Here is a 1,153,433-nt window from a genome sequence, read left to right as displayed (position 1 = left end):
CCCACCAGTTTCTGCAAACAGGCTTGGCTTCCCAAGGCACCTGCAGTCATCTTCTGGGTGTAGCAATGCAATCCAGCCTGGCAGCCAGCAAACACAGTGTCCCTTGGAAGGAAGCACACTGTAGCCTTGTAGGAAAAGCTGAAGATTTCAGTTTATAGGGGAAAAGAAGATTATAGGGTCGAGAGGCAGCTTAGAGAAAAGTACCTGTAGCTGCTTCTCCATGTTGGGGTTTACCCACTCAAGTGTGTACGGCCCTCTTTAAGCCTCAGAATAAAGTGGCCTTTCCAAGGGTAATCAGGACAGCACAACACAGCCACTGAAACAGAGACCCAAAACATTATCTCATCAGCTCCGTTCTCGGTGACTGACTGCATCCCGAGGCAACCCTGTTACCTAGTGACTGATGGGAACGGCTAGCCCTCCCCTGAATATCACCTATAGCACCCGATCAGTGACGAGCAGCATTATCATCAGCACTTTCTGCTTGATTTATCGGTGCTTGTAAGCAATCAACTGACTTTGGATGGGGGCTTAGGATCAACCTGGCTGAAGTGGAAAAAAAAAAGAGCTAAAAGCTCTTGGTAGCCTTTTACTCGTGGCTGGGATTTGGTGCACGGCTCCACCTCATGGCAACTGCACAAATATGCAAGGAAAGAATTAGAGCTGTGGTTTGGCCTCATGGGGTGATGAATGACACCATTTCCTTCTTCGTAAAATAATCGCCGAGTGTCACCAAGTCAGACTTAACCGAGACTCTGGAAATCAGGGGCAGGTGCAGCTGAAATCTCGGTGTCGAGCTTTTTCTACTCGAGGCATGAAAGTCACACGCAGGCTTTGGCTGCTCTGTGTACCTTTTCCCCTCTCTGTGTTATAGGTGGGGTGAGTAGTGCTGCCCACCGCAAAGGCCACCCAATACTTCTCATTATCCTACTATGTTTTCATGTATTTATAAATATTTGTTTATAAATTTTTGGGAGGCTGAAAATTTGCAGGCCCGGTGTTGGCTTTGGAGAAACTTGCTGCTAAAGTAAACTAGTTGTTTGTGGACACAGGATGAGAGGGATGTGAACGTGTATCTGTTCTAAAACAGGCTTTCAAACTTTATTATTTTCCTTTTCAACTGCTTTTGTGCTAATGTTTCAGCTCGGGAACATGACATTTACTGGCTTGAGGCAGAGCCGCGCTTTGTGCATGCTTCTTGCTGTTCCCATCAGAACTAAACCAAAAACATTAGAAGTTTAAAATGTTGTGGCCTCGTTAGAGACTTATTTATCGTCTCACTCTGCGGATGCTGGCTCTGGTTCCGCACGGCCTCCGCATCCTCTGAGATGTCCAGCACAGATTGCGGGACTCCCTGCAGCTTGTCCCCAGCAGCCACGAAGGCAGCCAAGGCAGCAGCCAGGGTGGCCGGGGACACCCTCCCGGCCAGGGTCCCCCCGACCCCGCAGAGCCCCGGCACAGCAGCTCCCCGTTTCACAATCTCTGCTGCCCTCGCATGGCACGTCTAGGAAACAAAATGAACCTGTTTGGGGCAAATTCAAAGGCATGGTTTGAATATGACATCTTTCATTTCTGAATGCTAATACAGGCTCGCAGGCAGTTTTGCAAGTGCTGATGTAACCCTTTCCGCAGTAATAATACTGAAAATTGGTTGTCACTGGACTTCAGCACATTCAAAGCCGTGTTCAGTAATAAATCTGAGCTTCTGTAATAAAGGTCTTGAAATATATACCTAACAAACCAGCCTATCAATCTGCGCTTGTCCAGGCAGGGAGTCCTTGTCTGCTCTTTGGTAAGCATTTTTTTTCTTCATAATGTAATTTTGCTCTTCGCTAATGCTCTCCATCCAAGGTTATCAGGAAGCTAATCAGCTAGACCTCCCAAGAGCAAATCATTACCTAGAAAAATACTACTCATCCTGAAGACCAAACACAGCCTCGAGCCCTGCTTTGAATAGATATGAAAGAAGGCTGTTCCAGCCTGATGGTAATAGTAGAAATTTTGTTTGCATTAGGGTCTTCCTGCTATTACTAGTTAACATTGTATTTTATAAAAGTATCAAATTATAGATCTAACTATCAAGAAAGTCTGAATTCAGTCTGCTTCTCAGCTATGAGAAACTCTGGTACGCTAAATGTGGTCAGTACGGTATCCTGCATCCATTTCTAGTTATAACTTAGTAGACCTTTGCTTCTATTTTATTTAAGCTTAATTTTAGTACAAGGTTGTTCTTACTGTTCACCTCCCTGTTGTTAAATCCCAAGATGATCGTATTTGCAATATAATGCACAACTGTGTGTGCGCTCTTGTAGCAATTACCAAAACCAAAGAAAGCTCGTTGTACAATGGCTAGTAATATATAGCATGCAAAGGACTAAAACCGCTGTGTCATGGGATATGTGCTATTTTCAAATACAGGTCACATGTGCAAGAGCAGATTTGAGAAGATAAGCTGCTAAACTGGCCTATCTCTGGCAGACTAAGCCAGCTGAGCTAATAGCTAAGTTGATCTTTAATCCATCTTTGTTGTAAACTATCTAGAAAGAGATCGCTAGGCACTAAGTAGCCTGCGTGGATGAGTTAAATGATAAAACCTGAGAAAAATCACTGAGAAACTGAGAAAGTCAAGATTCTGAAGCCTATAAACTACTGTAATGGCATAATTATATAAAGTGCAGGGCAGAAGAAAGGCAGCCCTCTTTTCTTGGTGCCAGGCAAACAAAACGTGGCTGGTGTTACCCTGGATTAGTTCCTTGATCTGGTTTACCAAGTGTCTGTGCAAACGCAGCACCCTTGGGAAGAGCAGATGTAACGGGTGAAGGTGGGATGAAAGCGTTAGGTCGTGTTGTGCAATTTCAGTTCTATGGATGGATGAAGGGTTGTGGCACAGACAGAAAGAGAGCGTCTTTTCTGCTTGTTGTAAGGTTTTACAGCTGTCAGAGGACTAGAGTAGACCTTGTGGCTGTTGGGGTGTCTGGAGGTGACTTTGCTGGTGGAGTTAGATTTAGCTGCTCACTTATGTTTCCCCTTTGAAAGAGACCAGTCAAAAAGATCCAGTGGATGCACAGCATGAAGAAAGGCACTTAGGAGCCAAGCCAGAAACTTGTACGCTTCTGCTGAGGTAGCAACATTTCTACTAAATGAACCCCGAGCAGCAAGTCTGCTAATACTGGATGTAGGCAGTGAGTGGCATTGTGGTATCACGGAAGAAGCAGCAGAGCAAAAAACCGAGATGATTAGACACAGCAGAGAGACAGATGGGAGGCTGAGGAGGGGTTATTCTCAGGGTGGGGATCCTACCTGTGTTTCAGTGTCCTGTTTGTATGCCCAAGCATGGTAAGCTGTATACACCACAGCTTATGGAAATAAAGTCATTTGCCAGTGGAGCTTGTGTTGCTCCTTTCTCTCAGCCCTGCAGTCCCCAGCGATAAGAAAAGCAGTCATGTCTCTCCTCTCCCCCTGTGAACTGATGTGCCTTCTTCACGGCTTGTAGAAATGCACAGCATAAATAACGGATCTTGATGATGGAAACACCTGGTACGTTTGGACTCATTGAGCCATGTCCAGTTGCCAGCTGAGGTTAAACCACAACAGTCATTACTAGTTTATCATTAAAAGGGAGGATGGCATAGATGGTACTAGAAGAAAGGGCATGAGTCCTGGTATGTGTAAGAAAACAAGTGTCAGAGTGCTCACAAATAGCACAGATGATATTTTAACCTCCTGGGAGAGGAGAATTTTAGGGATCTGAATAACGCAAAGATGCTCACTGGTGTTTCTGGGTCACTGGCTTGAAGCCACGGCAGCCAGGAGCTCGTGAAAGGCTTGCTGATTTATCATAACTGAGAGCTCTAGGCAGGAGGAGTGGAACTGGAGCTGGAGCAAGTTTGCTGACTGAGGCTTACAGTCCTCACACCATAGCCTTACAGCTAGAGGAAATGCAACAGAAGGAACATATAAGTGGAATGTGACGTATACGAATAGGAATATTACTTTGGCAGTCTCCTCCTGTGTTATATTCCCAGTGGCAGCACCTATAAATCATCTGCTCTGTTATGTTTTATTATCTGTAAGTACATGATAGGGCCAGTATTGTTTTAAAATTCAATTTATCATGCTAATTTCAAACCTCAGTGCTGTAATATTGACGTTCTTTTTATTACATAAGCCTTTGCCTTCAGGAAACCAGTATAGAAGATGTTAAAGTTGCCATAAACAACTGATGTTTTAAAATATATTTCTTTTTTTGCCAACATGATTCTATCATATGGTGGCATATGATAGAAATATAGATGTACAGTTGGCATATTAGCCTCAGAATTGCAAATTGTTTTTTCAGTGCTACACTCACACAGATTTAGTTTCTAAATACAGCAATGTAATTTTTGTTAGTGTAGATTCCATTCCAGTAATAAAATAATAGTAATGATAATGCTAGCATTAGCAGTGTTATCTTGCTGATAAATACTGTATTCACAGATACTGCCTCCTGTTCCCTATTTCTGAAGCAAGAAGAGCTCAACAAAGAGAAGTATCCTCCATTTTGCAGCTGGGGAAACTGAGGCACAGAGTGGCTTGCTCAAAGTCACTGAGGAGCAATTGTAGAGCTGAGGAGAGAAGAGCGCAGCTGCGGCTGCGATCCCGGGAGGAAGTCTGCCCCGACATGCAAAACCCGTGCTGTGCAGACCGTCTGTACCCACGCAGGGGCTCTGGCAAGGGGACTGGGAAGACCACGTTGCGATGAGATGTTTTGAGTCCCTTGAAAAAGGCTCACAGTCTTTCTGAGTGCTGCTGTTGTCTCAGGATGCCTATGAAGCGCTTTCTGCAGAAAGCTGTCCCTGCCCTCTTCGTCGTGTCGACCTCCATCATATGTGCTGTCCAAACAATTTGAGGTCAAATGAGGAAAGAAAATGAACTGCCAGCTGCTTTCCATAGAGTTGACTGGTTTCTCCTGGATGCTTTGCAAGAGTTTTGTTTAGCCCTACTCTGACTTCCGCCTGTAGTGGTATGAACAAGCAAACGAGCCACCACCGTTCTGGTGTGAATATAAATGGCCTGACAGCGGTCACTCAATAGCAGCACATCAGGTGGTGGTGTTTGAAACGTGACCTGATGCTACGAATCCAGAGCACAGCCTCAGTTATGTCCTTTGTTTTATTATTATGCTCTTTGTTCTCTACGGCCTGTAGCAAACTCTACAGAAATAAAAAGAGTCTGTGTTTGGGATTTTAGGGTATTTTTTTGAACAAGTTGTTGCAAATCAGCTGCTAAAAATGTGTCTGTAGTTTCTTAAAAAAAACATTTCCTGTAAAATCAACTAGGATTGTGACCCTGCCTGGGCTTTCTTCTCCTTCTGCAGTAACCCAGCACTTCTGTGCAAGAAGTACGGCCATTTTTAACTTGTCTTTTCTCAACTAAAACATATCCAGAAAGACTGCTGGTCTTCTCCACTTCGAGGGAAGACTAATTAGAAAACACCTTCATTATGCTGGTAGAACCAGCCTATCTCCAAAACATTCACCGTTCCTTTGAACAGTAAAAATGAAAAGAAGGTACGGTTAAACCAGCATGATGCAGGAGCTCCACACACACTGAGGAGCAATTGTAGCTTGTTTTATCTTCAGCTGATCCAAATTTTTCTGCAGAGCCTGCTTTTTGATAGAATGATTAAACGCCATTTTTCAACAGGCCTGGGAAAGCAGCAAATTTGTTCTCAGCACACACATAAATAACGCCATGATGTTTGAAGGCCTAAAAAAAATTGTAAAAGGTATGTCAGCAAGAAATAGCATTTCCAAGGCAGCTCTACTCTCAACTTTTCTGCTTTAATATTTCAACAGAAATTATTAGTGTGGATTTTTTTTTAATCATCATGGAGGTTTTCACAAAACTTGGCGATTCTTTTTCTGTTTGCAAAGTTCTCTTTTTTTTTTAGTCTATCATTGACAAATTGCTTACTCTATTTTCTTTTTTTTTGCAAATCAACTGTGACATGTCTTAATGTATTTTAAGATATTCATAGATGTCTTGGCACAATAGATTTTTCCTCTTTTCTTTGTCATCACAAGAATCAGTCATTTGCTGGCTGGGTGGATTTTTCATTAACAAATTTCAAAACACACAATGCTTTGCTTAATTACAGAGTCACTTTTTTCAGCTTCTTCATCAGAAGATAGTTGTAACTAACTGTATAACATGCAGATCGAATCCAGGTATTTCAGCCAACTATGCCGTTCAGGGACTATTGGTGTGAGCTTCTGAGTGGTTTTGTTGCATTAATTTTTCATGAACATTTACAGCAGTAAAAATTATCAGCTAGTTTACTGCTAACAAGTAATGATCATGAAAGGCCAAATTGAAAGTTGTTTTGTATTTAAAGAGACATACCTGCAGCTGATTCTCTGTTTTCCATTACTTGCAATATTCACAATGTCAGTTTTGGATTCGTGTTTTCAAATGCCTTAGCCCTCTTCTTTCTTGTCTACATGGACCAAGTCGGGGTAGAAACAGCAAGAGGCAAACAAGGACAGCAGAAGCAGGGACTGCCTTTTTTCGTTGTAAGTGCTGGATGAAGATGTACGTGAAACTTCAGCTTTAAACCAATGATGCCTCAGCTCTTCACCTGTGGTAATACAGTTAATAATCTCTCATTGTTTTCCTGTCCTGTCTTCTGCTATTATCTGTGCTACGATTCAAAGGAGCACTGGTTTTAGCTATAATAATTGCATTTCTACAATAATTGCAGCCGCAGATGCAAAGTATTCCACTTGAAGTGGCATTCTTCAGTGTGAAACGCGACGTCCATTGATAACTTAGCTAACTATAGGTGAACTTGAACTTTGCATCTTGTAGCTAAAAAAAATTTTTCTTGTATGCTTTTGTTCTCTGAGAGAAACATGAAAAAAAAAAAGTCTTTTAAATACCCAGCCCCACACTTCCTGACTGACCCAGTATGAAGCACTGCTGCTCCGCACACATTATTTCCTCTCTTCGAAAAAAAAATTAAAAAAAAATAGCCACAGTCTGACAATATCTTGCTTTCCCATTGACCTTATCTCTTATCTTCTGGGGGTAGCAAGCTGCTCTTCACAAGATGGTAAGCTAAAGACAGAGCAGAGCATATGCACGATGCATGACGAGAAGGGTTTGAGACATCTGCTTTTCAGCCCTGGTCTTTTCTGATTCTGTTGACTGATCTCCCTCACATCAAAGTACCCCGCTGATGTCCACTGTAGGAGGAGGCTGAAAACCTTTTGTTTTTCTCTTTCTGTATTAGCAAGGATTTTCTTTCGCTGCCTTTTCAGTTTGGCTATTTTCTTAGCAAAAGCTATCCTTTCTGCAACAATACTGCTATTGCAATGCCAAGTGCTAAAGTCTGGCTATTTGTTAGACTACAGAAATCATCAAAAAGTGACTTCAGCTCTTGTCTTTGCTTTGTAACTGAGGCTTTCCTTCCACAGGAGTAGCCAAGGTCTCCTCGTCCCGCTGAAGACTTCTGTTATCAAATCAGCAGCTCTCCGTGTTGCCTCCATCTGTGCTGCCAGACCAGTGGATGCTGGTGCCCAGGGAGCAGGTTTTTCTTACTTTTCTTTAGAGGTCCTATAAGGAACGACGTCTCCCATTATATTTCTGCATGACCTCTTTTTTTTTAGTTTTGTATGTTGTCTTTTTGGTCAAATGGTGTCATGCTTTGTTTTGTTTTCATAAAATACCTCAGAAAATGAACTCTGTTTTGCTATATTTGAACACCGTTTTGATATAAATATTTGGACTTTGGTTTAATCTGTTAAAAATTGTATTTATTTATAAATAGATTTATCTAGAGATCTATTTATAAATTATGATTATAAGTCAATAGAAAACTGGTATTATTCAGCTTCAACATTTTCATTATTTTTAAAATAAAAAATAAAATTGGTGCAAATTATCAGTTGTTGACAAAGGGAACCTTCTTTTAATCTATTTCGCTCTGGGGTAATAAACCAGGAGTTGTCTTCTAGTCTAACTTTTAAATCCTCGGTTCCGTATCTCGAAACAGAAGTGAGTGCTTTCAATTTTCATGGTTTTTTTTTCTAAGGATTAAAGATATTAGATGTTTTCCTTAAAGCCCAGCTACTGGAACCTGCAGAGTCCATGAGACTCTTAGTGTTTGTTAAAAAAGTAAATTATGAACTCCCTTGGTTACAGAGAAAACTTAAAAACAGGAAGAGAGGGCATCCCAAAGGTTTAGAAACCAGAAAGCTAAGAATTCAAAATTTGCCTAAGACAAACCAGAAACTGTAACAATTGCTACGTTGATCTCAGGTGGGGGCATTATTAATGCATTATGGCATTATTAATACGTGATGCAACTGACACAGCATGAAAAGAGCTCAGCCCATGAAGACAGTAGAAGAGGAGAGTCTTGCTGGTTGGAAGTGACATATTTCAGAATTAGTGTTCCACTTTCTTTCTTATGACTTCCTTTTTTCTTTTTTTTTTTCTTCCCCCCTGTTAGCAACAGCCATAACAAAATCTGTCTTTGTGAAGGAGAAGAGAGTGTCATCAAAGGTGACAGCTTTTTTTAAATTTTAAATTAACTAAAAGGCCCAGGCTGCTGAAAACTTGATTAGAGATTTTGTATGCTTAAGGGGTCTTAACAGTGTGCTTTTACCCAGGTGGAATCAGAGTACAAAGAGGAAGAAATCTCCGTTTGACACTGACTCGCTAATCTCAGCAGTATATCATCCATTATTCCGCACAGGATTAAAGGTAAACTCTGTATTGCTGCCTTTGAGACTCAGCAGTTGCAGAAATGGGGTTAAATAATTCCTGATGTGTGGCAGAAAGGTTCTGGAGAGAAGACAGTTGGGTTTAAATTACCTGGCAGAGCCTTCTGTGTTCTAGCTTTTGTCTTCTCTCCTGCAAAATAAAGTATTCTGTAGCTCAGCTCCAGAATAAAAGGACTTCTTAATCATAAAGCAAATGTAAAAATAATTTTCTTTGAAAGAGGGAATGGTATCTTAAAATTAGTAGTCCAGTCTAAAAAAAAAGGTGGAGGAAACAATTTGTGTGCGTGTGTGTGAAATTTTTAATGTCATTAGGAACACACACAAATAAGGCCTGGATGCTCAGCTGAAGATAACCGAGCTATTTTTAATTCATTCCAATTTGGAGATCAGGCTAAATAAGCAGTTGCAAATTCACATTGCTAGTTCTTTCTTCATTCTAGACGAAGAAAAGTTAAATGAGAGAAATGTTAGAAATTTTCCTTTAAAAGAAAGTTGGTTGTTTTTTTAGGTTTTTCTCTCTGTTGGAAAAGTTCAGGTTTAATGTTTTTTTTTAAAACAGCTCATGCAGGGTATAAGTTCAGATTTTCAGTCAATTATTACTGATTGAGAAGGTGGTGGTAGCTGGTACTTATAAACATATTGCGAAGTTTCTGAATTTTGTAGCACGGATAAAATCTGTTGGGAGCTGAAGAAGGCTTCTTATATACGTTTTTTAACACGATAAGTGAAATAATATGACTCTACCTGCATATGACAACATATATTTGAGAAATAGAGCATGTCATGCGGTGGTTGGTATCTCCTTGAATTTCTGAAAAATGGTCCTTTGCCAACAGAGGTTATTCTGAAGCTGCAAAGTTAAATTTGCTCCGCACGGTACTCAGAAGACCGTTATTACAGACCATGGGCCACAGTGAATTTGCACAGGTTGCAGTATCACATCTTCTCCACCCACCAGCCCCGGAGCAGAGTACCCAGCAGGCTCTAACACAGCTACTCTGATTTGTTCTGCAAGCTAGAAGGCAGTTTGAGAGTCTAGGAAACTTAAGCAGCCTATCCCAAATACCTAATTTATTCAGGATTTTAGCCATTAGTAGATATATTATCTAAATTTTCTCCCCCTTCATTTATTCCCTCTTTTAAATTGTTAGCAAATATGTTAATGAGATTGGGTCCCTATGCCAAGGACTGTCGTACTTCACCCAATACCAACTCCTACCTCGATCTGTTGACGCACAGGGTGACTAACACTGTATGTTAAAAAGATGCTTATCATAAAAAGTAGAACAGAAGGTTTTGACCCTTTTATGTGACTCATTCAGTTATGACTACAGTGCATGAAGATAACAGCAGTTGCAATAACGATTTGCATTCTATACAAATATGCTGATCCTAGAGATACACCAGATGGACGCTCTTCCAAGGCACATGCATCTGCAATGCATATCCCAGAAGTGGCCCTCTCTTTCTATCCCTATTCAGATAATATCACTCAAGTACATCATTAATTTTTCAATCATATTTTGATTTTAGTGAGATTTTTGACATGTGTTTTACATGATTCATGCTTATCTGTATTAGGACCAGTGCACTCTCTCCATCCCCAACTAATTCTAGTGCTTTGGTTAGCTAGAGGGCTTTTCTAAACTTTTCTGATGTAGCATGTGACGGATTAAAGCTGATCTTTGCATGAGTGAGCACAGATGCAAGGCACTTCTCCTCCCTTCCTGTGCGCCCTGAGGGAAGGCCTTAGACAATAATAAATACCTGCGATCAGCCACGTATAAAGACAAGACCTGGGCTATGTTTGTTTAATGGTCCCAGATCTTCCATCAGCAGTAGCAAAATCAACGTTAAGAAGACTTCAGCAGAACGGGAGGAAAGTGGGAAACGACCAGCGAGAGAGCACGTTGCGGCAGCGCTCAGTGTGTGTTCTTCCTGTCAGTGCAGCACACCGTAAGATCCCACCATGGCTCCCCGTGATGAGTCCAGAGCAGTGGCTAAACGCTCCAGTTCAGCCTTGCTCATCGCTGTGCCCAGCCTGCCTTAAGTTATCCTTCTTCACGCCTCTCAGAGCTTACAGGGATAATGAGTGCAAGCGGGAGGCTGAAGCAGATGATAACAGAGCGCTTTTCTCTCCTAAACTCACCTGTGGTGCTACTCTGTAGTGGGAAAGAAATGAAAGGCTGAAAGGTAACTAGGGGGAAGATCTGGACTTTTTCTTGTTGAGTTGCAACTCACTTAATTCAAAACTATTGTCAAATGCCCCTTCCCCCCCCCCCCCCCCCCGTGCTGCCCACCTGCAATCATGTTGTTTCTGCAAAAGATTTTCATTTTATTGGCTTAAAAAGCACAGGAGAAAGTTTACCTGGTTCCCTGCAGAGCCTCCTGCAGTTTTCCTGTTCTGCTGAGGTCTTGGTAACGTTGAATTTCTCGCTGTTGATGGTACTGGTAACGACCTGCTGGCATTTTATGACTGTGGATGCAGTGGCTGTATTTTACTTTTCATCTGAAGGTGTGATTGCAGGCCCTTTAAATACACCGGTGTTTGTGCAGCCAGCAAAACTGGCCCAAGACACTGAGTAAATAGCTAGTTAGTTAAACCACACTTTAACACTCAGTTCAAATGTCCTCACATGTATTTTTAGGTTTTTATTGATCATCCCAAATCACATAGCAGAATTTCTGCTCAACCGAAACTTTAAAAAATGTGATTCTGACAAATGAAAAGTTTTCTTCTGGCATAGCTAGCTTTGCTATGAGGAAATACCATTCCTAAGTCAGGACACTAGTATAAAACCTGGAAGACGTGTTCTGCCCAAGGCATGCTACTGCTGTGAGATCTCTGGCAAACCTCCTCACTCTCTGGGCCTTGATTCATTTGAAAATGTGAAATAATGATTTCCATTATTTTTTTAAATTGTTTTGACATCTACAAATGAAAATTGTTACAGAAATGCTAAGGGATAGTACTGTATTGTGTGTATGAGGACAGAGGGCAGGAACTCCTCAGAAGTTTTTTTAAACGTAGTGCTTGCAAATAACAAGGGGCAGGGTGACTGAAATGAGAAGTAGCTGAATGTTTTAGGACTCAGACAAACATTGCAGCAGGCAACAGGCCAGCCACTTAAAAGTACAACCTCCCTTCCTTCATGTCAGCTTTTCCGCTAATGACCTAAGTAGTTTACTTTAAATCAATATTTACTATAAATATTATGATTAAGTGACAATAATATACCAAGATTAAAATGAAACTCTGATAAGAATGGAGCCAAGTATACACTAGAACACTTTTTACAAGAAACACACTTCGCAAGGAGCCTGAACTCTGTTATGCTGAGAAGATGTGCTGAGGGTGTTGTACCCGTCACACAGTATGATTGTGTTTGAAGGTGGGTCCCCTGTAAAGTTCGTTCATTGAGTTGTGCTGCTACAGCTGGACAATATTCTCAGATGTCAGGTTCACGCTACGAAGGCCCTTTGAGACACTAAAGGTGATCATTAAAACCCAACCAAAGCTTCCCAGCACAGCTGAAGCGATTGCCATGAGGAGCTGGGATGGTACAGGACTGCTCCGCTGGTGACAGCAGTCACTGGAAGGGACGTCCTTCCCCTCTTCCCTCCAGACTGCAGCAGTTGCTGCCATCTCAACTTTGGAATAGGGCAGCTGGGCAATGGCTGCCGGGCCACTGCAAGCAACCTTAAGCCTAGGACTAGCCTTGATTACTGTGTCCTGTACATAAGCAATTACATTTTCTTTGGCAAGGGAAAAACTTTGACAAAATAAATGAGTTTTTGAATAAAAGCTATAAAAAAGCAACATGTCCTTTGCATTCACTGGCCCTGAGAATCCCAGCAGCCAAACAGTTCGTGTGGTCATGTGTGTGGGTGTCCCTCCAAGAAGCAGTAAACAGTTCTGCAGAGGTAATACCACTCCACTTACAGGAACTGTCTTCAGCTAGTCCTGAATGATCCCAGACTTCTCCCTCACAAATTGGCGCTTGCTTGGTAGGAAACTGGATTGACACCTAATCCTGAGATGGTGGCATGCAAGTTCTCTTGACGACGAGTGTAAAATCTGCTTCAGAGTCCTGCAGATGAAAAGTTCATAAAAGAAAAGCTTGAAAATGAACTTTTCTCTACAAAACTTCTGCTTATAGGTTTTGCAGCTCTAACCAGAGCTAATTAGTTGAGCTAATGTACATCCTGCTAAGGAGTGCAAATGCTATGACGGTGTAGTAAATACTTAGGTTAGATAGACTGTCAGTGACAGTCTCTAAAATATTTGTTCCTCCTGCCTAATGACTCTTTAACATTTCTTACAATTGATGGGATAAAGCTTTTCAACTTCTACCTTCTACATAAAAGATATATTTCCTTCGTAGCTCCTCTGAGGAAGTGGCACCAGTTTTGTGACCATTATTTATTATATCCATGAGGCCGCCTAGCCAGTCCTGTGATTCTCTTTCATGCCTTGCTTTACTCTTCAGGGGAAGTAATCAACACTTCATTACCAAGTACGACAATAAGACAGGGTTGAAGTTTCCAATGCTGTAATTAAGAAAGTGTCAGTGTCAACACTATAAATTCCCTTTTTGAGGGATTTATGACTGAAATGTAAAAATGTACTCCCAACTGAAAAACTTTCTTTTCAGATCTTATAGTATGAATTGTGACTATATTTTTTAATAATTCAAAGAGCCTTTTAAAATTATAAGAAGAAATTTAAAGTGAAAAAAAAAGAGAAAAAAAGAAAAAAGGAAGGAAGATTTTGTTCTAGTGGCTAACCTTCTCTTTAAACACGCAGGTTTTGCTGTGGCCAGATTCTTCAACTCAGAGAACTAATTTTCCCACACCTTTCCTCAGCACACGTATGCAGGCTTTTTTGCTACAAAAAAGAAGGACTGAACATGTCACCTGGTAATTATCTGTGACTGTGAGGCCCATATTCTTTACAGGAAATTCTGTTGTCTGCCTGGAATGTCCCACTTTCGAGGTTTGAAAGTTGGATGGCAGAGTTGCTGATTCTGACAGTAACTTGAATGTTCTGTTGTGATTGTGAGGGTGTCTGAGTACTCTTCTCGTGTAGTGGATGTGCTGAGTAACAGCTGGTGTTTCTAAAAGTTACTATTTTATTGGTTTGTTTTTAAGGATTGCTTACTCCATCTATATGGCTGAGATTTTGTTACATCCAGCAATTTATGGAATTCAATGTTATGAACCCCACTGCAGCTATGATTTTCTTCCACATACATATTTTCTTTGACTATACAATGACTCTTCAGCTTTAAGAGAGAGAGTTTTATCAGGTAAGTCTAAGGTTGTGCAAGAAATGTTGGGAGTTGGTTTTAGTCTTCCTTCCAGGACACCACTGAGGCACAACCACACTGAAGTATGTCTAGACCGAAGTCCGGTATACTTTGCAGCAGTGTGCTTAACTTCTGCAGCAAAGTCTCTGAGTATCATAAAGATGGTCAACTCCATGCCTGTGTGGCTTGTGGGGTTGTTCAAGGGTGGTTCCTGTGCTGAAGCTATGCCATATGACTGGTGAGGGGACTGTTGGTACCTGGCCTAGTGAAGCAGAACCAGAAGGGGCTGCTGAGGCTATTTGCTAGAACTTAGACTCACTGTCAACATAGCCAGATGAATCCTGGATCTGACAGCTGGGATTCAGACAATACTGTTATCTCCTGCTGGTAAAATGCCTGGGATCACCTGCACCCTTCAGCTCTCTGTGGTGTGTGCCTTGTGGCTTCGACCATATGAATGTTTTGGTATTCAGCTTTGCAGCTAGGGATGTTGGCCACTTGGCGCTAGTATTCTGTCACTGTTCATATAATTTCAAAGGCAGCTTCAACATAAAACATTGAAGGTTTTAATGACGAAGAGCTAAAAATAAAGTATGGGAGAGACAGTTTGGTGTGATTGATACATGTTCTGTTATTCCCATTCTTTTAGTATCATGTCTCCTGTAGGACGTTGTTCTGTGAATTTGTAACTGCATCACACGTTATAAAGAGAGAAAATTTTTCCAGGCTTGGCATTTGGAAAAATGTGAAGAGTCTTTAGCAAGATGGTTCACGAAATAGTGAACAATGACGAGATTGTAATGGTCATCTTTTTATTTTGCATTTAAAATGATCCACACCTTTCACAGGTATTGGGTTTTAGGCTTTTTTCCTTTTGTGGTGGTGTATTTTGAATGCACTCTTCAGTTCTGTTCCTGACAAGTCATACTCATTTGGAACCCTCTGATGCTTTTAACTATGATAAAGGCTTGTTAGTTTGCTTTTGGGAAGTCTCCCAAATTGCTCCTACAACTTTTGCTCAATACAACGGACATTTTCTTCTCTTTCTGAACTAAGCATCTAGGTAGCATTGCTGTTGGTGTTTGTTGCAGTACTCGTTGTCACTACCCCATTCCAGGTACCATCTCATTTCAGTAGTTTCAGCATGTACAGGGTGAAAGTATTAATCAAAAATAATGTTCGACTACCGTTCAACCATTTATAAAGCTGAATGAAATTATGGAAAACTTTTTTTCCTCTCAATAGATTAGATTAGATTCTAGGCTGTTAAAAGACGTGTCCTTTTCACTCCTTTGTGCCTGCTCCCAGTGTTGGAAGAAGGGGAGATGAAGAGCTATCTCCACCAGACTTAACCTCAGTGTTTGGGAACCAGCATTTGGAATATGGGTTCTGCTGTTGTAACATGGAGCAGCCCTTGCAGAAATGGCCAAGAGCTTCCTTTGCATGGGGAAATCTGTTCCTTGCAGACACTGTACCATCCCTAGCTTTGATTTCTAGGCATTTGTTTTGTAGTCTTCTGAACTGGCATGACTTGTTCTCTGTGATGACTGTGATATCCTGCCTATGAATGTAGGAATTTTCCCCAGTTTTATCAAATAGGTCTGGGACAAGACCGACACCTCGGATTTCATGGCAGTATCTGGGCTTGACCTGAAAACAGCATGTCATGTCCATTACTCTTCTGAATCCCAAACTGGGAAATATTTTTAGTATTGCCAATCATAAGCTGAAGTGGTTGTGATATAACGCACTTTGTAGCGGATCCCATAAAGCGAGTCATTTTTAACTTGAAAACATAACTCCAGCGACAATAAAGTTTTAAAGCCTTTTAGTAAACTCGCTCCCTCAATGTACTGTTCAATCACTTAGCGATTCTCAGCCTAACTAGTGAAATTTCCTCGTCAGATGAGCAGGAGAACATATCAACCTCAAATGGCTGGACAGCAGCTGAACCGCCCGCCCTGGCAAGGGGGGGACACCGCGCCTCTCCTTCCCGCCTCAGGCGAGGGCTGAGGGGGACGGGGGAATGCGGCCGCGCCCGGGGCCCTGAGGGGACAGTGGCAGCAGGGAGCTCGCCTCGAACCAGCCCCGGGGGAGGTGGAGGGACGGGGGCGAGGAGCCCCGAAGAGTCCCGGCCCGGCTTCCCCGCTCAGGGAAGCGGGGCAGAGCCCCCAGGGCGGGCGACTGGCCGCGGGCTGAGGGGCGCCCGCGCCACCAGCCGCCGCCCCGGCCCGTCCGGCCCCGCGCGCCAGTAGGTGGCCGCGGGGGGGGTCACATGACCCCGCCCCTTCCCGGTTGCGGCAGAAGCAGAAGTGGGAGCCCCGGAGAGGCGCGGCGGGACGCGGGGAGCTGAGGCACCGGCACCAGCAGCCGCCGGCACGGCGTCGCCGCGGGAGGCAGCTCCCCGCCGCTGCGCAGGTGAGGGCGTCCCCGGGGGCGCGGGGCGGTCCGGCGGCGGGACGCTACCCGCGGCGGCGGGGGGTGGCCGCCGTCCCGGCCCGCCGGCTCTGCCCGCCGGCTCTGCTCGGGCCCCAGTGGGCTGCAGGTGCCGCAGGGCCGGGGCCGGGCAGCCGTGTCCTGCAAGGTTTTGACCTGGCGGGGACGGCGGGCGTGAGGGAGGGTCTTGTGAGGGTAGCCGAGGGCTGTCGGCATGCGCGGGCTCGGTGAGAGGGCTGCGCAGCAGGCGAGGGGCTGCGGGGTGCGAGGGAGGGCCGTGCCGAAGGGGTGGAGGGCGCCTGGCCTGAAGGGGACAAGGGAGTCTGGGGGCTCCCTGAGGGGACCCTGCCACCCCGCACCTTGTGGCTGGCCGCTCGCCGTGGCAGGCCAGCCTGCCGAAGAAGAAGGAAGGAAACCTTCACAGTGTCGGCGTGTGCCTGACAGCAGCCCCGCGCCGTGCACGGCTCTGCCCAGGGGTGAGGGCCCCAGCCTGGGGCCAGGGCTTCAGTCCCCGCCGGGCCGTGGCAGGTGGGCAACCGTCTTGCTGCGGTTCCCTTCCCCTGCTCTTCGCCAGACCGCAGGACTGCAAGGGCAGCAGCTGCGTCACGAAGCTCTGCGCAGAGCTGTGTGTTGATTGTTATTAACTGTTAGTGCTGTGGTACTGAACTGGTGTTTTGCTGGTGGATATCCATACTGGTGGTGCTGTGCTGAGGCAGTGCCTGCTCGGGTGAGGTGACATCCTAAATGCATCCGAAGGCAGAGCTAGGGGCAGAGGATGCAACAACCCTTTTGCAGTGCCCAGAGCACATGGGAAAACTTAGAAGTTGACTGGGGTCAAACTTTGGATTGCACTTCTTGGTTCACCTTGTGTGCCTGGAAAGCACCTGCTGTGTCATATGGGTGAGGTTATAACAGAGTATGGATTCATCAGTGTTTATCTGAGATGTTCTTTTCTAGCCTGTGCATTTATAGTTTGCCTTTACTCCTCTTTCTTGGTGTTATCATGAAGAGAGTTAAGAGTTGTAGACTGATCTTGAGATAAGAAGGGTTTGTTTTTGAAACTCTGAAGTACTGTGATGAAGTAAAACTAAATATATAGGGTTTTGGATAGATTAAGTAGGGTTTTTTTTCCGTGTCCATGTTGACTTGGTTACTTGCAGGGAGTCTTTCTGACTCTTTAGTCCAAATCAGTCAGGCTTTTCAATAAAAACCAGTATCAAAACTACTCTTACGTAAACACTAACAAATGGTCCCAATTCTGCATGTGGTACAGGACACCATCAAAGTTTAGCTCCTATAGTGCCTACAGTCAAAGGGAAATAGTCAGGTATTGGCATCTGTCTAAATTAGAGCTTACGATATGTTTCTGTGATGATTAGCTCACTTGTTGAATCGTGTAAGTGATGCTGGACCTTTCTACTTTAGGCTTCAATAACTTTTTGGTAGAAGAGCAGTAATGCTTCTATTGCACATAAGGGTGTCTTGTAGCTCATACCCCACTGGTTTAGAGGTATCCAGATAATGGGGTTCTGCTGCGTGAATGGGTAGAAATATTGTTGATTCAAATAGTTGTGCAGTGATGGTGCAAGAAGGCTGAGGAGTACCTGTGGGTGAGTGTAAGAAGACTCTTAATATTTAAAAGGTTAAGTCTAGTATCAAGGGCTTCCATTAGTTCTTTTGGGAGATCTAATGTGTTTTACTGTTAGGAAGCTGTCTGTGAGTTATTCTTAAATTGGAGCAGGTTGCCAAAACAGTATAGAAGTAGTCAGTTAGATTGATCAAATATTACGATATTCTTTCCACCTTTTCTGATGAAGTAGATATCCTCAGCTACAGTATTGTTTCATAGTAAGTTCAAAACTTGGCTTATGACTTAGGATTTAAGTTAGACTAAAAACACCGTTCTGTTTTTGGAAGAAAGAGCTACTTTAAAAGGGGAAGTCCAGTATATTATATTCAGCGGAAACTGTTTAAGAAGCCACCTCTGAGAGGCAGTTCCTTTGTACTAAGGGACTAATCTCTCAAAAAAACTGCTGCATTGCCTTTTATTAAATAGCTATATTTAGAAACTCCTTTTCTTGTTGTTCTAAGTCATGTTTCATTTTACAGCTACACTTTGTACTGTAAAAGGCAGAGCAAATGTATATTTTGTGATAGTCTCCTGAAAAACTATACTCATTTAAAAGTTGAGGTTTTTATTATTGCAGTGAAGTGTTACTAAAATGGTTAAACTTGTTCCAAATCACGGCATATTTGTTTTATTACAATTCTTAATGAAAAGAGCAAAGTGAGAAGACAGGGTTTCTTTTCTTGTCAGAAAACCAGACACTGTACAAAGATTTTAATTTAATTTAATTTTTTATTTCCCCTCCTTTCATTTCTGTTATTACAAGTCATTGTAGCAAGACAAGATGACTATGGCTGTCTTGTTAGATGCAAGCCCGTAATAATTTAAATGATTATCTGACTAGTTCCAGGGAGTCAAAAAGGGTCAGTTACATTCTGGCTAAAATCTGCCGTTGCTTACTACCCTTAAAAGTTGTCTGCTCCCTCTCAGTTGTAGGATTGGGGTATACATTTTTTTTTCAGTATTATAAGAAAAGGCTACTCCATTTTCTTCTTACAATAACAAGCTTATAGATATTAAACACCAACTAACCTGTATAATGTTTTGCAAAACATGGAGTGAGACATGGTTCCTGCTGTAGAGCACTTCAGGTTCACTGTGGGCAATGCAGAAGAGGCCACCCTGCAGGTAAGAAGGGACTGTTGTTTGCTTCTCTGTTAGCTTACAAAAAAAAAGTGTTTATTGAAGTGGTAGAATTTAAAAAGGGATTGGAAAGATTGCACTGGACAGCTTCAAAGTCAGACAGATTGCACCAAAAGCAGCTAGTGACATGATGTTGAAAGACAGTTTTGTGGTATTGATGAGAAAGAGCAGAAAAGAGCGCTCTTTAGTGAAGAGCAGGTCAGGAGATAGTGACACGGGGTGAGGGGGAGGAGGGTTGGAAGAAGTTACGAAGGGGAAGCGAGAAGTGGCATGGTCGAATTAGCTATCAACACGGAAACTGAAACTGCTTGTGATGGAGAGTAGTGGACTGAGGAGAGAAGAAAACCAGATGAGATGCTGTGGCTGGTGGCTGCATGTGCATAGAGATTCTTTAAACCTGTCCTGCTCAGGGATGTGGTTAAGGGGGATGGTTGGGAACTGTGTGGCAGCAGCTCCTGCTACTTTTGTTAAAATGATACGCTTCCTTCTTTGTGCATGGATGAAAGAGCAGGTTCCAGGGCATCCTGTTTGTAAATAATCTCGCTGAGGAGCAATCAGGCTTGTAATTAGCTGTTTGATGCAACGATGTGTGGAAGACCAAAGCACAGAAACTTGCTAATATTTATGAGAGCTGCTGTGTACGCATCTCTCTCTTGGCTGTTTTGTGCCAAGATGTGTCCCAAGTGTATGCAGACAAGTACCTGCCACCTGACATGTGAGTAAGGAAAAGCAGACTGTGTAGGAGAAACACAGCCATGAAATTTTAAAAGTGCATAAACTGAGACTTTTTAGACATAGCCAACATTTTTTTTCAGTATTTGTATTTACTCATATTTTCCCCTCATTTTCTTTACAGCTCTCAGAAAGAGCTGGTTTAAATTCTCATACAGGTCTCATATAGGTTTAAATTCTCATATAGTGCAAGAGTTTACGCAAGCTGATGTCATTATTTCTTGTGTTATCTTGTCATTGGATTGCTAGGCTTCAATCATCAGCACTTCTTTGCTCCTCCTGATGTAGTATCAAGAAGACAGCAACACTGGCTGCAGAGCCTGTGAGGCTTCTCAGATTTCAGACGTCTCTTCAGGCAGCAGACTGATGCTTCTTTAGTAATACAGGGCAAGAAGAACAAACCTGCTGCAGTTCACCATGGGGACAGCATCTTGGTTATCTGAAGATAGCATTGGGAATATAAAAAAAAGAAATAATCCTGGGAGAGTAGAAAGATTTTGAGTATGATTCAAATCTGTTGCAAATATCTCTTTTCTCGTGTTGATATCTAGATTGTCAATACTTAGGACAAAATGGATTTCCAGATATTTCTTACGGTAGTGGTAATTAAATTATCCTCAGTTTCAAGAGTAAAAAGTTTAACTTCCAGCTCGCATAGAACTCACGAGGTTTTTATGGAACATAATTCTACAAATACCCTAAAACAATAAAGAAATTCCTATAGGAATGGTGATTTCTGATAAGAGCTACTTCTGTCTCTGTGTCAGTTAGAGAAAATCTCCATGAGCAAAGGTAACTCACTCTGTATAAAATAAATAAAAGCAGATCTTATGCTTGAAAGGAATTTGACAGGGTCGAAGTGCACATTTTTTGGTGTCTTAGGAGACTCTTGAAGTCATCAAATCAAGATAAATATAGTCAGGGTTGGAACTTTGTTTGAGGAAGTCTATCTTACTTTGGACCTACCAGTAGCAGTTGCCATTTTCTGAGGAAAAACCAGTATTGCTATTTGAAGGCCTGAGAGGTGCATTCTTACTTCTTAGTGCTATGAGGTGCTGTTTTGGTAAAAGTGCATTTGCACAGAATATGTGGTATGTTATGCTTACATTTTACATTTGATGTGCATGTATAGTTTGTAAGTGATATACTTACTATGGAAAACCTGCTAGATATTACAGAAGGGGATTCTATTACTAATTGGACTAGGTACCATTTTTGGCTATCTGATCAAGAGTTGCTTGTGTAACCGTCCCAAGAGGTAATCCTTCCTTGGCCGCCGGTTATACTGTCAAAAAAGTTGGAGGCTTGGTGAGTGAAATAAACTGCCATGGTCAAAGCCATTTGTGCAGTATAATTGCATTTACACTATTTTTTTGGTTAGGAGAGGGTATGGAAAATGTGGCAGAAAATGCTACAGAGATACCAAATACTCCTTTAGAGGAGGTTTTTAACATAGTTCTGCTTTAGTTTGAACACTTTTTTTCATGTTTCCGATGTGTTCTTTAGTTTTATTTAGGCTTAAATGCTTTCTTTGTTATGACCTAGGTATTATTTTCTATGGCATTTCAATGTTTTGCATTCTTTGTGTTTTGCTCTTTTGTCCTTATTACTCAGGTATACTTACATTTGGTATTTCTTTCAGGTCTTCTTTCTTGTTTTTTTTCTGCTTTTTTTCTGTCATAAGGCTGAGACTTCAGAAACATAAATCTGTATTTGTAGTGATGGGGGTGTACATGCAGTTGAAGATGTGCATGCATAAAAGCATACGGGGAGTTATGTCCCTTAATGTGATTTTTATGTATTTTGGCTAAACAGACCTTGGCTTACTTTATTTTGGTCTGGAACACTGCGTATTTCTGTGTTAGAAGACTGAGGACGCAGTTAGGGGTATGGTGCAGCCAGAAGAGAGGCATTGGTCTTGCTGAGAAATTTAGATCACAATTTATTGCGTGCAGTAGCTGCTCCATCCAGCTCTTCATTTTTAACAGATTTTGCAGCAGCACGTCTACCGAAGTGTCACTGGTAACCGCTCTCTGGGAAGACTGTTCGTACTTTCTTTCAGGATGAAACAGCAAGGATGCTGTTAATGTTAGCCATGTATCTGCCTTGTATTTGAATGGGCAGGAGTCTCTATTAGGTAGTTTTAACTTACACAAGTGTGATTTTTAAAGAAATAAATATGCTGTTTTAAATATTGAATTTTCTCCCTGTCTTTTTTCTTTTCAGGACACTGAAAACCATAAAAGTTTGATTAAAAAAAAAAAAAAAATGCCCAGAAAGAGTATAGACTATGGAGTGCTGCCCGAGTATGAGAAAAGCCAGATCAAAAGGACCTTGGAGTTGGGAACTGTTATGACAGTATTCAGTCTTAAGAAGAGTAGTCCAGAAAGGAGGACTATTCAAGTCATAATGGAAACCAGGCAGGTAGCATGGAGCAAGACAGCTGACAAGATTGAAGGTTTCTGTGAGTATTTGCAAAGTGTACCTGAACTTGGAGTTACTAATAAATTGATGTAATGGTCAAATATTGATTTAATGAGCCTTTGTTAACATAATGAAGTTTTTGGCTGAAAGAGTTTGGTGATTTGCTGAGAATATTCTGAATTCTTGCAATGTAGGTGAAGAATCTTCTGCAGCTTGTTATTTAGATATCTAACACTACTTAAATATGATTAACGTACTTTTACCCTAAGCCCTGTTCTCAATGTTTTCATCTTTGAATATGATGGTGCTTGTGTTCTCTGTGAATTGAGTTACTGGGTGACAACTGTTTTCCATCATTAAGCATCAAGATGTCTTGTAAATTCAAGCTATTAGTATTTCTTTACCCCTTCTCTCTCCATAAAGAAAAAAACCTCTGAATACAAGGAAACTGAATTCAAATTTCTGTTTTCTCAGGGAATTTGCTGTTTCAGGATAGAAATTATTATTTAGGACCAGTATTGGAAAGTACCAATGACTTAGGAGGATGAAGCTGTGAGATGTAAGAGATGGTGTCAAGGTCCTGAGTTGATGCTGTCTCTGTAGTTGATATTTGAACTGACTAAACCCACTATTTATAACAAGGTTGGGAAATAGAAGGGCAGTGTAAAGCTACATAGGACTGCAAAAGCTATGGTAGAATAATAAAGTGAGACTAATCTTCAGTTCTTACTGAACATGGCTGATGTCAACCAAGCTCAGCCTGTGCTTCTGGGGATTTGTACAGCTCCTGTATTATGTAATTACAGTGCTTGCATATGACTATATGGTAACTCTTCTTTATTACGGGCATGATTTTACTATGCAGCTGCTAAATGGTGTTTGCCTTCAATAAAGGAATTGAATTGTTTGCCTGATTTGCCAGAATCATTTATTGGTCAGCCTCAGCTAATATGAGAAGCTTGGAGTTGAGGAACTGGGGCTATAGGGGAAGATAAATTGTAATAAGAAGTTGGAGTTTGGAGTTGGAGAGCTGGGAAGGCTGAGCAGGTATATGTTGTACTGTTTCAGTGCTACCCCATACACAGAGCAACTGTGACTGGCACCAGTTACTCCAGTAGTGCAACAGGCAGGAGCCATGCTCCTGGTGTTATCCCTGGATGTGAGTACACACTAATGTGAGAGAAACTGGGAAGGAGGATAATGGAGTTTGTCTGTTGAGTTGTGGAGTTTTAGAAGGGTGGTTTGTTTTTGTTTTTGGTTTTTTTTTTGGAAATACACAGTAAGTTAAACATGCATTGATCTGTAAGGTTGCAGAGTGACAGGCACTGAGAAGTTGCATGGTTTTTGGATTGTCTGTGCAGCTTCCCTTCATGGTCCTTACTTACAAGTATTAAATCTTTGTTTGCTACTGTTTCCATTGGTTCCTGTCTCATTCCTTGTGCAGACTGGACCTGCAACTGGAAATAGAATGTAATGGAATGAAAGACCGGTTGTCTGGAGGATGTTTTTATCATTGGTGGTGAAAATGTGGTCATATGCAGTGTTCTGGGAAAAAGGAAACAGGCCTGGACACCCTAATTAACAGGTACTCTGGATCATAATCTTGCAGTGCCCCAGTTTCTCATGTGGAAAATGAGGGTAATTATCCTTTCCTGTAATGACGTGTGTGAATGCAAGTACATTACTGGTTCTGATATGCTCAGATCCCAAAGTGAGGTGTGCCAAAAAAAAAAAGTCCTGAGAGGAGTTGAATAATTCAGTTATGAGAGCATGGCTTGAATATGCTTAGCAAATAAAGCCCGGGGTTACACACAGAGCAGTAAGATTAAAACAAAATAGAAAATGACCACTTAGTGGGTGAACGAGGCATTAGAGTCCTCTGGCAAAAACAATATGTGATCATGTAGTTGAAGACTTACCATAGCCGTTTGTACAGAGGGGCCAAATTTAAAGCTGTACAGACTGTGCGTTCCATATTTTGGGGTCAACTTTTTCAGTGCTTGACTTGCAATCTTCTTTTATCAAAGCTTCCTGGTGTGTGTTTGTGGTAATACATCCTGACAATTAAATAGTTTGCTCTATGCATAGATTTTAACACTTCTATAAGAAGAATATTGTCATTTGACTCTTATACCTTGATAATCCATCAGGGTAATGACTTGCTTCCAGTTGCACAGGCAGTCATTACTAGAACAGGGAATATAGCTATAGATCTGTGATTTACCCAAAGGCCATCTGCCTCTCTCCCCGAAAACTGTAGTACTGTAGCAGGTTTTTTAATTGAGCAACATTTAAGTGACCTTTATAACGGTGGAAACTTTAGGTCTGAGAATATGTCATACTCTAAAGCACAGATATGCAAAATATTGTTTTGTTGTCTTAAAAAGCAATGAATCTGCCCAAAACCAAGATGTATTTTGCAGGCATTGTTTCAGAATATGATGTGAACAGTTGTTACAGTTTACCATGAACTGTATCTGATCTACTTGAAATGAAAGCCACTGCAGCTTTAACTTGCTGACAGTGTTTTTGCTGAAGAGGAAGGAAATATTTTATTTATTTATTTATTTAAATTTTGCTATTGCTTCTTTTAACTGAGACTCAGGCTTCCTTTTTGCTTGAAAAGTGGAAAATTACGGATTTGAAGCTTTCATATTTGATAATTAAATGGACGGGCTTCTTGAATACCAATGACAGGGGAATTAAAATTTTTATTTCTCTGGAGCTATACTGAGGAGATGGTACCAACTTCGTGATAGGAGAAAAGTTGTTTTGGCTCATATATATAAATGTATATATGAATGACCCCAGGTATTCACTGGTGAATTGTGGTGACTCTGTGAAAAATAAAACACACATTTTTAGGTTTTGTTTGGTTTTTTTAGTGGCCAAGAGCATAGACTTATCATCTCAAGTATTACATTGTTTAATATGCTTGTGCTGTACAAGAAATAATATTTGTGATGTGATCTTAATGGTTGCTATTTGCATGTGCTACAGTCTAATAAGAATTAAGACTCAGTATGGGTGGGAAAGTTAAGATGGCTTCCTGTTGTGTGTGTGTGCGCCATTGTAACTCAAATTTGGCAACTGCTCTTTACAGAAGGCAGAAGAATGAATGTTTGCATCTGCTATGGGGTTTGTGTTTCTAAATCAGATAGTGAGGAGAGCTCTTAAGCTTTGGGACACAAAAATAGGCTGCTAATAGATAGAGAAGATGGAGACCAACTTTTATACTTTATTTTAATATTCTCCCTTTGGAAATTAAGACAAGTTTTTTTTTTCTCTCTCTAACTGCCCTGAATAGTGTTGGGAATTTTGGATGTCATAGTGCCGATTTTCTTGCTGGTGAGCTGTAAATGTGTGAAGGACACTCAAATTCCTCTAAGCCAGGGTTGCTTATAATTATTATAAGGGCCTTTTTCAAGTTTGGTTAATATTATTTTGGCAGTGATTTAAGTTAAGCCTTACAATAACAATAAGGCAGCTACTCTTATTCTGGAATAAATTGACCCATGCAAGGGAGATGTAGGATTAGCTATAGTGATATAAATGTTTAGACAACCATGGCCCTGAATGTGGCAGTACTGTGTATTTTAAATTGCATTACTCTTGAAAGGGTCCCTTTCGTTAAAAATCTGACAGCATTTCTGTTTAGAATAGAGCGAAAGAGTTGCTAAAATTATGGCTGTTTCCTGCTCAGTGCAGATTTGTTTCTCTGGATGAGTAAGTAAAATGGAGATACCTTTCTTTAGAAGACTCTTTCTAGACCCAGGCCTTTGGTGTGGTAACAAGTGAAGATATACAAGGGCTTGGAAATCTGGTTTAAACAGTCTCTGTCTTCATTGTGCAGCTCAGACCACACAATGTCTAAATACTGGAGATTTTACATTGACCTTCTGAAAGACTTGAGTCATCATATACAAAAGGAATTTTCTAACAAAAATGAACTGGGGAGAAACGTCTGTATTTTCCTCTAAATGAAAGAATGCAGGTTGTTTGTGTCCTTTAGGGAAGGATATGCTATTTCAACAGTAGATCAAAAGGCCAAATTTTAAGCTGATACATATCAAGTAAGTCCCTTCACTTTAATAGAGCAACTGAGGTTTTTGGTCACTTTTTTTTAGTTTGGGAGTTACTGCGGTGCTGAGAATGGTGCTACACAACTTCTTAAATCTTCAAATACAGGGTTTTATTTTAGCTTCTGGTAACTTATAGCTTTACAAATCAGAGAGGGAGTATTATGTACCAGCTCTTCTACCAGTGCTAGTCCTCCCCGCCCACCTGCAAGAGAGGGGAAGGAGCAACCCATCAGTGTCTGCTCACACCCTTCCTGAATTGTGCTAATGGTGTTGGTAACCTGTGCATGAACAGTCTTTCTTTCCTGTAGAGCTGTGCAGCCAAGAGTTGTTCAAGTCAAGTGAGTCCTTGGACGGTATTTCAATTTTCATGAGGTCAAGCTAGCTGTTGAGCTTGTCCAAGCTAATCAGACTTGCTGAAGACAGTAGATTTTGCTGTTTGTAAGGAAACTCTGATCCTCTTGTACAATCTACGTTTCTTGGGTTTACTGTGATTCTGCTGTTGTAAAATGTAATGCTTTGTAGGCCCAAACAAAGATTAAGTGACTATGGGTGTCTTTCTTTTTAGCCTGTAAAGTTAGGGGAGACTGGTAAATGAGCACCTTTCAAGAGAAGTTAAATAAAATTTGTCCACGTTTTCTGTTTTGTGGGAGCTTCAAGTTTCCTTCTAGATGAAAGGGGAAAGATTAGCAATGGAAAGAGAGGGGCTGCCCGTCCTGGAGTGTTTTTCAGGTTTAGTGGAGGCCAGGAAGGTTTTTAGTGCTGCTGCTCTTTTAGTCACCTGCTAAGACTACACAGTACCTTAAGTATGCCTTTCCTACATCAGCTGGGTCCAACACAACCCATTGTCAAAACCTTAATGGGTAGAAGGGAGCAATGCACCTTTGAGAAATGCTTTTATCGCGGATGTTTGGCATACAGGGTTTCATTAGTGTATTGAAATGAATGCTTGCAACATGTGCTTCCTTATGTGGGCCTGCAGAGAGCTATGCAAATAGCTGAAGGAAGCAGGTCTAAGCTAGATGTGACTGCATTCACCCATGCTTGGGCTTCTTTTAGTCATCTTGCTATTGTTCTATACATAGAGGCATTTTAGATGCCCTAATAGCTCTAAGATGATCTGAGGGAAATACTTGTAGACGCTGGCTACAAAATGTCGGAGCTTTTTCTTCTGCCTCTTACCTGTTAGTGGCATTTCTTTGTATCTTGCATTGTCCTCATTTTAAACTGTTAAAGATAACCTAAAGTTTGCTAGTTGGGCTATGGGACTGCTCGTGGGGCTCAGAATCTCAGCGCTGTTGATCCTAAGTTACCTAGGTTATCAGTGCCAAAAGATTGGTTTAACTTCTGATGACAAATGTTTTTCCCTTGAGGAGTTGTGTGTTTTTTGTTTGTTTTTTTTTTTTTTCTTTCCCCTGTTGTGCTTTGTATGTTGCAGTGTGGTATTAATACTTCATCAGATCATCCATGCTTTGAAGCCATTGTGGTTTTTTTTACCCCCATTTATATTTCTTGGTATGCACACTAACTCTGGTGTCAGTGGAGCTCCTGTCATTGATTTCAGTAGGAGAAATTTGCTCCGTTTCTTGGATGAGAAGTAAGTTTTGGTGAGCATTGCAATAGTACTGCCCCATGGATAGACTGACCTGGCGAAAGGTTAGTGCTTCTGATGCAGAATGCACGGGGTCTTGGGGAGTGAGGGTTATAAATAGGAATGGTACTTCTGACTGTGTGTAAAATAACTTTGAGGTGATATTTTCACAGCCTAATATTAAGCAGATAACTTACAAGGCTAGTCTCACCTGTCTGTCCAGATAGTCAGTTGAGAGAATGAAAGGCTCCTCCAGAGCAAAGTTTAGTTCCTACTCTGAATTACTGTCTGCTGGAGGCTCTTGCTCTGGCCACTGAATATATGAAAAGCATAATAACACCAGCTTCCTAACTCTGAGGCAGTGAGGGTTTTTTGTGCTTTGTTTCTTTCATCTATACAGTTTAAGTATGGGAGTTCTGTTGCAAAGCATTGCAAATGTAAAAATGTGATTTGAACTTTGAGAGGAATTTTGAGTGTAAAAGGCAGCACAGAAATAAAGGAGCACTTTTTGCAGGGCCATGGGTCTAAAACCCATGGTACTAGATCTGTAGCTGGTATCAGATACCATTGCCAGGAAAAATAAGCAAATCTCTTAGAAGTCTAGGGTGGACCACAGTCTTCCCCCACCACTTTTCCTTGCTCAAGCACAGCCTGACTTAGAAGCTGCCTGGTGCTAGGGAAGGCATTTGGCAACTTTGATTCTGTAGCAGGGGAAGGTGTGCGGTGGGGAATGTTTTCCATCGAGTGATACCCCAGTGCAAGTGGGACCCAGTATGACTTGGCTATGGATTGTTTACCCATAGGTTTTACTGACCATTGTACATTCACAGGTTTGCAATTTAACAACTCTTGGTAACTATAGTAGATCTAAACTAACTTTTGCCTTACCAACACATGAGAGAAGGAAGCTTCAGTTTCCTTGTACGGAGGGAATTGATTTGCTTGTTTAATTTGTAATGGGCCCTTTTCTTGCAGAAACTAATTTATGCATACTAGATACATGACTCTGAAGCTGTGACTTACCAGCATGATTTAGTGCGGTGTGTTGCTCAGCGTGTCACTTTCTTATGTTTCTGCTGTGTATTTTTATTGTGTGTTTACCCTTTAAAACTGTGCGTGGGTCCGTGTGGTGGCCCTTGGGTCACACACACCCTGTGTTGTTTCTCCCCACTTCAAACTGTCGCAGGCTGGCCACACAATGGATGTGTGTTGTACATCCCCATGGTATCTGGGGATCACTTCTGCCTCCATGTCAGCTACTATGCTGCGCTGTTTCTTTGCTGGGATACCAGATGGCCCACAAACAAGTGTACTGTCATAGCTGAGATAGCGGTGGAGGGAACTACTGGACAGCAGTGAAAGGCACAGGGGAAGGAAGGGGTGGCCAAGGGTGCAAAGTGCTTGTCAGTACTCTGCTAAGAGACATGTCTGTGTGACCGGCACCTGGGGTTTGCTGACTGAAAGTACTTTTCAGCACTACCAAATAAGGCCTCCCAAATTTCCTTGTATTGTGGTATACACATTTATATGCACGTAAATAAATTAGGGCCCAAAGAGGTTATGTTATTTAAGCTTGTAGAGCAAGTAGGTGGCAAGGTGTAAATCTCCAGGAAGCTGATCCATAATGGATATTTAATTCTTTATCAGATGCACAGTGCTTTAAGGATAATTATCAAGGGAAAGTTTGTGGCAACTAGAGTTTGATTAGTCACTGGAAAATATGTGAGTTTCTGCATACTCTTCCATGAATACTTGTGTTAAGTGATGATTCACAGCCAGGAGAATTTATGCTCTGAGAAATCCGTGGTGCCTTCCTTGAATGTGCAAGCGTGTGTTTCTCTGTAATACAAGCATGCATGTTTCAAGGAAGATTCTGTTGAGGATATAAGATGATTTCTCTTTTTTTGATTGCCTAGAAATTTTTTTTTTTCATGTGAACAGGTGACCTGCTTTTGTAAAATGATTTAAACCATATTTTAATCCCTTAATCTTTGGAAAAGAAAGATCACCTATCTTTTTTGATGTTCTTGATTTATTGCAAAATACTCAAGGAAAAAAATAATCTAGTGACCATTTAGTTGTGCAAGCACACAACAAGAAGTAGGTTTTAAAGCATTGGAGGGCCATGTTTAGGAAAAGGTCATACAATATATCAGCTGTTAAAATGCTCTTTCTGTATGTAGACCAAGAGGTTAGGGTATAGGGAAGGTTGAAAGACAAAAGGGAATAGATGTGATAGTATTAATTTATTCTGAGAACTTTCTGTTTCTCAGAGGATGAAATACCTGTGTTTGGGAATGGCAGAGATGCAGACCTCTTGTCAATGTAATTGCAAAATTATGAAGCAGAGGAATAAAGGCTACTTAAATTGAGGCTTTTGATGCTGATGATATGCCTCAGTATAACACATAGTAACCATTTCTTTTTTCTTCAGTCCAGACCTTTATTAATGCAGTAGGACTATCTTATACCTTTTTTAATTTTTAATAGAAAGGTATGACCAACAATGCATAACATTTTATTTTAGGATTAACATAGACTGCTAATTTCACATTGTCTCTCTTCTCCTGTTTTTTCTGTAATATTTTTCCAGAGTTTGTAGAACAAAATGACTGTCGCCCACTTTTTAAATACATTTGCCATCTCAAATTCATTTAGTGTTACTGATCTCTCATCTAACCTCTGAAAAATAATTAGCAAAGATTGTTAAGTTCACTTGAGATTTTCTTCCTGCTGAAAAGAGATTTTACAGAATTTGTCCTCTAGAATATGATTTTTAAAAAACCCATAAAACCGAGTTGAATTTTCATGTTTCACAGGTATATTAAGAAGGGGAGCGAATGGAAACAAAGAACTAACTTAGTAAACTCACATTATGTGTAGATTTAGAACCTGTGGGAGCTGCTCTGTTTCTTCTTGATCTGCAAGATTGCACTGTATTTGTGTTTTCAGATTGTGTTACATTGCCAAGCAGAAATCACTAGTTTCTGCAAAACGTTGTACCTGGATATTTAATGATCAAAGCTCATTGATCAGGCCACATACAATTTACAGGGTGAGGTGAAATGCAGGGATGTATAATTTAATGTAATGGCAATCTTATGTATGTTGCCACAGGTGGTGCTGTTCTAGCTGAAAAGTTGGGGTTTTTTTATCTTCATTGTTGTATTTTTGTGAATTTTATGCTGCAGCATGTTTTTCCTGAAATCAAATTTTGCTAATTTTGCTTTTAAAATCTTTGCTAAAATGACCTGGCAAAGAGAGTAAATTTTGGTTCTGTGCGTCCTTTTGGCTGTCAGATACATTGGGAAACTTAAAAAACTAACACCTAGGAGACTATTTATGCAAGTGGCTTACATTGTTAAACAGAGATGAGGGATTTTCCCCAGCCCCCAGGTTAAACAGCTAAGTCATTTAATTAGTAGAATTGTTAATGCCAATGTGAACTTCCTTATGGTGGAAAACTTATTTATTTCCCTTTGGAGTAGATGGTATAAACATTTACAGCATCTGTACCTTTCTGGGAGAAGTGATGAGTATCCACATATTCTCCTGAGGACTGTGAAATGAGTGCTTCTTTTGGCTTCAATGTTAGACTTGACCTTGCTAGTTTCTAGTAGTGACTTTTTTTATTTTACTGCTATCAGAATTTCTTTCTGTCTGAATTTCCTTACTGTTTCAGACATAAAGTAATAAATAAACTTAACTCACACTGAAAACCCCAAGTCCATATTATGTAATTTTCTTTCTGTTTTGTGTTCTGAACACTGTTAAAAAACGGTATGTCATTGCAAAAGTGAATCCACTTCTTGCTCTTTGTGGAGTATCTTTTTCAAAGGAACATTAAAATTCACCTTTTTTCTGTTTTGAAATGGCTATGTTTCAGTTGTCACCCAGGGGATCTTTGGGCAAGTCTTCAGCTGAGTATTTAGAGCTTGGTTTCTGTGGTCAAATGAAAAAATGAACGTGTGTAGCCTTTAGCTGTTTTCAGATAATTTCTTCCCTTTAGCAGATCAGTTCTGCGATGTTGAATGCTAACTTAAAACGACCAGACTTCCTGTCATGGCCAGCCAGCGAAATGGGGATCGAATGAACTTCATAGACCTGAGCACCCCTAATGTGATTGATCAAAGTGAGTGCAAGACATAGGTACTCCAGTATGCTTTCCCAAAAGTCAAAGTTTTACATGGCAACATTTTTGGTTTGTTGCATGGAGTAGAATGTAAATTTTTATGGGCACATATGTAAATTTTACCCTATTCTTATCTCATTTTGTGAAGGTGCCTTTTAATTTTTAATATGAAACCAATAGCCATTTGAGACGTATGGCCCCTTGAATCAGAGCTCAAACTGGGAAGAGCTGTAATATGTTGTTGCTCTGCTGAGCAGTCCAGTGAGAAGTTATTAATTTAATGGTAATTTGTTGTTACTGTACATGACAGCTCTGTGTGACCTGATTACTTAAAAACCTGTGGGTTTAAGAAGTGCACTTCTCTAAAGCTTATGTCAGTCACACAGCTGAATCCCCAGAGGACCCCTAGGAAAGGTAGTCATGTGTGCTTTCTCAAGATGCACCATGCTGTTTCTCATGTTCCATCCTTGGTAACTGTGTTTTCAGATAATTTTGTGGCTTACCTGTAACGACTTCCTTGGGCCTCTGAATGTCTCACTAAATTTCACTGTTTGTATGAGCTGAATTACTTTCCATGCCACATCTATACTCTCATGCTGCAGGAGATTTCTGCTTTCATGTGACTTCGTCCTTCTCTGAGAGAAGCCTCACCTTTTTCCCTTTAGAGTTGCACAAAATCCATGTTTCATTGCTGCTCTGAATAAAACAGGCTGTTAAGACACACATTGTATAGTTAATCTTTAATTCCGCAGAAGTGAGAACAAAGCCATTGTCCTCACTAACCACCGTGAAGTACATTTGCAAAAGGATACTAAAGGCTTTCTTCATTCACTGGGTGCTCATTTGCACATAGCCTGTGTTGCAGGGGCCAGTTTCTGTCTTTCTGAAATGAAACCTTCTTTGGAATGTTTTGTAATGCAAATTGTTGAAACAAAATGTGGATTCTGAAAACTGGTTCTTAAGTGCAGAATGTTGCTATATATACACACGCATGAAAATGTGAGTATATTCTTATAAAGAATGCCCACCCTGTGTCTAGGTCCATGGCACTTAGGTGGTCAGAGTCCCCTATTTTCCTCTCTGAAACATTGCCAGTAGTTTCCCTTTAGCCTTCTTGAGACTTACTGAAAATACCTGCTGAAGTAAATAATGCTCATGGCCTGATTTCCAACTCTGTAAGCCTCCTTTGAATCTCTCTGTAGGCTTTTTCTTCTCCTCCATTAAGTATATAACTGAGCTCTGATCCAAGCATCGTTTCTGGCCACAGACACTGAAAGACTCCCGGGACTTTGGACTTTCAGTCAGGAGCTTTATCTTACAAGACTCCGTAGTCCATAATGCCAGTCTCAGCTGAACTTTTTCATGGTTTATTGAGACTTTTCTATCAAGGATACCTTGCTAGGTTGACAGCCTCTAAGGTTTTCTGACTTATCCCATTTATATACAATCTGCCTGAATTTCCAGTCTAAAATTATCTGACTGGACCAAAGCTGATCTATGCAAACATGCCTTCCTACAGCGAACTTACATGGGCACTTCCAGCTAACATAAGGTGTTCTGCTGTTGGCATTGGCTGGTTTTAAGCAGGGTCTATTCCCTAACCCAGTTGTCTGTTTAGGTGCTGAATGCTTGCGCTCCCAACCAGAGGTGGGTGTTGTGTGAGCATGGGGGCGGACAGAAGCAGAACTTCTCCCTTTGAACAGCAGTACTGGTTTGTTCTCTTCTTCTGGAATGAGGAGCACAGTGTTGTGTACAACAATGTAATGTTTTTTGCAGTTCTGTTCACGTCATTTTCTACCTGTGCTTATGTCTTGTCTTCTACTCAGCTTGCACAGCACCTACTGTAGTGGAATCCAAATTCTGTTTTACTGTCTACCTCTAAGTGTAACTGAAGGAAAGGTAACAGCAATTCATACCTATAAGTGTGTGACTAAATGTGATCACTACTGCCATGTTATTTGAATGGAGATCAGTGGAGATGTTGAGGATCAAAAGTCTATTGTTAAGTTTATGGCAGTAAAGAGCTCTAGCAGGCGCTCTGGAAGGCACTGAGCAATTAATCTGTGCAGTCTTTGTAAAGTAGCTATGTAGTAGTGTAACGATCCATTGAATTAACTGATTTGCCGGGTAACACACAACAGCAGGAGCTGAAGTTCAGCACCTTCAGGCTCTGAACTGCCACGAATACTGCACGTCCAGATCAGAGCCTGAAACAGGATGGTAATTGAAGGTCCCTTGGAGTCTGTCCAGATCAGAGCCTGAAACAGGATGGTAATTGAAGGTCCCTTGGAGTCCGGTCTCGTTAAAGAGCCAGTTGAGGGAGTTGTCAGAATCAGTAGGTGACTGATGAGGCTGCCAAGGAGATCCTTTTAACCCATGGAAATAACCACATAAAAGAATGGATGAAATGTAAACTAGTATTGTAGGGTTTTTAGAGTGGCACTAGACTTCCGAACTGTTTGGCTGGGGACTGAATGTGTTGGGAGTGTCCTCCTTGTCTTGCTGGGTTTGAGTCAACTTCTCTACAGGGCGTACTTTGATTTATGTTTCCTTGGGAAATGCATTAATCTTCTTGCACAATTTTATGGAAATTGCACCTGCAAGCATATTGGATTTGATCTGACACTGCAAGCTGCATATGTCCAGGTCTGTGCTTTTTTCAAGTTTATCAGGCCCCAGGAATATCTGTCTGTGAAGCCAGGTCAGGATACGGCTCTGCAATTTGCACGTGGGATTGAGAAGGAGGAAGTCTCCAGTACTTCAAGGCAGCAAGAAGATAGAGTGTCCGAGGCGCTGTGCTTGTAGTTCTGGCATAGGCATGAAGTTACATTTTAATTGTTCAGTGACAGATTGTGCTATAAGAAGTTCACAGTAACTGCGTAACAGCTACGTTGGTACAGTTGATTTACTAATCTGAGTCTGAAACATGTTGCAGCTTTTCCTGGCCTGTTCCTTTCTCAGTTCAGTCGGGATCAGCCATTCTGGACTTAGTGGGCATTGTGTGGAGAGTGCCGGGTGACTCCAGACTACCTGGGGAGACAGCAGAGCTTAGCGCGAGACCAGAATTTATGCTTGCTCTGCATGTCTCTCTTCTCCCTCTCTGATTTTCTGCCTTGGCTTTTCTTTCAATAGTATAGAATAATACATCCTAAATGACATTATAAAATGTCGTTAAAATATATGCAGGTAGTTTCCATTAATTTTCTGAAACTGTAACATGTAGTATATATTTCTGTGAAAATCTAAAGAATGTTTAATAAAACTTGTGTTTTGTGCATCTGTTTCATATATTATTTAAGTAAACGTAATGATATCTTGCCGGAATTTTGTAGGACATATATAATACGTTGCCTGAAAAGTACAGGAATGTAAAATTCTGAATTTGAGGGGGTTTTATATAAATAATTTCTCCCCCCCCCCCTTTGTTCTCTTGCTGAACTATTCCTCTGTTTACTGCATGTTTAGCAATTAGGGTATAGTAGTCTCTTTTTCAAAGACCAGTTGGAGAAATGATAATATGGTTACCAGTGTGAAACCTGTGCATACAAAAATCCTTGTGCCTATATGTATATACACATACGTTCACGCAGGAGAATGGGATGGTAGGGTTGAAAGATTGTAATGCAATGAAAAGAACTGTAGTGAGTATATGTAACTGAGGGGAGACATTGAGTAAGTTTGTGTGTTTGTTTCGGAGATCAGTATGAGGTAAGAGTCGCTTGAAATGACAACAGCAATGCAGGTTGTGAAATCTGTTTTATTGCTGTTTATAGTTTATACTTTTAAGGGGGTCTTCGTGGTGTGGTGTTCATATGTGTGGATTTATAGGAGTCTGAAATGAAAAGTGTGCTTCACTTTGAAGTTAAAACTGTTTTTCAGCAGGGATTTGTTGGGTGAAGGAAAGCGGAAGAGGTGACTGGGGTTGCTCTTGCCCGTGATTAGAATGAGCCAGCATGGTGTGCAGTCCCGTGCTGTTTACTGCAGCCATGCAACCTCCTTCCCTCTCCATTTGGGTACTCGCTTTTCTGCATCCTGATTCTTCTCTGCTGATATTAACGTGAATTGGTGGGCTTAGGTCATCTTTTTCAGATGGAGGCATTTTGGGATGGATATTTGGATACACCGCTAGGGATCTAAGTGAGACTCTGGATGATAAGGGGATTAGAGTCATCAGAGCTTTTGGTTGCTGGTCGTTTATGGTCATGTCATTAATTTTTTTTAGTAGTTTGCATCTAAATTTAGGGGCCCTAACCAATCACATATGCAGATCTTAGGAAATGTTTTCATGATTTGAGAGGGTGGCTGAGCCACGGAGGCTGAGACATTAAAAGCTCTATCTTAAAGATAATTACGCTTGGAAAAGATTAGTTCAGGTTAACCTTTGAGGTCCCATTTTCCCAAGGTAAGTTGTTTAATGACTGGGAGAAGGGAGTGTCTGGTGGTAAGTTTGGCTGAGATACTTTGCAGAGAATAAGAAATTCCAAGATAAATTAATGTTTCATTATCAGGATTTTATTGATGAACTTCCTTGCTTGTCCCTCCTTCCTTTCCATGTTGGCATCATAGAAACCCAGAGTTACACAGGCCGAAGCTTTAACCAGTGTTCAGCTCCCCCTCGGTTGGCAGCAGAGTTGCTTTTTCATTATGTTATTAACTGTCTTCTGTTACTGATGAGGTGCTCATTTAAAACAGGGTTTTTACATTGCAGAGTTCTTAAATGCATGGACAGAAATGCTCAGCTATTTTCCTTGGATCTTGCTAGGTCTGATAAACATATTTCAAGAGCAGCCATGAAATGTTTTTCTTCACTCTTCATCCTGTAGCTCATAAGTCAAGACTGTCCAGAAGTGGGAAGAGCTGTTTATTTGTCTGGTCCACAGGCAGAACAAAACCACTTCCTCAGTTTTCTAATAAGTATCTTATCTTGAGAGTGCACATATTTCTATTTCAGTGCTGTCTCGCTGCTGTTATGCAGGCCACGTAGCAAGGGCTTGATAAAAAGGGAGCTGACTTGAGAAAATGTGTGCTTGTGCAGTGTTCACATTCTGCTATGCTCTAATACTTGCTGCTGTAGAAAGCAGCAAGTTGAAAGTGATACAACAGGATACAACAGGTTATGTTAAATGACAGAGATCTCTTTGGAGTTGACCAGGAAAAAACTCAGAAACATTTTAATTATTAGGCTGGATTTTCTCTTTATATTCCTACTTTAAATATTTTTCTTACAAGTGCCAGTGACTATACTAGCTGACAAGGTTAGCTGACTGTCTAAGATCTGATGCATAATTTTTAGGTGGGTAAGTTAGAAGTTGTATCTTTTCTTTTTTGTCTCTGAACAGTTGTCATGGCAATTGGAAATTTCTTGCTTAGAGTAAATGTCATTTGTGAAATCATGTCTTCTGTAACCCAAAGGGGCTATGTTTATACACTTTGTCCATGGATAATCAGTGGTACTGAAATGATAAAAATATTAAAAGTTATTTTTCTTCTTCTTTTGGTCCTTCTCTACTGTTGCCTGTTAATCAGTAATATATTTAGTTGTGGATTTGTGGATTGCAAGCTGGTGCAATTTGCATTTCTTGCCCAATAAAGATCTGTAAGTTTATATATATAGATATTGTATATATGTATGCATGCTTTGAGTTGTTCATCTTATTGTTTCAGGCTCTGCTGGAACGTAAGTGCAGTTGTACTGACTGAATGTTGTTTCCTTTCAGTGGATCTGATGGAAATAAAAGAAATTCGCCCAGGAAAGAATTCGAAGGACTTTGAGCGTTGCAAAGCAAAGCAAAGAGAAGAACACTGCTTTACTATTTTTTATGGTACTCAGTTTGTCCTCAACACCTTAAGCTTAGCAGGTACTTTTTTCTTCTTTGTTTCTTCTTTAAACCTACCAATTAAACAAATCAAATACATTGATGGAATAGTAACGCAAAGAAAACTGCGGTTTTGACTTCTGCAGTTCAGGAGCGCGCCGGATGTTTAAAATCTGGAGGTAGACCTTTTACTCGGCCCTTTATGTCTGTGAACTGCTGCATTTGTAATGTTTTGCTTTCAAAGCACACAGTGTATCGTGTGAGTGTAGTTTCCGATTTGCTCAATCATTTCTAGCAAGGTAGACTTTTGCTGGTTAAACATCTCTAGTAAGGTTTTCAACACTGAAGAGCAGAGCTGACATTGTCCTTTTTAAAGTCAGCAAAGGATTTGCTATTGTCTTCAGTGTGGCCAGAATATTGCCCTGGCATTTTTAGTCTGGCCAAAATGATTCTGGAAACAATAGCCATGAAGAGTTAGACTACAGCTGTATCGCAGAAACTTTGCTATCACCTATGAGCAATTGCAGACTAATTTGCAAAAATGAAGTTCTAGTTTGGGTTATGTGTGTGCATGTCACCTGATAATACTAAACCTCTTCTAAAGAAGTACTAGGGGACCATAAATAAAATTGCAAGGTGATAAATTGAAAATGAAGAGATCGGTGTGAAGCAGAGGGAAGTTGTATCCTGTATCTGTGGAAAGGGTTGGGGCACTTCTTATTTCAGGTGAGATTATCCAGGGTCACAAAACCAAGGATTTTGAAATGAAAAGGGATATAAATTCTTACAGTGCAGGCTGAATACAGCTTCTAACCAGTGGAGTTTATAAAGAGATTTCTCTTCTAAAAAATTTCTGATGGATCCTTGGTTTAGAATCATGCAGAAGATTTATTTGGAGTGGTAGTTCCCTCTGTCCTGTGCAGGAACATGCTTGTCCATTTAAATAATTAAATTCTTTGCAAAATCTTAATGGGAGAAAAGAGCAGTGCTTTGTAAGCATTTTAATGCTAACAGTAGCTTGTTTTTTTTTTTAAATGGAATGAATTGCTTATAGATTGCAGTACTAGAAGACAGGTTTTTCAGTCTGATGCACTGGAAATTAAAGACTGCTTGTGACTAATCCATTGTTATAGGCTTTTAACTTTAAATAAGTTTTACCATTGTTGGCTGAATTCTGTGAAAATTTTGAGTAAGTGGCTATGCTTAAGTGCAGCTGTGCCAGGTACTTCAGATTGATTTCCTCTAACAACCCCCCTGTCCCTCCTCCATGGCAGTTCTCAAAACCAGGCCTCTGCCAACACTTTGAAAACACTCAGTACCATGAGATTTGTTGCCTTAATGCTGAACTGCAGAACAACACAATATAACTTTCAATTAAGGGAGAAATCCTTTTCCTTGTTAACGCGCTTTGTCGTGGTTTCTTAAAACCATATAAAATAATTGTTACTTAAAAAGAATGGTAGCTGTCAGTAAGGGCAGAATTGTCTTGGGAGAAGAATTGGTTTGGCAGTGGTAGTGGGTGTTCTTTCCGAAATTGTAACTAATTGAAAAAAATTTCCATGGGGAGCTGAGGCTGGGCTCTAGCTTCATCCCTGGGGGATAAAGCATTGTTTGAAAGTACGTTTAAATAAAATGTAATCTTCGTCTTTTGAGAAACTGTTTTGCTTTGAAGGCAGTTAAAAGAATTTGCACAGATTACAGCTCCTGTGTGAAAATAGTTTTTCAGAACTGATTTAACTGAAGAATGCCTTCATGGAATTTCAGAACCAGCATGCTAAAGCAAATGGACTTTGCTCAACTGAAGGCTGTAATGATAGCATCTCATCTAAAGCCCAAAAAAATGGTTTCGGCTTAACTGGTATTCCCTAGGGAAGGCTATACCCAGCATGCAGTTCATCATCTTGCTTCTGTTGGGTCGAAGTATTACCAAATGCGATCACGTTAAATGATGTGGTGGACTCTTCTGGTTTGGGAAATGGAAAGGCAAACTACATTTAAAACAAAACAAGACAGTGATAAACCAATTTGTAAGGTTGGAAGGAAGATGTACCTGGCTTCTAGTGTTAAGCTGCGTGAAGAATTTTAGACCTTTTTTCAACTTCACGTGTATTAAAATGTGTTCTATGTAAGCTACACCAGTTTTGTACATTGCTCCCTTCCTTTTCCTCTTGCCTAAGTCTAGTCTGGAACAATCTGTGTTTAGAGGCATGGATAGGACAGACAGGAGGTGGTTATGTCCATCAAAAGCCAGTACTTCACAATTTTCTTGTAGGTTGCTTGGAATATAATGAACTAGCTTTATGCTATAACACTGAGTTCTTTTGTCTGTGCACTTCAAGTTGCTCTAGATTTAGGTCTCTGGGCTTTTGCCACTTTGGAAATTGAAGATGAGAAAATGAATTTTGATTGTGTTACTACAAGAGCTCAGCAGTAGTTTCATAGTCTTTCTGCTGAGATATTGAAACTTGCCTACCCTGATAAGCAGACTTCTAAAAGGAGGAATTTTTTGACAGAGCTTCCAGAATTAACCCTCCCACCCCCAAATTTATGCTGGTTTTTATTAGTTTTATTATTAGCAACATGAAGCTATGCAATGGGATTTATCAGAGAGAAAGGTTAATCAGCAGCTTTGTGTACTAGAGTTTAAACATCACAAGTAATGTCTTGGTTTTGTGTTGATTTCGTTTTGATGTTTCTCACACCATATTATTTTTTTCAGCTGACTCTAAAGATGATGCTGATAAATGGTTGTGTGGCTTGAATATCTTGTATCAAGAGGTCATGAGTGCTCCCACACCTGCGATCACAGAGAGGTATGTGGACATATTTTCACTTTGTGAGACTTGACGTTTCTTTGGAATTGAAAGTGGAAAATCTGAAAGAAATTTTTAAGGTGCAACAAGTGGTGCCTGCCAGTTACCTTAAGAACAACTACTCTCCAATTAGTGTATGATACAGAAAGCTCATATGGAAATTCTCCATGTCTATTTTGCTATATACATGTTCTGGAATCGCACTCTGCTGTATCCGCTAATGTGGACTTGCAATTTACCTTGTTCTGTATACCAAAACCAAACCAAACCAAAACGAGAATCTCTTAATGAGATCACAAGAACATCTGGTGTAAGTGTGCATTGACTTCTTGGAAAATTCAAATGTCTTATGCAATCACAGTAGGCTTGCTGTAGTAGATGTCCATGTGTCCTGTGTCCCAATAATTCCAAGGCGTGCTTTTGCGGTTTCTCCTTTTTATTGGACCCATTGCATTGTACGGCAATGTGATCAGCTTACTCAGAGAGCCAGGCTGAAAATGAACATTTTTAAGGATTACTTTTTAGCAGCCAGCCATATGATGGTGAAACTGCGTCCTTAATGCTTCTAAGGATGTTGCACTTGAAACTACTTACAATCAGAATGCCAGTTTTGTTGACAAGCTTTTAACGCTGTCTCTGTACCTGATTGCTTTTCATCACTGCTGACATTTTTGTTTGTGGTCACTGCTGTTACCTGTTGTGAGGATATATCCTGTCCTCACTTGCTACCTGACCAAATTGTGGCTTTGACATTGATGTTGTCTTTACTTACTTGCCGTTCCAGCTGGGGAGAAAGTATTCTTATCTATTCTTACCTATTGTATGGTATTGCAGCGAGCTGCTACGCAAAGTGCTACTGGGTTCCAGGCTATATTTGTGCAGCAGAGTGATTCCCGTAGAGACTGAGGATAAGCTTAATAATGACATGCTGTGTTCATCCTTTAGATCAAAATGGTGTGTGTGTGTGTATATTTACTATTAATGCTGCTAATAGTATTTTGCTGTGCACCTAAAACTGACATGCACTCTAATGAGGATTTTCTTTAAAACTCTTTAAACCCCTCTCCCTCCCCCCTAATTTTTAATTTTTATGCATCTAACAGATCTTTGAACCAACAGCCTCAGCTGGCATAAATCATTGACTTTATGGAGTTACTCTAGTTTAGATTAGTTGAAGTTTTGGCTCACTTTATCCACTTATTTTTACAGCTTCTGGTTGCTCATTCTTTTCTGTCCTGCCCTCCCTTCCCCTTCCTGTGTTGTTTATGTGACTTTAAAATGCAGTATTAAGCAGCAGAAAAGTATGTATTTACAAATATGGTTATAAAACTGGCTGAATCCTTAGATGCTGCCCTGGAAATGTTTTTACTTTATTAAAAGAGATGTATCTTATGACTTCTAAATATTTCTATTGAATTTCTTCTATGGATTTTGATATTTCATTGGCTGTGTTTTCTTTTATAATTCCTAGATTAAACCTTTTTTTTTTTTTCTTTTTTCCCTCTTTTCCTCAAGCTGGCTGAGAAAGCAGATCTATTCTGTTGATCAAACGAGAAGAAATAGGTAAGAAGCTCTCCCTTTGTTCAGTTTGGTTTTAGTGAACTTTTGTTGCAGATTCTAACATGGAATGAAAAGAAATAAATACTTCTTCATCCAAGATGTGAAATATGAGACCCCTGAAAATGGCATTTGCTCTTGCTTTAACAACTTGAGTTTTGCCTTTTGCTAAACACAGTGTATTCATAGCACTCACTCATGTTCATGTACGTGGTATAATGAGGAAGCACATGATGAAAAAGAAATAGTTTTGCTTTTGGCCTAGAATTACCCTGCCAGAATGAGGAAAGGGAGTTCTCTTCTCCCAGTCTTACTGTAGAGATTCAGCTCAGCTGTGCAGGTGTGTTAGGTTGCTTGCTTTATAGAGGTCTTTGCCCTTTCGTAGCCAAGTTGGAGCCCAGCAGCTTGAACTGTATAATTGCTGAAGCGTCTTTGAATTGGAATGACTACACTGTAATGTAGACAGACCAGATCCAGCTTTTAAAAGCTTATTTCAGCATTAGTAACAATGAAGCTGCATAAGCAGAGTTCAACATGGGCTGCTAAAGATCCAGGGCAGATGTTTAAGTGATTAGCCTTCCCTTGTTTCAGTCCTGATGGGGCCTGAACATGGCTAGTATGTGTGGTATCTAGTTTGAAACTAGTCATGGCAGCAGTGTCAGATATGTCCAGAGATAGGGTTGTCCCAGCAATAACATGAATTCTTTCCTGCAGGGGTCAGAACTGTGAGGAGAACAGAACAGAATATTAGGAGGACGAGGAGATAAGAGAGATACCTGAGGATATTAGAGGAGAGGAGGAGGAAGACTACTGGTATGACAGGGTAGCACTGTGTGAAAGAGTTACTTAAACAGTGGGAAACACAAGATACTCTTGAGGGTAGATAGAGAAGGAAGCCAAGTTAGTGGTTTGGAATAAGGGCAAAATCTTTCTTTTTTTTTTTTTTTTTTTTTTTTTTTTTGAGCAATTGGCCTGGCTACGTGGGCTTGTCTTTTTGCCATATACTGAAATAGACCAAAGCCATAGAATTACCTCTGACATGGTGCTTCTCATGTGAAGGAAGTCCCATGGGTTGTAGCTCCCAGTGTGATGTGGGTTTGTAGCTTTTGCACAACAAAGGAGACTTTTTTCTTTTTTTTTTTTTTTTTTTAATGAATTCAGTTGCATACCTCTCCTTAGAGTTTCTAGAAATCATGTGACACTGAGAATAATGTTAACCCCTCCTTCCCCATGTCTATAACTTTACCGTGATTTTGCTCTTTGTCTGGAACATGCATTTTATTATCAGGTGTAATTCAGTGTAGAAAAGTACATGCATTTCCTCTCATTTAGGCCTTTTCCTAAAAGCGAAATAAAGTGTGATGTTTCATTGTGTGAATGAGACTGTGTTATTGCAGGAAATAACACCATTCTGCAGACAGCCTGTGGCATTGTGCAGCTGGCTTCAGTGTGAGCTGAGACACCATTTCAAAACGGTGTTTCCTAAGCTGGCCAGAGTGGTGAATGGGGAAAGTACCATCCTTTACTCGATGTTGGCTTATACCTCCTGATGTATTTTGAAAAACTAGCCCTGCAATGGGGATATGTTGGTGGGGATCATGAAGCAAAAGCAAATGTTAGGATAGAGAAGCTGTGGCTGACAGTATATGTCTGCTGAAGAGGTTTCATTTGTTGTTTCATCACTACAAAGCAGTCTGGTTAGGATCAAGGGGACTTGCACTGTGGAGAGGGCAGTTTTTCGTTCTCTTGATAGATGATTCATGCTTTTAGAAAAATTCAGGAAAGGAGTTTGAACTGAGTTTCATTGTGTTTAGTGTTGCAGTTTCTAGGGAGGTTAATTGTAAAGGTTAGGCTTCCAGGCAAGTCCTGTTTCACAGGTTGATTTTTTTCTTTTTCCAGTGGTAATGAAGTCCCAGCTCTTTGTTTTGGCTTGCGCTTGTCTGGCCAGAGGAAATTGCTTGTGCTTGGTGTTTAGGGTACAAATGGAGTGCTCGTTCTTACTCCTAAAAGAAGTGTTTTTTTCCAGAGGTCTGGCGACAAGGCGGAAAGCCAGGAATTTCCTGAGTTCTAATCTGGCTTTGGCATGGACTTTGGCTAAGTTCCTTCTTGCTTTGCCTCCTTCCCTCTCTACACAATGGAGATGAGAATATCTCACAGGGTAGCTGTTTGTATGGACGCTGTAGAATAGAAGTGTTAACTTTCGTCTAGGTGCTAATTGTTTTTGTTGCTTTCAGGTGACTGTTCTGACCCTGTGTTTGCAGAGAGTTAATGGCTTATGAATTGCAATGTAGGTCAAGACAGAGTGCCTTAGCCTTGTTTTCTCAGGTACTGTTGGTATTGCATTAATGTTTTGTGGGCATTGGCAGTAGGACCCATGGACGTTGTGCCTGCTTCTCATGATTCTTCCCTGCTTCCTTTTGCTGCCATTGATTCCCCGCATCTTCCACTCTAGGACTTGTCCCTGTGCCCTTCACATGTCCCACTGTAATGCTGTGTCTTTCTCACTGAGACCTCGTATCAGTTCCTATCCAGAGTACCCAGTGTTTGAGACTCTGTCCTAGAACATGCAACCTAATTTCCGTTCTTTGCTATCCAAAGACAAGTTGAGCAGCAGGTGACTGAAATGGGGCTACAGGAGACAGCTGAGTTGGTGTACCAGCTTGGTGCTGCTGAATGGATGAAGTCTCACTCTTTCCTTTTCCTCTACCACCTCTCCGTGCTGCTAATCGGGCATTCCAGCCCCTTTTCTTATTCTGGCTATGACGCTGATCTGGGCACGAGGTGAGCTGGGTGACCTCGTGAAGCCAGCGGAAAACTTGTTCTATGTCTGTCTTGGCCACATAGTTTTCTGCTCACCTAGCAAGTTGAATCAGGTTAGCAGAAGGTTTGAAGAGCATCACAGCTGGCCTATGGAAGCAGTGGGACCATAGCAACAGGAGAACAGAGTGGGGCACAAGGAGAGGAGTTGGGGTTGCTTCTTGTAACAGCAGTGAGCTGTTAGATTGGCTCATCTGTACCTATGGCACATTTAAAGTGTTTGGACACCCAGCTCCTTTAGAAATCACCCCTCTCTCTGTTCATACAGGAGCTATAGTGGCATTCCCCTACCTCCTATTTCCATTTTGATGATAGGTATAGTAAATATTGTGAGCTGCTCTGAGCTTGCAGTGAAGGATGCTATGGCAGTGGCACCTAGGACACTGGAATAAAATCTGAGGTTGATGAGAAAACTGGAAGATGTGAAGAAAATTGAGGTTTTCAAAATAAGCTATTCACAGGTTTGTTTCTAATACAAAGTCTTCCTTCAACAAAAGAAGTTTGAGGTATACATCGTACATGATTTGATGTACGGCCAGAAAGTGTTGCAGCAATTAATAAATTTAGCTTTGTATATAAGTATTGCTTAAATACTTGGTGTATATAAGCACTGTGTTGTTTAAAATCTAAAATAAGTATGTCTTATTTGAAAGGTCTTGCTGTTATCTAGAAAACTTTTTTTTTTTTAAGTGTTGCTGGTATATCAGTGGACACTCTGAAACCCTGTAAAAAGGGTCAGCAGGTCTGTGTAAATGGACCTGAAAGGCAATCCTCTCTGGGAAGACTTGGTTGTGAGAGAAGGATGAGGTTATGTTCAGATGTTGCAGAAGGGGAGAGTCTTGCTGCTGTGAATCAATTTTGCCATCCAAGTGAATAACAGCTGGAGAAAAAGGTTATAATGGTAATGAAAACTGGAGCTTTTTATTTTCTGTTTCTGCTCATGTTTGGTATATCCTTGTGTCTATATTCCAGTTTCAGTGGGACTGGAACAATGGAAGAAAGGCTGCAGTTCATCTGACCATGTGTAAACATCTACATTTGAGCTGATCATCTAGATCTGATTAATTGTTGATGGAGAGAAACGGGTGTCTCTGCAGCATGGTTCTTTTCATCCTGATATGGATGCCCACGTTAATTGAAATGCCTATTTCTCCCCTCTAACTAGGAAACATAGCTAGCTTGCTTACATGTAGGTGTTATGTTTATAGAAGTTTACAGTTATGCAAGATGAGCCCTACCCAAAATGTTTCAATAGTCACGTTTTTGTGTTGATAAAAAATATATTAGTAGCTGACTAGATACAGCAGAACTGTGGAGTTTTTGCTATATTTTTTTTTTCTTCTTTTTTTCCCAGTATCAGTCTTAGAGAGTTGAAAACTGTTCTTCCCCAAGTAAACTTCAAAGTGAGCAGCATGAAGTTCTTGAAGGATAAATTTGTGGTAATTACCTGATAACTTATCTGTTTGGTATTATCTGATAAGTGTTGTTATTTCTTTTCAGGATACTGCCCATATTTTTGCTTCTTACCATGTACAGTTAAATAAATTATATAGGTTAATTTCTCAGCTTGGCTTTGCCTATATCTAAGGCTATAAGAAAATATAGACATAAATGTTCCTTCTTTTCATTGTAGGGTTGACCAAAGCCAGCATTGGGTTTTGAGCTCTGGTGCTGATACTGTGCAAGTGTATAGGAAAATGTTTTATGTTTAAGATAAAATTCATATATAAGAAAAAGAATTTTTTTGCAATATGATCAAGTAATAACCTCTTCACTCCAACTTTTGCTAATATTAATAACTTCTGAAGGTCGTTTCCATTCCTACAGGAATTTTAAATATTGCCACCTTTTCCTGCTTTCCAACTCTCCACCCTTAAAGCATACATTCTTGCTTCTGTTGCTCCAGCTAACAATGACTAAATGAGGCACTACTTCACTCTCAGTAACACAGTGGAAATGGAGTCAGGGTACAAAATGCAAGGCCAAAGATGTGGGCTAGGAGCACTATGTCACAAACCAAGAATCATTACTTGTTTGTATTCTTAAAAAAATAAATAAATTAAAAAAAATCCCAAGTGGTTAAAACAAATTAAGTTGGAGTAGAACAGAATGCGTGAGAGGGTGGCAGCTGGAGTAACAGTAACTTGTTTGCTGTTCAAATGCAGTTCGGGGAATTTTAAATTCACTGCGTGCTACTTTCTATTGTAGGAAATAGGCGCTCACAAGGAAGAGCTTAGTTTTGAACAATTTCATTTGTTCTACAAGAAAATAATGTTTGAACAACAGAAATCGGTAAGCTTTTTCATAAGTAGTCTTCATACTGTTAAACTGCTTGATCAGAGTAAAGAGTGAATGCTGATTTTTTTTGTTTTGTTTCTGTTTGTTACTAATTTTCTTTTTTCCCCATTCTTGTAACAGAAAAAGAGTATAGTACTGTACTTGATGTGTAGATAACAGTCACCATCAGCAATTGGCTTAAGAAGATGAATAAGTCATTCATGTTGCTCCTTGTGTGTTGGTAATAGAGATATGCACAGATATAATGGGGTTTCTGGGAAGAACTTTTCTTGTGAGTTTGTTCAGGATGTAGAATGTCTTTTCATTAGGCTTGGCTGATCTCTTTACTGATAGGAGCAAGGTTTTTCCATACTTGTATGAATCTTTTATCGCTAAGAACATTCTGTAAATCACGGGGATGTATCCTGAGCATCAAATAACAGCTATTCTCATCATCTCTCATGCTTGGAGATTACCAGTGGTGAGTCCATTACAAGACATGGATCAGACAGTCCTTGGGAGGCATGAATGCAGTGGAATTACATTTTAGCTAATTTATATGGGCGACTGCCTGACTACTGTTTCCACATATTCATTGCACAGATTCGTGAAGCTGGTGGAAACTGCATACGTTTAGTGACTCTGAGAGTTAGAAACCCTTTAAAACTGTGTGAAAACACATAATTTGAAATTACTTGCATAAATATCTTTGACGTGCTTATTGTTGATTCAACTTGCAGTTGCTAAAATAGAAGCTTCGATAGTCAAAGTCAGTGCTGTTTCTTTTGGCAATAGAGCTTTCTTGTGCTGTTTAAAAGTGATGCTGAAATTATTGTGTAGTATATATAGAATCTCCATTTACTGACAGGGTTTTAGTTTTGGCCATGAAAGTCTAGGTAATTAGCTTGGGCAGAAAGTTGAAGAGTAAAACACAGAATAAGGAGGCTTTCTGACTTCCTTAAACTCTTCTTGTCGCCCCTTGTGGATCATTTCAAAGAAACTCCTCAGTTTGCTCAACAACTGCTTTTGGTCAGGTGATAAGTTTCATGCGATCTGTAACTATGCTGTGCCAAGCTGGAAGCAATTTAGGTTTTATGTTCACATGAATAAATGTGATGGATGATACGTAATTCCAGTTTTTCTGGGATATCAAACAATAAAAGCTCCACAGAAACTTGACTGACTGTGTGCATAAGGTGCCTTATCAATAGCAAGTTTTTTGCCTGAGAATTGCGTGTGTTCACACTGAAAGGCCTGAAGTGCAGTTGCCAGCCTTGGCAGTATGTTTTTTCTTATGCGTTTAATTCAAAATGTGTCTTGCCAACTTGTATGCAGCTTCTCTAGAGCAGAAATGCATATATTTCCCCTTCCCAAATCAGTGGACATTATTAGATGGAATTAGATAGAAAATTGCATATTCTTTTATTATTTATCTTTTCCCCCTTTTTTGTGTTTTTTTTGTTTGTTTTTTTGTTTTAAGATTCTTGATGAATTCAAAAAGGATTCCTCTGTGTTCATTCTTGGGTGAGACTCTTCATTTGTATTATCTTTCCACATTTCCATATGGCTGTAGTGCTGCAGGATTGTTTTTTAATTACATCACTGTTTTTTTTTTTTTGTTCTGATGCTTTAGTAAGTGAAAAGAAATGATACATCTTTTTGCATTCAGAAAGGTGAATTTATCATGGAAATAAGTCCTGAATATAATTTGATAAATGTCTTTTACCTTCTGACTACCAAAATGGTATGGACTTGAACAAGCAAATTTGCCTATCCTCTGATATTACTAAGAGCTGAACAGAACTATTGAAGGACAATTTGATAGAGAAATTTTAACTTCAGTCTGGAGAGTGGTGTGGTGCACAGGCTTTGCCTAGACTTGAGCAGAATGCTGATAGTAACAGTTTCTGCATCTTTCACTTGATGGACTTGCAAATTTAAGGAAGATGTGTACAGCATGAAAAGGGAGGTCACAGGCATTGCTAACATTTTGACTGTGAATTAAACCAGTTTATCTTGGTTTTGAGTATTACACTAACAGATTAAGGAAGTTACTTAAAACGTTTGCCCTAAGTATATTGCATATTTCCTTAGCCCTTGGTCATGTCATATGAATTAAACTTTGTGAGACTGCTTAAAAGCACAGATTTATCAAGGATGGGTAGGTTATAAATACCTTATTGGTACCAGATGATGCGGCATTTGTGTTCTACAAAAGAGAAAGTAGTTGTGCCACTTTTTCTTGGTGCAGCTGCATCTTGCCTCCTTTTTCAGGAGGTGTTGATCTGTCATAGTAGATCATCTGAGTAATACATGGAAGGAGTTATTTGTGGAGGTGTGGCTCTATGATAATTTAAAAGAACAGTGTCTCTGTATGCCTCAACTAAGCTTAACACCACCCCTGTCAAGTGAATGCTCCTCATTTGCTACAAAGCAATGAGCAGAGATTTGGTACTTTTCCCAGTGAATCACTATGAAAAATACATCAGGAATCCAGGAGGCTTTATTTAAAGGCTCAAAATACAGTAATTAGATAATACACTATTACAAGCCTAACCAAAATGCCATTGAAGTTATAAAAAGTTTCTTGGTGGTGGCAGCACATTTATACTGTAAATCAAAGATACAAATCCATATCATTTTTTGCTATAACATCTGATGACACTTGCTCTGTTAATTCTTTAGCTTCACTTTCCCCTTTTTTTTTTTTTTTTTTTTTTTTTTTTTTTTAAGAAATACTGACCGTCCAGATGCTTCAGCAGTTCATCTCCATGACTTTCAGAGATTCCTGCTACATGAGCAGCAGGTGGGAAGGTTGCAGAAATTTTGAGTTCTTTTTCTTGAGGTTGTCTCACAGAATTCTATGCTCATTAAAAAGAAATGTGATGTGTCATAGAATATGATTGATGTCAGCTGTGATATTAGGCCTTGGAAAGATTTCTCCTTATTTGTTGCCATTGAAGTTCACAAGAACTATTATTTTTCATCTATATAAAGACTCGGAAGGTGCACCAGGGGACGAGAGGGTGGACAAAGTAAATAAGGTTTTAACAGGTCTCCATTTAGTCATGTAGATGAACAGACAAGGTTAGAAATAAACACTGGATGTATGTCAAAGGTGATAGCCTGGCCTAGTTACAGCTGTTACAGCTAGGTACATCTGGGGTAATGCCTTGGCCATGGCCCCATTTTAGCAGCTCTTACATAAAAAGCTGAGCTAACTGCCTGCATTCGAGTCAAAGGTAATTTTCTGTTGAATGGAGCCAGTTTGGTGACCCATACCGGCAAGCAGATAAGGATGGAGGCAGGGATTGGAACCGTGTATTCATGGTCTTCTATAATGTTATTTAGCACAGACACCATGGGAAAAAATTGTGCGATATTTGCTAGGTGCTGCTAAGCTCCAGGTTTGCAAATACGATTGAAAAGTGAGCCCTACACTTCCTGTGTAAGCTTGCTACTTTCTTTTTCTCCCTATTTCACTGTATTAGAAGGATGTTCAGATTGCACTTAGAAATGAGAGAGATTATAGTTAAGGAATATCCTTCTAGGAGGCCAGCTTTTTTCTGTGTGTGTGCATCCATCTTGTGTACATATGTAGCATGTATCTTTTGGGCCTCAAATCTATATAAAGGTACTTAGATGAAGATCTTTTTTTCCCCTCCTTAGACATCATAGAGGAAAATCTTAAGATATGTGGGTACAATAAAATCTATTGGCAGTAAACTAGCCAGGTGAGAGAGAAGTAAATCACATCTGTAGGTCTCTCTGTTCCTTATTTGATTTTATCTAGAATAACACCACTTCTAAGTTTTTTTCCTACTGTATTCTTATTATCTGAAGGAATCTTGGGCACAAGATCTTAGTAAAGTCCGAGAACGAATGACAAAGTTTATTGATGACACTATGAGAGAAACTGCTGAACCCTTCCTCTTTGTTGATGAGGTAAGATAATGGTACTTTCTAATAGTTCCTCGTGGACTTTTTTTCTCTCACTGCTAGCTCCTAGTTTGTTAATTGGGTGGCAGATCCTCTAGGCTTCTCTTGCTACATTGCTGGGTTTCTTTTAGTCTTGTATGGTAAACACATTTAAATTCAGTCTCTCTCTTTGTATTGTAGTTCCTCACTTACCTTTTTGCAAAAGAAAACAGTATTTGGGATGAGAAATATGATTCAATAGATGCGCAGGACATGAATAATCCTTTGTCCCACTACTGGATTTCTTCCTCTCATAACACGTAAGTTACCAAAAGTCCCATTGTCTATCCCTGTTCAAACAGACATAGCATGTGTTAGGAGAAAGTAATACTTCTAAATTATGCCAGGAATATACCGCACGGATGTGTGAAACCTTCCTAAAGCGGGATGTAAATGTAGCAAATACAGTTTGTGGGACTCCTTTTCCCCTTCTCTTAAGATCTTGGAGGTTTTGAGATATAATCAAGCTTAGCTGCCAGAAAACCCAAACCTGAACCCTGTTACAAAAATAAAAAGAAGCCTTGAGTTGAAACTGTTGCAGCCTCTCTGCTTTCAGAAATTTATGCTTAGTGACTTAGCTGCTGATTTCTGTAGTTTGTGTCTAATCAGCCCTTTTCCTTGACAATCTGTGGTATGGAAGCTTTTTAGCCCAAGTATAAACCTATGTGATGATGAGTTTGAACTGTCTTCAAATGAAGGGGATTTGCTCATCTAGCATTGCAATGAAAAGTGTAAAGAGAGGGAGGAGAGGTGGACAAATGAAATATTGCAGGGAATGACATAAAGTGGATATGGATATAGCTTATAGGTATATTTTGAAGTACAGGGCGTGGTATCACTCAAAATAGCCTCCACATCCCTCCAACATGATTATGCCTCAGCATGATGAGGTTTAGGTATGTTTCAAAGCTCCTGATCTGCTCTCCAGAAACGTGTCAGTTAGAGTTGGTTGATGTTTAGATTGAGCCTTTAACCTCCTATAATTTGGTCCATTCAAAAATCTGATAGCATCAGGTTCAGCAGAGTCCAGTTCTTCCATCGCAAGTAAAAAAAAAAACAAACAAAAAAACCCCCTCAATATACATTCTCCATGACAGGAGAAAAAATGTCGCCGAGTGAGTGGGAAATGGTTGAAACTGACTGCCTGTCTTTTACAATTTCCTTTTACTCCTTAGATATCTGACAGGAGACCAGCTTCGAAGTGAGTCCTCCACAGAAGCTTACATCAGGTGCCTTAGAATGGGATGTCGATGTATTGAGTGTGAGTAAAGACTTTGTGGAGTGGTTTGTAACATGCTGTCCATATAAGTAGAGTTTCCCTTGTTTACCAAGAAAGAAAAAAGAACCGAAATCAAGAACTAGTTTGTTTTCTGAAGTTAAAGTTAGTCATATTAAAAACACTGATTCCCTAAATTTGTTTTTGTTATGCCTCACTATTGCCCAATTCACTTGCTCTGATTCTTGTTACCACGGAATTTTAAGAAGGTCTTTCTAAATCTCATTTCACTGTACACCAAAAATTCAATCTTGGATCTACTATATGAAAGCATAGGATTTAAACTGGAATTACTAGTGTAGCATAGATAGATAGATAGTTTATTTCCCTTCGTTGTAATACAGACAAGCCTAAAGCACACAGGTTTTTGTAATTTGGTGCCATTTGTCATCCTGTTTAACTTGCTTTTAAGTCAGTTGATGTCTTTGTGCATTTGTTCTCCACTAACTGTGTATGTGTCTTCATGCCTGTGCTTGTGTACCTTATCAAAAAGTTTGACTTTAATTTCATGTTATTTCACCAGTTACTTCATAAAACTAGTTGCAACTGCCTGTTCAATTTGGCTAATGCAAAATGTATCTCAAATTAGAGTTTCAGGGTTAAAATGAACAAAAGAGATAAGCTGTCAACTTGCTACTTGTTGGAGTGTATTTATCCCTGGAAAATTATTGTAAACTAGTAGACTGACAATATAGCTGCCTGAATTCCTTATTTCCAGATTCCCACATGATAATGCTTTGGGAAAATTTTATATTGTATTTTATTTGTATTGCTCTTACTTAAGTGAACTTAGTTTCCTCTGTGAGAGATATAAATTCATCTAATAGAATATTTTATTAGAACATGGAAGTCTATGACTCAGTATGTGGAACACTGAAGATTTGGATGTGTTCTTTCTACTAGAGTTATTTAAGTAACTGCTTGGTCTCTCCCTTTTTCCACTGCTTGTCTTTCCTAGTGGATTGCTGGGATGGTCCTGATGGGAAACCCATCATTTATCACGGATGGACACGGACAACAAAGATCAAATTTGATGACGTAGTACAGGCAATCAAAGATCATGCCTTTGTTGCATCTGAGTAAGCTTTGATTTATTTTCCTTAAACCTCTTTTTATATGCTTAGACCTTCCTGAACTTATTTTCTCTGTAATCTAGAGCAAAAAGTAATAGGGTAATAATGACATTTGAGTAGTCTTCATTGTTGCCAAATGTAGGTCTTTAATAGATTCAGTTTTGAGGAAAAGTCCCATTACATAACAATTTGCTGCTAAGGAAGATAGTGAGTACCCTAAAGTGGTTCCCATCTCCTTACTTGGGTCTTCTTTTATTAAATTGAAGTGTGAAACTTCAAATGCTGAATAGTCTGTCTTAATTTAAAAAAAAAAAAATACTACAAGTGACAAGCAATATGTCTATCAGGTGATGTTCATGTTATAGGGGAGGTCTCAGCTGAGAAGATGTAGAATTCATAGCATGCCTCCTGAACTGATAACATGGGTTTAAATCTGCGTCTCTGCTCTGCCCTTCTATAACTTGTGCTGAGATGTCCTTAACATGAAAAATATTGCCCCAAAATTGGAAAGGAGGTAGGGCTGTCACTGTCCTCTGTTTTTCCACTTTACCAGCTGGACTTAGAGAAGCATTATTTTCTCATGTGGGACAGTGTCTGCACAGGCATATTGTGTTAATGACAACCATAATACATGATGCATTATGGTTTCAGACCATCATTACCGTGAATGCAGTGTGATGTTTTCCCTACTTGCATTAAGGGATAGGCTACCCAGAAGGAATATCGAAGTAGTTCCTGGATATGCAGGGACAAAATTAGAAAAGCCAAAGCTTATGCAGAGATGAAATTGCTGAGGGATGTGAAGGACAGCAAGAAAGACTTCTACAGGTACAATTGCAACAAAAGGAAGATTTAAGAAAAATGTGAGCCTGTTGCTGAATTGGACAGGAGACTTGGGGACTGGAGAAGACTGAAGTACTCCATGCTTTCTCTGCCTGTTTTCAGTCTTGCTGGAGCACGTGATATCCAAGGGGAAGCTCGCAGAACTAAGTTTGTTTAGCTTCGAGAAGAGGTTAATGAGGGAGCCTGGTTGCTGACTTCCCCTACCTAGTGGATGTTTATAGAGAAGATGGAGCCAGACTCTTCTCAGAGTGCATGTGAAGGAAAACAGACACAATTTTGAGGAGAAACAAATTTTCACATAATGGTGCTTTAGCACTGAAACTGTGCTCAAAGAGCTTGGAAAGTATCTTTATCCTTGCAGATATTCAAACCTTGGCTGGACAAAGCTCTGAGCAACCTGATCTAAGCCAGGAATTGGGGCTTCCCAAAGAAGTGGTTTGGGCTAGATGGCCTCCAGAGGTCTCTTCTGACCTTAACGATTCTATGAGTGCACATCTGTTGTTATCTGTTGTGTCTCTATCTCTATTCCTTTTGTCTTCTTGTTTGCTTTAAATATTTTCTTTGATCTGGGGCATGAGGGAGGGTGCTGTTTTCCTTGCCTTGCCAGCTGTAGCAAAAAGAAATTGTCTTCATTCACCTTTTTCTCTATCAAAGATACCCAGTCATTCTGTCAATTGAAGAGCACTGTAGTGTGGAGCAGCAGCGACACATGGCCAAAGTGTTCAAGGAGGTATTTGGGGATCAGCTTTTAATGAAGCCTATTGAAGCCAGTGCAGATCAGCTACCATCACCAACCCAGTTGAAAGAAAAAATCATCATCAAGGTAGGCTTGCTTTGTGTGCTCATAGATAAAACAGGAAAACAAGAGCAGGAGCCAGAAATACTACTTGGGGCTTCACAGCTTAGCTGTTAGTTTCTGTTGAGAGACAAGAAACCCCTGGCTTGAAGTGTGTACTAGTAACATTTTGCAATACTGTATGGAGTTCTGTATCACTACATATTAAAGTGCTCGCTATTGGTTTTCTTTGCAGTCAGTGTTGCTAGTTCAAGTGCCAGATGGAATGTCAGCTCTTTTCTAAAGGTCTTCCAGCTCCTGAAATGCCACTTTTAAATTTCAGCAAGGGTTCACTGCTGCAGATGCTCGTCACAGACTTCTTACACAATGTGGCCTGCTTAAAAATGATAAAAGTATGTTCGTGAATAGAAAGTTAGATTAGTGTTACTAACTTTTTTTTTTTTTAAAGAATGCCTCTCATTCAAGTGAAACCCAAAGCACTTGCAGGCTGCACACTTAAGTTGTCAGGATTGCTTGCAAACTGCAAAAATTGATGGGTGTTTACTAACTCAGTGTGATTTACATATGCAATTTAGTGAGCCACTTGTGAAACACAGAGGTGCTCCTATTAGAAAGCAGTCACTGTTAGTGTCTTACCTTCTGGGCAATACAGATGCTTTACTCGCTACTGTTGTGCAACAACATGAGGCAGATAACAGCAAGAAGACTTCTCGGATTGAAACTGCAGTAGAACTTTTTGAAAGGTAAAATTAGGTGTAGAATCTGGGGGCTGCTCATGATCTCTTTAGTAAAATAATAATTACTTTTGTCCATGCTTCAGTTTTCCAGCTCTTGTAACAGTACTGCATCCTATGTATTAAACTTCTGAACAGAAGAAATAAGGGTAGATAGTTATAAGCATACAGCTCTTGAATGTAAGACTGGAAATAATAGCACCCCACTATAAGGTGCAAAAGTTCTGTGCTTAAGTTTTTGGTGTTTTTTTTTTCCCTCCAAACTGTCTGTTGTTACTTGCAGAGCATAGAGGGGAGTTGCATAGGCACATGAATAATAACATGACAGATCTGATTTAAAGGGAATTACAAACTACTATGAGTCTGCACAAGAGAACATCCATATCACTCTGTCCTGTCTAAAAGAGCATTAAAGAGTCTTTAAATAGATCAGCACCTGCCAGTGAGCTAGTAGTGTTATTTGGCTTTTGTTTGGAAAATGTTGTCAGTAAACAGTTAGAGGCAACTCCTACTTTAGGGGCCTGTGGGATTTTTCAGATAAGCCTGTCAAATTGAAATCTACCTACAGTAGGCTGTGCAGAACTGAATGTAGTTGAGAATTACTAGATAGGAGACGATTAATCCTATCATTAACTGCAGTTAAGTATTTGATGTTACCCTTGGCCCCTTGAACTACTGTTTTTTGTGAGCACTCTCAAGAAAGCAGAACTTATCCCCTCTTTTCATAAAAGATTTCCCTTCTGCTCATTTTTCTTGTAGAAGAGTGAATTCCCCATTCATTGTAACTCTTTATCTTTTTGTTTTGGTTTTTGTTCCTTATGTCTTGCACTCTGCAGAGGGATTCTTCTTTTATCCTTCTTTCTTGGTATGTGTCACTTCATGTTTTCTGTCCTCTAAAGAATGGTGAGCTCTTATCAAACTAGTTGTTTCTTCATTGCTTGAATGATACCTCTACTAATTTTTTAACCTTTATTATGAGATTTAAATTTTAAAGAAAGAAATTCCAGCCCTGTTGCATAAAGCCTTGTGGAACAGCTGTTGTTATGGTAATGACAGAAGGAGGCTGTGCAATGGAGGGAAATACTTGCAGTAATACTGAGTGTGCTGAAATACTATGACCAGTTTTATATATGATTCTGTGTGAGTGTATGAATGTGGTGGGTTTTTTTTGTTTTTAAGCACAAAAAACTGGGGCCAAAGGGAGACATTGATGTGAACTTGGAAGACAAGAAAGAAGAAAAAAAGCAACAAGGAGAACTTTACATGTGGGACACAATAGAACAGGTATAGTTTATGTGACATTTGCTGCAGTTTGTTTCTAGGTTGTGTAATACTGGAAATTTACATGAATTTTCTCAGCATTTGTGTAATATTGTCAGTTGAACAGATGTGAATGAGGGGAAGAAGGTGTTTTGTTTATTGTTATACCTTGTTTTGAAATTGTGATTAGTGAGTTTTCCTCTGTCTTGTTAATGGTTTTAATATCTCTCAACTTTTAGAAATGGACTCGGCACTACTGTGCTATTGCTGATGAAAAGCTTTCATTCAGTGATGATATAGAACAGAATGCTGATGAAGACTCATCAAAGGTGATGGCTATGTTTTGTTGTTTAAGCATGTTCTTTTTATTCTCTCAGATTATTTCAGTGTCTATAGATGCGTATTTTGTATGCCGATGTTGAAATTGTAGAGGATCCGTGTCAGATAACAAGTGTGTCTGGAGATACAAAACTTTAAAAAGGGTCTTTGCCAAGGTATTCCAGTTAACCATATTTTTAATAAAATAACTTTTTCCCTTGGCTAACTGAGGACTTGCAAAGAGGAGTACAAAGACAATGAAATACAATTTTGGTACTTAAATGCTAATGCTGATGCGTGCACTGACAATCAAAGTCATTATATGCCTTTGGCTAAGTATTATTGCTATTCTCAAACTAGTCAGTATGATGAACTAATGTTTTGCTGTGTTAGTAATACAGCACACCTCTTACACAGTGTGGGTTGTTCATTTCACATTTGCAAAGTGTTTGTCACAGGTGAGCATGTATGACTTGGCTGTTGTGCACGGTAAAGCAGAAACATGAGGCTCAGTAAGGGTTGCAATAGCAGTCACGTTCAGCGTGGTTTCTTGTTCTGACCTTTTGGGTTTCTGTGCGCGCTCTTTCGTTGCTAACATGTATGTGCATGGTTCAGAGATGTCTCTGCACATGCAGAACATTTTACCCATTCACCTAGATGTTAATGTCAGTAAAATAATTAATGTGTAAGGAAGAACACAGATGAATCCTGGAAAAAGTTGTGAATTAGTAGTAGGGTGTTTTGCCTTGAAAATATAAATCGGTGTTTGCATTGCTGCATTCTTTCACTTTCTGTTGATTACGTATTTGAATAAGGCTGAAGTTGATCACTGCTCCAAAGAAATGGCTTGACTGGGGAGGAGAGTCAAGGGTGACTATAAAGGTGATTGGCTTGTTTGTGGAAGGATGGTTCAGGGCTAGGAAGAGCTGAAATCCTGAAATAGTAGACTGTTATATCAATAACAAGTACTTTGTTTCGAAATCATAAAATTAGAAATGCACTATAAAAATTCTTATTTTCTGGTCTAGGAGGTGAAACGTACTGAACTGCACTTAAAAGAGAAATGGTTCCATGGTAAAATGAAAGAGGGGAGAACAACTGCTGAGAAACTGCTCCAGGAATATTGTGCTGAAATGGGTGGCAAGGATGGGACATTCCTAGTTAGGGAAAGTGAGGCTTTCCCTAATGATTGCACCTTGTCATTCTGGTATGGTGATTGTCATAAAAATTTTATGTGGGTTTTGTTTATGGCATTGCACAAAAATGTGTGTATTTTTCAAGTATGCATTTATAGCTGAGAGGAAATAGGAATAAGGAATTTCTATAATTACTAGAATGTTATTGATGGGATTGTGAAAGACTACTTTCTAAATTGAACTTCAGTGTAGCATAGTGCATTTTGGCAGAGTAGGCTTTATTTGAAGTGTTACAGTTGTCAAGAGAGGACTGACTGGTTTGATCCTCCACCCCCCCACCTTTTGTAGTGCTCTGGCAGGATGTAGGATTTGTTATTTCCTCAATGAGTGGGCCAAAATTTGATCTTTTAATTTAGGGATAAATTACTGGTTTCTACACTGAAAAGGTAGTCTCGTGAGTGTACCTTTATTAGCAGAGATTGATCTTTTCGATGAAAGGATCCTCTAGAGGGCAAATAATAAAGAATTTTTCAGGTTTTTTTTTTGTTGTTTGTTTTGGTAGTCTGTTTTTTTTTTTTTTTCTTCTTCTGGTTGGGACATTATGAGGAATAGTGTATCAGATGGATTTCTGACCCAGAGAGCTGTCAGAGCAAATTTTGCAGGGAGTAAGTGTATGCCAGATTTTAAACCATTGTGGATTGAAAATTATTAGTTTCAGTCCTGTAATCTTACTTGTCAGGATTTTTTTTTTTTTTTCTGTTCTTACTTCGGTTGTTTTACGAGATGATACAGATTTCTTGCCTCTTCGGAAGCTCACCAAGTGGTTGACCAGGAATGGGTGAGGAAACGCTTCAAAAGAAGAAAACCTGTTATAAAACCTTTCTTTTCCTTATGCCCTCTTCCTTTCTTCAGGAGGTCAGGTAGAGTCCAGCACTGCCGGATCCGTTCTTCAAGTGATGGGGACACTGTGAAATACTACCTGACAGACAACCTCACTTTTGATAGCATCTATGATCTCATTCAACACTACAAGGAGGCCCACTTGCGATGTGCTGAATTTGAGCTGCGTCTGACTGATGCTGTGCCTAATCCCAGCCCTCATGAGACTAAAGAGTACGTACAGCAGAAGGCAAGCACCAGCATTGTTATGTCAGTGTCCTTTGCATTTTTTTAGATGGTCTCAGATTTTTGCATAGAAAATTCCCTGGATTCAGAGGAGCACACCTGGGTGTTGCTTGTCCGCGGATGTCATAGGAATAGGCTTCCCTGAAAGATGCTGAGTAAGATCACTGACTTTGTGAGAACCTGGTACAACAGAGAGCAGTCACTGGGAAACCAATTTACTAGCAGCAACTAGGAAAATCAGTGAGAACTGTAATGCTGTGGAAGTGTGCCAATTCCTTCTTTCTCTGCTCAGTGTTTTACAACACCCAGTGGGTTGGATTAGCTATTTAGTAGTTGACTGTGGTCTGGCAACTAAGTGGTCATGGTCTGTGCCATCTGGAAACTCTATTACTGGGGCAGTGAGCCCAAACAGTTACGTTTTCCTAATCCCGCCCTCCACCTCACCCCTGTCAGAGTTGATTAGGCTGACTTCAGCCCATGCTGATAGGAAGTAGTATAGCTTGGTGTTTATATCCAGCTGGTATTTGCCTGATGTAGATCCTGGGCCGAGCTTGCTCTTGTTTGCTGGCAGAACACTGTAATCACTGCCCTTTGTTCTGTTTTCTTTGCAGTGAGGAAAAAGTAAATCTGCTTTGCATGTGAAATATTGATCTGTGACTTTAAACTTCTTTTTTTGTGTGTCCCTCCCCCCCTCAGGGTCTAGGAGTCACTGACCACCCGTAGATAACTTTGGAAGCTAGTGAGAGGGGAGGGTAGAGTTTAAGGGTTAGGCTTTCCTGCCTTTCTGTATAAGGTGGAGATGTACTGCCAGTACAAGAGGCCACAGCTTCACTGATGGCACATTAGGTCCAAGATAGGTCCATCCCTACAGTGAAAGATAAAATCAAGCTCTGAATAAAAGAATTCAAATTCCTGGTGTTTTTCTTTTGTCTGTGTTTGGGCTTTTCCTTAAATCTACTATGTCAAAACTGAATAAACTGCTGAAAACTGAATGGCAGACTAAAAGCAGGATCCAGTGCCTTTGTTTCAGGAAGAAATGCAGATTTATGTTTTTTGATTTCAGACAGACAAGGTATTCTGATATATTCTTGATGCTTTCATCCAAAATAAGCTGCTGTGTTACAGTGTTTCGTAATGAGCTGCTGTCATAGGTGGCAAGATGGGGAAAATCTAATGCATAATTTTTTTTGTAATGTTTGAAACTATTGTTAATAACACTGCCTGTTATTCTTACTGAATGACATTTGACAAGCTTTGTAATCCTTTGTCCATTTTGATTTTTAACTGTTGTAGTTGGTACTATAGCAACTTGAGTCGTGGAGAGGCAGAGGACATGCTGATGCGAATTCCTCGAGATGGAGCCTTTCTGATTAGAAAGAGAGATGAGCCTGATTCATTTGCCATGACTTTCAGGTAAGAAAAGACAGATATGACTACATTACCTAGTAGTCCAACAATGTTCTGTTTTTTCTTATTTAAAAAATACTGTGGTCTTTTTAGAGTCATAAAATTCTTGCTTTCAAACTTTGAGTAATTAGCATGGTTGATTTGAGCAGCAGGTCCACGTATGACAATGTGTACAAGAGTTAATTTGTGACTGGAATAAACCTTTATGCCCAAGAATATTTGGGCACTGACTGTCCCTTTCTTCCCATGCAGAACTGTGCATGGCCCTTCTTCACTTCCTTGACACTCCTTACTACAGGGTATTATTTTGAAGTTTTCTTTGGTGCTGGTTCAGCAGTGATTCTAGGTCCCTAGAAATCCTACCCTGTCATATAACTGACCAAAATGAAATGTCAAAATGAAATTGTCGGCTTTTCTTGCCAGGGAAAATATTTTTGAAACTGTGGTTCTTGCAACAACATTAATAAAATGTATAGAATTGTGGTGTTCTTCATTGTGCCTTCAAATCAGATTGCGTTTCTCTGAAAATGCATATTTCTGCAACATATAAAATTGCTTTGGAAAAACAAGTATTTGTTTTCCTCTTATTTACATGCCTTACTGTGTATTGAAGATGTCCAGAATTCCCCAGTTCCTTCTGTACTTTGGTTTGAAGCTTTCTGCTGTTACCAAGGTTGATATTGAAGTAACTTGAGCTGCAGCATCTCAATAAAACCATTTCACAGTGGGGAAAACAAGAAGTACCACAACTTCAGCAGCTTGAAAAGGATGCAGGGGTCTTCTGTGGGTGGAATGGTTGTCAGTGTACGGTTTTACTGTTACCAGTGCAAGCATGAACCTTGTGTTCAAGCACAAGAGATTTTTTTTTTTTTTTTCCTTTCAAAATTGATTCTTGTAGTTATCAAAATGATTATAGGGAAGAGACAGCTAGTCGTTTTGAGGGGAGTGTGTCTATCACTTAGGGACAGCAGCAGATCATCATCATCAGATTCCAGAGAGAATCCCAGTCTGATCAGAGACATTTGTGTTAGTATGAAGATGACACAATACCTATCTGTAGGGGAAAAAAATAGGGAAATTTAATCTAAGCAAAAACATGGATTTGTCCCAAGGCCCTGTACGTTGTAGAAAAGTGAGAATGTCTTTTTGTGAATTTAATCAAGCAACTGGAATTCAGTTTGAATAAAAGAGGCTTTGGAAGAGGGAGAAATTATTTCATGTGATTAAGACGCACAAAGCAGTTTTGGTCCAGTTTACAGCACTGGTGCTCTCACTGCAAGTACCGATACCTTTTACAGCACCTGCAATTGTTTCACAGAGCGGAGGGGAAGGTGAAGCACTTCCGAATTCAGCAAGAAGGTCGCCATTTTGTGCTTGGAACTTCGGCCTATTTTGAGAGTTTAGTGGAGTTGGTAACGTACTATGAGAAGCATCCGCTGTACAGGAAAATGAAATTGCGTTACCCAGTGACTGAGGAGCTTCTGGAGCGCTACAGCACGGTAAGTGATGGTCTTTGTATGAGTGCCAGTTGCTGTAGCGGATGGAGTCCCAGATCTAGACCTGGGTGTGCTGGTTTTGGTTCTTGGCTGTGGTAGATGACCTTTGGGGGAGGTTAAGCAGGTAGTTTTCTTATCTGTGAAATTGAGATGGTTATACTGACTTTTCTCACAAAGGTTTTGAGATATGTGAAGGAAAGAGCTTCATCTTTGATTACAGGTCAACTCTTGCCTTCCTCATGATTTCATTAGAAAAGCTGCCCTGTGAAGTAGGGGATCATTGCTCTGCTAAAACAAGTTTTTGATAATAGTCTCGCCTGCAGTTGGCCCTGTCTTCTGTTGCTGGAGTGGGCAGAGATCTTAAAGTGATTGTGCAGATGCCAATTGCTAAGCATTTCAGAAAAACCAAAATATTCTGCTGTGCCTTTTGTTCTGGACGGGCAGTGGTATTCGCTTCACCGCACTGGAGCCATCTCAGGGATGGTGTCCAACTGCCTTCTGTGGTAAAAAGTGAGAGGTACCTCTGAAGACTCACTCTTTGAGATAAGCATGAGGAAATCTGCCCAAGAGATATTTATCTCTGTCCATTGACTAAACTAGGGGCCTGGATAATTAGCTGAGGATAGAGGCCTACTTTCTGGATGGATGTGTTCCATGAGGAGAGAGCTTTGCCGAGGTAGCTGGCTTTTGAAAAGCCTGAGGTGCTGTCTTCTGTTTTCAAATATATGTCTGTTAGAAGCTGCAGAAAAAACACATCTGTCATGTTTGAGGAAATCAAAGTCTGGTTTTTTTGTTTCTTCTGGGGAGACTAAGAGTGTGAAAAGATTTTAGATCTCAAGATTTTTTATAATGTTGTCTATAGCTAAGGTTCTGTATCCTAGGACTGGGTCCAAATGGGAACACAAGGAGAGAATAAAATGAAAAATATGACTGTGTATATTGTTTTAGAATTTTTATCTAATAGTGAAACCAATACTGAAACTAAAGTACTGTAACACAGAAATCAACTGTAGGTATCGTCTTCCCTGGTTGCACATAGAAGGGTACCTACAATCTTAAAGCTATTTGACTGGTTAAGAGATACCTTTGTGAGGTATTGCTGTTTCATTGTGTTTTACTGCTCATTAAACTGAGGCATAGACAGGTTAAATAACAAACTCATGTTCAGCTATGTTCAACTATAAAAATGAGCATAACATAGGTGTCTGGCTTCCCTCCTCTTCTGGTTGCCTGTGTATTGTCAGAAGGGTGGTTTCAGCAATGAATTTTCTATTAACATTAAGTACTTTTACAATTTTTGATTCCTGTAACTTCATTAGTTTTTTTTCCTTCTTCCTGTTTTTAGGAAAAAGATATTAACTCCCTCTATGATGTCAAGATGTATGTGGAACCCAGTGAAATCACCCCTACAGTGGTATGCTTAAAGAGAGATACTCACACTTACTGTAGACTTCTGAATATTATGAGACTTGTTTGTTGATTTCCTGTTAGCAGTAATGAAAAGGATAATTGAAAGCATTAGGCTGCTTGATTTATGGGGGACTGGACAGCAGAAATTTAAAGGGTGTGAATTTTTTCTAGCATCTCTTTAAAATTTGTACCCACACGTTTTCTTGTGTGCAAATCCTGTATTGATTCATCTATACTGGGAATTTGGGCTCTTTTTGCTATTGAGTCTGTGGAAGTGATTTGATTTGGCATGCATGCTTATGCAGGTATGCCCCCAAATTAAATAACTTACGAGAAGATTAAATTTGAGAAGGCCAAATCTTCATGGAAAGAAAGTGCAATATGTAAACCCCAAGTGTGCATGTCTGTGCAGGTCTGTGTTTATGAGCAGTTACTTGTCTGTGCACAAAATTGTCGCAGTTCCGTTAGCAAACACGGCCTGCATGCACAAATAGGTGCAGAGTTTATTTATGTGCTTTCTATATAAAAATGGTGTCTTTGGTTTACTAATGAGTTATTAAAATTTGTCGTCTTTTAAGATATGTACATAATGTTATAAAAACAAGTGGCACAGCAAACATCTACTTATCTCTAACTCTTGTTAGGGCCTGCCTACTTGTAAATTCTCATAAAAGTTCACCTGCTTGTAAATTTTGTAGCTGTAATTCTTTTTAGTCTTTTTTGCCAATGAATTTGCATTGCTGCTGAAGAGTTTGGGTAGTAAATTCAAGATAGAGAAATTGCTTGTCCTGCTAAAACTGGATGTCTTCCTAAAGGAAACGTGACCAGCGGGATAGCTGATGTGGTTTTGAGGTGGAGGCTTTGTAGGCTTTAACTCCAACTGCGTATGAGTACATGTAATGAAGATAGAGGACTGATATTTCACTGTGTGGTTTTCTTTTTTTTTTTCTTTCTTTTTTTTTCCTACAGTAATTATGTTGCAGCACCCATAAAAGAAAGATTCTTTTTTTCTTTTTCTTTTTTCCAAGCTGATAATTGAAGAATAGCAGTTAAGTAGCATCATTTGCTTCCACCAATAGATGTCACTCTGGAACTTTAGTATTATGTTTTCTAAGCTTCATAACAAAAAAAGGGATCCAATCCCCCCCTCCTTTTTTTTTTTTTTTTTTAAAGATTGTATTATTGATTATTTTATGACCCGTCCCCCTAGATGACCCCTTTGCTCTGTTTCTCTTAAAGCCTCAGAGAACAGTGAAAGCCTTGTATGACTACAGAGCCAAAAGAAGCGATGAATTGAGCTTCTCTCGAGGAGCTTTAATTCATAATGTCACAAAGGAAACTGGAGGCTGGTAAGGACAAAGATTCCTCATAGGAGAACTTCTGGTGACTTACTAGATGGAGGAAAAAATTGAGCTTTGGGTAGTAGTTTTTAAAAACTTTGCCTGTTGTCTGATGGCTGCTTATTAACTGTGGCCTTATAAATCTTAATGCCAGTGTATTTAAAAAAAACCAAGCCCAACCCCCTCATCCTCAAGTCTCCTTTCATGTCTTTTCCATTTTTCTATCCTACAGCAATAACCTCAGCCTGCAGAACTTCCATAGCCCAGTGTGTCCAGTATTTTTCCTTTACTATGTTCATCCTTCCCGAACACTTGTGTATTCTGGGAAGTCACGCATCTATTACCATTGTCGTCACTGCTCTGTTTCTTTCCTTGCTCTGCTAAGTACTTTGCAGGAATCAAACCCACCTTTTTTAGTTATCTGTACAGTCTCCTTTCATAAGAGGTTTTCTTTCGTAGCTGGCTTGTAAATTGCTTGGAAAGCTTGGGAATCTAATGTTTCCCTGTAGTTTCTGCAGGGTAATCAACCCCATAATAATATTTTTAGTACTGGAGGGGGAAAAAGCCTCTTAAGTCATTAATTGCAGTTTACAGTAACTGTAATCCCTCTGAAATCATCTGTTACTACAGTTAACGATCACTTTGTTAGAGCTTTTAGCTACTTCATCACTTATATTTCGGTGATAGCCAGCTAGACAAGCTAGTATGGGGTATTAATGACCAATTTCTTGAAGATTATGGCTTCATTAATGGCCTATTGAAGCTCTTTAACTATTTTTTCCTCTATATATACTTTTCTTTTTAAATTCAGGTGGAAGGGGGATTACGGAGAAAAAGTCCAACACTATTTTCCATCTAATTATGTTGAAGACCTGTCATCTGATAACTCTGCAGAGCTTGAAAGCCAGGTGAGGGTTAAAGTTTGTCCACTACGTTTCCATAGAAGATGCTACCTACTGGAAGTGGAATTCTGGTTTATAGAATTATGACTCTGCATGCTGTGCTTGAGAGAACACAGTATAGAGAAATGAATGCATTCTTCACTGTTCTCTGCTGCTGAATGTCTTTGTCAGGACATCCCTCATAGAAAACTACTTAAGGAGATAGCTGATATGGTGGCATTTTAGGAGATTATAATGATTTCCTGCTAATGAAAATCATACCAGTTTAGATTTTTCAGATAATTTGGCTAAACAATTATGTGCCTGAAACTTTTAACTAGTTTGTCTGTATAATTACTGCCTCCATATTTGCAAATAGGAAAACTATGTGTCCAAACACATCTTACTAGCCATTTCACACTCCGTTATTAAGTTTTTATGCATAACTAACCCTATACTGTTTGTCAAAAGTGTCTAAAAATCTAGTCCAGAGTCTTGGACAAAGATCTCTTCAACAAAAGAAAACAAAAATCCATAGTAAGCATTTTGACATTTTTGAGTTTTAAAAATGAAGCGTTTAATTCTTTTGTTGTTCTGAAGCTCTTCCAATGATTTGCCAGGAGTCTTTGGAGGAAAACACGTGTACTAGATTTCCCGCCCTGGTCATGGCAGCTTTAAACAGACTTGAAAAATGAGCAGTTGTGTCAGGACAGAAGCTGCACTCCTCATTTTGACTACTCTCACTATAGAGAATCTCATGTGTTTCTCAAAATGAGAAATTCTTGATATGGAAACAGGCTTTTAAACATTATAGTCGGCATGCTTTCAGTGAAACTGAGGCTAGATTTAATGGTGCGTGTTTATTATCTGTTAATGTCCTGTGCATATTCACTCAAGATTTAGGGTCAGATTTTACTCATGTTTTTCAGATTATCGAGGACAATCCATTAGGCTCTCTATGTCGTGGCATACTGGTACTCAATACATACAATGTTGGTATGTATTTTCTGATGCTTACATGTGTAGTCCTGAGCTTTCTGTGTTGAGTAGACTCTTTTATGTTTAGCAGGGAAGGTTTTTAAAAAAACCCTAAAAACCAAAACAAAACACCTGCTTGTATTAATATAACTAATACAATTAATATGATGAAACTTTATGATACTAACTGTTGCAATAAATCAACAATGACAGCTTAGAAGAACAACTGTTGAATTTTAGTATGAATTTTTTGCTACTGTGTTGCCTAACAGTGAAAATGCCCCAAGGGAAACACAGAAAGTCTTTTGTCTTCATTCTGGAACCTAAGAATCCAGAAGATCCATGTATTGAGTTTGCAACTGATAAAGTAGAAGAACTCTTTGAATGGTACCAAAGTATCCGTGAAATCACTTGGAAAACTACAGAAGAGGTATTGATAAAAATCTACCCATTTTTTCTTTTTTATAATGTAGTGCTATAAATTTACAGTAGGATTTGTCTTTAGCTGCTGTACACTGCTAAACCTTGCTAACGCCTGGTCCTTTGCTCTCTTGCGTATTGCTGTTTGTCTGTTCATTTTATTGATACTGTGAATCTTGTTCCCTAAACTCTTTGGGAATACTACATAAATTAGTATTTTATGTAAATTTATGTTAACAGGAGTTTTTCAGCAGAGTACTGTCTGTGTTGCACCCTACATCTCAGTGGAGAAGTGTGCTTAATAGTACAAAGTAGATATCATTACCATTTTACATCTGGTTACACTGGTTCAATCGTAGTATTAAACAGAAGAAACTCAGATATCAGACTGTTCTGTTCAGAGTTGTGAATCCACTAGTGAGTATATGTGAAATGTGAGCTGCCTTTGCCTAAACTCTTCTTAATCCTGTTTACTACCTCTGCTTTCCAGTGAATGCAGTGGCAGTGATAGGGAATTGTTTAGCTAATACTTTACTTATTCGTAACTAATAGGCACATTCTGGATTTACCAGATCTTCAATAGCAGTATTTCCAAATCCTTGCGTAAAGATTAAAGGCTTCTGCCTAAGTTTAGCTTCTACGTCCCTCTACAAGTACTGCCGCTTAGACATTCTTCAGGACTTGCTTTTCCTGTTCTGATGTATTGATTTACCTCCCTGTCATCTTTTCTAGTATTTAAGAAGTCTTTGACATGACCAAAAAGCCCTTACAATGACTATGCTTAAGTATACTCTTTTCTTTGTTGCTTTTATTCACTTTTTATTGTTAAGTGGGTGATATGAATGATGGAAAATATGTTTCAGTATCATGTTGGCTCATGCTGTTTATCTGTCATCTGGAGTGATAATGCTCTGAGGGTCATCATAATCCTATTTATAGCAGGCAAGTTGGTGTCTCAAGCAGAGGACTGCAAATTCAGCAAGGGAAGAAGCAACAGGAGCTGTTGACCTATTGTTGGGGGAGGAGAGATACAGTTCTTATGCCAGGCTTTCATTTAGAAATAAAAATGAGAAAAAGAGAAACATGACCTAGAAGAAGTGTCCCTAAATGGAATGCTTTTTATGGTACATCAGTGGCTCTTCAGGAGCTTGGCAGCTTTTTCTCCCTCTGTACAGTTAGAGAAGTATTAAACAGTCTGTGTTAAAAGATGCTTTAAAACTCATTTCTGTCAGTCAGGAGGCTTTTCTCACAGTGTGGCCTCTGCAAAGTTCACGTGGTAGACTGCTGCATGGGGAGGGGAAAAAGATGAGGAAAGCTCCTTTTTGCCAGCACAGTTAACAGGCTGAATTTTGGGGAAGGAAGAAGCATAGTGAGTCAACACTGTGCTACAATACGGTACAGGTGTCTTATGAGTTTATTTTTGGGCTGTGTCCATTATACACAAAAAGTAAAACTAAGCATCACGTATCTTGCCATCTCTGTTTAATACTAACACTTGCCATGCTCCTAGGAACGGTTGTTCATTGCTAGCTTTCCTGCTTGGTTATCACTAGAGGGTTATGTCTAAAGCTGAGCTCATGGCATCTAGAAGTGGTCCTTTGCTATTTGGAGCTCTGATTACTGTTGAGCAATGTCTAGGAAACTGTGATGGATCACTAAGTACAATGAGGTTTGTACAGCTTTTTCCCAAGGATATTTCCAAGTCTAAACGCCATATTCCTCTTTGCTTTACTTAGTCTTCAATGTATAATCGCTGGTTCAGTGAAACATTCTGGAAAGCCATGGCTCCCTAGCTCTGATTTTCATTCCTCTTCAGTTTGTCTTGTTGAGGGAATTCTTTTGGAAGACTTCCTAATTGCTGCTGCTTCATAACCTCTTGTACCAAAGCTAACTGCTGTTCAGCATGGGACTCTTCTAACATGTTTTATCTTGTAATTGCTTCTTATGTCTGAAGAGCCTCCAGCCCAAATGTCTCTACTCAGGACAAGTCTTTCTGATTTCAGTAGTTCCCAATCTGATTGCAGGGACCGTTGCTCAGCTTCCACAGAGCAGGTCTTGCAAACACAGAAGTAGATAGTGCGTTTATTACTGATGATAACAACAAGATTGCATATGATTTTCCATACATAACATTATTGGTTTGGTGCGTAAATAGAAAACTACAGGAATGATGCTCATAGGGTTTGAATTTAGCTGTTTGGGAGTTAATAACAAGACTTAAGTCCTGCTCAGGATTGTAAATAAATAGACACTTCACTACCCTTTGCATTTTTCTTGCATACATTTGCATTTATATGAGGTATAGAGTTGAGAATGTAACTAATGAGTAGAGCCACATTAAAAGAAAAAAAAATTGTTGCCAGGATTCTGAGTAGAACTGATCAGGGAAGCACTAAACACTTGCTTAAACAAAACCCAAAACAACACAACAACTCCCCCCAAAAAACACACCCCCAACTAAAACCCAAAACCGCTTGGTTAACCTGTTCTCTGAATTGGGTCTTAAAGTACATTACATCTATGCAAGTGTCTAAAGTATCAGATAGGAATCTGGGCAACAAAGAATGCGTCAACTTTGTAATTTCATTAGAGTATACCCTGGAGTTACTGTACCATAATACTCAGTGTATCTGTAATCTAAAACTTTGTTACGTTTTACAGGAGAACAGGAGGAAATACTGGGAAAAGAATCAATTGATTGCTATTGAATTATCTGATCTGGTAATCTACTGCAAGCCAACAAGCAAAACCAAGGACAATTTAGGTATTTCCTTTAATATTACATCGGAATTTTACCCTTTTTACTATCTTTACAGGTGTTAGTTGAAATTTTAGAAGGGAAGATAAAATCTATCCTTTCTCTGCTGGAAAACAAAATTCTGCCTCACCCATGCAATTTTCAGTGGCACTTTGAAATTGTACACTAGGGAACTTGATGCTATTCAACTGTAACAAAAAAACTGTCACAAATTTCTAACTAGTTAACTGGAGACACCCTCTTGTATTTGTCTTTCATGGGGAAGCTCACTAGTTATGTGTCAACTGACTTTTTTGAGATGAAAAACTGGCTGAACACTTGTGATTTGTTTGTAAAAACCTTCAAAATGGATTTGCCATGCATTATATAATTTTACTGTAAGAACCTGTTTGCCATTTATGTAAGCTATTGGAATGGTATATGGTTTCATAATATAAATGAGAACTGGGGTCTGTGTAAGTGCGGGTGTGGAATCTGACACTGAAATATGTACTTCTTATTCCAGTTTTTTGTCATTACTGCTGGAGAAGCCAGCAAATGTGCCATTTTTCTTTAAGTTTCTTTGCAAACGTTTTTAATAAGCTGTCAGTGTGGTTAAGGCATTATAATTATAGTCATTGTTTGAGGCATTGGCTAACCCTGGCTCACCCTTTCTTGTCCCCGTTTAAACCCAGGAAAAGATGTCTCATTTAAATATGTGTTATAGTGGTCAGAAGTACATGATTAGCAATGATGAGTTGAGAACATGACTATAGACTCTTATCTGCCCTGCTGCAAAGCATGTGGCAAGCAGGCAATTTTAACTTTCAGACTTGATGCTCAACCAGTTTGCTGTGTCTGCATGAAAACTGTGCCAATTACTGCATTAAAGGACAAAGCAAAAGCAAAGTAAAACAAAGTGTTAGCAGAAATGCAGTATAAATGTCGACTTCTTTCTTCCTTTAGTAACCACTCTTTTTCCTCACTACCCTGTGTAGAAAATCCTGATTTCAAAGAAATCCGTTCTTTTGTGGAAACCAAGGCAGAGAACATTGTTAAGCAAAAGCCAGTTGAGTTGTTGAAATACAACCTCAAGGGACTGACACGTGTCTATCCTAAAGGACAGAGAGTTGACTCATCCAACTATGACCCATTTCGCCTCTGGCTTTGCGGCTCCCAGATGGTGGCTCTTAACTTCCAAACTGCAGGTAATATTCTCTTTAAAAAAGGATCTAATTCACCTTCCATTTCACCATAAACAAGCCCCTTTCTGGCCCCTCTGCCATTCTAGTCACTGTGGCTGTCCTGTTTATTTGTACTTCCCAGCAAGAAGGGATGTGCAATAACTGAAGTTTGGTTTTGAACATGTGGATGGCCTGATAGAGCTGGTCCCCAAAAATCAGTCTCCAAAAGCCCTGTCTCTGAGCCTAACTAGCCCCGAAGTCTCAAAGGTTTATTTCACCTTGATCTCTTTGTGATAAGCGAGCAGAGATATTTACAGCAAGTTTCAGGTGAATGAATAGTTGTACAGCCACAGGGAAGGCTGTACTCCACTTTCTGGTAAGGGCTAGCTAGCTTATGACATGTTGATAGGAAAAAAAATTGTGAATGGAGATGGATTTATTGGGATTAAAATTGGTGAGAAATGGCCTGTCAGGTTCAGTTACTGAAGGGAACCGAGCCTTCCAACTTACCTTTCCAGCTCTTTCTGATAAAGTGGTGACCAGAAAAAATTACAGAGGAGCCATTAGTCTGGTACTTTCTTAGCTTTATTCAAATGGGAATCTTCTGTTACAACTCTTTAACTCTCTCCCTAGATAAATACATGCAGTTGAACCATGCCTTGTTTTCACTTAATGGACGCACTGGCTATGTTCTGCAGCCGGAAAGCATGCGAAATGAAGAATATGACCCAATGCCAAATGACTCGAAGAGGAAATTGCAGATGATTATGACAGTGAGGGTAAATCTCTTTTGTAAATTATGTTTTTTACAAGTCATAAATATCTATAAAAATAAAACTATTATGTTTCAGAGCAAGATCTGACAGATTGTCAAAATACTGTTTTTAAATGTCAGTGTGTTTGAGAATAAAACTAATTCCACTGGTTCCTGAAAAGAAATATATATCTTTATCACGCTAATGAAGCACATGCTATAGGACTGAAAACACAATCCTGGGATAATTTTATATAATTGCTAATAAAAATTCCAAATGAACTAACTTGCATTTCCAATCTAATGACTTCTCAATAGAAGGGTCCTATTGCAAATTCGTTAGCAGCAGACTAACTAGTTCAGAGATTTCCAGTGTGGAAGAAAGATATTTATAATGAACTATAGAAACTAAGCCGAAAAAATAATAAGCTGATTCCCCCCTTCATCATATTTAGTACACTGTGACTTAATCAGTGTCATTCTCATTTTTCATGGAGACGTGTTTATTATTTGAAAATTACGCCATGTTGTCTTCTGGTACCAAACAGGAATTGAACTTGTTTCTGTTCTCAGTTGCTCTACAGTAAGAGATGTCCTTTAAAAATATGTTTTCTGAGAAAGAAGAAACACATAACTGCTTTTCACTACAGTTTAGAGAAGAGGTAAACAGGGGCTGTGGATGTAAAGCAGGAATGTCTTAAAATAGATATGTAATAAAGACTGAGGAAAGATAACAAAACTTACGTTAGAGGCCTGTTCTGGAACTGCACACTGTCTGTAATGAATGTCACCTACAGTATCTTACAATGAAAATCATTGGGTTACCCAAACAATGGAAGATATTATTATTGGTGGCACAGATAGTATGTTTAATACATGCAAACATATTCAAGAGAGGGAGTGTGTATTTTTGCATGTTCTTCGGGATTTTTTTCCCTCCCTCTAGTTCTGTAGGCTACCTTCTGTACAGAAATAATGATGCCAAGTTTCCTTTGGAGGTGGTTATAATTTACAGTTGCTTTTGCAGGTTTTAGGTGCTCGTCATCTCCCTAAACCTGGTAGAAGCATCGCTTGTCCCTTTGTAGAGGTAGAAATTTGTGGGGCTGAATATGATAACAACAAATTCAAGACAACAGTTGTGAGTGAGTATCTGCAGTTTTCTGTGTTGTAGGGATATGGTTATACTTCCAGTGCACTTAAATAAAGTGAGTAGAGGATGACCATGAATTTATGTTGTCTGTAATTGGCCAGCAACTGATATAGGGAGGAATAAGTTAACTGTTGCTCTGGACTGATGAGTCATACGATATTATTGTCTTGCTTGCCTCAGGGCCGGTTAATTTGAGAAACTTCAATGTATATCAAATTTAGAAAAAAAAGTACAGTTGCAGTTTGTGTAAAACAAACCAAAAAAAGTTGCAGTTATGTTTTTGCATATGCATGTTTGTGTATTTGCATATTTTAAAAAATTGCTGTCTTGACAGTGCCTCCAAGAGTGCTAGTCAGTTCCCAAAAGTCTGGCCCAAAATGGGGAGTTACTACTGTGAGTTCCAGACTGTGTTTAAATAAACTCGGGTTCTAAGACTAGCATCCCCTTGGAGACAGCTTGGGTATGTAGGGCTTGCAATGCAATAGAAGTTTGATCAAAGCTCACTCCTGCTGAGTTTTGGATAATGGATGTGTGTTTGTGTGTGTGTGCATGTGTGTTTGTGTGTACACGAGCTTTATTTAAGTGCCCTGAAATGGGACAATATCTCAGCCACTTAATATTTCACCGTTTAATATTTCTGGATGCAGCAGTTTTCCTCTAGAAGACAAGAGGCTTTGCTCCTAATTATCCAAACCACTGATACCAGTGGAAAATAAACACAGAATCAGGAGCAGAATGTGCATTGTGGCTCTTCAGTACTTGAGAGACGAGGATTATGGTTTTACTGTATTGTGGGAAGTGACCAAGACTTTAGAGGGCAAACTTCCTGGCTGTGTCACACATACCAAATTACTTGGTGTTCTATAAATGACTGTAAGAGTTGGGCCATTGTACATTAGCCTTCCGAGTGCTTTTCATGCTTTTACTCTGATACGGAGCATGAGGCTCATGAATATGAGCAATGAATTAGTTTTTTTTTACAAATACATGTCCAAGGAGGTTTTATGTGTTTAAATACAAATAATAGTTTTTCTTCATGGATTTCCATCCCTGCCAAGTTTCCTCCTATCCCCTGCCCCAAATAAACAAATACAAACCTTCTGAAGCAAGGTTACAACAGGAGGCAGATGGTAAATAGGATTTTTGGGCCTTTGTAGCCCCAGAAAATGTCCTGGGATACATACCCATATGTGAATGAAGTGAAATTACTGCTTCATACTGCAAATGTTTCCTTTTCCTTACAGATGACAATGGCCTTAATCCAGTTTGGGCACCTTGTCCAGAGCAAGTGAAATTTGAAATTTATGATCCAAATCTAGCGTTTCTGCGCTTTGTTGTTTATGAGGAGGATATGTTCAGTGATCCCAATTTCTTAGCACACGCCACTTTTCCCATCAAAGGAATCAAATCAGGTAAGATCAGTGGGTATAATAAGGGGCTAAGTCAGAAGGATGCTGTTCAGCATTGTTGTATTGTGACTTTGCTCTCAGTAGCAGCTACAATGTGCCAAAGGACAAGTGCTCTTTTGATCTGAGTTCCTTTAATCCATTGTTTATTATGATACTGGCTGTGTAGCCTGTATGTATTTAAAATAATCCTCTCACCCTCTTGAAATTCCTTTTTAAAAATTAAGATAGGAAAGCATTATGTAGAATAATTTGCACTGTCTTTACCACATACTCCATTTCAGCAACAGGGTTATGTGCTCTGACTAAAATCTGGGAAGGCTCTTTTTCTGTTTTAGTGTCAGTGCATTTGTTTTGTTTATTATCTTAGATGTGGATGTACGTAGAGTAAGTTTTCTCCTTTCCTCTGCTTCTGGCTTTAGTTTTCAAGAGCATGTGAAATCACGTGTTTCTCAATTTTGCCATTCTTGCCTTTTGCTTCCCTGTAATTGTCATAGCAAAGCCTGCTCTTGGCAGCAGAGCATTTGAGCAATGAAGAATCTGTTAGCCCTCAGGACTGTATGCACCATTTTTGTGACTGCAGATAACCCTTTGCCTTGACTCTAATTGTCCTTTGTATATGTTCCTCCCCCGCTAGGTTTTAGGTCAGTTCCTCTCAAGAACGGCTATAGTGAAGATATAGAGCTGGCTTCACTTCTGGTTCACTGTGAAATGCAACAAGTTCTGGTGAGAACCACTGGGGTTTTTTTTGTGCACTTAGAGTGTATGTTACCAGTTCTTTGTGGAAACCAGGAAATGAGGATTTAGTTTTCTGTTCTGTGCTACTGTCAGGCATTTCTTCTGCAGGTACTGGGGAAGACCAATAGTACAAATTGAGTTAGTCTCCCTCTGGGTGGACAGATTACGTAGTTGTTAAAAGAAATAATGCACTAGCAAAGCCTCATTACCTCCACTAGTTTTTGCTGTAACAGCATGGTCATTGTCTTCCCCTGTTAACGGACTGATGCCATGCAAAGGTAGGTAAATTCAGCTTTGACTTTGTAGAATAATCTTTTTTTAAAGGTAAAAAGAAAAAGAAATCACTTTAGGAAGAGAAGATAGTAATTTCTCCCAGTATTTCATTAAAATAAACAATGCATCAGGTGGAAGACATATTCTGGTTCCTACAGAAGTGCTGATCTGCTTCTTTTAAGCCTCTCTAAAACACCTAATTGAAGTACTAATATTTTTAAACATACAGGGGAAAAAATAATGATGCATCCTTGCTCATGAAGCCAGGCATTAAAGTGGCTGATCTGTGAACAGCGTTTGTTGGTGTTCCAAAGGTGCTGCTGCATATGTTGATTTGAAGCGGGATTATTCTCAGACTCTCTCAATCTCAATAATATTTTATGTAATTTAAATACACTGGTGTAGGGGCCATGTGATGAAAGTTTAAAGATGCTTCTGGGAAGTGGGTATTTCAGGGTGCTTTACAGTACCCTTCCGATTCAGAGAAAAAAAAAAAGAAGTCCAACTTCCTATTTGTAGTCTTCTACCACCATTCAGGCTTTATGCTGCAGTTCACACCAGTGTACATTATTTTTCCTGATTAAAACACCAACTTCTGCTAACTGTAAGTCGTTATGTCTCTGGAGGGATTTGTGCCTGCAGTTGCATACACTGAAATGGAAATTACTGAATTCAGTCACATTCTTCTTCACAAAGGAGTGGCAGCCTTTTCCAAACAACCTTTGTCAAGGTTTTTACAAAGCCACCTTATAACACATGATGTAAAATGACTGTGTGTAATGACAGTGTTTGGCAGCCGTGGTAGGTTCCTTCTGTTGGCTAGCAGAGTCACGAGAGCAGGAGAGGGCTAGAAGCTGAGAGCAAGTGTTTGTGTGTGTGTGTGTGTGTGTAAACAAGAGAGACCTATGTCCTTTGAAGATAACGTTTAAAATATTCATATTTCATGGACACAAGTCTGATAGAGGAGGCCTGATAAACTGCTGGTTTTTGGCTTGCTGCCTTTGAGAAAACTGGCAGCAACTCACCATTGCCTAATATATTGAATATGGACATCACTTGTAGATATATTGCAAATTCCTCCTGCCGTGGTTTCTCTCTTCAGAAATTCAGATCACTATTTGCCTGGGGCAGGAGTAGCTCTTAAATTGTTGTTCATAGCAGCAGTATGTCTCCCAATCTGTCAGCACCAAGTCCTTTGACAGTAGCACATTTCGCATTCTTGAAGCCCCTTCTGCTTGTTAAGCTAAATGAAGATGCAGCACAGCTCTGTATTTTTACAATGTCTGATGTCTCTGGGTGGTAATGCAGTGGCAGGAGAACGTTCAAAAATTTTCCCTTTTGTTTGGCAGTCTGCAACAAACCAAGACTTGCCATAGTTAATCAACTTCTAGAACTTTTGCCAGATCATCCAAGAAGCATCAGAAAAGATCAAGGCTGTCTCCATCTGTTCTTCTGCCTTTTTTTTTTTTTTTTTTTTTAAATGATGACCCTCCATAAAATGATATAATTTAATAACAGGCCTGTTTATATAGAGAGCCCATCTGCATAACCTTGGAGATGAAATACAAAATTATAAAGGGGAATTACAGATGGCTGTGGAATTTCTCAGGAATAGAGAAGCAAGAATATTGTAGACGTAAGCATGCGTGTTTATGAATTATTATGTGGGGCCTTATGCAGTTTCTGTTGAAATTAACTGGTTTTCTTGATATTGTAGAAATTGTACTGTACTGAGGTTGTTGTTACATTTAGAAGCATGTCTTATTTGCTTGAAAATTGATTTACTTGCTTCAGAAAGTGTGTGTATATCTTCAGCATTTTCTGATTACAATCAGCCTCAATAGTGTATATGTTTTTAACATAAAGATTGAAGCTGACATTCTTAAATGGGGTTTTAAAGTCTAGTTTTGTGGATACATTTATTTACAAGAACAAATAGTAGAACATATGAATCTTGATGATTACATCTGCAAATTGGTAATTGGCAACTGGCAATCTGCTTTTCCCTTTGCAATTTGGGAATGCAAAGTTTCCTTCCCCTTTTAAGAAAAAAATAATAAAAAAATTACTTTTTAAATCTTAATCAGTAGCATAGCACTGAGGCTGTTTCAGTTGCTTCAACCCATACCTGGCTAGGAATGTGTTTCGGGAGGAAAAAGAAGGTTTAGAAAAGGATCTTGTTGCCCTAACTGAAACCACTTGGGTATGTTGCTAACCTATCAATTTTCCTAGGTCTGAACTGAGTGCAGAAAGAGGCATTCTTATTAGTATGCTGCCTCTCAAAATGTTTGGATTTATTACATTTATTGATTGCATGTCATTTCTTGTAGGATGAGTATCTTTTTTTGCTGCTGATGTGAAAATTAAGACTTCAGTCCTGCCAGTACTATTCCCCGCTAGTAACTCTATAAAGGAGGCAGCTTTTGCATCCAAAGTTTTGAAGTATTAAAATAATTTGAAGTCATAAAGGGAATCCTGATGATTATTTTATGCTTGTGGAATATTTTGAGACCTTCTACTGTGGGCCACATATAACAACAGAAACTCAGACTGCTGCAAATTATTCTTCAAATACTTAAGTCAGTTCCCCTGCAAGTATTGAATTGCCATAGCTACATAGAAACACAGGATCTGTCCTTCTTTCTTGATCATCTGAGTACTTGCTGCTATTAGGGGTCCTATTTACTAGTCAGTATTTCGACCTTTAGTCTAGATTTCAATAGGAAAGCACCAGGATTGGTAGTATGTCATGTAGTACACAAATATGATGGAAGAGTAAAAAATATTAAACTTTTTAAAAAGTATTTTTAAAACTGTTATAATCTGATAACCCATCATGATACACCATTTGCTGTCCTTTCCTCAGCAGACTGACATGCTTTATTAGGGAAAAATATTCCAATAGAAGTGTTTAGATACACACGTTTCATGACTTGTGCTGGAATGTCCCTGATGCCCCCATTAGAAGGTATGGCTGGTCATACTGTGGGGCTGAGGGGTTTCTTTAGTGCTTTCTTAGTTTCTGTAAACATTCCAGAAACATCTTATAAAACTAATTTTATAAAACATTCTATAAAGCTAATGGAATGTGTTTAGGAGAACAAAATAATCCCCCGAACTATGATTCTGTGTCATTTTGGCTATGTGTCTTGCAAGTTATGTTGATTTCCAATATTCTTTTGAAGGAAAGTGAAGAAGAGCTTTATTCCTCATGTCGGCAACTTCGGAAGCGCCAGGAGGAGCTTAATAACCAGCTGTTCCTTTATGACACCCATATGAATTTAAGGAATCCTAACAGAGATGCTATATTAAAAGAATTCAACGTGAATGAGCGCAAACTACAGATATATCAAGAGACATGCAACCGCAGGTGGGTTGATAATCATTCTCCTTTCCAAGGCAGCTCTATCTAGACATGGTTTATGGTAAGGAAATCTCAGATTTATCAAAAAGAGCATCTGAAGAGTGGCGAGGGTAGAATGAGCGTATCTGAAGCAAGGAAGGGCTGCAGTGAAGCAAGGCTGGGCTGCAAGCCGCTAGAGGCCAGCAGATGCTGTGAAATGTCTGCTCAGTGAAACCTCAGTTTCAGTGATCACAGTGAAACACGTAATCCTGTGAATTTATATTCCTCTCTTCTCCTGCTTTCCAGGAGGAAAGCCTGGAAGTATATACAGCCAAATAAATAAAGTGCTTCACTCCTTCTACACTGTCAAAGTTATGTCCCTGGGAATGTCGTTAACATATTAGATATGTGGGAACAGAAGATGCTTCCAGATACACAAACCACAAAAGATAAAAACAATATTGAGTTGTAACAGCACAGAATTGTCAGTTAAGTGTCAGTACATTATCCAAAGCTTAGGGGAAGGATCTTTCTCCTTTGCTGACGCCTTTGGGCTGGGTGTGAGGGGGACAGACAGAGGCTTCATGTACCAGCAGGAAGTCTTGAGTAGATCTCAAGATGGGATGGGAGGAAGACTTTTCTTTAAATATTTTTACCCTTTTTTATGTGTGCTGAACAGCTGCATGAATCGCTAGTTTACTCCCATTTATCGAGGAAAAAAAATTGCAGTGCTTGTTGCTGATTACTTGCTGTTCATATCTAAGTAAATTGAACTTGGTAGACTGTTTTCCTCCGAGAAATTCATAGTAGACTTTTTCCTTTTCTTTTCCCTTAAGATTAAAGGAGAAGAAAGTCAGTAACAGCAAGTTCTACTCTTAAAGCAATCATTCTTTGATGCGTGCTTTATGGTGCAATTCAGGAAGAGATATTAATTTATCCTGGCCATCCTACTCAATGACGGTCTCATCAGACTGAATGGCTGGAAGAAGAGGAGGAGGAAGAAAGATGGGTTTCCTTAACAATTTCTTGTTATAAGAAAAACTGTTTTAATTCCTAATAATTTATATTCTGTACAAAGCATACCCTCTGTGCAGGCCAGACCTTCTGTGTATTCAAGATTTTTAAAATTTGAGGGCACGTAGTTGGATAGACCTCACTTCTCATTATCAATACCTGAAGTACAAGTATAAATCATCTACTATATTTGTGTACGCAGGCTATAGATAAGACATCCACAACAATTTGCATGCATGGAATCACACCACTTTAACAACCTGGCTCCTTAAGATTAACTGGTAGTGAGTTTTTAACTTATTAAATGCTGTAAAAGCACTTCTACACCAGCATTGTCATGTCATCTCTGTTACAGTGCCCAAGGCAGCAGATTGTACTTCTGATACTGTATAAAATATTTTGGGCAGCTGGTACCTCATACTGTATTGTCTCTTGTTAAAAGTTTTCTGTTACATTTTTGAGAACTAGATAATATGTTAATTTTGTTGAAACCAAATATCCTCTGCGACTGTAGTTGTGTTTTTCCTGTTGAACTCTTTGTAAAGGTTTAAGAAAGGAACGATGTGTGAACCTGTATTCATAGCCCCTGTGAATTTATGTTCACAACCTCAAGGCACTTGAAGGAAAAGTTTTAAGATATGCAATAGGAAATACCTGTTTGTTTGTGGAAAGGAAGGGTATTTCAAATTCTGAAAAGCATTTACTTTGCTATAGTATCATGTTGCAAATCCTTTCAGCTGCTAATGTGCTTAGAAATGAATTTTTTAATGAACTGTCCATTTTTAATCTTGCAATCCTACTTAGACGATAGTATCAAATGATAGTGTTTTGTAAATGTAGACTGTTTTCCCAAAATGTAGACTGTTTTCCCAAAATGTATCTAATCCAAGAATGATAGTATGCACAAATATAGGGGTACATTGGTCTTACAGCTTTAATCAAATGGAGAACATGGAGCTACAGATGAGAGAACTTGTTAGATAAGCAGGTGTGTTTTCCTGCCAGAGCAGAACCAAAGTCCTTCGATGGCATATTTAACACCAGTTGTCATAATTTGTGTGTTTGTTCTTTGTGCTAGCACTATGTTATTATTATCAAATTCCTAGTGGCTTTATCTCTACATGGGTGGAGTTTTGCTATCTGTATGCTTGACTTCAACTTTCAAATGTGTGCAGAGGAGTTAAGTTTTTCTGTCTGTGACTGCAGCATTTTATGCCTCAGGCATACATAGTGCTGTATTTCTGATCACAGAAAACTTGCATGGATTTGGGATTCATGGCCTGATGAAGCTGCCTCAGCAACTTTCAGTTTCTCTTGCTCCCCACGCTATGACTTCTGTTGTTTCAAGAGGCACTTAATTGATGCCATTGTGCATTCACAGATGATGGTTTGAGGAACCCCCTTGAGGTTTTAGTTATTCTGTAAGGACAGTCTTGTCTTAAAAATGAAAGTGCTATAATAGTGTGTCCCATAATGGGGTGGCTTCTGTAAATTTTTTATTATAAATTAATTAATTACTGAGCATCCAGCTGAAAAGGAGAAGAGGACAAAGTTAAAGGCAATTCTCTGCTTTTCTTCCTCCTGCCTGAAATCTCTTCAGTACCCAGTTGTGATTGACCTGTTCAAGGACTAGATGGGTGCAAACCCCCCTCAAACAAAGGAAAAATCACATCAACTGTGGATTTGGGAGGTGGAGCTGTAACCTAGACTGCTGTATAAATCTGGGCTTAGCTACAGTATCCAGGTGTAATGGGATCATCCAGTTGCTGTTCCTCGAGGGGGGGAACCTTTGGTGTGCATGCATTTTGTATCATGTTCCAGGACGTGGTTAGTTTCTAATATGATCAGTCCCTGTGCTATACATTTCATTCAGCGGCCTCCATGATTTCCATTTAATGTTGTGAGAACACTGTGTTGTCAGTGTTGATCAGACAAGGTGGCCCAAAGCCTTGTCTGGAAGGTCCTGAGGTTGTTGCTACAGGTGGGACAGGACTGATCACGAAAAATAGGAGACTACAAGATGCTAGGGCTTGGGGAGATCAAACCCTACAGCTCAAGGCTGTTGCTGTGGTGGGTTTTTTGTTTCGTTTTGTGTGGATTTTTTTTTTTTTTAAGCTCAGTTCCGGAGCAGACATAACCAAATTGTCCATTTGTCCTGGCTTCTTTCATTGGTATGTATATTCCTGACACAGGACAGCCATCGTGTGATGAACACAGGAGTTCCTTGTGCTGCTGCTGTGCAAATATTTAAGAATTAGCACATTTTATAGTCCTTTGAAAAGCCCTGTGCACATTCTCCACACATACGTGATGTCAAAAGTTGTAAGAGGCACTGCCTCAGTATTTATGAAAATGCATTTCATTTTACAGTAAGGCTTTTCCCCAGAGTATAGTGTTACACTGTATTCAGAAGGAAAATACGTCATCGGCTGTTTTGTTGACTTGCAAGTGATGGGCAAGGCTGTGTACTAACTCTTCTCCTGTTTCTTGCATTCTGTGTTTTAACTCCAAAACTTCACCTCTCAGTTCTTTGTCAGGGCAGACTCTGTAGCAACTTTTTCACAGTTGCAACTGTTTTAATATGAAAGTAGGTTTGAATGTGTGTGCTAATTTTATAATCTAGGAGGAAAAACATTTATAAATTTTTTGAAGTTAACAATATCTGTTAAATTGTTATATTCTTATAGAAACTGTTTTAAATCCTTAAAATAACTTATTTTTAATAAATAATTTTTGATATCTCAGCAGTGATGTGAATGATGCCAGATGCTTCCTTGTTTAAGCATTGCTCATTGAATTTCATTAATTTTGCTAGTCATTTGAGGCAGTATGCGTGAGTTCTTATTGAAAAATGGTCTGCTGGTGTGTTATGGTGTGTTCTGCTAGAGGTTGTCGGAAGGGCATTTCTGTGTTTTTAAGATGAACTGACTTACTGTTTCCATAGACATGGTTATTGTTGCATTTCATCTGGTTGCAAACAAGCAGGGCAGAAGGAAAAAGTCAAAGATCATGTTTAACTTGCAACTCCTAACCGACCTTTTTCAGTGATAGGCAGATATAAACTTCAGCCCTAGTGAGCATCAGATTTGTATCAGCTCAAACAATAAAGTCTGAACAAGGCAAAGATTAAGTTTGTAGTAATTTGGAAGAACAGTAATCTTGATGTTCACCATAAAATCATATCAGCACACTTTCTGCCCGTAAGGTCGCACGGGCAGAAGTGCTGCTGGGTGAATGCACGCTGTCTTTGTGTTGTGATTTTTTTTCATTGTTGGGAGTCTTGGGAACAACATTTTTCTCAGTCTTTTGATAAAAAATTATATGCATATTGAACTGGAATCAATATGAGGTATCTGCAGCTTAAGTCTTCTAGGAGGTCATTACATGAGCCAAAGGGTCTTTATCACCTTTGAATTTGTGAGTATGGGTATGCATGAGTTCTGAAGTCCAAAAAGTTGCTTCATTCAGGTGTTTCGTTGCCTATATTCTCACTTTTTTCCACCCCAATGCATCTATAAGTTTCTCTGTTGCAAACATTTTTTTAGTTTTGCAGTTCACAAACTAACCTTCTAGATGTTGAGATGGCATTAGCTATGTATCAGTGATTATCTTTGAATTCTCCAAACTAGTTGTAAAAATCTGAATGCAGCATGGAAGCTGAAGTACAGTTGTGGAATTCTGCTATTGTCGCGTGTCAGCATTTTTAAGTGCAGTCCAACTAGTTGACTTTGTTCCAGACTGAAATTCCATTTATATCATTAGAACTAGAAGTTAAATGTAATGAAAATTAACCTTCAGAATCAGTTGGGAGCCAAATTTATCTTCTGATCCATAACAGTATTTATAAACATGCACAGCTATTAGTTTTAAAAGAATTTAAAGTGCAGTTTCATTCATTGCTAGTCTATATGCTTAGCTGTTACTCCAGCAAAACAGGAAATCATGAGCTTGACTAAAACAAAGCAGAAGTAGTTCCCTTAACACTTGTGTACTCCTGAATTGCAATTTAATCCCCAGATCTTTTACAATATGTGTAAATTATCAGTGTTCAGGACACTTTTCTCTGAAGATCACATCATAAATCACTAAATATGCCACTATATTGTTGAAAATATGTGGAAATTAGTAATAAATAGAAATGAAGGAAAATTTTGGTTGGGTCTCTTAGGAGAGGCACTATAAAAACCTGGTCTACTTTAAGGATGGTTGACATTTAAATTTCTAAAATAAATACATTTCAATATGCATTAGAAGTATAAGTTGTTCACGTATATCTGGCAAAGTTTTACCTTCACATGCTATGTATGTGAGGTTAAGCAGCTGACCAAAGGTTCTTAAACTATTCACTTAAAACATCAGCATCATTCTTTATAGTGAGGCACCTATCAATTGTTAAATAATTTTGAGGACTAGGAGAAGTTGAAGCTGTGCTGTATTTTCAGTTCTGCTTTTTCAGTTTTTAGATGCATTTCTGGTAATTCACTTTCAGGAAAACAGGTATTAGATTAAAATTGGGAAACAGATGCAACACTTGCATTAATTACCTTAATTTACTCAGCTATTCATGCAAGAGTAATAATAACAAGCAGGAAGAAGGAGAGAGAATTCTCACTGTAAAATACTTAAAATAGAGCAGCTGTGACTGGCTTTATACATATGTAATTTTCAAGCAATTTTAAAGTATCTCCTTAAGCCACAGATTTTCTGTTTTCGTTTTGGAAAGAGGAAAAGTATCCTTCACCTCTTCTGTAGTCGGGGCTTTGCTTTTTTTGCTAGGTGGAGCTGAATGACAGGGAATTAATGAACATACCAGTACACTGCTGATGGGGTCTGGGGTAGCCATTGCCAAGCCGCTGCTTATGTCTCCTAACAAGTACCTGATTTAGTGCTCTGTGCTCAAGCGGAATTCACGGGCCGTTAGGACAAAATAATGCCTCTGTTATTCTGTTATCAGTGAAAAGTTCTGTCCTTGACTCCAGAGAAATGAAAAGGTTCATGTGTTGAGCTCAGCTTCTGGAGGAGTTCTGGTATTTGTGTGGGGTTTTTTTTGTCTTCTCAGGAGCTTCCTCTTCTGTTGTACCTAAAAAAGCTATCCAGGGCTTTAACCTCAGCCAGCATTAACAGCATGGATTTAGGCTTCATAAGTTTAGGACCCTTTCATAGATTTTTCCAGCAACCCCACCACTGAGATAATTATGAATGGCAGTAGCTGAATTTTGCTAATAAAAAGATCACAAATAGCAGAAGAAATTCCTCTGGGGCACAGGAGTTATGTTCCGTATCTTAAAAAGATCTTTTTACAAGACTTAGCTTGAAATACTGATACTATGGTTCTGTGCAACAGTCTTGTGCAATTTCTTCTACATTCTGTTTTTGTCCATTGCTTCTGCTGGCATTAAAATTTCTTAATCTATTTCTGATAACATTGTGTCAAAACCAGAGAACTTAAAGGGGAAAGTAACCAAGTGGTTTTCACTTGAAAAAACAGGGTCTGTTGGAAGGAGAACAGTGGTCCAATGCTTTCATGAGGTCACGACTGTCTTTTTTTCTCTTTTATTAAAAAGAAGGTTTCTTCTCTCTGCAGACTATGATGATGTATATTAATAACTTCTGGGAAGTGGCCCTTCTGCCATCAGCACTCTGTTGGCGGCACATAAGCTCTTTCTAAAGGAGTGCAACACTCCCGCTACACAAACACCGCTGCCCCAGGCCCCCTCAATTCATTTGCTATTACAGGAAAAAAAGGAAGTTGAGTTCTCTCTTCAGCTGTCCCTCAAGTGAAGTATTAACTTTAAGTTTCTTTCATGGTGTACACACTGGTAGGGGAATGAAGGAGGAGGAAAGTCAGATTTCAAGCAAAACAAAACATGTAGTTATCAATAGTGATTTTTTTTTTTTTTTTAAATTAAAGGTAAACTTCTCAGGAAAAGAACTCAACGTTCAAAAAATAATGCTGTCTTCAGTCATCATTAACTACAGAAATCTCCATCTTCTAAACACGGGTGGCAGTGGACTTTTAGCTTGGCTTCTCTATTTAGACATTTTTGTTTTCTGAGAATCCTTTAACAATGCAGTAGAACTACTGTCTGTCTCTTCCTCTTCACTTCCCCGTTTAAATTGCAGTAGAGTTTAACAGAACTGAACAGAACTGGAACTTACACAAAATTAATTTAAGATCAGTGTAGTTTCAGCTATTAAAATGGAAAGACTAAAGCTTAAAGAGAAGCGTGGACTTCCTGGACTGTCCTTTTATCAAGAAGTACTGAAACTGTAATGCTGATGGGTTAAGGGAAAACGACTTTGTGATTTAACATTTTGATGTGAAGTTTCTCAGTATCTCTTCCTATATTAAACTGACAGAGATGAGGGAGTTGGTAGAGACAGTAGTGACCTTTACTTAACAAGGTCTTATTTTCTATTCTTAAAACTCCACACAATTACGAGTTTCATTGTATCAAGTGTTTATCATCCTAGAAAGGTGAAGCTCTATTCAAATGGTGTCAGGTGTTAAAGAAATATTATTAAAGGCCAAAGATGTTTTATAAACAGTGGAACATGAATGTAATCACTTACCAAATGTCTTTGATGGATTTAACCATTTAACCAGTCAATAATGCTAGGAAGAATCATAGGTCTTATGTATGAATGCACTTTAGCTAGGTCATTCATCTTAAACAGGCATATTTTACTGTTAAAAAAATCTACAAATCTGTGCTGCTTCAAGCACTTTGCTATAACTTAGATTAACCATTGTGCATTTTCCAGAAATGTCATTAGATATCACAGAGTTAACTCAGAAAAGCATACCAGAATGTATTACTTAAAAAAAAAAAAAGCATTTATTTATTGTCTAGAAGTCTATCAGTTGATCTTGGTTAGGCATATATATATCCAAGCTGGAAAGCAGAATTTGGTTTTGGAATGTGATCAAAGAATAAGTTTATTCTCCTCTGGATCATGTAGCACAAACTCTTTAGGAGTAAAGGGCAGGGATCAAGAGTATAATTCCCATCAGGGAGGAAGAAGGATCAGTCTAAGGACATTTGTTCTGTTCACTGTAGTGTGCTGTTGTACCTGAAAATAAAACGCTGTTTGCAGTAATGCTGAGCTTCATCTTGTTAGTGATCTGATCAATTTTACTTTGAAGAGGAACTACGTATAAAAATCACACCTTTTTACTCAGCAGTTCCGTTCCTTGGGGATAAAACTGTTAAAGATATTTACCTGAATGACACAAATGTGTACTTTCTTGGTTTTTTTATTTTTTTTATTACCTGTCTGTCAAAACCAAGAGTACTCAGAGAACATAACTAAATTCTGTCGTCCATACTCAGTGTTACATCTTTCAGAGTGAAAATGTAACTGCAGATGGAAGCCATGAGACCATCACAGCAATCAGCAGCAAGAGCAATCCTCCATCCCTAACAAGACGCGTAATGGTATACTTTCTCGGCTTTGGTCCGCATCCCTGAGATCTAAACCACTCAACCACTTCATTCAGGGTATATGGCTGAGGCTCATACCCCAGCTCCTTTCTGGCCTTCTCCATACTAAAATAATGCGTGACACCGGTTTTGTAAACCTCTGTGCGAGTGAGGAGAGGCTGAAAATTATAAATGTGACCTACAAGAAAATGAACTACTTCAGTAAGGAATGCAAAAAAATAGACAAGGGAGAGAGGAAGACGACAGGTTGGGAACTTATAACCCAAGCCTTCCACTAAGGGTCGGAAAAATTCAAAGTTATTTACAGGCCTGCCATCTGAAATAAAATAGGCTTGGCCTGCAGCTATGTGCTTTTTGTTGGCTTTGAGGGCCTCAGAGGCAAGGATATGAGCCTGAACTAGATTGTCTACATGTACAAATTCTACTAAACTAAGAGGATCTCCATATACAAATTTAAACAGTCCCCTTTCAATGTAACTAACTATTCTTGGAAGATGTCTTTGTTCTCCAGGCCCATAGATGCCTGCTGGTCGGAGAGCACAAGTCCTTAATACACCTTTCCCATTTCCAAGCTCAGCACCATTTGCCTCCAGCACCTTCATTTCAGCTAAAGATTTGGTCCGGGAGTAGTGATCTGGGTGAAGGTGAAGAGGTAGATAAGGCAGAGATTCGTCCCCATTTTCTATAATCTGGCCTCCAAATATCACATTATATGTACTTGTATAAACCAGACTTGACACTCCTGTGCTCTTGCAGGCTTGGATGACATTTTCTGTTCCTTTCACGTTAACATCTTCTATAAGTTTTCGGTTCAGCTGCTCCCTGCCAGACATTCCATAGGAAGCGAGGTGGAATACGCAGATTACATCTCTAAGAGCCTCTTCCACTTCAGACAGGCAGCAGACATCCCCTTGCATGAACTTTATTCCCTCCGGCATGGTTTGACGTGGCTTCACGACATCAAAGAGAATCACATCAACTCCCTTTTGGTATATGGCACAACCTAAACTAAAACATGATAGAAACCATATGTTAGTATACATAGCATAATGATGCATGAAACATTTCACCTGCAGGTAAGTAGAAGACTATTAACTATTTTAATACTGATTTTTTTTTTTCCTCTGATGGGAGTCTTAAATATTCAGCCATCTAGTATGGGGAAGATTCAACTGTGATACTTTAGGTACTGAACTAATTTCTCATGCTCTATCAATACTTTGGAGGAAAAAAAAAAAAAAAGAACTCCTGTAAAGGAAAATTCAGAACAGAAATAACTGAAGTGCTTTCAGCAGCCTTTTGGAAGAACCCAGCTATGTCTCTGCTTCTGTCCCCTACTGATCAGCAATAGCAAACCTTTCAGATGTAAATCTGTAGCCCAATATTTAAAAAAAAAAACAACAAACCAACACAACTTACTGGTTTTGTCTTCCTGCTTTTGTGGCATCCCAATTCTGTCAGAACAATAAGTTGGTCTTTGCCATTGTGTTTGAAATTTATGGAGAAGAGGAATGAGCGAGATGCTTCTAAGCTGGTAAGTACTTTGCTACATCTACATTTTACTCCAAGTCACAGGTATAAACACAGGTATCTACAAAATATAAATCTGGTGTTCCTCTCCCCTTTCCTACAACTGTTGTATTTCTATAGTGCTTAAAGGGGGAGACAGAAGAGGAAAAAGCCAAACAGAATCAGATAGGTATCTTCTGAGATTTCCTCCCCCAACACACTTGAAATTTACTTTTTGGTCATGACTGTAATCTCTCTTACCTATGTAAGCAGTTACAACTCTGAAGGTACTCTAGAAGATAGTCTAGGGCTCAAAATAGGATTTTTTTCTTTACGTGGCCTGCAGAGCCATCTGCAGTAAGGGGAAATGGATTTCACTGAAATATGTACCTTATTAACAACTCTAATCCTAAAACATCACTGTCCATAAAAATAAATATATTCTTGAGAGTAGAGAGCAGCTGGAGTATTTAATCTATATAGGTAAGCATGTGTGTAACTATTTGCAGGCCATAGCCTACTGTCAAAAGAAAGATTGCATACACGTGTAGGCTTGCTCCTCAGAGTAGGCTGAAAGATGATGATCTAAATCCCCCTTACAAAGGTGACCAGACAGGTGAATGTCTGCAAGTCAGTTGATGCTCGACATTTGGAAACAATAACATATTTACTTAAAACGTGGAAACAGAGTAACATGTTTGTTTAAAACAGGTCCAAGATGAATTGGATGGTGTGAACTGGATCAGGCATCTCAGGCCCATAGTTTTCCCTTTTACAGATGGATTTTGTTGCCTCACCAGCAGCAATCTTTTACGTTTATTCTTGTATGTAATAACTATTTAATGCACTAACCGGAAGCCAAAATAACCTCCTCCTCCAGTAACAAGAACTGTTTCCTTGGCAGTATTTTCTGGTTCCATCCTCTTTCCTTTGGCACTATTTAAGGAAATTGACCTATAAAACACACTGTAAATATACACGTTAACATCAATCTGAGTTTTAATGTCACTACACATTCAGTTATTCACAGATCTATTTCATGTTTTAATTGAAGCCCTTCATTTCACCATCTGCTAGGTGAGGCAGAAATACATTCTGCCCTGGTATTCCTCAAAAAAAGTTATACTTGGAGAAAAGATGACTGCTGTAAGAAAAGCAAATACATAGATAGCTGCCGTATGAAGAGTGAGTTAAGCCTTCAACTTCCCTCCCCGGGCCTTGTTCAGCGGCTGTTCCGTGTACACCGACTGCAGGCGGAGCGGTACGGGCGGGATCGGCCCCCCTCAGCACAGCAACCCCGCACGGGGCACAGCCCGGGGCCGCCGGGGCCCTCTCAGAAATGACCTGCAGGGAGCGCAGAGCCGCGCTGAGGAGCCCCCGCGGGCGGGAAGGGGGCTCGGGGGAGCCGCTCGGCCGGCTCCCACCGTACCTGCTCTGCCAGCCGCCACCGCCTTCTCAGAACGCCGCGCTGCCGCTGCGACGGCGCCGCCGGGCTTCACGGGAAATGGAGTTTCGCGGGGGCGGTGGGCGGGTGCCGAGCGACAAGATGGCGGCCGGGCGGTTTGGGCGGGAAGGGCGGTCTGGCGAGAAGTCACTCGGTAGATGTTGAATTTTTGTCCCGGTGAACATCGGTTAGTTGGAGTTTGCTGTGTTGTATCAATTTGTGTGCCCGGAAGATGCTGCTTTTCCCCTTCCCCTCCCCAGTGACACGCGACCAGAGCTTGGCTCACAGCATGAGGCACTTTAAAATGGTGAATCTCCTGTTATCTTTGAAATCTGAGCCCTTTCCAGCTGGGTCACATCCCGATGTTTGTACTTTTCCCTCAGTGTGTGCCTGCAAGTATCAACCCAGGGGCGTGAGGCTCTGCAGAGATCTGGGACTTTTGAGAGAGGGTCCTTGTGGCTAAAGAGCCCTTTAGTCTTGGGTGTTTTGGGTGGACAGGTGAGTTTCTGGCCTCGCTGCTGAACACGCTGGTATGAAGATACCGCAGCCACCGTCAAATAACCCACCGTGTCCGGGAGAGCTGTGCCCTTGCAGCATCTCGGGGCCATGAACGTGGCTGTCCCGCATCCTGGTGCGTCTGTCACAAGCCTGTACCATGTAACACGCTAACAGAAGTCTGCTGTGCCTCGTGCAGAGGCTGAAATGGTTTTGGCAGTGGGAAAACAACGCACAGTGCTGACTGACTGCAGCAGAATCGCTCCTGAGTTAAGCATCACCGATCCACTGCAAGCTGTCTGCGAGAGAGAGCCGTAACAGAAAAACAATGAAGAATTACACTATCAAAGTCTGTTTTGTGGTATTTTCCCTTTTTCTTTTTGCAGAAGTGTGAGTCACTTGCAGAATGTTAGAAAGAACTCAAAAAGTGGGTTCAATGTCAAAACTACTTAAAACACACAAGTTTCTGTTTTGCAAAACCTTGACAGAAGTAGACACAGTATGCTGTGTTTTGATTGATGGCTGGCAAGAATTAAAACTAAGCAGATTCTAAAAATAATTCTGTGAGCATTAAATATTTGGGTTTTTTAGCAATGATTTCTTGCTGGTGAACCTCTGTGATTCTTAAATAGCAATTTTAAGCATTGAGCTTGTGCTGTGCAACCTGACTATGCAGAGCCGCTGCATCTATGTAGATGTGCGGAGTGTCTGGTTTGGAGGGCATCCTGCAATCATAGCTGATTTCCCTGTCTGCTGTCTGTATGGGCAGAAGAGTGGGCTTGAGGCAGCCTTGAAGCATCCCTTATATGCCATGCAGACATATAATCAATGCTGTGTTCACAGAGGTATGAGAATTCTAGCTCAGAAGCAGAAAAATCACTTATGTATTCCTAAATACTAAATATAAGAATTCTGTAGCACTGCATATGCCTTCTGGATTTATGCATAATACCTCAGTCTACTTGATGAATATTTTTAGAAAATTTTCCCAAGTGTTTAATCAACTGGAAAGTACAAAAGAGTCCTGAATTTTCCCTGAGATCTACTAACGCAAAGTGTTTTATGTTTGAGGAGTCTCACAGCAGATTATGACATGGTTTAGTGGACATGGTGGTGTTGGGTCGACGGTGGGACTCGATGATCTTAGAGGTCTTTCCAACCTTAATGATTCTATGATTCTATGACAGTTGATGTCTGTCTTCTGATCAAACAGATACGAATGGCATATCGCAGAATTGCAGAATAGTTGAGGTTGGAAGGAAATGCTAGATATTGCCCAGCTGAACCTCCTGCACAAAGCAGGTTCAGCCAGAGAGGTTACTCAGGACCATGTTGGTATTGAATATCTCCAAGAATGGAAACTTCACATGTTCAGCCACTTTCTCCTGATAGCTTATAGAGCTTTGTACTATCTGAACGGTATCTCTGACCTGGAGTGCACTCCATGTTGTGTAGGTAAATCTTTGGATTTGAATAGGCAGCTGTTAACCTCAGGATGAGGTTTTGTCCTCTGGGCTTTGTGGTACATCCAGGACAGTTTGCAGGATTGAGACCTCTCTCTCTCTTTCTACATTCTGCTTTTTCTTGCTTTCTGCCTGGTATGTTATCTATAGTGAGCAAATTGTGTCAGATTATCTCATAATTAGAGTAAATATTATGAATTATCTCATAATTAGAGTAAATATTGAGAATATAATAAAGCTGTAGTTAAGATACTGTAAAGCTTCTGCTCTTAAACCACTATCAGTTTTATTTCTCATGACAGTAAATAGTCCTTTTTGGCTTCAAAGAATAGTAACGAACATTTATTCCTTCAAAATGGTGACATCTGTGAAAGCTGTGGGTAAATATTATCCGACGTTAAGACTTGACACTCTCAGATCTCATCATTTTGCACAACCCATTTGTTCATGCTCTTTCATTTCCTATGAGACCCTGCTTTACCTAAGACTTTATGGACTTTCTGAGTGTATCAGAAATTCTGTGTTGCCGTCAAATAAATGGACTTCCAGTTTTACTTTCTATATAATGGAATGTTTGTCTTGGGATTGTTTCTTTTTTTAAAAAAAAAGTCTCTGCTACCAATCTTCACTTTAAAGAACGAGGCATTTCGGAGCATGCCTTGCATATATCCCAGCATGCAGAGAATCAGACTATGTTGCAGTCACTTGAAGAGATCGCATTGATACGTGGAATTGCAGGCTAGGGCAAGGCAAGATGTGTCAAGATAGAACAAACTTGCAGTGTAAATGGGGTGTTATCTGCCACAACCTGAGTTGCAATGAACCTGAAATAGGCTGCAAAGAAACCCTTAAATCAGCAACAAACAGACCTAAATAACAGCTGTAGTGAACAACGCAAGTTAGAAAGAATGAGCAATTAAATAATTAATTATTCTTCCATAGAATGTTAGTTCATCTGGTTCCTTTTGCAATTTAAAATACTTAACTAGTAAAATTATTTTTGTCATAAAAATACAAAGCATGCCAACAGTACTGTCTCAGGAAGGAGGGCAATATTTCATCTGAGGAAATAAACCTTATTCTACTGTTTTTGTATTATTTGACTTCATTTTGGTATTACTTAATTGTGCTTTGTTTTTCATTGAACAATAGGATGAGAGAAGAGAACAAGACTTAAAACTAGGTCAGAACCAACCACATTAATGGTCTTACTAAAACAATTGGTTAGAATAGTACTAAAAAGGTGACAACAGCATCTACATTGTGAATGGAAGTAGAATTGTAATGTTCAAAATTAGAATCAAACATTCAACCTAGATTAGACTGGAATATTTTTAAAGGAGGGATGGGGTTAGGGATAAACACGCTAGTCTGAGTTTTATTCTTGGCTCTGACAGAGGTTTCCTGAGTGACCTTCAGAAAATCGATTTCTGTTCTGTAACAAAGGTGGCATTGCGCTTCACTGCCCGAGGTTGCAGTGGTGCTTGTTTCATTTGTGTTTCTGAAGCTCAAATTGGAGGTGCTGTACAAATACTAATAAAGCAGGAAATCAATTGTGTGGGGCTTAAAGACTTTAGGCAAGTATGCAAGTTAGACCTTCCGAAAATGTTAACGTTGACTTCTTCTTAGGACACTTGTTCACTGTACAGTATTGCTTGTGGAAAGTGTCATACATTTGGTGATGTGGAGACGACAAACAAAAGTACTTATAGTTTCTTTTTCCTGTGAGTTCCAGTAATGGAAAAACTTATCCTACCTCTTCCACATTGAGAAAAGAAAGGTTTTCAACATTAATGGTATTCACTCTTTAGTGAACACCATTCACTAAGGATGATTAAATTTGTTCATCAGAACAGTTGCTTTATATAATTTTCGTAATCTAATTCTTCTGTGTTCTCTCATTTTAGGAGATAAGGCTTCATAAACATTTCTAGTCCTGACTAGGAGGAGGTGCGGGGAGTAGTGGATTCCTTATCAAAATAGGAATTCACAAATGGAAGGTGGTTTCTACTCAACAGAGCTCTTGCAAAGGGTCAAGCTGTTTGCAGAGTATTTTGAGATCTTTGGGTGAAGGAAGAGGTTAGGTTTATGTTGCACTGAAGTTGTATGCCTTTGTTACATGATTCTTCCTAATACTGTCAAATAATGGCTAAATTCCATCTTCTTCTAGTTCTGGGATCCTCTTGAATGTGGATGCAGATTTTGGGATGAATGTTAACCTGTAGCTAGCAAGTTCCTTTTCATACCCGCCAGAAGGAAGATCCAATAAAGAACCCACAGAGGGACTCAGATGTGATGTTGGCAGCAGCAGTGCAGGGCCCTGCTCACAGGTTTCTGTCCCTGCTCATTTGGTCAAGGCAGCTCTGCCCAAAGCTCTGCGCAGTCAGGAGACTTTCGTAGCCTCCTTTCACCGGGTGATGGCAGCAGCTCTGCCCTGTGACGTTGGGTGTAGAAGGGTGCAGTCAGCTCTTCAGAAGGTACAAACCGCTCAAACTTTGGGTGTTTTCACCCCAAAAGATCAGGTTGGGTGGAAATACCGAGCAGTTGCCAGTTGAACCAGCTGCTTAAAGTGTCTGGGTGATTCCTTTTGCAGTTACGTATTCTTCAGTGGTACAACTGAGAGAGGGTGCTGTTGTACCATAGTGCTGACGTAGCACAGATATTTGACATCATTAATATCAGTGTTATGTTTGATGTCATGGTACCAGACTTTACAGCTTAGTTACCAACTAGGTATTTCATGCAGCATATGTGCACTGTATCTTGTAAATAACAAGATGACACAAGTCAACTTTCTTGCCAGATAGCTGTTCACAGATCGGAACGACCTAAACTCAGTAGTCATGCCCTGACTATCTTGAATTTTATGTCAGGATTTCACTGTGGTCATCTTTAGTGCATTAGTTATGCAAAATTATTGCTCTAAAAGATACTGAAAATGCCTTGAATTTTTTTGACAAGGATTCTTAAAGAACAAACTTGATTCTCAGGTGTCTATTCAGCAATATGAAGTGATGCATGCATTCTGTGAAATCATCAGAAATGAACTTCTTTTCCCTTCTGTAATGCTTAAAAAATGTAGATTATCATATTTTCAAAAGTAACATTTAGTTATTTATCCTAAAAGGAAGGGAAGAAAGTAAGTTTACATATTTTAGGATAAGTGAATGGTTAGAGCACAGGACTGAGAATAACCTGTGTTCTTCCTTTTTACTTTGATAACAAATAGCTGTTCATGGTCTGTGCCTCTCTGGATACTCTGCAGGGCACATCGATAACCCACTTTTCAGAATGAGTGGATGTTATTCTTCATAACCTCCATGGAGCTAAACAGAGTCTCAAGGGACTATTAACAGCTACTCCTAAGCGTTTCAGTCTAGGTGTCTGAAGTAAGTGGTTGCTCCAACAATACTGATCTTAAGCTCCCTTAAGCCTAGGGATTTTTTTTTTAAGTTGTAATTTGACCTGATGTGTTACCTGATGTTCTGGGGTGCTAGTATCTGTTTGCAAAATATGTTGCAAACGTATTAGTGCTTAACAGTATAAAAGGCTGTTATCCAAGATAACTGTGGCACCTTAGAGGTTAAAAAGCCAAATTTTAACCCATCCTGTAACTTTACTTCATGAATAATTTCAGTAATGCAGAAGAGGTACACAGGACTGCAAGGGCTAAAGGATTGAGCCTCTTTGTACCTGCAAGGATTATATGCTTTAGAAGTTAGTACATTAAGAAACATCTTATGAAAAGACTAGCAAAATATTCTTGAAAAGGCTTGCACAGATGTTTTTGCTCTCAAAGTGAGGGAGGACAGGTTTTGGAATGCAATGCTGAATGTCTTTGATTCAGTTACTTAAAGCGAGTCTTCTCATAAGTTTAAATAGGCAACTATTTTAGAAGGTAATTATAGAATCATAGAATCATTTAGGTTGGAAAAGACCTTTAAGATCATCGAGTCCAACTGTAAACCTGACACTGCCAAGTCCACCACTAAACCATGTCCCTAAGTGCCACATCTACACGTCTTTTAAATACCTCCAGGTATATATATGCTTATGTTTCAGTAATTGTCCAGTTCGGTTTCAAGTGTGATTGATGTGCATCCAGCTGCCCTTATTTACCATACCGATAACAAGGAATGGCTTCCCTGTTGTAGTAGTTTATAATTTAATTCAATTGTCCACAGGTTTACAGAAATCTTACCCGCTTAGCTAGCAAAACCAAGATGAGGTCAGTCTGCTATGCATCATTGACACTAATAATTGAACATCCAGTTGGTGGTTGGAGATGTACTACTTTGATCTTTTGGGAGGATCTAAAGGAGCTTTTGGCTTCACAGGCAGCTAATCATGTGCTATACCTTATGTAGAACAAACTTGAGGCAAAATATGTTCTTTAATCTGTATTTTGTACTGTGTTAATTTTCTGTCTGTGAATAAGAAGTCTGCAGGTACTGGTGGTGAGGATGAGAAGAGATGTGTCAGCAAGAACACCAAAGACTGAATTTGCTGTAGCATTTCTGTGGGTTTCTCAGTGGAAGTTGTATTTGCTGAGGGGCAAAGGTAATATATTTGCTAAGGAAATGTTATCCATCGTCACACTTAGTTCTGGTGCTTTCATAGTCATGATACTGTGTTCAAGGTCTAGGCAGTGGTCTCCCATTTTCAGGCACTTAGAACAGCAAGAGAGCAGAACAGACACTGGCTTAGCAATGGTACTACCCGTTTTAATTCTGTAATTACCTTGAAAACATTGCAAAAATTACATAATTTTGCAGAGGAAGGATTAGGTAAGAGTTTGAACATGTAAGTAGAGGAAAACAACTTCAAAAAAAGGATGCAGTCTCTTTCTTGCTTCGGCTGTGTTTAAATTTGATAACCTCTATAAGGCTTACTTAATGGCATCTTGGTATTTACAATAGCACAGTGTTCTTATGTATCTGTGATGCTATTTAGTCTGTTCCACGAAACTAATGATTGTAGAATTCAGAATTCATAAGCATTTTATCATGGCCTGATGTGTGACTTAATTCTGAGCTATTTCAAATCAAGTGGTTCTGGCACAAACCTGAGTTTTCCTTTGGAATTGATTTGTTCAGAACCAAAAATTTTGAAGGTTGAAGGCACTTGGTCAAAACAAAATAAATCCCCTAACTCTACAATGGAGCAAAGTTACTAAAGTTACAAAGATGAGGTAGTTATAACATGCATTTATCTTCTGTTCAAAAGCTTTATTTGGACATGTTTTGTCCTGGAATGGTAACACAAAGAACATGTTCAAAGTAAGAGCTATTCAACTGGGAGTGTGAGCATGCTGTAACTTAAAGTAATTTACTGCAAGGTATTCTGCTCTTAATTGTCACTCCACTTAACAGAAGTTGTGGGTGCAGTGTCTGGTTGTAACTAATTTTTAATTTTTGCTACTTTTGAGGGAGAAGCAAGATCTGAATAACCAGGAGATTCAAATATATGATTTTTTGTTTGATTCTTGCAGTGAAAGAATTCTGACTGAGCTTTGCATTTAAAGTGCTGCTTCTTTATCTTTCAGAGAGTATCCAGCCCATTGAAACAGAATTTGTGCCAGTTTAAAATGCTGGATTGATTCCAGGACGTCCATCAGCTTAATTCTTTGTTCATCCTAGGAATGCGGAAGAATCAAGCATTAAATGCATTATGGACAAGCTGTATAAACTGAAATGTTCTTCTAAATGATTTAGATGAATGGCATGTTCTAGTAACTGGATTTCTTGTATAATGAAAGTTTCTGCAGTCTAATACGTAATCTTCAAGTTACCAAAAAAAAAAAAAAAAATTACCTACAGAGTTCTTTATGCACTAGCTGAATAAAATGATATAGAGGAAAATTACTTGCTTAATCAATTTAGATATTCAGCTTTAACAATTTATAATTATTATCATTCTTGTCACAAGAATGCCTGTTTTAGCAGTTGTCATTTTAGCACTTTCTAAGAGAAGGCATTATCTAGTACAATTCTTGTCCCGAGTCTGTCACTGACATTGCCTGAGCTCCTTTGCCCTTTTAAAAAGTACTCTGGGAAAGCCTGGGAAAGCAGTTTGAGTGGCCAGTGAGAATCCCTTGAGTGCCATATTGTTAATAGTAAAGCCAAACACACTTCACTATTTGTGTTTCTTGTGTAGTTTTGGTCCTGGCTCCTTTCCTTACCCTCATAAATAAAGGTAATCTCTGCTGGGAACAGGCATCAACTAAAGCAGGCCGTTAATCACACTTAAGCAATATGCACATTATTAGCTTATCTGGCAGAATCATCCCACCTACCACGATGCTTTATCTGTTTATGAAGAAAATGCCTTCCATAATTGTAATTAAAAAACCAAAATGACTCACAGTTTGTAAGTGTTAATGAGAATATATTACGCAGCCAAACTCTCCTTGTGTCTTGTTTGCAAAGGGGTCACACTGCTTTTTGCCTTTTCAGTAAGCTTTTTGTCAGTGACGGACTCATCCTGTCCTGAAGTTTATTAACTTGAAGAGAATTTCAAAGTTGGAATGACCCTTGTGAGAATAGGCTACAAGCATTCCTCCCATTTAGGTAAGAAACCTCTTCCCCTTGTTATCTCCGGTAAGAAATGAAGCAGTCCAACCAGGACTGCATAAGGAGGCAGGCCTCCAGTTCCTGTAGATTACACTTTAAGAAGGGGTCTCAGTTAACATCTGCTGCCACTGAATGCAGCTTTTATAGGTAATCTTGGTGCAATATGACATCATTAATGTGTTCCATAATTTAGACTTCATAAAAGTAGAATTATTAGATTATTTGAGTTATTAAATTTCTGTAATAAGTTGACCACTGGATGCTTCTGGCCATAATAGCTGAAGTTAATATCATGGCCTGATATCTTGGGATGAAGGTGCTGTGGGTTATGAAATTTTAATTTACTTTGTCCTTTATTGGAATAAAAAGAGGAATATTTTGTACAAAAATTAAGGCTAAACTAAACATATGTACGTAAATACTACAGAATATACTTCATGCATAGTGGCTATAGCTTGTTTAGTGCATCATGCTGAAGGGCTGCACAACAGCACTCTAAGAAAGGTTGTTGGAGTAATTTTTTTTTCCTCTGGTGCATGTGTTCCGTGGCTGCATTTGCAGCCTTTGAGTTACGGCTGCTGTATTTCAGTTGCACTTTCTGAAGTCTCTGGGCAATGGAGCTGTCCAATTTTGACTCTTTTAGTAGTTGAACTGTACTCTTGCAGGTGAGGTACCAAATGTAAACCTTTAATACTATTCAGCTAAGTCTTCATGTTCCTTTACTATAAGTACTGATTTTATAAAAGCTTTACGTCTTCTCTGGCATTTTAGAGACTTTAGAGATTACAAAGAGACTTCTTTATAACAACACAACATGCAAATATGTAGTGGCATTCAAAAAAATGGATCAAAATAATTGTTGCCATTTCTCACCTTTTCATTAAGTCTGTGTGTTTTCCTCTTAATATGCTGGCTTGCATTACTGTAAACTTGAACTTTCATTTTAATGGGTAATTTGTTGAATGTATCCCCATTTGTGCAGGTGTGTTACCATACAATGCTGGGCTGTGGTTTAGCCTCATGAGGTTGCAGTAGCTGTTTAACATGCAGACAAAGTTTCACAGATTCTAAAGTTCCAGTTTTAAAGATTCCAGTATTACTAATTTCTGTCATGTATCCGATGATCTTAAGGGCCTTTTCCAACCTAAATGATTCTATGATTCTTAGGCCCTAAAGATACTCATCTGCCTGAGCTGAGGCTCGGCTTTGTACTTTTTGCATTCTGTGATATACCTCCTCTCTGACCTCTGTTGGTTAAATCCAAAGAGTTTTGCATGGAGCATCCTTTCTCAAAAGGGACACAGTGGGTGGCAGGAGTCCCACTCAGCTTCTTCTAACTGGACTTAGATTCAAGGAAGATATATGAAAGATTAATAGAAAAGATAAGACCTGGGTGCAAAAAATTCCTGCCAGAATTGTGAAATTGAGGCAGTGCTCAGGACTGAACCTGTAGCAGTTCTGCAAAACAGCATCCTGTAAAGAACCTCACCTGGCTTAACATCTCACTGGTACTTTTTCCACAAATTCTAGCTGAACATGGCTCTGCTGCAATGTAGATACAGTTTGTGCCTGAGTGAAGCTCTGGGATTTCAGACTTGTTCTGCTGGCAAGTTGGTTCAAGTCTGAACACGCTGTGCCTTCAAAACCAAAAGAATAAGTAGGAAGAGCCTCACATTTAGAATTTTTAGACTCCTGCCATTTTTTAACTTTAATTTATTTATTTTGGGTAATTATGCTTGGGTTTAGCAATACTGAAATTTAGTTTATGATAACAGACGTGAACCAAGTGGGGATGATAACATCAGAAAAAGTAAATAGGAGAAGAGGAATATCTTGTGTGTAGAAAACCCTTCTCTGAATCACACCAGTGAGGCCAGGTGTGTCATAGTCAGCAATTGCCCATGGGCAATATCTTTGTACAATAACATTTTTTATTCAGGCTTTTGGCATAATTCCCTTGGATTACTAATATCTTTCTTCCTTGGCTTTCTTTGTAAAAGCAATTTTTTTTTTCACTTGTGTCCGTCCATTTGCAGATGTCTTTATCTTCACTTACCTCTGATTCAGCAGAGAGATGCTAACACCCTCTTCTGCTGAGCCCACAATTCCAGTCTCCACTGCCCACTTCTTATTTTTTCAACTAGGCATCTTCCCACTTTTTCTCATGTTTCTCTCATTCTCCAGAGGAATTCTGTACAAGCATCTACAGCATCATTCTCTGCTGACCTTTAAGCTCTGTTATGATGTCTGTAAAACATTATTTGATGGTCTTTAGGTTACTTGTACTCAAAGAACACTTCCTGTCAAGTTGATCACTACCAACAGCATATTCAAGCAGCAGGGTCTGGGACTGAGTGCCATGATAAGGGAGTTTTCATCTATGATTTTTTGACTAATTAGAAGACGACCTCTCTTTGCTTCAGTTCATTCATGTGTGCTGTAGGAACAGTATTAGAGCATTTATGATAGCTAAGTGCTTAAATATTCCTGAGGGAAAGGAGCGCCATTTAAAGAAAGATCGTGCCAGCATAGTTTTTCTTCAAAATACCTCTTTCCTCTCTGTTTTCTGTTGTGAAGTCCGATATCTAGAGGTACTAAGGCTACTTAATTCTTGTCCACTTTTCCAAGTATAGTTGGGTGCCTCATTTCTGTTTGCCATTTTGAATATATCTGTGGGGATAGAAGACTGATAGATGAACCAGTTATCAGCAATTAAACATGTGGAGGGAAAATTATACTCCTAAGTACATAAACAGATTCCATGTTTTAGACTTCTGTAATTTTTTAAATTTCATTTGAATTTGACTCCTGAAGTTTGGCCAGTATCTGCTGATTTCTAGCAGTACTGCCTGTGGTCCGGTTTTTAGGACTACTTTGAAAGCCCACTGCCTGTCTTTTTTCTAGAGTCATTGAATAGCTTTCTCTGGGACAGTCTCTCCTTATTTTGCACAACTCATTTGCAAACTGCATTGTTTAATTGAACGTAATAGTAATCAACCCTTCTCTGTAACCAGTTATAAAGGTAAGAACTTTTAAACTTTTATATGACATTGAAGTTCTAATTTTAACAGCACAAAGATATATTTGACATGAGCTTTTACTTTATTTAAAAATAAAATAAAAACCCAGTTTAAAGGAAGCAAAAATTGCTCCTAGGCTGGTAGTTTTAAATCCTAGTTTCAGTCCATAAATTTGATTGTAGATTAAATTGAAAGACCAGAATATTTAACAAGTAACATAAAATCCTTAAGAATTGGAGATGCTCTCTGCTTTAAAATGTTAAAACTCAGAAAAAGGGAAATTGAAAACACATATGAGCTCATTATTAATAGTAATCGAGATCTAAAAGCCACCTTGCATACTTGTGTATATCCTTTTAAAGTTAATAGAAACCATATCATATATCTGAGAACTTTTCTAAAAACATGTGTCTGGAATAGTTGTTAGGCATGAACTGTCTAATTATATTCCAGCTTGTTAGAATATAACTCCTGTAACTTGGAACATCTTTAGGTTGATTCAGAACACTGTCAATGAGTTTACAAAAATTTTTGCCCTTCACTTACTAGTAAAAACGTGGTTCAGCAGTGAGTAAAAGTAGCTGCCTTCTGGTGGCCATTTGCATCCCGTGTTTCAGTTCAGTTCCCAGAGACGTTTGTTCACTGCGGAGGTGATACCCTGACTTGCATCTCCAACAGAGAGAAAAAATATACCTTATCATAGAGCATGGCTTCTCCTAACACTGCTGTCATTGTGATGGGTTAAGAGCGTGGGCTATAGATAGCTGTTAATTTTAATAATTGTGTCCTGAATCTGCCCATATATATATATATATATATATATATAATATAAATAAATATAAAAATCCCAGAAATCCCAGGGACAAGACACAGAACCTGTATGCCATCTGACATTTTTGACAAGCTCTCCAGAATTAATCTGTCTAGGAGCTACTATGCTCAGCTTAATTATGGAAAGGCTGCATCTGTGTTCAAAGCTGTTGAGAGAGAAAGAAGAAAGTAAAAATGTCCACTAGGTTTGATTAACTGCTTTCAGCCTGATGAATAAAGACAGATGGTTACTAGTTATTTTTCCTTAATGGATTTTGGAACTCCATTTGGTGGATGAATTAAAGTTATAGGTCCCAAATCTGCCTTTGAAGCTATGCCTGCATAGCCCTTAGTGATTCTAGCAAAGTTTGCATGCATCCAAGAGAGAGGTTTGCCCTAAGGCTGTCGTATATGTTGTTAAAAAGCAGTTTTGAAATGAAAACTAAAAGTCAAGTGATAGTTCACAGTATTAATAAAACAAGTTACCAACTATGCACAGCTCAGGGAGGAATCCCCTGCAAGGGATGATTAGCGTGAAGTGCTTGTGCAGACTTATCCCCATAGAATTTGTGCCTGTTTAGGTATGACCTCCACCTGGGGCTTGACAATATTTTAATACTGACTCTAAAACTTGGAGAAGTTCATTAAAGTTGCACTTGATAGGTTTGTCACCTGGAAAGCAGGATAAATAGTTTTATGGTGTAGGTTCATTTGCATGAATCTATTAGCATGTCTCAAATCCAGGTGGAGGAGGTCTTTAAGACAGGGTCTAATTCTGCAGGTGTGCACATGTTTAAATACATGGTTATGAATATTTCTGTTCTTTACTTCTGTATGAATATCTGTGTTTATTTTTAAGAATGTACGTAGGCATCTGTGGGTTTGGGCTCTCAGGGAACATTCAGACCTAATGGGTATTGGGACCATCATTCAGCAACCTACTAAATCATCTATCTAGTTTTATGTGAGGATAGTCATAGTGATTTTAATGGGATTAGATATGCTTACATCTAAACAATTTTTGAGTCAGGGTTAAGGTTACTGCATGATATCAAATGTCTAAGATGGACAATATAATAAAGGGAAACAAAACAACAAAAAATGACACTGAGTATACAGATTTTTCCATAGTTGGTGGATTGCCTAAAGAAAAAATACCATTTAACTAAAATGCTACCTGCCATAGAACCATCAAAACCCCCCACAGATCCTGAAAGGCACCTTGAGAGGTCATCTAGTTTGTCCCCCTGCTCCACGGGACGATCATCTATCACTAAGTCACTCCTGACAGAGAGCTGGTCTCGCTGACAACATTAGAACGTGATTGCGGCAGTTTACAAGCAGCATAAACATTGCTGAAAAGCGACGGGAATGCCCTTCAGATCAGCAGCATTAAAGGAGAAGTCAGTGACATTCAGTATGTAGCAAACACACATTCAGTCAAAATAATAACCTAAGTCATTGATTACACACAGAGTGAGGTCACGATTCCTCAACAGGAAAAATACATGGCTTCACCATTCGGAAGCGAGGGATTTGTCCTTCAAGTGACAGAAAACAGAATGCGCTCAGGGCAGGTGACACTTTGTCGTGGTTGATCACTTAATGCTTTTTGAATCATCGCTCATTTTTCATCTCATTTTGCTTCGGCTTTCATTTCAAAGACTAGCTGATGTAACTGTGAGGGAAATCTAAAAATAAGTGAATTCTGTTTATGAGAGGCAGAGATGTTTCTAAGAGTTTGCAGATGGAAGGGGAGGCATGTCACAGGTGTGCATAGTTAATAACCCAAGTGATGATGAGGAGATGCTACCACTCATTTTCTTTGATCCCCTTTGCAGAATCCATGCTCAGAGCTCAGAGACATGTTCTGGGGCTCCAAGTTGTATGTGATTTATTTTTAATGTTGCCACTGTCTACAATGGATGACAAGTTGTGTTGGTGATGTAGTAAATCCCCCCACTTTGAAGGGACTCTTTTCTGGGGGCAAAAGAGAGAAGTTCAGCTAGACTTGGAGTTGAGGATTTTTTTGGTCAAAATCTTGCTTTGGACAATATTGGTCCATGTCTAGATTGCACTTAAAGGTCTGATTAAAGGTATGTGTTTATGCTAGCTGCAAGATGGCACTACTTGGTTAAATATTTATAAGGGTGCTGTAGGGCCCAGATTTCAATGGGAATTAATAATCTACCATGTGTACCTGGAGTCCCTGGTGAGCTGGGATTGCTGAAGTCTGCATCTCCATCACTACTGTTACCTGTCTTAGCTACTCAGTTTGTCTACCCATGCTTTAATCAGACTTTTGATTACCATGTATGTCTAATTTTCTGTTTGCCTCCATATTCACATTGCTAGTTATGAATTTAACTATCATAAAAATTATGTGACTTTTTCATAGATAATACCTAAATATTTGAAAACATTTTGTGGTCTACTGTTAACATGTGTGGAAAAGGTCGGATGTAAAACAGATGTTTCTCCAACCTGCCATTGTTTGGAGACATACAGGAGGAAAAGTTACAGAAAGAAGACGCAGAAGTGTATTTTTTTTCTCATGTAGGTACGGTCTATATAACTTGTGGTTAGGAGAAACCGTCTAGAAGTAAGGCAGGCAAAATTGCAGTTGCATTTCAGGAAGCACCTGCAAAGAAATGAGCAGACTGTGAACTAGGAAAATGTGGAAATCATTTGTGTTCTGGGCACATAGATGCTACCATTAACTTAAGAGAGGCAAAGCCGTAGGAAAGGGAAGGGAATAGAGAGATATAATAAAAATCTAGTTGGAAAACAAACTAATCTTCCAGTCCAGAGTATAGCTTACTTCTTTATTTCTCATGTACTGAGGCACCACTATGCTGTGCTCTGTCCTAGGCAGGGCTGGAATTTTACTCTGAATGTACCAAAGGAAATTTTAGGGAAGAGTCTGTTGCTATCAGAGAAGTGGACTAAGATAAACTGATATCTTTTCTTCTCTAACACTGATGGTTCTGTGAAAGCCGTTTCATGTTATTGGATGACAGAAGAAAGGCAGGCAAGTGTAATTTCTGATGAGGATAACCTAGAGATGATTCCTGGCTAACTTCCTAAAGAGTACCTAATTGCCTTTAGGTTTTCTGGTTCTGTCCTCTTTTTGGAAAATAATGACAATTGGGTTGATAAAAAAGACTTATTTTGGAAAGAGTGCAATCCACTTTTAGCTGTTCCTGAAAGCCTAGAGATCCGTAGATGTCTGGAGAATTAGAGAAGAAAACCTCCCTTGCAAATACAAAGGAGTGCTCATAATCTTAATGATTTCTCTGATTTAAGATGTTTTGTCTATTGCAGAAGATTTACAAAGGGTGATTAGAGTTCATGTAAATACCACTGCTTCAAAGCAAAGATAGAGCTGCTGCAGGCACTGGATTCACATGGGAAATGCAGGCTGCAATTATTTCTTCTGAGGACTGTATAATGCTAAGGTGTGTGTTGCATGGGTATCTGCCAAAAAGATTTACAGGTCCAGTTTGGCCATCAGTACAGAAGTTCCTCACTCTGAGGTTCTTACACTTGAGAAAGTGACAGGAAACTTAACTGAGGCAGTAATTATTATTGTTGTTATTATTAGCTTTTGTTAGAAATGAATATTCAGAAATGGTGAGCTACAGCTGTTTCTTCACTGCTGCATGATCTGCAGGAATTACTGTCTATCTCTGAATTTACAGTCTTTACAATTACTATATTTCTAAAACTAAAATCTCCAGTGACTTAGAGGTAAAATAAATTTCTTACTTTTTTTTAATGGATACGTACTTTATTTGACAGGAATTATTTTCCCTAAGGGTCTATTAAAGAAATAGTTTGAAGACAAAGGAGAGGTTACACAGCCTTATTTTCAGTTGCACATAATCTTTTTTTGCCCATATTCGGTGCATGCCTGTGAGTTCAGAGATGTTAATTCACAAAGCTACTTGGCTACATTCCTAGCTTTAGGCAGACTAATAGCTTTGTTGTCTTTACTGGGACAATTCATGTGCTTCAGGTTGAGTGCATGAAGAGATAACTGGCTGAAGGCAGAGGATTATCTCAACCTTTGTATAGGAGTTCAGTAGTATTTGTGAGAGCAAAGTCTGTTTGCCCAGATGAGTTTTGTGTATGCAAGTTCAATAGCTTCTGCATCCAGGACTTATAGCCTGACAAGTGCTTGTGTAGCCATTAAGTCCACCAAAATCCAAATGTATGAAGGTGTTAATGTACTCTCAGAAGCTGTAGTCAATCAAAGTAAATAATTTCATATTTTTTCTGCTCACATATGTATTTACTCATGAGAATAATTTTTCTGTCTTGGTTAATGTCTCATTTGGTGAAACAGATTCCAACCTTTTTTCTGCTGAAGTTATTTTCCAAGAAAAACCTTGTAGCTAAGAGCCTCCCTACAGAACTTGAAATGCAGATCCCTTACCCAGGCCACAAAAGCACACGAAGCACACGGAGCAGGGGCTCTCAGAAGTGACAGTCATTGTGTTGCACAGCTGAAAAAGCCTGAATCAGCAAACAAAATAGAGCAAAATGGAAAACTGAAGAGTTCTGTGAGAAATTGTAGACTGAACTGAAAAACAAATCTGTGACTGGCAGAGGCAGAGGAAGCTGAGATAGAGATTGGACATGTAGAAAAAATGGTTCATGCTTCTAGACAATATAATTAATGTTGCAGCTGGGACAGAAGAATATCAACAGACAGCAACTATTGGATATGGCACATGGTACTTCTGGACAGAGGGAAAGTGCTGAAAAGAAAAATGTTGACTAGTAAATTACTGGAAAGCGCAAAGCAAGCACGTGAGAAATGTGGCCAAAGAAGTGAAAAACGATGCAGGGAAAGGTAACAGAGACATGCTGAAGGCCTCACGGTTGAACTGGAAGCTTCTACTATGCTGGAAAGTCACAGAGGCTTTAAAAAAATAAACAGCAGGAAAACTTCTGAACCAGAAATGGAGCCATGAAAAGTAAAGACAGAAGAGTGCTCGTTACCAAGGTAGAGCAGAAAAAGAGCTTGGTGGTGCATTTCAAAGAAGTTCTGAACAGGCTCAGCTCCACCACATTTCAAAGGAACAGGGGAACCTGAATATTTTGCCCTCTTTTGTTAAGAACAGAAATTGAAAGCACAGGCTGCAGCCATCATGCTGAAAAATATAGAGCCAGCAAAGGATGACAGGAGAAAAGCTTGAAGAAATGGGAAGGAAGTGAATTAATATCTGGGAAGGGAAGTGATCGTGCCCCTGTACTCGGCACTGGTGAGGCCGCACCTTGAATACTGTGTTCAGTTTTGGGCCCCTCACTACAAGAAGGACGTTGAGGTGTTAGAGCGTGTCCAGAGAAGGGCAACAAGGCTGGTGAGGGGTCTGGAGAACAAGTCTTATGAGGAGCGGCTGAGGGAACTGGGACTGTTTAGCCTGGAGAAAAGGAGGCTGAGGGGAGACCTCATCGCTCTCTACAACTCCCTGACAGGAGGTTGTAGCGAGGTGGGGGTCAGTCTCTTCTCCCAAGTTACTAGCAATAGGATGAGAGGAAATGGCCTCAAGTTGTGCCAGGGGAGGTTTAGATTGGACGTGAGGAAAAATGTCTTTACTGAAAGAGTGGTGAAACATTGGAACAGGCTGCCCGGGGAAGTGGTTAAGTCACCATCCCTGGAGGTATTTAAAAGACGTGTAGATGAGGCGCTTAGGGACATGGTTTAGTGGGCATGGTGGTGTTGGGTTGATGGTTGGACTCGATGATCTTAGAGGTCTTTTCCAACCTTAATGAAATAATAATGATTCTAAGAGGCGATTGTGCCTAAAGAATGAGAATGTGGAGTCAATGAGTGGATGCCTATGATAAAGATCCCACACATTGGAGAGGTGTCCTTGCTTTGTCCTGGGGAAAGTCTTCTGCAGTGATACTACACAGGGTGAAAGATGCTGCGACTGTAGAATTTGGAGAACAACAAGCTGGATTTGGACTCAAGAGATTCTGTAGAGACTGGCCGTTCATATTGCACGTTACCATGGAAGGATCATTCTCCATGAAAGGCATCTTCTTTTGCCATTGCCATTAATTGACCTTCAAAAGTTATCGCTTAGCATGAAGAGACTTACATGGTGGGGCACACCTGAGATCTGCAAAGTCCTGGTCAGAAACGTGCACAGACATCAAAGTGCTCAGTGAGGGTAAGTAATCACACAACAGAACGGTTCAGTCAGGAGGCTGGTCTGAATCGTTTCTCTGCTGCTGTTTGGCATTGGCATGTGCTGACTATGGAAGCAGTGTTCAGGCTTCAGTATAGAATATGTAGATTGCCAGGGCATAAAGGGACAGGGCACTGAGTTATTGTGCGATGGCTCTGAAAACCTGAGAAGAAAGAAAAATGTCCAGGTCAAGGTTAGCTCAAAATCAATCAGCTCAAATCCATCCTCCTTGTAACACAGATGTCATGTTGATGCAACATCCTGATAATTTGGAGGAACTACATCTTTTCCAGCAAGACTATCAAGAAGGAGGTGAGATAAGGGTGTATATTCATAGCATGAGTAGGCATGGCATAAAGAAATAGGAAATAATGCAAACTCAATTGCAACCTTGTGTTAATGTACAGCTGTGAGAACTGGAGACATACTAAAGTGGTAGAGAGGAAAGTAGATGCTTTCTTAAGATGGATAGTGGGCATGAGACGATGAAACTTATCTTGTTGCAAAATTGTGCTGAAAAATCCTCAAGCAGCAATCTGTCTCTGCTGGCGTCGGAGAAAGTGCAGAGGGTTCATGAGGTGGGTACTCCAAATTAATGTTTCTCAGACAGTTTTAGATCATACCCTCCTTTCTGATAGCAACCTGTCTCATGGTGTGTATGATGTATGCACTTACATATAATTTTATTCACACACCAGGGTGAACACATGGTCAACTTCTCATTAAAAGAAGCCTTCAGTGGTTATATTTTATATTAAAAATATAAAGTCAGCATTAATTCAGACAGAGATCAGTCCCCACCAGCCCTTCCCACAGTCGTTCTGCAGCGTTGTGGGTGCAGACGGGTGTTGTGTCAGCACACAGCAGCAGGCGTGTGTACAATGCATGCATATGGCATCCCCAGCAGTCCGTATATGCCCCCACCCTCCGATTCAGTGTGTGAGGGAGAGGATGTGCACGCGCACATATGCATTTCGGTGGGGGACGTGGCAGGGGAGCATGGAGCAGAGGGGAAGACTCAAATGGAGGTTGCTCTGCAGGGACCAGGCATGGTGGCCACCACCGCTTGGCCCCTCGCCCACCTCTGTCCCCTCCCCACAGGCTGAGGGGAGTCAGGGCGGACATCAGGCTGGAGGCGGTCACTTCTGCCCCTCATCCCACTATGCACAAACTCCAGCTTGCTGTATCCTCAAGTGTGAGAGCGGATGCTTTAAATGCCAGCACATTTGTGATCATTTAAATCATGCGATAAAGACCGATTAGGGAGAGAAAGCAAAATTCTCCAAGGAAATCTTTAAGAAGATGCCTTAACAGAGGGCAAGGTATAACTGATGTTGAGACCAGTGTGCTACTAAAAGCAGAAGCAGCAAATGGCAAAGAGAAGTGAAAATAGCTTACACTTTGTGCACTAGTGGGAGGATGGATGAATGAGTGCTCACAATAGTAATGAGTGACAAGCAGACCGCGAGGGTCATGTTCCTTTAAGAAAGTGACCTCATCTCTAATGTAAACTACCTATAGAGGTATGTAAACTTTTTCACTGGCTGTAAAAAATTATATTCAACAGATTTGTCATCCCATAAAACCCCAAAGGAATAATGGAATGGAAATGTGCTTATGTCTCATGTTATGTTTGCAGCCTGCACTTCAATCTTCCAGTGTCTGTCTAAAATAAAATAGGTCAGCACTTCATTTTCTTTCGGAAAACCAGCTACATCATGTTAGCTGTTGCGTGATAACTTAGGCTTGTCTCTCAAACCAATTAGCAGGGATTTTTAAACAGGTTAAATATGCATACGTTGTATTTCAATCCTTTTAGCTGGATTTTAAAATTTTCTTATTGTTTAAATAACTTTCAGAGTACACCACAGTAGGTGTTAAATCTCTCAAATATATTAAATTGACTACGTTTTTTTGACCCAACTTGTTGTGGGTATTGAAATAGTGATTCCTGTCAAAACTAAGGCTAATGTCATCACTGGAGGTCAGCTGAAGACTCAATCTCAGGTGTGTTACATGTGTTCACTTAACGAAGTGCCCTTAATGGCAAACCAACAATCACCCCTGCCCAGCCTCCCAGACCCCCTTGAATGTCAATTAACCATAGGTATTCGCTGAATGTGGAGTAGGTAAGTAGCCAAAGGTATGCACTAAAGCAGGGAAGGTCACTTTGGGCTTTTTGTTGAAAGAGGAGGGTGGCCCATGTGTGATAAAGCCCAACGCTAACCACACAGTTTGCACTACACAGAGTAAATAACCCTGTCCTGACTCATTTTTTTTCACTGCCCATCAAAAATCAGTTCTACTGAAACTACACCCTAAGTTTTTAGGCAGGAAATTCCAACTATTTCCCATAAAGGAAACTGTTCTTTTTTTGCTATCGAGGAAAATGTACTTTAAACATATAAAACATATAGCAGTTAATTTTTCCCTGAAGCCAGCGCTTGCTACATCATGTCCATATCCAGTGCTGTCAATCATTATCCAGCCAGCATATTGTTCAGAAGGTGGAGCTTTCAGGCAGAAGGAATAAAAGGTAAGAAAAGGAAAGCTTCTGCTTCTTGCTGATGCCAAGGGTAAGTGAGATTATGTCAAACCTTTAAACAGAGTCCCCTTTCTCTGCCCCACCCCCTGCTCCTATATAACATGAGCTGCATGTAGCAACACCTGCTTTTACCCAGCTGGTGGTGGGGTGTGTGTGCCTGCTTCTTGCCCCTGCTAATGGATGCTCTTGCTGGCAGCCCCCTTGGGTGGCTCTGTGTGGGCGTCACCTTGCTTTTTGGGGTGACTCTGCTCTGCATGGCCAAGAGGAGCTCAGCGGAGAAAGCAAATGTGCTAGTCTGGAGCCTCCTGCCTGCCTTGCTGGGGCTGCTGTGCGTGGCCGCGCTGGGTGCTGGCGGAGGGCTGGTGGTGTTTTGTGCCACGAGCCTCGTCTCCTCTGTGTACCTGGGTGGCAGGGTGCTGCTGCCTGTGGGTGACAAAGCCGTGCTCATCACAGGTAAGGTGCTGCAGATGTGCTCTGGGAAGCAAAAACTGGCTTTTCTCACAAATGGGCTGGAAAACTTTGTGTTCTCGGGTTAGGTATCTATGAAATGCATGCTTGTAAGGTTTCCTTTAATTTTTTTTTGCTCATTTTATTTGCTTTGCCAGAGATGTTTTTTCCAGGTAAATAAGTGTTCTGAAATTAAGTAGAAAAGCATCTTAATAGATGCTATTATTTTTTAGTGTCTCATTTAATCTTTATAAGTAGCTTTTTAGACATACTTGTGAAATTAACTGGTGCAAAAAGCATAAGAATACTTACGATGGTCTAACTTTTTAGGAGAGACGTTAATTTCTGGAAGCCCTCGGAACACTACACTCATACATTACTTTTGTTTACTTGAATTTATTGCCCTGGTTACGGATGTACGGATATCTTTTGGTGTGTGCGTTTACACAGTGTGTACTGTGTATATCATGCATATATTTCAAGACACTGGTTTGGTGCCATCTCTTTGAAACTGCGTGAAATCATTTGGGAGTGAGTAATTTCCTTCACTAGCAGTAAAAGTTCGGAGCTAATGAATTCAGTCTCTATTAACACTCTGATCTACTCAAACCCCACTTTTAGTTTGCAGAGATGGCATTTTTGTGGTTTTATGGCTTTTCTCCTGTTTCTTCTAAAACTTTAAATGTTGTTTATTTGTGTTAATCAAACCTTTAAACCGGAGTGCCTGCTAACTGCTTCTTGCACTGTTAACTTGCTCTTTCTTGTTTTATTTTCTATTTTTCCCCTCTGGAAAGCTGAATTAAGTTGCTTTGGTTTATATAGCTATTTCTTGCAGAATTTCATTTCATTTTATAGGGACACCTGGAAATAATTTACATTTGCCTAGCAAGCATTAATATGGGGATTAAACATAAAAGTTAAAAGAGGGCAAGAAGAGCAGCAAGTTCTCCCCTTGTGGTTTATCTGCCAGCTGGGTTTCTCCCTGCAGGTGTATCAGATGAAGATGGGTATCAGGCAGGGGGGAATAGGGAGCAATCCTTTTCCACCCCTGCAGACTGGGGTTATTTAGCGTAGTTTGGTAGACCCAATAGCTAGCTTCCCTAAAAGTTAAATTACCATGAAGATCCGAAGTAGCAGGAATTGTAAAATTCTAAATTCAGGGGTTGCGCTTGGGCATCTTCTTACTTTTGTAAGACTGCGGTTCTTCAGGAAAGAGCACTCTCTCAGAGCTTACCTGCTCTACATTTGAATTAGAGCACTATAGGAGTGAAGAGCATTTAAGTATGTTCTAGAAAGTGGATGTGCTTTCTTTGTATCTATGCTGCAACTGTCCTGAAGAAATGCAAGTTTGGACACCTCTGACAGCTGACGCATCTGAGGAGGCTCTTCTTGGTCTTTATTTGAATCCAGACTGATATGCAATCAATCAAACCCTCCGTCAACTGAAATGAAAGTTTTACTCAACACATTTCTTGGTTAAGTTGCTCTGATTGTAGTACTCTTCCCTTTACCAACTGTAGGATGTGTGTCTGCATGCATGTGCAGGTGCAAGGTGCCTTTAAATCAATTCTGGTGTCGTTTTCTCCAATTTAAACAAGACCTGAGGCAGGCACTTCATGGGAAATGGTGATTTATTTTCTTCTTTTTCTCCCCTTTCAGCCCCACGGGGTTGAGGAGTGCTGCTGTGCTCTGGGCAGCTGCCACATATCACTCGTGAGACGGCTGCCTTTGGCCAGAGGATGGAGTAATCTCTGTGCTTCTCTCCCTGGGTTTTGTCAAATATTGTTCTGGTCCTCTTTGGATGTCCCTTGTATGGGTACCACTTGTGCATTATTTGTTTAAGCCGGCAGTTCATCGGAGTACCACAATAAGGGAAAACTGTGACCAGTTGTCAAAATTCTTTTTCACATGAATAAATGCGGGCATGTGAGCAGTCTTAAAGTCATTGGTGAAACGTTTCTATTGATTCTCTTGCTGGGAGTGAGTGCTTCAGTGTCCTTAAACAGAAGCTCCTGGGCATGCGAGCACTTTAGTGTAGTTTGGTAGACCCAATAGCCAGCTTCCCTAAAAATTAAATTACCATGAAGATCCGAAGTAGCAGGAATTGTAAAATTCTTGCCTTGGTTATTCTGTGTGCAGCGTGATTAATTTCTGCAGTTAACTTGGTCTTTTCATTCTTGTTGTGTGACTTGGCGTTTCTGATGCTTAGTGTGAATTGATGATAAATTCTCAGTAATGATTCAGTTACGGTCAGTACTGACTGCCTTTCTTATAATAAATCTTCTAATCATTCACAAATCGTTATTTTTGACATAGAAACAAGGAGGGGGGGAATTCTCTATTTCTTCCCCATAGAGGCCTAACTACTGTTTGAATTTTATGAGTTGAAGGGTAAAGTTTCTCTGGACTTCAATAACAGGTCTGAAACTCAAATCAGACTTGTTTTGATAAAAGCTGGGGACAAACCCCATGGCAGGCACAGATAAACACTGCTTTTTATTTCCTTCTCGGGGTTGGTGCACTCATCCCTAGTTGTTGAGCACTCTGCCCCTTCCCAAGTTAAATCTGCATTGTAAAACTTAAGTAATATGTAGCTCTATGGCTGTGTACTTGCTGGGAAGAAAGAAAGGGGAAGGATTTGATCCAGAAATAGGGTTTTTCACTAAAAGAGAAAGAAGGAAAGACACCCCACCCCCAAACCCAGAAACCTGTCACGTCTTTGGGATATTTGCAGGCCTCTTCATGTCTCTTTGGGGAATTCCAAGAATGCAGGTTTGTTCTTCTCTTTCAGGTCAGGGCTGCAAGAAGCTAAGTGTGATATATGTGGTGCTCTGGTGCATCTTCAACAAACTGCAGACTTCAAAAATGTCAAAAAGCGTTTTTTTTTTTTTAAAGAATTAAGTAGAGCATGAATAATTCTTTTGAACATCTTGCACTGATTGATCCAGGCATTTAGTACATATTTCTTTCAAGTCACTTGGAATTAATTTTTTTCACTTTTCAGGACTAAAGCCCCAGTTAAAAGACAGAACCCAGAAATGAAGATCTAGCATGATTAAGATGAGTCTTTTTGGCAGTCAGATTCTATCGACTATGGATTTTAAGTGCAGGAGCAGGCCTGTGAATAACTATGATAATATCGGCCTCGGTGTGCCAAAATCACAGACTAACCCTCATAAGTTTCTGGTAGGGTTAAGTGGGGAGTATCGCTGCTCTTTCACAAATGAGGAAATAGTAAAAAAACTGGCAGGAGTCCCAGCCCTTTGTCCTGCATTCGGGTTTCCAGCCATGCAGGTAGGTTTGGAAGCTGAGCATTTGTGTGACAAATTGCTATTGCAGGAGATAGCCAAGCCCTGGGATAGCTCCACGGATCTCGGTGCACATCAGCATCCGGGAGCTTTCTTTGCCGCAGTTACAGTGGGGGGTGCGGTGCAGTATCGGGGGCATGCTGATGTATCTCTGCTTTACAGTGTAAAAACTGCATTAATTTCTTACTCATTTTCCTCCTGATATTGTCCTTTGCAAAACTCCTGCAGCACAGTCCCTGTAAACTCCTTCCCTGTCTGTAGCAGAGCCCTGTATCACTTCACTGGGAGTCTTGGTGGGCAGATGGGTGAGACGATTCCTCTCTCGCTAAGATGATTCTCTGTAGATGGGAAGAACAGAAACTGGAATTGAAAAAGACACTGGCAGAGAAAACGCTTAAAAGTATCTTAAGATAGTGGCAGCAAAATACTGTGTCAAAGGGAGAGATTTGTGAATCAACCAAATCACTTGTTAAATCATCATTCTTACCCGGTGGGAGGAACTGTACGATTGTGATCGCAGAGATCATTGTTGTGCGTTTGCTTTAATGGTGCTTCCTGCATTTAGTAGTTCATTGCTTTAGATGTAAAAAGTTTGGGAATAAGTCTAGAGGAGGATAGAGAGAACAAGAGAAGTTCTGATGCAAGTTTGCATGAATTAAATAGCTGGTGTTATTTGGCTTAGCCTAAAAATGCCATTCTGAGGCTTTCTTAGGATTTGAAAGCATTGAACTGCTTTGCAGGTAAAGAAACAGTTGCTTGACTTTGGCTTGGTGGCAGCCTGTGACCAAAAGGTATTTTTCAGAAAGATCCAGATATAGTAGATGTTTGAATAAAATAACTCAACTTCTTTGAATTAAGAAATAGAACCCAACAATTTCTTTGAATTCCAATGCCCTGTAATTGCTTTGAGATTTCAAATTAAAGTCCTTGTGTGTTTGTTTTTTCTGTTTTTTTTTTTCTTAGATACTTTTGTTATGAGGTTTCTGTCTGAATATTTGTATAAAACCAGTCTGGGGTTTTAGTTCCATAAATCTTAGTCTCTCAGTGGGAAATCATGAGCTGATGCCATCAGCTCTGAGCCAAGAGGACATGGTCTATCAATCTTTATGGAACATGCAAAGTTCCAGCTCCTCAAACCTTCACATATGACAGTAGGAAGAAAGGTTCAGGTCTATTTCAGTGACTTTATTTCATCATCTTTTTGGTTACATCTGCATGTATTTCCAATTTTATTTTTTTTTTTAGATGATGGTTTAGGACAGACCTACTTTTCAAGTGTCTTTTTGATGCTTTCAGGAAGCGACACTGGGATTGGACATGCACTGGCTAAATACCTGGATAACTTAGGTTTTGTTGTGTTTGCTGGGGTTTTGAATAAGGATGGACCTGGAGCTGAGGAACTGAGACGGACCTGTTCTCGGAGACTCTCTCTCCTGCAGCTGGATATAACCAATGCCACCCAAGTCAAAGAAGCCTATCTAAAAGTCTCAGAGAAGGTGCAAAATGCAGGTATGGCTTTTTTACCATTCTAATGGGGGTACTAATGTACCTGCTTGCAAGGTACATCTCTTACCTGTTGGCTGCATCATGGCTTATGTGTGTAGGTCATTTCCACCACTCAGTCTGTGGGCAGATTGGCTCCTGATTTCTGGGACATATGAAAAATGGTGATGACTGTTCATGGAGTGGGTACTGAGTATCTGTAGCTGCGGATCATCTCTGCCTTGATCTGGAGGCACCACCCAGCTCATCAGTTTAATCTTATGGAGTTGATTTCCTGCTGTATAGCAGCCCTGTGTTTTCTCCTCTTCCCAGGGCTGTGGGGAGTCGTGAACAATGCAGGCATCCTGGGCTTCCCCGCCGATGGTGAGCTGCTCCCCGTGAGCACATACAGGCAGTGCATGGAGGTGAATTTCTTTGGGGCTGTAGAGGTGTCCAAGACCTTCTTACCGTTACTTCGGAAATCCCAGGGGAGGCTGGTTAACATGTCCAGCATGGCAGGTGAGCTGAACTAAAGCACCAAATAAATTTCTGGTGTAACAGGAAAAACAACTATCTTCCTTGGCAAAAATGGTGAGGAAGGTGTTGGTCAGTCCTGCTTGTCAATACACCTAGGGAATTGGTATCTAGGTAATAAGTGCAGGTTTTTCTTTTGTTTGGGAGACTATTCCCAGAAACCAGCCCTTAAAGCAGAAGAGTTTAATATGGATAAAAAGACACTGTTCTATAAAAGACAGTCAAATTCAGATCAGATGCTATGAGTGATAGCTTTGTGAGCTTCCGGAAAGATAGGTGGTAAATTGTAGATGTTTCTAACACATTCCAGCAGAAGTCTGTGACCACCTCAGTTTGTGTGTCATTGAACCACATCGTGGAGATGCCCCAAAGCTGTCTGTCTTGCGTAGAGACAGGTTTTCTTTCATTTGGGCTGGTTACAGCTAAAGTTTTGGCCTTTTTTTAATACTTTGGGTTAAAATTGAAGCATAAATATATTTTGGGTATGTTCATGACATTTGCAATTTGTAACAGTCTGTAGTTAATGTTAGATATTTCAGTTGGGCAGCTCCACCTCTGAACCCTTGTAGGGCTCAAGTACTATAGTTAGAGTGAGAAAGCACAATGATAAAACACCTGCTGAAGAGAAACATTTAGTTCTTCAAGAGCAGAAGGCAGCTTTATTTTTTGCCTCATCCTATGGTTCTTTCCCCAGCGCACAGTCCCAGAGCGTGGTCTGCTAATAACCTGGGACCTGGAGAGTGTGTGTGTTTTTCTTTAAAAATATTTTGTTTATCTTCTTAAAAATACTTTAGCCTAACATATCAGCAAAATGGTATTTTTTCATTGATAAAATAACTTTTTTAAAAATAATTAGCAGCACATAGTATGCCCTCCAGTTTTGTCTTATAAATTGGATCCTGTGCTTACTATATATATGCCTCTATAACATGACCTTCTATTCCAGGGGGACAGCTGGGATGCTAAGATGTAGGAACAGAAGTGACACAGTATCTGGCAGCCAACAGCTGAGAAGCAAGAATGCTCCTTTGAGACCTGCTAGAAGCAGGATGTCATGATGCTGGAAGCTATTTTGGTTTAAGACCTCTTAGGGATTTACCATATCATCTGCTTCCCAAATTTTCCTTTGCCTTGTCGTCTTGCACCCTTATTTCTGTGCAGTTGGTGTCCACTCCAATCCTGCTGTATTGCCGAGGTGGCTTGTACAAGCATTACCTTGTGTTCATGGCTTACGTTGAGGATGTGACCTCAGCCTAGCTTTGACACTGCCGTCTTCTGTTTTTCTTTTTTTAATTCCAAGCATATTTTGTATCCGCGTGCCTGTGTTTATGGTTCATTGCTGACACTTAAAGAAATCAGGACTGAATTATCAGAAGGACCTTTCTGGTGCTGCTCTGCCCGCCAGCCCTTGCAAGCACAGCGACAGAGGACAGACCTCTGCTTTCTCTGAGCACCCAAGTGAAGCTTGCGCTTTTGGTGTTTTGGGGCAGGTGTCTTAATTCTTGGCATGAATCCCCAAGCTGCCTTGGAGGGATAAATGGAGAGCTTCCCTATTCCGAGTAATTTGCCCTTACAGGAGTTGATAATGACCCTGCTTAAACTATAGGTGTTCGCACAGATCTTGCATGCGGGCTGGTTTGGGTAAATAGCTTCTTCTTAATGCAGGGTCTGAGGGTCCTTTGGTAAAACATTAGCAGAAAAGTTAGCGAGGTCTCATTGTGCCAAATCTATTCCTGTCTGTGTAGAGCTAATTTAACTGGACTTGAGGTTAGCCTGACCTCAGAGGGAAAAAGTATGTGATTCAATTGGCTCAAACCAATTGAAACTCAAACTTATTCAGATGCATACAGAAGAATAATTAACATATAATTGGCCTGACTTCTTCAAAGGAATGACTCTGTGTAAGAAGCTCCTGTGATACCTTGGTTGTTGCAGTACAAAACCCAATAAATGGCACCGGTGGCTTACCTGAAAATTCCCCTGTATCAAAGTATTTTCTTTTAAAAGATTCAAATACATTGAGATAAATGTGTAATGTTTGAAATGGAGGCCGTACTGGAGGATGTGCCCAACTGTCCATGCAGGCAGGAGGAGTGACGTGCCTCAAGGAGAAGGGGTTGCCCATTCTGTTCCCTCCTCCCTGCTGTGCCAACGCAGCCTGTGGTGGCTGTGATGACCCCTAAATCTAGCAGTGATACTCTGTGCGGTGATAACACCAACCTTGTGGCGAAAGTGGTGGGGGCTGAAGAAGGGGAAGATGCTCAAATCAAAGTGTCTTTGGATTTTTCTAAAGCTGCAGAAGCGACAGTCCGCCAGTTTCTGGAACAGAGGAAATCTCTGTATTTGGAAGATACTCTTTTCTGGAAGCTTTTGTTTTGTAAACATATGGATTTATTTTAAATTAACCTAGAAAACAGCCAGTATTTTATCTTCTCCATCTGAACAAATGCTGCTGGGATTGGAGAAGATGGGATATAACTATAAGCAGGGGATCTGCTTCCATGATGGGTCTCAGAGAGTCCTGTCACCCAGGGGATGTGATTCCGGCTTTGGTTTGTCCACAGAGGTTTTCCCCACTCTTGCACTGTTGTCTCTGGTCTTTCTGAAACTATCTGGAAAGAACTGGAAGATAAGTTGGCTTTATAAAGCTAGAATTGAGATTACTTACCCTGTTGTAATTGTGGTTTATAGTAGGAGCTTGAAATTCGTGTTACAGTGACAAGAACAGCGGCATTAAACTATTGCTTCACTATTTATATGAACTAAAACATTATCTGTGTTTCTGAAACCAACAGTTGTAACTTTCAGCAGTTTTTACCCTTGAATGCAGTACAGTTTATTTTTTTTTTTCTGCCATAGAAGGTGTCTTATCAGGTGTTACTGAGCATAACTGCTATAAGCGACTGCTTATTTACAACTTTCACTTTTTTTTAACCTCCAGAAAGAAATTATTCCCTCGCTGACTTGTCTTTAACCTCAGTGAGAGCCGCATAATTTTGGTTGTGCTATAATCTTCCTTCTAAATCACAAAAATAAAGGCTGGAAAGAGCTGCCGTCGAGCTTTATCATGTTTATATTGCTCCTGCAGGAGGCATTCCACTACCGAGGTACGCTGCATACGGTGCATCAAAAGCAGCTCTGTCCATGTTTTCCGGAGTAATGAGACAAGAGCTTTCCAAATGGGGAATTAAAGTTGCTACAATTCATCCGTCAGGCTTCCGAACAGGTTGGTATTTGACATTTTGGGTAGTTCTTTCTGCCTCGCCTCTTTCCCTGTAGTCCAGCATCCTCAAACAGAGCCCTGAATGATTCTCAGCAGTCATACTTTTTTCCCATTCTTCATGTTGGTTATGGAAATTAAGATCTGCATTTTTTGTGAGAGCTGTTCCCTCCAGTTCTGCACACTGCCTTTCTCCTGGGCAGAAGGGAGAGCTCTCTTTGCTTTGAGACAGGGCAGTGTTCAGGCAATTGGTGCTTTCTCTCTGCTCTAGCTTTGAGGTTGAAAAAACCTAGCATCACTGTGTGGTTGGTCTGAGTGTTATGGCTTGCTTATCCTGCATGAGAGCTTCGAGACTCACTGCCAGTCTTACCTTTCTCAATATCAGAGCTCTCTTTATTGAGCTGCTCAGTCTTGCATCGAAGTATCTGCAGCAATACCTGTCATTCTGCTTACTTGCTGTCAATATTACTCTATGTAGTCCTGAGCTTTCCTCTCCACTCCTTCCCTCTGCTGTGCTTCTGCTGCTTTCTGTTCCAAATCGTCCCTCCACTGCTCTGAGCATGTTCTGCAGAGCCCGTCTGTGTTACAGACTCATCTCCTGCTGTACCCTGTGCCCACGTGGGAGTAGGGTGGGTGTCACGCAGGTCCCTGCTCTGTGGACATGCCTGGCAGCTACCTGAGGACAACATCAAGTCCTGCTGCTGCCTACTCAGGGAGTCCTGGTGACTTCATGGAGACAATTTTTTATGTTGATGAAAGCAAAATGGTCTTTTTCATAAAACCCCATGCCCTTGAGTGCCTCCCCTCCTGGGGAGGGGCCCTGCGGGGCACTGGGCTCTGACAGCGCCCATGTGGTCAGTGGTACCTGCTAGGGGTTTTACCTTCAGGGCCCTACTTAGCTGTTGTCAGAGTTCTGGATGAAAACTTCATGCATCAGAACAAGTCCCGGTATTTGAGATTGTCATGGTTTAACCTCAGTCAGCAACTGAGCACCACGCAGCCGCTCGCTCACTCCCCCTGGCCCCCGGTGGGATCGGGGAGAGAATTGGAAGAGTCGAAGTGAGAAAAACTCGTGGGTTGAGATAAAAACAGTTTAATAATTGAAATAAAATAACAATAATAATAACACACAGAGCAAGTGATGCACAATGCAATTGCTCACCACCCGCCGACCGATGCCCAGCCAGTCCCTGAGCAGCGGCCCCCCCGGCCAGCTTTCCCCAGTTTATATACTGAGCATGACGTCACATGGTAGGGAATGTCCCTTTGGCCAGTTTGGGTCAGCTGTCCTGGCTGTGCCCCCTCCCGGCTTCTTGTGCACTTCCAGCCTGCTCAGTCGGTAGAGCATGGGGAGCTGAAAAGTCCTTGACTAGTGTAAGCATTACCTAGCAACAACTAAAACATCGGTGCCTTATCAACATTGTTCTCATCCTAAATCCAAAACACAGCACTATGCCAGCTACTGGGAAAGAAATTAACTCTATCCCTGCTGAAACCAGGACAGAGATTTAAATACTTATTTAAAGTTTTTTTCTTTATTTGCAATGCTTAATTCATGATAGGCAATAAATGCATTGGAAAAGCCACTGCTTTCATTCTTATATGATGCAGATGGGGGAAAAATAGGTGTGTTTTTTTTTTTAAATCTGGCCTAATACAAGCCTTATCCTTCATGAAACTAGCTATTGAAATACTAATGTCACTCATGAAAGAGGAGCTTAGCACTTGACCAACCCAAGTGCATCCTGTTGGTCTTAGTTTGCCTGTCTTTCCTCAGTCACTCACAGCTGTTAATAAATACCGATTAGAAACACCCACAAAATAAATAAGGACAGAATGTCAAGGGGTGGTGGGGAAGGAAAAATGCTGACTTGGTTGTGAGAGTGCCTTTTTAGGTAGAGCTGGTAACCAAACGGTGCGTGAACCTCATGCTTTTTGTGTAGTCTGTGCTTCGTGCTTTCCCTTCTCTTCCAGGTAAAAGGACTCACAGCTAACCAGCTGTTTTGTCTGTTCTTCACTGACCCAGTTCAGAACAACTGTGAATCAGGGTGGTGGTAGAGAACAACTTATTGACTATTAATTATAGATGAATTTTTTTTAATTCAGCCCCAAACCCACTTGCTGTCCTGTGATGTTGCTACTGCAGGTATACAAGGCACATCCGACCTGTGGGATAAGCAAGAAAAGGAGCTGATGGAGAACCTCCCAGCGGACACAAAGCAAGACTATGGTGAGGACTACCTCCTGGGGCTGAAGAGCTACCTCCTGCACATGCCCGCGAACTGCGATGCCAACCTCTCCCCTGTGCTGAGCGCTATCCTGCACGCTTTGCTGGCCAAGAGGCCACACGGCTTGTACACCCCCGGCAAAGGGGCTTATGTGCCCCTCTGCATCTTCTGCTACTTTCCTCTCTGGTTCTATGACTTTTTCATCAGTAAGATGCTGAGTACTGAGTTTGTCCCAAGGGCGCTGAGAACATCAGAAGCTGAGAGCAAGAATCTCTGAGCATCTCTGAGGTATCCATCAGCATTTGTCTTACATGATGAGATAACTGGGAAAAACTCTATTTTAAGACACTGCTATTTATTGTACTGTCTTTGTTAAATTGCATTTACGCTGCCTTGCAAACAGAGGTAAATCTTTGTGTTAAGAGTAGTGTTCAGGAAAAGTGGTGGATAAACAGAAATAGAAAGCTATCCCCAGATGGGGCCTTTTTGGAGGAATTTCAATGTTTTCCTGATGTTTTTGTATCCTGCCTTCTGTGTAAGGTATCTTATGAGGTTATGTAGTTCCTGTCTGCTTCAAAAGGCACCACCAACAGAGACAGATGTATAACCTGTTTTTTAAAACAAAATAAAAAAAAGTCCTTAAGAGTCAACAACCTTCTTAAACATTATAAGGAGTTGCATATATTCTAAATATCTTCAATGATAGGAAACGTCTAATGCAAATCTTTCTCACTGCAGCTTCAGCATAATATATTTGGGTTTTTTTTTGGTTCTGTTGCTGTTGGATCTGAGAAATGATTGACCTTTTTTCCCCCAAATTTTGTGAAGTATGGTTGTGATGTTTATAATGTGTCCTCTTTGCTAGACTAAGCAACATAAATTAGTTGGGGGGGAAAAACGAACAAAGACAGATCAAGACCTTCACAAAGAAGCAGTCTCCTTCCTACAGTATTAGAAAAGGTAACAGCGAGTGTATCAGCTGCTAATTTGATATGACTGTCTTGGTCCTTCTGTGCATTGCCTGGATATGCCTGTGCTTCTTTAATTATTAGTAAACTCTGATCTCACTTCGGCTTTTTGTACAGTTCCTTATTGGTTCTGGGTTTATGAAGAACTCACGTTTTTGCCCGTTTCTTCTGACACCTTCCTGTGTCTCCCTCTGCTTTGGGGAGAGTTTGTGCTCGCTCCTCCAAGATCAGTCAGTCTTCAGGTTGGCTTTATGGGAGTCCAGTGTCCATCTTCTGATAGATTTTGGTTGCTCCCCTTCCCTAAATTTATTCTAGGAGCATCAGGTGCCCTCCCTGCTGCTGGTTGCCCATGCGCCCCATACCATAAAACCTTCACCAATGCCAAGAAGTTGGGCAGCTCGCCTATTTTTTTTCGTAGCCCACTCCCTTTTCGCATTGCCCGTCACATCCTCAGGCTTTGGAAGGCTGTGATATTTTGAAAGAAAGCCTCATCCCCCTGAGTTCCCTGGTTTGGCCATCTGTCCTGTGCCTTGCTTTGACAAGATGCATTTCTTTTCCAATGATGAAAAATTAAAAGTTGTTACATTCTGGGCTTTAAATGTAGATGCACTTTTTCCTTTCCTTTCTGAGCAACTTCTGGTCTTCTGTCATAATCTTACTTGTGTGATGTACTCTTGCAGTCAACTGAACAAAATCACAATTTAATTTGCGTCTGTAGTATTTCTTCCATTTCCTTCCTGCATCTTTTTACATCAGTGCAAGACTCCTGTAAATGCACAGAGGATGCTCAGCGGACTTGGCCCACTGTTTTAATTTGTGCCCCCGTGTGGAAATCCTCCTGTCCTGTACGTTTTGTCGTGATTACTGCTTTTGCTACTGAGGCTTATCTCCTTGTGGGTTCATGTCAGTCCCCTGATTACGGACTTTTGCTTTCCTTTGAGAAAGTGTGACCAAAAATGCTTTTCTTCAGAAAATCTGGGACTATTTCTCTCTCTCTCTGCACATTTCTTCCTTTATCTATTTCCCAATTTTTTTAATTTGTCAGCAAAAGTGCATAATTAAAAAAAAAATATATATTTAGTAAGTGGATTGTTGTGACTCTTTCTGTCTCATTGGACCCTTTGTGCTTTTTGGGGACCAGTGCTACAGCCCCTCCCTTCCCGGGCTGCCCTTGTTCCCATAGTAGGAGAGCACCGAGGAGGAATGTGGTGGGGACCTTCTCCAGGGAGAAGGGGCAAGATGGCAGTCGGTGCCTTGTTTCGGGCAGGACACGATCCCAAATGGCTCAAAGACAGCTTGTGAGCTGAAAGGAAAAGCAGGTGCAATGGGGTGCGGAGCCAGGGGTGCGCTGGGTGGCAACCTCTAAATTTTGGCTATCTTCAGGGTGAGGGAACTTGCTGCCAGTCAGCCTGTCTCCATCTCCATCTTGAATGCAGGTGGTTGTTTTTCACTTAACACCCAATTTAGGTGTAACTTAGGTGGGCTGGAATTTTGCCCTTAGGCACATTAAACAACCAAAATTCCTCTTAGCAGCCAGTTAGCTGTTTTGTGTAACAATCTTCATAACAATCTTTAATTGTTGCTTTGTTATTTGGCTGTGGCTATAAAATGTAATTTTTTTTCTCCCCTTCACTTTCTTAATAGGAATATTATCTTGCACATTGCAGACATATTAAATGAGGCATCTACATGGAAGATTTGATTTCATTTTATTTTTTTACTTTTATTTCCCAGGAAATTTGTGTTCTAAATAGTCATTTTACATCTCTTCACCTAACTACAAAGATATTTCAGCAAGTCTCAAATAATTGTGGTATCAAAGATTGTTATTGTTTTGTTCCTGTGGGGATCTTTGTGCTTTAAAAATAATTCTGTTGTAACGCATAATTGAATTATGTGTCATTTAATGGGCTGTAGTATTAGAGGTAAATTTCTTTTGCTAATGGCTTGCATTGCAAATAATCCAAACTGTGAGGCTGGCAGAACTGCAGGATAAATCGTGGGTGTGGCCAACACGCCCATGTGGATTTTAACACTGATGCTAGCTTGTGCTCTCGAGGACCAGTGTCTCGGTGTTATGCTCCTTTGCTTACTGTAAAAGGCTGATCTAATACAAAGCTATTTTAGGGGTGGGAAGAGAGATGTTTAGTTCTAACAGTGGAAACAGATGTATTAAACCCCCCCCCCCCCCCAAGCTAACCACCATGATTTGGGTCTATTTTCAAAGGTAACATTTCTAACAAAAAGCATATGGCGTGAAGGAAAGCATGTGAGAAATTGAAGAAATTGGCTGTAGCCCTAAAAAAGGGTTAATAAATAATACTCTAAAATGTCACTTAATGCCCCACACTAATCAAGGGTTTATATATTAAAAACACGTGTATAATTTAAAAGGGGTTATAAGCTGCAGAAATCATGATTAAAGAGTAAGTTTTATACACATCCTTCTGATCCAGCCTCTGGAATGCAGGTTGTGACCAAGTAAATGCTGTCGGATGCTTTTTACCAAGCAAATCCCTGGCTGGTGTCCTGGGGCTCCCACTTTCCTACTCTGCATTTATTACTCTGGCTGACATCTGTTCTTACTTCATGTGAACAATTGATTTTAAGATATGTAGCAAAAGGTGGGTTATAATGTCATTTGTTTTTATAACTTTTTTTATTCTGGATTCATTTGCCCTCTTTACGGGGCCCCTGATGACAATCGTATCCAATGCATGCTTCTAGCATTGCAAGCTGGGGAAGAGAGGTAAAATGTCAGGCGTTTTTGTGGTTATGTCACTGGCTGGCCATGGCAGAAAGCCCTGGTGCAGAAGTTTTGGTGGCCACCTGCCAAAGGACCATCTCTGCATTTCAAGAGGTGTCAATGTGTGGGACTGTCCCTGTGGCTGGAGGTAAGGAAAAGGGCTGTGAAAGTTTAAAGTGTGCTCAAATGACAGATCCGACAGTGAGTTTTGCGTTGGATAAAACTGATGGCGTAGGAGAGTGGGGAGCTCTGGGTCACTGAGGGTTACGGACTCATCTGGGGACAGGGATTAATCCTAAACCTCTTTCAAGCTCTGTAGGAGGTTCAGCAGCCCCTCCTGCATCAGGCCATTTTATGCTGGCTGCCTTGGTAAGGTTTATGCACAACTTCGTTGTTCAAGCGAAAGCCATCAAGATAGCATCAAATACGTACAGGAATCTTAAAGCCCATTTTTCACTAGTAGAGGCCAAAAACAGGGATGGGGAGAAAAGGAATAGTCACTTTTTCTAATTTAATGAGCATGAACAGAAGCTTAGTTATTTCTAAACTAAAGTATTTAAAATTTGACTGTGACTGTTAAAATGACTTCTTACTGTTAAGATATACACGAATATTAGAGAATCTCCAGATTTTGCCAGTTTGAGTCCCTGCTATCCTGAGAAGAGAGGGAATAACTTCCATGTTCCTATGAGTGCGTGCCCTGGCGTGTATGAGGGGTTTTTTTTTGTTTATAGTTGCATAAGAAAAGTCATTATAATTTTTGTATGTATTCTTTGTATCAAGAAGATGCTTCCAGGGAACTTTCAGATCTCGGTGATGTCAAAGCACACAGGTTTTGCTGTAAACTAACTAGTCCAGGCACAGCATTGCACAGATACAACTAAAATGGGTCACATTTCATTTGCTTGAATTGGAGAGTCCTCATCTGGCCATCAGCACCCATCTGTGCACCAATCATTTTTACAGAAAGTTTGGGACAAATACATGAGTTTGGTCGTTTTTCCTAAAGAGACTGGTTCTGGGATCCTTTCTGGGACAAAATATTGCCTGGTTTAGCCTTTTTATGGCTATGTTTTGGAAGCCAGCTGCATTCCCAAAATGATGCAACACCCAAGCGTATTGTACATCATGGAGTCGTCATATTTCTAGGAACACTCAAAGAAAATTCCTTTGAAATAAAATTCATCCAGGCTTCAAAGGAAAAGCATTCAAACAAAAGATCTTGGCCTTTGCAAGGAAATTAACAGGAGGGTGGTTGGTTTTTTTGTTGTTTCTTAGAAGTGTTAGGATACATAAATGGAAAGTGTTGCCGCTGCCAGAAAACTCCCAGCACATTGGATCCTGAGATGCCTGAGGTGCGATCGTTCCTGCCGAAACTTGTCAGCTGATGTAGTGCTCCCTGGTATGCAGACGCCATCGCAGGCAGTATTTCAATAGCCAATGCTTTTGTCATCCAAGCTGAAGATTAGAGCTGTTGCTCTTCAATTATAGATGTATTGTGGCAACCTTGAGGCAGTGGGCTTTTACCACAGTAAGAGAGGCAATTGCTTTTATTTTTAAAGCATGCCCAAATCATGAATCAAGAATTGCTGACATCTCATGAAAGGAGGTGAGTTTTACATCTCTTTAATAGGATAAATGGGTTTTAAGCATGTTGTATAGGTCATTGTAACCTAAGCTAATGAATCTGGCTTTAACAATGTGTATGAAAGTAATTATGGTGATATAAACAGTCTCCACAGGTTTAATGCCTGGAATATGTAGGTTAAACAACCCAAGTTTATATCCCTGTTAATCTTGTTGCCTTTAGCTTTGGAAAGAGCACTGAACAAGCCAGAAGCTAATCCTGTGAGCTAAGAATTTGGATTTTGCTATCTGCCATGAGTGAGAAAAGTAAGGATGGCTTAGTGGTCAAGGGTTGGCTCTCAAATCCTACTGGAGCCAGCTCAGCCTTTGCTACTAGTCAGATAAATCAGGAGAGCTCTGGGAGGTGCAGAGTGTATAGTCCTTTCTACAGAGCCTTTCAGAAGTGACCTCTTAATTAAACTATTTTTCTTCCGAGAGTTTCACATTCCGGCCATGTTTCCACCCAGCCCAGCTGGATTTGGGACTTTCCCCTTGTGGTATAAAAGGACATGTTTCAAACTTCAGAATAAGAACTGACAGGTGAAGCGAAGATGAAGATGTGAGAACGAAAGATCTAAAGAAAACAAAATGACAGCGATTGGTATAAACGGCAGCCAGCGAAGGAGGCGAAGGAAGGAAGGAAGCACGGTGATGCTCTGGAAATGGGTTTGAGCAGGTTCAGCTCCGCTGGCATGTCACTCTCTCGGTCGTGTTATACTACCCACTGTCTTCTACACCTCCTCCACCGCCTCCTTCAACACCTGACTTTAAAAAGTGCTATTCAAGAGGCTGTGATACAATTACTTACTTTGAAGCCTTACTCATGTTACTTGGTTTTGTAACATCCCATCCCACAAAGCCCTGGGATGGGGGGTGACCTGTTCTGACATGGGGTGTTGCGCTGAGGACAGGGGTGGGTATTCCAAGCTTGACCTGCTCTCAGTGGCTTTGGGTAGAAATGGGAGGAGCAGGTCTTTTATTTTTACATCCCTGGGATTAGGGAGAAGATGTTGGCGGTGGGACAATGCACATCAGCGCTCCCACACTAAGCCTGCACAAGTCTGGCAGTGCTGACTTCTTTGCTCTCTTTCTTTGGGGGAAAGAATATCACACTGTACTTTGTTTCATAATGGAAAAAAAAATTATTGCCCTTTAGCCATAGTAATTTCCATAGCAGCAATCTGTGAGAGTAGGCGTTGTTGTCTGTCCTGGGTTTCCTGTGGGCACGCACTGTTAGCAACAAGCGCTGACACCAATCCACCAGCGTATGTGGAAATCTATGATGCGTGTATGACACAATGAACAATGCAAACAAGATGAAGATGATGTGCATCTGAGAACGGCCTGAGGGTGATTTATTCCCCTGCTGTTTGAGCGAATCCTACCTTTTCAGAAAAAGGGTTAGAAATCACTGTTATGTCTTCTGCATGTCTCAGAAAGCATCCTGATGCCTTTAATTTCTCAAACAAACTCAATTCGCTGCCTGAAGGGCAAACTCCTAAAGGGCTAATTTAATTAAAAAGATGAATGGGGGAAAACAGAGCAAAGATGATACAATTATTGTGTTTTAATGCATATACAGCAATGTAATCATGTTGCATGCTTGGCATAGATGGATTAAGGGAATAAGAGGCTTAAAAACTTAGCATTTTTGAAAATGTTTTATCATGTAGAATTGTGTTAAAAGTTCATGTTGGGAGCTGGCTGTTTCATAGCCTCATTTGAATTACACATTCATGCGATAAGATATTGTTGTTTATATCCCTTCACCCCAAATGTTGCCACTATGATTGCAAACGTGTTGCCTTAGATGTTAGAGTGGGAAGCACTGTTCTTAAAAGAAAAAAACCAAACCAACACAAAAACGTCCCCAAAGAGGCACCCGCTCCAGCAGTGACCCAAAAACATGACTTTGGGCCATGCCATTGCTCCCACCACATTTTTCAAGTGTTCTTAAGGATAGGAAAAGCCTAATAGTAATAATAAAAAAAGATAGATGTTAAAAACAAGAAGATAAATGATTCTGCTTAGCATACTGACTTAACATATGGTGTGGAGAAGCAAATGGGATGTGGTGACAGACCCACGTGCACCGTAATGGATGGCTGTGTCCAAGGGGTAGCGGCACAGCAGCCCAACTCCAGTGGTGCCAGCTGAATTTGAGTGTCAGGCAGCAAAGGGTGCCTAAGCCTGAACGAGGGCAACGTGATGGATGTGCCACATGCCAGGTAGAGCTTAAAGGTAAAAACTAGCAAACTAGCTTTGTGCAGTGGAGATAAAGGGAGCTCCTGGTCTGGGAGAGGTTGTGTCCTTGCCGGTGCTGAGGTGCAGCAGTGGGGAGTGCTGCATCGAGGGGCAGGGGGCTGCCTGAAGTGGATTTTTGGTGGTGTTTGGTTGGTTTGAAGTCTCTTGAAAGCATTGCTAAGCATCAGAGACTTCCTCCGTGAGGAAGGGAGGAAATGTGGGCTTTCACCCTAAAGTTATCCGAGACTTTTAATCACGATATGCGGTGCCTGCATGCTGCTGTCTGTCTTCTAGGGGATTAATGACTTAAGAGGTGAGTCTTTCTGTCTATGAGAAAAAGATTATGGGGATGTTTCCTAACTGTGTGAGCTAAGAGGCAGCTCTTGCGACCTTTTGTGTACCTTACTGCAATAAAAGTACCCAGTGCCTGCAGAAAATATTCGGTCCCAACCATTTTGAGGGAATTGGCCTCTGGAAGAATTAATCTTCCATGTAAACATTTGCACAACCTCCTGGTATCCACTGAAAGCAGGCATTGCTTTCGGTTTTCTCTTCTTACTCCGTAGTGCTTGATCAGCTCAAGAGGACACTCTGTTCTGGCAGTGTGTGTATCTAGGTAAGGAAGGAAAACGGGGCCGATGAAATCGGGATTGCCTGTGGTTGCCCCTCTATTGAGGTCTGATGGTCTCATATTCCTGGGCTCACATATGCCACCATGGAAACTGGTTCCCCAGAGCCTCTGCTTGGTCTTGATTTGGGCTGGTCTTGAAAAGTCCTTGCTCCTTTGCTGTTTGGCGTGCAGCAATACATCTAGTGGAAGCGGCATTGCTATGGCTAACATGAAGGGACAGCCGCTATAAGACTGATCCTGGCTCTGCTACAGCTTGTGGCAGCTGTGGGGTACCTGGCAGGGTCCTACCTGAACGTGTGATATACCTACACAGGCTTTTTTCTTTCCAGAGTGACATTACCACTGTTTGCTCAAGCGGGACAACACTTGCACATCAGAGCTATGTTACAGCTGCCTCCATCTGACAGCTCCCGAGTGTATTTTTCTCTAGGAGTGGAGTCACTGGGAGTGAAGATAAGTGTTGGCTCTCCTACAGGGAGCGGGCAGTTAGATTACGTCCATCAGTGTGTCACTGGCATGCGTGCAGCTTGTCAGGAACGCTGCCAGAGCACCAGCAACGCCTGCAGGGTCCCTGGGCATCTGCACCAGGACGGCCGAGGGCAGCATCCAACGCATGCCGCTATTGCAGGAGCCCCTAGAGATAAAGCAAATACTTCCATAGAGAAATGAAAGGTCTTCAGGCTTGGTTTCTTTAACCTTTTGAAGCTCTGTTGTCACCTGGGTTGTTCCTGGTTCTTAATGAATGTTTCTACACGTAACAAATTCCTGGTGCAGTAATTAGGTTGTCAATACTGAAGCATTTAAGTCATGTATTAATTTTTACACTAATGAACTGGGGTTCCCCATGGGTTGTCACACAAGCTGTTTCAGCATCACAGAAAGCTCTCTGTGCCAAATACCGCTGGTATCTTTTGGGAAGCAGTAGTGACAGCAGCGTGTTTCTTCTGTGACCCCTCCATGCCATTGAGCTGTTTGCTCTCTGCTTGTGTCAAGGGTGACTTTGACAATCCAACTCCCTTTAGGCAGAGGAGCTGGTTGCTAATTTTTCCCATGAGAAGCTTTTTACCCACTTCCAAACTAAGCCAGCCGAAGCTCCTCTTTCTCCCCGATCTGATTTATTCAGAGACTGCAGTATGACTTGGGACCAGTGGTAAAAGTGAAAAGTGGGTTGTGCCCCAGTAACACCTATCCCTTGTGTGGACTATGTGGAGGAATGTTGCTGGCACCTCTGTGCTGGTGCTCACGGGGACCTGGGGGTAGGACCTTGCTGGCCAACACTCATTGGTAAAAATCCCTCTTCAGACAGCAAAACATGCTGCTGCCTGCTCGGCTGCAACCACTAAGATAATTCTGTTTAGACAGCACTCAGAGCCAGCAGCTCTTTGCCAGCATATTAACTAGACGATTTACTACACTTTGCTAAATATTTACAGCATATTTACACCTGAATTTTAGCAACAAATCCTCTTGTATACAGAGATACTTTGGGCTGTGAGGAAAGATGCGACATAATGAAAAAAAAAAATCCCAAGAATCCCTAAAAGTCATGCTAGTTTTACCCAACATAAATATCTCCTCTGCAGTTGAGCTATGGTCTCTTTAACTCCAATAATCTAATTGTTGTAAGATTTAACAGGGAGACAAGCAGATGACTTAGCTGTTTTTTTGTTGTAGTGCTAGATGAAGAGGAAAATCAGTCTGGAGTGGAGAATTCTCCAGGTAACCACCTGGAGAATACGAAGAAAAGCAGGGATTTCCATGGCTGAGCTGCATCTGGGGAGACCAGGTTTCGGGGACATGTCACCTCGACGTGCGCTGCCAAGAGGGTCAGGCAACACAGTTCCCACCGCCGAATGATAGAGGTGAAAATGATGAGAAGCAAGGGACCGCATCCTGGCGTGTTGCGAGGAGCTGGCAGGAGCGAGCTAATGAGGCATTACGAACGCCAGGCGCAGTAAATTCAAAGTTAGCTGCAGGACATCTCCCATCAGAGCCTAACGCTGCCTTTCCAAGGTGCCAGGAGATGGTCTTGGCCTGGGGTGTACGACCCACATAGGCAGGGGGTACCAAAGGCTTAACTTGGCAATACTGAACTGCACCCAGCCCCCAGACCAGACTAGTTCTTACTGGTGTAATAATCTTACGGCTCTAGAAAGCAGAGGAAGGTCTCTGACTTGGCAGCTTTGAGGTCATGCATTTTGTAGAAAGATTTTGCTGTTTTTATAAAACCAGCATCGTTGCCCTCATATGCATTTTTGGGACTGGACATGTGTCCAGTTGCTGATATTACAGCGTCAGACGTGCAGCAGGTAATTCTCACCATCTGCGTGGGACTATAGGTAGCTGTTTGCAACGAGCAAGTCTGGGCTTCTTTTTCTTTTCAAAAAAATTTATGTTTGTGCACTCCATGAACATAAACCTAGTGATAAAAACAGCAGGAGCCAATCTGAATGAACCATGGAGGTGGTTTGCAATCAGGTACGCAGTACACGCTGTCCTAACTTAAAGCCTTAATTAGTTTGAACAAATTAACTCTGCAATTTTTCTTTCTGGGCTAAGGAAAGAGGGAAGTGCCAACCATTCAACCTCCTTGCAGTCACACAGCCTCTCCTCCTTGAGCTAAACTCACGGAGCTGAGGCAACCGATATTCTCATCCTGAGTAAATACTTACTGCCAGAAATACTTAGAATAGGATTCACAGGTTGTTCTGATTAAAATCTGGAACCTTGCAAACAACAAAGGCCAAGGGGAAAAAAAAAAATACAGGGCTTCAATTTGCAAATGAAATCATATTTCATGCACAATTCAGAATAAATTGTGAAACCTTCCCAGGCATGAGAACCACAGTTTCATGCACGTGCAGCTGGCTGTCCGGAGTCTTGCCAGGGCTCCTCACTTATTTATTCTAAGCAAAAAGTGTTTTAAGGGGAGGAAGCCAAGGCCCGACACCAGCAGACTCTTATCTTGTGGTCATCTAACGTTCACCTGGGAAGCATGAAAGGTCTGAAGCCCATCAACCCCTTGGCAGGACTTAACACTTTGTTCATATGTCTGAATAGATAACGTAGGTATGAATTAAACAAAACCAAAGCAAACATGAAGAAATGAGAAAAACTGTCTCAGCTTACTGACACTAAGGTTAAACTGGAGAGAGCTCTCTCCTCCTTCTCACCTAATCCTTTCCTGACAGCAGGCTCTTGGTTTCTTTCTTTGTGCCCATAATACCCCTCAGGCTTTATCTGATGTAGAGACCCCCATCAGAGAGCATTAACTGAAGTGCACCTCTCTCTCCGGAGCCCTTACACCCCTCTCTTAAGTCCACCTAGGCAGATTCAATTTTTTACCTTGAAACTTCTTTTGCTTCTTCTTTATCTGCGTGACTGCCTGGCCGTGCTTCTTAATTAGATGACTGACTTCTATTCTTTCAAATCTTATCCAGAAATACAATTTTTATCAATTCTGCAGAGATTCAGAGACATATGAATGACAGCCTCTTAATATTCCATAATTTCACAGCAGCTGCCACTGAGGGCTTGTATGATGATGGAGTTTATGCAGCCAGAAGGGCAAGTTGTTTTGCAGTTAAGCAGGAGATGCTATAGTTGTGTCGCAATCTGCCATCTGTCATGAAAATACAGCTGAAAAGGCAGAAAGGGTGGAATTTACAGCATGATTGCATCCTTGCAGTGCCTGGTGTCCTCTTCGTCCTGCAGAAATACCACTCGGCTTCAACAAGGTAAAATTGTGGTTGGCCAAAAGTGATGGATGTCTGTGAAGACGGCCATATTGTGGTCAGCGATGGATGGTTGGCCATCTGTGTGCCAATGAACAATACGGGCTCTTCCTGAAGTTACTCCCGAGATGGCAGTGGGAGAGGCTCAGCCTTTCTGTGTCTGGATGTACGTGATCCTGTCATGGATCGAATGGGCAGGGTGCGAAGGGAAGGGAGAACTGAAGATAGCACTAAGATAATCTTATCAGACATATTATTTATTCCTGCAAAGCCAGCCTAGCCACTCATTTGAGGAAGTGTCTTGGATTTCAGAGCTAAGTAATCTTTGCTTTATCTCATACAGAGACCCTCAACTGGATCAGGAGAGTGAATGAGGTGTAAATTTTGGGTGCCAATAGACACTGCTGAAACACCTACTTAGAGAAACCAGAAACAGGAAAGCTCCTAGAATTCCTGGTAGAGCTAAGCTGTGTCCCCTATCCTGGCTGTGAGATTCAGAGAAGTGAATAGCAGCTCCAGTGTTTCCCCTGCGAGGTGCCAAGAGTGGGATTTATTTTCTTTCTGGGACTTCGAATCCCAGGCAGCTCAAGGGATGATCTGACCATGCCACAGACATTAAGGCTTCGTGGCGTCCACTGTTTGCACCAGGGCACACCGGGCTCTTTTGACCTGAACTTCTAAAGTGGTCTTCTAATTAAATTTAAGATCCAATTAATTTAAAGGTCTGTGCATGTCAAAATTTTGAAATATGTTATCATGACTTGGGAACCTGCAATTCAGCACCTCAGAGCGGTAAATGCCCGGTTCCTGCCCACGAGTCCCACGGGGTGCTGATCTGCATTGTTAGGCACGTGGCTGCTTCTAAACGTTTGCCTGTACGAGGTGTACCTGAGCTCACATAATACGCCTGTCGTGCGAGCTGGAACTGGGTGCACTTCTTCAAAGTCCCGTGCTAATGTGTCTACCACCAGACTGTTCTCACCTCCAGCATAGCAATAACACTGTTCTCTTAGCAGTTGGGCTTGCCTGTGTTTTCAAGCATGAAGCCAGAAGAAAGTTGGAGAATGCAGTCAATTTAAATGGACTGGTTCACTTAAACCCTCTGCTAATTCCTGCTGTTTTCCAAGCTGCTAAAAAATTTAAAACGACAATGATTTATGTCATTGTAGACAAGTGAAATAACACAATTAATTGCACTTTACATTTTTTTAACCTCTTTCATCTTGCAAAATTGCAAGAAGGTTTAAAACTAGATGAAAGGATGTGAAAGAGAATAATTAATAAGCGGTAGGATTTGCCTCAGAACACATTTATTGTTTTAGTGGGACATATCAGACATCTCTGTGTAGGAACATATATGCCATTTTCTTTTTGCTTTTCCTGGATCTGTAGAAAGGGAAGGCCACTTGACAAAGAGGGGGTAAGAAAACAAAGTTATTCTCAGCTGTTCAATTAATTCTGCTCAGGGCTTTTATCACTTTTGCCAGCTGGGAATTGAATTTATCATCCCAGAAAGGCATGAGAAGTTCCTCGTGCTCCTGCAAACCATGACGTGAGCTCCAGGAAATGAGAAGGCACCTTCTCAAAGGAGCGCGCTTGCCATACCCATCCCTTCGATAAGGTGTTCTTCAAATGAATAGCGTTGCCAGCTTTTGGCCATGTGCTCCAGCAGAAAGCAGCTGGAGAAGAGGGCTGTAACCTGTTTCCTGTGTTTGCGCTCTTTTTTACCTCCAGCTGTACAGTTGTTTGTATAAATTGCAAATGATCCTAACTCAGAAGGACAGGGGTGCTTACAGAGAGCGAGCCAGCCTTGCACAAATGCATTTCGCTGCTGGGCTCGTGATCCCTGCGAGGTAGAGGAGCCGCTGACGGTCTTTGGGATTGGATTTGTACAAGACTGCATTCAGCCAAATGTCTCTCCGGTACACTCCAGTGCTGCATTTATACCAGACATGAACAAGTCACTTAAATTCTGTCATTTTTTGTAATTTTCTATAAATCCATAGATACTTAAGCTTGCTACAGATCACTAAATAGTGTAATGTGTCCTGCTGGCAGAGGCGTTCATCAGTTCCTTTTTGTTGAGCCAAACGATTTGTGTGTGACTAAAACATATTCACTGCTCCTGATGTGAAGACGTCCAGAGATGAAGCCTGCTCTCCTGCAAGCCGCAGCCCAAGCTGTCCCCCAGGCTGTGCATTCCCCCCCGAGCTTTCATCTCCAGGTACAGCACTGGGGCAGTACCTGTGTTTTGTACAAGCCGGCTCCAGCCGCGATGTACAGGGAAAAGGAAAATATTGTTTCACCTGGCCATGGCTGCCCCAGTAAATCTGTCTACGGGATGTAACTGGAAATCTGATAATGCACTTTAATTATTCAGCTAATTGGGAGATGAGTTAATTTTTGTGTCAAGCTGTGCAAACTAGTCAATGGGTTTAGAATCATCCAAGCCCAATACCAGTCTGTTTGACATGCCTCTGATAACCTTTTCCTTTTCATTTTTCCTCTACACTAACAGAGAGGTTAACATTATTTATTCTTTCCAGAAAGAAAAAACAATATCAAGTGTTCTAAAAGCTGTGACCTGAAGGCTTTCATTGTGTTGTGCAGTCAAGGGCAAGGCTTGTATTCAGAATTGCAGAGAGGTAGACAACAACGTGGATCAACATAATAAAAATTATTCAGCTGAAAGAAAAAAAAACCAACCTACACCAAAAACTCAGCGACCAAATATTTGCTGGTAAATGCAGTGAAACAGGTATAAAGAGATGGTTGTGTTCAGAGTTGTAAAGACTAAATTACCTTCCCAGCAAAAGGGCCGCTAAGTGAGGTTTCCATCCTACCAGCAGCTGCTTCTTGCTGATGTCAGTGGCTATTCTGCGAAATAATGGGGCAATTATGCCTTGTTGACCTCAGGAGTGTTTGTAGGGAACAAGAGGAGAAGCTCGAGCTGGTCAGGGCACACTGCCATAGTGGCAGAGCATCACCCGCTGGCAGGAGCTCCAGGGTGTCTCTAGGACAGGAAATCTGAATTTTATTTTTATTCTTTCCTTGCAAATAACACCCCCGCCCGCTCTGACTCTGGCTGTTGAAACGTGCGCGGTGCCACACAATAGCTTTGACCCGTGCAAAATGTGTGAGTAGGTCCTCAGGCTTGAACTGGGGTGGATGGAGGCAGTTGTTGTCCGCTCCCTGTGCTGCGGAGCCGGGTGCTGCCAAATCTCCCTTTCCCGGCCGCGAAGGGCAGCGTAATGCAGGGGGGCTGCAGCAGCACAGATGGGCTGAGCTGTAGAAGGTAACAGAGCACTTCCCCAAATTTTCTCTCCAGTGCCTTAGCTTCTGAGGCTAATGAAGCTTTGAGGGATAATGTGATTCGCTGCATAAATTGATATCCTTTGCTAATTGCATCAGCATTTTGCTTTGATGAGAGCCTAGTATAAGGTGCCAAGAAACTAATAACATACAACATCAATAGCTACTTTACAAAAAAAGAAGTCAATGATTGATTGAATGTCTGATGATTCATGGAGCCATGAGTCAGCTCACCAGGAGATGTTTTTTTAAGGACTCAGTGGAAGACTATTTCAACATGGTAAAGGATCATCCCTTAAAAAAAAAAACCCAAACATTGTCAGAACATCATTCAGGCTAATAAGATGAAGGTCACCTTGTTCTGCTCACTGAGATGAGACTCATCACCACCCACAAGTTGCTTCAATCCTCTCTAGCTTTTTCCCCTATTTGACTGCCAGCCAGTCATCTTATCCCAGTTGCAGAAAATCAAGTGGCCAGAAACACTATTGAAGGTCTTCAGAGCCAAATCGCTTGCAGGCCAGGGCTGCTGTGAATGCCTCACAAGCATTTCTGAGGCCAAATTGGATTGAGGCAGATGATAGTCTCTTTTTAGCTTGGGGTCTGACAGAAGGAAAAGCCCTAGTATTCTTGTACGGCACTGTCAAGCACCCCTGTGTCAGGTGGTTGGTAGTAAACAAATTGTTATTACCTGGCAGTTTGTTGGAAATGGAAACTCATTCACTCAAGTTTTCTAAGGACATAAAAATCCCTGTGAAGCGGTGCCATTCACAGGGAGCCAGGGGCCGCATCCTGCATGGCCGCGACTGTTCCTGCCGGCTGCGGCGGCCTCCCTTGCTGCTCGCTGCCAGCTTGTTACACCTGTTTTGGACACTTTTATCTTGACCTTGCGGCAACCTCCTGTTACTGCTGCTGTGTTGACAAATGCATTTCATATCTACAACTTCTGTGCTCCAGCGAGACTCCTCTCCATCACCGCTACGCAAACCAGAGATGTTTGCACGGGCAGCAGGGTCACGCAGTGTTGCGATGGGGACATGAAAGCCAAAAGCTGATTTTGCTTCCCCACTGAGGGGAAGCCCAATAAGGATTCAACACCCTTATTTTCTTAGGCGTAATTTGTTATAAAAACTGTTTGCGACGGCCGTGAGGAAATGGCTGGTTCTCCACCGGCGCGGGAGGCAGTGTGGATGCTCGCTCAGCCAGCGGTGCAGGAACAAAAACAAACACCCTGACAGATGCTGCAAATGCGTAACTCCCTGTTAACCGCAGCCAGAATCACTGCTGCCTTGTGTAAATATTTAGCGACGCCAATGAAGTGTGAGAAAGTTTGAACGAGCAGAGAGTAGAAATGAGCCCAAAGGTGGAGCACCGCGGGACGGCGTTTCGGGGATGTGCACGCACCCACCTGCCTGTTGGAGCTAAAGGTTAAAACACATGTCAGTGCTCTAGAAAAGTACACCCAAGGTGCATAAAAGCATCGCTCGTATCTGGATGAAGCAAGAACTGAAGAATGCCATTGAAACCACATAGGGAACCACGAAGGGTTGTCTACCACCGTTTCCTTACTATTCAGCTCCTGGCTCCACTGGTTCACCTGTATGACTTTTATTCCCATGTATTCCTTCTTTCTCTCTCATTGGTACCAAACATGTTACTGGAAAGCCTTATTGAACAATATATAAATGTCTACAGGAAAACACATTGCTAAACAGATTTCTGAGAACAAATAATTTCAAGTCAATCTAATTTATTTCTAAGATGGAGCTGCAGTATGTGTTGATCTGTCTTTATCTTCACAGGACTTTTGATGCTGTGCCTGTCACATTCCTTTAAACCAATAGGGGAAATACAGGCTAAAAAAATCTGCAGCAAGGTGGATGTATTAAAACTGAAAGACTGTTTACAAGAGCAGCGGGTAATGGTCCGAGCACTGCAGTGATTTAGAGGCAAAGATGTGTCCAGTTTCATTGCACATCATGAAGGAGGAGGTACACTGAGGGGGAGAAAGGAGCCCGGAGGAAAAACAACAAAAATAATTCAAGCTTTCTAAAAAAAAAAATCCCTTATCAGAAACTGTGGCTAGAACAGGGTTTGTTTAGTCCACGAGGGAGACAGCTGAGGAGGGATAAGAAACCTTTTGACTGAGATGACTGGTGGCGAGCGGTGAGCCGACAGGGAGCAGGAGGGAGCTGGTGCGGCAGCAGCTGGGGCTGATGGGGTGGGAGGTACGGGGGTGAGGCAGCTCATTGGCTCCTCGTGCCAAACCTGGGATTTGGTGTTGCAATGCAAAGGATTTCTTTAATTTTTCTCCTGCACGGTGCAGGTGTGGTCTCCTTGAATCTGCCCTAGTGCAGGGGGTGGGACCCCGGCAGCTCTTGCTGTCCCTTCACATCCTGCATCCCTGGGACTCTCATAATCTCAGACCTGAATCTCTGAAAACCATCTGAGGCAAACTTCTGGATGTTTTGTCCAGGTGCTCAGGCCATGATTGTATTGGAAGAAGTCAGTTCTTGCCTGCATAAAGTATAAGCTGATTAAACTAAGTGTATTTGCAGTTTCTGTGATCCTGGGCAGTAGTGTCTAAATCACACTGAGATACGCCTTTAAGTCCTGTCAACGTGAAGAATCTGCACTTGCTTCACCTGACTCCACTTTTCACATTAATTTAGTTAAATGAATGCAAGTTCCAGTGTATTGAAAGAATGGCTTATTTTAATTAATCTTAAACCAGTTCCAGATTAAATGCAATAACTACGAACAAGTCACCAAAACTTATATAAGGGTTTCTGTATAGGGATTTCCCTGTTTAATTAAATGGGTTTTAAGTCATGCTTTTATTTAAAATGATGCAACTTCTAAGTGAAAAGGCTTGGATCATTTAAGCAATCTTAAAAATTTGACTCTAAGACCTTACAAATTAAAAAAATAATCATAGAAGCCAGCAGAAAAAGCATATGAGAGAGATCCAGGATGTTATTTTCATTATTCAGTTGGTTTAGCCGTTGGGTTTCTCTGCTGTCAGCCGTGCAAGCTGGGGCACTGCAGAGTTGTGCAAGGGAGGTGCGAAGGAGCTGAAATCTGGTCTTCAGCTTCCCTTTTCCTCCACGTGTCTGAAACAATGGGTTTCTTCTCGCTTTTTAAAACGGCGTGATGAAAGCAGTGGCATTGCATGCACTTGTACAGTCTGAATTCGGTCCAACTGGGGGGATGATACTGATGTAAGTACGTGACATTGATGTACCACTTGCTGATACAGTGCGGGTGCTTTGTGCCACAAGGGTGCAATTTGCAAATGTGTGGATGCCAGCCCTTGTTCCCCCACAGCTAATTATACAGTTCTTATCGATTTTATGTGGGTTTTTTTTAAATCCGACCCAAAAGAGGTGTGTATGTGTGGATAATAATTGATAACAGCATCATTCATAACTCTTCTACAGCTTCTTTCATCTTCCAGTTTATGCCTCAACACTTGATGCTACCCATTATGCAGAGATAAATCTGTCAAAATGAGGTAGATTTACAGTGAAGACAATTCTGTTTCTGAGTTTGAAAAAAAAAAAGTGAGATATTTTCCCTGAGTTAATCAAAGGAATTCAAAAGGAGTTTAAATCTTTCCATTTTCTTTGGCTCATGGAGAAGATGGAAAGTGTTTGACCTCCAGTAAACCAACTGAATTCATATGGTGGCTCTGTAGATAAATAAAATGTCCACCCAAACAGAATATTGATTACGTAGGTACCTTTTGCTGAATCGCAAATAGGACCATCAAAAGCAACAGCAAGAATGTATCATAAAATACATCAGGGCATCCAAAGTGTTGGGCTTAATGCAAATAGACAAGTTCAATAAGTGGTATGACATTAACAAGGCTGAGAAATAGCAAGATGCCATTGCTCCATTGCATTATTCATGACAGCGCTAGGTCCTCTAGACCAGCTACCTCCCCAGCATCCATCACTCACTTTGGCACTTGCTTTAGGGGGCGCAAACTGTTAAAGGGATTGGGGCTGTCATGGAAAGTTTGGCCCCCAAATGCTTTTATCATCTACCTGGCACTGAGACACTAGGCTTTTGACCCTGTGATTTACTAGAGAAGGAATTACCCATCTGTGGCCATTGCAGTTGTATTTTTTTGAAGTGTTGGTTGTGAATTAGAGTTCATAGCAGATTGCCAAGGTGACCGTCTCCTGGGGCTTCTGGTGATGCTGGCAGTGTCATTGCTTATCATAGAATCATTAAAGTTGGAAAAGACCTCTAAGATCATCGAGTCCAACCATCAACCCAACACCACCATGCCCACTAAACCATGTCCCTAAGCGCCTCATCTACACATCTTTTAAATACCTCCAGGGATGGGGACTCAACCACTTCCCTGGGCAGCCTGTGCCAATGTTTCACCACTCTTTCAGTAAAGACATTTTTCCTCACGTCCAATCTAAACCTCCCCTGGCGCAACTTGAGGCCATTTCCTCTTGTCCTACCGCTTGTTACTTAGGAGAAGAGACCGACTCCCACCTCGCTACAACCTCCTTGCAGGTGGTTGTAGAGAGCGATGAGGTCTCCCCTCAGCCTCCTTTTCTCCAGGCTAAACAACCCCAGTTCCCTCAGCCGCTCCTCATAAGACTTGTTCTCCAGACCCCTCACCAGCCTTGTTGCCCTTCTCTGGACACGCTCCAGCACCTCAACGTCCTTCTTGTAGTGAGGGGCCCAAAACTGAACACAGTATTCAAGGTGCGGCCTCACCAGTGCCGAGTACAGGGGCACGATCACTTCCCTACTCCTGCTGGCCACACCATTTCTGATACAGGCCAGGATGCCATTGGCCTTCTTGGCCGCCTGGGCACACTGCCGGCTCATGTTCAGCCGGCTGTCGACCAGCACCCCCAGGTCCTTTTCCACTGGGCAGCTTTCCAGCCACTCTTCCCCAAGCCTGTAGCGCTGCACGGGGTTGTTGTGGCTGAAGTGCAGGACCCAGCACTTGGCCTTGTTGAACCTCATACAGTTGGCCTCGGCCCATCGATCCAGCCTGTCCAGGTCCCTCTGCAGAGCCTTCCTGCCCTCAAGCAGATCAACACTCCCGCCCAACTTGGTGTCGTCTGCAAACTTACTGAGGGTGCACTCGATCCCCTCATCCAGATCATCGATAAAGATGTTGAACAAGACCGGCCCCAAAACTGAGCCCTGGGGAACACCGCTCGTGACCGGCCGCCAACTGGATTTGACTCCATTCACCACAACTCCCTGGGCCTGGCCGTCCAGCCAGTTTTTTACCCAGCTCAGAGTCCACCTGTCTAAGCCGTGAGCTGCCAGCTTCTCTAGGAGAATGCTGTGGGAGACAGTGTCAAAGGCCTTACTGAAGTCCAGGTAGACCACATCCACAGCCTTTCCCTCAGCCACTAGGCGGGTCACGGCCTTGAGGCAGAGGTTACCCCAATGGTGGCCACTCTCACCCGACAGTGTGATCAACATATAAGGAGGATCCATCACCTCTTGTTAGAGATAAGGAATAAATTGGTAGTTTTTTCCACCTCTTAAGAAACCATAGCCCTGAAAGAATAGGTCTGCCTGGTAAAAAAAAAAAAAAGAAAAAAGAAAAAAGAAAAAAGAAAAAAAAATAAAAGGCAAATCTCGGTGCCCAAACCTGGGGATTTTGAGCAATGTCTGATTTCTGAGCAGAGACCTTGTGACTCTGTTTCTGTGAGGGTTATCACAGGTGGGAGCTGTGTCTCTGGGTGGGCAAGCATAGGGTATAGGATCACCTTCCCTGCCTGTCAGGTGGATCTTTTATATGTTGAGCAGGGTGATATGAGAAGCAAGAAAAGAGAAGATAGGATTACGGGAAATGAGGCATGAAAGGTAGATATGCACTTCTTTTTGTCTTTCTTATGGAAACGAGATCTGGCCAGTCCCGCTGGGTATCATGCACATTTTACTATCAGAGCGAACTGAAGATATTTTGTCAAAAAAGGTAATTTGAAATTTAAATGAATTTCTTAGTCCTAAAAGAGGGATACTTACTTCCTAAAGAAAACTGTGAAATGAAAGATAACCTACGTGAACTTCATAACAAGTAGCAGGCTACAAAGTGACAAAGTTACAGATATACTTGCATGAAAGAAATTAAAATAAGCAACTTTTGCTCTTTTTATATTTGTGCAAGAAGTAGAGATAAAATGCATACTCTGTTTCACCTTCTTCTCTACAGAAAGTACACAAGCCGCAATTAGTTCCAAGTGTAGCAGCACTGCTGGAAGAAGTGATCATAAACCAAACCTAAGACTAATAACCTGGGTAGTAATATTTCTAAGTTGAGATAATTTTGGACTTGTCATCTTTGGCTGAAGTTCTAGGCCAGGCATATTTTCTTTTGTATTAAATATATTATGTGTCATGAAGCAAAAATGAAAATAACCCCGGACTTAACTTAAAAAGCTGTCTTCAGACAGAGCTGTAAAGTCTGTTGTGTTTGACATTTCTTGGAAGACAGCGGACTTCAGATTGAAAGAATATGTGCTGTAGGAGTCCCAGAATGATCCTTTAAGCAGACATGGGCATCTCCGGTAGTTATTGCTGTGGGGTATATACCTTTAGCTCTGAGCAGAAAAACGGGATGTAACTGGGGCCGATGGGGGGATGGACGCTTTCATCCTGCTAAGGGTTGACTATGGAAATACTGAAGGAAATGTATTCAGAAAGGGACCCCTATTTACAGTAATTTATGCCATTCAGGGCTTATCCAAAGCCAAACAGTCTCACAGGGATCTGCTGAACTACTGCATGATTTAGGAAATGAGGTATTGACCTCAGTTCCTTTTGAAGGACATTTATGTTGCTGGGCTTTTGTGTAAGTGAGGGGGATGAACTTGCACAAACATCTTCTTGGACCCAAAGAAGCGGAACAGCAGGACAAGGATGGTCTGATGAAAGAGATGAGCTGGACGGAGAATTTAATAGCCAAAGAGGAACCGGCAGGCATTAGGGCTTCTGCTAGTATTAGACCAGTGGGGTAGGACTATGAAAATTCTGTGTTAAAAAAACCCAGCAGTTGGAGACCAGGGATTTTAAGAAAAAGCAAAGGATTCTGCTCAATTCAGTATCTAAATATCTTAAAAGCCAGATCTTAAGTTCAATGTCTAATGGACAGACACATGAACTAGCACCAGTTCTTTAGTGTTAGAGAGAGAGAGAATCACCAAAAGCAAAGACTGATTTTTAGGCCTTGGCATGGCTATGGCATGGGCTGTGCCGCCACAACGGGAGGCTTCAGCACGTACCTGGTAGGATTTGCACACACAACTTGCTTTGTGCATCATGTGTTTGAGCACATATCTGGGGAGGTTTCCTGCATTTTATGCTGGCACAGGTGTAGAAGCTGGGACACTGCAATTGGGCTCCAGCGCTCACCGAGCCTGCGGTGGGCTGCCAAAATCCCACCTCTGCCTGGGGCTGCGTTTACATGACACTGTGCCTGTGAGGTGAGAGATAAAGTGGAGCCTCGTGGGATTATGAACACAATTTCTAATCTTTATCCTCCAGATTATGAATGGCATGGTTACAGTTTATAATTAACCAGTGAAGGTTAATGAAAATGAATGTCAGCTGCACTGATCACTGGAGCCCTTTGTTTTCCTATGGCTTCACACAGTTTGGAGACAGAGGTATTCCCAGAAGTGGCTTTGCTGATTTGTTTGCATGTGGAGCCATTTGGTTCATCTCATCCCCAAATCTTTCCTTGTCCACTTTACTGCCCAGGTGATGCTGCTCTCCCTTAGCTGCTTCTCTTCGGGCAGGATTACCAAGTGGGGGGGATAACTTTAAAGCTAACAAGGTTGGAGAATTAAATAGATGTCCGATAAAAGCATTAACAAAAGTAAGTTTTAGCCTGATGCCTAGCTGGAGAAACTCGATCATTACGATATCAAACTATCCTCCTGCCATCAAGGGACAAATTAAAAGTCGTATCCATGCGTACAGGTGCTCTGCCTAAATACTCTCAGAGATGGCATACACAAAAGCAGGAGTCTGGGTCACTTTTCCCCCTTCTTTCATTGTAATAGGTGAATAATTTTGTATTATTAATGATTAATTATTTTCCCGTGTTCTTATGGTCCCCGGTTGGGTACAGACTAGAAAGCAAGTAAAATCGTGGTGACATCTAGTGGCTGCTGGGAATTTGCAGTGATATTAGAGGTGAGAATACCTTCCCTCTGGATGTTTAAGCATGCTGTGCACAAAACAAAGATGGAAATATTGAGCCTTTCAAGACGAACAGACTTACACAACCTGAATTTAGAGACCTCCCCATCTTGCTCAAGGACAATATCACTGGAATTTCTTTGAATAGCGCAGCTGTCCAAGTAGTGCCGTCACGCTCCCCTGCCGTCCTCATGTTCCCGGTCATACCCAGCACCTGGGATGCTTTGGAGAGACCAAAAAAAGGTAACGTCACCAACGCAGCCTTTTGTCCCCCAAATCCTGCTTTCCTTTAGGACAGCCTCCCGTGTCCCACCACCCCGCTCTGCGGGCGATGCACTCACCAGCACCCACAGACTGGCTGTTTGCTGAAACGTTAACATAGGAAGATTAGTTTGCAGATGTCCAGTGAGAGAAATTTAGGCCAATTACAGAAATATTGTGAAAAGTCAATTGCAAGGAAAATAATATGACATTATGTGTTAATTAGCAAATACAGAAAGAAATATTCTGTGAAGCTGGAAATTTTGGGGTGGGACATAGACTGATTTTTGTGCCAAGTAGACTTAGACAAGAAACGCTGATGTGATTTGAGTTTAAACGCATAGGTTGTGCAGCCTGCAAGAACAGGCTACTGTCACTATGTATCAGAGGTACGTAGATAAGTATGGCTGAGAAAATGTTTGAAAAAACAAATGCAGAAAGGAAGCAGCATCTGTGTATTGGAGGGCTCTTGGCAGCTGTTTCCCCCAGGGCAGGCTCAGGGAAGGGTTACCCACCCTGTAAGGCTGAGCGCAGATGCCAGGTTAGTCTTTTCCCATTGCTCTCCGCTCTGTGCCTTGAATGGGGAAACATACTTTGATTTTTGTAGTGATGAACGAGTGAGATGATTGTATTTGGGTTCTGCTCGAACAAATCAGTAATAATTTCAGAGTGACTAATCTGGGGGCAAGGCTGGCACGCGCGGCAGCACTGTATTTCTGATGGTGCGCTCTCCATACTTCAGCATGCAACCATAGCCTTTCATTAACTGGGCGCTGCCTCACCCAGCCAGTATTTCTCAGATTGAAACATAGAATAAACACACGCACAAAAAAGAGCTAGCATCAATTAAATGTGGTGAAATAAACAGATACCAGAGGTGTATCTACAGTTCCTCCCCACGCACCATCTGCCTCTGCAGTCGCACATCTCCACGCGCTCCCGTGGCCATCCAGCCGGCTTGGCTGCGGGCTGCTGGCAGCTGGTCAGCCGCTCGCGTGCATCCTGCGCTCACGATTTGCTGGGGCAGTCTGAAAGCGAGAACATTTGGGAAATTATAAGGGAAACTGAGGCTTGTGATGATGCGGTTGGCAGGTTTCAGCATGGCCAGTCAATGCAACATGTGGTCCAGCTAGTAACGCGGGTGACCCATTATGTATAAGTCATAAGGAAATGAGTTGCATTTATTATGTGTTTGCACAGCAATATGCCTGTAATTACTGGATATATTTACACCCATTACAGCTCAGTACAGAGAGAAGTGAACCCTTCCCCCTTTCTGGCTGGGGCACAGCGCTCACAGCCACTGCACACATCCTCCGGCAAGTCAGGAATTAGACCACCAGCACCTTTCTAGGAGGAAAAAGCAAGCCGCCTTCCTTTTAACAAGAACCCAGGTTAAAAATGATGATTAGGTACCATCCAGGTAGCAGCTAGGCTGTGTGGGAATACAAGAAGCCTACAAATCAAGAGGCGGAAAGAAAATCCCTGAAGGGAGGCAGGCTACGGAGGTGGGAATGCAGCACATCCAAGGGGGCAGCAGCAGGTGCGGCTGGAGAAGGCTGTCGCCTGCCTTCCCCTGGCTCTGCACTGTGTGGCAGGGATGGCACCTCGCGACGGGAACTTGTCTCCTTCCTCTGCTGGAAAGCATGTGAAAATTGAAACTGCTGGAGGTGAGCGATATGCCCTCCCGTGCCCAGCATTAGCCTAGTCTGTGCAAAACACTTGGATAAGTGAGATGCTCTTTATGGGGAGTATCATTTTATTCAGGGCCTCCTGCATGAAGTGCTAGTCAGAGTGAATTAAGGAGGCAAGGTCTGACCATGAATAAAGGTTTTAAGACTAGGGATTCACTTTCATTTATAAGCACCTAATGTTATTTTGCATTTAAGTCCAATTTTCAAACTAGAGTTGAGAGCAAGGAAACCAGAAGCTCCGTGAAAGCCCTAACCTCAGGGCTTGTCTGCATGAGGAACTTTAGCAGCATTTCTTCTGTAGTGAAAGTATAAGTGAATTAAAATAAATCCAATTATGGCCACATTTTCTCTGACGGAGCGCATCCACACAAGCTCGCCATCTGCTTTAACTAATCTGTGCTATGAATTCATAGCCCTGTATTGTTCAAGTTAGTCTTCTGGGGTATTTCTGGGTAAACAAAGATTAAACCTGTTTAAAAATATGATTTACAGTAATGTTTATGTAAGGGTGTTCCACATAACTTTAGTCTCATTTTGAACTGTTTTCCATGTAATATTAATCTGTTTTTCAACCGATGAAATGAAATGTGTGCTAACTCTTAATATGCAATCCCTCACTTTGGATTGACAGTGGTTTATGTTGGGTTTTGTTGAAAGGGTCCCTGATTGAGTTGAATTACATTGAAATAAGTCAATGAACTGGAGAGAGGTTCTATGCATAGGGGGTTGCCCATGTTTAAATGGGGCTTAAAGTTGTCACACCTGTAATTGAACTGTTTCAACACTTTTTATGTATGCACAATCAGGCTCCTAGGTAATTTATAACCCTTCAAACCAAATAAGAAAATTCACGCAATTCCTCAAGAAGAATCTGCTATACATATGAAAATAGATCCAGGATGTAATTTTCATTAGTTAGTCGCTTTAGTCCTTTGGTTTCTCTGTCCCTCCTTCCCTTTTTTACCAGTTATCTTGATGAAAGACCTTTCAGCGCTGTTCCTGGCAGAGGAACCCAAAGAGAGAGCTGGCGTGACTGCAAGTGTCCATCACGGACATCGGCCCTCGGGGCCCCGAGCTTGACAAGTGGGTGCATGCAAAGCTGGGGTGCTGCACCCAAGACACCCCAAACCCACTCCTCCTCCCCCAGGCAAAGCACTGGTGACTCTATATTAGCTTTACCCTAGGACTAATGGGTCTCCGATTAACAAGGAGATACTTCTGTCTACTGGCCTCTAATCTAACATAGATGTGGTTGTACTAACAAGGCTCCCAGTCATTTTTTAGGATTAGCAGCATAGCCCGAATATTTGTCTAAATTCAGCAGCAAAACTTTTAAAAGTCTCTTATCTTCTGATTTTTGTGTTGCTGTTACTCATTAGGCAAAATGTGGTGCGTCCCGTTGGGCGAGATGTGGAGGAGAGTTTTTAAAGAGAGGACTGTGTCGCTTCAACTAATCAACAGAATTCAAAGGGAATTTAGGACTTTTTAGGCTGTGGCTGGCACAGAAGATGAAAGGTGTTTGACATCATGGGAACCAACAAAGCTCCTCTGGTTGCTCCACAGAAAAATAAAATGCTTGTCCAGAAGCATTATTGCTCATTTAGGCTCTTTTTAATGAATCCTGAATAGAAAGGCTCATCAGAATTGAGATGGCGTCGATACCAGAATGTAACGTATTAGAGCAGCCAAGATGTTGGGATTAATAGAGGTGGACAGGCCATATAATTTGGGTGAAAGTAGCAAGCTAGAAGGTGCCTTTCATTTGTGGCATTACCCCCTGCCCGACAGCCCACCTCTTGCTACCGCTCGCAGGAGAGGCAGGCACCCATGAGCCTTTAAAAACCTGTTGCTGCCAGACTAGACCACTACAAAGTTAATGATGTGGACTAGTACAAAGGGAATATGTTGCTGCAGATATTGCAATTAGCTTCTACCCAGCACACGTCACCCCAGCATCCTTTGTACCATCGTGGCTCTGTGTAACTGCTTCACAGCAGATCTTATTTTCCCTGGCTGCAAAGCTCCCTTGGACATGGCCAAGTTCTGCCATCCATCCCTTGCCACTACAGGGACATGGGGACAGCCACGGCCCTTGGTCCTTTCTCCTTGCTCACCAAAAGATGCCAGCAAAGAGCTTTGGTTCCTTGGGCTCAGCTGCCAGCGCTGAGTTAGGAGCCTCTACGCTACACACCTAATAACTGATTTTTCTTGAAAGACCTGCTTTTGGCATATTCCCCAGTGCGACCCGGAGTACAGAGTGAAGACATATTCTGCTGATCTGGATAATGTCATCGGATGGAGACAAATTATTTTTAAGCAGGTGTTTCCATTAATTTCAGTGGTGAATTTTTTCCAATTAAAAAAAAAAAAATCCCATGTGTGCCTATGCAGGAGTGTGGTCTATAATATTTAAATTGTCATATCCCAAAGGCTGAGTACAATGGAGAAATCAACAATTCAGGAAATGGGAGTCTGGATTTGAGTTGGCCTTGAAGAAATACATTCTGTAAAATCTTTTAAGGCAAGTGAAAGAGGCAAGATACTTCTATAGAGATTTCTGAGTCCTAAAACCTGTGTGATTAACTGAAGTTACAGTAGGAATGGGATGATCGGATGGAAAGGAAGGAGATGGGAGTGTTCAGATGACAGTGAAGGAATTTGGGCTGCATGTTTGGGAGAGAAGTGGGGGCATTATTAAAGAACAACAAAATTTTAAGGGCATTTGGTCATTAAAGCTACAGGGAAACCTGCCTTATAGATGTGCCAGCCCCAGTGAACCGCACACAGCCCAGGGCGGCACGTGTCTGCACACACATTTTCCTGCACGCACGCACCGGAGGGATTTAATAACTCAGCATAAAATTAACAGCACTTTCATGTGTTGAGCAGAAACCTGTGTGTGCAGCCATGCATGATACGTACACACACACACGTGTGAGCGCTTGGCTCCAAAGTTGGATGGTTTTGCATATTCACACCGCCACAGCCTAACAACCGCCCATAAAAACTCAGCCAAAGCCCGGAGCGAGGCCAGTTCTGTCTTCCCACCCCAGGAAACCCTCCATCAGGATAGCAGCTGGGTATTTTTCTGATCACTAATAAATACTTCAAAAGGATTTTAAAGTGAGCTTATTAAAGCCCAGGATTCATATTGGTTCAGTAGGGCCGGAGACAGAGTAAAATTACAGTGACATCTAGTGATCATAAATATTTCACAAAGGTGCTACCAGTGAGAAAATAAAACATTTATTGTTAGACAGCATTATAAACACATAACACGGAAAATCAGATCATTAACCGAGGCCAGGGAATAAGGTGGGTTACAAATGAGGGTAGATTATGTGAATTAAAGTGCTGCAGGGATGATACAGAGCAAAGTGCGGCGCTGGGGAAAGGCTGTGGGTGGGTTTCCGCAGGGATCTTTGCTAGGTCTGTATTTCTCACTGTTTTAGCAGAGTTTGCTGATGGTACTAAATTGCAGCACATTCATATAAAAGAAGCTCGATGTTTTGGAAACTGGGAATAGAACTAATAAAATGATGTGCAGCTTTGAAAAGTACGTGCTAGTCCCCAGGGAGAGAAAAGCAAAATGAACCCTATTCCGTGGCAGGAATATGCGGTGCTGCAGCAGCTCTGCCTGAGCGCCGGACCAACACTGAAGGAAAAAACAAATAAAGAGAGAAAATCAATTGGGCATCAAAGCTACAATTCAGATTTGCATCTTGAATCAAAGCGGGATTTGGGTTTGCATTCGGCAGCAGCAGGAACTCACTGGGTTTGTGATGTTTAGATTGAATGTTTTCTACTCCAGGTTACTGATTGACCGATGACAGTTTTAAAAACAAAGGATTTTTCTTCTGGTTTTGAATATCAGACGGGCAGTCTGACCACAGTCATGCCCAGTTGGTCAGGCTGAGCTTAAATTCTGCTGTCCTGCTGAAGTACCCTGCTGTAGCTGAAGCCTTAGGTATGAGCAAATGGTATGTTACGGAGCAAATGATTAAGAGAAACTTTTTCTCTGACGAGGATGGGGCAGGGCATTGCCTATTCGTGTCTCCATTGTGCAAATGAAGATGAAAACCGAATCAGCCGGGTTAGCTGGAGTAGCAACAGAGAGGAATAACTGATGCAGTTGGTGAATTGATTTTGTGTTTTTAAACCGGGTATATCTGTGGCCATATAAATAAGCAGTCAAATTTTCTTATGATGAAACATTCAGGAGCTGCTTCGATGGAAGTTGAGAATGAAGCTCCCAAATGATTTCCGAGCCCTTCCCTTGAGTCTCTAGCAGCCAGGCAGGTTTAGTCTCTCAATTATTAGCTGAAAGCAGAATATACATTCCCACTGTCTGATTTCAGATGCCGCTGGAGAATATGCCTCAGATACATGCATAAAGGAGAGACAGATTCAGGCATATCAGATGCTATGGCTGCTTCTGACTGTTGTGAGCAGTAACAACAGAACAGGAGTATCCCAAATTAACTACTGGGTTTCTATGATTAGGTAAGCGATTTTCTAGAAGGAAGAAATGTGTAGTGGGACTTCAGGTGCTGCATTTCAGTAAAGCTTTCAATATAACACTATTTGGAAAATTATTAGCTACGCTGGCATAGGCAGGAATTAGAAGAATAATTGCAAAGTGGGTAAGGACCTGGCAAAAGACAGCTGAGAGGGGACTGGCGATTGCTTTTGGTGAGGTTGTTTAGTGCTTTCATGAGTGATGAAGGGGACTGGGTTCGCTCGCTGAAGGGTTTACAGACCTGCTCACCCCATCTTCCCTACAGGGCTGGGGAGCACCTGGTGCCTCTCATGAAAGCTGGAAAATGGAAGAAAAAGAGTATTGCAGCCGCTTTGCTTGCCCGCTGGCTGCTGGGTCCTGCTATGTCTCGGAAATTTCCCAAAGGGTTTGCACAGCTCTGATATTTTAGCAGAAAGCTATCCTGAGTTGAAGGCACTTTACTCCATCGCCTGCCTGGGTTCAGGGTCCCGGTCTCCAGCCCCAGTGACAACATTATATTTGTCAACATTATATTTGTCTCTGTTTGCTCTGGCCTGGGGGGGTCGCGAGCTGCGCTGGGCAGGAGCTGCGATGAAACACGAGGCGCAGCGCCCAGCGCTAGGCAGGCTCTGAGCACAACTGCCGAGAAAGCAATTAAAAATAACATTAGTGTGAATCGACAAATTTAGCGTTGGGTTTGGTCTCAGTGGTTCTGCACGGTGTGCAGCTGAACCGTAGGCTTTTCTCGATGATAGGTCTATTTATTTTAAATAGGGGAGCAGCAGAGATGTGCCTCCAGCCGCTTCAAAAGCAGGTGGTTACTTTTCAAGGACTATTTCACCAGAATTTCATACCACAGCTCCTATTAAATAAAGGTTTGGAAAGTTGGATGACAATCTTCCAGCATGATGGCATCCTCAGCAGCCTGAGAGGAAACACTGACCTGGATGTAGCATCAATTTGCAACGGTGTGACGAGGAAAAGAAAGTACCATCGCCATTGCACGGAAATTAGTTGCCTTTTACTAGGATGAAAGTGCACAGGGTTGATGTCACTTTAATCAGGTTCATCATCCCACAGCAAAGGCCATTCACCAGTTCCGACGATCAAGGATCAAACTGGTCCTTGCTGGGAAAAAAAAAATATTGCGGGTATCAGCCCTGGGGCAGCACAGCAGGCGTGGAGCTGGTTTTTGGGGAAGGGCTGCTTCTTGGCATAGCTTGATTCCTGGAAGACAATTAGATTCAGTAACTTGAAATTTTTTTTCACAAGAGTCACTCAGTTCCCAGCTGAGCAATGCAGAAGTGGATGTGATTTTAGATCCCACCAGCTATGACAAATTACCTTGTCAATAGTGAAATTCTGTCCCCACTCTGCTCTCCAGATTACAACTCCCTGCACTGACCGTATCTAAAATCTGCTTCCCAGCTTTCAGTCCCTCCCAAGCCCCCGGAGGGCCGCGTTCCTCCCTCCATCCCTCCTCGGGTGCAGCAGTGCGCAGGGTGCCAGCCAGCAAAACCACAGGCGATTTCTCCCAGCTCCATTTGCTCCCCTCCTGCTCCAGGTGTGAATATTTTGTCTCTCCTCCTTTCCATACGCCTATATGTGGTGCACATTACTTTGTGCTGTATATACCACCTGTGGGTGCACGGGGAGGCAGAAAAAACACGTGAAAAGGATCTTTACGTGTCCATGAGTCTCTGCAGTGCCACTTAGAAGTCACACCAGTGTCCCCCACGAGTGCGTAGCAGGGAGGAAAGCCAAGAGCTCCAGAGCCCAGGTTGCCACAGTAACCCTTGCTCTACTGCCTTTGGCTTTTACACTGGGAAAAGCCTTCCACTTTGTAAACACCCAGCTCCATGGACATGCCTGACACTGATGATATTTGTGGTGGGCCTATTTATTGCCAGGAATCAATGAAGAGCCCCGCAGGACCATCTTCTTGCTTCTGAATCTTCCCACAACTTCCAGCCTTGCCACCACACAGCCAAAAAAACCCCAAAAAGGTAAGTCTGGGGGAGCATTTTGAATCCAGAGCCTCTCTCCTTTGTTTTCCCCAATTGCACTCCTGATTCAGCAATGGGGTGGAGGGAATACGTTGTCATCGCAAACATATATTATTTCTGTGATGCATGTTAGTGCATTGTAATGAATATGTGTTTTCTGAAGGCGCAGTTGGTTTTTTTTCCCTTTGCTGTCACTGTACTCTGTTTCTTACTCTTCACAGAGATAAAAGGTTTCCCTCCCACCTACCTCCAAAAAAAAAAAAAAATCTGAGTAATGGGAATGACAGAACTCGTGTCATTGTTCCTGCTTTGCATGTTTCCAGGCTGATTGCCTGAATTAGGGCTGATCCAAATTCCCACTGAAGTCAATGAGAGCCTTTTCACTGAAACAACAGCTTTGTTTTGGGGGAGCTTTTTGGGGAACTTTTTGGAGGAGCAGGCTGAAAGCCAGGCGAGTGCAAGTAGCATTGCTCCATGGCTTCGGTGGAATAAAGACAATTTAACCCTGCTGAGGATGGGGCTCGGTAGGTTCATTGCAAGAATAACTGCACATAAATGGTGACTGCTGCTGCATTTAGGCACAGAGGTGTTTTTTTTCAGAGCTAATATATATGTGTACATATAAAAATATATAAATTGTCCAGTAATATAAATCAGATCACTATATGGAGGACATATGAATTATAAAGCCAAGTTATTTTCCATTTAGGAAAATTAAGGAATATTTCCCTTCGAGATGTTCTTTCTGTTGCTTCATATCCCAGTTGCAGAAATATTGCAAGTGTTTCATCAGTACCTCTCTGCTGTCCCAAATGTGAGCTCACCAAAGGAATTTCAGAGGGCTGAGTGAACTTTCATTTTTCCCCACTGTATTCATACACATACATAACTCTCCTTTAGTCAGTGCACCTATTGATTAGCTGGGAATATTTTCCTCTTAAAATATCTTGCAATAATATTTTTTGCAGATGGTGCACAGGTTTGAATACTCAGGCATTTATGTGCCTGATAATGATAGAGACTGCTGACTTGCCAATCCTCTTTGCGCAGGCTAAATGGGTGGAATTACGTGTGCCCAGATCATAGGCTATTTTATGTATTTGTTAGCAACAGTACAGAATTTTTACAAATGATCAGCTAATTAATTTTAATGGAATGTCTTATGATGATTTTTGGACTAGACCAACATAAGATCTTTATTTTCAAATGAGGCCTTTCTGTCCCTGCACAGGAAAAGGCATTGCCCTGCAATTACTGAGCAGCTACTGATAATGGTGAAAATGTGGTGAAATTAAGGAGAATTGTACACCGGTCTTTAGCAACTGAGTATTTCCCCATGCTTTGTTTGCGGGCTCTGCCGTGGATGCCCATTTTGCCCAGCTGCACCTCTGTGACAGCACCTCAGCCCCAAATTTTTCCAAATTTCTGAATTTTCCCATTTGAAAAATGTCCAAAGTAGGCTTTTGACAGCATGATGGACAGCTCTTGTTAGAAAGCGTGAAATGAAACTGTCTCAAGGTCCAGCCAGCAATGCCAATGCCCCATTGCATATTACACTGTCGTACTTCCCTTCAGCAATGACAGCGTAACATGATGGCAATTATTAACTGGTTAATCATGGGAGCATTTATCTGCACAAAAAGCCAGTAAAATGGAATACATCCAATTTCTAGATAGGACATTGAAATGAAGAGAGAAAGATTAATGTCCTGGGTCTCCAAAGGTGCTCTGGGTGCATATTACATACTGATTTGGGAAGCACTGGAATATTTTTGCGGCAGTGTGTGCAATGGTCAGATGAAGAGAGAGGGAAGGGAGGTCGTGCACTTCTTGCAAAGTTAAGTTGCAAAAGTAGAACCTCAGGCACAAGCAAATGCTGGGTGTCCAAGCTCCCTGGGAAGCTGCCGAGAGGTAATCCCTACCTCCCCGATGATTTTGGGAGGGAGCTGAAGCCCTGTGCCCTGCGGCGGGATGGACCCACTCTGCCAAGCGTTGCAGAAAGCAGTGGTGCTGTGTGATAACGTGGTGGTTTGAACTTTCTGGAAGGGGGAAAAAAAACCCCATTTGCTGACTTTTGTGGTGGGGATAAATCACGCAGCCACCTCCGGCTCGCCAGGAGGGTGCCCTGACCGGGGGCAGCCCCACGGCTGCTGGGGGGCAGCTGCAGCCAGAGGTATCCCGGGCTGGGGAGGGAGCCGCTGGCTCTGCCCCCCGGGCCCTGGGGAGGAGAGTTGGTTTCTGATCCTGTTCCTGCCGAGCTGAATTTCTTGTTTGAAGCCACTTACATGTGACCCCGCTGGTGCTGTCTTACCTCCGGTCTGGTAAGGAGCGTTCTGGGCAGCGCTTGTGGGAGCTGAGGAGGGGGAAAATCAGACACGGAAGAAAGGAGTGCAAACTGCAGCTGTGTCTTGCAGATGTGCATTGCTCCAAACACTCAGCATGGAAAGGGCTGGGGTCTGCCGACCCTTTGCCTGAGCTCCCTTCCCTGCCCGGGATGGGGGACCCACCTCCTTTCCTGCCCATCCAAGTTGACCTCCCGGTGCTGCCTTATCGGCATGTCCGAGTGCTGCATGAGAAAAATGTGTCCGAGTGTGGCAGGGTGAGTTTTGGTTTATTTTGCTTCCAGGATCAGTACCTACACACCCCAGATCCCGGAGGAGACCACTGCTAACTGCTGATCAGCTCGTCTTGAACCAGAGCCTTCAGAAGGAAAAACCAGAGGAGTCTCTGGCCACGGGGATTGTGGACGTACCAGGTGGGCAACAGGAAAAGTATGTGAGCCCAGGTAGGACAGCATTTCTCTCATGAAGGAGCTAGTGGAGACAGGGCAAAGCTGGCCAAAGAGCTGCTGCGAAAGCACACAGCACTATAATAGCTGCTAGGAAGAAAATTAACTCTATCCCAGCCAAAACCAGGACGGTAACCCAAAGTGTTTGGTAAAGAGTTCACTGGCCGCAGCAGCCCTGGGCAAGGCAGGCAATTGGATACAGAAAGCTCCCAGGCTGTTAACCAGGCTGCTGGCTTCTCCTCCAGCCCCTTCTCCAACTACCAGGACAAGCAGCGTTCGTGCCTACACACCATCTTGCTCTCCTTGTCTTCATCCTCCTCTTCAGTGCTCTCCACCACTCCTTGTCTCCAGATGCCAGCAAAGCTGCTGCTACCATGGCTCGGGGCCTCCCCAGCTGCTTGCCAGCCCTCGCAGACCCAGCTACCGGCACGTTCAGAGAAACCAGCACGACTCTCTGCTTTCCAATCTGCAGGACTTTCTCCTCAACATTTTCATAGTTTGACAACACTGTTGACATCTCCAGGAGAGGTGGCCCATGAGATGGAGATGGTAACAGCACTTTGAGGGTGAGATTATTGCTTGTGAAATGGAAGACAACTTCTTCTTCCTAATATGCACCCGGGAGCCTCACACCGGAGTGGCAGAAGCAGCTATAGGGTGTCCCCACGGTGCTGTGACCACGCTTCGACGAGGATCCCACCCCGACATGTCCCACTGCAGCTGTCACATTTCACAGGAAAATAACAGCCAGATGTATGGGCATGTTTTTCATCAAAGCAGTTACTTAAAATGTTTTTTTGCTTCAAACCCTCTATGAGATAAAGCCATTCATGTAGAAAAGCCGATTGTTCCCCTTGTAATGCAATTTAACTGAATTACCACCACTTACATGTAAGAGATTCATGCTGAAACCCTCAGGACTGGAAGGCCCTACAGACCAAAGTGGTCTCCTCGGTCTTCATTAGCACCCTTGGTGTTGGCCTGTGTGAAAAACCTCATATTGGCAGGGTAAAGATAAGCTGAGAAGATAATTTCTGACACTCACCAGCCCTCAGAAAGATGACTCAGACAGTGGAAACACTAAAATCGAGATTTGGTGTCTTCCTCACTGAGAAAAAGCCAAGCAATGTCCAGCACAGGTACTCCCTTCTGTAGTCCCATGAGCAAACGCTGCTGCTGTAGTTGCAGGCTCATCCTTCGGCCAGTGGGCTGGACACCACCAAAACTGCATGTGGTGGATGCTGCGGATACAAATCCAGAAAGTTATGTAGCCACAGCTATTTGATATCTATAATTACATAAGAAAGGCAATGAATATAAAGCATGAGGGAGTTCTGCCATTATGAATATGTTTATAGGCTCTGAATACTATTTACCAGTCTTGTGTTAGGGCAGCCTACATGTACTAAATTCCCTTTGGAAATGAAAGGCTAGAGCCAGCCACTCGGCACAGGGTGTGCAGCGTTTCCTTTTCCAGTGACCCAGAGCTCAGCAGGATGGGAGAATCTGACCTTGTGTAAGAATTTAAGATTTTATACTAATTCTATTTAAAACACCTCGATTGTTTTATTACTTTAAAAGTCTCTCTTCTCTCCTCCCCACCAAAACAAGATAGTTAAGTAGAATACCATATAGTTTGTATATTAAGCATCCAGATAATATAATATAATATAATATAATAATTATAACATAATATAATATAATATAATATACCTTGCTTTGTTATACAGCCCATCACAGAGGTCATTACAGAGGGGAGCTGTTTAACTGAGCAGACACGTGACTATTACCCCAAACAGGGCACCCTATGCTTTTATTTCCCCGGGCAAATCTTGCAGCATATAATACCCTGTTAAAGTGGGGAAGGAGGGATATTTGATGCAGCCTCTCAGGAGGGTTAGGATGAGAGAAGGATTTCAGTAATAAATGAAATGCTGTAAACAGTTTAAATTTATAAAGAAATAAAAGCGAGTGCAATAACATTGAGGGTCTTCTGGAAAAAGCTCAACCAGCTTCAGCTCCCACCAAGGTGGGAAACTGCATTACGGTGTCCAGGTGGACAGCAATATCCTTTCCAAGGACATTCCCATTTGCACTTTCACCCCGCAGTCACGCTCCCCGCAACCCAGCCGGCCCGAGCCGGGCTTTGCCCTTTGCTGCTTTTGGGGATGGGTGCAGGCACCATCACGGCCGCGTTACCCAGCAGCCGTGATTGCAGTTTATTGCCCCACAAAGCCTGAAATTAGCCCCAATGACCTGGCACAGAGCTGAAATGCAAACAGACTCTGGCAAGGCTCGTGGGTCAAGATCAGCCTTTCCTTACCTTTAGTGCTCATTGAGTGAGCTTTGCTCTCTGATGGCCTTGGGCACGCCTGGGGAGAATGAGAGCTCGTGGTTTTAATGGCTTGAGGAGCAAAATGTGCAGGATGGGAAGAAAAAGGAGAGTGATGCAGGAATGACGGCACAGGATAGTGAGTTGGGATGAGAATTTGAAAGACACAGGAAGAAAATGCTCAATATCAGAGCTACATTATAGGGAGAGGAGTTGAGAAAAGCTGAGTATCAAAGTACCAGGAGAAATGGGTTTTGCTCCTACTTGGTTAGAAAATGCTTGTGTCTTAATGAAACCCCAAAGTCAGCTGGAACAGATCCCCAACCACTTCACACGTTTGCCCAAGGGAGCACGACAAGTGTCCACTTCTGGCACCATCTGTGGTCCCAGATGACTCTGGGCAAGGAGCACGGACGGGTCTGCTCGCACATCGCACAGTGACGGGTCCACGGGCTTCATTTCGGTACGGTTCCCACCAGGACTGCAGGTCTGCCTGCTTGGTTTTGGCTTCTGGCTTCTCTTTGTCAAAATGAGGGGCTCTTAGCCTGTGGGAAGAGAAGGGATTATTCCATGTACAGCAAGATCCACCCGGGAATATGAACTTTCTCTTTGTACCAAATTGGATGTGCCCAGAGGAGCCTGACGAGGGCAGGTAATGCATTCCCTTCAGCGCCTCCCAGCTTGGGCATCGATTCTCGCTTGTGGGGTCAAACGCCGGCCACTGATGGGATGATAAAGAGACAAATTTTGATATGGGAGTAGGGTGGTGTAATGGGTTACCACAGACATCTCTATTTGGTCTGATTTATTATCTCTGCTAATTATTCCAATAAATCAGTATTTGAATGAAACTTGCCGTTGATATTAAATGTGAAGGACTGAAACTACTGTTGGGGAACTAACAAGAAAGGATCCAGCTATATGTATGAGAGAATTAATAAGACTTAGCTTGGCAAAATGCAAGTAAAATTTGTAGATACAAAAGCAGTATGAAACACACCGAAAGGATGGAGCTCCCTATGTGTTAGCATTCCATAGTCATCACTTTGCCAATAGCATTTTCACCACCACGACATCCTCAGGTGCTACTTGTGGGCAAAGACCAAAGAAGACACGCTGCTGTCCCAGTGCTTTCTTACATTCTATGAAATTTACTGTAATAAAAAATTGCACGTAAATCATAGAGAGCAAATTAAGTAAAGGCAGCGCTGAAGTTCTTGTGTGAGCTGACCGGGGCAAGGGGGCTGCAGGTGCAAATTACTGTGCCAAAAACTTGCTGCTTTTCAGAAACGGTGCAAAAACCTTTTCACTGAATGCATGCAAGATTTCTTCCCCATGTTTCCAAACAAACAGTAACCTAATACCCGGGGAAAAAAATATATATTACCCAAGTGCATTCAGCTAGCTACTGAAACAAAAAAAATACCCTTTTCATCACAGCACAAGCTAGCCCCTGCAGAAGGCACGAAACGAGTGAAAACGCGAAGCAGCCTCTGCTCTGATAACAACCAGGTTTTGCATGCGTGTTGAGTCACTGCTGTTGGTTTTGCTCGCTCACTGCAGCTCTCATGCTCCACCCTTCTGCATTTGCCTTTTTTTTTTTTCCCCAGCTTTTGCAGTCTGACAGAGGCGGGTGAAAGCAAGTTGAGGGAAAACACATTCCCCTGAAGAGGAGCTGGAAGACAGTCCTCAAGCCCTGTCTGCACTAGGTAAAGGAGAGCCAGCCACGCCACTTGCTTTAGCCTAAAACCACCCCCCCCCAAACCCCGGAGAGACACTGGTGGTTGGACTGGTTTTCCAGGTAAGCCTTTTTTTTAAACCCTGAATCTTGGTAGCTGAGCGCTCCCTGACCAGGAAGTTAAATCTGTTTGAAAACAAAACACAGCAGAAAACGGTGTAATGGCAGAGTGGGGAACACTCAGCCGCTCGGTGTAATAGATACGCTGGTTTATTTACTCAGTTATCAGCCTCAAGCAGATCAGGCATGCCTGCCATCTGACTTATTTCACATACCACAGTTGAAAGGGCCTTATAAACACCCACAAGAGATGGACAGACAGACAGAAAAACCTCACACGAACATTTTCCCTTTAAGTAAAAATTACTACATGTGTTTTGCCTGCTGTGTCAAAGTGAAAGAAAGGGAGAAAGAAAGGGAAAGCCAGCTCATTGCTGCTCATGCTGGTTTAAAGTTCACACGGCAAGAACTAAGTTTCTGCCAAGTTTTCAAAAATGAAGAGAGTTGTAGTTCTGGGAAAAAGAACTGGGGAAAAGCTTGGGAATGAGCCAAAAGCTGAACAAAGAGAATCGCCTGAATAAGGACCTGATGCTCTTAACCCGATGTGGGATCATTCAGGCCTGCTTGTTGGGTGTCGGAGACGTGGAGGTGGCCATGATGCAATAGTTACAGATCTCTAGGTTAGGAAATATGGGGAGCCAAATGAGGACACCCTCTGTTTCCGCCAGGATATTACACCAAATGGAAATTTTTCATTTTCATTACTTTGTTTATATGCTGAAAGTATCTTTCCAAAATTCCCATGCAATTTGGTGTGTACCATTTTTCATCAGACTGAGAATTTAATCCTTTTGGAACAGTTGGACTTTTTCTTATGATTTTTCCTTAAGAATCGTACACAGGAACTTGAGAACATTTTGGGACCTCCCGGGTCAATAATCTGAACAACACCGCTCTGTACTCAGAGTTGTCTGAAATTTAGCAGTGCCTGGGGAAGAGTAACAAAAGTATTGCGCTACGTCAAAATCCCTTTCTTGTTTCCTTACCATCAAGGGCTGGGAGGGCTCAAGCTGCTTTCCACCCCCGTGCTCATGAAACACAGCCTCCCGCTGAGCCCTTCTGCTGCAGTTGGGATGGGGAAGGCGATGCCTGGTCCTTTACTCACAGGCAGCCACCCACCACTGGCGAGACTATGAGTTGAAAGAGCAAAAGCATCCCGAAAATGATGTCAGAAAATGTGAGGCCCCCTGGAAACTTGTCGTTTTGGCCCAAACCTTGGTTTTCTCCTGCTGCTGGCATAGGGCTGAGATTAGCAGAGCCGGGGAGCTAAGCCATGCTGCGGGGAGGTGGATCACAGCAGATGCAGCAAAAAACATCCCACAGCCTTTTCTGCCCTAAAAAAACCCTTCTGCACTCCAGGTCATGTCTGCTACCACCAGCACGGGGAGCAGGAGCAGGTGAGACCAGCTTGTGCCAAGCTGCCTAAATAATGAAGGAAATACCACGGCAGGGCAGATTTACTTCAGATTTGGTTGCAGAGGAGGCTCTGGATTGCTCTGCAAGAGTGGGAGGGTTTGTTTTCTGCTTCTGCTTCGCTGAGTCAAACCACGAGTAAAGCAGTTCAGATCTGGAGAGTCTCAGTTCCTATAATTTCTAGCAGGCAAACAGTGCTGCTACTGGTTTTGTTCCTTCCTACAGAGATTTGTAGCTTTGCTGGGCAGGAACTCTCTACTGAAATGTGCTTAGCACAGCTGGAGACTCTCGTCACAGCTGTAAAAGAAACAATTAAAAATAACATTTGTGCTCATCAGCAGTGTCCCATTGGCTTCCCTCAGCGCTAATACTCATGCTCAGCTGCTTTTGATAGGGCCATTAGTCAAATCCCGCTCCTCTTCTGAGCAGGCTGCCCATACTGATGAGTGCCCTATTATAAGGGATGGGGAAGATCCTTCCGTCACTTCTGACACAACCTATTATTTTTTTTTCACCCTTCTCTCAGAGGCAGCATGGACATCAAGGAGTATTTTACCAGAATTTCTTACCGGGGCTCCTACGATAAGCCAGACCTGGCTACCTTGTCGGATATATTCCAGCACCACGTCCGAGCGGTCCCTTTTGAAAACCTCAGCATCCACTGTGGGGAAAGCATTGAGCTCGACCTGGAAGTGACTTACAACAAGATAGTGAGGAAGAAACGTGGGGGCTGGTGCATGGAAAACAACCACCTTTTATCTTGGGTCCTGAAAACCCTCGGCTACGACGTCACCCTTCTGGGATCAAAAGTTTATGTCCCAGAGTACAACGCGTATGCAGATGAAATCGATCATCTGCTGCTAAAAGTGGTGCTTGATGACAAGTCCTACATCGTGGACGGCGGGTTTGGGATGGCCTACCAGATGTGGCAGCCAATGGAGCTGATTTCGGGGACAGACCAGCCGCAGACTCCTGGGGTCTTTCGCTTCCAGGAGGAGAGCGGGGTCTGGTATCTTGAGAAGGTGAAAAGGAAGCAGTGGGTTCCCAACCAAAGCGTCTCCACTTCCCATAACGTGGAAAAAGAAGTTTGCCGTCGGGTTTATCTCTTTACCCTTCAGCCACGAGACATCGAAGAGTTCAGATCCCGCAACGCTCACCTGCAGACAGCGCCTGACTCTCTGTTTGTGACAAAGTCTATCTGCAGCCTGCAGACCGCTGACGGCGTCCGGGCTCTGGTGGGGTGGAAACTCACCGAGATAAAGTACAATTATAAGGATAATATGGATCTGGTGGAAATCAGAATCCTTGCAGATGAAGAAATAGAGAAAACACTGAAAGAGAAATTCAATATAACACTAGACAAGAAATTTGTACCCATCAATACAAGCAGGTTGTCTCTGTTTTAACTCACTGCCTCAATTATAATTCAATCCAGTGGCATTACATGCAATCCTTCCCCCTATTTCTGACAAGCATCTAAAGGTTAAGCTTTCTCTTTCCATCTACACCAGTGTAAGGCAGAACATATTAGCATGAATCTGGAAAAGAAATTGATTTTCGCAACTGCTCCTGCATCTCTTTTTGGTTTGGGTACAACTAATTTCTTCCTAGCTCAATCAAATCACTCCCCTTCTGTTTGTGCTTAGCTGGAAGCAGACTCTGCCCATTCCCTACTCCTTTCATCTCTTAAAAGCTTTTCCAAATACAGCCAGAGTAGCAGGGCAGAGCAATGGAGCGGTATGTCTCTTTCTTTATGACTGCGCTGCCACGTGGGGAAAATCATACCCACTCTTAAATGAATACCATATTATTTTTGGAATTTAATAGCCAGAAAAACAAAGACATCCAGTGCCGAGTTTGCTACAGTTAAGCCATAAGCCTGTCCTTTTTGCTCTTGCATTCACAACACCCTCTCACGAGGCAGTCGGACAGTCCCACGCCTGTGCCGCACTGTGCGAATACTTACGGACGGGCTGTTTATGGCCTAAAACCGATGACGAGAAATATTAGTGGACAATTCTGCCTTGTTTCAGACTTTACACTGTTCTCTCAGTGGCATAACCAAAAAGCAGTATTTCTTTGAACTGAAAGTATCTCCCATGCATTTTTTTTGCTCCCACCCAGCAGCGGACTGCTGGGAATACATGCTCCTCTCATAAGAGTGCTACTCTTCTCCGAGTGTTATTGCACATTAATTATCATGGCTGAACTCAAACACATGCGCAGAGTTATTTTTCTGAAACATATCTGTTCTACTGAGGATGTGTTTGCAGTGATACTAATTATATTGATATAAGGAGAAATGATGAATCTTAATCAGATACCTAAAGGGTAAGATTTTTAATATGAGAAATTACTCAAATGTAATCACTTTGCCCTTTGAGATGATGCTTGATGTTCCTTTATGTACAAATCATGGAAGTATTACAACTATGCACTTATAATTAAGTAAATGATATAAGTGAATTACAATTAAATAAAAAAATCAAGAATTGTGAAGTAGAAGTATTCAGCTGTTTTTTCCCCAAATTACAACCTGTATTCCCAAAGAAAAAAATTTCATTAATCACTGCAGTTGTCCTGATTATTTGTATGTGCTACTATTTTGTAGCTAAGGCTTTTAAAAAAACAATAACTCACTGAAGCTCTTCTATTTCTTATGCAATATGTGCAGCTTTCTGTAACTAGCAATTTATAGTTAATAAAAGCTGCTGCTATTCTGCACGCTCAAAATGTATTTCATAGAGGCACAGTGAGTTCCCCAAATCCCCGTCTTCCCAGAGTCAAACGTATCTATATGTGCTTAGCTGCATGTGTGCAATAGTCCCTTATAGACCATGAGGCTCCCCCATCCTATAGGGAAATGAAATGTTACTGACTGACCCTGTAGTGGATTGCAGAAGAAAAAGGGGCTTCTTATAGTGTGGACCAGCAGCGTGTGACACAGATGGTCAGAATAAACTGTCCCAGGATCTGGCTTGTTTGCAAGCTGTATCCTTCTTTGGTCCCCACGCTAGTGGAAGAGCTAAAGGAGCTAAACTCGGTGGGTTTACCCTTGCAGCGGCCTGGCAGCTGGGACAGAGCATTGGGACGGACGTAAAAGCCCAGCCAGGTCTCGCAGAGGTGTGGGGCAGGAGAAGGTCCGTGCAGAGCCAAGAAGCTCCATCATTTGTGGGAACAGACATGGGAAACACCTAGAAAGGGCTGTGCCCGTTCCTCTCCCCTGTGCCTGGGTGTTTCTTGTGCTTTGGGTTGTTTCATAGGCTCAGGCGAAGGAGCAGGGTGTTATGCCCATTGCCCCAGAGATTCAGCATGTGAAGGGCAAACAATAATAAGAAAACCCACTTTCCTTTCAGCTGACTCATCTCCTTGAGCGTGTGCCCCGTCCATTGCTCTGGCTGCTGCCCACTTCGTGGCACAGCTCGGCACTTCTGGACCTCCTGCTCAGCACACCCACGGAAGCAGATTTTATTGCTGAGCAATCGAACGAAGCTCGTTCTTGGAAGGGGAAAAAAAGAGGCTTTTCATCTCAGATTGCACTAGTTTGCTTTTTCCTTATCACTAACTTTGGAGGCAAATCCTTAAAGGCATAGCAGACTCAGGGAGCACAGCGCTCTCCGGGAGCAGCATCCTCGCTGCCGAAGGACAGGGCTTCTCTTTGAACCCAAGGGGATTTAGACAGCTAAATGACTTGGCAAATCTGACCTTGTTGCTTTGGGGGTCTGGTATCAGCCACGAAGAATAGCTCAGTACGGTGTGATTAATTCAACAGTTGCCATGTTCCACCAATAAATCAGTGACTTCTTGGCTTGGATTACTCTCTCTCTATCATAAGTCGCTTCCTACAGGGATCCATGCCACATGAGTGTCAACAATGTAAAATCTGGATCAAAATTTGCACTAGTGCTTTGCTGCTTCAGCATGGGTGCAACCATCAAGGCACCCCAAAAGACTGAAGCACCTGGGTGACCTGCGGGGTTGAGGACAGGGTTATAACCACTTACAAAAGTTGCTTGTGATACCCATACTGTATTTCTCCTTTGCATTCCTGGAGGGCTTCAGTTCTCAACCAGTAACGTGGGAGGTTAAAATCTACTCAATATTGTAAGCAATCGGGGGACTGGATCATTTTCAGGCTCTCTGTACAGCACTTAACACAATGAATTGCATGACAGGGCTTTCTATACGTATGTCAATACAAATAAACCAATAAACCCATCAGAATATAAAATATTATAAAAGAAGAAACTCTCTCCCCTCTTTTCCTGTGCTGCTGGAGGATAACACTGTCCCTGCCAGGCAGTAAAGGCAGCCTGGACCTTTAAGAGCAGCAGTTCCCAGGACAACTCTTCCTGGGAACTTTGGAGCAAACCAGGGTGGAAAGTCTGAGCTCGCTGGCTGAGAGGTAAGCGCCCGAGTGTCTGATCTTTAACTTCATCTTGCAGCCTGTTTGGAAAAGCCCACCTCTGTGTGTCTGCATACCATGTGCTTAGCACTGTAGGCATATTAGCAAAGTATAAATTACAGCAACCCCACGGCTGACAGCATGCGTTGCATTGCGAGGACATTGTCCAAGTACAAAGATCAAGCGCTCGAGACTTAAACTAACCCCTTTATGCTGAGCCAGAGTGTATGAAAAACCCAGCTCCTGACTCGCAGTGTAGCTTAAAATCAAACAAATGGTATAGGCATGTGCAAGAGGATCCAACCTTGGAAGCCTCTCATGAATTTTAGCAGAGAAGAACTATTCAGCCTAATTATGAAAGGACACAGCGATCCCCTGGGACGCTTGCAGACAGGCGGAACTAACGTCTGAATCTCGCTACCCACCACGCTGCTCTTGCAAACACGCACAAATGCTGAATGAAGCTTGCCTGCTGCGGGAGCAAAAGTAAACAAGGCTGAGATCTGGACTGAGGCTTAAGATATTTGGCAACCCGGCTTTGGAATGCAAACTGTCCCCTGGGCGAGGGCTTGCTCGCTGCTGCAGCCCCGTCGCTAGCGTGGTGGAAACGGTTGTGCCAAGAAGAAAAGCTGCCTCCGGGAAGGCGAGGGAGTAAACGCTAGTTTATTAGCTTTAGCTTTATTATACTTAAACCTCTTTAAGTATTCATTGAGATCAGAGTCCATTTTGTCAGCCACGACGAGGCTGTCTCTACTATACAGACTTTAAATTGATGAGGCCAGAGAAGGGGCAGCTGGGGAAACTGAGGAACGGGCTGCGAATTTCCCAAAATATGTTTTCCCAAAGCCTCATTGCCAGCACCCCATGGAGGCTCTCGATGGGGAAGTTGCTCATGGCTGGAAGAGGGGAGCTGGTTATATGCTGCACTCTTGATGGGGCAATGGGGATAGACCCAGAGGACAGGTTATAGGGAAGGCATCAGCTCTTCTGCTGCTGGCCCAGAGCAGGGACTGGTAGGTTTTTGCTTGAAAGCAAATTTCAAGCGTATCAGACCCACCAGGCTAACAGACTTGCTTGGGCCCCCCCGGCCACAGAGGTTCAGCTCGACACCGTCACAGGGAAAAGATGTTTCTGTCTGCCTATGCAAAATGGCTAAAAGTGGGAATAAAAAGGAAAACGAGGCAGAAGACCACAGGATGAGCTTGCCAGCAGACATGTGTGCTGTCTGTTTGGGAGGGAATGGCTTTCTACAACCAGCGTTTCCAAGGAGATCCTGCCAGAGATGAGTGCCCTTGTCCTAAAAAAGGGATGGAAAAAACCATAAAATGCAGTATCAAAGACACATTACTGTTTTTTCATGTAGCCTCTTTGGGTTCTTTTGAAGTGAAAATGTTTATTTCTTATTCCCTTATTGAGATAGTCCTCTATTTTGTTACATTTTCTCGTGTTTTTGCATCAGCCAGTCTGAATCCTGGTACCAGTGCAGATCAGGAGCAATACAACTAAGTCAAGTGAGTTGTGCTGCTGGCATCAAAATTGGGGTTAAAGTCTAGAGATTAGGTCATCTGACGTGCTCACCTGCTGGGGCGGGGGTATTTCCACCTATGTATTTGAGGTGGGATTTTCAAAAGCTCCCAGCACTCGCTTGAGTGCTGGCATGGACATCGGGTCAAACTGCTGGTCACTGCTAGGGGAGCAGTTGGACCAAAGCTGAGAATAGTCTCTGGAAGGTAATCTCCCCCATCCCATCCACATCAAATGATTTTTGGAAAATCCTCCCAGGGAACGTGCGACCGATTTCAAGGAGCAAGAAATCCTCAGACCTTTTGGAAATGAATACAGTCCTTAGCAGATTGTGAATCGTTCTGGAAAACAAATATCCTTGCATGGAAAAAAGCCAAATTAAAACTAAATTAAAGGCAAAAGAAATCCTTGCAGGTACCAGATGAGTCAGTGGATTAGAAGTGTTATACTTTTTTGCATCTTGGCCACGCAGCCAGTACCAATGACAGTCTCTTTATGCTAGTGAAAGGGGATCAGAGACGTGAAGACACAAAATATATCCAATAATTTGAGCTGAAGCTAAGGCCTTTGGTTTGTAAAAGATGGTAAATAAACCCAAAAGCCGATGAATACGCCTTGAATGTATTCTTAGTAATTATCAATTCCTCTGACCCTTGGGTTAGAAAAATTAACAGTTCCTTCCTTTCAACAGCCAGGGTCAAAGCTCTGTCTGAACTCCATAGGGAAACTAAAAAGATTAAGAAAACAACAATCTACTTCACATGGAAGCCTGTCTAAAATGGTGACACACTGAGAGTTAATCCCAGTTAGCTGAAGCCAGGAATGTAAAACCTTCCAGTTGAATTACCTGTGGGATAAATAAAGAATTGTTTACCTGTTACAGTAAAAGAAACAGCAAGAAATTGCTGTGACTTTTATGCTGGTATGGTCTAGCAGCTTTTCTGCAAACCTGTTGTCAGTTTTATAAATTTTTTTGTCATGTGGAACCCTCATCTGGGGCCAGAGATTCTGTTGTGCCACGTGCCGTGTCTTCCCATAGGAAAGACATCCATCTGGGTTGAAGGCAACATCTGAGAGAGAGAAAGCGTGATTGCCACCTGCTCCTATCCTCATCTCTTTTTTAAGAAACACAGATGACACAGGCAGGTCCAGCCTGCATTCATCTCCTATCAAGGGCACAGGTTTCTTTCAAATCCTCAATAAAACGGCCTAGGCTACATTTGCAGGCTGGTTAACCTGTGCTACAGAAATAGGAGTGAACCCCTTGACAGCCACACAACAGTAACTGGCTATTTTTCTGCTCACACAGGCAAAATGAACATTCAAGAGTATTTCACAAGAATTTCTTACAATGAGTCCCATAAGGATGCAGACTTGCAAGCCTTAACAGTCATCTTCCAGCATCACATCCAGGCAATTCCTTTTGAAAACCTCAGCATGCATTGCGGGGAGACCATCAAACTGGATTTACAATCTACTTACAATAAGATTGTGAGAAAGAAACGTGGTGGATGGTGCCTGGAAAGCAACCACCTTTTATTTTGGGCCTTGCAAGAATTAGGGTATGACGTCTGTATTCTTGGAGGAAATAGTTATGAACCAGCAGAGAGGGCATACACTACCGAGATAAATCATATCCTACTGAAGGTGGTGATCAAGGGAAATTCCTACATAGTAGATGCTGGTTTTGGCGGTGCCTACCAGGCATGGCAGCCACTGATGTTGATTTCTGGGAAAGATCAACCCCAGACGCCCGGCATCTTCCGCTTCATGGAAGACAATGGCACCTGGTACTTCGAGAAAGTCAAACGGAAGCATTATATTTCTGAGCAAAGTGTCCCTTTCACTGATACTCCAGCACTGGGGAATATCAGAAAAATATATACGTTCACTCTCGAGCCACGACATATAAATGACTTTCAGGAGCTAAACACATACCTACAAGTGTCTCCAGATACCATACTTCAGAAGAAGTCAATCTGCAGTCTCCAGACCACTGAAGGGCTTTATGCCTTAGTTGGATGGACCTTCACTGAGATGAAGTATAACTACATGGAGGACATGGACCTGGTGCAGATCACAACTCTTACAGATGAAGAGGTTGAGAAGACACTGAAAGACAAATTCAATATAGTGCTGGAGAACAAACTTGTACCAATAAACGTTTGTGGCTTGCCACCTAATTTAGTGGATACAATCTAATTCTAACACTGTGCTAGATGGATCTTTAAATATCCAATATAAAAAGTTCTAAAATTAACATTAATAACATTAATCTGGTTCTAAAGTTGAGCTAGTCAGATGAGCACAAAACTTGGTAAATCCAAGTACATTGCTAATTAATTGCATATACCGATTGCATATTTTTTCTTAAGCTTCTCCTTCTTTAGAAACTGAGACATCTTACTACCTCTAATTCACTCATGTGGAAATTGCTTTTTGACTCCATAACTTTTTGTTCCACCCCTCTGGATTTCATTTTATTTCAGATGTATTTTGTGGCAAAGCAGGCCAAAACGATACAGAAGGAGGAGCTGTGTTACCATTTTACACAAAAGACCTCTAACCTTTTTTGGCATTATTTCCAACTTTCTTCTCAGCAGAGTTTTACAAATTATTCACTTTCTTTAACAGTCTGAAATAGAAAGTTGAGCTGAATTTGGCTTTCAAAGACTTCATAAAAAAAAGAAAGGTTAAGACTTTCTCAAAACAAGCCACTGTTAGGTGCTGATTAGCTTATGATGAAATAAATTGAAAGACTTGAGTCCTATTCCCTTATCAGAAATTGACTTAAAGTCAGCTATTTATGCAAGGGCACTTAAAAAACCCCAAAAGCTCTCTAATTTTGAGCATCCAATTTTTCTGAGTCTGATTTTTCTGTGTCTCTGAAATCGAAACAAAATCAATAGAAGCTGAGACAATTCAACAGTTCTTAAAAATCGGGCTTTTGGTATCAAAAATGGAAACAAAGTTAGATCAACCTTTGCGAACTTTTGGGGCCTACCCTTCCTGCGATGCCAAGCGGGCACGACTGTTATAGATAAAACTCTTCATATTTATTACAAACAGTATTCTGCACAAAAGCTACCTTAAATAAGTAATACTGCAGATGCAAAAGAAAACACTGGGAAGTTAGGACATGCCACCGGTGTGGTTTCACAGCATGTTATACGCAGCCCAAAAGCCTTTTACCTTTATGATACCTGTGGCAGGTACTGTACGGGACGTGTCATGAAAGATGGCGACAGAAGAGCGTCAGTCCTCAAGCCAAGGAAAAGACTCTGATGCTCGTATTAGTCAACCACACAGACTCACGGGGCACCTGATGTGCCTAAAACTCGGGTGCTTTCCCAGATGCAGTCTAATGTGCTCTTTGCCTTCCCGAAAGGGACCTCTGACTTTCCACGTCCATCAGATGAAGAAGAGACATGCTTGACAGGGAGAGAATTAAACAAACAGCCCTGCAACACTTTGAAGACGCAGAAGGCCAAGTTTTAGAGAGGAAATGCATTACTTTGTGCAAATAAATATTTGTCATGGTATTCGTTAGGTGTGGCAGCTCTAACTACCTGCTGTAGTGGAAGCTTTGAACAGATTGAAAAAGTTCCTTTGTGAGCAAAGAAGGGTCATTTTGTGCATTCGCGGAGCCTGGGGAAATGCAGCCTGCAATACCTTGGCAATGCAGTGCACCCACAAGGAAGCAGATGACTCTTCTCCACCGCAAAGTGCTGGCTTGAAAAATAACAATAATTCAATTTAAAAAAATTACGGAGCCATTTGCGACTGTCTACTGTAATTATTTTACATGGAAAACAAGTTCAGTCTCGTCTTAACCAGGGGAAAACATAAACATCTACTAATAGAGAAGAAACAAAGTTTAATTTGCTCATGGATCAGTGAAGTCCAAAAATGTGCATTCATTTTGGGTGGACTCTGCCCCTTCTCTGCATTTAAGATTCAGGAGTGAGGGCCAGCAGAGCTTAAAGAGGAAGACAACCCTCGCAATTTGTGTCCACTCCTGGCTTTACTGACTGCTGCCCCATTAATAAACAACCCAGAAGCTGAATACATCAATAAATAAATAAGGCTATTTTAAGAGGTAAGTTTATTTTCTTAAAAAAACCTCCAAAACCCCCAAACAACAAACTTGGTTTATTTATGATGGTAAAGGTCATGGGCAATAACATAAGCAGTATTCTCTTTAGGAAAAATGTTATAAAAATGTGTGGCTATAGAGCTAAAATATCGCCTGCTGAACGTGGGCTCTTAAGAAGGGCAAAACAATGATAGTGCAGTTTCAATTCTTCTGTCTTTCTGCTCCTCAGGAGGAGATTCTCTTGACTGTAAGAGAGATGCTTTTGTTTAGATACAATGGTTGATACAAATTTAGAACTACAACCTCTTGTTGGAAGTTATTCTTTTAGATTTTTAACTTTATTTAAAAATATTGCAAAGGCAAAGGAAGCAAAAAAGCAATCTGATAATGAATAGATTCTGCTTTATGGGAATAAAATTACAGTCCTTTAAAAACAACTTAAAAAAATGAAATTACAAACTGTGGTTTGCATACCCCAGAAAGTCCATGTGCTGATGTATATTTTAACAGTGGAATTGCTGATAGTGTGTATAGTCCTGTTAAGGAATATTTTTGCATGAACACCTTCATTTGCACATTTAGAAATAGTTCTTTAAAGTTCTTCTGCTGATGTTTTTCTCTGCATAAATCATAGGCACATTTGTGGGACTACCTTATCAGTATCTAGCTTTTCATCTGATCTACTCACAATTCAAAAGAACTGTAGCTTTCATCTCCTACAGTCAAGATCTAACGCTGATCAATCATATTATGGAGCTGCAGAGAAATTACAAATAATATAAACTCGAGAACCAGCTTTATGCTGGTGTGATCTATTTAGCATTCACAATTTGAGCGGGTAGGATTGGATAGACTTGGATTCTGCAAATCAAAAGAAACAAGTGCCAAGAGTCTTATGTTCTACTTAACAAATATTACATTAAGAATATCCCCCAACAATACACTGAAGTATCACTGGAAGCTAAATTCCTTTCTGCAGAAGATAACACACAGTTTTTGATGGGGCTCTCCATTCACTTTGGACAGCTGCTTCTATACTATGCATATGTACATCATGAATCTGTCACTGAAAATCATCTTGAGAAACTCTAGTTTGCAGTAAACATTCAACAGTTCACCACTGAATTTATCTGAATACAGTAGTCTTCCTGAGTTGCTAATATTAAGCGTCTAAACCTCAGCTTACTGTATGCACAAAAGATTTCCAAGTAGCTTTGTGGGTTGTCAAGAAGCTAAATATTTGCCGTAACTCTAGACTGCTGAAACGCTTAGTGCTTTCTTTGCGAAGGTTCAAGCCTTCAAAACATTTTGTGCCCAGCTCCATACCCAAGCAGATGATCTACAGTGTGTTTTACAAACAGTATCTATCAGATACTTAATCCAGCTCATAATGGTGGCCAGCAGACTGTGATGGGCCATTGCCAAAGCCAGATGACTCTGCGTGACTTTCCATGGTATTAGAAGGCAGAAAATAAGTTGAGTAGTTCCTCATCCAGCAATCTCGCTCATGAGGAGTCCTACTAAGGCAGGCCAGGAGGTTGGCACTGCTGGAGGCAGGACAGACCAGGGATGCACTGTATGAGGCTTCGGTAATTCTCAGTTCCGCCTCCTCTGGAAGGAATAAACTGAGTTTTGAGAAAGGCCAGGACTAGAGAGATGTAAAGCAGCCCCTGTCCATTTTCAGGGCACCCTGTGAGACGTGGGGCACAGTGGGGAATAGAGATGTGCTCTTTGTCTTTTAGGTCGCTCCCCTCCATTCAGATTCATTATTCCAACACCAAAATGAGTTTGTGCAACACTCAGAGCAGACAAGAGACTCAGTGGTCTGCAACTCTTGCAAAGGTCAGAGGTTTTTTTCAGTTATAATTATCTGAATAAAACTTGACACTTTACCAAATGTGCAGGGAGTATCCTTTTCACTTTTTGTAAGTGGTGAAAGAGCGTCGTGTACCGAATGAGCAATTCATTCACCGTCACATAGATCAGTGGCAGACTCATGAAAAGAACATGTGAATCCTGGCTCAAATTATCCTCCCTCCAACTGGCAGACGACACTGCTGCCCCCACTGACACTCCTTTCACTCAACAGTGGATTTAGACCGGTTTTCATGAAACCTCATGAACACTCCCTAGCAGGATCTTACATTTCTTCTTAACCATGCTGTTACAATGTAAATACAGCAAATCCCTCTTTCGCAGCCACCACATATCAAGCTGAAATTGCATCAGCTGCTTTCCATAGGGATGAGTCTAAGACAAAAAGCAAACCCTCACGTGCACTGCTCTTCTTTGCTCTGGGAACCGTTTGATATGAATACTTGTTACCTTTAAAAACTGCACTGATGAGGTGCAGTAGATTAAAGCATCTTTCCTGGCAGCAGGCTGGGCAGTTTTTCACAGCATCATAAATCATTGATGTAAAGAAACAAAACCAAAACGCAATTCCTTCCTTTACAGGTGACATGAACCTTGAAGAGTATTTTGCAAGAACTGGCTATAAAGGTTCCCTTGAAAAACAAGATTTGGAAACCTTAACCGATATATTCCAGCACCACATCCGTGCTGTTCCCTTCGAAAACCTCAGCATCCATTGCGGGGAGAAAATTACTTTGGAGTTGGAGCACGTTTATAACAAAATCGTGCGGAGGAAGCGGGGTGGCTGGTGCATGGAAAACAACCAGCTGTTGGGCTGGGTCCTGAAACGCCTGGGGTACGACACCGGCTTTCTGGGAGCGTACGTGTTCAATCCACATCAAAATGCGTACGCCACCATCATGACCCATCTCCTTGTAAAGGTAGTTATTGATGGCAAAGCCTATATTGTTGACGGAGGCTTTGGTGTATCCTATCAGATGTGGCAACCGATGGAGCTTGTGTCAGGAAAAGACCAGCCCCAGGCTCCTGGCATCTTTCGCTTCACGGAAAAAAATGCCATCTGGTACCTTGAGAAAATGAGACGGAAACAATATATCCCCAATCAGAATTTCTCTAATTCTGATCTTCTGGAGAAAAAAGAATGTCGGAAAGTTTATATGTTCAGCCTTGAGCCACGGACAGTGGAAGATTTCCATTTCCAGTGCACGTACCTTCAGACGTCTCCAGATTCCCTCTTTACAAAGAAGTCCATCTGCACCCTCCAGACCACCGATGGCTTTCAAGCGCTAATTGGGTGGACACTGACTGAGACCACATACAACTACAAGGAAAATATGGATCTGGTGGAATTCGTAACTCTTGAAGATGAAGAGGTGGAAAAAACACTCCAAGAGAAATTCAACATAACCCTAGATAGAAAACTTGTCCCAATTAACGTCAAAGGATTTTACACAATCTAGATGACCAGAAAAACCTACAATAATGCTACGTATGTACAGTACCTTCCACTGCCTGTGCAATCACCACTGTAAGATTATGGGATTCTTTTGCAGGTGATTGAAGGAAAAATACATTAATACCAGATTAAAGTGGATTCCACTCTGGGAAAAATGAGGAATTTAAGACTCTTCTGTCAGGTAGATAGAATTATTTGCTGTGAGATGACTGCAGTTCAATTTTTGGCACAAATGTAGGATCTGATTTGAATCTGGTTATAAACTTGGGTAATAAATATGTCTGGGGAATTTTGGAGTGCCTATAGCACATAAATAGGAGTATGGATTATTAATTGTGATATGCTGCCGACACATTTTCTATGGTTATTATAGGGAGAAAAGTAATCTGTGAACATTTAGACAATGAAGTACACATTTTAAACTTCATTTTTCACAAGATCTAACCACTCACAGCTCATCTCATTTCTCTACCTTTAATATAAGTAAAACAGTGTCATCTTTGAAAGGAGCAATAGGAGACATAATTCTTTCACTGTCATCCTTAGACAAAACATAGTACAAAATGAAAATTATCATCATGTGCATCCCTTTTGTCATTGCTGCAGTAAACCGCCCAAAGTAATTTTTGGTATGTATGTATTTTCTGGTGATCCAAATTGTATATATTGCAGCATTACTGTGGCTGATGGGCTCTGAGGAGATACCTACAAGCTTTGCTTCTGATAAGTAATCATCCTATAAAGGGTAAATGGTGCTTAAACATCACAACTGGCTTAGATTTACTTCTATCCCAAAAGGGGTGGAAATTTTGTATTTTTAGTGTTGCAAGTTATTTGTATAACAAAGGTAGAACAATGAAGCTAACCCCACCACACCCTTAATTTTGCCCTCTTTTTGTATAGCAAATACGGGAGTCCATGGGTTTATCCTGAATGAGTACCACTTAGCACAGGAGCTTTCGTGTCACAAGTGAGTTCATTCATCTGTATCAAAGTGAAAAAAATCAAGGAGCCAAAACATTCTAAAGGAATCCCTTTCTTTAGAATTATTTCACAATCACATTTCCCCATTTTTTAATTTTTTTTTTTTTTTTGTTCCAAAAAGCCCAGACAAGGAAACCACTGAGAAAGAGGAAACATTCTCAAATGCGTCAAAAAATAGCAGTAACACTGAAAAACGCCCTTTCTCCCCAATCTATGATAATCCTGAATATTGGTCAAATGTTGATTCCTCCCACTGATAGTATATCTTTTTGCTCAAAGACGTAATCTGATCATAAATCTCACAAATGCTGTAAATGTATACCTGAGAATAAATAAAGGAAAATAAAAGCATAAAGAGTTGCTGTAAATACAGCCTCCCCCCCACAACTGCATGACTCCTGCACACACCATTTGTTAAGTAAATGAGGTCTGTACCATCATGCTATCAATCTGCTGGCCAACCCTTCCCACCACAAACTTCCTGAACCAAACAGGCCAATATTGAACAAATTTGACAGCAGTGTTGGAGATGGTAAGTTCCTACAAGTTCCTGGAAAAAGAGCTCGTAGGCTGAGGAAGAAGATGGTCACTGAAGAGGAGGCCCAGTAGTTGCCTCCTCTGCTGGGCTCAGCAGCCAACAGCTCTGGGCTGGCCACGGTGCGTGCCGGCTCTTCCCTGCTGACCGGCCGTGGTGGTGGCTGACAGCCTGGGTGCATGCGTACTTGCACAGGGACAAGGAACCAAGGGCCAAGCAGGAGGCGATAGGGGACACTGAAAGATCTTACTGAGGTGGGAACACAGTTTTTCTATAAATAATGGAACGAAGGACTTTGTTCTCTAATTTGTGTTCATGTTATTCTCTCATACTAAGGTCCCATTAAGGGTTTTTACCCCTTTCTAAAGGACTGATCAAACCAAGGTGTTCCCCGAGACCCCAAGGAACATTACGAGCTTCAAAACACTCACCACCTCCATTCTAGCTGACAGAAATTCCCATCTGCATTCACCCAGGTCACCAAACTGTATCTCTCTATGCAATGAAGTACAGTTGTTTTCTGGTGCTGCTGCCTCTTGAGGACAGCCATTAACAGACTGGTTATTTTGCCTCTGTACTTCTCTAGAGATGTTCCTGCTGTTGCTCCCAGGTAATTGCTCAGGTTATGGTGTGGAACGGTTTCTTGGGCAGAAGTCTACAGACTCATATTGGCATTTTTAATTGTGCCTGCAATGATGGGACTCAACCCAGATACCCCCTTCTACTATTCCGTTCTGGCTAAAGATCTACGGAGCTGCTGATGACTGAAGCGTCAACCCTCTCTCCGACTCCATCTGTTGATAACCACTGAGTGGGATTTTTCCTCTCGATGTAACAATTATAACCAGGTCCTCACTGTGCAACATCAGATCGTATGAAGAAATGTCAACACGTACAGCTGAGGAACAGTTTCATAGTTTAACTAAAGCTCCCCAAAAGCTGACGAAAGCAGGTTATTGAGGTGTGAATGCCAGACCCAAAATGCCTCAAAGGTTTGAGATGAGAATGGTGTAAAAACAAACAAACCCAAACAAACCCAGAGGCCTCAAGCTGGGGTTCCATTAGCAAGGCATTATTGTAGAAGGGAGATGCTCTCCCAGACTGAAAAGAAAAGAAACAACCAAGTCCTTAAAGCATCAGCTCTCAGAGAAACTTGTGTTCACATGCAGAAAGGAAACACGGGATGTTTGACATCCTTCACCATGACTATGCTTTATTAACACTCTCTCTGAGAAAGGTTTAATGAGAGCCTAAGCTACTGTGCAGTTTTAGTTGTTGACTGTTGTTGAAATGAAGCAGAACAAACGTTTATAACCCCCCACCCAGGTCTTGTCTAATTCCAAATACAATGTAAAAGTATGGTATTCCAATTAACAGAAAGACGAGACATTTTCTTTTTACGTCTGAACGCTGGATTAAGTCCCAGAATCCCAGCCCAGCTGCCCATTACACACACACGCAATGCCCAACGGCAACAACAGTCATCCGCGATTGTAGAATTGTTATAATGGAGTGTATTATTAGAAAACAAGACACGTAACAGAAGAAACACGGTTCAAACTCCATGGCATCACTGAACATCCTCCCCCCTCCCCAAAGAATCAAAGTTTAATCAGCTCATGCATTACTAAAGGGAGGATACAGGATGGCTTGCTTCAGTTGGACTCTGGTCCTGGACTTTCTAAGATCCAATACTAAGCAGAATAAAAGTAACAAAATGAGAAACATCAGCAAGGAAGATGTTGTTCAATACTTCCATGTTTCCAACATCAGCAGTTATTACAGAAATAAACACTGTCAGCCTGTCAAAGGGAGGGACAAAACTTCACCTGACAAAAGACATGCTTAAACTTAACACTGTGAGCTGTCAGTGAGCACGAACTACAACGCACACTTTGCTTTCTTCACTTTAATAGCTACCTTAGTGTAACAGGCACAAACACTTTTGGCATCTGATAACTCTCTACCCATTAAATTTTGCAGGTAGCCATTTTCTTTAACAAAAATGCTTACTACTTACCCAACTTGCTTTTGTCCTCAAAGAAGAAATGCTTTTCATTTAGAAACACGACCGTGTGGGAAAGTTCTACAGCTTAGGAAGTCGCACATGAAAACGCATCTGCATTTGAGACTCTGTCAGAGCCAAGAAAGCTTGAATTAATGTAGGTTCGCATTATTATTGCACCGCTACACTCCATCTCTGTCAAGAGTAGTTCAAGCACAGATTTTATATAGCAGAATGTTTCTACCTTGGCTAGGAAGCTAGCCAGACTTAAAATATATACGTATATATGTATTTATAAGGTTGGAAATACAGATGGGTATTTCAGAAGATCCCAAGATAAAATGCCTGCTTGTAACTTTGGGCACTTAAAGTACATTTAAAAAGTCATGTAGGGCTGATTTCTAGTTTTGTCTTGCTCATAATAACGCACTACGAATGGTGCTTTTAAAAGTGCATTTTACAAACTCCCCATGAATAAGAGATTGCGCTAAAAATTAGTAGTTGGTCTTACTGTAGCATTTCAATAGCTCACCTAGCCACCAGCTAAACGCGAACAGCGGAGCACCCAGATTTGAAGACAATAAACCAAAATCTATCATTTCTTCACAGTTGGTGTTTGACATGTTTAGGGAACAGAAGAACCACCCTTCCCTTCCCCCCTCCCAAATTCCAAAATCATGGATTTTCTAGGAAGCTGTTTAGAGTTCACTCACGCTCTTACCCATGCACCATGCCACTCACATTTCCAGCCATCCCTCAGAAAATGACATGAAATTAAGTACCAACGTACAGCAGAACGCCCTTTAACTGCGCAAAATTACCCCCCATTGGACTGAACAGGACTCTGCAATGCAAGAGAGCTCTCTGCATAGAGCCTTGGCAAAGAAAGACTTCACACGGCGTTCATCTGAGCCACTAATCGTTATCACAATTACCTGAAAGCTCCTTTACATGACACCACTGGAACCCTCTCCAACCCACTGTCTCTCAGGGCGTGCAATTGCAGTGACATCTCCTGGTTGCTGGTGGTTCACTAGAACACACTTTCCCCCCCTCAACTATCCAGCATAGCTATGCAGAAAGTCTCTCCATTGAAGAAATGTGTTCACATAGAGGGGAATCATTTTCCTACTAATAAGCAAGAAAGAATAATGGGATATATTCTCAGTTTTTCTTGTGATGACCAACAATAAATCATTTCTTAGCTCAGGTCACATCTTCCATGGGAAGAAAAATGTCTTGCCATCATTAACTTCTTTTCAGCTAGCAATAATATATGATCAGGTTTTAAATAATTGAACCAGTAGTATCTAATTAGCTCTGAAAAACTATCTCAGATCATGAATCACAGACTTTCCACCTGTATAAGGTCCCCTTACTACCTTAAAAGTATATTTCTCTTTCCATGTGTGATCCATCTTGAATATCTAATGAGGTGCTCTTGATATATGGATTATCGTTCATATATCACATGCAAAATACAGCAGGCACACAGTCTCTTTCTTTATATAATTGAGTTTCATGTCTTGCTTCACTGAGTTGTTAAAAAAAGAAAAAAAAAAAAGCCTCTTGTGTCCATGACGGAATGGCCACTACTTGCTTCAATTTAACAAATTCCTCTCTCTCCAGAGAGTCAGCATTAAGGACGAGTAACTTAGACATCTAGCTGGGGAAATGAAGTAATAGAAAGAAATATTTCTTGTTGAAAGCCAGGATACAGAGAACTGCTATGATTTTAGACACCACCACACTGACATTTTTCAACGCCCAGAGCACTGACTGACCAAAGGGCATGATGCTTCCGTCCTAACGTTACTTCAGACAGCTTCATTGCACACTAAACAGAAAAAGTCAGTGCAGTCAGCTAATATTTGGGGACATCTGTGGCCAGCACAAAACAGTATCACTTCTTATATCAGATTGTATTAAGCACTATTTTTTACATTAAATTAGCTAAACCACAATCATTAACCACAGAAAAAATCAGTTTTTATTCAGCTTTCAAATGTTTCTGAAGCCATTATTAGGCTTTTATGACAAGACCTAGATAATTATAAGATTGGGTTTTTTTTTGCTGAAAAAGAGACAAGATTAGCAAACTTCTTTTGGAAGACACAAATTAAGACTCACAATCTGCTCAAGCGTCAATCTGTAAATGTTGCCCAATATTTGGCTTGCTCTATAAAAAAGAAGTTTTTACAAACCCCTCTATTTTTAAATAAGCTTTATAAAAAATAAAATTCAACAAAATGGATTTTATCTCTCTGTTCTTTTCCCATCTTATTTTTAGCACAGTAAAAAAACCCCAAAACATGTTTCTGCTGACTTTTTTCAATTTGAAGACAGCAAAGGTTTTCATTTTCATAACAGAAAACACAGTGAAAGCTGAACTGCCTTATTGGACTGGACAAAGCACGTCTTTACTCCAAATAGTTCTTTCAGATGTTATCATAAATTGTAAATAATGTTGCTCTCAATTGCATGTGACACTCGATCAAGTTATGCACAACATTTAAAAAGGCTGATGGGATTAGTGCCCCACGCATTAAAAGCTGCTGAGAGAGGAAAGGATGTATGACATCCATTATATACACATCCACTTTGAAAAACGTTTGTTGTGCGGATGGTAGAATTTTCAGTGAGAACAGACTCAGATTTACAAATCTATCCTTTACATTAAATAGCAAGAACTCCAAACAATCTCCAGTTCGTGTTAGTATATTTGGTAGATAACATTTCTATTAGCTCCAGTTGTGCAGTTGACATTAATCCTGAGGTTTTAAGAACTTTTTCTTTGCTTTTTTGCTAGGTCTTGTGTTACTACTCCCATCTTCATCTTCGTCCTGGAGTACACGCTGATCTCTTTTTCTCAAGAATTTCTTCCCTATCGTTCCCACTAATGTTTCATATCTGTAAAGATAATAAAAAATTTACAGCTTTTACTAACATCAGAGAAAATGTCGATGGAGCAAATCATAAATCTAATCAACAATTTAAGTAGTGTAAAAAAGCTGGTCATCAGAAGCTTAAGAAGCACAAGTACTACATGATCACCTATTACATTATTATTCATTCTGATAGTTTGGGTTTGTTAGCAATCTGGAACAAGGAGGGAATTAGCATGGAATACCTGGCTATCAAAGGGCAGAAAACCCCTATAAGATATTTCACCCCCAAAAGTGATGGTGATTCCACTGAATACACACCAGAATCCCTGGAAAATCAGTTCTGTAAAGTACCATATTCTGTTGTGGGGTTGTGTTTTGTTTGTTTGCTTTTGGATTTATTTTTCCCACACATAATGCAGTAACATCATATTCCTAGCTAATATTCATTATGTCATAAAATAGAACTTACCTTCTGGCCATTTCTTCATCTGACACATCAGCCTCCATTTTATCATCCACTTCAATTTCTTCTTCCTTGCACCTAGAGTTCATTTGGATCATTAACTTCTGAAAATGAAGCAAGAAATAGCTTAAACATGTAACCCTGACATAACGGCAACTATGCTGAAATTGACTGGTAGAAGAAATGCATAAAAGGTAGGAATCAAATTTAATAATTATTTGCTGTTCCCTGGTCAGGCTAGAGCATACTGTTACAAAAACTCATGAAGAAAAGGCAACATGCCTGCCTGTTGCTAAGCTAAGCTTAGAGTTTGCCTTTGGGAAAAGAGGCAACACAGAGACAGGGTTTTCAGTGAATTGTACTATTCAAACATCCTCAAGGGCACGCCAGACATCTTCAGGAGACCAGAGAATTAAATCATAATTAATTTTTCATTGTGATGTTAGCACATAGTCCTTGAAATGGTTTTGTTAAGAAGGAAAAATACCTGCAAGGTTTTACAATAAACTACTAGTAAAAAACATGAAGCAATAATATGCCAAGTCACAGTGAAAGCAAGTTCAAAATAACTAAAAGAATCCCCAGTAAATCACCTTGCATAGCCTTTTGCATACCTCTTAGTCTTTACACCTTCATCCTCTTGCTTCAGTTCAGTGGTAACATTTTGATTACTATCTCATTGTAGTTCTATCAGCATGAATCATGCCAGAAAGAAATTAAGGACTCTCTTGCCCAGAATTTTTACTTTGGAACTTTAAACCCTTACTTACACAAGTAAGTGTTGAATAAATAGGGTTGAATGTTTGTAGGATTGGACTCTAAATTAAATGGCAGGAGGAAAAGTGAGCTATTGTTTTGGTGAGCAGCATGTGGGACAGTTTCCTCACTTCAGGGAGGGAAAATCTGCAGGAGTCATGCAATTACTGACCATCAACACAAGGACATAAAAAGCTTCTATTCACCAGATGCTGCGTTGATCAACATTTTGGTTTGAATCAGGCATTTCCTGTACATGGGAGGATTTATGGAAGGTGCTGCAAAGGCCAAACAGCATGCAGTGTGAACACTCAAATCCCATCCCCAAGGGCTTCAATCCTAATGCGAGACCACCTCAAAACAGAATATTTAAACGGTACCTCAATTTCTGGATTGAATCCTTTGAAGGACATTCTGCCATAAAGTAGATCCTCACATGGCATAAAGCTCCTCTCTTCTATTATAAAGCTCCTGCATGAAACCCCAAACCCAGCATTTGTCAAATGGTGCGTTTTAAAATAATCAAATTAAACAAATGCAAAAAGCATTTGCTGTCTTCCTCCCGCACAAATAAACAAAACCACAGTGTATTTTAAACCATCAGCTACTTTCCGAAGCTTAATTGCTCTGATAAATCTTTTAATACAAGGAGCTTGGAGTGCAAAGGAATACTTTTTGCCAGTAAAGCTGTGCCAGTTCCACAAGCAAAATTAACTCTCCTGACAAAAAACATTCTTTGCTGGTACGATTCCACCTACATTAATGCTTTTGCCAGAATAAAAATACCACATAAATATCAGTCTCCAGGTGGCATTACTACACCAGCAAAAGCTTCTAATTAATTTTTCATTGTGATGTTAGACCTGGCATTAGTTGAGTCTGTCAGGATATGAAACACTGTGTAATTCTCTGTTCAGTAGAGAAAGATTTCCCCTTTCTCCCTCCTTTTTTCCTCTTTTAATGAGCACGGAGCGAGAAAAGAAACATGACCCTGAGGCGTTCATAATACACGCATTAGATAAAAGTACTTCCATGAATTGTTCCATCCTTCTTTTCCTTGCACACATATGCACCTCTTCCCTCATCCTCTTCATCTCCCATGTAAAACAAACTCCTACGATCACGGGAAGTTAGGCTGAAGAGATCAAGCTCATTCTCCTACCTCAATGTAGGATCAGTTAAACATGTACCATGAACAGCAGAGGTCCATCTAACCCATCCTCAAAAGACTTCCAATGATGAAAAATCCAGTGTCTCCTTAGGCAATCTATTCCAGTGCTTCAATAGCCTCATTGTTAGAAAAATTCTCCCAATGTCCAGCTTGAACCTTCCTGGCTGCGACTGAAGCTCAAATACCTTTTTGTCATATCCCCCAACAGTAATGGAAAATACTTTATCAATGACCTTATTCAACCACAGTTAATTCCCTGGATCCCAGCTTTTTAAAAATTATGTATGTTCTCAGCAATTATGTATGTTCAAGCAATTTTAAAAGTAGTTCTCTTGCTATTTAAAGCACCTTTCTAAATAGCAGGAATGGACATTTTCTTCCTTATTAGCTAAGCCTTCCTTTATTTTTGCCATTATCTCTCCTATTACAAAAACAGGATTTGAAGTGAGCTGGACTCAGGAAGACAGAACTGTCCTGAATGGACCTAACCATGTGACTGGAGCTGAATTTACTAACACAAGGTTTCAAACTTCTTTTTTCAAATGAAGGGAAAAAGCAGCAGTGAATGAATTGATCTCTGCCTGAAAGAAACTAATTACATGCATCTAGAAGAAACTGTGAGTGAAAGAAAACAACACACACAAGAAACGAAAGTAGGTCAAACTGCACTAGGCAACCTTGAGAACGTCCCTGAAAATAAATCATAAAAAAAGCTGTAATGCCAGCCTGTCGCTATTTTTGCTTCTGTTAATTGGTTATTAATAATACTTCTTTTATAGCAAAAAATATGAATATTCTATTCCCACTCCACAACACTCCAATGATGATAAGAAGTACAAAAGGGTAGAAGCTTACTCTTTCTCCTTTAGATCTGGTAAATCAAGATACCAGTGTTCTTCACTAATTATCTTCTTTTCTTCCTCTTCTAGTTGTTTTTTAGTTTGTGAATCCAAACCCCTTTGCATGAACTAGAAAGACAGACAAACAGCTTCAGTTTTTTGCATCATGAGTATGTTCTGAACATGCAATAATTACATGATGATAATTATCCATCACATAGTATTTAACAGCTGATAGAAAGTAAATGCTTTTTGTGATTTTTCTCTGGGTTTGGTCTAAGTTTGGGCAAACAGACAATGGAAAATTAAACAACTGCTGATCACAGCTATCTACTGGAAGTCCACAGCCAGCCACATCTGTACTTACATACAAAGAAACCGACCTTTCCTGGTTAGTTTTGATGGATCTGAGTTGTTACAACTCCATAACTTTGCTAAGATTTTTCTAATGTTTCAGGAAAAGGCCAGAGAGAATGTAATGGTGTTAAAATTATTGCTGCATATCAGAAACCAACACCACCCAATAGAAACAGCACTGGAGCGCAGAGCTAGAGGTAGGTCATACCAGGTTGGCCATTGTTTGAAACATCTATACTTTCAACCATCCTCTTCTTTTTCTCAGATTTCATTTAATGAACTGGCTTGCGTTTGTAGCCCTGAAGGCTGGAACCTGCTTTTGGAAGTGGAAAAAAGTAACTGAGGCTACGAAAAGAAGTCTTTTGTATCCAGCTGTGCTAGAGGAAGATGATGGCAGCTCTTAACTTCTCATTGATGACCCACCAAAGTACCAAGTCAAGCAGTATGTGTAAGCACCTGTTAACTCACTGCGGGAACAGTCTGCCAAGTTAGTTGAGACCAATAATTTAGTTTAGGGTAAGGCCGCTAATTTTGCCTAATACAAGGACATTCCTGTGAATTGCTTCCTTGGTGATAACCTTTGGCCGATGGGAATGGGAAGACAGGATCAGTAACCTCTCTCACAGCTGGGAGTGAAAGAGGACATCTGCCATGGCCTATGAAAAATTGCTGGGAGTGCAAAACTACAGACCTGATATATGTGAAACATCCCTTTTATTTCCATTTGTCTCAAGTCAGGTGCCTGAATTGAGTGGCAATTTAAGTATGAACAACGTTAACCAAACATGCTGGAAAAACCAGAACTCCTCACAACTTTGCAGTAGTAATCCTCATATTCTTGCATCCCTAGGAGCTGGGACCTCCCCTACAGAAAGTGTTTGAATAACTGTATCTGTCAGAGGTGTACATTTATACCAATGTAATTCCCAGCTAGAGGCAAGTCTACCAGTACAGTTTATACAGACTCCCATACAAAAATTGCTTTGTGGCTATCAAAGCATACCTGTACGTGCAACACTGCAGAGGAATTTTATACCAGCTAATTTTACCCCTCTCATTTAATGCTGCATCATTTTTGTGTTTAGATAAGCCTGCAGGCTGACAGATAACATGCCAGTGGGGCACATTTGCCTCTTGAACACTAGCAGAGACTTGGACATTGTTTAGGTCCCAGATAAAATGGGCTTGGCTGGGGATAAAGCCCCAGAAGGCATCACAAAACACTTTCCTCCCACAAAAAAACTGCATTACTGAGCTTATTTAAAATATATAGGTAATACAGATGTATAATATATATATTATATACATCCCCCCCACCTCCTCAGTCTTTACAAAATGCCCAAGCAAACCAAACCAAAATCTGAAGTAAAAGCCAATATAGTGCTAGTGTCTCATTTTCCATTTGTTTCTATTTGCATCCATTTGTACAAGATCTTTAATGAAAGAAAAATTGACTTTTCTGAGTCGATCCAAAATATGTCAAAGCTTTCCAATTAAAATTACAGTATCTTCTTGAGGAAAATAAGGGAGTCTATCATGTGGAAAACCATATTGCTCAAGGAAATTGGTTAGCCAGTCAGAAATCTCAACAGGAGAAATTCTGCTACAAGCACCCAATTAAATAATCATTTCACATTACATTTTAAAGATTATGTTCCTAAAGATTACTACAGGAATAACTAGATTAAAAATATGTGATCACATTTATCTAAAATGTAAACACACATGGATGAATTAAAAATATACCCGTTGCGGTAGACACAGAGTATGTAAGTCAGTAACTGGGTGGTTATTTGGATTAGTTTCCCCAAGCAATGGGACCTGGATCAAATGGTGCAAGAGCTAAAAGCATGAGCAATCCTTCAACACCAAGAGGTGAGCACATGTGGTCCAGTACTTAGCACAAAGGGTCTTCACAACGCTACCACTGACTACATGTCACCTTTGGGTGACACGTCACCTGCCTGTTGAATTGTGATAATACATCTTATCAGTACCTGTGGAAGCAGCTGCTAAAGTATTAATTAAAACATTTGTAAACAAGATGATCTGCAGAAGGAAAGTGCTAAATACAAGATCTGTGTATGACCTTTTCAAAACCTACTCATCTCTTCGAAGTTGGTTACTACTGCCCGCACTGTAAATCTGCAAATGTCACAGCACCACATTCACAGGCTGCTTCTCCACAGCCTTCCAAGGAAGAAAATCTAAAAACTGGCTTTTGAAATCTCCAGGGGGTTAATAAACTGGCAAAAAACAGGAGCAGGAATTTCACTTTAAAAGAGAGTATTACACAAAAATAAGAAAAAATAATGATGTTGCCATCCAGGTTATGGGAGTCTTACTCTGCCATACACTGCTGGCTAACTAAGCTTAACATCTACTCCCTTTGGAGAGCGAGGCAAGATGTGTTCCGTTCCCTCTGTGCATGAGTTTTAGTCTTTCATTAGCAGCATCTGTTAGTTTGGGTAAATATTCTACCATCTTACTGCAGAAGAGTACTCTTTACATGGTAGGTTGAACTGAAGTCAGCTAAACTCCTTTCAGCCAGTGTCTGAAATATAGAATCATAGAATCATTGAGGTTGGAAAAGACCTCTAAGATCATCGAGTCCAACCATCAACCCAACACCACCATGCCCATTAAACCATGTCCCTAAGTGCCTCATCTACTCGTCTTTTAAATACCTCCAGTGATGGGGACTCCACCACTTCCCTGGGCAGCCTGTGCCAATGTTTAACCACTCTTTCAGTAAAGACATTTTTCCTCACGTCCAATCTAAACCTCCCCTGGCACAATTTGAGGCCATTTCCTCTCGTCCTGTTGCTTGTTACTTAGGAGAAGAGACCGACCCCCACCTCGCTACAACCTCCTTTCAGGGAGTTGTAGAGAGCGATGAGGTCTCCCCTCAGCCTCCTTTTCTCCAGGCTAAACAACCCCAGTTCCCTCAGCCGCTCCTCAGAAGACTTGTTCTCCAGACCCCTCACCAGCCTCATTGCCCTTCTCTGGACACGCTCCAGCACCTCAACGTCCTTCTTGTAGTGAGGGGCCCAAAACTGAACACAGGGTTCGAGGTGCGGCCTCACCAGTGCCGAGTACAGGGGCACGATCACTTCCCCACTCCTGCTGGCCACACTAGTTCTGATACAGGCCAGGATGCCATTGGCCTTCTTGGCCGCCTGGGCACACTGCCGGCTCATGTTCAGCCGGCTGTCGACCAGCACCCCCAGGTCCTTTTCCACTGGGCAGCTTTCCAGCCACTCTTCCCCAAGCCTGTAGCGCTGCATGGGGTTGTTGTGGCCAAAGTGCAGGACCCGGCACTTGGCCTTGTTGAACCTCATACAGTTGGCCTCGGCCCATCGATCCAGCCTGTCCAGGTCCCTCTGCAGAGCCTTCCTGCCCTCGAGCAGATCAACGCTCCCGCCCAACTTGGTGTTGTCTGCAAACTTACTGAGGGTGCACTCGATCCCCTCATCCAGATCATTGATAATGATATTAAACAAGACCGGCCCCAAAACTGAGCCCTGGGGAACATATAACTATGTGGGGAAAAAATGGTTACATAAAACATCACAAGCAAGAAGCCACAAAGGCCCCATCATATTCAGTTATAAAAATTTAATGGATATTAACATTTTTTAAAAAAGTAATGGCAACTCAACTTTTACTGGTTGTTTTCCAGCAATAAAGAACCATCAATCACAGGAGAATGTACTCCACTGAATTAAGTGTTGTAGTACATGACGTGAAGCAGAATCCATTAGCCAATAAGTGGAGACTAATTTCACATTGGACTTGACATGAGATTCACAATTCCAAGGGTAACAGGCACGTCACAATGTTACTAACAGCCCTTGCATTTATGAGTTCGGAAAGACAGTTAACACTGCCATTCAGGTTGGGTATTTTATTAGCTATCAATGTAAACAGACAAAAAAAATGGACACAATAAAAAAAAAGAAACTTTTTTTTCCCAAGATTAAAAGCCCCCCCCCCAAATAAGGCACGCAACATTAATATTTTAATTTCAACGAGTGTGTGTGTGGTGGGGGAAGAAGTCTTATCATTTTTATTCACTATAAGCAGCCTAATTGCAGAGAAACCAGGCGGAACAAGAAGACTCTCAAATGATGCCCAAAAGTTGGCTCTTGCTAGGGTGAGACTTTTGCTGCAATCATGAAGTTGCCTTCCTGGATCAAACCCTCCAGCACCCTACAGTTTATAAACCCCCCGAGACCTCTCGCCACCGTTTAAGCAGCCCGGCATTCGGCGACAGCTCTGTGAAACCACCCCTTGCCAGTGAAGTTGGAAGGAAGCAGCTCAGAAAGCTGCAGACCTGAGTGAAAAGGCAAGCGATAAATATATATTTTAAAATGTGCATTACGGGGGGTAGGACACACTCATGCCCGTGTCTCAGACCAGGACAGACGCTGCGTGGCCAAGTGTAGACAGGGAGAAATGCCCCAAACCAGGGAAGGGCCACCCAAGAGGGCCTGGTTTATCCAGAAGACCCCCCGCTCCGTTCACAGCACCGCTCGCCCCCTCACGGGCCGCCGCACACGCGTCGGGTGCCGGCGCGGCCCAGGCACACGCCTCCGGCGGCGGCCCCATCCTCTCGCCCCCGGGGCCGCCTCACGGCACCGGGCCCGCGGCGGGGAGCTCCCCGGCAGCAGCGGGGCGCCGCTCCCAGCGCCTCCGCAGCCGGGCCCGGCCGCCCTGTCCTCACCCCGCCGCGGACCAGGCCTCAGGCCTCCCCCCGCCTCCTTCCCTGCCTGCCTCCCGGGGCCCCGCCACCGCCCCCCGCCTCACCTTCATGCGCAGCAGGTTCTTGGACAGCTTCGTCTTCACCTCCCCGGCCATGGCGGCCGGCGCTGGCCCGCAGGCCGCACTGGATCCCCGCGCTCGCTTAGCGCCGCGGCCGCGCACGCCGGAGGAGGAGCGGGAGGAGGCGGCGGCGCGGCTCCACCCTCCGCGTCCGGGGCTGGCAGCCGGCAGGCGGCTGCAGGGACAGGCCCCTGCCCACACCCCGGAGTAGTGGCGGGGCGTGCGGGGGCCCGGGGTGTGTGTGTGCACGGTTGGTGCACAAACGTTAAAAAAAGCAGCTTTCCTGTACAGAGCCGGTTATTTGGGGTGAGGGAGATCGGGTGTGTGGGGAGATAAATCTGACTCGGTATGAAATGGCAAATAGTAGGGGAACCTGAGATTTCTTATCAACGCTTGTGCATTCTGTAGTGCCGCCGGCTTACGGTTTCATCCATAACTTTCTGGTATTTCAGAGAAGGAAAGAGAGTATAAAATCTGTCTCTTACTGGCATTTGAAGACTGCTTGACTTGTTTAGCTTTCGTTTTTTAAAATCGGCACCGACTTTTACTTGCAAAAAAAAATCACACAATCATCAAATGTGATTAAGACCGGAAAGCACATAAATTCAAAGATATTACAAAAAGCGTCAAAGCTTTGTTAGTCCTGAATCATGATCTTTGAATTCAATCTTGGCAGTGCTGTCTTTGGGCTGCCAGGCTGGGCCCCGGTAGCTGAGGAGGAAATCCTGATAGGAAATTGCCAGCTGACTCCCAGTCACAAGCAGGTACCACAATTTCTGTATATATCCTCATAAATCAGGTTTCTGACGCCTGTTTTGACATTCGGCACAGAAACCAGGCGATAAAGCAATAAAAGTGAGGGTTCAGTGTTCAAAACTTTAATGAACTGGTGTGCTCCAAAAGACAATCCAGGGAGAAAAGTTCCCGTATATGCAAGATGTAGGTCAAAGCTTGAAGAACTCTGTAAAGATTTATGCTCTAATAGAGTCCACAAAAACATATAATGAAGGGCAAAACCTGATTGCAGTGGGAAAGGAGGAGGAAGAATTATCCGCATCCAGGCATCCTTATTACACAGTTAAACTCAGTGGGTTAAAATGGCCACAAACGTGAATGAAACATGGAGCCACAACCGCTTCAAGGCAAAGTCATAACACTGCATGGAAGTATTTAATTTTCATATAGGCAAGGCACCTTCATTTCCAGGCTCCATAAATGAGTTGAAGCTGATCTGAAATTCAAGGCCCCAGCGAAAAAGTCTCTTTGTGAGTGTGGGAGCTATCCCGCTTCGTTTGGCCCAGTCGTGTTTAGCTCCTTCTCTGTTCACTTGCTCATTAACAGCTATCAACCCTTCCCAACAAAAGAAGGCTGGGAAGAAATTTGCGGTTTTATGAATGCAAATGTGCAGCAAATAATGAATATGTTTGAATCTTAGTGAACAAACCAATAGGGGAAAGCTGTTAATTAATATAATACAGCCATAATCTCACCATTTTTGGTGTTATTTTCTATTTGCTGTGCATTCTAATAATGTATTTGCTTTTTGTTGATCATTGCACATCAGAGCCCTGCGTTTAATTGCATGGCCTTCAATGTCACTCAGGGATTTTTCTGAGCAGTTTCAGTTAATTTGCAGTCCAGGAGTGTACTTCGAATGATTCCTTCTAAATACATTACTGCACATCCATCAGCACTTCTCCAGCCGCTGAGCTATGGCAGTGCCCGGCTTTGCTTGGTGCCCTTTGCGAGAGCTGTTCCCGTCCCCCCCTGTCCTGCCCGTGGAGCAACCTGGCTCATCAGTTCCTGCAGCCCCCTTCTTCAGCAGACTCTGCCTGCAGCCTTTTTTGGATGCAGCCACTGCACATATCAGCTGCCCGACACCTTTGATGTAAAGGAGCGTGATGCCACCAACCCTTTAATCTTTGGGAGCCGAGTCTGATAATTTACAGCGCCATGCAGTGTCTAACGGGGAGGGTGACAGTGCAAGGGGTTTTCAACTCGTCTAACCACGAGGATTATTCCCGGTGCTCCCTGGTGAGCGAGAGCTCGGGATCCACAGCCTGAGCCCCATTGCACTCCGTGTCTTGGTGCCGCTGTTTGTCTTGTGTGTCGGCACATCAGCTAACAACCCACCTCGATACAGGCAGGGGGAAGTGTTTTGCAGTAAAGGCAGTACAGGCTGTGTGATGTTTATTTAGAAAAGTGGAGATTGTAAAAAGGCTGCCACAGAATTTGATCTATTTCAGCAGTAAAAAAGTCCAAAGGAAATTTTTGGATTACATCTCCCATCGCTTGAATTGGATGGGGAGGTTATAGATAACAATCAGCTGTCTTGTGGACCAGATTATACTGTCTGGTAAATCTGAAGACACTCCATTGATTATAGGAGAAATTTTTATGATTTACTCGTGGTGGTGGAGGTAGCTCAGAGAAGAATCCAGCCCTGTAAATACACCTGCTTGTGAGGCGGAGCGAGGGTGAGGAGACGAGGTAGGAGAGATGCTCTATTTAGAGAAGAATCAAGGGTCATTGTAAATGACAATTAGACACCTCTCCCACAGCTCTGACAACTGCACAGCAGCTCCGCTTTCAACCTGGAAATCCATTTCTTTTTCAGAACAAAAATGCTCAGGGAAATAACTCGGGGGAAAGGAGCTCCATCTCATCAAAGATTGTACATTAAGCAAGCAGATAAAAGATTTTTCTTCCTAGGAAATGCGGTCCCTTCTCCCTCTAGTAATTACAGAAGTCAAATCAAAGTTGTCATTAACATTATTTAAGAAGTAATCTCTCTTGGAGCAATGCAAGTGACAGCTGTGAACTAATTTCACGCCAATGGGATCTAATTTGAGGGAACTCGTGGGTTACTTTTCCCGTAACCTTTTATTTATTCATATTCTCGCAGTATTGTGATTTTAGCGCAAAATGGGTATCTCAAACCTTACACCACCCTATCAGTTGACTTGATTTTTTATAAGCTGTCTTTGAATTCTGAAGCAACTTTTTACATCTCTCAAAATACTTGAAGCCTTTTTTTTTTCCCCTGCAAATATCAAAATTCTTATAGTATGACAGGTGAGTCATTGATTTGTGTCAAACTCCTCCACTATGTTTTAAGCAAGGATATTATGTGTTTTTCTCCATGAATGAGGAAAAGAAAATGAGAAGTAGAGCTGCCAGAGGTCTGTTTGCAAACCTGAAAGGAAGGTGTGAAGTGCTGTGTACGACTGGGTGGGATCAGAAAGGCAGTTTTGTACCCTATGCTCCGTACAGAAATACTGTGAAATTCTCCAAGTGCTGGGGATGTGCGTTTTTGAAGTGCAGGACTCAGTTTTTACCTCTCTTGCTCTCACCAAGCTCTGAGCCGCTAATGCATGCAGCGTATTGACAACTGCTAAGGTCCTAGGTGGCTGGGGATTTGTTACAATATTCATTACCCTTTGATGCATGCATGTATAACCCGCTGGCCCGCGTGCGTTGCTCAGCCCGCTTTGTACCTAATCCACGGAGGATGTGCATTAGTTACAGCTCTCGGCTTCAGCGTGCGGCATGTCAGCTCAGACTGCACTGACTCATCCTCTTAGCTTTTGAAGTCCCCTTTTATGGCGTTGGCACCGGTTTAAGTGGCAGCTGACACACGCAGAGTGTTTTAAATCCCTGCCCCGTGGTCCTCGGTTGACCCCAAGGCTTCCCGTGGTTGGGGAATGATATGGAAAGAATGAAGCAGAAGCTAAACTCCTATAATTTGGGTAACACAGATCCGTAAGGACTGTTCACGTTGCTGATGCTTTCCTTCGAATAGCCTTATGTGGTTCACAATTTATGCAGCATGAAAAAGTGCGCCTTAAAAACGTGCTTGTAGCAAAATAGAGTTACAAAATCTCCAGAAGAACCAAGACGTGTCTTTGTCTGGAGAAAGTGCCTGTTGTCAGTTTGGGAGAAGACAATTCATTCTGAGTGCTTCTGGCTGTCCCGGTGGCAGGGTGACCTTTATGTGAATAAATACAGTAATTTCTTTTTGATTACCGAAAGAAGCAGCTTCATAATGGTAGCTCCCTATCTTCTGCCATCACCTAAAGTGGCAGGGGGAACACACACCAGTCTGTCATCCTGCTGGCATGCGGATAAGCCTAAAAATTTGATCCTGTGTTGCAATGATTTGATATATCCCAGTGCTAGGAGTCAGAGCAGAAAGAATGACTGAAGAACGGTATGGAGCGTTCTTCTCTTTGCTTTCCTTTAAAAACTGAGAGGCTTTTAACTTTTCGGATTTGATGGAATCACAATTAAAAGAGAAAAGGAAAATATCACCTTCCGTTTGTTAACTATAAAAATGCAATCCAGCAGTGCTGCTGGTGCTTTGCTATTTCCCAGGTCAATAAATGGCTCCCCTGACTTTAATAAACATTGATGCTGCAGGCTTGTTCTACAGTGATTGAACCTTTTTATAGTTTCAACCACTCACATTGCATGAAAGCTTGAAGATTTTTTTTCTTTTTTTTTTTTTTTTCTTTTTCAGCAGGGTTGGTTCTGATTGATTAAATTGTCATTTTCTGAGTTAGTTGCTGAATTATAACTTGGCATTTTTAACTGTGTGATTTGTTTAAAGAGACAGCTTTCTGATATAGCAAACCAGCTGAGAATTTTTAAGCAGTAAAAGGAAATTTTACTCACTTTGTTCTCAGCCTTTCATCACTGCCTGACAAAAATGCTCCTGAAAACAATGTAGAGGCTATGATATGAGGGGAATGTACTTAGATTCACACTCACTTCTTCTTTATTCCGTCATGGAGCTGATCTGTGCAGTATTATATTGCTTTCGATTAGCAGTCGGACACCTCATTGTTGTTAACCTGTTTATCTTTCCAAGGAGAAGGGAAGGGAGGGGGAATTAGAGACATAAATGTGAGTACTACCCAAGGTGATATTAAGAGCAAGTGGCAGAACTGTACTTTGGACCAACTGATGTACCCCTTAATATGCACAGTGGATTTCTTTGCACCAAAATGGTGGGCTCTGAACACACCTAAGTCAAATAACCGCAAGGTTTTTGCCTAAATCCAGGCTGGGCCTGGTTCAAAGGCACAAAGACCTTGTAATTCTTTAGAAACTGAGAAAATCACATCCATGTGATGATGCATTCATTTTTTTATTTAACCAGCTGCCACGTTCTTTCTCTGTGGATAGCTGCTTGGTTTCAAGGTCTGATTTTTCTTTTTTCTTTCCTTCTCTGCCCCCAATTTAAATCTGTATTCGAGACAGTAAAGCTGAAGTGAATGAGACTCACATAAAAAACATGTGTGTTCAGAATGTGTTTGGAAAGAAAGGCCAGCAAAACTGTCTTGTAGCACATAACAGGGTGTCTTTTGCTTTTGATTTACATTGCCTGCAGGGGAAATGGAATAACCTAATGGTCTGAATATGGGAGACCTTACATTTGTTCACTGCAGTGTTACCCTGGTCAGACTGAAACAGTGCTTAGCAGTGGAAGTCTCAGGGTATCAATATGAAATACTGAAGTCAAATCATACTTCTGCTTGTACACTTTCCCCTCTCTGGCTGTTTCAGCTTCTGCTCTGAAATAATAACTTATGACAGTGCAAAGCTGAATTTCAGCAGTGAATTATATCCCTGGCCTCTAAATTTAATTGCATGATACTGCAACTAACCCACTATCCATCTTGGTCCCTTGAATTCTTTTTGCCTCTTTTCCTCTGTTTCTATACCATTCATTCAAGACCTTTAAAAAGTGCAAAATAGGTGCCCAGGAAGAGGGCGAATTGTGAAACGAACTTTTAGACTTCTTACCCGCCACCAATTCCTGAAGATCTTTCACTAAAAAGACGGGGGTGGAGTTCACCAACATTGGGGTCAGGATGAAGTGCTGCAGGCTCCGGCTGTTTTCTTGCAGTGCTGCTAGTGCTGGTTACCTGAAAGAGGGGTCAAGAGGACCCTTTGCAAGCACCAGGTTGGATACGATCCAGCCGGCCAGGTGCTTTACAGGATGCCCATTTTCCCCCTGTAGTGCCAAAAGAAAGGTGACTGCTGGAAACGGAGCCTGGGTAGATGACAGATTAGTGCTCTGATTCAGCATGGCAAATCTGGTGTTCCTAACAAACACCTCTGTTTCAATCAGATGAAGATTTCACAGCAAGATGTTGATGCATGAGCAAACTTTTAATGACAAAAGCAAAAAGTAAGGTATTCTTCTGCAATTATCGTAAATTCAGTATGATAACATTTTTAGGAGAGTTGCTCATGTTCATTTCAAAATCATCTTGAGGCCGTTTTATAGGGTGGGAAATAAGCTGTAACATGAAAAAGAGTAAAATATTCATTAAAGCTGTAATGATTTATATCACAACATTATGAGGTAGCACACTTTACCTCAGTACAGTTCCTCAATGAATGTTTTTCTAATTTCCATAAGTAATTGACCTCTAATTAGCAACTCATTAGAAAAATTGAGGTGATGTGACAAACGCAAACCCACTGCGACAGAAACTCTGCATGTGAATAAATTATTGAAAACTCTAATGGATTCAAAATGAAAGACCACAAGAACCTTGCTTTCTCTGACTGAAAAAGTATTTCATTTACATCTGTAAAGTGGAACACTTTTCTCTGAATATATATAGCTGCACACTCAACAGTCCTTAAATCCATACTTTGACTCACGGCTGATTTTCCAACACTGAAAATTCACTACTTCTTCTTGCAAGTAACTGCATAGGAAAAAGAATTAACCAAATAATTCAGACACATATGTAAGACCCTGGTACAACTATAGACACCAAAGTTGGAAAAACGAAGTACAAATTTTGGAACGTGGACTAAGTATGTGGTTTAATTTTTGAAGGAACTAAACATCAACTGACGCTTCTCAGTGACTCCAGCCTAGATGTGGATACTTACCAGAAAAGGCATAGTGCTGAATTCTTGTCCGTGAGCAGTTGTTTCAGAAGGGAGGTGTCTGCCATGTCCTTTTTATAGCCACTGTTAACCAACGCATGAATGTTAACAAGCTCAAATAATAGATTTTGCACATACTGAAGTGTTAACTTTAATATATCTGTCTTTTTAGGGATCAATAAATCAATTTTGAGCTAGTTCTTCATCACTGCAATATTGTGGAAAGTGAGGCTGGTATTTAACGTAAAGTTTTATGAGTCCTGGCTGCCCCTGGACAAACCCAGAAAAAAACCCCATTTCTTTTTTAATATGTCCCTTAAAGTCCCGATGCCTATCTGAAACTTATTTGAAAGTAACTGGATTTATGGGTTCCAAGTTAGCGTTTCATTACAAAGCTACATGAGGATGGGAAAGGAAAAAAATCCCTGTCTGAAAGCCTTGTATAACAGAGAAGAGATGAACTGATGAACCTCCCTGACCTTTTGCAATACCGGCTAAGAAACTGCAGGGTCTAAAAGGGAGATAAAAGCAATGGAGTAATAATGTAAAACAATGGGAAAAGCTACTGGCTTAGGGCTGCCCTGGGAAAAAAGCCAGTGGCAATCTCGCTTTTCCTCATTTGGGAAGTGTATCTGTTACCTGGTTACCCTTCTCACAACTTATTTTTTAAATTTTCTTCCTGAATTCTCCTGCAATGAGCCATTACATAGCACTGTTTTAATATAGGTGAACATCTGTTTTGTTTTGCCAACTAAATTGTGGAAGAAAGGAAGCACAGAAGTGATCATGAGGAATTTCCTATTATGGAAGAAAAATGTATTTTTAAAAGCTCGCTCAGAAAAAATCAGTCTGCTTAGCTTTCTATGACATTTAAAAAGAAAAGACTGAAAAGAGATGGTAGATAAACAGTGAAGTTTCATGGTGTATCGATTGCATCATGCCATGGGACTATATCAAGTGATTAGTTTTGTGACATTGCTCCTGTGTCTTTTTTTCTGCATGGTTGCAGAAACCATGGTTGCATGGTTAAGTCCTGATGGTTTCAGTCCAAATTTAGAGTAAAATCTGCTCTCTAATGGCTTTTAGCACCTCTTCCTAGAACCACGACTGAACTGAGTTGCAGGGCTAGTTAGGAAACCAAACACATAACAAAACCAGAAAGCTGAGATTATATTACCCAAACAGCTGTCTTATGTTCAACATCTCCTCTAGGATTTTCAGGACTGCTATAGAAATGAAGCTTTTAAAGTCCTGGACAACCATTAGATTGCTGTAAACCATCATAATCAAGTTTATTACCAAGTCTCTTTGCATAGCCCTGTATGCTCTTCATTAGAGCCCACCCTTTCCCACACAGTTACACACTCCTACGCTGCACTACCAGGGTGACTGATGGGCAGAATTTCTTTAGGATTTAGGAATACATTTGGATTTCAGCCAGTTGTGGAAAATATACATACTTCCTCTTATACCCACGCGCATACTCAATATATTTCTTTACATATGGGATCTGAATCAGTAATACTAAAAGCCTGAAGTTGAAGGAAGAACAAAATGCATTTACAACCATGTTCCTTGATAAGGGTTTTTTTTAAAAAGAATTTATTCAATCATTTTGTGAGAGTGAAATACCTGCTACAAGGTGGAAATAACACACCCCAAAAGAGGTAATTCTCCTTATATAGGTTGACTTTAAAGAAGTCATAGTGCTAGGCATAAAATTAATAATTTAACTGAAGTAATTAAAACCACTGCCCCTCCTTCCCTCGAAATGGAAGGAAAAAGCTCACCTGTGGCAAATGTGTATTTTTGCAAGACTTTGGGGGTACACCTGTCCTGCCCGTTAGTGGGCCCTAAGGTTACGCTAAGGCTAGCTACGTCTTGCTTCTTTATGCTGAAAGCTGCTAATGGGAGAAATAGAGTGTTATGATTACGGGTCCCAATGCAATTTCCAAACCTGCAATATCCTATCGGTATGCCGTGGGGCTAGCAAAACTGTAGATATTCAGGAACCCACCAAAATAGCTAGGAAGGGCATCGTTAATGACACCAACAAAAGAAAACAGCTAGTTTTTTTGTTGCAGCTTGCTTTTAGTTGTTTTATGCAAAATGGTTTAATATCACCTTAATCCCAGCTTGGCATGTGAAAAATGACCCTGTCAATTTGATACAGAAGTAGAATATTGAGAAGTGGAACATTTTGTCTAATAAGGAGGAGCTGACAAAAACAGACTGAATAATGCTTAATTGGATAAAACTGACCTGATTGTGAATTCCAAATGAAATTAAAAATATTGCACTGAGATTTATAGGATTCGTTTTCTGTCTTTTTTTTCTGTTTGTGTGTGCTAGGCTTTGCTTGTGTCATCAATATTTCAGTCTAGCAGCAGCATTATTTTCTTTATTGATAAAAGCCAAAGGCTAAATATTGCGAGACATTTGGCAATGCCAATATAAATGGGAACTCTCAGTTGTGTGCAGTCCAGTTATTGATGTTTTTATTAGCAATCCTTATAAGGGCACATTCTGTCTTCCTTCTCACTGCCATAATGTGGAAATGAGGAAAATGGTAAAATGCCTGTTGCACTTAGCTAACTGTAAGACAGTTTTGATTGAACACATCTCTGTCCTGCGACTAGCCACAAGCATAACGTAAATATGTTTGAGCACAGTGGCAGGGTGTCACAGCAATGTGGCTTTTTGCATCTTTGCCCATCGATGCCTCTTCTGTCCTGGCTGTGGGGACGGAGCAGACTGATCTTCATTGAAGCAGCCTCAATGAACAAAATTTGATGTAGGAACTACCATCCCTTATTTCTCCAGCTGCTTAAAACAGCTCTCCAGTTCTCCAAGTACGTGAACCACAACCCTGCTGAGTTCCTGCAATATGTATTATTATATCTATTCAGGGCAAGGCTTCTGCATGAGGACACGATAGGGAAATTCTTTGAGAATATTATTTTCTTAGAATTTTCAGTAACCACTATAAAAAGTCTGAACTTTCATCTGTGTTGTTTTTTTTCCCACTCTGCTTTATAAACAAACATGACACTTTATTCTACAAAGTGATTTCTTTCTGAGTTACAGAACCACAGAAAAAGCATATAAAACCCACAAACCTTATTATTTTTGGATTTTTGAATTTCAAAATTGATTTAAACCAAGTTCAGCCAGCAATATTTCCTCCCTTTCTGAGAAACTATATCCTGCGTTTCAGACTAAAATAAATTTTTATAGGCATGTTGTAATTATAAACCCTTGAAAAACGCATTTTGTAACGGGGACGCTGGCACAAAGCTTCAATGTAGTTACTCTGCTGAGCGCTGATGCGAAGAGGCTGAAAATCCATTCTCCCAACAAGGAGCTTATTAAAAGACTGCAGTAGTTTTAATGACATTTCTTGTGACATCAAAATTATTTCATTTGGAATCACAGAGCATCTCTGCTTCTGCATTTTTGAAGGTCCAAGGAGAAAATACTGCTGCAGCCTCACAGCTATGAGCGGTGGCTGAGGGAAGCAATCCAGAGAGATAAATCTGTGCTGGTACTTGTATCCTCTCATCATGGGAGATGTAAATTAATCTGTTTAATTAAAGCAGCAGATAATAATCATCACCAGGAAGGCAGGAGAAATGTTTGGAAATACCATACAGATTTTGCAAATGATCTAGGTTCAGCTTTTCTGCCTAAATTGATGAATAGTAGCTGAAACGTCAGTAATAACTGATCTCAAGATGAGGAGGTTTGGCTCACATCAGATGTGTTTGGTGACTTATTCAGTTCTGTAGAGATCCTGAATTGATTTTCTTGCAATATTTCAAGCCAAATGGATATTTTCAAGCAATGTCCATTTCTGATTGGACTGATCTTTGTACTATTTATCTCATGTCATTTGTACACATGAATTCAAATTAAATGATGGCAAGGTGCTTGGCCCAGACATATCGCACCATAAGAGATTAAGTCCTGCTCACTTGATCAACCTTAAATTACACTTCTCAGCTATACAGGTATGCAGATACTTTACAAAGATGGATAAATAGCTTTATGCTCATTTTAGAGGTGTTCAAAGACAACAGTTAGCCCCAAAGCACGTAGTAGCTCAGAGGCAGAGGTCCGAACTGCAGCCTTCCTCCACCGTAATGCGTAGCCTCATCCTACATCCACTGAAGCCAACAGCAAAATTTTCACCTACGTCAAAGCAGAATATCCAGCCTCTGGCAGCAAGTTTGCTTGGCTTTCTTCTGATCTCCCTGGGTTTACTCACAGGAGGAAGGGGCTAAAATCTTACATGGTCTCAAATGAGATGTCTAAGACAACAAGTGGTGGCAACAGCATACAGGGAAGGGAGGAGAGTTTGGTAAAGCAGACAGACTGTTGCAGGCTGTTGAATGTGAAATAGCACAGTTTGTATCACAGCCTTTGATTCTTTAGGGAGTTTTGGCATTGGTTATTTAATCAGTCAGACAATGAAGTGGGAAATGGAAAACCACAGAAAACCCAACCTCTCCCGCAGGGCATGTGGGCAGCCAAAAATAGCTGCACGGATTGAATAGTGGGGCTGGGGAAGTTTTCCAAAGTTTTTCAGAATCTCCGAGGAATTTTTGGCCCATATTTTGAGAGGAAAATCATCTTGGCCTCCCTTTCTCTGAGCCAGTTCACTCATACATGCGCGGCTAACGCAGGCACCTGGGACTGAACCCATCTCCTTCTAAAGTCAATGGCAAAGCTCCTACTGGCTTCAGTGGAGGCAGGATTCATCCCTTTGTGAAACGATCATATTTATATTCAATACCCTGCAACTTAAAGTGAGGATTAGCAGAATTAAACTCTCCTAATTTGTATATCTCAGACTGCCAAACTGCAATTAACTTTTGTGCGTTTGAATTAACAGGGAAAATTATTAACCACCCTTTCCTCATGCAATTATCATTTTACACTTCTGGAAAATTTCTTCTAAATATGAAAAGCAGCCCACACCCCTGTGAACCTATCCCTCTTAATATCCTTTAGTTATTAGAGCAGGAAACAATTTTTCACCCCATTGCTTCCATATGCAAGTGATGCTTGCCCAGCACCACTGCCGTGCTGTGCACTCCGCTGATTCGCTTTGCTTTGCATTGGCCTAAGACTGCACAGGCCACGCAGGTCACTTTTGACAGGAGGACGGGACTCAAAGCTTTAAATTCATCCAAGACTAACACCTGTGTGCGTAGCCCTTGGCAAATATTACAACCAGCTGCTATTTTGTGCTGGTTTTAACCATACAATGTGCAGGCTTAAAATTCCCCCCTTTCCTTCTCCCGTGCAAAGCTAAGGAGGACACTCTGGTTTTCCCTGAGCGCTGGGCACAGAGCTACAGGTTGGCATGGCAGAATAAAGGCAGCGTAAAGCAACCAGAGTTTTCCGCCTTATTTTCTGCTCTTCTTTTCTTGCATGTGCCCAGCCGGACTCTGCCCTTGCATGCACTAGGGCTAGCGAGGGTCCAGTTGGTGCCGAAAGCTTGCAGAGCATCCGTTTTCCCATGGCGGTTTTCCCTGTGCTGTAGCACACCCTCTCCACTATGTGAAGAACGATGGTCATTTTTTCTTAAAACTTTAGTTTCCTGGGAAAAGTAGAATCTTAAGCCTTTTTTTTTTTTTATTGGAGGTGGGGGGAGATATGCAAGAACAGATAGCTTTTGATTTATGTATCGCCCTTGTATAATAAATACATTTTGTAACAACATAATGAAATTGTTGAACAAAAGGTTTTTTTCAGAAGAATAATCTTTAACTGGTGCAAAATGCCTCACTGGGATTTTGTCAGGTTTTAATTTCAGTTTGAATAAATAGCGTGAGACACCAGGCTGGGGAAGATAAGGGTGAATTTCATCTGCTTCCAGCTTGTCATAATGGAAATAATAACTACTTTAGCCAAAAACAAGTTTCCAATTAGTTCTCTAAAATAATATTATCCCCCTTTTTCATAGATACTGAGCTCATTTTGGAACCTAATTTTGATAATATATAAACATTTCTAAAACAGCTATTCCCACTGAAAGAATGACAAGTACAGACTTTGGCAGCACATGTTGGGAGCCTGTCTGTACTGAAAAACAGTATTTGCTTTTCTTGAACTGAATCTTAAACAATGAAAAATAGAAAAATCAATTTAAAATCTTCTTTAGGATGAAAATATCTTTCCTGATAGACTTTATTTTTAATGGCTGGATAATGATCATTAGAAAAGACATTCTGAAATGATAAAATTCTTTTCTCCTGGAAAACAGATAGACTGTTTTTTTTTTATTTTAAGAAAAAATTAGTGTGCTTTATGGGGAGCTTAAAGACCCACGAAAAGTGAAATAGTGCTGGCTCTTAAATGCAGCTGAACGTGGCTGATTTATATATTCTGCTAAATTCAGAAACCAACACTAATGTGGTTCAGAAAAAAAATATCTCTCAAGACTATGTTAATGTGTTTGAAAGGATCCTTTGAAGGGATGTAACAGGACTATGTTCTGTTCAGTCCCACCCAGTGCGCTCTTCTATGACACCTGTCATCTAATATGCCTGTACAGTGTAACAAAATGGACTTTTACTATTTAGGAAGATTTTTTTTTTTTTTTACACAAGAAGGAAAAGCCAAGCTCTGGTATCCTATGCAATATACTATACTCACTGAAATAACATTCATGCAATGGTGCAATTCATTTCAGTCTTGACCTGGCACTCTCTCTGAGCCCCTCTGGAGCCTCCAGTAAGTTAGGGGGTCAGACATGTCACTGCAAAGGCCAAGGCAGGGCTGAGCAAAGCTCTGGGGTTTATCATAGATCTCACCTGGCTACACGTTTCTCTCCCCAAACATCCTGTACCTCTGAGCTGCTGGCTTCAGCCTCTCCATTTCACTGCAGCAAGGCTCAATGCTAAGACAAGTTTTTAAAAACCCTGAAAAGAAGAGCAGTTTGGTCAAAAGCACAGCAGCTGTGGGGCTCACCAAGGGCTTTCAGCTGCTTGAAGCCGTGGGGCCTCAGGCACATGCCATGAGCATTAGCAATGAGCATAGCATCATAGCACAGCATCACTTCATTAGCTGTTCTGACTAATGCAAAGTCAATGCGGTGGTTTCTGTCCCCACAGTGGTTAATAATAGTAACAGCACTTACGGTATCACGAGCATGGCTTGAGCTCTGACCCTATGTCAGGGAAGCCAAGATGTGTGGCCCCGTTGCTTTATTCATCCCTGCCTAAGCAAAAAAAAAAAGGGATAACATTACACAGAATTTCAAAGGCTCAGTGCAACAAAACAGCATGAAGTAAAACAGGTGTGTTAAACCCACCAAATTTCATTTAAAAACTATGTTTCATAGTGTATAAACCTCTCATCCTCACATATACGTGTGTGCAAAACTATGACGAACAGATCTGGGAGACGTTGGTAGTTCCAGTGATGTTTTTCTAAATTTTGACATTTTACAGTGTACTATAGCTGTAATTATGGAGCTACATGTAGAGAATAATGGAAAATTATCTCGTGGTGAAAGACTGGGCGAAGAGCTGGTACCTATTTTTTATGAATGTGGGTCATGTTGGCTGTCATACTGGCTTGGATGTGGGGGCCTTCTAATCCAGTATGTTGTCTCTGCCAGCAGCCAACATGAAGCACCGCGGATGAAAGCGTAAAGATCATGCAGGAAGTAATTGTAAAATAATTCACCCTTCAGACTAGGTCTCAGCCTTCCTTTTTTGTTTTTTTGTAAGTTCTTGCTACTCAAGTTTTATACGAGTAAATGATTACAGCGAGTAAACCTCAGGCTTCTGGTGCGACATGGTGTTAACAAGAGACTCTTTCAACTTTTGTGAAGAAACAAAAAAAGTCTGTCATAAACCGCCAAAAAAGGGCTGCTTGTCAACAACCAGGCTGGCGTTTGCCTGTAAAGCCGTTCAAACAATCCTGAAATAAAACATTTGCAAACATCATGTGCTGTTTGCAGATGTACATCTCTGAAAAAAACCTCACCACCACACAAATTACAATAGATAATTACACCAGCGCAGGTAGTTTTTCATGAAAATAGAATAAGAAAACAACAGCAAAGCGGGGCAGACGTTGGAAGTAGCAGTTGCTCTCTGTACAACGTGCAAAGTGTATCAGTTAACCTAGAGCAAAAACCACATTTGCATTTGCTTCATCCTCTGTTGTAAAAGGAAAAGGTATTATATGCGAGATTTACAGAAGTATGGTTTTACACAAATGAAAATACTGCACTAATTTGGCAAAGCTAAGCATGGTAATTTTTGCAATGAAGAAAAAAGGGTGGAGCAGACCATACTTACAGTGCATAAGATTTTGTGAAACCTCCTCTGTGATGCCCAATCATTTATAGTTAAGCCAGACGTTGACCTTATTGTAGCTGTTTTGATTTTTACTACCTGAGTAAATGGACATTATAGGGGAATTATATAATGCAGTTAGCAGAAGCTGATGTAAAGTGGCCTTGCAAGGGACGTGCAGGAGGACTGTATGGAGGCTTTTGACACCTAATCAGCTCTTTAGGCACAGGCCTGAATTTCTTCCCCAGAAGTACAATGGGACCAAACTCAGCAAGAGCAGCAGCATTCCTCAGATGAGGTTAGCTCATAGGAGTGGCATGTTGAAATCTCACCTTGCCCAGCAGAAAAAGAAGGGTTTTTCTACAGACCTGTGTATTACTCAGTGGAAGGTAAAAGGAATCCTTTACTCGAGAGCTGGAATATGAAATTTGTATTCCATGAAAACTGTCTCATGAAACTGTGCATTAAATGGGTTCTTAGAAATGTGCAGCCCAATAAATAAAACCAGTAATTCTACCCAAACAATAAGGAAATGAGCCAGTGACAGTGTGAAAAAATAAAGGAATGACAGGGAAGCTTCATCATGCTTATGCTGAGGGTCTTCCCCACCTTGGGCAGGGAAGGGGGCCTGTCGTTTTCTCAAGCTTACAAGTAGAAATCATTGGCTGGAGAAACAGTAAAACTTGCGCTTGATGAAGTGGAAACTTAAAACCAGCATAAACAGAGCCACTCAAAAATAATGAAGTTTTAAAAGGCTTTATTGCATTCCAGGTTCAGCACCAGCAGCTGAATTTACATACTGCAGAAGAGCAGCGCAGAGGTGGAAACTGAGAAAATGCTGTTAGAGGCGGGAGTGCAGAGCCAAAGGGGTCCCAGGAGAGTGATAGCAAATTCAGAGTTGCTGAATGTTTCAGGGTAATCCTTGAGGACTTTGAGTTTCTCTCAGTCCCTTCCATGCAGAAAGAAAAGAGTTAATAAATATTGCTAGTGCCTGGGGAAATGTTCACAGGGGATCTTTTTGGAAGAGTAATCTTCATATTTAGAAGTATTTTCTCATTATGGGTAATAGGATGATGAACTGAGAAATGATCTCAGCCACTTATGATTCTAAAAGCCCCTAGCCTGAATAATCTATGCTGATTTAGAGATAATAGCATCAAAGACATAACTCATTTAGCACAATGTCCATTTACTTACTCTGAAGACTTTTACTATCCTGCACCTATTTTATAGACACTTATAAAAAGTTGATGATGATATAAAAAGAATAACGTAATCAAAAAAAAATGACAAGTGTGCAGTGAGAACTACTCTGTCCAGGACTGTACTACAGACATACCAAACCTGCTCCTAATGAAGTGCAATACAAATGCTGAGAGAGAGAAAAAATAGAGAGCACTCCCATTCTGCACTCATTAAAGTAAAACAAACTGACGGAGAGGATGGTTTTGTGTGCAAGACGCTGCAGCAGCACTTAGAAGATGAGAGTTGCACGCTCTCTGTGCCAACGAGAGCGCTTGATGCTTCGCTGCTGGGTTTCTCTTTGGTAGGGAAGCGATGCTAAGCCTTGATTTCACGGCTGCATCTGCTTAGACTCTACACTTTTGGAGGCAGAAGTCATCTTTTATCACATCTCTGTGCAGGGTCCAGAAGAAATGCATCTCTGCTGTGGGCTCTACGTTCTCCTACGACACACGTGCTAGCACACTAGCAGAGGCAGCTGTCCCTAATTGCTCAGGATCACAGCCAACAGTTTCCCCATTTTGCTTCCAAGTCCTCATGACTGTAACATCGTATTTTCAGCAAAAGTGTTTTCCCACGCATGGGACAACAAATGTCAGGCTGACCTGAGGAGCACTCTTTTCCGACATTTCCCTTGGGTTCTCTCCTCTTCAAAAGGTGACAATGAGCTCTTTCAAATGCCAATTAGATCATCATAAATAATCTTTCACTTTTTTTTCCCACCTCATAGAGAGTGTGCTTCCATGTGTCCCATTGGTTTTAGGCAGTTTTTGTTTCTCCTGAGATGATCACTGCAGGGGTTACTCATAAACTGCGTCATCCTGGGTGACTTGGGTTCAGGCATATGGACAATGGAGTCAACACTTGCGGCATTGCAGTAACAAAGGACAAGTGTGTGACTTAAGACAGGAGGGATATTAAGAAAGGAGGCTGTGATTCATGTGTGTCTGCATTTTTAGGCTGATGATACAGTTGAGCCAATACAATGCTGGTTGCCTCTCAAAAGGGGCAGTCCTCATCCCTTCTCTCCTCCACTCCCAAATGCACACTCCCAGTGGAAATACTAAATTTCAACATCACACCTGAAAAATGTCGGTCACCCTTCTAACTGATTCTTCCAATGTGGATTTTTGGCATATTTCTTTCCTCTAACCAACGCTTCTGTCTTATGAACACAGCCTTACCCTCGCAGATCAGAGGTGAAGAGCAGGCTGGTGGTGCAGTGTGTGTACGAGCAGCTGTCGATCTCCCCCTCGTTTAATACCCTGAGGTTTTGCATTCTTCCACTTCATTTTTTCCTGTGCTGTTTCCTCCTGTGCTGAGGCCTTCTGCAGTTAGATTCCTGTTTGATTATGTAATAAACCCATGAATTATTAACAGTATATAAAATATTGACAAACTGTTCTCTGAGATAGAACAGTTTTAAAGTATCGATTGTGAATCCAGAGAATTATAATTAGTTTCTACATAAGAGATAATTAAGTTATTATTGTTTCTCTTTCTTCTAATATGGTGATGGATAGAAGGTATTTATACCAAACTCTATGAAATCTTATTAAAATTAAGGCAATAGTTTTATGAGCACTCAAGATAATAGGAAAATAAAGCATGATGGGGAAGCGTTTGCATTTTCAAAGAGCTCGGCTGGTAATGTCCCCTTGTTGTGGAAAGAAATCATTTCAGGTTTGCTCTGAGGAAACTCCTGGGCACAGAGATGTGATTGACTTCAGCAGAGTCAGAATCTCATTTCAGTTTGGTTTTACTAGAAATCAAACCAACACCCCTGTGCTCTGTGTACTTGTGCACATTTTGAACCTAGGGGCTGACTTCAGTCAAATTTGGCTGGGGGGGACAGTCTCAGAGATATTTAGTTTCTACAGGTTTTATACAAGCTTGCTGGCAAAACCATTGCAGTGTTAGTTTAGCTCTCATTAGGCATCAGAAAATTCACGCCAGGGCTCAATTTCAAGACAGCATGACACTGGTAAGTAGTTTTTATGGGTTCTGCTGCTCCGAAGTGATTTGTGCATCCTTAAAGTTAGATGTTTTTGCCACGAGGCTATGCCTTATGAAAACCTAATTTTATTCAGTGGAACTTACAGTATGGGCAGAGCGTTCCCAGGCAGAACCAGGCAGCAGGGACTCATCCTGCCTGACTTAGCGAGTCTTCCAGTGCTCTGCTGCGGAGCCCTTGGCTATACTCCCTCCACAGTAAACAGGGAGAAGGGTTTTCTTCTAAGGTATAATTCATCTGAGCAAGTTTGGGAAGAGACAAATCACTGTAGGCATTTAAAGTTAGGTGAGGTGAATCCCATCCTTGCAGTGTGGTGTTGCAGTGGAGCTAATATAAATGTTGGGTATGAGAAGCAGCGGGCTCTGCCAAAGGACTGTCTGCTTCTCAATTGATCCAGTTCTGCTCACCCACCTGCTGCTACTCTCTCTGCCTTTTCCTCTGCTGTTTGTAAGGAAGGAACAAGCTCTAATGATGTGCAGTAGGTCAAATCCAAGAACTGGATGAGAACAAATATAACAGGTCCTGGGACATACTCTCTTTACTGAGGATCTCCTGGTGCTCTTTGAATACATATTACCCATGCCTGGGAAGTCCCCTCTCGGGCTGGGGCATCGTTGGCCACCAAGAGAAAATAGGATAGAAAGAGAATTCAAGAAGATGACTCCTCCACCCCTGTGCACCAGGGCAGGATCAGGATGCCAAAAACTTTTCTCATTAGACTGTTTGTTCCTGAGCCCCTCAGAGACAGAGGTTCCCCAACCTCCCCTAAATCATGAATTTCATGAGTTATCCTTACGATTACGTTTCCTAATGTATAACCTTTTACAGACAGGAACCTGAAGCAAAGAGAAATTAAGAACCAGTTAAATTCACAGGGTGAGTTAGTGCTACAATTTATCTTGTGAGGAAGCATGGAGGATTGTATAACATACCGGGATATCTGCTGCTTCACTTTGGACAACACTTGCAAATTCTGGAACTTTTGTACAGTTTCAGTTGCTTTTAATCATTGGTGGTTATGAGCTACTTGGCATTTCTATATTCTTGCATAACACAGTTGGACCATTCCCATCACTCAAGAAGGCCTAAAGGCAGAGCTGAAGTGACTTCCTTCAAGGTACAGCTTTTTCTCCAGAAAAAAGAAAGAAATCTCAGACAGCAACAGGCGGACAGCACTGCCCTGACCCTGGCACAGCGCTGGATGCAGAGACTGGAACTGGGACTTGGTTTCGCTGAATGGCCACTTTCCAGTGCCTCTCACCCCACCAGCCCTTCCAGCTCCCTCCAGCAGCTGCCTGACCTTCTCCCCTGCTGGGTTGGAGCTCTGAACCATGCCCAAATAGCTGCTTTTAACAGCTTCTCATCTTCAAGCCTTTTCTCATGGCATCTGGTTGGAGTAAATTGCCTTATTAGACTTCTGTGATCCAGAAGGCGATGCACTGCCAAAGCGATGTGAGTGACAAAACCTATAGTATATCTCAACAAACTGTTCAACCACAGTGTCCATGGACATCCCGTGGTGGAAATTTAATCCAAAGAAATACTGTATTAAAGAAACTGAATAGAAGTGCATAAGGAATACATTTGCAGGTCACAAGAGCTGTCTTCAGCAACTCAGAAAATACGTGAAGTCTATGAGGGAACAAGCTATTAGGATTTCCAGCAAGTTTGGAAGAACAGATTCTTAAATCCCACCCTCTGGGCCAAATCCACTCTAAATCTCTGAAAACTACCGGCTAATGGCAAACAAGCCTCGGATCCAGGTCATTCTCACGTAAGAGGAGTCCGGGAGAACGGCTGAGCCACACACATGATAAATATCTCCCATATTGTGAAACGAAGTTGAAAGTGCAGCTATCTGTCAGTAAAACGGGTGCGACGGTGCTCCGTCAGCCATTAATAGGCATGTGTGGCTGCTTTCATTATTTAACATTTGTTTGAAAGTACCTCTCTCTTTCGCTTTCGTGTGGAGATATGAGCATCCTTGCAGAGGGCACTGGTCCTGCGCAATCACCGTCTGCCTACAAAACAGTTTAGATTAAAATGTCTCCCCACCCCTGTGAACAAAATAGAGCACCTAATTGAAAGCCACGCTACGAGTGCTTCTCCATCCCCTCCCTCCCCAGCACTATATCTTCATCGCATCTTTTGTCGGCTCTACATCAGATGCGCCTTTCTTTCTTGCTCTGAATAAAAATAATCCCCGCTTCCCTGCAGTGAGCATGAAAACCTCTTCACAGAGCATGAGCACTAAATGAGAGCCATGCTCGCTCTGTGTACTTTGGAAGGCAGGAATATTTCGAGGGACTAAAGTAATCCCTCACATCTTCAAAGTGCATGGCACAGATTTGAACTTCAGCTCGCACAGCGGTTAAAGCAAAGGAGAGGAGATGGGGTCCTCTGGGTTAATTCCCACTGAGCCCCGGTGCAATGCGTGGGGCGCTTGGCTCTGCCGTGTTCAGCGCTGCGGGCAGGGGGTGGCAGACAGCCATCCTGCGGGATCCATCCTCCCGCTATCGCTTTGGGGAAAGCTTTTTTCCAATCCCCCAACTGGAAACATCCGAGCTGTTGGGAAAAAGGGTTACAGCAAAAAAAAAAAATGTGCAATATGACATTTTGGGAGTACACACTGCCTCTCGCTTCTCCAAAATGTGTCGCGTGGGCAAAGAGTGCAGCTGTGCTGGGTTGACAATTGCCTCTCAGTGCTCTTGCCTTTGAGCCAGCGGCATTTATGGGCTCAAAGGACCGAAGAGGCAGGGTCTGCCGTGGCTCTGGGAGAGCGGCGGCCAAGAGATAGAGACATGACTGCAAAAAGCAGCTGTGTCCCGGCTTTGCCAGGCAGTAGGTGCCCTTGCAGAGGATGGGAGTGAGCTGGAAAGCCGGCAATTCAGCGGAGCAGGGCTTGCCAGGCTGCCTGTTACGCAGGCGCCGTTTGCAGGTGTGCCAGCCTGGCTCTCACCCTCCCGGCCATGAGCGGAGCCAGCAGCCCTCGCCCATGGTTTGGTGCCATCTGAGTCTGCGTGGCAACCGATTGTGGTGCCCAGCTCCAACACATAGCCCCAAGGAGAACCCGTGTTTAGAGTGTCTCCTTGGCTTTGCTTTCTCCGGCAACTTTTTCTTAAATGATATTCCCTGCCCCTTCTTTCGCAGCAGAGAAATGTCAAACCTCTGGCCATGTAATTAGACTGAGAAATTCCAGCTCCCCACTCCCAAACAGGTTGAGGGTAATGAATCCATTGAAAATCAATGCCCCCTATCAGCAGCAAAATTGTTGTTGCAGGAAGAAAGTCACTCACAGCTGCTGGGTTTGATGAGTCCCTCTTCCCTGGCTGTTCACCTGTGGGGCTCAGCCTCTCACTAAGGGGGAACAGTTTTATCCGAAATGGAGGTGAGAGCACAAAGTGACGGTTCAGAGAAGGTTACCTTGAAAAAGAGAGGGAGAACCTTCTTCTCCAAAGACAGAGGGGGGTTTTGATCCAATGCAGACTTCTCCCTGGGCTGTCACAACAAGCTGCTTCTCATCGAGGTTGCCCTCGCAGAGTGCAATGTCTCTCGATAGCAAAAAGGCAGAGATGCGCTGCTTCAGAACAGCTGTTATTTGAAGGCAACAAGTAACTACATGTCTTGCTGCACTTTTCCCAGTTTGGATACAAGTACAGTATCTTCTGCGTCAGAGGACACACTTGAACAGAAAACGTTGCATCCCACAGTGCTGCACGATACACTTTACATCATTATTAAGCCCCCCAGCTCTCATGCTAATTGCAGTTGTCTGTCTGGGTGTTAATGATGAAGATGGGATCAGCAAACATACATATCACTAGTATTTTTGAAAGGCTACAATGTGCAAGTGGGGGGGGTACATGTACTCACTTTAATTTCAGAATAGAAATTCTAGTGTGCCACTCGCACTTTGGACCAGAAAAAAATTGTCCTTATTGTGGAGGGGGTGGACTTTGCTACATTGGTATAAACAAGGGTTTGGCCACACTTCTTTCCGACACATTATGGAAATTAATTTCTTCCTATCTTCCCCTTCCTTCTCGAAGATACACAGATGCATTTGTCTTGATGCCGTAAAGCCAAAGCTCAGTTAATTATTGTGCCTAACTTATCATGCATTTTTGATGGGCTGACTGTTATTAGATTACTCACCTTGTGGACCTTCACCATGCCTAAATTCTTAAGAAGTCCCTCCTGTACTCTTCCTTAAAGCAGGATTCGACAGCAACAGTTGCCACCTGTTTTTTACCCCGCGGTCTTTTTCCTCTCTTCTTTTCAAATGCTTGACACAACTGGGCAGAATCGACTTCCCATTTTCTCCATGTGTGACATTGCTCAGTGGCAGCTGCTAAAAGAAAAGCCCCATCATAATCAGTGTGTTTTGCCTGTAGCATAAGGCATTTCAGAAACATTGAAAAGCTGAAAGGAAATAGAAGATAAGTTGGAAATCATGAGCTGAAATGTGCACTTCCATTTTAGAGATTAAATTAGAAAAATATATTATTGGGAATTTAAAACAGTATCATCAGCCAGCTTGACAGCTCATCTGGGCTCACACTGGGCTGTTATTGAGGGAACTTGGGCTAGCGTCCAGCCCTAGGATCCTCATCTCTCTGATATTCAAAGGCTGGATCAAGCTTTGGGGTGGTGCTGCTCTGTGGGGAGCAGAAGAGGTTTCTGCTGGAGCAACCTGGTGACTGCAGCACTTTGTAAACTCAGGCCAGCATTACCATGTCAAAGTGCTGCTGACCCATCAAGAGCGAGGAGGAAAAGGAACATAGTGGTGAAAAATTTGCACAGCTGGGAAAACTGTGCAATAAAACAGCCCCATGGAGACTATAACAGGCAGGTAGGTGTAAATGAGCAACCTTTTCCTGGTGATCAGGAGCACTTCAGTCCCATTGCATAGGTGACACAGCTGCAGTTTCACGGTTTTAGATGACATTCAGACAGTCCCCAAGTGACAACATACAGGAAGAAAACTGGAAGGTATCTTAGATATCTCAGCCGATGTATCCTCAGAATTAAACCAGGGATCAAACCCAAGACTCCCTGGGGAACGTGGTCACCCCTGCAGCAGGTTTGGACCTCTTTCTGTGATCTGTGGCTCCTAGCTTTGTTCCTTCAGTGACCCTGTGGGAGGGGGACTCTCAAAACACCTTTGCAGAAAAGGTAATAAAATTTGGGAAACTTTTTGTGTTCCCTCATGCTAGTGGTAAAGATGAGGAGTGAATCTGTTTCTTGTTGTCACTGCAGGCTACTCCACTGCCCATGCTAGAGCTGGAATTCCTCCATGGATCATCTTTTCTACATTTTCCCCCTTTTGACCATTTTTCCATGTCTCCAGACTATGGAACAGGTGAAGAGACTGCTGTATGATACCAAGCTCAACCCCTCTTTTTGGTGAAAGCAGGAGAAAATGGAAGCAGAACATCTCTTTTATGAGCCAAATTAGGAAGATGTCTTCATTTCATGGTCTCTGAAATGTGGAAAAGGGCCTGGCCTTGACTGATAGGGCATGTCATCTATGCATAGCTGTTTCGCTGGAGCTTTCAAGATGTCCAGTGTCCATGCGGAGAGCTGAAAGTCCTCAGGAAAAGTTCAGTTATACACTGATGAAACAGTCAAGCTGCAAGGCTGTGCAAAGGAAGACTGCACCTTCAAAGGCAGTTGAAGCACCAGATGGAGAGGTTAGAAACACAATTAATTTGCCATGGCACAACAGGTTGCTACTGTGCACCAGCAGAAAGAGCTGGGCCAACCCAGCTACTATCTGTGTAAGCTAAAATATGTAAGCTTAAACCTCTTCATTTCTCAGAGTCTTTTCCTCCAAGCAGAGAATTAGTGCATGCAGGATATGAAAATAACTTCTAGAAGTTGAGCCAGACCAAGGAAGTGTTACTCAGGGAAGAGGCTGTTTCACAGCTTTCTTGGAATGAGACAGATGCTGTTCAAGATGGTTTAACAAAGAGAAAAAAAGAGAGGAGATGTCAGCAGGCTGTGCATATGGAATAGGGTTAGTTGTCTTGGAAAAATTAAAAATAGGTAGCTTATTGTGCCAAATTTTCCCGTCTTCTATCATAAATGGTCTCAATATCTAGCTAGGAAACCACTGGCAAGACACACAAACCGGAGGAGCAAACCAGCACAAAATATACAAACAGGATCACTGAGTAAAGGCTATATTGAAGATCTGAACCTCCGACTACTGGTGGGGACCAGAGCCTGGTCAGAGAACAGCCAGGGCTCAGACTTTATTTCTTTCTTCAAACGTAGCTGAAGGAAATCCTCTTCCTCTTTTAGCAGTTGCAGTAGTATCACTTTTGGCACTGGCTCCATGGTACAAAACCATGAGAGAGATGTTCTCTCCATCCCAGCAGGACTGCAGGGGTGGTGGTACCCAGGGCCAGCATTCCTGGGGACGGTGACATGTCATGGGGAGCTCTGCATCTCCACATTGCACAATGCTGAAACAGGTGCCAATGCTGAAGTGGGGTGTCTGCGTGCAGGATGCGGGCTCAGATACCAGCTCATGGATAATAAATTGAGGTTCAGCTCTCACAGAAGAAGCAAGTGAGAACGTGAGATTCATGTGCCATGTGAAGAAAGAGATGCTTCTGCCTGAATGGCAATCTGCAGTGCTATAAGGTCATTGCCATAGCCAGAGAGGGAAATGCATTCCTACAGACTTACCCTTCAAGAGTTCATTTTATTTTTGTTTTTATTGAGCCCGCCATAAACAGCGTCAAGGCTTTCTATGATGACAGTTGCAAAAGAAGTTGTGATGCCATATTAGCACAAACAACTGAATTTTGGCTTTTCACAACCAGTAGGAAAAGTTGCTGAAGGTCTTTCCTCATCAAGAAAAAACATGGAAAGTCCAGAGAATATTCAATCAGTAGCAAGATACGCAGAAAGAAACCCCTAGGAGAAGACTCTAAGCTTGCCGGCCCTTCAGTCGAGAGCCTGTATTGACTGGCTCCATCACTAAACGTCGTGACAGACTGCTGGGGATCGTGAGTTTACATCTGGAAAATATCACTGATTCTTGCCTGTTTGTACTCTGTCCGGGACACACGCTTTTGGGCACAGTTAGAATCAAGATGACGGGGGAGGTGGAGCTTAGATGAACTTTCTTCCTATGTCAGAATAAAGACACAGTTTGCATTAATATGTGCTGCTCTCTGCATGTCTCCATTATATGGTTGTATACATCTGTAATTATTTCCTATATAAATGAATGAAGCGACATTTATTTCAGAATTGCATATTGCTTGCTATCAAGACGAGCTCGGCTGGAACCACCCATAGAGCCCAGAAACGAAGCGTTTTCTCCTGTCAGCTGTCTCCTAAGTAAAAACAAAACAACGTCTTTGGACATACTGATCCAAGTTGGGGGTCTGTCATTCAAAAGAGAGAAGATTAAAGCAAGGGATCGGCTATAGGCTTGATTTCACCAATTCTGTTCTTTTAGAACAAGGAAGCTGGTCCCTGTGGTCCTCTCTGATGGACTGCTGAGCGAGGCAGCACGGGGAGAGTGAGCAGAGCTGGCACCAGCTCAGTGCTATATACACCAAGAGTACAGCACGGTCCTTCTTGCAAGGAGCTCACATGGACTAATTACAGCTTTCATCTGATTGATTTTTTCTTTGTCCATATCATATTTTTCCAGTAGTGCTTTTATAAAAGCACTTTATTATAAAGCCCCCTGGCTCTTCGACTTTCCCATTTCAGATGCATCCTGGGCTCCATTCAAAATTATGATACAATCCCCAAACCTTGAACGTAAGCCAGGCTCTCTCTTTCCCAAACTGGCAGGCTACATGGGAAGCAATGAACATATTTTTCACAGTTATGCATCTTGCATCTGACTCAGGTTGTTGTTATTATGCAGTAAGTGTTTCAGCCTGAACGTTAAAGAAAAGAAAAAATGTTCAGGTCCTAAGGGGGGAATAAAATCCACTAATCCAACATAGGCTTTATTTGCTTGTTGACTACCAACCAGTGTTGAGAATGGCGGGACTCCCAGAGCTTCAAACAAGATTAGAGAGTAGGAAATAGGACATTTATTTCAACTCAGATTCTTATTTAAATCTTCATTCTAGCTACACAGGTAGGTATTTGGACATCTGGCGAAAACTCTTGGCTGTACACAAGCTCTGAAAATGTTGTTAATCTTTAAAATCAATATTGCATTTAGGAAATTGCTCACCAACCTGTATGTTTGTGACTGCTAATTCATCCATATGCCATTTCATGAGTCATTAACTACGTAGGAAAAGGCATTACTTTCTCTTTATCACTCTTGGACAACTTATACCACCCCTATATTCATTAATGTGTAAAATACATTATTACTATTTACTCATATCAACCGAAAGGTTTGAAAAAAAGTTTTGTAAGTGGTTTCCGTAACTGCGACCCAAGTGCTGGTGAAAAAGTACTTGAACACACCTAACATTATATGAGAGTATGCTGGGCATGAACAAGTTGCAGTGTAGTCCCTCTGACTTCAAAAGACCAGTTGTCTCACCCGTAGTCGATGCTCTGAATCTCATACTGTTAAAATACTAAGCTGAATCTTGCTTTGCTTAAGAATCAGAAGGCTTGAAATAGAGACTGTGGAAGTCAAACAATGGGGCGGTTGCTGTAATTTCCTAAAGCTGCTGTATTTGATTTGCCTTTAACTCAGTTAAGTATCTTGGCAAACCTTTGATTTGAAATCTGTAGAGGCTGAGCATCACACCCTGCTAGGCCTATCAACAGATGGAGGAATTACTAGAGACAAAATGTATATCTTTATGCTACTTTTTTTCCCCCCATCATTATACTAATTATGCATTGAAATTATTAGTAACCTTGGAGACTGACAGATTTATTTGCAGTGGAGGGTGCCCCTGGAAAAGCGTGGGACTAACAGACACAGGTGGTAGGGGTTTTCCCAGCATGGGCTGACTTTTGTTGTGGGAAGCTTGAAAGCTGATGGTAAACAAGGAAATCAGGTTTGCATCCCAGAGAGCAGAGAGTTTGGAAAATATGAAGGTGTTTGGATTGCAAATAAGCAGTTGTGCACGCAGTGTGAGATGCGACCTGAGTTCTCCCGTCTCTTGAGTTCAGACGAGAGCAGTCAGCCCCACGTGCTGGGTGTGGAGGACTAGGCATGGAAGTTGCAGGGGTGTCATGCACAGTCCATGCTCTTTCTGGAGGAGATGAAGCCTGTCGTTATGCTCGTCATGCTCTGACTCTGAGCCCTCCAAACCTGGACCACTGTGGCAGCCCTTCTCCTTCACTCTGTTGCACTTAGAGGAAATCCTGAATACACCAGGTTCAATTCAAGTTCTGGCAAAGACAAAGGAAAAAAAACCCCTTAAATTCAGTCTTCTTGCCTCCAGCGCGCATATACTGCCCATATGAACTGGAAGGAACTTAAATAACGAAGTCCATGCATTTTCTCTTTACTTAGCTTGCTAATCTTTTCTTCATTGATCATTAATCTTGGAGCTAACTAAGTTACTATGGGAGTGAGCTAGTATTATTTACTTCCCCCCAAAATAATGCTGCTTTATGTAGGTGCCTACACATTGCTGGAGCATCCAGCGATGGCACTAGCTGAGGTTCGCTCCTGCACCCTCAGGTAAGCTGTCAGGATTGCAGCCCGCTTACATCCCACAGCAAACTTCTCTGGCTTCCCTCTCACATGGCGCATTTCATCCATCCTCCCCAAAAGGACAATTCTCTTTACAAGCAAAGCTCTTTAACAGGAGGCATGTCCCAGAGAACTATTTGCTCCAGTTGCCCTCTGTGCTGATACTGTTTTATTTTGAAAAAAATTTTCCAAAATAGTCTGTGGACAAAAAAAAAAAAAAAAATACAAGTGCAGGTGAACCTAATATACAACATCGATGTGAAATGAAATTCAGTCATGCAGAAAGCACCAACGACTTATTATAGATGAATGGGATGCAAAGTACATTTTGTCTAATCCCAAGGCATTTTAAAACAACTATTCAGCATCTTCTCACCTAAAATGTATCATCTTATTGATTTTGAGCTGACTTTTGCAGATTGACTCCATCTGCCTATTTGGCTGTCATGCTTTGGAGTCCTCAACTGCCCAGAAAATGGTGTCACTGCCATTCTCGGAGATGTTTTTAGTGTAACTGGTTTAAGGTGAACTAGAACAATAGCCTGAAATGGGAACAGCCGAATAATAATGCCAGTCAGCTGGGAATAATGAGCGCACAGCTACAGCTGAGCTCTTCTGCTATGGGATAGAAAATCTGGGTCTTTTTAAGGATTAACCAGCTACATAACCAGGGGAAAATATTTTCAATTGGAACAGGATTTTGTCAATTTTCACTGTGCAACATGGTCAAACGTGAAAGAAATGTCAGGTCACTTATTACAACGATTTATCTGCCAGCTAAATTGTTCCTCCTCAGGCCTTCTGGCAACATTCAAGACTTCCTAAGATATCTTTCAGACTCCCCCCAGATTTTCTTTTATCAAGTATATAATTATTTGCAATGAAGAACAAGCCCCATCAGGGCAAAACACCAAGGCAGAAAAAGAAAAAAAAAAAAAAGAAGTAAAACTCTGCGGATACGGGAGTAAAATGAGAGCATCTCTCACTTTCAGGACCAGAATTGCATTTCAGGGTTGGTTCACTGAATCACGAGCTTGGGCTGAAAGGGTTCCTTGTCTGTGCATTTAGCAAGTCTGTTCGAGTGTGCATGGGGGAGGGAAGGCTGGCTGTGTGATTTCCCTGTGCGAGTTTATGTTTAATATAATCTTCAGTCATGACAAATTAATGCAGAGTGAGAACATTTGAAACATAGCAAACTCGAATGCTATCCAAATGCCTCGCTGTTCAACAAACACCATGGACGGAGTTCAAATATATTTTGGAGAGACATAGAAGTTTAAGCATCACAGATACCTGAGCTTGTATGGCGGGTCCCTGGTGCATTCCTGCACCGGCATGGGAAGCTTCTGCGACTGCTTGGAGTCGCATCCAGCATAAGGATGCCTTCCAAGTACCATGAAAACGTGGTTGAAGAGCAGGATGCAAAAGCTCACGCTCCTTCCAGCACCCCCCTTTGCTGAGGCACTTACTGAGGTACCTGTGTGCCTGAGGGAAAGTGCTCTCAGCAAAAGGCCAGATTTCACTTTCAGTCTGAAAGTGAATTGACCCCAAATGTGTGCTGATCTGGAAATATCCAAAGCAGGATTTAACACTCATAAAGGTAGGTTAGAGCAAGGTCTCTACAAAATTTGGTGTATCTGGGATTAGAATTGATATTCCAGCCTTATTGGCCAGCTACGCAAGGGGTTCAGATTTGTGACTCCAATATGCTGCAAATGCTTGGGCATAAAGACACAAGAAATAGCAGTTCAGATTTGCAAAAAGGTGCTGACAAGCCCCTGACTTTTTAAAGATTTTTTTTTTCCTAATTAGGCACAAAAACATCCCAAGATCTTTACAGTTTTTCTTCCACTCGGTAAACAATTTCTGAATTTCCAGGGGGGCATTACAAACTACAGGTACGTGGGCTGGAAGGAGGACACTTCTCAGCATAGCTGATTGGAGGGGTTTCAAAGCTGAATGAAGGACTCAACATCCAGCTACTATGGTTTGGGGTGTTTTAATTATTTCTTCTACTCTTATTCTAGAAGTCATTATACCAGTGGAAATTCACATCTCCTCATCCAGCATAAGGATGCCTTCCTCATGCTGCTGTGCTATTGCACTCATCTATTCCTGTGGCGCGTGCTCGTGGTCTGCACACAGGGTGTGGATGGAGCCCCTTGCTCTGTGCACAGACCTGTGTCAGCCCTCAGCCACCCTCCTGCTCAACGGCTTGACGGGTAGAGGGAAAAGATGGGTTCAGCAGCTTGTTAGGACAGATCAGGGCTTGGGGTGACCGTGCACGTAGACTGATTTTGGCTGACCTGGCCATTCCCTCTCATCTGTAAGCTCTCAGCAAATATCTTCACAATAGAGGACAATGCAGAAATGATTCTAGCGCCTGGCGAAATGAAGCAGGTGACTCTGAGAGCTTCAGCGTTGAAATCTCAAGCACAGACTCCCCAATTCTAGCTCGCCCGATGCTTCCTTTCATCTTTATTGGAGATGATCCAGTGCTGCCCAGCAGCTTCTGTAGCTCAGCAAAACAAGCAGAACAGCATGCCAGTAATTCTGACATAACAAGAATGACACGTTAATCTCACAGCTGGGCATAACTAGCGATGGCCAAAACACTGCACAGACAGAAATCAAAGGAGCGTTGTGCCATTTATAGGTCGCGCCGTTCAAGGGAACCCAGGGTACCAGTCCCCCAAAGGTGACCGGTGGTTTTGAACACAACATGGTTCATGTGTTGCAGAGATAAAAAACAGAGTATTTCTTTAGTCTAAATTGTAGCTTTGGTTTTTGAAAATTAATCACAGCAGGTTAGAGGGCCCAACACATTTTTAGAAAGATACAAAAGCATGGTAATCTTTCTAAAAAAAAAGAAAATAGCGTGTGGTAACAGTAACACTGCCAGCATTACATCCAATGTGGAACAACAGGGGCTCTGCTAAGTAGGCATCACTTCACCTTAAGTATTAAGCTAATTCCCCCGTACCATCAGGAGACAGCTTTCCTGTCAATCACGTCTGGGTGCATGACAGCTTATGGCTTAACTGCTCCTATCTTGTATCATTTAACCAGATAGTATCTGTTTTGACATTCATGACTGAGATACTTGGCTTGTAATTGGGAATGAGTACAACAGAGCAGAACAGAGTGATTTCCTTTCCAAAGGATGGTTGTTAGGGTGACGTGGCACTCTGGTGCTTAACTCACTGCACGATAGAAACCCTCCTAGTAATGCTGCAGAATAGGGCAAGCAAAGACTCATGCGTGATTGTAAACTCCTTGGAAAAAAGGGACATGCCCTGGAGGTACACTGGAGGTACAAGGTAACACTGACCGCGTGCCAGTGGCCTCATCCAGACTCGTGCGTTGGGCTCTGCATCAGCAGGATCCAGAAATTTGCACAGCCCTTGCGCAAAGCCAGGGAACACATGGCTGCTGCGGGGCAGGCAGGGTGCCCCGCTGCAGAGATAAAGCCCTCAGCATCAGCACACCGTGGGCCTGAGCTGCGTTCTCTGCTTGAACAGTGTGTTATTTGGTTTTGTTTTATAATATTTAGGAGAATTTCCAGATTATGAAAGTATGTTATCTCCTGCCTTGGTTGTTGTTTGACCTCCTCCATTTACTTAATGGAGGGTAATGTGCAGATGCCATGATGAAATCTGCTGCAGTGGTTTCTGCTTTCATCTGAAGGGGAAAAGTGGCTGGTGTCCAAACAAGGTGAGCCAACACTGCCCTATTTCACACCAACCAGACCTCTGGATTTTTCTGTAATTCAAATAAGCCAACACAAACACTGATGCTGAATATTTGATTATCATTTAGATCAGAACCAAAACGGAGAAAGAAAGGATTTTACACTTGCATGTCAGAACAACACTATTATTCTTCCTGAATATGTATGATATAAGAAAACTGATAAAGCTATTGACAGCACAAACCAGAAAGGATCACGAGACCAGAGGAGGAGATTGAGTTCCTTGAGCTGTTTGATGTAACTATTACTGTCAGGTGAGCATCCTAATTAATACAGGTATCTCATTCTAATTGCGTGGATCAGGCTGCTTTGTCTTTTCAATAATCTATAGAGCTGTACCTGGCATTAATCTTATTAATGGAACTATTACGCTGCTTACAAATTAATTTCCAGCATGAGATTATCTACTGGATGTGCTTGTGTGCAGAGGGATTTCTTTCCTCTGAACTGTAAGAATGGGAATCCCCCCAAAGTTCTCCAGATTTGAAGATTTACACTTTCAGAGTTGACCCCTGATGTTGAGGCTTTGAATGTAGATTTTGAATGTCCAGATACAGGAATTGTAGTCTTTCGTTTCTGCTCTTTAAAACAGTGCTGCTGCTTGTATCACACAGCGTGTTGTACTGGGAGCAATCCTATTGATTACAGCGTGATTATTTCAGATTAAATGAAATAATGCTGCTTGGTGGAAAGGTTTTGTAGCCTGGTGTCTCTGAGAAGGGGAAAACAGCCTGTGGGACCATTCATTGAAACAAAAAAAGAGTTTTGGTTTTTAGTCCAAGAAAAGGGAGTCCAAATGGGAGTGAAAAGTTAGGCTTCCTACCCCGATTTATTTTATTGACCTCCATAAATGGGCTGCTCTGTAGGTCTCCATGAAGTCCCCAGTTGTCAAAATTGTTGCCCTTGGTGAAGATTCCCCCCTTCTCAAAAAGAGACTCTTGCAGTGTAAGTTGTAAGTGGCTCTACCAAGGTGCCAGGAAGCAGAAGGAGAAGCTGCTCTGGAGTTGAATGTCACAGCCAGGAAGAAAAGGACACATGACAATGAAATGAAGAGTATGAAGGAAAATGCAGTAAATGACTGATGATGCCTCCTTAGCATGTTTGGATGCATCCACCCAGTGAATCTTATTTTAAAAAACAAACAAAAAAGAGTAAATTGAGTTCTGTTACACATTTATTATCGAAAAAGAAAAAAAACCCTGCAGCTGTCATGTACATTCCTCTATTTTTGCAAGTATGTGTTTAGATAGGCCATATCTTTTTTCAGACTTCATTAAAAATTTTCCATATGAATGTCATATGGAAGAAATTATTTTTCTGGAGGAGATTACACTTCAGATGCTGGTTTTCTCTGTAGATACATGTGTGTCTTGCACACTTGGTGGCACCCTGTTCCTGCAGGAGTGAAGCAGCCCAGGCAACCGTAAGATTCTCACCTCTGTCTCCCCACTGCCTGGAAATAAAGACTGCAATGGGCTCTCCTCCATGTAACTTGGGGGGTGAAGTTTAAGAAGCCCATTTTCTTATAGATTCTGTACTCACAAGCCTGCAAGATTAATAACAAAGCAGGCCTTAGGATGTAAACTCACTCAGAGGAATGCTTATAGCTTAGCCTTGCTGACAGCAATGGTCTTGGCTGGGATGCGCAAGGGCACACAGCTACAGTGCTGCCACAAGCCAAGTATTCACCCCTAAACAAAATAATAATCCATCCTTCCCTCTCTGGAGATAATCTGCCCAGTGAATGGGAGGCCCCTCTCAGCCAGGGAGAGACAAATAAAGTCATATAACCCAACAGTTGAAAGAAAATCCCCTCTCGAAAAACGCCATCTCCAGAGTGCTAGACCTTAATATAGGCAGTTGTGGTTTTTTCTGCCTCATATTGATGGAGCATGAAATTTAAACACCTAATCATTTAGATTTCTATTAGAAACACAAGCAAAAATTGAAGTGACAATAATATAATAGTACTATGTTTCAGCCACCGTTGCCACCAATGTCTGAAGCTTGGAGCTGTCAGGCGGTCTAATAAAATGAAATTGAAGTGACAAAAAGAAACAATTCCTTGTTTAAAGCTTTAATTTCTGCACACCTCCTTGGCTGTAGCTGCTGTATGTCAAAATGAGTGGAGATGGGAAATACACCATCCCAGCTGTGCTAAGACCCTTGCGCTTGGGGCAACTCATGCCTCTACTTGACCGAAAGATGTTGAGCCCGGCTGCAGTGCAACCCTCAGAGCAAACCCATGTGTCTCCATGCCACGAAGCAGAGGTGGACACAACCTGAGTAAGAGAAGGCACTTAATTTCAGCCTGAAAGTCACTGTGCATTTAAGACATGTATTGATTTCTGTATTGTGCTAGTACTTTATGAGTGATTTCTTATGTAAGTGTCAGGTAAGAGACATGAATGGAGACCTAATTAAAGTGTATACAAAGTACACGCAGTAAATCTCTTTGGCAATGTCAGCCTGCTTTAGAGCAGCCCAGGAGAGCAAACAAGATGGCATAAATGAAAGATAAAGAAATACTAATAGTCTGTATGTTCCCAGAACAACAGCTTAGGTTGTGAGACACTAATGTGAAGCAGCTGGGGATACCGAAGGAGAAAAAGTGCTATTCCTGGGACATGTTCCACAGCCCTGAAACACAAAACAATGGGAATTTTGCTCTTAACTTAAATAACAGCCCTGTGTTTCTCCCCTGTGTTGTAGCCATTATTCTATCGCTGTTTTAAATTAATGCTGTTTCTCCATCTACGATCCATCCCAGTAGATTTTTATACCTGCATGAACATAGCAGAGACAAAGAGAGTGCAGAAAATACTAGAGAAGTGAAAAAATAATTATTATTTTAGTATTAGAGATCCGTCAGTATTAGGACAATGAGCTATTGTTTGTTTTATGACAGTCTCCAGCAAAGCCGGTGCTACTGTCCTTCGAGGAGGAGCGGACCCTGCTCACAATGAGCTGGGTAAGATACCAGGATCCTCACATTCAGCGTTTGGATGGGTTGAAAGGCTTACGGCTGCAATGAATTAACAGCTTTATGGCAACATTTTCAAAAGCAAAATGATTTTGGATGTGTCTGTCAGGATGGATGAAAACGCATGCAAGTTTTCTCTGCCTTCAGTCCCGGCTAGTTGGAAATTCTGGTGTGGAAGTTATACATAGCTGCTTTCTGCTTTTGGGAAATACCACGGCCAAGGTAATAAATACTGGTGGAAATATATACCACGGTATATTGGCTTGGGTATAGCACTGCACTAACTTATGTCTACAGCTTTTTGGACTGGAGCCGGCTTGTGTTTCTGCACAAAGGAGCTAAGGTCCAGGTCAAGGTATTAAACACCTGACTCCCCCAAATGACTATCCATGGCTGAATTACAGCGGGTTTTGGGCTGCTGTTTTCCTTAGCTTCTCCTGAAGACGGAACTCGGGAGTTTTTCAAAATGGTACCACTTCTCTCTTATAAAAGACTGGTCCAGAATCTGCACCGTATTCCCTCTAAACTCCTGCAGTAGTCCTTGGACAAGGAGAAAGCTATTCCCAACCTTTTATCTTGGCTGTGTGGCCTGGGACCTATTTGAATTTTACTCATCCATTCTATTCATTAAGTCTGCACTGGGGTGAAAGTCTTCTCTTTTAACCTCTGGGTTTCCTTACATAGTGCCCATGCCCCTCCTGGATAATGTGATGGAGCGGTGCACGCTAAGAAAATCTGCTCATTTGTAAAGCCAGTCATTAATAAGAAGCAAGATGGCTTTACCACAGGGATGCCAGCATTACTTGGCTGACAATGTCCCTTACGATCCTGGAGAGATTTTAATGGATTGAACAGGTTGATGTTGTCATTTTCAATTTGCCGAACCATCTGACAGTGTTCCCAGCAATTAGCACGTACAAAATATGGAAATATGTTACCTTTTACATTAAAAAAAGAATATAGGAAGCTGCCTGGTCTCTGGAGTTGTATAACAACTTGTTATTCTGAAGTGCTTGCTTTGACTTTAAGTAGATTTCAGTACAGCACAGTCACCCTAACCTTGGGATAAATTTAGCTGTCGCCTGAGTCAGTAGAGGGGTTTGGGATCATTAAAAGCCAATCAGGAATTAGCGCGTTCCTCCTGCGGTCGGGGCTGCGGCATGTGGCAGTTGCGCTCGTGCAGCCCAGCGGTGGGCAGCGCTGGCAGACATGAGGAGACGGGGGGCATGGGTTGATCGCTGCCGAGACCCCCGTGCACAGTGCCCATCGCATCACCTCCTCCACCTTTGCGACTCCCACCCCACTGTTACACAGCAAAGCACGGGAGGGAGCAAAGTGACTCACCCAAGGTCACACAGAGGGACTGACCCAAACTACGGTCACCTTGTCCCCAGGCTCCTGCAGCGTAGCCGAGAGAGAAGAGGAAAACCAGGACAAATTAACACTCATGAATCAGGAGGTGCTGCAAAAGAGGTCACTCGCCCTGGCTTACTGGGATGAAAAGGTTGCTTTTGTTTCTGGAGTGGACATGAGACCATGAAATGCAGCTGTCAGCTAAGGAGAGACTGAAAGGAACATCTAACGTCAAAAACCTGAAGGCAGCAGACATATTTTTTAATGCAATGGCAGCTGCAGTCATTTTAGACCCTCCACATCTTATATTAAAAAGAAATACATCTTCTTGGCTCCTGACAGCAGGGCTGTTGCTTGCACTGCCTGTGACATGGGGTGACCATCTCGGAGGGGAGGGGAGGGGAGGGGAGGGGAGGTTGAAGAGGCATCTGAGTCCTCTGAGAAGCCAAGAGTTTCACAGTGAATTTATAGGACAAAGGGGCAGGAGGATCCACTTATGAGATGCAGGGTTCAGCCCCAGGTGTTTCCTTCCCGACCCTCAGTGAGCATCTCGCGCAGCCGTGTGTTGTGGGATGCACCTGGGATTTCGGGCACATCCTCTCCTTCCACCCTGCTTTTTTCTTTGCCACACCAGCTGAGGAGGAGAAGGGATTTGGGGAGTAACAGGAGACTCATTCAGAGTGCATGTGGCTTTTGTGGGAACTGCAGACTGAAATCTTCCTTTAAATAAAGCAGCCAGGTCGGGCTCGGTGACGTATCCCCACCTAGGATGAAGGCAGGAGTAAGACCTTCTCTTGCAAACCCCTGTCAGCAGGGAAGTGACTCCTATTTTTCACTGCGTAGCAAGATGATGAATAATGGCTCAGGTTTTGCTACCTGTGGTAAGGCAGGTCCTGTAACCTCTGAGGTCGAAGCTGCGCTTGGCAGGCTGCATCCGTCTTGGTGCTGAGAGCAATACTCAGAAACCACCAGCCAAATACCTCTTCCCCTGGCTATGCATAGCCAGTCTGGCTTGCAACCAGGAGAGGGGGGCAGAAAGGGCAGAGGGGAGACCCAAAACTGGTACCTGACCTCCAAAGGAGGATTCAGAAGTGCTCTGGTGGCTGCAGCTTTCCACGCTTCAGATTTATGTATTTCTAACCTCCGGGGACTCCTCCAGGACCTTGGTGCAACCACTCATTGCTCACAGGAAAAGACGGGCGTAGCCAGAAGGGCAGCGTTGCGGCAGCCAAACATTTGAGCCTTCGAGCATCAGCCTCGAAATAAAAGTCTTTTCCTCAAGCATCCAAACCCCAAGCCAGAAGTGTAGGAAGCTTTTTGTTTCTTTGCAGGTTTTCATGCTGTTTTTCCTAGAGACAGTTTTGAGAAAGACTGTCAGAATATCTTCAACAAAATACTAAAGAAACACACTGGGAACTGCGAAAGCTCTGATTTGAATATAAATATGAGCTGACAAGCTGCTTCATGTGGTATCATTAAACTTCACAGTTAGAATTTTTTTGAAAACCAAATTATCATGTGAAAATATGCCTGTAATGTTAAACTTGAGATGAAAACTGCTTATTTTTGTGTTTAGTGTAATAACTAGTAGAAGGAAAAGTTTCTGTGATCTAATGTTTGATAGGGTTTTGATTTATTTTTACATTTATAGCAACTTAATTATGAATAATATTCATGATGCTGCGAACACATGGGGGTTATAAAATTGAGGAAAACCAGGATGATTTTAAGATTATGTTATACTCTGAGGTTTAAAACAAAAGTTGAAGGCACACTCTAACCTAGCTGTCAGTCAGGAGGCAGCTGAGCTTGCGTTAGGGCATCCCGAGCAAGAGGGAACGGCTTGCACCCGGGTCAGCTACTGCTGATGCACAAGTATCCCTACATTTCAATAAGAAAAGGGACTTTGAGAGTTTTCCGGGGCAGAGGGACCTCGGTGACCGCTGGATGTCACTGTTAAGTCACACAAACGCCCCGGGCAGCCCCGACAGTGCCCCTGCCCCGGACTTTCTGCTCCCCTCGCCCCCCAGGCTGGCGGGGGGCTCAGCCTGCGCGGGCTCAGCAGCAGCAAGGACTGCTCCTGGTTTGGGGACCAAAAAAACCTGCTCTTCTTTTGTTGTTGTCTTCTCGTTGGTTTTAAGGGTTATGCAAAGTTCAAAGTGCTGAGGCAAAGCTATTCAAAGGCAAGGTGAAATTTAGGACAGCAGGAAAACAAAGCGAGATTTGGCTTTATCCTTTCTTTCAAACAAATCTCTGTAGCCAAATCACCGTAGCAGAGCAATGCCTAGGACGCGGGGTTTGTTTGGATACACAAGGTGTGGGGATTTGTAGGCAACTTGATTTTGCTGTTATTAATGCCACAGGAGTGAAAAAGAAAAGCGCTGTAATTCATTCGCACAAACAAACGGGCTTAATACTAAATCGGAGCAATGAATCCTGTTGCGACCTGGGTACAGTCTTCAGGACTTTTCTTCCCCAGTGTGTGGATATGTGGATAAGTTCCTTCCATATCTTAAACACACACAATATTAATCAGATTTTTAGGTAGTATTCTCCTAAAGGAGGATATAAATGCTTTTCTCCAGGTGTGTCCTATTTCTCTTCATTCACAGCTTTGACAACGTCTCTTTTCTGTGCAAACTTTGGACAGTGTGCACTTCTCTGTATTTTTAATGCCAAAGCTATGGAAAATGGGCTCATGTTATCAAAGCCTCACTCCAGAGCAGGCCTGCTTGCCTGGCAATTTTTACTAGAAAGTGGCCTGTTTTTTTCTTAATGTGCCATCACAAAAATTTCCTTTGAAAGAAGGCCTGTTCTTGAATTCATGATGGGCTGTGACAAACTGTGAATTTCAAACAGTTCCACATTTCATTGCAAAAATTTCTTGCTTCTCTTCACATGAGCAAGTCAGCACTGGTGTTTGCTCCAGCCCCATTATAACTCCCCGTCGGTGCTGTGGGGCTGGTTCCTGTGCCGTTCCCACCGGTGCCGACCCAGGGGAGCTCCCCTGACGGCAGGGGCTTCGCCGCCATATAGCCAAGTTCAGCCTCCAACCCATCTTGCTTTAAAATTCCTCTGCCTGGTGACACCTTGATGGCTGAGGGCTGGTTCCGGCTATCTATCGAGGTCAATCACTGATGCCTTGTAATGTTTACCTCTTGCTTAATGCCCCACAAGGATATTCAGAGGTAATTTAGGGCGGTAGGGGCTGGGATTGGAGCCACTGAAAGGACAAGGGTTTCTCTTACCTTTGGATAGCATCTTTGTGACAGCTCTCTGTCATTGTATACTAGTTAGTACAGGGGGGTAATGACTAGCTGTGGACCATAGGTGCCATCTCAGAACACACATACTATAATTTAATCCTTTTGGGACCAGACTTAAAGTGCTCAATCTTTTATGATGAACAAGGTCACGGTTTCTTTTTCTTTTTTTCCCCCAACACCAGTTTCCCATGACCTCAGCTGCGTCACAAAATCCCAGGAACAGAGGTGGCACCAAGCGCTCATCCTACCACAACAGCTTTGCAGAGGCTGCAGAATCCCTTGTAAAACAGCCCCTTCCTCCCGAAGCACAAGGTGTCGATAAGATAAACCTTTTCCGGGGACTGACTTACCCCTTCCTTTGAACTGTGAGTCCAAATGCACTTCACTTATTCCCTTCGTTTCATGGTTCCCAAATCAAAATTCTCACTTTTGTCTATTTGCCTTGATTGGTGTCAGCTGTAATAAAACATCGCTGTGCTTCAGCCTAAGGAGAACTTAGCAAGGTGTTTGAGGCTAACCAAAGTGTTTCATTCTCCCCAACGGCTGTCAGCTAAAGTAATGACAAAATAGATCTCCAGAAAGGAGAAAACAGTCTCAAGCCCTGAAATATGTTTTGAGTGTATGTATAAAATCACAAGGTACGAGGAGGACTTAGATTGCAGCTCATCTTGCTGTCATCTCACCAATTTCTTTTATCGCCAAGGCTCCTTCCCGCTGCCCTGATTCTGCTCCCCTGGTCGTTCCAGGCTTTTCCTTCTTCCTTTGATCTCTGACATTGCCATGAACAGTTCAGTCCATCATGCCGAGGAAAAAAAGTAAAATAATCTCGTGCTATTCAGGCATTGAAAGCAGCAGAGTTACCAAGGTACTGAGAAACGGCTCATTTTAAGTGTAGGGTACGAGTATCTGATCCGGTACTTTTTTCAGATTTGTGTGAGAAACTGGGGAGACATCAGCTGGAGTAATTGTTTCTGACTTCATCTGAATTTCACTCCATTAAACCAAACTGAATGCGAGATGAACTGGGGAGTGAGCTAATTGCACAGGCTAGGCTGCCTTGAAAACCGGGACGAGGTGGGAAAGCAGGGTGGTTTGCTTGGGAGACACCAGGCAGGGAGCAGGCAAAGCCCCGTGCTCCGTGGGGTCAGAGGAACCGGCAGTCACACCAGGAGAGCCAAGTGGAAGGAGCGGTTTCCTGGTAAAAGAGCCGGCGTACACGGTAAGCAAGGGTGTCAAAACTTCCCAACAGATGAAGAGGAGGTGGAGAACAGAAATAGCACTGTGTTTATAAATGACTGGAAGCTGCATCGTGATGAGAAAGGAGAAGACATAGGTAGTCGTGGTCACTAGCATGAGATATTCAAGACAAAGGCCAGGTCCCCCCATATAGAGAAAATAATGGAAGAACAGAAAAGCACCATCAATGGGAACCAGGCTGTCGTGGTTTAACCTCAGCTGGCAACTAAGCACCACCCAGCCGCTCGCTCAGTCCCCCTGCCCCGGTGGGATGGGGGAGAGAATCAGAAGAGTAAAAGTGAGAAAACTCATGGTTGAGATAAGAACAGCTTAATAATTGAAATAAAATAAAGTAAAATAGTAGTAATAACAACAACAACAACAGAAGAATATACAAAGCAAGTGATGCATGATGCAATTGCTCACCACCCGCTGACTGATGCCCAGCCAGTTCCTGAGCAGCAATTGCCGCCCCCCCCGGACAACTCCCCCCAGTTTATATACTGAGCATGACGTCATATGGTACGGAATGTCCCTCTGGCCAGTTGGGGTCAGCTGTCCTGGCTGTGCCCCCTCCCAGCTTCTTGTGCACCTCCTCGCTGGCAGCGTATGGGAAGCTGAAAAGTCCTTGACTGGTGTAAGCACTGCTTAGCAACAACTAAAACATCAGTGTGTTATCAACATTATTCGCATGCTAAATCCAAAACACAGCACTGTACCAGCTACTAGGAAGAAAATTAACTCTATCCCAGCTGAAGCCGGGACAAAAGATATTCAGAAGAGCCCAGTGACGGTGAAACATAAGCAAATCAAACTGAGAAAGGGTAAAAACACAAAAGTAGGAGAGATCAGAGCAATCATCCAGTCCAGCTTGCCCCCACTGCAGATGATCGTGAGCTCAATGTTTGATTCAGAAGAGTCCACACAACATATACCCTGTACCTCCAGCTGTGAGTTCCCCCTTACCATGTAACACATGCAGCCTTGCAGTGAAAGATGAAAAGACACAACTGTAAAGTACCACAGAAAGGGCAGGAAAAAATCACTTGTCTGGATGCTAAGACTATGCAACATCAGAAAGAGATTGCACTGTTTTCTTAAGGAGTAGGCAAGAAAATAAACCAGAACAAAATCTTGCCACCCTGGTCTGGGGGGCAACTTTCCTCTTGGCTCCAAATCTAGCACTCAGCTTGCTCCTGAGTGCCCAAAGACACACCTCACCAAGGACCAGCTCACCCATCACCTTTACTGAATGCAAACACTAAGGAAAGATAAAAGTATCCTTCAAGGGAGGATTTCGTAGACCAGTATAATTCAAAGTAAAGGGGCTACAAAGCTGACTCTGGGGTGCCAAGATGAAAGTTGCTGAGAGTGTTAGAAGCATTCAGCATGGGAATAACATAGTGAAAGACAACCTAATAGTAGTAATTTTTATGAAGATCGCAGATTAACAGCGGAGAGGAAATCAGATGCTGGAGTCTGCATAGATGGGGACTATTCAGAGGTCATGCTGCTGCTGTAAAGGTTTGGGGAGGGACCTGCTGCCAGGTAGGTTTGTGCTTGTTACCCCTGGAAAAGCTGTGGATCCTTTAAGCACTCGAATGCTTTCAGACATATAATGTTTGGATTAGGATCCACTTGAAGGTGCAGAGTGCACACTTGCTGAGTTCAAAACCCACAGAGATTTGCTGGTGCTTATTATAAGGTAAGAAGAAAAGAGGGTATGTCCTTATCGCTCAATCAGTTACAACAGGTAGAAGATAAGAGGAGATTCTGAATGGGGAAATGAAAATTATTATTATCTGGACAAAACCATTCCTCCCCAAATGATAGTAATGGGGATAAGATATGTAGGGCTGCCAGCAGGAGGAAAGCAGACCTTGATTTTGCATTAGGAGGTGGCAGGGGGGCAGCATATGGAAAACATGACACCGCGGGGCCGGGTGTTAAGGATCCCTCCTGGCGCGATGCTGCGCCACCTGCGAGGCTCCCGGCACTTGGTCCTGCTCGTTAGCGGCGGACGGACTGGAGGGAGCTCCCAGCAGAGCTGCTGCGCTGCGCTGATTAGGGGGCAGGAGAGATTGATTTATGATGAATGAATAAATAGGTAAGATTAAAGCGTGGCTAAATGGCAAGGAAGGGGGAAGAGTCTAGAAGTATTTGAAGGGTGTTAACAGAGAGAAGGGATAAATTAAGGCGGAACAAGGGGTTTTAGCTATGAGCAACAGGATGAAATTAAAACGGAATATTCAGATTTTATATACGTGGGCTTATCTAAATAAGGGGGCAGCCCAGAATAGCTGCTCCTTAGTCGGTCCCTGGAGGATACCTTGTGCTGCACAGACTGCTTTGAGCACTCTGGATGTGACACTAGCCATGTGAAATAAGAGGCATTCCTACAGAATCGACAGTGCCCTTCACACTCACTTCAGCTTACTCCTCACTAGCCTCCCCATGTAGACAACAAGTATTTATCAGTGTAACTTTCTTTTTTCAGTAGTGAGATTTAAGCCTGCAAAATAACCCCCTCATTGGACAGGCAGAAGGAGCCACAGTACTTGGCAGATGTGAAAACAAGTCGGACAACAGAGAAAGGGATTTAAGCAGGAGATCCTAAGGAAGGTTGGCTCCTGGCGTGGCAGCCCCAGATTTATCACCCTGGAGCAGACCATCCCCCAGAGCAGCCTCGTGCCCGCATGCGTGTGGCCACTGCCTACACAACTGCCCACCAGGCTGGGAAGCTGCCCCAGGAGAAGTTCGTGGCATTTCCCCCGGCATTCTTCTACCCAGGTGAGGTCTTCCCATGAGAGGACAATACACTTTTACAGGAGTTGCAGAGAACAATCTTGTTATGAATACATGGACTTAACTCCAACTCATCCATCTTAATAGGACTTATATCATTTTCCTTGATGGTTCTGATTTTCTATCCCATTAATAATAAAAAAGCTTCTCTGCTTATATATAATGCAATTCAACAGTAAGTCTCAAAGGAGGATCAAGATCACTTTGGCTTTCCATCAATTTGATACTGATACCTCTCCAGTTAAATAACTCAAGTGCGAGAACAATGAAAGGGACCGGAGATTCATCCCGGCACACACAGCTTTGAACCTGAATTTCTCTGAAGAGAACAGGAGTCTTCCGACCGATGTCGTTAGACTTTGCATCACCTCCCGAAGGGCATATCGGGGAGATTAAAGCCTCTGTTTTCACCTGATGTAAATCAGTTTGCCACAGTGACTTCAGTGGAGTGAAGCTGATCTTGACTACCTGAGAATTGAGCCCAGAAAAATACCACATGAAGGGTCTGTGATCATTTTTCTGATGCACACGTGGTGTCTGGAAAAGGGCTTGTTAGTCAGTGTTTGCCGAATGGAATACTTCATGACAGCACTAATTAAAATAAATGAAACTTGACTTTTCAAGATGACGGTTTTTTATAGCAAAGTACAGTAGTTTGGAAACATCTTTAATTTAATTGCAAAATACTTTCTCTGGTTATTTACTTAAAATTGTCTCCCATTGCAGAGCTGCAGCAGTATTTCCAGATGCACACTCTTGATTTCGACATTTTACATTACATTATCAAGTTAATCTACCCAAATCATTAACCCCCAGCAGGAAAGATTTTTAATTATGTAGATTCACAAAGTGTTTTTCAAGAACTGTTTTATTTCTATGAGTTCAACCATAACATACTGTGGGGAGAGGGAGGGCACTGTCCTACACTTGATTTCATGAACCAGCATCTTGTAAGAGGCTTCCAAACGTGCAGCAAGTTTCAGCAAATATATCTTATCCACAACAGAAAACAGCTAAAGCCCTGGAGAATCCCTGCCCTCCTGGAAAGGAGTACTGATGGGCGCTTCAGCAAGCAGGAGGGTAATTTAGATGAATCTGAGCCTGGTTTTTCCCTCTAACATAAGTCAGTTTTATTTCAGTGTATCTCAGTTCTGATTTACATCTCAGGATGTGGTATCTGAATCAGGCTGAAGCTAACAAAAAAGTGGTCATGAGTCATGGTTAGTCCTGCTTTTACGTAAGTTAGAAACCACATCAAAATTGAAAACAACATCAGATCCCATTTCTTAATATCATGGGGAAAGCAAAGCTTTGGGAAGAGGATGGAGGGAGGACACTGCCTCAGCTTTTAGTAATTAGCACTATTAATAGGTGTCGGTTTGAGCCCTTACCCCGCACCTTACCTCTCTCGTATGGCCCCCCATGGTGGAAATGGCAGGGTGGGGAGCCTTGCTCAGGGTATCAGCAGGGCTCAGCTGCTCTCAGGGGTTGGAGTGGTGCTGGGAAAGGCTTCTCGCTGGGGGACAAAAACATCGGTATCATAAGCGCTGGAAAAATCAGTGAGTCACAACTGGCAGAACTCCATAGAATTGTGCTGATTTACTCATCCGAATCACTATCAAAAGCTGAGCAGCAGTTGAGAGGAAACAATTGCACAAAAGCGTGATGTTCTCTCTATTAATGCCATTGGTGGGGTCAGGAGCAAGGATTCATACCATCAAATGTACTGCATATACAGGACGATAAACGATGACAATAATCCTGCAGGAAGGGAAACATTGGAAGTGCCAGGGTTCGTCCTCCAAAAAAGATGATACCAAATTCTTCTGACTTGTGCAGCCAAGCCTCAAACACAAACCAGAAATGAAGCGCTTCAGAAAGCTGAGTGCATTTTAATTGAATCTGGGAGACATGTCCTGTTCCTGCAGGCTCAGAACAATGAAGACATCAAAGCACAACTGGGAGGAGCGAAGCATTTTGTGGGCAACTGACTTTACAACTTTGAGCGTGCCAGAGTACTTAAGTGATTCCTTCTATGGGAGATCATTATGTGGAAGTCCCGAAAATGTATCGGCAGCTGTCTTAGCATTTTATACAGTGTAATATGTCACGAAAGCTTATGCAAACACTCCTCTCATTTTCTGGTACCTGCCTCACTGTGCGTCTCCCCCTTCTGTCCCTGCAGAGAGGCACTCCTTCGGAAGGGAGATGGGGAAGGACTAAACAACTGATAGTTCAGAACGGATTTAACAAATCTGACTTTTTTGCAGGTACGTATGGCCAGTATGGTACAGTATAGATCACAAGTTATACCTCTGAATGCAGTGAATCAGTGCAAAACCAACAATCAGGAACTTTCCCTCTGAAAAAGCTTGCATGCTCTATATTCTGTAGTGTTCCAGCTCCATAAAAACCCAAGTTTATAAAAAGTTTATTGAAGAACTACAGCTTAGTTGCTACAGTTCATATTTCTACATTGAAGTACTGGGTGCAGTCACCAGTGGGAACCACGTAGCAGTTTTACATGTGTTTGGAAGCTTCCTCCATGGCTACTTTTATCAAAGAATGTTAATTTCAGGTTTTATTTTCTTTATTCTTGTACCTGAAGCCTATGAAATCTCTAGTCTGTCAGCCTGTGTGATGTTTCACCCAGTGTTTCACATTGCTGTATCAAAGTCACTAACAGCATCTCTATCTACTGCTACAGACATCATTATTTATTTGCCCTGTGCTGCACTCAGAAGTCCCAGGTGCAATCAGAGTTATCGTCGAGTCTGTACTTAATTTAAACGTCAGTCTAATATCAGACAAGCCACTGTACTGCCAGTATAAATATGTGCTCTCTCGTCATGGGAATGGACTTGCAACCAGCAGCCCTTCAACACGTTTCTTTCTTGGTTCACATCTTTCTTGCATTTCAAATCGGCCAGGATCTTACAAGACAAATTTGACACCACCAAGAAGAAACATGCTGACTCTGTCCTCTTCACTTCTGTTACCTGCCTGTTGCTACCCCCAGAGCTGTGGATGCTGGCTACCGCCAGCAGACATATGACTATCGAACACAGGAATGAAAGGAGGGAGAGAGAAGAACAGAACAGAACTACTTCATTGCAGGACCCGCTAAGTGCAATGGCCGAGGACGTGTTGCCTCTGTTGGGTTGTGGCAGAGGTGTGCTGAAGCATCCATGAGCTTTCCTCCTGGAAGATCTCCGGAGACAGCATAGTCTAGCCATAGCAGTATGTCATCGTATGTCTGCATATGGGAAAACAACATCTAATTTAGAGAACACAAAAAAATGCAATGCATGTAGTGGTACGAGGCAACTTTCCCTGATAGTTTGGCCTGACCCTCCTGAGGGACTTTAGGGAGATGGGTGGATGTTTTCAGGAGCTGCGTGTGTGAGCTTTACAACAGGGTCAACAGGAATGGAGAGGGATCAAGATCTCAGGAAACAAGCAGTTGCTTGGATGTGCTTTGTGTATTGCTTGACGTAAATGAGGTAAAGAGTGTGGATCTAATGGCAAAAAAAAAAAAAAAAAAGAAAAAAAGCTTGAACCCATTATACTTTTGAACTGGCATCAATCAGGAATAGCTTGGAAATCAGCAGCCCAGGTCTTCAGCTATTACCAATCTTCCTGGGGTTTAAATGAAGTTGAAAGAGCTCTGCTGGTTTACAGAAGCTGAGGATACGGCCTGATGGAGTTACACAAGCATGAATATACTGTAAGCCAAAAGTGAATTAGACCCATTATTTTTAAAAAAGCAAAGCTTGATTAAGGATGTTCAGTATAGGTTTAGAAAAAAGAGCACTGTCACGCCTCACTAACTTCGCTGTTCTGTTGAAACATGACTACCAGGGATGTATTATACTGCACTGGGATTTTCTAGAAAAACAATCAGGGAAGTGCGATTTCGGGGAGTCGGGGGAACAGCACTTTTGTCAGTGCTAATTGCAGGCATTAATAGGAGCCCTCGCACAGCTAACTGTCTGGTACCCTGCGGAAGTTGGAAGCACAAGTGCACTTCACTTTATGGGTGTAGACATACAGAGATAATTTCACTTGCAGAATGGAGAGGCAGGATTTGAGCTCGAGAGGAGATGTGCTGATCAACCCCAACATGATCAGTCAGAGGTTCAAGAGCTGCAAGAAGTGGAGGGGGGAGTTCGGAAGGCATTCTTAAGATTTAAACATAATTAATGTGGATGCCTTCAAGGCTTGGTTCTAACGTTTGTGAAATACAGAGCAAAAGCTTTATTATTTTTAAATGTATTGGATAAAACACAAAGACTAAGTTTTCAGCAGAGGTGCCTCAGCAGATGCTTAACAGTAAAACCCAATGTTGGCATTTGAAATTGGGCATGTGTTGGGAAAAAAGTTGGGTCTGGTCCCATAAAAAACCACATTAAAACTATGGCAGGTGGCAGCCTGCTGAGGCTTGGGTGTGGACCTGCCAGCAGCCACCACCACCATGTACGTGCAGGGACTCTTACAGGAGAGTCACTGGGATGGGCGGGATCAGATAAATTCAGTGAAGGTTCACTGCTAGCGCTTGTGTCACTATCAGAGAGGAGATACCAAACATGTCCTACACCAGCCCTTTACTTCAAAAGTCTTTGAGTTATTTTCTTAGTCATATCATGCATCAGAGAGCTTCACAGATCAACTTCACACCATCCAAAGTACTGTTGTGTTATCAGAGATATTTAACCAGTTGAAGTTGATTCCTTTTTTGGGTTTTTTGGGTGTTTTTCTCTTTTTTTTTTCAGTGACAGTTCCCACATTAAATATTGGACAAATGGGACCAATGTAGAATTTGACCACTGACATCAGCAGGACTTTGATTTCAGTTCCCTTTTTTTAGCAGTATAATGCAAACAGATCAAGCAGTCTTTTAGATACGGTATTTTACGTTACCACATATCCTCTTATTCTTGTTTCTATCAAATCATCTTGAATATTGAAAGATTCTCCTACGATGGAAAAGTTTATTAGAGGCCAATGCCTCATGGCACCCTTGCATCTACCTTTCCCTCTGCTGACACAGCTCCTCCGGGTACTACGTGCTCTGTCTCTCTTCATCATTTCTAGATATAGAAAACACAGCCAGAATATCACAGGTCCCCGTCTCGGGGAAGTCAAGCACTGCAGCTGCCAGGGATTTCAGCTAACACCGTGGAGCTCCTGAAAAGGCGAGCATCTTCAGGAGGGACAGATATCTTCTGCTATCCCTACTGCAATGCACCCATATTTTTTCCCTCTGTTCAGATTAACTGTCTCTGTCCCTCTGCACAACTTGTTTGCTAGAGAGAAAGTCAGAATTTAAAGGTGTTTATACTTTCCCACTCTTTCAAAGGGGGGGAAAAAAAGGCTTAATATAGCCTGAGAAACAAAGACAACAGCATGGGTAAGTAAGAAAGCACAGGTGTAATTTCTGGGCACAGTAAGAAGTCTTTTAAAAGCTCTTAAATGAGTGGTGTGTACATGTTTATCACTACTGCAGCTGACATATAACCGCGGGAGCACTGCACTACAGGGATAAAATGAGAACTTGTGGAGGGCTATTGAACACTGGGAATTTTCACGGTGAGGCAGAACAAAATTATTTAGCACTAGGGGGTTCTCTAATTTTGGTACACTGGGAAAATAAAGCAGTGCCTTTGTCCAGGACTAATATTTGCTCACCAATGGCCAAACCCATCTGCTGCCTTTCTCACATGTGACCTGGGATATGAAGGCTAGCATTTGTCACCTGGGCTGTTCAAGAAAATATGCAGAGATATTCACCCAAGACTTACTAAAGGCCTTTTCTGATTCTATTTCGGTTGCTTTGCCTGCCCAACTTCTCTTAATTGTCCCAGGGCATACGCTTTGGCATATATTTAAAAGTGTAAACAGATTTTCAAGGCTAGCTTTGAGCCTCAGGGAGCCTCCAGTATTATAAACAACTGAGCTGGTGAAACACTTGAAACGTTTGCTGTGAGAGCAGATGAAAACCCTCCTGAGATGCGAGCAGCTTCGGCCATGACAGCAAGGCCATCATGCCTTGCAGCCGGGTTTCACTGTGCTTGCTTACAAAAGGTGGTCATGCAAAGACTTTGCAGCCAAGCACGGATTTCATGGAGGACAAAGCCCCATCCAAGTGGTCCATCTGGCTAAAAGTTACGGACCCACCATGTGCATTTTGCAGCGGGTTAGGACTTTTGCCCGACGCCTTGTAGGGCTTCACCCTGCAACTGCTGAGGCTGCTGCCAGCAGTACCATTGATTTGAAAGGCCGCAGCACAGTGCCTCACAAGATGATCCCATTTTTATGGCTGAAATTACACTATCTACAGCCATTAAGTACCTTTTTCTCCTCATTAAATTTTGATCATTTTCTCTGATAAAATATGGCTTTGGAAGATTGCTGTTCCAGGTTCCAGCTTTTGCCTTCCTCCTGAGGCTAAGGTTTTAAAGGTGCGATCCTGCAAATTACTCCCCAAGTAAGGATTTTTATGCAAATAGTCCTGTTAACTTTACACAAGAAAGAGTTTGCTGGATCATGCCATTATCCCTAGGCTTACAATGGAAACACAACTGACCTTTAGCTGTAATGAGCACCAGTAAAAAAATAAGTGTGACAAAATTGCCTGGATCTTTGCAAGCTGATACAAGCTGTGCGGTGTGCCGGTAGGGGACAGATCTCTGAACAGGCTGAAGGAGTTAAGTCATTTCACGGTGTTAGATAACAGCTAATTGACAGCAGATAGAATGCATGTTGATAACCAAATGTAATTCGGCAGCTAAGAATGAAAGAGCCCAAATATCTGCTAAACCAAGCTGTATGGGAGTTATTATAGGAATGTTCCCAAAGCTTCTGCAGCTGCAGAAAAAAAAAAAAAAGAAGAAGAAAACACGATGCTGCGATGTAATACAAAAGAAAGAGGAATCAAAACAGATGGTGCAGTTGGTATGTAAGGCACCAGTGCGATTGCACCTAAAGTGTGGCATGTTGAGTGCTGCGATCGCTGCACAATGTAAATATGCAGCAAGCTGTGAGAAATGCAGCTGAGCACAAGTGTTATGACACTGTGCTTATGAGATTACAGGCAGGACAAACTACCTGGGTGAACTTGTGTATGAAAACAGGACAGAAAGATCTCTGATATTATATCAAATTAAATTCAGCTATCCAGAGGTGAAGGGCAGTGAGCCGAATGTCCTCCGGCAGGTGGGCAGGTTACCAGCACCGAAGGAAAAAGTGCAATCTGTAGGTGGGTTGTCAAACCAATGGGTCTTAGCCCAAACCTTGGCATCATTTACCTCTTAGTGCTTTCCCTCCCCTTTTAGTCCAAAAAGGCTGTGAAAAAGGCTCAGCGTAACTCAACCCATGACACTGACCAAACGTCGGCCCTGACACCCGCTAGCCACGGCTCCCTCTCCCCTTGGGTAACCAAGCATTAGCATTATTAACGCAAGCACTTGCCATCACTTTGCAGCTAAAAGAAAAACAGGTCAGCAGCGTCACCGCCACTCCACACTTCCCTTTGCTTCATTTCCACTCCGTTTCTCCTCCCTGCTTCTGCCTGCCTGTGACCCTGCTCCGTCATTCACCGAGTGCCTCTTCTTCATTTTCCTTGCGCTGCTCTCGCTCTGCCTTCCCTTCATCTCCTCTTTGTCCTTTGCCACCCCAATATACAAGTGGCTTTTTTTCTTCATTTCCTTGCTTTTACCTTTTCTCCCTGTCTTCTTTCTTTCCTTCCACTCTCTCACGGTATTTTTGATGCCTTCCCCTTGCCTCTCTTTTTATTGCCCAGCTGCATTGTCTATTGTATTACTAGCCATTATCTCCAAATATATTTTGATATATTTTCCCCTTTTTCCAGTCCAGCGTTTTGTTCCCTTTAAGGCACCAGAAAGCACTAAAGGTTAGAGAGGGAAACTGAAAAGCATTCCAGTAGTTTTCCATCAGCCTGTATATAAAGCACTTCTTTTTCCACTTGATGAGAAAGCAGTAATCAGTTTCCCTCTACATCAAGCTCTTTTACACAAAGGGGTTGCTGCAAAAAGAAACCAAATAGATTTCTAACTGGCCTCCCCCTTATCTCTGCCTTGGAGCCTGGTGAACCCACAGCCTTTTCGTTTGCTGCGGCTGCTGATGCCACGTGAAGCAGACACAAGGTTGAGGGGGATGAGCAGCATCACTGCTCGTTGGTGCAGGTGCCTGGCTAATCTTGGCAGGGCTCGTGGCTTGGGTACTGTGATTTATTTCCCACCTGAAAAACTTAAAGCCTTGGTGCGATAGCAGGGAAAGGAGATCTCTAACTTTGCAACACCTGAAATGGTGGCAAAATGGAAGATAAAGGAGGAAATGCTTCAGCACTAAAATTAAACTTCGATCTTCAGACTAAACATCACCCCGTCCCTTAGGTACCCACCCTCCTACCTGTAACCATGGGGGTCCAAAAATGGCAATATGTGTGCAGAGAATGGGTCCACTTTAAGGCGATATGGACTGAAATGGAGTTTTCAATCTGTTAAATACAATGTGCTCCCCTGCTCAGTGTTGCCTTTACCAGAAGAAATCAGAGCACCATCTGGAGACCACTTGCTGCTCCTAACATGCATGCTATCAGCTCCCTTGCCCTTCTGCATCAGCAGCCATGGACCCAGCTGGGCCAAATTTCCCCCAGCAGAGCCCTTCCCTGCACCACAGAGCCCCTGCTTTGCAGGGGCTGAGTCTGTCAGAAACACCAGATTTGCCCCAGACCAGCGTGTCCTACCGGGCCAGGACCAGAGACTGCCCTGGTATGGGTCTTCCTAGACCCTATAATAAATGGGTCAGAGGCCCAGGGCTGGCCAGTCACATGTTTCCCCTTCGCCACAAGCCATCCCACGTGGTGAGGAGGTGCGTGGGCTGCAGCGGGCCCCAGCGAGCCGGGCGCTGCATCAGTGCCGTAAGCACTTCTGCAAGTTTAGGAGGAGATGAAACAAAACGCAATCCTGAAATTCTGCCTAATAAGGCGAAGGGAAAATGAGAACATACAGCCAGAAGGTGAAAGCCCCATTATGAAAAATTTGGTTTCCTGTTTTTCTTTAAAATATAATTTCAGTCAAATGGATCTTATTTGCACAGTTGCATTTGTCATTCTGTCTCTTTTCTGCAACCACACAATACTTTTCCCTCTGATGAGGAAATATTGTAACCGCTTTTGTCTCATTCTCTACCTTTGCTACAGTTCTCTGCTTTCTTCCCCATCACCAAAAAAAAAAGAAAAAAAAGAGTCCCTCATCTAAGGCACAGTACCAGAGGTTTAACGTTGACAGTGTGCTTTGTCACTTTGGCTCTGGAAAAGGCTTACAAAAGCTTTATTAACAGGCTCATTAGCACGGCCTGATTTACTTCTGCAGACTTTACTCTTTTACTAGTTTCCAGGAGCATCAGCATCAGTTGCAGGGCTAATGAATTCACTCAGCTTTGCATGCTAATGAAGCTCCCATGACTCTCTGTGCTCTCTACTTCAAATCGATCTTTTCTGTTGCTTGAGGAATATTAATAGAAATAGAAGTAAAGGGGAGCACCAGGCATTTCAGTTGGACTTGCTGTAATCCAAGACTGCTGTGCGATTCATATTTCCTACATTACGCTGTTTCAGATCTTATTTCTTTCATGCCTTATTGACTCTAACTGTACAGGAGACATCACCTGTAGGAAATTCCTAGTATAGTGGTTGGCCAGAGACTCAGGAGACTACTTACCTGAAATCGTACTTGAGCTCTCAATAAATAGGTCAGTCACCTAAAAGTGCTTCCATGCAGCAATGCAGTTCCAGGTATTTTCCCCCAAACATATGGATTTTATTTCCCTTTGACAGACACAGAAAACCTTTTGACTTAAGTTGCCTATGCTGCCTGTGCAGTGCATCACACAAAAATGGGTGAGGAAGCTCCCTTTAACTAGACCTTAAACTCAGCCAGGGTGAGGGACCCGATCCAGGGGGGCTCTCTGGCTCCAGACGGGGGCTGCAGCCATGCAGGGAGCAGAGACATCTCTGGGGACGTGACAACAGGCTACCCGGCTTGAAGCAACCAGGGTGCCAGTACCAAGCTTATTCCTCAGCTTCTGGAAACCATTGGGAACCATCTTCCCTGAGCTATCAATTCATTGCACTGCAGCTGCCAATATATAAATTAATATATTTATATCATCCTGGAGCACAGTGATTGCCACTTCATAGGGCTGAAAAGTCAGTTTGTGCCTGAATGCCTTTTTACCAGGGACTGCTTTGTTTTGGGCTGTTGTAAGAAAAGCAAAAGGAATTTGGAAGTCCAAGGAAGGATTCAGAGCCCCAAATCCTCTGCTCTGGTAGCTCTGTAGGTTACCTACCCCATAGGATCCAACTAACAGACCCAACCAAAACAAAAAGATAAGTGATGCGCCTCTGTTAATTGGAGATGTTACTCTTTCAGCCCCTCTTTAATTTTAGCAATGATGAATGCTGGTGGATAACTGAAACCCTAGAAAGAAATCCCATTGTGCAATCTTGTTTTTACAAGAATATTTTTGGCTTCTGAAAGTGCACTTAACACATCCAAATTAATGGAAAAGAGGATTCTTCACTGAGCAGCCTCCCATGCCTGCTCTTCTTAATTTGATACAATAGCAGAGCATACATTGAGATTAAAATGCTCTTTTGGATGCTCAATTGCAAGAAATCATTCAGCAAAAAACAGGGCACCATTTTCACAATATCTCTTACGAGTGAGGATAAATGAAGCAGCTCCATTTTGCTTGCTGCAAAAATAACACAATCCCTACATACTTTTTGTTTTTCCCTTTTTTTTTTTTTTCCCAAACAGAAGTAAAGAAAATTAAATAAAATGAAAAGCAAGCTGTGGACTAATTATCCTTTTCTAAATGACTTCATATTGTAAAATAGCCTATTGAATGCATAATGAACATCATTACCACCAACTGCTTGCAAGTGGAGGAAAGCAGAGCGGTCATCTCATCATTATCAGCACTTGTTTCGTGAGTGATGCAGAGTGCCAAGGTGAAGCGGATGCTTCGTGCCTCGGCCGCTGAAAAAGCAAGCCAAGCTGACAGCCTCCAACTTTTATTTACATTCAGTAACACCTCACCCTGCCTCCAATTCAAATTCCTCGCTGTCTGCTAATGAGCTTTGAGGGCCTCAGATGCTGGTTGCAGCACGGACACGTGCTTTGGGGATTGGCAGGTCTTCCACCAGCTTCCCAGCAGCGAGAAGGAAGCCAAGGGCTGGGCTGTATCTTCTGCTGTGGGAGGTTTGAAGGGAAATGTGCATTAGGGCACTCACCAGGGTGGAGGTGAGGATTCCCACCCATGACCTGGTGAGCATTTTTTAGTATTTATAGCCGCTGTTCCCTGCAAAATGGAACGATTTCCCAGGACAGGCTGGAGAAGCCCAGCCTAAAGCCCTTTTCTCCTCCCAAGCCCCAAACCGGGCAGCTCCCACAGGCTGTGAGTGACCATCCCCACTTTCAGTGAGACCCCCCTCTGCCCGACACGCACGTGCTGCTGCCCCGACACGCACGTGCTGCTGCCCCTGACCTCGCTGCAGACCTGGAGGGTGCTGCAGACAAAATTCCCATTTCTCCTCCCTTCCCATCTTTCCAGCCAAATGGAAACGAATGCCAGGCACGAAGCATGCGGATTACACTTTCACAGAGATGAAAATACTCAGAGAGATTAAAATACTCCTCCTAAGTTAGGAATGCTCCTAATTCGTATGCGCTGGATAGTTTCCCTGCTTTCAAGCGTTTGCAAGTCCCGGTTGCACTGCCCTCGCAGGTGCTGTGCAACAGAGGTGCATGGCCACGAGGGACGGCCGCTCCTGTTTTCTTCCTTTCAGTCTCACCCTCGATTTAGCAAATCTGTTTTATGCTCTAAGGCTAAGAGGTCATTTGTAACAGTTTGGCCTGGATCACCCAGAATGAAAACATCCAATCAAGCCCTAATTGTGACAAATTATATTAGTCTGTATTTGTGCAACTTGCATTGCAGCAACTTAATTCAGGCTGTGCTTAGGTCATGGAAACCAGGCGAGGCTAAAGAGGTCCCTTCCACATGCAGGGAGGTGCGTGGAGGAGGCCTGAGCTTCCCTGCTGGCTCCATCTCGCTCCACCTCCCTGGCTCGACCATGAGCATGCTCTCATCCCAAAGCGCTCATGTGCTGTCAACTAGACACTGCCTAAGGTTTTTGAAAAGTTAAGCAGGTTAGTCCCACTCCATGTTCAATGCTGGCTGAAAGTCCTCAGAAGAAAGAACATCTGGCCTGTGATACAGAAAAATGTTAAAATAGGTGCAAGAAAGAGGAACGTGATGGGGTTGCGTATCATAGCCCCACTATTCCCTGTCCCTATAAGGAAGCTTCACTGGACCTTCAAATGCTTCTCTCTAGCCCAAGATGTGACAGTGAAGCTAAAAAAAAAAAAAAAAGGAAAGAAATCCTAAAATTAATTTTCCTACATGACATATTTTAAAGGGCACTGTCAATTGGCTTTATAATTACATTTCTAAATCACTGGGAGATTACACTGAAGGGTGAACTTTACAAAACCTGAATATTTTTATTTTTTTAAAATTGAAAACCTTTTTGGGGATTTAAATACAATCCTTTGGTGCTGTAACCCCATGTAACAGCAACAGCAAGGAAATGGCTAGAATATGCTACCCTTCCTGCTGCTCATTTGTACCTCTGATTTCCCACTGAGGCCACTAAACCTTGTGGGATTCAGCGGCTCCTTCTCTAGGGATGAGTAGCATGGTTAATCACAAGTGCTCAGGTCTCCCCAAAATTATGACACTGCTCTCATTCCTCAGGATAGTGAGAAAAGGCTTGAAGTGTTAATGTTTGAGGCAAGAGGTTTATTTTGCTATGTGGCTTTTGAGCCTCCCAGATATCCCCCTTCATGCCTTCAGGCTTTTCTCTGCAATGAGGAAAGCTCAAAGTATCTTAACTGAGAGCTGAGCTTATCAAATTGCTCCAGCTCTGAGAGAGAAACTGGGTGTCAAGAGACTCAGCAGAGATATCTCCAGGTCTGCCTTTGGGGAAAAATTTGTTCTGGAAACATTGAAATGAGCCAAAGGGATGAGATCCTGCATGGGTGGGCACTTTCCTAGTGCCCCCAGATTTTCCACCTTGTTTCTCATGCCTTGTGAAAATACAGCAAATCTTGGCTAAATTTGTGCCCTAGCTATTCAGGGGACACTCGGGAGAAGTATCCGGGTTAAACAGAGATGTGATTTAAAAGTGCCCTGGCTAAACCACATGAAATTTTAACATCACTGCTCTACGCTGAAATCAGGCTGATTTCACCTGAGCTTCCTTCGCTGCAAGGTGAAATGCAGTTTAACTAGTTAACTTTCCCATGTGAGCAAACTCACTGCCTAGTCTTAACAAGGCAGAAAAATAAAAGCACAAAGCACCTTGACTTTGTAGTGGTCGGGCTTGCCAAATGCACGTAGGAAGTGGTGGAACTCCCCATGCTCATCCACTGCAGGAATCTATATTAGGTTTTTCAAAGTCTTACAAGCACAATAAGCTAATGCAGTCTCTCAGCGCAGGTAAGATTTATTTCTCTCTTTCTCTAATATATATGGACCCAGATTCTCTTGGCTTGTATAATCCGATGTCTTACATGGATTTACACCAGATATTGGCATTTGATCTATGACTGGTCTTGGTCTTTTGGCTCCAGTTTGAGTGAAAGAATAAAGTTCAGCGGACAATTAATAGAGAAAAACTAGTCTTACATATATTGAAGACAACAAAATTGCAGTCTGATATCAGATAGTCATCTAAATAAATAACCTTGAGAAAACCAATTACTTACATACGGGGAAGCTATTGGCAGAGGTGTGAGTACACTCCTGCTGCGTCAGACCAAAAAGCCAATATTTACGTATAAAATGGATATCTGGTTACTGAAACAGCATAGCAATTCACTGATTGTAATTAAAAAAATAGCATTCAAACGCAGGATAATCTTCAGGTAATCAAAAGCTGTGTCAGTAGCAAGTGCTAGTAACGAGCCCTGCCTTTGCTGGACGGCTACCAAAGGTAACACAAAGCTCTGACCGCTGAAGATGGGAGGTGACAGAGTGATGACTGTGTAAACAGCACATTTAAATAAACTTACAGGTTACATTGAAAATTTAGGTTTCATGGCTCTGAAGAGACAAAGAGCATCAAATGATTTTGGTTCTAATGTGAGGACGTTGGTGATTTTAACAGCATTTGGTCTAGTGAAACAAGATAAGGCCTGAAATAATAAGCAGAAATTCAAAGATTTATCTAAATATGTTTGGCAGTTCCCCCACCCTTTGCCTCGCAATATGTATATACCACGATTGAGACTATCCCCTACAAATTACCACCCTCCATGGGATTCTCATGTTAAATTATTTCAAATAAGCAAGGCCAAATGCTCTCAACTTAGCCAGAGATAATCAACTAATGTAAAGCAATTTCCAACAGTTCTATTTTTCTGCTTCAGGCTCTTAAAAAAACCCAGACACATACACACAGAAAATTGGGGTGGAAAGAAATAAAAAATGTCATCTATTGCTTGCCGGTGCTGGACCAGCTATCATGTGTGTTCCTAAATATTGAAGTTAGCGGTGCTGGATACAAAGCCCAAGCCATCCTCTCTAAGTCAACAGCAGCAAGATGGGGCTCAAAGCCCCCTGTACTTGACATTGCTATGGAGACTATGTGGATGAGATCTTTCTCATTAGTCGGGCCATCCATCTCCCAGTATAAAGCTGCAGGAATTAGTTTCACTTCCAGGGCTTTTTAATTACGCTCAAATACAAGTGCACCAGTCGGACAAAGAAGTTGCATTACCTCCGAAATTTCACATCACGACAGTCTCTCCTTAAGGCATTATGTTTGCTGTTTGCATTGACTTTCAATTTACAGTAGCCATTTCTTGTTGTAGCATAACACAACAAATTTCACTGTACATTCAGAAACTCAATGCAATAGAGATGAAATTTCATAATTTACATAATCACGTTCTGAGCAGAAAGTTCTGATTTTAGACATACCCCTGAAATAGAACAGGGTTTTCTCTTTCCTTGTGTTTTGTAAGATATGACCCATCATTTTTTAAATAATTGTGCAATTCTGCCTTGCTATTGCCAGTATGCCCCATTATCAGTCAAACTAATAGGCCTGGAGAATGAAACCCCCAAAAGAAATCCTCTAAATTAGTGAAATAAATACAGTTAATGATGATAATTAAGTCACTGGGGATAATTGAGAGATTATCCAATTACTATCTATAATTCTTTTTCTTGCAAATAAGAGTGTGTAAAGCTAATCCATTCTAATAATAATAATAATAATAATAATAATAATAATAATAATAATAATATGTGGGAAAAAAGCACAAAAAGCTCCCAACCCAGGAATTATTAGATTTCCTTATGACTGGAGGTATTTTGCCAGTTTAATTGCCTAATTTGAGGGTTTTCTAGTCTGGAATAATTTTCTAGGCAGCTATTGCAACACCGGGCTCTCGAGGAGGTAGAGAGATTCTGGTTCAGGACTGAATTCTCTGCTACAGGTCCTGAGGAAACCCTGCTGTCCCCTGGACCCGGACTAAGACGGGTGCAGGTACTCCTAGCAAAGGTCTTAGAGTAACTACAGGTGAACTACTTAAAAATAAGAGGAGATGGGTTCAATCTAGAGTTCCTGAATTCTGACAGTAAATTTAGGGCAAGATTTTAACAGGCATACCAGACAGAAGCATTATGCCAGCAGGCTCTGCTGTACAAAAAGACCCCCAAATTCCTCCGAATCGCCCAGAGATACCTTTTTGTGGTTGATTTTGCAGACATTCACTGCCATGGGGTCACGTTGTCACTGTGCTAAGGAGCGGTGGTTGACCAGGTCAGGTGCTAATGGGAGGTTTTGGTCCCAAATATTTCTCAGTCTGAGACAGCCTATGTCACGGTGGCTAAAGTTTTCTAATTTAGCAAGTGGGTTAGGGACATGAGCCAAAACCCAGGAAGACACAACAATACATTGGGTAAGTGTCTATGTTCAGGCATAAGCACCGTTTTTGGGGAGGTCGCTACATTTTTGTTCTCACTTCTGTTGTAAGTATTTGTAGGGCCCTGTTTGGCACAGGTGATTTAAGGAGATCTAAATATGGCCCCCAGCAAGTCAATTAAGGATGTGTTTAATTTTAACATGTGCATAGTTCCTTTGGATCTCATCCATGGAAATCAATGGCGAGGCTGCTGATGGTTTGATTGGCTTCGGATCAGAGCCAGCAATTTTGATTGTAGAGATCAAATGCCTAAAATTAAGCATATGACTAATGCTTCACTGGATTAGGGAATCAATTAATGGAAGTGGGGTGCTTGTTATAAGATTTCCATTAATTTTCATGCAGATTTTTTTTCTAAACACAAACTGCATATTCATTGCCCTTGAATGTATCTAGGTAACTTGGAAAAAAAAGAAGAGGGTTAATATAACCAGAATCTTCTAATGAAGCTATTGCAAGGAGTATGTCATTCTGTACAGGAAATTAAATCTTTGCATTGAAAGACCTCATGCCAAGACCTCATACCAAAAAGGTAAGTACCAGAAAGCTGTTCCAATCGTATTTATGCCAAAAACTCTTCAGAGCAATCTGGGTTTGACAGAGCTGGAAGGCGATTGCCTTCACAAGCAAATCAAAAGGATCAGAAATGATGTAGCAATGTGCAACCCCTTCTCCGCACATCTTTTCTCATCTTTGAGTAGCTGCTGGAGAGGAAAGCATCCCTCAGCAGTTCAACCCTGCCTTGACACAGACCTCTACAAGAGCATCCCCATTCCCACCCCTGTTCAGTCCTACCAGCCCAGTAAAACTCCATTTCAGGCTCAAGGCTCCCTACGCACTCAGGAAAAAATCCCCAAAGTCAGGTGCTGGCAGGGGTAAACGCGCTCTGCCAAGGCCCAAAAGCTGCTATAGGAAGGGATGGCTCCTAGGGAACGTCTCAGCCTACCCAGCTAGCTCAGGCCTTGACAGGCCACACTTTATAGCAGTATGTTTTTATTTCCTTGGCCACAAAGGGAGCCATGGGCAGCTAGCTCAGCTCTGGAGAAATTCCACTCCTGATGGTCCCCAGACGCCAGCCTGGAGCCGTGGACAGGGAGCTGCCTTTGGCCAACAGAGCCAGTGCATGTGTCCATGTGCATGCAGACGGCTGTAACGTCAGAGCACCATATTAAGCCACAAAATGTTTCTAAAAATATTGTTTCACCCTTGGGTGAACAAAGCATGCTTTTATTTGAGAGACAGCGCAGGCTGTAAATTATGTTTTAATTGAGAAATTGCAAATGCCAGCTTTTGCGCTTTTTTTTTTGTTTTTATTTTGTTACTAAAAAGGCCTGATTGTTAGCGGGATAGCTTTGAGCGAAGCTCCCTGCGATGAGCCCACTCTCGTTTTTGCAGACTTTCCCTCCTTCCTTCTGGCTTTGCTTGCCTGGATTCTCCTCTTCCTTCCTAATAAAGATGTCTCCAGGCCCGTGAGCATTCCCAGGCCTTGCTCACTCGCAGCTTGGCAATCTACCCCTGCTGGCTGAGAGCAGGTGGTCTGGCTCTCCCTTTGCCCTGCTGCCCCTTCCCTCCTTGCCGTTAGGCAGGTGCAAGAGAGGCTGACAGTCTGCTGAGACCCAGCCTTGTCACCCGGGGGTGGAAATCAGAAAAAAAGGCTCTGTTGAGAGCCTCGGCATGAAGTGTTTTTTGCTGTGCAATCTGTGAGCATGATTTGCCCCTCCCCAGAGTAGCTGGCAGCGTTGCATCCATCGAGGGGCTCAGAGGAGCATCTCTCAGGTTCGACACCTGACCACTGCCATCCATTTGGGCCCTGGTGTGGTGCAGATGTTCTTTCTCCTCCACCCTAAAATACCAGTCCTGGAAAGTTGCAGTGGCAGCTGGGAGCACAAGGAACATCTTAAGACTCTGTGCATCTTCAAGGTCTTTGCACTATCCTCATTTCTTACATGTCACCGTTGTACCCCAAAGGCACACCATTCATCTAAGACTTGGCAGGAATGTGAGATCCTGTAGGATCTCTCTTTTTGCTGCTCATGAAAAAAGCCAATAGTTTGTAGCCCAAGCAGAAAGCATCCTGATTTCTGGAGTCTCATATGTCTCCGCTTGCTGGGAAGCTTCCCTTTAGGAAGGGGAGCGGAGCACAACCTCATTCTTCAGGGCAGTCGATGAGCCGTCATGCACAGGAGTTGGACGTGGCCAGACAGGAGGTGAGAGCAGGAAAGAGAGAGAAGGATGGAGCCAGCTGTACTAAATCACTGCTTCTCGTAGGCAGCTTTTGCTGGCAGGGCTCCGAGAGAGCCCAGGCTGGAGGCGCAGTGCTGCGCCCCCCCGCTGGGAGATGCAATGGGAGCATGAAGCACTTCCAGCTGGGAACTCAAAACCGCAATTGCAAATTGCACCCTCGGTGCTCAGGGGTGTGAGTCAAGCCCATTAGCCAGCTAATCCTCACAACAGGCTTTTGTGAGGCTACTATTTTGTTCTGGGGAAATGTATGATCTACTGATTACACAGTATCCCAACATGCCAAATATATGCTTGAAACCAATAAACAATAAATATTTAATTAGCCGGTCATTTTGACAATAACAACAGGCAACAATTAAACTGGCTTTTCATTTCCCCTTCATTTAGTTGTCAGTCTTGTATAGTTACAGTTACAAGCCAGCTCCCGCCTTGACCACAACCTTTATTAAAATTGTGAAGAGAATATTTAGGTTTGATCTGAGCTTTTGATCTATGTCTCTGATTTCTCCTGCTGTTGCGCAGATTGTGGGCATGACTCAAATAACCATTAATATAAAGTGGGTTGAATTTGAAACTTAGAAGCTTATTCTTTTTAGTCTAACAGCGCCAACCAAGACTTCAGAGAGCCGTCACACTTGGCAATACAGTTATGATTCAACCTGAAACTGCTGATCTGCTCCATTCCCATAAGGGCTTTGCTCACCTCACCTGTCCTTGTACACTCTACTTTTCCGCATTGAGCTCTTCTTCCCTCCTCACTGCTCTGTGTATTCCTCTTTACTCCTCCACTCCTGTTTATCCGCAGCCCTTCTGCTGAATCCCAAAGATGCTTGCCAATGGGGTGTCAAATTTCTAAATGGAAAAGGGAAGAAGAAAGCCATTTTCAAGCACCAAATTGAATTTCCATGCCACCTATGTTTGCATCTACAGCATCTATATCCCAATTCATCTCTCCATTCTTTGTCTTTGTGTGGATTACCAAACTTTGCAGGTGGACTGCCTTCTTGGCAGGTTTACTGGAGAAGCCTAGGGCTAGAAACCAAACTATTCTTACGTCTCAAACCTACTCCTCCCATGTTAAGTACCTAGCTCCAGAGCAAACGCTTAGCGGTGTGGGAGCAGGATTACGTGGGACCTTCTCCCACTGCAGCCCTCCTGCCACTAACAATGATGCATCTACTCTTACAAATTAAGCAGGTCTTCTCTTACACGGCTGTCAGCCAGGGCACACAGGTATGATAAGGAAAAGAATGGGGATTTCAGCTGGTTGAATTCAGAGCACCAGACTGTAAATGAGGAGACTTGGTTGTAATCACAGTTCTCCTGCTGAATGGCTGTCTGACTGCAGACAAATAATTCTGCATCTGCTTCCCTTTCCATCCTTTTCTGTGTTGTCGATATGATTGCAAGATCTTTACAGCACATTAATGTCTCCCCGATGTACCCAAACGGTATTTAACATTGTGCAGCCATGACACTGTTTGAGACATGTAAGCACTGATGTAACGGATGGCATATACACTAGAGACACATTCAATTGTAAATATTGCCCCTTTTTATGCATTTCCTTTTCACTACCACAATGCCACATCCTGCCCAAAGTCTTCATATAATGGCAAACTTTTAATTCAGCAGTTTTACCAAGTCTTGTTAGATTTCAGTGAATGTCAAAGTTGGTTCCAATTTAATTTTGCCTTTAATGAGAAATGAAAATGGAGCCGAGTCCCCTCGTGCAATAGAGGTAACATCCTGCGAAATAAATGGATTTAATTGTAAAAGTCAGCTTCGAATCAAGTCTGCTGTGTTTAGACCTACTAATCAGAAAGCATTTACAGAGTCACGAGGAGCTGATAAAATGTGTACACAGTTTTAAATATCCCATTGTAATGCATTGTAAACCTTAATTTAGAACAAGACAGCTTAAAAGCTTTATGGATTTGATTGATGATATACCCTGTATATTGATGGCTGAACCGAGCATACTGTTATTTCTGCTTTGTCTTGCTAACAACAAAGTTCAGAATGATAATATATTTTATAAAAAGCTTTACTATTACGCTGCTGAAAAAGTGACATTAAATAATGATAATAGGCCTGAGCCACAACTTCACGTAGAAACAGTTCTGGAGACGACAAATTTACATCCCGCAGGCTGCTGGCAGCACAGGGATAATGCTCCAGCTCTCCAAAACATTAGCATGAGAACATCCCACAAAGCAAAGGATGAAAGAAGGGCAAATTTAGGAAGCTGAGCGGTTCAAACTCTCCTGCTCCAGCAGTGCTGGCAGGCAGCTCGGCAGTCCGTGGCTTTCCAGCCAGGCTGGCAGAGGTCACATCCCGAGAGACTGAACAGCCCACGGGGCACCTCCGAAAACCCTGCTAGCAATGCTGAGCCTTCTTCCCTGTGAAGAATTCCAGTTCTACAGGGGGAAGAACAAACCCAGCAGTTTGCTTTAATAACGCAGCATTAGTACTTCATTTTCCTCCGCTGATCCCGGCTTTGTACTGTGGATATGACAGAGCCAACACCCGGCAGAGCAGAGCAGCAGCTTATCCACAGGAGCTGCAGGAGGTGCTGCATTGCCTGTCCATGCGGAGGGAGAACGGGCCTGACAAAGCACCTTCGGAGCCTTTGTTCCTTCTTCTCTCAGACTCGTACTCGTGATGTCAGACCAGTGTGATTTGGCTGAACTTGGAGTTGACGACGGCAGTGCCTGCACGGGGAGGGGGAGCCGCACTTCGCCACCATGGTGCATTAATTCCTGCATACTTGAGGGCACCTAAATTGCTTTGAGGTCATCTGAAGAAAGGCTCTCTAAAATAGGAAATAATTAGTTTCTAGCAACAAACTCTGGCCGGCTCCCACAAATATATGAAATATGCACAAAGAAGAGCAGGGAACTCGCAGCTTTAAAGGGCAACAGCTTTCCCAGCTCCGAGGGATGGGCTCATGGGTCTCACTCCAACAGTGGTGAAGACCAGGTGGAAGAGTCATCTTCACAGATCTGAACGGGATCACATTTGTGTTGCCACATGATTCAGGGGTGCACAAATCCTCACACCTCTGTTGCACTAAGTCAAATGCAGCCTCATCATACAGATCACCAATGAAAAATTTAAAAGTTGTACTGATGGGCAGCCGCTCCTGTGCAAAACAGAGTGGCAGCAAATCACATTCAATTAGAAAAATAATTATGGCAGGAGAAAAAATCCACCCTGAGAAATAACCAGGTTAAACAAGAAGTTGCAATGGAGCACTGGCAGCAAAAAGCATTTTTACATTTAAAAAACTGTATGATTTATTCAAGCAGAGCTGAATGGTGAATTGCAAATTTGGAAATGACACAGGTTTACAGTTTGTATAAATTAATATTACGATTCCACAAGGCAATATAGTCCAAAAGTCGACAATGATTCTTGAAATACTGTTCAAAGACTTAAATTAAACAAAAAAAGCATCTACAGTCAAAAAGACTTGTTCTACGCTTTACATGAAATACTGTCCAGCAATGAAATATCGTGTGCAATCTCCTGAACAGCCAACAATTTTAAATTCTATCTTCAGTCTTACATTTACAGTGGATCAAATTTATGCCTATTATGTTGTCACCAGAAAATACAATATGTAGCAAAAAATACATTATGTCAACAACAGCTCAAATTTTTAGGCAGCCTCAAAAGTGGAACTTTCCAAATCTACCCCTTGAGTTTGTAAGTTAAGAAATTAATTGGCTATCTTTAAAGACCACATAATTAACATTTACGTGTCTTTAGATTTAAAATGTAAGCAAGCATTTATGTTCAAATTTACCTTACAAAACCCATAATTATAATACTTGCATGTGTGAAGGGAGTAGTTGGTAGTTTCACTGTCTGGCACAATTTTAGAAGTCAGATTTTATGATCTTATGAACTTCCACATCATAGTGCAGATTCCCTGCTTGACATGAAGTCAAAAGTATTCAGCACTGTAAAATTATGCAGTTTTACATATACTATTAGGGGTGTATTTTGTGGAACTAATAGCAAGATTAAGAGTTGAAAGGAATCTACATTTCCTATTTCATATACACACAGATACAAAGAAATGCAGATGTTTTTTCAATAGATATACACATATACATGCGTGTATAAACAGCTGGAAGACTACCAATACCAAAAATGTATTTGTGTGCAATGACGTAGAAGGCTTCCATTGCATGGAAACAGGGCTGACGGAGGCCTCGCCATTGCCTGGAAAATAGAAGATTCGGGGTTCAGACAGAGAGGAGTTAAAATCTTACCTCTTTCTTACAGGAGAGGTGCTGTACTGTAGAAAAGCATGTAGAATTGCGGTGAAGGGAAGCAATAACAGATGCTGGGAGGTGTTTGGACCCAAAAGGGGAGGCCCTGAGGACATTTATGCAGTTGAGTCTCAGCAGAGAAATGCCAAGTTTCTGGCTCCTGATGTGGGTTTGGTGTTGGGAAAGTATTAGAGTATTTCCAGCACCTTTAAGGTTGAAAACCTTACCCCCCTGGGCTTCTTGTAGGGTCTTCAAGATCTAAAGTGTGGATTGAAGCAGCTAAGACCTACTTTAGGCACCAAAGCCATTTTATACCTGAATAACATATTTCAGAAGTGTGATTATTATCATTACTGTGCTAAAATGTGCTAGGCAGTTCATGGAACAGAAGACATGCCTCCTGTCCTCACAAGCTTGCAATCAAAGGTGCCAATCTTGCAATTTTGTGTACGCAGGCAGACCGCAATGGGAATACAGCAGTGCCGTCGGAGGGTGCGGTGGGCTGCGAGACACCAGAAAAATGTAAAATCCAAGCGTGGGGAGAAAACGATAGGGATGGGAAAGGCACAGCAGGACCCTTGTATGGAAATAAGCTCCCTTCAGATCCTGCTCCAAGTCAGAAAAAATGATCATAATAGTCTCTTCTTGTATAAAAATCTATGAATTTGGGAGAGAGGAAAGATGAGGGAGATAAGAATTTACGATTCAGGCTTTTGATTTTACACATGCATGCAGGCTCCAGGAAAGCTGTATTGCTGCTTTTTAACTCTTCCTCAAATGGAGACTAAATATTTCAGTCCCAGTAGTTTGTCATTATTTTCCATCTTAAGAGAAATGCTATTACCACCTTTTGCATAAATGTTGCTTACTGAGACATGCAATTTGGGGAAGATGTTCCTTTTTTTCTTCCTCCCCTCTGGTTCTTTCATTTATGAATCCTGACAGTTTCGGTTTTTGCTCCATTCCCCCAAGTGTCCCTTCAGTTCATGTGCGACTGTTGTCCCAGGACACACACCGCATTTAGAAAACTGATCATTAGCAAGTGGTTTTTCCCCCCCCTTCCTTGTGGAGAAAAGAAAGTAATTTTTCAGGTAGCAGCTGACAGATCTGTAGGCACCTCCGGGTCGCTCCATTTTGCTAGATTCAGTGAACCACTTGACAAAAGTTAATTAGAGTATTGCTGTCTGGGATGGGAAGCATCCCGTTTCTCACAGCAGTTCAGCCAGAAAGCTACCCACCATGACTTTTATTATTAATAAACACACCATACAATAATTATACCTTTTACAAGCAGCATGGATTTGAATCCCATGTCGTTAAGCCTCCTGCGTTGCTCTGAAAACAAGTTGCACGGTGCCCCAAATGCTCAGCCAGGAGGTGTTGTGTACATAAAATTACTACCAGTGTCAATAATAATGCCAACAATAAATAGACACGTGAGCCCACCGCAAAAACTCCCTCATGCTGGGACAACCTAGTGTGCTCCGACATGCACAGCTTCATAACACATCGGTTGCTTAATTTGGTAAGCAAAAACGACTGTGAGAAGAAGCAGGACTCGTTCCCCATCTTACACATTTTGTGGATTTTCTGATATTACTCCTTTCCTACCCACTGTTCAAATTGGCCTATGAGCCAAATGATCAAAAGAACAGGAAAATAAACTTCGGCCTAAAAATCTTAACGAAACCAGTATATAAACAACTCAGAACTGCCCAAATAAATAAAACCCTAATTCTGGTGTATGTTGGGTGGTCATTTTCCCCAGGGAGTTGCTTTCAGGTAATGGGAGACAGCTCCATCTCCCAGGCTGGCCCAGCGTGTCATTAAACAAAGCAAAAACAATCCTGACACTAAGTTCCTGGTAAACAACTTATATAGATGCATCTTATTAAATATGCTTAGTAATTCACTTAGATGAGGAACCGCAGGTTGGGTTACAATGTCTCCTGATGACAGGTTAGTTTTTATGAATATCACTGCTCTGGCTTTACTAAAGCCCAGGCTTCTGCCCTCACCTTTAACAGATGGTCACTAGACAACCTGGTTTTTCCCATGCTGCCAAAACCCATTTGCAGCTCCCACATGCTACCAAAGGCTCGATCAGGATTTGCAGTCTCGGGGCTTTGCCATGCATGGGGGAAGGACGGGGTAGACCTGCACAGTCGCAATATCATTGATGCAAATGATCTTCACCCTTATTGTGCCCTGGCTCCAGCTCTCTGCTTCTTGACCGTGCAAGAGGTCTGCATGCTGCCTCCTGTACTTTTAAATGATGCCAAGAAAGCCTGTCTTATCATCATCTTGTGCAGGTAAAATCTGGGCCCTTCAGTGAGCCCTTTGTTTCAGAGGAACAGTATTTAGCTCCTCAAGCCAGCAATCGTCTTAGCTGTAGAGTTCAACAGGAACAAAAATGGGGCCTCAGTCCAGAGGAGAACAGTTTGCAGAGGCAGGTAAAATCAGGATCTGTCCCTGGGAGTGCGTTTGCAGACATCTGGATATGATGCACAGCAGCAATGCTTCTGTGGATTAGCAGCATAACCACAATAAATAATTCAAGAAACAGCAAATGATGCTAAAAGTGAACCCTCCGGCTTTGCGAAACAGCCGATCACACTCTCGCCTGCAGCGGGGATGCCTGCCAGGGTGGGCAGCAGGCTCTGGGGAACACAGTGGGTCCCCACGGGACTGACAGCAATCAAATGGGGCTGCAGATGGACAGCCAGTCCTTCTGACAGCCTGGCTCTAGCCCATAAATATGTGATTGCACTCTTTGGGTCCCAGATGGGCTCTCCAACTCCCTTAAAACCCACAATTTTCCCCAAACTGAGGAACATCTAGAAATCCAGAGTTGCTCCTGCACCACCTCTACCTCCAGCCCCTTCCTGATAAGGCCCCTGACACATGGTCCCTAAAATACCCCCAGTCATAACTCCTAGCAGTGCTCCAAGCCAGTGCAGATGAGCTATGAGATCAGATGATGTTAAACATAACTTAGCAGGATGGAAGGATGTTGGTCCCCTTCCATTTGGTTTTCTGGTTCCTCCCAACCAGTTCTGGCTCTGCTCCACTGATGCTTCATGGCAAACAACACCTTGCAGGTGCCTATAACTAGCTCTCGTCTGCCTTCTCACATTTTACACAATTGGGCGTTTGATATTATGCAATATTATGTGAAAATACAGAACTATAACGTAAACCAGCAGTGCAGGTGCTACACTGGCTATCAGCAGGTTTCAAGTTTTGCCACTATTGAGTTGTGCGATCTTGGTGAATCACCTCACCTTTTCCTTTATGCTAGATCTGCCTCATTTATAGAAGTCTTCAGGGCATGAACTGCCCATGACCGGTGTCTGCGGTATGGAGCCCCCAATCTCAAGAAGGGCTGTTAGGTCCAACGGTGACACAAGTGACAGCAGTGGTAACTTCACTGGGGAGAGGATCAGAAAGAGTCAGGTGGCTTCACAGCTTGAAATAGCCACCTTCCAGACTGCAGGGTGAAACCAGATAGGAATTTTCCCTTATGCCCATTACTCTTTTCTCAGGCAATCAAGACCTTGGCCAGGAAAATATGCAATAACTCACAGATACAAGGTATAAATACAGAGGGAGTGGAGAGGAGAATTTCTCTCTGTACAGGTGACACTCTGCTATATATCACAAACCCAGACACTTCAGCACCGGCAGCCTCTGGTCTAGTAGAGGAACTCAGCTTCACTTCTGGTTATAAAATAGGTCTGAACACAGGGCTGTGAGGAAGAGACTCCTTCGTTTGGGAATGCAAGACCTTCAGTCATGTAAGTGGAGCAGCAACATCTCTTGCTTGCTTAGAATTCAAACAAGCAGAAAGTTCTTTATTTAATTTATTTAATCAACTAAGAAAAAAAAAAAAAGAAGATATAAGCAGGTCAGATGGCACTACCTCCAGCCATAGCAGGTGGAGATGGCACTACCAGAATAAACAACCAACAAAGCTTATCTGACCTTCCCCCACCCAACACAGCCACCTTCCATCTGGGAGGGCTTAGAAAAAGTGGGGTCTTGGAGACCCCGCTTTTCCATCTGCTTACCCGTGGCAGAGCAGAGCACACATTTGTAGCAAAGAGTGAGCTGAATCTACCACCCCAAACTCTGGCCTTTTAAAATGATTAACAGATTAACATGAAGTCATTTGTCCCACGGATGCACTGCAATCTTAGATTCATAAAAGTCTGTAATTGTGGTTCGTTCCTTGGAGCACTCAAAATTCTGAGTCATATTTGAATTACAGTTTTGCAAAGACTTCTGATACATATAATGGGCAAAACCAAATCTGTCTCCTTCCTCCCCCGCCTCACAACCTAGACGATTAAAAATCTATATACATAATGTGGCAGGTGAAGCACATTTGCAGTGAAGTGTAATTATATCCAGAATAATGAACATATGCAAAAGATTCCTTCTTGATCCAGTGCCTACCTTTTGTGCATGTCTGAGTCGTGCTGGCTTCACTTTCTTCATAGCGTTTTGGTTTTTTTTAATTATTACTATTGCTGTTAGGGAACATAACTGTGGAAAGAAGGTTAGGTTTTACTTTGCACCCCCTGTTATCACCAGCGACATCATCAGCTAATCTGCTTTTGGCAATGACCTACTTCAAGCAGTGGAAGGAACGCTAGGTGTTCTCAAATCTCAAGTTGAATTTGTTACAATTCGCTCTTGGAAGTATCATATTTGCCTTGTAAAAGGATATCATTCCATCCACAAACCATTGAGAGACACTAGAAATGGGAGCTCATAGAGTTTATAGAATTCCTTCTTCCTGCCTTGAAGAGAAAGGCAGCAGAGACAGCTCGAAAGACCAGAAATTGGGATTAAACATAATTTTTTTTTCCGTATTTAGAAAAAATACTACAGTACAAATATGTAAGACATCTGATAAATTTGCTGTTACTGGTCCTAACCTTTCTCCTCAAACTCTTTGCTCATTCCAACAACTGTGATCTTCTCCTGAAGTGCTACCCGTGTTATGACACTTCCTCCATGAAAACATAGAGGGGATGTAGCGGCAATTTCAGCAAAGGAATCACAGAGAAGCAGCAGACAGGAGTATTACTGATCAATAGCAAAAAAGATTAAAGGTAGTAACATTCTTATGGCACTCTGCCGAGCAATGAGTGAAGAAGATCAAAGGGATTATCAAGCGCAAAGAGAGAGCTTGTGATATTAAGCTGACCAAAAAAAAAAAAAAAACCAAACCCCCAAAACCTATGGGAAATAGGAACAAAACTCTTAGCAAAAGATAAGAATCAGATTTTCTTGTTTCACAAAAGTGAAGATGTTGGAAGGACAGGTATCAGGAACTGTAGTCTTCTAACAGTGCTTTAAAGGCAGGGAACTGGTCCTTAAAGAGCAGAGAAAGAGATGTAAATCACAGAGGAGATGTCACAGGGAATGGACAGAAGAACTTCTGCAGACACTGGAATGCAAAGGCCTCCACGAGGCGTACAGCTCAGGTCCGGCAAAGGAGGAGGAGAACAACCAAGATGCAGACAGGTTTTAATGCTGAAATCGTATTTTATGCACTTAGACCTGACCTGGCTAAGAATGGGCATAACAGCATCTACCTAAGTTTAAGGTCTTTTTGCTGAAAAGGATTTAGCAGGTTTAACATCCAACATATTTTAAGTGTTTTTGTGGATGACTTGAAGCAGGAAGAAAGGGTGAGCTGGGTTATGAATCTTCTTATACCCTTTTACAGCATTTATAATTAACTCTATTTTTTTTGCTACTAGGAAGCAGTCTTTCTGTAATCTTCTAATTAATAAATGGCTCGATAAATCACGAGATCTTTTGTCCATGGAGAAACTTACACATGCTGTCAGAAATATTACATTCTAAAATTGGTAGTAGACAACCAACCATTTTTTTCCTCCTTCTTCACCTTTTTTTTTTTTTTCCAATTTATACCTAATTTAAACATATTAAATGACTAAATTAGTCAAAGAAATTATCCAGTGAAGGCTGGATATAGTGCCAGTTAAAATCTGTGTGAAAACTCTCATTGGCACCAAAGGGCTTTGGTAATCCAAAGTCTTGGAGAATGGTCCAGCAGCCGGGATGATGTAGTAGCACAGCAGTGTTGCTGGTAGACCCCGTCCCTGGTGCCTGGTGGACTGGGAAGCTGCAGAAGGCCATTCCCGCAGCACACACCTGTGCAGGTGCTGCTTGGGCTGCATTCCCACCAGAAATCCAAGAAAAACTCCTTAGATAAAAATCCAAGCCTTGCAGTAGAGTTTTGCTACACCCTATCGCATGTAGTTGTCCATTTTATGCATCACCCTCAATGCATTGACAAGGGCCATCCCACACCATGTGTCTCTGGCCATCGCTTCATTCACACAACGTGTTTCTGGGGAAAAGCCTGGTCCTGATGTGGGCTTTTCCCCTCGCCTTGTGCTGTGGGCGTCCTGCTCCACCTGGGCCTGCCTCTGCCTTCTTTTTCTCCTTGGCTTTTTCATCTCTTGCTCAGTTAAACTGAAAGTCTCAGACATGGGCCATCTCTTACTCTGTGCTTGCAACACTCAGATTACTGGAACATGAAATAAAAGAGCAATAAAACTTGCTGTGGAGCAGCAGTGTCTAACAGGGACCTGGGCTTTGTCATTCATTAGCCAGACTTTCCTCTTGTTACCACCTCAAGTCCGCTCCCTTCCTCCAGAGCAACATTAAAATAAACATTTGCCATTCTGTGTTTCCTGGTACTAGACACACATAAATAAACACCTTTCACTGTTCTCTCAGGAGGGAATTGAGGATTCTTATCTTCATTTTCTGAATGGGGATGTGAAAGCAAAGACTGACAGGGCAAGACTTTTCTGCTAAAAACATGCATCCCGTATTTATCTAGGCATTGGCTGTGATTTGACAGCCCAGGGGTGCATCAGTGCATGTAAAGTAGTCCAGCATTTACTAGCTGACATGGAGGCTAACCTGCTTGCAGCCCTTCCTCCTGTGTTTCTGCTCTTGCGGCACAAGACACAGGGAACCACAGCGTGATGCAAAGCTCGGGGGCTTGAACCAGCTCAAAAGGATCATAACTGTAGTAGGACCCTGAGAGCGACAGGAAAGAGCAACTTCTTGGAGGAGATGTGCTACAGGAGCTCACATCTGGAGGGCTCTTAGCTTCATCTGGTGATGGCCATTGCCAGAGCAGATTTGATGGACCCCTGAGCTGTCCCCACATAGTGTTTCCTTATGTTTTACCATCCACAAAAAGAGAAGTCTTTATTATGAACTGTAGATTGAGTACTCTATCACAGCTGCAGCTGGCTGTGACTCCTGGGGGAAGGTGGTTACAGTGCCTGTGGAGATGGCAGGGTGCACAAGGCAAACAAAAAAACACCATTTTTGTTGTGTAAAATAATAAGTCTCTCTGAAAAGTTGCTATATTGAGAAAATGATAGCACTGCATTTAAGACAGCCCCTAAATGTCAAGGGAGCATCAATCATTCTCTTTGTTTACACTAGTAAAAGACATAGCCTCCTATATATGTGTTGACAAAAAAAAAAGGGGGGCTGTGCAACTGTTTTCGTTTGAAATCTTAATTATGCCAGAAATCTTTCAAATACAGCTCATCAGCTGGATATAAACACTATCCTAGCTGCAAGCATAAGTGTGAAAAGGGAAAAATTCCCATTATCAAAGTCATCTGCAGCTCTGAAAACTACCGTTTCCTGCACCAGCAAATTTCTAACTGTTCCTCGTGACCGGTTGCTGGCAATAGTTCAGGAAAGTGAATGAGTTCTATCCTGGTTTTGGCTGGGATAGAGTTAATTTCCTTCCTAGTAGCTGGTACAGTGCTGTGTTTTGGATTTAGCATGCGAATAATGTTGATAACACACTGATGTTTTAGTTGTTGCTAAGCAGTGTTTATACGAAGTCAAGGACTTTTCAGCTTCCCATGCTCTGCCAGCAAGGAGGTGCACAAGAAGCCGGGAGGGGGCACAGCCAGGACAGCTGACCCCAGCTGGCCAGAGGGATATTCCATACCATACGACATCATGCTCAGTACAGAAGCTGGGGGGAGTTGGCCAGGACGCAGCCCGGGGACTGACTGGCTGTCAGTCGGTGGGCGGTTGCATCACTTCTTGGTGTTTTGTTTTGTTTTGTTTTCCCCTTCCTGGGTTTTGTTCCCCTCTCTCTCTTGTTGTTTTACTTTCCATTACAATTTATTATTGTTGTTGTTATTATTATTATAATTTTGTTATTTCAAGTATTAAACTGTTCTTCTCTCAACCCACGAGTTTTCTGACTTTTGCTCTTTGATTCTCTCCCCCATCCCACCGAGGGGGGTGGGGAGGGTGAGCGAGCGGCTGTGTGGTGCTTGGCTGCAGACTGGGGCTAAACCACAACAGTTCCTAATGCAGGATGTAAGGTATTCGTTAAAGACCAGATAGAAGAACATTAATTTACCTTTTAAAACATATCAGGAGACAAATAAGGCAATGAATTCATTAGTATGCATGCATTGCCTCTGCTGGATCAAGTCAGAGAAGCTCAGCTGTGCCTCCTAATGCTTGCACTGCAAAACACTGCTTGATAGTCTTAACATTTTAATAATAATAGCAATAGTAATAATATTTACTGATAGGCAAAGGCAGGATTTACTGTAAGCAGAATTCTTGGGTTTTCTATCTAGCTTGCACACAGGTTGACACCGCCTCTATGAAAAAAGCTCTTAGCTCCTTTTGCTTACTATGGCCAGTAGCAAAACAGGTAAACCAACAACAACCTGCCTAAAACCAGCTTAAAAACAGCCCAGGGAGTCTTAACAAGTCAATATTGCAAAAATATCCTGCAATAACCAGGAAAGCACCAGAATAGAGATGAATTAAAAAAAAGGGAACAAACTTTTGTTTGGTATATACAAGAAGTAAATAAACTCTATTCTGCCCGAAATAAAAATGAGTACACTTGCTATCATTTATATTTTACTGCAATCCTCCTTCCTAAGCTTCAGCCCCTTCAGCTGAGATTCCTGTTGGAAGACCCTTCCTTTGGCCACACAGTCACCTGTGGGCAGTGATAAATCACTGCTTCAAATGCTGAATTATGCTTTATTTTGAGGTCTCCAAACACGGGGTGAGATCTTCCTTCATGTGTTGGCCCGATACAGCATTAGTGCAACAGATAAAACAATACTTGAGCGCTCTTTGATCTGGGTACTGTCATGTGGGAAGCTGTGTCCTATGTCAGAAAAGCTGCCGTGGGAAGGGCCGGGTGGTAATTACCTGAAGATTCTTTAAAGTGAAGTTGCCTGCTGAGATTAAGCAAGGAAATGCAACAATATCTGCATATATTTATTCTGAAAAGTATATTCAGGAGATGCGAGGAGTTTAAGAAGTGTGATCCTAGTCCACTGAGCCTAAGCACGCAGGATATGAGTTTTCAAAGAAGCTACTTCAAAGGTAAAATTCTGGGGAACAGAAGGTAGAGGCATCGGTGTGAAACAGACAATATAGGGGAACCAGGCTTTAACAGCTAATTAATTAAGTGCATTTCTTCACAATATTTCCAATATAGCAGCTCACAATGACACGGGGCAGCCTGCTGCAAGACAGAGGATGGAGTCATCTCCTGGCCGGCTGCTCTCAAGCCTCTCCCCAGTCCAGCAGCCACTCTTACACATCATTAAGAGCCAAGCTCCCCACGGGGAACACCACCGGTCTCATCAACATGGATAGCAGCCCTCTTGCTTTGCATCACTGAAGTCTTGAATTTTCCCACATAGCCTCTATCTGAAACACCACAGCTTTTTAAGGCAGCTCTGGGATTTTCATGACCAAAATAATACATCCAGAGAGGGTCAAATCAAGGAGATTCCTGATGTTCAGGGCAGCCTGGAAGCTAGGTGAAAGCACAGTCCGGTCCATTCAGTGCTGGCTCATCAAGGATTTGTCATAAATGGTTGCGGGGTGCTCAGAGGGAGCCCTATAGATATGAGTTTTAATTGAAAAGGGATTGCAGGGGATATAAACCAACATAAATGTCAGGGCACTGTTGCTTCCCCTAAAGGTCAGAACAAGCATACTGAAACCGTGTCTGAAAATGATACCTCTGACAGTGCTGTTCCAGCCATCAGTGGTTACGTAGCAATGCTCATCTGTTCCAGCCTGGAAACTGGCAGGGAAGGATGGGAAAACAGCTTCACAGAGGGCTGGGGACTGGAAAGACCTTTTTTGGATACAGCTGCAATAAAAGAGTATTCTGATGCCTTCCAAAGGCACAGCCCAAGTTATTACAACAGCATTAATTTGCCATTAGGGCTTGCCGGAATCAGAGGGGAAGATTTTGATTTTTAAAAACAGAGTCAAAGGAAGGCATAAGTGAAAAAAATATATTCAGTCCTTTTAAAATCTGACCTAAAAAACCTTGCAGTGTAAAATATGCACTAAAATATTTATGTCAGGTTTCTATGGTTATATGTGTGTACGTATGTGATATAGAGCAAACTCAACCTTGCTCCTACTGGCCTTAAACGCCATGAAACTCAAAGCGCTCTGCTGACTGCTGTCAGCAGAGATGGCTGCGTTAGCTGTGCGGATGAGCTGAATGGTACAGTACAGCTACCAGATCATTGCCCCCTGCCTCGGCAAGATATTGCTAGGATGAAGAAGAGAGCTCAGGGCATCCCCAGTGCACTCTGGGGATGTTGGGAAGCTCTACCACAGGCTGCCTGAGCATCTGAGCTGCAGAGGTGTTGCACACCACCACCTCTCGGGATGGGGTGGTTCAGTGCGTTCCCTTCCCCTACAGCCCACGTTCCTAGAGGCCCGTGCTAACCTTACGAACCTGGTGATATGGGCTTACCTTCAAAACAGATGTACAGGTTACTGGTTCAGTGTTAACTCATCTCCCCCAGGTCCTGATGAAAGCAGTCCCATGGACCTCCATGAGCAGCCCCTTATTCCTGCTTGCAAAGGGCCCTGTGCACAGCACGTCAAACCAGAACAGTGTCAGTGTGAAAAGGATGGACCTATTGGGTGAAACTTTAACAGAGGCAAGAAAGTTTCTTTGCTTTATACCAAGAGAAAATACCAAACCTCCCAGCCCAGAAAAAGGATTCAAGTCTCCAGAAAAACAACAAATGCTTAGTTCTACATGGAAACAAAGGGCCAGATTCAAACCTCATCCGTGCAAAAAAGAGCCGGAGTAAAGCTTCAATGTTAATGAGTCGATTCACATTTCAAGCAGTGTAGCGGAGCTGAGCCTCTATATGAGTGTGCCTCTTCGTTTCTAAGGAGCCGGCCGTTATTTATGCAGTCTATTTACACGTTCTCTTGGCTCTTTACGCAGAGGAAACCTTTTATAGTGTAAGCTCCCTCCCTTTTTTTCCCCCTTACATATACACACACGCACGTACTACAAACAGAGAAGGTAGGACAAAGATGTTTAAAAGAACCACATGTAGGTATGTTTTAAAGAAAGAAGATATTTCAGGTTGTCAGTATGAAATTGTCACAGAACATAAATTATTATTGTCTCTGCATTTCTCCCTCCTAAGAGGATTGTGCTAATTAAACAAGAAGAGATTATCAAACTTTGTCTACAGCTGATAAAATCCAACTACAAATTAAAATGCATGTCAAAGCTAATCCATCACAAACGAAAAATTAAGCTAGTGCATTGTAATGCTTTTAGCATCCTTTGTCCTTCAGACAGTGCCCAAATACTGGAATTTGGTTGAGTTTAATGTTTTGCACTTTCATAGAGATTTAGAATTGTACATTCCATACCGTTTCTAAAAGCTCACCTTCTTTGCATGTTTAAGATTATGTCAGTAATTTGCATTCCCTTTTACAAATGGAATTGTAAAAGGGGAAAACGTAAGCAAGCTGGATTAAAATAAACATTTGCCTCCTTCCAGTGCCAATAAGTTTTGAAAAGTTTCCTCTTGTTACATACCTCTTGATGAGTCACAGCAGCAGAAATGCCAAAATGCCACCAAAGAAAGGCTTTTCCTTTTTTATTATTGGAACAAGTAAGAACAAGAAGTTCTAGAAATTCAGGGGGAGACATGTACTCCTTGGGTCCCAGCCCTGTTTGCATGTATGTGCCTGAGTCATTTTAGCCATGATTAATCAAATCAAAATGATGAGGGAGTTGGTCCAAAGTGGCACACCCAAACCCAAGAACTGCTGAAATAAGAAATTAAATTTCGGGGGTGCTAAACCAAAGCACCCAGTCTTCAGATATCCATCTGACACTTGATAACTAAAGGGCACTTTCCTCCTGGTGCAAGTCCACTGCAGTCCAAAACAGCGCTGGGTTTGAGTGTGACAATAGCTAAAGGGTGAAGAAACAGATCTGAGTAGAAAAGATAACTGAGAGGCCATATAAACTGGAAGAAAAATCACAGCTATCAGCCACAGGACCCAAGGTCTGTTCCTTGGTCTGCTGCTTGCTCGCTGTGTAACCCTGGGACAAGTCACGTCACCTTTTTCCTTCTAATTCTTTTCTCATTCTCATCACTTGACATTTCAGCCCCCTTTGAGCAGGGTCTTTGTTGCACTAGAGTTTGGTGATACTGAATACTAATCCTGCTAGTGACCTTCAGGACCTACAATGATTCAAATAATAATAGTACAGTGAAGAAAAAATAAAATATGTGGTGTCTTTCAATATAACAACCTCATACCTTTTAAAGTAACTGTTTAAATGGCTTACTCATTGCTAAAGTATTTATTATGTTAGTTTTTGTTCTGGCTTTGAAGGATATCACGATCGATGCAGTTAAAATTATGAAAAGCACAGGCTCCTCCTCCTAAGCAGAGGACACACAAAACAAACTCCTTGCAAAATCCAAGTCTGAGAGAAAAAGGAGGACATGGGTGAAATATTTTTGCCCACAAGTCACCCTCTTCATTTACCAGATGACATTTGAGCACTGCTTTTATATTTGCCTACCTCTCATCTCCTGGACTGAACATGTACGCTGTGATCGCATCCTCCCCAGCAGGTGAGAAACCAGCCAAAGAGGTGCCTTCATTCTGCAGCTCAGCTCCTGGAGTCCCCTCACCTCTGCCTCCAAGACTTCGGACACTCCTGCAGCTTCCCAAAAGCACCAGCAAATCCACGCACCTAACAAACCTGCCTATGCCCTGAGAGCTCAGGCTGGGTTTAAGCTACTCTTACACAGAAAACTTGATAAACCACCACTGTTCATCCGATGTCATGGGGAATTATCCAGTTAGCTGTACAAAGGGAGCCAACCTCTCCATGCTGGTTGTGTGCGCACCTGGATCCCATGGCGACCCAGCATGGCCCAGGTATGGGTTAGCACTAGCTGCTAGATATCTTCTCTCAAAAACTCACATCTTCAGGTCAGTTGATTTGTTAAGACCTGCTCCAGCTTCTCATGTCGTGTCCCTCCAGGCAGAAGTTAAGATTCTGCTCTTTGTGGAAAAGAATAGTTGCAGGTCTCTGGCTTTTCTCCAGATTAAAGTGGAGTTAATTCCTCATAGTTCTAGGAATCAGAATAACAAATTCCACGTGTCTCTGCAATTGCTTTGACCTTGCACAATGATTTGTGCTGGAATAAGGTCCATTTAGACTACAAAACACAAGGGTAGTATTTATTTAACTGATTATGCTGCATTCTTGTCTTATGAATCACTCTCCACAGATGGTACTTATGCCATGTCCTACTTTCTTGTTTGACAAACGACTGCTCTAAGATTCTCTTATATTGACTCTCGCACGAATGTAACCGCATTGAATGTAACAGATTTATTTTTTATTTGTATTGGTGTCAACGAGGTTGGACACGGGGCCTGTAAAAGTAAAAAAGTGCCCCAAATACCTGTAGAATTCCACATGGCACATTCATTATTTATAAAATGATTGTTTCTGTTGCAGAACATTATTGATATTGTTATTTTGTGAGCTTTCCACATGTACAACTGGTACATACAACTGTACATAGTCAATACTGCTTGAGATTAATAAGACTGGTAGAAGGTTTTTCAATCAATATATTCTCTCCAAAGAATATGCAACAGTGTGTATGGGGGAATTGATTCTGTTTTTACAGAGGTGTAAATAAAAAACAATTCTTAGAAGTGAAAGGAACTGTAAAAGCAGGAAACAAGGCGGCTGTATGTGATGTAAAAATTAACATACATTTTAAAGACAACTTTGTGGCACTTTGGAGACCATTTCGGGATTACAGTAATTTTATATTCAGTAAAAAGCAGCTTTCAAATATAGAGCCACAAATTACTTCTAGTGAGGAAAAAAAGAAAAAAATATTCCCCCCCCCCCCGCCATGAAAGGGTTTGTCAACTTACTCTTGCAAACCCTTACTCTCTTAGAGTACATTCTTACATGAATGGTACCATTGGAAGGAGAAATCAGTGACAACGAGCTGTCTAAAGACTACATGCATGAAAACCAGCTTACAAAGTTCAAGAAATAATTTCTTATTGCAGAAGCCTTTCCATTCTCTAAAGGAGAAAAGGAGGCGCAACCACCCTATGATCCAGGGAGAGATGAGAAGGGCTTTGGACCTACTGTAGGTTACCCCTGCAGGTTCTGTATGATGAGAGGAATGGGCAATGGCTATAAAAACCTGAAATTTATTACCTACCTTTTTTTTTTTTTCCTTGGTGATTTCCTTCACTCGTCCTGCTCTGATTACAGTTCATGGCTTCAGGACTGGGTCTTTGACTAAAGCAAGATCTCCTAATAAACCCCCAAATAGATGAGTTCCTCTGTCCCAGCATGGCCAGGGGGAGAGGACAGCCTAGGCGCCACCCATGAGGCACTTCTTAAAACTATGCATGCACTTCACTAACACTCATCGCTTCTGCCTAATCCATCCAAGGAGCATGTTTCCATCCCGTGGAACAAGTGAGGATTTAAAACCCATATGTGTTACATGAGTTTAAGAATGTCATGGATCTGTGCAGCCACACTGTTTTGGGCTGCTTTTGCAAGCTAATAGGTTTGGGTTTAGACAGCTTCAGAAAAGGAGCCTGTTAAGCAGAACAGAAAGTATTGCACAAAATGGGCTGAGCAATTGAGTTGATTACACTTGTCCTTCAATGGAGAATTAGCCATGCTGGGGGAGGTGCCACCTCTGGAGGAGATGTTAGATACATGTCCTGGACACTGAAAGGAATCGACAACCTGCTGGCATTTTATACTAGATATTTTTGGTGTCCTGGCCAAACTACAATTTGAATAATTACATCCTGCCCACCTCTGCTGCTGTTATACTTTCAATCAGATGTAATATTCTTCATATCCTGTCCAAAACAACTGTGTGCTGTAAAAATAGCTATTTCATTTTTTCACAGAAGTGACTGTTTTTCAGCTGTGGCTTAGGGCTCCTTGCAGATGTGAAAAATAAATAAATAGGACTTCTGGATAGAAATATTCTGTGCGGGCTGTATTCTCTTTGCACATCAACTGTAATACCTGATCTTCATACATTAACCCCAGACCTTATTAGTTATTTTCTACCAAGTGCTCAGAAACACAGAATCACTCAGGACCTTTCCTGCTTGGCACCGTGTGAATCCACGGTGACAATCCCAGCTGGGAAGAGGTTGCAGCCTGAATACCTAAGACAGTCCAGGTAAAACACAAGCCCAACAAAAGCAAAGAGACTTGGCCAAGGTCATCCATGTCTCTACGGCAGCCTGGGGACCTCGCCTGCTGTTCAGATTCCTGCAACTTTTGAACAAAGTCTCTGTTCAGGGTCTCTGTTCTGTTACCTTTCCCCCTCAATCAGTTTATATCTTTATAAGTTGAATTTTTTTTGCCATTTAATGATTTTTAGTTCCCTCTCGCTTTTCTCAAACAAAAGCATGAAGTCACTGAAGTCTATTTTTTACCTATATGATGCATTTTTAAAGTGCACATTACTTGAACTGATGCACAGAGTGGCTGCTTTAATAGCATTGCTGTTTAAAGCTGGATTGCTCTGAGTTTTCTCCCAGCGCCTGTCTGGAACGAGCCTCTTTGCTAGGGGTTAAGGCTACAGCTAGTTTAGCAACAAACCGAACGGCCTTGGAAGTCCCTCTGGAGGCAGGAGGCCATCTGGAATTTGGAATTTGTATTGCTCCTTGCTGTGAGGGTGCCCCGTGGTATGGACCGGGCAGGGAGAACGAGTCCCTGCCCAAAGCACCTTCAACACAAGGAGGCAAACATGAGAAATCAGAGGCAAAACACCCCAGGGCTCCCAGAGATGATTTGATATATAGGCTCTGCATTGTCTTCTTTCCCTTTTCTCTCTCTTTTTTTCCTCAATCTGAAGGGGTGGGTTAAAGCTGATGAGCTTCCCGGCAGCAGTGTGAGCTGAGAAGGGATTGTGAAGATGGGGTGGATGGTGAGCACGCTGGGACAGCGCGTTATGGTGGGCAGATGAGACGGAGAGAGAAGAAAGGTCCTTATGAGCAAGATCCTGAAGTTTTGACAAAGCACCAGCAGAGTTCAGGGAAAGCTTTGCCTGACTCAAGACTAAACAAGAAACTCAAGATCTGACTCATTAAGAGTGCTAAACGGTTAAGATTAAGCTTATGGCTACATTAAAGTCTTTTGCTATATGCCTCAGACACCAGCATTCAGGTTGGGATTGGCTATGGCAATAAAGCATAAGCTTCACTTTTAGGCCTGAAAGTAGGTTTTTAAATATTATTATTATTATTATTATTATTATTATTATTATTATTATTATTATTATTATTATTATATTTCAGTGGAAATAGTCACATGGTTGAATTCAAATATATGCTAATGTCTTGCTGAATCAGGACCTGTAAAAACAAAGGAGAGAAACCTGAAGGACAGTCGGGATTATTAATTTAACACTGAACCGGTTCCAGTTAGCAAATGGGAGAGCACAGCTTGTGTAACCCACAGCTCCAGATGGGAACGCTAATGGGTTGGAGGGAAGGTATTACAGGCTTGCGGACCTGTCCCAGAAACTGTCCCAAGACCGGTTTTTGATACAGATGCATTTCAAAAACCTACAGACAATCCCTAGGCGAGCAGAGAGGCAAAATTGCCACTCTAAAACCCCCCGGCTGCAGCACAGCTGTGGACCAGTCCTAACTCTGCTATAACCATGCTGCAATAACTGGTGTTCAAAATAAATTGTCGTCATTTTTCTCCAGCCGCTATTACCATTTCTGTGCATGAAAAGTGAAGTGCTCTTGTACGTGCCATACTCCCAGTCTGAGCAGTAATGGTAAAATACAACTTGCATTCTTAAGCTTGGTCTATATTTGAATTTTTGCTAGCCCAGCTCTGGAACATAGAAGTGTGAAGGAAAAAAAAAAAAAAAAAAAGAAAATCACACCCTCTAACTGACGTAAGAGCAATGTACAAAAATCTTCATATATCTTTTGCCAAAATCACTTGGAAATCTGGTTTAATTTATCAGTAAAGAGCTTTTTTTTTTTTTTTGTACAATCTATTTCTTGCTAGGGAAGATTGCTAGGTCAGTGCTGGCTCTGGCAATATGGCTGTGAAGACAAACTTAAATTCTGAAGTAGTCAGCAGCTCTTAGAGTTTTTGGACCCAACATCTGCTAAATGCTGGACTGATTTTCACCTGCATTCAGCCTGCACAGGCCAACATCACACAGCAACAGCTGCCACAGAAGTAAGATGGGGACACAGCATTTCAGCAGAGCTAACACCCATCTTTTCTTGCTAGAGAAACAAAGGTGGAAGCAGAGGCATCAGCTTCCATTAGACCAGCTGCTAAAACGGGAAGAAATGGATCCTGTACGGACACACACCCTTTGAAGTTTTTTGTTTTTCTCACAAGCTACTTATCAGTTTGCTGACTATTGTGCTGATGGGCATTACAGAAACCCATGAACCATACTGCTAGCTTTGCTACGTCCTTCTTACTATTACTTTCCCAAAATCCCAACTTGTCTTCCCTAGCTGCATCCCAGGTGCAGAACCCAAAATGATGGTTTATACCGTTTATATATAGACCCCTGAATACAACCTGGGCTAAGCACATGTGGAGGCGCTGTGGCCCGTTGGGTTGTCTGTGCCTTGGGAAAAATTCAGGTTGCTCCATCTGGGCCGTGCTGAGAGAAGCATCACGTCACCCTCTGTGTCACTGTCCCTGGGGCAGCCCTGTGCCGGTGCCTGGCACCGCTGCTGGGGACCGCTGGAATGAGCACTGAGTCAGAAAACAATGCAAACGGAAAAATTAGCACGATCACCAGGCAGGATAACATTCCCATATGTTTTCTCCAGACAGTCCACAGTTTCTTTAATACCATACATGATTTGTAAGCAGAATGGAGCTGCTCATTGCTGCCTGACTCCCGCTGCAGAGGCTTTGGCTGAGCACGGAGGTTCAGCAAGGACACATTCATCCGCACTTAGAGTGAAAGGGCTTTCCAAAGTACGCAATCAATTCACTAGTGCACCACTGTGCTGCTAAAGTTTGCACTTTCTGGGTAAAACTTCTAAAAATACCCTCCTCTTTAATATTAAGCTCAGAGCATGGATACTGCTTTTGGCAATTTGTTTGCTGTGTTACAGCTGGAAGAATACTACCAAGAAAAAATTTCCCATGGTCTGCTCTTCCGATTCGCTTTACACGTAACACAACAGTAACAATATAACGCTCTAAAACAAGTGACAGGAAAACATTTAAATTCTGCAGCTCTTTTCTTAACTGATCCTATTGTGCTTAGGTATTACACTTCACGTGGTACCGCATGTGAGACAGACTTTTCTTAGCGAGGATCATAACAGCCACAATCGCTACCGGGAAGGAGAGGGGGAAGGTTGCAATGAAAGGTACTTCTGGCTGTACGTTATAGGTAGAAGCTAAGCATTGAAGCTAGAAGTAGGGTTTGCCTTGAGTCCTTGTTTCAGGCTGGACTAGATCACGTGGACATCAATGCCAGAAAGTCTCAGATGCAGAAATAGTAATTCTAAGTGGGACAACATAGGAAAAGCTGGAAGAATCTGCTCTTATTTAAAAAACTGCAGCTCTCCAAGGCTACGCAATTTGAATCTTGGATGCAGTCGGTCATATGCAACAGCAGTAATCAATGACGGATGAATCTCTGGAGGTGGAGGTGGATGGACTACAATTATCCTTCCTCATGAGAAGAGAAGCAAACACTTAGTCATTCATTTATTGCTGCTACAATCAAATGAAACAGCATGGACCATGGATCTGGTGTACCCTTGCAGCTTAACCATCCCCAGTGTCCATCCACTTCCACCCATTGCAGACACTCACTTCTTCCCAGAGATGTTCCCCACAGTGCATCAATTGGGTTGCAACGGGAAGAAGCAGCAAGGCTGGAGAGGGCAAGAATTGGTGCCCACCTCCAGCTCACACGGAAGAAACAGAAAGAAGCCTGTTTCTTTCCGTAATTTCATTTACGTTTAACTAAAGTTCAGTTGTCTAGAGGGGAAATCTCCTGCTCTTCCTTTCTCTGGACCAATTATCTTAATAAATAAATTCTCTGGCACAGGTTCATAAAAACAAATAGATAAAACAATTTGTTTGGTGAGCAGATAAAATCACAGTCAAAGTAAGGAAATAACCACAAGAGAGCCACACAAGAGCAACACACACATTATCAGGGAGAAAACGATCAAACAAGGTTCCCAAGGGATTTTAAATACCATGCTCTGTTTTGAATGCACACGTTTCACCAATAAAATGCTAACACACTACTTTTTCACAGCAAGAAGAAGCCAAAGGTCTAGTTAAATCTCTACTCAAATAGGAATTTTAAAGAGAAAGACCTACCCCTATCAAATACCCACATAAATACACACACATGCATGCACACACTGAATACTCTCCAGCCTTCCTAGAGTTTTCATTATTTTTAGGATAACAAAACACTAATTGAAGACTTGACTTATAACTAGACTCTGATGAATTTTGGTCCCCTCACCGCCAAAAACGTGACTTCAAGTCAGACAAATCTGTCTCTGCAAATAGTTTCTAGCTTTTTATGTGTAAAAAAAGATGAGCTTATTTGAACTGCCATCTTTCACAATGCATTTTATTTAAAGGTGCTTTTAAGATTCTTGAGAAATTTTCCTTGTGGATAGGGGAAGAATCCTTTTGTGGCTTTTTTGGAGTTGAAATGAATTGTTTTTTAACCTTTCTGTTCACAAAACAAAACAAATATTACAATTTTTGCTTGGCCTATGTAAGAATACACAACTGCCAGAAAATCGATAAGAAATGGGTTTTTATCTTATTAATGACATGTGTGATCTTTAAGATCACTTCTGAGCAAGATACTAGGTATTCCTCCCTGCCAAGTTTCCTTTCCACCCTTTCCCTCCAGCATGTAAATAAAGAAACTGGCTTTTCCCACTGCTCTGATGAATTATTCCTCTGTCCTACCCAATGTGTGATCACATACAGGATGGTACCAGTAAGGACATTAATTACAGGTGTCAGATTTGTTATTATCAGTGGTGTTTGCTAGTGGACTGCAATCCACAACATACAATTACCTTCAGAGGAAGAACACAAAGGCAAAACTCGAACTCTGTAACATCCAGGTTTCAGTGTAGTCAACAATAAAATTTAATTTTCCACTTTGGCAAACCATCCTAGTCCTGCCTCATTTACTGGAAACGTTCTGGGTGGTGATGTCACAAGCCTCAGAAGTGTCACAGACATTGATGCTATCACCTCGCTGAGGGAGGTATTTTGGGATATCGCCAATGAAGCAGGAAGGACGAGGGTTGGGAGAAGAGAGTAGAAAGACAGTATAAACTCCAGCTAACTAGGATTTATTTTCTGTACTAAATACTTTCAAACCCGAGGCACAACGCAAGGAATTTACCTAGGACTGATTTTCCACACCTTGCCCAATACAGGACAGGGCAAACCCACAACTTTCTCTGGAGCATCTTCTGCTATCCTGGCCTTGGCCAGCTGCTAAAACCAGCACCATTGTTCCCTGTTACTTCCTTCTGCTCATTTTTGTGCAGGGCCATTCATTTCAGCCTGAAAAAAATTAAGGCAATCGTAACTTGCCTTGGCTCCTGATCCTCCAGGCTGTGGGAGTAAGCCAAGGAAGCTCATGAAGACTTTCTTGGTGAGAAAGTCACTCCCTTCCCCTGCTGCCTGGTGTTTCCTTACAGAGAGAACTGCAGAGCTGAAGGCAGAGGGAGCCTTTGCTACAACAATTAATTAAGGTTGAGAGATTCCCTTTTTTGGTGCTGTCAAAGATGAAATGACCACTGGTCTGTCCTGGTCTTGCAGACTGGCATGCAACACACCACGCAGTGGAGTAACCTCTGGCATCTGCACGCTTGGCTCAGCACAGCTTGGTCATCTTAAAACATTTTAAAGGCAAGGGATACTTTGCAGTAATGAGCTTTTGTAGCAGCTGGATAGAAAGAGAAATACTATAATCACTGAGAAACTGCCAGTCCTGATGAAGTTACAATATATGTGCAAGTTGGATAGGGTCTATTTAACTTCATGCATGTGGGAAGGGACTGGACCTACAGTCCTGATGTTGCCTGTTCATCCAGAACAAGTCCAGTGTGGGCAGTGGGGGTGTCCTGCTTTGAGTATTCAACCATTCAACAAGAATGGCTTTTTTGGTCCAAAAAAATATTTCAACAGAAGAGATTTGTACGAGCATTGCTGGAGGTTTAAAGGTGTTAGCCCAAAGCTGAGCACATGGAGAAGGTAGGAAATTTGCTGCCTCCACTGCTGACAGCTGGCAGGTCCAGCTGTGCCTGCAGGATAAGGGGTGCCTCCAGTGGGGACTGGGCGAGGTTATCCCTGCCTAGAGGCTGCTATGGGAGCCATCACTCATCCTCACCTTCATCCACAAGCTACTTTTTTGGAACATCTGAAGTGGTGTGGAAAGAAGTGCAGAAAAAACCACTAAATGCTAGTTCATGGTGCCACTGGCGGCGGGGTAACACTCCGTGCCTCACCAGCTGCTCAGCTTCAGATCCCAGCACACATTCGTGTGTCTGCATTTTTGCTTATGTTAAGGGTATAACCAATCCAGCACACGCCCATTCCAGATTCCTCCCAATTTCCAATGCATTAAGCACTTGTGTTGTCTTTAAGTATACTTTAAAAGACACACATTGCATGGACATCGATGGCAGATTGCTATATGTGTTTTAAAGCTAGACTAAGTGCTTGGAACATTTTTTTCCCCCAATAAAATACTTGGTCAGTTGATAATCCATGAGTGTGCATCAGACATAGCAACTGTTTAAAAATAATAAAAACCAAAACTGACCCTATCTAAAAAAAAAAACCAAACCAAAAAACCCTTTAAAAAATATTTTCAATGATACTTATTAAAAATGAAATGGTGTTTCTAATTATATCTACCTTTATACTTTTTTGAAGGTCAAAAATAATAAAAACAGCCAAAGCCTAAACAAATAGAACAATTTTGGTTTTCAGATGAGTGAAAAACTGTATGTTCTCCAAAATGAATTTTGATCATTCTTTTTGGTGGAAAAATGTATATTCTTTGCCTGTGTAGCATGACCCCCCCGCAACGCTTTAGTCTCCTTCCCATTTTTCAGGTGAGCCTGCAAATCAAAATAAGGAAAAAAAAAAAAAAATCAATTATCCAATTTCTTGTGCTTCTCTAACAAGGACCAGTCTTACCTGATGAAATACCTATAAAGCGTAACTGTAAATTTTATCATGTACCACACACACTTGGTCGATTGAGTAACAGCTACAAGCTCTTAAAAAAATCAATCTGTATTTATCATGTAACCTAACCATTCTGAACAAAAAGCGGGACACATTTTCTAAACGTGTTACGATCTGGGATGTGTGTGTCTGTGTGTCAGTGTGTGTATGCCGGAGAACATTTTGACCACAAACGGAGCTGATTATCGATATAATTATGCTACAATCACACTAGAGGAGAGTATCCAGTAAATCAAAGCCAACTGTCCGCCCACTTGCAGTGAAGAGACTAAAACCTGTCAAATCAGGGAAGGAGGAACAGGTGGCCCCATTTGCAAAAAAAGGCTGCTCCTCGCACCACCGAGTGCCGCACATCAATACTCTCTCTCTCACACACACACACACACACATTTATTAAATACAGAATATCACTGCTTTGTGTGCAGCACATTAAATATGCTTCTAGTGCATGCACCGATATAAAGTCTGACACACAGGTCTCTTAATGCACCGAGCAAATAACCTGAGACTTACTAAGTGCTGCCATAAGTTTTCACCTTTTTAATTTTTTTTAATCATTGCTGACAGCAGTGGGCAGCCTTCTGCGGCAGCTCTGCCCAGTCCGCGTCTCTTCGACTGCAGCAGGTCCATCAGCAGTTTGGAGGAGGCCCGTGCTATGCTGACATGGGACATCTTCTCTTCCCACCATGGGAAATAAGTCCCATTTTTGGACACTGCCATCCAGCTGGGGCTCACACATGCTGGATTTCAAGAAATTCCTGGTATCCTGCCCGAGTGGTAATTGCTGCTTCTCTGGATTTTTGGAAATTTTGAATACCGACAGCAGAAGTTTCCTTCATCCTCTCTGATCTTCTGACATGGTGGGCATCAGCGGCCAGGGCGTGAGCAGGAAGAAATATCAGGCTTCTTTGAGCAGAGTGTTAAGGAGAAAAGTTAGAGGATGTATTTTTGTACAGTGCTGCGGCTCGCTCTACGGACAGGTCTGGAAGGGCACTGTGTGGTCTAACCATGGTTCACTATTTACTCATGGCCATAGTACAGCCGACATCCAAGGAAAGACCGCAAGAGCAGTCAGTGTCACAAAACAGATGGCACTAAGAAACCCCAAATCTCATGAAAGGTATCCTCAATTCAGTCCTTACATTGGAAGGAAGAGGCATGTAAGGGCACATGTCAATCAACTTATTTTGGCAGCCAGTGGCAACAGGTACAGGAAAATACTGCCATGAATTGGGATGCAAGCAGCTGCGTTCACCTGCTCACACAAGACTGATCTCTAAGCTGTGGATATTGTAATGACCGGACTATGAATCTTCAAACTCAAGGTTAATTCCCATTTTCAGTAATGGATGGGAAAAGCTGAAAATCCATCAAAACTACAAACAGGAGGAAAACGCCTCTGAAAGCAAATGTCTCGAGAAAGTACTAGGTGTTAAATGAAATGCAGGTATGACAAATGCTGTGGGCTCTCAAGATTCAAGTACGCTCTCTTTCCAGAGTTACCCAAAGGAAAAGATGAAAATAGCTGAGACGTGTTAGAAGTGAGGTTATGGCAGCTGCCCTCTAACAGGAACTTCTAAAAGGCTCCAGTCTCAGGAGCCTTTATATGCCTCTATCGCATAATATCTAAAGGGAGAAAACTTACAGGATTTAACAGTACAGAACATACAAGGCTGTCTGGGATAGACAGGAATCACAGTTATGAGCCCAAGTACTAAATAATAAGACAGAATGGTGATCTGTGAAGTCATTAACTTCTTATTTTCCTAGCTGCAGATGATTTTGTCTTATGATTCCTTTCACAAGCATAAAACAGCTGTGTTCAAGTCTTGGTACTGAGGTTGCAACCCCAGAGATCTATGGAAACATGACAAATCTGGTATGCATGTCATACCAGACATGCATAGGGGGTAGCCCCTTATGCCCAGGGCTAAAAGAATACTTTTCCTCTGAAGGTGGAAAACTCCAGGAGAAAAAGCTCTATAAAGAGGTTTAAAGACCCATCTGAAGAGGAAAGAAGGCATTTGCCTTGACAGTGATTCGTTTTTAATTGTTTTGTGTGATTTCAGTGGACACAAACTGATTTAGGAGAGAGACAATTTGCAAAGCACTCTTCCTTAGTAGCAGTGTATGCTTTAACATTTAATCTGTAAACTGCATCTCATAATATCCTATAATGGTTTTCCGCTCTCAGTAGCATAGCAGGCAGTTGCCCACGTAAATCCCATACGAGATAGGTGACCCTTTTATGACCCAGCACATACAGTAGATGAGAGAGATCCTGCTTTGCTCAATAAAACCAATCATTCTCCCCTAATAGTCTACAATTTGCAGCTATCATAAAAACACCCTAACCATATTTAGCAGGCAGGGGCGCAGTTCTGAGCTTGAAGGTTAAAGACCTGCACATGTCCATCCCCATGGCTGGACTGCTAACAGAAGTCAGTAATTCACAGCAAACCACCACCAAATGGCACTGAAAAAATAAGAAGCGCTAATAGAAGAGCAAAGGACCTCCTGGAAGTTGCAGAGTTACGTGCCACTGGTCTGTACAGCATTGGGGGATGCTGATAAACTTTGCAGCCGATACACCCAGGAGTACCAGTGGGAACATTTCCTTTCCACAATAGCCACTGAAGTCTTTAATGCGGAATATAATGTTTTCAGCCAACTCAATGTCTCGCCACCTTCCTCTCCAAGGCAAGCCATACTGATGACATCTTCCTTATCATCAATAAAAATGATGTAGAGCAGACTGCGGAGATATTCAACAAACAATTTCCAAAGATCACCTTTACTACAGTGTATAAAACAGATCTAGGACTCCCTTTCCAGGATGTCAGAATTTTATGAAGCATCAACTTTACACTTGCAGCTACCTGGTATGAAAAGAACAGCACTTCAGGTAGGTATACAGTGTTTTGCTTTCCTCAGCACATTCCCATGACTGCGCAAAAAGGTTGCCTGTGATGAGGCTCGTTATTAAAAGCACCACAGAGGTGATGCAAAAGATGGAAAACCATTCGCACAATGCACCTAAAAAGAGCTGGGCAGATGTTGCTGTCTACCTGCTCATCTTGCCTGAGCCTAAAGACCACCCTCTATATGAATGGCCCCACCAAGCACCATGAACACAGATAAACTCTGCTATCGATGCGCTTTTTCCTAATTAATGTTGTTAAAACTGAAAAGATGGCCCTAGGAATTGATTATGTAAATCCCCCAGATGGGTAGAAGTTTTTTCCAACACAACTGAGCATCACAGAATGATTATTTCTGCCATCAGTCAAAACACTTAGAAGGTGGCTTGCCATGATCCCAGCAGCAGCAAGGGCAAGCCTGGAGCTAAGCACATGCTTAGAGCTAAGCACTGATTGTTAAAGGCATTTCTGAATCAAGGACTGAATCTCTTTTCAAGGATGCAGTGTTTATCTCTAATTGTAGAGATTAGTCATGAAGAGTCAAAAGACAGACCAGAAACACATTTGTTACTCTGCTGGTCTGAAGAAGAAATATTTTTCCCACCTCGGTATTTCGTACCCATCTTCGCTTTTTCCTATCAGCACCTCCTCTCCCGCAGCTATGTTTTCAAATCCAGGGACATCACCATTATTCAGGAAAAGGCCCTCTAGCAAAGATGAAATGAAAGTAAAATAACCAGCACAGCACTGACCAAGCACGTTAAATCCTACTCTACCTGGAACAAACACTCGCCTTCAGGTGATTTCTGTATCCTACAATTTGCATCTTATTTGGAAACAGTAAATATAAGAAAGTTAGTGCAGAAGAGTCAACATTGGGTGAAAAAATAGGGTACCGTAACAGTTATCCTCTGCATTTCAGAGTGCAGACAGTAGAATACACTGCATGGAAGAAAAGGAAAATTGGATTTGCATTTAAGTTTCATCACTTTTAAGGTCCCCAGTATCCAAGCCTCCCTTTAAAAGAGCCCTAGTGGACAATAAACTCTTTTAGAAAACGTATAGCAAAGCGGCAGTGCCTGATAAACAGACATAAAATTAGACCGCTGTAATGCTTCAGCTGTTCGCTTCCTTTGATACAGGCAGCTGTGGCTGCAAGACATTTGAAAAGACAGAAGAACAAGTAACTTCTAATGGATAAATATATATTTTTTCGATACCATATGTATTTTAAACGTACATAAATGTACACACTCACACATGTGTACTAATAGGATAAATTTACAGGACAGAAGTGAACAGCCACCAATATAGATACTGAGCTACCATTAAGCATTTAAAATAATTACAGCTTTTAAACCATGGAAACAAGAATTTTAAAAGGATATTTTTGGTATCTTTTCCTCTAGAGTAAAAATTTCTTGGCCATTTCTGCCTGAGTGAAATGAGAATTTCACCAGCGCCATTATTTTATAAAAGCAAAAGCTTTCTGCTGAAGTTTTGTAACAAAAATGTCCCCAAATTAACCTCCCAGAAATGGCCCAAGAAAGTGATTTCTGCTAATATCTCAGTACACAATTAGACTTTTTATTTTTATTAATAAATGGATGCTTTTCCCCATACCGCTTTCACATGAAGCCCTGTCAAGGCATTCTCCTTTGCAGACTGACAATATTGACTCGCAGGACCGGGGAGATGGCAGCTGCCCCCCCTCTCTGCACACTCCATTTCTTATGCAGAAATGTGCTTCCAGGTCTAAGTCCCCATAAAAATTCACTCACTTTAAAGGGGAACAATTGGATGCACGGCTCTTCACAATGACTTTCTCAGGAAGATACCAGCACAGGACTCAAAATACTCGTTCCCCAGGAAAGCCAGTTTCCCATTGTAAGCACCTCACTCAGCACACTAAACTGACCTGTCTTTACGCAATAGTGCTCAACCAGTGAATCACTAAAGAATAAAAAACCACTACCAAAAAATAAACTGAAAAAGAAATCATTGACTTATTTGCATAAACAGCCCCCCCAATATTCACCATGAGAAGCCAAGAACCCATTATGCTGTATGCAATAGGTCTTTGGCCTTGCTTTCCTCCTCCCTGCAGCCTGGCGCATTGCTCAAGAGCCCTGGGAGGTCTATGCGGCCTGGACCACCCCAGCTTGCACCACCAACATGACCAGGTGCTGCAGGACGGAAGAGTTTTTGGATGGTCCGCAGGAGCCCATCTCCTCTGGGCCTTCCTGCAGAAGCGGGGGAAGGTTTTTTTGTTTGCAATTTGTTACTCAGCTCTGCTGTGCTCTCCTTTCCTTCTGGATTTTATGTATTTATGTTCATAACTGTTTGCAGCACCTCTCCGCTTTGCGGCAACCTGCCTTGTGTGCCAGGCAGAAACGTCAATACGTTATCAGGTACCACGTGTGTCAGTCCTTACCCTGTATCTGGGTGCAAGCCCATCCCAGATCAGCCGAAATAGATAATCTTTTCTAGAAGAGAAAAACATCATCTGTATTTGGCTTGAAGGCACGGTCGAATGGTTTTGTGGTTCTTTTGGCACCTGGACAGATACAATAGGAAAAAATCCTACTTTCTCATGGATGTGGTTTCTTCCCTGCTCTGAAACACTGAATATATTTTTATCAGATGTATGCCATAAAGGTGCAAGTCCTTGAGGTCTTTTCTCATTTTCAGCATGTATTCAGCTCTTATTTTTGTATTCATGCAATGAAAATAAAAATAAACAGAAAATACATTTTTGCACCTTTAATATGAACAGGTATATATTCAGAAGGATGAGAAGGCACTAATCAACATATGCTGCTGTCCCACTGTAGCTCTGCAGGGCAGGAGGAGTTTATTCTGATGCTTTGATTAGGGAGCCCTGCCCCGACACCTCCCATTTCATGGAGCTGCTGTGGGGCTGGAAAGGACCTCAGAGGCTTTGAGCAATGGCGATTATTGATCCTGATTAGCAGAGGTGTAACACAATATTGAAATTCCGTATTGAATTTCCTCATTCTAAGATATTATGTGCCTCAGTAGCCTTTAATGGTAGGACAAGTCTGAGGTATGAACTGAATACACACAAGCATACGAAATATCTGCAACTAATGTTATCAGCAAGAATCACAAGCATGAAAAAGCATATAATAAAAGAATTATAAAAACAACCAAATTAAACCAACGAACACTCCGCATAGCTTCTTAACCCTTTCCCATTGTTTTCTATCTGAAAAAATATTCCCCTTACAGTATCCAATAACTTATGGCTTTGTATTAACAGAAGAATGAAACACTGAAGGGACCACGTTGCCCTGAGGAGATCAACGCCTCTATTGGTTCTGATGATGACGTGAGAGACCAGGCAGCAATGTGGGGGGTGGGAGAGGACTTCCCACGTGTGACCCACAGTACCGTGAAGAACAGACTTTAGGACATTTCAGGTAGACCTGGGAGTTAGCCAAGACACCAGGTGCTCTTTCACACATTTTGAAAAGGCGCAGGGCAGCACTGCTGCTTCCTACAAGGAATCTGCGATACTCTAAGTTCCTCAGGTGCTTCTGTAATTATTACTGTTCTCTTAATCATGTTATGCAAATAGGCTGAGAGGGAAGGAGGGAAAGGAGGCAGACAGAAAAACTGAGGAGTAATGCTATTGGATGGTTACAACTTTGCTCCCTGATTGAAATTCCTGGAATTCTCAATTGTTTCTTATCAAAAGGCTTAAAAAGAAAGATTTTTCTTTTCATAAAAATAAATGAAGAAAAATGGATCTCTTATTTCCAAGGGATACAATGGAGATCACCTTGTAGTCTGGCAGCAGAATTGATATGATTTGCATTACCAAGGATGACTAAATGGAGTGTTAAATTATCTCAAAAAAAAAAAAAAAAAAGATGTAAATTGATATTCTTGACATCAACAAGGTTAGAAAGGAAAAAAAAAAATAGCGAGTCTTTACATGTATTCTTGTCCTATACAAGCATTAATCTTACATTCCACGGGCACTACACTGCTCCAAAAGGCATCTTCTGCTTTTGCATGACACCTCTAGGAAATGATTTGCAATTATATACAGTGCTGAAATGTGATGCCGCAGCAATCAGTGTCGGCTATAAAAACATTAATTATTTCTGATAAATTCATTCTCTGGGTGCATTCTGAACACACAAAAAAAGTTTAGCAAGCTGTAAATTTGATTTTGGAATAAATGCATTGCATTTTAAAGTTTGCTGGCGGGAAAGGAGTAGGGGAGGAGATGGGGGTATTGCCTCTCATACATCAGCACTGGAATCACTCAAAAATAATTTTTGAGCAATATCTAAACTGTTTTATTATTTTAAAATGTTTCACTGACTGTTCATATAGATTCCACCATCATTCATGTGTTTATCTATACATATACATGGAATATTGCAGGAATACATAGTGAAGTTCTGCTTTGACCACACAGCACATAAGACATCTCCTATACAAGATATATGCAATTCCATGAGTATAAATCCATATTTGGCCCCCCCATGGGTATTATTAGCTTGGGTTGGCCCTAGCCTAGTGCTATCTCCTAACTTGTCATCAGCTCAGATCATGGAGAATGGAGCATGGGTGCCCCAAGAGATCTTGCCACTGCTTGCAAATTTACTGGGGATCACACCTTAAAAAACTTAGGGTGAGTTTAATTGAAAAGATTATTACTTCTAACTAGTGTTGCCCAACCTCTTCTTTCAGCTTTTGGGAATTAATTTCGAGCCTTGTGATCATTGAAGCTTTTTTATGAAGTCTTTACTCTTGGAGTCATGGGATTATAGCTTCATATTGCCAGTTTATGATTTTATGACTGCACAGAAATGCATGGGTTTTAATAGTTCAGAGAAAACTGTTTAGAATTATACTAATTTTAAAAGGTATAATCTTAAAATCTACTCTACATTAGGTTTAACTAGTTTCCAAATGCTTAGGACTTATAATAAAGCGTAACTTTTGCACATGTAAGTCAGTGCTAAACATTCCTCAAAGACTGCAAAGAACGGAAATCTGTTGTGGTATTTAGACACCAATTCTTACCAAAAGAAGCATGTATTGCTATAGTACTGCGCCGAAAGGCTTGTAAAATCATTGTGCATTTCTCATCTACCTTCTAGACCAATGCACGGTGGTGACACAGCATCGGCACTGTAACTCTAGTCCGCTGTGGCCCAGACACGGTAGGGATTTCACCCGGAGCACATAAATCCCTCCCTTCCCAAACAGCACAAACCACTCCCTGTGTCAAATATCTTCATGACCTGTGGTCTGCCCCTGCTCTCTCTTCCATGGTTTGTGAATGATTTTTACCCAGTTGCAATTTTCACATTTTCCTATCAGTCTTCCATTTTGTCAGCTTTCTAGCAATTGCATACATCCGACAATATTTAAGCTTTTTTCCTCTCCAGTGTCCAATACTGAAAAAAATTAGGAAAGCACATAAGAATTAGGAAAGGATATCAGCATTTGGGTAACGTCACAGAAAGATGATAGGTGGTGTTGAATGTAACCTGAAGTGTCAGAACCCATTAGATAAATAACATTATCTACTTCTTTTTATTATTTTTTGAGAGGTAAGTTGCGAATAATTTTTTTTTAAGAGTGCAATCAAAATCTTTGAGTGCTTGAGGATGGCAATACTGAAGCTTAGTCAGATTCCCCCCTTCCTCATACCCAAACCTGCTGCACTTCCACTGAAATACATCAAGCCCATTAAATCTGTTGCTCACCTCACTGTCAAGACATTTATTTATAGGAGCTGATCGAAAAATGTTTTTTAATTCAGAATACCAGTGAAAAGATTTATTTCACCTCTTTATCCTCCGATATTTGTGTATAGCTGTTTATTATTATATTTTATGTAGATGCTACCTTTAGATTTGCAGATACACATTTATGAATAAAATATTTTGCAGACGAGATCACAGATTAAGGCTAACAAACGCAGTAGCGATTTTTTCATTTGTAGTAACACAGTGACCTTTTTTGCATTGCAAATTTCACTATATTTGGGTTGGGATGAGGATATGAAATATGAAACATCAAATAAGGATATATAATAAACCAAAAATAGATATCTGAGGAACAAGACATCTGAAATTCCCCTTGACTTGGATTTAACAATTTTCAATGTCTCAATATCATACCACCCTAGTTTGGTTCTTAATGAAACTCAGGCATTTACCCTCTGATGTCCTCAGATAACCTCTGTGTGATGGGTTTGATGGAAGCAATACCTGACATAGTTTTACATCATTCATCTCATGTCAGAAAGAGCATCATTTTTCTGTTGCTTGCTGCAGAGCCCTTTCATACTGGTGGGCATTAGTGACAATCAGCCCTGAAAAGTCTTCAGCAGCGTGGTGCGGTTTGCCATGAAATGTAAAGTGCCATATTTAATAATGTGTCCATTAGCGGACCTCAGATGAAAGCTAAATTAAACACCTGCATTCAGATTCTCCTAAACAGTGTTTCCAGCCGTACTGACAAATCATACCTAGTTATTTTCCATGAGGGATATTATCTCTTTAGAGGAAATCTGTCGGAGAGAGATCAGTCCCAAATTCTCCGCCTGCACACAGTAACATGGAGCTACCAACTGAGTGCTCTTTGCAGATTTGGGGGTGTCTTTGCACATTCCTGTCCCCAAATGTCACCACTTGATAAAAGAAATTGAGCCTCTAATGTCTTCTTAAACCCCTATCATGGCAGAATAACAGCAGGGATTAGAGAAGTGTAAACACTCAGAAAGATGCAAGAAAAAGTAAAATTATTGCTTTGCATCTGGGATGAGAAATGTTTCTTGTCAGTCAACCAAAATACATTCTAATTCCTGTTCACAAATATATATACAATTAATTTCTATGGAATAATTGAGACCAGAAAAGAAAATGTCCATTTAGACACTGTTATATTATAATCTTGTGTGCTGTGTTCACTGTATTTTAAAACCTAGCACTTCTTTTTGAAGAATAGTCCTCAGCTGACCTTCATCCTGGAAAAGGAGTTTGAATTTCAATCTTTATTTCACTTAGTGGTTTTTCACTCCAGATGTTCCCCCCCTTAGACCTTCCTGATCCATGTTTAGCACCACAATTTTTGGTGCTACCCACAGATAACCGATGCTTAAGCAATTATCTAGCCAAACATCTGTGCAACCAACATGTAGTCAATTATTTTAATATTGTCTTTTAAATGAATCACTCTACTCATTCTGGCTGCCTACCTCTGAGGCCAAATTAACTTATCAGTGTCTTTTGTGTTTTATGGGTCAATTTTAGAAAGGTCTCAGCAATGGCCCAAATCTACTCCCATTGAAATCAATGGTAAAACTCCCGGGATCCTCACTGGAAGCACGTTTTGGCAAGTACAGAGCATTTATGAACATTCCAGCCTTCAGGACAAAATGTCCTCAATATTTTAATGGTGCCCTACTCTGTGGCATTAAAGAGACATCTGCCTGTGACACTTACATATAGAGCACTAAACCGGGGTGCCTTTTCTGTGCTCCCGCTCTGCATGGCAACATTATACTCATTTTGCTTTCCACAACTGCCTGAAGTCATTACTGCTTCCTAAATACCTTTTCCTCCCCCAACTGATTATCTACCTCTTAGATTATTTCTTTTGCAGTTGTTTTAACTGCATATTATGACAACCTGAGTTTTACTATGTTGGCCAGGCTTCTCCCTCCTCCCTCTTTTTTTTTTTCCCCTCCATTTATTCTTTTTTTCCAAAGTGACGCAACCCTTCACAACTTAGAAAAACCTTGCATTAATCTGTTGTTTACCCCATCTTTCAGTTCATTAAACAAAATGAGGCTTAACACCAATCCCCAAAGTACCCCTAATGACTATTTCTCTCCAAATTGATACACCACTGCTTGTCCTTCAGCCAGTATGGACTCCATGTGATCATGCTCACAGCCAGCTTCCTTCGCACTTCTTTTCCAAGTAGGATTTTGTGAGGCTCTGGAGTCAGCCTGTTATAAAATGTAGATAGATTATAAGTACTGCCTTTCCTGTAATGACCAGTTTTGTAATTTTAATAAAGAGGCAATCAAGCTAACAATAGTTTGGCAAACCTCCGCTCCGAGGGATCCAAATTTCAACCTTGGGTGCACAAGGCTGGAAGAACAGATCTACATGCAGAAAGCAAAGTGTTTGTTTCAGCCACCTATTAGCAGCAGTTAGGATCCCCAAACTGGAGTATTGTGCTATGTGCTAGGACCAAGAAGGGAGATCTCGCCTAATGGTAATTTTAATAAATTACTTAAAAATCAAAATTAAATACAGGGATATGCAAACTAAAGGCAAGATCAGGGTTTATCTATAAAGGAAAAAGAACTTGGAATAATTATCACACAATATTACTTAATATGGAAACACTTATTAAGAAGCAGTGCTTGTTTACACGGGACAGTAAATTCAGATTATGGACAGGTGTGAAGTCAAAGCAGAAAAGCTGTTCCTGAGCAAATCCTCAGCTGTGGATGTTCCAAGTTTTGATTTAATTTTTTTTTCTGAATTAGCTTCTGCCTTTCTTAGTTCACTCTGGAAACAGATCAATTTAAACGAAAACGTGCTCAGCACAGAACTGTCCACACAGAAAGTTACTGCAGAACATTAGAAAGTCAGCTGGTACCTCTGGAGTTGGTATCATGAGTTATTTTGCAGTCGCCCTATGAAGTAGCCAAGCCAAAAGGTGGCAAAAATTAGAAATTCAGGCTCTGAATCCAAGACTTATAAAAGCTATCCTAAATATAAGAGTTTAGGTCTTCTACTCTTTATATGGATTTCAAGGTACTTACAGATTTTATCATCTCAATATTTCTTACGTTACTTCCTCAGGGACTGAAGGTTCAGGATTACTGGTTACTGTTATCTACTTGTTCAAAACATTATTACCTCATTTGTTCTCATATTTTCCCATTCTTCATGGACTAAAATAATAGCCAGGGGTGGGCAAGTCAGACTTTAGGGAGCTGGTGGAGTGGCTGCCACCTCGAGCTGCACATGCTGCTCTGTGTGTATGGGATCAGCAGTGTCCAGCAGCATCCTCACTACCTCCATTTCTGATGGGGCCATCTGAGGTGGCAAACGCTGCCCAAGGCAGCCCCATGCCCTATGCCGTGGTCATCTCTGTTACAGAAGGCAAAGGCAGCGGCTGGCTTTTCCCTGGCGTTGGCTCTGGAGCGAGGAGCTGCACCTTGTGGTTCTCTACCAGCTCTTTGCTGTGGTTAAAGCTCTGGAAGATCTGGATATGGATCTGGTTCTCACCCAGTTAGCACCTTCAGGATGGCTTCTTGGTTTTCCTGATAAGAAACTACCACTCATAACCTGTGGGCCACTGCAGTCATCTCCTGGCAGATATCTGAGCCAGGAAATCCCCCTCCTACCCTCCAAAGCACAGTGTCCCCTGGTTTCCATTTTCTCTGTAGTGGCTCCATGAATATCTCACCCTCGCACTGCCGTAAATACTGGGAAACCTATGGGGCTGTGCTGCAACATGCAGCTGACAACATTTAAATCAATGTGTCGAGCAGGCCAGAAGCAGTTTGCCTTCACCAAAGAGCTGGAACAGCCAGGAAGTAAAGAGTAGAAATATCACATTGATTACAAATAAATAGATAAAATTTCCCATCATTTTTCATTTTCATTATATTTAATCCAGATACGGTAATCATCCATTTAATTTCTTTTTCTTTACAAAAAAGACCACCCCCTACCACCACACACAGAGAGAAAAGGCAGGCGATTTATTCTTTAACATATTTTTCCTGAACTGACCATGACCTCACTAGGTGTATATTTCTCTTCACTTGACATTATCACAGAGTGAAAGAGTAGTTTTACCTTGCACATAACACTTAAAAAGAGTAAGTCATTGATCTTGGTTTTCATTTCTGCCACAAAGGAATGCACAGGCATTTTTTCTTCCACAAATGCGGATTTGGGTAAAAGCCAGCTTTGCTTCCCTGGTAATATACACCACCAGTTTGTGTGTGACTGGCAACTGATGTTCTTGCCTATGAAACAGGAGAGCAGTGGCATTTGTCATGGCACGCCTTTGACATTTTCCACAGCAAGGGGCAGATAATATCAAACTCTTGCTCATCCATTCAACTTCCTGGGGAGAAACAGACTTCAAAAAATAAACCCAAGGAAAAATAGACTGTTAGACACTTGTCCTAAATGCTGCAAGAAAAGAAAAAAGTGTTTATAAATGTATCAAACTGCAGGAACAGAGTTTATCTTTGATTTGCCCTTGTTAGTTCTTGTCTGTGCAATTACATATCACCCTCTGCTAGAGCAAGGGTTGGCCCCAGGCTCCTGGTGGCGCAACAGGAGCTTTGGGTTTAGTCCTCCAACAGACACCCCCGACAAAATCTCCACACTAAGAATGAGATACAATATTTGAAAGCTTTAATATGTCACCTATTGGCAATGAAAAGAAGCATCAGCAAAAACAAGGCTGAGCATCCCATGGGGTCCATCTATTACTAACTCCCCACGCACCAAATCCCCTGGGCAACTGGAAGAGCCAGAGGCTTCACCATAACTTTTTTAAGCATCCCCAAATCCGTAGGGCAGCCCAACAACCGCAAGCTGTGCTACAGAGAGCCCCTGCTGGGGGAAGTATCTTGAAATAGTACTGAAGTTTAATTCCTAAAAATGCATCGATTCCCCACGAGACTGACCTTTCAGCCTGTGTAATACCCCGTACTCAGGACATCCAGGTGGACAAGCAGCATCTTGTGTTAAACATTTGCAATGTCGGCCCGTTTAACTAAGCAGGGGCTGGATTGTAAATTCCTCCTAGAGCTGCAGCTCCTGCTGCTGAAGGAAGTGAGCCAAAGGCTGGGGATGCCAGCGGCAGCGCTTGGCGTGCCTTGGGTTGGGTCCACCGACACAGCAGGATCTGTCCGGTTCTCTCTTGATCATTCCAATAGTATTTCTTTCCTTTCCAAAACCATGACACTTTAAAGCAATTATATAGTACCAAGGAACAATAGAGAAGTCTTTTATAGCTAAGGCACCATTATTTTTATTAAATCTCCTACAGTTCATTTTCTAATAAAGTACATTTTACTCTGGGTTGTTTCAGTGAATTTGTATGCTTACTTGACAATTCACAACAGTTGCAACCTGACGCCATAATTCAGCCATATAAACTCATATTAAAATGATAAATCCAGAGTCTCTTAATCTTTGCCCTAACCCTCTGTGAGTTCAGGATGTATTTTTTTATTCTCGCATTACGATCACCACCTCCTTTCATTTAGTGCATTTAGCCTCTAGGCTGCAGACCCATAAAAGGTTTGTACCCATGCTAACCTTCACATGCTGGAAGCGGTTTCACAGAAGTCTACAGTGTGCAAAGCTAAACATGTGTGTAGCCTTAGTTTGTAAACTCTTTGCAACAGAAACTAATTTTCTGTGTATTTGGACACTGTGTTGTATTTGTGGCTGTTGACACCTTTAAGCATGTAAAGTCCTTAAACTGTAAAAATATAATTATCAAATAGTAATAATCCCAAATAATCTGCCTGTGTGGTGCATGTTCAAATATAGAATACGCATGCATAATTTAGTTGCAGTTTCTGAAGTGAAGAATCCAAAATTTAAACAGGAATCTAACACAAAGGATAGCTGTAAGAAAAGGGAGAAGCAGAAAATGACCCAGAGCTGAGCCTCAATGACCTCCCATCTATCAATATAAACATTAGAAGACCCAATGCCAGAATTTCTGCATAACAAGCGCAACAAAATGCCACAATAACGGGAAAATAATAAAGTGCTAATCTATGGGAAATCAAATTAAGCCTTCACCACTTGAATGTTTTTGAATGAATGTGTGTTTTGCAGGTAGTTACTTTACTTAGCATTACAAATTTAAGTTAGAATATGTTGCATATAAGCACATCCATATTTCATGAACCTCTATGTAGCTTCACAGTATTATCATATAAGTGGTATAGGTTCCTTTCCTGGCTGTAATGGCAGAGTGTTTTCATTTTAATGATCCTTAATACTAGGCAGACTATAAGAATTCACAAGATCATCAGGACTTGTACCTTAGACGTTTCCTCACTGTATTTTTTTCCACACTGGATGTTCTGTGTGGTTTTGCCTTGATTTTTCACATGGGGCCATATCCCCCAGCTAAACTCTTAACTCTGATACGGGCCAACTCTGTAGCACCTTTGTACCACTGAATGATCATGAATTGTAGGTAGGTGGGATGTTATGGGGCAGAGTGCTGGGTTTTGGCTAGTCTATAGCTGGTGGCCTTCAGATTGTCAGTATTGTGTGATTTACCCCTATCTGGTTTTCAGATGTCTGAGTTTTCTGAGGGAGAATAAAAGGAACCTTGATTGAATGTAAATGATGTTTTCATATGGTAATATATTACTTGGCTTGGACTGAGCGTACAGTGGCATGAGGTGCATTTGAGACATAAAAGAAAACAAAAATCCTTGCACTGAAGAATTTATAGCCTAAAAGAGTGAGCCCTGGATTCTCTCCAAGGAAGAAAAAAACCTCTTGGGAATATATACCAAGATATATTTGTGAGAAAGATTTTCAGGATATTACGTCTCATAACACTAACATCTAGGAAACTCTCGAGCTCCCACCACATCGTCTGGGTGCAGGGCGATGCTGCTCCTGGTGCTCACCTTGTGACAGCCCTGCAGCAGAGACTGCACAGGTTGGATCGTGTAGGGAGGAAACGTACAGCTTACTTTAAAACACTGTTGAAACTTAGAAAATGTTGCATGCGGAAGCCAGTGCTGAAGTTTTTGGGCTTTCTTCTCTACATCTTCCCAGCGGAAGATGGGTCAGAGACAGGGACCCTGAAACACGCCACACATTGGGTCACACTCATTACTCAGTATGGATGCTTAAAATGCTCCTAAAAGAGAGAAAAAAACCCAAACCAACAAAAAACCCACTCTCCTTTGTTTCCAGGTCCTCTAAATCAATGCAGCATTTGGCCTTTGTACTACAGTCTCTTGGGTGCAAACCTGTCTGCATCCGTGTTCCTGAAGTAATTTGCTTCATGCTGGGCATTTGTTTTGCTCAAATGTGAAAAGCAGTTTTGCTTGGAGCCTTTACCATGCTACTATTTCATGTGTACCATTGCTGGGTCAAACAGGGTGGCTGCTGCAGGGTTCACACATCTTCTGGGCATTGCTGTGTCTTCATGTCCCACTTCCACATAGGGGATCCAGCAGAGTCCATCTCTGTGTTAAAATGGTAGGACCAAGGCAGAATTTGGCCACAATATCTATAGCACTGTATATAACCTGCATGGAAAGCGAATCCAGCTCGGTGGAGCATGCATTATTGCCTAATGGGATATTACATCCCATCTATTTGCTTTTACCATCTTTTAAAACAACATGATTATGCCAAATGCATAGTTAGGGTGGGATTTACAGGAATGTTCAGCCTAACGTCTCCCTGCGAGCAAAATCCCTACCTGCAAGATTTCAGTGGAAACAGCAATACACAAAAACAAGGATTGCTGACAAGGACAAGCTGTTGAAAGGATGCCCTCTTTATTACCAGTATGTTGAGCATGTGCTGTCAGTGTTTTATATGTGACTACATTGGTTTAAACAAACAAGAGTCTGATGTAGAGCAAAAAAGCTGACAGAAAGAATGATTTAAGACGAAGCATCCTTCAGCAACCACTTAAGGGCTGTTCAGAGACAAGGCCTGGGTAATTGGATCGCAGACTCTACCTCGAGCCCCTGCCAAGTGGCAGAACTAGCTCTGGCCAAGCTCACAGCCAGGGAACTCAAAGACAAAAAAATATCAGCAAAGCTTAACAGGAGACAGGTGGCCCTGGTATTAGATGAGTTGGATCTGAATGCAAGTGACTTATCCGAGACAGAGAGAAGGTTTTAGGCGAGACGGATGCATACAGGCTGTGGGTTGTTTTAAAAGCACTTTCTAAACTTTGTTCTTGCTGCAAGATATAGAAGGTGCCTCTGTGTTAGGGTTTTATTGCAGATCAGCAGTGCAGTGTTCGACCACACCTCTTGATCATCCCTACTGTTTTGGTTCATATCACAGAGTGGTCCCCGAGGATGTAAGTGTTAGGATGAAATGACCCTGGAAGATGTGCTCCAGAGGCACGCAGTGTCATCCCAGCACTAATAGACATGCAGTCAACAGGGCCAGATTAGAGCTATCCGGGAGCAAACTTCCTTGAAATTAGCACTGTGTGGATGGTGGGTCCTCAGCAGCAATTGTTTTACTCTAAGTCTTCTCTATTTGGGCTGTACTGTTTCCTGATGTAACCAAGCCATACTGATGTTACAAGAGTCCATCTGGTAGTCACAAATGTCCCCAAAACGGCCTTCTGAAGGGAAGCAGCTCACTTGCCCGGTGCCAGTCAGATACGACATAAAACTGGTGCATTCAGAGTAATATAACCCCCTCTCTAGTCTTAACCAGAGGTGAATGATCAGAGAGAGGACACAAGTGTCACCTCTTTAATCCTCTCGGGTATAGTTTACCCAAGAACAGGATTAACCCTGTTTACCTTCTTTTGGAAGAAACTCATTCCCACAAACCCCAGCAACAGTGATGGAAACCATGGTTGTGGACTCAACCGTAGCTTTTTAGAAGGGCTACTGAGAAGTTACAGAGCCCTTTGAAGCCCAGGATCTTTTCAGCAGCTGAAAGTTATATGTCTCCACTATGACAGTTACTTGAATTTCACAATAAGAGTATCCTTCTGATATAAACAAGCATATTGTTGGGTCAACAGTGAAATTGTTTGGTGGAAAGCAACACACTCCAGTAAATGAATGCTGCCAACTCTGCCTGCCCTGTAGCACAGAAGCCAAAAAAGGTTATCTAGTGCAAGAAAGGACATCTAAAGGTGAAAATAATAAAATATAACTGTATCTCTTGTAAGAAATAAGAATTATAAAAAGGAAGTAATCATAAATCACTAAAAATTGTTCTCATGCACTTTCTGGTAAGTCTGCACTGATCTCTCACTCATTAGATTTAATTAATAATAATGCTACACTAACTGATCCTACTATCCAGCATGCAGACTCAGGGGCGTACCTCTAAAAAAGAAGTAAAAATTCTGTTACATTGCAGGACATTTGTTCTTGAATAAAGCTACCTTAATTAAGCAGCTGCCCTTTGATAATAAACCAGGGCTAAACATGTAGTGTTACAGATGTAAAAACCATTCGGTAGATCCAAAACTCCACTCTGGATCCAAGACGACTCTCAGCAACACCAATAATGTCCTGATTTACAAAAAAACAAAACAAAAACAAAGAAGTAGAGAACTTTCCAATGGCCAAGCCAGTAATTTGTCATCTATTAATTTTCATCTTCCCTTTATTCTCCTAAGAGCTGAGTCATATGGCACACGGCATTAAAACAGGGATCGCTGAGCTGCTGAAGCACCATGAGTTGACTCCATCCCTCCTTGGCCCAAGGGCAGGAACTCAGTGCCCACCTCCAGGGACACTTTTCACAGCCTGTTACGGCCACTGAGCCCAAAGCAGCAATGAACATGCGGCCCAATCTGCTATAAAACTTCCCCAAAGCCACCAGACATCATAAAGAGGAACAAATACCAAATGATAAAACCTCTCATGACACACAGACATACTACCAAGTGTAACGATGGCACCAGGAAGGTAATATTCAAAGTTTACAGAAAGCAAATTCAAGTAAGCTTTAAGTCAATCAGAAGTGACTGAAAACTGCTTTGGTCCAAATACTTGTTCAAAAAGGTCACAGCTGGTGTAATTATCCTTGCTAGACTTAGCATGCCTTCAGCTGTACGCTTAAGACTGCCAAGAGCTGAAGTGCACTCAGAATGCCTGAGTAACTGCCACCTTATTAAAAAAAGTAAAAATAAAAAAAGAGGGTCATTAAAAAAAAAAATCATAATTTAATACTTCAAGTTAACGTATGGGAAATAATTTCTTTGGGAAAGTAGTTGGAAGATTTTTCAAAACCAAACTCTCTCTTTCCCCCACAGAAGTTCCTGTCTGCAGGGACAACCCCGGTCAGAAATATAAACAAGAATTCGCATTGAAAGGGATCACGTGTGAACGACAATATGATGGAAAGAGAATAAGAAAACAAAGCCTCTAAATGTTAATTATATCTCAAAGGGAGAGTAAAATCAATAAATGCTATTTCTAAAAAAACCAGTATCCAGCAGCAAAGATCTCTGATATAAAATAAATGAGCAGAAATACTGTGTTATAAGAATGGTAATTTCAGAGTAGTTTTGCTACTGTTACAGGAACGGGTTCCTTTTATTTATTGTCATCACCACTGCAGTCTTTACCTGTCTCTTTGCAAATAATACGCATTACGATAGTCTCCCCCGGTTACACCCCGTGCTAAGGGCAGGCAGTCCCAGCAAACTGCAGTGACGTGACAGTGCAAACAGTGCATGACTCTAAAGGCAAAATCATAGAGATTTTAATGGTGACCTCCAGTACTCCTAAAACAGGCGGTAATGAACTCAGAATCTATAGGGGTAGAGATTACTTTGGACAGAGTAAAAGGCAAGGGGAGAGGTTAGTCTGAAATGTCAGAAATATAAACTGCAGAGAAATATAGTAAGTGAATCAATGAGAATAGAGCTACTGGGTAAAAGGATTAAATGGCTAATAAAAGGGGTACGCTACTGACCTCCAACATAGGAATGAGTTAATAATGAGATAAGTAAAGCTTATGAAGATAATAAGGGTGTAATTATGGTCGAGTTCAAACTACTAAGTGTATATCAGGAAATCCCCGAGATATATATAGATATAAAATTCTGGGTAGCCAGTAGTAAATGATTATCTTTTAGTCCAAAGTGTAAGAGGCTTAAACGATCCAAAATATATGGCTGGATTTGAGTTCAACCTATAACCCAACAGCGGGACTGCATAAAACATTTTACACTTTGTTTTTAAGAAACACACAAAAAGGCACAGAGATTACGTAGCGATTTATCCACTGTGATTTCTGTTGCCACCTTGCTGCACCGAGATGGGGACCATAAACGTACAGAGATGTAATGGGAGACAGTCTTTGCCTGAGGAACACGTACTCCAGAGACCCAAACGTACTGAGGAAAGGAAGGGGAATGGGACAGTGTGAGTTTCTTGCCCAGTTCTTGTCCCAGGGCCTGTGAGCTAACTCTCATAATTGATATTTACTGTAGGGCAACAGCATATACAGGGCTGAATGCTATAAAATCACCCCTTAGCTTCCTGCAAGCAAATTCTCTGCATCCCCACAGCCTTACATTTTGTTTCCCCATTTTTTAATTTATTTTTTTAAAACATGAAGCAAGGGGTACGATCCACTGCTGAAGATGCCAAATCAAACAGATTAACCAACAGCGCGTGACAAATCCCGTGTTTATTGGAAAAGCACAAGTAAGCTTCAAGGGTCACATTTTTAGAGGGACTTCATCTCAGGCTCCCACATCAATCCTGCAATCAACTGACACTGCGAATAGTAGGATTTGATTTCTTATCATCTAATTTGTGGGTGCAAACAACAGCCTTACACCGAGAAGCTCTGAGCACTTACATCTCCCATTGACTTCATTTATACTTGCTATTTGTGCTTACAAATCAGGGAGATGCTTGATCTTTAAGTTCCATAATTTCCTCCTGCAATTGGTTGTACTCACAAAATTACACCTGCAGCTGATTGCTGGAGCAGATTTAAGGGCTGGTTCTGAAGATGCAGTCTATGATTTCAGTAAAGCTAACTTTCAAGGCATGTTGGAAGAAAGAGAAAAAACAGCCCACATAAAAATGGGAGTCATGTTTTAGCAAAAACGACAGGTACATGATTGAATAAAATGAAAGTGACAGACAACACAAGGTCTTAATAGATACAGTATACACTTCTACCCAGAAAATACAAACATAGCCCAGAGAAACACTTTTCTGAATAGCTGTCAATCAGAAAATGGCAATAGAAAATAAAGTAAAAGAAATAAATGCAGACCTCAAATATTACCATCTAAACTCTATTTGTCCTAGCCAGAGCATAAACAACTGTGTACAATATCTCACATGTGCCATTGTGCATGCAAGTGAGGAACCTGCATGGAGAAATGACTACTTAATTGCAAAAGCTGTAGTTGTGTCATTTGTGTGCAGTCTCCAACATTCCATGATAAAATTAGCTATATCACCAAGTGCATGATTCTGCATTTATACTGCTAAAAAATTATCCATCCTTCCATTGGTTGGTGTGGCTATAACACCGGGGGACATGCGTAACCAAAAGATTAAGCAAGATTTTTTCCACAGGACTTCTTAGGTCACAAAAAATAAATTAAAAAAAAAAAAAAAAAAAGAAGAGAGAGTTGGTGGTAAAATGACTTAACAAACGTAACATCACTTATTAATACAGTACAAGTGCGTGCTGTGAAAGGGACAGGCAGGAGCTTACTGGGAACACAGGGCAGTGAATTATTTAAGTGAAGTGTATTTTAGGACCATGAAAACCACAGCTGAGAAAAGCTATTAGGCCACTTTGTCCATACTCTACCTCTAACCCAACAAAAACCCTTAGTGCTGCATGAGATCATTCATTTTTAATGCTTTCTTCACTGTTCTTAAATGTTCCAAATGATGGCGCTTTTCCCACTTTGGGAGACAATTCTACTCTCCAGAAAAAAAAAAAAAAAAAATTGCCCACAGAAGGAACTTAAACAAACCTCATCTCTTCTCCTGCCAGCATCCCGTGGCTGCTCTTCCATTCCTTTTGAAATGTCAGACTGCAGAGATGCCTTCAAAGGGGCACAGTGAGGAACTACAACAAACTGTAAAAAAACCTTATACCTAAGAAAAATCCTTCAGCTTATCTTCCACATAACTTATTTTTCCAGGCAGTGGCAAGACAGGAAATGAAAGCTTGAAGGGAAAAAAAACTTCAGGGAAGGTGAACTCCAACTTAGTATGAAACATGAAGATAGAAGTGACACACAGGAGACCAGTATTAATTCTCTCAAACCTCAATATCAGATGTGCCCTCTTTCGAACTCAAAAGCATCTCTGTGTGCCAGATCTGCAGACTCCACTGTGGATCTGAAGCTCACATTGCTTTCTTCTCCCATGTGCTCTCTTTTCACACTTACTCACAAATAGTAAAGGAATTTTAAGTCAAATTGGGCTCCCAAATCACCGATTCACCATTTTTACCTGACTCCTACAAATGTAACCCATTTGAGCTCGTGTGTACAAGAAAGAGAGAGCACGCGTGCTAAAGCTAAGGTCCAACACTTACCCTGTACTCATGCCTGGTTTCCATCCCTCATTCAGCAATAAGAAGGGAAAATATATTTTGTTGCTGACATGGATGGAGAGAGCCCAGGGCGCAAAGAGAGGTTGATCTTTTGCCATGAAGAGTTTAACTTTTCAGAGGAAGACTGTGCCTTAAGTAATAATATCAGTGAGAAAAAAATTTCACCGTGCAATGGCCTTTTGGGTCAGAAACAAGAATGGGTTGAATTTCTACAGGCTATGCCATATGGGAAGTCAGAGAAGTTGATCCAGTGGTCCATTTGGTTTTAGAAATCTAATGAATTTCTTTGGCCCAGATTTTGTCCTTGTGTGTAAGGCACTGTCTTGTTTCCCCAGTGAGATTACCTCTCCTGGGGAACTCGTTCCCTCCTCGTTCAGATGTGTGTGGGACAAATTTTGCAAGCTGGGTCCCAACTAGATTTGGTTAGGAAACTGGGTATTCTTTTTGGAGGGGAAAAAAAAAAATATTCCATGAAAAGAGACTAAACAAACATCAAAATTATCCCAGAACATTTTTACTTTTGTGATTTCAAGAAATGAATAATTAAAAGTAGCTGGAAGAACTCAGATGAAAGCTGTGTTTTATTTTTTAAATCAGCTCCAATGCTGAGGTAGCTCATCAAGTAACACCAGGGAGAGGAGCACAGCCAAGGCTTTTCTGGGCCTTCGTGCCATTTACACAGCTTAGCCCGCTTATTTCAAGAGGGAAGCGAGCCAGCGAGCAAAGCTCTTGACCCTGTAAGCGCCTAGCCCTGAGGTTGAGAGCAAGTTGGGTTCTTAATCACCTGGTTACAAGCAGTCGGGTTCAAAGTCTGAACTTAAATAGTCAGGCTTAGAAGCTCTTTATTTTACTGTATCAATTAAAAAAACCCAAACAACAAAACAGGGATGTGGATTATTCATGAGACTTAAAAATGCTGGTTTTTATGGGCACAAAAGGAGAAACAAGCTTCTTAGTCTTTACTTGTCTCCGTATTTTGCCTTGCACTTTTGAAGACTGCACAGTAAACCCCCAGGGTTGAATTTTCTTTGCTCTGCATGATGGATCATCAGGCATACAATTCCCGTTATTGTTAATGGCAGTTGTGTGTCAAATTACTACACATGGCATTTAGATGCTAGTCCTCTGAGTTACCTACTTCCCTCTTGCAGTACAAACACATAGCAAAATACACCGGGATATTGTTACTTTTGAAGGTTGTTAGCTGTGAAAGTTTGTGAAATAAAAAATTTGCTGAAAGTTGTCATTACCTTAATACCAAAAAACTACACACAATTTTCACTCTTTACTGCAGAGCCACCAGTACTTTATACTGTGAAGAAGTCCAGAAAATGCCAGGAAACAAAATTTAAAGTTGATCCATAGGCCACCATCAATGAAAATTCTAGGGACTCTGCTAGAAGTTAACACCAGTATACAAAACATAAAACGTTATTGAGAAAGACTTTGGATTTTATTTTTATTTTTTTTAATCTAGTAATATCTTCCAAAGAAACAGCCTAGCCTTGAAACTGCTGAGTAAATGAAACAGCAAGAGTCACAGAAAGGGCAATCACTGTTAGAAGCATACATGTTACCATCGCCTTTGACCTGGTGGAATCAAAGCTCCTCTCCTCCAGCATCACATGGCAGCAGCGCATCCTGCAGTGGGACGTCGCAGGACCAGTCCCACTGCCGCAGTGAGCATGCCCCCGGCGTGAGGCACGGGCAGCAGATGAGGTTTGTTATCAGGTTTTTGATTACGTGCTTTTCTGTCTTTTGAGAGGAGTACGAGAAAATTGCTGTTAAACCCTTGAGGTCTCTTTTCCTCCCTTCTTCCTCTACACTGTACAGTGTTTTCATATTCTGCCTGTGCAATTTCAGTCAACTTACTGATGTACAAAGGAAAACTTAAACAAATGTACATCTGCTTATAGCTACACTCTGTGTTTTTTCAAAGCATAAGTAGGCATCTGTAAGGGGAATAGGCAGGTTACTGCTCTAAGCCATGTAACATTCATAAAAACACCAGTGCGATGCCTCACCTTTGCTCCTTCAAATAGACGATACTTTGACTGCCTCCCCAGAGCCGAGTTCCAGTGTCACAGAAGATAGTAAGTAGCTTATTGTGTCATTAATATGTGATTATGTCATCTCTCTTAGCTCTCTCCCATTAAAGAGACTGAAGCCTACACATCTGAAAATCCCTAACTTGAAATGAAGCTCGGGGATTTCTTTCCCTGTTCGCAAAGCAGCTCAATTGTAAGATGAGCTGAATGGAGATTCACAGGGAAAAGGTTCTGTGGCTCTTTTGCAGGAATCCTAATTAAAAGGCTTCAAAACAGGAATTCTTCAGCATGTAATTTATCTTCATGGAGAAGGAGGGAAGAGACCCCACTGCCACTGGTGCTCTCCTCTTAGTCTGCAGAAAGACAGGGGTTTAGGCAATATTTGTTTCTAAATTCATTGCTTCCTTCACTGGAGCTTCACTGACAATTGTACCTGAATAAGCCTGGAAACCTACCCTGCTGCAGCCCCAAAACCACAAACCTTATGGCCTCTTCTCTCTCAAAATGGAAAAGAAACAGATAATTTTCTTCCACAACACACTAATAAAAACTTTGCAGAATCTCTCTCTCTGCTGGTCCCAAGTCAACTCCCGTTACTACCAAGCCAAATTCCTGTTTGCAAGGATCACATCAGATGCAAATCCTCTCCCACCTCGTTCTATAGCTAGAAATTACAGGTAGTAAGAATCCAGGCCAAACTCCAGTCAGCACTTGAGACCGTACCTTGTCAAACACACAGGTCTTGGAAGATCTCCCTGCAGCAATAAATAGTGAGATACAGAGCCTCCAGAGGCTGTAGATCACGCCGGCTTCTCAAGAGGATGGTTGAACACATTGTTCACAGTCCAAAAGTCCTTGGGAGTTTACGGTGCTATGTTGAAATCTAAATCTTTTCATTTGAAGAGATACTTCATGATGGATAGTGTAAATTAGTTTAAAGTCACTTTTTGTCAGCCAGAATTAATGATATAAATAAATTTAAGCAATGCCTTTTTAAGTGCCTCTATGAATTAACATTTTCATAGTTCCCCCCTGGAACCTGGGGGAAATAAAGGTCTACTAGTGATTATTTTCCTACTTCTCACTGTCCCAGGTGGACTTTTTTATTATTATTAAGATCCAGGGTAGGAGATATTTGATTTATCTGACATGTTAATGGCCACTAACCTCAGACCATTTGTCTTTCTTATTTTACAAAATAGATGTTCTGAAACCTGTTAACACCTGTTTTAGGAACAGACCAAAAAATCTTTCTGAAAGCTTTTTCAGATTTAAGGAACTGTGGATTTGAGGAAGAAAAGAGGGGAAAGACTTCTGTTTCAAAATTTTGGCCTAAAAATGGCTCTCACATGAAACCATCAAGTCTCTGGCTCTCAAGTGCTTCACACAGATTTTCTTGGGTCATATTTTTCATAAGAATATCCAACATCAAACATTAGCAAAGCAGTACTCAAATTATTGGCTACTGTTAATCTCCTCTATTTCAGATGAGTCACTTTTGACTTTTATTAGGAGGTGGGAAAGTCTCTTTCATCTAATTCCCAGCATCTTCATTCATGCATGACAACTTGTCTCCATTCTCCGCCTCTGCGGTATGTGTGAAACAAGATGTCTCACAGTCTAATTCTAGAATTTAAGTACTGAGATGAAAAAAATGCTGAAGTTTCTCATATATTTTTGTAGCACAGGCTAGAATTATTAATACTCATAAAACACAGGGCCCTCTGCCCACAGCTGCTCTGCAGGTGGAGATACAGTGAACTTTACAAGAAATTGGCTTCCAACTATTCTATTTGAAGTGCTAGAGAAGAAAAAGGGGTCTAATCCTTCAAGGACATACATAACTTAAGCCTTGTGCCTGCCAGCAGACTTCAATAGGACAAGTTAGGATGATAGATTTAATTGTATGCCTGGGATGTTGCAGAATCAAGGCCTAGACTCCAGTGGTTGATAGATGATCTAAATTGCGAGAATTCATGGAACTGGCTAAACAGCTCTTCCCAAATGCAGCCTGACTTCTGCCTTGTAAGATGATAATGGCAATGTCAGTTAGCATTCATGTGTTTGCAAAAGAGAATTGAAAAGGAAAAGGAACACAGGGCTGAGCAGAAAAGAAAATTCACTGTATTGCAAAGAAGCTGAGGATACGTTTCCCTACCAGGACTGGCTGCCTCGACATCTCTGACTGCCCAGGTCAAACTAAGACGTCTGCCTGGGCAAGTCCTTGCAGTTTCCAGAAATAAAGGGCAGTGCTTAAGGACAGACCAGAGGTGCTCTGGAAGTTAATGGAACTGATCTACATCCTTAAAGTGCTCACTAAAGACGGCTAAGGATTTTTGATGGAGCATCTTTCCGTTCAGAAACATTAGCATGCTAGAAAAGAAAACACCTTTTACAGCAAATTCATCAAAATATTTGTTGGGGAAGGTTTCTAACCTCCAAGATGAGGTATCTTGAGAGAAAGAGGTAAACAGCTAATCGGACCGCTCACCTGAGAAGCAAGAAATACACACTCCTATGATCTTGGAAACAGAACGCTGTTCTCCTACATCCCAGAGGCATTTTCCTGCCTCTGCCCTGGAGCAGAGCTTCTCTAGGCTCTCTGTTGGGACTGCTCCATGTGGAGAAGCAGCTGGATGAGCACACGGTAGCTCAGCCCAAGCCTGGCTTCAACTCTGATCTCCCACATCCTGGATGAGTTCCTACCATCACAGAAATGCTCCTTCTACAGTCACATTCTTTCAGCTCTTATTTTGGGGAAAAACTCAGGAATATGCTACAGTAGTTCCACTAATGAATTAATCCATAAACCCTTGATGGACCAGAGAAATTATTTCTCACCACGTCCACTGCACATACAGCTCTTTGTGAACACCTGCCCTTGAACTTATGTTCAGCAGCTCCTGCAGAGGCCATTTTTCCTCCGCAGAGGTCTGCCTTCTATTCAAATTACGATCTTCTCAAAGGAGTTTCCTCTTGCTGCCTCTACAGGGTGTCACCCAGCTCTGAATGCACTACAGCCTCACCGGTCACTGCTGGATCTACTGTGCAGTCCAACCTACACATGTGCGCAAGCCATTTGTTTGGCAAGTGATTATTTCAAAACCTTCTCTTATTGCAGGGAAGGTAAACCAGAACATGGTAAAAAATATCCCGTCCTCACTTTTGCTTTCAAATACTGTTGTTTGGAGGAAGAGGGACATGCTAAAAGGCTGGCTTAGTTGTGCAGCTGAAAAATAAGCAAGCCAAAATTCCTTTTTGTGTGTTTAATTGATTTCAGTGAAGCCACACATCAGAAATGAATCTGGCTTCACTTTTTCTCTCACACACATGTGATCTTACCTAGAAAATTTGCTTAAGTTCTGGAAAACCTCTGTAGTTTTGGTAAACCCTCAATTGTTCTCCTGAGGGAAGTTTCTGTTAAACGACGTATCTTTATTCACCTCAGTTAGAGTTTCTAAGAATAGGATTAATTAGTTTTAGACATCCCACTATCAAAAAGGTTAAGTTCTTCTTCATTAGGAACGACCTCATCTTATCTCCAATCTCACATTGCTACCATCTGTAATGACGCACCAGAGAGGCATCAGTTGTACCATGACTGAAAAGGCTGTTGGATGACTTGTTTATAACCAAAGCTTTAATTCATTAAATAATGGAGAAAACAACTTTTTAATGCGTTGTGTTACTGCTTTGCAGACTGAGTGCTTGTCTCATTGCTGCTGTCACATTTGGGGCTAATTTAATGAATAATTAAATAATTTAGCTTTTAACTAAATTAATCATTTAGTTAATTCATTAATAATAATCCATCGCACTTCTATGGTGCCTTCCAGGCTAAGATATCAAAGTGTTTCGTGAGCATTATAGGGAAGTTCACCCTTCTTCCTCCTGCATATAGCCTGAGTAAATGGGTTTTATAAGATAAACTACATTAGTCAGCTTCAAAGAGGGAAGGATTCCAGTTCTGATTGTGAGGGTGGGGGCAAGGAATAGCTCAAACAGCCAGCTTGCCACTTTCAGCAGATGCAGACTTTCCTCTCCAAAACCCTTTTCCCTTGCTAAAACAGCACACATGATGGGAGGCAGGATGGTATAACACTGGGACATGCTGTGATGCAGGTTTGGTTCCTCGCTCTGCTAAAGACTTTTTGGATGATCCACAGTCCCCAGATGCCTTAGCTGTCCACCAACACAAGGTGGGTGCAAACAGCTCCTCATTTCAAGAAAAACACACTTAAGGCTGTAAGGTTTTTGCACACCATGGTAAAGCAACCAAGCTGCAAATTTGCAAATGCCAGCTCAAATTAATTAAGCCTCATCCCCATGAACCCAGGGTTCTGCATCTCATCTCCTTGCACCAGGGAAAAACGAGGCAAAGGTCTGCTAAACTCAGACAGCAGGTTAGTGGCAGAAGTTGGCACAAACGCAGCACTTGTAGTCCTTTGTGTGCCCAGCTGATCCATGCCCAACTCACATCTGAGCCAGGTATCAACACTTCCCTACTTCAAGCCAAGCTCTAGCTGGGGACTGTTAAATTTTCAAGCCATTCGTAATAATTTCCTCATCAATACTCCATTGTTCCTCTTATTTTTCTCTCCTTGGTACCTGAATAGCCTGTGAAGGTGGTTTCCGTACATTTAATATCATCTTTCCATTTATAATAATTTTATGGTCTCAATCTGGTTCAACAAGGTGCTATTTTTAAGACAGAATGGAAATTAATTTTTTCGTACATATTGAGGAAGGATGATTACATAGAACATTGTGGCCTGTTGTGCAGGAGCACAATCATGAATCACTTTGCTCTTATTTTTATTTATTTTTTAGGCTTAAGCAATGCCGAAATTCTTAATGATACTCCATAGCAACTATCTATCTAAAGGGAAAAAAAAAAAAAAAAAAATCAGTATTCAGGAAGAGTAAATTGACAGGAAGCCAAATGGATTTAACTGTGTAATTCTGAAGGACAGAGAAACAGAACAGCTCAAAAAGAGCTATTATGTTTCTAAGTGAAGATGTGGTGATGTGGTGTTTAACAAGGGAAGAACGGAGGCTGAGCTGATATGAAAAGGGAGAGGCAACGTGACGCCCCAGAAGGCCTCATAAGAGATGCACAGAATAAGAAGCCTGTTCACACCTTCCCAAGCAATGTGATGGTCAAGTACACGATTCAAGATCTCTAAGGGGATGGTGCCGCAGAGCAAACGCGAGGGAGCACTTTTGACACCTCCTTGGGAAAACAGCGAAGGGGGAGAACGCCTGAGAAGTGGGCAGCGGCAGTGCTTTTCAACAGCCATAGCACTTATGAAGATAAGAGTAGCGCAAACACTTCTGACACTGTGATAGCTAACTTTGAGAGCGTTCGAAATGCCCTGAGGATTTCAGTGACTGAAATTTTCGTATGCACACTAAAAATATTCATCTGGGGATGCTTGAGGGTACAAGTGTTGTACAAAAAACTGGAGAAACAAGAAAAATACCCCCAAGTGTCCTGAGCATCAGCCTGATTAAGGAGGAAACAGCTCAGAGGTAGATTATGCTGATTGCTGATCTAGTGTGAACCATTACGTACTGCTTCAGGACCGGTAAAACTGCAAGCCCTAAACATGCATTGGAAACAGAAGCCTTTTGCCTCACATCTGCACAATCCTCATGTTCAACTCTAGAGCCACATGGGGAGCCACCTTCAGACTATTTTTTTCAAGGAAATCTCATGGGAAGGACAGGAATGATATAAATCTTTGAGGATCTTGCAAAAGGTTGAACCAGTACCAATCCTGCTTGCAAGGGAAGCGCAGGAGGAGTTGGGTGATCTACAACTAGTAGCTAAGGAAATATTGACAAAGAAGAATATTGGCTTGTCTCTTTAAAGGCAAGCAGCTACTTAATGCAAGGCTGCTGTTACCCTGAAATTTAAGCATTTGCTTAAGTGCTTTGCTGGACGGGAATATCATTATCCTCAGGCTTAAAGCTGAGCATATGTGGAAGTGCTTTTGCTGAACTGAAGCTGGGCTTACAGAAAACTTCAGCCTTAGCAAGCATCCAGCCTACTTACACAGGAGCCACAACATATCAGCCCAGGTGTTTCCTTAAGCTAAAACTGTCAATCATAAGAGCTTTGTATAAATAGCTAGATTTTACAAAAGGATGATGCAGGAGCACTCACTGCATGCTCGGTCCACGTAATCAGTGGGCAAATCTGTTGCTGGTATAAGTTTCCGTAGGCCAAGGAGGCCAGTGGTCCTATGACAACTTGTAACGGATGAAGATCTATTTCCTAGACATTCACTTAGGATTCTCACCATACTGTTGTATTTTTGCTGGCTGTTGCAAATACAGATAATATTTACTAATTTGACAGCTAATGCTATTCACCTAGCTGCAGTCAGTGGATTGCTCCTTCCCTGATAATAATTACAGGAGAATCAGAAACACAGCGAGAAAAAAAGGAAGTTAAAAGAACCTTTTTGAAGGCATGCCACTGTACTGTCTTGCCCAAAAGATGAGTTTGTCCTTAATTAGACCAGGGGAAAGAAAAGGCTTCTATGGCATATTAGCATGCTTTTATCACTGCACTCAGAGTAACAAATAATTAACAAGGCGAACCTCCTGGAAGTCTGACTGGTCCTGTGAAACATCCCTTGTTAGTTGTCTCCAACAACTGCCACGAGGGCCTGTCAAATTTTTGCTAATGTGCATATTAATGGATTTTTAGTAGCACCATTTGCTACTTCAAAGATCGTGTATGTTGTCTATTTAACCTTGAAGAGCCCACTGGCTAGAAGTATTTAGGAATATGAGGTGCTTTTCTGCCTAATTTGTTCTGTAAGTATCAAATGGAAGATGCGTCATCTTTTCAGCATGACAGCTAGTGTGACAGTCCAGCACAGGACTTTTCTAACAATTGTTTACTGATCAGCCTGATCTGATCTGATCCAATCCAGAAATTAAAAAGAAAGTAAATGCAGTTCTTTATTTTGAAATACTTTAAGGTTTTATATTACTGCAATAACTTTTGGAACTCCAAGTTTAAAAGGTAAGTGAATGCACAAGCTTGTTAGCTGCTCAATTAATTTTACACCAACATTATTTGGAAAAAATATCCTTAGTCATGGAAGCCAAATCAAAATATAAAGTGAGGCTTGTATTTGCACTATTTATACTTTAATATACATCATTTATTAAATTATTAATCAACTAATGTTTGTTAAGCTCTTTGAAGATTAAAAGCACTCAGTGTTAAACACTATTCTTCTCACCATCATATTTTCTAATTTTCAATGTTTTAGCACACAAAATACGTTTTGCTCAGATCTAGAGGATGCTTAAAATTAGCTTGTTTATACATTTTGAGGATGCAGTTAATTTATGTAGGTTAATGATTCCTGTGGCATACTAAGGATGCTGCACAGTGAATAAATAAGAGTTTGCAAGCTGTCTCACATCGAGTAAATTGAGGCTTCAGGATTCTGTCAATTCTCAGTGACAGTAAAATCTCAGATGAAATCCTGCTCCTGGGGAGAAACTACAGCAAACCTCCCTTAGTTGCACAAGCACCAGAATTCCACCCCTTTTCAGGTTGGATATCTTGTGCGTTTCTCAAAGGAACCACCATTGCCAAAGCAAAGCTCTCCGACACGGAATCCCTCTCCCAGCGAGGGGGAGCAACGAGACCTCCCGACCTCTACATCTCCTGTCCCACTCCAACAGGATTAATCGCACCTGATACTCATGTTCCGAAGGAGGTCCAGAGGATGCTTCCACCCACCCCAACCTCAGAGGATTACTTGGATGAGATGATATGAAGAGGGGAGATGCACAGGACCCTATTTGCTAATTTCTGTGGAGGAGGGGAAAAAGCAAATCACGATTAAAGAAGGAGATTGCCCTCCTCCCCAAAGGTTAAGAACAAGTTTGAAACTCCTTGAAAAAGTGGTAAAAAGGTACTTGTAAGGACAACAAATTGCTTCAATTCCCTTTGATGTAGAAGAATCAATGCGTTCATAGATTTACCAGGATCAACACAGACACTTCCATTTGTTCATGCACAAAGGTGAAATAACATGCTCAATTTAGAACATGTAAATAAACATCCTTAAATTAGAGCTCAGTAAAAATGTGACCTTTTTGGGTCAGGAAGGACAGGCAGCCACTCAGCTGCTGAAAGCAGGGTAGCAGCTGCCCTTTGCCCAGGCTAGCTCATAGCCTTCTGTACTGGGAGCTTTCTTTGGAGACGTGGACTGGAACTTCTCCAAGGCTGAGGAAGACAGAGAAGTGTGTTTTTCATTTCCTTCCTAGTACTCAAATATTTAGATTATTACTAGCTGGGGGTAAATCCATTATATTGGTTAAATTGGTAAGTTTGTTAGTAGATTTGCAACTATGCTTGTGCTAAGTAAATAATACAGTTTCTGCATCGAGAAAGCTTTGGTTTTACTACAGCAGCCCCCCCCCCCCCCAGTTCAGATGCCAATGGCTATTAGTGAGGAAAGGTTGGTGGGGAGATCTCTCTTTAATTAGACCATTATTTTGATAACTCAGATTTGCTGCAGAGTGGTTGATCTGTGGTTGATGATGTACCATGTTTCTCCTCAAGAATGTCCCAGATAAAATATTACCTTCTCTAGCCCTACTTTTCCACACTTCCATAATATTTCCTTAAGCTTCAGCCGTGCGTAACATACTGACAAACTTAATTAAAAGTACAATTCATTTCCAGTATGCACTCTACGCAGCTTAAAATTAAATCTCGTTTCTCCTTCACTTTTTGTAGCAACTGAAACCTCTGATTTTCTCACTTTTTTTATACCTTGGCTAACTGAAAGACAAACTTTTGTTAACATAAGTGCATGTGCATCTGTGTTTCCATATCTCTAAAAGGCATGTTCCTGGCAGCAGGGAAAACATTACCAGGTTGTATGAAGGATGTATATAGCATTTAGAAAAGTTTTAACCAGCTTAAAAAAAAAAAAAAAAAAAAGGAGAAATAATCCTTTTAAAGCCATGTTTGGAAAAGACTGTATGTTTGGAAAAGACTGTGAATACAATTAACCTCTGAAATTCTATGCTTGTCGGCTTGCCTAGTTCAGCACTTCCCAGGGACCATTTATCTCAACAGGAGAGCATAAATACTGTGTAGCACTGACTTTATCAGTGCAACTTTATCTGAACAGTGTCCCTAGAGTCACTTAAGGGTTAATCCTTTGCATCTCATGAAAGGTAATGGATTTTGATTAAAAAGAGCACATTAGCAGCTTGCAAGCCTAAAGCAGATGCATACATCCCAGCTCTATATTTAATTTAAAACCAGCACCCTCAAAGAGGAACATAAACCATTTATACCACCAGCAACTAATCCTAAAAATGTAACGCAACTGACCTCAGTGAAATGGAAATTACAACCATGGCTTAGCTGTAATAATTATTTGCATAAGCTTTTAGTGGCAAGTACACTAAGAGAATAGTGCATGGACTCTTAATGAAAATGAGCCCAATTTTGGGAGAACTCAGTGTGCTTTTTCCAGGTGTGTTTTGAGATGATGGACCCTCCCCAACCACCAGAAGTTTGCCTGCATGCCTGGACCGAGCAGGCAGGCAGCCAACCCAGCTTTCCATGGTAGCAAAGCAGGTAGTGGAGACACAACCATTTTACTATCAACTTTGTCTACTGTCTTACGCTGCCTTGGATCTAAGGCCAGTTCAAACTGTAACTAAATTAGTCTTTACTCACTAGCTGGTTGGCAGGAATGAGATTCTTCATCTTCAGCTTCTCTGCCTGGTGACTGTCCACATCACAGGAAAGAAATTCAGGTTATTGCCATGTGATAGCTGACTCCCGGCTTGGGCAAAATGACTCAATAGCTCAATTAGGGGACAGATGTGCACAACACACAGAGACCTCCTGCACAACTGATGGTTATTCATAGCTACAGGAGATCAGCCAGAGAGGGATGAGATAGATGTGTGGGGATCACCTTGCTGGAACATGTCTGGTTTTAGACCGAGCAACAAGCAAGTTCACACAGCTTTTCACATTCGCATACCCTGGGGAAATTCCTGCATATGAAAAGCTCAATTACACATGATATCGACTTGTATTGTAGTGGCCTTAAAAACAAGAGTGGATTGTCTTCATGTAGACAGAGAGGATTTTCATCCACAGCTCATCTGGCCCTTTCATTGAAGTTCTTCCAAAGTTCAGACAAATTATTGAAGGTCATCCATTGATAATAGCTTGGGGAAGAAGAAACCCCCTCCAAAACCCAACCCCAGGCTATGTCCAGAACAAAAGCCAACCACAAGAGAAGACAATAAAGCAGATGTGAAATATGTGGTCGGCAAGCAAAAAGGCCATCCTTGTTTTAGATTTTAATTATGAAAATTTTTCTTTTCTGACAAGTGAAATGAATTTACTCACTCATGCATGGTGTGAAAGTTGAATTGTCTGAAAAGTAAATCAAAATAAAAAATGAAAACTACAAATGGGGCTTTCACTGCTACCAACAAGGGAGCCATCCTTTAGAGGTGACATTTCACAGCAGTCCCTGAGAAATGCAATTGTTCATAGCATTAAGTAAATTATGGTCCCTGAACAGTGTGGAAATAATTGAAAATGTTTGCTGTTTTTAAGTAAATGCTATAAATCCCTGAAGGCTGTTTGAGTCTTGAAGTAGAAGAGAATAAAATGTTTCAAGCAGGAAAGCATATGGGTAAAACACCTGATGGTTTGGCTGACAATCGTGACACTTCACCCTAAATAGCAGCTGGTAGTAGTTTTCCCTTTTCTGCTAAAGGGCTCACTTTTAGAAATTTTTGCTTTTCTCCCTCCTCTCCAGTCAACACTTACACGTGAAATGGCAATACTTAACTAGATGTGCCTTTCGCAGAAACAAAAATGTCAGTGCATAAGCCCAAATGTAACGCAAATAAAGGCCACGCACCATGTAATGCCACTCGTGTCAAAGAGGCAGAAAATATGATCCCCTGATTGCTGCTCTGTGGCCTCCAGTGCTTCTCTCTGTCACTCCAGGAGCGAGGGCTGCGTTAGGTTTCCCGTTGCTTTGTTTGTAAAGAGCTTACACCTTTGGCAATGGGATTCTGCTGCAATCCTAAGGCAGCTTTTTGTACATAACCTGCCACATTTCCTTGCTAATCAGTATCTTCTGATATTCCTCTTGAAATGCTTTTTCACCCTCATTATACTATATCTGCCATTTCTTCTTCTAACTCCCTGATTATTGTGAATAAAAAAAAAAAAGCTTTTACATTTTTGTTGAAAATATGTAAGATTGTTGCTTAGAGTACACTTGTCATTTTGTCTTATCACAACAGTGTAAGACTGTTACAGTCTTACAGCACAGATATATTTAATACATCCAGACCGTGACACATTCTTTCAGTAAGAAGGCTCTAACACATCCAACCCAGCGCTTTTCCTGACACAGCCGCACGTTAACCAAGCTGCCTGGTACACATCTACCATGCTCTACAAGCGTGTATTTAATGAACCATTCTTAGAAACCCAGGCTACTATTCCCTGGTGCCAAACACAGGTGTGCTCCAGCAAACGTGCTTGTTGCCTCTGTACGTGCAACGCACTTTTGGACTTTTTCCATGCAGCAGCAACAGAAGAAGGAGAATTAGCTCACTTGGCTCAACACCAGCCATGACCCCACCTGCATGGAGCAGCTGCAAGATGCAGCATTAGCTCCTGACATGTGGATTACTCACAGCAAGAAGACAATTCTATTACTCAGAGGAAGGAACAAAATATGTCACCGAAAGGTTTAAGGACCATGGAGCAAACATATAAACATTGTTTAGGCACCTATTTATGCATATATGAGCCTAGTGGGATTCACAAAAGCACCTGCATAAGTTAGTCACCTAATTTGTACCAGTCGTAAAGGTATTCAGAGCCTAATTGCTTGAGTGTTTTTGAAACTCCCGGTAGACATCAAAAGACCTTTCTAAATCTGCTCCCCTGTGCAACCAGATTTTTATGGACACAGCCTATGAACACCAATGTACAAATGCCTATTCATGCAGTCACACAATTTTGATCCGTTTTTTAAGGACTATTTGCATTGTTAGAGGTTTATGAGGTCCTTGCCACATGTGGGTTTGAACAAGTCCAGTCCAGTTACAAATTCATTACTAATCTGCATGTAAAACTTGGCTGTGTGTTGTACCATTACATGCACAGTTATGGTTGAAACAGAACTTTGCCAGAATAGAAATATTACTCCATCTTTCAACTATAAACATGGAGGCTTTCACTAAGACAGTGTGACTGCTCCCAGTGTACTTATATTTGAGTTTTGATTTAAAAAGCAGGCTTTCCTCTTCACTGGTTACAGCTTTTTATCCCTTACATGAACTAAATTCCTTTACAAACAACATACATCTTGTACGCAACACACTGAAAAAAAGAATCTCTCCTTTTTCGTTGCAAAGATTTGTGTGGATAGCCTGACTCCATTAATTTCAACTGGATTGACTCTGCGCCATCTGTTTTCTGTACAGCTGCTTTATTGTGGGGAGAGAGGAAGACAAAAAAGCACCCTTCTAAACTCTACCGATGACATCCGGAAATAAGACTATAATTGGTGGAAAACCTTCTGAAGTCTTCTGTAATCATAACAGTCAAAGGGATTAGAGGGTGATCTGAAAGAAGAGATGCAGATTAGGTTTTTGTACAAAGGGTTTGAAACCTGCCTACCAGACCCTTTCCAGACCCTCATCCCTTAGAAATAAAATAAATAAGCCCACCAGCATGAGAAACAATTAAACTCAAATTTATACAAACTTGTGTTTCTCACTGTTTTGCAGCATATAGTAGACAGGTAATAATCCATCAAACAGTGATTACAGCGCATGTAACAGGAAGGCGATATAGTAATCTTAATCTCCGCTCTTATACCAATGATCTTAGTGATATGCCTGCACAGAAGCAAAACAGACTTAGTTCAGTGCAACCATCTACAGAAGGGAATAAAAACTCCCAATTTCAAGACGGTGAATCATTCCTAAACAGGAGCTGGGAAAATAACCCCCCAAAGCAGGCAAGCGGTTGCACAACTGCAGTGCAAAAGATGCATTCAACTCATTACATGTAATATGTCACTACCAAGCAACAACGCTTCATTCTGGTTTTTATTTGTGCTATTGTGTTAAATCTGTGCCACACTATTTCTGTTAAGCATACATAGCACTAATAATCATAGTGCCTATTTCAGGACTATTCTCAGTATCACTCATTTCATGATCTGAACCCCACTGCATCTTCATCTTAATACTGCCAGTAGTTTCAGTCACATTTGTAAATGTGTTCTCGGTCCCAGAAACAATTTATTTGTGCTTGAACTTTTTGTGATAAGAGCACTGCCTTTGCAGGATTAACCGATGTTACCCATGTATTTATGATTTGGGTAACTTGTTTTTCCCAGCTTTAATAAATAATGAAGCCCGGATGGTTTTGCAATTGGGTTCTCACCCTCCTGGAGCTGTGATGTGAGCCGGAACAGAGCACTGATGCCAGTCAGAGGCAGAAGCTCATTCCTCCGCCAAAGTAATTCTCAGCAGAATGCAACAACCACATAATACAGACGGCTGCTATAAATATGGTGGCAGCCTGGTAAGGAGTGGTATGGGAAATGCGGGCTGTGGTTCAGCATCTCCCACCATCCTGAGTGCCTCTTAGGAGGCTGCCGTCGAGCACCCTCTGTTCCTGCCTACGTCAAACTCTGCCTAAAAGGCAAGCTGGGGCCCTTAAGTGAAACAAAGCTTGACATATAGACAGTACCTTAATAATCCAGACAGCAACAATTAACCAAGGACGCACCCCTCCCATACAAGACTTTCAGATGTGCTACATGCGGCAAAGTTGAGGATGGATTTTGCTGTTGTTAGGGAGCAATGATTACAATCTTTATCAAATACACGTTCTGAGGGAAGCAATCCTTTTTTTCTGAGCAGGACGGTCATTGTGACTTACATCAACAGATCAATAGAGAGGGTGGAAACATCCTCCGAGAACCTACATGTTCACAAAGACGCTTTCCAAAGGATTTTCAGTTTCACGCGTACATTTTCTGTGCTTATTGTCTGCAAAACTTTGTGGTCAATAAGCTTACACTGGTGATGGTCTAACAACCATCCTGCCCTCCAAGACAGTCATCTGTATGGCACTGTTGGAGCTCTTTAAACAATTTTGTTTGAATTTCAGCTGCAGAGACTGTTGACAAAAAACTGAAACTCTTTTCTGAAACTTTGTCCCTGAGGTGCATGAAGTCCTACGTGACCCTGTCACGCTCATTCAGCATAAAGCCTCCCTCCTCTCTGCAGACTTCAGCAGCAAGCAATTAGCAGAACAGAATACACCTCTCCCGACACAGCCCTGCTGCCTCCTATTTCAGACTTTCACAGTTTTCAGTGCATTTATCTCAACTTTCATCAGGAACGGTGAAGTCCTTTCAGATGAACGGAGGCACACAGAGAATTAAAGCAGATTATAACAGAGCGAAGAATTCAATCCGAGTCTCCTGAGCCTCTCGCTCACACTATACCCAGCAAATACCCACCACAGCTAAGCAGTACGACACCTGAACACGACCCACCTGGGCATTAATGCAATCTGGACAGGCTTAAGCTGTTGCCTTGGAGAAGGGAATTTTTATTTCCCCGTGTTCATTTACGCAGCCATTTTATATTTAATCCTAATCTACCTGTACTGAAAGCAGCACATATTGGGGGGAATGAGACTTCAGCTCTGAGTACTTTAAAATGCTTATACCGTAGATATTTATATGTTGTACATGGCAGAGTAATATTATATTTACCTCAAACATTAAAAATCCAAAGTGTTTCAGACACTTAAATATGTGCCTTAAAGCAAACACTGTAAACACCTTGTAAAAGCAAAATTCCCAAGTGTTGGCAAATAAACAAGCTGCAGGGAGAAAAACAAAGAAAACACAAAAAAGAATCATTGCAAGATAAGAGCAAATGAATAAAACACAGCTGAAATGGCACAGTGGAAATTCAGGGGCATCTTTTAATGGGTCATGTCTTCCTAGCCTGCTTACCACAGCAGACCATGTACCATTCTTAATTGCACCAGTATAAATCCAGAGAGACTCTATCGAAAGCCTGAGCTCACAAAACCACATCTGAGAGCCAGCATAACTGCTCTTCCCATCTATCTCCTCCTTTTTCTGGTTACATATAGCACAGATATTGATAGTTCAGGCTCAAGCTTTCAAAACCTTTGGGACTGCATTACTCCAGAAGGAATATCAAATTAAAGCAGCAGCATGAGGAATTCAAGGGCTATATACTTATTGCAGAAAATGGACCAAAGCACAGTCATTGCCATCAAGAAAGGAGGAAAGTCAGACCCTTGTATCACCCCCAGCACCCCTGCGTGACCGTCATTACCTCTGAACTGCTTTGCCAGCATCAGACTGGGCATTGCAAATTTTGCTCTGATCAGTGGACGTGACTAATTGGAGAGACGAAGGCTGTGTGTCCTGCCTCAGTTGGAGGGAGGAAAACTGCTTCCCTGTGAGAGCAACAACACATGCTGGGGCAAGGGAAGCTGCAGGTACGGGAGGTGGTCAGAGCCGGTAAGGGGCTGAGGCACAGCTGGGGACAACGCTGGGGACGCCGCTGAGAGCAGCTGCACAGGCTGCAGCAATCGCACACCTGCAGAGCCTTTTCCTAAGTGTAAGATCTGATCCAGCCCCAATGGCACCAAAACTGGCTGCAGTGAGAGCAACCTGGAGGATATGTCCCACTTTTGGAGGATGCAGTGGGCAGAGAGGAGATGAGTTTACAAACCTCTCTCATTTCCATGCTGGATCCTTCTGAAATTTTTGCTCCAACAGTTGAAGATCTTTTGGTGTCTGCAGCATGCTTATGAGCAGGCAGATACCCTCAAACCTGTGACCCGCTTAGGGAGCCCCTCACAGCTTATAAATGTGAATTATTGGCATTGAATACTAACTGAAATATGTCTATGTGTGTATATATATGTATTTATATATGTAAACATATACATACATGCATCATATGCCTATGTATGCTAATAATTTCTTATATTTGCCCTAAAGCCTTGATCCAACAGAGCAGCCAAGCAGAGGGAAATAATCACATAGGCCTATGCTGTGTATATACACATCCTGACAGTTTGCAAATCACCATTTAAAGTTAGAGAAAAATACTTGTTGCAACGTGGATAGGAACACCACCACAGAAGCGTTTTCTCAGGGTTACAAGGCTCCTCTGTGTTACGCAGTATGGCAGCATTTATGTCTAATTTCCTAACTCCTGGGAGTTCCTGCAGGAGAGAGGTTTCTATTTGGAATCATCAGTGTCTGTTTTACGCAGAACTGACTTGATCCAAAACGTTTGCTTAATACGTACAGCTTTGGAGGTCCTACTGTGCATATTAAAAAGCTAGCTTTATTACCACAGTGGCAATAAAAGCAATGAAGAGACTTTACAAGCAAGAAGAAATACATAAGACTGGGTGCATCTGGACTTTGAATAATGTATGAAATCCAAATTTTAAGGCTGGCTTGTAAGATAAATGCAGTCTGCAAAAGCAACTGGAATTGTCTGATCACTCTGGCTCATTGATCTTCAAGGGTTTTAGTGCAAATACTCTGGTCCAAGATACTGCCTTTCTCCATCAAACCTCCTCTGAAACAGTCAATATTTAGATGAATTTCAAGCTACAGTGAGAATATCACAGGCTACTCAGGCAGCTCTAAATCCTTCTACACAGCTTTCAGGGAGTTAAACATAAGCCAAAGTAAGAAGCCACTTTTTGGTCATGCAGCTAAGGACCAAACCTATGGTGCTCTCCCCCTCCTCCAGGCTGCCAGACTCCTGTTCCTGCCTCAGAGGTAGCTCCTTATTTCAGCTGATTTCACGTGAAGTGTGGAAATATTCTTGGATCAAGACATCTCACCCTCTTACCTACCTTGAATCCTGAATGCTGGTGGGGGAGGCAGACTGATCCCTGGTTTCCAGCAGTGTGCTCCAGCTCAAGGCTATTGCACAGAAAGGGGTGATGCTGCCTTTCATCCCCTGGTTACTTTTCTGGGAGGAACAGGGGCCCCCACTTTTACCATTTGGCTGTTGGACCAGACCCCCACTTTCACCATCTGGCAATCCTGGAGCAGACCAAGGCAGAGCTGCAGCTTGGAGTCGGGGCTCCACAAGTAACAGTAGCTTTCCCCTCCTTACCAGCTGTGCTGTTGTGACCGCTATGTTGGGGTTTAAAACCAAATCCTCTCCCACAGTTGATAAACTGATGCACCTCTACATCAGTGGTGAAAGGCTGGAAGAAAACATGGGTATAGCAAGAGGCAAACAGCTAAAATTCAGTGCTTGGGGTCTTCCCTGCAGCTCCCATTACACCTCACATGAAGGGTACGGTCTGTGCTGTGAGCTTACCCTTTTCATAGGGCATTGGCAAACCTTTCAAATCCTGAGCCTTTCCATACTACTGAAGCTTCTGTGTCAGCTTTTTGGATCTATGACTCTACAATTTGTGCATCACCGTGCCTGGAGGGTACAACAGCAGCATCTTTCTGGCACAGGTACTAAGAAGCTGCCTAACTTGCATTTGCTGATACAACTCCTATGCTGCGAATTGCATGTTTGCTAGGATTAGTCATCCATTCATATTCATTCCTTGGGCTTTCATAAGCGATATTCTAACTGTTTAGATCCACATCTAAAAATGAAAAATAGTAATTAATGGAAAAATTCTGTAGAACTCTTATTTGCAGTGGCAAAAGAATAAAGATTATAAATTTACTTTAGAATCAAGTATTTAATGTGGAGAAACTTCACAACCGGTAAATGCCAAAGGCAATCTCTTCATCCTCTAACCTGTGCTGCTCACTGAATACAAAGAACTAAGTGATTGCCTCAGTAATGGATAATCAAGCCGTGGTCAGGCACTAAAAGCAAAACCGCAATGGACTTTAAACAGTTGGTCATAAAAATAAAAATCAGAGCCCCATGGATCACCAGGCATGTAAATGGAGTTGACGTAGTGGAGGGTTTTAACCCCTAAAAGTTTTTGCTTCTAATAAAAGAGTAAAGGGAGTGTAGTAAAGCAGGGTGTGTGATGGACAAGACTGCTTTACTCACTTTTTCAAGATCACCTAGATGAAAACAGTCATCAATTATCTTGCCCTCCCTGTTACCATCTGGAAGTTGCACATCTCAGGCAGCACCTGATGCCTTGCTGGCAGATACACGGGTTAATCTCTGTGCTCCATGGACCTGATATTGAGCTCCTCCCAGACATCAGGAGAAGCATCTGTGAAAAGGTTTGTTTGCAATTCCAGCTCCCAAGCAAAGGGCTGTCATGGTGCTCCAGCTGTGATGGGAGGTGACTGTTGAGAGACGAAGGGTAGTGGGAGGACAGCCCATGGCCAGCGCGTTGCTATAGGGCTGGTGGGATAAAGAAAGGAGAGATATTAGTGGGTTGCGCAGAGGACCCACTCAGCGGGGTCTAATTTCTGGGGGCTTCCTGGATGCTCTATGTGCTTACATGGTACCCTCATGGTATTTCTAATCATCTACATGGTGCTCCGAGTGGGTACGGGACAGCCTGAGAGGCACTGAGGACTGCACCAAGGTGCTGCTCACTGTGATGCCAACATCTGGGCTCTTGGGGAGAACAGGGTGGAGAGGTACAGAAGTGGTGAGATTGCTTTATAAATTATTGCCTGTGTTCAGCTGACACATTTTGAGCTTCAAAAGAGGCATAAGCACTACTCACGGGTTTAAACTGTAAATCCTTAAAAAAAAAAATTCCTTGAAAAACAAAGACAATGCCAAAACCAAAACTTCCCTCACTTCATTTATATTTTACAATAGTTCAGCTTGTCAGTAGGATGTAATTTGTGATCCCTGCTCAGAAGATGCTCAGAACTGCCACAAAACTGCCAAAAGACACCAACTTTTGTTTTATTTTGTCCTTGCTGCTCTATACCTTTAGAATGGGCCAACAATAAACTATATTTAATGTAAAGTATTAAAAGTAAAGTTCTCCCCAGGCTGAAACCCAGTACATGGACTTTCAGGTCTTCACGATCATGTTATAAATCAACTGTGAATTAAAACTCTGTCAAAACATAGGATAAAATGGCTCTTCTGGTTGCTGCTATTGTTATAGATTGTGTAATATACTGTGACTGGTTTCAGAATTGAATTTCCTGCATTGCTAACAAGTGTGTTTCCCATTTGCGAATGATGCCCATTAACAGAGGTACTTTTATATAACAGCTCATGCAAACAGCTGCCCAGTGCTGAGTTTTCTGTTGTTTGCAGTTTAATAGATTTACAGATTTTAGGTTCATTAGATCATCATAGCTGATTTCCTCTGTACTACACGTCTTAGAGTCACTTTACAGAATAGCTTCTTTGTAGTTGTGCAGTTGTGAATGCTCTCTAAATTTTATGTCTATTACATTTACCAAAAAAAAAAAAAAAGAAAGAAAAAATATAATTGGCTAGGGGTTCAAAAGAAGATGTCAGGGGAACATCACAGTTTATTTGTTGCCAAGTGTTAAGTCACCAGTACCATGGGAACACTAGATGTGTGATAAGTTGCCATGTGTCTGTACGTACACATTTAAGAGATGTGTTTGCTACTAGCCACTGGTTGCTTATGCTTTTGCTGAAAATATCTGGGGCCAAATTTCCATTAAAAAATTTCAAAAATCCAAGTGAAAACTTTGAGGAAAACCGCATTTTGATATGGAAATAATGTTTACTTTAATAACTACTGCTATCTCCTGTATACATCAAAGGTTACATTTTGCAAGATGGATGCTTAACTTCTACCTGAAAAATATGCATATGCAGATAAGTACAAATAGATTTAATTACCCAGCTGCAAATATTCTCTATTCACAAGCCAAAATGCTGAGCAAAATGCAGGTGGCCAGATTTGGCTCCGGAACTGCATATGAAAACAGCAGTCCAGCATATCGCTGTCTACCTGGGTTCTGTACTTCTCCCTTTGCTGTTTTTCGACATGCTGTGATATGCTTCAGAAGGCAGGACATCCAGGATGTCAAAATTAAACCCTAGGGAAGGAAAACAGCTTTTTGATATGTTTGCTTTCTATGAGGCTGAGTGCATAACCTCAACTCACATTGGTGAGTACTCAGCCGGTGAGTACTTCCACCGGTATCAATGGAGAAATCATCAAAGCTGACCATAGCATGGACATGATAAACTGAATTACAGCGGTAATTTGTTAGTATTTTGGAGAATTGTATTCATATTTCTTGCACGTAAATAGTTGTGCACACAGCTTACTAAAGTTAAGTAGGGAGGACTGAGATGTCTGAGTCCTGGGTTTGCAATAAACTAATTCTCTACTACTTGATGTTTTGAGCTCAAAAATTCATCAAATTTAGCTCATTATCTTTTCATGGCATAAGAAAATGCAGTTCAATAATTGTCATGGTCTGGAGACAATGAGGAGCAGCATCCCATATCACCACATCCTTTCTCACATTCCCGTTTTCTGCTGCACTGGTCAGAATAAAATAAAATAGGACAAGTGAAGATTTTGGGTGGAAATTAATCAGACTTTTTTTCCCCCAGAAAATGTCCATTTGCCAAAATGAACCAGGTTTCATATAAATGCATGGGGGTTTGGTTCCTTTCTGCCAGATTTTGGCTAACTGCTGAGGTGCCAATGTGCCCAGTTTGGCAACGTGGGAGCAGCTCCCTATCTGTAGAAAGCCCTGTCCAGGCATCCCGGCTCACCCAGTAGCCTGGAGGCCTCGTCTCCAGAAGGATGCCTATAACACAGGTCCTAAAGGAGCCTGAAATTTCGAGCCTCCAAATCCTGGGTGCTTCGACTCAGTCCAGGGTTGTCAGTCTTTGGGGTCCATCCCTCCCCTGCCAGCCCAAATTGCTTCCTACAGCTGGGCAGCTGGCTGCTCCCCGTTGCGCTGGATCATCAAGCTAATGCAGTTTGATTTATCCAAATAAATTTTTCTAGGATTTTCTAGGAATTCTCATATGCTCATTGGTTTTGTTCTGATGTGAACAAAACTTTTTTGAACTACCAGAATGGCCAGAGGAAGGGCCTTTCCAAGCTTACACCATCTCTGCCTTTGATTTCTAAAAGAACTTATAGAATCATAGAATCATAGAATAGTTTGGGTTGGAGGGGACCTCTAAAGGTCATCTAGTCCAACCCCCCTGCCGTGGGCAGGGACATCTTCAACTAGATCAGGTTGCTCAGAGCCCCGTCCAACCTGACCTTGAAGGTTTCCAGGGATGGGGCATCCACCACCTCTCTGGGCAACCTGGGCCAGTGCTTCACCACCCTCAGCGTAAAAAATTTCTTCCTTAGATCTAGGCTAAATCTACCCCCCTTTAGTTTAAAGCCATTTGACCTTGTCCTGTTGCAACAGGCCCTGCTAAAAAGTTTGCCGCCAGCTTTTTTATAAGTCCCCTTTAAGTACTGATAGGCCGCAATAAGGTCTCCCCGAAGCCTTCTCTTCTCTAGGCCGAACAACCCCAAGTCTTTCAGCCTTTCTTCACAGGAGGGGTGTTCCATCCCCCTGATCATTTTTGTGACCCTCCTCTGGACCCGCTCCAACAGGTCCGTGTCTTTCACGGTTACGATTGGCCTTCTGGGCTGTGAGCGCACATTGCTGGCTCATGTCCAGCCTTTCATCCACCAGTACCCCCAAGACGTTCTCGGCAGGGCTGCTCTCAATCCCTTCATCCCCCAGCCTGTATTGATACCGGGGGTTGCCCTGATCCAGGTGCAGGACCTTGCATTTGTTCATGTCTCTTCACATTTAGCCTGGTCAGTCTTTTGTTTTGTTGTATTCTCATTGTCTGCTTCCCCCCTTGTCTCCCGTTTCCAATTATCATTCAAATTAAGCTCAAAACTCTATCCCAAACACAAAGACTTTTCTTGCCCTCTACACTGCTCTCATTTCCCTCCATCCCCTTTCCTACCCTCTACCCCCAGCTTTTCTTTTGTTTCTTTAGCTGCAAAATAGGAGCCTCAGAAATCAGTCTGCAGCTGAAATTCAGTTCTTTTGGATGTGTCTCCTCTTCTGATCTGGGGACTCTTGGATCCCCTACTTCCTTCTTGCTCCTAGTGTCAAATCTCCAAACGTTCTTGTAAGCGTTTATTTCTTATGGTGGGAAAGAAAAGAAAGTCAAGCAAAGGAACATGCTCTCGAATAGGTCATTCTGTTAGCAGAAACTGATGGCAAGAATAAAAATAAATCACATAGCTCTGACAGTTACTCATTTTAAAAGGACTGATGGGAGACAAGCATAAAAACCAAAAGCCCAAAATCAGATTTGAACACGAGGGCAGGCAGCATAGATCTAAAAGCCTAATAAAGCCTCAGCCAAAACAATTTTAGAGAGGAGAGAGTTCCAGCAGAAGGGAGCATATGCTTGACTCGGCCTGATTAGAAGAAATAAATAGAGGCGCAGCCATCCTGTGAAAGGAAAACTTCCTGAGTCAGCGTACGCAGACCAACCCAGGGGCAAGACTATGAAAGAGAAGTACAAGACTCTCAGTAACCTTGTGTATGCCGTGTGTTTAATTTGGGCATTCTTGTTTCAAAAAAAGAAACCGCGAAAATAGACAGAATCCAGGGAAAGACCAAAAAAAGGAAGAAGATGAAAATAGGTGGAGCTTCAGTAAAAGGAGGCATGCAAGATTTATACATTTTTATTATAGGAAAAGAAAAACAAGAGGAGATTATCTTATCAAATAAAAGACGCTACAGTGTAGGCCAGTCAGATGATCCTTTTCACTGTTTCCCATAACAAGATGATATTGAAAATAATAAAAAATAATAGGATCCTTTGCATAATGTGTAATTAATCTATGTAATGTATTCTAACTGGATTTAAGAGGAAATGCACGTTGGTATGAACCAGCACCATTACCAGCAGTTACATGCACGCATCGATTTCAGTCTCACAAAATGAGCATCCTTGTAAGTTTTCAGGCTTTTTTTTTTTCTTGTTTGCAAACAAGACCTGCATGACCGTTAAGATGTTAATGAATTGCAAAGTAAAACAACGAATTAGTCCAGACGGAAGGCTACTAAAATACAACCCCTTTCAGTGCATGCTCAATACACTATCAAAACCAGAGCTTAAATAGGCACATCTCCAAGAACTGAAACGATGTTCATTGAGGCTGGAAGAAAGATTTCCATTGACTTAATGGATATTGGATCAGGCCAGGAGGAAACAATGATCACATTTAATGCCAAGCACCAACCATCAAGCAAGTACCAAGTGTGGGAGAGCACTCCATTCAGGTAAGGCTGCCAAGTTCAGCGTGCCTCAGTGCGCCCACTTCTCTGGGATCCCGAAGCGCTTACCAGAGCTGTACTTTTTCACTGCATTTAAGTCCATCAGAAGTCATCAAGCCCTAGGACAAGCTGATATTATTTCACTGTAAAAAGAAATAAAAGACAAATGAGTGGGTTAGCAGGAGGCTTTTTTTGTGCACATGAACAATGGCTTGAGGACATCCAGTAATGGCTTTATACAGAGTAAAACTACTTTTTTGCCCCTGTGAATATTTTGGGCTTCCCAGCTGTATACTCAGAGCATCCCTAATTTCTGACTTAAATCCATGTAAAACAGAATCGGTCGATGTGAGCATCAATTTACACTGATGTAAAATTGATATAAGCAGAAGGGCAGATTATTCCTAACAAATTGGATGGGAGAAGCAGAGAATGATGAGTTCAACACCAGTTCTGTCTCAAGTCTTACAGAGTTGACCTGCACAGTTTAGATGTGCCTCCGGAAAATATAAATCATATAGGTGAACAATTATAAATCATACATCTCTCTCCTTTTCTAGAGAATCATGTTGGGATTTTTTTCTGGAGTTTTGCTGTGTTTTAGTTAAAAATTAATTTTTGGTAGCATATAACTTTTTACATGTATATATGTGCATGTATATATGATTTTTAAACAAAAAATGAAAAAAAGTAATTCAAAATAAAAATAAAAAAGAAATCTATAGAGAGTATATCCAAGTATACAATTGGATAAACACAGTATCTAAAAACTGTAGGAGACACATCTGCAGCTAAAGCACCACCTAAAGATGTAATTTTCTATTCTTTTTTAAAGTCAGCTTCAGCTAGCCCTTAAAGTTTCTATAAAGCACAATTCACAATTCAGAGTTTTGCTGAGATGTTAAATTATACTTTCAAAATATTTAAGATTCATTTCCCACTAAGTGCCAAACTACATTTCAGAAAAAAAGATGTAAATTCATAGTGAGAATTTAAGTAATGTATTCTGTGAGAGAACAGCAGACTGCCACATTTCTTTTATAGTGACACATTAACCTCCTCATATCAGTATGTTGAAAGGAAGAAAATCCCTTCACTCAAGAAGACCAAAAAGCTTTATTTTTCCCCATTACTGTTTGTTTGCATTTTTAAGATTCCTTTAAAGAAAAAAGCTTAATGCATCCACGGGAGGGGGACTAGATAATTTCCATCCCAGACTTCTGAGGGAACTGGCAAAACAAACTGCAGGTCCGGCCATAAACTGCTCAAACCAGTACGAGACCTGTGTCACTGGAGAATAGCAAATAAAATATCACGGAGGCAACAGTAGGTGTTTTTATTTAACCCAGGATGGCAAACCATTGGTCGTTCAGTCAAGTTTGGCATGCAGAGTGATTTGGGATGCCACCAGGGAGAAAGAATTACTATGCTTTAAAAATATATGTATTTGTCACAGCATACCAAAAAGATTCCCCATTACTGGTACAGCCCCTGCATGAGGCTCAGAGCTAATCATGGTGGAAAAAAACATTTTGGTGAGCGGAAAACAGAAAATGCAATTAAGATTTACTAAAAATAGCTCATGCCAAACTATCCTGATATTTTGTTTGAAAACAAAGCCCCAAAAGCAGAAGATTAAGTAAGGAGTGGAAATGAAGCTGATCTTATTTATCTCAGTGTCTATAAAGCAGCCAGTATAAGGTGTTCTGGATGCTGGAGAAAGTGGGGAGCTTTGAAGTGGCACTGATGTGTCTGACTAAAGGCAGTCATGAAAGGAGGTGGGAAACTAAAAGTCATGCCTGCCATGGGTCCTGCTGAATTTTCCCATTAATGATACAGACACAAGGACGAGAAGTGTGTGGATTATATTCCCTAAAGACACATGTTGGGAAGCACTGCCAACACAGAATATAGGGACAGGGCTGGAGGACACTGGGGCTGAAGGAGATAGAAAGAAATTCAACCTTCTGCAAGGGCACATACATGGAAATTAATAAAATCTTCAGCTAATAGCTAGAGGCTGCTGTTTTAAGTGTTTCATCCAAAGGCTTTCCTAGAGCAAGATGAGAGCTTGGTAATGAGAGCACATTCATGGTGCCTGCAGCTGCCATGTCTGGCTCCTCTCCACCACCTTCTCCCTCTCTCCCCATAGCTTCTCTCCTCTCATGTGGCCTGAAATAAATTTTCTTCATGATCAAAGCACAGTTTCCTCTTACCGTTAGACCTGCTGTATCCCTCCTTACATGACAGAGGTGAGTGAAGCATAAAGCTACATGTCCTTACAAGCAGCTGGCTCCTCACTTTGCAGGTGACTGAAGAAGGGAACATGATGCTTATTTCTATTTGCCACCCCTCACCTTGTTTCCCTTCTCCATCTCTGGCTCCACAAACCTTTCCTGTACTGTTACTCCAAAAGGAGAAAGGAAAAGTGGCCCCTGAGGTTAACGTGTACCCTCCTGGAAAGGGAAAGATGTGGTTTTGCCTCTTCAAACCTGAGGAGGAACTCAGACACAGGTTTCCAGCTTCCCAGGCATGCGTTTTAGCTACTAAGCTATTATAAAAGGTGGCTGCGGTTGCTGCCTCCACTTCCTGCTCCATCTGGCTTCTGACCTTGGCATCAACAGCAAGCAGAAGTCTTTTACTTGAAGTGACAAATTAATTCTGGAAAGGGGTTATGGGCTCTGAATCCCATTTTCACAGCATTTCCTATCTCATGGATGTGGGTCAATGCTAAACCTAGGATATATGGAGGATTTCAAATACACCCCTCTCTTTAGTATTTCCTAAGGCAGGCTCAAACGTTCCCTGCTTTACTCGCTGCCTGCTTTGAATCTCATTCTGAGGCACTTAATCCTCTCCATTCACCCCAGAGGGAATTCAGGCATCTCGCTCAGCTCTGCGAACTCTGCTCCTGGAACAAGGCCTGCAACCGCCAGGCATCGCTCCGCTCCGAAATGCCTATTTCTATTTATGAGGCCGAGTTTTGAGTTCTAATGGCAGTAACCATCTGAGAGGGCATGTACCAACCGCTTGCATGACAGAGCTTAACCGTTGCCTTGGAACCTTATATTCAGCTCTTGATGCAAAACTGTGGGATAAGTACTTTTCTCTGTCAGAAGCTGCTCATCAAACCATTTAACCCAAGAAAAGTTCCTAAAAAGAGCAACATCCTTAGAGGCAGAGGAGGAATAGGAGAGTTTATCTGCGCTAGAGAGAGGTTTTGCAGCCCTGAAATGATGTGGGTTTTTTTCCCCTGAGGAGAATTTCAGGTCTAAATACTGTGTAAACAAGGGATCCCTTGTAAATAAATTTAAGGAGTGGGTAGTGATTCTGCACATGTCTGAGAGAGAATTGTCCCTAAGAAGGAAAAGGAGGTTATTCCCCTTCAGATCATTTGTATCCTGGCATGGTTTCTGAATTCAGGCAGTCAAACCACAGCAATGTGAAATGCAGTTGGACAAGACAGCAGTCTTAGCAATACTTAAACCAGTTCCTTCCCCACAGGAAGGCAAGCATACACTTTTCAAAGAGCATAAAATGTGAAGTGGAAACCCATCAACAGCCTTGGAGGGGAGTCTCAGATAAGCCTACAGCATCACCCTATCCAACTGAAATACTGTTCAACATATATGGATCACTATAGCCTGTAGTCCATGTTTTCCATGTCGGAGACCTGGTAGCAAGGCTACCAAGTGCCCTTGCCTGCTCTCCCATCTTCCCCACAGTAGGTGTCAGGACAAAGTAGGGAACTCTGAATGGCAGTCAAGTCAAGCAGATAGGAAATATTGCAAAAGTATTAATAGTCATAATATAAATAAACATCAGTAACACTGCTGTTCTTTTAAAGTCAGCATAAAGTGCCCAGCCACAATAAATAGCTATTGCCTTTGCCTTTTCTCTGCTTCAGTTATTCCCACACATTCACTTGTTGCGTCTCACGGGCATCTGCCATCCTCCCCTACCCAGGGAATGATGCGTAAACTGAGCAGCTTCAGACTCAGGAGTGTTTCCCAATTTCAAAAAAAAGACACAAAAACTCATCAAGCTCTGAAATGTTTTAGCTGTTAATCATAATAAAGACTACAAACAGACTAAATTAAACCTGCTTAGCATCATTGGTGGGACGATACAAAGTCAAATCTAGGTGGCTGGGCATTCTTGGGTTCTCAACATTTTCACTCCTGGTAAGGAAGCCTTCCTCTTCACCTCCCTTTTACTGGGTTTTTTCAAAGATTTTTTTTTTAATTACTATTTTCTCTTCTGGTATCTTCCACCTGTCATGAAGGTTTAACTGCTTAAACTTTTCCAGAGCTGCTACTCAACAAGTACCTGGATTCATGTGGCACCGGTGCTCTGCCAAGTGAGAAGTGGGAGCATCACCCTTCCCTGGCGCTCCCTTCCCATTGCACTGGTTTTGGGTCACAGCTGCACACCAGTGGTTTTCTGGCAGCACACTTGATTGTACCTGTCATCTCATGAGCCCTAAGAATCATCCCATTTTCATGGTTTCTGAATGCTTTTATAATTAGTTCTCTACCTTCCATAACATCTCCTTGTCCCTTAGTTAAATGGGCTAAGTGTAAGTGCCAAGAACCCAGGTGGGTGAATGGAGCAGGACTGAGACTGAATGGAGAAAATCCTCGGAGCTATCGATCCAGTTGATTTCCCAACATATTTCACCATGTAGGCCAGCCTTTTAACACCACCCAGGAATGTGAGGCCTGATTCTGACTGCCACTGAAATTCAGCACTGAAGTTTTGAAAGGGTTTATTTAAATGAATTTTCCTTGGCATTTTCTTTACAAGTTATAAAAAGCCTCTCTCTTGCTTCAGTAGTTATAATGCATATATTCTCTTGGACCTAAAAACCCATTCTCTCTTGTTTGGATGCCAAACAAATTTATCTCCACTTTTCATCTAATTCAAAAAGGGTTTTTTGTTTGCTACTGTTTTGTCTGCTGTACATACCAACACTGTAAAGGCTTATTAAGTGTTAACAGTGTTTATCTCTAAATTTTGCAATTGTTTTCAGTTACACTGTAATGTGTTTTTCTCATGTTCAGCTATATTTCATTAAAAGAATGTTATGGCTTTTATAATCTTTGAGTGCTAGTTTTAAGATAGATGTATGCGAATATCTGTCACATTTAATTATCTCCTCCATCAAATTCAGTAAGTGGCCTATTAAGAGCGAAATGACTGGTTCATATACTCATTAGAAAAGGCAGATTTCATGGTACAACAAAGAGGAAACGAATTTTTTATTTCTGATTCTACAAGAAAGAAAGAAGAAATCACAATGTTTAAAGAGGAATGTTTAATCTCTTGTATGAGCTTAAACAATCCAGAATATTTGCTTTATGCTATTGGTATGAGTTATAGATCCTTTGATCACTGGTTCAAATCCAGCTCTGTACGTGGAGAGTGAAAGCTATTATAATTAAATAGCTAATTAGTGGCCTATATAAATGAGTTGTTTTCAGTTTAGTTTTCAATGGATAGGCCCCAAAAATCCACTTGGGCTCACTCCTCACTACACAAACCAGGCATGATTTTACACTATGATTACTTATTGGAAATGGCCGAACTCTGTGACAAGGCACCAACGTAATTTTTCCTTTGCAGTGTAGTCAAGGACAGCATTATATTACCTATCTGGACTTGACCTTGAGCAGCTGAGAAAGATAGCTGGCTTTCTTTCCACTAAGAAGTTATGCTATGATAGATATCTTTGCATCAGAAACATAGCTCACTCTTGCCACAGAGGCACAGCGTCACTGGTCATGTTGCTGTTGATCCTGACATCTCTTCAGTTCACAGATGCTGAACTTTCCTGTCTGTGCTGAGACTGTCCCTGGAGCCCATGGCATTGGCTGCATGGCACCAACACCTCCTCTCCTCCGCCTCTCCTTGCAGTGCAATTCCTCTGGTTGCCACATTGCCTGCCTCCTCTGTAATTTAAGGTCTGTATCTTATTATAGCTCAGTGGCTGGGTCTTTTTTCCTTCTTGCACTTGCTTTGTGTCACCTCAGAATCTGTCCATGCAATATGAAAAGAGAGGAGAAATGTCCTGGTTCATTTTACAGAAGCCATAACTGAAGTTATTAGTATTTGCCACTCCAGGTAATCTCATCTTCAGCCCACAGCTTCTCATGTCTGACCCCAAAGAAGAACAGCTAGTTTATTGCTTTATTATTTTTATAATCTGATACTTTTCCAGGATGCTAAATTGTTCTATTGTTTTCCTACACTACGCTTCCTCTTCTGCTTTCTTTCCCTCTGGTATACTTCTGGAAATACCCTGGGTTCCTCCGAACTCCTCTCTTGCCCCTGCCAAATGGGATTCAGTTGAAGGACAGATCAGGGACCAGTGGGCCATGGAGACGGCTTGAGGAGAGAGGCATGGTTAGATATGCAGTTCTGGGGTTTGTGGGGGGAAATTAGCCATCTTTAGCTTTATTTATTACAATGATGCTCCTCCCTCCTACCTTTTTCTTTCCTTTTAAGACCTCTGAAAGTTTAGATGTAAAACTTCCATTATGGTCTGTCTGGTACCCAAAACCCCCAAATATTCTTTTCTTGTGGGAATGGTTTTGTGCAGTATGGTGATGGTGATGGTGATGCCTTCACATCGTTTATCCCCGTGCCATGAACTGTCACAGCTAAAGAAGGCCACTTGCACCCATATCCTTCTTTTATACTCCAGTTTTCTTCTGTTCCTCCTGATCACCATGGCCCAGTAACCCACATCTGTCCTTCTATTCAGGCCCTTGGCACCGTACCGCAGGTATTTCTGCAGGCAAATAAACTCACTTTGCAAATTAGGCACCTAGGTAAAGTGGATCAAGCAGCAGTTTTGCTGCTGAAACCAGTGAATACTATTTTTCATCATCAACAACAGTAAAATGTGTTTTCAAGTACTAGATTTGCTGCTGTGCTTCGGCGTACTGGATTTATAACCTTAGAAATCAGGATCTCAGGATGTACATATATTATCTACAAAGAGCATAGCTATCTGTAGTAATAGGGAGATTTTTCTACAGATAGCTTGTAGTGTGAGACTAATAAAGTTTTCATATAACAAAGCTATGCAAGGCTTTAAAGCCAGATTTCAATACAAGTCCTAATTTATATTTCACATTTAAATAAATGGCCAGATTTTTAGGAGTGTTAACGAAAAAGTTTGCCTCTTTTGGGTTCATGAGCCAGGTTCAGAAGTGAGAATACGAAAGGGATGCACATTGCCTTGGATGGAGAGCTTGCTTGTGGGAGCAGCCCCACAGGTGCTGCAGCAGGCAAGATTACCCCAGCTCCTTTCCATTTCCCTTTGCTGCTCCTGTGTATACAAAAAACCCGATGCTTGGTCGGTGCACAAAAAAAAAGAAGGTGGAAAGGCTTAAGAAATCTGTTCCACTGTCTCTCCCATAATTTTTATGAAAAAAAATTGCAAGCTGTCTGATGTTTTTATTTTTTTCTAAATACAATTCTAACTGTTTAAAAGAAATTAGACATAATGGTTTATATAGAAAATCTATACCTGCTGCTTACCCTGATAAAACAATACCTATGTGCTTGCAGGTGTTCCACAATCTGCTTGGAAAATCTGTAAAACAAGCGTCACATGCTATATTTAGCTAATAAGAGAGGGAGAAACTGCTACATTCTTTCATTCCTTTATTGTTTGATCATTTGATTGTTTTGCAAGCCTTACACCATATGTTGCTAATTGACATACAAAGGATGTGTGCTCTGTTGTCCTCATTAATTTGTAGAAACTAAATATTTTGTCTTCCACTTAAACTTGCTAAGATCCAGTCTGAAAAAATCTATAATTAGGCTCATACTGTTTGTGAAGTGCAGCGAGGGTGTCCTGGCTCTGTCAGCTGGGAAGGAGGAGGAGAAGGAAGAGAAGAATGAAACTGTGTGAATGAAATCTGCAGGCAAAAGAGATATTGGCATGAGCAACTACATTTTGCAGTGTCTCTCAGCTAACAGTGTGTTGGAAAAGGGAAAATCAAATAAACTGTTAATATACCTTCCTGTAATGAAGATGTTGCTGAAAACTGATCAGCCCAGCTCACAGGAACGCAAAGGACTGGAGCTCTCAGGAATGCTGAGGCACGCAGCCTGCGATGACTCCTCACCTTCTGGCATCGCTTTTGTTCTAGAAGGACCTCACGCAACCCCACCCCAACCAGCCCAGCACTTGTTTCTTGTATGCGTTTAATTCTGGTAACTGTCACGGATGGTGCTGACCATTCCTGACGTACCACAGAGCACAGACCCTAAAACAGGTACAGCCCCAACTTCTGAGCCCCTTCAGAAGATTAAATAGAGCGAGGTTAAGCAGATGTGGTCCCTTCACCATTTTGGTTAATTTTGCATAATCCTCACTGCAGAGGGGAGGCTGGCGTGCACAGCAATGCGATAGAGCCTCAGGAAGCTGCTCTTTTTATTCCTTTAAATCAAGATGATTTAATGGCTAGTTTAAAAGACCACAACTCTGGACTGCCAAACTGTTACCCAAGCTCCACTTTTGCCCTCAGCACTATGACTTTATGCCACACATCTCTGGTTAGCCTGAATTCATCCTCCATAAGAAACTCAATATCACTATTATGTTACAAGGCCTCATTAACATGAGTAAAATCCTCTCATGAAAGGCACCATAGAGCGACAGAATTTTATCTTTTCCCTTTCTTGCAGTGATTACTTTTCCATTCCTGTCATTCAGTGGAATGAACTTCATATTTATTTAGAACCTGAAAATTCTGATTTACTATGCAGAAAACTCTGCAGAGTTGGCAGCCCACTTTTCTTCTAGGTGCTCAGATGGATGCATGGAGGCACTCCACCATCTTCTCCAGTACAAATTCTGGATAGTGTCTAATGTCCTTGTAAATTATCATCATCTTTTTATTCCTTAAGAGCAGGAAGTAATCAGTGGTCTAAAAAAAAGGGAAAAATCGACCACCTAACTCGCTGACTATATATATCCAGAAAAAGAACGGAACACGGCAAAGCAATAGCTGAAGTTGATCAATCTTACATGCTGTGGTACTCACAGATGTATCCTCCCAGAGATTAATTTTCTGTCACAAGTCCAAACCACTAAAGCACGAGGAATAGCAGTAGTTGATACCACTGATTATAAGAAGCAGGAGTCTGACAGTTATCTAAATATCTCATAAAACCCGATTATTTTCTGTCTCTAGGCTTGCCTTCCAGGTAGAAATGGAATATTGCCTCTAAACTTTATTAAGGAACAGATTGGTCTCTACTCCAGATCAGCTTTCCTTCCAATAGCAGCAATGCTCTTCATCATTGAAACACCGAACATTTGCCTGAAACTCATGAATAACTAACCAGTGCTCTGCTCAGGAAAGGGCTTTGTCAGTAGATCTCCAAGAAATAAAAGAAAAAACCCCAAATAATGGCCCTGAAAAGCCACCCAGCCAAACTTTTTGACAGTAGCATGAAAATACAGTCAGAGAGCTTACTTATTTCTCTAAAGGAGAGCCAAATCAGCTCAGGTTTGTGACAGCTAAAGGACACTGACTTAGTCAGCAGCAATAACATACAAACAAGAGCAACAACAACTGTTGCGGTTGGCACTTTAGCAGAAGTTTCAGCTGTGGCTCTGCAGCATGACTGGCACGTCTCTCAGATATGCTTGCCCTGGCAGAGAAGGCAAAGGCTGATTTTGCTTTGCATTGCCTACGGCTGGGTACTTATGGCACGCTGAAGGAGGAAAGCGTGTAGCCAGGTATGCTAGACCATGGTGGTTGTGCTGATGCAGCATAAATTAAAGCAGTGCTGAGGCTACCATAAGCTGTGCTGCATCATCATTAGCCAATACTAAAATCGGAGAAAAGGTGCAGGTTCTCGGAGTTCCAGATGTTGGTTATCAAAAAAAATCTTTTGGCTTCAAAAATGACTAAAGTCTTTGCAATGAAATAGGGCAAATTATATCCTTTGAGATAGGTCGCTTTATACCTGCTTCAGAGAAGACTGCAGAAGCACACTTAGCTCCTGTTCCAAAGCTTATTCAGATTAATGGAGAAACTCCAACTGGAATAAGTAGGTGTCACGTAACGAGGAACACCTTTTCCTCATTTTATGATCTTTCCATTAGCCCGTTCTAAATCTGTAAATTGCTGAATCAGGTTTTTATCAATTCACGTAATGACTGTAGCTCCTCTGTCATTAGACATATCAGGTCAGTTCTCAGACACTTCTCAGATGATGAAGAAAACAGAATTTGGTCTGTTGCAACAACATGCTGCGTCTTTGGATGTTGTCCCCACCTGTACTTTAACATTGGTATTTTGTTTCATGACAGCTTCTCTGACTTTCTTTCCCAGTCTCTGTATAAGCACCAGTTTACTTTCTTTGGAGTAGAGTACAGTAGAACGTGTAAAATCTACTGGTTTCTGGACAGGAAAGAAACTTGCTTCTCAGTACTAGCAGTGCACCCCAGTTTTGTTCAGATGGAAAACCTACTAGATGTGTCATTGGGTGGGCAGTTTTTGGTCTCTCAAGATGTCTATTAATTTAAAAGTTGTGCATTTTTTTTTTAAAATCATATAATTCCCTTCCCCCCCTTTATAAATATCCCTGAAGTCAAAAGGTTACATTATCCCCCATGCTTTGAAATTTGATTTTGAAATGAATGGGACAACTGATTTAAAGTTCAAATTGAAAGCAAAGTCTTGAAATTACTCAAAAGCCTGGCAATATTTCAGCCCAAGCCATGATGTTTTAAGGGCCTCATTCATCCCATGGACACTTTGTGCTGGACAATCCATTAAGATTTTTGCTGTTCTGTTCTTCTCATAAAAACATCAGGGCTCCTTTCTTCTGTCTATCTTAAAAAAAAGAAAAAAAAATCCAATTCCTCCAGTTAAGTCATTCTTTGGCACTGGGAACACAGGAAGTAATTTCTCACTGCCAGCTGGGAAACCATAAAGTTTGACTAGGTCAAGCCCTTAATCCCTCTTCAGCATCACCGATCACATTACCACCATTATAGCAGTACTATATATAGGAAGAGGACAGGAAAGATGGTGCTAACATAGTCTTTCTCTCCTGACAAGTGACCTTAGACAACTTTGCTTTCAGCTCTTAGAGCTGAAGGAAAGAATACACCTTTTTATCCCTACAAAGTTAAGAAATACCTGGTAAGAAGAGCTTGGGAGAAAAAATACAATTTTGAAGTCCTAAGACCAAATGTTGTCCACTGAAGTACAGTGTCAAGTAAATAAATGAGCTATACAGTCTGCAGCATAGACAAATAATGTTGAAAAGTTGCAAAAAATAAATATTTTGATTAGTAGGGTCCATTTCAGATCCAGTAATTTCTGTAGTTCCTTCTCCAGTAACTCAGATCCCACCAGCTGAGACTGACAGTCAGTGTTTTACACACCACAGATTTTAAATATCAAAATGACAGTTTCTCACATGTTGTTGTCCATCAGTAGGAGCCATGATTGCTGTTTGGAGAAGATGTGATTGCCAACCTGTGGCTGGCGTGATTGCTCTTTGCAATCTGCTGTTCCTGAATGCTTTTTTTGGGGGAGTGTGGGGGAGGTAAGTGGCTGGGCTGGAGTGCGCTTCCCATATTAATGTTTCTGTCCTGGTTTCTCACTGTAACGCTTATGCAATTACACTCTGTGTGCATTTTGATCTCTTGGTCTCTTTTAAATATTTTCATATCCATTTTATGCCCATTGGCTAATCTGATATGTGTTCAGGTCCTGTAAGTTTTCTATAGATAAAGAGGGAGTATAGAGAGACTCTATAATATTCCCATTGAGATAAGAGTTACCGTGTGTGACCAGTGCCCAAGAGTATTTTTCCTGGGATGTTTAGCTTTTCAGAGAAACAGAAGGAAAAAATCCTTTTGCACTTGATGACAAAAGTGGTATTAAAAGAGAATTCACACAGCAGCTCTGATTTAAGACAGTTGCACGAAGCTTCATTTGTTCCACTGTGCACAGAGCTATTTGTTTCCAGACATCATCTTGTATATTGAGTATATATGCAAACTTTGTTCCACCCTCCAACATAACTATATATCTACAGTGAAAAGCATGGCTGTAATTGCTGGAAGAACACAGGAGTTATTGTCTCTTTAGTCTGCCTAGTCCAGAGGAAAATGATCCTAGGGAAAATTCTTCTAAACCTTATTAGTGGCAGTTGACTTATGACCTATATCACAGTAATTTTTACTTGATATGAATAAAATCAATTGTGTTTCTCTGTAGTGTTACTATCCACTTTCACATTATTTGCATATCTAATCTGGTTTTGGATTGAATTTAGTTTTTGTCCTCAATGATATTTCATTTTGGTTAGTCCTGCTATGGATCATGCTGTGTTTTCTTTTTTTTTTTTTTATCAGCTTTTAATTTGTTGCCTTTCAGATCAATTGATTTTGACTTCATTAAGTGAGAGGGTAAATATTAGTAACAGATGCGTTTTTTCCTATCCTACTGAATTTACTTGTCTCCCTCTGTCTCTGCCATGGGTTTTCTCTTGCCTCCAGATTAAACGGTCTCTTCTTTTCCTGTCTCCCTTCAAATGGAAGCCTCTCCAGACTGCTAATCACTTTTATTGCCTATATCTGTACATTGTGTCTTCTCTGAGATGGGTGGTCGAGTTCATAAAATTTTGCAGAGGAGAGCAGGAAAGGATGTTGTTGAACTGACGTTAATGAAGAATCTCATAGGCCAGTGGTTCCAATTCAAGCTACAATGTCACAGCTGAAACAATGTCAGGACCCATTTCACAACCTATTACAAAAGAAAAAACACACAACAGAAGCTCATAACCCTTTGGATGTTGCCCTGAGACCCATTCACACAGGCAGGTTCTGCAGGATATTGGATGTTCTCATCTCACTGAGCAGATACCATTTGGTGTTTTGCAGGGAGGGTTGGGCTTCTTGGAAGTTTGAGCCCCATTCTGCTGCTGTAAAAACAATTTGAAGAGGAGGTCCAGAGTCTTGGGTAAATGCCAGGTAAGTAGAATGGAAAAAGCAACAGGAAATATAAAACTTACTGCATCCAAGAAGTGGATTTCAGCCCATGCCAGGAAAAGAATGTCAATACACATGTATGGAAAGGAATGTATGCTATGTTTTATAGCAATTTAGAGTAATCATTTATCAGATGTTTTGTTTTACCACTGAAAACTAATTGATATGTGAATAGCAAAGACCTTCCTCTTTCAAGAGAGTGAAAAAGATTCTTAATTGCATTGAACTTAGGACACTTTTCATCCATTTGGTGGCAGATCACTTGTCCAAGAAGGTAAAAGGCAGGGCTGTAGTGTCACCAGTTGCTTTTCTGTGCACATTCACATATTGATTAATGTCCATCTTGATTTATTTTCAGAGGGCATAGGGAATGTCCTATAACACACACTTGCACTAAGTAACTGTTGATTATTTTGGACATATGATCAAAACCGTTCAGAAGCTTCAAAGCACTTTCTCTTACATTTCTACGCTTTTTTTTCCCTCATTGCATCCTTGGGGGGAAAGAAAAGGCAGCAAAGGCATGCAAATGCAATCACTCTAGCCTCAGATGATGAATATTAAAACTTTGATAGGTTGCAGCTTTTTTCTGCCTTATGTTGATGTATATTTGTTGCCATGGGTATGTGTGGGCAATGTGTAGGTGGCTTTTTTAATGCTTTGCAGCTCATCAAAAAGTTTATCTCTTTGAAGCCAACAATGATTATTGTGCTTGTCCATGTGATATTTGCTCTTATGTCTTACGTTGTACACTAATTAAACTGATGTAAGAGTGAATAGGTCGACACTGTAAAAGTTAATGGCCCACTACTTTAGAACTCCAGACATTTTTAGGGTCATATTTATAGTATTAATTTTGAATGTCAGGCTGTTTGAACTCTGCTGAGTGCACTATTCAGGGATATGTCAAAGCAGCATCTTAACTGTGAATTTAGTACTAGAATATTTCCTTCTTGTCTACAGATAAAATCCACCACATAAAGCAGGGTAAGTTAGGACAGAGTTAATTCTTGAGATGCTCCCTATGACTCTGGCGTTCTGAATTGAAATCCGTATCTGTACAATGTTAATGCTGTAATTAAATTTCATTAGATTTAAAGCTCAACCTTTTTATGGTGAGTTAAAGGACACTCCTATATTGTTTTACTGATCATGGCAGTAAATTGCTTGAGAAACTAAGGCTTGAAGGCCAAGATCCTCAAAAGGATATTGAGACCTAAAACGGACTCTGGCAGAATTCAGGTGTTTGGGTTCAAGACTGCAGCTCCCCATCCTCCTACCTCTCTCCTTAAGTGCACTAGTTTAGATGCATAGGAGGAGAGGACAAAGAGAGCTGTATCTCCCCCTCAACATTACCCCATGAGTGTGACCTAGAGTTACTCTGACTCTGCAGTCCCCCTCCTCAAAAAGAGTCTCGTGTGGTTTGGCTTATGGCATGGTCTCTTGAGGGCTTGGAGTGCAGTTCAGGACCCCACCAACACCTCTAGGATGATAGGAAATACTGTTGCATTAGTACACAGCTACACACAGGCTAACCTGCTCTTATTACTGGCAGCCTCTGACCTAATACAAGGCTGTGTGGATTCCTGAGGGTCCCCAAAAGCCAGGTTTTGTGTTAGTGTTGCAATGCCTATATCCTTTTGTCTCTCTTGTGCTTAGTTAACTGCTATTTAGACCCTCAGTGAAGAAGCTTTTTGTTGACACTAGCTGTCTCACTGGCTATTAGCCTGTCTCTAACCTTTGTGTTTATTGGAAAAATTATTGAGACAAAGGTAGCAAGGCAATTTGGGCATCATCTGACAGGTTCTGATTTCCATCAGCTCTTCTGGGCAGAACTGGCGTAACCCAAGCGGCGAGCAGAGGTGAGGAGTCCATGCTGATTCAATTATTATGACTATCTGTACTGCCCTCAAAGGTTTGAGGTAACTTGCAGATCAGAAAGATGAGCTCGTAACCAGCCAAGTCCAAAGGCTTCTGAAGTCAAGAGAAATATTTTCATTGAATTCAGTGAGTTGTGGATCAGGGCCATTAAGAGAGCTTTGACAAGTGGGCATACAGAGACATTAGAGATTCCCCCCTGCTCCCGCCCCGTATTAAATAGAGATGGAAGGGGGGAACTGGACACAGAATCATCTCACCGGTATAGCACATGCTGTATTTCTACCTAAAGAAAACAGGTGTATATTCTGTATATACTCTGTTGGCCTCATAAACTAAATCCCACAGCTCTTTCCCTTGCACTCTCTAATACCCTACTGTACTTTGTAGGTGAATTCTCAGAAAGAAAATACTGTAATTGCAATTAATCAATCGCGCTGTGTTATAATTAAATGACTATATCAAAGAGGAAGAAATTAAAACTGGATCCCTTAAAACAACTATTCAGTGATATAATTACAGCATACCCTATGAGCAAATTAGCTTCTGCCTATGTGAGATCTGACAAACTAATAAACACCTTGCTGTGTAAATTGAGACCAGGTATATTTTCAGACTCTTAATCACTGAAGCTTACAAAAGAGTGAAATGGCAAATCATTTTTTTTTTTCTCCATTGTGAGTGAAACACTCATTCAGTGTTAGTCTTACTTCTTCACATATCTTTGGCTAGCTTTTTCCATATGTGTTCCTAATATTATTCATTCTTTCTTTTTGTCAACAGGATATTTGCCCCTAGAAGGAAATGTCTAGTTCGCTTATTCACTGCTTCTTGGCAAGCAGAATTCATAAATATAAAAAATAGCATTTGGCAATGGTAAGGGTTATGAACCTCTTGGCCTGTATAATCCCCTTATCAGTGCTGTTTAGAAAAGAAACAGATTCAAATTTCTGTGAATACATCAGAAATCTTGCTAATGATTAACAATATGCACAAAGCAAAGAATGTTCAACAGGTAACCTTACATTTTTTTCTTAATATAATTTCAAAGATTTTAATATATGTGAATCATTCTACTACAGAAAAAAAGTCAATAAAATGTTGGAAAATAATTATGTTAGGAAGTGAAATCAAAAAGACAAAATCAGAGTTCAACGGATCATTTTCATTTACTGTCACGAGATATAAAGTTAACAAATGAGAAGATACCATGTTCATGTTGAAATGTGCAGTAAATATGACAGTGCATCATAAGAAATGTTCTGATATAATTCACTTAAAGCTTGTTCAAATTAATATACTACTTGTTGAAAATGTGTAGGAGCTGTTAAGTTTACTTTAAGGAAATATATTGGCTTTAAGGAAGGAACAGTCACTGTGACAGACATTAAAACACTTGAGTGAATTAAGGAGTATTATACTGAATGTATAGCAAATGAAGGCATGATATCTCTGGAAAGGTTTTACAGTTTGAGAAATCTTTAATGAGGCATTTGAACTGCATGGCAGAACAGCTCTCATAGCCTTTGGAACATGACTACAAAGAAGATATTGATCTGTAGATGTTATCCAATCGTATTCCAGATTAAAAGATGACAAAATCTTCAGGAGGTAACTGAGAAGATTAACCTGCCAAGGAGATACCCTATAATGAGATTATCCCAAAGTGAGACTTTTCACAAAGGGGAGAGATTATTAAAAGGGAGAAACAGTGTTAAAAGGGATTTTTAGTGTGAGTTGTTTTGTCTGTGCGTGTGTGCACATGGGTGCATGCGTTCATGCTTCAGTTTGACAGCTAAGGTTGAAATGCATAGAGGGAAAACACTGATCTGTGTGTCAGGATGTACAAAGATGAAGCTCTCAGAACGCTTCTCTTTTTAAGGTTCATTACAAAGCCCACTATTCAATCTCCCCATGACCCCAAGCTCCACCATCACTGTATTAAGAAAAATACATTTTACAATCCCAGAGAGCATTTCTGAGAAATAATCAGCTCTGTGACTAGCTGCAGGGGCTACAGGTCAGTAGACTACAATTACCCCTCATACTTGACTACTCTTCCAGATTTATAGAAACTAAATCATACATTCAATGCATTCTTTATATATATCTATATATCTATATAGCTATATCTATACACATATCAGTTCTTATATAGGGATGATTGGTGAGCCTGTCCCCTTGTCTACTAATCTATCAGAATATTTATGTCATTTGTGGTTTCTACTTACTGCACATGCAGATTTTCCTCTGATCTTGCAAACTTCTGTGCAGGTGTTTACCTTGTATTAGCTTTTAGAGATTTTCAGACTGCTACCAGATATGACAGAATAGCTCCTATCCTGCCTCCCCTGTTGTTCCAGGCAGGAACAACTACACCTAGCTAGCTGCATTTTAATGGTTGCCATTAAAAAGTTATCAATCACTAAATTCAGACCAAATCTTGCCTTCCGTGTTATGGTCTAGCACCATATCAGTTTATTAATAAAGGGCGATGAACTGATTAGGTAAGTGCATTTTCCTAGTGTGTCAGGACATTTTGTCATCTTGACTCATTGCTTTCTAAGGATGAGCTTATAATATAGATTGCTCAACTTTCCTGATGTCCGTGTGCTGTGGTAGCTGTTCAAATGTTTATTGTTGAAACAGCATGAAGGTGCTAGAGAAAGACAGTATGTTTTAACAACCAGGGCATGTCAAGGAAGTTACATCAAGGATTAATCAGATCCCTTTGCTGATTTGCTGCACTGTAATGAAGCAATATAGTACTGAGTTAACTTTGAAGTTGGAATGATTACCACTCTGCATCTGCCCTCTTGTTCCTGACCATCATTTATGCTCTCAAAGCTGAAGTCTGTAATTCACACACTGAACGATCTTGTGCTGTCTGGGGAGTCCTGACTGCTCGTAGATGGCAGAGCTTCCAAAGACACTACTGCAAAGCTAGACCTGGAGCAAATCCAGGAGAGTTTATTAATTGATTCTCTCTTTTCGGAAGATTACCACCTACCTTTGTACCAGTTTCCCCCTGTGAAAACTGTATTTCTGCTGGAAGAAGCTCAGAAGGCCAGACCTGATAGCACCAAAGAATAAAGATGCTCCAGCTTAATTATATGGATGCAAAAAAGTCCTGTCAATCTCAAGAGCTACCTGAGATATCTGATGAGCTCATGAGATACCAGGCCCTTCTGGTTCAGATCTCTTAGGCAGCATGGGAAGGTCAACCTGCTGTGGCATCTTGACAAATGTGCAGCTAGTGCAACAATGAAATTCCTCTCAAGTTATCTTTAAAATAGTCCATTTGAAAGTCTGCTTAGCTTTGGAGCATGGTTTGTGCCATGTCTTGCTTTCTTTCATTTAATCCATCACAGCACTGTTAATCCTCCCTTTTCCTCTCCCTCTGAAAACAAAGGAAAGCAAACCCTTCCCTAAATATTTGGTATTCCTAGTCTGGATTTTTTTTGCTTTCTCTAGTAACAAGGTGCAGTGATGTTTTTACCATTCGCTATCCCTAGGCAGAATTAAGGGCTGCCCCATAGGACAACCATGGGGACATGCAGCTGAACTCAGTGCGCACAGCAGTTCTCCCCCCACACTCCCATGAGGGATGTGTGTGACATTGCTGAGTACGCTAGCGAATTAGCAGACAGAGGTGAAGTAGATGATATAAATTATGCAAATTTAAAAGCCATACCACACAAAAGGTTAATCTACAAAGTCAGTGCACCTGGTAAGTGGGGAAAACTCTATTCACTTGGCTTCAAAAAAGGCTGCTGAGTGACAAGAAATAAGTCATAGGCAATGTTTCAAAAGGGTGAGTGAGGCAATAGGATTGGTCCCATCAAGGATGATTTAGGGACTACTTTTTATATTACATATGTAAACTTGGCAGCAGCTGTATTTTGAAAAGAGAATAAATTTATTGGTATCAGGGAAGAAGGGCAACAAATGTGATGGAACAAAGCCAACAAATTAAAAATAATTTGATGAAATTAATTAGGCTTATGAGCAAGCAAATGTGTGATACACTTTCCAGGAGGGAAGTATAAGGTAATGCAGCAGGGGACAGAAAATAATTATAAGGCTATACTCTTAGGAGACATTGATCATGGTGGAGGCTTAAAGATGATTGTAGATGATATAGTAAAATACTGTGTTATTTATAAGAGTAGAGAAAGTCCAGCAATAATTTCAAGAGTATATTGACTGAAACATGTGAAATGTAACAAATGAAAAGGAAAGTAGGTTGATACTCCTTTATTAATATTGATTTGTATTATAGTAGCAACTTTATATACCAGCCAAGTTCAGGATCCCGTTCTGCTAGGCACTGTATCAACACACTGTAAAAGGCATTTTATAATCTAAATAGACAGGAGAAACAAAAAGATAGAAAAGAATTATAATCCCAAATGACAGACAGAGAACTGAGGCAGAGAGATGGTAAAGCTTGAGCTGTTTGGAAAATGTGACCTTTTAATTAAAAATACAGCTGAAAATGAAAAATATTTAAATTTTGTCACAATTCTCATGGGAAATTCTGAGTTGCAGCTAAAAACCTCAGTGTTTTGGGTAACAACAACAAACAATGACAATATTCCTGCATGTCTTTTCCTTTACCGCTCTCCCAAGAAAAGCTCTTTCAAAGGAAGCAGAAGCATGAATTCATAATATGCACATTAGTTCTCTGCAAACCAAGCTTCCAATTTAAAGAAACACTAATTTGAAAGAAAATTTTCAACCATCTTATATTAAGTTATTTGATGTCTACTGAACAGGAGGTGCATGGAGTACTTGGACACTACTCTCTTCCACACTATTATAACCACAAGAAAATCCTTTTTAGAGACAGGGAAGAAGCTGCTTAAGAATATAGGACTTCTCTACTACAGGAGGTAGAGAGCTGTTATGGATTTTCTCTGCTCTAGTTACTACTTTGTAAAGCCCCATGCACACTGAAGTTCACGGTGGCTTACTCCACGTTTAATAGTGGAAGAAGTCATCCGCTACTCAATGTGCCCTTAAAATGTCTATGTGAGAAGTGAGGAGCTGTAAATTCAAACCTTGCTTTACTGTGCGCTGGTTTCTTGGGGTAGACAAGCCCACAGAATATTACTAGTTATTTTAGCATTATGGGGAAATAAGATAGACACCGTTAACATTTTATGAGCAATTTTGGTCCTTGAAATATAAGACACTCAGCAGAGATTGAATTGGTAGTGCTGTAGCAACAACAAAAAAGTAAGGGTTCAAAGGTTTGTGGAATGTGAGTCAAAAGGAAAGATTAGCTAGTCATGGGGGATTGTCATAGAAAAGAGGTAGATAAACTCTTGACAAAGGTGACAGATTAATGCCAATAAGTTATCATCTGCACTACTAAATAATTCAAGAGAAAGAGGGCAGGGATTGAAGCTAGGAGAAATGCTCATGCAAAAGTAGTTTTAGAACAGTCTCATACAAAACTTTAGCTGCCCAAAGCCATCAGCAGAGCTGAGAGTTAGAAAATGATGCTACACAAAGGAAAAAGAGAGACCAAATTTTTTACTTAATAGCTTTTCATGAGTAAGAAACAATTTAAAAACAGCTATGGATTTCCTCAAGAAGCAACTCACAAATTTTCCTGTTTATATGAGGAAAGTAACCCATGTCACGGCACTGGGTATTTCAGGCAGAGCCTGTCCATTATTTCTGCCCTATTGTGTCTTAAGTATTAATTATTTCATTGCATCCCAGTGCAGTGACTTTTTCCTTCTTGCAAGCTCTTCATCAATAAGAAAATACTGCAGGAAATATTTTGCTTCTCTTTTTCAGATAAAGCACTCTATTCTGGAAAAAATCCATCAAAGGGATATTATTTTTATGAGGGGATATATCAGAAAGCATAATCAGTGGAACTGTTGGCTGAATTATTCCTTTGCCTTTCAAAGATGTTTTAGTAACATCTATCAGTGTCCGTCAAATGCTAATAATACTTTAGAGGAAACAACTTTAAATTGCAGCTACCCTTCAGCAAACTTTTGACTTTCAGTGAATAGCTTATAAGCCTGAGAAACTCAAGTGCGCGATATATTTCTATCTCTGGCCACACTGAAACCCTCATTTTTAAGGGTTTAGGACATGACAAGAAAATGATACCAAGAATAAATTGATCTCTGCTGCTTCTTTTTTTTTCCCCAACATTTAAAATTCTGTTCTTTAAAAAACACCTAGCAAAAATGATTTACAATTTGAAGACTGCAAAACTAAAATGAGCTGGAACGTATATTAATTGAGGTCCCTATTTTCAGTTGTAACAGGCTGAATTCCTAAACAGTCCTCTCCCCATGCAAACAGCAATTTCCTTAACTCCCAACCTAGTTACTAGGTGCAGAAAGTGGGATATAAAGAAAGAACATCTGAAAAGCTGGTCTGAATTGATGAGAAGAATTATACTGAAACATTAAGAACTGCTCCAGAGTTAAGTGATTATAGAAATATAAGGGGTTACATTAGCACTCAATGCAAGACGCAGTAGATATTAACACCTTCCATGAATCATCGGAACAAGGCATTGACATGCCTGTGCACATTCGAGAGCACTGCGCAGCCCATGCAGCAGAGTGTCGATGCAGGAGCTTAGTAGAGTTCTCCATATGAGCGTCTTACCAGGCACAGCTTTCTGTCCTGATGTTCAAAGCAGTAATACCTGCGAGGTTGCTCTCCTTCCAATCATAAGCATGGTTAGGATTTCTGAGGACATCAATATGCTACTTAAAAATGACAGAAAATACAATGAGCTTCACAAGTGGAGGGAACAAAACTCTCTTGGGAACGGTATCCTGTGTCTGTTTAAATATTTAAGTATCTAAAGATGCAAGCTGATCCAAGAGAGGATTTTCAAAAGACTTTTAACAGAAGAAAGACAAAAATGGCAGCAGAAATAACCACTGCAGCACTGCCAGGCCCGTCTTGTACTCTTTATGTGAGGAGCAGTAATTTGCTGGCTGTGCATCTCTGTTCCAACATCCCAACGCGCTGGGTGCTAACGTGCCACTGTGAATGTGTTTTGGGGGAGGTAGGCAATATGAGGGGCTGGTGCTTTGTATTCACAAGTACTTGCTGTACTTTCTCCTAAAATCTTACCATTTGTTAAAGAGAACTAAATAATGCTTATTCTCTTATTGCATGCATGCACTATAGTAAGATGTGGGAAATGCTGCAAATCATCTATGTGTCAGACCTCACTCTCAGCTTAACAAATAAATAATACATATTTACACCTACATACTTATTCCCCTGTGTATTTAGCAAAGGAACATGAGGGATAGGAGCACACATGGGACCAGAAAAAAGTAGCAACCAGAATATATTCCTCTGCTTGTGCAGATTGTTTTGATGCAATAAATCATCCTGAAATGGCTCTCTGTATTCAAAATGATGTTTCGTGGATCCCAGACAAGAAGTCAAGAGCTCACCAGAGGATGACATTACGGAACAAAACGAAAGTTCTGTTTCCTTGAAGAAATCTTCTCCATCTGCGCAAGCATTTTCTGTCTGCCTTTCTCTGCAAAAGAGGGAACTGGCACAGCCCAAAAGCTTTGGATGGCTCAAACCCTCAGAGGATGTAATGATGTGCAAAGCTTCTTTCACACATACACACACATCCATCAGTTGTACAGAGCACACTAAGCCACAGTCAGTCTCTGGAATTTGTATTTCAAATGGCAGACAACATGGAAGAAGCTCTGTTGCCCAAGAAATGGAAAAATCGGCAGGAGAGGCCAATCACAAGTGGAGCATTATAAGTTCCATAGTGTGCTACAGCCAATTTGTGAAACAGCTTGTTTATTCATATCATCATATCATTAACTTGGCTACAGCTGACAAGCACAACAAGGATTATTAGTTCTTATTTATTTTGATTTGGAAAGATGTTTGGCATTCAGTCAATAGTTTCCTATCCCATGCTCTGGACATTTCCAATTTATATCCTCATTAAAAAAATATACATATACATATAGTAGGAGAGCAGATTGTTCACTCTTCATGAATAAATAACGGTGGTGCATGTTATGTTATAGCAAAAGCCTCAGCTCCTGCAGGCTGCAGGTCATTGCAATACTAGGTACATATATAATAAATGAAAAGGACAATAATTTATTCTTAACTACAGAAGACAGCTCAAAATGGTTTCTTTACGGTTTTCAGACATACCTAAATGGAAAATCTTCTGCAGCAAGGTTGTCCCTTCATATATGTCCTTCCACAAGACTGAATACAGAAAAGAGCACCTGAAGAGACCGTTTCTAGCCAAGGTAAAATCATGCAGTGCTGTCAGTGAAGGATTCACAGCACAGCACCACACTCACACCCAATCTGACTTGAATAGAGAAATGGAAATCTTTTGGGATCCATGTGCAGCAGAAAAATGCATTAAGGGTATCATTCAGACCCATGAGACATACAATGACCCTGTAATTACTGGCTTCACTCTCCAGTGACTTCTCATCAGCTCCAGGACTGCTACTTAAATTCCCAAGCCTTCTTTGGCTTTAGCTCTGCAGAAATTTTTATTGTGCTCAACTATTCCAGATTTTTGTTAGAAGAAGATAAACACAGCTGCAGTCACAGCAAGTTGAACCTTTTTCTTCAATATTTCTCCTGGAACTCTTTTTTAAATGATAACCAACTACATAACTATGCAAAGAAGCTCCTTGACTTTTTCATGGATCTCCTGTGCTCTACAGAAGACCTTTCAGTCTTTCCTGTTTCAGCAGATAGACTGTCACCGAAGCATCAGCTTATTGCCTAGATGTTGTCTCTAATCACATGCAGCACCCATACACAGCAGAAAATTGGGTTTGGGTAATGCAGTGTTTACAAAAATCAGCTCATAGATTGGGCTAGGCCAGCAAGAAAATAAATGAAACTAAAGAATTTGGAAGACTTATTAAAGCCATTAAGGATATCTTTCCTGGTGATGCTCAGAAGGAAATAATTCTGTAATTATTTCACCAGTATTCATGATTGTGTCATTGACTCCCAGAGACCCCACGAAACAGTGTTCCCAGATCTGCCCCTTCCACCCAGAGGCTGCAGATTCATCTACAGGAAACAATCTTCAGCCCAAGTAAGTTACAACGAAAGCACAAACATGATCCAATTAATTTGAATTGCATAGGTGCAGAATACTTTGTTATTAAATATTAACCAAGTATATTTTTCTTGGGGCTTGGGTGGATTTTTGAATATTTTGGGAATCTGTTAGAATAGGGATGGAAAATCACACAGTGTTTAACTAAAAACAGACTCCCCAAATCCTTTACGAACCATTTCCTTTGCTGTTACCACTTCATGCAATATGAAAATTGCACACATATGGAGGTGACTGGCTCTTTAACTTAATATCTTACTGAATCCTGCGGCTTTTTACAAATATGTATACTCTTATTCTTCTTTCTTTTTGTAATGGATCCCGTCTTTGGGAATTGGGGGCAACAGTAAGATTATTGGGAGTCACCAGATGGTGCTATTGTACATCGTCTGTCTGGTTCTGTTCATCTGGATATCAAGGGAATCTCCTCTCAAGAAATGCAAAGCATCAGCTGTGGTGCAGTTCCTACCAAAATCACTAGTAAAGCCTGTCTCTTGCCTGAACTTCCCTGATGAAGAGTTATGTTCATAGGTATGAAATCCATGAGCCCTTTTAGTTTCTGTGTAAAAGGAAACAAAATATTCTGTGAAACCAGCTCGTCTGCATTACTCACGCGAGTAATGGTCAATGCTATGAATTGACCATTTATGCTGAAGTTATGAATTGCCTAAAGCAAATTCAGAAGGTAAGAAAGAACTTCTGTAGAAGACGTTAACTGTAGACAAATAGCACCTGCTCAAGTCTCTGGTGGGGAATAAAAATATTTTTTGCCTGCTAGTCCAGGATGGAGATAAAGATGCGATGTTTAGATGCTTTATAATACTTGGATAGTTCTGTCAACTGAAGCAGCTGCGTACATATTGTAAAAGGCCTGAAAAATGTATCAGCCTAAATGTGTTTTCATGCTGCTTGTTTTGTAGCAAAGAGTAAGAAACGAGGCAACCTGTCATCTCTGACAGCATCTTACTTGCTGACTAAGGTTAATGTATTTCTTGGCGTGGAAGAAATGGTTTGGGATAAATACCCTACAAACTGGAAGAGCAAGGAGCTAAGCTTGACTGAACTCACTGCTGCTAAACCCATGAAACCACATGAACTCAGGCAAAATTCGTGTTCAGCAGTGGGTGTTTGAAGCAGCCATGTCTCACGAGGCTTTTGTGTAACCACAGAACCGTAAAATAAGAGGTATGCCAAGAAACAAAGTCTGGCATAAATATGTGACAGCATTGATTTCTTTAATCAATGCCCTCAGGATGTATTAGTGCTCTGCCTCCTTACTCCTTGGTGGTTAATCCATAGAAACGCAGTTTCCAGTTAGGGCAAGTGTCACCAGCAGGCACAGTTAGACCTCCAGGGCTTTTTCCTCAGTGTGCAAGTCAGTTTTGTCTATTCTTGTTATGAGGTTTATGGTCTGCAAGTGTTTTGCATGAAAGCAGCAGCAGCAGGCAGTCAGAAGCCAGTTTGCTTTCTGCTGCAGGTCTGGATTATGCTGGAGAGAGATGGCTGAAGGAGGCCGTGGTTCTGGACACTGTCACATCAGCTCACACAGAGTTGGCAGCTTAATCCAAAACTCCATTGGAAAATTGACTCCCCAAACCCCAGTATTTTAAATCTGTCCAATACACCAGCAATATTAGGTCAGAACTGAATGTTGTGGTTTAAATATTACACATTTTCCTGCTTCTGTTTTTGCATCATCATCCAAGTAATGACACTGTGCAGAAGAGTTCACAGTGAAGCAGAGTTTGTAGGGAGAAACTATACTTTTTTTTAAACTGGTTGGAAAAACAGGCTCTAAGGAGCCCGAGTTCAGTTCTACTTTCACTACAGCCTTGGTCGGTACATAGCTTTCTCTCTTCCACTTCAGCTCAAAGCTACAAAACCCTGGATCAACTCACATGTTAGCTGGATGCATACCTGCACAAAGACAACATTTATCTAAAGGTGATTGAAGTTACTGATCAACAAATGTCCCTCTATTCACTCCTGCTCATTAAGCAGAAAATATTGCTAGTATTTACTTCTTCTGTATTAGTGATCCAATATCCTGTCATGGTAGAATAGGGCTGCTAATTTATGTGCTGACATCTTTTGAATAAAATATAAAGCTGAAACATTGTCTGCAGCTATTCTTTGCAACTGTTTTTAAATGTTGAAACAGCATTCTATCTACATTGGAATTCTGTTTCGTTATTTTCTTCCTTCTTAACTTGGTCTGTAATTAAACCTATCTCTTCTCTGCTTTCCAGGCTTAAAAGCTGTTCTTCAGGAAGTTCTTCAACAACTATTGTTTTCTACTTTAAGGCTGATGGCACCTTGGCAACATTATAACTACATGTTTTGAAATGGTGTTATATAGATATATAATAACATTTCCCAAAGAGCATACAAGCGGATTGCTTACTTCAGAGACCAGCTTTTATTGCTTTTTAGTCAACTTACTTACTTAGTAAGCTCTATTAGATCTTGACATAAGTAGATATCCTGAAGATTTTTTCTGCTGAGTTTACTAGCTCTTTTTGCATCTGTTTTGACTGTTTTGACTTGGATCTAATCATAAGTAAATGTTATTTCTTATTATTGGAGCTGATTGTATATGATTATCTGTTAAGACACTTGGCATGTTTAATAACATTTGATTGCTATTACTTTATATCTCTGGCTTTCAGAGTTTAATAGACCGAAAGAGTTAATTACCTTAATTGCTTTCATTGAACCACCTTTCCTACCCCAGGTGCACCTCCTACCCACTGGCTAGCAAACTCATCTATGCCCCTTCATTTCAGTGTATCTCACTTAACTACTGAAATTCTGGTCTCAAAGCAAGGGAAATCAGGGAAGCGCTGATTCTGATAGCTGAGTCAGCATTCCCACAATCTCTTTTCCAAAAATAAAGCTGTATTTTAGTTTGTACATTCTAGTCTGGAGTTTTATTTTAATCCCTCTTTACTTAAAGGGAAGAAATACAAATAAGATATAAAAAGATGCAGAAAGCTTGAAAAAACAATTTCTCCTTTGCCATGGCATAAAATCTGAGCATTTCTCTTGAGTAGGCTGGGTTTCAGGCACAGAGCCAATACCTTAAGCTATATGATTTATTATGAAATGTCCTTGCAGCACCCTGCATGTGCTGGGCTCCCAGGAAGGGTGGGACAGACTTGACAAACAGCTCACTCCCTTTGCTCCCAGAGTAGTTTAGACCTCAGGAAGAGACCCAGGGACTGTCCCCATGCTGTGCCACCCACCCAGGCCATTCCAGGCTGTCTACTCGAGACACTTTCACCTGAGCTTTCTGATAAGAGTTCTTGTTGCCTTGATGCTATTGAATCTTCTTGAGACCTGCTGAAAAGTGGAAAACTGGCACCTTTCAGCATCTTTGCTGCATCCCCAAACAGTAATGCATAGAAGCTGCTTTCCCTAGGGCTGAAGCTGGACAGTCTGTGTACCAGGGGATGTAGTGCATTGGTTTTAGGAGCTCATATCGGCCACTTTTTGGAACCAGACATTGATCACTGTGAGGAATCTCTCAGAAAACGGTTTTGGTTTCACCAGATTTAAACTGCTCTCAGAAAAATGTTACTTTTATTCTCTAAATGAGGAAAAAAATTGCTTCGTAGAAAATACCTCTATTTCTATAGAATACTTCTAGTACTGCAGAATAATTCTTATTTCTTGTGTTTTGTTTTTTTTTTTTCTTACTAAGATCTGTTTAGTACCTAACACAAGAACAGCTGTACTGGCTCCATCCATCTCACCTGCATTACTTGGACCAATGGCATCCTGACAGGGACATGGCTTTCCGTTGGCAAGGCACAGTCCCTGCCTTGCAGCTGTGCAGACCCGTTCATTTTCCCCCTGTGCAGCAAGCTGCCTGTATTAGCTGCACTGATGGGAGAGGACAAAAGGACCCTTTCCTCTGATTAAAAAAAAAGGAAAAGAGCAAAATTATGACCACCAGCAGAGTGAGAAGGGTCAGCCTACCCACCTCCTGCTCTTCCGTGGGAAGGGCCTGCTGCCTGCAAGAGCTGATCCTGCCTTCTTATCTGAGACGACAACATCTACCAGCATCATCACTGCTATACAGGTACCACTACACCAGTATCTCCACCACCTCACTTCCTTTTGCTGTGCCCCCTTGCCTTCTTAGGCATTCTTTTAAAGTTTTTTAGGAATGCATTTACACGCGTCTCAGAGGAGACCAACAGCAACAGTGGCTATAAACAGATGCCTAAGAAAGAGCAGGAACAAGCCACTCTCAGATGATCTTTCCCCTGAGTGCTTTTCCAGCTTCCAACTTATTTGCAGCTCAGGGGATTTCCTGATCTGATGTTGTTAACCGCAGAGTAAGGAAAAAAGGTATTGTGGAGCTGACTGTGGCTTCTTTGATCTACTGGCTTGTCTGTGCTGGGTTCAGTTTAAAGTAGAACATGCCCAAAGCTGCTCTAATATATGCCAGTTGATTGCAGCTCCCAGGAGGCTGACGACCAGCTGATACTGGCTGTATGGCATGCATGAGAGTATGCAGCGCTAGTTTTTATCAAGCATGGCCAGTAGGATTTCTTAGTTTTACCAAAGTCCTATTTTGATTTTAAACATAGGAAAAAATCGGGAATTAAATACCCAGATGTGGGTCATTCTCACAGCATTCCATTCCTCCAAGTTAAGTGCTTTCTTCCTGCATCAATGAAAGCAAATTTCCAACCCACGCTCCAGGTCACGAGCAGCTGACAAGGGACCTCAGTACAAGAGCTATGTGATGCCTCAGAGCTCCAGAATGACCCACTGCAATCTGTTTTCACCTCCTCTGAGAGGCCCACTCAGCAAAAAGCAGGTAATTTTAATGTCACAACCTGAGCAAGGCAAGATAATATAAGAATATTTTGTTCTAGTGCTAGAGGATCCAATTCCATCAATTCCAAAGAAATTATTTGTTTCACTTCGAGGCTGAGCCTAGTAAAACACCCCAGACTGCCTCTTCCTTGGAGTACGGCACGCATTAAAAATTAAGCCCGAGAGAGATATTACAGCCGAGCATGAGGCGAGGTAACCTTCTAGAATCCCAAGGGAGAAAGCAAAAGGAACAGATTTTTTCCTCATATTTACAAAGGCTTAATGAATTTTACATAGGAAAGATACAAAATTGAAGGCAAACAATGGAATACAAAGACATCTTAAGATACATGATGAACCAAGCATTCGTGCATAGTATACAATATTTCAAAGGCATGTAAAGAAGCAGTGTAAGAATCAGATGGTTTTGGTGTATTCAGAGTAGTTTGTTTGAGAGGTATTCCTCCTTGAGGAGCTGAAACTTGAAGATGCATCAGCCGCAATGCACCTCCTGGATGCAGGAGGGCAGAAAGGATCCCGTGGTTTAGGTTGAGTTCTGTATGGATGTACATTCATTTCAATATGCTCACTAATAATGTCTCTATAAATACTTGCATACATTGTTACAATGGAATACTCAGCTAATTTAAAGGTAATTAATGACCTATTAAAACCGAACCTAGTTGGTCTTAGCTGCTCTTTGAGATGCCACTAGCTTAGGTCTGAAGTAATTGCATAGTAGTATAGTGCTACTTTTTATCCAACCTGATCATCAGGCCTATTTAGGTTGATTAAAGTACCGGGTTATTTTCAGACTTAAAAAAACAAATAAAACAGCTTTCTGGTTATTTAAAGAACCTTCAATTTTCAAATGTTAATTTTTTTCCCCTGCACCACGAGGACTTTTTTTCTTAAGTCATGTCTAGATCTGCAGAGACAAATTTCCTCTAAGGCTACATAATATCAGACACCTTTGTCACAAATAGTTTGATAGGTATAGAAAATACCATGAGAAGGGAAATCCAGAAAATTTCCCAATGTAGTTCCTACTTTTCAAGACTGAGAAAACTTATCATTGAAGAGGATATCGTTATTTTAAGTTGGCAAATCTAATGATAAGGAAATGTATCCTAAAATCAATTTTTGAAGCCAAACATGTAAGACTAATCACTTTATTTCCACGCTTAACAGGTGCTGATACCAGAGGGAAAATACTAAATAGCGTATGACACCCTTGAGAAGCATGTAAGATCTTTATCTGCCTAAAAGCCATGACAGTTGCATAGAGAAAAGGTTGTGAATATAAATGGGGAAGAAAGAGTTTAAGGGCGGAGGGTAAAATCTTGATGCAGCTGAAATCTGCGGCATTTTGAGTTCAGCAGGACAAGGATATCCCTTAGCTCACCCTAAGCTTACCCCTGTAACCGAGCTCAGGCTGCTCAGCCTGTTCTTCCAGGTCAGGTCGTAAATGTGTCTTTTCATTCTATAAGGGAGGTTTTGCTCAAGTCTCTTTTCCCACAACCATGTCTTCCTGCTGGAGCAGCTGTTAGGACACAACCCCCTAGTATCTGACCCCATTTTTAACCCAAGACAGTTTGGTTGCTGCCATGCCCAGGGCAGATACAATTGTGGTTTGGATGGAGGGGCTTTGCAACCACGTCTTTATTGTAATGGTACATTACAACACATACATAATGTAATGTATGTGAAATACAGAGCTCCACTGGCCAGTTCAAACACAGTAGCTGAAAATAACACGAAACAGAGCAGTGCACCACTCCCTTAACACATACCGTGCAAGCAGCTATGCCCAAAGTTAGGAGGTTTAACAGCTCTGGGCCTATGTGTCAGCTAAAGTCCTGTGCACAGGGATACTCAAAGACATTCTCCCTCTCTCTCTCAACTATTTTATTCCCCCTAAAATACACTTATGCATCTGCTGTTCCTCTGTGAAAAGGTGAAAGATTAAGTTGGCTTCTGGCTGGATAAGAATGGTGAATTGTGCTACCCATAAGTAAGCTGTATATTCATGGTAGAGTATTTTAAATGACCCTTATATAATAAGAAGGGATTTTTTAAAAAAAACATAACAGTGGGAATTAAGAGCATACCTCTCACATTTGAATTTCCTAGCTGATATTTGGTTGAGCTTTAGAACCTGTCACACAATAAAGCCATTAAAATTCTGTGGTTAATTTATTCCTGCAGTATTAACTTTCCCATAACTCTTGATGAATATCTTGAGTTTGGATACATCTTAGAAGACCCTCTGACAGTGACAACTTGTTTTTTCTCCTGTTTCCCGTGGAAATGTTATTTTTTTAATGTATAAAAGAGTAACTTTTCTAATAAACTTTCACAGTGAATTTTTAAATAATGACTTTCACTTTGTATAGTTGCTACCAAAATAGGGAATGATAAGTTCTTTTGTGCATTTATTTGATTAATTATTCTGATTTGTATTTATGGGCAGAATTCAGTATAACAGGGCCTTGGAAAATACAGATCCCATTGCCAAAACAAATTTTCTCACTCCTAGATCCATTCATTTCCTAGACAATAGGTGAGGTCAGAAGGGAAACAAGGAGTCATTCCCTTAATACAAGCAAATCACTAATGAGCTACCATGCGTCATATTCTGCTCCAACGGAGCTGTAATTGCTTCCAGAACACCTGTATTTAGACCAGACACAATCATACATATGGGGGGAGGGCAAAGGAGGAGTGGTGTTGAAACGAGGAGGGAGAGGCACATGTGGGGAACGGAAACAGATAGCCCAGCCAATGAAGACTTTTTAAATTAAACTGTGTTTCAGCTTTGGTTTTGCACAATAACAGAGGAAGCTCACAGGTCCCCCAGGAAGGCTGATGGGTTCTTTCAATAGACGGAAGGGCCAGTGCCTAAGGCATTTAGCAAGCAGTCCAATTTTTAGCTCTGTGTTTGACCACCTTTATGATCTTAATCAGGTCCCTTTGCATCTTATGCCTCAGTTTTCCTTCTTCTGAAACACTGCAGGAATATTTTGCTATATCCCTATGCTTTGGGGAGGACAAATATGCTAATGCATGTGAGGTAACTTTGTATTACTGAAAAGTAGGTAAACAGAGGGCCAGAATTCAACTACCTGCCCATGGGTATGGGTGTAGGATTGCAAATGATTGAATTACTGCAGACTAGCGCTAAACCAAAGTGCCTGGCAGCTTCACAGTCGGGACAAGCCCACAGTGCAAGCTCAATTGCTACGATTCAGCTGAAAGGCACAAGTCTATAACAGATATGGGAAAACACCTGCCACCACTCCAGAAAACAGAGTTAGATGCTGGAGGTCAGCTGAGGAGCAGGAGCTCCTTCAACACATAGAAACAAACTCCTTTCCATGAAGCAGATGCTGTTGAGCACCCTACCGCCATATACCTGAGGCTCTTCTCGCTCCTTCCCCAGCTTAGTTCAGATGAAGGGTGAATTAAGGAACAGCTTGATTCTGGTTCAAGTAAGGATTAGAAGATTAGATGTACAGCATTGCAAATTATCAGTCTAGAATGCTTTACAATACCTCAATTTTAGAAGTTGAACATACATTTTTTTTATGCTTAAAGGGCTCAGGGATGCAAAACCAAAAAGTAATAGGGTTTTTTGCTTTAAGAATTGAAGAAATGGGTCCTGTGGTCATGATAAACAGGGATTATTATTATTTGGAGAGAAAAGGGTGTGATGGTCTCTTAAGGATTTTCCTAAAATTTAAGATTCTTGTTTGACTCACCAACTGTTTTTTGTCCTTTTCTGACAATGAAACACACCCTATTTCTTTTCACTGAAGTATCAGTTTGTTCTAGTTGCCTGTGACTTGCCTGTTAGCAAGTAAGAAAACAAAACCTGTTTACAATCCTATCGGGCTGGGAACAGTAGACAAAGCGTTCAGCAGTCCCACAGGTTTTAGAGAAAGCTGCACTAATGCCAAACTTTCTGTTTCCAAAAAGCTCCTAGTGTAAGAAATACCGGTAGGAGTTTAAGGTATTATGGACATAGTGGGTTGGGTACATAATGAAAAGCTGTGGGCTCACTTTCAAACTGCAAAACTCTTCTTTTGGTGTTTTTGCGAATCTTTCTTAAAGAAACTTCAGCTGCACTAAGCCTGAGAATCCCTACCCAAACCTATTTTGGCAGAACTGTGAAGCAGAAAACCACAGTGCCTGGAAACACATTCCTTAACTCTTCACTAAATCAACTCTACTGCAGTCTTCCGAATCTCTGTCCTCCAGAATAAAACATTATTGCAGCCAGTTGCTTCATTTCTTCCTGCTGGAGAACCTCAGGCAGGAAGATGGGATTTCACTCCTGCTACAGATTCCAGCTCTGGCCAGGTACATTTACTACAACTTCTTATCCTCAGATAGTGGTGGTGGCTCTGCAGGCATAGCAGGAGGGTGACGTGCCAAACCCAACGGACACAGAAGGTCAAGCTTGCTTTCTTCTGTTCTCTGGCTGTTCTCAGAGTGAATGCAGTAGGATTTCAGAAAGCCCTCACCTGCATGGTTTTTTCCTAATAATAAGGGCAATGTCAAATACACTGCAGCTAAACTTACTTTTTGAATTAATTTGCTTGACTGAATTTGTTCCACTATGTACTTGGCCCATCTGCCCTAAAAGAAATTCAACTATACCTGTCCTTTAGGGGCAGATGCTGATCTGATGAGGATTGAGTTGTCTTGGACTGTGTTATGCTGCCATATTGGGGGTGTGCCCTTTTTGTCCCTTCTGTCCTAGAGACGTGCCACTCAAGCTCACACACTCCTGGTTGCTGCTCAGTGCTAAAACCTTTTTCCAAGCTTGAAGGAGTCAGAAACTGCAGTGTGGTGTAGGAGCCAGGAGTATACAAATTGCCAGTACTATGTCAGGGGAAATTAGTCCCTCTCTCTTGCATCCAGGTTTCTTATGTGACTCATTTTAATGTGAAATTAAACTTACCTTGTCCTTCTGATAGATTCAAGGCAACTAATCCTCAGCTCTTACAAAATAGTCAGGGCAAATCTTCCAAAGGTCAAAAGGCATTTCTGGCAGCATACAGTCACTCCCTCGTCTGCTAATGGGTCTCTCTCTGACAACACCTTATGTGTTGCAGGCAATTAATACTGTTCATATTAGCCTCAGCTCAGCCTTGGCCTCTACTGCCAGAGTACGTCATGGAGAGACAGTGAGCTGAAGTGTCAAGTTGCCCAAGATTTTGTAAGTGAAAATTATGGCATCTTGTATCTAAAGACTGCAGAACATGTGTTACACCTATCAGTTAATGTAGGCTTGGATCTAGAAAAGGTCTCGGCAGGACCTTTCTTTGCTCACAAACCAAGACCCCTCTCAGTCATTGCTCAAACTTACTACACATTTTACATCAGCAGGCAGTGGGTAAGAGAAGCACAGCTTGGCCTAAAAGGGAAGGCCTGAACCCTGGAGCCTCTCCTCTGACCATGCCCTAAACCTGAGGCTGTTATTTCTGTTGCTGTTGCTCCATGGCCCCACAACTTCGTGTTTCATTTGTGCAGTAAAATTGCTTCAAGGGGAGGATTAGAGAGCGACCATCCTTCATCATTTGGAGCCTTGCCTCCTAGCCTGGTCCTTAGAGATGTTTTACGGAGTTTGAACCTCCTCCTGTCACCTAAGGCTGAGAAGGACTGAGGGACCAACTCTTAATTTCTAATTAATAACCTACCAGCTTTTTATTAATAATCTAATTAGCAGAAAAATCTCTGCTCCTGACCCCAGTAGATACAGCCCCGGTGGGAGCCCACCTGCAAGGGGGGCCAAACCCTTGTCCTGGGCCTTAGGGGCTGATTTACAGCAGCTGCCCACCTCCGCTGCTGGAAGCCTCCGTTAAACCCAGTTAACCCCACCTCAGCATCCAGGGCTGCTCTGCGCTGGATTTTACCTCACGTGAGCAATGCTAAAAAGGCCATTTCCCAAAGGCAGCCAGGCCCTGTGTGGGTGAGCGCTAGGGAAGGACACGGCTGCCTCACACAGGTTGCACCATGCTGGGGCTGGGCTTGGCAGCAGCCTGTGAACGGTTAAACCCTGGGAGCTGTTAATTGCCACTGCAGGAGTGATTAATTACCCCGCCAGGGGGCAAATAGGAGCAGCTGTGAGCAGAGGGCCAAGGCAAGAGGGACAGGTTGCAGCAGCAGGGACAGGCTGTTGTGGGACTGGAGGTAAAAGGTTAGTGAATTAGTTTTTTTTTAAACAATGTTCTTTTTCATTGCTATTAGAGGATAGTTGCTGTTTCTGGAGGCAAAGGGCTGTGGTATGTGGTTGCCTTTAGCTGTGAAAGGCTGGAGGCCTGGGTAGGGCTGCTCAGGGAGGCAGGCCCTGCCCTGGGCCGTGCTATGATGCCTGGCCCCTCCGTGGTGAGGAGGGAGGCCATGGTAGCAGGTCCAGCTCTGCTCCTTGTGGCTGTGGGAGCATAAGGAAGACCTCAAACTCCTTGTTCCCCTCTCTGCCCCCTTTGTGGGGTGGTGGAGTGGCCCCATAACTATTCTTGTGCAGAAATTAGTTGCTCATATTGGCTCAAATCTCATGTTACTGCAAGCATTATCTTGGAGTGAATCATCTACCCCATGACTTGATTTTTTTTTTTTTTAATTTAGGTTGGTTTTTTTTTTTTTTTTTTTTTTTAAATGAGTCCCTTTCCTGTGAAACAGGATGCAGATATGCCTTTGTTTCTTTCAGCCACCACCTACTTCTGGTTGGTCTGGTAACTCGCTCAGTTGTTTGGCCCCTGTTTGTGGGGTTTAAGAGACTGTCCAAATCCCAGTGCTCCCATACACAGGCCGTGCATACTGTGGTACAGCTGGTGTTGTTGCCATAGGCTATCTCCTATGAAGACACCACAGTCTTGTTTATAAATTTCTGAGGTGCTTCTCTTAAGGCTGGGACTTACACTTGGTGGAAAGCTGGGACCTTGAAGGAGCAATGGGGGATGATCTTTCACTTAATCATAAAGAGCTCTAAGTTTTTGTGGTGTTTTTTTTTTTTTTTTTTTACCCTGCTAAGCTTGGCTTTCTGCCTGAAAAAAGGCAGAACCTTTTGCAGTTATATAGAGCATTATAATTGCTACTGGTAGTTCCTGCTGGTTTGGTTTGAATTCTGATGCAGCTTGAGTATTAATTTATATATCGTGTGTGATGAAGGTACTGGAGCAGAGTTGTTGCTGCGTGTGAGGGCTTAGACTTGGAAGGACGGTGTTTTCCCTCAGTTTTAGTCCAGTGTGTAAGTAAAGGAAGATGTGAGCTGCGAGCAGTGGACTAGCAGTGGTTGGGGAAGCTATCAAACAACATTATTTATGGCAGGAAGCTCCTGCTGATGCCGAGGAACCCAAAGTGGTTGGCAGCTCCTTTGAATGTGTATCCCTTCCTACCTGCCTTCCTCTCCCTATGTCTCTGCTGGTGCAGCAGGCACCTGTGGTGGGGCAGAGCAGAAAGTGGTGGCAGCTGACTCTGGATGAGCAAGCAAGCAAGAGAAAAGTGTCAGGCATGAGAGCTGAGGAGACTTTTGACCCTACTGAAAATGGGGGAAGGGTACTGCTAAATAACCCTGACAACTGCAAGAAGACAAGTCAAAAAAGGACTGGACTGTTGTGATAATGGGGAGTGGCAAGGGAGGTGGAGCTGGAAATTCAAATGGGGGAATTTGTTCATAATCTTTGGTCCATCTGCCTGGTATTACTTGCTGGGTTGCAACATAACCAATCCAGAGATAGTAGGTTCCTGAAACATCAGGTCCCCTCTTCCAAACAGGAAAAGTTTTTGTAATTGAAGGGCATGCACCTTTGAAACTTTGTCCTAGATTCAAGTTCATTGAATCAAAAGCCAGTTCTGTCATTACCTGAGCAGTTAATAAAATCTATTGCCTTATGATGGATTTTTTTCTGCAGGCTAGAATTGATCTGTCTTCGTTGTGATTTGTGAGATTGAGGGGAAAACACAAAATATAATCTGTATTTCTGCTACACTGAAAAATTTCACTGTGTTCTTCATCTAAGGCTTGGAAGTAACTAAAACTGCAGTGGTCATTTTTTTGATTTATTGAAAATAAAGCATACCTTATTAACATTTTAATAAAGAGAATATCTTTGCAGCGGTGCTCAGAGTTGCTCTTATTTCTCTCTGTGCAATTCCATTCTGTAAAAGGGAAAATACTATTGAGATCTGTAAGGCATGATTTGTTAGACTGAAACTAAACACGCAAATACACCAAAGCAAAATGCTTTCTAAAGGTGCTGTGTTTGTGAGAGGTGCTTGCCCAATATGTGTGATGCAAAATGGGGATGCTTTGTGAAGAAATCATCCTTGTAAAGCCATTGGTTCTGGTCATCAGACTCTATCCAATGCTTTAGTGATGATGCTGCTGATCTATTTGGGAAGTTGGCTGGCTCTCAAGGCAGAGTCTCTTCTCAAAGGCTGTTTCACAGTGAAAATATGCTCAGTGCAGCCGAGTGCATGAATGAAAAAGCCTCTGGTACCTTCTAGTCTGGCAAAATGCAGCACAAAACTCAACTTACTCTGTCCTTTCTGCTGTCCCAGGTAAGAAATGTGTGGTTTTTTCCTTATTTTCTTTCACCTTCCTTCTCTTGTGCATTTGGATTTGAAAGTATTTGTAATTCAGGTCTGATTTCTGACTAATTATACATTGCTTGAATTACTGTTGAAAGATGCAAGATCTCTGCTGTAAGCCAGTTACTAGGAATGTAGAATCTCATAGTTCCTTGATTTACAATTAAAAAATGCTATATATCACACAGTAAATTTGTTGTGTTTCCCTTCAGGAAGGGTAGTAGGGGGAATCTTTCAAGTGTTTCGGTAGCAGCTGCAGCAGCAGTATTTTCTGTCATATCAAATGCTGCAACTTTGATTTGCCTCTTTCCTCTGTGGCTTTTGCTGGGTAGTAGGCTTATAGGTTGTTATAGGCAGCTCACATTATTTATTGCTTTTTTTTAAAAAAAAAAAAAAGAGGAGGGGGGAATATGGAGGAAAATAAAATCAGACCTTGCAAAAGGTTCCCTTCCCTGTACTCTCTTGATAGATGTGTAATACTCTGTTAGTGACTTGCTATGTAGCCTTTCTCTTATTAAACGTAATAGATCCCCCTCTGCCAGAAAGCAGAGGAAAAAACACCCAGCCTTAAAAACACGGAGGTGCTAAAGCCCCGCTGCTGCTGTCTGTCAAAGCGAAGGGACTTGCTGGGCTTTGACTTCTAATACCTTCTGGTTGCTCTCTTTTCCTCTTGCTGCTGTTACAGGGCTCACTTTTTGGAAGCTCTGGGGGGGTTTGAAAATCCTTTGTTGTTGTCCAGCTTAAATGCATCCTTCCTTCTTTTGTCTTAGGAGCTCTGTAAACTCTTGCATTTAGTGACAGTGGCACTGGCATCCTGTGCACTGAGTGGAGATAAAAGTTAATTCCTTTTTGACTTGCGATTGAGTGGTTTTGTTAACCCTTAGGGGGTTGGTAGGTTTTAGAGCGTCAAACTAGTGCTTGGGACGCTGAGTCTGTGCACTCGTGTTTGTGTAATTGCAATCTCCAGCAGGCATTTAGTCTGCTTTTTCAATATAGGATGATAAGGAGAAAAATGGTGAGGGATCACTGTTGGGAGAGTTTTATTGCTGAGAGGAGATACATCAAGAGTGTGTAAGTAGGAAGCAGTAGGGTGAACTGAATGCATATATGCTGTGGATCAGGGCTAGGATATTTGGGTCCTGGCTTACCCTGATAAGGAGTAAAAGCATTAGCGTGGGTGGCTGAAGTTATGGGACAGTAGGAGACTCGGTGACTGGGGGCTCGTGTGAGCAAATACACAGGCATTTGGGTGGGTTCAGGATAACAATCCTGCTTCAGGGAGTATAACAAATGAAAGCAGCTGCTTTGGGCCATAGGTAGGGTGCCTGAATGCACTGGTGAAGGATGAGTTTGAGGAGCCAGAGCAGCATGTGCTGGGGATAAACGCAGTTTCTTGCAGGGCCTCCCTAACGGCTCAGGCTGAAGCTCTGGACTGTGTAGGAGGGCTGGCCAGTGGGCAGCTGGCCACTGGGCAGCTCACCAGCTCTGCTGAGACTGGCTGTAACGAGTGGGCAAGCTGCTGTTCCTGGGGAGGGCTGAACGGCTCTCTGGTGGGCTGGGGATACCCAAAGGGCTCCTGGGGAGGAGAAGTTGTCAAAGTGGGCTGAGATCCAGCCTGGGCAGGCAGCTGGGCTGGCAAAGCTGCCAGTGGGAGGCGATGCTCAGGGAGCAGAGGGGCTGGGGGGAGAGGGCACAGACAGTGTAAGGGTAACCTGTGGATATACTGAGCTGGTGTTCTCTCACCTTGGGCTTGAGACCTGCCATCTGGACTGCAGTTCGCTTGGCTTTCTCTGTGCTTTCAGTCCTTTTTTTGTTCATCTTCTTCAGCATGCTACTGAATTAATCAGCTTGAGTTTGGATTTTCTTTAGTGGTCCCTTGTAGGAAAAGCAGTATGTATACAAGAGAGGAGGACAGACTTCTAAGGCCTGTTAAACCACATAGCTGGCATTTTTTTAACATCAGTAACTACTTAAAAATCTGACAAGGTGCAGAACACCTGCTTCTGAAAACAACTGTGCACTTTACTGATAACTTGCAGCAATACTTCAGAGTTTCTTGTCTTGCTGGGCTGAGATGAGTTTGAGTATACTGCAGGGCTGAGCTTGTGGTGCTTTAGCATTGCTTTGTATTTAAGTGCTTAAACTGCACCCCACCTTCTTTATTAGCATATGTAGCTTTATCTGGCAATGTCTCTACCTAGTGATTTAACACATCTCCAAGTTTACTTTATAGATCGTGTCTAAGAGTTAATGAATTGGGGAATGAATTAAACTATAATAAGGAAGTGTACATAAATCTGTCTTCAGGCATAGGATGTTGAGTATTGGCAGGTTAAAGTATGAACTGAAGGTGATAGCATGCTAGGGAAGAAAAAGGGAATTACTGAAATGCTGTTTGGCTTTTCTTTTTGACACACCACATACACAACTTTCATGTGACAGGAAAAGTAAACAGAAGAATGTGAGAAACAACATATTAAACAAATGCAGCCATCTGGCTGTATAGTGGTTGTAACACATTCTGGGATTTTTTTTCATAAGTTTTCTTTTTTTTCTCCCTTAGCAGTAGCAATAATGCCTCCTATAATACAATGCTAGTGGAACCTGCAAAGCTCAATTTTGATAAAATGATTTCTAAGCAATAGCAATCTAGTAATGCAATACTTTTCTGTGGAAGTAGAAGACAGGAATAACTTCATTTCAAAGTAATGATAGCAAAGTTAACAGTGTAGAAAAAAGTTTGAGGAAATTCTTCATGAACTGAAAAAAGGTTTATTTTTAATTAAGATCATTTATAAAACTAGTAACTTTGGTTTTGTGTTTCCTTGGTGTGCATCTAATTCGACTGCATTTGTTAAATATAAAAAAATGCCTTTTGAGGCATTAAAAGGATGAGGAATTGCTTTTTCAGCCCATTAATTATGTTTGTAAAAGTTGTGGTAAACAGGTGGGCAATAAATGAATTTTTTTCTTTTGCAAAGACTTAGTCTACACTACTACTGTTCTGTTTTCACCAAGAGGAAAACTGAACAATAGCTAGCATAGCTGAGGAAGATATGTTTCAAGTAATTCTTTAATTCAGGACCACCTTTAAAACTACAAAGCATATCTGTACTATACAGCTTTATTGAACTGAAGCTGAGAATAAAAACTAAGTGTACTCTGATAGCTTGTGCAGTTCACTATACAGTGTACAGGAATCAGTAAATACATACAGATTTTTAAATCTATCAAATCAGAGTGGCTTTTACATTTTTCCCAAAGGATATTTTTGAAGGCCTATATAAAAAATATTTGTTTTAAAACAGAAGTTGTTCACAGGCTTGCTTCTGTATGTTATGCATTTCATGCAGACAGAAGAATCAACATAAAAATTTATAAGTAAATCTTACAAGATGAGGAAAAAAATTCTTTTGATAGCTTTAACAATAACTGTCACGTTCCACTGGGTTGCAGCTAAGTCAATTGGAACAAAGTATATATTTCACAAGCTTATTATAGTGAATAGATGAATTGGTCCTAAAACTCTTTCTCGAAATGCATAGCCCACACTGCTGAATTCTTAAGCTTTTATTTTTTCAAGTTTCTCCAGAAGAGGGCTCCATGTACAGCTTGAAAGTCAGCACCCATGTATTAAAAAAGTTTATCAGCTTCAGGAAAAAAGAAAAAAAACTTGCTCACACAAAGTCTGTTGATATAACATTAAAGATTATGTTCAAATTCTGACCCAGCATTTCCATGTTGTAGCTTGTTGCTGTAGGTCTTACTTTGTTTAAGACTGCTTATTGAGAATTCTAGAGAAAAAGTCCTATAGCTCTTGTGCTATATCAGAGTTGTAAAAATGCTTTAAAAATGTTAGAGAAACTCAGTTGCCCATTATTATGTATAATTATTTGTACTGATGAGCGTTTTGTGAGCAGACTGACACTTACTCCTGACAGTTTCAGGCCATCATTTTTGGTTATGTAGTCAAAAAGATCTTCCACTTACATATCTCATTCAAAAGATGGTGTCTCCCAAAACACAGAGCCATTCCAGCAGTCATGCTGTGCTATTTGTCAAATGTTGCCTTGGAGGGAAGGTTGGCCCCTGGTGAACCAGTATGACTTTAGGCAACAGCTGTAACCTTTTAAAGATATTCTTACAGAGGACCTGACCAGACTCCTTACCCCTAAGCAAGGGGAATTTGTTATGATAGATGAGTGGAAACTGGTCATGAAAATGCTGCTAGAGTTATGGCATTACAACTAAATCCACTTTGTTGTGTACCACTTGAGACTCTGTCTTTCAATTTAAGATGTAGCTCAGGCAATATGTTGGGACCTGGTTTCTGTTTCTCATGATCAAAAACTGAAAAAGGTTATTCTAGCACATGTAGTATCTTTGTGCTGTGATCCATTGGGGGTTATTGACTTCATTTTTAGTGACTTGTCAGCTAGGAAATGAGTATTTCTAAAAGGTATCTCAATAGACCAGTGCAACAGGAACTATTAGAACTATGTAGATAGCAACAGTGGTGCCTGTTCAAGAAGCAGTGAAGTTCTGCCTTTCATTTTCTTCCTGTTTGTTGTTAGATAGGTAGGCTCTTCCCATTCTATAAATATGTAAGGACAGGCTAGATAACAGAGCTGTTACTCTGTTACTGTTATACTCTTCCTGCATCACTGCTGGAGTCAAATCCTCTTATCTTCAGTTGCTGGGTTGTACCCATGTGCTGTGTGTCAGGATTTTGGCCTCGGGTTCCAGGGTTCCTATGCCAGCATAAACCTTTTGGGAGGAGGGGGGCTTCATTTGGGAGTTGAGGCAGAAATGTGAGGTTAATGGGTTTTTTCAGTTGTTTCATGGAAATAATTTCTTCATTCATTCTCTGACAGGTACAAGCACCAAATTCACTTTTTTGTATACCACTAGTATTCTAACCAGCAAAGCTTCATCTGTGCAGGCAAAAAGACAAATCTACCATGTCCACTGGGGAGGAGAGACAGAATGAGAGGGATTTATCATCCTTAGGAGACTAAGTGGGCTATAGCTCTTTCCAGTTAACTCTGGATGATATGAGTGGGTTCTTGATTATGGCCATATGGTTGCACTGTGCCCTGCCGTAATCACCAGATGGATGGGACCAGCCCAGATGGGAGTGTGTTTTTTCTGTCACTTCATGTGTCCTGCAGCTAGCACAATGTTAGTGTATACAAATCAGTAGGATATTAAATGCCAAAGAGGAGTGAAAAGTAAGACTTGCTTTATTAACCACTGTTTCATTATTTAAAGGTCTTGGAAATTTGCCCACTGTTTTTTTTTTAGTGTTGTGATGCGGACTGTGTTCTCTGTCAAACGGAAGAATGTAATTCTTTGAAAGCCTTACTGTTTTGTATGAAAGGAACTCATTCCACTACTAACTTATCCAATATTCTACTGTTTTGCACCATTAATTTTCTTGGCTAAAGAAAAAAGGAGCAATTTAAGATTTGGTTTGATGGAGCTGGTTGAAACAGTTCTAAGAACAGACTAAAATAAATATGAGCTATTAAGAGTAGGGTGGGGTGACTTTTCAGCACACAGCAGTTTATCAGTATCTCTAACCACTTGGAAAAGCTGATTAAGGTGTTCAAATAACTCCTGATATCTATGAATATCCATGTATGGATGTCTAATTTGGTATCTTTATGGGCCTTGTTTTTAGGGAGCTGAATGTTCACCTTCAAGCTTTTGAAGTGTCTCAAAATTGGGCACCCATATGCACCTCTCTAGAATGAATAAGTTTTTATTGCCTAAGGTTCCTCAGACTCCATTTGATAAAGGTTCTACTCCCAAAACTATTATTTTTAAAAAAACAACTACTAATAATAGCTATCTCTTTCAGTCTAAACTCTTTTGTTCTCTTGCTTTGAACAACTAATGTTGAATTCTTTATTGGTAATGGCAATGTATATATTTCTAAAAGCTAATGCTTAATTCCCAAGGACTTTGCAGTCTGGTATGTAATGAAGAGCAAATAATTCTTGTGTGTATGAAGGTTGTGTTAATAGGAGTACAGCCAGAAAGTGGGTTTCTGAAAGTTTGAAGAAGTTTTTGGCAAATGAGTAATCATGGCAGATGGACCTTGTACTTGTGTGTAACAAGGACTCAAAATGCTGAAAACCACAGGTTCTAGGCCATTAAGCTGTCACAGCACTGTTCATATGGTTGTATGCAAAGAAATACAAACAACTTGAATTTAGGATATAAGCTTGCGGGTATAGATATTTGCAAGTAAGCATCTCTTTTCTCAGTTATTACTACTTGTGTGCTGAAGTCTACTGTTGAAGGTTACCCCCTTTTCCTCCCCTGAGCGATGTTAAGTGTGAGTGCTCCTTGTCTGCTCCAGGGCAAAGTTGGCAAGCTTGGCTGGAAACACAGGTGGGGGAGTACTGATTCTATGCATTAATGGCTGTCTGCTACATGGACAGTAACACCTCTGTGGCAGAGGTAGAAAGACGATGAATAGCTTACATTGCTTCAAATCAATCCATAAAACTGTTAGCACACTGAGTTTTGTTTGAATTGCTATGAAGCAAAAAAGCGTGTTGCAACATACTTACCATGCTGATAATTGGCTCATCTACTTTATAGACACTTAATCTATTTCTTTTCCTTGTCTTGGCATAACTTGGAATTGCAAGAAGGGTTTCTGTGCAAACTGCCTTTAAAGAAGAGTCTGAGTCAAACATAGGGGATGAACCCATAAGAGTAAAATAAAAGCTAGCAGCTGTCCATGGAGTCACTGTAAAAGCAGAAATTCTAAGCTGCTGTGAATACATCTGGATCCACTATGGAGCTATCCCAGCATGCATGAATTAGGAGTATGATCCATAGCTTGTATAGACAGCTATGGAGAGAGGGGGGAAATCATGTAAAGTTGGCCCTTCCCTAGCCTATTACAGTTTTCTTGGTGTAAGATGGTCTTTGAAGTGTGTCTATTACGTTTTAACTTTGAGCCAACTGTTGGTAACTTCTTGGGAACAGAAAAAAACCAAGATCTTGCATTTTTCCATAGAGAATCATTAAGGTTGGAAAAGACCTCTAAGATCATCGAGTCCAACCGTCAACCCAACACCACCATGCCCACTAAACCATGTCCCTAAGCGCCTCATCTACACGTCTTTTAAATACCTCCAGGGATGGGGACTCCACCACTTCCCTGGGCAGCCTGTTCCAATGTTTAACCATTCTTTCAGTAAAGATATTTTTCCTTACATCCAATCTAAACCTCCCCTGGTGCAACTTGAGGCCATTTTCTCTCATCCTATCACTAGTAACTTGGGAGAAGAGACCGACACCCACCTCGTTACAACCTCCTTTCAGGTGGTTGTAGAGAGTGATAAGGTCTCCCCTAAGCCTCCTTTTCTCCAGGCTAAACAACCCCAGTTCCCTCACTGCTCCTCATAAGACTTGTTCTCCAGACCCTTCACCAGCTAACTTGCTGGCTTTGAGTTCCCCTACTGCCAAATAAATTGTATTTATATGTTTCTCTAGAGGCAGCCCTCTGTTTTCCCTGAGGAACCACGTTTTATCAGACAACAAACAGCTATATCAAAATGTGAGAGCTGAACATAACACTGCTCTCTACTTGACAAAGCAAGAAATCCAGAGCATCTGGTACTTTGCTCTCTAAGTGAAAGGAGATGGAATTAGCCATTAGAATTGGATGGACATTTCCCTCCCCATTAAACGCATTGTTTCAGAGCTCTGTCAGAGGAAGCTGAGCAACTCCAACTGCGTTATGCAGCAGGAATGCATATATCAGCTGCAGGTTTGAGCTGTTCAGTACAATTAGATAACTGGCCAAATTAAAAGGTGTTCAGTTTGACCTTCTGCCAAGATAAGATAACTGGTCTCGCAAGTGCCAGGAAGTCATGGATATTATCTACCATCCTTATTCAGGTGAAATGCAAAATGAAAAACCTGTGGGTAAAGATAAATGAGAATTAAATTAAAATAGGACAATACATAAAAATCAGTTTTGACTTCTGGGCATTTGTATTAGCCTGCTACCTGAAGGTTGTATTGTGTGTCAGGCTAAGTGGTTTTATTCTCTTCCAAAATGTCTTTTGTTTTCATAATTCATGATCTGATTGAACTAAACTAGACTCTGAACTCTATAAATCTTGATTTATGACTATCGATAATCCTATTAATTTACTGATACACAGCTCTGACCTGAACACTAAAGTAGTTAGGCCCATATTTGATCACCTCTCCTTAATATGTGGCAATATCATTGCAGGAGACATTATTCAGTGGGGTAAGGACGGTCATTAAAGCCTAGCAGTAATGGGAAGTACCCTTTTTGCACCCACTTACACCACTGTTCAGAAATAGATAATGATCTGATATTTGCTTCTATTTTTGGAATCATTATTTTCTTCTAATGCTTTTAATTAAAAGATCTCATTTAAAAATGATAAAGAAGAATACAATCTCCAGTTTTAAATGTCATCAATAGTTTTCCCTAATTGTTGGCTCTACGCAGTTTAGTTATCAATGCAGAAGTGTTGCCATTCTGTGCAGTGAGGATATTGATTATTGCAATCTGACAAAACAGCAGCTCTTTAGATGATAATTTTGGATACAACATGTTACCAGGAAAAAAGGTAAGGATGCTGGGAATAAGTAATGAAATTTTTGTTTCTTGTGGAAATGACTTCTGGTCTTGCACATCTCTCAACTTAGTTTTCTGAGTTTGCAATAGCAAAACACTGTTGCTCACACTAATACGGGAGCAGGTCTCCAGTGGACATGGATTGATTGCACTGCCCTGCTTTGCATTATCTAGGTGAAGGATGGTTAGTACCAATGCCACATGCATTTCTGCTGTGTACATATTGGGAGGCTTACGTGGCTTCTATTACTATTATATCTGAGCACCCTGCAAATGGTAATGAATTTATCCTTGCTTCCCTAAAATAAATGCTGAGTTACGACAGGAACATTATTCTGAAATGGGAGACAGCCTCCAACATCTGCCTGTTTCAATGACTTTAGTTCTATTATCTTAGTTGAGTAATGATGTAGGCTGCTGTCACTTTTGCTGCTGGTGTTGATTCAGTAGTGACAGTTCATTGTACTATAGAAAGATTAATTCTGATTGGAAGGAGCCTAGAATAAATTCAGTCTTTAGGCCAATCAGAAGCTGGTGTATGTAGTACTATTTTAATAATGCTGCTCAACTTTCAAGAATATAATTAGTTATGATTTGCCAAAGAACTGCCTATCTCTATACAGTTAGTATTTTGCATATAGAGGAAACTAAGAAGAGAGAATGTTTATCTAATCATAACTGCACAGAGTTCTTTTAGGCATAAGGAAAATGGAGTGTACTTGCTTATAACTGTTTATGTGATGGCTGCTGGCAAAATGATCAGTTGGAGCAGAGGAGGAGGATGAGGCTGGCAGTGCTGTATATACTCACAGCATTTGAGACCAAAACAGTTTGGGGTAGAAGACGGGGTAGGTAAGAGACAACCAGCTATGCTTCCAGTGCTTGGGTAGGGGAGAGGTGCTGGATATTTCCACTGCAATGTGAGATGTAGTCTCAATGGCAGAGTATTTCCCCCACTGTTTGTTCACTGATAAAGGTTCCCATCTTCCTTCCTTTCCTCAGATTGGAGGAGGCAGAGCTACTAAAAGCTTGGGCTTCTCTGGTAGGAGGTGAGCTGCCTGTTCATGGCTGTTCCATTCCTATATCTAGCTTCTGGAAGTGTGATGTTGCTGTCCTAGTGTCGTTGTTAGTGAGATGCACCTAAATGTTTGAATTCCTGGGGGGACAATGACACATGGATGGACCATTTGTTACAAGCCCAGAACATGAGAATCTGTAGACTTGTATGGACAATTGAAAGCTAATCTCTGACTTTGTGGAACAGCTGCCTCTTCCTGTATGGCTATGGCCCTCTGAAATGAGGATTCAATCTTCTTACACGTGCTTCCCAAGAATACAATTTTCAAAGCTTTTGTTCCTTCATGAGTCAGAGGCACACAAGCACAAACCTGTTTCTTGCTGTGCATGGGAACTAAACGTTGATTATGGGTGGCTGAAGGAGTTTGGCTAAAATAGAAACTGACTTGGTTGTCTGCCATAACTTATGTTGAACCTGAGCAAAATTGTTTTTCCAACTTGTTCTTGACTTCTGATTTCCATATGCTCTGTGTTTGTAGAGTCTAGCTGGGATATGAAGGAAGAAAAAGCAATCATGCACAGCACGAGTGGTTCTCCCTGCCTTACCTCCAGGCTGACTAGAAGCATCAGCATTCCTGTAATTTCCTTGTTCAAATTACTTTTTCTTTGTTCCGCTTCATCTGCTCAAAAAAAAATTCAGATAGTCTGAGTGCTTTTAGTTTTTCTACTCAAACTTTCTTCCAAAACTTCTACTGTTGAGGGAAAGGATGAATACTTTTTACTACTGTGTTTTAACTTCTCTTAGATGGGCTTCAACAGGCCCTTGTGGAAAGTCCATCCCTGTTCTTGGTGCTTATAGATGTTTTTCTTTTGGTGATAGATGAGAAGATGATGGGGATTTTCCTGCAGCATGAGGAAAACCAGACACACCTAAGGAGTCACATTCCTTTAGCACTTTACATAGGTCCTGGTTATTTTCACTGGGTAATCTGCAGATTGCCTAGAGTTAGTGCAGTGTTAAATTGTAACCTTTAGCTAATGTGATAGGCAACTATAAGCATTGTACTCCTAGTACTTGGGTATCTGACCTAAATCTTGTGCATTTCTTGGTATGTTCATATTACCCTACTCCTTTCCTCCTCAGTCTCCTAAGGCAGTCTAGTTCTATCTGCACATGTGGAAAAGAGAATTTAATTTGGCTGTCTCTAATGGTTTTAAGCTGGTGATCTCTTAGAGCCAGAAGTGCTGGGATAGTTATTCAGTAATAAACATGCCGACATAGCTGCTGAATTTCTTGTCCCTTTCCTTGGCTGACTGAGGAATACAAGAAAGAAGATCAAACCTTAACACACAAAAATGGAAGGGAAAACAAAACCAAGGGGAAAAAGAAAAACAAAATGGTATTCAATGTCCTGTAACTCTTTGCAGCTGTTAAGATTTGGAAAGCAGCCTTTTATATTTGTGATACAGTTAACGGGTGTATACAGGAATGGAATGTAGCATCTAGTCTGATTCTGCTTGATTTCTGCATACTCATTTACACGCGGTCTTACCTGATAGTTTAGGCTGACACCCATATCCAGAGTTCTTGCTCATATCTGGATCTGAAGTTGTTGGCATCAGGAAACAGCAGTATTTTACTCTGTTGTATGCATATTTGTGTGTGTATCAGCATGCTGGTTTACAAGAGGTGGGAAATTTAATCCTTTGTAAAACTCTGTTTCCAGCATTCATTAGCTGCCCACTCACAGAACTCTCCTCTCTTCTACATTTTATGTTTTGGTAGGACTTTTTTTTATTATCATTTGCTGTATGTCTTAATGGACAATATTTATGTCTGCTGCTTTGACGTGTTCATGATCATTAAATCCATTCTACTGATGCTTTGGGAAACTTGTTACTGCACAGATGAAAGAAAACTTAGGAGATACCTTCCCCTAATTGACTAGTTGGCTGGGGAGTGAATGAGAAAGGAGAGAACAGAGGACAAACTGGGTATAAGGTGTGAGGCCAAATCAGCCTTCGTTGCAGGAGAGCACGTTACAATTTCTTTTGAAACTGTTTGCATATCACTTCTTTAATTGGCTGAAACGATTTTATATATATCAGGTTGTTTCCCACCCATCCTCTGTGTAACACAAGCATACTTTTTAACTGCATACTGGTGGAAGTGTTTCCCAGAGAAAATGGAAAGGTAGGAAAGGGCCAGAGAACCTGGGAGGGGCAGGACAACTGTTACGGCTTTCCAGCTATAAATACAAAGCAAGCGAGATACCAGGGAAAAGCTAGGCAATGTCTTGCTGAAATGAGTATTATGGGCCAGCTGTTATGAGAGATAAATGCTCCAAAGTTTTGTCAGATAGTATGTGATTTCCCTCCCCCTACCACTTTTGCTAATATATAATTTCACAGACTTACCCCCTTTGTCTTATTTTCTGACATCTCTTAGAGGCCAGCTGCAGACCAAAGATTAAAGGGAAGAGAACCTGACTTCAGGCACATTTGCAAACTAGCTGTTAGTTTTCTGTAGGTTCTTCTGTGCTTAAAACGGAAACAACCCTCCCCTGACAACTGAGCATACAATTCATGTACAATGGATCTACTTCTGACACTGTATTTCTGGGGTGTTTGCACGATTCATGATTCATCTGGCAGTACTTGAGTTTAAGCACTGATAAAGAGAACACAGCAGAGTGTAAATATATTTGACCTTTCAAAACACTGAAAAGAAAATAAAAATAGAAAAGTAGTTATTTTGCAGTTTTTCCTTGTACACGTGTAATGACTGCAAGCAAACTAGCATTCTTATTTCTGCCTTGGGAGCCTGGGTAGCACAGAGGCTTCTAGGCCTGAGATCTACTGTTTTATACCTGCTGTTCCCAGTACAGTGTGTGTGAGTTGGCCTGACATTGGAGTAGAGGTTCAAGTCAACTTTGATATCTCTAGTTTAGGGATTGGCCTGTAGTTCAGGTCTGCTGCATCCCAAAGTCTTTACTGTTTGATAAGTTATGCTGTATAATTGGCATGCTGGTCTTGGTTCACTTGCTTGATGGGCAGGAGTCTGTATTTCAAGTGTAAAGTATCACTGCAACTGTCACTTTAAATCAGTAATACCAATACAGAAGTAAGGCTCAAGTACTCATGGAAAGCTTCTGCTGAAATCCTCAGCTAGCTACAGCCTTAGTTAGCTTGGATGCAGCCATGTCTTAATTCTGCTGTGAGCAACTTTAATTCCATGGGTGCTGTACGGTGTAAATACCCCTGTTCAGTTAGCACAGCAGTGGGCTCGCTGCAGGGTTCAGCCTTGCCCTGAGTTAAACCCTCCTAGAAGGGCTGGGGTTTTTAAATAGCAGTGTGGCTGAGTCAGGGGCATGCCAGGCCTGTTACGCTGCCACTCCCCATGTCATGACTGCTCCTGGGGAATATGTGTCGTTCTGACTATGGCTCCAAGTACGATGGGAACTGAAGATCCTCCCTCCTTTTCCTCATAAAACTGTTGTTGATTTGTGAGCACATTCCTTTGCTTTAAAAGCAGGGGAAGTACACTTAGTACTCTCCCAGCCTGCAAGCTAGAGATGTACACGGTGTGCAGAATTTTGTGCCAAGCTCTGGGGGTAGGGGTAGGTTTTGAATGAAGTGGTCAGGGTAAATTTTTCTCTTAAGCCTCTTTGGGGAAGGGAGGGAAGGCTATGCAGCACCTGGGGTAGGGCTCTGATCTGGTATTGCTACAACTATTTTTGGTATTTCTAAAACTACTTTGCAGTTGGTGCACTCGAATTTGAATGTTTTTTTGGTCTGAAGCTGCTTAACTGTAAACAATAGCCCCTCCTTGATTTATCTGTACTACCCTGCTGCCTGTCATATACTGGCCAAGTCCTGTGCAGCAGGGAGAAACACTTTTTCCTTTTTCATCCCACTTTCTTATTTCCTGGTTCACTGTGTAGTCAACTTCTGTGGCTGTGGTTACATGAATTTCATTAATAGCAAATCTTGAGCAATCCGCTTAAATAATAATCAGTGTGTCTTTTTAATTTGCTCTTCTTCTGTATGTTTGTTGTGAATTGGTGAACTATCTGATCAGCTAGCTACCTTTTAGCACCGGTAAAAAAAAAAAAATCTCTGTTTTTGTTCGGTGCTGTTGGCGAAGCTTCTTGCTGAAGCAGAGCTGCTGGACTGGAAGGTGTGTAGTACTCGTGGAGCCTAAAGAGAGGGAGACAAAGTGTGACTGCAGTTTAATGGGTAGAGAGCAACCTTCAAGGATGGGATTCCTTGGTATTCTGTCTTATTTAGTAACTCTTTGCTGTAAAGTATGTAATTAGTCCCTGGATAAGCAGCACTAGCATATCAAATTTGCTGTCTCTTCCAGACAAGGTTTTAACTGTTCCCTTCAAAGTTATGCTCCTTTTTGCTTAGTCTCCTTCTGGCCCAAGGCATCTTATTTGTGTAACAGCCTAGCTTTGGCGGGACAAAAGTAGGGCAGGGAGCTTTCTTAAGTAATAGCTGTGGCTTTGAGTGTCCTTAGGTTGAGGAGGGTTTTGAGCTTTGGCCTTCCCCTTGCCCAGCGAACTCTTTGTGCACTTTGTGGTTTTTTTGGTGTGTTTTTGGGTTTTTTTAACTTCTTTCTTCAGACTGTGCTGCTTCATTAAGAATATGAACTGTAAAGCAGTGCCTTTTCCCCACCAGCTATATGCATAAGGCTGACCTTTGGCTTGAACACAAAGTTTGGTGTCAACCTTGTCCCATTACCAAATATAGCGTAAATTTTACTGACAAGGTTTGCAGGCAGCTGTGGCTGGGGGGATGTAGGCAGTGAATGTGTCTGAACGACTGAAGTAACTTCTGGTCTCTGTACTTAGCACTGAAGAACATGCCCCAACAGGGCCAGGAGAAGGGGGTTGTTTCTTGCTCTGTCCCTTGCCCTGTTTCCATGTGGACACCCTCCCTTGAGCTGCAGCTTGGCTTGCTGTGCTTGGCTAGTATGCCTGGGGGTCAGAGCCCACCCCGGCACCAGGGAATGGCTGCTGGCCCTGGTAGGGATAACTGCACTCACAGCACTTGGAGCTTTGCTTCTTTCACAACAGCCTCATCCTTCTTGAGCATCTTGATTTCAAGTGTCTGTTGAAGCACTGTAAACAGATTTCCTTCGGTTCTGTGGCACTACATGCTGTGTTGCAATACATTTTTGTCTACTTTAAAGCTGTTAGTGATTCATTAGTTTACAGTTCCAAAAACCAATTCCAAAGGGATCACTCATCTCCCTAGAGCAGTGAAGATATTTTCAAGCTGGCTACACAGTACTATGGCAGTGTTTTTGAGACTTGCCTGGTTCAAATCATGTGGCAGTGATACTGCCAAAGGCTGCCAATTCAATGGAGGATTGCACACAGATTCCATGGGTAGGAACTTGCAATATTAGACACAGCTAATAATAGTTCCTCTTGACTTCTGAAATGTCAGAATGGTCTTGTGAGTAACTGCACTTTGGAAAACGTTAACCTTTTGTTTGCTACCAAGAGTAGTCCCTGACATGTTTAATGCTGCATTATGCTTGTAATACATAAAGGAAGTATATTGGAAACCAGGACTCTTAATATATCTGTCTGTGAATTGACTAGTGTCAAGATCTCAGAGTTGCAGCATCAGTCTGAGGACCCAGGACTGTCCCCTGTGTGTATACAATGACTAGAAAGATGAGCTTCTGCTATCCAGAGATTCCTAAGATCTAATGAGCATGCCTCTGCCTCATTTTCCCCATCTGCAAAGGGCTTTGAAAACTAAGAGTGAGAAATACCTAGTGTACTTTTTTTTAAAAAAAAAAAAGTAGGCTAACATAAAGAAGCAACTCTGTTTTCTTTGAGAGGGGTCAGTTAGTGTCTGACAGACTGTCCTGGAGTCAGGTCTCCAGGGTTTCTGGAGTTTCCGAGTATATCTCCCAGACCAATTGCTCTAGAGCTGGGTCTTCTGGCAGGGAACAATAACTCTGCTTAGCAGAGAACTTCAGAATTTGACAATTGATTTATGAACCAAGTGAAACCAAAAGCAAAAAAATCTCTAAATGCTCTGTGGAACTAAGTTAATACTCTTTCCTACACTAGCCATTTATTTCTTTTTGCTGCCTAGTGTATCCAGCAAAGTATCAGCAGTTATGTCTCCAGCTGCAGGATTTACTGTAAGATTTTTTTATGGACTGCTGGAGGCCAATCAGTAAGGGATTTTGATACGTTGGCTCCAGAGTGGCAGAAACTGTTAAATGAAAAAGCTACAAAAACAAGTTCTTAGTCAAAAGATGCTAGCATTTAGAAGAGTGAGAAATTAGGCCATGAGCTTTTGTGTCCTTTTGAGGACATAACTAAACGCATAGCTCTGAGGCAGATGAGTTGCATTTCAAGAGATGCTGGACACTTGTCTCTTCTTGTGTTTTGACTAAAGTTAGGGCACTTGCCTCTTGCAAATACAGAGCTGCATGGGAATTGCATGAAGCCAAGCCCTTAGTTGGAGAGCAATGCAAGTACAGGGGAAAGACAGATGACCTATATTTAGAGTACCTCTTCTCAATTGCCTTTTACAGCTATTTCTTATAGTTAAGAACACCTGGTGGATGTATCTATCAAGGCAGAATTGCATCACTGGGGGCTATGAATAACCTTATATAATGAAGGGACCTCATGTTCTGTATGCCACTATATCTCTAACTTTTATTTTCCTGACTTCTGTGAGAAGTTAGGTGATAATATCATTTAAGAGCAGGGAAAACTAAAGTACAAAGCAAGAAAGTAGCTTGTGCAAATTCCTATAGGAAGTCTTTAACAAGTAGGATGCAGTCACAGCTCAGGAGCCCCAAATCACCCATCAGTACACACCGTCCCTGGTACGGAGAACCTAGAGCAACATGTCTTGTTGGGGGGTAATCTTGGAAAGAGTCTTGCACTCTTTCTATTTATTAGAACTAAAACTTCAATTACAGTAAGTAGTTTGTTTCCTAGTGAAAAATCCATCCCTCTATTTCTGTAGTGCATCCAACTGCCAGCATTTAATCCTTGTCTTAAAGATACGTTGCAGTCTTGTGACAATGAAGATGTATTTTTAGGGTGCTTGGGGGATTGTGGTTAACCAAATGACTTCACCTGAAGGGGAAGCTTGACTGCTGTCATTTTGTTCTTGTTCAATAATCTGAAATACATCATTGACATCAATGCTTTACTGAAAGTAAAATAAGATTCAGAACAACGGGGTTTTAAGAATATTTTCCTTCTTCTCATCTGAGATTTTTGTTCTTCAGGAGTACTCTAATTTTCTTTGCTCGGCAACTTAAATCTTGCTTGTGAGCATTTAAAGCAAGTTGTGTGCTTACAAATCTGAAAATAAAAGCAGAAGAGATTTCTCTTGTAAATATAGGAGGAATAAGAGAACTTATTACTATACCTCATCCCCTCTGATGAGGGGATAGTCAGACACTGAAAAACATTTTATATGAGGATGTATGAGTCCTGGCAGATGGACAATGGAGTCCTCTCAGCTGCCCTTCACCATTGCTGGATAAACCCTTGCACAGACTCACAGAAGTCGTCAGGCTGTCCTTCATTTCAAGTTCATCATCCTTTGTCTTCCTGATAGGCATTAATGTGCAAAGGCATTCAGGGAATTATGAAAGGAATTTGTAGGAATTCTTAGAGATGCCATGTCAAACAACTCAGTAGCACACATGACAATTGCTGGATCCATGTTTCTGTCATGCTTTAAACTTGTTGAAAGAATTAGGTTCCTATTCTTTCAGTGTGCTGTCTGCAGTTAGCTGTGATCAAAGAAAACAGTGGAGGTGGTCTACTAGGAATGCTTCTCTTTCTGCATGAAAGAACAAATTACTACAGTTTTCTCCTTCATTGGAATAATATGTTAATCTACCTACTTCTGAGCTCAGTCAACAACTCTTTTGGTGAAGTATTGGTGCAGACATTCAGTTCTCCTCAGTTCAAACTGCCATGTAAGTCACTCTTTCCCATTGTTTGCAGTCTTACTCTGAGATGGTCTGAGGAAGGAAACAGTGAGAAGTGTTATCTGCCCAAACTTCCCCACATGACCAAGTTGGTGATCTGCTTTCTATGTGTAGTATCCTGTGCAGCCCAGAAATACCATTCAACCATCTTTAGTGTCCTCAGTGAAATATTAGCTAGAAGTCTTACATCAAATAATTTGCAGCTGACTACTGCAAATGGATATTTTTGTTTCTTTATAGCATGATTCAAACTAGAGGTTAAACCTAATAGCTAAGAATTAGTTATTTGAATAATATTTCATCAGACTCCTGTATGTGAAACACTTGGTAAGAAACAAAGTAGTATTGGCCAATGAGGGATACAATTTATATATTAATTTGCATTTATGGCAGCCATATGTGTATATTAGTTCAATACTGGCATTTTTTTCTTAGACTTCTATGTTTTAGATGGCATGCAGCATTTGAATTGCAAGACCTTGAAAATAAATGCCTGATTTTTAAATTTTGTCATCATGCTATGTGTATGCATATACAGATTGTGTGTATATATACGTATGTGAAGATATGTCTGAATATACGTGCGATCATATACACAACGTAGGTCAGGCAGAAGCAAATGTAAGCTTTGTGGGTTTTGTCATGCTCCAATGGCTTATTTTTACTCCCAAAGGTAATACTTGATTTGTAACTCATTATTCTCTTAACTTATATTCGTGCCTTAAGATTGATGTTTCTGAACTTTAAAAAAAAAAAAGGGGGCTCCATTTGGGCTTCACTTCAAGTTCCTCTAAATTGAGTCTGAGAGATGCATATAAAATCCAGTCAGAACACAGTCATGACTTTTTTTGCACTTATGTTTTGAACCTGTGTGTATTGTTGAACACACTCAAACTCGTGTAACTGGTATGAAAGCAAATGCTCAAATAAGCTGGTTTGAAGAGCAAGGAATTGAGCGTCTTTTATATCTTCAAAGTAACCTAGTCCAGCTGCATAGTAGACTTGTGGGTTTATGCTTGCTAAATTCTTACAATGAAAGCAGTGATAAAGAAACAGCAGCTGTGAGCCAGAAATGTACATGGAGTAGTTTGAAGGACTGGCCTAGTAGAAGTACAAATAAAGACTCGCCAGGTTTGATAGCCTTTAAAATGTCTGGTTGTTATCCTAAAGAGCATCGTTTGGGACCATGTGGATTCCTTCCTTCCTTCCTGTACAGTTTTAGCAGGCTGGATCTGATCATTTTTAACCACAAGTGTTCCCTGCCTAAACAAGCAGCCTCACTGAGGGATTTCTTATTTAGACAAGCATAACTCATGTGAATTTTAGCCAAAAGGATTTGGGCCTGTACAAGCCATAGGAGTTGTCACTTTAAGATTCTGGAAATACTTGTTCCCAAGAGAATGCTGATGTGATGTTTTAAAAGAGCCTGAAAGCAAAGTGTTAAAATATGTGCAGACCTTAGATGCATCAGGTATAACTATATGCAGAGCAACTTAGAGCAGACTACAAAATGGCGGTTTTATTTTCCCCTGTGGTGCGATGTTATAGTAGAGAACTGTGTATAAAGGGGGAAATGGAATGTGTTTCCTTTTCTCCTTTTAAATACAGTGACGTGTCCTAATTTAGACCTAATTTTCATTCCTGTAACATTACTTGTAATAACGTCTAAAGTCCTCAGAATTAATTTGACTGGAAAAATTCCAGAAGGACTTTCAAATTTTCTCATTAAAAACATTATAGATGTCTTAATTAGGCACTGTTATTAATGATAATATTACTCAATTTAGAACTACACACTTAAGATGTGGTTACCTCTAGCGTGATTAGTCAGAGAAGCTCTGCTACGCAAGGATGCACACTAGAATTTTGAACAGTTAAATATTTAGAGCCAGATGCTCAGCTGTGTAAATTGTGTGGCTACTGTGACCTCAGTGGAGCTAGACTAATATACATTAACTGAGGGTTTGATATCTAAAGTTATAAGCAATCGTTTCTGGCTGATCTCCCTTACTGTTTCTCCTTTTCTTTTCCTTTCTAGTGGTTGCTTGTTTTTTCTCTAAATTACGTACTTACGGTAGAATAAGTTTATGAAGTAACACATGTATATTCTTGTCTCCAGTATAAGCTGTTTAACTGCTGAAATTAAGCTGGAACCACTCTGCACTTGTATTTCTTTTTCCCCATGTTATCCCAGGGGGATTTCACTCACTTAAGTGAACTTGCTCCTGATTTAGAACACAGTTCGAGGACCTTTTCACAGTGACTTTGACTCTAATGAGCTCTTGTTACAAGCTTCAAGTTGTGGTAATTTGCTTTACTTGGTGAGGACCTTCTGCTGCTATATGTGAGGGTAGAATTAGGTGGAAAATTGTATTTGCTTGCCTAGACACGGATTTATACAAACTTTTAAAGTACTGAGGAGCAGTTAATGTGTGTATTTTCCTGTTAGAAGATTGAAAGGAGCTATTTAGATTTACTATATTTGTGCCTGGCTTCATTAGTACATAAGAATCCATGATAGTTTTCAGTTCTATAATTACTGGCTGTCACTCCTGTTTGATGTTACTTATGTTTATTGTGATTGTGGATGGGAAAGGCTGTTAGCTACATTGGCTATTGCATGGTGCTCTGTGACTTTAATTGGGGAGCTTGTACAAAATAAAGCCTGTACTTTGATTATCATCAGGGTATAAGACTTCATTTAAAAAAAAAACCCAAAACCCGCCCCCCTTCCCAACCCCCCCCAAAATCCCACAACAAATGTTCCAGCTTTTTAAATTTGGAAAGTGATGTGTCTAAGTGAAACTGAATGTAACATAACAAATTTTTTTATGTTCTGTTACTCAGTAATCCCAGTGTTTAGATTCCAAGTGTTTCCAATGTGTAAAATGCCACCTTAGCTGTGAACAAGCTCATTTGCATGGCAGAAAAAGATGATCCTTACACGAACTGTGTGAAACCCAGGCTTGTGTCATCTTGCGGGTAGTTTAACCATGAAATGAACAGTCATCATGCATTCAGGTGAAGATGGACAGATGTGTATGAGGCTGTTAAAGCAAAAGGCATCTGGATATATAATTGGTATATGGGATAGTACTGAAATCTCAAAATGGTACAGACATTTGCATCTGTTCACTGATGTATATAATGACGAGTTATTTGGGGTAGTAGGGTGTGAAGCTTAAAAGGAACTTAATAGCTTTTCCTTTAATAAATCATTTGACTACAGCAGTGTCATCTTTTATTAGCTTGTAATTTTGTAAAAGTTAAAATTAAGCATAATGTTGCATATAATTCTGGAACATCTGGTAGCAATATCTAGTAGCAGCTGTTTAGTACCTGAAATATAAACAAAACATGATTTTTATCCATAGTTGTCACAGTTAACTTTCCTGGAAGTACTAGTTTTGGAGTAGATGCACTAGGAAATAGGTCTGGTCAGAAGAAAGAATGGGTGGAAAACAAGATATTGTTCAAAACTTGAGCAAATAGAACAGAGGAGTGCATAAAATCTGGACTAGGAATAGTGGCGTGTTTATAAAGACTTTTTTTTCCCTACTGAAAGAAAAAACTTTAGAAGAAATCCTAAAATGAATTATAGTCCTTAAATACACTGTGCTTTGGTACTGAAGTGCATCCTGTTAACATAACTTTAACAGATCACAAACTTTTCATATTGTTTTTTCATTCCCTGCTCCTATAGGGGAAATTACCCAGTGCTTTGACTGTGTTGATATACATGTATAACTGCATTACTGTCCTTCGAGCACTAGAAGGGAAAAAAAAAACCAAACCCAACAACTCACAAACAAAACTGAAAACAAAGTAAAAACACAGTGATGGCAGTGTGTTTTCCCTTCTGCAGTTCACTTGCTGCTTTTACTGTCTTGTTCTAACTTGGGATTGAAAGGAAATGTGTAGGCTGCATTGTCACATGTACAGGAGAGCAGATAGAGAAAATGTGCCTTTGGGCTGCTGCAATTTGTATTGCAACCTGTAAAACCACCCAGATGCCCATTCCGAAGTTTCATGTTTCAGGCTTTCTCTTTCTGTCCTAGGGCATCAGATATGTGTTCACTGAGGGCGAGAAGATGATGTGGCATCAGTTGCACCTGCTGAGGGTCCCCTTGACATGGGGAATTTAACTTTTTTTTTTTTGCCATGGGTATTGCTAGTCCAGTGTATTTCAGACACCCTTAGCAATAGGACTGTCGTGTGTGGTAGAACTGAGTGTGCACAATCAAGTAGCTGTTCATGTGGCATGTTTCTATAAACTGTTCCTTTTAAATCTTGCCACTGTAAGAAGCAGAGATGCTAGCCAAATAATCTGAATTTAGTGTTACTTGTAGCAGATTCTGGTCATTCTGGAGTCAATGGTGGTATTTATACAGAAGCAGATTAAGATCTCCGAATATTGCAGAGCACCAAAAAAAGTACATGTGGCACTAGCATCTCTTCCTTCTCTTTTGATGCCCCTTTCCTGATTCCTCTGGGGTGTGAATTCTATTTAGGGCACCAATATTCTAACAATCCACTTATGCAGTCATTTTTAAACTGCCTGTACAGAATAATATCACTTCAAGGATAGAATAACATTGGTATTTGACACATGAATAGATTTTCCCACTCTCTGTTTATGACAAAGATCTCTGATGAGGGCAAACAGTTAACTGTGATACTGGTTGTCTGTTTTTCCTTTTCACTTCCTAGTAAAGACACAAGAGGACTGTTTAAGAACATGAGCACAATGAAGTTTATTTCTGTCTGGGGCATTGGTTTTCTTTTGATGTTTGTTTATTTCCAGCAGTGATTAAAAGTCACCCTTCCAGCATCTTGATCGGTGCCTACCATGAGTCTGAATATATTTGTTGCAGAACAAGTAGATCTGTGGCTGTGTAGGCACAATTTTTGATTCATTCTAGGCACGTTTAACTAGAAAAATTCCTTATTACTTTCTGTTACAGTAAAGTGGTGCTTTTAATGGATGATTCAGGTGCTTTACCTAAAGTTGGTTTTAAAAACATTATGCAGTATTGATGTTCAAGTGCAAATAACTTGTAATCATAGCCTTATGCTGGAGGATGCTAAATATCAGTAGCTTCGTATTATAATTCGTTATGGATGACATTCTGGCATTCTGGTAATGTCAGGATTTCACCATAAGTGTTACCTAAAAGATAGAATGATGACACTTCAATTTTTACTTAATCTAAGTAATCTTAATCTAATTAACTGCATAATCATTTTGTGTGTCATCTCATTCTAAAAGTGGAAGTGCATCACAAACTGTGATCCTAAATCCTGCAGTTTTTAACTTGTCTTGTATGTGCATACATAGAGTACTTGTATTCAGTTCTAAGTTCTTACAGGATCTTGGCTTGTGTGTACAGTGTATTCCCTTGCAATTAAACCTTAGCTGTTGCTGTCTGGAATATGATGATCTTTCAAACAACAAATGCAACAAATCATTACCAGGTTACAGCTACTGCAGCTTGAACAGCAGAGTTTTCAGTCTGTATTAACAAATTAGGTTCCTCTCCTGGGAAGGAGGAAAAGTGTGGATTTGAATCATCTTTGGATGGAGGATGAAACAGAGTGTGAGTGAATGCTCTTGGCATTAGACAAGAAAATAAAGAGGATACAAAACTATTACCTTGTCATCTTCCTCTGTCACTTGAAAAGACTGATCCCCCTGAATGAGGAGGAGTAGGTTACAATGAAAGGACAAAATTAAGCCTTCAGTATCTCAAATAGAAGGAGCTTCATCCTAGAGCCCTTGAGGTGATGATAGCTGTTCTCATACATGTTTAGGACTCATCTAGCGCTAGCCAACTATCTTGCTGTTGTCTGTATCTATCCTATTAAATTGTCTTCCTCTGCATGTGGAATGCCTATTAGAAATGGTTTCTGCCCTGTGTTAATTCCCAAATGTGCCAGGGTACTGTTAGTGGGAGCTTGCTGGGATAGCCCAAGAGCTTTTGCCTAGTACCACCTGCCTCTAAACACTTGCACGCTGTGCAGACTTTTTATTTCTCCTTCTTTGTGCTGGGTCTTCTGGACTACAGTTGTGCCTGACCTTCCCTGTGTAGGGAATAGACCATAGACATCTCTGGGGCTCCTGGGTTCTGTGGCTGTGAATCTGAAAGTTAATGGACTCTGACCTCTTCAGTTCCTTGTAGCCAATAAGCCCATAAAAGGCAACAGTTCCTTCATCTTAGGTTATTTGATCTCCAACCTGCAAGAGAAGCTGGTTAAGATGGCAAAGATTTGTGTAGAGCATGGATGCCAAGTATCATCATGTCAGAACTTTTTGATGTCTGCTTTTCTAATCTATTTTAGCCAAAGCAAGCAAAGCTTTCCTTGTAAGACTTTAATTCACTTCATTCAGGAGAGCTTTGGTGAAGGTATTACAGCACTTCTCTGTGAGAGAGAGAGAGAGGGAGATTTTTGGAGACTTCAAAACTTAACTGGAGGAGGCCCTGAGCAATGTAGTCTGACTTTGAAGCTTTGAGCAGGAGGTTGGACTAGCTGACCTCCAGAGGCCTCTTCCAACCTTGAGTATTCTGTGACTCTGTGGTGATCTCATTATTTGTAATACTATTCTTGCAAAATGCTCTCCTTTCTCCTTACGGGCATATTTGTCTTACAAACTGAAATTGGCTTGTGGTCTTACTATAACTCTTAAAAATGGGAAGACTAAAACCTATATATTGCAAGGGAAATGACTCCCTGGTATGACTGCAAACTGAAAGTGGGTTTTTGATATCTGATAAACAGGAGGAAAAACTTCTAATACTGTCAGCATTTCTGCTTATGTCTCTCATTCCCTATAATTAATCTTTTTGATGACAAATTGTATCAACTACAACTTCAACCATTTCCCAAGTGCTGTTGGTAGCTTGTGTCATGACGTAATAGCAACTTACAGTTGATAGGAACAGAAAGTCAAATTCAAAGCCTAGCAAGCTAATACAGGCTTTCTATTTTGCTGCATCTGTGCTCCAGTAAGTGGGTTGGTATGGTGGAGGACATTCTACTGTGCTGATACTTGTCGTGATATTTATTTTATGAAAGAAAAGAATAAGTTCTGTCCATGTTTAAGTGTAACAGGGAAGGGGACCTGTTTGATCTCATCATTAAACAAATTCTAGACTTCTTGAAGTTGGCTGTAGCAAGTGAGTTGGGCTTGGATTGTGCCTGTTTGTGCTCTGAAGAGGTTCAATGGCTTTGTTAAATAAAAGTTTTAATATCAGTAAGTCAGGTGTGGAGATATTTACAATTCCAGCATTTGGTTACCTTTTTTTCTTGCGTTGCAGCAGAATCTAGAGATTTGGTATCAGAGACCCAGTATATTGCTTATCTTTTTAAAACAGTTCTTGTATTTCTCACTGAGAGAAAAAGGCAAGATGTTGATAGGGAGAGCACAATGCAAGTACTGTTATGAGCGTAACACATCCTTTTCAGCTTCTTAGCAGCCCTTGATAGTTACCTGTTGCTACAAGCATAAGTGAATTTTGAAGAGATTTTGATTGAATAACATAGTGACTTTGTACACTTTTCACGTTTTTTTTTTTAGGAGGGGCAGCATCAATCCTCATTGAATATGGACACTTTTATAGCCCTTTACAATCTCTGCTCCTATTTATTGAAATGGCAGGTGTGTCTTCTACCAGTGATGCAAATATTTTCTCTCTGACCTGGGAGGAGCTATCTGCAGACACTTGCAAGACCACTTCATAGTCCTCATTCAACTGTTCCTTAAAATTCTCCTCTGTTGTAATGAATCAGTAACTGCTCTGTGGAGTCATTGGCAAGTAAAACTAATCAGTACTATCTTACATTCCTCTCTGAATTATTTGTTGTATCCTAGGCTGGATGCCTGGGGCATATGATTTTTTTTTTTTTTTTTTGCTTCTGAATTTGTGTGTGGACAGGCCCTGACCCAGGGAATCCTACCACTATACGCATAAATAACACTAATGCAAATCCCAGAGAGCTTGTTGAGGCATTAGATCAATCTGAGCAAGCTTAGTATGAAGCACTCATGATATTGACTCTGCACCTGAATCTTTTGAACATGCTCATGACACTTCTTGTATTAATTCACAGCAGATTTGCTAATGGTGTTTCCTGTTTTGCTCACTTCTGGCACTTACCAATTAGTGAATAAAAGGCAGCTTTGAGAGCAAGATAGGAGAAGGAGATGTATTCATGCCATCCAGGTTTAAGAGCCTAAGCTAGATACCTAGGCTTTCTGATGTAATTGAGCCTTTAGTAGGCAAATGAAAGCATCTAAATTAGGAGCTTGCTTCTTTCTTCTGACAGTGTCATGAAGCTGTGTGCCTAATTTTGACAAGTTCTGTAGTGTGAATAATCTAAGCTACAGTCCGATTTATTTTTCAAGGCCCTATGCACATGAAAAGGATAGATTGAGCTGTGGAGACAAACCTCTGAACCCCTTCACTGGGGGCTTTAGAGTGCCCCCATCTGCATGCAATCTGTGAAAGAGAGGGGATTGCTCTCTAGTGCAAGACCCAAGAGACTGGTTATGCTGGGCGAGAATGTTGCTAGAAGCTCTCTACACTCTTCATTTTGTTTCCCTTTTTGTGAGAACTAGGCAAATACCTAACTGGAATGATGCAGTTAATGAATAGAAAAGAAGTAAGAGTCTAGCTAATTGGTTTACAATGTTCTGTAGGCATGTGAGCTGTCTGAGGAGAGACCAAGCAAGTGTAATTAAACTTTCTTCTCCTTGCTGTAATCATTACAAAAATGTCCTATGCATTTTCATGATTTCACTATGTATACGTTTCCAATATTTTCTTGTTGAACCTTGTGCCACCTCTTACGGCTCAGATAAACAGGCTTTTGATATAACATTTTGGATCTGGTGTAAAAATGTGGTGTGTGAAGGCTTTTTGCCATTTGCATGTTATACTGTGGTGCTTAAAGGCATGACCCTTTATTCTGTTGTATGACAGGGGATGCATCTCTGGCCGATATACTGGAGGTCAGACTGCTTTAGTGCTGTCAGCCTCCATTAGCTTGTAACTTAAATGAATACAGGCCAAGTGGAGACATCATATAAATAACTCTCTCAAGTGGTAAAATGACATAGAATTCCACAGCCTGTCTGCTACAAGCTGCAGTTATTTATTAACAATTAGATCCAGATATGTTATTCAGAAGCAACAATATGCTTTGTGAACAAGGAAAATGGAGAACAACTGCTGTTCTATTCTTTGCTGGAGAGCTTTTCTTACAAATCAAAAGTTTGTGTCTTTTGTAAGGATAACTCTATGGGAACTCCAATGAAATCTTTCAGAGTGTTCAGATGGTTCTCGCTGGGAAAGAACTGCTGAAATACACAAGTGAAATGCAAGCTATGGGTGAGCTTGTAGAGGTCTGAATTTGTGGCAGCAGCCTTATTGCCATGTTTGGTTTGGGTCATCAGCTTAAATGTTTTTAATCAGCACCATGATCAGGCAGCTTCTAGTTCTTAGGTGAGTTGCTCTATCTATACAGAAAGCTGTTAAGCAAAATGTGATCACCCCATCCTTAGTGCAGTTACGCATCCAACATCATTTCCTCAGTGGAAGAAGGGACAACAATATGCTTTAGAACCTAGCTTACGAAAGGGTCTTGTTTTCTCAGATTAATCTTAATTTAGACTAATTAAATTTCAATATTCAAATGTCTGTATCTCACCATACAAAATGCAAGATTTTACTATTAGTCCAAAAAGCCTCTTCCATCTTAAGTCTTTATTGGTCTGTGTTCCTCTAGTGAGATGTCTGTTACAGCAGCAGGAAGAAAACTAATGCTAGCGCCTGGGTCAAAGTCACAGGACCCTTGGGATGGTGAGCATTGGTAGATGCTGTAGGGAGCTTTGATAGCAGATGCAAACTTCTATCAGAGGGTGTATGCATAAGGAGGGAAAACGAAGCATTTAAGGAATAGTGGAATGTATCATAATACCCAGTTGGTTGTGACAGGTGCTGTATTGCTCTTGTGAGAGCGCGAAGAGGGTCCTAAGTCGATTCAATATATATGAATGAATGTGACCACTTAGCAAGATTTGGTATGTGATCTACTCCTTGTTTTCTCTGTTAACTGAGATTTTTTTTTTCCCAAAAGACAAAGGTTTACTGACTGCTTTGGTATAGTGGGAATGCAACAGCTTTTGCCCATTTAATGCAGTTGTTAGGCAAGCGTTGTAGGCTGCAATGCAGTTTGTTCTTCTAGAGGATGATAACAACAATGTATTCAGGCATATGCGCAATAATGGTGAGAGATAGCCAGAAACAGCACCTGTAGCTAAGCAAACACTAAAATTGCCAAGTAAAAAGGTGGTTCCAGTCATCCCGTGCTTGTTCCAGTCACTTCGTGCTTGTGAAAACAGCTAAATATGCTATGCATACATGATCTGCTGAAACAAATTGGACTGGACTTCAGACTTAGCAGTGGTGATGGTGGTGTGTCCTCTACTGCACAGCCAGCTGCTAGAGGAAAAAAAATCGGTGATGATACAATCTGTAGACTGATTTATTTTATTGATCCTTTAGAGCATTCTGCAATGCTGTGAGACCTATCTGTCATAGCTCTATTACCCATAGGCTTTAGCTCACCTGACTCTTCAAGTACTCAGGGTGTTACAATCTTTGGACCATCTTCTCTTGATTACTTGGTTAGATGATGTTCTTGAGGAAAGGTGCTTCTCAAAACTTGTCCCACTATAAAGCGCATCCTCTTTCCCTTGTAATACCTAGTGCCAAGCTAGAGGTACATTTGGACAAAAGTTGTCTGAATGCTCAGGAACTGGTGTGAAAGAGATGAGAGGAGTAGGGGGAGGAGGGCATGTGTTCAATAAAAATATCATTGATATTTGTGAAAAAGAAAAACTATATAGCAAAAAGGGGCGAATGCTAGAATGAATAAAGATTCAGAGGAAGCTCTCAGTCAAGGGTTTCTTCCAATGCTTTCCTTACAATACAGAGATTAATACCATGCAGCTGATCTCTTCCATATCTACTTGGTTTGCTAGCTGGCACAATACGGATAGAGGAAAGACTCCTCTCTGCTTTTATATCACCCACTTACTCCAGCAGAAGTGGTGACTGCTGTCCCCTAGGAGAAGCTCTGGGCATCTGAGGTACAGGTGAATTCTTGTACTGAGTGCAGGGCATAACCTCATCACAGCATAGCTGCAAATGTGTGCCTCTGTGTGTGGTTTGCCTAGCTCTAGTGGTAACAGTATGGCATCTGTCAACAAATGTTGACAAACCACATGCTTTTATACGCTTGCTTCTGATGCTCACACTAGGAATGCTTGGCTCTGCTGTGCTCTCACCAACAAGAACTTTAATAGGCTTTTTTCCCCTGTCTAACGGCTCATTTGACAATTTATCTCAATGGTTTCTTGGTATCTTTGCTCAGTACTTGTTCACATGCCAAATCAACTAATACCTGCTCAAACTTGGCTTTTGACCTCGCTGCCACAAATTCAGCATCTATGAATGACTAATTGAATGCTGGGCAGCAGGTATGAATGTCAGTGTATGCTACAGTGAGTCTATGGTAGTCAAGCTGGTATAATTTTGCTTGTCATGGATGGAAAAGGAAGGGGGCATGGCAGCTAGGGAGGATAGGTTGCTGTTTCCTGTTTTGCTTGCTTGACTGAGATGGAGCAAGATACTGCTGATACAAGCATCAGCTGGTTTAAAAACTGAAGTCTAAATTAAAAAAAATATAGGTGGTATTCTCTGTTAGGGTTTTGAGATGTTATCTTAAAAGCAAGTACAAGAATGCGATTTAAATGAGCAGTTTAATGAAACTGTCTTTAGAAGTTCGTATAACGTGGTATAGGGTTTGCCCTAGGAGTTAGGGGTGACTGCCTCTGGTGTTTGCTTGCAGGCTCTGTTACCTCATATTCCACATATCAAGATGTGGAAAATGATACTGAGATATCTTGTAAATCACATTAAGCTCTAGCAATGCACTATTGAAGCTCTGCAGAAGAGCTAGCTATTACTGTTTTATAACCTTAACTGTAAAAACAAAACATCTGGGATGTTGCTGTTATAGGTTGGGTGACAAGGGTAATAGTTGCTCTCAAATTAGTTAACTGTTTACACTGTTTTATAGTAAAATGTTTCTACAAATGGAGCTACCTGGAAACATCCAGCTATGACAATTCTAAAGAAAACTACAAATCCATTAGCTTCGGGGCTTGAATATGACAGAGAAGTAAAAATTATTCCAACCTTCCACATGATTCCAAAATGCTTCCATTTTAGGCTGGGTATCCACAGGAGGCTTATTTCTGAAGGAATTTAAGTATTATCTGTTCTTTTTCCTGGGTTTTGCATGCAGTGTTACACATGTATGATTAATTTCTATATAAGGTCTAACGAATGTCACCAGCTCGAATCAGCATAGTGCAAGATTAGTCCTTATTTTTGTAATTTAATTTTGTAAAAGCTGTCAGTGTAACAAGTTTACTTTCTGTTTCTTCATTGTCTCTGTGCATGACACTGATCACTTGCTGCATGTTCTCTGCAGTTTGCCCTCTGAAAAATGTTTCTTTTTATCTAAGAATTCTTTTAACGAGAGAAAGGGACTCTGAAGGATAGATGAAGATCATAGTCGTTCTCAGACTAACACGACTGTTGAAAGCGTTGACAGAAGCATTCTTTGATCTAGTTATCTGAGAAGTTTTCTTCTTCAGTGCTGAGCATGTTAGTCTGATTAATCTGTTCCCGATTCAAGCAGTTTGTAGTCCATCCCATTATCTAATATTACATGCTTTATAGAAGCCATAATTTGTTTCTTCTTAAAACTTTATATGCATATTGCCAAACTCTTCTACAGCTTGGAAAGATGTCTGTCAGGTTTTGTTAACTTTTAGTCTTAAATATGTGCAATTCATTTGAAGACACTGTTAGATTTCTTCTTGCTGTAATCATCTGTAGTTTTAAATTGTAAACCTTTCTTCAAGAATCCGTAAATATGAGTGTGCCATGTTAAATCTGGAAGTGTAAAATTTGAAGCCTGCAGGGAGAAGGGAACAGCAAGAGATGTTCAACTCCTCTATCTTTGCAGTGAGCTCTAGGAGCCAGCTCCCAGTGGTAACATAGGGAATGGAGCGTGGGAGGACCTGAGATATTCTCTCTTCATCTAGCTGCCTACTCTGGGAAGGTCAGGACTTTCCTGTTTGCTGCCTTCCTATATCCTCATAATGAAATGTTTGGGCAAATTGACCCTTCCCTGTCATGGTCATACTTGTGTTGGTAAGGGAAAGCTGGGAGTAAGAATGGGAGACTGTTGTCTTCCTTGCTGCTTGTAGTAGCTGTGATGCTATTCCCAGCAGTTTATGGTAGTTTATATTAGCTGACCAGGAAAGATCTGACTGTCAGTTTTCATAATATGGAGTACAAATTTACATGAGAAAATGAAGAAGTTGATCTGGATCTGATGTTTCATGTAGGAAGAGTGTGTAAAGCCAGAGATGAGTGTATGTGGCTTTCCCTAAATCCTGATCCTCTTGCATGGGCAGCTTCAGGTGATGATGTTCAAGAATCAGTGAAAATAGGGAAACACATATGTGCAGTATCATTCCTCTGGTCTTCATGATGCTACAGCTACTGTTTAAAAAAAAAAAAGTGAAAAAAGTGATGCAGAGTTATCCAGGAGGTTGTTGAATTTTGCGTGCCTGACAGATGCCCTGTTTTAATCTTTGGGGTTTTTTTTTTTGAAGCAGCTGGTAGGAAGCTCTCTGTGTATATTCAGAAGAGGTTTATCCTATCCCAGAATCCAGTATGGTATGTTTCGCAAGTGTCTTACTAGCAGTAGGTTAATATTTTGCCCAGCATATTGAAAGGAGATGGTCAGAATGTGCTTGGATAAACTAAGCAAGTAATGAAAATACATGGAACATGCTAAAGGATTATTTGACAAATAATTAAGATAAACATGAACCAATTAAAGAAACTCTAACAAAGAATTATGAAACAGTCCATAAGAGATCTTGCAAACAGAAAAATCAGATTCCCTTGCTCTGTGCAAGCAGATGGGAGAGGTAGCTGGGGAGTTCTGAAATAGCAATTCAAGGGGAATAATTCTAGGATTTTAGATCTGTCTAAATTAGGTAAGTGAAGTCTTTAGTGAATATCAGACCACGTTCTTTCTTTGCGTAAGTTACTAGCTCCATGGGTGCTAGTGGAACTTGCTGATTTTTATGTGAGATGAGGTAAAATGGGTAGTTTATAGTATTTGGAAACCTTTTGATTAAGGCTGCCCAATTTTAGCTGCTCTAAGAATTTAGTAGGACCTGTGAAGCGTAAGCTCAAAGCAGTTGAGCCTGATCTTTTTAAAAAGAGAAAGTTTAGGATGAAGAAATTGGGAAATCTATAATATGGTCTTACTGAAAGACAATCAAAAGTTGAAAGCTGTCTCTTTGCTGCTTTCTCTTTTTCTATTCTAATCTGTTTTCAGAGAGGATAAGTCTGGTTTTGCCCTTTTTTCTCTCCTTTCTTACTATCTTGACACGGTTACTTCTGTCCTACTCTGCTATATGCAGGTCACCTGGTTGTATACTGAAAAAAGGCTTCCCCTTCTTTGGCATGAATATGAAATTTCGACTTCTGCTACTATAAAATACAAGGATCGTTCCTACATCTGAATTAAATACCAACACATCTGAAGTGAAAAAGCACCATTGGTATGAAATGATAGGAAGTTCTTCAGTTGCAATCTACTCAGACTATTGAATGGAATTAATTAAAGTAATAGTTTCCTCCTTACTCCCCAAAAGAATTTTGTATTAGCTATGCAGTGCTTTTGTATTTCTTATAGAATTGAGGCATGATGAGATAGTAATGTAGTAATTTAAAAATAAATACTTTAACATTTTTAAAGAGTTCAGCAATACTATGAAATGTAGTTTTTCAGAATCGGCAGGTAAACATTCAGCATCTTCCACAGCAGGGACTGACAGACCATGTCAAACCTTGCTCTGTGACAGTTTCTGACTCTAAGCAATGGAATCACTCAGGATACACACAGTGTGAGTCAATTTGGTATAGAGTTTATAAAAAGACTAACTGAATTGCTTATACTCTTTCTGTTGTTTTCAGTGTGGTGTGCATAACGTTCTGTGCATAGTGGTTATATCTGCACTACGTAGTTGTGAAAGAGTTGAGGTTAGACTGGAATGAACCAGCTATGAAATTTTTATTTTAGATGCAATCCCATAAATCAACCATGGTAAACTAATATCTATTTTTGTTATTTAAAAAAAAATTTTTGGAAGGAAAACTTGTCATATAACACCTTTGAAATAATTGAAAGTGCTAGAGAAGATTTGGGAAAGGCTTTTCTGTTCATTTAATTAAAACCCACCTTCCTCGTGGAAGAAGACTATTAAAGCAAGCTTGCTTTAGCCAAGTATAACTTCTGGGTAATACCACTTACAACTTTTGAAGTGGCATGACTTGTGTCTTTTAATAGGTTGGGTAATACATTTGTATGTATATACACAAAACCTACCAGGATTAGTCGTCTTAGTACTTACTTACAACTGAAGTAGTTGACTGGTTCCTTGACTGCTGTATTGGATGATTGCAATTAAAATGTTTTGTCTAACTGCTTGTAAAATGTGATAGATCTCACAACTCGCAAGTTAAGAGCAGCAGTGTTTCAGCTATGGGTAAGTCCTTACGGATGCTATTCTGAAGCTCCAGGAAAATGAAGTAGAGTTGGAATAATTGAATGCCAAGTGGGCTACAAGATGAGTAAAAGTACAGGATTGTTGGGGCACCAGTATACAAATTATACAGCTGTACATCATGCTTTATTGTAGCCTATGCAAAGAAAAGTTTGACAGATTTATTATGCAAATAAAATGTCATAAGTGTTGGCACTTCAAAGGCTTGTGCATGCATTTGCCATATAATTGCCTGAAGATATAGGCTGTTTTGGATGTTGAGCCTTTATTTGCATTTGGAGGATTAGCAGATTGTTTATTTTACTACCCTTAGCCTTTAAGTGCACTTAAGCTGTTTTTCTAACACAGCTGAATTTATTCAGTGCGAACTTCTTGATTGACATAGTGAGAAGAGCATATCAACAAAAATGTACAGGACCTTGCAGCAAACAGCCCGTTTCATTTGCGACCTTGTAATGTGTAATGGAAACCAGTGGATTTGAATTAAAAAAAAAAAAGAAAAATACAGATTGTAACTAGCATTAGAGATTCCCAAGGAAAAACTGTACATAGATGAGAATAAAGATTAGAGCTGACAGAATAACATTTTTTTTCCTGTTAATTTTATCATATCTTAAAAATATTCAGTGCACATAATTTATTTTCATTATCCTTTCAGCTTAGGTGGTGGCAGGCCCAGTTTCCAGAGAAGTTAATGGCAATCTCTGTATTGACTTTAGATTAATTTAGATCAGGCTCTAAATGGCAAAGAATGAGCCCCAAATATTGATGCATATTTATGAACTGAATGAAAATTTGTTAATGAAATGTTCATACACGATTCATTCTAGGCTGGCTGTGCATTCATCTAAAAAAAAAAAAAAAACCATAAGTGCCTTTCTTCTAGTGTTCTGTTAAATGCTGACCAAAAAGTCAATGGGATTTTGCTGGAATGAGGCATTTGGGATTTGGTCAGTATTCATGCCCATAAATCTTTAATATTTATTGCTAAGGATTAATGCTTACATGGTAAACAGGCACTTTATGTGTAGAAGAAAGATATGTAACTTATAGTTTGATCAAAGCAATGCTGTCTGTTTCCAATGTCATAAACCTTGACCAGCCCTGACTTTGTCCCTCAACAGGAACTCGAGGATGTCCGTATTGCTTCCAACCTGCCAATATTTCCTGTGAAACTTAAGTAAAAAAGAGGCGCTTGACTCTGTCGGTTTAACAACAGATTGGCTTATTTACACTGATTCAAGCTCTAGCATACAAGAATGAAGCACGTGGCAGCTGGTAGGAAAGCTAAATCCTTGCTCTCTAAGAGGCCAGATCTTCCAGGTGAGCAGCTGCTGTCAGGATACATCAATCATTGTGCCAAAATACCTTGACAGTGCCCTCTTGACTGTCGTCTTCAGAAGCAAAAATTGGATTAGATGTGATAAATGGATCTTTTCTGTGGAAGGACTAGTGTGCTTTAGCCCATGCAAGTACAGTTTCTTTGTCTGTATGATACTTAATCTGGGGACAGTGGATTATGACTTTTCCCCCTTCATCTAACATGGAAACAAATGAGCTTTTTCCCTTTCTTGTCATAGAATCATTAAGGTTGGAAAAGACCTCTAAGATCATAGAGTCCAACCGTCAACCCAACACCACCATGCCCACTAAGCGCCTCATCTACACGTCTTTTTAAATACCTCCAGGGATGGGGACTCAACCACTTCCCTGGGCAGCCTGTTCCAATGTTTCACCACTCTTTCAGTAAAGAAAGTTTTCCTCATTGTCCTTCTAGAGTTACTGAACATTTAATCAACTACTTACACTTGTGTTTTTCCACTTTTCTGACTTTGAGGCTCTGTTTTGAATTGTCCCTTGGCATCAGTCTTGATTCCACCCTCCCTTCTGGTTTTATAGTGAACACTGCAAAAATGAATGTATCCTTACTTCAGCAGATGAGAAGGCATCTTCACGCAATACCTAATTGGGGCTGACTGGGATGGGAGGAGGTCACTTCTCATCCTTGCTATTGCCTGAAGTAGATTATGTCCAAATTATCAGTACCTAGCTGTGGAATTCACTATAGCATTAGCAAATTACTTTTAAAAATGGAGATGAGCAATTGCTCTCAGACACTGTAGCTTGGTTCCCTCTGTGCGCATATTTCATCATACCTGGACCACATGCTGGTGCTATGCTAATTTGGGCCCTCTTTAAAAGCCATGAAACATGATCAGTGCAATTTTGCTGAGGATTAGACTGCTGTGGTTAAGAGTTGGAGCCATTTTGGCTTCATAGCAGGGCACTCACCTGAGAGATGGTGACTATTAATTTTTCTCTCTTCAATATGAATTTTTATTATATTAACTTAGTTAATTGGTTGTATATGACTCTTTATCCTAGAGACTTCTCTCTGCCAATCTTCAATTAAATGCATTCTTGCTAAAATTTACAATGTTCCTTACTATAGACCTGAAGGAAAAGCCCCTTGGATTCAGCTTGTGAGACAGAACAGTTCTGTTTGAACAGCCATTACTGAAATATGGCCAAAATTGTTCCATTCATAACTTCTTCTAATGTTTCTTGTGTGTGAACATCAGTGGTACTATTAGCTTGTACTTGTAGTTTTGTGCTTTCAGCATAAGGATTGGCGGGGCAGATGACTTCTCTGATAGCTATTGAGCTAATTTAATGGGTTCCGGACAGATGAAGCAGCTGCTTGTTTATGCATCAAATCTGTATTTTTACCAGTCATTAAGTGTGCAATTAAGAACATGATTTTAGAAAGGCTGGTGATGTATACTTGCTTGTGCCTTTGGTAGACCCTGAACACCTAACTGGAGTGGATGTTTTGTTTAAATATAAACTGAAGGTGTTACAAGTGAAACAGACTTGAGAAATGAAAAAAAGTATCCCTAGCTCTCAAACAAACCTTTTATTATCCTGTGGTCAAGGAGGAAAGACCTTGTGAGAAGGATGACAGGTTTTATAACCTGATTATCTTCCCATGTGCTGTTGCACTGGGCAGATTTCCCCCAACGCAGAAAGCAAGCTGTTTCTTTGGGCCTAGGCAGCTACGTACCTGTAGGAATTGTGTTTTATGCATGCAGAATACTGGCCCTTTTCTCATTAGCCGGTACAGTCTTCTGGAAATCCCACTGAGATCCTGCATAAAGATGTCATGCAAAGCCAGAGGGAATGTGCCAAAAGGGGTAAACCTAAAGCTATTTCTGTTATGGTTAGAGTATAGCCAGTGCATGTGAAGGCTTGCTTTCTAGCATTGGGAAAGGAAACTTGAGTAGGTTTCTCTTCAAAGCACGAGTATCTCACTTGAACTGAAATACCAGAGTCCTGTAGCAACTGCAACAGCCATATCATCAAATTCTAAATGGGATCCACCTCTTTCTGGAAGGTGATAGAGCATCCTGATCACCATTGTCAAGGGTTGAATGCAAAAATTATTTTCATATTTTCAACAAGCTAGGAATTGCTTTTGATCTGGCCATTGTTACCATCTATGCTTTGCTTTGGACACTTTAATAAAGTGTATATCCAGCAGTTATCATACCATGACCAACAGTACATAGAAATGTTTGTCACTTTGGCAGTCTACTGAATTTGCAAACAGAGGCATAGTCATCCTTAAAGGTTATCCCTGCCACTACAACAGTCAAAGCAGGACACTAGGGCATGTTCTGTAAATGATTAATAAATATGTGAATAGCACCATATGATTTATTATGATATCTGCATTATCTTGCTTGAAAATTGCCTTTTTCTGATGTAGAAGGGCAATATTTTCCCCATGTAGTTTATAGCTATTATAAACAACTTCTACCAGCATCTTTGCTATCGCATCCTGTCTCTCGCCTTCTCTTCATCCCTGTTTGTAATAGGTAACGTGAAACTGTTTCTGTAAAGCCTCAGTGTGGACTAACTTGCAAAATCCCAGGGCCCTGCAGTGAAAGTATAGATCGTCTGCTGAGTCATCAGTAATGACAGATACTGGAGTTCTACAGACACGGAGTCACTTTTACTGACTTACTTTAATTTTAGTTTAGCTGAGTTTTATTTGTTCTGGTCACTGTTATTCAAGGTGCTAATATTTCTTGGGTGTGAAGGGAAATAAGAGCAAGAGCAGCTCCTCAGTCTTAGCCTTATTAAAAATAACAAAGGTGAACTTCAGAAAAATGTATAGTTCTGACCTGCCTGTGCTCAGTTTAGAGCAATCAGGAATTTTACATGCTTATGGTACTCAGTAATTTAAAATGTAATGCAGTTTGTGCACATATCATTGTGGTGCTTTTAAAAATCAAAACATACATTCACAGTCCTTTCTTTTTGGAGTATGAATAGATGGGAAGTGTTTAGATGACTCTCAAAAAAGATAACACAGTGGCTACTCTTTGGCTACATTTTCGTTGATTCTCGTGTTTGTAGTTACCCAGCCTATTTCAAAGCCTGTCGAACAGTTGAATAGAAAAAGTGGTTGAGATGTTACGTGCTGACATGAAATTTCTGTTTGCCCCCCCCCCTTTGTTCTCATTATCCGCTTTTGTTCAGCAGGTGCATTTGGCGTTGAGAGAGGTTTTGAGTTTTCTTGCTGTTGTCTCTGCCTCAAGTTTTATTTCTGCTCTTCACTTCATAGGGTCTACTTGCCTGCCAGTCAGGGGATGACTTGTACTAATGCTAATGGGAGTTGGAATGTGTAAATTCAATTAGTGCTAATGAGGGTTAGTCCTATGAATTTCCTATGCATCAGTATGCTTTTTAGACCCCTATGCATTGTGGCTCCCCTTTAGCTAGGTTTCCTAATTTCCCTTTTCATGGTGTGGTGTTAGTTTCTCTATTCTTTGTACTTCTTCAGCAGTTAAGCAAAGATCTCAAGTTTACTATGACTGGAAAAGCATATTCTGACAATGGAAAACTTGTTTTATTAAATTTATTTGATCACTTGAAGCTAGCAATAAGTGCCTTTATCACACATGAACTAGTGGTACATGACACAAAATGCTCTAAGGTTTTGGGCGAAGGACAGAAATGTGATAGGTTAGTTTTATATTACAGTAAACTTGCCTAGGATTGCAACTGACTAAAAACTGTAACTACCTGGAATGTGTTCTTTCCCTATAATTCCAGAAATTTTTTTCAGTTTCATTCTTTTCAGTCAGATATGGTCAAACTGAATTTTTTTTAAAAGAATTTTTGTGTAGTATTCTGTGTCATGTAATCTTAGAGATGCTGTTTTGTTTATTCTCATTTTGGCAACGCTTTCTACAGTATGTCTCAATGCCAATTCAAGGCTCATTTTTTGAGTTTCCTTTTACAATACAGGTAACCATGTCCATTCCGAAGAGCTTTTTATACGCTATTGTACAAATCAATCTGTGGGGGACAGACAAATCTTGTTTGAGAGCGCTGCAAAAATTGATGACTATTGCTGTTCTAAGTTAAAAGATGAGTACTGAGTACAAAATAATTCTGAAGTGAGAAATACTTTTAATGGAAAGGATGAACAAATAGATCTCTTCCAAACACTTTGTCTCTGGTTTGCATAGTTTCTTTGCAGTCCTTCCTGCACAAGGTGTACCCCCTGGCCCTCTTAGGACTGGAATTGGAGCTACCCTTAAAAATAAGTAGGCAAATGCCTGTAATGTTAGAGGACTGGTAGTGACAGAAAGACTATGCAAAGGGATGAGACTGGCTCTGCTCCTGCGATGTCTGAGCTAGGGCAGATGAGAACAGGGTTCCTGAGCTCTCTGAAGAGCCCGACCTGCTTTCTGCGGAGCTGCTGGTGGCTCTCATGGCTACTGCCCCCGAGAGGCAGGCAGGGACGTGTTCACTGCCACCTCATCTTGTAGGGACTGGTCTCTTCTTCCTCCTTCCACCTTTCTTTTCCCCTGGCTGGAACAGGGTTTGCAACTGCAGCTCTGCAGAGCTTATTATTCCAGGTAGGTTGTTACTCCATCTTTGGGATGCCAAGATCAACTTACACTGCTCAGAAGCTTTGAAGCAGACCTGTGTGAAATAGAGGAAAAAAATTATGAACACTTCACTTCATTCCCAGTTTGCCCCTGGTCCTGTGGAAATAGTGTTTGCTTTGATTTGTAGGCTAGCTGAGTTGCCTTAGGTTTGGGTGGTGAGAATGGGAGGGGGAAAATAACTTGCTGAAATTGGCTGACTTGGACTCGTGTTAAAAGCTGTCTGCTATTTTTAGTGATGAACACTCAAAACATGATTAGGCCTTTCTAGATAGGAAACTGAGGCTTCCTTACTTAAATTAGAAGAATCTGAAATGCCCAGAAGGTATTGGAAATGTGGTGACTGTGGACAACAAACGTCTCTTCTTTCTATGAGAAGACACAGTAGCACCATTGCATAATTCTATGGCATAGTCCTAACCTGGTGTTCTACTGGGGTTTACTCCATGTCTTTCTCCCCAGAAAATACTGTATCTTTGCAGAGTACTAAAATAAAAGGACGATGCAAACCACACTTAAAAAGCAAATCAGTCTCTCTCACCAAAGGGAAGAGCAGAGGTGGTTTGCATCATAGATGAACAAAGAACTGTTACACTTTTTTCCTGGTTCAGGTACATACTGGGATAAGTAAATAAGCCTTTCTGACTCTTGTGGCAATGAAAACCAGTCTAGCAACTTTTGTTTTCCTCTTAAAACTCTTCCATAACCTCTTGAATGCATATTCTTCTCTGCTTCAGTGTTACCTCTATCCATTTCTCCTGTTTTTCCAAAAGAGACTATGGATATAAGACAACTGCAAAGTGACATTAAAGCTTGAGAATAGTAGAACATAGATGAATGACAATTCATTAGGGCATACTCTCAACAGAAAATGTTCCTCAGATCATTCAGACTGGCCATCTGGAATTAAAGGGTTGTCTTACAATATCTCTACTGTACCAAAATAGAAATAATAATTCAGATGGAAAATTAGAACAAAGCTTGTTCTTGACTGACCACCAGCATTTTAAAGTAAGGTTCTAGCTTTGGGAAGATCATAGGTCCTTTGGTGACCAAAATATTTATTGGGGGGGGCGGGACGGGGACGGGACTGAGTCTTCTAAATGGCATTCTGAATGCAACTTGACTTCTGTTGTATTGCCCAAATTTGCCTTTTTTATTTTCTGTAGGTGTTCATCCTATACAAACTTAATGCATCATCCATGCTTGATATAGCAATAAACAGAGCTGACAGTACAACATATTTTGTAAAAATATTTATGGTGTTATCTGCATGGGAATGGGAATGTAGTTATAACTAAGACAGCAATGAATACTTTATTTACTAAACGGAAGCGATGGACAGTTTAAATGGAGTCCTAATCTTCAATTTCTGTGTTTGTGAAATGTTTTTAACCTTAAGGTTTAAATAAAACAGGCATATTTTAAGATCTTCTCATAATGGCTAGCAGTGGGAAGTGTAACTTCTCACAAGATTCAGCAAAGAGCACTTGATCATAAATTGTAAAGTTCTTTGTAAATTGTAAAATACTCTTTAACGTGGGTTTTCATGGGAAATAATTTTCTCATGAATATGTTTGAGATTTTAATGGTTTTCCTTTGGCATACTGTTATGACCCCAAGTTCTTCTAAAGCTCTTTGGATTTGTTTCTTAAACAATCAATATAGACACTCTTGAATAGCCAGTAGGAAAGGAAAACTAGAAGAGTTTAACTGATCTGCTCTAACCATTGATTTGTTGGCTGTCTGGGAGAGTGCCTATCTGTACAGGTCTGAGATGTACAGCTAAGGAATGTTTTTCTGACAAAACCTTAATAAAATCAGCATATTCCCACAGAAATGTTGAGTTTTAATACCTGTAAATAATTTAAAAGGAAATAAAAACCTTCTAGCAATTCTAATTGCATGTTATGTGATAGACGTGAATGGTTGCTCAGATGGGTATAACATAGATGGAGCATCCCCATGACCTTGCCTGTGGGTTCACTCCAAATGTGTACTCCAAAACACTTCTTCCCTGAATTTAGATGCCATAGAAAAATACTAATGTTGCTTGGCTCACTGAGGAGTCGGAGCCAACTCGAGCCAAACTTGGTCCATCATTTTTCATGTTGTGAGCCAATCATCAACTGTCAGTAGAAACTAATATACTCTTACTCCAGAAAGCTACCTAATTGTCTCCTGTAGAAAGATTTAAATGCAAGAAATAGAATTTTAATGCTTGTACCCCAATTATGTATTTTAACCCTTAGACTGTCAAGTTCTCTATAGGTTTCAGTGTTTTACTGTGTTATACTGAATGTGAATACATGGAAATATTATGCCGGCAAATGACAGAATGAAGCATTACAATGGGAATGGATTAAAACCTAACTTAAAATGTATTCCTATACTCAGTGTCCACTTAGTATCAGTGTGATGGCATTAGCACATAATACCTGCTATTAATTCAATTTCAATTTTATCCTACTGCTCTTCCTTGAAGAGAGGAACAGAGTGACTGCCTATAGTGAAAATCAAGCAGAGAATCTGTTTGAATAGTTCAACTTCTGTCTTTTGTTAACATCAGCTTCAAATGGAGACAATAGCTCCAGGATTCATTCAACCACTACAAAATCTAGGTCCCGATTCAAAGGATATTGAAATTAGTATTGTGTTAAAACTGGTTTTGCTGAAGCTTTCATGTTAGTCAATAGGAAACTGTTCAAATGGAATTTGAGTTCAGGTTATGTATGACATCTCATTGTCACAAAGCCTCGGGTCAAGGCTGAGACTGTCACAAGAATTCTGATATTTCTAGATGAGGACTTCTTTTTTTGGTCATATGGCTGCTTAATCTGGTTCTCTGCCATGGCTGTTACGTGGGAGAGATCTGTGGCTCATTCCTTTTTTCCTGTGAACCCAACTGCAGTAGAGTATCCAGAAGAGCGAGGGGAAATGCATTAAAATTTCAAGACTCCCTTTTCATGCATATGAATAGGGATATGCAAATAAATAAATAATGTGGCATCAGTGGTGAACAGTCTTAAACAAGAAGAAACAAAAGTATCTTTCTGTGTTTCTTGATTTATACTCTATGAAACTTTGATTAATATATCTTTGTAATGTCTAAGCAAATTCTCTGTATTTTACAGAAGGGCAAGAGAGGCTGTGGAAACCTAAGCAATTGGTTTTCTTCTACAGGAGTTACTTTAGTTGCTGTTTAAACCTGATATATCAAAAGGCACAATGCCCCTCTCAAATCTTAGAAGGATCTCCTTGCTTTGCAGTGAGGAAATCCTGACAGTGAATTGTGTATGTGATTTGAATGAATTAGGGTGATGGTGTCCTGTACGTGTCTCATGAGTGACCTTCATCTGTTCCTTTCTATGGATCCATGGATGGATCATACTCTTAACACTTCTTTTGATCTCCTGAATGTATGCTTGTGGGAATAGAACAGTTGATCGCTGCCCTGTGATATAATCTGTTCTATGTGCCAGCACTCTCAAAGGCTTTTTTGTCATATCTCTTGTAATGAGATGGTTATGAACGTTTCGGAACGTGAGTGAGAGGTAGTAAAAGGGGCAGAAAAAGGAATATTAGGCTCTATACAGCTTATAATTAAAATCCTAGAGAGCAATAGCTGTGAAGTGAGTTAAAGAAACATAGAATAAAAAGCAAGCAAACAAAAAAACCTCCACTTGATCCTAGAAAGCACAAAGGCAGGCTGCTTTGTTTGCAAGGCTTTCTATTTCAAGTCACGTTATCATTGAGACAGCTTTCAGTTTAAGATGACAAACAAAAAGCCCAAAGGAATTCTTTCCCTGTTCTGGGGGAGAGACAAACCTTCTGTGCAGATGCTTGGCACGTTTGAGCTCTGTCCCATACTGAGCAGTTCTACAGTTTTATACTTCACTGCTATTTTATGATACTTTCAAGGGATTAACTTGACACGGTGAAAACCAGAAAGATGTATATTTGAATAGAGATTAAAAATACAACACAGCATTCTATTCTCCTGTCAACAATTTCAAGGTGAAAAGCCCAACAACATATCGAGTAATAAAAAACACTTTGCAGAGGTTAGCATAATGTAAGGAAAAAAAAAAAGAATGAAGAAAAGAGTGAAACATCTTTGGTATGCTTCAAGCATTACAGCACTTAGCTGTGGTCTGAAGATCAATAAAGCAGAACATTCTTTTCATTATATATTAATACTGTGTGAGCAGAAAACATAGTAACTACTAGGATCGTGTGACTGTCACATATACATATTTTTCCACTTTGTCAAGATAAGTACAGTTAAAATTTCACTTCATCAGTTTGCATATAGTTAAAACTTTCAGGTCAATGATGAGATTTATAAACCGTTTTTCACAGCAGCCTAGAAAAGAATAGAGGGGCTTGTTGCATCATTCTGTTGTCCAAGCAACCAGCTGAAACACTTTCTCATGTACACTTGTGGGAGACTGATGATGAGGTGTTAGAGATGGGATGTAAAGGAGTTTCAGAGAACAATTACATGGAGAGAAACTTCCAAAGTTAAATGACCCTGAGAGTTCAATATTTTCATCTTGGTGTCAAGTTGCTGTCTTGTCTAGATTTTTTTTTTTTTATAAAGACATTGAAGCTTCATTTAAAGACCTCAAGGGATGAGGTACAATCTATCACATCTGTCCATACTCACCAGCTGACTGAGGATGCTTGAAAACTCATTGGGATCTGTTTCCTTTAGAATTATGTTGTGCTGCAAGCTTAAAGTAGGTTAGAACATGCTATTAAATTTGTATGCTGCTCTCCTTTTCAGATGTGCATTTCTGCTTATTGTATAAAGTAAAGCTTTACACCTCCTATTATTCATTATCAACAACAAAAACAGGATACTTTTTTCCAGTAGAAATGAGAAACTTGCCTTTTAAAAAAGATATAAATTCATGCTTTAGTGCAGATATTCAAAAGTAGTTTAGTAATAAGAATACACCAATAATATTATCTGTGGGGTTATTGAAAGCCAATATTGAGAAGATTTTTTTATATTCTCTTAACAGCAGTTAACATTGCTGTGCTAAGTGGATCACATCTGTGACTTGAATTGTGCAATTTCATATCACTAATTGCGGTTGTTTGAATTATACTTCAAGACCTTGTCTACAACTGTCTGCAGCACTGCTTCTGTTACAAAAACTCTTAAAAGGAAAGTTAGACATGTAATTAATAATGATTTGACATGTTCTTTTGCGAATACGTACTAAGATGATTCTGTGTATAAAAAAAAAAAGCTCATGGGCCTGACAGGTGCATTAAAGCTAAAACTTGTTTGCTAAGGTTACACAGCAAAAAGTAATTATTGCTACTCACATGAGAGCTATGAAACTAAGAATTCATCACATAGTTAAGTAGATAAACTAATTTCAGTATAGCAAGTTAAAACTATGTTGTTGTATGGGTATTTTGAAATGATAATAAAACTAGTGACCAGAGAATGAGAATTTCCATACAGCATTTTATGATAAATTTGAGCAAAAGACTGAGGGTGACATTGCAGAAAGCATGCATTACTGGTCTTCCTGTGCAACTGTGTAAGCCTATAATAAAGCTCCTGAATGGTTCTGTTGTAGCAGAATTAGGCTGATGATAAATACAAGATGTAGGCTAATGCAGAATGACCTCTTAAATGGCATCTTTTAATATGTTATTCCTTAATTTCTTGTAGACTGTCACAAAGCTCTTCCATTCAAACACTGGATGACATTGTTATATTAGCTACTTATGACTTCTACAGCACAAGCAGTCATAACTCTTATCTTGTTTCTCCTGTCTGTAAGACAGTCGAAGCCATCTTTTTGTGCTCTGATTTAAGAACTGATTAATTCATGTTTGCAATGCACTTGAAGATTATCAAAGGGAAGGTGCCACAGAAGAAACAATTTAACTTTTATTCTAGACTGTTGGCATAGCTTCTAAGATATTACTGTGGTGGAGCTTTGGTGCTGTTTGTTTTAAGCATAACACTTCAGAGGTCATCCTGCACGCATACTACTAGTACCTGCCCACTGGTTTTGTGCAGTTCTTCCCCTTGCAAATGAGAGATTCACCTGTGTTCCCTTGTCACTGTACCTGTGAACACTGACAACACCAAACACCTAATGACAATGCTGATTTGATTTCCTTCTTTTTCTATTCCTGCAAACAGCTAAGTTCAATCAATGTTTTTATTTTAGTTGTGGCCTCAAAGGGTTTTCAGCGTATAATGAGCCCTTGCAGGTGGGGACATCCGTGGTGTGTCTATAGATGGCAATTTCTGTCTCAAAAATCTTGTGACTGAAATACAGCTTATCTTTAAATCAATATTCAATGTCTTGACTGCACTGATGGTCTAGCCGCTATATATCTTGGAAAGCTGGGGAGCAACGCACTTAAACTGTGATCCCATTTCCAGTCAGGCATTTCTAGCTTGAAATTCTAGCCTGTAGATCTTGTTAAGATTACAGATTAAGGGCTTGCACCCAAGCATAGTGGAGTTCAGGGGAGTATTTCTATTGAGTTTGACAGGCATAAAATCAGACTTGTTCAGAACATGATAAATCACATTTGTAAGTCTTTGTAGATCAGTATCAATCGTTCCTTATCTATTGTGAATGTCGTCTTGTTATTTTCATTGTCAAAACTTGAAGTTTTTCAACTTCAACCCTCTTCTTTTGGGTTATGTCTTGATAAACATATGTAAATTTATTAAATCCATGTCTGTCTTATTTCAGATAGTGAAGATAAAGACAGAGGGAAACAATGTTGTGCTACACAGTATGTAGTGTCAGGATGAAAGATCCCTGTAAACTCTTGTTTTTTGGAGTGTTGTACTTTTGTTTGCAAGTATAGTAAATTCTCAGTATGATAGATCTCAACTCTATATCTGTGGGATAAAAGGTGCATGTATTCTGAAGAATGACTTATCTTAAAGGCAAAAAGCTGTAGATGATCTGTAAGTGCCACTAATGCATTTGAAAAGCCACTATTGTACTGATTATATCCAAAGAAATTTTTTGTTGCTCTCCAGTGACATCTGTTACCTGTTTGAAGCTGTCATGTGAAAGTATACAAGTATACCAGGCGGACTTATGGCAGGTTCTGCTTTTTCAGGTGGAAGTGAATGCAAGAAAGTTCTAAATGTTAATGTGTCAGCTAAGAAGTAAACTGCTATCATGATGGGCTAAGTGCATACACATCTCAAACTTCTTGGAATGCAGTCCCAAGCGTTGTTCCCACGTGTTTACAATTACTCTTTCTGAGTGTGTTAAGCCAAAATTCTTGTCTAGAATTAACAGGCCCTCCTCAATTTTATGGACTAATATCCTCTTTTATCACCCCTCCACCTCTTTCAAATTCAGACCTGCTGTTTCACTACTAAATCATTTTCTACTCCCTCCCTATCTCTTGAAAGATCAACAGATCTAGCCTAGCAGCAAAACATGAGCAGAAGGCTGGCCTTTGGGAGGGCTCCTCCTTGATCTGTCCCCCCTCACTTTTTCTGGGTTTCTGGATGCTTCCTATTCAGCTTGGGCTATTTTTGTAATTTCCAAAGTTCCCTGTTTTAACAGACCATGAAGTAGAAACAGTGGATGAAGTTGACATACGCACTAAAGTTAAATACATGCTAATGCCACTGGTAGTTATGTGGCAAATTATGATGATGATGTTGTTCTAGTCCTTGATAATTGCATTCCACTAATGGTACTGTCCAGTCAACCTGTATAAGCAAGGGCAATGTTGAAGTCCTCTGAGTCAAATCACAAATGCATGTCTGTCTTGTGGCAGGCTGATAGAGCTCATCTGATGTACAGGTTTAAGTTTTTTAATACTGTTGTTGATCTTAACATTTGGATTTAGTCCCACAGAAATAGCAAGTGTATTATTCACTGTAAGTGCCCAAAAGTCCTGCAGAGACAACTCATGCTGAAGTAAAATGATTGGTTTGCTAGAGTGGCACTTAGACCTCTTAGTAGGACAGCATCGGCAACCTTCACGCTGGCTAGGAGTATTCGAATGAGAATAGAGTTATACATTCATTCCACAATGTTATTCACTTCTGTAAACCTTTCTGAGAAGAACAGCAGTCAGTTCTCTCACTTCTGAAATAATGATGGAGCTACTTAAAATCTTGGTTTCTTTGTTGTGTGAAGTATTTTAGATGACTTCCAGCCTGGCTTGAAATGAAAATAAATCCATCTATTAATACGTATCTTAAACTACTTATATGAAATTTGGAGGTTTTGTGAAATGTTTTTACTGGCGTTATAACTACAGTTATTTTTTTCCATTCATTGTTGAAAATTAATGCATTGAGACACTGAAATGATTGAGACACTCATGAATCGATGCAGAAATAAATAAAAAAAAAAAGTAAAAGGAGTATTCCCTCCCAACTCTTGTTTGACAAAGTTCTTTAACAACTTTTTGTGTAAATTTTCTTAGTGATACTTTCTTAAAACACTGACAAAATATGTGGGTTTCCTTAAAATCAGGAAGCCCTCAACAATATTGATGAAACTGGTAAGAGTTCAATTGCTGTTCGGCTCACAGTAGAAGATGCCTTAGATCTTGAACTCAAATATTTTAACCTTTCATAGCTACCACGTTTCTAAGCTTCTGGTTAAATGAAGGGAAGAAGTTTGGTTTATTCTAAAAAAATATCTTTCAAAAGATGAAACACTAACAGGCCCTAGCTGTAGTTAAGTGGCTGCTCATAATTTGTGATGTATTAGAGGGATAAGCAGCTGTTGTATGGAATGCGTGCAGCCTGGCAGACTCCAGCGTGGCTTCCAGTCCTTGGGCATATTTGTACTGCGAAACACTGCCAGGGATTTGACTGTGGCTCTCCTGACCCACCAGAGTGCCAAAGAGACCGATTTATCAAACAGCACTGCTTAGTCTCTGTAAGAGTGTTGCTACAAGGGGGGTTGCTATGTGGTATTGCTGTTGTTGGGTGATATTCTCACTGGATCAAGCTCTGTTTTAGTTTCTGATGTTGCAATGGACTGAGCGCTTTAGTTGATGTCGTGTGACAATTTAGGATGTGGAGAAACTCCCAAGACCTGTACTGTTGTGGCTTGATTCGTAGTTTACTACAATAACTAATTTCTACTGATCTATTTTAGCGAGCTGAGTCAAGTAGATTATTTTAAATTCTGTCTTTATACTTTAACTCATATTTTAACAAGGCAAGCATAGAATTAATTGTGCTTTCTTTAGCTGCTTTTAATAACCCTAGATACCTCTGTGTCTTAAGCTTAATTCTCTCATTTCAAATATGCCACCCTACTTAACCTCAAGCTCTTCCCACAGTATATATGTCAGGTTCACAGCTGGTGTAAATTGATATAACTGTCCTACTGATACTGTAGCCATGTTTATTTACAACAGCTTTTCATTCTGTCTCTCAACTTCTAATATTGCAGAACAGAGTTGAAACAGGAAAAAAAAATGCAACTTTAACAAATATCCTCCTAGGTAACTATGTTTTTAAGTAATTTTTTTAAGAACAAAACATCTGAGGGAAAGGTGTGGAAGGCTCTTGGTTTTAAGAATATATACAAGAGGATGGAGTGGGGTTTTGGAGGTTTATTTTGCAGGGGGAGGAAAGGTAACTACTTAAACTTTCATTGTTCAACACAGAAAAATGTCTAGCACATAGCTGCTACCTCTTCAGAAATTCAAAACTAATTACATCTTAATTTGCATATCAAAGCAAATTACAACCTAATGAAACATTTGCCTGCCAAACATTTCTTTATCTTAATGAATAGAATAAGAATACCTATTACATCCTGATTAAAATGTCTTTGTACTTGTCCAACAGGTTACACTGTATATATAAAAATATTGTTTCACTGTCTTGCTGGCAATGGGAACAAAACAGATTCTAATTTGCAGCATAACTTTTTATTGTTTGTATCCATAGATATAATAACTGGGGGGGGGGGAATGCTTTGGATTTACATTGGAAGCAGAAGAGAGAAACAGTTTAATTCTGAACAGATACTAATTATGCTATTTGGAGTCCTATATGATAACGTGATAATGCCTGGAATCTGAGAAACTTGGGGCTCTTAACTCATATACTACTACATGGATATACCATGATGGTTTTTTTCCAACAAAATTCAGCTTGTGAAACTCTCCTCAGTGAAATTTGAGAGAATTCAGACATAAAGCAAACTGATACTAAAAGCTAAGCCTTTAGGGAAAAATTTCTTTAACCTATGTTACCATTACTTTATGTAAGACACGAAGGTTACTATAACTTTGCCTATAAATACAGTGCCATAAATCTGTTTTACTGTGAGTACATGTATTGGGGGAAATATGTTTTATTTACTTAATTAAAAAGTCTACATACTGTAGCTGTTTTGGGTTATTCTCACTACTCTTTAGTAATTAACCAGAAGCTAAAATAAATTTGCTGAACAGGACTGTTCTTAATACAAATGTTAAATCATTTTTCCCCAGTGTAATTGTACCTGAATGGATGCAGTTGTAACATGAGCCATAAAAGGAGATAAAGCAGCAACATAATGTACAATTTCCTACTGCATAATGGTAACTCTGAATAACACATGCTCCAGGAAAAAAAGTAATTTAAACTATATTACAACAAATGTCATATTTTAAAATGGAAACTATCCATCATATGTTGAAAGAAAGTGTTGGTGAACTACAATAAGTCTAAGGAATGTACTTAAATTCTTTTAGAGTCCATTAAAAATAAATTGATTGACTTAATTTCAGGACATTGTAATAAATTGTAAGTGACAGTTACACGCATGTCCCCTCCCCACCATGTGTAAAGTTAGTAACTGCAAACTTAGTGGGCAGCAATTGTACAGAATAATCAAAAGTGGCTCCTATTCTATACAGGATAAAACCTTCCTTTTAGGAAGTGATTAGTGCATTTATAAATCATGTTGGTAAAAATGCCTAATATTTAATTTAGATTTTTATTCCTGTGGGTGTCAGATTTATAGCAACACAGTAAGTTTTAACAGTGAAAGCCAAAGTGTGGAAAGTGGTAGTAGGAAACTTATATGTACCTAGGCTTTGTAGTGGTTTTCTAAAAATAGAAATCAGAAAACACACTTAAGTCCTTTTTCACTCATAGATAATTCAAAAATATATATGTGTATTTTATGGCTTTAAATGAAGACTTCCTGAAGGGTAGAAAAAACTCTTTTATTGTAGTGCCTTTTTTATATAAAATTGTGAGATCACAGAGGAAGGGTGGTTGGCATCCTGCTGACATTAACTTAGAACTGATGCACATCACCAGAGGTGGCTGAGTGTTTTGGAGATCTGCAGTGTGCACTGGGGGGCTATCTCACTGAAGAAGCATTGAAACTCAAGGAAATAAAGGGTCTGTCCCTATCTAAATGTTGTGTCTCAACTGAAGGGCCCTTCTGTGTTTCCTACTGCAATTCTTTGGAATAGTTGAAAATTTGCAGAGGTCTCTGCACCTTATGGGAGGGGGAGTATTGGGGAGGTGAATAGTGGCATCCTGGAGTTTACAGGAGCTTTAGTTCTGTGACTGATATAATTGAGATACTTTGGGTTTTGGTTAGATTATTATTTTTCTCACCCATTTGCTATTCCCTGTGAGTGGTGAAGAATTCCATTTGGTACTGCTGGATTCCTCTCCTTATTCATAAATGCTAGTTTGTTGTCTTCCCTTTATCTATAGATGTGGTTGAATATAAAAACGTGGGAAATCTTGTGTATTGGGTGCCTCACCCCCACAGCAGTAGGCTGCAATACGGCAAGTGGTGTTTTCAGCGGGCTCGCTTTGACTGTTTTATCTAGAACCCTTGCTCCCTTACTCCTTGTCTGCATGGATATCTAGAATGTAGCCTGTAACTTTGAACTAAGATTTGTATGTTTAAAAAGGAACAAACTTGAGCCAAACTCTCAGTTGGCTCCCATCAACATTGTGTTCCTAACTTCAGTGACTTTGAGTTCTGCTGTTTTTCTGGAAGCTACTTCCTATTTTGTTACACTGCTTGAAATATTTTTAATAGGGCTGCCTTCTTAATACTGCTTAAGAAACATACTTTTTGATACAGTCTACTTCTACGTGAGTCCATTCAAACACTTGGAAGAAAGGGGGCAAAAGGTTATGAACACTATGCTGATAATGAAGCACTCTTCCCTCCCCCCCCCGCCTTGTATTCCCTTTTTTTTTTTAGCTTCTAGAGCTTGCTAAGTGAGTCAAATGTTTTGTGGGTTTTTTGGTTGTGGTTTTTTTTTTTGGGGGGGGTAGGGGTGTGGGGTATGGTGGTGTGTGTGTGTGTGTGGGGTGATCTGCTTCTGCCTTTGCCAAGCTAGGATGCTGTCTTGTCAGCACGAAATTGCCAAATAGGCAGTGGCAAGGTTGGTTGAGGGCAATACGCTAGAAGGCCTATTATTGACTGCTTCTACATGATATATAACAAGGGATGTTTGGAGTAACTGACATTCATGAAACTAAGAAATAGGATTATGGGGAAGATAGGGCGGGGAGAGGGGAAGGTAAAAATAGTGTGGTGATTCCTGCTTTTGCACTCTCGTTAACAAAGAGCACTTGTAAAAACAGTGTGAAGTGCTGCAGAACTGTATGCTTTGGTCTAGAGAAGAATTTAAGGAGAAATTATTTCACCTTAAACTGTCAGCAATATTTTGGCTGAAAGAATGCAGGCTGTAATATTTCAGTGGGGTGTGAAATATTTCTTTAATCTCCAATCCCTGAAAAAAGGGAAATTGAAACCCATTGTCCCTCAAAGTTTGTGGCTTAAAAACAAAACTCCAGGGACATGTCTTATGTAAATGCAGACTCTTTGTTCTTGACAGTTGGAAGGCGATGGAGGAGGTTTTTGTCTATGGGGTTTTTACCTATGCCACAAGGAGTTTACTAAGCTTCCTGGAACTGCAGCTGACTTAAGTATATATTTTTTTTTTAATACAAAAAGCTGGAGAGTGTAGCTATAACCTTCAGAGGTAGATACGCACCCAACCCTGTCATGGGCTGAAACTTGTTGTATCCCCACTGGGCCTTAGCTTACCAAACAGTGAAGAAGGTTAGTTGTTCAGATGGTTATTGGTAACACTCATGAAATGCATCAATGTACCATGACTCAGTAGGAAAAAAACTTGCATTCAAAACAAGGCTAAACAAAATCTGAGAAATGCAAGAGACAGGAAGAAACCAGTTTGGATGAGATCATTTCAAGTGTATGGAATCTTGGTTGAATCTTTTTTCCTGTGGGAACTTTTGAGTAAGAAACACTTTTTGTTTAAAATTGAATACTGTGTCTTTGGCTGAGTATCCATATTTTTTGGCAGATGACTGCCAGAGCCTGAAACTTTGTTCTTCAACTACCTGTGTGTAATACATAAGGAATAAAGATAGAATTATGTCTCACATGAGAACTAGACTATATGGCTCTATAAAATGATTATTTTAAAATTCATATACTGTATAATACCTTTATACTTGCTTAAATCTGTCAGTGTCTATTAATTGCTTATAGAGTGCAGAAAAGAAGTGGAAAGTGTAGTTTATGTCCAATGGTATTGAGGAAATCAAAGTTTAATCCTTCTTTCCTTAATTTGTTGACAATTTGCATTACTAGATGTGAATTAGCAATTACAGCCTTCATATATCCGACCTCACTAGCCTATCAACTAGCACCTATTAGCTGCCTCTCATGTTCTCCTGGAAAGCGTATGCAGAAAGGAGTGCAGGTTTGCTATTATGGTGGTAAGCAGCATTAATGTAATGTGAATGACTTAGGAGAGATGTAACCGAGTGAGAGGTAAGACTAGTTCTACGAAGACAGTCTTTGTATCGTTTGCCACAGACTGAAGAGCTTTTTTCAGGGAATAGTCTACTTTGAGGTTATTGTGTTGACAACCTGAGTTTATGTGGACTGTTACTTGTGACAAAGAAATGTATCATATCTGATATGGACTTCTCTGTCCATCTGAACAGGCCATGAAAATCTGTGTTCCTGTTTTCCTCTTCTCTTTTAAACAATGTGTCAAATTACTTCCCAGTGCAATGAAGTATTATGAGAATAAATCCATAAATTGAGAGGACTTCCAGATTCTGCTGTGATTTAGCCTATCTGGAAAAAGAAAGATCTGAATAAAAAAACCTAGATGTTCATAATCTTAGATGTTATTAACAATGTGTTATGGAGACAGATGCTCTGGTTGGAACTAACTTCAGAATGTGACTCTTGTTTCCAACATTGTTTCTTGCCCTACCTGTACTGATACTTGAAATGCATTTTTCCTTATTGGAAAGTCATTTATTTTTGCAGATGAGTAAAAAAAATAAAGAAATCTCATCCCAAATGTGGGAATGGAAGCTAAAAAATGCATAGAAACAATTCAGAGCTTGAATTTTGGGAGAGGAAGATAAATTTTCATCTTAGTAAAGCCAAGTAACTGGGGATGAGAATATCTACATGGAGAGTGTCATGGTTTAACCTCATCCAGCAACTGAGCACCACACAGCTGCTCGCTCACTCTCCTTCCCCCCCGGTGGGATTGGGGGGAGAATTGGAAGAGCAAAAGTGAGAAAACTTGTGGATTGAGATAAGAACAGTTTAATAATTGAAACAAAATAGTAGTAGTAATAATAAAAAATATACAAAGCAAGGGATGCACAGTGCAATTGCTCACCACCCGCTTACCGATGCCCAGCCAGTCCCTGAGCAGTGGCCCCCCCGGCCAGCTTTCCCCCAGTTTACGTACTGAGCATGACGTCCCATGGTAGGGAATGTCCCTTTGGGCAGCTGAGGTCAGCTGTCCTGGCTGTGCCCCCTCCCGGCTTCTCGCTGGCAGGGCATGAGAAGTTGGAGTCCTTGACTAGTGTAAGCACTGCTTAGCAACAACTAAAACATCAGTGTGTTATCAACTTTGTTCTCATCCTAAATCCAAAACACAGCGCTGTACCAGCTGCTAGGAAGAAAATTAACTCTATCCCAGCTGAAACCAGGACAAGAGCCACATAGTCCAGGAAGTCCAGGAAATTCAGTACTTACACTTCCAGTATGGTGGAAGTTAGCACTTAATGCTGCATCAGGCAGTGGGGTTTTAAGTGATGTGACAAAAGTAGAGCCCTTTGTACACAGAGCTCTGTGAATCTGATATAAAGCAGAGGTGCAGTGCATGGAGATGGACAGGAGTATCCACTCCCTACATCTGGTATGAAGCTACCTCTGCAAAAAATGGCTCTGCTGCTGTAATCTTTCTGCTTTGACAAGGTGGGTAACTATCTTCTTCGCTCCGTGCTCCCAAGGCTGAGCATCTTCTTATGCTGATAGCTTTTTCTCTATATTTGTCTTTCAATGAATCGTGAACAAGGAAGGCTTACTTTTTTCTAAGCAGGGAAGATAACTGTTTCATGAAAAAAAAAGTGTGACTTTATTGAATATAGGATGGTGTAATCTCCAGGGTGCTTCTGTCCAGTCATACTTTTGTATTTGAGGAAACAGACCTCATGAGCCTCATCACATAGTATAGATGAATGCAAGACGAACTGTGGCGAATAAGAATTTGGGGCAGGCTTACAAAGTTGTTGAGGTGCTTGACAGAGTGCTTTTAAACAAGCCCCATCAAATAAACCAATGTGTATCTCCTATAAAAGTCTTTCAAATAGTCACAATGTGACTACTTGTGTGTTTGTACGATTCATGTTGGGTACATTAATGGAATACAGGACTATTTTATAGCACGTAAGGGAAGAAGACTGAAGATTACTATGACATGTGGTTACTACCTCAAGTCTGTGTTTAGGTAACTATAGGTTTTCTCCCCTAATAAATTTGACTAATTCTCATGTGCAACATGCCAAAAGCCATATTTGTATATTCTGTTCTCAGGTATATACATGACTTAGTCATGGATGACTCGATAAACAGAAGTTTTGTTATTTATTATTACCTGCAGTTCCTGAGGGGGAAGAACCTCCAAACTCAACTCTTTTAATCTTGCATGACTGCAAGGTGGTCCCTGATTATTGCTTTAAGGTTGTTTTCCAGCTATTGACATAAGAAATAATTACTGGAGTATACTTGTTAGTCTAGTTTGGAATACTGATCAATAGTTGTTCACTTACTCTTTTCTTTCCTATTCCTTCACAACTGATAATTGAATAATTAGCAACCGTAACAATTCCTTGACTATTGAGTAGTTTAGCGAATGAAATAGCTTATTTCCATTGTAAAGACCGGGTCATACGCCTGATTATTTTATATATTTTTTTTTTAAATCCCTTCTGGCCGTTTCTGTTCATTTGTGTAGTAAACCTTTTTGAATTCCAATATTTCCTATTTCAGGTGCAGTGTATCTTAGAGCTAATTTTGCTAGATGAAGTTAATCCTGATATTATGCCTCTTAACAGGTGGTCTTAAGGGTGCTTTAGCTCGTTGAGTCTGCATGTTACTGGCACAGCCTCAAAGTGCTAAGCTTAAGCCTCTTCATATCTTTCTCTTGAGTTGCAAACTTCTTTGCTGAAGTGGGAGATCCAGCTCTGCTTGTTTAGTCTTCAGCATAACTGAGATCCTCCAAACCAGATAACTTTAGCAAACTAGAGTAACTTCACTTCTGTGGTATTCCTGGGTGCTTCTTCATTGCTTTGACCTCTAGTAGTTGTTTTACTTGGAGACCAGTGGATGAAATTTCATAGAATTGCAAAGGAATAAACATACTTATTTTCATTATCAATGAATATTCAGCATCCAGGGTGGCTGCAAGTGGTATGCAGTAGAGATCTACCTCTACCTACTCTGACAAATTACTTGCTTTGCAGTTCTAGCCATGTTGCATTACTCTGTTTTCCAATACTTAACCATGCTTACATAAGGTTGGGAGAAGCTTCTTCAGTACCAAATTCAGGATACAACTACTGTTTCAAGTGTCAGCAGAAATGGCCTCAAGTACTCTGACTGATTAGGAAGGACTGAAAACCAGTGCAAAGTGCTTTGTTCATCAAATGAGTCTTTCTGCTCATATTTGCATGCACATAACTGTAAAATGTCATAATTCAAGTGGCAATTAAGGCAACGTGCAAATTGGGTGATTCTGCATGCAGCTGGCCAGTTGTGCATGCACAATTACCCAAATTACAAATGCAATCACAGTTATTCCATGCACAAATAAGGCATATAAATGCGCCCCAGCAGTGTAAAAATTGTCTCTGTTTTGCATCACAGGATTTCTGGATAAAGCTGTAATAAACCTGAGGTTGTAGATCTTTTGTCGTGGTCAGGAAGTTACTTAGTATTGAGGATGTCATTTAAAATTGTAAGCTACTGGTTAGCCTTGTGGGTTTTTGAACAGACTGAGATACAGTTATAGATCAGAACTCTCCTTTTACAGGGCAGTGTATTTTTATCTGTTGCCTTCACCTGCAGTAATCCATTTTATTTAAATATTGATGGTGAAGGTGGGATACGTATTAAACAAGTGAGTTATTTACTGAATTAATCTTTAACTTGTTCTGTACTGATTCTGAATAGTTATGCGTGTCACTTTCTTTGCCTTCTGTTATTAATCTGGGAAAAGCCATACTCTAAGTGTGAGCATCTTGTGTGTCTTGTTGAATTGCTACCTCAAAGTATCTGAGTAGTTGAATTAAGCCTGAGATGAGGGCTGAAGTTGAACAAGGCTCTGGAACAGGGCTTTTATAACAGCCACAATATTTAAAAAAAAAAAAAAATCTTTAATGCTTTTTTCATATTTCAGAGACAGGACAGATAGTTGTAATCATTTTGGCTACCATTTCATAAGTCAACATAGCATTTCTATTTTTTCATATCAGTCTTTTTCTATTTCTATCCCTAAATGCTCCAAGTCAGTAGTAAAATATAAGAAGGCTGGGAAAGGGCCTTTGGGAGGTGAGATACTTTCTATAGCAGCATGGAAAGAAATCCTGGGAAAGCCAGAGATTCCCCAAGGCCAAAAGGTGGCCAGAGAGTGCCTTATAGAACTAGTATTTGTAGTGAGAAGTGTAACTTACAGCTAGATAACACTGTCAGAAAGTACTCGCTATAGAAGCAGTTGTTTATCTTGCTCTTCCAAAAAAGAATAACTGGGTTGAGCTTTGTAGTATTGGAATGTGTTTCCTTCTGGTAGTGAACTGGCTGCAATTCAGCAATTTTCAGTTATGTAGATATGAAATTTATTTTGTAACATTAAAGTTGAATATAGTTATTTCTGTCCCTAGTTCCCTTATAGGAACAATGGAAGAATACATAGAACAGTAACATATACAACTCTGCATGAATAAGAATCATCTCTTTCTCTTCCATCAAAACTCAATTTGCTGATTGAAATGTTTCACATGGATAAGAAACACAAAATAATGAATAAGGCTTTAAATTATCCTGTCTAAGCAGGCTGATCTTGAGCTGAAAAAAAAAAAATCCTTGTTGATGCAGAATGGCTTCAGGCATATGCTGTTGATAGGTTTGGTAAGGAGATGGGAGTAGCTGCATTTCAAGGGACTAACCATGAGATTATAACTCCCAAGGGATGGGTGACATGATACCTTAATGCCTTAAGACTCTTATCAGCACTAGTGGAGGGGGGGACAAACTAATGGAGATTTACTCTTTGGGGCAAGCCTTCTCAGAATAAATGAGTCTCTACTGGGGAAGCACATCCCAACTCACAGATGTACAACTTCAGAAATTGTAAGCTTGAGCATCTCAGCTAAAATTAATTAGCTAAAATGATCATTGCTATGTGCACTAACATAGGTCCCCTCTGACTATCTGGAGAGGATCACATTGCTAATGAAGAGAGAATGCCTTGCTGTTTGTAGTCAGTAGTGCATGCCTTCGAGCTATTCTGGAGTGCTAAATGTAATCTCAAAGATCTGGGACAGAGGCAAAGTGTCCCTCAAGGATACAGTACCCACTTTGCTGGACACATTTATATATAGGTCATCCTAACATTCAGGAAAACGAAATCAAGCCGACTAAAGACTTATTTCTTCTCGCAGTTATTATAATTGATTTGCATTTAGAGAAATTCTCCTTCAGCTCTACCTCAGATGTCAGTCTTAATTATTCTTCTGTGCTTGGACACAGTCTAACACAGAGTTGCTACTTCAAAGCATTTATAATCCAAAATGTCCTGACTGACTTGAATAGTAGATTTATGTTTAAAATAAATGAATAAAAAAAATTTCTGTGTGGGAGACCGAGGGATGGGAAGATGGGTTATCTTGGCCTTAGGCTACGTAAGTAACTATAGAAACACTGGCCTTCAACTCTCCCTCCTTTCAAACTTCTTTCTCTAGCACTCCAGCTGCACACATTATCCTTTTTTTCCAAGCATTCAACTCTCAGTCACCTAAAGACCTCTTTATATATTATTTTGACGTTTTTAAGTACTTTGGACAAAGCCAAGGTCACTAGTGTAAACAAAGGCAGGACAACAAATAGCTTTTGGGGACAAAGTCCTCGTGAGAAAGCCAGGAAAGTGAACTCTGATTACCTTTAAGTCCAAACAGTGGAAAACAGTGGAATGAACATCAATAAAAAATCTGATATCTGAAGAGGTTAGTTTATTCATCAGAAGGCTGATCTGAACCCATCAGCTTGATGTGCGGAAGGACACTTCCTATCCCAACCACAGTTACTTGAGCAAGATTTTGAGGGCTCAGTAGAATTAAATTGATTGCTTCTAAATGTTATCTACTGTTCATAAAAGGGAAATTGCTCTTTCTCCTTCTTCTTGGCACCAGATTTAACCTTGTTTCACCTAAAATATGATTCCTTAATGCATGCCATTTTTAAGTAGCTGGGCTAACTATGAAGGCTGAAAATGTGTACCTGTGGTAAATGTGATTATAAAATGTTCTTTAATAGACTCAAAATGATACTTTGTAATGGCCCAAAATTGATTCCAGCTCAGGAGTGTGGGGTTGGGACTGTGCAGCTCATACTCCTGACTCTCCTGCAGTGATGCCATGCCCTGATTTGTAAATCTCTCCAGTAACTGCTGTCTGAGGGTTACAGAACCTGCCTATGCTTATTTCATCCACCCAGTTAATCTGTTCCAGGCTTACTGAAATGATGGTAGTACAGGCAGTGGCCTGGATCCCGGTAAAACAGTTCACCTGGCTCTACCCCTTCCACAGTTGGAATTAGTTGATATGAGAGGGATGTACTGTTACTGATAAAGCAACCAGTCTGACTCATAGAATATTGGTATGTCCACTATAGACCTTCTCAATTAATTTGTCAGGTTAAACAGCAAGCAGAGATGTTCTCTCTTCTTAATGGTTTATCACTGTAACACAGGTGGTGTTTCAACTGACAGCAGATTTCTCCAAGACCAGCATACTACTCTTTCTCCCTTAGTAGGTTATTCACTCTACAGCAATTTAAATGTGATCTAAAAAGTAATATGACTTTATTTCTTAGACTAGAACTTTTTGGCAATTTCACTGAGCTGAGCAATTCTCTCAGTAGAATAGTAATTTTCAAAAAGGCCACTTTTAAACCATGTTAACGGTTTCTGTGTAGCTGTGAACTTGTCCATGCTCTGCCATGTCTCCAGTTCTATGTAGTGACTGATATTTCTGCAACTTGTCTGGGTGCATGTCCCTGAGCAAGTTGTTATGATGGCAAAATATTAGCTGTTTTCCTCTTACTCACGTCTGGCTAATTTTGTTAAAAATTATGATGGATGATTATCAAAATCCTGAAATGCTCCCTAAAGTGAGTATAGTTGTAGGAAATATGAAAGGAATATTTGGTCTATGAAAGTGATTAGAAAAAAAGTAAATTTTTACAAGTAACTAATAGTGGAGAAAGGTTTGAGTTTGATTTAAACTCTTATCATGGAATCACTGACTGCAGCATCAGCTGCAAATCTCAGTTCTGTTCTGGTGAGATGTTTTCCCTGTTCTTGAGAGTAAGCAGTTGTGCAGCAAACAGCTTCTGCTAGGTTGATGCCCACTACCTGTCACGGGCTCTGTGTTATTGAACGGGCTAAGCCCATAGTGCTCAAATGGAATGAGATGCTCTTTCTGAAAGCAGCTTTCAGTGTAACCATAAGGTAAAGAATGCGGAGATGGAAAATAGAAAGGAATTAAATTCACTAATTATAGTAGTCAATAGTTCAGCATGCTGGTTGTTTCTGGTTTTTGTTTTATTTTTGTTTGGGTTGTTTGGGGGTTTTTTTTAGCATCATGGTGGCGGGGGGGAGGGTATAAAGAGGGAAGTGAAGTTGAACGGCAAGGCTTGATTTTAGCCTTGTTGAACTAAATACATTGATATTTGAAAGCTAACCTGTGAGTGGCCCATTTAATACTTGAATGAGGTGACTGCCTTTTTACTGCAGATTAAAGTCTGCAAGTACCAAATAAATGTCTGAAACATGCAACAAACTGAATGAATTATGGTTGAGCCTCTATCCTATGGCATATACAGTCATCTGGTGCTGCCCCGTAGCTGTGCTCCTGCAGGGTGCCTGGCTTCACCCTGCTCTGTGCTTCCCTCCGTGTTTGGGATTCCTCCCTAAGGATATGTGGACACATGAGTTAGATGGGAGCTGTTGTGCACTCCAGGAGACCTGATAAGGACACTGAGGAGACCAGGACTGCAGGACGTATCACAGTGCATTCCTACTATATGCTGTAGGTATGTATGGTCCAGCCAATAAATTGGCCTCATATTTGTTGCTAAATCAACATAACTGTTGTGGGGAAAGGGATAGTATGAGTTTATTGGGAGTTGCTTTCTAGTGTCTGAAGCAGCACATTTAACAAGCATGGTTGAGAACCTGATGTTCTGAATTAATCAGAGACTAACATCAATCTCCTTGTGCGAGTGCAGAAAACAAGGGTTCCCTCTAGATGCCAAAAATAAATGGTGTTAGTGAAACTATTGTGTTTCTGTAGTTTTAAGTAACTGTTATGAACACAATTTTGAAGATAATTTCAGGTGACTTATTGGATTTGCTTCTGAAGCAAAGTGTGTAATTGCAAAACCAAAACAAAAATCCCAACAACATTATAGCTACTTTAATTGCCTCTTAATGTGTGGTGTTACCAAAAGTAGAAACATGATTAAAAAGAACCTGTTTCATTCTCAATAGTATCTTTTTCATTAGTGTCATAATGTTAACTTTGAATGATTTGATTCTTGTATTCAGACAAAACCGTAACTGGCTGTTGATATAGTCTTGTTAAGTTTCAAATGACCTGTCATTTCACAACAAACATGCTTTTTTTTCCTGATTTAGTTGGCTTCTTCTGAATTGACCTCGGGTTCACTTATGTTTGAAATTATCTTGTGGTCACACACAAATTGGAGTGTTGCTAGCTAGAAGAGTCAGAAATACTTTGGTATAAATTCCTATATAATATTAATTGTATTAATGACATGCAAATGAGGTTATGTGAAAAAGACACAGACAGATGGTTTCTTTTTACCTGTGCCATTGAGTTAGGAAATGTGATATGAAAGAATGATTTAAAATGCTTTTTAGACTGCACTAGCTCTGAAAAGAACTTAGGCAATGTCTGAGCTGTCACAGGTGTTTGAACACAGACAGTTAATGACCAATATGGATCCATGAAGAAGTTGCAGGTGCAATATAGCTGTGTCCTGGTTTCATTATGAGCTTATTTAAATTGCAGTTCTTTGTTTACTACTTTTTCTTAATATAAAAGTACTTTTATAGATTTGCAAAGGAGATGCGTGGAGGGGGAACAGCTCTTAGAAGAATGACAGGATCACAACTGTCCCTTGTCTCTTCTGTCTCTCAGGACTTAACTCCTGAGGGCAGGGAGCATGTCTCCTTGGATGTTTGTTCTGCTTAAAACAAAGGAGCACTGATGTCTGTTGGTGGCATAGAGGCGTTACTGCTGAGCTGGTAATTGAGTAAATGACTGCACTGCAGGAACAAATTCTGCATCTAATTTCACCTTTGCACCCACACTTTAGTTGCTTGGGAAAAGTTTGGGGGCAGGATTTAACCCTTCATGATGGTCTGTATAAAGAGAAGTACAGGCTGTATTTTTGCTTGATGTTAGTGTGGCCTTAAAGGAAGGTTCTTTCTCGACTAACTAAAAGTATTAATTTTTTTGGTGTTTAATTAACCAGAGTGATACCAAAGGGCTCATGCTATTTCTTATTCCTGATATAGCTTCAAAGGTATTCCAGTAACCTTTTTAATATATCATAATTTGATTAAGAATGTAATTAAACTTTTTATACAGCTGAATCTCATACTGACAATTATTGAAATGCAATATGTGTATATTTCATACTAAATATCAGGATCTTCTTGTATTTTTGTATGTTTGTATTGCTTTGATTTTTCATCACTTTTGCAGTACAGCTGCTAATATGTAATTTTTCATCAAAGTTAATATCTAGAGAACATGCATGCTTACACACATTGCATGCACCCACCCCAACCCCGTTGGTTAGGAGTTTACTTTTTCCTTATAGAAACTGATTGAATTTCCTTACCGGTAAATCTGTGCCTTCAGTCTTATCAAATCAATACTTACAGCTGTAGAGTGATCTATTTAGTGTTAATTCAGAATGCAAGGAAAGGCTTTCATTTAATTTTCCTTAGCAGCAGGATAATACTAGTCTCCAAAAGAAGTCTCTAAAATGGGAGACAGAAAAAAAAACCTTACCACTTGCACTTTTTTCATGAACTAGCCAGGTAAGTAGGAAAAAGGCCAGATTTTGTCATGCAAATCATGCATACTGTGTAAGAGCAGTCTCGCTGGTCAAAGTGTGACCACAAGACTGCATACGCAGGTTCAGTTACATAGGTTATGTGCCTTTGTAGCTTGAAAATGCATGATATCACTTTATTTGGGGGAGAGTCATCTAGATCTTGCATTTCAAACCAGAAAGGTATGGTGCGTGCCTTGGTTTGAAAACTGTACTGTCTTTGAATTCAGACCCACCTTTTCCTTTTGCCTTTTCTCAACCACGTAATATTCCTGCTTGTAACTAGGTAATTAATTGAATGGGAAAGTAGCAACTGGAAAAAAGATAATGGATTTTTAGCTTTTTGTTAAAGTATTTAGCAGCAGGAATTTGGGAAAACAATGTAGAAACATGGGACCAGTCAATAAATAAACTTCCATCAAGTCCCAGCTTTATGCATGTGACTCATAGGCAGCTTTTCAGCTTGCCATGCTGCCCACCCAGTGGGAATTTATTCAGTGAAGACATTTTTGTGCTTCTCAATTCTACCTGTTGATCTACAAAAAAATTCCATTTTCATCTGTTTTCTCATTAGTTCTGTGCTACGTGACATCTCTGACAGTCTTTTACTTCCCTTTTTGTAGTGGAGATTTGTTTTGGTAGGTGGTGGTCTTTTTCTGAAGTAAGTGGAATGAAGGCTCTTGAGCTTTTAAAATAATTATTTAATTACAGTGTGGTTGTGTCTTAATCTTTCCCTGAGACCCCATCATGCTAAATGTGATGCTGAGCAATGAGAACACCTCCCTAGAGGGTTTTCCAAGTTAATTGCTCATAGCCAGCTGTATTGGGAGTTTTCTCATGGGGTCCTTTCAGAGACTGATAAGGGTCTCTGCTGATTTTGTTGCTGTGGTATGGATATAGGTATTTTGGAGCTGGGGTCCGCTGTTAATATGTTAAAAGGTCCTCTTAGAATTTCTCTGAAAGGAACCACCACATGATCTTCAATAAGTTTTTTTCTCTAATAAAAATTAAAAGCCTCCCCCAACTAAAGCTTTCTTCTGTTCCCCCAAAAGACAGAGCTATGCTACAAGCTCCCTGTGACAGAGACCCTCTCACGTCTTTATTTTAGATTTGAGTTAGAGTGAATGCAAAAGTGTAAATAACTGGATATTTTATGCAAAAGCATAAGTAACTCTGGATCCCTATGCAAGATGGAGCACTTAAACAAAGTAATGAGAATGTTTTGATGGAGATATTTTCTCTCCTTTGAAACCAGCCTGCAGTAATGATGAATGGATTCCACTATTAATGTTGAATGCTGGCTTCATTGTCTCCTATTGCAACTTCAGCATTATTTAAATTCAGTGAGGAAAGGTTTTTGTTTACTGTTTCTGAGTGCCAAAACACAAATCAAGTGGTTAGACAAGTCTGGAGAAAAGCACATCTAATTCTAGAGACAAATAGGGACTCTGCGGATGCTGAGCAGTGCTGTGTAGGCACTTTATGATGTCTTCTGACATCACTTCTTTGTTGCCACTTACATGCCAGGCTGTACGTTAAAGGAGATAAAACAATTTGTTCATATGAAAGTAGTTTGGCTCAGTCCTTCAATGATGCTAACAGTGAAATATTCAGTTTTCCATTAGGTGGAATTATGCCCAGTTACAGAATTACTTGAAACTGTTTTGGGTTTTTTATGAACTGTTTAGCAATCAGCAGTGCAAGAGAAATGTCCCCTGCTCTGAAGAGGCAGAAAGATCAGATGGGCAGAGCCTCTTCTTCCCAAACACAAATTAATTCTGTTTCTTCTAACATCTTTCCTTCATCCATTATCTCCTTACATATCTTCTTTTAGGCAGGATGCTTGTGACAGGGAAAAGGTTGTAGCTAATAGGCAGCTGTATATAAATATTGTCCTGTTACCCCTGGGGTTAAACTTCTTGCAGTCCTTTGGACTTTTGTTTTGCCTTCTGCCTCTTCAACTCCCTGTCACACTTTGGCCCCTTCTCAACCCAGTGGGAACAAACTGCAAGGGAGATTAGCCTCTGCTGCTGGCAGCTCCACTGCCTGCTGGTATGACAGTAACGAGATAAAAGCATAAAGATGCTCCCAGGGACTAAGAGCATGTCATTTGCCATTGTGTTACTGCTGGCGCCCTGCTGTGCATGCTGAGCTGTTGCCTATGCCTGCCCCAGCTCTACCTGTATCTGGAGTAGGCACCCTCACAGCAAAAAAAAACCAAAACAAAACTGTAGTTCTCCCCATCTGCTCTGCTGCTTTCTTCTCCTCTTTCTCCTCCCAGTTCAGATGGTCCCTTTGGATTCGTCAGGGCTATTTTTTCGCATGTTAAATGGGACATCCCCAAGTGGAAACCTGCCAGTGAGGTCTCAACCTGAACAGCAACAGTTCATTTGTATACATCATGAAGGAACATACAAAAATCTGTCTTGAATCAACCTTTTACTAAGTCTGATGAATTCTCACTTCAAATGACACTCACCAAGTGCAATTTTAATTGTTTTACGTGCATGACAGTTGTTTCCATAGTTCCTGCTATTGTGTGGCATGAAGTTGTTTCTCCTTTATCTCAAACTTCAACATATGGAACTTTGATCTGATAATCATAACAACAAAACTCTGTATACTTGCAGCACATGATTCAGGAGCAACGATGTTTAAAGTCACAGGTCACAGTGTAACTGGGTACAGACACCTATCATAAGAGGAATGGTGGCTTCTGGCCTTTGAATATACTGAAAGTATGCACTATTTATTTTAGGCAAGGGTCGATCCTTTCCAGATGAGTCACTGGCATCTCTGCCCAGCTCCAGCATACTGGCAGAATTAGTTGCATTGTCTTGAATGGTAGGGGAAACATTTTCAGATTTTAAGGGATAAATGGTTATGTGCAGCAGTAATCAGTTGTTGCAAACATTATTCTGAATCAGACTGATTAATGATTACATTATGATGGGTTCTATTTGGACACAAATCTGGATGTTATGGTTTTGGCAGTCAAGCAAAGACCATGTGTTTTGACTGCTTGGTTTGGTTCAGAAATCAATGTTCTCTTTTGATCAGTTCCTGTAAAGATCTGACTTTGCTTTCTAACTGCCTGAACTAGTTCAAAAAATGCAAAGCAACCTTATTAATTTATATGTCCTAGGTATGAAAATTGACCAAATCTTGAGGGTGTTTTATATATAGGAGAGTAGGTTTGTTTAGACATACTGACAGTTTTGCAGGGGGTTGTTAATCTTAGAAATGTGTTTGCTGTTTTACCTGAATATTCTTCTCTTGAATGGGCTTATCCAGACACGAGTCAAAAGTGGTTGGAAGAATATGCTGCGTGGACATTGCAGGGTGGCTAACTCATTTTCCACATTCATGCAATTCAGATCGAGTTCCCTGAGGGCTGTGAAGTTGATGAAGCAAAAATGAAAACTAAAACAACCTTCTGAACATCTTTACTACTACGCAAGAAAAAGTTTTCTGTTCTTTTGGGTCATAAGTTAGAATGATGCATGATTGTAAATCCAGCAGAATGAAGTGTAGGTGTTCTGGGTCTAATGGGTTGATTTTTAAAAAAAAATTTTTTTTTTTTTACTCTGGTGTTTCTCTGCTACAGAGCTGGTGTCATAGAAAAGGTGGGTTTTTTTATTTTCATTATTATTTTTATTAGTCTTTATTTAACCTAATCTTTTCAATTGTATCTTCTGCATTGCAGCTTAGTACCTTTAGCTGCCAGATGTTTGTCAAAATTTCATGTTACCCTTTATTATCTTTCCCCTTTTATTGACCAGATGAATGACAATAGATGAGCATCCAAACATAAGAAACTACAGCTTATTGCTGGCATAGAAGAGAGATAAAGTCAGATTAAGTGATGGTTTGAAGCCATAAAATCAATGACTTCTGCAGAGCCTTTCCAGGTGGGAAACTACACTTCTGTGTGTTAGAAATGCTAGCACTTGTGTTACTCAAGCCTAGCACCCACCAGTACTGTCTTGAGGCATAGTGGTCCTTGCTGCAAACCATTGTAGTACCTCCTAGTTAGGCAAGCCTAAGCTTAGACAGCTGGGCAGTATGCCCCCCTGCATCCTCCTCGCCCCTCTCCCCCCCCCCCCCCCCCCCCCCCAGTCTAGTTGTGTGATTTCATGTGAATCTCAGGAGATTCTGGAAAAGTAGATATATGTAATTCACCAAGATTCATTTATGTAAATAAATAACCACCGCATATTCCACACCTGTGTGGAATGAGACTTCTCTGTCATTGGGTGAAGCAAAGTGCTGCATGGAGAATGAAGAAAACCTTCCCCCTGCCTCTTTTCATTGGGATTTGCTTGGGATTCCTTATTTCTTTAAAGCTTCTGGGGGCATAGGCAAGAGCCACTGGCATGTCACTAAGAGGACAGCAGAATGCAGGCAGGTCTGTGGATCCTGGCAACTCTGCATGCACATCAGCAGCAAGTGTGCACATACAAACAGAATTTCTTCCTGGGTTTCTGATGCAAGGAAGAACTTTCAGCTACAGAAGATGCTGTACATATGAACCTTTTTCATGTTGTTTACTGCTGTTTAATAACCAGCAATTTAGTAAATTCAAAGATTTCCACAAATGATGGACGTGTTTTCAGTTTGATTAAAAACAGTGCAGGAAAAAAATTCAAGCAGACTCTTGCAGTAAATGGCTTTCTGCTTTAGTTACAAAATGAGATACTTTTGTAACTCTCACAAGGAAATGACATAGCAATAAGATAGTCAAGATTCTGGAAGCTTGTTTTATTTGGGATAGATAGGTAGCCAGTCCCTCTATCAGTCCCACTTGGGCTGAAGCTGTTGGCTAAAGTATTCAAGCATATTCTTACACCAAACCTTAATTAGCAAAATGCATTGATGAAATGCTTGTATATTTTGCCAAACCTGTATGTGAGACTATTGCATGTTGTAAAAGATCTGATGAAAATAACATGTGAAAACAGAAGTTCAAACTCTGTAGGCAGGTGACTGTTTATCCTCTGGTTCCTTACTTTTCTGTGGTGTATAGTAACAGTCTTGAGTTTGGGTATATCTGTAGATAGTAGTTTCTTTGGCTGGAAATCTTAGGAACTATGAAATTCTGGAGAGTTTTAGTAAATCTTGAAAACCGTCTTTAATGCACAGCTCTAGAATCAGATTAATATGTAAAGCAGAGTAATACATCTGATGTCCACAGCAGGCTTTTGCAACACCAGTAGAGACAGGGGTAGGATAAATCACTCAGAGTAAGTGCCTAATTAATTGTACTTCGAATTCCAATAACAGAGACTGTCTTTATGTGGCGAATAACATATCCTTAATTTCACATTCAGTTCTAGACTTTGGGTAATAAGCAAACCTCCCATTGCCTGTGGATTGACTTAAAAAAAGTTTTAATCTTATTAGGGAACGTTTGATTAGACTGATTTGCTATGCATCTCTTGCAGAATTTGGATCAATTCTGAGAAATGTGGGCAACTGTAAATTACCTCTTTCTCAACCAAAATACAGACTTGCATCTCCTATGCACTTATGCACTAGTGATTAATGAACACTTTCATTCCATCAGCTTTCCAGCAGTGACTTTATCTCGACTATGTTGTTAGAAATAAAGCATTTAAGAAACCAGTTGAGTTTCATTATGACTGTTTTCAGTAAATAAGGAAGGATGAAAATATATACCTTTTAAAACCAGTTGAAGATAGTTTTGTGGCTGTAATAGGACCTGAGAAATCAGACCTCACTACAATAAAAGAAGGTGGCTTTTTATCAACTACAGGAGCAGCTGGATCAGACTAAGTATGTTTGTGTATGTAGAGAGAGAACCAGATTCTCATATATGACCCTTCTTTGGGTGCTCCCTTACATACATTTCATCTTATTTTAGACTTTGACTGCATATATCTGTATCTGACCTAGTTCTCCTGGCTATTTTAATAAGTCAATGAAGAAGTTTAGGTACTTCTTTGTAGTGTAGTTAATCTTTACCTGATGTATGGTCCTAAAATAAGTCTGAATAGTCATATTAAAGAAACATCTCTCTCCTGTGGATCAGAAGACTAACAATCACATTCTTGGATGTAAATTTGGATGTAAAGTGGACAACTGATGGATAATGGAATATTAAACTGATGCTTGGCATTGGTTCAATACTGAGATTCAGCACATACAAAGATTAAGTACTGGGAAACAGTGGTACTTTACAGGAAGTATCCGTACCATTTCATACTGGATCTCTTCAGAGTTTTACCACAATGGTTTATCTGTACAGTTGCACCACTTTACCACTGTTTGAGACTGATCTCTATTTCAGGAACACAGCTTCTACCAAACATTGAACACAGCTTGAATATCAAAATTACACCAAACCAAAGACCTTTCTGAAGAAGTTCAGGCTGTATTTCCATGAAAACCTTTGTTTTTGAAGATAGCAGATTATTACTTCTGTGGAGAATTAGGTCTTGGATGCTACCACTTAAGTCTTTACTCATTAGGAATAGCGTGCTTTATAAATCAAAGAGATGAGGAATTTTCTAGCGATAGGACGAGAGGAAATGGCCTCAAGTTGCGCCAGGGGAGGTTTAGATTGGACGTGAGGAAAAATGTCTTTACTGAAAGAGTGGTTAAACATTGGCACAGGCTGCCCAGGGAAGTGGTTGAGTCACCATCCCTGGAGGTATTTAAAAGACGTGTAGATGAGGTGCTTAGGGACATGGTTTAGTGGGCATGGTGGTGTTGGGTTGACGGTTGGACTTGATGATCTTAGAGGTCTTTTCCAACCTCAATGATTCTATGATTCAAGAAACAAACTCTTCCTTCAGCCCCCCCTTGAGGAAAAAATAAAAAAATTGTGAGTAAAAGTCTGCTTCATTTGTTTTAACAGGTGACTGCTGATTATGGTTATCTTGTTACAGTTCTTTCTGAATATATTTTATTCCTCTTTAGACATATTGCAGTTAGGTTAAATTCTTTAATGAACTATTCAGCTGTGCATGAGAGCATGGCTGTTAATCCAGAAATTTTCAGTAATTAATCAGGATTATTTCTGTTACGTAAATGTGACTGTAAGGTGTATCCAGCTCCATGAATCAAAGTGACCTGTACAAACATACTCTTCAGCATTTGGAAGTATGGACAAATATATAAATATAACTTCCACTCACCTTGTACACATGGATACTTTCACCTTCAAAAGCAATCTCTAAATGGGCTTTTTAAACATTTCTCTGAGAAAATTAGATGGTATGTGTTTGAGACAATCTAGCCCTCAAGGTAAGTTATGCCTACCTGCATTAGAAAATGTATTTTTTTTTTTTCTTTTCCCCTCTCTCTATTTTTTTTTTAAAAGACATATACCATTATCTACTACACCAGGGAGTAAAAATAAGTTAAGTAAAAGGAAATCATGGTTAAAATTAGAACTTAACAATTAACTTTCACTTTGGGGGGGAGGGGAATTATTGATCGCAATGCAAAATACACTTTAGTGAACAAAATAATGAGACTTATGAAAAATACAATCATTTTTTAAAAAAACTTATATACAGTGAGTAATAATCAGTTCTCCATAATATTAACCAGAAGGAGCACTTAAATTTTTTGACATCCCTAATCATGGAGCCTGGGGAGCTCTACAGAACATTTGCATTAAATTACTCCTCATTTTCCCAGCCCTGTCTGCCCCTTCCATAGGCTTTGCTGCCAGTATTTGTGAATTTGGCAGAAGCCTACAGATTTCATAGCTAATATTGTTGTTTCCTGCCAGGAATATCAGAGTAAGGTGCATTATATGCTGCATGACAATTAAGGGTTGAGGCAAATCATGCTGATTTTCAGATGTGGCACCCAGGTGTCATCGTTTGTATCAAATTAGTGAAATGGTGTCAAAGAAGATACTCGCATGCATCACTTCTGATGTCCTGTGTACGTCTATTAAGAGTTCAGGTAAACTCTTGTAGGAAGGAGGTGAGCCTACAATTTCCACAACTGCAGTGGCAGGAGGGATGGAGTAGTTCTCCTGCCTTTGTAAGATGTGTGTGATTGCATGTGCATTGTGCTGCTTTTCAATTGATTATACGCTTCCCTGTGTACCCGCAATGAAGGCTGGGTGACGTGTGCTGCCACTTTCTATTGTTGCCTTGTATTAACTTTCCGAGTGCTATTGTTTGGGCTCCCACCTTAAGAGTGGTAAGTGGACTTTTCAGAAGTGTTCATTCTTGGCCTAATTCTGCCTTCACTTAATGCTTTGCCAATACAACAAAAGTTGTGCTAGTTTAGCTATATCAGCAGAACATCTCTCTCCTGGGGCAGATACAGCCCTGTACGATTAAACTATACCTGTGCGTGCTAGCATTGCCTATTAAAAGCGGGCTGATCTGCAACTAGCTTTTTTTAACCTATGTAACCACATTGAGTAGAAACCAAGGTAGTCAGTACTGAAAACCCTAGTTAATTTTGGGGAATAAGTTATAGTCATATCAACATGTTTAAATGATGGGGAGGATTTATCAGCATGCCTCTTAAACAAGTTTAAAAAAAAAAAACCAAAACAAAACCACGCAACAAAAACCTTAAACTATACTCACAACACCCTCATCTGAGATGTAAATTATGTTTACTAAGTTAAATACAAATGTCCCAATGTCTTTAGGGAATGGGGTGGCTGCTTCTGAAAATCAGAAGTGAATATGCCCGAGAACTGTGTAATCAATGTGAAAAGCAATTCAGGTACAGGTGTGTACATTTAGAAAGTATCTGTGAGGCTTATAACCAAGGTTTGTTTTGCTGGCCATGATGTGACAAGCTGAGGAACCTTCCCCTGCTTATTGAATTAACAGAGGTAATGCATGTTTCTTCTCAGGGTTACAATTAGAGATGACACCCCTAGGAGACAGTCAAGTTTAGAGCATCTGGGTTGAGATTTCTGAGACCGAGTGAAACAAAATTTCAGTGAAGTGGATTGGATTAGCACTGGCTGGGAAGCGGAACTGATATTATGAGGGAAAGGAAAACACTTCAAGAAAACTGTCTTCTGAATTTTTCCCAATAAAAATTACTATGGAACTTAAATGCCAAAACAAATGAAGAAAAAAATCTTCTGGAATCATCTAAATGCTGTATTCCCTCATTACTGAAACACTGTATTTTGATTTTTAAATATTAAATACTTTGGCATTATGTTACTCAATACTATGCAAGTCAAAACATTGTTAATTTCTTTTGGCATCACTGAAATCAGGTTTAAACAGAAATACATGACCTTGAAATGTTTTATTCTTGGTAAAACTGCCTTTTCTGATAAAGCTACTATGTTGAAAACTAACTGGTCAGCTCTGTATATCAGCAAGGATTATCCCATTTGTGTATTACTAGCTTTCTTCTAAGCAGATTCTTCTACCAGACCCTCGACTTCTATTTTCTGATCTGCAGAGTGGGTAAAAGGTAGTTTTTGGCCTGCATATGTTCATGCATGCTGTGTAGGAAGAAATAGTAATAAATATCATCCACTATGGGTTCTGTTTGTTACTTCCTCTGTTGGTATAGTTGTATTGGCAACTTAATGTAGTATAGGTTTATTGTTAAAATATGCTATGTGATGAAATTGCCGTATGCGCTACTTCTGAGTTATTGTGGGCCATTACCTGAAGCCCCATGCCACGGAAAGCCTCTCTGGGCTGAGACAGGCAAGTCTCATCTTTCAGTGAGTGTGGGAAGAAGGTCTTAATATTTTAGCAGTTGCTGGGCGTTTCGCTACTGTGATACTGGCTTTGCTCCATGTTTAGGGTTTCCATCACACAGGGACTTAATTTCAGCAAGGGATGTAAAAGTATTAGTTCAGAGTCCTTAAGTAGGCTATTTCAATGAGAACAAACACCTTCTCATCCTTGGCACACAGCTCAAGTCATTGAACTAGAAGGAGGAATTACTGAGGAAAAATATTTGGTGTTTGTTATGTAGTAGTTTGGACCTGAATGATCATTGTGTTTTTCTTTGACTTTAAAATCCATGTTGTCTTAAGAACTGTAGAATTTGAAGATTTATAATTGCTTCTTTGGAAATATTCCCAGTAATGGTATCGCTATAATCTTAAAAGGGATCCAAAGTAGTCTCGGAAGCCATGAGCCTTATATATCTCGTAGGACTTCAGTCTATTGAAGAGCCCCCTACATAGCAATTTCAGGGGAGGGAAATTAAAAATGCAATCTGAAACTTGGGTTTTCAGCTGTAATACTCTAGTGGTTTGCTACAGAGATTGCAAATGCAACAGGACTTCTAAGTATACCTTCTTTTGCTATACCTTTCTCACTTATCACAGCCCTTCAAGGGGTTCCTCTTTAGTGCTATCCAATTCTCACCTAGCTATTACGTCTCCTTATTGTGATCATGAATCCAAAGTACAGAAGAAGCGCTGTTGGATGGGATTTTCTTTTGAAATGCTGGGGAAGCTGCCTCAGGAGTGAAGTTACCAGTCTGATAAATTCTTTTCATCCACATTTCCTAGCTTCTTTTACCAAAGACACAGGTAGCGCGATGGGATCACTGCAGTGCCCAATATGTGGGACTGAAATCTCTGCTAGCAAAGTCAGCTCTTCCTTTTGACAGATGGCTTTTGTTTGACAGGTAGGTAGACTTTATATTGAAATGGACTTATGAAAGTGAGCTAGGAAAAGGAAACTCCCTTAGTTGTATAGCAGGTGGGCAACAGGAGGAGAAGTTGTGGATTAGTGAACAAGCCTGGCTAAAGTACGTTGGTAACAAGTCTAGTAGGATAGAGAGGGATGGATGTATTTGATGGTTGCTATCTAATGTGCATGCTCACTCTGTTTCAGCTCAGCAGATTGTCATCTCTGGTAGCGGATACATAGGTAGGTATGCTTTAAGTGAAAAAGAAAGCTTTGGGCAACCGGGTATCTTCCTAATGTGATTGCTGTTTATCCAGGGAACATTTTTAAGGCAGTGAGGAAATGAAAGAAGTTATCATCAAATTACATTGATATAGAACATTTTCATAACAGGGAGTGTTGAAAGGAGTTAGCAGAAAGGTGGGGTAGGCGAGAAGAAAATGTTTAGAGCCAAAGTAAAGAAGGCATCTATTGCCTTTTTTTTTTTTAAGCCCTCTAAATGAAAAAGTCGTATAACTTTGTTCTTTATAGAAGTGAAAAATATTGCCTGTGGAGCTGTTTCATTATTCAATTGAGTACAGTACCTTGTTTCAAAGACTGTTCTTGCAAATGATTATTCTCTACTTCTGTCAGCCTGGCCTCACACTTGGGGGACCCTTACTGAGCTGTGTCATTTAAAAGTCAAAAACCCAGTAAGTGTGGTGTTTGTTTTAATGCTGAATATAGTAGCAAACACATCTCTGGCATCATTGCTTTATTCCTTAAATGCTATGGTTTCTTTTTGTGTAGAATACTATCGTGCTGCTAGTGCATGGAAATAAGTAGAGACTTTCTCTCAAATCCTGTTTTTTAAGGCCATGAAAAGAAACTGAGAGGACTGGGACAGAAGAGAGCTTAAGGGACCCTCAAGAAGGAAATTGTTGGATGTGAACGTGCTGGCAATGGGAAGAATACCCCGGGTTCTTATCTGTGCCCAGGAAACTAGTGATCTAATCCACAGAGAGACTTCCATTAATTTTACTAGACTTTGGATCAAGTCAGATATGGTTAATGGTGCTTTGGCATAAGTGCTCTGAAAAAGATGATAAATTCAAGGACTAATATGGCCTGGGTCATTGGTGTGCTTAAGCATCACCAGTGTGCAAGTATATTCTAGATATAAAAAGATCAATTAGGTCATCTAGTTCTCATACTTTCCAGCCTTCCTGTCTCCTGTAAAATTGTACCAAGAATATTAAAACCTGTTCCATGATGAAGTAGGCATTTTGAAGCATTGTTGATTTAGGAAGTAGGTAAGTAAAACAGAACAACAGAGGAAAAGGAAGGACGCAAACCAGTGTCACTTATTCAATGAAGTTTTCAAAGTCTCAGAGAAAAGAACATGATAATACAACTTTTTTTTTTTTGCTGTAGACTCTGACTTGCTGGGATGAAACATAAGCTAGCAAGAAATATTTTCTACAGGAAATGAATGTTCACATGAGTATAAAAAATTAATGACTATATTAAATAGTCTTTTCAGCATATAATCTATGACTCATTTTAAGATACTCTGCCTTTTTTTCTGTTTATACTAGTTTTCTATTGTCAGGTCCTACGATCTCTTATCCTTTTTCTATCCATTTATTCTTTCTCTTTTCCTCTGTGTAGAAGGTAGTATGAAAACCCCCACTTTGTGCATTGGTGTAAAATTTAATAGCCTATGTTATGTATGTACTGTTATCCCCTGGCAAATGCTATGACAGATGTTAGGATACTTACTACTCTCACTTCATGATCTTATAAATCTGATCTGTTTTTTTATTATGAGGAAATATTTCATTGTTTGTCTGATCCAAACCCCATTATAGTTTCTGGACAGATTCCCATTGATTTCCATAAGTTTTGGAACAGTTCTTAGGAGCTTTCAATTCAAAAGCAGTTTGTGCAGTGTAGAAAAAGGAAGATCATAGGGACCTTGGCAGCTTTCTCCCTATATTCCCTCAGAGTGTCTCTCCCTGTCTAGAGTCAAGTCAAAGCCTTCTTTGCTGCTTCTGCCATCCACAAGTGCTTTCCTATAGCTCTCTGCCTCATTGATTCTCCATCTGTTTTAATCTGAACATCTTTCTGGTGACCTATGTTCACATCTGGTGTAAATATGCTACTATTCAAAGTGGTTTTACTCTGTCAGTTACCATTTCAGGGAATGATTTATTATAACAGGAGTTGTGTGCTCTGTGCTGTAGAAAAGGGAGAAAATCTAGACATGGCCTCAAGGAATGTTGAGCTTGACTGAGATTGGGAAGCATGAGGCTGTGTGCTGCCAAGAGACGTAACTGGTAAACTGTCCCCCCAAATTACTGGGTAAATAAAGGAGACAGGGATCAGGCAGGCGGAGAAGGCAGCTGTTATCCGCATTTCCTCGAAGTTGCAAAGGGCCTGAGCCAAACCTCATGGATGTCAGTCAGAAGTCTGCCAGCCGCTCTGAGAGACATTTGATAACACAAAGGAGTCTGCTGGAAACTTGACCTGCTTTTCTAAGTTAGAGTATAGTGCCTTAACTATAAGCCAATCCTTCTATCCTTTTGCAGTTAGAAAAACAATATATTTCATATAGATGGAGCACCCGTTACCGTCTAATAACAATTTATATTCTATGGTTGTACAGATTTTTCTTATTTCAACACTAGATTAACAAGGGAAGGAATTGCAAGAGAATTGATGTTTGAAAAGAAATTTGAATATAGACCAGGTGGTTAATTTGCTCATGTTAGTTAATATGTTTAACAAGGGAGGGTGCAGTCTGCAGTCAAGTCTCTGGAAGAACATCTCTATTGCTATTTAGCATCACTGCACAGCTTTGCACTTTTGCCCGCTTTTCTTTGTGCTATAGCCTTTTTTTTCCAAAACACTAGGCAAAGAAAATAGCATATGGATGAGAAGTGGCATATCTGAATGGCTATGTATGTCTATTATGTGAATTGGTACAGAAAAAAAGGATGCATCATCATGCTTTGATAACAAGCAAATCAGAAGCAATTACTTTCTTTTCTTTCAGAGAAAAGGGGATCACTTACAGTACTTCAAAATAAGATTTTTTTTTTTTCCAATGGCCTAGAGAATAATAATCTTTCTCTATGTAAGTTGAGACACTAGCCTTTCTTTCCATCTCACTGAGTGCAAGCCATTTGTGGTGTATGAATGCATCACTGTACTTAGGAAATAGATTGCTGCTGTTGAATTGGATAAGCTGCGGTGATGCCACTTCTTAAATACCGTTGACTCCTGATCCAGTTGGATCAGATTTTGATCTTAATCTTTATTACACATCCTCTATTTTGAAGGAGAAAATTAGTAGAACAGATTGTTTTCCACAAGGTTTTGGCAACTTGAAAACATATTTGTGAGGTTGTTACATAGTGATTGCTCATGTGTCTGAGTAATTGTATGTAGAATGAAATTCTAGATTGTCACGCTCGGTAAGGGCGTTACCCATGTAGCAAGTGTCTTTACTCACAGTTGCTCTGGGCAAAGCACAATGTGCTTGGCATGGGTGGTAGACTTTTCTGGGGCAGTGCTTATTCTCCAACCTGCGTGTGAACACAGGAGTCTTAGCCATGGAAAATTATTGAGCACCTACAGCCTCTCTTGACTTTAGAGAGAATTGCAAATGCTTGGCAGTCCTGTGGAGTGGCCTTATTAGTTACATTACACATTATAAGGAAAGCTCTTCATTTCCTAGCAGAAGCTCATGGCTAAAAAAAGCCTAATATCTAGACAAATACTGCTTATATGTCACAAATCATAGGTAGTGGGAAGAAAACATGTTGCTATTGGACAATAAACAGCATGTCAAATAATGTAAATTGATATTAAGAAGCAAAGACAAATGTAAATCTCAATCTGTTAAAAGCATTTCTACGTGTAGACTTACACTCTTGTTTTTATTCTTCTTCCTGCGTGGCTTTATTTGCATTTATTTACTATTTTCCAGTGGGATTAAAAAAAACTTCCAACAGTTTTATAAGAAGGCTTATTTCTTTAATACTTGTAGAGGCTGGATGAAAAAAGTGCATTATGCTGATTATAAACACTAATACATTATTAAGGAAATAAAACCAGCTTATTGGTTAGCCAGTGTTAATATATGTAACAAGAAAAGCTAATGCCTGGTTTGTTGGTAGGGTTTTTTGTGTCTATTTTCTTTTACTTCTTAGCCTTACTGCAACCCAGCAGGCAACAGATATGTCCGTATACCTTCTTAGGCTGCTGCCAAAAGTTAGTAGAGCCTCTTTCCAGGTCTTTTCCTCAGTTGGCTGTAATATTCATACTGGATTGGCTACTCTAGCTCCTTGTCTTTTGTGCCCTGGTGCCCCTGCAGAGGTGTTCCTGCAGGTTTGCTTATCTCCAACCAGTGTAAGTATAGCTAATCTGTGACATCGCAATTTGAGGTTTGTGTCCTGGAAATACAGTCAGTCTACAACTTTCTTCAAGCCTTGATTCATTGAATCAGTCTCTTTTTAATCTTTTAAACAGTCTTTCAATAGCTCAAGAGTAACTTAAGTTTACCACCTTGTTCAGTACAATTGCCCTCTTTCTGTTACTATTATGACAGACCTACAGAAGGATAGCATTACACTGGCTTCTACTATGCCTATCAGAATTACAGGAATCAACAAGAAAGCTGTAAACCCTGTTCTAAGAGGAAGCTAACGATGGAAAAAATACTCATAATACCTGTCTTTTGGTGTCAGTCCTATAGCAGTTGTTGTCTGCAAGGCACAATAGAACATCTGGAAGCAAGAGCCCTTCTATTCAGGTAGCTGAAATTGCATTAGCTGCTCTCACATAAAGAACAGGATTAGAATGACAGACCTCCCCACTGAAATATTTGCTTTTGAATAAACTTGTCAAATGCAACAAGGAGTGTCATGGCAAAACTTTCCTGCTTCTGCTGAGAGGAGAGCTTCTGTTTATATTATGACAAGAGGGCTGTGTTTAATTGAGTTGCATTTTGGTGCCGTCTGCTGTAGGTAGATACAATGAAAGGGGACAAAGGGCAAGTTCAATTCATTGCTATCAAGCTTCCTTTCTTCTAGTAGCAGGTAACAGCAAAATAATTACTGCATGTTTAAAACAGGTGTGTTGTAGAAAGAATTCATAGGGGAGGCAAGAAACTGCTGCAATAGCTTCACATTAATTTATGCTCAAGATAGATTCACCGTTCTTTATGGCACAATGGGGGACTCTAAATATAATGGGGAATAAAAACTAAGGAGGATAATAGAGAAAGAAGGCATCCTGCAATACCTCTAGAGTTCATGTGTTATTCCTGCTTGCCAGAATCCTCTTTGGTGAGCATTCACTTAAGCATAATGAAAGCGTAGCTTACAATATAGCTTTGTAGAAACTAGGTCAGGTAAATTGGAGATGCTATTGTAGCTTTACTCACTCTTCATCTGTAGATCTAAAGTTCAAATCAAAAATTTTTAAAAGGGTAGTTTTCATTAGTAGCCATTGCAAAACTATCATGTGATTCAGTACGCTGAAACGAGGCAGAGGTGACAGGTCTGGTTTTCGATACTTTAGAAAGTTATGTGTAGGCAGCTTGGTTGATACTTGAACTGCTTCAAAAGGTGGTTCTGATTTGAAAATGCGTGTCTTTACTCCTTAATGTTACTACTTCTTCTTGCACATTTATTTCTTTGGTTTGTTTTACATTATGCTGCAGGAAAAAATATTATCAGTTTCACAGTGTCGGCTAGGGGTTGGAAAAGCGTCTCCACAGCTAGGCAGAGCTGGACTTTGTCTATGTTACTCAGAAAGGTGTAGGTTGATCACTAGAAACAAATCTGTTACTTCTGTGCAATTTTCCTTATGGGCTAAAGTTTCATCCTCCTTCCTAACAGAGTTGTTCAGCCTGTGTTGGGATGCCTCACTAACATTTTGTATTGTTGCTTGTTCCAGCTCGGTATGTCTATAGAATGCTATGCTGAACTAATGAAGGTGTTAATTGCCACTATAATGGCATACTGTGAAATGATTTTAAACAAGGACAAAAATAAGTAAGAGCTAGTGGTTCAGTGTGCCAGTGAAGTCAAGCTATACAGGCAACTCAAAATACTTTATCTGAAACTTCTGATATCTTCTAAAGAATTTTACCTTTTTTCTCCTCCATTTGGAAATCGGAAGTGGAAAATATTTTAGATTGTGCCTTCTCTAGTTGATACACTTCAGTTTTGAAAAATCAGTAAACAAGAACTCTTTCTTTTGCGCCAGTTTAATAGTGATTTGTGTTTCCTTGATGAGGTATGTGGCCTCTTAAGGCTACAGCTCGGGTGCCTCATTTGTGGACCCAATTCTTCTGTATGGCTGAATGGCAGAAACATGTCCAGAGTTGGCATTCGGATGGAGACCCTACCACACAGGACAAGAGAGACAAAATTACTGGCTTCCAGACCATACAGCAGCAGTTGAAGTATAATGTTAAGCTAACGTGGATGAAATCATACAATTTGTCTCTTAAACCAAAAACGAAACACCAATTTTGGAGTCTTTTAACTGCTCATTTTGTTCAAAAATGGTAAAACAAAATGATTCAACGCTTCCAGAACACTTTTTTCCCACGCATTTCTAAATTTAAAAAAATGGTTTTTGTTGGGGTTTTTTTACTGTTCCAGTGTATGCCCCTAAGAGATTAATATTGCCCAGGGGAGGGAAAAAACCACATTTAAATTATTTTTATAGAATATTTTATCTAAGCTATGCATAACAGATGACAACAAATGTCATTAATATTAACAGAATTGGATAGTTTTATTTTTTCTGCTTTGTGAAGTCTTATTCATCTCCATGTATGGCTCTGGGGGGAAAGAAACAGTTTAAAATTTCTGGTCCTAATTTAATCTTTGCTAGTCTCAGATGCTCTCCCATCACAGTGCTTTAGTATTGACCTACCTTAAAGATATTGAGTTTATTGTTTGTTCCCTAGGCTTTTCACAGGCAGAAAGATGAATATCAATTATTCAGTAGAAATCTTCTCCCTGACAAAGTTTTCCCTTAGTATCTTAACTGAAGACAGACCTTTTAACATGCTGATTTCTTGCTGCATTTATACTTCGACTTAGAGATGGGTGTCTACCAATGAGTTAACTAAGCTAATTATTTCTAGCTCTTCAAGTGTTAATGTGTTACTGTACTAAGCTTTAGGAAGAGTTAATATTGTTGTGGAGGTGAAGGTTATAAAGTCTTGTTGTAATCTGTCTGCTGTAGTGCAATTTCCAGTGGAAACTGGAGTTACGAATATGGCTGTGTATGTATTTGTATGAAATCCTCTCTGAAGCTGCTTTACTATAAGCACACAGACCACCTGTGTTTTTATAGCTGGCAACTGAACAGTACTTTGAGTGGAATGGATGCTCTTGTTTTTGTCATAGTTGTGGAGGGAATTCATGCACATGTGCCCCTTTGAACTGTCCAATAATCCTGGCAACCGCTGGGATGTAGGATAAGGGAGCAGAAATGAAAGCCAAAAAAGAGAGAAACCAAATTTAGGACATAGAAGCTAGCTAATGACAAGAAGTAAATTGCCAAGTGAAAAGGCATGGAGTTTAAATAAAAATAAGTGGGATGGGATTCTGGCTCTGTCACAAATGAGACTTTCATGAGGGGTTAGGATTTTGCCCTTGTCAGTTGGCAGGAGAATTCTCCATCCTCTAAGCTGACTAGAGCAAGCTATGAAAAAAGAGCAATTATTCCTTCTTCCTTACCCTCTTTTAACAGTTTTTGGTAAGCATGGAAACAATATGAACTATGTCAGAGAAACAAAGCCAAGAAACACTGATGTGTTCATATTGGATAGAAAAGTATGTAGTCTAAGATGTTGTCTATGAGCTATTTGGGGGTGCTGAATATAGAACCATCATGCACACAACACTGTTGTGTAACGTCATCTGTGAGCTTTCAGAGCAAGCATGAGATTTTTGTCCTCCCTCCCTCCCCCTCGTTTCTCCTTCAAGTCTTTTCCGTTGCGGTGTACTTCCCCCTTGGGTTACAGAGTTCTTCCTCCAGTTCTCTACCAAAAAACAAAAACCCCAACAAACCGTGCAAGTGCCTTCTTATCTCACTACGTGGGAATAAACTATAGCAGCAACCTCCTGCTTTTCAGGAACATTTCTACTAGTAGATACCTATTGCCAAATCTACTGTGCCTGTTTTTCTGGATTTCAATTATTTTTTTAAAATAAAAGTAACAAAATGAGTGGTTTCCCTGACATCTGATCAAACACTTTCTCATTCTCCATCTGCTCCATATAATACTTGTTCCTGTGGCTACTTGGCATTTATTTCTGTGGCCAATGGATACAATAAGGGATTGTAATTTTATTGCTGGCAGAAGCTAACATAACTGTCTCATTTGCATATTATGGCTTTGTTTTTCAAAATTTCTTTTGTCTCTTACAATGTAGATCACTACTCTTAAATTAGAATTTTTAAATTATGTTCTGTGTGGATTTGCAATCTAGTATCACATTGAGCGTAAACCTCTTGCAAGAGTTTTATTCTTCAATTTTGTATATTAATATTGATTTTGTTCATTACTAATGAAGCTTTTGCTGTTGTCAAGGCACTAACGAGTGCAAAAGGGAAAAGGTAACATTGTAGTATACACAAACTTACTGGAATGACTCTTCTAATTGATGAGTTGCATTTCATCATGTATAAAAGGCAATTCTTCTGGAAACTGTAGACAGTATGCTTCGTTTGCTTGTTGCTTCTTCAGTAATAAATAAAGAACCTTCTATCAGTGATGGAAATTACAGAACTAAAAGTTGGGCTGGGTTATAACTTTGGTGCTGAAAAGATAATGCCTGGATTTTTGCTTTGAATATCTCTATATAAATACACATGTTTAGCCTAATTAGAAAACAAAATACAGTTTGGAGTTTCAAATTTTAAAATCTTGCATTTTGTAGATATTTCTTTCTTTGGTCCTCTGAAGAAAGCATCTCTCTTCAGGGGTGATGAATACCTGTAAGAGCAATATATAAGGAAGTTACTGGTGGTGTTATAGATAGAGCAAAGAGATTTTTAAAACTGAGAATTCATCTCAGCTATATCTATTTTGTAACAGCTCAGGTAACAATCTGTGATTTAACATGCCATTTTAAAAAAAATAATTCTTCTGGACAGCAGTGGAAAACTCAACTACTAGCACAGTTTATTGCTTCATCAGCATCTATGTAAAATAACTCAGAAGTAGAAAGAACAGATATTTGATACTTGTTTTTTGCAAGTCATTGCATTAGATATTCCTCCACCAAATAAATTTGTGGTCTTGCACTGTATTGGTGCGTATCTGTATTTAATAGGGTAACTTAGAAATATTTCTTACTGAAAAAATAGCAGTATCTTACATTAAACTGCTTGCACTTCTTCCTGTTAGATTCTAGTCTGTTTATTTCTCTGCAGTGGGAAAACACTGAGAGGCTTGACTTAAAGGAGGAAAGCCCTAAAATTGATCTCAAAGGAGACTTGTTATGAGACTGCTATCATTAGTTTTTAACTGATATTCAGGGAGAGGGTGTAACAAGAAAATAAGAAGCTAAAACAGGCCTAGCATTTTAGAAACTTTGATGCTTTTGGCATGATCCTATTTCTTGTACGCTCAAAATGGTTACTGATGGTGCCTCAAACAGGCACTATTTGTCAGCACTTATACCGTACTTCTTACTCAACATTTCAAATCTCTTAAAAACACTCAAGTAAATCACGGAGCCTCCCTGCTATGTATGTTAATTGTATTGTTTTCATTTACAGATGGAGGAACATAGGGAGGTCAAGTGGTTTGCCCGTGGTGTGCAGTCTGAGTTTGTCTCTTGGCTTGGATTAGAATTGAGGAAGGGAAATCCTTATCACAGTGACTGGGAACATCAGGACTAACCAACAGATCTAGGATCGCAGCCTGGAGCCTGCTTACACCTTCTCCACTAAAATGGCAATACAAAATAAGTAAAACATAGGTGAAAGCATTCGTAAATTAAAATGAGGCACCAAATGACCCAATTTGCTGTGCCTTCTGGTTTGCTTTTTGGCTCAGTTCCTAATCTTGTTTCTTGCAAGAGAAACTCCTACTGTGAGTAGCTGCTTCTTAATAATAGAATATTACTTTACTGATTAATATTTGTTGGACACTTAGTCTAATTATAGTTTCTCACAGCTTCTTTAATTACTATAATATGAGGTTTAACTTAAGCAAAATATTTCAGATTAGTTTAGCGATGCTTTGCAACTTAATTCTGTACATGGAGCACAGCAGCTGACTATTGGGAGAGAGGAAAACAGTCCTTCCTGAACCCAGGATGCATGTTTTTGAATGATAAGATATGTTAGTATTTTTGTTTCTGAATCAAAAGATGTAATACCAAGGATTTACAGAAGCTAGGAACTCTGAAACCTCAGCCTAGGGAATAGCTGCAGTGAACATGATTAACTGGATAAAGGGGAGCTCTATGTAGCGCAATTGAAGATGTCAGTGTTTACCTACTAACTGAAACTGGAGAGACATAATTAAAAGCCTATGATTAGTAAGGCATGTCAATATCTTTAAGGACTAGCTACTATCTTTTCAAATGAACACGCAGAGGAACACTAGGTTGTCTTTCTTGGCGAGAAATTATCCTATTTCTTCTACATCATTTGTGTTAAATAGCAAAAGGTGAAATATGAAGACAAGCCTTTTGAAGAAATCAGTCACTTTTTTTTTTCTTTCCAGGATGTCACATTTCAAAACAGAGGTTAGATTGCATTCGTATTTGTTGAATATCTTGGTGGAAAGTACAAAAATACTTGCATTGGATTTTAGTTTGGTAGTAAATGTAAGCATATTGGCAGAGTATTAATGAAGGATACCAGGTAAGAATAAAGTGGATGATTCACTAATAATGTGACCTGTCAGCTGTATTTCTCCGTTCTCCATTCATACATCTCCAGTGCTATTTTCAAATGTCACACCTTAATTTCCTCTCCTTTCATAGGGAAATGCTTAAGAGCAGAGCATGTCCATGACTATTGAGAACGGTAACTCCATTAATCAAATCTTCTAAAAACACAGGTTTCCATGTATCAGTCCTGTTAAATGAGGAATGATGTCCCTGAAGTCCAACCTGAATTTCCTACTTGATATACCTAATATTTACAATAAACTTGAACCAGAAGTTGTTGAGCACGCTGTGTATCCATGCTACAGAGGACTCGAATGCTTACTTGATATGAAGTTTGATAAGTCAAATGCTGTGGGAATAAATCCTTCTCATTTTTCATGGACTCAAAAAACTTCTTTTAGACTTTGTTTTCCTCCTTTGAAATTATTTATTTCAGTTTAGTAAAGTAGAAGTGTGTAGCTTCTGAAATGCTCATGCTCCATAGTATGTATGTAGTAAGACGTAGGAATTTGATTATGGAAAAAGTGTCTCTTACATTTAAAAAAGAAAAGTTAGGTTTCTGATTTTGCATAATGCTGATTTATTTTGAAGCGTAATGCTTTATGCTTTCACCCTTGCAAACTGATTCTTATTTAGGAGATGAAAGATTGTGTAAAATATAAAATTCTTGTATAATTTAAACTGCCTGATAATATACTATAGCCTCCCAGAATTCAGTCCCAAACATGAAGCGTTGATTAAAAAAAGGTATTTAAATAATTTACAATTGTTCAATGCTAAGCATGATCAGAACCCCAATCATTTTCAAATAAAAGTACCTATAAAAAATTGAAGCAGTTGAATAATTTTAAATTGCTTTATACTGTGCAAGCACAGAACCCCAATCACTTCCAGGCTGAAGCACTTAAAAAAAAAAAAAAGTGCTCTAGTAAATTTAAATTGCTATGTAGAAGAAAAAGGGCCTTTTAAATTATTGGATACTTGAATTTTTTTTCTTCAAGATTTCTTCTTGTTATTTACAACTCAAAGCTTTACTTCGTCAAAATGAACTAAAAAAATCTGATTGTATAAAATTGCAAAAATTTAAATTAATCCCTGTTACTAATAGTAATGGTAGGACATTCCATGATCAAATGCATATATCCTGGTGTAGGAATTCTCAGTACTTTCATTATTTTGTCTGAGCTACATATAATAAAAAATAAAATATAACGCTATAAAGAAAATAGCTTCAATACTAGGATTCTTCTTTAGCCTGTTTCTCTGATAAAAAAATAGACCTCTTCAGATCCCCCAAATCTGAATTATGTTAGGCCTTTTTACGTGGTCAGTCTAGACAGATGCAAAAGCATGTCCTTACATGCTTTGTGTCCAGGAATTTTAAACAAAGATGTGACTCTGACCTCTCTCAACTACTGTAGTGATAATACTCATGTTTAGATGTAGGTATAGGTTGCGAAAGCAAGATCCAAGGCAGAGATTTACATTTTTCACAACCTTTCATGTGTTTTATGTTTATTGCTTGTGTCTGTTGCCTGTTGAATCTCACGTGGAACAGATAATAGACTTGGTAAATACAGATAATTATAGAAGTGATAAATGTACTGAAAGTGCTGTCTACAATGTTAAGTGGGGAGGCTACGATAACATACGGCATTTCCTAACCACCACAGAAACCTAACTTGATTTAAACTATGGATTTCAAAAGCAAATGATAGTTTGTTGTAGAGTTTTCACGATGGAGTTTGTGGGATACAACCGTACTGTATGTCCTTATGCCTCAGGACTGACAGCTGTCCCTTCACATAAGAAAAAAAAAAATTCATTTTGTTCTCATGGGTACAGATAACTTGGTGATGATTGATTGTTTCTACAACCAACCAAAAAAAGCCCTGAAATATTTAACAATTAACTTGCAATATTTCCCAGCAGCATCATTCCTTGATGGTTGAAAGTAAGTTCTACTGTAAAGAAATAAGTATTCAATAGGGTGTTACTAAGGCACTCTCCAGTACTCATGAGATCTCATTCTCAATGTGTCAGGATTTTCTTTGACTTCCTAATACATGTGGGGTCAATAGCCGTATCTTTTACGTAAAAGATTTCATTCAGCTTTTAAATGGCAAGCAATTATAAGAGAGGGGGTTATAGACCAAGGTCTTGATTTCATATTATTTATGTTCTAATTAATTTACCAGACTGATCCCCCCCCCGCCTCCCCTCCCCCCACAATGGCTACTAAGTGTTGATCTTTAATAGTTATCATGTTCCTAGCATTAATGGGTTTTATTTCCTTGGAAAGGTCATTCTTGATGTAATGTCACTGTTAACACAACGGAGCCTGTAAGCTTTAGAGATTTTGTTTTATTGTGATGTGCTCAAAAATGTTCAACTACTTGCTGTCTTTCCCCTGGGGCATGCTTTCTCTAAACTCAGAAGAGTTAGTACAAGTTCTTTTTTAAATTTTTGACTGTGGTGTTGCAATTTATTAAAAATACTCCTCAAGTAGCAGCTGGCACTGCCAAAAAGACCTGGGTCTTTTTTTTTATCCTTTTCTACTTATTTCTAGGAGCTTGAAAACAACTGCCTATTGTAAATAAATGCACAAGCCCTTGAATGGAAAAATGAGCAGTGAAATGACAACTTGGGTCATATCAGTTAAATGAATTAAAAATATGTATGGTAACTAGCCTACTAATAATAAGGTACCGTTAATGCTCTTTAGTAAAAGAAAGTAAAATCACTTGAAAACCAGTATTGAACAGGAAAATACAGAAGTGTGGAAATAATTTTAATGATCAGTTTTGGAATTCAATTCTAGGCTGAAATAATGCTAAATTATAGTATAAATCCTCTGCATCTATCAAACAGTCCCTGTTAAAACAACTTAGATATACATATATCTAAATATATATGTGCAATGTAGGAATAGGTGTATATTGCATATATTCTTCTCCATTTCATTTCAAGTACCTTTCTTCCCCTGTTGTAGTTATTTCAAAGTTGATCAGTTGTTGTCTTTCTATTAAAACTCTGATAACTTCTTGCAGCAGTTGGTCAGCCATCAAGGCTAACCGGGGATAGTGGTGCTTTATGTTGACAGGCATACATGGGGGCGTGGGGAGGAGCATGAAAGGACTTCAGTGAAACTACTGCTGTGTAATTACATAGCTCAGCTTAACAGGTTGATCTTCTATGATCCACAGAAGCGTGTCCCTTAAGAAGGTTGACCAGGCAGGTCACAGCTAATCGACTTCCATTTTGCTTCCTGGAATTTCTGTCTATGCGTTGTGAGACAAAGGTAAAATAGGTAATATGTCTAAGTGTGGTGTACTGTCTAGGATAACTGGCTGCTATTCCGATGACCTCAGTCTGTACATCTAATAAAGGCTTAAATGACTTCCTTTTTTTTTTTTTGGTGGACTATCTATTTATTCACTACATGATGTTTTAAGGCTTTTCTCTATCCTGTGGGCAAAAGTTAGCATATAGGTGAGCAGTTTCTGGTTTGTGTTTTGTTTTGTACTTTGATTTCTAAGCTCAGTTCCCTCTCCTAAAGTCATATATTATGTGTGTGATATAACAATGTTTTGTCCTCTTACTTAGCTAAAAAGAGGTTTCTTAGACTTCATTTACATCCTGAAATTATTTGTGTCCCTAAGCTTTACCAACTGGAATAAAAACTGGCATACACCTCTCTATTTCCTGGAACTAGTAAATAGGACAAGCAGAAGTAGTACTGTATGCCACCACGTATCACTTCACGTGGTTTTTGGTCTGGTTTTCTGAGATTGTATAAGCCTTATTCTCTTATTGTTTAACCATGGTTTTTCATGATTCCCTCTTATAACACTTGAAACCACTGGGCAGTTTCAGTTATAGCTGGTAGGCTGAGCTGTAAGTGTCAAGTTCATAGGAGTTTTATGAAAATGGGAAGCTGATGAGAAGATGGAGACTGTGTTGACATACCCACTGAAAGAAAGATTGAGGTGATTTAACAGGCCCTGTCCTTATGGAAAGAGAATCCACTTATGAGCTTGTTTTTTTTAAACAGAAATCAATAGGAAACCAGTCTTCGGAACTATTTATTTTAACACTATCATACTACTATTGCTCAGTATGATTTATAGTAGAGAAAAAATAACCATGTGATGTGCAGATAACTGTGCAAAAAAATTGTCTATAGCTTGTTCTACAGAATATATTGTCCTCTTCCTGTTGAAGTCATAAAAGCATGTCAAAATCAAGACAGGTTTGCATTGTACTTCTTGCCTTGTAGCAATTGCTCAATTTTTATTATGAGTCTTTGGATGTTAGGCTTGGGTTTTTTTTTTTTTTTCAATACCCTCACTGGAATCGAGGTATTTACTTGAAAGTATTCACTTCTAAAAAAACTTGCATTTGTGACTGTTCAGGAGAAGGTCAGAAAATGTTCAAAAAAATGTTTTCTCGAAGTTGAGAAACGGACATTTTCACTTGTCCTTATACTTTTATGAGTTCTGGGGTTTGGCTCCTGTTTTTGTAATGTTTCAAGGTGATAGCACTGTGTATGTGTTTAAGGCTCAAAACTATGCTATTCTTTGAAAGATTGTTTTCAGTAAGCTCACTTTCGGTTTTAGCTTACCAGCACAAAAGACAGATGTTCAGTGTTACACTCAGTTCAGTTTTGTGGTGCAGCAATAATTGCTTTATACTATAACTTTGTGGCATATAAAGAAAACAATAGGTGGACGGTTGCACTTTTTTTAATAATGATAACGCTGCTGGGAAATTAAACATGTATCATATTCCTTATAGTTTCCAGCCATCCTATCCAAAACCCACTATCTGCTGTAAGAAATATGATTTTAATTTTTTCTCTAATGGCTTTTGTCACATCAGTGTTTTCCTGTGTGAAATAATGACTTTTCACATGCAGTTGCATGGGGCAGGGTTATAAATATGTTTAAAAAATTCTTGATTTATTTCCTTTTTTTAAAACCAGAGATCCATATTTTCATTCATCTAAGTGTTTCATGAAGTCATTACTGCTGGAAAATAGGATCAACCTGTTTATTTCATTAAGCAATAAATAACTAAAATGTTTGGTATAAGCAGGTCTTTGAACAGGTTATTTTTGTAATGCAGTTTAGGTTTCGGTAATTCCATACCTTGCAGTATAACCAGATCAGAACTCTGACTTTCAATGTTTCTTCTTTATGCCTCTTTCACTGGTACAGGAGTGCTATTGAATGGCTCATTTGCATTACTCTGTGCCCTGTAAAATGAATTTATTATGCAGCTTCTCTAAATAGGCTAACCACTTGTAATCTCATTCCAGTGGTGTATGGGTTTCAGCAAAATATGATTACTTTTTTCATAATGCCTAAAAATAAACAAAAAAATAACCTTAAGCCCAACCCATCCTTTAGTCTGAGGAGTCTTACTTGTTAAATGGTGTTATTAATCATGATGGGTGGGTATTTACTTGTTAAATAGTTGAGTAATTTAAAATATTACTTACTTTGAGCACAAGTAACACACTCTGGCCTCTGTTATTAATCATTAAAATACTTAATGAACCAGGATGATAGTTATTGCCTAGATTACAAAAATCTGAACAATGATCAGATACGTCTGTGTAGATGAAACAGTAAGTTGATCCTGCACTCTGAGCCATATAGGTACAAGCCATCTTGAGCCTGGAAGCCATCATCTATCAGCAAATCCTGACTCTCGGCTAATAAGCTCTATTGAGAGGGAAGGTTAAGCTTGGGCTCTGCACTGTAAGATGTCTGCCACTTGTGAGCAGAGTTGGTTCCTGTCTGGTCAGAAAGGGCATAGATTTAGCAATGCATGAGGGTTTACATCTGTTGTTTGTATTTCATAAAGATTAACCCTGACTGTTTGCAAAAGCTGCTTAACATTGTTGTAGCTAAATGGAGGCAGCATCTCTGTCGATGTCAAATTTTTCAGCTCTTTGTGCATTAATTAATTTTAGAGTGATTGTGATCCATCAGTATGACAAGACTTTTTAAAAAGGCAGAATGGAATTTTAGGAAGTATTACGCAAGATATTTTGGGCTTAAGAAAATATTACTATCACTTACCGGACCCTGGAGAACGCTTATCTGGAATTCTTTCTGTATTTTGCACATGTGCAAAAGCAGGCACGACGAAAGGTTACTGAGATGATCAAAGGAATGTATCATTATAGGAGGAGAGTGAAAGAGCTTGGTTTCTCTAGCCTAGTAAATTGAAAACTTAGAGAGGAGAAAGGTTAATTAAGTTATGAGACAAGACTTGTACAAGAATAAGTGGCTGTAAATTGACCATGAACAAATTTATTCTGGAAGCTGTGAAATGACCATCAGAATAAGGGTCCAGAATTGTGGAATGCAGGAAGAACTATTTATGATCAGGATCCAGTGATCTGGCCAGGACCCTATGTTGTACCTGCTTGTGACACTAGGGGGGGGGTCCTTCCAGGCCTGTATATAAGGCTTTTCTGGGTTCCCAAGTCAAGGGAACTCTAAGCTAGCTCAAGTTCTGATCCATGGAAAATGCGTTAGTAAGAGTTTTTTAATAAACTTAATTTTAGGGTGCAGTTTCATGGCAGCTTAACCAGATTAAGTGCAGACTGGTGGTCTTGCACCCGACCATGTTTTTCCAGCTACACTATTCTGTGGGTACTGGCTTTCACAGAGCTACCCGGTGATGTGATTCAGGGAGTGGATGTGACTGGAGGAAGAGCAGAAAAAGGGATTGGTTTCCCGGCAGGTCAGCGCCTATGGAGAGAGGAATCGTCACAACTCTGGCTTCAAACGGGGATGCCATGGAAGTGCTCCCATACTTTCTAGTACACTTCTCATATTGTCCTTCTTCACCCTAAGCAGTGTGGACTCCAGAGTTGCTTTGGGCTCTGAACAGACCCTGGGGTCATATCTTAACAAAAACCGATAGTGCCTCTTCCAGAGATCTTGAATTTCGGAAGGAAAGTAGCTGGCTGTTCAGACACTAGTGCTGGCAAATTGCTTCTTGAATAACTTAACAAGATTTCCAGTGTCATGGAAGATACACACGTTTTACTGAATATGTGATAAAATTCTTATAATAAACATACATTCACAAGGAAAGTGCTCATAAAAAGAAAGTTCCTGTGCTAGATAGTCTTACAAAAGAGTTTGTCATATTTTTTTTCCAGTTAATGGATGCCTACTACAGTCACACCACTTAGTGACAGGAGAACTGAATTCATTTGAGCCAATAAAGTCATTCTAATTTGCATTTTCATAGCCCACTCTTCTGTACTCCAAATGTGACTTTCACTTTTAGGACAGAGCTATGCAGTAAATGGATATGTATGCCCTTTAAAAGAATATTTATCATCCTTGAAGAATCTTAGTGCCAAATCTTAATAGCATTTCTTACAAAAATGACGGAATTCGCTATCAGATTTAGAGGTAGAGCTGTAGAGATTGTGAATATTCTTTTTCTGAACCTCTTTGCTGATAAAAAGAAGAGAGGTTAAAGCCTAAAACAGTGAAAACTTTCCCTCCAAAGTGAAAATATTGAATAGAAAATTCCCCAAATTGTAGTGCTCCAAGATCAAATTAATGCAAAAGAACTGTGTGTTTTATTTAATTTAGTCACTTTCAGAGATAAATAATTCAACATACCTTTATGCAACGTTAAAAAACCTTTGTTAATTATGCCAATCAGAGGATAAGTTATTCAGGCTTTTGAGGGTTTTTTTTCCTGTTCCAATTGATCTTAAAAAATACAGAAGACAAGGAGAACTTCATGTTCAGTCTGTATGTGATTTGATGAAACAATTGCCTTAGGACCTGCTGACACTGTAATTGGAGTCTGCATAATGCAGAACCGGAACCTTACTTAAAGCAGTACTCTTTTTATTCTGTTTAAGTATCCCTCTGTTAATTTCATTTAAGTAACTCCTTCACTTAAATCTTGAGTAAAAACCTAAAATCAATGAATAGTTCTTACTGACTTCAGTGAAGGCAAGATTTCATCATCTCTCTGCAAATCATTGTGACTGTGTGCTGCTTATTACTTGTTTTTCTTCTCTGATGGCTTACTCCCTACCCATTTTTGTGGGTCTAGTGTTGCAGCACCTGAAGATAGAAAGGGTTTTACGATTCAAAGATCTTGATCTGCATGATAAAAATATTTTGTCATGTGCAATTTAATTCAGTGTTGGCAGTTTTCATTCTGATTACTTTTTTCCCTCTCAGTTCTCAGCTTTTAGGATCACCATATTTTATATGAAAATCTGAAGTTTTCATATGCAAAAAGCAAATTTCCAGTTCTCATGTTTCCAGAGAAAAGCTTGGAAGCATGAATTTTTCAATACTTACTTCCAAGTAAATGAGTGAAATGAATAAAAAAGAAACCCCCAAACCATACTTCCAAAAAAACCCTCACCAAAAAGTCCAAACAAAAAAACCCCCAACCAGACCCCTCATTTCTCAGGAAGTGACTCATAATTTTGAACTTTTGAGATTATTACTGTTATTAAAAATGAATTTTATTTCTATTTTAGGTCATCTTTTGTGGGGTTTTATGTTGGTCTGTTTGCATTTTGAATTACTCTCCTGAAGCCAAAGGTAGAATGTGGTCGTATAGAATACTGCCCTATGAAATGAGATTTGTTTGCGTTTATTGTGTGTAAAATTCATGTCTGGGCAGATCGTTTTCATAGGTGTCTGCATTTACATCTCTATTTAAATAAAACCTTGCACAAGGATGCATTTCACACCACAAGAATGTCTGAAATGCAGTTAATATTCTGAAGCTTGCATTTTTGTGACAAAAGTTGATCTCATACAGGTAGGGCTAATGAAGATACGAGAATGTTTACAGTAAAAGGTGAGAAAATTAATTTGCAGAGTGAGGATGTGGCCAATCAAACCTGAATGGAGTTGCTTCACGTGCTGAAACTGGGCGAGTGAAAAAGGATATAAAGATTTTGAAATTCTGTGTAAGGTCATTTCAGAGACTAACTTTTCAGTTGCCAGCAGAGGAGGTAGAGGAACCCTGGTTTTTGAGATGTGGTAATACCCAAAGGTACTTTAACATCAGGGGCTTTATTAATTTCCTCTGCAGTATGGTATAAAATTGCCATCCTCTTTTGCTTTCCAATCCATGTTCTGTGTGAACGGCTTTCAGTGCAAATGTTGGGGTCATTCAAGGTCACCAGCATGTGTACGCTGTTTTATTAACCAAAAAAAAGGCGTTTCATAGGCTTGATACCTCATCAGAAGTGCAGCTCTAGCCCAGTGACCAAACCTGCACAGGAGTTATCTGAACTAGTGACATTTCCTTATAGTGACTGGTAATAAATTCAGAAAGACAAATTGTCAGGATATTAAAAATGAGTCTTCGCTCTGTACATTTCTGAAAAGCAGTAGGTTATGAAAAACTTTGATTCTGCTTGTCAGTGAATATAGGATCTGTAGATCTGAGTAGTCATGACTCCCTTGGTTTGCTTTTCAGACTTCTACCCCTTCAGATTTTCATGAGCAAATGATGTTTGCTGCATAATTGTCGTATTCTTTGAAGAATTAGGCTTTTTTCTTAGTAGTGGGTGAAAGATCCTTTTGTACTAATTGCCCAGTACTTACGTGACTAGATGTGTGAACAATATTTATATATTCTGAATTCTACATATATGACACTTTAACATTATTTTCAGTGTATTTAGCTGAAGTCTGTCTTTAGGTAGCTTATCCATCCATAAACCCTTTTATTATATCCAAAAATATGAAATCTACATGGTGCTTAAATTCAGAATGTATTCTGCTTTGAACAATGTTCTCTTTGCCTTCAACATATATCTGCTTGGCTTATTTTTTCAAGGTATTTTTAAAGACTTTCTTCCCCAAAGTGAAGAACCTCAACAGAAATTATTTTAATGAGATGGACATTTAGTTCAACAGAAGAAGTTTCTCTGTGAGAAAAATAAATTAAAAGAATAATTGTGCTTTTAAAAATAATTAATTAAAAACTCTCAGTGTGGTGACAAATTTAACATCTTGTCTGACATGTTGAGATGAAGAAAGTGCCTGGAATTGTGCAAGTAGAATAAAATGTTCCATTTCACAGCAAGGCCAAGCCTGAGTCTTGTAATTATTTCAAAGGGAGTAAAGGTCACTTTCTATTTGCTACATCTGTATTATGTGAGGCTTCTGTACCAGGCTTACAGAAGTAAACTCATGACCTATTTAGATTGCCCAGATTTCAAAGTCAACTTACACTGTCACAAATCTGATAAAGTAGACATATTCCCTTCTCTAAGTACTGACATAGATGATGTCCAAAGCAGGCTTTTTATTTATAGCTCTGTAAGTCAAGAGTTTCAGCTTTAAGATGCCAGTAGCTGGGAGATCAGAACATGATTTGCCTCTTTTAATTGCTGTGTTAATCCTTTAGGAGAAGAGTTGTTTGTAGTTAAATTTCAGCATATATTGCTTGGGCTATTTTTCTGGTGTGGACTTGTTATATAACTTTGCTTGCATCTTGAGATCGGAAGAATTTTCCTTCTGCTGTGATTGCATTTTTATGCATGTTCATTCAGTAACACCATGAGTCAGAAAGACAGGTACTGTAAAAATGCACCTGTGCACACAGAAAATGTGTGCAGAAATGCATGCGTGTCTTACTGTGCATGTGACCATTTAAATGCATATCAGGCTATCTTTTTTTTTAGAATCGGTAAGTTTTATGTACAATATCGAGGGCAGGCTCTGAATATGTCAGTTCACATTTGCAGATGTCTCATACTGGAAGACCGAAGGGGACATGTCCAATTCTCAACCCCTATAGAGTCCAGAATCTCCAATAAAACTAATATATCAATGTCAATAATTGAATAAGGGATTAGGCACTGTGGTTTTTAAGCCTTCGTAAGACAGGCAGCAGTTATGTGGATATATAGAAGTGAATAGTAGTCAAGTGTATTGCACCTTGCTTGGTGTATTACTTCAAGTCTTTCTCTTCTTTCTTGGTTAATTCTTCAACGGGACAAACACAAAGCAGGTCAGGATGGAAGGCAAAGGCATTTCTGTTGCATTTGACTACCACCAGCTCAATTGTCATGAAATACGCTGGCTGTTTCTCACAGTCTGCTAGCACTTCTAGCCAAGCTTTTATAGCAAATGTCAGTGACATGAAACAAATGATCCAGCAGTTGGTTTCAATAAGAACAACTAATGCAGACCAGGTGGGGTATTGCTGCCTTTGGTTTTTATAAATGGGATCATATAAAGCTTATAGTGAGTGTGAAGTGCATGAAGGGAGAGAGCAGATAATGTATTGCTCTGATTTAGCAAATGGACTATGAGTGGTGGTTGAGGGAAGCAGGCAGATGTTAAAATTTTGCAGGACATCTGTCTAGGATCAGCATACCTAGATGATAATGTGGTGGAGGTAGAACTGAGAAATGTGTGAGATGCTGCTGTTGGGTTGGGAGAAGTGAGGGTGCAGTTTGTCACCTGAGCTGGTGAAGGAGAAAGGAGGCTTCAGCATTCACTTGTGTGGTGTGGGGAGAAATTGCCCTCATGTTACAGCTGAAGAGCTTTATTTGCAAAATTGTAATCATGTTCAGAATGCCTTGAGTAAATAAACCCCTTTGTGCAAGGCCACTTGAATTTTAGAGCGAATGTCATTCAGAACCACTGTGTTTGCTTGACCATTTTCTTCTTGGCCACTATATGTGCCCTCTCTTTGATTTCACCACCCCCACCCTTTGGCTGTCCAACAAGCAGCAGATTGGCCATAATAACTTTGAGATCAGAGTATTCCGTACACCAGCTGAAAGTCAGGTTTTGAAAAACACCTTTGGAGGCTCTGAAGCTGTCCTGGTTTCGGCAGGGATAGAGTTAATTTCCTTTCTAGTAGCTGGTACAGTGTTTTGGATTTAGGATGAGAACAAAGTTGATAATGCACCGATGTTTTAGCTGTTGCTAGGTAATGCTTACACTAGCCAAGGACTTTTTTAGTTTTTCATGCTCTACCGACTGAGAAGGCTGGAGGTGCACAAGAAGGCTGGGAGGGGGCACAGCCAGAACAGCTGACCCAAACTGGCCAAAGGGACATTCCCTACGATGGGACGTCATGCTCAGTACATAAACTGGGGAAAGCTGGCCGGGGGGGCCGCTGCTCAGGGACTGGCTGGGCATTGGTCGGTGGGTGGTGAGCAATTGTATTGTGCATCACTTGCTTTGTGTATTATTATTATCATATTATTATTATTATCATTTTATTTCAAATATTAAACTGTTTTTATCTCAACCCACGAGTTTTTCTCACTTGTGCTCTTCCAATTCTCTCCCCCATCCCACCGGGTGGGGGGAGTGAGCGAGCGGCTGCGTGGTGCTTAGTTGCCGACTGAGGTTAAACCACGACAGAAGCGGAAAGTACTTTTGAAAATGCGGTTACACATACATAGGTTGAAAAATACAGATTTGGCTTTTCCTACTCTTGAACTTGCCTCCTTTTGCCTCTCTGTTTAACCTTTTAAAATTTTTGGCAATCTTTTTTCTTGCTGCATCTTTCTTGGACATTCTTAGCCCCATGCTCTCATTTAAAAGCTGCCAAGAAAAATAGCCTTCAAGGTGGTTGTCTCTATTCAGGGATAGAACATAAACCTTCAGAGACTGAGATTAGCATCGTACCTATTTCCAACCAATTTTATTTTGCTTTTAAGCTTCCTCCTTTGCTAAGCGTTCCTGTGGTGACAGGGAACTCTGACCACATACTAACAGTGACACAAACTGTATTCAACTTTAACCTTCAGATCCACCTCCACTATGAGGCACACATTTCATTTTCAGTCTTCCCTTGGTGTAAACAAGTTTTTGATTACAGGGAAAATGGACAAACTGTGGCTCAGAGAGGAAGGAAAAAAAAAAAGGCAACAGTTTACATTTGTTAGCAAAGAAGTTTTATAAAGGAAACTTCTATGATGTGAAACTTCGCTCTTGAATAAAGAATTCCTTCTGTAACTTGGTGATCAACTTTCTGAAACTAGGTTTGCAGACCATAATTTGTCAATTATTTAAATCAACTTAAGAGTGCTTAATTTATGCATGTATTTAAGCCTAGCTGTATTCACCTGTGATTTTTAGGAACAACATTACATCCTATGTTTTCACAAAAACCAATAATATCCTTTATTGATAATCTGAACTGAACTTAACCTTGAAAGCTACTATTTTGTAATTTCCATGCCAGCCCACACATATAGAAGCAGAAACCTTACATAAAAAATTGTTTAGCAAGATTTGAAGGGAAAGTGTGGCGTGATGGATATTTTGTTTTATGAGCATGGAGCCCAATGTTTTGTTTTATGAGCACTGAGCCTAAACCCAGTATCATTCCCAGAAGCCAACGTGATGGATGAATGAGTGGATGTTAAAAGTCCATTTCCTTTTTTTTTTCCCCTCAGGTTCTGCTGCTTGCATGTGCTGAAGATTTAGAATGTGTCCCTGGATTCCAGCAAAAGGCTTTTTATATTGAACAGCCATTTGAATTCACAGAGGACCAGCCAGTCCTGAACCGTATGTTATTTTCATATATTACTATTGTGCAAAAATCAGAATTGCTTATGTATTCATATCACTCCTGCCATCTATCAGAAAGCTCTTTTTGTATGTAGGGTTTTGAATATTGCCATGATTCTGTCTGGGTTCCCCTGCATTAATCCTATCTCTCTACAGACTTTACTCTGTTCCATGTATTAGAGATGGCAAAATACTATATATAATCATTTAGGACAATATGATTATTGTGAAAACTTAGAATCACCCACTTTTTTAAAGTAAATTTACTCTGATATTTTTTATAGTCTTTCCTATGGGCTTGTCTATCAACATTTCACTATTAATTCATCTCTGCAACTCAGATTTAGAAGCTTATATCCTAGAAGCTTCATTCAAAGCCGGTGCAAGTCCAAGTCTTTACATGAAATTCAGAGGAGGCTGGATGAAGCTTGTGATTGTCAGTGATAGCAAATTGTTACTACGTGTGTCATACAACTGGGATATTCAGTAATATTTCCAATGACCAGGTGTCCCATTATAAAATCCAATCTGGCATTGTGTACTCAAAGCATTAAACTGAAGGAGATTTAACTGTCTTTCAGTCCTGGTGTTAGTTCATTCAAGTACTTCAGTGAGCAAGTGTTACAACTTGTTTATTCAGTTCTGTGGCTTTGGGATTTCACGGCTGTCAAACTAAGGTAGTACCTTATCCAATGGTCAATGATTTTTGAACACTTAAAGATATTAAGTGCTGCCATTTTCATAACTTCCAAATATGCCAGCATTTTTATATGTGATACATATTACTAATAGTTTCTTTGTCATGCTTGGTTGCTTGCTGTTGAACCAGGAATTCTTGTAGGTATGCAGCATGAGACAGTACTGCTTGGCATCTATGTACAGTATCTAGATCCTACAATGTGATGCATAGCGATAGTTTGGTGAAACCAAGAAATGCAAAGCAATATTGCTCATTAAATGCACACATTTCCCATCTCAGTTCCCTCTAGATATTATTACTGCATATTGATATATTTTCACTGTTATGCATGTTTGGATGAAGGTGTAATATCTGTGCACGCTTGTTTTAAAATAGCACTAACTTTTCAAAATGAAATGTCAGAACTGGTTGCCAGAGTCTATTGAAATGACTCTCTCAAGTCATTCAGCCTTTAACAGGTGCTAGAGCAAACCTTTAGGATAACATTTTTAGTCTAAGCATTTTGATAAGTTAATTAGTTGCATTTTCAGAGGAAATTTAGATCGTAAGTAGTAATGCTATTCACAGAGATGTAAGGTTATTCTTCAGTTTAGAAGAAAGATTTCAAACTTCTAATTTCTCTAGGCAATTTTTTTTAAAATTCTTATTTTAAAGAGTTGATGAACACGTTATGCCTACATGGTTAAAAGTAGAAATTCATAGAATATAGGAAGTATTACAGACTTAATAAGCATGCAAAGTTGAAGACCTATGTAAAGAAAAGTCATATTAACAAGTTAGTGTTAAGTTGAATAAAAATAATCTTTGTATTCTTTGGCTGCTTCTGAACTTTGAGGCTGTAGCGTGTCTGGCCAGATCTCATGCTGTCCTCCTGCTTGTCCTCCCAAACACCTAAACGACGAGTTGGTTAAGCCAAAGTTGACTGGGCTGCTCTCTGGTGACCCAGCAAATTACACTGGTGTGAAACTAGCACAATAATTAAGATGCCATCATTAACGTGAGGAGGAGGGAAGAGCAGGAGGAGATTTAGAAATGCCTGGAAACAGTCTTTGGAATTAAATTATTTTAATAAGCAGACACTAAATTGGCCTAATATGTAGTGTTTGACAAAGGCAGACTGTCGATGCATGATTCTAGTTAATTCAATCACTTGTAAACAGTATGTCCTTCATGCAGTAGCATTAAACCTCTGCACAGTTTCTTCATTTTAGCTGTCAACAGAATTGATATTTTTAATTGTCTGTTTGAATACACTTCGCATGCTCTTGCATCTTTTTATACCCGTTACCCAAGAGCAGTGTAATTTAGCAGTTGCATTGCAATGTGACGCTTACCAGGGCTATGTAAATTAATAGAGCGAATATGCACAGCAGGTCTATAGCAGTGATTGCTTTTGTAGTCCTCGATAAGCCAAGGAGCTCCTTAATTCTTTTCTGAAGCGCAATAAAACAGTCTTTTTCTTTTTTTTTTTATTTTTCAATTTAAATGAGGACCTACTGTACATTTCACTGCTAGTATCTCCCTTGTAATTAAATATAGGTTATGGCCGGTTCTTATGTATTTATTACTTCTAAATATGGCAACGTTAATTATATTTTACATTTACTAATGGGAAGAAGGAAGAGAAGCCCAAACTGAGGGTACAGAATCTTATCTTATTTCTTATTCTGACTTGTACCAATTCTTATCAAAGCCTACTTATAAGCTGGTCATAAAAATTACATCAGTCCAGTTGTGTATGCATACCTTCCTTCCCGTTAGTTTCATTGGGATTCTGTTGCTATTTCTTAGCTTTTATCTCATTGTGCTCAGGCTGAACTGCTTTTTTTTTTTTTACTTTACCATTGCGTATCACTTAACAGCAACTTCCAGACTTGGATAATTTTATTTTCCTAAATTTGTCATTTATTTTTCTTAATTTTGACTTTTTTTCTCATCAGACCCCTTTATCTCCATATAACTTGTGTTTTCTATGACCACAAACAAAATCAGGCGTTGCTTTCCTACTTGTAGCCTGCCCAGTTCTTCTCCCTGAGTGCTGTTTTCTTACACCATATGTTCCCTTGATGTAGTGGAGAAGATTCATAGAGTCACTTTCTGGAAATACTAGAGGGTCTGTCCACATAATTATTGCTTTAACAAGCAATGACGTTACTGGATTTTTCTTCCTTATGGCTTTTTTTAGTTTAGACCTAGGACCATCTTCTGCAATCAAACAGAGAAGATCATAAAGACTGCTATGTTCTTGATAAGGTGATAATTGGCAGCATTTAATTACAGGTTTTACACCTTTCTGAAATATTTGTGGCCATGAAATGCTTCCCTATCAGCAAGCTTGTCTTTGGCAAGGCTGACAGGTCACTGATAGTGACAGTGCTCCATCACGCCAGGCTGATAGAAAGTTCCTAATCAGACTCATCAAATGTGGAAATGTAATTGTGTTACATTAATCATGTTTATACTTAACATACATGAGTCTTGGCTTTTGGGGGTATTTTTAATTGACAATGAATCAAACAGTGCACTTGAAAAATTGAGGCAATTAACATAAAGGCGTTGGGTGATGCGTTGTGCATACTAAACTGGGGAATGCGTTGCCAGTGATTTAAATGTCAAAACAAAGGAAGTTTTGACCCTTACTTGAAAAGCTTTAATTTGGATGTTAATTAATGGCTGACCTCTTCTGTCTCTTACGTGATAGATTGCATGTTTCAGAGCTTGGGCTGCTTCAAGATTAGGGCTTTGTCTGTCTGCATTTGGGTACTTTTTTTATTCTGTGGATTTTAACAAAGACTTTTCTGTTCAACCATATTGAAAATCTTTGTTTACTCATATGATGGGAAATATATTAGTTTGCTTATCATTAATGCTTAAAGGCAGTTCTTCTGTTGTCTAGCAAAGCTGTAGCCTCCAACAAGATTTCCTTTGTTCAAACTGAATAATGCTTGTGAAAAGATCAGAGAAGACCATTCCTACTATTACAATATCATGTGTGTACATGGAACACAGCGCCAATCACGGTCACATCAAAACATTTCCTGTTGATTCTCAGATGATGCCATGTGAGATTTGTGATTTATCACATCCACTCTTCCCACTGATTACCATGGCATTTGACTGTACAGGTGGCCTCTTTTTGTGATTGTTTCATGCTATCAATATTACTGCTGTTGCTCTCTTGTTTCCTCTGATCCATACAGTATGTGTAATCACACACACTTGATTCATCTCCTCCTGCTTCACTTTTTCTGCAGCTTGTATAGAGCCAATGTGGCAGCCTAATTCAATATACTGTAAATATGCCAAACCCTCTATGGAGTTTTAACATGAGGCTTATACACCCATGTTAACTCTTCATGCTGAATATTGCAGGTCTTAAGTAATTGGAACTACAGGTGGTAGTTGTAGCTTGCAAAAGAATGTGTTCAAGTGAGGTAATATTTTTGGCTTAGTAATTTCTTGCAGGGAAAACTGCCTAGACTTTTGGGTAACAGATAACTATGGATTTTTCACCTGTTCAGGTGTACATATCTGTAGTGCATCCATCTTGAAACATAGTTGTGGCTTTTCAAAATAAAGAAGTCTTTAACGCATTTTGAATTCTACAAACATCTTAAAATTACTTTCATTTCACATAGATCATTAGCTATGTTAAGAAGTATACTTCTTTAGAAAATGTTGAAAAATGACTTGGTTCCTGTGTTGGGCATGTGGTAGCAGGTTCTACAGAAATGTGTCTGTTAACTTTTCTACCCAGATAGCAGAATGCTTTTTATACTCTTAAGATATATCTTAATGTGCACATACCCATGTATAGAACTTGAATACCAGAGCTTCAGTTCTGACACTTGGATACATGATTAAAACCAGGCGTCTGGGACTCTGTTATGCCACGTGGACAGAAATATTGGGTTTGGATTTGAAGTCAGACATTAGGGATATCTCTTAATCACTCTATTCCCATTTAAATGGCTGTAGGAAGCCAAACTCATGTTACCAAAATTCCAGGAAATATCTGGGGATATGCAAAATGGTTGCGAAAATGTGGAGGTAATTTTTAAAGTGGGAGATTGGGAACTTTTACAACATGTTCATGGAGGCAGAGTGAGGAGGATCTTCAAAGGGAAGATCCTTTTGCACTTAAATACCTAAGGCATTGCTTTTTAATTGAAGCTTGATGCCTAACTCTTACACAGAGGGAGAAAGTTGTCTGCGTATGTATTGTGACTAAGTAATACAGAACATCTCGGATGTGTCTCTGAAGAGATGTATCCAGATTGATGTTGCAACATAACAGAATATCATGTCACTCGTTAAACTGCTTTCACATATGATTAAAGCAAAACAAAACAGGAAAAAATGGTTGTTGAGTGCCAGGTGGTCAGACAGTTGCCTTCCAAACAGTGCATGTCAGCTTATTAACAGGACCTGAGGGGAAATGAGTTTAAAATAGACTGATTTTTATGCATATCCATTTAATTAAACTAGTTTTTGAAAAGGTAGGACATTAGACTGAACAATGTGAAAGAATTATTTAGTCTGAAAAAAATCTTCAGGGCTAAGTCAAAATCTCTCAGGGATATGGTCAGCTCTTGTAGAGTAATGGAAGGAAAGCCATACGTGTTGGTGAAACCCCATTTTGACATTATAATTCTAAGGTGGAGGAAACGAAGATCTAAACTCAGAAAGTATCTTTTCTGTTTTGTTGAGAAAAGCCATGCAATCTTGTTTGGTTGGGGTTTTTTTATAAAAAAAAAAAAGGGGGGGACAGGATCTTCGCAGTGACAGTGAATGCTCTGTTAACGGGTTGGTCTGGATTTAGGAAGGTAAAAGTAGCAGATTACTTGGTTTGAGATTTGATTTGTTTCTGGAGACTTTCCAAGGGCCATAATGTTTCGCAGATAATACTTTTTTGAAATATGTGTAGGCTTTGGTTGGCTGAAGCATGCCAGCTGTTCTTCCAATAGTCTAAACCAATGACTGACTGCTCAGTATTAGCAGCATGGGTCTCTTCCTCATTGCAGTGCAAACCTTGTATTAATAATGTCCCCAGGTGCTTCAATGGAAGACTTCTCTGTTCATTTCCAGTTGCTAATTCCAAAACAAAAATCAGATTAACTAAGCTGTTACTCCCTAAACTGATAACAATGCAGGCCAAGAGTCAGCCTTGTTCTCTGCAGGTGTATAAACATGTTGGAGGGCCAAAATCTGTCTTTTAGGAAAATGTAGGTAGCTTAGCATTGGAAAAACTCAGCAAGCAAATAGTCTGACACTAATTGCTTATGGTTGACAAAATTTAACAGGGTCATCTTCCTGAGGAAATGAGGGGTAGGGGCATATGACATCTGGTTGTAGTTTAGAGCTGGGGTCATGCTGAAGAGGCTACAGCATCAGCCCAGCTTTGTCAGGAGGAAGCTCTTGTTCATATCTGACAGAGAGATGCAACACAAATTACTACATGCTGAGACGTTAATGCATTTCTGTAGTACATAGCTTTGTATTGTCACAGATCGCATTTCTGACGGAACTTTTAATTTGAGGATCTTAGGAAAGCACCATTCAAAAGAATCATGGCTGGCTAACTTTTTCCATTACATTCCAAAGTGCAGTGTGGACACTTAACAAGAATTAATGGTAGTATGTGAGGTTAAATCTTCCTTTAAACATAGAATCTCATTTACGTTAATGATATATCTTAAAGCATGCAAGTATTTTTGAAAATAATTGTAGATGTAGTTCACAATTAATTCTTAGCTTTTGGGATTTCTCTCTGCTAATCCAAATCAAATTATAACTTTTCTAATGTAATTATGCTTATGCTTCAACTTGCAGTTTTTCTTTCCCTTTGCTTATTTAAAGCAGTCTTTCCTGGACAGAGCAATCTGCATCAGCTATTGTCAGCTTTAATGGGCGCATCTCTTTTTTACATAGCTTTCTTGTGGCATGTGTTCTCTGTCTGTCTTTGAGAATAAGTAGCACTGGCAGTAAACTCATGAAGTCTTTCAGAAATTTATTAGATTGAGTGCTTTTTTTCTAGCTGGAGGCTAGTGTTCTTGATTTTTGTCTTATGTCTCTGTTTGGCTTATCCACCTGAACCCTTTCCTCTAGAGAAGGGAAAGAAAAAGTAACTTTTTATGGATTGATTCTGAAAACCCTGGTCATTTTGGAATGACTTTGTGCATGTTTGTAGGCCTTGTACCTACTGCTTCTTCTTGGGCAGACAAGTGAAGCTGTAGGTAGTGAAGTGCATGTCATGTTCTGTGATGTGAGTATTAACTAAAATGCTTGTGTTGTGGGTTTTTTTAATCCCTGAAAAAATATCAACCCTGGGGAGTGGTAGGATTTGCTGAAATAAGAAATTGGCTAAAGAAATCCTGCCTGAAAGGGATTATCTTTAACAAAAATCTGAATTTCCTTTACCAAAGAATTCTTTTTAAACAAGGTGAAAATAAAATTGGGAGTCCTGGGAAGGCCTAAAAGGTGATTCCTATAGCAATCTAGGATGTTGCTTTGTAGACAGGAGCTCCACTTTCAATACTAGGTTTGATTTGTTTCCTTTCTTAAAAAAAAAAAAAAAAAAATCAGCACAGCCTTCTCTCTGTCTCGGCTGTGGGGAGAATTGAAGCAGAACTGAGGGGCCTTTAAAAGAAAGCAGCAAAACAGGCAATACTGGAGCAGCTTACAGGTAGCCGATAGCAAAAGAGAAATTTGATGCTGAAGTTGTAGCCATGATTGGTGTATCTTTGACACTCGTGAAACACTTGCATTTAAGTTCTGGTACTTGCTTGCAGGTTAGACTGAAGTAAATTATAATCTCATTGATGCATGGGACCATTCTGCGGCCAGGGATTCAGGTTTATTTTACTGAAGGGCAAATTACAAATCTATTATCCCTTATCAACAGTGGTGTGAACATTTTGGCTAGACCTAGGTTTATGTATAGACTGAGTTGTCCTGTCTGGCAATTTTTGCCAAAATACTGAAAAGCAGGTTGTAGAAAATGGGTGCATTTTTTATTTTATTTATATTACATTCTATAACTAGAATTTATTTATATTCTCTGAATATACTAATAAGGAACTTTGTGTAAATGAATTCAGGCACGTGGGTTTTGTTTCCCTTCTCTTGTGTGGCAGTGAACTAGTGGCAACAGAAAATGTGCTCTGGTTTGCTAGAAAACCAAATTGCCCAGTTACAAGTAGGACTCCTGCAGACTTTATTTAGCTGGAATTTTAATTACAGTGCCAGCTCTCAACTCCTACGATAAAACAGTAGGGAGACCACTATAATTTGACCTTTATAAAACATTAACACCAACCTATATAAAAATATTACTTCAACTTTAAAGAATAAATACAATGGGAGGCAGAATCAAAGGAATTATGAAAATAAAGTGCATATAATATTTTTACTTTTGGAAAAAACATAAAAATACACTAGTGTGGACACCAAAGTGACGTTGGTGTGTTTGGTTCCCCGTATCCATTTTCTGATCCTCATACAAAAATGCTGCACAGTTGGCAGAAGAATCTTTTCATGGTTTTATCGTGCTTCGGGGAAAGCAATCCTGCTGCGAGGCTTAGAATAAAGGATACTATACAAACCACACGGGAAATGTTGATATATTAAAAAAAAAAAAAAAAGCCTGTTTCTTTCCTCAGAGGGTCAATTCAGGAAACCTCAGGTGCCCACTTGCTCCCTCTGAATCTCTTCTTGTCACTCTTCTGTCTCCTCTTCCTTGCTGTGTTCCCTGGAGGGGGAGGTATTCATGACAGTCAGCTGTTGTGAATTGCACCCTGGGCCAAGTGCTGCTTTCTCCTGCCAAGAGTCACAAAAGAACGAGGTGGGGCTGAAGAGGAGGGATGGAGTAGGACAGCCTATGCCCGAGTTGCATGGGAATGTCAATGCAACAGCACTGTTGGAACATGAAATGGGTAACAGTACTGGCTCCCAGCTGTATACAGTATCACAAACAGTCACGAATATGAATGCATTTTGGGTTAATTCTGGCTAAAATGGTCCCTGAGTCATGGTGTGGCAGCTCACAGTATTTTGTGGTTCTGTCATCATGGAGAGGTGATTAAAAGTGTGCTCCAGGTCTTCCATTGTCTTTAATATTGTTCAAAGCATAGTTTAATCAATTTAACCCTCTGTGAAACGGAATTGAAACTGTAAACATAAGGATACTTTAAATGAATTGTTTTTTATGTCCCGTAATAAAAATCAAATTTGAAGATGTTTGAATGCCAAGGTTATAGGTTGCTTTTATGTGACCTAAAACATTTTTTACTTCGTTGCCTATGTCACCTTTATTTTGCTGGTTGTTTGACAGGTGAAGCATTAACTGCCCAATTCTTTAATTGTACTCCTGACATTGTTTCACAACACATTATGTTATGGATAGCTGCTGTTAGTAAGATGTGCAATGCTATATGCCAGATACACTGGGGAAGAGAAGGAAAGAGTAAGAGTGTATATCAGTTTCTGGGAATGGAATGTCTGAGGACTCAAGCTTTCACCAACCTAATGGTTCACAGGCCTATTTAAGGTTAAAAGTTGTCTTGAAGAGCTGTCACACGTGGAGTGCTATGTCTGTATTGCTGTGGGGAACAGCACAATTCCAATAACTGCTCTGTTTGCGTTCAAGGAGAGGCTTCATCTACTGTCTCGGTGCTTGAGGAAGGGGGAAGGATGAAGTATTTTGCAGCAGATTGTACACCGAAAGAGAGGAGCCAATGCTCAGCCGCATCCTTGTTGACCAAAGAATTTCCTTAGACCTGAAGGCCAGGCAGGCCTGACAGAAGCATAAGGAAATTTCTTTAATTCCTCTGTATGAGTTTGTGTTGAAGCGTGATGCTGGATGCAAACAAATGACATGGATGGTAGGAAGGCAGCTATTAAGTATTGTGGTCAGGGAGCTTCCCAGGGATTTGTTGTGGCTGAAAGAAAGGCCGTGAACTCAGTTGCCTAAGAATCTGTGTTTGCTTGTCTAGTTACTATTGCTTTGGAGCTTTTTTTTTGGTGTTTTTCTTTGTTTTTTAATCTTGGCTCTTCTAGGGAAAAGTGGTATTCAGCCTGGCTTGTACTTGTGGAGAAACAACTCAAGTGTGACATAAAATAAAATAGGAAATAGTGATTTTACATTTTTTTTTCTAGATAAATGAAAGCAGTATTGTGGGAGTTACACGGTATAATCTGCAACCAAGAGCTCACTTCATTTAAATTTTTAAAAGTTAGGTTTGTGACACAGGAAATAGTCTAAAATTATCTTTAATAACAGAGCCAATCAGTTCACTCTTCTGATTAATAAGAAAATGCAATGCTCCAAGTGTTCTGTAAGATTTGGTGTTTCTTCTGAGAAATGTCAGATCTTATGCAGGTAGGCAGAAGCTTTTTGGCATAATAGAATAGCAGCTTCTGTCGACTGTAAATCTAAATAAGAAACTTCATTAAAAATGATATTATTACTTCTGGCACTTTACTTTTATTCTTTGAGACACTGCCTTTAATAGCTTCTCCAATAAAGTTAGAAGAAATTGAAATATAGATGCTTTAACACTTACATAATAAATCTATTAATCTTAATGCTTCTGGAAATATTAGGCATTGACTACTTACTACTGTTTTTATAAGTCAGCATCATTTCCCAGAATTGTATGATACTATCTACAGTTAGCGCTGACAATTAATTGAAATGAAGTTACTTGTACAATGAATGAGTGCTGGACACGTTTGACTTAACTCTTTCTGGGACCATAGCTATGCTTTAGATCCTGATTTAGCAAGGTATTTAAGCAGCACCTTAATTTAAGTTCCCTCCACACTCTATATAGGAATTTGACTTTATTTCAGTGTACCATATGCCTAAATTCTATTAGTTTCAGCACAAGTTTTTGCTTATGCAAAACGTTTGCCCTTTGGGAAAGGCTTGGCAATGGCAGAACTGTAAGGTGACTGTTACCTATGCAGCCATGCAAAAGTAAAGTCACACAAGCTTCCTAGCACGTGTGTTTTCTGTGCTGAAACATGATTTGGAGTGATTATGCTCAGAACCATAAATGCAGCAAGAAGTTCAATTTCCACAGATGAGTGGAAACTTCTACTGAAGTTTGGTTTTCTTGCATAAGTCTGTACCAAAACTTGCATTCTTCCTGGCTGCAAGTGGTACTGGGTTTTAGGTAACTGAGCAAACAAAGCTAGACTGGTCTTTATGTTCTCTTAATGACCTCTTTAAATATAATGAAGCTCTGCATAGGGATGAGCACTGAAAATAGATGGAGAAGGCTGGTGCTGCACCGCTGCTGCCTGCGGTACGTAGGTGAGAGCCTCAGGAAGTTGGGCTGCTGGCAGGGGTCCCACTGAGGAAGGTGGTGGGGAATGGGCAGCAGCTGCCTTGGGCTGGGGAGGAACAGCCCTTGCTAGAACAGCTGGCACTGCCCCCAGGAGAACTGACAGATTTAAAAGTCTAATAAAGTTATAAACATTTGTTAAGTAAGATTAAAGGCCAGGCTTAATGTGACCAAATTGGAAATGGTAGGTTACAGGAAAGGTCATAAAATTGTTCTTTGTCTAGCTTTACTATTTATACCGGTCTCTAATGCCAGGTCTATAATACAGTCTTCCTGCTAGACCTGGGGGTTTAGAAAACCTGGTAGCAGCCCCTGCTTTCAGTTTGTCCTCTGTGAAAGTATCTGCAAGAGTTTAATAGAGTATTGCTAGTTTAATAATGGTGGGAGAGAGCCAGTTTCACTCAAGATGAAATCTTGAGTGCTTATTTCCGTCAAGACAACAGGAAATACATAGTGCCCACAAAGATCAATTAAGGAGTCTATTTAGATCAAAAGAACGTTAGAAGGTACCCAGGCATTGCACGCTTTGCATGGCCTGTACGCAGCAGCCTACTGGAGTTGGGCATATGTGAGATGCAGCAAGTGTGATGGCACATGCTGAGCCAGCTGCAGATGGGACTTGACTGGGTAGTTGGGTAGTGCTGTGCAGAAGTAAGAATGGCACCTCCTGCCTTTCTGGGTTGTTAATAAACAAACCCCAAAACAAACAAACAAAAAAATCAACCAAAACCCCACCAAAAAGAAACAAAAAAAACCACCCCAAGAAAAACTGAATAGAGCCCTCAAAGCAAGATTCAGGCAAATACGGCATACTGGACAACAAACTTGCTTCTCTTCTTCCTGTCCTCTCATCTCCCTGTGAGAGTCTGAGATCTTACGTGCCACATCATGTTTTCTTATCTAGGCTTTCCTGAGGGGCAGAGCTTTTACTTGGATCTACGTGTGCCATATACCCAGGAGAGTGAAATCTTTTAACTAGGCACAGATGCCCCCGCCTTACCCTTCTGTTGCCTCTTCCTTCTGTTGAAACAGTTATACTTTAAAGGGATTAATTATGCATGGATTAAATGAGTGGCTCCATAGCCTGGTCATTTGCCCATTTTCACATGCGCGAAGGTTGTTGTTTCAGTCCCTGCTCACCTGGGTGCTTATACTTCTATAATGCTTTTATTAAAAAAATATGCTTGCTAGAGTATCATTCCTGTGATTTGCTTTTAAATTTTTTCCCGCAATGATTAATTAGATACAATTGAAATGGCTCCAACAAAAAAAAAGGGGCTGATACTGCTGGTTAGGAGAGTTTTCTAAAAACTAGGGAGGATAGTACAGGCTCCGGTAGCTTTGAGCAAGCAAAGCAGCTGAACAGGAGCCTTCCAGATCCTGGAGGAGTACTGGAGCTACTGGGTACATGAAGAACATCATGGCTTTTTCTCCTCCACCTTATAGTTTTGTCATTCTGGAACTCTACTTATTTTTCCTATATTTGTCAGAAATCCAACCTTTGTCAAGAGGAATGTTTTCTATTGCACTGAACAATTTTTTATTTTTTTCATTTTGGTGAGAAAATTATTTTTCTTTTGAATTTGATTCTGGTGGAATCCTTTCCTTCAACACCTCCTGCTTGGCAGCTGAACCAAAAATAAATTATTTGCACAGCTCTAATGGTGTCAGTGAATTGATTTCCGTAGAACACATGACTGCATTTCCTCTCTGGAATGCCCTAAAGTGATCATTATTAATGATAAATGACAATAGAAGTTTTGCAGAGAAATTAATAACTTAGATGTTGCTATGAAATGAGAAAAGCAACATGGATGCCCTTGAAAGATCCTGAACATCTCTTCCTTTGCGCATCATCTGCTCCTTGTTCATTAATAGATTATAGGAAAGCCATACTCTGATTTATTTGCCATCTGGCTTACTCTATTAAGAACAGTGTCATCAAAAGCAAAGGAGATGATGTAGTTGTGTTACCTGGGCCTGCCATCTTGCATGCCAGCAGGAGACATGAATGGTTGGTATTTCACTTGTTTTTTCAGAACAAAGCTGAAGACCTCAACTTGAAGTGGTAATGGTTGATTTCCATGAGACCAGTGGATTTAGCAAGCACGTACTTCCTTAGCTGTATTTATTTCATAGACTTCAGATGAGAAAACAATGGAGAAATCTTCCCTTGAAAGAAGGGAATGAAACAAGGATGAACAAATTATCTTTAAAGAAGAATTTTTGAATAGCAGTATCTCACTTGCTTCTAATTAACCTGATCTTAAAGCTCCTTTTGTGCCATGCTGAAACTAGCAATGGCGTTTGCCAGTTCTTCTACTGTCAAAACTAAACTCTGCAAAGTCTGATGTTCGGTAATGAATGCAAATACGGTTCTGTGTGCTTCCCTCCCAGTTTAGTTCTAAAAAATCTAATTAGAAGGATTACAGGCATTGAAACAAAATGGGGGGGGGAAAAAACTCCCCCTTCCCCCCCCCCAAGGAACAATGGAAATGTAATTGACTATTTTGATCTGAAGCTTCCAAGGGTTTGGTAGACAGCTCCTGTGGTATACTCATGACATCTTACAGGAATTATAAAAATTGCTGAACACTGATCTGTGAATGCCATTTGTAGCTGACTTCATGCAGTTCTGTTTTACCTTTGGAAAGTAAAATCAATTTCAGATTAACTTTGACAGGGAGGTGTTGGGGTGTGTGAGTCAGTAGTTACTCAGATATTTCTGCCAGCCTGTTGGGAAGACAAAGAATTGTAATGGATATGTTCAGGCTAGCACTGTTACTGATAGTAAAATTGGCAAACTAAGTTAAGAAACACTTTCTTGCCTTGTCCTGGCATACTTCATGAAGAACAAAATTTTAAGTTAATATCAGTGTACAACATCAAAATTTATCTTGAGATTTAAGAGCTTCCCTCCCACACCCCCCTCTTGCAAAATAATGCTGTTATTGCTTTTACTGTGTTAGAGGTTCCATTCTGAAATCTGGAATGGGTTTTTTTGTAGTCTGAAACAGTGTGTGTGGTATAAGTCAGTAGAGCATGTTTGAAGCAATGAGGGATTTCATTCTTTTTATCCACAATCTTTGAGCTATATTTAATAACCCTTTATAATAATCTTTCCGCTATACTGAATTATGTATTGAATCTTTTTTTACAGTAGCTTCATTGCAGAATTCCAGAAGGAAAATAGGCTTTTAGATGTGAACCTGAAACTCTTTACAATTTTGAATATACTGTTATGTATAATTCTGTGAGGACCTAATCATACATTGTTTGATTTCAGTTGAACAACTCTCATTGACTTTACTGAGAGCTGGCTGAGACTCAGAGTGAACTATTGCCATGTTATTGAAAGTATAATAAGCATTTTGATTCAGTTTTCAATCTCTTTCATGGTCTTATATTTTAGATTTACTATGCATGTGGTCCTGCTACATCTAGCAATATGTAGGGTACTGCAATCCCTGACTGTAGCTTTCAGGGAGACACTTGTAGAGCTGACTTTAAAAGAAAAAAATTAGTTACTTTTTTTAAGTTGTAAATTTTGTTGATGCTCTGTGTTGCAGAGGAGGAATCTGGGAGATGGGGTTTGTGGCTCTGGTTGCATGGGCTCCTTTGGCTGAAGTTCCAGAGGTTAACAGCTCTGTTGCCTGCAGAGGTCTCTGATCATCGATTTTTAGTGGCTGCTGTTACAGAAAGTAAGAGTGGCATTTAAGAGAGACAAAGCACCTTATTAAAGTTAATGCCTTTGATTTGCTTCAAATCATCTGTAATCCATGTGGACCTGTCATAATTTATACCTTGCTTGGTCACAGCAATAAGTCTAAAACTGTCATGTAATCTGCATCAACATTTGTGCACAAGAGAAATTACATGTACCGCTTACTAAAGTTGGTGTCGTGGTATTTATCTCTCATTGCTTAGAGGGTTACCCTCAGCTTAATTGGTGTGTCTCGTTATTTATATTGCTAGGAAAAAAAAAAGGCTTAAATACCAGGAGAGAAAGATAGTAGAGGTTTTGCTTCATAAGATAAATAAAAATCAATTTCTGTTTGTTTCTAAACATGATAAATATGGCTAGTTTTTTCAGTCTTCCCCACTGCCCCCGAAGTCTTGAGCCTCCTGAGGATAATCTTAATAGGATAAAGTGGCCTTTGAAAGGTAATTAGCAAGATTCCTATGAACCGGTCCATGCATGTGCCATGCTCAAAACCCTCCTGATTAATGCTCATCTTAATTCCATTCCTTGGGATTTATTTACTCATTTCACGTATAAAGTATTTAGTTCCTTTAACACTGCTCTGCAACTTGAAAACATTGCTGCGTTTCAACTTCACGTATAGCTGCACTTCTACCTGTTGCTCTTGTGAGCAGACACAGCCTGGATGCAGGCTGCTCACTTGTGCACCTCTGCTGGAGTGGGGGTTTTGAGTCCCAACAGTCCAGGACTATTTTTCACTAACGTGTACCAACTAATGAGCTTGATTGCTTCAGTTTTGGGGTAGTTTGGGGTAGGTTTCTTAAGTAGACACATAAATTTTTTTTTTAATCATAGGAGAGATTTATATAGCACTCTGAATACTATGTGTATCTGAAGATACTTTTAACGGGGATCCCTAGTAATCAAAATAACAAATTCACTAGTTGATATTAGATTTTCGTAAGAATATGATGTAGCAGCCACATATGGGCTATATAGCAATGAAAAGTGAGCTTAGATCACAATCAATACAATGTCTGATCAATACCAATAATTAATATTGTAATGATCCTTATGAAAAATGGGATCAGTGAGGAAGACGCTGGACTACTTAGGAAGAAATTAAGCACATTGTGTCAGCTCTCTTGATTTTATTCTGGAGGAATCATGTTTTCTGGGAGGTGTACAACTCCCACTGTAACTTAAAGCTCAGTGGAAATCTCCTCTTTCTTAACGTATGCCTTATGTGCTATATCCATGAAAATGATTTCTTTTTTTTTAATCTTTCCTATAAAAGAAATTCTAGGATTTATCACTCCTTACCCAGTCTCCATCCACGGCCATATTTTGAGAATTCCAGGAAAAGCCAGGTTCCTGTTAAGTGTCTTCCAGCAGATACTGTTAGATATATTTAACTAATATTGCTCCTTTAGTACTGTAGCTTCTCTGTTCAGGAAGACTCTACCTCCGGGAGGCTTTTGAACTCTTTTCATGTGCTTGAACACCTTTTGTGAGCTGCACTTCTTTCTTTGATGTTTATTTCAGTCTTTGGAAATTAGTACAGCGGGGAGAGCAAGGTCCCTGCCACCCACCTGCTTCCTTGAGGCTCAAAGGCTCCAAGCACCAGCCCACCTACAGACCAGAAATAAGCAAACAAACAGATCTGACCAGAAGGTTTCAGCACGCAGCATGTCCCTCTTGTTCTAAAATTAAATGAGATGCAGAACCTATCTCAAAACAGCCTGTTTGGGGGAAATGGAGAGGGGAGGTCCGTTATTGAAATTGCATCCTACTTACGCTACATACAGAAGCAACCTGTAGCTGGTAAATAATTCTGACTGCTAGAAGTAATATGACCTCTGAGGCAGGGAATATCTTCCTACATCTGTTTTTGGTTAGTGAGAATCTTAGTATATCACTGCTGGAAATAAATGGAGATTAGTACATTTTCCAGGCTTTACAGTAATTTATAAAATGTTGAAAATATTAAAATAATTCAATATATTCTTGAAAGATAAACATGAATAGGGACAGTTGAGGCTTGGGAGCTTTGAATTGGGATGTTTCTCAGGACTGTTTGGGGGCACTTTGTCCTGTGTGCAGGCGGCTGCTGCCAAGCTGGGAACCTAATGCTGAAGGGACCCTTATGCCCAGATGGTCACTTTGAGCCTATCATACTAAAACAGTTATGGGTAAGATCTGAACTGGATGGAGTCGCTGTCAGCACCTGTTGTCTCAGTCCTTTATGGGCTCCCTCAAGATCTTTGCAATGTTTTCCACCCGGACTTGCTTTTATTTAGCTGTTTTCTCTGTGTATTGATCTTCAGTTGTCAGCTAATTTACAGGCAGCATTCATGCAGCACAGTGTGTACATTGTGAGGACAGGAGACAAGAATTCACAAAGTCTTGTCCATGTTGCTCATTAATGCGCTACAGCTACATCTGTAGTAGTAAATTGAACATGCCTGGGACTGCTCAATGGCACTAGAGCTAGGTGGCACTGAACTGCCTGCATCGCTACCATTAAATTCTCTTACTCGCAAAACCAGGGTGGCTGCATGCAAACTGTCTACGGTGTGTGATCCTTGACCCATGCATACACCCAAACTAGGTCTTAGAATATAGGCAATTAGGCTGCAGCAGGGAAGCACAAACAGAAAACAGAAGGAGCTATACTAAACGGCATTGTGAGTTTGGGGGTAGCTCTTAACAGCATTTGCCAGATGTAGTGGTTTTCTATTGAGGATTCAATATGGAGGGAAAACTTAAGAGCAGTAAGAGCTGGAAAAAATGCATAGGACTGTTGGAAATGGGTATGATTATGAAGTTAAGACCCTAGAAAAATCACTGCTTTTCCTTGGCCCTGCTTATTGCACAATATACGTAAGTACTTCCAGTTAAGTCACTGAGACTGCTGGCAAACTTATGCAAGCACTTATGAGGAAAACATATGCTTATGTGGAATGCTGACTAGAAGTTTAGCTAACGATCTATTCAGCTCTGGGTGCCGTACACAGATCATGAAACATTTACTTCCAATAATTAACTGTTTTGTAGTTTGGGGTTTTTTATTTTTTTTGTTTCTTTTTGTTTTTTTTAATCCTACTCAGGCATATTGACAAACATGGCTTTCTGCTCTACTCTTAGAGAAAGTTGCAGCTGCAAAGGTTTCTTGAGTTATGCCAATCATTTGCAGATGTTCTTCTGAAAGCAAAAATTAAATAGACTTTCTTGATGCCAATAAATTATAGAAAAATGTTAGATACACTCTTATCTCAAAAAAATGTGTGCTGTGGTCACAATGCATCAAATACTGCTAATATAATGATGACCTTTTAAAAGAAAACACATTATGCTGTAGCTGTCTTCATATTATAACTGTGGAATGCTGGTATACAAAAGTCAAGCTATTAAACAGTGGGAGAAATGGAGTGAAAATAATGTGTTTTGCTTTTGTCTGATATTGCTGTGCTGATAGGTACATTCTTCTCTTTTTCCCCATATTGAGTCATGCTCTTCTTGAAATCATAAAACAGAGAGATAGATCAAATACAAGGAAACACTTGGAAAGTCAAATCCTACTGAGTTTTGATGAGTTGGATCAAAATCCCAATGACCAAAAGGTATCGTTTAATAGCAAAAATGAGCAGAACTGCAGAGGAAGATAAGCAGGGTCCTTGTCCAAACTCCTCATGGTCAGAGCATTAGGAAATGAGGAACAAGTATTAGTCTAGAGACTAGGTGCTTGCTCAGAACTAAGGAGACTTCTGTTTATTCCCCAGAGCCGCAGATTTTATGTGGGTAGGTCATTTGAACCAATGTCCTCAAAAAGCGTTAAAGTACTTTTGATGATCTGTGCCTAGGTATTCATCTCCCTGTCCATCACGTAAATGCAGAATCAGAACTCTTTCTTTGCAAGTGTGTTATGTGATTGACTAAGCTTACATTTGCAAGTTATTTGGGTGCTGTGATGGGAAGGCTAAAGAAGAATATTAAATACCTGCAGGTGCTGAGTAGATTCTAGTCATGTTCCAGATACTTGCTGGAGAAGGACTTAATTCCTAGGGCCATTGTTCTGATGCCTTTCCTAACAGTTTATTCACTTAGAAAATATTTTTTCTTCATTTTTCTTATCTCTACAGAATAAAAGAACAAACTTCTTTCTATTTGGCTATCTGTCTCCTATTAGGGTGGGTGCAGAGAAAGAGACCTAGTCTAAAATATTTGTGAGCTTTAAGAAGCTATATTTAAGAGAAGAAGGCTATGCTACCTGGCATGGCAATGACATAACTGTGAACTGTTTTAATGTACTCTGGGGGCGGGGAGGAAGACTTTAGGTGCTTGATATGGCTGCTTCTCCAAACGTTAATTTTCAGGTTTAACCCCAGTGAATCTTAGCGTGCCAGGTTACATTGTGTGGTGATTACAATGAGGAGCAGATGCATATGATTTTGCGCTTGTGGAGGCTGACAGTAATTTCCCATGCAAGAAGGCCTTGCGAGCTGTGAGCAGCATGCCTTTCATCGCCACGCCATTCGCAAGGTGGCTCTGAGGCAGTGCAGGTAATGCGAGATTGTGTTGTGTTTGTCTAGGGAGTTAAATAAACATCTCATGCTGTTATAATTTTCCTGTTTTTCCCACTGTATAAACAGCTTGCTGGTAGCCTGTCAATCAGCTTCTACTTTGGTGCTACTAATTACATAGAGAATCATTAAAAACTGACTAAAAAAAGTTTCAAGGCTGATAAGAGATAAGTCAAAAGGTTCTAAAATGTTGTGTTAATCCGCTTGCAAGATAAAGGTTTTTCAGAAGGCCTTTCAACCTGGAGGATCAAAAAGAGCACTTTGTTTGTAACGTGTACCCATTACTGCATACTTTCTTTCACTTTAATTGCTATTCTTGATGGCTGTCTATTAACAAAACCCACCAGAGTCTGCAGAGGGTAACATTTAATTTATGAGCAATGGACAATGTTGTGTGAAATATATTGCTGAATATAACTCGTTCAGTTTTTGAAGACTGAGACCAAAGTCATGCTTAGAATATTATTTGTTCCTCCCTCCCAACACACACTAATTAACAGCAGTGCTTTGCTACTGTAGTCAGTAGGAGATATTGAACTGGCTCCTTTGAGAACGGGGCCCCTTTCTTGGGCTGCTCCCTTACAAAGGCTCCCAGTCTCTCCTCCAGCTCAGTCTGCCTGGGGGAGACCTAATTTGAAACGACTCTGTTCTCCAGAGCCCTTTTCAAATTAACAACCCTCAAACCTCCCAAGACTCCTGAGTGAACTCTTAATTTTAAAATACAAATTAAGCATCTCGGCATCATTTAGATTTCATTGGCCTGGTAATTCTACAGACTCTCTAGTAGCTGGTAGTGAGACCAAATTTACCAGTTCTATTAGCTTTGGTGTGAAGCATTGCTCTTGTTTGCTTGCCTGGCGGTTGATGTGAGCGTGTTTAGCAATGCCAGCACATGCTAGGCATGTCTGGCAGGTTTCTAATGAGAGGAACAACAATATTCATGCTCTCAACAGTCAGAGCTACTGCAGGTGTGCGAGGCAGTTGGTCTCTGCCTGGCAAGAATATTTTGTATGTGAGTAGCCTTATTGAAGAACTGGTTAACTTAATTTGCCTGGGCTACAGAGCATGCACAGCAGGTCCTTGCCTGTGTAATGAGTAAGTTTAAATGCTTGTAGCAATTTTTTTTTAAACTGATCTGTATTTGCAAGGTTGAGGCTACTCAATTTGAATTAGCTACAGTATAGAACCAATGTAACGAACAGTTAAACACTGTGTGGTTCTTGGTCTGTCAATAAGCTGAATATGCTGACAAAAAATACTTGTTTAATAATTACAAATGGACAAAGTTTAAGTGTTCTTTCCCCTTTCACAAGTCTGTTCTGCAGTTCTCAAAAGTCAATGTTTTCCTGGAGAGTTCTCCATCGTTACATTGTATAAATTCAGCAGTATCCGTCTCTAAGCTAGTGTTTAACTTGTAATCCCTGTAAATGAAAGTCATATTCTGTGGATGACTGCAATGTTTGTACCTGTGCATTCTTCATTTATTCAGGGAGTACAACTGTCTTCTGATAACTTACTTTTAGAAATCTTAATACAAGATAAACTGTAGTGGACATGGTGGTGTTGGGTTGACGGTTGGACTCGATGATCTTAAAGGTCTTTTCCAACCTTAATGATTCTATGCTGTTGCTGTTTTAACTGTTTTTTATCAAAAAGCCTTTTTGGTACATGTTTGCAAATTGTCTAGTGAAACGTTCGGTACTTTTTTAACCTCCATTTGAAGCTTAGAAGAACTAAATCAAGTTTCAAACTGTCCGTTTGTTTTATGACTTCTGCTAGATGTTTGCCATCTGTGGTAATGCTGGTCCTCTGTGAATGTGAAGATACAGACTCAAGGTCAGCAAAACTGAAGATGAAGATTTTGTAAGACTTTTTTCTGTCTAAATTGGCACTTGATTTCAAAATACATAGGGAAGAACTACTGACATTGTTGGAAGTCATGGAACACGTTATAACATTTCAAAGTCTCCAAGAATGTTTTTATCCATTTTTCTTTTATTTTGAAGAAAGAGTCATTGTTATCTGTCAGCCTAAAGCTGAGTTCTGTTCTAAAGCCTAATGTTGAGAGTGCTGGCCATTTCGAGGGAGAAATATTAGACTAAGCAGAAGCTCATAGATGTGTTTTTAGTCCAGAGGGTTTTTTTATCAATGCTGTTTCTCTTGAGCACCTACTTAATTATTTAATCATTTATCCTCATTCAAAATACTCAGTTGGTTACAGAAGTTATTACTGTATATTAGGAAATTTTATGTATACTGTAAACCTTTCAAGAATTACTTTCCTCTCTAGAAGAGTAAATTACTTTCCTCTGTCTTCCTCATGTACTGGGATGTTGATCACACTTACAAGAATCCTGAATTGTACATTTCTAAATTTCAGATCACGATACCTGCCCCACCCCTCCCCACGCTCCTGGAGTTTGTAAATAGTATTGGTTTAAAAATAAAACCCTAAAAAGCTAACAACCCCCCGAAGAACCCCAAACCAAACATCAACATTTAAAGTTTTGTTGGAAAACAATTCTGTAAAGTATTCCTAAACTATTTATGATTTATAGCCTGTAACTATTAATGTACCTTAATGGACTTAGTATAGGTGGGAAAATAAGTGTAGGTACAGTTAAGGTTGCCTAAGCATTTGTGTTCAACTTCTTAGTTTTTGTAACTTCTCACATCTGAGACATTTTTCCTCAGTTGTTGGCTGTTTCTTTATTGAGCTTGCATTTTATTTTATCCTAAAAAACAAACTCCAAACCAAAAAAAGCAAACAGTCCTCAACTCAAAAAGGAAAACAGGTATTTTTATATGCAGCAGAAATTAAAAAAATGCCCATTTTCTTTCTGTAAAAACAAATCTTCTGCAGCGTACAGTTCAACTAGTGTAGGAGGACAGCTGAAACTCAGTAATGCAGTATTACTCGTTAAGAAACATTTTTATTTGGGTGAAAGTTGGTTTTGATTTGGCAGGGGTAGAAGGCTTTGTTTAAAGAAATAAAATAGTATATAAGTGTGTGTTTGTGGCTTGCTTTATTTGGGCATTTGGATATAGCCTTCTACAGACCTTGGTACTTTAGAAGATCCAGGCTCAGGTAAAAACAGCTTATTTTCTCTGTATGTGGCATCATGTCATGTCTGCCCCAAAAGTGTGGGCTCTTAAATTCTTCTCTTTCAATAAAGTATGATTCCAAAATGCTAGAAAATTCTGTATATTAAATGAAGAGTAAAGTCTTCCAATAAAAGCTGCAAAATGCCAAAGGTAAGTTTAAATGAAAACTCAGCTTTTTTTTTCCTGTAAAAATGTTCTGTAATTGCATAGTTGCATCCTATTTGTCAGTGGAACTTTTGTAGTTATGTTTTATTTTGAGAGCTCAGCGGAATTAGTGTCCATGAAATTAATTTATATCTTAGATGCCTTTTAGAAGGTTGTAGAAAAAATGTTGCCTTCATATTTTGTGAAATCATTCTAAATAATTGTGCTAAATTGTATTAAAAAGCTCCAGGATAGAGAAGACTGAGCATAAGGATAAAGGTCGTATACAATTTCTCCTCTGCAATTCAAGTGAGGCAATTTGACATTGCACAGTCAACTGAAAGGCATCTTTTGCAATGGAATAGTTGGAGGGTGAATAACATCATTTCGACTGCTTATTCTAGGTCATACTTCGAATGGTAGTTTGTCTAGAGAGGCGGTCCTGTCCCTCCTTCTACCAATTTACCTAGGGAGTGGAGTGGAAGATAATAAAAGGAAACACTGCAATATGTAGTCATTGAGAGATGTAGTATATCTATGAAACTGCTTTTGAAACACGTGCTGAATGATTTGCTCCTGACTGGACCAGTGAGATATCTACTGCTCTCATACAGTTAGCTTTCTTGGCACATCATTTGTCTCTTCGTAGTTTTTCCAGCACACTGAAATTGTTGTGATGAGTGCTTTAGACTTTCACCTGGATTACTGAGAAAGAAGGTGTTTACATACCAGTGGAGTGACCTGCATGGGACTACAGAAGGAGAACAGACAATGCAAGACTATGGAAGCACCCAGAAATCAGGCTGAAATGCGATGCCTCTTTGACTAATTTTCTTGATAAATCATTCTGTGTTAGAAACATGGAGCCTTCTGCCTGTGCAGCATGTCAAGCATAGTGGCAGAAATCAGTCCAGCACAATCCACTGCCAAGAAAGGATAGACTGAACGTGCAGATAAAACAATATCTAGAAGCGAAACAAGCTGTGTGCTGACTTTAGGGATTTTTGAGGTTATTGGATTGCAAGACAACTGACAAATGGCAAAAGCAGTGGAACTATGGCTTGATCATGCACTCAGACCTGGAAAGGAAAGAGGGTGATGCAAATAACAAGCTCTTTCCCTTTGTCTCTAAAGCAAAAGGAGGAGTCAAAGAAACAATATTGCCTGGAATATTTCAAATAATTAGAATAGCTAACAGATTCTGGGGTATTGTCTCAGCAATTTGGAACAGAAAAACAGTGATGACTAATTATTATAGAGGAACTCTATAGGACCAAGCTAAAGAGAGACAAACATGAGACGTGGGAATCCAGGCATCACAGCACAAGAGAAATTGAAATGCCCAGCTCTGGGTGACCTTGTCAGGGGTCAGAATCCTGTTTTGCCATAGAAGGAAGAAAAGCAGTTGTAACATGCAGTAATTGAAAGAGGTTTCTGGTGGAGGAGGAGGGTAAATGTTTTGTCATATCCCAAACATTTAAATGACCATGTATCACAAAAGGATGCCAAAGTTCCAGCTGTCCTATCTGCAACCAGACCACTGGTTCAAATACCGACCTGCTGCCAGCTGGCCTCTGGGCTGTGATTGCAGAGGGAGCCCAGCAGCACTTGTATGCAGAATTATTAGGCTTGAAAAATGTGATCTCTTAGGAATGCATGGCAAAATCATTCCAAGGTCAGTGCATAGATAAAGCATAGTTATTACAAAAGCCCAAGTGATTCTCCAGGGTAAGCAAAGTTGGAAAACTTCTGAGACTTAAATGGGAAACGTCTTCTATTTCAGAGTAACAGAGGGGAGTGGTCAGCTTTCTGGAGCAAAGAGTTCAGCCTGCAATGATACATAAAGAATGTGAAGGTTCGTTAGACAGTATGTGGTGCATACAGACCTTTGCAAGATAGGTATTTATAAAATGCTTAGGGGGGGAGAGCAGCAGAACTGATCTGGATAAACTGTAAAACTAAGACCCAGGCTCTAACTTTCAGACTGGTGTATATCTTTGTTTTAACAGTGATTCCTACCTTGTTGTTTTTATCCTTAATCGTTTTTTCCGGTGTATACTTAAGGCAATTATACTCACAGGTTTACTTTTTTATTTGCAAAAAGGGGTTGAATATACACTGTGCATAACAAACAGTCACCACAGCGTGTTTTTATCAAAACAGATGATTATGAACATCATACAACATGTTTTTCAGCTCACTTATGTTGGATTAGGAGCTTAATATCTTTTCTCTTCATGATTATTTTAAGATTTGTTCTTTAATCCCATTTTCATGGAGTTAAAGACTCTTTTTTGCAGCTTTTTCCGGTTTCTCTGCATGTCACCTTTACTGGATATCTGAACTGCATGTTTAATATTTCTGCTTAGATTGACTCTTATTAGTTCAAAGTAGAGCTACATATTTTAAATTGATCAAGGATTCTGAAGCAATTATAACAACTGCTTTTGGAAGACACAGTTGCAGTTTTCATTTTGATACTATATGAAAGCGTAAGTTTCTTCAAAGCTGCAAATGTAAACCAGTAAAAGGTAGCTGGTAATTATTCTCCAATAAACATAGTAGAAAGCACATGAAAAACCTTAGGGAATATATATATTGCCTGTAGAGAGATTAATAAAAATCTCAGGACACTTAAAAGAAAATTCAGCCTGAAAATAAATGTGTATTTATCTATGTATTTGAGTCCATTCCAGATTAACAGGTCTGTTGTGATCAAATTTGCTATTTGTTACTAACTCTCCTTTGCTTATTATCTTTCAACAGACTATTGCAATTTAGGGAAAAATTGTTATTCTTTATCAACTCTGAATTTCATTTATAAAAAACTTTAAGCTTCAAATATCTGCTTTTTCTCAATCCCAAATAATTAAAGTTTTAATATCTTAATTCTTTTATTTTAATTTGTTTTGCTTGTAAACATTTGAGCATAGGTAAAACTTAATGAATCTCCATGCAATAACCAAATCGCTCACAAACAACTGGCCAAAATTCTATCCTCATGAATGATTTGTACAGCATTCTGCCTCTTAGTTTTTCTGGTATATTATCATCTTTCCTGAATGCATTTTGCTAAATCAAAGGTGTTTATTGAAAGATGCGAGCAGAAGAGACAAAAGCATGACAGCTGGAATCCTTGAGGAAAGAGCAGAGAGTCTATTTATTGTGGAAGAGCCATGTTCATGGTTGCGCTCAGGCTACAAGTGGTTTGCTTTTGCAAGGATAAGGCCTGGTTCAAAAGAGAACATTAAACCAGAACTGGACCCTGAGGGGGAGAAAGAGAGAGGGAGTTTGTGAGCTAAGTAGTTTTATTCAGGGATAGTAAAAAACCCGACAAGCATGCAAGGTTACAATGTCAAAGAAGCATGTATACTGTGGATAGCAGTCTTGTAAGCCAGAGATGGAGGTAATTGGATTAGGAGAGATGCATTCCAAATGCAGGAAAAGACTGAGTGGAAGGAGGAAAAATATAAACTCAAACTTCTGTAAATTTTAGCTTTGTGTGTGGATGGAATAGTAACAAGTTTGCTTTGAAGAATTTATTTTTGTGACATCCATGACCATATGCTGTCATGACTTTTTGAATGCAGAATTGTTATGAATCCTCAAATGAGTTGTCGTCTTGTTACTGCCCAAATGCTGAACTCTGGAATACTTGCTTAAAAGGAGCAAAAGACATTAAATATGCAGTTTATGTTCAGCCTCTGATGAAACAAAGTTGTGTTTTTGTCATTAAAAATGTGTCATGGTTTTGTCATTTAAATCCAACTCCTTCATGTTGCAGCTTGCTGTAGTTTCGTATTAATGCTCTTTTACGATCAGCCCAATTGTTTGTGGTAGGCTATCTCGCCTGAGACTGTCTATGTTGTATCCTTTTGTAAGACAGTACATCGCAGCCACTAAAATTGTGATAAATCATGAGAGGTTATATTTTTTGGAAGGCTGCTAAATCTCTTCTAGTTGAGACATAAGCTTCCCAGCACCTGGGAAGCTTATAATTTCTGCACCTGAAAGCATGGCTAGACTTTAGCCATTGGTACTGGGGAAATAATGAGCAAATAAAATAAGTGTACAGATGCATACATTTATCCCACCTGTTTCTAGCACTTATTTGAGATACCAAAGTAAGATGTATCAGGACTCTAGTCAGTGATTGCGTTATCAATGGAGAGAAAACAGGTACCATCAGAGAGTCATCATCTCTGGAGGTGACCCATCTATCCACTGACTGTGGAGGGACCTTAAGCTGACTCAGCCCCTGTTGAAGGTGTTTTATAAGCCTGAATTAAGTGGAAGAAGTCTATGTTTCTGTGCATTTATTTTGGTTGTTTACTTGAGTCTCATTAGGAGACTGGATTCCCCCAGTGTTTCAAGCTGGATTGCATCAGTTTCTTCTAGGTATGAACACAGTAATCCCCTGCTGACTGCACCACTGGCTTGTGGGTGCTTTCTTCTTGGCAAAAGGGACAGTTAAGGTTATTAAACACAGCTGGTAGAGCTAGATATAAACCAGTGTCTGCTAATGTACCATAAATTATGCTGCCCCCAAGACAGTAAAAATGGCATGCCATGGCCTACACCCAGCAAGCCCTCCGTTGTTTTCCCTTTTTAATGCAAACCATCCCATTATGAAATACATTGCAGTTTATCATGTACTGGTGCTCTTGCACCATGCCAAGTATGCTGGCATGAAAATCAAGGCAACACCACTAATACTCTGGTTTCTGTAGTTGCTCTGTGAGCTAGATAACCAGTTGAAAATTGCCGCACACTCTATTTAGTTTTTGTGACTTTTATTTTTACAAATAACTGGCATTTTAAAATAAACTGATAAAAAGCCTGTTCCCTGCTGATACAGTAGTCACATTTGTTATTGCATCGTGTGTTGGGTGGTGGAGAGTGTTCTGTTACTAATGGTTTAAGTCATGACTAATGCTATGTGCCAGCAACAGAGATACAGATTCAAATTTAAATAAACTACCCAGGCAGTGTTTTACAGGATGTGTTTCTTGTTGGCAATTTGTCGTTCCTGACAGCCTAGGATCGTCAGGCCGCTGTTACGCCAGCCACTGGGATTAGAACGCACACAGGCTGATATTATAAATGTTTCAAAACTGCTACAATGGAACAGCAGAATTTTTAAATGTGGGATTTTTTTAATGTAATCAGATATTCTTGTGGAAGTGGTTAATGTGAAAGAAGCCAGATTTGGTGGGATTTTATTTCTGATGCAGCATCAGTGTTAACACTTCAGTATCCAGAATTCTAATGACAGATGCTGGGACAAAGTGAGCTTTGGTGTAATGAGGCACAACATTATGCTACTAAGCCAGGTTCCTGTGTTAAATTTGAAACGTTTTATTAATCCATGTAAACAGACCTGGTTTGTGCAACTATCTCCAATTAGTGGGGAGTATTCTCAAAGCACTGAGCACTTTTGACCACTTTCTGGTCACAAAAGCTGTGACTCTGTTGTCAGTTCAAAATAGTTCTGAAAGGTATGTGGATGTTTAAGCCAGGTCTTACAGAAACAGTTGCTTTTACATACAAATGTTCTAATTTAATCCGAGTCCTGCTTCAGTTAAGTCATATTGTCTACATATCTTTCAGAAGTTTTAGGACAAATATTATTTTATAGCTATGGTGGTCTTGGAATATTAGTAGGATGAAATTTTCAGGTGCAAGCATATTATAAAAATGGATCTAATTGGAAGAAACAGATAAGCTTCTGGCTTCATAAGCTAGTCTTCAGCTCTGAAGCAGAGGGAGCAAGATTTGCTGCACAAGTAGATCTAGGAACAGTTGTTTTCAGTTCAGTTTAGCTTCGTTACCTTTGTAAAGAGCTGACTAATCACAAAAGTTTATCATTCTCTTGTACTATCTGTATTTATTACATTCTAGTGACCTAGATTATGATTTGGTGCATATGGTAATACACAAAAATAAGCTAAAGCTGCTGTGTGCTGGATGCAATGTGAAGATAAATATCAAGGTAGCTCCTGATTCAACTGTTTACAGCTGCCAGATAATGTGGTGTTTTTCTTATGCTGCTCCCTACAATCCATCAACTTCTTTTGTCCACTAGACATGAGAATGCTAAGGCAAACCTGGGAAGCTACAGGAAGAAAAACTTCTGATGCTAGAAGACTCTTCTACTTCAGGTCCGTAAAGCAGTAGATTTTGTGGGATTGATCTCTTTGAGATAGACATGCTTACAACACTTCTTCACAGCATCGTTCAATTATTGAGGGATTTCTTTTTGAATACGCTACAGAAGCATTCAGTATTTCTCATTGGACTTTATCTAATGACAAGGAAGCATGTTTTAAACTTTAGGATGCTGGGTTTTGTCAGTCTAGCTTTTTTGTTTATTTTTTTAATTAGAGCAATTCTGTATAACAAGATTAGCATATGGAATGTGGCTGTTTGAGATGTACTCCATTGGGGCCTTCACCTTTATCACACCAGTGCTTCAGAAGTTCCCCCAACAGCTTCTCTCAGACTCTTTTGTAAAGTATACCCTATTTCCTTACCTTTCACTGGTAACGCTTTGCAAGTGTCTGTCCACAGACATTCAATACCAGATCTCCAAATTAAAAACTGTTCTAAAGAAACACATGATAGACTGGTGCTTTTTTTTGTCTCCTGTATCAGTTCATGAAGTGAGATTCAGTAAAAGGTGTTTATATACAAAATGGGGTCTCCATTTTTTTATCTCTGCATTTATCTAAAATGTTGAAGTTAAATTTATCAGACACAAATGCTTTGTGGTAGAGTAACAAACAGTTTATCAATCTCGTTATGATTTCATTAAATCCTTTGATACTCCTGATGCTGCTGCTTACTTTAATACCCAATATCATTGATATAAGGGTTTTTTTTTTCATTTAGGAGCCAAATATATGTTAGACTTGGTGTTTCAGAATAAGAACATAGCATATATTTGTTTCATGATTATAGCTTTTGTTTACCCATGTGTTTTAAACCATATAATTATCAAGTTAGTTTAATAGTCCAACATGTCATGGAACTAATACATTGTTAATGTGACTATTGCAAAATACCAGAAACTTGTGATATTTACCACCCTATTCCAGTCCCTTTTTATAGAGAAGCTGTATGCTCCAGTTGGTAGAAAAAAAACCACCCTGATCTTGTTCAGATAGTATAATTGAAACATATTGCTTTGGGATGCAAATTCTACCAGTATTTATGAAGTTACACTCTTATGTTCATTTGCCCTAGCAAATTATTCAGAATCATGATTTTTTTATAATTATTGAAAATGTTTTTTGTTATTGCTGCAGAAATACTGTTTTGAGGCTATCTGTCTCAAAAGAATCAGGATTAGAATGTTTTCTTAAAATATCTTTTTTGCTTTTTATTCAGTATTTTTATTTCTGCCCATACAAAGGTTCAGGATAGAATTAGTCACGCTTTAATTATTGTTTCTTTTTTATAGTGATGAACTCATTTCACACACCCCACCCCACCCCCACCCCGCCCTTCTGAACCCCTACCAAACCATGTGTTTTGTAAGGCATATCCCTAGCTGTTATAAAGTGATGGCATTGCACTGGCTTATAACAACTGGGGTTCTTGTCCTCTCATTTTAGAGGTCTTGGATAATTCTTACACAGGCTTTCATATTAGTAATTGTGTTTCTAAGACTCTAATCCTGTTCCCCTGGAAAAAATGGCAAAAGTCCGGTTAAATTCTGTAAAGTCCAGAATAAGGTGGCAGCTCAGAATTGGGTAACAAGAATCCAATGGTTCTTTGTGTCACGATTCCCTTAATGTAATTTCTTGCACGCAGTCATCTCTGAAAAGATGCACTAAAAAAGTGCAAGTTATTGTTTTCGTAGTTATTACTTCAAATTTGATCTGTCCCAAAACTTGTTTGGAAGATCGCTAAATGGAAAGGGATTTCCTGTGTCTGTCAGTGTTAGACTTTGGTAAAAGTTTCTTACTGTAATTTGGCAGCAAGCCTAACCTCGCTGACCATGGGCCACATCCCCCACGGCTTAGTGTTTGAGCAGCCCCCGTGAAGCCAGAGGGAACAGCTGGCCTTTTGGAGGGAGCATTTCAATACGCGCTGAGTTCAGAATTAACTTCCGATAAACCCAGCTTGTGAGAGATCTATTCTTAGCTTTGGTTGAGTGTGAAAGGTTTAGCTCTTCCTAAACCAGAATTGACCACTAAAAATCTCTATTATGGGATGGAGCAAGTGTTTTTAAATAAAGGCATGAACCAGAAGCAAATTCCACACCATGAAACAAGTACCCCAGCGATGTGCAATTCTACAGTCTTCAGTCTCCTGACCCCTGGAAACTTGGATGTAAATATCTATGGCGCTGGAATCATTGTGGTGAAGTATGATTTATCCCTTAGACCTATAAGGGAGCAGTTCATTACCTAACCATGATTTAATTCATTATAATCATTAGAGCAGAGGATAATATGCTTATTAGATCTCACAGAAGCAATGACAGTCCTTACCTTTTTTCCCAATGCACTGAGTGGTGAGCCTGCTAAAGCATTACTCTTTATCTTAGTATACAGTATCTAACTCCTGCTGCTGCATAAGAGATCTTTCTGTGTAGCTTTTAGTGATGAATGGAGGATTGCTGTACAACATGCAGACCCGTGCTCTTTTTCACACACGGTTTTGAATGCCTCATGCTCTCATGAATTTTGTTTTATCTGGAAACAAAGTGTCGGTCATTCAATTATATTGCCTAATAACAATAATGTAAGATAAAGCCAAAGTTAGCTTAGCTTCCACATGGAGCTACCTGAAATACTTATTGTCTTTGCATCTCAATGCGGAATTATGTTTTTATGCATGCTGAGCCCTAGCTGGAATAGTCACATTAATTAATTGCTCATAACAGAGAAGTATATTAGTCAATAAACATCTTTTGTGGGTAATTAAACTGTAAAATGAAGTTGAGGGACTTAATATTCCCTATATATAGGAATATTTGTGAATATATTGCAATCATTGTGTTTCTTTCCTACTGGATGACAAAAGAAAGGGACATTCTGTGTACCACAAGGTAAAAATAATGGGGAAAAAGCTCGTTTTCTGTTGCTCTGGAGCACTTGCTGCTTGCTCAGTTGTTCCACTGCTGAGAATTAGGTTAGTGTCCAAAGGCCTTTATACTTAGGAAAAGAAAATAAAATCCTCCCGCCCCCCCCCCCCCCCCAAAAAAAAAAAAACCCCTCACTAACTCCAAAACGACTTTCTCACATCTAGAAAGGGAAATAGGAATGTTTCTCTGAATTTCTTGAAGATATTTTCTTAATCCTCTGGGGTTATTCCTGGCAGATACAGCTTAACCCTCAAAACTGTACAACAAAAGTAATGTTATCTACTTGTAGACTTCAGAGTTAACCAGACATGAATTTATTTGAGGCGTTTAAACAAATCCAACAGACAGGAGGCTGAGAAAAATATCTTTCACCAAAGCTGTTCTACATACATTTCAACCTGCTTGTGTTAAAAGCTCTGCTATAATACCTACATTTAATGCAATATTCAGGAAGAAGGCATAATCTGTAACAGATTACAAAAAAAAAAAAAGAAAGCCAAAACCAACATAACAGCTTTATGGTAATTTATTTTCCTGCAGGTAGTACCTTACTGTTTAGATGTGTTTCTGAGAACTTATGAATTCATGTAAGGAAAAAAATGTTGTGTTTTCCTCCATCATTAGGCTTTCCTCTAAGAATGCCTTATTACAACTTTGGCAGCACAGCAGGATTTATAATATTGAATACATTGTGTCAGCTCTCTTGTTTGCAGAAGGATAAAGTTCCATTATTCAGAGCTTTGCTTCAAATCCTTCCTTTGTCGTACAATTAAACACAGTCCTTTTTTAGTATTAAACCTCATACTTCAAGAAAATAAGCTTTCAAGATGAAGTACATAGGGTTTATGTATTACAGGTAATATACTGAGCTCCTACTATGAAACACACCAAGCCTATGAGAATAGCACATGGCTGAGGAGTCAAGGTTGGACACAATTTCTGTTCATTTGGGCCCTTTATTCTTTGCTGTGGCTGAAGACTATGTTCAGGTTGTAGAAAGCATGTTGACTGTCTGGATTGGGAGGATTCCCCCCCCCCCCCCCCCCCCCCCTTCTGTATTTAATCATCACACTAAAAACATAACATGAGCCAGATTTTATGATGTAGATAAGTGTTAGTGAGGTGAATTATGCCAGTGTACTCAAGCTATTTACTTGGGCCTTGTGGAAATATAGGACTAATTCTGAGAGGATACAGAGGACTTACAGGTCTTAGTGTTTTCTGTTTTTCTCTTTTCCTGATTGAGGACACAAATAAACATGGTATATGCCTGTAGGGCTTTTGAGTACAGTCATGTGTCCCAGGAGGCCTGCAAGGATTTGGGTAGTGTACGAAGGAGATATGGGATTATTATTTGTATCGTTTTAAATCAGGATTAGTCACCTCAAAGGCAAAATCTGTATATTCACTGAAGTTTCTGCTTTGGTCTGATATTTTTTTGCATCATCGCATTAAGCAAGAGGATGAATCTCAAACAGGAACGGTCCAGGTCTCACCCAGAGCTGGAACATTTGGTTTTCCTTGTTCTCAGTCACTCAAACTCAACTCAAACTTGAAAACTTGCAGTTCCATTTTTGATCTATTTGAAAATTATTGTCTTTGGACAATGGGCAGTCTACATGGATGATGTTTTCTTGTCCATGTGGAATTTGCAATCTTAACAGTGTTTTTTTTAAGTGGACCTATGACTTAGTCCTGTGACATCCAGAGCACCAAATTTCTGTAAAATTCAAGGAATTGGAATTTTGTAAATACATTTTTTAAATACTTTTTATTTTCCTCCTGAGCTCCAGGAGCTCTTTGATCATACTTTATTTCTTCTTATGACTTGAAAATAAACAAGTTCTGAAATATTTCAGAAACTAGAAAAAGTATAAATGTTCCATCTGACAAAATCTTTGCCTAATGTAAGTCCCACAACTCAGGCCTAAAGCCCATCTGTCACCGTATATAGCTAAAAACAAGCTTGGAAATAAGTGGATTTTCACAGTACCATAAGTTTTGGAGTGCAATGGGAAAGTAGCAATTTTTCTGTGTTGTGATTCTGGTGTTGTTTATTGTATTAGCATTGCTCATGTTCAGTTCATATAAACCTTTTATTTTGTAGCAACTTAAAATATACCTTGGATATTGTATCAAGTGATAAGAATGAACACTGGAAAACTTACTTTGTAGTATTTAATATTGTCATGATTTCATAACTTAAATTCCCCTCGTAGTTTAGAAATATGAAGAAACATGTTGGTTTTCTTTAAGGCGGCTATTTAGTGAACTCTTTTTGTTGTTGCTTTTCTTCCACTAATATTCTTGCTGCAAGGGAATTTGCATGATTGGAGGGTTTACAGATTGCTAGTACAGTAGTAAAACAGATGTTCATATAGATTTCAAAAAGTCTCCAAATTAGACTTTCTCTATACTAGATCCCTAATGTTACAGCTCTGCTGTGTTGGAGTTTGCTCTTATATACAGGCAAAACTCCACTGCAGTTACATACTTCCAGCCTAAAGCTTTCTAACAAGTTAAGTCTGTTGTTAACTAGCTTAGTGCATTACTTATCTTAACTGATATTCTGGTCACAAAGACTCCACTACGCTGTGCCCTGCCTAGAAGAGTTTTCAGCCTAATTACAAAGTCAAGTGGTTTTTGCAAACAAGGAAAAAGCCGTAGGGCAGGTCAGTGCATGGCCAAGTCGGTTCTCGGTCAGTTATTTGTTAGCTACCACTGAGTTTTCTCCTGCATTCTCTGTGCACAAACTTCTGCTAATCAAAGAGGAGTAGATTTGTGTTTGAAAGGAATGAGATGAGGGTGCCACCCTGCCTTTTTTCCCATTACTGCTGCTGATTCTTCTGTGAAAGACCCTAAATAATTCCTCTTTCTTTCCAAAAGCTGCCCTTTTCATGTGTTTGTACACAGTTATCAGATCCCACCTTTTGTTTTCACTTAGCCAAGCTTGATGTGTTCGGCGCTGTCAATCATTACCTTAGATCAATATTTCTAGCCCCTTGATTATTTGTATTTCTCTTCAGTGACTGGTCGATATTTTTGTGCAGGGGAGTGCAATATCCCAGATGCCATCGCATCAGAGCTATAAAAAGCATGATTGCTGTGTTCCTGCGTCAAGAGTGTGATACTGCTTGTAACTATTGTCTAAATATGTATAATCTCTCCCTTTGCCATGTCATAATGTGTGTTTTGCCCCTGTGTTGGTTGAATTCAGGACACTATTCCCTGTGCCCCCGAACACACTGAGCAGCTGTATTGTTGAGAGTATTTTATTTGTATTTATTGCTCATCATTACAAGTGATGCCTAAACAGGATTCTTCAGAAAACAAAGCAAAGACCTAACCCAAATTTTCCTTGGAATAATAGAAGAAATTCCCTTTGACTTCAGAGATTTTCAGTCAGGCCCTTACTGTAACATTTCAGATGCTATTGTCAAGTAATTGTTTTGTAAATTGTTGTCTTTCTCTTGGTAGCAATTGCTCTTCCATTTTGGATTAAGATGCATATTTTGGGTCTTACATGTTAAGCTTTCAAAAATGGCATATACAGAAGTTACATCTATTTTTGGCTTTTATTTGTGTTATTGGGTATAATATAGCCAGAAAAATAAATTTATACATTATCCTTGGGGAAGAAGCATTTCTAGACAAAACAAATCATTATTTCAGGGCTCTTCAAAGATCAAAGGCATGGAAAACTTTGAGGAAGAGTGAAGGTGGTAGTTTTTTTTTTTTTTTTTATCAAAATGTAGATTTTATTTTGAAAGACAGGAGAGAGAAAAAGAATGCCTAAAAGGTGATCTTAGGATATATCATTAAGAGAAAGTTCATTAATGACCTCCACACATAGGATTGCTATTATTTTGGCTTGTGTCAAATGTTAGTTTGATACAGCATCCACCCTTTTTTGCCAAAGTCTTTCTTGAAATAATTTGGAAGCCAACTGTAGTGATCCTAAAGAATGTAGGATTTTAATTAAAGCAGTATATAATGATGACCTAATTAATATTGTTTATTACTGTGAATAGATGATGAAATCCAATAGAAAATTGCAAAGTAAGTAGGGTTTGTAATTGAATAATTAAAACTGAGTAATATCTCCAATGTGGAATCATCATGTGCCAGAAGTACTACTTTTTAAATAAGAGAAAACATAATATTTGGAAAGTCAGCTAATGATGATAGTATGCACAACAAGCCAAACTAAGCATAAATTTACCCTGTTTTCATAAATTAGTGTCTATAAAAGATTAGGGCCATAAAATTGGAAGGCTGGATACTTGGCTTGGAACAAGTGCTTACTCCATCATTCAATTTACCCAAATAACCAAGCTAATGAGTAGTCCTTTTTAGATTCTATGGGGACCTGTGCATTTAATGTTATATATGTGCTCGAGTACCTCACTTGATGTTAAATAATCAATGCATGGATAGATCCTTTGAAGTCAGAAGGAATATTAGTGTACTTTATATAATACACAGATTTGAGTATTCTATTAAATTGGGCAAATAATACTTGATAGCCTCTGAGAGGATCAGGTCCAAATCTGGCACTTCACTTGCAAAATGTCATTTTTGCAAGTAGCACAGTTCAGTGAGCCTAAAACATATCCCTTATTCCTTTCTGGACAGGTTTGTAGTCTGACAACTTTTTAGTTTTAGCTGGAGGACAATTTGGTTAAAATGCTTTGTTATCATTTTTCCCAGCTCTATTTATGAGGAATTTTCTAATGAAAAAGAGGGCTTTTTGTTTTCTAATTTATTGAAATGAATATTTGATGGTTACACTCGTTACATACACAGAAAAAAGGTGCAACAGTTTAGTATTTACTTGCAGTATTCTCAGCCAGTAAGAAAGAACTGAACAAATTGGCTATTATGAGGGGACCATGCTCTGATAGAGGAAATCAGCTTTTACTTTAGGATGAGATGTTCCTTTTCCTCTTTTTTTTAATTATGCAAATTTGATGCAATAATTATTGTCCTCAATAAATAAAGTAATTTTAGGGTGACTAAAAGGGTGTTGTGCATCAGATATGCCATGAATGTGCAGGAGATAATTAGCTCATCTTAAATTGTGTTATCCTTTATCTATTTAGCTAGATGAATAGCAAAGGATCATGGTTTTAGTGGATGGGTTCAAGTACAACATTATCATTTTCACTTAACTGTATATGCATTTGTGTTTCTGGGGCCTCTCTTCAGACAATCAGTACTTATTATTTACATGACAATAATCTAGAGATACCCAAGCAAAGACCACGCTTCCTTTATGTTCCAAATGAAAGTAGAAGCAGATTTGACCCCTTCCTAGATTAATTTAAAGTCCAAGTCCTCACTCACCAATTGCTCGGACTTTTTGTCAATATGTTTTAAATTATGCATGTGGGAAAATATCCTGTTAAAGTGGTCTAGATGCTGGATACAGCAAAGTCATGGTAATAGACTGACAAAATCAAATAAAATAGTAAAACCATGAATCTTGTTAATTGCATTTTTCCTTCTGATTTTTCTCTCTCATTCAGAAGCTTGGAAAAATCTGTTATCTCGATAGAGATCTGAATCAGGTCTCTTTGAATCAGAATATAAAAGAAGCAGGGATATGCTGCTGTTGAATACTTTAAATATAACATTATATTGACTAGTTATTTTTAATTAAAATCTATTTTTCTACCTGAGAGATGAGATTATGTAGTCCTGATAACCTTGTTCAAGGGTGAAATTTAACATTAAAATAAGAAACAAAGATGTGAAATCTCCCAATGGTAAATCAATAATCAATCAGTAACACTCCCTAATTAAGTGCCAATCAGTTGTAATCGTTGTATAATGTACTGTAAAACCGTTTAGCCTAGAAAAGACTCCACTATCTCTTTCAAACTGGGACTTGTAATATCATAGAATGCATTTAAAGAATATCTTAAAAAGCTGCTGGGACAGTTGTGAGTTTTTTCTGAAGAAGTAGAAAATTAATTCTAATATTTTCCAATATAATTAATTTTCTAAATAAGTCCAATATTAATTTAAAATTCAATTTTCCTTTCACATATATTGACCACCTTTAAAAACAAAAGAAAAAACCCTGCCTGTTTACTTTAGTAACTTGAATTTCCATTTGCACCCAAATTCTTTTCTCATGTGGGTATGACATCATCTGCTTGAATTGAGTTGATTGTGATTTTAAAAACTGATACAGATTAGGCACTTATTTTGGTTATATCTCATTATCTGTAAGATGTTGATCTCTTCAATCTGGAACCTTTCTTGAAGACTAATCAGTCTGTGGCAGAATTGTTATTGCCCTTATCTAATTCAATGGTATATGAGAAGGTATCTTACATGTTTCTGGACAGCATGGATTGTGTTAACTAACTGTATACCCCTATTTTACTTATTGAGACAGTTAATGCTAAGTTGAAGTGTAGCATAACTTAGTACATTTGGAAAATGCACTTTTAGAAGATGAATGTAAGTATATCAAGTATTTTAAAATTGCTGTAGATAATAAACGCATTTATTTTCTTTGTATCTTAGCTTTAATATACAGAATCTTCTGACTTAAAGTGAATTATGACACAAGCTTTTACTCAGAGTGTTGTTATGATTTTGAAAATACCATCACGTTTTTTTACCCAGATTGAAATTAGTTGTTTCTGCCACTGCCTTCACTCTGAAGCAAAGGTGAGCCCTTGGCAAGAAGCATACCCTGTACCGTCTCTTACAACCGACCTGAAAATTCCATTAAACTATGAAATCAGAACATTCATTAGGTAGTTTAGTAGCAGGCATTTAATTCCAGTGAGATTCACGTCTTCACTGTAGCAGTAAACTTACAACTGGCCTCGTGCTTCACCTTCTGTCTTTTGAGATGCCCTGAACTTCTGTGAGTTGCTGAAGATGAGTGTCTATTGCACTTCTCCTGCAATGTAAAATAAAGACAGCTATCGCTGAAGGTCATAAAAACAAGTGAGCTTGACTACTAGACTCGTGCAAGGAATTAGATTCTTGATTAGAGATTAAAGGTGTTGTCTTGATCAATCTGTCAAAGTCTTTCTCGCTTCAAAGCAGAAACCACTCATTTTCCAAGACCATGGTACGCATCTGTTCAGTTTATCAAAGCCTGCTAAGAAATAACGTTCATTCTTGTTGCAGTGAAGTGGTAGGGATTTATGAAGAGTTTGAATGGTGATCAGAGAATAAGCATCTGGCTATTATATTTGAGATTTCGGTGAAGACTCAGTGAGATATTGTCGGGGGTGAGGGGGGAGGATTGCAGTGAACTGTGGAACATGATGCTAGGAAATTTTTGTGAAAGTTCACTTTAAGGTGCCTTTTCACATGAGAGAGTTCTTACCAAATTTCTATCAAATGGACCAACATTACTGTTACAGTTCTTGATGAACCATTTAATTCCTATTTTACGTTTTGCTTGGGGGAGGGCACATTCCTCTTGTTACATCGACATGCTCCTTGGAAAATAGGATGAAGTTATTTTAAAGTGGAAATTTCAGGTTCGGGTTAAACTTCATGTTTTGTGTTTTAAAATAAGATGTATATTGATAATAAAACTTTAACTTTTGTTTAAATAAGCGTTAAGTTGGAAGAAATAGATTTGTTTGGAATTCTGCTTACCTCTCATGTTTTATGGAAACTTGTATTTCTAATTTATAATTGGAAATTAATGTCTTTCATAACATTGTGAGGTCAACAAACATGTTTATCTTTTCACTAATTAACGTCTTACTCTGGAGGAAACTTAAAAGCTATATATCCATAGAGGACCCCTAAGATCACTTGATTTTACCCTCAGTATTCACAGGTCAGGTGATTTCCCTGAACTGAAAAATGTCTTTACTGAAAGAGTGGTTAAACATTGGCACAGGCTGCCCAGGGAAGTGGTTGAGTCACCATCCCTGGAGGTATTTAAAAGACGTGTAGATGAGGTGCTTAGGGACATGGTTTAGTGGGCATGGTGGTGTTGGGTCGACGGTTGGACTCGAAGATCTTAGAGGTCTTTTACAACCTTAATAATGATTCTGCGGTTCTTGTTTGACCCTGAGCATTTCTGTTTTGGGGGGGGGGGGGAGGGGGGAGGGGGAATTACCTGATTTGGTATTTGGAGACCTGAGAAGCAATTCAATTTCAACCACTGCACGTAGTGTCTTAATCTATTTTGTCTTCTAAAGCAAAGTGGAGTGTCCATTGTACTCCCTGTATTGCTTGCTTTTACAGCTTGTGATCAAGTTAACCTGTAAACATTTCTTTGGCAAACTCTATAAGCTAAACTGACTGCTCTTGAGTCTGTCCCTACAAGGCATGCCTTGCAGTCCTTTAGTCATTCGTTTGCTCCTCACTTACTACCACATTTTATCAATATCTTCCTGGAAGTTAAAATGGTCTAAACATAAAGCTAGAGTGGAGTCTGTGTGGGACAGAACCTCTTCAGAATGAACTGAATCTAATGGGAAAACGTCCATTGCAGGGTTTAACTACAATGTGTGACGCATACGGTATAGTCACATCCTTGATTGTTTGTCATTTCCATTCTTTTCCTTCGATGCACATATTCTTCTGTGTTGAGACAAAACAAAGTGCTTAAGTAGCATGCATATATTCTGATAATAAATGCTTTTCTTACTAAAGGAGATATAAATTAAGCCTAGTTTATTCTGCTTTAGTTAAATTTGGTTAAAGGTACTTGAGTCATAATTTTTTTCAGCACTGTATTAGCAGCAGGTAAAGTTGAAAAATAGGAAACTGAACATATGTTGCTCTGCCGTTCTGATCACAAACAGACTTGTAAAATCATGTCAGATAAAATCAACATGTAAGCAAGCAACCACAGTGACAGCTTTACATAAAGTTTTTTGAAAAGGCAACTTTCATTTGTTGTTAATTTAGCTTAGAAGCAAATTCTCTTCTGCAGCAGTGGCTTACCTGCTGACATTTGAATAATGCAATCTCAGAATTTGTTTCTGTTCTACATCATACTTCTGTAGCACATACAAATGATTTCCATCAGCTTTTAAAAGCCAAATTTTCAGCTAAAGTAAGTCAGGATATGTCTATTATAATCAGTGTTGCTCTGATTTACATCAGCTGGCCCTAAATATAGCAGGCATGCTGTAGCCTTTTATTTTCAAGCAGAACTCCTCTGTTGAATTAAATGGAGACTTCTGCTAAAAAAATCAATGGCACAGCAGACCTCACTGACATTATTTTAAAACACAAATGATTTTTAGTTCTAAATCTATATATCAAAATAGATTCCCTTTGCATTTTTTCCCGCTTACTCATAGCATTAGTGATGCTGTATTTACATAAATGTATTGGAGTGCATCTCCAGCTCCATTTACAAGAGTTAAACTTGAAGTTTTGTAGCATGTTTTTGTTGCTGCTTGGTTGCTTAATAGAAGGGCATGGTAAAAGCACAGTTATGATAGGATCGTTAAAGGTTTTTCAGATGTGCTGCAATATATTAACATATATTCAAATACAAGTTTAGGCTAGGTTCTTTTCAGTTATACTTAGCAAACAGTAGAATAGTTATGTATTTACATACACTGCACTTTATTTTGAAAATTCAAAATTCATGTAGGTGTGTTGTAGTCTGTATGGGACAGATGATTTATCCTTTGCAAAATTGTTTTATTTAAAATAAAAATGTATATTAAGAAACAAGTTGTTTTCTGTAAATTGGCCTTAAATATGGCATTCAATGAACCACTGATAAAATCCTAGCCTTTTAGCGGTGATCACTTGTCCCGCTTAAGAAAAACATTTTAGAAAGTGTCCATTGACATAGTTCTTTGCATGTGGCAATGCTTTGAGTCCATTGAATTCACAGCTGAGAACCTGCTCCAGGTATTGAATTTATGACCAAGATGAAATAAAGCAGCTGGTGATGGTTTTCTTTCACGTGGGTTGGTTTGATTAAGTTAATCTAAAATAAACAGGATCAACTAGTATGTGCCATTTATTAGGAAAAAAACAGGTAGGATTTCATCTTTCAAGGACAGTTCTGAAATCCTGTGTAAAGTTCCTCATATGCCAATAAGGTTGAATTAAGCTAAATTTACACTGGTTTACTTAAGCTGTATATTCTAAAGGATTTTCCAGACTTCTCATTGGGAGTTTCTTGTGCTTGATACCATGCAGAAACACCCAGATTTTAAGAATTTAATAGAAAGAAGACCTTGATCCTCAGTGTTGGAAGTTTAGCTGAGGTCCAGTAAGACCGAGTTTCTTCCTGGTCAAATACAGTTTCTACTTGAATGTACTTGAGGCTTGCATCAGACTTCCGAAGAAATACTCAGGTTCATGGCAACAACATAAACATGAACAATTTAATTTCTTCTTGAAAATGTGTATTTCTCTAGAAAGATATCATGTTTGTTTCATTTACTGCAAATCTTAGGTGAATTTGACTTGGATTCTTTGAGCTTCTGCTGCACACGTTTTGACAAATAAAAAACTGCAAATAAAGACTGCAGAGCAGAGTTGCACACAAAACCTGCCAATTTTTCATTTTCAGTCAGGTTACACTTACATGAAAGTTAATATATTAGAAGTTGATGACATCAATTCTCTTGCATGCTGATAATTCCGTTCTTTTGAATTGAGAAGAAATTATATTTAAGAGCATAAAAAGAGCCAGGGCTTTTTGTGACTCGTAGGTCAATTAGGAAACTGTTAAACAGATAATTCAGTCTATGAACCTGTCTTTTCCCCATTTAAAAATGAGCCCTACAATAATTCAAAACAAAACAGGCATTTTTTTAAAAAACAGTTATTTTTGCTAGGATTATACAATCAAAGCCAGTGAGAGAAAAACACCTAAAATAGGCACAACTCATAATGACATTAAGGCTAATTTAATTTCCATTCCCTATGAAATGGTGTATTTCCAGTATCATAACAAAATCAAGAAAAGATGTCATGTTTTGCAAACTCATTCTAGTTTCTAAAATACCTAAAATGACATTTTTAGGGACATAATATTTCATTGGCTTATGTATATTAAAAAAAATTCACGTTCATGTACTTATCTTTTGGCTAGTATCGTATTGAAGAAGGCAATACTGCAATATCCGTTAACTATATCTCATGTATACATATTTTAGTGTAAACACAAAATTCCAAACTATATATTTGCCATTTGCTGTTCCCACTTTCACTTACCTAACGCATTGTCTGTACCCCAGAACACATTCTGGAATTAAGTGGTAGAAGGGGAACGCACGCAGTAGAAATTACAGGTTACTGTAATTGAAAGATGTTCAGTGGTAGATGAATTTTAAAAGTCTGTCATTTGGCTAGTAACAGCAGGAGAGAAAACTTTAAAAGGAGTTGAGAAAAGGAAATTTTTTTAAAAAGATTTGGGGTAGAGGGAAAGAGTGCCTAATGTAAGAGAAAGGAAAAGTGGTACGGGATGAGAGTAGCTCCAGCTGTGGGGAAACAAGGCTTTGGAACAAACATCTTTGGAAGAGCTCAGAGAGATATAACAGGAGGCTGTCAGGAGAAAGCTAGAAAAGAACAAAGGCTATGTCCATGGGATAAGATTTATATCCATTAAAATATGTAGAGGCACAAGAAAAATCTGCATGAATCCTGAATTTGATGAGGCGAGAATATCATTGCGTTATATCCAAAGGTACTTCTGGAGCTTAAAGGCTACTGTGGTTTTTCACCTCCTTCTGGCTATTCTGTCAGCTGGACAGTCTTTGCTGGAGCACAAGAACCAATTAGGAAAATGGGATCAACCAGAAGAAACAATAGACCAGAGTGGTTTGGGGTTTTTTCCACTTCAAAATAAACCAGAACAATACATTGTGCTAATATTCTCCCTCTGAACAGGATGTTCTACTATTATGCTCATGTTACTAATTACGGGAGACACTAGGTTTTTTGCTGTAACACAAAATTGGAGCTACACAAGCCAACAGTTTTGTGAGGTTTTCAGTGTTTGAGATGCATTTTAACATCTGCCAAATAGGAGACAGGGATTGAAAGCACCTTGTGAGCTTATGTTTGCTTTGCTACTTGTTAATTCTCAGAATCACAAATTAATAGTTCCTAGATGAGGGAGCTCTCTTGGGAAATTCAGCTGGGACAATTGGATGAAAAAGGAACAAGAGCTGGTTGAAGTGCCATTTACTAGAGGTGAATGCCAGAAGATAGTGCTTTGCTTTCAGAAAATAGGATTTACTTCAGTCTCAGAACCAGGCTGTTCTTAGGTGTCTTGGCAGGAAATCAGTTTGAATACAGCCTCATTGATAACACACGTAAGGTTTCCTTTAAGCCTCATATGAAATACTTTGGGGGCTTCAAAGCCTTATGTTTGTATCACACAACTGCCCAGTGTTACAAAGCAGCTCAATAACTGGCTGTTATGGCTGCTACAAAATACAGTCTTAACAGTGCTGATGCCTACATTGCAGTCAGTATCCTCTTGTGTGTCTTTGTATATGTATTTTCATTCTGCTTTAATCGTGGAGCCTTAGAGAGGAATTGTTAGTCTAATCAGCTCTCTGTACTTGTATAGTCTGATTAATGCCTACCAGGGAAGGTTGTTTGTGTTATACTAAAGATCTTCATGCTCTGGTCTCAGTTGTGGTGTTTTTAGTGTTCCCTGGCTAGTGATAAAAGGGCCAACTGCTGAACAACTGCATTAACCATTGTTCCTCATTAATGCTGCTTCAGCTTGCTGTGGTGGAGTTGCAGCAAGCTGCTGCTGTGTCTGGGTCTTCCTTCAGGGTTGCAGGAAGGTCTGGAAGCTGTGATGGGTTCTCAGCTATGGAGAGGCTATGTTAGACATAAGTTATGGACGCTGAAGATATGTTACTATAGGCAACAATTTTCCTAATATAACTGCAATCCTGTCATACTTGGATGACAAAATGACTGGATTGCAGTAATGTGTTCCTCTTGTGTATCTTTTGATGTTGTAACCACTTCCATGTGTAATTTGTAAAACCAGGTGTTTGGTTTTTTCCTGCATTTATGCAGATTGGGGAAAGTCCTGTTTGGTTGCACAAAGCATTAAGGAAACTGAAGTTCTTGATGAAATCTGTAACTCAACAAACTGGCCAGCAGCGGTGAAATCTAGTGCTCTCTCATGCTGGCTGTCAGAAGGGTTTTGTCTGGTGAAAGCAGTAGTCATTCCACTTATCCCACCAATAGCTGTCCTCTTGCCCCAGCTCCCATTACCCCTATGGAGCTCCAAAGAACACGGCCCCGCAGTACTCCGCTCCCAGCTTGTGGGTCATCCTGTACCCCGATATCTTTGCCAAGGAACTTTCTGACTTTGGATAACACGGAGTCCCCAAAGAATGGCAGTGAGAGTAAAGTAAGAGCTGCTCCTTGGTGAATGCTCCTCGATGAAAGGTTAGCAAGGATATTCCACAGTTACCTTGGAAGCTATACCTGATGTATAGCTCTCTTTGCGGGAAGGTATAGGTAAAGGCCATGGTAACATCAAAGGATTTTGAAAGTATGACCAGAAAATGAGCAAAGCCTTTGAAGCTTTTTGTATTACTTTTGCTTTCTTTGTTTCAAACCCGTATGATTAAATGGTGCAGCTGCTATGTAAAATTTATGGGAAAAGTATAACATCAGGCATCATTGAATCCATGCTAATATACTGCTTTTTAAGGAAATCACTGTCAACTGCAACACTTGCATCACTGTGCAGATCAGGTGTTAGTCAGGCTTGAAGCAAGAGGTAAGAATGTTTCCTGACGTATACCATGTCCTTTGTCATTTGATTCCTGACCTAACTGTGAACGTAAAATCATTTCTTCACTGAAAAATCTATTAATCTAGGCTGTTTGATACTATGTCCATTATTTAGGACCTTATAGGCTGAGCAGGGCAGAGAACGTGCTTAATGGACCTTTGTGAATCATTTTGTTGTCGTCTTGGAGGGTGGATCTGTACAGAATTTCTTGTACCTATATTTTGCCTTCAGTTTTAAAAGGTCCTCAAGTGTATGTAGGCAAATGTATAAGTAATTATCAGGATTTCAAAGATTAACTGCCTCGATACACTGTCTTGTAGAAGAAATACTTTGCCTCAGCAAGTGTTGTAGTTCAGGCATATCCTGGTTTAAATTTAAATATCTCTAAAACATTGAGCTAGCTGTATTTTGTCTAATTCAAATGTAGGAGGCTTTAAAGATTGGCCACTGGAGCAATCTCATTTTAATAGAATATCTTCAATTCTCTTTCTGCTTAGCACTGTCTCTTTTAGTACTGCAGCCCTGGGAACTGTACTTAGCAAAATACTGAGTGAGGTAATGGCTGCATTCAAGTACTACCATATCAATTCCAGCAATTTTTTTTTTTTTTTGAGCTACAGGGTGGGATTTGTTTAGGGTTCTCAAGCATTTCAAGTCATTTACGTGTTAACTTTTGCAGATTTTCTCCTGATTTGTGGACTAGGTTGCAGAGCTGGTGCTGTACCTCAATGTAGCTATGCTACCTGTGTAACTATTCTTATGGAATCTAGTCCTGTACTTCTAAATCGTGGTTATTGGAGAGCTTTCTTCAGAAGACTACAGATACTACAGTTATGCCTAACTTTAGCCGAAACTGTTGGACTTCTATATGGAAGAGGGAGAGTTAAATCAATCTTTTTCTTTTAAATTACTTGCATTGTTTTCTTTTAATTTGGTTCTACTCCAGAGATTTTATAGACCTGAATGGCATGTGCTCACACTTTCTGTGCCAGAATCTAAGGGGTTTTAATGAGTTTGTTTGGAATAGTTGTTCTGGAATCCAAAATGAAAGATGGTTCAAGTCTGAGAAGTCCTTAAAACTTTGTTCTTGGCACTGTCTAGTAGCCAAGAGTAGACGACCATCACAATACTGCATGCAGTTCCTTAAAACACTAATTGTTCTGCTCCTTAACACCAAGGTTTTCTGTAAATGGTGCTTTTTTCCCCTTCTGGATGCTCATATGTTTATAAATCTGCTTTCGAACTTATTCATATTAAAGTTGTTCTTGAAATGAAAAAAAAAAAAGGAAAGAAACCAAACACCAAAACCCAAAGTATTTTGAAAGGAAATTGGAATTGAGTTGTTTGCATTAACTTAAGGGTTTCTTAAATAAGAAGTAAAAGTTGAGAAGATATGCCTTCATGAACACATATACCTTTGTATCAGTTCTTTAGACTGAGCTAGAGAAATAAGATAAGATTTTATGTTACTGTAAACCTTGTGGTTGATCATACAAGCAGACCAGCCTTTTTGTTTGCTACAAAGTTTCCTGCACTGAGAATGACCACTTTTTTTTTTTTTTTTTTTTATATTGAGATGTAAAATAAGTCCAAGGCTTGAAAAAAGGAAAAGTCTGGGCAGATAGTCGATTTTGCTTGATAAAATGAAACATTCATGGAGAGAAACAGTGATGGAAATCATAGGGGGTTTTTTGTTGGCGTTTTTTGTTTGTGGTTTTTGTTTTTTAATCTCACATAGGTATAAAGACCTTAAGTTAATGGAAAATGCTAGGTAGGAAGTTGGGGTGAGTACAGTTCCTCCAGCTGTGCTTAAGCTGTTGCACCTCTGTCTGCAGGCTGAATCAACACCTCCCACCATACACTTGCTTTCAGTCCTTTTAAGATGGTTCAACTGTGTTGTCCCATAAACCTAAAACAAACAAACAAGCTCCCACTATCTTCTATTTCAAGTCACTGTATGTATTTACTGTAAATGATGAGGGCTTTGGCAGAAGGCAGTAGAATTATGAGCTAATATAAATGATGGGGGGGGTGGGAGGAATCTTTTAAATGTGTGTCTGCCTGTTTCACAACAGAAGTATGTCTTAAATTGTGTGTGATAGTGACTAACTTGGTCAAAGCTGACAAGTAAATTCTCAGAGAGAAAACCATTCTTTTAGCCTCATGTTACGGTACCTTCAAGATGCAGAGTTAGAGGCTCTCACGTTTTCTGGTTCAGTTCTAGGGAAATACTGACTCTTGTCAAAATTTTAGGGGACTTGCCCGAGTACAAGACAGCCTTACACTAATGTGTCAACAGATAGTTAAAAAGCTACTGAGCAAAACTTCGTTTGGTCAGGTGTATCTGGCAGATGAAAGCACGGGATGGTGAAGTGTCTTGATCTGCATGTGCAGGTACAACTAAGTAGTTGTGTGCAGAAGTGAATATACCAGGAACCGGCAAATGAAATCAGTTACATTATGTAATGCTGCAGTTGATTAAGATTTTGATCTCTTCCTGCATGCATATGCTGATTACTGTACGAAAGGAATATGCTTTTGTTAGTGAAGCCAATGCAGAGCCTGATATCAAAGCCAATGGAAAGAGTCCAACTGAATGGCACAGAAACAGGCCATTATATGTTTATAGTTCTCTTTCAAAGGTGAGTTAGTCATCAAGGTGACTGTTTTCTAAAACTAATAAGCAGCTTTTCTCTACTAAAAATGCACAAAACAGTACACTTACGATCTTCCTCACTACCCCCTCCCTTCATTTGGCAGAATCTTCTAGTCAGTCCAGTTTAAATATCTACAGGAAAAATAATAATGCTAATAAAGGGACCCGTTAGCAGTTACGTGCTTATTTATAGATATTTTGTGCTATTTTTTGCAGAAGAACGTTGATATTTTGTGCTCTTCTATAGCAATATATTTTATGGAATAATTGCTTGGGGCAGAATGAAATTAACTGTTCAAATATTTGACTTTGTTTTCTCGCTCTACTTTATAACGCACGGTCTTGCATTCTTTCCCATCAAGAATTCCTAAAAGACAGAATTGTTCTTCCTCCAAGATTATAAAAGTCGGATGGAGGGATTTATTTTTCTAGTTGTATCATTTTGTAGAGGAAGAGAGGAGCTGAGAATCCTAACCTTCATATCTCTGATGTTAAGAGAAGGATTTGCCTTATAAAGGACAGGAGGATTTGACCCTAAGGTTATTTCTCAAGGGATAAAAGTTTATTTTATTTCCTATTCTTTGTCCTAATAGCTGCTATTACTTCAAAACTCTCCTGCTATTTTGCAGTCTATAAAAAAAGGCCAAAACCACCCTTTTTCTGCAAATCGGGTAAATTGAAGCTAGCAGGGAAATAGAAGTTTGCAAAAGCCTATGTTCCCACAGTCTGGTAGTGATTCACCCAAATACATGCAAATAAGAGCCAGAGGCAACCCCTCGATATGTGGGGAGAGCCTTGAAACCATTGGCACACTTTGTAAAGCAAGGTTTTAAATTTTATTTTCACTACATTTGCAGTGTGTCTGAGTTAATAAAATAATGGGACGATATAGGATGTTGTGACAGCTAGAGGTCCCCTCCTGTTGCCATCTCTGGCCAACTCCTCTCTTTGTGGATGGTGGTGCAGTGCTATGCATGTATTTTCAGAGATTTCTGTCCCTTGCCGGAGCTGTCCAAGCCTGAGGGAGAAGCTAACAGTGCCACTAGGTGAACTGTTTGCAGTTAAATTTGAAAGTGAAGAAGCAGGAGTGTGAAGTCTGAATATGCATTGAGACTTAAGGGAATTAAGCCTTGAGAGACCATGCCAAAAACCGTTTAAGGCCCATAGCTGGCTCTTGGTACTGAGGAGGGTTTGTGAGTGCTCAAGCCTGATACTATGATTCATTATGAGCTTCTGGTCTTATTCCTTTGACTTAGTTTCTGTTTTCATAATTGTTAAGTTTCTCTCTTCTCCCTCTGTTTTGCCTACAGTGACTCCCAAAGTTCTGTTTTGTTCTCCTGTGTCTTAAATCGTTATTCACAGTGTATAAGGAACAGAAGGAAAGTTATAATGTCTTTTTAGACTTTTTTGAAAACTCTGCATTGAATAATTTATTGTTCGGTTGTGATAATACTTCAAGGGAAAAGTGGCCTTGGTGTTGCTCAGAAGTTTCACATACGTGTGACCTTGATAGTAGCATAATCAGTGAAATTATGCTATAACTTATGTAGTGTGTTGTTAACACATAAAATGTCTTGTTTCTGAACTTGTACTTTTTTCTTAGTTTGTGATGAAGTCAGGATATAGTATGCAGTGCTGTATAAAACTTTGTGTGCCCTGTGCCTCAGTGGATAAGAATTATACCTCAGAATTCTCCTTTGGTATTTGCCGAGATGTCCCTCCCCTTTACACAAAATTTTCCATCAGAATAAAAACAAGCATGACACATAGCAGTTACCGAGGCAGCCCTCAGTAGCCGTCCTTTCATGTCTCAGAGGGCTGGAGGGGGAGTGAAAGAGCCTGTGAATTCACTTTCAACCATTCCTTGAAGGACGGTCAGTGGAAAAGCTTGCTGAGCAGGCTGAGCCATTTTTCTGTGTATTGAAGTGCTGCTGCCTCAGTCCCACCAGAGGTAGTTTGATGAGAGCTTTCCTTTTCTCTCCTTTGCAAGGATTGCCTCTTTCTGGAAGAATGATGCTGTGGATGGGTGACTTTCTGACTGTATGGAGCATTAGGAGTGTTTTGCTGAATGCTCCGTGTCAAATAAATCTCTCTCACTTTTCAGCACAGTTATTGAGATGCTTAGCTCTATTCCATGTGCGGCAAGCTCCTTTTGAATTCTGCTGTAATAATGCACGTTTCTGCTGCTGAGACCAAAATCATGTTGCTTTTGGGGAGTATTTTTTACAGCCACCAACCATGATTCTTCGGTCAGCTTACTGGGTATGAGGAACAGCTAACAAAGCAAGTATTAGCTGATAAAGCCTAAACTATCAGTGAAGAACAGTCGGCAAGGAAAGAAAGGTGTTGAACAAAGACGGACTATAGTGTGCTGCTCACAATAATATAGAAAGGAGACTTTATTAAATGCAAGTTCAAGTTAACAACACTGTGTTGAAAGCAGCTGTTAAGTTTATAGAAAATATAGTAATGAAGCTATTATTTACATTTTCTTAACACATAACCTGCAGAAAAGCTCACAATGGAAGAGCACAATAACTAACTGACAGCTCAGAGGTTGGGATTTTTTGTTTTGCTTCACTTTTGCAGAATCTGTGATAAAAGTCCATAAGTGTTCACTTTTTCTTTTGTGATCTGAGATAGAAATTAACACAAGATATTTGCTGCTTTAGTTATCATTAATTAGGTGGATTTGTATGAATCTTTTTACCTGGTCCTTAACATCCGAATTGGGTCTGTTTCCTGGGTTTTAATGACACCTCATCAACTGTTGAAAGCATTACCTAAATGTAATGAGCTGGTGTGTTTTTAACTCCCCAAATTAACACTTACAGCAGCATTCTTGGATGATAAATATCTTTCAGCCTTATCTGAAGTCCTAGTTGCTTGCATGCAATGCTACCATTAAACTAGGGAAGAGAAAAGGTGGTCTCTTTTTGTTACAAACAAAAAGGCCCCGGTTTTCAGAACTTCACACACTCCCAAGTGCATGCAATTCTCAAAAGTACACAAGTAATTATGGTAAGTAAATACATAGATGATCTATTAGGTACGCAAATATACATTTGTACCTGTGACTGAGGGGCATGCATGCATAACTGCTGCAGTATTACTTGAATATATTAGGATTTTACACAAGATCTTGTCAGTTGGTTCAAGTTTTTCCAGTGAGTGCCAGAGGAAACGTGGAGGACATGTATTTTGTAAAAGTGTTCAGACTAGGGAAAGATAGCTATCACTTTTTGCAATTGGTAATCAGAGCACGTAACATGACTCATATTCATGCATTCAGACAGTGGTCACTGGGTTAGAGTCACGGAGAACTAGACAAGAAAGATGTGACTGCCAGTCTTTCTGACCACAGATTCATGGGCACATCACAAACTCTTTACTCAAAATTCATTAAATATTTAATAACCATGGGGAAAAGTTTCAAGTGGAGCCTATATTGTTAATATTTATTATAAAGGAGATATTTGCAGAAATGCTCCATGTTTGGCATCATCTCTATTGAATATTTTTTCTGCAAAATTATATGAGATCACATAACTAATGGCAGAACACAGAATAACTAGTGTAAGAGAGCTTTAAAAATTGTACATCTGAATGTTTATGCAGAAGAGGTTTCAAAGTGATCCAAACACAGGAAGATGGAAAAATGTTTCAGAAACTTCTTGTGGTTATTGATATTCATAATTGGTTATGTGGTTTACACATTACTTTAAAAGTCTGCTTAATGTTCCACCAATGGGTGTTCATCCTACAGTTTCCAACAAACTTTTATAAAAGCGTAGTTCAAAATCATACTCTTTTAATATTGACAAGGTCTTTTCAAAAGGACTACTCGGCTAAATAAAGTGAGCAGAATCTGACCTGAAAAGCACATATTAATAACGTATTCCTTAAGGGTTCTCCATAGATGCAGATCCTGATGTTATGCAAAGCCTTGCCGCTATCAAATGCGCAATGTAGGTGGGATGTATTGTCAAGTTGGGATGGCTGATGACAACTCTGTATTTGTATCAATTTTTCATCTTTAAATCACAAAGCATTTTTAAGCAAACACCAAATGAAATGGAGTTCCTTCATGTGAAGGAAGTATTTATGTATAATTATAAGCACCTGCTAATGGGAAAAATATGCTTACTGGAGGTAGGACCGCAACTGCTTCGATAGCAGCCACTTGTTTTGAATGAGCAAGCTGCAATAATGAGGGAGTAATCCCAGTTTCACTAATTCACTGGGTTAATCTGAGAGAATTTCACCTCTGATGCCATAATCTGGGTCCCCAGAACTAGTGAGGTGATATTGAAAATCTGGAATGAGATAGCTTCCCTGTAGTCTCTGCATGGAAGGTTAGATCTTAAACCTGGAGCTGACATCTTTACAGATGTTCTTGTGAACCTGGGTGTACAGTTCCTGCGATCTTACTTTCACCAGTTCATATAATACTCCCTGTAACATTGCAGAAAGTGTAATACGTAATACCGTAGATCGGGTCCCGTTAAACCAGATGTGTGAAACCAAATGTGATAAACTCTGATTTTGAGTTTCCCCAGTTTTATTGCTAATGCCTTTAGTATCACATCAAATACTTAAATGGACACAGCTGAAGTGCCCCTCATTTTTCTAGGGAATCCAACAGTTGTACTATTTAGTGAATAAATTTGTTAATGGCCAGAAGAATGTATTGTCTATACCTCAGCATTAGCAAAATAACCATTTGTTTTCTTTACCTAAGATGTCAACCTAAGTTGTATTATGAAGTTAGCTTTTATAATGTTGTCGGTGCTATTATGGATGTCAGATTTAAAGGCTAAGAAACTGCTTTGTTGTGTAACATTCATTTTTGTCACTTTTTCTGCACACATCAGTGCTTATTCTTCATATTTCACCCTGTGAAATAGCCTTGCAGTGCTCTAAGAAGCCATAATACAAACTGAATCTGGTCTTGAAAAAATCTTTGTCTAATAGAAATTTGCACATTTTGTAAGAACAAAAAAAACCCCAAACAACAACAAACTAATTTCTTTTAGATCTGGACAAAAATTAAAAGCTGTGAAAAAATGTTGACGTAGAAACATTACTGTAAACATGGCAAAATATTTAATGGTTCTATTGACAAAACATTTTGTTTGCATATTTACCAGATTCTAAATAACATCAGTATTGGATAAGATTATGAAAGCTATATCTAGGACCCCAAAGAGCTTGTTGAAATGAATTGAAGAGGAGATTGAAATGAAGCTGTGCAATCAAAAAAGAGGGAAACAAAACACTCTTTTATTCCGAATTTTCAAAGTAAACATAACATGCATCTGTAAAATGTTTTTAGTTTGATATTGAAAGAAAATAAAATTCTTGGATTTTATTTTAGGTTTCTTTCAATTATATTACAGAGCTTTAGGTAAGGCAGGTAAGGAAGCATTGCCTTATTAGTTTTGCAGAGACATGAATATTTTCTTTACCCTGTTGAGTCCAAATGCAAGATCTAAACGTGTTGATGCAGGAAAATCAATTCATTTAGTGAAAAAAGTATTATTTTCTATTACCTTGCTAGATTCTTTATTTCTGATGGAAATAATTTGTTTTCCTCAATAAGTGTCAGGAGTCATCAGTATATTTGGAATGGAGTTTATTCTAGGACTAAAATGAACAGCGCTCTCAAATGAGAGATAGTTGAGAGATGTGAGAAAAACAAATCATTTTAATGCCATTCAGAACAGGGCCTGACTAATCAGTGTGTTGTTCATGGCTCCTTGCTGTTTGGAGGACAGAATAGTATAATTTAGTGAAAGATTTGCACTACAATGCTTGCAAATTTGGGGAAATGGAATTTGGATTAAGCCAGGATTATTTTTGATCTTATCCCTCTCCGCTTTTTTTTTTTGGTGAATGCGAGCAGTGCTGATGTACGTGCATAAAGAAAATGGCTTATTTTCTTTGAAGTGTCAATAACATTGTCAGGCATTTATCTAAGTAAACACACAGCAGAATGATTAAGTCGGGGTGAAGCTGAATGCATGAGATAGAAATTAATTTTAGCATTGTTTATAATCTGTACACTACACAAAATACGGAATGCTTAGCACAGAGGAAAAGTACCAAGCTATGTAAAAAATGTCAAAATGAGATACGAGAAATTAGTTACGTAATGAGTTTTGGAAAGAAGCCCTGGTTTGAATCAGTAAAATCATTAGCAAAGACATTTCTTTACACCGGAATGATGTAGTCTAAGTTTGAAGAATGGCATTTCCACTGCTTCACAAAGCTCTGAAGAATCTGTATGATGTTGTGGCCAAGGCAGAAATGTCATCTACTGTATGTGTGTCTCACACCTGGCACTGAAAGGCTCTCCATTTTCTCCAGCACCTCTGGGCACTACCAATACATAATTGTGAAAAATGAAGAAAGGTGAGAAGGAAGAATATTTCTGTGAAGACTGGTATGTTAGTACAGTTACATATCAATTCAACAAAATATTTTCTAATTACAAGCTAATCAAAACCTTCTGAGACCAATGCAGAAATCCCTTTGACAGTATGGATCTGAGCTCAAGTCTGTTAATCAGTTCTGTCAGTGGGTACAAAAGAACTTACAGCAGGCAAGAATTAGTATCTTCTTCATGTGAGGAAGCAAAAGCTGAAATATTCAGGTTAACAGATAAAGCCAAACAAAGAACCATATGTCCCGAATCTCCCCTCCGAAGCAAACAAGTAAACAAAAAATCCAGGCTGTGTTTACGACAGCAAAGAAAAGGTTTCCTAGAAAGGACATAGAGAAGCTAAACTTCAGACTCTACTTAAAAAACCTCTTATAATGTCATCTGGTTAAATGACACAACAATTTTCTGTTTTATTGAATAACTAGTTAATGTCTTTTTAAACTTCAGCACATGTTGTATGGTTAATGTGCAAGTTGTGTTTGTATATAGGATGGTTACAGCTATTTTGATACTGCTCATTAAAAAGAAAATCTATATATAAAATGCAATGTAGGGATCTATTTTTAGTTTCATGTTTACACCATTTATTTAAAAACACACAGCAAAAACAATTTACAAAAATAGAGGAGAAAAATTACTTCTTCAAGGAGGCATCATCCTATATTTATAGTTTGGTAAACATAACATTAATCAGCTAGAAAATGTTCAGCAAAATATAAAACCGTTATGGGCTCTAGTTCAGGGAAAAATACGTAGCAAAATATAGCTAGCTTCTGTACTTCAAAAGGCAGTGCAAAGCTGCAGAACCTGTGGGAAAATCAATTTTCTGCAGCATCAGTGGCTTGCACAAAATTTTGCAGTGCACCATCTAGATTTTTTTTTTTTTAATTTAACTGATTTCCTTCTGCTCCTCTATCTAGTATCTGGGCTGCAAAAGCATTCAGGTTGATCCTTCAAGTACTGTTGAAGTACTTGTTTGAAAATAAAAAAAGAAAAGCTTGGTGCTGCTGAAAGAAGTTGAATGAAGCGCACGTTTCGTCCTCCATTTTGCCTTCATATGTTATGGCTGAAACCGTCTTTTCACTAAAAATCAGGAGGCAGTGATTTGAGAATCTACACCTACTCCAAATGGTCCCAGTAAGATGGCTCACTGGGTAATTCTCTGAGTGACATACCGTGTTCCTGTGTGTGTTTTTGAAGAGAGATGACTAATTCCCCAGCTCGGTAGCATGTGTGCTGTTCTTTGTACCAAAAGGTAATTATCAGACAGCTGCGATTTGATCAAACCTTCATTGAAGGTAATAGACAGAACTTGCCTACGCACATTTGTTCTGCTGAGAGGAGTGACAAAATGTGTCCCCAATACAGTTTTTATGGGTCCCTGTTCTGCGGCAGGATGATTTTTTAAGAATCATCCCTAGAGAATAAGCATGCTATATTCCCTTCTTTGATGTGCTGCCCAGGGACTTCAAAGAAAAACTTACACAAAATACATCCTCTTAAAAAATGCTTTGTTTATAAATCCCAGTTGCAATTACTAATGTAATTTTAGGTTGACTTTTTAGATTACATTAGATTTAATTTTAGATTATATTACTATTGCTTTGACTGTTTTTTGTCTGTACCATTACAAAGGTGCATTTCTTATGTAAACTTCACTCCTGAAATAAGCAATCTGAATATAGTACATAATCTATCCTTATTTCACATGACGATACTTTCTTATTTGGATCTTTTCAATTGAGTGCCTTCGCCATCACTGCTGGAGCTTACCGTTTTGAGGAAAGAGGAATGTATTACAGTAAGCGGTGTGGCTTTACTGGCTTGCAAACACTGTTCAACCTTGTGAAGCAAGATCAGGCTCCCTAATGTAAAATGCATTACTGCTAACCCTGGGAGATTCAATTATAATCTTTCTCTTCCAAGACATATCTTCTGAAAAAGTGACAGGAAAAAGTAAACTGTTGAAAGTTTGAAAGAATGGTGAATTACTATTTTGCAACTTGCAATATTTTCTGTAGCTCTGTGTTTTTTCTGCCTGTCCCTCCTTCTGATCTGCATTTAACCACATGGTTAGTCAGGTCATTTGACTGTCGACAATGCGCATGAGATACACCGTGTACAAAACAATGTTTCAATAATAAAGGTGCAAATGTAGATTTACACGTAGCTTTAGAGATTTTTGAGATGAAAATGTGATGATCTTCAGTAATGCTAATACTGAAGTGAAAAACTTTTTACATTCACCCTTCCACTTGAGTTTGAAGCAGGTGCAGTGAAACACTTGGGAGAAAACCCAGAAACAAAACACAATAAGGGAACTGAAGAACAGGAACCCCTTGGACTTGCCTTACATCAGGGGAAGTCTGTTTTTGGTTTGGTACTGAACTGTCTCTGTCCTTAAGTTTCACCACCTCTTTTTTGTCAGAGAAGATTTGCAGGGGCAGTAGTGAGGGCTTCCTGCTGTGCACGTGCATGAGCTCCAGGTGCTGGAGAAGGACAGGGACTTCTGGCCGGGGGTGGCCTGGTGGGATGCCAGGATGCTTTACCTAAAGTGATTAACAGCTCTGTACGGCAGAGCACTCCCTCCTGCGTGGAGGGAATCAACTGATGAGCCAAGGTCTGAACCTGCTGTTCAGAAGGACTGTTACTTGTCATGGACTTTTGGGATGTGATCTTTTGGACTCTTGGGATGTGATCTGTTGTGTTACCCCCTTAAGTGCTGGGTATACAGTTTAAGGACAGCTTGAGCAGCAATCAGCTGGGATTGTTAGCAAGAGCCCTACTGACACAGGCACAGACAGCACCTTTATAAATAGTAGAAAACACAGAGGCAGTTAATGTCAAAGAACTCTTCTGTCTGTCTAATGTATTTTGGTAATGGCTTTGGCACTGAAAATAACTGAAATAATGCCACTGAAACATCCATTGAAGCAAGATATAGCTGTGTCTACACTAGAGCTTTTGTCAGTATAGAAATGTCAGAAAACATTATATTCAGAGCACAAATTGCAAGTATAGACCTGACAAAGTAAATTTTGAACTGTGTACTCAAGTGTAATGCTTGAAACGTATTCCAAATTGGCAAGTTGCAACCAATCATGGAACAGAACCAGTGCTCCAAAAAACTGACAGAGCCAATGTTGAAATCTGAATAATTGCAACTACATTTTCATAGTAATTTAAATGGAAGAAGCATTGGCAGAAGTTCATGAATAATTTACATATAAGAATTTAGCAATCTGTGGTGAATAGAAAAATAAATGGGAAATCCAATAAATAAATGATTATTCTGAATTATTTGCTCTGCTCTGATGTTTGCTAAGAAGTGTCTTCTTTTGGGCTTTCTTAAAATGCTGCATTTGAACTCCTGCTTCTCAGATAAATGCTTTCTTAAAGGAATAGCAGAAATGTACATATCTGCCATGGAGAAAAACCCCAACAAACCAGAAACAAAACAATATGAATCGTAACGTAGGTTGTTTTATGGGGGCTGCATAAAAAAAGACCTTATTTGCCACGCAGCAGCTGCAATTGCAAAATCTGTAGCCTTAATGAGAAATGTTAACTGATATATATATAATGATAAGTTATACACTGCATCAGTCTTTAATTATGTACAAAGTTTTAAGATTTATGGAAGGAGGTAAGGAGGTAACATCTGAAAAGAGAAATCCCTAATTCCCTTCTGTGCCTTTGGGAATGTGGTGATATTTTAATAAGCAAGAAACTAATTTACACAGCACCAATATTTGTTTCCACATAGAATGGATATTGGGTCTGTGTAAAAAAGTAATAGAAAAATTGTTTATCTGTTTGCTTCACACAGTACTTCAAACAAGATAAAGAACACTAAATAGTTTTACTGGTTGGAAGGTGGTGTTTTTTTAATGGGGCACCAATGCTTTTGTATTTTTCATAAATCTATTTAATCTCATTGTTTATTTAAAAATACTGAAATTCTAATTAAGAGTTACATCAGAAACAGTATTACACATTAGTTTATTAGGGTAACGCCTCATAATGCACCTTACGGACCTGTAAGAACAATTGTTTTTTGGCCCAGAAATTCTTTTGAATTTGAAAATCTGGGTTTTCTTTTCTGTGGGTTTTTTTTTTCCTTGCTTAAATTAAAAATAGAAATCTTCTTAATATTAAGAGATTATTTTGTTTGACCTAGAGTGAAAAATCGTGTTTGGAATAAGTGGTGGAGGCAGAATTAAAAAAAAAAAAAAAAAAAAGAAAAAAAGAAAAAAAAGTTGCTTTTACAAAAAGTATAGTGCTAGTGTTATCTTTCTCCGGGAGCTCAGCAATAGGAGCACTCATTTTGGATGCAGTTTTTCTGTCGCATAGAATCAAACGCTCTCACCATTAATGAAATCTCCATCTGTCCTATGGCCTAGGAATTAAAGAATTCACTCAAATGAACAGTAACACTTTCCTTTTGAATATGTGAATTCCTTTTCCATTTATCTCTTAACCATAATGTTGTGTAACATTACAGAATCTAATCGCTGGTTCTTGATTTTTCCTACTGGTGTTATTCCATGTTGTACCATTTGTACTAACTGGAGAAGAACTGGTGTCGGCCTGTTAAAAGGCTGGTCCATGTTGTATACATAATGCCTAGCTGGGAATGGGAATAGAGCTATGGTATTTGAAGCTTCTCTGGTGAATTTAATTCCATTCTTAATAACAATTAAATGCACTAAGCTGAGTTTCTAAATATTAATGTCTAGTTACTGTCTATATTCAACATTTGGATGCTCATGTTGGTACTACTGAATTTTACTTATCCTTTTTAATCCTAACTACCAATTTGAGCATCCCTGTCTAACGTTTTCAACACTTTATATATGTGCTTGCCCTTGAGGTGAACTTTCTCAGGTAGTTTCTGTGCCTGTGCCTGATTTCTGTAGGTCATAGTATGCATTTTGAATAAATGAATTTTCAATACTAGTAGCCAAAACCTATTTCAGTGCAAATAAAAAAACTGTCGGCTTCTGTATAAGGAGACAATGAAATAAATTTAACATGCTTCTGCCTACAAAAAGCTTTGCTGTTTCTGAGAGTGACAGTCTTTGTAACGCTGTTTATTGTCAAATGGTGCTTTCAGGTAGTAGTTAACTTTCTTGAGCCTATTTTACAAGCGCCGATCAACTATCCTTGCAGTTCTGGATTTCTTCCCAAGCAAGCATTGATGCTTGTGTCAAAATGCCTGCTGTTCTTCTGGGGTGCGTGCAACTTCACTTAGTGTGCTGATTCAGACCATTATATATGCGTAGTGCCCTACAGACCTATGGCCAATTGGCAGGTCCCTGCAGTGGAGAGAGCCAGCCTGGGTTCTTGCACTGGCTCTGGAACTGACTGGTTGTGTGACGTCAAATGAGCAATTTACAGTTACAGAACCTGGAACTCCCAATATGTTAAGTCAGGATAAAAGTTGGTTTATTTTCCACAGCTATAAAGGAAGGTATTCTAAATACTTTAAAAGAAAAAGAGAGAGAAATGCAGAGTCTCCTTCTGGAAGAGCAAGTGAATGCAGCAGTAAAATAATGTTTACTCCCCTGGTGTTTTGGAAAGCTGGAGGAGGAATGTAGAATTGGGAAACAACTCTGGAAAGGTAACTAAGTTGAGCAGTATAATTTATTGTCAGTTACTGTATAGGAACCTTCTATGGAAAGATAGTGTCAGCAGAAGAGCTGATGGAAGGCAGGCATGTAAATTGTAAATCACTGTAAGAGAAACACTTCCTTGAAGAACTGAGCACATTCATCCTTGGTGTTTGTGCAGTCATGTGCTATCAAGACGTGAGCCATGTGGAGTAGACTAGAGACTGAGTACGCAAACAGTATAAAGGCTTGGTCTGCAAAGACAGGCAAAGATGTGGGTGAATGTAGAGAGTCCATATTTTATTCCTTGATTGCTTGTCATGATTGGTCAGGTAACCAAATTTCAGTAAGCCAGCGCTGCTGGACTCTGATTCGTTCTGCAAGGAAGTGTTCTCATATGTTGGGATTGGGATATATGTAAGGTAACTGTTCTGTGTGTAGGAATGGATAGCAGGGCCGTGTTGTTTATGCCAGTTGAGGATCCAGCTCTCTGTCTGTAATTTAGTCTTCTGTGAAAGCTTCCATGGTGAAGAATATACTCATTCTAGACTTGTCTCTGGCAGAACTTCAAAACATTGATGGACATCTATCAGAGTTGTAATGCAGTCTGGTTTTGTTTAGCCTTCAGCTTTGCAAGGAAATGTTAATAAAGAGGTTTTCAAAACAAAGGTCTCGAAGGTGATGATTAAGAGTTGCATTCCTAAAATAATACGAGATGAACAACTTTAAAGTATGATGGTAACACTGCACCTATATCACTCTACATTGAAATACAATAGCAGGCATTGCCTATACAATAATATGTCTCATCAGTTTCAAGACAGCGGGAGTTTATAATAATAGAGTATTTATGCAAAACAGTGAGGGGAGAGAGAAGGGGAGGGAGGGAATGAAAGAAAGTTGTCTAGCAGGCTGAATACACAAAGCCTTTGGTACTTGAAAACTAATTTTATTTTTAGTTAATATTCATTGATGCAAGTTCTAGTCTATTGTTAAATGATTCTAGTGAATAATTACATCCATCACTTTGAAATGTTTAAGACAAGTGTGGAGTTGTAAAACCAGTCTTTTGTACTGGAATCATCACCAAAGTTGCATTGTGGAAACCATGTTGACACTACAGTTCGATCGTATTCTCGGAGTCTGCAGGGCTCTCAGCGTGTTCTCAGAATTGCTTCCGTGCGTTGTATTTACATGCATTATGTAACCATTCTCGTTTTCTTGGGAACCGTAAGAAAGTATATGGCATTTCTGTTTTCTCATTTCCTTGGAATCTGTCAGCTTTTGAATGTGACCCATCTGTTGATGAGTCAATGGCAACTGTTTATTCCAGAATAAAGCATGTGCTAAAATGCAAACATACAGCCTACAGAAGCACTGAGATAGGTTTAATTAGCTGTAGAGTTCATTTAAACTTCAAACTACCAAGTTAACTCACGAGTCAGTGGAGTTTATAATATATTCCTTGCTAGATGTTTGCTAGACAGGGGAGCTGATGATATTATATTTGTTGCTAGGTGATGAATTCTGATAACCTTTCTGCTCCTAAATCTATAAATGTCCCATATGCGCCCTCTGGTATAAGCACGATTCTTTATTTACGCCTCAATTCCTGGATAGAACTACTACAAAGTTGCTAAGCAGCCATGGGTATAAATACATAACATTATGTCACTTGAAAACTTTTGGCAAATCACATTTACCAAATTAATTCTCAGTTTGTTGTGATTGTAACCATTAGCAAAGTGCAACACAAATGAGGTATATCGGTGTACAGAAGGATGGTGCTTTATTTGTCACAAGAGATTAATGCTTTGGAAGGGGACATGAGCTGGAAAAATGCACAGATTTAGTGCTGTTTTTTTTTAATGGGTTTATAACCAGAAGCAAAGTAAAGAATGGCTGATTATTATCTTATCCCTTTAAACTTCATAAGCATTGTAATCATTATGGTTATTCTAATGTGAAAGAAGAGAGACAGTTATTCAAACAGATATGCTAAGGTTTCTGCATTCTGATACTGCAAAGTCAGGTGATAGTGCAGGAAATCTATATCACTAGTCATCAGAGCAGTTGCAATCAATGGTACCTATACCAAGACTGAGGAAAGAGAGGGGAAGATGAGAAGTCATGCTTTTTCATCTATTTGACTTGGAAAAATGAAAGTAAATATTAGATTTTAAAAAATAAATGAAATGAGTGGATATAGATCTGCCACTGAACGACCAGCAGATTTTGTTGTGTTGGCAACTATGATGGTACATAGAATTCCAGTAGTTTTAGGAATAACTGTAACTTATTAATCTAAGAGAGTACTTGGTTATATATTGATTGCCAAGTCAGAATTATAATTACTGTGTGGTAAGCCAGCATCTTGTCCGATCTGTCTCCAGTGTGATCACCATCTGAAAATAAATTATACTAACAAGAAATATAATAAATAATATAAAACTGTATTACTTTAAAGAAATATTGTTCACTAGGGGTATTCTGGTGTCCTTAATCTCCACACTGGAGATGTTCTGTTTTAATTTTTCGTGTAATGCTTTTTTCTACAAACAGTCCCCGTTGTGGGTGTTCGTATCTGGGATGTTGGCTCAGGTAGCTTTTGTTGACTATGGAGTGTAATATAAGGAAAAATTCTATTCATTGGTATGAGCTTTCTGCTGAAACGGTCAGTTATTGGCCTGATCTATATTCCTGAAGCTGACAAAAAGGCTTGGAATCAAACGCTGCATTGATCTCGGCCTCAGCTTGTGGTTGCATTGATGCAAACTATAAGCTGGTAGCATCATGTACACAATGCTAAATGAAAGTGGATATCCACCTTTGGAAACCGGCAAGCAGCCAAATGGCACTACCAACCATGGTGCATATTTGAAACATAGATTGTCTTAAGTAATTGACACAACTTTTCGTTGTCATTTGCTTCATATGCAGTGCTACTTGTTTAAATGTGAGCATGCGTAGCAATGCAAACGTGAACAGCAGTGTCACCTGGCTTATCAAATAATCACTATTGGGCTGTACATGTTACCTGTTTTGGTTTTTTTTCATTGTTTCTTAGTTATTAAAAAGAGGCAGAAACTTCAGTAGCCTGATGTTCTTTCCTTGGTTTATCTATGTAAACAAATTTCAGGTTGCTTATAAATGATCCTGACTGACAGAATATACTTTCCCTCAGGTCAGTTCTTTTGTGGAAGATGCCAAAGCCCGTCTTTCTTTAAAGTATAAAAGCCTGTGTTTGATGTGAATAGAAACTGTTCTGGGAATGACTGTGTAGAGCAAGATTACATGGTGCAATTTTAATTACATTGTTCTCAGCAGTGCTACTTGTCTGATCTTAGTGTGAGAGTCAAAATTTAAACCAAGGTTATTTGGTTCTGTAACTGTTAGTCAAGCGCTGATATTGCCTGAAAGAGATGACGATAAGTTGAGCAAGTTTAAAACCTAGCAGATTTTTGAGAGGTGGCTTTCTTCATTAATCTCAGAAGTTTTGTACTTTAGGAGGCTGCAATTAAGCAGTTGATTTTCCGTGGTTTATAGAATGATCTGTGTGTTGGAATTGGCTTGATACTTGAGTAAAACAAAAGCTTAACTAATTTTGCAAATTTAAATGCAATTTAGATTTTTGAAGGCATTCTGAGAAGCTTTTCATAAACTGTGTCCAAGGGCTGTATTTCAAAAAACCAGTCTTTAGACTGAGGACTGCAAAGGTGTGTAGGTCTGTTTGTGTGTTTATCGGATATGTCTGAAAAAATCAACTTTCTACTGGTGACTCTTAAAAAAAGGTTGAGGGAACTCACTTGAGAGAACTTTGTAAAAAGCACTAAGAGAAATTGTTATTTCTCTGTTGGGTTCATTGATGGAGAAGATGAGAAGGCAAAAGATTTCCCCTGGAAACAGGAGGAACTTTGTTTCAGTTTTTCACTGGGAAAGTTGAACAATCCACTGAATAAATGGTTTGAGCAGATTTTCAGGCATGGCATTACTCATTCAGCAGCTGGGAAAATAGGCCAGCAACCTACAGTATCCATTTTGAAAGGAAAATATTACAGAGTGGATTTATTACTCACTCTCATTTCCTTTTATGTGTTGTAAATGATGCGTCATTCTCTATTTCTGAAACAAACTCCCACCGCTGAGTGCTGTTTGGAAATTAGTTGCACATGGCACAAGCTGAAAGCTTTATTCCTGGGGATGCCTTTTAAGAAAACATTATTGTACATCAGGAAAGACTTTTGTAATGATTATGATTCCAGAAGAAGGGCAGCTGTGTGTAGATGTCCATGTATTTGGGTTTTTTTAACATTTCCTAGCATGTCCTGACCAATAGTTTTGCTTCTTTATCAGAGTGTTGAGGTTAGGAAGCAGTCTATTCAACTCTCTGTTGAATTACAGATCAGTTGTAATTTCACACAGAAGGTGAAACCAAGACTCAAGATTGAGAAGATGGAGGCAATATTGCTTCCACACGGTATCTGTGGGTAATGTGTAAAAAGCACTTTGTATTGATAGCTTATTTAATGAAAAGCTCCTGCACTTTGACTTCTTGTCTCAATGTACTGCTAGAGCAAGAGAGAGATATCAAGCAATATTTTTTTTCTCCCATCTCTGAAAAAAGCAAGTGTATAAGGGTGTGAGTGGCTGCCATGGATTTGGTGTAGGACAAAAGATATTTTTTTAGAATAGTAATTTCTTCTTCCATCCTCAGATCGCTGAGTTATGTACTTCCCTCTGAATGAGTGGACAAAGCATCCATTCCTCCAGTGAGGCCAGATATTTCATTTCTGTCATTTGATAAGCTTTCTTACTAATGGCCCAAACTTCAGGCAAACGTAAATGTGTGCATAATTTAGTGAATCTTCTGTTCATCTAATAGTATATCATAATTTCAATTAAATTAAGACTCGTAGAAAACTGGTCTTAGTTGAGCGTTGACAGAAGCTTGTGCCATTAAAAAAAAGAAAAAAAAATTAAAAAGAAGGAAACAAGAAGTTATGACAGATCACGTTAAGAAATGACAGAGCACTGTAATTTTAACAAACTGACCTTGAAGACAAACAGTTTTAATTGTGAACTTGAGGGAAAAAATCCCCATGACCTGTGGGTAAATTGTCTAGTTAACTGAAAACCCTTACTAAATAATTTTGTGGCTTTGGGGACATTTTAAAAACATACTGGCGTAAATAAGGTACTTTCTGTGCTGGTTGCACTGTAGTTATTTTCTGTGAGTGATTGCTTGTTGTTACTTTTTGACATCTGCTGGCAGCAATTTATTTACATAGTTAAATCTCCTGGGACACTGTTTCTTCTGCTGAATACAACCTCAACTGATTAGTTTTCAATAAATTACATATATCAAGAAATTTGGTTTGGGTAGCACTTAGGGTGACTGCTCAAAGATCAGATGTGTGCTTGTGCAGAAGCCAAGAAAATTCATGGTCAGTAGTGCCTCTTGATGCTTTATTCAGCCAGCATTCAAAGTAAATTATCCATGATATCCCACTGGGAATTCTTGTACAAACTCAGACTTCTGTCTCCTCTTCCTCCGCTATAGGACACAATTAATTTTATAACAACAAACTTCTCACAGCAATTTGCAGAGCCACAACATATTGAATACATTTGAATGTCTGATTCCGTCTGCTTGTGTCTTGGACTCAGCCAGTAAAGATTTTGTAAGAATCTAAAGTTAATTTCATCTTATGTTCTCCTGGGATTCATAGCAAAATGTTATGTAAATCTGCTAAAATGGAATAATATGGATCATTTGCATTGCAATGGGAAACCCTTTCATTGAAACTAACAAAGTTAAAAAGAGTCTTTTCTACATATTGCTTCTGGGTTTGGGGTCCTTTGGACTGTTCAGAATCAATGCAGTGTTATTAGTGAAATGTCATATTCCTCCACAGATGTGACAGTTCCTTTGAGACTGTAGCTCCACAAATGTATTACCAGTTTAAGTGTCCTCTGCATTTACAAAGCTGCAACAGCTCCATTTAAACTGAATTATGTGTTGTGCTCAGAAGATCAATTATTGTGATATAACATCTAAAGTTTGATTTTTATATTTTTCTTCAGACACACTCACTGACATCATATTTTTGTTGAAATAGTAATTTTTCTCTAGGGCTTAGAGCAGAAGCTATAGTATTACCATGCCTTATAATGCAGCCACTGACCCAGGAGATCAGTCAATAATGTGTCTACATTGTAATGAATAAGTCAAGATAACTTCCAGCTGAGAACAATGTGTTACAACTCCTTCCACTTGATTAGATTTTTGCCCTAAATGAGGCAGCTGGCAGCAAAAGGATGTGTGAAGGTACCATGTAGTGTGAGCTGGTGAGTTCTGCTGGGGGGGGGGGAGGGAATGCCTTAAGTTTTGTTTGTAGTGTTTGTATTTTCCTGTAATTTCAAGCAGCCAGAGACTGCTGATGGAGCCCTGTTGGTAGAATAAACTTGCTGAAGAACATGAGATGCCATTGAGGGATCTTTCTTTCTAGGAGAAAGGAAAGGGGAAGCATGGTGGAAGAAGGCAAGAAGAAGCAGCGACATATCTGTGCTGAAAAAGGCAGGAGTCCTTGAGTTTGCTGATGGAGCTGTCTTGCTCACATAGTACTCTGTGCTCTGTGAAAATACTCGCTGGAATCCCAAAGAGCAACCCCGGTGCTGCAGGGCTAATACATTTTGTTTCAGTGCTGGGCTGATACAAGTTGTGATGCGTCCGGTTTTAGGGCAGGGTTGTTCAGCTCTAGCTCAGGGTACCCGATGCCATACTCGCATCTAGCCAAGCGGTGTTGTGATGTGCTAGGAGAAGAGAGGCAGAGAGCTTGGTGAGATGTGAAGAGATGCCCGAGTACAGTGTTGGGTATAGCAGAAGGCGAGGAGAGAGACAGAGCAGAGCATCACTAATGTGGGTCTTCAGTGGGGAGGGAGTCACTCATTCTGGAATCACACATCATACCCGTTACACAAAGGCAGCTAGTATCACTTATCGCTCAGATGAACTGCACTACAGAGTTTCAAATTGTTAGCAATTTTTCCAGCCCTGCTATGACTATTGGTGGTAGCCGGGTAATGCAGAAGAGGGACCAGCATGATTCTTCCAGTGAAAATGTTGCAGCTTTTATTGGCTGCAGCTGGTTTTCTGGGTGAAATGCTTTGTCTGTCTTGATCTATAGGAAGCTTGTCTCCTATCTCTGATATATCCTTGCTATGCATTTTGTCAGCACAGAAAAAACCTGCGACTATTAATAGGTACCATTTATACTGTGGAAAGGGTATTCTCTGAAGGGCAGATACGTACCACCCTAGTGCCTGCTGGATGAACTGTTGGCCTGATTTTTGCATTTTAACAGGGGTATGCACAAATCTGGTCATCGCACGCAAATTGCGTGGGGATGTTTGCCAGTTTAGGTAATCAGTTTGTTTTTGTAGACATCATAAGTGTGTGGAAGGGTAAAGTATCTTGTTTAGTACTTATTCGTTCAAAGAAGTCAAATATAGACGGGTATTTGTATTAAACAATTCTTGTTATAGTTTGATGAACATTGTACTGTTGCTCATGTTTCCTCAGTTTTTGACTATCTGGATGCTAAATAAGTCATCATTATAATTTACTTCAGGGGCACATAAAGAAATTATAGATACAAGAGAATCATTAACATGCAGTGGGAGATAACCTACTATTGATTTTTTTTTTTTAAAATCCAACAAGCATTCTGTAGCAATTCTGCTGCAGAGCTAGAATTTAGCATTAAACTGTTTTAAAAACCCTTCAAAAAAGATTTTAATAAAATTAATTTTGTTCATTTTCTTAAATGTTCAATAATTTTTTTTTGTGTAAAGAAAGACGTTATTCACATTTGTAGCTTTTCTAAGCTATGAATCCATTATTTCCAGAGCACATTTAGATATGAAATACTGATAACCTCATATCTTAAAGAACAACCTGTCTGACTTAACTGTTGACAGTGTCTTGTCTGGACTTTAGTCTGCCCCCAAAAGTGTCATGGGGCAGCATTGTTCTCTTTCTATTTTTCCTTCTGCTGTTCAGGTACTCTTGCAGAAAACCAGCAGAAATAAACACACTGTGGGCTCCCTGCCAGAACCCATGTTTCAGAGATGATTTTGAAGGCATCTCAAAGGAAGGGAGAGAAGCTGTTTCTCCTAATTGACAATATTGGCCTGAAAAGCAGGATTTCTTTTGTTTCTCGGCTGCCTTTGTCATTTGCTGTTGTTTCCTCTTTTGTTCTTGGATGGATTTAGGTTGTCCAGATGTGTTGGTTCCAGGTAGATTTCATCCTCTCCACATTGACAGGATAATTCATCTCTTGAAGACTCATAACATTTTGCATTTCTATTAGTTTGTGTTGGGCTGCTGTGTGACACCCTGTACCGGAGTCAGGCGTTCAACAGTGCAACGAACGCTGCCACATGGTGGCCTGTTACCATCTCCTTCGTTACTTGCCTGCTGTTTTCAGTCAATGTCAATATTTATTGCTAATGAGAGCTTCGTTAGGTCACAGTACTTTTGAATTTTTATATACAACAGCAGCACTCAGAAGCATTTCCATTTGCTTCAACCATCACTTTTCTTTCTTTGTAGTTAATGAGGCTCAGCTTTGCCAGTTTCTGTCTAACTCCTGTATTTTGCTAATACCATTGAGCAGGGAGGACTTTTTAGCAGAGCTGAGGGATCTCTGCTGGGCTGGAAAGTTAAATTGCCTTTGTGCAGCTGTAATGTACTTTTCTTGCATCTCTAGACCTCTCACAGGTACAGCTTCTGACTTGTGGTTTCAATATAATCTACAGTTACCTGTTAAAAAGGATAAGAAAAAATACACAGGATAATATTCACTCGATGTTGTAATTCCCACTGATTTGAACAAAGCTAGGTTGTATTTACAAAAACGATCCTAACCTTCATTGAATAAGTAATCAAGTCTGTGTGTGTGTGTTTGCTGTGTATTTTCAATGTGAAATTTCCTCACTGAGGAGCCATTTTGTTGCTATCTAGCATTAGCTAACATAAAAATACGAATACGTATACATAGAGACATACAGAGTAAGTTTTCGTGTGTTTATAGATAAATATGTGTACTTAATTATTCAGAATACCTCTGTAGAGATTTTGTGAGAGAGAAAATTATGGATTTTGTATTTCTGTTCAAAACAAATTAAACTTCTGAGAATTAAACTTGGAAAAAAATTACTTTGTAAGAGGAATATATCAGCCTAATATACGCTTTTGAATTTAAGAAATCTATTTCAGCTTGTTTTCTTTCTATATAGTTTACAAGAAATCCAACTGCTAACCTTTCAATGTTTTAAAATAGTATTCTTTAAAATATCTGTGGTTCATTGTCATAAATATCACAGTTGTGTAGAAACCTCACATATGTGGCGTATCATAACAGTGAGAATGGGATGCACTGAAATGATGAATCCCAGGAACTTGAGATTTCTTGCCGAGATCTATAGAGGGTAATACTTCCAATCGCAGCTTCAGTTTCCCATCGCTACAGTAATGGACTTGAGATCTTGCACAAGAATCCTTTTTCCAACAGGTGCTTTGATGATAATCACTGACTTTGAGCTTATTAAATCCTTGGGATGCATGCAGGTATTACTAATAATGAATATTGCTTGGTGGACAAAAATATCCTGTACGATTCACATGTGAATGAGCTTTCTTACAGAAAGGAGTAAAAGTCTAATATAGGAGGCTGAGAAATGAACAGAGGGCGATGAGTGACACGCATTTTGTTTTTCATTGGGAGATGCTTGGCAGTATTTTCATTTTGCTTGCGTGGAGTTTTGGAGCCTGTCTCATACCATATGGCATATTAAGCGCAATAAAGATGTTCACTTGGTAGCTGGAGCATGACTAGGAACATCAAAAGAGTCATACATGCATCAATAAATGAAGAACTCTGCCTTCATGTAAATAAATATTAGATCATTGTTTTAATTGCCCATTGAGTTCTTGACAATGAGACACAATCACTAGTCGTGTCTGGTGTAGCATTAACAAAATTTTAGTTTAGGGTTGTAGCTGAACAGTTACTTATTAATTTTTTGCACTTCTGTAGCACCTTGAGCACCAAACCTGAATCATTTTGATGCAAGTACTGTACAGATACAGAGCAAACAAGTAGTCTTTGCTCTGAAGAGCTTAGAATCCAGTTAAACTCCTTAAGCTCTAACACAAAGTGAGTGTGCAGGAGGACATGAGAGGTTTTAATGTGTGTGGCCACTCTCATCAGGCTGCCATTTGTCCAATCTGTTATAATGCAGCTGGGTAGTATGAATAATGTCAATTATCCATCTCATGGCTTTCCTCACACCTCATCTCTGTGACAAATGCATGAACATCATCAACATCATCATACATCAATGAGGATCATACGTCATCATGGTTGCCAAGCAGCGAAGCGTTATATATTGGGAGACCACCTTTTCATTTTAGGCAGACTGCCAGGAGGTTTGGTCTCTTCTCTCCATGAACCTTGGCAGACTCCTTAGAGCATGTGCTATCCATCCAACTGACAGATTTGGGTAACAACTTTTATTTTTTTAGTATCTGGGGATTGTTTAAATACTAATCTGAAAAGACCTTATTGGAAGAACTCTGTAATGTTTTATTCCTGAAAAGATACATCCGTACCTTCTTGAAACCTGGCACTTTTGATCATTTAGACAGCTTCTCAGTGGAACAGTCTGAGCTGTTTTACGTTTTCTCGCGTGCGCTTGTTCATCTTATATTCAGAAGTTCTCAGTCCCATGCCCAGATTTCCTTCAGTCTTAGGAGAGAGTTCAGTGTTGAGGACTCAGCTAGATGAATAAGCTGTGTAGTAAGACACAGTGGTTAGTTCACTGCATTTTTGTAGTTTTTCTTTTCTTGAATGAACCCCACATATATAGGCCTAATGTAGACCTGAAAGGACAGGGAAATTAATTGAATCTAGAACTTTTATGCGTGGAAAAGACTTTAAGGTGCCACCTAGTCCATCCTTTTGGTTTGAAGCAGGATCAGGTACTAAGAATGGTCTTGAGTGATTTTGGATTAAGCTGGTATTTGATTAACCTTGTGTTAAAACACTGCAATGGTACATATTCAGCATGTCCTCAGCACCCACTTTTAATGGTTAGCTGGAAAGCTTTCTTCAGTATCCGTCTGAACCTTCCCACACTGATATCCACAAAACCCTGTCTAGTTTCTTGTTATACTGGTTAGTACTTGGAGGACATGAGGAGTAATTAATCACCCTTTATAGTTTTTACATAGAGATTTGTACACGGGCTTTGTGTGCAGAGCAAGTTTTCTTCACCAGAGAATAAGAACTAAAAATCCTATTTGCCCTATACTTAACGGGCTATGCTTTTTTAGAGCATCAGCAATGTGTAGGCCTGTTTAAGAGATAGATGTAGCGCCACAGGTGGGAAATCTGAGTAAGCTGATGAAGCTGAAACTCCTCAGATCTCTCCTGAGTGCCTGGCGGGGCAGGAAAGTGTGGTCAGTGCCAGGGCCAGCTCCTTAGGCTATGTAGCTGCTATTGGAGCCTGGTACAGGCAGCTCAAGTACTGTAAATTTTGGGTATCTTCGTTGGCTTTTCCCCAGAAGCTGTATGAGTTTAAGGAAGCAAATGTTCCCAGTGAGGGGCATCGTGAGAATGACTGGGAATGCAATGCAATCTTGTGCAACATTCCCAGGTCGTCCCAGTCCAGGAGACATCATCATTCTGATAAAGTTCACATTTGCCCCTAACTACAGACTAGGGATTTTATCTAAGGCTACAGTTCTCTTCAACTGTCTTAACAATTGGCTTCAGTTTCATCTCTGTTGGCCCTTGGTCCGAATAATCTTCAATGTTCTCTATCCTTATGATCACTTCATCTCCTTCCACCCACTTCTAATTTCTCTCCTACATATCAGTATTTCTCAGAGCCTTTTCATTTTCTTTCCCTCTCCTTGCTATTAACCTCGTCAAATACTCTTGTTTCTGTGGTAGAATTGGGAATTGAAAGCATCAGTGCTTTTGGATGAGATATGGTAAGAAAACAGTTTCCCACTTTCAAACAACTCTGCTTCTGCCCTTGTTGGAAAAAGTTGCAGGGTTTCATAAAGCAAGGTCAACAGATGAGCAAACTATAAAAGATCTAAAAGTATCAAATTCATAACTCCAAGGGAATACAGAATATAGTTCGAAGTACTTCTGATTCCATGTGTCGAATCTGCATGTGGTCTTTGAATTTCTGCAATGCACACAGATGGCAGCAATGCAGGAATCTCAAGGTTTGTGAATGCTGAGCAGCAAGGTGGGAGAAGTCTACTCCCAGCCAGCTTATCCCCTCTTCTTGAAGCACAACACAGCGTGGCCTCTTTTTGAATGTGACCTATAGTGTTTGGGTGGGTGATGCTATAGCTCTGAACTATGACATTTGTTTTTAAGTGATTACTTTATCATAGTTTTGTTAGGATTTTTTTTTTTTTACTTTTTACTCCTGACACAATTTGAGTGATGCCAAATTTTAGATCACCAGCAGTTTTTGACTGAGAAGCACATATTTATTCAATGTAACAAGGTACCTTCCTAAGACCCTGTTTCATTGTTTTGTTTGTTGGTTTGTTTTTTTTTTAAGGGAGGAAAAGAATAAGTTAAAAGAGAATCTACTCATAATTCAGTAAGGCTGCAATCTATACACTGATTAGTATAGAGAATTTCAACTTCCCACATTTGTGGTGACAGGAAAATGTTGTCTTTTTTGTGGGTTGATAACTTTAGGAGATTGCAGTGAATCTGTTAAAACGCCTGTCATATCACCAACATAAATTGGGTGGTTTTACGCCAGGGAGGCCTTGCTAACAGAGAGCCTTCCATCAAAATCCTACCATAAGCACAAGACCCTTTCTGTGAGTGTTCCTGGCCTTGGAGAGCAGCATGGACACCAGCACAGTCTGAGCACTGTGAAATTGTTTTAAACTGCTACTGCTCCCAAATTCTGTGGTTTTTTCCCCCCTGCTTCTACTGCAGTGTAAGACTTTGCAAGCAGGGGTCTGCGACATGACAGACCAAGATAGGTTTGTCTGGAGGGATTGGAGTATCTGAGGGTAAAGAGCTTTTTGTTTCTTTTTTATTTATAATCCCTCTTGCTTTCAGCAAAATTCAATGGAATGACAAATGAGCTGATGAAATTCTGGTTTGTTATCCCACTGTGAATCCAAGGATAGTTCTCTTGCCCTCAAGTAAAGCAGAGGAAATGAGAGCAGCTTTTCGTTAAAAATATGTAAGCAAGCCTAAAACTTGTGCAGAAGCAGATCCTTCTAGTGCTGGGATAATTCTTATGCAAGAGACTGTGGTGACTATAGAGTTTGGACCGTTCTCAGTAAGAGGATAGTCAGGCACAAATTCACAGGATCACAACTTTGTCCTTTTAAAATCCCACTTGAGGCTCCTAATGGCTTTGTCAACGTACGGGGTGTGCGGGTGCTGGCGGCGGGTGCTGCAGGGTCTCTGTGAGGCGAGGCGGGGCTGCCCCGTGCTGGACAGAGCCGGTTCCAGCCGGTTCCAGCTGGTTCCAGCCGGTTCCAGCCGGTTCCACAGCTGCCCCACCACAGGGCACGGCTGAGCCCGTCAGCGACGCTGGTGGTGCCTCTGTGGAAGCCTGTTTAAGAAAGGGGCAAAACGCTGCCTGGGTGTGAGGGGTGAGGGGGAAAAAGTGTCAGAGAGCAGCGTGAACCCCAGGGGTGGAGGAGGAGGAAGAGGAAGGGCTCCAGGCGCCAGAGCAGGGATTCCCTGCAGCTCCTGGAGGACCCCACACAGGAGCAGGTGGGTATGTCCTGAAGGAAGCTGCAGCCTGTGGAGAGGACTTGTGCTGGAGCAGGGGAAAAGTGTGAGGAGGAAGGAGCTGCAGAGAGGATCTTCCATGTAAAGTGAAACAGGGTTGTTGACAGTTATTGTTTAATTAAAAGTTCTCATAATCCTTAGCTATACTGATAGCGCAGCTCATGCGCTATATCACAATCCTGGTAGTTAGTAAGAAATGTTACAGTTTGATTTTTCTGTTTTGTAGCACTTTTGCAGTAGACAAAGCTGAATATTCTGTAAACAACCCATTCCAAGCATAAGGATTTACGGGATATCTCAAACCACTTTGCCAGCAGAAGAGCCTTTAGACATCCCAGGTTTTGATGAGGAGGATAACAAGGTCTCTACTGCTACTGCCCAATTTGTAGAACTAGGTGTGCATTTGATTTGAGTAATCACAGAATGTTCATGTCCAAAGTGTTTAGTTTATTTCCTACCTCCCCAATTAGCATGGTAAAAATCTCTTCATCCTTCTGAAAGTGCATATTCATAAGATTTGTCTATGAATTATAGTCACACAAATACAAAGCTTCTTTGAAAGTTTTTCCCTTTAGATCAGGAGACATTTCTTCCTGAGATCTGTAGACAAGGCAATAACATAAAAATGTTTGAAGTCTATGTTCCGAAGTGGATACTTATAATTGTGTGTTTTCTTTTTTCTTTTTTCTCTCCCCCCCCCTCCCCCCCCAGTGGAATTTGATGACTGCAAGGGGAATAACAAATTGAACTTCGAAGTTTCTAACCCAGACTTTAAGGTGGAACGCGATGGGTCTTTAGTTGCGCTAAAGAATATATCAGAAGCTGGCAGAGCCTTGTTTGTCCACGCGCGGTCTGAGCATGCTGAGGATATGGCAGAAATTTTGATTGTTGGAGCAAATGAAAAACATGGTGCATTAAAGGTAAGATAAATACAAAGAACTAGAAGAAAGTGCCACGGAGATGCTGCTAGATATTTACACGTGCTACCTAGGACTGTAAGCAGTTTTAATCTGTTAGCAGAGAGATCAAAATCAGTCTACAATCCAGATATTGCTGTAACGTTTTAGCACTTAGTTTAACTTAACATACAAGTTTTCCAGGTTTTGAATGATATATTACCTCTTCAGGTGTAAATGCTAAAGATTCATAAAGAATTTATTCAAATGAAAGAGCCTGAGTATCAAAATAGGCTGGTTTTTCTGGTGTACATTATGCTGGATAACAACAATTTGGCTGTAACTGAAAATGGAAAATCATAGTCTGAACTTGCAATTTAGAATTTACAGTACCTTCATGTTTGCTCTAGGTCTAAGAATGTGGGAATGAATTCTATGCTGTGGAATTTAAATTTTCACGTAGGTCTGCTTATCCGATACTGTTATGGGTTAAACTACATAAACATCTTCATGCAAATAGCAACACATATTTACACTTTGTCTGCTTCTATGCACTAGTGATTTTTTGTTCCACTCTGTCCACTGAATGCTGTGTCCTTTCTTTTCCACTTCTGAATTTCAGTATAATACTAATGTCATACTATGAAGAAAAAGTGCTTCACAAATTGATTGAATTGTTTACTTCACACCCATGAAAGCAACAAAAGGAAATGTGAGAGCGCCTTCACTTCTGTGTCATGGCATTTAGGAGAGAGGCAGGCAAGACAGTGACTTACAAGACAATTAAACCTGGTACCTTTACAGACCTATAATTTCAAGAAAGTATAAAGAAGCCCTGATAAAAATGACTGATCAGTTGTCTTATTTTGGTATTTAGACTTTCAGCTGTCAGCATTCTCATTATATTTCCAACAGTAGCTTAGTATAATTTAAGTCTTCCATTAAAAAAATAAAAAATTAGCTTTAGGGGAAAGGTTGAACAAACTTCTGAAAGTCCGTGGTTGAGGAAAGGTTTTGATCTGCACTTTAAGCAGCAGATGATGTGAATATAGATTGCCAGTGGGAGAGAGTACCAGAATGTGTAACTGCAGAGCGCTGATCAGAACACTTAAATGGAATTTAATTTTATTTAAATACACTGTTTCTTCACAAAGTTAAATTTTAACAAGGTCATACTTGAGAGAGTCTCTTACATGGTGGAGCTGTGGATTTAGGACCAAGCACTGCCAAATTCAGAGTAGGAAAACTACACTTGCAGGAGCTGGGCACTTGGCTGTCTTGTGTCTCAAACTAGCAAGGCATGTTCCTTCTGGTGCATTCACAAGAACATTCAAACGATTTTGTTTTCACTCCAGGTTTTGAAATCTTAGGAGCAGTTTCAAAATGGGGATTCTCATTCTCCAGTTAGAAGTTACTGAAACCATAGAGGAATTTGAGACATCTCTGACAGGAGGTCTGGAGTTAAACTTCAGAGGATTGGCTTATGTGTGAAGATCTGACTCTCAGAATCGTATTCTGAAGTTTTATTCTGGTTTTCGTAGAGAAGCAGCCCTTCAATGTCTTTGAGGGGAAATATTCTATGGAAGTTAAAATTTGGGGATATCGTGTCTCATGAGTAGGAATTAACAGATGTGTATTTGCACTGACTATGACATCTTTGTCAGTGACCTTTTCTCTTTATGTCCTATTCAGGTTCTGGGTAGTCTCCCCTTAAAATGTTCCAGCAATATTAATTAATGCCTAGTGTTGAAATCTATCACCAGACTACATTCAAAAGCCAAGTCTAATTTGGCCCCACTCCTGGATTCTGTTCCAACCAATTTGTGCTGCTTCAGAGAGAGAAAACCAGTCTAAATCTGGCATATTCTGCCACTTGCCAGTCTTCCCTCATAGGTAACTCCTTAAAGCAATATCATAGCATCATCTCTATCTGCATTCATCACTTCTTTATGGATTTTGATATTCAGCTCATAACTAGAAAATTACCCTTTTAGTATGGTGATCCTTGGTGTCTGCAGTGCCATTGGGAGTTACGTGATGCATTAATGTGTTCTGGGAAATCCATCTAGCGAGGAGCATTCCCTTCTTCAAGGGAATCTAAAGGTCTTTGGGGCTGGCTGTCCTACTCTGGACTCAGCCAGCACTCTGTAGCTGTTAAATCAATGTTTTTTACCAACCGTTTCACCTAGTATTTGCCTATTTTAAATGCAACGCAGACAGTCTTGTCTTTCTGTTTGTCATACTTGAGAAGGATATAAAGATTACAATGTCCTATCTAAAGTGATTTTATGATAAATTTGAACTTAATCCTGTACTTTTACAGTCTGAATGTGTCAGTATGGAAACAGCAGAACTGCTCCATCTGTTTATGTAAGGAGTCTTGGCTAAGAAATGCTCAGATGGAGCCTTAGTAATTCAGTGTTAAGATGAGCACATGCTAGAGCACTGCTTAGCATTCAGTACTTAGAGTACAGCACCTTGTTTAATTAGGCGATAAGTAGTTCTTAAGTATTTCCCCACTGCCAGCAACTGCCGTTTCTTTTCTGAAAGCATGTAACCTACATCTGTGAAATCCCATTGTTAATGTTTCTAATTGCAGATTCCCAACATGTTTGGAAATGACTGACAACAATGATCTCTAATGTGCTGACTGGCAGTCTGAGCCTGGGAAGAGAGAGCATAATTCCTAAAACTTTGTGATTGCTACCAACCATACTTTAGACGAATATTGAAAATGTTTAGAGGTGAAATCTGGAGTGCGCAGAAATGCTTTTGGTATTGTAATGGTGGATGGGTGTGGTTCTTTCCTGCTGAAGATGTGGGAAGATTCCAGGTGGCCTCACTGATCAGTCCTAAGTGATTAACTTCATGGCCATAGTATAGTCGGTGGCTGTTAGAATACCACTTACTATTTAACTCTGCTTTTTGAGTCTGAAGAGCATGTTTTCTTACTCTTCTGCCTGTAGCATATTAGATCTGCGGAGCCTGCAGCTTTCTATCGAAGGTTGGCCAGGACTACAATATAAGATAAATGGTTCCTCAACATCATCAGCCAACTTGGCTGTTGCTCTCTGATCACAGAATCTTTTGCAGGGTCTAGTGATAGAAGAGCAGATATACAGCACTGCTGCTTTTCCAGATGTCTGGATGTTTCTGCAAAATACCCTAAACCCCGTGAATGTCTATACCTACAGATATGCGTACATGCTATTGAAAGCAGAAGTCTGTACACCAGATTACAGTCAGATTGCTTTCTGCAACCTGCTGTTAGTGCCCCTTGCCTCCTATGGTTTTGGCTATATATATTGCTTTCTGTCTGTCTTGACAGAGAGGAGTAGTCACAAAAAAGCTAACGTCATTTTTGAGAGGCATGTGGAATATAAGTGCACAGAGGAGTTGCCATGGGCCTATGGAAGGTGTAACATTACAGTGTGTCATCTCTTTAATAGTTATGTGTGTGTACACACTTGTACCCTCAGGCGATCAGAGTGCTCAGTGAAAGAAATGAAGTTCACTTGCATTCACCATGGGGTAGTGCTGGTGAGGCACGCACATCTGTGCTCGTGCTCTGCTTTGCCCAATGTTTGCTTAATACCCTTTCACACGGTCAGGACTTGAGTGCTTGGTGATATTAAAAAAAAGATATGGAAATGTTTTGATTCACCCAGGATTCCCAAAATGAACTTTGGGTTCATTCTGAATAATTCATAGAATTGCTAAAGTTCAGATCCCTAATGGAAAAATAAATCACTCGCAAACCCTAGTTGGGAACAAACTGCCTGAGCTGATGATTGGCAATAACTATTTTTTAAACTTATGTCTTATCTAACGCTTGGTCCTTGTTTTGTTTTATGGAAATAGTACAACAACTGAAAGTTGGAAATTTCATCACATCTGAGCATTTGAGCAGACGTTAGTGGATTTATTTACTTAGTTAAAGAGTCTGGTTTTGTGGAAGACAGAAAGTATAGTCAATCTTTTGTAAAGTCTCGTAACAGATTGTGAGTTGCAAAATGCAGCAAGCTGTATTCTCCAAGGCTAAATAAAATGGTTGCCTGCTAGTCCTTCTACCCCTCTGTAATCTAATCCTGGTTTTAATGAATATACCCTTAATGCACTGGGAGCTAAAAGAAAACCTGGGGAAACAATCTTTCTCTGCCTTTTTTTGTGTGTTGGCAAAATGCAGCCTTCTGTGCGCCCCCCCAGCAAAAGGAGTTATTTAGCACTTTTATTTGTTACAGCATCACAGACACAGGGTGAGGGGTAGGGGGGAGTTAGATATCAAGAGTCTGACACCAAAGCAGATAAGAGGGCAGGCAGATATTCAGAAATTCCAGGCTGGTAGTAACTTCACTGTATGGTGCTCAGCAGCCTTCCATAGAGAAGGATGAAATGATTAAATAGAAACTGTCAAACCCTCAGGACACTTTTCAGGCATTAGATGGAAAAGGAATAGGAGAAAGAAAAGAAGAGATAGGAGGGAGGAGCACACCCTGAGACAGCACGTTGTAGACAAAGTTTAAAATAATCTCCAGCAGTAGCTCAGATTGAAGGAAATGAAGTTGCTCTAGTCCTGCTACTCTGTCCAGTCCACTTTATAACAGCTAGGGGCTAGTCAGATACGCTGCTTCTACTTTTCCCATTGTCAAACCATTGCTTTTCCCGGCATCAGTACCCCACTATGTTTATTATAGCAGGGACAGGAGAGGCAGCCTGGTTGAAAACTTTCCCAGCTGCTTTGCAGGCCTGAATTCTGTTTCCGACTAAGTCACTGCCTGGATGTATAAGTTTGTGCAAGTTGCTTTATGCCTGTGTCTCTGTTTCCTAAAGTATCAAACAGAAATAATGAAACTAAGCTCCTTGGATTTAAACGTTAGCATTTCTTGTTTGTGTCTTACTCTCTGCTTTATCGCTGCAGGATAGAAATTGCAAATTTTATTGATATGAGATAAAAAGTGCCTAGAGCCTTAAATCCTACATGTATGGCTTTCTGCCTTAGAACAGATGATAAAGGATCAATAATCTTATTATGAATCAGGATTCTCTCACAGAAAAAATATTCACGCAAGGAAGTGAAGAGTTGAGTTTAGTCATCTGGCAGTTCAATAATTTATTTGGAAAATAAGATCAAGAATCAGCCTCTCTGATATAAGCAAGCAATCATTCCCATTAATGTATATTAGCATTTTTTCAGTTTAGAATAGAATTCCAAATAGGCTGAAAATGACTGTGCAAAAGTATGAAGATGGACTCTCATATGAGATATTGACAAACAGGCTAGAAGGGTTTCATATTATTAGATTTTGCATGTAGCAGTTGCTGCAAAAAGTAGTGCACTGCATAAATAAAATACCATGTTTTGCATTTAATTTTAAGGCACAAAATAGAGTAAGTCACAGGGGTACATCAATATCTATGATGCGCTTATGAGTTGTTATACTGATCAAAACAGTATGTAGAATACCATTTCTTTCAGAAAAGCTGTGGAGATATTTTACCTTTGGATATGAAGGTGTCCTTCAGGCATATAAAGATGGGTTTTCTTAAAGAACAAACAAAAGAAAATTCATCTTCTCACTTTTGCATTCAGTTTGGCAGAAAGCTTAACATAGTAACGTTCTTCTGCTAGCCGTTAAAAGATTAACTTTTTATTGCTTCTTTTACTTTTGTTCGTTATCACACTGCAAACGCCTATTGACTTTGAATTAATGCATAAAAAGCTGAGGTATAAGTGATTTTAGAATTTAATACCTGTGTGTTGGTGGTATTTTGGTAAATTACTTTTCCCTGCTTTAATCACCAGTGAAAGGACGTAACTTTTTTTTTTTTAAAGTCTGCAATGCTACATTGCAGGTTTCACAGAATACATCTTAATTAATGTCAATGAAAGCAAGAGCTTGTTCTCTTCAATGGGTCATTCTGTAGCATCATTTAGCTGCCTTTTTGGCTATATTTTTATAAAAATCCTCTGTGCAGACCACTTGCTGTTGGGGAAACAACAAAGAGCTCCTTTTATATAAGAAGTCTCCTTAACCACTGAAATAAGCTATTTTCCATAGAAATTCCAGTCACCTACTTTCCCTTTTTATCCTTCAGCCTAATCCAGAACCTGCTGAAATAATCAGATTCCAGCAGACTTTAGATCAAACCCTCGAAGCAGTAGTTTTGTTTGACAGTGCTGTACAGACGTGACTCCCGTACCTCTTTGCTGGACTGTTTCTGAGTGACCCTGCAAGTCCCATGGCAGTGCACAGCGGTTATGTTTTTTCATATATAGCCACGCTCCCCCTTTTACTGAGCTCTGCAGCAGAGCCTCACCTCTATTGATAGGCTTGTGCTTTCCCTCAGGCCTGGACTGAATTTATACTTCTAACTTAACTCTGCAGATTCCCACCACCAAAGAAATGCAGGTTTCATATACACTGGCTTTGGAGTTTGCCCTGACAAAGATCTATTTATCTGAGAATTATTATGGTGCCAAGAGATGTGGCAGTTGCCATAGCAACAATTACATATTGTGTTGAATACCAGAGTAAATACTATAAAGAACATGAGCCACTGGTGGTTTTCATTAATTTAACGTTCCTTTTTTGGGCAAAACGTGTCTTGTAAGTTTATTCACTGTATGTATAAATGCTTAGATCAAACGTGTGGGCTAGCGTTCCTTCTATTTCCCTCAGCGTGCAACTTCAGCATGTAAATGAGAAGTACTTGGTTATTTAAGGAGCAAAAAGTGGTCGCATAGACTGGAAACATGGATAATTGACTGAAACAAGAAGATGTTAGCTTCTGTGAATGTTCAGTGCTTTTCTCTATGAGTAATCTACATTCAAATTTTATGTGAACTAGGGATGTATTTATCCAGGAAAAGGGACTTTGTGCTTTTCAGTAGCAAGCAGAGCTAAGACAAGTATAGAATATGTTTAACAGTGATTCAAAGGTGAAATGAGATGATTTTTGAAACAAATGCAAACCTTGTTAATTGTTCTAAATTATTAACAGACTAATGAAAAATGACAGGCAAAAATATTCTAAATGAACGCATTTTATTAAAAACATCTAAAATCATAATTCCTTTCAGCCCTGAACTGCATTTAGACTTCTCGGTTAGTTCTCCCTGCGGTAACAGGTATCATCCACAGGACATTTTCACTATTGCTTGGTGTGCTTCTGGTGTAAACTTAAGGTTTTAGTGGATGCTCAGAACCAAATGCAGTTCTGGAATGCAACCAATTTTATTCTACTTTCTTTTAAAACACCCTTAGGTCTTATCCTTCATCCATAAGACTTAATGGCAAAGCTCCCATAAATCTCAGTGAGAGAGATTATTCAAAGATTGCTGAAGTCTTTTATCTGAACTAAAATTCAACCTGGCACAGAGTGCCAAGAAAATACCTATTTACCTCTTGCCCCTAAAACATTTTTATGAGAGTTTGAATGGTAGATGAGTTGTGTGAAGACATTTTGAATTGAATGAGCTTCTTTTTATGATCTAGGATGCTAACTGTCCTTTATCCATTAAAAAAAAACCACTAAATTTTGTGGATGAGTGATAAACCATCATGCATTGACATATAATTTTTTTTTCAAGTTGTTATTGTTCTGAGTCCAGCCTGAAAGTATTCTGATGATATAGAGAAAACAATGCCAATCCTATGTGTTAATCTCCAGAGACTGATGGAGTTGTGTGGAAATGTGTGCCAGAGGTGTGGGGAACATTTAAAGGAACCATTTGGAAAAGGTTTAAATTTAAAATTCATTGTAGTAAATGAGGATATAAGTGGGAAAGCAACAGGCTAAGCATGATTTAGTAGAACATTAAGCAAGATCGTAAAGGATAAGTAGAAGTCTCTTAGGATATGTAATATCTTTCATTTATAAAGTGGCTTTCATCCTGTAAGATCCTTAAAGTGCAACTATTAAGTACACAGAGAAAGAATGTGTGTGCATGTCTATATATCTGTAAAAAGAAGTATTTGCATAGATATCTTTATTGTTGATACCTATTTCACAATACTTTTTCACATCAGGATAGGAACAGAGTCACTTTTAAATAAGGGGTTTAGGAAAAGGATGTGGTGATTTCTATATGGTATTAAAATTGCCATGACATCCTTAATGTCCTCAAATCCATAATGAACAAGAGATGTTACAGAAACCAGAAGAACCTGTGAGACTTCTGGTACAGAATTTCTTCCACAGTCGTTCTCTCATCCAGCATGCAGGAATGATGCAGTCAATGTATGACAGCTACCCCTGTTTCACCAGTGATACCTCAGATTTATTAAGGAACAGAGACAATTCCAAGAGGAGATCAAACTAAGTTGTGTTCAAAACTAAAATCAAGGTTCTTTTTTGTGCCAGAGACACAAGATATTGCTGGTGTTTTCCCACTATAAGCTTTTCCATCAGCTTCCAGAAACAGGGTAGATTTGAGAGTGCCATAATAGGAGAAGTTATTCACGTGAAAAGATGATTTCCTGAGTAAGAGTTTAGTCATTTCTCTCCATCAGAGACATCAATAATCATCTTTAATGATAGCCCCAAAAGTTCCATGCTGGTTTTCACAAACCTGAAGGAGCATTTATTATGGTTATTATAGTAACACCTATCTCAGCACACATCTTAAGCATTTAATGGAGCATCACAGGATAAAAATCTACATTTGTCCTCCCCCAAGAATTGATTCTGCCACTGAAAGGACAGATGGCTCCTTCTGGACCTAAAATTCCTTATTTGTTGATCATCAGAATTCTGTTGCTCTTAAGAGTATTCCTTTGCATCTTATTTTACAGCTAGTTTTCTTAAGTACCTAGAATAAGTTGGCAAGTTGAAGAAATATTCAGCATAAGAATGACAGAGTTAAAGCTTAATATAATTTGCTATCTCCATAATAAACATCTCTGCTAATATTTACAGTAACCTTGGAGTTACTAATCATCCAGCTCCTCACTTCTTATTTCACCACCAAATCAAACGGAATAATCTTTGCATTAGCCAGTTGATGTATCTTAGAAAAAATAGTTTTACTAGTTGCTTGTGTACCTCCCCCTCTTACTGAGAGGGCATCTAGGGATAGTGATTACACAGGAAGAGAGTGGAGGGGCAGCAGGTCGATTTGAACTGACCAGTAGTCCTGCTATGTACAGTAATTTGCTGCTGCTAATACTTTTGGTACCACTAAAATTCCTCAGTGTCCTTCATTACTATGGAAAAGAGAGATTCTTCTTTAAGGTGACTGGCAAACAAATGTACTAGCAGGAAAGGAGAGACTGAATTTTGCCTCTAGTTTCTTAACAACCTCACTATGACTGTAGTTTGGTGCATAGCAGTAAACAAGAAGTTTCCTGGTAAGTAGGAATAGATGTGTTAAAATATTTATTGTAATTGTTCTGGTAACTGGTTTGATTCGAGTTCTAGCAACAGAAAGTCATTTAGTCAGCAACTGTTCAAACTACCGTGAACAGATACACTTTAATTTACCTGCAAGTCAGCAAACGCTCTTGTGGTTGATGGTGTTCAATACTTGTTGAACCATTTGGCATATGTTTGAACTCAGCAGGAAATTATCTTGAAATCGTTTTGTCTTTCATTTCTTTTGTATCTCTAGAATTACTTTGTGGTTTTGAGATAAATGAATCATGGATCTAGTATATGCAGCTTTTTAAGATAAGGAATAGACTATAATCCTTTTAAAATGAGAGCTGGATCTAGCTCTTGGCGTACCGGCCTTCTTGTGGACTAAATCGTATGATCTTAGTACTATACTGTATCTTCTACTGCTGAAGAAGGTCCTTTTCTGCATCATCAATCAGAAATGGGTTAAATGCTTAACTTTATTTAAAGTACATTTGTCTCTATAACGGTACTAATCACCCTGGAGAACTACTGAATGTTTTATGTAACCAAGTACCCTGTTCTGCAGTTAATGTCAAGGCAGTATTGATGACTTGTTTGTTTTTGGTTTTTTTTTTTTTTTTTTTAAATGGTCTCTGTCAGACATGTTGTGACATGACCTGTGTATTCACAAATGGAAATTTGGAGTCTTTTTGTGTGTGTGTGAACTTTGTCTTCAGATTACTCATCTCTCGTATGAGTATAAATGGCAAGATTTTCTGGAGCTTTGAGGATTTTGATAATAAGAAACAATACAGAGTTAAGCATTTTCATATCCTCCTGATGTTTGCCCAATGTCTTTTCAGAGTTACTAGAACAAGCATGCAAAATACATCCATCAGATGAAGATTTATACACTTTGCAGACTTAATGATCATAATTTACAAGCTATTAAGAAAAATCCAATTTCTTTAATTCTTCTGGATCCCATTTGATGCTGTATGTTAACATGTTGAATGTTTGTGGGGTTTTTTTTTTTTTGCTCTTTGGCTTTTTTTTCACAGTATTGAACACTGTTGTGCTGTATAAAGATTTATCCTCTAATCACCTGGAAGAAAGGTGACAGTACAAATTTTTTAAAATCTGGAAGACTGTACCAAACTTTCATTCTCTGATGTTGATGTAGAAATTTTTTATATAGGGATTTCAAGGGTGTGATCCTGCGAAGTACTGGACTATCCTAGGAGATGCTGAAGACTTTATATGTGCACTGATATTAGCACACATTAGTATCACCTGATTTTTTTGACCTCCCCAAAAAAGAAATGCTAGTAAGAAATCTGTTCATGTTTGTACTATTAATAGTTTAAAAGGCTGCATCAAAATGCAGAGGGTTTTCTTCAAGCACAGCAGTGTGGTGATAAAACAGCATGTCAGCCCCTATGAAATAGGGCACTTGAAGCTCTCATGAGGCATATCATTTTGATTTGGATATTGTTGAACTCACTAACAAAAATTCCAGCAAATTCAAAATTCCTGATTGGCTGACAAATACTACGTTTTGCAGTTTCTTCTCTGCGCAGGAAGAATATTCTCATACATGTGACATTTTCTTTTCCCTGAAGATGAAATAAAAAGTCAGCCACTTCTGTTTGATAGGAAATTCATGACTGCTGAAAGACAGTGTTGGTAGACAAAACCCCTAGTGGGACCAGGTGTACTCGGTCGTTGTGCTCCAGAGTGGCAGCATCTGGCAACAAGAATATTCAGACTAGATCTTCTGTTCTTATTGCTGTTCTTGCTGCAAACTATAAACTCATGCCTTAGATTAGGATGATTTAGACTAGTATTCTGTATTTGATTTGGCATGCGCTAATCCTACCAGCCTGTTGCAGCAGAATTGCCTGCTAGAAATAAAAACACTTAGACTGAATTCCTGATTTAGGAAATGGGGTTTTCATTATTTGTTTTGGTACTGGCTCAGTCAACGGACATCAGTTATAGACTCATTCATTTACTGTCATTAATTACATCAAAAACTGAACCTCCATACTGAGAGGTTTATTGGAACTGTTCACATGTATTAAATTTCCAGCTATGTCCATAGAAACATTACTAATATATTAGTGTGGGATATCTTGCAAGAGAGACTTTAAAACATGTTCTTTTCAATGCATACATTGTAGTTTTGTGTTGAGAAACATAATATAGGAATATATATAGGTTGGGGTTTTTTAATAAAACAGAGGAACAATATGTGACAATTTTTCAACAAAGTCATGTTTCTGCTACTTAATTAAAATGATAATCTTAAAATTGATACAATTGCCTGTTCTATCCACTCTGTTTCAGTGCCTGTAATTTGATGCTGAGCAATTTTTATTTGTTTGCCCCTCTCTTGGTTTTCAGCAGAGGTGAATTGTTTCAGTAGCAGGTCAAGGGAAAAATTGTCCACTCTTCTGTGCGATCAACTTAATGTGATGCAAAGTTCTACCCATTTCCTGTCCTTTTTGGTTATTCTATTGCCATGCAAATTAGCGAAGGGCGAAGATTTCTCCCATCTATGTCAAAAGAACTATTGGTAGTTTAAACTATGTGTCCTTAAATGCTTATGTAGCTGTGCAAGGCAGGTTAAGTAACTTTCTGACTTTATCTGCAGACAACTTTATTTTCTCTGTGCCACTGTATTGTGTTTTCCTTATGTGCTTCGCTCCCTTCCCCCCGCTCCCAACAACCATCCTTTTGAAGCTGATAAAGTCATTAAAGTCAAAAAAGTCTGTCATGCTTCATATTGACCCTCAAATCAGGAATTAAGGTGGAGGTCAGGGGAGGGGATGTTAAAACTTCAGTTTAAAGATTAGAAGTCGAAGCTGTGGAAGATTTGACTCTGAATTTGGCTCACATCTATAACACTCAAACTCATTGCTGACAAAGTTACATGTATATGCGAGGTAAGGCTTGAAGCTTTAAGTTACAGGGTTGATTTTAGGCATGATTATTCACAAAACCATGTAATTAATCTGTCATAGGAAAACATAGAAAGCAGTACACCAAATGCAATCTCCATTAAGTCAACAGGAGTCGTTCCACCAACTTTAATGAGCTTTGAATCTACTTATAAATCTGCTGTGAGGAGTGTCCAAATCAAAATTTACTTGAGGGTGACCTTGATGTTAATTGTTAGTGCTTCCATGTTGTTTAATTGCTGGGAATACTGAATGTATTAGTGGGACTATCATATGACATAGTCCTTTCTATTGGATACTATTAGCATCATGTTGATAGATATAATATTAATTGTGTGTAGTGTTAGTGGGCAGTCACAGTATGCCAGTTATATTTTGTGTCTATGAAACAGGGGAAAAAAAAAATTCTTCCCTTATTTTAAATGTTGTTTGTGCTTTCAGCTGAATGCCTGCAAAATTAATGCTTTTTTGATCAAGTAGCTCTTTAGAGGATCTCAGAAGTTTCAAACTTATTCAGTGGCTTTTAATCCCAGATTTTGTGTATTGACTATAATTGCTTTAAAATTATATCTCAAATTTGTAATTACCATAAGGCAGATTCTGTTCAGTCTTGTGATGTTTAATAAATTTAACATCTGCCAGAAAAGTTAATCATCTGTATCCCAAATGGAAATGTTTCCTGCTTTAACATGTCATATTTAATTCAATTAGAGGAAAAATATGGGAAATATATTAGAAGTATAAAAGGGAAAGAGTTCCTTTAATATTTGTCTACTAAACAGAAATGTAGCTGGTTTACTTGAGGGACATAATTACTGTATCTTCTAGTGGTACAAAAATATGGGATATTTAGAGGGTTGGGAGGGAGAAATTATTTTGGTTTTATTTAATGGCTTTCCCAATTCCTTGTCACTGCTGGTAATTATTGTGTCTTTTCTTTTAGTTGGCACTCAGTGCATTAGGCTCTATTTAGGAGCATTTTATTAATTGAAAATGTGTTTCAGAACAATTGTGAATTAGATAAGTGACTTGATTAAGACTCAGTCTTTAAAACTATAAAATGAGAAAATAAGGTGAGGGAAATTAATCTTGACTCTAGACAATAAGAAGGTAAGACTCTGGTATCCAGTGTAAGGCTATGTGTTTAGGAGAATCAAGGGAGAGAGCAAAAACATTTTGCATTTGCACTATTTCTCCTTCATTTTACTGTAGTAGTATAGAAGCACTAACAAAGATTGTGGCTTTTGAGACAATGTAGTAAAAGATAGCATTTGCCCAAAGAGCTTCCAGGCAAAACAGAGGTCGGACAAAAGGAAAAATGTGTTATAATACTGACAATCTTCAATTTTCTATCTCTCTGCCTCAGATTTCTGTGTATAAAATGGAGATACTCTATAAGTATATTAAAGGTAAGGTATTCAGACACAGGGTAATGGGGACCTTTTACCTTTTGCTGGCTGAGACCTAGCAATTTTGAAATTAAGGCTATTACAGTTGGTTGTTCGATTTAACTCTATTCCAAGCCATCTACTCAGTTGATTACATCTGACCTCAACTTCAGGGGACACATGCAGTGGCTTCTTGGAGGTCTTTATGTGGCCTACAGTTTCCCAGGTAGAGCTTGCTGACTTTGTTTCTCTCTAGAAAGGTAACAGGCAATTCAGTGTCTATCAGCATATACAAACAGATCTTTGCCTTTACCTTATGCTCATCTCCAAGAAATTTCCTCTGGCCTTTGACACCCCATTATTATCACTTCACATGTCCATGAAGACTAATTTGTAGTCCTTTCTGATAATAGTGTGATTTACACATGTGAAATGTCTGTTCCAAAAAAATGTCTGTGGACTTGTGGTGTAATGCTGAGTTATGTGGAAGTCCATTTAATGGATGCCTCTCTCTAGATATATATGGATGTGCTACACAGCTTTTGTGCCAATTAGTGAGCATGAATTATATATTTTTAAATGTTTCTCTCATTTATTAAGCTTAATGTAATTTTTAAAAATACCTGAAAACAAAAACAAAAACAGGGTTTAGAAGATATTCTTTAACTTTTAGCATGCTGTAACTTTTTATCATGGGATGACAACTAGCTTAATTCACTGTAGTTATTCTCTTATTAAAAAAAAAAGGCATACTAAGCATGTTTTTCCACCAGAAAGTTTCTTTTTAATTCTCAATATTTCATATCTGACACTGCGCTAAATGAGAACATGACTTAACAGTTGATACTGATTTGCACGTCATTTTTTCATTTCACTTTCCTATTCAAAAGGAATCAGTGCTGACAAGTTAATGAACTCCAGCTACAAATACATAGATAAGCCAAGGGATAGGTTTAGTACCTGCCTTGTTCTAATTATGAAAGGTTTTCCTTAGGTGACTGTTTCATGTTTGCTACAGGGAAACTGGAATGCTCTGTTCTTACAGTAACTGTCGTCAAAGCAGCCTATCTGGAGAAGTGACATAATAGGGGGCTATTTATAGAAACCTTTTAGCAAGTCTAAATTCATTTATCCCAGTGTATTTAAGTCTTTAATATTTACATGTGGAATACAATTACTCAGAATGAAAGCACACTGAGCCCTAGGGCTCTACATTTAGTAAGCATTCATAAAACTATGCTGCATTATATCTTCTATTTTTAAATTAACTTCTTGTATAAATTAATAGCTTTGGACAGTAGTAGTGGAGATCAGGACTGTAGAACTACATCTCAGCAGATTTTTCACTAAACTTGTTTGTAAATCTTTTGCCCCTGCTACACTGTCAAAAAACATATCTGGTATCTAAGAAGTTTTTCATTTGTGTGTTGGATTTTTTTTGTATATATATTATTCCAATTTCTGTTTTGCTGTTTAACACAGCTAAATTGGTGAATCTGATGCAATTGATCTCTTGGCTGGTATCTGGTCAAATCTGGTTCAGCATCAGAAAAAGCTGAAAATCCTAGGGTCTATTTCTTAGTCTTATGGGTAGGTTTTTTGTCCATACAGCTTGAAGATGCTTCCAGAAAGGAAGAACTGTAAAACAGGTTAAAATTGAGCTCCACATTAATCTATGCCAATCTATAGTGTGTGCAACCCTGATGTACTTGCTGTGCTTGTAGAGGATGAGGAGACCACAGTACTCTTCTGTGGTGTGGATTTACTAGAAGGTAATTCTCCACCACCTGGAAATTTTCTGCTCACCAGCAGTGATGCAGATAGTTAATCTGATCAGGGAGTTTGGCCACCAAAGTCATTTGTGGACTTTTGGAATTAAAGACGTGCTTTCCAAATGTTTGCACGGGTTACAAGACCATGAAGAAGTGGAGTGATTGAAGAACAAGAAGCTGTGTATATTAGCTAGCTTGTGAAGTAAATTTCTGTGGTGACCTTAAAAGGCAGGGAACAGTATGTTTCATACTTTCCATCATAATTTCTCTTTTCAGAAGAACAGGGTGGAGATGGTTGTGGCATGCTGCCCTGAATTCCATATGCACGCCTTGCCAGGCGTTGCTCTGGCAATGGGAATAAACTGTTGCCTCTGAGGAATACACTAATGGTATTTGGCCAGCCAGACAAGTGGCATAAACAAAAGTTTAAAACTGTATCTTCGGAGTTATGCCTGCACAGTATTAGAAGCCTGTTCTGCTTCCCTGTTGTGCTGATGATGCTGACAGGCAAAGTCAAGGTGCACTGGTTTATTGACTTTAGAGGGAGCTCTGATTTTTCAGGAGGAGGGAGATGTGGAGCAGAAGAAAATACCTTTTTTTTTTTTTTCTCCCTCCTACCCCAAAACAAACAGAACTCAAAACACAGCTAAGGAGCACCAGCAGCAATAATATTATTTATCGAGGATGCCAGGATGAGAAGTTGAAAAGGGTATTTTTAAAAATTTTTCCAAAAATTATTATCCCAGTCTTGCAACTGGATATGCATGGGGATAAGTCTGACGCAGGATTCAGTTCTTTGTCATTTTAGTACTGTTCATATTTTCCTAACACGAGAAAAAGATGAAATAACAAAAAGATTGATCTTTATTTCAAGATTACAGTTTCAAAATCTTATGGTTTGAACTTTACTTAAATCTTTTGAAGAGGCTTGAAAAGCTATTATGTAATCATATCTTTCAGCTGTAGTTGGAAACAATACTATCAACATAGCTTAAAAATATTGTTTTTATCATGTTTCTATTTGTATTGCAAGAGTAAATGTGTCTCAGGACTTCTAACCTAAATTTCCAGGCTCAAGAAGTTTGTGATTATTCAAGATTAGCTTCAGACAAGCCTATAAAAACCCTGCTATGTGTTTTGTGTAAATGCAGACCTCCCCATATTTTTGAAGTGTAGCCATATCTGACATGAGCAGTGGGGTCACTGAAAGTCTTTGTTGTTTTTAAAGGTAATGCTAGTTTCAGTGTATTTCTTATATTTTCTTGGAAAGTTTAAATGTATTTGTGGTGTAAGTACACAGGTTTAGTAACACAGAATTAATCTATATCCCTTCATTATTTCATACAAAAATTGAAGTGCTTGTGATTCAGAGAAAAAGAAAGGGGGGGGGGGGGGGGGGAAGACCTGTCTGAGAGTGATCTGGTTGTAATCCCTGTATCTGTGTAGTAAACAAAATAGTCTGAAACTGCAGACTTCAACTGAAGTCTCATGTGGACCCGGTGCCTGAAGAAGGACATGGCTCCCTCAGACTTCGGTGAGATGTCACTGAGATGCCTGCCTGCTGGTTCTGCTTCCTTACCCAGATGTTCAGATCAGCAGCTTTAATCTGAGCTCTTCCCTGTACTTAACTGCTGTAAAGATTCTTAATAGCGTTGATAAACTCTGTTTTCATGCTGTCCTCTGGACATCTTGCTTTAGAAGTACATGCCAAAGTTTCAAGGTCTACCTTATTGGCTCTTCACACTGGTTTTGCAGTCAGCTACAGTGCAGTGGCTTTGAATAATTTCCCTGCCAGGGAAAGCCTATTGCCTCAAGGAGGTGAAAGTAAATGGAAACAATGTTGCCAGAATTAAAAAAGAATAACAGGAAGGAATCCTGTTTGTAGAAATTTTCTAGGAGAGAAACTGGGAAGGCAGGTAAGGGACAGAGAAGAGGAGAGGTGGAGAATAATAATGAGGTAAAAGCTGTGGCAGACAGAAGGGGTCATGAAGAGCACTAAAATAAAATTAAAAAAAAAAGGAAAAGTAGATGTGAAATCGGAGCTCAGAAAAAAAATAAAGGAAAAGAATGTTGGGTTGTTTGTTTTTTTTTTTTTAAAAGCTATATCTATTCTTACAGATTTCCTCAAATTGTTCATGCTCCTTCCCTCTGTTTTAGTTTCTCTTTGCAGAGAGTAGCATGAGTATCATAAAACTTTGCTAAGATTATAATGCAATACCTTGGCACCAATCTCTCTTGTTTATGTGTCCATTAGTTCAAAGCCACAGACAGGCAATTTATTGGGTATGAAAAATGTCACCTATGGCACCCTCATTTGCATCTGAAAATTGATTTTTGTCACACTGGGATTTTAGGACAACCTTTTTTGGCAGCCAGCATTGCCACAAAGCATAATAAAAATAATTATGTGACCACAAAAGCAGGTAAGGTTCACTGTAAATTTTAAGTCTCTACAGATTTGTAGTTGGCAAGGCATTATTGGTGAGACAGTGAAAGAGTTACCTGTGGTAATCCTTCTTGATGATTTAATATCGACACCTAAACTTAAAACATAACTTGTGATTACTAGCAAAGTGTATAACAACATAATGGTACTTGATTATGTTTAGTCAAACATTCCAGCATGATAGCAGAATATTAGAAATGTCAGTTGGACAATTGATGAACTATTAATTTTTTTAAAGTGATAATTACTGAGCTATGGAATGTTTTTTAAGAAAGCACTATAAAACACCTTTTGATGATCAGTTAAAACATGTCACCTACTTAGCATTTTTGCAAGTGCTCAGTTAATTCATTTTCCACTTTCTGATATATTTGGCTCTTGGAGTCTGCCAAGTTTTTGTCTCTTCACTGGTGAGACGGTTAATGTACATGGGAAGGCATCATTGTCCATTGTGATACTGAAAAATCCTATTAATTGTCAGTGTTAAGTTGCTCAAACACTTTCATTAGTTATTTTGGCAAAACAATCCCCCAGGGAGAGATATATTTATATAACAAATTCCTCTAAAGCTGAATCAACCGTAAATGGATTATGCAAACTTGTTTCCTTTCTTGTAGATGAATTGTTTTACAGCAGTGTTCATTATGAGAAAGTTCTTTGCCCACTGTAGTACTTTATCAGTGCAGAATAATCTACAGCTTCAGTTTCAACAGTAAAAAGACACCATTCTTTAATATGAATGCAGCTTTTAATCTTAGCTCAGGATGTTGTGTTTTTTTTTTTCCTACCTTATTTAAAAGACAGGCAAAGGATGGCAATTTATAAGCTCATACTCCTTAAACCAAGTTTCATATGCAGCTATGAAGGGAGCAACGTACTGCTGAAAATGGATGAGCATGATCTGAGACGCATGTTAGAGAAAGGAGGGAGGAAAAAAAAGTGATTCTTTGGTATTTAAGAAACGTGTAAGTTTCTATACAAACATTGAAAATATGCAGTGGAGAAATTGGGGTTTGCTGAAGACTGTTTTTGCTAAAATCAAAATTTTTACCTTTGTTTTCTAATCAAATTCATATTCAGTGTTTTAATACTTCATTAATAACACTTTGGCATTTAACTGAATATTGAGAGAAGTGCTCAGAGTGTGACACTGCTTCTGGCTGGTTTTGTGGAATGCCTTTACTAGGAGTTACGAGGTAGGCCGTTAAACAGTAAGCAAGGACTGTGCATACTTATTTCACGTTCATTCGATGTTGTTTCTGCTAGCAGAAGGATTTGATCTTAATCACGGGTTAGTCATAGTCCACCCAAAACTAAGCCTGTTTTAAATCACGGGTGGCACAAATATTTTGCACTGATGTCCGGCTTCAGCTGCTAGGCACACTTGCTGTTGTTTAAGGCCCGCTGGCACTAGTTTCTAGCAGAGCTGCTGTCTTGAAAGGGAGTACCAGGAAAGTTAGTCAGACACTTTACCTAATTAGTAGTGGAATGAGATGTTGACTCATTCAATGAGTAGTGGAATGAGATGGATGAGTGTTGACTATCACAAATGTCACTAAAAATCAGACCCAATAACTTTATATTCCAATGTGGTATTACAATTCAGCAAAAACTCAGGTATGTTTTCTTCTTTGCAAATAGTTTTACTGTCCATCGGACCTTGTAGCATGGGTTTAAATATTTATTGGAAAAAAAAAAATGACTGTTGTTTCTTTCCATTGTTTTTAGCAGTATTTCCTCCTTCAGGGTTTGTTTGGGTTTGGCCTTCATGACTTTGGCTATATTTTGAATGTAGGCTTTATAGTTTGTAGAAGTAGCCTGGATCACACTCTGAGAGTGTGCTCAGTAACACAGTTTTACCATATTTGGTTCTCTTCAACTGAAAGAAGCAGCCTCTGCTAGTAAAATTCTATATTTAGTTTTGAACCAATGATTTTGCTGTTATAAATTGTTGCATCCAATAGAAAAGAAAAATCATTACTATCAGTGGAGAAACACTTAGGCAAATACAAGTGGTTCTTTTACAAAGTTAAAAAAAGCAAAAAGGTGTGAGTTTCAGTTCATGCTGATAGCATCAGCAGAAAAAAGTTTGTATTTCTATACAATGTACAATGAAATACTAGTGAATACTTTTTTCAACCTTATTGAATGAGACCTGGCTGTTGCTATCAATATCAACAAGACAAATTGCTTCCCTTTGTTTGCTCAAAACTCTGAAAAAGGCAAATAATGATTTACTTGAATCTCCATGATTTTTTTTCTGACCTAAATACCTATGCTTTAATCTAGGAAAGTACTAATCCCTGGAAAGTACTAATCAATAGAAGAGAAACCCATAACTTCTATGTAGAAAACTAGTAAAATGAATTACTGTACAGGCTCCATTTCATTCCATAGCAAGACTATTCCGAACTTCCATCCTGTTCTTTATCATCTTCATGTTTCTGTGAATGATCTTTTCAGCCAAATAAGCTCCCTAGGTAATGTTCTCCACTGATTCCATGCAATTCCCTTTTTTTAATGTTTTTTTTTGTTTGTTTTTGCAATTTATGCCACTGGTTTTTCCGAGTGGCACAGGCATTACTTCCCCTGTCAAGTTATTCAGATCACAGAGATAACCTTTTTGTTTTCATCTTGTGCTGTAAATGTAATAAATCAAATCCTTGCCAAAAGCAAGTTTTGAATTTTATATCATGAAATTTGCATTTCATGCTCTGTTGCTTATTCACAGAAGCCATCCAATCTGAAAAGAAAAATAATACCACATGACTTGTGTAACTAATACAGACAAATGTTTCTAAGCAACTGCCTGAGCAATCTGAAGATCAAAAATTACTCATCTGAGAAACTTGCGTATAATGGTAGATAATGTATTTGTTCACAGATTTCAAGGTCTGTTAACGGACAGTTTATAAACTGAAACAGGGCCAAAAATGTATCAAATTATGAATGCTGCAATTTATTAACGTCTCTGATACGTTCAGCAAAATAAAGCTATTTTAAGCTAAGAAACTGATACTGTGTTTCACTCCGCTCTGAAATGGTCAGGCAATAGCAACCAGAACCTTAAGTGCTGAGCTGATAGTTTGATTTTGTTGCAGTGCTACATTCAGATACCAAAGAGAATGGTGCAAAGAAAGTTGAATAACACGGAGCAGAGTTAATTTTCTTACATTCCTTGAAAATTCTGCACTTCATAGAAGCAACATGCTGTGCATAATCTGATATACACAATGGGTCTTTGGTCACATTTTGAAGCAGAACATTTGTACTTGGCATGTGCGATGAGAACTGAAGAATTCATCTTAAAAATTCATAATGCTATTTAAATACAGTCCAGTCAAGATTCTTCTGGGGCTAGCTGCATGATGGATAATTATGAGGAGTAGAGAGATTTTGCTGATTTAGCTCAAGCTGTGAGAACTCAGGTTTTTAATTCTAGAATTCTCCTGTTTAAATTCCAATGTGTCAGTAAAGGCAGCAGACATCACAGGTCTGACTTTAATGACTTCAGTGACTTTGGGAGCAAGACAGTGCATATAGATAAAAATAAAACTTGTCTGACAGAACTGAACAAATATGAAATATGAACAAAAAAGTAAAGTGGAAACTTAAGGGGTGGATAATATTCTCTTTTGGTCAGAGCTCAGGTTTTTGAATGCGTTTGAACGCATCACTTCTTTCTCAGAAAGACACTGGGTTAGAAATCAAGAGACCCGTGTTGAGTTTTTAGATCTGTGGGGTGTAAGTGCTAAAATAATGTGATTCGCTGGAAAGTCTCTGGAAGCAATGATTAGAACAATACTGAATCTATATCTTCTCTATCCCCTGTGAATGCTTTGACCGCTGGACTATCTGTCCCTATTCAGTCACTCCATTGTAGTTAATAAGGAGCTATGGAGTGCTCCAACCCTGCTCTGACAGTTTTGAGAGTATTTTTTCTTGGATGCTGCTTCCCACTGACCGGAAACCCAGAGTAGGTAGCCCATAGGCAATGCTACAAAAACAAGGCAGTAGGAGTAGCAGTGGAGTTGCCAAACAGATGGCATGCAGGCTGGGAGTAAGGTTGGATCTGTCTTCTCTTGGCCAGGAAACTTGAATAAAACCTATTTACTTTATGTTTGTGTAGGTGGTGACTGTTCTCATCCCATGAAGACACTCAGGTGTGAAGTAGGGAATATAAATATTTCTATGCTACTATGGCTGGAGGTTGTTAGGTCAAAATGCTCAGATCCAAACATATGAATTTTAATGATATTCAGTATTGAACTATCAATGTTACATTTCATGTATTGTAAAGCTGTACTCGACTTTAGATTCAGCAGTTATAATCCAGAAAAAAAACCTTCAAAACATTGTAAACTATAACTCCTGCCATTTTAGGCTCTTCTTCCTGATGTATGTGGCAATTAATATTGTTAGCAGCTTGATGTTACAGCTCATGAATCATTGATCTGTTCCAGTATAGCAATTAATTTGCTTCTGATTCCTGACAGGTACACTCTTTGAATTTCCTGAATTAGACTTAATTGCCAGCATGTGATTAAGGAGAAATGTGAGAATCCACTGAGATCTCCAAGCCTATGTCTGGGTGTCCATCTTGCATGTTTCACTTTTCTTTTGGAAACGTTCTGCAAAAAGCTGAGCTTTGATTTCCCACCCCAAAATAGATAATGGCAAAACCAAAACAACGTTGCTATTTCTAACTAGCATATTTTACAAGTTCTATAGAAGTTGGATCTCGAAGTAAAATTTGAGTGAGTGACTGTTTTTTCTAAGTGTCTTGGTAGTCATACTTTTTAAAAAGTTGTTTTACTGCATGTGAATTTTTAGATACTTCTCATCTAAGTCAGAACTTCACCTACATGCTCTCTTCTTCAGTAATACTATGTAGGTCTTTGAGACTGTCCAGACTAATGAAAGGTTTAGAACTAAGGGGCATTGTCCTGTGAATTTAACTGGGTCGCTACTGTAGGAATAAATAACACAGGGCATGTTCAGGTCTTGTATTTTCATCTTTGACAAATGCAGTCAAAGTCCAGTACCAACTCCAGTACCATTCAGGTAGTAATAAGAAGCTGTCCACAAGACACTACAACACTGTCTCTTTATTTGTATCACAGAATAGAATTAAGCTTCTGGTATCAGACAGTTACTGTCTGTTAATTTGTTTGTATTGAAGAATAAAAATACAGCCCAAGTTGTGAAGTGGATTAATACACTACGATTTCAGCACTTTGGACTCAGTTAATGCCTGTTAATTAATTTGTTCTGAGTAGCTGGACCAAGCAGTGAAGTGGATTAATGCTGTAACATTTCAGCTCTTTCGACCAAATTTCAAATCTAGCTTGGTGAATGAGGAGTTTTGCTGTAGCCTAGATCTAAGTGTGCATTTTGTCTTCATCACAGACTACCACTTCATTTGTCAGTCTGGCAGCTCCTGTATAGGAAAGCACAAGAATGCCAGCTCTGTAGAGTACCACGCATGCATAGTCAAGTCTAATAGAATATATCCAGACTTCTTTTGTTGTGCAGATCTATGATATAAACATAATGCATTCCTGCTTTGCAGCCTTATGTAACATTATTTTTGCTAGGAGTCAATACATGGAAAGGATCTAATGGAAAGGAGGAAGGAAGTGGTGCAGGCACATGACTGCAACATTACATTACATGCAAGGGTGTACCAGTACTAATGGAAAGAAAAGTAGTGAAACTCCTTCCCAGTTAAACTGTCCTTGATTACTGCAACAAGAAACAGACTTCTCAGACCCTTAATAAAAGGGGTCTTGTTTTTCAGCATGAGGTAACTGGCAATTTTTTTGCAATACCCATGACCAGGTCTCCTATATGTAATCTGTGCTGTGCAGAGTATGATTCATCTGGGTGTGCCCAGCTGACGGCACGTGCACTGTTCAGGTTGCCAGAACATACAAGGTGGGGTTGTAGGACATACAGTCAGTGTCTGCATTGTGATTTCCCCCCCCCCCCCCCCCCCCCCCCGGCTTTTGTGAAATCTCAGGCCAAAGGCTGAATGCCTCATTTCTCCCCCTGAAAATTTTATGGGATGGGAAAATGTTTTTCTGGACAGTCAGGATTAGATAGAGAGAAGGAAGAGAGAACGTTTAAAGTGTGTATCTGTCCAACATGACATGAATTAATTCTCATTTTAAATAAAGACCTGCTTTTATTTAAAGTGAGAAACAATGGCCTGGAAGCTTTGGAACCCATGGGGTCTGCTGGTAGCTTAACAAGGAGCTTCTCTTTCTGGTGTCCTGTTTCTTGAATTGCTGCTTACACCGTGCACACTGAGTTTAAAATGCCACTGTTGTGATTTGACAGAATTTATACATTCTTTGAATTGGCTTGGGTGGCTGTGCATTGGGAAAATGGCAGGGGAGGGAAGAACAGGGTCCTGGATGTGTTATGGTGGTATTTCTCCAGCTCTAGGCTGATCTACGGCATATACATATCTATTTGCTGCAGTACTTCATGCATGTCATGTCAGCTTTCAATGAGGAAGTCAGGGGTTAAAAAATGGCATTATGAGGAATTGCTGTTACTTTTCTTGTCTTGAATGGGTTGAAGGATCTGTACCAGAAGTGTTCCCAAATCTACCAGGATTTCAGAAATTTTAACACTGGCTGTGCTTTTGGTGGGGGAATGGAACTGGTTATCTGATAAAGATGGGTGATAGGGAAGCTTTGGAGTTGTAATGCCAAGATGGATGTTGCTCAAAAATCCCCTAAGAATAGAAAAAAAAATATAGGTATTTCTGGAAACAAAAACTGCAAATTTGAGATTACTTCAGTTTGGGTAGAGTTGTATCATCAGCGTTCAAGAGAAACAAATTCAAAATGAATGTTAAGGAATGAATGTTTTCCAAAGAAAAACAAGACTTGCAGACTTACACTGAGACCTGGAGCAAGAGAAAGTGAGGTGTTATTTGGGAATGCAGGAGGTGCACGGGAAGAACAGAAGGATCGTGCAGAGTTTAGAAAAGAATAGCAAGGTAAATAATCAATGTTTGGAATTAGATGAGGGGTTGTTTTGTTGAAGGAATGGAGATGATGAAGAAATTGAGGGATAACAAGGAATATGTGGCAATGGAGCTTTAAAAAAATTGTTGGGGAGCAGGACTGAGGAGGTTTTAATTGTAATCACAGCTTGGAGCCTTGTAGGGGGTAGGAAAAAGTGTGTTTTATGCATCCATTCAGACATGGGACTGGGACTGCAGCCACTAGATCTATTAAACAGTATACATTACTTGAACATACAGTATTATTGCTTTAAGGTATCATGAAATTGCTTTTGTGCAGCACTGTTACAATGCAATGAATTCCATAGCACTTGAGCAGTCCAGAACATGGGTATAAAATGTGTTAGTTTTCTTCTGTACACTTATAGCTGGCTGCCCTGCAGCAAGACATAGAAAGCTGTTCTTCCAAGGTAGGATGACTTCTGCTATGAATAGGATTTATTTTACATAAGAAATAAATTTTCTTTATTAAAAATTGTTCTTATAATCCCAGAGGTGAAACATGGAACAGCTTGTTCATGGCTGCTTGTGTTATTCCATGTTTGGAGTTGTCCATTGTCTGCTATTGATCCACAGATTTTGTGGCTTTATATAGGTTACTGCCCCACCAAAAGGGTTCATCTTTGATTCGTTTATCATGCCCTAAAATTGAGATATGTGTTCTATGTGTTCTTTCTCATTTTCACTCTGGAAATCAGGGTGTTTTCAACATGTGTGAAGCTTGCTGGGGGTTAAAGGGAAGCTCTCACATTTTGAGTTCCTCCCATGTAAGTGAAGAAAGGAGTCCAATGAGTTAATTCAGTAGAAATATTGAGTAAGAAGTTAAGGCTTTGTCTCCATGCTGTGCAATGAATTTTCCATGTGGCTTTGGTTAAGTCTCAAAAGGATCAGATTTGTGAAAGGTTTTAATTGCTTCAGAACTCCACTATGTGTCTAGTACTATTTTCAGTAGCAGTTTGGTGTCTAACCCAATGGGAGATGCTTTCATTAAAAGAAAAAACAAAGCCAAAAAAACCTGTTTTCACGGTAAATTTTTATTACCGGACACTTTTCTTAAGGCTGGTATGCCTTGGCAATTGTACCAGCGAGTGCTTTCCTTATTTACACTACGTTTACTTAAGGTGCTGAAGGTTTTGGGACATCTTTAACAATTTTGAATTTTTTCTGGCATGCTGTAAAAGCAGTCTGATTTTATTTGCTTTGCAACCAGTGTAAGCACAGTAGAGATGGGGAAAAGGGTATTTTTAATGGCAATAAGTGATGTGTTGTTAGTGTATCCTGGTGAAGACAGAGGCATAAGGTCAGCTGCTGTCTTTTTCCTTAAGCCCATATTTGCAATGCTGTCTGACAGATGCAGTCAGTCAGAGCATATTTGGTTGGTTGTGTATAAGGGATACCTCATTATATTTAATGAGCAGTGTGGAACCAATACAAGATTTCCTGAAAGAGGGGGTGATTCACATATGGTTCAAAATGAAAATAACACTCACTAAATGATGACAAGAAAAGTCTGAAATGTTAATTTAAAAAAAGAAAAGGCACTTGGCTGTCATTTCTGTAGTATTCTCAGAACAGGTAACTCCCATGGTTAATGTGTACAAAAAGAAAGTTAATGGCATTTAGTCCATTATCATCTTAGAAAAACTTTTCCCTGACACAGAATAAGGCAGGTGTGAAGATAAATGAAACTTATACTTGAATAGAAACAGGACTTTTCCATCACAAAAGACACTGCAGAGGTTCAGGGCAATAATGGAACGTATCATTTCACAAAGCAAAAGTTCAGATTTGTCTCCACGATAGTTGACATTGTCACATATGCATTACAGAAATACTTTGGAATAAATTAGCATTAAAATAGTTATGATTTACACATGGCTGAATGATTTGAACAAGAATTAAATTTTTCCTAATAGTTTCTTGACTACTCTAAAGATAAAAGGAACCTCCATCCTATAAAAATACATGTAGCGCAGCTAGCTGAATGGCACAGTAGCAAAGCTGTAGTCTGAGATTACCAAGTGTCTATGAAGTTAATGGGTATATCAGTTAGGCAGTGTAAGGATCTGCCTCTCTATTTATGTAACAATTATAATAATAGAAACACCCAGCATAAGTAAATCAAGATCCGCCAGCAATTTCCATTACCCAGATGTTATATCTGACCATGCTGCACAAGCCTGGAAGCTTATGTGCTCTGATATACCTGATTCCCCTTAGCATGCTAGATTTTAGGTGGGTTTGTTCTTCTAAAGTATACAATGTGATTTTTAGGGTGACATTAACAGGCATTGAGGATGGACTACTTTTGAGCAGATGTTTGTGTGTATGCCATTGACCTTTACAATTACGAACTTTATTCATTGAGTTAATTATTTGTTTAAACAGTTGTTCTTTAACTTACAAGTTCCAGCACATTTCTTAGATTTTCATATTATTAACAACATGAGAAAATATTTTTCTGTTTTGGCATGTTTTAGAAATCATTAACTATTAATACTGCTGATAATAAAAATACTCTGATGATAGAAATAACATACATAAAGCAACTAAGTATTACAGCACAATTGTGACATTTTAGCTGCGAATTATATAAAAATTGTTTTTTCTTAAGTTGATCTGCATGCAGTTTTAGTTTTTCAGTCTTATGTAGTGATGTTATTTTGTAGGAAGATTGATATACCACTGAATACCACATCCCACTTGCTATTTCAGAGGAATTTTTCTTGCAACAAGCATCCAATTAATTTTGGATTTTTTTTTTTGTACTTGGGACTGACCCCATTTTATGCCATGAAGCTTAGTATATAAAAACAACTAAATGGCCAGAAACTCAACCACTTTTCTGGTCACCATAGTGGATTACAGATTGCCACTCCAGTGATGTTTCCAACCCTTATTGTGACAAATCGATATCAGTATTCAGCCACCTTATTCCCGTGACAAGTTCTAATGAAATTTTCTTTGCCAAGAGTAATGGTGCCTGCTACTGGATAGTGACTAGGCCATTCGTTCAAATATTCAAGTACTGCAATGCTCCCAAGAACTGCTGGTAAAAAGAAAGAAAAACAAAACAGTGGAGAGTTCTCAAGGGACCTAGGGAAATTGCAACTTGCGTAGCATCATAGTTTGGGCAGACTGGCATCTTTCAATAAAAGCCTAACCTAAATGCTGGAAAAATGGGGAGGCTGTGTTTGTTGCTTGCTTTATGTGAATAGGGAATCAAGTTTTGTTGCCTGTGAATCAGCATATTGGGTGCTCAACCATTGCTGTACTGATTCCACGTCTAGAAAGGGAATTTAATGAAGTCAAAAATAGGATGTAAAAGCTGGTTATGAAATGGTGGACAGTGAAATGATAGTTGGATGCTGATCAGATAATCCACTGTTCATGAAAATAGCACGTGAAAGATAGTGATCACAGATGTGATATTGCAGTTAAATACTAAAAATAAAGAACCTGGTAGGATTTATCTCTTACCATTTTGGTTTAAAAAAAAAAAAATCAGAAAACCCGAATTTTTATTTTTGGTGCACTTTTCTTAGGAAGGTATATATTTATTATAACTTTTTTTTATTTTGCTTGTCGATGGATGTTTCTGGACACACATCTTAGGTTTCTGTTTGTTGTACAAAGCAGCAGACGTGGGAGAAGCAGATGGTAATCATGGCCATTGGCTCTCTGGGTGCTGGTTAAACACCACCGATCTGGGACAAGCCATTCTAGGCTCTCAAGACTGCCAGCTCCAGACTCCTGGCACATAAATACTTGTCTGGAGTCATGGCTGCTACAAAGGCATGGTAGGTACTATAGTCTTTGATCAGCTGGTTCCAGCAAAGATGACGGAAAACTCCTTTGTGGGTTTCACTTGTGTCAAGGCGCAAAAGAATCCTGTTATAATGCTAGCCTGATATTGTATGAAAATTTGAAGCAAAATTACCAACTCTATCTGGAGTAATTTCATATCCCTTGTGAGTTGCTTCTTCAAGAAATTAAATAGGTGAATTAAGTAAAAATTATTATATATGCAATATATCCACCCATGAATGGGAATCTTTTCAGTGTTTTGACTGTTGAATCAGGTGCTAAGTGCACGTGTAATTTCAGATCCTTTGGCTTCTGTCTTATATACTGGTCAAGGATCAAACCATCAGTTGCAGCTGCTTGGCATTAAACAAAATGTTCGTTCTTTTTCCCTGTTCTTTACAAATGGGGAAATCATTATGATAACCACAAACAGCACTGAATTATTAAACCTGTTGGTGAAGTACTCTTGACCTTTTCTTCCTTTCTGTTTACCTGCACTCTATAGCAATGCTTTTGGCTACTCATTTAATCAGTCATGTTGCTGTTAGACACTAGGGGATGATGAGAGAGAGAAATCATCATGAAGAAATCGGTATTTAAAAACCAGCAGTGAGATTTGAAGAATAAACAGTGTGAAACATACTCAGAGAAGTGCTTACATTTCTGTGCCCAATCTGCTGAAGCTTTCTTCTCTACGCAACAGACCAATTGTGTTTAAAAACAAACAAACAAATAATACTATTTCTCCTTTTTTGTTCCAAAGTCCCGCTCAGAAATCTGGACTTGAAGGCCTCAAGTCTTACCACCCTTCTGCTTTCCTTTAGAGCTTTGCTGCTTTGTCTTAATGACTGCAGTGTTGACTCATTGAATATAATTTGTCTTTTTCTTCCATTTGAGGATCTTCTGGGAAAGCGTAAAGATAACCTGTCATGAGAAAGTGATGAATTAATTGCTTATGGGTCTATGACTACCAAAATTGGGAGATCTAGATATTGAACAATCTGAAAATTGCTTTTACTCCTCAAACTAGCATAGAAAGAAACATGCAACATTCAAGGTCAGGTTGGACGGGGCTCTAAGCAACCTGATCTAGTTGAAGTTGTCCTATTGCTCGTTGCAGGGGGGGTTGGACTAGATGACCTTTAAAGGTCCCTTCCAACCCAAACTATTCTATGATTCTGTTATACAAAGAGATGTAAATCTGAATAAATGTCTTGCTCATTTCCAAAGAGCATGCATCTGGGAGTTGTTCCTTACATTTTCATGAGCTGAAGGGTAACCATGAAGGTAGGAGTTAGCACGAGTGAAAACTGTGATCGGTTGAGCACTGCTGCTGTTGAGCTAAAGAACTGATATTTCCTTTTAGACACGCTGGTAGTCACTTTTACTCTCCTTAGGAACGTCACAGACACATGCCAGCCAAACTGCTGTGTTTACAGCATAAGTGATTTTGAAAGCTTGCTGCTCTGTGCATTTGCCTTTGGACAGAATTCAGCTCTTTCCTCTTTATTTGATACTTCAAATGTTTTTATCTTGAACTTTCTCATGAATTTTTATTAGTGAAAATTCTTTTGGGAGAGGAATTGAAAGACAAAAATAGGGACCCAAGTGGCCTGCAGACTGAAAGATTAGAGAGAAGTGGCAAAGCCTTTGGGAGAGATGGGAACTCTGTGTCAGGGTGAGCCTCAAAAAGTTTTGAAAATTGGTAAAATTGTGAGAAACGATTCTCTGCATGGTTTCCACTGCTCTTTGACTTTATCATGTCTAAAGCCAACTGTTGAAGTCTTGAGTTTCCCTTGCTGCTGTTTGTCGTCAAATTTGAAAAGTGATGCTAAAGCTAGTAGAGTACAGCAGTGTTTTGGTGATGACAGACTCATTAGAAGGGAAGCACCTATACAGATGGCCGCAGGAGCAGCCTATGGAGTTCTTGACTGATGGATGTCCAGATCGTGCCACCAAGAAAACTCATTCAGCTTTGCAGTTTTATAAAAATAGAGCCTAGGGATGGAGCTCTCCTTATATAATAAAGTAGCAGCTATTAAAACAAAAACATGGATTCCAGAACTGACTGAGAAACTTAGGTTTCTGGAGTTTCTGCATTAAGAAAGCAGAGAAAAGTGTTATCTGTAGGATTTATGTGTAGGATGTAACTACCTTATTGGAATTAGACATTTAATTCAACCTATGATTTCTTTTGTAAAACCGTCACGACAACTGGGATGAATAGTAGTGATCTATCCCTGGAGGTATTTAAAAGACGTGTAGATGAGGCGCTTAGGGACATGGTTTAGTGGGCATGGTGGTGTTGGGTTGACGGTTGGACTCGATGATCTTAGAGGTCTTTTCCAACCTCAATGATTCTATGATTCTATGATCTAAATCTTTTCCAGTTTCACGATTCCCAACACAGTACAAATTTGTGCATTGTTTTTTTGTTTGTTTGTGGGTTGTGGTTTGTTGTGTGTCATTGTCCCCGTCCGTCCCGTCCCATCCCCCCCCCCCCCCCCGAAAAAAAAAAAGGGGGGGGGGGGCCTGGATCAAGGGGAGAGCTTTGGGAGATGGGGAGAGGCTGTTTTTGACCTTGGTAGTAACTGTGCTTGGAGAAGAGAGTTGCAGAGACTGTAGGAGGAAGCAAAAGGAAAGGGGTGGTCTCTGGGAGACTGCAGCTCATGCAGAGAGAGCACTGAGAGGATGATCAGAGAGCAGAAGGGGAGAGAAGGCAAAGGTGTGACGGACAGAGTTTTCTAGGGGCCAGAGGCCACTGTGAAGAGATTGTTGTAGCTCATAAAGTGCTGAATTGCCTGAAGCTCAGCTAGAACTAAATACTCCAGAAAACGCAGCAGGAAAAGGAAGGCTTATGTATAAACCACTTCTACTTTTGTTCTTTCTCATATAGTAGCATTGTTTTCTCTAAGAAAAAAAAACAAACCACCAAACAACCCAAAATACCCAACACAAAAAAACCCTACTAGCTGATATTCTAAGTTACACCTGGGTTTTGGTGTCTATTTTTATTTTTAAGTTACAAGCTTTTGGTGTTTATTGAGAGTTCATTAGCTGGGGACAGTCTCAGCAAATTCACCTGTGAGTTCTGTTTGATTAAAAGCCTGGACTGAGAAGCAACCGAGTATAGATGTGACTTGAGATGTGAAAATTATGTCAGACATTTAAAGTGTGGCTTCTTACAGGTCTCATGCAAGTATTTGAGGTAAGCCACACCTTGTTTAAGATTTATGATTTAAGCAGTTGTCAGGTTAGCATGGTAGACACACTTGCTTAGGTTTAAAACTAGTCTACAGGAATACAAAATGAATATGGCCTGTCCACTGTCACTGTAATAAGTGGGGTAACCTGACAGATTTAAATAAATAGTTTGGTATGTTATCACTGATTGCTGGAAAACATATAATGCAAAACCTATAATATGGTAGTTCATGTTAATTTTGCCTAAAGATGCAGGGAATGGAAATAACAACTCTGAATATTATTTTGAAAGTCTTTGTAATTGGTCTTTTTCTTTTTTAGGAAATCTTTAAGATAGAAGGCAACCTTGGAATTCCACGACAAAAAAGGGCTATTTTGGCAACTCCAATATTAATTCCTGAAAATCAAAGACCACCATTCCCCAGATCTGTTGGCAAGGTAAGTCAACAAAGAACTGGATCAAATTTTGATATAAAGTAATTGATCTATTTCTCTTAAAATTTTGGAATGCCTGTCATGTTCGTAGTAATGTCCCAGACAAAATTAAGAAACATAAAACTGAACAGAGAAGATTGTTGTGCTGTCTATATTGTGTAGACAGATGAAAATGGCTTTGTATTCCTGGCAGACTTTAACAGCATACATTCTGGTAAAAAGCATTAATCAGAGACGTATGTTTTCATGCAGCTGCTATCTTCAGTAGATAGTACCTTCATAAGGCATTACATGTAAAACTGTCTTTTGTTCATTCCTTAGTTAATTTCTAGTGTCCAAAGACTTATTTTGTCTTTGCAGGTGTTTTCTTTTTTATTTTTTTTTGTTTGCAAATGTCTGACAAAGAAGTGTAAAGTTTTTCTTGTATCTGCAGGCAACCAGACAGATGAGAGTTCTAAAAGACACTTGTCCAGAACTTCAGATATGCAGCTCGTATATACAAAAATCATTAAAAGTGAAATACCAATAATTGTTCAAATGGCCATTTAGGCATCAGAAGTTGTAATTAAATGAATATATTTTGCATGTTGGCAGTTTTGAAACAGGGACTGCTAGGCGTTGCTCTGACTTTGGTAGGTGTGTTAATGACATGATGGCCTGTACAGCTGTGGAGTCTATTCCTAATTCCCACTGATATGATTGCTGGAGCTAAATGCACAGCTCGAGGGCCGAATTTTACTCTACAATCGATGTGTAATTTAGCCAGCTGGCACCTAATCAGTTACTTTAATAATTAGGAAAAGTTGTTTTCCTATCAGTAAAAAGAAAGAATAATCTATGAAGATTTAATTTTCTCCCCTTTCCCCATCAATAATTTATATTGATCTCATAAATTTCCGTAAGTTTTTCTATCTTCCTGAAGTATTTTTTGATGTGTCCTAAACTTTCTAAAGCCATTTATGAACTTTTCCCTCCACATTTCAGTGTTTGAGAATTAATGATCAATAACTAAAGTAAATATTGTTGGTTAATGTGTTAGTGATAAATAGTTAATTTTTAAGACTTCTGTTGTGCAATTTTAAAGCAGTGAGAGAATTAAAAATGTTACTTATACACAGATCTATAGTCTGTCTTTTTTGTGTTGTTATTTCTCACTGCAACCTTCCACCTCTACTGCTCATGAACACTGAATTTTTAGATCTGAAGTAGTCTGAGTTGCTCTCTAGAAGTGCCTTCATTAAGTATTTTTATTGAGAGTTTAGAATGCTAGTCCTGGTAACTAAGGCTCCTTAAGCAGAATGAGATGAATTGGGTCCTATTTGTACTTAGACGTTTTCCTAGCATGTTGTCATCTTGATTTGTTATTGTCCCTGAAATGCTAGTCAGGGATCGCAAGTGCATTAGATGATGTACAAACACAAAAGTGTAAAAGTATCTGGCAGTCTGTTTTTCAAAGGCCCTAAGATACCTATCCTCAACTAATGTTTAAATTATAGGAACTGCAAATGATCAGCACCTTGAAATACTTGGAGCTGTAGTCAGTTTTAAAAGTCTCTAAATACAATTTATTTTCAGTATATTTCTAATCTAGGTATCTAGACATGAGTATTTTGGCTATTGCAAGTAGTAACATAGAGTGTATATACGTCAAGTGAGACAAAAATTTTAGAGATATTTAAAATAATGGAATGAAATATTCTAGGTCAACTGCAGTAATTTGCAACTGAATACTTAACAAAGCATAAACAAAAAGGTTTGGAGCCTCAGACATACTGATGGTAGGGAAAAGAGTCTATTGTTCCCTAACTAAAAAAAATGAGTAGGAGTTAATGCTGAAAAGAAAAGCAATTCTTTTAGGTCTTTTTGACATGTCACAGATCTTCATAAGATAGGCCATGAAGTCTTCAGAAATAGAATAGTCTGTACTAATCTAGGGAGCCTTAGACACCTAATTCATGTACTTGTTTCAGATCCTGCACAAACTGTAGAAAAAGTTGATCATCTGTCTCATTTAACTTTAGATGTTTATTGTGAACTGTACGTGGCTTCATGAATTTGCAAAAAGTCATTTAGTTGACCATTTCTGTGAGGCATAAGAAACACATTCATTTTCTCTGCTGCAACATTCTGGGGATTATCTTCAGAAGCCTCAGCAGGGCACTACATGGACTGATGAATTACAGCATCTGATGTGTATGAATTTCTCTTGAACTTAAACTTTGCCATCTCTGGTCTGTTGTAATCACTGTGAAGGGACATTGCAGATGTATTTAGTAGCTGTGGTTTCTATAGTGTTTTGGGGAAGAGAGAAAACATACAGAGAATGGATAATTTGCATGTTAGAATAGAATTTTAAAAATGAGAAGGAAGAAGAAAGGAAAGCAGATTCTGGATCAAGCTTTTGTCATGTAACTGCCAGCAGTCAGGGCTGAGGACTCGTGTAGGTTTGCTGTGATGGGAACAGCAGAGTTTGTCTCATACCACAGGGGCTCACAAGGGCTCACCCTGTCTGCCCCCCAACACCGTGAGCGGTGTCCTTCTGAGCTCCTCTGTAATGGGTGTTCCCAGTCAAATCTCTGTGAGATTGCACAGTGGGGCAGTTTATATTTTATTCATAGCAATAAACATAGCAATAAAATCATTTAGGAACAAGGAATTCCAATACAATAAGGGGGGGGGGGGGGGGAGGGGGATAACCACACATTTTCCTGTGTGAAAAAGAATTCCAACTTTTGTTTTGCTTTCATCTTTGTTACTGCAATGTTACATTTTCTTCTCATCAGGAATGTGAAGCTTTCCTGACTGAATGAAATATAGGATAGTGATAATTTCAGCTATGACTAGTTCTGTTTGATACCATCATGTGGTCCGGTTTGGAGGTCCACATAAAAGTTAGGTTTCCAGTTGCACCCTGAGTATGTTATTTTCCCTTTCTTTCATCTGCTTTAGCAAATTACCCGTGTAGTTTATTCATCTGTCCTGACTGCCTCTTGCTTTCCAACCCATGCTATGTTGCCTGGAAATGCACAAGGTTGTTTGGAAGTGATTGCAGCAGCCACCAACAGTTGAACTGCTTATTAGCACTTAGTTGGGAGCAGGGCAGATGTGCAAAAATAGGAGAGCAGGGGGAGAACAATTAATGACATTTTATTTCACCATTAGGAAACAATAGCATAAACAAAAAACCATGGGGATTTTAGAGGACTTTATTCATTAAGGTTTGGTAATAGAAGTCAGGAAGGAGATATTGCACTGGACAGGTGGAAAAAATTGGTTTGTTATTAATTAAAACAAATATTCAAATTAGTATTTATCTTAACAAGGAAATACATGTGTAGAGGCTGTTCTCTGTGCTGTTACTGGCTTTCCAGCATACTCATTTAGGAATGAGATTATTACCTTGCCATTTGCACATCCTTCATTAAGGTATCTCTTAATTAAATAACTATCATAGACGTGCTGTGCTTGTAGGTAGAGGAATCTCACCTTTTAGCAGAATTTAAGCTTTTGCATATTATCCTTCATTCCTGAGGGAAACTAGTAAGATTAAAATATTTTAATACAGTCTTGGTAATATGGGCCTTTGTGACCAGATGGCCCAAGCTACAACTGTTGACTGTTATTGATGTGTTTTGTTTAGCTCTTGCTGATATAGCACAGGGATATGATATTCAATTTTTAGTCTCTCTCCATATGTTACTTTTCCAGTTTATTTGTCCATATCAAGTCAAATGAAGTACAAAACAGTGGGATGCGGGATTACCTTGTAATTATGGTGATAGGTTATTCACCACTAAGCTATGGAAATGTTTTCTAAGACTAATTTGAGTGGTGGTTCTATGCATCTATTGGATGACAGTCTCCAGACACACTTTAACTGTGGTGATGAACTGCATGATGGTACTTTTTGAAGTTTAATCCTTACACTAATGCAGAGCTCAAAGTGTAGGAAGGTAATTGTGGAGATGGTCAACAAGTTCCAGCTCTTCTTCCAGACATTAGGAGAGAAGGACATCTGCAAGGTGAGAGTGTTTTAATATAGGCTGAAAGGATTTTCTGTGGATCTTATTGATGGACATATGATTAATCCATGGTTCTATTCTTTAATTTAAAGGAATTGTCCTTCATAAGAATGAATATTTTAATTGTTCACACAAAAGATCTGGAAACCACGACTGGCCTGATAAAAATTGGCAGGACTTTTTATGCTTAGAGAAGTGCAGAAGACACAGAGAGGTACACAGGAGACTTTGCAGGAAACTGCTGAATGACGAAAAAGCAAAACCTTACTTTTTTTTGCCAGTAAGAGAATTTGTTTCTTTGTTACTTGGCTGTTTTGTCCTTTTGGAAGGAGGGTGTTTGTTCAGATATTTTGCATTAGATAGTGTATATATATACTCCCTGCCTTTGATCTGGGCTGATGAACAGTTAGCTGCCAAATGACAATTAGATGGCAGGACTGACCTAAACAAAAGCTCAAGAGAAAAAGTGGCGCAGGCTAGCAAACAGGATAGAAATCGTTAAGATCTATGAGGAGGTGTGGTGGGTTTTTTTTTTTCTCTTCTGAGCTGTGAATTTAAGGCAAAGAGAAAACACAGCTTGTCTGTTAATACAGCAACAGAAAAAAACTGAAGAGGGGAGGAAACTGAAGATAACTGGATGGAAAAGCTGCTGGAAGCTTATTATTTTTGAGTGGCTATATGATTGAGGCTATTTATAGATGATAAATTATATGCTTCACAGAAGAGAAGTGTTAAGTACTAAAGATGCAGCTGTAAAAAATGCCAAATTTCAGGCAAAAGTTTGAAAAGAAGGTGATAGAAGTGTAAAGAGAGATGATCGTGATCCACCATCCTTTGAAGAGAACCTAGAGAGAAGGATTGTATATTAGAGGAGGACATGTGAAAGACAAAAGAAGAACAAGAACAACGGTGAAACAAAAGCTGAATTAAGAAGTGCATTTGTTCTACTGGAATATTAGGCAGAAAATGAGGGGATGGGGAGAGAGAGTCTGAAAAGAAATGGAGGAGGGAAAGCACCTACGTAGGATGGGTGTCCAAGTCTGGAAGATAATGGTGTGTGCTGACAGAGAACAGAATGATGTGCGGAACAGAGGAGATACGCCTAAAAGCCTTTCCAACACCAAGAGAGAGATCTGTGTGACTCCTTACCAACTTCTCGGTTGGTAAAAGTCTGAATCTCAGTTCTTGGTCTGAATCTTCATGTCAGTTACTAAAAATAATGCAAAAGCAAGGGAATGTGTTTCTTACTGTAGAACTAGAAGTGGGTCTGAGGTCTACAGGAAAAATCCATTGGATTTTTTTTAAATTATTTTTTAATATCCATTTGTTTATTTTCAAATCATCACCACATCAGATGTAATGATCAGGCTGTGCCAAAGAGTATGCTCAGAAAAGGGCAGGTGGTCATCAGCAAGAATTTTGACTTGTCCAGAAGGCAAGAATATTTCAGTGACAGCTGAAAAAGTGGTGCCATCAGGGAGATATTGGAATGATTGGCTCCTGGGAAACATTGCAGGGTGAGGACCTTTTTCAGAGAGTAGATGGAATTACTCAGGTACAAGGAGTTCTAGTTTCTTGCATCAAGGTCTGATGGCATATAAGGAGAGCACTCAGCTAAAGTATGCAGAAGTGTGTCTATCATTCTGTGTGGTAAAAGGCACATCCACAGATAAGGATCCATAAACAAGCAGCAAAAAAAGAGTGGTAGAAAGATGTACAGAAAGCTGGGGGAGGGATGGGGAAGGTGTTATTGATGAATAGCACTTAGGCAATAAAGACAATTGTAATAAATAAAGCTCTCTCTAATCCAGCAAGAAAAAAGATTGGGATTAGAGAAAAATCAAGTTATGGTACTAGTACAGTAAGATTGGGCAGAAATATATATGTCTGAGCTCAATTTGTTCAGCCTAGCACAGTAAGTGTTTTCTGTAAATCCAGACTGAGTGTAATGATTTAAGAGAAAGGAAAATACTGGCGTAATAACTAATGGATATAAATTTTGGCAGAAGATTAGGAGAAAAGTTTCTAGTCCCCAGAGAAGAGGAATTAATTTCCAACAGAAGTACTGAGGAGGGAATGCAAAATTTGATAAATATACGATCACAGCTGCATAATACGGCTGCTTCTGATCGTGAAAGAACAGACATCTAGAGGTTTCCTGCTATTCTAATGTTCTTGAAAATGTGTAATACCCTGCTGAGTTGGACCTGAACGGACTGTTAGAGATGTCAGAGTTTAACATCTGATCAGATTCATGGCTTGCATGAAGGAATGGCAAACTTCTGACCTTCATGGAAAAATACAAACCAACCTCAGCAATGAATGTAATGAAATGAACAGCACTCCATTAAATTAAAGGGCTTTCGATGCAAGTACATGAATTATTAAACTACAGCATATTAATTTTCATTAAAGGATATGTATTTGATGTCCTAAAAAACCATTAAGTGAAAACAGCACTTCAAATTTATCTCTTTTTCTGAAAGGTCTTTCTTCAAACTTCCCTTTTTTTTTTTTTTTTAAATATTGAGAGTCACATAAACAATTCCAACAGAATACATTTGTTCTCTTTAAGCTAACAGAATTTTAATGGAAAGCCTTGTTAAAATACTTATGTTTACTTAAGATCTTTCAGAAGAATCATACTTGAGCAGCAGATGCCTTGGAAAACTGGAAAATAATAAGAATTTACCATTATTTTTCAGGGTTTGGTGTTGTTAACAAGAATAAAAGAATTTTTAAACATTTGAGGAATAGTTTCTAATCTAGTTACTATGGTTACAAGTTTGTTGGAGATAAAGCAGTTCTATGGCAACAATGGAATTAAATTTTCTGCCCAATATTGAAATATCCAGTACCTAATTTCCTGTTTCATAATAAATCATACTAATGACCTTAAGGAGAGCACCAAACAGAAGAGATTTTATGCTTTGAAGCTGTTCAGCAAAGTATACTGCAGTTTAACTGTCACATTGTTTGTGTTAAATTTTATCTCAGAAGTTGATATCTTAAACTGTGCAGATGAAAGTAGAGGGCGGAAGCAAGTCTGTCCCTGCCAGTAAATTACCTATGTAAAGTAACTGAGATGAAATAAAACCCTGGCAACTAATTTTTCATTGGCACACTAATTGAATTTTAGACTCAAGTTTAAGGAAAATGTTTGATTATTTTTAGATGCAACAGCTATTTCATCTAATGAGGGCCGATGTTAGACACCTTTCCATAATGTTGTTTTTTTTTTCTTAAATGGTTAATTATAGTCAGCTCTGCAAAAACAAACCCAAAGAATCTCCCCAAAACTCCAGGCCTGTTTCAGCTTCCTTGACCCAAGTAAACTCCCAGGTTCATGTTTTAAGAATCACATGTAGGGTGTGATTCTGTACCTGGTCTTACTGAGCATACTGTGAATGAAGAGTGCCATCAACAGCAGCAGCCAGAAAGCCCCTTCTAGGGACGCAGAATAATAGTTGTTAAATTGCCATTCCCTAACTCAGTTATCATAGAATACCAGGTTGGAAGGGATCTCAAGGATCATCTAGTCCAACCTTTCTTGGCAAAAGCACAGTCTAGACAAGATGATCCAGCACCCTGTCCAGCTGAATCTCAAAAGTATCCAATGTTGGGGAATCCACCAATTCCCTGGGGAGATTATTCCAATGGCTGATTGTTCTCATTGTGAAAAATTTTCCTCTTGTGTCCAATTGGAAACTCCCTAGAATTAACTTGTACCTATTACCCCTCATCTTTTTCATGTGACTCCTTGTAAAAAGGGGGTCTCCATCTTCCTTGTAGCCACCCTTTAAATACTGGAACATGGTGGTAAGGTCTCCCCTAAGCCTTCTTTTCTCAAGGCTGAACAGTGGCAGGCTTCCCAGTCCTTTGATCATCTTTGTGGCCCTCCTCTGGACCCTCTCCAGCCTGTCCACATCTTTTTTGTATAGCAGGGACCAAAAGTGAACACAGTATTCCAGGTGTGGCCTGGCAAGCGCTGGGCAGGGTGGAATAATGACTTCTTTATCTCTGCTGGTGATGCCCTTGTTGATGCAACCCAGCATCCTGTTGGCTTTCTTTGCCACAGTGGCACACTGTTCACTCTTACTGAACTGTTTGTCCACCAGTACCCACAGGTCCCTTTCCACAGAGCTGCCCCCCAGCAGGGTAGCTCCCAGGCTGTGCTGCACTCCTGGATTATGTTTTCCCAGGTGCACTTGTCCTTGTTGAACTTCATAAGGTTCTTGTTAGCCCACTCTTCCAGCCTATCCAGGTCTTCCTGCAGGGAGGCTGTCCCTTCCAAAGTGTCCACTTCCCCACTCAGTTTGGTATCATTAGCAAACTTCATCAGGGTACACTTGATCCCATCATCCAGATCACTTATGAAGATATTAAACAGCATTGGGCCCAGCTGGGTTCTCCATGGTTTTCATGAAACTATACTGATTTTTTGTTAACTTTCATCTTTACAGTCTTCCAAGATGATTCTGTATCCTGACTTGACTAATGGAAAGGATTTTGGTATCCACCTTGACTTTTCTCTGTCTTGGTTTAATTCAGTTGTTTGAAATAACTATTCAATCTGTTCAGCTTGAAAAAGCTATTTTCTTATTGAATGTATACTTTTGAACAAACCCTTGATCTCTGCATTCTTATTAGGGCCAAATTTTAACCTTAACAAGATGTAGGGCCTGATTCTGTAATCTCAGATTGGTAAAACAGGACATTTGGATCCAGAATTTCTGTTTGCTTGGTACCTTTAATTTGTAAAATTTCTTCCTACAAATCTACTTAAAGTAACAGTTTCTTTTAAGTAGGATGACAAATGCAACAGACTTATCCAGTGTTACTTAACAGTGTGCTGTGTTAATATATTACTACAAGAAGATGAGATCTGCAGAATATAGAAGTCAGTGGAGAGAACATGACCATAGAGCTTCCTTTAAATCAATTAAGATACTTATAGCTGTGAATAGATTCATACTGCTTTGGATATGATCTGTTTGTTATCTATATACAAGCATTTTCCTGTTTCATTCCAAATTATTCCTTTGGTTTCCTATTATGCAAAGTCAGTTGTTAGCAAGTGTATAGTGTAATATAAAGCAATATCCAAATGAATGACGTTAGGAAGAAAAACAACTTATCCCTGCCAATTTAAAAACTAAATACTGTCATACTGTCAACCTTGGTACTTACATTAATGAAAGACTTTAATAAAGGCATTTTGTGGACTGGACTGGCAACAAATTTAATATTACTAGCTGTGGCTTGTTAAAATGGTATTAAGAAAAGATGGTTGGCAGAGTATTTTCAAAAGGAAAAATGATATGTATTGTATATGGCTCATCTGTAAGGTAGAGTAAATAACTGTCACTCCGGGAACAATAGTCATTTTCTTCTGACTAACTGCTGGATCTCTTCAATGATTACTAACTAATTTTAACCTTTTTGTGTTTTGCTCTTCGTTTTATCATACATGAATTATTCTTCTTTTGAATTTTTTCTCTTGCATTTGTGTGATGTATAGTAACAGATCAATAGGGTAGGTGAAGAAGTATGATGCTATTATCTGTAATGACAGCTGTGGTTTAATTCAATAAACACTTTTCCTTCTCCTTTCCAAAACATCTGTTGCTTTTTTCCAGCTGCCCTCTAAAGGCAACTTCCTTTTTTTAACTTTCTGGTTAATCACCTTTGCCACTTAGTTTGCAGCCCTGTTTGTGAAATTCAGAAGTGGACTCAGTCATTTGTAGTCTATAGGGCAGAATCATAGAATGGTTGAGGTTGGAAGGGATCTCTGGAGGTCATCTTGTCCAACCCCACTGTTTAAGCAGGGCCACCTAGAGTCAGTTGCCCAGGACCGTGTCCAGATGGCTTTTCAGTATCTGCAAGGTGGGAGACTCCACAGCCTCTCCGGGCAACCTGTTCCAGTGCTCAGTCACCCTCACATTAAAAAAGGGTTTTCTGATGTTCAGATGGAACCTTCCATGTTTGAGTTTGTGTCTATTGCCTCTTGTCCCATCACTGGGCACCACTGAAAACAGCCTGATTCAGTGGTCTTTGCTCCCTCCCTTTGGGTGTTTATATACATTCATGAGATCCACCCTGAGCCTTCTCTTCTCTAGGCTAAACAATCCCAGCTCTCTCAGCCTTTCCTCACAGAAGAGATGCTCCAGTCCCTTAATCATCCTGTGGCCCTTTGTTGGGCTCCAGAATGTCCATGCCTCTCTTGTACTGAAGAGCTCAGAACTGGACACAGTACTCCAGGTGTGGCCTCACCAGAACTGAGAAGAGGGGAAGGATCACCTCCCTTGACCTGCTGGCAATACTTTGCCTAATGCAGCCCAGGATACCATTAGCCTTCTTTGCAGCAAGGGCACATTGCTGGCTCATGTGCAACTTGGTGTCCACCAAGACCACCAGGTTCTTTTCTGCAAAGCTGCTTTCCAGCTGGGTGGCCCCCAGCATATATTGGTGCATGGGGGGGTTGTTCCTCCCCAGGTGCAGGACTTTGTAGTTCCCCTTGTTGAATTTCGTGAGGTTCCATAGAGCCCGTTTCTCCAGCCCGTCGAGGTCCCTCTGACAGCATGACCCTCTGGTGTATCAGCCACTCCTCCCAGTTTTACGTCATCAGTAAACTTGCTGAGGGTACACTCTGCCTCATCATCCAGATCATTAATGAAGATGTTAAATAGGAGTGGACCCAGTGGACCCCCAGGGTACACTGCTAGTTACTGGCCTCCTACTAGACTTTGTGCCACTGATCACCAACCTCTGGCTTCAGCTGTTCAGCCAGTTTTTAATCTACTTCACTGTCTGTTCATCCAGTCTGTACATGAACAGCTTCTCTATGAGGCTTTTACGGGACACAGTGTCAAAGGCCTTACTGAAGTCCAGGTAGACAATATCCACTGCTCTCCCCTCATCTACCAGGCCAGTCATTTCATCATGGAAGTTTATCAAGTTGGTCAAGCATGACTTCCCCTTGGTGAATCCATGCTGACGACTCCTGATGATTTTCTTGTTGTTAATGTGCCTGGAATTGGTTTCCAAGGTTAGCTGCTCCATAACCTTCCCAGGGATTGAGGTGAGGCTGACTGGCCTGTAGTTCCCTGGGTCCTCCTCCTTGCCCTTTTTGAAGATAGAAGTGACATTTGCTTTCCTCCAGTCTTTGGATGCTTCTCCCATTTGTCATGATCCATCAAAGATTATTGAATGTGGCCTTGCAATGACATCTGCCAGCTCCCTCAGCACTTGTGGCTGTATCCCATCAGGGCTCATGGACTTATGTATGTCCAGTTTACTTAAGTATTTCCCCGACCTGATCCTCTTCCATCAAGGGTACATCTTCCTTGCTCTAGATTTTTCCCTCTGGTCTCTGGGTTTCCTGAAAGCCGGTCTTGCTAGTAAAGACTCTGGCAAAGAAGGCATTCAGTACCTCAGCCGTTTCCATGTCCTGTGTAACCCAGTCCCCCAACTCATTGAGCAATGGGTCCACATTTTCCCTAGTTGTTTTTTTTGTCACCTTTGTACTTATGAAAGCCCTTCTTGTCTCTGAGATCCCTAGCCAGAGTCAATTCCATTTGTGCTTTAGCTTTCCTTTCTTCATCCCTGGATGCTCGGACAATGTCTCTGTAGTCCTCCCAGGTTACCCGTCCTAACTTACACCCTCTGTATGCTTCCTTTTTGTGTTTGAGTTTGGCCAGGAACCCCTTGTTCATCCTTGCAGGCCTGCTGGCATTTTTGTCTGACTTCCTATTCATTGGGATGGAGTGCTCTTGAGCTTCAGGAGGTGATCCTTGAATATTAACCAGCTTTCTTGGGCCCCTCTTCCCATGGGACTCAAGGATATCTTTAAAGTGGCAAAAGTCTGCTCTCCTTAAGTCTAGGGTTTAGTGAGCTTGCTTTTTACTCTCCTCCCTCTCTTCAGGATCCTGAACTCCACCATCTCATGGTCACTGCAGCCAAGGCTGCCTTTGACCTTTATATTCCAAACAAGTCCCTCATTGCTGGCAAGTTTGAGGTCCACCTCTTCCTCACTGGCTCCTCTATCACTTGGAAGAGTAAGATATCATCAATGCACTCCAGGAACCTCCTGGATTGCTTATGTCCTGCTGTTTTGTCCTTTCAGCAGGTATTGGGGTGGTTGAAGTCTCCCGTGAGGACCAGGGCCTGCGAACCTGAGGCTGCTCCTATCTGTCTGTAGAGGGCCTCATCCACTTGATGAAATGACTTTACATATCTTTGCACCTTTAAGTGTATAATGAGGACATCTTCTTTTTGCCTTGTCTTATTTAAAGACAAGCTAATGTCTTTTATCATAGTTAATAACATGTCATTTTGAAGTAAATGTTGCTCTACTTTAATAAAGTATTTTTCTTTCAGGGTCAAATATATTAAAAAATGAATTATTTCATTGTAATCAATGATCCATTGTTGAACTAAAATTTTCAGTTACAAAAATCTCCAATTTTCTTTTTCTTATCTTTTGAAAAGAACATTCTAGTTTGACCACTCTACTTCCTTTAAAATCACTCAAAAAAAGAAAAATCACTTTCTGCCATTGAAACATTGCTTAAGTAAAGGCAAATAAATTCAGATAACTGTACTTTTGGATTAACCTGCTTTCCAATGTTCTGTAACTAAATTAGCAAGAGTGTTGATTTTTGGTTTAGCCATCATATTCTTTAAATTTTCGAAGACTGTTTATGAAGTCATGCCAATTATTGGAATTTATATATTTGGAATTTAAATACAGGAATCATGTCCTCTGTACTGTATTTATATACACATACATATCTAGAGGTGCATAACAATAAATGAGTACAGGCTCATACACACATATCCAGACTTTCATGTACTCTCTTCTTGATCAATGCTATTGACTTTTTCTGTGCTTTTTCTCCCTTTTTAATCTATAAGATGCTGCTGTAAGTACATATTGCTTCTATTGGGAAGTCTCCCAATTTCATCTGCTCTTAGGTCAACAAGTATCAGTTGCATTGTTGTTCTTCCATATCTTATTTTCCTGCCATGTTACTATCTGTCTCATATTTCTGAAGAACAGGTGAACAACATGGAATAAATATTTATACAAATTCTATCTAAGAATTAAAATGACTGTTAAAATATTTGCACAATTTTGCCAGCACATTATTTTAGCAATTTTATTTAGCTTGAGTTATGGTTTAAGCTGGGATGTAGTAGTCTTTATAAGCTTGTCCTCATCACTAGCACTTCCGTGGAGTGGCAGTTTGTTTGTTAAGCACATACTAAAACATTTTTCTGTATCATTGTACAATGATGTCTGACCTTAAGCACATTGAAGCTAACAGAAATTCTCCTATCAAAGTGGGAAAGGGTTTTTGATCAGGCCAACCATCTTGGGAGATTGTAGGGGGACAAAAGGATGCTTGAAGGAAGCATGAACTAAGGTGATCATGTACATATCAGGTTATACTTTATTTCACTAGGTTTATAGGGAAAATTATTAAAGTACATTTGGAAAATAGGATTTTCATCAAGGTTCAAATTTGTCTATTTTTTCGATACCATAAGTATTTTTGCACTGCTTCAGAAGTTTTTCTTTCAATTTCTACAACGCATGGATGAAACTATTAAGCTTACATTTCCATTGAGCTTGCTGGAGATGAGAATGGACTTTGATAATAGAAATCTGTACAACAATGAAGTCCAGAAATTGAAAGTAGTAGTGATCCCTATAATCCAATAACACGTCTTAATATATTTTTTACTTATTAGAATTGCAAAAAAAATGAGGAAGTGTGGATGTAGCTGAGTGTGGCTACAACTTGAATTCAGAGGCTATATTAATTTAACAGAAATTCATGTTCAGACCTGATTTACAATATATTACAAGTATTTTCATGAGCAATTGAAGTGATGAAGGATGGTTTCCTACAAATACTCATTTCCTACAACAAACCCATGTCCTCTTATCTGTGATAACACCTCAAGCACAATGACCCTAAATCATCCTACAGCACTCTGTGTGTTATTTTTTGCTCTTACCTCCACTGGTGTTATTTTCTACCTTCTGGCATTTCAAACTGGAATAAGAGAGAGCACATCTGGGAGCTGCAGCTAGCCTGACTGGGCAATGAACATACATGTGCAACATGGAAACTCTTCCTACCTTTCTGTCTCTGCAGGTGTTAGTAGGTCTTTTCGCTTTACATGGCTATAATTTTCATGGAACTTTTAGGAACTTTGTATTTTGGATTTTTTGGGGAGTCAAATTTGGTTGAAACTAGGCAATAGGCTTAAAATGAAACCGACAGCATAATCGCTTAAAAGCTATTTTTTTAGGAGACCAGATTAAAGAAGCAGATGTTTAGCATAACAGCCTTTCCTCAACAGATTCTTTTCTACTTGACAAACAAGCCCTTAAATGTTACTGAAGAAGCTATTGTTCCTCGTAGGGTTGGAATAATGGTTAAATCAGACATATTCAGAGCAATATCTGCAATGGGGAACTTGCTAATTATATAAGGGAAAAACTATAAGGATCTATATGAATTTTATCACCAATAAAAACTAATGAACAATACAGAGCTTGTTGAAATTGTGTAAATAGGAAAACATAATAAATCAACTTCATCCATTGTTACTGTGCTGTTGGGCTTTCTAATCTGAATTTGCTAAGGGTCACTGGAACATGAAAATTAATTTGAATTAATAGAATCTATTATATGTGGATTAATTAAAAAAAAAAGTCATATAGTACCATTACTGAATTTTATTCATTTATTTTCTTGTGAGAATCTTAGAGTAATTATTATTTAATAAATTATCTCCTTTAAAAAAAAAAATTAACACAATCATGATACAGTCAATAACGCTTGGGGAAAAAAGTGTAATTATCTGTTAATGAGAAATCTTAAAAACCAGGCATATTGTTTCCTTTAGGGGATGACTGATTAAGGACACTCTTTGTAAGTAGTAGAAAGTTGATCGTTTGTTTTTTTTTTTCCCAAGAGTCCACAAAGATCGGTGATTTCAAACTCTTCAGATAAGAGATACATATGTCGTTCACAGTCACCTGCTATGAGCTCTGAACATGCTAGCTGCTGAATGTATCCTCCAGTTCTTTTTCTTGTTTACAAGAAAATAAGCTTTGACCACATTTTGTTATGTTGAAAACTTTCCCTTCCTGAACAGCTTTTTAATTCTGGGAACAAATTAAGCACATCTTCACTGATCATAACTTATGTGTACACATATACTTATATAATTTATAGCAGATGAAGACAGGTGCAATGCATTCTAGTGCAATATTTACTTACAGCGGAGGTAAGAGCAAAAAATAATTTTTTCTTTACATGCTTTTCAAAAGAACAGTTTTCAAAAATTCTTATTAGACTGTCAAAGTTAATTATATTTTTAGAATTAGACTGGAATTTTCCCATCAGATTTTTAAATCAAGGACTAGAGGCAAAATACAGCTAGGTTGCCATTTTTTGTTTTCATTCTCTCAAGGGCTCCCTGGTGCTTGTGTAATGAACCATGTGGACCCTTATGCAGTAGCTTTCAAAGTAAGAAATTATTGTGTTGAAGAGCTAGGGAAATTATCTCATTGCAAATAATTTAGTAGCAGGATCTGCCATTGGTTTCAGTCATGAATTTACTGTCAGGAGATTTTGGTTTTCGTAAATCTGTGTGACAAGCAAATAGCTGACAAACAGTTAACATAAACAGTTTTACTTCCATTGGAGGTTCAGAAAGACTGTAAAGAGGGTTCTTCAAAATCCCCAACCTCCCTTAAAAAGTGAAAGTCCTGTCGAAATGGAAGAGTAAACTATAAACTACCAGTAGAAGTTTTTCAAGTATTTTGGAAACTAGCGTGTTCCCTGCAAGGGAGGCTGTGTCACACTGCAGATGTTCTCAGTGAAGGAGGGGACAGGAGTCTTGAAGGAGCATCTCAAACTGAAGTGTCAAAAGACATGGTTGCAGAGCAAATGAGAAAAATTAATATTATAAAATAGCAAAGACCAAACTTGAAGAGACCTCAAACAGGGAATTGCTGAACTCCTAACTGTGGCAAGTAACTACTCACAAGCATTGGCTTCACTTGCACTGGAATGTGGATGTCATATACTGCCCATCCTTTTTAAAAAGGACCCTAGGAAGCCTTGAAATGCATTAGGAACTACAGCTCACTGAATCCCACTCCCACACTTAGTGAATCAGTCAAAGCCAAGCTGTAACAGTCACTGGAATAGATAAACTTTGGGATGATCATGAAGTGAATAGTCAGCGGGGCTCTTTTGAAAGCAAGTCATATCTCATAAATGTATTAAGACCTACAAAGGAGTCAAAGGTGTAAATCTGATCAATAAACCATACTTGAATTTCTCTACTAAGAGGGAATGCCTTCTTTTGGCGAAAAAAGATTGAAACATCAGTGTGGAAATAGATTTTCATAGGGAAGATTTTACCAATGGATATTTTCAAGGATCTATACAGTGATTTCTGATGTTTAACATAGTAAAAAATTCTCTGAAAAAGGAGACACTGAGGTGACCGAGTTTGCAGATCATCCAAAATGATTCAAGAGGAGTGACAAATAATGAAAAGTTTACAGTGTTGCAGAAGGATTTAACAGTACTGAATGATTGAGTTTGTTGATAACTGCAGATGAATCATGTATAAAATTAGGAGCAGTTCTGGAACCATTGTGGATTGGTCTCTGAAAAAGTCAGCTCAATTCTCAACGGTTACCAGATGTCAAACAAAGTTGAATTTTGTGTTCTTGTCATGCCATCTTAAAAAGGATGCAGTAGACTTAAAGAAGCTTCGGAGAAGGGCAATGTAGATAATCAGAGGTAAGAAATCGAGATTTGAAACAGAACAGGGCTCATCATGTTGGAAAAGAAACAATTAAGGATGGATATGATAGTGCTCTAGAAAATTGTTGATTGCATGGAGGAAACACAGGGAACAATTGTCCACTTTTTTTCCTACTGAAGAACTAAAGAACTTCCATTGACAACCAGGTGGTGGACTGAAAGAAAAAAATATTATTTTTGTCAAGCATTGTGATACTCTACACATTGTCACAAGATGTTGTAGAGGCCAAAAGTAAAGGGTACACTTGTTGCTATTACGCCTGATGGTTTGGGCTCTGCTGTTGGTACAGGACGGTATTGGTCATCATTACAGGCAGAACATAGGGGCAGATGTATCCTGGGGCTGACCCGTGACCATCCTTGTGTAATTTGCTGTGCATGGTTCATCTTTGAATTGCATGTTATTTTTACTGCTCTTTGCGAAGATGATAAACTGCAAAAGGATCTCAGGGTGGCTGCACAAATACTTCCTTTGCAGTTCTGTATTCCCACAAACCACCTCATGTTTAAGCTTTTGTTCTTTTAAACTCAATTTGTATCATGCAAATGTATCTGGAAAGCAGAGAGAAAGGGTGAGGAACATCTGACTCATTATTTATATTCAAATATTGCTTTATTATTTATGGAGTCATTCTGCATTTCAAAAGCATGTAGGCAATGTTAGAAATAAAAATCTGTTTCTAGATTCTAGCAGTGAGATTTAAGTTACTAAGGTCCACATTTTTGGGGGAATTTAGGTGCCTCATTTCCTTCAGCGTTGACAGTGTGTAATCCACAGTTAGAAAGTGGAGTTAAACAGTTATTTCTTCTGACATTTATGAGCATTTGGGCACCTCGAGCTCTCCTCTAATGTAAAAGGAAATATAATAATGTCTGATTATTGAAATAGGTAGAAAAATACAGTGGTCAATAGGAGCCAGCCTGTCTTGCACTGAGCACCACTCCCTGAGTAGGCCCCAAAAAGCCTCTGGAGAAGTTCTGGATGCTCCTGAATATTGTGTAGTTCCTAGAGTTGCTCAGAAAGAAGTCCTTTGTCTTTAGCGTAAATTCTTTTGGAGAAAAGTGCTGTCTTGTTTATAAAGGCTACTGTAATTTATTTTGGTTCCTTACTGCTATTCACACCTGTGATGCTGGGCTGACATATACACTGTTTTCGGGTAAAATTGTCCTAATGTGTTAACCATGCAGAAGTTGTCCCTGGAGGTTAGGGTCATTTGAAGTTGGACTTTTTAATTGGGTGATTTAAGGCTTCAGTTCTACTTCTTCTACAAGAAACTGGAGAAGGGCTAAATTCAAAAACTGAAGTGTCTAATAGTTATTTTCTAGATACATGTATTTGCTGTTACTCAAGGAAGTGAGAGGCAAGGAGATGCTGTGTTATGAGTGAGAAAACTGTAATAGCTAGATTTCAGTAAAATATAGTGCTGTGATAGGTAACAGAATTAAATTGTATAGAATATGTCTGGCATCCACTAAATATCATTGTATAGTAGCAATGTTTTTGTTAATAAATGGTAGACAGACATGTTAAAGGTTGTGCTATAAAATGCTTATGGTTCCTTTGTTTTGGAGAGAGATATCAAAACCGTAAAAAGACAATAGTGCAATCGAATGACAGATCACTCCTCAGACCTGTGGTTGTAATGGGAATATATCCCTAGTCTTAACTGTATAAATTGAGGGTTCTGTAGGTTTAAATTTTTGAATGTAGTGTCATGTTTAAATTGTTGTACTGCTCTGTAAATTTAGTTTAAGGCTGATATACTGTGTTGTCAACTGAAAATTTCGAAGATGTGCCAAAGTGACAGATCTAGAGAAGTAGTCCTAATTGATGAGAGATCTGTTTTCTTGCCCATTGATTTCTTTGGCTGAAATTGAAATGAATGATTTGTAACTGAAAAGACTTGACTGTTCTTTCTAAATATCAATTTCAAAACCGCCCCTAGTCTTCATATTAGCTAGTAAGCCTTGGGACTGTTTTAAAATCTTTCTGTATTCTAGACACAATAAGTGTAGCCATAGAAACATACATATTAAGGTGATTTGCATTATTAATAAAATTAGCAGACCTTGTTAAATTATTTTTCCAACTCCATGAGGTGTTGTTGACTAATTTCCAAAAATTAAATAGTTACTAACACCATTAAATAACTTTTTATTTTTATTTGAGAATTGTGATCATAAGCCTGCAGCCTTAATTTTCAGTAAAAATTAAACAACAAAGTCTGATCCTGGGGAAACTAACTTACTTCATTAATCTAAAGGTTTGTTTTACCTCATTACTTATCCCTATGGTTTCAGACCTGCATTTCCCTTAAATTAGAAGAGAAAACCACATATATTTTAAGTATATTGCTGAATTCTTTGTGAAGATGGGTGCGCTCTTGTGCCTTCATCATTGTATGTGTCAGCATATTATTCGGAGGATCTCCAAATATTTAAATTCTATTTTCTTATGAGACTCACTAATGTTCTAGATAAGTCCAGTCCTTTTTGCCTGAAAGTGCAATATGAATGTTACTATATCAATATACAGTAAGAATAAGAGGTGCACTATTATAAGTAACATGCTTTGTGTTTGTTATCATTAGATGTTTCATTCATTCTATAACTGCAGTTAAATAGAGGGAGACAGCAATTAATTACATAAGAAAGAGTGGTTAACCCTTTCACTAGTTCTAAACCATGTAACTAGAGTAATAATCTGAACCCATGTAAGGTGATGAAGTATGGATATTTGTTAACTCTGACTTGAAGAAAAGTCTATGAAAACTAGGTATATTTTGGATTTACACCTATGTAATTGAAGTGAAACATGGCCATAGGTGGTTATAGTTTATCACTTAATAATGTCAGTTGGTATCAGTGAGAAATGGTTTGTATGAAGTGGAAACAGCCGTGAAATTAAATTACGTTTTCATTTTAGGTGTGGGTTCTCTTTTCTCTGTATTAGCAGTGAGCCAGTACCTTGTGATGGCTGTAAATCCAAGGCTTCAGTATTGGCTATGTTTTGAACAAGGTATAAAAACCAAGGCCCAGAATAGTTGTGGCTACTTACAGTAATTGCACAATACAGCTGAATCCCCTCTCTGCACAGTACAGGTGGAGCAGGTCCTGGTTGGATATTTATATTTTGCCAGTTAAAAATGGCACCGGAGACCTATGTTTCTATTTGATTTCTATTTTAATTCCATCATTAGAGGATGGATTACATGTTTGTTAAGCATAATGGGATAAAACCCTGATATCAGTGAATTAAGGGAAGCACCAAAAGCCCAGTTTACTCAGAGCCAGACCATCTTCCAGGCTCTAACATCAGCTTCACGGTTCTGACCGATGGGAAGCAGAAAGCCACGCGTGCAGATTGGAGCCACTCAAAAGCTGCTCTGGCATCCATATAACTCCTGGGGTGAATCAATCTCTGAGGCCCAGTTGTGCCAGACGTTACCAGAGCACAGCTCAATGTAGCTTTTTCTGCTGGATCCTGATGTATCTCTTAGAGTAGCAGGGCCAGGCTGTATCAGATTCATTCCTACTAAACAGGTTTGAACAGCTTTTTTTAAGACAGGTTTAAAATTGCTTTAGCTTGTTCTGGTGGATGCAACAGAACCTCCTTGACTCCTAAGCTCATCTAGAAATAAGACTTCATTGCTACAAGAGGGTGAATTTCTTTCTAACATTTAGAATACTTTATACAAATATCCCTTTTTTTTTTTTTGGCTCTGGTTTATTCAGCATTAAGACTTTTGCTTCTTGAATGTCTTTATTCTTTTTTTCTTCCATCTCAACTAAAGTGTTAAACTGACTTTTTTCCCCACACTAATAGCTACATTTACATTCTGCAAGATATAGAATGCATAGCCATTATCCACCAAACTTATGTATGTAACAGTTTAATAATTCAACAGCTTAAACTTTCACAAAATCTTACCATTATCTTTAAATTGTATTTTTTGACATTGAACAATGTTATGGTAAGCAATTGTATGTGACTGGAAATCATCTAATTTTTCAGAGTTAGAAAGGACAATGCTGCTACAGGTAGGGAAAAAAAAATCTTGTATTTAGTCACAAGTGGATTAGAAAGCCTGGAAATGTTTTCTTTGTTTGTTTCTTTTGGAAAGAAGTGATGTTTTAATTGTATAATAACTGTAACTAAAATTTATGTATTGACAATTGATAAATTCACAGGCTGATACTAACAAACAAGTTTATAAAATGTACTGTTGCCTTTAAAAAGAAGAAAAAAAAATTAAATCTATTTCTATTACCTACAATTTTTTCTTGGCTTCAGGCAACCGTCGAGCAAAATCAAACCTTTTATTATAGGACCTTGTGTGTATTCACCTTCCAGTTTGTTCCTCTAAAAAGTAAATTTAATTCAACTTCAGGAACAGAATTTCTGTTCTTTGTATTATATGGGTTCTTGAATGCTAAAATTTTAATTGTTAATAGCTGGTGATGGAAGCCTGAAAATATAATTGTTACATTAGTGGATTATTATATGGAATATTTTTTGTCCTGCAGTCTTAGATGTCATGAAATACTGGGGTTTTTTTGAAGGTATATTTGTTATGAAAAGACATAAGCTATGAATTGATGGACTAGGTTTCACAGAAAATTGAAAAGCTCAGTTGTATATGGGATAAAAACAGAGACAAGTGACCAAGCAAAATGTTTTTGAAGCTGAATCTTTCTTTTCTTTTCTTTTTTTTCTTTTCTTTTCTTTTTTTTTTTTTTTTTTAGTGGTCATGTACCTGATAACAGTAATGCCTGTTAGGTAGCTTAGAAAGTTATTTTCTAAAAAGAATATGGTATAGATAGTATATTACTGGGTTCAATCTAGAGCTTCCTATAAAGATCATCTTAAACTTTGGGAATCTTTCATATTTAGACAGAGCATTTACAGTTTTATCCCATCTCTAATAATTATTGGTTAAAACATCCAAAGGTTACCATGTGTAATCTTTAAGGAAAGGAAGCTATTACTCAAGCTTTTACTAAATAGTGAGTTTATAGATTTAATTTTTTTGTTGTTGGAGTCTTTTGCAAAAGTAGGCAGTTCTGATTGTGAGAATTTTAGCTTTGTATTATTATATAGTAGTTTTATTTGTTACATAGTGGAAGTTGAGGGAAAGATCTTTATTTATCAATGCATTTTGAAAATTGGGAAAATATTTTGAAGAATCTGTGTCATCAGACTTAAAAGCATTTTTTGCTTGTGATGGTCAACAAGATACTGATTTGGCTGAATTCTTGCATAAGGCTTCTTAATAAAAGGGATTACATAAAACTTTAAATACGATGTAATTAATCACTCAACAAAGTTAACATTCTGTGTTTACTTCTGTGGATTATTTGTTATTTACTCACAAAGAGATATCAAAAAATCTTTATATTACAATCATCTGTTAGAGCTAAAAGCAAGCAATTGTGCAGTTCTTTCCAATATCCTTGAAATCACCTCAATGTTTTAGATGATTTTTGTAGGAGATTTTTGGAAATGTATGGAGTTCTTCTTTGAAATGAGTCATTAGATTAAATCAGGTTAATGTTTGTTTGCCAGTAGAGAAAAATCAGTGGCAATTGGGATACTTAAGATAATACTTTGTAAGTACTGTCATTGTAATAGATCTCACTATGTTAAAAGGAAAGTTAATATCACCTGCATTTTCCGTTACAAATTTGGCCTTTTTCCACAGTGCAAAATCTCTGGTAACCTGCGGTATACATTATTACCGCTTTGTGCTTTACTTCCTTAGCAAAGCATTTTTTCCAGCAGTACCGCAAGTTTTGATACACAGTTTGGTTTAGTGCAGTGAACAGAAGTAGGGATTCATATCAGTAACTGCAAATGATGGGCATGTATTTGACTTGTTACCTGTAAGCCTTTAGGTGTCTGTTGTTTCTCTTGCTGACTAGTGTAGACTGAAGTGAAACTTCTGAAAGCACATTAATGTTTGCATGCACATACATTAAACTGTATCTTAATAAATAGATGCCAGTATTTGTACACATGTGCATATGTTTATGCACACATATTTATATAAATATCTGGGTCAATAGGATAAAAGGCTAAAACAAAGACACCCTCACTTGGAATGAAGATAACTTTTGGCTTGCTGAGTCAGAAAATGTAGATGTTATGCACAGTTAAATTTTTGGCTCAGCTTCTAGTTTTTTGAGGAAGGAAATTATAAAATTTGAATGAATTGTCACACTAACCTAGAGTGAATATTTTCTGCATAAATTAAGTTTGGGTAATTGGTGTTGTTGCAAAATTGAATTAAGTAGTTTTGCAAGTTCAGAATTAGGTATACTGAGGCATCTTGATGCAAGTAAACATGAATAATAGTTCATTGTCTATGATTTCGTTGGGGAGAGCCCCTATAAAAGCTACAAACAGATGAAGATCTTTTTACGGTGTGTACATGGAGAATAAAGTAAGTTCTTGGTGGGCACCAGTAAAAAGAACCATGCTGATTTCATGATAGCTACCAGTGATTTGTGATTACACTTGATCTGGTTGTGGGTTTTTAGAAATTTAGCAGTAGGTTTTAAAAGTACGCTGTAAAGACCTTCTGTATTTTTGTCAAGTACCTTGGAAAGAACAGGCGTTCCATTTTCTGGGGCTCTACAAACACCTTAAATTACTGTGTTTAGCATGTTCTATCTTGAGATACTGCATACTTGTATTGAAAACTTTTAGGTAGAAATAAAACTGCCATGGAATAAATGGCAAAACCTCCAGTGAAAATGTTAGGATCAGAGATTCACCCTTCAATTTTTCTACCTACTCGAGCAGTGATTCTACTTTATGAACTAAGTACTGGCTTTACACAAACCAAGCAAAAGTCAGTCTGGTAGATACTTCATTTGTGGTCTTTAAATATGTAAATATGTACAGCTCTTTTCAATGTTAGTAGTTTTTGTACTAATATAATAGCTTAATGTAATATTTTTAGAACTACCTATTTTTAGGGTTTTTTAGTCATTAATTCTATCATTTAGTCATGATAGACTGCTTTTGTTTCCAACTAGAAGCAGTCAAATTTATCAAGGTGGTGTTATAACTTTCTTTTGAGTATATAACATTATCACTAACTACTGCCACGTTGTCTTTCTGTTAGAGCTCCAAACACAGCCTAAGCAATGAGGGCCTGAATAAACAGAAGTTACAGGAGATTTTCTGTTGACTCAGATAGACTTGGAGTTGAGGGTGGTCACAGTGTGTCCTGTCGAATAGACTGTTTGCTGAAACTAACTTTAAAATGTACTGCAGTAATACAAAGTAGATAAAGTAAAAGAGAGAGGTGGGGAAATAACCTTAAAGAGTGTTTGTTTTTTGAATTTCGATATTCCTTTCACAGGTTTAGGGCTTACTGTTTTCTTGTATGTCTATAAATGCCGCAAAAATAGCTCCTGTTATGTCTGATTGTTAAAACATATATTTTTGTAACTTAAAACATACATTTTTCTAACCATTGACAAAATTACTTAAGAGATGTTTGATAAAACTGAGTGGTGTGTACTAATGGTTTCGTGTCCTATGATAACTCGAAATTCTCAGCTATGCAGTAGAAAGTTCAGCACTGAAGAATTTGAATGGGATATTGGACTCAGCTATAGAAGAGTGCAGGCTTATAAACAATGCTTATTTTTCACCTTTAATTCAGAGTTGTAATTTTTTCATTCTCATTCAATCTTATTAGCATTTTTGTTTCAATCATAAAAGATTTGGGAAAGTCATTTGTGCAGACCTGTGGTGGTAGGACTACAGGTAGATACAGTAGGTTTTTCTGGGTATTTCATTCTCAGGCTAGAGTTGCCTTTCTGGCTTCCTGTTAGGCAGCTTTTCAGAATGTATAGCTGTTTCCATTTTTTTTTTTTTTTAAGTTACTACAGAGCCTTATACTTCCACTTTTATTAAGTTTAAGAGCTCCTCTTAGTCCAGGTTTGTCAAATACAGGTCTTGTCTTTGAAGGCTCTTTCAGGTATTGCTATTAACTGAAAATGTAAGTGTACAGCTTTATAGCACAGTGAATGAATATTAAATTTAGATAACTTTTTTTGACCTCTTGAAGACGGTAATAATATACCTGGAAGACAAGAACTGGCTGGCTGGACAACAGCGTACCACGTACATTGTTGAAGCTTAAATGTCCATTACTCCAGAGATCTTCCAGCTTTTAGAAGTTTAAATCCAAGTTTTAAGTTCTGCATTTTGACAATGACTAGTTTGGAAATTGTGTCGGGGATAAAAGGAAGATGAGGGAGAATGTGGGCCCTCTCCGGAACGAAACGGGGAGACCTGGTTACCCGGAACATGGAGAAGGCAGAGGTATTCAATGACTTTTTTGCCTCGGTCTTCACTGGCAAGTGCTCGAGCCTCACCACCCAAGCTGCAGAAGGCAAAGGCGGGGACTGGGAGAATGAAGAGCCGCCCACTGTGGGAGATCATCAGGTTTGAGACCATCTAAGGCACCTGAAGGTGCACAAGTCCATGGGACCCGATGAGATCCATCCGCAGGTCCTGAAGGAACTGGCGGATGAAGTTGCTAAGCCACTATCCATCGTATTTGAGAAGTCGTGGCAGTCTGGTGAAGTTCCCACTGACTGGAAAAGGGGAAACATAACCCCCATTTTTAAAAAGGGAAAAAAGGAGACCCGGGGAACTACAGGCCAGTCAGTCTCACCTCTGTGCCTGGGAAGATCATGGAACAGATCCTCCTGGAAGCTATGCTAAGGCACGTGGAGGACAGGGAGGTGATTCGAGACAGCCAGCATGGCTTCACCAAGGGCAAGTCCTGCCTGACTAACCTCACGGCCTTCTATGATGGGGTGACTACATCAGTGGACACTGAAAGGGCTACAGATGTTGTCTATCTGGACCTCTGTAAGGCCTTTGATGCGGTCCCCCACAACATCCTTCTCTCTAAACTGGAGAGGTATGGATTTGATGGGTGGACTGTCCGGTGGGTGAAGAATTGGTTAGATGGTCGCATCCAGAGGGTGGTGGTCAACGGCTCAATGTCCAGGTGGAGATTGGTGATGAGTGGCGTCCCGCAGGGGTCCGTATTGGGACTGGTACTGCTTAATATCTTCTTCAATGACATAGACAGTGGGATCGAGTGCACCCTCAGCAAGTTTGCAGATGACACCAAGCTAAGTGCTGTGGTCAACACTCCAGAGGGACAGGATGCCATCCAGAGGGACCTAGACAAGCTTGAAAAGTGGGCCTGTGTGAACCTCATGAGGTTTAACAAGGCCAAGTGCAAGGTCCTGCACCAGGGTCGGGGCAACCCCCAGTATCAATACAGGCTGGGGGATGAAGGGATTGAGAGCAGCCCTGCTGAGAAGGACTTGGGGGTACTGGTGGATGAAAGGCTGGACATGAGCCAGCAATGTGCACTCACAGCCCAGAAGGCCAATCGTATCCTGGGCTGCATCAAAAGCAGCGTGGCCAGCAGGTCGAGGGAAGGGATTCTGCCCCTCTACTCTGCTCTGGTGAGACCCCACCTGGAGCACTGCGTCCAGCTCTGAAGCCCTCAGCATAAGAAAGACATGGACCAGTTGGAGCGGGTCCAGAGGAGGGCCACGAAAATTATCAGGGGGATGGAACACCCCTCCTATGAAGAAAGGCTGAGAGAGTTGGGGTTGTTCAGCCTAGAGAAGAGAAGGCTTTGGGGAGACCTTATTGCAGCCTATCAGTACTTAAAGGGGGCTTATAAAAAAGCTGGCGGCAAACTTTTTAGCAGGGCCTGTTGTGACAGGACAAGGGGGAATGGCTTTAAACTAAGGGGAGGTAGATTTAGACTAGATCTAAGGAAGAAATTTTTTACGCTGAGGGTGGTGAAGCACTGGCACAGGTTGCCCAGAGAGGTGGTGGATGCTCCATCCCTGGAAACATTCCAGGTCAGGTTGGACGGGGCTCTGAGCAACCTGATCTAGTTGAAGATGTCCCTGCCCACGGCAGGGGGGTTGGACTAGATGACCTTTAGAGGTCCCTTCCAACCCAAACTATTCTATGATTGTGTGTTCTTTTCAGGTAATTTCATCTTGATTGATTCCATAATTCCCCAGCATGATTCCATGAAGTGATACACATATAAGACTGTATTGCAATTATAATGGTCATCTGAAAGCTTCTTAAGAGACTAATGTAACTCTGTCACTAATTGCAACTCTATCAAGATGTTTGTGCATTGGAACCTGTACTTTGATACATTACATTTCTAATTCTAAAAGAAGCAAGCGTTCACTAAGGTTAAAAGCTGACCTCTTTAAAGTGGGAAAGTGAATCCAAGTTAGTGGTAGCTTTATAACTGTAAGGTGATAATATGTGTGAAATGTACTGTGGATTTTAAACCTTTATTTTTAGGGGAAATGGGAGAAAAGAAGGAAGAAGAGAAAAAGAGCAAACTATTTATTGAAAAGATCGTAATAGAAGACTGAAGGCATGTTTCACCATGCTTTGTTGGTGACACTATCAGTGACAAAACCAAATTACTTCAGAACCCCAAGTCTGGATAAACTTGGAATTTGAAGCTTTGTTAAGGGAGGCAAAGTCACTTACGGAATTGCTAACAAAACCACTTTCAATTAATTCTTTTACTATTAAAAATAGGCTAATCAAGGAATGGTGGTGTTTAAATGCTTATCAGCCCTATCTGGAAATTAACAACTAAAGAAAGGTAATGTGGCCTTTGGAAACAGAAGAGAGCATGAAGGGGTGAAGTTCCCAGAAAAGCAGGGCAAATGTTGCCTGGGGCTGCCTGAGCCTTGGTGAGTGAAGTAACTGCTACATTGTTGTGAAAACTTGCACTTTCTGTTTTTTGAGTGAATATGATGTGTGTGGAGATCCCAGATTCCTGTAAGTGTTCCCTGACTAGGTAATCATGTCTGTGGCACTCTGTGCAATAAACTGGGTAACCCCTCACTCAGTAAAGAAATACCAATTTGAGACCAGGAGTCATTAAGAGATTTGAAATGCTCTCTAGTGGTAGCAATTTCACCAACCATGTGGATCTTTTTTCATCTCTAGCTAATGAGAATTCAGTCCATTAGAGCTACAGAAACAAAGGCAATGTAGCACAATTGGTAGTATCTGCAAAAGATGGAAGAAATGAAGAAAGGTGGAGGGAATTTTAAAAAAAAAAAGAAAGCACGTGGGAAAAGAATGTACATTTAACAGAACAAAGTGGGGAGCCAAAAACATTTCTGAGAATCAAGTATTTTTGCATCCATTTATGTACCCATCCTGTGATCTAGGGAGGAAAGCAGTTCAGGTTTGTGGTATTAGTTGTGGGCTCGGGTCTGGATGGTTGCCCTTCCACGGAGACAAGTGGAACAAGACTTGAGGTCAAGACTTGGGGTAGGGCTTGGGGGTCAGTCTTCATGAGTTGCTGCACGTTACTTGAGATGTGCTGACAATGTAGGCTTCCTTCTCACTTCCCACAGATTAAAGACATTGACTTAGCTTAAATCCTTTATTTGATCTTAAGTCAGGCTGAATATTATACTAAATGTGAGTAGGATTGTTGCTTAATTGCATACCTTTCAAGCTGTCATTGTAGATGGGTCAGGATAGAGCTGAATAGTGTTTTTGTGTTATAAATGAGGAGGACAAATCTGACAAAACTTCCCTCTGCCACCCTTGAATTCATTCTAATTCACCCCTGTTGAAGTTATATATTCACACATATCTGAGTTTCAAGTGAATTACATTTCTATTTTTTCAGCAATGAATTAGAGTGAAATCAGAAGTAGAGTAACAATAATTATACCTTTTTTTCCTAAGGCTATTGCAGTTACATGGATGTAGGTAAAACTGTTATCTCATTTGTGATGACATTGTTAACTTTAAGGGCCAATATCAGAAAACACAAATTATATTTACCATTCATGACTTTAACTTAAATTTCTGCCTATCATTTCTAATAAGTTGTAGCTACTTACAGCTGTTTTGAATTGACCTCTGATGGTTAATCATTTAAGATGAAAAGTGAGGTGGACCCGTTGTTAAAAACTGAAATGACTTTAGAGAACAAAAATTAAAATCCTTTATTTACAACATAAAGCATCATAGAGCATTGTTACTAATAGACGTATTAAGTGCTTCATCAGATTAAAATGTTTAAAGTTTTAAATATCGAGATATCTGTCAAATATAGTTGCCATCTGTCCTTGACAGAAGCGCCAACATCTGCTGAGATGCAGACCTGTGACCTAAAGATAAGTTTCTATACACAGAAAAATATTTAGCTTCCTACTGTGACCTTCCATGCACAAGACATGAGCTATGGATTTGTTTCCTAGGGAACTAGTGACTGAGGAAAATCTATAATTAGATCTGTGGGTTGTTTGCTACAAATGGGAATTGGGTGCTAAGCAGGTTCTTAAAGTATCCAGAAGTATTATGTTGTCCTCATGTAATGGAACCAAATTTTAAAAAATGCCCTTCATCATATTTCTTTTTTAATATCTTCAATTAAAATTTTTACATACTTTTGATAGAGTACTTATTCCTCTAGGTTCATTTTAACTGCAAAATATTTTCAAAAGTCAAGACTCAGCAGGTTGCTAGTTAAAGTAAAAATAAACTTAGACACAACCTTCTAATAAATTTCTTCAAATTAAACTGAATCTTAATTTTCAAGAGTGGTTTTAGGTGAATCATTCTCACCAGCTCCATTTTTCTCACTTTACTACTCCTATTTGGTTCCTCAGGTTGGCTCTGCAACTTCAGTGTCTTATTCTGCAATTCCAGTTACTGTACCCAGCTGGATGTTCCCCCTTAATCCAGATCTTGATTTCTTTCTTTGCTGAATGCGTGGATCTAAAGACAACGTTTGTAGCTAAGTCCCATGGGCAGTAATTGTAGCTGCAGGGAGAGGAAGCAACTAGGTTTTTTATATTCCCCAGACAACCCAGGGCAGACTTCTCTAGACCTTATCAGCAGATTATTTTATCCTGGGCACCGTGCAGCTGAGATGCTGCTGTGTTGCTTCCAGTCTGGTGCTAGATCAGAGTGCCTTATGCTTTCTTGGGTGCTGCAAAAGTAGCCTTGAGTAATAAATTAAGACTTTGATCTTTTTTGGAATAGATAGTACTGTGAAATACCTGGGAAAAGGTACTGTAAATTGGCTCTGTTTTCCTCTTTTCTCCCACTTCTTGTAGACTTAGCTACATCTGTGGTGATTACACATTATGTATTCTGTCCTATGTCCTGAATTTCTGCAATTAGAAACAATTAAATGTTGTAATGTTGTCTCTGCATTTCTGCCTTTTTAGATCGGTGGTAAGTTTGCAATAAAGCACCTCTATAAATCCAAATAATCCTCTTTTTTTTTTTTTTTTAAGGGCATCTTTTAAGTTCTTCTTCATTTAATATTGTCAATCAGAGTCAGATTTTTCCTAACAACTAACCATAGCTTTTGAGCTACTCCATTTGGCTGTCACTCAAAAGACAGCAGTCCTCAAATTCCTTCAACTAACAGGGTTTGTTGCAAGTTTAGTCACTTAAGCAGCAATTAAACTATGGTGATTCAATGGCTACTGAAAGGCCAAATCAGCCACTGGAACATCCAGGCCTTCTGTAACAAGTAATACTTCTAGGTCATTTTCCTCTGAGATGACGAAAAAATGTGTTTATAAATTCTGTGCTGTCAGTAGGAGGAAATTGTTGTGTACTGAATCCAGAGTTTGCAGATATATATATCTGAAATTGACTATTACTAAGGAAAAGGGGAAGTGAAAATTATTTGTAACGAATCTTCTTACTCTTTATAAATTAAGAGTAAAAGGAAGCTGAAGGATTACCTGCTACAAAAGATAATGCACATCTTGATGTGTTCATTGAATTACTTTACTTTGATCTATGAGCCAAACACTCACTGTTAGCTATTTATATTGGTTAAATCCTCAAATTTGGTGCAATTGTAGATGAAGCCTGCAGGCCCCAGGATGTGACTGATTCTTCAAGGGGAATTGTTGCATCTGTGTACAGCTATGATAATGAACCTCAAACTGAAGGGATCCACCAGTGCACAGGGCTTCCACGTGCATAAATTCATTTTGTTTCCTTTGGACACCTGTACATCCTACTACAAAAATGATCTGAATTTTTTAAATGTTTATGCATAATTATGATAAAAAGCCATTATGTTGAGAAGATATTTTTTTGGTTGAATATAAAATATCCTATTTGTGTTGATTTTTCTAAAAAGACCTCAAAAAATGAGCTCTGGCGGTGAAACAACTTCATCGTTTTTTAATACATTGTGCCATTTTCATCCGTTAAGATATTTTGTTGAAATATTTGTCTGTGGAATTAATTAACCTTGGCTAATTTTGGATTTAGAGTTGTTTTATTATAGTTACTAAAACATTGTATTTGCACTGGTGTAACGAAATAATAGTTGGTATAGTAACTTCTATAGGAAGCAGAGCCCCAGTCCAACAAAATACTTAAATACGCCATCTGCATTTCAAGCAATAAAAGTTCTATTTCCTTCATGTACATAAAGTTCTGAATATGATACCTGATAAAAGTATTCATGCAGTTTTGTTTGGATTGCTTCAGGCAAGGAACATTTGTACCATTTGCAGCCCCCAATCAGTCTTGCAAACGTGCATCAAAAATATGCTAAAACTATGTGCTTTAATTCTCACAATGTTGTTCTTAAATTTGACACTTCTGAAGTTTTTTCCATTACAAAGCTCATAGTTAAGATGCTAAAAAAAAAACCCTCTTGAGAATATCGGTGTATGATTTTTCGTTTTCATAATTCATTTAATTTCAACTCCAGATTTTTTTTTATTCCCATGTTACATCTCTGACAGTTGGTATAAAAGTTTCCACATTCAAGGTATTAGTACACCCAGTACTCCAAAAAATTTCATACAGCTGTTAAAAAGGCTTCAGTTTACAGATGCATTATTGTAATAATACATGTCTTCCTGTTTGAGGAACTTTTTTCTGTAATTCATAAAAGTCTTAAAAGAACCAATGCAAAAGAATGCAAATAAGTGGTAATGGCTAATCTTGTAATAGTAGTTTTGTCCAGTGGCCACTGAGTTTTTAATGTGTACGTTAAAGTGCAAAATTCGGACACTTTCCAGTCATGTGTTTCGCCCAGTTAAAACTGAGCCTTGGGGATATGACATAGAAAATAGATTTTTAAAGTTTAAAATAACCGAATTATGGCTTTCTTTGCTGAGTTAAATCAAGTCTGTTGCCTATATACATTTTCTTCTCTGGGAAATACATATATATGTGTATTCTTATTAGAACTATCAACAGCATCAAGCAAAACATTTGTAGTTGATGACACAGAAGCAATGTCTGCTGTACTAAATGTAGTTTTCCCCAGCTTTGGTTCCCCCAGAAACCAAACACTTCACCTTGACTTTGACTGTGTTCCTTTACCTTGGCTGTCATAGGAGGTTGGGTGACTGTTGTATATTCCTATTGCTGGTCACACTTCCCCTTGCATTCTGTGCTTGTGGTTTCTAAAGTGCTGTTCCAGTGCAAGCACAAATATTAGAATTTGGGTGATTGACTGACTGGCTGGTTTAAGCTTTGCAGTGAAAGCACATGGTCTAGGAGATTTATACAGCTTTGAAAATCTTGCCTCATACATAGGCTGGAGATTGAAAACTGATCTGGAAATGTTTTGAAATTTGGGACTGTGATATTGCCTGTGTTATTGTATTGCATAAGCATCTTCAATTGCTGAAGTTTTTTTCTGTTGTTTACTTGAATTTTGCAAATATTGTTCATACTTGTCTATATTAACTTAGCTTGTGTTTTGGGTAACATACTGAATGGGCATTTGTCCAGATGTGTTTTGGTTGATAATTATTTTTTAAGTTTGGTGATCATGAAAGGAAGGGTTTTTTTGTATGTTTAGCTTATAGTCATGAAGCAGTTTCTGTTGGTTAGTGCTTTTGAATAATGATGGGAATATTTTGCATTTGTTTTGGTTGAAAGATTATTTGAGTCAGTACAGAGCAGATGGAGCTTCTGACTGTAAAGAGTGATTTTCAGTATGGCAGGATAGGAAGTGTCTGTTTAAATATTTATACACTATCTAAACAATAGGCCACAACCATTGTTTTGCTCTTGTGGAGCATAGTGATTAAAGGAAAAAATAGTTCACCTCTAGATATTCCATGGATAAATTTGCTCCCTGGGAGGCTAGGGAAGGGGGGGAACACCAAAAACAAACACACACACAAACCCCCCCCCCCCCAAAACACACAAGAGAGACAGTGTAACACTCTGAAAGGAAAAGTACTGGGGTTTGAACTAAATATTCCTGTCTGAGGGTGGGATTTGTTTTCTAATTGAAAAGTGAAACTAATACGATGCGTCTCTAATTCAGATGGTGTCAAAAACTAAGAAATTATGGAAGTGGTTAAGGCAAACACTTCTTAAATTAATCTGGTAAAGTTAGATGGTGCTGTTAGGGACAGATTTGCTGGGGTTGCAGAACTGTAAAGTCTCTCTCTGGGGGTAGTGGGGTTTTTTTTGTACTTCTATTTCTCTCTTTCTCTTGAGAACATTCTGATTTACTTTTGCGATAAACCCGTAACAATGGGGATCACATTGCTGAAATGAATTTAGCTGGAAGGGATACCTAATGTCAGCTGAAAAATAGCACTTGGTAAATATGTTTTGGCCATGGTTCAGCAAAAAGCAGATCCTGTCAGCTAAGTAACATTGTTTTCTTGTAAGTGTCTTTTAGTTGAGCAGAATTGTGCAGTCTCTGCCTTTTTGGAGAGAAAAAAAAAAAAAAAAAAAAAAAAATACTGGTTTGTCTGTGGTGCTAGATTATGTGGTCCTGACAAGGCTAGCATGGATCACTTCAGTTTTCAATACATTTATTCTCCGATGTACCCTTGACATGGGAAAGTGTTATCAGGTGTGGGGTAGTGAGTAATGTCTAAATCTACATCTAATACTGTTGTTTGGGTCCTGGGTGAGGAAATAGCCTTCAAGAGTCTATATTATTGTGGGATGCTCAGCTGACATCTTTTCTGTTTATACGATCTGCCCATGCAATGTCAAGGCCCTTCTGAATTGTGAGATCAGAACAAGGAAAAATGAAATAGGTAGAAACTGGGAGGCCAGATAAAGTATGCCTGCCTTGTCCATGTTCTCAGTAGGTGGGTGTTTGGGTCTGTGCTACCTTAACTGGACCATTTCCTAAGAATGAAGAGTCTTTATGTGCAACACATAGCCACTGTCATATGGTGCAGACATTTTCAATATTAGAACCTGCACTGAAGTTCCTAAAGCCGTGAACAAATTATGGAAATAAGTGTTTCTGTCTGGGCTTCAAGTAGTAATAACTGTGGGAAAGTAATTTACGTATTTCAGAAACGTAAAAATGACATCCCAAAGTAAACATTCCAGCAGAAATAACCTGGCCTTGTTTTTTCTCAGCTAGTAAATTGGGAAAGCATTGTTGTGTAAATACGTTGTAAGCTAGGAAATTTTCATGTGAACAGTGCTGTGTTTATGACAGTATTCAGAATAGCAGTCTTGCCAGAGGAGATGTCAGACAATCCTCCTGTTCTTTCTTCCTTGCTCTTTTTGAAGCACCAAACCATATGGCAAATTAAGCCTGATTTTTATTAAACTTTTCATTGTACTGAGCTTAGTGTGAACTGGGAAATGCACTTTCTTTGAACTATGCAGCCATTATATAAGCATCTTAATTAGGAAATGTTAATGTTCTTCCTTACATTCCTGGGAGTATGTAGCTCCCTCTTGTGGCTAATTAAACATTTTAAAGAATCATACTTCTGAAAATCACTTTTTTGTGTGACCATCGTTGCTCTTGAACAAATGACGCGGTGGTACATGGAGCATCTCTAACCTGGGCTTCTTATTACTATATCAAGCATAAGTCGCTGTGCAATAACTAGATGCATAGGTGGGTAGATAGATAGGAGAGAAGGGTCTGCACATACTTGTACCGTGAATGTGACTGCTTCCTGAATCTTTAAAAAAGCTGAATGGACACATCCAGCCATTTAGAAAGAAGTCTGCTGTCTGGTAACTCTGTTGGTTCCATACATGATATGCTGAAGAATGGTTTAGAGCTAAAGTGAGGATGAGATATGGGATGTGTTGTAGCTCCAAGGAGTACAGATCTTTCAGGTACCACATTGGGATGTCTTGCCATCAAACTCAAGGTTAATATTCTTGCCAGATTTGGAGTTGAGAGGAAATTTTCCCTCCAGTCAGGTTTGCAGGGACCCTTATTACTGTTGTTATTACACTCCTTCCTTTCTATCTAGTGTGGAGAAAGATCTGTATATGGTTATGTGGAATTTTTCTGATCAATTCCCCTGCACAGCCCATGGTTTGTTTTGCTTTCTTTCTGTGGCTTGTTACAACTGGGGCATTGTGCCTATACTACATCTTAAACTTGTCATAAACAGTTAGGTAATGTTTGATGGCTATGGTGGAAATGGCTGTTGTGTAGACACCTCTGAATTAGATTTTTGTGCTGGCCTGTGGCTGACTTCAGTCCTTTCAAACCACTGTTCTTATATTGGATGGGAAGGTGCACTTGTCTCATAATAAGTCTCAGAAATCGGGGCAGAAGATGATCAATTCATCTTTTCCCTGCAAAAGTGAGCAATGGTCATGACATTGCAAAATTGTATGCATAGCTTTATGTTAAGAAAAACACATATTTTTAGGCTTGATGTAAAAAATACCAGAGATTGGCCAGAAAATGAATTGAACAGCAGGTAACTTTTCAGTAGGAACAATTAAGTTTCAGTTTCATCACAAAACCTGAAGTTACAAAGTTACTTTGCCCTTTTGTCACCTGCAGTGTTGTCTGCCGCTGTGTTTTGGCATGACATACTCAAAAATACACACGAAGAAAACTTCATCCATTAGTGTTTCTGACTTGGAAGGAGGAAAAAATAAAACGGTGAAACAGGTTTTTACTTTGAAATTTCTCCCTTCCCCAAAGGGTTTGAGAATTGAAATTTTATCTCTGAAAATGCTGATTTCCTATTTCATAACTTGTGGCAATTTTTTTCTCAATTAAAATAAAGGAATAATGATTATGGAGTTTAGTCAAAATCTCACTGCCCAGTAATCTGCAAACCAGTGTACTGAACCCACAGCAATAGAGCAACAAACATGTATTTCCTCAGGGACATTATTAAACACCCTGCATATTTATTATCTCAAAATGGGAGCAGGTCCAGATTTCTAAGGCCACTTTTTCCCTTCTTCTTCCTGAGCTGTAATTCAGACCAGCATATAAATATTTGACTTAATGTTTCTGTGGAAATATAAACAATATAAAATTGCTAGAAACAAAACAATATGACACAGCAGAGGGAAGGAATGGCTTGGCAAGATTGTCAGCCTTAAAGGGCAAGATTAATTTATAATCCTCCTAGATTCTGGTGTACAAATACAAATTTGCAAAGCGTGTAGCTTATAACAAACAGTGTGTAGATCTGCAAGTTTACACATGCTGCTGTCACTAATGTGAAACAGCCTTGAAATTGGATTTTTAGGGATTTTTTTCTTATGGGGAAATAAGGTAGTGATAGTAACAAGGAGTTTCCATACACACACGTGTGTACATATATAAACATACATATAAATTTGGAAAGTGGAGGAATTCCAACTGTGTGACTAAGCAGAGTTCTGGGCAGGATACCCAGATATTTTCATGAAGAGCTTTTCCCTTGGTTTAAAATCCTGGGAAAGGAGAAGCATAGAAGGGAATGGGGGGAAAAAAAAAAACCAACCTGAAAGTTGTCTATTTTGTAATGACTTTACGATGACTAATAAAAAGGACTGACTAATCAGAAAATAACGTGGGATGGTATTGTAAGGGTTGTTGTGAAATAAGTATGCTTTATGCCGCTCAATGCAATATGTCTTTTTTCTTTCTTTTTTTGTAAGTTTGTAGCTGTTTTATCAATTTAACAGAAAAAAGAAATAGAATTAAATAAAATGTCGAATTCTAGACATAGAGTGAATACAGTACCAATGGAATAATAGAAACTTTAAGTAGTGAAATAGAAGACAGTAAAGATAAGACAGGAACTGGCTAAGGACATGAGTAGCTTTTCCAGGGTTTAACGCAAGAATTGCACAGTGTTTTCTGAATGATTGAAAACATGTTTTATAGTTATATATTACCATGAACCATATTTTATCGTTATATATTATTGGCAGGGAATATACCTCAGACATTAGGTAAAAGATCAAAATGGCTTATGTGGTTATAGAATGATTTTAAACGTTTTTATAATATGGCCTGTAACTTCTTGTTTTCTACCATGCAGGTCATCAGCAGTGAAGGGACAGAGGGAGCAAAGTTTCGACTCTCTGGTAAGGGAGTAGATCAAGACCCAAAAGGAATTTTTAGAATCAATGAGATCAGTGGGGATGTCTCTGTGACCCGAGCCCTTGATAGAGAAGCAATTGCCAATTATGAGGTGAGTACTCATAGCAATAGGATCTCTGCCTCTATGTTGATAACATATATATTTTGAATGTGTATTTGCTTTTGAAACAGCTACAGTTATTGAAAACTAAATTGCGGCTACTGTCCTATAAAATTTCCAGAAGAACCGTTTGTCCTTTGGAAATAGTACATGTGTTTCATTTTACATGCAATTGGAACTCGGCTTTCTGCATGCAACTTCTGTCATTTATCTTTAGTAGAAATACTATCTGAACATTGTGTATGCATTTGATTTGTAAATACAAAATTATGTTTGGACAAAAGGAGATCTTTTCAGGAAGTTGCCACTAAGGTACCACATGGCTATACTTTTTTATTGCCAAGCTGTCAGTGGAATATACTATTCAACTCCATTTTTAGTAATAGGTATCTTTTAATAGAGATAAAGAAGATTCTGTTAATATGAAAATGTTAGCAGATACATCTCTGTCAGATGTATGTCTCCTACAAAGATTTTTACTAAAGATTTCGTTCCTTGTCAATAAATGCTATGTTTCTCCCCATTGAAATTCTAACAGACGAGCTCTGAAATCTGTAAAATAACTGTACCGCAATGTCCTGAAATGCATAGTATAAATAGAGGATCTGTCAATTCATGTTTTCTAGCTAGCTCTTGAAATGGGCAGTCAGATAAATTGCGTCTGGCCACTTTGATACAGATGAGCAGCATAATTCAAAATGCAAAATGGTTAGTACATTTGCATGTTGCCACTTCTGCCACAGCGTGGGGGACTGACCTCTGTATCCTCATGCAGCCGGGAGCGTGTGGTACTCCAGCCCCTGTGGGGCACAGGCTCTGGTGACAGTTCTGACTGCCATCCCTGATCTCTTTGTCATGTCTGCTGCCATGTAGTAATCAATACTTGTACTTTCAATGCTGTTTCTCTCTTCCTCTGGAAGAGTTTGCCAGTTAGATGACTAGTCATACTTGCTCAAACAGCACTGCTAAAATTTACCGTATGTTGGTTTTCAACACTTAAACATCTATTTCTCATCCCGGGTCTACAGTGAAATATATGTTAACCACTCGCGTAGGATTTATGGTAGTTACTGATGTCCTTCTTAAAAGAAAAACGTTGCAGTTTCTCTTTTTAACACTGTTCCTCATCTTCATTTACCAGCTGTTTCTTATTTTATCAGTGGCTTTCCACTTTAATGTGTTCAGTATAAACCTTGAATATTTTTTTACTGGGAAATCTTAGTAGTCTTTTCAACCTAATGCATCAAACCACAAATGGCCCTCCTATCTGATCTGGCAAAGTATACACTTAAATTAAGACAAAAACATTTCCCTAGAGGAGCCTTTTTGAAGCAATACAAATTATATACAAATAATGCAGTGTAGTAGATTATCCAGAGCAATGCGAATGTATATCCTAATAGGCTGTAGTGCTTTCTAACCTGTTATATAGCACTCTGCTCAGCATGCTCACTGGCATCCTGTTGTGCAAAATGTAGTTGAAAAGTTCTGTAGGAGAACCCTAAACTTGATTAGTCTGTCTTTGAATCCAGCCCATTGTTTTCCAATAAAGATGTATCATGGTGTCAGGAAGGCAGCAGGATTTTCTCCCTGATTTCCTTGGTACACTGAAAGATGAATTACCTGAAAGACCCTTAAATTTCTCTCACAAGTGTTTTTGCTTTCTGTTTTTGTTTGAGCTCCCCCTGCCCAGTATTGATGTCCTGAAAGAAAAAGTTCAAAGCAAAGGGCAAACAGGGAAAGAATAGATCTCCATGAAAAAATACAAGTTCTTTGCAAGCTATCATATCATCAAGTATATAATCAGTGGTGGGGCAAGGATAAAAAGATGAGATCTGTTTGAATCCTTCCAGCTACACAGAAGGCTGCTGTGCATGAGCACTGTTTTTTTTCTATGCTTAGTGCATATATACTCAAGGGATGAGAATTAAAAAAAAATTAATAGGGCACAAAATAGAGCTTTGGCGATCACAGTATTTCATAGAACTTTGCAGATTTTACCATCCATGTATCTCAAAATGTTTTAAATTAGCTAAGAATATTTATTATAAAAAATTGTTGTTGTTTCTTTCATTGAATGTTTGAAATTCTGCTTTTTGCTGCCCTCTTTCTCCTGGAGGAATACTGAAAAGCCTGTAGAAGGGTTTCCATATATTCATTACAAGAGAAACATGATTAAATTAAAGGAGTACTGAATTCTACTCAGACAACTGTTGATTGTCTGAGTTAATCCTCTCTTTCTATTATTTATTTTTAAATATTTTTTTTTTTTTACTAAAAGGCAGAAAATATTTTAAAATAGAGTGAAAAAGTCTGTCTGAGGGTCAGGGCCTGCCAGTCTATTTGGTGCAGCCTAGTTGCATGGCAGTTGTGTTTTCAGATGAGTTCAGATTCTATTTGTTAGCAAAAGAAACTCAAGCTGGCAAGAGGAATGTAAGGCAGCTACATTAATGACACCCACCCCCCTGAAACAGACTTATTTATCCAATTGATTTATGAGTTTATTTTTTATGAAATCAGTTAAATTGTTCAAAAATGGACAAGTATGCGAAATTCCACCAAAATATTAATGTCAGGGTGATTAATTGCCATAGTAATTCTGACCTAATCCCCTGCACATTTGAAAATGTGATGATTTCTATTGAGAAAATGAAACTGTGCCAGAGGAGGCTGGGTGAGACAGCAAAGTCCAAAAGCCACTACATTGAAATTAGTCATTAGTAATTCTTTTTCTTCTCGTGTATGGAACTCTGCTAATGAAATCGTGTTTGCCAATGGAAAAAGGTAGGTGCTTCTGGTGTGTTTTTCCCTGTAACTTTGTGGGGTGCCTCCTTTAAAGGTCAAGAATGTCAGTTAGCTTCAGTTTTAAGTGAAAGCTGTTTATGAAGAAGAGCAGGAGGATGTAAGGATGTTGTTATGCCCAGCAAAGAAAGACTGTTTTAGAAAAGTGTGTAGTAATTCCTTTTTTCTTCTAAAGAGGTCTGATAAAGAGCATCCTGATAGGAATTCTCTGGATCAGAATAAACCAGTGGATTTACATTGAATGGTTTTATTTTGGAGCTTGCTAACAGCCTGTTGATGAAACTACTAAATGATGCTCTGAAGAAAGGGCTTAAGCAGAATATGGGCATATTATTGAATTGTTGCTGGGTTGGTGAGATAAGTAGGTAGCCTAGAGCCCCTATTTAGTGGGAACAAAAGGTGTTTAGTTGTACAAATATGCTCTCAAAAATAGTATCTTTGGTTTTCTGTCAAGATTTGAATAAATACGACTAGTTGGAAATTTCAGACAATGGCAAATCATTTATTTATTTAGTATTGAAAAATGCAGATGTATAAAAATGGATAAGGAACTTGGTGGGGAGACTTAAGATGGATTTTCTAGTCCAAATCAGTGTGGTACACACCATCCAAAAATTGCCAATAATCTACACAATTCTGAGTTCACTTCAGATCCGTAGTCTTTCCTGATTCCAGCAGAGCAGAAATACTAGTGACTTTTCAGTTGCATCTTTTAGCAAAAAAATTGAAAGAATCAAGTGCTTCTAAAAAGAGCTGCAATAACAGAACTAAAGGATTCCAATGAATTTGGAAGTCTAGTTGTGCTAGGTGTTGATAAAAGACGAGTGAATTGGGAAACAAAGGTTCCAATAGAGGGCCAGTGAATACTGGCTGAAAAACAGTGGTTATGGGGTAATCTGTTAATTCAAAACATTAAGCTCATTTTCAAAGCCTCACGTTTACATAGATAATGTATTCGTAGGCAGAATGCCTTCATGCAAGTACAAGCAGGAAGAGTTGCATATACTGATTACCATGACCAAGATGACAAAAATTGCAAAGTTAAAGAATTATGTTTTGTTCTTTACTCAGTTAGGTAGGCTCAGAAGAAATGGGAACAATATTCCATTAACTTTTTACAGTTAATGCATAAGATTTTGGTTAGGCATTCCTTGGATACAGGACAAAGCCTGAAGTTGTATAAACTTGTTTCCCATCACCTATCACTGCTTGTAATCCCTGCAGCAGTAAAATCCAGTTCTGTAGCCTCTTAAGCATCACTGGTAAACTGCCAACCAGTCAATGGGGGGCTTTCAATCAGGTCTCAAGATTTTAAAGGATGTTGCCATCGTTGATGGGCTTTTTCATAACTGCTTGCCAAGTGTAAATATGTCTGGAAGAGAAATAATCAGAAAGTGATCCTTTGCAAGCATGAAATGAAGAAGCTTGATAAAACTGTTCAGCGACGGTGTGCAAATTAGAGCTGTAACCAAATTTACCTAGGCAATTTGAACTGTTAAGGAAGAGTTAGTTTTAATTATTTTTTAAGTAAAAAGTTTTAGTTGCTTTAGAAAATACTTAACAAGCAGAGGTGTGAAATCAGCTTTCGGCGTTTTTTATAATGACAGATCACACTTCTGTGAAAGGATGCCTTGCAACTGGTAGTGACAGACTGAGATATTTAGAAAACTTACGTTAAAAGGACTGCAAAGCAAATTAGGACTATTCGCTGTGTGTAGTACTGTTTCTATATGTTGGATAAGAAGTAGAGTGAGAACAAGCTAAAGAATTCAGACCAATCAACAGCAACCAAATCTCTAGTGTGGACTGCTTCAATTTAGGTGACATGAGACTTGTTTCTGTGACTGAGCCAAACTTTTAGGGCAATGCTGCAGTCCTAATGGACTCTCTTTCTGTGTTTAATATGGAACAAATAATGGAAAAGTTTCACAATCATGAGGAAAACTAGCTTGGTCAGCTGCCAAGGAGTATTTTGTGAGAAAGATTTTTAAGTACTTGAATGCATTTTTGCAGATACTGAAAGTATTACTGTAGCAAAAAAACTAGAAGTGAACAGCTGTAACATGTCCCATACAGAACGAATGTGTCTTCTGTGTAAGTCCATTTTAGTGCAGCCACATCCTTTTCAGCATGATTTATCATACCCTGGTACTGAATCTCTGCAATATGCACTGTGGAGATATATAGACAGCACACAGAAGCATGCTTCTCTTTGAGAAGGAAAGCCATGAACTTGCTTCTAACTTCAAGGCTGGTCTAAACTGTATTTTAATCTTGGTGATCTTCACTGGCAGAATTGTCTGAAGTGTAAGTGATCTGCTCTGTCTTGAGCTGAAGCGAGTTGATGGGGAATGTCAGACCTCAGTCATCTCCTACTAATATCCTGAAAAAAAAGAAGGCACTCGGCCTTCAATGGGAGGAGAGGTTTGGTCTTATAGAGATGTAAATTTCAGTAAAATGTGCTTGATTTAATTAAAACATCAGTAATACACATAGAAAACCTGTTAAAATATTGGTGTTCCCAAACTGCGTCTGTTACATCAAAAAAACTTGGAATAATGGCAGAGTACAAACTTTCAGGGAGGAATCCTGATTATTCAGCAAGGAGAAAAGGAAGAATATTTCACTGAAAAAAAAAAAAGAGTTCTTGTGCAGCTATTGGATATGATTATTAATAAGCTAGAAATTTATTTATATAAATGAGCTGTAGTTAGATCAACTGACATACAGCTGAAAATTCTGCCAGTGAAAAAGATCTCTGTAGCTTGTGTTACACATGTACATGTAGAGAGTACATGAGATACTTTATATGGTTTTTTTTCTTTATATTGATATGTTTACATATATATTCATTAATGTGTTCACATGTTGGGGCAACAGGTAAATTCAGAGAGTACTGTTTTGAATTAATTTCATATTTTGACTACAGAGAGAGAAATGAACACTGACTGAGAAAGTGCCATTAGGTTGTTGTCCGGCAGCATTACTTGAAATTTAGCTTATCCCTACATGGACTTTTGAGTAAGCAAGCTGATGGTGATGCATATGCAAAAGAAGAAAATTCATCACTATGAATGCTAAAATAATGAATTGCTATAGGTAGGATCTCAGAAAAACATGGGCAGCCTCTTGAAAAAACATTGAATTCCCTCTGTCATGGCTGCACATGAAGGAACTGCAGGCTGCTCCGTATCCTGAGGTAGGCATAATAATCTTAATGTAGCACAGAGACTTATGTCTCAGCAGTTGCACTCCTGTTCATATAATGGTCACAGACTATAATTTCTATAAACATATGTTAGCACAGCATCAGGCTTAGCATCAGAAATTGGTCAATTCACAGTTGAAACTCTGTTATACTGGTATTATTCCAATATAGGCATTTTCATATAGGAAGAGGAAATCAGCTCTACCTTTATATCAGAATACCTTCTACTTCAACAAGTCTTGAAGATGCAGAATGCAGGAAGCTCAGATAGTCTGCTCTGGCGGTAACCTTACTCTGTCATTACACTCCTTTCTGAAAGTTTCACTGCGGCCAAAAGTTTCAGAGCAGCTAAGTTTCACTGCTGTTGATGGGGTGTTAGGTTGATATAGTGTGCATGTGACCAGGCAAGTTCTGTTACTGATAGAGAGCTCCATCGATTATACAAATCTCATCCCTCAGCAACACCTTTATTCCAGTGTAACTTCTCAGCATAGCCTGGCTGAGATGCCTTGAATGGATTTAAGGTGCTTGATATGAGGCTCTGTATATCTCTGTCTCTCATTAACAAGCAACTGTTGGTGCCTATAATCTCCAATAAAGCATTCTGTCCATAAAATAGCATTATGCTATGGAAGACACTGTGAATCTTATGGAAACTTGTTCTTTGTTCTGACAATACCAGCTTGGTACTGAACTGATTCTGACATGACTGTTCATGACTTAGCACTGCTTTTACTTGTATGGGGAAAGGGTGAAGTAAATGAATCTGTCAACCTAAAAAACCCAGTTTTTATCTAAAAACCAGGAGTTATGGATTAGTCAAAAAATTGTTGCTTCCTGTTCTTCTGTAACAAATGGATTTAGACATAGAAGGCATTTTTTTAAGATGCCATAAATTGGAGAAAAACAGGTATTGTTTGTTAAAAGACAATTAGTATGTCTTTAATCTTTTTTTTTTCCATCGAGATTATGAAATGACAAGATTAAGTATTAAGAGATATTTCACCAAACCTGGAAGCAGAAATGCAACAACAGGAACAAGGCCAGCAGAAGCAAAAGTCTAGATCCTTCGATGAGATCTGTATAGGCAGACTCCTGAATTCACGGGGAACTTTTTGGCATTGATTGTTTACAAAGGTCAAAACCAAGGTGGTCACCATAACTGTGTGCATAAATCAAATATTTGAGCATATAAATTTTACACAGAGTCACGTTTCTTAAAAGTATGATTTAAATAATTGCTTGCACAGCTGGGATATAAATGGGATTTCCAGCTACTGGAGATCTCTCTCTTTCTCCCAAGGTTGGTTTATGGGATAAAAAGAAAACCTGACAGGAAATGAAGTTAAAATTCATGTTATTTTTATGTATATTTTCCCATTTTGTCTTGGGGGAACAAGATATCTACTTTATATAAACTTTCTAATTTACCATATCTTGTTCATTTTTACTGTAAATAGTCTATTCAATACATAGTGTAGATCTTAATGGTATGAGATATCAGCAGGGTACTGTGATTCATTTCAGAAGCCACTAGCATCCTCATATCATTTATGTGGAAAGCATACAAAAGTCAACAGTTAGTTTTGTTGGAGGGCATATGCTTTATTCTTAGATCTAACGGCTTGCATGGCTTTGACATTCCTGCTGTTCAACAGCACTGTCATGTCATTTGTAGGAGGAACAGAGTGAAGTTTCATTAAAGGGAAAAATCAGCAAAGGTTTGCTTATAACCTATAACTGTCAAGACAAGGTAGTGGGCTTGGATTTCCATGCTAAAAATAACCCAAACTCCAAACACCAGGCAAAATTACTATTTTCTCATTGAAGAGTGGGAGGTGGAAATGCACAGCAGTAAGAAATAAAGAAAAATTGGAGTTTACTGAGACAGTAACAAATGACACAAAATTTGGTTTCATGGTTGTTTTGTTTGTTTGGGTTTTATTATTATTATTATCTAATAGAACAACACTCCTGGAAAGAATAACGGTTTTCAGTAAAACAAGAGGAGACTAATAACATTTTTGTCATATTATGTTAATAGTCTGTGAAACTACTTTTGCTATTACATATTAATTGCATTTTAAGGCATTTAACTGTCATCGTGATACTTCTTCAGTCTTTAGCATCATCAGTTAGTTTGTTTCTTTTCCTTGTCTATTTTTATTATAGCAACCCTCAAAATATCTTGCTGAAGGCTCCCTGTTCTAGGTGCAGCGTAAATACCTAGGAAGACACTTCGCCCTTTCCCCAGACTTTGTTTTCCTACAGTGAAAGGAAGGGGTCTTGCCTTGCAAACATTGGTAATTGTTCCCAGCCTTATGCAGCGATGGACATGACAGCAGTTTCACAGAGACTGCTGATGTGTTATGCCTCTCTAGCAAGGGCATGTCAGGTCTGAATGGAGAGGAGGGAAAGACTAGGTGAGCTCCTATACCTTAGGTCTGTAGTACCTGCTACTTTGTGTATCCCAGTTCTGTACAATTTGTCACGTTTTTTTGTCTGCTGTGTACTTAGATGTGCCTGATTAGCTCATGTATGAGAAGGTGCTTCATAGTAGTTTAGAGCAAAGATGGGAACATCTTTTTTTCTTTTTTTTTTTTTGTGTGTGTGACTCAAACAACTTGGTTAGGAAATCTTTTTCTGCTCAAAAACTTTTCCTGAACCTGCTTTGATACATTGGCATTCTGCCAACTAACCTTAGATTAAGTAGAAACTGTTAATCTTGTCTTTATGAATGCCAAGGAGGGTCCTGTTTCATCTCTTATTAGGTATACGGTTTTTGTTTGGTTTGTTTTTTTCTGGAAAAAGTGCACAAGTTCTGAGCTTCTTGATCCTTTGCTAAGCATGCAAAAACGTTGCAGTGTGTATTTTGAAATAGAGTACCTTTCCTGTAGCTCACATCAGTCTTTAAAGTCTGGCCTTGCTTGTTATTTTGCAACAGTACTTTAAGCTTTTCCTAGTCCGTTAGTAACATTCAGAATATAATACAGAAATTTTTGAAGTTTGGTTGCTCAAATCTCTATCTCTCTTGTTCCTCCCAATAAAGAAAGAAGTCTGTCTTATTTAGGTATTTGGTCAAAATTCAGAATCTTAGCGTTCCAATTGCTGGCAAGACTTTGATTTCTATGGCTATTTCTTCATCTTGCAAATGTGGGTCCATAACAATCTATGGCTTCTTTTTTTTAATCAAAACTGAAGCATGGTCTGTAATAACTATTTCTTATTCTTTTTTTTTTGAGAACTAAGGCAATGAATTCATTTTTTTTTTTTGGTCAATAATTTCCTTTCTGCAGCTAGAGGACCTGCTGCCTCCTTTCTGACCTCTTATTCTTTACGTACCTTAAGAAAATCATATTACCTATCTTATCCTCTCCTGCAATCTTTTCATTTTCCACCTTCTCGCATCTTTTTTTCCCTTGCACTTTTAACTTCATTCCATAACCTTTCTACTCCCCCTGTCTGTCTTGATGTTTTATGTCATTCACTTACACTTTTCCTACACTCTCTGCATTTCCTTATGCAAACATACTGACCTGTTTTATGCTATTTATGAATAGTGTTGCTAGGGGTATGCATAACCATCATCTAAGCATGTTTGTTTTGTTATTGTATAGAACCTTTCCACTGTCTTTGCAAAAGCTGTACCTCTTTATCCATTCTAATCTGCTGTGTTCATAAGTAAATCCCCTTAGAAACCTGTGTTCTGGAAACCCTTGACTTTGGATTACTTACTACATGACCCTATCTTTTCTCCAATTTTGGTGAAACAGCCTAGGTAGTTAAGATGTCATGCTCAGAAATTTTGGTGGAAAAATGAGTTTTGTTTCAACTTTAATGCCTTTTAGACTGTGTATCTCTTCCATCAAATTATCCATATTAAATTAAGAAGTATATGGTTGGCTGGAAATTCCTAGCATTTAGTTTATTAAAAGTAATTCTAATACTTAATTCTGTCAACACTGGAATTGTGGTCTGCTCAAAAGTGGTCAGCCTCAAAAAGAGAGCTGTATAATAGATCACCTTGATTATAATAATTAGTTCTGTGACTTCAGATCTGCAGTTTTAATACTTGATCTCCGTAAAATTATTGTAGGATAATAGGCCATAATTTTAAAGCTGTATATGCATGTTTGCAGCAAAAACACTAAACAGGCTTGTAATTTTTATGCAGAGCTAAGTTTTAATTAATGTGGAGCGGCATGATATTTTTGCAAAATGTGTGAAAAGAATTTGTATAAAATTAAGAAATAAGCGTGCTTCAGTGATCCGGTTTGTGGATCCTGTGTTCCATTGTGCATGTTTCTCTAACATCATTAGAGGGAATTAGGCTACAACAAATCTCATCATTTAAATATCATGGTCCAGTTGAATGTGCAGTTAAGTTATCTTTCCAAAATCCAATCTTTCTGCATCTGCTCTTTCTTGCACCCGAGGCTTAGGAACCCTAATATGATGCAATAATTTCATAGGGCCCCTACTGTGGCATGTTCATTGTTATGTATTTTTTAGATGTCTGTTAGAGACTTTGAGGAAAAATGGCAGAATGGACCATGAAGTCTCCATTATTGATACAAAAATTATTGTGTGTTGTAAAAAGAAATTATTAAAAAAAAAAAAAAAAAAATTGGAGTCCAGGATCCACTTGCCTGTGTCATCTTCAAAGCTTTTTGACTGCTATATTTTAAGTCCATTGTAGGATTCATCTGTTTCTCAGGACCACAGATAAGACAGATGACCGGTTGTGGGTGGGTGATAGTAAAATTTTATATTTTGATCTCTGGAACTGAAATTAGAACTGTTTGTGTGTCATCTCCCCCCACCCTGAAATATATCAGCTGTCTCTCTTTTACATTGATGGCAATTAACTATTCTTGAGGAGTGTGCCATGGGTATAGCTAGCAGCATAATTTGGCCCTACAGCTGGATCTCAGTTAACAAATTGACTGATGCTGCATGAGCATAAATAGCATCCATTCTCCTCTTGCATCACAGGTGAACTCTGTAGTGTTTACAAGAAATGAAATGTAAGAAAAGGCATGTTTTGTGACTATAGTTCCGAGTGATACCATTTACCAATCAAACAATAAGAGACTAATTCATGTACTAATCCACTTCAAAAATACAGCTGCATTTCTGTCTGTTGCATATGTGTGTGCATGCAGGTTGCTTTTCTGCTATACTTTGATTAAAAACCTACAAACATGTCCAAAAGTATGTGTCAGTGCATAAACACAAATGTATGATATCATAAAACTTAGCATATCCTAACAGATTTATATACAACTACTTTGTCTATTCCATTCAAATCTCGCTTCTATTGCAGTCAAATGGAAATCCTGTATCCATGCTTGGCAGCATGAAATCGCTAGTGCACTACCATTATTTCTTAATTACAGTATTTCTCAGTTATTTGTGGAGACTTCAGTCGCGCTGAACCTTAGGTGTCCTACTCTCACCATCTGAAATGTTACCTGTCCCAAGAATTTAAAATATGTCAGAGCCCCAAAACTTGCATGAGAGTTTGAGTGATGCATTGAGTTCCTTTTAATCTGGCTTCTGAGATTTTTTTGATCCACATCTGAACTTTTGAGTTCTTTTTGGCAGTTATTTATTTATCTCTTTAAAATGAAAATGTGACAGGACTTGATAGGTGGAACTTCAATAAAACTGCTAACTGTGATGAAGCTCATAAAAATGTAAGAGTTGGCAACACTACATATCGCAAGCAGAGCTGTGAGAATCTCCATTTTTCCCTTTATTAGTCTTTTGTGGTGAAAATATTCATGGAAACAAGTGATTCTTCTGTCTTCACATTTTTCCTTCTTTAGATCTTTTTCAATGCATAAGAGCAAATGAGTGAGAAGGGTGTAGGGGACTACAGTTATAAATACTTAGCATTGTGTGAAGAGACTTCTAATATTATGCAAATTTTGCTTGGCATCATTTTGTTAACATGTAAATGATACAAGTCTTACTGTATTTGTCCTGGTTTACTCAGGTCATTACTAATTATTTCCTAATTAGACATATTCCTTAAAATGAAACTATATTTATGTGAACGTCTTGATTTATTTTTTATTTTGTAGTAGCTCATTAACAAGAGATGTGACTTTAGTTTAAGATTTTTCAACAGATAATTTGTTTATATCAATTCATGTAAAACACCGTATGTATAGACTCATATGATGGATCTTTTTCTTTTGAGGGGCTTTGCTTGTAATTTTTCTTCAGAAGATAGAACAGGTCTCAGTAGCTACTGGTAAAACTCGTTGTGCAGGTGTGTGACTAAAAGTTTGCGAGGACAGATACATTAACTGTAATCCTGACCCTTTTGAAGTTACACCATAAGGACATTTTTTTCTCAGAGAGAATTTCTATCATATTCAAAATATTTTGTCTAAACTTATTAGGCTGCTGGCAGCAGGAGCAGGGGCTGGTAAATGTGCTTTGGTCTCTCCTAAAGTCCAGCACTAAAATGTAGAGGATCATAAAACAGTCCAGTTGGGACTGAAGGCTTCTGAGTGGGAAATCACATGGGTAAAATATTGGAGAAGGTGGTATGGAGCCAGAAAACCTCTATCTGAAACAGTTATATGCATGAGAGGACTGGAGAAATATTAATTATAATTTCTTCTTGTTTTTGTCATTAGCGCATGTATTATGTAGTGTAACGTGCTATGCAGTTGTATTTGCAGTTTAAATTCGCAAAATAGAGATAGTTCAACTTTACAGAATTCTTCCCAACCTCTGCTCTGACATTATTCTTAAGTATTTATTTTACATAATTGTAATTCAGATATCTGAATGCAATGCATTGAAAATACCTATTATCTATTTAAGGCTCTGTTATTATATATATTTCTTAAATGTATTATTTATACATAATACACAGGTGATATGAATACAGATTGCAGATTTTATTTGTGGATGGGAACAAATAAAGCAATGTGCTGCTGTTATATTTCCGTTAGCTTTAGAAGATTTAATAGAGTTAAATAACAGGATTATGATTTACTACTTAGAAATTACTAAGAGGGAGGAAAATCATGACAGTTTTAAACTACCAATTTTTCTTGTTTTCTGAAACAATTTGTAAAAAACTTTCATTTTTTCCTTGCTGCTAGGGAAACCTAGGGAGAGCACCAAAAAGGAGTAAAGACATTGTTATAAAAATAACATTTATTCCGTAAATGCTATGCAACTTTACTGTATTTTATATTTTCTCCTCTAAAGAGGAAAGAAAACATTTGATATAGAAGAATACCCTACTGACTAGCCATTTTATATGAGCTTCTAGTTTCCTCGTGATCAGTGACAACTATCCCCGACTGTATACAGAGAGACCAAGTTTCGTTCAACAGTCTTGGGATTCACAGGTCTGAAGGCCTTATTCCCAGCAAGTGGAGTTTTTCCTCAGAGAGGGCTGCAATCTTTGTCTCAGTCAGAAACCTAGAGCTTCCAATAGAGACTTGGAGAAAAAACAGCCATTTTGGTACTTGTCAGGCCTAAAGTGTTTCCAAGTTCAAATCTTGGGATATGAAAATTTGTGCTGTGTATTTGCTATGCTCTGCACGGTATATCTAATGACACTGACCTTATTGAATTGTGGATCTGCCGTACATGAAACCAGTAAATTAACGCACAATCTGCTATGTTTATGGGCTTTAAGAGCCAGCAAACTGATTCTCCAAACTTGTAATTTGCTTGTCATTCAGCTTTGCAGAACACCGATGTGGCAATACAGAAGCAGTAGACTGTAACTGCATTTGTAACCTTTAATATATTAACAATGCATCAATTTGAAAAACACACTGCATTTTGTCAGGTTTTAAATTGCAAAATTAACATTCACTATTAATTTTAAGGTACTAAGTCATCTAATGATACCGATATTCAACTCCTGTTAAACCTATTTGCAATTGATATTTGCAATGTATTTATTAAAGAAAATGCTTTAAAGGAATTGAGGTGTTTGAGGATCTGCATTTAATTTCACTCCATTTCTTTATTGGTAGCTTTGATCAATGCTGTGCTTACTACCTCTACCACATGCTTTGAACTTGTAGATGCAAGCATATAAATAATTTCCCATGTCAATTCTTGACTGATCTACCCAGGCTGAAATATAAAAAGCAAGTTGTCTCCTAAATTCTAGTGAGTGGGATTAGTGAATTGATTAGTTGAATTCTGAATTAAAATTGCAATTAAAGGCAAAATTGTATCTCTTAGAAAGGCTTCAAGTCATTTCCCCAAAGTGTAGCAGTCAGATTACAGGCTTTTGACAAAGGTTTGTATTGTGAATAAAAACTGTTTTCAATAACCTTTTTTTTCTGTTTGTAAATCAAACTCTTGGAATAGTAGCAACTAGTAAGCAGAAAAGATGTGATATATTTTTTGCAGTTTTTCAGCTTACAGACGAAATTCCATTGATTTTTGAAATACTGATGTGATTCAGTGAAAATAATTACAAATAAATGCCATCAGTAGCATATAATGATTTTTTTTTTCCAATAGATTCTGCTCAAAGTATTTAAAATGACAGTGTAGGCATTGGATATTCAATTTCAATTAGTATTTACAGTGTATTGATATATGCTTTGCTGTAGCAGTCTCAGGGCATACTTCAGGCATACGCATTTGCATTTGAGACTTAACCAGAAACTTCCCTGATGACAGATAAAATGCCAAGAATTTTATGAGCATGTTTATTCCTAATCCTGGCAGTATTTTGCTACCTTGTTATGAGGCTTCCTCCTTTTTCCTTCCTTATGTTTTGTTCTGGGCTTTGTTAGAATATTCATTAATGTCTTTCTGAACATATTTCCATCACTTATTCTGTCTCCTTCATCATTATTTATCCTTTTCAGTCTGTATATGTAATTGTCTGATGCTATTGGAAATGACCACAGAACCTGACCTTTTGATCGCAGCAGTTCTTGCAAAATATGCACATTTTAATCACCTTACCCTGCAGACATCGAGAGCACATTCTAATCCGCAAAGAAAGTAGTTTTAGTGATTTGGTAGATGTACCCCTCATATAGCATCAGTAGTGACTCAAAGCTGCACCTATGTTGAAGGATCCTTTGCTCCTGCTGATATCCTCATTTGGATTATGTGAGAAGCTAACGTGCTGATATTAGCTACTCAATTTTAATTTTTGCTATTCAGCACCATAAATTATGGTATCTTATGACAAATGTAAAAGGTATGATTTGAACCAATTATGCATTCTGCTCTGAATCCCAAAACTTTTGAGAAGCATATAATTATGGTAAATCATATCCACCAGGTGAATTTTCTTTTATCTTTTCACAAAGAACACTAGGACATGTGTATGAAGCTTATAAGCACCATTGTAAGCTAGACTTATTAAAGCTGCTTATTAATGAGAGTGTTTTCCTTTTCATAACACAAAACTTGTCCTGTGTGAGTAGCATGCAAAATTTACCAGCTTCTGCACAGGCTATTTGCTTTATCCTAAACAAGAATGAAATGGAGGAATTAGGATGGTAGGAAAGGAAGCCAGAAGCTCTTTACAAATTTGAGCTGAAATGTATCATTTTCAAAATACAAAAACCCCAAAGCACTTAGTATTTAAGTAACTCTGCTGACCATTGATTTCACTTAGTGTTAAATTTGGAGATACTAAGAATCTTTCAAAACAAGATTTAGCTCTTTAAAAGATGTGGAAGATTATCTTTCAATTTTCTATATTTTATATGACTTCATGTAATTTTTTTTTCTACAGCTTTTTTAGGGTTAAATATGCAGGGAAGTAAATGTTCATTTTTTTTCCCCTTGCGAAGCCAGTATTTCAGTTTCACTTGTCTGTTGTGTTAGATTTGGTTGTAACTTTTTTCTAACAGTTGTTAGGGAATTCAGAGGATTTAAATAACCATTTTCTTAAAGGTGTTAGGATCAGTTTTCCTTCTTTACTTATGCTAACTACTGTCACCTTAATCTCACAGATTTGCTGCTTTAAGTCAGATAGTATTGCACTTACTAGTAGTAAATGCTGACTTTTTCTATGACTAATGCCAAATGGTTTAACTCATGCACGCATTGCTCAACAGTGGTGAGGTTGGCAATGAAGTGATAGGTGGTGGTGTCTTATTATTTATCTTTGGGGTAGCGTAATTGCATCAACAGTCTGATACTGAACTAAGACTAATCATTGTCTAACTGCTTCCCATTGAGACTGTAATACATTAAGCCAAAACCCAATAATTTCAGTAGGACTGTTCATGAGATAGGATTGAACTTTTAATATGGAAAAGGACAGAAGAAATAGATCATTCAAAATAAACTCTGCTAACAAGCAACGATTTATTGCATTAAATGTGGTGCTAACAAATAGACATGATTTCTTCTACATACGTTACGGTGTTTTTTTGCTGTATAATAATTTTCATTGTTGATGAGCAAGTGAGTAGAAAAATGAATGTAAAATTTGGGATGTAAAAAATGGTATGTTCAAATTTGTGAGAGCTTTTCTATATGGAAATGATTACAGAATGTACTGTGCAGTAAAGAATTTGGCTAGTTGCATTTGACATTTGTGTAGCTCTGACAAACACAGTTGTTCAGGAAACTAAGTTCTGGTGTTATGTCTCAGATACATACAACACATGAGGTGCCAGGTCCAATTAACAGTCTGGTGGTGGTAAATCCATTATCCTTGGAAAGAGAGTCCACCATCAGGAGACATTAATTCAATGTGACACCAACTGGGGTGTTTATATACAGCTAATTGCAATGTCAGACATTCTGCTCTAATTGAGTTTAATTGTGGCAAAATTGGAGTTAATTAAAAGTTAATGGTATAGAGCACATCATGTTGTTATAAACTACGGGTACATGTTTCATATCCATATTATTGTTATTTAAATGGTGCTTTCAATTACTGTGCCTCATATTGGCACTTGGGAAATGCACTGTAATGGTTTTCACATCACTGAAAGTTTTTGTTTTGAGTAGGCATGTAGAAATGTGTTTATTTTTAAAAAGCTTGACAAAGTTTAGGTTCGTTCATTATATCACAATGTAAATGTCACATGTGATGTTTCCAACCACCTTGCTAAGGAAAGGATGACTTTGCGAGAGTGCTAATAAAATAGGAGAAGAAAATTCTAGTTCACCTTAAGAGAAGGATACCATTTTTGACATTGTCCATCATACTTTGATAAAATCCCAGTTTCCTCATCTTTCATGAATCCATCTTTTTCTAATTGTGTCTTCTCTCTGGCTGTTCTGTCAGCATCTCTTCTATGAATCTCCTTTCTGTGGGATTTTCCCTGGGCTGTCTTCACCTTCTTCTGTCTCCGTACCCCTTGTCTGCTCCTGTAGCTTCCAATTAGATATACACTGACAGCTCCATCTCTATCCTGACCTCTCTCTTGATGAAGTTTTATATATCAAAACCTTTCTGTTTGACATGTCGTCCTGGATGTCTTGCTGCCGATTCAGAAATAATCATTGCACCTTCCCCCTTTTCTGTCAATATAGGCAACCCAACCATCCTCCTGCCAATCAACCCAACAGACTCTCTTTTCTGCTTGCTCCACGTACCCTTGCCGTGTCCAAGCCTTTCAGATCTTCCTCCATTATAACTACAAACTGATTTGCTCCTTGCATACTATATCCCTCATCCAAGTCCTAGTCTTCAGTCTTAACATGTCTTCCAGCTTTTCTGCAGCACAAATACCTTGTACCTCCTGTTCGCTGCAAATGAAGCTGCTATTATCTCTACTACCAGGTACTTGTACCACACTACCACAGTGTTCTACCCACCGTATTTCTTCCCATTGGATTAAATTCAAGCTATTCCTATATTGAAACTTTTGACAAGTTGGTCTTTCCCAGCTTATTGCTCTCCCCTTAGTCAACACTTATTTACCTTCAGCTCTTACGAGTTGTTTAGCCATCACTCATCTTTTCTTCTCACTTGAGCACTTCTTTTGGAAACACACCAGACCTGCTCCTTATGTCATGGCTTACACTAGCATTGTGCTCTAACTGTGTGAATGGTGTGAGGTGCAAAACACCGTTGTTGCTTCTTTAATACGTGCAGAAGATAAAAATATATATTGGAGTCCACTGGTCTAAGTCCTATCTCCTAATAAATTTTTCAATATTTATTATGATGAACTCTCAAATGAATGGATAGTTTTTAATTCAGATGAAAACTTATATAGAATGACTTAATACAAGTTTGTGTCATATTGCTTTTAAAATCTTTTTGTAAGATGTTAGAAATTATCAGTGTGTTTCTTGAGGAAGCCCAGCAAAGTATTTGTTTTCTAAGAAGCCAGATGTAAATTTTGTTATTTGGAGGAAAGATAACATAAATTTTGAGCTTTCCCAGCTTATATATTGGATCAATACAAGCATTTTATTCTATTGGATAACAAAGATTATTTCAGGATTGTTTCAAGGACAAGCAGTGTGACTTTAATTCTGGCACTGTCAATGGGACATTCTAGGAAGCTTTGACTAAGTCAGAGGATAGCCACTGGCTCATGAGTTACCCCTACTGCAGAAAGGATGGGGTCAGTCTGGTACCAGATGGTCACCAAAAATCAATTGTTTGGGCTCTCCGCCGCTCCTGCTGCTGAACTTCTGTTTTCAAATTCTAGTTTTGTTCTTTATTGCTTAATGCATTTTTATGAAACACTTGGGAACATCTAATGTCATACAGTCAGCTTCTAATTCAATTAATCTTCCTGTTTTTCTCTCTCTTGCACTCAGTTTTTCATCGATACTATATTCTAATACAAGACCTTTAAAACTGATTGACTACAGGAGATACCATGGCCTGATACCTGAACTTACATCCCTCTTAAATCTAGTTTTGTGGTTACTTACTAGCAGCTATCACACTATCTTCTTCTCCCTGATCATGCCCAAACTCTCTCTGACATTAACAGGAATTATGTGTATCTAGGGAAAGATGAATGGTCTTGACCTCAGGCTGAGCAGCTGATGTTAGTTAACACATCAGGAGGTATATATATGTGATCTCGTACTTTTTAAAAATGAAATATTTCTCTTTATCATGTTTGGAAATTAGTCTAAACTTCCCCTTATCCATACAGTCTGTTACAGAGTTTCCAAAGTTTTGGCATTTGACTGACATGAAATGTAACAACTCCCTTATTTTACCCTTTGATCTGGAACGCATTTAAATCTGATCAAGGACTAGTTTGAAATTTAGCATCCACACTTTGATAAACATATGGAGCCATGAACATGTATTTGTGGTTAAAACATAGTATCTTTGCATTCAATGGGAAAGCAATGAGTCAAGCAATAAAGTGGCAAGTTGTCAGCTTACTTTGTGATTAGAAGAGTTTGTAGCTTTAGATAGAAGAAAGGTCTGACATATTACTGGAATACTAAAAATATATTATTTCACCTTAAAAAGCATAAGGAACTTTGCAGTAAAGATAACAAGAAATTGTCTTGTCCCAGAAGTTTTCCAGATGGTTCTTTTCTACAACGTAGTGAAGTGGTTGCATATATATGGGAGTATAAATGGGCTGGTTGGGGTTTTCTTTGTTTCCTCATGTATTTTTTCCTTCACATGGCTTGTTTAGAACTGTTCAAATATAATGAATGCAGCAATATGAAATGCTTGTTTCCAAGAACTATGGTTCCATGTACAAATCAGGCATTTTGATATGACCAGGTTAATGCAAGACAGGTAAATGTTATTCTAAATATATAGATGCACAAATAATGCTGTATTTGAAAAGGCTCCTTTTGCTGAGAAAGTGATGCAGTAAAATTACTGCTTTTCATCAGTTTTATGTAGGCTAAGACTTTCTTCTATTATCTTTAACTGTTGTGGGACAGCAGTTTCCTCAATCCTTTATTCTGTAAAGCTAAATAGCCTGAAAAAGGCAGAATGTTTCAGTAACAGATAGCATAGTCACTTAAAACAATTCCAATGAGGAAATCTGGCATTGCAGCTGCCTAACAGAATTTTGTCTTGTGCAATATTTTTCATTAATCTTTTTGCTAAAGTAAACGGTTTTCCCTGTGGAAATTAATTAGCATGGTATCGGGAATTTTAATTTTCAGAGAACACCAGTGAGATATACTGCTGTTTCTTTAGACACTATCACACAGCAGGGCGATAATCTAATATAGGCAACAGAAAAAAAACCTGATAACAAATATACTTGCAAATTTCCCTAAAGCTAGGAAGTCCTTTCATTGTATGATTTTGCTTAACACCAAGAACTGACCCAAAGAAGTGAGTAAAGACCAAGGTGAAAAAGCTGTCATAGTTCAAAAAGTACAATGAGGTTCTCCTCCTCTGAGTACTAAAACTGGACATGGTGGGCAGGGAGTAGATTTGTACTCAAATCTTTTTGTTTAATTTATCACAACCAGCAGATCTGGGTTTGGTTGTTTTTTTTTTTTTTTTCTTTTCTTTAAATAAAGAGAGACATTTTACTGGCTCATAGGTGCATCTAATAAAAGATAGCTTTTGTCCTTGTCGAGCTCCAAGTAGTTTCTGTATGCTCAATTCAAAGAAAAAGTAGGGCAGTTTTACTTCAAATCTCTGGATGATGCTGGATCCAACACATGGGGTAATGAAACAACTGACCTCTGTAGAGTGAGTTGATGTCTATATGGTAATAGATACATTTCTAAAAGCCTCATTTGAAGGTGAGAGGCTCAGTTTCATTCCACCTGCATTAGACTTTGATTAAAGCGTGTCCTAATTACACTCTCTGCCTCTCCATGTATTTATAATTGTGCTTTGGGTGTGTGTAGAATGACTAACTTCCATAGGCCCCACCATGTAAACCATCTCTTGGGAATAATACAGGCTTTCTTCTGGATTGTAATCTCATCTGACAGGACAGCCAGTGAAAACTGTGTCTTTTTTAATATGCTTCTTGTAAACAAATAAAGCATATATGGGTTGATTAGGACCAGTATATATGAGCAGCTAAGCTGCAGTAGAAACAAATCAGCTACTATGGAAGGGGAGAAACGGAGCTTTCCACTAAGTATTTGTAAACATCTCTAATATCAGCAAAAAAATCTCAATTATAAGAAGTCCACTTCTGATTTCTTAGAACATATGGATAAGATGTGTGAGAGAACTCTTAGTTAAAGCCCAATAAACAATTGAAGCTGAAATATTTTGTAATTGTTGGGGGTTTGAGGGATTGTATTTTGGGAATTTAAGTAAGGAGATCAGTAGTTAGAATCTATAGAAAAATAACACCTAATAAAACAGAAATTTCTGTCAGCGGCAGTAAAATTAATGCTGCAAATATCTTGTATTAGGAGCAGCAGTGGTGGAACTCAGTAGAGACCGCTGAAATGAAAATTTTGTGATCACATTATGAAGCTTGTGGGGAGACCTAAGGAAAGTGATATTGATAATAGAAGAATTCTGGTGATGCTTTAAGTCTGCAGATTTGAAATTATACTGAGATTGATTATACTGTGCAACTTAACATCCATTCTTGCAGGGAGGAATTAATTATTAATGCTTTTGTTTATATACACGAGGGGAAAAAAATACCTAAGATGTTAAAGGCACAAAAGGCAGATCCAATTTTATGCCAAAGCAGGACAGTTACAGTATAGTTTATGTTCTAGAATTTCTTTCTCTACTCTAAAATTTAGTTCAGCTTTGACTTAAATAATGTAATGGATCATCACAGAAGATGTATGTCTTTAACAAGCCATTTCCAGAAAAATATCAAGTTGTCTGACTAGGAAGAAAGGCATGTCCAGAGGTTCTGAGTGCTGTTGAAAATAGAAGTTCTCTTATTAGAGAAAGGAAAGTGTTTGCTGCTTTTTCATTTGTTACAACATTGTAGAATATTAACATGACTTTGTACAACACTATAAATGGAAGTAGCTGTCAAAAAGATGGCATAATGGACCACCAATAAAATATAACACGTTATGAAATATGCCATTCTGCTTTTATTAATGAAAAAGCAGAAATACTTCTTAATGATTGAAGTGGAATTCTGCTATTCTAAACTAGCTGTATTAACAGGTATTTGTTTTTCGTCTTTCTTCCCTCACCTTCAGAACTACTTGATCAAGTATTTTTCATTTTTTATGGTTATAAAACAATTCTACAATATTTTTGTAGAAAAATTTTTACAAGTGTAATTCTTTTGGGCTTTTGCAGTGAAGTAGATATGACCATGCTCCTCATTTCTGTATTTTCCAGAATATTCATTTATTGCATTTCCCGGCTTCAACTTCTGCCCAAGTGTGATTGTTACCAGAATAGTTTCTTGTGAGGAGGAAACAAGAATGAAAGCAGATGGGATGTGAAATATACTTAGCTGCTATGGGCTCAGAAAAACTTTAAGTAGTTTCATAAATTAAATCCCCAGCTCTTTGATGTTAAGATTAAACCAGGTGGTTTGCAACAAGCTTGAAGTAATATCCAAGCTGCCAATAAATCCTGTATGGGAAGATCTTCAGTGAACTTCAAGAGAATGAGTCAATTTCTTGGCTCACATCTGATGAAGCAGTGTGGTATAAGAAGCAGTTGCTAAGAAGTTCCCATGTTTTGCCATCTGCTTCTGCCAAGCAGTAAAAGTTTCCCTTTCACCACACTTTGGGACTCCATGAAGTCCTGATGCTTTTCAGCTCCCCTGCCTCTACCTTCCTTTCTCAGAAACTTTAACAAAAAAAGTTTGACATATTTAATTTGGACTTTGGTTTGGTTTTGTTTCTCTGTTGTAGTAACTTGGTTTTTTATTGGGTAGAAAGGCAATGAATTCTCTTATGGATCATTTATGTCTCAGATTGTGAGAGAGACTAATAGTCTCAGTAACGTGGAGTGGCTCCTGCTGTGACAGTCAACCATCAGGATCCTGTGTCTTGGGAAATAGTCTTTTTGCGCTTATTTGTCTGCTTTTTGCATTCTCATTTAGTTGTAGTCTCAGCCACAGAAAACCTCTGCTTGCAATCTTGTGTGTTATTATTCACTCAGAAGAAACATACAGCAGCATGAAAAAAAAAATTCTTTTTGGAATTGATTTAGATTGTTCTTTTTCTGTCCAAGCCATTCCAAGTCCTTTATAAGCATATTTAGTAATACAAATATTAATACTTGAGCTGAACTTAGCTGCTTTATTTGTCCATGGTCTCAAAGGAGAAGCAATAAAGGAGAGAGGAAAGAATTTTTTAGAGTATACGTTATGTTGGTTTTGCATAGTCATGTCAAACTTGCAATGATCACCATTGGTTTTCTTCTGAATTCCACTGGAATGGTGTAATTTATGGATTTGGTGAGATGCACTTTAAAGCTTCCCCTTAGAAGTTTTTTTTAGTGTAGAAAGACTTGTATAAAGTCAGAGGGTTGTGTTTGCATTGTTTTGCATTTAGCTGGAGAACAGTCTTTCTCCTTGTTTCTATAATTGCCAGAAGAAAATTATAATCCTCGATTCATAAACACTTCTACCACTTAGATTCTTCTGCCACTAGCAAAAAGTCTTTGCAGCAGTCTCTCACTATGCAAATCGATGGAGTAAACCCAGGTGATGGCAACATCATTTCCCAATGCTGACAAGTTTAAAATATTGCTGTCTTCTGCTTCTATTCTATGTGTTGTAATTTATTTAAAGAATGAAATACTTTCTGGGATAAAAGAGCCTTAGTTTTGGTCTAAACAGCCTAAGAAAAAATGGTCCTCGGGGAGTCTTGAAGTAGGAATAGGCAGTAACTTACCTGAATAGTCTTTCCTCTTGTTAGTTAAATATTTACAAAAAAACAAACAAAAAAACCCGAACCCCCTACCCCATCCAATAAAACCTAAAAAACCAAACCTACAGCTTTTCTTAGGGCCCAGTTTTTCACCCTTGGGGAATGAAATTTTAATGTCATTGATAGATTGAAGTGCATTTACCTCTTGAACGTAGGAGGTAGTTTCTGTAGTTGTTTTCTGAGTGTCCTGATCAACAACTTTACCACTGAATTAATGCCATAGCATTAATAGAATGCTAGGGAAGCTGCAAAGGAAACTGAACTGGGACATTTGTCCCACACACATTGCAGAACTAACCTGTTGCTGACAACTGATGTCACTTTAGCAGTATTGTCGGCAGAACATCAGATATTCTTTGGTCAGAGATTTATTGGTCCTTTCTTAAGGGCAAGTTTAAATGAAAACCTAAACTTTTAAAATTCCCTGTGGATCGCTGTCTGAAAAGTGATCTTGTTCAGAAAATTCACATAGGTTTTTGATTTCAGAATCAAGTACATCCTGATTGATGTGTTGGAGCCAAGGGTCAAAAGGCTCCAAAGATCCAGTTCAGCTCCTTCTTCCAAACTTCAAAAAATCCTTTTTTTTGTATCTTAAAGCAAACTAAGTAATTTCCTTAATAATTTCTTTTAATTATCTTTCATAGAATTGAAATTCAGTTTTGGTTTTCACTTCCAGTCAAAAAAACAAATTTCAAAATTCCCAAATCTTCTACAGGAGAGAGCTGCTATGTCTGCACTATTTTGTTTTTATCACCTACATCTATTGCAACTGCATATTTATGTTTTATCTTTATAGCAGAATATTATGATGGCAAGTCTCATACTAAGGTATCACATGTTTGTTTTGCCTGTAACCTGTAAGGCAGTTGGGGACTGAAGTCCCAATGTTTCAACCACTACTGAAATCCCAGGTTATAACTTTGTAGCTTGTAAGAACAGAGACTTTGACAGTAATCAGCTTGTTCTTTCAGCTTGGGGATTTTTTTTGTGTGTGTGTTCTTGTTTTGGAAGTCCTGGTGAGCTCTCTTTCTGTCTTAATGTATAAATTTTTTTCATCTTGAAAATAAACCATACTGTGATATGAAATCACTTATTTAGTACGTGTGCTGAGATACATCTCAGCTAGTCTTATCCTTTGTACCAAAGCTAACAGTTCTAAGCTCATTAAGTAACCTCATTAACATGCTGAGCCTTTGTTGAAGCTGCACGCTGGATATCTTTTATTGGAAGGGAATTTGGTTCCAATGTAAATAAAGATTAAAGAAACTCTGACGTATTTTAGGAAGGGTAGTTGTACCTTAGGAAAAGGGAATCAAAGTTTAAAGTGTGGATTAAGTCATTGGCATAAGAAAACTGTGTATCCTCATAAAATGGATAGAGATAAGAAGTTGAGACAATTTATAGTATTCCTCTGAAGATTGTAAGCTGCTTAATGACAACAGTTTAAAATGTGTATTTCACAATTCATATATTTTTATGTATGATGGGCTGTAGTGGGATGAAAATTTATTTTGTGGTTATGATAAACTATAAGGCTATATGTTTTATGTTCTTAGTTCTGTTTCTACTTTCTTATTAGATTTTTGGCAAGCAACCTCATCTTTTTGTCTCTGGTATCACACCTCTATGTTGGGGAATGATCTTGAGGGTAGAACAGTTTGAATGAGCTGTTAGCACTTCAGGAAGTCAATTCCAGTGGTGTTAGGAACCACGTAGATAGGTAGATGGACAGCAGAGTCATAAAAAAATATGAAGAACAGAATGATTCCTGTTAAGTGCAAAATTGTTCCAAGAAGTACTATATATTTCCTTACTTTTTTTTCTTTATCCCTTAAGTCGTTGCGTTCAGATTTCTTTAGGGAAGGCCATGGGATAGATTTAGTATCACACTCTTTTCTCTAGATTCATGCCCTACTTAAAATCCTTCCAATTACACTGCTGTTGCCTCAGTGCCATGTCATTGTTTTCCTTCAGGTTTGCACCTGTTCTGTTCAATTAGAGCATTTCTTCTCCCTTTGTCATTGAAAGGGAGAATCAGGTCCCCAGGGAGCAGCTTGGAGTAAGCAAAGATGTGAACTAAAACCTTAATTCTAATATGCTCAAAGGTTGATGAAATTTCAACTTTGTGACCTGTCCATATGACACCATTTAAGACCATTTCACTTTTATTGATCTACTTATTTATTTAAAGTCATTTTACGCTCACTGAAAAGAATCTCCCTGTTTAAAACTGTAAACTTTCCATCCCTTCTCAGTAAATATCATCTGTACAAAAAAAAAAAAAAACCAAAAACAAAACCAGTGAGCCAATGTTTTTTTGTTGGTGGTGGTATTACCCATAAGGGCCAGGTTTTGTTTTGAGGCTTTCCAACATCTTACAAGCCAGAGTGATTTAGAAGACTTCACATATTTCTTTACATTATTTCTTACTATATTGAGGAGTAAATGGCTAGAATTATATACACACTTTGTATGGTGAAGAAATTGATAGTTCTAGTCACATGATGTATTATTAATAGGTGAAGCAGGAAAATTTGATGAAGAAATATATAGAGTGTGTGTACGTGAAGAGAAGGGACGTTAAAGGAGAGTTAGCCCAACAGACAGTAAAAGATTCTTCTCTTTCCAACTCAGCATAACTATTTCTGCAGTCAATGTTTAATAAATATTTAAACTAAAGGTTTAACCTTGAATCAGATACTTCTTGTCTAACAGTACCAAATTATTTGTAATCTAGTTCAGTGATTTTTATTGTTTGAATTGTGGTTCTAGATGGAATCAATTGAAGTTCATGATTCTTTCATGACGTGAGTCACCCCACTCCGGTTGAGTTATCAGCAACTACTTGAGAGAGCATTTATGTCATTTTCAAGATTGTTGACAATATTAATAAATGTTTACTTATCAACTACTTCCCCAGAAATGCCTATTTATGTCTTATCTGGTGGTTGAGGGAAAGCTCAGACAAGATCAGAGGTGAGTATTTGGATATTTTAAGAGACTGGTATCCAAAATATACCTTTTCTATGGAAAATGGTATTTTTACTTTTTTTTCAGGATTGTGATTTTGAAATTCCAATACTTTATTTCAAAGTAGACATTTCAAGTGAAGTATCTCTTTGAAATTTATTTTTAAAGCTTAAAATTATACTGTATTTTTAGAGGAATAGTTTAATTTCAAATTTTGTCTAACTGAAAAATATAAAAATGGTATTTACAGGATCTAGACTCAATTCTGCTATTAGGACTCCATTCATGTCCTAATATTTTTTGAAGTTTTGAGCAGAAAACAACCTTGGAATTTTCTGTGGGTTCTGCTTTTTCACTTTGTGTAGTCTTATTTGACTAAATAAAAATTTATACAACTATGATCAAATTTTGAAATTACAAATCATTCAGATTTTAGTCAGTGGCATCAACTAATTTGAAAGCATTTGAATTCTTTGCCTTTTTTGTTTGAGTATTTTTTACTTCATTTTCTTTTGAACAGTTATTTTGTTGATGATCACCTTTACATCCTTGCATTAAAACCCCCCAACATTAAATATACATACATACGTATATATTTGTATGAATACATACATATTTTAGAATGGAAGTATGTGAGGTTTTTATTAAATAAGAATTTGCAGAATATTTTTTGTGGCCTTGTATCATATCAGCAAGGAATTGGATGTACACCATAACTTGAAACAAAACCACTTCACATGATAGGGTGATGTTAAGTATTCCTAAATTAAGTCTAAATTATTTTCATGGCCACTCTTATTTCACATCTTATATCGCATTGTAAAACTGTTCTAAAGGGTCATTGATGCAAGACAATCAAAACCAGAGTTTCATGAGAAAAGAGTAAGGAAGTTAGAATGACTTTGCATCTGCTACCATTATTGTTCTTCAGAACATTAATCTGTTCAAACTCTCATTGTTTGAAATAAGAGGATCACAGAAGATGTTAGGTCATACAGTGCCAATGAATGTTCCTTGTTTAAACAACTAAATAGATGCAACTCTTTGACAGACTTTATTGCACTGTTACTATATAATATGAAGCAGCTTTCCTATGAACTGAAAATTGAATTGAGTATGTTGTCTGTACAACTACTTCAGTAACACTAAGCGTAATAGGATTTTGCAGTTATCATATCTTCTGAGTTACCGAAGTCATCAGTAGCTCATGAGGTGGCAATTCAGCCCTAATTAATTAAAGAGGTAACATGCTGAATAACTTTCCGTTGGAAAAGGCTTCTTATAAATGCTAATACCTTAGGAGCAACTACGATATGGTAAATTATGATTGTTGAACTCCTAACTTTTGTTATAACTAAGGGACAAGAGATTTGATAGTCTGTAAGAAGATGAATACTCTTGCAAAAAAAAAAAAAAAATAGAGGGATTCAATGGAACTGAAAAGGTGGTAGTCTTATTTTTCAATTGTATTTCAATGAGTGGTAATTTAATGCATTGTTAAAAAGGGATTCATCTTATGTGTCTTTTTAAGATTAATTAACCCTTCCTAATGCGTGTGCTTTCTGACTACTATTAATGTGCTGGCAAAAAGTAATCTTATTAAAGCAGGAAATGCAAAATAGTCTTAAAATCTTAGGGTCAAGAGAAGCACTTTAAGATATTATGAATTTATGTATTCATTTATTTGCTTATTTATACCGAGGAGAAAATAATGTCTTTCAACAAACCATGCTTTTACTTTTTCTCTAGTAAGTAGTCGTCTGGAGTTATGCATACTTTATTTACTGATAAAGGTTAAAGGGGAGTGGAGTGGAGAGGAAGGTGTGAACATAGCATTTAAATTCTTCGTCTTTAGGAACAACAACATGGTTCTGTTGAAATAATTTTCTTCAGTGAGGACAGCAGCATGGGTATGTCTGCTCCGGAACAGCAGTAGCACATCTTACTGCTATCACATATACATATAGGTGTATATAGACACAGAGATGAGGTATATATGTATATCATACGCATGTATCAATTCCATGTTTTCTCAGATAATGAGAATTCTGAGTTTCAGTTTCTAGCTTAATGTGAATAATATCTTTTATAATAAAGTCTGAATCTAATTGGCGCAATATACTTTTTAGCTGTCTTAGCATACTGACAACAGCTGAACAGGCATTTCACATTTTTAAATGCATTAATCAGGTAGCATGTTTGGCTATATTGTGAAACACTGAAGGAAACAATACATACCGCTCAGCCTGTTTCCATGGCTGTCAATCTGGCAACATATTCATTTCACAAAGAAAAGCAGCACCTTTTCATAATATATATTTCAAATATAACTGAGTACTGTTTCTTAGCAACAAGAGTTCGGTAGCCGGTGATCCTGAGATGAGCCATTGAAAAGGGGTGAAACGTGCATGTGCTTGTGAACCATAGTGCTTCAATTAGCAGGTAACTCACAGAGGAAACAAAAGTATTCTGATACCAAATTTCTCTCAGTAATTTTTGTTACTTTTACTAGGAGAGTAAAGGAGCATTCATCTGACCCCAGCAAAATACTGGCCTTCACTAGGAAAAAAATATTCTTTTCCCTCTTAGTGAATAGAATAAATCAACTTGAATTGCACACAAAAACATATGTGGAATAAATGTGACCTGACTATAAAACAGATGTTTTTTATGAATAGAACCTCAAGAAGTAATTACTCACAGCTTGTTTTAGAGAGACCTACTTTCTTTCACTCTGAAAAGAAAATGTGTGCATGTGTCATATTGTAACAATAACTTTGAGTGCTACTGATACTAAAGAACTTTAAAGATAGTGGAGCACTTTCTGACAAGTGGCATTTTCATGGACTCCTATTTTTACTCTGTGGCTAGTAAAGGACAGGCAGTGTGGGGAAAAAAAACACTGAAAAAGATAAATTAGCCCGGTCTTACAGCTCTCCCCGTGTAGAAATTTCCATCCTGGATCCAGATTTTACTACTTTTGCTCTTTCTGAAGTGGTCCTTACTACCTGAATGTAAGCTTTTGAAATCAATGGCATTCATCAAAGATCAGAATATACCAAGCCTTTGTAAAGAGCTTTAGGAAATTAAACATAAATCATATAAAGTGTCCTTCCATATGGATTTTTCTATAGAACAGAAGGATATATGAAATGATGTGAAATGGTTGTTTAGGTTAATTGACTTCTGCAGGTCCAAATGGCAATGGCAGAGATGATAAAAATCTCCAACTCTTACCTCGAGAGCCCTGTCTGGTTCCTGTGGCTACTTGTTCCTGTGGCAAGACTATAAAACAAATTCAGCATATTACTAGGCATATTCCCGTGTTTTCAGTGGAATTTAGATTAGCAAATAGTGTAGCAAAATAATGCAAAAGGAATAAGGGAGACTTCCCTTGGCTTTTATGGTCTTTGGATTATATTCTAAACATATAATTCATAGCTGAGAGAGATGAACCCGTAGATAATTAATGTTGAGAGAGATGAATGTGGTTCTTCATCCCGAGTTTCATTTCCTCAATTCATGTAAAAACCTTAAAAATACAGAAAAAAAGCTTTTGATTGGAAAATTGTTTAATTTCTTTCAAGTCAGCTGAAAGGGAGGAGCTATCAGAATCAGTAAGTGATTTTACTCTTTTACTGTCCAATTACTTGTGACTATTTGGATAGACCTTTAGCTTTGCTTAAGCTTAGTTTGCTGAACATACATACACGCCTTAAATATTTATCTTGTTCGTTGTAAATACTATCTAATAATTTTTGGTAAATAATAGCTCTTCACTAATCGGATATGTGGTGGTTAATACTAGATAACAGAATCCATATGTAATTAAATAACCCTAGTGAAGTGAGAGCACTAAACAATCAAAGGGGTCAACTACCAAATGTTAACAAGTAGTGCATTAGACATTATAGTTATTACGGTAGTAATTATCATTCAGTGATACATTTATAATGGTAAAAGCATATTCCCCAAAGGCATTCTTTATTGAAAAGCCACAGAATTTATGCAGGCAGTAAATGTCTGTTGTATTTATTTAATTTTTTTAAAATAAATACTTATTTTCGGCTCTTCTGTTCTATCTGCTAAACTTGTGTTAAATGTTACCGCTGATTTATTTTATTGGAAGATGCAAAGTGCTGTGTGATGTTTTGTTTATTTGTGCAAAACCTGTAATTATGAGGGGCAGTGCCATGAAATATTAAGAGACTTGCCATCTGTTTGTGCAAAGATGTTAGGTGTGGCTGTAGTCAAGGCTGATTGCTCTGGAGTGGGAGTGAAGTTTTTATATTTACGTTCCATATGGTACAAGCAAAATATGGCAAACAGTATTTTCAGATTGCATACACAAGGTGAAATCCTGGCTTTACTGCAGTCCAAGCCAGATTCATTACTGTTTTCAGTGAGTACAACTGTCAGTTTGTTGTCTTAGCTAGTCATTTTCCTTAATTTCAAAAACACTTGCATTTTAGCTACCATTATCACTTTTAACAAGTTCTCTACATTTGCAAAATCCAGCAGTTCTCAGCAACAGAGCAGCAATTCACAAAGATTGACAGTGGAAAAAAGAGCAGAGGTGTCTAAAGCAAAGACTGCAGAAAGAGTCATAGTCATTAGCCACGGTGGCCAGAATGTGTTGAAAAATAGTGTGGGTTTTTTTTCTTCAAATGTAACATGAATAAAACTATCACATTTTTATTAATGAAAAGGAAGATGATCTTATTTTGTGTTTCCCTGCATTTTAACACCTCTCTGCCAAAGGGAAGGGAAAGTACAGAAAGAGTGAGAACACCGCCAGAATGATCCTGTCTTAGAAAAGGAATTGAAAGGGGTCTCGTACATGATAATCTGTCGTTACAATTCATTGCATAAACTGATCCAGCTCTATCTTTAATCTGATTTTTATACAGTCAAATTCCCCTTGAAAAACTCATCCAGACTCTCATTGCTCTGATTGGAAATTTCTCTGTATGTCCATCCTAAATGTATTTGTGTTTAATTATTTATTCTTGTGCTGCTATCAAGCTATGGTGGCTCATGGCTTAGACAGGTGGACTCTTCGCTGGGTAAAAAACTGGCTGGACGGCCAGGCCCAGGGAGTTGTGGTGAATGGAGTCAAATCCAGTTGGCGGCCGGTCACGAGCGGTGTTCCCCAGGGCTCAGTTTTGGGGCCGATCTTGTTCAACATCTTTATCGATGATCTGGATGAGGGGATCGAGTGCACCCTCAGTCAGTTTGCAGACGACACCAAGTTGGGCGGGAGTGTTGATCTGCTCGAGGGTAGGAAGGCTCTGCAGAGGGACCTGGACAGGTTGGATCGATGGGCCCAGGCCAACCGTATGAGGTTCAACAAGGCCAAGTGCTGGGTCCTGCACTTCGGCCACAACAACCCCATGCAGCGGTACAGGCTTGGGGAAGAGTGGCTGGAAAACTACCTGGCGGAAAAGGACCTGGGGGTGTTGGTCGACAGCCGGCTGAACATGAGCCGGCAGCGTGCCCAGGCGGCCAAGAAGGCCAATGGCATCCTAGCCTGTATCAGAACTAGTGTGGCCAGCAGGAGTAGGGAAGTGATCGTGCCCCTGAACTCGGCACTGGTGAGGCCGCACCTCGAATACTGTGTTCAGTTTTGGGCCCCCTCACTACAAGAAGGACGTTGAGGTGCTGGAGCGTGTCCAGAGAAGGGCAACGAGGCTGGTGAGGGGTCTGGAGAACAAGTCTGATGAGGAGCGGCTGAGGGAACTGGGGTTGTTTAGCCTGGAGAAAAGGAGGCTGAGGGGAGACCTCATCGCTCTCTACAACTCCCTGAAAGGAGGTTGTAGCGAGGTGGGTGTTGGTCTCTTCTCCCAAGTAACAAGCGATAGGACGAGAGGAGATGGCCTCAAGTTGTGCCAGGGGAGGTTTAGATTGGACGTGAGGAAAAATGTCTTTACTGCAAGAGTGGTTAAACATTGGCACAGGCTGCCCAGGGAAGTGGTTGAGTCCCCATCCCTGGAAGTATTTAAAAGACGAGTAGATGAGGCGCTTAGGGACATGGTTTAGTGGGCATGGTGGTGTTGGGTTGACGGTTGGACTCGATGATCTTAGAGGTCTTTTCCAACCTCTATGATTCTATGCCTTTAATGATTGTTTTGCTTTCCTGATGTCTGGCCACTGGTGGATTTATAGCTAATCTCTCAAACATTTTTCTAGGTGAAGTAATCATTATATTTTGAGTGTTGTGCTAGCTTTGACTTTCTGAAGCCATGATAGAGTAATGCTACTTCCAAGTTCTCTTCAGCTCTTTCAATAACTAATTACCTATAAGACTGTCTCTCTTAATACGTGGATGGTTCAATTCTGGCTAACTTGCCTTTAGTGCTTTCTGCATGGATGATGAAATACCTAAGTAAGGATCTATCAAGATCTAGGAAAACCTATCCATGAGTTTTACACAGGACTTAGTTGAAAGTATTAAGACATTAACTCTTCCCAGCTTAGATCATGGCACAGTGTCCAGGCAGTATAGCAGAGCTTGTTTCTGAGAGATTACTACAAAACACAGAGATTGTATTTTAACTTGAAATCATAGCACTGTGATGTCTTCCTTGCAGTCACAAGGGTATCTTTAAATTTAGATTTCGAGTTTATTGGAGCAGGGCCTGTCTCTAACCATGTAGTTTAGTTTATATGCTGCTCATCCCAGTAAGGATCCCGATTTATTTCCGCTATTACCATAATAAAAAATATAAGCAGCAATAAGGTGAAATAATGTGAAAATAGAGAGCATAGATTTTAGTCAGCAGTCTTTAGAAATGTTGTGTTTCACATTTTTAAATTCTGTGCTGATGGTTTACTGAAGGAATGAGGGCAATTTACATTTTAAAGTTTAGTTTACAAAATTGGCTTGGCTCATTAGAAAGTCATGGTTGGATTTTTACAAATCTGTCCCTTCTCCCTGCTTATCCCATCCTCTGCCCTATTGATGTTTAATCTCTGCATACATGCGTAGCATTCCCATCTTCCAATAAAAGAGAAAACTGCTCTTAAACTCTTCATTACATAGGTATCTTGAAACAGCCTTATCCTGCAACCTGTGGAAGACATTTCACTGATTTTTAGACTTACTTGTCAATGTTCACTACCAAACAACCTACAGGATTGCAGCTGCGGACATACTAAATTTATACCCACTTCATTTGCAAATAGCATAATTGAGAATTCCATTTAATCTAGGTATATTCCATGCTGACTTTTACATCTTCCTGAAGCTTCCATTCTCATCAAAGATTTACATGGTTGTGTTACCTGCTTTTCCTCTCTCTCTTTTTTTTTTTGGTCAGCTAATGGCTATTCAGAATGCACATTTTATATGAAAAAGTGTTCAATTATTATTTTTTTTTCTCCTGGACAATTTGAAAAACAGGAAAGCAAAATTAACATTAAAAGCTTGAATTCTGACTTGCACACAGATAAAGCTTGATATTCAGATTCTTCTGTGGGCTGCTTTCATTCTGGCTCATATAGGGAGGCATAAATTAAGCCTTCTCTGCATACCAGCCTACTTTCGATTGGAGTTTCATCTCCATGAAGGACAAACAACTTTATGTATGAGGTTTCCTGCATACCTGCTGTTCAGACAGGATGCAAACATTTCATACCACAAGCTTCTCTTTTAATATGAGTAAGCAAGGTCAGCAATAGGCATCATCTGGAACTGAATCTCAGTATGAAGGTACATCTGGTGACAAGTTGCATGAGACTTTGAAGCACACAGGTTGCAGAGTGGCCAAGTAGGTGACAGTGTGAAGTTGTTCTGAGGATGCCTCTTCATTAGCTTTTAATTTAGATCAGGAAGGAGCTTTTAAAATGAATCGTCCAGTTGTCTCCTCTTACTGTGTTTTGCTTCAGATTGCGCAGTAGGCTTGGGGATCATGATCTGGACTCCTTTTGAATGAAAGCAAACTGAAAGTTACACTCAGGAGCACACCTTTCATAGTCGAGCTCATCATCAGAGGGGAGCTAGTGCAAGAGGTGTGGAGCACGGGTGTCAGGTCCTCATCACTGACTTTTGGCTTCATGGATCTCCTGTTGGCCCATCCTGGTCTCTGTGCGCCTGTTGTTTGGATACTAACACCATGTATCACACCACTGTGAATAATTATTTGTTCTCTTATTAAAGATACATACTAGTTTGCAAACATGGATTCCTTTCATATTATTGTAGGGTTCCATAAAATGCAATAAAATCCCCTTAGGTCTGCAAAACTGCGTGTGAAGTTTTTCTACAGTTATGCGAGAACTGCTAAGATGATGACCACCCATGCAGTAATTCAGCTTTTTTTAAAGTATTAAATAGGACATTCATCTCTTTTGAGTTTTAGAAGCAGCCTATTTTCAAGATTTTGCTTCTGGTATTAAAAGGTTCATACTTTATCCAAACCAGAAATTAAACACTTAATGTATTGCTGTTTATGTTCTTTTTATGTATGTGTGTGAATATTTTTGTTGTTCTAATAGGAAGTGAAGAAAGTTGTTTGGGCATAGGGGTTTTCTGTCAAATATACAAGACAAGCGATCATCAGAAAATGGGCCGCAACAGAGTATAAAAATGAACAAATAGCAAAATATGTTTTTTTGTTACTCATAGAAACCATGCAATGTATGAAAGTGATTTCACTGAAAGTCCAAGAGTCCTCCTTTCCTTCCACTTGTCAATTTTTCATTTCTTTGTGACAGACATTGATCTAGAGTAACTTAGGTTGAAGTTACTGGGTGGAAGTTAGGGACTGAGAAGTTATAAAGTAAAGCTTTAAAAATGTATTTGGTTTGACAATTTGGTTTGTTTCTCCACTTGCTGTTGAAAACAGTGAATAACAGTCGGGATTCTCCAGCTGTCAATAACTGTTTCAGCAACAGAAGTGTTGCTGATTACAATGTAGTTTGCCAATCTTGTAATAATGGTGGCAAAGTGTAATACATGGTCCAGGTCATCTGTGATCTTTGCTGCTGTATTATAAACTGGTAGAAGCATACACTGCAACAGAGTGGAAAGCTTGTTCTCTTTGTACAGAGTTCTTTGACACTACCAACTCTTCAGAATCATTTTAGATTCAGATCCTCAAATGAAATGCAGATGTTCAGCTGACAAAAATCAATGCATGATGTCATGGAATTCTAGGAATCAGAAGCAGTAAGACAAGATAATTTTATTACCAATTTTACAGTCTGGTGTGATTTCCCTGACTTCTGACATCTGCATACAGGGACCATATCCTTTCTTGAAGGATCATTCCTTGTGTACACTAACATCTGTGATCTTCATCAAAACCCATAGCTTTTCGAAAGTTAGAAGGTTAAAAGTTAAGAAACTGAGTTACTTTTATTAAGTGTGAGTGAAGAAGTAGGCATTGTTTTTTATAGTAAGTTCTTACTGTATTGTTAAAAAGAAAGATGGTATTGCAATAGCTCAGTTGCTAATACTAGGTATGCTCATGGGCTGTGTTAAGCTTGAAGTGGTTCCATGTGATGATCAATTGTTTAAGTAGCATGCATTTCAACGGCACTTAAAACTTGTACTCACATGATTGACACCAATGATTCTGAAGGAGACACTATAGTCTGTCAAGTGGGTAATTTGTTTTTTTTAAAAATTGCTTGAATACCTGTTTACGCGGTAGACTATAACAGCGGGGGAGACATTGTGACGATATAGCCACTAAATAAGATGGTTACCATTTTTTTAAGTATCTGAAATACATGCCAACAAAATCCGGCACGATGGCTTTGAGGAAATGGATATTCGTATACCTGTAAAATTCTGTAAAGACATGTTTTTGGTCTAGCTGCCTCTAGTTTTTAATCATCAAAATTATTAGTAGCTTGAATATTCCAGTGGGATAAGCTTCAGTAAACAGGGGATCATAGTATTATTGCTTATATCTTCTATAATGCATTTATATAAGATATTTGTTTTGTTTCATGAACAGTTACTTCTTAACAAATTGTTGGCCTGACCCGAATGCTCGTGGAACTTGTGGGAGTTTAAGCAAGGTAGCATTTGTCAATATGGTTGATAACAGCTTGGTCTTATATCTGTTACTCCACTTCGGAGCGGGATTAATCTAAATAACAGATAGTCATCATTAGTGGGGAATAAGTCACGTGTGGAGTGATAGGAGGAATTAGTATAGTGTCCTCTACATGTACTTCCCGTTCCTAATCCACAGTAGCTTTCCATGGTAGAAAGCACAAGCACTGAGATGGATTCCCATAGCATTTGGTCCCCTACCTCCATCCAGAGGGCTGAATGCAGTCACCCAGGGCAGTTACCCACCCTCAACAGTCTCCAGACCTTCCTTTTTCCTGAAGGCCCTCTGTGAGTGTGTTGTGGACCCACCGATTGTAATCGGTGTATGGCAGTCTGTTCTGCATGGTTAATTTCACAAGGTGTCTACATAGTAAAATCTCTGATGCTAGTAAGGGCTTTATACCCTGTAGAGCTGGTAGGATTTTGCATTGCTGCTGCATGTGAACAGTGGAAGTCTGCTGCCAGCGTTAAGTAAAAGATAGCTGAGTCTGCAAGGGGTTGTAGGGTAATGCAGAAATACTGGCCTGACCTGCTTTCTTAGCATAGCCTCCCTGGGTTTACAGCATAAGGGTCTACTCTTTATAACGTTACCTTTCAGAAGGTCTCTTCATTCTTTGGACACAAAAGGAAAAATAGAAGAAGGGGTGTGGAGGAGGACCTCAGCTTTTACCTTGTACTTTCTTGACTTCTCTGCTTTTAAATACAGACCATAGGATTTCTGTTCCACCTCAAACCTCTGCTAACCTCAATGAGAAATGTGCGTGTTCATCAATAAACACTTATGCTCTTTTGGAGTGTTTATGCAGGGAGCTGTGTTTCACCCATGTGTTACGAAGTGCAGATGATCACACACTAAGGGCACAACTGGTTCTTTATACAGTTCTTCTCTCTCTTCCCTTGCTGTTAACTGTTCCCATTTTTTAGTTAATGAATGGAATAAAGGAGGAGAACTTACACATGGCTCTTACTAGTACTTTGGAGTAAGAATTTTATATACCTCTTTCGTGGACACAGACTGCAGGCTCTGCTCAACCTATGATGCATTAGAAAAGCAGATTTTAAAAGATTACAACTTCAAGCATCTGATACTGGTTGAAGTTTTTCAATTTCTGAATAGTAATCTTTTGTTTAATATTCTTAGTGAATTAAATCTCTTTGAATTCTAGAAACCTTTAATCTGTGTATGTAATAATAAGAAACACTGCTGTTGAAGTGCTGAATGCTTTGTTCACACATTTTTAAGTTTCAGGGATCTGTGATGAGAATACCAGAATGTCCTTTGTAGAAGATTATTTAGATCATAGGCTTTATTGACTGGTGAAATAGTGTTTATCTTCATAATAAGAAAATGCAGGAGCTTTAAAGCAGAATGAAGAAAACCACTGAAAAGAAGTCTCTTTCCACTCCAATCTCATTTGTTGAAAGAAAATGCATATTAATTAAAAATTTAGACACTTCATTTCTGTTGCAAGGCTCCTTGCAAAAGACAAATTATTTTATACATCTAGTATGTGTTAGAACTGACAGATGAGATTAATATGCTTCTTAAATTACCATTACCAAGGGTCAATTAATAAGTGAACTAACCTTGTGAAAGTCATTCTGAAAGACTAGTTACGGATCTGTAATGGTCCCTGTCAAATTACGTAGAATTGAGAAAATGAGAAAGCTGTCAAATAAATACGATACTTACTAATTACATTCTGCGTAAGGTAAATGAGCTTTTGTGGTTGTTGGTGGAAGGAACAAGAAATAAGTCTAAGAAATGTTACCGATAATTATACACAGATTTGGAGTAAAATTTACTTGAGGGAAAGTGTATGTACAGAAACCTGTCTTGGTAAGAGAAAAGTGAAATTTCTTCGAAGTCACAGAATAGGTGATGTGAAGGTTGAATGACTGTTAGAGAAATATTTCTTAGGCTATCGTATCAACTATCACCATGGCAAATGCAGAAATCCCCTATTTTTTTCATTCTTTGATTATGATACACTTTTTAGTTGGCCTCTTGATCTTTAGATGTTAACTTACTTATAGAAATAAAGATTTCATTATGACGAGAAAGCAAGCAGCCATGTATGCTGTGTGACTTGACAAAAATGAACACTGATACTAGGTTTCTCTCTGTGGGAAGGACTTTAAAAAATACTTAGCTCCATACCTGCAGGCTGACCAAGGGTCATATTATTCACTAATCTTGTTTCTTGTGACCAGGTTACAAAACTACAGCAGATATAAAAGCAAGATCACAGAAAAATAGTTTGCATTCTTCCAGAAAATACTGAAGGTTTAAGACACTTCCAGCAACAAAATCACTGATAAAACCATTTTCGGGTAAAAATTGGGCCTTCAGAGCTGTTGGCAACTGCAAATAGGTTTTCTGCACTATAGGTTTCAATGTGAGCCCATTTCTAGGTTACTGGGTTGTGTCTGTTAAATTATCTAACTACATCTATTACTAAATATTATTATACAAATATTAAATACTATAAAAAAGCCTAAACTACCTGTATGGTATGAATCTTGAAAAATAGCAAGTCAAACCAAACACCGGGTTTGCTGTGATGGCAGTAGTGGCTGTTCGTGCATCTGGTTTCTAATAATATGAGTTTAAGAAATTTGGTATTGATATGAATATTTATAGATTAAAATAGTAGTCATGGTGTTGGATAGGATAATCATACTACCATATGCTTCCATGAAGCTTTGAGCTGGAAATTACTTATGCCAGCCCTATAAATGTTTATAAGGGAGGTCGAGTCAGAGTGTACCAGCAATGCCATGTGACTGAAGTGATCAGTCAGCACAGCTGTTCAATGCTGTATTCAAAACCTAAAGGCTGAAACGTGTTCAATTACAGTGTTTGATGGATAATTTTAAATGATAAATGTGGTTCTGAAAATGAACCTGTTCAGAGAAAAGGCAAAAAGGTTAAAGAAAAAAAGCTTCCACACATTTATTCAGTTCTGCTCTCTATGATCTTCTGCTAGGTAAAGAGCAGAACATAGAGGAGAAAAATAAACGTAATGTCAGTTTTCTTGTCTATTGTTTCATTAGTAATAGAACATTTTTCTAACGTTGAAAACCCTGTGTAGATCAAGATATTTTTGGTGAGCAACTTCCTTTTAGTTAAACTCTTACATGATATAATTTATCTGCTGTCAAACCCAGCTGAAGTAACATAGTTTGGTACTAGCATATTCCAGAACATGTCAGGATTTGATGAGCTATGAATATTGTGTTTAGTAGTATGCATTTTTATAAGATTTTTCCCAACATTCTACTAAACAGACAGTACCTCCTTCTCTGAATGTCCTTTTTTTCTGCAGGAAAATGTTGCTGGTTTACAATTTTGGTTCCTTGCTGAAGAAGCAATCCACAGACGTGCTTATTTGTTTGACCTTTTAGTGAGAAAGATGAGGGTCTGATTACTTAAAATACGTTTGTCAGGCATGTTTTCTGTGGTTAAAACTTCCACTTTCTTTGAATTGTTTAGCATGAAGCTCATTTATGTTCTGATAAAGAGTAATTCTTTTTAAGTGTAGTAGAATTAGGGCAGGTGACTAGACTCAGTCCACTAATCTCTCTCTCTCAGCTGTCTCCATTTAATGGTATGTATAAGCTATTTGTAGAAGAACATAGAGTGCCATCTATTGAACAATTATGTGATCCTGCAGCCCTGGTTTTGAAAGAAGGTGAGACACAATCATATTTGTAAAACATTTAACATACAGAAAAGTTAACAGCCTACTAGAGATTTTAGTATGTTTCCTTTCGTTTTCATTTCCTTCTTTGACATAAAGTGAAACAAACACAGAACCTTTAAAATAATTATTCTTGGTCTACTTTACTTGTGAGAAAATTATTAGATCTTTCTACTTTCATAAGTAGATCTAATAATTTTAAGTTGTTTTTTTTTTGCAGCTGATTCTGCATTTCTTATGAAGGGGTTTCGCCCAAACGATAAACTTTGCTCTATGATATCAGTTCCTGAAACACTTGTTTTCATTTCTGCCTTCAGTATCTGTGTTCACTGAACAGTTTTTATATGGCAAGTGATCATATTACAGTGATCTATTGTTTGTTACTTCCATATTTCTTAAGATACTGTAGTACTAATAAATATGGTTGCTATACATTTTTAGGTGCTTTTTCTCATTCAGGTGCCTTAGAATTTACTTGGTGTCGTAGTAACAAACCTTTAGTTCTGCAAAGCACCTCAGTTACAAACAGAATAGTTTTACTATTTGCTACTTACAGAGAGAATAGTTTTACTCTCTTTGATAGGCTCTGTATGGTTGATGGATTGCTACTGATCTGAGCTCAAAAATCAAACTCTTGGTATCGATTGGACTGAGTTTCTGTATGTGTTTTGCATTGAGCTAGCAAGTTACTTAATAGTGATGGATTTATAAATAGGTTACTCCAAATAAAAGAAATTATCTTATATTTGAACTAGCAATATATTGATGAAAAGTGACCTTGCCAAGTCGAAGGAGAACACCACTTTTTGGTGATGTAGCAGAACTGAGTGAAAAAGAACTTTTATGCAATTTGCAACTAATTGTTATTTTATTGAACAGTAAAGTCCAATCATTATGTGTGCTGTGTGTTTCAACTTAAAAACTAGAAGGAGACAGGAACAATGCAATGGAGACAGGACTAGACCTAGTCACATCTAGGCGGCACCAGAATTTGGTGAAGAATAAATACTAGGTGCAATCTTGTTTTTCTCTTTTTAGACAGGAACTTGTGCAGTAAGATACTATTTGTACTCACTGGGGCTACTATCAACTATGTTGGTAATAAATGGTGACACTTCAAGCTATAATTAAAGACATTTCATGAAAATCATACTGTATTGTTAAAATACCTCCCTCTTTTAAAAAAAGTTCAGATTTTAATATGCACAGGCCTATTATTTTTAGAAAAGATCTGTACTGTGATGTTAAGTCCCTTAATTGACATAGCTAGGCTCAAGGGGAGTACAATGGAGTAAAATACCATAGGATGAATTTCCATTACTTTGTGAGTGCAATGACACTTTGGGACTAAATACATTAAGGTTGAATAGTCTAGTCTATGCAAGAAGTCACTGTGATGCTTCCGAGCATAAACTTCAGAGGGTCTGTTCAAGGACTTCCTGGTCTAGGCTGTTTAAGGTTTGAAGAGAAAAAAAAAAATGCTACGCCTCAGTAGATTTTAACAGGACTTCTCCTGCTTTGCGTGTTTGTTTCTACCATATATTTAATTTTCCAGTCTTATCATGGTAAACCTGTTTGAAATTAGTTGCCTTTATTTAATTGCTATTAGTTTGTAATAGGGCATGCTTTTATTTCTGTTATGACTGTAATTCACTCCTGGTGTTCTGTTAGTGATTATCTCTGTGGTTACAAAGATACTTTTCTTGTTTTTTCAGTTACAGATTTGCAATAGGAGAAGCAAATTTTACTGCATCAGCTTGCTGTCATGAGTTCTGAAAGTTTATTCCTTTTATGATCGTTTATTTTGCAGGTATATGAAGAAGAGTCTTGCTGATTGTTGTAATTCGAAAAGGCCTTTTTTTATTTGCAATTTTTGGTGCAAATGGCATTTAATGAATTTTGTGACTGACTATATCCAGACTTTATTTTTGCTGTAATAGCTTTGACTTTCCAAGTCTCCCTTTGTTGCCAAATACGTACAGTTTTGTTTTTCTAAGCATTTTTTCCAGTTGCATCAAGCAGTGAAAAAGTAGAGATCTGCAACATAATAATTTTCCTTGCAAAAAATGTTTTAGTTATATTTTTGGACTCAAAATAATTTCTGTTAAGATTTGTAAATTATCAAAGGATTTGAAAAGGGTAAAAAAAGACAAATGATGACAGTTACATTGTGAGTCTTGGAATTCAGGAAATTGCTCACATGGGGTTGTCATAATTTGCAGTTTAGGAGAAGCATGAGGGAGAGAAAAAGAGAGGTCTGCTTTATCTCCAGAAACAAAATAGGCATAGAAATGTAGTGTGCACATAGTCCTGAAAGATAGTGAAAAATCAGTAAGTCAGAAGTTGTAGATTAGGTTTGAGATCTAACTTTATGAAAATGCAGCACAGGAATTGCTACTGTTGTATGTTGTAAAACATCAAGTGGGAGTTCAGAATTAAGGGAAAGTGGTGATGGAGCATGGAGTTTACTGGGGAGATGCCCTTACTAACATGCTCAATGCGGTAATTTAGAGTTGACTGAGATCTCCAAAAAAAAAAAAATCCAGAGACACACACTAGAACTGCTAATTATACCTTAAGATTAATAGTTTTAACAGGTAATGCTGTCATCAGATCTGAAGACCAGTGAAGCATTTCAGAAAGTTCCTGGGCCTAAATGTAAGCAATAAAAATAAAAGAACATGAAATAAGTTCTGTCTTTTGATGTGTTGCTACATAGCAGACCCTTGTTGATCCTTTGGGAGCTACATTAGAACTGTTTGACTACTCAGAAGAGACTATTACTGTGTTAATTTAGCTAATTTGAGGCTCATTGACTAAATCTTTCTTTATTGACAATTAATGTAGAGAGATGGTCCAACATGTTAAGAGTTACAAACAGTAGTTTTAGAGAGAGAAAACAGGTAATTAGAAACAACATTTTATTTCAGATCAAGCTGCCCTTGGCATATCTTTCAATTATATACATTCCTGCAAACTATTTTTCCACTAAAATAACATGGAAACCATTCAGATGTTTCCTTTTTTCTATATATGAAATATATACCTTGCCATTGTTGGCAAAGTAGAAAAAACTACACTGTTACACTGAAACAGAGAAGCTGCTAAATGTTTGTGACCTGGGATGTGCTAATCCATTTAGACGTTGTTACCAGGAAGATCAGCTGTCTGAATTATAAAAGTATCTGCCATAGATATCCTCTTGGAAAAAACAACCGGGCATACTGTGAAATTCAATAAAGCTGACTGTAGACAAAATCAGCAAAAACTCATTTAGTTCAGAATAGCAGGGAAAGATAAACAGTGCTTTGTTACCTTCAGTGCTCGTATATCATTGTAACTGCTAAGGCCGGGCAAAGAATACAGGAGGGAAATGAAAGCAAAGTGCTAACTGTGAATACTTCTGTGATATATTTAGCCAATCAGATGTCAAAATTCAGCCTTCATAATCTAGCAGTTTACAACCTCTTATGATGATTTTGAGGAAGATCAATAAACTCATTTTTACTGACATATATAACCAAACATACAGTAGGTAGTGAATCGTGTAGATGGCGTTTCCAGCACCCAAACCTTTTATCGTCAACTTTGAATTATGTTATCTTTCGCTTAGCTAACAGAGTCAGCAGAATGTAAAATGTTTACTAGAGAAGAATGTGTTGAGGAAGGAGAGGTGTTGCTCCACGGAAGGTAGTTCAGCTCTGTGGTCAAACAGGCAGGTTCCAGTTGGTAATGCAGGTGCACTGAGTATGAGAGAGGCTGCCAGAGACTGAGAGAAGTTGGAACTAGATTTAGCAGCAGAATAAAAATAAATAAATACATCTGAAAGTGACTGTATAGGTACAGAAACAGGACACTTAGCATGACAAGATGATAAACTGTTATGTGCTGGAAAAAGGGAACAACAGACGTTTTGTACCATAACGCAACGCTTCACAGCAAAGACTCTTGGTGATGGGGGTTTTGCAGTTCTGCAGTTTGAATGGGTTTCATAATACACGGCCCTTGTGATTTGCAGTAGTCATCTAAATCCTATAAAACAGATACAAATAAATCTCATCTAGTTCTCTTTTTCTGGCTTTTACAGATTAACCTTTAAAACAGTGAAATTCAAAAAGACAATAGAATTGCATCTTATGAGGGTGTGGCAAATACAGTATATAAAATATGCTGATATTGCTTCAAATTTTGAAGGGGAGAGCAATTTATTTACAGAATAAGCAAATTTCTCAGAAAGAGAAAGTCCACTAGGAGAACCTTCCTTACAAATTATCAAATTTTTCTCTTCATCGACACTTAGATCCCAAGCACTCTTACTCCCTTCTTGGATGGGGCTTTGAAAGGAGTCCTGGCTGCAGCTCATCACTCGAAAACTGACAGTGTAAAGAGGAGGAGATGTTATCCCAGGAATGCTGACAGAGCCAGAAACTTGGGCAGCAAGGCAGCAGTATGCCACATGCCCTCCAGTCCAGCTTGTAAAGTCCTCTATACAAGTGCTCTTGTAATTCCTTGTTTTGTTGCTTTTAAATAGAGAAACCTGGCTGGTTACATCTGTACTAAACTGGTATAAGCTTGAGTGATCCTTGACATCTAAGACCTTTTCCTACTCATTTGTAGGAACAGATATGTTAAGCAATAATAAGAAAGAAAAATATGTGTGTGTGTTATATACCTGACATTTACACTGACCTTTATTTCTTATGCCTAAATAAGTGAGTTTTCTTGTCACTGATGCATTTTAGATCTTAGATTTTTGTTGTTGGTCTGATTAGTTATGGGCTCTCTCTGACCCTGTTGCTTCTTGAATCCTTCTGTGAGATGAAATTTGTTAAACTCTTGCCACTTCCTACATGCCGTTTGGAGTTATTTTCAAGCAGTAAGAATGGTGAGCAGTGCTTGAATGCTGCTAGGAGCTATTTAAAAGTGCAAAGCCGTTTTTCATCTTTTCCTATGTTGTTTTTGTCTTTGTTGTTTTTGTGGTGCAGCATAGAGCCTAAAAATTCTGGCACAGCTTATGTCTTAATCCTTTATTTCAGTCCTACTTCCTCCCTTTGATTTTCTTTAATATTTTTGTGGTGATTAGGCTTGATTGCTTTGGTGAATCCTGATATCTTCTCTCTCTCCCCCATCCCCTCGTTCTTTTTGAGGGTGTCCTGTTTTCGGCTGGGATAGAGTTAATTTTCTTCCTAGTAGCTGGTACAGTGCTGTGTTTTGGATTTAGGGTGAGAACAATGTTGATAACACACTGATGATTTAGCTGTTGCTAAGCAGTGCTTACACTAGTCAAGGACTTTTCAGCTTTTCATGCCCTGCCAGCAAGAAGCCGGGAGGGGGCACGGCCAGGACAGCTGACCCAAACTGGCCAGAGGGATATTCCATACCATACACAACATCATGCTCAGTGTATAAACTGGGGGAGTTGGCTGGCAGAGGGTTGACTGCTGCTCAGGAATGGGCTGGGCATCGGTCGGCGGGTGGTGAGCAATTGCATTGTGCATCACTTGTTTTGTATATTCTTTTATCATTATTATTATTATCCTTTCCTTTTCTGTCTTTGTCTTTATCTCAACCCGCAAATTTTACTTCCCCCCCTCCCCCTCCCAATTCTCTCCCCCATCCCACTGGGGGGGCAGGGGAGTGAGCGAACGGCTGTGTGGTGGTTAGCTGCCTGCCGGGTTAAACCACAACAGAGGGGCTCAACATGTGTTCTCTTGTGATATGGGAAGATTTTCATTAGTATTTACATGATCATCCGTAATACTTTGGTCTGTGTGAAGTACACATGGCTTCATTTGAAGAGCTGTATTGCTCCACAGACTTGAGGGATGTCCTTTACTTCTCATTTGTTCACTGAGGTTACTTTTTGGAGTGGGCATTCTAATTTCAAAACTCATAGATAATATTTAACAGGAAGTATGCTTCAGAAGTAATTTTAATTCAATTTTTGTAGTTATATGAGAGACCCTTAGAAATATGCAGCTTTCTGTTGTGAGGATGCAGAAAATTATTTTCAGTTGTGGTTTTGTGTCTATACAGCTGTAGAATAGTGCTTAATGGGGGGAAAAATGAGACACTGAGAGGACAATCAGGTTTTCAAAGCTCTTTCAAAGGTGTTTTGATTTTAATAAGATATATTACCCAGTCTTGTAAGGCACTTTGAAAAATCACACTGTGTGCATGTTGGTAGCTTAATAACCTTTGTAAATCTGATTTTGTATCACTTGCTCAGCAAGAGACAGAATTTAGCTATCAGTCTTATATTCGGAGATCAAAAAACCTGGATTCAAGCTTGATTTAAATTTTGTCTGGTGTACGGCTTTGGTAAAGTCATTTCACTTCTGTTTCTTCTCTCATCTTTTGCCTATCTTATTTATGTAATTGATTTTCTTCTGAAACACTCTGCTATATTGTGTCAGTTGGTTCCATCAGTTCTATCATAATTAATCAGGATGGTTACGATCAGTTTGGGTACCTCGTGCCTCCTTTATGTCCACCACTAAAATGGGGATGGTGATTTTGGGCGTTTTTGAAAGTGCTTATATTGCTTGCATTTCGGTAGTCCACAGGCGCAGCAGGGTTTGCACATGCACCCAGAGCCCATGGGCAAGCTCTGCCAGGCTGGCAGGACCTTGGAGCAGCTACCGGCTACCCACCTTGACATGCCCTGCTGCGCAGTGTGGTTGAGGTTTCCTGCACAACAGAAGAGAGAGTTTTGTGATAACACCAGTGTCTTCCATTCTCTGCTCGCAATTCCTTTGTTCGCTGTGACTTTTGCATAACTAACCAGTTAATTCAAGTTTTCTCCTGTGCAACCTGACTGTTCAGAGTGTAGTGTTCCTAGGCAGTGACTTTTATGAGAGGGACTGGATTTTAAGAGGGGTGGATCTAGGGCATAAGATGGACTGAAGCTTTGAAAAATTGCTAGTTACTAGCATTTGATCTTACATATAAAACTAAATATTCTGTGAGTATCAGAAGGAATCTGCCATGTGCAAAGAATTACTTCTTACAAATATTTAAATATTAAAGATATGAAATCTTCAAATAATAGTCACAAGAACTCACAAGAGTAAATCTTGTCTGCTCCAAACTGACACAAATAACTGAAAATACCATTTACTTCTTGATGACCAGCTTTGACTTTAATAGTTTAAAAACTATTCTCAGGAATAAGTGGTAAAAAATATGAGATTAAAAGGTTTATTTTTTCTGTTGACACACAAGAAAGCTTCTACAAAATCCCCAATTATTTATTTTATTTTCTGATGAGCTGAAAACCTCAAAAGAATTTTTGAAATTTGGTTTAGTGTTGTCCTGCAGAAAAGACGGAGTTCATTTTGGTACAAGCTTTCTATGAGTGTGTGTTTAATGTATTCTTTTCGCTGAGGTTTATGCCATCATTCTCTATAATTTTTTGTTTTCCTGCTCTGTGATCTTGTTCACGAGAAAGGGACCATTTTATACTCACAGCAGAGAAAAATTTTCAGGACTTAAGTTCTACAAGAAAACAGCACCTTTTTAGCAATATTGTGATTCAGAGACACACTGCTATGGAAGAAAATACATTTACTGTGACACTAATAGCATTACAGTATATACATTCAATTAAATAGTGAATTCTTAATTGCTTAGTTTATTGCTATGGAGGAATTTAATATATTAAAATTAAAAAAATATTAAATGTATAGCATTTTAGCTTCATTTTGCAGCAATGAGCATATTTCACTGATGGCATCTTCTAGGCATATTCTGTAAAGTGAACTGCAAATCAAGAGACATGCTGGTGCTAGAAGACAGACTAGTGCTGCCAGTACAGGATAAAGAACCTGGAAAACTCCAAGTACTGTTATCGCTAGTTTAATAATTCAAGATTTGTTTTCTTTCGCCGAGCAAGATCCTTCCCCCAAGATGTAGTGGCTTTTCTGGATTGCCAGTGCCAGGTTTTCCAGAGAGATGGACAGTTTCTGATGTTACCTCAAGTCAACAGCAGGTGCAGGTTCAAGTGCTTTTGGAGGTTGGCCTTTACTGAATGTAAACTGGCAAAGACAATGTTCTTGCACTTCCCACTTCAAGGGAAAGATGGACAGTAAGATATTCACAATAGGAAGATTTACTGCACAAAAATTAACGTGGAGAATATACAGAAAGTTATTATTTAATTAAGGCAGCTTTCTTGACTTGGGCTGGTTTTGTTTAAAGAAAAAACATTTGAAATAACGTGGGAATCTTGTTATGACTTATAGCCACATATAGATAAACCTCTCTGTTGACAGGTTCAAATGCAACTTTAGCTTTGAAAAGGTGAAGGTTCTTATTAGTAAAAAGTGTATAAACTATGCAAATGCAGTTTGTACTTCTATTTCTCCTCCTCTGTCCCTTCTTTCTCTCAAAAAGAAAGAAAAGAGTTGTTAGACGTCTGTTTAGGAATGACCTCATGGCAGCTGCAGCTGGGAAGGACGCAGTTGCAGGAACCAGTCAGAATTGCATTAGGTGGGCACGAGACAGCTCCTGCCACCAGTGTGCTACCAGACAGCCTCCTGTTAGACCATGGGACAACAGTCAGGTCAATTCTGTAGAGTATTCCTGAATTTGACTCAGCTTAGAGGAGGCCTTCTAGGAAAGGTTAATGGTATTCATCATCATTTCCTCTTTCCTCACGTTATCTTTTTCTGTTCCTTCACTCTTATCTCTCCACTCCTTGACCCCCTCCCATTCCCCAAAAAAACCCAGTTTTGCTGTCCAATGACATTAGCTTCAAACATAAATTACAGCACAATTAATTAAACACGTTTTATCTTGCTCCTCTATTGATGTACGGTCTTGTTATCAAGCATCAGACCAGTCACTCCAGTTTGTTTTGCTCTTACTTCCCCAATGAATAGTTCTGTACCAGTGTGACTGCATAAATTAAATCCCCCTTTCTTCCAAGTCTAGTAGGGTAAGTAAATATACATTCATACTGTTGCTGGTTTTTTTGCTTAATCAGGCTTAAGTTCCAGGAAACTTAAAAAAGTTCAATTATATAAAGAGTACCAGTTAAATATTTATTTCTTGGTACTTGCTCGGAAGAACTTGCTATGTTACACTTCACAAACCAGAATATTATGACGTTGACATTGACTTTTCAGTCCACTTACATGACTAATGATTAAAAATATTAAGACCGCTACCTTTAAAACTAGTGAGAAAAGAACATCTTTGTTTATAATGTTAAATTCCTCTTCCTTTTCACAAAACTTTTATGGCGTCTACAACACCTCGCATCTGATGTGATCAAAGATGATGAAATGACTCTTACCTAATGAAGAATTCATCCTTTGTCATTCTTTTGGGAGAGAGAAGTCTTGGGTTTTTTGAAATTTTTGTTTAATTAGTGCACACAGTTAAGAGGTAGCTGTGCTAATAGCAGCTATGATGTAACTGCAGGGTAATTCTAGGTTTGTAAGATAGGTTGGTGCAAACCTTTATTTTAGTGAGGTCTTTGCTAAAGCTTTTCAGTCTTTCACCTGACTCGAAGGGGCAGAACAGTTATAGTTTGTCATTGCAAAGTATATGGTGCTCTCTAGGAGAATACTACTTAGTAGGAATGTCCTACTCACGAGCCTTATTTTTTAATTTAGCTTTCCCTTCTTACTTTGGATTTCAGTAGTTCAGACTTGCTGAGTAGAATTGGATAACAATGCCACCATCAGAAATCATCTGATATTGTAAAACCTAGTGCTTAATTTGGAAAATTCACTAAAGTCAGCAGTATTTAAGTCATATATTGTATATGCAGAAAGACCCCTACACTTATTCTGAAAGAAAATGCTTTTTTGTATATTGGTTTTGATCTTTAATCTTTTTTTTGTTAACTGAGGTTAAAAAAAATGGTAAAAAGAATGAAATTATTTGAATGATTGGTTTGGAATCTTTTCACACTGTTAATTCCTACAGTATTGCTTTCTTCAATTTGTAGACCATATACAGTTACAGTCTATATATTGCCCAACTTATTGTGGTTTACAGAAAAAAATTTAAGCATTCACAGAAGGTTGAGTTGCTGTTTTAATTAGTTTTCTTAGTGAAATCTAGAGAGTCCTGAAATTCTTTAAAGGCTTTATAGACATGAATGTTTTGAAATGAAATCTGTATTTTCTGTGATAGGAACTTCAGTGTTTTTGTGTAGTAGGGCAGGAATATATATATTTATGCTAGGACTAGCCATTTGTACTATAATAATAGTATGAAAATTTCTGGTTATTTTAACCAACTACATTTTCGTTATTTTAACTAGCAGTATTGCCTAAAAATTGCCTCCTTTTACATAAGCCCATAGCAAGACTGGATCACTATGTTGTGCTTTTCTGTGAATTACATCACTTTTCAAATTATTTCTTTCTGAAGAAAGGCACCTAGCATTTGAATGTTGATTAAAAATTAAGATTATATTTTGCAAATGTCCAAGCAAACAAATAGGATAGAGTTTAGGAATGCTTGAAATGAGGACTTCTTTGTGATAAGCTGATGATTACAAAGATCTAGTAGGAATTCAAAACAAGCTTTGCATTTCTAAATCTAAAGGCTTTTCAGACATTGCATAGATCCTTGTTAGGAGAAGAATGAATCAGAAGACCTATAGCAGTTGTATAGTATGTAAAATGTTTTACAGCTTAGGGTAAGAGAAAGTCTGCATTCAGGAAACTCTCTAATGCTCTACATTTTCTTCCAATAGTGTTTTTCCAACAAAACATGTTAGAGATAAACCATGTGTAATAAAGACAGGCACCTATCTTAAAATAAAAGCCAAACCACTGCTTCTTCACCTCTAGTCTTCACGAGTATGAAATGTACAGAAGAATACAATGATACCTATAATCACCAAGGTAGTGCTTTAGGCTTTCAGAAGTCCATGTACTGAACATTAACTGAAAGGAGATGTTCAGTGTCTTCGTGCTGCAACGATCCTTTCAGACTGGAACTGCTTATATTTCAGTTGTGAGGGTATTGTGAAATGGCACATCAATAAAAAGTTATGTGACTATTGCTAGATAAGAAACCAATAAAATTAGAGTAATAAATTATATTTTTTTTAAGGAATCAGAATCTAATTTTTAAGTGGATGCATTAGCAAAATAAAGCCTCTGTAAGATGCTCATAGGAGTACTTAGAATGGCTAATTAATCCCTTCCCTCCTAGGCTCTAACTCTGCATGTGAAACTAAATTCTCCCATTGCAGGTAATGGTGCCATTTTTTGCCATCATCTATACAACCTTGCTGAGGTAATCAATACCCTGTCATCGATTTGGTTTCATATCCTCTCCCTCCATCTCTTCTTGTGCCATATAAAAATTAGCTAATATTTTATTCATATTCTTAATAGCAAGAAAATTTAATTGTAATTAATTTCTGTGTGTCTGAATTATTGTCTTCTCTGAGTTGTTTTAGGTAATTGCATCAAAGTTTTAGTAAAACTTTGCACTACAAAGAGACTTTCTTTACTACTTTCTACGACCTGGAGATGGCCAAATGTTTTTTTTCTTACCAGGAAATTGCCTACATGAATGATCTTTAAGTCTGTCGCCTTTCTTTACTGTCAATCCACACTTAGGAATTGATGATAAATAAACTTAGCAAGTATTCTCAGTAATAATTCTAATCAAGCTAGGAATAAAAAAAGGTAGCAGCTGTCTGTACCGATAGATACCTCAAAATAACCAAGATTGGGGCAGCTAGTGGTATAGCGGTCTTTTGTAATGGTACAGTGCTCCTTTCAGATTTCTGAGTGTACCCCAATTCCAGGATGATGCACCTTTCCTCTGTCTTGGTCACATTTTACTCATCTGTTTTTCCTGCTGTGGTGGGCTGACCTCGGGGGGGTCAGAGCAGTGGGGTGAAAAGCTCATGGGTCGAAATGAAGACAAAACACCCGTGCAGTGTTTTGCCCCTTTCTTACGCAGGCCTTCCCAGAGGCGCCACCGGCATCGCTGACAGGCTCAGCCGTGCCCTGTGGTGGGGCCGTGGCGGAACCGGCTGGAACTGGCACGGGGCAGCCCTGACCTGCCCTCACAGAGGCCCCTGCGGCCCCTGCTGCCGACACCCGGGTACGGACACCCAATGCACCTTTGAGCTCCTGACCTCGGGGACCTTGTGCTTCTGGAAAGCTGCTGGTTTCACACACAGAAATGACTGATTTTTTTTTTTTTTTTTTTTTTTTCCTGGGTGAAGCTGGGTATGAGGAACAGGTAGAAAAACCACCTGTTGAAACAACTGGAGGAATTCTGTGAGAAACATTCTTATCAGCAACGAATTAGAAATTAAAATTAAAAGGCAGTTAATGACTAAAGAACCTGTATTAGACTTTGAAGATAATTAAGTACTAAAAGATATTCCAGGTTTACTTATGAAAAACTTTAAATTTATGATGTAATTTTGTGTGGACCGCTGGCTGGCTGGAAAGTAAAAATAGGCATCTGTATGCAGAGAAGGAAGGTGGCTATCCAGAGTCGTTTCACCAAAAGCAATAAATGAATGGAAACAACCATTCTGTGAAGAGAAACCTTTGAAATTACTTTAAGTAATGGTAAGAATGAGACTGGTTATATTTTCCTGTAAATGTTGTTGCTGACTGCAGAATGGAAGGGAATCAAGACTGTATAAAATAAAGCAGAGTGCTTAAAACAGGTTTGTGCAGCATTGAATAAGCTTACTAAACTTCTGGTAAAATCATTGGTGTGCTTAACTTTATCAGTGTTTCTCGGATATATTAGAAGCAATAGCCAAAGTCTGCTTTGTGAGGTGTAACAGTTCTCATAAACCCTTGATTATCCTGTGTAGTTTGCATCTATACTTTTGTCAAAAATGAAATTGGGATTTAGCCTACAGTGTTCCTGAAAATATGGTTGGTTAGATTATGATGAACATAACTTCATCACTATGAATATAATTCCATAACTTTTAAGTTGGAACATTGACAGCGTAGTCAATCTTATCAGGTTTTCACATAATAAATAGCTACAGAGCTCTGCAGATTGTTTTTTTTTTTTTGTCAATTTGCCCAGATCTGTCTTTATGCTTACCACTTTTCCTTAGAGTTATGTTGTTATAATCAGGTAGGAACTTCAATACTTTCTGAATGTCCAGTTACAGTCTCTTGCTATCAAAAGAATGAATGCAGTATCTCTCATACATCAGTCAAGTTTTACATTAAAACTAGATAGGCTTTCCTGCCTTTCTTCTTTATTGAAAGACTGAAATCTCACTCTTCTGATAGTTAGGCGCAATCTAATTTTCCACGTGGTTTTATTTACAGCCTGTTCAAAGTTATTTGTTTTTTTGTGCCAATACTGTCTTTTACTTGAATGCTTCTTTCTTTTGCATGTGTTGGGTTTTTTTAAGTAACAATATACTTGTTGGGGCTTTATGGATTTTTTTGTGGGTTTTTTTTGGTTGGGCAAGATAAGACATAAGGCAGCTTCTTTCACAAACTAGTCATGTAAAGATAGATGGTCATAATTTCCGTGCTGCAGGATTTTATTTTTAAAACATTGTAGAAGAATGGGTTTAAAAGGAGCTGGTGAGTTAACCCATAATACTTAGGACAAGCCTGGAAATTATTGTGCAAAGACTAATAAAATAAAGTCCTCTGTCATCTTAATAAAATGAAGCAGAGATCGTGTAACCGTTCCTACAGACCTGCCATGCCAACTTTTTTGGCCAGTTGGTCTCAGGCACAATGGACTTGGCAATGATAAAGTAAATCTATTTCAGTCATTAATAAGAATCATCTATTCTCTTCTTTAATCTGTGCAAGTCTGGGGAAAAAAAAACCCTAGTGTTAGATCAGCCTTTGCTTTACATGACTTACAATTTTGATAAAGCAGCTGAAGTAGTTTTTTAAATTTAGGAAAGCCTTTGTTCTTTCCAGTGAGCAATATAGTCACTTAATATTGAGAGAGAGATTAAAAGCAAATTATCTTGAATTTGAAAATGAATTTGCTGGAATTTCACAGAGAAATATTGCTATTCTTCCATTTCCCAAAGCAATTAACATAGTTTTGATGAGTCAACATTTACTAAGATAAATCTTTTTGTCAGCAGTTTCCAACTGTATCTAAAACTGTATCGAGCTTTAATGTAGTTCAGTAATAAGACTGCATTTTCCTTCCTAGTCCTCGTCACATCATATGCAATGCTAAGATTATTATATTGACTTTAGAGTACAGAGTTAAACAAGCCTTGTAAATTGAAGGGGTGTGTGCCCCCATAAAGCTTCAGCTGTGCCGATGCCACATGAATCAGTTGTCTTCATGTGAGAGTATTTGTTTGCTTTTAAGCTGTTAAGCTATATATCTAGTGAAAAATAAGGCTTGGGAAAGGCTTGCAAGAACAATTGTTGGAGAAGTGAGAATTAGCAGTGAGTAGATGTTAAAAAATGGACTGTGACACTATTTACGAGTAATGTATGTGAGTAGATAGTTTACTCATAACAAGTACTCCTACTCACACCCAGCACACTGAACTATAAAAGTGGAATGTATTTATAAGCGTAACAAAACACAGAGAGATGTGATAATAAACCAAGCATTTTAATAAGGAATTAGAATTCTGGCCTAATTCTTTCCCAGTAGGATTTATCACTAACTTATAAATAACTTACAGGTATAAGACATGGCAAAGAAGAATAAATTAACAGAATAAACAAAATAGAGACTTCCAGACCCTGCTGCTACCACTTGCTCAAGGAAAGACTGGAAGAGAGTGATATTAACGTTTGTGCTTAGGTTCATTTTCTGGCTGGCTTAACTCCATTAAAGTTGAGTCCGGGGACGGGTAGGGTAGGTGAAAATGATAGTTGTGTCTCCGATATGTTTATCACTGTGTTTTACTGATGTCTTGGTGAGGAGAGAGAACTGCAGTTAGAGCATGCAGTTGCAATCTAAGTTGACGTTTTCTATTATCTAAGAAGTTTTGGCATGGTTTGCCCTAATGACTGATTAAGTTTTGGTAACTCATTGTGACTTTCCATTGCAAGTGGATTGGAGGGTTAAGATATACAGTATGATCTTTCTTTCCAGTTTTTGGAAGTAAAGGAAGTCCAAAAAAAATCTTCAGCTGCATATCTCGGCTTTATGTTCAACAGGTGCTTTCATACATTGGGATGTGAGTGTGCGTGTGTATATATACCTACTTATATAAGACTGCGTATGTTGTTCTGTCCTTCCATACCTTATTAGAAAAGCTGAAACTGTCAAAATTACCTAACATAATACTTCATGCCATCATCATTGAGAAAATGTATTTAATGTCTAATGCGTTCTTGCTTTTTTTTTTTTTAAAAAGGCTTTTAACTGAGCATTAGGAGATATGTCAATTATACTGTGATAGTTCTATATGTGTCCACTCTAAATGTGCTTGAAAAAAGTAAAGAAACAAATTCTAACCAAATCTTCACAATTAGTATCAAATTTACAGGGGGTCTTTTTTTCTTATACTCTTCATTTCATTCTTCGGAGAATATGGTGTTTTCAAGTTGCCAAGGGGTATCTTGATTTGAATATGTATCTGTCTTTCTCTTTTGCTTAGATTGAAAATCTGCTCTGAGTCTAGTCCAAAAGAATGGGCTGCAGGTGGTATCCTTGGCAGGGTCTGGTTACAGCAGCACTGATCTGAGCTGTTTTTTTCTTACTCTTTGCTCACTGTGATAGTGAACTAATGAATTTACTCCTCTTTTTATGTTCATACAGCTTGAAGTTGAGGTCACAGATGTAAGTGGGAAAACCATCGATGGTCCAGTCCGCCTAGATATTTCTGTTATTGATCAAAATGATAACAGGCCAATGTTCAAAGAAGGACCCTATGTTGGTCATGTCATGGAGGGATCCCCTACAGGTAAGTCCATGCCAATCATATCTCTCTAAATAATGCCTGAACACATTCTGTGTTGATAAATGCATTATTATCATATTGTACAACTTTTCTTGCTGATTTTGTGGCTCACTGAATCCTTCCCCCGCATAAAGAGGTGGGAGCAGCCCTTTAGGACAGCAGGTAATGATTTTTGAAAAACAGTCAAGTCTGAAGTAAAAAAGAAAAAAAAAAGTAAAATAATGTAGTTTGGAATGAAAGCTTTGATTTAGGTTTACACTTTTTTATTCATATCTGGGATCAACAAAGACAACCCCTAGGATATGATTAAGATTCAGACCAAATAACATGTACAATTTCTGTTCGGAGTGGGAATTTTACCTTTTTCTCTGTAAGGTTAGCTGCTGGAAGGGTCATTTTTATTTGCTCATATAGCATGAGGCTAGGTAAATAATAGGAATAAATGGAAAGTGTTATGAATATGCTAATATTATAGGGCAGATTGAAATACTGAACGATGTTACTTGTGTAAATGCAGATACAACAGTTGCAACAAAATAAAAACACACTTTGAGAGTTAAAATTAGTAATGAAATTGTTCTGATTAAATTCACCCTTGATTTTATCTGATGATGAAATTCTATAAGAATAAGATATTGTTCCAAATTTCAATTTGGGTACAAACAACCATCCTAGCTAAACTCTTTCTGCAGATGAAGGCTAAATTAGTTTTCTTCAACTGTTGTCCTCAGCTGTTGTGCAATTTTGTTGTGAGTTATTAAACAGCTGTTGTATTCCACTCAAGAGGTATCTCCACTGCATTTTTAAGTGGTAATTGTATGATCGGATTATATTATGGAGTTAACCTGGATCTTAGTGAAAGAAATTTAAAACAGTAGAAGCCCCCATTAAAATCAGTGGAGTGCTAGTGATCTAGTTGAGATCAGAGTTGTGGTTATATGTTTGTATGTTTTTCTATACATCATTGAACACAAGACCTTATCCTCCTTATACAGTTGAAGCTGTGAGTATAGACATAAGGTTTTGGCTGTATAGGTATCCTGAAATATTTTGAAATGAAAGCTGGAATCACGTATATTATATTTTTATGAATATTTAATATTCATTGAAGCTTAATGTGGTGACGTGTTTTGTTTACTCTGAACAAGGATAGACATTACCATTCACTTTCTTGTATTACATATTGATAGGACTAGAAGTTATTCTTTGTCCTTATTTCATTATTTATGTAGTTTCTCGAAATCATGTAACCTTTTTAGTGAGTTTTGCATTTTCATGTATAGTTGCCATTGTTTGAAAAGCTGTAGGTATGAAATGCATTATGAGCTGCTCCTTCATCAGATTAAAAAAAGTGTTCAGGTAAATGTTCATTTACCTTACTTGTGACAAGCATGTAATGAACCAATTGACAATCTTTTCATTCAAATAGAAATGTGTTTCATATTTGTGAGTATGGCTGGTGAGCGGAACGCTAACTCTTTTCTGTTGTAGGTCTCTAGTACATTCTTAATTTATTTCAGATATTGATAGCTTACTCAGAATTCAAAAGAAATTTCCTTAGACTGTCCCACTTCCCATTCACCCTGTGTGGTAACAAGAGTTTCATAATTAACTGAGAATATATTGCTAACAAATGTCAGATTCCTTTGCACAGTCAGTCAATAGTATGTAGCAGAGTGTGACTATCTAATTGGATCAAGGGGCCAACGTTACTACATTTTCATTTAAACTACAGCATCTTCTTGTCGTGCCCGTTTAGATACACATTCCTAGACCACTGAGTAGGATGGTGTAGTTTTAGTAGATTCACAGCCCCTAAATCCAGTATTTCAGTAAGAGAAAGCGGTGCCAAACAGCTCAAACTCTGCAGTGTTTAAGCTTTAATCCTGCTGTGGTAGTATGAGAGCTCTGGATATGAGCTGCGAGTTCCTACAAGTCTTTCAGTGATCTCATCTCTCTCCATCAAAGCAGAAGTTTACATCTCTTATGTACCACGTACCCTTCCAAAACAATATTTAATGTTTAGCTTTGACTGTTAATTGCAGTCTGTGGGACAATATTTAATTGTTATCTGCTATATGTTCGTTCTTTTACTCAAACTCTAAATGAAAGTTTCTCTGCCAAGGATGATTTTTTTTTTTTTAAACTGGCAGTTCCCTATTTTTGCTCATCTATAAACTATCCTTCCTTTTCCTTTTTTTCACTCCTTATATCGAAGTTTATGGTTCTGATTCAGTAGACGTTTCTCAGTCCAATTTCCAGTGAATTATTCTGTAATTTTTTTCATCAATTTTCTCTTGCTGCACTTTGGTATTTATCCATGTAGCATTTGGCATTTTGATTGTCTTACCTGTTAGTCAAAGTTTGAATAATTTTTCTCAACTTGATCTTTTTCTTATCCTCTCCCGCTTTCCCCCAGGTATTCATCCCATTAAACTTCATAACCTCATTTTCCTGGTGTCAAAACCACCAATACTTGCAAAATTAACTTGTGCAAAAGTGAACCTGTAGAATCAGCGTTAGCTAGAATCTGTAATAGTTCTCTATGCAGATGGCATCCAGTCAACCAAGATTTCATGTTGTTTACATCTGTTTTCCATAGTTCTTCAAATGTTATGGCATATATCTTAAAATTATTCATCAGGTTCTGCTGTCTTGCTGCTCCCAATCAATAGTCACACTGCACAGCTTGATAGAAATCTTTGTGCGTGTGTTTGCATGTATGATTCCTGATTCCTTCTTATTGTATTAAGATTGTATTGTTGTATTTCTTTTTTGAAGTTCCAAAAGAAAGGCTTTGCATTATATGCATAACCTTATTTTCTTATCACAGCCACCTTCATCCTCATTCGAGCTCTGAATCAAACCCATTCACTGAAAGAGTCTTCTGCTGAAAAATAAATAATGCTCATATAGGTATGTTGGATCTTTGTAGATCTACATCTACAAAGTATAAATGTCCATGGATTCCAGTAATTCTGGAATAGAGAGTATATAATTATGTAGAAAAAGATCTAGATATACTGGACTGTGAAACTTGCCTGAAGGATTTTGAGGCCTCGTTAGGGGATTCAGATGATAGTATTATCTGGCTTTAAGTTATTTATTGCTGGGTTCCTGTGTGTTTCCCTATGGCACCATAATTTTAGCAGGCTTAAACCCAATGAAATTTTCTAGTGCCTTTCAAGTATTTATTGACTCTAAAACTGCACTTACACATTGTCTATTATTCATTGGAAATATCAGAGATTTACTAATAAATAAATCTTGGAGAGAGTTAGCATCACAAATTTAAGTATATAAATCTTAATATTCAAGTGAATGTTTATATTGGACTTCCTTGATGTTGCTGTAAGACACATGTTTCAGCTTTTTATTGTTTTCCAAAATGACTTTTTTCCTTAATGATTTGAAGGTTTAGTTCCTTGAAGTAGAGAAAGACACAAAACTTACAAGTTTACAGTGAAATGTTGTGCCAATCCCCTTTTAAGGACCCTCCTTTCTCTGCCATTGGAGATAGTTACAAGTAGAAGAAAACAAAAGAAAACACTGAGAGCATGTGTAATTTTTGTATTTATTTAATCTGTCTATGGGTAATTAAAGAATCTTTTGTGCATAGTCCCAATGAGGATGTGTTTTGGTGGTGTTTTAATACATTTCTGTGTTACTAAGGCCACTCATCTTTTTTGTGTGTGTGATTTTTGAAATTGCAGAAAAGACCACTGGTTATTTGGACATCTACAATTTGTGTGTCATCACTTTACTAGAGAGGCAAATACCTGGGTGTAATTACTGAGAATATAAACTTGTATATGCATTCATCTGAATTTCAAGCTAGGGCTTGCCACAGCTTAAAATTAATGATAAAAATACGTGAATGGTAGGTGATATAGTAATGTATTTCTTTCCTGATGTATCTTTCCTGGAGAGATTTAATGATATAATTAGTTACAGTTAGTTAGCTGTTTTCATGGAAAACTGTCATATTCCTGGAAATAGCCTCCAGCCAAATTCTAACAAGAGTATGCTCAAATGTATGCTTAAAGTGACCATAGATGTTTTCAGATTTCTATTAGGAGGTCTTTTCCTGGACAAACTGCAACCTTGGAGGCTATTTATTTAAAAAAAAAAAAAAAAAGGCAGTAGAGAAATAGTTTGCATTTTTTTTATTTATAACGTCTCTCATTTCTGTATGAGACTGAAGTCAGCATATATATACACCAGGAAAATAATAGTTGAGCCTGATTCAGTGACACCTATGGCAATTTTTCTACTGACTGTGATGGGTTTTGTGTTAACTGTACTGCTGATTTCTCACGTTTTTGTTTTCTAAGTTATGACCCAGTTTATTTCCTATAGATCTCTGGTCTATCCAGCTGCTAACTCTAGGGTTTAGGGTCTGTATCCTGCTGCAGACTTTCCTCAATACATTAATAAGAGTGACTGTAATCTTATGGATTACATAGGCAGACGGAAACGTTTGGATGTCTCACTCTTTGAAGGTTGGAAAGTGAAGGGTGGTTAAATGAACTTGACAGCCATCTCATTTCACTGGCTGGAGGCATTTAACAGAAATTATTTTAAACACACTTGACATTATGTGACTTGTAACAATAGGCTGCAAACCCAGTGGGGTAAAATCTTAACTGCAGTGGTTGGGAGAATTGCTCGAAAATTGCATGTAAAAAAAGTAACTTGTATTCCATGATGCACAATAGCCTGAATACATTGCATTCCAGCTAAGGAGCCCCAAACCAGGACTGATAGATGTCTATAAATAATTGCTAGAAATAAAGGGATATTTGAAGACATTTAGAGAAGAAACAGAAGGAATTAAGAAGAGTAGCCTAGGGGGTTGTTCAGCATCATAAAATAATAATTTGTAAAAATGGATAAAGCACGAGGAAGGATCTGAAGCACTAAGTACTATTGATAGCTATGCCTTGTATAATAGTGCACGGCTACGATTCAGATAAATGAAAACTCTAAAAATGGCGGCTTCTTATCAAGAACAACCTGTCAGGATGGACGGGGGTTTTTTTTATACTTAACCTAACAACAAACAAGAAGGTTAGTACACAAATGAGTATAAATGAGATTGGTTATGATAGATCAGAATCAAAAGATACCAGGAAAGGTAAACTATGGGCAGGCTGGCCTAGCAAAGTGGCAAGGATATATAAGGCATCTTTGTCTGATATGCACCTGTTGTCATATTTGATACATTTCAAATATTATGGTAGTATTTTCTGGACTGTGGTGTTTTTGTCCCTCATAATCCCTGCTGGTTTATGGAATAAGAAGTTTACCAAAGCTGTAAAATGAATAAAATTGCATTGAATTTGGTGAACTCTCCAGGCCTACTTCTTCCTTTTGACCTATAAATCCAATAACATGGAGGAAACTACAAGGGTGCTTTCAAGAGTGGTTTTTTTAACCAAAAGATTAAAATTTAAAATAAAATAAAAAAAATAGAATTTTCACAAAAAGCCATCAGAATAGAATAGTAAAGGATATAGTTTCTTGTTATGTAGGTAAAAGTAGCATCTGAAATTTCCCGGTGGCTTCTGATTCCGCCTGCATCAGTGTTAAGATGATACTTCTCCTTCAATCTTTTTTGTGACAAAAGTTATGACCTTCTACATATACATACAGGGTTGTTTTTTGTTTTTTTTTAATGCATTGTACATATTTTAAAAATAAGAATACACTTCCTGGAAGATTAAATTGGAGGGGTAGTTCAGGATATCAGATCCTAAATAGCACGAAAACCAAAATGGTGTCAACATCAACACCCCTTTAGAGCAAGCACTATGCATCAGTTGGTGGTCTAGGTCTGAAGTAGGATGTGGGTTTGCATATATTTATTGTGCTGATGATTCTTACTGTGCTGAATTTTACTCAGTGTGATGGGGAGATTTACAAAGTTTTTGAGAGTTCCACACAGAAAATCTGCAATCAGTTTAGTGGAATGCAACCATTGTGTAAAATTATTTCACCAAGCACAATGCTTCCTAAGCAAAGTAGTCTGGGGCAAATACTTGAAAAACAGTTTGAATATAGATAGAGTTCATGACCATAATGAGAATAAAATATGGAGTGTTTGAATAAGAATTGCAGAAAACTGTAATTGAAGCAAAGAGGTACATTTTGATGGGTCTCGAAGTGTACTTTTAAGTAAAGGCACATGCTTGAAATACTGCTGACACTAACGATGGTCTTAAAACAATGAAACAAATGAGTTCAAGACAGTAGCAGAAGTGGTTTTCTGCTTACAATGTATAAGGAGAACCAAATACTTATGAATGCTTTTTGACATTTCTTGCAATAAGAGAATTATGATGAACTCTTTGGGTCATTCAGCTTAAAAAAATTAATATTACCAATGGGTTTACCAAGGAAAATAAGAAACAAAGATTAAATTTTCATATGATGGAAGCTTGCATATATGCTTTGTGGAAATGCTTTGTATCATACGGGAATATTGATGCATTTTAATACTAGAAAGTAAAATATGGCACTTTGTTATAAATTTAATAAATTAATTCCTTAATAGCCTGCCTGCTAGACCTTGTCTTGGTCCCAGTTGGCTGGGCATGATCTGCTAACCCCAAGGAATGTATTTCGCCTATCTTGTATTTATTATACTGCTATAATCCAAATTACTTTTTTTTCTCCCATGCTAAGCAAAAGACGTTTTCATCTTGATTTTTTTATTTGTTCTTTTTGTTTAAAAACAAACAACTTGTAAAGATATAGTTTAGCTTTATATCCTGTGTATAAACCAGAGCTCTGACTAAAAGAATTGTTGAAAATTTAAGTGCTCATTACAACCTCTTTTATGGATGGTACTTTAGCAGTTTTTGAAGACCTATCAATTCATTTTCAGTTTCTGCCTGTTGGCTGCTAAAGGTATGTAATGAGTGAGCTCATTATTTCATATTAAAATATTCATAGTTTTTTAAAAATCAGCAGTAGAAAACTTAGAAGTATATATAGATCTGAGCTGCAAAGCTGAAATGTCTCAGTAAATCCACCTCAAAACTATCTCAAAATTAAATGTTTGAACCTGAGCTTTTTTGGTTCAGAGCAACGTCTCTTGCAGCAATACTTTGATTTTAGAGGAGCTTTGAAATGTCAAATGTCACACATTTAATTATCAAACTTATTGCTATGAGATGTTGTGGAAAACAAAAGTATAAATTGCTTCAAGGAATTTGATAAATCCAGGGAGAAAAATTCATAAGCGACTTGGTTATTCAGCCTAATAGTACTTAATGAGACAGTGGCCTAGGAAGCCTCTGAGTTAAAGGAAATGAAAGAATATAGAAAAGTCTATCTTTGGAAATACAAGCCTTTTTTCACATACCTTTTCCCTAGTCCTCCACTGCTGGCGATAGGATGTCAAGCTTTGGGTATAAGCCAGTGTAGCAGTTTTTATGTTCTTCTGTGTACGAATGTGTATAGTTTTATGCATGCTTTAAAAATTGTTGATGGCAAACTTTCAGCAATCTTTTCTGAGGATTAGTCATCTGCATTTCAGCAAAAATGTACTCACTGCCTTGAAGATTTTTGTAATCTAGCCTGTAAATGTAACGGATGTCAACTAGGTAGAAACATCTGTAATGTCAATATTTTAATTTTCAAACAGAAGCCAAGCAGAAGCCAGTTGGTTAATTATGCACAGCTGCTTTGTATATCCCAGTAGGAATTTGTTCTCAAATCTGTGTGGGATAAAATATAGCTGTATATGAATATAGGTATTGTGTGGATGTATATATGTATATTTTTATACTTCATATATATATTACATCTATATATGATATGTACCTATTACAGAGAGATGAACTTATACAGACACACAAATACTTATCTGATCCTTTAGTAGGGCCTAGGGATCCTGGTATGCTCTAGTTACTGTGCATGTAGATGATGAAAAGATATGTATTTATTAATAATGTATTGTATTATGGCAGACGAAGATGTACATCCAGTCTAATCTGCCTGTGTTTTTTGGAAGAAGTTGAGAGGAATAACCCATTAAAGTATTATCCAGTAATTAACAGGTGCCCAGCCATGCAAGCATTGTTAAACCAGTGCATTTTGAGCAAAATAAAATAACCTCATGTGTAGCAATTAGCAGTTCACTCAAACTGAGTATGTGATATGAGCGCCTGGAAGCAGGAGTCTGCAGTTCACTCCAGGGTTCAATTATTCTTGATTTTCAGCAGAAATAGGTTAGACTCAGAAAAGGTTCCAGATCAGCTTGGGTGACAGGTCAGAATTACTGGCCTGTTTGTGAGGACTAGGAATGATGAGCCACCCTCTTCTTCAGCCCCAGACAGAAAATTCCCTTTGGCTTTCTTCTTTTTACTGCACGACTGATTTTTTTGTTCACTGTCCCTCCTGCTGAAATGAGCTTTCATCTGCTTTTCTGTAGTTACACACAATGATATACCAAAAATTAGTCAAATGGCCAGATCAGTGTTAATGCCTAATGTTAAAGGTTATAAAAGCATTATGGTCTCTCTGCCTGAGACATTTCATGTACTAAAGTATTCATACTTCCACTCACAGAAGAGTGAAAGCAATGATGGTTAGCTGTTTTGGCTCTTTTTACATTATAGCTCAGGTTCATTAAATAAAAATAAGACTGTTTCTTAATTAAAGGACAAATGACTTTTTTAAAAAATGCTGCAGTCCTTGCTGGGTACTGAAAAACAAGGTCTCAAGTGAGTTTGTGTAATTTAGTATGTAAGTCTTTGCAAAGGGAAATTTATGCTTTAATAAATTTACTAGTGGCTTTTGCACCTGTTTTATGCATCGACTTCTGTCCTCTCAGAAAAGAGAAGGATGGGCTTTAAAGGTTCCGAGCAGTTTAGACACGAGACAACCTCATCTGTATAATCAATTAATTGAAAGATACTGTAGTGCCAGGAAAATATTATCTGAAAAAATGCATTGCTGTGTGGCATACTGCAGAGGAGGAGGATGCTGCAGCCCTCTTGATAAGCATTATTAGTGGTATAAAAACCTCGGTTTGTGTTGATATACTTCTAAATCACCATTTCTGGGTATTGCCTTCCCATCACCTATTTGCAGGCCAGCAGCCCTGCAGGCTATATGGTGAGTTGTGCTTTAAGTCAGTGGACTGTCAGCATCCACACCAATATATTTCATTCAAGCCCTTTAAAGTGCATGAGAAGGGTGATAAATCCTCACAACTTGCAATCATGTGCCATAAATTTATTATATGATTTGGAGACTGATGGCAGTAGATACAGTAGTTGAAGCCCTACACCCCCTTCCTTGTCCTCTCACTCAACTGGACGTAAATCCTGGAGTTGTTACCAGGTATTATAACAATGGGACATCATTTCCTTTGACAGTAATGCTATGGTGTGGCCACTACTCTAAGTGCTAAGCAGAGAAAAGCCTATAAATTGTCAGTGCAGGCAGGATTTGTTTGCCTTAGTATGCAATGCCAGGATCAGTCAATAGACGGATCCATACTACCTTTATTGTGAAAGAGATACATAGCTCAATAAAAAACTCATCACTGCAGAATGGCAGGATTATTTATTCCCTCGCAGGTTAATCTGATTATTTTTCCCAATATTATTTGAAAGATATTGTCAGATAGATAGTGTCTTTAAAAAAAAAGAGAGAAACGAGACATTTTTAAACTTTGGGTTCATGGTTTTCTTTGCTTTTTTCTCCCATTTCATACCCTCACAGTCTTTTTTTTTCCCACCATTAAATATGGTGCTTGGGATTTAAATTGCAGACTCTGTAGTCCCATGAAGTCAAAGGAAATATTACCAAAAATAGATGGGAAATTACATTTATTTTCAGAAATCAAGTCCTGTTAGTGAGCACCACTAACGTGCCTGAAAGTAAGAAAGAAATTTTTTTTAAAATAACATGTTTGTACTCCAAGAATATTCTGGTAAAGTTGAAAGGCTTATTATTGGGTTTCTTGCGGGGGAGAAGGGGAAGTGGAAGTTGAAGTTGCTGTCAGCTGATATATAAGATATGCAAAGAATGCAGGACTGAGTTAGAATCACACATAAGAAAAGTAAAAGGTTGAAGGTGAACTCTCACAGTGGTGCAGACTTCTTACTCTCCATCCATCTTCTGCTGGTATATGTTGGAAAATCCCAGTAGAAATGGCTTTTAAATATGGATCTGAGAAAATATTAACAGATACATATTCAGGACTGATTTTTGGAATATAAATGTAGCTCATCAATATTATGATTTAAGTATACAGCAGTAAAACATGGTTATCATTATTGCAATTGTTATCAAAAGGATATCCTACAATTTTTATGTGGTTCTAAGTTAGACTATTTTATAAAACTAAACTTAGAAGGGGAAAACAAACAAACGGAAAACAATAACAATAAAAAAACCCCTTTAAGGATCACTTACCAGTCAAGAACTTGAGTTTTAATTTCCTTTGATGTTTTAAGAAGCACTGTAATTTCTCCAAGGTTTAATACATGATGACCACTGTGTTGGCCAAAACACAGAGGATTACTCTGAAGGTGTCTCATGGTTAAAAAACATAATTATATTCACTTGAAGTAGCTGAGAACCAGTTGGGTAGGAGGGCTGCATTCCAATTCTGAATGCATTCACCAGTGATTTACAAATGTTTTTCAGGAATGCTTATTCTTAAAAAAAAAAAAAAGGAAGAATGTGCAAAAGATAGTGTGGTAGAATTTAGAAACCACGCACTTGTAGCAACTGCTGCTGCAAAGGGGATTCTATTGAACATCAGACATACATATGAAACATGCCAAAATTAAACGTTAAACCGATGCCAGAAATAAAACATTTGAAGCCACTGCATATATATATTTGTGTCTGTTTTCTAATTATGAATGACTGGGATAATAGGCAATGAAGGTCTATTTGAAAAATATTTTAAGAGTTTGAACTTTGGCTCTGTTTTTCAATTACAGTAAAAGCAAAATTGTCCTTGAAGAAAATTACATTGATGAACCTAAATTAATTCAACTTTAAAGTAATTTCAAAGCAATTGATAAGAAAAAGTCAAAGTGAAATAGTTTTCTGTGGTTGACTTTTAACACTATGAATTGTTTTTCTGATCTTCTCTATGTAAAAATTCTGGAGAAATTCCCCTAATCTTTCAAAATGTTTCAGTAGTAAGAGAAGTGCAACAGAACTACATATTTTGATACCATAATAGCTCTAATAAGTTTTCTTCCCATTTTTCTGCTAAAAGTATTTGTTTTGATTCTTATTACCTTTATGTCTCTAAATCACTAAGTCAAGTCACAGTGTAAGAAAAGTAAGAGTTAGGGAATGGTTAATGTAGCCTTCAGATGTATTAATTTACCTGACAATGCTGTGAAATAACTGTTCCTTCTTTAAGTATTCCAGCTCTTGTTTTGGGTGACCTGCTGTCACGATTGTGTCTGAATCTGATTCCAGAATTGTCGATTCCTTCCCTAATACTGACCAAAAGTATAAGTGCCTTTACTACCTGGAATTGTGTATCCCATTGTAGTAAGTCAGTCAAAAGACAATGTATGATATACACTGACGCGTAATTGTTGCTACAATGTTCTCTCACTTCTCAATTTTTCGACTAACTGGCCACGTCAGTACATCAAGGTTTAGCACCTACTTTCCAAATAGCTTTCAGAAGTAGGTATCAGCTCCCTTTTAGTTCATAACACTAAGTCAACTTCCAAATTCTTTTCAGCAGTGATTGTTTGTCGCTAATAAGAGTAAAAAAATTCATGACTAATAATCTCAATTTTCTCATGTAACTAATGAAATATTTGAAATACAGATGTTTCCTTATGATTCATTTTCATGGCTGTTTATCAAATAAAGCCTTTGTTATTATTATCATCATTGTCCTAATCTAGTATCAGTACAGATGAATGCCCTGCCTTCTTTTATAGGCGAATAGTTGAGAACAAAAAACGGGGAGCCAGGATCTTGTTTTCTGACAGGAACAAGAATATTCTTTTCATTTACTTGCAGTGCATACATTCTTCATGTAGAAAATGGGAATGCTGCCATTCAGGGACAACATGATTTCTCACTGTTTGTGGCCTGGGAGATTCTAAGCATCTCAGTTCTCACAGCATTAGTATATGCACCTCTGACTTTCATCAAACTTGCAACATCAGGGTTTTGGGACTAGATTTTATGTAGTTCAAGTTTGAAAAAAAATCCTTTAACTGTATTGTGTTAGAAGTAGCTGCACTGCCCCTTTGTCTCCCAGCAATGTAGACAAAAATGAATGGAAAATATTTCTTTGATGGTTTTCCAGTAGAAAGGAAAACCAAAAATTAAGGGATATTGCCATTTTCAGATGGAAACTATATGACTTCAGGTTTTCAGTTTTGTACAACAATTCAATGCTGTGAAGACAAAATAAATTTTGATTCAAAACTGAAAGTAGAAAATAATTCAGTGAAAATATTTTAAATGATTTTTCCACAATCCTAACTTACTATACTTACAAAGTACTTGAAAAATGTATAGTACTATGTTTGTGCTAAGAATTATGTTGGTGAAGATAATGTGTGTTTTCTTGGACAGTTCTGTCCCAGCTCCAAATCTGCTCTTTAACAGTACGCTTATAAAGAATGTTCTATTCTAAAATTTAGTGTTGGTAAAATATGATCTTAAGAGTAGTAGAAGTATTTAATAATTGTTTTAAGAAATAAGAATGTTATAAAAAAATGCACTTTTGAATAAAATAAGCTTCTGTAGCAATATTTGCCATGGAAACTTTATGACAGTGCATGTAGTACCACAAAGAACAAGGTGGACATTACTGGGTGAAATTTATCAGTTAGTTTCCTCTGTGGAAGCTCTAAGAGGAAAGCAGAATATGATGTTTACTTTAGAAGTAAAGAGCACATTCTACTTTTAATATCTTTTCATTTTAATCATCAAAAGCATTGTTAGGAAGCCTGGGAGGGAAATTTTTTTTTAACATGGTTTTGAAATTGAGACACACTCGTTAAGACAAAGCTACTTTAATGAAATAATTTGTGGTACACTGCAGAGTTTGTCCATGGGGTCATATGATTACTCCTTCAATGTATATACATTATGTATTTTCCTCCAGCCTACTCGAGGGTGTAATTTTATTAAGTACACAGGCAAACAGTATTTCTTGGCCTCGCTGCTTTAGGCTTTAAAAGGGCAGATTATACTTGATCTCGCGGAGGGAGGCAAGATATATGTTTTTCCCAGGTTGGGCGGGGGCAAAACAAACAAACAAACAAAAAAACAACAAAAAACCCCAACTCTGCAAAGTCAGTTGGTCAAACCTTTTTTACTTTTCTCAAATGAATATATGTTGGTTTGTTGCTCCAAGCTGTAGTCTCTCATCTGTAGTGCCACACAGCTCCTTTGGGCTTTGAAAACATTGCCGGTGTCTCAGTATGTTTTTACAATCTGAATTCCATGATGCTTGATTAAAAAAATTCTGTTGAACAATCGTTCTCTTTTACCATTGGCGATTATAAATATGGTATCTTTCTTTAAAGCAGTTTCTAATTTTTAAGGAGGTAGTTATTTAAAAGTTTTTTCATCTGTCATTTCTTGCTATCAACGCTGTGCTCCTGTGGTGTATGAGAAGTTTAGGAGGCATCGGAAACACTTAAGTTAAAGGGAGTGTTAATGAAAGAGCTCTTTGTGTTTTCCTGTTAAATAACAATTCTTTATGTCAGCTGAGATTGGCATATTGTGAAATCAATGGGTGTAGGAATGTCAATGAAATTCATGCAGGCTTGTTATTCCTAAAACCCCAGGTACTACAAATCCAAGTCTCTGGAGTCGAAATTTGCAACCATTACTATTTAATATAGCAAAAATCATTCTTGCTACATCACCACACCTTTGATTCAGAATACAGAGATAATGTAGGTCTGGATCTGTTGATAGAATATACACAAATTTCAGAAGGGCATCAGCATCTCAGCTGGATTCTGTCCAGGACTTTTCTTTCAAAATTTAATTCACTACCTTAATTTTCTTTTATATTATGTTGCATGAACCATTAATTAATGTCATTGATCTTATAGTTTGAATTCTTTAGCACCTGCAGCACCTTAGCTGGGAAGCTTCATAGCAAAGTACTGCTACCCAAAGCACTCTCAGTAAATTCTCTGATTCAGCACCTAGGTAGCATTTTTTACTCTTCAAAAAGTTCTCCTCTGGGGTAGAGCACCAATTATAAAAATGCAATCACAGCAGTTGCATGATATTAAAATAAAACTTATGCAGTAGCATATAATAGCAAATCAAACTATTAAACAATATAGAGTTCCTTTCTATATGCAAGAATAGGTTCTTACTCCCACAGGCTATATAAGTGCTACAGTCAGAAGAATTGTAAATGTTTGCAGGATTGGGCTGGTTTTGAGCAAGCCCTGGAATGAAGCCAGGGTGAACATAAGACGAGGAAGCATCCCGCTGATCTGTTTCAATTGAACTTGCTGTGGATTCTTCCACAAAGAGACATCAGTTCATTGTTTTAGGCCAGAAAAATGGTATCTAGGTACTTGGTATCCAAGATCTACATTATACTCAGATATAATAACGCCAGCAGCAATGAAGTAAGTGGTTTAAGGTTTTCATCTGGCAAATTCTGCAATAGTTATATGAATAACTTTGAGGACTACTCAGACAAATCTTATTGGAGAGAAAGCTCATACCCTAAAACCACTGTGAGAATTTCCGGTAATTAAAGAGTGGCCAGACATTGAATGAGTAGTCACATAAACCAAAAAATATAAATAACACTAAAAGAATGTAATTGCGTTAAAGGAGGTATACTGAGATGCTGAAATGTCTATGGTGTAGCTATGAATAAATGGATTTTGTACTGCCTATCATCACTGCTGTGTAGGAGCAATCTATACCATCTTTAGTAAAACAAATGTTAGTTTAGCAAGCAAAGTTCATGATAGATTTAACAAAGGTACAATGGGTAGGTACTATTCTTGTTATGTCAACTTTTTGTGCAGATGGGATAAGTGGTCCCCAAATCTGGTCAGCCAGAACTTGGTATAGGAGCTCAGTTCCCAACTGTAGCAGAGAAGAGCCATAGCCGTGGAAAACAAAAGCAATAGAGGCACATCAGCATTTTTTAACAGACAGTGTAATGGATCATGAAATTGCATATGTTACTGTTTGGACCCACTTGCAAGCATTGTTTTGCAAACTTCTTGTTTTTTAATTTAAACAGTTTTGCCTTCTTGATTTTAAGCTGAGCTCTATCATAGTTTCTGTTAACAAAAACCTACAGTACTCAAAATAATTATAAGACAAAAAGATAGACATGCCTCTTGGGTTTGTTGTAATCTTGCTTATTTGGCAGTTTAATTTTGGGAGGTTAAACTTTCAGCAGGCTTGGTATATGCTGCAGGCTTACTAAATAAGAACTAAAGAATTGAAAATTTGATCATATTTTCTTAGCCAGGGAAAAAAGTTAATAGTATAGCTTTTCCTTTCCAATTTCATATTTTGAAGGTTTGCCTTTGCTAGTTAAGATAATATAGTTTATCCATCCTTTGGGCTCTTATTTTCTCATTGCTACAGCTGTATCCAAGAAGGTTGAAATTATCAGCTTCAGGCTTCGTTGCTCTTGAATAAAGTTTTAACTCGTTTCTCTTTTTTATCTTTTTTTCTTCAAACTGAAGAATCCTTTTGGAAGCAAGCAGGCAAATCTTTTAGTTTTCCCCTCTTCCTGGTTTCTAGATTACAGTTTGTCTGTCAGTTCCTTTACAAGCAGTTACTCATAACTGGGAAGTGTAGGCGAAGGACATAAAAATTCAGAATGATTTCCTCAAACGCTATATAGATTAAAACAGCAGTTACAGTATTATTGGCATACGCTTCAAACCAGTGTGAACAGATAAGTCTATGCTATGCTCAGAGAAGCCCCTGCACAGAGGCATTCAGAGCTGCCGATTGTACCACCTCTTGCCATGCACTACAATTTGGGAACCATTTGTCAAGGAACCTTTGTTCTGTACGGTTTGCTGCTGAATGTAGAGATCTCTTTCCTAAATGAAACTAAATCAAATTTTCTGATAAAGGCAAGGATTGTTTTCTCAGACCTCATCCAGGGAGAGATGCTGTACTGCACAGGCTGTAACAGGGAGTTTGTTCATTCCTGCCATGACTTTGTATTAAATATACTGTTGCATAAAAAGTGTTGTTATATTTTCTCATGACTGGTACATCCTTGTATTACTTTGGCCTGTCCTGAGGCTTTTAAACGATGTGTGCTGGAGTAGAGGAAAAATATCTTCCTTAACTTATGTGTTTTAGCATTTTCATAAGCATGTCTGTGAGGATGGGTAGTGGTGAGGCTGCTTAAATACTACTAAATTTGCTTGGACTGCAGCAGCCAAAGAAGTGGAAAGCATAAAAAAAGCATTAATTAAGAGAAACCGAATGAGGTAAAGGTTTCTTTGTTATTGTAGCTGATTTCAATGCTTAAATTATGTTTTCTCTTGCAAATCTGGTATACCTTAGCTGTAGGCTAGTCCCTGACATGGTCCAGGAATTACAGTCTGTTGAATGCTAAGTAGATGGTGTGGACCAATATTAATGAGGATCTGTAGAGCAGTCTCCTTATTACTGCTAGCCAAAGGGAAAAAAGAAGGGTATTTCATGGTTTGCTACTCTGCCTAGGGATACCAAATTTACATATGGCCTAAAACTGCTGATCAGAGCTAATCTCCATGATCATTATAGCTTGAAGAAAGGTTTAATATTCAGGATTTTCTAAAGTTTTTTCTAAACAAAAATAGGCTGCATGAAAGTGGGCCATTGGCAAGCCAGCAGTGTGTGCTGCTGCCAAGAATTTTAATGGCTTGATGCTAAGAAGCGAGGACTTGTGGTCCAGTAAAACTTTTTGCAGTTTTGTTCACAGATGTTTGATCAGTTTATTTTGTTTTCCTAAGTCTGCACTAAAGCACACTTTTTCCCCAGACCTATCTGACAGGTCTTCAGGATACAAAAGATAGTGGAACATGGCTGCTTGATAGAGTCTTGGCAGCAGATGTAGTTGTCGTGATTGCCATTGGATGTCCTTAAAGTTTCCTCTCCTGGACAGTTTTCCTGGTAGGATATGTCAGTTTGCAGTTGAGACTGTCGTCTTCATTGTTATTAGTGCATGGAAGGAAGGGGTACAAAGCTTTTCGAGGATGCAGAATCCTCATTTCTCCTCACTTTTGTTTTAAAGGTGTGCAAATTAATTACCAGCTTTTGTGTTTCATTCTTTATGATCCTGGGCCAAAGACAACTGTAAGCTTAAGGTAATGTGCCAGCTGAGAATTGTGCTCACTTTCTAACTCTGCATGATGTATCCCCAAAATTCTAATTTATGTCAAATTTCTGAGAAAACCAGAACCAGTCGGTTTACTTCTAAGTGACTTCAGGGCAAATGGCAGGATTTAGTCTGTGGATCCATTTAGGATTCATCTATAGATGAATTTACAGATGCCCTGCAGACTCGGTACGACTTCTGCCATTTAGTTGGCATTTGCTCTTATCCAGTAGCTAAAAAATTAACATCTTTCTCAAGCATATGGTTGCTTTATAGTGCAAAGGTGGAGATATTTTTAAGAAATGAGAGTCCTGGTCAAAAATTGCAACTGAAAATTTTGCCAGTTGAAAATAGCTGCTTAAGGAAAGAAGACTGGAAAAAAAAAAGTCATGTTATTTTTGCTCATATTTTTTTCCTGGGGGCAATAAAAAAAACCCTGAAAAAATAAACACTCCCCTCTACTGTCCACTCACCACAGCTGTGGAGAGACTATTCCTTAAATGCCTGTAATGACTGATAGCTATGAGGAGGAGTTGATGTGGCCTCTTATGGTTGCTATGTTTGTGCCATTCCAAACAGACTTTGTTTTGTGGCTTCTTTCTGATCTCTGTGTAGTATCTTTTCTTCCCTTGGCTGTAGGAAATCTGGGGTGCCTTATACCTACCAGAGCAGCATGTTTCCTCATCTCTCTGACCCTGCATTGCTTCTGTCGTGGTCCTTGTTGAGGAATAGTCGCAAAGTGCTTCTGAGCTATGAGGGCACAGGCTTAAATGTGTTTAACTCAGGCATTGAAACAACTTTGGCCTTACAGCACTGTTGATCTCTTGCATCTCATGTGCTGTGTATTTTCTTGTGTGTTAAACTGCAAAAAACAGAAGATGTATTTTTTTAACTTTAGTTTTGTTTAATTTATTTCTTAAAGGGTACAAAGTTGGGCTTTTTTTAAAATATGTGTAAGGAATTTTTTCAAGTGAGCATCTTGGATCTATTAAGTGGCTTTGAAAGTCTCAGCTTTGATGTGAATTGTAACCTTGTCAGTATAATATCTGTGGCATAGTAAGAATTTTATTGCCCGTCAGCTGCCAAGCAATGCACGTTTCTATGTGTTGGTAGATGGCACTTTTTGAAATGCATTCTTACTCAGGCGTACGCATATGCTGTTTCTTTTGTTGCAGATCACCATTGGGAATGGGTTCCATGAAAGCTGGTCTGAGATACTGGTTCCTAATTTTTCTGAAGTATACTGAGCACCTGTAGCTTTGTATTTTTACTTTTAAGCATACCACTCAAGCTTTTCAGACCAATCTGGGAGACCACTGGCATAGGATACAGAAGTTGTTACTCCTGCTTTTGACTTTTCAAGAACATAAATTCTTGCCAATTAATTTTTTTGCATGGTTGGAAATGACTGCTACAGTTGGCAACTGCAAGTTGCTCTGGAGATATTTTCTGTAGGCTTTAAAAGGTGAATGATGATGCTTAGATGTACTCGTCATGTACCTGGAGTATGGTATATATATTTACATCTTAATTCATAAATTCCCACTGTGTGGTTGAGATTTTACATTTATCATAGTTAAATAAAATTTCTTATATTCCAAATTTTGAAGATTCCTTTCAGAGTTGGACAAACAACTCTGCATTATCTGCCTCAGTTTTTAAAATGACTATGAAGCATGAGAGTTACGTCTTTATAGGTCACACAGATTCATTTACTATTTGGGATGTTAACAGAGGTGGTCGACAAAAAGAGCATCAGCTGTGTGTAGGTTTAATAGAATGCAGTAGGGAAATTTGGCCCCACTAGAGTTTGGAGTATATTTTCTGTTAATGAGAAAAGATTGACTACTTTATATGTACATTATATAGTGAAGTACTATATATTTGAGAACAAGCACTTGCTGGTGTAGATTGGAAAAGCACTTAGGGAGGAGTTTGTAAGTGAGGTCAAGCTGTGATGTGTCATTTGGAATTAATAACTGTAACTGGTTTACTCCATACAGAGTCACAGAATAATGAAGGATGAAGAACCTCTGGAGGTTGTCTGGTCCAGCCCCTCTTCCAAAGCAGGGCCAACTTTATAGTCAGATCATTGTAAAGACTGTCATGGAAAACTCCTTCAGGACATAGAAACAATTTAAACAAGGCTCCCTGAACAGTTTCTAAAAGGCAGACTTGTTTTTAGATAGAATACAGCTTATGCAGATGGAATAAAGGCTGCACAAATGCCGGAAGGATCTTTACTATTATTATTCAAATTCTGAATGAATGTTTGATTTGACCATATCCATGGGCTCCTTTGCTCATAGAAGTTAATGTTAACAGTTTGGTCCAGTTAATAGAGTTGGGAGGCAGATGCTTTTCATTGATGAAATCTGGCCTTCTGTCACAGGTCAGCAAAGAGCCTATGCACTATTTAAACTCCTGGAGCAGTTTCCTTTTAAAACATTAAATGATCTCTGGAGTTTCTACTTTGCGGTGAGATGAAGCAACCATAACCTCCTCCCTTATGTTTTAAGACGACTGTTATTCAGATGTTATTCATTACTTCCTATTTAGTCATCTTGGAAATTCAGTGCACTGTTGGGAAACACAAATATTGCCAAAATTTATGATATAATAGAGAGCTGCAAGTTAATCCATATTTTTTTCTTATAAGTTTAGTTCTACAAGCAAGAGAATAAATCAGAATAAAAACTTTCCACACTTCTAAGTTGCAGGAAAAAGATTAAAAATACAACCCTAATTTGCCCAAGAGACTAAAGAACTAAATTGATTTTAATACTCCTGTTTATTAGTTCATTTTAATCTCCTGGTTTTGAGGTCAAACTCTGGATATACAAAGCTAAGTGTGATAAGTAACACTGTCTGATGATTTCACATACTAGGCAAACCATAAAGTTAACAGTGTGTAAGGCTGTCATGAAATTTCTTGGGTATATTTTTTATGTTCATTAGGGAAATGCAAGCAAACCAGTGTGAAACTTTTTAGATGCTGCAGTTTCTCTTGGTGTCTAAGAGTTCACACATCATGTGCAACCATTCGGCAGGATGGTCAGTTGGGTTTGAAGCAAGGGTTCACATAGGGACAGAAAAGCTGCCTCAGGGCCATGCTAGGAATGGAAAATGCCAGTAAGATGATGGTTGCTAATGGGATTGACACTAAAACCTCATTTGCTTTTTCGACCCCCATGCACATTTACTGATTTTTTTGGAAAATTGTGTATTTCAAAGCTGAAAGAAGTCAGTGTGTTATATTGGCTTCAAATACAGTTTTCTGTTATGAATAACTTTATGAACCCACAGTGAAAAAGAAATATTTAACACTGCAGTCTTCAAGAGAATACTTCCATATTAAACTCATGCTTTACTGTTACTATTTGTGTCTAAAAAAGCAGTGCTCAGTGGCTGGGGGTGCGGGGGAAGTTTCGTTGTTTCACTGCTATCAAGCATGTTACCCTAGGGACAGAAGTCATAAACCCATGAGATTAATAAACCAAAATGCATTTGGGAGAGCTCCAATGAAGAATAGTCCCAAATCTTTTAACAGTGAAAATAAAGGTCTATAGAAAAGGGATCATTGAGGGATAATTAAGTAGTTCTAGAAGAATGTTCTGAGTTTTAAAAAGTTCATGTTCTATTTTATTAATACATAATATCAACCCCTCCAAGAATCTCCCTAGTGTCATACAATAAGTAACTAGCTGCAATATTAGAAGTAATGAAATGCGTAGCATTCAGAATTCCTTAATCCTAAAATGCTAAAGGCTACATGAATATTTACATTATGTAAATTGTTTGTTAAATGCTGAATAATGTTGAACCTAGTATTCGTTTGTAACTTGTAATATATAGAGCATGCGGAATTTTGCAAAAAGATACAGGGAATTCATAATTCCCTTTAATTATTGGAGAAAGATGTAATACTTTATATGTGATATTATGTGAGTTACGAATGCATTTTGCTTTTTTAAAATAGTCGCCAAAACCCAAATGATCAAGTTGGCACACAATATTGTTATAATAGAAGCAATAATGAGATATAAAGGCTGCTCAGAGAAGTTTGGGGGTTATTTTTCTTTAAAAATTTCTTTCACTCCAAGGTGGAATACTGCTTCTGGTGAATACATTGGGAGCTTTGCCGTCAAACTCAATACCCTAAAGTTCAATCTTAAAAATCTTTAAAAAATTGTGTCAAACTTCCAAGTAGAGTCAATATTCACACACACAAAAAAAAAAGCACAAGAATTTAAAATGTGGAAGATTCTGGGTCATGCATCAACGTACGTCTGCAACCATCTTCAAAAGGCAGAAAAATAGATATAGCTGTAAAGTAGGAGGATTTATCTAATGAATGAGATGTGTATTATAGCTTGGTCCTTTACTTCCCTCTAGAGTCAGTGGGAAGAAATAGGTGTCTCTAAAGGTGATTAATGCTCTAGTGAGCTAGAGTGATCCATGAAAACTGTTTAAATGTCTAGTCTTCAATAAACGATATGTCACCCTGGATAACTAAATGTCTTTAAACTGGATGTCATCAGGCTAAAAGCAGGCAACTCCCTAAGTCAATTCAATGTTTGTCGTGAAATTGGTTTTCACTGTATAGATGTCTGTCATATAAATGTTTAGTAAGGGTGAACATTCGGTTGGTTATGCAGGCTTTTAAATAATGTGCTACTACGTCATAGATACCTAATTCTAGTAATGATCATGTTGTGCTACAGAAAAGTAAAGTGAAACAAAGAAATGGAAAGTAAAAATTCAAATTCTCTCTATTTGCTCTTGGTTAATCTTTGGTTTGCTCATTTATTTGCTTGTTTCACTGTAATTACTGGAAGCTGTGATCAATCATGATGCACTATCTGTGTACACTGCAGGCAGGATCTCAAATTTGCAGTTTTGGCATGCTGAAACTTTGCAGGTCTTTTTATCAAATTTGAGGACTAATTTTAACTTAAAACAGGAAAAAAAAAAAGAAGAGAAACAAATATTTTCCTTCCTATTTTGAATTACGGGTTTGGGTTTAGAACATTAAATTTATAATTTTTTTTTTTTAAATTTAAAAGGGAAAAAAGTCAGTGTTGGTTCAACTATGAGAAACATTTCTATTCACCCATAAATTTCTTTTAATTCTTTCATTAATTTCTTTCATTTCATTAACTTTGAATACTACTTTTTTGTTTCACCAACGAAAAACCATCCCATAGTCGCATGCACCTAACAGTCTAATCTTACTTTAAGCAGATTAGATTTCGTTTTGACTTGATCTTTTTTCACTACTGTAAGCTTGTGTATGCTTTCAGTTTAAGTTTGTTTTTAACACATATTCGTCTTTTACTTTAAATACAAAACTATGGTAAAAGGCATGAATGTTCATACCATTAAAAACCACCCAATTCTGCAATGAGAAGTCAAAACGAAGTTTTTCTTTCTGGAAAAATACCTTTATATAAGTATCCCAATATGTCAAATGCAGTACAAAGAAATTGGTGAGTTTACTCCATTTTTTGATAATGTTTTTGACATTATACCCACCTGTTATGCAGGACAAAGGAAGGTGAAAGAAAATTAAAAGAAATGGTAAATAGCAAGAAAATAAGCAGAATATATAACATAGCATAGAGATCCAGTTTCCAGAGGAGCATGTAGCTCCTATTTTTCCGATCTTGGTGTTGTAACCTTCAATATGTATGTCTCTAGTAGAAATATTGCAGAATTACTAACATTTTTGGAGAACAGGTCTCGAGTTTCTTCCTGTAAGATAATAATCTGTATTACTTCTGTTTTATACACCGTGAAATTAGAAAGGTTAGAGTCTGTTCAGTTTCTCTTGCATATATTAAATAATCTCACAAAGTCTTTCCGAATTAGGTGTTGAAGGTTTTTATTATCGCAGTTTGAAAGAAAAGCTAGGAAATGCCACAATGAAGGTTGGTTGTTCAGCATTAGCTGTCTTCATTCTGTGTACACATTACTTTATTTCCTTTTCTGTTTACATGGTTGCAAATTGTGCCGTGTAGGACACATCTCATTTATTGTAAAAGGCAGTTGATGTGAAGGGAAAGAGGACGTACAGTGAATAAGACCTGGGACTGAGAGTAGTTTTTTAAAAAAACCAAAAAAACCCAAAACAAACAAACAAACAAAAAAAAAAACAAAAACCAAAAAAAAGAGAACTTTTCTTTTACTGCTTAACAGTAGTTAAATTTACTGCTTAGCATTAACAACTATAGCCCTACTAAAGCTAGTGGCACACGTTATTCATTTGCTTTAAGTGAAGCATATAGGTCTTGCTTTTTACAAACTTTTTTTCTATGTTGTTTTCCACAGATGAGTTAATAGCAGGCTGGAAATGTAACTCAAATACTGACTCAAGTTGTCTTCTCTATCTACAATACCTTTTTATAAATAACAGTCCTCTAGAGGTGGCACAATAAAAACACTCTAAGAACCAAGTTGACAATGTAATTAATTTATATTGAGTAACAGGCTTCTCCTTGTATACTTGGTTATTTGGGAGTTCTGTGGACAACAAGGCATTTCCTCCAACAAGAAAGCTCAGCTAACTGTTAACGTGATACCTGTTCATTCACTCATTTTCACCCAGAACTGTAACCCAGTAGAATATTGAAAGCAATGCAGTATAGTAGCTTCTTAACTCACAGTGTAATCTGTAGGTCCAGGACTCTCCAAGCAGTTTCTGTTTTGTATAACTCTAAATAGATAAGCAAAGATCTAAAGCTAGGGGGAGCGGAGAGAGGTGAAGAAGGAGCCAGAGTATGGATTTGATGGATACTGGATGTTTGGGAAAGATTCAGACATGCGGTAGAAATTGGAAAGCGGACAGAGATAAAGTGGCATGGGTTTGCATATGCTGCATGCTGGTGTACTATCTGAGAATAAAGATAATTTTGTTTTGGATGTTGGTGGTTAGCTAGCTTAAATTCAGAAGTTCTTTGATAACTTTGCACTATCATTGCCACTGTGACAAAATTTTAACTGGTAATCTGAGGGCAGATTTGCAGTGTTTCTGGATCTGCCTCTTCCTAAAAAATTATGTTGCTAATGCTGTCCTTTACACTCAAATAAAATTTAAACCAAGATTCTTAAAATTCTCTAACTTAATGGTTGTGACTTAATCAGCTCTGCCTGTCCTTTTAATCTTGCTTTCCAAAAGAACTCCTCTTTCAGATGCTACAGAAGTCTAGGTCTGGAATAGAGGAGGGTAGCTGTGGTTGGATAGGCTATTAAATGAAAAAAAACAGAGACATTATATGGGATGGAAGACATATTCTGATCTTGTGGACAGGAGACACGAGATTGCCCTGGCAAAGCCTTGTTCTGTCTCTATGCAGCACTGCTGCAGCAGAGTCCTCTGGTGACACTTGGCCGGGGAAGTTCTTTTTCAGGAAGATAAGATGAAAGAGCTCTCCAAAAGAGCGGTCTCATCTGGATTCTCCAGACAGAAGAACTATCAGGTCCAAGACTTAAAAAGAAACAGATTTTCTTTCTTATATCTTTCCAGCTCTACTAGTTTTGGAGGCAGTCTTGATAGTCTTCAATGCTAATCCAGCACTGAATAATGGGAAATGGAATGCAAGGAAACTTAAAAGACATTTCTTCCCTCAAGAGCCCTCACTATGAGTTTTTCTGTGTCAGGTTACAATTTGTGTCCCAAAATGGAATTTTAAACACAAATTTGCAATGCTTGTAGGATTTGATACTCTGATTGTTACTCTAAGTGCATTTACTATTGTGCTAGCAGAAGTTGATAGGTGAAAACTACATAGTCTAACTAGCATAGATTATCGTTTTCCCCTCATGTTCAATAGCAAGTGCACTTGTAGGAGTTGTCCTTGTTGTGTTCTGTGTTGTCCCAGGTGTTGTCACAACTGTTGTTCTGTCCTACCCAGGGAGCAGCTGGGTAGTTTTCCCAACTTTGTTGCACACTGGGCTGTGACAGTTTGTACCACTGGGAAGGTGGATCTTTATGCAGTCGTCTTTGATGAGATTGCTCAACTTTGAGTTAGTGAATTTAACAGCAGACAATAACAAATCTTCCTACAAGTCCATTATATGGTATTATTGTTTTGTTGATACTGCTGTAATTTTTTATCTCAGTCACAATCAAGAGCTATGGAGTAAAAGCAAATCTAAACACAAATTTCTTTCATTAACATGTACATCACACTTAAAAGCAATGATGACTGCTAAATAGCCATCAGCAATCAAACTCATGTTCCTTCTCATGAGAGGGAAAAAAAAAATATGCTTTATTGGTTGTTTTTTTGTTTCAAAAGAGTATAAGTAAGGAAGCAGTCATTTACCAGTCTTGCTAATCTCAGTTCATTCAGATGACATGATTAGTGACAATTTTTACCATAGGCTAATTTGAGTGTCAAGTAAAAGTAAACACGCAACTATGTGTCTGCATACAGTAGCATGCCATATTAATCATATCTTATGAGTACTTAGCTTTCTCTTAGAAGTAACTGCAAATATGTTTACATTTTGCATAAAAAGAAATGGCCAATCTGATCTTAAAATCCACAAGTACTGGAATGAATCTGTTTCACAGCTGGTCTCCCTTATTAATCTTCCCTGCAGACAGTGAGCTTGGCAAAACAAGTCAGCAAATGTATCTCTCTAGTTGATTCAACTTAAAGTTAAAATGCATAATAGAATGAATATTTTAATTTAATTATACTTTATACTATGGACATAATATTACAGGTATCTATTAAAAAAGAAACCTGGTCCTTCATTTAGCCCATAAACTCTGTCTATTATGAATACTGGAACAGAAGCATAAGCTAATATATTTCCTCAGCTGCCTCCCTAAACATTAAATTGGCATAAAATGCCCAATGATCTGGAACTCCTTTTTCCTTGAGATCTCTGTTAACAAGACTTTCAGCTATGGCACTGGATAAGAGGAGTTATTGGGAGCTCTATTTTATGAAGTGGAATTATCAAATGGTTGATTATAATTGACTATTTCTCATTTCTTGGTTTTAATGTGTTTGCTCATCCTGGAATTCTTTTTAAAATCAAAATAGCAGGGGTCCAAGTTCTTTCACTGTGGCATGGACAAAGCTGTTGTTAAAGACCTAATTCAAACCTGATGCCCCTAAATATCAGTGGGGATTGATTTGGCCCATTAATGTAAATAAGAGAGCCAGGTACTGAGAAAACCAAATTCAGGCTTCCTTTTAGGACTTCCTAAGTGAGATTTTTTTTTTTTTTTTTTTTTTTGGTAGCTTAACCATTGACTTGAACTGGATTAAGCTAACAAGCCAGTTTGATGTTGGTTTTGAATAAGTATGTGATTTGAAAAACTACATTGCAGCAGCCAATCTGTAAAACATTGAGAGTTTTGAAGAAATCTTTCATTTAATTGCGTTTTTAGGAGCTAGGCAAAAAATTACTTCATCACTCTGTGTCCTCTTTTTACAACACCTTTAGAGAAATGATACCTTTTATAATCACACAGGCTCAATACATGAACTTGAGGACTTCTACAAAGGGAATTTTTTCTCATTGGTTTCTTATTGCTTTGATGTGCTAATTTCTGTTAAGAATAGTTTAGGAATGATTAAAGCATCTTGTGAAATAGACCTCTAGAGAGGCCGGGAGACACCTACTAATGATATTCAAGAACTACTGAAGGTGACATCATTCCAGTATATTAAATATACTGAAAAGCCCTAGTGTTAAAACTTTATATGTTTTTTAATGTCTCACTTAAACATAAGTGAGAAATGAAAAAAGAATAGCAAAAAAAGAGGGACATCTGTAAATTGATGGTTATGGGGTTCCCCTATACAAGCATACCCTTTTCTTAATTCTTATGTTTCATTAACCCTTTTTTCTTGATGGTAGCTAGTGAATTGCAGCCAACTAAAGCTTTCTATAAGCTTTTTAGGTGTTGTTGGGTTTTTTTTACATATATATTTATATCTAGTACATTCTCTGTTTTTATTTTCTGCAGATGATCTTGGATGCTAAATGCATTTGTTAATCTAATATAGACTTTGAGTTGTTAAGATGTCTCATAAAGTAGAAGAAATGTTTTACTTTCTGAACTGCTGACATAGCACTATACATGGCCAGTGGAGTTTGGTAGATGGCTCCTATGATGGTACATGATTTCCATGCTCATAGGAATTGCTTTGCTAGTTTGTTTTGGGGTTTCCCCCCCCCCCTTGGAAAGTATGTGTTCAAAAGGAAATGCTAGTCTGTTTCGAGTACTCTTGGAACATTTTCATCTTAGTCAACAAGCTTAAAAGATTGATTATTTTTCTTGTTTTTCCTTAATTTCTTATTTTTTTAGGGTTACGTTCCAACTGTATAAATGACAAAGGAAATCTCTTGCTAAATGTATACAACAGATCCCCTACTTCACTTGCAAATGACCATCCTTTTAAAAAAAAATATGTTGCACAGCTTGTAGCTAATAGAAGCCCAAAAAGATAATGAGTTCTCTATTACAGAACAGATGTATACTGCTTCTTTTATCATAAGGAATAGATTTACAAGAGAAAAAAATTGCAGTAACCCTTGAAAATTCACAGCTTTTCTGTCATTCCTTGCTGTCTGTTATTACATGAAAAAAGGGCACTGTGGTAACTGAGAGTCAAAAAGCAATTAAATAAAAGTTAAAAAGATACATACCAAGTAAATGTGTAACAAAGATGTGTATAAAATTTGTTGGAGAATATAACAAAAAAAAAAAAAAAAGGAAAAGGACTAAGAGGAGAAACTATTAAATGACAGAAAATGTTGGCTGGTAGTTCTCTGCAAACACATTAATTGGGGAGTAATTCAAACAATTAAGCAATTGCCAAATGCTACAGTAGAGAACTTATAGAAAATTTATGATCATAAGTTTTTTTTCCAAAGCAATATCACTCATGTTATTCTATGGCCACAAATGTCACAAGTGCCTGGAAACCACAGGATCACGTTACAATCATTAGAGCTAGCGGAGTGCTCCAAGTATGTGCTTTGAGTCCACACTGTCTCCAACAGCAGACCGGATCCATTATTTTGCCATTTTTGATAGAAACGAGATAGAAAAATGGTCCATTCCCTGTTTGGACAAATCTTTTCTCAGTTCAGCTCAGAGCAGCAGGTATTACAAGCCCTCTTTCCCCCAACACCATCAGCAGACCAACCATGGAGTGCCTTCCACTTGTATTCTTCCAGCACAGGAACAGTCTGTATTTTTTCTGCAAACTACTGCTGTAATACTCTGATAGCCAAGTTACAATATGAGTTACCATTTATGACAGGGAGAGTGCATAGATGCTGTTTGAAGGAAACATAGCTCCTAAAATATTTTGCCCTTATTTCAGATCCTATAGAAATGTTCTTTGTTCAGTGTTAGTAGCAGGTAAAAACAGTGAATCATCGTGCAGCGCTCTGACACAGCATCATGCTGTACTTTCCTTCTAAGACTTTGCAAATAAAGATACAACCACAGCCATTAGGTCCAGCGCTCTAATGTGCCATTTTGGTGCTATGTTAGCAGTTATCTGAAGGGCAGAGAAATTCAGAAGCAGAGTGTAATCATTTCTTAATTACTTAATATTTTGGCATGAAATTGTAAGTTGGACTTAGAACTACAGTAGGAAAATAAAGACAAATCACAAAATCACCTAGACTCATGAGAAACACCTTTAATAACAAGTAATGTCAGAGCTTTTCACAGCTTTTCAGATTTAAGGATATTGTTTCAGGATGTATGTTTATTTTGAAAGCTGCATTTCATCCATAGTGCTCAAATCATTTTGGAGCATGTTTTATTTTTAATAGTACAATGATAATTTTCCACGGTCTGCTTAGGATGCATGATTTGAGATGCTGAAATTACTGCTAAACTATTTCAGTTTTACTGTAACAGCATTCTTCCCAAGTCATGCATTTAATGTACCTTAAATTAGTGTGGTCAAATAATAAAAATTATTTTAATAGATCTTTCTCTGTTTGCATTCTGTGTTAGGTTAGTAAGAGAAAAAACACATCCACTATAACACTGATGTTTCAGCTCTCATTTGAAGTCAACTGGTTAAATCCTGCACCTGTAGATTTTGGTGGTCCTTTGGGTGGTCTAAGCTATGTTTTGCCCCAGATCTCATTAGCCTGTTGATTGCGAGAATATCTGTGGTTGACTTAATAAACTTTTTGGACAACATTAGTGTCTCTTGAAGCAGCAACCTTGTCTAAACAACTTATGTTTTCTTTAGGGAATTGGTTGCCCAGTATAATCATTGGAAAGACATGTCAAAGAGATGGCAAACTTGCACTTCACTTATATTTTAATCAAGCTCACAACAGCTTGCAAACTAGTGTGCAAACTAGTTAAAACTTTGCTGAAATGTTTGTAGCAGCTATGGTGTTGAAACTTGCTAGGTTTTGTTATACATGCTTATGGACTCTGCCTTTCTGATGATGAATTGCTTTCAGATTTCTTCTTCAGGGAGAGCTGTCACTCTCTGAACCATTTTTAATTTTAATATTCAGAACTCGATGCTAATGATGTCCTAACAAACAAGTAAAGCAATATGAGTTGAGTATAGTAATAAAATATGGACAATATACAAATGTCTGTACTGTTTTCTGGGATGCATCTCTTCCTGATTTTAGGGAATCTTGTGCCTGTATCTCGTTTGGGTAAGATTACTAGGCAGGGATATGAACCTCTCACATACAATAGGAGCTATTGTACTGTGTGAGCTTAGTGCAAACCCTTAATGCATTGTGCTTCCGGTGGAGGTACGACTCACCTTCTGAAGTAGAACTTTCAAGAACAAATCCACGTTTGTGCAACTACAAGAAGTAGTTGCAGACATCAGTTAGTGACAGTGCCCTTCTCCAGTTATTAAGAATGGGAGTGAAAAACTTTCAGCAATCAGTGCATGACTGTGGAAAGATCAAGTCTTGTTGGAGTTGAAGATGCATATGTACCTTTATATAATATATAATGTATGCAAAGATAAATTTTAAGTGCAGAATGACTGTTTATATAAAAAGGAGTCATTGCTTTTTGTGTCCCTTGTATTAAGATTGTTAGCTTCTGGTGCTTTTTTTCACCCAGAATACCATTTGCCAAACAGTTTGAATCTCATCTTCATTATTTGAATAGAGACCAGATGCCATTTCGTCTCTTTACTTCAGTATTCCTGCAGAACCCAGTCCTGGCTGGTTTTTGTAAAGGTTTTGCAACCTGTCTCATGCTGTGCTTGCTTTCTATGTGTACTGGAGGTTTGTGTGGCTTTTGGCATGTCACTTTCACAACTTACTGTACAGATGTTATTTTGGTTTTGGCACAGCCTCTGCCACCTTTCTAAGTAATTGTGATATATCAAAACAATAAGACACACAGCTGAAGGACAGTGCAGGGTAGGAAGAGATCTTTTTGTTCTGTTTGGAAGATCTAGCTATGGGCCACACCTTCATTAAGACACAGGTTCCTTAATAAATCTCTCCTTTGGTGCCGTGTATGCAGATCTCATTAAGGAGCAGTCTGATTTCCAGGTTTAAATGTTGCTCACAATTTCAGGGATTTTGTCCTGAGGGGTGGGGGGGGGGGGTGGGGGGAGTAGGTCCTCTTTTTTTTTTTTTCTGTTTGTTTTGGTTTTTTTTCTCAATTGAAACTAAATCTCAAGCTGCCAGATTGCTAATGGAATTTAGTGTCTGTTTCTTTCAGGATTTGTAAACAGACAAAGTTCACCAATATCTAAATTATCAGTAAAGTCTAAAGCCTTGTCCTGCTGTTGAGTGACATCTTTTCATTGCTTTTGCTACTGAGGAGGCTTTATAGTCTCAAATCCCAACAATTTATTTTCCTGCAATTTTCTCATTTTCCCCGGAAGGCTCAGATCCTTCAAGATGCTGAAGTGCATCCATTTTACTCTGTGGAAGGAAAGGAGCTCAGCTTTTTGCTGAGGTTGCCTGGCACCTCACAAGATTGACTTCATTGTTAAGTGAGAGAGAAATAGAGGTGATCTAGCAAGCGATTAGAGGGAACCAGGATGGTTGGTCAGGCATGGGGATGAAATTAAGTGAGGGTAGGTGGTGTGAAGGTCAGGCTTCCCTGGCATTGTGGATGGTAGAAACCTGACTCAGAACAGAATTATTACAACACTAATGTCCCTGCACTCCAGCTGAATAAAAAATTATTTACTATCTGCTCTTGAGGACCGCTCATTTCATCCTCAAAGAGGTTTTAGGGCAGCAGATGATCTACACTACAAAAGGGACTCTTGCTCTCCCTGACTTTAACATGAGTATGGGTTATGATGTTAGATCCTACGTTTAACTTTTCCGTGGCTACAATTTGATTAGATTAATTCGGTCGGTACTAAACTGGGATGTAGCCACTGTGCAAAACTAGAGACACGGATCTCAAACAAAGGATTCATATCCAGATCTTCCTCTGGCATTTCAGGATGACTGTTAGGATTATGTTGAGTTTAGGTTAGATGCTTTGCCAAGAGACATTCCTTGACGTTTTCCTGTGACCTTTAGTCATTTTTACAGTATTTATCAAATGAGTTAAGAGCTCTGCTTCTATAGCACTCCAACAGCAGAACTTTGTGGATGCATGTTTGGGGACCGATACTGTATTATTTAGGTCCCTCTCTGATTCAGCAGCTGTTACCCAGTGCATACAGAATCAGCACTGATACATGGAGTTCATTGGATAAAATCATTGTCTTGACGCTGGTGCTTCACTTCAAGCTTTCCTAGGGCTTTCTTAGTGTCACTTCAACAACAATTTTAAGACTGGAAAAACTGTTTAAGGCTAAATGTGATTGCTGCCTCTAGTCCTTAGGAAAAAAATAAATTCTCTCTTATTGGATATATTTTTTTATTTTTAACAATATAATTTTAGGTTGATATTTTGACAGCTGAGTTGAAGAAAGAATGACTAAATTACAGCCATTCACACCTGCCATTTAGTAAATTTCTTTTTTAATGACATATAGCTAGTTGATATGCCAATAACACAAATGATTGCATGCATGCAATGCATTCAAGAATAAATTCTCCATCGCATTTAGCCAGATGACAATCACATGGATTATACAGAAAGTAATAGGGAACCATCATTTTGAGAATAATGCACTAATCGCTGATGGCAAGAGGCCATGGATGATGGTGGCAAATTGGAAATTGTGACTACATGTTGACCAATTGATAACTGTTTTAAAGAGGACACAGGAGAGCCTATTATAGTAGAGTGAAAGGCTGCAAAAAGGCCATGAGAACTGTTACTGATTTGAGCTACGTAAGTGTTTACATCTTAATTAGCAACCTTGAACTCTAGGATAGGTTCCACAACAAACACTTCCAGCCTTTGAGAGGAAAATACAGATAGTACATACTGGGTAGAAAAAGGCTTTTTCTCCATTTCTTAGAATACTAGGATAAACGAAACATCACTTCCTGATGTTGTGATCTTCTGCAACAACAAATAAATCAAAAGAATTAAGAAAGTTTCATTCCCAAATGTAGATTGTGTCTAGCAATTTAAGTTCTGCAGTCAATTCAAAATTCAGCAATACCCCAAACAAACATGCAGACATATGAAATACTGAAAAAGCTGCCACAAAATGTTTACTCCCATAAAAATAAAAGAAACATGAAAATATATGTTCAAATATTAGTATGTGAGAGTGTGCGAACTGTTAAGAACAAAGCATGAAATCAACACTTTCCCATTACTACCTTTTCTGTACAAATTTCTGACTGGAATCTCCTAGCAGCAACAAGATTTTCTACACCTCTTACAAGGTTAGCTTTCAGTGCATTTGCATGAAGTTTTGGCAGTTAGGAAGTTTTAATAGGTGAATTTTTTGTTATGCAGTTATAACTTGTTTGTCAAGGATTTTATTATGAGAAAATTATTTTTCTCATTACTTTATATTTTAAAAAGCTTTTTCAGCATCTCTATAGTTCTTTGGTAAATATGTAAGGCAGGAAGATACTCACCTCAATTCTAAATAATTGGGATTTTATATTGTAATTCCATTTGTTTCTGCAAATATTTTAAAATTATGATTCACTGGGGATGAATTTCTACTAACCTGTTTTTTATTATCTCATTTTATACTACACCTTTTTTAATATAACACCTGCTGTGCTATTAGTCATTCCAATAACTCTTTCTCATTTTTCCCCATTTGCTTCTCAAGCTGCTTTAATACAAACCAATTTTCCTTTCTGTGGGTTCCTTTTCTGATAGTTGGGTGTAATCTTGGGGGATTTGTGCCCAGGAGGAGAGCACCAGAAGGAAAGCATTCACCATGGAGGTTTAAAGATAACAGATCAACATGAGTGACAGTTTTCCAGTAGTGGACCCTAATTAAAGCTGAGAAAGGATATGGACTTTCTATCAGTGTTGTGTTCACTTAGCTGTTCTTTATCAGGTAAGAGACACAAAGCACAAGAGGTGAACAGGCACAAACTGTTTTGAAGAGAGATCTTGAGACTTTCGTTAAGTGTTTTATTACACTTGATTGATATGGTAATTGTTCATGACTTTTCTGATTAGATAGGTATTCTATAGGAAAATGGCTAAATTCACTTACGAAAGAGTGGCTGATAACCTTGAAACATTTGAATTTTACCTTTGATTTTGGAAGCTTTGGTGAGCATGGCCCCCAACTTCCACCACATTATCTGACTGCTCTTTCAGTCAAACTAAACCTGCCAAAAGAGGTGTTTTCCCACATTTGGTGATTTCTAATTTTGAAAAGGTGATGTGCTATGAGCACTTTAATGGTGACTGCATGATTAAATGCTCCTTTTTATGTACTTATTGTTAGTGCTATTTCAAACCACCAGTTACTGATGTCTAAGGTATAGTCCTGAGCATCTCAATATTTCATTAAGAATGCAGCGTCTAGCGGGATTATATAACTGGACATACCTTTTGTGTTTTTTCTTTGTTAAGAAAAAGTATTCTTAAGAAAATTGTATTTTTATTGAAGTGCAAATGAGAAAATGAAGCTCAAATCCAACTATGTTGCTTTCACTTAAAAGTCATCATTACCTTGATCTCTCAAGTCTCCAGCTGATCAGTAAATCTTTTTGAAAACTTTGTACTTTTTTTCAGCTTGATGGTAAGTTATGATACCCTTAATGTGTACTTATTCATTGCTGCTATTTCTCCTGCTTTAGCTGAAGAAGTGGAGATAAGAGAGAATCTCAGACTGATCTTTAAAATACGTGTGCATTTACTTTATTTTGGTCTTGGGTTCTTTTGGTAAAGTGTTAGAGTTATACTTATGTATAAGCTACTATCACAAAGAGCATTTAGGTCTATAGCTGTATTTCTGAATCAGGTTGTCGTGGTTTAACCTCAGCCAGCAACTAAGCTCCACCCAGCCGCTCGCTCACTCCCCCCCAGTGGGATGGGGGAGAGAATCGGAAGAGTTAAAGTGAGAAAACCCATGGGTTGAGACAAAGTTTAATAGGGAAAGCAAAAGCCGCACACGCAAGCAAAGCAAAACAAGGAATCCATTCACTCCTTCCCATGGGCAGGCAGGTGTTCAGCCATCTCCAGGAAAGCAGGGCTCCATCACGCATAACGGTGACTTGGGAAGACAAACGCCATCACTCCAAACGTCCCCCCCTTCCTCCTTCTTCCCCCAGCTTTATATGCTGAGCATGACGTCATATGGTGTGGGATATCCCTTGGGTCAGTTGGGGTCAGCTGTCCCGGCTGTGTCCCCTCCCAGCTCCTTGTGCCCCCCCAGCCTGCTCGCTGGTGGGGTGGGGTGAGGAGCAGAAAAGGCCTTGACCCTGTGTCAGCACTGCTCAGCAGTAACGAAAACATCCCTGTGTTATCGACACTGTTTCCAGCATAAATCCAAAACACAGCCCCGTACCAGCTACTGGGAAGAAAATTAACTCTACCCCAGCCAAAACCAGCACACAGGTCTTGATTTCTGACAGTTAATACAGGGTCTCCCTCATGTTAGGTCATCTTCATCTACCTCTGTAACCTCGTAGTAGGGACAGGTTTTATTTTTGGTGTACAATAAATGTAAATATATTGATATAATTTCTAAATTGTATTTTAAAAGTTTTAAGGAAAAACTTGTAGAATTCATGTGGCTATTGAAGTATACCACCTGAGAAAAAACAGATCCTCAAAATAAAATCTGACATTAAAGGAAAACGTATTCCTGACTGTTTTCATCTTTGATAGGTTTTGTAACCAAAGCCTCATTCATATTAACACACCATCCTGGGAACCTCATTTGGTGTCAGTGAAAATTCTTCCTTGTAACGTCTTACTGTAAAGAACTAGTCCCACTGACCACCTTTAGAACCGGGCATGTTTTCAAAAGTGGCGAAGTTGGGAGACCCAATACAAGGTGCTTTAAAGAGTTTGCCTTTCTAAGGGAAGGTTTCAATATGGTGTGAAAATCCAGCTCTTTGAAGTTATTTCAGATGGGCCAATTTGCAAGTCAAGGTATCGTTACTTCCTCCTTCGGATTTCTTAGAATTTCATTATATTTCGTTAGAATAAATATTTGAAATAATTCAACCAGTTATACTGGATACTATGCAACTATGTACATTTTTTGCCATTATTCAAAGTGCAGATCTGTAGTTTACTTTTTGTTTATTTACCTTTTGAGTTGACTATTGACAAGTATTTAAAAAAATTACTTAATTGGGTCTACACATTGGTTTACAGCCCACCATCTGTATTGTCCTCATATGTGTTTCCCATATTTTACAAATGGGGAACAATAATGAAAAAGATTATATGGGGTTTTTTGAGGTCACACTGGATGTTTAGCAGAGTTGCAAAGATCCCCTTGTTCCCATTTCAATGCTATATTTAGCTCAAGACTACTTTTATTCTGTCTTTATTTGTCAGATAAGAGCTGCTCTGATCATATTCACTGAAGAGAACTTCACAGAATCGTACCTCTGTGGAGAAAAAATATTTGGCCAAATGTATTTAAATCTTGTGTTATCTGTTTTTAAGACCGAAATCCTTATTTTCTTTAGCTTCTTCCCTTAGGCAGTCAACACATTGGTGTGACAAATACCATATAGCTTTTAATGCTAATCATTGCTGATTCATGGTAGATACGAGCAAGTTGTAAAAGGATATCCCTGATGATAAACAAAGTATTAAAAAGCATCATAAACAAATAAATACTTAAGCAGCTGCTTTTCAGTGCTCCACTAAAGCTGTTATAAATTAAGAATGTGTTTATATCTTTTGCCAAGTTTACACTGTATCCAAAGAAGCTAGCTTTTGTGATTCCTCCTGAGAAATATGAAGAGATAATCTTACATGGATGAACCCAGTAAGTCCATCCCTCATTCTGTGTCTGTCTAATTTCTGTGATAGGTCAAAAGCAGAATTTTGGATAGTTCAAGTAAATTGATAACTTATCTGGCATTTCACTTTTGTGATTAAATTTCTTTTGTTTTTATTGTGTGTTTTAGCTAACACATTTTAAAGTTAAATGTCTTTCATTAGAGTTCTGTTCCCAGTGTAGTAAATGCAGGAGTGCCCTGCTCTGACTTTAATATTGATGCTGTTGTAAGCTGTTGATTATATCACCTGAATATTTGGCTCTTATTTTGTACTGATCAAAAGTTATACAGAAAACATAGACTGCTCTAAGAGAGTATAAGCTTACCACAAGAAAAATTCACCCTTCACTTTTTTCGTGTCTGTTTTTCACCTTTCTAATGGAATACTTAAGGAAACAGAATAGGGGCCATCCATGTGCTCTAGATGTCAAATGGCTAACAAAGAGGAATGTTTCCCGTGCAGAGTTATAGATGGAGGGCTTCTGATTATCACTTCTTAAATCTTTACATATAGTGCTCTGGAGCTTGATTCTTACAGTCTTTCTTCACTCTTATTGTAATTCCTTTGAAAACAGCGGAGCTGGGCTAGTCCAAGGCTTTGAGAATACTTGACTACATTGTGCCTGCTGGTGTTGCTATTCAGTGTTCTCTAGGGTCCCTCTTTTCTGAATTTAGAGGAATTTAAAAGATACCGTTGTAACATTTTTAATCACAGACAGTCTTCTTGATGGAAAGCTTTTTTTGCTAAGCTTATTACAGTGTTTTCAAAGAAATGCTGTTGATTGACAATCTGTATTCTTTTTGACAGAATGATTTCACTTTCTTTCAAGCACAGTTTATTATATGGCATTGAAATTATAGCACTTATTTTTTAGAAATTAACTTCTTGCTGTATGCTTTCAAGTTTGTATAGTTCTTTATCCCATAAGATACTGAGGGCAAAATATTAGCTTTTTACATTAGAGGTAAACTTGAAATGCTCTCTGGCTGTGCTAGCAAGTGCTAGAGAGAACCCAGGACAAAGTACATGACATTTAAATTGAGGCAAAACTTTTATTTATAATCTTTCTCCCACTGAGCCACCTTTGAGTGATTGTGGGACTACCTGCATCAGGGACTTGTATCATAGGTGAATATACCTCCCTCACCAGGAATTTGTGAATATTAATTACAAATGCGTGACACAGGAGGCAGTACTGCTTCCTATGGAACCAGCTAGATCTCGTTGACCTCAGTGGAAATACGTCCATGGGTTTTGGTTAGGGTTGGATCAAAGCATGAAGGAAATGGCCTCCCTGCTGGGGAAAGCTGAAGTCTTCACAGTACAGTGACTCTGTGTCTTTGTTTAAGTGGTGGTGTTTATATCAGTGTTGTATCACGTAAAGGATTATTCTTGTAAAAGGTAGGCACATTTTCTAATCTATTTTAATGTATTTCCCCATAATAAGCTGCCGAGAGCAGCTGAATATGTACCAATGGAAAGGTGTTTGGCCCTAAGAGAAAAAACAGTGCCTGGTGCTTCGATATGAAGATAACAAGCTGCATGAGTATTAAAAATGCACTTTTTATTGGTTTAGAGGGAAGCCAAGAGTGAGATTGTCTACTCATGAGAATAGCTCTTGTTTGCAAGGGGATGTATGCAGTGCCTCTTAAAAGTAATGCCTTCCTATTTCCATTTCCTCTCTCTCTTTGCTTTTTCTTCCTTACTTTATTGATCTGATGTGCTTTTGCCCAAATTGATCCCTGAGGTTATAGATCAGCCCTTTACAAAATCTCCTTGATAAATGTGGAACCAGGGAATACCTTTTACAGCAAGTATTTGGTGAATTTGTCCACTTACAATGTTTGCAAAAGCTGTAGAAATAGAATTTGAATGTGATCTTCAAAATATCTCATTACACCATGGGAGTGAACTGCTTTAAAGAAGCCAGTACAAGACCTGCTCGCCTGATGCTGGGCAACTCAGATAGCAAGCCAGAACAGTTGCCTTTATAGCTGGAATTTAACATTTCAAAGCTTCATGTACTAAATATTGGTTATAGAACAGTGTATTAATTAGAGAAACTTCTGATGTACTAGAAGATTCTTAAAATCTTTCTTTTTTTTCAAAGACAGAATTAAATGAGACATTTCCAAATAATGATTTAGCAACAAAGATAATTAAAATAATTAAAAAATCTTTAGTGATGCTCAGGTGCTATTAGCACATTAATATGTAATTTCTCTGCTGTTTTCCCTTAAATTATGGCTATTTTATGCATGTTTTAGATGAACCCATTGCATCTGCCACAGATCCATTCTTATTGCTAAGCTGACTGGACAGTTAGCTTTACACTAACTGAAATATCTTTTTGTCTTCAACCAGCCTTTTCATAAATTTAATTCATTCACAAGTAAGGATTTGTGTGATTCATCAGCATCTCACTGATGCAATATTTCATTGCATTTAACCTCTTGGTGCCACAGAGGGTGCCTAGGTTGTGAGTGGGTTTGTGCCCCAGACTTTCATACTGTTGATCCATCCTTGCCAAAGAAGAGTATTTTGCCTGTGAGCTGTGCTCAGTTTTTTGCCACAGGCAATTTCTTCCTTCAAAATAGTACATAAATAAAATATTTGTTCATGCTTCTCTCTGAGCGAAGCATACACAGGAAAATGTTTACTCACTTATGCAGAAAGTGATATCTGTTGCAAAGAGTAAATCCTCATTTTCATATTTAATGAAGCCATAATCAATGGTAATGGATGAAGATTGCATGAAAGAAATCTTAATGTTCCTCTCAAGGGAAAGTCATTTTACTGGAAACAAGCTAGTTAATCAGCCTCAGAAAAACTATATATGTTTTATTATACAGGCAGGTTTTCCAAGGACAAAGTAGGAAATGTAACAAAAACATTAGTCAATTTTCATCTTCAGAAATTTACCACATACGGCATTATGTAGATTTCCTCTCTGAAACACACAGTACTAGTCATCTTATTTACATTTACAAACAAAAAAGGCTGACATTAGTAAAATATTAATTTCTGCCCTATGCTCTGTGATTTTCATGCGGATGTAGTTAAATTTCCCCGTTAAATGAGTCTTGCTAAAAGAGCTAAACAGGAAGAGTACAAACAGCAGCAGCCAGTCAAATATTTTCCTCAGCTTGCATTATATATGTACCTCAAAATTTAACGTCAGTGGTTTTATCCACAGAAACTCCATAGAGGTCTATGCAGTGTGATGCTTATGTGCATACCAAAATCTTCACTGCATAGGGGAAACGAAGACCAACAATTTGGCATGATCTACCGGTTGGCAGAGCGTTAGCCGCTCCCTTTATGCCACTGCATGACTGGAGGACTCATGCTGAGAAAGAACTGCCTGGATCACAAACTGGGTAGGAAGAGTCTTGCAGTCTCTTTCTTCTGTCTGGATTTGGGCTGCCAGTCCCATCTTCCCTGCGGCACAAGCATGCAATTATTTAACGTGAACTAGAAACATTCAGAAATTATTTTACCAGTGAGATTCCACCGTAGGACCTGTCGTGGTTTAATCTCAGTCGGCAACTGAGCACCACGCAGCCGCTCGCTCACTCCCCCCCGGTGGGATGGGGGAGAGAATCGGAAGGGTAAAAGTGAGAAAAACTCGTGGGTTGAGACAAAGACAGTTTAATAGGGAAAGCAAAAGCCACGCACGCAAGCAAAGCAAAACAAGGAATTCATTCACTACTTCCCATGGGCAGGCAGGTGTTCAGCCATCTCCAGGAAAGCAGGGCTCCATCACGTGTAACAGTTACTTGGGAAGACAAACGCCATCACTCCAAACGTCCCCCCCCTTCCTTCTTCTTCCCCCAGCTTTATATACTGAGCATGACGTCCCATGGTATGGAATATCCCTTTGGCCAGTTTGGGTCAGCTGTCCTGGCTGTGCCCCCTCCCAGCTTCTTGTGCACCTCCAGCCTTCTCAGTCAGTAGAGCATAGGAAGCCGAAAAGTCCTTGACTAGTGTAAACACTACCTAGCAACAACTAAAACATCGGTGTGTTATCAACATTATTCTCACCCTAAATCCAAAACACAGCACTGTACCAGCTACTAGGAAGGAAATTAACTCTATCCCAGCCAAAACCAGGACAGACCGAATGACCACAGATGATATATTTTGCCTCGCCTACAGTTGAAGGACAGGACATGTTTGGCTAAAGACAAAGTATAAGTATACTTTATACTAAAGTATAAACCTCTTTTGTACAGTAGCAATCTGTGGTTGTGATGGTCTAAGAGTGTGACTAGCGTATGTTTGTAAGGGAAAATAATACTTTTTATTTTTCCAACAGAATTGGAAACAGAGGACTACCTTTGGGGCACCAAGCCCTTTTGAAAAGTACCCTTGAAGTAAGAGATATGTGCCCAAAAACTTTTCTCTTTTCTTTGTGTTATATTATTTAGTCAGTTAAAAACAATACTGTTTTTCTGCAAAGAAGGTTGGTTTGTTTGCTTTGGAATTCAATGGGAATTTCAGTTCCTACACATGCTATAGAGGACCTCTTAAGGTAGAGGAGTTACCTGGTCTTGGGTTCAGAGTTGTTCGGTTAATTTAACAGCCAAAGAGGACTCTCTGGAATAGCTATCACCGTTACTATCAGTACAAGGCATGTTTTAATGGTATAAGCAGACAACACAGAGGTTGTGGAACACCACAAGAGCAACCGATGGGGCACCTGGCTGCACGGAGGTTGCTTTTGATAAGCTTTGCTTGTTCCTTTGACTGGGGAAATGCAAAGACACATTGCATCTTCATCTCTTCCCTCATTCCTGGAAGACCTTTAGTATTAGTTTGATATAGCTGAGAATCAAGTGCATTTCTTCTGTGTTTGGAGGAAAAGCTGAATCGGCCTTTTCAGTTGATATGTTCAGAACAAGCCTCATTTCTTATACGTGTTTCTTGGAGCAGTTTGTATTATGTGTACATAAGGAGAATAGATTGTTTTACAGTTTTGTAATTAAAATGCAGCTGAAAATCATTGATCTGAAAAAGAACAGTACAGAGAAAAAGAAACATTGCTTGTGGTTTCAAGCAGAAGCTGAGAATAAAGCAAAATCTGTAGTGTGCTGTGGGACTGCTGTATTTCTAGTAAGTCTCGGACTATTTAAAAATGCACTACCTATTGGTCACTGCTGCATGCTGTAGAGGGGTAGAAGGAAGGAAAGGAAAATCCAGACTTAATGTCAGCAAAAAAAGTACATTGGAAATGCGTTTAAAAGGAAATGTTAATGTTCCCACATATGTAACCTGGAGAGAATGAGAAAGTAATGGCATAATGACATAGACTTGAACTTGATGATCTAATTGGTTTTCTGATGCTCTCATTTCTATGATTCATTTTAAGAAGTCTTTTCAAGCTTGTGTAGTTGTGAAATAAATAGAACAAATTGGAAATGTGGAAACTCAATAAATAATGATCTGCTCATCATGTTAATATTACTGCTGTCAGCAGTAGTAACATTTATTTAACAATTCTTCTGCGTTAATGTGAATTTATGTATAATAAAATATAGTCCATCTTTCAAAGAACTTGATCCTATGTCAGCGCCTCTCCTAAGTCATCCTCCATTCAGAGAAAGACTTATACATAGCAGGAGAAGCGTCACTACCCTGGAAATATTTGTGTGGACGGTACTCGGGAACCAGCTTGCTTGCTAATGTGGATTTAAATTTAGGACCTTAAAATTCTATGATTACTTAATATTTGAAGAAGGTTGAAACCTGCCAAAGCAATACCCCTTCAGTATATCCAAGGACGGGAAAGATGATGACAGTTTTATTTTATGTTGATCACGTGCTGAGATATTTCAAGAGGTCTGTATTTCCTTCTAAAACCTCTGGCCTACCCTCTCTGCATATGTTGTACATAGCAAAGTAAACATTTTTCATTTTATGTAACTCTCCAGCAGTACAATAAGAGACTACTAACCAGTTGTGCAGTACGTTAAATTGCAGTGATTCATAAAACAGTATGACTCTGCACGCCCCTTGAGTTGATCACCATCAACAGCTTTTCATTCACTCCTTTTCTATGTGATGAAACAGCCTCTGAAAATTATGCAAGGATAAATAATTTTGGCTTTCAGAATCAACAGTAATAGATTTCCTAGATTGTCTTTTTAAGTTTCCCTGCTCATATTTCCACTTAGTTTCATCTGTCTTGAGCATATTTCTGTAGTACCCTTTGACTCTAATATAGGAGGGCTGGGGCATAAATATGAGAGCTCTTCTTGCTGCTAGCTTAGCACTAACTGTACTTGCTTTACCCACAGTCTTTCTTTAAGGGCAGTGCTGCAGTTGTTAGAGTACTGAATCTGAATGACATCTCTGTGTCACCATCTTTTCCCATGATATTGCCATTACAAGGATCCTTGATGGACTCAGAGGTCACTAACTTCTACCATAACTCTAGGGCCCTTCAAATAGCCCTTTTGGGCATGATTCCGTCCATTGTCAGCGAGTAAATAATATCTAATATGGATGAGGGAAGGATAATGGGCAAATCTTAAGTTGTCTTCTAGCAGCGAGTGTGATGCCTTGCCCCCTTATGAATCGCCCAAACCTGAACATCACGACACTGTGCAAGAGTCTACCACTGGAGCCAGATGGGTAATAGTTTTTTTGTGAGCAGCACAAGTTGGTTGCTAGGGTCGTGTGTCACATACACTGCTGCTCAGGATGAAACTAATTGGCCGCCTTCGTCTTTTCTTTGATTTCTGTTCAAAGTCCTTTTGTCTCTTCCATTAAGGACAGGAAGCATAGAGATTGCAAACAAGTCACTTTCAGAGGTTCAGCCAGTCTAAACAACATTTTAAGGTGGTTAGTCGTAAGCGCAAGTATCCCTCTCTCATGAAAACTCTCACTTGCTCTATTACAAAAGCATAAATCTGTTACTGATTATATGGATTCTGTTTAAGGGAAGGAATTAAATAGTTTTATCTTACGGCAGGATGCCAGGGATATTTGTACTGCAAGTCCTCATTTTGTGGTTTAAAAAAGTGTTTCATTACTGAGTATAGAACTTTTTATATTGCTGTAGGGAATTCACTGATGAGGAAAACATTCCAAAATATCATAAAGGGAAATTAGACTTGTAGGAGATTATGCAAATGAAGCTGTTTTCATACAGAGAGAGAGAGGGATCTTTGAATCTTCTTTTGTTTAGGTTTTTGTATGTTTGCCTACATGAAACAAATTGGGGAAATCAGGTTTTTAAAATTCTAGTGCTGGTTAGTATTCTGTAATTACTTCTCTGATACTATGTTTAGGAATTGAAACATTAAATGGAAATTTTACTTATGATACTTTCTAAGGTGCCTCAGAACATAAAAGTCAATATCTTACATTTTGTAGTTATTTATGGCTGTTTGCCTTACACATTTGTATATTTTTCAAATATTCTGATTGAATAAACCTTGTAAAGAATCAATATAACCAGTTTCGTACAGTAGAGTTGCAAAAATATAGCCTTTTTAAATAACAGATATGTTTATTGTAATATCACATTTCAGTTTCCAGAGATTTTAATGAAAGTATTTTCAGAGCAGAAGCAGAAATGATGTTTTTGTTCCTCCTGTGTAATAATTGTGGTGTATTTCTCAACACCTATCATTTTTCATTAATTCTAATTGCTTTTGATGGATGCAGCAAAACATGAACAATATGAATGCTATATCTCCACTGATTACTTTTAAAAAGCATATGTATTTTTAATTACCATCGTTAGCTGATCAGGTAAGAGTTCTGGTCTTGACCAGTGCCTTCGAGTGAAGATAATATTATTTCTACTTTAGAAAACAAAATCACAAGGACCTGAATTTCTCAGAAATTTGATGGACTGTGTAATCTTCCATCTTTAAGCTTATTGGTGCAAAACTGTATCAATAGGTCAATGTGTCAATAGTGAGAAACTTTGATGCCTTACTGGTAACCTGTGTGAAATTAATTTGAGGTCCCAGTCTTGTTCCCAAAGTCTGCATCAGAAGGAATTAAAAAAAAAAAAAAAAAAGTAATTTGGAATTGATATTCAGTAGTGTAGTTGCGGATTGTGTATGCCATGGGTGATATCGTTACTCCAGCCTGTCCAGAGCACTATTGGCATGCATCAAAAGAGCATGAAAGGAGAGCTTGCAGTGCTACCTTCAAATTCTGTAACTGCTTTTTCCATCACCGGACAGTTATATTTTCTGTTGTTGACAATAGAGTACTAAAAAAAGTGCCTGAAATATGAAAAACAGAAAAGGAAGCATATTGCACTTTGCAGGAAGAATGGGCACCGGGGTAGGTACATTATTCTGTAGGGCTATAGGAGTTTATGGGATCGGTTAGCTGTTGAGCATCTCAGAGATGCACAGGACGCAGCGCATATGGGAAGGACATTGGCTACAGCAGCTGAGATGATGCTAAGCTGCTTATTTCACGAGGGGTTCTTTTTGGTATTATTTGAGTCAAACCAAATGAATGTGGATAATTCAGCAGATGAAAATGTCAATGAAAAGAACCCAAATTTGAAACTCGTTTGCACTGATATAAATGAAAAGTAACTTCATTAAAATCTATTTATTTATTACTTTTTCCTATATCTATATATCTACTGTGTATATGTTATACCAAGTATATGTGTGTGTGTATAAAATATATAAAATTAGCTACATTACATATTTAAATAGTACTTTTCAAAATGAAATCATGTCAAAGAAAAGCACACAGGCAGTTATAATTGTACATATATTAAAATATATCTCTTTGTTTCAGAGCAGTGCATCTAAATAGATTCCAGTTTCAAGAATGTATGTACTGTCAGTTCTTAAAGCATCCATTTGCTTTTATGAGCCTGTAATGCTCCTGTACTATTATTCATAGTGTCATTCCAATATCGAGAAGTCAAAACTTGCAAGAAATTACCACATATCCAGTATCGCAGTGTCTCCACACGCAGTAACTTGGACAGAAGATAAAATGAAAGTACTTTATAAAGTTTGCCTGGAAAATTGAAAGTCATCATTTATACTCTGTTTCTATATAAATGCCTTATAAATGGTTAACCAGTTTTGAATAAATCTGTCATAAATGTTTAATTGAGGATCACTGGGTTGATTTTAATTATGGCTTATAAACATCTGTAGCATGCTTAATTTATAATCTAATTTGTAGATATGTACATAGATCTCCCTGCTTTAGAAACATGCACACAACTAGAGAATGAAGAATTTTCTTAACTACTTTTTGCTAATTGCTTTCCAACTCTGGTGCCACTTTGTAGCACTTCCACTCAAATCCTGATGAAGCGATGGCTTCGTGATGTCCTACATAGAACAGCTCAGAGGCATTTTTGGCATATTGGTGAACAAAGCATTAGTTTAAAAAGAAGATTTTTGAAACAAACTGTAAGACTACACCCAATTACATTGAATTATTCATGATATAACTTTTTTCCTGTACACAGGAATGTTATTGTTTGAAGCAGCAGCAAGTGTGTATATGTGGAGCTCAAGTAGTATACACAGTAGATTCCATAACTGATATGCCAACAGAACATTTATCAATTTATTTTCTACATGTAAATGTGATAAACCCCCTCTGAAATTAGCATAACTAGGTCATTTTGCAAGTGGGATGCAGCTGAATGGTATTATGAACTACTGCTGAGAGTCCTAAACTGGAATAAAAACTTCAGTGGTGCTTTTCTGCAGCCTCTACTACCTGCTAATTTTGCAAAAGAAAGAACTGATTTATGGACAGAGTCTAAGCAGACAATGTCAGCGCTTTTCATTTTACTTAGTACAGAACCCAGGTGTGAATGTGGCTTCTAGCAAAACTATCTTATTTCCTGCTCCAGCAGCAGATTCCCAGCTGAGAGTGGGGAGAAAAAGAGAATTTTGTCTCGAACTCTGTTTCAGGCACCAGGGTGAACCTATTCCAGGCAGCTTAGTTATTCAGTTAACAACTGCCTTATGTTATCTTTATATGCAAAATGTCAGTGTAAATGATAGAAATGCTCTAGCATTATTGATCGCTTGCCATCAAAATAATCATTTTGTAATTGTCATTTTTCATGAACAAAAGCAGCTTTCTTCATGAAATGGAAGTCTGAAGGACACTTAACACTTAACCGTTCTTGAGAACGTTGGAACTAAGTGGAAGGAAGTCAGCCTACAGTGCAGTTTGTACAGGACCTGTTTCTGGGAGCCTCCGCTTTCCCTGATAGAAGTTTATAAGCTCACATTTTATTTTTTGCTGTTGTGTTTGATTCCAGCAAATAAATACTGGTTAGTAGACTACAGTATTTCATGGTACATGAAACTGAGAGAATGGCATGCTATGAAGGCAGTAATGTAATGCACAAATTGTTTATTTGTTAAATGCAAAAACTATATGGAACATTAGAGGAGATTTTTCATTCTGGGATTTTTTAATGAGATCTGAATGCATCTAGAAGTTTCGAGTGAAACTTAGCCTCAAACAATGATCACTTCAAGGACAGAAAATATCCCTGGTATTCAATATAGAGAAAGAAGTGTTTCTCTACGAAGTCTCAGTATGTATTATTAAATATATTCTATTTGGGCAAGTATTTATGTATAATTTAATATAGATGGAGTTTTATTAGCCAGGGAAAGTCTGAAGAATTCAGAAAATATATACAGAAGAAATCACATGCCCGATAGCTTTAGCCCTTAATTTCTTTGAGAACCTTACAGTCTACACTGCAAGAAGCTGGGGTATTAGCACCTGCATTTCTGTGCTTTTGACAACATAACCATATTGTCACCAGTTGTGTAGTTTTAAAAGGCAATGCTTGTATAAGTATACTTATGTTTTCTTTATTTTTTAAAGAAAACACTGTTTTCTTTATTTTTTAAACTTTATTGGTATTCTGTGTCATTACAGTGTAACTGGGAAACTTGTATAAATAACTTTTATTTGCATTAGTAAATTATCCATTTGGTTTAATTCTTAGTTGCACTGTGTCAACAGATATATTCAGTGCAAAGAAAATCATTATCAGATCTAGTTGGTTTAGGCATAGAAAAGTACAATATGCTTAACAGAATGCTGCTGGGATTAGTATCAATGGGTTATTTCATAATTGGCATGCAAGTGAATGAAATTACAAATTGTTCTCTCTTTAAAGCAGTACATTTGAATAAAAAGCTAAGGGAATTCCCTGAACAAAAGAGTTTGCAGCTATCTAATGCATGTTTCTGGTAATGTAATAAAAATACAGAATAACTTCATTTGACATTGGTACATTACATTGGAATACCTGTCTCCTTTTAGACTTTCAAGATCTGTCATGAATGTATGATTTAAGCTACAATTTTTCAAATTTGACACATAATCCATAGATACAAATCATTGTGGCTCACTTATAACTGTCATAGGTATTTTGCTGTAGATAATCAGACATAAAATAATTATAATTTAAAGATATCAAAGTAGATAAGTTTTTGGGTTGTTTGTTGTTTTTTTTTTTTTCTTTAGCAGGTGTTAAGTTGGGGTTTTTTTGGAAGTTACTGGTCTTGCCAAAAGTCAAGGAATTTACAATATAGCTGTAGTAGGGATTCTGTGGTTCTTTTCCCTTGAGTTTATATAAATATCGTGTGTAATAATATAATGATGATCTCATCCAATTGTGAAGTGTATGGTAGTGTCAGGGAAAGATATTAGCAGACATCTCAGAGACAAAAACTATGACTCAGTACTGACCTTGACTTCGTTGGCTAGCAGGGAGATTTACAGCTCACATCCATAGAAAATAGGATTTCATGTAAGTCAGTGGAAAAAAAAAGAATAAATCACAGAAGCACAAGTGGGTATAAAGTAAAATATTTCTTACTTGATTTTTCTAACTGAAGTTTTGCATGGAAGAAATCCACTCAAACTCTTAAAGGTTGTATTCTGAAGGTTGATATCTTTTGAAATTGTCAGTCTTCCATATACCTTGCACCAGGGCTCCACTCAAAATTATACAAGAGCTGAGGCAGGAGGGAAGCTTTATGCATGTATTTGACAAATTATGTTTACAGATTGCCTTTAGACTTGGTGGTATATTGCTGTTGACACTTTCAACACTGGAAATTGTAAGGGCAAAATTCAACAGAGAACCCAAGACAGGGCCACTTCTGTCTGCTCCCAAGTTCCATTTGCTTTTCCATTTACATCTAATAGGGAAAGAAGATGGGTGGAATGGACATTCACCTGTTACGGCTCCATTCAGTGCATCCTTTACACAGGCCAGACCCACCTTCTCCCCAAGAGACAGTATTTCTTTGAAGTCCTAAATTTGAAAAGTAAAAAGGAAATGAAAATCTCAGTTGTTACTCTTCATATGCCTGATATATACCATTGAATAGAATAGGACTGAACTACTAGTATGTATTTGGTGTCCTTGCCTACAAAAATTGTCCTAACTGAAATCAGATGTTTGTTTTGGGACAGAAAATGACCTTCTGCTTTGTGCAAGAATGGGTACAGAGGTGACTGAACTAGTTGGCTGTATAACACTATGCCCATTTCTGATGGCCTTCAGCCCAGAAAGCAGTCTATAAGTCTGCCTTCCTACAGTTTAGGACTCAGCCAGGTATGTATAGCACCACAATATGGGAAAATAGGAAAAAAGTAGTCAAAATGGATACCCAAAGACAGATACAGCGTCATCCATTTGCACTCCAAGCTACCCCATGCTTGAACCAACTCCACACCAAAGACCATGCTGCCAGGTTCATATGAAGTTGTCTGTAAGAGGAGAAGCTCAGCTTCAAAACCAGGAGCAATGAAAGTCATGGCAGAAGGAGAGCTTTATCAACACTCTTCAGATGTGGTTTATAGCTTCTGGACTTTATTTAGAGCCCTGCCAGCCAGCTTGGAGAGTGAAAGAACAAACCCACTTTTGTCCTCAGCTAGCTGAGATGTGATGGAGAGACATTAAGGAAAAAGGGCTCAGGGAATTATGAGGTTTTAGCAGTTGAATTCAGTTCACTGCAAGCCATGTGAACCACTTGAATTTTAAGTGTGTTCAAGTTGTGGGCTGTGTACTTGGTAGAAAGGTAAAAGTGTGTCACCATTTAAAAATCTGTTTCTGGGTCTTCCTTCTTGACACAATATAGCACTGACTGATGCTTGTTTTCTTTGGGCCTAAAAAAGAATATGTGCATATGTATAAATATACTTGAACAAGCCTGTGACTCAATGACACTATATTTGCACACAGCTCTGCAAATCTTTATGATCTCTAAGTATTCAACTGCTGACAGTGATGTATCGTGAGCTGTTCTGTGCTTAATTATTAATTTTACATTAAGGAGTTCCACAGTCAATATTTAGATGTTTTATGACATACAGAGCCTTTTCCATACCCATATTTCTCTGCAGGGACATAATGTAGCCCTTTCAATACTAAATCAATTATGCACAAAGTTAAAATAACTTGATTTGTTGCTTAAGGTCCTTTCCTAACATGATGCATCAATTTTAAGGGATTAAGAACAGTGACATCATGGCCTGCTGTTAATCCTTGCAGACCTCCACTTTTCAAGCGTCAAGTGTCAGTGCAGACTGTAAAGCTGTCCAGCACAGAGCTGGGACAGGCCTCTAATGTACTTCCTACAAGCATGTTTTCCCTTCAGCTGTAAGTAGTCATGAAGTGGGAAAGAGAAAGTCTTTTGGAGTGTGTGATACTAGAACAAAAGTACGGGAGAATCATTTTATTCTAATTCTGTTTTCCACATCTGCAGTGATGGGCAGAATTAACAGGAGTGGTATCAGCTATTTTAAGTGCCTGGGAGTTCAATATCTTTTCTGAGTTAGATTTCCTCCAGAATTAATAACTTCTAAAGATGCTTCATCTCACCTTTCTTAAATATTTAGCTTAGAATGGGATGAACTACATCCAAAATTGCCAGTCCCTCTCCAGTGACTATTAAGAAACTTAAAAGACTATATATCTGAGCCTAAAATGGTTGTAACTGAGTGAAATTAATCACACTGTCTAACCCCAAACTTGTTGAACTCAGTGACTTAATTAATGACTTAATTCAGGAAAGAATATCAAGGCCCCTACCGAAACCATATACCACACACCCCAAAGTGTATTCTTGTTACATATATGGAGTTTTTGAAACCTGTTATTTATAAGACAGTTTCAAAGACCTGCTTTAAAATCATAGAGCATACTCTTTCAGCATCTGAATAATTTATTAAATTCAGTTATCAGTGGCTTTAAAATATAATTTAACCAAAAAAGATAATTTTGAGTAAGGCTGCAAAATTTTCTATATCAAATATTTCAGTCTCAAGATGGGGAAATGGCTGAAAAAATTCCATCTTCTGTTATTCTAGAATGCTATTAGGGAGTGAGTTGTTGCTATGGACTTGATTTAAAGGCTGACCAATTCAAGTGTAGGTTTCCAGAATAACTGACTTTTATCCTTCCTCATTGTGGACTCCTTTACTATGGGAAGCTATTGAACTTGGTTCAGAAGAATGTATGGGGGAATAATGAATCCTTTTTAAGGGAAAGGATATCTTTCCAATACATGCCTTATGATCCTCTGTAAGGATTTGTTCAATACTAAGTTTGAGACCTTACAATCAAATATTCCACTTCTGTTTGTAGTTTTAACATCTTTGATATGATTTATCTAGAAAAGTGCAATGGACTTAATGCAGGTCTCTGGATGAAGAACAGGGAGTGGTTGCCTAATTCATTTATTGGGTGTAGCAGTGAAGAAGTTCATTATGAACTATTGTCTGGGCAGGATGAGTTTCAATAACTTCAACAGAGCAGCCACTGGGAAACCAACCAAATAATTTATCCAGTAGTTCATCTGCGAGAGCAGGGGAAGAAAAACAAAACTCACCTAAAAAGATCCTGTATTAAGACGGAAACACTTATCCCTGAGATAAAAACTTTCAGATGTTTAATAGATCAAGTGGCTAGGGCTTGACTATGAAATCAATAAAAAGATGAAATGATACATTAGAATGTGTGCTCTGGTTCCTACAGATGAAGCTAGAAACTATGTAAGAAGATTTACCTCCTCGTTATGAGGTCTGATTCTTCTTTCATTCTCATTACTTTTATAATATTGAAGCACCCTTGGCTTATATGGATTAATTTTGGATTGATGTAGATGATGAGAATCACAGTGACAGAATCATGGATAACAAGGATGGGTGTTTCAATTATATCCCCACTTTGTAACATGAGATTAATGCACAACCAGTTCACATTAGTTAAAGAGGCAAAGGGTAAAGATGAGGACTTCTAAGGTGCAGTTACTGATGAAGTGTATGTTGGTGTATTGTTGTTATCTTATATCCATGTGAAAAAAATGATGCTTATGTAAGTTGCTTGGTAGCAAGAAGGGAAAGGGTCTAATATAGAAGAGGCATAAAAAAGGCACAGATCATCCTTTTGCTTTTCTCTTTCATTTCACATATACTGAAGTGAGAAATTAGGAAGGTAAAAAGGGAATAAAGGTAATGTAATGCTGCGTATACCTAATATAGACCTTCAAGGTCATTCCTCTATTCCATAGCCTCACCTAATATAAATCTTTGCTTTAGTAGTGCTGGGCTGATTTAGATCAACAGAAATTCTGACCCACTGTCTCAAAAAGCATTTCCAATTAGGGAAGATTGACCTTGCACTAAGAGATCTTATTAAAATGTAATATTATTACCTTTTAATCAGGAAGGATGCCAGTGTACCTTACTTGGACATAGAAGAATAGTCTGAAGTGGTTTCTGTAAAGTAATGACATGTTTTTGATTAAAGCCCACTGAGACAGGGGAGTATAATTGCTACCTTTCTTACAAGATATTTTTAAGAAGCCAGTCAATTCCTTTACAAAAGTAGGTAGTTTAAAGAATGAGATCTTCCATCTATGAAGTGTGGCCCTGATCAAAAGACTATTGAAATCTGTGAAAATATTACCTTCTTAGAAAAATCTCTCCATTTTGTTGTTGTTCTTGAACAAGTCCTAATGCAGAGTATGCACACAGAATATGGAGCTTGGGTTTCTTATTACCCATTCCACACAGACTGTATTTTTACGGTGTTTTAAAAAAATAGACATTGTCAATACATTGCATTGCTTTTTTTTTACTGTTTTGAAATAATTTGTTGTTGGAATGAAAGGAAAAATATTCTTCTCATTTTCTTTTCATTTTCAAAGTGCTGTTAGATTTTAATATACTACTGATTTAAAACCTACATTTGGCACTGATCTCTTTCATTTCCATGAATTTTATTGAACTAGTTTCACTCCTGTCTTACAGACAGCCCAAGCTTAAAAAGAAAATATGACTGACAAACATCTCTATGTTGGAGTCATTATTGGCATGGGATTTCTCCATTTTAAAAACAATAAAATAGCAGTCCAAATTGTTACTTTGATTCTTTCTCAGCTAAGGTATGCCCTCACAGTCCAGGGTCTCCAGTAGTCCATATTGGTGGACCTATTAAAACACACTTCTGCTTCCTCTCTACCAGTGCACCCAAGTTTCCTTTCCAAAGGACACTGGTGCTGTGAAAGTGTTGTGGGCTAGAATATGGCTAGGATATTTACCTGGCTCCAAGAGCTGGCAAGTGCTGCTAGGTCTCCAAATTCAGAGGCTTTCATGGCTTGATGGATAGCTGAATGTGAACTAGGTTCCCAGTGAGAGGAGTCTATACTTGTTCTTGTTGTCGTTCCTGTAAATATTCAGAATACTAACTCTTCTTGACAGGGCTGGATGGAGACAATGTGAAAGTGGCTTTGAAGTGAAAGGTGGCCAGTTCTCTCCCAGATGTTCAGAATGCAAATAATTGATGATCCTTTTTTACTAACTTAAGTGAAGTGTCCGAAACATCTATTTTCTTTTCTTCATTTATCTTGATTAAGAATGCCTCCCTGCTTAGAGGCTAGGAGAAACTGGATATTAACTTCTTTTTTGGGAGAAAGTTAAATGATTAATCTAATTTTGTCTGGTTTATTTTCTGTCTTGAGGTTTAGGGGAAGCTTTCTACCACATTCAAAATGTAATTTCTCACGGGTATTTCTGGCTATGAAAATTACATCAGGCTTTATATATTTGTATTACTTCAAAAATTGCTGTCTATTAGCAATTTGCATTGCTCTGGCCAGAACTATACCACCCAGATAAACAGAGAAGTGTAGAAGAATGGGAAACTATTAAAGAAAAGGTAGAGAAAAGCTAAAAGAAAATGTTTGGATTATAAAACAGAGATAGGTGCAGAATATGTATTTTTAGTAAGCTCTCTGCTTAGCTGTTCTTGACTATAAAGTTTGCATCTGCATTTAAATAGCTTGTATACGTCTGAAATCAAATTTGAATGATTGCAGGCAATTCCAATTTTACATGGGAACTGGGAAAACAGCATGGTGAATCATGTGAGTTCTAAGCATCTCTGACAAAATGTTTCAGCTGTCAAACAGTTCAGATCAAAGGGCTGAGTGAATGAGCAAGTCAAGAGGTGTTGAGTCTCAAACTTTTTACCTGTGGTAGTTTTATAAAAGGTGAAGAAAGAGCTTGGCATCCTCCATCTCCACTGGTGCAGTGATGGTCTAGAGTTTAGCTGGCTATTTTAGGCATTGACCTTACTCCTCTTAGGATTTGAGCTAGCTTTCTGGCAGGTGTTTGCCAAATGCAATTGTCATCGTGATAAGTTACAATAGGGGTTGTGGAAATTTCTCCATTTGAGGTTTTCAGAAAAGAAGCCAGTATTCTTCTGTATCTTTTCAAGAATGGTCCTGCATTGTTTTTAGGGGGGTGAATTTAATGGTGGTGTAATGTCTCATCTAGTCTTTATTTCCTGTGATTTTTTTCGATTGACTTCTAGTGCTAGCCAAGCTCCAGAGAGAATGTGGGTCCTCTGTGTTTTCTGAGTGTGCCTAGGGCTGATTCTTACTCTTTGTATGTTGAATAGCTATTCTTTCACACATAAATCACTGTTCTGTCATATTTGCCTGCTGTGAGATGTTCAATGCATATCATCATTTACATTAAACCATTTACTTCAAGAGAAATGTTTTATATTGGTTTATGAATTATGTTATCTGACATACAATATTATGTTATGAATTGGCAGGTAGAATATTAGAACAGTGGGACTTTTTATAGCTTATGGTCATGATCCAAGAAGTAATTCATGCCTTTTCTTAATAGACTTCGCTGGTCAAAAGGGAAGCAGACACGAGTGTGTGACATTTTTACTACAGATCCAGAACTTGGGCAGAATCTTAGTTAAGTAAAAATCATTGGTGGTTTGCTTATATCTGCAGCCTGTTCCTGTCTGGAGAAAGGACATCATTTTTTCACCTTCAGCTCTATTGTTCTAAGTCTTCTTTCACTAAATTTGTAATTCCCAGTCCATCTGAAGAGGCTGTAAGTGAACAAGTGTGATGACTTCCCCATGTCTGAGCAAGGAAGGCTTGTTTCCTGAAGGGGTAACTGATGTTGAGTAGAACAGGGGGAACTGCTTAGGGGAAGATGGAGTTGTAGTAGGTGTAATTTGGTGAGGAGCTTCTAACAGCAGCAGAGCAGTCACTATTCCTCTCCTCTCCTCTCCTCTTTCCCTTGTTCCTGTTATCTGGAGGTTTAGATTCACATTTAAGAAAGGATAAACTTGGTTCAGGAACACATCACAGCACTTTCCTTTTTCTCAGGAACACTGTCTGTTAAAACATTAAACCCTTTTATTTTTTAAATGTGAAAAGTTAATATTTTTTTAAAAGTTGAGTTTGACATATACTCTGAAATAGAGGAGAACTTTACCACCAACTAGCCCTGTTCCTCTTACATAAAAGCCTTTAATAGCTATGTCACCGCATACCAAGGTTTCTGTTGTTATTTCTATACCTGTGTATGTTCAGATGAGGGGGAATCTTAGTAAGTAGTACACTTGGCATGGAGAAAAAACAGCCTATTCCTTTCCCTTGATGGACTGACTGCTTGGGAATAGTTTTTATTTTTGAGTTTGAATATAGATACGTGATGAAAAGAAACTGGCACATAAAAATAAGAAGCCATTTGAATAATTTAACTTTCAGCATGTGTTTCTACCCGTCTGTCTGGCAGTCAGTCCCTCAAAACTTTTGAAGTCATCACGCAGTTTCCACTAACTTTCTCATAGGGGATAAAGTTGTCTGAAGGACTATCTTAAATTCATATAAGTCTCATGAAAATAAAAGAGGAGGAAAAGATCGTATTAACGGTCTTGCTTAAGGGAATGACTGACTTTAGCCCCTCTAAGACATCATCTTATCCATCCAGGAGATGAGCCTTTGGACAATACCAGATAGGAAATGAAACTTCATTGATTTACTCCTTATGGAACTGCCTATTTCATGCTATATGTAGTCTATTTCATGCTCTCTGTAGTCTATCAGACAAATGCAAAGACTACATGCAAATTTTTTTGTAAGGGAAGACTGCACAGTGTCTAAAATGTAAGTTATCCCAATTGGGGACCGCAAGTTTCGTATTTTGTACAACACAAGATCTGTGATGGGAATCTTAGTATTATGAAAGGATAAATAATGCTCTTTTTATTTGCTTTGTAATTTCTTGTATCTGCACATGGTAGAGCATAAGTTTCAGTGGGCATATGCTACCACAAAATCTCATAACCTGGTACGTACTGATAATATAGGCATGATTTGGGAATCCTTGGTGGAGCTAACAATTTTCAGTGTTTTCACCCAACAATTTTACCCTAAAGAAAGAAACATTCATAGCACTAGAGACAAAGCACAATATACCAAAGTAGCATCCATGTCATATAACTTCAACTAATGCACATTCGTTTACTGATATTTCATATATCATCTTGCCTGGAGCAGCAGATACCTGAAAGCTCTTAACATCGTTTTCAGTTACGTGACACTCTACCCTACAGTACGGCTAGGGACAGTACTGTATATAACTCATTCTCAAAAAATCCTAGCAGTGAATGATTTCTTCTACCAAAACAGCTGTGTTGCTCATAAGAAAAGAAGGTTAAATACTAGTATTGCTAAAGGTTGACCTGCCCATACATCTTTACTGTTTTGTCATAATGTTTAACTAGGAATGTCCCATTATTTCTTACTCAATTTATATGCTTTCTGACTGCATTAACTCTCTACAGATAGTAGCAATTCTTAACAGTTCTTCAGCTCTACTGTTGTGGTTTAACCCAGCAGGCAGCTAAACACCACACAGCCGTTGCTCGCTCCACCCCCGCCCCCAGTGGGATGGGGGAGAGATTCGGGGGGGGGGGGGAAGTAAAATTTGTGGGTTGAGATAAAGACAGTTTAATAGGACAGAAAAGGGAAAATAACAATAATGATAAAAGAATATACAAAGTAAGTGATGCACAATGTAGTTGCTCACCACCCGCCAACCGATGCCCAGCCAGCTCCCGAGCAGCGGTCCCCACCCCCGGCCAACTCCCCCCAGTTTATATACTGAGCATGATGTCGTATGGTATGGAATAGCCCTCTGGCCAGTTGGGGTCAGCTGTCCTGGCTGTGCCCCCTCCCGGCTTCTTGCTGCCAGGGCACGAGAAGCTGAAAAGTCCTTGACTAGTGTAAGCACTGCTTAGCAACAACTAAAACATCGGTGTGTTATCAACATTATTCCCATCCCAAATCCAAAACACAGCACTATGCCAGCTGCTAGGAAGAAATGTAACTCTATCCCAGCTGAAACCAGGACATCTACTTAACACTACTGAAGTTTCTTTTGTGTATCAACAGAAGTTTGTTTATTATTCATTCCATAATTGATAGTTCACCAGTGCATCTCTCCACTCCTGCTGACTGCAATATGTTGGCGTGCCCAGTGTACTGATCAGTGATGCCATCTAAACTCTAGTTCAAAAAGTATACACATATCCTGAATTTGCCAGACATCTAAATAGACAATGTGAAAAAGTCCTGCAGAGTAGAAAATTATTGCCCTATACAAACATAAGATATGCTCAAAGACTGAACTCATTAATTCTTACTAAATGTCTTCTCTATTGAGCAAGGCCTTCAAGTTTTTAATAACACGCTAAGTTAATAACTGTAGTTGCAATTCAAATGCGCTTGATTGGAACCATAATAGACCTTTCTTCTTATATTTGTTTTGCTTCCCTGGTGCTTGTTGTCTTTAAAGTACAAAATGACAGTCAAACATGTAATTAGTTATGATGAGTATAGTAGTCAGGAGGGTATCCTCCTTTGCTCCATTTTCTGAAAGTTTGTGTCTTTTTTTTTCTGTAGCAATAAATGTAATGTACTCCAGAGATATAGATAACCCTCTTGATTTCTTCCTTTTTTCATCCCATTTTTCATTTTTTGCTCTCCTTCTTGGCTTAAAATAGCTTTACTTGAACGTATACCATTGTGCAACTGATTATTATCAGTGTATGGAGGTATATTTGAATTTGTGAAGACGGTGGAAATAAAACTCAGCAATCCTGTCATGTTAATTAGGAAAGTAGACCCTTCCCTCTCTGTAGCACACGTAGAAAACATTTAACATACTGAATATACAGCGGAGACTCTCAAAAGGAGTGAAAATAACATGAGAAAACTCCAGTGTGAAGTTTTTGAGCACTGTAGCTCTCAAAGTTAAAACTGTTCAGTCCTTAAACTGGATAACATTTTAATGTTAGTATTCAAATTCAGAGTCGTCTTTTAAGGCTGTAGGCTTAAGACACTTATTCACATTTAATCAAGCTAGAAATAGGCCTCACTGCCACTACATTCCAGTCCTTTTTGTAAACCCGGAAGCTGAATATAATAAATAAATAAATAAATGAAAGGGATAGGGGGTTAGTAGTAATCTCGTCCATCAGCTGAACTGTTCCCGATGTTCTCTTGGCATCTTGACAGAGGAAAAAAAAAAAGCACAAAAAAAAAAAAAGGAAAGAAAGAAAGAAAGGCGGAAATAGAAAGGTTATTAAGAGGTAAATAACAAAATGCCAAAGAGCTTTTTCCCAAGAAACCATCTGTTCCAGTCACCACAAAATTGTCCAAGCATTGTGTTTTACTTCTTAATGCCTAAGGGGAGGTTTTTTGCCAATATTTCCAAGCCAACTCACAGGCCCAAAAGCAATCAATAGATTGCTAGCTGCAGCCTCTGGAGCAGTGACTTGGCTAGTGGGATATATGTATGATCAATGAGGAACTCTGGGAGGGGCAAGTAGAGGTTTTGAGTGATTATGGTAATAGTGAAACCGCCCAGAAGGTGTGACAAATAAACCATGAATATTGAAATACACCAAGACATAACTATACCTTTACTGAGAGAGACTGCCTCAGTGAGTATCTGCACATTGTTGGCAGAACTACAAAGTTGCTGATTTTGCAGACATTTCTTCCTCAGCTTGATAAGTTAATATATATTGTTTAACATGATAATGTAGCAAGCTGTTGTTTTGTGGTTTGAAAGCCAGCTGCATTTGATTGATGCCAGGAATGGAAGTATTTATAAAATGACACTGAATTAGAAGTAGTCAGTTTATGGGTCTGGGGAAATGAATCTTTTATGAAGAATAAAACTTTATGATGAAGGAGTAATACTGAGGAAGCGTGCATCTTGAATTAAACTCTTTTGGATCGGATGTATGCTGTAGAGCCTTTTAAAATAAAAGTTTGTGTCACTATATTTTTAGGAAAGAGATCTCTGTAAACGTCATCTTTTGTGGTGGTCCAATCCCAAATGTATGGTCATGTATGTTCTCTCTGTGAACACATCAACTAGGATAGGAAAGTTCTTCCCTGGAAATATAGCTATCGGACTTCTCCAAAAGGTCACTGGAATATATTTTAGCTGCTGGTTTAAAGCTGTTGTGATTTTTGAGGCATCAGCCACAAATACTAGCCCATTCTAGCTTTTTGTATATGTGGTGTTTTTTGTTTGTTTTGTTTTAATGGAACAGAATATAGGGTAGGTACCACTGTGCTTTGAAATGAATGGACAGCATTGAACTCTGCTTAGTTTGCAAACCTACTTATGAGCACAAGAGCGTAAAGGTTGTGTTTCTTAGGACAAGCCATTCTCAGCATGGCTGCAGAAGCCTAGCACCAACTTTCAACTCAGTGCAAGGGCTTCCTTTTTGTTTTCACCCACAGCATTCAGCAGCTCCTCTGGTGCTTGTAGAGATGCAAGCGTATTGGTGATGTTTAAAGGGGTGTAGTTTTGCGTATTGATGTTTATGAACAGAAAACAGGTACAACCTGATATAGACTGTACTAATGCATAATGACATCTAAAGACCAAATTTTATGTGCATTTTTACATCTGTTATATGAACTTGTGAGAATAGAATAACTTTTACTTAAATGTAAATGCCACTTTGATGGTAGCTAGAAACCAATATCTCAAAACTTTTGACAAAAGCAACACAGAAACAAACTGATCTAATTCTCTACAGCTTTCTTCCTGGAGCTAGGATCTCTATGCAAAATGAATATAAAATCCTGCTCTTCTGAGTTGTTGGAATTTCTTATCTCTATGCTCCAAAGGAATGGTTGCACAGAACAAGATAACGTTCTTCTTGGTTTTTTTTTAAACAAACAAGATAATGTCCAGTGAGTTGAAAGGTTAAAGAACTGCAGCTGGCAAATCAGAATAAGATTCAGCCATAGTATTAAGCCAGTTTTATGCCAGAGTAACTTGAGATTTGGGAATGTACATCAGATCTTAAAATCTACATGTGCATTCCACAGTCTTATCATCAGAAATATTTCAACAGAACTGTCTAGGACAACTGTATAAATAGGATTTCTACCTGAGTATATATTTTAATCAGTTTTTAAATCTCTGCTGAGCATCAACTCATCTAATAGATTAATAATGGCAGCAACTATGTTCATTTAAAATATAGTTTAATGTACTTGAGTATAGCATCTTATTAAATTACATTTTTCAGGAAAGAGTTGCGTACCAAAACCCATTGAATTTCACTTGTACTTGGGCACTCTTTAAGATCCCTTGAAGATTTGCCTTAATTCTTATTTATTTCACTGAAGTCTTGTGACTTGGGAGATCTTCATGAAACACATTATCTAATATAAATAATCTTGAAATGCAATAAATATCTAAAAAATAGCACAGTGTGTTGTACTTGTGAAAAGAGGGTAAATCTTCATTCTTCAAAACAGAAAGCTGCTCTTTTTTCTTTTTTCTTCTGAAGAAGTCTCAAACAAAGTAGGTGAAAATATCAGGTCTAGGATCATCTTGTAATATTGGAAAGCATGGCATGGTATCCAGTGGTAAGCTTCTTTTTGAGCTGTCTGACATTTAATCACTGGTGAATAAAACCAACATGCTGTCAGATCTCTGTTGTATTTCTCAAGGGGGTAACTCTGCCTGAAGTAGCAAAGAAACAAAACCTTTGAGAGCTTATATTCAAGGTCACTACAAGAGGCAATACTTTGTACTCTGGGAAGTACAGCAAAAGAAAAAAAGAAGAAACATATCTAAACAAGCCAGTTGTGTTTGTTTAACAGTGAACCAGGCAGTTATGTCAGGCTATAAATGAAGCTGGATTTGTTTTTACTTTAACCACAGTATTTCATTTTTATTTGAGTTTTAAGTGATCTGTGCTTCAAGACCTTCACAGAGAATATAAACTCAGTTTATCATTGTACATGAATGTTATATATTTCTGTTCTGCAGGCACTTCCAATGTAATGTCTTAGGCCTTGTCTGTACCTTAATCACTTGTGGTTATTTTGTCACAAAAGACTATGTGGATACTGAGAACAGATCATATGATCTTACAGACCTGTTAAGAGATTAAAATGTTTTATTTGAAATGTTTTTCATCATCATATTTCAAAATAATACTTGCCTACTGAAAGTCTATGGGTGAAAAGAAAGGGTTAGCCACCACATAAGAATTAATCTCCAACAAAGAATTATAACTATCTTTGATGTTGTGGTTCACACATTAGATAATGTGGTTTCAGTGCTAAGCTACTTAAATGTAAATTGTATAGTTGATGGAATTTCATAAATTGTTTTAGTTGGGATTTTTAGGCAAAAGAATGGATATCTTCCTAGATTCCTTATTTGTATAAAGTTTGCTAACACCTTTTGCATTAATTTGTTACTTAACTTTGATTCATCATTGAAACTAGTTTATTGATTTGATCATGACTTTTTTGTTATTTGGTAGGATTTTATTCTTTCTTCAGGTCAATATTACCAGAAATATTTTAGTTTTGGTGTGATGATATATTACTTTCAGTTAGAATTTTTTTTTAAACAATGCTTACATTCATACCTATAAATGAACTGATTAAGAAATAGCAATGGTCTAGGGGTGAATATCTCACGGTTCAGCCCAGGTGTCTAATTACTTCCTTTCTTTGGTTTTCAATGTACTGTACAAAGCAAATAAAAGAATGCTATGACAGAATTTTGTAGGCTATGTCACCCTCTGGTGTGCCTGTTTAAGGGAGAGGAAAAGATTTGATACTGTGATGGGGTATGTGTTCCAGTAGCTAAATAGAGAATTGGCAGCATCTCAGTCCTCCCTGTATTAACTATGATGTAGAAAAAGAGTGAGGTTTTTCCTCTGTACATCATTTAGGAATCTGTGCAGTCAACAGCATTTACCTTATTGCACTCTATAGCGGAACTGTATGCTATAGGATTTTCATGTTAAAAAAACCACCACTTGAAGGATAGCCTGGCAATAGAAGTGGGTTTTTTTTTTTTATTGAGGCTGATACAATAAGCCCATAAATTTGTACAAATTGAAATTAGAATAAAGTAGGCTTTAATCATTACAAAAATTCTTATTGACAGAAATTATAATGTCCAACCAATTCTGAAACTGTGCAAGACTTTAAAATAGAGACCTTTCTCTTATTTCAGCATTGTTATCTTCATCATAAATACCCTGTAAACTTTCTACCTGTAGAATTTAAAGTGAAAAAGATATATCTGTAGCTCAGTTAGTGAAATGCAATTAATATGGATGGCAACAAAGCACACAAATATGGGGAACTTACGTTAGAGTCATATGTCTGTTGCAAATCAGAAACACTAGTCTTTTGTTGTTGGCTCAGTAGCAAGTAAAAATAATACAAATACAAGTACAGACTAAATATCAGGTAAAACTACTTAGTCGTCTTGAGATAATTACATTTTGTACCCACCTGGTTCTCACATGTCAAGGCAGCGTAATTTTACATGTTCTTGCTAACCGCATTCTGTTGTCTGTCCGCCTTTCCCTTAGGAACGACTGTGATGCGTATGACAGCATTTGATGCTGATGACTCTAGCACAAACAATGCTCTTCTGCGGTATAACATCCTCAAACAGACACCTACCAAACCATCTCCAAATATGTTCTATATTGACCCAGAAAAGGGAGACATTGTTACAGTGGTGTCGCCTGTACTGTTGGATCGTGAGGTAAGTGAACATTTTCCTATTGCCAGTCTGACATTTTAATGTTTGTGCCTGTAATCTTCTTCTGTGATGTGAAAAGAGGTTCAGAGTATTGCGGGGGTGGGATTCAGACGTTCAGCTTTGAGGAGTCTTTTAAGAGTTCTGTTTATTTCTTACTTGGGCGTAAGAAGTTATATGCTCTGATCAATATTTATAAATCTAGTAGTTCATAATTTCTGGGCAAGACATTTAGTGTTGTATGGTGAGAGCAAAGATCTCAGGAACAAGTGGAATTCAACTCGAGTTACCAATTGACTGTTTGGAAGTAAAACAAAAAAAACCCTAATTGTGCATATAGCTTGCTATGAGATTGTTACAGTTTGGTGCTTTAAATCCTTTTCTAGAATTTTCTTTTTATTGAGTGGACTTAATGGACTTAATTAACTTGGTACCTCATAGCCAAAAAATGAAAATACAAAAAAGGAATAGTAAAGGGACAGGTAGTCTGCATGTGGTGTAAGGTGAATTACCATAGTGCCAAAATCCATGTTTATTATAGATCATTAACATTATGAGAGCATAAATTGATAGCAAAGAAAGCTTAGGTATGATCATTTCATGTTCAGAAGATAATAAAGTAGAGCCAATCTGTTAGGGCAAAGGTTTAGTTATCAGAATATGGGAGATCTGGGAACCAATACAGTGATGACCTACACAGTTACTCTATGAATCACCATTTCCTTCGATTACGTAGCCCTGTGTGCTCTTAGATTCCTGGAGACAACCAAGTTCTTTTCTTGCAGGCTGTTTCAGGTATGTGCTGATTTACTGAACTTGTCTTCTAAGTTGGTTAGATTCAGGACTGTCCAATGTTCTCAATATTCAGCACGTTATTTCTCATTTTAACCAGATGAAAATGATGCCCATACCACTTCCCATTTTAGGTGAGTAGTTTTTCTGCAGGCTTTTCCAACAGCAGATATTTAATGGGTAAACCAGACACATATCCAGACACACAATGCAGTAAAACTAAGGTCTGGGCCTGTAGATCTGTCTTTTAAGTTTAGAGAGATTCCAATTCTTTCATGCTTGTGTGGCTGGCCACAGAATCACGCCCATGTTAAGATTTATATAATCACTACCTTTTTGCCTCAAGTTTCTCTTCTAAATTCATTGTTTCAGTTCAAAAGCTTTATACTGCTTTCTAAAGTCAGATTAGGTATTTTTATTCCTAATAGATAACCATTTCCCAGATTAAACCAATTTACTCAAAATTAGAAAATCAATGGAAGGGAATGAACATGCCTGCTTTTCCTAGTATCTTCCAAAGGTCACTGGTGATTCATGAAATAATGATGCTGTCTCCATACAAGAAGTCTGGCCTCAATCGAATGGGTATTACGGCTGGGCAGTATATCCTGAAAGCAAGATCTGAATTCCTCATGATTTTTAATAATAGTCGATTCAATACCTTTACTTTGAAGGTGACATGGCAAGCTGCAGTCTTGTTGAAACTGCAAAGTAATTTTTGTTGTTGCTGCAAATGCTGTATGTTTTATAAGCCAAAATGTAAAATTTTGTACTGTGTAAAATTTTAACACTAAAAACAAGCATTATCTGCAGTTAAAGTCCAGGCTAATGTTGTCTTGTCAGGTGAAACACTTGGGGAAAAAGTATGTTTTCCATTTCTTCACAAGATGCTCTGTCATCTTTGTGGGTTCAGCCTCTTCTCCCTCTTCCTGCTTATGTATGTCTTGTGTAGAAACTGGTAGTCATGCCTCCTTTTTTAGATCTGTGGAGTTAGCCATTCATGGTCAAAGATGTATGCTTCTATTTTTAACCGTAATAGAAGCTTTTAGGGACAAGCGGCTTGATGTTCCTATTCTGAACAATTCTGGGTACCAACATAATCTTGATACTATATAAATAACTCTTATGTATTTCTACGTAACTCATGAAATTGAATTATTGTAAAAGAATTGTCTGCCCCAGGTAGAGACAGACAGGAGTAACATCTGGAGGAGGAAATACCTGTCTAGCTACTGCTTAGGGAATAAAGTATCTGCATATCACCAGGCTTGAAGAAGCGACTTTCAGGATGCTGGCAGGTTGGTGGGCAGGAGGGAGTACTATTTGCCATTCCTCTGTAGGATATCAGCTGATATTAGTGCCTTATTGTTGTTATATTTTCTCTGGTGAACCTTTGTAGATCTTAAATGTTTTGGATATTTAGCACAGTCTTCTATGAAGCGCATTGTAGAAACATGGGACAAAGAAACGAGCTTTCCCCTGAAAACCTTGCTAGTAGTTGTGTAACATCAGAGGACAAAAAATGTAGGTAGAGGCATTGAATGATGGTTGGACAAAGACTGCATGAAACAGGAGAGAGAATGCTTTTACCTCCTCAGTTCTTACCCTTCTTTTGTTGGCGTCTCAGTGGAGAATGTATTATAGTAGACACACATAGGGAACAGCAAGCTTTTTTGTTAATGCTTTCCATTGCTTGGAAAAGAGAATGGATGTTGAACAACTCAGCTGATCCTTTTTGATGACTGGGATTTGAATCAGCAGTATTTGCAGGCAACTGGATGTAGCTCATGAAGGTACACACGGTATTTTTATTGGGGGGCAGGGGATGCGTGCATTTCTGCTGGGGAATTCCACAGCTCCAGAAACTGCAAAAATTGGCCCTGGTGAATCTGATTATTCATGACTGCCAATTCAAACCAGCAGCTTCTCCTAGATTTTACTTAAACTTTAAATTGGGTCAATTGCCTGTGATTTTTCTGTATTTTGCTAGCTCTATTTATTTTCTGTTTGAATCTTAAAAGTGAGTACCAATCAAAAGTGGATTATTCTTAGTTGTTCCTTGTAAGCGTACTGTTTAAAACTGTTTACAGTTTCACCAATTCTTAATTCACCAATTAAGAAGCTGAATTAAAGTAAAAATTTCTCTAGGATGGACATGGAGAAGGGAGGAAACTATTAATCATATATATGCACCAGAGGTTGATATGAACTCTTTTAAAACGTGTTAAAGCACTGACTAAAATTACTCATATTTTCCATCTCTTTTAGTAAGTTTTACCACTGCTTTGGATCTTGATGTTTTTGGAAAACTTTCAATTTAATTTCAGACAAATTAACGGAATATAAATTGTTTGGGATTTTGTTTTGGTTTTGGTCTTTTTTTTTAATTTTAAGTATCATTTATTTCATGTTTGTGCATCAGAGGGAACAGGAGACTGGGGGTATTGCGCAGTGGGAGATACTGAGATGTGGAGATACAAAGCATTTAGCAGGTTTTGCACATACTGTACAGTCCATATTATTTTTCCGTGCTTCAATATTTTAAAAAAAGTTGTGATGGCATAGCCTCAGAAATTCTTGTTTCAGTGCAAAGAATCAAAATACAGGTATTTACCCTAAAGTAAAATAAAGTTTGGCCATCTAGAGAGCTCAGGTTTTATATCCAATTGAATATATGTGGGAGAATCTTAGCATGCATAAGTAAACATCTAGGTTAATAATTTCAAGGAGATGAAAATCAAATCAAACATTTTTTCTGGTAATACTTTAGAATTAAAAGTAAATTCTAAGTGGACACTTTTAAAATAAAACAAAATTTTAAAGAAAGGAAACAGGAAAGAATTAACTTGTTTCTGGTGAACCTCAACTGTGCATCTGCTTGTTCTTTTAGCTACACAGGATCAGCTCAAAATGAAGACAATTTGGTAAATTCCTACAAGCCTTCAAAATTTCTTTTTCTGTGACTGGCATTTATTAGGTCTCTTGCTAAATTGAGAGTATGGAGATGGGAATGCTCCCTGGTGTGTTGTGACCTCTCCTTCAAAGGCTATTCCAAAGTTCTTCTGTGCATAAGGCAGCAGAAGGAATATGTAATGTGAAAGGCATCGCTCTCTCTTTAGGGTTGTTTTCTTGCACTATCTAGAAACTGAAAGGTCGTCTTAGGTCTTTTCTTTGAGTTGCCTGGCTGCTTTCAGATCCCCAACCTAGCTATTTTAGTTTTTTAACTTTGGAAGTAATTGAATGGGTGTTTGATTTAGCATGGATGGGTGACAGTGTGTGCTTTGGAGCTATTTCCGTAGTATAGTATCACCAACAAAAGTATTAAGCAAGAAAGTCATTCTCTCCAGTATGCAGAAAAAGTGTATGTAGGAATCCCACAGATTATATCCAGCAAGCTGCTGAGTGCTTTTGATTTCTGCTGACATCTGCTGAGGGAAGCTGAGTGCTTCATGCCTCCAAGAAAAGACTAAGCACCATGCAGGATTTGTATGGCCTGAATCTACCAGCGTATTTTTATTTATAAATTTTTCAGATTCAGAATTGTTTCTGAAAGTGCATGATCCTCAGGGCTTGCAGCAAAACTCAAATAATTTCTCAAAGAATATCCATTTTCATTTTCAGAAGGCAGGTAAGGACATATTTTTGAAGATTAATGTGGGTTTCTTTCTTGTGGGAGTTAGGCATCCTTGAATGTGTCAGCAATAAAGATTGAAGAGTGTTAGGGGGCAAATTATACCTCCAGATATCCATTGGAGAATACATTTTGATTCATAAATTCAGAGAAGAAGGATGGCCTCCATCAAAGTGTATGGTCCAAATGACCCGAAATAGAGCACAACAGGAAAAAGAAAAAAAAAAAAAATAAAGGGAAAAAAAAAGGGGGGGGGGGGAGAAGAAGAAAAAAAGAGGAAAGAAACCTTGAGGAAATGTCCTGAATTTTGTATTTCAGGGATAGAGAGTCCATTTCAAAGTGACACTTCCCTGCAGTGAAAGAAAAATAATGCTTTTCATGTGCATAGGAGGAGAAAATGCTTGTACTCTTGTAGAATCAACTCTTAAATTTCCTTTATGGATCAGTAATCAGTTTTTCTGCTTACTCACAGTGCTATTTTGCCAGCGCTACAGACCCCTCTGCTCTGCAGGAAAGTAGCTGTATGATTTGTATAAATTTTATGTGACTAAAGTAACAATAAGAAAGCTGCCACCACAGTTGCTTAAGTGAAATATTTACTTTACTTCTCACAGTTTGAGGAGTAATATGCTTTTGCTTTTGATAGGAACTGCTGTGCTTAATTTGAATTAAAGTTAGCAAATAGTTTGAGATATCTGCTACATGCTGGACTATATGCTGTCACATATGTTTTTAAACACCTCTTCTCAAGAAAACCAATTCAAGTATTCTGTGTTTCTGAGAAACCCTGGGCTAGATTCAGTTAAATGAAATGTACGTTCTCCAGCGAGACTGACACTCGGTGTGCCTGCGCAAGCCATGCCACCCTTTCAGTAAGCAAGTGCTATATTCTGTAACCATTTGAACCAATCTTGGTGCATCAATCTACCATTATTTGAATCATATATACCTTTCCCTCTATTGCTTGGAAACATGGAGCTGAAAGCCTCATGCCATAAACAATGAGAAACCTGGAGTTGCATTAGCCCATCCTGCTCATGTTTATGTGGACCGCTTGTAATAACGTCATAGCTGGCTGAGCCTCCCGCTTAACTGGATGACTCTAAGCTTCAAACAACAACTGCAACAAAAAGCAGTGTATAACAACTAGCAAATACCCATTCCTATCCATACATTGATGAATGACTGTACAGTGTCTAGCAATTTTTCAAGCCAACAGCAGTCCACTGATACATATTCACCAATACACTGCTCGCATGAAGGAATGAATGCTTGCATAAATGTTCTTTACAGTATTCAACCAGTTCTGCTGTGATAAGTAAATCACAGCTTTCTTATTGGTAGGGCTTAAATTCTCTGAAGGGGTAGCGGTAGGAAATAGAAAAAGCTTGTCCACTTCTGCAGATGGACACTACCTTCTTTATCCATATTTTCCATTTTGGAGATATGTGTCTTAAGCAGTCAATATACTTATTACTTACTCGATCTAAATGCAAATGCTGAACCAACAGTGCACTCTTACTTTTAATGAAAATATATTAATCTTTTCAGCAAATGCATTCCACATTTGATCTTCCTATTAACCTCTAAAATATTCATATTTACAGTGATTGTGGGAAAATGTATACCTGGGAGCATATCAGCTCTGAGTTGGAATAATTGTATCATTTTTTCTTGCCTTCTCTGACAGAATTCCCACTTGCACACCTTTAACTTGTTTTGCAATATAGTAAATTCCATAGCTGGACCTCAATTTCTATGGTTTGGGTTTTTTTAGTGACAGATATGGCAATATCTCATATTTCTTTTCTGCTTAAAATACAAGACAAACAAGGCATTCATCCTTGGCCTTTGATTAATGCATTTCTTATACTATGGTTTCTGATGCCTGTAAATGTGAGGAACAGTGGGTCTTCGGTCAGAGAGAAAGTGGTGGGTCTTCGGTCTCTTTTCAGAGATTATTCCATAGTCCATTGTATCTCAAATACTAGAAAAGTAGAAAAATGGGGAGAAGAAAGCTTCCAGTTATAATGCTAGCTTATGAACAAATGGACAGAGAGATGGAAAGTGCTTGTTAGTGAGATGTAAACTCATATTTAAAGTTGTTTATGATGAACTTTCCAGCATTTAGGCTTAAATGTCTGCAGTGAGAAAGAATCTTATTTTACTATAGAGGTACCAGTAATTCTTAGTTTGATTCCTATTATGTTTTTGATGAGAAAGCTTATTAAGCCATTCTTAAATCTTGGAAGAGGCTGTGCAAAAGAGGTAAATAAAAGTAAAAATATGTCAAAATATATGTAGTACCATTCAGGTTAGGAATAGTAAAGATTCCCATTGCCAGAACATTAGAAAAATTGTTAATTAAAAAAAAAAAGTCTGATCTGCATAAAGCTGTAGTGGCAGAATTTCTGCAAATGCTTCATTACATTGTTATTATCTATTTCTACTTTCATTTAATTCAACACATAGTCTGGTAGTCAAATTTTGTTTAAAAAAAAGGAAAATTATCTGACAGTAATAGGGACCAGATTTTCTTTTCTATAAAAGTCTGTGAGGGATGAACATATTGCATCAGGAACCTCACAGGCAGCCATTTCAGCACAATGTTACTGACCTTCTGAGCAGTGAATATAATATCAAGATCACAAGGCAGATAAATCACTAAATGGCTTTTCTTCAAAACACTACGCACAACATGTAAGAATCCTACCTCTGGAAAAAATAAAACCATTGGGTGAACAAACACATTTGCTTTCTTTGTAAATGAAAGGCTCACTGAATAAGCTATTGCTTATACTCTGTGTCTTGCATTTACCTTTCTCACTCTGAACTGAGCATGACTAGCTGCAAAACCCTAGTGACCATTGGAGCTCCCTTCAAATTCTTCCATTGGCTCCTCTGTGTGGATGGTTGAGGCTACAGCAGGTTTTCCTTTGCAGTCCTAAACTCTGGTTTGTTGACAACAACGTTGTAGGTAGAAACCCCTAGCTATTACAGACTCCAGATCATCATCCTGCCAGATCTGCTGGCCGATATCCATGTGTAGGTGCTCCTTTACCATTTCATCCAATATAAACTGGGATAATCTCTATATATACTTCTAAGCTTTTTAAACTGTAGATTGCAGGTGGGATAAATAATAACCACTTAACAGGCAGAGCTTCTGCAAGGACGTTTTCCTCCTCTGTGTAGATGAACCACATGAAATCCCAAGCCATCTCTCAAAGGAAGCGTTTTCTACTTGCTTTCTCTGTGTTTCCCTCTGATACTGAGAGAAGAAGAAAGAGCATTCCCAGCTCTTTATGAGGATCTTGGATTTATTCCTTAGGTAGGCTACTGGCTCTTCGTTCCTCTAGTATGTATCCACTGTAGTATGAAAAACAGGTGATTCTCAACTATTGATGACTCCAAGCATCATTTTAAAATATATATTCCTATCGTAGCTTACTTTCTGGAAAAGCTCCATATTTTCTACAAGAAGATGTGAATATGATTTTTCAAACTTGCAGTTCTCTGTAGCTGCACTGAGAAATATTTCATTCTCCCTCTCACGTTTTGGGTTAGGAGTTTCGGTATCACTAGCTCCTGTGGCAGATAGCTTGCTGATCCTCTAGACATGTCACTCATCTAAACATCACGAGTTTCTCTGACACTGATGTATTGCAGAGAGATTTAAAAAATACCTTCAAGACACTTACTAAGAGTGACACAAAGCATGATATCAGGCTGATAACTGAAATGTTATCTTTTTTGGCTAGAGTTTCTTTATTTAAAAAATTGAAAGGCGTATTAGCTGTATGGATGTTTAGATGTTAAAATCCCACTGTGACAAATGACTATCTAAGAGGGGAAAAGTGGTGTACTTATAATAAAAAAACTTCAAGTGGCAGATTTTGCGGAGAGAGCTGGTAAATTACTAAATGCTGGCACATATTCTGTTAGTACGAAGGGCCTGATGGTCACTAAAGTCCAGCTACAATGGAAGATAGTAAAACTTCGAAATTCCAGATTAGAGACATACCATGCATTTTGTAGATGTCTGGGGCAATGGTTTCAGTTCAGGAGAGAGAGGATTGGAAGGGCCAAAAGGTGAGAAAAATCTGAAAGATTCTCACTGCCTATATTTTTCAATCCTTTCTTAGGGCCACGGAATGTGACTACAAAAGACAGAAGTAAGTCTCTACTGATTAATCCCAATACACCTTCTTTTTCTTGCAAATATCCCTAGCTTCCAAATAGGTTTTGCTGTCTGGATAAGGTGAACTCCTTGTTATAGAAGTAGTAAGGATGTATCACAGTTAATGCTTGAAAACACTTTTTGAGTTTTCTATCTTAAAAGTTTGATTTTTGCATCAAGTATCAATACTTTCAGAATGCTCAGTGCTTAAGAGAACAAAAGGGAAAATATCTGGAAGTAGTCAGTTTACAACCAGCATGACTCAAGTAGTTTTAGTACTGAAAAGTAAATGGAATTACTTCAAAGTCACTATAGGAATAATTGCTTAGCTGTATCAGAGTTGCAGCTCAGAGTGTTTGGGGCTCTACAAGAGTTACCCCAGAGATGCTTCAGGAGAGAAAGTTTTGTGTGCTTTATTATGAAAATCAATCATTATTCTTTCTTTTCTCAAAATACAATAAAGCTTTGGAAACGGAGCAATTAACAACTCTACCTTTAGTCAAGAGCAGTATCAAATATATACTTACATACTTGTGACTGTAACAAACACTTAACCCTAATATTGTTGGAAATTCACCAAACATATATGCATCTGTATGCTGTGTTAACACCTTGGCAAGGGAGAGATTTACCCAGTGCCAGAAATTAGGATTACACACTGGTCATCTTCCCAAGAGAAAACAAAGAAAAGAAAACCTTTAGATTAATGTTTGATACCAAAAAGGAAAAAAGAATCTAGCTGTAAAACTGTGGTTTGGTTCCAGGTTCCTTAACCCATTTTTTTTAACATAAAAAAGGTATTGTCAAATACATATATGGTTATTTTTAGTGTTCTGCTAGCATAATTCAGATTTTCCAGTGCCATTATTGTGGGATAATTCCTCTGGCATCAATGGAATGTTACTTTTGATTGTCCAAATGCCAATCAGATAACAAATTCATCTTTCTCATTTTATTTTCACTTTCTTTTATCTTTCTTGTTTTCTTATGACTTTCTATTTTTAGAGTGTATGTAGCAAAAATTATTTAAAATACACTGTTTTGTAGGATATTTTTCTTAATACCATCAACGAGAACATTCTTTCTCTCCAAATTCAGCCTAATTGTACATATCCTTTGGACTGGAGTATCTAATTACAATAGCATGAATTAAAGTGTGGGGTTTGGTTTTTTCCCAGTTTTTAGTCTCAGTGTAATTGTATTCTTTTGGCTTCTGTGAAGCATTAGGTAGCATTTCTCTATTTAGTTGTGTCAACATCCCATAGTCCTCAGTCTGTACTACTGAGTTATATAAAACTCTACTCAAGATTAAAAAAAAACCCTCTTAGACTACATGAATAATATTAGTTTTTAGTTGTCTTTTTATATACTCAGTAAATCAATTAAAAGGTAATCTGAGAAGGCAGAATGTGAATAATGTTGGTATATTTGATTGAATTATACATTTTGGTTCCTGGAGCAGATAAACACAGGTAAATACAGAAATAAACACAGAAATATCCTGAAGAAACATCCCTTTGAAGAGACCTGAAGATGGATAAATTGTTGAATTAAGCACGTATAAATATAGTCATGTTAATCAAATTCTCCTTTGCTTCTCTTTTGGACTGGAGAATCCACTAGTGTTTCACTTGTAATACAGTCATGTAACATTTTGCCTATTTGTTTTTCATTTTTATATAATAAGCAAAGTGCAAAAATTGAAATCTTAATTAAAATATAGCTGGAACATCCCAGAGAGACTAGTGACAGCCTTTTAATCTGTTTTCAGTTGTAAATGTTGGACGTTACATCCATATTATGTATATATAAACATTTCAGAAGCTCAAAATTGAAAGCATAAATGAAGTCATTCAATCATATGGTTGATTACTGTAAAATTAAAGAAGTTCCGTTTGCCACAGAAGGGCTAGCCTTTTCTTTATATACGTTATATACTTTTTTGATATGGCTATGAAAGTTCCCTAAATGATTGATTTTTCCTTGCTGGAAGATCACTGAATTCTCTGTCAGTGATTAAAATGCTGCCGTTTATGCATATAATTCAGTTTTGCTGATTACTTTTTACAGTTTGCTTTTGACATCTTTAATTTGATCTGTCTTCTGTCATAGATTTTTTTTTTAAGGCAAACTCAATTTCTTTGAGAGGAAATCCATAAAGCATCATTCTCCCTGCAGAACAAGTATAAGCTGACTCCTTCAAGACCATATATAAATCACTCTTAAGGGAAGATATTGCTCACTCAGAAAAGTGATTTGTAAACACTTTAAGTTTGTGCCATATTATACTACCATCTTCAAATAGCTACCTCCATCTAAAATATGAATCCTGCCTTGTAGGTTGATGATACCATGGAGCAGTATTTATGAATGTTGCCTTTTCTTTTTTAACATACAACATATGATGTCTTCAGGCTATGTTGCCTGACACTGCTCATTTAATGATTTTTAGAATACTGGACCACAACCTGCCCTAGATGAGATGTTATTTTCAACATAAGAATTTAATATCCTTGCCACCTTCTTTTTTCTTTATAGTATTTATACTAGGATGTTGCCTTGCATAAAGTTTGAAAGTACACTTAGACGGGCCAGACAACATATACGCTACAGATGAAACGCACGGTAGTGCTGATAGGGGAGAAGAGTTACAATCTTTGCAATGGGGAATAATTCCACTGACAATCATGAAAATATTTCAGCTTTAAGGGACTGCAGCAGAAAAGAGGCCCTAGAACCTGGCCTTTGCTTCTGCAGGGAAGAGGAGGGGAAGTAAATTTTATTCCAAATGTATTTCAATTTAATAAACATCTGTCATGTATATTTAAAACTGCCATTTCAGGATTGTAATTATATCATCTGAAAATAAGTCCTTCTCAAAAGAGAATTGAAGTGACAGGCTGAAGAAAATGAAACATGACGTTGCTCGTTCTCCTTTCGTCCTAGAGCTAAAATTTAAATTAATTTTCTTCTTCTTGTCAGAAAGTATTTTAATTGGAAATTATTTTTGATTGCAGTTTTCAGAGAGGAATAGGATTCTTCCCATTGTGTGTGTACAAATGTTGTTCAGTGTCTCCATAATATTTTACTAAATTAATCATTTGCAGATATTTTAAATAGTTGACAGCTGTACTGGTAATTCTAAAGAAGGTTAAAAAAGTAAAAAACCTGAGATAAACGTAAAGATTTTCACCTTTTTTTTGTTCCTCAGCACCTTTGCATACAGCCATGTTGTGTTTGTTGCTATAGTTACCTGCTTTTTGAGAGAAATGAATATTTTATATTAGCAGTAACTCGACTGTAAAAATTAGACATGCTGCTTCAGTTCAATTTAGGTTTATCACAATTTTTTTACAGCTGAATTTCCTTTAAAAATGTTGGAGGAAAGTTATGGAGCCATATTCTTATGGGAGGTACAAGTCTCTATAGTCCTGTAAGTTCATTCACACTCATTCCGCAGTCCTCTGATGAACTAAAATATCCTACTTAAATTTTGTTCCAATATACTTTCATTTTCAGCTTTCAGACCCCCTATAATAGGAGTTTCTCCTATTAATATCTTAATCTAAATATCACAGAGGACAATGGTAGTCATGCCATGGCCATCACAGATGGTGGTTTTCTGTGCTGAAACAGTGACCCAGCCTACAAGGAATCAAATAGAGGTGTTTGGCCTACTATCTCACTTCTGAATTATTTCTGGTTTGGCATAATGCTTTTTTGACACCTGATTTAGCTGTCACCAGACAGTGAAGCACCAGAAGCTACAGGGATGCTGCTCTAAATAGCTATCCAGGTAACCATTCAGTGGAAGTTGCACGTTAGAGAGGAAAAAGGTCTGCATAGTAATAAAAAGAGTATGTGGGTTTATTAGATAAATTACAAGATTGAAGCAGTTGCTGCTTTGACATTTACCTTAGCATTGGCACTTTACTGCATGCATGAAAATCTTTGGCAGAAAGAGTGACTTAAGGAAAAATGTTGCTCAGAGACATGTTTTCATGCAATGCTATCTCACCCATGAGAAGTGACAGAAATCCTGTTGGCTGCATTATCTTTCATTACCCTAATTTCTGTTGTCTTAGAAATTTCTGAATCGTCTCTGTGTACTTTTGTTAATGTATCCTTGTGCCATGGTTTAACCCCAGCTGGGAACTAAGCCCCACACAGCCGCTCGCTCACTCCCCCCCAGTGGGATGGGGGAGAGAATCAGAAGAATAAAAGTGAGAAAACCCATGTGTTGAGGCAAAGTTTAATAGGGAAAGCAAAAGCCGCGCATGCAAGCAAAGCAAAACAAGGAATCCATTCACTCCTTCCCACCGGCAGGCAGGTGTTCAGCCATCTCCAGGAAAGCAGGGCTCCATCACGCGTAACGGTGACTTGGGAAGACAAACGCCATCACTCCAAACGTCCCCCCCTTCCTCCTCCTTCCCCCAGCTTTATATGCTGAGCATGACGTCATGTGGTGTGGGATATCCCTTGGGTCAGTTGGGGTCAGCTGTCCCGGCTGTGTCCCCTCCCAGCTCCTTGTGCCCCTCCAGCCTGCTCGCTGGTGGGGTGGGGTGAGAGGCAGAAAAGGCCTTGACCCTGTGTCAGCACTGCTCAGCAGTAACGAAAACATCCCTGTGTTATCAACACTGTTTCCAGCCCAAATCCAAAACACAGCCCCGTACCAGCTACTGGGAAGAAAATTAACTCTACCTCAGCCAAAACCAGCAAAGATTGATAAAATACAAAACTTACAGAAGAGACAAACTGAAGGGAGATCACAGTTTCCCTACAGGATTTCTGCCTTTTAAATAAACCATGGGTGATAGATGGCAAGTACTGACATGAGAGAGAGTTTTTCAGAGGAATTTGTCAAAAGTGTACCTCTAATATCTGGAAGTCCAGAGATTTCCACTAATGTGATTAAATGTTTAAGAATACAAGAGAAAGACAGTAAAATCTGTGCTGATGGTAATAAAGGTCTGATTTAGGCTTTCTTGAGGTAACTGGAAAGTTTTCTCCATTGATTCTTGTGGCAGACTTTGCAGCAGGTCCAAGGCAGCTGTGCAGCCGAACAGGGGAATTAGAGATAGCAGGGCTTTTTGCTGGACTCTTGACTTCTCACCATAGCCTAATTGTAACATTAAGGTGTCATGTTCCTTGCCTTAAAGGAAAAATAATCACCAGATTCTGTACATTGTCATTGCTCCATTTTTAAAGGTAACACTTTCAGATAACAATAGGTAAAAGCAATGCTTTTAGCAATGTGTGGCTAGAGAGATGGTTGTAAGAGGTTCAGAGAAGCAAGCAGTGTGGTTCAGTTAGAAAATGCCAGCACTTCAAAATAGATTGTTTTTTCAAGCCTGTTTTTTCTATGAGAACTGAAAAGGTCTAAGTCCAGTCAGAAAGTTTTAGAAACTGTTATGAGTTTGTTTGGTTTTGGCTGTGCTTGCAGCAAGAGCTAGTGGTGAGGCAGGGTGTGGTGATCTGTCAGGTCCCTATTACAAAAGCGTAATGTGAATTCCCCCCAGCCACTTGTCTGATGCATTCTTATAGAATCATAGAATCATAGAATCATTGAGGTTGGAAAAGACCTCTAAGATCATCGAGTCCAACCGTCAACCCAACACCACCATGCCCACTAAACCATGTCCCTAAGCGCCTCATCTACACGTCTTTTAAATACCTCCAGGGATGGGGACTCAACCACTTCCCTGGGCAGCCTGTTCCAATGTTTCACCACTCTTTCAGTAAAGAAATTTTTCCTTACATCCAATCTAAACCTCCCCTGCCGCAACTTGAGGCCATTTCCTCTCGTCCTATCGCTTGTTACTTCGGAGAAAAGACCGACACCCACCTCGCTACAACCTCCTTTCAGGTAGTTGTAGAGAGCGATGAGGTCTCCCCTCAGCCTCCTTTTTTCCAGGCTGAACAACCCCAGTTCCCTCAGCCGCTCCTCATCAGACTTGTTCTCCAGACCCCTCACCAGCCTCGTTGCCCTTCTCTGGACACGCTCCAGCACCTCAACGTCCTTCTTGTAGTGAGGGGCCCAAAACTGAACACAGTATTCGAGGCCACCTTTCATGCTGGATCTCTTCATACATCTGCCTAGTTTACTGACCTAGCAAGAGGCTAACCCAGCAAGAGAAGCTCGCTGGGTTGCTGAGTTGAATTGACTTATAGAAATGCCCGGTGCCTCCCAAAACTGTCACTGGAATGGAACCGTGTGGCTGAGCAGAGGGACAGGAAGTAAAGCCTTTCTTTTCCAGCAGTGCTGAGCCATTCCTTAGCTCAGCTACTTTGGGTAATCCCCTCCCCTAGGTCTACAACTTACTGTCATTTATGTACATAGTTTTATTAATATGAATTGTTCCTTCTTTCAAGCATGTGTCAGGCCTGGAAGCTTATTTAGAAACCCAATATAGAGATTGCATTTAACAATGCTGCACCAAAATTTTCAACCCACCCACGCCCCCCCCCCCCCAAAAAAAAAAACAAAACCCAAACAAACAAACTGAACAAAGCTTCAAGAGTTACACTTCATTTCATCCAGCAGCAGAACAGCAAATAAGGCTGGCAAAACACTTTTACCTCACTGGGTAGCAGTTGTAATGCATCTCAGATTGTATTGCCGCTCTGAATTCACTGTACACGGCTCTGGCTCTGTAAAGTGCATTGATTTCCTCCCGAGTAGAGAATGACACAGTTGAAGGCACTTTCCACCTTGTAAAAAATGCCCTCAGCACTATGTCATCACCGACAATATGGCCCTTCTTCCCCAGAGAATAAGAAAAGGAATTTGGTTCTTACAGAGTAGAAAATTCCACTAGCAATAGCCTCAAGTCTGCAGTGGATTTTCCATCTTGCCTAATTTGTTAAGGGGTGGGTGAGTTTTTCCTAAGAACTGTTTTCAGGTAACAGGAATTCTTTAAGATTCGGTTCTTTGGGTACACTGGAAGTAGGGAGGACTCAAAATTTATTGGCTAGTAGGGATCCTTGAACTAGTAATTGTGAACTACTGTTGTGGTTTAACCCCAGCCGGCAACTGAGCACCACCCAGCCGCTCGCTCACTCTGCCCCCCCGGTGGGATGGGGAAGAGAATCAGAAGAGTAAAAGTGAGAAAACTCATGGTTGAGATAAAAAATGTTTAATAATTGAAATAAAATAATAATAATGTAATAATAATAATAATAATATACGAAGCAAGTGATGCACAGTACAATTGCTCACCACCTGCTGACCGATGCCCAGCCAGTCCCTGAGCAGCGGCCCCCCCGGCCAGTTTTCCCCCAGTTTACGTACTGAGCATGACGTCACATGGTAGGGAATGTCCCTCTGGCCAGTTGGGGTCAGCTGTCCTGGCTGTGCCCCCTCCCAGCTTCTTGTGCACCTCCAACCTTCTCAGTCAGTAGAGCATGGGGAGCTGAAAAGTCCTTGACTAGTGTAAGCACTGCTTAGCAACAACTAAAACATTGGTGTGTTATCAACATTATTCTCATCCTAAATCCAAAACACAGCACTGTACCAGCTACTAGGAAGAAAATTAACTCTATCCCAGCCAAAACCAGGATGACTGCTTAAGTACATACAGATTTATATATATGTAAATCTATATATGTACATATATGTATATATAAATTTTTCTTTTTTTGCATTGAGAGTTCCTTGAAAGACATTTTGTAGCTGGCTTGCCTTTAATTGGAAAATGGGACATGGAATTTCATATGATTGTGTTGTGGCTGTCATATCTTAGCATGAAAGGACAAGCACATCACAGCGAAAGGTGTAGATAGAATTAAATCAAGCTTTTACTAAAGCGGCTACAAAAATGGAGGCTCACAACTTGCTTTGAGGGAGGATGTAATCTTTAAAAAACAAAATCAAGATTTAAGGCTGTGTAAATGAGTGGGATTTCTTTTCAGTCGTAAAGCAGGTGTTGTATCCTTCCAGGTGGAAGGAGCAGAATAATGAATACCTGGGTTCAAAAAGTTTTAATAGAAACTTCTGTCTTGTTAGGCACTTTCCTCTAGTATTAAGGTATCTGCTTGTTATTTTTTCCCTGTAGTTCATGTATCATATTTAGTTTATCAGCCTCTATATGAGGCAAAGAGGACTTGATTACGTGATCTGACATGTCAATGTTATTTTTGGGAGGCAAAGGGGCTTGATGATTCGATCTTAGTGACTTGGTAAGTTACTCCTACTTGAAGAGATGGGATTTAAATTAAACTGAGGATATTAGTTTCCAATAGATAAAGCAAGATATGTTTTTCTTTTTTCATCCCTGAAATGATAGAAAGAAATATGTAATTTTTTGTTTCATGAAGATGGAAGACACAAAACTGACACAGATTTTGGAATATAAATTAAGAATTTAGATGACATTTTGAGGAAATGGATAAGCAGAAGATGCCTTGTGCTTTAGTTGGAGCAAAGCCTGTCTTTTCCAATCCTATCCAGGGAAGATAAATTATGTAGTATAATTCAGACTATTACTGATAAGTGTAATGGATCAAACAGCATATTTGAAGTTTCAGTAAACAGTAGTGAGAAAGGTAACTTTCTGAACACTTTCCTATTTTCTGTACAGCCCATCTCAGAAAATAATAGACAGTATCTTTAAAACAAATCATACAATGCACTGTGGAAAACATACTAGAATATTTTATATCATTTTAAACATATTTTTCACTCAGTTATGAATATTGGAGAAAACTGGAAAAGTGTGTTATAGCATTTTGCATATAAATATATTTCCTATTCATATATGTGCATAACGGTAACCACTCAAAGATATGATAGCTGATTTAAGACTTGTAGGCAAAAAGGAGTCTGTTGCAAATAGAAGGTAAAGGCTAAGATATGAATAGTTGCTCTTGTAAGAATTCTAGGAGAAAGTAATGAGTGGAGAAGAAAATGAGTAGCAAATACAAGTTGTTCAAGAATTTGTGAAGGGATTCACAGTACCTAATTTAGGCTTTTGAGCAAGATGTGCTCCTGTATACTCAATGAGGAAGGGGCAGTTTGGATCTTCGGCGTGTTGCATAGTCCATTACAAATGCCTGTTTCTCTCCACTGATATATGGCGAGCCAGACTATGCTTAAAAACATTAGATGGTATGAGCCCTCTCCTCGCAGACATGAGGGGTAAGTGACTACTGTCATCAACTACTGCAAAAGAGCTGTATGGGAAAAGTTGGGGAAAAAAAGACCCCAGGACAAATTCTGTTTTGCATGATCATTTCTTCTCTCTGGAATACTGCTGTGTGGCTTTTTTACTATTGTGCAAACATCTGGAGAGGTACAATTTTGTGTATTCAAAATCTCAGTCACGTGAATTTAGTTGAAAATAATTCTAAGGTTTTCTTCTTCCTTTTGGCTTTTAGCTCAGTGTACATCTGAAACTCTGTGAAGAGCGCAAAGATTTTATTTCTATGGTACATGGATTATATTATCTAATAGCAGTCTCTGTCATAGCAGAAAAGAATAACAGCATCCTTACCAGATAAAAGACAATGCTTCATCTCCAAAGAGCCTCAACCAGTCACAGAATTCATGGCTTTGTTTTTTGTCTACTTGTAAAAGATTCATGAACACTTCTCCTGCTACTGTCTGCATCCATCTGGTTCTTAAGTAACATGAATTAAGAAGAGCATGTCTAGCTGCTGTTCCTATTCCTTTTTTTTTGTTGTTGTTGAATATTCTCATTAAGTTGCTAGGCTGGGACCTAGCTAATGCAGAACCATCCATTTTTGCTTTTCTTTTCCAAAATTCTACAGTAAATTGCATGCTGATGTTGGCAGAGACTGACCAAGAAAAGCACAACTAAGATTTATCTCTTTGTTCAGTCCTTTCCCGCAGCAGGGAAAACCTCAAATGGCCGGTCTACAGATCTACCTTTTCCTGGGTAATTCATCTCTGGAAACAATCTTTCATATGTATAATTGTCTCCTTGGGAGGACCAGAGACTCCTGTGCTGGTGGCACACTGATTTATTCCTCTGCTAATCCTTGTGTGTTTGGCAACAGAATATTGTGGTAGCCGGTAGATTAGAAATTTATGTCTTGAAATAATACACGGGATGAATGATGACAGAATAAAAAAGATTGGCTTTGAACTATTTATCTTAAAGCTATTTTCTCATCTGCTTCTATTTATTTTCCTTTTTCTTCTAAAGTTCTAGTCTGATAAATAATGTCTTTTCAGTGGCTCTCACCTTCTGATGAATTTCTCTTTTTCAATGAACAACATATATTTAAGAAAAGAATATATTTTTAAAAGTTTTCAACATCAGTGAGGTTAAAGAAAAAATATAAAGGAACCAAGAGTAGTTAGAAATGTATTACTGCAGTAATAAAACATAGGTCAGCTTACCACTCTGGAACACATCAGAACAAAACCATGGGAAAAACAGTCAGAGAAGAGAAATGGGGATAGGGAAATTTGTAGAAGACGATGAAGCGCAAAAAATAATCTGTTGAGTTAGAATTTTGGCTAGTTCACTTGTGTGTATTGTATTTATAAGTAATGGAATGAAACTGGATAAAGAAAAATATCCAGGAACATTTTCTATCAAAGATTAAACTATGAAATTACCTTCTAAATGAATGTTCACAGGTATACTTTGAAGTAGAACAGAAAAAGAACCAACAGCTTCCTTGTGTGTGCTTTAACAAAAAAAAGCCATTCATGAACAATGTACCAGTCAGAAAAAAATAATTTTCAGGGTTCAGAATCTTTCATTTCCTACATTTAGAGGTGTTTCTTAAAGATGTATTTTGAAGTAAATGGACATTTTTTACAGCATGGAATTAAAAATACTTAGTTTTGACTCTTTGTGCATAATGTTGTGTTTAAGGTTTCAAAAACATAGAACAAGTAATCGAAAAGGAATATATATTTTAAAAGACCTATTAAAATAAGTCCTTTCAGGAATGTACAGTCTAAATCAATCAGTAGGTAGCAGTGTTTATCATATGTGTGGGGAATATCAGTGAATGTAATGGAAAAGTAAACAGGTGAAAAGCATCCATGCTATTTCTGAAGAACCCTGATGACTTTTGTGAAGAGCAGTTCATTTCTGAATATCCAGATGTTCATATAATAAGGTGCTGTTTAAAGTTAGCCCAAACTTCCCTCTCTCTCTCTAGATAGCATCAGACTTTTGAAGTCTTTTAAAAGATATAAATTGAGTGCTTCAGAAAAAAAATGCAAATCAACAGATATAAGTGTGGCAGAAGAATAGAAACAAGAAAGGGTTTAAAATGTTATTTTATCCACATTGTTTTAGATTTTGTGAGTCATCCAAGCTTCTTCTCTACTGTAGAAAATTGCTTCAGAAATTGCTCCAGGCAGTTAGCTCAAAAATCATGTTTCCAGATTTGTTCATAGATTTACTACACTTGTTCACATCTGCTCACTCTAAATGGACACTAACAAATACTTTGGTGTTAGCCCCAGACTTTGAACTTAATCAAGGTACAAGGTTTTCTGAAATCTAAGCATAATTTTTATAATATAAATATTTGTGAGGCTTGTATTAAGGAATTCTTTCCATATCTCCTTTAGTTACCAGCAAACCAGCTCCTAGTATGGTGAAAAAAGTGATGGTGATATTACTGGAAAGTAAAAATCTGGTAAGGCTAGTGCTTGGAATCAGTATTTGCCTGAGTTGCATAAACAAAATCAGCAGATAAATATTTCAAGCTTCTGAAAATGTATGGGACATAATGAGGGATTCAGTGGAAACAGAAACCTTTTGGCAAGTGCTTTGCTGCATGCTGACCCTATTCACTGATGGAGAGAATATTGCTGAACGTTGAGGGTAATTTCTTTATCCTCAAAGAGGTTCTAGTTCCAAGGCACCCTGCAAAGATTTGCATTGACATTCACAGTGTAAGCTTCAAGAGAAGATAGCCCTGGTGGGAAGTCTCTGATGTTTTTATTGAAAAAAAAAAAAAAAAATTAAATTCTTCATTTTTTGTGTTAAAATGTACTTAATTTATTTAATAGCATTCATTATTCCTTTGGTTATTGTTGTTGTAAAAGTGGGCTGGTAGTTTGATCACCACAGTGGGCATGTCCAAGCCTGACAGTAAGCCAAAGACAGATTCCTTCTGAAACTACACAAAATCTCTGGCCAATGTAAAGCCCTTGCTTAGTGGTCATTTTTCGCACCCTAGCAAAGATGAAGTTAACCCAATCAAAGTGAAACTTGATGGATATAGTGAATATGTACCTCACCTGGGTGAGACCATGTGGCAATAGGATGCTGAATATTGGAGACTGTAGGCAAAATTTCCAATCCAGATGGGTAAATTTAGATGTTTTCCTCCATGTTTAATCATTTAAAGAAACGGGGTCAGAGATTCAAAAGTACTGACTTTGCTAAGAGGTGGGACTGCTCAACACCTTTGAAATTAGACTGTTTTCCACATAGTTGGTGAAAGAAAGATGTAAGAACTTCATTTTAGACAACCGGAATGTCAGATTCAATTGCATTGGCTTAATCTTAGCTGTCTCATGAAAAGGAAATGGCAATAGAATGATCATATCAATATTCCAGGTATCAGCAGAGGGGAAGTAATATTTTTAAAATATAATTTACATGAAAATGTTCCTCAAAGATGTGCATTACAAATACAAAGGATATGAAGGATATCAAATGAGCTAATAGAAGGAGGAAGACAGCAGTACATTTTATTACATCCCCTTTAATCACAGGAAAATCTATCTTCAGCTAATCAGCTATTGATATGCAGAGTGATGGGTTCTCACAAGTTCAAATAGGTGTTTCATCTGAAGATGCCCCACTCTGCAGCCTGTAGTTCACTTACCTGTTCCTTTTATACACATGTTAGCAGATAAGGAAATAATAGAAAAGATTTGAAAAATGTTTACCTAGAAAAAACATACTGAACACTTAGATCACAGGCTTGAAGACAACTTTCATGAGTAAAGTGTGTTTATTTTACTACCAGCTGAAGTCTTTTGAATCTTTGCTTCATCAACAAAATCGAAACTCGTTAAACAGCACATAGTTTTAAATCAAATGGATCCAGGCCCTGGCAGATCAGAACCTTCTTTTTGGTTACTATTTCTTTGTATACAATTTCTTTGTAAACAACATATATGGAGGCTATGATTATATTATGTTACAGCCTTAAACACACAGATAAGAGTACTCTTGACCTGTGTCCCCTTATAGAGATCCCACCTCTGTAGGAGCAGTCTGCAAATCCCTTATGATACATTAATGAGCAATTCTGTATCCTCAGTTATTGTGAAGAGCTATTTGAGTGGATGAAGAGTTGTTCTTATATGGAAGATAGTAATGTCATTTCCTATGGAACTGATCTGCACAGGGAAAGTCTTATTTTGGACTGAGGTCTTGAAGTGTGAATCTTAGACTGAGATGTAATTTGGCTATCAAAATGGGTTTATTTTCTTCCTAGACTCGGGGTTTATATTCTTCCTAGACTTGAGCCATTGTGGTTGTGTGATCTTAAATTAAAACACTATGCACAATGATAGTGATCCCTATTATTTGACAATATGCACAGGTTTTAGATCATATTTTATATAATTATACATTTGTATTATGTTTATTTATGCTGTAGATATTCTACTCATCATACTTGCTGCTCAAGTTCAAAAAGCCCTGTTATTTACAAAAGGAATAGTTTTGATCGTTGCAAATGTGTTTTTGAATGTTGCAAATACTGGAAATCAGGTGTGCTCATGGAGTAGTTACATAAGAGTATTTCTTCAAATTTACTAAATCAGCAGGATTAAGTTAATATGTAAAACACATCAGAGTGGTTTAAGGTAAAACAAGAAAATGTATTCAAGACAACTAACCCTTAAGCCAATTATAATGAAATCCCAAACCCAAGATGTATTTATCTGGCTGCATAGGGCTGTACAAGCCCTGACTCAAGATGATGGTAGCTATGCAAACAACTGCACAGTGTACGATTAGTCTTATTACAGTATAAAATACACATGTGTACCTCAAATTTTAGTGATATTCCAGATTTGTGAAACAAGACTGAAACAAAGGAGTGAAATGTGTAAATATTGGACAATGTAGTCTGAATAATTCTTACACTGAACAAAGAACTCATTACATAAAGAATGCACATAGCTTTCCAGGACATTAGTGGAGAAGAAGCTGGTGTGTTGTTATCCCCATGTAGGTAATACAAGAGAGGAATTTAGTAAGAAGAAAAGAGCTTTAAGTTTTGCAGAAGTTCAAGTTTTGAGCATACCTAGTTAAAGATGGTGGCAGAGCCTGTTCTTACACTCCTGACCTAGGTGAAAAACCCAAAATGCTTGTCATGAGTAAAATTTTGCCCCATTTATACTAAATAATTAAAACAAGTGAAAAAAACATTTTTCTGTCTCTAGTGAAGACAAAGCTTAGGTTACAGCTTTCCAGAAGAATAAGGATGTTGGCATTCAGTAGAGATTATTTGCATTAAATTTATAGTAAACTGGTAATCAGTTGGTCCATTTGCTGAAGAGCCTCAGGTGCAGGCGATGTGATGCTGCGTGAGTGCAGGTGATAGGATTTCTGTGCACGTGGTCACTGAAGTTAATGGGTCTTGGGCAGAGGAAAGCAGAAGCAGATTTTAGGTGTTAGTCCATGGGTCTTAGCATTCACAACCAGGGCATGTGTAGGCGGATTCTTATGTGTAATGGTTTTCTCATATCCAATGTTCTGCTGATTCATATTTGCTACTGTTCTTCTTTACAGGTTACCGTATATCTTTCATTTCAGAAATAAATATTCCGCCCCATGGAAACTGGTGCTTTTCTTATTTCATTCTGTTAATTGGGGTGTCAGAAATGCTCATTCCCTGAACTGAAATGTTGGAAAACAGTACCCATTTAATGAAAATACTCAGCTACTATTTTTAATCCCTTCCTTTTGCCATCTGAGACTGTATGCTGTATTTATAGTATTTTTTTGAAAAAAAACAGAGGCAAGTTGGGAAGAAATGCTTTACAAGCTTGTAAATTCTCATGAGGCTTTTCATATAAACCTTCTCCTTCTTAGAGAATGTTAGATGGGTATGCTTATGAAGGGATTTTATTTAACTGCATTAAAAGAGAGAATTCGTGATCTGTCCCAGATATTTCTTACCTTCCAAAAACTTTTCTGCATGGCCTGATTTTAACTGGGCCATTCGATTTCTTGTTAGCTTTGGTCTGTACAACAAACAAAACACAGGAGACAAAATAATTTTTAGAAGTCATTTTAAGCTTGGGAAGTTTAGTTAAAGGGTGAAGCATCATTAATTTTATCAGGCCGTATAAACAGGAGGAAAAATAAGTCTGAATAATAGAAAGGTCAAAATCATGGGTATCTGTAGTTATTAGCAGAGCTTTATGGGGCATTAAGAATTTATATTCCCTGGTGACTCCTAAACCTATTTTTATAATTGACAAATAAATCTAATTGCTTGCCTTACAGCCATGATTTTTTTTTTGTTTCCGTAGAGCTAAGCACTATAGATGTTGAAAATTATATTCTGTCCTCAGAACTTTTAAATGTTATAACTGAAAGTGATACGTGGGCCTCTGTTTGAACCTTCATTCATCTTGGACCTTTGATGTAGTAAAAGAAAAGCTAACATCACACTCTCTTGTAGCTGTACTAGGCTCTACAGTGCTAAGAGGAGAAAAAACATTGGTGTGGAGCTTATTTTAGGCAAAGATTGTAGACCTGTTGAGTAAGAAGAATCTGTATCCCATTTTCAGCACAGAAATGTACTGAGGATTTTTCTAGATGACCAACACTGAATATAATCAGTCATGTGCTTAAGGACTGCAAAATGATTGTCCTTCATTAAAATTTGGTTATGAAGTAATCTTTTGTGAAGCTGAGTGTGGCAGCACAGTTGAATGCCCATGCCTGCATATGCATGGCCCTTGCTAACTTGCTCCATCTAGGGGATACTTTACATAATTCATGTTTTCACATACACTTTAAGCCTTTTAAGTCTTTTAACACCATTTAAATTGGATTTACACTAGTGTAATGAAATCCAAATCTAGCCTGTGAACAGCAAAAATCTACTTTATTCATACAACAATATGATCATAGCACTTGTTTTACTTACTGGTTTTATACATTTACTAAATACTAAAAACTTGTTTTACCTACTGGTATTTAGTAAATGTATAAAACCAGTTTATTATTTGAGGGTCTGACCTCCAATGTTACTTCAACATAACCTCAATTTAAGCTGCTCAGTAAAATATTTACAAAATGTATGTTTGGCCCATGTAGAGGCTTTTATGGACCACATCTTTCATCTCTTGTTAAATTAATCCAGTTTTGTAAATTTTTTAATACAAGAATGAAATTTGAAATGTTTCACAGTGTATGAAAATAAGTTAAAGATAGATTTTATGCTGAATGTAGATTTTCCAAAGGGCATTTTGACTCTCTCATACAGTAGTCTAGAAATAGTTTTAATGTCTTTGAAACAATTTGCGTGACCTAGAACCACAAATGCTAGTAATAAGGTGCTGCTCACCTTCCTTGCATGACCATTCTCTGTGCTTGACCCCACATTATAGAGGTATTTCAAGTGAAAGACAGTGTCAGTCATTAGCTGTAAGAAGCACATGTTTCATTGCATTAGATACTGCTAATTTGCTTTAAACTGATGCTTGGGCCTGAATCAGAACATTTGACTTTCATCTAGATATGTTACTTCTTATTCATTGATACTAATTTTTAATGCATTAGCAATGTAAAAATACTTTAATTGAGCTAAAGTTGTGCATATTCTTTTCATCAGTAATATTTGTGTCATTAGCTGTATGTTTTAAAGGTACTTAGTTGCAACAGGCAAAATTTGATGCAAAATTAAAATAACTGTCACATCATTAGTTACAACCACACCAAAACATTTGGTTTGTGAAGTAGCTCATTACTAGATGTGAGCTCAACAAAAAGCACAGCTTCATTCTGCTACTGTTTTTAAAAACCCAAGGACAGAGTTTAACGATCAGGAGAGCAGAGTGAGTAACACCAGAAATAAGTTTGGGCTCCTGTTCTTGAGCTGAAATATGAGAAACAACCCACTTGCAGGTATTTGGCCACTAATGGGGGCGGGCAGAGAAAAAAAAACCTCTAAACAGGGAGCCCACAGCAGTATAAACTGCTGGATGGTTGGGGATGATAATGCTAAAAAATACTGCGTTCAGAGACACTTTCTGGTATGAGGTCTCAGTTATGTTCCCAATCCAGTTGATTCTCCTGAAAGCCATACAGTGCTTCCATTGGTGTTAGCTGTAACCATGTTGGTATTCAAAGGAGTGCACATCCCGCGCTGTTCTGGTAGGTTTTGTGCTTTCTGTGTCACTGGGTCACCCAGGGATGCCAGCCAGTAAGTTTGTCTTTCAGTGGTGTCCTGGTTAAACCACGACAGTGGTAACTGAACTGACAGGGATGTGGCAGCTGAAATGCAACCTAAATTTACACAGGTTAAAAATGCATGTTGAAACCAGATTCGGATCTGATTGAGAAAGGAAATCTGACTTTTTGATTACTGCGAGGGGGGCAGGACAGTGACACTTTCATCAACTTCCAGTGCTCTGCAATAGCACTTAATTCAAAATAGTCCCTGTTGTTTAGACCCTCTCTGGGGACTTACCCAACCTGGTTAGCCTTGTTTGTACAGTCATTCTCCCCTCTGCTCCAGCCGTGACCTCCTTAGTGCCTTCGCCCTGCAATTGCATAGCCTGCAGTCACGCTCTCCCCTGCCCTCACCCTCGCAAGGTTTTGAACTTTGCTGCCTGTCTCTTTTTGAATGAGTGAGCTACTTGCAGGCTTGGCATTTTCCTTTAACCTTTCCTTGGATTCACTTATGGCCAGATCTCTGTGTGTACTCTCCCCGCAATGCTCTCTGTTAGACACTGACAATATAACTTGTATGGTCTTGCAATGAAAACAGCAAATTACTCTTATTACTCATTTCCAGTCCTGTGCTGCAGCAATCCATTATGAAAGAAATAACCACTAAAACTAACAGAAAAGGACAAAAAGAGCAGCTAAGCTGAAATTGCAACCACCTTTCAACATTGATGACTGTCTGCTTCCAAATTATTCTGCTGTTTGTGGCCCCTCTCGTTCAAGATTTCCCAGGTGCTTGCCCCATAGTGAGAATATCTTTCAGTGCATCTGAGAGCAAAAATAATTATTATTACACCAGTTTCATAGATGGGGAGGATGAAGGATGAAGCAAGGAAATATTGAATGTCTAGGCCAAAACCAGCCAGGAAATTTGAGTTCATAAAATTTACTTAAATCACTATTAAAATAAAAGAAAAATATACAAGTAAAACTGAACATAACTATAGTTACACAGTTTTCTAAATTAGATCCTGTGAGTGTTCATTTTCTCTTTTTAAAAGCCTTACAGATGTTTAATGTTATTATTAATATGGAAAGAAATTAGTGACTTCTTGCATTATTTTATAATTTTACAGTTCAGCTTTGTACTTAGGCAATGCAATAAATCAACTGCAATGAAGAGCTTAATACTTTGGAGTATATTTTCCATTTGTCTGACAGTAAAAATTGCATCTGCACAAGTTAGGCCACCATTTTGAAAATGAGTTTCCATAACTAGAAAATTGGGCTTGAAAACTCACAAGAGAAAGCTTTTTGTGCAATTTTAGGCAGCTCCTGCTTTAGCTGGGTTAGAAATCCCACACAAATAGTTCCTTGTGCAATAGGCATCAACAGTTGTGGTTGCTGTAGATGTGGGTTAGGAGGGGTAATAAATATTAAAACTAATCTTCTGTATCATTGATACAGACGTGGGTTAAGTTGTCTGCTTAAACAGATGATGGCATTGCTGTAAAAGGCAGGTAGCGAGTTTCAGTGCGTGTGGTACAAGGCGTTTGATTCTAGGCATAGCTACATATTTTATAGACTTTATTTAGAAATCAAAAGCGAAAAGTCTGAGTACATGTCTGTATGTCTCAAATATTTATTTGTCATCCCAACTACTGCTTAGTTGAAACATTTGGAGCTTCTCTATCTGATCCCACGAGATGTCCCATAAAAGAGTTTTGCCTGTGGGTATCAATATCTATATGCAACACAGCTGTTAGACTCAACAGTGTGATAGATTCAGCTTTTATGAACGTAATGAAATGGAATTTTTAAATGCAGTAAAAACAGACATAAGATGGCACATCAAACGGAATAGAGTCTGTCTGTGTTCTCCCTTTCAGGAGCACTGTACGCTTCTGTCGCTTTCAAAAATAAGAACTGCTCAGGAGATTCTGCATCCTACTTTCAGCATGCTGAAACAAGGGCTGCTCTGCTATGCACAAATCAAATCAGGCTGAATTGCATATTAATCAGAGCCCCTTTAGCAATGCTTGCCACTCAGCAGCAAGACTGTAACACTTTCATCCTTGCACAGAATGTGCTGTCATAATTGGTTTGTGTTAGGTGTTAGAAATATCTTGTGACTGAATGACCTGTAACTAATAAGAAGCAATGCTCAAATGAAATGAAGGTCCTTGTCTTCCAAGTACCATACAAATGGGTTCCATCTGGCAGTATAGTGACTTAATGTGTGATTTATGTTGGACTCTTATGTGTTATAGGGTGTGAGATTTAAAGAACCTCATCAGGATGCAGGGGTTCCTACTACAGCTTTTAAGTTTTTGAACCTTACTGGAAGCTTTAAAGACAGAAGTTTAATTAGGAAAAGAAGAAGAAATTTTAGATTAGAAATTTTAAGAAAATTTTAATTAGGCTAGGACAGAGCACACCTTTCCTGTCCTGTTTAATTTTCAACGATTACCTGAATCAGCATAAGGATGAAGTAGACTGTTAAAAAATGAAAGCCAACAGTGACATGGTTAAAATATTCATCTGGAAAGCTCTCTCTGTGCCTTCCATAAAAGGACCTGAACCTCAGTCTCTTTTTAATGGCACCACGTTGGTGCTGAAAATTTTTCTTGTTACGTATTTCATTGAAACTTTCCAATTAAAAATGATGGTCTTGAAATATCAGTGTTTTCTGATTAAAAGTCTGTTTAATAATAAACCTACAAACTGGTTATAATGAGAACAAAGATTGTGTCTTATACTTTGGAGGTCCTGGTAGTTCCCTACAGTGAAAATGGAAAAATGTTTCTTGAAATGAATGGAATACTTATTTCTTGCCATCACATGTTCAAAGCAAACGTGATCAGCACATTAAGTTGTACTTGAAAAGAATTCAGAAAGATCACTGGTGGCTTCACAACTGCTGATCAGCTTTAACACACTGCTTTTCACCCTGACACTGATTTTTTTTTTTTTCTTCTCTTTTCTCTCGTTCTTAGTTCCTTGTTCCAGCATTCTTAAGGTTCTTCATAGCAACCCCTTGGGACAGGAGGTATTCCTGCTGTATTTGCTTATTCTTGGGTGGGAACAGTATGATTTGTTCATGCGGTAGGTTAGCAGCTGGAAGGGATGCTGTCTGATTGCCTTGTTGTCTTCCCTGCACATTGTGATCCAGGGAATGTGAGGTGGAGAAATGCAGCAGTGGGAGGTGAGCAGTGACAGGAGGTTTCTTCTTTCTCTGGGGAGAGTAACAAAGTGTGTTCATTTGGGAACAGAGGTATCAGGAGTGCAGACATAAGAGAAAGACAGCAAGCTGAGAGCCTCTCATGCAGGAAACAACAGGAGACACCCAAAAAGAGCAGGGAGCAGGTATCCAGCCAAGCCTCAGTGATATGGAGAAAAAGAGAATTCCTAGGAGGTCTGTGTGAGTTTGTTACAGATTGAGAAGGCAGTGAAAGTTGCTTGAGGGAGAGCAAAATTTATCCCCACCAAGAGTGCACAGTGCTCAGGGAGAGAACTTTTTCTTTTTCCAGGCTTTTTTAAAATCCGTTTCACCCACCAAAGTTGAATTTTCTCTTTTAAAAATGAAAAGCCTCTAACTACCCACACACCACACATCCCAAACCTTACTCTAGCTACTACAGTTAGTATTCTAATAAGATACAGTTCGGAGATTGATGATTTTTGTCTCTTCCTCGATGCCTGGCTGACTTGGGAGCCAGTCACATCCTTGGGTAAAGACGGTGTGCAAAGAGCACCTGCTTGTCTGGTGTCCATGCCTCATCCAAATTCATTTTGATGGATTCAGTTTTCTTTCCAGATTGGATTCCTGGATTTTGTTTGGTGATTTTCCCCTTCAGGGTCCAGTAGAAACTCTCTTTGAAACAGCATACTTTTCCTCTTTTGCCTTTTTTTTTGCTTCCCACCCAGAAGGTCTTGGTATTTTAATTCTATCCTTAAAAGACGGTGGAGGAACTGGGACTAGGATTTTCAAAGAAATATTGAAGTAGCCTTATTTTCTTATCCTGCCTCCATCCCTGACCTATAAAAAGTAAAATGCCATTATTTGTTCATTTTTTCCTGCTCACCATCTGCCTCCCTTTTCTCTTTAGTATAAAACTTGTAGATTAAAAGACTGGTTTTGTAACTGTCTGTTGAAGATACAGCATACTATTGACCTGTAATATTGCTGTTATCATGTCTACAACTGAGACAGTTCTTTATATGTCCTCCTATGTCTTTACTGAGAAATGGGTTACTTGCTCTTTTTGGTGCATGTGGGGGAATAGCTTTGATTACATAAAAGATCCATGCAGCTTTTCTTGTATTGCACTACTATAGCATTTCAGGCAAAAAAAATGTTAGCACTTTCGTGATGAGGCTGTATATAAAAATTAATAAATTAAATAAGACCAATGTAAGATTTCATTCATCTCAGTTCTGTGCACTATTCACCACTATTAAACTAAGAAACCTTCCCAGAAATATTACTGCAGGGAGCTTAGCTGCTCCATCCTAGCCAGCTGTGCTGTATTCAAATGCATGTTCCTAAAGGGCTCAAAAACAGCAGCAGAGCTTTGTCAGTCAAGCTAATATATCCAGCTGAGCAACAGGAGACACCTTCAGAAGGCACTCTCTTTTAACTGATGACCAGCAAAGGCAAATCATGTTGTCCAGTCTCAATCTCCATTATGGCTGGGAGGCATATCTAAATGGTGCTTTTATTGCAGTTCTTATTGCCATGTCTTACCTGAACCTTGTCATAGGTCATTCTTCCACATTTGGGACTGTTTTACTGTTATTACTGCTAGTGTATAGGAATCTCAGTCTTGGACCAGGACCCTAACATATCACATAACTGTATGAATACGATATAAAACCTCCTTAAATCCTTCCTTTAAGAAATTATGATAAGCGTATAGGAAAAGCAAAGCCAATGAGAAATACAGATACAGGTGAAACCCTGGACTTTCTCAGCATGGTTGACAATAGCTGTAGCATTCTGGAAGACCAGATTTTAGGGGAGGCTCAAGAGGATGTTGAAAGACAATATTGAAACACTTTCCCAGATACACTGAGTATTGCCTCATGTGGCCAGGGGCTGCACAGGAGAAAGCATAAGAGCTTGCTCCCAATACTAAATGAGAGTTAATAAATCGGATTAAAACAGACAGTAATGTACCCTGATACAGAAGAAGCTTCTGCTTTTTTCTTAACTAGAGTTATCTTGTATTTTCTAGTTTCCTAGCTTAGCTTTATCAAATATGTTCAGTCTTGTGCCAAACAGTGAATTCTGGTCTGTCCTTTAGATACCGAGATCCTAATTTCAGACTCAGAAGGTGCTATGTGAGCTGTTATACTCTCAACATTTTTGCAGGATTACTTTATAGATATACAACTGTGTTGTCCTGGAGGCATTTTGTCATGTATGTCATCCTGTAGTAATTGGTGCTCTTCTACTTTTTTACTACTTTGAAACATATACTTTCCTCTTTCTGTGCTATAAGAACGATCTCTTGCTGGTAGGTGGTTAGTCATGTCATAGGGATGCCCCTGAAGCTTTTACGTTATTCTAGAAGAGGGGCTGTAACTAACAGCACTACTTTTTGAAAACCAAGAAAAAGAGCATAGTGTAATTCTCATTCCCTGGAGGCCTGTTTTTATAATAGATTTCCACTCACCCACCTGCCTTCTGTGCATAGCAGGGGATATACTTTGTATGATTTGAAGTGATAATTAGAAATGATGATTGGTGGCCACAGGAGGCACTGCAGATCCAAAGCAGTAAGTGTGTCTCAGAGTGACACATCACCTTCTCATAAGATGGTTTAATACTACAATTCCTTGGAATTAAACCTGTGAGTTCCTAATCAAAGAGCTTAGAAGTAAAATAGTAGAGTTTTTATAATTTACTGCTAGCAAATGGTAGCATCATAAGTGCATACAGAAATATTCCAAACCAGCATTAATACTACTGTGAGAATATAAATTATTTTTAGAGGATGCTTTTTTTTTTTCCCCTTAGTTTATGCCATAAAATGTGTTTTGGGAAGAGGTCATTATTACTATAATATATATTTGAAGGGATCCAATTTAAGTAGAAGATCTAGTTTTGGGAATGTGTGGCTTTTTATTTGGTGACACAGCTGTTCCTTGATATCCCATGGAGAAGACTCCTTTTACCATGTAATGGGCAAAGCCTACTGAGATGTAATGCAGGCAGTCTAAAGCACGCATCCAGGCTTTTGCAGCAGTAGTCTTGTGCAGAGCTTACTTAAATCTATTTGGACGAACCTGTGATACCTTTCTGCCTTTAATATTGGAGAACATTATTCCAAGGTGTAACAAATGTAATTCACATGGCACCTGTTTGAATACTGCCTTGACTGGAATTTAATTTTGCTTTCCAAATTAGCATGTTTCATTACTGTCCTTTTCCCAGTGATAAACAAGATAATTCATTTGGGGTATTTCTGCACCACAGAAACATACAAATTTGTCAACTGTAAATTGCTGTAGGTGTCATTAAAATTCTCCCTAAACAACCTAATACATTCCACATTTTTTTTCAGAGACACTTGCAGCTATTTTTAAACCACCTGCTGTGTTATACATATTCAGACCATAATGGGGAGGCACTGCTGAGCAATTCAATAGAAAATCATTTAAATAGAGAGGGACATAAGAGTAAGTGATAGAAAGTTCAGTAAGTTAATGCACTAGTTTTAGGTCTTCGTCCCCCCTGTGATCTCCCACACACACTCTTTTCTGCATGTCAAGCTTCAGATTTGGCTTGTGTTCCAAATAAATAATTTATGTGTAATTGCCTTCCAGTCTTACAGAATTTTCTACGTTAGGAAGCCACTACCTTGTAGCACCAAGGGAAAGGTTATAGTTTGTCTTTAGAGAGACGTTAGTGATGATGTGTGGAATGGCTGCTTGTAAGCACAGAATTACAGCAGCTAAACTGCATGGAAGATTGCACAGTGTTTGTTTTGTGCTTTTGGTAAGAACTCTTTTGTATATTTGCACAAGTGCTCCAACCCCTCTGTAATGTCTGCTTTATGATTTTTTTTTTCTTTTTTACCCATTTTTAAGAGAGCCCTGTGGCTCTTTGCACTTAGTCCTGAGTCTTGCTCTTAAAAGAGAACTCTTAGAAAACAAAGGATTACCTTTTTCTTACCAACTTCTTCCAACTAGGAGGAGAAACCAGAAAGGGAGAAAAGGTACTTCTTGCTTTGACCAGTCTTCTCTTCCTGGAGGTGGTTCTCACAAGTTCTGGATGCCCTGTGTATATACAGGCATTCACATCAGTCAGTCTTCTAATCCTTGTAGCAGCCAGTTTTTCCATCCATACTTTATATTAAAGGGATTTTTTTTTCCCCCCTGTTTAAGTAGCAAAGTGATAATAAATAACAGTTGAGAATGGAGGCTAATCTGACCATGGTAGATTGGTATCTGCTGGTAGGGTGGAAAAATACCAGCTCACTCCCTATTTTTCCACCTCTTTTTCCTGTTTCTTGGTTCAAGCATATTTTTATTTGTTTGAAGCAGATGACTTTTACCAACAAGAAATTCTGAATCCACAAAGCAATAAAGTAGTGACTGAGAGGCCCTGCCATTACATACTGCCCAGCACAGCTGTAGCTAGTGTGGAGAGCCACTAAGACACCAGTAATGGTGGGTTGCACTTCCTAAGTGAGTCACAGATATACAGCAAGAGCAGTGGCAGAGTGGGAATTGTGTTGGATAACTCATCTAAAGTAGTAACCTGAAGCTGACTTCTGCTGGGAAGTTTAGTAAGTCAGGACAGCCTGAGATAAGATTGCGTTATACAGTAGCCTCAGGAGATGGACTCCTAGCCTGTGGTTGCATGTGGGCTTTGAGAAGTTGTTAGTGGTGCTGCTTTTATTTTTCTTGAGTACGTTTTCGTCCACTTAAAATCAGCTTGTTCAGACACCTTTTGTAAAGCCTCACTAGGCCAAAATATTTCAAAGGGCAAGAGGGAGAAAAGAAAAAAAAGAGTGGAATTTCTGTGAGTTGGCAATTATATTGTAGTGGAATAGCCAACTTAGGAGGAACACAGAGTAGTGGAGATTCAGCTGAAGCATCATGCAGCTTTGAGCTAGCAATGAGCAAGTTAATGCTGGGACTGGAAACTGTAGCTACATCAACACATTGGTGAACTGCCACTAATTAGCTCTGCTGACAGGCAGGGCTGATTAGGTCCAATGGAGGGCTATATTAACAGCCCTAGTCCTTGTAGGACACCAACCAACATCTCTTCCTCTGCTGCCCTTTGCCACATAATAGCACGCTCTGGGATCACTTTTTGTGCTGGGCTCCGTTGTTGTTAGATGTGCCTCAGGGTGTTTTGGTGGATCAGACTCACTGGTACATCTTAGAGCAGAAAAGCAGTCCTTTCCAAAAGTAGCAACAGTGCCAGCAGAGACAGGAACAATATTCAGGCTAGGATCAATAATCAGCATCAGGTTCTGCCTTGAAGGCTGCATAAGCCAATGTAGTTTAGGGGTAGTTTGATGTCCAGTTCTTCTGCAAAGTGTTTATAGCTGAGGTGGTATATGAAAAAATCATCATTTTGTAGCGGTGCAAAAGGTGCTGCTGTGGAAGCCACTGGCTATACTGTACTGTCAGCCAAGTACTGATATTGAAACTGAACCAGTCTCTCTTCCCCTTAAAGATAATGATAAATATGGAATAACCTGGTAAGCGCAGGTTTAAGACTTGTGTTTGCAGAGTGAGGAGTGCATGTTTATATATAAATGTTAAAGAATTCCTGACAGCATAGATCATGAAATGTTTAATCTATTTCTCACATAACTTAAACTAAACGATAGACCAAATGACCTAAATGAGTCAGGCATTATATTTATGTAATCTTAACTTTAACTCCTAACAAGAGGTTTATCATATTTAAACAGTCTTTCATCATTAGGTCAGTGATAGACTGCAGTTTGTGCTGCTGGTGACCGAATTTTCATTATCGTCAGTTTTGGTCTTTAGATGGTCATTATTGTTTATTGTGCCCTTTTAAAAAGTGAATAAATTAAGAGAAAGTAAATCAGAGGAATTTGTTATTAGAGCAGACAGTGACAGATATTGCTGAGTTCAGGTAGAAGGCGAGAAAAAAAGGGAAGGAGATTGATGGAATGAGGTGGCAATGTTTTGAAATTGAGATGCACAAATATGAAAGGGAATACTATTTTTAAAGCATAAAGGACTTAAGTTTTATATTTTCAGTTATAATTCAGTCTATTTTGTGAATCTCTAACTCTTGATGCTTGACTTTTATACAAAGGTGGGTTTTTTTTCCTCCCGAGAAGAAAACAGAGTGCCTGTTACTCATTATGTAATGATGGTTGACAGAATCAAAGTCTAAGAACTTTGAAACCAAATACAATCCAAAGCACTCAGCTTTGCATGAACTGGGGAGCATCATCTGGTGTGTCATAGAAGTCAGGGTAGACAGACTTTTCAATCAGTTTCAGTCTCAAAAATTGTTAATATGTCTGGAACTGCCTGTTCACTTATTGCCAGTGCCAAAGTGTGAGATCGCTTGTCAAAAAGACTGTTATTAGTCTACGCCAAATAGCCCCTCATTACACAAGTGTTCCTGAAGGGGGAATAAAAAGGAAATCCAAAAAAATGTGTCTGCTATACTTCGATGGCAATGGACAGGTCTGCCCAGAAATGTGCAGGCTAGCTGCACAAGCAGTCCATGAGAGAGGCAATCCTGTTTGATTTACTTTCCTGTGTTAAACTTGTAAAGTTACAGACATGTATCAAGAGATTTTCAACCTTGACATCCGTGCATTATGCCAGTCTTCCCTGCTGAATCCTACCTGTGTTACCTATATTGTAATTCAGTGTTTCCAAGCACAACGTTCAACAGCAGTTGAGAAAGGTGCCCATTGCTGAAAGAGAAATTTCCTTCTTTTGATTTGTAGTCTCAAGTTAATATCTGAGCTGTGTGTTCACTAAAGTAAATATATGACAATACCTTTTCCTCCTCATCCTGCTGCTCCCAAATATAAACCTAGGATGCCAATATCCATGCCTCATTTTAGTCTCTGTATTAGGGTAGGGTAAAGGACTGAATGTCTTCGCTAAATAAAAAGCTGTTTTGTATTAGGAATCAGAAGCTATTCCAAGATGCATAGATTTGCAATTATAGCTTTGGCCTGGGAGTGAGGATACTAGAATCATCTGCTGACACAAATTTGCTCTGTGACCTGGGGAAACATTTAAATACTTTGTGCTTCATTTTTCTCCTGCTGCTACATAAATTTTTCAGTGTTGCATCTTACACCAATTGATTTGTGTTTTCTGTTTAATCTGGCAATATAAAATTCTAGCCTTTTAGCTACACAATGTGACTGAATGACTTTGCAATTGCTGCATCAGATACTGGCCTGATATTTTTGGAATTTTTTAATTAATTTCTATCTTGTCATGACATGCCTGGTGCTTTAGAATAAATTGAAACAGTTGGAAAATATTGTTCCACTACTAATTTATATTCTGAGTGTTACTTAATGTCAGGATTAGTGGCATACAGTTGTCTTCATGCAGGTGAATCAAAGTTTGCGGTGTCAAGTCCAATTCTGCTTCTATTTAAGATGATAATAAATCACCCACTGAGCTCTGCTGTGCACTTTGTGGCCTATACTTTGTGTTGTTACAGCTTGTTTAAATTTCTAATGAAGACACAGAATAATGTATGCTCATATTATGGTTTCATTATACAATGTAAAATGTCTGTAGGGAAACACATCCCTAGTCAATCGTGCGTTTGAAAAGTTTTCTCTTTTACCGACTAATCACTTTGATACCTTACAGTCAGGTTTTACATTCACCTCATGTCCTCGGTGTCTACAAAACAGCACAGAAAAATAAGCTGGTGCCCAATACCATTATAGTGTACGCTGTAAGAGCCCATATGGTGTTAGTTTCTCAAAAATAAATCACACTAAGAACTGCTGGATACATACAGGGGTCTTTTCTAGTCCCTCTTGGAGGAAACATTGCACAAAAGTATTTTAGAAAAGCAGTAATGCATTGCTTTATAAGAATTATATAAAACGAACCTGGGATGGATTAATGTTCACAGCATTAATAAAAATTAAATTTTAATTACTGTTTAGTAAACCACATATTATAATTTAATAGCTAATTTAAAATCAAAATTACAGTACTTAGAGCAAGTTTCTAGACCAAGAAATTGTATGTTCTGCATAGTCAGCACATTTGTGCTAATGCTTTAATGTATGTATTAGATAAACCTGACTGTCACCTCTATTGCACTTTTGTATGCACTATATAGACAAGTTTCTTATAAACAAATTTTTCATCTTTTGGGAAGCAGAATTCTTACCTACAGCTCTAGAAAAACAAGTCGAAGTTCAGTACCTCAACAGGGTTGTGTTATCTTTCATCAATTCTTAAATCTTCCCCTGGGTACACAAGGGTCATCAAGGCAGTTGGAAGGCAAAAATGCTTTTTAGACTGCATGCGCTTTCACAAAATGAAAACAAGATATCCTTTTCAGTGGCAAATAAAATAATATTCTCTTCAAAATATCAAAGCTATTATCTAGGCAGTATTTTCAAGCTTCTCTGGGCTGATGCACATAAGGACACTTGTTATCTTCGAGGTGATATACACCTACAACTAATGGATACCCTGTCTTGACTTATATGATAGGTTCATCTACTGGAATCTGTATTTACAGATTGTGCCAGATTCAGCTGATTTTATTTTTACTTAAATCTCAGTGTTTGGTGTTTCCTTTTGGCATAGAAAAACCTTCAGAAACAACTACCAAACAGGAAAAAATGAAAGGACTTAGGTGAAACAAGCAGCTTGTTTTCATATGTCACCTTTGAACTCAAGTGCTAAGAATTTTCACTATTACTAATTTCACCAGGATTTTGCAAAAGGATCCTGAGTTGTTAAACCTCTTGCTAGAATAGATTAAAAAGGAACTGCTGGAAAGGAAGAAAATAAGAACAAAAAGCAGCTTCCTCAAGATAAGAAGGCTCTGTTCCTGTCCATCTGGGATAGCTTTGTTTTCTGATCTTTTATTTTTACAGGGTCATTTGAAAAGTCAGTGGTTTGTTGTATGGCACTAGAACAAAAGACGACTAAACTAAAACAGGGGAAATATTCTGTATGATACAAAATCTATCTGTATTTCAGGAGCTGTCAAAGTGAAAAATGAAACCACAAGTTTGGCCTTTAAAAATACTAATTTATTTTAAAGATGAAATGTAAAAGTGCTGGGAAAGAAGTAACCTTATCTTCAGGAAGAAGCAAGCAAGACTAAATCCCTATCATCCTTCCTAGATCTCTGATGGCACTTTCTTGCCACCCTTAAACCTAAAAAAGGATGTAATCATCAGTTCCTGCCACCATAAATCCCTAAAGCATTTTTGCTGTGTTATTAATGAGGCAGTCATCAAATGTACTAACCAGGATTTAAGGTATTATATTTTCAATGGACTTATTTATCAGTTTTACTGAGTGATGCGGATTCAGTTCAGTGTTGGCCTACAGCAGTATTTCCGAATTACAGCCATGTCTTATTGACAGAAGAAAGCACTAGCCATTAGGATGTAAAAAAGTAATTGGTGAATATTCGGCTAATAAACTGTCAATATCCAGCTATATCTAATGTACAGTTTTCACATGCATTCATTAAAAGTCTATCTTTAGCTATTTAGTTAAGCATAATTTAAGGTTTTTAGGGATCGTTCTGCCTGTTTGAGACTTGATTCCACATAGCAAACTAATCAACTGATGAATCTACGATCTTTATTCACAATAATACTATAAATGAATATTTCTATACTATTTTAAATGATATCTTCATATTGTTTTTGTTAAAATATATTGCAGATGTTTCTAAAAAATTATGTATCTTAATTTTCTACATTTGGGGTTTAGGCTTGGCTTTCTTAATCTACATAGTACAAGTGAAAAAAGAAAACCTCCACTAACATAGACTGAAGAAGGTAATAAAATAGATGTGCAAATTTGCTGCCACAGTGGACTAGTTTTTAAAGAGTTCATTTACCATGGCTGTCATAAATAAACTCCAGTGCTTGAAATGGATATAAACATCTTGCTGCTAAGTGCCTGCTCTTGTCCTCACAGAGAGTAGTCTGATTATTGGATCTGTTGGTGTTATTGGAGCTGCTGTTCCTGCTTCCTGAAGGAACAGCAGCTCCTGAAGATGGGGACAGGAGGGCCGGATCCTCCTCAGGTGTAGTGCAATTTCATTGCTTCCCATTAGGCTGTGCAAGATTGTACCAGCTGAGATTCTGAAACTAAATTCTTGCTGGTTAATGCCTATTGTATAATCTGTCCTTGCAGAGCAAGGATGTTCAAAAAGCAGTAATGAGCCAACTATGTCAGGATGTGGACTTCTCACATGGTTTTTCCTCGTTGTCAGTCCAGCATCAGGGCTGATAACTGCCCAGAATCTGCTCTAGTTTCATTTTGCTTAGTGACAGTTGGTTGATTCTTCCTATCTGTATGAAAGCCTGCCCCATTTTCAAGTCTACAAGTGGCTGATTAGTTCTGAATAAAGGTCTTGTAGGCCATGAGAAAGGCATGTGCGTTGCTCTTGAGAGATCCCTCTTTTCTCCTTTTGAGAGCCTCAAATGCTGCTGGCTTTGTTTAACACACTTCTTTTTGACTGGTAGGGGAGTTTATTCTTTCACCTTCTTCATTTTGGATGGAAAGCCATGGTATCTAAGACTATGATTGTTTGTAATCCTTTTATAGGTGGATGAGATGAAGCTTTACACTGATTTTTATTGAAAAAAGGTAAAGGTAGTGCCTAGACAAATTTCAGATATGAATAAAAATTACTGTATCACTTTGAGGCCTCAGTAGGTGGTAGAAGCATTTTTGATAACTGTCATGGTTTAACCTCAGTTGACATCTAAGCCCCACACAGCCGCTTGCTCACTCCCCCTCGGTGGGATGGGGGAGAGAATGATGAACTGACCGCAACCCCCATTCCGTGTCCCCCTGCGCCGCTGTGGGGAGGAGGTAGAGAATTCGGGAGTAAAGTTGAGCCTGGGAAGAAGGGGGGGGGTGTTTTAAGATTTATTTTTATTTTCTCATTACCCTACTCTGATCTGACTGGCAATTAAATTAATTTTCCCCAAGTTGAGTCTGTTTTGCCTGTGACAGTAATTGCTGAGTGATGTCCCCCTGTCCTTATCTCAACCCATGAGCCTTTCATTGTATTTTCTCTCCCCTGTCCAGCTGAGGAGGGGAGTGATAGAGCAGCTTTGGTGGGCACCTGGCATCCAGCCAGTGTCAACCCACCACACAGGGGGTAAGACAAAACCAGCACTGTCCTGGCTTTTGCCTGTGTTTTTAAGAAAGCAAAACTCATCACGCCTGGAAGTTGGCTCTAAACGGTTAATGACATTACCTCATTTCAAATATGTGACTGTATTGAACTGAAGAATATATAAAGAAGCCTCTTGCACTGATTTTGTGATGATACCATTTAGAAACTTACCGCAAAATGGTGTTGGGACCCACTGCGCTATTTTTGACTTGGAGTTGTAAATGCAAGCATAGCAGTAAGGATTCTCCTATAGTTTTTTTTGTCCACCAGATCTTCATCCGCACATCTAACAGACACAAGATAACATTTTGCTACTTCATTGGGGCAGATGTATGTGGCAGAGAGGTGACTGCCTTGCTTAGCAGCTTGTCATTGGTTGACAGTCAGAGTGCAGAACTTGGCACAATTTGCTACTAGGATAAACCAGTAGCAAGAAGTGGGAAATGGTTATACTTCCACCAGCCTTAGCCAAAAGGAAAGAGTAATTATGTCTGTCTGGCTGTGGTTGGCATATACAGCTGTACAAAATGTAAAAGGCTAGGTGCTCCGCCTACCTCCAAAGGATCTAGTCTGCCTGCTTTCTGAAGATCCTAGGAATATCTGAATATCGTAGGAAGAAATTCATCAGAGACATTCTTTCAAGTGTCTCCAAATCAAGGCTTGCCATTTAATTTTGCCCTTATGTTATCATTCACAATCCATGCTAACTGCCAAAGAGATTACAGCTCAATTTTCAACATAATAGGCCTAAGACACAGCTTTTGTTCCATTAATATTTTTTCTGAGATTACTCTTTAGTTGGTGTGTATTGAATTTTCTAATTATTAATGCCTTCAAATTTTTCAACACAAATTGCTGGACAGAAGTTAAGCATAAACCAGTAATTTTAGTGGTAAAACATATATTGTAATTCTGCAGTTACCCATGAAAAAAATAGAATATGCAACTCAGTATCATTTTTCTTGCAATATTGACTACAACAACGAGTCTCTCTCTTATTTTTTCAGTCATTTGGTGGTTTTTTTCTTTTTTTAATTTCACCTCCCACATGCCCCCAGTTTCTGTTATTAGGCTGCCACCTAGTAATGGAAGTAAATGAAAAGCTGTTGGGTAGATAGAGGAGTAAGCTGAAAGTAAAGAGTGCTTACAGTATAACCACTGCAAACCAGGAGAAATAGAGCCTTTAGATTGTCTTTTGCATTTATAAATACACCTGCTATTTCTTTCTGAGGTTTAATTTTCCTTGCAGCTTGTTTTAATACTTCAACCAAGTGGAAGTTCAATATAGGAGAGCATTATAATGAATATTTCCGATTGTTTTATTTCCTAGCACCATAACCAATGAGGCAAATAATCCATGGCCATTAAGCTTTCTGTATAAAGAATTGGAAGGTATGCAGAGCTTACAATAGCGTGAATAACAGAGATCTTTCCTTAGGCCTTCAAAGGTTAATACATACACAATATTTTTTCAAATATGTGTGATGATCTATTTAATATTAGAATATTTTTATTACTTCTTCAGAAAATAGTCGTGTGTCACTTGGCCATTGAGAAATTTAGGGCAAGTGGCTTAAGAATTTAAATTTTCTTTTTTTTTTTTCCTAGTACAGTGAAGCTCAGGCATTGTCCTCTAGGTAAAAACAAGAGATCAAAAAAAATATTCTATCCATCTGAACACTTACATGTCAAAATTTATGTGATCATCAGAGAGCCCTGTCACATCAAATGAAAGATAGCAATTAAATGGTAGAAACAAACTGCTTCCTAGAGGCTTAGAGGATTTAAAATTAGTCTCAGGAAAATAAGCATATGAATGTTAATTCCTTAGAAGATCTAATAAGCAAGGATATACCTAAACTAAACTAGCTATGCAAATATCCCCAAATCTTATTGCCTTTAAAATTCTGAGGCAAATATTCCAATTAGAGTCACTCGGTAACAAGTAGTCAGCAACTGACCTGACCCGAAACCCTGCCATTTCTGCTGCTTCCTTAAGCAATTAAACTTTTGATTTTACTGAAACACTCGGGAAAGATTACAGTATTCAAAAAAGAAAACCATTAAATCACAGAAACCATGACCGGCAGAAACTAGGAGGACACATGCTGTTTTCTTTTACCATAATGTTATATTTGTGGGGAGCACAAACCTCCAGACTGCAGATTTTCAGCCAGACAGGCAAGCTGATCATTAAGTAAGGCAAGGGAGTAACTCGAGGGATGTGTACATCAGCTGTCTGAAGCAAGGAGACTGTGCAAGTCATTATAAAAATAGGAAGGGAGTCTTGATCTCGTTCATTTATAACTAAGAGAGAGGAAGTGGTTAGAGTTACAGACTAGGAACTGGAACTCTCTCAATCTACTTCTAAGTCTACAAGTGATTCTCAGCATGACCTCGGTCGTGTCATTTATCATTGTTTCAATTAACCTGTCTATGGGGTGTTGCTGTATCCAGTTAAAGGATGTTTGTGGTGGACATCAGGATCATCATGTAAAGACACATTTCATTACTTCTGGTTATTATGCTGCATGCTAAATAGATGGCTATGCACAGTAAGAGTAGCGTATTGCTCTGTCATAGATTTAAATAGTATGTTGTTTAATAGCTGAATCCTTACTTTAGTGTAAGGCTTGGATAAAGAAGTCCTCTTCAAAAAGGCGCTTGTAAGGATGAAACCCTTGCTCTTCTTAAAGTTGCTTAACCAATACTGGTTATTTCCTAAATATGTTCATTGATGTGAACCCATACAACTGCCTATATGGGAGTTAATGAAGTATTGGTTCACTGTAAGTGTGGATTATATTTGGAGGTGCCTTTATTAGTAGCCAATTGTTTCTTGGATTGCTGGCAAAAATGCTACCAGTTGTGTTAAAGATACGGTAGTATTTCTTTTGATCCCTGCAGGTAGAGAGATACATTTTTCTTCACAATAATTGTCCAGTGCTACTCTGGACGCTGTCAGGACCAAATATGTTGTCTCTGGTAAACGGGGCATCTGTAAATAAACTTTAAGTGCAGAATTTGATGCTTTTTTAATGTAGGGCTGGTTTTGGAGAAGGTATATTACATCTAACAGATATGATCAACTGTCTAGTTTGAATGTTGATGGAGGAATGTCTCAGCTGTATAAAATTCTCATTAAAATGCTTAGATTCTGTGGAACCATATCTCAAAAATATTGATTAAACTCAGCATAACCCTTCATTCTTCCAGGACTTACCAAAACATACTTTGTAATTTGCTGTTATTTGGAAAGCACCTTAAAAACTGTATATTTTCCTTTCTGTTGTGTTGTAATATTTTCCTTTAATTGCTCCTCTCCTAAGTATTGTAAGGGAAAATTTCCATTGTGAATTATGCACTATGGACCAAATAATATGATATTAGTTATCTCTGTGTGGGTACGGTTCAGTGGTCTACTCAGGTTGATGAATGATCTGAATGCCTACTAAAATGGGTGCGATTTGGTGCTGTTCTTCACCACCTGGAATCAGAATACACCAAAAAAGAGAATGTGTCTGATAAACTCTGTGGATATTATAAATCCATTTTACCTACCCTGTCCTACAAACAGAGCAAAATCTTAGGTCTGGGGAAATCAGTGGAGTCCAAACTCATTATCCTCTGATACCCTCTTGTAGGTCCTCCTTCACAAAAAAGGTTTTTAAGCAAGTAACATAACTTGTCCCAGGCAAAGCTCCACTTGCACTGTATATGTTTTAGTATGCCTCCAGACTAGACTCAGCTGGAGCAATCTTCAGGCACCAGTTCCTATGGCACTGTTCTCGTGATCCTCATCCTGAGGCACTGGGATTGTGCAAATTGCTGACTTAACTGTTTATTAAGGAAAGATTGTCTTTTTCTTGATCTTAATAGCTGAGTTCATCGCATTTCTAAGTCCCAGGAAAGTGTAACACATCCATCCTGGGACACACTATGCTCCAGGGCACATTCAGACCTTACAGACAGTTTTTAACATGTTGCATATATCATTATTAATTGAGAATCATGCATTTCATTCCACATTTCCTCGTCAAGCCTGGAGAACTGCAGACAGTTTCACTCCCATGGAGACATAACCTTGCTTGAAGTTGTCTCCCATTGTGATATCCCTCCTGACAGGAAGCACGGCTGAATGTGCGAGTTTCTCATACAGTGCCTTTGAAATATTTTTGAAACGGGTAGATGCAAAGAAGACAAATCTCGGGGAGAGGGAGCATACTGGAAAATAGCTGAATTCTGCTTTGATAACCTGTTGCCAGCCTTTGAATTCCCAGAGAGAGAAACATAGGTGTTGATTTTTTTTTATTCTGCTTTACTTTCATTTGTATACCATAGTTCTGCTTTAATAAGTTAACGCATATCTAATATAAATTTTATTTTACATTTTCACCAATAATTGCATTCCTGCTTCAATAAACAGGATCTTACCAGGCTTAAGATGCTGAATATTTGACAAAGGCAGTAATTTTAAAAGTGTCTTCTCCATCTGCCTATTAAGTGAATTGTTTTCCTTGTAGCCTCCCTTCCAATCAGTTCTGTTTATTGTGATTATTTAGAAATCTGTTTAACTTAAAGTGACCTAGATAGGCTTTTAAGGCAGCAGAAAATTAAATTCTGTTTTGCAGTTTTCTTGTGAATTTGAAATTTCTCTGTTCCTTTTCTTCCTCTCTCAATAAAGTTTATGCAAATAATATTAAAATTTATAGTGAGACTAATATTTGTTAATCTCAGTTCAAATAGTGGATTTGTATTAAATTATAGTTTGAAACACTTGCTTTGAGAGAGAGAGAGAGAGAAAGGGTATTGCTTTTAATACTTTCATTACTTGCTACTCTCGTTAAGCTTGAATTGTTATTATGATTATATACCCTAATTTTTAGTATTCAATATTAATTATATTTAAATCCCATTAGATTTACAGTTGGTATGCCCACTTTGATTTCCTTTTTACAAATATGTTTTGAAGTAGTTCCAGGACATGAACCTGATCCTGCACCTGTGACTCATTTGTTGGTTTCAGTAGGAGATTTGTGCATATAAATTAATTATGTAAATAAGAGTTTCTTAGATTCAGTAAAGGTTGCAGGGCATTCCAAAACGACACATAATCTCTGACCTGCAGAAATGTCAAGAATTAGATCTTGATCTGATTGAGGTCAGTATCAAATGTACTGTTGGTCCAACAGCTGTTGAAGGACATCCTTAAATATGAATCGTGGGTTCCGTACATTCCCCTGGTATACATTCTAGACACAGAAAATGCTAATCTGCAGAGAATTGAAAAGGTGCCTCAGTCATTGATTTGGCACAATTGCAAATCTTTATGAGATGTCAGAGAGTCATACAAAATTACATTTATTTACATGTGTCTAAGATGCACTGCACTGAAATAATTTTGACCCAGTTTGTTTCACGCTATTAAAAGCTCTTGCCTTGCTTGTGGGCGAACTTGCTTATCAAAACATTTGGACTATGGACAGAATTTATCTGTACTATAGTTCTGTATCCGTCTTTTGCCGTATGAGCTACACTAAAGTGCCATGCTAGGGAATACAGGGGTGTATGGATCCCTTCAGACATCCATGCTACTTGGATCAGGCCTCCAGGCATACAGGAGTAAGCAGGCACTGCACATAAACCTCTCCAGAACAGATGGATGGGGATTTGGCAGAGCTGAGACAACCAAAATGAACAGTTTAAGAGTGTGCCGCAGTCACATGTAGCACGATATGCTGCTGGAGGAGTAGCAAACTACTAATCCTTCACCTTCATAGCAAGAAACGAGAGGAGCAGGACAGGACTGTGATTTTGAAAACTGTCCCTGTGGCACAGTGCTTCCCATGGCTAATCTAAGTATGGTAGTGCTTCTCAGATCCACAGATAGAGCTACAGCTTAGCACTTTCTAGCTTTGAAAAGTTCCTGAAAACAGGAAGACCAGGATAACAGGTCCTCAGGAGCCAGACATAAATATTTTATGGTGATACTTTGTGGGGGAAAGCAGACAAAATTAGCCAAATATTGACTGTTTAAGAATGCTATTACTTCAGGCAAATTTTTTTAACAAATACCATGGCATTGCAATGAATAAAAACATAATGTAGTTCTTATAAAGCAAAATTTATTTCACTGAGACAAAGTCTTGAGCAAGATTTTGGGCCAGAAGACTAAGCTGCTAAACATTTAAAAGAACATACAGCTGCTGGATTGTACAGAAGGGAAGGTCAAGCTTATACCTCAGTATTATTTCTTATTATTTGAGCAATGTGCCCTGTATTTTATGTCAAGTATCTGCCAGGGTTCTGGTTATGCCTTTTTTGTGAGATTTTCTATTTATCCAAAGAGCTGTGCATTTATTGAATCTTCCAAAATCCTTGAAAGGAAAATTATTCTGCATGCATGATCTTCCCACGCTTACTTTATGTTTGTTTTCTGTTGGTTTTCCTCTAGGTCACCACAGTAAATTCATACTATAAGTAGATTATATCTTGGTATTGCTAATAAAACAAATGCATTAGAAATCTATTCTTTCTTTTATAGTGAGTGTGAAAAGCTTTTGAAGATTGATTTACAGAAAGAAACTGTGTACAGTTCTAGTGCACAGACATAAACTTATAAAAACAGCAACCTGTAGCAGGTTAACATCCCTTATTGTTCACCAAAAGCAACTGTACTGTAGTGCAAAATCTGCACAAGGCAGTGATGGACTAAATCTGAAAAGTGAGAATAACCTAGAAATCTTGGTTTTGTTGCAAGAAAACAAAGCCCTGACTTTAGGGGGGTGGGGGGGAGCTGTTTTGTTAGCGGATGCTCTTAGAAGATATAAGTAGGATTATGAAAGTTCAGCAAAAATAGAACTTACTAACCAAAGCAGAAAGTATAGGAATTCCAAATAAGGCATTTAATTACTTTTTATCATGAAAGGAAGCTGATAAAAAGATACATAGGATTAAGTAAGAAAAGAATGAAATTGACTGGAGAAATTTTAAATGGAAAATTCCATTGTTACGTCTTTCATCAGAAAGTAAATCCAATGGAGGGGTTGATTTTTCACCCCATAGTGTGATAAGCTTTTTTGTAAAACAGCAATAGTGTAATTGAAATCCCTTTTACATCATTTTCCCTTGGATGATTTAGAATTAGATCAATTTATATTCTGCGGGTATAACCCAATGAGAGTATAAATGCAGCCACTAGAATTGTTTTTGTCCATGGGCAAAGCTAGTATCATTTACTGATTCATTACACTCTCAGTAGGGTCCTTTATTTCAAAAGCTACCTGGAATTATTACTGACAATAGAACACTAAACTCTAAAATAAGATTTGCAGAAAAAATTAAAGGAAAAATGATAACAGTAATTAAAAGTAACATTTGATGACTATTTTGATCAGAATACCATGTTTAAATGGTAAATGGTTCAAATGGACGTGGAGGGTTTTTCCCCCTCCAACTCCAACTTAGAATGCACCTATTTAACTAGAATATTATGTTCCTGATAATATGCCTGAAATAAGAGACAGTGTTTCCATTAATATTTAACAATATAAACATCAGGCAAAGGTTGTACATCTGGAATCATAGAATATGCTTTTTGCATTAGGGTACTAATTTTAGAAACAACCTCTGTCTGCCTAGGTCTGCTGATGTATGGTTGTCATAGCAAGTCAGTAATAGAGTTTTCTGGGCATTTTGACCACTGGTACAAATTTGCAAAGCAGATTACGCAGCAGAAACACAATTTCCATCCTGACCTTTGTAACATTGCTTTCTGTTGTGGGAATTGGAATGTTTATGGAGGGAAATATAATTTAAGTGCACCTAATTTGTGAGAACGTGATTTCTGACATTAACCCAGTCAGCTTCATTTTGATTCATTTGATAACAGATTATGTAAAGACTTGGCATTAGGGAGGTATCATAAAACTTATTATCTTTTATTACCTAGGCAGAGAACATTGGTTTAGATGATTATAAACTGAAACTCAAGGAAAACTTTCATTTTCAGCTGCTGTGCAAAGATCCTCAGGAAATCTGTTTCCCAGCGATCAGTCACAGGCCTTAGCGAACAAATGGCCTTGTTCACATTCTGCTGCGTTCACGTTCTGCTCTGTTCACGTTCACATCGACTGCCACGATTTTGTTTTGTCACAGCCTTTGGAACTTCAGGGGATCTATCAGTTCTTGTGTCTGCTGTTGCCTCCTTGCCTGGTCTGGGGTAAGAGGGTGCTGCCACTTGTTAAGATACTGTAAACTCCATAGCTGACTAGTTTTTTGTGGATTGTAAGGCTATTTCTGTGTTAGCAGATAGAGTAGACCAGTAGAAGCAGATCTGTAGAGCAAAACAGTTCATGCTGAGGACCTGACATCCAATACTGTATGCTGCAATTTTTCACTTCAGATAGCTCTAGCCTGGTCCCCCAGACTGAATCACACTGATGGCTGGAAAGAATTAGGTGATGCCCAGGGCACATTCTCCAGTTGAATTTTGGCTGAAAGAAATCCGGTTGCCACACTCTCAGTGATGCAAACTGGAGCGTAGTTAAGTGTAAACAATGGGAAGGTTCACGTCAAAAGGTCTTTCCTGATCAGCGCTGAAGCAACAGCATACACAAACCCCGCATGGGCACGTGGTCAAGCAGCTTTCTCTGGGATTGCTGTTGTCAACTGGATGCTTTTAAATGAACTTGACTTGCCTGAACATCCATCTAAGATTTGATGTTTGATGAAAAGGTAAAGAATGGCACTGTATGGGTCTGTGATGTCTTGGAATGATGAGGTAGATTAGTTTAAGTGTTGCATTGGCATCCAGGCAGATCTCAGTGGTATAAACTTGATTAATCTAAATTCAGCTCTGGTGAGAAGATAGATTGCTTTATGGTGGCAGATAATAAAATAATCAGCATTAGGTTTCATTTAGTTTCCTGCAATGCGTTTCTTCAAAAATGTGTGCTAGTAAGTGCAGACTGAAGTACAGAGGCCTATAGTGTCCAGGATTTAAGCTACGTTACTGGTTTGTTGCTTGGTTCAGAGCTGATTTTGTGAGGAAAGAGAGGTGTTGGGAATAAGCTTAGGTTGAACTGCTTCAAGTTTTACCTCTGCGTTGTTCAGACCCACTTCTTGGCACCTTAAGAAGATAAAAATCCAGCTTCCCCCCCCCCCCCCCGCCCCCGTTTTGGAGGTGCCTTTTCTGGGACACACTTTCATGAAAGGCAGTATTTGCCTTTTGGAACTGTTCTGTATCCTCCTCCGAAGCCTGCAGGAAACACTTCAGGGCTTCTTGAACCTTATTCAGACTCGAAGAGGAGAAAATTCAAGCACTGATAAGTATGCTTGACAGAGGCTTTTGTTCCTTTGCTCAGTGAAGGATTCCAGTGTTTCAGGGCTGCAGGTATAATGTGTATTTATCAATGAGATCACTGATAACTGTCATTGGCTGCTGTCCACACAATTTAGGAATGCAATTTGTTTCCAGTAAACAGAGGGGAGTACTGACCAGCTGCATGTTATTGCTGTTGTATGAAATATTTATACCATGGATTGATCCCCCCGCAATGGGTTAAATGCCTAGAACTTCTCATTAGTTTCCAGAGTCTGTGTTGCACAAACACAGGCACAGACACCCTCTTGCGATTACTGATGAACAAGATTTCTCTAATTCTAATCTGATTATACCTGCAACGAGGCAGGAAATATTGCCTTCATCCTCCTGTTTTGAAGAATTTGGGCGCTTTTTTTCAAAGTCTGTGTTTTGGGACCTTTGGCTCTCATGCTCTTGATGCCACGATGATTTGGAAGGCAGCCTCTTGCACTTAGTTCTGCTTTGTTTTAAATGCAAATCTATGGGAACCTGCCAGTTTTACAAGAGACACAAGCATCTTATATTGTGGCATGAAAGCATATATGCATGTTCATTCATAAACATGGTACGTTATAGCTTAATGACCCCACCTGGAGTACTGTGTCCAGCTCTGGAGCCCTCAGCATAAGAAAGACACGGACCTGTTGGAGCAGGTCCAGAAGAGGGCCACGAAAATGAGCAGGGGGATGGAACACCTCTGCTATGAAGAAAGGCTGAGAGAGTTGGGGTTGTTCAGCCTGGAGAAGAGAAGGCTGCGGGGAGACCTTGTAGCCTTTCAGTACTTAAAGGGGGCTTATAAAAAAGCTGGCGGCAAACTTTTTAGCAGGGCCTGTTGTGACAGGACAAGGGGGAATGGCTTTAAACTAAAGGGGGGTAGATTTAGGCTAGATAGAAGGAAGAAATTTTTTACGCTGAGGGTGGTGAAGCACTGGCCCAGGTTGCCCCGAGAGGTGGTGGATGCCCCATCCCTGGAAACCTTCAAGGTCAGGTTGGACGGGGCTCTGAGCAACCTGATCTAGTTGAAGATGTCCCTGCCCACAGCAGGGGGGTTGGACTAGATGACCTTTAGAGGTCCCTTCCAACCCAAACTATTCTATGATTCTATGAAATGTGTAAACAAACTTGGGTAGCCCATTTAAAATCAGTGGAGCTGTGCTGATTTATGCTAGGCTGAGTGTCTTATCAGGCTTGAATACTTTGGGGGTTGCTCATGATTTTTTCTTTCTTAAAGTTACAGAAGAACACCTTCACTCATCTCTGTGTACTGATCCTTATTATGTGACCTTTACACCCTTCATATACTTAGGGAATTCTCTTGGCAGAGGCATTTTAAAATAGAGATATTTGAAAAGCTGTCTTTACTGATAACCGTGGTAAGTTACTGTGTTGGGGAAACTTGTCTCTCCTTTTATGGATTTATCCAAAATCCTTTTTGGATTTAAATAGACTCATTTCTTCCTACAGCAGGGACTAAGAATGATTCAATAATTTGCAACTAATAATTTATTAGAACAACTTTGCCCTTCTTTCTCTTCACAAATTGTCTGCAAACAGATTGTACAACTCTAATATGTTAACGGCTGAAAATTATTTGAACATTTTTTCAGCAAATATCTTTTGGTCTGCAGATTATTTGAATTGCAAATTGTGACTGTTAAAATGAAATATATAATTAACACTGCAAATAGCGCTGATTGGGTATTACAGGAGAACAGGTTTTATGGAAATATATTGATTTGTCAAAATGAATATTTGTTACAGAAACATAATGACTTGAAAAAAAAGCTTTGTTGAAATAAATATCTGTGATCCAGAAGGGAGTTCTTATCTTGAGTGCTCCTGACAGCTAGCTTGAGGTTTAGTACTTTCTGAAGTGGTTGTGACAACCAGGTTGAATGTCCTGTTCAGACAGAAGAACTGAATCTTACCTTCCCTCATCCAGCGGGGTGTGCTGATGCAGATATTGATTTATTCTGAGGCAAAGCTCTTTTGATATGCTCTGTTCAAACTGTTACCTTTGTAAAAATAATTAAGTATAAATTGGCAGAATGTATAGTAGTTTCAATATTCCCTTACAAGTGTATTAATCAGGACTGGGGAGAATGGTGGCTCCTACACCCATCAGTCAGACTGTTAACATTTCTAATCATATGTTCTGATTTTAATGAAAAAGTCCTTGGAAGGTTTTGTTTATTAGCATTGTTACAGTGTTCAATATGTTAAGGCTTGGAAAGTATTAAGCATCAGGGAAACTATTTGCCAACCACTCCATCAATAGTTTTTATCTGGGTACAATTAATTAATGTGAATAACATAGTGTTTTCTATTCATCATCAAAAGTTGGAATATAAACTCTGGTAGGTATATAGTCAACAAGGAATACATGTAACACCATGGTTTCAGCAATGTTTTGGTACTATGTTAAAGGACCAGGCTAGCAGAATACTAGGCGCTTCACGTACAAGAAGGGTTGAGGGTTCTCTTTGGTGCAAGCACTATGAAAGTGGAAATGCTGACATTAGGAATATGCAGCACATGGGGAGGCGTGTTAGGGCAGCATGTCACTTTGTGAAAAGTCAGAGCTGTGGAGAGTTATGGATAATGGAAAGGATGCTCCAACCCAGGCAGGCTTCACGGCCAAATTATGTTTATGTGTAGCAACTCTAAAAGAAGCTTACAGCTGCCTTAGCCTCCAAACCCACCTCCCTCTGAATTACACGCTTCATCTCCTAAAGGGTATGTCTGTGACTGCAGGAAGGGTATGCAAACTCCAGCAGGCTTTGAGGTAGCGCGTTGGACTACCGTATAACACAGAGCTTGGAGGAACTGGGATCTAGCAAGCATGATTATACATGTCCTTTAAACTCAGGACAATCTTTGGAAGGTCATAGCGGTAATGACAGTCTTAGAGACATGTAAACACAAAGGGAATGTTTGTATATATCAGGGCCTATAGTTGGATATAGACTATAACGTAGTTCTCTTTTCTTTATTCAGACCTGGTATTGGGGAGTAGACACTCACTATAGCTATTGTCTGCTGTTGACAGAAGGTTTAGGTGAGATGAGTGTGGTAGTTGTATTCCTGGCACCTCCCAGTATGTAATAATAATAGAGTGATTAAATGGTCTAAAATCAGCAAGAGAAGTTACATAATAATTGATGCTTTCACACTGGAATGAAAGGTTTCTGCAGTACTGTTTAATTATGAGGAACAACCGAGTTTTTTTCCTGGGAAAGAAAAAAAAAAGAAATTACATACATTGGTCCAGAAGGAAAGCTGAAACATAGCTTGTGTTTTGTGAAAAAAACGTATGATTTAATGACATTTGACAGCAAGTATTTTCCTTGGGACATTGTGATTCTTATTCTCCATTGCTATTCAAAATTATTATAGTACTTTATAATTCTAGCAGAGTGGACATGGAAAATGTTTCTTTTCCCAAACCATGAACATCTAGTGAGTAGCTCTTGCAGATCAACATGCCACCCTGTCCCAAACAAATTATACTCAGGGAAATATCTTTGGCTGGTAAAAATCAGCGTGGGGGTACTAACTTCAATGATGTTGTATCTTTTATGATAATTAAGGATTTTGTTTAGAATACTAAATATTTGCTCTCTTCCCAGGGTTTATTTTTGGTAGTAGTCTAACTAACAATAATAATTTAAATGGAAATATCTCAGACTAAACGGAGCTTCAATCATTGTTCTGCCCTAGAAATTGGTGATGTCTACCCAAGGAGAAATTCTTTATTAGTAACATTCTCAATGTAAGGTTGCTCCCTTAAGTGAAGTTAATGTCTGCACAAATACTGTGGGGCTTGTATATAAGAGCTGAGATGCACTTGTTTGTACAGTGAGCGTGTGAGCAGTAAACAAATAGTTTTTCTGTGCAGATTTCTAATATTTCTCAAAGGAAGGCTTGTCACCCCATCATGGTTGGCAGCCTTCTCCAAAATGATATGGATTCAATGGCCACTCTAAATCCTAATTTGCACATCAGTCAAAACTGATAATTTTACACAAAATATTGGAAACATGCACATACAGTTCCTGTATTTCCATGTAAAATATAACAAACATATCCATGTATATCAGCCCTATAGTTATGTCAGCGTTATGAAGACTTAAAGTCTGACCCTATACAACCTATGTATTAAACAGTTACAGATTTCCTCTTGATGGAAAACAAATGTCTTTGGCCAGGAAACATATTTGTATCAAGCACTTTGGAGCAATTTCGTGCCATTTTTAACAGCAACTGCTGATGGAGAAAATTTAGTCTTCCTTTTGCTTGCAGATATACCTATGAACTATATGTCTCCTGTGGGTAGTAAATAGATATTGATTTTCTTCATAACAGAAGTACATTATTACGGTGATTAAACTGTAGACCTTCCTTTATGATATAAAAAATTGGAAATTGGTGAGCTAAAGAGGATTTACATCACAAAATTGTTTGGGGTTTTGTATTCATCAAACTGTAATTCAAAGTCTGAATGCAAAGCCTCTGTGTATATTGCCCTTTTTAAGCAGCAGCAATTGGCGTTTAAAATAAATGCTGATACTATAATTATAAAAACATTATGTCTGTTAGAGCTCTTAAGAGTCATATTGCTGCATTTTTTTATTCTGCATTTGTCAAAATCCTGACAGCATACTCTGGAACAATGTTAGATTCAAAGTTGATATTGTTACTCAACAAGAACATTGATTATGTCTTAATAGGACATATTCAGTGCATACTATATGCAATTATCATCTTAAATGAACACAAGCATTGATTTAACATGAACTGAAATTATTTAAATCCTAAGAATTTTTCTTTCTGGTTAGCATTATATTATAAAGACATTAGTAACAAATGTGATGTGGTAGCACACTACTGATATAGTATTATGCATGAATACATAGTTTATAAACAGAATTATAAATAGAAGTGTTGAGGCATTGTTGCATTGTTATAGAAAATACTAATATCCACAAAATAGTAAAAAAACTCTCTATTGGTAATAAATATTAAGATAGCCTGAAAGAATGCTTAAACCCCTTACAAGAGTTTTGAACATTCTGTATGGTGTTTGCTTCCCAAACAGTGTTTGTTTTGATCTTAGTAACTGAGTACTTTATGTGAATTCAGGAATTTCTATTCTCCCAAGGTTTTTTTAGATGAAACACTGAAGCACCAAATGAAGGCTTGGGTGTTGTGATACTAAGCGTGTCCTTTTCTGGACATGCAATTCATATGTGTCTTACAATGACTGGAGAGCACTGGATGAAGACCTAGCTAAAGACACTTCATGGGGGACAACCAGCCAGGAGGAAACACAGAAGAGATGGTTTCTGGAGTCCTGTTGTTTTCCAGACTTTGGTGCCTATCTGCAGCTTTTAGCTGGGTGTTGATGTGAGGCAGGGATTCATAGCTTGAAATCCTTAGCAGGATCCTAAAATTCACTAAAAGAGAAACGAACAAATATACTGAGTTGAGTAGCAGGCTGATGATGTGAATAAATACAAACGGGAAAAATAATGTTTGGCAAAATTATTCTTTTGCAACCCTCCTACATATAGTTTAAATACTGGTAGTAAAAACAATGTTGTGAAGATCTACAAGAAAATATGTTGAACACCTGTTTAAACATCTTTGAATTACAGATTAAATAAAAGACTAAAGGAACCTAAAATTCTGAACCCAGTCCATCTTTACATGTTACCAAGAAGATTAAGCCTTGATCTAAATTCTTCTTAGGTTAGCTTCAGCATCGCAAATGGATTTACAAATACCCCATAGTGTGTCCTTCCAGAAAATATATTATCTCCTAAAAATAGCAAGATAGTTATATTGGAAAAACAGAAAGCATTATTTTAGTAAATAGGCTTCCCAATGTCCATTGTATCTGACTGACTGTGACAGTGACCAGGATTTCAATTTTCGGCCAGAAAATGCACTAGGGAGCACAGAGCTCCTGAGATCATCAGTACAAACAAATACAGAAATGGCTTCTCTCCTTTGACTCTATGGCAGTGATGCTCCAATAAAGTAGATACATAATTTGAATGTCTGAAGATAGATGGAAAAAAGCCAGGCCTCAGTGAAAACATCAACTTCCTGAGCGATTGCACTTCCTTACCAGATAAATAAACAAGGGGAGATATATTGGTCACACATCTAAAAGCTTTGGACATCTGAAGTTGCAGAGAGGGGATTTGTTGTTGTTTTAGCAATATCAAGGCTCTGAGAGTCCATGTACATAACTGGTGTCATGGTTTAACCCCAGCTGGCAACTAAGCCCCACACAGCCGCTCGCTCACTCCCCCTCGGTGGGATGGGGGAGAGAATCAGAAGGGGAAAAGTGAGAAAACCCATGGGTTGAGACAAAGACAGTTTAATAGGGAAAGCAAAAGCTGCGCACGCAAGCAAAGCAAAACAAGGAATCCATTCACTGCTTCCCATGGGCAGGCAGGTGTTCAGCCATCTCCAGGAAAGCAGGGCTCCATCACGCGTAACGGTGACTTGGGAAGACAAACGCCATCACTCCGAACGTCCCCCCCTTCCTCCTCCTTCCCTCAGCTTTATATGCTGAGCATGACGTCATATGGTGTGGGATATCCCTTGGGTCAGTTGGGGTCAGCTGTCCCGGCTGTGTCCCCTCCCAACTCCTTGTGCCCCCCCAGCCTGCTCGCTGGTGGGGTGGGGAGAGGAGCAGAAAAGGCCTTGACCCTGTGTCAGCACTGCTCAGCAGTAACGAAAACATCCCTGTGTTATCAACACTGTTTCCAGCACAAATCCAAAACACAGCCCCATACCAGCTACTGGGAAGAAAATAAGCTCTACCTCAGCCAAAACCAGCACAACTGGAAATTCAGGACTTGGACGTATTTGAAAATACCAGTGGTCACCTAAGGGTTCCAAACCTTTCTTGTAATTATGCAAGTAGTTCCACTTGTTTCCATCTTACATTTTGAGTCCTACTGTACTGAAGATGCTGTCAATTCCACCTGAATTTAAAAGGCACGTGAATGCCTTTACAGCCTGCAAGTGATAGCCCATACCAATACTTGGACTGTTCCTGCTGGTGGTGTGAAATACTAGCCATGGCTTGCTTTTCTTAAGTCACTGATAGTTTTTTATTGTATCTGTAGGGAATATTAAAAGATTAAGACTCAGCAGAAAACCATCATTGTCTGGTTTCATTCATCACTACCTAAAAGTAATTGCTTGGTTTGTTCCACCTGTGTGTATCTGCACTGAACTGTTTATTTCCGTCTGTTGTGATTAGATCCTGCTGGCTTTGTCAGGAATCTGAAATCTGAAAAAGTGCCTTTCTGGCCTCTGGTTGCTTACCAGTGCTGAACCAGTTATGTCAAGGAGGCAGGGGAGTGCAATCTGATAGGAATGTTAACACTGGTGAGAATGGCAGTGGGTGTACCTTCAAAGAAAAACACTCAAGACACAGCTCACCTCCTTGGCAAACGAAAAAATTTGCCAGTGTCACCCCTGCCGTGGCTAAATGACTAGAGTGCAAATTTATGGGGGAAGGAATGGTTCTCCTGCTGTAATTATACAAACCCTCTCAACAGCGATACACTCCACAAAGTCACAGTTGATAAATAATAAGCCACACAAACAGTGACTTAATGTTCATTTGTTAAAATAAGCTATTATCCTTTTTAGCTGTAGATCCACTTTGTTGAGAGTTGTTACATATTTATATTGCTAACATCTCACTATCCAAGCGGTATTAATTGGATTGTTTTTGAGAGTGCTTCAGGGGCTAGGTCACTGCTTCGAGAAGCAGGGGGCCTGGGTTTAGGGACAGGCAACGTCATGGTGGTACAACAGTCTGAGTGACTGGGAGGTCCCAAAATGCTACCAATAGTGGGTGCTGCATTTATGCCTAACCTGGACAGTGTAGCCAGGGATGGAGAAAGTCAAGGAAGGCTGCTTTTCTCCTCCTCAGTCATTTCTCACAAGATGGGAGCAAGTGCAGGGAGAGACCTCACTGGGGTAAAAGGCCTGAGCCCTGTGAAGAACGAAAAGACGAGGAGTTGCCATGACAGCTTGCACTGCTGCCCCTACCCTGGGGGATGCCCCCAGCACAGACCCTGGCCCTCTGCAGTGTCATCAGCTGAGGAACGGGGTTGGTGAGAGCACAGGGACCCATGCTCTGTCCACAGATCCCCACTCCCATGTCCCAGGATTTACCAGTAGTGTGAGAAAACACACAGATCCAAATAATTGCTACTACTGCCTGAATTAACTGGACTAGAAGTATCAGAAATGCTAAAAAGTCCTTTACATGCAATCTCCTAGTGTAAAGAGAGCATCTGATGGGAACATGCCTCTGCTCTCGCGTTTGGATCTGTTAGGAGTTGCTTTCTCTAACAAAGCAAATATTTGGTGACAGAACTAGATGTAGAAAGTGCTGCATAGCAGGAAAGTGTGAAGTATTCATAATGATATGAAACGCTACTCAAAATTCAATGTTTTTCACATTCCATTGCGAGCTTAAACATTGGACTCCTGTCACAGAAATTTCTGCTGCAGTAGACACAATTTCTAGCATAAATGGGCTCACTTTCAATAGAAAATGGGACAGTTTTCAAAGGAAAAAAGGCCAGTTTGTGAGTAAAAATGGTCCTCTTTCAGAGCAGAGAGTCTTACAAACATGAAGTGATAAATGGCTTTGCAAGTTTTCCATACAATACTAACAACTTCCTAATCAAAATAATGGAAAAGTTGCATCTAGGAGAGGGGAGAGAAGCTCTATTCAGGTTTTAATACATTGAAAACATTTTAGAAAATAAATATATGGAAACTGTAAATTTTGTTCCACTCTGTAATCTGGATTTGTGTTGGTGACATGTCAGTAATATTTCTTTGCGTATATTTATATGATGTTATAAATCAAAATCCTGTTCTGGGTTTGCTGCCTTCTGAGATGAATTTCATGCAATAATGTTGTAAGACTTAAGGAAATACATTTCTTAGGATCCCCTAAGTGGCAGTGGCATCTGATTTTCTGTAGTACATATGTTTTTAGAACTAAATATATCTTCTGGCTTGACTCATTGATTTTACATGCAAATATATTGCTTCATAATAGCTGATCTGATGAGCAACTGATATGGTTGCTTCTCTTATGGCCTAAAAATGCTTCAAGATCTAAGTACTAAGGAATTGGGATCTCCTTCTTACACATGCTCCAAGAAAGGTGGTGTGATGTACCCAGGAAAATGCATAATGCAAAATGCACTATTTAGTGAATGCTTTCAAATCACTTAGCTACAGAGAAGATTGTGTGGCCCGAGAGGTTGCTTTGCTAAGCTAGAGATGAGAAATGAGTCTTTTAAAATTTTAAATGGCAAGATACAGGCTGGTGGATGAATGTATTGGGAGCAGCCTGCAGAGAAGGACTTGGGGGTACTGGTGGATGAAAAGCTGGATGAGCCAGCAATGTGCGCTTGCAGCCCAGAAGGCCAATCGTATCCTGGGCCGCATCAAAAGCAGCGTGGCCAGCAGGTCGAGGGAAGGGATTCTGCCCCTCTGCTCTGCTCTGGTGAGACCCCACCTGGAGTACTGCGTCCAGCTCTGGAGCCCTCGGCATAAGAAAGACACGGACCTGTTGGAGCGGGTCTAGAGGAGGGCCACAAAAATGATCAGAGGAATGGAACACCTCTCCTATGAGGAAAGGCTGAGAGAGTTGGGGTTGTTCAGCCTAGAGAAGAGAAGGCTCTGGAGAGACCTTATTGTGGCCCATCAGTACTTAAAGGGGGCCTACAAGAAAGGTGGAGACAGACTTTTTAATAGGGCCTGTAGCAATAGGACAAGGGGGAATGGTTTTAAACTAAAGGGGGGTAGATTTAGACTAGATATAAGGAAGAAATTTTTTATGCTGAGGGTGGTGAAGCACTGGCACAGGTTGCCCCGAGAGGTGGTGGATGCCCCATCCCTGGAAACCTTCAAGGTCAGGTTGGACGGGGCTCTGAGCAACCTGATCTAGTTGAAGATGTCCCTGCCCATGGCAGGGGGGTTGGACTAGATGACCTTTAGAGGTCCCCTCCAACCCACACTATTCTATGATTCTATGTTCTTTGCTGTAGGATAAGCCCTTCTTCAGCTTCTTTGATTCTGCTTTGTAAGGCAATGTATGGGTAGTAGACAGAGATCGTCTGTGTTGCTATACAGAGTTTCACACCAGTTCTCTCCCTGCATGTTAATTCTCTGGAAAAGTGTTAGATGAAGGACATAGGAGGAGTGATGTCAAAGATATGTAGCCTTGATTCTTGTAAACACAGTTGGCTGATAGAGCTGGTCTGAGGTTAAAAAAGCCCTCTAGCAGTGGTGCCCTAGCCACCCTTTCAGGCATTGTTATGTCGCTTTGCCCCTGAGATCCAGACTTATTTTTCAAGTAAGGTTTGAAAAAACATTCCTGAGCACACGTGATATTCTTACCATATAGTTTTAAAGGTGACTGCAGCACTTTCCCATCTGTGTCCTCCATTGATAATGCAGCACATATGGTCTTCGGGCAGATGGTTCCATATAAGGCAGTCATACAAATAGGGAAAATATTCATTTTAATTAGGTGCCCAGTCTTGTCTCCAGTGAAATCCATGTCAAAATTCTCTACGAGTTCCATGGGAGCAGGTTCTGATGCTGATAATAGCTCCCCTCGATGGGACGTATTGCTCCCCTGTTGTCCAGCTTACAAACAGATGTGCTTTCATGCCTGATGCGAGAGAAGTGAATTAGAAATGCTGTAACATTCCCATTGGCCACAAATTTTTTTTCCGAGTTATGGCTGTCTTTCAGGGGAGGGAAATTAAGGATTGCTTTTGCTATGGACCTATGCTGTCTGGTTCTACAGTAGGTAGGCAGTCAGATAAGTAGCTGTGACATAGGGATCGGATATTATAGATGTAAATTATTAACGTTACTATACGCATTTGCTTTGTACGATAACTGGTAGTCATTGCCATTTTGGAAACTGCTTTCTTTTTTCTTACAGTGAAGCAAACTTAGATGACCATTCTAAATGTTAATACACAGAATGAATGCGATTTAATAAAATAAAGTGAATTCATATGTAGATTGTGACAATAGTATTTACTTTATGTACCCATCATAACACTGATGAAGCAAGCTGCTAAATATTGGTGTGCTGAAGTGAGAGCTTACTCTTAAAGAGCAGGTATATTTTCTTTCCTAATCTCCTTAAATAACAGGATAGATTATGTACTGTTTACCAATATTCACCTGTATTCGTTCATACTGTATTCCAAATAAGGTTTCCATGGTAGCAGCTGAAGCTCATAGAAAGCTGTGCTGTCCTGGTAAAAGACTGTGGTAATAGATGCATTTCTATGCTATGTTTTATCAGGCCAAATTAAGTTTTAGATTTTTTTATTTATTATTTTAATGTGAATTAAAAAGAGTATGTAAGCTGTTGTGGGTTTTTTTTTAACCTTTCCTTTTCTGTTATTTTTTCAGACCATGGAAACCCCGAAATACGAGCTAGTTATAGAAGCTAAGGATATGGGTGGTCTTGATGCGGGACTAACTGGCACAGCAACTGCCACTATTCTTATTGATGACAAAAATGACCATCCACCAGAATTTACCAAGAAGGAGGTAAGAGTTTGCCATCTGTGTTCTACAAAATGGCGCATGTAATTGTAATTAGCCTGTTTCTAAATATAAAAATGTTCCTTAATGGAAGAAAATACTTAAAGACATCTTTTTAGCTCAATGTGACAGACTTTCCTGGAGCTGCTTTTTTCTTCTTTTACATTAATAATTTTGTATGTATCATTTCCAAAACAAAATGCAACCACAAGGTAAAAATTTATGTCAAGATATCATTCAGAGGTTGGCTAGTAGGATGAAAACCTGTAAAATAAGTTTGCTAGTGGTGACGTTCTCCTTTTGCTCCTATGGAGGAAAATAGAGAATTCCCTCCTGCCTACGTTCTAGCTTAGGGCTTTTGATGGTCAGGATCATGGATGAAAGCAATATGTTTTGTCCTAGCTTCAGTACTTCACCTGTGAGACAGCTAGTGTTGAGAGTTCTGTAACGAAAGCTCTAATCCTAAAAGCTTTATGTTTAACCTACAGGTGGAATTTGCAAGGGAAGTTTTTTTCCTTGCAAGTTGAATTCCACTGAAGAATGCTGAAAAGTCTGAAAAAACCCCAAACCAAACCAAAAGATATTCACTTGCCTGCAGGAGAGTGTAATAGTGCTACAGCAAAGTTTCTGGTTTCAGGCAAAGCATCTACCAAATTTCCTGCCCATCCCACACTGCTCCCTTCCCTCCCCTACGTTTATTATTAGTCTGATTTGGGGGGATTTTTTGCCTCTGGTATCTGGAGAGAATTAGAGTGTCAAAAGTTTTACCTAATAACAGCTGGTTTGGATTTTGCTGTAAAAGTTTCCTAAGGCTCTGGAGATTTTAAGGAATATTCCCAGAAGATGAGAAGTAAGCATGAGGGATGCTGATTTTAAGGTAATTTTAGAAGAAGAAAAGGAAAGCCTATTGCTATAAAAGTCTTGGTTTTCTCCTTAAGGTATGTTTTTACCTTTTTTAATTTTTTTTTTTTCTGGCCTAATTTTAGTGGTTTGACAACAGATTATTTTGAAACAAATTACTGCAATTTTACTTGAATAATTTCTTTTATAAATGCAAACTGGATAAGCAGATTGAAAAAGGATGGAAAAGGTTTTAAAAAAAAGAGAAGAAGAAATAAGAAACAATGACAATTTTGCCAACAGGAATATTATTTTTCAGTGGCAATAGCTATAATTACTTAAGTAAAATGCTTTAGCAAGAGCATTTCAGTCACCTAAAAAGTGCCATGGACAGCCTGATCCAAACCTTTCCAAGTACATAGGTGATAACTAAGTGGCTTTGATCAAACTATTAATTCCCTTAGAATTATCCTTTAGATCAGGCTTTTAATGCTGTTTTCTGACAATCAGTAGTTAAAATATATTTGAAATATTGTATCTTTTTAGCCCTCTGGAATATAACAATGTAAAAGGACAACTCGGTGTATTTAGAAATAGGAAGTAATTGTATTAAACAATATTGATAACAATTCATGTCATTCAGAGTCCTACCTACTTGAATTTCCAAACTTTGAGATTTCTTCTTTTGAAGAAATCTTTTTATAATTATATTTCCTGTTGGACTTAATAGTTTTCTCTGGTAATTTGGGCAAGCATGTTAAAAAACTTGGGTGCCTGCTTAGCCCCAAATATACTGTTAGACAGTGTCTATTTCTGTGGAAATTCAGAAATGTTTATAAGTTCAGTCAGTGATAGTAAAAGGTACTCTGTGCCCTTGAAAGTCTGGTGGTTTCAGCATAGAAATAAAATAGCAAGTGTGAGGAGGCAGCGTTATGTAGCTTTCTTTGAAAGTCCGGTCTTACACGTTTTTCTTGCACTTTATATGACATACAAATTTTCCTATAGAGGCATCTCTCTTTTTTTAATATATTGTGACATGGTTTTGAACCTTTCGCTATTTAGAGATGTTAATGACCTCAGAAATCTTCCCTCTGCCTTGCTAAGTGATATTCTTATTCCATGAATAAGGCAGGAAAAATCAGTCTTTAGAGGTATGGTGTCAGGCCCCTTTAGAAACATATGCTCTATTTAAAATAAGTAGTGTAAGAGGAGGGACATTGTCTATTAATAGAGCTAATGCCACTTTATTTGGCTTACTGCTTAAAGTACTTAGATACTGTATTTTAATACCAGTCGCATACCACATGCTGCAATACTACTGATTTGAAGAAGACTTGAAAGAAAAAGACATATTCTACAAGATAACTTTTGAAGTACAAAGGTCAAATTCAGTAAATCTGAAGGTTTGATTTCAGAGTGCATCTTCTTTTATTTACTTTGAGACTGGCTGCTTTAGGATTGGGTTCTTACGGTATTGACATGTTTTCCCAGCTATCTTCCTTCTCTTTAAAGATACTTTCTCTCGGTGCCTTTTTCCCTTTTGTAAAACAAATGCTTATTTACTGGCCTGTGTTTTCTTCTGATAGTATAATTTCTACCTGAAATAGCTCTGCCTTTATTTGTCATATGCTTTTGATGTAGCTCGATTAAGCCAAGTTTTCAATGCATTCTCTTCGTCTGTAAACACAGAGACCAAATTCATTCCTGATCTGACACAGTGAAAGCCAATGAAGTTATGAGAGCTGGATTTGTTCAAAGTCTGGACACTGTAGAAGTACAACACTGGGCACCCCAGACTGTGCACTAAATGGTGTTTTGTAGAATGTAGAATGCATTGTTATATATATCTTAATTAAGATATATATGATTTCAATAATATTAATGCCAAGACAGAAGTTGAATGATTTTTTCATAGCTTTCTCTGAAGTGGAAAATTTCTATATTTCTATATATTACTAGTTCCAAGAAGTCTTATGTGTGTTAACAGATATTTGTTTGAGTCCTCAGTGCAAAGCAATCTCAGCCATGCGTGAGCATGACTGTCCATTGAAGATGCGTTTTATCTTTTGACACTTGACCCATCTCTTCCTCTTTTTTCCTCCAGAAACAAGTTTATGGATCTACCCCTAAGCAATGATACACTTCTGTGTACTCCTATTTACTATATTTATTCCTTGGAAGTCAGGTCCTTATACACCTATGCAAAATGCTCATTGACGGGCTTTATTTGATGTTTTCAGAAAGGTCTAAATGCTCCTTTTTTGTCGTACGCAGTTTTGCAGTAGCCTTTACTGGGTTTATGTACATCTTGCTGGAAGAGGGGGCATTTGTCTAGTGAATCCATTCTATCTGTTATTTTTTTCCCCTGCCTACCACACCCGTGCCATTCTGATGCAGTTGTGGCCTTCGTGCTTAGGGAGAAATTCATTGATGGTGTGTCAGGGCATAATCACAGAAGAAGCTGAAGAAACCTGCCTGTGATCCAACACAGCACTTCCATTAACTTCAGAGGAATAGTTTAAGCCCTTGAGGTTATAAGTATGTGTCAGATACTTTGATGGGTTAATGTATGAGCCACTGCTTTGTGGATTCAGCCCAGTTAATTATTTTGGTTTTGCCCCATCACTCTACGCACCTCCAAAATACCTGCCTTGTTCTATTTCAAAAATCCATTCAGACGTGCAAACAGTACCCTGTTCCCTCCAGGGGTTTAAATAATTTCATCTTTAATGCCTAAAAGAGCAATGTTTTAAGAGCTTCTCCAAAAATCCCAGGTGAGGTAACAAGGTCTACCTTTTAAAAGGTCACAATGGCTGGGATATTGTGCCAGATTTAAATTATAGAGAATGAAAATAGAGATGCTTGTAAAGTTAGTGGCCTTTTTTTCAGAAAGTTTTTAAAATTTACAACCCTATTTCTATAATACGAAACAGTTTTTAAATTAACTTTGTGAATTATTACTGAATACAACATGTATTTTGTATCACAAAGAGCAATTTGGCATTTCCAGCAAGTTAAGGGCTTAGGCCTAACTTTTGTTCAGCAGCAAGGGATTACTTATGTGAAAGTAAGAAATGAAGCAAAGCAAGGAGCAGGAATTGATCATTCTGGAAAATCTGATACCTGGTTTGTGTACTGCAGGATATTCAAACTGTGTGGGAATGAGTTTGAGCGAATGCTAATGGTGCTGAGTATTGGTTTTATACCTAGCACATCAAGAAAAATGAGAATTATTTTCTTGTGTCACTTTAACAATTGAGGACAGACCACTGCAGTGTTGTATGCCTGCAAAACAATGACTGTAATCTACAGTTGAAGTGTGATGAAAAACTAGCAATGTAGCATCTGCTGGAAGCCACAAGCTGGCAAATACTTCTCTTGTATCTGTTCCTGTAGGCGTGGTTCTGCCCAGAGCTTCCCTAAGACCCAGTGGAGGAAAAAACATTGTTTCAACGTGACAACAATATGGATTTCACCCCTTCCTGTCTATTCTTCCTCCTCCAAAAAAATAGTACAATGAATCCTACTTCTGGTCTTATACCATTACCGAATGCAGAGTATAAACTCAAAAATGGGATTCCACTGAGTATACTTGCCTCCCTCTTCTGGCTTCTGTCCTGATTTTTTAAAGTATCTGTTCCCAAGGAAGAAGCTTCCATTGCTGCTCTTTAGTAATACTTTATTTTTCCTTAATAATGGATATATTGTCTTTCCTTAGTAAATGCTATCAGGCGCTTGAGAGGAGAATGCAGTGATGTGGCTTAAGGGGATGATTTTTCTACAGTCCACCTAGTTCTCACATCTGTCCTTCATCACAGATTTGGGACAGCAGCACATTCCTAGTCATACATTGAAAAGTAATGGGACTTTGCTCATAAGAAAGAGAGACTTCATTTGGCCAGGGAACATTCTCATTCTTGAGACAATTCCTCTTTCTGCCTCTTCTATCCTCACCTTCAACTTCATCCATTTCTGGGACAAAGCAATGTAAAATAGAAAGAATTCTGTCACATCAGGAGAGTAAGATTTGGGGAAATATTTTTCCTAGTTTAGATTTTAGGAATATATGACCTTAGAAATGAATTTTCCAGCTAAATAAAGAAGCTTGCCTCCTGTGAACAGAATAAAATCTGTGTAATTTGACAAAACATCACCACAGTGAAATTTGAGATATACTAGTGCTGTGAGTCTTAAGTGAAAAATATTATTTGCTCACATTTTGAATACCTACTGATAAATGGTTTATAAAAGAGTAATAAATGACTAATGTGTGCTATAATAAATGATTCATCAATTCCTATAGAGACCAGTAAGTGAATAGGTTGCTTGTCACCATGATTTATGATGACTTCCAGCATTGTCTTCTGATTCAGCTGTGCTACCTACTGGGGTAAAACAGCCCCTGGAGTACAATATGTATCTCCGTCTGCTCATGGTTCAAAGAGGATATGAGAGACTCAGAGCACCATCTGGAGAGATTTCTTTTTCAGCTCAGGCTGTTGAGAAACACGCTTGTAGCTTTGAGTCCCTGTCTTGATTGTTGGTATTGGCTAAATCATATTGAGGACCAAATACTGAGCTAAAAGCACTTTTAAGGTTCCTCCTGGCTCTCTTTTCCATACTTCTTTTACAAACATTTCTCTCTTAGACATGATATTGTTATTTTCCATGCTAGACATACCTTACCAACACAGACCAGATCTGCCCATTCAGTTTGCACATTTAAAAACAACAACAAATCTCACCTCCCGTTCTTCTGTGATCTGAAAGTCAACCCTGGTCCTTCTTATCTTGTTTTACAGGGAAAATGTTGCCCTTTGGGACTCCTAATTAATCTTATTCCTTTCTCTGTGAGTCTTGCCAGTGAGCTGTACCCTACCTTGGACACTAACAATTCTGTTAAAGGTAGATGATTCCCCTGCAACTCCCTCCTCTAGACCCTTAGATCTGATTTGGAGAAATCACTAGTGAGGACCATAGTTGTGTGCAAAACTGAGCAAAGACTGCTGTCCTTTGACTAACACACAATTCAGGAGCATGGCCAGGGCACCAGCCCTCTTTCATTTTCCTGTTGGGAGGAAGGACAGGGTGTAAACCAGACTGAACACAGGCAAAAGACCAGCACGAGCTGCCAGCATGGCTCAGCAAGGTGGGGAGAACAAGCTGAGTTGATTTTTTCCCATTTCACGTACCGTTCTCTCTCATGCCGGATGTTGGAAGGCCAGACGACTGAGCTGAGGTACTTGAGCAGCAATAAGCAGATCTGAACAGATGAGAAGAAGCCGTTGCCAGGTTAATAGTTAAGAAATGGAGACGTACTATGGCCTAAATATTATGGGAACCAGTCTTAAATTCTAGCAGCCTATTCAAATTGGAGCAAACTGTCTCCAGCACTGCTTTGTCATGAGAAATAGTTTTGTGGAATGGATAAAATCATTTTAGCAAAATCACATGAACAAAATGCATATTGGAATTTCCATTTGGCTCCCATTTTTGGACTGTGAGACAATTTACATGCAGAGAAAGCAGAATTCATACAGAAACTCAACAGAGCAGGACAAAGCCTCTACAGCTGTTAGTAAACTTTGGCATAAAGAACAGCTTCATGATGGCTAGGGTTCATCAGAGATGAGCTCTTTGGCCATCCTTGTGTTTTCTAGAGCTGTAAATACAGCTAGCAAGGCTCCTGAAGCATATCTTACCCTTCAGAAACCCCCTACACTAGATAAATATTTGCACTGACCTTTTCACTCAGCTTTACTTCTGCTTCATACTCTTGTAGCAGTTCGCTACCACACTTGACTTATCTGAAGCTCCAGGGGCCCAAAAACCTCCTTGAAAACAAATGAAAGACATTACCTGGTATATTTTTCACATGTGAAAGGCAGAATTCAAAGATAATTTCTCTGGTCACGGAAAATATAGGCAACAGGATCAAGGCAGGATTACTATTCCTATGTCATCCTTGTAAGATATCTGTCTCACCTGTTCTTAAAACATCCAGAGATTGAAAATCAAAAGACTCCTCAGTCCGTTCCTGCACATATCTTAACAATGAAACTTCTGCATAGCCTTTGCTAGAACTTAAAATCATTACATGTTATCCTCATAGATATGGAGGACAGATCATGCCCTTAATGTCTTTTTTATTCTTATATAATCAGGACCATGCATGAAGAAGACAACTTTGCAACTCAGGATATATTGTCTATTTCTTAAAATAAATAAATAACTCCTGTGTTAAACCTGTGATACCCATGGTTTTTCCCACAAATATTAACCTAGCAGTTTTGGTGAAAACAGAAGAGATCAAGTTGTCCCCTAACTGACTCATGTTCTTTCACATTTAAGCTGAGCAAAGATGTAGATGTATATGTGTTTCTACTACAGTCCATTTGCAAAGTATCTATTAATTTAGTTTAGAGATTATCTATTAGTCAAATGAAAAGCTATTTATTAAATCCATGTGAAAGGAAACAAGCATCTAAACAGAGATAAATATTTTATTTTCTAAATGAAGACTGTGAGCATTCTGGTCTCACTGCAAAAATAACAAAATATTTGAAATTTTCAGTAAAGTTCTATTAGCTGTACCATTTCTTCATGGTTAATAATTGGTCACTACTCTCGGTTGTGTTAAAGTCCAAGACATTCAGAGTTTTCTTAGTTGTCATGAGCTGCAGAACAGATTTTCAAAATCACATAAGCAGTTTGGGAATCTAAGTATCTAAATAACATAGGCATTTAGACCTCTTTTTTTTTTCTGAAATAATTTTAGATGTCAAAGATAAAAAAGAAGAGCTTATTGGACTTAAAAATAGGTGTAAAGACATCTAATTCCCACTGGAGTTTAAAAAGCTGGTTTTAGGAACATAGATTGCTTTGACTCTCAGTGCAATTAGGATCCCAAATGTCTGTCTATCTTCTAAACCTAATCACTTTCAAATAGCTTGGAAAAATGCCTGTGATCAAGAAGAACGTTTGTTAATGTTTCTGAGTTGTGTTGTGGTGGTACCAAACTAAGAACATCTGAAAGACTTATTTAAACAATCTGGCTATCCGGATAATGAAATTACCTTTTTGATATTTTTTTTCTTCTTCTTCACTATTGTGTGCCAGTTCTTAACAGAATTAGCTGGTTTGAGGTTTCTCATGTGATGAGAAATGCTCAGCACCACTCAGGATTGAATTACCAATGACCTTAAAAACAAATACTCTGCTGTAGCATTGCAAGTAAGAATAGAATATTTTTTAGAGAGAGAAAGAAAACCAAATATGCTTATTCTGGGCATTGACTGAAACAGAGGACTTGAGCAAAAAACAGGGTTTGGAAGACCACTGTTTCCTGTACTCATCCAGATTCATACTGTGTGGATAATAATTTGTATTCATGTGGCTTTGAGCAAGCTATCTGCATAACCAGTGTAAGCACTTTGTTCAAGAACTTTTGCAAAATATGTTTAACACTGAGTCCATCCACTTATCACATAATTAGAGCTGGATACGCTGCATAGCAGTAGGCAGCAGACTTCTACATTTATCTTTGCTTGTGAGGGGTGAATTCATTGCTTTGTTTCTCTCCACCAAGGTCATGAAATACATGAAGTTGTCTATTTAATCTCCAGATAAACACATTTCAGTGGTACATAAAACAACAGAGTGCCTGCTTTATAATCTGAAAGCAGCTGAGAAACACTTGTATAAGTACAGGAAAGGTTCTATGAATAGAAATGATCATTCAAACAGTGTGAAACTGGGGAGGAACACAAAGGCATTTCCCTGCTTCTCCAGATCTGATTTTTTCCCAGCATTCTTGCTCTCCAAGTCAGCTCACATAGTAAACTTGTATTTTTACCAGTCCTTTTCTCTTTTCTTATTTTCTGTGTTTCTTTGTTGCCCTTTGTTTAGTTTCCTTGATTTGTTATGATCAGCTGATCTGAGCAGTCCTGATGCAAACTTCTGTGTGAGCCCTTGCCTTTTGTAGCCCTTTGGTTATGCTTGGAAGGTCAGCAGCAACTGAGTGGTAATAACACCAATTCTCACTACAGCTGGTAAATTCGCACCACAAAACCATTCCAATGCTGACTGTCCTCTGAAGACTTCTTCCATCTGCTTCTGCTAACAGCAAATATCCAAACACTGCGAGCAACAAAAAAGCCATAAACCCACAATTTATTGCTCTCTTCTACAAGAAGTGAAGGTTAATATGCTTCCTCAATGTGGTCTATGAAGTGTGAACTTTAGCATCGATATTAAGGTCTGAATTACAAAGCAAACAGTAGCAGTAAGAGTTTTGACTACATCTAGCACAAATACATTTGGGTAAGTAACTGGATAGTAGAAATTAAAGAGGAAGGAAGGCTCAAAGGCTCCTGAGAGAAGCACAAGCTAAACAAAGATAATGTAACATCTCCAGACCTAGTCTTGGACCACTTATTCAGGGAAGCTGTATAAACATAATTATTAGCAGTCATTGCTAGGAACGGCTATGTGATTTTCCAATTACATCAATTTAGATTGAATTTCCAGTTTTTCTCTCCAGATGGAATTTTGCAGTTGCCTTCAAATCAAATTAGGACTGCTTTCTAGAGATTTCAATTTTAATGTAAATTTTAAAATTGGAGTCTTTTGCCTGAGAAATTATTATTTTTTTTTTTCCTCTGAATGTGCTGCTGGAACACTCCATGGAAATTTCCTTTAATTTCACTCTTCTCCAAGAGTGGTTTATAGCACTCATTAACTGTCCAAGGAGTTCCACCTTCAACACTGAGTGCAGGCAGGTGACACCCAGACTTCAAAGAAACTTCACACGATTATTTTCAGATCAAGATATGAAAGAATGCATCAATCTCTTTTCTCAAATTAACTTTTGGGTTCTGTATTGGGAGCCCTCATTTGCCTGTGTAACATCCAATTGACTGAAATCCTAAGTTCTGTGTGGAAACACTGTGGTTTCCATACATGGTATTCATTGCAGAGTGGCTCCTAAATCATCATTATCTCATTCAGCCTAGACAGTATGTAAATTGGGGGGCAGGTAGTGGGGAATAGATGACTAGGTATTACCTTTGTGGTGCAGCCAGCAAAAATTTTCTGTGGCTTGAAGGGACTTCTATTTTATGTACATAAAGGGTTACAGTTCCTCACATGTGGAATGTGGAATCTTAACGGAAATACCAACAACTCTAAATCTCCTTGTCTGACACAGTACAGCTGATTTGAGGAGTAATAAATAGAGGAATTGTTAGATGTGTAGCAAAATATCACTCTAATCCCATGAGTTAAGAAACCCACACTGTTAATATGCCTCTAGCATCTGTAGGAGTTCTATTTTAAAAGCAGAATTAAACAAGATAACACACTATAGATCTTAACATATTCAATTTGCACCAGACAAAACCCTATTTAATAGCAATTACACAATATGTGTGAGCTGGTATCATAGTTGCAGTTTATATGAGCAGAAGGGATTTATAAAGCTGAAGTATATTCATACAAAAAAAAATAGTTATATATCTGCTCAGGTCATTCCGGTAGAGTGGAATGAGTTTTGTGATCAGTTTATCAATTTCTTCGCTGACAAGTGAGATTTTAAGATTTTTGTCAGCAACACTAAAACTGATTTGGCTACTACAAAATTTGCTAACCATCTGTGCATAAGAATCAAAATGTCAGGATTATTTAGACAAAATATCTTTTCTCCTTCTGCTTTGAAACATTAAAATAGTGAACCGATAAAAATCAACACGCTAAAAGGAGCTGTACATTTATTCAAGTAAAATTGTTGGTAAGTGCCTATGAAAAAGACTCATTTGGAAAGCAATAACATTCTATAGGGCTGATCATCTCTTGAACTTACTGGAATGAAAACGGTGTTGATACGTTTAAGAAAAAAAACAGATTAGGGGATTCATACAGAACTCTGCAGTTATAGTCTCTGTTGAGGAAAATGGTTCAGGAGTGTAATTTATTCATATCCTTGTACTTTCTACTTTGGCTTATTGCCAGGACTTGTTTGCCTTAGAGTCCCAGATGCTTATTTGCTTAAAGGGTAGCCCTTTCTCTAGCCGGCTGTCTAACAGTCACTTAATATTTATTTGTTTTTACAAATGTTTTCCCCTGTGTTCCCAGTCCATATGTCACAAGAAAAAGTATAATCCCAACACTGCACAGAGAATTGATGTTATCCTCACTTTCCCATTCTAGATCTCGAACTCATTATGAAAAATCCATGAATCCCAGTTGGTTACCTCACCCTGTGTTTCCCTCCAACACTATTGCTCTATGGCCAGTCCTTTTGAGTTTGTGTTCTAACTCCTATTCTCCTCTTCCACTTAGCTTGGTGCAGCTTTTATAGAGATGTTTATGTTCACTTCTCTGCATGTTGTGGAAGATTTATTCCAGCTACTTACTTGTCTAGTCTTCTTGATATTTAATTTGCCCAGTGCTGAAATTTATCGTTGTCTTTGTGCATCATCCTTCAAAATCCCTTCTACCTGCTTCATCATTCTTTTTTTTAAAAAACAAAACAAACCACCCCAAACCAACCAACCAAACAGAAAACTCTTATCTTTTAGTCTTTCTCCTTTTCAAGCCTACTATTTAGTCAGCAGCCTGTAAGGAGTCTTCTCTGAATTTTAATAATTAACTTCAATTTTTCCTTCTTTTCCAAACTCCTCGAGTCTGTCATTTGACTCTCAGAGCCTGAACATCTAGCATCCCTTAAATGCCTCTCTGCTCCTGTTTCCAGTTCCTGCTTCAGAACTACCAAGGCTAATTTCAGTGATGTATCCATTGACTCCTTTTTGCTGAGTGTGATGTCCCCTTTCTCTCTGTTCTTATTTTCATCACTTTCTCTACTATCTTTGTATATGGAAAACTCTTCTAGTATTTCATAAAAAGCTATGTTTCTGACATTTGTCATCTCATGATCCTCTTTCTGTTCCCATGATTTTGCCCCTTTAGTATTATTTCTGGAAGATCTTCCTTTTTCCATTCCTTGATGCTGTCCCCCAGTGAACTCTTCTTCATCCCCTCACTGCCTGCTTCCCTTGGGAACCACCTTTCTGTTTTCATGACTTAAACTGACTGCTTATGACTTGCAAAAGTCTATGTACACTCTTTGCCTGCCTTCTATAAATCGAGTACCATCACTGTCTGCTTCCACACATCATCTCATTTTTTTCTTTTATGCTTTATTTCCTCCTCCTCAGCTCATTTGTTTTGACTGCCTTCAGTCACTGAGGCCAGCAGTGCCCATACGTTATGTAGTGCTGTCAGATGTTCTTAGATCAATGATTTTTCTTCATTTAGAAGACTGATGGTGAGGAGAGTGCTGCTGTCCTCAACAAGTTTAAAGGGTTGAGAGCAATCTTTTAGTTCAAAAAAAGTTTGAAAAATCTAGGGAGTTATGTGAGAAACTTTCAAAAGATACGTAAGAAAAATCAATCTTGCTAAATAAGCTTAAACCTAAACCAACAGTTGTCTTTTGCTGAAATAATATCACGGAAAAAGATTTATCTATAGTATCGATATTCTTAGCTGCCTGTATCCAAGCTATGGCTCCCATCCAAACAGAGTGCTCCACGGAGATGTGAATGCAGGATTAGACTATAATGTAAATCTGGATTTTATATATATGCATATCTATATACATAGAAACACAGGCCCACAGATGTTTACCTACCTAATCTGAGGACCAGATGTTTTATTGTCCTAAAATTGCATTTTCTAACATGGATTAAAACAAAAAAGAAATTTGGTTTGGTTTTACTTGCCTACTTGAAAATAACACAACTAGCATTTGAAAACAGAGAACACTATACCTGATTAATTGATTCAGTGTTGAACTAAGCTAAGAAAAAAGTGCATGTTTGAAGGCAAATGAAGGGCATGCTTTCTAAGTTAGCAGCTCTGACCTTTTCAAGTTTTCCATCTTAAATAGTAATTGAAGCCATGAGTAAATAAATTCAACTTTGCCTGCAGATGTTGAACTCTTTAATGTCCTTTTACTCTAACATAGCCACTGCCTGATTTTAATGGTAGAAACAGTTTTATCATGCCCCATGCTGGGGCTGACTGGCAGTCTCTAGGAACTGTTTTCTTTCCTCCAGCCGTATGATTAAAATGCAGTTCCAATCAATAAATCTGTACGATTTCTGTCAATGGTAAGTGTTCGCCTAGGGGTCTTCTGTGTCCCAGAGGTATTTCTTTTCTTCAGTTCTTCTGTATTCACAAGAGAACCAAATTACATTAAGTCTTGTTTACCTAGACTGCCTGTTGAGATTGTTTTTGGACTGCTGCTGGAACTGGAGTGGCAATACAGAGCACACGAACATACTCACATGCTGGTAGATATAGATATAGATGTTAGCAGTAAGGTACCTCTTTTAGCAATATTGGGCTCCAGCATAGCCTCTGTGAAGCCTTTACTTTAGGAAGATTAAATATTTAAGCATGCACTCTTGACTCATTTGGCATGTTAGTGGGAAACAGTGTAGGGTGGATTACAAAAAAAGGTCTCGGATTCTGACATCTGATTTCAGCTGAACTTCAGCACTTTTCAAGGATGTCAGGGTTGCCCGTTTTCCCTTTTCTCAAATGAGGATTATCTCAGTTGATCAATGAGGCAATATGTGAGCAACTAATCAGTTTTCGATTCTCGTTACTCTAGTAGCAATTGGTTTAGTGCAATCGATTAAAAGGGAATTTTAATGATATTACTAATTGTGCTTTTAAAGGAAACATGACAGCTATTATTGAACTCTTAATTTATTATTTCCCATGGTGATCAGTTTGGAAAATCAAAACATAAGCTTTTAAAATGTGACATCCCCTGCAGTCTCACTTGCTTATTTCTTAAATTTGTATGTCATCTTTGTAAATAATGGTAAAATAGAAACAATGAAGCAATTGTATTCAGCTCATAACTTTTTCCATTTCTCATTTTTCTGTTATGGGAGGCGCAAGAGAAAGGTAATATTCCTGCCTGAATTCAGCAGAAGGTAGTACATGTTTCCATGCATACCTACAGCCAAGTAAAGCATCTAGTTTGTTTCTTTAAGACTACTTTCAAAGGAAAGTACTAGACTGTAGCTGCCTATAAATGCAAAGACTAGGAACTGGTCAGCAGAAATAAATGCATTCAGCTACATGTTGCTCATCTGAATTATTTATTCAGAAATAACAAGCATGGTTTGTCAACACTTACACAGAGGGTTATCTGTGTTACATAATAAAGCTATTGTAATGTCTTTCCTGGACTAATTTGTAAGTATTCAGGAAGCACCTTATTCACTTTTAAATGCCCAGAGTCCGGACTATAGGTTGAGCTTTCTTATTCCATAAATTTATTTTTCTTAAATTCATAAAGAACAGGCAGCATTACAAATGTTAATGCTACTATTATAGGATCATAATTTTAAAATACCGGCATTCTCAAAGGTCTCCAGCAGTGTGTCATTTCCCTGCTTTATTAAAATGAATGAACAGATGTACAATTTATTTCTGCTGAACTATCATCTAAATTCATAAGCTATTTCTCATGTGTCTGAAATCTGTGTTGGTTTCCCATTTTCTTTGCCTTAGAAAAAAAAAATTACACTCTCACATTTATCACTCTGGGGATATAAACGAGAAGTATACTCTCCACTTCATTCACTTTAGACTAATATCCTCAAAACAATTTAAATCCCATCTCTTTAAGGCTATTCAGCAAAACCTAGGCACTGGAACACCCAGGATCCGATTGGAAAACTCCCTTGCCATCTACATTGAAGACTGGCAGGTGGACTCTGAGGACGCTATCTGTTCTCTCTGACAGAATGAGGTGGCACACAGCTGCGTTTAATCTTTTTGGTTGGCATTTACGATGCTAGTGGAGGCTATGCAATTTCTTAGCAACAAGTTGGGAAAAACCAAGGAAGGGACAAATAATAACTGGTAAGTGGGAGAGGTGAGAAGGTTGGGTGTAACTGTAGTGAAATTTGCAGCTAAGGAACACACATCAGCTGGCCCCAACCACTCATGAAGATGCGTTTTATTTGTCTTGTGGCAGCCTAGGGGAATGGCAGGTGCTCCCTGGAAGTGATAAACAAACAAAACAAGACAATGCAGAGATCAGATGGAATAAAATTATGGAGGCTCAAAAGCGCATGAAACAGACACGTTGCCATGGAAAAAAATGAGTATAAAAATCCCAGACAGTGTGCTTTCAGCCTATCGCCATTTTTATTTGTTGGCAAGGTTTGTGGGCAATGTAAGGGTGATATTTTGCACTAATTCCATGTGAGGAATGAGTGGATAATATGCGCTAGGGGTTCTGGCAGCGTTTCTTCTGTAAACCCTATTTCTAAGGGTTTATATTGTAAGCAAGCTGTAAAAATTTTCGATGGTTTGAAGTTGACAACAGAATTCTCAGGCTCAGATTGTGTTTTTTTAGGTTTTTTTTCTCTGATAAAAATCACTTTGGCAAAGAGAATAGTGGAACAGAATGTGAATCAATCTGCTTTCTTCATTTCATAGCTGCTTCAGAATTTAAATGCAGGCCTTTAAATACCTCTTTGCCAGACAATTCAGGAAAATTATGAAGTAATGGTTGAGATTTGTAAAAAAGCATGATTTTCTTCAGAAACCTTCTCTGCAGTGGCAGGAGCAGTTTGTCCCTGTGGGACTGCTAGGAAAGAGTTGTTAATTCACTAGTAAGAATGGTGGAGTTGTAACTGGAGTGGGTATTTTTTTATAGTGGCCACATTGCAGACAGTCTCAAAACAATTAAATTTGGGTATCTAGTTCTGCCATTCTTGTTCCCTTTTAATCCTTCCCCAAGCTGAGATCGTAATTATTTTCCTCTCCCCTTTCCTTACGTTTTGTTGCCAAAAGGGAATATGACCAGCTAGGAAAGCAAATGCCAGAGGCATAATTTTCATCTTTTATCTGCAGTAGGGAGGGCAAATGTGATTTTGCAGTTACACCCTATATCTCTAGCTGTCAGCACCAAATCCACCATAATGAAGTCTTGTGTGATGGGGAGCTTGAGACTGGAATCTCAGTTAGGGAACTCCTTCCTATCACTTGTTTTTGGGCACAGAAGAAAATTTCTTTTGGCAATCCAGTGAGCTTCATGGAAGTTAATGAGCGCCATGGACCTTAAAAATGTTAGAAAACTATGAAAAGTGTTTAGTTCCCCTTTCTGTTCTGTATAGATTCTTGGATTTGGGCTTATCGTGAAATCTGCAGGGGAAGGGTTCTCAAGATATCCTCAAGTCCCGCCCTCCTATTTGTACAATTTCCAGTATTTGCTTATTTTTGATTCAAGAGCTTTGAAGATACAGTCTCTGTGATCTCCCAGCAATCTACTACAGTACTTCAGCTACCCTGCTAGTAGCAAGTTTTGCCTCATCTCTGATGAGAACTTTCCTTGCCTCTGCTGAAGCCCATCGCTTCTTGGCCTTGTCCACTATGAAGGTGATGCATAGACAATCCTTTTGTCTACAACAGCCCTGTTGTAGAACAATTTGCCATGCAGGTTTGTTCAAGACCATGAGCTTTAGACATCTGCCTCTACAATTGCTCTTTGCTTTCCATGCTGTGGGCAGGAATCAGATGCTATAATACAGCTGGGGCTTCCCAGTGCTGAGCAGATGGAAGAATTCCTGCTTCTGTCTTGCACACGGTACTACTTCTTACACGTCTCAACACAGTTTTGCTGTTTTCGCAACATTAAATTGCCTTTATTGTCCACGATTCTTTTCCAGTAGCAGAGTAAGTGACAAAACTAACATCTGCTATATGTGGTTTCTTCTTCTTTCATCCCTCACCACAGGAGGAGAAGAGCGTATGTATTTTGAGTTTTTTGATGTGATGGGGTTTTCCTGCTGTTTGTTTTCTTCTATACATGTGGTTTTGGGTTTAATATGGAGAATTTGATTATATCATTTGGGTGTTTTCTTTTTATTTGTTTTGGGTTTTGTTATAGAACAGGCTGAGGATATTTCATAAACAAATGAGAGTCTATAAGCACTGGGTAGGGAGCTTTACGTCCCATTTAGGCACACTGTGATCTTCTACATATCTCTCTGCTAATACACCTAACTTCTGACCTGCAGTTATCCTGCAGTTCAAATTTTGGGTTTCTCTTAAGGTAAGGGAGTCTGACAGCTGTGTCAGACTTTGTGCCGTGGGCAAATGTACACAGGGGCTTAGGAGGAGATTCATCAATTCCAGAGTTAGTTCAGAGCGAGTTTCATTAAGAGAATGTTTTATAACCATATAGCATTTTTCATTCCAAAGAACCCCAAAGGAACATACAGAAAATGGATCCTCTCCGTGGGCAAGCAGAAGATTGAATTGCAACTTTCTGCTGCTTGCAGGGAAAATGGAGGTGTAAGACTTCATTTCCTTTATTAAAGAATCATACTCAGGAAAGTTGCTTTAATTTCTAAAGAAACATTGCTAATAATGGCTAACCCTGGTGTTGTATCGTTACACTCAAAATCTTGTTGAAGGGCAAAGGGGAAGCCCACCTTATGTATAAAGCCAAGAATTTATTGTTAGTAAAATTGAAAACTAATCCAAGTCCATCCTAATCCAAGATTTAATCCAGATTGAATTACTGCAGAAAAAAAATAATTCTTCTATTCAGAAAAATTTTCAGTAATGATAATATGACAGTTATAAAATTGCTGTACACATCCTTCTTAGCTTCTACCCCTTTTTCTGCTGTTACCCTCACCGTTTCCTGGTTCCTCTGTGTTGTAAAGTTGGTGGTTTCATTCCAGTGTTTGTGGTAGGGGTGTTATGGCTAGTTGTCAGCACCTGGAGTCCTTTGCCAGGACAAGCGTGATGCTTATGTTGATCATTTCTTCTTCCTCCCTTTGGGATCATTTGGGGTCATTTTTATGTATTTGCTAACATGCTTTTACATGTTGCTTTTTCTTCATTGGCCTGAAGCTCCACGTTATATCCAAATTTGCTAGGTAAGATGTCTCTTACATTTGTTAGATACTTTTTCTTTATTGCCCCTAAATTTTGTCCAGCTCCAGGTCTGCATTTCTTTCGCTAAACGTTGGTGAGTTGTTTATAGCCATGGGGTCTCCAGTGTCAAGTCTGTGCTTCATGTCTTGTTATCCCATGACTGTACTTCTCTGTGCTGCACCCTGTGTCACCACTTCTCAAGGCCTCTTTTATCATACAAGGCCTGTATTGCTCTCTGCTACATCATTGTGTGAGTTATGAAACTTTGGTGGTACCTTACAAAGATAAATGAGTAAAAATAAATTAGCCAAATACTGTTACAGCGAAACCAAGTAAAACAAAGCTGCAGGCAGGTCAAGGAAAGTTCAGGCAGAGCAAGCCTGACAAAGCTCCATCCTGAGGTTTGAGGCCTTGCAAATTCAAAACACGGCCTGTTACTAGCAGTGGCAATACCATATTACAGAGTTACACAGTTACTGGAGCATCTTTGTTTTTTAGGCTGCAGTTAGCACTTAACGATTGGGAGAGCCCTTGGGTCCCATATGTAGCAGAAAGAAGTTTAAGTATCGTGGTTGGTGCAAACATTGTGCAACTGTGGCCCCATGTCTTGATTGATGTGGGAGTGAGTGAGTGATGTGCACTGACTCATTTTGAAGCATAATGAAAGCTCTCCATCATCATTAGTCCACTGAAACTGTGATAACCAATGCATCTCTGGGTCAGAAGGCAGAGTCAGTGGCTGTGGCAGTAGCCTCAGGACTCAGAATAAAGAATATCTGCGTATCAGCAGACTCAGCATTGTTATATAGGGTGCAAAACTAACTAGCAGGAATCAAACTGAGCTGCTGGGCATTTGTATTCATGTGAGAAGTGCCTTGAGGCTTTCAGGGAGTAGTAAGAGGTCTTTTTTTATATTTCATCCCAGACATAGTATTTGCTGCTTCAGGTGACTGAAGTACAGTGCCGGTATCTTTAATGAGCTCCCCCAAACTCCATCTGAGCACACACAAGGGTGCTGGGCTGTCTGAATGTAGGACTGTGGCGTATCACAAGTGATCAAAGTCTCTTTGCTTATAAGACAAATGAAGTGCTCAGCTAAACAATATTCAAAATCTACCAAAAGTAAAAGAAAATCTGGCAGTGGCAAGAGGGACAAATGGAGAGAAGCAAGAGGACTTTTCTGAGCCACCACTAGAGTGTGTAACCAGATGTTGTGGTTTAACCTGGCAGGCAGCTAACCACACAGCCGTTCGCTCACTCCCCTGCCCCCCCAGTTGGATGGGGGAGAGAATTGGGGAAAAAAAAGTAAAATTTGTGGGTTGAGATAAAGACACTTTAATAGGACAGAAAAGGAAGGGAAAATAATAATAATGATGATGATGATAAAAGTATATACAAAGTAAGTGATGCACAATGCAATTGCTCACCACCTGCCGACTGATGCCCAACCAGTCCCCCGAGCAGCGGTCACCACCCCCGGCCAACTCCCCCCAGTTTATACACTGAGCATGACATCCTATGGTATGGAATATCCCTCTGGCCAGTTGGGGTCAGCTGTCCTGGCTGTGCCCCCTCCCGGCTTCTCGCTGCCAGGGCATGAGAAGCTGAAAAGTCCTTGACTAGTGTAAGCACTGCTTAGCAACAACTAAAACATCGGTGTGTTATCAACATTATTCCCATCCCAAATCCAAAACACAGCACTATGCCAGCTACTAGGAAGAAAATTAACTCTGTCCCAGCCGAAACCAGGACACCAGGAAAACCATAACTGAGCTATGAAAGTGTGTGTGTGTCTGTGAGAAGGTTATTATACAGGTTAATACAGGCAGCTCTTCTTCCTCTGGTTTTCCTTTCCCTCTCCAAGCTCAGTGCCCCTGACTTTGAGTGAAAATATCACGAGTAATTGAAGTTGCAAACCCCAGCAGAATATTGAATTAGAAATTAAGCAAAAATGCTCATCAGTTGGAGCACAGAAATCCTGGGCAAATTTTCTAATGCAGTGTTACAGCAATTGGAATTTTTTTTTTTTTCCCAACTGCTTCACTGACTGAATTGATTGAATTAAATGTGCTCTGTGGTGCTAGCTAACCTCTGACCCCAGTTACTCAGGATAATCAGGGGGGTAATCAGCCTGCCGCGATCTGAGCTCCAAAGGAACAAGAATATTGTAAGGTTCAGGGAGCCTATGCTGGCATTAATCCGATGTCATCAGGGTTTGATTATAAATCCCAAAGACTACCAAACTGATACAACTTGGATTAATTCACTAAAAATTAGGTATCTACATATTAATCACCAAGCTGAATATCTGAAAGTGATTCTTTTCTAGTAAGTGAAGTCAGGTGTCAACACTTTGGAATGTCCCACAGTTTAGTAATAAATATAATGATCAGCATCAGCACAAAAGTAGCATTAGCCAGATTAAAAAAGATTTTGTTCTAACCTCAAATAGATTTTTTCCTCCTGTTGGAGTTTACAGCTCCATTGAAATTGTTCCTCATGTTTCTACTCTAATTATGAGCTCACTCAGAAGCAAGAAATAGTGTATGTTTCAAGCTACCTGCAAGTGCAGCATTTTTCTCCTTTCTGAGGGGCGAAAGGGTGGCTGCTTACAGTGTATCATACTGCTGTGTATAGAAATAAAGTGATATTTATTGTCCTTTAAGATGATTTCCCCTAGAACTGGCAAGCTCAGTTGAAAAATCTGTGTCTAGAAATGTGTGTTAGGATTCAATTAATTGCTAGTGTACTTGCTTGCTCTCCTTGGGAAGAGTTCAGTGTGGCAATTTTGATGCAGATGTATTGGTACATTATGTAAAGATTTGCTACAGAAGAAGGGGAAGCAGTCTTAAGAGAGAGGAATAGCACAGTTACTTAATAAACCAATTTTCTTCATACATGTCCTGATTTAATGAGCGTTCAACCCTGAGGAAAAGCTTTTTTGATATAAACCAATGGTAATACCAAGTGCTTATTTATCTTATTGGTGTCACCTGTATTTCCTGGGAATTGCCTTTATTTGCATTAGAAATTTGGTCTGCTTGGAATTGGAGAACTTAAGCTGCTGCTCAAGGATTTCCGAGCGTACCACAGCACTAGGTGTGATCAGGATGAAGGAATTTGGATGCATTCTGGACATCCCAGCAAGAGTCAGCTCTAGTGATTACTTGCTGCATAGGGGCATTGGACTTTCTGCTCCTACCCAGACTGACCACGGAGTACATTTGTGCTAGGCGTGATGCTTCTCACCTTCTATCAGCATATTACAATGATGGTCTTCACAGGCACGATAACCATGATGTGCCACTGGGACAGGCCACATTTGCTGTTGATGTTCAGGTAATCTCTGCAGCCCATACAAGGTAGGTCTGGCAGGCTTGATTCACTGTGTATAGACTTCATGATGTGCATGCACATCTTTCTGTCCAAAGCACAAGTGTAGTGCCTTGGCCTGTCTTGACCTCCCTTCTGATTCTTTGTGCTCAGACACATAAACTGAGGAGCACTGTCATCAAACTTGTAGTCATTCGCATTCTCCAAATAGCTTAGAGAGAATTCAGTATCAGGATATATAAAAATCCGTAGTTCATTCTTTATCCTCCTTATTAATAAAAAGGACCAAAGGGATACTTATCTATTTACAGCAAAACATATCCAGCTGAGGCTGCAACAGTGTTTGTGTTCAAGAAAGCTCTGTGTACAGTGAATGTATGGTTAGGAAAACATAAATTACAGGTGAGAAAATGAAAAGACCCTGAATGTTCCCTCTGTGACATTCTAGACACGAAATAAGCACACAATGGGCACTTACAAAAGGAACTTTTCATTTTCCTTTATTACAAATATTTTTCTTTCAAGAAAAGATGAAATGGGCATTGGCAAAAAGAGCTGGGCAGTGGGAGCTGGAGACCATGGGTGTCCTTAAAGCAGAAAGCAGTAAATCCATTTAGCATACCTTTGCTTTTTTCCTGACCTTTTCCACATCAGTGCAATGCCAAACCATACATCTGTTGCTCCATGCTTCAATCACTGTTCAGCACTGTATGTCTCAATATACGCTTAAATCTCATGTGTTTTCAAAGCAGGCCACCCCAGCTGCAAGTGAATTCCTCTCAAACTGCCTATTGAAACCTTCCATCACAATGCTATATGGGGAGGCTCAGATCACTTCACAGTCATTAGCCAAATAGGTTGCATTCATTTCTATTATTCTTTCTTCTTGACCTTGGGAAAAGAATTTTTTTGTGCTAATAGGGTTGGAGACCCCAGGACCTCGTTGTTCCCTATCAGGGTAATGAAAGCACTGTGCTTACCTGGACGTTCAGGGTGTGATAAAGATCTTTCTGCTATGGGAGGAAAACAGAAAAGGAAAGAGACCATTAGTCATGAAAGTTCACCTGTGTCTATGATTTGTAAATGAGTCCTCTTGTATCATAGATTTTTGATATAGCAGTAATATTTATGTTCAATGAATTTTGTGCAAACACGATGTAGGCTAGATAATTTGAAAAAAAAAATAATGTATATCCAGTAGAAGAAACTATGTGCAGTAGGCTTCATTCATCACTTTGTCGGCAGACTTGGAAGACTTATTGTGTTAGGGTAGATTGAAATATGGAGCGTTCAGCCCAAATTCTCCTTTCCCCACCCAGTTTTCCACAGAAAAAAGAATGCTGGCTAGAGATTTCATTTTAAAATTCAGACAAGTTCTGTATCACTGCAGATAATACTGCCTGTAAACTTCCATCTGTACCTCCTGCCTCTACTGGAACAGTGTGAAACCTTACATAGTTCTCATCTGCTTCCAAAAGAGAGTTTTCAAACTGGGCTAACTTCAGACAACTCTCAGCTGGAGGGGCTTGTAAATCTAGGGCATCTCATCCCCATCAGTTGGCACAACCTAAAATGCCAGAAGTTTGGGGAATTGATGAAATTCATTGCTAAAATATTCTAGAGATACAAGTTGCTTTGAATGCTTCAAATGGTGCTGCTAGGCACTGCTCACCAAAGACCATGTGAAGAAGCTTAACCACTGTCAAAACATCTGTTGTTGGCAGCATGGGTCGTGATCAGCTGTAAACTGGCACAGTGAATCACTATCTTCTTTGGAAGCAATGTCCTCGCAGGGCAGAAAAAGCAAGATTTTTCATTGGATGCATATGCTTCTTTTTATCAGAGCCCAAAGATTCTGCCATTGAGAAAGTCTCATTTACATTGTAATTTCCACCTCTGCAAATACATGTTGGCTTCTTAACCTGGTTAGAGTATGGTTCAGTCTTGCAACTTTAAGGTGCCAAAATAGAGTGTTTTCATGGTGTTCTGAAAAGTGTATAAAGGATTTGAAAAGCCCCATGTTAATTTGTGATTTCCTTGGACATTGCAATCTTATTTGGAAATACTGCTAAATTGTGACTCAGTTCCATCTACTATTCAGTAATCAAATTGTATTTAACCTACGTTTTAAACCTGATCTCGAACTAACTGAGTTCCAAAACATTGTGGCAGTCACTATGAAGTTGGTGTCTATATATAGGAGCTTCATAGACTAATTTATTATTTCCTTATTTATGCACAGTTGAGAGGTAATCATCATCATAATTTTAAACAGAGAACAAATAACCATTGGAGCTGATTGTCAAAGAATTTAATAATATGCTTATCACTTAGGTTCTTTAAATCTAGAATTGATGCTTTTTGAGAAAATTGTGCTCAACTTCAGGTTGTCAATATTGATGTTGAGTCACTGGAGATGACTATTTAAAATGTGTGTGGCCAAATATTTAAAACAGCCAACAGCATTACAGAATTCACTTAAATTAGACTATGTGCATTCAAAAAACTGTGAATGCATTTTTTATTTGGTGTTCATGTAAGGCAGGAGAAACACACAGAAAAATCACTCCCAGAACAGGTTACACCATTTTAGGTAATGATTTCCTGAGTAATAAGAGCATCATCTTAAAGGGCTTTTTACTTTTTCTTTTTCCCCATCAAGACATGTATAAGACCTTGCTTGTCAGAATGGATTTCTTGGCATTTTATTTTTTCATCAAATCTGTGCACAGTTGTAGCTCATGTCAGTTCTAAGGGCATGTTTGGTAAAGTATTCAGGAATATCTTATTCATTGCTAAGTCCTCAAATAATAGAATAGGGGAATAACAGATTTGTGTTAAAAAATAAAAATGTAATAAATCATGAAATTAGGATTTCACAGAACATTCATTCGTAACTGTAGTAGTTATATAGATGAACAAGATCCCTCTAGAATTTTATCTAGGAAATTTTTGTTCTTTGACCTATTTAGAATGAAGCATTCTTTTTTTTAACTTCTTCCATTAGTTTGCTTTTGTATAGCACTGTAGTTTTCATACATGTATGAAAAGAAATCCTGGAAGTTACCTTCCTAATGAGAAGTCACAAAATGCCCTTCTCTACTTCCTAAATGTAAACATGGCAATAATTTAAAGATCATCGGTAGCTTTCATCTGCTGAAGCTCTTGTCACTGCCCAGCTCCCTCCCCATCAGTACAGAGGACACATCACATTTATTTATACCTGGGAGGAGACTAAAGCCACTAGACTAGTTTCTCCTTCATTCCTCTAAATCTCCCAGACTTTCTAGCAAATTGACCTGTCTCTGCATATGCATGTTAAAGTCATTGCATCAAAACAATCTTTCTCTTGTGCTAAAATTCCCCTTATTATCTGCCACTTTGATGTTCAGAGAGGAGTGAATTCATCTGTCCTGCTGTTAAGGAGCCTAAATGGTGCAGATAGCAACTTCAACAATTAAAGAGGACATCTTTTCTGAACCCGTTCCATGTCCAGACAAACCCCAAAAACATGACTTAATCTTGGAATCAGTAGGAGGAATTTGTTGGTTACGGTTCTGACCCATGGAGCAAATGCATCCCACCTGTAACTGGGACTGGCACGTGAAGCAGTCTTGGTGGTACAGGAGAGCTTGCATAAATTCCTTGTAAGTAGGTGGCTTCCACACTTTTTTCTATTAGGAAGGCAGTATGAGTAAGTTCAACCATATATGTTCAGATGTTAATCTTCAGCATCAGAAAAGTTGGTTTGCGTACAAAAAAATCTCTGCTAAAAATGAAAGAGGAGCATTTAACAAGGCCTCCTTCCTTTCCCTTGTGACCATCGTTAGCATAAGTGAGAACTGTGGATTAATGGGGGAAAAAGCCTGTAAAACCTTCCGGCTCCTAAAATACAGTGGATGAAAAAGAAAAATCCAGCTAAGTCTATTCTATTTAAAGTTCGTTCTATTTAAAGAAGACATCCAGCATCTTAGAAAGAAGATAGGCTTAACACTGCTTTTGGTGGGAGGTGCACTGAGGAAGAAATAATACGTAGCTAGGTTGGGTGAATACAGCGCAAGTGGTCTCGTAAATGTGAAAAGCAGATATCTCCCTGATGCCTAGGCAACGCTGGTGCTGTGACAGGTGAATAGGTGTAGTTTGCTCTTTCAGGCTTGGTCAGACCATCATTTTCTATGATGCTGTTGTTCTAAACATTTTTTTTAAACACAGGTTTGCTCTACGTGGGGGGAAAGAATTTTTGATAGATAAGAAAATAACATCATTATTTCTCTGAGTTTTTCTCAAATGTACCTTAAGTGTAGTAAATATTATAGTGACCTTTTGCTGTCCTCTGTCCACCTGGAGAAAGAGTATTTGTTTTTCTATATGACCATCATTCTAGAAGCATCCATTGTATTTGTGGGTACTTGATTTATTCTAGAAATAATTGAAAGCACCTTGTATTTATAGGTGGAAAAGTGAAGGAAAAAAAAAAAGAATCCTTTCTAAATTATTTATATATTCTGAAAAAAAAAGAGAGATATTTATCTTTCTTTTGAATCTTCAGACAACTGTACTACATTTGATGTATACCCTGGAGGTAACAGGCTTTGAAGCAGGCATTCAACATATGATTAATACATGTTAGAATTATCTTTTTGCCTTCACTCAGTGAGGCCATGAGCTGGGCTGAGAAAGAGTCAAAGTCTAGTGTAAACAAAAGTCTTTGAAATGATTCAAAAAAGTGGCTATTTTCAAGTATCCTTCACCATCGCCTATTTACAGTCCCTGAATGGGTTTTTAGTCTTCTGCAAGCACATAAATGAGAGGACAGGAATACAACATCAGCTCTGAATGGGGTTTCAGCACTGCTGTGGGAAAGAAGGAGAAAAGAAAGTTCTTTAAATTCATTTGTGAATCTTTGGAAGATCTACAGAGTAAGATCCTCGTAAGTTTTCTAAGATTTGTGATGTCTGCAAGAGGCATGGGAGGACTCTTTGCATTGCCACTCTGGCAACTTTACAGGCAACTCTTGCGGCACCCAGCAGGTTATCCATCCATCCATTTTACCTTGTTCTTTTTGCATTCTGTCCCTGCCCTACTCAATTATGAATTCTAATACCTAAGGAGTTCTTGAAGTGGTCCCACTGAATCCCAGAGATAGCTTGGCTTCATCACAATGGGAAACTGCTCACAGAGGGACTTGTACCTGGAGCATGGGGAAACAGCCTGATTAATACTTTCTTGTTTCTTTGTTGCATTACTAGTACTCCTTAGCAGTACTTTTCCAAGCAGACTGATGCGCAGCAAAATGAGATAAAGTCATGTTGAAATTCCCCATGCCTCTTTTTTGATCATTCGTGATTAATATCAATTATATTAAGCATCTTTGTGTTTTTCCATAAAAAGGCACAAATTTATAGAGCCTGCAGAAATTGTAGCCATGTTACAGAGAGCAGAATTTAATCTTTGGCCTTCCATTTAGCTAATTAAGCTTTTGGATTTGTTGCTGTTGTTGCAGGCTGCAGCATATAGTGGACAAAAATATTCATTCAGTCTTTCATTATTGAGCAGTACTTTTATTTTGTAAAGTAACTGGTGTGTGCCTTGAAAGATCACAAGGCATTTACAATACATAGCCTGTGAAATTCATTCAAAAGTAAAAAGTGAAAATGCATCCAAAATTATTATGGTCAATTTCATATATTCAGAAAGATTTTTTCTAAGCTACAATTGAATTCTTTCTGTAATTTCACTAGGGAGATGGAAGAATATTATGTACTTGGAAAAAAATATAGAATAAGCTGAAAGAAACGCTTTTAAGTTAAGAAATAATATAGTGCCTACGACCCAGCATTATGGCAGTAAGACAATGACAATTGCTAAAGACTGTTTAGGTGACTCATAGCTCATTTGTGTTTTGCATCTAGTTTACACCGTCAAATCCTTGTCATACTATGGTAATGCTTTATATTTACATAGTGTCTTTCATCTAAATGGCTTCCAAAGTGCTTCATATGTTGCTTCATGTACAGCTTACATCAACTGAATCCATTACGTTAATACAGCTATCTCTGTAGTGAAATACAGCAGCTATTTGTGTCCATATAGTAAAGGCTATGCACAGTTTTAAGAAGGAAAATACCTTCAAAATCTGTAGAAGAGATTAGGAAGAATGTAATACCAAGTTACAATTTGCCCTGACCACAAAACTGGCAATTAAATTGCTCATGAGGAGAGTTCAGTGTAAACCGCAGTTGGTCAGGTCCTCTGTTTTTTAGCCCACTGGGGCCCCGACTAGCAGGCCAGCACATTTGGCCATTGTGCTGAGATGAAAGGTGACTGAAGAATCATCAGTATCACTTCATTCGATGCACAAATGTTATGCTAAATATTTCCACCTAGTATTTCACCTGGCTAGTTTGTGAAGTCTGATGAGCTCTGAGTGCCAGATTACTTGGTTTATTCTTAGCCAGCAAGCTGGGCTTTGTGTCCCAGTGAATTCCACAAGAAATGTCCATTACTGACATTTATGAGATTCTCATTCCTGATTGCTTGGGAATGCATATCTTTGTGATCACTCTGAAAATTCATTTGTCCTTGGAGATATTCCAGATACAGGACTATGGAATATATATTGTTTCCTTAACAAATAAATATTGGCCACTCAGGTGCACACATACTGAATGACAGTGTGCAAAGTAAAAGACACAGACAAAGGGCAAGCAGATTGCAAGAGATTGTATAAGCTTGTCTTCGTATTTTCAAGACAGTAGATAGACAAAATATGGTTGCAAAAGCAGTGGACTTCAGTGGCGGAGGACAAATACAATAATACAATTTCCCTGGGGAATTTCTAATAGCGACGTGTGAATTAATATATCCCCTTATTTCTCATCTTTTATGATATATAGATGGGGAAACAAACACGTGATAGTAGCACAGAATACCTTCAACTGGAATGTCGCCCTGATAAATGCACACTGACATGCAGTTTTAATTTGTTTGTTCTTGACTGGGAATCACAGCATGCAGAATCTTAATGAGCCATGGGGTAGCGATCACCAATCCCAGATACGTTTATCTTGCATTGTGTTTGCGGCTTGTGGCAGCTCTTTAGTTTGGGTATATCGGTACCCCACTCTGAGACAGTTTTTCAGTGGCTTCATAAAGGTATTAAGGTTATTACTGCATGCTCACGCTGTTGCCGGACAGTAGACATTCGGGTGATTCTGATGCAGTTAAGTTCATTTGTTCCTCTGTGCTCTGAGAAGCCAGTAAATAAAACCTCACTTACTACAGAAGCTTTAAATAAGGCTGTCAGATAAGAATCCAATTTTCATACAGGTCAGGTACCATTTCCAGTTTTGTTTGAGGCTGAGATGGAGTTAGTGCCTGGATTCTCAGGTGATAACATTTTACAAAGTGATCTTTTCATGTATCTGCCCCATGGTGGAAATCTGACATGACTGTTTTTTCCTAAGACCCTACTGAGCCATTTTGCTGTCCCACCAGTTCGCCATAGAGCTCAGTGTGGAGGAGGATTTGGCTCAGTGTTACATTATATCCTGGCTCCGCCAGGAAACAGCTACTAAAATTAAGCTGTGGTTCAATTTGTTTGTTTCCCCACTTGACTTCTCCCTGTAGCTAGCCTTTGATGCAGGCCTAATTATTCTCAGTAGATACGTGCCATGTTGAATTTCCTGTACTCAGTAAGATAAAATTCCTGCCAGCTTGGAACCATGATTTTTCATTTTATCTTCTCAAGCTTTTCACATAGTTTGGAGCAGGCTTGCAAGATGCGGGGAAGGGAGGGGTAGAGTTTGACTGCCGAACCGAGATTCTCTCTGCTGCTCAGAGCTATCCTGGGTGCTGTTACATGGGCTGTATTCTAACACAGTTGTTTTGAAAGTTACTCGTCTCCTTGCTATCCCTTTACTGACTCCTTTGTTGTAAGAAATATAAGCTGCTTGTTTTCATTCTCGGGGACCTCCATCCCTAGCGGAACTGTCTTTGTGATCTCTCACAAGAGTGTCCAGTGGTCGATATCTACTTCCCGTCAGTCCATCATGACAGCAAACATTGCTCACTCATTACATTTTCAAGTCTATTTGTGCTTCCTCACAAGCTACCCTTACACTCTTGGAGGAGCTCTTCATCTACATCCATCACTATATTTCCTTGATGTCTTTCAGTTCCCTGTTAAAAGTTGCATTTGTCTACAACAACCTGATGATTAAGCGTAGACTGCTGGCTGCTATTCACTCATTGTTTCCTTCTAAGTTGCTATCAGTCTGTCTGTCTTTCTGTATTTTTTCATAAGCTTTTGGGTGCGGAAAAAGGGGAATCAGGTCTTTTTTTCCTGTGTTTTTAAAACTCTAAATGTGACAGAATTACTAGAATTTCTAGGCTGTATGCATGATAAGCACAATAAATAACGATATGGCATATCACTTCACAGAGCAAGTTAACCTTACGTATTCAAATGCTCAGTTGTAGTAAAGAAACATAGCTCCTTCCAGCCAAATGCAACTCTGGCCCAGGGTATTTGCCTTCTAAGTTATTATTTTTATTATGGGTCCAGATGATAGCAGTTTAAATAAAGTACTGAACTCATCTATTTTATTCTTAATTTATAGTGGTGCTTAGGGGATATGCAGATACTTAAAAAGAGTAAAATCAATTAACTTGTGATCCAATTATTTGTCGTAGCCACTATGGGGTTTTATTTTAGAGCACTGGATCAGACTCTCCCAGTTAAGCACCGTGCTTTGAGAATGTAAACCTTTCATTTTGAAATATGATGAACCTGTGGTTATATTTTCTCTATTTGCAAATCTAATTCCTATTTTTGTCCTTTCATAGTTTTTAAATTCCCTTCTTTACTTTTGTTTTTGAAAGGGACACCGTATAAATATAACAGATTTTTCTAAATACTAGGAAGACTGTTCTTTGTATAAAGGTGGCTGAACAGGCAAAAGAGTTCACCTTCCAGATAATACACCCTGTATTTTTCTGGGCCTATTTCACAGTAGATACTTGTCTTTTGCAATCACAAATCTGTGATTTATTCACTTTTCACATTATAAATTTAGAGAAGACCCATGTGACAACTTCTGTGATTTGATCATTCTGCTTTTCATCCATCTTGAACAGATTTTAGTCTAATGTTCCAGACAGCTTCAAATACCCTCTGTGTTTATATGGTCATTGCTAAAATGCAAAGAATGCTAGGGGTGAGTGTACCACTACGCTTGGAATTATTTGGCTTGGCACAGCCTTTGCTTGTAGACGTTGTCATTTCCTTGATCTGCAGGTGTCAGAAGCTCTGCAGTTTTATGCCCCCAGCAAGTCTATGTGCCCTTTCTGCACTACTAACTCACTGCAATTGAAGCTACTGAGCGCCCTTCCTAAATAAGGAGAAAATAGGAAAGCAGAAGAAAGCCAACCCCAGCTGAGATATCCTTGAATTAGATATCCTTAAACTGACATTCAATATTTTTTGAACTAGCTGGCACATCATGGCAACCTTTTCCATCATAGTCTGCCACTGGTGGGGTAAGCATGATAAAATCTCACTGGCTTCACAATTACATATCTGAATAAAATAGCCAGATCTTTAAATAATTTTACCCTAACAGGTCTTACTGTTCCCAAGGTGATCCAGGGAGTATTGAACACTTAATTGAATCAGACTAGTGGATTAAGGAAAAGATTTCTCAGAAGGGTCGATATGAATTAGGAGCAGATGCCCAGTCAAATCTAAGGGTGAGATTCTTTAGGATTAGGTTGCTTGAAGTCTAGTCACCTTTTTACGTAGTTAAATAGGAATTTTTTGGTACTGAACACTTGTTGGGAAAAATTCTGGCCCTTATGGTTCTGATGTTTCGTTTTATACTTGCTCAAGCTGAGACAATATGAAATAATACAAAAATATCCATCGGGCTAATCGCTTATTTTCAATTACTGTAAGAGGTGTCCAAGTGTGCTTCCAGTGACAGCATTTTGCTGAGCAGGAAGAAATACAATTTTGGTAATCATTCCTCTGTTACTTCCAAGATTCTTAATAGAGCTTTTCTTTTGATTTGTTTCAAAGCAAGTGAAAATATTGTTATATTATCATTTAGAGTTAATTAAACTGCAAATGAGCTTAATGATCGGGCTGAAACAAAGCTCAGTCACAACCTTTTACATATTAATAATCAAAATCAAAAGAATCTTTACATTCTTTGTTAAACATACCAAAGAAGATAGAAATAGCCATTTATTAGTGTCATCCTTTTATAAAATCAAGTTTGAGGCTGGAAAGCTTGAACTGAATACATACACTCAAAATATACAGCTAAATTGAAAAAGGGCTTGAAAATATAAGTCAAATCTATTGGAAGAAATGAAAAAAAAGATAACAACACAGGAAAAGACATAGTTATCTCCTCTGTATTTTACTATGAGGAAATCCATCTTACCTGCTATTTGTCCAGAAATCTATATATTAATAAAATGCCATTTTCTGGATTCAATATTCTCACAAAGTCTTCTGTAGTGTTATGTCTTCATGTGGTCTATAAGACAGAACAAAAGACAGTTTATTCAGGTCTTGAAGCCACTTGGGCGATTTTTTCCCTTGAGTGATATAATGTCACCAGCAATGTAGCTTTTAAGCAGTGCACGTACGGCAAAGCCTATTTGTGTCATTAAAGTTTGTGATTTGGGACTTTTGAACCCTTAATCCCTAGAAATGCTAAGATTTCCTAATGATCTATAATGGTACTGCTGATGTTCAGCACTCCTCAGGATTAGGTACGTTATCGTTCTGGTTTATCCACCTATAAAGCAGGTATTATCTTATCACTCTTATATACAGTGCTTTCAGCACGCCAGCCTCAAGTACTTGAAAGGTGAGGAGTATTATTAAGTCTGACCCTTACAAGCTTTTCCAATGATTTGCTTAATGTTTTTGCTACATAAATAAGAATGATGTTATACACTGTTTGTCTGGATAGTAAATTAGAGAGGATTTTCTCATAGGACTTGGCTAGCTGAATAGTAAAGCAGTGCAACAAACTTCACAAGGTCATAAAAAATTCTTCCACTGAAAAAAGAAAGTAACGATGACTTATAGGTATACAGACAAAGTGGTAGCATGAGGTCCAATTATTTTTGAGTCTCTTAGAGCAACCCCTCCAAAAAATGGTATGGGAACACTTTTTGTGAAAAATGTTTTATGTATTGATAACAGTGTAGTGAAAAATTGGGGTAATTTATGAAAATAATAGTCTGAAATGCAAAACTGGATGATTTGTAAATAATAGTACATTTGAGAATGTACTATTATACGTAGTCCCAAGAATGGGCTATGTTAGTCAGCTTCCTCTTCTGCTTAGTATAGTTCCCTTTCTGATAGCATATACACCTATGCAACACTGTATGTAATTTCAGGATTCACTTTTCCAGTAATATGAGATGAACTGTCATCTTGTGATCAGAATCTTCCAAAGCTTAATTCCTATCACATTGCTGTTTATCTGCCATCTATTTAATGGAGAGCAGCTCTAATGTGCTACACTATATTTAATGAGTGAGAATGTATGATATGAAGCCTATAACATTCAGTTTCAGTCAAGGATTACATCTTTCTCATGTTGTGGTAAATAATTAATGCTGGCCTGCATTTCATGTGTGTGTGTGGTCATTAATTGAAAATAGTAACAATTTTCTCTATGTTTTTTTTTCTAGTTTCAAGCCACAGTAAAGGAGGGAGTCACAGGTGTAATAGTAAACTTAACCGTTGGTGACCGAGATGACCCGGCAACTGGAGCATGGAGAGCTGTCTACACCATTATTAATGGAAATCCAGGGCAGAGTTTTGAAATCCATACCAATCCCCAGACTAATGAGGGAATGCTCTCTGTTGTCAAAGTAAGAACAATTTGCTGTTGTACTGTATCATTACTGTAAGGTCCATCCGTTGGATTTACCGCATAAGAGAAGGCACAGCCAGGATAAATTACTCAGAAATATATAGTTGGCTAGCAGCCCTTGTCCAAACAATATGTATAACCCCTTCTTCTGTCACAGTAACCTTACTTCTTTAGTCATAAGGACCTGACTGTTGCTAACTATATTGCCACTGTGCTTAAATAACAGCTAGTTTTGCAGTAAGCATCACAATTAATAGTGAGACTTTACAACACAGTTTTGTTTGTGACAGGCTACAATTAGAATTCAAGCGCCACATTTTCTTGTCAGAGAACACAGATGCAAATACCAGGGAAGTAAGGGATGTGGCTTCAGACTGAACTGGGGAGCCGCCTTTTTTCCCACATTTCTAAAGTCTTATGAAAACATTTATTACCTGTCTTTGTATGAAGATAATCCGATATCCCATGTTTAAAAAAAAAAGAAAATAGTCCTGGTTGCTGCCTGTACCAAAATTTTCTCTGTTTGACTTCAGAAGAGGTATTTTCAATTCTAAAGACAAATGGAATGTTTTTCCGTGACAGTGCTTTTCATTTCAAGGTAGAGTTGAGAAAATAGCCTTATCTTACTTATTATAAGTAGCTAGTAAGTATGACTCTGATTTGTTTACTAAATGCATACTACATCATAAATAAGCATGTATATATGAGAATTAAATTATACCTATGAGGTATGGCAAAAAAGTACATGGTGTTGGATAGAGGGGCATCTCCATCTTTCATTAAGTCCATCAAGTTCATTATCTTCAATGCACTTTGTAACAACCATTGTGTCTAATGCTAAACTCTGACCGAGTATCAGATGTGAGGAATGTTGTTGTCCCTTTCTGGCTAATTCTGTCTTCTGCAAGTTTGCAATGGGGTACAAGGAAAAAGTGTTAAGTACTGGTTTTGCACCTTGCACTCTGATTTGATGATATGTTTTACAGCCTTTAGACTATGAGATTTCGGCATTTCACACGTTGCTGATCAAAGTAGAAAATGAAGACCCGCTGATTCCAGACATAGCCTATGGCTCCAGTTCCACGGCAACAGTTCAGATCACTGTTGAGGATGTGAATGAAGGCCCGGTTTTCCACCCAAACCCAATGACAGTGACAAAACAAGAAAACATCCCTATTGGCAGTGTTGTGTTAACGGTAAATGCCACTGATCCAGATACTTTGCAACATCAGACTATCAGGTGAGTGCAGTACCCTCTAATTTTCATCCATCAGAAAGTGAGTATGTCTTTTGTGCCCAAGAATTTGCCTGCCAGTACAGAATTAAATTGAAGTTGTTTGGGCTCTACGTAATACGTGGCAATTTTTTTTTTTTCCTACAATGAAGAGATTCAGTATGATGAAAACAAAGAACTGCATTAGACGGGGCAATAGTTTTCCAGGCTATGGGATTACTGCAGTAGAACAATCGAGTGTCAGGAGCAACAGACATAGCTTTACGTGGTGTTTCAAAATGACTTTTAACCAGCTTGTTTATTCCTCTTCCTTCATGAGAGCCAGAGAAAACATGTAAAAATTGAAAATGTGTATAGAAATAATTTATGTTTTACATATGGATTAATCAGTTTATGATCATTTATAATGTCCCTCAGTGAAATAATGACAGTCCATCCACATTCAAGGGCTGGGAAAATATTTCCCAGTGAGACACTGAAGCTACTGTAAGCTAAGACTTGGCCTTGCCCAGATAGATGAAAGTAAATTATTATTTCTGTGCTATGATAATGTAATCCCACATATGTGCCATGTCACAAGGAGCAAACCTAGGTGTTAAGTGGTGCCATCATCTTATAGTTTGATCCACCTGGTCTGTTTTAGCTTTGTTGAAAAATGAAAGATCAACCACTTTGTTCTCTAATACTAAATTGACTTTCCAGGCGGCTTTTCTCAGCATTTGAGAATTGCAGGTTAGGCAGTAAAACTAAAAACATCATCTGTGCTTAATTTTCGTTCTTACTTGTGAGTCTGATTTCCCCTAGATATCAATGTATATAAAAGGGCATAAACATCTTTGTGAGAATGACTTCCAAGCTTTACCTGAACAATGTGCACTATATCATGGAAGTAGATTTCTCTACTAACACTGGATTATTTAGCAGTGATTGTGCACTTCTTAAAGAAGGTCTGACATATGTACAAAAAAAGAAAGCTACTGATCTTGAAGATGTTCTCTGTCAGTAACAAATGTTAGTAAGCATGCCGTTGCAAAGGACTGCACTGACAGCCTTGGATTCGAATGATGAGAAGGTGAATTTAAGCAGGTGAGTGTGCTCATCTCGAAGGAAGGAGGAAAAAGGCAAGGCAGATAATTAAAAGTTTCAATTTGCTGCATCACCTCAAAAATACCTAGTTAATGGAGTATGAATAGTTCAGTTTTTCTCTATCAAAAATATCTGAGTTCTGCCATTGAAATAAGTTTATCTGAAGGATGATTCTTAGCATATGTCGTTCCCCTTGTTTTCTAAATTTATTTATTTACAGAATGCATTTTTATTCCTGATTTTAGTTTTTGTTCGAAGGATTCCTTATTACATTTACTATGGTCACACAGATTTGTCTATGGATGGAAAAACTATGGAATTTCTATTCCTTGTCAGATGCAGCAATATGACCCTCAGCAGCGTTACTCAGAACCTGGTTTGTGTAGGGAAAATATATTTATTCCCTTTGGGGTTGGGACTGAGTTTAAGAAACATAATTATTGAAGTTCTCCATAACTTTATGTATTTTCATGGGAGATAAAAAAAGTCATATTAATTATTGTAACAGTTGATTTTGTGATGCTAAAAGAGAAAAGCCAAGAGAATATAAGGATTTGGTTATCAAAACCAACAATCCAGAAACCATTATCTGAATTTTTCCCCTTGACCTACTGATTTTGCTGAATTTCACCTAATTACATTGGCACTGAAATTATAGGACATACCAATGAGTCACTGAAAACTCAAAGTTAGCTTTAAGTATTGTGCGTAACCAGCTAAGTGACATAAACACTTTTTGCAGTCCATCACATCTCACAACTGGCTGCAAAAGAACTCCCAAATCTTGACTATAACTAGCTCATAATCTATAAGTTAGAAGAAAATAATGCAAGTGTAATGGAAATCTGGGAAATAGTGGGGTGATTCAGGAAAGGCTAATTTGACTACCTGTATGTCCTTCTTTTGCTAAAATAACAGGAAAGCATAAAATAGCATTTTTAAAAGATGCTTTTAACACTGACAGGTATTGTTGAAACACGTAGCTACTAGCAGTGAAAAAGGAAGACTGTAGTATATGAGAGCAGCATCTGCAATTAAGGATAGTGTAAAATTGCACGTATAAAGGCCAAAGCTACTCACTAGTTTGGGTCTGGCAGAAATGTTTCCTTCGAAGTTCCTACAGGCAGGCATGTATTTAGAGTTTGGGCCTAGGTCCAGGCCTTTTCTAGAGAATGCATACCAAACTGCATGGTTCTCAGACTATGCTGCTATAAATTATATCATCAGGGTCCTTACTATGATTATACTGGTAAAATAAAGGCCAAGCAGGCACAATACAGACTTTTAAATGAGATACTACGCTAAATATCGATGACCACGAGCAAGCAATGTTTTGTGTCTGCAAAAAGCAATGAATACCAGATTTGTATTGTGTGTGCTGTGTGAAAAATGTACATCACCCCCAACAAAGTATCTATCTGTTCAAAATGTACAGACGGATACAACCAGAACAACAACAGAGAATTAGTAACGTTACTTTTTACTATTTCAACCTATAACAACTGAGATATGTCTAACTGCAGGGATATTTTTAGTTAGTTTTCTGTGTAAAACTTGTAGGAGGGTCTGATGATTATTTGTAATCAGGAAATTTAGTTACCCTACTAGATATAACATAATAAATGCATTTCAAGAACCATGAATAGTGTATAGAAACCATTTGTGCCATTGTCCACGTCTAGATTGAATTTATTCTTTCAACATTGCATATCTGAATCAGATTCAAATTACTTATCTCTTTGAAAAACGTGGCTTACTTTGTAAAAATTCCTAAAGACAGCTGTACTTTTGAAGCAATTTTCTTTCTTATTCTTCAGCTTGAAGTATTTTTGCAGACTGAGAAAGAATTTCATTTAAAAGCTCAAACAAGTTGACAAAAATGTATTACACTGAAAAAAATATGACTCCAAGTATTTGCGAGATTCAAAAGCACATACCTTGAGCTCTAGCTATTTGTCTGCACATGATTAGCAGTGAACTTTCATGGTGTCAGCTCTTCTCTGATCTACTGATGTTAACATTTTGAAGAAACTCAAGGTAGAGGTAGAAACGTCATCCTGGAAACGAGAACTGTATGCTCATATTGACTAGCTAAATAATGTAGGCATCAAGTTTAATCTTACTCTAAATTATACCTGTTTAAAACTAGGTTAATGCTGACTTTCACAACTATACCCAGATCTATGATTTCCTATGAAAAGTCTGCAATGAATATAGTGAGCTTTGGACTATGGATGTTGTAGAAAGGAAGGAAGGAGCAGACAGAACCAGTGTTTTCTCCTGAACACATACCTTTGGAAAGTAATGTTTGTTCTGCTCTGATCACTCCCAGAAAGAAAAGGAACCTGTTCAAGTTGGATCACGTTTCTTAGATTCATTAACCTATTTTTTTTTTTAAGTGTTTAATTCCCTCTACAGTTTCCAACTTTTTTAGAATTAAAAAATTAAAGAAATCCAGCAGGCCCCATTTTAATTATAACCCAACAATTTATTAATAGATCAGTAATGAAGTTTCTGAAATTTGATTTCTTAATCAGGGATCATTGTTATTTCTGTGCCAGATTTAAGAGTTTAATTTTGGGTGCTTCTTCCCAACCTCTGAAATTTTAATCAGAAGTTTCAAGTGTACATGTCAATGAGAAGTTAAAGGCCAAATTTAATAACATTTTCTACCTTGGGAAATTAAAAGAAGAGCCTCACTCTCTGAAATCCATTATTAACACTAGATCTTAATTAAACACCGTTACGGTCCTCAATATTTTGTCTGTGTGAAGAGATTGGTTTCAGTATTTTTTCCTTTTTTGGATTCAACAAGTCCAGAATATTCAATAGTTAGACTTTTAACTATGCGTAAATAAGTTGTTTACTGCAGTGTATTTGTAATTTTTAATTAAAACAATGTTGTTCCTTGGTTTCATGGTTTATCATGGCAATATATTTTTATTACCTACTGTGCTCTTGGATTTTAAATTATTTATGTAAATATATTATTGCGGTATTTATTCTCAGTAAGCAATGTGACTCAATGCTTCAGAAATATCTTCACAAGAAAAGTTTATTATAGCTCTAAAGTGTATCTAATTCATTACGTAGAATTAAAATGCAGCATTTGAAACTGGAGAACTTAGAAACGGAACCCAAACTGCAGTGAGTTTCATGGGAATATGAAAGACTGCCAAAAATATCTGAAGCAATAAGATACATATTTGTGTGTGTGTGTCTGTGTGTGTGTAATTTTTTTATCTGCACCTGAATCCAGCTGACCCCATATAGTATAAGTGGCTTCTGGAAGCGTAGGTACATTGTCTTAGAGGTGAAGTCTCAACTGTTGTAATTTGAAAGCCAATTTTTTGCTTGGAAGTTGACATCCTTTTATTTGATTCTGGTCTCCTTATATCACCGTATCATTAATTTAGTGGAATTACACAAATGTGAAACCAGTAAATCTCCATTTGTTTGAGATTAATCATTTCAGATTAGAATAGCCTGTGATGGATCCAGCGACCCAGCTGCCTGTTAACCCGCAGCCTGGACGTTCGACTGCTATAGCACTGCCATTTTACTGGCTGTGTTTGATAGCTCTGCTAGTCTGTAAATGGAAGGAAAGTCATATTTATTATTGTCATCATTTCCAAATAACAGCTACTGGTCTGTCCGAAAGGTGGATAGACTGTTTCTCTTTACATAAAGTGCATTTTTGTATACTGCAAACTAAGTGTATATATTAATGAGGCTTCATCCTTGAACATCAGACCATGGGGATGATAAGGCTGAACCTAACAGACACTGAATTAAGTGGTCACATTTTTTTATTTATCATTTCACAAAGAGCCACTGGACAATGGACTGGATATTGACTTTGGGAAGAGGAACTTTTACTACTGGGCTGCATTTTGCTTTGGGGTCATCATAACTTTGGGGTCGGTGCCTATGGAGGTGGTGGAAGTCAGTGGAAATGTTCCAGACTTACTGGTGGCAACCATGATCTGCATACTCTTTGTCAAAAAAATGATTGCCTAAAAATCTGTAAAACAGTGCTGAAACTACACTGAAGTGGGATTTCTTGTTCAATGAGTTTCTTCCAAATCTCAAATACTTGAGAAAACTAAGAATTCACTGGAAAAAAGCAAGTTTACTCCTGTTACTTCTCTTTGCTGCCAATCACCACCCTTACATGTAGTGAATATATAAGCCATGAATTGCAAAGACAATTCAAAAAGCCTTTTTCATGTCTCTTGCCAGAATTTTTTCAGAGATCCTGAACCCCCTCTGAACAAGGAGGAGGCTTCACATCATGTTCCCCACAAACACTTAAGGGATCAATTTTGCATACTTTGTTGCACATCAAGCCTTTTTAAAGCACTTTTGTTGCAGGTGGAGGTCAATAAACTTGCTTTTTGGGATACACTACAATCACTTACAGAAATACTATATAATAAGAGAGGGATAGAAAGTCTTAAAGAGTGAATGCTTATGAAGTAACACAGTCATTGTTAAATGTCTCCTAGAGTCTGAAGGACTTGTCTTTGATTCCTAACAACAGGAGATTTGTTTTCCTTGTGCAGACAGAAGTATAGTTCTATTGTTATAAATGAATGGCTGAGCCATGCTCTCAGCATGCAGCGCCAGAGTTTTTCACTGTAAGTTACACCCAAGAGCATCTCAAGTTGGCTCTGCAGTTTTATTTATAGCCTGCCTGAAGCCAGCCATTGGGAATTTGTAGCACATCTCTAGATCTGAAGTTGCTGTATATTGGATAGTGCAAATTGTTTTTGTTTTCTTTTTTCTTTTTTAAGTTAGAAGGAAAGCCAGGTACAGAGGGAATCTGCTCAAAGCAGAAAGTTTTTCCTCTTCTGTCTTTCCTGCAAAATTTTGAAACACAGAAACACTAACTCTAGAGAGCTGCATGTATTGGGGTATCCAGTAAGCAATGCCAGAAAAGGAGAGATTTAATCACTTCTGAAAGAAAGAACTTGACCAATTTCCTTATGCTACACAACTACCACCTATAATTGCAGGTACTCACTAGTCAACCGTCAGCTCAACAGTATTCTACACAATAGCCTTTTTACTGAAACTGTTTCTTGAATGTGTTAATACTGTCTGTGTAGGTAATCACTGTGAGATATATATATTACTATCATAATATTAATATCTGAAGGGAAAAATTAATGAAAAAATGCATTGTCTTTTTTTGTTGTTGTTGTTGTTTGACCAAACTGACTTCCACTTTTTGTTTACTGAACAAAGTATACAAAACCCTCTTTCTCCATACAGCAAACTTATTAGGCCTACAGCAAGATGGGAAAGAAGCAAAATTGTTTCTGGAGTCATACTGTACCTCCTTTATTCTCCTCTTATATCCATGACCACACCAGTGTAACTCTGGAAGGATGATAATGGCTTAAGAGTAAAATCAGGCCCCATTTTTCCTGTTCAGAAGATGACTTGTAGCTGGCCAGCACTGTGCAGATATATCACTGAGTCTGAATTAACGTGGAGGAAGCAGCTGGTAAAAAAAAAAAAAAAAGGCTCTGGTGGGAACTACTGAGATGAGACTGAAGAGAATAAATGACTGGCGTAAAATCCCAGTGCCAAGAGAATTAAAACATCTGCCAAATCTGGAAACTATGTCCTATAAAAGCTGTGGACAGCATCTAACTCTGACCATTCAGGAAAGCCACTTTCAACTCTGTCAGCTTCAATATCGGAGCTATGCTATTACAGGACCTTCTCTTCCTCAGAGTAGTGAACAGATGTTAATAGTCTGCTTCCCAAAGTCTGTTATTCAGTCCTTTTATTACTCATAGGCATTCCCTGGCTTGCTTAATTTACAGCCGGCCTGTCAGCACCTCCCTTTTAGCACCTTGGAGAGTCCCTAGGAGTCCTTGACTTCTCAGTTGCTTCTAGTGTTTCTCTTAGTGGTGAACACTTCTAAGTCTCCCCCATTGTTTCTTTTTGCCCTCTTCTTACCGATATGCTCTGTCTCTGTGTTGGGGCAGATGTTAGGCCTCTTCTTTCCTTGTCTGCTTTTGTATATCTTAATTTTTAGTGCTTAAGGACGATCCCATCTAACCAGTTGGTGCTAAGCTTTGGTATGCCGGCTTTTGCCTTGCAGGGAGGTGGGGAAACTCCCATGCTTGCTTTGTCTTATCCATGCTAACATCTTGTCTTACTGCTTGGTTCTTCCTAGCAGTTGCCAAGGTTTGGGAGGAAAGATTAATGTACATAAACAGGTTGCTATAGCACCTGTTTTTATCTTACCCTCTCATAGTAGAAAAGGAGGGAGAGCAGAGAGCAAATTTTCACCCAGACTGAATGAGGCAGTTCTCCTGAAGAACAGTGTCCTTTTCCTGAGAAAATGATGATTAATCCCTCTCTCTTTGATTAGTCCCTGAAATAGCAGAAGTGTCTGAATTAAATTATTAAAGACTACCTAAAGCAAGGGTCCCAGGAATTTCAATCCAGAGATTCATAGTTTTGCAGGGAACCCAGCTACCTGAAGCCAGACTTTGTCATTCCTGACAATACTTGACAGAAGATTGTATTCCTAAAATTTTCCATCTGCTTTGCTCTGTTGGCATAAATCATACTTAATATGTTGATATTAAAGCTATAGATGATAGAATTGAGAATCTGTGTTGCCATGTAATCAAATAAACCATATAAACCAATTTTAACTTCCCTTGATATTACCTTAAGAATTCCAAATTCTTGATTAATAAGGATGAATGTAACATTTAAGGGGAGTTTAATTAGACCCTCTGTCTTTATCCTGCATAACAATATTATGCCACATTATGATTTCAACCATGTCAGCACTCAGAATGAATGGCTGTGAACTGTGAAATTATAGGGCACATTTTTCATGTCACTGCCTAAACAATATTGCAGATCTTCTTGAGAAATCTAACAATAGGATATATCAGTCACAAGTTATGCTTGCAGTGGAAGTCAGGTCTTGACAATAACTCACTTTGTCATTACTGTTCTCTTCTAGTTTCAGAAAAGGCAGGATTTTGCCTCTGGAAGAAGTAAAGAGTATCTTGATTATAATAAGTTGGCTATCAAGTTTGAGGACACTGTGTGAGGAGGCAAGTTGACAGGGAAGGGGGTGGTATGAATTTCTGTTAGTATTTTAAAGCCATTGAATTGAGTCCCACTCAGCCAAGTTAGATTGCACGTGCATGTCTGTATGTAGTTACAATTTTCAGTGGTGCTTTGACAGAAATTTATTTGGACTGGTAATACGTAAGATTGTAGCTCCAGTGACCAGTGTTATTTTATATGAAGGTAAAAGCTGGAAAACCAAGCACTCAAATAAAAGTTTTCCAGGAAGACTGGTAACGCATCTAGGCCAGAATCCTTTCATCAAGTGGAAGTATATAATTAAGCCATTCTTGTTCTTCTTGTGGAGTTCAGCACCTCTGTCTTTAAAGCAGGTATAGATCTCAGATGACACCAGAGCAGGTGTTGTCTGGCATTCATGTCCTGACTGGCAAAGGGAAATGCTGTAATTCTTCTATAGCTTTTTGCCCTGCTGTGAAGATACGAGGTGCCAATGTTATGGCTGTATTTCATTAATTTGCCATCTCCAGAATAAGGACAGAATAAACCATGGACGGACACAGTTCAGTGGCAAAATTCCCACTGAATCTGGGTGTAGGATTTTATGTCAGAGCAGAAGCTTTCCCGAATACACAGAACTTCTGTTGTATGTTTACATATGAGCCACTGCTCAACCCCAAGACATCCCTAGTCTGTGTATTTCAAGGCATAAAGAACCCAATCTTCTTTCAGACTCACAGGCGGTTATTCTTGGAGTGGAATCTAAGTTCAGTGAGGAAATTGTCAGAAGGTTTAAGCACTCAATTTTACTAAATGGAGCTCTGCAATGTTACTGTAATAGGCAAAAAGTCTTGTAGAGTTCAATTGGAATTTTTCTATTAACTTAGTAATAAGGATGCCAATTTCTGTAAAATAGTTTCTGAGTAAGAGTGAAATTATGCACTTTGTTAAGCAGCAGTAAGCCTGCAGATTCATTTTTGGTTCAAATGTGAATTGCTAGGGACTGACTTCTTCCCAGTTTTATGACCATTACACTCGAGGTAAATATACCTACAGAGACACGCATGCCTACTCTACATATAGCTAGATAATTATTATCCACGTGATCCCTTGCGGCAGCTCCATTGGGTAGTACTTAGCATAGCATTGCATTGGAGATACTAACCTGTCTCACCCAGATTTCATTGAATAGTCCAAACCCTGGAGAATTTTTACACATTTGCCTATTTCAATGGGCCTGTCAATAATGTTTCCTCTTTTTCCTTTCAAATGGGAAATTTCTGATAGAATTCTACCTGCCTAAGGCCCAACCTCTCTGGAGATTCAGCCCTGGGTCATTGGTAGCATTTTACACATAAAAAACAAATGCAGCCACAGATTTCTTTACTGAAAGAGCGGTTAAACGTTGGCACAGGCTGCCCAGGGAAGTGGTTGAGTCCCCATCCCTGGAAGTCTTTAAAAGACGTGTAGATGAGGCACTTAGGGACATGGTTTAGTGGGCATGGGGGTGTTGGGTTGACGGTTGGACTCGATGATCTTAGAGGTCTTTTCCAACCTTAATGATTCTATGATTCTATGACTCTTAAGTTGCTTCTGGCCCTGGAAGCTTCTAAGTTATTAACTAGTGTTTAAAACACATTTTAGTAGAGAAAGAAAACAACGCTGTCTCAGTTTTGCATATCTCCATGTCAATTGTGTTAAGTTAGTTTGACTCATGGAAACTATTACAGAGTTTAGGTTTTTAAATACAAGGAAAAAAAGAAGAAAAAGCCTGTAATAGCTTTAATCATTGTATAACTGTAACCCTTTGAACCAGTCCTTCTTTGTGCATTTAGGTGAGTTTTTTCAATTCAGCTTCTGTCATTTCAGGAAAAAAAAAGCAAATACTTTTAGTTTTAAAGGTCTTCAGGCCTCCATTTTTCGTCTGTCAAATTGAAACATTAAAATTCATCCCACAGTGATACTGTGGACATGTATTGAAGGTGGCTGGCAGAACATTCAGATCCCTAATGACAAGGGAAAAGTGCACGAGAAGTTTAACTCTTGGGCATCCAATCCAGGGTTAAATAGCATAGAGTAACTAAGGTATAATAGTTAATAAAAAGCTTAGGAGAGGATTAAATACCTTTGATTTACAGAGCACTATGTATTGTGTGCAATAGATATCAAGCAGAAAATAGAACTATATATGACCAAATAGTGGAAGACTATTGGTGTAAAGTATTTGCCTCATTGGTACCACACTGCAGTCAAGCAAGGTTTAGATATAAAGTTTATCAGCAACTGTCAGTGTGGCAAATTAAGGTTAAACAAACAACTGTAATTCTTCCATTTCCTGTCTTTTCAGTACTTAATCCCATAACATCTAATGAAAGCTCTTTTTGTGCCATAAACAAATACTTATGCGGAGCTTTTTCCTCTGACTTCTTCATGTTTTCCATCATTGGCCAGCAGATTTCTTAAATGACACACATTTGTCATGTTGCTTAATGTACATCTGAAAGAGGCTTGGCTATTATGATGATGAACGTGATATAAAAATTGTGCTGTATAGAGTAGATTTGTTGTAGGCAGTATATCAGAGCAAGCATTCAGATGCACACAGGATACTTACCCTAACAAAACGGATGCTTTCTAACATCCAAAGGAATATTACTGAGAAATGTTCAGCACAAACTCACCATTTAGCAAATAAAGGATAATTCTTCCAGTAAAGAATATCCTTTCATTTTTATTTCTTTGAAAAACACAAGTTTTTTTTCATAGGTCGTATATTATATGTTGAAATATATATAAAGGGGACATTTTCTCAATCCCGCCATACCTTGTGACATGCTTTTCAGAATATCCAGCAGAATTTAATTTCTGTCAGTATTCTGCATTAATATTTATATGTACAGGACCAAATTTGTTTTGCAGTAACATCAGTTAGACAAGGGATGCTACAATGAATATCCCCTGAGTGAATATAACTGAGCGTAGAATCTGCCTTTTAATGTTTTTGTTCAACAAGTGAAATGTAGTATTTCATTTTTCTAACATCCTTGAAGGCGCAGGCAGAAAGGGGTGGGAGGATGGGGGGTGGAAATTCAGCACAGCGACTTATAACAAATGTAACAGCCTAGACTTGATGACATTATAAATAAAACAACTAAGACATGGTTATACACAATCTTGAAAAGTGATAAGGGCCAGACAGGTAGGAAGGAAGTCCATGGATTTTAAAGTGCGTTTGGACAGCTTGAATGCCTGAGAATCTGATTCATAGAGATTAGAAAAGGTAAATCACACTTCCCTTTTCATTTGGCATGGTCATTAAAGATAGTGAGTTAGGCAAACAAAAGAAACTGGCCTAAAATAAAGAAAAAGATGTGACATGATATCACTCATTGCTCCAACATTTAGGACAGAAAGTGGTTGCGTGTTTTTTGTATAGTTCAGTGTACTCAGTTAAATAAACCTCAGATAGGAGATTGCCTATTATTACAAAAAGAATGAAAGAGAATTAATTAAGTTTCTCCTGTAAGAACTGCACCCATGAAGTGCATAGTATATTCAAAATCAGCTGGGAAAAAAGAAAACTTAATTTGTGTTATTATTAGCCAGGAATAAATGTGCCTTTTTCTTTGTATTATCGGATTGGAGAGTAGTGTGAATTTTTCTTGAATATTATATACTCACATTATCACACATGCTACTGAATTTCTCACCTACCCTTTCCTTCTTTGTTATTGAAAGGTTGGAAAGTATTTTTGCTTGGTGGGTATTAATTTCTCTGGGCTACATAACTATACAAATGCATCAAGACAGCCTATTTTCCTACTAAGAATACAGTTATTTTTAAACAAAGCTAAACTAAAGAACTAAAAGGAAAAACATCTTAATTGCTGCAATAATAATACCAGAGTGACATATTTTATGGAATTAGTTGAGTTCTATTTCTATGGAAACAAAGTTATTAATTTCTTGGCTCTTCACTGATTTATAAAACCCTTTGAAAATTTCCAGTTCTTCCAGAAAAAGTCAGACTATTAATCAAATATTAGGCAGCCTTGCATATATTTTTCACATAGACATTGACATGAAATTAACATTATCACGTTCATGTATTGTAATATGCAACTGAAAACATAATCTGATGCTGAGCAATGGTAAGGATATGTTTTTTACTAGCACGTCAATTTAGCGCAAGTTTTTACATATGTGCCTCTATAATTTTCCAAAAGTAATGCCTACACAGAGCAATTCTCATATCTGTGTGAATAACTCACACAGTTTCCTTAAGACATCCTTCTTGGACAAATTTATTTGCATGCACTTGTGTGTGCATAAAATATTTTTCATGAAGAAGCACTAGGAATTTAGAGGAAATATAGGAAAAATGCAGGCTACTAAAAAAAAAAAGTTTATAAAAGCCTAACTCTTTTCTTTAAAAAAACCCACATCCTTATTTCCTGCACTTGCACTGACCTTTAGAGAATTCAACCTTCATAATAGATGCTTAGTAGATTAAACAGGGAACAAGGAGTTAACTAACTCCTAACTCACTCATTGGTTGGCACCCAACTGTGACCAAAATCATCTTGATTTGACTCTGTTTCATTCTAAAATATTTTGACTGAGTTTGGAACTCCCCATATATCCTCCCTAGAGGTAGCATTTAGGAAGTCCACATGAAGGGCTTGAGCCAGGATAAGCCTTTCATTCCCCATCTCCTCTTCCCAGTGCCACATACCCGCAGGAACTTGAATTTCCAGCACAGTGCTGTTGCTTCTGTCAAGCTCCCTGCTTCAGGGATCTGGTGGCGGCCAGGGGAGAGACGTAGTGGTGTTTTGTGGGTTTAAAGCTGTCATCGATGTCGTGGTGGGTACAGGAGATGGGTTAGCGAAACCGTCCGGCCTTGCTGATAAAGCTCTACCCACAGGCACCCATCCCAGAGGTACAGAAACGCAAACGTAACGGGAAATGTGTAAATGTGTATGCTGGGGTCTGTGTCATGGGGCACGCCTGGGGATTAGCGGGTTGATGGGAGCCTGCAGGCTATGGCAGCAATAGCAGCAGGTGGCTCTGTAGGATGACAGGAGAGGTGGAGGGGTGATGCTGCAGACTGCTGCGGGTTCGCACAGCTCTCCCTGTTGAACAAATCCTCTCTAAGCGATGTCAGTTATTAATTCAGTTGTTATTGCGAACTAGTAACATGAAATATACTTCTGGGGATCAGCTCCACATTCAGCAAAGACTGCAAATAATGGCTCAGGCAGTGCTCTAATGTGTGAAAAAACAAGATTCAAGCCAGGTTTTTTGCCTGGATCAGGTTCAGCTCAACTCCCAGGATCAGTGTTTTCCTTTTACTTCAGTGAAGTCTGGAGTCCAATGTGGATCTTTGCCATTCAGGATTATTCCTGTCAAATACATGAAAACAAACTCTTATAATCACAGGATTAGCGACAAACATCTCGCCAAAATGAGTTTATGGAGAGGGAAACCTGCACCAGCTGCATATTTTATACTAGCTGTCACATACATGCAGTATAAACAGAGCTGGGTGGGACAGTGTTGTGCGCTTGATAGGGAAAGGAGAGAGAACGAGCAGGAATGGGGCTGGTTTTCCTGCCAGGCCCCTAACTGAAACCTGCCAAGAAAGTCGGAGGCTTTTCTAAGTCAGCAGAACATTATTGCTCTCCTATCATCTCTTGTGTTACGGCACTCGCCTTAGAAATAGCTGAATCTTAGAAATAAGTCCTGTGCAAGTTCAGCCAACTCAGGAATGCCCCAGCTCTGTCAGCACAGGAAACTACTTCAATTACTTTTCTGGCAGTATCAGCTTCTTCACACATTTTCTTTCTGAATTGCTACTTATTGCACGGTCAATTTATTGTGTGTTAAATTTTGTCCTTTCTTATGCTAGTCCCTTTTTTCTTTGTCTTTTGTTGCTAAGAAAAAGCTAGTGAAAATATTTATGCTGGTTGATCACAGTAAATATACTTTTAAGTAAATTTTTTGGCTGAAATACCTGATATAGCCAGGGGAGCCCTAATTTATTGTTTTTTCTTGAAGAAAAATCTCATGGAATTAGGACCCAGGTCTCAAGTAACTTTGTTTGAAATATTTGGCCTTTATAATGAAATTTTTGTTGCATGGAGTTACTTAGGAATAAGAAAATTGCCACGATTGATGCGATATCTTTTCTGTGAATCACTGGGTCTGTCCTTTACTGTAGTTACGTGTTATTCACAGCAGATACTTCACATTCCTGTTTAAGGGATGAGTATTTCCCACTTTTTCCAAGACACAGACTCAGCCTCTTGTTCTGCATTGCTCGGAACCTTTCACTTCATCTTTTCTGACCTTGACTTGACAGACTGAGCAAACATTTCCTTCGTGGCATCTCTTTTACAACTTTAACTAATGTTGTCCGGCGATTTCAAGGTTGAGGTTTGTGAGTCTGGAACTTATTTTCTATCAAAATGTCTATCTTGTTAATATTTTTGCTTTTTGTGGCTATGATCCAGATTTCTGTGGTAGAATAGATTTCACTGAGCGACTACATTTTCAAGGTCTCATTAACTTTTAAGTAACTGTCCATTCAGCAATGTTTACAGTCTCTTTCAGCTCTGTTAACAATTCATAAGATTCCTTTATTTGGAATTGCACTGTTTTGGCTAACACCTACTTCCTGACTTCTGTTGCAGTTCATCTTCCCCCCTGCCTTATTTTTTCCAGGTAATAATTTAAAAAAAAAAAAAAAAGCTATAGTTCATAAATACTGGGCACATTTTTCCCTAGTAAAAGTTGCAGTCTTTAAAAAGAGAAAAACACTGACAAAAGCATCATCATCCACCTTGAGGATCATAATTTAATCTTCTGCTAGAGGTAATTATTTTCTTTACTAGTGAGCATGACAAAAGTACTTCACATTTTTTCCGCTTTCAAATTCCACTGTAGGTTCCCCCACATAAATCGAGGGAGCGTTTCAGTTTTAATTCATATGAAATTCATAGTTTCAGCACTCTTTCCTAGCATTTTCTCTAGCACTGAAGAGGTAAAAATTGCTACATGTAGTAAGGGATAAGACAGAGGAAAGTCATGCTATTAATAATTCTGAATGCCTTGAGGATAGCCAGAAGCTGTGGTCCCACAGATCCCACATGTGTATGTTCAGATTTAGACACCGTTCTTTCCATTTGTGTCATTTTTGAACATTCCTTGCTTCCCAATGAACATCTGTAATTAACAGGAAAAGGTGTGCATGTTTAGTATCAAAGGAAGTCACTCTGCTAAATCTGCAGGAACCAGTTAAAAAAACGTTCTTGGTATTGCTTGCTCCTCTGGCAGTAGGGAGAACGGCCTATGATAGTTCTAGACTTTAATTATTTTCAGGGTGACAAGGAGTTATTCCCCATCTCTGGGACAACCTAGTCCCAATGTCTTCTAGATTTATACTGGACTGTAATTCTTTGAAAAGTTTTGATGAGGAGAAGGCAACAAGAGGGAAACAAAAGAGGCAAGTGAGTGTGAAAGAAACAGATGAAGTGGTGCACAGGGGATGCCTGCTGCACTAACCTCTGCTTTGAAAGACATCAATATTGCGAAGACCTTAGATTGGCACAGGACATAAACTGTGCTAACATGATTATTCAGCATATTCACCAATTTGTTACACTTTCCTTTTGGAAATTAATTTGCAGAAACATTAATTCCCTTCCTTCCTTATGAGACAAGTCCCAAAGTTAATAGATGTTAATAGGGGCCAGGACTGGATCTTATGAATATGTTTGTATCACACAGGCTCAGGTTGCAAACCTGCGCTGGAGCCGAGACTCGTGGCTCCCCTGCCCTGCCGTTTTGGGGGAGTGCTTGCAGGCGAGGCTGTTTTCTTTGTGACTTTAGTATTAACCAGGGCAAACCCAAGGTTTTATGGCAGCTGGCAGAAGTAATCCCTTGCTGGGACAAGCCAGTTCCTGGCAGTGGGATCCGCAGTCCAACAGGAGTTGTACTGATCCGGATAGACTAATGCTTCACAGTAGCGAGCCACTTCTCACCTCTTTTCTGCCCATCCCTTAGGAAAAAATAACTCACACTTAATCTGTAGAAATGTGCTATTTCATGGCTGTGTTCAATAGTGACATTTTAGTAGTGAATCTGCTGGGCTCTTACAAAAAATTTCCTATCTTTTCAAGAGCTACCGGGACCCCCCCTTGAAAGAGAAAGCAGCAAATGGATTTGCGGTGGGAGAAGCCGCTTTTGCTGGAAGCGCAGTTGCAAAGAACCGGCATGTGCAGAAACTTGATAGAGTTCTGCTGCCAAAACCTTCGCTAGGTAGTTTATAAAAGAACCTCCAGCTCATCTCACGTTGATTAGCTTTTGAGGCACAATTGCTACAATGAAAAAACTTTTACTGATTTGCATGTCTCAACAATTATTCTAACAGTAACAACCTGATTATACTAGTGTGTTAGTCCCAGATATGGTGTATTATTCCCTAGCTTTAGGAATAATTCAGATAGTTATAGCCTCTGGGTTCATTTAACCATAGCCTTAATCACTTCTGATTAAAAAATACATAAATGAGTTTGTGGATTTTTTTTGTTACACCTCAGCTTCTAGGATTTTTTGCCCTGAAGGAAAAAAGCCTGAAAATTAGGTCTTGGTATAGAGAAATGTTTGAAAGACTGTACAATAATAACAAAAAATATTTTCCTTTTCATAACATTTTATTTAACTGCCTCATTATTACAATTTTAGTATTTTCATTTGATTAATTGGTGTAGGTTTTGTGTTGGGTTTTTTTATTATTCTAGTTGCAGTGACTCTCCTGTTACTTTCTTCATGTTTACCAAGGGGTTTACTCCTATTGTTTCTCCACACAAATAACTAATTCGTCAACCATTTTCTCATCTGATATTTCTCAGTGGCAGGGGACTAGAAACTGAATTTCATCTAATTTTTCATTCTGTTTCGATCATATCATTGTAGATAGAGAATTGCGATGAAAGCCAGCCTACTAAAGCATTGACGTGACAAGCAAAATACAGCTGAAGCGATGAATCTTTTTGCTTAGGTGGTGAGGTGGGATGCATAATTTAAAAAGTGCCCTGCAGGTGGAAACAGAAGCAAATACTGTCCGTAACATGGCTGCAGCCCTTCAAACTGTTCCCTCTGGGCACGGGAACCACTTCCAGTGCTAAAATCTACGAGGTTAGAGCCCCAGCCTGAAAAATGTTTGGTGACTAGCGTCTGAGCAAAGGAGCTCATTGCCTTCTAAGTCTGATGCAGAATAGCACCAACATTTCTTTCTATAACATTGACTCTAATTTCCACTGTGCTCCCTCTGATTCAGTGAGTAGCAGCAGACAATATTGGGTATATATCGATCTGTCATTAGCAGTAGGGATGAGCGGCTGAAGCTCTCTCGTTTGACATTTCACGCTGTCCCATATGCTCCAATTTGCCTGTATTGGCAATACCTCATTTTTACTTGAATGAGACAAAAAACATTTCTGTGAGAGGTATGCTACTTAATTCTGTCTGCTGGGTCTGCACTTGGCTATGAGTGAAACCAAGAGAAAATTCCACAAATAGAGATATCTCAGCATTATAATCTCCTCCCACCCATATAAAACAATATTTATATTGCAGCCCAGTTAACTGCAAAAAAGATTGAAGTAAGCAAGTCTTTTGTTCTTTTTGTTTGGTTGGTTGGTTTGTTTTTAAGCAAAATCATTCCTGCCAAGATTTGTTGCACGTAGAAAATATACTTTGGGGGGGATTTAATTTTTATTCTTTCTAGCTGAATTTTTTTTATTATAATTTTAAATTGGAATTTTACTTTTGTAAACTGGAAATAGAATGTTACAGTGTTTCTAAGTATAATGGCATATTGGTATAGACCAAGTAGTGTCTAGAGTTTCCATTTTATTATTTTGTCTGCCTTTTTAAATATGTTGTATCAAAAAAGGTACACTTTCAATCGTAAAAATAAATAAATAAAAAAGCTGAAATATTTCTGAAAAATCTGTTTTACATTTTCAGCAGACTTTCCTGGGACTGACTTGACATAAAACAGATACCAACCAGGAAAGGCTGTAGCAGAGACAAGTTGTCCTCCAAAGCATTGGGCAGACTCCTTTTCTTGCCATAAATATCTATATATTATTCATAAACTGAAAGTGTGACTGAAAGAAAAAGGCTCAAATAGAAGCTTGTTGTAGAGAATATTTTGTGTTTATACAGCACAGAGGAGTTTTAGGAAAAATTGCTGAGCTTCTTCAGTCGTATGCTCAGCCCTGTTGTACCGCAGCATTCCTGCTCTGGTTCTCTGTAAAATACACATTTCTTTAGACCAAGCTGAAATGAGGTTTTCTTGAGACTGAATCAATGGAAAATTGATATTAACAACAAATGTCTGACCAAAACATGAATGTGTATAAACCTTAAGCCTTAAAAAGCAACTTACCAGTCTTGTGCAGCACTGTACATCCTAACAGATGTGCATGCACTTTGGAGAGGTTTATTACATTATTTCATCTGCCAGACTGGCATTGAAGCCAGAGAAGTATGATGCCTGTTCAGATAGGGTTAGAGTAAAGTATGTGCATGCTTATGTTTGTACATAAACTCCTAGAAACTTGAGAGACACTTCAGGATTGCCCAGGAAAAAACTGCTGCAGTGAGTCACTACAAAGGTTGTCATGCCCGACCTGCAGAGCTAAGCTATGCATTCACCCTGGAATATGTCCGGTTTATCAAAGAGAAGCATGAATTTTCAGTGACCAAAAGTTCACAGAGTGACTTGTGGCACAACATTGATGGGGTTTGTTTTTTTTTTTTTAAATTGTACTCTAAGTTGACATTTCCAGCCTGTGAAAATACAGACAGGCTGCAAGCCCGTAAATCTGTTCCATGAAGCTGAAAAATGTCTATTGCATAAATCCTCTACCTTCAGTAAGTTTAAAAATGCATCTGACCTAATACCTTTCTCAACAATGTCGCCAGAAAATATGATTTATTTCAGGTTTTAGATTTTGTTAATGATGTGTTTATTCTGATTAATAATAGTATATTTCAATTAAATTTGCTTTGTATATTTTAATTTTTTTTATTTTAAAGAATCTAGCCAAAGTAATTTGAGCACGTCCAAATCTCTGCAGGAGAGCACTGCAAGAGATATTTTACAGCCTACTGCACATTTAGCATATAGCCACACTTTTAGTAATAGCATTTCAATCCAAATTCAAACCCATGCATTTTGTATGATCATATATTTAATGGGAAAAGATGGCTAACTATGCTTAGTTTGCCAACTGTAGTGTATAAGTCAAATATGGGGAATGGAAAGTACAAACAGATGACAGTTTAGATTTCTTTTCCTTTCTGACTTTTTAATAACATCTTTTGAAGATTGTTGGGGGCTTCTTAACTCTGTGTTAATAGAGCATGTTTACAAGGGATATGTACGTCAAGGTTTTGGCCAGATGCAGTTAGGTTTAAGATTCAAAACAGGTCCTAAAAACCGTCAGTGATCATTTTGTGGAATCACAAAGTTAGGCATATAGAAGACAGTTTCTGAAAGCCTTGATGTTCAGTAATCAACATGTACATTTGTACAATTGACCGGGAAAGATGAGAAAAAGCCCTTTAATGGGCTTATCAGTACTGTTGCCTTTATCATTTCTCTTATAACCTGTATAACCTGGCCTGTAGCTTTTGAGATGAATAAATGCATACATTTTGTCTCAATAATATTCTGTGATGAAGCACTTATGCTTCTGTTTTCCCCGTGATATGAAATCCTCCGGTTGCTTTTTAGTCCTTACCTGCAATGGAAATGCTTTTTTAGGTTGCGTCCGCAGCACGGTGGATAGATATCTGCGCTAGCTTTAAATTAGCCAGTACTAGTGACAGGCTGTTAGTGGTAGCACTGAGCTTAATGCAGGGTTTTTTTTTCTGTTGATTCATATTACAGGGGTGAAAAGAAAAATGCTACAACTAAAGATCCAGTTCAGCTGGCTGACTTGGTAGGGGTGCATGTGTTGTTATATCATCTTATGGTGTCCTATACATTGGATGGCAAACCTATTGCCATTATTCAACAGGGATCTTCATTAGCTCTGCCTTGAATACTTAGTGTTACCAGTTCCCCAAAACTGCCAAACTCTTGTTCTGGATCCTCAAATGTCACATGTATACCGGAATTGCCTAGTAGCCAAGTCTCCTGTGTACAAACCATAGACCTATTGCAAACAGCACATTGAGCAGTCGATATGTCTATAAATAGAGTGAAATTGCCTGATGCATTCCCTCAGGAAGCACAAGGCCCACACGCTCAGGTACAGAGCGGTGTGTTGAAAGCAACGTGGAACAGGGGATTTAGCAAGTGCCAGGGTAGCACTGCATATCTGCTTGCCAACAGCAAGGTAGTTTGTGTATGTATGAAAAAGAGTACCAATCTGTTTTTGCCCCTCTCTCCTAGCACACAGCCATTTACCTGTTGACATGCTTTTGTTATTTCAGGCAGTTTTATTTGAATTGCTAATAAGTTATGAAAAAAAGGCTTAGCTTTGAATTATTACTCAGATATGCCTGCATAACAAAACACTCTAAGCAACAGCAGAGTTATGTTGAAATTGTCATAATCTTGTGCCCCAAATAGTAATTTTATAGTGCTGACAACACTGCCACGCTAACTGCATGCACTCGTTTAAAAGGAGTTGCAAAAGAAAGCACAAAATTGTTAGGGCAGACCAATGCCAACTGCGCCGGAGATGAGCGGTTGGCATTGGCACTTTGTCAGACTACAGACCATTGCTGACTGTTGAAAGAGATGTGAAACAGTGTAATGCTCACATGCAGGCTCAGGTCCAGGCATTTCCAAATTGAACGGCAAGCTACCAGCCTCTGAGTTTACCCCATAGAGAAGGATGTGAAGACATCCTGTCGTATGGATCTCAATAGAAATTGTAGAGCTCTTCAAGGGTCGTAAAGAAAGAAAAATGTATTTGGGTATCCAAATGGGAAAGCACACGAGGAAGTAGTATTGAAAGGAGGTATGAAAAGCCCTTTTGAATAACTGATTTTCCACAGAACTGCTTACTGGTAGTATACTTTAAACTAATGTGGTAAGGTAAATATGAGTCTTACTGGCAATCTCTCTATTTCATTGACAGAACTTTTTGTTAATATGGTGAATTCAGTTATCCCTAAAAATGCCTCCTTTCTATTGTTAGGACATGCTTTGTCACACTAAACACAAGGACCATGGATCATGTGTTACTGACTATCCTGGTTTCGGCTGGGATAGAGTTAATTTTCTTCCTAGCAGCTGGTACAGTGCTGTGTTTTGGATTTAGGATGAGAATAATGTTGATAACACACCGATGTTTTAGTTGTTGCTAAGCAGTGCTTACACTAGTCAAGGACTTTTCAGCTTCCCACACTCTGCCAGCGAGGAGGTGCACAAGAAGCCGGGAGGGGGCACAGCCAGGACAGCTGACCCCAACTGGCCAGAGGGCTATTCCATACCATACGACGTCATTCTCAGTATATAAACTGGGGGGAGTTGGCCAGGGGCAGGGACCGCTGCTCAGGAACTGGTTGGGCATCAGTCGGCAGGTGGTGAGCAACTGCATTGTGCATCACTTATTTTGTATATTCTTTTATCATCATATCATTATTATTATTATTATTAGTTTTATTTTCCCTTCCTTTTCTGTCCTATTAAACTGTCTTTATCTCAACCCACAAATTTATTTTTTTTTCCCCGATTCTCTCCCCCATCCCACTGTGGGGGCGGGAGTGAGCGAACAGCTGTGTGGTGTTTAGCTGCCTGCCGGGTTAAACCACAACACTGACCTGTACAACATAGTGTTTAGGGGCTGCAGCAGCAGATTTTAGGCAGTAGCTTTATATCTGGGTATAAAATGGAAAGCAAACCTGTATATTCACTTGCACCTTGAAATTAATACATTTTTTTCATCAACATTGTTTTTCAATATCTGAAAAAAGTGAAAACCCACAACTGCTCCAAATACATTCTTCCAATGGCTTTACTGACACAAACATTTTAAAATAAAAATTCAAGGCTGGAAGTTGCATAAAAAATATCTTTACAAAATCAAATGCTAATATAGTTAGAGAATGTTAGATGTAATATATGTTAGAGAATTACTATTATTGTTTTCATTCAGCGTGGGTTAGCAATTAGAGACCCTGCTGTGCAAGACTGTGAATATACATATATGAAATGTAAGTTGTTCTCCCAAAGCTTATAACCTAAACAGTATGGGAGCTGGAATACCTTTGTTATTGTATAGTCAAATAGCAGAAAAATTGCCGTGTGTCATCATTAATGAGTCTGGAGTATATTTCAGCTGGAGAACTGCTGCATTGCAATAAGGTTTCCTTTCTACACTTTCTGGTGCCATATGCTGCCGTAATTAGTGCAGGCAAAAGGTAATGATAGCACAGTGGAAAAGGTGGAGCATGGTGGGAAGCAGGTTGATCTCTAAAGCTCTACATTAGGTCATCTGTACATAGAGCATATGAAGCACAATGCAGTTTTAATCCGTATTTTTGATGTTACACTTGTATTTTGCGAAGCGTTTCCGTCTTTCTCTTAGAACCACCATTGTTTACATAGACGCATATATTTACGCTGTAATTGCTACACCAGTCTCTCCCAAATACCTGTGAATCTTTTTCCAGAGATAGTTGCTCTTGATTTTTCAGATGGACTTGATATAATGAGATGAAATTCATATTGGCTTGATTTAAAGATTACCTAATGTCTGTATTTAGAGATTTTTTCATTCAGAGGCAAAAGGGAGTTCTCCTGCTGAGCTCTTAGGCACAGACAATACAAAGTTACCTTCCCCACTGATCATTTTACTTGAATATTTCACGAAGAGCGCATAGAAAAATTTCAGAGACTGCCATTATACGGTATAGTCCCAGCAGGAGCAAGACAGATATGGTAACTTCAATGTGTTACCTAATTGTAGGTGAACTGCTGTGGATTCAGAAATGTGGATAATGTGAATGCTTTTCATTCAAAATACAAATGTGTATCCGTACTTCTTAGGTGAAATATTGGGTCTATTCAACCGATATTTTTTCACTTATGGCAGTGGGACCAGGATCTATAAAAGCAACAAATATGATTTGGAAATCTAATGTATGGATAAGCTTTGTTATATTTCTGATACTGACTCCTGCCAGTCAGATTGAAACACTATGAAAATGGTTACTATCAATATTTTGACACTTTCAGTTTCACTCAAGACCAGTAAGTATACCCACACACACATATATATATGTATCACAGAGAATACAACTTTCTACTCACCTGGGTTTAACTCTATTTTAAACATAAAAAAAATTAAGGAGATGAGCAACTATACAATTTGAAAATGGCAGTAAATACCTTTCTGCATCTTTAGAAAGGTATTCAAATTATTCTTTTTTATTCTATCTATCTCAGTACTTTTGATGTCCCTCATTGCTATACATTCTCAGGCCTTTTGCAATGATATACAGATTTTATCCTTTTAATAGGTTTTCAGGGCAGAAATACATCTTCACCGTTTTAAAGCTGAGTTGGGGGCATAGCATGAAGTAAAGGGCTTCCCTAATTCCATTGTGACAGAGCTGGGACTCGAAGTCCAATTCTCCAAGTTCTAATTCAGCCAGACCAGCCTTGCTCACTAGTCCACCGCAGTGTCAACTTGTTGCCTACAGTCTCTCGCCCTGTTATGCAAAGCTTAATTGCAGAATCAGACAGATATTTCATGGGGCCAATGCCACTTTTCTGTTGCATCTTTCTGGTCTTACAGTCTCTGTGCAATGCCTTCTTGAGCAGCCTCCAGATGCGCAAGGCTGAAAACCACCACCCTGACAAGCCTATCTGAATTGCTCAGCTTAACTCCTGTCAATGCCGCTCATCAAACTGGCACAGATGTGTCATTCAGCACAGATTTGGCACTGATTCATTTTGCCTTCCTTCTCTTTCTGTTAAAGCATAAGAGCCAAGACCCCTTGACTCCACACGGGAAAAGTCTGGCAACTACCAAGCTCTGGAAGTCCTTGCCAAGAGCAGCATCTGACTCTGTGCCTAGATGCCTGGCTGCTCTCCTATGACACCCTGGGCTATCGCACTGTCGGCTGTGAAATTCTTGTTGTGGCTCTGATTAGATTTCTGTGTCCATGTTATCACCACTGTTCTGTGTAATGATCTTCTGTGCTAATCAAGCTGCCAGCCACCGGCACCGTGCGCGTCTGCTAGCAACCCCAGGAGGTGTTCTCTGAATTATTTTCCTGTGTTACTGGAAGGGGAAGATGCCATTTATAAATTTTAAATTTCCATATATTTGCCACTTTATTTTAGTTCTGCACCAAATAGGCCAAGTGCATATTTTGATTTGTGTTCTCTTGTTCTGCATCTATAGCCTCTCTGCATCTGTTTGCAGGTCTATATTTAAGGTGTATACTTAAACTTTGCAGCAGACGATTTCCAGTCTAAGGGAATTGTTTTTCTACTTCCTTTGCAATACTTGTCTTATAGATAGTGCAAGAACATGAACCTGGTGCAAGGAGGTCACAATCAAAATAGGTTACACCCACTTGCCCGTGCCCTGTTGTCATATAAGCCCTTGGGAACTGTAACCTGTTGGCATGGTTCAAAAAAACCCAACAAAACAAAGAAACCCCACAAAGCAGCACTAAATTTCACTAGTGCAATGCAGAATAAGTGCAGAATAAACAGTAATTGGCACACCAGAGAACATAGTTCTGTGTACGTCCATACAGGTGTACCAATGTGCTTACAGTTTTCAAAACTGAGTAGGTACACGCAGGCACATAAGTTCATGTTTAACCACCTAAAAAAATGGTCTGATTTTCAAAACTGCTGTGCAGTCAGCAGATCCCACTAAAGTCGAATGTAGGAAGTGAAACTTTGGATTCTATACTTCTGGTTTTTTATAGTGCTTTTCTTAAATGAGTCTATTCTAAACCTTTTGCTAGCAGAGCCCTCAAAAAAATGACAAAGAACAATCAACTTAACTGTACTGCAATGTACTCTTACAATAAGTAAAAAATGTGGTGGGAAAGACAAAGTACTACTTTTACGATATCCTGTGCCAAATCACAGGTTATATGATTCAGTTTTTTATTTGCACAGCCAACAGTGCTTTGTAGAGCAATCAGGGAAGATAATACAATCCACTTTAAATTCTCATTACTTTAGAAGTGTTGAATCTTCTTAAATTGTTTCAGGGTTAATTGAGAATTTGCAGTTTTACAATAGACTAGGAATTGTTTAGGCTGCCCTTGTTTCATATTTTTGTGCATACCTTTGTTGCAAAGTTATAAAAACAACAATAAAAAAAGAAACACAGAAGTGAAATGAAATAATGATCTGCATTGTTACTATTCTAGTAACTCATTTTTACGGGAGATAAAGCTCAGGTATTGATTAATGTTTAAATGGTTATTAAGTGGAAGGACATGTTGGATTGATGGAATGTCTCACTATGAGTTAGCGTTTGCTTTTGATTCTTTTCCACATATTCTCTAAGGGATAATTTCTGCTCCTGGGGAAGCCAGTGGTGAAACTCTGAGTGACTTCTGTGGGAGCATGAATAAGCCAAGTGTTTTCAGTATTTGTCTCTCTTTCTCATAAATTCCAAAAGGTTCTGGTTTCCAAATTTGTCCTTTAATTTATTTTAACATAGTAATAGCTCATAAAAATGTGGAATTTTTCATGGCTGTATATATTGAATTTTTGATCCTGAAACTGGCTGCCTGAACACCACTGTGTTCCTGCGTACCATGGAGAAGTCAAAATGGTTCAGCAGCCCTGAGAAGGTTGCATTTTTCAAGCCTGAAGCAAAGTCTTGGTAAAGAACAGCAGCCACGTGGACAGTGTTGCCTGTTAGCACCTCTGAAATCAGCCATGTTCATCTTCTGTAGTATAATATCACTTGCCCTGGAGGTACACCAAAAAAATTTTGAGGCAACTGATGATTATTTTGGTAAGAGAGGTATTTCCCTGATGAATTAAGAGAAAGCTTTCTGCTAAAAGCGATTTTGTTTTTCAAAGACAAAACTTGGTATTTTTTCTTTGGACTCTCATTCTTTCGAAATAAGAGTACTTTATCAATCTTTGAAGTACAATGTCAATCTATGGAATAGTTTATTTAAATGGACCTGTGGGTCACATGGCAAACTCATAGGGATTCTGGAGCCCGGTGCTTTCTAAGGCATAAGTTCAAGTCCTGCTCTACCTCCAGCTAATCCAGTTATAATGGATACCTGATCTGTGGGCTGGGAAAATACGTCTATGTTTCTGTCCTGTATTTCTCAGGCCTGAGTACCTGTGTGTGCACTGCCTCATTTATGCATGAGGAAACCAATTTGCCCAGAACTTTTCCCTTTTTAACAATTAAGTTTTCTTCCTGCTGAATAGTATGGTGTCTGTGCCCAAAATCTGTTATTCAAAGGCTATTATAAGTCAAATCCGTTCTAATCTTTCCTAACTTACACGGGAAAAAAAAAAAAACAAACCATCTTGGCTTAATGACACCTTCCCATGGCATTATTTCTAACGTTGGAGGGGAAGTTCCTGGGATGAGGGACGGAAGAGATCCATTCTTCAGTTCATTCAAGTCTTTTACAGTGCTGTCTTAATGACGGAATTTAAGCTTGAGCCATGCACTAAGTCATTTGCTTTTGTTTTTCTTTTACCTCTGGCCAATGATCAGACCTACTGCTCAAACACAGTAACATTTGCTTCATGAATAATGAATGATGCTAATGGCCGTCTCAGATGTCTGACAGCTCAGAGCTGTGGCTCTGCCTAGCTTTTCTGAGATCCCAGCAAAAATCCAAAGTTCTCAAACTCTGCCTGATCAAAATAACTGGACAGTGAAAAAGCACAGGTTATACAGGGCTGAGAGATCTGAAACGAGGACTGGGGGGCCAGAGGCAGCTGGACAGGACAGCCGCACGTTGCCCCCTTGTTGTTAGCTATGATAATGGACACCTCTTAACAGTCTGCTAGAGGGATCTAGCAACTAATCACAACTTATTTTTCCGCTTTCCAGAGGGCACAAGGGACCAAAGCAAGCCTCTGAAATAAGCATTCAATGAGACCATGTCTTTCTTTGTTGGCCTGCAATTTATTATCTCCTCTTCTAGCAACTGCCATTTTATTTCATTTTACTTACATTTTTTTCCCCCAACAATCTGTTATTTTTGATTACTCCCTCAGGAAATAGTTGCACTGATAAATTATTTTTGGCAGCATTATCACATAGGACAGCTTTCAGATGAATGCCACTATGAGGCACATACTCATTAAACAATAACAGGTTTCATGTCAATTACTTATAATTTAAAATGTCTATAGAAGATTGTATGGCTGTTTATGACCGATAACAATTCACTACATAAAAGACAAACAGGTTATTATGCTAAGTATTGATTATATGATTGGAGTTTTGGTTTAAAATATTAACAGATTTCATTGGAGAGAGAATTGGTACCAGTTAATTCAGCTCTGTGTTGTTATTTTACTTAATACATTTAACTGAGTATAGAATTAGGCCCTCATCGTGAACGTTCTTATGTTTATTACTTCAGTCAAGTAGGGCAGTTTGTAGTGCATAAACTCCACAATCTCTCTAAATATTTCCAGTATCAGAGTCTAAATATTTGTGCCGATTAATGCAAAGAAAGCACAACAGTGAATTTTGTATTGAGGGACCTAGACAGACAGCATTTTCAAATCCTTATTTAGACATGTATGTGGTTGAATTGTTCCAAGATTCTGGGCACCTATTTGAAATCATCAGAAGCAGGAAAGTACAGATCACAGACTGCAGAACAAATGTATGAAAACCAGGTCTGCATATAACCAGCTCCCGTTAGACCTAATGAATCCATAGTCTAACTCTTTTTTAGCTACCATACCCCACAATTTATTACATTTCCAGCCTCACCCAAAATAACTAATTGTAAGAAAAAAAAAGAAAAACACTCAAAAAATAAATTAAAAATATAACTCCTAGTCCAGCCAGAATTTTGAGTCTGGAAAAAGGAGGACTGTGAGAGGATTCATGAAGTCTGTAAATACCAGTGTTGTTGCAGAGGTCCGCTGAAAGTGTTCAGGTGCTCTGGCTGTATAACACAGCAGTAGGAAACAGGTCCTACATAATGTTTTAAATATTGATTTCTGTACTAAGCTTTGGGACATATGTATCCAAAGAAATTGGCTCAAACCTCTCTCTATATGTCAGGTACGCCTAACAATAATGAACTATCTCAAAGGGAAGGCACAAGGTTTAAATTGTATTTTTTATGTATTAAGAGATCCACCCCGTGAAAGCCAGTGAGTGCAAAGACTATTCTTTTGTAGTAATGTAATCGTTTTATGTCTAGATGTATAATTTGTTAACAACTTCTGTATTTTTATTTAGGTATTCGGTTTACAAGGATCCAGCAGGCTGGCTAGAAATTAACCCTACCAATGGTACCATTGGCACCACTGCTATCCTGGATCGGGAATCTCCTCATGTTCAGAATAATGTATACACTGCTCTCTTTCTGGCAATAGACAGTGGTGAGTAACTATTATGGATCATATTCATTAAAGTATATGACTCTTGTTTCCTGCTTGAAATTTTCTGTTCAGAAAGGTGCACATGTAAAGTTAAGCATATGCTTCAGCACTTTGCTAGGTGGCCACCTAAAGGTAATAGAGATCACTGTGACAAACAGAAAATAGAGGAATTAACTTAAAACTTCGAACAGAACAGCTTTGATTTAAGGTTACATCTCACACATTTATTCCTACACTGCGATCTTAATGCCAGATGCAAATAGTCTATGAACATTCCTGGAAAGTAATAAATCATTTTTATCAGAGTTAATTTCTTCATAATATTTGAGCAGTTAGTAAGCCTAAGGCACGTAAATACCAGTAACAACTCATCGCTGATATGCTGAATTCTATTCAATACAATGACAATAAAAACATAAGTAAAAACCCTTGTTAAAATGCAATATTTTTTACATATTGTGTGGATTAAAGTTCCTTCTGTCAAATATAATCAAAATTAAACTATCTCGTGAAAATTCAGTGAGTAACTTGGGAGCAGAGAAAGAAAGAGAAAATCCCGAACATTCCAAATCTCCAGAGCTAAAGGCACAAAATAAATAAAAGATTTTCTGTAATATAACAGCTAATATGCTAACGCTTTTTCACAGCTGCAGCTGGTTTAGTCCTGGTGATGAATTGTAAAATGTTCTTTTTAGGAGGGTAATTCTACATTTTTGTAACCACATGACTCAGGGAACATTTGCAGGGCCTGACAGGAAAAAGAAAATATCGCCTTAAGTATAAAAGAAAAAAATTCTGCTGAGATGATGATTTACTTGTATATTCATATACATATTTTTCTTAGGAAATTTCCATGGAAAAATGTAGCACTAAACTTATTTCTGTCTTTTACTTGCTATTGGATAAAGATTTTTTTAAATGCATCTTAAAATCTGGTACGCTGGGAAATGTCGTCTTACAATGAAAGTAAAAAGTCAGGATAAAATTATTGAAGTATTATCAAAAGGACAAAGTTGCATACGTTTTAAAGGTAGAGGCAAATATCCTCAAAGAGAATAGATGAAACAAGAAGCTGAATATTTCGAACTGTGGAAACCAGTCTGAATGAAAGTGGATTTTGGGGTATACCTTTATGTTGCACTTAGGGCAGTAACACTTATTGCTCATCTATTCTAAGCCAAGAACCTCACTGCTAGGTGACCCCTCTTAATTCCCAGATTTTTTTCCATTCTGGAAAAACGAGCGAAGGGACAGGTGTCTGTGCGCTGAACAGCAGAGCAAGAGAAGATATTTCAGTTTTGGGCCTAAAACTATACGCTAAAACAGTTCAGTGTTCAGTTTTGGGCCCCTCACTACAAGAAGGACGTTGAGGTGCTGGAGCGTGTCCAGAGAAGGGCAACGAGGCTGGTGAGGGGTCTGGAGAACAAGTCTTATGAGGAGCAGCTGAGGGAACTGGGGTTGTTTAGCCTGGAGAAAAGGAGGCTGAGGGGAGACCTCATCGCTCTCTACAACTACCTGAAAGGAGGTTGTAGCGAGGTGGGTGTTGGTCTCTTCTCCCAAGTAACAAGTGATAGGACGAGAGGAAATGGCCTCAAGTTGTGCCAGGGGAGGTTTAGATTGGATGTGAGGAAAAATGTCTTTACTGAAAGAGTGGTTAAACATTGGAACAGGCTGCCCAGGGAAGTGGTTGAGTCCCCATCCCTGGAGGTATTGAAAAGACGAGTAGATGAGGCACTTAGGGACATGGTTTAATGGGCATGGGGGTGTTGGGTTGACGGTTGGACTCGATGATCTTAGAGGTCTTTTCCAACCTCAATGATTCTATGATTTAATGTGGGTTAGAGAAAAGGAATCCTGTTCAGTTGAGGTACTGAGTCAGCATCTAATTCAAGCAGCTGTTACCATGTTTATTTGTAATTCTGCAGTACTGCTAGTACGGGAGCTAATCTGCTCCAACATTATTGACTTCTTTGAATGAAGTAATTAGAAACCACATGTGTGCATTTAGTACTGGCACACTAAGGTGTTAATAATGATCATTCAGGAGTATTGTACTACTTCACTGTATGTAGCTCAGCCACATGTGGAAGTGGCAATAAATAGCAGAACTTAAATAGCTGATATTAACCTTGTGGTCTGTATCACCCCTGGATTAATTACCAAACAGCCTGTAAAACACATTAAACTTAGAGGCAGGTTGATAACTGGAGAAATTATCTGCTGGTCTGTATAAATATTTAAGAGTGGAATTTGTGGGAGTTGAGAGGAGCAAGAGCTCCTCTGGAGCCCCAACCTCAACGGGCAAAATCATACACAGATACTTGCCTCTGGTCCCACCTGGCCAGGGGAGCAGTGCTGGGGCCTGCTGGGGAGCACCGCTTTGCTTTGGGCAGGCCTGTGATAAGACAGACAAGCTTCAGTTTACACACTGTCCGCTTGCGGTTTGATTGCTTCCATTCGCAGAGGGAACAATGCTGTCCTTGCACATGGGTGCTGCCAGTCTGAAGTCTCAGTCTAGATTCTGTGGCTAAAGCAGCCAAGGCAGTTTTGTAATTGATTTCAACGGGCAGGTCTGGGGGTCTGCCTTGTCCCCTGCAGTTATGACTGGGACTGATAATATCCCTGGAAGGTGTTCCCCAACTTATTTCTAGGCCACTGATAATGCTATCTAACAAAGCTCTGAAACCCACTTCATTTTTCTAGTTATCATTGCTAATGTCCACCTTGAAAAGGGATATTACGTTAGATGACAAGCCAAATTGTGGTAGAGTAATACGAAATGAATACAGAATTCTTTCACAACTTTATGTTAACTTAAAAGGAAAAAAATCAGATTGAACGTAACTGTAGGCATTCTCTTTAAAACAGCATTGTCCACAAACTGCAAAGTAAAAGCCATCTCTTTCTTCAGGTTAATAAGTGTAGCCTATCTAATACCAGTGAAAATGGTTAGGACTTTTACGTGAGAGGGCAGCCAGAGGCAGGACTAAGAATTGCCAAATGAGATAGGGTGGTAAATTGAAAATTCATGGGCATTTCCAACAAAGCAAGTCATTTGCTTGGGCTAACAGACTTGGGTCGAAAAGGGAGAAGAGGAAGAAAAAACCCCCATACTTAATCAGAGATGCTTTTTTCAAAAGCATTCCGTGTAGGCTGTTATTTCCTTTGGCCTATCATCTTATCTCTAAGTCAAATCTGAGATGTGTTGGCACATGCACTGAGGAAGTCTGAGCTGCCATAGACTTTCCTTTTCTTAACTGGGGAATATAGAAGAGCTCAGATAATCTCCACTGCACAGTGCAGCAGCGTGAATTGGTACCCAGCGCAGCTCCAAGCATAACACAGAGCACCTCAGTCCAGGCCCAGCACCACACCGGTGCTTGCGAGGCTTCCTAGACAAGGCAGCCCAGTTAGAGGTCTGCATGTCCGTGTGGCCACATCAACAACGCCTAATCCATCTTCCCCCAAGTTTGGTTTTTGACAGCACTACCAGGAGTTTCAGTGGTGTTAACATTGTTAATTGTCAGTGTAAGGGATTGCAAACATGATGCTTACTGTGGAAGGGTGTCTGTGAGTTGTGGGCTAATTTTTAACAGTATTTATAATAAGGCAAGGTTCTAAAATCAAATAAAAGCTTGGACCTTAGACCTTGCTAAAGGACCTTAGCCATACGCTAAAACAGTAAATGAACGTATTATTTTCTATTAGTATTCATAGCATATAGAGTTCATATAATTACAGAAAAGATACTGTTGTCCCATCATATTCCATGACCACCTCTTTCTAAAATGACCTTACATTCGTGTGCTGTCTTGGGTGAAGAGTGGAGACAGCTGAAAACAAAACTCACAGTGATACTTTTTTCATACCCTTTCACTGATGTCAATAGAGAATCTGTCATTGGATTCAGCAGGCACTGGTTTCTTGTTATTACGCTTCAGTGCAGGGGACAAGTGCCAGGGCATTTTTCTTAGTTGTAAAATGTTGAAGATTTCTGTCAGAAGTAAAACCAGGAGCTTCATGCTTGGTAGTTCTTTATATAAATCCATCACATCTTTATCTTTTTTCAGTAAATCACAAAACTATTCTTTACCAGTAGGACAATAATCATGAATGGACCGTAGAAAATGGAGTCATTCCACTGCAGGAAATAATTTAGTAGTTTATAATATTCTTTTTTAACTTTATTATATTATTTTTCAGCATTATCAGATTAATTGCAGAGAAAGGTAGTTAAGGATGAATTATGTTATTTCTGATCTAAACAGTTCCTGTACCTTCCCAAACATAATTGAAACAATGTGTGAGAGCAAATTTGATGGACAAAGCATTAATTTTATAGAATCATAGAATAGTTTGGGTTGGAGGGGACCTCTAAAGGTCATCTAGTCCAACCCCCCTGCCGTGGGCAGGGACATCTTCAACTAGATCAGGTTGCTCAGAGCCCCGTCCAACCTGACCTTGAAGGTTTCCAGGGATGGGGCATCCACCACCTCTCGGGGCAACCTGGGCCAGTGTTTTACCACCCTCAGCGTAAAAAATTTCTTCCTTAGATCTAGGCTAAATCTACCCCCCTTTAGTTTAAAGCCATTTGACCTTTTATTGGGGGAAATTTCACTTTAAGAAGGACTTATTGGAATGAATATCCTAATTTTCTCTGTACTTTTGATTTTAGTAAAGGTCAAGGTAATGTCTTTAGAATTTGAAAACTTTTTATTAAAGACTTGTGTGGACGTAGAGTCTCTGGTCTATTAAAGAAGAAATTAAACACTGGTAGGAAATACCATGAAGCAGAGTTAACACATTAAAGTGTCATGAACTGTATTTAATCTGAGAATGAGCTCATAATGGGACAAAGTCAGGTTTATGCAAACTTGGAAAACGTCAGAGGTTTCATTCAATTAACAAAAGTGCCAATAATGGTAATCATTTCCTGAATTTAGCATTCTAATCACTAAAACCAATGCAATATCACAAGCGTACAGTGCAATTATTGGGAGTGCATCTGTAAAACACACATATGTTAAATACAGACAAGAAATCATTTGAGTTTGAGAAATCTGCTTGGAACAGACCTACCAGGAGATTTGCTGCGTGACCATGTTGTAGTGTCTTTCTACAGATTCTATTTGGGATGACTATCATAAAGCAGAATACCTATATGTGTTTTTCATAAGGTCAGTCATGCTAAAAACTCTCCAGGAATGGTCTTTTTTTCCCCTGTATTCTGAGAGTTTGAGTCACAATTTAGAAAAAGTAAGGGAGGAGAAAAACATGAAAATTTTGGAGGTGAAGCTAAAAGATATCTGGAAAATGTGAGAAATCTAAAAAAGCTAAAATTGGTTTCTCCCTTTCCTTTAAGAGGGATGAATAATAAAATATATCCAGATTTACCTTAGTTATGCAATAATTACTCATGTTATTGTGGAGGGGCATGATACCCTAGTTAATGTCCCCATTGTGTAACTTTTTCTGTCTCTTTAGAAGAAAAACTTTGGTTACCTTTGTTTGCCTGATATGTGGAAAAAACACCTATGCCGTTCAAGTACGTCAGCTGCTGGTGACAAATGGTGAAACACTAATACCCAATCTTGCTGATTTGGTTAAAGGCAGTTATCAACTTCACTTTTCTCATTCCACTCTGGCGGAGTACCACCCACACAAAGCCAGGTAGCAATGTTCTCCCACTGAGACGGGTACTCTCATCTAGTGCGAGTGTGCCAGCCTCTTCCCCTGCTATTCCCATCACCAGGGGACTACTGAGACAAAAATTGGGAATATAAGTACTTCTACTACATTAAACTTAGAGGAGGATAAATGTCATTAAAAATGTGGCATCTCTTCCAGATGTTAAAGATACTCAGAGATGGAGTTAAGGGTTCAAAATTTTAACTGATGTAGCTTTAAATGCACTAAATCACAGTAAGCACTGTTCCTTACAGCAATACTGTGTGAGTTGAAAACAACTGTTTTCTTTTCTGGAAGTGGTTTGCTCCCTACATGCCATCACCATTCCCAGGGTTTGACGTTACAAGCATTTGCATGGCAGCCATCCACAGTCACAGGCAGGATGTCCAACAGGAGGGCTGAGCTGCGGGAAATAAGCTTCAGGAGCAGTAACCTTTATTTAACGGAGTATACGTATTTGAGCAAGGTAAAGGTTAAGAGGTATGGAGGACTCTAAAAAGGTCTCTCTAGATTGGTGTGATTTCAGTGTTTGCCTTGAGCTACGCTGGCCAGTTTAAAAATAAAAAAACCCACTTGATATTGCTTCTATGACTGTGGCCCATTGCATATATATAAATTAGCTAGCTGAGTGGCACTATTTCAATTTCCCTGTTGCACATGCAAAGCAAAATGAGGAAGATGTGAGTCAGGGTCTAGTTTTCACTTTTTTCCTTGTTTCCAAGGACCGGCTGAACTACACCCAAGCAATTCTGAATCTCATTTATTGTGCGAGTCTCGATACTCCTAATCATTAAAAAGAAAAATTATCATTCTGTACTATGTGTAATGAACAGTAACAGACAACATCTGGAAAAAACTGGAGTAACAAAGAGATGTGTAACAATTTGCAATTAGAACTTTTCCTTACATGTATCTAACCTGTCTTCTTGCTTCATGATGTACATAATTAAATTACCAGATATTGATTCCACCTAAAACATGCTATTTTTGAAGAAATCAGGCAATTAGTTGCCATGGCAACCCAATTAAGCCAGTTTTATACCCCTTATCTTAATTGCTGTATTAATTGAGAAGAGAAAATAAATTGAATACTCATCCATTTCTTGCCATTTTAAATTTCAGTAAAATATGAATTGCACACAAAATATTGTTTTAATTTGTCATCACGGACTCATGATTAGAAAAAGAAATTAGAATGCTGAAAACAGTATTTAAGACGGATGGCATATGTCAGTAGCAATTTGATATGCTGAAAGAGCTGTGCTCTTTTGAAATGTAATTACTCAAAAATAGGATCTGCATATATTATTTGAGTGAATGAATGACGGATTGTAACTTTTAAAGACTATTTATTTTATAAATGTTGAAAAATATCTATATGCCAATACATACGGAAAATGCATAGGAAATTTCAACTCATGGGAAATTTGGGACCTCTTTTATACAAAATGTCAGCATATGGCATTTATGAGACCAGTTTTCAAATATGTCAGATTCTGAGCAGCACACCCAAATTTTGGTATCTTCCCACTCTACTGTTTCCATTTACTTTGGTTGAACCATTCATGGAGTTCAGCTTGCACACAAAACGTAATGGAATACGCCTGTCTGAATGGGATTTGTGCCTGCAGTGGGGGGACCTGCTGCCAAATCACCTAGTATGCGCACATTTTCTGATTGGAAAAACAGCATATGGAGGGGAAAAAAATAACATGAGGGAGGAGACAAAAAAATTGTGTTTAGATTTTCATAGCAGTATCATTAGAAAGCATGAAGCATTATTTCTCACAGCCCATATTTGAAGTATAGTAATTTAAAGAGAGAACATGTTACTTAGCCTAACCACGTACTGCACAGTCTGGCCGCATTGCTTCCTCCAAACAATTTGGGAACTTCTGCAACACTCTCTTCATTCTTTATTCTCCTCCTTTCTTGCTGTGTTCTCCTTCAGGCAAATATGAAGCTGAAAATAGAGAAATCGGTGAAAAATCCATATCCAAGGAGAGATCCTAGGCAGTCCTACATTTTACAGTTAGTTACATGGGAGTAAAATGAAGGAAATTCTGTAGGCATCATTGCAGTTCCAAATTGACCTCAATATGACTATGGTTCAAATGTAGTTTATAGAAGTTTTAAGAGATAAGGCTTTATTCATGATGGTTCAGAGGAAAGGTAATTGTGCCAGAAATTAGCAAACCCACATTCTCAAAGGCTTTTTTTCCTGCTCAAATATGAAGAAATTTTGTTCTTACTATAGTTGCTCACCCATTTTGTATCAGTGTAACTTTGTTAGCCAGCAAAAAAGTAAAAGCAGGAAAAAAAGTTGGAATTCAGCTTTCTGGGTTACATAGTGCAAGTGGATTAAAAACTGCTGCTAAATGGTAAACCATAAATATTCTAGTAAAATTTAGAATAAATGAGTTTCCACTCTGTCAGCTTGAGAGGAAATCTATATGGCAATGGATACCCTGTTGCTTGCTCTAGGAATTAAATGGCCTTGTAATTTCTGCATCATGGCATAGAAGGGCATAGATAATATGTATTAATTTGATGGTGCTGGAAGCTTAATTTAATCAGAAGAAATGAGTACAGAAGTCTTTTTACCATTCATAATGAGCATATGAACCGTCGTTCATACTCCATTCTTCCTAAAAACTGTTCTGGCTTCCAGCAATGCTGTAGCTTAGATCCGTGTGGCAGCTGGATTCTCTAGAATGGTTGATTTTTCTTCTTTGGAAATTTGATAAATATTGCCAGAATCCAAGGCCTCTGATGTTCTTAAAAAAAAAAAAGCATAATAGTTCAAATTAAATTCCTATTTTTCATATTTGTTTCTAATTAGATTTTGGTATGTAAAGGCATTTACATAAATATCCCTTTGCTATAATGACCAAGATACAAACCATCAGAGTTCTAAATAGAGAACATCTCCTATGTTTAGCTTTTGATACCATTAGGTGAACTTTCTCAATATAAATGAAAACATGCAGTCTCATTGTCTCCCAGTCTTAACGCTTTTTGATTTGTGTGTCTGGCATTTTTCTTGTTAGTTGATTATCAATGCTTTGTTCCTTACTTGTGCCACTAAACAAATTATATTACTTACAAGTAAACTGACTTTCATCTGAGTTATTCAAAGCCCATTTTCACATGGCATGTGGAAATGTACCTTTTTTGTGTTTGATAATCCTTGTTCTCCCTTGTGCAACTTGTGCTATTTTAGATCAAGTCAAGTTTGGTGTCAAACTAACAAAAAGAGTCAAACTAGAAGGGAAAACATTTCTTGAGGATTTTCCTGTTGGGTTTCACAACTTAAATGAAATTTTATTTACCTGAACAAATATTCTTATTATACCCAATCTGTTTACTTTACAATATCCTCTAAATCTTAAAAATATTTTAAATACCCAATTCTAAAAGAAAAAACATACACCTCAGTCATTCCAAAGAGAGATTTAAAAATTTCAGAATTCAGAAAGCTCAAGGTAGGATGGACAACGTCAGTTTAATTCTTTGATTTTGGGTGGTCTGTTGACCAAAGAATATGATTTTCTGTTTTAAGTAGCAACGTTCAAGCAATTGTATTACTTGGATATGTTACTGAGAACCTTTCCACTGCTTTAAGGAATACTCACCTTCATTTTCAAGGACAATCTAACCTCACCATAATCTCAAATGACCAAATCTATTCGTTTGCTAAGTTTTGAATACATTTTTGAACGCTTGGAAAATGTAATCAGGGTCATTTAGGCTAATCTTGAGATTTGCTGCAAATTGGAAAGGGAAAGCTGGAAGAAAAGGATTAAATCTTCATGACTTTTTTTCTCTTTGAGATGCATTTAAACAGCTCTTCCATCTTGAAAATGTTCTACCAGTTTAGAACAATGTTTCTGACCAGCTTCTGTAAGTACACACTGGCAATTTAGTGTAGATGGATGGCTACTTTTAACTACCCTCACGCCCAGCTGTACTCCTAGAAGATAATATAGTGCCTAAACATGAGAACTGTGATTCCAACAGTGAAGTGCCTAAATTGTTTCTTCCACTGTTGCTGTTGTTGATAGAGCTCAGTTAGTGGAGAAAAATACTACTGAATGTGAAAATTGCAGGTTGACATGGCCCAGATACCAGTATAGCCAGTGTTATGTTCCTCACGGCTTCCTTAGCATTGAGTGAAAAAAATGTATGAACTCCAAATGCTCCATGAAAGTCACACTTTGAGTTAAAACATACAAAAACAGCTCTCATATTAATGATTTGAGGCGACACAGTTGTTAACACCTGCATTGACTATCTTTAAGCTTCTGTAGATATGCCTGCACAAGATGTGGTGAGACATTGAGACATGACTGTGGACTTATTCATGCAGGGTGGGTCCTTCTATCAGCCTTTTATGATGCTAACAGTAGGAAGACAAGATAGAAGTGCAGGTGTGTTTACATCAGGCAAAGAAATAGGATGCTCTGTAGGCAACCCTCAGTCACACTATGAGTTTTTCTTTGGATACCCCCAAAAATTAAGTCCTCAACTTTCACGGACTTTTTAGGGGTGTTTGCCTTCTTATTGTGCGAGACATATCAGAAAATCTCACCTGCTGTGTGGCAATTCCTAACTTTGTATGTTTGCTGTCATTTAAAATAAATGAAAGTTGCTGATATTTGAATGTACACTGATTAGGAATGTCTTAATTCAGTTTCAAAGCACTCCAGATACTGTCTTTAATTTCATGGAGCACAGCTCAGCCATATTAGAAATCTGTACGCAACAGCATCACATTTCTGTAGAAAAACTAGAAAGTGGAACATGAAATGGCTCTTCATGTCCATAAAAATGTTATTCTCAGATTAAATGCATCATCAGCCATTCAACCATATGATTGCTTGTTAGACATGCCATTTTATGCAAGTCTTGATACTTAAGAGAAATGTCATCTTAGTCCATGGCCATCATTGTGCGTAATTGGTATCTTTTAAGAAACTAACTACCTGATTGGAAGTCTCATTTGAGTAGTTAGATGTCTAAATGCCATCATGGTTCCTACAGGAACTTTTTGGACCAAAACTGAATGCCAGTTTTCAAATTTCTTGGCCGTGTGTTTCTACAGAGGACTTATAATTTAAGACTTCACACTAATAATTCTAATATGATTCTGCATGGCTTTTCGTTAAAATTCAAGTACACAGAAGTATACAAAGTATCTGTTTCTATAATATTTCTTTTGAAGTTATTTTTTTAAAATAAAGTTAGCAACATGGTCATTTATGCTGATAGCACTAAAATCCAATTTAACATCTACATCTCCTGGTAACAGTCCCTTGCATTACAGATTCTAGTTCCCAGACAATAGACCCCATCATATGCTATGGCACTCTCTAACTCATGAAATAGAATTACTTTAGTTAGTCTGTTTTTCACTTGTTGCATCTTACAACAGCAGTAGCTGTTGCCTAACTGAAGTCTGCTATTAGAAGCTTCGTATGCAGTCTAATGCCAGGATACGAAGTCATTACCAGTCCTGATCCAATTCAGATAAGCGTATCATACATGTCCAATTGCAGCATGTTCTAAGATGAATCTGTACTTTTTTAGTGTTGCTGATCAAACTTCCAGTCCCACAGACCTTAACTAACTTGAAAGACCTTACTTAGATTTAGGTCTCATTGAAGATTACTTGTTAAGGTTCACAGTCTTGCCCTAGATTATTAAAATCAGGATTCAATACCAAGTTTTGACTTTCAGTATAAATTAGCCATCCTTTAGTCTCTGTTTTAGTAGCTTTTACACACGTGAGCAATGCTGTTTCATTCTCTGTTTGTCATAGTATATTCACAGCTATGCCACTTGTGGGAGCCTTAGCAGGAATTTGAAATTGTCTCTATCTATGGCTCTAAAGGCAACTAAAGGTTTAAAGTGTTTGGCCTCAGGAGGAATGGCCAATTCAGTTCAGTGACAAAAATGGGAGCTGAGCTCTTTTGAAAAGCTGCTCCCCAGGGCTGTTGGACAGAGCCCTTTATGTCTTGGTTTACGCATTAATTCTGCTTTCAGCTGCAAGGTTTTACAATACAAATTAAGAGAAGTTTTATTTCAGAATTAAAATACGCTATGGAAATCTTTCATTTCAAAACCAAAGCTGTCTGGAGATCATGGGATTTTTGGACTATTTCAAAGGCATAATACTGTCAAATTTATAAAAGTCATATATTCCCAATGGATATGTTGTGACCATTTTTCCTTGATTCATTTTTTGTTGTACTTTTTATGACATGCGTGTTAACAAGCTTCAGTTTATGACCTTGACATTTGCTTATTTTTCTTTTGGAGGTCTTCATAAATCACCAAAAGATTTTGTTTAAATCATTGTAAATAAACCAACCAGACAATAAGTCATTGAAATGGACAGAAGCAATTTCCTTTCTCTCTATTTGTGCATAATAGTTGACTGGCCCAGAAGCCATACAAAGATAGTGAAACATTTGCATGGCAGAGAAAATGCAGCCATATCTGCGTTTGACAAAATAACAGTACATTCATAATGCTGTTGGCTTCTTAATTTCAAAAGGCAGATTTTAATATTACTGACTTCAGAGAAAGATAAGAAGGGCAGTGCATAAGACATTATCAGTCCAGTGTGGAAATAATGCATTCAAAATTAAAGACAGCAGTTTAATTAAGTGCATGAAAGGCTGGCTTTTATGATCATTTTTCAAATACTCGAATGTCTTTTCATCCATTCTGCCATATGACTTAATAATATATCAAGAACAAAAAATGTATTGGAGTCTTTCTGCAAATTCAATTAGTCCAATAAAAAGTGAAAAATAATTTCTTTTTCATTAAAAAGAACTCAACCCTAACCCTTCTGATGACAAAGTGCAAGATGAGGAGGGGGGGAAAGCTAAAGAACTATGAAAATTCTGCCTTTGTTATGCATTTATGTGTGCATGAAACAGATGAAGTGCCACTATTAGTAACATTTGTTATTGAAAGGACTAATTGCATTCTGCTACAGTTAGTAGTTTATCAGATCCAGACCGCAGGGTATTTACTTCTCCCTTAGGATGCACTCACAGTGCAGCAATAATTCCATAGTTTATTGGGCTGCTATAGGCAGGGTAATTATGCTAAAGTGTACCTCTCTCCGTGCTAAACTTAAAACTACCATGACACATTGCACCAGTGCTTTACAGGTTAAGTGCAACCTCTTGAATCCTTTCTACCTGCTAAGGGTTTATAGCTAAGGGAAGCGCAGAGATCATAGAACTTGTGTGCTAAACCAGAAAAACGAGTCACACAAACAACCCAGAAGTGCAGCATTTCAAATGAGAAATTAAGTATGGTATACAATGAAGGAAGTAATGTGCATTTAGAAAACTTTGAGATCAGTTAAAATGGGTTGGCAAAGGGATCTGTAATAAGATATTGAGCTTTAGACTGAAAGCCGTAGGTTGCTGGCTCAACCATGGCACACATCTGTAGTGACTGAAAGTTATTACCACTTGTCAGCTCCTCTCTGACCTCTGTGAAATGAGGTGCTAGTCTCAGTCTGGCTCCCAGTGGGCTGACGTCTCCATTACAAACACTTCCAGCGCCACGGCTGGTTTGTCAGTCACAGCCTTGGCGCAAAGGCTTGTAGCGGTACCATGGTGAATAAACACCATCCTCGCCTCTGAAGCTGGTTCGTTCAGGTCAGGGCTGAGGCAGGCTGGCAAATAATTTGAGAAAGCTTGAAACTCCACTGCTAACAGAGGGTGGCTCTGGGTAAATAAAAGATCTCATTTTCCAGAGTTGCATGTTGACAGCTTTCACTTCTGCTGACATAACTAAATGTGGCCCTAAGGGTTGTTGGGGAATGATCTGGTCCTGTTCTGTTTATGGGCACCCACCATACAAATTGATTCCTCTCTGCTGTCATTTTTCCTCTTACTTGTCGTGTTCTTGATTCTTTTAATACCATGCTGTCTATCTAGGGGATGTTTCCTACTATGTTTCTCTCAGTATGTGTTTATGAACAGATTCTTTTCCAGATATCTATTCATGTCCTAATCTCATTTTAACTTCAAAATATTCCTCTCCCAGAGGTTTCCTTAGAATAATAATCCATACTGTAGAGAATCAGACAGGCTTCATTCTGAAAATACAACAATGAATTTACAATAGTGACTCATCATTTTTTAAAGCAATAATTTTCATATAACAGAGGTAAGAACTATAAAAATTATTCCCTTTGCAAGCATGCAGGTACAAATAAGAGCAAGTGTTTATGGAAGTATGATTTAATAAACATACATTTCTTTTTTCATATAGGTAACCCTCCCGCTACAGGTACAGGAACTTTACACATCACCTTGGAGGATGTCAATGACAATGTCCCGTCCCTTTATCCAACACTGGCAAAAGTTTGTGACGATGCAAAAGATCTCAGGGTAGTGGTACTAGGAGCATCAGACAAAGACCTTCATCCCAACACAGATCCATTCCAATTTGAACTGAGTAAGCAATCTGGCCCAGAAAAATTGTGGAGAATCACCAAGATTAACAGTAAGTCTGTTACTTTTTTTCTTATGCATTGAGCCCTCCCACCTCTACATCCCAGTATACTCACCCTGAGGCTGCCTGTTATGTGAATTCAGGAGCAGTCGTGCAGGAAAGTCTTGCAGGATGGACCCATTGCTGCTGCTTTACACTGTGCTGTTTTTGCTCGGACCAGCTGCCTGGCGGGACATACTGTCTGCATTTTCTCTGAAATCTGAACTTTTTTCCTCTTCTTATTACGTTGACCAAACTTTTCTCTTTTAGCTTTGCATTAAAGAAAGGCTGCTAATGACTTATAGTTTTCTGAAGGTTACCACATTTCATAGCACGGAATTTGTTTGCATGAGATGCACAAGGTTCTGCTATAGGACAGCATGAAACTTTTTCATGGGCTTTAGCAATGTACTTGAAAAACTTCCTGATTTTAAGTATTTGAACTCTTCACAAATAAAATACCCAAATGCACTGGGACCATACACTATTGGTAAGAGATCAAAGCACATGCTGTGCAATTGCAGAAGGTTCGTATGGCAAATTGTGGGCACAAAGTACTATATTTCTTGTTAATGTAGATTATTTCTATTTGTTTTCCAGCATGTATTATTTATCTCTGTCGCTATTAAATCTTTTAGCAGTTCATTTCATATTCTTCTTAGAAAAAACTAAGGATGGATGTGATGTCTGTACCAGCCTGCAGGACAAAGTAGAGGAGTCATTTTCTTTGCTGTTCTGCAAACATCAAACCACTGCTCTGTTAAACCCCCTAAAAGAGTTAGCACACTCACCTGGGTACCAATAGCTGTTATGACCCACTGTTGCTCAGGTGGAGCCGATCTGTGGATTTGAAGGGGCATTACTTCCCTTTGCTGCCTTCTCAGTCAAACTGGGGAAGGAGTTAAGCAGCTTTGTCTGTACGTCCTTGCAAGAAGGATTTTTTCTTTTGGAAAATAGATATATTCTTCCCTTTTGTGTTGCTTTGGGGATTACATGCCTTAGCATTTCATTAGTATATTACTTTCCATAGGCAAATTCTGCCAATAATTTCCAGACCAAATAACACATTTCAACAAAAGGAGCTCTTAAAAGTCTTTCTTTTGGTGGGGTTTGGAATAAGTTTGCTATTAGCTCTCAGCCCATGAAAGAATTTCTGTACTGCCTCTTCTTACCTCCAATTCAATTCTTTAATCTTTTCCTTAGAGTGTTCTTGTTTTCTTCTTAATTTCCATGAGTAACTGTGGCATGTCTGATATTGTTTGCAGATTCCTCTTCCCTTCCAAACAACCGCTATTTGGCTAATTCTCACCTTATCCTTTGCAGATACTCATGCCCAGGTCATCCTGCTTCAAAACCTGAAAAAGGCCAATTACAACATCCCAATCTCAGTGACAGATTCTGGAAAACCGCCTCTGACTAACAACACAGAACTGAAATTACAAGTGTGTTCCTGCAAGAAATCCAAAATGGACTGCAGTGCAACTGATGCCCTTCATATCAGCATGACCCTTATCCTTCTTTCACTCTTCAGTTTATTTTGTAAGTCTTTTCCTGAACTGTAAGTAACCAAGTATTGTTTAGCTGCTCATTTGTACGCTGCATAAGAAAACCTACCGAGGGAGAAGTTAAATTCATACATGGATATCATAATGCAGTAAGTTTGGTCTTTTTTTCCTGAGGAGGTAGCTATAAGAAAGAGGGAGGGGAGGGAGTTTTTTCGTAGTCAAAAAATAGCAACAAATGCCTGGTTGTCAAAGTAAGAAATAGAAGCAATAATTTTAAGAAGAATCAAAGAGAAATAGAGCTAGCATACAATAAACTAAGAAGTACCAGCTGTAGTAGCAGATTTGTGAGACGCTTTCTTTCATCTCTCCCCACTTGAATTAAATTCAAAAACAGAAACAGGAGATTAAAGGTGTTCTTGTAACAATAGCTGTTCTGGGTCACCATGAAAATGAGTACTGTCTGCTTCAATCTATTCCTCTGCATAAAGTGCGCAAGCAACTGGAACGTGAGGAACTTATTCAAGATTCTGGGCTCAGAGCCACCCAGAACTGATGATCAATCTGCAAGTCTGGGTTGGAGGGCAGAGAGAACTGATATGTAAAGGAAGCTTCTGCTGCTTCTGAGAAAGCTTTCTAAAAGAGGCTTACAAAATTCCCAATTTGAATTGGAAGGAGTAAAAAAAAATCCCAGAATGACTGAAGAGTAGGAATTCAAAGCCATGGAATCCCAACATCTAACCTAGATGTGTCCCTGGTTTGTCCTGTGACAGCTTCCAGCAAATTTTTTAATGCAGTATTATTTTGAGTTCCTTGTCTGTTAAAAAGGAATAGCTGAACCCTACAACTATGATAGTAAATCTGTTATTCAAGGGTTATTAGCGTCATCTTATGTTAGTAAAATACATTGTATGGTGAATTAATACCTGAACCATGGTGAAAGGCCTTATATTCTTGATGAGATAAAATCTACCATGAGGCAGAGATAGAGTTCAAGGCAGAGATAGTTTACACATCTGAGGCTTGGTGTATGCTTGATTACACATCTAGTCAGGTTTTTTTCTTATAGTATATTACTTTTATCCCAAAAGGTTAGCATGAAGGTCATTGTGAGAGAATTAGAACTAGCTGATGTTTGTGATGCTCTTTGAAGATGAAAAGGACTATATAAATGCTAAGTGCAAATTCCTGTTCTTTGTTCCAATCAGTGACATCTGAAGTATCTCCACTGGGTTTGGTTCAGTTATTCTGGGTTTAGTCTGCCGGAACCAAATGCAGACTTCAGCTGTTAAAAGTAATATGTTAAAAATATTTGACAGCACGTTACGCTATCACATCAGTGATATAAATATGCAGCGCATTGATTCATATACATTCTTGTTACCACTTCATAAATGTTGCTGGTGCTATACTAGGCATGACTTTCACCACTGGAATTACTTTCTTATCTGACATGATTTGCACTTGAACTTTATTTACATTAATGCATCTGCCCAGAATACAATGAGGTAGAGAAAAGCTTTTTGCTTTTGAAAGTAATCACGTTGCTTTTTTCTAGCCCCCAAAGAAGTCTGATTATTTTCCTTACATTGAATTATAAAAAGCCGTTCTAGGTGTTGGAAAGCTCTTCTTGAGTTACTCTTCTTCTTGACTACAGATCTTCTCCAGCTCAGCTGTGGGCAGAATATAGGCCCCTGGCATCTGAATGCTGTGTGGTGTTCTGAATGACGGAGGGATTCCCTCTCCTACTGTAAAAGAATAAGTAGCACTGAATAGTCTTCACACTGTGAAACAATACAGACATGCCTAGAGCCATTCTGCAACCTTACATTCGCTCAGAGTACTGCAACAAGTATGGAGACAGTTGTAATCTTAAACAAAGAGTGGAGAAAGATTATGCACATAATCTGCCAGCAGCGTGATGTTCCGGTCTGTTGTCTGAGCAATAAAACCAAAACAAAGGGAAATCGTGGGTGAGTTGAAGGGAAGGGGAAGGAAGGGTTTCCCTCTTGGGACAGAGGCTCTTTTATACGCAGTTGTTGTGAGTGAGAGCATGAATCCCACAAATAGACTTCAGCATAGAGAGACATAATCCTCAGCACAGGACTACATTTTGTTGCTAAAATTTGCTACTGTTCAGTTGCGTGGTTTGGGATCACCTAGTCACACAGAGCGAGGGTGGTATTCCATGTCTGGTACAGCTACCTAATCCTGCTTGTGCAAAGCCAGCAAGCATAACAATGTTCATAACCATTTTCCTCAGGTGTAAATGACTACATGGAGACATAAAAGAATGAGGCCAGGAGCCAGTTAAAATAACATGGTTCTGTATTTGAACTTCTCTAAAATGTGTTGGTATCATTGCATTCTCAATTCATTTTCATACATAGTTTTTTTTATAACTGCGATTAGTTCAATTGCAATGTTTTGTATAGTCCAAATATTTATCAGAGTAATCAAAGATTATGATGCCATAAAAACAAAGAGAACTTTAGTGCTTATTGAACAGATGAAATATCCCATTTCTAGTGGAAAGTTATGGGTTTAATTTTTGCAAAAGCCCTTACGTGGCTCACTTTGCTCCCAGTGTTTATGTTTTATGAGGCTCTTGTTCCTAGGACGTAAATCCTTCAGTCAAATGAACTTTGTTATTCATGCCAAAGTATTTCTTTTTGTATTTGGCATCTGGTGTGAGGATAGATAGCCCTATGAAAGAGCTGTTCGTGGTAAAAATGCCCTGTGTGAATCTCCTCCCCATACAAAACATCTTGGCATTATCATTTAAATGGTACAATTATTATCTATACTTAGAATATGTGCCTCCTTTGTAAATCATGGAAGAAGTCATATGTGGTAGATTTCTGAAGTATCTGAGCATAGAATTGGAGAGCCTGATTAAAACTGATTAAAGCAGCAGTTTCGCCTATTCTGTAGCTGCCCTACTGTGTTCCATATATTGAGGGATAATGGGATACAGACTGCAGAGTTGCCCAGAAGCCCTTGGAAAGGTAGATATACTTGGAACAAGAAAAATTTAGGAGTTGTTCTCAGCCAGAAATAGAAGATGTAAGATGCCAAAGTATACGGGCAGATTGCTGGCTTTCCACAACGAAACAGTAAGGTGTTTGGTGGAATTAAAAGACGGTGAATACAGAGGTGATTGAAAAAGGGAGCATCTTTGCACTTAACCTAACTTATTACCACTGGGAATTGCTGAAGCCAAGCTGGAAATATGTATAGTGGACAGGTAGAGGACTTTCCAAAGTTATAATAGTTAATGCTAACAAGTATTGGAAAGAATATTAAATCTTCTCTGTCATTAATGCAGACACAATGTTTAAGATGAGACCTAGTATAGTGGCATCTTGTCCTCTGTCAGCTTTTCCTAGCCACTACTGGAGATAAGATAGGACCAAAATATTCAGATATAATTTAGAATTTAGTAATTCAGATTGAGGTAAAAGAACATATCAAAAAATAGATCTGGGTTCCTAGTCAGGGAGGACTAGGATGGATGAGGGAAAGGCTGTGGATGTGGTCTACCTGGACTTCAGTAAGGCCTTTGACACCGTCTCCCACAGCATTCTCCTAGAGAAGCTGGCGGCTCACAGCTTAGACAGGTGTACTCTGCGCTGGGTAAAAAACTGGCTGGACGGCCGGGCCCAGGGAGTTGTGGTGAATGGAGTTACATCCAGTTGGCGGCCGGTCACGAGCGGTGTTCCCCAGGGCTCAGTTTTGGGGCCGGTCTTCTTCAACATCTTTATCGATGATCTGGATGAGGGGATCAAGTGCACTCTCAGTCAGTTTGCAGACGACACCAAGTTGGGCGGGAGTGTTGATCTGCTCGAGGGTAGGAAGGCTCTGCAGAGGGACCTGGACAGGCTGGATCGATGGGCCGAGGCCAACCATATGAGATTCAACATGGCCAAGTGCTGGGTCCTGCACTTCGGCCACAACAACCCCATGCAGTGCTACAGGCTTGGGGAAGAGTGGCTGGAAAGCTGCCTGGTGGAAAAGGACCTGGGGGTGCTGGTTGACAGCCGGCTGAACATGAGCCGGCAGTGTGCCCAGGCGGCCAAGAAGGCCAATGGCATCCTGGCCTGTATCAGAAATAGTGTGGCCAGCAGGAGTAGGGAAGTGATCGTGCCCCTGTACTCGGCCCTGGTGAGGCCGCACCTCCAATACTGTGTTCAGTTTTGGGCCCCTCACGACAAGAAGGACGTTGAGGTGCTGGAGCGTGTCCAGAGAAGGGCAACGAGGCTGGTGAGGGGTCTGGAGAACAAGTCTTCTGAGGAGCGGCTGAGGGAACTGGGGTTGTTTAGCCTGGAGAAAAGGAGGCTGAGGGGAGACCTCATCGCTCTCTACAACTACCTGAAAGGAGGTTGTAGCGAGGTGGGGGTCGGTCTCTTCTCCCAAGTAACTAGCGATAGGACGAGAGGAAATGGCCTCAAGTTGTGCCAGGGGAGGTTTAGATTGGACGTGAGGAAAAATGTCTTTACTGAAAGAGTGGTGAAACATTGGAACAGGCTGCCCAGGGAAGTGGTTGAGTCCCCATCCCTGGAAGTATTTAAAAGATGAGTAGATGAGGTGCTTAGGGACATGGTTTAGTGGGCATGGTGGTGTTGGGTCGACGGTTGGACTCAATGATCTTAGAGGTCTTTTCCAACTTTAATGATTCTATGACTACTGTTGTGGTGTAACCTCAGTCGGCAACTGAGCACCACACAGCCACTCGCTCGCTCCCCGCCCCCCTTCCCCCCCGGTGGGATGGGGGAGAGAATTGGAAGAGTAGAAGTGAGAAAAACCCATGGGTTGAGATAAAAACAGTTTAACAGTTGAAATAAAATAATAACAACAATAATAATAATAATGTAATAATAATAATATACGAAGCAAGTGATGCACAATGCAATTGCTCACCACTTGCAGACCGATGCCCAGCCAGTCCCCGAGCAGCGGCCCCCCCCGGCCAGCTTTCCCCAGTTTATGTACTGAGCATGACGTCACATGGTAGGGAATGTCCCTTTGGCCAGCTGGGGTCAGCTGTCCTGGCTGTGCCCCCTCCCAGCTTCTTGTGCACCTTCTCACTGCCAGGGCACAAGAAGCTGAAAAGTCCTTGACTAGTGTAAGCACTGCTTAGCAACAACTAAAACATCGGTGTGTTATCAACATTATTCTCATACTAAATCCAAAACACAGCACTGTACCAGCTACTAGGAAGGAAATTAACTCTACCCCTGCCGAAACCAGGACAACTACTTGAGGAAGAGAAAAAGTGAGAGAAAGAGAAAGCATGTTATGCAGCATATCAGGTGCTGGGTCTGAGATTGTCCATGTTGTCCCTTACTGCTGTAAGGGACATCTCATGTTTTCAACTGACACAGCTAAAATAGCTCTGTTCAGAATGAATGTAACCAACTTGATGCTCTCAACAATGCTAGAATTATAAACAAGTTCCCTCTGGAAGGCTCCCGAACATTTTTAGTAAGAGAGTATCTACAACATTCCATAAGGATGAGGGACAGATAGAGGGAAAAAATGTGCCCCTTTTTGCAACCTACAGATTGGTAGCTGATATTTCATTTAGGTATTGGTTGAACAATACCTAAAAGGGAGAAGAGCTGTCCTTGAAAATTTTGCTTAAGTATCACCAATTTCGCAACAAATCATTGTAAATATGTGTTTAACAGACATTTAACAGCAATCTCTTCTCAAGATACATTGAGGTTGGTAAAGCTGGTTTTTGTCCTCTGGCAGAGTAAGTTTCCATAAGGAACTTGGTCAGAACAAGCCAAATCAAAGGCACACATCAAAGAACTTTTGGGACTTAAGACAGGTGACTGAGAAAACAAAACAAGCTAAAAAAGTAAAAGACAAAGGTAAAAACAAATTTGTGTATATTGTCATAATGAACTGAGCAACAAAAACTGCCCCAGGCCCTATGGGAGACTGAGAAAGAACTACTCTAGCTGGCAGAACTAGGTTTTATATCAATTACCAATTTTATTATTATTATTATTACTATTATTATTATTATTTAAAGGAGTATTTTAATTCTGGACTTTTGATTTGACAATTATTATTTCACTTAATTGCATAATCATAGAATGATAATTGCATTTCATAGTTCCTTTTATATTCTACCAACACAAAAGACCAAGTTAGATTCAATTGTGTTGAATTAAGGGACTAAAATAAGAACCAAAGGCACAACAGTCATGTCCCGAACAAGCAGAATTCAGAGCAATTCCATTAGTAGGTCAGTCACACTAGCAATAATATTTTACTTAACTTTCCTTGTTAGAAAAAGACTGGACTTAAAACACTTCCTCTTGGAAAAAAAAATGATACCTTAGTTGACTGTCAACCATTGAAAAGAAACTTTTTTTTGTCAACCTAGCCAGTGGACTACAAAGTTGTAAGTTGACTTGAGCTTAAATAAGTAAAGTATTCCGTTATTATGGACAGAAAGTAAGTGAGAGACTGGGGAGAAAATACTGCTATGAAGAAATTAAATAAGCTGGAGATCTGCACATTGAAATTAATTTGTTAAACTGAGGGCAAAGGCCTCAGGTGTGTTGAAAAACAGAGACTCGCACAGGTGTCTGTACTGCAATTGCAAAGAAGCCTTAGAGGTACCCTTGAATTTAACTTCCTATTAATTTCCACTAACTTTTCCTGTTTTAATGCCTGCTGTCCCCAACCATAATGTTTTTCTGATTTGAGGAATGCAGCTACAGGGTAAATAGACAAAATGTCTTTTTTTTTTTTTTTCTCCCCTTGAAAATTATGTATTTGGTATTAAACTGTTACAAAAATTCAAATTATATTAAACTGGAGGATTTGAATTTACCTGAACGTAGACAGCCAGAGTTAAAACTGCAGTGTTATCTTTCATCTAGTTCATTTTTCAAAGCAACAGAAGCATCTGTCTCTCTTCTATATCCTATGTTATTTGTGCAGGAACATCAAATGTCTGAAGACTGAAGCAATGCATTCTTGAATGGCGTAAGACTAAGACAAATCATAGCAGGTCTCAAATGGAAAAGATCTTTAAGGTCATTGCTCTTTCCATTACAAGTGCAGATTTGTTACCTGCAGATTCACAGATTTCAGCCTTTATTGTGAGTTATTTGGCTTAGTTTTAGACAATCAGGTAGTCTGTTTTTTTCAGGCCTCAACTACTATTTAGTTTTTACAGTAGGGTTTTTGTTTTTCCCAGAAAAAAAGAAAAAGTTCATCCCTGTTCTGTTCCATCTAGTTCCAAAGAGGAAGCTTCAGGGGAACCATTTCCAATAGGTGAATTTGCTAAAAACAATACTTTTTTTTTTTTTTTTTTTTACCTTTTAAGTTGTTTTAGCATATTTTAATCTTCTATAGCAATTTTCTACTTTTCACAGTAGTGGCATTTAATTAAAAAAAAAATCAGTTTAATTAGGAAGACTAGGAAATTTTGCAAGATAAATTTTCGCATTTCTCAGAAGTAAAATATCCCTATGTTGGCTAGAATTTCAAAAACTACCAAGATGGGGAGAGTTTCACTGTGAGAGGTCGTTTGTTGAGGGTTTATTTTTGCACTATTCTAATTTAAGTTACATTCTTGCATTAGAGCACATACCATGTGGGTACTTAAAGTAGCAGCTAAATTATGCTACCCAAGTAATTGGAAATTACTGACATTTAGTGAGTTCTAGCGATACAAATTGCACTTCCTAAAACCAATAAAAACAGCAGCAATATCCACTATTACGCTAATATTTATTATCTTTGTTACAGATGCTTTTGTCCGTATTAACATTATTATTGTTAATGCTAAATGATCAGTGAGTATAGATGCATTCTCAAATGCATGTATGAGAAAAATACCAATGTTATTTGTCTCCTTAAAGATTTTGGTTGATTAGACGCTAGTAAGGAAAGGATGGTTTGGGGGTTAAGGGATTGCATTCAAATTGAGACAGTCTTGATTTGAATCTCGCTTTTAACGCAGACCTCTGTGTCCCGTCCTCTGATTTCTCTGCAGGTGGACTCAGTCCTGCAATTTGTTGTGCAGTTGGCTTTGGGAGCCCACCTAAAGTTAATGGGGCCTGAAATGGCACAGAAGTCCATATGTATGTACATAATTCGAGACAGGATGTTTATAGACCTAGTCGTATAGACATGACAAGTAGAAATACCCTCCAATTGTACATCAGCATATTTAAAATGTACTTAATGACATTACATTTTATTGAGTCAATTAGGTGGGAAATGGCATTTTACGCACATTTTAAACCATCCAAACATGTTCCAGAAGTATAGACATGAAAAAATATGACAGTTTAGAAGATGTGTGTTTGGAATGCAAAAGAGGAAAATGTTACTAGCAAATACAGCTCCTTCCCTAAGAGCTGTAATATTGTTCCTGATGGTCATTCTGTAGACACGAAATGAACATTTAAAGAGATTGGTTTGATAGACCATTCAGTGTTGTGAATTCAAATGAACATTCTATGTTTTCATTTTCTCAACAGTTCTCAACAGTAACTGTTGATATATAGTATTCTGTATTTCTTTTCTGAACAACCTTTTAAAGTCACATACATATTTAACTTAGTTATCGCCTGAATTGTTCTGGAGTGGACTATGACTAAAAACTAGAATGACCAATTCAAATATTTTTTCTGTCGTTAATGGCCACTATACACCATGGGATTTTTGTTTCTTTTAACTGTCTCTGTCCTCGGATATTTCCCCACTCTCTAACATCCGAACACCTCAAAATGTTCTCTCCATGCAGACAGCTTGCTATTCAGCTTTAGATCTGATATGAGATATTAAAGATGAATGGGGGAGATTTGTTGTGCCTAAAGGTTAGATGATGTTGCTTTTGCTTCTCTACCAGACAGCTGATACTTATGAAGTCCTTTAAAATGCCATTGATGTTTGGAGTATTTCGGACTACGTCTTAAAGCCTTACTTCACCCGTACGCTTAATTTGTATGTGTTGCTGGTTAGTACTTATGTAAGCTGTCACGCCTACGAGTTCTTGAAAAATTTTGAAATAGTCAGGTTATATCAACATAGCCAAACCTGGCAATTTTCTAATTTGATTTCTCCTTTTCCATGGCATCTAAGCATAATACTTTCCTCTCATTTTTATTCTTGCTTAATAAGGGTTTTTTCAGACAATTCTTTTAGTATTTCAAGCTGGGATTAGTGTATACCTACAGATCTGAATGTGTCTGGACTACTTATGTTCATGTTCTACTTACTAAAAACTGATAATAAACTAAGCTGTACTGCTGTGGAAGATGAGATCTGACTGCTTAAGCGGTTATACATTGCTTTAAAAGGTTGGCTAGCTGTTACATTTGATGCATTTCATTTTCAGCACAAATACAAAAATTTAGGAGACTTGTTCAATGCTACTATTTCAAAACTGTACTTATTCTTTTCACTTGCTGAATATTTTCAACTGTTCAGCTAAATTTTTCAGATTAGAGCATGAGAAAATATACTTCCAGACTGCAGGCAGTCACCTCTGCAATTGTTTTGTTTTGAAAGAACTGGAAAAGAAAGGAAGCATTTATTTCCTATTGGTCAAATGAAGGTGACATTGCTTTAGCAAAGTACCCAGCTGAAATTCATATCAATTAAGAAAAATAATAATCTAGGACATCTTAGCTGCTTTACCCTAGAAACCACCACCCCCCCAGTAAGATATTTCATATCCCTAGCGAACAGGAACTTTATTAGAAGAGGCTTTATTAGATAAATGTAGCACTGCGCTGGATTGGGTAGTACATGTTTCTGAAGTTCTAAGCAAACATAGCGAATCTTTTCGTTGATCTGAGGAACTTTTCTCTCAGGTGGTGCTTCTTACATGCTCATACGTTTTGCACGTCATAAGAACAGCCCATTACATAGTGAGTGTATGTGGGTACGTGACAAGGAAGAGGTGAAACAGAAACAAGGATTCAGCAGTGAGCAAGGCCCTTGCCAGGAGTCAGAAGCGTAAGAGCACTTTGGTGTAAATCAGCACTGTTTCAGACCTGCCAGTGTAGTCTTCTAATAAATAAGTTAGCAGTGTGAGACACTCTTGGAAATATCATCTGCTGGTGTCAAACTGATACCCTTTGAAAATGACTTCAGCCTGAGCAACTTATTCCCCTGTGCAAGCTGATTCTCTCCACTGTCTTGCCAATTTTGGCCAATTGCATAGCACGTGCCGGCATTTTAGCTCCTAAAGTTAAATATTGACATTGATATATGAGAGCCTACCGGAGCTTTGAGTAGAATTATGAGACACTCATTTCACAAACACAGTACTAGTGCATACTGTGTTTTTCCTATCATTAAGAACTTCGAAATTATTTCCTCACATAAATGGGAAACAAATTATATATGATGTTATAAGCTGCAAATTTTCGGGATAAGCTCATTTACTTCTCTCTTCCTTATAAACTTTTCCACAGTGTATTACTGTTCATTGAGATCACTAATTTGCTGTAGTCACAAGCATACCTACCTGCTATTCCTGACACTAAAACAGAATTTCTTAATTGCAGGAATAAGGACACACGGTATCTGTCTGGGGGATAGCTGTTTCAGTCTTTCAAATTCAGTGAGATTTGGGGTGAAAAGATTCCCTTCTTTTTTTGAGAATATATACCAGGGTGGTCAAAAACCAGGGACCACTAGATTTTTGCACTTGCAGCAAAGCCTAGACGGTGCTTTGGACCACTGATGAGGTCACAGAAGAGCATAGTTATCAAATGATTATTTGACACAAAAGTGCAAAATATTATAATTTATAGGCATATGGTGCAAACACTGTGATGCTCTTGGAATTGAAAACTACCCATGACAAATCAACCAGTGATGTACATGAAAACCATTTATGTTTTTCTAAGTTCTACGTGAAGGCTAAACTAATAACTGCATATCTAATTAACGTCCTTTTATAGATGGTAAATCCAGGAAAGAAGTACCTGGATGTTGATTAGCTGCCTAATCAGAAACATGGTTCTGATCTCTACCATTTTCACATTACCTCTTTAACATTACTGAGGTTTCGATAAAGTCCATGATGTAATGTAGACTTTTAATTATGCAAAGATTAATGTAATATTTCTGATGAGAGGGTAATTGAAAGGAATCTGAAAGAAATGGAGCATGAATGAGTTGAACTCCAAACTCCAGCTGTGTTAACTCTCTTCTCTGTGTTAAATGGGAATTGGAAGATGAATGTATCTTGGGTAAAGTTCATTCCTGTACAGAGGGTCAGCATGAAACTTAAATGCCTTTAATTTTTGTGAGATTTTACATTTACATTCCTGCAATGTAGGAAGCATAGTCTGTGTAATGGAGGCTGAGTTTGGTCTCATAAGGAACACACCTTTCAAAGGCTTTGAATTACTCAGTTTAAACCTGTTTCTTTAAAATAAGCAGGGAATTGAGTCACTAATATGTAAATATGTTCAGAGAAAGCTAAGGCTGCAACAGGGAAAGCTAGAGTGCCTGGGAAATGCCAAAGCATTTTCTGAGATCAGAAAAAGTCATTTTGCAAACAAGATTGTTTATTGGCTGATTAGAAGGGTTCTGCTGGAATATGAGCTCTTGGCAACCTGAACCATAGTGAATGAGGTTACGTGCTACCAGTTGCCTTTTTCCTAGGATGGGGCGTTATGAAATCTTTGTCTTAAAGAGTTATGTGCATTTTTTTTTCTCCATTTTCTTCTATCATGTGGATCAGCATAAGGCATAAACCTTAAATTAGCCCATTGTGAAATAGACAGGTAGCTGTAGTCATTGAAGACGTCAATATTATAAACACTTAGTCTGTATTAGGTGGCTTGCTCCTTTTCCGAACCAGTTCAGCGTCCAAAACCCCATGACTAGATGACAATTCAGATCTGTCCTGTGGAGTTTGCCACCAACATCAACAACTCTTCTGACCTTCCAAATACAGTCAATATCTTTAGTGGGAATAGAAAGGGGGGTTTGTTCCATTTAAGATTCTACATCATGAGTCTCCCTACCCTAACTGCATACTTAGACCTGTATTTCTATAGCATTATTACACTCCATGCTATTAGTTCACTACATCCAGCTAAACATGTACAATGTTTGTCAGTTTTCTTGACCAGCAAAAGCAAACATCATCTTCCAACGCCAAAGTACTAATGCCAACAGACACCATCTGTTTATGATAACAAGCTGTGCTTTCTTATCTGAGACCCATTAACCATAATAGTAATAATTCAGACAGCAAGCACACAAAAATAACCCTGCCTATTTCACTGTTATCTCACTATTTGACTATTTGCTATCTTAAAAGGAATGTGGCTGAATGTTTCTCTTGGGTGTTGAAGAGGTAGGGCAGAGGAGAACTGTGAGATAAAAACGGTGAAGATCACATTAGAGACCTCGGTGAGAGTGATTTCTGGAGAAAAAAGTTATATATAGCTACGCTAGCTTTATGCTGCTAGTGCATTCCCCAGATACCTTAAGGGAAAGGTGGGGGGTGATGATGTAAGAACAACGATGCACACACTGCCTTTGTGGCTTTCATGCCTGCAGCCATATGCAGCAAATTACTTCTTGTAGGCAGACAGAAATCACATTTAAAACAACACATGGTGTGTGATAATTCTTGAGTGCTGACACCAGCTATAGAGACAGTGTTGTTCTTAGCAGCCGATACAAGGAAAATAAAATAATTACTAGGCATAATGATCATTAGTGTACAGATCTAAACCTGCCAGGCACAGGTTTACCAGGGCATTAAGTTCCTAAAAGAGATAGTTAGCATGGATCAGCGAATGTGCTCCCTGCACACATTATTTGCACATTTTATGCTCACAGTATTCCTTAAATACTAATATCTTTTATGTGCTGTTGCCAGCTGCAAACTTTAAATTGTGTGTGACATAAAGTACATAAGAATGGGTCAAAAAAACCCAAACCATCAACACAACCCCATTGAAGTCGGTGGATGAACATTAGAAGTCAGTAGTCTTTAGGTTAGCTGTTTAGAGATGGGACTCAAATAAGTAGACCCTAATAATTTGGCAGTGTGTATGTATTTCTGGAACTTTCATTTGGTCCTTCTTTATGGGGAGAATAAAGAAAAAACAAACAAACAAGAAAACTACAATTCCTATACAGAAAACAATAATGAACATTGGAAATCCAGCTAGGAGAACAGAGAGATTTTAAATATGGACCACATGCTTATCAGTTCCCTGAAGAATTTATAATAGAACAGCTCTGTTGATTTCAGTAGCTCTGTCTGCTTACATTCATCATTGAGTTTTCTGCACAATACTTTGGTTGTTCTTGGTTTCTGTAGATTTTGTATTAGGGGTGTTACTGGCCAGAATACTTGTCCAATTATACCTTATATGACTATATCAGAATATTTTTACAAAGTAAATTTGTAACGGATAAACTTTGATATTAACCACAGAAACTAAAAGTTAGACTAACTTCTCTATTGGACATAAGCAATTTTTTATCAACTTTCTGTGCAATAGAAAGAACGAAGACAGATTTGATCTTGAATATTCTTACTGGAACTACCAAAAATTATTATCTACTGAAATTTTACAGCCCATAAATTTTGCATGTTGAATCTGATTTTAAAAGCCAAAACCTACTCCTTTAGCAATCCAGCTTTACAAAAGGGTCAAGTCATCATTAACGAGCAGAGGGGTATATACTACCCTTCCAGACAATGTGTAGAATAAGATGATTTTCTAATGCGACTTCAGTTAAGACTGGTGAAAGGGCTGAGCATAGTAGTCTTGGCACCCTTTGCCAATGCCAAGGTTTTTGTAGATGTGTCAGCAAAAGCAGCTGTTAAGGAGACAGCATTGTATGGATGCTTGCAGGGAGCTCCTATTACATGGGAAAGCCCGGGAAAAAGCCCAGACAGGTTTCTTTGCAAACATGCCAATGAAAGCTGCCATCATGGGCTATGAACGAGAGGAAAAACAGGTCATGTAGGGATAATCCAGGAAAATATGTGCAGTAGGGAAGAGGCCGTGAAGGAGTCAGAGTAACAGAGGTTTTGTCAAAGTGGCAGACTAGGAAGGTGCTCCGTACGGCAAAAGACTGGCAGCATATGAGCACAGTAGCTTGAATTTGTCAAGGGCTGTGAAAAGATGTTGCAAAACTGCTAACTGGGGAGACCCTGGGTAGATTTAGCTGTTTGAATGGCTAGAAAAAGCCCTTTGGGATGATATGTGAAAAAGAATCTTCTAGATTAAGACATAACCTAAATATACAGACCTAGAAAGGAGATTCCGTGACAAAAACCTTCTCCAGTTTGTTTCTGGTTTTAGGCTTGAATAGGAGGCAGGATGATAGTGTTGTCCTGAGCAATCAAAGGAAGAACTAGAAGGGAGTGCTTTAGGGGAAAGATTTAAGAGCTCAGTTTTAGCTGTGCAGAGCTGTCAGCTAAACATCGAAAAGGTATCAGAGCTAGAGGTCGACATGTGGAAAAGCAGCTAAAGAGAGTAAGATCTCTGAACTGTCAGCACTGAAGTGATTGCTGAACGTGTGTGAATGGTGTCACAGAGAAGGGGAAGAAATTAAAGTGGGGGGGAAAAAGGTTCCCCCAGAAACCTGGGATGGAGGAAATGAGGCAGAAAGACATGCTGGAAAAGTGATTAGAGGAAATCATAGTAAAATGACAGGAGGAGTCACAGGAGCCGAGGGAAGCATCAGATTTCCAGGCATGTGATTAAATGGGTTGAAGGCAGCTGATAGGTCAGAAAGGATGAAGTTGAGAAGCAATTTCAGTAGAAAGAAAGCCTAGGCAGGGACTGCAGAGCTTTGAGATGAAAGGGAGAAGAGCTGGGGTGGTGCTTGAAGAGGCAGGTGGGGTAACAGGGAGAATCAACGCATATTGCCCTTTATTTGCAAGCTGTTGGTGAAGCAGTCACTAGCTGCTTGAATTTGTGTGATATTTATAAATTTTGTGCTGCCAGATTCCTCCGGTGAAGTTTCAGCCTATAGATTGTACAGAAATTCAGTGCTACAGCTGCTATTCATTCATCATATACAAGTGCCTGTCCTTAGCAGGAAGACCTCCAGGGACGTCCTAAAGATTCAGAGCAGCTTTGCCAATTCAAAAGCTAGTATTACTTCCTTTGAGTCAGGATTGAACAAATGGCCTTTAATGATACTAAGCTTCATTGCAATCTAGAAATGCTATTTTTCAGACAGTCTGTGAGATCAGTCTCCTGAACTCTTGCTTTTCACTACCTCAGGAGATCAAGTTGTTTATGAGAATTTAGTCCTAGCTGGAATCCCTAATCCAAGCTTTGGCAGTCATGATCACAAATTTCCTATACGTAAGTCTGGATCCTAATGTTGTGGCCAGACCTTTTCTTTAAACAGCATGCTAAAAATCCACATGCCAAGCAATTCCAGATTTTATCTTATTTGGAAATCTCAGTGATATTCTCACTTCAGTGAGTCTCATCCATCAGTCCCTCTATGGATCCTTATGCTTGCTTAATTTGCTTTACTTACCTTTGTTTAACAGAACGGAGGTCGTGCTGCAGGGGAAAGGACAGGCTGTTGCGTGCTATCTGGGTGCCTGCCTTGCTGCATAGCCCATCTGAACAGGCCCCTAGCTAGAAGAATTTAAAATTGAAGTCAATTCAGATAATACCAAGATAATAACAAGAAATAAACACATAAAGTAAAATAGCCTTATCAATAATATATTAAACTTGATCTGCCCAAAAAAGAAAAGCAGATAATTAAAAATTAGTAGAGAGCACAAGCCAGCATGTAATAATGACCATTATGTTACTGTTTATACTGCACCTGTCTGTGATTGTGACAAAACTATTGGTATTGCATCATTTAAATGTACAAATGCGATATATGTAAGACAAACATTTCCTGAGTGTTTGTGAGTTTTGATGTGTATGTTTGACTTGCATTTTTGTGTTTTGATACAGCAGTTGTCTCCTCCCAGGGTAGAAAGCATGAATCCTTCAATGCACTGTTGTGGTTTAACCCCGGTAGGCAGCTAAACCCCACACAGCTGCTCACTCGCTCCCTCCCCCGGCAGGATGGGGGAGAGAATCAGAAGGGGAAAAGTGAGGAAACTCGTGGGTTGAGACAAAGACAGTTTAATAGGGAAAGCAAAAGCCGCGCACGCAAGCAAAGCAAAACAAGGAATCCATTCACTCCTTCCCATGGGCAGGCAGGTGTTCAGCCATCTCCAGGAAAGCAGGGCTCCATCACGCGTAACGGTGACTTGGGAAGACAAACGCCATCACTCCAAACGTCCCCCCTTTCCTCCTCCTTCCCCCAGCTTTATATGCTGAGCATGACGTCATGTGGTGTGGGATATCCCTTGGGTCAGTTGGGGTCAGCTGTCCTGGCTGTGTCCCCTCCCAACTCCTTGTGCCCCCCCAGCCTGCTCGCTGGTGGGGTGGGGTGAGGAGCAGAAAAGGCCTTGACCCTGTGTCAGCACTGCTCAGCAGTAACGAAAACATCCCTGTGTTATCAACACTGTTTCCAGCCCAAATCCAAAACACAGCCCCATACCAGCTACTGGGAAGAAAATTAACTCTACCCCAGCCAAAACCAGCACAACCAGTAAACCAACACTGTAAGGTCAGAAGTTGTATTTGCTTGAGAGGAGCCAGATCAAACTTAGCTGTATGTTTTGCTAATTTTATTCTTACTATTCTTATGTGTTTTTATTGTGAAGCTGAATATTTGCGATTTACTAGTGTCCAAGTGAAACTGGAGGAAAGTGACCCATTAGCTACAGCTAATGTTACATTTGCTCCTGATCTCTCTTTTTCTGAATTTCCTTACTACCTTTGTATTATCAGGGTGCCCATCTAGAATGGGTAAAATTATTCAAGTTGTGCCACCTTCACTTTATTAAAAAAAAGTTTGTCCACATAAAATTTTATTTCTGTAGCAACATTAATATGATATGCCAGCTCTTTTATTCCCTCGTATATTCACAAACTATAAGGCACTATAATCATGTCATCTTTAAAAAGATATTGTTTGTTTGCTCTTTGCTTGTCAGTGTGTGTGCACGCAAGGGAGTGACTCACTGGCATTTTACTTGCACTCTTGCACTAACATAAACGATCAAGGTGTCAAATGGAGAGAGTCAGGTCCTGGCTTGAGATTTACACTCAGACCTCCGCACTACATCTTCCTGAATTGCACTACAAAGGTCTGAATGCCCCAGGTGACATTTTGGGGTTTCCTCTTGGAGATTTCTGTCTTCACAAATAATTGCTTCTGAACCTGGATAATTTATATTTAATTACTGACAAATGTGCACACACTCAATCAGTGTGATTGGGGAAAAAACCAAAACGTTAAAAGATATTGTGATCTGCGTAGTAATAATCACACGCATTTCCCATCGTTTAGGTCTGTAAGAACTCCTGACATTTGAAGCTGTCCTACCGAGTTGCCATGGCAACGAGAAAAAAGAAAACATCAGCTATGAAGATTGCAGTTTACAGTTACTGTTCCTCACTACTAGGCCTCAGTTGCTCCAGATTCAGTTTAATTTGCAACCTCACTTAATCTGTCCGATTATACATTGGTGTTTGACAGCCGCTACCCTAACCTCTGTTTATTAATGGATTCCTCTTGCAAGACGCAAGGTTTATGCGAATTTTCTCTGAATGTTAAAAGACCATGACATCTAAACTGGACCTTGGGGGAGCAGAAAACAGATTGACTCCATTTTTTTTCTATCTGTTGACTTGTTGCTATTCAACTGTTCAGAAAATATTTTGTCTGTGGGTTAGTATTTGTATATGTATGAGTGTATGTATATATATTTATATAGAGAGAAGAGTTATAGGACAGGTTTAGCTTTTATAAAATATTCATCTGGAGTGTGCAAGGGACAAAGCAGAATAATACAGCCACAGATGAATTGTAACTATTCTACCATGGCTAAACCTACTGTATTTGCTGTTTATAGTGTGGCCAGAAGGAGAGAGCCTATTGCAATCATACCACTACAACAGCCACTTTGTTGACACCAAATAAAGCAGGCCCAGGGCTCTGCAGTGTCACTTTTGTACCTCAGGTTCAGCAAACAAGAAATGCAAGTCCCCCTGGCTTGTTTCTGATCTGAACTGCTTTCCTTGTGCCCCAAGCAGAATTTACAATCCAGCAGGAGCACAGCCCTTCGCTCCCCATTTCAGCGGGAGCAGCGCTGGGAGGTTCTGCAGAGCGCTGATTTGCGAGAAAGCAGGAAGCAGCCAGCTGCGACCGGCACTGTATGGGTCACGATTTACAGCAATGGGAGTGCTGGGCCTGATTTTAAAGGGGCTAAAGTCAGCTTCGTTTATGTTCCTGCAGATAATTTTTTGCTGGGGCAGTTTACAAAATGTAAGTCAGTCTTTCATCAGCTCTGCAGACACAGTTGAGTAGGTAGAAGTCTGCATACGAGAAGCTGATTAGAACAGCAAAAGCAAAGTATTTCTCAGAAGCTCTGGTCTCTCTCTCAGCCTCTATGCAGCTGTCATTACATACCTAAGCGCAAGGAGGAAAACAGATACCCTATTCTATAAATACATTCACACACATATATATAGTTTTGAATATATATATACATACACACACACATGTACACACAGTTTCCAGTTAAGAGTAACAAGAGCATTTCTTTGTGTGTGTAAACTTACCACACTTGTTTGCAGACATGGAAAAAAAGGGTGTTCGTTATATATGAATATGAATCCTTTTCTATTCTGTGAGCATGTAAGGTTAAAAAAACCCTTCTAACTGTATCAAGATGATCATCTTGTTAATAAATTGTAAATGATCCATCAAAGCTCACACCAAATTTTTATAAAATTAACACAAAAAGTATACTAGTGACAGACTGTGGCTTTTATTAGAGCTTGCCAGTAACTAGGGTAAGGTAAGTGTCTTAGAATATTTTAATAAACTTGCTTATTTAAAGTTTAAACAAGAAAGCTTCCTTATGCAATAGAACTTTGCAGCTGCATTCCTTAGTTAGCATTTTTACAGTACTTATGAGTCATACTGTATGTTGTCTTTACTACAGTGAGATTATGAGCATATCTTCCACACCATGTATATGTTTCAATAGTAAAGCTTTTTGGAAGCATTAAAAAGTCCAGACATACATTTAGTTTTCCATAATGCTACACTAGATATTAAATGTGTGTTGGTGGTTAAAAATTGCTGTACAATAGCTTTTCTTTGACTTCCTGTATTGTACCAAATATGAAACAGGTCTTTTGGGGTTTTTTTTAATCAAAAGGAGTAATAACAACAGCAACAGAGGAAAAATTAGTTTGTGTTGTGAACTTTCCTAACATTGTAGATTTCTTGATATAAGATACAAGCTGCCTTCAGACAGGAATCTGTTTTTCTCTTCCAGCTTAACTCCTGCAGTCCTGACCAAGTAAAATCTCCCACTGACCTTGTTTCTCTTGCAGCACGCTCTAGGTGTTTCAATTACCAAAGTGGTACTTCGAGGTTAGTGGGAGTTTCTGTTGAGCAAGGGCTCCAAGAGTGGGCTGTTAGGCAGCTGCAGGCATTTAAGCAGGAAAGTGCCTGATCTCAAACATTAACATGGGCCTGCTTCTAGTTCTCTTTCTCTGCCCATGCCTTGTAATAATCATATGCTGCTGCTTTATCATCAACAATCATGTATTTAAAAAAAAAAAAAAATAGTTTTCAGGTGAATTTTTCAAAAGGAAAAGAAATCAACAAATGCGTGACACCACTGGATTTTCAACATGTATATCTAATGAATGCATCCAAATGCACCCAAAGATAAACTGCACCCTATGCTTTGATCTATAAAACCTCTATCTTGAATAAAAGAAAACCTAATATCCTCGCCCACAAGTACTCTTTTTCTACTTGCTTTCTTCCTCTTTCTATCCAGCAAAACCCACCTCTGGAAAGACACCCATTGACATTAATGTCATTTCTATCAAGTACCAGATAAAGCCACCCTTTTCTCATTTAAACCAAGGCTTACATAGCAGCTGGTGGATCATTTCAAGGGCATCCAAAATGAGCAACAAAGAAAAAAATCGCTTCTGCTTGGAACTACGCTAACAACGGGAAGACTCTTTCTACCACTTTGTGCCCAAGGACAAGAGATCTTTCTTCTTGGATAATACTGCAACCTTTTGACATGTAGAGAGGTCAGTATCATGGCTGAAACTCTGAATCAAGATGCATCAAAGCCTTCATTCACCATTATCACTTTATTTCTGCGCCTAGATTAAAGCCTCCCAGCCTTTATGTGTGTCTCTAGGCTTCAGACGGAGCTAATCACTGGACTACCTAAGCATGCAAAGAGAAGATGAAGCTGCCATGTTAATGTTTCTCCCTCTCTGTACCTGAGAACAACCCCCATTTAACAAGAGATTGTGGCACTTTCTGTAGCGTTATACAAGTGAGGAACCACATTAGAATCTGAGTTTTCCTACCTGAATAAGATTGTCGGCTCTGGCTCAAAAAATGATGCCCATTTCCTGAAACAAAGGAGCAACAATAATTTATTAGTTTTCCCACAATATCATGAAAAAGTAGAGAAGTTACAAAATTGGTTGTCATTTTTGTTATAGTTAATTATGTTTAACATTTGTTCAGCCAAGCTTGCTGTTTTTATAGCATAGCACTTATTTCTACCTAGCTATTTTGGTCACTACAATGTTTATTTCAGTCTATGTTTGTAGACATACAATGCTGTCTGGCATCAGAAAGGCAGTGAACTTGTTGATTTTCATTTTTGTAACATGCATAAAACTTCTTGTGCAAAAATCATTTCACTTGAAAAGAGTATCTGCTGTTAAAACACAAATTGGGTATAGCAGTTAATCAGTGAGAGGAGTTTATTAGCAAGACAAAGGTCTCATTTGGCGTGTTCTTGCTAATGGAACCCTTATCTGTACACCTCATGTGTGTGCTTTTACAATATGCCTATGTGCATTTATTAATGTACATTTTGTTCAGTAACTGTAGGTCTGAAGATGAAAACAAAGGGAAACGAGCTGAATTTCCTACTGGGTATCAAGGAAAATTAGGTAGGATTGGAACACTGGCTAATACACTTTCTGAGCCCTGTTCTCATCACATTTACACTGGCGTAAATCAAAGAGCAACCCCATTACTAGAATTGTTTAAGATTCAGTTAATCATATTTAGATGAATTTTTTCATCTAAACCTCCCCACATATTGCTTTTACTGGTCTGCTGTGAACAGTAAAGCAGCAATATTTGTCACGGGATCATTGAGTGCTTATGTATTATCGAAAGTCAGTCTTCTGTGACACACAGAGAAACCTACAGCTTAGATGCCTCCCACAGATGACTCACTTCCTTCGCCGACCGCTATGATGTGTCTCTAAGGCACCCAGCATAATTTGGTTTAGCCTTCATTTGAAATGGCTGTGGCCTGTCGTCAAATAACGCGTCCTGGTCTCTTGGGTAGTCATTTAAGTTAGGGATCGCTATAATACAAACCTCATTTATTAAATTATGGACTTTTACAATCAGTTTGTAGGGCCCTACCTAAATGTTTTATCACTACAAAAAAGACAGACATATGTTATATTAACAACTTTTACATCATTGGTCTTTCCTTTGCAAAGACCTTCCTGCCTGAAATACTGAGAAAGCTGCCAATTTTCTTCTCAATTGCTACTAATACACTCAGCCACTTGAAACATAGCAGAATTTTGTACGCAAATAATTTTACATCGCTGTTTGTCTAAAGGCTAAGTTTCATTCTGTATGAATTTAATAATGTCTTCTTTAATTAAAAAAAAAAAACCCACGAGATAAGATAAGTTATATTAAAGTCACAGCAGCTTGAGAACACTAAGTCTAAGGCAAAACTTTGATCCTATCTTCCCTTTATTGCATCTCTAGAAACTCTGTTGTCTGAGAGATAGATACACTGTCCAATGCTAACAAAAAGATAAAAAACTAAAATAGCATTTTCTTTCAATTAACTCTGTGATCTATAATCTTTAGAATTAACGTGCAAAGTACATGAGTAATTATCATTATAACTATTCTATTTAAAGCAGATATAGTTGACTATTTTACTATGTAAAACACATAACCTGTTGACTACACTGTTCTCTTGCCTCACATCAAGATATGCTGGTTGATTTATATTTGTCCAAATAAAATGGATACACTCTCAGTGGAAAGTTACTAGTTGCACAATTGCTATGTGTGTGTATATATGTAGATATATAGAGATATACACATACATATATATATAAAAAAATATATATGCAGATGGAGGGAGACTAATACAACATGGGGACTTGGAAAAAGCAGTTTAATTAATTCCATGAATTATGGATGAATACATGAGTTAAGGGACAGCATGGGTTATGTATGCCAAACCAGTCTGATTTAAAGAAAAGAAAAAAGGCCAATAAAACCACACACTAAAACCCAGGCTTATCCCAACTCTCATGTATTTATGCTACCTTTAGCTGTCCCCTCTTAACACAGTTATAGCATTTGAAGAAAGATATGGATAATTGTTTACCAACTCATTTTTAGTTGTCTATCTATCAGCAGGTCACCAGTAGTGGAAAGGGAAGGGTTTATAGCCAGAATTCTGCATTACTGTGCTTTCAGTGGGACACATATTTGGGAAAGCTTCACCCACCCCTTTGAACATTACACCACTCCTCTGCATCAGCAAATGACTGTATTCGATGACTTGGGCTTAAAATGAATGTAGTCTAAAGACAGACTGTGTGTATGCACATGCATACACACCCTGCCTGGGACTGTACAATAAGAGCACGTCTGGTGGACTGTGATGGGGAATTCAGTACAAACCAGCTGTGGTGTTACTGCCATTTCAGACAGAACCCTCCTGCGAAATCATATTTGCCCCATAACAAACTGTCTCCTTAAGTTACCACCAAGATTTTTTTTTTTTTTAATGACTTTCTTTTTTTAAGGTTCAAGCAAGGAGGAAAATATTTTGTTTGATTTTAAAAGATACTTAATTCAGCTACTTTTCCAGTGAATAGTTCCTTTGGGCCCTAGTTGCTGAATTGCTTGCTGTTTCTGAGGTGTAAATAAACGTTTTGATTTATGACGTGGTTGCAAAGAAACTTGTAATTTATTTGTGAAATGCTCAAATAAAGGATGTATGGGCTTTTACCTTTTGTCTGGGCGTAGACGTTCCTAACGCAATATGGCAGGAATGCAGGCCTACAAAATGACCTTGAGACTGCCAAAGGGCTGGAATAGCCTGAGCTAAATACATGAAACTCCCACATTGCTCTAAGTAAAAAGAGAGAGATTTCAGTCTTCATCATCACCATGCCATGGTTATAGAATGAGACTCTGGAGGTTAGAGAGGTAAATAAGGTTTGACCACACAAGAAGGCAGTAGCAGATTATTCGGCATCCATTCAGGTAACAGCAGTGATTTGCCTTCTGAAGCCCCACTTTCATTACAGAGAGTTGCACTGAGCCAAATCTGGGTCAGATGTCCCAAGGCTGGACCGTGTGTAGGAGCTTTAATAGATTTTTGTTGCATTTCCTTTCTGCTCCACCTGGCCACCTTCCCCACCTACCACCATCAGTTCAGCTTATGCAGAACAGACAGCCACAAAAAGCGAACATTGTAAATGACGCAGGAACAGGCTGAACAAACGTCAATCAGCAAGACCCACCGTGGGATGCTACAGGACTCCATTTCTGTCACTGCTGTCATGGCTGATTACAAGGTGGCTTTTAACAAGCGCTAGTACTGCCATAGTCTGTAGTCATGTCTGACGTGCTCCCTCCCTGTGCTTCGCTCCTCCTTAAGATGCATACGCAGATGTGGTCTACTTGTTGCCCCGCTTCAGAAAATCTGACTCCAAGATTTAGAGCCCTTGTTGCCTTCAAGCCCAAACTGCTCTGGGCCAGGTTGCCTCAAAAAAGCTTTCACTGCTTTAATGCCCTTCTGTACCAGGAACCGCAGACTTCCTTGACGAGGCTTATCACTTCAGTATGCTGTGTTCCCAGTAGTGGGACTTAAGGTTTGTAAGATACTATTCTCTTTTTTTCACTGAGCTCTCATAAACTGCAATTATGAGGGGAAAGGAAGTGGGGTGTGTTTTCCTGTGCTGTCAGCTGCTCCCAGACGTTGCAGAAGGGCCCAGTAGGTGAAATAAATAAATAAATCATCATTCCGGCCCAGAATCCAGGGCAGAAAAAAGAATAGAAGGCTAGGTAGAATGAAAATCCTGCAGGAAATTTGCACCATAGCACTATGGCATTATTGCCTCCTTGCCAGGGAATTCTTTTTCCAGCACAAAGCTAGAGCCTGTTGGCTTTCTGAAATTCCTGCGAGTTGTTTTTTTTAGATCTTCTAGGAAGTTATCTCAAGTGAGAGAGATACATAAAGATAGAATATCCCTGAAAATAGCCTTTTACTATATCTGACAATAGAGGAAGCTAGGGAGGGAGGGCAGCACTTGAGGAAACATTTGAGTACAAGCCACAGCAGCTTGCTTTCACCGAGACACACCTCCAGCTTTTTCTATTGCCTATGCTTTATCAGACTTTGAATCTAAAGGGGGCTTTTTTAATGTGGTCCGTAATAAGTAGAGGATGAAAGAGCATACGTGAAACTTGTGGTGTAATTGAGCAAAAGGTCATTACTTGAAGGCCACAGCAAAAAAGCGTCACCTCTTTTGGTCTCAGTTGAGATCATTGTCCTAAACTAATGCTGTGCCTTGTATCTTAAAAGAGGCGTTTGAAACAGTACAAAGTTAAATCATAAGCAAGGAAACGTTAACAGAGAGAGAAAAATGCTGAATGGTTTTTAGCTGGGTAGAAGTTTTCCGTTGCCCTTTCAACCTTCTTCTGTCTCATCTAACACCACACGTTCTGGATTGCAGTCTACTGTTACTCGGTAACCTTGCACAGTTCAATCCAGTTACATTTTTTCTCCAGCAGTAGTAAATCAGAACAGTCCCTTCTGGCTTCAGCACAACCTTCTTACCTGCAGAAACAAAGCAAGGGTCATTGCTCCTGCTGTAAAACTATTGGGATGCTCTTCCTCAACCGCCACGCCTCTGGCTGGACTCTACTCATCCACCTCCCAGTGCTTGATGACCTTCGCTGTTCCTGTGGTTACAGCAGCAAGTAAGTTACTCTAGTCCAGTACACTTCAACATTATATGACAGTATATTTTATTACTTATGACTCATTTTGCAACTTACTGTTTGCACGTGTAATTGCAGGATGCTCACCATCATTGCTGTGGCTGGATGTACTTTTTACGACTAACTGTCCAAAACAAGAAAAGCCAAAGCGTCTACACTACTTGTTTACTGCAAGACAGGCTGAAAAATCAGAATGTAAAAATACAGCTGGACACATAATTAATGAATTGCTTGCAAACAGTGTTCTGCAGTACAGTTACGATACTGGAGTAATTGGTTTGGGAAGGGGGATGTTAATAAACAGCTTTTTGTGGTACATTTAAAGAAAAACACAAAACAGAACTCTCACAGTGTTGTCTTTTCAAACTGACCACATATATTTTTAACAGAAGGATAATGGAACATAAGTAGATAGTGCTCATGGACTGGATTAAATCTTCATGTCACTAACAGGTTTTTAAAATTTTAGCTTTTATAAATGTGTCCATTGTTGTTTACACCTGTTATCTTGCTTCATGCCAGCAGCCACTTGGGAACAAATTTTATACTGGGCTAATTTTGCCATTCCAGTTATCCTGCCAACTTTGCTGTAACAGATCTGCTGGTGACAGTGGTAAGATAACAAGTCTAGCCCGCACTTGGAAATGACAGCAAATCAAATAGTGCCTCTTTGTACACAAATAAAGAAAAAGAATCACATCAGCAGTGTCTCATTCTTTGTGCTATTTGATCAGCTGCGGTAAAGCAACAGTGCTGTAAGACACCTTCCAAGTAGCCGTAAAACAGGGTTTATAACCTGCCTTGGGGTTACAGCGTGTATTATTGACTTGGCTAGTACCGAGGGAGTTAGTTAGCCTTTGGTGGGATTTGAACACCTAGTTCCCACTGGCATCACTAAAAAGCCAGAAGCCTAAGAGCTGAAACTGCCCCCCCAACTGATAAAATAATTATATAACTATAAACTATTTTTTTTTTTTTTAAAGTCATCATGAGCTAATATACACCAAAATGTTTCCTGTATCTCCAAGGTAACTTAATTGTCATCATCTTTCATATTGAGCAAAGCCAGCAAAACCTCTAGAGAACAGGTGCCCCAATTAACAGATACTCAGCCTTTCATGGACTGGATTGCTGAAAAGAAAAAAAACAAGATTGGGGATATTTAATCCATATGGGGAATCACAGAGAACATGACAGAGACCACAGATAAAGCAAAGTAGAAACAATATATTGTAGTAATTAGAATAACCATCATTACAAGACAATAAGTCTAAAGAAAAGATTTAGACTTTTTGGTGCAATAAAATTCACATGTGCAAGCTGTGACTACTAGCCACACCACGTAAGAACTAGACCAGTGCTGGAAAGCCCAGTCACGGTTGTCTGGCAAGTTTTGCTATTGTTTCTAGTGGCAAAAACTGCATTAATCCATATGAAAATGGCTTGCTCTTGGATCCTGCACAAAGAAGTGCTCTAGAGAGGAAGCCTTTGAGCTGGGCAAAAACCCCTATATCCTCAGCCCTGCCAAGAGCTTAGTGCAGCTGCCCGCCATCACACTGGCAGAGCTGACTGCAGGATTTTGACCTATGTGTACCCATAAGCTGTGTTCCCTTATGTCTGTACTCCCATCAGACCACAAAGCGCCCTCTTCTCACTCTGTTTCAGTGTTAGGGACAGAACTGCAACGTAAGGATAGAAATACAGAAACAGCCAGTGGGCACAGTTCAAAACCATCCTGGCAGTAGAGCCAGACTTGCCCTCCTGGCAAGTGCAGCCACCTCAGCATGGTGACCAAAGAGCCAGGGTGCAGAGGCTCCTCATGCCGGTACCTCAGGCAGGCACCGGCCTGAGAGCTGAACCCTTCCCAGAGGAGGGTCTGCCTCCTCGGCCACCCAGGCAGAGGGCCAGAGAGGTTAGGTAGCCCTGTGGTCATGTGGCAGCTGAGCACTCGTCAGACTCTGCCCCAGACTCCTGCCAGACATTATAGCTTTTATCAGTCCTGATGTGCATGTCAGGCCCCACAGACCGCTGCGCTGCCAGCCAGCATTTGTACAACATGAGTAGACCTCCCCCACCCCAGCAAATGAAACAACAGTGTTACATGGAAGGGTTTTTTTTTGTTTGGTTGGTTTTTCCCTCCCTCTTTCTCACTCAGTTAAGACAGTTCTCATCATCTGGTTTCTGTGCCATTGACATCCAGTCATCATTCTTGCACTGATGCTCTAGCTTGGCACCTTATTAAAGGGCCATCAGGGCTTACTCTTATCAGTTCTGTGATAAACCTACTTTTAATTGTAGTTGTCTGTCATCATTTACACAACTTGTGGGCTGCAGTACTTTCTCGCGCTCAATTTCTGTTCCTTGGCACTGTGTACTTTGTTCTTTAGCAAATGAGCACCTAGTACCTGAAGCTAATGAAAATGTGTGCTGTACACAACGCTGTCTTCTGGGGCTGGGGGATGCAATCCAAGGCTTGCTTTCTTCGGTTCTTTCTTTCTTCAATTTTAAACAAAAGTCCACTTGCTACTGCAGCTTTTCTTCATCTCTTGTCCTGCTTAGGCTAAATAAGAGACGGAGGCAGTATGTGCATTTAAATGCCATTATTTAGTGAGGGTATAACTCGCTTATAAAAAAGACAGATACATGGATGTAATCGATCTATTGTTCAAATCAAAGTATTAAAATATGTGTGCATATATAAAAATATAAGCAGCTAAGGTGATGAGTTTCATTATCCCACACACAAAAAATAATAGGCTATTTTTTTAAGTGGTGATTAAACAGTGAATACTCATTAAAAGCTCAGTTCATTGGGCAAAATAGTACAATGCAATTAAACTGTACTACAGACTAATTAATATGGGAATTGGGGCAATTCAAATACCTTTCAAGAGATGGAAGTGAGGACAGTAGGCAGCATGGACTCGTACCAGTCATCTCCATTAGCCTAGCAGATGGATTTTCTGTTACTTTAGGGTTTTGCTGAAAGTTCTATTTTTTCTTTTTAGTTTCAAAGGAAATCTGGGGCGGGGGGGAATGTTTTCTGATGTGGGTCTTCACAAAGTCTGGAAAAACACTCTTTAAAAAAAAGAGAATAGGTTCATATATTACTTACCCTCATAACACAGTCAACAACTCTCACTTTGTTCCTGTAGAGACCCGCTCTTGGCACTCTGCATCTTTCCTTTACACAAATATGAAAATACCCTAAGGCTTAATAATATAAAATTCTCATCCTGCTTAGCTCCTCAGTCAAGTAGCATCTTTTTCCTATGGGAGATCCCTCTTAGTTTGTTCTTACCAAAGACTGCTGTGTCAAGAACCATTCTTACAAGCTCTCCAACTTCTCGTGAGTCAGAAGACATCTACCAGTTACAAACCTGACTTTTATGAAAAGTATTTTGCTGCCTTTCTCATAATTGAGAAAGAAGGATGCCGAATCTCTAAGGAAATGCCATTGAAGGAGCCTGCTAGCCTCTTTTTTTCTTTTTTTTAAAGCACTCAGTCCAAAAGTTAACCTGTTTAGAAGTACGATGTCACATGAGTCAAGACTGAAAACTTGCCATTCGCTTTTGATGGTACTAACATCACACTAAACAGTTAAGTAGCGGAGGGCCCTGTTGCAGAGATTTGCTAAAAATAGTTGTTTACACCCAAACCCAGGATGGGCTTCAGACTAAAAGTCAAACTGAGCTTTGATGATGCTGTTGGTGCTTATGAGCTGTTTCGCTAGAAGTCTGGGTCTTGTTATATACCTTGGTGAGAACTTCACAAGCCAGCCTGCTCTGGTTTCTGCCCTTTGGAGGTCAGTCAGTCATTACAGAACACAACCTCACTGTTTACTATTCCAACCAGAAGTAACGCATAGGTCTAAGACGTTCCTAGGATCTGATGTTGGACTGACCTAAGGTTTTGGAAGTCCAATTGGCAGACTCTCTATTGCTTTACACCTTGTACGTATTTATAAAAGTGGTGCATTTACACCAAAGCATAAGACTATAAATCAGATCAGCTTTGATTCACTAGTATTTTCCCCCCAGCTTGTGGAATTGTAAGTTACTCTGCAGGATGACAAACACCGATCTGACTGTTAGATCATTGTGTTATATAGCTGAGTTACGAAGCAAAACCCATTCATGGATACTCATTCATTTGAGAGAGATGTCACTCGCCTTACACAATGGGCTTCTTTCAAGCCCTCCCTTGTATTTCATTCCGTTATTTCTCTGTTAATAAATAAATAAAATCCCCATTGGTTTATGGCTGTAAGAGATGAAAGAACTCTTTTTTTTCATGTCAACATCGTGTAGTGCTGATGGAGTCTGGCAGCAGTCGAATCCTGGCTTAGACTTCTGTTCTGTTTTCCTTATTAGCATTTTGCTTGGCTGTCCCTGCCAAAGTCTCCTGGGCATTTCTGAACTCTGTGAATTGTTGCAAATATTGCAACATCCAAGTGTGAAATGAACTGCATGGAAACTCCTGGGAACCTGTTGACAGTGTATTAACAATAACCTCAAGTTCACAGGAAACAACAGGCACCTGTTCAATGGGGAACATGTTCTTAAATTGACACTCAATTATCACTGCATATTTTAGCATCATTTCTGCACCTTATCTAAGACCTACCATGAGCCTTGAAAGCCTGTTTACTAATTTAAAACCAGTCTTCACAAACCAAGACAAAAATGAGAATATGAAGAACTGGAGTATACAAATAACTTAGCATTTTAAAAGGATTCTAGAAAAAACTTTGTTTTGCAATTCTAGTTTACTTGAATGTGAATTGAGATGAGAATTTATATAAGCCAAGTGCTTAATCTTAATAATTACCTCTAAGGTATTATAATCATGTAAGAAAGGTTTGCTTTATTTAAATAAAATAAGAGATTAAGCTGAACAAAGAAAATGGTAAATAGTACTCCAGAAAACCTTTCTTGTAAGAGTGGAATACCGTAAACATTTAATAATTATAGTCAACATTTTTAGACTGGGAAGCGAAAACTTAATGTCTAGAAGTATTTAAAAAGCGTTACATGTTTTAAACCATTACCTGCATTATAAATAAATTTGTATTATCAATAGCCTACTATAAAAGACATCTAGATTCATTTAGTGGCCAAGGGATGATGTGCAGCCCTAAAAAAACAACAGCTCTTACTCATACATACAATATGGGAGCTCTGAAGGAACACATTTTCTGGATTGCATTAATGCAGAACAACTCACTCACTCTGGAGAAGGTTCATGCACTCATCGGGAGCTGACACAAGGTCTGTGATTTGACCACATTTATGTATACCTTCACAACACCTGTACGGCCCCTGCAATGATCTTGTAAGGCAGCGTATTCTCCCTGTAAGAAGCCGTTCAAGAAGGCATTCTTGAACAGAAGAAGGAATTATGCTGAAATACAGTGGCCTCTCCAGCCTGCTGCCATACGGACTGACCAAGGTCCGTCAATGAATGACTCCCAGGAGACCAGTGGTGTACTGCGACTGTGGACAAGTCTAGATAGCAAACTGTTTATTAACACCCGAGTAAATCAATCAGCCAGAGAGTTGTTCATTCATTATAATCCATGAGCCTGTCACTTGTGCAAGTCTTATCTACCTAGAGATTAGGTTTTTCTTCCTGTCCACCGGATAGCTTTGTCACCCAAACTCAGCTGGCTTTTTCAGAGCTCGGTTATACTTTTTATAATTCCTCCAGCCTGATCCAAACTGTCTCTGAATAATGGTGATGATTGAAGTCCTATTAACCGTGGTCTTACTCCTGAATATTTAACTACTTTGACAGTACAATGGTGTATTTCCATTTTATGATAATACTAAACAAATTTAACTTCTGAATTGAATCTAGAAGCTTCAAGATTGACACGTCTTTCTAGTCACAAACAGCTGTACTTAATCTTAAATCCTATCCTTCACATCCTTCAAGACTGGGACACAAAATTATTTCAAGTAATGAGCATTCCTAAGGATGGGGAGGGGAGAGAGAGAATTTGCCACCACACGACTGAGTGAATAACATTGAGTACTTGATAGCTGAATTATTGTCTCTTGTATGCTACACAGAATAATCTGTGTCTGAAAATATTTTCCACTTATAGAGATTGCTCAAATAAATAACAATTGAGAGGTATGCACACAGACACCCCATATATAAACATATATACACCATATACATATGGTTTATTTCAAATTAAGCTTCTAAGAAACAAGCAGAAAAGCCAGATAATGGATCCAGGTAATTTGCCTCATAAACAGGCAGGTTAAGTTATAAACATATGTTATTTAAATTGTAAAGACATATTATTCTTTATCATGCCCCAAAATATTATTGAAAATGACATCTGAGCTATTACTCAGGATGTTTTCTCCTATTCCAGCAAAAAACTATACCATTGTATTAAAAGTACAAGAAATGCTGAAACTGCACTTAAGTAAAGTCTTTCTTCCATCACAGCGAGGAACAGTTTTTAGCAGGGAGCTGTTATGGCTAGAGACATTAGGATAATCTAGAAGAGTTCTCCTCTGCTGATGGTAGGCTTTAGGTGCGGCAGTTTCATGTACTGCATACATGTTCATACGTGAGAGAGAAGAAATCTTTTTCCCTTTGCTTCTGAGAGGGAGACTTTTTAATAAAATACTGCTTCATCTCTGTCAACTTACACTTACCTACACGTCACAGTGAATGTTTGCAGATACCACGTTCCGTATAACATGATAAGAAATTCTGGCTGACACATCTAATAAACCAGGAGTAGTTTTAAGGACATGATTTACATCTTGTAAGAGACGTAAGGAACTGTATTTAGGAGTGCAATTAGTCCCAAAACAAAGACATCTTTCCTTCAGTAATGACCACCAATGTGTAATTTGGAACCTACAGGCTAAAAATACATAGCTTGATCTCTAGAGTTATGTTCACAAGAGACTTTTATTCTGCTGAGCACAGGAAAGATCTGGAAGCCCATATACCAGTAGACTGCATATTTTTCCTGATTTTTCTTCCCCTAATCTTATTGGACTTAGCCCTCTCCCCCCACAAGTTATGCTCTGATAATTCTTTCCTGCTTTCTTGTTAGCATTTCGGAGCCACCTTCTCTCCTGAATCTGCATTCAGGCAAGTCACACTGACACCAACACCAGATTTATGAGGGGAAAATGTGTTTGCTTTACTGCTAATTACCATTAGTTGCCATTGTTTCCCGTGTTAAATAACTTCTATTATCATCCCTGTGCCTTGCCGCATGCTTGATCTCTTACCTCTATTACTCATCCTCTGTTAACTTCTTTCTCCACCTCATTTCTGGGTTATGTCTTTGATGGACCAAGTGATTATTTTTCAGCCAATGATCCGATTTATGCATAAAATAAAATATCCCCAAAATCATTCATGATTGCCTTCCTTTCAAATAGCTTAATCTGTCACTTCCGGATGGTGTTTTCTAATGGAGCGTCTCATTTTCTCCTTTCTTCTCACTTCTTTGCAGTCACACCAGTTGTAATCTAACAATGAATGAGATAGATTGATTAAATTGTTGAGTTGCGCATGAAACAGTCCCAACTGGAAAAACATTTAATGGTGGTTAAATATTATATTGTTGTACATACTACCTGAAAAATGGGCATGACTATGACAGCAGTCAGAGCCCTTTGAAAATGCCTTTCTGGGCAGAATTGTGCAGGTTTACTGACATATATTTTCTCATGCCAGCTCTAATTAAGCCTGTCTAATTACTTCTCTTACAAGGGTTTCAGGTTGAGCGTATAAATTCTTGAGGACGTTATCTGCTGTAGGTGTATAAATGTGCTGTAGAAATAGTAGGGAGGAAAGGTCTGTAGGGAAAGTTAATACTTTTTATTAGTCCACTTATAGACCATATGACATAATCGGGAAAACAGACAAGCTTTTGGATGCATAGGACCTTTGCTAAATATCAACGAAGAATGATTTTACTGGATGTCCAAAAGAATGTCCTTTTTTTTTTTTCTTACTCACCTGTCTCAGATGGTCAGATAAAAGTATTATAAACTTTTCCTGTCTCATATCCTTCTGTCTTTGAAACCATTGCTACATCTAAAGCATATCCAATGAAGAAAAGTAGCTATCTGATGAACAGACTTCTCCTTGGTTGGGTCTGTTTGTGGCAAACTAAAAAGGAACTAAAGGAAATTAAACAGCTTCTACTCCCATATCATCTTGCCCCTGGGAAATCTTTAATTCTTTTCTGCAGAATGGAACAACTCTGGCAAGTAATGTGTGCCCCAAAATTGTCATAAATTGGTGATGAGGGCACACTGCTGTGAAAAGCCAGACATTAGGTGCTAGATGCTTATATACTCCCAGGGAAAGAAAGAAATGCAGTGTTTATTCTCTCACTTTGAAGGACCCTCTCCTTGGTCCACTGGGTATCTTTTATACTGTTTGATATGTAGGTGGGCTCTGAGGACACCTGTAATTCGGCTCTTGCTCAGTCTTGCCAAGAATGAAGGCCTTCCAGGCATGTCTTAGGAAAAAAACCCAACAAAAAACTGTCAGTACTTGAGGAATTTTAACCTAGAAAGAGGTGGCAGCTATAGACTGCAGCAGCTGAGAAGTATCTGTCTTTACCACAAGTTTGGACTCAGGTACATAATTGCCATGAAAATATGATATCACTTTCCATGGATCTGCACAAGATTACAGAGAATTAAGCTCTATGGAACTCTACTTTTAAGTGCAAGTGGTATTGAGTTTGAGGTAGAAATTATCAAGAATAAGCTTATTATCTTTTACTTGCTATTATTCACAGTAATGCTGCCACCATGCTTCCCTGCGCATCTCACCAAGTCTAGAATTTTGATTTGCGTTTATTTGATCTGTTGAAGTGGTCAAACCAGGGTTAAAAGTACAGTACTTAATGTAAGAAATATGGGGAGGAGGAACCAGGGTCCAAAATAAATTCCACTTTGCAAATTCACATGCTAATTTAAATTGGGGACAAAGGCCATAACCCTATTCTCAGGGGTTCAATTGGGAACAAGATTGGGCTGCAGGTAGAATTTCATTATCACATGGCTTTAAACAGTTATTGCTTGAAAGGCTCGTGCCAGAATCACAGTTAGGTTCTTTCTTTATACTAAAAAAACCAAACAAACAAACCAACCCCAAAAGAACAGAACACAAAAAAGACCCCACCAAAACCCACACACAAAGGACTACAGTAATGTCTGTAAAGTGCATACATTTAGTAGCAAAAGGCTTTTGTTGTACATAGTTACTATAATTTAGGCTGTGTCGTTACTTGAATGTAGCCATTGTAGCTGTTTTGCTGTGGCCTTAGCTTTTCTAATTTAAATACCTTTCTTGGAACTTTAATTTGTTGGGGAAAAATAGAATATTTGCAAAATACACAGTATTGTGATCAAACTGATAACAAAGCCAAAGCTTTCCAAGTTCTAATCATATTCAGCATTTGTGTTCTTTTGTTTTAAGTGTAGAAACATAAAGAAATAATTCCATAACATAAAGCTTGATGAAAGTGGCAATTAAAGAGGAATCGATCTAATACATCGTTCTTCACGTTACCATGCTCTGTCAAATGTAAGTCTCTATCTTCATTGCTAAAGCTTTCGTTTCCCATCTTGATTAGGCAAATATTGAAAACAATAATCATTTTTCACTAAAGTGAGCCTTTAATATGGAGTAGAAAGAGTGCGCTCTGGATATTACATTTTCCACAGAAGACTGGCTTTCACATTAGTGTTTGCTATTAGCGTATTTCATGTCACTCCATCATTCTGTCTTTCACTCAAATCCTACATTTGTTGGAGCAGATGGAAAGTTAGTTTAAATTAATTGAAAGCATGCTGTGCACAGCTTGTGGTACCAAGAACACGCGAAGAAGAAAGGAAGATACATCAATTTCCTTTCTACCATACCTATAACTGTGAGAAGAGATCTCTTAAGAAACCATCAAGATGATATGTTTTGGGGTTTTTTTTTTTGAGAAAGCTGTATTGCTTTGTTTTTAACAAGAGAAGGAGGTAGTAGTGAAATTGGCTGGATACAGATCATTTGAAAAATAAATTCTGCCTGGGATGGATAATAATAAACCGACACAGAGAAAGCTGGTACTTATTGTTTTGTTTTTGTAGTCTTACTTACAGTTCTTAGAAATATTGACAAGTTTGAAGGCTAATTACCTCCTCACCTATTTTAGTTAATACTGCTTCCTGTATCTGGATCCTCAGCTTTTCTTCTGTCATCACTGAAAATCCAGTTGTTTTCTCTGTTCTCTGAACCAACAGCCAAATGTGTTATTAATGCCTGCATCATTTGTTTACCTGAAACTGAGATGGACAAACTTATCTGCTGCTTTGGAGTGATCAGTACGTGGCCATTCTTCAGTACCTTTACAGTTAAATCCAGCTTCAAAACTATCACAATATAAATCATTTAATGAAGAGAGGCTTTTTGACCAAGCAATAATGGAAAATTTTATTAATTTGGTCCTTTTTTTAACAAAATATCCCAAGTATTTATTTCATAGTGGTGTAAAAATTGAGGGTGGGACGGAGCAGGTATTGGAAGGCTAAATGTTTCTAAGATGGATGACGTTTGGTTCGTACGGTAAGTTCTGCCAAAAAGGCTGCAGTGGGGCAGATGGGAGGAAGGCTTTTATCTGGCCCAGGCTAAGGTGAGACCCTTTGACATGAACAGGAGTTGTTACTTCTTGTAAAGCAACTGAAAGTGCAGAACTCAACGAGGAAAAGCAGATTCTGGAGTACAAGGTGGGAAAATCAGGCAGAAAACAAGAAGCCTGCAACACAAGTCTGTTGGTCTTGGTAGGGAGCAGATGCAAAGTCAAGCTTTAGAAGCGATGGAAAGAAGAAAATGCCATGTCCCAGAGGGACTCGAAGTAGAACTTGCTGCAAACAAGAAATACACTGAAATTTGTTGGACTGAGAAAGACCTCAAGGGTCCTGCACAAAAATAGCAGAAAGGTGAGAGACCTGTCATTTTAATCTGTCTTGCTGAGTTTTCTCTGTTTCACACGTTGCTCTGTTCTGGTTTGCATTCAGATAAAAGCTGGCTTTTGAGTTTTAGATCCCTTTTGCTAACCTTGCTGTCTCTTTCTTACACATCTCATCTCTTTGGTGTCTCAGCACTGGCCACAGTTTCCTTTTCTTCTCCAAAAAGGTCAAAAGGGAAGAAGAGGGGGGGGAACATTTTTTACATTTGCTCTTTCAGTCTTGAAGAACTCTAAGGTTGAAGTGGAACAAAATTAAAACAATACATTTTGGTTTTAGAAAAGTAAAAAGTTTCTCTGGAAAATTTCAAAGAAACCAAATACAACCCACATTTTTGCCTAAATTAGTAAGGTTATTTTACATTTACCTTTGGGGGAAAGGTTATTTATATTAAGGCATTTCTCCCCTCCCCATTCTGACTGTAAATATTGGACCCGAGTTGTTGGGGACCTTATTTCTGCTAGTCACTGAACACATTTGACCATCTCTACTCCTTGCAGATCAAATACAACTCGAGCAACTGCAAATAAAAAAGATAAAATAATGCAAACCTTTCCCAATCCTACCTGTCTGGCTTCATCTTCCTTCTTTCCAGAGAGCCTTCAGACATTGCAGCCGAGCCTATCTTCCTTTTTTCGTGATCTGATGACATCACTTGTCCTCCACAAATGTTTACTTCTTGTATTAGATATCCCTGAAATTCAATTGTACTCTTGCAAGACTTCACAATTTTTTTGCCTCATTTACTTTATTTCTTCCACAACTATCTCTATACCTCCTTGCTCTTCCTGAGACTTTTATTTAAATTCTTTCCTTATTATTTTTATCTACTTTCAGTTTTGTCCTTTAAACCATGGTGTCTGCAGAATTTTCTTTTCACTTTTTTTCCTACATTGTACAGATTCTTTATGACCACCCAAGCCAGCATTTCTTCCTCTGTTCTTAAAAGGCCTTATCCCAAACTGTATCACAAGTCTTTCCTTGTCCTATTTAATTCACAGTAAAATTATGCTGCTTCCTGCATGCCAAACTCCTTGATTCATAAGCAAGTTGCATAAGCATAATGCAAGGGAAAATTTGACTCTGAGATCATAACTTCTCTTGAGCACATGACAGGTGTCTTAGTTCATATTAACAAAGCTCTTTGGAAATTCAGAGGATTGTACAGGTAATCATTGTTTGATTAATAATTTACAATACCAACAGGACAGAAATGAAAATTGGAGAATGACAATCTCAAAGCAGCTGTATGCCTGTCAAATATGTAAATTTTTTACCCTTCTTCCTCTGTTGGGGCCCTGCTTAACCCCGTGCTGAGTTGCCTTTCTAGAACATAACCCCTACAACATTCATGAATAATTAGATAGTCATAAAGAAACAAGGAATGAGTGAGAATTAACTTCCCACCTCCTAGTGTCACTTGAAGATTAATTTGCCTAAAAACTAATTAGCTGACATACCACAAGCACAGAACCCCAAATGAAATGAAGGAAGAAAAAAAAAAAAAAAAATCCTAAACCTTAAAACAGAATTTTCCATCTCTGAATCTATATACAAGCAAGCTGAGTGCTTCTGGAAAAAGCTACTAGATTAAATCCCCACAGTGTATTTTTTCTAAAGAGTAAATGAAACCGTCATGCAGCTGGGATGAAATCCTTCAGCCCTTTCACTGACATCTGCAAGAAAAGTAAACGTCATTACATGAAACTTCTTTCTGAAGATAAAAGAATAATCTAGTTTTAAGATTACAGGGGTTTGGACAGCTGCAGGCATGTGGAGCCATTTCACTGAGTTTGCCACTTAATGTCAACCACAGCTTAATAGCAGCCAAGTCATTAGTTAGTGCTAGTTATTAAGAAGAGTAAGTGAAGTCAGCAGCTGTATCACAGAGCCAATGATGTAATTAGCACCTTAGTTTGGAGGCAATTCTTTCCCCATCAGGGGGAGAAAATTAGGTAATAGGGAAGTTCCCTGCATAGAAAAATTTATTCCTAAGGCTATGAACCAGTGCTGGGCACAAATGCCAAATTTGCTGAAAGTTGACAGGAAAAGATGAGGAGTAGAATCCAAGACACTAATTAGGAGAATAAGAGTTTTATGGCTGGCTGAGTTTTTAATAGTTATTGGAGGGTAAGCCAAGACTAACAATCTGAGATAGACTCTAGTTAAGTGGTGGTGAATGATTCTGACATTTCTCAAATCTCACCCAGGATACTCAGAGATTAGCTGAAGTTTAAGAAACTGCTTCCCAATACAGGAGCCACTTCAAGGAAGCAAAGAGAACACAGGCCCTTTTCAAGCTCAGGGATATGCAAAAAACTTCAACATTTCAATTTTTTTTCAGTGAACTCTTCCATATCAGCCTCATAAAATTATATAAAACACTCTAAAGTAGGCCAATCAACTGCATAAAAATATTATGGTGATGTTGAATATTAACTGGGAATAATTTTTTTTTTTTTAAACAGAGGAAGAGTGAAGTACATTTTCATAGTAAGGTTTTGAATATAAACTCATCTTGTCAGATCTTTTTATGAGAAAACCCCTGTAATATCACTCCTGTATTGACTCAAATAAATGATATCAACCATCCACAAAAAAGGAAATTCAGTCTTTCCTTGAACAGTTCAAAAAGACGGGGGATAATAATAAGAAATAATAAGACACCAGAACTAAACTGGGTTCTTTGGTATTAATCTCAGCAGTACTGAATTCCAGACAGAATCCAGCTCCATCCAAGGCAGAATTCCCCACTTTCAATTTTACAACAAAAATATGCAGCTATGCAAAGATTACTTTATTGTGGTCAAGTGCAGCCAAGCCTCCAAATTCAACAAAATTGAGTATGTGACCACAACAAAAGAGAGGATGCGGAAGAGAGAACCTATAAGAGAACAAGCTTGGTATTAGCAGTTTAGATGTTTGCCATTGATTTTATTTTTCCCTGGAGCTATTAGGAGAACATGTAATGTGTCTAGCTGCCTTTTGGTGAAATATTAACAGCTGGAAACACAGGGAGTGAACTGCTATCTTGCAGCCAGTTGGCACTCAACAGTTCACCAGTGGTCCATGGAGTGACATTCTGGAATCTCTATTCTGTACAATTGCTGTTATATACTAGCTCTGTAGTCATATGAGGTCTTTTCAGCAGAGAAGCAGCTATCTGCTGCAATTCAACATCACAACTATAGTAAGGTGAATGAAGAAAATTGATAAATGCTGCTGCCTTATCCAAAGAGATCAGAGGTTTCAAGTTCTGTCAAATTCTACAGTCACCAAGGTAACAGGTTTGCATTTCTAATCGCACCGAGAGCCTAGGAGATTGTACAATATGCAATCATTTTCCACTATCTCCCTAAACCATCTAGTTCTGGATACATGCAACTGGTTTTACCTGTGAAATCAGTGGGACTTCCTGCCAAATATGGTAAGAATTTTCATGTCAAATGACCCCGAGTAAAGTTAAGAACAAATGTTCAATTAAATTGTGCATTAAGTCCCTCTGTTTTGATATCAGCCCCGCACAAATGACTTGCCTTTCTGTTTATTAAAAAAACACCAGAAGTTTTGGCATGCATCCCCTGTGTGTGTGTGGCTCAAACATTATGAGCTTTGTCTGCATATTATGTTGATTGAATCTATCTCATCTTTATGAAAGATACCACACACATCCAAGAATAGGTGCAATTAGCAATTTTACATTTGCTTTTTTAAAAAAGGAAAAAAAGAGAACAGCATAAAGGAGGAAAGACTGCTGTGAAACTGCCACTAATGAAAAAAAGGTGAGACTACTAGAATGGGAAGATATCATGAAAATACATTTACCTGCTTCTTTGGAGGCAGTTACCTTCCTGTTCTTCCTCAAGAAATTTACAGCAACTTGCTATCAATGAGGTTGTCACATCTGAACAAGCTTGACAAAATCGTGAGCAGAGATAAGCTTCTCCCTTTTCACAGAGGAAGTTCTTTTCTCTCTCTCCCCCTCTTTTATTTTTTTATTATTTTTTTCCTCAAAAATAAATTCACAGAATCTAAAACAATTCCAGGGAACTGAACTCTGGAAAGGGAACATGTTGCCTTGCAGGTTCAAAACCACCCAGATCAGCCTGTACGGAAGCATGAAAGAAGTCTGGCTGAACAGTCAGTCCACAGCTGTCACTCGCCAGGACACCAAAGCCTCAAGTGACCACATCATCATTGATAGTAAAATGGCATAATGAAGAGATAAAGAAAAGACTTACCATAAAAGCAGGAATGTTACAGACTACTCCTACATATCATTGAATTTCTGCAAACGTAGCACATTCTTGAGGACTTTAACAAATATTCTCCATAGATTTTTCCCTCTTTGAACCTCTTATATTTATCTTCCTGTAAACAGGTAGCTGAGTGTTACAAAGATCATCATAAACAAAGGGCCATATTCTGAAAAAAATTCACCTCTTGCTCATTGTGTGTTTTGTTTCTGTCAGCTTTAAAAAGTACAAATAATAAAAAGGGAATGGCTATCAGAGCAATGGGCACTTCAGCTTGTTGGTATAAACTAAATTTCATCTTCAAGCTGAGAAGTAAAGGGTACAAACATGAGATCCTATGAATCACCTTTAGCCATTTTGGAAGGAAAAATAACAACAGGTGATTGAGCATCCAGTCAAAATAGCTTGAAACTGGAGTGCTAGATGCCTGTGACAGCTCACTCAAATGACCTGCAAATCAAAACTTACCAGCAAAGAATAGTAGCTAATAGTTTGAGTATTTAAAGTATCTAACCAGACTAAAGTCTGTCTCCAGATCTGCTACCTGTAACTAACTTATGTATTCAACATTATTCTAGCTTCATTATTAAATAGTTCCTTTTTTCTTAAAAAAAAACTCAAACAATTCATGCATAAAGGGAGGGGGAAGGGAAATTAAATTGTTTAATACATTATTCATTAGAAATTACTCTAACAGCTTTATATTCAGCCTAGTAGTATCTTTGCTTCAGGCAGAGATAACCTTCACCAAGTCTTTCCAAATTAGGTGTGTTATAATACCTTCTCTGATATTGTCAATACAGTCCTGTACAGCACATACAAATGAAAATGGTGCAGTGCTACACAAGGTGCTATATAAAAATCCAACATAAGGAAACAAGTCTAGAGCACTTATCTTCCAGGAGCAGAGACTAATCTTTGGGGGAATTAGCCCAGGCCGTTGCTGTCAGGGTGCTCTGCTGCTGAGTTACATCAGTAACAATAATTCATTTTTTAATGGCTGGAGACCTACACTGTAATTCCGCACTGAAGTCTATCCTAAAATTTATTAAGGAAGTTTCAGTGCGTTGGAGCTATATATCTAGATGAGATCTAATCTTCATTAACTCTCAGGAGGTATAGCTGCAGGAGAGCATAGATGCTAAACCCTCAAAGCACTGGGCAGACTCACTACACATGTTCACTTACCTGGCCCAGGGTCCTGATCCTGCCACATATGTTGGTGACTAACTTCAGACAATTGAGGAGAGACCTGAGATGCTCAGTGGACGCACTCAGGCCTTTCAGGCACAGGCTCTATCCACCTCCTATCAGAAGACAGTTCATGGTTACAAATGAACATTTAAAACAAAACAAAACAAACCCCACCACACCTCTCTACTGAGGTGCTCAGAAAAGCCTCATAAATTCTAACTACTTCTAGGTGAGATTCTGCAAGCTGATTAAAAAGAGATGGTACATGTTTGCAGTAGCAGGAGACATTAAAGAAGGACTCAGGAAGGCCCTTCTAGTTGTTATACTCAAAAACTTGCTATGGGCAAAAGGGAAAACCACCTCATACAAGGATGCCAGAATTTATTGTTACTCCGATTAAAATCAAGCAAAAGACACTACTAGTCCAGTTAAAACATCACCCGCACAACAATACAAGTTGTTCGACTAAAGGAGAAAGAATTAATAATGCAATTAAAACTGTAACGTATAGAGTATGCTACCTAATATTTGTCCCTGTTGTTTGAGGTTTCTACCCCCTCAGGGGTCACCACCCATGGTTTCCTGGTGCTGCTAGCCATGCATGCCTCAGGGAAGAATTTGGGGTTGAGGTGTGGTGTTAGCACCCCATGCTCCTGCCAGGAGATCAGTGTCAATGGTGCTGCTTTGGGGTTGGCTTATGGTAGTTTTGATTTTGTTGCCTGTCAACATTTTTCTCTCCTGATGATCAGCAATTTCATGTTATGCTACGATTTTTTGCTCACTGGAGGCTCTTAGCTAGGCTTTTGCCATGTATGTATCACTCAACATTACCAGATATGCTGTAGGTAGGCATTAGATCACAAAATTCAATGAAACAAGTCCAAATAACTGCAAGGATGAAGGTTAGTGAGCAAGACCCATCATTAAGCAATAACCATGTAACCTTTTATTTTTTCTACTAGACTTCAGCTACCCAACTGCTCTGCAGCTAAGGCAAGCAAGGGGAGTCAAGAAAATTCCTTGGGCTAAAATGAAGCAATGTGGGATATGATCCGCCACTACCAATGATAACACCGTATATAACAGGCTACAAGAATACACAGCACAGTGCTACCAGCCTCTTTGGTTCATTTTGTCTGTCTAGATCTCAGACTACAAGGCCCAGCATCACCCTCCCTGGCAGTCCTGTACATGAACTTGGCCTCAGCAACAGGTCTGCAGAAGACTGAAAGTCAGGGGTGTCTGTCACTTACAGTCTCCGAGTAACAAAGCCGAACTGCAGATTGCAAACAGCCTAACCCACCTAATTTTATGTACAGTCTCTTATTCTAGAGGCATGCTAATAACAAAACAGTTTTTCCAATTTTAATAACGCCATTTTGACACTCTTACCCGACTCAGATAGGGGAGGCCTGAGGATAACTTTATCACAAAGTAGCAGATGGCAGTTAATGATGGGGATCAGACTCTGGGTTCAGGGTGAATAAAATGTGGTATTTCCTAGCAGTGATTAATGAGGTAAAATGCATCTAATTTGGAGATGCTGCAAACAAGAGTGGCTAAAATTCTAGCCTGACAGAAGGTAAGCACCACTGCAAGCAGTCTGATCTCTACCTCCAAAATTCTGTAAGGCCTTGAAAAAGGACTGACTGTTGTGTGTCTGGAGGGACCTAGACGACTATTTACTTATTTTTACATTTGGCCACATAACTCGCTATGCATACTTTCATCCCCTATAGTTACACATTTTACACATTGTGCGTGCATTAGCCTGTTTTGACTTATTGACGGATGTGTAATTGCAGGTAGAAATGGTATTTTCAGCATTTACCTGCCAGCACTTAAACACTTAAGCCACAGTATTTCACAACTTGCTCAACATGTTAGCGCTGTCTTCCAGTGAATGTGAATAATCAACGGAGAGCTGTTGTTAAAAGCTTTTCTATGCCTCTGTTCCCTTTCAGAAAAGTATCTGAGAGGCATTCAGCCCAGCTTAACTTCAGACAACTAAAAACCAAGAATTGAGTCTAAGCTAATTATCTAGCCTTCCTTTGCAGTCAGTGTGCAGTCACTTCATCTAATTTATTTTAGGATAGGACAAACTGCCCTTTGGAGTGGCCAATTTCTTACTGTTGACTAGATTAGACTAGCTGCCCAGCTTATGGATGGCTATAGCAAAAATATTTCTAGAAGAAATATATCCTACCACTGCAAAATATTAGATCATTGCTCTCTGCATCCATTACCACCTGCTGCAACATGGGAAATCTCTTTAGCTATATACTTTGTGGAGAGACTTCAACGTACTATCTAACCTCTTGTGTTAATGTTAGCAACCAAACGTTATAACCTTAACGATACTAATTGGAATATTATCTACCTAGCTGGGGAGTCACAAGTGAACCAGACCGCAATTCTGCTGCTGTAAATAACGGCTGCCCTGTCACTCAGACAGTGGCAAGAAAGAAGGGCAGGAAAAGCTAAGCGTTATCACAGCCAAACTAGACACAATTACATACCAGGTACCAAAATAATCATAGCTAAGCTACAATTCAAGGGATGAAACAAACCAACATCAATGTTGTAAAACTAGATTGAAAAACATTTGAAATATTTGTAGCTCTTGAATTCCTTGAATATCTTGAGAGGCCTCATGCTAGTTACCTCAGCTAATCTCATCTGTCCAATAATATGCTTGCCATCATACCTCCTCACTGTGCTGTTTATCTCCTTCATTAAAAACAAACAAACAAAAAAAAACCACTAAATTTTACTGCCCTTTTGTCAAAGAGTAGCCCAATGTCTTGTGTTTGGGCAAGATTATCAGACAGATAATGCTTTTCAAAAGACTGATTTTTCAGAATAGTGCTCTGGGGTAAAGGAAAGCTGCTCTGGTATCTCCCAAAAGTAGTAAAGGGCTACCTCATGCTTCTGCAGGGCTGACTCCAGAGTTTACCACAGCCCACTGAATAACCTTGTTGGGCCCTGCACTAGCAGCAATTTAGATAATCCACCCCAATAGTTCAACACATAGAAAACTCTGTCCCCCTCCCATGTTTCTTTTTATTACATCACTGCGCACAATTTTGATGGGAAAACATCCTCTTCCCATTATTAAGCATTTATGCATATTTACAGATGTATGGTTTTTTTAAAAGATAACAGCTATGGTCTATGTTTACTTTCTAGAAAAATTCAAGGCAAAATTCTCTGTTCCTATCTCTCTGGCTTTGAAACTAGAGATGCCCAGCAAAAAACCCATCTGCTTCAAAGGCTTGCTTGGTGTCTTAATACCAATGCCTGCAGCTGGTGACAGTATGCAGCTAACATGCTCCAGTTTCTTCAGAACTTGCAATTATTTTGCTATCAAGAGGGTTCCAAAGCTGGAGAACTGATGTCTTCATTTTTTTCATCTATTTTTGTGAGATGGATACTGCTTTTGCTCCTCTTAATGTAATATGATGAAACTGTTAAGTACATTTTAAAACCTAGCAATGTTTCTTTGAATCCTCTTGCAGAAGCAGTATTTTCTGTATGTTTATTCCAATTTCTTTATAGGATACTTGTTATGCATGACTGATTAATAGGCCCCAAGCTATACTCAACCTGCTGCCCACAGTAAACTGTTCTTTCTGTTGTCTGTGTCATTTTCTTTAAAATATCAAGCTGTTTTATAATTAAAGAGTCCCTTGAAGGTCTTGTTTCAATAAACAATCATTTCTTCCACTGTGTGAAGTTCTTGTGCTAATAAACAATTTAACAGCATATATTATTTTTCTTGCCTCCAGAACTAACCTTTTATGGAAGACCCACTAAGGCAAAACTTGAAATGTGATGCTGGCTATATGTACAGATTCAAACCTTCAGCATGAGTTGTGTAGCTCAGTACTAGATCTGTTCTTCATCTGCATATTGTGTGAGTTATAGAAGATTAATTGCTCACAGTAGTGTTTAGACGCTTTCATATGTCACCCAGAAGATGGCTGAAGAGTTACTTATCTCCAGCAGCTTTATCCTTAATTACCTTTCTCTCTGATAATTCCAAATTTGGGATTCAACGCACAGTGAAAATCTCCTGTATTAATTAGAGATTGTAACTTTGTTATACAATGTGTTTTCTATGATAAATGGTTTTTCCTTGAATACCGAGTGTTTTGTGAAAATGGCAACATCTTTGATAGTTTTGCAATGCTGCCAGAAACTTTTTCCGTTTTTTTAACATTGCAGAATATAGTACAGTGACACTGGGGCTTATGCATTGAGTATACGTGTATTTTCTCAGTCACTGATAACATTGATAATTTCATTTTTCTGGGAAAAAAAAAGGGTAATTAAGGTGGGTGTTTTCATTTTTAATGCAATTTAATAAAAGTGTTTGCTTAAAGCGATAAAAGATAAAAATTTGTGCAAAATTAGGAAATCAGATCAATTTCAGATCCTACAACAGTGTCTATGAAACAGGTTTTTTTAATCATTGTTTTAATGAGCTATACTTTGGCAGCAAGTTTAAATTTCTAAATATTTGATCCTAAGAGTTCTTTGATTTGGGTGTGTTTGAATACCGGGATGTCTTATTTTTCTTTTCAGATGCTACTTTCAATACAATTTTAGACAGATTCTTTAGCTGATATGTCATAGTTCTTCTGAAACATTGGAGATATAGCAATTTATGTTAGATATGAATTTGCCCCAAAGACATCAGTTTTTTCACATTTAAGAGCTTCCTCTAAGAAAAATATATTGGCTATTACAATCCTCACATCAGTATTTTTTCAAATTACTTTGGATACTTACCTGTCTTAACCTATAAATGCCACACACTTCCTATTTTCTACTAGTAACTATACCCTTTGTTAATGCAATTCTCTGTTATATAATTCTGCACTTGCTACATTTTCACTTTCTTCTACTACATTAAGTAACCTACAAATCTGTGGCCTACTTCAATATAAATATACATGTGACAAATTGCTGAGTTCCATGTGTATGCTTTCCAGATGCATCAAAGAGATAACATAGAACTATGATTATATTAGTGTTAAAAAATATCCTTCAAAGACCACACATGAACGCTCCATCACCTGCAAAATTATTTTGTTCATTTCATCCTCCTCTGCCTTCAGAACTCTGATTTTTATGGTGACACGTTGGCTTTTCATTTGTCCAGCATCCTTCTGTTTGGTATAGTTAGATAGACGGGTGGTTTTTTTAAACTGTTGATTCCACTTCAGAGTTGCTTTTTAGCAATCCCTGTGGAGCATCCTCATTCCTCATATCAAGATGCACTACTTTAGAGAATCCTGCCACCCCTGGTTCAAAGTTCCTAGTAAAGTAAAAATGTTCTCACAAACAGCCTGAAGGCTTTCTGCAATGTCTTTGAGATGAGAATTAAGAGAGTGATGAGAATTAACTTGCCCAAAGCCCCATGATAATGTTGCCTAGTGACACAGGTACTGTGCCGAGCTTAACCATGTAAAAGAGCAGACCATGTCCTGGTGCTGGCAAATCCTCCCTCTGCTCCAGGTTTTGGTTACTCAGTTTTATTCTCCCCTCATTCCAAAATCATTACACAGATATGCTGATAAATTTGCACCTAATTTTCTTAAAAGCTTATTCACTCAGTTCTCTGGCCTTTTTTATTATAGCTTCTTTTTGTTGATAACAGAGCAGCTTTTTCATAAATTTCTTAGTCTATAACCGGCATCTGAAAGCATATTCAATACTATAATATACTCATCTCTGATCATCTGGTATATATTTTAGCAGCTGTTGAACACATCCAATAGGATAATGGTGGTTTTTTTCCCTCCCAGGAGTTACATAATGATATTCCTCCTCTCCTTACATTCAATGACACCCAGTTTTCACTGTATTTCTGTGTTACGTGCAACTTTCATCTTTTTTTTTGTGAACCAGATCACATTAGAATTTTTATCCATTTTCTGTCTCCACCCAGGAGACACTATAGCACTTCCCCCCAAGGGTACGAGTTGCTCCAGCTACATGAAAACCCTTGGCACTACCCCATTAGTTGATAACCAGACCTGATTCCTTCAGGTATTTTTGTCTTTATGACCATAATCTCATAATTCATATCTGTGCCCATAGCGTGACATTCTGTCATCAATCCTTTATCTTCTCCTTTTTGATTTGCGGGTTGGTTCCCTGCCTTGTTTTTCACCAGAGGGATTTAGCAGAATTAGACATGTACAAAGAAAGGCACCTAGTACAGAGGCACAGACCGTCTCCCGTACTGAGAATGGTTAAACAAGGTAGGGCTTTTCAGGTTAGTAATAAAGGATGTGTGACAGGAGTACGCAGAAATGCAGATGGTTCAGGAAAGCTGAATGGAAAACAACTGCTCTTTCTGGGATCCCAAGAAGCAGAGGGAACCCAAGCAAACACGCTGCTCAGGCCACAAACGCTGCCCTGCCCTGGACAGCGGGCCCCCACCACTGGGGAAGTGCCACTCACTGCATGGCTGTGCACGCAGAGCACAGCTTGGACAAGACATCGTTTTCCTCCGATTCAGCCCAGCAGCGCCGCCAGCCTCCCCCTTTTGTCTGGCCAGGTGACACACTTCTACCTTTGCATTTTTGACTTTACAGCCCTGCTTTACCTAGAAAGGAACAGCGCTTCTTGCCAACTCTAGCACAAAACCCCAGTGGGAGGCTGCTGTTTGAGGCTTTGTTTGTGACTTGTGACCTGCATTCAACTCTGCCTGGTGCCATACTCCATCCACCAGATAACTTACTCCTAAATACATAGATTTTGGCATGACATCTTTCCTTCCTGTGCTCATCTCAGATTAGCCACCTTTCCTAAAAACTCACCATAACCGCTCCTGATCTTTCAGTGGGGGTCACCCCTGCCAACCACAAAAGGGCATGTTATTAGCATGATAAAAATCTCTCTGCAAATAAGCCAGAAGCATTGTGCAAATGCAAGAGCAGAGTTCAGGCAATGCAGGTCTCCAAAGCTGTTTGAGCATCTCTTGTTAGAAGATGTATGGTACATATTTCAAAAGTAAATCTGGGAGGGTGCTCTCAGATGGTCCTCTACACTGCTTACAGTAAAACCATATATGATGTCATTAAGTAGAAGAACAGAAACACTTGGCATAACTAAATTAACCCTTTCTGTATTCAAACAAAAATCAATAGGATACCATAGATGAGAGAGTAAGTGGATAATTTGCATACATTACTCTCCTCTTCCAAAATCCTTTTGAAGGTTACCCCTTTTTTTCTTAATAGGGATTTTTGAAGATATACAGCATATTCCCTCTAAACCATAGTGAACAAGTGGCCTTCAACTGATAAATGCAGTGTACTGTAAGTGAAAAAAAGGCGAAGAGCAAAGGTCTTGGAATTCTTAACAACTATCAAAAAAAAAAAAAAAAAGAGAGAACTATGTTTTAGAAGAATGAGTCTGTCTACTGCACCTACCTGAAACAGGTTGGAAAATAGAAGGCAGCTATTTATTTCACCTTCTCTAGAAAATGGGACATTAAACAAAAAAGAAAAATCAAAACAAACCCATCCAAATCAGCAGTTTAGTGTTTTTAGTGTAAGAACAAAGCAGAATTTCAGTGGTGAATTCACTAGAATGTATTTGGGTTACAAATACACCAGTTACAGAATAATTTTTTTCCTCTGAAGCACAGAGCGCCAAATCATTTATCACAGACTGTTATATTACGTAAAAGATGAGGACTTAAAAACCTAGCTTTTTCTGGTCTCTGGTCTGATGCCGAGTACATTGGCAGCCATCTTCCAACCAGAATATTAGAGGAGATTTGTAACAACATACTGCCAAAGAAGGCTTGTACCAGCTGTCCAGTGCTAAGTTGTAAGGAATTTTTCTTTCAGTGATTAAACTACAATTCAGGAACACTGGGATCTCGTGTGCAGCCACTGCTGTGAGCTAAAGCCAGTATCCCAAGTAAAGTCTATTTCTACATAGGTTGGAGGCTTAGCACTATCATAAGCAACTATCAATTTTGGTGACAGTGTATATATAGATATTTATTTATTTATAAAATACACATATATACGGGCATATGCAACATACCTTGATGTCCTGGCAGAAGGAAATCCCAATGTTAATATTTTTAACAACTTCATGCAGTAAAACTTCCTTTTTCTGTTTAAGACAAAAAAGGGGGAGACACAGTAAGACTTTAAGCTAAAAACGACCTAAAAACATATCGGTGATCTAAATCAAGAGATCCACTTCTTATTACTTTTTGGCACTTTAGGTCTTTTTTTTCCTTTCCCACCCCTCCCTTTTATTTTTCACCTTTGTTCTCTGTTTCTTTGTTCTCTTTTAATTATAATCCTGCTAAGCCTGGACATCTCTGTCTATTCTGCTCCAGCCATTCCTTGAATACTAACTAGGAAAAGAGAGCAAGCAGTTTCTTCTGTATGCTCTCAAATACTAGTATCAGAGAAGTGCTGTATCAAATGCCAGTCATGCCACAGCAGTTACTCTAAGCCAAAATGGGATGATTAACTCGGTTCCCATAAGCAGGCTTGCTTTCAAAGAAGAGGGGAGGCCCCAGAAGAAGGACAAATATCATACCTAACTTTACAAAGAGGCAAAAAGGAAGATACAGACAACTGTATCTGTGCCCAGAAAATTACTAGAACAAATTATTAGAGAATTAATTTGTCAGTGCCTGGGGAATAAATAAGTGACAAGAAATGGCTGACATTTTTCAAGAATCTATCATGTCAAACTTGGCTGGTGTCCATCTCTGGCAAGGTAACTTGCCTAATGGATAGAGCAGTAGATGTCATACATCTTAAACTTAGTAAAGCTTCTGATCGGTAATTCCTACGCAGCAGCATAGATTATTGAAGCTGTTGTTGAAGGGTTTATGCTGCAGGTACTGCTTGATGTGCACCCTGACGTGCCACTGTCTGGCATCCAGGTGCTGCCTTTACTAGGCTAATCTTCACCAGGTGCCCACAAGTAGAGCTCCTTGGAGAAGAGTGCTTTAGGGGAACACATAGAGCACCAAACTCTTCTGGTGGGCCATGGACAGCCCACCATTTTCCCATCCAGCATTCAGTTACCGTAAGGAGGGAGGACATCAGCTGAATAAACCTACTCCAAGAGCAGCCATATGTTAAGTGGGCCGTAGAGGGCTTGTCTGGGCATAAACTGTAAAAATGATGCAAAGTTAGACAGGTAACTAATAAGCAATTTTGAAAAAAGGGTTATCATTGAGCTAATAAAATAGACAAATACTCCAAAGTTTATCAAATTTGTTAAAAAGACAAAATGCAAATTGCTTCATTTGGGAAGGAAAATTCAAACACAAATACAACATGAGGAGAAGTTGAGTAGGCAGGAGAGGTTCAGGAAAGGATGACAGAGGGGGCCACAAACAGAACAAATTCATATTGTGCTGTAATTTTCACTTCTCGTGTCAATGCTCTGAGAGGATCTGGAACTATGCTCTTTTTCTACATAGCCCTAGTCCTCCAGCCCATGGTCACAACTTTTACTTATGGATCATTTACTGACGAAAACATAATTGCTGAGTGCCAGGATTTGATCACAGATGAACTGTAATCTTGAGAATCTGGAGTTTTGGACTTTCTTTCCTGCAGGACCAATAATGAGGAATTTGTCACCTTAGCCCTCAATTGCTCCTATTTCATGAAACACTTCTCCTGTAATCCCAGGAAAAAAGGTTTTCTCTTCTGTGATAATTGGAACATCTATTATAGAGGCTTTGGGGGAGGTGATTCAAAATTAATAAATAGATTAATTAGTTTGCCTAGTTAGGTATACCATGTTGAACGTTATGCCATAAGTACTACCTCAGTACTCTATCATAAGGTTTCCTAATGTTGTTTTATAGCAGATTATAAACTACTTGAGGCAGGGCCCATCTCATGATCCTATGTTGCTACGTCTATCACTGTGGAACAGTGTCCATGACTAGCACATTAAGTTGCTACTCCAATACAAACAATAAAATAACTATAATAATTTGTCTACCAAAATGCTCTCAGCCATTAGAGAGAAGAGCTGATACAACACAAAACTGATTAAACTAAAGGAGGCATTTTTGTAATCACCTTGCTTCTATAACTCTTACAGATTAAGCTCAGTACTGCCGTATTTAATGCCCAACACTGAAAGGAAAAACTAAAATCCCAAATATTGCTGTCATTGTAATAAAACAAATCACTCAATCAATCTTATTAAAGTTCTTCAAACTATTGCCAAAGTTAAACTGAGTAGGGCTGTTGTGCTGAGAGAGGAATTGGACCCACGGCACAGTATGATGCCAGCATATTTATACATTCATTTCCAGAGTATAGCAGGTTTTGTGATTTGTAAGCTTTTTATTCCCCATAAAGATGCAACTTAATGTGCCTCTGTAATGCTTTTCACTTAACTTATACTGAGATAGCTCGGAGTGTATCTAAAATGTTACATAATCATTTCCAAGTTCTTATTCTATTCTCTACTCTTGACATTCAGCAAATGGTATTTTTGTTCATGTAAGTCACATTCTTCCCAACTACAGAGTCTTTTCACAAAAATCAAATTAATCTTATACAAAAATCAGATTCTTAGTATTAATATGTCTGATTTCATTGAATTTTTTTTTATTACTTTATGCTCATAGAGCAAGCCAGTGAAATATAACTGAAATGTCAAATGAAATGTATGGCAAAACGATTAAGAAGAAACTTTTAGCATTTGTTACAGATTAATATGTTAATTACAGCACGTATTGTGGAAAAAGATTAAGCATCACCAAAGTAAATTTATTTTTAACCAGCTTTATTCCTCACACTTCATAAATTAACCAGCGGAATACGTAATGGAGAAGAATTCAGACACTAAGATTGCTAGAAATTATGCAAAACTCCAAAGCATACAAGGTTGCAATACAGATAGCGTCTTTGCTTTAAAATAAGCACTTCATCAAAAAGAATTATGCTTCCTCTGAAATACCTATTCTCATAGACTACTTGCATTTATCTCTAAAATACTTTGCCACGACAATGCCAAAACTGATTGATATTTTAAACTCTATTTTTGTCATGTAACATATTAAGAAGGACGAAATGTTGATTCTAAGCATAACAATGCAAAAACCCATCTGACATTAAAAAATTGCTGAGAGAAATAGCTGCACTTGTAAAAATAAAAAACTACGATGTAATGCAACACTGAATCTCTAAACAGAACATCACATGCCATGAGATGTTGATGGCTGCATGAACTTCTCATTCATTCTTGAATTTGTGTCTATATGCAAGCTGAAAAACACTTCAAAAACAGAGTCTAAAACAATAGCCATAATGAAGACTTTGGGATTTTTGTAATGGATTTCAGAAAAAGTAGGGGTTTGAGCTATTTTGAGAAAGTTGTGTGGGTTCAATGGCCACTAAAGGCAGTAGAAGTTTTTCCTTTAATTTCAGTGGGTTTGGAGATAGGCTAATACAGAACATGGGATAGGAACCATTTGCAGCCCAAAGTCTGATCCTTTTCAGAAGCACAGCTTTTGAATATCTCTGTATAGCTTGTCTAGTGCATCATAAAACCACAGCCTTCATGCTGACATGCTCCTTGGGATAAACCGGTAGAGATATGTGAAATACAACCACTGTGTAATTTATAGAGCAACTAATGTAATTTACATTAAAACCAATGTTTTATGGTGTTTGGGTAACTCATGTTCTGGGCAACTTTCCAAATATTTTGACACATTGACTATGACAATTTCCTCCTGGTATAAAGCATTATTTTTATAATAAGAAAAAGAAAGTGATACGCTAAATTACAGGTCCACCTGTCAAGAATAATCCTATGTCGATTGACATTTATAAGCATTCAGGTTAACAAAATAACATCAAATTCCAAGCTCATTAACACCATGATTGGTAATTAGTAAAGAATGATGCCCCTACCATTTTGAGGGTTTAGAAGACTATTTGTAACCTTTTTGTGGAAAGCCCTCATTAGATTCTCTATAAAAAGATTAATTCTACTTTATTTTGGGGACAAATCTGTAATCAAAACTTTCAGGTTTGATATCTGGAGGCATACCAAGATGATGAGACCAGAGAGGAATATCATTTTACTACTGTTTGGGAATCTGTTCCCTAGCAAAACACCAGAGCAATCAAAATCAGTAATCTGAGCTCTAAGATACTCCTAGGCCATCCTTCTCTCTCAGTAAGGCCTTCCGTATGTGAAGGGGGTATATTGTCACTAACGTTATTAATTCTCTTTACTGTTTGTTAGATCTCTGGGCTGAATCAGGTTCCCTTTGCCCTTTGTGCTACTTTAGCACATATAACAACACCTCACAAATTTTAACAAAACAGAAGAATTTTTCCCCATTTTACAAAATAAGGAGAATGGAATGCCCAAGAGAAATTCTGCCGCACCTTGGCTGTTCCTGTGAAAGATGCAGAAAGAGACAGACATTGGTGATAAGTTAATGTTATTGCAATCGCAATTCAAGAGATGCAATTACAATTCATTAAAGCATTGTTAGACCATCATAAAAGAGAGATGACATCTGGTTTAATATTCATTAAATTAACAGGAAAGAGTCTCAAAAACTTCAGAAAAACCTTTGGTTCAGGCTCACAGAAGTCCTGCCGATGGCACTCCCTTTGGTACCTCTTCTCCCTACTGCTTTGCTTCTCTTCAAATAGCCCATTTGTAACATGCTACTCTCACAAATGATCTATATCCTCATTGGACCTCTGCAAGGCTGACAATCAAATCCGTTCTCGGCCGCTTCAGCTGCAGCCTCTGGAGCTGAATTCAAATTGCTGAATAACTCTCAACATATCTGGAAAACCATTAAAGATCAATCCCCTTAGCTTATTGCAAGCATATCAGGAGTTACTCATTCTTAAAGTCTATAAACCTAATTGTTTTCTCAGACACACAGCTAGTCTCTACTGTGCCTGTAGGAATTGAGACGTATGTTGGTCATTCTCTACAGTTGGCCCTTTCATGAAGTGTTACGAGACAATCCAAGTTGTTCTACATGGAATGTAAGTGAGGCCAGGCAGGTTGTTAAGTAAGACTGCCAAATGCAGTTGGAAGAGAAACTGTTGTACCTTCATTAAAACAGATTTTCAGCTTTCATTTCTAACTCAGTCATGTGTTTAAGGAGCCTTTGACTGATTCTCCTTTCCACTGAAAGCAGGCAAAACTAACAAACAACTTTCATAAGTTGCTTATATCCTCATAGATTTTTAACTGAAATGCAACTCCCACAGCACCTCATTAGTTCATTGAATGTTGTATTAGTTTAATTTACTGAAGGATTTTTTTTGCACCTGCCTCACACATTTACCCCATTAAGCATGTGCAGATTATCAGATAACTGCTCAATTAAACTAAACTATTGTTCAAATTGAGTATTTCATTATATTAACAAGGTAAAAAGCTACTTGGCATGTATTAGCAAATATGGCTTTGCTTCACTGAAACATATTCTCAGATTAAACTATGACACTCAGACACCAGCCTGCTAAAGTCAATGGAAAATACTCCAGTCAACTCCAATGGCCTTCGGACAAACTTTTAAATTCGGTGACGTTTCTTTAAGATTACTTCTCTAAGGGAAGCTTATTAAAGAATGGATTCATATTAATCTGGTAACCTTTGTCTTTGTCTGGTTTCCTATACCCAAAGCCCTACAGATGCACCCAAAATTCAAAGCAGAACTCATCAAAACTGAAGAGTTTTGCCCTGTTTCATTCCTTGGGTTTTATTTGAAATTCAGCACCACTTTGTAGACTTTAATGAACCTTTTGGTTCAAAGGCAAACTTGGGCTGACTCATACATTATGTGCTTCAGGTGGAATATCTCAGACAGAGCTATTCTTGGCAACAAGGGAAGCTCATTTTCCTGCAGAAAAGTGGGAAAGTGGTAGGGACTACAATTTAAGTTGTGGTAGATTTTTTTTATTCTCTGATGGTTAAATTCTATCATCCTCATTCACACTGAACAGTGCCTTAATTTGAACTTAGCCAAGTGATTCAATTGGGAAGCATTTGCAAGTAAAATATTATTCTATACAATTACTGAATTGCAGCAAGGTCAGGAAGCCTCATCATAAACAGCTTCCCAGTACACTAATTCCAGTCCTAGAGAGTTTTAAAAAAGACAATAGCTGAACAAAGAGATTAGAGGTATGCATACAGTCATTGCACAATGCGCAACCTCACTCCGCTCCTCTTCCATACCAAACTAAGCTCACCCACTCGACAACAATTCAATCAGACATCGTGTAGTTATCTTACAGCTGAGTCAGAGCAAAAGCAGACAGTGCCGTTCAGCACGATGGGTAGCCATCTCAGCACACCAGATGCCAACGGTCTGTGGAGACTGGGAGGAAATCTGTCTTTGTGAGCATTATTTTCTCAGTGCTGCTTCACTCCTGGTTGGGCTACAAGGCTGGATTATATTTAATCACCATCTAATAGCACATCCTAAACCTCTCACTTAAGCTGATATGGTTTAATCAGCTGTCTTGTTTTAAAAGATACTTCACTAAATCAGTGCAAAAATCCTGTGTAGCCTAATACAGTCTCATGAAATGCCATACAGCAATTATTAAACAAGTACATGTTCTTCACCGATTATCCCATGTAACTTAGCACTTGCAGGGGATGTAAGATACAAGGAAATACAGTAACCCACCTCACTGTAGCTTCATTTAATTTCTCAACAAAGCAAACCTGCACCCCAGCCTTTTACTTTTCAGATACTCTTATTTGACCCAGCACAAATGATAGTAGTGTAGAAGCAGAGATACACTGGCTAAAAAGTCCACTCTAAAAAGAAAGAAAAGAAAAAAATCTTTTTTTTTTAAAGCAAAAAAAAAACCCAACAGTATCTTAATTAAATATTTTGCCAAGTCTGACATAAAATATACATAAACCCTTGACCTAACATCATGCACCAAATCTGACCGGTTCTTAGGAAAAACAAAAAAGAATTCACTAGTCTGTAGAAAGAACCTTTCTTCAGCTGCCACTACCACTGGTGCAGTGCTTTCTCTCACATTATTTGTTCTTGTTGCCAAGTGACTAGCATTACCAGCCAGCTTGCAGCAATAGATTTAAGACCCTCTTGATTCAACAGTTTTGCTGGATTGCTGAAAATTAATCACTAGAATTACTATGTAAATTAAATATATCAAAACAGAAGTCTGCCAGTAAAATGAAAGAGAAACTGTAATGTACTGTACTACTGTAGTTAACTAAATGGAATAAGGTCTGAATAGCTGTTGCTATCTTTCTCTTGGTGAAACAAAAAACCTTCCAGATTATCATCAACAGAAATTGTCCCATTAAAGATAAAGAAGCTATCAGCCTGGACAAAATTAGCAGGATTTGTCTCCCAAATGGCAGGCTGATTAAATAGCTTTTGCTTGAGGGACAGCAGTGTAGAATTTTATCTACCTATCAGCAGACCTATGAATGGGCATAACTAGATAGTGGGTTGATATAATTGAACATGGTGATGTGCTAGTTACGAAAAAGCCTCTCTTCTGCACTAACAGAACAAAACCTACAAAGCACTTCTTCATTCAAGCATTGTGACTAAAGTCCCCCCTTGACTAAGTTCTTATGCAGGCACATATCTGTTCTTGTCCACGGATCTGCAACAATTCAGCTGCCTTTGAGGTTACAGACATATGTGGCAGCCTGGCGAGCTGTCCCCAAGGTAACTGCTTCAGTAAACCTCTGTGGCTGAATACATTTGTTTAATGTACTGCCAGTCCAAAATTATTACACAATCATTGCAGATTTTCCTTAGCCTCTGATGATCCATGAGCATACCTGAAGGCAGGTAATTAAGAATCTAAATTAGAATTTTTATTTCTGGCAGTTAATTTCAGTCCGAGTTGATAGAGAATGTGTTGCAGAGCTAAAAATAAAAAATAAAATAAATGGTCCTTGTGAGTGAGCTAGCAGAAAATCCCTAACTGACTTTTTGAGAATGGCATTATTATAACTTCTACAGAAATCCCTGTTACAACTGCTAAAAAAAACTAAAGAAGAAAAAAAAGTCAGATTTAGCATTAGCAATGCTAAAAATGCAATTATTACAAGTGTGTGTCCATTCACGTTACCATTCTTCAACTTAGCCTTCCTCTTTATTAATCTACCTCTTCTTATCACTTTTACACAGCAAAGTCTCCAAGTCGCTTATGCGTTTGTCCAGAATATAACAGAGCGAAGATGAGATCTGTTTGTCATCTTCCAGTAATGCAATGCAGACAACAGAGGTAATAAGGAACAAAATTCCATCAGGAGTGACTGTGGTACACAACTAGAGATATAGCAACCTATCCCTTTGCACAAAAGTTAAAGTAACACAGATAGCATGGAAACCAGTGGTGAATGGTATTGCTGGAGATATTTTTTTGTATATAAAGAGAATAATCCTGAAGTTTTCCCTTGCCATTCAAATAAAGATGAAGCTTTAACCCTGATAATATTAAGAATTAATTCAGCCAAAGCTCTGAAGCAAGCATATAACTTTAAAAAAAAAAAATGTTTTTTTTTAAAAGACGCAATATATTATTGCAGATCTCCAAAGAGAATAGTATGTTGAAATTCATGTACCCAAAATACATTCAAATAGTGACAGAAAAGCATTAACATGGAATCCTCCTACTTAAGTCATTCTTTTTTTACCCAGAAATGGCATTTTGTCTTTGAACCCTGACTATTCCCACTGACTTAATCAGTGGGTCTTGTGGGAAACAAAGGATGAAGCTGTGGCCAAGGGGCCCTACAGATTTAGAAAGACTAAAACCAGAAGAAATAGAATTTATCATTTTAAAGGTCAAGATGCTTGACAGTCTTAGTCTTTTCTTCGCAAAAAGAAGCTGAAAATTTTAAACTGATGACAACCAAGGAGAGCTTGCAAACTTACACCCCTTGCTGCAGTTCAGCTGGTACCAGAAGAACAACAGGATATAGGGAACCGGACCCCAATTTCTACAGCACAAAGAAAGAACCACTTTGACTTCGTTGCGGTCAACAGAGGAAAAGGGTGGTGGCAAATAGCAAAAAGGCAGGCTCAATTAAAAAGAAAAAAAAAAAAAAAGTCAGCTGCATGGGACTAGGAATCTCATGAAGATGACCAGAGTCAAGGGAAGAAACAGAGAGCAATTAAATTAATGCCACATATTTATATTACAGTATTTTGTAAGAATGCTAGCCAGGATCTGTGTTTTGTTCCATCTAAAGTTATAGAGATGGCAGAAGAAGATCACGCTTTCTGCTCTGGTCTGCATGAGAGATACAACTGGCCCAGAAAGATGAAAAGTCTTGCAACCAGAAGGAGGAGTGGACATTTTATTGCTGTTACTAAGATCTAAAAGGCAACATCTGTTCCTCCTTTCTACATGCTTTTCTATCATCTCTTCCCAGCTGGAATCAGAAAATGAAGGATCACATCCCTTGGAGACCGAACGCCTCTGTCCATTTTAGTGCTTTCTAGTGTGCCGCTCATCTTTACTACTGAGGCCTTTCCAGAGACACATCTGGCCCAAAGCAGGTAGTAGAAAAAAATCTCATAAGAAAGCTGGGAGCTTCTCACAAGTTTTCCAGCCCAGTCTGGCAGATACAAGAGTTTCCAATAATCATCAAAACAGTTGGATGCTTTCTGAAGCTTATCTGAGCCAAACAGAACCTCAGGCCCTTCTGAGGTTTGTCCTGCATTAGTCTGAATAGGCTTCAGTCCGTCATTGTATTGTATTTTGAAAGTGATTTTCTTTGTTGTGCTCAGAGCAGCAGCCAACGGAGTAAGGAGACTGCACTTCTGTGCCATATCACCCATGCTCATATGTTTGCTTTTTCAGCTTCTGCTGTTTGATCCTCTGCAATGGATTCTATACAGATACAAAAATTAGATGTGACCCTGGGGAATATATTCAAATGAAACAGAGGCTACTAGAAAAATTATTAAAAGAGTACCAGGGATGGGATTTCTCTGCTAAAGGCTAAATAATGTTAATTTCCTAGAAATTGATCCAACCTTTATACTCGGTGGCTCAGCACTGCAGGCAGCACATCTGTTTGCTGCATGAAAGTCTTGGGTTTGGGAGAGACTTGGCATTCTTCCTTGTGTGGTCAGCAGGGTGTCTAGAAACTGATGCTTCGCTTGATGTGGCAAACTACAGGGTTCCAAGAATAATGATGTCTGAAACATTATCCAGAGAATAAACAAATTTATCCCTTCTTCCCTCTTGTGACAAAGCCTAACTTGCAAAATTTAGGGTGGCTCTTTTATGATTTATAGATTTTAGCCTGGTATCTTATCAGGGAATAAGATATATGAATGTGTGTACAACTTTGTCTGTCTTCCACCAAACAGCTTTTAACCCTGTCCATCAAGCTTCAGTCAAATTTGATGGAGGAGAGGTCTCAAAGTTACAAAATTCCTGCAAGCTTTATGAAAAGAGGAAGCACAGAGAGAACAGTGAGGTTATACAGGTTATCTACTGAGAAAAAGGCTGCATTGTGAGCCAGACCTTTATTGGACACTAGGTCATCCACTCTTAAGGTTTCTCTCACCTCCAATGAGAGGGAAACCTTGACAGTACCATGTAAAGCACCCCAAGAATTTTCTCCAAGTGGGCTCTGATGTCTGATCAGGGGTGTGGCCACAATGTAACCTTTTTTTTAAAAAAAAAAAAGTCTTCTAGATCAGTGAACCATAGACCCAAATACATGGGAAAGCAGGCTTCATTAACTCCTCTGCCCATAGGGCTACCTATTAAGGTTATTTGGACCAAACTTTTGCAAACAGCAATTTGAGCAATAAAGTGTGAAATGTTGGCTCTCAGCATCTGCCAGCACATCACTTCCCAGAGTTTCTCTTTCTCTCTTCCTATTTACTAAAAACAGCACTGAAGCAACTGCTCCAACAGATTGAGAAGTGGATGAATTGCCATTTCTCAAACAGATACTATCTTGGACAAAGTTTTGATTTTATGCAACTTCACTAGACACGTGAAAGCCACCAATCCCTCATAAGCTCTCTTAGACACTTAGATGCTGCCCAGTGAAGTTCTAGTTGATCTTTCATTATGTCAGTTCTGTCCTCCAAGCTATACTCTTGCTCCATCTCAAGGTATAAATATTGAAAGAGTTATACAAAAGCATCAGTTCAACAAAAAAAGGATGAGTTTCACTGCAAAAGCTAACAGTATGGAGCTGGCAGCAGTCAACAGTAACCAACAGCATGTAGCATAACTAGTTGTTGCTCATAGTCCTGGACCTTGGGGGTTCTGGCTATATGTTGTGGCTTACACTATAGGGATAGGTAAGGCTGATAGGATTCAGCCTAACTGGTAACCTTGCCCTCTTCTCTCTCTCTCTCTCCTATACTCCTGCTTGAACCCAGTCCTCTTTATTCCCTGCCTTGTACAAAACGGCCTGTTAGCCACACTAAGGAAATGTTTGATATATCTTGGAGCAAGCTACTCTGTGCCACATAGCCAGAAAGCAGCAGAGCAGCATCAGACCTGCTGATTTTAGCTAGCAAGCTAAAAAACACCTTTTTGACAGAAATGCCTTTTTGGCATGCCTATCCTCATTCTTATATCAGCCCTTCTTCTGAAGGGGTAATTGGAATATGGCCTTAGAGTCTGAGAAGCAGAGCATGGAACCATGCAAAGGCTGGCAGGCTATTTTGAAATTCCTCGGAGCAGGGCATACCAGCTGCCTTTAGCCCAGAAACCTCAATCAACTAGGTTCCTCTTGAAACTGAGCCAAATAACAACACAGTGATACAGCAGCCTCTCCTCAGTTTTTATCAATGCCAAAATAAATGAGAGAGAATTTACATAATGGTGAATAAAAATGGATTATTTTTTTTTAATCCATGTTCTCCATTAATGTGGGAGTCTGGAGCCAAAGTTCAGAGGGCAAAGCTACAATACCTTGTGCCTTTGGACGCGAGGAAAAATGTCTTTACTGAAAGAGCGGTTAAACATTGGAACAGGCTGCCCAGGGAAGTGGTTGAGTCCCCATCCCTGGAGGTATTTAAAAGACGTGTAGATGAGGCACTTAGGGACATGGTTTAGTGGGCATGGTGGTGTTGGGTCAACGGTTGGATTCGATGATCTTAGAGGTCTTTTCCAACCTCAATGATTCTATGATTCTTTAGCAAATGCAGTTGGAAGAATAAATATAGCAGGGAAAATGTACTCCCAGCCTGGAGCATGGGTAGATCCTGCTCTCTCTGCTCAGCAGGATGGCTGCTAATGCTTGGATAGAAGCCCTGATCGGCTAAAGGAAGCCAACTGTCACAATCACTGACCCTCGCTCACTTAAGAGATAGCACAAAATCCAACCCTCACTTCATTCAAGGTCTGTCCTCCTCCAACTGAAAGATGGGTTGTCAGCATAAAAGGGAGGCTGTGTGCATCTTGAAGGAAAGCAAATTTCTGTTATTGCAAGAGCCCAGAAGGCTGAGAAGCAGAAGGCTAGATGAAGCTCAGACAGCACCCAGCCAGCATCCCTACTGCTATCCACCACCCCATTACAGAGTTAAGTTGGATCACATGGAAGAATTGGAGATTGAAAGCTTGAGATGGGATGTGATGGGAGAGTGACTGAGTAGCAGTTTCCTTGAGAGGTCTGACCGTATAGGTGTATATATAGCATACTGTGTATACTGGCATCTCCTATTGATAAGTGGTTACAAGGACAGTGATGATCGTATCTGTAAGAGGCACAGGACTTGTCAACTGTCAGTGGAGTAAGTGCTACCGTTCCTCCTCATACCAGGTATCAAGCAGCCAGCAGGCAACTATTTGATTGTGGTCACCATTTACATGAGAACTGTATGAATTGGAGGCCAGGATGTAACAGGCTTTTCAATTCACTATCCATTCCCAAAGCCCAGCCAATGAAAAACAATTTTATTTTTACGCTACCCTGAAATCCAGTTCTCTAGCATGGCACATACATTACTCTAGCAAGAAGCTGATAGAAAATTTGTACACCGGTGCGTGAAATGAAAATGAAACAAGGCTGAAATTCATCCAGCAAAACAGGAGTCAACTCAAGGACTCGTTGGATACATGTGAAGATGGATTTGGTGCCTTGATTCACAGAGAAACACAGATCACATGTAATTAAAACCTGCACGAGTGAGTTTATGCCTGTCAACCCCAAAGTATCACCATCATTAGATTCTCCACCGCTTTGAATAGAACAAAAGTTTCACTTTGACTACAACCTACCTGGAGCAGTGGCTGTTGTGTTGAAAGCTGGTGTAACACTAGTTGCTATGAAACACATCATTGGTTTTAAAAGTATTAAGTTTGGGTATTTTTATATGACAGCTAAAGCACAACCATACTCAGTGTCTCTTTGGTGATAATTGCTATTGTCACGGAGAACACTACGATTAGAGATCATGAGTAAATGAAAAGAAATTATAGTCTTGGTGGAAGCTTTTGAAACCCTGCAAGGACTTGCTAGGTAACTGCTGCTGGCTGTACAGGGGACAAAAATTGCTCTTCGGAACTGAAACGGGCCCTTCAGCAGAAAGGCACTGGAGGAGAGCTCAAGTAGTACTCCTAGCAACAATTAACATCAGGTGCTATATACAAATGGAGCTTGCAGAAGAGTTTGTTGGCATGAAAGAGAAGTTCATTTCAGATTGATAATCAATCATTTATTTGTTGTGCTTTTTAAATTCCATCACTTTGATTTTCATAATGTGTTAAGTATGCTTTGACTTTTCACTTCTACTTAATTTGCTGTTTGTGGGAATCTGAATAGTCAGGGTTATCAAAAGTGGTTTTAGGAAGGGTCATGTTCAGAAATAAAATTACAAAAAGTTTTGGAGAACGATAGGCTTTACCACCTCTGTACCATCACCCCATAGCAATTTATCCATCTTCCTGTCTTATCCTAGCTCCTGAAATACATGAAGCACAGCCTAGAATTGCATTTTAGCAGCAGGTTGGAGTAATAGATGCTACAAGCAATAGTGACATTCCTGATGCGTGATGTGCTGTGCACCACAGGGAGTTGAAATCTCACTTTGTATGCCTTATGGCAAGCCATAAATTCCTGATTTTATGTGCTGATGTAAAAACCTGTTTAACAAATCCATTGGAGCAGACTGCCTGGATCAATGTTATGACAGGCACACAGAATCCCAATAGCACTCCTATGAGAAAATATCTGAACATGTTGATTCAGAGGTATATATTAATTTAATATGTTCATCATAAGGACATGTTAGAATGAAGGAATTTCTGTTTCCATCTGCAGCGACTCAGTATTGTTGTAGCCATAAAGAAGCTGAACTTCAGCTCTAAAAGAGCATATATTCTTTCCATCACAGCTGCCCTGAACATACTTTGTGGACAGCTAGTGACGTGTAACAGCACTCTCCTCAGACTCAGTGTTCTATATAGCTAATGTTATTTTTTGTGTTTGCGTTGCCAGATGACAGTGTATTTTTAAAAACAGGATTCATCACTGTTCTTGGATGTTCAGAGAGACAAGAAGGAAATATAGATGAAATATATTGATAGTTTTGAGAGACAACTAAGCAGGAATCATCCTGAATCATAACTAAGTAGCACGCTAGAATTTTACCATCAAATGTACGAAGAAATACTAGGAAAATCATTTCACTATGGTGAATTTAAATTCACCAAGTGCACCGAAGAGGGTCTTTGATGTAAAGGCCCTTAGAAAGATAAGGAAAACATGAGGAATGGACATGCAGTGACAGCTACACATACTGAATATGTATATTATTGTACCAGCTGGTGGAGGATATTATTAAAATGTAGTTAGCTACAGCCCAAGTATTCAGGCCTCATACCATAAATTTTACAATTGCTTTGTGTGCACAAACTTTAACTGACAGTTGATAATCTAAAGCACTCAAGGATATTGCAAAAATCATCAGCTTTGAGATATTCAGAGGAAATGTACGCAGTATTAATTATTAATCACCCAACAACCAGCCCACAGAAACATATAGCTTACAGAAGAAGAACAAAACCTACACAAATTAGCTCAGTGGTTGTAGAAAAGTGATGGGAGTTGCAGGACAGTCCCAAATGTACGCAGAGTGCCTGTGGATTAAATACATATGCCTTTTTACAGCTGCTACAATTAAAAAAGTATGATCTTCATCTGAGTGCTCAACAACTCTCAGCTTAGAAAAATCTTGAAAGCCCTGGTTTTATGGTGGATTTAGCTCTCAGGAAAGAGGCTTGGAGAAAACTTTCATCTTTGTCACAAATCCTACAAAGATGTGACCTTGCCGTTTATAAAGCCACAGAGCACATTAGAAGGACAACTACCATTCCTGTAGAAGAGGCTATGAACGTATAATGGAACAAGCTTTGCAAAGGTTAGAGTGCATGACGTAAGAGTATTTCCTCAGAATAAGTCATCTTGACCAGAAGCAATACAAAGTTAAAAGGCATGACTTTTCTCAACCATATGAAAGTCAGGTAGGTTTTTCTGCCTGAGAGGGCTTGCACATTATTCAAACAACTTTCAGATGCATTGCACTTACTTACCAGGAGTTTATCCATCTAAGCAAGCAGTTCCTTGTTTCAGATGCCATTTGGTTCAGCACATAAAACATTAAGCAAGGCCAAGACTCAACATAGAAATTAACGTACAATCCAGGGATAATTGTGTGCAAGAGACATAAAACAATTATGTACTGCAGTAATACAATGCATTGCAGTCGGGAAGCTTTTAGCCAGCAGGTCTTTTTCAGAAACAAGGATAGATAGCTGCGATACACCAATTTCTCTCCTGCTTTGCTGTCTTCAGGTACAGGAGAAGAATCCACATGTGCAACTTGCTTAACCGTACCTGCCAATTTACCAAACAAAACAGCCAACTTCCATTACTTTTATTTTGTGCTAATGTATTCCCATTTCCTTTGCAAAGCAATTTATTCAGCATGAACAATTTGTAATAATATACAGTAAGTGTTCTGTGCTACATAACCTTTTCATATGTAATTAATATTTTATTAATTTTTTAACATTAAATTACTTTTCTTGTGAAATAAAAGATTATATTTTCCAGTTCATGGATGCAAATCTACATATAAATAATGTAAGCAATGTTAAAATATCAACAGATATCAGTTTACTACAAAATAAATTACTTACTTCCCTAGAGAATGTTTAATCTCAATTATTCCTCATGGAAATCACACACCACTAACAAGCAAGCCAAGAACAATCTCTTTTCCAAACAGCCAAACTACCACAAACATATTTTGATAACTAAACTGCACTATATACTCAATAACTTCACCCCAATCCTGCTCCTAGGAATAGGGGATTCTCAAAGCTGTTCAGCTCCTTCATTTAAACTATTTCTATGTTGCCCAAGAGGAAGACAGCTACCTTAGTAAGTATTCAAGTGAATGCTGCAAATCTTGTATTTATAGTCATTGTCAGAGCTTACAAACATTGCAGTTTGTTTGGCACCTGACTTCAACTGCAAGATTTCATAGGCTCCTGTAACATGATTGGAGGTGCTTCAAAACTCAAGTACAGGCAGGATAAGGTCATGCTGACCTGACAGCTGTTGCATTCACTTCTCCACGTAGCATGGTAGAAGCAGCAGATAATTTTTGGACTACCACCTTACAGGTAAATCACTCATCAACTCTTAAAAAAGGGAAACAGGGTTCTAGGCCTTCCTTACCCAAAATGGGATTATCTCCACCAGACCTACAGCCCAGAAGAGTTCTGTAACCATTTGACTAATAGGCTGTCTTCATCTTTTTTTTTTAATATGCTAGAAATGGAGGAAGTGGTGCAGAATCTGGTTGATATGTTGGTGGAGTGTCTCACAGACTCAAAGCAAAGAAAATGCTCTGACACCGTAGCGTTATGTCCAGCTGGCCAACCAAGTTTGAGGGCAACACCAGCCAAAGCACAGCCTAGGTCTCCTGGTAGAATAGGTGCTGTCATCAGCTTTGCCAGTGCTCCACAGCTTATCACAGAAGTGATAAGATGACTTATCACTTCAGGGTTGCTGTGGAACGAATGTAGCCTGAGAGTATCCGATAGCATTGGTTACTTTATTCTACATTGTTCATGTTCAATGGGATAGAAAGAGAGAGCATTGCCTGTCACCAAAAGAGAAAATTAGTACCAACTCAGAACAAGCGCCAGGTCTATAATGACTGTACACAGATGTTACTAGAGTAAACTTGAGGAAAATATGATAAAGGCTGAACAATCAGCCATCCCCCATTGGGTGAAAATATTCAGAGTAGCTGGTTGAGTGGGAACATGTGCAAAATGAATGAATTGTGCATGGACCCCAGATGCATGGAAACATCTGTGATGATGATGCTGGCATTCAGAACTACTTGCATATTCATGCCATCATTATCACTCCTGCTTCTGTGCATCTCCTTATTGCACAGAAGAGCTACAACTCTCTATCTACAGTCAACAGTTCTGAGATCATTGGGATATCCAGTTAACAGCAGCATCCTCAGCTTTGGTCAGAGTAAAACAAATTACAACACAAATAGGCAACATACTTAGCAATTCCAGCATTGCATCTACACAAACCTCTTCGTGGCCATCTTGGCCGCCATTTGTAATCATCTTTCACTCACACTACAGTAGAAAACATTGACAGCTTCACAAGCTGTCATTAGTTACATTTCTCCAAGGGTAAAAGAGTTTGCATATTGGTGTAGTGTGTTGTACAAGGTCATTTATACTCATGTTCAAGGCTCCTCTGTGCTTCCAGAGTAGTGTTAAAGGTGTCTATGCATAAACAAATCAAACTCTTCATCTTTGCAGTTGTAGCAAGTGGACTGAGTGTAAGTCATGTAAGAACATGTTCAGTGCTACACAAGGTTGGGCCCCTTGACTATGAGCTCCAGGGGATGGACATCTTGTCCTAATGGCCCTTTAAGCCTGCACCACAAATAAGTGCAATCAATTAGAAAAAGAATAATAAACCTCTATGTGATATGGAGAGATAGCAGATCATGAAAACAGTTGTAGAGCTTGCCTGCAAATAAACTCATCATCTCTCATATTCTTATTATAGAGGTAACTATTGCTTCTCCAATGCCTTCTGCTGCTTATTAGTACTTGTGCAAGCTGTTTAGACCTGTGTTATTTGTATGAGATAAATAATAGAATGAACTCCATTCCCACTGTTTGTGTGTCTGCTATCATTTGCACTTTCTACTGTAAGCTGACATATGGTAATGAAGGTGGGGAGGGTTTCCATCTCCAGCAGGCCAAAAAAATACCATATCACCAGCTTTTGTATGATACATATGTCCCACAGGTATCCCCCAGCCATTGCTATACTGTGCTGTCTCTGACCAGCATCGTAGTGAACTACTTCATCTTTCACACACTCCTATGCTCTGAAAATTACATTAGGAACTTTTGACCAGCAAGCTCAGTGCTGCAACAGTTACTGCACCTCCTAAATTTACCTTTATTTGCTCTGGCCATAACATTTTGACATATGTAACACAGAGGCAGCCAAGGGGACATGCTAATAAACTGGAAAGGAAATCAAGAACTAAATGTAACCTTTTAGTAAGTAAATAACCTATATAAAAGCAGAGGTATGATCTTCCCTGTCTGATAAAGAAGGGTGAGTTGCTAAAGTCTGTGATGGAGGACAGAAGGCAGATTGACTAATTTTTATTAAATAACCTTCTTTCCCCCCAAAAAAAAAAATCAAGAAACAAAAACATGTATTATACAATTGTTTCCTTTTCCTTAAAACTAATCTGTGAGAATATATAGTCAGTGCATATATGAAAATGTGCATATAACTTTGGATTTGTTACACTGGGGTATAAACTGGAGTATAAGCAGAACGACGTCAGGTAGTTAATACAGACATTAAATCAGCCTAAAGTTGCATTACATGCAGTTCAGACTTTTCTGTATTTGACATCACTTCTGAAAGCCAGATCAACCCTAATCAAAACAAAAGTGTAGCATTACCACCCTTTCTCTGAAGTTTCCTGTCTGAGGCATTACAGAAAGTTTGAGAGTAGCTGAGCAGCCACATACCGACACGACTGTCCATCAGGCTAACCAGCGCTGCTGCCTTGTTTCTTTTCCCCACCATTTGCCTATACTGATGTGTTGTTTCTTCTCCTGTATGCAGGCTACAAACTTTTGAGGCCAGAGATCTCTGAACACGCACCCCACCCACTACACGAGTGTAGTTCCTAGCACACTCACAAAACAAATAAGTATATTGTGGTGCTAGTAGCTTAAAGAGCACTAATTTTAAAAGCTTCATTTAAACAGGGGACTCCTTTACAGTAATCCCAGCAATATAACCTATTAAATTACACCTTAAAATAGTTCCCTGAATATTTTAGGTCCATTACTATTGTGAACTGCTGAATACTGATGCTTTTGCTGCCGACAAAAACAGTACTGTAATACTTGTTTACATTTGGGTTTCTGCAGGAAGTTGTTCTTCTTCTTACATAAAGGTTGTTCTTTTGTTATTTGCCACCAGGAACTTAATTAATGAAATTGTTATATACCTAAACACAGAAGGCATCCAGCCTCAAAATGGTAAAACTGCAGTGCACGAGGAGCAGCACTGAGGGACCCCATCCTACACTGACTGTCAGCTTTATCAGTACTTATGTTGTATAGCTGAATTTTGCCAGGCGCTATATCATAATTCATGGGATCTATTGCTATCCAGGAAAAAACTCACATTATGTCAGCTGCAGGCAGACTTGACGAATTGGACGCTCCAAAGCTTTTTTTCTTCCCCATTTTTTCATCCCACTGCTTCTGCAGCATGATACAGAGAGAGCTCCAAGCTGCCCTCGTTGGCATGAGCAAACAATATCACTCAGGGGCCATGCCACTAGCTGGCGTGGTCTGCTCCAATCCTCGGGCCAGGCACCATTCTCTTAAGGTACTTTTTCATGTCAGTGGGTTATATATGGGGAAACGGCATAGCTTAGTAAACATTACAATGGATTGGGATTCAAGATAAACAGGCTCTATATGTAACACTGCCACCTCTCTCCAAGGGGCTTTAGGCAAGTCACTTGGCTTCTTAACATTTCCTCTTGAGTAATGAGGGTGGGAGCAGATCTACTTCACCGAGATCTACTGCTGAAAAAATACTAAGAATTCGTTGTTTTAGCATCAAATTCTAATGTCTGTATTCTGTTGGACTAATCTCACCTGTGCATGGACTGCACAGAAGGCAGAAAGAAAAGCAGCAAGGTGACAACATTCAATGCCTGATCAAACTAAGCTGCTCCTAATTTGTTTCAATACATTTCTCAAGCTACAGCTTGTCAGAGTCACCTGAATAATCCCGGTATAATTCCAATCCATATTTCCACCTAAAAAATTGAAAATCTTTAGCATGCAATTAATATAGCTGGCAATGACACAGCACATCCATCTGCCCTCTTGCACCAGATGAGGTTTAATAACCAATATGCCTGATGGGCTCAAATAATTTAGAGCCCATATTTATTCTCAGGAGTGGCTCTTGCTGGCTAAAGGTTTCACCACTTCCTCATAAATTTAAGGACTGAATCTGTAGGGGAGGGAGGGGCTGCACAGAGGAAGATGTTTGTGGGAGAAATTCTGCATACGTGGGTGACAGTTTGTAAAGACAGCTTCTCATAAGGAGAAGTTGCTTTTGTGCAGTCATTTTGAAGTATTAAATTTTGATAACTCTTTAATCACTGCAGTTTAATGAGATAGAGGCAGCAGGTGAAGGGGGAATCCATCATGTCAGTTCAAGTACCTGGCTTTCTTCCTGCTGTGAAGATTTAACATGACACAGTAGTCTGAAGCTCTCCTTTTGCAGCTGCAGTTCAGAGAAGGGATTCTGCAGTCTTCCAAGAATGTTTGATTTCCCTGAAGAAACCTCTTTATGCACTCAAAAGTCATCCTTCACTTCCCAAGAAAAAAAAAGTGCTGTTCAAAAAGTGCAAACAAAGTGCCTGGATTTAAACGCAAGCTTTTTTAATTTTAAAATTGGCCAAGACAGATTATTTTATCCTGTAGAAGTGTTTGTTGCAAGTGTCACTACAGACCTTTGATGCAGTGTGTAGTTTTTAATTCACACTTAATAAACGTTGGCTAATAAAGTCAAAGTCCCCAGTCATTCTTGTGGCCTCTCAGGTATTATTATTTTTATTATGGAGTTCTTACATGTTATCCCACAGAATCTCCAAACATATAGACATATAAATAAACAAATTGCTTCCTGCAGATGAAAGAGCTGGATGAGCAGCCAGCGTTCATAGATCCCATGATCCAATCTTAAACCATAGGCACACTGTTACTCATGTAGGTAAAACACATTGTTCAAAAGCTTGAGGCATTAAAGCCCACAGTGAGGAAGGGAATAACAAGACACCTTATTTTACAATAGCTAGTAGAAATTACTTGGGCTGTTTCAGCAGATATACTTGCATAAGCCAAAAGTGCTAGCACATTCCTGGCGTAACCACAGTGAAAGCTGCTTCTTTCCTTTACAGAAGGATATTGCTTGGTTGTTTCTGTTCACATTGAAGTTCAGCAAGCTTATTCCATGTGAAAAGCTTCCTGTCAAGACAATACTAGAACAACTATATAGCCTGTACCCTCCTCCAATACCAATATGCTTCTTGGGGAGCGTGGATCTGGACACAGTCTTTGACATTGGGAATGTATGTTCTGAGATCACGTCCACACAGATGAAAATCTTCAGCCAGTTCTCACCACCCGCCCCTTCTGACAGTGCCTCAATTCTTCATTTATTAATTCGATATTAGATTGTCCCAAGAATCATTTGCTATGATCCAAGATGCAGAAAAGGTATCATTAAATTTTTAAAATTTAATAATTGCCTTCCCCTTTGTCATGTCAGATAGGATGTTAGCAGTCTGTCAAATACAAATCACAACGTGACCAGATCTTCCCACCGCTCAAGGAAATAATTAAATTTAAGGTTTCACAGTTTTCACTGTCTAATAATTCTTAACCTGTTCTATTACTAATAACCTTTGAAAAACTGACATATATTTACAAGAACAGGGAGACAAATATTATGACGGCTGAACTATAGTTTTAGAACCACTGCTATTGCAGTGGTCCTGTTATGAAGCCAGATTACTTTCTAAATGACTGTTCTGATGTGACAATCAAAAAAATCACTCTGAAGCAACTAAATGGTGATTGTCTTGCAACACCACCTCTCAAACTGCTTACATCCGCTACCACAGCGGGATGGTCAGTACCAGTTCAAACATGCATACTCCAGAGTGAATTCAACCAATTATTCTTCCTCCTTTATCCATTTCCTGCAGGAACTGGTGCAAAGTGCTTTACATCTCTCAGTGTTTGACACTGAAGAGGGAAAGCAGTCGCAAGGAGACCCAGGCAGCACACAGATGAGCTCAAGTACAGAAGAGCTGGGATGGGAGACTTTAGCCTTAAAGTCCTCAGCTCTACAGCTGGTAGATAGACCCTACATTTTAACAAACATGGTTTTCAAGACCAAAGTCTAAGCCAATTGTTAACATAAGTGACAACGTTAATGTAAACATTCCTCCTTCTCTGACACAGAAGACTCATTTGTTGCCATCTACTACATCTTCTGCTCTAGGCCACTGTTGCTTTCTTCCTCCTTCTTAAGCCTTATTACAAAATTTGAAAGTTTCCAAAAAATAAATCCCTTTCAGAATGAGGTTCTGCAAAACAAAAATCGGAGAAACGGTACACCAATTTCTTTTCACATCTTGAAAATACAAGTATCTAACTGCGTGTTTTTCCTTTCTTCTTCCCCAGCTCTCTTTCTCCTTCCAACTGCCTATAACTCCTAGTATCATGCGTGACTGCCACTGGTTGAGTGGCTACAATTCAGCTTAAGTAGTCATTAGAAGTGTAATTTTAACCATCTGACTGTCAACCTTCCCTCACTTGGAACAAACATTTTGATTTCTCAGAGGCAAAACGTTTTTATTGTTTTATCTCAACCATGCAAAAGAAAACATTCCTTCATTTAAAGTCAAATTTCCAAAGCCCCTCTAAGTACAGAAATGATCACCCTTTTCTTGTCTTTTATCTGTATCGTTTCCCATTTTTTCCTCTTTTGACACAAGCAGAAAAATTCAGCTTCCTTCCCCTTATATGCAAAACTTTGCAAACAATCTCTCTAAAACCAATTAGAAGTCAGGCTTGTCATTTTCAATCCACTAACAGAAAAAGAAAGCAAGCAAGCAACACCACAGAGTAATGACGCCTATTTTAACACTGATGACTTTTTTTGGAGAGAGGTTGAAGTGCCATTTAGAATACATATGCTCGCTTGCCTTTATTTTGCACGGAATTGGTTTTAAAATGGATAAAGCCTCTTGGGTTCTCAGAAAAGAATGATTCTTCTTCTTCCCCCATTCTCACAAATAGCAGTCAGTTCAGTATTGTTTTTCTGTGAAGTAAGTTCTGCTTAACAGCCACAATCCTTTCTATCTTGCCTGCTCTTAAGGCCACCCTTCTCCTCCTTTTATATATTTCTCAAAATTATTGGTCCCTCACACAATCTTTCACCTTTATACCCCTTCACAAATTCATTCCAGGTGTTCTAAAAACCTCCTCGGCTCCCACTTCAAAGATTCAGGTCAACAGAAAGGTACTGAGGCAGGATATACCTTTATTCAACTTTCTACCATTGTGAATTATGGCAGAAATAGAAGCACCTCTAATTCCCTTCTCCTCTACATAAACTCCAGTCTTCATCAGTGCCTGGATTCATAACTATTTTGGTCATTCCTCTCCATCTTACCCCAAAAGACTTTCAAGAGAACCTGTAAGGCAGCACTATTTTCAAAACAAACTATAGCCATCCCTATGAGCTGGCTGTCTCCCAGGGATGATTACAGTCAAAAACAATCCCCAGCAAGAAATAAGAATGTCACCTTCAGCCAGATCCTTCATTCTCTAATAGTTTTATGGAAGATGACTCTATCCTAGGTAACATTAAGTACTAAACTTCTCCAAAGGCCATGGTCTTTTGATGTCAGTGCTGCATGGACACCAATACAGCACTTAACCAGGAGCAATATGAGTTGGCCATGAAGACTAGAGGGTCTTGCCTTGTTTAAAACACTTGTACAAATGTGATATTTCCTTCCAACTTCTATTTTCCCTCATTTTGTTTGCTTGGAGATATCAGGATTTAAAGTTCTTGGCTTCTGGTTCTTATCAGAAGTATGCATTTGCCTTTGATAGCTTTTAGTAAAAGTTATTATTAGGCAACTTTTCACTTTTATCTCTTATCACTTTCCACTCCAGAAAACCTTATCACTCCTTTCACTAAGTGTATGGTAATTGGAGCTTTGCAATTACAGGTACAACACACACAGATTTAATGGACCAATTTGACAAGCTAAAAGAATTCTAGTTCCCTTATCTATTTAGCCTTTTAATAGTGCTTCTTCCTAATTAGTCTGTAGTTATAGTTACCAAAGTAATTGTCAATGACTATAAACACAAATAAAGCAGATCTCTCAGAGCTAGCCTGATCTTAGAGTGGATCAAGACCTTTTCCGAGGAATGAGTAAATACACTACAAGGTTTCAGTCAGAGCCAAATGTCTCCCGTGGTTTGAGAAGAGCTGGATTAATAAACAACCCTCAAGAAACACCAGTGAGAAAAGTCAGACACCTATTTCCAGTGCCTTTCAAGTAGCAGTTAGAACAGAAAGGTACTGCAAAGACTGAGTTATAGCGATGTACTGAACCAAGACCACTTCTATGAGCATCGCCCTGCTAGGCTGTGCTTCCTAGGTTAGTTACCATATAGTGCAGGCTGTAGTACAGTGTGTGTAGGATGCATGTTGCTCTCCTTTGGGCATGAGGGAATACACCAACCTGACCACCACAGGGCTTCACTGCTTATCTCCTCCCATTTCCTTGTTCAGCTGCTGCTCCCTTTCTACTCCAACACAAGTGGTGATTGAACGTCCTTTTTCCTATTGCACAGGCACACACACCTTACAATGACTGAATACAGGGGAATCTTGCAAGAAATTTATACCCTGTTAAGTCTTTTGCTGCACACAACCTGGAGACTTAGGATCTTTTGAGAATGTATAAACAGACCCTGACTTATTCCAGCTGAAAATGCATAAGATATTAAAATACAGGTTAAGTAGCTATGACTTTCTATGTGCTGCAGCAAGCAGTTCTGTCCTAAGCAATACTGAAGATATTTGGAAAAAAAAAAAAGTTCGTTTTCTCTATGTACCATTTTGCATGCACATTTGTGCCTGAAGCCCCATGCCATGGTTTAAATCTCTACATACAAGCTTTCATGAGAGCCTAGGAAATACCATTTTGTTTTGTGATGGAGGTAGCTGTTGGCCCCACAAACAGCTTACCAAAGATTAGAAAGGTAACGTAAGAAACAATGGGAAAAGAAGCCACAAGGAAACATTAAGTTTTTACCCTCCCCTTTGAAGTTTGACCTAATGGTAAAAAAAAAAAAAGATAAAAAATAAAAAGTTTCCTGCTTGGTATAAGAAACATTTGTCCTGTTGTCCTTAAAGATCTAAACCTACAATCAATTAAAAACAAACACAGGAGGTTTTTTTTCCCTTCACAGGATACTGTTGTTCTCAGAGGGGATGAATCAGTAGAATTAGGCTAAAAAATACTAGTAAAGACTGCAAACTCAGGACAGGTGAACAAACAAGCAGATATATATATATATATATATATATAGTTGGTGTATATTTTTTTTTCATTTCTACTTTTTTTTTTTAACACCTGTGAAAATATCCATTTCAAGAAAGGAAAAACAATGCAGTGAACAGAAGTTAACCACCAAGGGGCGGGGGGGGGGGGCGGAATACAGGAGATAGCAAACTTAACAGTGTAGGTACATGTGTATGTCTCCTAATCAAACAGTCTCTGGAAGCTTGATTTAATAAACCAGGGACTGACAGGCAGAGTTTCTGCTTCCATGGGGCAATTAGCTCTAATTGGTTGAAGTCCCAGTTTGCAGCCCTCTGGAAAAAAACACCAGTTGCCGATTCAGTACTGAGTGAACTAACAAGTTTCCTTAGAGCGGACAGTATCTCAGCTAGGGCGAGTGATGGGGCACCTCACGAACTTGCGGGAATAAAAGCGTTCTTCACAAGTGCTGGCACAAAAGCAGAAACATATTTTGTTAGCAATGCAGAATCCAGATGCCAGAGCCATAGATTTATTTGACCAACACTTGTTACTCAAGGGCAGCCAGACGTGCACTCAGCCTGACCAGCTACTTTCTTCCCTTGCCCCATCCTCAGGTTCATTTCTCTGAAGTGGATGCTCCAAGAGGATTATACATCTCACAGATAAACCTTTATCTTTCTTCCTGTTCTTCACCCTTTGCAAATTATCCAATTCTAATCACGACCTTACTGAATACATGCAATTATACACAATTATTTGGATATTACTTATGTAAATAATTTCCAAATGATTTCAATTGCAAATGCTACAGGATGTGTAACTTGTTCCATAGCACAGACAGTGAACTTTAACCAGACCACCACAAACTTCGATATCATGTTACTCCTTCTGCTGTACTGTCAAATGCAATATCCAAATCAGAAACCAGAAACAGAATCATCTCATTCAAACCCAGCACTTCATCTCAAGTCCTGAATGCACACCCTGCCATCCTATAGCCAATTCACCGAGAGTAAAGATTTGAAAATTCAGTCTAAAATTTGTCATCTCCCTCCTATAAGGAAAACTTTCCTATTTATATACAGATCATCAAAAATATCTCCCTCTATCACTAGAGAAAGTGAATTTTTATCATTTTCTCCTCAGCATTTTCAGAAAATAAGGCCACGTCTATATTGTGGGGAGGAGGGAATTAAGCTATGCTAAAATACAGCAAATTCAGTCTTTTTAGTATTCTAGCTTTGAAGGAGATATTTTCCAAATACTTTTTCCCCAGCCTTATATAAGAGTGCAAAGGAAAGCTTGTCAACTAGCTTCATGCAGATATTCATGGCAGGGAACTTAAGCACTTGGCTTGCAGCCTTCCCTATGAGGCTGAATATTTAGCAAGGTTTGCCACTGCTTTATGCTTCCTGTACGAAGACCAGCAAGAACTTTCCAACAACAAACAACATAGTGCTCCAGCTCTGCAATCTGATTTAGCTTCCTGTTAAGATCTTGTTGCCTTTATACCTACACAGAATCTTGCCCACTATTTTTCTGTATCTGCTTTACTGCCGCCTCCTATCAGAGGAATTTTCTGGCAAAACTAGGAAGTCATGTACTTTCAAGCATTTTTTTCTGAAGACATGAACTCCAGTGATCAGCAGCAGTAGCCAGGTATTAATTCTTTCTACCTCACCACTCTGAAAAGCACAGTTTTGTCCTTATATACCTCATAAAGGTTGGGCAGATCTGGGTGTTTGAAACCAGAGCTTAAAAAAAGTATTGGATATACACCTAAACCACACAAAACTAAACAAGCAAATCAATGCATGCCAACAGACTAAGTTTGTAATTCTCAAGCAATAAAAATCTCTCTTCAACTTTAATGAAAATTTGCTTGCATAAGGCTAGCGGGATCATGCATGGAAGAGTATAATTAAGGCCTACTGAGAATCTATACAGTGATTGAATTCCTAGCTAAATATTCAATCACCCATTTGTCCCTCTGCTGCAGAAACTCTTCTCAATAAAATCCTTTTCCATCTAGGATTGCAGGACTTGGAAGGGTCCTTGATTTTTCATATGGAAATTAAACTTTTTTTTTTTTTTTTTACACTCATTAAAGCTTTAGACTTCAGTAAAAACACAGAAGTTTTCTGTGAAGCTGCATATTATTTTAAGTATGTGCGTGTCTTCAGAGTAGAAGAGAGGGAGTGAAGTCTTATACAAGCTCAGAACATGAAGGAAGACCAGATCATCTATACTAACTTCCAATGAGGCTCAGAGGTCTCAAAAATACATCCCATCTTTCCTCAGAGAACAAATGTGGCTGTGAAGCCTGAAGAAGAAAAAAAAAAACAGAAGGGGAAACTGATAGTGATCTTTAAATACATAAAAGCTGGGAAGGGAAGTGTCCTATCTATGTCTGTGACAAAGTGATAGATTTAAACTGAAAAAAGGAAAAGTCACATCAGGTAATAAGAAATACCTTTTCAGACTAAGCAATATACTGAAACAGTCTGCCTCTGGAAGCTGCCGAGTCTGACAGATCTTGAAAGTATACTTGAGCCCGATGGGAAAAAAGTATGGACAGGATGACCTTTTGAGATCTAGTCTAGGTCTGCAGTTACATCGGGGCACCCTAATTTCCCTTTTCTTTGCAGTAGTCTCAGGTCTGATAAGCACTATCTGATTTTGCATCAGATTTGTACAATTCCCTAGAAGTGTTCCACTATGATCAGAAGGAAGGTTCTTCTTACATCTCCTAATGAACACCAAACAACTTTTCTTATACTTCCATTAGCCTCAAAATTCACAGCGTTTGGTTCCAAACTCACACCATTCAGTTTGAAATATGAATTGATTTTGTTTTCCAGTTGTTACACTTGCATTACAAAAAAAAAAAAGAAAAAAGAGTATTGCAGGACCTGTCATTCAAAAGAATAAAAATTTTAAAGAGTGTCAAAATAAACCTTTTCTCAATTTTTCGGAATTGTTCTCAACCTTTTTCCTATCAAGACTGAGACACTTTTACAGACTCAATATTAATTTATGACTTGTTTTGGATGACCTACATATGCAACCAAGAAAAACCCCACAACACAATTTCTCCCATAAAAAAGGTCACAATAACCTCTGTTCAAACATTATTTCTTTTCACCTTCTCAAGCTCCCACAAATGTGGTTGCTAAGCTGTTAAAATGGTTTCCCATTTGCCCAGTCCTACTCATATAGCCTTTTGGGTTTTGGTATCAAAACTCATACTGTACTGAACACGTTCTTAGGCCATGACCATACAGATGCGTGAACTCTGGAAATATGGCTCTTTCTCTAGTAACCTTGCTCTGTCAAAGAGACAGAAGTGACAATCAAATGCTAAGACGAACATTTCCAGTTACGTTTTCTTTGTGGGAGCTCTGCAATGATAGATATACCATCTAGTTCATAACCCCACTATTTTTGTTTGTTGTACCTCCGTTGTTTCCATTTTCTCTAAATTTTAGCATTCTGGTTTGTGGCTGCAATCCACAATAGCTGTAATCCAAGGGCTGGCTGGTGCTGAGAGATAGCTAGCCCCTGTTCTGCCTTCAACACAGGCTGGTACTCTGTTTCCACCCCATCCCTATGCCTGCACCAGAGTCACACGACCCTCCTGACAAGTCACAGCAGAAAGCTCACATGGCCATTGCTCATTTTAGTTGCTATTTTTTGTTGTTGGGTCAGTGTTCAGCCAGATAATTTCTATTATTTGCATGCAACCACATAGCCGGTGATGGCACAAGGAAGGAGGTAGCTTTTTTCACCCCTGTACTTATCTAGGGGTTTCTGTCTGCCTCTATACACCCTGAAAATAAACAAAGCAAAACCAAAGAAAAGCTGCTCAAATTTAACTTCCCAACACAGTGCAGATGAATTTTTTTATACTGGTGTTTTCCAATGGAGCTAAAAGCAATTAAGTACTTGAAACAGTGAAATTCAGCATCTCTCTCTAAGAACCATAAGAAATTTCACGCTTCAAAGAACATCCTTTCCTTCTAATGGAACATAAGTTTAAGGATAGCACGAAGAGGATAAACCTTTCTGTTTGTATTACATGCATACATTATTTGCATTTCTGTACAGCTTAGGGCCAGTTAGAGTCTGTACAGACACAAAAGAAAAAGATGGCCCATGCCAAGAATCTAACACATGAGAAAACAGATTAATTTAGACAGATAAAGGAACAGAAATAAATAGCAAAGCCAGTACTAGATCCACATCATATGCCAATGGGCTGTCTCAGCAGCAGCAGCTAACCACTCAGGGGGGTTTGAAGGCATTGTAACAAAAGAGAGTTTTAGAAAAGAAATTTGTTTTAAAAGAGGAATTTGAAAGAGCGCAAACATGGTTTTGCTGTGAGCATGGGAATCTTTTCCCAAGGATGAGGGAGATGAGGGAGAAGCACAAAGTTGTTTGCTTGTAATATTTAACAGCTGGGATATACGAGCTGGCATCTGAGGATGATCAGATATGGGAGCTGACTTTTGATACCAGCCTTGAGATAAGGGTTAAGGCAAAGAGAGGCTGCAAACAGCCTTAAAAGTGAACCTGAGAGATTTCATTTGATGTGATAAAGAAAGAGGCAAAGAAGGAATGTGAAAAGCAATGACATGGTCCAAGGGGCAGATAAGGAAAAAGATCTTTGCAAAAGAATGGATTCAAGCATGAGCACCAAGGGAAAAGAAAGGGACGGTGCTGGACCTCATATACAAGCCTTCTTGAGAGTGTTAGCTGCAAGGATAGTTAGGAAAGGCTGTATATTCCAGAAACATTAGAGAGAAAAAATCTGAGCATTCAAGCTAAATATGAGTATAAGAATATGAAAAAAAGTTATAAGCCATCAATTTTTTCAGCCAGAACTGTAAGTTGCTCTTACAACCTACAGCCTCTTTCTTTCCCTTTTCCATTAAGTCATAGTTAAATCTGAACCTGTAACTGTTGCTTTGGGACAGAGTATTGTGTTCACATGAAGAAAATTTCTTAAATAAAGTTGGTTTTTCCTTTTGGGTTGAAGAATAATTATGCATACAGCACAAGTGAGGCACAACAAACTCTAGGGAAAGGAGAACACGAGCAAATAAAAATAGCTTTTGCTGTCTGACGAGTATTTCTTTACTGCATCATCAAGGAAAAAAGAAGCTGGTAGCTATGTTTTCATTCATCTCCAAAGGAAATTCCTATTGGAAAATGAGAAATTCCTTATTAGATGTTAAAGAGGCAGTAAGCAATGTTCCCACACACAAAATAGTAGCACCTGTCCACCAGAGAGAAGGGAGAAGATTTTATTAACACAATTCAGACAACCCAACCAAGTCACCTGCTGGGCACCTGACCACTGACAGCACAGCAAGGCCAACACCGTGTGCTCCCTGGGCTTTAGCTTTCCAACCACCCCACACTCCCTCTTGCAGCTGGAAAAGAAACAGCAGCAAGGCACGTTCAAGGATTATTCTGTCATTGAAGTGTTGTATCACCCTTTGGCAGAATAAAGCGAGGACAAGAAAGCAGCAACTTACAGATGTTGCTGTATGTAGTACTTCAGGTACTACAATATCCCCCCGCAGTCACTAGTTATTTCCCTGGTGAGAATGCAAAGACAGTTTTTCAGGGGAAGTGTTAAAGTCGGTAATGTGGTTTATCCACATGAAGCCATGTGTACTAAACACATATGCTTAGAATAAAGACAGACTTTCTCCAAATGACCACCTCTGCAGGGACAGAATTTCCATAGCTTTAACCTAAATCATCTTTGTCATGCAAGGGGCAGTTCTTGCAAAACAAGCACCAACAAAACACAGACAAAGCACTCCAGGGCCGCTGCTGCAGTTGGCATCTCAATGAAGCCAAAACCAAAGCATAAACCAAAGCATAAATAAATAAATAAATAAATAGAATTCTGCTCAAAAAAAGGATAGAAACATTTTTATATTTCAAGTCCCCAGAAAAACTATATTCTCCATATCATCTGTTAAAATGCTAGTTATACAAATTCATACTTAAAGGAACGCTAAATCATTTTTCACAATTGTTTTCAGACACGGTAGTTTAAAAGGAGTTTGAAAAGCCTGTTAAGGACTCAAAAAATAATTTTTCCCCCATGCTAGGATTTCCTTTTGAAAATGAATTTGTACTTTTTCTCCCCATGATCTAAAAATCAAGAATTTTAAGTTCTAGCTAAAAATTGTTTAAACTTCAAAGATAGTTTCTTGAAAAGTAAAAATTAAATAGGAACAGTAAATTGGAAATGAAAAATTATTTAAAAAGCAAAAACATTGCATTATGAAAATCCTGCAAAAGAATACTTATAGTTTATTGAAATTCCTAATTTATATTTTTAAATGAGATGTTTAAAATGAGTCTATACTTACAGCAATCTCTAATGTAAAAACCAGCTACTTACTTCATTGGACTAAAGTTCATAGAGCTTAATTTTTATGATGTTCAAACATGGACTTTAACATTGTCAGCACTATTGCCAAGACAAGATTTTCTAAAAAGCTAAGCTACAATTTATGCATCCAAAAAGTGAACAAAATTTTAGAAACTCCAGATGTTTTCACAGATACTCCATGTCCAAAGTGTCCTTGTTGTGTTGATATATTCTGAAAATTGGGCAACATTGGTTCTCAAATAGGAGACGAGGTCTTTTGGCAATGCAGCCTGAAGGAGATTTCTGCTGTAACATCTCTGAGGTGGAAAGAGACATGAAGGAGGAATTTGACCCTGCTATGTAAAAGAAATATTGCCATCAGCTTTATTGCAAACAAATAAAACCATCACAGAAGTGATGTTTTTCATTGCATTTTCTTGAGGAAACAATTCATGTCTTCAGTTTGAAAGCCATGGCCAATCGAAGTACAAAAGTTAACAGTTCTTCAGGAAGACATACATTAGCTTTATGTACCAACAATCTGTCAGAATGACATCTAGCATAATAATACGCTCTTTAAAAGTAAAACGTCAGAGGTGTTGAACAGTAGGTCTTCAGGCCAAAGCCTCAGCATTGCTTGCTCTATTTCAGTCGGAAAAGTAGAACTAAAGCCATCTGAAAGGCTAATCATAACAGTAGCAAGACACAGATATTGTGGTCTATACTTGGTAATGCTGGTACTGAATTGTATTAATCTCCAGAAGAAACAGTATGACCAGAAGCAGATCTGAAAGACAAGAGCAACTACTCATGAGCACCAGCAAATCTGCTGCTGAAGACAAGATAGGGCAGATGTCTCTAAAGTAGAGAGATTCTGTGGCAGCTCATATGCACCAGAAGAAAACAGAGGAAAGCAAGATAAGAACAAAGGCTTATTTCTGCTTTCTTCCTCTTCAGTGCTACACAAAGGAAACAAAAGAATGCAACTCACAGGATTCTAATATCGGACCAGAGCAAAGGCTAGTATGGTCCTTGCTGCAATCTATCAAGCAGGTCCACATGTGAGCACCATTGACATCCATCAAGCCAGCTGATGTAGTTTTGACATCGAGTAGACATTCAATATTGAATGCATTATTTTTTCCCCACTGACCTTTTTAAATCATTAAGACATTAAAAAAAAGGTTAAACGTGCAAAAATCATCACTGCAAAAAGCAACTGTCTGTAACTAAAGTAATTTAATTGCATATTGCTTAAATGGGTAACAGGAGGAAAAACAATTTGGGGAGATGTCTCTTGCCTTTTACTGTACTATTTTTATTCCAGGGCTGCACAAATCCCAAATAGCTTCATAGGAATGATCTGGCATAAACACGGCATTATGACTAAGCGCAGCAAAGCATACTCTAGATACCAGGCCAGAACGCTATCTGCGGGCAGTACTAAAAGCAGCGTACACTCAGCATCTGGTGACCAGGCTGCAATGTTTTCTTGATGCACAGTGCAAGTTATTTTCTCCACTCTTCTGGTCTGTTTCTGGTAACATCACCCATCCTTCCAGTGGCCCTTTTGTGTTCCTTTGTGTTGGCAAGAACGATGGTAGTGTTAACGTTTTACAAGTAAAGAAATTGTCTCGCTAAGAAAGAGCTGTGCTGTTTTTGTCTCCTTCTGCCCTTTCTTAATGATTTATGATTTAAGACATGGTTCGTGCTGTGAGGGTTGAAGAGCCCATGCACATACTATTCTTTTCAGCTGCACTATTCTACTTGTTCAAATCTTCCTTTAACATGAAGTGAAATTTGAAGATTATATTTAAGTAAACTTGTAGCATGCCTGACAAGGCCTGACAGAACTTGCAAAGGCTGACAAGGCTTGCAAAACACTATAGTTATTTCTGGAAGGGATTAATTTTTTTCTTTGTATTCATGTGTTATTATTATCTTCAGAAAGCCAAGGGCTCACGGGAAGCCTATGCACATTTTCAGCACTACCGAAATTCAAGGAAGAGAAAAAGAAAAAAAAAAACAAATGCTCGTTACCTTGAAATAAAGCAGGAAATGTAATTAAAGACTTCAATTACAATTGGCATTTCTGATTCTGTTGCTGTAGGAGGCCATCTTACCAGAACTGGCAAAACAAGACTCCCTAGAGAGAGGATCTGAACTACATTTCAGACCACTTTATTAATCATTTCATCATCATCATCATCAGAGCTCTATTTAAACTCAGTATTTAGTCATTAAATGTTACACATTAAGGGCTGAATATTCGAAGAGATCTGGTTCAGACTCTATTTGTGCGTGTGCAACTTTCTACATGCTCATTTCACTTCCAGTTTGGTTGTACTAAGTGCATGGAATGGCTTGTATGCATTCACTTTTGAATATTAAGGCTGAGATGAATCACCGCAGAAGACAAGATTTCAGCCCTCTTTCTGCACATTGGAAAGGCCATTGGTGCTTTATTTGCAAAATTACAAATCAGTTCATGTAATGTGGAACCTGACACGTATGCGCACAAAAATCATCATGCACATCTACAGAGAATCCATTTCCAAACTTCATTTCAGGCTCTTACTAGCCAACTTCTATGTTATTACTGAAAAGACTGAAACATGATTTACATCTTTTTCCTTTGGGGGTATAACACTGACAGAGAAAAAGTGACTTCTTTTTCAGAGAGTACTAGAGTCAGAATGGATAAAAGACTGAGAAAACTACTGTGCTATACAACCAGGCTTTGTAAAGAATGAAGCTTAGATGTTACTGATACCAAGAATAAGTATGTATGTCATGAGGTCTTGTGCCTATGCGTATCTATCTATCACTCTCAGGTACTTACACACTATCACAACAGACGCTGTGTAAGTACTTCACAACCTTTACTGTAGTTAACCTCACATCTCTGTCAACTCTATTATCCAGGCCAGTGAGGGAGGGAAGGGTTAGGACAAAGGGTTAGGCAAAGGGAAAACACCGACAATGCAAAAATTTGAGTAGAAAGACATGCAGGAAGGACATAGTGAGGAAAAGGGAGAAGATGAAGATCAGCATCACTGCCGAGTCTGGCAAAGTGCGATTCCCACATCACCACTGACTTGAGCATCTAAGTTTATATGGCAAATAACACACTGCATATAGGAGGCTGCGTTACTTCCCAAGGAAAACTGTCTCTTAAAGAGTCAGCATTGGCATTTCTGTATCCAGCCTCTGCAGTTAACCCACAGCCTGCCATCCAAGAGGTGATGCCATGCTCAGTTCACAGAGAAAGGTCTGAAGTGCAGCACAATGGGGAATCTGTCCAACATCACACAGAAGGTCTGTAGCAAAATAGGAACTGAATCCAGGAGCCCAGAGCCTTGGGCAGCTCCACTGCAGAACCACAGCTATTGCTCCTTAATACACTGAGGTGATTCTTCTTCTTCACTGATCTTAAGACTATAGGAGGAACTCTTTCAGCCCTCTACCTAGACTCAGCTCAAGAACCTTCAGACAACTTCTGCATCATGCACTTCACTTCTTCTGGAGCTTTAATACATCCTTTAGAAAGTAATCCATTCTGAAACGTGTCTGATTTTATCTACTTCCAGCCCCAGTCACTGGATCTCATCATACCTTTTCCAGCAAAGATTAACAAAAATTGTCTACTGTCAGATGTCTCTTCATAAATGAAAGACTGAACATTAGAACTAAGTCCCAGAGTCCAAGTCATTCACAGAACTCTTTTCTGAACCTTTAATTTTTCCATGCAGTTAATTCTTGAAAAGCAGTACTTCTTGCTATAATCTACGTCTAGCCTTCGACTATTTAACAATGTCCTAGTTATTGATGGGAGCAAGACATGTTGGTTTTGTTTTGCAAAGCTTTGCTTTGCAGCAAAACTGGGTGCAGACTTCTCACATAGCCAGAACATGTTTATATGCTGGTGCCAAGTAGTATTTAACAATTGTCACCTGCCCAATGCAATGTGATGTTTTCAGTAGTGACTTTCTCTACAAGGGGACAGGTTGTGATTAGTAGATCAGGACAGTTTTTACTAAAGCTATATTGTTAATGGGTGCAAGAAACATTCCTACTGGAACCTAATAAAATGCGTGTGGACAGTACCAGTTCACAAAGCAGACGTTACATGGCTTTTTGACATTTGAGTCATGACAAAACAGGCACCTTTGCATAGCAAGTTCTTATTTGTACTGCTTTTTGGCTTTCAGCAGTTCAACATTATTAAAAACTGCCTGTAATTTTTTTTTTTCCTTGATGGAAATGTAGTAATGCAAGTTGCTTTCATTTTGGCTTAGTATTGAGTTTTGTTTTAAACTCTCAAAACAAAAAAAAAAAATCCAACCAAAAGAACCCACCAAAAAACCACAAGCTTATTTCATTTTCTTTTCTGCCTATCGTTCTCCTAAATAAGCATCTACTGCTGCTAACAAATGAATTGGATGAGAAATGTAAAGCACTTGTTCTCTCCCCCCAGAGAACTTGTGACAAGTAAACATATCACAAAAGGCTGTTGACAGCAAATGAAACAGTACCATGATTTCACATAGTAGAATTAGTCACAGGGGATGGTGTACAAAATTTTACAAAGAGGGAGATAGATCCTTTAAGGCTGAAAACACCAATTCTTAAGTCAATAAGAGTTGTTAGCAGCCATTTTTATGCAGGTACTTCATGTGATAACAAAAGAAAGTTTATGATCATAGTAACAGAGCCAGTGAGTGATCAGTAAAAAGCCATCAGTCCTCAGTTCATCTCAGTTCCTTTCCAACTGTTTCCTCCCCTTTCTGCATCTTATGACAACTACTCCTCCACAACCAGCATGAGCATTTCCATCCTAATGAAATACACTTTGTTGCACTTGAGCTCATCACATTGGTTTCCTGCATAACCAATATTTCATTAATTCTGGAATATGGAAGTTGAACACAAAGTCACCAAACATTATTATCTGAACACAAGTTTCCAGGACCTTTGAGCAGATAGTGAGTTCATGTCTATTAAACTCCTGGACTGTACGTGAAATTCATCATGGTCAGAGCCTATGTAACTTCCCTAGGTAAAAGTTTGGTGGGTTCTGAGGTGCACATTAAGAACAATAGCTCTGCATTCATCTTTTCCCCAAACTAGCACAAAAAAATAGCAAAAGATCAAGCAAATCCTCAAAGCTTGTGTGAGACAACCTTACACAGACACAGTGGCAAAGTCAGCTAACTGAACGGTCAGTGATCATACGAAAAAAATGTGTTATCCTATACTTCATCTAAAAGATATTCTAATGTTCAGGTAAAATATAATTCTGAAAAGTCCATTAGCATTTGCTTGGAACTGGTGTAGACTAAGTTATCTCAATAGTACCTTTGGGTTTAGCAGTCTAGGAAAACAGTAGCTCCTTAGGTCTTAACTGACATCTGGTGGCAAACTTGACATTTTCTGATAAATAAGGCTTAGCAAATTTGAGAAGGTTCAAAAATGAAATGAAGGATTTATTATGAGCTTTTCATGGGTTTTTTTGGTATTAGAAGAGGAAGTATATACATTTCATCCATTTTATGTTAATTCCACATCTAGACCTGCTCATCAGGCACATTTCCAGTTACAAAGGCTTACTAGTAGTGCTAAGTGCACATGAGCTATCATACCTCAAAATAAACAGGAGCAATTTAATTTATAATAGTAAAACTTTTAATGCAACTAACCAATTGAGCTTTCCCAATCCATTTATTCCCCAAAATCTGTAATTTGTGTGTTTTATGTGACATAAAATGATAACTACACATCCATAGCTGATAGATTGGCCACTTTTTTTTTTATGACTGTAACAGTATTACAGGCATTCAAATAATTTGAAGTGACTTTTTCCAAGGCTAGCACAGTGTTTAAATATGCTTCAGCATGTCAACCACCTGCCAAAACTTTAGCTGAATCAAGTAGTTCCAGATCATTGGAACTCTAATTATTATAAGCACAAGTGGCTCTTGGAACAGCAGTGAGCTCTACATGACAGTGTTGGCAAGCACTCTACAGGCAAATGAATTAAACTCCACTTGCTGATTTTGATTACTAGATCATTCACTATTTTCTGATCACTTGGTTTCATGGGAAATTAGTGTCAGCGCTGAATGTTTCCAACATGATAGAAGGTGTGTTTTTAAAGAAAATAAAAAGCCAAAAAGCCAACATATTCAAAGCATGTAAAGGCATAAGGCTTTTCTCCATCTATGCCCATGTGATAATGAGAAACTAAGTTGATGCACTTAAAGAAGCTATATTTAGTCATGATGCAATAAGCAATTTTTATTGCATATTCCTTGCCCATTACAAGTGCAAAGTAGGACACATTAGCTGAAAACACCTTTGGTAGTTATGGTCCCCTCTCTATTAACACCATTCACACTGTGTGACAGGAAAGCAACTGTAACATAAACAGTTCATTTTTCGCCTCCCCACTGTGATTAAATCTTTATTCTAACGTCAGGTGTTTTCAGGCCACGATGGTATGTTGGGTCATGACTTATCTTGCCTGCTAAACAAGAGGTAATTCCCAACACATCAGCAAGATGGAAGACAATTTTCAAAGGATCCCAGGATGAAGATGATTTAGAATTATTATTCCTGACACATTTTCAATAATTATTTGCAATTTCATTTGAGATGGCATTAGAAATGAGATATATATATATATATATATAACCTAATATATCCAAAGATTTTTCAACTTGAGATGTTATTACAGGACGAGATTTGTGTTCTGATTTTTAGTTATGTTTCAGAGACCATAACTTCATTCAACAAGGATCACTACAAAATGATACAAGTCTGTGTATAATGAAAAATAAATAGCAGATCAAGTTCAGGGTAAGTCCACAAAACTAGACTGTCTTCCATTGCAATTAGCCAGTCAACACCATAAAATCATAGAATATCTCAAGTTGGAAGGGACCCATAAGGATCATTGAGTCCAACTCCCTGCTCCTTGCAGGGCCAATTAATGTGGAAATCTAAATCCTGTGTTTCTTTTAGCACACAAAGAACATTACTCTTACACAGGACTATTAGTGCTCTGTATTGACGGTGGTCACATAGCTACAATGGAAACTGTAAATCTTACTGGAGTTTTGTTTAACTGCTAAATTAAAATGCTACACACCAAGCATTGTGTTGCTTTGGGTTTATTCTTCAGAAAAACTAGTAAACAATTTTTCCTGTCCCCTGGAATTCTGCTGCTATCGCAAACCTCTCGGTAGCTTTCAGTTCTCAGCCTGTTATATACAGTGAAGGTCAAGTAGATGAAATCACATCTATTCTCAAAATAGTTCTGTACTGCAAATTAAGTGTCAAAAATAACCCCTTTTGTTGCTCGAGCAGCATTCCAGCACAATTTTGGGCACCCAATTTTAAAGCACAAAGATGTTATAGGGCAGACAGTAAAATTACAAAATATTTTCCTTTATATCACAGTACGATTAAATAATGAGACTAAGGGCTCAGAATTCCCTGGGAGACTTAAATCCTACGTGCAGCATAGTAACAAGTGATGCAATTCTATGTTCAGGCTTACAGAAAAAGCAATGCAGTATTTTATAATCCATGTGCAGGACAGACTTAAATAAAAAGCAAGTGAACAGCAGGATGAGGAAGCTATCAACTTGTTCTTCCAGCTGATGCAAGGAACTGGCATTCAGACTGACTAGCAGAGCATATTTGTAGGCTACAGAGTATATGCCAATTCCCAAATTTCTCTTTGCTAAATTTTCATCTCCTTTTCCTTTCTCTTTTGCATGTTTTATTTGCTTCTTAGTGTATTATCTAACACAATTCACACTCCATGCTGAGGATCCAACTATAGGCAAACTACAATTACTGAAAAATGCAAAAACACACTCTAATTTACAGCATCAGATGTCAAGGGGCTTTCCTTCTTATAGGAAAGCTCCAGTTTCTTGGTATGCATTTGAAAACAATTATGTTTATTTGTAAACTACAAGGATTGATACACATTAAAGGGTACCACTGAAAAGTAGGACAGTCAGTGGAAAGATGCCAAGCTATGGGTACATAGCAGAAGTAAGGGAGACACCCAGGATACTACTTCGGGTACAGATGATGAAAACTCATTTTTCTCGAGTGGCTCAGGTACACTGGTCTATAGCTCACTGTATCAACAAATTCCCAGGGATGTCAGGAGGAACTGGCCAGAGAAGCCGTGAATGTTTCCCAAGCTATCTTGCGCTTGCTCAGTGGAAAGCAACATAGGCACAATGACCCAGCCTTCTGATCGAGGTTGCTGTTTTGGGCTACCTGTCCAAAAGCCACACTGCTATGAAACACTGCTTTTGTTGCTCAGCAGGCTAGACGACAGATATCTGTGCCTCCTATACAATCACTCCTCTGACTGCAATACAGACATCGCTTTGCTCATTTCCAAGTGTTCCTCAAACAGTTTTGAAGTAGGACAGCAGCAAGAAAAATCTCTATCCAGTTTTGAAGCAGAGAGGATGGCAAAAACCACGTTTCATCCGCACAAACGTGCTCTACTCATATCTTTCATTCTGTGCTTTGTGTCTTCTGCGACAAAATAGTCTGACATCCACCTGGTGAGAGACAGCTGGGTACAGTTTCACTACACTATAATGAAGTTCTACCACGCTAATCCCCCAGGACTGCGGCAATTATCTCCTACCAAACAGGTGTTAAATGCTGCCTTCCAAGAGATTATCCCATCCTCTCTCATTCCCTTCTGCCCTAGCTGTACAAGGGACAACAGTAAATAGAATATGCCACTATCTCAATAGGTAAAGAGTCATTAGCTCCTGATCCCATGACAGGGATTCTGAGTACAGCAAGGATGAGCCAACTTCATACCAGCTCAGTCCCTTACTTACAGCAAGATAAAAAAAGACATTTTTCTATGGAAAGCTTTTGAAGTGTTTCATTTTTCAAGATTTGTGTTATTTTCCTTGTCCTTTATTTCTCCTCCAATATATCAAAATGGAAAAGGGGAAAAGAGGATAGAATGAACACACACACGCAAAAGAAGAAAAAAGTTGCAGAAAAATAATGTTTCCAATTTTATGAGATGGGTCTTCTCCTGTATAGCTGCTTAGAAGATTCATATAAACCAGGAACTTCTTTCCATTACCAGCAAGTGGTAGATGCTTTGAAAAAGAGGAAAAAAAAAAAGTTAAATCACCCTTCCTGCTGTAGCATCCAAACTTTTACTAATCAGTGTTTGAAGTGTCAGTTAGCTGGAGCCCATATTTCTTGCCAAAGCCAGGACCACTTCAAGTTAGTATTTTAAATATAATTTAACTGAAGTGCTAGATTTTTTCTTTTTTTTTTTTTTCCAAAAAGAACACAAGTTCTTTCTCTTTGTCTGTCCTCATCTTTTTGTGTGTTACCAGTATGTTCAGTCTCATACAAGTACTCCTCAGTCATCCATCAAACTAGGAGACTGAAAAGCCTTTCTAGGCATAATCTCCCATTCGGAAATCTATCAAAGTTATCAAATTTACACTCAGTATTCTTATCAATGTTCCCTACAATGAGGGAGAGATTTGAAATACTGTTCCCTGTCCTCCCCTTCCCACAGCTGACCTTAAGCAAACATCTCTACAGCAGAGTTTGTAGAGTCCTGAAAACAAGCAACCAACCAAAACCCCACCTTTAACAGTACTTGCTCTACATTCTATTGCTGACCTGTGGCCTAGGGCCTGACCAGTTAGTATTGCAATTCTGAATTTTAAAAGATTTCCCTTACGTGCTGTTTGACCTCATCATTTTTCAGGACCAGAATATATCTGCATTAGCCTGCATTACTGATTGCACAGGAATCCACACAAGAACTTGGCTAATGTTTAATGCAAGAGCAACATCGTGTTAGTTATAAACTTTGTATAAAAGAAAGATCAATAGCAAAATCAAATGAGAAAACAGCCTTCATAAAACAGTCTTAGCTTCAGGTAGTAAGACAGCCAAAGTGTCTTGTTAGCCATCAGATTATTTTTGAAGAAAAGCAGTCCAAACATATGGAAATCTGTGTGGAAATACTGGTCTTTTTCCACAAATTTATTTTGGGGATTTTTAAGACTATAGCCTATGGTAATAGAAAAAGTAAGGCAGAAATTTTCAGTGCAGGTGTCTTAGATGTACTTTTCTGTTTATATTCTCAGGCCTTTTTCTTTTGTTTGTTTGGTTCTGTTATTTTTGTTTGGGGGTGGGGGTTTTTTGTTTTGCTTTTTTGAGAAAAAAAGTCTGGGATTGTATTTCTTTCTAACTACTCCTAAAAAGCACCTTTTTTTTTTTTTGAGAATACAATTTGTATCATCAGACACCGAAAGTTCTGTTTTTCTAGAGTGGAAAGTTGTAATGCGATACTACAATACTAACAACGCAGAAGCATTCATCTTAAAAGACTATGTTCAGTAATTCACTGTTCAACAAAATAGCCGTGTCCTCCTTTACCACTCAGCTTCTTAAGGCAGATATGAAAGAATTGCTTATTCAGCTCTCATTATAAGTTTTCAAACTACAAGTCATTTCCTTAATTAAAGGTTTTTAGCTCCCTTCTTTTCACATCAGCAGTGATTTCAGTCCAATTCAGATGCTTTCGCTCACCTAGGTGGCTTTATTTCCCAGAGCCCAAACTTCCCATCAAGCAAGAACTTAAAGGAACTTCAAGAAGAATTTATCTTGAAATGCCTTTGCTCCATTGTAGTTACCAATGTTAAAAAAGGAACAAGTGAAGGTGAAAAAAATCAAAATTGATCTCAATTAATAGACAGCCCCTGCTTTAGCTTGTGTTTGCCACACTGTGCCAAAAAGACTATGAGAGATATTCAGCCTCCAGAGCACAGTAGAACTTCCTAGCAGTATGACTCTATTAATCCCAGTCCCTTGTGGGCAAGTATCTTAACAGAGTGGCTGTTAGTCAATCCCTAGTACTCAAGAACGATAAAGGTAGTAGTCTGGAATGTGAGCATATGTCAGAGAAAGAATCCTCGATGTTAAAAAAAGGCTTCATGAGAAAGAAGATATCAAAATGAAAATCTGAGTGCTGCCATGCAGCAACCTGTCATTAGAGTGAGAAAAAAGTTAATATCAGGGCAACAGTATGGTTCCAACAAAAATGCATTTGTAATATTTTTATGACATTAATGTTGACTTCGCCTAATCTGTACAGCAACCTAAGGTATGGAGTAAGAATGTTGATGCTGCCAATTTGCTGCTCTCTAGCTCAGGCACAATATCATATCGCTACCAAACTGCTGCTTTAATGCTCAGGAAGCCTGCAGCAATCTAGCGGAAAAAATAAACATATAGGGAGAGGAGAGACAGTACAAATAGACTTAATCAGTCACAAACAACATTAACAGCTCCTTTGGTGGATTGTTGGTAAACCCACCTTTCAATTAATTAGCATCCCTCTAAGAAGTCCCCCAGAGTAAGGAAGTGCTCCCCCCAGAAAACCTGCAAGAGCCAATATTACTTTCTGCTGTGCAACCTTGAGACTGTTCATCTGTCACAGGGCCTCGTGCACAGCTACAAGGGTCTCAAGATGCTCTTTTATCTTCACCCTTCCCTCTCCTCCCACAGAGCAAGGCAGTTCTCCACCCTCCCCACTCTTGCTACTTCACTTTTACTGTCTAGAAAGGCTCTGACATAAAGGAACCGATTCAGAAAGTTCCTTGCCGACCCTAGCTACTCCATCCCCTTGACTGAAACCAGGGGACAAAAGAGAACAGTTATCTGCCCATGTACTTCACGGCCACCACATGCAGCCTCCAAGCCACCAGAGGATACTGCTGAGGGGTTGAACCAGCTATGATCTTGACAGAGCAGGAAACTCAACAAGGGGCAGACAACGCAGAGGTAGCTCCAGAGCATCTTTCCTGCCAACCCCAGAGGACTATTACAGTGCACTTTAAAGCTCCTCTGGCCCCATCAAGATGAAGTTGTCTTACCCACCATCTGGACCTGTCAAAAACAGCACAGGTTATGCAGTAGCAGTTGTTCCAAGCATTAAAAATTACCACCTGAGGGAAGTTAGAGAACAGAAGACAGACAGGAGTACTGGTGGATCTACTCTCTCTTTCACCTATGCATACTAAACGGAAGTCATTGGGATTTATAGGGAAGGAAGAGTAAGTTTTGGTTCAGGCCTCACCAAAACTTAAAGACAGACAGCAAAGGAAAGATAGTTTGGGTTTACGACTCAGGAAAAAGAGGCCTCTCTGTTCAAAACACATCTCTAGTCTTTCCCTCTAAGGAAGCAGCCGTTTATGGGCCAGATGCATAAACACAAGCCATGTCTCCTGCAATTCTTACTCCCTTTGCACAGCCCTTACCTGCAAACTGTAACAAGATTTTTTGTTTAAGCAAGATGCAACATAAGACTGTCAAATACCCAGCAGTTATCCCACTGCATGTTATTTCCCCATGTGATGCCTCTGAAATATGCAAAATGAGAGCAGCAGCATCATATTTGTACCCGGTTACGTTCAGTAATATCTTCTTTTCTACTAGCTCAGCATCACAATTTCCTTACATACCTTACATCCTCTTCTAGTATTTATCTGCAATTCATATATTTTCCAAACCATATCTTCCCTGGGGATGTGCATTCAATCATAAGTACGCGTTTACTTCTTTTTGACCAGAACCTACTTTTGAATTTGTTGTGGCTATTTTTCCTGGCACTACTTGCTACTGCTGGAAGGATTCCCCATAGAAATGTCCTACTCATCTCTGCTTTGCCTCCTGGTGATAGGTAGAGTAATTTTACGTCCCTTACCTGCTCAAACTTTTTCCTCCTTTTTAAGAAGCCAGTTCTTGTAAAATTAAAATGTCTTTCCTACAATGAAAAGAGAGAATTGAATTATCACCAACTTCACTCCCCCGCCCCCACTGCCTGGACCTTCTGTCACCTTAAGCACAACATTAAGAAAGATACTGAAGCATTCCTTTTTTACCTGTAGCTTTCATCTTTTAGTGATCTGGAATAAATAAATAACAGTTTTCATGAGAAAAAGATGAGCACATAGTCAGAGCTTGGACTACGGGAAAGGACTGAAGCAAGGGAGTACAGCTGACCTTTAAGATGCGACCTGTGGCTGTGCAAGGCATCAACACGAAAGCAAATCACACTAAGTTCTCAGATGTTCAACAAAAGGTAGTGCATGGTACATAAGACCCCATGAACACCTGAACTTTTTCATCAGGTGAGTGGGACTGGACAATGCCATGAGACTTGGAAAATCTCTTTCTTTGGAGAAACAGCAGACTAAAAGGACAAACATATACCAAAATGAGGTTATATTCACAGTTAAACTGTGAAGTTCTGTGATTCCTCATGTTTTCTTAAAATTCAGAAATTTCAGGTAACTACAAAGATGACTCAGTGTATGGTTTTCTGTAAAGACTAAAAAAGTTAAAACCAGGGGAAGTTGACTCTTACTTGATATTTTCACCAAAACACATGAAGCCATTCATACTTGTTAGACTTTCAGAAACACCTCAGCTTTGGTCATATCATTTTCCAAAATTTTCCTTACAACCATAGCAGCAAGGGATTTACTGTTATTTTTAACAACAAACCAAAACTCTAAGAATAACTCTCAAAAGACATCAATGTGTTTTCCCAAGTGAAACTGAATTGGTGGCCAAATACTAGTTGAGGCCAAATTCCTTTTAAACAAAGGTACTTTCTCTGCTTCCCTCACTCACAACTCTCATGCCTCATTTTAGGATACACTGTAAAGCCACAGCTTTGGGTTTCCACCTTTACCAGCCTGGTGTGACACTTACCAAATCTGTCATTGCCACCACTATGACTGAGCCTTTGATAGAACCTTTGAACTTTTGACATTTATCTTCAGCTGCTCTAGCTGAAGATAAATAGATATATATATATATATCTAATTAAAATACATAGATTGGGTTTTTTACTTCATTACTAAATACTGGAGAGCACTGATCCCATAAGCAAGTAAGACATTTCTGCAGGTAGCTGAAGGAGAATCAATATAAACTGCTAGAAGATGGTCAGAGAAAAATTCTGCTATGCAAAATTACAAAGCCAGTGGACATCCTGCCATGTCCAGCTGTAAACCTTTTCTTCAGATCCTCTGCTGTTTGTGATTTGAGGCATGCTGCTTCTCCACTGCTGCCCTCCTGCACAGCTTCATCTGCATCAACTCTTCTGTCACCTCCACAAATTACCTACTGCCTCTCAACTGCCCAGGAACAAGTGCCTTGTAGTCTTTTTTTTCCAATTCAATGAGACAAAGAAAAATAGTTCAGAGGCTTCATTTTTATGCAAGTAGCACAATAACTTTTCAGAATGTTTATTACTGTATGGATTTTTCTCTCCAAGCCAGCAACTACCCCTACAGCAAGGCAATATACTCTTTTCCTTGCCAGAGGCTTCTGTGACCTGAGCTAGCACTTAGCACATGTTTTATTAATGCTCATACTGAGATTCACTACCCAACCCACTAGCATCCAGATTTTGCTGTTCCTATTCCCACTGAAGTAAGAAAACAGGTGGTTAGGTACAAACAATTTTGGTTGGACTGCTTGTGGGGAAACATGCACTGACTGTAACACAGTGACAACAATGTAGACAGTGAAGTGACCACAAATGATCCAGGAAAAGCCTCTGGCTATTTAGGAAGAAGAAATAGCATTTGAATAATGGGAGAGTATATACCCCTCTCACTCACCTTATGGATTAGTCACATTTGTTAGAGTGTTTAATCTCTCCCCTGCTCTGAAGGGCTGTCCTGCTAATGAAAGCTAGCGCAGCATAGGATGCCACTGCTGCTCAGCAAGATTAAGTCAGGCACACAGCACCTTTGATCCTGTCAGAGGCTCCTCGCTTTTCCTTCACCACAGAAAGTAGGGGCAGAGGAACATCTACCCATCAATGATATATGCATACAGTTACATGCCACCATGCACGTTAGTTGGCATCAGCACACGTTTGTTTTTATTACATTTGGATTTAGGGGATCATTTCTCTTGAGCTTGCCATCTACAGTTTAACCACTGATTGCTTCCCAAGAGGTACATCTTTGGTAGACAATTTGGAGCATAGGAAATACTATTCACAGCTAGTGTTTCCACAACAGAACTTAAATTTTTAAGTGGCACCATTAAAATAACATCACACAAAACAATAGCAACTTCTCCTTTTGACAGGAGCACATGTAATTTTATTATCAAAAGTAGCCTACAGTCTGCTTAGGAGAAAAAGAAAAATTCACAGGCCTTTGATCATAGCTTTGCTCAATTTCTCCATAATTTCAGCATGATTATATTAGGAATGGCTGGTATTAAACTATTTTGAGGAAAACCAGTTAGGGGGATGGGGGAGAAGAGGGCAAAGGGGGAGAAGAACAATTAAACCTCAAGAATGCTGTCAGTGATAAACTGCCTTGTGGCATATCCCTGACTCAGTATTACGTCAACCTCTGCTGCTTCTCTCTTAGGAGGACCAAACCCTATGAAAGTCAACTTCTTCAGTTCAACACAACTAGAAAAGCCACTCAGAGACTAAAAGTCTACTCACAACTTATTGTCAAATATCATATTAGAAATTTAATAACAATGTCCTTAGATTAGTAATTTCAGTCCACAAATATTGGACGACATATTGTGTTATAAAATATTTATCTAGAATTGATTTTTAGAAACTATCATTCTCTGTCCTGCCAATGACAAAGGTATATCACATGTACTCCGAACATTTTTCAAATCATTACTGGAAACTAAAGGAGAACTGGATGAGAGCTTGTGTTCTGACTTATATAGTATTTAATGACTCACTAATCAAACATTAAACCTAATGAGGTAACCAGTTCAGAATAGAGCTTGATAGAATGCATGCTGCAGCATCAAAGCACTCGGGAAATGCAGGCAGAAGGACAAAGCAGCCACTTCAGACTAAGCAGGAATATTCAGCTTATTAACTTTCATAACAGACTCTTGCTTTTAGCTTCCTCATTTCTAGGGTTTGAAATAAGGTTGATCATGGAAGCTCAGTTGCATTTCCATCCCAGACCATGGAAGAGAGTTGCAGTCGTCTTATGCAAGAAACTGTGCTTGCTAGTCCAGGATTGCTGGTCAAGCAGGGGAAGTTTGGAGAAACATCTTCCAGATAATCAAGTAGTCCCAGACCACATTTCCAGTGTCAGACACTAGACCTAAAACTAAGGTGAGGAGCTTTACAGATTTCTAAACGAGTAAATGCAGTTTCCCACTCTCAAGGATTTGCCCTCTAAAACCTTGGTCCAAAGTAGAAGTAGATAACATAGATCCTTTCAGAAACTCTGGCTTGTATTCTGCAAGTACAGACTCCTACGCAGGATCAAGGAGAAACTAGAAATAAGGCATTAAGTTTAAGCAATGACTTATTCAAGGATGGGTAGAAGGAACATGATGCTCTGTGTGCACCATATACACAGCATATTAAGAGGGATTTTCAACATTGGTATTCCTATTAAAGACTTCAAACATCTATGATGAGAACTTTTCAAAAATCCCATACTGTGGATGAAAACCCGGCCTCAGCAAAAGGAAAGCTTTGCATTTGTCCTCAACTGATCAAGGATTGCATGCTGTCTGCTTATAATAGAGAAATCCTTCTTTATAAGTTACTTTGAATTTCTTTGTCAGACCTTTAGAGCTTTTAACAACCTGTATTAGAATATCTTTGAAGTGTAATTGAAGAATTAATTTTACTGCAACTGACTTTACTGGATGAGTTGAATCAAGATCATCCCTACAGTTTTGCAATCTTTGGAGCAGCAACGAGTATCAGCCATTTAATTCAATGCTATTTGGAAACAAACAGTTATTCAGAATGACCATAGGCCAACTATGGTCACTCGGTATTTGAGATGCAAGTGAAACTATACAGTGAGATCCATTATTTGAACTGCAGAGAAATTATGTCATTCAATAGACAGTAATGTACATTAAATACAGGTACTAAAATATGCCAAAAAATACATATATGTGCATACGCACACATGTATGTAGGTGTGTATACACACACACATAGGTGCTGTCCTCTCTCTAGTAATTCTTTAATACTAATACCTTTAACAGGAAATACAGGTAGTAAAGAAATCTGAAACAGGATAAGAAAAAGCCTTCATATATTCCCAGATGTCATTTTAACAACAGCTGATATATTACAATTGTATGCACTTTTTAACTTCAAGTAAAATAGCCATTACACTTGTAACATTTTATGTGCAATGTTATTGGAGAGAAAACGGCTTTGACAATATAAATTTGAAAAATTGTTGTTCTTATTCACAATTCATGAATGCAGCCTTCCTGCAATATATCAAATCTATAGCCAGGCTTCCATCACATTAGCTTTTAGGCAACAGCTAAACTGGTAGTCTGTGGTTTATAGAACAGAAAACCAAAAGATACCCGGGGGGGGAGGAAGGGATGGATTATTTTGTCTGGTGGTAAAAAAAAAAAAAAAAAAAAAAAAAAAAAAAAAAAAAAAAAAAAAAAAGATTTAATTAAAATTTTCTAGCTGTTTTTCTTGAAGCCCCGAGATCTAGGGTTATTGTGACTAGCCTGAACACAGTCACTGTCACAAGTAAAGTGTGAAATCCAGAGAATGTTAATGCATTAACTGCAAAGGATGAAAAATGTAACTGCCTGACTTTCATTTTATTCAGTTGTTAGTACTCTTTGCCTGGTCCAAAATAAAAAAAAAAAGACAGACATCACAGGTATTGAATAGAGAACAATTACCAGGGAATACAAACCCCCAGACAGATGCACTATGGTAATGCAGCTAACTTAAAATGCAAGAAACCCTTCTGCAAAACGGTTAATTAGATAATTGTTAATTGCATAATTTTTTTATTTTCTTAAGGCAAAATTAAGGTTGAGAAGTGGAAAACAGAGATACCGTTAAATAATTTTAGGTCCTCCAAATCATTATCATGTGAGAGTAAAGGGGACTAATAATGGACTGGTTTACAGGTTCATTTCTGCCTTTCTGCTTGAAATCTAGCCCGCACTGATTTCTTTTTTGTGTCTGTTCAGCAGTAAACATGAAATGAGTTTGGTAGCTGGGACTCCTGCTCCTGAGCGAATAGGCTCCCCTGATTTACTGGAAGACTATAGTCAAGCCTTATGTGTCCTGAGAAGTTGTTACAGCAAATAATTAGAGTTACCTAATCTTTCTCTATACGGTACATACTTTAATTTTCATCTTACATTGGCAAACCATCAGAAAAGGCAGCTGAGCAGACAGACAGAACGATAGGGCTTACCGCTTGGTGTGTGACAGCTATTAAAGATGGACTTCAAAGTACCCTCTTCTGTGGGTACCCTCTACCCACAAAACAGGAAGAAGGGTTCCCATAAAGACAAACTGGTAGATGATTCCAGCTTGATCCCTACTCACCTACTTCAGCATCAGGGACACTATCGAGAAAGTACAGGTAGGTCATATAAGTGAGACTAAATTTAAAGTATTTTCCATCCGTTATTCAAAGTGTCATTCTGCTATTTGACTGTACAGTCTACATCATTTGGCTTCTATATTAAAATTCCCTGGTTTTCCCATTGCCTATACATAGTTAACCAGGGATTTTTATGCTAGACATTAAAAAAAAAGAATGCATTATCTCATTCCCTTGCCCATTAGAGTAACTACATTATCTTTTTACTGTGATATTGCACCTGTAACTCAAAAAAAAAGAGCACTGTGAACCTGGATACCTCCAGTGTCTACCCAAAGACTATCTCTGTTTGCACATATATATGTATACACACACAAAAAATGCACATGGAGGATTTGGAATCAGTGCTTCCCATTTTAGTGATCATTTAATGTATACTTCCTCAGTAAATATAACATCAAGCATAACCTGTAAGCGTCAGCACATCACAGAAAGAGCCAGAGCATTTGAATAGAGATGCTGACCTCAGGTCCAGAGGAAAGGGATATTCAGATCTGTGATGTTGATTTAAAAGTACTTCTATACCATCGATTGCAGTTACCTATAGAAAGCTCACTGGAATTTTGCAGATATATCCAATAATTTTCACACATACCAAAGACTTTATTCCATTCTCTGGCCATGATATGTGTTCATGACAATAGCACTGCCAGGGGAGGTTGAAGAAGAAATCAAATTAAATGAAATTCAAATTGACAGATTTACATATAGCGTTACCCCTAACTACACACAAGGAAAGGTGCACATATACCCAAACACACATCCTGTTATCACTACCAGTGGTTGCCCCACTTTCAAAAGAAAGCAAAATAAATTCTGGCTAGCCTAAATCAAAGTAGGTAGTGGCAGTAACTCTTTAAAAACAATAGGGAAAATAGTTTCAAAATATGTGCTCCATAAATAAAATACACAAGTAGAAGCTGCAAGTGCAGTATTGATCCCAGTTGTAAGTTGAGATGTAGAGAACTGCAGAGTTGGCACTCACAGTCTTCTGACTTGACAATAAATCCCTGGTTTACCAGTATCCAAATTACTATTCTGCACCTCTCCAGTTGGAGGAAAGTCATTAATTAGATTGGTTTCCTTACTCAGGAGGTAAAGGTAGAATTATCCCACAATGCCCTATGGCCCACTCTTTATTTACAACTTGTGTGGGACCTTCTGCAAACTGATGGGTAAAAATCATCTCTCAGTAAATGCAATGCGGTAAGGTAAAACGGAGCCAAAGAAAAAGAAAGGTAAAATGGTCCAAAAAATTTGTGGTGCAACCAATTACTGATACTGAAAAAAAATGAATGCTGCAAAGCTATGTGGTGAGGGCTTTTGAAACATACAATAAATTTGAGATTGTTTTCCACTGTAGTCAAGGAGAGTTATTCAAATGTTGCACCAAGGGAACAGAGTTACAGGTATTTTCTAGTATGCTTTCCTACAAGGGGATTGTGAGGAAGTCTGTCTGCCTTATGAACTCAGCTGGGAGAGAGGCAAATCTAACAATATCTAGATCCCTTAGATATTCTTGAAAACAGTCACTTGGCTGATGCATGTGTGATGTAGTGACAGAGTGCCAAACTCCCCCCCCCCTCAAAAAAAGCATTTTTCTTAATTTCTATGTTGAATACATATTTATTTCTACTCTGTTACTGCATCACAGTCAAAGAACCATCTTGGGTAGGTCTGTCACACATTCATAGTTTCCCATCTCTCTTTGAAACCATTCTTAGATACAGGAGGTACTGACTTGTAGGACATATTTTGCAGTTCTATCATTTTGAAAGTAAAGAAATCGACATTCAGAAGTAGACTTTATTATCTGACTCAGTATAAAACAAAGTTTTGCAACTTTTCATGGCAGTATTTGTTTTGTTTTGATGCAACTTCATTTTTGATGTGTTCCTGATGCCCCAGCAAAACACCTACAGATAAGCAGGCAGATGAAGGAACCTAAACTGGGAAAAAACTAGACGTGCAGAACAGTTCACTAGTTAGACCACTAGATTTGCATTGTAGATTCTGGCATAGCTGACGCCTCCCACAGTAACACTTATTTCCATTCTGTCAAAGTTTCCACTGAATGCCACTAAAACATCACCTACCCCTCGTGGTGGAGAGGTAGCTCTGAAAGGCAGTCACCACCAAACCAAATTAACTATCCCTCTAATCAGATATTAGACACAACTATATTACAAGTCAAGGTCACGTGAAAATGCATATTTTCCAATATGATATAATGCTACAGGGAAGGAAGTACTCACTTTCTTGGAGGTAAATTAGCCACAGATTGGATCCAAACATTACCAGAAATATGATAGACACCAGAAAATATATCAGCTTGTCTTGATCTAACTCTGATATTCTTGTATAGAAAGCAAATTCAGACCTCCTTTAGCACAAGCCCTAGTGAACGAATGAATTATTCATCAGACTGATTCTTGATGTTCTCGGGTATTACAGAGGTAGTTTTATAGCACAGAAATTTTGTAACCACTGCAGTCAACATTAACAGCTCACTGATGGGTAGCTTTTGCACACAAAGTCTACATTCAAGGTCAAAAGGCATTTGGGGGGGCTGTTTGGTTTTTGTTGGGTTTTTTGGGGGGTGGGGTTTTTTTGTTTTGTCTTGTTTTTTGACTGCTGCATTATTACAATCACTTATTAACTGGCCCAAGCTGGCTACCCTAAGCTAAAGTTCAAAGCATCTTGGATTACACTTTTTTAAAAAAGTTAATATTAATATCTCTGATTTTATTTTTAGACAAGCTTCAACTTTAAAGGTCTCATAGAAGGTCAGAGTCAGAATCATGGTGAATCTTTTCTCAAAACAATTATGCTGACCACTTCTTCAGAAGGGCCAGCAAAGGTTAAGGACTTCAATATGAATCAGCACGTTGTTCTCCACATCCATTTTATTTGTCTCTTTTTCCATCACTTTCTCTACCACTTCTTGTGCCTCTTTATTGGAGATGAAATCATACTTGAAATGCATTTCTTCAAGGCTTCAGACCATTTTTGGAGAGAGATGTGAGCAGAAGCAGGAAAGTGAAAGTGGGGAAACAGCAACTCGTGGTCAAGCGCCAAGATGAAGAGCAGAAGGACTAGCAGTAGATAAAAATCCATACAACTCGCTTTACAGAAGTTGGAAAGAAAGCCAACAAAACATTATACTACATTCATAAATTTAATAGGGTTTAGATGGGTTGGACTGCAAATATTCTATGAACTGTTTTACAAACCTGATGAGACAGAGCGCCTTAAAAAACCTCTTTAACCAATTCTGTTCAACACATTGTCAAAGAATATCATGGGGCTAATGCAAAGCCAACTGAAACCCCCATAAATCTTTTGTCAAACCCAATGACTTAATGTCAGGCTTCATTTGATAAGGGTACAGAATAAATAAGGTGCGTGCTTTTCCTGCATCACAGGAACCTCATGGCTAACACACAAAATAGAAATAACACAAATTAGTCATTCACTTTGGCCCAGCTATCTGGTTAGCTTGTAGGAAGTGCAGTATGTAACACAGGGAGGGGAAAGAACATCAGTCTGAGAAATATTTTAAAGGAATTGGGGAAAAAAAAGAGCTCAAAGATTTAAAAAAATAAAAAAAAAGTACTGTGTTCTACTGATTTCCTGTAACAGTATCACTGAATCCTTAAAAGTCATGAACCTATTTTTATAAAAGCCTAAAAATAAGACATATATGAACAATCTACTGAAGAAGCCCTCACCTGAAAGTCCATGCTCTTGCTGAAAGTCAAGAATTTAATATATGTGGTCAAGATGAGCTTTATGTTCTGCAGGTGAATTAGTTTTCTTTCAAAGATCTAGCGCATAGGATCCAGTACAAACAGGGAGATCACCAGGTTTAGGCTTTTGCAAATCAAGATGAAAGCCTACTTAACAGCTGAAGCTTCTTAATATAGAACACCCTTTCCTCTGCTTCGGGCAAAACCTGTAGTGAACCAATGCAAGTCTCTCTACCTATTGCAATACTTGCAGTACAACACAAGAAGAGAGAAATTTCTAGTAGTGCAGTCCCAACCCATACAGGACTTTATATTTCAAAAGCAGCAATTTTTATTTAATCCAACAAACAATTTATAAAGATGAAGAAGGTACTGCTGAAACACACTGCTTTGGACTAGCCAACACATTCAACACTGGCTTCAGTTCCTGCCTCAGGCGGAGGATTCCCTCAAGAACCAAAATGTAGTACCCTCCTCCAAACATAGAAACAACCAAGAGAAGAAAATCTTTTCTCTGGACTAAATCTCCACTTGCTTAAGAGAAGTTTAAATCATTGCACAGGTTTTAATTTATATTAAACAAAAAGATTTATCATTATGGAGAGGAAAAACAAGACAGCAAATAACAGCGATAAAGGCATGAAAGAAACAGGAACCACATGCAGGGGAACCATTTATCAAATATCATATTTCATTATTATTTTAAAGTCTTGGAAAAGCCACCAGCCCCTTATTTTCTAAAGCAACAAGTTACTTTGCTTTAGTGACAACAGGACAGATCAGGTCACTGCCTGGCTCAGATTTCCTTGCATGACAATCTTTAACCATCAATTAGTATTGCCAAGTTGAAATAGTCACACATGATATATTCAACACCTCCACCTCCTTGTGCTAGATGTGTTAGCACAATTGTTTCTGAATAGATATTCTTTCACAACTTAGAAAATATTTTCAAGTGGATAACACTGACTTCAATCCACACACCTATTCCAGAAGGTTTTTGATCTTGTCAAATCTTGCACCGAGTCAGGAAAGCACTCATTCAAGATGATCACAAGGGAAAACACTACACTGTTGCTATGCTAGGATTCCAGAGCCTTCTTCAGCAATAAATGCAAAAGAAAACTGAGAAATGCTCCATTTTTTAGTGCCTAAGTCAAACTTAACAACTTTATTCCACCTTTTCCTAATAGCAATATTCCACAAACATAACTAATAAAGATAACCTACTTCAGCAGATTCTAAAGACTTGCAGGATATTTACAACTTCACTGAAGCTGTGGAGCCAGATTCTTAACCAGTATAAGCAAGCAGAACTCTACTGATCAGTGGAGTTGTATCCATGCATGTCACTTTAAAAACCTCTGTCATGGAGATTGCTATTAGATACCAGGGCAGCTCTTATTCCCAACTTCTCAATCATTCAGTGATTGGAAAATTAAAAGACTAAAGCTTACAGGAATAGAAAGCAAATAAAAATTAGAACTTAACATTTAAATATGCATACTGAGGAAATTTCTGTAAGAAGCTTCAGTTATCCCATGTTTCCAAGGAAAGATGAAGCTTAACTTTCTAATACTTGTTCAGGCATACCAAGATGCATAAGCACTAAATAAATACAGATAATCCTGCTGCAGACCATTAATGGAATAATGAGATGTCATTAACATGTAAAAAAAAAATTAAGATGCTAACATAGTTTGAGAATGATTGACACATGGAAGAAAAATACCTATAATTATTTGCTCATTTCATTGAATTGTTTAGAAAAATCTTAAACCTTTAATCCAAATATTCAGCCTCTAGGTCATGAATTATCCATAAGTAACTTTATCTTCTGTGCTCCCCCAAAAAAAAAAATCAGAAAAAGCTGAGAGAAATGAGAAAAAAAAAATAACACAGACAGTTAAAGGGCTAAGCGGTATTTTGCCCCTCACTCCCAACTTCAGCTTTCTGATTTTGGTGGTCAGCTATAGACCTAGCAATAGGTAAAGGTTATGAGTTAGCATCTCACTCACCTCTGACAGAGAGCTAGGTAAGAAATCCATACCCCAAACACCTGCTTTTTCATCTGAGACCTCCAATAGCAGGAAACAGAAGCGTTGAGTCCAAGAACAGCACAGATACTTCTTAGAGAAAGTGTGTCTTCATGAGAAGAACTGCTAGCTAAGCATTTCACATTCAGGTCTGTAGCATTTCCATCCTGCTACAACACTCATAACCTCTTATCATATATGCAGCCTATTAACTACACCAGAAGCATTACCCTGCAGAAAATACTAATAAATTTCAGGTGGCTGAGCCATGTGTTTTCTCTTTTCCATTAGGGGAAAACACTTCTCAAGAGGCCTTGATTAAGGTCTGGAAAGCCCTTACACATATGGGCTGTGCTGAAAACCCTTATGAAAGTATTGAAACCATGAGTCAGCTGAGCTGTTGCACATGGGTAGTAATTCATGTGGAAAAAGAGTATTTTAGTCAAAATAATGCTCTTATTTTCCTCAGGGGAGACCTACATTCGTTTTCTATACCCATGTGAAATAGCTAAAAGAAAAACATTTATGAATAACACCATCCTGATGGACTTAGAATGAGTTTAAGAAGGCAGTTAGAGTGTAACTAATATCAATAGAAAAAAACCACAGAGGAAACTAGTTATATGAGACACATGCACTCATTAAATTAGCAGTGCCTTTTTCATAAATGCGGAACTTAGCAGTTTTGCATCATTAAGTTATGCTTGCTTGAACATACCCATGAGTTCTGATGTGTTGACTCAACACACCAGAGACCTTGCCTGAAGATCTTGCTGTGCTTTAGGGACTGCAGCTGAGATGCAGTATAGAATAGCTCCCTGCACTTACGGCGGGAAATGATCCCAGCCTGAGTTTCTAGGCTGTCTCCAGGAAAGTGGATTTTTTCTATCCCAGATACTACTTAAATTAAAGAAACCATTTCTACGCACCTCAGTGGACTCTCAGCTGGTGCAAGTCAGCACAGCTGCTTTCATTTCAGTGTAATGACTACGGGTCACCTCCACCTGAGCTCTCGCTTAGGGTCTGCAGTTGATGGACCCATTTAATCTGGTTGGGGAATAATGTTATTTCAGGGAATAAAGGGCCTGAAAATAATTTTAAAAGTCTACGTACCTGCAAACATTTTTTAAGAGACCTGTTCTATTATTAAACCTATTGGGACCTGAAATGAATGAACTGAAAAGTAGACTTGCGTGAAAGTTAGCTACAGTAAGTATTTATTCCTAGAAACTTCCTCTGCCTTTACTAGAGATCTTGTCCATTAACATAAAAATGTCAATGAAATTTGTTTATTGTTAGCTCAAAGCCCTTTGGATTCTGTGCAGTGTAACCAAATAGCACAACTCAGAATTCACAGTCTAAGCAACAGGGAGAAAATACCTTCTCTAAGACAATTCTACCGGAGCAGTCAGTGGGTGCACTTACGCAAAGTAAACTAACCTCCATCTGTGCAACCCCCAACAGAGGTGTTCCTTTCTCTCCTGCTGGCTGCGTGTTCTTGTTTTCCCCCTTTTGCTGGCACTAGCACTCATAAAACCACCACCACCACTACAACAGATCACAGTTGGTTTTCAACTAGATGACATCGCTACATAAACGTACAAGATCTAATGAGCAGAAGAGGTGCACCAGGAACTCGTAATGGGACTGTGTCCTTCAGTGGCTGCTGAGTTTTAGACTGGCTTCAGCCTACAGCATTGACTATACTCTCTGCTTGCCTATCCCAAAGTCTGTGCTTCTGCAGCCCAGCAGGCAGAACACCCTCTTTTTTGTGGTTTCCCCATCAATGTAGCAACCAAATGAGTTTTCTCCCTCAGAAATCACCCTTGTGCTTCAGTGAAGCAGATTCTCAGGAGGAGCTTACTGTGATTTCAAGACAGATTTCCTTTCCATTTTCATTATTCTTCCATCTCTCTGGGAGGATGGTGTAGGAAGCATTTAAGTAAATAACTAAGCCATGATAGGGGGTGGAACAAGTGACATTTCTGGCTTCTCTTTGTAGTCATCTGTCAAGACTTAGGTTGCAGAGAATTAGAAAGCTTGAAGTAATAGTGGTTCAGTGTCCCTGTAAGACAGAACTTCTCACTGTGACTGGCTCACTGTCAATTTATAACCTGGAGCATGAAGTCTTTTAAATCCTCTGTAATTTTTCAGCTGCAAGGGATTTGGGGATCTTATCAGTGAAGAAATAATACTGTTAAGGTTTCTTTCTTGCAAGTGTTTCAGGCTTCATATTAAATCTGTGAGCTCCTGTTAGTTGGATTTGTCTAATATTTTAACATTTCAAAAGTTGCAGAATAGAAGTTGTTAAGTTTGTGTGCTGCCAGCACTAGGCATCTCTGAGTCACCAGGGTTATAGCTGGATGTACAGACAGTTATGCATAAACATTCCTACTATGTGACATTAATCAGCATGCTTTATTAAAGGATAACAACACTGCTTAGCCAGAATATCTAATAAAGGAAACTGTCTGTTGTGCAATAGTATATTCCAAGCAATGGCCTTGCTGCCCTGTCATTCTGATAAGAGCCTGTCACATCTAATATTCCAGCTCCAAAAATGGCCTCTGATTCATGACTCAGAGGTGGAAAGTCTCTCCACTTTGGCCCTGCATTGAGACAACACTTGCTCACCTCTGTAATCCACTGTACTTGCAGGTTCCCTGCTTAAATTATGATACACAAAATGTTGTCATTTTTGCTATACAGAAGTTCTCATATAACAACCTAATTTTCTGTTTAAATCCATCCAATCACAGGTGATTTTCTGTGTCAGCGAGTTCCCTCGACCAGCTACATACTGTCTAGAAAGTACATACAGACCATGAGCTTTCTTTTCTCGGTTGCCTTAGTTTAGTCATAATACTACTAAGCATTTCAGCTAGAAAGCAAGCTAAGGTGAGCTGTAGTGCTGATACAAGTCATGCAAGTTAGATTAGTTGCTGTGAAATGCTACATATTATTTTTACAGGGAGTTTTTAATGTCTCCAAGCTAACTGCATTGACAAAAAGGATTACTGCACAGTAACTTATAGTCATGTTTACCACATCACCACCTGACCACGTGAATAATAACCTGTTGCTGCTATAACCTTTCTAGCACAGCTGCAAATACATTTTCCTATAGCTCATCAACTAAAATAACATCCATATTTGTGTGGCTTGAGAAATGCGGCATTCAAAACAACCTCAGAAATCAAACCAGTAGCCCCCAAACAGATGAGAATAAAATGCTAAGCACATCGTCTCAGCCAGGAAAAAGGTTATTATTAAATGTTTTCATACATATATATTTTTAATCTAGGAATGCATTCAAAGTATTAATCAAAGCTGTATTCTAGCTAGTCTCCCAGCATTGCTCGCTGTAGTAATTTTATTCAGTATACACGTGCAGATAAAACACAAAAGGTCTTGGCATTTGAAAGACTGATTTAATTTGTAATTTAATTTGTAAGTTTGTCTGATAAACACTTCAAACATACCAAAATGTAGGAAAAAATATTAAGCTTGACAAACAATATGGTGAAGGCACAGTAAATGAAACTCTCACATGCAAATCTAGCCTGCCTGCTCACCAGAGATGGCATATTCCAGAAAATTCAGGTCTGACCCAGAACACACAATGGCATTGGGAAGATTCCAATTCCTTTTAATAGGCTGGGGAGCTAATTTTCAGGCAGCAGACTAAGGAGCTGTTCAAATTATCCTCCTGTACTAGACTCCTTGTTTCCTTTATGGTTACTGCTTTATTCAAAAGAGGAAGGGGCGGGGGGAGAGAGATGTAACTGTCTCTTAAAAAGCAGTTTCAGACAAGTGAGTAGTGGGTGTTGCTGCTGTGTTGGTGTTAAATTCTGCAATAAATTGGGGGTGATTTGATTTGATTTGACTTTCACGATATCTAAGGGAAATGAAAATAAAGTCTGCAGGAAATGTGTCAATTCCTCATACAAATCAAAATAGAGTGATTGTTTCTGTAACAATAATATAGTTTGCCATAAACATTTCTATTGGGAAAGCATTATTGTACTATGATCACTGCAGCAAATAGCATTAGAAGATATACATATAGCGGTAGAAATTAATTTTATGAACTATGCAGTTAAGGATATAGAAATGGTACCTGGGAGGAGGGGTGGGATTTGTCTGTGTGTGAGCACAGTACATGAAGCTGTGTACAGACATATATTCCAGGTTAAAAAACAAAAACCAAACCAAACCAAAACAAAAAAACAGTGAGCAGATTTCTCTGTGGAATCAGAAGGGAAACGGAGGAACAGTGAGAAAAATAAGGCATTAACAAAATGCAATCTTTAAGGTGTTCCTTCGTCTGTTTTTTTACAGAATAAAGAGAACTAACATTTCTCTTCATTGGTGATTTAGGCTTCCAGCCATTTTCCCTGGTTTGTTCTGCATGTCTGTATAATGTAAAACCTAATGAAATATATTAAAAAGAGAGAAAATAAACAAAACTGTTCAGGCCATATAGTTAGGTGTAATTCTGTCAGCCTTCATATTTTCCAGGAGCAAAAGCTGGCAAATGCTTTTATATTGCACATTACACACAGATTAGCAAAGCCTTCTAGTCTGTAAAGTATTTTTTGCTTGTTTTAGAAATATGCAGGTATTTTATGCAGAAAACCAGTTATTTCCCACTGAGTTATGAAAAAAAAAGAGACCCTACACAGACAAGACACCGGTTTTCTGAATGGAAAAATAGATCAGCTGTGTGTCACCTGATGCTCACAATGCCCAGAAATCTGAAGAGTCATTTCTATAGTCTGGAATACCCATGAAGCAGAGGACGGGGTGGACAGGATACTGTATGAATGACTGAAGTCTGCCCTCAAAAAAGATCATTAGGGCTTTCTGCATAACCCATGCCTAACATAAAAATGATCTTTGAAAAGAAGTATTTTCAAGAGAAGAACAAGGAAATTCAGACACACGCAGGCATGGGGGCAGTAGTTAGAAGGATGTGGTCTTCTGGAGATCTCCTGGTGTTTGGGAAAAAGCCATGACCGATACAGGGGAGAAAGCAAAAACGCATCTTAAATTGAAGATAGACAGACTGTTATTTACTTTTATATTTTGGCACCAATGCACCAGCCAACAAACCAGCTGTCCTAAAATGTACTAAGTCCTTTCCAAGGGAAAAAAGAAAACCATCAGTATTCCCATCTACAACAAAACATCCTTTTAAACTCAAACATTTCAGCTGGGCCTTCTAAACAAAAAACACCTGGATGTAATAAAACTAAGTGGGACTGCAAAACATTCCCATTTGTGGGACATATCCAGCACATCACAACTCAGAACAACCTATAAATCAATAGGTCTTAAGAAACCATGAGTTCCTCGGTAGCACAGTGGCACAAAGCTCAGTGTACTGGGTAGCTCAGCTCTCTCTAAATCATTCCTCCTTTTTCTTAAGCTGGAAGTTGACCTCTGTATTTGGATTTGTCAGTAGTGGTAACAGATTCACATCATGGTATTAATGGTCAAAGTCTATACATGGCAAACGGTTTTCATATGGATTTCAAAAAAGGCAGATAACTGGCTCACAGTAAAAATCTTCTAAAAGTAAAAAAAAATCAGGTAACAATTTTTGCAAAGAGAAAGGATTCTCTTTTGGGAAGTTTCTGAACAACCGTGTCTTCAGTATATCTTATTTCATATTTTACCCCTCCTTTTGGTTTTCTAAGTTAATTTTTTGCATGTGTCATGTTCTTTTCTCTTTCCCATGACACATAACTGTCATTCACTTCAGTCTGCAGATTTTGTAATTAGCCCCATAGTACATGCATTTCCTAATGTGGAATATAACCAGCAGCTCTGGAGAACTGAGATATCTGGGTCTGACATGCTTGTGAGATGTTCACTGGTGTTTGAATTAAAGGTGAGAGGCTTGCTGCATCTCTAGGCAAGATATTCAGTTCAGGATACCTTAGATAAAATTCCCATCCCCTTTCAGTAAGCATAATTCCCGAAGGCTTCCCTTAAACTAGGATTTCATAATAGGACAGTAAGGAAAAACAGGATGATTTTATGATATACTCTAATTACTGAAACCAATTAAAAATAATATATACCACTTTATCACCCCCCCCAAAAAAAAACAAACAGTGGGTAATGCATCAAGAAAAATACAAAAATAATAAATAGCAGTCTGTTGGATGTCTTTTGTTCCTCTGATGTGACGTAAGGTACAGGAAAGGTCTTCATGCAAATCAGGAATAACTTTCCCAATCGAATACAAATCTATCTGTCAACATGTGATCCAGGCACACAGTCAGAAGTGCTAATACAATTCTAACTGAATGGATGTAAAATACGCCTTTAATGTACTAGAAGTATTTTAGAATGACAGCCGTTTATTATTCAACCTGCGCTGCAAGCATTACAAAACACAAATTTAATGTTCTTTTTTCTTAACAAATATTTCAGTACATCCAGTTCATGTACCAGTCAGGTAAATTTCACAGTGTGGACACATGTGGTTTATTGTCTAATAGCTGTATTTTTCCTATGACTGAAATAGATGACACTTATCAGATTAGATCCTTTACTTTCACAATGTGTCCATGACAGGTTCTTTTTCTAAAGGAAACATCATGTGATTTTTAAGTGCAACTTATTCTTCATCTAATTATCATCACATTGTTGGCCAGTTTAGTCGTGGAGAAAAGCATGATTCCAAATTGAAAGTTCCCTTTGATATTTTTGCTATTTCCAAGAACTTTGTTCATGTTCAAGTGAGTAAAAAATCAATCCTGTTTTAGTGGGCATCTCAGCAGGATTCAGCCATGCTGAGACACACAATTCTCCTTACCCTTCCCTTCATAAACCTCTCAGTACGTGTTGTTGAGCACTGACCAGCTCATAACATGCTTGCTCTGCCCCTGCAGTTCCTCTCCTTGCCCACAAATACGTAGGTTCATAGAAGCCACCAAATCCATGACAACTTCGGCCAGCTGAGAAGTTTCATTTCTGTGTTTTAGTGGTGCCTAGCTGGTAACTTTTGCAACTATAGGATTCACTAAAGCATTACAAAAGTTGCATTTAAAGAAGAGAAGACAAAAAGACATAATAAGTCTGTAATACCACAGAGCACCAGATGTGGCTGTAACTGCTAACAGTAACCCACCTCACACACTCCAGCCCTACTGATCAGAAGAACCAGGGTTTAGAGATTTGTGTAACTTCCCTGACATAATGAAAGTACGAAACCAACCCAGCATTGTGCACCTGAGGCTGCTCTACCAAAGTCTAAATGAGTAAACTTTGCATTTCCTCTCTAAAGGGAGAGTGTGGGAATCAGAGGTTTCTAAAGATGCTGAAACAATCAGCTAAAACACATTCCTAAGGCTTCTTGGGTTTCAGAGCCTTGCCCTGCCAAATTGCTGGCTGTGTAACTATGTTTAAATACAGATATCTCTCCTGTTTCCAAATTTGCTTTTTTATGATGTCACATAATAATTCCATTCATCTCTCCCCAAAAAAATTTACTTCCACAGACATCCATTTTATTTTTAAAGCAATCTGTATTACAACATTTCAGGCTGAAAAAGTCACTTTTTCTTTTCTGAGGAGAAAAAAATAATTATTAGGCTGAGACACAAAATTCATCCAAAAGAAGAAACAAACAAAAATATGCCTGTTGCCTCATTTTGACTTCAAAACAATCAATTCCATTGTATCAATATTTCTTTAAAAATAAAAAGCTTTCCCAAATTATGACCTTCTGCTGCCTCACTCTTAGCTATTTTATGGCTGACTTACAGCCTTGAGAAGAAAAAAAAGCAGCTCATTACAGAAGAATGGGTATAGCCTCAATTCCAGCAGCACAATCAGTTACTCCAGATATTGTGACTAATAATCATGTTGTTATGAATGAATAGGGGCAAAAGACAGGTGGTAAGAAATGCAAAGAAAACTGTGTAGATAAATATCCATTACTATCAGTGGATGACAAAAATAAAATAAAAAAAGGTATCTAATGGGAGGCAGATTTCTATTTTAAAGGCCACTATTAATTCCTTTTTAGTTCAGATGGACAAATATTGATTAATACTTATGGCTAACACAGTTACATAGGTAACTTCAACAGCAGTTGCTCTCATGAAACCCAGAGAGAGGAAACCATTAGTGCCATCTTGGGTTGGTCATTTGAGAATTCACTTTCCTTCTTTTCCTTTTAAATGTAACAGAAAATACTGTACAGCTGGGAAGGATCCTCAGTGACAAATGTTACATTTAGAGCTGTCATAAGCATATCCTTTCCAATATCACTCTCCAGCGTGAGCAAAATCTCCTGAAGGCCTCCTTTGTATGCATTAGGTACTGGAGAAAGCTGACCTAGGATGAAAATACTCTGCCTTGAATCTTTCACATTTCCAGACATCAAGATATACAGCCAGATTGGGTCAAAGAGTTGAAGCTATAAAGAAAAATCCTGATCTTTTTATCATCTTACAGTGCCTAGAAAATGAATGTATCCACAAATAGTGGCATTTTTAAAAGCTGCCTAGTAATTTGCTATAAAATTTAAAATTCTGTCTACTGGATGCTATGCATACATGTTCACTACTTTCAAACAATTCCTATATTCACAATGCATATATACGCAAAGAGGTCATGTATGTTAACACATTGAGTTTCCATTCCTATGACATCAACAGACAAGTAGTAAACTCCGTCAACTCGCCTTCCAGAAAGCAAACCATATATCAACAAAAGGAGATTAGGTAGTCCCCCTCCTTATAGCAGTTTTTCCAGGATGCTGACTTTCAGATTTACCTAATCATCAGTAGCTTCAGCTGAGTTCTGGAAACTCAACTCTTCTGACAATGGGACAAACTAAAGGAGCATCCCCTTGATTTCAAAAGGCTTGTTATAACCACAAAAGATGTATGGGTTCTACTTAAGGTCTTTGTAAGGATATCAAGAGATGGTGTTGCTGTTTGTTGCAAAGGCACTCTGCCTACTTGATAAAGACCTTAAAAGAAGTGAGGAGGTTAAGTTCAGTATTTCACAGAATTCTTGGTGCAAGTGAAGTCAGATTGCCTCAATCATTCCACGGTGGCACTTCATTTTGGAGTCTCTGGGCTTTTCCCTATTTCAAGTTTAGAAACAGATCACATTTCATATCCTTTTACTATAAAGAGAAAATCTGCAGCTGGGTACAAATTGGCAAAAAGACATCCAACAACCATTACTTTTTGCTAATTTTTCTTGAATAAACCTCAACCATTCCACTCTGTATGCTAAAAAATATGTTTACTGGCTACATTTCCCAGAAAATATGCTTTATTTTTCAATTTAAAATGATTTTTCACTTAGAAATGTTGATTAGTTAAGATTTTTATAATTACTTAAAGGTAAGCTAATTCATAGCAGATAAACTACAATGACTTCAAATGATACTTTTTCAGTTTACCAAGGAAATGTCAAATTTCCTTTGCCAACCAGCCCTTTTAGAAGACAGCCAAATTCATCTATTTTTCTACTTTTACAATATCAAACCATACATTTAGAAATTCATTATTTGCATATTTGAATTTGATTCAATTTCTTCTTTAAAAAAACAATAGCAGAAAGCTTGGGAAGAAATATAGCTTTCTTCAGATTTAAAGAATTTTGGCACATAAGAAGTGTATTTGAAAAAGGAAGACGTATGAGTTTCATACGTACTGGAGTTCAGACCTGATCCAAAACCTGTTTAAGTAAATGGCTGATTTTAATAGATAAAAGGGGCTACAAAACTTATTCTTTATTACAGCTTCGCTCTCCAATTGCCTTGTGTCTCACGCTGGTAAAAACAGAATTTCAATGGCTTCTTATTTCCTTGCAAATACTGACTATTCCCACAACACTGGTTCAGGATTATCAGTGCATGAGGTGCAGAAGCTCTGGTACTTTGTAATTTGGTAGAAACAAAATCTAAATTGTATGGATACATTTATATCCTGTCCCTGTTCCCTTGCCCCCACTCTCATCTCCATGGGATATTGCTGTGATTTCATTCCATTTTTGAAAACTGAAAAACCCAGACTAAATAAAGGGAAAAACATGAATCCTGACAAGAAAACACCTGTGGTCTTTATTTGTAAGCTGTAACCATCACCAGAGAGGTGGGGAAGTGTTTCTCTGCAATACAGTCCCAAACAATGCAGATTTCCTCAGTTTTCAGATAACATATGTTATCACAGGATAATCTCATCTGATGCTCTCCATTTCTTCCATGCTTTTTCTTTCCTCTTATAGGTCTCTGCTTCACTAGCATTTAATAGCATCAGGTTCAGAAACATTACTCATAAGGAGAGAAATCCTGGCTTCTACTTAGCCTTCTCTGAGTAAAAAAGTAGTGACCCTCTGTTTCCGACCTGCTGATAACAGTGTTGGAAGTAAAACATAGCTAGAGCTCCAGAGGACTGCTGGCCTTTGGCACATTGCACGCTCCAGTCAAGCCACAGCCAGGTCTGTACATGTCTGTGTTTTCACCATGGAGATTTTTCAGCAAACAATCCAGTTCAGTTAAAAGCAGACTAAATCCTGCCTCTTTTTTTCTACTGAAATACCACTCATGTCACTGCTCTTCCAAAATAATTGTCAGTGTTAGTCATTACATACAGGCAGGGTGAAAATCGTACTGTAGAATCGATAATAACAGGATCCATGCCGAGTCATAAATTAAAAGCCTCTTACCTCAGAAAAATCAAGGACCTACTCTCTCATGCTCCTTCTTTCAACTCAGTCGAAGGGAGTAATTCAAGGCCCAGGTGTGCAATGCTAGGGAAGGGGAAGGAAATGTGCTTGTTATATTCATAGAATTATTTAAGTTGGAAAAGACCTTTAAGATCATCAAGTCCAACTGTTAACCCAGCACTGCCAAGTCCACCACTAAACCATGTCCCTAAGCACCACATCTACACGTCTTTCAAATACCTCCAGGGATGGTGACTCCACCACTTCCCTGGGCAGCCTGTGCCAATGCTTGACAACCCTTTCAGTGAAAAAATTTTTCCTAATATCCAATCTAAACCTCCCTTGGTGCAACGTGAGGCCATTGCCTTTTGTCCTATCGCTTGTTACTTGGGAGAAGAGACCTACACCCACCTCCCTACAACCTCCTTTCAGGAATATGAAGCAGGTGTTGAATATTGTCATAACTGAAGCCAAGTTAATAACATTCTAATGACCAGTAATAAAGAGTCAAAAGCAATAAAAAAGGAGAAAATAATCTCTAGAGTAATCATGCTGTACTTAATAGACCCGGAGAGCAAAGGGCATTACTGAATGGGGGAGGAGGAGGGGTGCAGCAGAGGGAAAGGTGTGAGTGAAGATTATTGGATCTCAGTACAATTTTTCAGTGGAAAATAGGGAAAACTGACACTCTCAGGAAGACTATTAACTCAAAATTTTGATGTAATGAAGTAATGCATTTCCTAATACCAGCACACAACGTATTTGTGATCCCAAAAGACTCCGCTGTTAGCTGGCATAAACAAAAATAATTCAATATCCACTCTTTGTCTCCTTTGAGTTCACAACCAAACAATTTACAGAACCTGAGCCCAAACAAGTGTAAATGCACATCTTCACAACTGTGTGTCTGAAATACCTTCTGATAATAAACAGTGAAGATGAACAAGGTATGTATGCAAAGGCTTCATATTGTTACTGTGTACAATCTGAAGTAGGGATTATTTGGGTAAAACATCTTTTACATTAATTAATTTTTATTCACAGTAAAAATAAGTCACTTCTGTCTGTATGCAGGTTTTAAGACGGAAAATAAAATAGGAAAGGAAGGCATTATTTGCCTAAGTTGTCCAAGTGCTATTCTGAAGTATACACACAACTAAAAACTACACTCATTCTCACAGAGGATTATGGTGTTTCGGGATTTAAAAATATACAGAAACTCAATGTATCTCAGAATTAAACTTTTTTGTAAATCTGAAGACTTTCAAAGGCCTCTCCACTTGAGAAATGGTTGTGTTTCTTGGTGAAAATGTGCACAGAGGGTTCTGAATGGAATTTTCCAACGCTAGCCTTTACCTAGTGATGACACACAGGCAGGGCTAGCTATATATCATTTGTGTTTCCATGACTCATGTACTTGCCCTGTCTCACTGTTCTGTCACAGGCACATTATGGTCCATGTGCCTGTGATTTTGGATGGAAAGCCATACCGTGGTGCACAATATATTCATCTAGAAGACAAACACCAAAACACAGGTTTATCCAAAAAACCTCCAATTTATAAATGCAGCATGCTTAGAAACTAGGTTGTAAAGAATGGTATCTGGACTTTGGCGACAGGTTTTAATCCGACATTGCTATAGTCCACAAGGTAAATTCTGTGGTTTGTCTCCCTTTTATGCACTTCATGAACAAAAGTTCAATTTGTCATTAAAGCAAATGCAAACGTAACCTGTCCACACAGGTCCCCTGTGGAGTCAGAGAATTATCTACTCTTGTGGACTAAGCAGTCATTTTCAAAGAGAGCCTCATCCAAAGGCTATGGAAATCACTGGTGGTATTTCATGGATTTGAGCTGGTTTTGGATCATGACCTATAAGAAAATATGTCCATTCTAAAAGTGGAAGGGAGGGAGGAGCAGAGAGGCTGTTGTCTGCCTTTGTTCATTTTGTAACTCTCGTATTTATACTGCCATGAACAAATATTCTGACGTCTCAAGCTGGCAGTGAAAAAGAACCATTTTCCCCTGTAAATAAAAATTGGTCCTTCTTTCTTGCTGCAGGAAATTAATTTGATTTGTATGTTGTCTGCACAATTTGAACAGTGTTAAAAAAACCACAGCAGACTGCTTCACTGAACCTGGCATCCATATACCACCTGTTGTAAAAGTTACATACTTTTGCAGTAATTAATGTACTTAATATTTAGCATGTGTATGTTTCAAACCTTCCTTTCAGTTCTTATTTCTCCAGAAATTCCTATTTTTATCCTCAGTGTATTGCTGGTAATAACAACAAAGAAACTACTGCACTGATTTAATGCTCTGACTCCTGGCTACCATATAATATAATAAGACAGCTTTCTTTCTGTGCTGTTTTAGAGTTTTTCATATCAACTGTCTGCAAAAATCTCTAAGCTTTCTCCGATCAGAGTTTTGAGGTCTTGAATATACGTCTTTCTCAGAAACTTCAGGGAGAAGTCAAGGTGCCCAGAACTTCTGGAAATCAAGATATTGTATTTATCTTTATCTTTGCTTTTTCAGTCTAATTCATCAGGTAAGCAACTGAAACCAGACTCTGCACCTAACTGCATCCCTATCCCTGCACAAAGCCAGCAATGCAATAAAAGCCTGATCTGCCACTCCTTAACCTGTCAGTGCATCAACTGTAATGCCCTGGTTACATGTGTAATGTTTATTTCCCCATGGAAATGCCCAAATCCCATATGCTATATGACTTAGAGGGGCGGTTTCAAGTCCTTGTTCCCACTCCCATTGCCTTACTACTTGATTTTAGCTGGAAGGATCTGAAAATAAACTTAAATAAGGATTCTGAGTTCAGTCAACAACTGCTTGGGCAGAGGAGGCATGAAATTGCATGCACAATTTCTTTATGCTTAGGTCTTTGCCTCTACTCTGCTCAGCGAACTTTACTCTTACGATTCAAAGTGTCATTACATTACCATTATCACTAAAGCAGAATACTTTTTCATAACTGAAGAATGACTTAGGAACTAAATAGCTTGACATGGTGTCATATTTTATCCTAACACCTTCTAAAGATGCAAATGTACTCCATATACTCATTTTCCAAGAAACTAGACAAAAAGTGACAGTGAAAATATTTAAAGAGAAATGAACCCACTGGAAAAAGCATTAAAATACAGTGAAGGTAAATGTAATTGTTTTTAAACCCAATGTTTTTGTAAGATAAATTCAACATTGGACAGGCTCTTTAAAAATCAATTTGCACTTGCTTCCTCTATAAAGATTTATCCCAGAGAAAAAAAAAATCCATTAGTATTAAAGTGCTTAAAAACTTGGCAGACTATCTCCAAAGGCATCAATTTCTAGTGATAATTACCACTAATTATTCACTCAGCAGTTGTAAGTTGCATTCAGTCCCTGAGGGCAGAAGAGAGATTTGTCTCTCTCCAGCATAGCATGTTTCGTATATTTGTTTCAAGAAATGTTTACATTCAGATATCAAAATAGCGTGGTCTTAGAGATTTGCAGAACCTTCCTGTCTGTTACCAGGAGCGGATCAAGACTTCCTTGTGTAGTATAAAGAGTCTATACAGTCCCTCAACATCCTGCACCTGGCACGACGGGTTTTATCTATCCCGTTTCTCTGCTATGTGGTAGAGATTGGACCCCACACATTTTTTCAGTGTCTAAGTGGATTTAATTCAGCAGTTTTCTGATTGCTCAGGCTTGAAGGTCTAGTGTCCAACCTGGCTGTTAAACAACCATGCATAACTGACTCAGAGCTTATTGTTCATGACCACAGTTACCAGAGAGGCCATCACATCCTAGATCTTCAATGCTTAGATTTGGACTCATACCAGAACCCCCACATCCCTTGAAACCACTCCTTCAAGCGCTATAAGCAACTAATAGACTAGGACACGTGCACTGCTCTACAACACCCAGAGCTGATTCAACTCTTTTTCCCCAAGGTGAGTCAAGATGAAAACTGGAAAAGAAAAACTTTTCAGGTAATTAAATGTTTCTAGGAATGTTTATTTAGAAACAGCAAATTATTTCATTCTCATAATTTCAACCCAGACCAATTAGTGTTCCCTAATTTAAAGGTTTGTCTTTCTGATGGAAAAATTAAACTGAAATGGACCTTTTATTCCCCTCCCCCTAAAAAAAGTAGTGATTGTAAATGAATCCCTATGTTCTGGGAAAAAATGGGGGTTTTAAATGTCAGAATTTCCCAGCTTGCCTTTTTAAATACCTTTCATATCTCTGTATTTTGTTCCATAGCCAAGCCAGCACTAGCAAAAAAAAAAAAAAAAAAAAAAATTCAAGTTTCCTGATGCAAGAAGAAAAGAAAATGGCGCTGACTAGAAAAGCTGCTGAGAAGAATATTAATGCAGCATGACACCCCCTCTGCCCAAGAAAAAAAGATAGATGTATGTAAGAGAGAGAAGCAATAAAGGGTCAGTAATAAAAGAAATATATCACTTGTAGAATTGACTAGGCTTTACTTGAGATTTATAATCCACTCTAACTGCAGTAATTTGTGACTCCTGGAGACAGACTGCCTATTAGACATGATATTTTTGTAGGGTACCACCCAGGAATAAAATACATTAAATGTGTGAGCTAACTTGCTCTTCCCTTGTGTTATTTTAAATAATACTCTTTGTACCAGAATTTTTTATTTAATGCCATTAACTACCAGTCAACAGATGACAAAAGCAGACAGAAAGGGTTAAGTGACCTGCCCCAAAATTACACAGCGAGTCAGCAAGAGAATTTGCCTGATTCCTTAAGTCTCCTAATTTCTACGCTCAGCCTAGCACATCACAGCTTCTAGATGTCTCTATAACTTTCTTGGATGTACAGATCTGTGTAGTCCTACCTTGTATACCACAGAACACTCTACTCTTAGTCTCTGAGGCACTCAGGAGAGTTAGGTGCTTTTCAAAATCTTGGTATTAAGTTTCAATAATGGATCCAGCACAGCCCATCATAGCTAGTATGGCAAGACCACAGCACAGGGTGATACTGCACTATAAACTCTGAAGAGGCTAACGGTAGCACGGCATGAGTTTTATTATCTGCGGGATGGCCAGGACTATGCTTGGAGATCTCCAGGCTTCAAGCAGCGGAGTTCTGTGCAAGAACTCTTACGCAGCCCTCTGTTGTTGAGGCTGTGATTTCCTGATATAATGAATCAAAGTCTCAGCTGACATAAATTGCCAGACTAGCAGTGACTGCCTTGAAGCTGTGCTGATTTACAACTGCAGAAACCAGATCCACTGGCTATAGTGAAAGTATTTGCAGAGTATAGAACCCTTTGACATGACTAAAGGCACATTTAATACCTGAGCATGTGGCAGGTTTATTAGCTTGGACTCAGTGCTATGTTAATACAGTAACAACTTCTGGTAAGCTCACACCGAGGTAGAGCAAGCTTCTGTCTTCTTAGAACTTCTAGAGGTCAAACTTCTAGCTCTACAATATGGTAGGTAAATGTTCTCTAAGTTTGTCAGAACATCGTTTTAAAGCTCAAATTCACTGCTTACTCATAGGTTTAAGTAGTCATATAGTCTGACTTTAATAAGAAAATGAACAAATAAAATGGAGGTGAAAGAGCAGGGAAACTTCACAATTTCCAGTAAATGCTAAAATTTAATTCCTCAGTATAATTCATATCATCCTGCAGAAATACAAGTGGTTGCATGAAGCCATTGCCTTCACGTGGGATTTGTGAAGGAGGCATTTAAAGGATCTGATACCCGAGTTTAATGCAATTTGGGGGTTTTGGTGGGGTTTTTTTACTTTCCTCTCTTTACCCCTCAGTTGTTTGACCAAATTTTTTAGAATAATGCTTGTTTTGCTCTTCCCATTGGCTCAGAGGAAAGTATGTCTTGCCTTCTTAAAGAGTAATTAGGATGTTCTATTAATCCTTTCATTAATAGGAAAAGACCATAAGTGACTCTTGAGGGTTTTGAAAGTCCTTATTGAAAGAAGGAAAGATGGAATAATAATCCCCTATGGATATCACTTTTTTCCTGCATTCTGTGGGACTATTATTTAATTAAAGAACCCTGTACTTCTCTTTCTGGTCAATGTGAATAAATTAAGGTGATTAAATTTAAAGAATTGCACTAGTTGAACTGACAGTTCCAGTCTTGCAAACTGAAAGTAGAAATCTGCTAAAAATAGAAATCAGTCATAGGAAGTTGTTCTTCTATTGTGTTTTCAGCTTCCCTTAGCAACATTTTATTTTTCTATAGGACCTTAATTTGTTTTCTTTGAAAGCTAGACTTCTGCACATTTTGCGTGCCCAACAAATACAGCTTGCAGGGAGTTAATTATTTTAAAAGAACAATTTTTTTAAAATAGCTGTTTCTTACACACAATCTTGTCTCCCACTCTATTGAGCAATGTAAGGGATTCATAAAAGAGCAAACACAAAAGTAGTGAAATTGCATACAACCTCTAAGGACCTGGACAACAAAGATACAATTTAACTTGGTGTTTAGGGCTATGGGGAATTTCTCCAAAAAGAGCAGAACTGTAAAACATAATTTGAAAGCATCATAACAAATGCAATTTAGCTGATACTGACATGACGTGCAATTATACAAAGCTTCTTGAGGACCCAATTAAAATCTACCTTAATTTCTTACAGGACTTGTGGAAAATCATATCATTGGGATCTACAGATTCCTGGCTATTTCTATTCTAGAGGATTAAGAATGGACTCAGGAAAAGACTTAAGCACAGGAAACTGTGGCCTGCAGCAATTCAGCTTTGTGGCAGCCTGTTAGTCTGGCTACAGCTCGGTCATAAAGCACATGCACTGTGCTAGTCCATGTGGTGCATGCAAACAATATGGATGTCAGATGAGTCTGGACTTGAAAATAGGTTCAAAATTGGCCTATTTGAATCAAATAATGTTGATACATACACAGATGGATGTAATGATGGTTTTTATGGCAGCTGAGAAAACAACCATGTGTATTCTACTTGTATGCTAATTTTTGCCAGAAAAACTACCACTGTAAATGCCTAAATTCCTCCAAAATAACCATTTTTGTGATTCTCATGAAACTTTCTCTAGACAATCAAACATTTAATGAAGCATGCAAGGGTGCTTAAAAAAAAATTCAAGACACTGAATTCATGCTTTTGCATGAAATCCAGAATAAGTTTACAGAAAGAATTTGATTAATCTGGATCTGTATAAAAAAGAACAATTCATCCAAATGGAAACAGATCCCATTCTCAGAACCTACTGAAATAGATTGAAAGACGTCAATTGACTTTACCAGGCTTTGACGTTTGCCCCTAAATGCACAAATAATCCACAATTACAAAACAGTTACGTGGCAAAATCAAGAATGGAACCCCCAAAACCTGTTTCATGCTCCATTGTGCTAATCAGTAGATAGCCTTGCTTCATATCAACAACAGCTGACTTTTGGGAGCATTTCTATTGAAATGTGCATAAAGAGATAGGTTTACACTTTCAGTGAACACACTCTATACCCAGAAATAGTCATCAGAGTCACCAGAAATATCTTCTCAAGGTATAACTAGAAGGAGCAATGTGCACCTTAAAATACATGGGAGATCTGCTTATGGTCCACACAGTCCTTTTCTCTTGGAAACTCATAATGACTAGTGATGGCTGATTAAAGATTTTTAATTTCCACTGCATTTATGGGTGAAAATAAAACTGCAATTCCTTCCGAACACCCATGTTTACACTGAATCTTCAAAGAACTGTCAAAACAACTACTATCATGTCATTATATGGAACTAAACTCCTCTGTAAGACTCATAAAATTTTAGCAGTGGCCCAAATTTGGGAAAAAAAAGAAAAAAAAAAATCAAAACCAGAACAGGATTCATCAGGCCAGAGACAGCGGGGAAATACTAAACCATGAAAGAGGTATGCATTTCAAGAGACAGCCCAAATGCCAATATGAGCAGCATTTCATCTGGGATCAATGATGAATTCTAATATGTGAGAAAAGGTGTTAGTAAGGGCCAGCAAAAGGTAAAAACTAATCTTTAAAATATCTTTTAGTAAAGCTGACTCCAAACCATTCTCCTTCCCTTTCCTTCTTCTTTTTTATTACATTTTATGAACAAATAGCAACAAATGGCTTATTTTAGCTCTGTGGCAAGTGAAAGAAATTAACTATTTTTTTCCTTGACTGTAAAATATTTCAGGGGCATATATATGGACAGGAAAAAAGTATATCCCCAGGGAGAAAAGCATTTTCATAAAGATTACAGTAAAGAAGACATCAAACATGAATCCAAGGTAAACATGTCTTTATCCGTTATAGGGTCTTGCTCATGCCATCAGCCTGAAAGAGGACGCTATTTGCCATTGCCAATCTCTTGCTCATTAGAGATCAAGCAGCTGCTGGTGCTGGCAGCAAACATATGAGAATAAGAATTGGCTATTTGGCTTATCTGAGCTCATCCATATTAATACCTTGTTTCCACAGAGTAAAATTTAGGTGCTTCTTGAAAATGTCCTTGGTGTCATCACCTCCTAAACCTTGCCAGGTAGTTCACTCCAAACATTTATTACTTTCAGACAGAAAAGATGCTCCCCCATGTCTTTTTTTCAATTTAAATTCCATTTGTGCTCTTTTGTCAAATTTTCTGCATTGAGTTATGAATAATGCTGACATTAGCTCTACCATTATAGAGTTTGAGCTCTTTAATTAGATTCCCTTATGCAACTTTTTTTCTAAGGTTAAGGTTTTAAACTAGTCCTCATAACTCATTCTTTTAAAGCTGAAGGCAACAGTGTCAATGCTTTACTCTCATGTTCCTCTTTTTTCAAGTGCCGTAATATTCTTTCCAATGCATTGACTGGAATCGACTGCTTTGATTGAGGGCTGCCCACCCATTGTGCAATGACAGTCACGCACACTACAGAATTTCCCCCATGATTCAGCCAAGTATTTGATTTGCTCTTTTATTTGTCTCACTTGCTACAGTATATCCTAAAAGCCAGCTCTGATTTCAGGACATCCTTTTCTATTGCTCTCCCAATCCACAATGATTTTACGTCATGCAGAATTTGAACTCTTGGATTTGTTTTGTTCTTTTTGCTTTCCCCATCACTTTTGTCTCTCCCATACATAAACAGCCACCTTAAACATCCTCACCTATGTTGCAAGGAAAGAGAAGTGACAGGAACTATCACAGTGTTTCTGGGTCATTTAAATTAGTTAGAACCAGCTGCAGCTTCAGAAGTACCAATAAAGATTCTCCTTATGTACATGTCATCAAGTACTCTTAAGGAGTCGTGTGAAGGACCCAATTACAAGTTCACCTTTAAAATATGCAAGTACTGTTGCTGTCACCTGGCAGAGAAACTGAGGCTAGGCATTGAAGTACTAAGGGCTAAGAAAGAAAGAGTAATATCTGAATGGGCAACTCTCCATTTCTGAGTTTACCTACTTGAAAATAGTGCGTTTGTGAAAATACAAGTCTCATTTGCTGTATCTGCTGTCTCAATACCAAGTATGTATTCGTTGTTGCCATTGCTTCTGTCTTTTTTCCTGGATGTGAATTTTTGAAGCTCATAGAACAAATCATTCCTGTCACAGGAAACTTTCTCAAGGACACCTTAAGATGTAGACAGTAAGACACATTCATGTCTCAGTGTGCTGGGAGTAATGCATGAAAATGTCTTTTTATGGAGAATATAACTGAGTCATTTAACTAGTCTGTCCATAAGCTCTGGTAGGCAAGACATTCCTCAGCACTATTAACCCCCTAGTGGTTTATATCTTGGTAAGTGATGCTAAGACAAGATAATGTCCAGCCTGTAAAAGATTTGATGGTAATGATTCTAAATGGTGGGTATGAAGAACGAACTCCTTAGGCTATTTTCTAAGTTTTAAAAAGATTTGGGAGGGGGAGAGGGGGATGCATAAACTATACTATCCATTGTTTTTTATAATATCGAAATCACTGAAGAGATATGGATTCAGTATGCAGGAAAGATGCTATACCAAAAATCAAATTTCAGTATATTGTCTATTTCAAAGCAACTTCTGAAGCAGAAATTAATTTTCCATTTCTATTAAGAGGATCCCTGACAGTTTGAGAGAAGGGAAAAAACACAGTGTAAAAGTATATGTTAAATCCCCCCAAACAGGCATTAACAATAATGATAAGGGACAAGCCACAGTTCTCTGGCAGAACCAAGGCAGCTGAAAGTGTGGCATCACCCCTTCAATGACTGCTGCCTCCAGGATGGATGTTCAAAGTGGTGACACAAACCAGAACTGGCATGTGCAGTCTCTTTGGCAGCTTGAAAAGCCAGGTGGAAAAGCAGAGTCGATCTGTGTCCAGCAGCCTCAATATGTAAATCCATTTGTATTCATTATAACCTAATCCTACTTCTTACCTGCCAGGACACATGGCAGGAAAGGAAATAAATCCATCAAAGAGGAACAAAAGCCAGGATGTGATTTCTCTCTAAGGAAAGAGATGATGGGCTAAATTCCCTTTTTGTGACAGTGAATGGAACTGTAGCAACATTTCCAGAATTGTACCCACTTGCAAAACAGCTGAATTTGACCCTTCACAAATAGAGAGTCAAATAATCAGGTGTTACCTGTCTTCAATGCAAGCCACAGGAGATATTTATTTGGAGGAACATTCTGAGGAACAATTATGAAAAGACTAAACGGAAACAGCCTGAGCTGTAACAGTGGTGTTAAATAGGTAAATTACTGTGGAGGAGCTGGGTGTTTAGCTCCCCTCAGCATCCAAGAAACTCTGTCCCTATGTGTTGATTAGTTTGGACAGAAGCACATGTGTCTTCTCCTTGCAGTGCATCCTGGAATACGTGTGAAAGAAGAGGAAGGCACTTTTAATATGAGAGTGTGTATTCCAGTTTCACATTCTCACCAAGCTTGAGAGGGATGTATCCTGTGATATTTAGCCAGGATTTATATGCCTTTTTAAGAACAAAATACGAAGTAGGCCTGGCATTGAAATTGCACCCATGAGAAATTTATGCAGTGATTGCATGATGGAGAAAAGGAAAGCTTCCTTCCTTTTCCTTCTTTTCCTTCTTTTCCTTCCTTTCCTTCCTTTCCTTCCTTTCCTTCCTTCCTTCCTTCCTTCCTTCCTTCCTTCCTTCCTTCCTTCCTCCCTTCCTCCCTTCCTCCCTTCCTCCCTTCCTCCCTTCCTCCCTTCTCTTCCTTCCCTTCCTTCCTTCCTTCCTTCCTTCCTTCCTTCCTTCCTTCCTTCCTTCCTTCCTTCCTTCCTTCCTTCCTTCCTCCCTTCCTCCCTTCCCCCCTTCCCCCCTTCCTCCCTTCCTCTCTTCCTTCCCTTCCTTCCTTCCTTCCTTCCTTCCTTCCTTCCTTCCTTCCTTCCTTCCTTCCTTCCTTCTCTTCCTTCTCTTCCTTCCTTCTTTCTCTTCCTGGTAAACTGCATCTCCAAATATTGGTGACCATTCAGCCAAATGTCAGTTACTGTGCTGGAAGTCCTCTAGACCCCATAATTTCCTTTTGATTGTGTGACATGTGCACTGGTGATTTGACATTGAACTTTGCTTGCAGTAGGCTGTGTAATGATTTAATGCATCTGCTCACAGCAACTGCTTATACTGTGTGCCATTTTCTTTTAAAGGGTTTGTGGTTGGACCACAGAAAAGAAGGCCTTCTTTTTTACTTTGTGATGGCTACTGCACACAGCATGGGGAGACCACTGCATCTCCTTTGAGAGGAAACCATAATGCCCAGGGAAATAATATACAGCAGTGCAGGATGATGTGGGCAGGGAAAAAGAAATACAGCCAGCAGGGCCCCTGCAACGTATGCAGAAAGAGATGTCTGAGAAAAGGAGAGAGGAGACTCAAAACAAGCTTTAGATGCAGTGGACAGGAAAAAAATTCTCAAGGTATGAAAGAAAAGTGTATTGAGATTGTGGCAGCCCAGGAACCTACTTGAGATTGCTGGGCTGAGAGCAAACCTGAAAAGTAGGGCAGCTGCTGCAAAGCCACAGGGTATGTATGTAGGGGGATGAGTTGTTTACATTGCTACTCTGTCTCAGAAATTTTCTCTGTTTTTAAAAGCTCATGATTCTAGGCTCTCTTCTAATCAGACATAGCTCTAGAATTTGTAAAGCCCTTTTGGTGTTCTTGGTACGCTTGCTTGAAGGACAAGAGGCAAAGATATCCAAGGCAGAGCCCATCCCCTCATGACAAGTCATGAAATAAAATAAAAAAAATTGTCTCAAGATGTACAACTGGTTTACTACCAGCAAGACCTTCTTTCCTGTCACAAGCTCCTTAGTATAAGGAGTATATGTATGCAAATCTGTCGGAGCTGACTTGCCCCAGAAGGCACACAGCCCTACCCTCAAGCCCTCGGCATGTGCCATGCGAACCCCAGCCTGGGGCCATTCTGGAGCCTTCTGTCTGTCTCAAATTAGCACAGCACAGGTAGCTCGTTCACAGCTTCTCTAATCAATCAGTTATGCACATAGTCCTTGTGTATCCAGGCACATCATATTTGAAAGTATAATTGCCACAGCAAGACAACACAAACTAGAAACATTAACAAATCTTATTTTTTCACATCCCCCTTCCAATCGAGAATCTGAATAATTTAGTATGGGTTGGCAGCTCTTGATTACATTTTTGCACCTTTTTAAAATGTCTAAATGAAATTTTAAGTAATTTAAGCAGCAAGTGAAAATGACACATCTTTGTGTTCTGCTTGCGCAGGAAAGAATACTGAAAGTGTCAGGTTTTAGCAGCCACAAGTCAGATTCTCCAGCATTTTTCTGCTAGGACAGTGAAATGCCTGACACTGCTTCTGGGTACAAGGAGGAAGACTACTGATGTGAGTGAGGATTGTAGGGCTGACTCAACACAAAAAGAGAGTAATATTAATTTAAAAATCATGACAAGCTGGCTGTGTGTCAGTTTACTTGGTTGCTGGGTATAACAGCAGCACTCAGCCTAAAGAAGGATGAATTTCGTGGAAAGACAGGATTCAATTTGCAGGAGCATCTACATATTATGGGTTATTCAGACCTGAATGTATCCAGGGGACTGAGGAAAGTGTAATTCCTGTAACTGGCATAGCCTTAAAAATGTGCATGCAAAATGTCATGCAATGGGGGAAACTGCTGCTACCTCTCATCAACAAGCTACATCCAACCTTGTCAGCTGCTCGTTTGGGCAGTAAGTTTATCAGCAAGGGGGCCTTATCTTCTATCTCTGCAAAGTGATATGGGAGCATATGGTAGTATACAAATGAAATCTTTATAATTACTCTTTATAAAAGTTTAGACTGTGTATAAACTAGGCAGACATCTTGGGCATACTCAGCTTGCCAGGACAGCTCATAAAAAGACTTTTAAGTTGTAGCTTTCTACCTTAATACCAAGAAGCAGGTTTCCTTGTGGTATTTCTAATACACAATACTGAAAAGTTTATCTGACACATTTTTTTCCTATACAGGAGACCCGTTAAATAGGATGAAAAAAGTGCTTGCTTTCAGTGTATAGGTGAATTTCACCTTTCAGCTTCAAAACCCAGGGAATACAGAGAAGGTTGCAAGTGCTAAGCAGCTCCCAAAAATAGGTCCATTGCCCTTCACAGGAGGAAATAGAGGGTTGTAAGAAAGTGAATGCTTGCAAGATCTCTGAGCAATTTTAAACCTGTTCTTCCAGATTCATCTCATATTCCAGGAAGAGTCTGGTTCATATTTTATCTTCTTCACCAGGTCACACATCCATAATACACAGTCTTGGGGATTTCTGTAATCTAAATTGTCCTTCTACTTAAAAGGGAAATGCATAATGTGATCGATATTTTTTACCCTGTTAGAAATGGAACTGTCCAACTACAAATAAATCATTTGTATGTGACAGGCCCAGAGCAAATGAGAAAAATATTCTCTTCTACCCATTATGTCTCAAATTTACAGTTTTTAAATTAATTAATGAAAATGGGGGGCAGAATCACTTAAGACTACTAAAGGTACTTGAGGAATATCTAGCATGTTTTGTCCTTGCTATTGCCTATTGATTAACAATGGGACAATTTTGAGTACAGGCTGAAAAAAAAAACCACCTCTTATGTAAATCACGTAGAATCAATGCCTCCTACAACTGAAACATGAAACTAAATTGTGGATAGAAGAAAGCCTGGATAATTTCTGATAGCAAAAGAATGATACTGCCAATACACTCCAAGACATACCTAAGATGCTATTGAAAAATAAATGCTAGAATCTGGTCATAACTAAAAAAGTACAAAGAAACTTATAAGGACTGGCTTTCATCTCGTTTTACTGAGGTCCCAACTCTTCACACAGTGAATTAATACTTGGTGTCAATATGGCCTTGCAAATTGCAGCTTCTTTATAATTTGCCCTCTTAGAGTACCTTTCATTGAATGGTTTCAAGGACCATTACTGAAATAAGACTGCATAGCTATGCCTCTGCTGTAAGGCAGTTAAGAATTTCTTTTTTAAAAATGACTTTTTCTTGTTTCTCATTATTCTAACTAGTTTTTGGGCTCCTTTTAAAAAGGGGGAATGTGTTTTATTAACAGAAAAGTGAAAGTATTCAGCAAAAATTAGTATATTTTGCTAACATGCTTTTTTTAAAAAAATAAAAAGTAATTGCCAAAGAAATCCCAACAACAACCAAAGGAAACAATCATAAAAAGTTATATGAGAGAACGTTTTCAAACAGCCCAAAGAATTATTCCCATTTAGCACTATGTAAGGTCCTTCAAAATATAAATTACACACAAGATGTTAACCCTGGAAATCTAATTTAGTTATTACCTTTTTCTTATCTAGAACAAATGAAAAGAAACACAGAGAAGCACAGAAGAAATGAATCCATCAGAAACTGAAGCGTGTCAGCATGAAGCACTGACATTTCAACTCAATTTTGCAAATGAAAAGAATGTTTAGAGAAGGAAAGAATTTAGGAGTGAGCGATGAAGGAAAAGAGGCATTCATTACAAATGCCATCATGCAATGTCAGATCTGGTTAAGTACAGTATGCCATTCTCTCTATAGTTAGGTGTTATTCAGTTTAAATTGAGCTGAGTTATGACAGCCATGAGTAGAATTTTTTATATAGTGCCACAGAAATATAATCAGCCTCCAGAAAACTCTCACTCATCTACCTAAAAAGCAGCACAGCAGATTAATACATGTGGAGGCTGAGCAAGGCCATGATGATCTAAAGAACCACACTTCACAGTTCCTGGAGCAGACCTAACACATCTTGTTGAACTGTAACAGAATTTGGTGGACAAAGTTGTTCACTGACTGAATTTCAAAATGAACATTTTTTTTTTTCCAAAGCACAATCACTCCAGCCTAATGAACTCATCTTCAGAGTTCCTGGACCAATGCAAGTGGAAGATTTGATGCAAGTACCTTGGCACCACGAGGGACCCACACGCTGAGATCTTGTCTTGCTCCCGTTCCTGCAGTGCACATGGTGGTTGTGTCTACCACAGGCTCTGGGCTTTAAAACCAAACCTTGCAGCTTGACTCATAAAGCACTGACATGTCAGAAAAATGGGACAGAGATCACATCAGGCTGATGAATTTGTAATTGCAATGGCTGTGTACCTCTCCTCCCAAATACGTAAATTGTAGAGAGTTGCTGTATGCAGAATTTATGATTACAAACTAGAGAGGAACTCTGAGCCCTCATGGATGATATTCGCTCACTACAAGAAAAAAAAGTAAAAGTGATGGTCCTGTGTGTTTTGTTTGCTTGGCTTTGGCAGAGTGTTCCTGTATGCATTGTCTTTTGCCTGCAGTCCATTTTCTGAGACGTATTGCAGAATGACATCGTTACGAATATAGGTATTATTGCTGCTGAATTTCAGGTGATTCATTCCCACAAAATAGTGAGCATCATTAAACTAACTTTCAAAGTATTCCACAACTCCTCAAAGAGACCAGCACATCATATAGACCTTCTTCAAAGGACTCCCCTAGGCGCTACTCAGGAGTCTCCCCCGTGACAGATATTGCTGCAAACAGCAGCTGCTTTGCCTCTCCCTGTATTATCTTAGAGTGAGAAAAAGTGAAAGCTATGAATCAGTCTTCCATCATGAATCCAGGGATAATGAAACAAGGCATAATTAAGGTGCCAGAAGTACCATTTGGCACATATAAATTATAAGTAATTTTTGAACACTGGTTTTCCCAGCTCCATAAAACTCTATTCTTCCCCAGTGAAAATAGGCCAGTACTGCAGCACAGAAACTGTGGAACAAGTTCTCAAAACAATTATATTCTACCCATGTTTCTGTTTTGACTTGGGAACAGCAAGGTTTCTGATGGAAGAATGAAGTTGCTTATATGTGTTTACAGACGGCTGTCTATTTGAGTGACAGACATATGTGCTGGAGCAGTGCTAAGTGCTGTCACTTTGGTTTATGGAGCAGTAGCTTTGGAAAGATTTCATTTTAATGCTAAATAAATGAGATCAAACTAAAAATAAGTAGGGCAATTAGAAAGTAAATATTGTTTTCCTTTCAATTCTAGACCGATATTAAAGCTTGAAAAAATTGTCGTGTAGACTGAAGTGTAAAGAAGACTTTAATAACAAGATCATATTCAAGTTTAAGAAGAAACGCACCCTGTTATCAGGGGAACTGTGAGTATTTGCTTATCAATTTGCTCAAATGAGATGACTATTGCACCTGGCAAGTCCACCTTCTGCCACATCTTGTCACCTGAAGGGCGACCATCCAATATGGGGCATTTTTTGAACCAGTGATGCAAGTCCTACAGGTGATGGAGGTAACATGATGTATGAAATGAGTGTATGTCCAGAAATATGAAAAAATACTGTGCCAGGAAACAAAAATATATGAGTATTTTTGTTTGCATGGGGGGGGCTGTGATCTTTTGTCTTTTTGCCAGTGAAAAGTGATTCACAACTGTCCTCAGATGCAGAAAAAGATCTGCAACTTTTAATGTTTTGCAGAGGGAATATACAGGAACAGAAGAAATTAGGTGTCACTGCAAGAGTGTTTTTCGTCTTATTAAATGTATCCAGGGAAAACCAGGAAAAGAACTCTCTGCTTTTCCAAGGAGATTTTTTTTCTTCTTCCCAAACCATTTTGTTCCTGTGGCTTCTCTCTTAAATTCCCAGTGCCCAGCTGACTTCAGCTCGAACAGTACATATATACTGAATTTACTGAAATTAGCATACCCAAAAAGTCTTTCTAAACCAAGTATTGTGGAATTTTACAGGCAGGAAGAAAGCCTGAGAGACAGAAGGGTTTTTTCAGCAAAACAAATTCTTATATTTGCATTTTAGTTGGTCAGGAAAAAGAAAGAAAATAAAACCCACAAGTGCAAGGACGGTTCAACAGCAAGTGACTGGCTTTCTACCTAAATTCTATTTTTATAAGTTTTTTATGCTGTAGTGAAATAAACAAGTGCTTTCTAGTCATGAGGATTATTAAATACTTTCCAAGAGCATATTCAATAAAGTCTATCAGAAAATCAAAGATCAGAAAGAATGGATATCTTTCAAGAGTTTGATGAGAACAGGCTTAGGAAATACCTAGACTACTCAAGTAAACCACTGAAAAATTTTGGAAATGTGTAAGAGTGCAAATGTCGAGCCAGTATTCAGGTAGGCCAAGTGAAATGGCTCAGCAAAGGCTTGTTAGCTTATCATCAAAAATCTGAAAAGGAACTCATCTGATAAAGAATTAAAAGGGACTGTGAGTCGCCATGGTTCTGTGGAAGAAAGTTTTGCCAGACTAACCTAATTTCATATCCTGGTAAAATTACAAGTGCAGTTTATCAAGGTAACACACTTAAATTCCTATAAATGTAATGTTAGAGTATTGTAATGCACAATATTCTGTTTAAATTTAGTATTGTACCTTCTTAAGATAAACATTAAGTGGATTAATAACCAGCCATATGGCAGATTTTACAAACCTATTTTCAAGGAAAGTTGTCATGGAAAAATGGAATTTTAGTGCATCACTGCCTACTAGAATTCGATCTTTTCATCAGTGATCCAGAATTAAATATCAAATCACTATTGAGAAAATTGGTGGCTGCTGTAACTATTGCTTGAGAGAAAAATTGGTAAGAAACCTGAAGAGAACTGCTTGGTAAATTGGGGTAATTCAAGCAAAGGACACTTATACACAGCCAAATGCAACTGGACATAGCTAAACACAAGGAATGCTGGCCATGCCTATCACACAAAGGTTTTATAGCCTGGAAAGAAATTACTCCAAAAAGATTTGCTGCTCAGAGTGGATATGGAGCTGAATGGATGAGTTTTCAGGATGATGCTGTACCAAAAAGAACTAATGAAATCTTTATATAAACAGAGGCAATGTGAGTAGAAACAGAAATGTGATTTTTATCTTCTCACGAACACTCAGGAGTCTGATAGAAAAATTCTTGCATTCAGATAGATGCTTGACAATAAGGTGCTTAAAAGCTCACTCCATTTAGCTTATCACAAAAAAGAAAAAAGGTGTCTTGAGGTTGAAGAAGAAGATAAGAATGCCATGTCCAGTAGTTTTTTAATCTGGTGGAGTAAAAGACAGGAAGATAAGAGAATGGAAGAGAGGCCCAAAAAATTAAAATAATCTTTTTCAGATTCAGTCTGGATGTCTTTACAGAAAGTGTTTTAGTAAAATACTCCTCAGCAAAAGCAGCATGGGAGAAATCCGTGATCTTCCATACCAGAGATGGAAAATTTAGATCCATATAGTCCAGGTGCAGTCATAGGTCAGGTCTAACTTACAAGGTACTTCCATCCAGCCTACCATCTTTTTCCAAAGGTTTTAAACATAGGTTCCTTTAGGTGGTGGACACTGCTCTAGCAGCCAAAAACTCTTGGGCTATACCTGAATATTTTGGATACCTCTTCTGCTTCCATAGATCTATTAAGAAGAGGAAGACAGGCCGTCACTCTACACTGGGATTGGCACCAGTGTTCTCGATATTACACTGCATCCTCTTCAAATGCTCTGCAACTGAGTCAAAACCAGGTAACTTTTCTTTTCATCATGACTTCTTGTGGTATGCCAGTGTCCAAGGCTCTGTTAACTTCCAGGTACTTTTAAAATATCTGCAATATCTGTACTTGAAAGTGGAGTATGTAACAAGTGTGACGGTTTACTGCCATCATGCCATATTGAACCAAGAATAAACTTTTCAACCAAAGAAAACACCTATTTTGACATAAACGTCAAATGCTGTATCTTTTTCTTCACCTTTAGACCCTATACAAGGTCTTCTGCAACCTTCTCCTCTCAGAAAAGTTGTTTTCCTATTAAAGGTTATCTTGCTGCAATAATAAGCTAGCTTCCACTCCTCCTGCTGTGTTAAATGTTACCTGCTCTCAGATCTCTCTTTTTGGCTGAGTGGCAGGGCTAAAGTTTGGGGAGACAAGAATCCTTCTCCTTGCAAAGGCTATTCAGATCTTGCTCTTGAGACTACCATAAGTCCCATTCATTTCTTTCAGCTTGCTTCCTTCAAAAGGGAGACAACACAATAGCTTTTCTCCACTCACAGTTGATCTGCTTTTCTATTTGTGCTAACAAATAGGGGAAGTAGAGCATCCAAAAATTAGATCAGGGCTGAATGACATCTATCTTTACCCTTTGGGGAAAAAGCAGAGTATTTAAAAATTGATTTATACATGCTTTTTATAGAAATTTAAGAAAATACGTAGGCTTGCTTGTACCTTGGTGTGACTAATCCACTCATCCGCAATTGACCTTACCCTGCAGCTTGGAATAAAGCCACTAGATTCCATGTTGCATTTGACACCCGTTTATTTTATGGTCCTTATTGACACAGTTATTCTTTTAAAAGACTTGAGTATTTAAGGGGAATACTATCTACTGACAAGGAGATGGGCCTTTTTAAATTAGGGCCATTGAATGAACAGATGTGAACAGACTGATCATAGCTACTGCTGCACAAAAAAAGAAAGAAAAGGTGTTCAACAATTCTACTGGAAAGGAATGCTCACTGTAAGAAGTACAGTCTATTTCTATAAGGCTGAAAATTTAATTCTAGAATGCTGCCATCCAGATAATGAGGTCAGGGAAAAGGATATAGGTGCATGAGGATTGCAGTGTATAGGACTGCATTGTACTGCATCCAGTACAATGGAATATGTTGGAAGACTGTTTTCTTATTGAATGACATTACAGGAAGGAAATGCATTTTATATCTACAGCATTTTAACCCATCTTAGAAATGCATTTTTTTCTATTTACATAACTATTGTATGAGCTTATTCCCGAAAACAATTGTGGCGGTGCTTTTGGATTAGATCCACAGTGCCGTGCCACAGAGCAGATGAACAGGAGATGAGTGCTGTTAGGTTTTGTGTGGGTGCTGCCAACCAAGAACGAATGCATGAGGAGGGCCTTTATTTCAAGGACTGCTTTGGGAACTGAGGACAATCAATTTAGATCAAAATGTCTCTTATTGAAAGTAACTTATGAAGAAACGTGATCCTCAGCTGTTGCTGAGAAAAACACACTGCAGCACAGGAGGTGGTGAGTAAAGGTGGCTTTAAATTGTGTTTGAAATTCCCTGAACTTTGGCTGGTTTTAAGTCTGCCAGCACCATGCTGGCTGCACGCTACCTAGAGCCTATCTGGGCAACTGGCCCAAGGGAGAGGTTTGATTCCTCTAAACCACAGTCCTATTTCTCCTAGCCACAGTTGGTGTTGAAAATGAAGTGGCAAACATTCACTGAATGATCTCCCTGGAGGAAGCCCTTTCTGAGTTGGATTTCCCCTCCCATCATAATCTAACTCATCTCTAGAGGGAGAGGGTGAAAATGAGCTATTTTACACCAGACGCACAACCCAAATTGGTTGCAACACTAAGGAATCAGATCTAAGGAGTCAGCTTGGTTTCTTATTAGTAATGTCTCAGCATATTATCACACGTATCCAGCACCCTGGCATTGAGAAAATCTCTGCAGAAAGTGTTCTGGTTTAACCCCAGCTGGCAACTGAGCACCACCCAGCCGCTCGCTCACTCCCCCGTGGTGGGATGGGGAAGAGAATCGGAAGAGTAAAAGTGAGAAAACTCGTGGGTTTTGACAGAAAACTGTCTTGGTTTCAGCTGGGATAGAGTTAATTTTCTTCCTAGTAGCTGGTACAGTGCTGTGTTTTGGATTTAGGATGAGAATAATGTTGATAACACACCGATGTTTTAGTTGTTGCTAAGCAGTGCTTACACTAGTCAAGGACTTTGCAGCTTCCCATGCTCTGCCGACTGAGCAGGCTGGAGGTGCACAAGAAGCTGGGAGGGGGCACAGCCAGGACAGCTGACCCAAACTGGCCAAAGGGACATTCCCTACCATACGACGTCATTCTCAGTATATAAACTGGGGGAAAGCTGGCTGGGGGGGCCGCTGCTCAGGGACTGGCTGGGCATCGGTCGGCGGGTGGTGAGCAATTGCACTGTGCATCACTTGCTTTGTATATTCTATTATTCTATATACTATTATTAATATTATTATTAATAATATTTTATTTCAATTATTAAACTGTTCTTATCTCAACCCATGAGTTTCTCACTTCTACTCTTCTGATTCTCTCCCCCATCCCACTGAGGGGGGGAGAGTGAGTGAGCGGCTGGGTGGTGCTCCGTTGCCGGCTGGGGTTAAACCACGACAGAGATAAAGACAGTTTAATAGGGAAAGCAAAAGCCGCGCACGCAAGCAAAGCAAAACAAGGAATCCATTCACTGCTTCCCATTGGCAGGCAGGTGTTCAGCCATCTCCAGGAAAGCAGGGCTCCATCACGCGTAACGGTGACTTGGGAAGACAAACGCCATCACTCCAAACATCCCCCCCTTCCTCCTCCTTCCCCCAGCTTTATATGCTGAGCATGACGTCATATGGTGTGGGATATCCCTTGGGTCAGTTGGGGTCAGCTGTCCCGGCTGTGTCCCCTCCCAGCTCCTTGTGCCCCCCCAGCCTGCTCGCTGGTGGGGTGGGGTGAGGAGCAGAAAAGGCCTTGACCCTGTGTCAGCACTGCTCAGCAGTAACGAAAACATCCCTGTGTTATCAACGCTGTTTCCAGCACAAATCCAAAACACAGCCCCATACCAGCTACTGGGAAGAAAATTAACTCTACCCCAGCCAAAACCAGCACAGAAAGGATTAATCTTTTTGCTACTGGGGGGGGGGGGGGGGGGGGGGGGGGCGCGGAGAGAGCGCAAGATAGAGGGAAGGAGAGGGAGCAAGAGAGAATGTCTTGGTACAGCAAATTCAAGCTACAGTTGTAAGTTATTTTAACCTCTTTCTTTCTGCTGAATTGTACATGAACAGCTCATAAGTTTCTGACATTATTTCAGTGCCAATAAATTTGCTCGAATAGTTATTGGCTGGGTGCTCATTTACAAATATTCAGTATTAAGAATATAAATTGTTTCAGCTGCATACATAGAATTTGTTGTATATTTGCGTTTCCCAAAATTTAACATTTAGATCAAGGTTTCTGGAGTGAACACTGACAGTTACAAATGTGCCTTCTGTTAAAATTATTCTTAGGTTGGCTATTTTGATTAAAATTGCTTGGTGGAAGATTCACAAGAAAAGAAGTCTGAAAAAGGACTGAACTCAATTTTGATGAAAGTTCTTTTCAGAACTTAAATAAGTATTCAAAGGGATGGTGGGAGTGGAAAATGAAAAGTATTCTACCAGCCTTCAGTCTAGTACGCAGAATAGTCAGGCATCAAAATCATGCCATTTTCCTCAATGTTCTTGATCCAACCCCAGAATGCGCACTGAGAGGATATATATTTTGCAGTGTAGCTGCACTTTACTAATGAATTCTAATTAACATCCTGAAATGCAATTACTGGGAAGAGACAGTCATTCTGTGCTCGTCACATTTCATAGATGGCTACAATTACTGGTATGAGAGTATCGCTCTGGGAGGAAATGCTGACCTGGAATCTCTGGATATCTACCACTTTTTTTTTACCTAAGCATTGGAAAAACAGGATTCTCACTTGTGCTTACAGGGAGAACTACTACAGGCTGCTCATCACAACTCCAAGCTCTTTCTGCTATTCATCTTTTTGCAGCAAGTCCTTCTAATGTTTCAAAGTCCTCTAGAAGGTTATGTTCAGAAAAGGGGTACTTAATTACCCAGTCATTCAACAGATGATTCACTTTAGCATCTTTAATTCCTGATCGTCCTTACTCTAGTGGCTGCTATTAAAAAGTCAGTGATACCATGGTTACTACAAAGGCTTACCTACCACCAACGCTGGTGCCTGACTTACAACCTATGAGGACTTTTATTAGAATAACATGGGCCACTTGTGTGCTGAAAATTGTGTGAATATTTCATTCCCTCCCTGAATCAAAGCTTAAGAATGCCACAGTTCTTCCCCTGCATTAAATAGTAAATCACTGCATTTTATAATCCATCATAAATGTAAGCTACCAACCCAAATCATTTCTCATTCCAATCACTGTCTCTCTCCTACAAGCTAACACTAAATCTACGTATCCATTGATGCAGTAATCAGTTCATTCTGTTTGATTTCTCTTCCCAAGTAGAAAAATTATGAAAATACCTTTTCCAATTTTAATCTTCATTCTAGTCCAATAAATAGAAATATGTAACGTATCAGAAAAGTGAGAATATCCTAAGCAGCACTGCAAGCCATTTAATATATATTTTTGGTATCTCGGTTCCTACATGATAGGTGATGAAGAAAAAGGAGAATTAATAGAACATGTATAATTTATTTGTATGTGGGTAATGTATGCATGATCTCACGTTAAGACTCTCATCTAAGAAGCCATAATGTAATGTCTATATAAAATATATGTAAAAGTGAACATATGTCTTTAGTGAAAGTACAGTGAAATATTGTATGGATTATAAATGGACTAGAACTAGAAAATAAGCTCCTGCTGAGGTTGATTGCTCAAGTCATTCTGATTATGCAGGAAGCTTGTCATCTCTCCAAAGAATCAAGGTAGAAAATTTCTAGCTTCTAGTAACCTGCTCATTACGGTCTCACAGATGAACATTCTTTCACAAAAAGTGAATGATGCATCGCTGAGAACCATAACAAAGGTAATCTGGAGGGTACTCCTGAAAAGTGGGTAATAACATTTTTGTTTTACCTTTTGGGGCACAAATGTTGGCCCTACTGGCAGCCAAATCTCCAGAAACTACCAATTAAAATGAAGGTGGATGTTCCCACAATGCGTCTGCCATTGATGGGATTGCAAATTTAGATGAGCTGGAATTTAGATGGCATTGGATTGCATCCATGACAAGGACTGACTAGCGGGAGAAGGAGATCCAAGATTCAGGCTGATAACAAAATAAGTTTCAATTTTCATATTTTCATTATTTTTTTGCCCTTCGGTGATTAAAAATAATAGGAAAAGCCCCAGAAACACAGCTGGGTTCCAAGTAACTGTGTTCCTTAGCAATTCACAAAGAGGTGAACTGCTGGCTTCTCTGAACGGTGGACAAGTGATTATTTTATGGTTCCTGTTGATACAGTTATTTGTTAAAGGGTACACAACACAAAAAGCATACAGACAAATTGTTTAAAGAGACATAACCATATTTCTGGAATATTCTTGAGATGCCTATAAAAGTCAAAGAAAAAAAGGAGGAAATAAAAGAGATTACTTAATAAAGCCAAACTCTTACAAAGCTAGTCTAAAAGCCCTTGAAGGGGCCATCTAAGACATCTGCACGTCTCAGGCCTAGAGAAAAGGGAGGACACAATCATATGCACCATATAAACAGGCGTTAAAAAAAGACCTTGAATACTGCGTGTAAGGCTGGTTCTCTCATCCCAAAAGGAATATGTTAGAAGTGAAAAAATTTCAGAAAGTGGAAACTGGGCTGTGCAATAACTCTCCATAAAAGCAATAATAGAGTAAATTGGGACTATTCAACCTAGGAAAAGAATCATTTGGTGGGATATGATAGAAGTGTACAAAATTCTGAAAGGATGGAGAGGGAGTAACTTCTTCCTAACTGTTCACTGTCTCATTCATGCAAGAGCTGGGGCATCAAGTGAGGTAAGGGGGGGGCCTGTTCAAAACTATTGAAAGGAGGTAATTCCTACCACTACCGGTAGCAGATCTGGGAAACTCTTTGCAAAAGGATGCTACAGATGCCAGAAATTTACATGGACTTCAAGGAGAAACTGGACATACACTTGGAAGAGAAATTAATTGCATATGAAGGATTAACAACCAAATTCAGCTCTCACTATGTACAGCCATACTGTCAACGCTGAGACTAAGTAGATAATGGTTTATTTCTTTACTCTGCACAATGCAGCACAATGTACAGCTCCAGGCAGACTAAGTTCTGACACTAGGAAACTGCTAGCAAGGTATTTCAATCAAGCAGGGTGAATAGGCAGGATTAGATATTAACACAGGGATTGCACCACAAGGATATGTCAACAGTGCTTTTTCAAGACCTAAGCTACCATATCCACTTGGTGCTATGCTCCACTGAGCAAATGTACCATTCAGGGTACCACTGTTTGTGCTGTACTAGCAGTATAAAAATACTAATTACAAGAATTACTAATTCTAATTTTATTCTTGAGCTAGTAACAGATTGTCCATGATTGTGGCTTGTGGGCCAATGTTTGACTTCACCTACATAAGCTTGCAAAATCATGTGCATGGGGTTAGTTTTGTCAGTTAATTTACAGCCAGATTGAGACCCCAGTGATGATCTTGATGTCTCATAACCATCCCAAGAATCTTGGGCAGCTTAACCTGATCATGCTTCTTCAGGCTAAACTTGCAACAGCAGTGCAAGATTTGTTGTTAAACCTATTAGGCAAAAGCACATTAACTTAGTCAGTACTTTAAAACACTGTTTGTTTCATGCAAATGGGGATGCCACTCAGGACCACAAGCAATTCTGGGAGCTCCAAAGAGCCTATTGCTTGCAACGTTGACCTAATATAACCATTTTGTGTATTGTATATGAACTTAATTAGAAGTCTGCTAATTAGACAGCTTCTTTGTAAAGTGAACATGCATGGATTATCATATGAGGTTTAGAGAAAAATTAAAATCAAGTTTATTTTTTAAATGGAATGCAAAAAAACCAGAGCAATGGAGATGGCAACTTGACATGTACATGATGTGTCAATATTTGCTCTGCACAATTGTTTCTCTGAAGATTAGGAGGGCTGAATCTATGGACATGGTAGATAATTTGAGTTGAATCACACTCCAGAACATATTTTTTGTTAGGAGGAACTGCAGTAATAGATTTTGATTAGCCATTCAATTAGTAGCCAGTACATGAACTCCAATTACTCATGCAGTATTCAGGGAGTATATTTTCAATGAAAACTTTTAGACCAAGAGTGAGTAAAGCCTTCCAATAGTTTAAGCTTCCCTGAATCACTTCAGTTAATTTGGGTATCTGTAAAATTGTTGCGAGTGTGCAAAGCAGATTTCCACCCACACCCCTCAATTTAATTCCTTTTCTTTCCCCAGAGGCAGCTCTATTTTCCCCCTCCTTCTGCACCCTTATCCACTTCTCACAGAAAGATCTTCTAGCAAAGGGAAGATTCTACTGTTGAATTTCCCTTTAGCCTGGAAAAATATTAAGCTGTTACCAGAGGTGCTTCATGTACAATGCAATAATATTTGCACATGTTCATAAATACTTATTTTCATACTAAATGTTTTCTCTATATATAGTGTTCCCCTGCTATCCCTCAAGTCTCTCTTTAGTTGCTTATTTCATCCTAACTATTTTTGTTCCACCTGGTGCAAACATTAAAAGTCCTTTTTAAGGGATGGGTTTAAAGCACCATTGGACTCTAATGAGGCAGAAGCACATGCTTAACTGCTTTGCTGAATTGGAGCCAAGAAAATGAAGTAACTTGCTTGCATGTCTCCATAAGCCAATTGAGTTTGGGTCTTTTATCATTGTAGGTTAACACTGGATTGAGACTAGCTCAAGGCATCCTCAGTGGGAAAGCTCTGCTTAGGGAACTGCTGTCTTGAAGGCAGTGAACAGTCACTCTGAAAATCCGTTTTCTGAGTCATTTTCTTGATGACTATTCAACTCCCTCTGCTTCCAAGGTCTGATACTTAGAAGATCTGCAGCTAACACTTAAGAACCACATTTTCTGTTATTAATTGTTGGATATTACTTTAACTGGGCGCTTTGTAAATTGGCTGAACAAGGAAAAGGTATTTCCAGCAACAGCCATCTGCAGCTGCAATGCTTTATCTGCTAGATTTTGTATCAATATACTGAGAAGTTGTACTAGCAAAACAATCCTGGGTGTGCCTGTGTTACAGCCTGCAGAACAATGTACAGGCAGAGAAGCCAGCTGTAAACAAGCTACAAGATACTGGAAGGAGAATAGCAATGGCAATAGAATGCTCACAGCAGGTTAGTTTACTCCATTGCTCAGATGCACAAACCACCAAGTTCTGTGATGCACACAGGTATATCATCGAAAGAGAATTAAAAATAAAAGTGATATTTGTGTAGTAAATTCAAGTGGTAGTACTTATAACCACAATAAAAATACTATTAATCGTTAAGTCCGCTCAACTGGTATGCAAATCAGTGCTGCAACCCATCAAAATTTTCTGTAATATAAAACCAATTCATTCAATTTAATGTAATTTTGAGTGGCAGGAATAGGAAGGGAGAAGAGAAACAAGCAAAATATATATTTGGTGAACAGTGTTGCAGTAACATACTGAGATCAATTCAAGGTAAATTCCAGGGAGCCATAGAGACTGAAAATATTCTTATATTCCTCATTAAGTAATTACTATGCTTTACCACTTAGAAAACTCCAGTGAAATACAGACAAGAGTCTTTCTATGACCAAACTGCATCCAAATTGCTTCATGCAGATAAGCCTGGTAAAAGTAGATTCATTCAGTGCATGCAAATCCAAACTGCTAGATCCAGAACTACACTCATCTTGTGTAAAATTAGGTCATTCTCTCCAATAGATGAAGGAATCTACAATGGCCGACATTTTTCAGAACAAATGACATCCTTTTCAAATTGGCTTCATTAGCCTTTCCTGCATACCAGTAAAATGCAATTTAGTTTCTTAAAGAGACTTCTCTCAACTGCAAAATTCATAGGACTTGGTTTATGGAACAATATTTTCTTCTGAGTTCTGATTTAAAAGTATAAACTTAATAATCCGTAAGGCTATGAACAACCTTTGTATTCAGTACAGAAAGCTTTTCAGTTAGCTGGAGTGAGCATTTGGGTTTAGAAACTTCCAGCCCATTAAACTAATTGAATAAGCGAGAATTCACTCTTCCAGAATAACCAGTTGCTCCAGGAAGTGATGCTGACAATTAAGTAAGTGACACTCTTTCTTCTGAAGCATAACCAGCAAGTGTCCCAGCAAGGAGCTCTGCTGAACTACACATATCTTCTTAGAACAAATCATTACATGGAGGCTCAGGCAACTTCACAGAAGTACCGTGTTTGCCCCAGTTCTTTAATCACTTCCCAAGTGCATGTGCCCTATGAACTTCTCTCTGACCAAAGCATGTAAGTCTGCATATTTCAACATTATTGGGCAAGGGTGACAGATGGGCTGCCATCCATCTCCCCACATAGCAATGGCTGATGCTGTTTATCTGCGAGTGTTTCTCATTTCAAGAAAGGCAGCTGAGGATATTTAAACTAGGGATATGAGAAAGCTAAAGTGATTTAGCTGGATGAGCTTGAATTTAACAGGATTACTTCTTATTTTTATTAGAAAGCTATAATGTGATTCTGCTCTCTTTTTTCCCCAGAAAGGTCATCATGGTAACAGCAGAATTATCTGCGTTCTATAGAATTCCTGCAGCAATATTATTGCACAGACTCACAGCGGTGTGGCATATTTAACTGGTTTCACCATCCATCATATATAACTGTCTACTACACACTCAAGCCTCTGGAAGATTTCAAAAAACTGAACTACATTTTTCAGCTCCTTGCAAATTAAGAGCACACAGAGTTCAACCAAATCCTAAAACCAGCTACCAAACACAAAAGAAGTTTAGATGCAGGAGAAATATCTGAGACAAGAGTCATTAAAAATATAATAGAAATAAAACTGCTGCAATTTCCACTCCCCCCCCCCACCCCCGCCCCGAGAAGGAGGCTGGGTTTCAAAGCACAGTATTACAATTATCATTAGTAGAGCTGAATTGCTGTAGCATTGCTTCCCAATGAGAGATTACCAGTCAAGGATGTCTACCTACATTAAAAAAATTGACTTGGTAACACAAATCCTGGATGACAGACAAATGGACAGTCACAAATCATGATATACTCAAGGACCCCCAGTTGACACTGGAGAAGGAAGACCATGCAGTCCATGGGTAACTGGCAGAACCTGAGAGACACAGTCAGTGACTTTTACCAAAAATAGCCACTACCTTTGTGAGTGATCCAAGGAAAAAATTTTTTTGTTTTATGCAGGAGACAGGAAGATAAGATGCTTTGTATTGAACAGAAGCATACGTTTCTGACTATCAGAGTACCTTTCTACACAGCATGTGTGAGATGGAGTGATTAGTTTGCTCTTACTCTATGGGTAACAGCCACAAGTTTCATTTTGCAGGCTGTTCATGGATCACTAACGGTGAAGGCTGTGCACCAACAGGGGTTGGTAACACCATCTGGTTAATGCCATTCAACCTCTTTAAATGCCTCTTCTGCATCCTGCCCTTTGAACCAGGTTTTCTGAGTATTGCTCCACTTTTTTAAGTACAATTTTTTGTAACTGTTGTTCCCAAGACGACTGAGGCTAGAGAACCAGACAGAAAAACATAGAAAGCCTGGCCTTCTGGTTACTCAGTGACTTAGTTTTTAGGGGAGTTATGCTGAGCTCAAACTTTGGAATACTTTATGAACCTGTTGGATGGAGCATGCTGAATAGATATCACTGTTTGTTAGACTAGATTCCTTCAAATACCACAATAAGTCCAATTCAAAGCTAGAAGCACAGCTTTCCTTTCTGGTTCTGGGCAGCCAAACAAGATGTTTGGGCATGAGTTTTGAAAGGCATGAGTTTCCCAAAAGAAAGCTCAGACCCTTATCAGCTCTCTCAAGCCATGTGAAAAGCAGCTACGCTAGTTCTTTTACAGCCTGATTGGTGCAGTAGTAACTTAATTTGGCTGATTCTATAATTAAGAAGATACTTAGACTTGTCAGCAACAACACAGCCAGTTTGTTCTAAGTTTAAGCTGCATGACAAGGAAGATAGCAATCTTCAGGCTTCTGAGCATAATACATTAATATAATTGTTAATGCCCTGGTGTAATTTTTTTTCTCAATTTTCTTTTCTTTTCCCCTCCTTTCTTCTCTTCCATTTTTTCACTATCAAGACAAAACTGCATTAGAAATAGCTCTTATCATTTTAATAGTCTTTAAATTAGGCTGGCACAGCCTTAAATAAAGAGATATTTTGTGGGAGAAAAAAAAGAAAATAGAGAAACTGTTTGTAAAACATAACTCTTGTGCCCAAAGGGACATATCATTTTCATATTTTAAATCTGAATGCATTTTAGTTATTTTGTGTTTCTGCAGCAATCAGTTCACATTATGAGAATAGGGTACTATAATTATGGAAATTAAGTACAGATTTCAGTTGAATGAACTCATCAGATGGAATTACAGCCTTTCTAGATTGGTCGTCTGGCTTTATGTCAGATGATTTGCATAAAACATTTAGCTTAATGAGAAGTAAACAACAAGACTGCGGAATGTATTAACCCAAGGGGGTCTGAGCTGACATGTAAGAAATATTAAGGTTGAAGCTTTTTTTTTATTTTAAAGACAAAAAGGAAGCCTTGAGAGCAGATTAGGGACATAAAGGTAATTCTGGCTTGGATCATAATTCTTCATGAGTGGTATTTTTCACCACCTACAGTCATACACTGTAAAGTAATTTTTCAGGTTTTATTTACTTTCAGTTGCCTGTAAGCAAAATCTGACATAATCTAGTTACCCTGTCAGATAGTGTTCATGACTGCAAACATGTCTTTGTGTTCAGTAGTTGAATTTTCTTCTGGTCAGTGGTCTGGAACTTGCTCAAATTATGTTCTGGGATATCTAGTCATTTATCCACAATCTCTGGAGGATCTAATTTTCATTGGGAAGTACAAAACCAAACCATACTTTTGCATCTTTAATCATTAAACTCAGAAAAGCTACCATCCTAAAAGCATATTGATAGCAAGTCTACTTAATGCACAGAATATTAAAGGGCTCTTTCTTTCTGTTGCCATGGCAGCATCTACTTCTGGGAGGGGATTCTCCAGGAGGCCTAAGCAAAGTACATGAGAGGTGCTTTGAAATCACTATTCTTCCTGTTAAGATTTTCAGGCTCTGCCTGTGGACTGCCTCCTAGCCTGGTACAGCTTGGCATTTCCACAATACTATTAATTCTGTGCTTCATCCCATTGTAGATCACCTCTTGACATGTTTCCCTCTCATGCTAGAATTTGAATGTGGTCATTTACCATAACCCGGTGTTGTACTTGCACTAAGGGCGCCTTGTTCTCTGTCTACAGCACTGTGGGCTGTGAAGTAGAAAGACTGTAGAAGGAAGCAGAATTCCTTCCCTAATATTTAAGAGGCTTGGGACTTAATTAAGCCTTCAACACTGTACCTCCAACAAGAGTAAGAATGTGGACAGATGATCACAAGAGACCAAGTTAGTGCATCTTAAGACATAACCACTCATTAGCTGAAAATTACCACCCTCAGCAGATGGGCAGCATTGCTGTGAATGCAATTGCTTCTGATCGTCTGGCCATACCTGTAGAGCCTCTTCAAACTCCAGTCCCTCTGATTGCAAATCAAGTGCTTGATTACTTGAAAGAAATGTCCCCAATTAAGAATGTACCATTCACCATCCTTACACAGGGAAAAAAAAAAGTCTGCAAAGGCAAATTAAGCCCTGTTGCTCTATCTTTTATTCAACCCACACATGTGAACATTTCAGGGAGCAACCCAGATTAGCCAGTAAAGTGGTAGTTAGAAATTCTATGGCAAGTATTTTGATTAACGCAGTTCTGACTTAGAGGCATGAAATAAACTGCAGTGTTTAGACAGGATCCTGATGGTGCAAATTATAACTTTTTTTGTATTCTCCAAAGAAAATCACCATATGAGACTGTCTGAGTACAAGGGTATGAATAATCTTTCATCTAGAAGGCAAGGCTTCTATTACCCTTGCCTAGGAAGGAACAGTACTGGGAGAGATTGCCTTCCCCCAGTTCATGATTGCTAGTGACAACACACAGAGAAGCAAGCTACCAATTCATTGAGTTGAAGAACAGCATGCCACATGTTGTGCTTAGATTTCAAAATAAAAAATTGTATGGCAGTAGAAAATGGAAAAATCCACTCTGCTTTTACTGCCACATGTGTTCTTTCTACTGCTGAGCTCTTCTTAATGAAAAATTGGTCCAGGCTCGAAGAAGCAGAGCAAGAGATGAGAATGAAATGGTGGTGCAGAAAACTACTGACCCTTCTGTCTAGTTGAATACAGAAGCAGCATAGGTAGGGGGTTCCTTAAAAGAGTATGTCTGAATCTATGAGCTTATGACTGGCTGCATTTAGGGAAACAAAGTGAAATGAGAAAACTTCAGTGTGCTGGATGAATGTGCAGTTCTGACAAGAAAAGATGAACTATAGCAAATTAAAGGCTGATGGTTCAGTGGCCACACAGCCAGCGTGAGGAGAACAGGATTGCTGCTCATTTCAGAAACATGTTATATAAAAAGCCTTTGGGACCTCTCCCATAGCAATTCAAATCAGTGGGAATTTTGCTTGCTATATAGCTGATTTGGTGCTCCATTTTGAAGTCAGTCCATGTGCCATCACCACGAACACCCTGGAGATCTCTCATCCTTCTAGCTGGTCTGCTGAATATCACCAAGAAAGAAATCAGTATCAAAACTGCAATGGTCTCTTTAAAGAAGACTGAAGAACTCCCTGACTGTTCCTTTTTTAAAATGGGCCCAGTTTTGCCCTCAGGTAACTCTGAGATTCGGGGCCATCCCACCTGCCTCAGACACTCCAGAGCAGTCCTGCTCACAATGAGCAATTGCCACCTTCTGTCTTATGGGGAATTTCCTCTCAGGAAAATGATTCCCGTACACAGTCTCAATACGGAAAGCACTTTGGGATGGTTGGGGTGAAGAAGGCTACAGGAGACTCTGGGACTCATATATTTTAAAGATGTGAAAAAAGCAAGTGTCCTTCCTCTGTTACCAGAGATAATGAAAATTATGTGCATTTCATACAGCTAGAGTAAATCAGTAGCAAAGGCATGTCTCTTTTTATTTGTAATTCAACTGAATGATTGTTTCTTTCTCTTTGCCTTGGTTTATGCTTTGCTATAAACCTGTACGAGGCCCTCAGCTCAATCATCAACTAAATAATAGTTAGCACAATACTTCGTGCTTAATAAACACGTTCTACCCATTGATCACAAAATCCTTTCCAAAGGTAAATGAGCATTCAAGACATGGAGAAAAACTGTATCCAATTATTGAAGATTATAAAATGAGCCTGAATCAGAATATAGGTACCTAAGTACAAAGTATACTCATGCTCCCTCTTCCTGTCCTTTAGGACCATCCTTCCCAGAGGTAATACAACTTTTACTCAAAATTTCCTTGACTACCTAAAAATTATATTTCATAGCATATGGTGCAGAATAATCTTTTTTTTAAGAGGAATGTATTTCTTGCTCCTAGTTCAGGCTGAACAACTTACACACATGATTACAAACACAGCATTCAGCAAAATTTTTAACTCGGTGAAACCCGGCAACAAGATAGCCTTGCAGAGAGAGAGGGTGCTGATACTGCTCATCACTTGATTGGTAGTAGCTTATCCCTCTGAGATACATTATGTCCCAGCTCCCCGTAAGTTTCTAACACCATCCTTCCCTAAAATTTGGGAAAAATAAAAAAATACAGTCTTGCATGTTACCGTGAAAGATTTCCAGCCCCTGCCATAGGAACAGCTCCCTCTTGCAACTGAGCATGATCAGATGCAGAAATTAGGTGTCCACCAGTGATCCCTTTGATTGTATTGGTGTGGTCTCCCCTAGCCATTTCTCTCAGAGATTTAGTCCAATGAGCTTTCCCAGAACAGCTATATCCTAGGGACTGGGAAAGGATCTGAAAAAGGAGATTTCAAAGGAGGAACGACTGTCACAAAATGAATACTAACCTCCAACTCTCCCCTTAAAGCTGGCCCCTGTGCAGAAAGGAATTCAAGATTCATTAAGCCAGAAATGAGAGCACTAGAAAACATAGCCTGGTGATTACAGCATTCAGCTGGAACAGTTTGGGGATGCAATTTAAAGATTGTGAACAATGCTCAAGTTGTTTACTGCATGTGGCCCCAAGTCACTTGTCCCATAAATCAGTGTTAGAGCTCCTGATGCCTCTACTAGTCCCTTTTCCATCTATGTTCCATAGACCCCTCTTTTATTAGCTACAACTTTTTACCAATTCTGCAGCAAAGTTGTAGGGGGGGGGGAAATCCCTGCTCTTTTTGGAACCAAGAAAGCAATAAGGAAGTTACAAACTTTCAGAACTATGCGAAGGAAAACTGTAGCAAAACCTGAATCCCTCCAGATCATTCCCTCCCAGTCTGCTCAGGGTCACCAGGACTTCTTACATCTCTCACCTTCTTCTCATAATGAGGGATCTGAGACTTCTCACTCTCCATGAGAGATCTGCTCACAGTGCTGATAGACAACGCTATGACATCCTATTCTTAAGGGAGGAAAACAGAATGGCATTACAAGGTACATGGTTGCTTTATATTTGGAACATTAAGTGATAACTATGTTGATATTGTGAGGGGCATTTTCATACCACGTCTTTTGTTTGAAGTATATACAGTCAATTAATGTAATGTTTTGAGCTTATTCACAGAAATATTTGCTGTTCATTCCAGAACTTCCCCCATGTTTTAGATTACGCCTCTTGTGACATAAACTGCTACACCACTCAGAAAAACAAACAACATGTCTTGTAATCACAATTTCTTGTTTGATGCTGTCCGAGGGTGCAGAAGGAAAACTACAGGTGGAACCGCAATTGTTAGTTTTGTTTCAACAGCTGTTAAAACGTATGAAAATAATATTTAGGTTTGAATAGGCATTGCCGCTCCCACACATCAAGCAAATGTGGCATTTCTGAATGACATCTTTACACCCAAGAGGAAGAAGAAGTACGCATGTATCTTCTCCCTCAACACTTTCTTCTCCTGGGTGTTTTGACTACAAAGCAGCTCAGCCACAGGGACTGCTTCTGACTTGCCACCTTTACATCAGAGTAACTACATCCTCCCTAAAGGCAACCACTGTGCTGCAGTTTACACATCACAATGGGAGGTGACGGGGACTGAGAATCTAGGCCCAGTCTGTTTTAAAAGTTGACATTTGGGGCACTTTCCTGTAATGGAAATCATGCTGAATTTTTAATTCTCTCCTTATATAAAAGTCCTTCCCGCCCACACATTTCTGTTTATTTATTTGTTTATTTGGGGGTGCGGGATGAGGTGTGCTAAAAGCACACACATCTGAGCAGAGAGTGTGTGGTGTGGGCGTACTTTTGAATTAACTCCTGTTTGAGGTTTCTTAACAGTTCAATGAGGTTTGTAAAAACGTTGAAAAAGACCTGTTGATTGCATCTGTTTGTAATTACTAGTTGTGGAGTGTGAATATGCAGTATGTATTTATTGAATTATGCTCTGAATGTGAATAGTATACTGCTGCTTCTTAATTGCCTACTCCGATAGGTGTCTGACAATGGGGCTTTTCATCTCATCCCACTTCTTCAGGAAAAAATACATACATTTTCTTTTTTTTTTTTTTTTGTTTAACAGTATGCTGACATTTTGTCAGCCAGAGCACATATTTTAGGAAATATTACTTCAATACCAGTGTTGCTTAGTAAAATTTAAGGGGGTGGTAGGGAAAGAACCAGCAATAACAGAGACAAAATTACTCAAAAGCAGGTATTATGAATAATTTTAGTCCTTCATGAAGGGCCCATGGAGGTCACTGAGACTTTCTGAGAACTTAAAGGAATTTTGCATCAGGTTCTTACATGTTTTGCTTTGTTTTGTTTTCTCCAAAACCAGGTCAAATTTTCTGCCAATGTGAAATGATGAAGCTTCACTGAAATCTCTGGAAATGCACCAGCTTATGCCAGAAGCATATGTGATCTATAACATTTCTACAGAAAGATCCAACTCAAGCAAAATGTGTCTATATGAAGGTTCCTCACCCATGTCACAGAAGAAATTTTATAGTGGTCATACTCATTTATCCATCTATGCACACAAACACTGCTCACAAGTCTTAGTGGCAAAATTCTTCTTCTTCTTCTGGCATACCCTTGGTTCCATTCCATAATAAATATCTTAAATATAGATAAAGATGTATTTATTATACCTGCAGTCATTTGCACTAGTTTAAAAGGAGCTTCAGCAAAGGACACCTTAGGACACAGTTCAGAAATATTGACAAACCTCCTGATTTAATGCATTGCCACATCCCACATGTGACTGTAGCAGTTTTATATCTTTGACAATGAAGGAGACACGCAGCCTAATTGAGTTCAGTTTAGAAGGGCTGTAGAACAAGCCAGATATAGTGGAAATTCTGTATTTTATAGTAGTATTGTAGCAATTTTTTAACAGTAGATGAAACTCATTTCCACACTTCTGACTTAACAAAAGAAAACACAGCCAGGGCTCCCAAGTATAATCAAATTGGTATTCATCATTCAGCAATAAAGAGTACCATAGCACTGTGAAACAAAATCTCTTGCAGGGGGTCTTAGCCCTTCTGTTTCAATTTCCTGAAGGCCAAGACAGTTGAAAGAAGATAAGCAAACATCCCTCCAGAAATGGGAAATAGGAATGTACTTCTGCAAAAGATTGGACAAGCAGTAGCATAGCAATGAAAATATTGAAGTGTTTAAAAATACTTCAGAGGGATGCTGTGAATTTTGGGAGATGGGGACTCTGCATACAGATGGATAAACTCCTTTTCTTTTGAGGAGCTAATCCAAATCCTGCTGAAATACGTGCAAAGAACTGTAGTTCTGGGTACATGGATTTGATAATGTCCCATGTGATCTATTCCAACCTGTGTCACCCAAACTATAGGACCATGAGGCCACAATAATCATTACAATATTTCCATATCACGTAAGGGAAAGTTTAAGTTACAGACTTCTCTGTGGGCCAGGAGCAAAACAGTCATTTCCCTTACACATTTAAATCACTGAAACAACCACAGAATTGTTCTTTCAAAAGAATTGTTGCAAGTAACTAAACCCTAGCAGTCTTAGAGCCCAGAAACAGATACAGCTGAGAAGGGGGTTGACTTGTTTTCACAATCACTGTCATCCCTAAAAGGGAAAAAAAACCCACTGCATTTCTTTGAGTAGAACTCTCTCACTGCAGGCAAGAGTTCTTACTTAATGGCTCCATATTGCTGCAGTTTCTTGAGCCATATCTCTGAACTTTAGTAATGCCGAAGACAGTGCTAATAAATGCTGTGTGTGCAGCATTGTTATCTGCACTGCACCAAGTTTGCATGCATTAGCAAAGCAGAAGTTTTAATCATTTATGTAAATGTATGATGTAGCACTTTACGGCATATTAGTGAAGTATTGATTGCTGTTTGAGACTTGTGTTTATACATTCTGTGCTAATGAAATTTGTACCAAAGACCAAATTGGACAGTAATGTCAATATACATACATATAAACAAGGGTTATTTTGCAATGGTTCAGTCTCCACAATTATATTAAGTAGTTTTATGGGATAAAAGCAGTAAGCTAGTTAAACTATCCTCTAATGACCAATGAAAACAACCCAGATTTTCTGTTTTAAATGCCCACTTCACAACATAAGCATCAGCCAAGCAGCCTTTCCCAAATCTTTTGCATTGTCAAAGTGTTTTGGCTCAAAATGAATGCACAAAGAGTGGCTCCTGAGACACAGGCAAAGGCATCTGTTATGCAGCATGTTGCATCCAAAAGCCACCTGCGTGTTCATAGATTATGCAAGGCATTCACATGTCAGAATGGATCCTTTGTGGGATTTTCTGAAGTTATATCTAAATAAATTTCTCCTGCCAAGTACATTTGATGGGGTTTCCAACCAAATGATAACATGATTTTTCTGAGTCTCTATTAACTTGACTGCATCAATGTGTGTTTTTCACCTGCCTATCTGCTTTGATTTGCATCGCTGTTATTTTTTCCTTCTTGCTTCAGCCAGGCTTTCTTATTTTGCTGACTCTTTGCTGTTGCACAGCCTTTACTTTCCAGTTCTCTCACGCTTACCTCTGAACTGGACCAGAATTCAGGTGGAGGGGGGTCTCTGCTGATGCTGCTTTCACAGTCTGTATTGGCTCTTCAGTGTTGCTCAGAAGCTAATAATAAGACTAAAATAGCCAATACTTTGACATGGCAGGTGAAAATATGGTCACCTTTCACCAGATTTAATAACAGTATTAGAAGAGTTATGAGAATAAGACTTCTAAAAATCTGGCTTTCAGAGCTGAATTCAGTAACTACCCTTAGTTTTCCAAAAAAATAATAAAACAGTAGTAAAAAAGTCCAAGACTTTTGGGGTGGAGCAGGGGGCAGGAATTATAAAGTAGTGCAGAGGGGAACAGTTTCATTGCCCTTTGAAAATGTTTCAAATTTTGAAAATGTTTAGATCCTTGGATACAACTAAAGGGAGGCAAGGCAGGTTGTTTTGGTATGTGAATATGCTTATGAATTAAGCACGTACGAATAAAGCCTTGTGTTCTGTCAACATGGTAACCTCCTGCCCTAACAATCAGAGGAATCCTGACTGATGGATGAAGGAGGCAAAGGAATACCCGGATCGCTGCCTTGTTTCCTTTTGTGACTAGGCTAATACACTAATGAAATTCTACCTTTAGTTTTGAGTTTCTTGTCAAAACTAGCAAATATATTCCCATGAAAAGTTTTTGTTTCAACAGCACTACATTTTTGCCACAGCAAAATTCCAACAGATTCTGCTGACTAGATATAAGGAAGTAATTTTTTACGCTGAGGGTGGTGAAACACTGGCACAGGTTGCCCAGAGAGGTGGTGGATGCCCCATCCCTGGAAACATCAGGTTGGATGGGGCTCTGAGCAACCTGATCTAGTTGAAGATGTCCCTGACTCACTGCAGGGGGGTTGGACTAGATGACCTTTAGAGGTCCCTTCCAACGCAAACTATTCTATGATTCTATGATTCTAAGAAAATGTGGGTAACAATGCTATCAGAGACAAGAAGATGGGTGAGGATAGAGGAAGTCTGGTCTACCTTGCAATTTAAGCTCTGTATCCTTTCTAAAAAGGACTTCAAGACCTTGTTTAAAGGTCTTTGCATTCAATAAACAGACCACAGTGATTTAATGAACTTTGAATCATATTCTGGGTGCCGATGTTGGACTACAAACATTGAAGACTGAAATCCTGTTTCCTTGCTAACGAGGTACAGCCTTGTGACAAAGCTCATCCATACTGCCAGCCCCAGTTCAGTGTAAAGGGCAATTTCCAAACAGAGCCATTTGGTTTCTGTGCTGACACTATTAATAATTATGCCAATGGCAATAACACTTTTCATACAGTGGACACCTGTATGCTTGGAATAGGATAGAGAACATCAGCTCATTTCATTTTGGCTTGCAAACGGCTGCAGGTGGCAAAGCTATTTGCTTGCTTACAGCACAGAATGGACTTCAGGTATGAAGGAAACGGCTCTATTATTTCACAGCCCCCTCCTGTCCCTTCCATATATACTCATTTAGGATTTAGTAAGGCCCAGATGTAAAATGAAATATGTTCCTCAGGAAAAAAAAAATAATCTGAAGTTACTTCATACAATTCTGTAAATATTCTCAGGCCACAGAAATCAGAGCACTGCATTGTGTGGCATGACTACAATTTGTCACAGCACAGTTATCAAAGGCACTGAGCTAAATTTAATAGAGCCATCCTTACAGAAGCAGAAATGCTCCACAGTGAAATCAAATGCTAAAAGCATGGACAGGATCTGACTTCTGGTTCAGACTTGTATGTAAGTCCACAAAGACCAGTTAAAGCCCTTCCTGTGATGATTTGTTTGGTTATCAGGTTGTGTTATATTTCTTTTAAAAACAACTCAGGTGAAGTATGGGGGGTGGGAGGGAATGGACATAGCGGATTCTGATGGGCAGCTGAGAATGCTTTGGGGGTTTCAAGGATGGTAGGCTGGAGATTTGCAGCACAGCCAAGAACCTGTGACTTATGATAAGAATGTGAAGAGCAGATAATCAGGCCACAGAGAAAAAGGAAAAACATTTCTGGAGCCATAGGGAACTGGGTTTGCTGCAACTCAGAAACTGATTGAATGAACCAAAACCAAGCTTGGAGGCAAGAACCCATCTGCTTGGACACACTGGACAAAGGAGGCATCCTATTTTCCCTCCATTTTTAAAAAGGAGACAAACTACGTTTAACTACATATGAGTTTGAGAAAACAGTAATTTGTGAAGCACTTTCAGATCTTCAGAAAAGAAAAGTTATGTCCTAGGGAGGAAGAAAAAACAGCAAATGAAATTGAGTGGTAGGAATAAAAAAATGACACAACATCCCTATACAGTTATTTTCTATGAATGGTCTCAGAAAATATTCAAAACATGGTTCGTGAAAATCAAAATGCTTTTCTCAGCCCAGGTCATTTCCCCGTGCTTCATCTCAACCAACATTTTTGGAGCCACAACCAAATAGGCCTTTTAGTTTATGACGCACAGAGCAGAACAAGAAAAGCAGACTAAATGTAACAGAAACTCATTTTTGTCAATAAAGGAAGCAACTATGAATGGCAAGACTTCCACTAGGACAGACACAGCTCTACCTGTCAACAATTACCTAACCTTGCCTTTGAAGCCCCCATGGTCAAAGAACATTTACTCCCCACTGTACCATGCAAGCAGCCACAAATGGAAGAAAAAGGTTTTGGAGAGGTCTCTGCAGTAAGACCCGGGAAAGCGAAAGAAAGCAAAAAGAAGAGACAGAGAAAACTCAGTATGTTCCATCTTAGCTCTGGAGGGCATCATGGAAGCTATAAAGAAAGACTCAAGGATGCAAAGTGATAGTGGCAGACGCAGAAATCAAGCATATGCTGAGGGAATCATCACAATACTGTCACTCAGCAAAGACATAGATGTCTGCCTCTACAAGAGCACTGAAGCAGGATGCATAGACCCTGCCAAACCTAAACCAGCAATTTTACGCAGTGCCCTTGCAAATCCCAGGACAAAATCTCACCTCTGAAGTGGGATTCTGAAGTGCAGATGCCACTCTGCAGACAGGGAATGCACCTGCACTGAACTGCCGCCAATTTCTCAGAATAAGAGTTCTTCCTCCTTGATTTGCATATGCCAAATAATATGCTCTTTTTCTTGCTGTAAAGCTGTATGTCTTTAAAATATCCTAATTTTTAAATAGGAGGCATGATTTTTCTTTTCATTTCTGTCATATAATGAGGCCAAATTTTCCTAGAAATATGCCCTTAATCAATAGAAAAGTAAATCATTTTCTATAGAAGCTGCTATGAAATATGAAAAAAAATCATTATTTTTATCCCTATTATTATTTAATCTTAATTAATTATATTTTTAAAATTACTTTTCTCCTGCCTTATAAAATGCAGAACTCTACTGTTTATCTTGTTATATCTAAATTAGCAGCATCCCCAAGCAGGTGTTACATTTGGAAGACAACATATTGTAAGCAATTAGAGAATTGTATGTAAATACATAATTTGTCTGAGGAAAAGAAAGCTCTTTGGTGTGATTAAGTATCATTTAAAAATTTTGTGTTAAAAAAGGTAAACAACTTCCAAACTGGATCATGCAGGCTTAGAAAACCTGCTTCCCTGAAGGATCAGCCCAAGGAGTACATTGTGTGTCTCCGTGATCAGCTGGTGAAAGTTCAGGTCTGAGTATGCTGTCTCATTTCGCAATCTTTGTTCCCAAGAGACTTTGCTCTTTGAGGAACTGATGAACTGGAACATAATTACTTCTCCACTAGCTGCTCCTTAATAAGAGTATGTATTTGTGGCGCGCACACACACATGCTTTTGGGATACTCTCACTGGCTCGGGATGAAGGCGGCTGTGATAGGAAGCATGAGCAGACAGGGAATGCACAAGCAAAGGTGGGCAGACATGTTCTGATTTTTGGCTCAAAGTCTACAGATGTTAAAACTGAGCCCATGTAGAGATATTTTTTCCAGTAGATTTTACCTAGAGTTTTGTGCTCTCGTAGGATTAAGAACACCCTCAACTTCATAATATCCAGAAGGGGAAGAGAGCCATAGCCTTTTAGGCAGTTGCAAACACATAATACCCACCCATGGATTTATGTCTTGGCTTATAGACCCAGTGTAAAACTCTGCAGGAAATTTGTGAAGGACCTAGGAAAACTCCTGCACTCCACAGCACTCCTGTGAGAGCATAAGTGGAATTATCCTTATTTGAGAATCATAGAATCATAGAATAGTTTGGGTTGGAGGGGACCTCTAAAGGTCATCTAGTCCAACCCCCCTGCAGTGGGCAGGGACATCTTCAACTAGATCAGGTTGCTCAGAGCCCCGTCCAACCTGACCTGGAATGTTTCCAGGGATGGGGCATCCACCACCTCTCTGGGAAACCTGTGCCAGTGCTTCACCACCCTCAGCATAAAAAATTTCTTCCTTCTATCTAGCCTAAATCTACCCCCCTTTAGTTTAAAGCCATTCCCCCTTGTCCTGTCACAACAGGCCCTGCTAAAAAGTTTGCCGCCAGCTTTTTTATAAGCCCCCTTTAAGTACTGATAGGCTGCAATAAGGTCTCCCCAAAGCCTTCTCTTCTCTAGGCTGAACAACCCCAACTCTCTCAGCCTTTCCTCATAGGAGAGGTGTTCCATCCCCCTGATCATTTTCGTGGCCCTCTTCTGGACCCGCTCCAACAGGTCCGTGTCTTTCTTATGCCGAGGGCTCCAGAGCTGGACGCAGTACTCCAGGTGGGGTCTCACCAGAGCAGAGTAGAGGGGCAGAATCACCTCCCTTGACCTGCTGGCCACGCTGCTTTTGATGCAGCCCAGGATACGATTGGCCTTCTGGGCTGTGAGTGCACATTGCTGGTTCATGTCCAGCCTTTCATCCACCAGTACCCCCAAGTCCTTCTCTGCAGGGCTGCTCTCAATCCCTTCATCCCCCAGCCTGTATTGATACCAGGGGTTGCCCCGACCCTGGTGCAGGACCTTGCATTTGGCCTTGTTAAACCTCATGAGGTTCACACAGGCCCACTTCTCAAGCTTGTCTAGGTCCCTCTGGATGGCATCCTGTCCCTCTGGCATGTTGACCACACCACTCAGCTTGGTGTCATCTGCAAACTTGCTGAGGGTGCACTCGATCCCACTGTCTATGTCATTGATGAAGATATTAAGCAGTACCAGTCCCAATACGGACCCCTGCGGGACGCCACTCATCACCAATCTCCATCTGGACATTGAGCCGTTGACCACCACCCTCTGGATGTGACCATCTAACCAATTCTTCACCCACCGGACAGTCCACCCATCAAATCCATACCTCTCCCGTTTAGAGAGAAGGATGTTGTGGGGGACCGTGTCAAAGGCCTTACAGAGGTCCAGATAGACAACATCTGTAGCCCTTTCAGTGTCCACTGATGTAGTCGCCCCATCATAGAAGGCCACGAGGTTAGTCAGGCAGGACTTGCCCTTGGTGAAGCCATGCTGGCTGTCTCGAATCACCTCCCTGTCCTCCACATGCCTTAGCATAGCTTCCAGGAGGATCTGTTCCATGATCTTCCCAGGCACAGAGGTGAGACTGACTGGCCTGTAGTTCCCCGGGTCTCCTTTTTTCCCTTTTTAAAAATGGGGGTTATGTTTCCCCTTTTCCAGTCAGTGGGAACTTCACCAGACTGCCACGACTTCTCAAATACAATGGATAGTGGCTTAGCAACTTCATCCGCCAGTTCCTTCAGGACCTGCAGATGGATCTCATCGGGTCCCATGGACTTGTGCACCTTCAGGTGCCTTAGATGGTCTCAAACCTGATGATCTCCCACAGTGGGCGGCTCTTCATTCTCCCAGTCCCCGCCTTTGCCTTCTGCAGCTTGGGCAGTGAGGCTCGAGCACTTGCCAGTGAAGACCGAGGCAAAAAAGTCATTGAACACCTCCGCCTTCTCCATGTCCTGGGTAACTAGGTCTCCCGTTTCATTCCGGAGAGGGCCCACATTTTCCCTTGTCTTCCTTTTATCCCCGACATACTTATAGAATCTTTTCTTGTTGCCCTTGACGTCCCTGGCCAGATTTAATTCTATCAGGGCTTTAGCTTTCCTAACCTGATCCCTGGCTGCTCAGACAATTTCTCTGTATTCCTCCCAGGCTACCTGTCCTTGCTTCCACCCTCTGCAGGCTTCCTTTTTGTGTTTGAGTTTGTCCAGGAGCTCCTTGTTCATCCATGCAGGCCTCCTGGCATTTTTGCCTGAGTTCCTCTTTGTTGGGATGCATCACTCCTGAGCTTGGAGGAGGTGATCCTTGAATATTACCCAGCTTTCTTGGGCCCCTCTTCCTTCCAGGGCTTTGTCCCATGGCACTCTACCAAGCAGATCCCTGAAGAGGCCAAAGTCTGCTCTCCTGAAGTCCAGGGTAGTGAGCTTGCTGTGCGCCCTCCTCAGTGCCCTAAGGATCTTGAACTCCACCATTTCGTGGTCACTGCAGCCCAGGCTGCCCTTGAGCTTCACATTCCCCACCAGCCCCTCCTTTGTGGATGAGAACAAGGTCCAGCATAGCACGTCTTGTCGTTGGCTCCTCTACCACTTGGAGAAGTAGTTATCATCGACACATTCCAGGAACCTCCCGGATTGCTATGCCCTGCCGTGTTGTCCCTCCAACAGATATTGGGGTGGTTGAAGTCCCCCATGAGGACCAGGGCTTGTAAGCATGAGGCTGCTCCTATCTGTCTATAGAGGGCCTCATCCGCTCGGTCTTCCTGGTCAGGTGGCCTGTAGGAGACCCCCACCGTAATGTCACCTGTCCCTGCCTTCCCTTTAATTCTGACCCATAAGCTCTCGGTCAGCTCCTCATCCATCCCCAGGCAGAGCTCCATGCACTCCAGCTGGTCATTGACATAGAGGGTGACACCCCCTCCTCATCTCCCCTGCCTGTCCTTCCTAAAGAGCCTGTATCCCTCCATCCCAACACTCCAGTCATAGGAGCCATCCCACCACATCTCCGTGATGCCAATAAGGTCGTAGCCCTGCAGGCGTGCGCACATCTCTAACTCCTCTTGTTTATTCCCCATTCTACGTGCATTTGCATAGAGGCATTTAAGTTGGGCCCCCGATGAAGCTGTCTTACTGGCTGGAGTTTACTACTGGATAAACCATTGTGAAAGAGAAAAAAGGAGCAAGCATTCTCTCTGCCTCATTTTGGGTGTCCACTGCTTTCCAAATGAAGGAAAACACCCACCCTGACGGATCTCTCCTGTCAAATGAACACATTTTAACATGAAGCACAATGAAAAAGAAGTGATTTTTATTCCTCTTTCTGCCACTAAGTATTGTAATTTCACAGGCTCTGTGGAGACTTGCCACTTAAATTAGACCCTTGAGGCACCAAGTGGTTGAAATCACTTATCGAGAATCCTACACCAAATAAGTAGTAAAAGCAGAATTTTTTTTTTCCACCCCAGTGTTTATTGGCATTGTCTATTAGGCACATCGGTGTACTTGTAGCAATCTTCTTAACAGCAGAACTAGAGAATTCCGTCAGTGCTGAGGTTTCCCCCTCTCTCAAGTCAGAAATCTGTTATTCTAGTGATTGCTACAGCTAGCAATAGCGACCACAGCATAACCATAATAAAGCGTGACTACGGCATGACCATAACCATAGCAGCAGAATGTAGCTTTGCATTAAAAGACTGCCTACCCAACCAATACAGCCTGCTCAACCTAGGAGAAAATTCTCCAAATCAATTTTATTTATTTTCAGGGCATATGAAATACATCAATTTTCCCCTCTGTTTACCTGTCCAGATTGCCTCTCTCATAGGACAAGGAAAAGCTGAAGTCCAAGAAGTGAAGTTTTCCTAGTGGAAAAGCATGAGATATAATGTTAGATACATTTTAAATATGACATTTCAGGATTCAAAGTTAAATATTTGGGTTTTTTCCTTACAGCCTATGAGACGGAGTAAATTAGTTGGGGTTGTTGTATACTACTCCAGCTGAAGTGCCTTTAGTATCTGACCTCATTCATTTGAACTTAGCTCAGGTGTCTTTATTATACTGCACTTTGCAATGCAAATATACCCTGATTTGATTACATAGAAGTTGTTCTGCAAAGGTATTCACTGACCCCACTAACAACAGGAACCGCACGTCTGTCCTAAGGGCAAAAATAAACCCATGGGTATTTCTTTGGCCACTTCACAAGGAAATAAAAGTAATGCTGCAGTAATTTAGGAGCAAATTGGTAAACTTGTAAAAGTCTCAGACATTCACACCTTCTCCCTACCAACCATCACATCAAGCTGGTTTCTGCAACTAAGCTACAGCAGTGCTTTGAAGAGTGTGTAGTGATGTCATGTCAGTATTTGTACTTGCCATGAAAACAGGCACTGGAAACTATGTCATATGCATGTCTGTCAAGAAGTGGGGGAGATGCAAGTCTGAAGAATTGGCAACTCTGAACCTTGGCTGAAAAAGCTACTCTCTCCTTTTACTTTGGAGCTTTGATTTTGCCTTGCCTTCACAGATTACAGTGTTGCACATGATGAATAGCATATAGCAAATTAATATTTAAGAATTCAGCACCGAGAGGTAATTACTTAGCTAGCACAGGCTCACGTTATTGATGCTTGGCTCCTTAAGAGGTTTTTTTTGGAGTGCCTATAAACTAAATTAAGACACTTAAAACATTATAGTATTACACATCATTAGTTTTCCTGATCTGCATATTTTAGCAATTGTTTATGTTATGTAGCATGAAGAGCTGTTTCTTGCAAGTTATTTCTGAGGAAAGCTTGGACTCGATTATGTTTGCAATGTCTGATAAGAGAGAATGTATCTTCCCTGTTGCTGCAACGGGTTGCAGGTAAATGTAAAAAGTACCTCCTTTGTGTCCTCTAAAGATGTATACTGAAGCAGAAATCTCCAGAGCTCTGGTTTTCCTACGACCACAGTGCCCAGCTCCACCTCTCTCCAACTCTTTATAAGACATCAGAGAAACTCTGTGGGATCTGCTACATACACCAAAGGACACATTCGTGAATCAGGAGACTGTTAGCCTTAGCTTTAGTCAAAGACTGGTTTGTCAAATTGCACCATCTGAGGGGTCCACAGTTAATCTTGCTAGGACAGGAACGGAAGGAACCCGTCACCAAACTTCCATTGGTACAGAAAGCAGTACCCCTCAGCTCAGTAGTATGGTCTATCATAAGACATCAGACTTGTTTTCCACTCGATTTTTAGAGACATAAAAGTATGGATAAGGGTTTGAGGATTCCAGGAAGCAAGAATGGAGTCTTGTTAGACTGGAGTTATCTACAACACATTCAACAGCCTGTGTCCAACATGAGGACATGAGAATGAGCACCACAGTTGAACATCATTTCTTCTCTGGCATGAAGAAAAATTTTATAATTATAACACCCATCTTTGTAGAAAAATGAACTGTCCTAGGAGCCAAACCTAGATTTTGTCTCTCTTCCTCCTCCCTCCCAAAGATCTAAATAGCATCACAAATTCCAAGTCTTTCTAATCCAAGGAGTTTTGTCCTGGATTTCTTCATCCAAAACTTCTACAAAAATACATTAGGTACCCCTTCTTTATGAGGTGAAGTGAAAAAAACAACCCAGGAGAGATGTTGGTCATAGAATTGTGGAGAAATTGTATGGAAGGGACCTCAGGAGGTCATCTAATCCAAGCTGCTGCTCCCAGCAGGGTTGGGTGTGGAGTTGTATAAGGTTGCTATGGCTTTGTCCAGTCAAATTCTGAAAATGTCCAAAATGGAAATATTGGCCCCTCCCTTTTTACCCTTTTGGCCCCTGTCCCACTGCTTAAAAATCCTCACTGTGAAGAGTTTTTTCCTCATATCCAGTTGGAATTTTTCATGTTAAAATTTGTAACTGTTGCGTCTTGCCATTCTGTAGTGCCCTCCCGAGAAGAATCAGCTCTGACTTGTTTATAAACCTCTGGAATTCCCTCAGCCTTCTCCTCTCCAGGCTAAACAAACCCAGTTGTCCCACCCTCTGCTTGTATGTCATATGCTCCATCTCCCTTCTGAATTATGTGCTACTCAAAATGGATTTGGTACCCCAGTTAATAAAGCTGTTTTGGGAACCTACTTTATTTGCATGCATGGCTGCTTGTGTGTAATGCAACAGATGTATCAGGAGCTTAAAATCAGAATGATATAATGGCTCCAAAAATATCAGGGGCCAAAGTGAAGAAATAGTGTCACGTAAAGACATTCAGGGATAAAGAACTTAAAAGTTTATCAAATACATAGGAGAAATATATGAAGAATTTGCATGGTACAAGAGATTTGTACCAATTTTTGCAGAAGGCCACTGACAACTAGAACAAGATTTGGATTTCCCTGCACGGACCATTGTATGTTTCTGTATATATATATACAGAAGTCTCCAGAGCTCTGGTTTTCCTACGACCACAGTGCCCAGCTCCACCTCTCTCCAACTCTTTATAAGACATCAGAGAAACTCTGTGGGATCTGCTACATACACCAAAGGACACATTCGTGAATCAGGAGTTCTGTATATTTCTGTATCAGAAATAGTGTGGCCAGCAGGAGTAGGGAAGTGATCGTGCCCCTGTACTCGGCACTGGTGAGGCCGCACCTCCAATACTGTGTTCAGTTTTGGGCCCCTCACTACAAGAAGGACGTTGAGGTGCTGGAGCGTGTCCAGAGAAGGGCAACGAGGCTGGTGAAGGGTCTGGAGAACAAGTCTTATGAGGAGCGGCTGAGGGAACTGGGGTTGTTTAGCCTGGAGAAAAGGAGGCTGAGGGGAGACCTCATCACTCTCTACAACTACCTGAAAGGAGGTTGTAGCGAGGTGGGGGTCGGTCTCTTCTCCCAAGTAACTAGCAATAGGACAAGAGGAAATGGCCTCAAGTTGCGCCAGGGGAGGTTTAGATTGGAAGTAAGGAAAAATTTCTTTACTGAAAGAGTGGTGAAACATTGGCACAGGCTGCCCAGGGCAGTGGTTGAGTCCCCATCCCTGGAGGTATTTAAAAGACGAGTAGATGAGGCGCTTAGGGACATGGTTTAGTGGGCATGGTGGTGTTGGGTTGACGGTTGGACTCGATGATCTTAGAGGTCTTTTCCAACCTCAATGATTCTATGATTCTATTCTATGATTCTATGTTGAACCAAAAACACACAGACACTGGTCATAGTTAGTTGAATGAGAGAATTAGGATCCTGAGGGCCTTATGTGGAGCAGTCTTGGGTTAGAGCCAGGTAGAGTTGGAATCACATTTGGATACATGCCACAGGGCAAGAGGACTGCACAAAAATAATTATACTAACAATATTTTGCACTGTTAAGCAACAAAGGCATGATTTTGAGTGTATAATGTCTATTCACTTGTAATTGATCCAAGTGGGATCTCATTCTTCATGAAAAGGGCTTGGAGAAGGGCCTGACAAATTGTCAGCTTTGTGCTGTACCTACATATGTTCCACAGCATACAGGGGTATAGTCTTAAATTAATGCATTTTATAACTCAAGCAAAACTCATCTAGTTCTGTGGTGTAGAACTGAATGGCTGCACTTGGCAGGCATTTGTAAGCATTTAAGACCTCTCTTTATAGGCAAAATAACAAGAGTCATCAATCCCATATTGTGCTCTTTGCAAAAAACAAAACAACAAAAATTCTGAAATTGGAAAAACCATTTGTGAAGTAACCTTGCGTTAAACAAAAGGCTTTAATTGACCTTGTTAAATTTTATCTGAATAGATGTACAACCAATAATTCAGCAGAACTCTCTACATCAGCTATTAGTCCTCACAGCCTATCAGCTTACCAAGTGCTGTTTTTTTCTGTGTCCTGGGGTTTAACTGTGAAAGTTTCTGTTGTCATGGTAGTTTCATAATAACATATTATGATCGGAGGGAAAAACAGTAATAATAAAAAAAGACACCTACGCTTGACACTGGTGCCCAAACGAAAAGGCAAATATCTGTGCACCTGTTTTGTGTTTAAAGGTTTGCTTGAGACAAAACACAGGTTCACTGGGGAGAGGTGCAGGAGCTGCAGGACAGTCTGGTGTATAATAGAGCCATCTACCGGAAAGCCACTGCTGTGTGTTCCTCTTCTCCACCTCACTCACCTGCTTTCAGCCTCCTCAAAATTAACCCCTCAACATTTACATCCATCTCTTATTTGCTGTCCTTCCTTGTGCTGCAAGGTACAGGTGAATACTAAATCTCTGTTGTTAGTTACCTCCTATCTAGTACGGGAAAAAGGAAGCAATCTCTATGTTCAAGCTGGGTTTACATAGGAATAAAGTCCCCTGCCTTGTGAGCTGGTAGTTTACTTAGGTATACGTCCTGCCACTGGCCACACTCCAGTTAAGTTTAAGAAAAGGAAGTCAAAGCAGGAGAAATTTGTTGTGTTGCAAGACTGTCGCTTGTTTCTACAGGGAAATGGAAAATTTTATCTTGCTTTTACAATGCACTAGAACTTCTTTTATGATGGTTTGATTCAACAGTGCTGAGAATCATTCTTCCTGCTTTGTTATAAGAAATATTGAGTATTCTCAGCTCCTACTGAGGTGGGTTTTTTTCCTTACTCTTCCTTTTTTCTGCTTTTTTTCTGGGTTTCTCCTCTTTTTCTTTTTGAAAGCTGTTTGTTTACCCAGACAAGTGCTTTGTCTGGGTAGCACATGCTACTTTTTCCCCAGCAACTATTAAATTTCCTGTAGAATTTAAAATGAGGTCTTAGATTAAAAGAGTTATGATCAGCCACCAGTTTAAAGATAGCCAGAGTTGCATTTGCATCTATCTTAATCAAGGTTCTTGGTAAGTGAAACAGCACTCCTAAAATGAAGCTGATTGATTGCTTTTCACGTCCTGCAAGATGACTTGGACAGACAATAACTGAACAAATACTCTCTAATCTGCTTTGATAGTATTTTTAAATTTGTATTTGAGCTTACCATTGCATTGGTGTTTCCATGCAATAAGCGGTCATCCTGTGGAGAGGAGTAGTTGAAGAGGTCAAATGATGCTGCAATGAATCAGTGTAAACACACAATTATTAATGTTGCAGAAGGACTCTGTTCTTCAGATAACTGAGGAAAGAGCACAACTGTAATTTAAACACAGTTCCACACAGCTCATCAAATTTTAATTTTAATTTTATTAAATATGATATATAATATACATATGTGTATATAATAAATATATTAACTATTATATTTAGTATTACATGCTATTCTTTTTTAAGAATTTTATGGAACCCAGTGGGACAAAGTCCTCCTCTGTGCTCAACCTAAACTCTTGTAGACTGTAAAGGCAGCTGTGCCAGAATAAGGAGAAGCATTTGGAAAGGGGAGTTTACACTGCTGAGTACAGCTGACTATCAAATTTAAAGAAATAGTAACTATAGGTTACTGTCTTTCCTCCCCTCCACTGAAGCAATGCGTCCCCTCTGTCTTTTTTTTCTTCCTAAGCTTGTTCCTCCCACAGATGATGTAGTCAGAGGAAAGCTGTCAAACTATCTTTCTAAAAGAAAAAGTGTTTCTCTCCACCAAATCATTTCATCTTCAAAAAAGCATCATTACTTTCACTTTATGGAAGATTTTTCTTAGAACCATTTTCCAATCATTAAAAAAATGTATTTTATCTTTTTTTTATTCCCTTAAATCCTGAAATCATGATGAGCTTGTAATTAACCACAGTTTGTAGGGGATTTGTGAAACTATTATGCTGTACTATAAGGACATACATTTTATCAAGGCTTGAGAATGGTCTAATTAATAGAGATCGCATGCAGCCCATTAATTAACTCAACATGGTAATCAAACATCCAGAAATACTGCTTAAGTAACCCCTGGTGTACCCAAGGGCAATACATTCACTGAAGATGTGGTATGTCATATTGCTGCATGGAATACAACTGTGTTACCTTTGAGGGTGGGCTACTCGGAGGTTAATTTGACAGAAACCATACAATAGCAAAGAATGTATTTTTAATGTGAATGTAAGTGCCCATGAAAAATACTGAATTAGCCTTAATGGAAAGTTAAGGATCACCACGTTCATTAAATCACAGCTACAGATCTTAGTCCCTGTCCTGTGTTTGCCCATACTGATCTAGACAGATTACATCAAATGCTGAGAACTTTTCCAAGTGCAAATCTTCTTATTTGTTTGACCTATTTACAGAGGCTTGTGATCAGTGTGAGCACCTAGGTATGGTTATCTCCTTGCTTTAGCTGATCAAGGATACAACTGCACAAAGATTTCATGGGCAGCAACCCCCACCTACTTGTCTTCTTGCTTTAATTATTCCCCACCATCTCACCGTGCCCTTGCAGCAGGGAGTAGGACAGTTCCCCAATGATTCATGTCACAGCTCCACAAACAGCTGGTGCTACTAAATTGGCAGCATGGAATGAGAAACCATAGGTAGAGAGACAGGTCTGTTCAAGCCAGCACTGAACATTTTTTCTGTTGGAGTCGAAAAGTTAGGCACCTGTTTAGAATACCTCTAATGATATGTAGTAATACAGATATTTCTAGAAGTTATGTTAGCCCACCTACCTCAGGAACTTATGATGGGATGATCATCTTTGGAGAGGCTTAATTCATTCCACTGGACTGTAGAGCGAACCTATATTCCTAAATTAGACCAGATTTACCTTATACAAAAAATTAAATATGATAAATTCCCACTTGAGTACATAAATGTGACTCAGGAGTGGCCACCTAGTAATCAACAGTAGCTATTATCATCTTCATGGAAATTACAAAAAGAATCCATTCTATGTTAATATTTAGGTCATCAGCTTGTTGCCAAGTCCCTTGAACCTCCTTTGTCCCCTTGGCAGATTGCTGTTTCACTAGTGCTATATTTGGGTGAATCATAACTTAAAGAAAACCGTCACATCCCTGTTTTATAGGATCCCTTACATTCAGACGAAGGTCACTAGAAAGACAGACCAAAACAAAAATAACTGAGCTAACAAAAAAAATAATTCTAAGGCAGTTTCCCCTGCTCTGATTCAATGTACTTATATTACTAAATAAATCAAACAGTAATAAAGCATTGTCCTCTGACATGAAATCACCATGCTATAATTCTGCTTCTAATCATTTGTGGTGCTAGGAGACAGTGAACACTATCATTGTAGGCTGTGATCTCATTCAGCCTCATGGAATTTTTATTCCAGAAGGGAATACTACGTTTATCTATTTGACTTCCAGTATAATTCAGGTCAAAATATGTCACTTGCTAGCTCCTGCATCCTGATCATACTTTGTGGTAGGAGTTAGAACAGATTTTTAGAAAGATAATAAAATGAAATAATGAAAACTCTTCTACAGTTCTCTGCAAATCATCCCAATGTTTGGTTACTTTCTGTGTGAAATTTTAGCACCTGAAGTCTGACTGGAATTTGTGCTGGCTCCAGTTGTCTGCCACCAGGTCTCATCCTGCTTTCAGTTGCTAAGTTACTATATTTTGGGTCAAAGTCAACACAGGTCAGTTATTTTTCCACTGACCTATAGGGCCAGATCTTCAATTTGAATAAGTCACTATAGTTTAAGCAAAGTTAACTGGATCTTATCCTGACTTTGCTTGTTAAACTAAGGAAATGTCTGCTGTGCCTCATACAAGCTGTTCCCTCACATAGGCTTTAATTAAAGTACATCAAAACCTTCATTTCCACCAGATTAATACATTGATTACCTTGTGTTTTCCACACCAGATTCCTGTATGTATATTCTGAACCTTTTCAGAAAGGGAGTAGTGGTGGGTTGACCTTGGGCTGCATCCAGACACACACCCAGCCGCTCCCTTACTCCCCTGCCTCAACAGGACAGGGGGAGAAAATAAGATTAAAAAGCTCGTGGGTCAAGATAAAGACAGGGAGATCACTTACTAATTACCGTCACAGGCAAAGCAGATTTGACTTGGGTAAAATTAATTTATTGCCAATTAAAAGATTTTGATGGTGAGAAAAAGACAAAATTAAAACCACACTGTCCCTCCTCACCACACCCCTCCCCCTCCTTTTCCCCAGGCTCAGCTTCACTCCTTCATTCCCAACTCCTCTGCCTCCTCTCCCTAGGCGGCATGGGGGGATGCTGAACAGGGGGTTACAATCAGTACCTAATGGCTCCTCTCTGCAGCTCCTTCCTCCTCACACTTTTCCCCTGCTCCAGCACAAGTCCTCTCCACAGGCTGCAGCTTCCTTCAGGACATACCCACCTGCTCCTGTGTGGGGTCCTCCAGGAGCTGCAGGGAATCCCTGCTCTGGCGCCTGGAGCCCTTCCTCTTCCTCCTCCTCCACCCCTGGGGTTCACGCTGCTCTCTGACACTTTTTCCCCCTCACCCCTCACGCCCAGGCAGCGTTTTGCCCCTTTCTTAAACAGGCTTCCACAGAGGCACCACCAGCATCGCTGACGGGCTCAGCCGTGCCCTGTGGTGGGGCAGCTGTGGAACCGGCTGGAACCGGCTGGAACCAGCTGGAACCGGCTCTGTCCAGCACGGGGCAGCCCCACCTCGCCTCACAGAGCCCCTGCAGCCCCTGCTGCCAGCACCCGCACACCGACACCCTGTACAGAAGCTTTAAAAAAAAAAAGAGGCACAGTTTCCAAAAGCTGACATGATGTTCCTCTGCCAGAACATTAGTTCTGCCATTAGTAAAGCGGTATAACCTGCCTCATTGTACTTGTCTATATAGTCATGCTTCTGCCTCCTCAGTTACCACGTTACTCTTGAGTGGTCACAAACAGTTGGGTACGCGCAATGTCCTCCACACCTTTTCAGATTAATTCACTTCTATTACGCAGCACTTACTGGAGAAGTGTAGCCTAAATTAGGAGCCTGGGTCTTGTTATACTGAAAGCAGATGTTGGACGACTTCCACCCACCACACAACCCCGACTTGCTACTGAAATCAGCCCTTTGCCTCATTTACGCCAGCAGAACTTCGTTGGAGTTTCTGTGCCGAACCTGCTGCAAGACCCCAGAGAAACTGGAAACTTCCCCTGAGTGCTGATTCCTGATTTAGAGCTCCTTTCTGCAAGCTATCGTCGAGACAGTTTGGGAGCCGTTTAATATGTACAACACCGATTTTGTATAGCGATAATTGTTTTTAATCAGAATGTTGTGCAGTACTAAGTCAAACACATTACAGAAGTCTAAATATATTATGTCAACACAGCTACTTTAAATTAAGCAGAGCTAGGCCCAGCTCAAGAGCTCCACAGAAAACCATGATTCATTAGGAAGTAATGTTGATTTAGTAGTAACTATCTTGCCCCAGAAGAACCATTACCCTAATAATGTTTCTTGGGATGGATCTACTGGACAGAAAGAGAAGAGGTTAAGGGACTCTGACCCCTCTATTCACTATGTGATGTGGGGTACAGTCTTTTTGATACGGTAGAGGATATAGCAGCATTTTATGTGCATCATAGCTACATTCAGTCCTGACGATGCTATTACTGTTACCTTTCCAATAGCATAGATAACGGACATCATCCCAGTTCTCTGCAGTAATTAAACATCAAGGCACCTTTTCTAAGTGTAACTGTGTTATTGGGGGAGAGGCATAGTCTTAAAAGCTGTCCAGGAGTTAATTTTGTAGATATATTGCTTTTTAAAAAATGGTTCATAGAAACATTTCGTATAGACAATAATGGACTCATTTGTCAAAGGTGCTGATCAATGGAGGTAGTGTCAGAGCAGCAGACTGTGCAAGCTTGAAAGAAAGGGTCACCAAGCTACCGTCTCTGCTGTTCCCCTGCCATGAAACAGAGTTCACTGCTTATGTATTCCTGTGCCACTTATTTGAAATCAATTTAAATTGGGTATTAGGATTTGTAGATACTGTTCAGCATACAGAAAACAGACGCGGGATAATGAAAAGGGGACATGACAGGAGTAAACAGGCTCCTGTCTCCGGCCATTCCCTCTTCACAATGCCTTTTGTGGTCTCATCAGGTAAAAAGGGAGGAAAAGAAAAGAAAACCATTTGCTTCAGCTGGCAGGGGGAAATGAGGAACAAATTGTCCTTAAGCACCACTCTAAGTGAATTAAAGTAACTAGCTAACCTTAATGATCGCTTTGGAAGAGACAGAATCCGTCAGTATTTTACTGCTCCTTTAATTCTAAATGGAGGAGCAAGCAACACCTGCTTTTCCGCAGTTTCATCCTGTTCACTCTTTAGCCCACATCTCTAACAATGCTGTATTTTAGCCCCACCTCCATGCCTGCATGAGTCTGAAGCATGCATAGTCCATCACAATCTGTTCATATTAAAGATACCATTTTTATTCCTAAGCATTTTAAGAGCTTTATATTTTCCCCTTTACAAAACCAATCCAAACCCTCCCCCAGCAAAATATATAGCGTCTTTTTCAACAAAACAGAGCAAATATGGAAATTTTCAGACCATACAAATAATGCAAATGAACAAACAAAGGAAACATGAAAAAATGGCAGCTTAAAAGCAATTTCCAGATATTATTGTGTATTTATAAAACAAAACTTCTCTTAGGTTGTGAAGCCTGAGCCTAATGATATAGGTGTCTGAAAGAAACAGACCTACTAGAATGGAAAATTGTGTAGCTTGGCTCTAGAACAGAATTTTCACCTGTCATTATCACTAACCTACCAGAGCCAGCATCTCAAGGGGCAAGAACTCTCCCTAGCCTTCCTCATGCTTCCTACAGAGAACCTGATGATCCAAAAAGCCTAATGCAGCAATAAATTCCATGGCATCCTTCACATAATTCTCTCTTTTTCACATGCCACATGGCCACGTTGTCGTTGTCCTGAGCATGGCAGCACTGGGCAGTGAAGGACAAGAGTGTACTTTGGCAAAACTTGCACGCACCGAGAAACAATCAGGGACTGCTACATAAAGCTAACCACATTACAGAAATGAACTTCCTTTAAGCCCAAGAGCATGTCTCCTTGCATAGTAATTTGCAACAATACCATTCAACAACATTTTGTTTATGGTACATTTTCACTGAACTAACTATATTTTTTCAGGAAAAAAACAGAGACTCCAAACAGTATGGAAGGAGCTGACTCTCAGTCACCTTTACCGTGTGCAGAGAGAATCTGCATGAATGGGAGACACGAGAGAGTGTGCATCCAGCAGAGTTGATCTCCCAGACCACTCCTGGGTAGTGATAGGTTCAGTTTTAACAAGCCAGCAGGCCCCTACCTGCTGTTCCACTGTTAACCTTTCACAGAGAGGACTGTGGTTCATCAGGCAGGGAGTGCCGTGAGCCCGGCATCCTTCTGTGGTCTCCTGCACAGAGCTATGAAATCCTGCACACGAACCATGTTTTTCTCTGCGTCAGGCCTTCCAGATCAGAAAGCAAAAGAGGAGACTAGAGTTCGCTGTTGTGTGACAACTGTTCAACATGCAAAGTGCATGCTTTAGCTGGAACCGTTAAAGGCAACTCACCATCACATTCTCCCCATCCTCTGTGATCTTTTACAGCCTCTTTCTCTCATAGGCTCATGTTTTTGGAAACAACCCAAGGTGCACCATGTGTGTTGAGGCTTGTGCTATTTTGAACAGTGAAGTAGAACCACCCACCACCCTGGCTAAAATTCAGATTAATTAGGACCCCTCCAGTCTCTGCTTGCTGATGATTAAAGGCTAGAGATAGCCTGTAGAGATGACACCTGTCAGCGTGAGTTATCGAAATATATTAACCACACATTTAGTGGGGGTTGGTTTGTTTTTTAACTAAAGGAACCATTCTGTTTAATTCAAGCAGTTTTAAGTACCACCAGCATACTTCTTCAGCATAAGAAGTTATTACTAAGCTATAACTCATTTTGAAAAGGGAAGACAGCAAGGCCAAATTAAACTGGCAGGTTTGGAAATTTAAATTCAGTGGCAGTTCAGGTTATACACTACACTTGGGTAGAAAAAAAAAACTAATTCTATTTTAAAGGCTCATTTTCCACAAATGGCTGAGCTGTTTAAGTTAAAGTGAATAAATACCTAATGAGCCATTAAAGTCTATAAGACTGTATGGCCTCCAGGCACTGGTACCTGGATTCAGCCAATTATAGTTCCATAAGATAAGATGAAGACATCAGGTTGTTATTGGAATATATAAAGGTTGAAGACACTGTTAATAAGTCACTACAGGATGTGATAAAATTGTTTAAACTGTTTAAAAACTCTCAATGTGTTTTGCTAGACACATTTTTACTGCTAGGGTTTTTCCCCCGTAAAGTCTAATCCTTTCTTTACACAGCCTTGAGAACTACACTCTGCAATATTGCATTAATACCAAAAGGTGATTTGTTTCTACATTTCTGGAGGTTATGAAGTATTAATGGTGGCAATTCCTCAAGCACGGCATAGAGAGAATAGGAAGGAAAAGAATGAAATTAAGGAAATACCAATTTAAAAAAAAAAAAAAGCAACCATCTAAGAGTCATAAATAGTGAAAGCTATATTTGCCTTTAAGCAATAACAATTTTATGGAAATTATTCACACATAGGTCCTATATATCTGTTCTTACATTTTTCCAAGCTGAAGAACTCAGCCTATTCATAATTAGAATTTTCTTGTGCTGAATCTGTTTATTAATCTTTAATTACTTTCCCCCACAGAGCTAAGCATATAATATTTGACTATACAATCCAAATACATAACGAAAAACATGAAAAATCACCCTGAACACATACGCACCAGTCCTGCGAAGATTTGTGGATATGCATAATTTTCATCCCACTGGTTTAAGTTTTCCAGGGGAAACTTTCATTTGTCCTCTCACTGATTCAGCCCTAAGGCATGTACTCTTCAAGTACCTCTGAAACTACTTATTTGTCTTCTTTTAAACCCTTCAGTAACATTAAGCCCACCAAAGTCAGGCCTGGCTAAACTTCTGACTTTCAGACTGACCATAACATTTTTGCACTTTCTATACTCCCTCTGAGCCTGCTTCTCCGTGTCCATCAGTTTTCTCTTGGCTTTACCTGGAAGGCTTTTGGGGCAGAGACTGTCTTTTTTATTTTGTGTCTGTACAGCACTTAGTGCAATAGCATCTTGATCTCTCTCCAGGGTTCCTTGCTGTTACCCAGCTTAACTAACTGATATTAAGGCAGGGCATCAGGGGGGCCGTTAATGGGACAATTCAGAGAGCCCAAGGTTAAGCATATGAATAAATAGGTACAGAATAAGAGGCCACCTGATGGAGGCTGAAACATTTCATTTGTTAAAGTCACAAAGTCTTTTAACATGAGAAAAATACCTCAGTACAATTTTCTTTATGACTTGTTCTCCTATGACTTAAGTATCAGTTATTTAAAAAATTGTGATTCTGTCCTAAGAACTACGATATAAAAGCCATAGACCATAGTATATTTTTACAAGCATATTATAAACCTCCCAGACTGATCAAGGTTTCTGACAGGCACATTTACAATTTTTCATTCCCCCTGCTTTCTCACATAAACGTACCGAAGGTTAAAAGCACACAACATCGCTAGCATAGCTTTATTTCCCAGCAGCATAACTTGCATAAAGACTTATGTTCATGCCCTGAACTAGGGAGCATCTCGCCTTATCCCCTCTTGTGCCCTGAGCAGAGCTTCAGGCCAGTGCTCCTGAATTATCGCCTATGACTAAGTCAGTTTTCCACTGTCACAGTTCTATTCTGTTTTGGCTCAAAGTCACCAAAGGGCAATAATCTTTCCACTAACTTATAGGATCAGATCCTCAGCTTGAATAAACCATCGTAATTCAAGTGACATCAACAGAAATAAGGCGTATTATGTCACTTTAGGGGCCAGCCTGTGGATTCTCAGGACAAACTAACACAGTTGTTGCACCAAATCATATTACTCTGCCTCAGTGTTGCAGCATGAAATCTTATTCTTTATTTCCCACGCATGTGTTCCTTATCAGTTCGGCAAAAGGTGCCTAACTCCAAATTTACTCAAGCTTGTAAAATCTGGAATATCATAGTACAATAGACATTCCAGTTCCCCAGGAGAATGTTTTACTGTTCAGAGCTGCATCTTGCCAATGAATATATGTATATTGATGCCACAGGCGGGAATTTAACAAAGCACTTTAGTAAGCATGCAGCTCTTCATGGCTGTGCAAATGAAGGGCTTGATAACACATCCTTGGAAAATACAGTACCAATACTCATCCTGTAAGATGGCTTCATTGATTTGAGTCTCCTGATTTTATACCTACCCTTCTCATTAATATCCTGTGACCAAGTCCCTGACTTCACAGTGGGTTTTTTTATGACACTGCAGTCGTTCCCTTAATGGCAACTCACCAGCCCTGAATTTGTTATAGACCCAAAAAAAGAAGGAGGGGGAAAGAAGACACCGTTAAAGTTACACAACGAAGCAAATAAGGAATCTGACAGTGTGAAAAATATATTCTAAAGTACAGCAATCCTATCTCAAACAATAAAGAGAGGCTGAAAGTTGGGGCATTTGACTACTTCCAAATTACTTTTGCATGAGCCCTGCCTTTTTGTGTGTTAAAGATTGCTCATAGCTGCAAATTAAATATTTTGGGTATTATAGATAATGGAGACCCAACATCCTAATGGCACTTGGAGTCATGACTACGTAATGCAATCTCCTTTTTATTAAGGGAGATTATTTTCTTCTTTCTTGATTATATTTCCCGGTTATTTCTTTGCCTTTTATTTACTGTTACTATTGTATATTATAAGCATACTGTTAGCTACAGGCCAAGAACATAATTTAAAACCTGCTTTGAACAGCTGTGTGCTTGTTGGCCTAAGACATATTGTTTTATAAGTCCCAAAGTATATTAAATATGTATAGGTGACAAGAAAAAAGTGTAGCTTGGGTTTGGAAGTGAATACCAGTGGGATGTGTAAATTTTTTAAAGATTATTACAAATATTTTTTGTCATTTAAAGGATAGATTACCCAGAGGTTGGATGCAAGGGTAAGTAAGTTTTTATTATTATCATTTTTAAAAGGGTCCATTCTTTGCTTAGAACAAGTGGAATAACCTAAGTGGCATTTAATACCAATAAGTAAAATGCATGTTTAATTTTTCCCAAGAAAAGAAAGACAGTCTTTTTTTGGTTTGCAGCTATGAGAAGAAATTTAGAAATTAAAAGATTGCAAATATAACAGTAATCTCATATAGTGTAAACTACAATTGCACTACAATTTACCGCCATCAAAAGAATGTAATGCAAGAACTACCTGGAAAGCCAGACTGAGCTGGCTAGGCAAAACTTTCCCATCTGGAATGGCAGCCAAAGATAAATAAATAAATTTTTATCTATACTAAACACTATGCTGCAGATAAAGACCACAAACTCTCCTGCTTAAACTGTTGCCTCGCTTTGTTGGTGATCTGCTTGGATGAGGCACTGGAATATCATCAGTTTTGGAACAATCTACTAGGGCCCCAACAAGTCATCTAGATCCAGAATACAAGGGCAAAACCCCCTTGCATTTTTTCCGTTTCCAGCTTTAGTAGCTGAATCCATACTTCATGATGCTGCTTCATTTTTAGCTTAATGACAATGTTTTGAAGTTATGTAGCAGCTTTCATTTCAGGATCTCAGTGTACCATCAAACAGCATTTATGTGAGTAAGAACAGAATGCTACCCATTTTGCAAAGGAGCCAAAAGACATTAAATTATTTCTGAAAAACCACTCAGCAAATATTAGCCAGAAAGAGTTGAGGAAACAAATACCCCCATGCCAACCTGCGCCTGTAAGCCAAAGAACTCAGCAGTCATCATTCCCATGCTTATGCTCCTAAAACTACATTTCACTGCTTAATATGTCCATGAAATGGAAGCTCCTATTTGCTGGATGAAATGCCCAAGCAGTGATTCTGTATTTATAGTGATTCTGTAAAACTGAACCTCTAAGAATACCATGGGAAGAAAGGTCTTCGGTTATTTGCAGCATAATCAAGAATGCCTGTCCTCAAATCCATTACCTCTGTTGAGCAAGCAGCTGTATATTTTCAAAAACCCAAAGGAGCAGAAAAGAAAATGAGAACAGATATATTCTCTTCAGATCTAAAGAGATACTGAAAAGACTTTTTAAACCAACATTTTAATGTGTTATTTACCTTTTTTTTTTCTTGAGAGAGCTCTCAAAGGATAATTTATATTCCTGCAAACCCTGTTTTCTTTAACATACATAAAAAAATCTCCTCTGTGTTTTGATGTTTACCAGACTGGACAACATGTAAGCCTAGATCTCAGCAGCGTGGTGGAATGGTTTGGGTGTCTAACAGGAGATAAATGCCAGTGAGGTGTTTCCTGTGCTATTGACACAGAGCACAAAGATCAATCTCGCACCTGAGTGACGCTTTAGCCTTGAATGAGGATGAATTGCGTTCTGTGACTGCATTACTCAGCTGGAGCCACCCCTGCAGCACTTAGGACGGGGTAGTCTGCGTTGTCACTCTGTCCCTCCGACCTTCTGTCCAGGTGGACACAGACTACCTGCACAGACAGGTCCCAGCAAGTCTGACCCAGACGGTGCAGACTTAAGATTCTCTAATCTCCATTTTCCCACTCTTAATTAGTGAGAATCCTTACTTGTCAAAGTAAGTTGGACCTACAGACCAAAAACTGAACACTAGATTATTATTCATACCATCTACGCTACAAATGTCTCTTCTAACTATGAACTAAGGAAGAAAACAGGGTCAAAGATGTAACCAAGGAATATTTTTTGTTCTTGGATTTGCTAAATTTGCTCAGATATGACAAAAGAATCTGCCCATCCAGCCATTTTTTTCCAAATCGGTTTTAAGCTGCACCATCTCACAATAGCAGAAAATAGTATCATCATTAAACTTAGCACCCATCAAATGCAATCCACTTAAAGCTGAGCAATGTTTCACAAGCTTTAAACAGACTGAACATTCCTTCTTTGTGAATTATATATTACAACCATCTTACAAAAAGGTAAATTGAGACATACAGGGATTAAGACTAACAAGACACTGATTTCTGCGGCTCAGCTGGCCTGCTTTTTGGGGACACCAGGAAAACACCTCTCTTCTTATGCCAGTTTAAGTTGTAGCCTCTGACTGATTTTGCTTTACAGTCTGTTTATTAAGCTGGACATCTACAACTAGTTATTGGTGGTTGCTCAAAAAAAAAAAAAAGGGAACTGCTGAAGTTAATCCAGGAAGGAAGTGGGAGACTTGAGACCTGAATCTTAGTTTCCACATCTAACTACAAAACTGATCTGGCTCCTAAAATAATATTACAAAAAGGTTTGGAAGGCCCTGAACTTAAAATAAAATAGATAAGCCAAGGAGAAAAATTAATACACTTAAATACGGCAACAACAAATAAAACAACAGACAATTTGTTACATACTACGGATTCTGAAGGAAAGCATTACACCAATTATTTCTTATTATTGCTCCAGGAAAGAAATTCACAGTGAAGGCAAAAAACAAAGTTAGCAATGATTTTTCACTCATGAACCTTTCTCCAGGGATGAGTTATAAAGGAAAAAAATGTTGCCTCGAAGAAGAGAGAAAGCAAGGGTTATCTATGTTTATGTATTTAGCGAGACACTTGCACCCACATTACACCGCTATAGGAAAATCATTAAACAGCACTTTTATACTTTTTTTTAATTTTAATTAAATTTTTATTATTTTTTTAATTTTGTCCTAGCATATGAAAGAACTGTTTAGGCAAGAAGTAGTAAATTAATGTAAGTATTATGGCTAAAATTGCAGCAGGCAACAAGAGAGCATCCAGTATGAGGTAAACTCTTTCCAGAGTTAGGCTAAACTTCTGTCATGCGGGAGCCAGGTATTCATATCTGGGTTAATTACTGGAGTGATTGCACACGCTCTGTGTGTGACTATCTCTTCCCAGGAGTTTATTGTTCCTATGCACAGTTTAAGTAAAACATCCATATAACCTTATTCTGTGTTGCTTATATCTTATCTGAGGAAAGCTGAACACCAAGGCTCCCTAAATATCTGCTGGTTCACAGAGGACCAATAAGGCTAACACAGATTATCTGTATAAAACTGTGTATGGAATAGGCTGAGGTCTCAAAGAAAAGTGAGCAGATGGGAAGACAGACAGCAATGAAGCGGTGTGCCATAACATGGGAAGTTTTCAAACACAGAGTGGTAGCGGAGGGAGTGCAATTAGAAAAGGTTATAAAGTGTTGATTTTAAAAGTAGTTCCGAAATATCGTAGAGTGAGAAGTCAAGAACAATGGCAGCATTTGGGGCGATAGTAGGCATTAGATCAAAGGTAGTATTACATGAAGCAAAGCATCAAACATCATACAAAACAGTAGGTACTGAAATGCAAATAATAAGTAAATAGAGGAAAGGCTAGTGGAAATACAGAAAAGAAAGAAGAACGTGTGGAGTGAGCACACTATGCAGAGAGCGGAAAAACTAAAAACCCAACAGAAGCCAGTGCAAAATGAGGTTGCCATTTAATAAGTTTGCACCAGCTGTTCAGTGGAGGATGGAGGGATTATGTTTGTTATTTTATAAGCTCAATTGCCAAATCAAACCTTAGAATCTTTGGGTATGTTTGTCTACTGCAAACAAGGATAATAGTAAATCTTTTGCAGAGGCATTAAAATGAAGCCAAATGTATTTTCTGCCTCTGAAGGTGGTTTAAAAAGGCATGGATCAGAAGCCTTAGTACCTACCGGTCCAGAACCCTCCCAGTTTGCCTAATGCTACACTAGGGTGACCTGTGTCAGCATATGTCCAGGTTTTGCAAAGGATGCAACACACAAACTCGAGCTCTTGGCCCAGTGGTGCTGGCCGAGAAGGAGACCTAGCAGAGCGCTGGGTAAGGCACTCATCCGTACACATTGACCCTGGCTTCATTGCTTGTCCCATCTGATCATCTCCCCTTTGCAGAGGTAAGAGAATGGCAAACACAGATTGCCCGTGTTATAACTGGTAGGATGTGAGCTTGCTCTGATCTGAAACCATTTAAACACATGGGTCCAGACCGGTACCCAAGTTAGCTCATCAACAAAGCTTATGAGCCTCAACCAGTCATTTCATTAATATGCCTGTACAGTTTCCAAAATGGAGCTAGCTCACATCTGCCCAGCTTGGGGCACAGACAATGGAGGCTGGATTTGTCTGATATAATTTGATGCAATGTTGATACAACCTGTAGTCCTAATTCATCACGGTACATCAGTAATTAAGTCAAAGAAATGGGACCTCTCATAGGCTTAAGATTCGGCACACACTTACGTAGCTTGTTGCACTGGAGCTGATAAAATGAAGACTCTGAAAGATCCCTTGACAGTGTGTTTAGTCACACCTGCACCACTTTCAGGGGTTTGTTTGGGAAATATCTCCTGTTGAATTATTGATCATATAAATAAACAGAGATGGAGAGAACTGACATACTTCCAAAGTGAAAACAAAGAATGGAAAGGAAAGAAATTATAAAGTATAGAAAAGCTGAGTTATGGAGCATAGACGTTACCTATATTAAAGGATATTTATGTTATTCTATGTCAGAATAACAACATTATGCTTTCTGGCTCATGTTAATACTTTGGTTAAATCTCTTAAGTAGATTAGAAATAACTACAGACGCTACTGGACAAAAAAACCCCTACAAACAGGTAGTATGTATGTTTTAGTATACATAGCTACCAACAAAGTACTTTCATGGTACAGAAATAAGTGGAGCAGCAGACTTACTTGGATTCACGAGGGGAAGTTAGTAAGAAAAATGAAGGTTTGGAATTTTAAGCTTTATATGTTCCCTTCTGATGATTTCCATGCTCAGCTGCTCCCCATCTCTTTGGACAAATTTCTAGATAAATTCTTTCTCTTATAAAACAGTAACCCCAAGCCACTTACGGAAGGATTGCAAAAACAATCTTCATGCTGCTTTATTTCATATCTTCATGTGTCTTAATGTGTTTTTTACACTTATTGAGTTATATCCTAGCCAGGGTAAGCTGGAAAAGTCCCACTGAATCAAAAAGGTAGTGCTAATTCCTCTAAAGGTTCCTCTGATTTTCACTCTGTAGCTGGTATTTTTACAAACTAAACATATTAGATTCTTCCACACTTCTCTATTCATAAGAAAGGCTTCAAAATATAACCCAGATCACTCCTATAATAATCTGCAATAAACATACAAAACCTGAACTCATGTCCTCTCCAGAATCTTAGAGATGTGGATGGGTTTACCAAAAATCATTAAATGTTTTTTTGTTAGCATTCAAAAGATATGTTTTGTTGGTACCTCCAGACATTTTTCATTTTAAGCAGTATTTATCAGACCTCCTCATGCTTCTCTAATTGGATTGTTTGCCCATTTGAAATGCACAGCAACATTCTACTCAGAGAACAATACATCCAGACAAAACAACACCTTGTTTAAAAATACATAAGTACGTTTCTTGTTTGAGCACAGAAAAAACAACATTTCAAATTCCTCAAGAAAAACTCTAAGGATATCTGAAGGTCCAGGGCAGACTGATACTGACCCAGCAGAAGTAAGACCTGTGATAAGTTTCACTTTAATCCAGTTTTCTCCTACAATCACCTTTTGCTTACTCTCCTTCGTCGATAAGTTTGTTCGTATTTCAAAATGTTCCTAAGACCTCTTTGCTATATGCTGAAGCTTCCTTACTCTCCAAGAAGCAGAAAAAGACCTGAGGCCCGAGGCACCAAACACAACTGAAAACACACAAACCACAGTCTCGTTATTCAGGGGGGTACATACATCCCATAAAATCCCATAGTCAATAATTTTCCAGAAGATGACACTGTGTCATTGGTGTGAATGGAGAACAAATGGGAATATCTGGATATGGAGGCACCACAAGGAGCACACAGCAGGTCTCAGAACAGCCTGTGTTCATGACATTCAGATTAGCAGCTCATCAGGGCTCCAAAAGGGTTTAAAAAAGGTATGTTCAAAACCTGCACACGGTCACCAGTATAAGAAGACCCCAGGAGACATGAGGGGGACTTGACAGTGGGTACCTCCACATACATTTAAAATAATAATTATTAAAAAAAAAAAAAAACTAAATAAAATGATGTTGTTATTTTGTTTTTAATTATTCGTCTACTCCTGTATTCTGGCATGGGTATTTGCTACACTGTTGATACAATGTTGCAACAGTATTTCCTACAGAAATTATGACAGACGTTCTGGATCAGGACTGTAATCCTATTACTGATTATGACTATTTTCTGATTTACTTGGATTAGTTATTCTGCAGATTTTCCCCTCAAAATGTCTTGATGCCTCTTTGCCGTGGTTTAACCCCAGCCGGCAACTAAGCCCCACCCAGCCGCTCGCTCACTCCCCCTCGGTGGGATGGGGGAGAGAATCGGAAGAGTTAAAGTGAGAAAACCCATGGGTTGAGACAAAGACAGTTTAATAGGGAAAGCAAAAGCCGCGCACACAAGCAAAGCAAAACAAGGAATCCATTCACTCCTTCCCATGGGCAGGCAGGTGTTCAGCCATCTCCAGGAAAGCAGGGCTCCATCACGCGTAACGGTGACTTGGGAAGACAAACGCCATCACTCCAAACGTCCCCCCCTTCCTCCTCCTTCCCCCAGCTTTATATGCTGAGCATGACGTCATGTGGTGTGGGATATCCCTTGGGTCAGTTGGGGTCAGCTGTCCCGGCTGTGTCCCCTCCCAACTCCTTGTGCCCCCCCAGCCTGCTCGCTGGTGGGGTGGGGTGAGGGGCAGAAAAGGCCTTGACCCTGTGTCAGCACTGCTCAGCAGTAACGAAAACATCCCTGTGTTATCAACACTGTTTCCAGCCCAAATCCAAAACACAGCCCCGTACCAGCTACTGGGAAGAAAATTAACTCTACCCCAGCCAAAACCAGCACATTCTTATTGCTAGAACATGTGTGACCACTCTAGGATAGTCACTCACAGAATAAGCTTATGAAATTTCCTTGCTGTGTACAGACATACCCTAGTGAGAGAAGGTAAATATCATTTTTCCTTTCGTTTTTCTCCTTAAAAAGGGCAATTCCCTGGAAGTTTGCAGTAATATGCCATAGTTTCATGTGAAGAGCTCAGCTGAGACTGTAATATAAGTGTCAGTCACTTGATTGACAGCATGTGAAGAAGCGTGATTTTTTTCTTCCTCATTCCAATGCAATTCTGATGACAAATTTGTGCTTATGGTGCTAGACACTGGTAGCTAGTCCTCAAAAACAAAACATTTTGAGGACAAATATTGACTCCTCCTGTAAAGAAAACTAACAGAATCTAAACTGGAGATATGTCCCTGTAAACCCCAGTAATTTTACAGGCCATTTTTTTTGTGCGACAATTAGCATGGAGCTGCCATTAAGTGCATTACTCACCAGTTAACAAAAGTACAAAACTCTTGTTCATGGTTTATCTGAGAAAGAAGATATCTCCTTAAAAATAAACTGTTTTGTTTTGGGTTTTTTTTAAGAGTATCTGTTAGAATTCTGGATTTTTGAGAACTGGGATTCACCAAAGACATTTTAGAAGTAAATATCTGCCCGAAAAGCACGGCTCTGGCACTAAAGCATAGTTGTGGAAAATAGCCCTTTGGTGCTGGTTCCTGAGGACCTTTGGACCATACTTACTCAATGTACCGGCTGAGCTGGAAGGTCCTAGGGGGAAGTAACTGCCTGAAGAGATGAGGAGTACGTGGGCGGACAGCACCTGGAGGAAAGGGAGTGGGCAGGCAAGTTGTTAGGGAACGTGGCATCCAGCTCCCGTGAAACTACCTGAAGGTTTAAGGTGACATTTTCAACTGGGCCTGAAAATGTTATTCTAGCACAACATTCTAGTTTCCATTTACAGTTTTGCTGCTCATCTATATGATCCCGAGAGCGTGTGGGAAGCAACATACAAATAGGAATAATAGGAATTAATCACTCTGTTAAAATAAGTGCATAAAATCCAGGCCCTATTGAAATTAATATCAAAGCACTTTCACCAAGGGCAGGACTTCACTTACTGGATGTACTCTGGCATAAAGCCAGCGGCAGTAGATCAGTGTCAGGGTAGCTACAAATGACTGCTCTGGCAATGATGGAGCACAGGCACTTTCTATTTTTCAGTTTCCTTATTCCCATGAACACATGCAAATCATGTGCCTTTCTGTGGCTTTTTTGCTTTAGCAACCTCAGTTAATTCCCTGTTAACATAGATCTTTTCAGTCATCCTCAGTAGACATTTATTTCAATTTTTTTTTCTTTTGAGGTAGAGGGAAGAGAGAGCAACAGGCAGTGATGGAGAGAGATTAAGAATGGCAGAGTAGCAACGCACAGGAATGAATACTGCAGCTACCTTATTCTTAAGAACCTGATCAGAAGTCATGGACTAAAATGTACAGTACGGAAACATTCAAATAGCAGAGGTGTTTGTAAACTCTTGAATACATTTGTCAGGTAACTCTCTACTGTGTTGCATTTGTAGACGTATCCTTATAACTGTTTCAGAACAATGGCCTTTACATATGCCACAACTATGTTTTGAACATATTTTTTAGACATATGCCATTCAGTGGTGGTTGTTAAATGCTCCATCCATAAACCGTTATGCTTTTCTATATTGAGGTTTCACTGCAACAGGCAGCTGTTTGACAGAGAATAAACTCCTGGGGACAGCAGCAAATCAAATTAAATATATCTCCACAGAGCTATCATAGGGGGTTGCATGGCTTGATAGGCTGCATCAAGAGCAATAAGCACACAAAGGAAGAGCAAACCTGAGATAAATCAAGATAGACCAAATGAGCAAGCAGACAGACAAATCACTATTGGCTCCATGAAAATCATTAGGAGTTTCGATGTTGATTTCAATAGAACCAGTATTTCAGCTGTCGATCTGTGGGCAGGAATTTTTTAATTATATAAAAGTCAAGAGAGATTATCTATCTATTGTTCTTTTCTCACCCACTTTTATAAGCTTGGTTATGGGAAATGATACTCACTGCTGTGCTTATAAATAAGCTCACTGAGAAAAAAAAAAAGTAGAACATGCTAATAGTTAAGACTTGGTTCACTCTTTTCTAATATTTATTTTCCTCAAATAAACCTGTAACCACCCTAGAGTTTAATAGGGGCTAAAGAAAGAAAATGGCTTGATTACTTCAAGGAACAGACCCAAACATGTATTCATCTCAAACATTGGGTTATTCTCATTAAGAACTTTTCTACAAACAAGACAAGTGTTTTCTTTCCTCCTACTTTTTTCTATTATGTATGCATCAAAGGCTATCAACTACATACTGGTAGTATATACACACTCTACATTAGAGAGGGAGGAGAAACAGCAAGAGACGTGCCAACATAGTAAATAAATCCCTCTTAATAAGTCCCATTACATTAACGATGGCCTAAGCGTTGAAGCATGCACTTTAGGGAAACGCAAAGTACTCACATGATATCTTACTTCAATGTATTTTGTATCAAAAACCTGCTCTTTCAACATGCCCTTTCTCAGCCACTTGTTTCAGCCTGAATATACTCAAATCCTCAGAATCATTTCCTCCTGGAAAAGAAAAGATAAATCCACGTAGAAGTGAGAACAACCTTGTTCTGTTTTAAAAGCGTTCACTTCTGCATCATTCATTCTGTTAATGCTCTTTCTCACCTAACATTTCACAAGCTTCTGATCAAACTGTGTAACTGGGGTCTACAACAATGGCTTTTTTTGTTTTATGATTTTTCTGAGTGATCTTATCTTAAGCAGATGCATAATGAAAAACAGAGAAATACACCTATGCTGCTCCAACTCACAGAATAATTTCTTATAATCAAATATAACCTTCATTTTTCCACCACGGATCTGCCCAGCATCCTTCTACAGGCTGACTGGGAAAAGGTGGGATGGAAACAGTGGACTGATGTCCCTAATTAGGCTAGCCCAGTATTATTTTAAAATACTGTATGTTCATTTGCCTGTGTCCACGCTGAGTTAGTCCATTCAGCTTGAAAGTTCCTGTGCAACCCTTACACCTTTGTAACTGCTCATTGGTAAAAATTTTCAGCAAGGAGAAAAGCCCTAAATAATTCTTTCAGAACAAAGTTATGAGGAACAGGTAGCATTTTGCTCAAGTGTGTATTACCACTATTTCACAGAGATGCTTTAGCACCTTCCCCACCACCCCCGCCCAGTGCTCTGGTGATGAAACCGGGAGATCACCTTGTTCCTGTGAAAGACGGACAAATCTGTTCTGATTTTAAGCCTCTGAAAATCTTTGCTTGCACACGCTCAGGGGAAAAATAATCAGGCATCGAAATTCTCGGAAGCATTTAGCTGTACCCAGCATGCTCCGTGTCAGGATTGCAGGGTCTGAGCAAGAATTTCCCCTACAGCTGTGTCCCTGGCACCCAGAGCAGGGTGCCGCACCGGGCACTTCAACTGGATGCAAGCAAACTGCCTCCTGTGACATCAGGTCTGCTCACGGTCACGAAAGAAAAAAGGGGGGGGAGCCTAAGCAAAGCAAAGCAGGAAGGAGAGCGATGCTGTAAGGGAGTCGATGGGCAGCCGAGAAGCAGAGATCTGTCGTCCACCCACAGAGCTGAATTTTACTGGGGCCTCTTCCCATATTTTCTCTAAGATTCTGAAGAACTACCCCCAATCCAGGCTTTCACAGGCACGGTAGGGTTTTTTTCCCCATTGTTTTTGAGTCTCAAGCAAGAGACAGCGGAGTCCCAATTCATGAAGTTGTCAAGCAGTGTAGACTACAGCCAAACAGACACTCCACTTTGCACAAATAACGTGCTACAAAAGTACTAGCTACAATCAAGTTGCAGTCATCTCATGTTGGGCTCTCAGAATTAGTGGGATACTTCTGTCAGGCACGGCCCTGTAGCAGTTACCCCGCTTCTAGTGCAGCAGAGCTAACAACCAACCCCGTCAAGCACCGCAGTGATATGCATCTCACAACAAAAGCTGCAACTGTCATGTTAAAGAAAGGCTTGACTAGTGCGCCATAAATAAAGCATAAAGCTTCAGATTTTGAGTAAGAGATCAAAGATCTATGGCGTAATATGTATTTCAAACACAGAACTATCTGAAATTTGGTTAGAACTCAAAAGATGACGATTCAAAAATCCAATTAAAACTTTATCCTTTCCCTAAAGCCATCCCCTTACCTTTAACATAACTCGTTACGAGAGCTTTACTTGCAGTAAGTATATGAACTTTCAAGGCCGTCTTGTCAGGAGAATATTCTTTGAAAAAACACACAACAATATTTATTTAAAAAATTTAAGCAAACATAGCTTAAATATTTCAATTGCATTTTAAATACCGTTCTGGAACATAAAGTTTATCTAAGTATATTCTTACATACGGACTGTAGTAACTTAATGATTTTTTCACTATTTAAAGTTCTTGCATCATTTCCTTTTTTTGTAATTAAGCAGAAACAACCTAGGTCATTTTAATTCTCATTCTTTCCCTTTCTCCACCACTCCCCCCGAACACTCCCAAATTCCGACTCTGGTTAAGATTCAGTAAATGATTCCAGCCTAATCCCCAGTAATTGGGTTCATGAGTTGTCTGGTTTAAAAATCACATTTGGCAGAGAACTTCGCATATCTGTTTTAGCAAATTAGTTACCTTAATTTTCCTTTGTACTTCCCATTCTTTAAAAAAAGGGGTCTATTAGTTTGAACAACTGTAGTAAAAATTGCTTTTTTGATTGCCATTTCTTACAAATGAAACCAGAATATCTTTTATTTCCTCACAATCCTAGCAACCCAATGCCTGCCTAGTTTATCTCTTTCAGATACTAGTTGCAGGCGCTGTCTTTCAGAGATTATAATTTTTAATTCTACCCACAATTAAGAGATGATAAAGAGGAAGACACGGATATTGATAAATATTATACATGATACAAAAATGCAATACAAACTTCTTCTGTTTTTCAGTAGGTGAGCTATTGCAGTGAGCTAATGCATCCTGCAGGGAGTTACCGCATCTCCAGAAAGAGAGACATGAAAAATGAATGCAACTCCTTTAAAAAAAAAAAAAAATCTGCATTTGCACGTGTTCATTATAGCCTTGGCAGCATCTAGATCTTGAGTTTGCATTTACAAAGACTTCACTGTGACAAAACAATCAATACAACCCAAATCCCACACTTTTTAAGAAAACAAATCTCCCATTGACTTCAATAATGGTAGCACTTAAACAAGATCAGCAGATTCGGGCATTTAGCAAACCAAATTAAAAGGGAACTTCTGAGCCTCACCTTAAGCAGCTTGCATAGACAGCAAGCATCTGGAGTTGATACCAGACTTGTTGGTAACACTTGTTGATAACAAGTGAAAAGTTGGCTAAAATGCCAGAAGCTGTTCTTCCAGCCCTGCACCACCGCGGGCACTAAGAGAACCTCAGGAAACCAGCCCAAGCTCTTTCCAGGTGTAGTAGCTAATGAGTAGGCTGGTATTGAACCCAAAGAAGCCAATGAACCGTGACAACTCTAGCAGGGTTTGACATGTGTTGCGTGAACTACCTGCTACTGCAAGGCTTATCAGGCGGGTAATGCCTTCCAGGCACTGCCATACCAAACCACTGATGAAAACAGTGACTGGAAGACAGAATCCCACGTTCAGCTGTCCTCGGGCTTTCAGTTACAATCTGAGTATAAGGTTTAATAACTTATCCAGCATGTCAGATTACATATCACTGTATCTCAGCATTTTCCAAGTACTTATCAGTCCTGGTACAGATTTATTTTAAGAGGAATGAGCATTCATTTATCATTTATTCGCTATAATGTGGCAACAAGTGATTTTTTTCTGAACAGTTTTGGGTATCCTCAATCGAAAACAAAACTTAAGTCTGACTACAAAGTGCCTTGACTCTAACCCACTTACACTATGGTTAGTTCCCTAACCGTAAGCATCTAGCTCGGATGCGACTCATCAAGGCAATTCAGCTTGCCTTAGTACCCTGTGTACCGTGGAGTCTATGCCTTGATGGAAGATTTATGGCAGCTGCATGTGAAAAAATATCAATCAACAGACAGTCGCTTGAGTAAGTGCGGGAACACGTCTGAACAGGCTTATGACATAGGACTTCCCTTTAGGTCCATTTATGAGTCCTCTTCTGAAGACAGGTACTAAGTGGTGACGAACATCTATACAGCATCCTAGTGGTTAGCACAGTTGCTTGAGAAACGTTTGGGGCTTTCATCTCTGAGTGATATTAACATAGTCTTTTTCTTCCACCTGATCTTTATTGTGTTTGGAAATGAGTATCTTCGAGGTATCTGCTGTTCTATCAAATTTCTTGAAAAATTCAAATGCTTTTGGAAGCAGTAAAAAAGACAATAAATGTGAGTGCTTATTTCTTATTTTCTAAAGAAAACAATGCTGAAAATGTGTAAACTGCTCCTGGCATGCTGACCATAACCCTGACCTTTCCCTTCCTAGGGGAGTTCCCTTGTCAAGAGGCTGAAGAATCAGACTACCATTACCTTACTCTATCTGGTTTAATAAACCTTTGTACTCATTTCCACAAGACCACAGGAGGCATGTTTTGCAGGTCATGGCAGTCAATAACTAAAATAAACTACAGTGATATACATGGAAAGTTTGTCTGATTCGAGAAGCACTTACTCCTTTCTTTTAACAGGACTTTGTGATGGCTCAGCATCTGCAAATAAACTGAATATCCTCCATTCAAGCAGTATTTTGGCCTCTCATTACCCATCCAGGGCCCATTTTAGAACACCGGTCCTGCTCAACTCCATACAACTTGTACCAAGAGGCCCTACACCTGTGACAAGAAAAATGGTGTAAGTTGATCATAAAACAAGCATAAGTGACGAAGTAACATCATTTCTATTGATTTGCTTTCAAAAGCGGGATGCAGCTGTGAAACTGTGATGCTTTTATATGCTGCATCTAACAGCACAGCAGCTGCCATTGCTTACTGAGGAAGTCAGCCTCTGAAACCAGCACCACTTTTTCTTTCTAGACACCTGGTAACAGAAGGCGTCTTGAAGAAGTCAGGGATGCAGGTGGAAGGGCCAGGGTTGTCGGCAAAGCCTACTGGCAAAACCTGTGCTTTTAACCAGGCAATCACATTACTTCATCATGGAGGGGTTTCTAGCAGGAGTTGCTGTCAGGTGTGTTTCTATGAGGAACAAATGGCACTGTAACTTAGGAATATATTGTTTGCTACTGCCTGCACTGAGTAGGGCAGCCGAGAAAATAAATGACAGTAGAAAACAAAGCAGCCCCTGACCTGAACATGGTATGCCTCCTCCCAGTGCTTTAAGGGCTGAAATAAACTGACTTAAAAGTGAAGTCCTACAGGCTATAGTCCTATAGAATAGCCCGGACACTTCACATTTTGTACCGCTGCTTACTGCCCCAGTGTTACATCATGACCTACAGTGTCACGTTCAGTTCAGCAGTACTGGTTAAAAACCTGCACTCAAAACCACCGCCTACCCAGTGCAGAAACTTGCATGTCACCCTGTTCAAATACTAGAATAAAATTAGAACTGTGAAGGCTGCTGAAAAGTAGACGTAAGCCAGTAGTAGAAAGCTGTAACTTTACCAAATAATTCTCAGTCTTTACTATGCCTTATTTTAGAACCTAACGATGGAAGAAGTGATAGATTTTAAGCTACTGCCCTTTTATTAATGCCAGTTTTCCACCCACAAGATAACCTTTGGGTATTATTCTACAGCTATCAATACCATTGCTTCTAACAGCTTAAGCCTCGATAACTATAGGGATACTTTCACTAATGTAACAATTGCAAAACAGTTGACTCCCAAGAGGTACATTTAAGAAGCCTCCAATATTCAGGATGGGAAGGGGAAGGGCTGTAGCATGGCTCTGATGTACACAAGCTGTGCCAGCTTCTGTTGTGACGTACCATGGCAGCTTTCACGCAGGACAGTTCAGAGCTTGCAATGCAGTGCAGCCAGCTTTGTAACGTGACCCACACACGGCTGCAAGACTTCTCAATCACTAGCAATAAAACACTGTTTTCTATGAAATGAAATCACCTGAGAAGCCATTCAGAAAAATGGGAAGGTATTTATTGGCTTTTTATCCAAAGAACAATCCACAGAAGGGAAAATTTACTCATGATTTCAGCCTTGGCATTTCAAAGTGAAACACAGTGCAGTATTACATACCCTACATTAATCTTAAAATACATTGTTTGAAACACATTACTGTAGTAACAGGAAGCAATGACTTCAAGAACTTCTAGTATTTCAGCTTCCTTAAAGGACAGGCAGTTACCTCTTCTTTAACATTACGGGCATGCTCTTCAGAAGTGGCGTAACAATTTTTACACACTGAGGGGGAGAAAAAGAAACTGGACTTCTCTCTTCTTTCTGAGCTGTGAAGACTCACTTTGACGGAGTAAGATCCCTCTCTAGTAACATAGTTATTGTCCTCGTAAGTAGTACAGATGGTGAATATTTATTTTTTTCTCTTCAGCATCATTCATGCTAAAATCACTCTTTAGTAGCAAGTTGGAAAATCCAAGCACTGCTAGACACTTAAGAGTCAACGACCAATGAAAGAAAACTAATAGCACTTAACAGCTGATGGCTTTTATGAGCAGACTTGTCCCACCTTCATCTTCAAATGATCCTTTTGCACTTAAATTTGTACTGTGATTCTGATACAGAACTCACCGTAGGAATTTTTGGCCTCACGTTGCTAATTTATCAATAGAACAGATGAAGTGACCTCAGAAAGCAAACCACAACCAATAACCAAAACCGTAACAACTGTTGAAAAGGAACTCTGCAGGTGCTAGGGTTCTGATGGAGAACAGATGTCACATAACAAATGTACTCATCCATAATAGCTCCAGTAAGACGCTGCTACATCTTGGCCTGTAATCTGCTTCTCAGCCCCACGTCTCAAACACCTTCGAACAGCTCCTGTGAATATGAGTAAATTAAATTGACTGCTAATGCAGGAGTGGCTGGTAATTCAACATCTATAGAGAAATGTGGCATAGGCGTGAGGCGAGGTAGAAGGGGTGCCTGTTCGTGACATGCCAACTAAACTACATTGGTAAGCAGCTGAGCAATCAGTCCTGGCACCACAGGGTACAGGTTTGAATTAAAGAAAAGCTCCTATGGCTGGTTTGACATGTCCGAATGCCAAGATCTATCTTCCTGATTTTAAGATTGGTAGGAAGAAAAAAAGAGCTATGCCCACTTCCCTTAAGCTGAGGGCAGATCTATGTATCTGTAGTGTCTGTATTAGATATAAGAAGCCAGAGGTCTAGGGAAATAATTAAAGTGTTAACAAAGTGTTAGCAGCTTTTTCTGCCTTATAAGCTATTATCACTTCATGTCACTGAACCAATTCTCATACATTTGTTTGGGGCTACAAGTGGAAAAAACTCAGTATCCTTTGAGTCCAGCTGTTAAGACCATAGGATTATGTTGTATTTCCATCTGCAGTAAAGCAGGAGCGTTAGCTCTTTTTGAACTACGGCCAGGTGGATGCACATTTAATTTCCCTCATAGTTCCTCCTGTTTCAAAATGAAAACACCTTTCAAAATCATTGCATTTTCAGAACTCTTTCATTTGAGGTGACCTGGTTTCCTCAAACTCGAAGAGCTTAACGTAACAAAGAGAGAGGGTTCTCTTTCTCTATCCCTCCCAGCCAAGAATGGCTTGTACGTTCTTATATAAGCAGCTAAATTTCACCTGGAAACCTAAATTCTAAAGGAGTTCACAAAGCTTAGAAAACCAAACAGGAGAATGAAGCCATCTTCTGACCACTGTTAAAAACAGAAGTAGTGTGTCCTTTAGTAATTTGTATGGTGAAGATTTCTGTACCAATACAGTATGTGCGTATGTTCACTCTAAGGCTCTGTATAAAAACCTAACAAAATGCACATGCTACATAGAAAAGAAAAAGCAATGTGTGAGTAGTTTCTTCAGTCTGATATTCTGATACAGGTCTGATATTCTAAACTGGAGATAGCTACTGTTTAGTAACCTTTTTACACAGGGTGCTAAATACACACACACTGTGTACTCCCTAACGTTCATGTTCCAGGTCTAAAACTTGCACAACAAACTTCAGACGGAGCTTTAACAAAATTATCATAATTCCTTAAAAATGTGGGTTTTGGAATAGAAGTGGCAACCAGGTCCTTCATGTAACAATGCCATGCCAGGTGAAGGTACGTCTTAATTAATCCAAAAGGTTATATACATTTGACTCCAATCATCCAGCTGCCTTCAACCCCTCTTTTCCAGCCTGAAGTCTCCTCTGGACATGCAATTGTTCCACACCTGTGATCAACTTTCAGCATTTCTTGAGGATGAACCACTGAATTTAAAACCTTCCATATGAAGTACTATAAAGACTATACATACTGTATACATACCTACTTGTGCAGACTACTTACCGTAACTACTGATCCAAAAGCAAAAATTGACAATCGCTCTCCAGTTATTTCCTCAGGTTGGCCAGGACGGAGTTGCTTGTTCAAAGTCTCTCACTAGAAGTTTCCAGTGCTTTGAGTGTTTAATCCCTAGTCCTTAGCTCCCCAGTTGAGAATAAAGAAAGTATAATCAAATAAATCTTCAGATATCTTTATACTTCTACAGTGTTTCCTAGTGCGCATTCAGCAAGCTATCCAGAGAAGGTAAAAAAACCCCAAAACCCCCCAAAAAACGCAACTTATATTTTGGCTTATGCCATATTGCCCCTGGTATATGCACCAGAATGCCGCCAACCACAATTCAAGGGGAACTCAACTTTTCTTTAGGGGCTTTGGCAACCGAAAAATTGCTGGACACATCTTCTGGCAAGGGGATGATAGGATTTTTTTTTTTAAATTGTATCTAATCAAAATCAATAAACTAACTTTAACCTGTTGATGTATGAGAAAGCTGTTGACTAACTAGGGTGCCCCTTTTTTGGAACTGTTCTTAAAAACGTAACAGAGGCAACATGGCACAGGTGATGCGCCACTGCTAACGTGGCATCACTGCCACTGGTGACCAGCTGCTGTATAAAAACGTCTGCTCTCACGGGAGTAACAGGCAGTGAATGTACGCTCTCTAACAATCAGTGCTGCAAAACCTACCATCAACAGAAGTTCAGTCAAGCTTTTCCTTGCGTGGAAGATATATATAATAGATTCCCTTAACAGGTTACCAGCTTGGAGGATGGGATTTTTTTCTAATAATGAATATGAAAAAAAGTGTATCCAATTATATAATTTAATTCTAGGAGAAAGGCTAATTGGACACTTACAGCTTTCTTCACTGCTGTTTTCATACACGAGCAGGAACTCTATCACTTTCAACTCCTGTGTATAATTCTTGTCTTGAAAACAGGACTGGAATTTGACCAGACACGGAATAAATCAGAAATTACAAAACAGCATGAAATTCTGTTAAGATGGTCCTTCTGCTGTGGTGGTACTGTTATCAAGGAGGGCTGTTAAGTGAAGGAAGGTACATGCTGAAATACACAAGACAATGATTTGTTGAGAAAGTTTATTTTATTGGTTTACAGGTCACACCTACCTCTTTCTTAAAAAAGCTCTTTATCAACTTAAAAAATTACCAGAACCAAAGTATAATATACGTATTTGGAAACTTCTCAACTGATCCCTAAGTATCAGTCTCTCTTATTCCCCTCTCCTATTTGAACGCTCCCTTCTTGCTCATTATAATTTAGCAGACAAAAGTGCAAATATAATACTACATACCTGCTGCACTGAGAGATCCTGATTTTTCAACAACATTAATGCAAGGCTTTTCCATGCTCCAGCAAAGCAAGGACTCAGTGAGATTTTTAGTGGTTTTGAAAAAGGAAAATACCAGGAGGTTTTACATGACAGTTTTTGAGGGACAATAAGATGGATATTAATTGAAATAAAATTGTAGATTACCATTTTGCTAATATATTTGACCAAAAATTTACCTTCATTCAATACTTCTTTCCAGGTACTTTGGTACTGAACTATCTATAGTAGTAGTATGACAAAGTGCAGCTCCTTTTGAAGACACAGTTTATACAGGTTTCTATTCAACAGAATAATGGTACGGCTCAAGTATTATCCATTCAAGTTACCACTGAGTTGTAACTGATTGAGAGAATTTTACTCACCCTTTAATACATACCTCCAACCCATTTGCACATAACAGGTATCTAGAACTTACAGTGACTCAATCACAGTCGATTAGGTTTTGAATATATGGCAACATAAGCAAGACAACTGATAATCTAGGTAACTTTGCATCGTGCTGTACTGAGTAAATTGGTTTTACAAGGGACATTCTCATTTAAATATAGACAGTGCAAAATATTACAGCTCTTTATAGGTAAGGAACACTTGTTCTTAGGTTTCATAATATTTAATTAAAGCTTGCTATTTTGCTGGAACTGAGACACCAAGGAAAGAACCTGCTCTGAGGCTTTAATTTGTGTAGTCCCCAGGTATGCTGCACTATTACTGGCTGTATCCTCTAAGAAGTATCGGTAGTTTACCATCATGCCACAAGAAGCAGCAATGCCCCGAGGGCTTGTGTCTGCCATCCAGTTTATCCGCCACATCACAGAGCCATTCTGAAGATGAAAATTTGCTACTGGATTAAGAGCATAGCCACGATGTTTCTCTCCATACAAATACCAGGCACAGAGCCTCATAAATGGTGAATGGAGCACTTTAACTAATTTTTCTGATCTCACCCACTCATTGTTATTTAAGAGTTTCTTTAGCATTTCAGTAGTAGAGTCTCCTGTGATCTCAGAGATTTCTTGCCATTCTGATTCTGTAAAAAGTTCATTTCTTTCCAGTTCTTTTGTTTGTGAGGAGAGGAGACCAACAAGCCATTTTGTGAATCCCGGGATAGGCGAAAGAGTGGAAAAAGCTTTTATCTGAGGAAGTTCTTTCTGCAGACAAAAGGAGAGGAAAAAAAATTCATGAGTTTTGTCATGATTGACAATGAGAAGTTTGAAAGAACAGCTCATACTCTTTACTCGATGTCAAGCGAAGACTAGGGATGCTGAGAATTAACTGATACACATAGGCACACACCAAAAAAAAAAAAAATCACCCTGCCAGTAACAGGTTTTAGTGACCAGAAAGCACTTGGAGAACACAGAAAATTTTCACACTGCCTGAATTACAGTCCACACACATAAGCTATTTAAAAGTACTTATACAGTACTTACCGACACTACATTCTGGTATACCATTTTATAGGCAGAAATAAACAAATACAATCACATGCCATAAAGAAGTTATTCAGAAGAGTAAGATTTAAAAAAAAAATTAAACATGTAAGTTTCTAAAACCTTTTAAATACCATTTATTTTTCATATGTAACTATCTTTTTTTGAATCAAGTGCAGTTTATTATTTCAGTCTATTGTAAAAATCAGGAGAGGTACAACTTCCACATTTTTATGGAAAGAAGTTATTTCCTGAAGTTTTGAAAAAGATTCTTTATACAGGTCAGCTACTTTTCATTCCATTCCCAAACTATAAACTACACTGACAAAATAGCAAGATAAGAAATACATACTTACAGTAAAAAAATTAATCACAGTTTAATAATTGTTTTAACATAACAAAGCTTCTCCTCTACTCCTACTAATTTATGAGTAAAAGCTGTTAACTACATAATCATGTAAAGCAAAACATACGTAAGGAAAACTGTGTTAGTTTTGGGGCACACCAATATGAAGAATAGAGAAGGTTGTTAAACTCGCTGTCATTTGTAATTAACAAAAATGACATAAAAATCAACCCTACTGAAGGAGTAGGGGGGCAAGGAACAGAGGGAAGACGGAGCTGAACTGAAACAACCGCAGCATTGTTTTAATTACTGTTCATATAGGAAGCAGTGGTAAGAACGGAGACATTTATCAACATTACAGAAGCATCTTAATGTCAACAGAAAATTGTCTTTAAATGACTACAAAATGCATTTTTTTCTACTTTTGAGTATTACCCAGATAACCATTAAAAAGTCATCATTGCTCAGATGCTACCTTACACTAGCAAACGTTAATGGAATGCCTGCTGCTCGGTTGTTTATATTGCACCTGCGCTGTTGCATCCTCAGGTACCGCTGTGCTCCACACAACGCTGCCACCCGCACTCTGTTTCATGAGGATGCAGAAGCCAGGGAACGCAGGCCCGGCATACCTCCGTTACAGATTGGCGCCAGGCACCATTTCTGATAACTTCGATAACTGAGTAATATTCAGCTGGTTATTTACATCATCTTTTTCCTTCCCACCCAGAGCTTCCTAAATAGCTTACTGCTGTTCTGCTGGCTTCCGGCACTACGATACACCAGCCAGCTCAGATCTACCACCTCTTCAGTTTTGTGACTTATACTTGCATAAACTGAATAACCTCACTCGCTCCCCTTATCTGAAGTTCTTTGACTATTACACAGATAGGTAAGTCAAAGAATTCTTCTTTTGGGACCAGACAGGAACAAGAAAGGCAGACCAAGTTACAAAGAAACACCCTATTTTATCTCCTTAGAGAACTGGATAAAGCAAAAAGCAAATTATTTCATAAAAACACTCATTTCTGTATCTTACTGAACAAAACAATCATTTCTGTAATCAGAGAGACCAGGAGATCCTGACTGTGTCATATTCTCAACTGCTATAGCTACCATGGTCAGATAATGCAATACTAGTACAGCGTTGATCTCCTGTGACTTTTTCAAGTCTCCACTAAAGGACATGATGATATTTGATTTTTAAGAGTAATTCTGAAGCGTAAGTCTGTAACGAGATCTGTGAAATACAACTATCAGGTTTCATCACATATGCGTTTCATAAAAGAAAAAATATTCTACGGACATTGACGTAGAGAGATGTCTGTGGAAGGCAATTTCTGCTGATATCTTAGCACCTCTTTGTACAGTTTTAGAGAATACAGCATTTATAAAACAAAATAGTCTATTAGGGTTGTGCTTACTGTGGACCATGGCTACAAGAGGCATGGATATAGAAAATACATTTTAATTAAAAGAATGTTTCTTGGAGTAGACAGTTCAGCCTTTTTAGAAAAGTTTCCCCTCTGCTTTTGGAAAAGAGAGCAAGAACCACAGTAAATTAAAAAAAATACATTTAGGAGCAGAAAAAGGGCAAAAATGAGAACAGAACAAAGCAACTCCATATACTTCAAAAATCTTTCCCTTCCCAAGCTCACACTAAATACTTCCCCATGGATATAAAGACTATTTATCCACAAATCAATTCAAAATAACTTTATGAAATTTGAACACAGAATCAAATGCACTCACTAAATCTTCCTTTGATCACTTTTCATCCACCTCCTTGTCGGGTTTCTGAATCAAGTAGTATACCTAATCATCACATTTGGAATCCACTTTTCTTTAAAGCAACAGGATCTTAATTAGTATGGCAGAGGAGAGCTATGCTCAGATGCCCTCTTGTCAGCTACACTTTCCTTGATTGAACGCTAGCTCCCACCAAAGACAACGCTACTAGCACAAAACCACAGACCTCCTGGAAGAGGAGGAGGGAGAAAGATGGCACAGAAGTGAATTTTTAAAGGATGCTGGAAAAATAACTTCAAGATATTTGTTCCTGGAGAAAAAGCTGATAGCTTTCAGTTCTGTCAAGATGGTAATGAGCAGTATCACTCGCTACCTTCGTTTCGCCATCAGCGCACTGAAAGCTGACCAGTGGTAACCCTACTGTGACCGGCCGTGGCTGAGCTGCTGAGACAGTCTGCTGTCAAGCAATTTGACCTTTTGCATGTCAGCTCTTACTGTGGCTAGATGAATTTCTGCCCAGAAGGGAGGGCCACAACTCCCTTCTGAAGATTCAGTGACCCAGTACCCTTCTGCCTGTCCACACAATAATGATGGATGACAACTCAGCAACCGTCTACGATGTGACAGACCTGCAAATGAACCTTAAGGTACAGAAACACAAACCTGTAATCTATAATGAGAAGTACCCTTTTCATGTCAGCATCCTTAAGCAGCAGCAAGCTCCCCCCAAAAGACAGTGGATTTCAAAATGGGGTTTCATTCTTCTGTGTCTTCCTTCCCTGTTGTGCTTTAAAGTTCATCTTTAGTCCGTAACACAAAGAACACAAGAGACAGGGATAAATCAGTAAAAGTATTCAAATTAATCACCTATCAATGAGAAATCCTAGATGTGCTGCTAGAGGGAGTACAGATGTTACTATTGTGCAGTGGGGTGAAAAAGAAGGGGGAAAAAAAAAAAGAGAAAAAGGTTGCTAGGGGTTACTTTCCTCTAGGTAGGGATTCAAGGAATACCGGATGTGTTTCTTTTTGACCCAAAGATGGGATTGCATTCCTTAAAGGTTTTCCTTTTTTTCTAACTATATTACTCATCCTATAAAAGATAGTGCCTTTGAGAATATATCGCTTAGGGGGTTGGACTAGATGACCTTTAAAGGTCCCTTCCAACCCAAACTATTCTATGATTCTATGTTTGGGCTTAAAACCTGAGAGGGGAAGAAGGAAGGTAATGTTGAAATTTGAGAAGCAGAAACTTCTTTCAGGTAAAAGGAAAAACTGATTGGACCAAGAGAAAAGGCTGCTTACCAAAGTCAAGTCTGGAAGTCTTCTGCACCATCTCTGCTAAGAAAGCACAGTGTTTGAAAATACTACTTTGCTACTGAACAGAGCTAACAGACAGGGCTTTTCACACAGGAGCTGAGCCATGCCCACTGCTTCCATAGGGTAACAACTCCAATCCCATCTCCCACTTGCAAAGCCGAGAGGGTACCTATGCACCATCCACAATAACAAAAGTGAGAATGATTTCTTCCCATATTTGTGTGTTAATAATAACCACTGCAAAGTTCCTAATTAAGTATCTGACATTTTGCTTCCTTGTGATGTTGACTGCTCTTTGTTTATCATTCACTTTCAGGAGTGACCTGTTCACCAAGCCCAACCCAAAATATTTATCAGGAAGTTAGTAGCTCCTACTCTATTAATAAATACAAGATTGGAAATTGTGCCTATTTTTTACTTCTTAAGACAGATAAGACATGGGAAAGTGACCCCATTTTCAAGCTACAGTACAGACTACTACATATCTGATAAATGCTTGAGTTTAGGAGCTTATCTGAGGCGGCCATTTCTTGCAGAAAAATAAATAGATGCAGCGAAGTGTGTACATTTATGTTGTTGCTAAATTGATGTGCTAGTTTCTAAGGCTATTGGTGGAGATCCATTAATGTTTATTTTCTTGTCAGAAACCCACACACCATTAAGAAACAGCTGCTCATTTTGTTTTGGGGTAGATTTCTGGGTTTGGTCGTCTTTTAGTTTGTTTTTTTTTCATTGCAGAGGAGCACAGATTTCTCCTATTATCAATATCTCATCTGAAACTGTCTTGCACTCTGAAAGCTGTAGTCCAAGGTCACATTTTTCATCAATGAAAGCAAAGCCTGTTTTGGAAATTATGATCTCCCCAGGTCACCTAGATCGAATTAAGGTAGCAATTATCAACAGCCCAACCAGAAAGCGAAAATCTGCCACCAATTGTTAAGCATTCTATTGAGTCACATAGTAGCTATCAGTTTTCTCCCCCAAATGCCACAGGCTATAAAATTCTAAGCAGTTTTCTCAAAGGCTTCACCACAGTTATCTGTGTCTGTCATCTGCAGACTGAATTGCTATGATGTACCTTCTGCGGAGCTACACACCATTTAGAGTGGCTATAAACACATTCTGAATTAAATGTCTGTCTAATGAGAAATCTATCTGTCTACGCATTCACCAGCACCTATCAGCTTGCTAGAAATGCATTTGCCTGCTTGTTTTCCAGCACCCAATCTGGGGTTTGTTTGTTTTCTTACTAGTTGTCTGAAATTGTTTCAAAATCCAATTCGTTTCTGGGAACAATACAAGCTCAAATTTAAGAAATACAAGACATTATTTCTGTTGTCTGCTCCCTGCTTTATATACATTAATATAACCAAGAGACTACACAGAATGCATAGGTAGCCTATTCTCAGATTTGTACAGGGAGAACTGAGACCAAAGTGGTATCAGTGGACTCATGAATTCATCCCACTGCTTGCCCCAAAATAATCCAAACAGGAGATGCCCAGATAACAATAGAAGTCTGTTTATAAAAACCTTCTAAACTATTTGTGTAGCAAACTTTTGTCAAGCAACTACCAAAAAAAGAAAAATCTCCTATTTAGAGCAGCATACTTTCTCCCAGGATGCCCTCTGTATGTGACACAAGCTACATCCCTAAAGTGCTATTCTGATCTCCGTTATATCCCTCCCCTTTACCCAATTATATTACAATACCTGTGGCAAATGCCAAATCATAATGTCTAGGTAGATATTAAGGATTCAAACTGCTAACTGTGCACATATAAAGAGATGAAACTGAGGACCCATTTCTGTAACTCAACTTCATACGTCCTCCATCTGCCTAAATTAGCAAAAGACTCAAAAGCAGGGGCCATTAACTTCTATGCAGCGCCTCAAACTAACAGTGCTTAACCCTGAGGGTTGTAATCTTCGCCAGAGCCTCTAATGCTGCAGTTTTCCTTACGGTCCTAATAAAACCCCATTTGCAAGAAATACTTTCATGAGGGAATCTGTACTTGACATTCTTTGAAGGTGAGAAGTGCTACCCTACCCATGTTCATGCTTAGCAGCGTATGTGACCAGTTCAGGTGAATTAGCGAGAAGATTTCTAAAAAATTAAGCTCTATCTTAATTGTCCATTAATGAGATTTTCTTTTAAGGAATCTGGTACCAACTGAATTCATAGACAAAACTTTATAGTGTAGATACCTGCTAGGTCAATGTTTCAGTACAGTTTTTAAAAGTATTGCCAAATAAAGGCTTCAATGATGGAAAAAGAGAGTGGCTATTAGCATATTTCTAACTTAGTGCATGTCTTTTTCCGATTTAATGATATACATTCATGACAGGTCCAATTTGGAGTTTTCCTTATGAAGAATGACAGCTGAGAATTCCGTTTTGAGGTTAGAATGGCACTTACAAGTAGAAGTGTCAGAGCAGGTTAAGGCAAAGTCAGACAAAGGATTTTTACTGGAGGATAAAAAAAGTTTTAAGAGTTTGCAGTGCCTTGGGAAAATATGAATCAAATAACATTCTGCAGATCAAACAGATGTCCACAAAAGTTAACTCAAACAAATGGCAAGTTATGAAAGTGAATTAATCATCAATGATTCAAATGTAATGAAAAACAAAATCCTCAACCTCTTCAAATGGTCTCCTCTTCCTGAAGCATTTTATTATCAGTTAAATTAAAGAGAGTCTCAATTTATGTAACCTGGAACACTTGGCGATTTAGCAGCACTTTAAATAAAGATTTGTTTATTGCAAAGCCATGCAAAGGTTACATAAAAAAATCTTCCTATCAGAGACCTCAACTATCTATTTTTACAAAGGCTGCTGGAAGCTTGCTTAATGAGATGTAATTTTTGACCCAAGATTTTTTTGCTGAGGCTATATTGTTTCAGCTGCTGTCACCCAAGTCAACTCAGCACTACCGCTATACCATTTGTCCCTTTTAAAGTAAGTGACTATAATGCTGCTCCAGAGAATTATGTCCAACCTGAACACAGACAACCTTGGAAAGTCCTTTGCTTACACCTGACCAGAGAGAAAAAGAGCATATGCGTGCAATTAATGCACTGAAGTAGGATTTCCAGAATTTTGGGAGACAGGTAAAACAGGCTGCCAAGAGTATTACTCATCATATGCCCTGCCTTTGCCCTGAACAACCTAACTTTGTAGAAATTTCAGAGTGTAAGTATTTTGAAGCTGAAATATACGGGCTTCTCTCCACTGAAAGGTGAAGTCCACCGAGATGGGAGTCACAACATTTACAACATAGAATCACAGAATCATTAAGGTTGGACAAAAGCAGAATGACTAGGCATTACAGAAGTGCATCAAATAGTTCTGATAACAACAGTATGATGATTTAGGGTCACTTCACAGATGTAAAATATGTAATGGGAGATGGTTCTTGCAGAATTCAAGACAACAAATTCAAGAACAGTACTTTGGAACGAAGAGGAAGAAAGCACGAAGGAGTGGGAAGAAAGTGGGAAGAAAGGAAAAAAATATTAACAACATCAAAGAGTGGAAGAAAAACTATTCAGAGAACCACATCCATCATGGATAAACACTCCTGGATTATCCCTCCTATCTTTTTTAGCCCTACAGTGGTACCCCAACAAGGTTTATCACCAAGAAAAGCAATGGTGTAGAGACAATACATGAAGGTGGCTGTACCTTTAATATATAGATATAGAATAAATATAAATAAGCAGTTCAAGTTTTGCTACAACTTCATAGTCAACTGAGTACATATCCGATTTGCCATATAAAACCTTAATAATAACAGCACGTTTTTCATAACATCTTAAAGCCATGTATGAAATTTAAGTAGGGAGGAAGACCTCCATCTTTGGCATTGTATGGAAAGCACCTAGCTTTCAGTAAGTTATTTCAGCTTGAGGCAATAATTTTATGATTAGAATGCATTTAAAGGCATCTCAGCCAAAGTGTTTCCTATCCATCATGTATTTGATGAACACTGAAGAAGGGCTGGATTTTACAACATTGAAATGTAGAAACTTTGTCCTAAGTATAAATAAGAAACATTCTTCTGTTGGACACATCAAATTTTAGAACTTGCACGTAAGTCATCTAAGTATGGTATGTCTATTTTCCTTTATAACTCACTCATAACTTTTCTAGTGTTGTAAGCAATTTAGTGATGGACAAATACGTTGTCAACAGGGTTATTTTATGAGAGGAACTCAATTATCCAGAAATTATTTTTCAGATGTGAAAGCAGATAACTGCAGGAATTTATTCCAATTTCCCCTCAGTCAAGATCAGACAGATGGCACAACCTAATTATACCTGGACTACTGCACTTTAGACAATTAATCTAAAAGCCATTCCGAAAGCAAGAAGCAACAAAATTCAGCCAAAATATCCATTAAAAATAAAATAAAAGACTTCTTCAGGGCAGCCAGCTATGATTCAGTGGTTGACTAATCAATCATTTTTTAGTGGTAGAAATTTGGTGCATCCAATTTTAAGTTATTTTTCTAAGTAGAACTGAAGTTCTAAATCACAGACAATTTTCCAGACATCATTACTAATCCAGATGTTGGAACGATGAATATAAACACAAGTAGTGATCATTACTTTTAAGTGGTAGCTTTGTTAATAATTTAAGTAGTAAAGACTACTAAATAAAATAATGTACTCAACACAGAAATGTGACTGTCTCTTTCACACCACTCTGTATATAAATCAATGAATTTTCATTCCTTTTTCCAGTTGCTTGGAAGAAGGTTCTACAAGAAGTCCTAAAACTACTAACAATAATCCCATAGTATGCAATAATACTATATAAATTCATAGAACTGACTTGCATAAAGTAACTGATTCCTGTGACTTTCAAATGTTAAAGACATCTTCTTTACTATATTGCAAGAAATGCCTGGGCAAAGTTTTTGGTTCGGCTTTTTTTTTAATAGACATATTCAAGGCAAGCATGCAAACTGCACGCATAACCAGTGGCAATTCAACATAACAAACAAGCAAACGAATTAATTAATGTACAAGAAGTATTGTTGTTACTGGAGCAGGAGTAAGATTTTGAAAGAGGAACAGTGAGGTACATTGAAGAGAGAAAATGTTGATCGGGGCCTGGAAGGAAGCCTGTTAGCATGCATTAACAATGCCCCAGCCATTCAACTGAGAGACAGTAGTGAATCATGTAATACACTACACTGCAAAATACAGCTATATGAAAGCTACCTTCAATAGAAATGTACTAATTTGACTTTTAAGCGAGCTATGCACATGATTAGGCAAACACAAGTAATTCATGCAGTACGTGTCAACTATGTAACCGTATCTACACCTGGCAGACCTTAACCAACAGCAGAAAATGTTCTTCCAACTCTTTACACATCTTTAAAGGTTGATCTGGTAAGAAGCTGCAAGTGTAGGGGAAGATCTAGCAGCTCCTTGCCTTGAGCAATGACACAACATGGAAACTAAAACAGCAACGTAAGGGGAGCACACTGGCCAAACAGCATCTTAAGTACACCCTGCCACACCTACCTGCAGCTCTTTTACAACCCGTTTGATGAGGTAAGTCCCAAGTTCCACACCTTGCAGTCCCTGTTGAGTCAAACTGATTGAGTAGAAAATTGCTGTTGTAATTTTGTCTGTATCTTCTGTTTCTAAAGGTGGCACTTCTTTCACTATGGCCTGGGAAAATAATTATAAAATAAAAAAAAGTTAGTAGTAGTTATCATCATCATTATGGGGGAGGGGGCCTTTCTTTCTAACTTTCAAATGTGTTAACACTTTTCCCCACTGTTTTATTCATTACCCTCTGTGAGAAACAACAAAAATCTAATCAAAGAGTAGAAAGAAGAGCTGCTTATTCATTAGCAAGTGCAGGAAATAATTGTAATGTGGTTTAAAATTTTCAGAGGTAATCATAACCGCTTTGAAGTTTTAATCTCATTTGCTATGTTTTCTTATATATTTATCTTTTCTTATTCTTCTTGCACTTGAGCAAAACCCCAAAATTTCAACGTACATAATACAGGAGATATACAGAATATCCCTGTAATTTTTAAGTGCCAATTCTCTCATCGCTTAAAAAAAAAAAAACAAACCCAAATATTCCCAAATTATAAAGAACTACAGCTTTTTAAAAGAAGTACATTGCAATTTGAGCACTTTGCTGTGTACTAAATGCCTCAGTGACTGTACCTGGATGCTGCTGGAGATATCACTGGTTAGTGCAACATGCAAGACTATCAATGGTTCTCCTGGGATTGCACAGTGAGAAAAAAAGTAGCATCTTCTATATGACCCAACTCGACGCTTCATATCAACCCAGTTTCTAACAGGATGCACAGCTTCAGAACTCAATGAGAAAATAAAAAGAAGTAAAATTATATGTATTTTTTTTCATTTAAAAACAGAGGTCAGCTGCCAACCCTACAAGCTCAGTACTTTCCCCTTTGATGTCAGCGACAAAACTCTCCAATCAAAAGAGGAGAATCAGGCTGTAAGTGGAAAAAAGTAAAATTCATCAGCAAACTGTGACAAAGTAGACTGTAAAGCCATATTGCATATCCACTCTCTCTAGCTTTCTTTGGGATATGCTTATTACATATCTGAGATTTCACTTGCACTTTCTGTTCAGTATAGGACATCCGACTGAGATGATGATTTCATCATCTGAGTGATGATGTATGAGTGACTCATACTGAATGAGTCTGAACACACCTCTAAGGAATTAGTTCTCCTAAGCTAAAGTAGTCTGTTAGCACTCCCACAGCCATGTCTTCAACCAATCATTCAAAGCATTCTTTTCTCTATTACATATTGAAAGTCTAAAGCGTTTGCCAAAATACCCTGAAGTAAAATATCACTAATTATTTTTATTTTGAAAATTTAGCTTGTATAAGATCTCTTTTCTTGGCCTCATCCACATTTAAGCCGTGTACTTTCAGAACTCTTTAGAGATTCATTTTTCTTCAAGCTTTTTATATGATAAAATGCCACACAACATAACTTTGATTCAGTCATCTTCAACTTCATCACTACGACTTTCAGTATTTGACAGAAATTCAGAAATAAATGTTGTAGATTTTAAGGAATGTTCATAAAAAACAACGTGCTCTCTTCACGTATAGTTCACAAGTAATTCTGTGCACCTCAGCAGTTCCAGCCAGGAAGGGGAGCCTCACTACGTTAGAAGTAAAACGTGCTCTTGAGTGTTGGGCATCCCATGCTGCATCAGACTTAAATATTAATTCTCTACCAACACTGCTGGTGTAGACTGACGGGAGAAGAAGGTGGCAGTGGTGATGGAGGTAGCAGAGGCAGTGGCAGGAGCACCTGTGGGGGGAAAGGGAGTGCGAGAAGGCAGTGCTGCAAGAATCTAGGTTTGCAGGAAAAGTAACAGCAGCACCTCTGGGAATGTGGGAGGAGTAACTGAGAAGGTTGGGAGAAAAGACAGTAGTCTAGAAGTGCAGTATGTGAGCTAAAGGATCGAATTATGGGACAAATGATCCCCTTCAGCATTTACTTAATTCAGTTTTTAAAGTGTGCTCTTTAGTGTGTTAAATGCAACTATTCCTTAATTATACTTTGCCTGTGGTTCAGTACTGAAAAGCAGTATCTTGAAAATAGTGGATCTGTGCAGTCACAACCATTTTCATCAATGAGCATTAGCAACTTTTAGCACTTACTCACTAATTTTCTGGAGTACTTCACAAGGTGATTGCCAAGTGACCCGTTCCAAGTTTAGGAATCCTGTCGAGAACCACTCTGAAAGCATGTTCTTTAGGACTCCATTCATTTCCTGCAAACAGAAGAAAGATGAACTTATCTGCTAAATAAGCTAGGTAGAACATACCAATGCGAGTAAAGATAACCTTGATTCTTTCAAACTACAACACTGGGAAGTTCAAGGAAACTAATGCATCTGTTTGAGAAGATTAACCGCTAACAGTTCAGCTTTCCTCACACAGGACTAAAACAATGAAAATGTTTAAAGACACTGTCTATAGTAAACTGCAGACAGGGAAATGGAAGATAATGCAAAACAATGCAGATGAAAAGCAGACAATAAATAGAAGTATTTGAGCAGTCTTGACAATAAGGCCGCAGTTGCACAGGTGCTCAGATTTAAATACCATGAAAAAAAAAATAGGGAAGTTTGATAAAAATACAGGCTTGAATTTCACTATAATTTTCGATATCCGAATCTCTTCTGAGTATTCAGCAGTTCATGCCTTAGGAAAGCTATCAGTACTAGCTTATCAATATAAGAAAGCAACTCACCAAATTAAAATTCTCCAGTTCCTTACCATATTTTATTAGTCATCTCTACTTTATTAAACATTTTTTCCATTGCTCTTTATGAGAAAGATACAGAATAACTATTTACTCCTGCACGTTCTGCACCATGATTAACACATGGAACTTTCTACTTTCGACAGATCTCCAAGGCACATGACGTATCTACTGGAGGTGACTGGAACATATACAGGCACATTTAGGCATCAGTAAACTACAAAAATGCTTCAGTTTGGACTTTAGCATGGATTGTTCACGTCAGCACAGGAGCTCCACATACCCACTTAGGATGACAAATTATAAAATAAGTGTCTTTGAACAGGATGCAGATAAAACCATAGGCTTTACAGAATTTTTCTTCTCTGTAAGTACGAAATTTTTTGAGCAAGAAAAACAAAAGCGGCAGCGTAAGAGAACAGAACTCAAAAATCAGAGCCGATTTGGAACAGTATGATACAGAATTAAAGCCAACTGTAGTATCAAATACTTTCAGAAACATTCATCGTAATAATGAATTTTATATTCCCTACTAATTTCCTGCTGCCTATATTATTAAAGATTTTCCTGTCTAAAATTCATTGAGTTTAGAAAGTATTCTTGAACTCAGCACAGCATGAATATCCCTTAAAGAGATTCTAGAGCTTATTTCTCTTTCTTACATTTGCTTTGTATATAGGACACAGTGTGATACCAGCACCAACTTAACAACAGCCTGATCAGAAAGGTAGGCTTACCTGAAACTAACTTAATAACCATTTATTTAAAAACAAAAACTCTTCACCTTCTAGTCAGACCTTTATTAAATAGCCACTGCTGTACATAAAATAGACAAAAATTATGCTCCAATGTACTTTAGCTTGCTACATTTGAACAAAACAACAGAAGAAAAAATATAATATATCCAGAAAATACTTACTACTTAAAACAGCTTTCCAAAGCTGAGATGTAGTCTCAGGACTTCCATAAAAAAGCAAAAATATTTCCTATTGTAACCTAACAAAGATGAAAGTTGCAGAGGCACTTGTCAAGAGACACATATCAAAGAAGGTTCCTGTTGGCCAACGTAACTGCTTACAAGTATTCCAAGATTGAAAAAAAGAACAGTTTTATTCTTTAATTCAACATATTAGAAAAATGAAAATTTTCAAACCCTGACTATGCTTGCAGCCAACTGTGATCAGATATTTCAATCTACACCAATCCACCCAAACTTATAATTAAATTAACTCCTCGCATAAAAACTAGAGTAAAGTTGATAGTAATGACCAGTCATGGAGTTTGCAAGGTAGATTCCTAACAAAGCCTGGCTCTTTTCCATACCTGAAGTGCAGAGTCAAATTCTCCTTCAGTTTCCCTTTTTCCTACCTACTCCTTTGTCCTGGTTTCGGCAGGGATAGAGTTAATTTCCTTTCCAGTAGCTGGTACAGTGTTTTGGATTTAGGATGAGAACAAAGTTGATAAGGCACCGATGTTTTAGTTGTTGCTAGGGAATGCTTACACGAGCCAAAGACTTTTTAGTTTTCCATGCTCTACCGACTGAGAAGGTTGGAGGTGCACAAGGAGCTGGGAGGGGGCACAGCCAGAACAGCTGACCCCAACTGGCCAGAGGGACATTCCCTACCATGGGACGTCATGCTCAGTACATAAACTGGGGAAAGCTGGCCGGGGGGGCCGCTGCTCGGGGACTGGCTGGGCATCGGTCGGCGGGTGGTGAGCAATTGTACTGTGCATCACTTGCTTTGTGTATTATTATTATTATCATATTATTATCATTTTATTTCAATTATTAAACTGTTTTTATCTCAATCCACGAGTTTTTCTCACTTGTGCTCTTCCAATTCTCTCCCCCATCCCACCGGGTGGGGGGGGAGTGAGCAAGCAGCTGTGTGGTGCTTAGTTGCCGACTGAGATTAAACCACAACATCCTTCTACGCTTACTAAGTTGTGTTAGTGAAATACATAGGCTTTTCTTTGGCATCTATCTTAGTTTATGCAGAAATGGCTACTATACCAACCATCTAGAAGAAAACAGGCATTCATCTGCATAGAACAATTCTGTCATGCATGAAAATTTTATGCTATCTTTCTGTATTTTTTTCAGTAGCATCCTCAAATATGTAAGAAAAGTAGAGCTTCCTTACTGAAGCATAAATTGACATATAACTCAAATAGTGAAAATGTCAATTGCCTTGTTCCAAATACAGGGAGTATCCATGAAGTATTCCATGAGGTCAACTCTCCCAAGTTTTGCAAATTAGATTTTTGTTGGTCTTTCTCAGTAGAGCTCTCTTTCAGTTAAATAAACTGTGCTGAAAGTCTTCTGCCAAATTGTGCTCCCACCTGCACTTGTACCACAAGGCTGACCCAAGCCTGCATATGCTAGTAAAAAAGAAGTTGTTAAATGAACATGAAACTGAAATAATACAAACAAAATTCACCTTAAGTACATTTATAGGGTAAGTAATCCCCACTGGGAAACAATGGAAGCACGTAATGCATGGCACCAGCATAAAAAGAAACCTCCGAAAAAACCCACGCATATGCAACTACCTGCAACAAGTACCACTGAAGAACTGAGAGAAATGAAGGATCACATTAAACGAAATCCACCCAAGCAACGGACAGTCTTCACAATTTTTCACTGATGCTTTGATTAAAACGTTCCTGCCTTCTCTGTCTCAAGGTAACACTATCCTACGCAACAGTAGCTGGGGGAGGAAGTAACATAATAGGTGACATTAAAAAGGATCTGATTAGCTACGTCAAAACTTTGCAACTAGGATAGTTGAGGGACATATGCAGTATACCTTCCCCTGCCTAATAAATGGATCTATTGCACATTTGTAGGAAGTCTGATGATTTGGGGGCATACCGGACACGTTTGTTAAACCTGTGCTGCCTTACTACCTCAAAAGAGCAGACTATTTCTATAATATGACATTACTGTGAGAAATGCGTAATTACTGTTGGCTCAGGATACTTCACTTGACACACTCTGACAATACATCACTCAACTGCATTTAGAGTAGCTGCAATCTATACTGGCAAAGCTGTTTTTGCTGATGCTTCTGGGCTAGTGGATTAAAGAGAAAGTAGCAGGTAAAACAAGCTGTACCAAAAAGAGCCCAGAACTGTCTGCATAACAGCATCTACAAAAAAGGGCTCTTTCTGGCACGGCTAAGTCATGCAGGAATTGCAACTCCTGGGCAGTACAACTGAGCAGGTACTGGCCTGCAACCTCAATAAGGCTTGCATCAGCAACAGTTTTATTGGGAAAAGATGAATTTTAGTTTTAAGTACTCTCTCATACACAGATTTGTCTGTCGCCCTTCCCCCCCCCACCCCCCCAAAACACTTTTCCTCTCCAACCGTAGAGGTATGTGTCCTAAACAAATATATTCTGATTGTTTTGTTTCTTCTGGCTTTAAGGTACTTCCCTTGCAAATCCTTGTTTCTGCATACCTCTGAAGTTTTTAGAAAATAACCATAAATCATTTTGGTCAAATATCCCTTGGTGCAGTGAAAGTCTCCACCTATTTCAGGATTGATTGTTTTGTTTTCTTTTGTAAGGGCACACTGTAAGCCAGAAAAATAAGCTAGAGTTGTCAGATCTGGGGTCAAACTAACAGATTCCTATGGCTCACTTGTCATCCATCTGCTTTTTGGAACACCATTTCAAGCTGCAGTCTAGCAGCTAGGAGGGAAAACTGCTGATGGCTGCACTCCTGCTAGTCATTATTTTGAACACACTGCTCTGCATCTATTGGCAGTAACATGGCTCAGATGGCAACGAGTGACTTGGGAGAAAGCCAGTTATACTACACGGATACTGGCAAAAGTGGAAAACATAGGAATCGGATGCATTTTGCTTCTTTGAAGCACCTACAGGTTTAGGAAGCATGCTCCATAGGATGGGACATAATGATGCCCAGCTGAACTGAAGGCTACTTTTCAAGATGCAGAACGCATTAGAGAGCTACTTTAGGTCCAAGATACAGCCGTACAAAAGCAATGCAATTGCAACCAAAGAAGAAAGTGAAGCAGATGTGCTTTCAGTAATGATTTTGGAAGAAAGGAATATTGTTTATGGGGAATCACAACTCAGTTCAAATGATCTGTCAGATGTAAATAATAATGCTTTATAAAACAACAGGGCAGCACGCAGGCCAAAGAAATAGAACAGTTCCAGTTGGAAGGGACCTACAACGATCTCTAGTCCAACTGCAATGGTGTATGTTGACAAAACTTCTTAGTATAGAAAGACATTAAACACTTTATACTATCCAAAACTGTGTTTAATTCAAGCCATGTAAGCAGAATTCTGAGTTGTGTTTAATACCATAGTATATGCTAAGTTTCTGAAAGGCTTGACTCCAACAATGACAGTCTCAAGTTAGGTTCTCTTATTTTGTAAATTTAGTGGTAAGTAAATTCTTATTTTCATTTCAGAGGCCTTTCTAGTCATAAAATTACATCTCCAAAATTTCATTACAAAGAAAAAAAAAAGCACACATTTATTATTCAGCATCTCAATTTTAAATTTGAGCAACAAGACATACTCAGATTAGTATTTAAAATTACCAGCTATACTTCAGTTTCTATTAGCCCAGAATAATAAATTCTGGTAATTTTTTTTTTCATTCCGTGTTCTTGCTACAAGAGAGCAAATTACAGGCTTTTTGATCTTCACATGAGGTCACTATTTATTGGGCAACAAATGGGAAAACTCTTATGAAAAGCTTAAATTATTTTTTTTAATCAAGAAAAACTGCCTCTGATGAGGGAACTGTCAAATTCCCTCTCAAACTACTAAAAAATAAAACACCCCTTACAATGAAAATTCATATGCAGATATTTACAGATAAACATAATATGAAACAGCAGTAACTAACACTCCATGCGTATCAAACACATGGCTCAGTTACTGTTAGTTGCTGGTTAGGTATCGGACAGGGCTACAAGAGCAGTATTCTGCCTCGCAAGAGTCAAGTTTTTCCATGGCTTTGGAATGTTTGAAGTTTTTCACCTGATGTGCTTCATTTGGGCATACTGACTTATAGACCTACTCTGATACTGCCAAGTGTTTAAAGGTGTCTTTGTTGGGTTTTTCTGTTGTTTTTGTTTTTTTTTTTTTTTTTTACAAATTAGCTTCAAAATATACATACAGAATACCCCTGGTGAGATACTGAAAAATATACCCATCAGCAGAACTGGATTCAATAGTGTGACGCAAATAAAAAGGGACTGTTTTTCTGCTTTTTTATTGCTAATGGTAATTATTGCAGTGGTAACAGTAGTGCTGAAAACTTCCATGGCTCTTGTGTTTTATATTGTTTGATGACTTATTCTTTTAAAAAAAAAAAAAAATTATTTCCCTTTTTTCCCATTTTTCCTCATTTAGACAATGAGTAAAGTGTGCACAAGCATTTTCAAGTGACTTAATCACCTGTATATGTTATTTTACTGTAATATGTTGAACAAACACAAAATAGAAATGCTTCATCAACCAATATCTAACAGCCCAAGCTGCTTCTGTGTTGATATGTTTTGAGGAAATGGAAAAATATTTTACATTTACAACACAGCAGTGGGTAATCCTTGTTTTAATAGGTCTTTCAAAATGCAAAGTAAAAACTAAGGCCTGTCTAAGATTTAGACAGTTTGGGCAAAACCAAAATCCCAATAGGCCATATAATGCATTCTGTAATTTTCCTCCAGCATCAAGAAGATCCATTTAATTTTATTTCTACATTTCCTTGTCAGTGCAGATACAAATACACAGAAGTTATAAAATTCTTGTTGCACATTTGTCTTTACGTATGTTAGAATTTAAATCAAATCTACAATAATGAAATGGCTATGCAAGACTTTTGATAGATAAATACCACTTTTTTCATAGAAAAACTTTTAATTTTCATTTGTTTCTCTAGTTAAGGGCTTCTTAGACCTTTAAAGCAAACTCTTTCAATATTCAGATTCTCCATATAGCCACTGTTTCACCTGAGTGAACAAATACTCTAACCCATTCATGAATCCCCATCGATGAGACCACACTTCTTTCAAGGTAGTACAACTGGGTGAAATAAATACACCCTTCTGTGGATGTACATCTATCACCACAAATATTTCCCCTCCCCAAAAAGCCACATACAGCCTACACACAAAATATTCTCCCTTAAAGACTGTTCTACCATTTCCAATTCCTCTACTAAAATTTAAAACACTTTCCCTGATTATATGAAGGTCAGTGTTCAAATCTGTGAGAAAGCTTTAAGAAAAAAAAAAAAATTTCAAGGAAAAGTCCAACTCTAGGTCCTTGCTGTGTTTAGGAGCAGCTGCTATGAGGGGAAAAATAACCAAAACAATTATGGTATTTTTTTTCTAGTAGACCAATACAAGAACAACAGGATTACAGATACACTCCAACTACTGCTTAATTATGGAAGCAGGCTTATTTATAAATCAATTTGACAAAAATGCTCTTTTTCATTATCTTTTGCCAGCAAATTGGAACCTTCCACTGACTTCTTCTAAATCATATGGAAATATGAAGATTATTTTAAAAGCAGTAGTTGAATGATTTGCTACCCTGAAATAATAATGTTGTGAATTTTTCACCAGAGTTCGTATTTCAAATGCTGAAACTGAGTAAGCAAGCAAAATATAAAAAATCTCAAGAGAAAACGCTGGCACAGAAAAAGAAGTACTGCAGGTGAGAAGGTTCTGAACAGTAAGAGGAAGAACTACACTCAGGAAACAGGCTTTCAGCAAATTTCACTCTTTGCATTGCAAGGGCTCATCAGAAAATCAACTCATTTATAAAGACAGTGGAAAACGTGTGTGTCCTTTGGTGGAAGGAAGGAACAGAACAATGAAAAGAATGTAAGAGAGAGAGGGAAAAAATTCAAACAGCATCATGAAGAAGAATTAGGTCCAGCTTTACTGTAATTTAACTTTCCAAACCACTTATTATGTGCCAGTACTGTTTTTTTGAAATGGTCATCTTCACATTATCCATGAGGCTTATGATAGTAGTAATTGACTCATATACTTAATAGAAAAGAAAACCCACGTCTGGGACAGATTATGAAGAAAAATTTCTCTTCACCGTATGTCCGGTACACATTTTTGGTGGACTCTTCAGAAAAAAAGGTTGTATAGCTTCAAAAATAGAGTTTACCACTGAATTTTTGCCATCTGATTATCAAGAAACTTGTGTCAAGCATATTCATCATCTTTTACACAACCACAGAAAGACATTTACTATGTCATAACAACTTGCCACTGAGGATACCTATAATTCTTCTGTCTCGTTCTAGGTGACGATTCTGCCTTCTAATAACTAACTAAAATATAAACTAAACCTTATTTGCCGTATGTTCCTTCTCTTCGCACAGTCCATCATTTTATGTATTTCCAATGCATTGTTCAGGGTTTATGTTCAAGATCTATGGAATTCTTCCAGTAAGGTAGTCACCATTCTTCTCAATTTCTTGTTAAGTCAGCTTTTTCAACCCAATTTGCCTTACATTGGATCCTGACAGCTAGGGCACCATGACTTCTGATTTAATGGACGCTGCTAAAATAGTTCAGTGACTTCAGTGCTCAGAATCTTCACAAGTCTAATAATGAGACACATTTTGGAGTGCAGTGCAGCTAGGCACATGTCATGCAGTACATAAAATCAGAGTAAGTTAGGCATTTGCATTTCTTCATTTACTTTAAACATCAATTCAACTTAAGAGGTGATTTATGAAAGACAACTGAGGGCATTATGAAGATGTGTATACTTGGGAAACTGCAGACAATACTGCACCAGTTTGCAGTGCATCATCTATTTTGTCAATGATTCAGGAACAGTGAAACCAATGGAGAAACAATCATCAGGTAATTTGCATCTTCTTGTTTTAAAGTAATACCTTCAGAAATTCAGGCAGACAAGAATTCATCATGTGTAGTAGTGAATCCTGACGTGTTAACATCCATCCCAAGTTCCAGAGCTTTTCTATACCTTTTTTCGTCTCTTTCCTGCAATTAGGGAAACCAGCAAAGAACCACTCTGAAATTGTCCACTACAAGATCCCAAAATATGTATCACGAGAACAGTTCTCTACTCAAGACTCAAATTCTTTACTAAAAAGAAAAAAACTCTAACAACCCCCCACCCCCCCAAATCTATAGCCTGAATATTCTGCCATATAGTTTTCTCTGTTCTTGACATTTAGCCTCAGAACAGGTAATAAATACAGTATCTCACACGTATGGCTTAAGGTATCAAATTAAATACACATGCCCTCACACCACTTCCTCGCAAACCACTTGCACCAGCTAGTTATCAGCTCCATTGCAGAGACTGTCAAGACTTCCTGCGGGTTGGGTGCTCCCTTGGGTGCTCATAGTTATCCTGATGCTTACTTGCAACAGAAGCAAATAGATTTTAAAGGCCGAGCAAGACATTTATTTCAGAAGCAAGACATAACACCTTTCCCAGACACACTAGCAAGAACACTGGAATAGCACGTAGTTCTTGGTCTTGGTCGCTGTGGAAAACAGACGAGAATGACCTAAATGAAACTCCAAACTGAAAAGAAACAGTATCCAGGGTAAATTCTTACAGCCAATACAGTCACAAACAAAAACCAATGCAAACCAGTTCTCGCTTAATCTTTCCTGGCTTATGTGCTATTTATCACCAACTCTCATTTTTAGACTATATCACATTTTAAAAATAAAACTGATCAACAAGCGCAAAAAAACTACAAAAACAGATGTGCAGAACTAAGCCCAGTCATATGATGAACTCAAACATTTAAAAAAATATTTTGAGGAGACATAACAGAATGCTTATGACAAAAGCTTTTATTGAAGCTTTAGTTTTGCAGACAGTATTTTTCTACTTTCAAATGGGTTTAGTATGTTTCTGAACATACTGTATTATTTGACGCATGTACATTCAGCTGTTTTACACATTTCTATCCTGCTCATTTTGCAAATTCAGTCTGGTTTTACTTAAGATGATCCAACTGGATGTGGATTCTTACCAATGCTGTTGCTACTTCAGTTATGTGATGACCGTGGTTAACTGACAGCACTGACATAAAAACCCATCCTTTTCTTGTCAAACTTAATTTGTATCTGAATATCAACAAACAAGTTATGGTCAGTGCATCTAACCAACTTGCTGTCTTTCTTCATTGCCTTCTGGGAAGTCCTGTCACCTCCTGCCACTCTCATCTGCTACATCATTCCTTCCTCCATGCCCATATCACCTCGCTGTACCATGTAACCACTGGGGATGTTCCACCTCACCTATTTTCTACACACTACTGAGCTAAGACATGACAACTCCTTTCTGTTGTTGATATTCTTCACCGTTAGCACGACACAGCTGCTATGTCACTTTTGGCCCTGTATCGGACTCAGGAGTCACGCCACTACACGTCACTCCTGCAGTGAGTTCCTGACGCAGCTTGGCAGCCCCAACATCAGCTGCACTACGTCATGCTGCATCAGTGTGGCACTTCCTCCACTGCCCTAACGCCAGCCCTCCACAGCCCGCAGCCCAGCCTCCCACTGCCACTTCACTTTGGAAAGCCCATTGCTTCACACCACGGGCCGCTCCCTTCCTGAGCCATGTCAGCAAAGCCATCTCCCACTGGTGCCACAGCCTGCGGGAAGGGGCTTTGCTCGTGTCACACCATGGAGACCCCAACCGCGAATCAGGTTCACGGGACGCCCTTCAGCCCAATGGCAGAGGCTCCACGAGTAGCACCATGAGTAGGAAGCCCCGAACCACATGCCCTCCGGCCTCCCCCCGACTCCCTTTCAGAGCCACCCACTCCCAGCCCCACCCTCACCTTGACATGAGGCCCGTCCACTGCCTTGGTTGCCAGCCCCTCCACCAGATCGCCCCTCAGCTCTACTAGGAAGCGCAGCCCGCCCTCGAGGCGGCCCAGGTGCTGGAAGAGACCCCGGTACTGGGGGTTGAGGTAGTAGCGGAGCCGGTCCTCGGCCTGCAGCAGAGCCCCCAGCTCCCTCTGCTGCTCCCGGGCCTGCAGCACCTTGGCGCTGAACTCTGCCACCCGGCCGTGGTCCACGCCGAAGTCGCGGGCCAAGCGGGTGAGGAGCTCGGCCCTGGGCGGCCCGGCCTCCAGGGCGCGGTAGTACCGCACGAACTCCGCGCTGCGCAGCTCCGCCGGCGGCGGCGCCTTCTCCTTGGTCTCGTAGGGCGGCAGCGGCGGCACGGAGCGACTCAGCAGCTCCTCCATGCCCGCGACAGAGGCGGTGCTGGAACCCGCCGGGGCCCGGCGCAGACCGGCCGCCACCGAGACGCGACGCAGCCCCCGCGGCGCCGCCCAGTGCCCACGCAGGAGGGGCCGCGGGCTCAGACACGGGCCCAGGCGACTCATTCCGCACCTCGCCTCTTGCGACACCCGGAGATCACCCTCCACCAGGGCCAGGCCGCAGTGCCGCCTTCGGGGCCGCAGCGGGTGGGCTGATTGGCTGGTATCGCAGACTGCCAGCCCTCCTCGCCAATCGAAAGCGAGAAGAGTGTGGCGGGGTGGGGGCCACGCCATCTTGAGCGTGGCGAGCAGACGAACGGGTCACTGGGCTGCCTCGCGGCGGCCGCGCCCAGAGGCATGGCCGGCGCTTCTTCATCGCTCAGAGCTGTTCTCTCTGAGTGCGCTCTCCCCTGGCCTTCACTGCGCAACCCATTGGCCCCTGTATCTTTCTCACCTGTCGCTCCCATTTTTCCCCTACCCACTGCTGTTTCCCTTACAGCCCGCCGCTGCCTGAGGGAGAGTCCTGAGGTGAACATGCGCTAGGCCAGGCATCACGATGAGCCTTGTGGCCCTGACAGAGTTCGGATGGCATCAAGGATAGCGCTGTTTTAAGACCAGTGGCATCCAAAAAGGTTTGTCCCCCTGGTCTTTGGAGGTCAGCAGGTTTGGGCTCCTGGAAGCCTGCCAGCTGTCAGTTCGAGCCGCTAAGCAGGGAGGGTACTGGGGGTACTTCACTGTCCCAGGAAGCCCAGGCCAGGCCTGCTGGTATCTGCTCTGAAGTAAGTGCAGGAAACTGCACAAATTTGATTGTGCAATTTGAGGACACAGTCCTGAAACTAGTGTGCCCTTTGGGACCTGTAGCAAAAAACTCCAGTCATGAGCCCAAAGTCCTCTAAAGTGCATCGGGACTATTCATGAAGCTAAACATACACATACTGCTCCCAGTTCAGTCTTACAAAGATGTATTTGCCTCCTTTGGACATCCTATGTGCTCTGTCATTACTATTGTTACATGCCCATTAAACCAAGCAAAACACATAGGTCGGGTTGATGTCAGTGAGATTAGAATTGAACACCAACTGTCCTGACCTTCAGAAGCACAGGGAATTCTTCATTCTCAACATTGGAAGTAAGAATTGAGGAGGCAATCAAGCCCTCTCTACTGGTGAAGAGACAAACATAAAAACAGAGCACTACCTAATTACAAATTTCTAGAACAATTTGTTAGAGCTTCCCAAGGAAGGAAAAAAAAAAAAACCAGCTATGTGAGCAGTATAGCCCTGGGAACTGAGGGTCATAAGATATGCTAAGACACCCTTAAGAGAGTGGAAGCATGACTCAAGCATTACAATATATGAAAAATACTTTTTTAAAACATTTGAATCCCACAGGCAATGAATTAAGTTTCAGAAATTCCCTTAACTTTATAACTTCATTTTCAGAAGTGAAAGCCCTCAGAAGTTGGCTGGTTAGTCCTTCTGCTTCACCTCTAAAGGAAACAAGAAAGCTTCTGTCTATGTCAGATTCCCAAGCTAGTATTTTCAGAGACAGAGGAATGAGTAAGTAAGAACTTTCACCAAATAACATGATGATATTTGTATGTGCGCAGTTTATAGACAGCAATGCTGCAGTTTTAAGTGGGTATCCATTAGCCAAGTACAACTTTTTCCATTTGAAAACCAAAATAAAATATTTTTAGCAATGCTTCATAAAAAGAGGTGGACAGACTTGTTTTTTTTCAATAAAGGGCAGCTCAAAATTGAACTTTTCCTTCCATATGTTTAATAATGATCTTTAATCTGCTGTACTTGTTTGTCATATATATGATTACATAATAAACTTCTTTACAACCCATGATGCAGATTTGGTTAACATAAGCCTAAAAATTGTGCTAAAAGTCTCCATGAGCCTAGTTAGTCTTTGTGGCAGTTTTGGTTAGTGCACATCAGCTTCTAAAACCATTAGGACAAAACAGCTGCTTTCAACTCATGGTCCAGAAAACCTAGATACCGTTATGCACATACATACCCACAGGAAGACACATCAATGTCTCCTTAGTGTCTTAAGACGCTCCTGTAACTCTGTGTAAATGAATTAAATCAAAGCATTAAGGCATTTACAAAAATATTAGTAGAAAGCCTTATGCACCAGTTCAGTTTCTGTATGATTCAGAGATTCCTGGAAACTTCAAGAAGTCCAAGATTGAGATGTTAGTACAGGGAGAGTGGTGATGGAAGTTGAAGGCTTACAACCTCCCAGGAAGTGGTCAGCATTTCTCAGGATCAAGTCCAACATTTCTAGCTTTTAAGAATCCTGCATAGAAATCGCTTCTATTTTCATTTTGACAACCCTCTCAGATTGGCCTTGGTTACGATTCTTACAATAAAAGTTCCCTTGCGTAACCCACAGGCCATAAAAACTGGCTACCTATATTGTTCATTGACAAAAAAACATTGTGGTGTAAGTTATAAGGCTTTGTAAAGTAAGACATTTATTTTGAAATCTTCTACTGCTGCTTTTTTCCCCCTAGGGAAAACTATTATCTGCTTCAGCTGCTGCTTGAAAAATGAAAACACAATCTCTTTCTGTCAGGACCTGAGGGTGCTAATAGACTTTAATGGCCCTGACCAGCCTCATCTGGGATCTTCTCTTGCACCCTCCCGTGGGCCCAGGAGCCCCATTTCAGCTCAGCCTAGGGGGGTTCAGCCCCTTCCTGAGCTATGCTGTAGGAGTGAGGGTCTCCAGTTCAGCCATGACTGTGCCTGGCTGTGGGTGTCTTGGATCCCAAACTGCAGACTCGCTTCCTGGCCTGGCTTTGGATCTGCCTTGCTACTGTGGACATGCCTAGCAATTACTGGGCTGTGTCTGACTGGTTTCTATCATTGGGCCTGATCCTGGCTCACGTTCCTGGGTTGACCTTACACCGTAGAGTTGCTTGTTGATCTGGACTCTTGGTTGAACCTGGCTGCTACCTGGGCCTGCTCTGCTCACCTTGCTCAGGTATGGTAGGCATATGTTACTGTCCTCAGCTCCCTGTCCCGCAGGGAGCAGCCAGCACTTGCCGCTCCCTGATGCTTCCTGCACAAATGAGACCACTGATCCAAAGGTAGATAAGCAAGTTGTTCAGGTCCAAGAACTTATTTTCCTTGAAATTACAAAGACCTTGCTAAACTTTGGAAATGAATTTATTATATTCTTATAAAGTGAATTTTTTTTGGCTTTGTTGAAAACAATGTTATTATCAGAAAACTGGAGATTGAAAAAGACTAATTACACTTTAGTAATTGTAACTTTTGTCTGCAAGCAAAAAGAGAAGTGTATAAAAGATGGAAAATCAATCTGATCTTTTTTTTTTCCTCTTTAGTCCATTCAGATATTAAGTACAAATAAAATACATGTCCTAGATTCTCTGCTCAATAATTCCACTGTAACAAAGATAGACTGATTTATGCTAGATATGAATATAGTCCTGTGGCGTGGGGTTTGTTTGGCTGTTGTGTTTTTTTTTTCTTTTGGTATTTGCACTCACGTGTAGAGTGCCACTTAAGTGTATGTAGGACAGGAGTCTTAAATGAGGAACAGACTGTGCTACTATTAAAAAGAATAGCAGAACTTCAATAAACTTCAAAGGAAACAAGATGGAGCCATGCATTTCCAATAAAGTCTGTGTTTGTGCCTGCATAGTGCTCATCCTAGGGAGATTTATAAGGAAGCATTACTCCCCACCTATCATAAAGGTATCCTGACTAAGATTTTATTCTTGTGTGTAATAATGGGGTGTATATACAAATTCTCTTTTTCTAAGCATAGTTCTCACACTGAAGGGGTTTTTTAAATATCTATTAGAAAATATTAAAAAGACCTATTTGTTTAATTGCAAAACAGCCGTTTTCAGGTTGATATTAAGAAAAAGGCTGAGAGATTATAAAAGGCCTCTTCCCCTGATTTTCTTTCAAGGCTGGTGAATTAGCAGTGCTTACAGTGTCATAGTACAGTGGTAAACAGTGTTGCAAGCTCTAAATGCGTTTTGTAATAGCTTGGAAAAGAGTTTGTAAAATGACTTTAAATGAGAGAGTATCCCATTTTGGAGATTTCATAAGTCTCATAAGGTACTGGAAAAAGAAAATCTGCTGTAGTTACTTAGTAAAAAGTAGGATCTTTTCAGCTTTCACACTAGCTCTTCAATTATTTAGACACTCCAGATAGGCAATTCTATATGGCAATGCTGAGGCTTGTTTTGTTACAACTCCCAAAGCTGTCTGTTTAAAATTAGATAGCAATGTTCGATTGTCAGAGCTGTAGCCAGTGTATAGCTTTAATCTTAATTTTAGATAAATATGATATTGTTTTATAGAATTATCTGGCTTTAAGCACATGAGGCTTGTACACAAAGGCTATAGAATAAATTCCATGCTCTCAGCTGAACAATTTTGTTAGAGTTCTGTTGTAAGGCTTGCTGGGTTCAATGTTTCGTTGCTGATTCTTCAGATCTTCAAGTGCTTGTTTAATTTGCCTGCAGTGAGTTGTTTGCTAGGTAATGAAATGAAGTACTGAACAGGTAAGTGTCTGTCTTTGAGATCAGATCATGGTAATATTTGTTTCAAGTGATTAATCTTTCTGTATTGAGTAGTTCTCTGAAATAATGGTTATGAAGCTAAGGATTTTTATTTAGGTGTCTGTAGAATCAGAACTTTTATGATAAAATTCTGGTTTATATGTCTTACTTTTTCTACCAACTTCAAGAATATTTCTAATTGACAGTGGACTGAGTCTATTTCTCAGACTCAAATGTTTTATCCCTTTTAAAAAAAAGAAAATAAATGCTCTTGAAAATTTTAAGAAATGTCTTTAAGATCTCGGTCTATAGATAAAATGAACGTGATACTTTTTTGTTTTCAGTCACGGGTCCTAAGTACAATGTTGGAAGTTGCCAATGTTCTTATGAACATTGACTTGATTTGCTTTATTGTCTGATGCTTGATTTTGCTCTTGCAGCATTTGATAGTAAATAAAAGTGGAATGTAGTACGTGGGTTTATATGTAAACGTACTTCACCCTTGCAACCACAGAATCCTTACAGTCAGCATGGAGATTGGCAGCACACAGGCTTCAAGCTGCTCTTTGTCCCCCTATTTATGTTGGGCTCATGAGAAACAGCAACAAAACTCTAACTTCTGTTTTAGTATGAAAAATAAAAGGTGAATGTTAGCCAAAGTTGTTCCCCCGCCACCCTTTTACAAATAGCCCTTTCCTTTTTTTCCTTATTTTGTCTTTTCTTCACTTTGAGAAGTCTTAGTTGATTCAGTTCTTAGATAATACTTCTATTAGTATTTACCCAGTTCATTCAGTTCCTTCATATTAATTCTTGTTAAGGCTCGGATGGCACGTCAGAGGAAAATGAGGCCAAAGATTTAAGCAGATACTTTTAATTATGTCTGGCTCTAATGTAAGGTGGACAGAATCCTACAGAACAGCATATGAAGCTGATCTTTTCTGCACAGAACTTTTATGCTTATAGCACAAATCATACAGTGTTGTGCAAATTCTTCCTTATAATAGTTATTTCTAAACTGATATTCATAATTTTTCTCCATGATTGCTGAGCCAGATTTTTACACTTGTGTGAATTTGGATGTCAAAGCAGTAAGTTCTTAATTAAATTACCTCCTAACCTGCAGAAAAAAGGCTGGATGTAAGAGTAAGAAGCTATCTCCCTGTTTTCCTGCTTGCAGTAAAAATTGTTAGATTTTTAAACATAATGGAACAGAGCAAGGAGGAAGAGAAACAGAGGTCATCAGGAAGGGGAAGTTGCATGACTCAAATATGGAGGGAATATGAAAAGTAATTTGTATTTTATTTATGTGTTTAGTCACAGAAGTTGAATGAGAAATTTAATTAAATATTTGTGATTCTTCGGGGGAGGACATATAACTTTTCATCTGTCATGACAGGGTTATAGATGTTGGGCTGAAATCGCCTGTCCTCTAACTTAGATTGTGAACAGTATAGAATACTATGTGAACTTTCTAATTTTCATTGCTTTCTCTTCCCCCCGCCCCCCCCCTTCTCCATCATAAAAGATTAGATGAATAGCTCAATACAGCCCAGTGAGTCTGAGCTCTGCAGTGCTTAGGGGAATAAATGACCTGAAGCACGGACAATCCCAAGTTTTTTATTGAAGTAGAGGCCTGATTTCTTGTAACTGGATTATGTGTAAAGTGTTACGTTGTCCATGAGTGACCTTGGCATTGCCCTGGATGACCAGTCTCTCTCTCTCTGTGATTAGAGCATTTTTTCCAGCCCAATCCAATTCAGCTTCAGGCATTTGCTGAGTTAAAGGATTTACCAGATCATATGAGGAGCAGTTCAGGATGCAACATGGTTATTTACAGTATAAATGTTACTTCTTCTACAGTTAGTGTTTAAGTCTACAGGGATGAGTGTAGGCTGGCTGTTATAATCCTATGCCAAAATATCCCAAATTTATTTAGTCTCTTGTATGCTAAAAACTTTCATTAGTTTTAATAAAATAACGCAAGGATTGGGCAATTGAGAGACGTGATGATTGCTTTACACAGCGTGGAACTTAATATTCAGGAAAGAAAGTATTTTAAAATCTTTTGCTTTTATACTAGTGGCAATGAAAAGATTGCTTTTATATTGTTGTCTTCAATGACCTGATTTTTAATGTTGCTGCAGTTTCCTTGAGGAAATTATTTTTGAAAATTAATCTGTTGGAATGGTTGTGGTGCTTGGACTCGGTTCTCTTGTTGCACACTGACTTGCTCTGTGACGTGGAAATACGCACATGGTCTTATTTCATAAAGTTACCAGTGGTCTAACCACGTGTCTAATGCTACAGCTGATATACTGGAGTGTTTAGTTTGTTTGTGTATAAAACCAAGAATAGCAAAATTGCAAGGATGTCAAAACTTATGATGCCAACCTATTAATCTCTCTCCAACTCTAAATGCCTCTAAAAGCTCCATTACCATTGAGGTGTCTCCACGTTATTCCCACAGTTATGCATGTATGAATCCCCAGTGAGGAAAAGGTAATGCTTATTTTGGTCATTTCTATTGTTCCTGTGCATTTACTACATACTATGTGTTTAGTTTCTTAAGGTTGCTACGACTGTGGAATTAAATAAATCAATGCTTTGTCAGTCAGTTAATCTAGCCTTTTTAAATGATGTTTGCAAAGGAGCTATTGCTGGTGAGTGGGAAGTACACATAGATTAGCTTCTGTTCTTATGCGGATCTCACTAGGTTTACTCCCGTAGTTGATGGGAGGAGAGAGGTTCTTCCAGAAGGTAACTAAACGCGTTCATCTCTCTCCATTGACTGTAGAGAGATCCTGGTGTCTGTAGTCAATGTTACCCAAGCAAACTAGCTAGCGTTTATTCCCCTTATGCCTTCAGATCACAGGGTAGAGACTTTATATACCATTCTTAATTATTATGAGTAGGCCACAGTCAAGCCTCATGGACAGTGGGAAGAGCTTTCCCTAAGCTCCAGAGGAGGCTGTGTCAGGAAGCCGGTGAAAGTTGCTGAACTGGAGCAGCACTGGAGATACGGATCCATCTGCCAGGGCCCAGCAGGCACTGAAGTAATTGTTACTAAACCATTAAATCTTTCTAGTTTAGTAGATTTGTTTTCCCTGCCAAAAATGTATCTTGCTGTAGTTTATGTACTAATAAAATGCATCTTGGAGATTAAAAGTGCTTTGGTGGTGCTTACTTCCAAGAGTTGCAAATAACTTTATTATCAGACATGAGCCAATTTTTCCCCGCCACAGAAGCTCACTACAGTAGTTCAGAACGGCAGATGGCAGTGGCTTGTCCCTAGTACCCTTTTTGCTGCACAGTTGCCAGAACAATGTTTATCTTAAGGTCTGCACTCTCTGCTTTACAGTGAACACTATTTAGGAGCAGTCTTGCATTCAGTAACGTTGCGATGTAAGGCAAGGAGGTGGTTTTGAAACAGATGAGGAAGCTTTTGTGTAAATGATGAACACATTCAATAATGAAGTAATAGCATATCCATAAGCCTGAGCAAGTATCTTACACCAGCAAACACTTGAATTTCAAATGAAATTGCTCATTGTGTTGTCATTAAAATAATGGTGAAAACCAGACGCTTCTGTGTCAATCAGTCCAAGGGTTCAAATGTAATACATACTCAACGCAGGGCGCTCCTTCAGAATTAAGTTTTGGCTATGATGTAGTCCTTATTCCTAGGCCTGAATTTTTAAGCCTCGCTGCATGCAGCTGATGCAGTTAATGTATACCCGTGAGGCTTGCAAGCAGAAATCAAAATGTAAACGTCTGTGTCCAGTTTTGGAAGGGGAGGGTAGGAGGAATATTTGCAGAATTTTATACCAACATGTATGAAAGTGCTGTTATGCCGTTACTTAGAGATCTAAATGCAGCTGGAGTATAGTTCATAGTTTTCATTTAAACTTTTATTGATTACTGACCCCAAAGATATTACCCACAAACTGGAACATGAAAACCTCTGCTGTGCAGAGGTGCATTTCATTTAATGTGGTGGTAAATATAGTTATGCAAGAGGGAGAAGAATCTTAGGGAGACTTGTCTGATGCTGCAGATGGCTTTTTGCAAATACTGTACTGGTGGCTGGTGAAATCTCCAAAGGATAGGAAAAAATAAGTCAAGGCCACAACCTCAATTTACAGCATACCAAAATTAGAAATTGAAAGGATTTGGGGGGAATGTACCTCTTAGGGAGAAACTTGTGATTCTATGTCTCTTGGTGTGCCCTTGTAATTGAGCGTGGTACTGAGGATGTACAGTGTTTCTGGTCTTCCTTTTTACAATGGTTAGAGACTGGGGCTAATGACTTTTCTGAGTTTTACACTGCAGTTATGGTGCAGGATTTTAAACGTAGATGTGCACAGTCACATGCTTATAACTGATTGTTAGGTAATGCTGAATGTGTACTTAATGAATTCATGGTAATACGGTGCATTCAAAGGACTTGGGTGCGTACGAGGTATTTGCATTGATAACTGAGTGATCTTTGTTCCTGCATATGTAGTATTTACATCTATCTGGAATCACTTAGCTTTGATGTGCATGGATCAATGTGTTCATATGCTCTGGTTGAGTGATGAATAATACAGGAACTAGAGGCTGAACCAATGAAATAATCTTATTTTACATACTAATTGCTGTACTATTTGATGTTTTCTTCAAAGCAGAAGCTTTTATCACCAGTTTAAGTTGAATTTGTATGGATTAACAAAGATTAGTATAGGAGTTTTAAAAAAAATATGAACTGTAATACTTTGTATACGATTCATTCAGGACAAGAAAACAATTGTTATTCTACAACTTAATCTTTAATTGATATTTTTATAATTAATAGAATTGTACTTTTTATCTTGAAACTGCTTAATAAGCAAATGTCTACCCTATAGATGGGTTGTAGGAATAGCTGGATCTATTACCTACATGATATTCTAGCGGGGATCAGCACATGGAAATTTAAGATCCTTGTTAGGAAGCAGTGTATCTCTGGAATTGCTAAAGATCTTCAGAAGTGGCATTCAAGGTGTGTAATTATTTGTGTGAAATGAAGGAAGAAAGAAGGCTCAGTATTGTGATTCTTTCATGGATGTTTTGTTACTGCTTATTGGAAGTGTTTCTTCTGTTTTCCTTTCTTTGTGAATTCATCACCTGGAACTTGAAGTGCAATTTATTCCATGGTTACTGTATTTTCTCATGGATGCTAAGGAAGCAATGTGTAGAAGTAGACAAATTCACTTAATGTTGGCTGGTTGGGTCATCTGTGTCACTGAACAAAGACAATGTCGGTAGTAATGTCTTTTTTTCTAACTCTAGGACTTGCTCTGTATACAAACTTCCTACCTAGTCTACTGGTGTGCTTTCCTTAATGAGGTATTTATTTGAAACCCCTTTCCCATTTGATTTTTTTACTTGCATCCTAACAAGATGTGACGGGGTAGCAAACTGGTAAAGCATGAAGACCTGTAAATAAAGGAGCTGTTCCATCTTATTAAATTTGTGCGCAAAAAAAAAAAGAGAACTGTTTCATATGCTATCAGATTATTTCCTTGCAGTCGCAGGTATTTTGATGACAGTGTTTCTGATTTAGTGTGTTTTTAATGTATCAAACACAATTCTCTTCCTATAGCTTTGTCAGTCACTCTTTTTTTTAAATGAACTAAAGGTTTCTCCTTTGCTTTTTAATTATTCCACAGATTAATATATGGTAAATGGGCTCATTTCTATGCCTCAAATTAAGCTAGTTCTGTTTCAGCTTTTTCTTAATTACTCCTGTAATTAAGACTCATAAACCCATAGCAGAGAATAAAATAAGAAAGTAAAGGAAAAAAAAAATTAGGTGGGGGGGAGCATCTGTTTGGCTTCCTTAATAATAAATTGCTTAGAACTCTGAAACGGCTACTACAAAGGAAATTATTAAGGAACTTGACAGCCTATATGTAGTTTTGAAAAGAACATAAAGTTTTCAGATAGTAGTCTCATCAGGGATCCCAGTTGTAAACAGTCTGGAGTGTACCCACTTAATTATATGAAAACCTGGCATGGTGCTCTGGGGAAGAATTAAAAAATGCTAAACCTGCATCCCACTGAAGTGGAATATTTAATCAAGTCAAAAGCTTCATTGCACCCTATAGCAAGCCAAGTTAAATCTAGGCTGTTAAATATTTTATTAGTGTTAATGTTCAGTCTAGCCATAGATCAGATCATGGTAACAACAACAGAAGTATTTCTTTCACTTAGAGAATGTAGGACTATGATATGTAATTTTCCTTGACACTTACGATGGTTACTATGGAAAGTGGCCTCAAGGAGAGCTGTGCTTGAGTTATGAAGTGGCCCAGGCTGAAATGTGTTAAGATGGTCCGGATGCCATGCAGGAAAGAATGATTCATAAATGTGTACCATTTTTTATTCTTTTTACACTGCTAGGCACCATTACATACATTAATATAAAAAAAAATGAGGTTATTGTAGTAACTCACTGACACACACACTATTTTTATTCAAGCCCAAGGACACATCTAAAGAACAAAAAAAATAACAGAAAAACGTTCTTTTCTTCAAAGCAAGCTCATATAACTGAAAAATATAGGTTTCCTTGTATGATACTTGTGAAGCCAGGCATATTAAAATTATTTATTTCTTTTAACCACTTTTAGGACTCTTTCAGTGCTTTGGCAAGAAAACTTGGACAAAAAGTAAGTTTGTGCTTCAGTTTGGGTCAACACATACCTTTATTAGCTATAAATTATTTGTTAGGTATTCAGTGGTTTATGATGCTTGCACTGGAGGGCCATCATAAAAGCAGTTATACACATAGTATGTCAGAAATACATTTTTCATACTTTTGAGATCTTCTAGGACATTGCTTAGGGATTAATGCATGACTGTGTGCCATAAAGTTAAATGATAGCTGTCTTCTTCCTAAAATGCTTATTTCAAAATGCACTAAATTCAGGTTGAAATATTTCTAGACACTAATAATGATCATTACAAACCCATCGTTGTCTTTGGCAGCTTACTACAGATCAGCTTTAAGTGGAAAATTAATAGCTCTTTTGTAAAAAAAAAAAAAAAACAAAAAAAAAAAACAAAAAAAAAAAACAAAAAAAACCCCCAAAAACTTAGTTTAAGCAGCTTGCAAAAGGCCACACGTACTGATAGTATACATAGATTTCTAGTGACTTTCACAGTTTTCATGCCATTGACCCCAAGTAAACAGAAATGCTTTAGAAATGCCAGTTAATTGAAAGTACAGTTAAACTATAGTTAGCTGAAAACAATGCAGACCTAAATTGCAGTTTGGCATTTTACTATATTGTCTGATTCCTGTTCCCACATGAGCCCAACATCGGGTTGGGGCCAAGAATTAACACAGAACTTACTCTTCTGTCCACAGTAATTTTAATTTACTAAAACAGAGTTCAGCTTGCCTTCTGAAGAAGCAAATCAATAATGGTTTATTATCATGCTGTCATTTGATGCCTTTTGAAACCACCTTCTTGTTCCAATGTTCTGCAATAACAAAACCTCCAATGTTGCTCCTTTATATGTTTGTAACCTTTTTGAATTTAAAATGACCTCTTGTTTATCATTCTTTACAGAATAAGAGCAAATACGGGGAGGGGGGGAAGACTAATTCCCTCATTTGATAATTATGAATACCACACTAAATATGCCTCTGACTCTTCTCCTTTCAGGAGTGAATTGTTATTGCAGCCCCTGAGGCATGTCAACATGAAAAGTGAGCTGAGTTGCCTGACTCCAAAATTGTTGGAATTTGCAGGCCAGGTGATATCTAAATACAGAGCTGCTATATCTCCCAGCCCTGAAACTTTAAAGTTTAGCCCCTCAATTGTGTAACTATTGGCCCTTCTGTAATTTTATATTTGTTAGTACCATAATTTTAAAATTCCATTGCACTTCTAACCTTCTTTATGTTGCCTTTGACATTTAATTGATTTCTTTGGGGTTTTTTTTGTGTACAGTTTAAATGACTGCATAAAACAAAACTGTTGTGGAGAATACATGTAGTGACAGACGCAACATTTGTATTAGTGTAGGTTGACTATCAGATATTGCATGAGTTACTGTAATTGTATTTAAGTGATATACTCTTCATATTAATTTACTCCTTCATAGTCTGAAAAATTATTTCTCTTTGTAGACAGGTTATATTGTTAAAAAGGGTGTACAGTGTTTAAGCCAACTAAGTACTTGTGTATGCTTCTGAATGGTATTGTGTAATACATGTTTATAAATAAAAGTAATGTATTTCTGGAAGCTTTAAGTTAGATGAACAACTAAAACTTGCCTTCTGCATACTATGCATTTTGTCTCCTATTGTGTATCTTCATTGACAAGCAAACACCTTTTCACCCAAATCCTTTATTTCAACACAGTTAAGTCTGTGCGTGTGACCTGCTGAAGAGTATGTATAAATTGACGAGAAACAACCTTTTTCTGATTATACAGTCAAATATATAGGGCCCTGTAGTAAGCAGGTCGTGATAAGCATAGTTAAGTTGATTTTTAACAATAGTATGTTGCGATAGGACAGAAATAAACTTAGCAGTTCTGAAAGTAGGTCTGTTTCTGATTACAAGTATATACTTAACCTCATGTAGGTATCCTATGAGACTATGGTCTGATGTCCTTACATTTGTTTATTTTGACTTCTTTTGTTTGTGGTTGAATTTGTGTTTTTCCCATGTTTTTTTAGTTCATGTAGGCATTAGATAATTTGCCAGGTTGATAGAATGTACTCTGACACCTTTCAGTGCTGTTCCTCTTAGTCACTGACTGAGGTGCAGTACTGTTTGGCTTTACTAGGGAATAAATGCATATTTATTGCTATAAGCCTGGGCTTTTTCTGCTACTCATCGGAAACAAGCACTGGGCTGCAGGCAAGCTAGTCTCTCTGCTGATGGATAGCTGTGCTATGACAGCTTTAATTTAAAGCATACATTCATCTAGAATGGACGTACAGATGGGGAAGGCCACTGAATTGGTGAGAAGAGACTAATGGAAATACGGTATTTTCCTGTTTCTACAGTTTGAAGGTAGCAAAAGCTTGTACAACATGTGCAGGATGAATAGCTTGAATAATGTAATTCTACTGCTTTATATGTGTATGTGGAGACAGTGCCTGTCTTGAATATCTTGCAGTTGAAATACTAAGATCAATAGCATTTAACTAGAGAGGGAAGAAAGGCTGCATTAAACACATCACCCAAAGACTTTCCCCATAGATTTAGAGCCATATTTTGACAGAATAGAGAATGCCAGCAATACAGAAAGTCTGTAAAAGATTTGTATGTGATGGTCAATAACGTGCAGTTATTCTTGTCCAACTCCCATAGACAAACTCATGGAGTTCTTACAGAAGAGCTTTGCTTTTCTCGTACCTATTTTGCATTCAATCTGCTATGCTTCACTTTGTCTGTTGGTTTCATTCCCACTGGATGTCCACCTCCTAAAAATTACTTGTTTAGCAGAAGACCAAGTGAATCTTTAATTTGATCCTTTTTGTTACTGTTCTAATTAATTTATTTCCTTAGGCATGTGAATATTTAATGAGGAGCCACAGAATGCTTTAGGATTTTGTGGCTTTCAAGAAGTCTTTTTATTTCAACGAACTGTTGTCCACTTTTAATAGCAAGTGCATTTAAACAAAAAAAAAAAGCAGGATCACTTGACACGACTAGAATAGAAAACAATTGTACAAGCACTTCTATCAGCAGATGTGAGAGGATAGTAACACTTGGCAGGAAGGGAGTGAGTGAGTGCTGCTAAGGTCAGTAAACTTGTAACTCGCTCAGTTGCAGCCAGAAGAGCAATCCTGATGACAGCTTCGCTCTGTTCCCTTGAGGCACTGTTGCTTGAGATTTTAGAATACTTTCAAGAAGTGTATGAAGCTGCACAAGATTTCAGTGTTGTGTTCAATTAGTCCCAAGGACTTGTACAGAAAAGATCACATTAAAGAACTTTTAAATAAACAATATATTAATTTAGGGACTGAGGAGATCTTGCTAACTTATCTGGGAACATCACTGTGTAGGTCTTAAGACCTTTTGATGCAGTTGTTATGATGCCTGATTATTCAGGTTCTTCACCTTACAAACGTTTTCTTTCATCTCTTTCAGTCAACTATCACAGGAGTAACCCCCTGGCTGTTTTAAGAGTGTCCTGCCATGGCTATACTATCAGTGTGTTAAGAGAATAGATATTAAAATGCAGCCAAACAATGAGAATGAAGTCTTGCTAAGAGAGGATTTTTAATGAAAAGACAGTTCCTTGATTATTAGATTTGTTTCAAATTATATAATCCATGCGTGTAGGAAATTTGGGTTTGGTTTACTGGTATACATTGCAACTGCTTTCTTAATTAGAAACAAACAAATAGCTAAGTCAGAAGAAGAAGGCGACTTCACCTTAAAGTTGTGAAAAGCTGTATTCCTGCAAACATCTATGTGGGCATGGACATTATTACCCCAGATAAGTACTTGAAGGATAAGGCCCTATAATCCTTTGGAACAGTTTTTCTCTGTCCATGCAAATGATTGACACTTAATAATTTCACTGCTGTAGGTTATTGTGATTCTTGTGTGTTCATTTATGCAGAGAAAATAAGTTCCTGATAAGCAGGTTTGTATCTTTTTATGAGCAAACACAGTGTTGGCTGAATTGGGAGTTTCCTGCAAAAGTGTCATTTTGATCTATGAATCTTCGCTGTAATGAGAGCGGAGAATAAAGCCAACACAAGAAAGAAACTAATGAAAACAAAATCCAGCTGTAATAAGAGACCAGTAAGAAGAACAGTCTTTAGATAACTCTGGCTTCAAAAACCTGACTGTAATTAAAATCCTTATTGGGAACACTAGGTAATATAGCTTTGCATTTAATAAGAATATTTTGCAAAACAAGTGTGTGACTATATTTTAAAATATATATAGATTGGTTACTGGCTAGAAAAATGACTGACATTAGTAGGCATTTGTGCTGTTGTCCTGCACTGTTTGGTGTCTTGCCATGTTACAGGTGCAATGAGGTGGTGGTCTGATTTTGCATGACCAGTCTTGCAAAATTGAGCTATTTCAATGTTTTATTAAGATTTTTGGATGCTACTGAAATAAGGCTGAAGCAATGCATACTTCTAGTTAAGTCTAGAGCCTTATGTCATGAACGGAAGAAGAAAAAAAAGGAAAAAGAGGTAATTAGGTTTTTTACACCTATTGACACAAATCAGATGTGCATATTGTCTTGAATGCTTTTAATAAAAATGGGCTGAGTTTCAGGTAGGATTCATTTAGAATGTAAAATAAAAACCTTTTTGAATAAGAATATCAATAGCTTCCCTACAAACCTCACAGACAGTTGTTTCTAAGCTTATCTTTGCAAAGTTCCTGCAAAACCTAGTGTATGTCTTGCTTATCTCTTGCATGTTGTAGTGCTTCAGAATACTGCATGACAAACATTTATTTTACACCACTATGAGTGGGTAAGAATTAATCCAGCTTTACAGCTAGGCTGAAAGAACAGAGGCGAAGCGATTTGCTCAAGGTCGTCCAGAAGATTATTGGCAGAGCCAGGATTAAAACTTACTTTTTAAATCCTAAAAGATGAGAATTTGTAACAGGGCCTGAAAGGGGGGAGGAGGGGAGTCTCTTATGAATTTTAGCAAAATAAACCACTTTTTTGTAAACTTGCTTCTGTCCACAGTAAACCACGTAGGCATACAAGACAAGAAAGGTGGTTTTTCTTCTCTTTTGGCTTTCCTCTTTAATTCATGGTACTTAGGATTAACTGTTAGGGCCAAATTCTTCAAAGCTTCCTTTCTTATACCCCTGGTAGGTAGGTCCCCTTGGAATTCATGTTTGCATAAATGGGGAATGCAAAAACTTGAGTCTGACTCAAAAGACATATTTATGTATGCTTTATTTTTAACCTTCATATAAATTGCTACTGTAAGAAGATTAGAGTCTGTGGAAATTTGAGGTTTTTAAGAAATGACTGTTTATATGTCTGTTTTGATAATTTTAGTTGGCTCTCTGTCAAATATAATTTGATTCTGCTAGTGAACTGCTTCTAAGCAAAATCTGACTAGCCCTAAAAAATCCAAAACCCTGAAAGGGATATCACTAGTAAGATGATTGTTGTCGTTGTGTTGCAGGGGTTAAATGCCGATGATTCTTTGGGTGGTTACTACAGTGTGTTGGTTTCTATTTATACTGTAAAGCATGTTAAAGGATCAGGAAGTTAAATGAGGGGAGAGTCTTAATTAGCACTTGTTACCCCGGGTTTACCCCTGTTTTTCTGTGCAGGCACAAAACAATCCATTGGCTGGTTCAGAGTTCAAGCAGAACTCCTTCTGATAAAAACAGAAACACAAAAGCTAAGAGTGTTGAGATGATTGTTATGCAGTTGAGCATGCCAAATATCACACAGTCTATCTTCTTATATCTTATATATCTTCCACACTTATATCTGTGGAAGCATTGACAAAACAACAGTACTTGGGCTATTTTGTTTTAAAATTTTATTGCACTTATTTCATGCTAAAAACACATTTAAGGTTCCAACTTTAAAACTTTTTGTAATGAATACTTCTTGAGCAAACCTTTAGAACAGATTTCTTGGTATGTCCATTTAAAAGCTTTTAAAAACAGACTCCTTTTCAACCTCAGTGTTTATCATAGTTAACTGCTTCATAATGCATTTTTGCCCTTTCTTGCAAAAAGAGCCCTGGAGCACAGATTCTTCGTCATGATTCTGAAAGTTCCAGTTTTGGTATGTTGTGTTACTAAGGGAATTCCTTGGTTGTTTTCCTATTGTGCCATGCCACTGAATTTCCATTCTTAGGTAAACCAGAGGCAACATAAATAGTTCTAAATATCACCTAGAAATCAGATGACCAGTTGGTAACTCTAGCCGTTCAGAAACGCTCTCACTGTGAACTTTCTGACACTATGCAGCCATTTCTAGTAGTATGCCTCTTATGAAGTAGCTTGAGATTATTATTGCATGTTGGAGCCAGTGTTCTACAGACATCAAAACATCTATTTATTCATGGAACTTGTAGATCACAGTTGCCTTAAGGTTATGCGATAATTCAGGAACCAATCCTGAAAGAATAAATATTTCTGTGCAAGAAAAGAGCGAGCTGCATGGAATATGTTTGTCAACTGCTTGAATTTACTGTGATCGAATACTTAAGACTTTTGATAAAGTGAACGCCAGGAGAAACTATTCATCATTAGACTGATCTTTTGGTTACAATTTTGTGTGTATAAAAACTCTATTAGTTCACAAATATAATAGGATCAGCAAAGCTTGATGATGCCAATAAATTCCCGGGGATTCCACAACACAATCTAATTAAAGGGGAGGTGACTTGAGGATTTGGCATGAAAATGCCAGAACGCAGAGTGAGCTGAATCTGTAAGTTTTTGAACAATGTGTTATTGCAAGTTGCTGGACTTGAGTGGACTGCTCATAACGGCACATCTGGCATTGCGTGCCCCTGCAGATGACAGCTTTTCTGCCTGATTAACTTATTAAAAAGACAACTTGAGGCATAGCTGTGTTGTCTAATTGGGCAGGGATGATGACAGAACAGTGTTTCTGTAATTTTGGGGGGGGACATTCTGGCTGTGGTCTTCTTGAAGTACTTCATGAACCCAAACAAATTGGGAAGTGTTATACAAATCACCAAGTCTCTCAAAAATATTTATTGCATTTGTGACATTTAACCATGGGTGATAATGAGTACGTATTTGTTGAACTTTGAAAGTTCAAGCCCCAGTAAAAATCAATCTGGATCACACCTCGTTGTGTTGAAGCTAATGCATCCTGCTGAGACTTGCTTGTACTTAACATGGCAGAACTTTGCACCTATAGAGCTCGAATGAACCGTGCTGTAACTTTTCAGCTGCCCATGATCTGCCGAAATGCTTTCATAGTAGAGGGATTGTTTCCTGAGGTCTGGAAACAAAATCAAATTGAGGAGCCAACAATAAAGCTTAAATCTCAACAATTCTGTAAGTGTATCAGAAGTTGTCTGATTCCTACTTGGAACAGAAAATTTGTTAGACTTAGAAAAATTTTGGAGAAAAATTGAGAAAACAAGTCTACTAAAACATTTATTTGTATTGAGAGCTGCATTTATTGGCCAGTATGCTTATGTAATATTTACTTAATTTATGTAATTATGAAACATAGCCTCTCTGTCCTTGTAAGTCTGAGACATATTTGCAACTTTTACTGGTTTCTTGCAGTGTGATGGAGATCTTGACAAAAGAGGAAAGAAGAAAAGGTGGAAAAAATGACTGAAAAGAAAAAAGGTTCTTAAATCAGGGACCTGTCAATAGCATCATGCAAACTAAATTTAACAGCTAATTTACTGGTGACAGAAATATAATCCATATAATTTATGCATGTAATATAATCTGTCATTTGTGTTTAAGGAGGAGAGCAAGGCATCATCTAATAAAATGTAGAAGAAAAATGAGTTTGTAAGGTGAGTGACAGAAGTGTTCATTACCTCAATTCTTTCCTGTGGTGTTCGTCCCTTTTTCAGGCAGGAATCTTAAGAGTTTGATCCTTATGAAGTACAGAATTATTACTTTAAAGGACATCTTTTTTTTTTCTTTCTTGTCAAAACTTTAAAATTGTTCCAGTTCAAAACCAATCAAAGAAGAAACAGAAGATTCTGACTTCATCCCTGTCCAAAGAGAGGCCAAGGGCTGTTTCAGAGATGAAAGACGTGTAAGCTAATTTGAAATCGCCATCAATCTTTCCAGATCATGTCCAGACTATGTATTAGATACACATAGGTGAGTAAAAGAGGTTAGTCCATTCTGTGGTCTGTGCCAGATGAGAAGAAATCCAAATGCTGTGAAAGACAACTGTAAATGTGTGATACTATAAAATAAATTAATTTTAGGATAATATTAGAGTTGCAGCTGGTAATACAAAACAGGAGTAAAGAAACTGTGGGGCATTGAAAAAATACTTGAAGCAAAACCTAAGAGACACTAGGAACTTAAGTCCAGAGTCTATTTTTCTGTCGCTTTTGTAGGTGGCATATGGTGATTAGTAATGCCAAAGTCCTAAAGAAGCCCTGGTACAGAGCAACATCCCATCTGTTGTAGTAGCACGAGCTATCCTAGACTTACTGCACTAATCCCGGTGTAGGTCAGAGGTCTTGATAATCAAGACATTGACTTCAGGGCATTCACTGTAGCCAGGAAGTAAGAAGGCTGTAAAAGTATCTGCTGTAACACTTATTTTGACTAACGTTTCTGTTGCACTATGATTTGGGGTTTTTGCTCTCTGTAGGATTTTGGAAGAGCAGGAGAAGGCAGCATGCAGCAGCCTTACAAAGCTGGTTTCTGTAGTTAGAGGAGAATTTTGAGATTGTTAATATCATGGCTGAGGGAAGACATGACTCCTCCAGTTAAGTGCATCTTAATAACAATATAAAATAAGAAGCTTCTCTACACAATTGCGGGAACTTTCTGAAAAATATAAATCTAGTGTAAAATCCTTCTTGCTGTGACAGGCATTAGTTCCTCTAAAAATGTTTTCTATTTATTACATGTTGGCATTTGGGAGTTCAGTGATACCATAGTACACTGCAGACAATGTGATATTTATGTGATGTGATAAACGCATTTATCCACAGGCGTTTTTTTCTATTAGATTAAGAGATACTGTTGATCTAAAAATGGAAAAATATTGTGTTTGCAGAATAGACAATGGAGCAAACAATTTATTACTTCTGGCTTTTTGGTTTTATATTGTAATCCTATGATATTATCATTTTAAAGCAAAAGGCTAGCTCCCCTGCTAATTGTATCTATGGTATTTATCAGCAACATGTAATGAAGACAGCATATTGTCTATAAGCTATTCTTACAGAGACATGGAAACTTGGAACTTGCTTAGCGGTTTTTAAAACTAATACTTCTAGTTAAGTACTTATTTGAATTTTAAATGCTTCAAACACTTAAATATTTAAGCTTGAATAAGCAGTTCCAACTTTAATCGCTTTTATTTGAAATACAAGGATGAGACTGGAGACCACTGCAAAATTATGGATGTATACATTCCTTCATGCAGTTCTATTTCAGATGTTACTTTGAGGAAAGAACTTATTGTTCTGGATTTGCACAATATCTGCTTTTCTACCACCATAGTCTGTTTTTGTGTAGGATCTTTTAGTACACATTCCTGTCAAAGCATCACTCTTGAACTGGTTTCATACACGTCATTGGCCATTAATCTTACATTATTACTAAATGGTCATTTATTTATCAGCATGGTATTTAGGATCCTCAGTGAGGTTTGGGGCTATTCAGTTACAAAAGCAAGCAATAACTGCTTCAGAGCTGGGAATCCAAATAGGCAGCTTAAGGAGCAGGGGAAAAAAGTGGCATGTACCGTGCAATTATCACTTCTTGAAACCTTTCCAACAGAACATTTTTCTCACAAGAAAACAGTTTTGCCAAAATGGAAACTTTCCACAAGTCCATACCAACTTCAGTAAAATGTAGTTGTGAAAGAGAAGTCAAAATGAGTAATTTCAATGAATGTCAAAACATTTCTGAAAGATAACTTCTAGGGTTTTTCCAAGTGTGTTAATTTTTATACTATGTATTTTAAAAATATAATACTGAAATTAAATGTTTCTCTTGACTCAAAATGCTGAACGTTAGCTTTATAGGAAACTCTAAGTAGCAAATTTAGAGGAGAATTGGGATGAAAATTGGTTTCTCAATGGAAGTTTTTGGTGGCTTTGACCAGAGCTAAAAAACAGAGTATCTTACACTCTCATACAGGCTCCTCAGGTGTTTGTGCTATTTTTGAGTGAAATTCCCATCTTGGATGTATGCAAGGGCAAAGGTATTAAAAAAAGTCAAGCAGGAAGAGATCAAGTGACACACTGCTAAACAAAATAAGGTTGAAAGGATAAAGCAAGGCATGCAGGACAACTAGAGTAAGGCTAGAGTGAAAAGATGCAAAGGGTGTCTGGAACAACCAGTGATGGGAGATAAAGGACACTTAGCAAATCCATCTGACGCCAGTGTCAGAAAGCCATTGCTTTTTCTGTCTTAGTCTTTTATCTCCATTGTGGAGACTTTCTCACTTCTAAACCTCAAGTTTGAACATTTTATCATGGTGTTTAATACCATGTACTTAACTACTTAATATTTTAAAATCACTGAACCCAAAACTAATACTAAACCATATATTTTGATTTTTAAAGTCTCTGCAGAATGTCTTGTTCTTGACCTAATAAAAAGGATGAGCTCGTATCTTGCTGTGTCATCAGGTTAAACCTTTAAACATAGATTGCAAGGTTTGTCACAGTCGTTGCCAGTGAACGTTTAGTATGTCTGGAGTGGATTAAGTGCATGCAACAGTAAGATATTAAGCATTGTGAAGGAAAGCCAGGCTACGTGAAGTCAGAATTCCCCTGTGCCCTTTTCACATATGACTGCCAAAGCTTCTCTGTCTGTGCTTGCTGTAATCCTTGCCATTAATGCAGCGCTAATCACACCAGCAAGGGAATAGCTCTTACGTGGCCAAGTATGTTAGGCACCAAAATGGCTGTAATGCTTTCAGGTTTGCTTTAAACCTGAGTTTGGTTATAGATCATAGAGAATAATGTGCTTTGATACTGTTTCATCAAGATGACTTCTTCAGATTAGGCTTCCTCAGATGTGATGAAGCTAAATATAGCATAGAAAATGCTAGTAAAAAATCCTTTCTATTTCACATATTTTCTTTTCTGTGAAGCTCTTTGTTTTGCAAATTATTTTGCAGGTAAGAAAAAAAAAAGACAGGGAAGATCAGGTGAAAATGCCACCGATCTGCACTGTGAAGTTAGTAGCTAGTATATTCATCAGTTGAATTTCCAAATCTTTACGTTTCTAATGTGTACTTTGGATAAATAATAATATATATGTATTTCCCTAGTGTTCAGCTGAAATGAGATCACACTGAAGTAGAATCACTTCTGACTGGAAAAGCACACTCTGCTAATGGAAGTGATGGGGAAATATGAACTGGTGTACACAATTTTATCATTGACTGTTGATTCAGCCTAAATATGGCTGCACAAAAAGAACAATCTCCAGTCCAAGACTTTCAGGAGAAAAGCACAGCTGAGTGAACCTCTTTAACCAAAATCATCACCAAGGAAAAAAATACAAGGATTTTTTCCATTCTTCTTGTTTTCAAATAGCCAATATCAAAGTTAACTGATGATTTGTTTTTGAGTCAAAGGATGGTCATATATCCAGAACTGTCATTTGAGCCTGTTTAAACTATCATGAGCCGTTTATTCTTCAGTTCTTAAGTTTAGTTCCTTATACTTCTCTGAAAAAATTACATCGTCAGGGAATGATGAAATGGCAGTAAATGATGGTTGGCCTGCTAGGATTCAGGTCAAGAACTGCTTCTGATTGGGGCAAGCCGGGGAAGAATAATGTGGAAAGTCCATGTGAGTAAGTCACAGTATTTTCCACGTAAAGCTTAGCTGCCCTCTCCTGGGAAAAGTGAAATTTTCTTAAGACAGATCTGATTCAGTCATAAAATCATGTTTCCACTGCCATCTTAAGTCCCATTAGGCTTTAAAATTCGGAAGGAGCAGGTATTGGAAATGCAGATATAATTAAGTTTCTTATGGAGGTTTGGGATTGAAGGGAATAAACTATCCCTTCATTTAGCATAATTTGCAATGTTCACAGACCTTTCTCCAAAAGGGCTGGTTACTAAGAGTTTTGGAGACCAGTTGCCTCAATGATCATAATGTTCAGATTAAGAAACAAATAAAAAATAATAATATCCCTGAGAGAGCTAGGGAAGTGAAGACAAGTGAGTTATAAAAGGTTTGCTTCATGATTGCTCTAATTTTGTAGAAAGTGCTATATGTAATACAAAAGCTGTCTTGCATTCAATTTACATAAAGTGTTTTAGTACCAGAACAAGAGAGTTGTAATTTCTCCCCCCCCAGAGGATAGTAATCTCACAACAAAAGAAGATATAATAGGTAGAAATAGTGGTACTAAACTAGCAAAAAACCCCAAACCCCTAAATAATCCACTTTTGTCACCTAAGCATAAAAAGAGGAGAAACAACTGTTACAGTAATTGTATTCATATGAAAAATGTAGCTACCAGTCTTAAGATTTCCTTGCTTTCCAACCAGTAGGAAGTCCAAGAGTCATGTTGCATTGGCTACAGTTTGTTTCCTCTGAACAAATATTCAGAACTCTTGAAAAAGAAAGTTACTTCTTTTACTCAAACGTTGAAAGAGATGCTCTTTGTAATCAATATATAATGGCCCACTCCTATTCTTTGCAGTCAGTCTCTGAATCTTATTAAAGAGATTATATCCTTGCTTTCTTATGATCATCTCTAAAAAGCAACAGTAAGTTGTGATCATGCCCTTCTGGTTTCTGCAAACATGTCTGAACAGTCTGACTTACTAGGATGGGTCTTCCAAGCTAAGAATACGTGTTTGTTGTCTGTAGAATATAAACTGTACATCAGTGCCAACCTGGGAAATGCCTCTGCCTCAGGTGAGACTTGGAGAGTATGCAATTTCTTAATTTCTGATATGCCTCTTTAGGAAAGCATGCTGTTACAGAAGCTGCCCAGAAATCTTAAAAGTGAACATAAGTATCCCCTGTACTGGCGTGGTGTTCATGAACACTCAGCAGAAGTTCATAAAGAAAGAAGCATTTTTTTTTTTCCTGATGATTATGCTTCTTAGAACCAATGGCATCTGCATTTAATCATCAGAAGGGCAGTCAGTCATTAGCTTGTAAAACCCTGCTAGTTTATCACTATTGTTTAATTTTCTCTTGAGAAACTGTAGGACTACTAAGCAAAATCACACAATGATAGGTGAATTCTCAAGAAGTAATATGGTTTAGTGCATTAAAACTGACTTTTCTTAATTCTAAAACAATGAGAGATAAACAGGCCAAATTATAATGCAGGTTTCTGTTCCTAGTCTAAATTAATTGGGTAAACGTGTGTAGGTTATTCTTCATTTTGTGCTTTTCATTGTACCATGTGACTGATGATTTGTGACTATGGTGTTATGCTACCCATCAGAAGATTAAGACATTCTCTGCTCATTCTTTATTATACTTTCAGTTAACTGTGCTTTCATTTGATTTTAGTTCATAGTATGGATTTGAGAAAGGTTACTTAGCAGACTTCAAGGTAACTTGCACTTTCTGAGTAAGAGACAACTCCTAACAATTCTCAGAGCAGTTAGGAATACTTCTACTTGGTAGGAAAACGCGTATGCATTTAAGTCAGTGACTTATTTGGAATGGAAACCTCCTGTCATAACTGAGGTGGAGGTAGGCAAACCTTTCTTCCTAACAAAACAGCCAGAAAGAGGACAGAAACAGTTTTGAACTTCTGCTCAGCTTGATGAGGAATTTGTACTTTTTCCTTAATTTGTCTAAAAGTCAGCCTATTGCTGACCTGCTTCTTAAGGAGATATAGGAGCAGTTCCTAAGGGCAGACATCCTGCAGTTGCACTGGCTGAAGAGGTTGCTGTCTCCAAATCTCCCTTGTCCCTGAAGAAGCCACTCCTCTTAGATCAGTGGTAAAAGGTGCTCCTGATCCAGCAATAGGCCATTTTATGGCTCTTGGGTAGCTGTAAGAGCCCAGGGAATTGTAGTTGGGTGCAAGAACCTCAGTGCAATTGCAAATTCTGGATCTGCAACCTGAAATCCTAGTGTCTGAGTTGAGGAACTCAGATTTTCAGTGCAGCACTGTGTATAAGCGTTTTAACTTCCGCAATAGCGGAGGCCCAGGCTCTTTTGTTTTGGAAAGATTTTTGTGTGTCTGTGCAGAGAGAAGGTGGTCATTCTTGGTTTTGATTTGTTGTTCTACTTTTCAGAAAGTTAAGGCCCTTTCCTTGTTTTACACACCAAACATTTCGTGTTTGAGAATTCAGTAATAAAGCAGTATCTTTACATTTGTCTTGATGTATCAAGGCTGCAAAGAGAATGAGGTAGCAAAGATTCCACTTTTTTTATAACTCCTGGTTTTTCTTCGCTGTCGCTTTGTAAAGCAAAGCTGCATTTATTACATTTTAGAGCAATACATTTTATGGTTGTTACATGATAGATGACTTCAGGCAGCACAATACATTTCCTTTCCTGATGTTTTCTTATGTGTGTACGTATGTCTGTACTTAAAGGGAGAGTGGAATTATCTAAGACAGTAAAAAAGGAAGCTAAGGGATGAGTAGAGAATGGTTCTGTCTTGAAATTAAAGTGAGAGAAAGAGCAACAAAAGAAATGGTAAGTACATATTAGAATTTACATTCTGGTTTAACAGTAAAGCACCCAAATGAGGAAAATCTAGTCTCAGACTCTTCAGCACTCTAGGTAAACATATGCAAACTGCCATTTAAAAGACTCAGTTGTCTTTTGTTGACAATATAATCTCCTCTTTAATTGACAATCGCAGTTACACTTAAAGCCGTTTGAGTATACTTACCTCTCTTCAAATTTATCACGGTGATAAAAGCTATCAAAACAGTAGCAGAAATAGTTATATTTACTACTTCATGTCTAATTATTTCTACAGATTTAAATTGCGTTGTCTAACTGGAAGTAGCAGTGTTTTCTGGTTTGGGTTTTTTATTTTTCCCCAAGCAGTCCCTATGTCCCCGTAACAGTAGATTTCTACCACGTTGCTTTGTAAGCAGAATCAAAACATAGTAACACAGAATCCTGAAAGTTTTGTAACAAAGTGCAAAGTCTTGTTCTTTTGATGCTCTCTCTTTTCACTTATTTATCATTTCTTCTAAGGAGAATATTCCAATGCACTTTCACTACACTGTGTGGATTAATGTTTTCTGTCTAGGAAAACATGAACAGAAGTATCAAAACCCTAGACCAGACTGATCTTAGGCCTGAAGAATACCACAGTTATTAGAGATATAATTTATAATGCTCTGTGGGTTTGTAGATGTCACTTTTCAGCTCTGTTTGTAACTAGACAACTAGAGCTAAAGGCTTAAATGTATAGTAGAGAACACTGAATTTTTATTTATTAAGGGAGGAAGGTTCAAAAGTAATCTTGACTCAGAATTAAAGTTGATGTTCTTTATGTGTTAAAGGATAGGCAAATGGAACTCTTGCGCTCAAATCAGAGTGGGTATTGATCCAAATGCGTAATGAAATCTAAATGATTGCTTATTAAAAAAAAGTATGTATATGTGGCTTTGTTTTTTATGTCAGACATTGTTACTTCATTGGTTTTACATTCTTGAAAAAACTGTCCAGTCAATGACTGATAATGTTTGACAATACTGAAGAACCTATTAACTGTTCACCTTAAAAAATACTTTGCTACCTTTGTACTCGTTTTGCAGTTCGGATTAGCGATTGCTTGTTTCCACTGTCCTGATTGTTAGTTTACAGATAAATGGTTCATTTCCTATATCTGCTCTCAATTGGTAAGTCAAGGCTGAAAAGGTAATAACAATAAGAAAATTGCAAGGTAGCTTTAATGGCTAATGTATAGGAACAAATTTTTTGTGACTCTCATAAAAATCAAAAGATTGAGCCAAATGAATTCTTTTACTTCTGAATTTGCAGTTGCAAGTTCACTGCTTAGTGCATAGAGGGAGATGATAGTCTTTTACATGTAATGGTGTTTCATTAGTTTCCCTATTTATTCAAATTATGCTTTTACTGTTATAGAACTGTTATGTTTATATTTACATTTTATAGTGTTATGTTTGCTTAAGAGAATAACTTGAAAACATTCCACAGATGTAGCAGCACTGAAAACCTGCCACAATCCAGTGAGAAAGTGCTTAGTAAATGTCATTTAATCAAAACCATTCAGACTGTTAGGGGGAAAAAAAAACACTTTTATGGTAATTGCATTGGAATGAAGGATATGCTGCTGTTTCTTGACTGGTATGCAATTGGAGTCAGTGTTCGTTCTTTCAGTAGCCTTAATGGATGGGTCAATGTCTGCAAATGGCTAAGGCCTCTGAAAGAATATTTTAGTTAATGTAACTATAAAACCTCTCCCGTCAGCTGTGACAGCAGAAAACTGACTTGGTGAAGTATTCCACCTGGTGCCTGGAGAAGTACTTTGTTAGTACCATCGTCAGTAGGCTTCAGGATGGAGGGAAAAAAATAGATCAATAATGTGCAATCCTTCTGTAGAGTAAAATCAAACACCAAAATGTGGAACACAAGATGGAGGAAAACTTTGTCTCCTAATATTAGATTAACCAGTTGCTTACCAGCATTTGCAAATAAGATACCTGAAAGTTGTATTATTTTTCTCTGGGTAGTCTGTTACTTTCCACTTCAGAAAACTGAATGTTTTTCATCACTAGCTTAGCATGAATGCTAGCGGCCTTGCTACGGTACTTTTTACCAAGTACTCAATTTCCTATTCTTGTCTAGCATTCCAAGACTTGCATGTGCTGTTGTAGTCATTTGGAAAAGAAACTCTTGAATCATAGAATAGTTTGGGTTGGAAGGGGCCTTTAAAGGTCATCTAGTGCCCCTGCCCAAGACACCACACAGATTCGTCTGTGTTTAGTGTGCAGAGTTTGAACTGATTCTTCAGGCTGTTAGAGGATGCTGAGATTGCCAAGTCAAGGTTACTTGAGTTAAAATGTGCTAGTTTTAAACCACACAGAATAGACTTAATGCATAGGCACAAGGTCAATTATTCTGTTTTTTTACCAACATGAGGAAGTCTGTGCACTGCTGAAACCCTCCTGGATTTCAGGCCAGTGATTTGGATATAAAGCAGAAGCGTGAACACAGTACACCTAGACTGTCTGTACTTGAGTTACTGGGTCAAGGTTTGCAAACTTTTTCTATCCAGGACACCCAAATCTCCAGTTTTCTTACTAGCAGAGCTTCTGAGGTCTGGTGGTCTGAACCCCTCTGCATGAGGGGTTTGACAGAGATTTTAATGCTGGTTTATGCAGGAGGGAGGTGAGCGTTGGGAGCCTTGCTACCTGGCTTTAGAATTATGTTTTCAATTCGTGGGAGCAATGTGTCCATGGTCATTTCAGGTCAAGCTGCTGTAATTCCATAAATTGTCTCCTCGGCTCTGTTTCTGCTGCTCAAAGGTGTCTCTCTTCAATCAGCGAGAGGGTTAAAGCAATGTATCCTCTATAAGGACTTTAAGGATTTTACCTGTGTAGAGCAAGGCGAGTAAAGATCATGTTGCATAATAAAATAATTATGAATTTAGTAATTTATCTTGCAAGTCTTCCATGTTCTCATTCATAAGGAAGGGGAAATCTGGAAGTATTAATTGATATTTCTAATTAGTTGACAACATTTGCAGATAAATTCCAAACTATGAATTTTGGCCAAACTACCTGTTTTGGGTGTCAGACTTTTCTGCGTGATTTGTTATTGAGTTCAAAAGGTCTTTGTTTTACATTTTGGCTTGCTGAGTCTTTTTAAAGAAAAGTGAAAGTTGAAAAGCGCATTTCTAAAACATATTTCAAATGAAATATCACTTTTGCAGCTTCAGGGTTCATAAATGTTTTCAGACAAACCAATATCTATTAGAAAATATTTAAACAGACATTACAAATGTAAGTATAAAAAGAATTAATTTGCAATACTTTATCATAAAGGCATTTGCAAATTGCTTCCTGCATTACTCCACTATTTGTAGTTATTTGTTCTTTTTCCATTGGAGCAGACTAAAATTCTTCCTTCCAGCTACTTGCTGCTGGTATCTCTTAAAATGAATTGTGTTCCCCATACAGCACCCACGATCAATGCAAATATGCTTTGATTTTTTTCACAAAGCAATTACCCATAAATACCAGAGTTCATTGCCAGGTTAGTACCTATTGTACTACTGATTTAAAATTGGAGGACTCACTTGTAAACACTTTCTTTTTGCATTATTGTTCAGTAGTTGAATGATGTGATGCTCCGCTATCAGTTAAATGCTTGGCTCCATCACCTGAACATAAGAACCCCCTCTCCCAATCTTTCACGTTTACAGCACTTCCTTTTGATGTGTTTTGGATTGTGAGGTCTCTTAAAAAGAATAGAAAGTTTTCCTACTTTTTGATGAACTTGACTTAAATTCGGAAATCCTGGAAAGGATGTTATAAAAATCAAATAGCACCGGGGTGTATTTTGGGCTAAACTCTAAAGTCACTGCAAAAGTGACTAAGAGAAGAGCTAACTGTGATTCAACTGTAATATGCCTAATCTGTATTTGAGACACACTAGTTGTCCTTTTGGAGGTACAGTTTTAAACAAACAGACAAAAAAACAAAATAAGGAAGTGTGCATAGTGAAAACAAGGTCTTGCTTGTCAACCTACTGGTCTTCCACCAAGGATAAAAATACGTATTTCAAAGTACAAGTGGCTGCTATTTTCTCTGTTTCCAAAGAAACTTTTGAGAGAGAGTTTTGAAAAGAAATTTGCACAGTGTCAGTGTTTGGGGAGATAAACTGCAGCTCACTGAACTCCAAGCACTACACTTCGGAGACATCATTCAATGCATAGTAAGGGGAATAAGAAAACGGTTTTCTTATCTCAGTGGAGGATCTTGGGATTTTTAAAGTGAAAAGTTGCCCGTTTCCCAAATGATGACTTGTTTCTACCAGCCTCCAGCTTCACTGAGACACAATAAACTACTTTGAAGGCTGCTCTCCATCACACATTTGCTACTCTCATATTTTTATCTGTTTCATAATGTTTCTTCTCCTGATCTGTGCTATTTGCAATTAATATCTGGACTGATCCCTAGATTTATGAAATACTTTAAATTCTTATGTTGTAGATAACATTCCACCTGTATTTATTTGTTTCGGATTTCTTCCCTAGATCAAGTTAGTCTTCAGTAGGTTATTTTCCTAAGTTCCCAAGTTATTTTCACAGACAAGAAGCAAAGTAGAGGTTTTCCTCTTTGATATCCTTTATTTATTGTTTCAGAGTTGTAAACGGACTGGTTCTGCCACTTCTTTGAATGAAATACAGGTTGTTCTACTAAATCAATATCAAATCTGATAGACATGAGGCAAATGAGTTCCTGGAAACTCAATATGGACAAAGTTTTGACTTAGCAATTTTTAGACTTTTCACTCTAGAATTATAATGAGGAAGACAAAGGGATGTTTTTATTCCTGGATCAGCTTCATATTAATCACTTTTTAAAGCTGTTTACTTATAGCAAATTTCCTGACTTTTATGACAGTAGCTAAAAAGTACAGTTATTAATGCTTTCTTCTGGATTCCAGCACAGTCAGTACATGGTGCCATTTTGTATTTATTTGGAAAGACTTTGAAATGTGACATACTAGATCATTCCTACAGACCCAGTGAGGCTAGGAAGTGGCCATTTACTCACTTTTATTTACCCCTAAACTTGTCTGTTTGGTGTTGCAGACCTGGCAGTGAACATAGCTAAAAGCTATATTGCCCAGATAAGAAGCAAACTTGGTTTAATATTTACCCTTGACTCCTCTGCTGCAAAAAAACTCCTCCAATTTTAAGGAAAAGAGTTTCTCTCCTTGATCTAACTCCAGTTACACTTTGGAGACCTTTTCTGAGGGATATATCTCCCAGGATGTAGATGTCACTTAGATTCTGATGAAAGCTTTCCCTGTGATTCAGATTTATATGAAACCTTGTAATTGAGGTTTGGTCCCAAATGCTTTAGCATTCCTAATGTTTGACGCTGAAGGTAGTTTGGCTTTCTCCTCCCTTTTAGAAATGCTATTTCCTTCATATATAGACTTTCTTTCCTTCCTCCCTTCCAAATGCTGGGGCGTTGTTGAGAGGAGGTTTGATTATAAAGAACTGGAGAGCCGAGTACTGTGTGACTTCTTTCAATGATGGAAGAAACAACAGGAGACAGAACTGATGCAACAAATCTAAGCCTCCTAATTCTGTGGTGGTGTTCCCACACATCTATAGAAGAAAGGCAGCTCTTTACAAGATGGCTGGCCTAGGAGAGCTCCAAATGAGCAAATAAAAACTAGTTTTCTTATTTAAGCTGCATGGTTTTTTTCCTGTCTCGCTGTTAAACTTTTCTAGCTTTAAGATGGAAGCAGTTTTCTTTGTTTTGTCACACCTCCCCTCAAACATGATGGAATTTTCCATCTGCCCTCACCTCAATGCGCCAGTGCCTTGTTTATGCTAACAATAATTTTTGAACTATACTGAAGCACCACTTTACACTTATTGCCTCAAGGGATGGGAAAACCTTTCAAATTACTTGGTCCCTGTGGACTATCAAGCCCTATTGTATCCATATTCCTACTGTCTGATACTAAGGAGCATCATACTGCACTGTACAGATGTTTAGAGCCTCACACTGTAGTAATGATGAGATTTTTTTGTTTGGCTGCATAGTACTACTCTGCCAGTTTAAATCTGCTTTTTTGAGCACATTTTGCATCTGTGTATTGAACTCTCTTCTGCATGTGGGGGAAAATGAGGAAATTAAACGTCACTCTATAGCTGTAAACTTCCTCCATGATTCTGCCTTCTCTTCTCATTCAAAGGTCTCAAATCATGTTTTAGTTTAACTGTTGCATGCAAGGGGATGCGTGTAAATAAATCTATGGTTACTTTATTGTCTTTTATCAAGTCAAAAAAGAAAGCTGAACTTTCTGAAGTTAGCTTATGGATGACGGTCATATAAATGAATTGTAACTTCCAAACTCAATTCCATATTTTTTGAAATCAGGTTATTACTTGAAATGTTAGATTATTGTTAGAATTAGATTTGGTTGGTACATATGGCTGAATCTCATAGCTGTTTATGAATCAATATCAGCACTCCACATCCATGATAGCTCAGGCAGAATGGCCAGTCCAGCCTAAGGGCTCTTCCTCTCCTTACCACGGTAGCTCATCCCTGTAGGATGACTGGGGTATTTTATCCTGAATGAGTTCAGGATAAAAACACTGCCTCCTGAATACTGCCACTGCCTCCTACTACTTTGGGGAGTCAGAGCAACGGATTATGTAAAGGCAGATGAGTTTCCCAATGTGGCCCCAAGTCAGTGGCACAGTCAGACTGAGGGAACTATATTTGTAATATAGTGCTGAAACAGGACAGACCTTTTCTGAAGAAAATACTCTGTGCTAATAGGATGACCTGTGTCTAGAGTATTTTTCAAGGTTCAAAGGTAATTTCACCTTGCGTCCAAATGATTCAACATTGTTAAATATTCAACCACCCATTGTGAGTTAGCATAATAATCAGTTTAAGAATATTCTATATTGAAAAATGATTAAACTTTTCCTGTATTCAGCTCCCCAGGGTTTTCCAGGGCTTTTACACTTATGCGAGAATAAAGCTTTAATAAAAAACCTCAGTGTTTTATTTAAAAAAAAAAAAAAAGAACAACCTACGAATTTGTGCTATTGTCCTAATAATTGCTTATATTTTAAGCAGGCATTTTTCTTTAGCTAACCTTCTGCTATGCACATTAAAATTAATTTCAGAGGAAAACTTCTTTAGTTAGGATGGCATCATAGTGCTTTGAGCATTAATTTGCTGCATTACCTGAAGGAGCAATACTTATTTACAGGACACGTTTCTCATGGAACATTTTTCTGCATAGTATTGTATCATTTGCCTGGTAAGAGCAACAGCTGCAAAAGAGTCACATCAGTGCCAAATCACAGACAAGTTGTTACTAATGAGATGCTACTGAATTAGATTACATTAATTCAAAATCTTTTCACTCTTCATGAAAAGATATTGTTTGGTGGTCTGAGCATAATCCTGGAAGTTGGGATTTTCTGCTATATGTGAAACATTACTGTCAACAGCATTTTGCAGGATTGATTCTCTGTATTATCATAGTGACTAATAAATGTTCTCTCCCCTGTAAAATGAAGATAACTTCTCAATACCCACTTTACTGAGAACTAATATTTGGGCTTTTAAAGGTGAAAAGCTTATCAAGTTTTTGACCAAGTGTTGCATAAAAACCTTTGAAGGCTGAATTTGACAGTGTGATAGTAAAGTGTGGTGTGTGCCAGAAGTGATTGCTTTTATTTTGGGGTAGAGATTAGACAATTCTGAAATCAAGCCGCAGAGGCAAAACCTGCATTGACCTTATGCTTCATTTCTATAATAATAAAGTCTGGGAGAAATAATTATTTCATATGTTATAAGAATAATTTCCTTTGATATTAAAGTTAGCCTGGGTAATAGGTTAATGTGACAAATGTCTCTAGCTATTCCTTACATATGGTATAAATAAAAGAATTCTCGGAAACAGCCAGGATGGCATTTGGCTTTTCCTATTCTGAGGATTTGTCTTTCTGGGAGTTAGGATCATATCACATCCTTGCCAGAGGTAATAATTTTAGGTTTTATTTATAATTTAGGTTTTATTTACGCCCTAGAGGTGTACTTGTCTTGTTAACAGCTCCCAGTAGGTGTCTGTAGAAAAATTACCTTCTCTATTATGAATTGTAGGTGGGAGGAGAAGAAATATGAAGATGATATCAAATAGAAGTTTCTAGAAAACCAGGGTCTGTTGTTCACCCCAGCCTCTGTCTGGCTGCCTGGAGATACGAAGCTTTTTTATGATGATAATCACCTACTTGACGAGATTATTGATCAATAGGCCTTAATGTCTCGTGTAATGAGCTTGTGAGCACTAATTGTTTCAGTATGGGTTTTTATTTGGTATCAGGGAGCCAGTGAAACAAGTTTAGTAGTTTATATAATTGATCTTTTCCAAGAGATCCTACTGCTGAATCAACTAATGATAGTGTATTAGAAAAAATAATTTAATACCTTAACTCTGTCAAACAAGTTGTTTTCTGCTATAGAGTAATCATTAATAGACTAAGTGAGATCAGTAGTAGGAAAATACCTTATTTTAAAGGTTCTTGAAACCATCTTTTGACTGCCTTCCCTTCGTACTTTGTGCCTTCCTCTAAAAATAGAATAGCGCTCATTCATAAATCCTGTAATAAAAGTGTTTTCTGGCACATATATGCATACACAATTGTGATCTATCAAAATAATTGAAACATATCTACTTAGTTGGCTTTAGATTGGACCTGTGTTAATAGTGGTGGTTGTTTGCATGGAGGGAAGTGAGTAGGAGTGGGAAGGTGGAATCCCTGAGCTTTTCATTAGAGTAACCCCTGTTTATAATGATATGGCAGATACATCCTCATATAGATGGACAAATAAATGAATGTATGAGGTTTGATCTAAAATGTCAGAGCTTTGTCAAAATAAGTTCTGAACATGTACTAAGCATTTTTAGTTGGCTTTTGATATGTAAAATATAAATGTATTGTTTATGGGGGGGTGTTATACAGAACAGTTTCTAATTTGCTGATTTTTTTTTTTTTTCCCCCACATATAATAAGCTTTGAGCATTTTTCAGATCAGGTAGTGTAATTGCATATCCATTGAGTTGCATGAACTTAGCAATTGATTCAAAGTTAAACAAAAGGTGATGCATGGGGAGAGAAGAAATTAAAATTGTATTAGGTTCAGCAGCATCAATCCTGATGTATTTTCCCCTTTATCTTTCTTTCAACTGGAATTAAAAAATGCTGCTGTTCTTGACTAATTTTATTATTTTATAACTTGCTTCAAAAATTTATATAAACTTCAGATGCTCAGCATCTTTTGCAAATGTTGAGCCATGACTGGTCAACTTAAATTGCAACAAGGTCAGATCTACCACCCATAATTCATATAATGAAATGCCTCATAAAATCTGAAAAATAATACACTAGAAAGTGCAGAGGGAACAGGACCTTCTTCAGCTGCTGAAAAAGCAATAAAACATTACAGTATTTCTCTGCATAGGAGCAATAACAAAAACCTTTCCAGCCAATAATCTGACTTGATTTTAAAGAACATTCAACTTGCTTTATAGTGAAGACGTTTTCTGAATGTATTATATACATAACACAGAACTGGGTGCAATCTGGATAAATAATGTGGTGCCTGTTCTTATTTTTCTGTAAAATAATCTCTGCTAGGCTTGTATTTCCATATCTGAGTGCCAATGACAGTAAATAGTGATTGGGACTAAAAACAAAAATATGTTGTGGGAAAACAAAGGCTCCCAAAACTACTTTGTGGTGTTTCCAGAATAACAGTAGCATTTGTTTTATTAATACCATTACACTTGAGTGGCTTTTCAGAACATGTCAGAATTGTCTTAAACTGTTGATTTTCTACCTCCAACTAAATCTGTGTTTTAGTAACAAATACGTTTCAAAACAACTTTTTTGTTGTCAAAAACTGTTCTGGAATTTTATTAAATTATGAACTTAAGGGAGAATGTTGTGAGCTTGATTAAGGCATTACCTGTATCAAAATGACTAAATGCCATCTCCACTTACAGCCTGGATTGATTGGGGTTCTTCTGAATTGATGCTAGTTTAATTGAGATCAGTTGGGGCTTCTGTTGCTCCCCAAGGATAATTGCAGCTAGCTGTAAGCACATTTGTTGCTATGTGATGAAATAAATGACTTTGCCCTGCAGTTGCTACAGCATAACACAGAAACACACCAATCCATGAAATACTGGCTCATGTGAATGATTTCATATATATATATATCTGTGTGTGTTCTAGGGTTGTCTGTGTGCTAGTTATCTATATGTTTGTCTGTGGATTGGAATTACCGCTTTATTTTTTTTAATGTGAAGCATAGGGAGGTACCAATAACTTCTTTGTATTTGCATAGATCTTGATCTGACAGAGCACATGAGTCCCATATTGATTAGCAGGATTTAAAGGCATGTTACCCATTTTGCTGAGCTGCAGCCAGAATTTTTAGAGTTCAGTGTCAGTGGGTCAGAACTCTCTTTTGTAAGCTATTAAATAGTAAATTTGTGTGAGGAAATTTCCTTCGCATTTCTCCAACACTTAGAATTATTTACATTTCAAAGTGAAATGGGTTGCTCCTGTGTAAGTGAAATGGGATTATTTTGCTTTGCTCTAAGATTGAACACACTATCATGTAGCTTTGGAGTCTTGGACAAAGGCTGAAACTCAAGTGGGAAGAGTATAAATGACACATTAAAGTCGTGTGTCATAAATCCTATGATAGGTTTAAAAATGGATCCATGTTAAGAAAAAAAAAAAGATGAAAGGGCAATTGACAAAATGGCATTACTGTAATAGCAGTCACCATATAGCTGAATAAGGAAAGCTAGTGGAATGATTCCATAGTTTCAGCAGAAAATACTCCCTAACTTAACACACTGATTTATATATATATATACACTCTTTACCGCTTCAAAGTTTTAGGATTAAGAAAAAATCAAATGCTGCTAGTATCGTCTAGAACCCAACTTCCAAACAGAAGATCTGATATCACCATGAAAGGAAAGTCCTTTTATAAATACCAAAGTTGCAGTAATCCCCGTTCTGTACATGTAGTGTGTGACATACTGTTACATGACCAGCCTCACATGTTGCTCTTGCACTTTCCCTCACCAATTTTTTTATATGACATGTACCAGTGACACATAGTTGTGCTTTGCCTGTGTAAACCCTGCCCAGGGGTAGAAGAAATGCAGATATAATTGGAATCCTTGATCCTTGGAATCACTAATTTATAGCTGCAGACAAATGCATTGGAACAGCTGTGAAGTTGCCATTAACCTCTGATTAGACCATCTGAAATGAGTTTGTTGGTCTTGATTCAGTTGCCTGAGGCTCGTGTCTACCCATCACCACATTTGGTATGAGCTGATATGGTCTGCACCCAGCAGAGTTACGAACAGGCAAGCTCGCTGTAAATATTTGCGTGAACACCGGCCTCTGGCAGCTGCTTTTCTTCTTGGGCAGGAAGTGGTGTTCTTCTCTTGCAAAAAAAAAAAAAAAAAATTTAAAAATAACTGTTCTGCTCTGACCAAAACGAGGTGTCTTTTCTCTTTTGAAAAAGACAGAAATCTGAATACTCTGTAGTCTGGACCCTCCATTGGTATACGCAAGATAGAGGTTCTGGGTTCAATCTGGTCCAACAGATTTGTCTCCTTAACTGTGACATTATTGGATGTTTTGGCCAGATACTCCATTGCGGTGTTGAAGTACTCAAGAAATTGGTATAAATTTTTGCAAAGAAAAGTTGTTGGTCTTCATGAATTTAAGTTCTGATGAGTGAATGTAAAGCTCTGACAGCTTTGGTGTTAAACCTCTGTTTAATGTGGAGTGAGAAGGGACAGGCAACCCATGAGAAATTAGTTGCTTTCAGTATTGTATTTGTTAGCATAAACAGAGAAATGGTTTCTGCAGTTGCAAGAGCAGCACCTTTCCATGCCCTGAGTTCACATGAGTTAAAAAATGGTCATTTCATTTGTAGTGATGTATACGCAATATCACATTAAACCCTGGGGCTGGAAAACACAAACAATAAATCTGCTATACTCTGTGCATTTAATAGTTAGGGTAGTATATGAATTGGCTTTGAGGAGTTGAAACCATTTTGAATTCACCTTTGTTTTCCAATAAATAATCTCTGCGGACTGAGAATGTAGTTGTTTATTGTTGGAAACTTTATTTAAATATCACATTGGTTCCTGTAGTTAGAGCAAAACAGAGCAAACTTGAATCCTGTCCAGGTATTTCTCAGTAGTAGCTTCTGCATCTGTGTTCATCAGACCCTTTACTGGATAATTTGAAGACATAAAGTAAACCACTTACCCAGCTATCCTTTTATAGACATCAAGTTCCTAAGGTTTTGTTCTGAATTTGTCTTTTAAAGCAGTGCGGATGTTAGTGCTATTTGTCAAGTTAGTAAACTCTGCCCATGTGTGAAATAATTGCGGGGGACAATGCATCTTCATGTATAACTGGGTCAGGGTGTGAAGAAAAGGGCATGGCAAAGTGTTAGTATCTCAAAAGTCTGAGGAGGATGTCAGCAATTTAAAGCCTTTGACATAAATAGCTTGTTCTAATTCCTTCACTTTGACTTCTAGACCAATTGGAAAGATGTAGTCCATTGTAAATATGGTAGATGTGTAATGTTAGTTTGGTTATCACAGAAGTATATAAGTAATAGGAGAAATAGCAAAGAAAATGTTGGCCTGGTACTGATCAACAACAACAAAAAAGTAGGCTTATAAACTGATACAAATAAACTTTCTTGTTTCTGCATTTTTATATTGCATCATCCTTCGCAAAGAAGGGGACTTACAATGAGATTGTTAATCCAGTTAATGCCAGAATTCCTCCACCTAACTCAGGCAAAGAACAGGCTATGGAATATTTATATAATTTAGAAATCCTGAAGACAGGCATGACAGAACTCTTATTTGAGATGGCTTTAGTTAGTGCTAGTGATTGTCTCAGAACTGATTGTTTGGAATGGATGAGGTGCTAGAAATACTAGAAGAGGGGACGTTACTCAGGGGGCTCGGGGAAATAATGGGAAAATCAGCCTAGCTTCAGTTCCCAGAAAAGTACTGAAAAAGTTACCAAATGATTGCAAAAGTAGAAGAGAAAAGAAATGAGTAAGAACTAACATAGATTTGTCAGGAACAAATTTCCAAACAATGTAGTTTATTTCTTTGATAGGGAAAACACTTGTGGCTAAGAAAAAACAGTAGATATCCTGTCTTGACTTCAGCAAGGTTTTTGAAGGTCTCCTAAGTGACATTTTGAAACAGAAAGTAAAAGAAGTATGTCTTCTTTTGATTCAAGGATTTTGATCCTTTCCTACAGCTTTTTTTCCCTTCCCCAGTAGTTTTGCGGGTGGGAATCAGTGTTCTAATCCACATCAGCAGTGAAACGCTTTTTTCCTAGTGACGCATAAGGTGCGCTATTTTTCCACAGGTGTCAGAAGATCTCTGTCATCGTTTCAGCAGAATCATGGGAATATTCAGACAGCAATCCTGCCAAAACAGGGATATCCATCTTGGAAAAATACAAACTTGAGCAATAAAAGAGTTAGTGGAAGAGGTGTAAACATGTCTGACAGGCTGTGACTGAGCTGAAAATTCAAGAACCTAATCCAGGCTCTCACTACAAGAGCATTTTAAAGGTACCTTTCACTGTTCTAGTAGTTTTAAAAGGGTTTGAGTTGTTAAGTTTTATAACTTGCTGCAAGAATAAAATGAGAGGTAAATTTTTTCTTAGTTAAATCCGTGGACTTGCTCACTGATTTTTTTTTTTTTTTTTTGAGCTGTGTACCCAGCAGCTCCTGGGACCAATTGAAGAAGACGTCTTTTGTAATAGATTTCTGAAAGCTAGATGTTGAACTGTGACTTTAAAGCTGGGTGGTACGAGTGCAGTTAATAGCTGTATATGTATGAATACTGTGTATTTGAGGAATCTTACCCATCTAAAGACTTGTCATCTTGACGTAGTGTTAGTGTTATCCTGCGGGAACGGGGGGACTGCAGCACAAAACGGCTGTAAATGAACTGGCTCACATACTGGTAATAGGGCCTGGAGAGCAGAGGGGTTTCTGCAGCACAGAAGGACACCAAAGTTGGCTATTTCAGTGCTTAACCAAAATGGCAGGCAGGTTTTGCAGTCTGTTGACTCTGAATTTTGTCGTGGCTATGCTGTTGTCAATCCATACAACCTGTTTGCAGCTTAATACATTTAAGGGTTATAGGCTGAATAATACAGTGACCAGTCAACTCATTCCCTGTCAAATTTCTTTCCTTTGTGTCAGATGTCTCCATCTCCCCGTCTTTCACCTAGGCCTCCCTTCTCAGGCACGTGCAGCAGCAGTGAGTACTGATAGCAGGACTAGACTAAAGCTGAGGGCTTCTTCAAAGCCATATTTAGCTTGGCAGCTTTATTATTCCAGCCAATCTGTCTATTCCACTCAGGCTGAAATGCCACCCCATTTCTCAGCTTTTCTTCCAGCCATCATCTGGTATGCCAACAACCAAACATTTGGTGCGATTCATAGGAGAGAGAGAGAGGGCATCACTGATAAGAGAAGCTAAGATTTTGTTACTGCTAGAGCCTTAAAACTTTAAAGCGGATGTCAAGAACCTTAAGGTAAATTCAATTCCCCGTATTTAAAAACAGATCTAACCACCTCATTGTGAGAAACAGGGATGGCTTCCTGGGCTTTTTATGTAGACTTGAGTGCAAAGTAATTGTTTTTTGATGGATGTAATTTTCATCAATAAATCATTTAATTTCTTTGACCCAGTTCTGATGTATTCTTAAAAGCATTATAATTTCTCAGCAAACATTTACTTCAAATTTACGAAATCTACAGTTTGAATATATTGCAATGAAGTCTTTCTACTGAGGTTAAAAGCTTATGGGGATTTTTCTGGTATATCAGTTTTCAAATAGATCCACGTATGAAGAATAATTTTATAGGAAAGACATAAGCATTGGTGGTTCTTCCCAAACTTACTTCTTTGCTAGTAATATTCACTGGTTGTATGCTTCAAACACTTAATTTGATTTATTGTCTTTAGTCTTCTGTTACTTGCCAGGAAATAGGTCTCCGATACTTGGTCCAAGCACTGCCTGAATAGTTTGATCTTTGGCTTATTATTTTACTACTTTGTGCCTTGATGCATCTCTCTGAGAAATGAGTATTAGAAGAGATACTGTCTTGAGAGTAGGAGAGGAACTGCCTTGTGTTGAACAATTATAGAGCTTGTTGGGGGTGCTTCAGTGAAAGCAGTCAAATGCTATAATGCCTCCCGGCACTCCCTCCTGGTTGAAAGGTAGTTCTTTTTGTTGGCTATTTTCATTTTAAACTAAAAAGGTTTTAGTAAAAGTAGAAAAGTCGTGTGCTGTAACTCTTAAAAGTACAGATAGTCTGTATACATCTTCCTGTTCCCATCCAAAGGATATTATTCACAATGGGATTTCAATTCATGATGATATTTTGGGGCTCTTAAGTGAGGCTTATCAACTGCTGATATCATGTGTCCTGAGGCCTCTATGGAGAACACAGGATCCCTCATGGAAAAGGCCTTCAAAATAGTATTGCATCTGGCATGAGTACCACTGCTGGGCTTGGAAATAATCTTTAAAGGCACCCGAGGGGATTGGGTGAGCAGCAGCATGAACAGGGAAGCTGGAGGACTATCACGTTACCACGTAACAGCCTGCTCTGAGTTGCACAACCGTCAGGCTTGTAGCCAACTGTGTGTTACTCATCCTCACTCCCTTCCACTCTGTCTGTGTCTGCTTCCACTGTTCACAAGGAATTTCTTGGCAATGTCCTCTTCTTCCTCTATCAGCATGCTAGGAAAGCAGCTCAGCTGCTTGGTTGCCTTTCACACTAGATTGTTGTGGCCCTTTTCTGCAGGGACAGCCTCAGATTTGATGCAGCAAATTCTACCATGTTATAGCTGAGGTGATGCTACTCTGCACATGATTGAGTCTTATCAGTCAGCCCCCAAAACCTACAACTAGCTATCCTCCTCTGACTTGCTATATCTGCTGTTTACAGGCCAGTTCTTATGCTAGTCTGTTTTCGGGTAACTAAGAACTGTCATCCCTTCTAGGAAGCTGCTACTACAAGACTTTGGCATCGCCATACAAAGTGACTGCTAGCTTCCAAGCTGCTTTCTCATCAGTCCGTTCATTCTGCAGATGGCAATAGCTCAAAGTCTGCCAGGCATTCACAGCTTTCAGGCTAATCCTTGTGACAGCACAGTTCTCCTCAACCAAGAATGCTTTTGCAGATCTTGAGGTTGCTGTCTTCCAGCCCTGTGAAGTGCTTTTACAGGAATGTGATGGCTTACTGCAGCACACACGCAACCATTCGAACAAATGCAGCCCAGCCTCAGCTCTATTCTATCCCCAGTCATAGGTGACAATGTAATGTTACACTTTTGTGACATTTTATAAAAAGATAAAGATATAGCATTACCTATTGATAGTAGCGGTCTCTGTGCTGCTCGTGTCAGTGTCCTCTATAAGAATGTGGAAAGCTGTGTGAGACAGGGATTCGGTTACCTAGAAACAGAATTGTAAGGGAAAACTGGCCTTTCGAGAGCTTGAGCCAAAACATCTGACACATCCTGTTTCTGATTCTCGTTTGGCATGTGCTGATGTTACTAGCCTGAGTGAGATGCACAGATTCCTTCTGCCCCTTCCCAAATATTCCTGTTTGCTCAGCTAGTTACATTTTTTATTATCCTTAAAGATGCAGCAATTTCCAACACAGATTTTTCCATCAAAAACCACTGAAGTAATACAATGAAGGTGAGGAAAAAGCCTGTATTTTTTGTAATTGAGAGAGGAGTGTCTAGTTCAGTTAGTTTGTTAGGACCTGAATTCAAGGATTTTTGCTATTTTTCTTAAATGCTAATTCTATTTAAGAAGGGTTTTAGCTCCTTCATATACTACAGTAAGGTGCCCCATGGAAGAATGTGTTTTCTTTCAAGCCCTAGTTAAATCAGTGCAAATTAAAGAACTGGAATTATAGTACACATTTTTTTTTTTAGACTGAAGCCTGTGTTCCTTCTAGGTGAGTGCATGCATTTTCCTTCTAGTTTTCTCCCACCTGAGAGTTGTGTTTTCTTTTCAGGCCATTAAAGGGTACAAGAGAGAGCAAGAGTACTTATTCTGCCAAAGGTGTCAGACAGACTGGCACCTACTTCTTGGTCAAACAGCACTTTCTTTTTGAAAAGAAAAGAGGGGAAAAAAAAAAGGGGGGGGGGGGGGCATCAGCTGCTGTGTGAAATCAATCTTCCAATCTGTTTCAGAACAGTTTGCTTTGTAAAGAGGAAGGAGGAAAAAAAAAGCTCTCATAAAAGATGCATGCTTCATTTGTGTGTTTGCTCATTGGCTTCAGTGTCCTTCTTTGCACTTTTCTTTCAACGCTGCATCAGATACTTAATAGGCTACAAAATATTAGATGTAATTAGGACCTACGGCTACCAGGCTACTAATGATGGAGTTATTGTTAAGTTAGTCATTCCCATTTTGAGGTGTGATTCCAGCTTGATTCTACTTTTATTATCTGCAGGGACTGTTTCCTGACAATTGCAAGCTCATACTCCTTTTGAGAGAATGATACCTGAGAGGTGGAAGGTGTGTTTCTAGCTTGCTGGAACACAAGAAATCCTCTACAGTGTGTCCATTCCATTTATTACCCTCATTAAACTCTGTTGAAGAATATAGTATCTTCTTCATCAATAACATAAGGAATCTCAAGTTACAAAGCTAATCTGTGTTCAGCACTTTTGAGCTAGGTTCTTAATATGGTAAATTGAAGTCCTCCCAGGTTAGCTTGAGCTTTAGAAGTCTGCCTGTATCCTGGAGTGTAGTCCCAACAATACAGCTGCTTAAAATAATTAGGCATCTCTTTTTCTGTCAGTTATGCTGGGGAACTTTTCACTAGGATGAGACCCTCCTTCTTGTCTGTAATCCATGAGGCTCAAGTAATATGAGACCTTAGCAGGGAAAAGTTGGGAGAATGGGGAAAGGCAGAGAGATTAGTACTGCCTAATTTTAGCAATATATATTAGAAGCTTAGAGAAACTAATCTGCTACCATGATAAATAGAGAGCAGGACTCTGAAATTAAGCTCATGCTCTGAAATGCCTAATAGAGGAACCTACCTCTCTTCTAGAGAACCGGAATCCAGACTCTTGGGTACTTGGAGTAGATGGTTTGGGTCTCTCCCTTTTGCCCCCTTTCAAAGAGCGACTTACTGATTTGCTCAGGATTTTGAAGAAAAGAGAATACTGTCGAACTGGCTGTTGAACAAGGGAAAACTCACTGTGTAGGTCTGACTGTCATGGGATGGATGCTCATCTGTTCTCCCCTGTAGCACCACCTGAGTGCTGCCTCTGCCTACTGCTGTGGCTGATCCTAACCTCCCAAAGAGCACTCCTGCAGGGCTTAGTATTGCTTGGGCTATTTCGGGAAGAGGTGGGCTTAGCTGTCCACAAGCAATCAAAAAATCAGTCCAAACTGCACAATGCCACACACCGTTTTGATGGTCAGAAGACACCTGAGTAAATTATCTGGTATAAGTTTCCACTGGTGCTTTTGGCATTTCTGGATCCAAATTATCTTTAGTTTGGATCTCAGCTTTCTTAGAATGCTGGTCACACAGGTAGATGGGAAAACTGATGTTAGTAGTATGATTTTCCTTGTAGCCGTTATACATGTAGTAAAATATAATGTATCAAACATTGCAGCATCTGGGAGAATCGCATTTTCAATCTCAATAGTTATAAAAATAAGGTAGCCGGATCACTTGAGTGTCTATGTGTGGTATTTGTTTATAACTTTATTTATCTTCCTTCCTGCCATTTTTCTCTTTACCTATTCTTTTGCTTAAATAGATAAGCTTGATTTTGACTATTCATTTCTGAAAAGGAGAAATTCTGTAGGGCTTGAAATTGTGTGTCTCTGCTGGACAGTTCTTTTAAAGGAGATCAGAACGAAAGTGTAAACACCTCATCCCTGACACTTCTGCCCAGCTAGCTTTAAATTTTTCCTTTAAATGTAGTATCCATTTTGCAACCCTCAGTTCACATTTTTCAAGCTGCTGTAAAATTTCCAGCCTTTCAATAATCTTTGTATTAATTTCCTAATACTGAAAATAAGTAATTGCTCACATTTTTCAAAATGTGCTCCAAATTAAGAGGCTACAGTGCATCTTCTTTTCCTAATTATTTCAGGAGAGCTAATCTACAATGTGTGTGACCTTTTCTGAATTTGGACCCATCTGGCATTTTCAAATGGAATTGAGTATTGATCTCCACACTGTTAATTTATTGTTTAATTAAAAAATCATAGTGCCGTGATGTGGTTTGATTGCACATCCTTTTCCATATCAACCAATTAGTGTGGAGAGCCATCACAAAACTATCACTTTTTATTATTATTTTTTATAATGGAGCTTCCCAGAAATGTAGGTCTCCTCTCATATACCATACTAATGGTTTGGAACGCATTTTAGCATAAATGACCTACAGGAACTGCTGTAGAAAGTAAATTCTCAGTTTATATCATTTTGGTATGACCAAGGTACTACGCTTCCTTGACTTGATTGAATGTTTCTGGAACTTGGCTGTGCATCTTAGGTCACCGATACCTAGTATAAAATGTAGAGAAGTGGTTGTTAAAGACCAGTCATCTTAGTCAATGGTGGGTTTGCTGTACTTCCCTTGCTTATTAGGGAGAAGAAACTATATTTCTTGAATGAGGCAATACCATCAAACTTTGTACTGTCAAGTTTCCTTTCTATGGGTGAAAAATGTTTAAAGCAAGCTTGCGGTGTTGCCAAACTACCTATACTTTATGTATCTAAAAATGTGCCTAGGCAAGACTGTGTGGTGTGTATTCTGCAGAACACTTGTTTCCCAACTGTCTTAAAAGACACCTCTTGGAGGTGGAGTCCTTATTGTTCCTGCCTTGTATTTTTATGACTGAATAGTTGTTTAGACTGAGGTCTTATTGAAGTGTGGTGTGTTCTGCCTTCTCAACCCTTACTTAATGCTTCATCTAGAACCTCCTGTGAATGAACATTTAAATCTAGAAATCCTGGTAGCGATACTTTAGCCAAGGAATTCTCTTACAGTGAGATCTTTGGAATATATTAAAGTTGTTCTAAATTATTCTAGTTTGACCTTCAGCACACCTGTGTATGAAATATCAAAACCAGGTACCTATTAGGTGTGTTCAAGTAGTAAATCTGATAATGGGAACTTAAATTATATGCTAACAACTTTAAAGCAAGCATTTACTTCTAAAAGGCTGTAAAAGCGATGCAGGACTGGAGTAGCGTGTCATGCAGCAAAGCCTCGCTTCTGCTGGGTCACTTTTAACTTGTCTGATGTGAGGATTCCAGAAGAGATCAAAGGGAATTGTGAGAATTGCAAGACTAAAAATCTAACTTTGCACAGCAGTTAGCCAGGCAGCATTTCTGTGGAGATCTTAAGATGATGATTACATCATGGTTCGCAAAGCATTGTCAGCGGTCATGATACATGGGCCAAAAATCTCAAAGTCTTGAGCAGTTTAACAAGAAGGTAGATAAAATGTGTATATCCAGCCAGGCTTGGGGAAAGGGTGGGAGGGATTTTTTTTTTCCTCTTCCTCCTCTTTAAAGTTTTGCATAAAAGAATCAATATTTTTCCTATGTAACTTCTTTATTTTCACAATTATGAAAGCAGTAACCCTTCTGTAGTCTCCATTTCTTTTTCAATAGTCAGTTTTGAGGCAAAAATTAGGAATATTTAAATTATATATATCAAGTAATTTCTGACCAGAATGAAAAGTTGCCAATGATAGTTTGATTTATTAAAAATAGATAAATTTTTGGTCACCAAGTAATTTTTGATAGAAATAATATGATCACATCTAGCACAAAGGCATCCAGAAATAAATCACAGTGGTGTTAAAATTAATTTGGCCTAAACCTTCAAACAAAAATCATTATCAGATAATAACTTTGGCTTATTTATTCAAGTCATCTTTGCTTTTCCAAGTCCACTCCAAAATAAATAGCATGTCAAAACAAGACATTGCTAACAGATCATCCTTCAAGAAATTACAGGACCAGGACCTCCCAAATTATGGCAGTTTTGAAATGAGGAACAACCTACATCATATTAGAAAACCATGTATCGCTCTGGTGTAGAAATGAAACCTCGGTGTTCTTTGCAGATAAAGGTATGTGTAAACATTAGCACAGTTTTTGTATTCAACCAATCAGAATCCAATGAAAGCAATTTATCTTTGATCTGAGAAGAGGTGACAGCTCGGTGTTATTTAATATCTTAACTGTAATTGGAAATAAAAAAGGAAGGGAATCTGAAATAATCTCTCAATTGTATTACTCTTGGAGATTCAACTCTGGAAAAAAGTCAACAAATTTTTACTTCCATTTTGATAATGTTCTTTCTTCACAATGCAAGTCCCTCAGTTATGTAGAACTGTAACAAAAGTACACATGGAAAGGATTAAAAACCTATTGGTAAAGTTGTGATCTAAAGCCCACTGAAATGGACAAATGGAAGTCTTTCCATTGACATCTCTAGCCCTTAGATCAGGCCCTTGGTTTATTATCAGCGAAAAGTGCTTAAAACTCATTTTCCGATGCAGTGTCAAAAGGAGGTTTTCTTTTAATACACCATAAAGGACGGAGGGTTAGAAAGCTGCAGAATGACCAAGTGAAGTAGAAAACCAAATGCTTTCTTAGCAGGTCAACAGAAGGTCACTTGTTTTACAGTTAGAAGTAAGCCCTCAGTTGAGAGTGACAGTAAGACTTTTACTACTCTAGTTCAAGGAAAGTAATGGGTATCAGTGTAAACTGTATTCTGAAGTGCTTTCGCTACTCTTATGGCTATGACATACATTAAAGGGAGGGGAGAAATCAGGCAGGTAAGAAACAGTGAGAAGAGCTGGTTTTAAGAAAGATAGAAGTCTGGAAGCAGCAGTTGTGGAGGTACCTGTAAATGGCCAGGCTGTGTGCACGGTTGGTTAGCCAGGATTTTTAGCAGATACTGGGAGGAGATCGCAAATTCCCTGTTTCCTCATGCACATGGAGAAAATAATAGAAAAGAAACCTGGTGGGGAGAGTTCCTGGTTTCCTTTCACAAATATTATCCGTACAAGTTGCCTGCTCCCCTAGACACAGTTAGACTGTTTTGAGCAGGGCCAATTGAAATAACTGGTGTTAGGAGTTGCCAAATGCAGTAGCCTAATAGGGGCCCTGTGTCCCCAGGTCCAGCCAGGGGTGTCGCTGAGCCTGTCTTCCCACTAGATGTGCATGCAAACAATGCACGTGCATGTGGCTGACTGCCCCTGATCAACACAAGCAGCACCCCTGATGAGGATGAAAGCCTGTTAGTGGAAAACATATATCTATGTATGATATAGATCCCTTCAGTAGCTGGCCTTAGTCTTTCCAGTAGCTAGCCCCTGGATCCCCTTGATCTCCCCATGCAGAGACAGAAACACATACAGATGTGCAAATGCATGTCACTTATTACTCTTAGATCACCTGTTTTCTCCAGTATCCAGCCCAGACATATGGCCACTCCAATACTTGGCTCTCAAGCCTCTTATCCCACTTGCTGGCTTACCTAGCTTGATGCTCGCTAGCAAATACACACACAACGTGCAGACCCACACAAAGTGTATGTACTCTAGTCTCTCCAGTTGCTGGTATCTGAAGCACATGGACATGTACGACCCATGGCCCCATCTTCAGGGGCTGACACTTAAACTTCCATATGTGCACAGATTTGAGAGTCCCTCACCCAGGAAAATAAATGGAAATGGAGCTGAACAAAAGACAAGGGAGTTTGCTGTGATGAGGCGCGGGGCATGGCCACACAAGTATACTGACCAGACGCCTGCTTATGTGTGCCTGGTGAGAGCCTCTACTGTTGATTCACGTGGTGAGCAACGCATGTGGATCGTGGCCTAACCATCCTCCTCTGATAGCCCAGGGAGGAGCAGGGTCAAGGTGTTCCCTTTGCTCTGATGAGATACCAGGGTTGTCCACCTGTCGTCGTTCCTCTGCTCATTTGTGTATATGGGCAAACTCAGCAACCCAATATAAATGTCATCCGTTATTTTACCCCTTGATCCTTCAAACTTTGCATTCTGTTTTCTATGATCCTGCTCTGGCAGGAGATGAGCCTGGGGTCCCAGTCCTGCTTGTTTTACACACAACTTCCCATTACAGTAAATTACATCACTAAGGTGGGCATCTAGAAAAAGCTGTTCCAAAAAGCAGATTAGTATATAGTTCAACATAAAGAGTTTCACAGCAGCTTCATGGTTATTATATCAGGTACTTAGACATTATTGTAAATATTGCTTGATTTACTGCATGTGGACTTGAATGATGTAGATGTATCACAGTGTGCATTTAGAAAGCATTCGGATCATAAAAACTCACTTTTTGTAACTATCTGACTATGATTAATTGTAACAATACAACTTATTAATTAAACTTAGGAAGCAGCATAATTGAAACTAGCATTCTCAATTCACTTGAATGCATTTCAGCATTTATTCTGCAGCTATTGTAATGAAATGCTGAAATCCTCTGCGTATCAATCTATTCATTACCAAATGAGATGAATGCAACAATCCTAAGTATTCATGGAAATATCTTCATTAGAAAAATCATATAATTAACCTGGAGTGTTCTCTAAATGAAGCACCTAAAATGTTACATACTTTTTTCATAATTGCAATATGAGAATATTAGTGTCTCATTCTCCCTGATTTATATTTATAGTAAAAATAGCATTCAGCATGATTTAAGCATTTTGCACAAAAGAATAAACTTTAGGAAAATGCTAGCAAAGGGAGCATTAACCTTTCGTGTTGTGTTTATTTTATTTGCTGTTAATAGTCATTATCAAAGACTGCACTTGGGCAAGAATTGTTGTGGGTCTTTGTGCTGAAGTCTGTCTGCAGCTCTGCTCATGCTACTGTTACTTGAAGAATTTATCAGCGTTAAGGACGCTTCATTGCCTTCCCCCCATCCCCAAATACTTCAGCTAAAAGGTAAAAATTATATCTCTATTCTGAAATTTGCCAAGAAATGTTACACACTGAACCAAAGTGTATGTCAGCTATCTGTTTTTAAGAGCCTTATTTTTAAGGAAACTTCTTTTCTTCTACTTGAAAAATGAGTTGTTCACACTAAAATAGAATTGCTACTTTAGATAAAGTAATGGGTTTTGCATAGCACGTACTTCCCTATCTTTTCCTTTTCAGTCAGTAGTGACGTGACAGAAGGTCCCTGCAGAGGTAATGATGTGAAGCATTTCTGGTGAAGCAATTCTTACAAGGTGGAATATAGATGCATACTGTTCATGGATTGTCTAGCGAAAAAGAATTTCCCAGAAATACTTGTAGGGACCCTAAAGCTCTTGCATCGTGTTGCTTTCTCCTCCTTCAAGCATGTTTTATCTTTGTCGTGTGTCCACTTCCCCCCTCCTCCGCATGTTTTTCCTCTGATATGGCAGACTCGTTGGGGCTAAGGATTCCCCTATGAGGTTTTGTTAACATGATGTGACTTGATTCTGACTGAATCAGAATACATACAATACAAATACATTAGAACACATAGAACAGCCAGGTATGGACTGTCTTCAGTTGCCTTAAAGATGCCCCTTTTCTTTCTTTAAGGAAATGAAGGAAGCGAATGAAATGTGCAGGAATTTGTCCTGGATCATTATCAAGAAAAGGTTGGTTACTTTAACATAGAATGTTCCTGGCTTATTTTGAGGACAAGGGGATAACTGTAAATAAATGATGCTAAAAAAAAAAACCAAAACCAAACAAAAAACCCCAACAACAACAAAAACAGAAAAAAAAACCCAAACCCAACAAACTGCCTTGAAGATATTTTCATCAGCTACTGCAGGTAGGTGCTAACATTCCAAGGACACCTGGTCTAACAGAAGAAAAGGTTGTGTGAGTGGTATATGAATTCTGTTATTTTTTAGCTTGAGATATGAGGATAAAAGGGAATGGTATACTTTAAGAGAGAGACACATGACAAGCACACTGTACAAAATCTGACAACTTTTAGGTAGTCTGACAGTTAAGCAACACTATTGATGTTACTGTGAGTTTCATTCATAAAGGGTGGATGTGGATTTGGCTAGCAAAATTTGTAGTAGTGCAGTACCACTTTAGATCTCATTTTAAGATCTCTGAATACTTTGCAAATGATAACTCTCTGGCTTCCCCCCCAATATAGTATTATTTAATATACTCCTCAATTAAGTATTAGGGTATGAGTTAATGGTATACTTGTTGCTAGACGTCTTCAGAATTTTTATTAGACGAATACAGTTCAAAACATCAATCTCTGCTTATGAATAAGGGTGCAGCACACAAGGAGTTAATAGAAGGAACATTCTCATACCCTAGAGGGAGCTACACAACATGACTTCAAACAAATATGTGTGCAGCTGTAATGAGTGCCTTGAATATTTCTACTGTACCTGCTAGATGATTGTGATCTGTGTTTAAAGAAAAGATTTCTTCATTTTGATCCATCTATTTATCCTTGTTTCAATGAAAGTTTCTTAGCTCATTAAATTAGAAGCTACTCTCTAAGAGATTATTGGGATACCACAGCTTAACATTATGACTTTAAACAATGAGAATCCACCTCCTCAAGGAAATTGACTGACAGGCACTCCTTAAAATACATGTTATCATCAATCATTATCATCAACAGGTGAAATATTCAATTTCTAGTACAGGTTTTTTTATGTAATACAGCATGCTATCTCTTTTATTTTGATTTCTTAAAGAAACAAGATTTATGAATTCACTGTCTCTTCTTTGTTCTTCTAATAACTTTTGATCCTATTATCTATTTTCAATGAAACTTGATAGAGATATATTGGCATCAATGATATTTTCTGTTAACACTTCTGTGAAAATAGGCAGTTGGGGAGGGAGAAGAAAGCCAAGTGGATGGCCTTACAGTGGAAAAGGTTGCAACGTAAGTTCAGCCATGTTACCAGACATCAGTGAATCTACACAAGACAGTATAGGTAACCTAGATTTATGAAGTCTCATGAAGAAACAGTTACTGTTGATAACAAGATAAAGAGTATTTTTATGCAGATACAACAGATACATCTGCTACTCCTTTTACTTCTATAGACTTTCTATACTATCTTGCCAAACTAGGTGTCTGCTATTGCACTACATTTTGAACTTATCTCTGAAATATTTCAGTTTCCTTGGGCTGGTCATTTTTGCCTTTCTCTGAATTTGAAGATGTTCCTAGTATTACTTTTCCATGAAGTCAGGGGAATTTTTCTTCTGACTTTGGTGGGAAAAGAGACATGATGGCAGTGAGAATTTATAGAAGTCCAGCTTTGTCATGCATCAGGCCTGTGTGGAGCCCTAGCCCGCCAAGGGGAATGTAGAAAGACAAAACAAAAGACGACTGAAGAGCAAGTCCTGTTTAGGTTTCACAGATCCGTAGGAAAATGGAGCTGATCTGGAAGCAGGATTTAAGTTTGAATTTTCTACCAGGCAATTAAATCTAAGCCTTGTGAAATCAAAATATACTTACAGAAAGTTACTGATCATCTTGATACAAAGATTTTGTGGAAACTGCAAAAGGCGAAGACTTCTTGGGAAAATTCCTGTTTAAAGATCTGAAATCCTTGGGGATCCTTGCATCTCAAACCCCAGAGTTCTTGAGCTTTACAGGGTGTAAGCTTTTCAAGCTGAGAAATCCAGAAGCAGTTCAGAAGCTTATTTTAACTGGAGGAGGTGAGGAAAAATTAAGGTTTTAAGGCTGCAATTCACTTTTGAGTAGATCAGTTGTTTCCCAGAAACACAGTCTCAGTCAGAGCAGCCCAGTTGTCTTTTTCCTCCTCATGTCCAGAGGCTGAATGTCTGTTTCTGTGCCCATACACAGGCAGAGACCACACTGCCCACCTCCTCTTAATAGAGAAGACAGCGTTTTGTCAGCTTGCTGACTCTAAAGGGATTTCTTTGCTGGCCACAGAGAAATGACTTTCCAAACGGTGGTTTTATCTCCACCCCACTGCCTCTCATTTTCTTTGGCTCCAGGATTCCTTCTGCATTGATTCTGCAAGGTTTTTCTGTCCCTCTCATGCCATGCTCTGTTGGCTTGGACAGTTTCCCCGCTACAAATACTGAGCCTGCGAAAAAGCTGCAAGCAACAGATTTGACATTGTGAAATTTGTTGTGTTTAATGGGTTTTCTGCAAGGGGGATTGTTGAAGGCTTTTTTTCACTTGTTTTTCCTACAACGTTGTTGAGTTATAATGCTGCTGGAGCAACATTTTCAAGCAGCAAGAAGCTTTTTTTTTTTATTTTCAGGGCTGTAGATGGAGCATTCCGAGTAGCCTTAATCACATACATAAAGGTTTTAGTATTTCTTTTGTATGGCATTTTATGTTGTCAACTGCTGTAGTCAGAACCATTTCTGAGATTTGAGATCTATCACATCATTGGGTTGAGATGAGTAACTTAGAAAAGCAAGTCTTTATGGAAGATGTAGAGAGACCTGGAAGATAAGAAAATGGGGCGTTTTATTAAATGATGCATTAATGAGGCTTTACATTTTCAGTATAGCACCTGTTTATACTGACAGTTAGCACTAGAGTTCATGGATGTAACTTTCCATATTGAATATATGGCTTGTTCTTTCTCCTGTTACAGCCTGATTATTCTGGTGTAAATGCATCACTGCAGGTAGATTCTTTTTTATTGTAGAACAGCCATCTGTGTTTTTAAAAACTTGATGAGGCTTTGAAAAGCCAAGCAGCATCAACTACTTACAATAGCCAATTTTGATAACTTTAGAATCAGAGCATTCAAAAATAATCTTCAGCAATAAGTGAAACTAGATTGTATGGTGCAACGGGAGGCTTATGTGCTGGTTGTCTACATGTTTTCTCCTTAAGCACTTTTTCCCTCCACTTGCCAAATTTAGGTATTAGATGAAAGATTTTAAAATGGTGCCCTAGGCTCCAGTTTGGTCTTAATTATTTACTGCCTCCTTGCACACAGTCTTGCCTACTTAAGTAATTGCGCTAACAAATTACAGTATTAAAATGTCTGTCTAAACAATTTGTAGGCACAGTCTGATATTTAGATGCTTAAAGTGCTTCTCTGAAATCCACAGTTTATTGTGCATGCAAAATTACACCTGAAAAAGAGGAGTGTTTCTGAAAAATCAGGGTCATTTATGTGAATATATCTGTGGTTGTAACCAGAGTAATTTACATAATTATAGAAAAGTACTGTGCTGGAACCCACGGTAACTCCATCTGAATCTGTGATACCTGTCAAACGGAGTAAGATGCATTATAGCCTTTGCCTTTTTAAAAATATCCATGTAAGTGATGCCTTGTCTTGATCTCGCCTCTTTCGTGGGAGGATTGAATGTTCTCTGTAGATGTTAATTTTACACTGGGCACTGCTATTGTGAGGCACTCTTATTACTTTCACTTATATGGAACACTTGAGAAACTAACTTAGCTAAGAGAAATAAGGTGACTTGCTCAGTGACATACACAATCAGTGGCACGAGCCAGGCAAAGAACACAGATTTTTATTTTACCTCAGTTACTCCCTTGGAAAAACAGATCTTTATACTGTGTCAGTGTACAGTATCTTCTGTATTCAGTACTGCAGAAAGGTGTGAACTATATATAGGATGCTCTATGAAAGTGAAGCTAAGGGTGGAGTCACTCGGCTAACTTCAGTTGTCCTCAGATAGGTGTCGTCTTTAAGCTCTCACTCTATAGGCAAAAGGGAAGATGGGCATGCCTGGAAGGTGATTATTCCATGCTAAGAAAGTGTATGGCTTGCTCCCTGGAGGCCCCTCTGTATCTCTTGCTGTGAGGGAGCACAGATGACTAGCATAGGCTTGACACCCAACTCAGATGAGCGGAGTAGATGAGTTGAATCTCATCCTAAGGAGACACTGAAGGTCTCCATACTCTTTGCAAAGTCAGTGGTGAAAAAGGGCTCCCAGTAAGTTAATCAAGCCAGCATTGATTTCAAATACTCAGTCTCATGCCCAGTTCTGGCATCCCTTCTGAGAATGCTTAGAAGCCTCCTTGGAGGTGTACACTGTAGGAAAAGCAGGTATCTTAATACCTCTCTTTTTTTATAAGCAAGTAAGACTATATGAATGCAGGCTCACAAGCATGTAGTGACTAAAAGATAGTGCTGGAAGTTGATGCCTTAGATGAGAGTAGGAGGGTGCATATGAGCTTTTCTTGTGAGCATAAACAGAGGAGAACGTTTTAACAAGTCTGGGCTCCACGTGACTGAAAAACAGCAGTTTGCAGCTCCACCTCTCTGCAAAGTCTGATCCCTAACATCACTCTGTAAGGAGCATCCATCACTGCCTGCAGAGGCAGGGGTCAGAAGGCTTGCTTACCAAAGGCCGTGGGTTCAGGTTCAAACATGCAATATGATACGCTTGAAATTAATTATCTGTAGCTAGATGGTACGAGTAACTCAGCAGGGTTGATAATACTCAGCAGAAAAAAAAAATGCCCTGCATTCCTGTTGAAAAGATACGGTCCTTCTGTGAAAGAGGCCTTTGGGTCTACCTGTATAGTGACTGCAGGTGCAACATAAGGCTGAAATGTGGACGTCTTTTTGTCCATACTAAAAGCAGGCCTGTTTGAAAGACCTCAGTGGCAGATATTTCCAGTACACTGAAAATGAGCAGCGCTACAGCTTGAAGTAATGAGAACTTGTATTTTTTGGGAAGGGGGGGATAATGATAGCAGAAATTGTGGAGGTTTATCTTTAAATAGAACTATCTTGCTACAGATCTGTGAGCAAGTGGGGGGGATAGTATAGAAAAGGGATGGTAAATCTAGCAAGATCTGGGTTTTTTATCTGATTTAGTGTTCTTAACAGTGACAGCTGATGTTTGAAAGCATTTGTATTGAGTCTGTCACTAATGTTCACGATGTTACGTGAGATAATAGATGCAGAAGGATCTGAGCAAAGTGCACCCATGTGACTCACATTCTGAATGTGGTAAAATATTCCAGAAAAAGTAGAGAAAGTTCAGGCAGATACGTACAAGAAAATTCACAGTAGATATGTGATGGCTTATAAGAGATGTTGCAGAAGTGAGATGAAAGAGGTGAAAATGAGAAGTATGGTTTTCAGCTTTCTAGTCAGGTTGTATGGCAGACACTTTCTATCTTTCCACTTAGTTAAGTACAAAAGGGGGTAGTATTTGTCCATCTCTTGCAGGCAAGAGATGCCCGTAAACAAATCAGCAGGGGGAAAGAAAATGACATGTTCCTGCTTTTAGGTAGAATATCACCAATAAGGACTGTGTATGTGTGCAGTCCTTTAGGAAAGGAAAGATGATTGACAGGTGATAGTGATCCATGATTCCTTTTTCCAGCAAGCTGCTTTTGTACTTCTATACAACTTCTCCAAGGATTTCTATCTATAGAAATGGAGAAAAGACCGGTTCAGTTCCAAATTCATACACTAAGAATCTAAACTATATTGATATTCTTATGTATATGATATTTTTAACAATATTTTTTTAATACTGGTTATTTCCTATATGGTCTATCTTTTTCCACAGAAATACCAAGTTACCTAATAAAGCTTACAGCTGTAGCAATTTCTGGTGTTTTGGCATCATGAGTTTGACAACAACAGATTTAATCTGTTTCACAACAACACTGTGAAGAAAAGAGAAAATCCAAAGAATAATGGCTAATCTCTGTGGTTTAAAATTCCTGAAATCATTTGGGAAGAAAGAAACTAAAATTTATTACTGAGGCAAGTGTTCTTGTTAAAAAGCAAGAACTTGCTTTGTCCATGAAAATGACTCATGCTTTCTGAGCTTGTCATTGCTGTAAGGAGCTGCAGGGCTGAATGAAAGAAGATGACACCACCCAAGGCACTTAAATGTTGTCTTTCCAGGCTATTGAAGCTAACATCTGAGAAAGGTAAGAGTGATCCCAAGAATAAAGTACTGAATGAAGAGTCAAGGGCCATCACTTCATTTCCCAGCCCTGATACAGTTTTCCTCAGCTGTCTCAGGCAAAATACTTAATGTCTGTGTCTGTTTCCCTCTCTGTAGATTTGCAGTAGTACTTTTCCACCTTATTTGGGTGGTGGTTTGATTTCTGAAGATCTTAACAGTAGCAGGATAAAGCATACAATAGAGGAAAAATATTTTATTAAATGACACTTCACCACTGAGGGTCATGATGAAACATTATGTCCTTAAGGGATTGTCTGGGGAAAGAACTGCGCTTTAATCTTCAAAACTTTAAGAATATGTTGACAACTTTGAAACTGAAAGGTATAACTCAACGGAAATCAAGGGAGCTATACCGAGAACTGATTTATTCAAATTGTTTGAAAAATGAGATACTTCTGGAGTAGTGACTGAAAGATTAGGAAATACTGCGAAATTCAGATCCAAGGCACATAGCACAGGAATCCTGAAATAATATTTGAGCTTGCTGAAAGTGGGTGGCGAGATCTTCACCTGGCAGGTGAAAGACTAAATTAAGTTGGTTGATAATGATGTGAATTTGTGTTGAAAGGATATATGCCTTGTGGGCGGTGTAGGATTGTCCTGTGGTGAAAAATAACCTGTTTCAGCCTTCATGTGCTTTTAGATGTCCGGATGTCTGTGGTGTTAATGTGAACTGCTGAAGTAGAAAACACTACATGATATTTGCTTTATTTTTCTCCCTTTTGCTTCTGTTTGAAGATTCCCAAATTCATGGCCTTTAAGAATGCCTCTTTAGGGGGTGGGGGAAACAACATACATTTCCAAATACGCCACTTCTGTTTCTACCTTATATCTTGAAATTTTTTCAGCATGTTTTCTTTCTCTTCTGTGGCTTCTCTGCTGTTGCCATGTGGGGAGTTTCTGGGCAGAGACTGAATAGTGTGCCTGTGTTAAGCTGCAGGCAGAATACCTTTTGACAAAACTGTGTCCACCAGACTTCACAGGCAGTTTTAACAAGGCTTCTGGAACTGATAGGACTGTGAAGTTAGCCACTGTGACAGCAATTTATAAGCTGTGAATAGAACACTGTGCTGATGATATTGATTTTGAAACCTACCACCAATTCATTGACATTCTTGTTGGCAGCGTGTCATGGAAGCTCCATCTATGTTAAAAGTGTGGTGTATTAATACTAGACTTGTCAGATTTGTCTGGACTCAAATCCAGGCTTCAAAGGTATCATCAAGAAGATGCCCTATGGCCTGGACAGTTTGGACTTTTCTGAGTGTTTTTACTGTAATCTGCATGCCTCATCTAAAGTATTTGCTCTCCGGGTCTTATCTGGAGTCTGCTAAATGCAGCTAGTAGAGCAGTCATAGAGCCTAATTAGTCATTTTCTTGGCTGTGAATATCCATTTTCTCAGGTTGACAGTTGTGTAGACTCTAGGATTGTTCTTTGCCCATGGAGGGTGTTCTTAAAATGTAATGGGGACAAAACATTTGGGTTGAAGTCAGCTGTAAGCATCTGGCCTGTGTTAGCACAAGTGATGGCAGCTACACTTGGGTTTGCAAAGTAGGGCACTCAGCAAGGCTCTGGGCCCCATGGTTTAAGTACTTCCCACAGCCCACCAGAAACTGTCAGCAAAGACACAAAAATGAAATGAATTGAAAAGTCTTGACGAAAACCTTGGGGGGCTGGCACACTCCCTTGTCTCTCTGCAATAAGGAAAGTCTTTAACTTTTTTAATTGCTTCCATTTTTTTTTTTCTCCTTGATGGTGACATTTTTTCCCCAAGTGACTACAATGGTAGTTCATTTATCATTTTTCCTTTCCCAAGCCCATGTGACTTTGTTTTCCTTAATTTTATTTAATTGATTATAACTAATTGACTCTCAGTTTAGGGAATAGAGGTTTCTGAGCCTGCTGCTCTGGTCTTAATTTATTTTTGGTGAAGTCTTTTTCTTCTAGCCCAGGATTGAGGTACAAGGTTATACTTTAAAAAAAAAAAAAAAAAAGCAAACCCAAAACCCAACACCACAAAAAAAAAAAAAAAGTCAGGAGTTATTAACTTCTTTTTAGATTAATAGAAAGATAAACTCTGCTTTCAGCATCTGACTGGGTGGCCCAATTCTAGCAAAAAGGCAGCCTTGGCTTTATTGCATGCCCATGAGAAGGCTGGCTGAAGTGGTTGCCTGTTTGGAAACAAAGGACTTAAAGAAGGTGACGGTTCAGCTGAATGCAAGAGACACCCTACCCTTGGCGCTGCCACAGATTCAGTCTCTGGCCTTGGAAGTCACTTGAAGCTTACCTTAATATCCATTAAGTCTTCCGTCTGCTTTTGATTTCACTACGCCTCAGATGCAAGCACAACCAGATCTCCTGCGAATCAAGCTTTTAGATATCTATCTACATAAACATATATTTTCTTTCTGTAGTGTGCATATATTGTATTGAAATCTAGGAACAAGGCACAGTAGCGTACTTCAGTGCATCATCTCCACAGTACAATGGTTGTTTTGCTCTTTTAAAAGGGAAGGAAAACAGATTTCCTTGGCAGTGAAAATAATTCAATTTCAGTCTCTGTTATGTAGATAATTATACTTATTTTCTTATGTAAAATACTTGGAGATCCTTGAGAGAAAATGTTGTTTATTTGCTAGATGCATTTAAAAATGAAACACTGGCTAACTAATACTGATTCATGAGGCTTCATAATGCAGCTGCTTCCTTTCCTGGTTCCTTGGGAGTAACCCCACCTCCTCTGTGGGGAATAGTCAGAGGTGATGCTCTCTGCACACCAGAGTCCGTGATGAGTGTCCCAGGAAAGATTATGTGATGACTGAGGGAATTGCTGGACATGGTCTTCGTGTTTTATCTGTTTCTCTTCCCCACACAATTTCTGGCATATTTTCTCCTCTGGGTTTTAGAGGAGGACTCCAGGTAGTCCCTTGATCCTGAATAGATCTTGATCAAACTGCCAGCAAAATTGTTTATTTTTGCTATTTTATGGTTTGAGTATATTCTCGCAAGGGGTGAGGGGCATTTCTCAATGGCACAGTGCTATTTCCATTAATCTGTCTGCCTCCTTATGCTTTCCTTTTTGCTGCTTGGTGATTATTACATAGGCTTCCTCTGTGAATTAAGAACACAATGTGCAGGAATCCTTGCTATACCATGAAAGCCAAGGGAATCTTAAAGTAACTTTTTTTTGTCAGAAGTTGTGCTTTACCCAAGAGCACCATCTTCTGGATGTCATGTCTCTCCATTTCTGGGAGTACTGCTGTTGAGTTAAGTTCTGCTTGAAGGGGAAGATCACTATGGAGAAGTGAAAGCTTGTAAACCTGTGCCTGGTGGGGGACTTGCTGTCATTTTCTACTTAGCAAATGCAAAAGCTCTCTCTGGACTATTTTCACTTGCTTTTGCAGGCACGGCCTTCTGAGTGTGGCAGAGCTGGGGAGGGTCTTCAGAATTCCTTGCATTTCTTGGCCGGCTTTGGGTACGTCTCTGCATGGTCCTGCTACTCATTGTATTCTTGCAGTGAGTTCCCTCTTCTGAGCTCTTATTTAGTTATGCTGGCCTTAATTTCATTTTTCTGGGCTGCTTTCTGACCATTAAAATCTGTGTATCTTGACCAAATGGCAAGTCCCTCTGAAACACTCTGAACATCCAAAGAAGAAATTGTCTTAAGGACCTCATTTTGGTCCAATATGAGATTATACCATTGACTTGAGATTTGGGAAGAGATTTGTGGATGGAATTGATGCTGGTTCAGGTCAAGGGAAACCTTATGAAAAGCCTGTCTTTAAAAACTGAGTGCATATAAGCATGATTGCCAAAAGAATCTCTTTTGAATCAATGCTCTCTTCTGCCTGTGTCACAGCAAAAACAGGCAGAAACATAGTGAAGTCTTTAAATGTGAAAAGGGCCCAATTAACAATCAGGTTAAGATAAAATGTAAAATTATTAATTTCAGTTCCTAGATGCGCTCTTTTACAGGCACTACTTTAAACTTTTTTCTATTGTTCCATTACAATCTGAAAGATAAAGTCACAACTGGAAAGAAGTTCGTCACAACGATCCTATCACTTGGCTGGCATCTTGGACAGACAAGATACAGGGATCTATCAAATACGTCGTGGCCGTGTGCTTTGGCTAAAAAAAAATAAAAAATAATTGCAATGAAATGTGCAAGATGGAGACAAGAAGGTCTCTCTCACCTTATTTTTCACTGTTTTGCTATTTCATGAGTCACTTAAACCAGGGGAGATTTTACTTACTAGGAGAAATTTTGGAATTGCAAGGGTGGTTAAGCATGGAAGAGATTTCCTTGGGGGTGGTGAAGTCCTTATCCTTAAAGGCTTTCAAGAACAGATTAAAGAAACGTCTATCAAGAATAGTTTGTGTAGCTGAGCCTGCCTTAGGCAGGAAGATAGACTGAATGACCTTTAAGGTTCTCTTCCAGCCCTATTTTGATGATTAATCCTCAGAGGGAATGCATGTACTCTGTGCTACATTTGATCTGAGTTAGGATGTAAGCATGTTGGTTGTTAGTGCAAAGCAAACACTCTGGCTGAACATCACTCATAAATTTTGCTTCAAGTGTCTGTATTGCAGAATGGGAAGCTGGGTTTCTTTGTCTGAATGGAAGAGCCTTAAGGGTGAGGTGGCTGAACTCCCCAGGATGCTCTCTGTCATAATTTGGTGGTGTTAACCTCTACCAGAGGCAAGAGCATGCCCCTTCTTCATACCCTGATTAATCGTGGTAGATTCTATTAAACTCTCTCAGCTACATACAACCTTGCAGTTTTGTTCAAAAAGATGGTCAACTCATATTCATGCCAGTAAAATCTTTATTCACCCTGTGTTACTATTCCAAATACTGCATGTTGTACTAGCAAGGCTAAATAAGACTGAGCTTTTCAGGGTGTGTGTCTTCCTAGGTAAATCTAGAGAATTTAGCATGGCAGGCCCTCAGGGCAGCTTTTTCGAAGTCTTTGGGCACTATTACAAGCACATAATATCACACGGGAAGCGATAAAATGGAGAATTCCTTTTGGAAACACTTGGAGACCTCCATTGCTGAAGTTATCTCTCCCTATCGCTTCTGACTGACACAGCTGCAGAGACAGAGTTACAAGTGATCTTATCACATGAATCTTAGATTAGACTTAGACACTTAGAAAGTGCCCGCTGAAGTATTTTCAAAGTGCCTCTTCAAAGCATGCTGCTTTCCACCCTGCTTCCATCTCGCTCTTACTAAAAATGCATCCACCAAAGTATCTGAATAAAGTCAATGAGAATGTAATGTATCCATCCCTTTTTTGTAGTTTCCCTTGATAAACCAATATTTCACGAGAATGAGTCTGAAGAATAGTGCTCAAGTTTAACATGGAAAACATTGTTCAGCAGGACTCGCTTTGGGTCTTACACACTGTAAATGAGGTCATGTATTCAAAAGGGATCTAAATGCTAAGGTTTACCAGATAGGATTTGTATTATGCTCTTGACAGGCACTATTTATGCCTCAGTAAAAAAGTTTCTTGCAGACTAAAGTTACAGTAACTGGTACAACCAGTCTCTGGGTCTATTTTTAAGCTGCATAATGTACTGCTCAATATCCTTTGATTATAGCAGAGACTCAGATTTTATTTGAAGAACACGTCTGTGTGTGAATGTGCTGCAAGAGTTGCAAATCTATTATTTACACCAGATACAGGGTTTTTCTTCCATTGCTTTTTAAGCCAATTTGGTCTGGTCCCTGAGTTGCAGCTCAGTAAGTGCATATGACACCATCTGGTAGCTCTGTGCCGATCCTAGACCTGTGTGAAAGCCATGAGCAGACGTTTAAAATGGTGATGTTTTGGTTTATTTTAGCAAATGCCCTTTCGAGACATTGAAGCTACAGAGTAAAGTTTTCTGAGAAACCTCCTAATATGCCTCTGTTCAGTGCTTAGCAGCAGCTCTGGAGATCCATCCCCTACTCAACATTATATATAGGTGTGAAAAAACTGAAGCTAATTCAAATTTGCAACACTTGGGTCCGAAGGTTGAGCACCCACCAGTAGGAGTGTCTGGTCTTAGATCATTGGAATAGCGGCATCTCAGTTTCGTAATAGTTGAAGTGTATTCCAGTTTGAAGAGACAGGAGTGGCTGTTACTTAAATTCTTATTTGGATCCTGAACCTCCCAGAAGCCCTAGAGATATTTGGAGATAGATTTAACCTACACCAGATCCCTGAAGTGTTTGAAAATTTAGGTTATTTTAACCCCTTTTGTTCCCTCATCTTGAAATATCTTTCCCTATTCATTTTTCTTCAGGGTGAAAAGGATTTGGAAAAATATGGAGTTACTAGTAAAAGAGAGGCATAGCAAGGATTTTGTCTGAATGTCGTGTAGCCTGGAGGTCTAAGGAAATGAAATTATGACAGCAAGTACTTTTCTGTCTTTCATTGACAAGCTATCTCTTGAGGCAAAATGGCTAAGGATCATCAGTGAACTCGTATCCTTACAGATCTGCTGTTTGTGATGGTGTAACGAAAGGCTGGAAACCTCTGGGGCAAGAGGAGTGAACTACAGGAACGGAACGCCAAGTCTGAATGAGGGGCTATTTGCACTGATTTTGTTCCATTGTGAGCAGAACTGAAGGGGGACTGACCTGCCTTACTGCCATATCACCTTAGTGAGTCAGCAGAGCAGCTTCATTCTGTAGGCTGTCCAGACAGGACCTTTCATGAGTGCTAAATTTGCATTTCTTTACAAAATGTTCTCTCCATATTATTTTTGAATATGCAATTACATGGCAAGCATACTTGCACTTCTCTTGATGAGCGTGTTTACAAGACCAGCATTTGTGATGCTTTTAAATCCGAGATTATTTAGTCTTCTAATTTTAGAGCTGTTTCTTTCTCTCTTCTATTCAAACCTGGTGTTACCAATTGCAAGCTGGCCTCAGCTTCAACTTACAGAATTCAAAACAAATGATGAGATTGATTTTAAAAAAATAAGGAAATAGTCTTTTCCCCTACATTATCTTTCAAGCACACGTATCCTTCACTGTGGATTCTCACTAATAGTAAGCACATTATAGATTAAAGCTCCTCACAAGGTCCCAGCTTCCACCTGAAGGATATTGTATGGGGACATACAAAGAGGGTCCCCTCAAGTAAGGATTCCAATCAGCAGACTAATGAAATGGGCAAGTTTTTGTGTGACTGATACCCTGTGACAGTCTCATGGATGTAACGAGTAACAAGGTTCGGTGGTCTGCAGACCTCAGACTTTGCTGCTGCCCCTCAGCAGAGATGGTTGGCAGCACTGGAGAATGGGGAGCTCTCTGGTCATAACACACCTTTGCACTTCTGGGCTGTGGCTGTGTCCAGAGTGTGGTGTGGTGAGGTGAACTTGCATGTGGAAGCTGCTGTCAGGATTCACCTGATGCATTTCTGTACCGCCTGACATGCAGAAGCTGGGGACACGGGGAGAGAGGTTAAAGACTCGATGCAGGATGTCAGACCTTTTCTTTGTGTTTGTCCCTTTGCCAAAGCAAATTTAGTGCTGGAGAAAGCTGTCAGCTTCTAGTGCTGGAGAAATATGTCGTCTTTAGCTACAGCTGTTATGGGAGGATCCTCTTGCTCTTGTTTTCTTACCAGATCGGTCTCTCTCTCAGATCTTGTCTTTAATGATATTTCTTGCTCTAGAGAGATACCACAAAAGGCTATTGGGCTGAACCTCTTCACACCAGATTACACATGAATAATTCAAGCCCATTAGCATTCATCCACATCCCCACCAAGGTTGTTGCCCAACTGAACTTGTTCTTAACTACCTTTTTTCCTCTCTTCTTGTTCTCTCTTCTACTCTACCTCACTCCCTTCTTGAAAAGAC

At 39.2% G+C, this 1,153,433-nt stretch overlaps 9 protein-coding genes across 12 annotated transcripts; 6 read left to right on the top strand and 3 right to left on the bottom strand.

Annotated features, from left to right (window-relative positions):
• Positions 1-16,393: 16,393 nt before the first annotated feature.
• On the top strand, positions 16,394-87,695 carry PLCG2 (phospholipase C gamma 2). 2 transcript variants are annotated; one of them, XM_076349054.1, is made up of 33 exons: positions 16,394-16,498; positions 22,245-22,482; positions 37,962-38,102; positions 40,780-40,873; positions 42,389-42,436; positions 46,602-46,686; positions 47,456-47,539; positions 49,005-49,048; positions 50,258-50,330; positions 51,368-51,469; positions 51,644-51,762; positions 52,678-52,763; positions 53,737-53,857; positions 55,349-55,517; positions 57,404-57,508; positions 57,724-57,813; positions 58,831-59,009; positions 59,851-60,051; positions 61,357-61,476; positions 62,789-62,969; positions 64,312-64,380; positions 65,616-65,725; positions 66,528-66,624; positions 67,527-67,593; positions 67,848-68,005; positions 70,657-70,759; positions 71,731-71,940; positions 72,550-72,695; positions 73,698-73,812; positions 75,065-75,232; positions 75,864-75,952; positions 79,423-79,607; positions 80,417-87,695. In XM_076349054.1, the coding sequence occupies exons 2-33, from the start codon at positions 22,287-22,289 to the stop codon at positions 80,457-80,459; spliced, it is 3,798 nt and encodes a 1,265-aa protein (XP_076205169.1). In that variant the 5' UTR covers positions 16,394-16,498; positions 22,245-22,286; the 3' UTR covers positions 80,460-87,695. The 2 variants fall into 2 exon arrangements, with proteins under 2 accessions (XP_076205169.1, XP_076205168.1); XM_076349053.1 differs by lacking the exon at positions 16,394-16,498 and adding an exon at positions 19,159-19,271.
• Positions 87,696-87,795: 100 nt separating this feature from the next.
• On the bottom strand, positions 87,796-91,014 carry SDR42E1 (short chain dehydrogenase/reductase family 42E, member 1). 2 transcript variants are annotated; one of them, XM_076349055.1, is made up of 3 exons: positions 90,978-91,014; positions 90,401-90,514; positions 87,796-89,047 (listed from the first exon to the last, which is right to left on the bottom strand). In XM_076349055.1, the coding sequence occupies exons 2-3, from the start codon at positions 90,466-90,468 to the stop codon at positions 87,940-87,942; spliced, it is 1,176 nt and encodes a 391-aa protein (XP_076205170.1). In that variant the 5' UTR covers positions 90,469-90,514; positions 90,978-91,014; the 3' UTR covers positions 87,796-87,939. The 2 variants fall into 2 exon arrangements, with proteins under 2 accessions (XP_076205170.1, XP_076205171.1); XM_076349056.1 differs by lacking the exons at positions 90,401-90,514; positions 90,978-91,014 and adding an exon at positions 89,459-89,503.
• A 21,262-nt stretch (positions 91,015-112,276) lies between these two features.
• HSD17B2 (hydroxysteroid 17-beta dehydrogenase 2) lies at positions 112,277-123,596 on the top strand. The gene is made up of 5 exons (XM_076348827.1): positions 112,277-112,553; positions 117,152-117,364; positions 117,671-117,856; positions 120,960-121,097; positions 123,238-123,596. The coding sequence occupies exons 1-5, from the start codon at positions 112,277-112,279 to the stop codon at positions 123,594-123,596; spliced, it is 1,173 nt and encodes a 390-aa protein (XP_076204942.1).
• Positions 123,597-162,018: 38,422 nt separating this feature from the next.
• On the top strand, positions 162,019-166,328 carry LOC143165548 (arylamine N-acetyltransferase, pineal gland isozyme NAT-3). The gene is made up of 2 exons (XM_076349052.1): positions 162,019-162,159; positions 164,096-166,328. Exon 2 carries the CDS (start codon positions 164,103-164,105, stop codon positions 164,973-164,975), a length of 873 nt encoding a protein of 290 aa, XP_076205167.1. The 5' UTR covers positions 162,019-162,159; positions 164,096-164,102; the 3' UTR covers positions 164,976-166,328.
• A 1,616-nt stretch (positions 166,329-167,944) lies between these two features.
• On the top strand, positions 167,945-171,709 carry LOC143165545 (arylamine N-acetyltransferase, liver isozyme-like). The gene is made up of 2 exons (XM_076349048.1): positions 167,945-167,974; positions 170,808-171,709. The coding sequence occupies exon 2, from the start codon at positions 170,813-170,815 to the stop codon at positions 171,698-171,700; it is 888 nt and encodes a 295-aa protein (XP_076205163.1). The 5' UTR covers positions 167,945-167,974; positions 170,808-170,812; the 3' UTR covers positions 171,701-171,709.
• A 23-nt stretch (positions 171,710-171,732) lies between these two features.
• Positions 171,733-178,284, top strand: LOC143165546 (arylamine N-acetyltransferase, pineal gland isozyme NAT-10). The gene is made up of 2 exons (XM_076349049.1): positions 171,733-173,597; positions 176,052-178,284. The coding sequence occupies exon 2, from the start codon at positions 176,057-176,059 to the stop codon at positions 176,927-176,929; it is 873 nt and encodes a 290-aa protein (XP_076205164.1). The 5' UTR covers positions 171,733-173,597; positions 176,052-176,056; the 3' UTR covers positions 176,930-178,284.
• Positions 178,285-179,640: 1,356 nt separating this feature from the next.
• Positions 179,641-191,867, bottom strand: MPHOSPH6 (M-phase phosphoprotein 6). Its single transcript, XM_076349051.1, has 5 exons — positions 191,733-191,867; positions 186,583-186,695; positions 184,937-185,027; positions 183,807-183,904; positions 179,641-183,359 (listed from the first exon to the last, which is right to left on the bottom strand). The coding sequence occupies exons 1-5, from the start codon at positions 191,781-191,783 to the stop codon at positions 183,215-183,217; spliced, it is 498 nt and encodes a 165-aa protein (XP_076205166.1). The 5' UTR covers positions 191,784-191,867; the 3' UTR covers positions 179,641-183,214.
• A 173,698-nt stretch (positions 191,868-365,565) lies between these two features.
• On the top strand, positions 365,566-891,379 carry CDH13 (cadherin 13). 2 transcript variants are annotated; one of them, XM_076349047.1, is made up of 14 exons: positions 365,566-365,704; positions 463,784-463,895; positions 538,598-538,806; positions 571,062-571,178; positions 608,401-608,553; positions 664,805-664,949; positions 727,905-728,083; positions 789,287-789,427; positions 822,287-822,469; positions 823,458-823,711; positions 852,334-852,476; positions 866,469-866,702; positions 868,014-868,229; positions 885,605-891,379. In XM_076349047.1, exons 1-14 carry the CDS (start codon positions 365,660-365,662, stop codon positions 885,610-885,612), a joined length of 2,139 nt encoding a protein of 712 aa, XP_076205162.1. In that variant the 5' UTR covers positions 365,566-365,659; the 3' UTR covers positions 885,613-891,379. The 2 variants fall into 2 exon arrangements, with proteins under 2 accessions (XP_076205162.1, XP_076205161.1); XM_076349046.1 differs by lacking the exon at positions 885,605-891,379 and having other exon boundaries at positions 868,014-868,267.
• Positions 891,380-1,064,854: 173,475 nt separating this feature from the next.
• MLYCD (malonyl-CoA decarboxylase) lies at positions 1,064,855-1,088,692 on the bottom strand. Its single transcript, XM_076349044.1, has 5 exons — positions 1,088,123-1,088,692; positions 1,077,656-1,077,768; positions 1,076,166-1,076,322; positions 1,075,503-1,075,652; positions 1,064,855-1,066,270 (listed from the first exon to the last, which is right to left on the bottom strand). The coding sequence occupies exons 1-5, from the start codon at positions 1,088,672-1,088,674 to the stop codon at positions 1,065,737-1,065,739; spliced, it is 1,506 nt and encodes a 501-aa protein (XP_076205159.1). The 5' UTR covers positions 1,088,675-1,088,692; the 3' UTR covers positions 1,064,855-1,065,736.
• Positions 1,088,693-1,153,433: the final 64,741 nt, after the last annotated feature.

The sequence above is a fragment of the Aptenodytes patagonicus genome, chromosome 11 (genome assembly GCF_965638725.1).
Source record: "Aptenodytes patagonicus chromosome 11, bAptPat1.pri.cur, whole genome shotgun sequence".
Classification (NCBI taxonomy): Eukaryota; Metazoa; Chordata; class Aves; order Sphenisciformes; family Spheniscidae; genus Aptenodytes; species Aptenodytes patagonicus.
Note: the sequence above shows the minus strand (reverse complement) of the source record. Positions and strands in the feature narration are given on the sequence as shown.

What these genes read in the sequence shown, in the direction of transcription:
- PLCG2 (XM_076349053.1), top strand. Translation starts at nt 19,209, where the DNA reads ATGGTTCCTGCTGTAGAGCACTTCAGGTTCACTGTGGGCAATGCAGAA. An exon ending in TTCTGGAGCGCTACAGCACG is followed by an intron (nt 62,970 to 64,311) that starts GTAAGTGATGGT and finishes TCCTGTTTTTAG; the next exon opens with GAAAAAGATATTAACTCCCT. An exon ending in TCTTAACTTCCAAACTGCAG is followed by an intron (nt 71,941 to 72,549) that starts GTAATATTCTCT and finishes CTCTCTCCCTAG; the next exon opens with ATAAATACATGCAGTTGAAC.
- SDR42E1 (XM_076349055.1), bottom strand. Translation starts at nt 90,468, where the DNA reads ATGGAACCAGAAAATACTGCCAAGGAAACAGTTCTTGTTACTGGAGGA. An exon ending in GGAGGTTATTTTGGCTTCCG is followed by an intron (nt 89,048 to 90,400) that starts GTTAGTGCATTA and finishes ATCATGTTTTAG; the next exon opens with TTTAGGTTGTGCCATATACC.
- HSD17B2 (XM_076348827.1), top strand. Translation starts at nt 112,277, where the DNA reads ATGGATGCTCTTGCTGGCAGCCCCCTTGGGTGGCTCTGTGTGGGCGTC. An exon ending in CAAAGCCGTGCTCATCACAG is followed by an intron (nt 112,554 to 117,151) that starts GTAAGGTGCTGC and finishes TGATGCTTTCAG; the next exon opens with GAAGCGACACTGGGATTGGA. An exon ending in TCCGTCAGGCTTCCGAACAG is followed by an intron (nt 121,098 to 123,237) that starts GTTGGTATTTGA and finishes TTGCTACTGCAG; the next exon opens with GTATACAAGGCACATCCGAC.
- LOC143165548 (XM_076349052.1), top strand. Translation starts at nt 164,103, where the DNA reads ATGGACATCAAGGAGTATTTTACCAGAATTTCTTACCGGGGCTCCTAC.
- LOC143165545 (XM_076349048.1), top strand. Translation starts at nt 170,813, where the DNA reads ATGAACATTCAAGAGTATTTCACAAGAATTTCTTACAATGAGTCCCAT.
- LOC143165546 (XM_076349049.1), top strand. Translation starts at nt 176,057, where the DNA reads ATGAACCTTGAAGAGTATTTTGCAAGAACTGGCTATAAAGGTTCCCTT.
- MPHOSPH6 (XM_076349051.1), bottom strand. Translation starts at nt 191,783, where the DNA reads ATGGCCGGGGAGGTGAAGACGAAGCTGTCCAAGAACCTGCTGCGCATG. An exon ending in AGAACCTGCTGCGCATGAAG is followed by an intron (nt 186,696 to 191,732) that starts GTGAGGCGGGGG and finishes CTGTCTTTCTAG; the next exon opens with TTCATGCAAAGGGGTTTGGA. An exon ending in GATTCAATCCAGAAATTGAG is followed by an intron (nt 183,905 to 184,936) that starts GTACCGTTTAAA and finishes CTTCATTTTCAG; the next exon opens with AAGTTAATGATCCAAATGAA.
- CDH13 (XM_076349046.1), top strand. Translation starts at nt 365,660, where the DNA reads ATGCAGCACAAAACTCAACTTACTCTGTCCTTTCTGCTGTCCCAG. An exon ending in TCCCCAGATCTGTTGGCAAG is followed by an intron (nt 571,179 to 608,400) that starts GTAAGTCAACAA and finishes TCTACCATGCAG; the next exon opens with GTCATCAGCAGTGAAGGGAC. An exon ending in GAATGCTCTCTGTTGTCAAA is followed by an intron (nt 822,470 to 823,457) that starts GTAAGAACAATT and finishes TATGTTTTACAG; the next exon opens with CCTTTAGACTATGAGATTTC.
- MLYCD (XM_076349044.1), bottom strand. Translation starts at nt 1,088,674, where the DNA reads ATGAGTCGCCTGGGCCCGTGTCTGAGCCCGCGGCCCCTCCTGCGTGGG. An exon ending in GTACTCCAGAAAATTAGTGA is followed by an intron (nt 1,076,323 to 1,077,655) that starts GTAAGTGCTAAA and finishes TTTCTCATTGAG; the next exon opens with TTCTGAAGCTGTGCATCCTG. An exon ending in GGGTTGTAAAAGAGCTGCAG is followed by an intron (nt 1,066,271 to 1,075,502) that starts GTAGGTGTGGCA and finishes TTTTGTCTGCAG; the next exon opens with AAAGAACTTCCTCAGATAAA.